Source organism: Trichoderma camerunense (genome assembly GCF_050948025.1).
Source record: "Trichoderma camerunense strain CBS 138272 chromosome Unknown V8C40scaffold_6, whole genome shotgun sequence".
Taxonomy (NCBI): Eukaryota; Fungi; Ascomycota; class Sordariomycetes; order Hypocreales; family Hypocreaceae; genus Trichoderma; species Trichoderma camerunense.
In genome coordinates, this window is record NW_028145364.1 from 1 (window position 1) to 998,863 (window position 998,863).

Consider the following 998,863-nt stretch of genomic DNA (forward strand, 5'->3'; position numbering starts at 1 on the left):
TTTTATAAAAACTTTTTATATATAATAATATTTTATTAAAGAATTATTAATATTTTATAATTTAATTATTATTAAAAATAAAAAAATTTAAATAAGTTTTTATTATTAAATAAATTATTTATTAATAATATTAACTTTATTATAATTATTTAAATTTACTTAAAAGTTAATAAATATTTAATTATAAATTTAAATAAAGATTTATATTTTATAAATAATTTATAAAAAAAGTATTAATTTAATTATAGTAAAAATACTTACTTTAATTAATAATTTTTTTTTAAATTATATTTTAGGTATTTATTAACTTAATAATTTAAACTATTATAAATATAATAGTAAAACTTTTTTTTATTATTTTTTATTTTAAAATTAAAAATAATAAAAATATTATTAAAGTTTATAAATTTATTAAAAAAACCTTACTTAGAAAATTAATTCCCTAGCTTATATTATATATAAAGCTTATTTAACTTTTTTTTTTATATAAGTTTATAAAGGCTTTTTTAATAATAAGTTATAAAAGTAATTATTTTCTTTTAGGTCTTTAAGATTTTATTACTTTATTACTTTATTTTATTTTAAAAAGTTAAAAAGAGTTTTCTATAGAAAAATAAAGCCTTTTTGTTATAAGTTAACTCTTATGGCTGCAACTACGGGCTACCCTAGGCAGGAGGCTATAAATAAACAATAGGCTAACTAACTAATAAAGAATAACTTAATAAAATTAATTATTAAATTAATTAAGTTTAACTTAATAAACTTTATTATTAAAAATATTAAGGATACTTAGTTAACTAAGTATATAACTTTAACTTTTTTATATTTATTTAAAATAGTTAAATAGTTAATTATAAATATAAAATAATACTTAATTATATTATAAATATATTATTTATTAATTATATAAATAAACTTTTTTATTTTTATTAATTACTTACTAGTTTAGCTTAGCCTATCCGCTAATATAAACTTAGCATAAGGTTTATCCCTTAGGAATCCCTCTTATATTAACCCTATAGGAGCTTAGCTTATTATATTTTATTATTTTATTTAAATAATTAATACTTATAGTAGTATAAAACTTTTTAATAAAAATTATTTAATATAAATATAATATATAATATACAGTGGAGCCTAAGATCCTATATATTTTACTTCTAGCTAGTATACAACGCCCCTAATCCTTTAGCAACTAGACCCCCTTTTATTACCTATTCAGTCCGCCTAAGTCTACGATACGTAGAGAACTATCTTTCACTTAATTCTTTTATAGCAAGGAGAAAGGTCATAAGAAAGTGGATAGGCGCAGACAAGTAAGTCAAGGTCCTTGTGGAATATAGCTTGTTGTATCCTCTATCTTGCTTAACCAAACCGGCTTCGTTAACGCTGGTCATGGCTGCAGCTATGTATCTCCTCATTGTGACTAAACATATGATAGTTTTAATGGGCTTGAGAGAGGTCCCCAAGGAATATTGAGCGAATGACCCGGGCCAGGGACTTCGAGAGAACGAGGTTATGATAGAGGGGAGAGTGGTGGCGGTGGCAGGGCTGAGGTCTAGGCTCGGGCTCAGATTGCGGTCTAGGCAGAGATGAAGACCACCCTCAACCTCTAGATCCATTACTTACGTTGATTATCATCTTGGGAAAGTCGCCGGGATCGTTAGCGTTCAGGCCGATAACGACACTTTTGGCCTGTTTCAGCGCACCTCTGTATGTACACACTGGCCTTGGTTTAATCTGTTAGAGATTGGAAGTTTATTAGCCAATGTCGGTTGTGCGTCGACTCTCAGGGACTTGGTAATCAGGATAAATGACTGCAAGTTACTATGTATTAAGAACGGTATGGCCCCCTTTAAGAGCCCTAAAATAAATCGAAGATATGCAGAAAAGAGTCGAACATCATCAAGAGATAACGGCTATTACCTACTCCCCCAATCATTGACATAATAGGATGAGATAGTGAGAACAAATATCTACTATGAAAGTGCACACAGGAGTTATCATGACCATCATTTTTATTTTGTGTCGTTGCTATTTCCACCTGCTTCTACTCTCTACTACTGTCGATATCATCCTCTACTGTCTAGCTCTTGTAAAACACCGATTCATGAACATGCATTAAGTTAAACCGTAATTGCACAGTTCATCCATATAACTATATTGTTCCTCAAATGTATCGTCATAAATGAATAGTTGTTCACAGACAACAAGCCAATTAAAGAAGTATGTTTATTATACACAGTCACAGCCAAACTTTCTCGCACCAACATCTTTCAATCAGTGTCTTTCCAGTCTCCTTTCCAGTTCTTTCTTCCCGTTTTAGGCCTTTACATCTCTCATCTCCTCCCAATCTCCCTTATAATTTCTTGTTCTACGCTCTTCAAATGTAGACTTCAAACAGTAATATGGCGTTTTTGGCAAAGCGATGAGTTGAGAGAATTGTAGGGTGAGAGTGCGAACTTCGGAGAGTAGGATAATTGTCTTGGGCTGGTAACGAGAGTAAAGAATAGGGGAGCTAGATGAGAAATAGAGAATGGTATAGATTTGAGAGGTAGGACTGCGTTTTTGGGGTGGGTGGCAAGGGGACGGGAAATGTAGATTTGTTGAGCAGGGTTGCGTTTTTGGGGCGGGCGGCGAAGGGGAGAAATGGAAGAATAAGAACAGGAGGGTGAGAGTGATGGTGTAGATTTGGGGAGTAGGATTGCGTTTTTGGGGCGGGCGGCAAGAGGATGGAAAATGTAGATTTGGGGAATGGGATTGCGTTTTTGGGGTGGGCGGTAATGGAAAGAAATGAGAGGTTGAGAGTCATGGTGTAAAAATTCTCGGCGCAAACAGCGACATAAATAGCATGGAGAAGAATGAAAAAGAGAAGAGTAAGAGTGATAGAGAGAACTCGGAGAGCGGGATTGAGTTTTTGGGGCAGGCAGCGAGGATTATAAAACACAGAGTCCAAAAGGAGGGGAAGATTATTGGCGAAGAAGAAGAACAAGAAGAGGTACACACCTCTGGACGTGAAGTGCCTCAGATAATGAGGCGGTGGGTGATCTCTTTGTACGAACGCTTTTGGCAGAATTAATGCATTTTACTTGGTCTCTCTCTCTCTTTGACTTGACATATCACATGGCGCGGTATCCGACATCTATGCAGTGAAAAACATTAAAAAATCGCAATTGTAAGCAGTGAGATTGAGGATAATGGAATCGTAAGAGATAGAACATATTGGCAAGGCAAACACACAATCATTCTGTATCTTGACGGTCATTGAAGAAAGCGTAATAATTACCTATCTTTTATGCCTCGATTCACGTACTAAATACCGACATATCTAGTACACATAGATACTTGTACCTAGTGACAAGGCAAATAATGCCTGAGGTATCTGAAAGTCCGGGCGGTGTATCTCGCTTGTCGCTCCTGCCATTTGGAAGAGCACCAAGAATTTTGAAAAGAGGAAATATTTGTTGCAAACATTTTCAAATCCTCAATTTTACGCAAGTTTGCGCCTATTCAGTCAATACAATCTCAAATACATCTATTCATACACTTCGCAATGGCCACCAAACGTCTCGCATCCACCTCCCTCACACCCCTGCGTCGAAGCAAGAGGGTTGTGCAGCAGCCGGCTGAAGAGCCCAGCGGTTCTTCAGCCAATGAGGATGCTGAGGCCGTTTTTGAATGCCCTGAGCCCCTACAGAAAGATGGGGACTATGAAGAAGAAGAAGAGTCTGAAGATATGTCCGAAGAAATGGACATCGAAGGCACGGACATAATCATGCAGAATGGCCTTGGTGACGAGCTACTACTTGCAGCCGTCGAAGATGAGATGGAGGTAGAAATCGCCAACCAAAAAGGTGACTCCCGGGAAGTGGTGAAGGCAAGACAACGACAGGTTCTCCCAGAAATGAACCTTCCGTCCGACATCTTTGAATGCCCTGATGTCAACTGGCTTGACACACTATTGGAAGTGTCAAGTGCCTCCACCTTCTTGAAATTGGCGATCAAGAAGTTTGCTATTCGGTATGTCTTTTTTTTTATCCATTCATCCATTCACCTTATCCATGACGTGCATTGACTGATAGACATAGACTTGGGAAGAGGGTTTACCCACAATCTCTTGTTGATGTGACGGACTACCGTAGCGACACCGGCAGAATTTGGTGGCATTCTCATTGCCAAAAGATGGATGCGGCATGGGAGGGATACTTAGAGGGACTGAGCGACATCCTGGGCGAGGACTCTGGGTTCGACATTTCGACCTTATCCAAGCCATCTGGGCTAATCGGTGCCGCTCTCTACATGCAATGGTTCGTCAAATCGTCAAACTTCCAAACTTAGTTGGACAATGGCTGATACACTCACAGGCACTTCCCAACATGGACGACAGCCGGCTCAGAGTTCAACTTCTGTCATGTCATGGTATGTCTCACTGCTGACACACTCTCACTTATTCAAATTTTCTAACACATTCTTTCTAGGACCCTGGAAGCCCAAGTCTCCGACAACAGGAAAAGAAGATTAAGCATACGCCAGATGTATGCACTTCCGACATAATCCCGATCCGTGAAGACTCCAGGGATCCCAAATGGAGAACATCTTCGGCGCCACAAAATAGGCTGCCATACGGAGCCTCAGCATTAACTTCAGCTACTCCATAATAAAGTCTTCTCCTGTTGTCGTCCTTGTCGGAAAATCGTGTTTCAAGACGTTTAAGAGACTCCTCCGCCAAGACAACTCAATACAGCTCGTCAAGGTCTTACTTAGGGTATCGACTCGGATCTTTAGCCAGGATGCTTGCTTTTATGTCGCCAAGGATCAAGTAAGTGACTAAACTCGGCAGTTGATCTTCCTTTCTCTCCAAAGCAGCCGATTCGTGTTTGGGAGCACGCCCAAGGAGGCTGCGTATACGGACCTCATCTGGAACGCCGCCGCCGCCACTGCAAGCATCGACATTGTGAGTCCAGATCTTTTCGGATGGTTTACGGCAAAAACAAATAAAGACGCGTCCAAAATGACCGATGCGCGGCGGGCAGGAGGTTGGCAACAACTCGTCAGAGGGGTAGAGACTCGCCGGGCGAAGGGCTTTCTTGAGCTGAAAAGGGGCCATGTTACTATGAAGGCCCAAGGCTATCCTGGCCTTGCCCAAGCTCGCGAAGCCCAACGTCTCGCAGGATATCCTGAGTTGGCAAAGGGACGTGCGTCTCTAGCAGCGCGAGGCAATCCGCACATGAAAGCGGCCCACGACGCCAATCGAGCGAAGGGCGCAGAGCACACCAAGCCAGCGATGGAGGCCTCAAAAGTCAAATGCAAGGCCCTGCGGCTCGACAGAACTCAGGTGCTTCTCAATAGCTTCGATGTGAAGTATCTGCTGCACCACACGCCATCCTACTACGACGACAATGACAATGCAAAGAACACGTACGCCCTCTTTGCAGAACTTCGTGGATGGCCGAATCTCTGGGAGACCTTCAATCCCCGACGAAAAGCGGGCTACAAGCAGCAGCTCAAGAAAGCTCACGAATACTTCACCACGCTGCGCAACTCTCTAGACGGTCTTCTCCAGACGCGGACCGAAGATGGAAAAAAGATCCCCCTTACGGCCTTCCAACGGAAATACGCGCTCTGGTACGACAAGGACAAGCATCCGTACGGCCTTCGATGGGAAGGAGATGGTGGTCTGGCCGATGACAATACGAATGCGGATCCAAATATCGCCATTTCAATCTTCTGGCACTATGAGACCAAGTCTCTGAAGGAGCAAAATGAGTTTGCCCAGCTCATACGTGACGTAAGTCCTCTCACAAGGAGAGGGAGCCTCAAACAGGTTGAGAGACTAACCAGCTACAGGCCCTCCAACGCGGCCATACTGCCAACCCTCGTCTGGTTGATCTGGTTGAAAGCTTCAACCAAGATGACGGCAACGGCAGCAACGACATCGACGACATGAACATTGACGTCGACGATGCCGACAATAACGGCAGCGGCAGCGAGGCTTCCTCACATACTGCTCAGGAGACCTCCGGTCCAGGGGACGGAAACCAACCGTGAGTCTGTCGCCATTGTGTCCCTGGACATGACGGTTACGCTAACCGACCATTCAGCCTCGAAATCCCTGATTCCGACTCCGACCAGGAAGACTAGAATTCGGCGAAGGCGAAGCGTTCTCCCAGCGGACCGTAAGTTTATTGGCATTCCGTGTTGAATGACCACGCTAACCTATTACCCAGCCTCGAAATTCCCAATTCCGGCTCGGACCTGGACTCCCGGTTGTAGCCCCCCTCTCCCCCTCTGCCCTACCTTCCTCTTCCCTTACCCCCCTCCCCTCCCCTCCCCTCCTCCCTCCTTATTCGCCTGGCTCATGCTGTCTCGATCTTTGGTCGAGGCAGGTTGAGTTGATCTCTCCTTCTCCTTGGCTCACGCCGTCTCGACTCTTGGTGGTGGCAGGTTGAGTTGATCTCTCCTTCCTTCTTCCCTCTTGGCTCACGCCGTCTCGACTCTTGGTGGTGGCAGGTTGAGTTGATCTCTCCTTCCCCCTTCCCCTCGCCTGGCTAGCGCTGTCTCGATCTTTAGTCGTTGGCAGGCAGAGTCAGTGTCGAGCTCTCTTTCCACCTGGCTGGCGCTGCCTCGATCTTCGGTCGTCGGCACGTAGAGTCTTGTATCCCTTTGGCTGACGCTGTTTCGATGTTTATTCGTAGGCGCGTAGAGTCAGTCTCCCACGTATCCCTTGCCTGACACCGTAGGACGTAGAACACAACACTCACTTTGTAGATTGACCAGCTCGTGACTTTGATCAGTAGAAGTGACCGGTTCTGTAATGGATGGATGGATGAGTGAGTGAATGAATGGAGTAATGGATGGATGAATGGAGTTACGGATGGAATTGGCGTTTGCGTGGAAAGGTACATCAGGAGTTTTTCGGGCACATCGGCTGGCACAGTTTTTTACATGGAGTTCAATTTTTCTCAGTTGACAGCGGAGTCACTGATGGATGTGCAGGGCATCTGGAACGTTTATTTGCCAATAAATCATGGTTCTTATTTGATGAATGCAATTGTTTCCATGAGAGAGGAAAGCTCCTTGCATTGAAGACTACCTTATTGCTTGATCTTGGATGCCGCATATTACGGACTTCGACCCAGCTGGCATAACTCCCTATAATGTATTGACACCAATGACGTTTTCGTTTATGGATATCTACCTAGTAGGTACCTAGTAGGTAGAGACATGAGCGCACGGCACAAGTCCTCGACTGGCGCCCTACAGCACTTTCAGATACATGTAACCCGCCTGAAATACGGCCTAGAGTGCTTATATAGTGCCTAGGGACCTGAAGTTATCGCTTCTGGGCACCTGGAACTGATCGGTTATAGCCCTCTAGCGAACAGTGCCAGCTGATGGCTGAATTTCGGCTGGAGGAACACAAGCCGACACCTAAGAAAAACAACACTTTTGTTTTTGCGTTTGCATTGAGCTTCCTCGTGCGTGTTTAATATTTTGTTAGCAATCCGATTTTTTCTTCTTATGTACGATATTCGCAGACCACTTCGAGCCCTCTACCTAGCGTCCACGCCGCCACCGATAGTTCATGCCGATGCCGCGGGCTTTTCCGACAACCTCTTCTTCTTCAATTCCCCGCCCTTACGCCAGTCATTGTGAGAACTGTCTCAGGTGAGAGGTTAGTCCAGAAGCTGACCCACCCCCGACGAGGAATTCCGACCGATCATACTAGACTGGTAGACGACCGGCGACCAAGCCTCCATCTCCGCCTCGACCTCCACCGATCGCCGACCGATCCTCCACCGGCCGAAACCTTGTTCCCCTAAGCCGCGATCCAACGCTCCGACCCTTTGCCCCACACGACGGAGGCGTGAGTCTTACGCTATAGAGCGGACCGCCGAGACTAGGCGCAGCACTCTCCTGGTAGTGGAGATGGACACAAGGTTCACAGGGCGGGCAGTGACAGCCATCATTGCTTGTGCTGAATTACTGCTCCTCTACTGTTCCTCCCAAGTACTAGACTACATGTAGGATGGAACACATTGTCTCAGAATACTCGGACATGTTCCCGCCGGTGCTATCCTGACTGCTGACCCTTAATGCCTTCCAGAGTTTGTTTCCTCCCGCTCCTCAAATCTTGTCTCTTCACATCCTGTCTCTTCTCGTGTACCCACTAACCACTTCTCTTCCATCATCTAGTGCTCCGTACGGAGCCACGCCGCCTGTTACTGGTTCACCAACTCACGAATCCCAATCCCGTTCCCGACAAGGAAAATGCCACTTTGACGATGGGCACATCAACGTACGGCAGGTGGATCAACGAAGCCCCGACGAGGAGGGCTGTGACCTAGAAGGCCCAACATCCCATCCCCGTATGGGATACCTCTCTTCCCTTCCCCGTGTGGGATACCTCTCTTCCCGCCGGTTGTTTCGATTTCCCGCCATGTAGCCAGCGGCTACTACCCCAGCAAGCCCGCTTCAAAATCCAGGTCTCCATCCTTGCTGAGTCTCATCAGGCTTTGTGCCTGGATAAGGTGGTGGCGAATCGTTACCTGGACCCCAGCCTGGACCCCAACAGCCGCCTCCTCCTCCTCCTCCTCCTCCTCCGCCTTCCTCCCCCTCCTCCGTCATAACCTCGTCCTCCCGAATTCTCTGTCCTGGGTTGGTCCCATTACGCCAGGTATGCTGAATAAAGAATCCACTTGAGGACCGCGAAGAAGATGACTGCAAATGCCCAGGCGCCTAGATCCGTTCCTCCTTCGCCGTCACTGGACCAGTGGCCATTTGGATTAGCCACGTCCGGGTATCGCTTTTCGCCCTTGTCTGTGAGTATCAACCTGTACTCGACGCTACAGCTCCCCTTCAATGCATAAGGATCGTCGGAAGAAGCGTAGCCCTCGCAGATGACAGAAGTACCGCCTACATATGCAGCTTGAACTCCTCGGGTAAGGAAGCGCTGCAACTCCATTCGCTGTCTTCGGTGCCGTATGACGTCGACTTGGAGCTCCGGCCTCGGTCGGTCCTGCCAGAGGAAGTTTTCGGGAAAAGTGGCAGAGCAATCTGGATCAGCATCGGTACTTTTGTGACACTTTGGCATGCGTTACGGCGCTCTTGAATAGGATCCGCGGATGCGTCGAGCCGGCATTTCTTAGATGGCGCACCCAAAATGCCAAGGTGTACTGCAACCATTAGCTTTCCAGCGTCTCCATACGGTCAGGATCCGATGGTGGCCAAAGACGTACCAGATTCAAGGCAATAACGCATTGTCCCCTGTGTAGTTTGTGGCGTGCTGATACCGCCGCCGGAGAGAGCAGATACATTTGATGCCACACAGGGCCGGAGCCAGGAAGATTTGGTAGCACGGGAGGGTGATCAGAGTTCGTTGAATGCCATCTTCAAAGAGCGTCACACCCTACCTATGCAGAGTTCAGGACCGTTGAGGGAAACTTCTGGAGAAAGCCATGGAGCGATCGGAATTTGCATCGGGGCAGAATTGAGACCCAAGACGCGTCGCACTCTGTATCACGTGTGTGCTCAGAGAGAAGGAGGTACTGGGTATGAAGATGCTGGACATCGGAAGCGAATATGCAGAACGGAAGGTTCCTTCTCACATTAGACCAGTATGTCATTGAGAAAGCCATGGTAATTTACTGGGCACTGACAGATAACTGCGTGGTGTTTGAGAAGGAACCGCCTCGGCGATTGCACTAAAATCAGGTACCCAGCAAACGGCAGATCTGCGTAAGCTCGTGGATCAAATCCGTTTGGCGGTTTAGCGGCATTCTGACCAAAGTGTGAATTTCCCCCGTGAAATTTACCAAGGCATCATCGAGGCTTGGTTTCGCGATTTCTCACGAAGCGAGGACACAGTCCAGAGCTGTTGGATGCCAGCTGACCGAGATCATGTCATTAGCATCCATGGCGTTTACGGTTATCAGCAAACCATCACCAAGAGCAGGTCCCTGGCATCACATTGCGCCGACATAGTTTCTTTGCGTACTAGCGAGCATGGAGTGCTCTTGACAACTACTTGATTCCACGTAAGTCATGGTGATGGGTCCTCGACCTATAAAACATTGATCTAACTTGGATACATTCCCGACAGGACCATGCCTAATGCCTACGAGTCGCAGTCAACCAACTCCAAATCCCACGAAGCCGCCGACCGACGGACCGATCGAAAGCCACAATCGAACACACTCCGATCTCATTGACCCACAAGGCGGATTCTGCTATGCATGCTTCCCGGAGCCTTTACCGTTGCCATAGCTGGCAAGTCTTTTGACCCTGCCAACCCGCGACAGACGAGGGCAACTGTCCTTGCCGATGACAAGCTCGACAGAATCGTGAGTCCTCACTTGTTTTCGTTTCATCTCGCCCCATCACAAATCCGACTCGAAAGAATGCGATGTTGACTCTTCGTCTTTTACACAGCAACAACAGCGCTTTATACGAGCCCAGGGCGCTCAGGAGAACGGTTTTGAGGCGGTGGGCTTGTACGCCTCCGGCATGCTGGCGGCCAACTATGCGGGCGTCAGCGTGCGGATGCTCAACTTGTTGACTATTGGTACGGGTCCAAGTCATTTTGACACGGCACGCACCCACTGAGAATACGGAGTAGCTAGTACTAGAGTGATGATATTCGCAAAGGATCTAGTAGGGACGTGAACGAGCAGTTCCAGTGTGTCATGATGGCGGTGTTCATTCAAGCGAGGTGGCACCTTATTCTCGAAGTTCTGTCACTACCTGCCGTCCATATTCCCCCGTCTTTTAACGTTATGATAATCACGACGTCTTCTGCATCTTGGACGAAAGATAACGATATGTCTCTTCTGCCAGTTATATATCCACTAACAAGCCTTACCCTTGCAAGGTCCTAGATGGCGCGTTTCAGTCTCTTCTCTTTTTTTTTTTCTTGCCATTTGCTTATGCACTCTCGTTACCATTTGTATTTCTCCCGCCAAGCTATGACTGGCAAAGAAGATGGCTACAGGCTCACCGATTCCGAAAGCCATGCAAATTGGCAGATCAGGTCCATTCAGGTGCATCCATCTATGCATACAGATTCGCTCACCAACCGCAACCTTCGCCTGCCTTGATCGCTGCTCTAGCTATCTGTGCCACGAGTAATATCACAGTGCAGCTATCCAAGCTGAATCGACCCAATATCGTGCTTTCATACGTACCGGCGTGGAGGTGTCGTAGAATGGAGCGATAAGTCAAGACACTTATTTCCGATTCACCAATATTAACTCAACATTCTTAGAGATGCCACCGAACCACGCAATTGTTATGCTACACAATCCGATACACCGAGACCGACTTTGCCCACCTCAAAACTGCTCTCCGACGGCTCCACCGAATGATCCAACGACACTTGCACAAATCTTGATCATATAACGACCACTCGAGGCTTAGCTTATGAACTCCGCAGGTATCCACACGCGGAAGGGAAGAGAGGTATCCCATACGAGGAAGGGAAGAGAGATATCCCACACGGGGAAGGGAAGAGAAACACCCTATACGGGGATAGGATGAGAGGTATCCCATACGGGGAAGGAAAGAGAGGCGTCTGAGCGCTTCATCAGCGGCGCGTTTGTCTGTGATACCGCTCTCGCCGCTCTCATGTGCAGAATGTCTCTCTTTTAGACCCATGCGAGGTACTTCTCTTACTATCAACTGTTTAATTTGCCCTATATCGTAATTAGTATATTTCACTCTATGCATCCAGCTCGACTGAATCCACCCATCAACTGATATCATCAAATGCTTGATGTCTTTGTTGTGAGTCTGCCAATAACTTCGTAGTAATGCCTAGCCAAGCCGCCGAATGGAACGGAATCTCACTTACGAATATAATATATTACACATTACAGAGTAGTTCCGTTTCCCAATCGTGATTTCGGCAGGGTGACATGATTTGTCCAAATCTCCCGGTAGCTTTATTTGTGATATACGTCAACTAGACATGGTACCTACTATAGTAAGTACTATTGAACCTAAACACCTGGCATTCATTTTAGATGTTTTGTGGTATGTGAACTACCCAAACTCTCCAAATACTAACCAACCCAGCCTTCAGATAAGTTATACTGTTGTCTATGGACCATTCTAGTAGCTCGATGGTCGAGGACTGTATTAAATTGTCTTTAGTAGCATAGAATTGGCGTACTGGACACGCATTGGCGTTGAGATTATTGAATCACCTATTCAGCGGCCATGTCCTAAGTGGTGTGGTGGGATCTGGCGGACCCAGAAGAGCCGGTGGTATCTATCCTCGGATACATTGAGAACCACGTGGAGAGCCAGAGACGCACTATGTAAATAATAGACAGCGGATCTACGGTGGACTTAATTGACGCCCGCTTTGTTATGAAGGGACAGATTCCGTAGTTGAGGAGAGAGACCAAATTATGGTGGCCACGCTTGAGAAATCTATCGAAATGGGTGGAGTAAATAGATTGAACAGTTATCACTGTCACTGGGCATTCGAAGTAATAACCGTTGGTTGAGTTAATAGACTACTGCCATGGTGATTTTAAGGCCATCTTTCTGGATCGAGGCAAGAGATCCAACGGTCGGGATTGCGTTCTGGGAGACGGTCTTAATAGAAATAGTAAACAGATCATATGGTCGGACCTTCCTCCAGAACTTTGTGATCATCAGAAAAGGGAGTGGTATCTGTGTAGAGTAAAAAGATCTATTATTTGGTAAATTTTACAGATAGGTGCTAGAGGGCTGTAAAGCTTGCAACTTAATCATGAGAGGAATTAGTTTGAAGTACAAAGAAGCTTGGCAAAGCTGTCAACAAGTCAGATGCATAGAGCTTTGCATGCCTCATTTCTACGAAAGGTGACCACTTACGCTGTCGTACTAGGTGACTGTCTAAATGTGCTGGGCTTAAATTTGTAAGCTGCTCAAGAGCTAACATTCCTTGGAGTTCATGTTACGTTCAAGAGAACAAGCTAAAAGTGATAATGGACAGACCTGCATAAACACATTGGCCAAGATGGAGCGGACCGAAATGCCAATGTCGTCCTTCTTCTTGCGGTAGTGGGCAATGTCAGAGCCAAAAGCAAGCGCCTCCAAAATCGTGTGGGTGACGCTGACAACAGCGGTGATGCCGAGCAGGATGGGGTTGCTGTCGATAAAGATTTCCTTGATCATTAGTCTACCAGTTGATCTCCCTTGACGCACTCAATGCCGGCGCAATCAGTGGCTATTGTCTTGAGCTGAGCAAGTTCAGTACATGAACGAGTAAGAACAAATAAATTCACGCATCTGCTTTCAATTCCGCCTTTCTTTAAAGAAGGTAGTGATAGTAGAAGACAGTAGCGATGGTAGAAGACAGTAATAGTAAAAGACTGTAGCGATAGAAGAAGACAATAGCGATGGTAGAAGACAGCAATAGTAGAAGAAAGTAGCGATGGTAGAAGACAGCAATAGTAGAAGAAAGTAGCGATGATAGAAAATAGTAGAAGACGAAACTATCAATAAACCAGATAAATAGCGGTCGGAATTTGTGCCGGCGTTATATCTATAATATATATAAAGGTGCCTGGATGTATCTAATCTGCCAATTCGCGGACTTCCACAATGGCCTTGGAGCTGAATGTGTCACCGATGCTGTGCCAAGTAACCATCACTAGCAGAGTGTCATCATTTGTGAATCTATTATATGGTGGGAAAACTCCCAGCAAGAGGTCGCGAGAATTGAAGAGTCGAAGTTAAAAGGACATCTGGGGTTGGAAATATCTTGAGACGTGGCAGATGGGGAGTAAAAGAGGAGTTACCTGGCAGTGACGTCGTTGCATTCTGCCAGTCTGTTGCAGGATTTGTTTCAAGCAATGACCCGACAGAGAAGTCAATATCTGGTGCCTTCATTAGTACCCATGTCTTGGGCGTCCAGCGAGAGACACAGGGTTGGAACGTATACTCATGGATTTGTCGGTCTTCAATTTGATCAGTGGAGGCTTCGTCGGACAAGGGTTTGGTTGGTAGAAGTCCGTGGAGTCTCGGTCAGTGATTGGTTGGGCTGGATATTCCGGGAACTAGATCATAGGTGGAGGCATTTCAGTAAATGAGATCTTCCGTATCCATGTTGAATCAACTCCCCACGCGAGATAAGAACCATCTTCAGCTTCGTGGAAACAGTTTTTGTGAGAGAAATACTCTATTATCACTACCTTCTTCTATTCCTCTTCTCTTCTACCATGTTAACTTTTTCCTTCTATCACGACCGTCTTTTGCTCTACTTACTCTTTCCATATACTTCTATTTGCAGAATTTGTGACACGAGACGTGGTATAGACTTGTGGTGGGCGCCAGCAAATCATCTTGTATAGGGTTTGCTGTCATTTTTCTCCGTTTCCGATATGTGAATGCCAACAACCTTTGGCCGCACATATACGCCATAGCTTCTAGGAAGCATCATTCCCATTAATTTGCTATACTACAACTCTATTCCGGCATCGATACAAATCAAGAAATGTCAATTTTTACTCCCTTCCATGGTTACGAAGGACACTCAGCAAGCATTTGCGCTCCGGGGGTACTGTCCTTGCCTGCCTCTAGCGACACCACTTCTTAAGTTAATCGACCTTAGAACCGAACGCGATATTATTGGTTATCAGAATTTTGTGGCAGAACCGTCTTAACTTAACGGTAAATGTGTATTTGCCGTTATTTTAATGATTAGAAACTGCGTTTCAATAGACACCACTGCGAGAAACATTCTGGACGCTCTCTAAATTGATCACCAGCTGCAGGATGAAGTCGGTGTGCATGAGCTATTGCAGCCTTTTGCGTATTGTTCATATCCAAGGTCCAATGGTGAAGACATGATAAATGCGAGGCTTGGCTTGAAGGATGAGGTGTGCCCATTTGCAAGCCGAGCGTATATCGATGGCATTAAAAGTAATGCATCTGTGCCACGACTCAAAGGCATTGAAGAATGTAAGCCTGCCAGCACCACTGTTAGAGGGTTGGCTGCGTGCAAACAATTACAATTGGGAATCGTAATCTAGAGATGCACAATCCGGTTGCGATGGTCCAGCTTCATTTGCACGGCTCGGCCTCGGCACCACTGGCTCAAAAGTTTTCTTGGTTTAGCAAAACTTCAATCCCTAGTCAAATGACATGGCATATTCAGGGCCCCCAGCAGAATTGTTGTTACGAGATACATACGGCATGGTACGTCAACCTTCCGAGATTTCTTAATACCATGATAATAATAAGCTCTCTACAGCAATGCTAATCACACAACTATCGCAGCAATACATCGTAATGCAGCTAGGTAGTGCAGTGTCCCGGAGACAGAGCTAGTATCAAATCAGCTGCAAACACTGGATCGGTATGGGCTCACCATATCGATGACCTTTGGCTGCAAAAGGATATTACTAAATTCTTTTCAAGATACATAATTGCTTTGAAACGTAGTTGAGAGAATAGACCATCTTCTGTCAAGAAACTTGATTTGTTTATATACAACTAACTTGAAGCTATGTACAAATCCCAAATATTTACATATATGCGGGATAAGAAAGTACTTCGAAGCAAACATTACTTTACGCTAGATAAACATTCATAGAGACCATTTTAGTTAGTGGTAATTCCGCAGCTGCCGGGGTTGCCGTCGCAGTTGCATCCGTTGCGAGCGTTAACCCAACCAGTCAAGCGGTTGGCGATATCACTGGCATAGCAGTGTGTTGCGATGCCGTTCTGAAGCTGGCCGGTACTGGAAATAGATCCAGAGTTGTAGATGCGAGCAGCGCGGTAGAAAGCTGAGACGTCACTGCGTCCAGACTGGTTGATGCAGTTGGCGAGGCCATCACCGCTCGTTGTACCGGCGGTACCTTCGAGGATCATCTGGTAGATCGTTGCCGATGGGCACGGATTCTGAACCCTGCCGTTTTCATTGCAGGTGGCCACGCCATTATGGTCTTGCATGAGGCCGGGGTTGCGGACACCGTTCGCGGTGGTGTGGACTCGGACGCAACCATGAGACTCCTGCATAATGATGGCAAGGATAAACCTATGGTCTACTCCGGTAGCAGCTGCGGCGGCTTGAATTCCATCCCAGATAGCTCCAACCTCGGGGCCGCTGTCGTTGGCCTGGGGGGTTGGCAGGTTTTGGCATGAGGCGAACATCTGGTTCTTGTAGTTGTCAAACATGGTCTGGAACGACACCCAGCGGCTCTGAGCGGGCCAGCCAGCACCAGTGCTTCCATCTCCCCAGTACATAGTGTAGGTGTCGCTGCCGGCGCCAACTCCGTCCTGGATGTTGGAGTTGTCGAAGCGGGCGACGGCGTTGTTGACTCTCTCGCCAGTCACTCGCGCCTCAAGCTTGGCATTGGCCACAACAGGTGCATCAGCAGTCCTGGAAACAGGAGAGCTGCTAGACTTTGAAGGCTTAAAGTGGCTAGCATCAGCCTTCTTGGGAATTGAAAAGTCCACAGTGTTGGGGACCGGGGCAGTAGGGCCGTCAATGGCGGACGGAGGATATGGGGAAGCCAGAGAGGCCCCGACCAGGAGAGAAGCGACAAGAAGCTTAAAAAAAGTGTTAGATACGTTAAACATTGCCAAAAACTTGTAACTAACCTTGTTGACCATCTTGAAATTGTTTTGGTTGGAAGAAAGAGATTCACTAGCTTGTCGTATTTGATGGTGATGGCTATGACCTTGTTGAGAGTGATATCTATGAGATAGGAAGCGGGATTCTTGTTCGTTATATATTATTCATGAACGTCCTTTCAACCTTCTAGACCACTCGTTGATTCCATTCCAGCTTCCTCTTACAGCAAGACTCGACTCCAGGGCATGGTGAGCTTATTGCAGGGCTTATCTTACGTTCCATCTTCTCAAACTATCATATATTGCTACTGCTAAGCTGGATGTGCTGCAAGGTTAATGGGATATCGGTACCGCCGCTAGTATCATCAGACCTATCCGTTTGGGTATTCGCATATAACCCCATACGTTAAGCTTGCATGAACTCGGCGATGCCTGCGAACGCCAAGGACTCTTATGCTACTACGATTTTGTAATGGCTGAAGCATTCATATATTTCAACGGGCTAAACTGTTGCAAATATCGTTAGAATCAGTTGATATCCCCCACTTACAACTCCGAAGGGCGGCAGATATTATCGCTAGTGTGCACTCTGGCTCTATTCAGCGTTACTCGCATTGAATATGTTCCTGATTTAGTCCCACTACGTTACTGTGACAGGGTATCGTGGGTAGTAGCCTACATATGGTGCATCCTCCTTTTCCTGGGGTGCATTGGGTGCAGACTGCAGCTGGGTGCAGATTGCAACCTGAGTGAAGCATTGTAGCTTTCATGCTTAAGCCGATGCATAGTCCAGAGAAATCTAGCCCTCCGGAGGGACCCGGATTTGCGAACTACATACCACATACAGATTAAGCAGTAAGCTACTCAGCTACCAGGGACTCCTTGTTATCCGACGAGCCGCACGATCAACTGACTGCAAGCAAGCAGTCGCCACAGTCTATCCTGCGCAACTTTAGCTAGTGGAGTACTGTCAAGTTAGGCATAACAATAGACTATATTAACTTCAAGGCACAGGATCACACGTGGAGCCTTAGCGCAATAGCTCGGTATATTCTGCGGCCAAATCGCACTTGGCAGGGTGAGATGTTTAGCCCCAATGAGGCAGGTAGCGATATCTAAACTGGCACGTTTCGAGAAGGTAGACTTCAATTATTGAATGAGAATTCTGATTCGTTCTACAAATTACACTCGGAGGTAAGGAAATAGAAGAATAAAGGGCCAATTGAGGTAGGTCTAGCAGGAAAGCCAAGCTGTCAGCAGCGCGTCGATGTGGCTGAGTAGACGGAATTGAATTGACCGACGAGCAAGTTATTTGAGATTACGGAATAAATATCTTGGTAAATGCCCGGCATAGACTACAATATCGAGGGTGGCCTGTTCATGCTTTCTTACGGAACGGTCTCGAGCTCTTCGGAGCTTTCTTTCCTACCCGCGGGATTTAATTTGTCGAAGCTGCTAACTCGCCAATGTGAGATGCTCCGAGTAGTTGAGATCAGCCATGCTGAACTTCACGCGTATTCACGTAAAAGAACGTGAGTCGTGAGTCGTAGATGTACATGATTCGATAGGACCGGTCTCGTCGCTTCTCGTCCGGAAGCGATTGCTCAATTCATCCAGATGCATAGATTGTTTAGCATTCTTGGACACAGTGACTTGTATACTGCTTCTCGGCGATGTTTCCAGCACTTCTTAACCCTGCTCCTGCCCAATTGGGATATATCGATTCTCCTATATGCTGCTAGTGTCGGTGAGGAATCATGCTTTCTGTGTTCGTTACCCAAATACGGCACCGCGTCAATAGTCCTCGAGGAACTCTACCTAGGTAGATAGCAACGGTGTTTTGTATCATCCCGATACAGTACACAACAGGACCATTAACAGTGGAACTTATAGAATCTAGGCCATATCAAGAACACCCACCGGCTCTCGACGGCCGCAAAGGAATACAGGTCAGCCCATCAGGTGCAAGATTTTTGTAGCAGTGCGGCCGCTACGGATAGAATGGGGGCAACAGGGATCTTTCTCCATCCATAACTCATCTAGATATTTAAGCTTCATGACTGCGTTTATTGCTCCTTCGGTTCAATTGATTGCCCGCACCTCTTGAAAGCACCTTGACGGCAAACTGGAAGAGACAAATCTTGTTGTTTCAACAATCCGAATCGCTCAATTGTAGATAGCATAGCGCAAATATCATTCCTTTCCAGAAATCCGGCGGATGCTTCCCGGGTAGGATGAGATACCCGGCAAAAGTGAAGCTCCAACGTTACATGCGATAGTGTGCATTCAATTTATCTGGTACTGCCGAGCCGACACCTCCACATAGCTTAAATCAAGGCCATCGTGATCAATACTCTATAAACGCCGAATAAAGCCCCTGAGAATACAAATACGGCATTGGATTTTTCCGTGGTCAAATCACAAGGCTGTGCTCGACAGATTAACATCTTCTCGTTGCCGTTATAGGCAGCTCCAAGAAGGCGCGCCATTATTAGTAAAAGATCCATTGATGTCTAGGGTCGGATGAAGTATCCGCAACAAGAGCTGACGAGAAGGACCGTACCTAAAAAAAGACTCTAATAGCCCTGTAATTTCTACTTTAGATCATCTACGCATTGCTTTTAGCGGGACCGTCGGTCGTCTCGGCTGCCAATCCCGGCGTTGGCCATTCATCGTATAGAGCTCTATCGCCACCAGTCCGTAAAAATGTGTTCTAACAAAGGTTTTCTATAGAAATACGCCAGGTGACATTTGGGTTGAAGAATGATGGTTATTAGACTATTTAATGTTCTTGTAGCTGCTCTGCTTAGACTCACTTTGTCTTTATATCTACAGTATCGTGTGGCTGAGGACGCGCAATCGTGGCCCAAGTCTACATGACTATGAGAATTGCTTGCTGGTCATTCATTCTGACATAATCGTCGCCAGTGTTTGTGCCACTTTACAAGCTATTGGGCACATGATTATGGGCATATTTTTTGCTGTTGAACTTCAACTCATGTCGCAAGCTACTTTCATGTTAACATAGAATAGACATCGGGATATCCAGGGAAGAGGAAACTCACACATTGGATCTCGTCGTGATAATGCGCAAGTCAATGTATCCACTATAGCCTTGAGGAAGCCATTCATACCAAGCGTTGCGCTGCCTCCTTTCATAAGGACCATCCTATTGGCAGCGTCCATGTGCTGCTTCGAGGTATCTTTATCGCCGATATTGAGCTGCTCAGATATTTAACATCAGCTTTTTCGAGGATCTAGGCTCGTATCTTACCTCATCTGCCGCTAACAAAGACACTTGGGCTATTGCCGGGTCACCCACCGGCGGGTCTTGAGCTGCGAGCAGTTCACTCATCGATCTTAGACAAGCCAGCTTGTAGTATGTAGCTAGTTGCACGTAACGATTGTTCTTAGCCTCTTCGAAAAGGCTTCGGCAAGCAGAAAGTAAGATTGCGCTCAGTAATCCAGGGTTCGCCAGCGCAGCTGGAAGCAGCTCGGTGAGCATGAAACGTTTCCACACATTAGAGTCTGTGTATTTCTTGCAATGCCGTTTCCCAAACGGGATAACAAAGCTGACATCTATCATTATATAAGCCAAGCTGCTTAATGATCGTCAAAATAGCACAATAGCGGATCAGCAACTCACAGTGATAGAGGAGAAATTGTTGCGTAGGGTCAATGTCGGCGCCATAGACGGCGTGAATGTTCTTGGGTAGTGAAGATAGTGGAGATGTTTCCAAACTTGGAGATTGAGAAGAGCTAGGAAGTTGAAGAATCATTTCACGACTGGCTTCATTCTGATTCTGATTAGAGCTGGAACGTGGATTTGCCGCCAAGGCTGAGCGGCTGCCGCCAGCCGAGGACTCTGCCGCGCCTTTCCGGGGCGCTTGACTGCTTCCTTCGTGCTTCTTCTTCTCCTCATGGTATTCATTCATTCGCTGCCTCCGTATCCTTGCATGTCCGTGCCGCGCGGCATGCGATTTAGCCGCCTTATGTGACGAGATGGCTGCCTTTGAGGGATCTGTGAGATAGACAAAATGCACCTTTCCTCGTGTTGGTTGGCTCATGGTGGAGTGTGCCGAGATGCTGCTTGATGATACCGATAACAATGGGAGATTCAGGCACGTTGAAACTATATCACTAATTGATTGACTACAAAGAAATGAGAGCAAAGCACCGCCCGAAATACTTGATGTTTTGTGAGAATTTTAATTCCGTATGGAATGACATGATGATAAATCCAAATCTCAATTGCCCGCAAAGCCACTGACTTAGAGCCTCACTATGAAGTTCGACGCTAGGCTATAACGAGCGTGCCAAGACTTGCAGTTTCCCAAAATGGACTTCCGACATCTGCCGATATTTGGCCGGCTTTCTACCGGGCTCATACTCACGTAATAATCAAGCCGAGATACAAGGCATCGTGAAGACAAAAAGTCCGGATTACCAATGAGTCAATTCGCCCAGCCACAGTGTGTTCTTCTCATCTAAAAGTGATAAGGGACCTCGTCGGTGCCAAGGGCGGTATGAATAGCATTGACAGCTTCGACAACGTCATCAGGCAGAGGTCCTTGCTCAATGACGTCGAGGTTGGAGTTGAGCTGGTCGAGGTTGGATGCGCCAATGATGATGGCATCGCCATGCTTCCTATCAAGAACACTATGATTCACAGTCCATCTCAAGGCAACAGCATGACCGCTAATTCCGTGCTTGGCGGCAATCGCCAAAGCATTATCCGTTGCAACCTCGATTGAAGGCTTGAGATACAGCGCCGTGTAGACGCCTCCGAGAAAAGTCTGCATGTCAATGTTAGATATCGCCTATCAACTCATAACTGGCGAGAGGAATTGATGTAGGGAGCTTACGGATGTGTCGAAACGGCCACCAGATTTGCCATTCTTGTGGTTTCCGGCGAAGAAGCCTCCCCCGGCCGGGCTATCAAATGGTTAGCTTATCACAACCTCATTCGTCTCCCCCATTCTTTCACGATGACTGCTTAACTAGGATGGAATGATTGAATGGAATCATTTAATGGAATCACTTACCTCCAGGCATAGAATGCAATGTTGTTCTTGCGCAGAAGAGGGAACAATATCTTCTCTCCTCCTCGGACAATAGGATTGTACTGTCCCTCATAGACACTCGGCTTCACGAATCCGCGACGTTCGCAGATCTCGAGAATTTGTTCAACCTCGCTGGCTGTAAAGTTAGAAAGCCCAAACTTTCTAAACTTTCCTTCCCTGTATGCCTTGTCCATGGCTTCGCACGTCTCCTCAAAAGGAGTCTGACGGTCAGGTTGGTGCAGGTAATAGATGTTGATTTGGTCAACCTTCAGAGCTTTGAGAGACGCCTCAACCTCGCTGGCGATTTTTTCCTTTGTGTGGCTCCCTGGCTCTCGAGATAGTGCTTTGGAATCGATAGTGAACCTCTTGCCGGCCTCCACAGCACCAAGTCTGGGCTCGGATGTTCCTGATGCACCAGTAGAGTACGCGCGAGCGGTATCGATATGTTTATAGCCGCGATCGTAAAAAGCGTTCAAGTATGCATTTACTTCTTCAGGCGTGTCGTATCGCACGGTTTTGTCGATACTTCTGTCTCCAATCTAGAGGCCAATTGTCAGAGTAACGATCCTTTGCATATACTTGCGGCGAGAAGGAAATACGTTGCCAGCTCCAATGATGACATCGAGGGGTGCTTTGGCGGCCATGTTGAATCAATTGGTTGAAGAATGGTTATCAGCGAAACTTATGCGTAGTTGTATCAAGTAGAGAGTTTGACTGCTTGAAACTCGTTACGATCGTAGCTGAGATCCGCGGTTTTATACGTTTCCTTGAAGGTGGCCATGATGGGAAGGAGGGTTTATTGCAAAGTAATCATTCCGTGCAGTAGAAACATTTGGACGACTGATTTGAAATCCCCTCAACGAATCTCTCATTACTTATTGAGTAATTAACTACATGATATTGCCAACAATATTTCTTGGGTTATGAAGAAGCGTCTTGAAGGTGGTGGAAATCGCCCCTCGGCACTCCGGATTTCGTAGACTATTCTAAAAAGAGCAACTGCAAGGGTTTGGCAACTAGGAACTAAACATGGTTTATACCTCACTTATGAGAACATATCAACTACCGATTTGCTTTCTTGTATTTGATTGGTGTAAAGTAAGTGGGAAGGATGCTCTATTTTCATTTCATGAGGAGATTGTCCAAGAATGGCAACTGCCAAAACTATCCAGCTCGAGCAAAAGACTCAGCATCTTAGTTGGGTCTACGTAGTACAGAGGAGATATTACCCGCCCCGTAGTTGCCTTGGGCTTCACACAATTGGTCATCTATCTGATGCAATCGAGAGGCTCCTCCTTGGTCCAGGAATAGGTCATCGTGGCTGTTCAGGAGTTGTGTACGAGTACAAAATTTATAAGCAGGCTTAGATGAGCACACATCCCACATGCGCCTACACTATTCGTACCTGCGCCCTCAGTGATACGTTCGGAATTAGAACATGGACGTCTATTTGTCACGAGCTTTGTGCTTCCCATCAGTTGTCTGTTTTGTACGACACAATAATCGATAATGCGTAAAAATACGTGTGTGTGTTGAGTTATCACGTGGATTTGTGTGACCATTCCTTGGTCAAGGCCACTTCTCTGCCTGCTGTTATTTACAGCCAGCTTTTCCCTTCTTTAAACAGAGAGTTCACTTTCTCAGCATCGACAGCCTTGCAAAGAAACTTGAAAATCCATCAGTCAAACTCGGCACCATCAGACAATCTTCCTCAAATGTATCTACCATTTATTATCCCTTTCCTCATAGGCCTTCAATGGACGGGCTGTGCAAGTGCGCTCACAAACTTCGATGACTGGGCTCACCAGCGCATTGCTCTCGAAGATGTGAGTATTCACTTTCGTTACGCTGGAAGTGGGCCACCTATACTGCTGGTGCATGGTAACCCTCAATTCAGCCTCACATGGCGCACTATTGGGCCTCTCCTTGCGGAGAATTACACCGTCATCGCCGTGGATAACCGTGGGGCCGGCGACTCTTCGTTGCCACCAGATGGGAACTATACCGTCATGGCATCCGCAGAAGATCTCAAAGGCGTCCTGGATTTCCTGAACATAACCTCAACATACGTGCTATCGCATGATATGGGGGCCGGCATAGCGACTGCCTTGGCTGTGAAATATCCTGATCTTGTTCGGAGGTTCGTTGTGACGGAATACCTTCTCCCTGGTTTTGGGTTTGAAACTGCGCGAAACCCTGGATCGTACTGGGATTTATACGCCAATTGGCAGCTCGCCTTCTTTTCGATTACAGATGCCGCCGAATTCTTCATCTCCGGCAAAGAGAGGCAAATGCTTGAATGGTACTTCTATCACGGGAGCTACTCTGGTGCTACGAGCTTCCCTGAAGACATTGTCAATCGCTATACGAGCTCGATTTCGAAGCCAGGATTCCTAAGAGCCATGCTGGGCCCATTTGGCATTGGAGCCGTTACTGAAACGGCCAGCTTTTTCCAAGGCACTCTTGGAAAGAAACCACTCCAAATGGCAACTTTGTCAATGGGAGGAGAAGCTAGCCTTGGACCCTTTGCCAAGCAGCTCTGGGGTAATGTGACTAGCCATCTCGAGACAGATGCTGTTCCGAAGGCTGGACACTGGATTGGTAAGTCATAGATTCCGTCTCATCAATAATGCTTGCTGTTCTTTGGCTGACCTTGGAAAATTATTAGCGGATGAGAATCCTGCGTGGGTTGCCAAACGAGTGCATAAATTTTTCTCAGAGGATTCTACCCACCCACGCTCAGTTGATCTGTCGGTACTTGACGATAGAGTAACTCTTCTTAATGTGGGTTATCTTGGAACCCTTCGAAACGTAGCTTTGGCTGGCTCTGCCTAGGGTTATCGCTTGAAGTTCGTTTCCATATGTAACCTTTCGATAATGAAAGTTAAGATATTTATTATACATTACAATTGAGTCTTATTATTTATTTATCTATTTATTTGTCCCGCGCCTATGCCAAAGCTGGAGCGGACGCATTGTGTGCGACATTTCGCAGACGTAAAAGCACCATCCAAGACCAATTGTGTCGCCTGATACATTATTTTGTATATATTTATTCCGTAAAATGTAGTCCATGTACAATTTTTTTCTCATAATGATCACATTGCTTTCATAGACAATAACTTATATTATAATTCTCAAACGAATCTCTGTTCGAAAACTTGAGCCTAATTTTCGTCAAAGTTAATTACAAGTATAGACCAGATTTCACTAGATTAGCCGTGCGACTTCCCCAATGCCTTTTCGGCGGCTACAACTTGCTTCTTTGCAGCTAAAAAGCTGTCAGGGCTGACGGAGATGGAATCAATGCCTGCGTCAACAAGGAATCTGGCAAATTCCGGATGGTCGCTTGGAGCCTGTCCACAGATGCCAATCTTACAGCCTCTCTCGCGCGCTATGGAAATGACTCGAGAAATCATCCACTTGACTGCCTCATCCTGTTCGTCAAACAAGTCACCCAACTCGCCGGAGTCGCGGTCCACCCCAAGCGTCAATTGGGTCAGGTCGTTGGAGCCGATGGAAAACCCGTCAAAGTAGTCGGTGAACTCTGCCGCCAAAATCACATTCGACGGGATTTCACACATGACATATACCTGCAGACCATCCTCACCACGTCTTAGCCCGTGGCGAGCCATGACATCCAGAACCTTTCGTGCCTCTTTAACTGTACGACAGAAAGGAATCATGACTATCGCGTTAGAGAGGCCAATCTCCTCGCGCAAACGCTTGATGGCCCGACACTCAAGTGCGAAACCCTCTTGGTAACGCGGCGAATAGTACCGTGACGCACCGCGAAAGCCAAGCATGGGGTTTTCCTCATCTGGCTCAAACTCAGCACCGCCAATAAGACCAGCATACTCATTCGTCTTAAAGTCACTCAATCGAATAATGGCGGGCTTTGGATAGACGGCAGCACATAAGGCCGCAAAGCCACGCGATAGCTTGTCCACGAAATAATCAGGCTTGTGATCGTATCCCGCCGTGAGTTCGGCGATGCGTTTCTTGGCGTCTGCGTCTTTGAGTTGATCGTAATGGACGAGGGCCATAGGATGCACCTGGATGGCGTTGCTAACGACAAACTCCATGCGAGCAAGGCCAATGCCATCGGCTGGGAGCCGCCACCAGCGATAGGCAGCTGCTGGATTGGCAAGGTTGAGCATGATTTTTGTGTTTACCTCGGGGAGTCCAGAGACACTGACAGTCTCACTCACTACGTCCGAGATGCCCTCATAGACGAAACCACAGTCACCTTCTGCACAAGATACGGTGACGTCTTGGCCGCTATGCAGGAGATAGGTGGAATTGCCTGTGCCAACAACAGCTGGAAGTCCGAGTTCACGGCTGACAATGGCAGCATGGGAGGTCCTTCCCCCGTGATCTGTGATGATGGCTGCGGCCCGTTTCATTACAGGTACCCAGTCGGGGTCTGTTGCTCCTGTGACAAGGATAGAGTTGTCAACAAATTGGTCAATATCCGCCGGCGATGAAATAAGGCAGACTCTTCCCGACAGAGCTGCTTCGCCGACTGAAAGCCCAGTGACCAGGACACGTCCTTTGTTGTTAACTTTATATGTTTTAAAGACGCCAGCGTCGTGGTGCGAATGTACGGTTTCCGGTCGAGCTTGCACAATAAAGAGTTTACCCGCAATGCCATCCTTGGCCCATTCCATATCCATAGGGCATCCATAATGTTGTTCAATGGTACACGCCCACCGCCCTAGCTGTAAAATCTCGTCATCACTGAGTACGAAAGCGTGTCGCTCTGCTTTCGACGTAGGGACATTGCGTGTTGGCGTATGTTGATCACCGTAGACCAACTTGATCCCTTTATCACCTCGCTTCTTCTCTAAGATGGGACTCAGATTGGGACTGGATAGCAGTGGCTTGAAAACCTGGTATTCGTCAGGGTTGACAGTTCCCTGTACGATATTCTCCCCCAAGCCCCATGCCGCGTTGATGAGCACGATTTTGTCGAAGCCACTTTCGGTGTCAATTGAGAACATGACACCAGAGCCGCCGATATCAGAGCGAACCATGCACTGCACACCAATGGACAGCGCAACACCCATTTGCTCAAAGCCCTTGATCCGGCGGTAGCTCATGGCCCTGTCTGTGAATAGCGAAGCATAGCAACGGCGACAAGCATCCAAGAGAGCCTCATCTCCAGAGATGTTCAAATAAGTCTCTTGCTGGCCAGCAAAGCTCGCGTCAGGCAGATCCTCAGCAGTAGCACTGGATCTTACAGCCACACTGAGGCTCTTTTCGCCTTTCTTATCCGCAAGATCTTTATATGCAGCCAAAATCGCCGTTGCCGCATCGGCCGGCCACGTGCCATGAAGGAACAAGTTGCGGGTCATTTGGCCTGCTTCTGCAAGGCTCAGCCTCCCTGCTTCCCATTCCTTCACCAGCGAGGCCAGTTTGCTTCGAATTCCATTGGCATCAACGTAGTGCCAATACATGTTAGAGGTTGTGGCAAAGCCTGGGGGGACAGGAATTCCTTTGGCACTCAGCGCACCAATCATTTCTCCAAGAGAAGAATTCTTGCCGCCAACTAGATTGACATCTTTGCGCTTTAAGTGCTCGAAATTGAGGACCATAGGTCCCGAAACTGGGTGGCCGTTCATTTTTTTTTTCTCGTTGCTTAAGTCAATGTCAAGAAAGCTTCTCTGATGACGCAAGTTAATCTCTGCTATGTGATATCAATGTCCTTGCATTGGGCGATCACTGATAGCCGGATTAAAGTGAGGCAAACGAATACCGACAGTGTAGTTAATCCACCTATATATAGACAAGATTGAGAATTAAGTTAGGGACAGTTAATAAAAGAACGCCAAAAAGACCGAATGCTGCGTCCTTTAATGCCGTTTCACTCTCCCGTTCCAGAGCATACCTAAACTTACAGAGACGTTTTTATGACACCACAACCGGTGATGGCCTTGTATGTAACAATTGAGTGCCATCATACCACTTTAGAGTTTAGGGACAAACTCAAGCAGTGTTCACACACCATGTCGAGCAGCTAATTTGGCTTGACGACACAACGTTTCAGCGGCGACATCCACGAATAGCCGAGATCAAATCTCGCTTGTTTGGACCGTATACTGTGCATTACGGTCAAACCTTGCGTCATTTTCATGAGTATTGAAATATCATGATTCCGAATATTAGGGATAGCAAGCTAGTTGTAGCATTATCACACAGTTTAGAGTCAGCACCACCGAGGCACACAAGCAGTGGATGTAGAACAGGCAAGATAAAGCATTACTATTATTTGTTTTCAGATCCCAATTTTGCATTACATACACATTCATAGTGTATTAGCTGGACGAATTTTAATGTACAATATCGTGATGCCTCCTAAAAGTTTTCTCCCCCTCCTTCCCTTATTTCTTTCCAAATTCGCTGCACTCACCAGTTTTTACTCACTTGGTCGATCATCATCTTGAGTGCAATTGCTGAGTCGGCTATCTGAACATCCTCGTCTCTATCCAGTGGCACTTTTACTGTTCGTTCAATTCCTTTCATGCCGAGCACCACGGGTAAGCTGAAACAACATCCAAATGACGGCTGGAAGTTGCTAAGGGGATGAACGGTCCGCTTGTCAAACACAATGGCAGAACAAATGCTGGACACGATGGAACCAATGCCGAAAGGGGTTGCTCCTTTGGCTCGCACTATACTTTGCGATCGATTCTTACACTCGCTGGAAAGTTCGGCGCGATTGATGGGAATGCCCGCTGAGAGACATTGGTCGATGGGTACGCCGCCAACTGTTGCGGCGGACCACGCCGTCACCTGGGATTCTCCCTGCACCCCCAATACGAATAGATCAATTGACTTCGCAGCAACCTAATGATATCATTAACATGTCTCGGCTCTGAACATAGCTTACAAACACTTACTTCAATCTTGTCCGCCAACATTCCTCGAAGACGCACAGAATCCAGATAGGTGCCAGAGCCCAAGACTTGGGACGGCGGAAGCTGGGAGAGCTTCAAGGCGAGGGAGGTAAGTAGATCAACGGGGCTAGACACCACTAATAGGATGGTATCTGATTTGAAAGGCGTCATTGCGTCAACAGCCGTCTTGACAATCGAGATATTTCGATATACTTGGTCGAGACTAGTTTCGCCTGGGAATATGTGTAAGTATGAGAAGCAAAACCCTCAAGTAAATGCTTTCCGTCAACCGAGCTTACCTAGATTGTGCCTTGACCCTGCAGTAATGACTACAATATCACACTGACCCGCCTCATGGTAGTTTGCCGCTCGTACTCTTGTCCGACTGTTGCAGCTATACGCTACATCTGAGAGATCGCGAACCTGGCCATCTCTCAGATTCACATTGATATCAACGAAGAGCAACTCAGCAGCTATCGAGCTGCGGATAAGTGCATAAGCGGCCGCGGCACCAACTTGACCAACTCCAACAATTGCAATACGTGACCCGGGCATTTTAACTGTTGACAACAATGGTCGTTCTTGTCTACAGGCTAGGATCTAATGATAAGTCGTTCCTTTTTACGCTGCAATCAATTGCAAGATGACGTATGATTTGTTTAATGCTTAGTTCACATTCCATGTATGCCAAGTGTCAGATATATTTAGTCATGTAAATGGCAGAACATGTACTCTCTCTCGTATGTTATATCTCACGCGATGGCTGAAGTTTATATCAGCTGCTGCCAAGTTAAGCCACAAACCGAGGTCAACCAACCTCCGTATTATCTAGTAAGTTGATTAAAGTTAGTTTCACAACCGACGTCTTTGTTAGCGGTTGAGCCGGCTCAGAGGCTATAGAGATAAATCAGTCGATCATGACACTTTGGGTGCAGAGATTAGCATCATATTCTATGTGGCTGTTTGTGTTCCACAAAACCTTAACATGGATCAAGTACAGGTAGCGACCCCAAATTGCATGGAATACTGTGATATCGATATGTTTAAATGGCCGAATTCGACATGGAGATGTTTTTATGGCCACAACAGGGGTGCAATACAGGTGGCAAATTCCTCCCATTGAATCATATTGTAATACGGATTTTCACAACCGTTCTTATCAAGAAAAAGCAGGAACTAAGCGGTTATGAACTCACGTCGGCAAAGTAAAATGGTATATTACAAAATCTTAAGCAGCGCTTTAACCATGTCCAGCGGGTTAATTCGGGTATTGAGTTTGTTGCCAATTAAACAATGTTGATTCTATATCGGTTTGTCAAAGCTATGGTCATGATTTAGTGTGGCTCTTCCGGTGTGCTGCATGTTGAGAAGCAGTTGGTGCGGAAATTCCGCCCACAGCATTTCGACACTCATATTTTGCCAGCCGTATTCAATATCGGTAAGGCTAGAGGATACGCGGCTATTTAAGACGTCGTATGCTGTTAAATCGGCCATGCTATTCGTATGTTGTTGAGAAAGAAAGGGTGGAGGTCCAGAGTCTTCCAGATTGGCTTCTATATTAGCAGAAGTTACCATGGATGGGCTGCTGTTACACAAGGATTCAACCTGTGAGCCTCCTTCAATGCTTTGAACGTCTGAAGTCATGGATGAGTCGATTATATGTTGTATCCCTTTCACAAGGATCGGAACTTGTGGGAGGGCTTTGTCTTGTTTAGGAATCATAGTTGAAAGGCAATCAACGGCGTTTTGCATATACGGAAGATGGATTGTGCGCCGCGAATTATTGCTGAGCATGTCGAAGCCGAGGACAAAGCATGCCCCTTCAAGAAAAAATGCCATGTATACCGTTCTCTATTTTGAACGTTAGTTGTACTTTCATTTTCGCGGATGTGGGATTTGAACATACTCTGCAGATCTCGTCCAACTCGCAAGACTTGGTAACCAACCGTACGCATTTCTGAGCGGTGTCTAAGCAATTCTCACATGCCCCATTCAGCCAAGCGAGTCTATCAAGCTTATTCAACGTTGGGGTTCTTATTGTGGGTGGTATTAGATCCAGTTTTGCTTTAAGTATAAGGAAAGGTCGAAATAGTAGTAGGTGAGTATGATGATACACTACGATCAAACGTATGTTGTTAGCAGTAGTTCTCTGCGATAGCACTTTCTCCCTACTTACTTGCAGATATTATAGTCAAGCAGAATCCCAACTCTCCAGTGCAAGACACTCGGTCAGGCTCAAGCCCAATTTCCTTCCGCTGTTCATTGGCAAACTCGCGAAGCTCACCACGAATCTCATTCACGACATCCCACATATGCACTAGAGACTCGTAAGTCCGATTGTAGATGCGATCAGCGCAATGCGATACAATCTTCATTAGCTTGACCAAAGTGGCCATTATCTTGTCATCTGTGGGAACAGGTATATCCAAGCCGAGCTCGGACATAGACGTCTGGCGCCCAAGAATAAAGCAAACCCACCTTGGCACACAAGTCAAGTCAGTTATTTTATTAAGATAATAAGACATTGAGGGGCACTCACACTTCCCAAACATACGTACACCAGAACGCAAGTCGGCGCTGTGAAGCATCTTCAGGCTTGCCTCGGATATTAACTCCTCTGTGAAGACCAGCCGCAATGGCTTTTCTAGCCGCATTTCCAACATGCATAAACCCAGAATGAGGCTTTGATCTTTCCATTCGGAACTGTGCAAGCATGAGCTCCAAATGAATGGATTGAATATTCACATATTCGTTGGCGCGTTTCGCGCTGGTCTTAACCCCTTGGAATAGCATCTGTGCGACTTTCTCTTCTCCCATCATGGATGCACCAACAGCCATCGCAGCAAGAACTACCATGCCATCTAATGAGTCAAATGCGCATACTCCGGGCGTGGCGTATATCTGTGCGAGACGCTGCCGAAAAATGTCTTTGGTAACGATAGGCAACAGATGCCAATATGTTGAAAGATACCGCTCAAGAAGCCGATTGGATAGTTCTTGCGATGGGAGAGTGGTGAAATGAACCCCTGTAATGGGCACAGCCTTGTTGGAGTCGGCCAAATCACCAAAAAATAGGAATTGGTACTCGAATAGATCCAATCCAGGGCCAACCTGCGCCACTTCTTCACTTCGCCCAAGCGGTTGCGGAACGCCGGATATTTGGCTAGACACCAGATGCATGATTGAGAAATTGGAGGACGGTCCATAGTGCAATTGAAAGTTGTATGAGGGCATCGGGAGCGCTGCTATGCTATGGACGTGAAACCCCTGGTTGCTCTCGGTCTCAGACTCATGGCTGAGGTTGACTTGTCTCCTTTTACTTAAAGATGTCTCATGGTTGTTTTCTTTTGACAATGATGCGGGTCTAGCCCGGGGCTTCTTCAGGCGATTTCGGACTTTGAAGCGATATACACATTGCATGTTACGCTTCGAACACCGACAACAAGGGTTTCCGCCCTCGCAGCGGATTTTTCGAATGCGACATTCCTCGCAAGCCTTGTCAATGTTCGTCATTGTGCCAGTATAACGAGGGGGAAATGAACGAAGAATAGAATTGATATGAGAAATGAAGTTTGGTGGCGATAAAACGCATCCATTCAATCCGCTTTCATGATGCCTATTTCCTGCCCTCGGCTTGCTTAGGGGATTCTTAGTCAAGGGGCCATCCGCATTAATCACAAAAGAGCCGGTGCATACCCGACATTACGATCCGCTTAGATAAGGAAGAAAAACACTCGGAGGAATCCTTCGGAGCAATAGGAGCGATTCTTGTGCAGGAGGCAAAATTATTTCGAGGAAAAGAGTACTTCGTATCCATGCGTATTCCGTTTAAAATACGAGGTATTGGCCTAACCTCCCAATGGGCGGGGCCTGGAGGCAAGGCAAGATGAAATGCTTCGATATTTCCGTATTTCCGCCTGGGTTTCAGTTAATTTGGCTCTGCAATACGGATTGTCAGATTCCGGCATCAAAGACGGCGAAACTACTGGGATCTATGAGTCTTCCATGGTATATGGCGAATTGAGAACATGTATATTGGAGAAGACGGGTGAAAAAAGAGTAGATGGAGTCTAGCCCTTCAGTTAAACATATGGGCTCTTTTACATGAGGAAACATAACAACTACACAGCCTCCTCGGGTCTGTTGTGTCAGCATCGTGATACTTATGCGCTAACAAGGACCATATCTAATTGGCGCTTTCTAGAGTGAAGCTGCGTTAGGCTAGTCGTACCTCTTAGAGCAACGAAAGTACCAGCTGAACCGTCTTGCACTCTTATTGGTTCGACTCCGCTCAGCCGTTCGTCCTGTTGTGCCTTGGGTTTAAACTTATCTGCAACTTTATCTCTCAAAAATACGAAATAGCATCTCCGATGGACTTACTGTGCGAACCAAACTCCCCGGCTGCTCCACCCCGAAAAACACCGTTTGTGTGTACGGAAGATTGGGATGGCGGCCCGTTCCTAACTTATGCGGTGCGGAAGGGCATGGTCCGGGTAGTACCACCTCGTCTTAGACACCATTTGGGTGGAGATACTTCAAATGAGCCATATCTGGAGGTCATTCACCCCACGCCAAAGGAAGAGATCCAGCCATTTCTACAGACATGGCTTTGGTTTGGGTTGTTTGCCGAGATGCTTGGCTTGAACGAGACCAGCCCCGGCCATCGCATGGTTGAAGATACGCTCGCTACCCAGGAGATTCGGAAATTGTACGAGGTCTGCGTATCTGCCGCTGAAGAAGACGGTAATAGGTATATCAGTGCCAAGTCAGTGCTGGAATCCTCTCAAATCATTGCTGAGAGAACTCGACTTGTGCCCGACAAGCGCGAGAGATTCACATACATGCGTGACTGCCTTCAATTTGCCAGTTTGATGACTCTCTCTATCTCAGATTTGGATGAAACAGTGCGATACTCGATATGCGCTCTGGGAGAGTACTTCTCCACGGGATTATTTCAAGCTATTACGCTGTCAAACCCCAAGGTAGACGTTCCTATTGTAGGATTTAGCTGGCATCAAAATTACATGCAGTCTGGAGGCACCATGGACAAACAAATGCTCCAACAAGGATGGTGCCCAAGCGAAATCGAAAAGCTACGATCTCAGTTTAATGGACTGAATACGATGCACCATATAGCACAGCTGCAGAGGCCGAATGCTAACCAAGATCATTCGAACTGTACTCGTCATCTATGCACGGCTTTCCAGATGGATATAGAAACCTATAAGCCCTCACATCTGTCTGATGGCTGTAGCTGTGACCTCATTGGCATTGACGGGAGAGCGACGTCGTTAATTCTCCGTAGTACGGATACTTATCCCATCATACGCTTTGACCAGATCGGAGATGGGGTAGATGATTTCGAGCTGGTGGTGGAACCATACGAGCCGGGCGTCCCATATGTCGCCCTTTCTCATGTGAGTGCTCTCCGAAATCCACGTACGTACGACGACTCACTAAGAACAATAGGTTTGGGCCAATGGCTTGGGAAACCCAAAGGCCAACTCTCTGCCGAGGTGCCAGATAAAGCATGTAGCTCAATTAATAGCTTCGATGCAGACCGAAGCAGAGACTGGAGATGCAGAATACAGGACCCAATACCGGATGTGGATTGACACACTTTGCTGTCCTGTTGAACTTGGAGGTAAAATGATTGCACTGGAGAGAATTGCCAGTGTGTACCTAAATGCAGCTCACATTCTTGTTCTTGACGCTTCTTTGACCGGTTTCGATCCTCAGGACACTCATCCGGCCGAGTTGATGTTGCGCATATACGGAGCTTCTCCCTGGATGAGACGGCTATGGACTCTTCAAGGTATATCCCAATGAGTTACCCGAACGGACTTCGCTCCTTGTCAGTAACTAATACGTGTGAATAGAGGGGGCACTGACAAAAAGCCTATATATACAATTTGCGGATAAAGCTGTGAATGCCTATGCGTTACTCGTCAAACTCTGGACCGCGGCCAATAGCGATCCACGTTACATGAGAATCTGGCAAGATATCGTAGGTGCAGTAAGTCTACTACTCTATCATGACTTGTTAACCATGAGAAGAGTCAATCTAACAGTGATGTGATGCGATGTAGTACAATGAACTTCAAGGCTTTTTCACTGGAAGAGAGGGCCCAACCACCAACCAGTCGCCACTCATTACCCTCCAACGAGCACTACAGTTCCGGACGGTCTCTGTGGCATCTGATGAACCGCTCTGTATCTCTACTTTGATGAATCTCGACACAAAGTACATTGCTGCAGCTCCGGATGCCGAAACCCGAATGGCTCGCGTCTGGGAATTAATATACAAGTCGCAGGGCGGCCTTCCCAGTCGAGTCATATTCTATGCTGATGAACTGTTAAGCATACCCGGGTGGCGCTGGGCTCCCCGGAGTCTATTGGGCTCGGCCGTTAAGGACCCTGTCTTGGGAGTGGACGAGCGCGTTCTACGTTTGGTTGGAGATGATGGCATCCCGACCCCCTTAGGCCTAAAAGTCGCTCTACCAGGATGTCGTCTTCTTCCACGCCCTCTGGTGGCCGGACTCCCTTTGCATCCCTGGCCTGGGGCTATCAATGCCACGGAAGACCAAATCATTCTTCAGGATACAAGAAGCGGGAAATGGTATCGAATAATGGATTGGTACCGCAGCAAGAAGATTGCGTCCTGGACAGCCGAGGAGTTGTCAGCTTTTGACAGAGAGCAAAACTATCCTCTCTGTAGAGAGGTAGATACCGGGAAATGCGTGTTGATTTATGACGAAAAATCGATGGTTGATGGGACAGTAATGACATGCATGGGTCAGATCGAAGTGGTTGGGGAAGATTTTGAACACGCCTCGATTACATCTGCAGAACTTCAGGCTGGTCTAAGAATTCATCGAACAAGAGCCGTGATCATGTCGGCTCTCGGCGATGACGAAATACGAATGATGATGGCTTTCAGGGAAATGGCCGGTGTTGTAGCAATGGATCAAGAAACGTCTAATCTACAAGCGATCGAGAATCGTGAAAGCGAAGAGTGGAAGAGCTGCATGGCCAAGGTCAAGGACAAGATGAAAGAGGTCGTGGCGGAGGCATGGAAATCCAGGCCAGAGGTAAGAAAAACGGTTGAAGACACCATCGGCTTTGATATGGAGGAGTATATGTGGGCTTTTATTCCCAAGGTATTCTCTCACGATGTCATGGTGGAGGAGACGCCAAGCGATCAGCTTTGGTTCGTCGACTAGGTAGCCAAAGCATGGCTGTCTCATCGATTCTAGTCGGTATAACGAGAAATGACGAGTCATGGCAGCGAGAACATGTATCTACATTGCAGTTGATAAGAAATTCTAGATTCTCTGCCAAGCAAAGCTCAGACTCGTATGATTCTAACGTGATTACGCGGCAACGGGGAAATGGTAATCATTACGACGCACTTGGGCATCCATACCCTGGCATAGGAAGAAGTGCATCTCAATGCATTATCCCGATTTGATAGAACTTAATACGATATGGTGTAGCTAGACATACTCCATTTGGTTATTATGCAGAAGGATACGAGATTACGAGAATACCGGGCGCGAAGAGGGTTCTAGACGTCATCCAGTGGGTGTAAACGCGGAGATTGTCGGACTACTGATAACTCCTCGTCTAGTTGCGGTCATCTCTCATCCAACCATCTTTCTTCCCACTAATTAACAATTTAGTGCTCACAACTCGCCTCTATTCTTCTACAAGACAAGAACACAAGACAAAAAAGGTTTTGCGATACTTTCTATTATGTGATATCGTGTCGCAGCTCTAAGAATACCTACGCTGCAGAAAGAAAGAGCTGGAGCATTAAAAGTCGCACAAAACGGCAAACCCATTTTGGACAAGTTTTGAACATGGAAAATGCACCAGAGAACAATTCAACTCGGCCAACTACCAGGCATTCATGGAGCTCTACACAATTACTAAGGCAATGGTACACTTCCAATTCTACTTGGCCGTACCCAAGCGCAGCGGAGAAAGAGGAGCTCAGTCGTCAAACAGGCTTGAGTATTCGCCAAGTATCGCAATGGTTCGTTAACACGAGGCGAAGAGATGCTGAAAGGCAGTCAAGCGAAGCATCTGACATCAGCATCAATCCTGGATCTTTATCGCTGCCTGGGTCTTTCGATGCGACACCAGAACAAGCAGATAACATCGAGGCAATCGATCGTCTACAGCGCTCCTCTTCAACAGGCGCCATACCCCAGCTTATTGCTCAAGATGCCTTGAACGGGATTGACTCTCAAGACGAAGCGCCTTCTTCTAACACTCGTCACTCCGATCACGGAAGTGGTCATCGTCGCAATTCACGTAAGAATTGGCGCCATAAAGCGACAGACGGATCAACAGAAGATGGGAATCCGCGGATATATCAGTGTACATTCTGCACAGACACTTTCAAATCAAGATATGACTGGACGAGGCACGAAGCGACACTTCATCTAGCTCTTGAACGGTGGAGTTGCCTACCCTCTGGACCCAAGAGATGGGATCTTGGAGCTGCGGCTCCAAAATGTTCCCTGTGTGACTCATCTGACACCACCGACGCTCATCTCGAGTCTCATCACATATCCGACTGCATCATGAAGCCTCAGGCCCTCAGAACTTTCCATAGAAAAGACCACTTGCTCCAACACTTGCGTCTTGCACACGGCATTGACAAAATGACACCGTCGATGCATTCCTGGAGGTCAAAAATCTCCGAAGTGAAGTCCCGATGCGGTTTTTGCGGAGAGACATTTTCCCTCTGGTCCGACCGCAACGATCATCTAGTGGATCATTTCAGAAGAGGGAAATCCATGAAAGATTGGAAAGGAGATCGAGGGCTCGAGCCTTCGGTCGCGATGCTTGTCCAGAGCGCAATGCCTCCTTACCTTATAGGTGCCGAGTCCTTGGACTTGGAGCCCTTTAGTGCCTCAAAGGGTGTTTTGAAGAAAACTCTCTCATCACCAGAGAAACAGAATCCTCCGAATGTGTTTGAAATGCTTACAGCCCGTCTTGGTGATTTTGTTGTTTCGGCGCGAGCAAATGGCGATACCATCAATTGCGATATTCTTCGCCGCCAGGCTCGGCTTATTTTATACGGCGATGATGATCCGCTGAACCAAACTCCCGCAGACAACTACCAGTGGCTGACATTGTTTAAAATTGGTCATGGATTGGCATCGGCGCCTGACCAGCAGGAATTGGACGCTTCTTCACCAGATGAAGCTTCGCAGTCAACCTCAAATCCCATGACAATAGCACCAGTGATCTCGGACACAACCAATTCCGCACTTCCACGGGAGGCTATAGAAAGAAATTCGGGGCCAAAGTTAGTGATAAGTCAAACACTTGATAATAGCGAGCCTACGCTCCCATGGTGGTGCCAAAGTCCTGAATGCTTGGCGGAACTTATGGAAATGAGTCGGGAGTTTTCCTTGACAACCCTTGGAAACATCGAGATTGATGATGAATCGACCAGAGACTCCTAGTACTGGTATTTTCTCGAGTCACTGGAAGAGGGTTCAGAAAAGCTCATACAGACTGAATTCTGAAGTGAGTAGTGTGGTGATCATATTAAGATTATCTTTTCCCCAGTGCTCTTTCCTATTAGATCTTGACGCACAACTCCAAACCTTTGGAGTAGGGGAGCGTCAGATTTGTATATCCATTTGTCGGAGACCTCAGGTGGCCTAATAGTTCCTTATATCTAGCGGCAGAACTAATTGAATTGTCGATGATGACAACAGCTCCAGACCTGAGCTTCGGCTCCAGCAGCTTCAGCGCAGGGAGAGCGACAGGAGCCCAGACTAGACAGCGGTTATATACAATGCCTATGGCCAATTTAGATTTGAACTCACTATCAATAAGGACTAGATCAAGCTGCGGAACGTTATTCTTTAACGTCTCGAGAAGATCTCCTTCTCTCAAATCGATATGACGCGTCACCAGATCGTCACCGGCTTCCTTCCAGTGTTGACGAGCCTTCTCGGCTTTTGTGTTCTCCTTTTCTGTGGCAATAACCTTGCCCTCGCCACCGAAACGGTCCAAATTGCTTCCCACTGCTAGTGCAAGATAGATGGTACTCACACCGAAGCTGGTACCGATCTCGGCAATGTTGCGAGCTCCAATTGCTCTGGCAAGCTGATAGACAAATTGACACTTATCCTGATCTAAAGCAATGAACTTGTCTCTCATCAAGTCATCAAATCCTTCGGGTTTGCTCAAATACGTAGACGGGAGAGCTGCTTCTTGCGTGAGGGACTCCTCGTGAAGACGATTGAGCAGCGCGTGAACATGATCAGGCGCCACGACGGGATTTGGAGCTGGAGCTGACATGTCTAAAAAGCTAGAATAACTCGAGATACCTTATTCAAGCAATATTCTCATTAAATTATGACAAGTATGGCCGATACTGTCGCATTCCATGTGCAGGTTTATATAGTAAGACTGGCCGGCCTAGATCGGCGCTTCTCATCGGGATCTTCCAAGCAGTGGCCCACTATAAGTGCCATTCAACGCCCTAGGAGTTATGCCTGGTATGCAACAATTCAGCTCCATGGAGATGTTGTGCGTGATGGGTATTTTCCGCACTGGGTATTTCCCGTCCGCCGAGCCGGAAACCGAGACGCCTCTATTATCTGATCCGACTATTGCCAGAGCGGCGGTGCGGGGTAGCATTGAAGGGTGCGGGGTACAAAATATTGAAGCAAAACGCACAAGACAAGGAAGAATTAAGCTTGATTACTTAGGCATGGGGGCCTGTTCATTAGGGATCTCCGGGCGTATCTTAAGCTGCAGCTTGTTGATATGGGAGAACTTGTTGTCCAGTGGTATATGATGAACGTTGTATGTTGATATGCTGTCAACAATGGCATCGGATTAGCATGCAAACCATTCTCTAACTGCCGAAGAGAAACTCTAACTACCGAAGAGAAAGCTGCACCTTATACACAGCCACTCCGGTCCCCTTGTATCAACATCAAATGTGTCCATCAGCCACCAGTCTTGTAGAAGAAATTTATTTCATATTTGGTATCGCCAATCATCGCAAAGCATACAATACATTTTATCCTCTTACTCCAAGATGGGCAGCAGTCCCTTGTCCTGGGCAGTCTTCACAGCGTTGTTGTAAATCTCCAGCTTCTCTTCATACACATTAACCAAGTCCTCATGTGATTGTTCACGCTTTCCAGGGGAAGCATCGCCACCTCCGAACGCTCTCACAGCAGCGTAGTAAACATCAGCAAGAGCATTGCAAACGCTTTGGACACTCGATGTCTGGCACTGGAAGTATAGACTATAGTTTGTCATAATCAGCAACCTATCTTTACCCTTAATGGCATAGACATCGGGTTGACTTACTCGGCCTTGAAGTTGTTATCGATGCTGAGCTTGCCGCTCTCTGTGAATCGGTTTTGGATGCGGTAGTTCTGGTAGCCAAAGTCGTGGCGGTAGCAAGCAGGAACAAAGGGGAATCCAAAGGGGTTATCGGGTGAGCTGGTGCAGCCGTCAGAGGTCCAGTCAAGGGTGGCTGGGTTCTTGGCATTGCGGCGGGAAATGAAATCAGGGAGGGTGAGGCTGAAGAGATATTGGTCTGTGATGGTTGAGAGGCTGGTCTGACGCCTGGTCAATGCGGCATCAGAGGCCGGCAATGCCAGAACGGCCGGGGCAAGAGCAGCCAGAATAACTGAGAACTTCATGATGAGAGGATAGTGCCTTTTACTTTGATGGCAACGTTGGTGAAGTATATTCAGAAGTCTAATTTTCTCAAGCTCAAGAGCGAACGACTGCTCCTTTTATACATAATGCCAATATCCAGTCTTATACTTATTTGTAATGCCAATGCTACCGACTCCGTAGATACCTCTCGTATAACGTCAGTGAACCCATCAACTACTCAGGTTAGACTTGGCGTATTAGAAGATGAGTCGACAGACAAAAGTCTCAACAAGCTTCCGCCCATATCATGGACCTGCCCGAAGGAGTATATTCTCATACTATGCCAAGAGCCGTCTCCAGAAGCCTTCTTTATCCCGAATAGTCGCCGATCACCCACGGACGGCTCTGCCCTTCCTGGTTGGGCCGTGCCGGTAGGGCCCGGTAACAGGAAAGGCAAGGCGCCGGCTTGTCTACATTTTAGGGTGACGCTGCGGGCGATTAAAAGAAAGCATATTCCAGTTGCGCGAATAATTTTGCGCCTTGGGTAGGAACTTAAGATTGAAATGCTCGGTGGAAATCCCAAAAGGGCACAAGCCTCGTGGCAGTGGCTTAAAACTGAGGCAATGAGAAGTCCAAGTTGTCTCCTCACCAATTAACTAACAAGCCGGGCTTGCAGACATTAGTACCTGGATTAGTACGACACAAAAAGGGCTTCTTCTCTAAGCCATATGCCGGCGCTTGTAAGGCGGAGAACCCTGTCCAAAACCACCCTCTGTTACCCTTAAGTGCTGAGCCAAGCAATCAATTCGTCGTAATATATTAAACCAAGTCAAATGACTATTTTAACTCATAGCCTAATGTCATTAATGCGCAGGTACTGCCGAGTTTGCATGTGAAATTCGCTTATCATCGCAAGATTTCTAATGCTTAGTCTTCGAACCACGATGTCTGTATTGCAGCATCAGGTCATCTCTTTCAATTTAATGCTCTGTCCTGCTTCTTCATACATTGAGCACAGTATCTAGATGATGATATACCAATGAACGGAAAGGTAGACTTCGCACGCCTCCACTGTATCTAGGTTTCGTCAAAGTCTGTAGCTTCCATCATCTCCAGTCCGTTTTCTAAGTCACCCAAGCCGCTTTTGCTGCCCCGACGAATAGGAGACGATAGAAGTTTACCTGCATTTCCAAATTTGGCCATGGTATTCTTCTTCGCTAAATAGCATCAATTGCTCTAATTCACACGTATTGGAAAGGATGACGATGATGCCGATGCGGATTCAAAATATCCTATGCCTCTGCTATTATATAATTGATCTCTGTGGTGTATCTAAATACTCAGGCTTCCTTAACAGTATATATTACTCAAGCCTTTCTATCAGGCGTTTATTTACCACTAAACCTTGTCACTCGGGTCGTCTTTGGCTTGACTTGATTTTTGCTGTGCGCCATTTCTCATTCACCGAGAACTTTGTTTATGAGTTAAACTTTAATATATTCTGTTTTCTGTTTTCGTACCTGGTGTGCTGGGAGCCGTTATTCTATCCCGAAGGATAGAGCCAAGCCACTTAATCTGAGAAATTGATGCAGCCTTTACAGAATCAGTGCTGCGTCGTCCACTGCACCTCCAAATAAATATAGCATCTTGATTGGAGATCGCCAACAGATAGTGCAGCTCCTGCAACCTCCTCTTTTAGGCTTTCTCAGAATTAGAGAATTATTGGCAGGATCGCAATGATCGCCAACTCATGGAGGTAGCGATCATTGCGATCTTGCATTTGATTGGCATCGAGAGTGCTAAGACTTGATATTGCTGTCATAGAAATCGAGCCGCCGGTGCAACATAGGTATACGCATCTCGGCTGCTATTGCTTTCCACTCCGAAAGCGCATACACCACCCAGATGGAGATGGATGGCTTAGATATACTCGATGCACACCTTCATGGCGGTTGAGCACACATTTAGATCTAAGCCACAGTTTCGATCTAGCAGTCATATATCGCAAAGACGATCAATCGTGTTGTCTATCATTTTCGCTATTCAATTCTTACCGAACGCACAATGGGCGGTCGATGATACTGTTATCAGTTCAAGCCTACAGATACAGAGGCAGATAGTTCTACTATTTGGTCTCGTCATGTGCCCGGTACATCAGAACATGTTATGGCCATGATTACGTGTAAGCTGGTGGCGAAGATATTCCTTTTTAGCGGTGCCTTAGCAGCTCAGACAGTTTCAGAGCACAAATCACATTTACATTTCTTGCAACAGCATTCGATGTTCTGCGTGATATTCATCACGCAAAGCGTCCAAATCTCTTTAATGCTTGAAGCCGAGCACGCCTTCGTGCTAAATGACCAAAATCGCCGTTGGTACTAATCGCCCGCTCGAGATTCCTTAGTCCCTCTTACGCGCCTGTAACGTGAGGCCTTGGAGGCCCCTCATTCGTCCGCTCTCCGAAAGTCACGATGCCTCTTTTCCCACTGCGCCTCGTGATTTGAGGGAATTTTGCCCCCACGACCGCCATTTCCCCCAGCTCCTACCGCTCTAGAGTCGTACGAAAGCGTAGCAACCAAGCTAATAATACTCGGAACGAAACCAATTATCAAGGCGCGGGGTTGGTAGAGAGGGGCAAGCTGAATCCCTGGAAGCGCTTTGGGGCCTGTATAAGGAAGTTAAGCTGGCCATTAGACACGGATCATGATGTCCTTTTCGGGGTAAAAAAATCACATCTTGCAGATGGATCAATCTATCTCCTCCGTGGCTTATGCGTATAAAGCATGTCACGCCAAAGGCATGGAAGCAGGGTACGTAGACATCCTTGTGGCGGAAGCGAGGTGCATGGCATCCATTCTGAATGCAATGTGAAATCTCAAACGTGGATGTTGTCTTTGCTTTTACAGGAGAGGCAAACATCTTCTGAAACTATCATGTTGCCATCTTGCAGTATGTAAGATGACCAAAAGTCTCTCGAGTTGCATTTCAATGCTAGGAAGATGATCTCCGTGATAGCGGCAAAGGTGATAGTGGAGGTTTGCTGAGACATGCAGACAGCTAGCGCCGCTCTCCGCTCTACGAGTACTGACATGTACGCTATCACTCAGTCAGTGAATCATGCACTCATTGTGTGGAATTGTTTCTGAATAGCAGACGGGCTCGGAGCTGCAGGTCGGTGAGTCGCCGACTTTGCATACCACCTGTCCAGTCAAATCTGCATCAATAGACTGCATTTAGACGCCATCTCTCTTTGTCAAGGATCATATGCAGGCAGCCTCCGGTGGATCTTTGATCATGAGCGCGCGTGCATCTTTCTTGTTCCAGAGAGGCTAATACATCTCACATCCCTCGATTCGGGAGTGGAGAAACATGCAGAAGGAAAGCCTCCTTGCTTGCAGTCGGAATATCAGTACCGGATTTCTCACGATAAGGACCTCACCTATCATCTTTCATCTTCTCCTACTCAGCTCCGGAATCCATTGATGCAATTGGCCATCCCTGCGTCAGCTATCAATGCTTGTAAATGGCTTCGCATCAGGGCTGTGTTCGCGTAGTACTGGATTCGGAGCAAAATCAAGACTTGTACATGCAAAGCCCGTTTCTCTCCGTATGGAGGTGGCAGTGGAACCTGGCTGGGGCGTGTGGAAGAAGCGGGATGTTATCGCCTCCTTGTAATGGTGGCTGATTACCAGATAGACGCCCATCATCGTGAGTTGGTGTTTGCTCTTTTTATTACTGTGAGACATGCCCATGGGGGTACGGCAGGCTCTCCAATTTGCTAGTATCATCTCGCCTCGCTGCTCATTCCGCCACCTTTCGCATGACCTGTCGCGCGCTGGTCTACTTCTACACAAGTCTACAGAGTACTCCATGCATTACGGGGTATACGGGCGCCGTTGGTATTCACAATCAAGTCTTTCTTATACAGAGTGAATAACGATGGCCCGCCATTTTGTGGACAGGGACTTGGGCATCTTGTACCCTCCCTTTCGAGCATCTGCCGTCCCGCCCACCCAACCTTCTTCCAGATCTTGATCCTACGTCTCCTCTTGCGGTGAAGCTCTGAAGTATTAAAATATCAGGCAGGGTCCCTTCAGCCTCCATGACATATTTCTTCTAAGAGAACTTTTTTCCTGGACTTCTACCTGTTTACTCTGCTCTTCCCACATCTATCGTCGCCGTCCAGAGAGCCATCCCGAAGTGCCTACGATGGGCCGCCTATCAGAAAGAGGATCATGGCCATGGCGTTCGTCGGAGGGGTTGGCGACCTTTGCGGTCGCATTTGCAGTGTTTACAGTAAGTAACAGAGCTGTTGAATGGGCCTCCAAAATTTGAACCGAGGGCTAATTGATATCAATTCGTAGGACGGGTTGGTGTATGATTTAGTTATACCGTTTTTACCAGAGCTCTTCACGGGTCGGCTGGGGACGCCTCCAGAAGATGGTTAGAATCAAACCGCGTTTCATCAGCAGCTAAAGTCGAATCTTGCTGACGTTAGTGGCCGATCAAAGTTGACAATTGGGCTGCGTTATCTCTCGAGTCCTTCGGAATGGCACTGCTTATCACCAACTGTATGTCAACCAAATTCTCACTCAGCAACCTTGTTAAGACAAATTTACTGATCCGCGCCTAGGGATTGCTGGATATATCGCCGATGGGAGCGTCTCCAAAAGCCGTCCGTTTCTTGCTGGCATCGGTATTATGCTTATCGCCACTCTACTCTTCTTTCTCAGTGTAGATCCATACCTTATCATCTTCGCTCGTGCTCTACAAGGAGCTTCCGAGGCCCTCGTGTGGGTGTCTGGCATCGCTTTTCTAGTCTCGCAGGTGGACGAGGCTAATTTAGGAGTGTGTATGGGTTACACGACGCTGGGTGCTACAATCGGCGAGCTCATTGGGCCTCTACTTGGGGGCTACTTATATGAAAAGCTGGGACACTGGGCCGTCTTTGGTGTAGTAGAGGTTGTGATTGCGTTCGACATTGTTCTTCGACTCCTAGTCAAAGAAAAAGAGCCGGCATCACAGCAGCAAACCTTGGTGGATGCGGTAAAGGGACTTTCTGATACAGATGCTTTGCTGGGTAACTCGGTGGCGGTATCTCACGGAACGTTAGATAACATTGCATCGACAGATTTGGAACATGGAGGGGATGACGATAGATCGGCACTTTCTGGTACGACCGACTGCGATGACGATGTATCAGCATTGAGGACTCTTGGATGGAACTGGCTCTCCAGCGTCATCGGCGCCGCCATAGCATGTGTCGTCAGGTCAGCTTTGGAAGCTGTAAGCTCACCGCACATGTCAAATTGTTTTTTTGTTATCTTACTGACAAGCTTATCAGACAATTCCAATCTACGTTCTTCGACATTTTGGCTGGACTTCGTCGACCAGTGGCAGTGTCATGTTTGCATTGCTTTTGCCCATGGTGGGCGGCCCATTGGTTGGCAAATACACCACCTTGTACGGCCCTCGATGGTTTAGCACCATAGCATCGCTCGCATGCGGTGTCTTCATGGTCACCCTAGGCTTTCTTACCGGAGATGATCCCATTACCCAGACCCTCTTTGTGGTGAATATTGGGTTCATTGGCCTCTGCATCTCTCTCGGTACAACGACGCAAACAACCGCCATTTCTGCAGCTGCACAGAGAATCGAGGCTCTAAGAAGCCGAATTCAAGCCAGCGGCGTAGAACTAAGCTGGGAGTTAAGATTTTTGACTCCCGGCATGATGCTGAGCGGCCTAAGTACGGCGTGGGCCTTGGGCCTTTTCGTTGGCCCTGCTTGTGGAAGCATTTTCCACTTTAGCACGAACCAGGAGTGGCTGCATTTGTGCTGTTTCCTAGGAGTCTTGTGCGTCATCACGGGCATCTATTGCTCCTCTACGTGGAAGAAGTGGCGGTAAACTGCAGCGGCCGACTTGATGATATATGATTTACGACTTAATGATAAAAAGAAAACCTGTATCCAAGCTCACTCTGATGATACAGTAAAACGAGAGAGGCAAAGAAAAGAGCAAAAGAAAAAAAACAAGGCGAAATAGCAATTGCACGTTTCGATCGTGCGACCTCCGGGTTATGAGCCCGGCGCGCTTCCACTGCGCCAAATTGCTTTTGATTCGCTTGTTGGATGGCGACGCTCGTAAATCGCTAGGTATGGATGGATAGATTTGTGGATGTGAAAATTTCCACTCGCAGGTGAAGTGGGGAATAAGCGTCCAGGATGGAGTTGTGAGTCAGAATCAGAGCAGAAATGGATCACCAGGAACGCTACCTAGTGTTATTAGTGTTAGTGTGAAGCGTGATGATGTTGATGATAGAAAAGAGAACGTATGAGATGCAAGAAGACAAAAAGTGGAATTCTACTTGATAGTGCACTTGACAAGAATCCATCTTGAAATCTACATACGTTGCTATACGTGCTAAATTATATAAGTCATCTACTACAAACATGACGAGATGGGCGACTTCAAAATAAAGCAAAAGGAGCACATATTGAGTTAATATGCCTCCAAATCTAAAAGCCGAGTGTTGCTCCACTGTTCCCGTAAATCTCCCCGCTTACATACGAGGACGATGCATCAACGACACTCACATACAGCGGTGCAAGTTCCGCAGGCTGAGCAGGCCGTCTAAAGAAAGTGCCCTCAGATATTTCTTTCACAGACTCAGTAGTGAACCCCCCCGCAGCTAAGAAAGGGGTATAGGTGAAACCGGGAGCAACACCATTGACCCGAATTCCATCCTCAGCAAGTTGCTGGGCCAAGTTACGGACCATCATGACAATAGCCGCTTTACTCGCTCCATAGGCAAGCGCTCCAGCATTTGGCTCTATGGCAACAGTAGAGGCGGTGAAAACCACGTTACCACCACGAGGAAGCAGAGGCACGGCGGCTCTCGTCAGGAAAAGGCTAGCATAAACGTTAGTGCGAAATACCTGGTCAAACTGCTCTGTTGATTCATTGGCAATAGGACGCCAATTGGGACCTTGAGTATAACCAGAGACTCTGTGAAGTCATGTCAGTTTTTAACATCGTCTACCGAGGCTCTCAGGCTTTCTTACCCAGCATGATTGACCAGAATATCGAGACCACCAAGGCGGCGATGGGCCTCTTGGACAAGCCAAGTGCAAAAGGTCTCATTCAGCAAGTTTCCAGGAATGCGTTCAAAAGACAGTCCCTCTTTGGAAAGAAAATCAGCGAGGTCTTGTGCATCAGACTCCTCTTCCTCCATGTAGTTGATAGCAACGTTGGCTCCTTCACGAAGGTATGCAATCACAATGGCTCTTCCGATACCAGAGTCTCCTCCCGTGATCAAAGCATTGAGGCCACGAAGTCGCCCAGCTCCTTTGTAAGACGTCTCGCCGCAGTCTGGGCGTTGATCAAGGCTAGATTGAAGAACAGGGAATTCAGCAGCAGCACCAGTTGGCAAACCGAGGCGCATGTCCGAATAACGAGCAATTGGATCAATCAAGGTACTGGAGTTGTCTATATTGGACCTAGATTCAGTATTGTTCAAGTTTGAGAACTGGGTATTGCTTGACTTACCTGTAGCCAAGCAGAGACTTGGCAGACTCAGCATAGTAAAGACCAGAGCTCGAAGCATTTTATTGGTAATGAGATATCAGATGTTATTTCTTAGGCGATGTTTTGCATCATGTCCTCTATAATCACCGCCATATTCAGAGCATCTTATATACCGGTGAAGCAGCATGGCTTCTCCGCATCGTCCATGGCTTCTCCTATCATTTAAAATGATGCTATTCCGAAGTTCATGCTGGTCTGTCCATACAGACATCGAATCTCTGAGTGTTTACAAATTAAGTCTCTTAAAATCCGGTAAGGAGTTAAGCATGCGGAACACAACCAAACTTGACCTTCCACGTCATCACTCCTTACTCCGGTGTGCCAAGCAATTCGGCATAATAGCGTGGGGCGATGTTGAAAGTGTTACATCGCGGATACAGTTACGCATCAGAACCAAGCAGCATCCCACGCCGTTACCGAATCCCACTGACCAAACACGGACATAGCCTAATTCAGGGCAAGAATTGACAGGAAATATACGACAGAGAGAGATTATCGCCACAGTCAACGGAGATATTGGAGCATGTTGGGCTTCTGTCCAGCCTCCACCCCATTCTACGTTGTATCAACTGGTGGTGATTGGATCTCTTCAAATCATTCTTCTGGGGCTAGATTTTGTCTAGGCTCTAAATATAACTTAATACCGTGGATCATGCATATACACAACTCGAGCTATAGCAGTAAAAGCTTCATGCGCCAAGACATAGATTGTTTGCTGACACGGAACCAAGTTGCGGAATATGCGGAGTGATAGGCGGACCCTAAGGCGAATGTTACTTCGTGAATAGGAGATGATATTAACTACACAAGAGCCATTGTTAATCATGAGGTATGTGAATGCCATGTATTGAATATATAAGAAGCTGCTTGAAGACTTCACTCTCATACCTATTCAACATGCTATGAGAACATATTATCTTCATCCAAGTCCATAGCCCTTATCATATCTTCACAATCATCAGCCTGTTCCAAATAAGCCGCTAAATTGACTTCGAAAGTCAGAATACGAATATGTTGCGGCCCATCGTTACGATACTCAGCGCAGCTGTGGCAGCTGGGGCAGCTATAGCAGTATCAACCGACCAATCGGTGTCAGGTGCCCCTATTAAGACTGTCGTCCAACTGCAGCAAAATGGAACGCAGTTCGAGAATCTCGTCACTCGTACAGACGGCACAATCCTCGCCACCAGAATCGACGTTCCAGAGATATGGTGGATTGACCCTGCAGATCCCACTCATACTCAAGTCATCACCATTGAGGGCGACGTGGTCAGCGTACTCGGTATCACAGAGACATCTCCCAATGTCTACGCCTTCAACGCCGGAAATGTCACCAGCCAAGGAGCAGTTGACGGCTCTTTTCAGATCTGGGGCCTAGACCTCACTCACGGGGAACCTCAGACTTACCCTATCTCCAAGATTGATCGTGCGAGCTTCTTGAACGGCATTGCAACTCTTGACCCCAAAACAGTAATTGTAACCGATACCAACTTGAGTCTCCTGTGGAAGGTCGATATATCCACAGGCCATTACGAGATTTTCCTTCAAGATCCATCAATGGCAATTCCCGAGGGCAGCAGCATCCCTGCAGGAATAAATGGAGTGCACATTCATAATGGTTATCTTTATTTCACCAATACAGCTCAAATGAGTCTGAGCAGATTTCCTATAACTAAAAATGGCACAATCGCCGGCAGCATCCAGCAGATCGCTGAGGGTTTCATGTGCGATGACTTTGACGTGCAACCGGATGGGACTGTGTATTTGCCAACCGCAGCTCAGAACACTGTCATTCGAGTTTTACTCGACGGGCGCGTGCAACAAGTAGCTGGAACAGCTGATTCACTTGCCGTTGGTGGTGGAACAGCTGCACAATTTGGAAGAGGACTGCATCAGAAGAAAACGCTCTTTGTTACAACATCAGGCGACCGTTTTTCACCTATCAATGGCACCCTAATGGAGCCAGGGAAGCTGGTCGCGGTAGACTTGAGTGCTGTCATACCATGAGTTATGTAGGAGGGCAAATGTATTGGCATCTGTGTCTATGTAGGTGGGGACGGTTGTGATACATTTTTGGGTGGACTTCAAAGAGTCTTTCATGTCATAAGAAGAACAATGTTCATCTCATCTTATTAAAAGAGCCACTTTGTTCATCGAAATGGGTTCTATTTATGGGTAGCCCAATGTCCACAAAATGAACTTAGAGGTCATCTTGAAGAAAAACAGTGACCAGATTAACTCATTAAATGTGGTTCAACATAGATTCTGAGCGTCGAGGTCGTGTTTGTTTGTTTGTTTCGAAGTTGAGCTAAGGAATAACTAGTCATCTCAATGTGAGCAACCTTGATGGCTTCCCCCACAAGTCCATCAAGGTCCACGCAACCTCCAATTGTACATCTAATCAAGTCTAGCCTTACTGAACAAATGAGATGAATGCGTAGATTGTTGCTATAAAGACAAAGAAACTTGCCATCAAGGTTCTCAACGATGAACAGGATAATAGCAACGGACGAACAAGACCTCGTCCGTCGTATGGCAACACTGCATCTCTTGTTTAAATCTCAACAGCTACCAACTCTTTTACACCGAAAGAAACTTCGCCGATTTATTCCAATTCTACTCAAGAACCATGGCTGAAGTGGAAGACGAAGTATACGATGTCATCATTATTGGTGCCGGTCCCTGTGGCCTATCCACGGCCTCTCGCCTCCGCGAACACACCCCGGCCGCCCTCTTCACAGACGAAGAACACCGCCGTTTCCATTGGATCGGCAAATACGGGAAGAACGTCAACCTTAAACATGTAAAAAGCGGCCGAATATCACAAAGCTGCCACTGTCGACCCGAGTACAAGATGCTCGTCTTGGACGCCACGGATAACAAGTGGTTGGGCCGATGGAATCATCTTTTCAAGATGTACGACATTTCGCATCTGCGCAGCCCGATGCTCTGGCACGTGGATCCCCTTGATAGAGATGCACTTCTTGCGCATGCATATCATCATCAGCGAGAGGATGAGCTGGTCGAGATCCGCAACTGTGTCGGCAAGGAGATAAGCAAACACGCAAGTAAAAAGATGGCCAAGGGCCGAGTTTGCGGTGGCAAGTATGTTGCTTTTCTGTTTCTCAACCCCTACTATATACAATATGCTAACAAAAGAGTACCAGACAAGAAGCAAGGATTTCCATCAACCTTAGAGAGCGAAACGACTACTACACACCATCTCAAGCCCTCTTTCGTGATCATTGCATGGATGTGGCCGGACGATACAATCTTGGAGAGCAGCTCATCCGCAAGGAGACACTGCAGGACATCGACTACGGCGAAGTCCGAGGCGTTTCAGTAGACGGTGCAAAACTGTTTACTGTCACTACAGACGCAACTCGACACTATTACGCCAAAACCGTTGTCCTCGCCGTCGGCCCTGCAAATACCCCCAAAATCCCTCCTCTCCCATCAGCTCCTCTCACAGCTAGCGGTGTGCCTCCTCAAGCATGCCACAGTATGCAAATCAAAGAATTCCCCGATCCCATTGTCAAATCTCGCATCGCCGCCGGCCGCTCTACGAATGTACTCATCATTGGCGGCGGCCTCACTTCCGCACAGCTCGCCGTTCTCGCCTTGAAAAGGGGTGTCACCAAAATATGGCATCTCATGCGAGGTCCCATGCGCGTCAAGCATTTTGACGTCGATCTTTCATGGATGGGCAAATACAAAAACGCCGAGCAAGCGCGTTTCTGGACTGCAGACTCGGATATCGAACGTCTCGAGATTATAAAGGAGGCACGCGGCGGCGGCAGTCTCACACCCACTTACTACAAGAAAGTGAAGAAGTATATTGCGTCCGGTCATATCGAGCTTCACACCAATACAAGCCTGGTAGACGCCGAGATGAAAGAAATAGACGGATCTCGTTTCTGGGCCATCAAGACAGAGCCGCCTATGGCGGAGGTGCCACTTTTTGACTACATTTACTTTGCTACAGGAATCCAGACGGATTTTGCGTGCCTACCATACCTGCAAACCATGCTTCAAAAGTATCCCATTCATGGGCATGGCGGATTCCCTTGCATCAACGAGGATCTTATGTGGAAAGACGGCGTGCCCCTATTCTGCGCCGGACGGCTGGGAGCTCTTCAGCTTGGGCCGGCAGCACCAAACATTGGAGGGGCCAAAGTTGCTGCAGAGAGAGTAGCATGGGCGATTGAAGATATAATCAAGCTGAATGGATCGCAAGAAGGGCATAATCAAGATACTAGCGAGCTGGCGAGCTATCTCTCAGGCCATGGAAATATGTACGGCATTCTAGAAGATGAGTCGAACTAGCACTCAGGAAGCATTACAATAGACTCAACATAGTCATTGACATTCGTAAATACTTGTAGCCAAGCAAATGCTTTCTACTTCTTATCATTAATCGTGCATATAATATCTTAATAAATAAGGCCTCCGCTTCATGGCAATTAACTCTCTGGCTTCACCTCCAGGTATTACAAAGCCCAACACCGCCTGCGGCAAAATCCATTTAAACTCGGTCAGCAACCTCGCTGCCGTCACTCAGGCCAGCAAGGTGGCCATCTCTCTTGACCATGATGTGCTTTTGCAGAGCAGCACGCGGTGGGAACTTGGCGTTGAAGACTTCGTCCAACTCCTCAAGAGTGCGGCCACGGGTCTCGACACCGAGGAACCACCAGATGAAGGCGTAGATGAGGTTGAGGCCGACAAAGATGAGGTAGTAGCGCCAGTTGATGGCTTCGAGAGCAACGGCAGTCACATAGGTGTTGTACAGGTTGGCGCAGTTTGACATGATGACGTGCTGTGAGAAAGATGGAGTCAGCAACTGAAGCAGATGTAGAGAAATGTTGTGTAATATTTGGCTAAACTTACAACTCCCATACCCTTGGCACGGGTAGGGTTGGCCAAAACTTCAGCGCAGTAAGTGGCAGTCAGGGGAGTGTACACGAAGGAGTAGGCACAGCCGAAGAGGAAGATCTAGGAGCACAAAATGTTAGTACAGGTCGCAATAATAATGGGGATCATCACTTACCATGGCGACACCAGCGTTGCTAAAGGCGGTGCTAATGCCTGCCGAGCCGTGCTCAAACTTGGCGGAAAATCCAGTGACGGCACCGAACAGGCCTGCAAGAACGATGCTTCCGACCCAGAGCTTGGTACGACGACCAATCTTGTCGTTGGTAGCAGATCCAGCAACAGCACCGGTAGCAGAAACAATAGAGTTGGCAAAGGAGAGGAGCAGTCGACGCTCAACAGAGATAATGCCGAGGATCTTGTACATGGAAGGGAGGTAGTAAGTCAAGACAGAGTTTCCAGACAGCTGAGCAAAGAAGGACATGAAGGACATCATGGTGAATCGCCAGCGGGCGTTGTGGTCCTTGACCAGCGCCCAGTAGTCCCACAGGTTGGACGATTTCTGCAGCTCGATTGATTCTTCGAATTCGCGTAGCTCGAGCTGGACCACGGGGTGGTTGGTGTCGCCGCCTCCGTGATACTTGGCCAGGATTGCAGCAGCCTGTTCCTTCTTACCCGTCGCAGTGAGCCATCGAGGAGATTCGGGGATCATAAGTGCGCCGGCGAAGATGAAGAACGGGGGAATGAGCTGAAGACCCATGGGGAGACGGAAGGCCAGTTCGCTGTTGTTCTTGGCAGAGGCATATGTGACTCCGGTGGCGAGAATAGAACCGGTGTAGAAGACTAAGTATCATCTCCATATTAGTTATCTGTGTAAGAAATTCTCTTTTTTCAACAAGAATCTCTACTTACAGGTGTTGTAATAACCGACTACTCGGGCTCGCCATTGAGGCGGAGCCAGCTCGAGAGCGTATGTAGGCGCAGACGAGGTTCCGATGGCAACACCAAATCCGAGGGTAAAACGACCTCCGAGGAGGTAGGCATCGGACTTGGCGGCCGTCTGGACGATGGCACCCACCATGATGAACAGAGAACCGGTCATCATACCCGCGCGACGACCAAACTGATCGCAAATGAGACCGGTGAAGAGAGAGCCGATCATGTTACCGATGGTGTAGATCATGAAGATGCTGTAAAGAGGACCGTGTGAGATACAGCAGACGGGCGGTAGATATCGGCATCAAGACGAAACTTACATTCCAGTGGAAGAGCCGAGCTCAGTGTGATGAAAGTAGTTCTGGTATTGAGTCATGGCGTTGATGGAACTGAAGATGGACTGTGTTTTGAACGGTCAGTTATTGTGTCTTGCTCAGAGATTCGACGGCAATGCAAGAGTCTCTTTACTTACACCATCGAAACCAGATGAGGTCGCGTTCAACGCAGCCACGAGGAGGATACAGTAGAGCTGAATGCTCGTCCATGACCAGGGATTCAGAGGCGCCGCAGAGACCGTCTCGTGGAAGTGTGTGTTGCCCTGGACCTCGGTGACGTTTCCAATGGCCGACTTGTCAATGTTGTCGCCATTGATCGAGCCATGGTCGATGACCGGCTCTGGCCGCGACTCGTCCTTCTCCGCCATTGCTCTGATATCGCGTCTGTCGCTTCTCCTTGGATCAGTTGCTGTTTTCCCTGTGCGCTACTGCGAGTCAAGAGCAGCGTTCGGATGTCGGCAAGGGAAAGGGAGAGGTGGAAAGGCTGATGAAGGGAATGGATGTACGCAAGATTGACAGCGGGCCGAGATCTCTTTATGGGTTTCGCGCAGTCCAGCGATAGGTAACCAAGGCTACTACTGTACGAGTACGGCTATATCTTCCCCATGCTCCACGAAGAGCCACGAGGCAAAGGCCCAATTCCGGACAAGGGTATGTAACCAAGGCACGAGATGGAGGTTGCAATCCCTCGCCCACTTGGTTCGAAAGCGGCAGCAAAAGCCCTATCACCTCCGTCCGCAATGTCTCAGTCCCTTCGGAAGAGAGAAAACCCAAGGCCAAAAGCGCCACAACTTGGTGGCCCTCCGCAAGTTTCTTTTCCCCCATCTTTTGTTCCCCCACCGAGCGCCAGGGATCAATAAGCACTCGAACCATTGAGCTGGGTCTAAGGCTAGCGGCGGCAAGACTTTTTGGAGACGCGGAGAGACGGGGTAAAAGGCATTGTAAATGCATACGCAAAAAGTGCCGTATATGGTCTAGCTGTGGTGAATGGGCAGCTCACCGGTGGATTGTGAGACTTTGGTTCGCTATTCCCACGAGGTTTCGTCCGCCACGCAAGGGGGGAAAGGGCCTTCACAGAGGGATGATGCAGCAGACGTATGCGTGGGTGTATCGCATCTTGAATGAGGCTCAACTGGTGTTTCATTATTGAACGGGAATCGAGCTGAAGTTACTCAGCCACGATCACCATCAGGCACGGAAGCCATACCGAGTACTCGTACATGTGCAAAGCATGTACAGGCTTGGGGCTTATCTTGATGCAGACTGGTGGCTGACCCCCAACAAGATGGCAATTCACCGAACCTGGCCCATACTCGTAGAGAGAGAGATGGGAGTATTGTCATTCTCTCTCTCTGTGTCTCTTTGTGCAAACGCCTACACTGTATTACTAGCAAGAAGCCACCGTCCTATTCCGTACAATACATGGCTTTGGTCTTTATAGCTATTCACAGACAGACACTGTGAACCATCACATAATATTCCGGGGCTCGTGCATAAGCAATGAGTTTTGTCTGAATCCAAGTCGAGGGAAAACAAGAAATCACAAAAGAGGTGTGGCTCACTGCATGAACAAGGGACAAGGACAAGGCCATTCTTGCTCAATCCACGCACTGCCGTTGGTCAGTTTTCCCTCTCAAGTAGCTCCGACCTCCTCCTTCTAGATGCCTTTATCCGAATCGCTCGCTACACCCTGATCGGCACTGCTCACGCGCCCACACCATCCCGTTATCTGCGTGCATTTCTTTCTTTCAAGATATCTAGCGAGGCCTCTGTTCAAACACCTAACGCCGCCGGACAGACTCGCTCGCCGAATCATCATTTCCTTCCAGCAGCCGTATCGTATCTCGTCGTCAGCCCAGCGTCGAACGCTCGATGATAAAAGACCCCACCAACCCAACCCCCCGTGTACCACCCCAACGTTGCGAGGCGTCTCTTGGCGCAATTCTTGCCTATCTATATTCATCGTCGGCGGTGACAGAGCAGGTGCTGATCAGAACGTTTCATCACGGCGAGGCCTGGCGTAGGCTCGTCCCCCCACGGAAGCCCGTATGGGTCCCCAAAAGAGCTTGGGAGAGAGGTAGGGGGGTCCCGCCTCGGGCCAGCAAAGCGAGATCCTCAATACATATCTCTAGAGCTGTCAAGTCTTGGAAACAAGTCATGGAGAAATTCATTGATATGGTGCTAGCTGCTGCAGATGTTACCTTAGAGCTCCACATAGAGCTATGGAGGATCCGGGACGAGAAACTAGAAGCTCATGACGCCCTTCACAGAGCTTCATCTCTGCTATGAAAGACGGGTATTACTCCGGCTGCTATTTTGAGTCCTCCCTGCGGGTTCCCCGCACGCTGAATTTAACCTGGCCGCGCCCTGCGGTTGGTCCCCCACAGAATGGGGTGGCATCTCTTGCACGAGACGAGCCTTCTCCAAGAAGACTGAGAAGAGAGTTGCGAGCATTCACAACGTTGACAAATACGAGTGAATGACACGGGCTTAACTTTACTCGTCTCCCATTCCTCCTTTCTCTTGTTTCCATTTTCCCATTTTTTGCATCGTGGGTCTAACAAAGGACGCTATTGAAAGCTTCAATATTTTGTATTGTTCTCGTGCGCCCCCTTTCTACATATCCATTTCGCTTTGGGACCCCCAATATCAGCCATGGAGCTTTCAGCCAGATGACCGCCGTTGGACAACAGCGGAAACATGGAAGTGGCTTGACGTTTCCCGGCGGCGGCGCCTGACAGAAGCGTCATCCAGAATGAATAGCTTAAGGGTTGATGGACTTGTTGCAACGTGAGCTTGGTTCAGCTGGAGTTGCGAGGGGGTCAAGTGGTGAGATGTTGGTTCGGCGCATACTGATAAGGCATAGCAGCAATCTATGCAGTATTATCATAGAATCAACTCGGCATCGGTCTGTTATCTCTCTATCATTGAAGACTTATCGTTTATGATATGTGTGCGACTATCAATCTGCGTCAACCGATACCATTCGAGATGATATGAAAACGACTCTCCGGAGTACCGAGTGCTTGCTCCAGACACTCGGCTGAAAGTACATGTATAACGAGCATCTTCTCTAGTGGAACGTCATCATCTTAAGCAGTCGGCGGTGAATCCACATGTACTACGGAGTACGTGTATTCAGAAAATTATCACATTGCCCTACCAATTACTCGGTACAGTCGCAAGCGATGCTCCAACACGCCAGCCGAACATAACCACGTAAGAATATGGTTCATCGCCGGCGCGTTAGTCACGAGAACCGGCTAAACCCTCGATATCCCGCCATATGCCGCCGGACTTGGCTTTAGGCTCTCGCTCCGAGAGCCACCGATGACTCTGCGAGCTGAAGGAGAAGTCTTGAACTTGAACAAGACGATTTGTTAGCTTCCTGCGTTTCCAACATTCGAGACTGTGTGTCAAGGTACCAGTTCTGGCATGATGCATTTTCCTGATAGCAACTAGCAGAATCCTCCTTGCCAAATCCCCATCTATCTATAACCATTAAGCATGAAGAAGCTAGCACTCAACCCAATGCAGAGTACATATTCTTGTGTTTGTATTCCTGTATCCTTGTGTCGCGTCTTCTTCACGTACAAGATTTTCAGCCACTCTCGCTATACTACGCGTACAAGTTCCATAACGAGACATGCCTCGGCATCTCTGCCTCAGTACCGACTGCGTTCATTTTTTAATATGGAAAACTAGCCGATCTGACACGGGAAGTGCGACGAGACCCGCCATCTTGTTTGAAAGGGCGTAGTACAGGGTTTTCAAGCTGCCGCATAGAGTAAGATGTCGCTGTGTCCGATGCAATGTTAAATTTTCTCCGTGAAAAAGAGTAAGACAAAAATAGTTGTGTTACTATTTCAAACGAGCCTTCATTGTCATATACATAGCGTCTATTCCAGCTGTTTACAAAATTGAGTCTCAAGTTGATTTGCATTCGCACCAATTCCGCGCTCTCTCGACTCACTTTTCTGCCGGTTTCTGTCCCGCAGCCAATACGAAGTACGACGCCACGAAACTAGAGCTCATCCAATCGCCTACGAGACTTGGTTCCCCGAAAGCCACAGTTGTCCCAGCTGAACCCATCTTCTCTTCGGCCAATCGAGTCATTGGGGGTCTAATAGCACCAACTTGCTAGCTTGAGTCGCTTCTATCAAGTTGGTTTCCAGCAGACAAGACTCCAGGAACAAGAAAAGAACAACAAGAAGTAATCAGAAGATACTCCCACAAAAGCAATTGAACAACAACAATGCCTCTCATCTCCAACATCGCCACCGGCGCCGTGGGTGCCATCCACGTCTACATCCTCACTCTCGAAATGTTCCTCTGGGACACCCCGCGCGGCCACAAGGCCTTCAAGCTGGCGCCGGACTTTGCCACCAAGACGAAGGTGCTGGCGGCCAACCAGGGCCTGTACAACGGCTTCCTCGCCGCCGGGCTGTTCTGGGGGCTGGCCCATCCGGTGGAGGAGTTTGCGGCGCAGATCAGGCTCTTTTTCCTGGGGTGCGTGGGAGTGGCGGGCGTGTATGGCGCGGCAACGGCGAGCAAGAGGATTTTGTACGTGCAGGCCGTGCCAGCGGCGGTGTCTATTGCGGCCATGTTGCTTGGGTTCTGATGGGTTGGAGAGGAATTGGTTGAAATTGGGGTTTTAAGCGTGAAAATACAATACAAAATATAACCTCTACAAATGTGTTGGTCTCGAAGCTGTAAGCAACTTGAGTAGAGGTGGCCTCACCAAATATCTGCACATGCACAAAGGACAGAAATAATCGACGTCAATAGAAGCCACATGTAATTGGTTTGAGTGAATGCCACTTTATGTTCTTTATTAAAAGAATAACTACAAGTCCAGTCTTTGCCACTCACAATGAATAATGAAGCATCAAAACTACACACACAACTCACATGATGCTAAGTTTCTGGTGTTTTCGCAAAGCAAGTAAATGGGTGGTCCGTGCGCGTCGCGACTCAGATAAGGATAAGCCAAGACGCGGTTCACCAGCTTCCTCTCATGGACGAGCAGAAACGAAATCAGGCTTCAAAGCTGCCAATCGATAGCAAAAAAATAATTAAATCATGCCTGCAACAAAACGCTCAAGACCGCCCGCGAGAGCATCTTCAGCAGCAAACAAAAGAAGTTCATCTCGCTCCGTCTCTCGAGTAGCAAAGACGCAAGATGCCACGCCCTCACACAGCGATTCTGACTTTGAGGCCGAAGTTGAAGATGAAGTTGACATGGAAGAAAGCCCACCAGAGAAAGACGCCAAAAGACGAAAAGTAGCAGCTCCTGCGTTGCGTTCAGTCAAATTCGATACTGTTCTCAGCAAGAGACTCTTTGCACAAGAGGCCAGAGAAGCAGCAAAGGAAGAAACATGCTTCCCACCTTTACGCCGGCATTCCGTCTTATATCACAGGCCCCTCCTCTTGGATGAACAAGTTGGATCTCAAGGTCGCAAAGCTTTGCTCTCGTGGTTTGACTCAGTCAGTCAATCACGGTCCATGCCGTGGCGCAAAGCCTGGGTCGACCCAAAGACGATATCGGATCCAGCAGAGCTTCGAAAGACGCTCGAGAAGCGCGCGTACGAGGTATGGATCAGCGAAATCATGCTGCAGCAGACTCGAGTGGCCGTCGTGATTGACTACTGGAGCCGGTGGATGGACAAATGGCCAACGATCCACGACCTGGCGGCAGCAAAGTCGGAAGATGTGCTTGCTGCATGGAGCGGACTCGGATATTACAGCCGTGCAACGAGAATCCATGAAGCAGCCAAGCTGGCAGTTGGCGACTCAGACATGAAGGGCCTATTACCATCTTCGGCAAAGGAGCTTGAGGCAAAGATGCCCGGCGTTGGACGATATACCGCTGGCGCCATTTCATGCATCGTTTTCGGTCGCGCAGAGCCAATGGTTGACGGCAACGTGCTGCGAGTACTGAGCAGGCAGCTGGGGATACACGGCAACATCAAGACGGGCAAGGCTGTCATCGACTCCATCTGGGCCGCGGCAGATGCAATTGTCAAAGCCACGGCCGAGCAGGACAGCGAAGATGGCAAGACAAGCTCAGAACCCAACGACAGACCGGGAAGATGGGGCCAGGCACTGATGGAGTTGGGCAGTACAATCTGCACACCAAACCCGAATTGTTCCCAGTGTCCCATTACATCGACATGTCGCGTTTATAGAGAAGGCGAGCTCAAGGCCAATAAGTCAAAGGAGAAGTCTCCGAGAGTGGTCGACATTGAAGATTTGTGCATCTTATGCGAAGAGTTTGACGAAGCCGCCGGCGACAGCGACGAAGATTCGACCCAGGATAAGAAAGGTAGCAATGCAAAGAAGACGGAAGCAAAGAAAAGCAAGCAGCCCACACTGGCAGCATTTGCGTTTACGAGGAAAACTGTTGGCAACTCATCATCTCCTTCGCCCTCTCCGTCATCGACATCCTCGGCCACTTCCAAGGCAACAATGGACACAATCACCAGCTACGCTCGCAAATTCCCCGTCAAGGCCATCAAAAAGGCCGTCCGCGAGGAAGAAACGCTCGTGTGCGCCATCCGCCGAGCCGATGGTAACTATCTCATCCACCGCCGCCCTCTCAAGGGTCTTCTCGCCGGACTATGGGAATTTCCCAGCAAATTGCTTGAGCCGTCGACGAAGACGGATAAGAAGAAGCGCGAGCGGCTGGCCCTCGATTACGTGTCGGACTTGCTGAATGGCAACAAGGCAGGTGGAAGGACAAAGATATCGTGCGAGGGCGAGTTGGGGAATGTGCCGTGGCTTTTCTCGCATATCAAATTGACGATGCATGTCTACTTGTTTGAGGTGGGAGATGACGCCGCGGTGGCAGAGGGTGAGGACCAGCCGAGACGGTGGGTAGCTGAAGGTGATGTTGACGGTGAGAATATGGGGACGGGGATGAAGAAGTGCTGGGAGATGGTGAAGGGGGCAGTGGAGGAGCCGTGAAAGTGGTGAAGGAAGGGGCACGGATAATGTTTCTTTGTTGTTGTGTTTTTTTCTCAAGACTGTGTTTAATTCACGGGCATTACGGGTTGGAAACTCGTTACAGGATATAGGCGTTTGGAATTTGAGGTTGGGGATATACTATATTGTCAGATGGGACATTGACTGAGCCGGGCCACTAGATTAAACAAAGATACACCTTACTTAATAAACGAAGAAGTTGATAATCTCGACGAGCTTAGTACTATTGCAGCGTCCAAACTACTTTTCCAATTACTGCATTGTCAATCTGCAGGGACTGGCGATCATGCTGCATGGATGTTGAATGTTTTAGTGTGGAGGGGCATTGGGTTGCAGTAGAAGAAGATACGACTGGGACACCGACACAAAGCAATCACAGGCATTCCATTGAATAGGCTAGTAAAAAAGGGAATTGAATAAATTGTATTCAACTTGATTCTCGGACAGCATTTTTTATTATCACCTGGCAAATGGGATTACGGTCTACAAATTCCAACATCTTGGCCAAGTCTAGGGTAGGCGGATGTATGTAATCGATAGCTGGGCGAAAGGGGGCTGTCGGTGGAGGCCGTGACCGACGATTCGTACATACTAAGCCAGATTTCTTCCCCGCCCTTTTGCTCTCCCAACCCTTTGGAATACGCCCATCTGGCCAGTCTGCAAGGTAAGACGAGACATTGAAACATTGAGCAGGGAGAAGCAAGGCGGCAGATCGACAGAAAACAATGCAATGGCAAATGGCAATGCTAACTGGCCGTCTTCTGTCGCAGGTCCCGCACGTGCCCTTCGATCCAGATCCAACCCGAAGCTCCGAAGCCGATCTATCTTGAAGTTCCGGATCGGCGAATCCATTCATTCTGCTGTGTCACTTCACTTCACCGGCCCCGGCATTACAAACGAAGATTAAGACAACATGTCTGGCCTCGACGCCCCCGATATCGTGGCTGCGTACGACGACGTGCGCAACGACAAAAAGGACACCAACTGGATGCTCCTTTCGTACGCGGCGGCCGTGGGCAACAAGCTGACGCTGACCGCCTCGGGCACGGGCGGGCTTGAGGAGCTCGTGGCGGCGCTGGACGACGAGCAGGTGCAGTACGGCTACGTGCGGATCGAGTACGCCAACGACAAGGAGAGCACGCGCGTCAAGTTTGTGCTGGCCGTGTGGATCGGCAAGAACACGCGGGTGATGCGAAAAGCGCGGGTCAGCGTGGAGAGCGGCGACGTCAAGAAGGCGCTGGCGCACCACCACCTGGCCATTACGGCGGAGGAGCGGTCGGAGCTCAAGGAGGACGACCTTGTGAAGCTGTTGCGGAAGTCTGGAGGTGCTGATTACAACGGTGGACGGGGTTGATTTGGGCGTTGTTAAAAGGGGGGGATATTGGTGGAGGGGAGAGAGACGGATTGGAGTCAAGGACGGAACAGAGTGGATAGATGGATAGAATGAGGGGAGCCCAAAAACAAAAATCTGGATATATCGATATAGAGCTACATATACGTGACTAGTACTTTTAGTTGATGGCATGACGATGACATGATATGCGAATGATACAGCGAGCACATATAAACAAAGAGCAGAGGGATTAGAGTGAGAAGAGACGAGATGAGAGCTGACTGAAAAAAAAGAGAATATGACAAGATGAAAAAAGTAGGAAGAAACAAAATAGGAAGAGACTGAGATAGACAAGCGAGCAAAAGCTGCAGCTGTGCTCTGATGTGAGCAGACAGACGGGCCGAGGTGATGGCAAGATGTCTAGACCCTGATGCACGTCCAGACCCTGATGGGCTACGGGTTGTGACGGGCAGAGAGAGGACGATGGGCCAAGCTATAAGGAGGATAGCTAGGTGTGATGGCTACCGCGAGATGCGACCCAAGACATGCGGTGTGTATTGTAGCGTAGCAGCATGTGCTCGTAAATACCGAGGAGAGATGCTAAGATCATAGGAGATGGACGACTCCATCGCATGTACCTGAGGTTCAATATGCATTTCTGTAGCCGATGATATCCTCTCAGTCCACAAAAGAGACAACCTAGATAGATTAAGCTGAGTATATCTTGGTACCATGAAACATCAATTAGTATTAGTTGGCCGTATTACTGTACCTAGTCGGCCATAAACAGAACAGATAACAGCAAAGCAGGCATCATATCGTATCACATCAACCAGGGCCACACTTGAATTGTTGAATTTGCCAGCGGCCGGGCCATTTCCCTCTCGGCTTAGCGCGCTCGTGCAGTCTTTGTCTTTCCTGAATGGCCCACCGAGCGACACTTTTTAACGGTTTAGCGTCGAACATGGTCATGGTACAAGTCCATCATTTTGAGTACGGATTTGCATGTGCTTGCGGGTCTTTTGTTCTTGTCTGCTGGTGGATTGTGTCAGTTGCTTTTTCCTCATTCGATACTTGGTCGTTTATGAGATTAATGGGATAGATGCATATGGATATTCCTTGTACGTGAATTTACTAGTTTTGTTTGTTTGTTTGTTTGTTTGTCCTTTACAGGTGACATCCATCTGTTGGCTGGTTCATTTGAACCACTGAAATCAGGCCCCGTCCATCTCGCAGCAAGCAAGATGAAAGTCAATCTGGGAAAAATCTACAGCAAAAAAAAAAAAAAGTCGCCGCCGCCGGTCAGCATTCTAAAGCATCCCGCCATCACATTACCACCTCCTTACGTATTATAGCGCCCCCAGGCCTTCTAGAAAACAAATCAAATCAACCAAAAGAAAAGCCAAAACCACCGTCATCCCTCCAATTCCTCCCCCCCTTCGGCCAAGGCCGCCAGTGTTCAAACATCTTCTGACGTAGGTGTTCAAGGTTCCAACGTCCGCTAGCCTCTCGGGCCCAGCGCTGGACCAACCACCAACGACGCCGCCTGGAGCCACTGGAAGCCACTCAAGGGCCCCCTCTAGGAACATGGATGAACCAAGATTGCCTTTGGTCGCCTCCCCCTGATGAATCCAGCCTAGGCCGGTCGTTAGCCTGGGGAAAAGGCTCCAGCGGGCTCCAATGGGCGGCGCCATGATATCAAGAATCCATAATCCCATGATGGGGGTTTTTTTGATGGGAAATTTGGGCTCTTGTCTCCACGGGCGGAGAGTGGGAACTGTGTGGTCTGTTCTCTGGGGGAGAGAGAGAGAGCATGTGTCAGGCAGTTGATGCGTATCTACCTGTAGTCTACTGGCTGTTATCAGTGAACTCCAGCCCTATAACCACTGTAACTGTAACTCTGTACATCCTCCATCCCCATGCCGATGATCCAAATCAGTCCCTGCATCTCGGCTGTACGACGATCTCAGAACGCATAAACAACAAACACATCAGCAATTGAAACATCAGCATCTTCTTCTTTTTCTTCTCCTTCTAGCGCCAAACAGCCCACACCGTCGATCAACGCCAAGTTTTTCTACTGCTGCTGAAACTGGCCGAGGCCCCGCCGCCCAGAAAACCGAGCAAAAAATACATTCAGCTTTTCAGGTACTTGCCGACTTGCTCGACTCGTAAATTCTCCATGCTCTCTTTTTAGTTTTTAACCTCTTCAACCTTCTTTTCTCACCTTTCACCTCTTCTTCTTCTTCCCACTCTACCCCTACGAGATTCTGCTTCACATACTCACAACATCAATATATACTAGAGAATAGCCTCTTTGATTAGTGCAAGCAAATCTCTTCAACGTCTCCGCTTCCGCCTTCAGCCTCTTTTTGGCCCAAACCCCCGAAACGAAGCACGCGACAATCTTCGGATGCGGCCTAGTCTCGCCATCTGGACCAAACCAAACCAGACCGAACCGAAATCTCAGCTCCAACGAACCCTCGTTTAATGGCCATGACAGCATCCTGGTTGCACTGCTTACTTGCATGAGCTTCGGCGCCACAATCTCTCAACAATCGATTATCGCTATTCCCACGCGCAAAAGTCTAGACCACTCCGGCCTCTTTTCTTCTTTATCTCCTCTTTAACCTCCTCATCTCCTCATCTCCTCATCTCTTCTTTTCTCTTTTCTCACCTCTTCTCCTCTTTCCCCTCACTCCCCCTCCTCTCTCTCTCCCCTCTCTGTTACTCTCTCTTGGTGATCCTCTTGGGCGGCCTCTCTCTTCACCCGCGACAATGTCTTCCTCCTCCTCGGCCAACAAGCCGGCAGGGAAGCCGGGCCTCGTCGACTCCAAGCTCGAAACCGCCCAGAATCTCTCCACCGTCGAGGACTCGGCCGATCACCTCCTCGAGACTCTCGGATACACCCCCGAGCTGTCGCGAAACCGATCCACCGCCCAAGTCGCCTTCATGTCCTTTGTCCTCGCCTCCATCCCGTACGGTCTCGCCACGACGCTATACTACCCGCTGGTGGGAGGCGGTCCGGTCGACATCATCTGGGGCTGGGTTCTCGTGTCGCTCATTATCGTCTGCGTTGCCGTGTCTCTCGGTGAAATCACCAGTGTCTACCCTACTGCCGGAGGTAATAAACATCTAGCCCATCCCGTTCCCGGACAAGAAACAAGAACATCCCGTATAATTGTTCGTAATCGTAATGCGCAACGTGCTAATTCATATCTTTGCTGTCTTCCTCAGGTGTCTACTACCAAGCCTTTATGCTGGCCTCTCCCAAGTGGCGGCGCATCGCATCCTGGATCACCGGCTGGCTCTTTGTCGTTGGCAACATCACAATCACCCTGGCCGTAAACTTTGGCACCACGCTCTTCTTCGTCTCTTGCATCAATGTGTTTGAAAAGGAGCCCGGCGTTGGCATCTTTGCCGGCGAAACCTGGCAGGTGTTTCTCATCTTCTTGGCCCTGACGCTCTTTTGCAATGCTGTGTCTGCTCTTGGCAACAAATGGCTTCCTTGGTTGGATGTGAGTATTGTTACATTCTTTTCTTTCTCTTCCCTCAATTCCTTGCAGAATTAAGGGAAATGAGGCTTTCCTTTTGCTCTGGCACCTATCCTGACAACGTGCTAATTTTGCTGTTCAGACTGCTGCCGTTTTCTGGACATTTGCCGGTGTCATTGCCATCCTCATCACCATTCTGGTCCTCGCTAAGCACGGCCGTCACGAGGCCAAGTGGGTGTTTGGCCATTTCGAGTCCTTCTCCGGCTGGCCCAGTGGCTGGTCTTTCTGCGTTGGTCTGCTTCACGCCGCCTATGCCACTTCGTCGACGGGAATGATTATCTCGTAAGTGATGCTGTTTGCAATTGATAGTCCCCCTTCGAGTTGTCATCTTGGAAACTAACACACAACGTCTAGTATGTGCGAGGAAGTCAAGGACCCGGCCACTCAGGTCCCCAAGGCCATGGTTGCCACCATCTTCATCAACACCTTTGCTGGTCTACTCTTCCTCATCCCCCTCGTCTTCGTCATTCCCGACCTGCAGGAGCTCGCCGAACTCGTGTCCGCTCAGCCCGTGCCCCCTATCATCAAGTCGGCCGTTGGATCTTCCGGTGGTGCTATCGGCCTGCTCATTCCCATCATGGTCTTGGCCATCATCTGCGGTATTGGCTGCACAACTGCTGCGTCTCGTTGCACCTGGGCCTTTGCTCGTGACGGTGCCATTCCCGGCTCAAAGTGGTGGGTCAAGGTCAACAAGAAGCTCGACGTGCCGCTCAACGCCATGATGCTCAGCATGGCTGTTCAGATTATCCTCGGAGTCATCTACTTTGGTTCCCCTGCCGCATTTAACGCATTCTCCGGTGTGGGTGTCATTTGTTTGACTGCTTCCTATGCAACTCCCGTTGCCATCAGCCTGTTGAGTGGAAGGAAGCAAGTCCGCAAGGGCAAGTTCTACCTCGGCCCTCTTGGCACCGTCTGCAACGTCGTCACTGTCGGTATGTAATCTTCTCTTTCTCTCGAATCGTATAACCCTCTTTGTTCTGCTCTCATGCTTACTCCCCCGTTTTCAAACAGCCTGGTCCCTGCTCGCTTTGCCGCTGTTCTGTATGCCGACTGTCATCCCCGTCACCGCCGAGACCGTCAACTACGCCCCCGTTGTCTTCGTTGCCGCGACGGCGATTTCCGGCATTTGGTACTGGGCCTGGGGCAACAAGAACTATGCCGGCCCCCCTGTGCATGAAGATTAAGCGAGCTTTTCACACCTTTTTTCAACAGTTGTTTTTCTTGGACAAAAGGGCAAATAAAAAGGATTTTTGGATACCCCCAAAGAGTGGCGTTTGTTTTTGTGGTGGATGTTTGATACGTGTGAATGAATGACAACAGGAATTTTACATAGTTGTGCGAAATAAAATATTTTATTTCTTTCAAAACTCCCGGGTTTCCCACACCGTTTATCGACCCTCGTTCGTCCTCCATCGCGTATCTTCTCGCTTCTCTTATCAAACACCACGCTCTGGTGACGTGGCAGAGCTATCGTTATAAGGTTCACGAAAGGGGGAATTTCTCGCGAGAGACGGCACAAGGGTATGGCATTCGGTGTCTATTTTTTTTCTCTTCTCTTATCAATTCACAACGACATGCTGAGTTATGAAACTAGATTTTGTGAAACTGGCCTTTGTGCTAGGCAAACAGAGCGTCAGGAGCTTCACCGTCACTTCGTTTGCGCAACCAAACAAATCGTGTACTCACAACACATGAGAAACAAGCCGAAAGGATCACGAAACAGAAAAAAGACAGAGGGAAAGAAAGAGAGAGAAGAAAAGAGGCAACAAACTTTTTTTTTTTCAAGTCACCCGATGAAAAAATTAGTCACGGCCAACCGAAAGTTATACACATACACTCATACATCTCGATATATACGCTCACATGCACACTCACGTATACAGAACAGTCATTATTCAATGCCAATGCCATCATAGATCTCATGATGCATCTCTGCATTACCATTGCCGTTGACACAAACAGACAGAGAGATACGAAAACAATATGAGTTCTGAGTTATCACAAAAAAAGGACCCCATGGATGGCAGATATGCAAGCTGGAAACTTTACCGTACACCTCACAACCCCAGACTCCGATCACTCAAAACGTCTTCCTAACTCGAAGCAGCTATTCAAGACCATCCAATTCGACCAAAAGAGAATCGAAGCATCATTCTAGAAGAAAAAGAAAAAAATTGATCGGATCAGCAGAGACAAAGTAAAGTTTTTCGGTTACCGAAAAAACATCCCTCGTGACGACGAAGACTGAACTATTCGCCCAGCCCGGCGTTGAGCAGTCTACCTTCACCGAGCTAATGCTTCTCCAGAAAGGACTACTGTATAGATTCAGGTCACTTGACTGCCTGCTGACTTGGACATGCATATTCGTACAGCAAGCAGCTTGGACTCTTTGCGTCTTTCTACATACTCACTCCTGCACAGCCAAGTAAGTCTCTTACAAGCGAAGCGCCATGCAGCAGCAAGCTGTCATGTCCATGTCGGTGAAGAGATCATCATCCCTGGGGAAAAAAGAGAGACATGCGGATGACTACGCCCCCAAACCTAGCTGTTTACTGCATATGAGTACATACAACATGCACGCACGAGCATAGGTAGGGATAACATGTGCTTATTCTGACATGGATATCCCCAGGAAGAAACAAACATGAATCATCATCGTCCGTCCAGCAGCCAATCCGGCTGCTCCCATCTTGTCTTCTGTCAAGACCAAAGAATGCACACTCCGAAACATTGGAAACGCAAGTCACTCCCGCAGCTCGTAAAAAAAGGACACCAAGAAAGCCGCCAATGCCGCACCCCAGAATATCATATGCAATCATCCTTCCTCCCTCCCCCCGGGTTGCATTTCGAAGGAGCATGATCCAAGCAGAAAACATCCTGGGGAAAGGAAAGGACAAAAAGAAACGACAACGCAGATGCAGGGTAAACTGCAGCAGCAACCACCACCACCAGCCCAGCTCAGCCAACCGGCCGGCAAACTCCCAAGCAGTAAGTACAACCACTAGTCGTCCAAGTAATACACCGGCCGGAGCGAACCAAAGATGCGTCTTACAGGAGGAGGGTTACTTTCCCGTGCCAGCCAAAAAAGAAGCCGTTCCATCTTTTAGCCCCAAAACAAAAAGGTTGCAAGCCACCACCAAAACCTCCAGGGTAAAAAGAGAAGAGAGATGCAAGATAGCCCTTTGGACTAGCGGTCAAGCGGACTAAGCAAATCTGAAAGGCGGCCGGCCGGGCTTGAATGAAATAGCCCCCCGGAAGAAGCTTCACCGGTTCCGCCTTCGAACTAAACTTGTGAAACCATCTCGCCGTCGCAATAGGATTTCCTCTCTTTTCCCATCAAAAAAGCAAAGGTGTCTCAATTGCTCGTCTCTCCCCCCATCAGATGATACAAAAACGCTGCCGTATCATGACCTGCCGCTCTCAGCTAGGGGACACCCCCGGCATGTCCATGACGTCGTTTATCTGTCATCAAAAAGAAGAAGCCCAGCTATTGTCAGCAACGAGCCCCAGTCCCATAAGCAACAGTAATAAGACCTCATCTTAATTCCGTCGAAAGGGAAAAAAAAGAACCTCGAGTTCGGCCGCGCCCAAAAATGAAGCTATTCGAAAAAGGAACCAAGCAGCAAAAAGAAACGATGCCTGACGAGAGAAGACGGCTTGCTGCAAATCGCATGTAACTGTACCCTGACCCCTCCCTCTTCTCATTGCCCTTTTCGTCTCGCGGATGGTTCCCCATGCCCTAGCACTCTCGTAGACGCCCGTTTGTACGTCTTGCTGCCAATATAGTAATATCAAATAAATGATCATTCATCCGTCACCGGCATCCAGTGGGGCCGGATGCGAGGCCATATGCACACTCCGTTTGCTCACCCATGCCTTGGGTTTAGTCCCAAAGTACGGTACACGTACCAAGCTTGTACTGCAACGTTTGTCTGTACGAGTACCGGTAAGGGTACCAAAGGCGTGCTAAGGTAAGGTAGGCAGGCATAAGAATAGACACACAATGCATGATCCAAGCTTCGTCAAGCAGCCAGATACGGCGTTAGCTGCTGCAACTGCAGCGCTCAGGCGGCCGGCCACATCGGCGTGGCGTTTCGTTCGCCAAACCGTCTCGAGGCGCGTATGCAAGGCCGTTTTGGCTGCTTCCCCCCTCGAGCCCAAATGCTGCAGACGACCGGGCAATAGCCTTGGGGTTTTAATTTACGGGCTGCGGTTTTGGCTTTCTTGGACTGCGGGGAAGAAGGAAGCCAGCTTGATGGCTGAATATGCACAATTGGGCTGGGGTCGTAACGCAATATACAGCGCCATAACGAGACACTGACGAACTTCTGAAGGGGGTGCAGAATTGAGAATGGCTGCGATAGCTGGACGGGACGAAAGCTTACAACGGGCCTTAGCTCCGTTATCCGCCCTCCTCTCCTTGCTTCCCTCGTAGCTTTCCAGGAAAAGCATGTACAAGTATTGGCAGCAGAGCGAATGTACCTGGAGTAGCCAGCGCTTGGGGATAGTATCATCAGCCCCCAACCGACGGCGCCAATTCCAGTCGGTGTGACGGCCGGGGTGAGGAGGAGAAAAAAGCTTCGAAGGGGGGTGTGTGTGGGAGAGGCCGTACGTGGGAGGGAAAGCTTCCGTAAGAAAAAGAGAGCCCAAAGTCAGAGCTTGCCTGTATATCCGGCTGCATGGGAAATGAAAATTGGAGTTTGAAAATCATCGCCGTAAACGAGAAGCTTCGTCAAAGAGCTAATTGCCCTATTTGGCCAGCTGCCATTGACTCCTCGTCCTTACTCGTATGCAGCCTGGAGGAGACTGGCACCGTTAGTTTGGGCTTTGACACACGGGAGCCACTTGAGCACTCGTAAATAACGCTGCGATCGTCGCGCATCCACCTCGGTGACAGGGTACGTATTTTCGATCCTCATACTGATCCATGATCAGGGCTGGATGTGCCATGCACCTCATCACGATCTAGAGGGGCTAAGAAAAAAAAAAGAGGCTCCGTGTTTCGCAAGACTCGGACCCAGTGTAATTTCAAATCCCATCTCACCGCGAGAAGAAAAAAGAAAGAGACTTATTCAGCTTTGTTGAGGGAGTCAGAAAAAATTCACTCCGAAAGGCCCCCTGTGGAGAGGCAAACGATGTCACAATGCATGAGTAAACCGGCACGAGTAACAAAAACCGCCGGCTGCTGCGGGATTCGACGTGGCCGCTTCCTCTTGGGGGGCGTACGCCATATGATTTCATTGTGTACTGTCCTTTTGGTTTTTTCTTGCTCAAATATACGAAGCAGTAATTTATTTTTCATGCAGCACGAGCTCACACGACTGCTTAAGACTGACAAAGCAAGGCGGCGCGCGCATCATGGCCTTTTGCGGCGCGGGATGGTGGGCAGACCCGACTTTGATAACAAGCAATTGCGCGGCGACGCGGCCGATGGCTTTTTGTCCCTTTTGCCATGGCATTGTGATAGGATTCCCGGATTTTCCTTAGATTGCGCCGTGGCACATCTAGATGCTGCCAATAGGACCCTGATGTTCACTGCGCGGTCTAAACTCGTCGCCTCGATGGTGACATTGTTGCTGCTCCCTCTGTCGATCCGAGCTTCTAGATTGCTAGATTGTTGGGCTAGCGATTCTTGATCTAGATGTACCTGTACCGGTGGCGAACATCGAGATGTATGCCCAGCCGTTCGGGCCATTTCTTCATCTATCATTCCTGCAGCGACTTTTCGCCGCCCAACATCTGATCTGACTTGACAACGTATCATCAATCTCAGCTGGCCTTTTCGCTCATCTCCGTGAGCTCGACACAAGGGAGAGAGGAGCTCGCAGAATGGAGCACAAACATCAGCATGTCGTCATCGAGCCGCCGGCGACCAAGGCAGAGGGCAGAAAAAAACGGCCCCGCCATCATACCCATGTCGTCTTTTTGCAGCACGCAACTTGAAACGCAGCAGCGCAACACAAGGCCACTGACTGAGGCGTTCGTGTGGTTCAGAGCTGGCGAGCTGCTTTGCTGGGATTCAATCTCGGTGGGCCTCTCGTGCAGCAGACCGGGTCTCGTCCGCAGATTTGTGTGCGCCGTTAAATTGCTCCGTCCAACGTTAGCCGGGACGGGTTGCTCAGCGTGGGTTGCATCTCGACATGCCTTAGCTGGTGTAGCTATGGTCCCCCCTAGCATGAACCCGCGGGCTGAAATGATCAAGTGCCATTGCTAGCTAGCCAGCTTTTGTTTTTGCGCCGCCGGCATAAACGTTTGATTGTTGATGGCTTCCGGGGAAGTCGGCTGCCAATATCAGAGGGAGAGGGAGAGAAGAATGCCACCCTCCTTTTTACCCCGCCCTTTGCGAATATGCAAGTCAATTAAAGGTAAAATTCTCGAGGTTCGAGAACTGATACATTGGCGGGACGGATGAGACGGACTCGAAGCATGTGATTCACGTTATCAGCCATCCTGGAGGTTGGGCAATTTGCAGTAAACGAGCTTCCCTCTGGCGCCACACTGCGGAGCAAGATGCAGGGCGGCCACGACTAAAACAAAAAATCACAACATCCCCACGGAGAAAGGTGTGGGAAGTTTCGACCCCTGGCGCCAATGAGCCATGCTTTGGAGTTTGGAGTAAGTTGTGCGCCATGTACGAGGTACGGGGGAACGCCTCAAAAGCTGCTGGGAGCGAGATGAAATGCACGACAAGCACCTGGCGGCTGCAGGTGGCTTGACGGGGGTTGCAGCTTGTCGAACCACGAGACCGCCTGGGCTGATATTGCCGACTTGGTCGAATTCATGTCAAGCCACCCATCGTTTTGAAGGCGTGATGAGATGGATGATCCGGGGTTGACAGCCGTGGGCAATGCAAGGCGGTGACTCTGCAAGTTCATCTCGTCCTTTGTCCGGAACCGTCCATCACATCACCAATAAGGCTCAACCTCCATTCACAGATACTGCCTGTGCTGTAATTACGGGTCTCGCATTAGCAACTCCTCTTAGACCTTTGGCCAGTGGAGCTGCAAAACGAAGAGGAAATCCTCTCCACGGGGGAGGAGACCGTTCTCTCTTTTCTCTCTCCATCTCCATATCTGGTCTCCGTTCTCTCTGGCCATCCAGGTCCCAGTCCACAAGCTGGTAAACGGAGTAGGCCCCGGAGGGGGTGTAAGAGAGAGAGGGGAAACTCCCACAACACAATCTCACCAATCGTTGGGCCAGAGGCTGTTGGATGGCTGGCATTTAGTTTGATTGGGGAGATCCTTTGGACGGTACTGTATCCACCAGAAACCATGCCACAGCCCCTTCAACACGGCACGAATGGCGAAGAGATGTGGGCTTGCTGCTGCTGGTCCTCTCAGCCTTTCACACACTCCCCCCTCCGACTACGACTCGGTGTGGATATGGTAATACTAATGCTACTAGCTTCCTGCATCGTTGCCTTGGAATCTGCGGCTTGTAGAACCCAAGAAAGTAAGTGCCACACCACCAAGGTACTCGTGTGCCGCTACCATCTCCCTTACATTTGATTTGTGGCATGCGGCATGCGGCAATAGGCCCAGAAGACCGGTGTACTCGTAATACGGAAAAAGGAATCGTCCAGACGGGAGGCGTTTTCTCTAACTGTATTTTCCCTCTCGCCACAGGGTCCATTGGATGCATATCGGAGGCAAAAAGAAGAAGACGAAGTGATAACTCACTGCTACTGTGGCTGGTTCTCCTCCTCCCTAGTTGAGAATCCTGTACGGAAGAGGTGGGCTCTCTCTTTGCCGATGTGAGTTCCCTGTGCTGTGCCATCCATCACGGGCATGCAGAACATGACTTCCCGCTTGCTTCGCTTCTGCCAAAGTCAGCTGCCTCCATCCCCCCGCAGTCTAGAGAAGAGAGAGTTAAAGTGCGAGCAGAAATGCTGCCTGAAGGTGTACGTTCGAGATAGAAAAATTTCCGTGCCTACCGTTTGCATGCATGGGCCGGCAACTATTGATGTTCTGCTAATGCTCGCCATACATGCTACTACATGATACATGATACATGATAGCACAGGCTCCATGCTCCATGCTCCTTGCTGCACCGTACATGCTACATGACATGGCATGGCATGGCGGAGCGGATGCCGTCCGAGCTCGGATCCTTGCGTCTCCCTGTATGTATGTACGAGTAAGCCCTCGCCAAGGCGCTCCTCGGACTCCAAACTTGCTCGCCCTTATCAGTTTGTGGACACATGAGTAGCCATGATGTGCATGCTCGAAGCGCCGACACGCGTTTGCAACGCTCCGACTGTGCGTCTCGGGTTGACGAGCATGATACACATCGCAAACTGCTGCTTGTAAGTGCTCGCGTCTACAGTAGCGTCGTCGTGGTACATGTGCGTAGTACTCCGAACCGTACTCCCTACAGCACTCGTACCATTGCAAAAGCGTCCATCTTTTGTGCCCCATATACAAGACGTGGGCCCCGTCTTTGGTGCCAGCCTTGTACTCGTACTACGACCACGACTACCACAAGGCCGGCGGCAGAGAACATCGTGAGGTGGGGCAGCCGGACACGGGAGTTTGTGGGTACGGATCGCTCCGACTTGCATGCTCACGGCTCTGGGCCTCTGTCGGATGTCTTCAGCATCGGCTAGGAGCATGACTGTACGGCCCGTACGAATGCAAGTGATCTTTTTGCCTTTGGGCATTCATGCCAGATGGGCCCCGTTTTCATCTCGCGCCTGGTGGAAGGATAATGTCTCAATAGTATGAACACTGCATGTATACGGAGCGACAGCCGGGCTATAGATAAGCTGTCCGTGTGTCGGAGATTTTGTGCGGCGTCGCTCTTCTTATCGGAAGTGGGTTTGCCGCGCGGAGATGAGCGAACCGATGATTCAGTTTTTACGGGAGCAGAATGCGAAGGCTGACAACCAGCCCTTGCGAGTACGTTTTGTTTTGCCATGAGTCACTTGTAAATGACAATTTGAAAAAAATTCATCACTTCCTTGGCGGTTCCGTTCAACAATTCAACATGTTCAGCCCAGGCAGCCTCTCCTTTTTAGGCCTTGTCCGCCGAAGGCTGGTTGCGCATTAGTATTCCATCTCTGGAATCGACAAAAGAGCTACCACCCCTGCTTAGCGTCAATGGCAGCCTCACAAGGGGCAAGATTTCGATCGAACGATGAGCGTGAAACTCGCTAAGCCAGCGCCCCCCGGCTTGCTTGTCGAGATGGGAGGGGGTCGTTGCTTTTTTTTTTTTTCTCGAGACGACGAAATTGCGAATCTCAGCTGCAGATATATCCAGCTTCGAGCTCCTCGCAACCTTGCACATCCAAGCAACTGCCGGGGACCGGGAACTGTAATGCGACGTAAGGTATTACAAAACAGGGAACTGCAAAAAAATATGGGAAAAAAAGAGAAGAAATAATCAGCGGCCTTTGCGTTTGGTTTCAGGTGGCGTGCATCGACACACCGGAGTACTCGTACAGCAGTTATTCCTAGGCGTGGATAGGGAGGCAAGTAGTACACACTTAAGCTTTCTTACGCTTATCATCTCAGGAGGGAAATTTTTCTCTCTCAACGGTTTTGGTGTCGGTGAGCAAGACGGCCTTGACAGCCCTCGCCCTCCTCCATGGCCAGTGCTGAAGGGATGTGGCTGCAAGGTTTGCGGTGCGGCCAGCGCTAATAAGAAGGCCGATGATAGCGTCGCCGCGGAGCTTTGCCACCGGCTCGGTGGCCCAGTCCATCCGGCGGCGTTGAGGATTTCCCTTCGAGACTCCATCTGGAAGTAGTTTCGCAGTGTTGTGCCTGAACTGGGTTTCTTCTCGTCCTTCTAAAAAGGCAAAAAGAAGCTCGTTAAGATGCTTTGGAACTAGCCATTTCCGAGCTCTGGGCCTTGTCTCGGCTACTCTCGAGTGCTCTGTGCCCTTTTCCCACCGCGGTGAGTCAGATTGCTTGCGTATTGCAAAGAGCTATCACGACATTTTCCCTGTCGTCTTCCAGATTGCAGCTTCACAGGCAGGTGGCAGTTGCATGCCTGTGCCCTGTTTGCTTACCATGTGAAAGCGGTTCCCTTGGTGGAGCGTGTGTTAGGGAGATACGAGGGCGCCAGTGGTGTCGCCAACTTCTGCAGTGTCCCTACGTATCAGAGCTCGTTGTGTTCCCCCCCCCCCCATGCGCGCATAAAGTGGACCTGTTCTAATTTTTCTTCGCTTACTGTTGGCCGGTGGAGATGCGGCTGCAAGGCGTGAAACTAGTCGTCGTCTTGTCCGTTCCTAGCAACATGGACGAAGCGTGCGTCCGCTTTGTAAGAGACTACACATACACATACAAAATGTGTAGCACTGGGAGTTGGCGCCGTGGTGCCATGGGATGACTTGCAGAGTGGCCAGTTGATCTGAGCTGTGCGATTTCCCAGATGGAACCATGGCTGGTCTTGACTCGCTGGCGAGCGGGAGCTGCAACGCATTGCGACGCTATGCCGTGATAGTGGTACGTTTGGCGACGAGCGATTCCATGGCTGGCGAACGAGGAGTCAGGATTCGTAGCTTGTTGGGGATATTGCCATGGCATCCTTGCACCTGGGACGCCATGCAGATTGCTGAGACCTGTTGGTAAGAGTAGCAGTAGAGATACATCTTGGAATGTGCGAGCAGGCCCCTTGGGCGCCTAGAGACGAATGGCCATGAGAGAATCCCGTCTCCGCGATCTGAGGAGGCTGTGGCGGGCGGCAAACTTGAGCGCTTTGTGCTTGGGCCGCTAGCCCATCAGATTGGCCAAGACAAGCTCCCGTAATCTATCTCGACACCATCAGCATCTGCCCATGTACGAGGACTGTACTGTACGGGGGTACGGAGTACAGTGTGTACGAGGTATCAACCCAAGTAGTATCGTAAGCTCGGCACATCACATACCTACTACATGTACTTGGATGCCGGGATGCCAGTCATGATGACCCTTCAGGCTCGAACGCCATCCTATGCGGCATGTAGGTGCGGTTTTTTAAGCATGCAGAACTGTGCGTTTGCTGATGGTCAGGCGCATCGACATGGAATTAGCATCATGTACGGAGCACCGGCGTCATGTAAGTGCTCGTAGACGAGTTTCGAGATGCGAGATGATGTGCTGGGCAGGCAGGCAGACGCAGACGCAGACGCACTTGGACGGCTTGGGAGCTCAGCTCAGCTCCAGGCCGACATACAGCATCTCATTTTTCTCATTGCCATTGACATTGACAATGACCATCCAATCATCCGATGGGCTTGCAAATGGCGTGCATGCCAAGCGTCTTTTCCGCGAGTCGTTTTGTGCCCATGCTCGTACGAGAGGCGAGCAAATACCACGGGAGAGGGAACCTTGTAGCCGAGCAGGCAATTTCCAGTAGGTAATCACTTCAAGACACGGAAGTACCGCTCCCTATCCGGATGGCAGCACAGGTACAAGACAAGCTCGAGGCGGGTACTGTAGCGAAGGCACGGCACGGCAGCGTGTGCAAATGGAGATGGTCGATGGCAAGGATGAAGAAGGTTTTCCTGTCGTTGTGATAGTATTGCCTTTGGCGTTGTTTCTAGCTTGCTAGCGCTGCAAAATGAGGAGCAAGCCACCCCTGATATCAGTTGGCCCGTGCGTGTGGCTTGCCCTGTCCCCATCGCGTGGAACTGGAAGCTCGACATTGGCCCGTGCTGGATCCATTCCTTATCTCTTGGCGCGATGACTAAGACGCTGTGGCTTGACGATGGCGATGTTTGTGCCTTGGAAGTTGGAAGCACAGCCTTTTGTGACCCGCAGATGCATGGGATGGAGATGGAGATGGAGGGGTTCAATTAATTCGACTCAATTCAAGATACACGCCCTTCAGCTGCTGTTACTATTGCACGGCCTTTTACGTACAGCTACTGACTGTCGTCGTGATGGAGGCATTTTTTCATTATCATTTTTATCATTTATTATTATTTCACGGTATCCATCCGATACACGGCTCCCAATGCCTTGCGAATTGCGATCCGGAAAACGGTCGGTGGCTCGCTGCCTGACTCGGTCATCACACAGCGTGCCGTCCGTTACTCCTCCTGCAGATACGGACGGCTACCTCTAATCGGGTAGGGTAGACCAGAGACAGAGACAGCTCATATGCAGCTCCAGCCGTCCAGGCGCCTAAACCGGTGATGCTCTGGCAGAAGCAATTGGAGCCAATTGAGCCCGAACCAGCTCCATGTTGGGCTCGCAGGCATTGCAGGAGAACGCAGTGCAGCGCAGACATGCACTCGCTAGTAAGAGCTGCATTCATTCTCTGCATTAGGAGGCATGACGAGGCCGAGTTTGACAACCTGGGGAAGCTTTTCGGTCCGTCGTGGGGAAGGGAGAAGAGGTGCCAGATGTCGTTGGGCTCGGGGGAGGGGGAGGAGGGAAAAGGGGGGGCCCTTGGATTCTCTGCATCTTTCTGGGAATCTTCTCGTTTGGTGTCATTCATGGAGAGACGGCGATGCAGGCTGGCGTCTCGAGATGATCCCGGATCCGGGGCGGACACCCGAAGGGACGGGCTGAGTATCGTTCGGAGTAGAAAGTACTGGCTACTCCGCACAGCGCGTCCGTTCCGTTTTCCCACTTTTTTTTCTTCCTCAAATCGTTTGAGAGACACCAGACGAACAGGCGTTGCAGGGAGAAAGCAAACAAAGAGGCCAATGTGAAACAGGAAGGCCACGCTGCGGAATGCATTGCGCGTGTTCTGCCATACCCTGATTGGAGGGCGCCTTCTGAGCGAGCCTCACCCAAACCGCGAGCAACGTCATTATCTCGACATCAAACAGCTAACCCAGGCCGGGGCACTGCCAATGAGCGGCTGAGAACGGTCGGCATGGACTTGCACTGGCGAGAACAGGGGTGAGATATATTCAACGGACCACAGCGTCGGGCGCCACACCAGGACCGGGTCTCATGCCGGAGAGCCCACCCCAGTTGCTATTCCCAGGCCATGTCCATCCAACCAAACCCCCCCTGGCGCCAGAAACGAAAATTCTCCTTTGGAAAAAGCCTACCGGCGTGTGTATACTGTACGAGCATGGACATGTATCTCTGGAGATGGGGTTTTGGGAGCTGGATGGGCAGACTCGCAGCGAAGCATTGCAGGACTGTCTGCCGTACTTGAAGAAAGCCGCCAGCCCTCTGCCATCCTCCCTTTCTTTCCCTTCCCACCCTTCCCCATCTTGATGCAGGAGGAATTGGAAAAGAGGGCCCAGGACAGGACGGACGGAGTGCGAGAAGACCGGTACATTCTTGTTCGTACCGTACATGCACGGAGCCTGCAGTGCAAGGCTGCAAGCAAGAAAAATACCTGGAAACGCCTCAGTCCCCCAGTCGCCCCCTTCAATGCGATTCGGCAGGCCGTTGAGCCAACAAGGGCTCGCGTTTGGCACAAAATTTGCAAATTTTATCTGTCGGGCAAGCTCCATTGCCAGTCAAGTCCCGTTGCGAGTACGAAGGCACCCGGACGGAATCCGCACTGGCGCATTACATTACCCGTACCGTGCTCGTTACGCACAACATAAACGTTGAAGCTGGGCTGCCTGGCAAACCATGAATAATACATGACGACAAAGTACCCGCTACGAGCTCAGCAAACAGAAGAACAAATTACAGTTGCTGTTAGCGATACAGGTACCCGGATGCCCTCATTACCAGGGCAATGGCCAGCTGGTACTAACGTGAATTGGCAGTGTTAGTCGTCGTAGCTATCTCCATATCCGGCTTCACCGGTGTTCCGACTTGGCCAAGAGCGCCGACACAGAAAAAAGCAAAAAAGAAAAAAAAAAAGGCAAAGCTAACAAGAGAGAGGGCGCCGGTGGATGGGACCGACCCAAATATTATTCTACCAGCTCACTATACTGCTCAAATAAATGAAAAGGTTTGGAACCGGCTCGAGATAGTTGCGCTATTGCCTGGGGAATCGTTCACATCTGGGCAATTCATCAAGCCATGTGACATCGATATCAGCCCATGGCATTCCACGCGATCTTGTGCAATCGGCATCGAAGCTGATAAAAGGCCATATTATATTCGTAAGTGCATTGTTATCAGGCGACGCCACAAGCGCACGTCCATTTCGGGACTGACGCAAATTTTTCGCTCGCCGGTGCACGCTTATCTGGGCGGAGGGAGAGATCAAAAACCGTTCTAAAAAAGGCGACGGCGTCTTTTTAAGACAGGATGATGACAGACGAGCCCCGTTCTTTGCTGAGATGCTTAGAAGAAACGCTGCCCACTGCGGTAACTCGCAACGCCCGTAGGGGCCGGCGGCTGGGTCTGTCCCGGGGCTGGACGAATGAGTGTCGAGGACGAGAGGCCATGTTTCCGTCTGGCGTTGAAATTGGTATCACGGCAATTGTTATCGTTTGCCATAATTTGGCTCACCGGGTATCTACGAGTAGTCGTATGTTGTGTTGTCTTTGTGGTGTAATGTAATCAAAAGGCTTGGAGAAGCTTCCCAACACATACCGGTACTCCGTTCGTTTCGATTACTAGCTTCTTACCGTCTTGAGGATGGCAATGGCAACGGGGGGTTGCACAGGATATACAGGATGTGTGCATTGCTGCTCTGGATTATGGATTATGTACTCGTACAGTACATGTTTCCAGATACATGCTCGTACATGGCCTTGTATGGAGTACATGCTCGTACATACATATGCATTCGACAGGCGAGACGAGACGACACACAAGCACTAGGTCTAGGTAGGAGGAGAAAAACGAACGGCAGGGCAGGATGCGCATTGAGGTGGCTAGTGGTGCTGTAGGCGGCTTTGCAACGCAGCTGCCGGTGTACTCCGCAAAAATGGGCATCCAGATGCGACCTCGACACTGCAGCTCTATTCCATTAGGTTGCATTACTGGCGAGGTATTCGTTGGCTGACGACCACTGGACTGGCAAATCCCTCCGGCTCCCGGCTGTGGGAGGGGGGGAGAAGCAAGAACTGGGCCACACAACTTTGCCGCCCTCTCGCCGCTCTCCTCCTCTGCTTCGTTTGGTTTGTGGTTTGTGCTGTGTATAACGGAGCATGAAATTGTGTGTGTATGTGTATGTGTGTGAGTGCGTGCATCTTGGGGCCGTTTTCGCCTCTCCGAGTGGTTTTTGTCTCTGATTCCTTTGCCGCTGCGCTACTGTGCTTGTTACATACGAGCATATCTGGTACATGTTGATATCGGAGAGACGCTGTGGATGGGGCAAGGAGGGGGGGGGCGTCTTCATATCACGACGACAAGCACAAGTGCGAGTGCTCCGTCGTCGAGATGGAGCTAGGCCCCGGCCCCCGTAAATTGAAGATCAAAGGTCCAAGCATCTCCAATCCAACTGCAAGTACGAGTATGGAATGGAGGTCTGAGCTCTGAGCAAGAGGGATTCGCAACCTCGAGAGGCGACGAGACGCATGGCAAGCTTGACGGAGGACCAGTGCTTGGGCCGCCGATACAACACTGCACTAAACACCACTAACACTAGGCACGGCGATGGGGCTGCTGAGCGTTTGTTGGTGGTTGCTGGGTTCAGGTAGCCGGTTGAGCTGTTGCTTCGGCTCGCCAATTTGTTGTCTCGCCCCCCTGTTGGCCGCCTATCTCCAAGGCCCCTCTCTCAGGGATGAGGTTGCTGGGCCCATGGCCACAGGCCACCCTCCAAGCCGATCGACGGCGGCCCACCATCTCAAGCCATCGAACCAGTTGGGGAGGGGAGTGGTGCTTGCTAGTAAGGCGGTGCTGGCTTGGCCCAGGGTTGGCCCATCACCCATGGCATGGCATGGATGGATGGATCATGGCCATCGACCAGGCAAGGCCGGCTTAGATGACAAGATTTCGAGATGGACTCAACCTCAACCTTCACCCTCCTCTCTCACCCCTGTCTCTGCCGCTAGTCGCCAGCCAGCCAAGTTTTCAATCCCCCATGCAGACTAGAGCAGGGCAAGTTCAAGGTCTCAGTGCAGTCTCCAGTCTCTTCTGCTGCGGCGCATAGCAACCTGGATCCGGGCCCGAGCCTTCCACTAGCAGGTACCTGTACGATGGCGCTGCTCTAATTTTTTGATTTTTTCTTTTTTTTTCGCCTCTGCTCCATTTGGGCGCCGGTACTTACAGGCTTGCCTCGAGTTGGCACAACCGCTGGGTACGTATCGGCCGTCTCACGCAGCCAAAAACAGCCTCTCCCCACCTCCTCCGTCTTCAATCTTCCCTATCTTTCCCATTTCCTCATCCTCATCTTCAACCTCATCGGCATCACTACCGCCGTTCTCTTCTCTTCCTCCTCCTCTTCTCTTCTTCAAGGGTTAATTCATCCCCCTACAGCCCATTCCACGACGTCCTGCCCGCCTCCAGGACCAAGAACCAGTCTGCAGTCTCCTCCCCGTCGTTCCCGTTGCATCTTTCGAGAGTCATCCGCCATCCTCGCCGTGCTTTCCGTCCATCATCAATTCTCAACTCCCTTCATCCCGAGCATCTCCACAACCCGCTTCAAGCTTCAGCTGGGTCTCTACTTCGTCATTGTGCAAGGATTTTTCTATTCTACTCTCTCCACTGTCCCGACTCGACAACGCTCTCCTCCCGAGCCGGCCACATCATCCGCCAGACGACTTAGTTTGGCGATCTTAAGCATCAGCCTCCGCACCCAGTTTTGTGCTTCCACGGCTGCACCTCACAGTCTTTTGCTCGGTTGCTGGAATATTGCCCGAGCTTGAGACCGTGTCGTTGCTTCCTGTGCACTTCGGAGAAAATTGGCCTTGAATTCCTCTTCTACCTTCCACTGTAAGTCGCCATTGAGTTTTAGCCTTTGTCAAAGAGAGTTTCATTACCAAGCACGGCAACTTCCGACAACCCTTGTCTTATTCCTTTCCGTCTTCGAAATCTTCCGTTTGAGCAATCTGCATCCTGTTCCATCGCCCTCAAGGTCCAAAATTTTTTTTCTACTCATGGACGTCACCGTGCCATGCCCGTGGACCAGACTTTGGTCATTTAAACCATGTGTTGTTCCCTCTCCACCACGCACCCTATTCCGAACCTCGAACGGTATCCTTTATTGTTTAATGTCGATCACCTCGTGCTGACAACGTACTTTCCCATGCGTCCAGATCATCCTACCTAGATACTAGCTTCCCAGTCACTACTCTTCCTCTGTTGCCCGCCCACGAGTCCGACAACAAGCCCTATTCTTTTATCCTATGATATAATTGGAACGAGCGTGCAAATTAGCAGCATTTAACAACGGTCATTTCGTCGCCGTTGAATAATTTGCAGCATCTTTTATAAGCCGGATTACATCATCAATACCAGACAAGGCTTTTTTACTCTTCAAGCAATACCCCGGCAAACGTTCTGGGAATGCCTTACACGCCGCCCTCTCACCGATCTCCCGCCTCCTCAGCGACTGCTTCTCCGGATGTCAGCCGACGCTCATCAATTACCTCCGGCCAGAAGCCTTCGCTCCCTCGCTCAGCCTCGTACCTCAGCAAGAACCGTCGAACACCGTCTGCACCCCCGGCTGTAGAGTCTCACTCTACACCATCTCCTCCCTATGGCTCCTCCGATGAAGTCAAGAACGCCGGTACCCCTCCTGTGAGCGCAAGCCTCCGAAAGTCACCCCCGCCGGTGACTGACGACCGGGGTATTCCTAATGCTGCCATCATCTCCCCGCCCGACTCTGCCTCGTCAGATAGCGAGGATGACAGCCGCCCGGAGATTCGAGGGAGGAAGCTGGGAAAGCTCAGGGATGCCGTCAGCCAGATTCCCCAACCCCGGACACCATCACCCCCAAGCAAGGACTCGAGGCTAAGTCCTGGCGACGTTACTCCTCGAAGCATCGTGCACACTAGCTTCAGTGCCATGAGCCTGAGCGATCTTCCCAAGTCGGGACGCCGGGGCCATGTTCGATCTGCAACCGATCCAAACGTGTCAGCTATCATGACATCTGCTGAGAACTCCCAGACTGTCTCGGAGGACTCGGAAGATGACTTGAGGCCTAAGCCGCCGATGGTACGCAAGAAGTCCGGCGAGCTGGTCCGACCAGCCCTCCGTGGACACAAGCGACCCTCTAGCATGCCTGGCACTCCTGTTTTCGCCAAGGCCGTTCACTTCGATTCTCATTTGGAGCACATCCGTCACTTCCTCCAGGTCGACCGACCTTTGGCAGTTAGTGCGGGCTCGTCTCCGGTTGAGAACTATGACAGTGATGCGGAGTATCCCTTCCCGGGAGGCGAGAAGAGGACCGTTGCACGAACACCGCCGTTTGACTGGCAACTCATCACCAACAACTTCCCCCACGACTCTCCATCACGACGGGACCAACCTGTTCGCCTAGAAAAGGTTTGGCTGTCGCCTGATCAGAAGTCGATGCTGGGTTCCGTCGTTGTCGCCAACATGTCCTACCAGAAGCTGGTTGTCTGCCGCTTCACCTTGGACTACTGGAAGACAACTTCAGAGGTCGTTGCCGAGTTCAGCCACGAGATCCGCCCCAAGGTCACCCGTGATGGTCAAGACCGCTTCCAATTCTCCATCAAGTTGTCAGATACTGCCAACCTGGAGATGAAGACTCTGTATTTCTGCATCCGCTACAATGTCAATGGCCAGGAGTATTGGGACAGCAACAGCTCTGCCAACTTCCAGGTCGACTTCCGGAAGCAATTCAAGCCGCAGAACGGTAAGAACGGCTTCCAAGGCGCTCAGTCGCGGTCGAGCAACAACAGTCTGCCGCGGAGCAACCGCAAGCAGACTCCTACTGCTCCCGGACGGCCTGGGCCGATGCCTCTTTCGTTTGAAGATTTTGATAAAAAACAAAAGTTTAAGTTTGATGACCATATCAACGACTTGTTGGGCGAGCACAACACTCCTGGCCTCCGCCTCAAGACCAAGTCAACCAGCAACTTGGCTAGTGATAACATTTCCAAGGGTCTGGGCCTGACCGCTCCCAGTGGACTGGCCTTTGCCAACCGTTATGATTTTGGAGCCTCCCTGAGCGCTGCCGTCCAGGCGGCCAAGGACTCTGCATCCAAGGACAAGGATGCCCTCTACATGAAGAGGAATGTCCGCGACAGCCCCACGCCCATGAGCATGAGCTTCGGCCCTCCTCTGAGCGCACAGTCTGCTTCGCAGTCCAGCCAGCCCGCCGCTGCACCTGCTGCCGCTGCCGCTGCCGCGGCTGCTGCTTCTGCTCCTTCTTCGCCCCCTGTTGGCCTTGGCCTCGGCCTCGCCAGCTCTTCCTACGAAGAGCTCGTCAGTAAATACTGCTTTGTACGTACCCCTGGAGACCACTTCAGCGTCCCCCAGCCGCCCCAGCCGCCTGCCGCCGTCTAGTTGTTGGAACAAGGAGAAATTCCCGCCGTCATGCAACAAAAATGGAGGGAGGCTTGAGGAGCGATGGGCAAGACTATCTGAAAAAAAATTGATGAAAAAAATGGGATGGAATTGTGTAGCTGACATTTGGCTTTTTCTGTACTTACAGTTTGGTTCGAAGACATCGACCACGACGGCGGCGACTAATGGAACGACCAAGAGCGAAGAGATCGAGGGCATCAGCCCGACTACGGTGTCAGTGGCGACGATGGCTCACCCTCTTCACCACACCGGTCCTGCGGCTCACCACAGCCTTCACCACCCCATTGAGATGAAGCTCACCCGTCCCCTGACCGCCGATTACCTCGCGGCATCGCACTCGTCTCCTCTCGACTCTATATCCTCTGTCCTCATCAGCAGGGACCAGTCGTCGACTCCCAAGTCGATGCCTCACATGAGGTCGCCTTCGCCGTCTTTTTCCACATCCCCAACTGATGCTCCCTTCTTCGCGCAGCAGATGATTCAGCAGCGATTCCGTTGGGGCGCAGAGCCTCATACCGCTACCGCTATCCGAGGCTAGATTGCCTAGGGAGGCGGTTATCGGATGAGGACAGCTGCTATTTGCCGCATCTTTCTCGGCTGACGGTTTTATTTTTTTATTTTTACAAACTGTGAAGAACAATTTTTTCTACACAAAACAACTTGGTTTGGGTTTGGACAGCTGACAGAGCAACGGATGTCCCATTGTTTTTTTTTATAAAACATTGCGAGGCTTTTATATGACCTCGTCCATTTTCTACTGGCCCCCCAAAAATCGGAAGGGGCCTTTGCTTTTCTTTTTGTTCACAGCAACAATTAAAGAGCGATAATTGTTGTACTTTTTTCCTATTACTCTTTTTCTCTTTACTTGTACTTTGGCTTTTTGTTTTAGCTTCTGGGAGTTTCGGCCGCATACGATACGGATTTGTCTTTTTTTACTGCTTGGCGCTCACAAGGGCATTGGGATTGCTGGTGCTGTTTTTTCCTTTCCGCTTTCTTTTTTTTTTTATTGCGCTCTGGGTTCGGTTCATGACAGGTCTTGCGTTGGAGTAACTTCGCCACTACGGTTTTCTCCTCTACTTTGTGTTTCATTTTTCCTACGGGAGGTTTTTTTCTTCTCCCGCTTTGTTATACGTCTTTCACGGCTCCAGACCGTTATGAACAAGCGGACCAGGCGGATTGATAATGACTTGTCAACGCTCTCATTTGTGTTTTTAAGGGAATGGACTGAAAGGCGGCCGACGGGTTGGTTCTTTGGTCCAGGGTGCATTGGGCTACTACGAGCAGGCGGGGAACGGGAAAGGAAAAAGTCGGTTGCTAATGGTATTGATTCGATTGGTTCTGCGGGCATTCTGGTACTACTACTACTACACAAAGAGAGAGATCAGACATAAATGAAATTGCCTAGATTACAAACAAGATGTTGTGCTCAACAAATCCCAATCCCCCTTTGTGCTGTGCTGTGTTGTGTTGTGATTGCATGTGACTGCATGTGATTGCCTGTCTATGCTACATGGCAGGCTTGGCTTTTGCTTTGGCATCGTCGATGGCCCACTTGGCGGCGGCATTCGCTTGGAAGGGACATGGCGTGAGGGCAAGGTAAGCAAGCAGAAGGATACAAAGAGAGCCAATTGGAGTGTTAGATTGGTCTATCCGGTTCACGATGTCTATTATACCAGGCTTACTACCAAGCGAGCACTTGGTCTGGTAATACGGAGTACGAGTACAGATACGGAGTCCGAATACAGAAGACGGATATTCTTACGGGTATGGGACTAGACATACGATACAAAGCACTACTCGTCATTGTTCACAGCAAGTGAGCATTCGCTATTCGGCATCGCTCTCTCACCTTTTCGTCATCCATCCAGATAAGAGTCGGAGTCAGCAAAAGCCATTCGGCGGCGATGAGCTCGGCAACTTTGCGGGGGCGAAGTGCGTGCATAGAATGGTGGAAGTAACAAGCCATTGCATTGGGCTGTGTGTTGTTCTTCCTGTGGTTCTGTTCCGTGCGGCCGCGAGATTGCATCTTTGCAGTGCGTATCAGGGCGTATAAGCTCTTTTTTTTTTTTTTTTTTTTTTCAAACCAACCGGAGAACTAGCCTAGAAGGAAGAAGAGGGGAATATTACTTATTCTCTTACTTTTCTGGGCACGAGCGAGTTTCTAGACTAGGAGAGGTTTTTTTTTTTCCTTCCTCGTATAAGAGGAGAAGAGTGGCGAGGCGAGGCGGCGACGACGTGCATTCGGCGTGCATTTTTTTGGGCGGATGTGCATGAGAAGGGGGAAAAGAGGGAACATGTGTTGAGAGAGGAGTGGCTCGTTTTTATAAGGTTGCTTATGTCTTGGTGCCTGACGATGGGGAGGGGGAGAGGGGCTCTTTTTTATAGGTAGTACGAGTAGTATTATGTTATTTATTTATTTTTTAATTTATATATACGGAGTATCTCTTTTTGATAGGGGTACGTGTAAGATGCATGATGGGGGATGCAGAATGGATGGAGCAACGGAGTGACTCCGTGCGAGTTACTCGTACATACATACATAGTACTCATACATACGAGTTACGTCCCCAAGCGGGCGACCAGTTAGAAATGGGGGGAGTGAGAAAGGAGCAAGGGCGTGCGTGGATTGAAGGACCTGATAACGGAACGAGGAGGATCGCGAATGAGGATTTTATGGACCAAACTATCCGTAAGCGATGAGGGTTTTTGGGGATGGCGATGCGGCTGGGGGGTTTCTTGGTCTTGTTCTTGATTTTTGGCGGAGCGAGAGCCCGTTGCTGGTGCTCATTATCTGTATGGAGATGGAGCAAAGGAAAACGCATCGATTGTGGAGAGCGAGAAGAAGAGACCCATGGCTTTGTGGAGTCCCAACGTTCTTGATTGAGAGTCGTGCATCACGAACATGGATTTCGAAGGCGTTTCTGTACGAGCATGTAGCTGTCTACATATGCACTAATACACGTTGGTTAATGTTGTATCCTGGCCTTGCCTTAGTCACATCGCATGGCTCCAGCTGCGGGCTGGTGGAAACGGCCAGCGGACTCTTTGTTTGTCATTCTGTTTTTCGTTGCTTGTTTCTTGTTTGTTGTGCTTCGAGATGCATATCTGGGTGCTAATGCATATGCCAAAAGACGCCCGTCCCCCAACGTCCAGTGAGCAAGAACAATGACAATGCATCACATAAGTAGGATGCAAGAGAGGAGAAATACATCCGCTAGTTACTCCGCGGCAAGGGCAACATGTAAGCGTCATTGTGATGCTGGGGATTGACATACTCGTACAGCGCTGGAGATGAGTTGAAGATGCTGCTGGAGTGCCAGGTGTGTTTTTGGTCTACTGCAGGGCTTTCACTTCTCTTTCTCTTTTTTTCCCTCGTCTCCTCTTTTCGGTGTGGGACGATTGATTAAGCACCGATTGGCTTGCAAGTGCCGCCGTTGGGCTCTGAGCCGTGGTTACATTACTAACTGGTAGCTCGTACATACATGTGAAAGGCTTCAAAGGCAGACCAGGGTTTTGGGAGCTGTTTTCCGTTAAGAGAAGCAACTCACTCGGATTAGAAGGGGAATCGCCGAGTTGACGTGGTCAAGTTACTCTTTACAACTCTACCTTTGCAGGTCATGCCACATCGGCTTGTTGAAGCGCCAAAAACGCTACCGGATATGCAGGGTATGTAGTAGTTGAATGAAGAGCTACGAGATGGAGCTGGATCCAGCCTGCGTATACGAGTGACAGAAACACAAGGAAGCTAGCTGTCTGAACTACTTTCGTAACTATGTCTGAATTGGGTATTGTACCAATTGATCAAGTTTGCTATGTACGGAAAGCGTGCCGGTGATGAACAGTGCAACGAGCGCCGCATACGCAACGGTGGTGGTGGCGGCGTTTCCGAATGGCTCAACTGGCTATATTGGTTGCTGGCCCGTGCGAATAGCTGTCCCGTCCGGCGAGATAACAGCTCAATTAGCAAACCGCTGCAAGTCAAGTTATCTATAGCTGTGACTAATTGGAGATTGAGGAATTATCAGCCATTTGCCACCATGCTTGTGACTGAGACAGCCGAGACAGCTCATCTTGGAGATGCCAACATTGCATTGTGGCGAGAAGACGTCAACGTTCTTGTTCCACAAACAGCTCTGACAGCTATTTAGTATCAAGAACATTGAAAACGAAAACTCGAACAAGGAATGAGCCGATCAGCCGCATCTGCCCCTTTCGGCGACTTGGAAGGGCTAGCCTTACGGCTATCGCGATTCGGCTCGAGCCCTATCCAGTATGGCCCCAAACCAGCACTGCCACGATTTTTTCTTTTCTATGAGTAAGAGGTAGCCAAAACCGGAGATGAGAAGATGAAAAACATGTCTCGGTTTGGGAATTGCGGCTCTAGCAAGGGCGGGTTTTTTGGTCTGGAACAGCGGTCTTTTTTCCTTCTAGACTTCCTTCTTCCTTGGTGATTGAGACAGGCTGCCGCCGAGTAACTAGTATGAGTTTGTAAAAGTGCCACCTGAACTTTAATGCTTCAGCTCTTCCTGGGACCACTTCTCGAGTCTGCTTGGTGGTTTCGATTTTGTTTTTCATTTCTTTCTCTTGACTCCACGGGAGACTCCTGTTTCATAATTTGACATTCACCGTGGAGGTGAATGGTTTTAAAAAAGTAAACCTATAAGTTGGCTGCCGTCAAGCATTCTCGAGCCAAGCCGAAACGAACATGTAATCAATTCTCACCAACGAGTGCGGGCGCTCCGGTCGAGGGAAACAACAACAGAGTCAAGATGCGTACCGCCATGACGGCTATAAAGCACTCGCCGACGCTGCAGAGCCTGCGGAGCGACAGCTGGCGCAGCGAGAAACGCGGCGACGTCTTCTCCGCCGAGCACTTTAAGCGCAAGAACCAGTTCAAGCGGCTGATTCTCGCGTGCCTCGTGCGATGGGTGATGACGGTGCTGCTGGTTGTCGGAGCGTATCTCGTGCTGTGGAGGTATTCGGCGAAGGAGGCCATGTTGAGCAATAAGAAGAAGGAGTTTAACACGTTGATTATTGCCATTTCGATTGCGCTGGGTCTGAACATTGCGAGTTCGATGAAGCACATGGTGAGGGAGTTGAGATGGTGGGTTTTGAGCTGGTACGAGTGGACGCCGAGAGAGGTAAACAAAAGCTCCGATTCACGCGAGGCATTTCATAATGGCTGATGTGTTGATAATGGTACAGGCCGATTGTATTCTACAGAGCGAAAACTTCAGCAGTCTGTTCACGCTGGGCTACGTGACACATCGCCATTGGGTGAGGGTCTATGTTTTGTTTTGGGTGTTGATCAACGTGGTGAGTAACGTCAATCCTCTCCCTTTCTCTTTGATGAGGTTCTTCGGGAGCGGTTTAACTAAATGTAAATCCGGTATTAGGCTTCGCAAATAGCCGTTGCGACTCTCGGCTTGACTTACAACATCAATCCGGCAGACACGGTAGCCGTGACGAAACCCGGAACCGTCTCGGTGCCGGATATGAGCAACATCCAGACAAATAAAGTGCTTTCGACTAATTCACAGGCAATCAGCGCCCTGCGATACACAGCAAACAAGTGCGTCTCGAGAGAAACAGAAATAAAGGGATGCATTAACTAACTCGTAGCACAGTTATGGCCTCATTGCCCTTGCCTACGGATACGGTGGAGTCGACGAGATTCCCAAGCCCGGCACGCTCTTTGACACCGACGCCAATCTGATGTATTGCAATCAGAACTCGTGCCAGTACATCTTCTACGAGGCGACCCCAGATGACCTGTCATACTACCAGATGGTGGCGACGAATCGATCGATTTCGACCCAGGCAACGTGCCAGGGGTGGAAGGTCCTCAAGGGAGGAGACGGGACCCAGCACACGATTGTCATTGGAGACGCCAACCGGACCGAGTTTACGATTCCCGCCCTGAATGGGGCGTCTCAGACGACCTTTATGGTTGATCCCGATCGGGGCTCCGGGCCAGCGTGGGGGCACGTCTTGGCGTTTGAGGCATCGCCGACGGATCCGTGGTTCTACAACTGTAATGTTACTGTTGGAGCAGTCACCAATGTCGAGAATTCGGTGCAAGAGGTTGGTGTCAACGTCACGACGCTCGCTGCCTCGGCCATTGCTCTCCAGGGCTACGGCGCCTCGACTTTTGGAGTCAGCACAAACAGTACCAGACACTTTCAGTTCCAGAGTTATCCGGCGGAGTCCTTTTACGGAGCGATTCAGGGAGGCAATGTGACCGGTATGGGCCAGGTGATGGCTTCTTTTGCCGTTGGTGTTGTTGCCATCACGGCTCAGGTAAACACCAACGTCAATGCTCCTGGATTGCTGCCGTTGAAGGGCATCAGGCTGGACATTACCCAGTGGCTATATGTGCATTTGATCTTGGGCCTCACGGTGGGACTGCAACTGCTGCTGGCGGTGATTGCAGCCGCAGTGGCGAGCAGGGTGACGGTGAGGGATCACAGCTGCGTTGGTTTGGCGGCGGCATTGCAGCCGTTGTTGTGGAGGTTGGATTATAACGGAGGGGCGAGGATGGCGAGCGAGAAGAGGATATTTGAGAAGCTCGGGAATAGCGTCAGGATCAGTTATGAGAAGGGGAGAGGCGGGATATACTGTATCAAGGTAAAGGATTAGGAGTAACGCTTCGTCCTATAGATTTAATAATTAATTTTGACAATGTGACGCAATTGTTGTTGTTCAAGGCACTATCGGAGTGAATGCTGTATGAGGAAAATAATTTCACGCATCACTGGATGCGATGCAAGAGGCTGAGGACGGTTGAGCTATGCTTGTCTATCAAGCGGCTTAACTCCGAGATGAGTGCGAAGTAGTAGATCGACTATTACTCTCACGTCATACCATTCTGAGAAATAGCCGTGTATGCACAACAATATCATGAATAAGGCCACATTGATATCATTTCATTGCTAGGATGACGTTATGAGAAAGAACTTCTCCTCGGCAGTTTTTTTTCGCGGATTCGGTGTTGGTGGCTATTCGATGGTGTTGAAGATCTAGTTATTGGAGATCTAGTTGCTTGTTTTGGTCCAAGTCACTCATACGAGGATCTTTCGTGGAATAAACCATTGAAAACTATGTGAGAAGGCAAGATATGCCAATGATTCCAAAGGTACTGAGGGAAAATATTTGCAAAGAATCAGACTCCGTTATACCGCTCCTCGTGGCATTATCTCGGGATTCTATCAACGAGAGTCGAAGCTCCTGATGCTCTTTAAGTACGACGTCGCTTCCACTAAGTCAAACGCCATGCAACTCGCCATTCCTCTTATGGACAACAGTACCCTTGTCAAATCCTCATGGCCGTCACCCCACAACCAGCGCCACCAAGCCCGCTTCTTTCTCCAAGCTACGAGTTGCATGACTTGCTTATCCGCGCTAAGCTACTGACGACAGCCACCTCGGATTGGATTATTGCCCGGGCTGAATTGACCTTTCGAATGAAGTCTCGTCAACCGCTCCTTAATCTCTCCCAAGATGTGATGGGTGCTCTCCATACTTTTGCACCTTGATGTCCAGGAACCTGTGTACGCCTGTAAGGATTGGTTGTTTTGTCATTATTAACACCTGATACAGACACCATGTTGACTACTGTTACTCACGTTTTCATAACGGCTACCAATAAGCTGGAGCCCGACGACAAACATGCTAGAAAACGGATACGGAAACAGGCCATGAGCAAATCTGCCCAGGCCAGGAAGAAACGAGGCGGCTATGGACAACATAATCTAATCCAATACCCGGCTGAGTATCTATCTTGCGGTGGCAGCAAATCTGATCCCAAAGTTTCGGTGAAAGCTCTCATCCCGGCTAGTCTCGCATCCAGCTCATACGAAAAGATGAGGATACGGTACAACTTCGATCTCCTAGATCTATCTCAGTTGACATCATTCCACATCAGCTATGCAACGGCAAATATCCTGGCTAATAAGCCCACCATGTTGACTGAGGTGCTGGGACATCGAGATTGGTCTTACCTGAACTACTTGCCCGGCCGGATCGGGCATAACAGCGCTTTGGACAAAGCTGCCGCATGTGTAGCCGCTCGAGCTCAGCAGTGGCTCTCTTCGCCTTCTGAGCCCGTGTCCAGTAGCATCTTGAAGCTGTACTCGAGCGCGTTGGCGGCTCTGCAGGCCGAGTTGCAGTGTCCTAATGCGTGTCTTCGACCAGACGTGCTCTGTGCCACGCAGTTACTTGGAATATACGAAGTGAGTTTTTGCTACGTGTAGGGAAATGATTTACACTATTACCGTATACTTACGAAACCGCCAGCTGTTGAAAATGTCAACTGAAGACGCTTGGAGGTATCATTCCACAGGGGCAACTGCCTTGATCAAGCTTCGTGGCCCCGGACGCTGCGAGACTGATTTTGAGAAAGCATTGGTGCTATCTCACGTCGGACAAATCGTAAGTCTTTCTCTCTAATTTGTGATCTTCTGGAAGACGGGAAGAAATATGTGATTACTAAAAACCCACACGTCCAGTTCCACGAGGCGCTTAATATCAACCAGACATGCTTCTTGAGCGACGACCCGTGGCAGGCCGCATTGCGCTCCATCCCCACAACCGACAATCTATTCTCCGATAGGAGCGAGCCTATTATATCACTTTTGACTACGGTGTGCCGCGTACCGGAATATTTCTATAAGACGACGCAGATCATCTGCGTCACTCGCCACGACACCCCAGCTGGCCTGGTTGATGATGTCAAGAACAACCTACAACTGCTTCGTCTCCAACTCCTGCATTGGTACGAAACATTCTTTGGGCCAGCCTCATCGGACTATCCCAAGGTGGCGATAGATAAAGACAGAAAGCATGAAGCCCTCGGGTTCAGCTTTGCTGTGTCCATTATACTTAACCGTCTGCTCTTCTGCCTGGATCCGGTGGAGAATGCCCCCTGTGAGGAGACTGCGCAGGATAGTGCTTTGAAAATTCTAATGATTGCTAATCAAGAGCTGTCTGCCGTATCTCAAGCTGAGCTTTTCATGGCAATCAAGTTTAAGGTTGCCAAAGTTACCCTTGCTACAGCTGAAAGGTGGAGGGATTGGCGAATGAGTGTGTGTCCTCTGACAGAATCACTGATTATGCCAAAGGACGTCTTTGTTGACTGGTGTCAAAGGATGGGATGGGAGACTCCACGTCAACCTTAGTTAAATAAAGAAAAAAAATGATAAGAGAGAAAAGATAATAGATAAAAAAAGAGGAAAAGAAAACAAAGGCCGTAGAAAATGTTTAGTCAGGAGACAAAGCGCCTCATTTATACAGAGTAATACTCGGGTATTTCTTGATCAGGTCAATATAGATGACATCTTCCTTGCTATATGAATCACTTCTTTATAATCGCCATGGATAGGCTATCCCCACGACTTTTCTGTTTAGTATTAGTTCTGGCATGATTGATACCCGAGACAGCTTTTCTCTTTGATTCCAAACTAGCAAAATAACTCTATTGCAACCTGATGTCACACCCCTGCCAGGGTACTGGTCCCTCGAAAAAGCTTAGCGCCCGCCTCTTCGCCGCTTCGTGATGCCGAAAAGAAGCCGCTCGAAATTCCCCAGAAAACGACAAGGGTACAGATTTCCGGGAATGGTTTAGCGGCAGCTCTCGAGCTACGTCGGATGGCTTGATCCTTCGCCCAGCGGAAGAGAAGCAGCCGGTGATGCCCGTTTTGTACAGAGGACGCGAGAAGCGAAGCTGAAAGAATGTGTAATCTTTGGTGATATTCACGGATGATTGCTTCGTCGGATTTGTAATTGACCCGATGTTGACGTCGGTTGCGTTGATGTGATTCGGTTGAGTTGAGTTTCAGGGCAACAAACCATCTTGCAAATCGCCTATATAAGACTGCGATGGGATCCCCTCTGGAGTCGAAAAAGAAATCATTCACACAACAAACATTCAAGCCCAATCAACACAAACAACACACTTTCAACCACTTTTACCTTAAACATCTTTTACTTTCACAACCTTCAACATGCCTATCGGACACGTTCTCCTCCACGTCGCAAAGGCCAACTTTGCTCCCACTGTTGAGTTCTACACCACCGTCCTCAAGTCTCTGGGACTCCAGAAGCTTCCTGGCTTCCCTGAGGGCATGGTTGGCTTTGGAACTGCTGGACCCGAGTTTGTCCTTCTCTCTGGAGACAAGACCTCCAACGCCCACGTCGCTTTCGCTGCTGCCGGTATGTAATAACAATTCTCTTCTCTACGCATATCACTCTCTTTTATAGAGTGATTCATTTATATACAGCTGCTAACTCTAACCCACAGATTCCAATGCCGTTGACGCTTTCCACACCGCCGCTCTCGCTGCCGGCGCCAAGGACAATGGAGCTCCTGGCATCCGAGCTGGAATTCACCCCAAGTACTATGCTACTTTCATCCACGACCCTATTGGCAACAACATTGAGGCCGGTACCCTGACTGCTTGAGGGCGACTTTGAGGCGGCGCATTGAGCGAAAGGGCTACTGGATGAATTGAGAAATCTACTTGGCTCAAATACGCCAGCCTCAAGCATTGAATTAGCTCATACATGAACATAGCGATGGGTATTTAGAGAAACTGAATAAGAAAAAACTTTTGGCCAAAGTATCTATACTTTTATATTATTATATCTGTGATGTTTTATGTCTTTAATTGCCGGTAAAGATACCTGAGCGAATGGTTGTATACGCTCAAGCTCCACTGTGTAACTATCTAGAGAGCAGCTGACCTAGCTCTAATAGGAAAGTTTCTTCGAAACTACTTTGTACAATCAGCTCCGTAAGATGACAAGCTCAATTCTTTATCTCCATAGCGCATTTCGTAAGCATTTGTCAAGGAGTTACAACGTTTCGCAGAGTTGTGACAACGAACAACGAGTTGCTCAACTCTTTCAGCCCAGCGAAAATGACGCATTCTAGGCCGCATTTGAATCACCTTGTTTAAACTTTGGACTTTCTTCAGCTTGCATGCTTACGCCATTTGCTGAGGTTTTTGTGCGGATCCCGCGGAGATGGCGCAGTTTCTCCAAGTGCCGACAGCCAAGCCGCCCGACGTGCCGCTGCTGTGCCGCTCGCTAGGGTAAAGCGGTTATGATGTAAGTCATGATGTATGATGGAGCGAAAAGTAAAAATGGAAAAGGAGGATTCCAAATCCAGGCAGATGGAAGAATTCTAAATCTAGACAAATAGAAGACTTAGACTATATAAGAGAGACAATTAACTTTCCCATTAACTATCATCTCTACAACTCCAAGTACTCTCATATATCCTCTCTCTTAGCATATTCAACCTCACAACAACCACAATGGCTGCACAAGAAGGACGAGCTCCATACCCGCCATTCACGCTGGAGACAGCTCAAGTCAAAGTCAAAGCCGCCCAAGATGCCTGGAACACTAGGTTCGTACATCCCATCCCTTTCAGTTCTTTCAATCACAACTACTCACCAAAAGCCTGCAGAAACCCAGATGGTGTAAAAATGGCATACACTCCAGACTCAATCTGGCGCAATCGCGGCACATTTCTACAGGGACGCGATGAGATCAAGGCATTCTTAACCGACAAATGGAGCAAGGAAAACGGCTACCGACTTCGCAAGGAGCTTTTTGCTTTTACAGACAACAAGATTGCCGTACAGTTCTGGTACGAGTGGCATGATGAGGCAGGCCAGTGGTGGCGCACGTATGGGCTTGAGGACTGGACTTTTGCCGAGAATGGGCTGATGAGGAAACGTCAGATGAGTGGAAATGACGTGAAGATTAGCGATGCGGAGAGATGGTTCAAGGATGGCGTTGATGTGAATACCGTCGACATTTCCGAGAAGCACTGGTGATGGAGGCTTTTTACCTAAACGTTAATTGATGAATTTCTAAATACATATAAGCGAGAGTCGTTTTACGGTTTCCTATTGACATGAGATGTGTGAAAAAGGCGCTGAAACGTGAGCTACCGCCTATCGTCCGAGATTGAGTTTCGAGGCTCCTAGGGAAAGAAATAGTGCACTTCCCACTTCATATTGACAACTTTTCAAGATTGATACTACAACTACAATGATTAAAATGGCCAACGTAATCGGAATCGCCTTGCTAGCTGATCCCTGACATTTGTGAAGAGTGTATGGAAGTCGGGATACGGTGAAAACATCCTCGCACGCAAAATCCCCCGACAAGTGAGGTGGATGGATAAGCTGTCAAATAATGATTCACGAGATCTTGAGAATAGCATTGTTAAAATTGATAGTGAAATATAGCGGGTACGCTCTTCAGTTTGTGTGCCAATGATGCGCGCGCATCGTGGCCTCGTCCTTAGGATGCCCAAAGACTGGAGCTATGGCACTGCTAAGTGAATCAACTATGTCTTCGGCCATAAGAAACGGATCTCTTCTTACCTGGTCTGATGTCTCTAAGGATAATTGCTATGTTGTGATTACATTCGTCCTTTAGTTCAGGTACACTCCTATAATTTCTAGAAACAGCAGTCTGCATCGCTTAGAGTATGGGCCCTAAGATCGAACCGAATGTCGCCTCTCTCGTTTCAATTAAATAGGATCAAAAATAGGCTCCAAACAGGATTCTAAAAGAGCACATTGTTCATCCTGATGTCCTTGGGAGGTTCTCCCTTTACGCACCCCTACAATCATACTCTGGAAGCTCCAGCGCAATCAAATATGTCTCACAAACATTCGGCCTTCGACTAGACATGTTGACTTTGCGAGAAAATCGAAGCCGGATAAATGGAGAAGCAGAGCCGATAGAGTAACCAGAAGACATTGCAACGAAAAGCCTTTTCCACCTAAAAACCTAGTCTGGAGATATATATAATCAAGGCGCAAAATAAATCACAACGAGGAAACGATTAAAAAATTCGCGTTCAAGGTTCGGTTGTTGTTGGCGACTCCGCGTCTCGCTCGGTATAAGCCTTGGGCGTTTACCCTGGAGTCGAGAGTTCGGCAATTCGGGGTTTTGGCATCTAAATGTTAATACTGACTGGATCGAATCAGCGCGGCAACGCCAATTGAATAGCAATGGAGGGGACTTCAAGTTATGAACTCGTGAGTATTTTCATGACGAAGTGAGAGACTTCCACGATCATCTCCCGTATTCGAAAATTGGCCTTTTCAGGGAGTCAACCTGGAGAACTCAAACACGACGACAACGCGCCACGAGAATGGAAAGCTCGCCAGGAGCACAATTTGATTCAATTGATTCATGGGAAAGCAATTTCTTACTCACGTAAAATGGCGTTTGATTAGCCAAGAAAAGCATCCGACCATCGCCATCATCGTGGAGGCCAAAGCATGGAATCTTTGTCGCTCCTCTTGGCACGCCAAAACGGCCCACCGCGTCGAAAGTGCCTGGTGGATGTGATTTGATCCAAGCCTAGCAGGGGCACTTTTTTGCCAATGCCGAATCTGGGGTAGCGTGTCGTGGCGATGGGCATGTTCCAGAGAGATTGGCCATCCATTGCATTGTGCTGAGGTTGGCTCCGGCTTCAGGATATTGGGCTATTTATTATGTCTTCAGGTGCATCTTGGGCGCCATCCATGGGCTCCAAATAAGTGCCATCTTGGGCCAGACGGCCGCGGCGAGAGCGTGTAACTGGTGTTTGACGGTCTTGGCCAGCGGCTTCCAGCAAGGATGATTCAAGATGTCCTCTGGGAACCCTGGCCTGAGTTTGCTTGTGGAATTGCTATTGGTGGGTGTCTATGGGATCGCTGTAAACCCGCCGATCGTCATGTCGTCTCGTCTGTCTCTCTGCTCGACGCTGTGATAGTCTGTAAAGCCATTCATACTCGTATTCACTCTTGTGCTGATGATTCGTCTAGCACAAACAAGTACCAATCTCGGGGCATAGTCGGAATTATACTTGATTCATCCCGGCACATGCAATTTCGCTGTCAAGCAAGCGATTAGCCTCGATGCCCTCCGATTCCAGGACCAAGCCCCATAATATTAAGACAGCGCTATCTTGGCGTTGCGGCAAGGTTAAAAAAGGTCCTTGCTGATGGGGGCCAGCCACAAGTTAGCACCGACTGGGAAGTTTGTTTTCCTACCTTACCGAACGAGCCAAGAGCAGATACAAAAGTCCGCAATAGTCCTTCGAACTAGCACCACGACAGAAGAGGTGCTTGATAAGGGAACATGGAACTTTGTCCTGGCAGGGGTTTGAGGGTTGTTGTGTTAAGCCCAACTGATATCTTTGCCAAGCCAGCGGGGGGAAGGATTTTCTGGTTAGACCCTGCACTTTCGCAAGAGCTGTTTGCGTGCTTTCATTAAAGTCTGCTTCGCAGCTGTCATCCAGATAGCCATCAGGCTATCTTTACGTGGCTCGCGATTACGGGCGTGTTTCTGTCAGAGTCCAGATGGCTCTTCATCGACACTCTTCCTACATGACACGAGAACTGGTTCTACAGATTCGAGCCTCGATGCTAGATGCGAAAAGCAGGCAGGACACGATCCGAATTCTTCGTCTGTCCTTGCGTTGCGTCCGCTGGCAAGGAGGCTTTGCGTAGCTTACAGGGGCGGTGGTGCAACGAAGACGATAGATGCTCCGTACCGAGTGCGGAGCCAGTTCTCGTCGGCAATCATAGCTAATAATCAAGCTTACCTCGAGCTTTGACCTGCATACCGGCCGACAGCCGCTCTCCCAAGCGGGTTCTTGCATCAATCGCTCGCTCGCCCTCTTGTGTTGGCATCCGCAGAAATCATACCTAGGTCAACAATGCCGTACTACTCGACCGAGGCTTTGCTGAAATAATGTCCATGGAGCACGTCCATCTCCATCCCCCACTTGTCAATATGCCTCACCGGAGCATGCCGACCGCGAGATGCTACCTAGGCGGGCCAGGCCATTTTGACATTTCCTCCACCGTGTAGAGGAAGGGCGCGGTGGAGAGCCGTGTTGTGGTTATTTCTTGTGCATCACCAACACAATGCAAGTCGAGGAATATTGTCCCGGGTGATCACGTATAGGGAAAGCCACCTATCCGCAGCCGCCCAAATATATTGCAACCTTGTGGCCCGTCGCACAATTTCTCAGCGTCACGGGTATCTGTCTTCGACTCTTTCCCATAGGCCGCTTTGATAAAGAGGTATAACTAGTACCATTACAAGCACTGAACGCTCCAACGAGCGATAGTCGGGCCTCTCATTGCAAACGTTCCGCATCGGCCGGTGCCGTTTTTGCTCCGCCTCAGTCGCTGTGGCTCGAGCCTTGACATGAGGCTGGTTCGCCAACGGCCGACTGTCCCAAAGAGGTAGGTGAATATGGTAGTGGCGATTGGAGATCTAAACGTCTGCCGCTCCTCTCTTGGAAGCTGACCCCGCATATAACCTCATCGCGTGCTTCAATTTCTGACCTCGGAAGCTGCCCAGACCAAGAGAGAGATCTTGGCGGATGCAAAGTCGCACAAAAATACTACCGCTATCGTGAGGCTAGACATGGGGGAAGCCGGCCGTGAACCCCTGGCGCCACAGCGGCAAGGGGACTAGTGAACGTTCAGGTCCCAGCCCGTCGTTGTCTTGCCTGCCGCATGAGAAGCGCGTCCTGGATGGGCGTTCCAAGTCGTCGTGGCGACGAAAACCCCGTTTCTCCAGGGTCCCGAGAGGTGCTTCTGAATCAAGCCGTGCTTGGCAGCTCGAGCTGCAGGGCCGCGGGATGGCCTCGAGGGAGTGAGTACTTATACCAGGAGACATCCCCTTCACCCTAGATGTTGTTGGCTTGAAGAGGGCAGAGAGCAGCTTTCATTGTCTCTCCTCATCGTTCTGCAAGCATTGCGCCGTTGCAAACCCTTTCCATAGCCAGACAAGTGGAAAGTTCAAGATGGTGCGCTCAGCTGTGTTTCTGTCGCTGCTGGCGACCATCTCCGGGGTCATTGCCCGCGGCTCCGGCCAGACGTCGAAAGTCGTCCCCGGCGCCTACATCTTCGAGTTTGAGAATGACCAGGTGAGTCTCGCTCAGCCGTTGGCACTGGGCACGTTGCCTACCGCGGTGGCAAATGCTGACGGGACTCCAATAGGACACGGCCGCTTTTTACAAGCAGCTCAACGGCGAGGGCTCAACTCGCATGAAGTTCAACTACAAGCTGTTCAAGGGTGTCTCAGTCCAACTCAAGGACCTCTCTAACCATGAGAGCAAGGCACAGAAGATGGCCCAGCTGCCCGCGGTCAAGAACATGTGGCCCGTCACCCTCATCCAGGCCCCCAATCCAAAGGTCGAGTGGGTTGCTAGCAGCAGCTCTCCTGCTATCCAGGCCAGAGATGTCAGCCCGACTGATCCAAGCAACTTCCCTCCTCATCAGATGGTCCAGATTGACAAGCTGCGGGCCAAGGGATTTACAGGCAAGGGCGTTAAGGTTGCCGTCATTGACACAGGCGTGAGTACAGACCCATCGCCCTTAGAAGCCTCCTCCCTTTGTTAGACATTGACTTACAAAAATGATAGATTGACTACACTCACCCTGCTCTTGGTGGCTGCTTTGGCGCAGGCTGTCTGGTATCATTTGGTACCGATTTGGTCGGTGACAACTACAGCGGTTTCAACACCCCTGTGCCTGACAACGATCCCAAGGACTGTGCCGGTCACGGCTCTCACGTCGCTGGTATCATTGCCGCCCAGGAGAACCCATACGGCTTCACTGGTGGCGCTCCCGATGTCACTCTTGGTGCCTACCGAGTCTTTGGCTGCGAGGGCCAGGCCGGTAACGATGTTTTGATTGCCGCATACAACAAGGCATTTGAAGATGGCGCTCAGATCATCACTGCCTCCATTGGCGGTCCCTCTGGCTGGGCTGAGGAGCCTTGGGCTGTTGCCGTCAGCCGCATCGTCGATGCTGGTGTTCCCTGCACTGTCTCTGCCGGTAACGACGGTGACCACGGCCTTTTCTTCGCCAGCACGGCGGCCAACGGAAAGAAGGTTCTCGCTGTTGCGTCTGTTGACAACAAGAACATCCCAACTGTCTTCTCCCTCTCCAGCTACAAGGTTGACAGTGGCGATTCTCAGCAGTTTGGTTATGTCTCTTCCTCCAAGGCCTGGAAGGGAGTGACCAAGCCTGTCTACGCTGTGACTCTCGATACCACAATCCCTGATGATGCCTGCTCACCTCTCCCCGATAGCACTCCTGACCTCTCCAACTACATTGTTCTTGTTCGTCGCGGTACCTGCACCTTTGTCCAGAAGGCTCAGAATGTCGCTGCCAAGGGCGCCAAGTACCTCCTCTACTACAACAACATTGCTGGTGCACTGTCAGTTGATGTCAGCACTGTAACCCAGATTACCGCCGCCGGCATGGTTCAGGACTCGACTGGTGCGGCTTTCATTGCTGCCATCAAGGACGGAAAGACTGTTACCTTGTCGATGGTTGACCCGGATTCAGCTACCAAGCAGATTCAGTTTGCCGACAACAAGGCGACTGGCGGTGCTCTCAGCACGTACACATCCTGGGGTCCTACCTGGGAGGTGGACGTCAAGCCTCAAATCAGCTCTCCTGGTGGCAACATTCTGTCCACCTACCCCGTCGCTCTCGGAGGATATGCTACCCTCTCCGGTACCTCGATGGCCTGCCCCTTGACTGCTGCTGCTGTTGCCCTGGTTGCTCAGGCTCGCGGAACCTTTGACCCTGTCCTGATTGAGAACCTGCTGGCCACAACTGCCAACCCCCAGGTCTTCAATGATGGTGCTCAATTCTACGACTTCCTCGCTCCCGTCGCTCAGCAGGGTGGTGGTCTCATCCAGGCCTATGACGCCGCTTTCGCAACCACTCTTCTGTCTCCGTCCAGCTTGACCTTCAACGACACTGACCACTTTGTCCGCAAGAGGCAAATCACCCTCAAGAACACCAGCAAGCAGAGGGTCACCTACAAGCTCAACCACGTCCCCACCAACACATTCTACACTCTGTCGGGCGACAGCCCCTACCCGGCTGCTTTCCCCAACGAGGCTATCGCGGCTCACGCCTCCGTCAAGCTTGCTCTGCAGACAGTGACACTTCCTGCTGGAAAGTCCATCACCATTGATGTCCTCCCAACTCCTCCCAAGGGCGTTGACGCAAAGCGCCTTGGTCTGTGGTCCGGCTACATCACCGTCAACGGCACAGACGGCTCTGCCCTCTCTGTCCCGTACCAGGGCCTGACTGGTTCCCTCCACAAGCAGCAAGTCCTGTTGCCTGAGGATTCTTGGATCGCCAAGTCCACCGATGAGAACTTGAACCCCGTTGAGAATGGCACCGTCTTCACCATCCCCGCTCCAGGCAAAGCTCAGTCCACCGACGTGCTTCCCTCCCTTGTCGTCAGCCCGGCTTTTGGTTCCCGACAGATCCGCGTTGACCTTGTGCTCTTGTCGGCTCCTCCTAAGAACACCAAGATCAAGACAACCAAGTTCCTCGATACCACGTCCATTGGCCAGCCTGCCGGAGCACCTGTTCTCTGGGCGAGCCGTGGCCCGACTCCTCTTTCGTGGAGCGGTGAGCTGACTGACAACAAGTTTGCTCCTCCCGGAACATACAAGGCCGTCTTCCACGCTCTGCGTATTTTCGGTAACGAGAAGAAGAAGGAGGATTGGGATGTCAGCGAGTCCCCTGCGTTTACGATCAAGTATGCGTAGATGGATGAGGGAAGAAGCGAGGAGGGAGATAGATGGTTTGCATGATTATGTAACTATGTGATGGGGATAACAAAACAATAATAGTATTATATGACTCTTTTTTTTCGCCTCTGAATGCCTTTGTAGATGCTGTGAATAATGACTTCGTGACTATCGTAACATAAGGTATCACAGAATAGCAGGATGAGAGTCAGGTGAAACATCATGTGAGCAATCACGTGCCATCCCCAAGCACCCATTCCAGCATCTCCAAAATTCTCCAGACCAACTAAACTCCAAGATCGGCCCCAGTCTCACCCAGCCCTCCAATCAGCATCACGCCGTCGCCCACCAACGGCACCAGGCAGCAGGATTCTGCGATGATGGGATTCGCCGGTTGTCGTTCTGGGTTACCAAGAAACCCCCACCGGTCCAGCGCTGCGGGGACAGTGAGAGCCAGTCCATGGAGAAAAGCCGACGGGATGGGCGAAGTTGATAGGACAGGACAAACGCTGTCTGGACACACACTGTCTGTGCCACCGCAAGGCAGCGAGTTTCGAGTCGATAACGAACGTTGCTTCGGGGATCGCGCATTAGCCCGTTGAATCCGTTGCGAGTCTTGTCTTGTCTGCTGGATCTGTGTCGAGGCCTGTTCACAATTCGTTTGCCTGATCCGACTCCTGGAGGCCGCTGTTGCATTCCATTCTGAGGAGTTGCAAAGTTGCTCTCACTTTTCTTTGTGCTCACTACCGTTGCACCGGGTTTGCCCCCCTTGTTGAGGGACTACTCTATTGAACAGGTGCCTGCATAAGGTTCATCTGACCCCCAGTTGCGCGATTGACGAATTGCTCGCCAACAGCCTGCTCCTGGAAATCTTTGCGACGCTGCTTACTGTAGCGCTGCGATGCGTCGCGCTTGAATCAAACGTCACGGACTCTTATCCGCCCTGCAGCTGCAGCGTCAAGGTCAGGCGAGATTCCAGCTTAGATCCGCTTTGAGTATCCCCGATCCAACCGGGTGCCGTCCCAGCGCCTGATAGCAAGCAGCAAGCGCTCACCTTTATCAAACCGGGTCCCCCTTCAGGCAACAGCAAATCTCCAATATATAGGCAGCGATAGGGGGAAAGCAGCATTCAGCCTTTCCCCATTTCTCACGCAGCAAAAGGAAGGATGGATCGAATTCTGCCAATGGGCGGCTTCCAGCTGCCCTTTCAGCGTCGCTTGAGCCGTCTTTACAATGACACCAAGAAATCCAGCGACTTTGTCAAGGAGCCTGCCCAGCATGAGGATGATCCCGAGATCAAGGCCCTCTATCGCAAATTGCGCATCCAAAAGGACCGCTTTGTCAGCTGGGGACTGGAGTGGTCAGATCCCAACCAGTCTGCCGAAATCGACGAGTCTCTCTCCAAGGCCGGTCTGAGTGAGGTCGTTGGCAGTATCATGTCCACTATCAAGGACATTCTTGCTGAGGCTGAACCCCTATGGCTAAGCTATAAGCGTGTTGTTGAGGGCGTTCGACCATCACCAGATCGAAAAGCACCGTTAGTCCAATGGGACAAGGGCCGGTTCGAAGATCTCATCCGGGACCTCACTGCTTCTATCGATACTCTCTACGACTTGTCACGAATGCGTTCATCTGAGGCCTTGAACCCGCAAGTGACCAAGTCGACTTATAAGTCGGCCGCCGCCGAGGGTGACTTTAGACCATTCGAGTCAACACGGATGCAGACTCCTCAGCAAATCGACCCTAGGAGCTTGACGCACCTGCAACCTATGCAAGATGGGCTTAGCACAATATCCGAGTCTTGTCGAAACGTTGTCTACATGAGCAAGACGGCCTATTCCGAGCTTACGACCCAGGGTGCTACTCGACAACCTTGGGCTCCTCTTCTACTTGAGTATGCCAACTTTGATCCCATCTATTCGACCACGGGTATCATGCCCCCGATGGCCCGCTTCGAGAAACTCTCGGCCGGTCTTCAACAAGATCCTCAGAGAGCGCCTGGCTCTTGGACTGGTTTGCCTCGTCTGCTTGGCTACTTTGAAGACCTGGAAAATTCTCGACTGGGCTTGGTATACCTCTTTCCTCCTTCGTTCAACACTCTTGCCTCCAATAAAGTGAGCCAAAACCCACAGTATAGCCTGCCCACTCTGAGCGATCTTCTTGCCCGTGGCGGCTCGGAGCCCCCCTTGGAGGCGAAATTTCGATTTGCATACAACCTCACAAATACCGTGTTTGACCTGCACGCTAGAGGAATCACTCATGGCAACCTCTCTGATGTCAACATTTCATTCAGCAGAGCTACTGCGGCAGGCCCTAGCGATGAGAAGGGCCTTGTTGATATACGCCGTCCTGTGCTATCGTCGTTTGACGTCTTCACTGAAGAGCTTTCGCCCGAAACCAAGATATGGCGGCATCCTCTTGACCCTCGGGCTGCACAGGTATCGCCACTTCCACAATCCACTGACGAGAGAGTCTTGGAAGTCTACTCCCTGGCGATGATCTTGCTGTCCATTGGATTGTGGACGAAGCTAGAAGATCTTGCGCCCCGGGCAGCGCCTACGACCGTTCCTGAATCTGCTCTCGAGACGCTGGCCATTAGATGTGGTACGTTGTACATGAAGGCCGTCCAAGCTTGTTGGAAGGTTGTCAACGAAGAGCTCTCCGGCGTGGCCAAAGGCGAGTCACTGCTTTCGGCCGTTCAAATGCGTGTCACTCGATTCTTGGAAGCCTGCTGCATTCTAGATGGCGTCAGCGGATTTGAGGAAAGGTTGGGACAGGAATCGTCTCCTGTCGAAGCTCCCACTTTGGCCACGGCTGGGCCTTCGAAAGACGCCAAAGATCAAAAGCCAAAGGCCGTACCTGCGCCCCTTAACAAGAAGGCACCTCTACCGCCAACGCCAACACCAACCTACCTCAGAGAGCAAAAAGTTGAGACAAATGGTACGTTGCTAGCAATATTTTCCGTTTAATGCCAGGGAGGCAGAAGCGTCTAACAGAAAACAGAACCCGAGATCAAAGAAAGCAAGCCCGAAACCAAAGTCCGATTATACCCTCATGTACCCCTGCCTCCCGATGTGGTGGAGAAATGGAACTCCATTCTCATGCCTCAGATCAACACTGCTCTCAAGACCTTCTATCGCAAACACCCAGAGTCGGTCGAGATATCTCTTGAGTCTGTGGGCCCAAGCCCTCACCAGACCAGACCTACGGTTTTGGTCGTTTGCACATCAGTTGGCAAAGTCCGTGCCATTCTGAACAAGAAGCTGAGTGAGCTCTTTGACGACTCTACAGGGTTTGGCCTCAAAGTTTGCCGCGGCAGCGTCATTCGATCACGGCGACAAGCGGGCGCAGTCATGAGATCCATGGCACGGGGAAGCAGGTCTGGTGGAAATCACGATAGCGACGATGACCACATCGAGGCTGTGAACCCCGAGTACCAAGAGAGGCCAAACAACGGCGCAAGCATCGGAGCTTGGATTGGGGATCGTCACCTGCCTCCAGTGAGCTTTGGCGGCCTCGTCATTGTCGATGACAAGACCTATGGAATGACTGTTCATCACATGCTTGATGATCCGGATCGAGACTTTGGTCCTCCTGACACATTGCGCAGCAGCGCCATTCCCGGCCGGGAGTGGTCCCCTGAGTCGACGTTTGGAAGCTTTGATAGTGAGGACTTTTCCTACGAATTGTCCGACACAGAGTCAGAGCCCTATTCCGAGACGGACCTCACCAGCGACTATGATGATGAGGAAGACGAGGAAGACGAAGAGTACAATGAGCCTGGTGACATACCCGGCATAGAGCCTGGATGTGGTGATGGTTATATCGTCACTCAGCCTGCTCTGGATGACGTCGAGGAAGGATTTTATCCTTACGCTGAGACTGAGGATGAAGACCATCTTGATACATATAGCTTGGGCGAAGTGTACGCCTCGAGTGGTATTCGCCGCAAGCAAGCCAATGGCTTGGTCCACGAGGTTGACTGGGCGCTCTTTGAGTTTTCCGACGGGCGCCTGCCAGACGACAATTATATTCCCAAGGTTTCGGATGACACAACCCAAAGATCTCGCAGTCTGGGTAAGAGAAATACAAAGAATCAGCCAATGATCCGACCGACGACGGTGGCACCATGGTCGTCTCTTCCAGGGCTCGAGGTTCAGTGTGTCGCGCGAACGAGTGGCACGCAAACCGGACAGATTTTACCGGCCCTGACGAGTGTCAAGATTTACGGACGCCAGTCACCAAGCCATACGTACCAAATCGCTAGCACTCCATCGCCAGCGTCAGGCCCTTCTGCAAAGCCGTCCATTCCTCTGGGTATTCCTGGAGACAGTGGCGCCTGGATTGTCGATCGACATCAAGGGCAGCTCTGTGGACACGTTCTTGCCTGGAGCCCGCGCAAACATGTTGCGTACATCTGCCCAATGGATGTTTTGCTCCTGGACATTGCGCAAACTCTGGAAGCGACGGAGGTGCGACTGCCAGGTGGTGAACCTGTGGTGATGCTCCATGATCCCGAGGAGCTTGACAACACGCGACGATTGGCAGAGGATGATGATGACGCTTTGGAGGAAGAAAATGAAGAAGAGGAAGAGGAGGAGGAATATGACATGCCTCCAGCCCTTGTAGGCCAGCCATCGAGCCCAAAGAGAATCGCGACGCCGGTTACTTCGTCGAGTCCGATTATTTTAGAGGTTGCTGAGCTGCCGGGGATTACGAGGCAGATGGACGGTATGAAGATTGGTAACCGAAGGGTTGATTGCAACGTATAGGCGGACAGGTGTTGGATATTACACTGGGTTTGGATTTTAAGGTAGTTTTGGTAATGCTAGTATTTTGTATACCCTACTTTTACAGGAGCAGTCAGTTATGGAAATGGTATTCTTTTTTTTTCATTCTATTGTTATTTTTACTAGTCGCTTCAAGGAATGATGGTCAGACGTAGCAATGCAATGCAATCCATCTACATAAAGTCGTCTTCCCAGTCCGCTGATCGATCCTGGTTACTCGACGCGGCCATGTTTTCATCGGTAAACAGGTCGTCGTAGGCGTGGTCCTTTTGCCACTTCTTTTCCTTCCACTCCTGTGCCTGTCGCTGCTCTTCTTTTTTCTGTTCCAATACAAGTCAGTAAAAAAGACTAGTCAAAGAAAAGAAGAACATCATCCAATGATTATGCTGTAAAAAGCTGTTGCCTGGTGGCTCAAAGCACAATGCAGCAGCCTGAGAATGACGCGCGTACCTTGATTAACTGGGCGGCCTGGTCCCTCTTGCGCAGCTCCTTGAGCATGTCGTCCCTCTCGGCCTTGAGGTCGGGCTTCTTTTCGACTTTTGTCTTGTTGAGGCGGTTGACGATGGGGTTTTCGCGGTGGGGGACGAGGACGCGCTTGACCTGTTTGCTCTTGGTTAGATGAGTGTCTTTTTACGAATGTGTGTGTCAGGGGATGGAGGAGATGGGAGGAGGAGGAGGAAAGTGTGACTTGCTTTTCGCTGGTCGTGAAAGGAGACTTGGCCGACGTCCATGCTGCCGTCCTTTTTGAGGTTTGACCAGGGCGTGTAGATGACGGTGATGTTGTCCTTTTTATTCCCTGCGAGAAAGAGAGAGAAGATAGTTAGCCTCATCATGTTGTTGGAGAGGTCGATGAGATGAATGTCTTGAGAAATGAACGAACCTTCTATTGAGTTTGCCTTTGTGAGCTGTGCCAGGTCCATGACCAGCTCCTCGGGCAGATTGTCCCATGTCTGGCCCGGTTGCATGCGTAGGTAGATGTGGGCGCTGGAAAGCTTGTCGACGTGAAACTGGCGAAAAGATAAGTGATGTGAGCATTTTTTCTCTCTTCTCTTACATGGAAAAGATGATGGATGTTGAAAAGGGTTAAACAGATGCTCTCTCAGTGTTGTGTGAGAGCATCTGTTCACATTCATAGTGGCAGAGATCCAATCATACATACCCTGGATAGAGAGAGTACAGAGTGTCAGTCATTCAGTGAAAAACGAACAGAACAGTAAAAGAGGACATGAGAGGGGAGGGAAAGGGAAAGGAAGGGACACAAGTTCTCATACCAGACATCTTCTTCCCAGCCATACTTGATAAGATCCTCATCTAAACAAAAAGCAAAAAAGGAAAAAAAATCGTCAGGGATGTTCATTCATTCACAGTGAACAAGGAACAAGGAACTCACTCTCAAACTTGTCCTTGCCCACGTAAATGAAGCCCGCCGGCTCCACGACACTGGAGGAAAAGTAATACACCATCTTTTTTTCCACTTCCCTCCCTTTATTCCTGCGTCTCTATCTTTCTCTCTCTGCCTGGTGTCTTTAGTCTCTTCTGTCTCTCTGTGATATCATACGATCTTGCTGATCCTTTCTCTTGTTTTTCTTCTTCCGTCTTGCTTCATGCGACTCCAAAGACAAAAAGAGGCTGCCGAGTGGAGAACCGGCCACTTCTTGTGAGACACGTGACTCCACTTTGATCTTACTAGGTGTGCATTCATTCATACAGTGCGAAATACGGTGCATATAACCTACAACACTGTATGTCGGCTCACGATGGCCTCTCTTACACACACTCCCTCAATCCTGCCCATCTCGCTGTGCAACCCCCAAACTTTTTCAATCCCGGCGATCCAGGCTAGCATTCCATCTTGTCAAGATCGAAACATCCCGTACATTATCTGGCACCGCCTCACTCTCATCTCACAACTCATAAAACCCCCAAAAAGCACCCCCAGAAATTAACACCCCCCATCTCCACCATACGTTACACAACATATATTGCACAAAATCCCATCCCTTTCATCGCACAAAATCTTGTACTCCTACGCCAGAACCGTATTTCTAGCCAACCACCATCGAGTCCGAAAACTTTCGGACGCTTCCCCCCCTGTTTTCCATCGAACCCTCCCGGCTCTTGTGGCTGATGATCCTATCCCCAAATCTAGAGACATCTCTTTTTCAGCTTCCCATCTATGGGGTAAGACAAACCACCCTTCTTGGGGGTCTTCTTCGTTTCTTGCTCTTCTGTCCACACCCTCTCTCTATCTCCATCCCAGTGACTGTCTGCTTTGTATCGTATCTCTGTGTATGCCTCCCCTCCCTTACGTCTTCCCAATGACCACCCAAGCGAATCCAATAAACACCCCGACACTGTATCTCTCCAGTCTTCCCACGAGACATTCCTCTCTCTTGTACAGAAGTCCTATCCTTCCATACTGCCAGTAGTAGTAAAAGTGTCCGTGTTTGCTTGCTTCACCGTGACCGCCAATCATGACCAAAACTGCCTAGCTCTCGACGAGGCGCGTACAAGTGACTACTTTTTTTCCTTTTTCCTTCTCTCACGACACGGCTTGGCTTTCGGTTAATTTAAGCGTGGTGCCTTATTTTCCCGGTCTCAATTTACATGGTATAGTGTAGAGTGTACAAGCACCGTCTGTCTGGAATAGAGTGCAGTGCGCCTCTACCCCGGTGGCTGGGTTTTTGGCTGCACGGATCCTCGTCGATCCGCGCCTCGTTCCTTGGTGTAGACAAGGTTCATGTTTACGGCCCTGATTTGGACCGTCTGATAGATCAGATCTCAAAGCTGAGGCGTCCCTGGTTGCCTGTTATAGTAGTCCCGAGTAAATGGAGAGAGCTCATGTTTGGTCACAGTTACAAGGCCTGCCTGGCCTGTCAGTCTCGTTTGGGGACGGAAAAATAATAGAGTGCTGTGTAGCAGTGTGAACCATGTTATCTATCTAAACCACCTGAGACATGCCAGTCTCCCCGTCATAACCCTTGTGCTATAGTGGTATAACCCATCAGTCTTCTATGCATTGCCATGCTTTTTATTCCCCTAGAGCCCACACTCTGCTGTTAAGAGGCAAAGGGCTCTCTCGGGTACTGTCCCCAGGCCGCCATGCTATGGCTACCTAATAGTATGAAACAAACAAAATTCCCTTGGTACTAAGTAGTACTTCCTAAATAATTTCTAGAGTTCGACTCCCAATTGAGTGACCCCGAACCCCGATAGATACAGTGCTAAAACGTAGCAAAAGAAGGAATTAGCACATCTCACCAGAGTCTCTCTTCCAATGAAAAGCTAGGTAAATAAAGAAGCCTACCTGATACTTGATCTAGTTGGACACCGTAACCAGGGACGGATTGGTCTGTGCCACAAGATTTGCGCCTCCAGCAGACATCCCGTACAGATCTATGCGAAAGTAGTATGTGCCGGGGGCTAAGATGGCCAGATCGGCTAAAGTGCACTGGATGGCGGCACCCCCGTTGATTGGCATGCCTGTCACAGCTCTGTTCCCATGGAGGAGACCCTCAACCACGGTGTTGGTAGCGCTTAGAAGCACAGGGGTTGCCATGTAATAGATGGCAGTTGGATCCGTGGCCGGATGCTCGATTGTAGCTGGAGGCAGCACTTGGCCAACTCGGACCTGAACAGTGGGGTGGTACATGAGCTGAGTAACGGCCATTGCTGCTAAGACGATTTATAAGGCGAAAGCTTGGTAAATGGTATGTGGGAATAGTGACAGTGTAGGCAGAATAGAGGCAGAATAGAGCAGTGGATGTGTATTGCTTTGAGAGGTTGGATTCTCGACGAAATGGGCGAGAAAGGGTCTCATTATATATCTATTTTCCCCCTCAAAGAGAGAGACAGTTTGTGTGCTCAACCTGTGGAGCTGTCTGTTCATCTCGTCACCGTAGTGGCTTGTTCAAGACTGTTAAAGACTGGTTCAACTGGTTCAGAGACAAGGCCGTGTTCAATCTTTGTTGCCATGAGAAAAAGCAAGCCGCGAACACATGTAATACACGGGCTACTCCTCCGAGTACAAAGTGACATCAGGTGGTGCTCCTGGTGGTCTTTGTCCGTCTACTGGAGCCTTTGTAAGAGACGGCGACCGGGGAGCATGGATATCGGCTTGCAAGCGCGGTGAACGCTAACCTCCCATGTGAACGAATCGGATGTAGTCTCAGAGACTGGGTTGCTCTTGACAAGCAGGTCAAGACAGACGTCAGCAGGTATACCAAGTACACTGGACGGAAACATGACAGGCATCAAGAGTGGTGGTGGTGGTGTCGGTGCTCCTCCACACTATCTTTCCCCAAGCGCCCATCAGACCCCCTTACACCAGAGCATGCTCTCGGTTTGCTCCTTTGTTCCCATCATGCTTGGCCTCGCTTATGCTCTCCAGTTTCGCCGTATCTTTCCAAAGCGCAAAGCGGTACTCGTAATTTCTTTGTCAAGCCCACCGATAACTCTCAACAGGCCATGTTAGTCAAGATATCTGCCTGATTAGAGAGCTGACCGGTCCCTGGGTATGAGGCTGAAAGCACTAACATGGTTCCCGGTTCTCGGTGCAGGGGAGGGGGCGTGCAAAACAATCTGGCGGAGACTTTGCCCAAGATTATGCTAGCCCCATCTCTTGGTCTGATGGCGGCAGAGCTCGGGGAGATGGTCGGCTTCAGCCCTCAGGCTGGAGGTGTTGACAGGGGCCCGGGATGGATGATCTCGGGACTAAGACGCGGCCGGTCTGCCACACTCCCTTTCCCCGGCCAGGTCATTCCCCGGCGTTAAGACTGGGTAAATTGGCAACTGTGTGGCCAGAAAGACTAGGCGAGAAAAGTAATGAGGAAAGAAGACATATGCTTCACGCCGGTGGTGAGCGATCTTTGGACTCTCTCTCTCTCTCTCTCAACTTTTTTCCTCTGCTAAGAATTGGAGCATTATTGTAGGCGAGGTAACACATCTAGAGAGAAAAGCGGCAGAAATGCTCCGGGGTGTACCAATCAGAGATGTGGTGTATTAGTGAGAGAGTGAGAGAGGGCCGAATACTCTGGTGGGGGGTCCCGGCGTGGTGGGATTAAGGCTCTGTATGCCATCGCTTCATTGTCGGACAAGCGCTCGGTATACAAAGTATGTTGTATACTCTTCAACTAGAGGTAACTTGGTAATAGAGATTCTCTTCTGTATTTGAGCCGTCGTCTTCGTCTGCTTGTTCAGCAGGTCGTGTGTGGAAGCCGGGTGCTTCGCTGAGCGGGAATGGGGGACTTTCGGCTGCCTCTGACTGCGTATTGTTCAATCTTTACGCGCATTGCAAGGCCTGGACCAATAATTCCAAGACAGCTCGCCTCGTTTCTTGAGAAGAACTTGAAAACCTCTTGAGGGGAACGGGGGCTTTGAGCAATTAGTACTCTGTAAGAGTTGTGCTAGGCGCGGCGTTAAGCCATGTCTTTGTTTTGGGGACAAGAGACGTCTTCCAGCCGTGTATATACTCGAGATGATTGGTTCTCGACGAGATCGACGACCAAAATTTCCAGCATAGGTATATGCATAACCCCCCGTCACAACGTGGCAATTTGCTGTAAGACAGTGTCTTGTGTGCCAGCCATGGTGATTTTGGCCTCTCCATTGGCGGATGCCTGGGCAACCCAGAGCCGCTCATCTCCTGATGACCTTGTATGATCACAAACGGATCCACACAGGTGATGGTAGGGCGAATATAAAGTCCAGCCGGATGAGCCCTCCAAGGCATCATCTGATGGTTTCTCCAAGAGGCACCAGGCATCTCACGTATCCAGCACATACATATATGACCACTCTTCCCGAAGCCTCAAGTCCACACACTTTCTCTTTCCTCCATTCTCTTTCTCACTCTATTACTCTCATTCTCTCACTCTCTCACTCTTGCTCTCTTTTGCTCTCGCTTAAAGTTGTCTCTGACGGATAGGGGGGAGAGCTCCTCCGGAGCAAGGGGGTCTGTGTGACGTGTGGCGCAATTTAACAGATCAGGTGTCCGTCCGTCGCAAGGGTACGGCGTACCAGATCGATTGGTAGCCTTTTCCCCGGTACTCGTCTTCTCGGCATTCATTTTCTCGGCACCCAACGAGCCCAAGGGTTACCGGATTGTCAACTATCCGTCCGTAAGGCAAAGACAGCGAACAAAGACGGCACGCTCCCGCCATGGTCCCTTAAACACAACCACGTTTCGGAAGCTAAACGTGTCTGCTGAACGGCAGGACCAGATTTCCGTTCTTCGATCTCAGCCAAGCCTACACGATCTGTTTGAGGAGCCCAGGTTGGCGTGGCCCTACACCAACTCCCACGTACCGGGGATAGGAGCACCATCGGCCGAAGATCTGGGCGCACGGACGGTATCGCGAGGTGTGGCAGATGTCATCCTAATACTAATTCTGTCCTGTCACATGAACGCCATCTGCTTTTCTGAATGTTTAATTAGACGCAGTGTCGTGTGATCGGCCAAGGCGTCCGCTCGCTCATCCGAGCCGTCTTCCGCTCACAGAGAAGAGCCCCCATGCACGCCCAGCGAGCGTATTCGTATGCTCGCGGATGTGTACTTGTGCGCTCACCAAGTGTCCTAAGACATGAGATGGACTATTGAAGTCTTATGACGCGCGTGGCTCTCATTGTCTTGAGCAATTTTCAGGCAGCATGGCGGTGCGGACATTGCTTGGCCATCAGGTGGCCGGCGTTAAGAGAGATGACGGCGAGCACGGCAAGAGTCAGTGTTTCGGACCAGCAGATTGGACACTATGGAAGTTTGTCTCATCATGTTGAGCCGCGATGCTTCAGCATCCAGCACTGAGCTGGTTCCGCGGAGATGGTAATTTCTGTCTCATACATGTACGTGGAGAAGGGTCGAAGAGATCTGGATCCCTCGTCCACCGCCTGAAACAGTGAAAAAAAAAAAAAAAAAAAAGTGAAAGGCTTGGCGAGATGAAGCTGGACTCGGACACTTTGGATTTGCGGTGAGTCTGAGACTGCCATGGGTATGGATAGAAGCCGGAGAGACTCATCAAGGGCGGCACAGCACTGTAGCACGTAGGCGACGACACGACGCTATTCGTATACGAAAGACACGACCGAAGAGGCTTCTTTCTGCGAGATGGCGCTGATGGCCTGTCGTTATGCAGGGAGAGAGACGGGAGGCGGGAGACGTGATGCTGGTGATGCGGCTGAGTAATATTTTCCCAGTATTTGACGGCCCGGCTTCCCGGGACAGATCAGATGTCTGTAAGGTTTCACAGGGGGTACAGCATCTACCGGCAATGATCTGCACAAGTAGGACAGCGGTCTATGAAGGTATTTTGCAGGAATAATTTTGCGTCAAGATGGTTACCTGTAAGATGAAAAAGTTTCGTTACGTGCTCTGTTCTGGTATGTCTAGCAGATAATGACAGGCAGTCGAGTCGTCGCTCCTTCCTCCTCCTTCCTTCTAGTGCTATAGAAAGAGGTACGTACGAGTAGGTACTAGCACAAGGTACCCTCGGGTTCATCCGCTGCTACTCCGTACCAGGTAGCAGGTAAGTTGGTGAGGTACAGGGATCAGATCACTGGGGATCATTTGAAGCTTAATGCAAGGGAGACGGACTCTTGTAAGTGACATGAGTTATACGCGATGTATACAGGTACAAATCTTTTGCACCCACGCCCCCTCAGACTCTACTATCTCAACAGCTAAACAGCTTGGCCCAAGGACGGCACACGTCAATAAAGCCCTGTCTCAGCAGCATGTCATAAGTATTCGATACCTTGAAGCTATGGATGTTCATGCTCCCGTGTCTGTGCGCTGAGGTAAATGATAAATCCCAGCACTGCACTGACATCCATACTGTCGATCTCTCTGAACCTTAGCCGTCGGGTATCTTTGTTTCTTTGATGCACTAATGTGAGGTTCCGTGTGCAGGGGGTAGACTGATATGGACTAGTTATTTTTTGATAGCTGGCAGAGATCTGCTTCCTGTACAACTTGCCCGGCTTTGCATCCATTCAACTTTTTATGTGGCTGAGACCTGCAGCAAAAGTTGGAGTTGAAGCTCAAGTCTCAGTTGGCTTTGATAAGATACGAGCCGTCCAGATACTGACATTCAAAGTTGACGATAGCGTAATGCCAGATGAGCCGCTGGCAGCCGAGCCGCTGTGGAGACGAGACGAGCAGTTCCAGCGGGGTGGAGCCCCCTAACTCGGGGGTTTCCAGTGGTTCGCCGTGCAGTCGTTCGCCGTCTGTGCATTCGTTTGCCGTGAACCTGAACTTAACAGCACTGGAGAGCTAAGGGACCCGACACTTACAGGGCTCTTTCAGTGAGTGGTCTTGTTTGATGTCTGCCCGGTGTTCCATAGGTTCATTTTGCCAGCTGGAGGTGAATTTTTTAGTTGAGCTGCTACTCATCTACTGCATCAAGTGCATCTGATTGCTATAATACAATAATTTATATTTTATCTGGACTTGATTCTGTAATAGATGACCTTGATATGAAAAGCTGCAGCTGTCCATCCATTCTTTGTCAGCGCCACAGCGGCTGCAGCTCCGGGAGCTATGGCTCGGACTTGTACCTAACCTGCACTCGGCAAAAACGGAGTCCAAGGCCGAGATCCAGAAAAAAGTACCCCGACATCGAAGGCCTCATGATGGAACTTTTTAGAAGCGCCCCCCTTCCGGACAAAGATCAATGTAAGTTCATGGATTTTTAATGTAAACATCCATTACTAGTATCGCCATTATCCGCCTTGCTCCATGTCCGGTTTCGCAGCGTTGCGACCTGTCCATCGGCCAACCTTGCTATCAGCGCTTGTACATGTACCCAGACTGCCCCGCGTAATCCCCCACCATAAACATCCAAACCATCGCCAATCCCGATCTTTGCCATCAACTTTTGCTCCTCCACCTCTACACACTCGTCGTTGCTTCTCCCACTCGTCGCATCGATTACACGCAAAGATGGTTGCCGAAGATTTCGAAGCCGTGCTCAAGGGCAAATACCCGGGCAAGTCACACGCCACTCGCGTCGTCGAGCAGATCCGCAAGAAGGATCCCAAGGCCAACGGCGTTCTCTATCTCGAGGGCCGCATGACCAAGCTTCTCGAAGACAATGACTCTCCCGAGCCCTTCCGGTATGAATGAAACAGCTCTGTACATGCTTAATAGTGGAATGTATGTGATGTGCTAACTTCGCCTGATTCGATAGCCAGCGCCGCTACTTCTACTACCTCACCGGCTGCAACCTGCCCGACTGCTTCTTCACCTACGACATCCAATCTTCCAAGTCGACCCTCTTCATCCCCCCGATCGATCCTCACGATGTCATCTGGTCTGGCCTCCCAACCACCATCGACGAGGCCCTCAAGTTGTACGACGTCGACGAGGTCAAGTACACCACCGAGGTCAACGCGACACTGGCTCACATTTCGAGCGGAAACGGCACCTCTACAATCTACGCCATCAACGGCCAGGTCTCAGATCACATTACCTTTATTGGTTTCGAGAACAAGGACTTTGCTCTCCTCAAGGAGGCCATCGAGGTCTCTCGTGTCGTCAAGGATGAGTTCGAGGTGGCCATGATCCGCAAGGCCAACTACGTCTCCAGCTTGGCCCACAAGGCCGTCGTGGAAAAGGCCAAGAAGGCATCCAACGAGAGAGAGCTCGAGGCTGTCTTCCTGGAGCGATGCGTTGCCCACGGCGCCAAGAACATGGCATACACCCCCATTGTTGCCAGCGGCACGGCTGCGGCGACTCTTCACTACATCACCAACGTTGCTCCATTGGCTGGAAAGCAGAACCTGCTGATTGATGCTGGTGCCGAATGGGACAACTACGCTGCTGATATCGTAAGTGACCTACCCTTTCCTTTCTCCTTTTCCTCTCTGCGGACTAGAGAGTCATGAGGTAGCTCAGCCTCGATGTAACTGCGAGACTGACCCTGTGCCAAAAGACCAGAACCTTTCCTCTCAGTGGCAAGTTCACCAAAGAAGGTCGCGAGATTTACGACATCGTCCTCAAGATGCAAAAGGAGACCATGGCGATCCTCAAGGCCGGCGTGGCCTGGGAAGATGCCCACATCTTGGCCCACAAGATTGCCATTGACGGCTTGCTGGCCATTGGCATCCTCAAGGGCGACAAGGACGAGATCTTCAAGGCCAGAACCAGCCAGGCCTTCTTCCCCCACGGCCTGGGGCACTACCTGGGCATGGACACCCACGACACTGGCGGTAACCACAACCGCCAGGATCCCGACGTCATCTTCCAGAACCTGCGCCTGCGAGGCCAAGTTCCCGCTGGTGGTGTTGTGACTGTTGAGCCTGGTGTAAGTACTTCATGGGGTTTTATTCAATGCATCTAAATCTCACATGACTGCAGGTCTACTTTTGTAAATTCATTATCGATCCTTACTTGGAGAACCCCGAGCACAGCAAGTACATTGACGCCGATGTGCTCGCCAAGTACTGGGACGTGGGTGGTGTCCGGTAAGCCAACAATCTCCATTTCCATCTACTGTGATCCATTGTAAGAACAACATACTGACGTGGCTACAGTATCGAGGACAACATTCTTGTCACCGAGACGGGCTATGAAAACCTCACCACCGCAATCAAGGAGCCCGCTGAGTTGGAGGCCCTCATGGCGGCTAGCTAGAAGACGCAAGCAAGCCATTTTCCATAGCGTCAAAATATGAACAAAGACAAAAGACAAAAAAAAAAAATGAAAGAAACAAAAAGAAATGACCAAATGATGATATCAATTTCGCTCTGTGCACACTAACTCTTGTATACGAGATTACGCAAAGCTGAGAGGTGCGAATCTGCTTACGCGTACCAATACGAATCCACCATTGATGGCTTTGTTCACGACACACTGTGTAAACTTTTCGCGCCCCGGTCAAAGGCCTTAGACTCAGCCGGACAAATTCCCAGCGTGTCCGGACAAAGAGAGCCCCTTTGACGACCCATTTCCCGGAAGAGCCATTATAATATCCCCATCTGGCCGGGTGCCCGGAAACCGATGCCCAACGCCGAAATAAGACGTGATGCATCGCCAGCGGCCAGGGATAATTGATCGGCTCCCCTAGTTGTTTCTTTTTCTTTTTCTTAAAATTGCCCCTATCTAAGGTTATCAATGGCATCTCCTGGCATGGGATACGTGCGTAAGCCCCTGCCGGTGAGGCGGCGGCCCGTCCCAGTGCCTGGATATGACCACCAAGCAGACATCTACGACATGTACATGGACGAATCGCCATCATCATCAGTTGCATCGCCTGTTGAAGCAGTTTCAAGTGGTCAGCAGTTGAGACCAAGCAAATCAGCCGCCAATCTCAAGCACGAGCCCACCTCTTCTACTCCTCCTCTTCCCCCCGTGACGCGATCCGCCACCACGGCTCGTCTCCCGGAGATCAGCACCGAAGCGCTCCCTGTAGCTCCCGTGAGCATGATGCCATACGAGGATCTGCCTCCTCCGCCGCCTTATCCGGGCCTCTCGCCGTCTCCGGGCAGTCTCTCCCCATCTGCACCGCCGGAACTGCCTCTGCGGCGCGCTCAGAGCTCCTCTGGGCTTTCTTCTGGGGCTCCGCCTTCACCTGGCTTCTCGCCGCATCCGCAGCAGGCGGTTACTTTGCCAGTGGAAACGAAGCAGCAGGATTCAATCTGGAAGTCGGCATTTGGCGAAGCTCAGTATTTTGCCTCGGGTCTCATTTCTCATCCTTCAGAGTCCACACGACATTACTCCATTATTCGGCACACTCGTGCATTGATATGGTATTCCGGTCCTTCTACTTCAGTCTCCATCACAATCCTCTCGGATGAGCCACTACCTCCTACACGGACCCTTTGGATGCAGCAAAAGGGATACTCTGGCAACATGGGCATGGCTATCAAGGCGTTGGCCGGAACAACCTCATCCTGGATCGACGTCACGCCTGCTCGTCGCGCCAACGTAAGCGATACGGCCGAGGCAGACGAGCGCAGCCTGCAGCGAGATCTTAAGCGTTTTGCTAAAAAGGCGTCGGGGCGCCAGAAGAAGCACGTCCCGCGAGAAACTCACATCGTGCGCATCCCTGCCACGGCGTCGGATGGCTACTTTCGCCTTGTTCTCTGCGGGGGTGCAGAAGCCGGCAAGAAGGTCCTTTGTGGGAGTCCAGTGTTCCGCGTGGCGAGTACGTCTGCTGATGTGAGCGTCGTGAGAGGTGCGAGTCTGAGTACGATGCCACTGGAGATGGGCGTCAAGGTTGCCAGTACAGTAGGACAAGTTATGGCGAGCAAGTATATCGGAGCGGCGAGCGCAGTGGTGAACAGCTCAGTAGGCAGTATCGTGACGAATTCCACGGTGAAAAAGGCTGGCACGATGGCATATCAGAGCTATCAGATAACTGGCATGGGAGACGCAGTCCAGGATTCTTGGCGACGGCAGAGGGACCAGCAGGAAAGATATGATTCCCTGGTGGTGAATGTGCCGGTGATTCACATGGTTGGTTCAGAGAGCGGCCCCGAGGCGCCGTTTCCCGTGAAATTCGACGGAAAAGTTGTTCGAGGGACGGGGAGGTCGATTGCAGAACTGGGTATCCCAACGGCCAATCTGAGTGGCGTGTCAGATCAAGTCAAGGTTCGTATGGGAGGTGTATTCGCTGCATGGGCTTGCATACAACCCCCCAAAAACAGCAACGACGATGCAAGCGGAGGACTGAACGACATGTTGCCCACCGATTGGCTCGAAGCTGTCGTTACGATAGCGCCGTCTCGACACGCACCTCCTTCTGTCGCCATGAAGAACAACGTCATGGTACACATCATCCACGACTTTGAAGATATGCACTTTGTCGACGCCAAAGTCAAAGTCTTGCTCATGGGCTTCCTCCATCCAGCAGCCAACCCGCATACCCCGCCAGAGCATCTCGCAGGGGAACATTCTCAAGACATTATGAATACTCTTGCTAGCTTAGGTCGCGCGGCTTGGGGCCCACACGATACGGTGGCGATGATGAAGAGCGTGAAGAGTAGTCGAAGTCTTGGGGATAGACTGGATGATACGACGGGCAAGGTGGTGTCGCAGGTGGATAAGATACCGCTGCATTGGGCGGGAGTGAGATCTGAAGTTGGTGTGATGCAGGATAAGGCGTATGGGAATGGGGGGATGTGGATTGTGAGGTGATTTCGATGGTGTAAGTGGTTTACTTGTGGCGTTCTGCATTGTAATGTGTGCGTTCCTAGGGCCTTGTTTTGTTTGGGACATTAGCGGAATGGGATAGCTGGAGTTGGTACAGCACAGCGTTAAACAACACGCTCTACTAAATAATATTCAGGATTGATTGATATTCTAAAAAGATAAAAAGACAACGTAATAAATCGTATATCGAGCAAGTGATTAAGCTTATAAGTGACCTTATTCCATGCTCCTCATCCGGTCACTTGCTCAATTCGGCAATTTGGATGCGGGCAATAGCCGGCCATCGGCAAAGCCCCGGCTCTCGGCCCATCGCACGCTACAGCTTCCGGCAAGCTCCATTCAATTCCCGCTGAATAATTCTCCCAACAGCATTGGTTTGAACTTTCGTCTCTCTACTCAACATCATCTTCAGACAGACAAACTCGAATTGCCAAATAGCAATCATGATCTGCTCCTCTTGCCGCTCCGCGCTGCGTCTGCGCCTCCTCGCAACAGCCTCTCGCCCTTCACGCACGGCAATTGCGCCTATCGCAAACACATTCAAACCCACCACCAACAAAGTCTCTCCCCAGCGCACTCGCTCCCTCTCCTCAACGACATCCCGCCAATTCTCCTCGACTCCTCTCCGAAAATACTCTTCGCCCTCTTCCAATGAGCAACTGGAAGAGCAAGAGGCGGACATGTCACCCGCGGAATCCTCGATTGCGGCGATCCTAGCGGAGAAGCTGAACCCCACGTCGCTTCTTGTGCAGGATATTTCGGGTGGTTGTGGAAGCATGTATGCTATTGACATCACTTCGCCGGTGTTTAAGGGGTTGAATATGTTGAAGCAGCAGAGGATGGTGAATGCTGCTTTGGGGGATCTTGTGAAGGAGTGGCATGGGGTGCAGATACGGACGAGGGTGCCGCCGGAGGAGGAATGAACCAAAAAAATGAACTCAAATAGAAACGATGATACGCCAACTGGCGATGTAAAAAGAGATTATGGTTTACAAACCTGCAATCAGGCAGTTTCATGTTTAGCGACCTATCCAAAAGACCTGTCTCCATTCTCATCTTCAACTACTGCATTCAATCTAGTATGCATGTACGTTGCCACAGCGAATCATTCGATCATATTCCCAAAATGAATGTTTTCCCCTCTAATACCATTTCATTTTGTCATGTAAAGCAATGTACCTCGCTTCTGAACTTAGACCGGCCACTAATTTTATCTCCTACTCCGAGTCGAACCACGATTACTTCTCCTCTCTTCAGTACCGTCTTTCGCACCTCGTCTTCGCAGTAAATCAACCAGTTCTTGATTCCCAGCCTGAGAAGCATGCCATAGAGGTGTCTTGCCCTGCTTATCTTTCGAGTTCACATCAACTTTATGGGTTCTAGTGAGAATCCTGGCCACATCACATGAGGCTGCATAGGAGAGAGGCGTCCTTCCTTTGCCATCTTTCACGTCAACCTCCACTGTGTCGAGTTTGAGCAGTGCCTTCACGATAGACTTGTCTCCAACCTCCATTGCATAAGAGAGTGTTGTGCGACCTTCGTTGTCCTTTATATTAGCATCGGCTTTTCCAGAATCGAGCAATGCTTGAATGGTGGAGATATCCCCCTTCTTTACCGCAGAGGTAAGTGGTGTACAACCGGTTTTGTCAACTGCATTTGCATCTTCTCCAGAGTCAAGCAAGACTTTAATGATCGAGATATTCCCCTCCTTTACCGCATAGGTAAGTGATGTACAACCGTTTTGATCTGCTGTATTTGCCTTGATTTTTCCATAGTTAAGCAAAACTTGAATAGTCGAGATATCTCCCTCCTTTACCGCATAGATAAGTGGTGTACAACCATTTTTATCTGCTGTATTTGCATTGATCTTTCCAGACTCAAGCAAGACTCGAATAGTCGATTCATTTCCATCTTTTATTGCATAAGTTAGCGGCGTATAGCCGTTTTTGTCTGCTGTATTTGCATCAATCTTTCCACAGTCAAGCAAGACTTGAATAGTCGATTGATTTCCCTTTTTTATTGCATACGTTAACGGCGTATAGCCGTTATTGTCTGCTGCATTTGGGTCGACCTTCTCATATTTTAGCAATTCTGTAATAATTGACTTCTCTCCCCCTTTCACCGCATGAAAGAGCGGCGTACATCCCTCTTTGTCTATTATATTTGCATTCACTCTCCCAGACTCAAGCAATATGTGGATACTACATTTATATCCCTTCTTTATGACGTGATGCAGTGCTGTATATCCGTCTTTATCTGCCGCGTTTGCATCGACTTTTTCGGAATTAAGCAGTGGTTGTAAAATAGATGAACCCGTGGTTTTTAAAACGGGAGGCAGATTTTCGTATTCATATGTAGGGGGTCTAGCCGCAAAGATACTTCGAACATAATATAATATTTTTGACATAACCATTTCTCTCCTCTCTATTGCGTATAACATCGGCGTGCGTCCCTTTTTATCTGTGGCGTTTGGATTAACTTGTCCAGAATCGAGTAGTATTTGTAAAAGGGATCCATTGCTTGTTTCGATCGCATATAATAGCGGCGTGAGTCCATCTTCATCTTCTGCATTTGCATCTATCTTTCCAGAACGAAGTAGTAATTCTGCAATGACTGTGTTTTTGCATCTCATTGCATAGTGAAACGGCGTGCGTCTATTATGATCTTTTGCATCTGCATCTATGTTTTGACAATTGAGCAACGCTTTAATAATAGATGTCGCGTTAAGTTCTGCTGCATATAGAAGTGGCGTACGTCCTTGGTGATCTCTGGCGTTGACGTTAACTCTGCCGCAGTCTAGTAGCATCTCCACAATGGATAATTCTCCGAGCTCAATTGCATATAGCAGTGGTGGATGTCCCTTAGAATCATCCACATTCACATCCACTTCTTCAGAGTTGAGTAAAGCTCTAATGGTGGGTTCGTCTTTGTGCTCTAGGGCAAATCGTAGCGGCGTACGCCCTTGATCGTCTTTGGCATTAACATCCACTTTTCCAGAGTCGAGCAGAGTTCTCACAATAGAAAGTTCCTTCTGCTCTATTGCGTGTAGTAGGGGCGTGCGTCCTTGGTTATCTTTTGCATTGGCATCCACTCTTCCAGAGTTAAGCAATGCTTCCACTATCAATCCCCTTCGGGCTCCCACCGCCTCTAATAATGGCGTGTGCCCGTTGTTATTCCTGTCGTCGACTCTGACTGTATCGAACTCAAGCAAAATAAGCACAGAATTAAGACATCCAGCCGCAACTGCCAAGTGCATCAACGTCTCTCCGGCAGGGCCTCTTTTGTCTGTTTTGGCTTTGCTTTGAAGCAGCAATTTCGTCGCCCAAACTTGACTAAAGAATACGGCCAAGTGAATTGCAGGTACCATACCTAACTCAAGGCAGTCGCATTCGACCTCTAAGTTGGGATTACCGTTGAGGAGCGTTTGAAGAGCCTCTGCTTTTGTAGACCAGCCAGTAAGATCAACTTTCATAATGTCGTGTCTAGCGGTAAACGTAGTGCCACCGAGGAATACTGAGAAAACGGTGGCTTGGTGTAATGGTGTAAAGCCGACAAAATTTGTAGTCTCGATATTGGCATTGTTAGCAAGAAGTGATTGAATGACTTCTGCCCATCCAAACATAACCGCCACGTTTAGCGCTGTATCCCCGTCCCCATTCTTAGTCTCCAAGTGGGCGCCTGCTTTCACAAGTAATTGAACGATGTGCAGATATCCCCTAGCACTCGCGTGAATCAAAGCACTGTTGCCGTCTTTGTCCACACCCTCCAAGTTGGCTCCTTTTTCGATGAGAAGTTCGACGACATCCTGGTGCTGTTTAAGTGCGGCATATATCAATGGCGTCAAACTGTGCTCGCATCCTTTAACCTCCAAGCCAGCTCCTTTTTCAATGAGAAATTTAAGGACATTTTTATTTCCTTTTTCAACAGCTGCAATCAAAGGAGTCATACCATGTCCATCTTTTATGTCCAAGTCGGCACCTTTCTCAACAAGCCACGCAATGATATCGCCATCCTCTTTGTTAACAGCAAAAGTCAAAGGAGTATAATTGTTTTTCATGGCCGTATTTATGCTGATGCCATTCTGAATGAGAAGCTCGATAATTATCTTGTCCTTTTTTTGAATAGCTATGCTCAATAGTGTCTGGTTGTTGTTATCAAAAGCTTCCGTATTGGCACCCTTTTTGATAAAATACTGAACGAGACTCTCGTGCCCTCTTTTAGTAGCCAGTATTAATGGCGTCTTCTTGTTGTAGCTCTGGGTTTCTATGTTTGCTCCTTTCTCAACGAGGATTTTGACAATATTGTCTTGTCTCATCCTAGTTGCCAAGGCTAACGGTGTTTCATTGTTGGTATCCTTTGCTTCGATGTTTGCTCCCTTTTCAAGAAGCCACTTGACGGCACTTTCGTTGCCCCATTTGGCGGCTAATGCCAGCGGTGTCCTACACGAAGAATCTTTCGCCTCTATATCGGCGCCCTTCTTGGACAGTAGTTCAATAATATCTTGATGCCCGTGATGGATTGCCATGCATAGTGGTGTCCAGTCATGGATTGGCATGCGTAGTGATGTGAGGTCATAGACGCCTTTGAACTCTATGTCGCTCCCCATGAGAAGTAATTCAACAACTGCTTTGTGACCTCGTGTCACAGCTATCAGCAACGGCTCTGAGCCGTATTCCACATCGCTTTTGCCATCGGGATATTTATTCAGCAGAAGCTGCACGACTCGAGCATGCCCACCCCATGCAGCCCACCATAACGCTGTCTGTAGTAGCGAGTCTGGGGCGTCGGGGATATGTCCGTGCGTAAGGAGCTTTTCTACTACACGATGTATGCCGAATATAGATACAATGTGTAGCATTGTCAATTGAGCCGGAATGAATTCGGGGTCAAAATGTGTGTAAGAATGGCCATATAGTAGGTCTTGGTACCAGGATCCTTGGGTCTGGCCGTATTCGAGAAATTCAACCACCTCGGAAATGTTAAAATTCTGATTCAAGGCTTCATTTGCATGGTACCCCCAATGCTCTGTTGAGTAGCTATAAAGAGGATTCTTTTCAATTCTCCTATCAAGGCGCTCCCGCGAGAGACAAGGTTCGTTTCGGAAAGCTGGAAAGGAGAGATACGCCATGCAAATGCTCGTAATATTTGCGTGAGCATTCTGCATCCATTCGTTACCTGGCCGTTCAAAGTATTCTTGCGCTGTGTAATGAACTAGTTGAACCGTATCTCCTTCGACTATTACCAAAGAAGCGCAGGCTTGGGTAATATGTTCAATAGTCGGGATGTTGTCGGTATTTAGTTCTGATGATCCCACTTCAACGGCAAGGGCTTCTTGTAGCTCTACTAATCTCATTTGCCTTTTCGCTTTGACAATCCAAGAAAGAATTAGTGGTCCGTCACGGGACAAATCTCCTTTCAGCTGCTGTATTCGTTCCATGGACTTATCATACGCCTCATCTAATACTCTTGATTTATCTGATGATGATGAAGCCTGGCGTATATTTTCGAGCGCTACTTTGAGTGACGCGGGCGATCTTCTGCCCACTAAAGAATTTATGTAAAGTTGGGCAAGGAGAAACCTAGGTGCGAATATTAGCATGCAAAGTTATTCATTGTCTCACGAGTGTACAGTACTTACATCCCCCCGATAGCTGACTCAACAGACGCCTTGATCTCATTTTGAAGAGTTATATCGTCAGCTACAAATAATGGTAGCTCTGACATGTGTGCATTGAGGAACTGGAAAATATCATGACGAGTTGGCGAAATATCCCTAGATAGGGATCCTTCAAACGATACCGTAATAGTGTTGATGGATCTTGATGTTGCGAATAAGCTGAGCCCAGTCCTCTCTTGCACGGCAAACATCTGATTCAAAAGGTTCGTACGCTCAATATCATCCCCTTCGTCGAGCGCATCAACAAGAATAAATACCCGTGAAAAAGATTGGATAATCACTGTAAGGGTGTCGGAAAGTTCTCCGAGAAATGGGCGAGTTTTCGTAGGGCCATGTCTTTCGCACAGCTGGTGCACTGCTTCGGGAAAGGGTTTTGAAATCCGGGCAAGTTGCTTGACAAGATTTGCGAGCATATGCTCCGCTTTCTGGTCTTGCTGCTTCTTAAAATTGTAGTATAAGTAAGCAACACCAACTGTATCATTGCTTCGGAACTCTTGAGTCAGGTGGTTGACGAGAATTGCCATCTGGAATGTCTTTCCTGCCCCAGGCACACCTTGACAAAATAAGGTCTGATTTCTTGTTGCCATCCAATTTTGAACTTCGTCTGATCTTACGAACTCCTGACCAGTATCAGGTGCGCATTTCCTGATATATTCATGCTGTAGTGGAGGGAATTCCAGAGGACTCAGCCAGGTGAGAGTTTCTGTCTGCTTCTTGAGCGCATTATCTTCGCACCTGTCAGCATGAACATTGGCCGGAAAGTTATAAGAATGGTTCAATCATACCATCAAGAAGAGCATCCAAATGAGTTTTCGTTTTTATGGCTATTTCGTGTACAAGCCGAATATCTTGCTTCACTGTTTTGAGGTATTGTTTAGAAACTCAGATATATAGGTTTGAGCAAGCAGTGGTAAAATAACACTAACCCTCATTCATCACGTCGCTCATGAGTCGTTCGTTCTTAACGTCGGTATGTTGAATACAACCCAACACCTCTTTAGCAAATGCCGCTGCCACTGCCGCAGCATGCTCTTGCCAGGCTTTGTTCTTGTGTGAATCGCAGTAATCGCAGATGCCCCGAATCACTAAGCAAGGAAAATTATTCATCAAGCCGGCTGCCTCCATCTCAAAACAGAGCACGTCCCCTCCAAGCGATCCATTCACCTGGTCCCGAAGTAAGCCATCCTTGATTACTTTATTTCCAGATGCGATAAGCCCATGATGAACTCTCATCGATCGACGCTTCCTCTCCCAAATCCTACTCTTATCACAAAACGGGCATGACTCTTCGCATTCGTCATCTGATCCTTCATCTTCATCCAGTGACGGTTCGACAATTCCACCAGTGGCACCCTGCGTATTCATAAATGGCTCGTGGACATGGGCATAATCTGCTCTGAAGAGTAGATCTTGAAGTGAATCGGACTTCAAGTACTTCTTCGCCAACCTTGGATACTTTGCCTTGAGCTCTTCCAGAAAGCTAGGGATCTTAGATCCCTCCAGTTCATATTCCGTCTCCAATTTTGATAGGGCTGTCAACAGAGAAGCAGGCGGATTGCTCAACGCCCCGGTCCTCTCAAATTTACCGCCCTCCGTTGCTTTACCAAGGTCCCACTGGACGACGCCAGGATATTGGCCGCTTGGAGTACTGACAACAACATCGCCAAGCCTCACTTTCATCGGCACACCCCCGCCGATGCCGACCAGAAGACCGATCTTTACGGAAGGAAATGCTCTGATCATGAGTGTCGCAACATTAGTCGCAGAGTTATTACCATATTGCCCTTTAGGCAAACAAGCTATAACGACATTATGAGAGCAGATTGAGCCGAGTGTGTAGGTATTTGTGTCGTTCATAGGCTTTGGAAGGTCTGGATGCCTCTCGTCTAACATGGCCGTTGCAGCCGTCTGCTCCTTTGGCAGCGCGCAAATCCACCCGACACTGTAGTCGTCATACGACCTCTTCTCAGGTGCCATTTTTTATCGTTAGGGGCTGCTACCAGATCATCAATATTTGCGTAATGGCAGGAAGACAACCCCTCTCAGTGAGGATAAGAGACGAAAATTCTCCTTTGGATTTTCTGGGGCAGATCAGATGTACATTTATATATCTTTGTGTTTTGTACGCATATTTGGGCGCAAGAGGCGGCCGATTTCAGCCTCATTGATGCCCTACACGCATGCTCCCCCACCACTTGGCATCAACGAAAGAGCCGCAACTCATATTATGATAAGGCGTCACTTTATGCTGCATTTACGATTGGTTGACTGCGAGCCAATTGGATATGGAACATTTGTGGTGCTCCCAGTGTCGCATTGGACATTGCCATGGACCAATCATCAGAAATCACTCTATGGATTATCTCTACTACGATCAGCAGATTTAGTTCAATGATTCAATCTTTGAACACATTCTATTGCACCATAACATATATTAGCTCTGGGTATGCCGTTGCCTTCAGAAACAGCAACATGACGTTTGAAGATGTACTGACTAAACTCTGCGTGAGGTGTTAAGTAGGTCTAACATCAAACCTTGTCATTTATAAGATTGAAACGGCCTACCAAAACCTCTATCCCCACACCGAGGCTTACTCCTTCTCCCATCTGAGATAGTGATCTGAAGACCTCGTTTGTTAAGCGTGGAGATATTGTGCGAAATACCGTTGAAAACATTATGAACGTGGTATAATATAGATTCATTCTCTTAGATGGATAAAATTTGCATGTCCACATCGTACCCGTAGTTGCAGAGATAAAATGTTGTGTTGAGAAGTACCCTAATACACCTGAACTATCATGACTACGAAGAAGGTTGCCCATTTTTCCCTGTTATGTATAGTGATGCAGTCAATGAATGTGTATCAGCCGAATAAGCACATGAATAAACGTTTGCGAGAATATAACGATCTGTAGTCCTTACGCAGCAGATTGTTTTATGTAGAAGATGAGGTTAAGCATCTACGCCTGCTTTTGCATTGATTCGTTGGATAAAAAGTGAATGAATGAGCTAATTACACCGGCCTAATTTACTCATGCAATGTATAGACGTTGCAGACGTGAATAGAAATTTCAGGAGCCTATTTATACGATCCTTATTCCGTTTTTTTCCATCTAGACGAATCTCCCATCTGCATTTAAAGAAAGAAATGATACACGTTTGAGACCAGAACTTCACATTAGAACGAACGGTGGTTGAACTTGAAAACTCATAAATTGTATCTATCGTAAAACATCAACCGTAACCCATACACCCGCTCTTAAAACACTATGCCCGACTCTACCCATCCCAATTAATTTTTTTTATATCATTAAACATTTTACTCCTTCAAGTACTTGAGGATAGCCTCCCGCTCCTCCACGGGCATAACCCGCAGAACCTCGCGAACACCCTTCCAGCCAGCCTTCTCATTGCTGCGAACAACCTCGGACAGCTCAGCAGCAAGCTTGTCGGCCTTGAGGGCCTCGACCTTCTGGCCAATGGACTGAGTCTCCTTCTCGTACCACTCGGCAACCTCCTGGTCCTTGCGGTCCCAGCCGACAATGCCAGACCAGCTCTCGAGCAGGCCCAGGCCCTTTGAGCGAGCCTCGTTGGCCTTGGCAGTGTTGAGCTGAGGAGTGGGCAGGAAGCTGGTGTTCATGCGCTTGAGGATGTACTCCTCGTTGAGACGTCTGCGCAGACGCCAGTAGAAGTATCGGCGGGCATTGCTCCAGTCCAGAGAGTCACGGACGACACCCTTGGCCTTCATGCGACCAGCACGGTCGTGCAGATCAGCGAACTGCACGGCAATCTGTGAGTAGATGGGCAGCAGCTGCTTCTCACGAATGGTAAGCTGCTGCTTAATCTTCTCGGCCTCATCGGCGGGGAGAGCCTTGTCCTCCAGCTTCTTCCTGAGCTCGGCGTAGGTGGGATCCAGACGAGCCATGGTCTCCAGCTGCTTGTCCTTGCGGTACTTGATACCAATCATACCATCGGGCTCAAGGACACCACCGCGAGCCTCATTATCAGCGTACATCTCCATAGCAGTAGGGTTGATAGTAGGGTCAACAACGACCCACGAACCACCGCGGAGCTCACCAAAGGGAGGAATGTACACAAAGATGGGCTGCTCGTACTTGACCAGGGCATCAACAATGAATGAACCATACTTGAGCACCTCGTTGTACATGTCTCGCTGACCACCGGAGAAACCACGCCAGTTGGCCAGGATCATGAGAGGAAGCTGTTCACCGTTGTTGAAGTCGTTGATAGCCTGGGCAGTCTTGAAAGCAGAGTTGGGGTACCAGACACCACCAGCCTCGTTGGTGATCTGCTCGATAGAGTCGGGGTTGGCAGGATCAGCAGGCGTAATGTTCTCAACGCTGCGAGTCTCGACAGCGATAACACCCATGGGGATACCGCCAAGACGAGCGCGACCAACCACGACGGTTCGGGCCCAGCCGCCAAGGGCCTCAACAAAGGAGTCCTTGTCGAACAGACCGCTCTGGAAAGAACCGTCATCTTCCTGCTTACCGCCGATCATCCACCGAACATCATAAGGCTGCTTCTGGGGAGGGTGGTAAGAAATGTCACGATCCCAGCCGTCAATGCTTGGGATGACGGGAACAGGGCCGCCACGCTTCTCAGGCACAAACGCCATCCACTCAACAATCTTGGAGACACCCTCAAAATCGTCGTTGGCAGTCATGTGGGAGACACCGTTGCGGTACATGATCTGAGTGCCACCAAGCTGGAGGTTGGATGAGTAGACCTCACGACCAAGCAGGTTGTTCAAGGCAGGAGCACCAGTAAGGATGATAGGCTGGCCCTCAATCTGGACAGCACGCTGGCCAAGACGGACAAGGTAAGCACCGATACCTGGAACAAAAGATATTAGTTAAATATATCCAAAGATAGAAACGAACTATAAACTACTTACCGACTGAACGGCAGGTGACCAGAGTAATGGTGAAGATGTCGTTGTAAGCTTGGCTGGTGGCACCGGCAATAAGACCGGATCCCCTCAAGCACTCAACACCAAGACCATCCTCCCGTCCAATGATGGTGACAATCTTGTGTCGCTTCTCACCATTTTCGACCACTTCTTCAGTAATGACCTCGTCCTTGTAGAGCTGCTTAATCTTCTCATCCAAGTACAGGTAGCGGAATCCTCCCTCGTGTTTGGTGGCATCGTTCCATGCGACCTTGAAGTGAGGCATCAGCTCGTCGGCGAGACCCAGGCGGGCACCAGAGTTGGCAGACAGGTAGATGCGAGGAATTCCGAGCTTGCGAGCCAGCTGCGTGCACTTGTGGAAGAAGTCGTCTTCCTTGGGGCCGAACGAACCAATCTTGTAGGTGATGTCGTTGGCGACAACAATGAAGCGACGGCCGGTGGGGTACTCGGGAGTTCTAGCCTTGATGATCCATCCAACCATACCGCAAGTGTTGGTGCCAGGTTCGCGGTTGACCTCGTCGAGGTTGTCCTTGTCATCAACCACGAGCTCGGTGAAGGTGATACAGTCACCGACCTTGGGCTGCTGAGCGGCCAGGGCAGGCTGCTTCTTAACAGCCTTGACCCAGCTGTTCTGGATGGCCTGGCGGAACAACTCGGGGAAGTCGTACACGTACTGGGTACCCATCAAGTGAGCCTTGTATCGCTTGGGCTGGAGCCAGTTCTTGGTAGCGTAAGGCGTAGAGACGGAGAGCAAGTGCATAGGGCCCTTGTCCTTGGTTCCGCCAATGCTGTGGAAGACCCAGTCGCCCTTGTCAGACTTGCGCTCAGCGTACAGGTCGACGTCAACGACATAACCAGATGTGTTGGTGATGGTGACGCGGAGAGGGTAAGGGATACCAGACTTGGGGTCGGTGCAAACAATGCGAATCTCGACCTGGGCGACACGCAGTCTCCAGGCACGAGCACCGAAACGATCCAAGAAGCCCTGGAGGGACTGTTCGACGGTAGCGGGGTCGAGCGGGAAGACGGGAGTGAAGTTCATGAAGATGTGGTTGAGATCGGAGTTGTTGTTGCCAATAATCTCAAGGGCATCGAAAATGTCGTTGATGACACGGTCGGCCTCTGAAATGAGGTACTCGGCAGTGGGGATCTCGTCACGGAGACGGCCAGGTCGAATCACAGCACGGGTGAAGTAGCGCTTATCAGAGTCGACAGTCTTTCCAACAGCCTCGTACACGTGAATGTTCTTGTTCTCGGTGAACATGGGCTTGATGCGGAAGTTGGCGAGACGGGCAAGCTCAAGCTGGAAGGACAGAGCGGGCTCGCTGTGACGGATGCTGTCGTCTTCCTCGTAGTCGGGGCCTCGGAAGGTGTAGTAGCCAGGGTAAGAGCAGTCGCTGCGACCGCAGATGAAGGTGAGACGGCGGACACCGCGGACCAAGAGCTCACTCTTGAGGCCTTGGACGATGGGCAAAATGCGAGCGAGGGTCTCGGCGTCGTCCTTGCTCTCGGCGTCACGAACGGCCACGTTGATGACAGCAGACAGCTCATCACCGTTGTTGCGGCTCTGGAACTCCTTCTTGAGAGCAGCAAAAGGCTTTCGCTTTCCGCTCAGATCAGCCAAAAGACTGGATGTGCTGCTCTGTCGCTTCTGCTGGTTGTAGAAGGTCAAGGTCTCCAAAGCCTTCTGGAGCAGCTCCTCGGCGTCGTCAATGTACTTGACAGGAACAATGACACCCTTGCGAGACGGGCCACTGTCCCACTTGCTGGTGAGATAGGACATGTCGCTGATGGAGTTGATGCGGTTGAACTTGGGCTCAACTTCGCTAGGAGTGCCAGGCATGGAGGGAGCGGCAGATTGAACAGGGACGCCAAACTCAGTCTGTCCAAGCTTTCGCAGTTGGAAGTCCCAAGAGACGAAGAGAGGGTTCTCGGCCTCGTCGTTGTGGTACTCAATCTGCTGAAGGATATACGCACGGTAAGCGCGGCGGACATAGACTTCGAGGGATGCCAATGAGACCCAAGGATCGTCGTGAGCGAAGAAGGAAGTCAAGACGTCAAAGACGGTGTACTTGGAATCGACGACCTCCTTGATCACATCGAAGCTGGGCTCACGGTGGTCCCAACCGCTCTCACCGTAGCGAGACTCGACAACGGATGATCGCAAGATGTGCTCCATCTGAGAGGTACGCTCCTCGAGAGAGGGCAGGGAGCACTGGATCATAATCTCACGGGCCTTGAGCGAGACCTTGGAGGTAGCTCGAGAGGACAGCTCGGTCAGCTTGCGAAGCGACTCGCGCAGATACTTGCTGATGTTTCCGACGTTGGGCTTGTTGGGGCGGTACTCGTCAAGAATGGCAATGACTAGAGAGTTCTTGGAGCTCATGCGGCTGTGCGAGAGAACGATCTGCACAACCTTGGCCAAGGTGTCCTTGTTCTGGTCTCGGAGCTTCAGGATGACGGCATCTTCCTGAGCACGGCTCTGGAACAGCTTCTCAACCTCCCAGTAGGTCTCAAGAAGGCCGTTGATGACGCTGAGTTCCCGAACCTTTTGGCCCTCGGCGTAATCATCAAGCACCTGGGTAAGAGGTGCAAGAGTTGCCCTGAGCAAGCCAGCATCGCCTTCCTCAACGTTATCCTCGAGGAACTTGCTGAAAGCCTTGCTAAGGGCCTTGGCGGGGAACTCCCCAGAGCGGCCTCTGGCACGATCGACAATCTGGGTGAACTGGCTGTCGAGCTTCTGGGGCATGCGGGCATGCAAGGCAGCAAACTGGGCATTCCATTCGCTGAAAGGCAGTTCAGGATCGCGCAGCACCTCGATGAGCTTCTTGAGGGTATCGGCCATGATGACGGAGTTGTCGAAACCGTTCAGGATGTTGAGCAGCACGTTGTGGTAGAGAACGAAGCGCTGAGCGGGCTTGGTACCGACGACAACTGGGTCGCCGTAGGCAGGAAGCTGGCCAACAAAGGCCTGGGCCTGCTTAACTCGGCTGGGGTCGTCCAGAGCGAGGATACCGAGAATGTCTCCAGCCTCGAGGGTGGCTCCGGGCTGCTTGATGAGCTGCACAATACCATCCTCCTGGGCAACAAGAGGCATGTACATCTTCATGACCTCGACTTCGGCAAAGGTCTGGCCGGCCTTGATGTGGGAACCGTTCTCGACGGAATACTTGACGAGCTTACCGGGACTGGGGGTTCGCAGCTGGGTAGGATCGTTCTCCTGCTCAAGCAGACAGGTCTTGCTGTCGACGGAGAGACGGGTAGCGCCAACCTCCTCCTTCCAGTAGACGTTGTGGCTGTGGCCGTCGAGGAGGATGAGGAGACCGCCGTCGCTGAGGGCACGGACGCCGACGGAGCACTTGGAGCCGTTGATGAAGAGGTGGTAGGTGTCGAGACTGGCACGGGTGGCGGTGAACTTGTATCGGAAACCCTCGTAGATGAAGTCGATGGTGAAGACGGTCTTGAGAATCTCCTTGGAGGGCACCTGACCCTTCTCCAAGCCGGCGCGGTACTCGGCCAGCAGAGCCTCGCTCGTAATGTGGGCTTTGGTGATGGCACCGCACACGACGGCCAGCATAGTGTCGGGTCGCTCAGCGGTAAGACGCTTTGAGATGAGCTCGTCCAGCCAGCCTGTGGAGATGGTGTTCTCCTCAAAGGCCTCGGTCTCGAGCAGCTTGATGAGATACTCGACGGTGGTTCTGAAATCACCACGAATGCTCAGCTCCTTGAGAGCAATGACCATGTGCTTCCGCGAGGCCTGTCGGTTCTCGCCATAGGCGAAAATGTGACCAAACTGACTGTCGGAGAAACTGTGAATTCCACCCTGGGTACCGACGGAGAAGTAACCCCAGGCGTTTGAGCTACTTCGGAAGTTGAGCTCGTGCATGACACCGTTGGAAGGCTTGAAGCCCTCACCGGGGTCCTCAGAGGTGATACGGCAGGCCGTGCAGTGGCCCTTGGGCTGGGGTCGTCGCTGAGATCCAGAAGCACCCTCGAGCTTGAAGTCGAAGTCGATGGCGCTGGAGGTTCGGGGATCGACGCCGTACAGCAGTCTGATGTCGCGGATTCTGTGCAGAGGGATACCCATGGCAATCTGGAGCTGTGCGGCGGGCAGGTTGACACCGCTGACCATTTCGGTGGTGGGATGTTCGACCTGGAGACGGGGGTTCAGCTCGAGGAAATAGAACTTGTCGTCGGCGTGTGAGTACAGGTACTCGACGGTACCGGCAGAGACGTAGCCGACAAGCTGACCCAGTCGGACAGCGGCCTCCTCCATGGCCTTGAAGGTGTCGGCCTTGGCAATGGTGACGGGAGCCTCCTCGATAATCTTCTGGTGACGACGCTGGACGGAACAATCACGGCCAAACAGGGAAATGTTGTTGCCGTACTGATCCGCAAGCAGCTGGACCTCGAGATGTCTGGCGTTTCCAGCCAGCTTCATGATGAAGATGGGTGAACCGGGAATCTCGCTGGCAGCAGCCTTGTAGAGAGCCTCAAACTCCTCCTCGTTGGTGACCTTTCGGATACCCTTGCCACCACCACCCTCGGAGGCCTTGACCATGACGGGGAAGCCGATCTCCTTGGCCTTGACCAGACCCTCCTGCCATGAGGTAACGCAGCCCTTGGAGTAGATGTCGTCGGCGACTGTGACAATGCCCTTGTCGTCGATCTCGACCTTGTCGACGCCAGTTCCAGACCAGGGAATGCAGGGCACCTTGGCGTGCTGGGCGACGATTGTGGAGGAAATCTTGTCACCAAGTGATCGCATGGCCGATCCGGGAGGACCAATGAAGACGATCTTCTTGGGTGAAGCGGCGAGGGACTCTGGGAGTTTTGGGTTTTCGGAGGCGTGACCCCTAGAAAGAAACGAATCATGTCAGTCAATTGGATTCTCGCCAATGGCAAAAAGAAGAAGAAAAAAATCAGCAACTCACCAGCCAGCCCAGACGGCATGGACGTCCATGCGCTCGGCAATGTCGACAATCAGCTCGACGTTGGCATAGTTGTGGTTATTTGTGCCGCCGGGAACCTCGACGTAGTGGTCCGCCATTCGAATGTAGTCGGCGTTTGCCTGTAAATCTTCGGGCGTGGCCATGACGGTGAAGTGGATGGCCCTCTCGTCGCCAAACGTCTCGTAGGCCCATTTCCGGACTGATCGAATCTCCTTGACGGCGGCGATACCGTTGTTGGCAATCAGAACCTGTTGGGAATTGACAAGTCAGCGCGCTGCCAGTCAGTTAAATCGAGGGCGAGAACTACAAGGTACTCACGTTTGTAATGACAGTGTGGCCGTCATGCTCGGCCACAAAGTCCTTGACCTTGCTGGCGGGGGCATTCGCCAGCCGGTTGCCTCCAATAAAGTGGTCCGCGATCTTGTGCTTCTCGGCGTAGGTGACGCTGCCATTGGTATGGGTGACAGGCACCGTCCTGCCGTTGCCGTTCGGGGCGCCATTTGATTCCGCCATGGCTGCTGTACGGCGCGATGTGATTGTGGTGGAGAGAAGAGGAAGAAGGTTGTGGCTTTTTGGAGTAGAGAATTTAGAGTGAGGGGGAGGGGAAAGTCAGATCAGATCCAGAGGCGGTCGGTAGTCTGACGTGGATTCTGCCCACAGAAAAACGAATCAAGTCGACATGAACCGAGTATGTATTAACAAGGCGAAATTAAGAAAAACAACCAGACCGCGGGTATATGGACGGGCTGGTTGGATTATAGGTGGGCAGAGACTTGGAATGTAGGAATGTGAATGCGTTTCCCAGCTTGTTGGCCCGCCAGGGAATGAGGCTGAATCAGGGCAGAGAGGAAGAGGAAGAGCAAAAGATGGCCGCAAGAGACGATTTGCAACCCGCTTTCGAGAAGGAGGAAACAGGAAGAAAGGATTACAAGAGATCCAGCGGCATTGGGTCGTGCGGGAGGCCCGAGAATAAAAAGAAAAGCCGCCCAGCCAGAGCTCAAAGAGACAAGACACTCTCGTAATGTAATGCAATGGAACCAGACAGTGCTAGACTAGACGATCGACGAGGGGCAAGGGAGGGTTCAACTTGGCTTGGAGGGGACTTGGAGCCGGACCCCCTGCGGCCGGGGGTGTGCGAGAAGCTTTCGGGGCGACTTTAGTTGCAATTACGGAGCAGCTTCTGGGCGGCTGGCGACTGGCTCCAGGTGGCTTGCACTTGGCCCAGGGGGGGAGAAGCGGCCCTAGATCTGTTGGGGTCAGTGGGTGAATGTCTTTTGCCATTGAGTTTAGTGAGGGTGGGTACAAAAGATTGGGCTTGGGCACCATTCGTTTCCGTCTCTTTGGGCCCGATTTGTGTTGTAGTATGTAGAGGGGATTCACAGATGAAAGATGAGAAAAGGGGATGAAGATGGAATAAAGATGATTCACAAACAGGATCAACCCAGAGAAAAAGACTCGGGGCCTTGATGTTGTACAGTTGCTGAGGGTGGGGGAGACAGAGAGCAAGGGAACGGATGGCTCATTTGATGCCACCATCAACTCAAACTCACACAGTACAGAAAAGGGTTGGGGGTGATATCAAACACCTTGCCTACCAATGCAACCACTGGCGATCTAAGACCCCGTATCTATCTGCCGGCAATCGATCGATCAAGTCTAACCAGCACAGTGCTCGTTTCCGTATATGCAATGTGCAATGTGTGCGTTATCAGCAAGCAAGCAACACCACGCATGTACGGTGTAAGTATCATCAATAGATCAAGTAGAGGTAGCCACCAATCTAGGTACGATTATTACTTGCACAGTAAGGCACCGACCGATCTAGGTTGTATCTCGCACATTGGAACCCACCGAATCGAATCGACGTCCTTTTTCGTTTCCCTTCAATTTCTCAGCTGCAGCAGCTAGTCAGTCTACGGACGGACGACGGAGTCCCCAGGGCCGGACGTGGACACGAGCTATTAAAGAGAAGCCCATTTGGCATTGCCCGAACCGGATAGACGTTGACGGGGGCAGCAGGCTGACGGACGGAAGCGCAGACTGCACATCTTACAACTTCTTTGTTCCCATGATGACCGGCGTTGCAACCCTGGCTTACAGTGCATTGGGAGGATGACGGCGCTGCGTAACGCGCCGAGGGTGGGAAGGATGATGGAGGGATCTAGGTTGCTAGAGTCGGATCTAGGATCTGGGAGGAGTGCGAAGGAACGGGATGGAACTTGATGATAGTCGAAGCTTGCCGGCTGTGATTATTACTCCGTCTGTCAATTCTGCACCAGCCAGTCATCATCATTACCATCATCATTGTACATATTGTATATCCGTGTAATCAGATGCAGCTGTATCCGACTGTCACTTTACAGCTTACATGCCGCCCACCTACATCAAATGTCACCTAAGCAAGGTTTGTATCGGATGCATCTGAATGCAGCCCGTGTTACCACAACCGAACTAGAAACAAAACCTACTGTACCTACCCAAGCATCGCATCCTTACTAGCATCACTCTCTACAATCAAAAAGCATCGCTCATCGCAAGCAACGGACCCCGTGCCGGCCGAGCTCATTTCACCTTGCTTACTCCATAGAAAACATGCAAGTTAAGCTCTCTCATCTCTCATCTCTCCCTCGGCCCCCGCGGACCGCAAGATTATCAACGGCACGGAACAAGCAAGCAAGGGCAAGGAACTCACTCCATGACGACGATAAGCCCAGCCCAGCCCAGCCCCCCCAACCCAAGACATGGCTAAACAAACAAGCATCATCAGAAAGACAGAAGAAGAAGAAGAAAGAAGGCCCCATCCGCGCTGCAACAAGATTAAGCATTCGAATCTGCAGCCCCACCGCCCAAAACCCGAGATTCGGTCTTAGCCTCCCGCTGCTAAACCAAGGACGCACTCGTGCCCAAAAACGGCCATCGGCGAATAAGCAGCGTGGATAAACCATTACCAAGGACCTTGATGCTTGCGGCAATCATCGAGATAGGTACACTTTGTAATACAGTACAGCAAATCACGAAATATTATGCCGGATAGAGTCAGTTCCGATTCGATTTTTACGCGTACAGCAAGCAGGGCAGCCCATCCCATCTTCCATCCCGCATCCCCATCAATCCATCTAGTGTAACTAATCCCATACTCCATAACATCGCAACAAACAAGATAAACGTACAGCCCAATCTTCCGCTCACCCATCACCAAAACAAAAAATCTCAAAAGAAGCCAACAAAAAAACAACTTACTTAGCAGCAGTACTTAATTAAACCACCCATCCACCATAGTACGTCCATGTACCGCACCCCAAGCTTCTCCCCATCATTCTTTTTTTTTCTGGGTCCCCTTCAATTGTTGAGTGTCCACCCAACCACTTTACCTACCTTAGCCCAGATGGATGGATCTCCATCTCTTCTTCCATTTTTTTTCTCTCGTCCGAAAATGCTCCGTACCGCTCGGGGGAACGGCTGCGCCAAACCGTCTCACCTCAACCCTCAACCGACGACCTTTGTACCTTTTTTCATTCCCTGTGTATTATTCGTTGCATTTTAACAAATGCTCCTTGAAAGCAATAAATATCCAGACAATATTCCATATTCCCACCAAAACAAGTAGAACGTATATATCAACCCATCGCACCCTCAGCACTCCCACCTCATCCATATAAAATCCCCGTAAAACAAAGCATTCAACCGCCGACAAACAAAAAACACCCGAACCCGAAAACAAAAATGTCAAGAAAAATCCCAAGAAAAAAATCCAAAAAAGCTCACCACACGCCCCCCAACAATTCACACAAACTCCAAAAACGGGGACACACACACACACACACTACACGCCCCCTCCATTCCAGCCAATCACGTCCCACACAATTCACCGGAATGGCCCATCATCCTCCCTCCGGACTCGCGGCCTCCGTTGCTCCCGCTTCTTTTTCCCAGCATTCCCTCTAATCGTCGTCGTTATTTTCTTTTGGCCGTCACCTCTACTGTACTGCACTCCGTATACTGTAACACTCCATAACTGTACTATACCTAATAAACACACTAGCCCGTAATGCCAACTTCATTGTTTGTTTCTGCCTATCTCAGGTCCGGAGAAAAGTAACCTTGAGGCTTTACCGAAACGAGACTGAGGGGGGTGAACATTTCGTGTCTACTATACTCCGTCTTATTCTTTTCTCCAAGATTCTTTCGGCTATGAGCGGTGGATTAATAGTACCTAAGGTTACGTACAGACATGCACCTAGCCCAGGAACTTCATGTACGTGTATGAGCCATTACTACTACTGCAGTGTGCTCAATTTCATGTACTGTACGAGTAATACTGTGCTCCCCCTTTGGCTCCCAACATGATACATGACAACCAGATCGAGATCTCATATTCCCTCTCCAGTACAGCATCCCTTTCAATGTCTTCTACTTCTACTTCTACCATCTCCAGCTACATACTCGTACATACATAAGCACTGCTGCCGTCCCTTTCTAGCTCTTACCTACCTATTCCGTCCTCGTAAATTCCGCATTTCTTCCTCAGACTCAAGACGGAATCCGAACTCTCGGGCTCACTGATATGCCCCATCCCGGGCCGAGCCTCTTTCGGCAATCCGATCCCATCGTATTCTGCTTATCCAAACTCCGAACCAGTGACATAACCATCTCTCCATCTCTTTCTCTGCTCTCACTTTTTACTCTTGGCTCTTTGCACATTCAACCAGGCAAAAACAAGGAGGTAAAACAATGTATCAATTTTTTTTTCTGGGCTACGTATCTCTGATATCTAGTTCCTAATTCTAGCTATCCTCCCTCCCTCCCTCCACACTCACCTCACTTTACCCTCCTCTCATCATCCATCCCTCATATTCAACCCTCCCTTCCAATAACATCTCTCCTCGCAAATAAAAAAAAAAAAGGTAAAAAAAAAAAAGACAAATGAAAAGCAATCTATAGAAATTTATGTTTAGTCTTTGTCGAGCTCAGCCCGTACCATCTCTTCATAACTTCCATGTGTGCGTGTAGTGTAGTACCAAGAACAAGAACCTCCCCCTGCATCAAGATCCGGGGTAAAGGGTCGAGGTATAATGAGTAAAAAAATAAAAGATAAAAAAGAAAATCGAATAAAGCGGGAGGCAAAGGCAATAAAACCAACCGTGCATTGTAGCATGAAGAAAAACATGCCCGTAATCAAATCATCATCAACACCTCGTTCGCCTCTGTGGTGCCAAAAATGTCACAGCGACCAAAATGCACCCGTTCCCAAAATACAGACAAAAACAATTGAACGCAAGGCGAGAACTGGAGTTTGGGGAAAGAAGAAAAAACCAAAAAACTAAAAGGAAAGAATAATTATACTAAAGAGAGTAAGGTCTCGGAAATAGGTTGCTGTGCAAATCTCGACACGAGAGCTCATCTCATCAATAAGTCTCTCCCAAGTCGCCCAGTTTCCTAAATCCAGTTGTGCTAACGCGGCCCGATCGAAGAGGGACGCCACCGGTGTTTGTACTGCCACTGCTAAGGCTGATTCTCCTGGCACCGCTCTGCCGTCTCAAGCCTGGCCCTGGGATCCCGCTGCCCGGCGCGGGAATGGCACTACCGGGTGTCGGTATGCCGCTGAGGCCACCGATGCCGCTGATGCTTGTCCCCAAATCATATCGGGTGGAAAAGGTACCGCGCCTACTAGGCGTGCGGTACGGCGGCTCATGCTCAGGTTCCTCTCCGAGTAGATTTACGCCACTGACACTACCAGAGTGCCCGCGGCCAAAGGAGGATGCCGGCCGGCCAATTGGGGTTCGAGTCCCCGCCGAAAAGGAGCTCCGCGACATCGGCCGCGTTGGTAACGGTATTTCGTTGCGAGACGGCGGCCTGGCGTATGATGATGCTCCACTTGACCGTGATACTGGCCGGCTGATCTCCGAGTCTGTTGTCCGTCCATTGGACTGAGTGCCAAAGTTGATTCTACTAACACCAGACGCGCTAAGCCTGGGAGTGTGGCTAGTCTTGGACGACGAAGTATAGCTACTGGTGGGCGTCAGGTTTAGATCGTCCCCAGTGAAAGATGAGGATGCCGTTGACTGAGTGGTGGCGCGCTTGCGTGAGCGAACCGCCGTAGATGTCGGCGCGGTGGGAGTCAAACTAGGCATCGCAGGTCGAGAAGCCGGGCGAGGCGGAGTCCTGCTACCGGTGCTGCTACCGCCAGGAGCGGGGAGCTTGGACCGTACCGAGTGCACTCTGGCCTCGAGTCTCTGCATCTGAGCCGTAAGCAGGCGGATGTGCGACAATGAGTTTGACGCGGGTATCTTGTAGTTGCTGTTGCGCGATACGGTTGATCTATGGGTGGGCGTCCGAAGAGGCGCACCGCCGCTGTTGCTGTTGCTGTTGTTGCCGCTGATGCCGCTGATGCCGCTGATGGACGGGCGGCCACCAGTGACAACCCGGTTGCCTGTCGAAGAGGAGGCGCCTCCACGGGCTCGAGAGCTGGCATCCACCGACGGCAATCTAGTCCGACGAAGGGTGGCAGGGGCCGGAGTCCGGATCCGTGAGGGCGCTCTCGACATGTGCGCCGAGGCATCCGACATTGGCGGTGATGGTGGATCCAACAGCTCGGTAGTTGGCTCTCCCAGAGACTTGGTGATCTCTGGGGGCGTCGTGATGAGAGGCGAGCTCGCGGCCGAGTCGACAGACGCATCCACGGCCTTGTCAAAGGTGGGGGACTCGAGGATCGAAATGTCGGAGGAGATGGTCGAGTGGCGGGATTCGTATTTCTTGACCTTGTCTTGCATGAGCTCAGCTTCAATCTTGAGCTCCGAGAGCTCCTCTCGCAAGCGCTGTGATTCAATGCGAAGCGCCTCACGCTCCTGCTCGCCCATCTTGATCTCTTCCTCCATCAGGACACCCCGCTCAACGGCCTGGTTGAACTTGGACTCCATGTCCTCGAGAGACGAGGTGGTGTTTCGCGCTTGGCGTTCGAAATCATCATTGGCAACCTCAGAGTCTCTCAGTCTCAGGGTCAATGTGCGGTTTGCCTCTCGAAGGTTTGTAATTTCCTTTTCTAGCGAAGCTTGCGCAGTGGTGGTTTCTGCTTTGGATTCTTTGTATTTTCTCTGCACAAGTAAAAAAGAAAAAAGAAAATTAGCCACCGTAACCGAAATATTAAAAGTGTCGCAAGCGTAATTGAAAGGGGGGTTGGTTCATCCAAATCGCTTCCAAGCCGATTGAGGGTTTTAAAAAATGAGCGCATCCGACTTACCTTCCACTCTTCTACTTCAAACCGCAGTGCGTCGGCCTTCTCTTTCAGGATTCTCTCCTGCTTCTCTGCTCGTTCAATATCCTTCTCCAGTTCCTGCTCCAATTCCCGACTGGACTCTCGGAACTCGGCCAGCTCAGACTCCAAAAGCTCGTACTGCGCCTTGTACCAAGACAAGGCATCCTCGGCACCGGCAGCCTCGCTAGGAGGCGATGAAGGTGGTTCGGCCATGGTGGATCAAATTGAGCTCAAAGCTATGTGTGGGCTGGGTGTCGTCGTCCCTTCTCTTGTTCTTTTTCCTCTCTCGGTGAGTCGGGCGGTGTGGGCATGGAATGTTGTGCGACGTAAGATGGTAACAAAAAAAAAGGAAAAAATGACAATGAATGAATCGTTATGATGCGGCTTGATTTCGCTAAAATGTCAAAGCACCGGATAATCGAGCGCAAGTCGTGAGTAATAATTGTTGAGACAAAAAAAAACACTGGCAAGTGGTGGTTTATCGTGGATCGTTAAGGAGTGTAACCGTCGGAGGGCCGGCGAGCTAAACAGAGCTCGAGGCTAGAGCAAAACAGCAAAAAGAGAGACTGAGAGAGAGTCGCTTGGAGATGATGAACGAGTTGGAGTCGCAAAATTGCAGAGATTCGGATCGGTTCGACGATGGCAAGGCCTGTAAACGCAGCCCGTTTGTCGCTCGACTTGCCTTCACCGGGGGTTTTCGTCAGCTTTGGGCCGTTTCAGCCGCCGCCAGAGGCCGCTAGAGGGTTGCGCTCACCGAAACTGATGAAGCCGACGCCGGACTTCAATCTACACACACAAATGGAGGCGCTTCTGATGCGCTTCCGGGAGAGTCAAGGCGCAAAAACACCCACAAGAGCGAGAACCAGAACCAGGAGCCGCGGCAACGAGTCAAATTTCGCGAGGCGCGGCGTCGCTGTTTCTGGCCGCCAGGGGATCCCGGGCCGAGTAACGTCCGTCGTGGTCGCTGAGCCGTGAACAGCGCAAAGCAGGTAGAGTATAAGAAGCAGAGATGCTGGCTGTATTCGTGAGAACGCTCAGAGTCAAGTCGAAGCCCGCGATAGCCTGCAGTTTGCATGCAGTTGGCGGTTGCAAGTTGCATGTTTTGGCCCGTGACGCTGGATGCGACACTCTCCTTGGGGCTGCATCAGATTTGGGCGACCGGCAGGCGGCGCTATGCTGCTTGCGGCCTAGGCCAGGTGGCCGCCATGGGCAACAGCGGGCTCCAGGTCTTCCAGCTTGTAAATTGCAGCGGCTCGGGCGCTGCAGTTGCTGCCAGTTACAGCGGGCTCGATCCCCTGTGGGTCACGTGGTGCACCGCCGTCGACCACTAAGAACCGCTGCAAGACACCAACCAGCTCGACAATGAACGAGCACTCAACTCGTACTTGGTACCGGTACCTGTATGTACGAAGTACTCCGTTATTTCGGGGTGCATTTTGCATACATGTATTAACAGCCTTTGAGCCACTCAGCAACAGCCTCACCTCCAAAAGGTGGACTCTGCCAACGCATCCATGCATGCGCACGAGACTTGACAGCCGACACTCGCGCCTCTGATTGGAGAGTCACGCCTCTGACTGGAGAACTCGTGCCTTTGATTGGAGAAGGAACTCGCGCCCCAAAAGGCTCACAGCAGCCCGGCGAATGCAGGTAATTATTTCGCATGTAAGGAATGATGCTCGACTGCATGAGCCGAACATGTAACGAGTACTTTGTAACTGTCAGATCCGTGTCGCGGGGAAACTTGATTCGTCGGAATGTAAATAAGATGAGATTGGATGGTGCTTTTCAGGTGACAACAAACCCCATGACGAGCATTGCTATCCAAGGTGCTGCCACTGCCACACTGTTCGTATGATTCTTTTCTTTTGTTTTTGGTGAACAGGTGTTTGCAGGAGCAGTTTCATTTATGATCCAGACTTTTTGGTTCTGGAATATACAGCTTTGTTTGTTTCCTTGCTTCTTCCATCTACACTCCCGGGTAGTTTTGCGCTGCGAGTCTTATAATGAAGGTGGTGTTAGTAAATACAGCAATATTAGGGGATATGCTCCATGAAACAAGATACATAAATGTTGATTTCTCTTCATCTTGTTATAGCGCTTTGAACTAGAGCTTGCTAGGGTTCTTGGTGGCCAAGTCAGGATGCTGCATGTTGGCCCCTCCCTCCCAAAATGAAGCTCCCCATATTGCATGATATTACCCAGCTGAGCCTTTTTAACAGCAAACCACAGACATGCACAATAGCAAAGACACAACATTTCTTAATGCTTCTCGAAAATGAAAAGAGAAAAATAATGAGTTGATTCCTTACATCTCTTGGTTGACAGTTACTTACCTACGTACATATAATGCTGTTGAAACCTAACCTAGCCTCGGGCTAGTATAGCAATAATACCTGAGCCATGCCCAATCCTCTAAACTACCATTCATGCCGTGTACCCTCCATGTCATAAATCTTTATATATGCAGTCATTACAGCCCGATTCTCCTAGTCATTCAATGCTACCTCCCCCCACCTTCAGTTACCGCTGGGCCCTGCTAGATCTCTTTGTCCCAGATGCCCTGGACCCAAAGTTGTGCAGGCGTTCACCAATCAAATACGCCTCATCCCTAACGCCCGCCGTCCACCGGTTCGTCACCTTGACAAGACCGACCGCGTGCTTGGCGAGTATGGCGGCAAACGCTGCCGCAGGATAAGACTGTCTGTAAAGCACCGTTAGCCTTACTGCTTCGGCGGCATCCTCGACCACGGCGCCTCCGCCGAGGCCACCATGCTTGATAACGAATCCCGCCATCATGGGCGGCCCGAAAATAGCCACGGTAGATGCCATCAAGCCTGGGATAACAAAAGCTCGTGTCAGAAGGCGCACATCGGGACGCAGCCAACCGCGGCGCATGATGGAACGAACTGCGGTAGCAGCGCGGCTATCCGGGAACAGTGAAGTAATTAATCGACTTCCCAACTTGAGATAGAGCAGTCCCAAAACCCACGACTGAATGACACGCACCGTGTGGCGATCCACTGCCTGGTCCTTTAGAGTCGAGATCGCCGCAGGAGGATACATGTACGTGTGTAGTGGGATGGTGACATAGAGCTCCATTAGTAGCGATGTAAGCAGTGGGAACACGATCAAAAGCGCAAAGTAAACGTAAAAGAGCTTAGCCAGGCGGAGGCCAATCATGGCTCCTCGTCCCACAGCCTTGCCCTCAAATAAGTCGCGGCGTGCCTGCTCAGTCCACTTCTGAACCGTCTCCTTAATGACGTGGTAGTGGAATATCGAATAGGCAACTGAGCCGAGCAAGAACACGCCAATGCTGAAGGCATAGATGTCGTTCGTTCGGATGTAGTGTGGTATCAGCTCCTTGAAAATTCGTCTGCCAAAAACCAGGGGGATAATGGTGAAGCCCACGCCGGTGACCGAGGCGAAAAGCCAGATGAAGAGAATGAATAAAAAGACTCTTGCGCGGAAGTTGGGAGGCACGTAGACCATAAGGTACTGGTCTGAAGCATAGAGATCGTCGTCCGACCGGCCATCTCGGCGGTGGTTGCGCTCGCTCACCGTCAGGAAAATCTTCTGCCCCTTGGGGATCTTGATACGATCCGACGCGGGGGCCCGAACAAATCGACCGTCCTTGACAAGCTGCTGAGAATCGACGAGCTGAGCCTTTCTGCGGCGGAGGTCTCTCCTTTGCTCAGAATTCATGGTCGTGTTTGGTTTCAAATCGCCACCCTCAAAGGTATCTCGCCAAGTCTTGGGTACAATTTCGTTCCCCTCACCGAGCTCGAGCAGGAAACCCGTCTGAGGGAGCCTGCCAGCCGTAGTCCCAGGACGAAGTTGTAAAACTCCTTCCTCGTCAATTCTTCTCTCCCCGAAAAGGAAATATGTCAGTCTGAGAGCTCGGGCACATCGGCGGAACCACCAAGTGTACATGGTGTGGAGCGCATCGCTGGGTTTGAAGAATTTAACGGCAAGGGGCATGAGGAAATTGTAAAAGAGCAAGTCCACTGGGAATTCCAAGACAGGCTCGTTGGAGGAGTAGTGAATGGGGAGCACGCCTGGCATGGCAAATGACAATCCCCATACAACACCACCGAGGCACACAATCACGAGAGCTCCGTACACGAAAGCAGAGAAGAGAATCTTCCTCAGTTGAGTTGTGAGGTTTCTCTCCAGTACATCTCGGACGGGGTGGAACTCGGGGTCGTCAGGATCTCGGATGAAGTCTGTAAAGGAACCAAATGTTAGTCAATGACTTATTGTGAGAACAAAAAAGACCATCTTGAGCGATGACAACTTACACAAAACACCTGGTCGCATTATCTTCCGGCACATGGAAACGAAGAGGGCAAAATGGAACATGTAGCCGGTGCCTACGAACCAGTGCACAAATACAGACGTCATCGGATACTTGCAAGTGAAGACGATCCGGCTCGTCAGCGTGGTGCCCTCGAAAAGTGGCAGCAGGGCAGCGTCGAGAAGCAGACCGCAGTAAAGAGGAAAGACGAGCATTTCAATGCTAATGATGAGTATCACCTTGATGATGCCGCTGGCCTGCTGGAGAAAGTCGATGACACCGGCCTCCCATGCATGCATCGTCGTGCCCCTCGAGAACGGGCTTCCCTTTTTCAGATACAACGCGCCAATCAGGAACACGGTGGTGTAGCCGGCGAGAATTGCCCAAAATCTGTCCAAGCTTGACCAATGTGCCAGCTGCGGATCGACTGCAGGCCACTCTTCCGCCAAACTCAGATCAATCACCCACGAACTGGGCTTCATAAGCTGGGATGAAAGCTTGACAAGCGTCTCTGAGGTGGAACCAAGCACCGTCGTTGTCGTTGACAGGACCTTGTCAAAACCCATATCACGGGCTATACTTAGGCTATCCTTGAGGTTATAGAACACAGCCAAGATGTTGGACTTGACGGTGTTGAGTGCATCGTGGCTCACTGCCGAAAAGTTGTGAATTTCCGTTGTCGTCATGGGGAAAAAGTCTATGAAGAGGCACGTCGATAATCTGGTAGCAGCGCCTGTCCATAAGCCCCAAGACATTTTCCTAGCCGAAACGACATGGGCTTTAGCGGAGGCGCCCACGACGGTTACGAGCATCTCGACAATGTTCAGTGCGCCCCAAGAGCCAAGTCCAGCGACCAGGAAAGTGGCGTCCTGTAGCAACTTGGAGAGCTCGAAGAGCAAGCGAACAACTCGCATGGGGCTTGCAAGGAGCCAGACCGAGACACGTCCAATGTTGTAGGGGAGGAAAATGCAAGCAAAGATGGTGACAGACACAAGCACAGCGCAGAATATGGCGTTTTGGAAAAGCCCTGCAATAGGGCCACGCATGCCAATGAGCTCCATGACTCCCTCGAAATCTTCCAAGTCGTCGATTGCCTCGGGATCGAATCCAGCAGCGTTGCCGTCGGCGGGAACCCCATCACCATCCTCAGCGTTAGCCCCCGCCCAGAGGTCGTCATTTTCAGCCGCTTGCTCAGCAACAGCTCGTATAGCAGCAGCTCTCTCGGCGGCGATGGCTGCTTGTTCAACGGCAGCGTCAGCAACAGGGCCGGCTTCTGCAGCATCCTGCTCATTCAAATTGCCCCACATGAAGTCGGCAACTCTATCGACGAGGCCACCGGCTGGAGCATCACCACCGTTGGCAGCGGCTTCCCCGGCCGCACCGTTTATGTGAGGCGGTTGAGCTTCGAATTCAGTATCCAAGTGGTGGCCGTCTCTATCGTCTGGATCCGGATGGCGCTGATACACTTCTCTATGTACAGGGTAGCGTTGGTAGACTTCTCTGACGGGTTGGTGTTGGTGGATGTCTCTCTCCGGAAGGCGCCGATAGTTTTCTCTGTTGAGATGGCTGTCGTCATCATGGGTTGGCTGCATATCGCCAAGATCCTGTCCGGGCTGCTCTTGGATGACGGGAAGGGTTTGAGATACTTCATCGTGGTTGTCATCTGTAGGAAGTGCATCAAAGGACCATGAGTTGTTGCCCAGCGGATTAACGAACCGTTGCTCTTGGAAGCCGTCAGACATTGAACGAGGTCTGGTGGTAATATCATATAGATCATCCTCCAAGTCAGCGGCCGGACCCGACATATCAAAGTCTTCAGGTTCCGGAGACCAAGCCGGTTCTTTTCCTTTCCATGTGGATGGAGATGGGAGGGTGTCATGATCCGAACCAACATCTTGCTCGTGCTGTTCCTCTTCCTCCGCGACAGGCTCACTTGTAGCCTCGCTTGCGGCGTGACGGTTAGCATTGTCCATAGTTGATCGCCTAGTAACCTCGACCCAGTATTTGAGCTTCTCTTGGAGCCCTTCCTCCTCGATGATTCGTAATATGTCTTGGAGATCACCATTTGCGCGGCGGTAAATTCGCAGATAGTCTTCGACAGTGGCTCGCTCTTCCGCAGCATCCCCATCATCAGCACCTTCACGTGCCTGGGAATTCAGTTGGTCGTTCTGTAAAGACGTGTTGGTGCTGGAAGTGGGGTACGGTTCATGGTCTAGCAGGGAATGGTTCGAGGAATCCGGAGTCAATGGCTGCTCGTCAGCAGCCGCGAGCGGGTCCGCTGGGATCAATCGCCAGTCTTGGGCACCCGCCTGATCGCTGTCCTCCAGGGTTTCCTCGTCCGAATCGGTGGGTTCTGGGTTTGCCGGCAAGTGTTCTGGCTGAACAATCTCTGGTACAGCAATCGGGAAGTCATTTTCCGGTGCGGCAAAGGCGGCTCTCATATTGATTTCTGGCTGTTGTTGAACCACATAGTCTCTAACAAGTATGATGAGAATGAAGGAGATGATGACCAGAACGGTAATCACCTGTCCTTCCAGCACAGATACAATGGCACGGTTTAAGCTGGCGCTTCTCGTTAGGTTGCCAATGAATGCGACATTACCGAGAAGGGTCGTGGTAACGAATGATTGGCTAGCATTGCCTGGTGCTGCAGATGCATTGGACATTTGTCCAAGCTCAGCATCTGACGCCAGCAAGGGAGAGGTGAAGGAACCGAGCAAGAATCGCACCAAGTAATCGGAGACTTCCTTGCCCTGGAGCTGCCCGACCACGGCTTCGACCTCAGCCGCTGACGTGGTGGTGGCAGCAAGTAGAGGGCTGGCAGGACAAGTGCCAATAGCCAGAATAGACGAGGGAATGTTAGACATGGTGTTGTTGGTCTCGTTGATGCGCGACATGATGGAACCAGCACCCGGGCCCTCGTCACTGACCCAGAACATGAAGGACCAGACAGCCCTCATGAAGTAAGGAAGCCAAAAGACCCAGACGCTTATGGCCACGGCTGCCCGCAGCCAGACCAAAAAGTTGCGGAACAGGTACTTGGCCATGTGCTCGACGAAGATGTGCACGGGCAGCGACTGCGGCATGTCTGGTGCGTAGAGCTTTGTGAACCGGAACGGCGTCTTGCACAGCTCGCAGTACTTTTTCTGGGAGTGCGAGAGCCACTCCATCAAGCAGTCCTGGTGGACATACTTGATGCTGCCGCTGCACTTGCACGGGTAGAAGAGCGGCTCGGCCTGCGTGCCCTCTCCACGACATATTCGGCATATCGAAGGGGCCGTGTCGGTGGCGCCGAGGCCATCGTCGTGCCGGGTCGTATCTCGAAGTTGGGCGGCGGGCCCGACGTCTGAGGCGTCCCAGGCGTCGTCCATGGTTGGGAGGCGAGACAAGAAACGAGGCGAGACAAGAGAAGAAGAAGAAATACCCGCGGCGGGGGAGCTATCGAAGAAGAGAAGTCGGAGGAATCATGAGTCGAGACAAGGCCGCTGTCGTTGTTGGGACAAGAGAGGTGTAGAAAGGCTGAGGAAGGTCGTGAAAAGTCTCCGCCCCTCTATCTTGTACAAGAACACTGAGATAAGGATAAGCCTGGGGCGGGATCCAGGCTCAATGTAGTATTGAAAAGCTCAGTGTTGGCCAGCAATGTCTAAGCGGAGGGGAAATGCCTGGATGGCGGAGTTGATGTATCGAAGAAAATGGATGGAGATGAAGTGGTTGAGCGGACTCCGGAGAAATGCGTCTGTGCGCAGGCGAGATGAAGGGAACCCGTGGATTGTTGAGACTCTGCGACCGGCGGGTACTAATCGATAACATGGTGGTGGCGGGATGCCGCACGGTCACACTAGTACCTCTGAAGTAGAGTGCTCGGAGCTGGAGTCCGACATTTGTTAGAGATGGAGGTATCCGCCATATTAGTCAACATTGAAGACAATGAAATGCGTGTACTCGTACGCTGTTGGGATGAGGTAAGACGGGTGATTCAGCAACAGAAGAGAAGATGGATGATTGGTTTACATGGCAAAGACACGAGTACATAGATCTAGTAGATATTGATCTATAGAGGAAATGGGTGAATAGAGTAAATACAGGAAATTAGAGATGCATTTCTTAGACAGCAGAGTGGATGAGTTTGCTACGAGTATATGGAGTGAATACAGAGACATTAAGTCGATATGTCGTACAATAGGTAGCACCTAACTGAAATGATACTGATCAGCCCATCTGCAAGGCCAAACACTAACCATCGAGTTAGTATGTGGCTCTTATCACGACACTCATTAACGAGTGTCTAGTATTGCAAAGTGACATGTGAAAGCACTTGATCCGTCTAGAGGAAAAAATGTTGGGTTAATGGTTATTACAAAGTGCCCACTGGTAACGAATGCCAGCAGCCAGTATTACTAACTTACATGCAATGTTATCGCACCAATAGCTTGCAGCCGCTACGGAGCTGAAGAAACAAGGTTTCACATGGTGGTGCCATATTGCCACCTTGAGGCCCAATATCGTCATATCGTCATCTACGAGTTCTGCAGCTCCACAGGCATGAAGCTGAATTACACAAGATGGGAAACTGCTCGACAAAAAAAAAAAAAAAAATTAGGCTTGGTATATCGGTGCTGTGTAATATTTCTGTTTCCATAATGCCCGTTTATAACTGTGATTTGAATTCAGCTGGGCAGTCTTAGGAGTCAAAGTGAGTCTGGTTTGAGCTACCCGGAAACATCCTTTTGAAAGATGCTAGCTCTGTATATAGCACACGTCCAGCGGGATGAAACTCTCGTGATTTGCCTTATCTTCTACTTCCCCTCTCCCATTTTCTTTTACTTGAAGTCAGAGAACAGTAGCACGCAGCTGAGTTACCTGAGGCTGGCCTAGACCTGTTCCCCACCCTGTATCTCATGGATGGATGATATCGCAAATGAGTTGGGAGTTGCTCTTTTGTTCGCCATCACCCTTACCTAGTTCATTATATTGCTTGATATTAAACGTGTGAATCTAGACAATAGCGTTTCCTAATCATCTGTCCTTTTGCAGTCTAAATATTTTGTCAATCTGTATCTATTTATATCTTCTACATCTACTATATCCACCACCATCCACTCCGTCTAGCTACATCTACTACCATCTACTATGTCTAGCTGCATCTACTCATCTATACTATACGTAATGCCCCCCGTAATCATCTCTTTAGCAGTCTTCGTCCATCTTGCCCAATCTACGGACCGCGTATCACGGCCTTGGTTGGCCACACCCATCCGTGATTGATGATGGCGGATCTACACCCTAGTGGCCACTGGGCGGTCCAATCGCCGTCTTGTTTCATGTCTCCAGGCCATGCGAGGCTGCTGGATCGCTGATGTCGACGGCAACCAAAAACAAGCTTCTTGCCAGCGCCATGACGTGTCCCATTGAATGAAGACGATAGACGATCGGTGTGTTGTTTGCGTATCTTGTTTGCCCAGATCGTTTGATGTTGGTGTAATTCACGTCAATTCCATAAAAGGCCGCCCGTAGCATGTAAAATTCAACCGCCCTCCCGTGCACCGCATTTGCACGGCACAGCAATTCCGTGAGAGTCCACCTCATGCTTATGGATTATGTTCTCAATAACATCAAATTGAATTACCAAAACTCCCTGACACACGGACTAGAATCCCCTGAAGCAAAGGCCCCGAACGTGTTTCGAGTGCTGAAACTTGCCGTGATCCGCCCCCATCCTACACTCTCCCTGCTACAAGAAAGAGATTCCCCTTCAGCTCTAGGGGTGGGCCAGCGAAACGAAACCCGTGCCCCGCGGTATCGATGAGGTACCTCCACAAGGACATCTGGGGCCACGATACCCTGCCGCTACTTTACGGGGCGCCCCCATCCACAGAAATGCTACCTGCCAGGCTACATCACCAGTCCACTAGAAATATGGTAGGTACCTCCGCTAGCTCGTCACGCTGTCTTTTATTCTAAGCTGGCTTCTTTTTTCTCTTTCTTGGTTCCCAATTTTCGTTTCTACTTCTCTCTACTTCAACTTTCACCATCTTCTTCGCTCTTGTTCTTCTCGACTAAACCATTCGCCATAGTACGACTTTGACAGAGCCTATTCTTTTCTCATGGCCGAGTCCAGCGGCTTGAAGCCGGGCAACGGCTCGCATGTGAATGGCAAAATGAACGGCCAAACATCAGGCAAGAAACTTGATGCTCCACGACCACGACGCGGCTTCGTGGGCTGGGTAGGAGGAACTGTCGCTAGGTAAGTTGTAACTTCTCGAGATTTCCATCTTCGACGACCCCAATTGCTGCTTTTTTCGACGTTGCGATGCGGCGCCTCGTCGCCTGTGGCTTGCCGCAGCTCGGCTTGTCATGCGCGGGGGAACCAACATGTGCTGATCGATGATTGCATACACAGACTTGCGACCTGGGCCTTTATCCTCACGCTCCTCTTCCGCTGTCCTTCCACCCTCGAGGAATGCGATCAAGACTCTCCCTTCATCTGCAAACCGTACTTCCAAGCCAAAGCCGCCGTCGCCCCATACACGCTGCCATACTACGATCAATATATTGCGCCATATGCGGACTTTGCGTGGCCTTACTACCAAGCCGTCGACTCCAGCGTCCTCACTCCAGCGCGCACCTATGCCGTCCAATACGGTGGACCATGGGTCGAAAAGGGCCAGGAACAAGTTTGGGCTCAGTGGGAGAAGCATGGCCAGCCTCAGGTAGCTCAGCTGCGTGCTCTGTCCCAGAAGCAGTATGAGGAAACAATTGCTCCATACATGGAGCGCGCAGGAGAGGTTTTCGGACCCTACTACGAAATCGGCCATATCAATTCTCTCCGGTTGTACTACCAGGTCTTGCTGCCAAGCTACGAACTGGTGCAACCCTATGCGCACCAAGGCTACAACGCTGCCTCGAGTTTCACCACCGGCACGGCCCTGCCTGCTGCTCAGTGGGTTTGGGGAAAGACGAATGCCTTCCTCAACAAGGCCGTGTGGCCACAGGTTCGAATGGTCTACGTTGAGAATGTAGAGCCTCAGCTCGTTCGCATTGGTGAGCGCTTGGAAAGGTACAAGAACCGAGCAAAGACTAGAGTGCTCCCTGAAGTGACGTCGTCTTCTACGTAAGTCAATCTCTATTTCCCTAATCAACACCCTTCCAACTTCCCTTCGTGTCGTCTAACAAGAGCTTAGGAGAAGAAAAACTACCACTGAGCCACCACGATACTCGTCCTTTAGCAAGCCCGCCCCACAGGGCACACAATCTGCAAGCACAACAGCTTCCGAATCTGTTGCCCCCCCTCCGAGCTCAAGCGTAGAGGAGCAGCCGGTAACGGAATCATACTGGAACCCTGTGCAGGCCCCTCCTGCTGCGGAAAATGAGACGGAGAAGAGAAGGATTGCCCGCGAGATGGTGGCGCAGGACCTTGAGATGTGGCAGAATAAATTTGCTGCCCAGGCCGAAGAGGGCGCTGCCGATATGGAGGACCGGATCGACGAGATTGCGAACCGCATGGTTGTCGATGAGATTGTCTCCAAGGGCAAGCCCCTTGTCAAGAAGCTCGAGGCACTGGTCGAGTCGGAGACTGATGGTCTCAAGGCAAAGATTTCTAGCATTGTTGCAGAAAATGCCGTCAACCCGCTCGACGATGCTCAAGAACAAATCGTTGCCGCTATCCGAGCTGCTGGCATAGCCATCAAGACAGCCGCGCAAGGAATCAGGTCCTGGCGGGAAGAGTATGACGATAATCTGCAATACATGGTCCTCAAAGCCGCCGACGTACACTTCCAGATACTTGATGAGACTACGAATCTCGCACTTCAGCAACTCGGAATGAAATGGGCATGGACCGATGGAGTTACATATAGAGATTGGGCAAAGTATCACGAGCTCAAGCAGACACTGGGGGATTGGACCGAAGAGCTGAAACATCTCATTGTCACTCACCCCACGCTGCTTCAAGCACAGGATGCTGCAGCTCTGGTTGAGGATGACGGAATGACCATTGCCTCTAGCGCCGCCAAGGAGCTTGCTCGTCTTAAGCAAGTTGCCCAGTGGAAGATTCTTGCGAATGATGCTACCGACAACTTTGATTCTGAGGCGATGGAGAAAGCAGCAGAAGCTGCACAGAACCCAGTCGTGCCTGAAGATGATACCACTCTGGAGAGTAACGAGCAGGGAGATGATGAGACAGCTGGAGAGTCTTCAGCAGAACCCGCTGATGAAACCCATGGTGAAGAGACGCCTTTGCCGGCTGCTGATAATACCGTCTTAGAAGCTGTTTTGGAAGCTGTCGCAGAAGAGGCAACACCAGGAACAACTGACGAGGCCACATCGCCATTGGAGTCTGGTTCCGCTGATGAGGTCATTGATGACGCCGTTGTGGATGAGAAATCGTCGGATGAGGAGCTTCCCATTGTGGACGACGCCAGCTCGAATGTTTTCGAACATGTTGTGGAGGAGCATGCTGACCTCAACGAAAAAGCCCAGGAGCCCCTTACTAGCCAAACCGACGAGGTTCCGGAATCTCTAAAAGACGAAATTGTAGAGCCCGAGGTCGAGGTTAAAGAGGCCGAAATCCCTGTCTACCATGACAATGAAGAATCTAGCTCGGCTGTGTTGGAGGAGCCTTCCACAACCCCTAGCGCTGCGACTACCGAAACTCTACTGGAATCCGAGCCTGAAGAAACTGCCGAGGCCGTGTTGGAATCCGGGGACGATATCCTGGATGAGGACGAGATCTCATGGCAACAAGATCAAAAGATTCTGGACAACGATTCCGCTTCCGTCAAGGCAACTTTCCTCGGCGCGGCCGCTCAGGTAGTCTCTGGCTGGCAACCCATCTTGGACGACGAGGACGATGAAACTGACGATAATTTCCTATCTAGCGCGACTAAAGCTGCCGAGGCAGCTTATGCCAGCGCAATTTCTCTAGCATCTGACCAGTATTCGAGTGCATCGTCCATTATTTCCGCCCAGGTCCATGGCACCCCGACCCCGGCCGTCCAGAACCAACTTCTTTCTTCCGTATCGGCCGCTTACGACCAGGCAGTTGCCGCAGCGAGCTCAAGATTCAAGGATGTCGTAGATGCCGCATCGGCTGGCGTTTATGGCACACCAACAACTACTCAGGCAACCCCGACGCAGGCACACTGGAGCAAGGTGGAATCGATTGCGGCGGAACGCCTGAACGAGGGCAAGCTGTGGGCGGAGCTTCAGTACCAGAGTGCCTTGATTGCTCTGGGATTAGCAACCGCAACGCCTACTTCAACCTCTGCAGCTGAGAAATATTACGAGCAGGCCAAGTACAACTATTACGCTGGACTTGGGATGGCGCATGATCGCTACAACAATTTCATTTCTGCTGCCTCTTCAGCATGGTCCTCCCTAACAGCCACGCCAACCCCCACTCCCATGGCTTTCACCGACTCTGCAATGTCCATGGCTTCTGCTGCGGGAAAGGCCGCTGAATCTGCCTACTCCAAGGCGACTGAGAATGTTGCTTCTGCGGTCGAAGCTGTTGACGAGTCTATATCTTCTTTACACGATGCTGCGACTGAGCAGATTTATAACGCTGGACTAGCCATTGGCGAGACTTTTGGAACTGTGATTAGCCAACTGAGCATTGACATATATGGTCAGCCAACCCCGGCAGCCATTGGATGGTACGAGGGATGGGTATCGGATGCGCAGGCCGTCGTGGCGAGTGCCACCTCCGCCGTTGGCAAAGCTACTCAAACTGCATCTGCTGGTGCCGCAAAGGAGTACGAGTCTGTGAGCGAGCTGGTGTCGGAGCTGATTGTTGGTCGGGAGGCGCCTTTCACGGAGAGTGTTTTATCAAGACTTCAAGCGGCGTACGCATCGGCGACGCAGAATGTGGCCAGCCTGGCGAGCGAAGCCAGTGCGGCGGCTGGATCAGTTGGCGAAAAGGTGGGAAGCATTGCGAGCAAGGCAACCGACGCTGCAAAGCATGGAAAAGATGAGTTGTAAGATGTCATTGCGAAGTGGGCGGAGCAGTGCTTAGACGATACCCTCTATTGTTTCCTTTTTTTTCCTTTTCTTTTTTTGTCAAGATGAATTTGGATTGGTTTCTTTCTTCTTTTTTTATTCTATATGTATTTTTTCCTTAGCATCACCGGCCGACAAGATGCCGACATTTCCTTTGTTTTGGGTGGCAGCAAACAAACAAAAATTGCGGTTCGTGTTTCCTGATTGTGATTTTTGGGAGCGAGAGAGGAGGAGAGGAGCTGGGTGGACTGTATACCTACCAGTTTCGTGCATTGTACGCTATATCTAGATGTATTCCATAGCACAATTGAATTAGGATAGTGATTATTGACATTCATTGGTTTGTGATGCGCTTATTGTTATTTATTGTGTTCATGTGATGTGACCTTGGCCGTTTATCAAGGTAAATGCTAGCCAGCGCCCCGCGATTATATGAAGTTTAAGTGTCGGAAAAGAATGCGGAGGGAAACATTTTATTTTCTCACTTATATTAATAAGTAATACATACGCAGTACCTAAGATACTTGGGTAACTCTTTGTGTATCTGATACTGTCTTTACTTTCTGCTACTATCGATATTTTCATCTAACATCTGCTATTATAGACGGATAGAATCCCCTCAGTGGCTGATACATCTAGAGCCCGGCCGCAATCTCACATAAAGAAACGTTATGCAAGAGTCCTCCTCTCAGTTGTAGACATTGCAGTATAGACGTATGGCTGTCAAACACATTTGCGTCAAGGTAACGCGAACTTGCCTCCAGTACACACCAAGCATCACGCTCTGCTACCTTTCGCCAGCATGTAATTGCTTCTTTACTAAGTTGTCCATTCCAGGTGCTGAGTAGTTTTATGTGTCGTTGTCTATAGTGCATCGCACAGTAGCTAAATATGCACGACGTAACATGTGTCCCGCCGTTCCATAACTCCATGCATCTAAGTTTCGGCATCTCCAGTGCCGCTGCCGCTGCAACTTGGATCAGCACATTGTAGTGGCCCGGGATAAGTAGTTGGGAGGAAAGGCTAATGTATTTCAGGCTGCTCCACGACATGCTGGGAAGTGGCTCCGGATTCTGGCTTGGAAAAAACGCGTAGAAGAAATCCTTGGCGTCGACGTTGAATGCGGCCAATACGCTCTCCAAGTTCTGGCTTGTTATCGCAAGGCCTTGGCCCAAGGCGGGATATGCATCTCTTCTCCCTCCTGTATGCATAGCACGGTTAAAACTCTCAAACATTGATACTCTTCGTAAGCTTTTATGGTGTTGTATAACGTCAAGAAACAAACGGGTATGCTCTTCATCTCGTATCTGCCGACCAGAGAACTTGTTGGTATCGATTCCTCGCCATGGCTCGTACGAAAAGCTCTCTAGGCGAGATAAGCTTTTAATCATCGGTTCTAAAGCTTTTGGCACAGAGAAATGGCGGTAAAACTGTCGACGAATGAGCAGCCATGTGACTACCTTGACCTCGGGCAGGGTTTCCAGCTTCCAGGCCAATGATGTACGCAAGTCGAAGCCTAGCCCTTTGGGATGTCCAAAGACTCTGAGTTTAGCGCCATCCGGAGGGTTGTCGATTTGTCTGCCTCGCCTCCAGCCGTGAGTTGCCTTCCCTTTTGTAAAGAATCTCAACTGTATCCGAGATGCCGTTGCTTTGTGATGGATCCGGCTCTTGAGCTCCTGACAATAGTGAAGGGCGTCGCTTGGAGAATGGACACTAATCTCCAATGTAACGTCGCAGTGCTCTTCCCATTGAGATAGGAGAAAAAATAGGTCATAAACTGCTGTTGTGAACAGACGTTGGTTCGCTCTGACTTCCCTGGGTGATTCTCCTTTTTTGCATTTCTTGCAGTCGTATTCTGGGAGTTCTATGCGCAGACAGACGAATTGCACAGACATCTGGCGAATGCTGTCATCTTGCATTATCTTGCCGAATTCCGCAATGTCTGACTGATGTAAAGTGATGTGCCTAAAAGTCCAACGTTCAAAGAATGCCTGCCATTCTCGAGAAACGGCGGCGTAGGCGCATTTTTCACGTTTCCGCTCTTGGGCGTCCCCTTCTTTTGACCAGTAGATTAAGTAGGTAAGCCGTTTTAGAATCATTAATCGCAGTTCTGGTGGAAGATACATCCATGATGCAGGTGTATTTGTAGTTGGATCCGTCATGTTGGGGGGTTTCATGGCAGTATCGAGGTACGATAAGTCGGGAGGTGTAGCGAATGGAAAAAAAAAAAAAAAAAAAAAATCAGGTTGGCATAGGCTTGCCGAGTGGCAGAGTAAATTAGAGATGCCTATATATATGTATAAATTTTCAACCAAAAGATAAATGAGTCCATAAAGCAGGGAAAGTAAGAGAAATGTCTATTTCGTATAAAAGTTTGGTGGCTGCCGGTGATCTCGCGCCTCACCGGCGGCTTTCGCCATTATGCATTGGTGAGTCATAATTATTGTGGTGTTAGCTGTGTCTTTTTTTCTTTTCTTTCCTTTTTTCACGAATATCTCGCCTGCTTTCTGAAAATGCCACCTTTGATGAGATTCCTTCGGCTTGATGGGGATGCTACGGTGTAGTCTGAAAAACTCTGAGCTAGGTAACGAGCACTCTAGCTGCACGACGGCTGTATGCATAAAGAGCCGCACAAGGAACAAGTCACTTTCTGATTAGAGTCTGGGGCTAATTCGTTACTTTTTATGAGTAGCAGCCTCAATGGCTGTCTCTAAAGCAGGACAGCTTTGCTTTTCGCCTGCCTTGATAAATGGCACAGCGCTGGCCCTTTGACCAGCTTCAAGCATTAAGCCGACGGAGTATCTATCCCGCGCATCATGTTGAAAGTATAACCCAGCCCGATGACCACAGCGCAGAAAAAAGGGACTTCAGCCATTGACCCGAGAAATTGGTTCAAACTTTGATGCTTACTGTAAGCTTGAATATACTGTAGTGGATTGTGTTGAGCAATTCCGTGGTGTTGATTGGGGGAAAACATAAATATCTTGAACGTGTGGAAGGTGGTCTTCTTGTACCTGGAGCCCGTCACCTATCACTCACCGACTTGCTGCCCGTTCAAGAGATGGTATATTGATGCTTTCTTCCTCTTGTTGGACATGTCGGCTTGTCACGGCCTATGGCTTTTTGACCGCACGCAAAATAATTCTGCGGCTTACACATAATGGCTAACAGAGATGAATTGGACTGGAGGTCTTTGTCTGGCTGGCTGGCTAATAACCCGCTAGGAATAGGAAATCCGGGGCTTTTGCTTTCCCCGCCAGTCCGTCGAGATTTATTACCATGACACATGGACTTGACAGTGCCAAGTTGCGGAGTCACGACTGACTGCTTCGTATCTCTTAGTCCGAGTATCTCTTACCTACTGTTTTTGCACTGGACAGGCTCGGGAAAGCTAGCCGGCAAACCGACTGGAGTGGAAATCGGAAATCTCGTTCGTCCTGACCCGAGGCGGCTCGAAATGCGCCGGCGTGTGTGACAAACCAACCAAAAGTGCCTTTTTTTGCTTTCCTTTCACAACTCGGATCAGATCTCAAATCACAGCCTTGCCTTGCCTGCAATGCCACCGCCCGCGACAACCCGTCACTGCGTGAACTGAAGCCTGAAGCCGAGCCCAGCCCGCATCTCCGTCTGCCCTGTGCGTGCGCGGCCAAGCAGGGAGCCTGATTTGATTTTGATTTGATTTTTGTTCATTGTTCCATTTTTCTTTATTCATTCTATTCTATTTCTTCGCTGTCGCATATATTATCCGCTGCTTCTCCGCACCGCCCCAAACCCGAGGCTTCCGCTTCCGCTTCGCTGCCACCCCCCCGAGCCCGAGATCATCGCCCGACATACTCGCGAAAGAAGCTTCAGTTCAGTTCAGCCATGCCCGATAAGACGGCGTCGGTTGTCTCGTACGCCGCCGGGGCGTCTCTCGCTGCTGCCGCCCTCATCTACGTCTTCGGCCCGACCTTTACCATCGACCACGACACCACCAGCTCGCGCAAGAAGACCATCGTCGGCCTGCGCAACCAGGCCAACGACTGCTTCATCAACTCGGTCCTGCAGGCCCTGGCTGGCTTGCCCGAGCTGCGCGTCTACTTGATCCGCGAGACGCACCGCCGCCGCATCGAGGACCCGGCCGTATACGCAAACCTGGTGCAGCCCCTGGACGGCAACGGGAAGCAGCTTGCGCAGTGGAAGCTGCAGGGCCTTCAGGATGGGCTGGTGACACATGGGCTGAAGGAGATGCTGGACGCGCTTAACGAGCGGCCCATTTCGAAAAAGGCCATTTCTCCCTTTCCCTTTGTCAAGGTGCTCGAGGTTGCGTTCAAGCAGCGCATCAGCCGGCAGCAGCAGGATGCGCAAGAGTTTCTGCAGATTGTGGCAGAGAGGCTAAAGGACGAGTATCACGCCGGCCAACGCGCTCGCCTGCATGCTCGGAAGCTGGGCATTGCGGCGGCAGTGACCGAATCGAGTTCAAACAGTAACAAGGATGGCAACGACACTGACAAGTCGGATGACGCTGTCGAAATCAACATCACCGACGGATTGGGATTGGAAGCATCTACTGTCGCGGGATCCGAGAGCGAGATTGCAGTCAACATCGACCTGGCCGATGTGCAGAGAGCCGTTCGCGAGATCCAGAACAAGCCTCCGCTAGAACTCGAGGAGGGTTTTCCGCTGGAGGGCAAATACGAGTCGCATATCCAGTGCCAAACCTGCGGCTACACCACCAAGCCGAGGGAGGAGACTTTTTGCAGCCTGACGCTCGCAGTCCCGCAGGTCTCATCGACGACGCTCAACGCATGCTTTGACGGTATTTTTAAGACGGAATATATCGACGACTTCAAGTGCGAAATGTGTCGCCTGGTGCAGACCCGGACCAACCTCGAGCATGAGATGGCCAAGTCGACGTCCGAGAGCTTCAAGGCTGACGCCCAAGACAAGATTGAAAAGTTGAAGATGGCTATTGCGCTTGACCCGGAACAGCCGCCCGAGGACGTCGAACTTGGCGACATTCGATATGCGCCCAAGAGGAGAATCGCCAAGACGACGCGCATGTCTACGTTTCCCAAAATCCTGGCCATTCATCTGTCCCGATCCATCTACGGCATCGGCCAGGTCACGCAAAAGAACTCGGCCAAGGTCGCCTTTCCCGAGCAGTTGCCGCTGGGAAGCGTCATTGAACAGCGCAAATACAAGCTCCTGGGCGTGGTGACACATCGAGGAGGCCATAACAGTGGTCACTACGAAGCATTTAGGCGCCAGAATGCGCCATCTCCCTACGCAAACATCAATACCTTTCAGCCTTCTGAAATCTATAGCAAGACGCCGACGCCCATTTCAACACCGCAGATCTCGGCGCTCCGATCCGACAGCCCCTCAATATCGACTCCGGATCTGCTCTCGCCGTCCTCGGACACGACTCCGTCTACGCCGTCGCTAGAATCTGCTGCAGGACCCCCTCGGAGCGTCCCTGTCGACCTGACGAATGGCAGAGACGGCGAGACCAGCAGCCTTCGATCTGTCGCTGCATCTACCAAGTCAGCGCTGTCCAAGCTCGCGCCTCCCAGAGCAAGCCTCAACGGATCCTCATCGCCTAGCCCCCTGGGCGTCGGCAAGCCTCATCCGCGACCCAAGAAGAAACGGCCCGCAGACAAGTGGTGGCGAGTGAGCGACGAAAAGGTACGCGAGGCCAAGACAAGCGAGGTCTTGGGCATGCAGAAAGAGGTATACCTGCTGTTTTACGAGCTGGAGGCGGAAGAATGAAAGTACATACACACATTATTGCCCCTTGAAAGCAGCCAGCTCACCATTGTACCTTGGTACACAAGTTTTTTTTCACTCTTACTCGTCGTTTTTTCTTTTTCTTTTTTGAATGCCTATTACGAAGTATTCACGATTTGGAAACTTTCCCCCCTTTTTTCTTCTTCTTTTGTTTTCTTTGCTCTTTTTTGCATTTGTCTGGCGTTTTTTTCCTCTTGTTCAATTTCAGGGGGTTTTGCGTACTACTGTAGAAAGTTTGTTCGCCCGGGGGGAAACCAAAAAAAGAAGAACATATCTGAACTTAGAACCTTGTCGGCTTTTGCTTGGGCCGCGGAAAAAAACTACATTGAACATACAAGTATGGGCTGCGCGGTGGAGAGAGAAGTATTATTGGAAATAGGAGAGAGTATTATTGGAAATACCTAGGAGAGAGAGAAAGGGGGCGGTGCGGGAAGATGACTTGTACGAGAAGAGGAGATTTTTTCATTTATTGTAAGAGAGTACAGGTACTTGTAGCAGTAGTAGCAGCAGTAGTAGCATTTGATCTAAAAAAAGAGCAGCCGTCGCAGCGATTGTAATATTATGAGTGGATTTGGGGCATATCCGCGGTTTAATATTGGAATTCGCTTTAATTAGACACAAATGAACCTTTGTGGTTGATGACGATTCAGCATGGGAATAGCAAAAAGAAGCTATAATTTCCCTTCGCAAATTTGTTCTAGAAGAGAATTTACTATGGGCCTTCCGTTTTGCCCCGTAATTGGGTAATCTTTTTTTTTTTCTTTCTTTTCTTTTTTTAGCACCTTTGACGAAGAATCTTTATATAGAAGTTTTCATCTCGCTGACGCGGGCATAATGACTTATTATTTCCATAATTAAGCTTAAATTACAACAGATGCCCTTGCTAATTCGCCTTCCCAATTTTATGAGCGGCAGGCGACTTGTTGCTCGAATTGGTAGCTGAAGTTATTGTTAGCCTTGGGATTATTCTAGTGGTTTTCATCTTGCCTGGACGTATGCAGTGCTGATCGCTTGTGGTCGAAAGATTGCAGTGTCAGTGTTACTAAAGCAGATCCAATGGGTAGCTGCTTATGGGGAAGATGAAGCCTGAGTAGAAGTTGTATAGCATCCACAACTCCAAGTTCCATCTACGCATGCCGAAAAGTTCACGATAGTAGCCATGTTCAATATGATAAGCAGGGTTTCTTTTTATAAAGAGAATACGTGTAATCCACAATCTCTGGTGCCCATAAACGCGCGTAAGCTTCGTCGATCATCCCGCTAACAACCCGACAACGCAACCCCAACGAAGGAGTTTCGCGTTTGACGATCAAAAGGTGGAACACAAAAAACTGTATCAGCCAAGCCTATACGAGTGGGAAAACTGTCGGAATGACTAGGATACTTTATGTAGAGATACAACGCTATACAGAAGGAGGTGTCACTTCACTTTTGCCATAGCGGTCTATTTCAACAGAAAACATAGGAGAGCAAAAGACATAGAGAAAAGGACTGTGGCTGGACATTTCTACTAATGACGCCCTAAGTGGATTGATCGTCGCACAGACTACAGACTGTGGGAACTCTCGTGTCATACACGGGAGAAACTCGATGTCATACGAGTACACGTATTAAGAGGAGGCTGAGGCTTGGCTGCCAAAACTCCATACTGTTTATGCAGCCGTCGGCCGTCGTCGGAGGATAGAGAGAGGGGGGGGGGGGGGGGGGGATGTATGTCCTAGGATGTTGTTGAATAGAAAGACTTGGCTACGTAGCCGTTTTACATAGAGGAGCTGTCATAGTGGCTCATTTACTTACTTGTGTCATCAGTGATAATCTGGAGAGGCTGTCTATCCCTTTTTATTCGTCGTCGAGTTACTATGCGCTGCTGGCGTTGCGCTGGGTTTGAAGGCTGAGGAGTGTCTTTGTGTGTGGATTAGCAGCATCTCGTTTGACTTACCAGTCATTATGGCATTCATACCACGGCCAACTCGCCGGCGCTTCATCCTCTTCTTCACCAGCCTCTTCATCACCCTCAGCACCACCTTTCTATTACTCCCTCCCACCTCGCCAATCCGCCTCTCCATCAACTTCAACGCTTCTCGCTTAATCAACTCCCTCCGAGCGTCAGCCACAGATCGAGACGCTTGGCTGCACAAACAACCTCCGCCATACCCTCTAAATTTGCGAGACGAGGTCGGCTATCTCGTAAAAACGGGCTATGGCACTCGCCATCGGGTGCCGGCCCTGTTAAAGGCTTTCTCTCACAGTGGAAATATTCTAAGTGATGAGAAAAAGAATTTCATCGTCGTTGGAGACTGGACGCCAACAAATCAAACAGAGCATGGGCTGCCCTTTGTGTATAATGTTGTTAACACGATGATGAAGCCCAAAGTTGATCCGGAGCTCCAAAGCCACCCCCGCCTCGCCAAGTATCGCTCCCTTCAAGAAGCAGTCGACTTGGCCGATGAAGACAAGGCGAGGGAGATTGGCCAAGAGTTTGGGTGGGAGTTGGACGCGCTCAAGGTAATTCTGACCTTGGTTCCCCTGTCCCGCAGTCTGCTAACATCTGAGCGGTCAAGTTCATAGCCGGCATGGAGTTGGCTTACAAACTGATGCCTGAAAAACAATGGTACATCATTTTGGATGACGATACCTTCTTGATTGAGTCCTCATTGCATCTACTCTTGAGCCACTTGGATCCCTCAAGGCCACACTACTTGGGCAACGCTGTGGGTGACTACAAAAGTCGATTCGCACATGGAGGCTCTGGTATTGTGCTCTCGCGGGAGGCCATGCGGCGACTGTTCGATCGCCCCGACATCGTCGCTCAGTCATATATCGACTCTCTCGATGAGACATGGGGTGACCGCCTTGTAGGCCTGACGCTGATCAAGCTGGGCATCTATCTCGACGAGCGGTATAGCCACCATTTCAACGGTGAGCCGCCTGACATAGCCCGAGTCCGTAGAGACCGCTTCTGCTCGCCCATTGTGTCCTTCCACGGCGCCCGCAGACCAGGGGCCATGGAGGCCATCGGTCATGCCCTCTCTAACAACATACAGCAGCCAGTGGTTTGGGCCGACCTGTGGCGGCTCTTTGCTGACACTTCACTTGACAACGCTGGCCGCGAGCCGGTACGTCAGATGCGGGACTACGTGGGGCCGACGGGCGAAGGCACAACGACATGGGAGAGGATCGCATCGGCAGAGGTGTGCCGCAGTAAGTGCCGGAACAGGAAGAGCTGCTTGGCGTGGACTTATGACAGAGAGACGCGGACATGCCGTGTTAGTCCTTGGATTGTCATTGGAAACAACAACGCAGAGATGAACGAGTCTGGGCTTGATTGGCAAGCGGTGGAGCCTCTGTTGCAACAGTGCGGCCGAGGATCCTTGTAAATGTGTGCCTTGCAACCTGTGGGATTGCCTTTCTGCAGATGGATGAACGCCTTGCAATGGAATCGGTTCCTATAGGACGGCCGTGAGACGCTATCTATGTTAATGCATAGCTGTACATATGAGGCACGGAGCAGCATTACCACTTCGTACATATCCCGAGGAGAGTTTGGGGTAGCATTAGCTGTTGGTAGGACCACGCAATATAACAGCAGCAACAGCAGCATTAGCTGTATGTAGTGACACTGCTTCGTATATATCAGAGCAGCCTGCATGTGATATGATACTACTGCGTGGCCATGTTAAACACGCGCACACAAACTGCATGCCTGCAGGTAACCTGTAGCATTCTCCGCACATTGCGGCCAGGGGCTGCCTGCCACATCCAATCTAGACTGGTAGCGAGACGACTACGCGAATAGGGAGCGCCGAAGGAATGAAAAGGAAAAGCTTGGGAGAAAAAGGATCGTACAGTACTCCGTAGAGCAGCCAAGAGGACCCTGTTGACTGACCGGCCTGCTGCTATTTGCCGAGGAAAGGAGACAAGCCGGGCAGGGCATGGAATGACTCGGTGTTTCGGTGGGCTTGGGAAGCCCTACAGTAAGTACATACCCAGGCCTTGAGAAGATCAGAACAACATTGCAGGAGGTTGACCATACCTGTATGCATAATGCGGAGTTAGCGCCCGTTGCTGTTAGCTATCAAGAGCTTCGAGGCAATACGATTTACCGACAAGGAGGCTGTCTTGAAGCAAACCCGAGCCCGAACAACGGTGAAGACGCAGCCTTGTCTCATGATGGCATCTGTTGCGACTCTGTCCTGCCACCTTTGCTGCACTAGGCCCTCTCCCTACTTGCACACCCCAGCCGTGCGAAGCCATTCAGGTCACTCGCAAGTCCGTATTTGTTGTTCTGCAATGGAGTGATAATAGGGGGCAGGCCAGCAGGCTTCAAAGTGGGCCAGAGCCAGGCCCGTCTCTTCAGCTTCTGTTGGCAATGCGACGCTCGAACGGTCAGCGCTGCCACCACTTTGGACTGTACATACAGTACTGCCTGTATCCGCCGCCCCGTACTCCGTACAGTACGAGTAAATGGCAGCATCAGCAGAGCTAGGAGCGTTAAAGGACTAAGAACCTTGTCCAGGACGTTGGTGTTCGCTTATCTGAATGTACAGCTAATTATTCCGATGGATTTGTACGGTAAGGAGCGCTGGGACGTCGACTTGATGCCTCTAGCCACCGATGCCACCAGGCACGATGGACCGGCTCCTCTATTAGCAGATACGTACGTTTCGCTTTGTGGAGCTGCAGAGCAATCGTGAGCCGGCAGGCCTAAGTCATGCGGCTAGATCCTCCATGCATCGAGCTGGCTGATAGTCGATGCAACTCGTGTGTGCAAGTCTCAGGTCTCTTCCACTTATTAGCCTGCTCTGGAGGGACCGTAGGCTAAAACGACGGAAACCACTAGGAGGCGACGACGTAGCATTACCACGTCTATCTGGACCGCGGATGCTGGCGGTTGCAGCACCCCTCTCAGCCGCCTGGATCCCTGCAGCAGTGACGGGATGATATTCCGCTGTACAAAGCAAAACGCCTGAAGCCAGATGATACGGTCAGAGGGATGGTTTTTGGGCGTAGTGGCTCCTGAGCTCGAATGCAGGCGTCGCAGCGCCTTTAGGAGCCCCCCCGGGTGAGCATCACCAGGTTCATCGGCCGCTACCAGGAGCTGCTTGCACGGCTGTCGTCCCCTTTGATGGCTTGCCAAGGCTCTCGCTGGGAGCCAGGCGGAGGCGAATCCTCTTGGCGACGCATAGACGGAGCGACTGTGGTGCTCAGGTGGTGCTGAGGCGGTGGTCAAGCTCCTCCATTTCCATGTACATGTCCACGAATGAAGCTGCCAGCATGACACTGGCGCCAATGGTAAGCAGAGCTCCGGGAGACTATCGACTTGCACATATACGAGTACATCACGGACATATGAGTATGTATATGAATATGACCTGTGATGAGGGCTGAGAGTGCGGAGCAACTTGCAGCAGCAGCGCGGCTTGCGGCTGTCTGTCTGTCCATGTGGCTGATGCTCCCCTTTCGCCTTCGCTTCGCCAAGGAAGCAGCCGTTGCTTAGCGCCCTGGTCGATTTGCTTCTGTTTTGGGAGGTTAGTGTGTATTACTGCCATCATTGTCAGCTCATTTTCTTTGCTTTTTTCTTATTCCAACTTGCCTTGACCCCCTTCCCTCCAGGCATTCAGATCCCCATCATGTGAAAGGAACTTAATCCAAGCCGGTGGCTGGCCGCTGGGCCGCTAATGAAATTGCACCGCCCAGGGCCAGGTTTGCTCAGCTAAGGGCTCATCTCTCCCTTGGGCTACCTGTACTGTATATTTCAGCATTTGGCGCCAGCCTATCATGTGTACTTGTATGCGCTCCGCAATGAGTTGGGGTTGCTAACAAGACATTAGTCGGCGGTGTCAAGCTACGGCTCCCCATCGGTGGGTTCCCCAAAATGAGCCCCGGGACTTACAGTCGAAGTCGTACTGCATACTGCAGAGAGCAGATAGTCGCTCCATGTACTCCGTACGGAGGGCCACGGGAGATGGCTGCATGAGGCAGGGAGATCCACCGGTGCCAACTCCGTGAATGAGCTCCGGATGTATAACTACAAAGAACAAAGAAAGTAGTCTATCGGCGGGCACATGTCGGGTCGGGGGATGTGGGCGCAGGCCAATGAGCAAAGGCGGCAACAAGGTTTCTTAGAAGGTTCCGCGAGCTCCTTTTTTCTCTCTCTCGCTCTCTCTCGCTCTCTCAAAAGGCAAGCGGCTCGATTGTCTCGCCTGTCCCATCGAGACTCGGATGAGATGCGGGCATGGGCTAGGCAGTTGAAGCTAGGTAGCGAGGAGAGTGCGATTGGTTCCCCAGCGCCGTTGCAGGCATTGCCTCGGGGATATTCAAGGCCAGACGCTGCAGCATCGATCTGATGCCAGCTCGCTGCCCCTCGAATGGCTACGAATCGGTGAGCCCCCGAGGGGGGGCATACATGTAGGAGCAGGACTCGTATGTGCAGTGCATGCACAAAGCCAGTGCTCACATGCAGCACAATGCAGCTCTCACCGTTTATGACCTGGCTCCCCTGGTTCCACGCTACTTTCCATCCGGGCCAAGGTATCCGAACACTATTGCGGAGTAGCGGTGTTTTAGCACTTGGTGGTGTGAAGCTGTAGTGGTACGAAGCCGTAGTACAGGTACCGTCCTCGTTGTTGCAGCTTCAGATGCCACGATGGTGGTGCTGGCATAGGTAGATTGTACTTGTATTGCTGCTCATGACGGCCAACCTCTAGCACCGTACGCACGATGTCCTGTCTGCTGCATCGCCTGTGCAGGCATCTATTTCCGGCAGACAAGCAATTGGATCCATCAAAGAGAGAAGAGCTGGGATTGGGAGTCTGGAGTGTATCGTACGCAGGCATCCTTGTTCACCAAGCCATGCTTTGTCGATTTGCTGATGCTGCCCAGCACACGTAGGCAGGTAGTAAATGACCAGTTACTCGTATCTTGGCCGGCCAGTCCCTTCTGCCACTCGTATTATATCGCTCGCCAATCTGCACCTCCATCGATCTTATCCACAGGTAGGCGTTATCGGCCGTCTCTGGCTGCTGGCCGTGAAAGAGGCGGTTGTTGGTACAAGAGGTTCCACGTCTGAGACAACGTACCGTAGCGTTGGAGGAGAGTGGACCGTTCTGCTAGCAGCAGTAGTACTAGCATAGCCGAATGCTGGTTCGCGAGAGTAAACAAGATGGAGATGGACGGGAAGAAGCCCACCTGTCTCAGCGGTGTCCAGCGTGCCTGGTGCTAGCGATGCAGGCTCCCTACAAGCGCCTGCTTGTGAGCTCTCCATGTCCAGCTCAGCTCTAGACTCCAAGGAGCTGAGAGGAGAGAGCGGAATCGGTAGAGTTTGTATGTACGAGCATGGGAGCAGCCAAGATATCCAGCCCGTGACCAGGCAGTTTGGCCGAGAAGAAACCATGCCGCATCGCTATCAGGATATAGACCTACCTGAAGTCTTACCTAATGCCCACCTTACCTTAGGTGGCACGTGTCGTGTCTTCTCCTCAACGACTCCTCAACATCCCCTCAACGACGACCCCTGAAGCAAGCAGACGGGAAGCTTCCCATGGGATTGCTGCTGCTGCTGCTGCTGCCACGGCTGCCCAATGACTGGTGGACGAAAAAATGACGAGTAACTTGACGCTATTTCATCCCATTCCACCTAGCACCAGTTCAGGGAGTTTCAGTACCAAGGCGTCGTGTCGTGGATGCCAACATGTACGAGTACCCTACCTTGGGATGGGCGTCGAGCTGTGGCATCGTATCGGCTTGAAAGCCTCCAGACTGCCGTACAGGCACTCGTGTGTGGTGTGGTGGTAGTGAGGACGAATCCAATAGATCTCCAGGGTTGCCGAGAATCGATTGGACCGGGTCCGTCGTCCGAGCCGCCCTACCGGGCACTCCATCACAGACAACCTAGCATCCCATCCCTCCACGGAGCACCAACAAGGTTCCAGGAAAGTAGAAACTAACATTCAAAGACAGCGAACCGGCATCCGCGCGTGCATGCATATCGAGGCACTAAGATACGAGTCCTCGCAGTAGTACCTGCTTGTTAGTACCTACTTGTCACAGCCAGCAGGACGCAGGACTCGCGTATTCAGCAGTGTGACCCCGTTATGTAGCGTTATGTAGGGGTATCGTCGTTCCGCACCTTAGCACGAAGCAGCCACGGCACTAAAGCAGCTGTACACGCATGCATGCTGAGACTGATGAATCAATATTCGTCGGTGCAAGTGGTGCCCTGTTATGCCCTGCTGCTGCTGGTCTCGATAGTTGATTGATTGAATGGACATGTGCTGCCTGTGTCTGCGTCTGCGGCTGCATCCCGCAGGTTTTGCTTTTGCCAATGATGTTTGGGCGAAGATGCATTGCGGTAGGTTTGCTCCAAGCAGCTCGAGGTAGGTACTCAACTCCCTACCAGATCCAGTTAGCAGCTCTTGAGAGTCTATATTGTCCAGATGCTGCAGATACCAAAGAGGTACTTGCGAGCTTTGTATATACTTGAAAAGGGACCTTCGTGTCCAGGCACACGCTTCTCGTGCAGCACCAACCCAATCTAATCAACTGTGCTTCGTTCATCGCCGTCTGCTGAAGAATTGAGATTACCGCCTTTCAGCGTTCCATTCTATTCATCTTGTCTTGCACGGAGCAGCTTCCGGGAGTTGCCCAAGGAGCTAGCCGACTAATAAGCCTAGCTGGGGGGCCCTGCTGCTGAAAGAGTCAAGGTCGAGTGCTTGTGATCTGGCGTACCTGTACTTGGAGCTCAGGTGCCCAGGTGCCAAAGGACAGGTACCGACCGCTAGTGGGCCAGGTGCATGCGCGCCGCTGCAGTACCTGTACCCGTACCTGTACTTGCTGCGATTGAAGAGTGCAGTTGGCACTCCTGCCGGCACAAGCGCCTGGACGAGTACCTATACCACTTTGGCAAGTACCTTGCCTGTAACGGGCCGCCCTGCCTGTTGTTGATGCTCCAGACCTTCATTTTTGCATCCGCCTCTTTTTGCCTGCACATCACAACAATCTCTTCCTCCGCGACTAGAGCATCCAGCCCAGCCCTCCCTCTCCTGTCGCTTCGCCGGGCCGGGGTGCATCCCCTGTCGCAGAGCTACCTTCCATGTCGCTCCATAAAATTGGAATTACAACAGACTAGAAAATGGTTCCAGACGATTCGGGAGACGACAAGACTTCTGTCGTTGTTGTCTCCGACTCTGCTCTTCGAACTGAACCTGCTTCTCCCACGAAAGAGGCTTCTCCCAAGCTTCAAGCCGCACAATCCACCTCCTCAGACTCGAATCCCACTGTCGCCGCCCCTGCGCCGCCTCCACAGGAGCCCACGGAAGAGCAGCAATCGCAGCTCAAGGACGAGCAGCCGCAGCAGCAGCAGCAGCCACCGCAGGAGCAGGAGGAGCAACATCACGAGCCGCAACCACAACCGCAACCAGAGGAGCAATCGCAGCCGCAGACGCAGCCGCCCCCTCAGCCTCAGCAGAACGGCGACGACAGTCGGGCGTCCGAGACCAATACCACAACCCCCGTGTCCGAGGCCGACATGGCGAGCCACCGGCCGGCCCTTCACGGCATGCACGCAGGCTATCCCACAAGCTCCTCGTCGCCCATCTATCCCCAGACCAGCCTCCCGACCACTCAGTACGCCTCATATTCCACAGTCACAGCTGCAGCTCAGCAGGGCGATGCATACCGCGTCAGTCCCGTGGGCACTCCGCAAATGTCACTGCCCAGCATGCGCACCATCGACGCCATGTCACAGCAATCTGTCCCTCCAATGCCGCACCATTCCATGTCCATGGGCATGAGCATGCCCCTTACTGCCGTCTCGACCCCTCCTTACTTCACAAGCCATTCAGCGCCTCTCCCTTCCAACTACGGCTTCCCCCAGGACGCCTTGGCTCGGTATCCTCTCCCGCACGATCCTCGGCTCATCAACCACCGAGGACCCAAGAAGGTATGATTTTGAGCAGATTGCGGCTCTCTTTGTCTTCTCTAGGGGAGCCAATTGATTGTTTTCCATGCCAGGGCTGACAGTTGTGGCATATAGGAGATCAAGCGACGAACCAAGACGGGCTGCTTAACGTGCCGCAAACGACGAATCAAGGTGCGCATATGGACATCCAATTACCCTTTCAAAAAGCTCTTCACCACTACAATTGCTTGCCCATTCTACCCATTTTTATTCCTCCTCCAAATTATGTCTTCATTTTTATTCTCTTCTCCTTTCCCTCGCCTCTACTTTCGCAATGGCTGAAGCGAGTTGTTCGTATTACGCGTGGGATGGAGCAAAGCAAGAAAAAAAAAGCGGCCCCTCGGCAGCTGAAGCTACTGTGAGCTGAGCTGCCTTGAAACCCGTGGCGCGCGCCGCTACAGTATAAACCAACGCGAGCGTGAGACTTGGCACATTCGCGCCAATTGCAAAACTTCTTCCCTCCATTGTCTTGCACTCAAGACATTGACTTCTCCGCTCTTTAGCCACACCGCCCCTAGCTTCGCATTTGCCCTTTCGCTCACGCTCTCATCCCTCCCTTTTTGCATCATCGTCACTTTTTTTTTGCTAGCTAGCCGCTTTCTGCATCTCTGCATCTATGCGCCCCACCTAGAATCTTGCCATTGACATCCATCTGTCCTTGCAGTGCGACGAGACGCATCCCACCTGCAACAACTGCAGGAAATCGAAGCGCGAGTGTCTGGGCTACGATCCCATCTTCCGACAGCAGCCCGGAACCCCCACCAGCAGCAGCGTCCAGCCCGTGTCCAACAGCCTCTCACAGCCCGAGCCGTCGGGCATCGCCTCTGTGCAGTCCGGGTCGGCAGTTGGTCCTCCTACACCGCGTCTGGTCAACTCGTACGGTAGCCAATCGCCGATGCTGCCGAGCGGCTATGCGACAAGCTCGAACCCTGGCACCCCGTCGATCCCACCAAGCACCTACAATCCTTCTCTCTCTGTCTCTGTGAAGCCTGAACTTGGCTACGGCTACTCTGCTTCAGGCATCGATCCCGCTGTCCGCACCATGTCTGCCATGCCTGCCAACCAAATGCCGCTATCGGGTCCTGATAACAGCTATTTACGAGGTAAGTCCAAGCTCTATCCCCAATCTTTGCTTTTCTGGTTTCTTTCTTCTCATTCCTCTCGGTGATCATAAAAGGCAATCTAAAATGCTAACCCGGATGGCATTTTTCCAGCCAAGAAGATGAAAATCGACGAGATTATCGATCTGCTTGGCCCACCCGCACCGGTTCAGCAGATTAGTCACACGGAAGAAACTTTTAATGAAATCACAAAGGTCTACCATGAAATGTATGCCAGCGGGCTCAGTGCCTTCTTCGAGACGAGCTGGTACTACTTTACCGACAACGGCACAATGACATTTCCTAAAGATGCCAACCTCATCGAGCACATGGCAACTTTTCTCAAAATCCTCGAGGCCGTCAAGGCCAATGATCACACCCAGATGGCTTATTCAGGGGTCCTGGAAACCAGAATTGTGTGGGAGTTGGCTTGTACGGCATACCAAATCCCCGACAGGGCAAACAATTCCATGCGCCTCAGCCTGCCGCCAGACAACGACCCCATTGAAGCTAAGAATCGCCTCCTGGTAGTCGAGGCCCTACTCTGTGGTGATGAGTTGCAAAGCAATCCTCTCGCGCCTCCAGTGGCAGACCCAGACCACCACCGTGTCCGCCAGTTCGACTTTTGGTATAGCCTGGCCGAATTCGTTCGCAGGAGGGACAATCCCAACGCGCCTTCGACTGTCAAAATCAGGGAGGACGTTCTGAGCCGCATGCGCCACCTTCTTGACGGACGAGAGAATCGCGATGTCCTCTACTCCATAGCGGTTGTCCGCGAGCTGGCGCCAAACTTTGACTCTGGATATGCAGCTACGATTCCGCAGCATTTGGACGAATCAGACCCAAAGAACAGACTGGCCGTTGCGTCCAAATTCATTCTGGACGAATCCCAAGTTACCGGTGGAACGACAAACGTGGTGCGTCGGTTCAGTGACATTGCGTCTCGAGCCTTTGTCAACCCTGGAGTAAACATTGCTCGAAGAGTATAACCGACATGCACGAGATCATACCCCAACTAAACAGGACCGACCACCATGATATCTTGTATTATCTCTATGGAAAAATGAATACCTCGATATGTTCTTTCTATCTCGGCGCCATACTGCTTGAAAGGAACATTTCATGGAATATCTCATATCTCATCCCCAGCTAACATGGCAAGTCTTTGCACTCGACCGGAAAAGTTCCCCTTATCTCTCTCATCTTTTTCTTTTTTTTTCCCTTTTTGTTTTCATGGCGTTGCGACATTGTGGGACCACGGCCAAGGCAAAGGGGTTAGGCATTCTCTCTGCTCGCTATCGATTTCTTTTTGTTGCATTAATTTCCTTTGTTGGCGGCTCATTATTTCTCTCTTCAGCCACATCAGGGCACAGGCGTTTACATGCAATTTATTGTATTAGTCTGATTTATTCTGGCTGCAATGCATTGTTCTATATGGTATCCCCCTTGGGGATACAAAGTGTGAGGGCCATCTCTCGATAAGTGAGGAGAGAGATTGGCATGAGTGTAGCACACTGAACTGTTTCTTCCTAGTGGAACTCAAGTTCAGCTGTGCTATAGGGTGGAAGTGGGGGAAACTGAAGAATGAACGAAGATAGACTTTTTTTTGTTTGTTTCCACCACAAATTAGACAGGAAGGGCTGAGCTTTTTTTGTTGCTCAGCGTTCCTCGGGATTGGGGCGCGGGAATGGGATGGGATGGGTTAATAGATGGGCGGCTCTATATAGCCTTGCATCAGACTCTCTGATTCATACTCCAAAAAAGAAAAAAACCAAAACAAAACAACAAAGAATACTGCTCCGAATACTTGTGTGGGCAAAATATTTTCCTTTAAAATTCTCCTTTATTTTTTTGTCATATGTTTTTTTCTCTCTCTTTTTTCTTAGTGTTTAATACCCTTGTTGGGACATTCTAGGTATACATAAATAGATCTGGTACATTATATATATATGTGATTAGTGTATTTCATCGCTTCCCGTTGCGATATCATCTATTATGAAGCTCATATCCTCGTGAATCCTTCTCTTAAACACCTTGTAACAAGTCTATCATGTCTTGCCAAAGTTGCCAAACCAGATGCTGTCATCTGGCCTCATCCCCGTCGTAACGCCTTCAAGGCCACACATTTTCTTCTCCTGATCGCTAACAGTCCAGCCTCGAACTACATCGCTCCTTACGAGCAGCTGCATCAGCATGCCCGACTCGGCGTGCCACATGTTGTGGCAGTGAAACGCCCACATGCCAGGATTATCCAGCACGAGGCGGATGACGGCCCAGCTGTATCCTTCCACGGTGACGGTGTCTCTTCGGACGGGATTGTCGTCCAGATTGTGCTCCCTGACGAAATCCGGGAAATCCGCCTCGTAGGGGGGGTACCCGCCGCGGCCCTGGTAGAGGACGAAGAACTTGTGGCCGTGGAGGTGGAACGGGTGGTTGCCGTCGTCGAAGTTGTTGATGGCGAGGTCGATGGTGCGGATGCCTTCAGTTTGAATGACGAGTTCTTTTTTGTAGTCAAAGGCCATGTTGTTGACGGCGATGGGGGACGATTTGAGAGTGGTGGCGTTGGAAGATGCGGAGAGGAAGCGGTGGAGGGATGGGGAGGTGACGTTGTGGTGCCAGGTGGATTGGTTGAAGAAGCCGCGTGCGAGACGCCAGTCGCCAATCATGAAGCTTGCGTCGAAGCGCATGTACTTGTCTGCGGGAGGGGGTGTCATGGGGATGACTGGATGGAGGGCGGAGACGTTGAGATCACGACATATGACTTCGATGGCTTCGGGCCAGTCTTTGCTTGTAGGTTCCTTGTCCAAGGCTTTACTTTCTGATGAGCTGTAGTGTAATATAGCTCGCATCTCGGGTTGTAAACGAGGATTCTTGGTAGTGAAGCAGTGTGTTACCATTCGGGCTCTCATCCAGAAGGTATCGGCAGTGGTGACGTTGGTTTCAAGGATGACGCTGTATCGCTGGGCTGGAAGGATGTTGAGACGATGAAACGGTTCGGGGAACACGTCGGTACCATCGACTTCGGTGACGTAGAAGGGATGTTCATCGAACTGGATCTGGAACTCGGCAAAGGCACCAACATTAATGATGCGTAGCCGATGACGTTGACCAGCAGCAAGATCAAGAGTCGAGGTCGAAACGTTGGTAGTATCGCAATCCCAGCCCTGGAAATCTTTGCAGTCACGCACGCCACGGCCGTTGATGAGACCATTGTCTGGGACAGGTTCATTGTTCTCCATGTCGTTTTTGAGATAGTCCATCAAGAGCTCCGAGGTGAGATTGTGGTAATGGTCTTGAACCATGATGATTCTGTCCGAAGCGTATTCCAGCTTCTGCAGAGTCGTTCGCTCATCTTTGGAGTGAATGACGACGGGGCCAAGGAGACCATCAGATGCTTGTGCACTATGGTGGGCGTGATACCAGTAGGTGCCGGACTGCTCTTTGATTTGGAACTCGTAGGTAAAGGTTGAATTGGGGGCAATTGGGCATTGTGTGATTCCAACGGCGCCATCCATGGAGTTTGTGCCGTTTTGGAAGAGGCCGTGAAAGTGCATTGAAGTAGCATTGACGGCTTTGTTTTCCACAATGACGCGGATGGTGTCGCCTTCGTTGCATTCAACCAAAGGGCCAGGGAACTGGTTGTTGATGAGTATCATTGGGCGATAGATGCCATCAGGGTTGAGGCGCCCATCTACAATTGTCCAGTGGTATTCTCTAGTGGTGGGAGCGGCATCAAAGTCCCAGGAAGGCGATAAGACGTACTCTGACACGTCTCTTAGCTTTGGCACACTGGGCATCTCTTCTTCATAGTGGACAATCAGTGGTTCGGAACTACTCTTGTCCCCATCTCCAGCGGCAGGCTCAGACTCTTCCTCATGATGGTCAGTTTCATCTTCTCCAGGATGTTCTCCTGGAGAGTGGTCATCGCCGTCAACTTCAGGCGCTGAATCTGACGAAGATTCTCTAGAAAGCGATTGACTGAAGGGGACGGCGGCTAGCGCCAGTATAGAGACTGTGACGATGAAGAAAAAGAGGCATAGTTTCCAAGCAGGCAGAGAGCGGCGTTGACGTCGAGAAGGGCGAAACCCCGACGACGAGCGGTGTGATGTGCGAATGAAGGGCTGCTCTTCGCCGAGCTCTTGACGAGCCTCGTCATGAAAAGGACCAGTCGAGTCTCCTCGTTGATGCGCTCCAACGGCATCCATTGCACTCACTCACCGGCGAAGCTCTAGAGGGTTGAGAACCGTCACGACCGGTATTGTCATGGTACGGTACGGCAAGCTCCGAGACCGGGTCCTATCAGACGAGCTCTGTCGTCTCGACTTGGACAATCAGAGCTTGTTCATTCATTCAGGTACGAAGACGAGTGAAAAGTCGTTAGCTCCCAGTTGACATATCGGCCTTGTGCTTGTGGAGCAGCAATTCGAAAGAAAATGCGACTATTCACAGCCCTGCAGGAGAAGACGGGATCCAGGACAGCCCAATCAGAGGGAAGGCAATCCAAATCAACCCAATCCAAGCGGAGATGAAGAGGCACGAGCTGAAGGACACGAGGAAGAATCGACGCCGAGAAGGGCACCAAAGTGCGCCCGCGTATAATCAAGCGACAGCCAGCCGGTGTCGAAAAGGGAGTAGCTGGGAGGAGTCTGTAAGAGAGACCAGATGGGCGTTTGTCTGTGTGTTGGACGGGACAATTGAAGCCGGATTTGACTGCTGAGTGGCGGATGGAACAACATTTAGGCGTTTCGGGAGAGGCATGCTTGCGGGCGCAACGGCGATTGGACAGCGGGATGATCCGCTAGAGGAAGTTGTTTGACATGGGAACCTAAGCGCTAGAAAGGCGAAAAGTTCTCAATGGAAAAGACGGGATTGAAATCCATAGAACATTGGTAGCCTCGTTCGGGGAATTACAGGAGCTGTGTTTATCGGAGTCCTTTTGTGTTATACTGTGTCGTAGTACCAATAATTGAATCGAAATTAAATCATATCTATGCGTATTGTTTTCTGTTATATCGCTTGTATCCTGCTGTAAACTCGGAACTCACTCAACCGAGTTCCCGCTGTTGTACAAGCGTTGATTCATACCCAACTCTCAACTCTCAACTTGACAACATTCTATAACCTAATGATGGATCAAATTTGATAGTATTGAATGTCATCGTCTCTCGGTCCTCTTCCGATATCCGCCCTCTCCCTCCCTCAGACGCAAACTTGTTGCTTCGGTTCTTCCCTGAACCCAGTCAAAACATGTGCTCGATGGGTTCGATTATTCCGTGCTTCTGCAAGCCCCATTACCCACACAGACAATAGTTGTCAGCTCCGTGTCCAGCTCCAGCCTAGGCCGCGCTTTGTAACCAGGACTCACTCATTCGTTGACCGAGGCGGCATGTCGCTGGCCACGCAGATTCGGCAATCAGTCGACAACATACGCACGCTCAAGCTGGGGCCCCCCAAAAGAACCCTGCAAGCAATGGATTTGAGGCTTAATTGTTAGTGCCAGTACGGCAAGATGGTGGCTTGATGACACTTCAAACCCACCCAACTAAAGGTCGCTAGCTACCAGACTTGAGCTGCAGGTCCGCCCTTGTTCGTTCTCTTCTTCAACAGCCATCTCGCACGTGGGGAGGCAGCGCTGCCAAGAGGCGCATCGTATCGTGGATTTTTGCAGCCTCGATGTCGATTGAGATCCAGGGCATCTATGTGCCGTTCTATCCGCTAGGGCCTTGGTATTCCCCAGTTGGGCTATTGCCGTTCACTGACAGTTCTTCTCGTGTCGGAAGCTTTAATCGGGTTAAGCTCATAGAGGTGGGAGTGGGAGTGTGAGTGGCTAGAGACTGGATACCTTACCTGTCCCCAGGTTGCCCAGGTCTCTGCCTACATGCAGTACTCCATCCACTACTACTATGTATGGAGTAGGTCGTGCTCCTACATCGGGTAACATCGCAGCAAACCAAGCCGCAGGCCGGACAGGACCCCGGCAGGCTGATCACTGGCCTTGCTGTCTCGGCTCGGAACAAGGCGTACTGTGCTGTGGTCGATTGTATTAAACCCGGCCATCTCCCTTCGCTTCCCCCGTCCGTCTGTTCCTCTCCAGCAAGGCTCATTCACTCTTCCACCAGGATCCAGAGGAAAAAGGAAAAGCCCGTTCAAGATGCTGTCCAAGGTTGTCTCTCTGCTGGCTGCTGCCGGTCTGGCCTCTGCCGCTGCTGTCGACAAGAGCCACTGCAAGCCTCCTAAGACCACGACTGCATGGGAGTCTCAGTACACTGCCACCGGCACTGCTGCTGTCGCCGCCGCCGCTGCCACGGCCAAGACCAGCAGCCCGACCAGCCATGTCAAGGGCAAGGCCTTTGACCGCTTCGTCGTTATTTACTTTGAGAACCAGGATTACAGCAAGGCTGATGGTGACCGTAAGTTGAGAATCTTCTCTGAAAAAAAGAAGATAGGAACATCAAATGCTAACAGCGTCTTACAGCCAACTTCACCTGGTTCGCCAAGAAGGGTGTCAAGTTGACCAACTACTATGGTGTCACTCACCCTTCCGAGCCCAACTACATGTCCCACATTGCTGGTGACTACTTTGGCATGCAGAACGATGACCTGCACTCGACCGACTTCAACGTGTCGACCGTCATCGACCTGCTCGAGGATCGTGGCATCTCTTGGGGCCACTACCAGGAGGACATGCCCTACTCCGGCTACGAGGGCTTCCAGTACGTCAACACCAAGACTGGTGCCAACGACTACGTCCGCAAGCACAACCCCGCCATCCTGGCCAGCAGTGTCACCCACTACGAGCAGCGTCTGTCTCAGATCAAGAACCTGTCCATGATCGACACCAGCCGCTCCCAGTTCCACAAGGACCTCAAGGAGAACAAGCTGCCCCAGTGGATGTTCATCACCCCCAACATGACCTCTGACGGCCACGACACCAACGTCGGCGTTGCTGGCCAGTGGTGCCGCACTTTCCTCGAGCCCCTCCTCAACAACAAGAACTTCATGGACAACACCCTCGTCCTGCTCACCTGGGATGAGAACGAGACCTACGCCCAGCGCAACCAGATTCTCGCCATCCTGCTTGGTGACGCCCTCCCCAAGCACCTTGCCGGCACCACCGACAACAACTTCTACAACCACTACAGCGAGATTGCCACCGTCGAGGCCAACTGGAACCTGCACACCCTGGGCCGCTGGGACGTCGGTGCCAACGTCTTCGACCTGGTTGCCAAGCAGACCGGCGACCGCCTCCGCAAGTGGTCTTCCACCAAGCTGGCCAACAGCTACTTCTGGAACGCCTCTTACGCTGGTATCTTCAACGAGGAGGGCGGCAGCAACAACGCCCAGTACCCTGCTCCCAACCTGGCTCTGGACCGCAGCTTCTCTGGCCGCACCATCCTGCCCGCCATCAAGGACACCTGGAAGCACAGCAAGCTTCCCACCTACTACGAGGACACCATTGAGCTCCCCGATGGCCTGAACCCTCCCAAGGGATACAAGCCCGTCTCCACTAACTAAGTGTTGATCTTGAGGTTTCACCTCGTTTGATAATATAATATAATTTTTAACTACTTGAATTATTGGAATTGGTGAATTTGGGAGAGGATGCTTGTCCTGCTAGGATAGGTTACAGAAAACTTAGATGAAATGAACAAACGAATTGTACATACGCGCCAACTGCAAAGTTCCAGACTCACTCGTGCCCATACAGTAGAAGCAAACGAACAGAAACAAAACAAAACAAATAGCGGTGATGACGATCTCTCTTGTCCCGCCTTGGCTTACTGCCTAATTCTGCTTAAAGCACGTCGACTTACATCGGCTCGTGCAGCGGCGCCACCTCCGGCATCCAAAAGTCCCAGCTTCCTAGTTTGGTAGCCGCTATCTCCATTTTTGTTTTTCTTCCGCTCACCAACCGCCGGAGGGAAGAAAAGTTCCTCTGTTCTTCCGTGTATCATGCAATAGTTTCTTCTGTTCTTGATAGGCAGAATCTCTGGCTTTTTCTTCCTCTTCTCGGCCATTGCCCAATTGACCGTCACACCACCAATTTCATACAAAACATGGTATTCCAAATCGCAGAAACAGGCAACGAGGCAGAGACGAAAATCCTTCGATCCTGTCAAACCTCCCCGCCTATCTCTCGTCTGCGGCGCCACCCCACGGACCCTAACTAACTCATGCCAGGGACCCCCTGCTTGTGAAAAAAAGAGGCTTATGCACCTTGTCGGTTTTCTCCGCCCCCGAATCAGCGTCTGCGCATTCTTAAGCAGCCGGCGCTGTTAGGGCGCACGTGGGCCGAAGTCGAGCATCTGCTTGGAGCGGAACATGCGAGGACCAGTTCGGAGTGCCTGGCCCGGGATACGGAAGGACGGCAGAAAATGCAGAGGACTATTGTCTGGCATGAGGCAAATCAGGGCCTCTTTGAGAGGCAGCTCGGTATCCCCTCTGGGATTGGTGTTGGGACAAAGCTGCAGACCGAAGGGGAGAGTGGGCTGGATGGGGTGGGTTTGGGACGCCTTCGGGGAAGCAAACATCTAGGCAGATAGGCGATGTAACGTGCGTGCAGAAGGCAAGGGAGCGGATTGAGCCTTGGGGCCAGAGACCGCGTGCTCACAGCTGATCCAGCGTCTGGAGATGAAGGGAACTATTGGTGTGAGGGACTAACATGAGCTACTGGGTACTGCTAGCAACTGATCAAGAGCTTTACCGATAAGCCGAATGTCACTCTGTCACGTCGTCATGGGCTATCGACAGGCCGATCCTCCCTCGACGCGTTGGGCTGGTTGATTCACTTTTCTCAATCTTCACTATCGCTCTCCTCCTCCCTCGATTTTGACCCATTGAATCTCCTCCCAAAAGCGCATCTCTCCCAATTGTCATCGCAGCTGCGCCGAAACACCACATCCTTCATCATGACGAAATCAAGAAGTCCCCTCCTCATCCGATTCCTCTCAGACTTCACTCTCGGCTTCTCAGATGGCTTAACGGTGCCTTTCGCCCTCACCGCGGGCCTCAGTTCTCTTGGACGAACAGACACTGTCATTTACGCAGGTCTGGCGGAACTCTGTGCGGGAAGCATTAGCATGGGCATTGGCGGCTATCTCTCCGCCAAAGACGAATTGCCTTCTACCACGGCAGAGAACCAGGATGGCGATGAGGAGGAACTCAAGGGCATGCTTCGCTATGAAGGCGAGAGGGAGAGCATTGACGAGAAGAACAAGGAGGCACAGGAGATGCTTGTAAGACGGCATCTGGAACCCCTCGCTCTACCCGGTTGGATGGTCACGGACATTGTGTCGACTCTCAAGGAACGTCCCGAGGGCTTGTACGACGTCGTCCGCCAACTGCATTCCTCGCGAGCCGCGTTCTCGGTCGAAGAGACGTCGGGTGGCGCCGATCAGCTGCCCGTCTGGCCGCTCGCCTCGGGCCTATCCATCTCTCTGGGCTACGTTATCGGCGGCACAATTCCTCTGCTGCCGTACTTTTTCGCTTCGACTGTCGGTCTTGGCCTCCGGTGGAGCATTGCCTTGTGTCTGGTGGCGTTAATGTCTTTTGGTGCGGGCAAGAGCTGGCTGCTGAGGGGAGGAGATGCCTCGAGTAGTTGGATGCGCTGCATTTGGGAGGGTGTACAGATGTTGATCTTGGGGACCTTGGCTGCCCTGGCATCAGTGGTGTGCGTCACGCTGCTGGGAGCGAGCGAGGAGATGGAGAGATGAAGAAAAGAGCAAGACAATGTTCCTTTCTTTTTGTTTCTGGGGCCCAGTGGGTGGCGTACACATGGATTATATGTAATGATGGGAAAACCTGGCGTTACGAAATTTGGACGAATCAGTCAGCGGGCAAGGAAGCAAGCCTATATCTATTATCTATTCACGGCTTCTTGGTCTAGCCGACCTATTAATGAAATAGAACTACATTTACGAACGGACAAATGATACAAAAAAGAAGCACAGCAGAATTTTATGGATATGGAAAACCTCACGGGGATCGCACACGCAACCTCGAGATCGCATCAGAAGGTGTGCCTCTCTATTCAGAGTCTTACGCCCTGCTGATCGAGCTGGGAAGGCAATCAGACCCGTTTTTGGCTTTTGGGGCGTTGGAAGGGCACGATTCTCTTTGCCAACATGAACAGTTTCTCTTCGCCAGCTTAGGCCCTCCAAGGACAATGCAAGCATGCATAGCTATAACCTTTCGACAATCATAATGCAAGCAGGAATGGTTAATTTCACGGCTATCAAAGTGACTCCAGCTGAGAAATGGAAACTGTGTATATAAGAAGCCAAATTCTTCTCATAAGTAGTCCGTATTATATCCTTGCCAGCAACTAGTTGGTAGCTGTACATCATATCGGAACATCAAAACTATAGGGTATCAATGACCTCTTTCACTCGTTACTGCGCTTGCCTGGGGCATTTAGCTTCTGCACTCCGTCGTGCCCACGCTTTGATGGCGAATGTTGAATGCTCAATACGATAGACATGCTCATAGATCGTTCATTTCTTGCGGTCAGAATTTGAGAATAGCAAAGCTGCTTCATTTGAGTACATACATGCCTATATATGGCCTCACTCAATCGTGGCAACAAGCATACGAGTCAAAGAATCCATAGCAGCCTTTGTAAAACTCTCCATTGATCCTTCCTTGGGCTTCGAATCAAACACTTCAACAGAAAGCCAGCCCCGAAAACCGGTTCGCAAAACAGATTTCAGAAAGTCTTGAATCGGCAAATACCCTCCATTAAATGGTAGTGGGCGATAATCACGACTCCATACTGACCTCGGCCTCTCCTTTGTGTCGCGCAGAGGCGCCTTCATTTTGTATGCATCTGAAATCTGAAGCAGGAATATCTTGTCTCCAGGAACCGTGTGCTCAAGTTCGGTCAGACTATGTTTCCACCGGCTGTCAAGCTCAGTTGAGCTGAAGTCTTTGATATAGCCTGATTCTGTAGATGGATCACCGTATTCTCCGCCAGCTGATTGGAAGGTGTCCAAGCAGAGACCGATATTTTTGCGATCAGCCTTGCGTGATATCTCCCAAACGTCTTTCCACGTGGGAGCGTAGGTTGCCCAGCACCAGTTTTCATATGCGAGCCGGAAGCCTTTCTCCCCGAGCAGGTCTGCCAACTCTTGCAGGTCCTGAGCATGTTCGTCCAAGGAAGGTGATATATCTTGTGCATCGGATGAGCCAACCTAGATATAATTAGCTACTACTGGATTTTGAACACACAACTATGAGGCGGACATACCTGCAGCATATCGGTGCCCAACGACTCCATAATTCTTATCCATCCCTTGGCGCGTGCAAACGCTTCACTTCTTTCCTGCGAGTGCGTATCTTTTTGCCATCCCTCAAATCTCGAAAACGGCTGCAGCATGAGAATCTCGAGGCCAAGTTGATCAGTTAAGATACGAATCTTCCCAGCCACGTCCGACAGGGTATCATAGTCATCCTCGCGAATTTTCTTCCCTTCGATATGACTGCCATACTCCAGAATGTCTGGCATTGACATTTCTATTCCGTCAAATCCAGCATTGCGAATGGCCTCTAGTTTTTCAGAAAGACTAGCTTTGAAGTGGGGGGGGATACTGCAGGACGCGAAAGACGTGGGAATGTTGTTACCCTGATAATCGATGCCCATGATGATACTGCGAAACTCCTTTTAGAATAAAATACTGGTCTAGTTTGTTAGATTTGTGTTTCTAGCAGAAGTATATGTTAATAAAATGGTAAGTTTTGTTTGCTGTGGGATGTAATTTGCAAGCGTCATGCTGATGCTTGCAGCGTTGTCGCAGCAATTGCGTCATTCAATTCGGCGCAGCGCAACTATGATTGAAAGAGATATAGGTGGCAATTGTACTCTGTAGTTCGTTTCAATTCAGTTGAATTGCCATTTAGGAATCTTCTTAGATTGCTCTTCATTATATGACACTCCTATCTTTGTGCATATTTTCTCACCTTAACCACCCCGGTATATGTTTCATTGAATAGCAGCCCGGTGCGCTCAACCAGACGCAATTATGGAAATCAAGCAAATTGGCATTGTCGGTGCAGGTAATATGGGCTCCATGATGGGATTCGCCTTTTCTGAGCTTGGCCTTGATGTGTCTATTTGGGACGCTGAGAGTGCGAATGTCGACGATTTCATGAAGCAGGTGGACCAGGCCGATGGTCTAATTGGGAAAGTTTGTGGATTTCACGATATATCAAAGTTTACCGCCAGTTTGGGTCAGGATGGTGCCCGAAAAGTGTTCCTGTTTTCTATTACACATGGCCCGCCAGCCGATGAAGTTTTGAAGAAGATCAAGCCTGAACTACGCAAAGGCGATATAATCTTGGACGGTGGCAATGAACACTATCGAAACACCGAGAGACGACAAAGGGAGTGCCAAGATGCCGGCGTGGATTGGATTGGGATGGGGGTATCTGGCGGTTATCAGTCCGCTCGACATGGACCAAGCATGTCTCCTGGGGGGAATAATGCGGCGTTGGACGCAGTCATGCCACTTCTGGAGCGATATGCAGCGAAAGACCCTAAATCTGGTACGCCTTGTGTGTCGAAAATCGGACCAGGAGGTTCGGGACACTTCGTGAAGATGGTCCACAATGGTATCGAGGTTGGCATGCTCTCTGCTCTCTGCGAGGCCTGGGGTTTCCTAAATCGCGGACTGGGGCTCGACTACAGCCAAATTGGTGAATTATTTACAACGTGGAACAATGAAGGCGAATTGCGTACAAACTTTCTGGTTAAAATTGCTGCGGATATCTGCAAGACAAGAAAGTCGACGAATGGCAAGCTGACTGACGATTACGTCCTTGATGATGTCCTCGACAAGGTTGTACAAGATGATGATTGCACAGAAGGGACACCCACATGGTCAATTATGGAATCTGCAACGAGGCATGTATCTTGTCCAACACTTGCAGCTGGGTTTTACTTGCGCGTGGCCTCAGGGAACCGTGAAGAACGTCTAAGGGTCGCCGAACAGCTTTCCATTTCCGAACCACAGTCCATTCAAGATGTCAAACATCGCGATCAAATGATTGAGAGTCTTCGCCGCGCTGTTTACTGCGTCTTCTTGGCTTCTTATTGTCAAGGGCTGGAGCTGATTGCGCGGGCATCCATTGACGAAGATTGGAATATCAGCTTGTCTGAATGTATTCGGATATGGCGAGCAGGATGCATCATTCAGTCCGAATTTATTGCTGATCTACTTGAACCGGTTTTGAAAGAGGACAAGACAATCATCAACGTTAAGCTGATTGACTGCGTTGGATCGGAGTTGCAGCGCAACTACTCGGCACTCAAGGACATTGTTTCTCGGGGGATTGCGGCCGACCACTATATGCCTGCCCTCTCTGCTACTCTTGAGTACGTCAAGTATACTACAGGTAAGATACTTCCAACGAAGTTTATGGAGGCGCAAATGGATTACTTTGGGGCGCATTCATACAATAAACCGGGCGCGCCAGGCGAAGACCCGGGCCCAGTAGCGAAAGGTCCGCATCATTTCGAGTGGAAGCCAGCTTAGAATATTTACAAGGAATGATTGTATCCAGTGGTAGTTCTCGGGATTTCAATCTCAATTCCTTGAACCGACTAGATTCATTTACACTTGGAGAGTAAGGATGAAGTGTTCGAGGTTACAGCAATACACATACTTTCTGCGGCGAGAGGTCTTTACTGCACTGCAGCCCCCAACAGCGCATAATGGCTTCTCTTTGACATATGAACAAAGTTCACATGCGCCAATCAATAAATAAAAAGTTCATATCAAATTAATCCATAGAAAACCCAATGACAGACGTCATTCGATCGCTTAAAATTGTAACATTGGCCTCATCCCGTAATCGGAATCCACTCCATGACGAAACCTTCGCATCATTCAAACTGAAGTCTGCGAGTCATCGCCAAGGCTGACGGAAAGTTTATGAACCCATTTTTATAAATCTTTCGCAGCATAGATGAATGATATATCGCAACTTCTTTATATCGTCTATTCAGTTTTTGGGCCGCATTGCTGGTATCAATTAGTCCAAATCTTCACTGACTCATTCAACCATGACATCGCAATTCAAAGATGGTACAGCATATCTTTCCGGCATACCCTGAATCATCAGTTCTAACACCAAAATGTCAAAGAAAAAAATATCCCTGTTTCAAAACAGGAGTTTCCGGGCAAGGATCGGGACATGCCCGATCCTAAACCCACTCGTGAGGAGCTACCGGATGCAGGCGGAACAAGCACAACGTACAAAGCAGCGGATAAGCTTCATGGCAAAAGAGCGCTCATAACTGGCGGCGATAGTGGCATAGGAGCAGCTACCGCAGTGTTATTTGCAAAGGAAGGCGCTGTATCGACAATAGTTTACCTACCCGAAGAAGAAAAGGATGCTCAAGATACTAAGAAACAGGTTGAGTCTCTTGGGGGAACCTGCCATCTATTCGCCACAGATCTTGCCAAGAGAGAGAATTGCCAAAAAGCAATTGACTTTTCCTTGGAAAAGATGGGCGGGATAGACATTCTCTTTAATAATGCGGCTTGTAGGTTATCATGTTCTTGGAGAGAGGGAAGCGCTAACCATTGTGTAGATCAAATGATGGTTGAGGATATTCTTGACTTGCCAGAAGACCAGTGGGTTCATACATTCAACATTAACATGCACTCTTATTTTTACATGGCCAAATACGCTCTTAAGCACATGAAGCGCGGCGCCGTCATCATCAACAACGCATCTATAAATGCGTACATTGGCCGGCCGGACTTGCTGGATTATACCTCTACCAAAGGAGCTATAATTTCATTCACAAGGGGATTGAGCAACCAGTATATCGGAAAGGGAATTAGAGTCAACGCTGTCGCCCCAGGGCCAGGTAAGTATCTATGCAGAGAAATGTTTTAAGACTTGCTGACGAGAACCGTAGTATGGACTCCGTTGATCCCCGCAACCATGAATGAAAAGGCGCAGAAAGAATTCACCAGTCCGATGGGTCGACCAGCCCAGCCCTCGGAAATCGCAAGCTGTGTCGTGTTTCTTGCTTCAATGGATAGCTCTTGTGTCAGTGGGCAGACCATTCACTGCAATGGCGGGACTGTGGTGAATGGCTGAATGAGGATTGACGAAGAAGGTAACTGCTAGAGGTTCATCTATCTCTAGCATTAAAAAGACTTAAGCAAGGTCAGATTGACGAATCCATGACTTAATTTCCAGGGCTGGGCTTGGCTGGACAAGCCCAGAAATATTTTTTTTTCTCTACATCCCGGAGAGCATGTTCTCGTCTACAATATGTAATATTATGTGTTAAATAGCCATCTGCGAATACATGATGGTTGGGTAACGTCAAATCTGGGTGTTGTTCTTCGGGAGCTCTCAAGACAGTTTACATTGATATGATCCGCCGTTATTTCGGCGGCCCAGACATTTAGATAATACCGACGTCACTCACAGATCATCAAAACCTACTTCCGCAGTATATGTATCCATGAATGATAAACATGAGCAGTTGCTACATGACCTAATCAACAAAAGATCTACCAGTAATTTAGCCATCATCTCGTATCATGCCTCGACCTACCAAGCGAGCCAAACGGTCTAATACCGTAGAAGGCGCATCGTCGTCTTCAATCAGACGGACTCACTCAAGTCTCTCACATGAGCACGAGAGCCCGGCAAATAAAATGATACCGATTGATGAAGTTGACGTAGCCATGGATCCGAGGGATCCCATTATGCTTGACGAAGAGGAAATGCCAGAGGCTGAACAAGCTCCGGCCAACAAAGACGGAGCCAGTAGAGCTTATGCGTTTGGCGGCGGCGGCTACAATTCTCTCAAGTCATTCAACGGCCAGTACTACTCTGGCATGGCGGTCGGCGGATCTCACACCTGGAACTACGATGGCGGCATGTGGCATGAAGTTAAGGAGGAACCAGACCTGTGGAAGATAGACTACAAGACGAACAAAAGGAGAGCGAAGAAGGCTCCTGATAAAAGCGGTGCGCCTGTAGGGACAGAGTACCATTGGTTAATTGTTGCACATCAGGTGAGTTTCAAGGTCATCTCAAGATGCAATATTTGCATAGTAGCTAAACAATATTCTCTATTTAGCACGTCCGAAAAATAGACGCAAATACATATGAGACAAATCTTGAGGGATCAAAATACAAACTAGCGCATAAAGGCGCAGCGTCAAATACGTGGTCAATTCCTACAGTCAAGGGGCAGCGTGAACGTGAGGTGAAGCTGTTGGAAGATGCCAAGAGGCGTGTTCAAGGATTGCCACCTGTATTGGGTAGCGAGAAGGTCAAAGTGAAGTCTGTTGAGAAGGGACAGCAGAAGCTTGAGGATCTCTTGTCGAAAGGCAGTGTAAGTGAGGGTAGCAAGCGGAAGAGGGGCCGGTCGTAAAGATCTGGGTGTTATTATGTCGCAATGGTGCAATTTTATAGTCTTTGTACGATTTTCTGTGACCATCTTAACAAGACATTATTATGGCATGCAATTCTATGCCCAGGTTAACAGTTGGTTGATCAAGCAATTATTTAGTGAGTGGGAAAGATGCGAATGTCCATGAGCAAGGGCGCTGCAAAGGTCTACTGTGTTTCTCACGCTTTAAAAGCAAACCATGTGAAATTGGACAGCGACGTAATAAGAGTAATCCTTGCCAAGCTGCCGTAAGGCTTCCATCTCGCCATAGGCCTCGGTTGTCACAAGCAAAATTTGTTTCTATCCGAATCACTTAGCTTGCTTTAATACACCTGCAGCAAGATGATCGATCTCCCACGGCCCATTTTTCCTTTCGTCACTCTGCAATGGAGCTACGCAATCAGATGGAATTAGCAGGGCAATCTGCACTATTTCATTAAATTTACATATTCGCCAAGTCCATGATCTGTAATCAAGGTGCAACTTATCAGAGTCAGATAGATAGTGGTCCCGCATCCACCTATAATTGTGGCGTGCATCCAGTCGTGAGGTAATCATGATGTTGCAATCTCACGGTGACCCATCAAAGTGACGCATCTTAGCATTTATAAAAGAACAACCTATTGCTATTTCGATCAGAAACTCTGAAACTGCCACAATTGTTCCGTACCGGTATTTTGTCTTTATACAACATTTCTGTTTGAACTGCATTTATCGATCATTATCCTGAGCACGACCATATACGCCTGGATTAAGTAGAGTAATCAACATGACGAGTCAATCCCGACTATTCCAATTAAGCGGAACTTGCAATAATTATCCATGGGGAAAGAAAGGACACGAGTCACTCGCGGCGAGGCTCTGCGAAAAGACACCCGGAACTGACTTCGCTATAAATGACGATGAATATTATTCCGAGATGTGGTTTGGCGACTATCCGGACTTTCCTGGCAGAGACTTGGAAACCGGCCAAACGCTTGCCGAAATCTTAAAAGAACACAAAGAAAAACTACTTGGCTCATACTCGATTGAGAAATTCGGGAACCATCTTCCGTTTCTTCCAAAGGCATGCCGGATTTTGTCCCTGGGCAGCAGTCATGTTCTAACCTAAGCATCACAGATCCTCTCGATAGGCAAAGCTCTGCCACTGCAAATCCATCCAAATAAATCACTTGCGGCCAAACTTCATGAGAAAGACCCCGAAAAGTTCTCTGACACCAATCATAAGCCGGAAATTGCGGTGGCACTATCGCAATTCGAACTATTTGCTGGCTGGAGGGATCTGGGCCAGATTTCTGCCATATTCAATATCCCAAGTCTGCGGCGTTTCATACCCGAAGGATCACAATCTTGGAACGAGGAAACTCTCCGAAGTGTCGTACGCGGGATATTGAAAGCAGATGAACAAACTGTTCAAAACATTGAAGAGGACCTGAAACGACAATCTCAGGAGGACATTGAGAAACTTGGCTACCCGAGCTCCATGTTTGAGTTGATTCGGCGCTTGCAATCTCAATACTCTGCCACAGACCCAGGCGTACTGATTGCAATTCTGTGCATGAATTATCTTATCTTGGAGCCTGGAGAAGCAATCTTCATCCCGGCTGACGGCGTTCATTGTTACCTATCCGGGGACATCGTGGAATGCATGGCTCGTTCTAACAATATGCTGAGCGGTGGACTCTGCCCCGTTGCAGATCGAGACAATATTGATCTCTTTTCTGAGACTCTGAAAATCGATTCAAGCACTCGCGTGGATAATCTCAGATTGCCAGCAAATCCAAGCAAAGACGGGGCCAGTGGGCATACTCTGGTGTATCAGCCTCCCATTGGCGAATTTGACATGATTCGAATTGAGATGACGACTGGCACGGAGGAACTCATTTGGAATCACAAAGGCCCGACTGTAGCCATTGCGATCTCTGGGGAGGGCACCATTCGAGGAGACGGGAAAGAACTCGCTATCAAAACGGGGTTTATCTTTTTCATTGCGGCAGAAACAGAGACGATGCTACGGGCTGATACAGGAATGCGGATCTATGCTGCTGTCATACGTTAATTAGATGCTATCCGTCAGTGAAAGAAGACAGTATCTTGGGAATATGGCGTTCAGAATTCGTCCAAACGTGGCTACACTGCGAGAACACTCAGACCTCTGAAATCCGCAATTCATCAGTAGAGTTACAGTCTCATGTTGTTCAAAGTTAGTATCTATTGATGATATGACAATCTTTAGGGTAGGTACGTGTACTGAGATGCAGATGCAGGACAAAGCGAGTTGGTAGCATTGAACACTGCAACCAATTAGTTGGTACCAAAGAAACAGGCAAGTGGTCCTGCAATATTTCAGAAATAGTAGAATAGGGAGACTCTAAAGCAAAATATTCTTTGCAATAGTGGGATTTGTCTCGTGCTGGCGGTGTTGGTTGAATGACGCTAGTAAAGTTTTGAGAAGGCTGGATGCATGGTAAACCCACTAGTCGCCTGGCGTGAAGAATGAGCCCTCTTCTTAAGATTTCCAGTTGTCTCATAGACAGATCAAATCCATGAGAGACAATACCAGGTAGTGAATCAACAATATCGATAGCCAAACGGCAACTTTTTGTTTGCTTATCGCGATTACATAACCCTGCATTAGTCCGTTTGTCATGGAGCAACTCGAGCTAAATCGCGTCGCTCACCGATTCTATCCGTAAACCTGAGCGGAAGGATTCAGGTAACGAGGGAGCATTACCGACATGAATGAGTTTACATTGATAGATTTGACGGGTGAACCACCCGAATCAACTTCCGGTTCGAGACCGGACTTTGAAGAGCCTCCCTCAAGCATCGCCAACGCAGTCCCTTCATCCGACAGACCCGTTTTGTGCAAGGAGCAGCAGGACCTGATTGAGCTCATTCTAACGGGAAGAAATGTCTTCTTCACGGGATCAGCAGGGTGCGGCAAGTCTACCGTTCTCAAGGCCGCTGTCAACCTGCTGTACATGATGGGAAAGCGTGTTCACGTCGTTGCACCGACGGGCAGGGCAGCGCTCCAGGTCGGCGGCATGTCGACATGGTCCTATATGGGTTGGACGCCAGACTATCACAAACTCGACATCGAAACACTTCTGCACAAGGGGTTCCGAAAGCACATTAAGAAACGCTTGAAGGATACGCAAGTGCTCATCATTGATGAGATTAGCATGGTGGAGAATCATCATCTGGAACGCATGAATATCTGCATGAAGGCCGTGATTGCCTGGAATGACTGGCTGAAAGAGAGAGACTCGGAACCGCCCGGGACCAGAAGGGATGCTTTCGCCATTGCGAAAACCATTCCCGCCTTTGGAGGAATCCAGGTCATCGTCACAGGAGATTTCTGCCAGCTACCCCCAGTGAAGCCATTCGAGTTCTGCATGCACTGTGGACAAGAGATGATTGCCGACGACGACGGAGCCGAGTTCAACTGCCCCGACAGCCATGGGCCCTTTCTAGAGACACATAAATGGGCTTTTAGGAGCACAGCTTGGGAGGAAGCCGATTTCGTTCATGTCAACTTGCAAGAGATTCATCGCCAGAAAGATGAATACTTCATCAGGATGCTTCAGAAATGCCGCCTTGGGATTCCCTTTCTACCACAAGAAACCGAAACACTGATGAATCATCCTTGCGATGTCCAAAAAGCCACAAAGCTGCTGTGCACGAGAAACGAGGTTGCCATGGTGAACCGAGAAAACTTCAATCGACTGAAGACGCCAAAGCTCGAATACCACGCTCTGGATGGCTTTATTGCGATGCAAGAGGTGCATATGCAGCTACCTCAGTATCATGATCGTCTATCTGATGGAACATTAGTGGCGTGTAGAGATCAACGCCTGGAGCCTCATGTCACGCTGCGCGGGGGCATGCTCGTGATATTGCAGATAAACCTCGATATAAAGGGAGGGCTGGTCAACGGAAGCCAGGGTATCATATGCGGTTTTGAAAGGTTCAGCTCTGACAATCTTCCGAAACTATACAGGGGCAAGGATACCGAATACATTCCTTCTGATCAGCGCATCATCGGCGACCACGCAAAGCTTAGGGAGAAGCAGATACAGGAATTTATGGAACGACACAAGGGTGATCCACGGCTGGCAAAGGCCTGGCCTCGGGTTCTCTTCCACAACGGCGTGAAACGTGTCATTTACCCCTCGTGTGTTGTCAACTCTGTTGGCGACAAAGAGCCGTATTCATTGCTGCATCGAACACAAATTCCTCTTCTACCAGGTTGGGCTATGAGCGTTCACAGAAGCCAAGGCATGACGCTGGATCGCGTTATTGTTGACTTGTCGCATGCTTTTGAAGAGGGTCAGGTATATGTCGCATTATCTCGGGCGACGAGCCTTCATGGACTGAAGGTCATGGGAAGCTCAAGCGGGTTATTCGTAACTGGCGGAAATCCAGAGGTGCAATCATTCCTGATGGCAAAGTTCGGAGACGGACTTTTTCAATCAGTCAGGGAATTTTCGGGACATCTTACGAATGGTGGTGATGGCGAGAAATACTGGGCGCCGGGTTGAGAAGAATGTTCCAGCTTTCATGATTGACGAATTTATACGAAAACAGAAGATAGGATTTCAGTTATTCACAAGCTACACTGCATGTGTCTGCAACCGTTTTGTTTAAAAACTAAGCACAAAAGGGATCGTTTGGGATATATGAACAAGGACGCCCCAAACGGTGTAATCTGCCAAACAATGGAACCTACCCATTGCGAGATTTCGACTATCACGTCACACCACGCCGTCATCGTCGCTCCAATGTAGGAGAAGCTGATAATTCGCTACGCAGGCCGTTCAACTCATCTAAAGACGAGTTCAACCTCATGACCATGTACTACCTTGGGTAACTTTCGTTGCACCTTTGGACATAGAGGCTAGGATGTTTTGGCAGTGCGGTATGATGGCACATCGGTGTAAGGCAGCACTTTCTGGCAGTACACAGTGCTGAATGGTATGGCCAGTGAGAGTCATGAAAATATGCTTGTATATAATTATAGGTAAATATAGGAGAGAACGATACTTTCCTTGGGATATGTACATTAACGCTACAAAGCTAGGTTTGCCGCCGACATATTATTCACCGCTCAAATGATGCTTTGACAAGACTGCTTTAGATGCTCTGGATCTATATGCTCTCTGCTGGACTAAGATATGGATATGAAAGTCGTACTGGCTACATTCTGGCCAAGATATGAAATATACGCCTAAAATAGGTTGACCGGCCCTTTTCATCCTCTGTTGCCGAAAACTTATACTTCGCTCCTTTAATTGCATGCCTTCAAATATGAACCTCATATATCTCTACCTCAAACATCCCCCAGCTTGCCTCGCCGGCCACACAATCCTGCTTTCGTCGTCTTTGCTCCAATAACCTGAGCCACCCCTCTGCGCTATCTTTGAACGCTCCTCAAACGACTTGAACATGTCACCCCAGCCATTCACAGCTCTCAAAAGCTCAGAGTCGTCTGGAGCATTTTTAAAGAGCTCTAACAAGTCATATCTCTCGAGACGATCTAAACTCCAGAACACGTAGGCCCGCTCCCTCAGTCCAGAGTTTTTGGTAAGCATAACCCACATGCTACGGGGCAAGTCCTTGAAGGCTACTCGCCACGCTTCAAATGGACCTTTGTCGATGTCTTGGTCATCAGAAGTTGGAAACATTGTCTTTAGATCTTCATCGGTAATTTGGACGAGTGGGGTATCGTCATCCAAGTCAACTTCAGGTATGGATGTGAGCGCATCATAGAGATACGCGCTACTGGCACCATATGAAGACTTTAATAGTGCCCTTTTTGCATCGTATGAAGACTCATTCATCATTTGGTAGATGAAATCAATACCTTGGGATAGCTGCAATGTTTTTATACGTAAGAAACTGTGATGACGGGGAAAACTGGCGTAGAGTGCGGCTTACCCAGACCTGCCTCCAGCCATTATCGCCACCAGCCGTGAGATAGTCAATTCCCAACGTGCCAAACTCGACGTCGTGAGCAAGAACGTCATATGAGCCTTATAATAAGAATCAGGAATAGAAAGATATATTTTTTTCGGATGCTGGCAGCAACTTACCTTCGGATAACTTGAGCTCAAGAAAGTCATGAACGCTGGCTAGCTGTTCATTTTCCCACGGCCCGTATTGTGCAAAGAACCACCTTCTCTCTTCATCACTGACCGATACGAAACCAGTCGGCATGGTGCTGCGGAAGAGGTTGCAGAACAGCTCGAATTTGTAGAAAGCTCGGCAAAAGCGATAATTTTCGGTTGTTGACAGGCAGAGGCTATGAGAGGTCTTTGATCCTTGGTCATTGGTGATATGAGCCCATGCGTGGTTCGCAAATTGAGTCGCCAAGCTCTGGATTGGGTCATGCAATTTGCCCATTTTCACAAGAAGAGGGACTGGTAGCGTTCTGAACTGGCTTCTCAGCTTGGACGGTTCCTTTATGAACGTTTCGAGCAGCTCCCGGACTGCAATTCCAGTTCGTGGATTGAGTTGCGATGCTTCCAACACGGCGATTGCATAAGGCACGAGAGCTGGGGTGAGTTGCTGCTCTAAGAGGTCGGCCGCAAGGTTCAGATCCGCTTTGAAGCACGCGTAGAAATAGCGGCAGGTAAGAAGACAGGGCAGAAGGAAACGTATATTGCCTAGCTCTCGCATGATTGAGGTCATGACCTCACAGGGGAGCTTTGTGATGGAAGTCATTGTTGCAGCAGATATGTGATGAAGTCGCTTATGATCATGTTTTGTATTCCGAGGTGCCTCAAGAATGCCAACAGCTCTTCGGGCTGCTTTTATCTGAGATTGATACCCCGCAGTGATCACTGGCAGGTGTTGACCAATGGAGCAAAGGGCGGGCAGGCAGCCTCTTGTGGCATGATCTCGAAACTGTGTGTAACCTTGAAACTTTGTGTAACACCAAAACCCATCCAATCATCTCTCCTAGCAAAGGATTCATGCATAGTCAGCAGCACCGTCGCTTCACTTTTGGATGTCCATGGACAAGGGGGCATGGATCCGGATTTCAAGGGACATCAAGCTTTATGCTGGAGTCATATGTAAAATGTATAATCTGTATTGGGCATGAATTCTCGAGAAGGTGGTTGGACAATGCCGATGAGTTTTCAATTGATTGCGCTTTCCAACACCTCAGAACAAAAAGAATGAATAGCGGGCGATACGCGGGACAGGGAACATATGTGCAAATCGTCATTTCCAGCACGGATCGCCACAGCCTCGTCGAGATTTCAAGACACCGCCGACCTTCTCCTTCAGCTAATGATCCACCGCGTGCCCAAATGTCTCAGATGACATTTCAATTGTATAACCTCTTGCAACATCACTCCTCATTAGGCCAGATTTGTCTCGAAATGAAATCACCAGAGTAAATGTCTTAATCCTGAATTGCTCAGGGTAGTAGTAGGAGTAATCACTTGAGATCTCAGGTAATCGCCATTCTGAATATAAAATGCTGTAATTCCTCAGGTGAGTATGCCATAATTCTGGTTACTCGTGAGAAAGCTAGGTCATAAGGAAACAATCACGATTCTGAATATCTATTCGCATTATATAGAAGTCAAAATGAAGCCGTTTTATTTGATTTCTATTCTATTTATGAGTTTGGGCACTGCCCTCCCGGTCGTGAGTACAAAGCTTACCACACGAGTGAAGAATACAATCGAACCAGTCCTTACAGTTCTATCAGGTCTCTAGGGATAATAACGGGATCGTCGATAATCTCCTAATGATCGTGAAAGACGTGACTGGAGTTTTGTTTGTTGGTGGGGTTGGTAGGGTCGTCCACGATCTCGTGAATGGTGACCCGGCCATTCAAGAGGCACTTTTTGATGCTGTGAAATCAGAATTAGGAATTGAGGGCCTGCGATCGCCTGAAGAAATTATTGCGGCTTTGAAAGAAGCAGGGAACGAAACTCTTGACAAAATCTACCAACTACTGGACACGATCGTCGGAGACGTCCTGGTTGCCGCAGGAATTATCCACCCGACAAACTTGGGTAATGCAACCTCATCTCACTCGATATCTTTGAAGCCACCAAGCCAACTTCATTAAGTTCGGACTACGATGCTATTCCATGGCCTAAGCTTCCAAGTGGTGCGGCGGCGTAATGTACTGAGTCTGAAACCCGCCGACCGCAACAAGTAATACGCCAGGAAGAGAGATGGCTATTTAAGTTAAATATACTTCAACACTCTGGGATTCCGATGAGACATGTCGCATTTCATTATGCAAGCAGATGTATGTTATGGTTGGGTTTGAATGTATCAATGTCTCTATGGAGGATACTCTGGGCGTAATACTAGGTGCCCTACTGCTCTAATTGAAGCTTCATATAATACACGATTACCCCCTATCTCTAGATGCGCCTGTCCCAGTTGTGTGCTGCTAGAGCCTGCCAGTTTTGTCTCCCTCATAAACCTGCTTCCGAGCAATGTTCCTCCTATATCGATTCGGTAACATATTGCTCATGCAAGGCCCGTCGGCTTGGGCGATTGTTCAACCGCAAGAGCTGCGCTTGCTGCAGCGAGCCCTGTGAAATGACCCGTGACGTGAGGATCGGGACCGATGAAGTTATTGGGGAATCCAATTTCGAAGGGCTTCACGCTTTCCAGGTAATCTACCTGCTCTTGCGACAGCTTGATGCTTAAAGCCTGAATGTTATCTTTGAGATGCTCAATCTTGCGGCCGCCAACCATAGGAAACACGCGGGTCGCCTTGGCTCGTACATAAGCGAGAGCAATTGCCGTGATGGATTCGATGCCATGTTCTCCGGCAACCTTCTCCAGCGCCTCGCTGAATTTCCTCTCGTCTTCACTTTGCTCATTGCCGCGTGTAGCGCGTAGTCCTTCGCCCCTTTTCGCACGCTCTTCCAAAGCCTTCTTCGTTTGGAACTTGCCTCCGCCAAGAACATCCCATGGCGCAAGAGCCATTCCGTATTGACGGGCCATTGGAATAATTTCCCTTTCAAAGTCACGCAACATAATATTCCAACGACCCTGATAAATGCTGAACGGTGTCTTACCAAACGCAGCCGCATACTCGTTGGCCGCACTGACGATCCAGGCAGGGGTGTCCGACACTCCTAAATAGAGGACTTTGCCTTGCTGAACGAGAATGTGCAGGCTATCCATGATTTCTTTGATGGAGGAGGTAAAGTCCCACCAATGGACATAGAGGATGTCGATCCAATCGGTTTGAAGCTTGTGGAGTGAATCGCGGACACTCGTATGCATACTTCGTCGCGAATTGCCAGAGGAGTTCGGTGTCCGGCCTTTGCCAAGAACATACGACTTATAATCAGTAGTATATTTCGTAGCAATAACCATCTGGTCACGATTTTGTCTTGCCGACATCCACTCGCCGATCCATGACTCGGATTCATCATCTTGGTAGCAATTTGCAGTGTCAATGAAGTTGCCGCCAGCTTCAAAGAAATAATCAAGAAGCTTAAAAGACTGCTCTTTATCTGTCGAGCCCATAAAGCTAGACCACGCATTACCAATCGACATCGCTCCTAGTTGGAGAGGAGACACACGGATGCCAGCCGTAGAAGAGAGGATTCGATACCTCCCAAGCTCGGTTTTTGGCTCTGGAGCCGGGGCGTAAATTGATGCCATGTTGATAACTAAGGGTTGTCTTTTGTGATGATTAATGAATATAGTTGAAACTGTGCAGGAGACTCTGCAAACCAATGGAGAGAGAGGGGGCACAGAGGCAATTTATATTCATGGGGTGCAGCAGAGCAGTTTCAATAACCTGGCCTCCTGTTCCAGTGGATCTGGGATTGTCAGAGTGTATTATACCATGTTCGGGCTTTGCTATACTCCGTCTAATCCATTGCTGCTGCTAATCGGCTTTGGTGGTCTGGCCTTGGCTAGAAAGGGGAAACCGTAACCATGGATGGTCCCGCTCCGACAACTCTCGAGTATCATAATACTGCAATGACTCAAAAACATCAAACTCCGCGACAACAACGTGCCACATTAACCATTAAACCCGGAAACTCCGAGGTCACGGAAACTTGATACGTGGTTAATTTCCGCATTGAATCATCTCATTGCCTCTGAGTTCCTCTAATTTTGGATATTTATTTAGTAGGCTTTCCTCGGTCACGCCGCCTCCCCATTATAATCTTCATGCAAGTCAATCTCAGTAGAACATTGAGCACGCTAGAAGCTAGAGTTGTATATAGGTGTCCAACAATGGCAAAGAAGCTGAAAGACGACTGTAACAGTTTCATGATGTACTAATAACTACTTGATGGTAGAAAAGTTGATTTGAAAGCATCCCAATGCAATTCTGTTGAAGCCAAACCCATTCAGTTTAGTCATCCAACTGCAGATCACCACGTTCCTTTTCCGCTAGACTACAACTTCGGTACAAAAGAGAGGAGATCTTCTTGAAAGTTGATACGTAGTATCACCTCCGGGGTCTTCATGCGGAGTTAAACGAGATTCATGACGTGTTGATTACCGAAACCCCCAGAATTCTCGACCGAAATGTGAAGCTATAGATGCCGAAAAGCTGTCGGCCGAGATTTTTACTAGAAAATCCCAAGGTTCTCGGCCGAAAACTACAGCTTATAAGTGCCGAAAAGTTGTCGGCCGAAGACTAAACCTTCTAGAGAACCCTTAGCACAAGATCTTCGGCCGAAAGTTATCTGCGCGCTCTAGCGAACTCTAACTCCAACTCCAAGACCACTTGCCACCCCCAGCCCGATACCCCCGTATAGGCGAACTATTTAAGATGGACGAAATAGTAAGTTACATCCACTATTCAACGTCATTAGTAAATACGACACTTTCACAACCAATACCCTATCAATTGACCAACAACCTTCCACCATGTCTTCTCCAACTAAGATCACGTTTCCATCATTCATGCTTACCATCAGCGGAGAGCTCTATAAGCCAGCTGATGGGTCCCCCGACCGCAAAGGCGCTGCCATTGTGGTGAGCCACCCCATGACGGGAGTCAAAGAACAAACGTCAGCGGACTATGCCCGAGCTCTATCCTCAGCGGGATTCTACGCCTTGACATTTGACGCTGGCTATCAGGGTGAAAGCAGCGGCGAACCCCGTGGACTAGAGGATCCTCACCAACGTGTTGAGGATAATAAGGCTGCTGTTACGTACTTGACTACTTTGAAGGGCAAAGTCGACCCCGAGAGAATCGGTGTCCTAGGAATCTGCGCATCGGGTGGATATACCTCGTATGCTGCACAATCTGACACCCGCATCAAGGCCCTTGGAACAGTCAGCGCTGCCTGTGTAGGTCGGATGACACGCAATGGTGGTCTCTACGAAAGCAACAACAAAGAGTCACCTGAAGCCATCGCTGGCGCTCTCAAGGCCGCAGGGGACTGGCGCACTGCCCATGCCAATGATACCAAAACTCAAGCACCTCGTATGTTTGAAACCGAAGCGTCTGCAGTGCCAGAGGATGCGCCTTCGTTCTTCAAGTCGGCTGCCTCATACTATGGCACAAAGCGCGGCAACCACGCTCGATCTGATCAGCGGGTTCCTCCATCAAGCTACGATTTGATGATTGGTTACGACTCGTTTAATTATCAGCATCTTATCTCGCCACGACCTTTGTTAATGATTGCTGGTAGTGAGGCTGAAACCCTACACTACAGCAAGACGGCAGTGAAGGGGGCAAAGGAGCCTAAGGAATTCTTCGTCGTCAAAGGCAAGAACCATTTTGATTTGTACGATGATTTATCAGAGTCAGCGCCCAAGCTAGTTGAGTTTTACGCAAATGCGCTCGCTCAGTAAAGAAAGGAAATAGAAATATAATTACTTATCTTACCTTGTATTGTTCTACCCAGGCTAGTATGAAGCAGTGACAACTAAATCCTGCGTGAAAGAGCATGATTTACTGTATTATTTAATGACATCAGACCCAAGTATCGTCTTGCCATTTTATTTCCTCCTCCGCTCTCTTCTATGAGGCCTATTCACGTAATGACAACTTTTACCCCATTACCCTTTACCACTGGAACCAACAAATCATGGTCATACGTGACATCTTCGACCGTGGTTTCATAGAGTTGCATGTGTGGGTATACTCGGAATATAAGTGCCGTAAGAGCGAGGTATAACTCGCAATATGCCAGACTGCGTGAATAAAGTCAACGACTGTGTGCGGCAACGTTCAGATATCAGAGTACTCACTTCATTCCTAAGCACTGCCGGCTTCCTTTGCCGAATACGAAGAGTGAACGCTCCATATCTCTTCTTTGTTTACCTTTTACGAGCCATCTTTCTGGTATAAAGCTATGTGAATCCGGAAAGATGTCTTCGTCATGATGCATAATGACAGATGTCATGCCAATTGCCATTCCCCGAGGTACCACGTAGTCCAAGGTTATAGAAGCTTTGGAACCCTTTGGAGTCCACGTGCCGTGGTACACAAGATCCTCTTCGGTCGCGACTCGTGCAGTACGACCAGACACACCATAAGAGAGTCGCAGTCCTTCAGTCATCACAGCGTTTAGGTGGGGCAACTGTTCGAGTGTTGACCAAGGTGGAAGTGATTTGGGATCATCGACGACAGTTCGAAGCTCTTCGGTAAGTTTTTTGAGAATCTCAGGCTGTGTCAGAAGATAGTAAGTTATAACCGCCAACGTCCAGCTTGTTGTCTCAGTGCCTGCGCCGAAAAGCGCCGCAGTCTCTTCAGCGAAGCGTGCAACTGTTTTTTCTTCATCAGGAAGATTTGACCGAAACAAAGAAGCAAATATTGTCTCTCGTTCTCTGACAATTCCAGCGTCCATCTCGACTTTGGTCTCTTTGATCCATTTTGGTATGGTGGCCTGAAGTTGCTGTGTTAATATGCATTCATGATCTAATCATTCTTGTAAATAAAATTCACATACATTCAATGTCTCCGCAAGCATTCTTACATCTTTAGAGAGGTATTTGGCTATACTGTACCGAGAATATCAGCAAAAGGCCATAGTCATTGAGCTCAAGCCTTCCTTACTATGGAACCGTCAGCGCCAGTGGCTTGAGCCAAGGTATAAATCTCAAAACGTAGGTTGCGTTGAGAACCGAGAAAATAGCCCGCCTGAAATTGGGCTCAATGCCATCTTGTCGAAGAAACCCTAAGTTTTCACCGAAACAGTATTCAGCTATAACGTCAGAAGTGAAGCAGCTATATGCCGAGGTCAGGTCAAATGGCTCTTTCTTATCCGCAAATCGAAGCAGCTTGTCACAAAGAAGATGAACAGCTTTGTGGATTTCTGGCTCCAATTTGGTTATTTGAAGTTTTGAGAAGAACTTGGTCAAGGGAGCTCGTCGTAGTTTATGAAGATTATGATCCGCAGTGCCAAAGCCTGAGAATGTGGCGCTAGAGTGTATCTCAGCAATTGACGAACTAAGACATTTTCATGGGAAGTTGGTGAAAACATACTCTCTTAACGGACTCAATTGATGTGCTGGTTTGTTCCTTTTCCTAGTTCCGATAGCAAATATCTCATCTATAAAATGAGGGTCGCTGCAATGAAGCTCGTCAGGATTAATTCGCACAATAAGACCTGGCTGGTTTAGCTTGGATCCATCAAGCATCATCATACTTCGAGGTTACCGTATTTCTCATGCATGCGTGCTATTTCGCTGGTATATCTACCCCATAGGATCAAGTCGAAGTAGCCTTCATACCAATATGAAGCACCTGCCAATACTGGTCCAGGAAAACCTGCAAGAGGGTGTAGGGTTATGTTGTAGATTGCTTGCAGAAGCTTATATACGGCCCAGAGGCCAAAGGCAAGGACGGCACTCTGTAATATCGTCAACCTATCGATGATTTCAAGTAAAAGATACATCCTCTGTCATTTGAGAGTTGAAAGTGGTTGTGACAGGGTTGTGGGCGGCAAGGTAATATGGATAATAGTGGCGGTGGTAAGCCCGGGAAACCCATTTAAATATTGACAAGCTGAAAGGTGCAAAACTCTCCGTGTCTTGCTATACTGATCTATGTAGGAGGGAAAAGCTAGATGCAAACAGCAGCAAACGGCGGCAAACAGAATGTGGGCTTGACGAAGGAGAGTGGTCACACAAATCCACGTGACAAGTCAGCAAATATAAAGTTAGATGGAAAAGATCCTATATACTCCAGATATATACAGTAGCTCACCGAATATATCTGCTGGAGTCTTCTCCCATGAGTAGCCAGACGGGTGCGGACTGCCCGGAAATGCACTTGGCATCGATGAAATTGTCTGAGATGATGGGTGGTCCAAAGTTCTTAACGATGGAGTAAATAACTTTCTCCATCCACCTAGCAACTCCATAGAGCGATAGCTCATATAATCGTTTAAATTCAGTCGTGGAATGTGTTGCGAGCCTTGAGATTCAGTGTAACTCAAGGGAATCTGCGACAACACTGTCCAAACATCTATACCTGAGTGCGCACTGCTTTGGCTATATGGTGGACGAGATTACTCTGTATCGAGAAGACACACTAGCACGCTTCAGCAATCTACTTGGCGATACAGAAATAAAGTAAGTAGCATGTATAAATGATCTTACTTATATAGCTTTGATGCAATTGTGGTGAAATATCAGGTGTTAATGCTATAGAACCCGTCCGTATAAATCACATGACAACACATGACCCTTTCTTCTCGAGCTTGTGGATTCTCTCCGTCAATTCCTTGATCTTCTCGTCACTTGATCTGGCCGCCTCTTCATTCATCCGCCGCTCGTCCGATATAGTCTTTTCCATGCCGTACATCATCTTCTTATAGTGTTCCTCGAGTGCAGCCAAAGCAGCCTTGTTCTCCTCAGCGGCAGTCCGTAAAAGCATCTCCTTCATCTCAGTAAGCTCTCTTTGTTGTTGTTCCTTGAGTAGTGAGAGCTGGCTCATTATCTCCCTCCCTGCTGCTGTGTCTTTGAGCGCCTTGTTGTCTTTCCCCATCTCCTCCTGCAGCTCTAGGTAAAAAGGCTCGTTGTCCATGAGCATGGATGCGATTTGCTTGGCGGATTTAGCCGACGTATCTTGCCGGCAGTATTGTGCGCCGAATGCTATGAATACGCTCCAAAATTTGTTCTTGAGTTCCAACTCGCGATTTAAGCCTTCCTCTGGGGTAACCTTATCCCACATGCTGGTTGCCAGTATTACATTCTTGAGGTTCTTCTCTCCCGTTAGTTTTCGGAACATGTCGAGATTTTTGGTCGCATGGTGAGTAACACGGTTATCTGAGATCGGATGAAGATAAATTATGCCCGAGAGGCGCATTTCTTTGGAGTATCCTGCCGACAGGTAGTCCGCGATCATTTCTAGGACTTCAGTATCTGATAGATATGTGTCGGAGAAGCCCGGAGTGTCAACAAAGCGGACGGTACGGCCGTCAATTATAGTCTCGATGATTTGGATCTCTTGTGTGCCTTTGGGTGAGAATTGATTAGCCAAGTGTGAGACCATGTTGAGCTATCTGATGATCGTACATGAAGTAAGATTATGACCAATCTTTAGGTCTGTCCGCCCGGTCGCATTTGCGATGAATGTCGTCTTTCCGGATCCCGTCATCCTGAATTGAAACCATAAGCCAAGTACTCGATAGTTGGAAGAAATGCATAGTTATACCCCATAACAGCAATCAATATATCTTTGCTGGTGAACTTCCTATACAGCGATTTTACGCTGTTCTTCAAACCTGTCACATTATCTTGGAAATACCCTGTGTGGCTGCCGTCCTTTGTCTGTAACTCGAAAATGGAACCATCAATGCGAGAGGCAGAAGACTTTTCGGTAACAGCATCGCCGGCACTATCTGAATTCGTTTTCGAGGGATGTTGGTTGGACTGGAGACGGCTGATGAGCTTGGGAGTCTGGTAAGAGACTGGAGCAGGGCTGTCTAAGGTGGTCGAATTGACCATTGCAAACTCGTCATCGGAGACGTCGGGAGTGCTTATTATCGCCATTGTTTTAATTAGACAAAGATTCGAGATGTTTGAAAGAGTAAAATCTCTTGTCTCTAATTTTTTTTAAAGAATGCTGGATGAAATATTGGAAACTCATGTTTGGGCTTCAATGTGGCCTGGCTTGAAACGGTGTTACGTCACCCGCTAGTAAGGCGCTTGGATTTGATAGGCGCCTTGAACTCTCGCCACCCAAGACAGCTATTCTGAAGACGCGAACTGCCAACTGATCATTCTGTGATGAAGAGAAGAGATGAAACAACTACCTTTAATCAATTAGATGTTGTCAACTATGTCAACGTTAGTTATTGATAGAGGCCATTACACGACATGGGCTTCCTTTCAGGGTAACGAATAGGGTGTAAATCCCCACCATCCCTTTGCGTAAATGAAGAGAAAGCGTGTATACGAATGATCTCTTGAGATGGCTGTTATTTCTAATATTCTACATCATGGCGCTTTTGACTGTGCTTTAGGTAGATATGTTAACCATCTGAGACTGATTGTTCTAGCCTTGATAAAATAGATCTGATTTAGGCATCCGTTTTCCCTTGGTCATTGGACGTGCTATTCATACATCTCTTTGGCGCACACATAGCGGCTAATTGCTCGGTCTTTCAAGTCCTTGACACAAACTCCAAAACGCCCACCAGAAGAACACACCAACCTCTGTGCAAAGAGATTTTCTTTTCGGCTATCTAGGAATACCGTTATATCATCCGACATGCGAGCTGTTGAATGATCAAGCTGTGATGCCTAGGGACAGGTGCATATGCCCAACCAATCATCAAGAGATTCGGTTTGGTTGGGCTTTTGGGCAGCTGAGGTGGGCGCAGTGCATACTTGCATTGGAATAATCAGCCTCGCTCCTCCCTTACACCAACAATTGCTTCATCCACTCTCTTTCATCGCAGCTCGGTGGCGCGAATGCCTTAAGTCCAGAAGTTTGAAGCTCCTTTGAAGCTCAGTTTTTCTTGATGATAGTCAGTTTCCGACTTCAGACTTACGTCTACCCAGTGCGACAAGCGAAGAGAAAACCTCAAACGGCGAAGATCGCGAACCGAAAGACCATTTACGTTTCTACTCGATCGCCGAAATATTATATGAATATTTCCGCCAATCCATAGTCATTCAGTCTAATGGCGGAGTTGGATCCCAGAGCATATACTGTCGCATGGATTGCGCCGCTGGAGATTGAGGCACAGGCTGCATTGCATATGTTGGATAATCGACACTCAGGCAAATTTCCACTGACACCGGGGGATGACTATGTCTTCCAAGCTGGAGATGCTTGCGGGCATAATATCATTATCGCGACGCTACCGGCCGGAGAAGTATATGGAACACGATCTGCTGCCGCTCTCGCGACCCAGATCAAGAAGTTCTTTCCAAAACTTTGGTTCGGCTTATTGGTTGGCATCGCCGCGGGTCTCCCAAACCTCTCACGAAACCCACCGGTGGATATTCGTCTCGGTGATATTCTCGTGGGATTATCAGTGGGCGACAATGCTGGTCTAATAGACTATGACCTGGGTAAAGAGACTGGTGCAGATGGATTTCAGCTTCTGCGTGCCGGCCATGCGCTGGCGAAAACAGCAACGGTGGTCAGGTCAGCCATTAGCAGTATCAAACTAGTTCCGCTGAACGATTCAAGTAAGGTCATGCAGCACTACAAGAGAATTGAACACAAAGCGCATTTCTTAGGCACTTTTGCCGATCCCGGACAAGGTCGAGACGTCCTATACCAAGTTAGTGAGAGCGGAATCGAAAGTCCTTTGGTACGGGAGCCAAGACCAGCTTCAAAGCGCATTCGTGTGTGGTACGGCTCAATAGGTTCAGGTGACAAATTGATGAAGAACGCTCAAAGGCGGAACGAATTGAGAGACAAATATAACATCATTGGCCTCGAGATGGAGGCGGCTGGGACGATGGACCAAATCCCAGTCGGTGTTATTCGAGGGGTTTGTGACTATGGAGACGAACATAAGAACGATGAGTGGCAGCCTTATGCTGCTGCAATGGCAGCTGCGTACGCAAGAGCAATCTTGGAAGAGATACGACCAGAGAATGGTGCGTACATCAATCGCTGTCTTATGTTCGCTTGATCTAATATCTTGTGGTAGTGGCCCAAATACACTCGGTGGATGTATCACCCAAACGCAAACTCGATGAAGAAGGCTCTGCCTCTGAAAATGAAGATAGGAAGCGCCAATGTCACGCCGAGGGAGAGTATCCGGCTACAGAAATGATGGGCAACGAGGTGAAGAAGTCATTGATAGAGCAGCTCTATTTTGACAAGATTGACGAGCGCTTGATGAATTTAACGGCAGCTCAAGGGAGGACCTGCTGCTGGTTTCTCGACAAGCCCGAATATATATCCTGGAACGACGCATCACAGCAGACAGATCATGGCGGCTTTCTGTGGATCAAAGGTCATCCTGGCACCGGGAAATCAACTCTCATGAAGTTCCTTTTCGAAAAGGTTAAGATCAATGCAAAGGCAGATTCGTTACAAATTATACTGTCATTCTTCTTCCTCGCGCGGGGTACGGTAGAAGAGAAATCAACGATGGGGCTTTATCGTTCACTTCTTCACCAACTTTTTGAGAAGGTGCCAGACGCACAAAACGGTCTAGAGTGGATGACGAGAGATGGTGCCAGAGTTATACAACGAAATGGATGGAACGAGAAAGCATTAAAGCAGACACTTGCACATGCCGTACGAAAACTCGGTAATAAGTCATTGACAATATTTGTCGATGCATTAGACGAATGCAATAAGAATCAGGTCGCAGACATGGTGTGCTATTTCGAAGAGTTATGCGAGGGTGCACAAGAGTCGCCAGTCCGGTTGCGGGTCTGCTTTTCAAGTCGCCATTATCCAACGATCACAATTGCGAAGGGTATTGAAGTTATCCTTGAAGATGAAATCGGCCATACAGAAGATATTGAATACTACATAAAGTCCAAACTCAGGTTAGGGCAATCGGCCCAAGCTCTCTCACTAAGGTCTGAGATTCTCGACAGGTCTTCCAATATTTTTCTCTGGGTCGTGTTGGTTCTTGATATTCTCAATCGGGAATACCCCAACTCGATAAAACAGATGCGAGATCGCCTGAAAGAAATTCCACCAGAGTTAAACGACTTGTTTGAAATGATTCTCACGAGAGACGGCGAGAATCTCGAGAAGTTACACCTTTGTCTCAAATGGATTCTCTTCGCAAACCGTCCACTGAAGCCACAAGAGCTCTATTTCGCGGTACAACTTGGTTATGATCAAGAGTGCTCAGGCTGTTGGGACCGAAATGATATCGAGCTCGACGAGATAAAGACTTTTGTAAGAAGTTATTCCAAAGGCTTAGCAGAAGTCACTCGAAACAAGGCTGCGGAAGTCCAATTCATCCACGAGTCTGTCAGAGACTTCTTGCTGAGTAAATACGAATCTCAATGGTCTGAAGCTTCTGGTAACTTCCTGGGCAATAGCCACAATCTTCTAAGGGATTGTTGCTTGGCTCAGCTGAATAGATTGGCCCTCCAAGATGCTGATATAGTAGACCCTCTACCGCCAGCATCCGAGACAGCAGAGTTACGACAGACAATACGTTCAAATTACCCATTTCTCGAATATTCAGTACGTAACTCTCTTCAACATGCCGACAGTACCCAGCAAAATGGCATAGATCAGGGTAAATTCTTCACTGATTTCCCTCTGCAGAAGTGGATACTGCTACACAACACCCTTGAGCAACACCAAATTCGGCGATATACGAATTCAGTCAGCCTTCTCTACATTTTGGCGGAAAGAAATCTGGTCAATTTAATTGGCATCCACCCTAGAAGATTTTCGTTCTTTGATATAGAAGACGGAATTGAGCGCTATGGTACCCCAATATTTGCAGCACTCGCTATCAATAATCATGAAGCGGTCAATACATTCTTGAAGCTATTAGTAGCAATCTTACCATCAACATCGCCACTTCACGAACTCTGCGAACTGTATCGTCGAAATCCAACCGGCTCAAGCATTTTCAAACGTGATTTCGCTTTCGGACGAAAATTTGGCATCCCTTTTTATCTCGAAGAAGAATGTGATGAAACACTAATATGCGCATTTATTTCATTACGAGATTTAAGTGTCGGGCCTGATGCGCGCGGTCATATTTTGCCGACACATAATAATGGAACCTCTGGCGTAACTGGCACGTATAAAAAGTCTCTGTTCTTATGGGCTGCTACGAATGGCTTGAAAGCTGTTGTTCAACTGCTACTTACGGGAGGTAGCGTCGACCCAAATTGCCATGATTATGATGGGGAGACAGCGCTGTCGAGGGCCGCTCAGAATAATCATGAAGCTGTCATCCAGCTGCTGTTTACAAAATCTGCTGTTGACTTGAACCGCAAGGATCGGCATGGTCAGACACCGCTGTTCTGGGCTGTTAAAAAGGGCCGTGAAGCTGCTATTCAGCTATTCCTTAAGCAAGCCGGCGTTGACTTAAATTGCAAAGATAATTATGGCCAGACACCACTATTATACGCTGCTTCTTATGGCCATGAAACTGTTGTTCAGCTATTTCTTACCCAATCTGGCGTTGACTTAAACTGCAAGGATCGGGATGGTCAGACACCGCTGTTCAGGGCTGTTAAAAAGGGCCGTGAAGCTGTTATTCAGTTATTGCTTACGCAAGCCGGCGTTGACTTGAATTGCAAAGATAATTATGGCCAGACACCACTATTATACGCTGCTTCTAATGGCCATGAAACTGTTGTTCAGCTATTTCTTACCCAATCTGGCGTTGACTTAAACTGCAAGGATCGGGATGGTCAGACACCGCTGTTCAGGGCTGTTAAAAAGGGCCATGAAGCTATAGTTCAGCTACTGCTTACAAGAGCCACTGAACTAGGTTTTGAAGACCATGATAAACTAGTATCACTAATATACGCCGCTTGTAGGGGTCATAAAGCTATTGTTCAGGTGCTACTTACAAAAGGCGCTGATCCAGATTACAAAGATGACTACGGCCGGACACCACTATCATGGGCTGCTGGGAATGGTCATAAAGCTGTTGTTCAGTTGCTGCTGATCAAAGGCGTTGACCTATGTTGTGAGGATAAATACGGCCGGATACCACTATTATACGCTGCTTGTAATGGCCATGAGACTGTTGTTCAGTTGCTGCTTACAAAAGGCGCTGATCTAGATTACAAGGATAACTATAACCGGACATCACTATTATACGCTGCTTCAAACGGCCATGAGGCTATTGTTCAGCTGCTGCTTATAAAAGGCGCTGATCCAGATCACAAAGATAACTACGGCCGGACATCACTATTATACGCTGTTCGCAATGGCCATATAGCTATTGTTAAGCTGTTACTTACAAAAGGCGCTGACCCATATTACAAGGATAACGATGGCCGTACACCGCTATCCTACGTTGCTGGAAATGACCATACAGCTATTGTTGAGCTGCTGTCTGGGCAGGACGGCGTTAATCCAGACTGCGAAGATGGAGAAAGCGAGACACTACTATCACGGACTAATACAAACGGCCATAAAGCTGCCGTCCAACAGCTACTTGCGAAAACTGGTATTAACATGCATGAATCGTCATGATGATTTCAATCGGGCGCCGCTGTCATATGCTGATGTGATTTGTTATAAGAGTGTTGTTCAGTTGGTGGTTCTTCAAGACACTGTTATAGTAAATTTCAGAGATAAGACAGCCAGATCTTTATTGTCGCACGCTGCTAGAAGTATTTCTTGTGGTCTTGTTTCGCTATTACATACTTGCAAAAGCATCCTTTTGGCTGGGTACCATTGGCATTCGCCGACACGGGTCATGATGTTGCTGTCAAGTTGCTAGTTATACGATGAAGATGTCTTGAACGTAAATTGAAAACGATTACGACTAAACGCTGCTATTATATGCTGATCTCTATTGTCATAGTTGTGTTGTGTCGCTACTACTCATGCAAGACAGTCTGGAGTTACATTATAAGAATAAGAGAAACCAGACACCGTTATCGCTTACTGTTAGAAATGGATGTTGTGGAATGCCATGAGCATTTGAAGTAGACATTAGTGGTTATTGTCATGAACATGTCTTCGAATAACTTGTGTGTAGTCGGAATATAACAAATCGTACAGCTAATAGCGGAGCATTTTTCTTTCTTCTTCATATGAAACTGACAAAAATACATGTACATATCTCGGTTCAGCTTATTACATGCTTTTATTTAATTCAGCCATAGTGTAACAATATCCTAAAATGTTTGGACGTATACAGAAATTATACTATATCTCTGCACAGGGGCAGAAGGGCTTAAATACTTATGTTAGCTCACTAAGATATGACGAGATTCTAACCATGTACTTAACTCTAAATAAAATCTTCAAGTATGTCAGAAAGCCAATCGTAAAGTAAACTTCTAAGCTCTTGGTTAAGAGCTGCTATGTAGTAAGAAATGAAGTTTAAAGACCGTTCAACCCACTTTTAAATGAGGCGACCTTGAATGGCTCACAATTGCTTTGCTTATAACTCGCTTCATACCAGGTAATATTAAGACAGTCTGAGATCATATTCCTTTAGTATGGCGAGCTAAGTGCGATCATATTTTAATTTTACAAAATGCTTGCTGTCAATTACGACAGTAGCGTGCCAGATATTGCTAGGATTCAGTCAGTGTCATTGGAATGGAGAATATCATCCTTCTGAAATTCTCTTAAGTAATAATAGGTTAGGGGTTCCGAGGATATAGACTGGTAGTATTGGTTTATGCTAGCGAATGGTTAAGTCGGTCATGGGCGATGTAATAGTCACGTAGCTAGTAGATGTAGTAGCTGAATCTAGACTGATTGCTATGTTAATAGTTGGCTATCTAAATGAACGTAAGAACGTAAATCTATATATCCATTCGGATATCCTAGATCATGGTAGAAACATGGCTTTCCCAGCTTTCTTTGGATCATTTCGAATACTAGGTTTCATAGTTTTGCTGGTCGAGATGGGTGAAAGTTCTGGTTGGCCTGTCGTGACAATTCACCCATAGAAGCATGGCTTGTCACAATCAATGAATAACTATATTCTTAAACTACTTAATCTTAAAGAATACGGTAAAGTCGAATAGCCCTGGAGTAAGGTGATCTTCCTGAAACGCTAAAGGCCCACAGCTTCCACTTCCTAGACCATGCTGAGCAAAGTCTAAGTTCAACACCGTTTCGTCCAACTCAGTCAGCTCATGTGGATGAGTAGACTTATCTAAATCATCCATAGAGTACTTCCTGAGTGAGAAGTTCAGTGGTACATCCATACGAGCCTCTAGTATAGCGTCGTTTCCTTTGACTTGAACCCAACGAACGTCACTCCTATTTCCATTTTCTTGGGGTCACTCATAATTGGTCTGAAGGTCGTCAATCGAGGCCTCCCACCGACCAAATCTAGCGGCTTGTTTCTTATCTCTGTAAGACTCTCCGGGGCCCCGACCATACCATGTTGCCCTATTATAGTCCTTTGGCAACGACATAGTGAGACCAATACGTGGGATGTGACGAGAAACAGTCCCAGAGAAACTCCCCTTTGCGCGAATGGACAAATTGCCTTGACCAAGCGTGTAAATCAGTTGGGCATTGCATGCCCACTCCAAGACGGGAGGGGCGACCCTGACAGTCGCCTTAACAGTCATGGTACCGTCTTTATTCACGGACCAAGTGAACCCGCGAACATGCATTTTGGTCTCAGCGAGCCTAAACTTCAACCATTCTTTGCCGTCACCACCAAAACCAACGTCATTCTGGGTAAGGGCGCGGTATAAGCCCAATTCTGGCCCTTTAGCGAGAAAAATGCCCTTTTGATTGGCCCAAGTAAAGTTTCCATCGACAAGATTGAAAGTGAATATCTCATTGCAGCTTGGCCACGTTATTGTCAGACGCCCTGGTTGTTCATATATTGAAGGCCCATTGATGTCACCGGCAACCACCGAGGGTAGCTGGAATGTATGATTCTCCAATAGGGGAATTTGACTCCAAGCAATTTCGTGACTTTGAGGCGCCCAAGCAGTCTCGTCTTTCAGGTAGAGACGGATCGAGAGCCAAGTGTCTCCATGCAATTCACCACCCCAGCCGGGAAGGACAATAATGCCTTCTGCCCCCGGGGCAATCTGTGGCGGCTCAAACTTCGTCGGATTGGTGTTGCCCATTTCTTGAACCAAATGCCAGGTGGCAAAAAGGTGGCTCAGGTCGATGAAGTCGTAGTGATTATGAATATGCAGTTTACCGCCCTCAAGCCGGATGGATACCGGCTGGATACACTTTTTGTATTCAAGTAAGCCGGGTGTAGGAAAATGGTCAGAGAAGGTAAGCCCATCCATAACAAAGTCGCGGTCGTTAGGAGTATCCCCAAAGTCGCCACCGTACGCAAAGTACGACAATTTGCCTTCTCTCTTGAGGAGCCCATGGTTACACCATTCCCAGATGTAGCCACCTTGAAGGAGCGGCTCAGACCGATACAAATCGATGTAGGTAGCCAGTCCTCCCGGACCATTTCCCATAGCATGGCCATATTCGCACTGGATCAATGGCCGATCTGAATGTTTGGCGATATGTTTCTTCAGTTCATCGGGAGTTGCGTACATGACGCTGTAAAAGTCGGTGGATGTGCCCTTACGATCTCCTTCGTAGTGGACGAGTCGACTAGGGTCTCTCTCTTTGATCCAGCGATACATGGCCACGTGGTTTCTTCCATAAAACGCCTCGTTACCAAGAGACCAAAAGATAATGCAAGTATAATTTTTGAACCGTTCAACAAGCTGAGAAGCTCTGTCCATATAGGCATCGAACCAGTCGGGATTATCTGATGTCCACCTTTTAGCGCGGTCTTAGGAAAGCTCCTGGAGTTCCCGGCCGTCCATGAAGTGCGCGTCTTTTATAGCGGTTCTTTCTACAGAATCGAAACCATGAGTTTCAAGATCCGCCTCCGCCATAACATAGATGCCGAGCTCGTCGCAAACTTCATAGAGTCGGGGGTCATTTGGTTGGTGGGAGCACCTTAGTGCGTTGATGTTATGCTGCTTCATCATAACGATGTCTGCTCTCATATCTTCGTACGGGACAGCTCTACCATAGAGGTAGTGATGTTCATGGCGATTGACGCCATATAAAATGATAGGATTCCCGTTCACCAAAAAATTGGCTCCTTTCATCTCAACCCGACGGAATCCTATTCGCTGAGCAACGTGCAGTCTCCCACTGTCAGGAGTAGGGTATAAAGGATCGGCTTCTCGGCAGACCATAGCTGAAGAGATGCGCCTTCAATTGTCAGGTCAGCCATCTCAGTCGATTTCATCTGTCCCTCATGCAGGACATCGCCAGTAGGACCCCGTAACTCGACGGTGACATCCTCAGAGTCGCTTCCATGGAGGGAGACATCAACGTGGACAACACCTCTTGTCAAAGACTCATCTACCTGGGGTAGAATGGTAAAATCCGTGATGGAGGGAATGGCTAACGCGACTAGGTAAACGTCTCTAAAAATCCCAGAAAGAAGCCACTGATCTTGGCGTTCAAGGTACGATCCGTCGCAGAATTGGTATACCCGGACTGCAACTGTGTTGATTGCCCCTGTGTCCCTCAGGAATGGGGTAATATCGAACTCATTAGCGTTCCTGCTGCCTTGGCTATAGCCGATTTCATTGTCATTGACCCAGACATGAAACGAGCTATCAACGCCTTCAAAACGTAACCGGATCTGCTGTCCTTGCCAGTCTTTCTTTGTAGTAAATTGGCGCCAATATGACCCCGTCTCATTAAGAAATGGAACATTCGGGGGGTCCACAGGGAAAGGGTAATTGACGTTGGTATAAAGAGGCCGGCCATAACCTTGAAGCTGCCACATGCCAGGAACCTTTATATTGGCCCAGGTTATTGGGTCGAGATCTTTCCAATCTGGGAGTTCTAATGGCGAGACGTTGTGGCGGAATTTCCATGTCCCATTGAGTGATTGGAATTGGGCGTTCTCACGATTCAAGGAGAGTGCCGCTTCCTTCGAGGCGAATGGGTAGAAGTGAGCACGCGGCGGGAGAGTATTGCGATGGAGGACGTCAAGGTTGCTCCAATCAGGCTGCGTTTTTGGAAAAGACATGATGACATGTCTATTGCGAGTATTTGACAGGTTTGCTATGTTGATCTTGCCAACGAGAACTTCTTCAGCACGGAGAGGATGGTAGAATTATAATGACTGCCAGAGACTGCGGGGAGCATAAGACGCGATGAATCATTAACGGCAGCCCACTAGGTGCTGTCTAGCGGCTACTGTCATTACGAAACACAAGCCTCGTGTAACTAGATCCATCCGACACCACATGACATAGCTTCAACCCGATAGATAACTTGAGCCTAGCCATATGTCCTTTTCCCGAAGGCTAATTAACACCCTCAAGTGACCACAATACCTAAATAAATACCCTAATACCCGACGCTACTGGCTACTTTATAATTAAGAAAAACAACCCTTGTTTGTGTAAAAGATTATTCTTCATTACTTGGCGCGTAGCTTCAATCTGATAGACAACTAGACGTTGGCTGTATATCTTTGTCCCGGAGGTTAAAAGAAACTCACGAGGAGGAAAATACCTAAATACCCTAATACCCGACCACAAACGCATGCAGTCAAATAATTAGGACAGCCGGAGGAAAGCGCGGCCCTTACACCGAGAATAAGTAAAATGTAGAATTGGGTCAAGGGAGCAATGAGCCCTCGTTATTGCTTCCATCATAGCTGTACTGAAGATTAACGGAGGGGGTAGGGCAACGTCTGGGGAAGGCATCATTGAGTTCTCACTCCATGACTCCAAATTAGAAACTCCTCTATATAAAACTTAAGTTGAGCGAATTGATAGCATCCTACTATAAAGTTCAAAGGCGGCGTCATACTCCTCTCGATTCAAAAGTTCAACCTTGTTCTGGTACAGAACCACTAGTATTATCCAAAGGGCTTTCTGCTACTCTTGCCTTTTTACTCTCATTGAGTCTTTCACCATGGGGCTCATCAACACACTCCTAATACCCTTCTTGCTTATTCTAGCCCATGACAGTATTGTCATGGGCATGACACCTGGGGCTCCAGGATGCAATACTACCGTCCATACCTACCCCATACCGGCGAATGTATCTGTTGCGACTTCTTTCGATGTCGAAGTACGCTCGCCTGGAGGTGAATGGAAGAAGATTGACTCTTACTCCCCCACGCATAACGAGGTCAATTTTACTACTGGTAGCTCAATTCGACACACTTCTTCCGTGGTATATTTCGACTTCAATGGGACCGTCGAGATTCGGGCTAAATACTTGAACGACGGAGTCTTTGACGCCATTATCAGACCGCAATCTCTTGACATTAGCCCAACAAAGTCAGGTTCTACCATTAACTTCATGCTCACTGAACCCCGCGATGTAATCTTGCAAGTGAACGGCAACATTTTTGACTGCCTGCACATCTTTACCAATCCGCCTGATCCAGATGCTCCGTCAGCCGACGACCCCGATGTCATATACTTTGGTCCAGGCTATCACAAACTTGATTCGGTTTTTAATGTCCCATCCATTAAGACTTTGTACCTTGCTGGGGGAGCTGTGGTCACGGCTCCCGACATCACGGTGACCAACTCTAGTAACGTCGGTTTGCGTGGGCGTGGGGTACTGTACAGCGAGAAAGGAAATGCGATATCTCTGGTGCGATTCAACAATGTTGTCATCGAAGGACTCATTGGCATCAATTCATTTCCAAGAGCTTATATGTCCAACGACGTGACATTTCACCACTGGCGCGGCTTCAGCGCCGTGCAATATGGAGATGGGCTCGACTTGTTTTGTAGTCAGGATATCCTCATCGACTCTGTCTTCCTACGAAACTCTGACGATTGCATCGCCATTTACAATCACAGGGATGAATGGTACGGTGATACCAAGAACATTACTGTTCAGAACTCGATCTTCTGGGCTGATGTGGCGCATCCTATCAACGTGGGGACTCATGGGAATACCGAAGATCCTGAGACCATCACCGGCTTGACGATTCGCAATATTGATATTCTCGACCAGAATGAAAAGCAGATGCTATACCAGGGAACAATCGCGTTGAACCCGGGCGATAGTAACCTTGTTGAAAACGTTCTCATTGAGGATGTAAGACTCGAGAATATTCGCGTGGGCCAGCTCCTAAACTTTCGTGTGATGTACAACGACAAGTATAATATTTCACCCGGACGAGGAATCCGCAATGTCCTCATACGAAACCTCCAGTATAATGGCACAAATGCCAATACCTCCATCTTCACGGGATACGATGCGGACCGAACCATCTCTAACGAATTTAGTAGTCAACGGGAAGGCAATTTATGACACAATGAAAAAGCCCGGCTGGTATTTATCTACGGACTCATACCCCTCTATGCCAACGAACATGTCCACAATATGACATTGAAACCTTGAAGGTTCTCAGGGTTGAGGTACTAGATATGGAATTGGTACATGGGTAGATAAGGTAGTTAAAATAAGCACCAACGTTCCTGCAACATAGCTTCATGTAACCACTGTCAATGCTGAGTTTCTAGTGTATCATCTCAAAAAAGGAGCACAGAAAAGCCAGATATTTGAGTAAGTGTAAGCCATCTAACGAACAAACTAAGCCTGAGCTTTCGTGAAACATACGTGTATACGCAGGACCCGTCACTGCACTTCATGGTCCCATGCCCCTACCACTGGCGTCCAGGGATGAAACCAGAAAAGATCTTGAACCTCAGTAAAGTAACATATTGGTGGTTGTCATCTTTCATGTCTAATTCTGCTCTACGCTACTTCAAAAGTGTAGTCTCTGACCATACCGCCAAATACCCGTCTCGATCCATCTGGACACAAAACATGAGCTGCATCAGCTCCCGCCATAGTGCAGCTAAGTTCCACCGAGCCGATGATCTGATTCTCGCTCCATTGGAAAGACACAAGCCATCCTTGCTTTGCTCTCACACTCTGAAGGTGGCCCCTGTCCCATTGACGGGGGCATGCTGGAAGTAGAGATATCTCGACCACATTCTCCCCATCCATCTTACGTTCAGCCGACTGCACCAAACACTCCAAGATTCCAGCGCATGCTCCAAAATTCCCATCAATCTGAAAAGGAGGATGAGTGTCTAGTAGGTTGGGTAGCGTAGAATTATGCAAGAGAAGATCCATGTTCTCTCCACACGCCTCTGCATCAAGCAATCGTGCATAGAAGTTTAAAAGCCATGCCCGACTCCAGCCCGTGTGACCACCGCCATTAGCGAGGCGCCGTTTCAACACTTTTTGGGCCGCGGCAGCGAGTTCTGGACTTTGCGTAGGGTGTATCAAATCTCCGGGGTATAAGCCAAAGAGATGTGATACATGGCGATGCCCGGGTTCAACTTCATCGTAATCATTAAGACCCCACTCCTGAATTAATCCCTCTTGATTGAGTGTAAGAGGTTGAATCTTCGTCAAAGCTGCTTCAACAGGCCCTTTAAGTGAGTGGCTTATGTTTGACAGTCGCTCTGAACTCCAAATATACTGCGTTAAAGCCATCTTGATAAGAGTCATATCTATGGTAGATCCTTCGCAGAATATGCCATTATTTCCAGACTTTGAGACAAACGCATTCTCTGGAGAGAGTGAGGGGTTTGTGACTAAGTATGAACCGCATTTGGAGGGTATCATAAAGTCAAGAACAAACTGCACAGCACCCTCGTGGACGTGGAATAAGCGGTTGTGTAGCGCCTCGTCATATTGATACTTGAGAGTATCCATCAGCGTGGTCGATAACCAGAGACCTCCAAGGGGCCAGATAGTGGCTGTCATACAGCGATCTTGAGGGTTCGTATCGGCCCAAATATCGGTGTTATGATGCGCACACCAACCTCGGCAGCCATACATGACCTTGGCCGTTTGGCGACCTCGGACTGACATTCGTTCCAAAAGATCCAGCAGTGGAATCGAACAATCATCGACCAGACTACACGGGCCAGCAGGCCAGTAGTTCATCTGTATGTTGATGTTAATAGTATATTTGGATCCCCAAGGCGGGGCAAAGCTCGGGTTCCAGATGCCTTGAAGGGTTGCTGGTAATCCTTTGTCTCCATTCCGACTACATGAAATAAGCAGGTATCGGCCATAGTTGTGATATAAGGCGACAAGGCCGGGATCCCTACAGCTTCGAAGGCGCTGGTCCGTTGGCAAGTCACAAGCGTCTGGCCACATTCTCAGGCTCATCCGGCCGAAAAGCTTAGAATAATCTGTTCTATGCCTCTCCAATAGTTCATTCCACGGCCGTGCTAGAGCCTGATCGATCTCAGTCAGAGCGACGACTTCGGGGTTATCATGACGGAATGTAGTCTGTGCGGCAATGCCGACTCTACAGGAGGCAGAGTTGATGACAAGGCAATTTCCGATGGCCTCAATGGTGCCGCCATCGTCGCAGACGACGCCAAGAACAGAACACAATCGATTGCTATTCAATCCTCCCGGGGTTGCGTGGAGCAAAATGTGGGAACCAGAAGCCGTGATAGTGTCGGCATAGATGTTCGTATCGGTGTCGTTATCACTCAGTCGGTCCAGGCGCACGATGAAACGGGTACTTTTTGAAGCAGTGAATCGTAAAAGTATTGCATTGTCAGGGTATGAGGCCATAACGTCACGCTGATAAGAAATGCCATCGACTGTATACTGAACAGAGACCTGCGAAGTAGCCAAATCGAGGCAACGCCGATAATCAGCGATATTCTTATGGTTGAATTCCAGTGTTGCGGTGCCCATCGGCTCGTAGTGACGCATGCTTGCGGGAGTTGCAAAGAAACATTCCTTGACTAAAGCCTCAGCCTCCGAATGCTTCTCTTCTCGAATCAATTGTCGAAGTTTGGGAAGCATACGATGAGCATCCGGTGGTGTCCTCTCTTGAGGGCCTCCATACCATACTGAGTTTTCGTTAAGCTGCATCAGCTCTACTTCGGTCCGCCCATATACAACAGCACCTAGACGGCCGTTGCCTATGGGCAGGGCTTCTGACCATTCTGTGGCAGGAGCTGAATAATGAAGCTGAAGATGCCGCGATTGACTCGCGTCGCTATTCATCTTAGCTAGTACTAGTGCCCTGCAGTAAAGAAGTGTTCAGTGTGCCCAGTGTTTGTTTTTCTTCCGAGCTAAATTGACTGGCGAGATTGGGAGGTAAATCTGCTGTGAGACAGGCTTTTCGAATGAGTCCCTGATATTTGGCGTATCTATTGGTGATTGACGAGATTGCATACGCAGCGCAGGAAATATTATTTGAATTGAGTGTGCTTCCTTTAAGTCTAACGTCTAGCTACCGGCTTCTTATACTAATTATTGTAGCCGAAGGTTCGGATTACACCAACGGTATCCTGAGCCGACATACCATGCGTTGAAGGCAGATTAGGCTTCTGGTATGGCCGGATTATTACCCGAAGATTCAACCTTGACGCCTAGTCATTCGCTAACTGCGGGGATTTGCTATCTTTAGCCAACTCGATAGTTCATTCAAAGAGATGCTGCGCTTCATTTGATGTTGTAAAAGCGTTAGCTAAATCTGTTAAATTAAGCGTTTAAGCCGACGGTAAATAGAGACTGGCACCCCGTTACTTGATTCCTTTTGAAAGTAAGAGCAATTCCTAGTGTGTACAGAGTACTTCCCTCCATGTCAACCCTCATGAGACCTCTTCTAGACTTGGGTTAGGGCTTCTGTATGAGATGTTGTCAGGCAATACGAGGATATGAACTGTGCAGGTTCATTATATGTGTTGCTACGGTGAGCAACCTGTTACCGGAAGGATATACTGTAACTTTGTGTAGTACCTAGGTCTTACTCCTAACTATAGTATCACCTTGAGTCTAACAGATATAACGAAAGATTTGGTGCAGTCGCACACGGCCTGATTTCAAAGATGATTAAAAGTGATACTTATGTTTTAATAATTAACTGACTTAAGCTGTTGGCGTGACTAGAAGCCTAGTTCGACCGACGAGCTAAGATAAGATGAGCCTGAGCCACCGCGATGGGCTTTCAGGGAAAGTCTTGCACGAAGAACATGGAATGCATACTACAAGTCGCCAATTGCATTTCGATTCTGTCTTTTACATTACATGGGTATCTTCTCGTCCAGTTTTGCTTCGGTATATACGCCTTAGCGAGCGAGAGGGGGGTTCCATTGGTGAATTACTATGGGAGTTACGATGGATAAATTAAGTGGCATTGCTACACCCAGATATGTGCTTGTCTAAGAAGGCGCCTTATTCTATAGTTATGCAATAATAATGTTTTTGCCCACCCGGCCTCAGTCCAACGGACGCTATAACGTTTGGACAGATGAAGCAAACAAACTAGAGTTGTGTACCTGAACCTAACTGAATCACTTCAACTCCTATTAGCAGCCTTGGTATCCGAAAAAGGAAATATTTGAGTATAAGTCAGGCATACAATTGCCATTGACTACTAGGTACGCCAGTAGCTACAGATAGCTAGCCTTCCATTGCTATGTCACGGTCAGCGTCGTAGGAACAGGGGGTTGAATCCTTCTAAAGTACCTTAGGTAATGCAGATTGGCTTCTCGCAGTCCGTCGGGTTTACCTTGTGAGATTCTTCACGCCGCCTCATTCTTTCGCGCTCAGGACGAGATCTGCATGCCATTCGCGAGTGTCACAGGGGCACTAAGAGCTTCTGTATTATGGGCAACTGTTTTTCAACCAGTCAGAGGCGCTGTGGTCTTTGCTATTTCGATCTCGATGAAGACTCTGCATCTCTGAAAGAACCCTTTGTGCAAAGAAGTTACACATGGCGTGAATCATCCCACATTCATGATGAGGAGCGATCAGAACCTCTCGACGAGCAATTGCCGTCTCCACTTCCTGAAACTTGGCGCGAGTACCTTAGAATCGAAATCAGCACAAAATTCGAGGTATTCCGTACATCGCGCGAGCGGGGTTGTCGCGGCTGCGATGCTATTATAAAAGCTATAACATCGGCGTGCCAAGATGATGATGTGGTTTTGGACGATAAATCGTGGACGGAAGACGTGCACGTAACTTGGACAATGCCTTCAGGGCGGGATAAGGGCATGAGCAATCTTAAGTTGGAACTTACTGTGAATGTTAGCAGTCGAGAAGTTAAGAGTCATGATACAGAGGATTACCGTCGATGGATCATCCTAATGGATATTGACAGGATGAATGGGTACGAGAGGGAACAAAATGGTAAGTTCCATAATGAAGGTCAAGCCCCATGACTGAAGATTTTAACAACCCATAGACCATGTATTTGCGTATAGATCTCCAGTTTTGTTTAACAACACTGGAGCAGAAACCTCTTTGAACAGAATCAGCAATTGGCTCAATAAGTGCAGCTCATTGCATGACTCTTGCAAATCTGCATCGGTCGCACAACTGCCCAAACGAGTGCTGGAGATGACACCAGATTCACAAAACAACATCAATGTTCGCTTGGTTGAAGATTTGGGTGGATGCGAGAGATATGTATGTCTCAGCCATCGATGGGGAGCATCAACACATTTATGCCAGACGACGATTGAGAGCCTGCCTGCGCACCTTGAGACAATTCCCTGGGATCGCCTACCCAAGACTTTCCAAGATGCTGCTAAAGTCTCCGTATGGCTTGGTATTAAATACCTATGGATTGATTCGCTGTGCATCATTCAAGACAGCAGCGATGATTGGAAGGTTCAGGCAGCCCAGATGTGCGAGATTTACTCTGGCGCGTATGTCACCCTCGCAGCGGCATGGTCTGCTGATAGCGATGTTGGTCTGTTTCGCGAAAGTGCCTCTTTCAAAGTCCAACCTGCAATGCATCCCGGGTCCCAAGCTGCATCTTACCTTGTTCGCAGAGTCCCAGAACACACCACTTGGGACGTTGCTGGTGTGCTACAGATGACACCAGAGCTGCCTCTTCTCAGCAGAGCTTGGGTCTATCAGGAGCGTCTTTTGTCTCCAAGAATCGTCTACTTCACGCGATATGAACTCGCATTTGAATGCGCAGGTGGCAAGAGGGACAAAACCTGCGAGTGCGAACATATTCCAGGAGGAATATGGGGAGGCGGCAGTAATGGTGCAGGTGGTGGAAGCGGCGAGTATACCAATGAGCGCAAGCTGTACCACTTTGACGGCCTCCGCGCATCGAATCTTGACCAAATCAGGAAATATTGGCACCAGATTGTGGAAGAATATTCTGGACTGCGCATCTCGTTTACATCAGATCGTCTCCCTGCTCTGTCTGGTGTCGCGCGACAGTACGGAACAGCCCACTCAGCTGATCTTGGCCGATATGTCGCAGGAATGTGGGAAAACTGTTTCCCTTCTGAGCTGCTATGGTACTGTGCCTCTGCGTCTCGTAAAATTAAAGATCGCCCAGATTCTTATTGCGGCCCAACATGGTCTTGGATTTCTATAGGAAATATTGCCAGCTACGCGACGGCTGCCCCCAGAACGTGCCCGGACGATCTGGAGATTATCAGTATCAATTTCAATCTAGATGGCCCAGATAAATATGCGTCTATTTCCGAGGCTGCTATGGAAGTCAGAGGCTATTTTGCCCCTGGAACGTTAGTTGAGGTGCATAACGCCCATTCAGACACAAGGAGTATACACTTCAAGGGCATGAGTGGGAACTCTCTGACCTTTTATTACGATTATCCTCTGGATCAACCAGGTCCTGGGCATATTCCATTCGGAAGTCAGATATACTGCATGAAAACAGGTTTTGTATGGGGAGGGAATCACATTTGCATGCTGCTACGCCTAGTGAATGCTGGGGAGAATGCTTACGAGAGGATTGGTCTCGCAACGAAAGTCAGTAGATCCGATCTTGATAGCTGGTTCGTTAACTTTGGAAATAAGCAGACAGTCAAGCTTTTGTAAATCGAGACATTATTGGTTACAAAGTCAATTTTAGGTATCTAGTCCTCCAAATTTGGCCTTCAAATGTCTACCTATGCCGCCGTCGAAGCATACTTTATGTTGAAGGATTGGGTCTGTTTCGTGACATAATCGTCAGGATTACTCGCGTTTCCAAAAATCTTCAACGCCCGTAGCAGTACGGCATAATTTCCTTCTGGCAAGATTGTGCCCTCTTGTGTTATGCCATTGAATGCGACTTGGTTGATGTTTGTGTTGAGCCATTGCACAGGATACCCATGAAAGCTACCGGCTACATCGACTCCCAGAACTTTCGTGGTATTGGCTGGTGTGCTGCCAAGAGGAATGATGTCCGCTCTCATCAGTGGAACACCAGAGTCAGCCTCAAGCCCAAGTGCAGGATAGTCGACAGTTGATGATGACGAAGGCTGACTAGCCCCCAGTGTAGGATGAGGTATTGTCCATGTGTCGTTGTCGGGCGCCGACTGCGCGAAGCGACCCGAGGTATGGTAAATGAAGCTATAGTTAGGATCAATGCTTTGAGCATTTGCAAGACTTCCAGCCACACCGAGATATGGAATCACAAGATGTTCGCCAGTAGAACCATCCAAGGTGATGTATCCACCATAGACGGGGAGGTTTGCTGCAGTGAGTCCTTGGGGAAGTGTTATTTTGACCGTCACCTTGGCCGATCCACCTGCTGGAACTGTGATTTTGGCCGCAGAAAAAGCAAGAGTCGCTGCGATATCGCTTGAGTTTGAAGATCGTGACGGGTTGGACTGCCCAGTTTTGTAAGTATCCCGAGATCTAGTGGGCGTGTGGCCGATTGAGTATGTAACAGCTTGCTTAGCCCCATTCTTGATTGTAAAATCCGTACTGTTGACAAAGTGATCTGTATCGTTGAAAGAGAAGCTTGATACGCTTAAAGAGGTGGTTGCATGAACCGCATCATAGGCTTGTGCCAAACCAGCGCCTTGTTGCGCTACGGGCGCAAGGTCATCATAAAATGTTCCCTGATACGAGTCATAGTACTTCGTCTGCTTCGCCGTAGATGAGACCAGGCCCATGAGAGTCTTGGGATCTTTGATCGAGCGAGCTTGCATAATCAAGGCATAAATGGAAGCCATGATAGGTGCTGCCATGGAGGTACCGGAGTCGACGTAGTATCCTCCCTGGTTCAACGGATAAGTGGAAAGAATCGAGCCTCCCGGCGTCGAGATGTGTGGATCCAGATCCGCCTCCCATGTCGGACCCCAGCTTGAGAAATCATCTACATAGCCGCCAGTGGCATCGCTTGGATAATATCCCGCAGCAGGGCTGGCAGACTGAGGCTCAACAAGTGTCGCATACACTTCTGTGCCGTTACCCAAGAGATCTCGCCATTCCGCAGCTTGCTGTAGGGCAACCATCCCGGCACCGAGAGTACTAGGAGAGGTGCTGACACTGTATATGCTGTGAATAGAGGGTTAGCATGCTATCATCAACAGTTTGAGAAAGATATTTTGTACTTGTCTAGGTCATCATCAGAGTTATAGAACATGATATAGGTCGCATTATTCTTCGAAAGGTTCTCCGCGATAGTTGGATCCCCACAGTCATCCAGCTCGACGAGGACGATTTTATTACTAAGGTCTGCCGGTGCGTTATCATTGAGTGGGCTGCAGGCGCTCCAGGTGCCGTCTGTAGTCACATTGGGGGTCACAGCCCAGAACGGCAGAGTGATATTGGGAAAAGCGGGAGTTCCGGGAATCCAAGGAAAGGAAGTCAAGTTATCGGAAGAACTCTCCAAGCTGGTGAAACCTTCGGTTCCTAGCAAGGGCGTCATTGTGTTCTCTATGGATCCCACATTCATGACTCCGTTGCCGGCGGCGGGAGTAGCTGCGGTGAAAACCATTGGGCCATTGTTACCGTTTGCAATGACACAGGGTACACCAGCGTTGATGATCCGAGAAACCGTGATTGCGAGCGGATCTTCTTTCCAGCCAGAGATGGTTCCAACGGAAAGAGAGATAACATCTGACCCGTCCTCATACGCCTGGTTGAAACCGGCAATCAGGACATCGTTAGAGGAACTACCGGCACAGTCCAAGGCCTTATACATGCCGATCGTTGCGCCATACGCAGCACCGATGAAGCCCAGAGGGTTCTTTTGAGCGGCAATAATGCCAGAGACATGCGTTCCATGGCCGAGGCAGTCCATGGGGTAGGGACCGGGCATGGGCGTGTTGGTGCCGTTGAACGCATCGCCAATCAAGTCCATTCCATAGCTGACAATGCACCCTGGACCGAAGCAGCCTCCCAAGACAGGATGATTGTAGTCAACTCCAGAATCAACAATGCCGATACGCATGCCTTTGCCGGTGTACCCTTCTGCGTGTAGCTTGTCCACTTGGGTCATAACATGTGGCGCATATGAATCAGCGTCGTTTGCCGCCGTTGCTCTAGAAAAATGCTCTGATAGGGGGTTCAAGCTGGTAAAATGGCTGTTTCCTACCCTAGGTTTGCTGCTTCCTAGGTTCTGAAAGTGACGGACAGGCCACACATTCTTCACTGAAGTAAGGGATGCGATTTTGGTGGATGCGGAATGAGGGTCTAAATCGACCGCGTCCAGTTGAATAGAAGCTCCTTTGAACAAAGAATACGATAGGCTCATCCTCTTGGAAGCCGGAAGCCCACGACTGTGGAGGTTGCTGAATAGTGATGCCTCATCTTCCTATATTTAGTGGCCAATTGAGTTAGACCGAAAACCTGTCGTGGTAGATCGCCCGTGCCTCCAAGATTGGACTTACATGACCGTCTTCATACTCAATTATATAGGCGCCGGGAACGTACTCCCAACTGCCTCCAGTCTGGCTCTCGTCAACTGCTCCATGGGCTACAGTAACAGATCGAGCCCCGTCTACAAGAAATAGACCCAAAATGGGCAGCAAACGGAGATACGCGACCATTTCGATCTCCAGAAGAGGGTTTAAATGGTTTCGCTTGTAGCAGACAGCAGAAACACAACTACTGTTCTTGTGCAAACCCATTCGTCTATTTTATAGCTACGCTCATTACCTCCTTGGCGATTACTTGCGCCTGCCGAGTTGGGAACGTCTCATCCGATTTTCTCTCCGCATCCTGGCATGGTCAAGCTGACGAGCTTCCATTTTCGACAAAGGGTGGGCACAGATTCTATCCTACTCTAGTTTATTCAGTAAGGAACCGTTGTTGACATTTGCAACCTCTATCGGTTCCGCCTTGATTGAAAGAGTAATACAACAAGCTTGTAATAGCAGCTTTGCCTAACGTCTTATTTCTTTATAATATTCATATAGGTACTAAGAGAGAATACCTGTCCGCAGGTGTATAGTTGTCAGGCTAATAATTTGAACGGAGGTTTCTGTTGAAGATCCATGTGGGATGGCGCTAAAAGCAGTACCTGCGTTGTTGGATTGTTGACATATTATTTCGTATTACTGACTGGGGCAATAATGCAACGAAATTTCTTATAGAAAACAAAGAAAATCCCGAAATACATCATTAATCATAATGGCAAATATTTCACAAAACGTCTAGAGATCAATAAATCTCATAGTATTCTGATTCAAATGGGTTTGCGATGCATCATACTCGCACTGAAATACCATCTTATCTTTGCCATGGTATCTTCTTTGCAGGACTCAGATTTTCAGGCACAATCCAACGAAACAAAGAGCTGCCTTTTTGGGCAACTTGATCAAGAAAATGTCGCATTACTCCCTGTTTTCGCATGCCGTATTACCGTGATGGGATGCGATGTTGTTGATGGAGTGCAAATACCAAGATGATCGGCAAGATGAAGAACAGTTTAATCAGGCGTTTCCAGTTTCTCTGCCAATTATTAGTTGTCAATGGCCGCCTAGATTGTAACGAATAGTTACGGTCTTAACTCCTAGCGTTCCTGCGATTATCTGATCTGCAGCTTGAGATACGAGTGTAGGGCTACTTTGCGCTGTCAGCTTAGGCGCTACTCGGAGTCTGCTTATCTCTCTGCCTGCTGAGCTCCTTAATCGAACAATTTTTTTTTTACTCTTCTTGGCGAACTGATTCTAAGGTATAGGCTGTACAGCTGTCATTTAAAATAAGTATAATATTGAAAGAAAGGTTGTAGAAAGAGACCGGTCATTCTGATAACTAATATGGAGGTTGTCGATTGTTAAGGTCTCGAGATAAGAGCGCGCTAGTCAGATGTCTAGGAATAATGGATTATATCTATCCTCTCCAATGGCAAAACCTTTCATACTAGACTCGAGTATGACATCGCCGTCGCAAAGATATAAATTGTAGTCATCAGTAAAATCTCGAACTTTATCCTAAGCTCAAGGTCCATCGCCGAGTCCGGAGAATCTCCAACCAGTCTGTCCGACCCTTCTTCTGCAATCGCTCTTCCCAAATAACTCGAAGAATTTCTTCTACAGCAGCTATGTTCATCATCTTGTTAGCCTCCCTGATACTCTTGAGCCTTGCTGCACATAATGCCATCTCCACCTCGGAGTTTAGTTCAGCGCCAGCCAAAAACAGAACTGGAGTCAAAGCAGAAACCACCGCGCTGCTTGGAGTTATTCTAGAAAGAACACCTATGATCTGTGACGCCAAATGTGGTAAACAATACGATCGACTGGGATAACGCTGATAGAGGAGAATCAATGCGGTAAGGCGATGACATTCAGAGAGTGCGATCAAATCTAAACGGGTGTTGAAGTCTAAGGCCGATGCTGTTGCATGATCGTACTGCCAGTTAGAGAGATCAGTTTCAAGCTCAAGAAATGCTGGCGCTTCCATATCGATGAGCTCAGAATCTCGACTTGGTAGATGTCTCAGCTGAGTAATGGTGCTGAATAAATCCTTGGACAAGCCAAGAAGACAGTCGACCCCCCGAGGCGCACTTCCGTACTGATGGAACTCTGAAGGGTTTGCAGATTTTGTTACGACTTCCTGCGCCGACAGATCTTGTGTTCGGGGTACTGAAAGAGTTGCAGCACAGTCGCTGAAAGGACCGCTTCTCTTTGACAAATCTGCTTGCGTCTCTGGGTCTAGCACATCCTCCATGATGAGAGACATTACATCATGATATAGGAAGTGTCTATGAACACACTCAGCCTCCCACGCGCTCCACGTTTTTGTTGCGGTTGCTGGGTAGGTCTGAAGCAATTGCCGTACACAATTGACTCGCTGCATCCATCTCATACTTCGGCCTCCTGTCTGAGATTCCAGTCCAATCAATAGCAAGAGGACTACAACGACTTCAAGTTTGCATTCTTCCCATCCAGAGCTCTTGGGGCATGTCGTATGTTCTGTAACAAAATCACGCGCTAGCTGCTGGCGGCGAATGGCCACGGAATTGAGCTCCTGCATCTTTTCTGATCCATGAACCGACTTTGCGAGATGAGCTGCAGAGCAAGCGATGATCGCATCCATGACACCGCTATAATGGAATGTCATAGGAATGTACAGCGATGTAAAGAAATTTGATGGCGACTGGACGAGGGTTACTTGAGGGATGAATGTATGTATATAGTAGCTTAACAAATGCCGCTCACGAGAAGCTTCAGTAGGGCTGAGCTGACGCGCAAACATAGTTTCGGCGGCCAAACTCCTTGGTATGCTTCCATTTCCATTTGTAGTTCTCAATGCTGTAAGATATGCATCTGTTGCCAATCTAACATTAACGTTGTTGTTCTGTGTACTGAGTGCTTCTGAATCTGAGCGGATAGAAGTAGCCTTATTCTGGTTCTTTAGAGATTTGTCTCCGTTGTTGACGCCTGGAATCTGAAGCTTCTCTGGCCATTTGCATTCTGCATTGACGCGGGTACAAGTGCGACAAACAGGATGTTGGATATCGCAACGCTTCCGGCGAGCCCGGCAGGTGAGGCAACCTTGACGGCTTCGCGGAGCGTAACGTCTCTGTCGCTGTCGCGGGATCGCCTCCTGCTCAGAAGTTAAAGTGTCTGACGGAAGGGCTGGAGGTGCCAAACTGTTGGTATCGAGTGCTATAACTTGGTGAGTCGCCGGGGAGGCAGTGTTTTGCGGAAGTTGTAGGAATGCGTCGCATTCAGATGGCAGGTCTAAACTCCCTTCAATATCAACCAGGTCGTAGAGGTCAGGAAGATCCATGTCCATTGATTTCAAGGCGTTGAAAACTGATTCCGTACGAGCTGGGCCCAAGACAGCTTTCCCTGCCTTCGTAGTAAAGTGTAGACGAAGCAAGCATAGGGCGTCTATGGCGTCTACGGCGTGATACGGCCACGGGCTAGACGCCCCATACAGAGTACATGTACTGTATTCAGCCGTGGCTTGCTCGTTCTTAGTTCATGACTCGCCACTGTCAAAGCGGCGATGTTGAACCCCGCGCCCCCACAGCCAGAAGCCTCTTCCTACGTCAACTCCACCAAAGCACTTTCTTGTATTCAAGGATAAGACGTAACATAGTTGTGTATTATGAACACCTCTTGATATTGCCTCCTCATATCTCTTCTTTCGATACGCACAACATTGAAGAGTTGAGTAAACTATTACATACAGATAGAAAAGTGAGGTTCACACAAGATTTGAAAGCGGTCTGCTCAAATGATGTCAAGATGTCTAACTCCTGTGTATCCATGCTCTAGGGGTCCATACCTAGGTACTTTGACATGCGAAAAGTAGTCGATTTTACATATGTTATGATAAATGAAGGGTTTTACCCCGTCCATCCATTATCAAATATTCGTGCCATTTATTTCAGGACACAGACCAGACTGCTTCCCTCTAGCGGCCAACTTTTCCGTGCCGGCTTTGTCGACCTTTAAGACGACCCAATCCTCCATCCGTTTTGCCTCCAGCTTTTGATAGAATTTTAGTGCTCTCTTGTTATCCGAAAGGCAAACCCAGTCCATTTTTATACAACCTGCTGCTTCCGCCGCAGATGCCATGGTCTCAATCAGGATTTGTGCATAGCCCAGACGCCGATATTCTGGCACGACATACAATTCCTCCAAACAGACACCTGGCGCGGCCATCCATGTTGAATAATTATGATAATAAATCAACAGCCCAGCAGGCTGTTCGTCAGGGGAAAAGATGAGTAGTGTCCATGCAAACCTAGTACCTGTCTCTGCCCTTGATTCTGAGGGCGGCCCGAAGTGCAGTGTCTTGGCGAGACTGTCCTCAGTTGCGGCTACATTGGCCCCAGGGGCTTGTTCTTCTGCTGCTTCCCGAATAAATCGCAAAATGAGGGAAACGTCTGAAAACATTAGCCTCAAAGACTTCAACTCGTCAAGGATATACAAGTACCTTCGAGACGAGCATACCTGACTAATGGCAGGGAAGGCATAGTGATGAAATTCCTAGAAGAGTAAAGCTCCTAGAGAACAAACGATGGAGAATGAAACTGAGAATATATACCGGCAAAGTCGTATTAGCGCATGGGTAATTACTGCTCTTCTTGGGTGCGAAGTTGTCGAGTACGCCCTACTTGCTGTTGAGTTGTCAAACAAGGGCTTGGAGTGGAGAATGGGTGTTGATCTAAAGAGGGAAATGGTTAGCTTCTCGTCGCTCTGCAGGCAAATTGTACCCCAATGGCATGACTAGACGCCTTTGTTGATACTGTGCACGACTTACACTTGGCGCCGGCGCTGATATCCAAATGACTGATATTTGGGAAGCAATATCATAAACTCAATTATGCTATTCCAGTTCTAGCAATATTTTCAAGCGGGTGGTACTCTTATTCATTGAACTTGCTGTTAAGCTAGATCTTACATAATTGCTCATATTAGCAGACTCTAGACTAGCTATGAAACGCTCAATTTTTGAAGAGATCTCACTTTCATGGGGAACATTGTAGAGCATGCCAAAATCACAACGTTGCATAGGTACCTCAGTAAGGGACATACTAGGCCGATAGCTGAATATTCCCAAAGATTAATATTTTGCAAATATGGTAAGATACGGGCGCTAGATCAACATAATTCGGGACGGGGCCGCCATACACGCCACACACGGGCTTGAAAGAGGAGCGTGTAGTGTGAAGAGACTCTACTCCTATTTTTCTATTCGCCACAGTCGTAAAAAGACAAGCACAGGGATTTCACAAGATTAGACCAAATGAAACCCCAGACTCGCTTTTATTCCGTGACCTTTTATATCTGCTAGAAAAGTGGTCGTATCATTCACTTCACACATATGAACATCAAAAGTTTGGAACTCAGCCACCGAACAACGCAAACCAACCATCCCGTCCTGATTTAAATCGATCTAATATGAACGAAACACGTCTCGACTGCAAAGAGAGCCCTAACTATGCTGGCTTAAGCGAAAATGAAGTAGCAATGCCACCAAAAGATGGATATGATCATACAAAGGATGATTACGACACCGGCGTCACGGCTTGGCTCCAAGTTCTCGGTTCTTTCTTCCTCTATTTTAATTCATGGTACGTTTAAATACTAGTTATGGCATTGCTATGTAGTTGGCTTGGGGTCAAGAACCTTTACTTACAGTTTCATTTCTAGGGGAATCATCAACGCTTTTGGTGTGTTCGAAACGTACTATGAGCAACAAATTCTATCGCACATGTCACCATCGGCGATTGCTTGGATCGGATCCATTCAGTCAGCTTTGCTCATGGTAGTTGGCGTGATCAGTGGTCCGCTCTTCGATGCAGGATATTTCTACGCGCTGTTACCAACTGGCACCTTCCTGGTTGTGCTAGGGACGATGATGACGAGCCTCTCGACAAAATATTATCAAATCATGCTGGCACAGGGCATCTGTGTTGGAATCGGAGCCGGCTTCTTGTTCGTTCCATCAGTTGCGGTCTTGCCGCAATACTTTAGGAATAAACGAGCTCTGGCAAATGGCATCGCCGCATCTGGAAGCAGTATTGGGGGCGTCCTTTTCCCCATCATTTTTCATCAACTAGAAGTCCAGGTTGGATTCCCCTGGGCAACTCGCACTATTGGCTTTCTGTCCCTCGCAACTTGCGCTATTTCTATTAGTGTAATGCGATTGCGTTTCCGAACTCAAGAGAAAAGAGCACTGCTGCAACTTTCTGCGTTCAAAGAAGCTCAATACTCGCTCTTTTGCCTGGCGTGTTTCCTAGGTTTCCTCGGCTTCTATAACTTCCTTGTTTATGTACAGCCTTATGCAATCGAGGCTGGGATTGTGGATGTCAACCTTGGCTTCTATCTCATTGCAATATTGAACGCTGCGTCCACATTTGGCCGGGTTGGCCCGAATCTTGTCGCAGATCATGCAGGGTCACTCAATGTACTCTTTCCAGCATTGGCAATCACAGCTACCCTAGCTTATTGTTGGGCTGCTGTACACAGCACGTCAGGAATTATTGCGCTTTCTGCGCTATACGGATTCTTCTCAGGAGGGTTCGTATCCTTGATACCGGTAGTCTTGATAACGATCACTCAGGACCTCCGCAAGCTTGGGACTCGGTTAGGTATGTGCTTTGCGCTCGAGTCTATTGGCTTGTTAATAGGAACTCCAATCGGCGGTGCAATTATTAATAGTACTGGGTCGTATCTTGGTGTTCAGATGTTTTGCGGCTCATGCCTTGCTGCCTGTGCTGTTCTGCTACTCAGCGTTCGATTGTTGCGGAGTGGACCGAATCTCATGTATAAGACATGATACTGAATTTTTGAAAATATTGTATATAGCAGCTTCTCTATCTATATAGACTCACTCTGCATTATATTCCTGGAATATTTATCTTGGTGGAAGAAGCTTGGCTGGCGAGGCACACTACCACACGGGATCTCTTATTTGGTCAGGTCGATCTCCGAAACGATGTCCCAATTATAACTCACAAGGCAATCATAGAAAATAGTTATACCGTTTTCTGTTTCAAATCTTAGACTTGATCAGTATATGTATAGCATTGGTCTCCAACCTACTGTAATACTTGTGTCGCTGATTGTTTTATGGGTACAGCCACCATCTCGTTGAGTCTATCAGAAACTATCTATTTACCCGCGACAACATAAGAGTTCGCCCATTGCGTAATACAATCACTCCTGAAATAACAGTTCACTCTGCGGCCCTCTGGCTTGCGCCAGCTATCGGCTGCACCCACTCTACCCTCGAGCGAGTAAAAACCTCTGCATCGAATACTGAAGTAGAAATAATCTTGCCACTGTCATCCAAGGTCCCGGCTTTGACCACTTTATTGGGCCCGCAATTGGCGGACTCCCGCCATATCATACTACCGCAGTCGCCGCAAAAGTAGCTGTTGATGGTATCTCCTGAATCAGCAACTTTACTGAAGATTTTTGGAGTACCGACAGTTACTTGGAATGCCGCCTCAGGGATAAGAAAGTTGACGCTGTAGTTGCTACCACTGATCTTGCGACAATCATCGCAATGGCAAAGGACCTGTGATAGAGATCGAAAAAAAAACTTTATTTTGGCTCTTCTTAGTCTTGAGATGAAATAAAAGGAGATACTGACTTTTGTTATCGGTTCTGCATTGTAAGTGTAGCGAATCTTGCCGCAGATGCAGCCACCGCTCTGGACAAGCATTTCTTCAAATGGTAGTATAGGTGACGCTATTTTATTTAATTAGGACGATCCGTGCAAGAGGTTAAAAGATATTAAAGTAGAGATACATTTGCAATATCAGTGTTTCTGATGAGCACTCAGGAACAATCTACCTGTGACTCGACATATCAGTATTTACGAGATCGTAAGGTATATCATTTTTATATGTTGCTGTTTCCCAGGAGCCTGAGTATGCGAAAACGTTTTATCAGCTACCAATCAATATTTGATTGCCGTAGCTCAGGGGCGACGCGGGATCTAAGGAATATGCAAAGCCTCAGAAGCTTAGAGAACCAATCTCACCAAATATGTTTAGGGCGTGAAGAGCGTGTAGCGTATATAGCGTGTCTAAGAGGCGCATTTTATCCCTTCTCTACTTGCGGGGTCGACCATATCAGCAACTAGGAGGCTCGAAAACGCGTCGGCCTCCAGAACTATTCTCAATTGGACATGCTGATAATGCAGAAGAAATTCCTTAAGTTCGGGAACTTGTGACAGAAACTATTCAGTCTTCCAACTTTATCATCTCAGTGAAGGTACAAGAAGGTATTGCAATATGTAGGCCTTCTCCTCTGGTTCATTTTTGTGAGGCGGATTCGAACGAGAGCGAACGTGTCCAGCATCAGAACTTCAAACCAGATGCAGAGTTATTATCTGCTAACGTATGTAGTTTTCGCGATACCTATGTTATCACTTCTCTCTTTCAATATTTCCATGATGGCATTCCATAACTATAGCGAATTGCTTCTAGTCTATACTAGTGGTGGAAGGATTGCGAACTAGTGTTGACCTACTACTGTACGAGACTCATTCCATGTCAGCTGACGGATAATCTTGAGGAACCTAAGAACTCTTGGTATTAAAGGAAGCCATTCGCCTTGACTGGTTATACGAACTCCTTGTAGGGCGAGCTACAGCACTACATAAGTACACACCTCCGTTCGCCATGGATCCTCCTCGCGGTCCCTTGATCCTGCACCTCGCTCTTATCCGCACTGGCACTGCGTCTATGGCCAAGGCCTACGAGATCCTTGGCTACAAAAATGTTTACCATGGGCTGACAATGCTGGACCGCAACCAAGATTGGGTCCTGCTAGAGAAAGCCGCCGATGCCACTTACCCTGAGGTGTTGAACCCTGGTAAGAAACCTCCGCCGCCTTGGACGCGGTCCGACTGGGACCAATTGTTTGGAGAGTGCGATGCCGTCACGGACTTAGGGTCCTTCTTTTCGCTGCAATTGCTTGAGGCGTACCCGGACGCCAAAGTTGTCCTTGTCGAGCGAGACTATGACAGATGGTGGCGCAGCGTTGAAGATGTTGCTATTTACGCATTATGGAGCCTCCCAGCGCGCATCTTTTCGTACATTGAGCCTATCACAGGTGTTAGGTCTGGTGATACAATTCGCAAGATGATGCTGGGCTTCTTCAACGCCCAGGACGTACATCAAATTCGGAAGAACGCAAAAGAGAGGTATTTTGAACACTATCGTCAGATCCGCGAGCTGGTGCCGCCTGAGCGACTTCTCGAATATCGCCTCGATGAGGGATGGGGACCTCTGTGCCGGTTTCTGGATCGAGAAGAGCCCAACGTCGAATTCCCTAGAACAAACGAGACAAAGGAAATTAGGAAAATCGCATGGGCTCGACTTTGGAAGTAGACAGGAATGGCTGCAATCATTGTAGGAAAATATGCCATTGGCATCGTGGTTCTTGGCGCGGCTCTGTGGTTTGCGCGAGAGCGTAGAGCAGATGGTTTTGCTTTTATTTCCAAATATTTAAATCGAGAGCCTTGAGAGAGCTTTGCTTTATATCCATGGATCATAGGTACAGCAGCTTATATATTACAGCGCTAATAGTGTTTTGCATGGACGGCTTATACGGAGCTTGCCTGTGGGCATCACTAATACACCTATTGGCTTCTCTAATCGATCTACTACCCATGCGCTAGATGCAGATGGATCCTTATATCAATGACACAATGGTCGAGGTTAAGAATGCTAGAAAAGGTAGCAGCAGGCACATAATTCTCTCCATTGACGAGTATTGGGTATTTCTCTCAATGGACGCTGAGCCGATAAGCGGCCAATACTTTAGCGATCCAATGCATCCCTGTTCACTTACTGCACGCTGCCACTGCTAAGCAGAGCCCCAGACTCTACGTGCGGGTCAGGTGCTTATTGAACTGTTATGCAGCCTGGAGCTTTTATTGGGCTGTTTGCCCTTACTGCTTGCAATCTGCATACTGCAACTTTGAGACTTTGCATTTTTTATGCTTCCCATTTCACTCTTTGTCAAACTTTCGCGTCGTGAAAATCAGGATGAGTCTCTCTATCAGGGATCTTGTGAGAATCCTTTGTGCCGGTGGTAGTTTTGTCTCAGGCGTTCACGAAGCTGGTTTCTACATCATCGCCGAAGATAAGAATGAACTGAGCGAATTACGATGGGTTGGGTCCCAACTGGCCAGTGAGACGCTCATCGGATCAGGAGTTCGACACAATTCCCCAGCTGTTTATGTTACTCGCGATAATAATGTGAGCTTAAAGAAACGCCTACTAAATAGCGTATATACTAATTACATACATATGGTCCCTGCTGCAGCGGTCCGTCTATTGTGCGGGAGAAAACAATGCACTGAAATGTTTCACACTGGGGGATGAGTGGCGAGAAATCAGGTTCAGCAATAACGAAGACATTATTCTTCATCCTTTGAGCAAACTAAGTGGAAGTGTTCATGGCAATGACAGCCTGGTGTTCTTTGATGATAAGGCCGGGAATCTCCGAGGGGTCAGGATCCAGGAAAGCGGAAATTGGGAACTTCTGCCCTTTGCTCCTGTGGACTCCCACCCCGGAAGCCCTCATTTTACCCAAGTTCGGGATAATACCGTGTTCTTGAGCTATGTTCACCAGGATGGCTGTATTCGCCAGCGAGCCATAGACGTCATAACAAACAATTACACTGGTGCGGCAAGCCGACCCTCTCCTTTCTTTTTTTTTTTTTTTTTTTTAGCTTACTTCTACGTTATTAACATGCACTAGATGTTGTTGTTAAGGGCACCGAGTTTGCGAATGATCCGGCGACTAGCTTCATTCTTGGAATACTGAATGATTCCGACTTTCAAGTCATTGCTTTGACTAAGAAGGAGCAACTGGTGAGCATCGATGGCGAAGGAAAGGTGAGTCCCATAGGAAGCATAAATGAAAAAGGCGTCTACACTCCCTCAACATCGGAAGAAAGCAACAAGCCAGTCATCAAAACTGCATCTGCTGCGGTAAGCCAAGCCACAAGTGGCAAGAAGAAGAGAAGGTGAAAGCAGACATTTACATGATACTTGAGTTACCTGCCTAAAGAGAGAGAATGGTAAACGTTGGATGGACTCGCACTCTCAAGCGACCTCTACTTTGTCTTGTGGTCAAACGCCATAAATCTTTGTCGTTGATCCCCCGGATGCTGCGGAATTGTGGCCTGGAATTACTGATGGCGATGCTGATTGGGAGTAAATGAGCGTGTGATCAATTGCATGTACTTACATGTACCAAACGATGGTGATACGTGCCAAGTCTTCGAATCGAGCCAAGGAATCAAGGAGAATACGTCACAGAACAAAGAAAACGCGTTCCGGTAATAGATAAAGAAGCCTAAGCGGCTACAGCTAATAGCTGGGCATACATGCAGTAGTTCAGGCCGAGTGCTCCCAGGCTGTTGGTTCCATGTCATAGTTTTGTACAGCACCAAGAGCACATATCCACTTTGGGCAATAGGCCTTGTATTTCGTGGATCTTCAACTGATCTATACGACTTACATATGACGCGTTCATACCATGCGGCTCAAAAGAAAGTGGAGGATTGGTCAAAAATTAATGCGGCTGATATCAAGATGGGGCATTGGCCAATTATGCTCACGCAGCCGAAAATAGGATGACATGATAACCAATCATTCTTATGCCGCTCGTGGCTATTATCTGATCATGGCCGACACGATACCGAATCATGCACGGAAGGTAGTTTCAGTAAATTCTATAGGCGTCAAGTGTAAATGACGCTGTATAAGAACCATACTTTATATGTGTGAACACTTCCACGGACCTGAAGTTCTTGGCAAATGACAAAGCACTTCGTAGTAGATGCGACATGGGAATCACGGATGCCCAATATTGTTTCGGATCAAAGGCATGGGCATTGAGGGTAATATGATCTAGCCAATATCGCGACTGACGGTGGAGAAAGCATCTAGCGATGACTCAATGGACTTGTGAAGCGGCTCTAAGCTAGACAACTGGCAATGGAATCTTTCCCTTACTTGTAGATACCCAAAGATTGCGTAATGAACGGCGGCAAAGATCGGGCATAAATGAGTTTGTATGATAACAAAGAGCCTCAAGACAACCTATGCGGTGGGTTTGGCGATTGTATGTTTGAATCTCGATGGAGATATCGCTCCGTGTTCAAGCTAAAACTGTATAAGTAGAGCAGAAAGCTTCGCATACATAAAATGCATATTCCTTGCAAGAGCACAATCTAAGAATAATTCACACCAGTATCATACCTACATCATTTACCTATCTCACTATTTACTCCTCCCGCCGTTCTACTTTCTCATGCACAATGACCTCCATATTTGACCTCGCACTGAAGGGGGCTCTCAGCAAGAGTGACCTAGAGGGCAAAGAAAAGGAAATTGACAAAGTGGACGAGAAAACTTTGTACACTCCCCTCGGTGCAGCTGTACACGCGAATCGCAAAGATAACATCAAATTACTGCTCGCGCATGGTGCCAACCCAGACGGCGTGCCTGGCTCACGTCCGCCTCTCTGGATCGCAGCAGCAAGAACAAAAGGTCATATCGGCGACATTGTCGAGACGCTTCTTGCTCACAAAGTGGACGTGAATAAAGCAGATCATATCGTCAATGACACTGCACTGCATGCCATTGTACAGAGATACAGGAATGAAGATGATCTGGACGTAATCGAAGCTCTTGTGAATGCAGGTGCAGATCCGAGAGCGACAAACCAAAGGGGAGAATCAGCAGAGTCGCTGGCAACTAAGCGAAACGACAAGAAACTACTGGCTCTCTTGGCTCCTGAAAAACACAAAAAAATTCACATTAAAGATGTCCTGATGATCGCATCTCTTATCATGTTCGCTATCGCGTGGGCCAACCGGAAGAACCCTCTCCTGATGATGACCGCTGCTGTCGGTGCGACAGCTGCGGCGGTCAGCTCTAAGTTCATTGGCCCTATTAAGAAAAGATTCAAGATGCTGGGCCGGCGAAGCAAAAAGGTTCCACATGTATGTTACATTCCCCTCAATCTTTCTAAAAAAATAAGTTCGTTTGCTAACATCTCCTTTAGCACGTTGCCGAGAAACTCGAAAAGGCAGCATGTGCGGAGGCCTTCAAAAAAGAGATGCACAATTATATCAAGGACGCCCATTTGGACCAATTCTTCAAAGATGACAAATTCTTGAATCATGTCATCACAAAAGCCGTAGACATGGAGGAAGACCCAAAAACGACCGTCAATGTACGCGACTTGACCCGTCTCGCACTTTATCAGCCGGTGCTTTACTGCGGTATGTGCTCACAGGTTTTTCCAACTTGCAGCGAATAATATTGACAGTTCTCATATTAGATGATAGTGGTTCAATGAATCAAGATAACCGGATCCAGCTTCAGGCCGACCTTGGCAAGCGGATCACCAGTCTGACCACGAGGCTTGTCCCGGAAGACACTGGCATTGAACTGCGATTCATCAATGCACCAAATGAGTCGCGCATGTCAAAGCCCAGCAGCAAACTAGTCAACGAGATTCTGTTAAATATTCCGTATAGTGGACCGACCGAAATTGGAATAAATTGCAAGGCAAAGATCCTGGAAGAAGTCGTCTATAGGCCAATAAAGGAAGAAAGATTTGACCGCCCGGTATTAGTCTCCATTCTTACGGACGGCTGTCCCGGCGGACCGGATGGAAGTGATGAGAGACAGGATACTTTGAAAGAGGTCATTTTAGAATGCGGGAAATTCTTGGAAGCCAACAAATACAATAAGAAAGGTATGCCATATCCACCCACTCACAAGATCTAACAAAAATTAATGTAATCTGACATGGCATGATTCAGTGGTCCGTTTTCAAATCAGCCAGATTGGACATGATGAATCATCCAAAGAATTCATCAGAAGCCTGGCTTCGGACGCCGCGTTACGCGATGTACTATACTGTACCACTCGTAAGATGCCCTTCTTACCCAGCCTGCGAGTTTTCTCTCCATAAGAGAACGCAGAGTTTCTTGCCTAGAAGAGAGCTTGATGGATGCGATCATCGCGAGTACTAACAAATTTATGTACTTAGAGCATTTAGATGATGCTTTGAAGGACCTTCGAGATAATGAACATCGACTGGAGCAGTGGGTAAGTAGATTTTGTTCTCCGCCTGGGCTTCTAGAATGCTTGTCTCAAGTACTAACATATCATTACAGCTCTTAGCTTTATTGATGGAGCCAATTATCAAGGCCGACTAAGCCTAGGTAGTCGCAATCGTTCTTTTCCTGGTAGGTTATTGTACGCCCTTCTCATGCCGAAGTAGTGCAGAGAGAAGACCTGGGACTCGGAACATCCAGGGTCGGTGGAGTTGATGTTGTAGATGAATACAGTGTGCAGGTAGTTATACTTTGTCTAAATATATGAGAAATAGCATTCAGTTTCATATATATTCCAAATTCTAAAAATGCTTGGTGTCGTCCGGAGATGTGTAAAGTGTTCATCTAGATACAAGAAGGTATATTTAATTGGGTAACCTTCCTGAATTTTGTACAAATGAAGCCATCGGCTATACACAAACTAATGAGATCATTCTGCCTGACTTGCTCCTATATGATGATGAAGCAAGTGAACAATATCCCTATTCCCCCTGTCTTTAGCCCAATCAATTGGCGTCATTCCGTTTTCATCTTTGTTATAAATGTCCACAGCGTTTGTGCTAAGCAGCAGATTCACAACATCTTTGTCACCAGATCCGATGGCAGTGTATATTGCCGTTCGGCCGTCTTCGTCCCTCGCATTGATGTCAGAGCCTCTCTCAAGCAACAACGATATAATGTCTTTCTGATGCAAGGCTGTTGCGAAAAATAACGGCGTTACGCCTTTTATGTCCACCGCGTCGATATCAGCGCCTGCGTCGAGCAGTAACTTTACCAATTCCACACTTCCATACGCGCATGTGCTAAACATTGGAGTCTGTTCATCTTCATTCCTTGCATTCACATCGACGCCCCTCTCAAGTAGCAGTTTCATCATAGTTCCACCATTTTGCCAGGTAGTAGTGAAAAGAGGTGTGTGGCCAGAGAAATCCCTTTGGTGAACGTCTGCACCTTTGTCCAAGAGAGCTTGAACAACTGTCTCATGTTCGTTTTCGATTGCCAATGTCAGTGCTGTTTCCCCCAACTTTTGTTCTTTCGCATTAACATCTGCGCCAGCGTCGAGTAGTAACTTGACAATGTCCTTGTGGCCTTTCCTTGCGGCCCATATCAGTGGCGTTTCTTTATGCTCTCCATCTCTGCCATTGATGTCCACATTGCCGGTTTCCAATAGCGTCTGCACAATTTCTTTGTCTCCGCTCTCTGCGGCCCGTGAGAGTCGTGTTCGACCATGTTCATCCATCTCATCAAGGTTACCATCATTCATGCGAAGCTTCTGTGTAGCAATTTCGGACCAAGTTTCATTGGCGTGAAGTATCATGGCCTCATTGACAGCAGCCTCTTCCGCTGAAGTACTGTTAAAGTAATGTTCATTTAGCATCTTAAGAGCTACTTGGCGCTCCACCTGGGTATTAGCAAGCAGTTTCACGCTGCCCTTTTTGTCATTTGCATCAACGGTACCGCCCTTGTTGAGGAGCAGTTGCATAATGGATCCATGCTTATGAAGAGCAGCAAGTGATAGTGGTGTCCGTCCATGATTGTCTTTCGCGTTGATCTCGCCGCCCCTTTCCAGAAGAAGAGTAACGACATTCTTATAGCCTTTTCGGGCGGCCCAAATCAGTGGTGTAGCGCCCTCTTCTTTATCTCTGACTTCAAGGTCCGCGTTTGCCTCTATCATCAGCATGATAACATCTTCGTGACCGTTTCGTGTAGCCCACAACAAAGGAGACTGACCATTACTGTCACAAGAATTGGGGCTGCATTTGTGCTGTTCAAGAAGAACTCTCGTCAGCTCGGTCAATCCAAATCGTGCCGCCAAATGCAGTGCAGTTACACATCGCGGCACATCTTGGCTATATCCCTCATGAGATGAGTAGTGCTTCACAGCTAATCGTCCTTGGACAGATGCGTCGACCTTGGCTGGATGCATGAGGAATTCCAAGATTTCTTCGCCTGGCTGCTCATTTTTTGAAGCATGGTCCCCCCAATAGCTAGCGGCGTAATTGCAAAGCGGAAACTGAGCCTCTCGTTGTTCGAACTCGTCATCCGTTGTACAGAAGCCGCTGTCGAAGTCTTTAAATGACAGGTAGGTGATGCAGGCTCCTAGCAGAACAGAATCCGCTTCAGGGAACCAATGCGACTGTGTGTTCTCGAAATATTCCTGGGCTGTGTAGTGCACCAGCTGAGTGATGCCACTCTTCTCATCAACTGTCACTAGCCCAACACATACGCGGCCCATATCTCGAAGATCTGAGAGGTCTTCATCATCCAATGTCGTCATTCCTCGTTCCGTTGCCAATGCGTGCCGGAGCTCAGAGGTAGTAAGTGCTCGTTTCGCAAAGATAACCCATAATAAGACTTTCATCGCAAGGGTTCTCATATGGAGACTTTGTTCATTAATCCTTTCAATAGCCTTATCATATGCATGCGTCAGCACCTTTGTCTTTTCGTCATCACTTCGACCTCGGGCATCGGCCCCAAAGGCTTGCAATTCCCGGCGAATTTCTTTAACATTTATCTTATCTTGAAGTAATTGAAGGTAGAGTTGAGCTAGAAGAAACCTATGGCGGATTGAATTGTTAGTATACATACCATTCTGCTCGTGATTGATAGCGTCTCAACAGTGAAGTTGACCTACATCCCATCAGCCGCTTCGCAAATTTCTCGTTTTATATCTTTTTGTAGATCTATATTGCTTCTGATAAGACTTGTCGACGATTGGTTCATTTCTATATCCAGGTACATAGCGATATCGCTTGCGAGTGCACGGATTTCTAGAAATGAGCTTTTGACATTTGTAAACCATTCTGTGATTTCGGGTATAAATCTTGATGTTGCAAAAATATTCACGTTGCAGTGTTTCTGGAGCATAAAAAGCTCAGAGATAAAGCCATGCATGGCATTCAAGTCGCATTCATCAAGAGCGTCGATAATGATGAATGCACTTGAATAGAGCTCTATTACAGCCTTTAGGTCTGTTATAAGCTCCTCTTGCGATGCGTGTGTTTGTTTTGCCTTGTGTTGCTCATATAAGCTTCTGGTGGTAGCTGGGAATGTCTCACGGCCGCCCGCAAGCTGCTTCAGGACACTGGAGAGAAGACTTCTTGTGGTCTGTTCACTTTTCGGTTGTTTGAAGGTGCAATAAATGTAGGCCATACCGATGTCAGAGTCTCCCTTGAATGTTTTCGTCAGATGATCGACTACAACTGATGTCATGATCGTTTTTCCTGCTCCTGGCATTCCTTGGCACAGCAACTTCTGCTTGCTATTGTTCAGCCAGTTTTGGAACTCATCTGTTTCGAGAATCCACAAGCTAGTTCCTTTCTTGTGAGTCTCTGAATATTTATCATGCTGTTGGCCGTAATTGGCTGTGGTGAGCCAATCAACGATCTTCGTCACTTCACTTTTATCCATAAGTTGCTCGATATGAAGTACACCCTCTTCAACTGTGTGAATCTATTATTAGACTAAAAACTCTCTACTCAATTAAAACTGGAAAGTAGCTAACCTTTCTGCAAGATATCCTTTACAGGGCGTTCGCTATCCACATCCGCTGAGCGTACATGTTGTAAAAGCTCCTTTGTAAACCCCGCTGCTAAAGCTGCAGCATATTCTTGCCAGTCTTTGTTCTTTTTTTCATCTGCATAATCGCAAATTCCTCTTATAATAATGCATGGAAAATTATTCATTAACCCTGCTGCTTCCATCTCAATGCATAGAACTTCTCCTCCAAGACTCTGGTTGATTCGATCTCGGATGATTCTGTCTTTGACAACCTGATTTCCAGATGCAATCAAACCATAATGAATATTTATGTCTCTAGGCTCCCCGTAAATACTTTTCTCATCGGACATTGAGGGCATATTTTTTTTGACAGGCTTTTGGAGACCAGATAAGAGCCGGTACAGTGCGAGAAGTATTTGAAAGATCAAGACAAATACGCTTCCCCATAAACTGGCATTGGCCTCGCTGATGTCTGGTTCAAGCATTGGATCTCTGAGTCGAGGAGACCACGTATATTTACCCACTAGCTTGGGATAGTTCTTTGCCATATCCCTTAGATAATTGGGAATCTGAGAGTCGTGCATGTCGTGAGAAGCCTCCAGCTTAGCCAGGGCTGTGAGTAAGATTCTCGGAGGACGGTCCAACGCTCCAGTTCTCTTGAATCCAAGCTTTTCTGACTTTCCGAGATCCCACTGGACAACTCCAGGGAATGATCCACTTGGCTTGCTAACAACGATATCACCAAGCCTGACACGAGCGGGAATCCCACCACCAATCCCGACCATGAGGCCAAACTTGATAGATGGGAACGTGTTGATCATTTGAGTCACAATGTTTGCTGCTGCGTTGTTCCCGATTTCACCACTGGGAAGGCAGGCTATGACAATATTGTGGTTGCCGATAGAGCCGAGGGTATAGGTGTTGTGATCATGGCCAGGTTGCGAAAGAGAGTCATGTTCTCTGTCTAGCATGGCATGGGCCGCTGCTCGCTCTTTTGGTAGTGCACAGATCCATCCCACGCTGTAATCTTTATGACTGAAAGGTTTAGAAGGCATTATAATGCCAAAGGAATCCAATATCAAAGTGGATGATGAGGATAAAGAGTTGTTGAAAGAGTATGCAAAAGCTCAATGAGCGATTGCCCACAGGAATGAAGTATTATGTGGTAAAATACATGAACAAATCTTGAGACATATAAGAATGGAGGTAATTCAAAATACTCAAGAACAGTATTTAGAGATTCTACACGTTCTAAAATTGAATATAGACAGAATAGGTAGACAATACGAGTACACGTAGTTGGGCACTAATATTATTGGGCAGCATAGATTGAGCTTCGATTGCCAACATTTCAACGAATTCGTATAAGACAGGCCAATTAAGGCATCAATTAATATGGATAATTAATTAAATAAGTCTATGAATCACAAATGTGTCGAAATTTTCAGACGTGGCTCTTTAATGACGAGTACTGATCCACGTAGATCCACGTAGATCGGATGCTGTCAACCCGCATATCCTATCTATAAGATATTGGGGTTGATACCCGTAATCATTGCAAATACAAATATCTAGCGTCTTCCATAAGGTATCAATTGATTCCGGGCAGTATGGGGCACATATGCAACCTTGTAGCCTCGTGATGCGTAATGGTTCAATCATCAGGCGCCTCGGTGATAAGATTACTCTCTTATGTATGGATGCCCGATGTCGCCTGAACTACCGCCCGCACCATTCCTGTCCCCTCTTTTGTGCCGCTATTGGCACCCAAAGCCGATGATTGAGGCTCTGTATCAATTTACTTTTTCTCTTCCAGAAGTAGTGACCTTGGTTGAGAGCTTAGGACTGACTGTTGATAATTCGCGTTTCTTCCATACAAAATCTCATTTATTTTCTGCGCCAAGAAACATTATGGATTCAGATTCTGAAGCTTATGAGTCTGGATTTGAACTAGATCCAGGAGACATAGATCCCAGCCGGGACGATGATATAAGCCCCAAAGAAGTAGAAAGGCTAAAGCTTAGCAAAACTCAAGATCGACAGAGGTGGATTGTAAGACTTCAGTTCAAGCAGAATGGTCCGTTTATATATAAAAGTCTTCATTGATCTTGTTCTTTCCACATCTATCAGATCTTGTAGGCCTGACATGCGAGCAAAAAATAGGAGAAGATAGAGAAGGGAATGGCTTTTATGTCAACATACCACACCCTACGCACCATATCATCCTCACTGCTGGTCATAACCTTGTCGGTGTGAAAAAGGAAAACTTAAAGATATATCAATCTTCGAAGAACACGAGTCCTGATCCTGCTGAGTTTTATGTCTCAACTGTATACCAAAAGAAATATACTGATGAGCGGGGAAACCCCAAGAAAGCAACTCAAGAGCAAGAAGAGGCAGATTTTGGTGTCATTTTAGTGAAAAAGAATTTTAAATATCCATATCTAGGTTTTGGTTTTGCCTTGAAACTCGGATTTGATGTACTCGACCAAGCTCGTTTTGATCTCACTGGCTATAAAGACGCCGACGACAATGATGACAATAACGACGAAAACCAGGGCCCAGATCAGAGCAACAAAGAAAAGCCAAAATGGGACGCAGTTACAAGCGAGGGGAATTGCACTGCTTGCCTACCTAATCAGCTCGAGTATGATATGGGAACTGAGAAAGGCTTTAGCGGAGCACCTGTAATCATGCCTCATAAAGATCACGATACTGCTGTTGCTATCCAGTAAGATTTCCCAATCGTCTTTTTGCTACCTTTTCTTATTTCTATGTATCATTAATACTTTCAATGATTGTTCATATATGTTCTGACTAAACTGAATCGTGTATCTGCAGCAACTACGGTCCTTCGAAGCGTAGTCCTTCGAATGGCGGTCCTTCGAATGACAGAGACAGTAGGGGGACTCGCATCAACGAAAAGCTTCTCGAAGAGGTCTATGGTTGGCTTCAAATAGGGTTTTACGACAAAGCTCTTCAAGCTTCTATGACTAGCCTTGGGCCATTACAAGAGCGTCTATATCTTGTCTTTACCCCAGACAGCAATCGTGCTGTGGTAAGGCTCGGCTATGACCAAGAGGTTGTGACCAAGTTCGATATCCTTCCTGCTTATGCGCCACCTTCAAACCATGGCTTTCCAAACGACTTTCGATATGTCTTCCGTCTCAAACCAGCGAAAGGAAAAGTACCAGAGAAACGCTGGGTGCTTTGGAACGCTGCCCGGCAAACTGTCAGCTTGACCAGCTCTCTGAGAGATTTCTGCCTTGTGAGTCTTCTCGAAGAAAAGGTACGGAAGTCAGTGGAGCTGGAGAAGAGCAGAGACGAAAAGGTCTACTACGTCCACGTCGAAATGAAAAATGATCAAGGAGAGTCAACTGAACTCAAAGAGCTTCGGATGAGAGCCGCTGATCTTACAGAATCTGACATTGTGTTGGACTCTCTGGAGACTTCCGAGGTCTTCTTCGAGCGACACAAAAGAGGGAAATTCCTGTTTGGGAAGATTCCGTGTATGCCAACAGTTCTGAATAAACCGGCCGTTCAACGGGAGGAATTTGATTTCAACTTATTTCGTTTTTACTCCGGGTGAGCTTGAGCGAAATATGACGAAACTTGAAGTTCATAATGGATTACCTTGAGTACAGGTAGATATCCTATAAATGAAGGCTATTAAAAACAGCAAATATTTTATCTCTTTACGTAGCACTGTTATTCTTTTCATTATATCTTTATCTCTAACTTTACTTTATCCTTTATATGTGTATTAGTTGGAACACCTGACTCCATCTGAATCTACTGCTTATTGAGACTCCACCTTATTTCATTTTGCAGTTGCTTAATGCTTTGGCTTTTCTCTCTGCTGAGGTTATGTAAAGTCTATTACTGCCTTATGGTCAGCAAGATGACATGTCCACGCTGCTTCGCCTCGATAGACAAATTATATGAATTGACGTGAATGACGTCTTATCCCAAGATTGGTCAAATGTTGATGCGACTGAAATCAAGATGGGGCGTTGACCAATTACGGCCCCAGAATTACGAATCTATCCGAAGTCTGCTCTTTCAAATGGAAGATGTTGGGCTGTTCCGCCGTTCCGCTGCGGGTTGCATCAGCAGGCCGCCCTGGTTGGTTGTGCATTGGTTCCACCCTCGTGTGTCTTCTAAATACAAAACCTAATGAGAATAACATGGGGAATATTAATTTAATAGAACTTTATAACAAGTAGCGATTAGCATCTCCAATTAGCTCCCCCGATCAGCTCGCTCACGTTGCCTCTTAGCAGTCTTGGATAATATTCGCTGATCTATACGAATCCATTACATTGCGACGAATCGTAAAATGGCACTTTGAAGATGCTTAGCGATTGGCAGAGATTGGATCAGAGGCTCATACTTACTGTTGACTGTTTCATCAATAAAAGCAAATGGAGAAAGGTCGACTGTCGACCAATCAAATTGATCATAGTCATATGCTACACTAGACACCTCGTCAATGGTAAGAGCTCACAAAACTTAATAAGGGTACCCACCTTGAGCCAAGTAAAGCAGTGATCTGATCCGGAACCTGAGAGTCAAGCACTGGTAGGCCTGTCTGATGTAGCAAGGTACCTTCGGAGGTTGTCAACAGAGTCTCTACTGACCTTGTAGGAGACACATGATCGGTCAGAGGAGGTGTATTTCGTATTGCACTCTGCAAAGCGATGAGTGTTCGAATACTACGAGGAGACAACCATTGGGTGTAATAGGAGGGATGGCCATCACTGTCTGTATCCGCGCTTGAGCCTTCTTCACTGACGGCCAACAGAAGACCAACCAGGCGCTCCTGCAGATCTCTGGACTGCGGATCATGTCTTGTTTCCTCCCATACGGAGAGCAGCAACATGGATGTAAGTGTTGAGTGGAGCATCGACCAGTTCCGGAGCGGCATAGAACTTAGCGCCTGGAAGGCCAAGAAGGTTCTCAAAGTAGTGAAAAGGCTCTGTTTGGCGCGTGTAGTGAGGAATTGGTGGTAATGACCCTCTCCTGATCCCGGAGGTAGTTTCTTCATTGCCGGTCGACAAACAACGGCAATGGTGAAGGACATGTTGATCTGAAGGGCAAAGAATTCGAGGCGCTGATGCAGATTGCGGCATTCGTCGAGGCTCTGCAGATGAGGTAGCGCGTTTGAGTAGCACCTATCGATTGCCTCGACGAGATCAACTGAGCGTTTCAGAGTCGGCACATCCTCCGTAAGATCGACGCACAAGCATCCCACGCGGCACATGATTTCAAAGTAGGACAGGCTAGGACCGGTCACAGCAGCAAAATTGAGACGCTTCAGTTGTGCTTTGGAAATACCCGATGGCCGGCCGTGACATACACTGAGGAAGCAATCTTGCCATACAATAACCGACCTAAATGAACCTTCATAGTTAGTCTCAAGAGTATGCCATCGGCTCATCCCATTGTGAGGCAAATACCATAGAGCTTCCTTCTTTCTGGAGTTGGCCCCTCGAGTCTTAGTATTTGCTGCATGTAGACCAAGAGCCTGGGCAAGCCTGATAGTCGTTCCCAATAGAATCCACGATCCATCGGATTGCCCGGTATTTTGGAGAGTGTTTCCCAGTAGCAAGAGTGTCTGCACCGCCTCGACAGACGGCCGCAACATGTAGTTGGCCAGTCGCAAAGCCTGGAAAGCTCTAGCCACTATCCAACATCAGCATCATCATGATGTGGGTAGTCGACAGCTACCATGTCCAATCTTACCAAATTTCAGAGCAGTTGTAGAACGCTCTTTAATGGAAATATCGGAGAAATAAGAAGAGCAGGATAGGGTCGCCAGAATTACAGCAATGGTATTGATGCCTTTGCCGGTGAACCACTGATTCGGCGTCTTCGAACCATCCCTCAAGTCTCCGGCAGCTCGGCTTTCGAGGTATTCGCAGACATGAAGCTCAAATTCGTCAATATCGACGAGCAGTGGCATGAATGGATGGATAGTATGTCGATAGAGCGGGATGAATCTGTGCCAGACTGTCAGTAAGGTGTACTTCAGTAGCGGATGACGCAAGAGACCAAGCCTGTCAGTAGCGGTCTGTTTCTAGATTGCGAAGCATATGTCAAGCAGCGACAACCAGGAGGACCGACCTCTGTATCTCATCTGTATGTGGCGCAAGGCTCAGCAAGCTTGCGTGTCGATTCTCTGGGGTAGTCGCCTCGGTAAACGGATCGCCATCAAGGGTATTCTGCAATCCAAAAGAAACACCTGATTCTCGAAGGAGTTCAGGGGCAGCATCATGGGCATATTGTTGCAGGACGCCCATGATGGAACTGCCCCCTTCGTAAGTTTTCTTTGTGACCGCAGCATTAGTTGTAACGAAAGATGCACTGTGTTCATGAGTTCTTGTAGACTCTGACACGCCATCAGCAGCTGACTGATCGAACACACGTGGCGTGCTCTGTGATCGGCCAAGATTCCGGCCACTAGAAGTTGTACGGCTCTCATGAGGAACATCCCGCAAATAGGCGTCAGAAGTATTGGAAACTCCACGTCGAGGCCGGATCGTCTGGCCATCTTTCCGACTCGTTGTAGGGTCTCCTCTCAAATCATACGTGCAAATTTCGGGATGCCCCCGTTTCTGGCAGGTTTGACATGGCTGCTGGTGATCACACTTGACCTTGCGTTGCCGGCAGGGGTAGCATGCCTTTCCCCGAGACATGACCCTTTGTCGTAAGACGCGGTTGATCGCTTCATGATCCATACTCGTAGTTGCTCGGTGTCTCGGTGTCAGATCGCCATGTAATCCATGTGCATTGGTGTTGAAGTGTGTAAATACGAAAGCACCTCCTCTGAGGCTTTCGAACTTGGAGTGGTCCCCACTTCGCGGAGTTCGGCGCACTGGGATCCACTATCACATTCTCGGAGCTCGGGGCCGGCCAGCTCCTTGACTTCATTTCGGCATCCCACGCGGAGGCGGGAACCACGGAAGTCTCTTGCGATGATGCAATTCGGAGACTGTGCACTATATAGGGAACACACTGACCAGACAAATCTTAGAATTTCGAGACATGAATGAGACACACAATCTATAACGCATACAAATTCACACGTGCAAAGACTCAAAGTAATCAAGCTTGTTTACCATGGCAGCAACCAGAGATCGAGACCCGGAGCCAGCGCATTTGAGCTTCCGAACCTTTGTCGACACTCTCCGAGAGGAAGGGGATCTAGTCGAAATCAACGACTCTGTGGATCCAAACCTCGAGGCCGCTGCTATTACTCGTCTTGTTTGCGAGACCAACGACAAAGCACCTTTGTTTAACAATGTCATAGGAGCCAAGGATGGCTTGTTCCGTATCCTTGGTGCACCGGGGGCACTTCGAACTCCGAAGAGTCAAGCCTACGCTCGTATAGCCCACCACGTAGCGCTGCCACCCAGCAGTGGTGCGGGCGCTATCATTGAGAAGCTGCTTGATGCGACCACCTCGGCGCCGGTTGATCCCATTACGGTCCAGTCGGGCCCAGTTAAGGAGAATTGCATCGAAGGCGACGCCATCGACCTCACAAAGATACCGGCACCCATGGTCCACCAGACCGACGGCGGCAAATATATTGGGACGTACGGCATGCACGTCCTCAAATCGCCCGATGGTAAATGGGTGAACTGGTCCGTCAACCGAGCCATGGTGGTTGGCAAACGCACCATGACGGGTGCTTGTTACCCGCCTCAGCATAACTGGCAGATTGTCAACAAGTGGAGGGAATTTGGCCAAGATGCGCCCTGGGCCTTTGTCCTTGGCGCCCCTCCAGCCGCCGTCATGGTTTCTGCTATGCCAATTCCAGATAACGTCACCGAGGCAGAGTTCATCGGCACTCTCAGTGGCGAGCCGATCAGAATGGTCAAGTGCGATACTAACGATCTCCTGGTGCCTGCCAATGCCGAGATCGTCTTCGAAGGCACCATCTCCATCTCCGAACAAGTCCCTGAAGGCCCGTACAGCGAAATGCACGGAGTCAATTTCCCCGGCGAGTCTCACATGATGCCTGTATACACGGTCAACAAGATTACCTATCGGAATAATCCAATTCTCCCAATGTCAGCCACTGGTAGACTAACTGACGAGACGGTGAGTTTCCCCTTGTCCTTGCCGCACTAGAAAAACTCTTCTTCTATTTTGCATTTTTGCCTTTACCTCTATCTAATCAATTACCTACAGCAATCCCTTGGTGGACTGGTCACTGCTGCCTCAGTGATGCAGCTTTGCCGCGATGCAGATCTGCCCATTTTGGATGTTAGCTCTCCACTGGTATCCCAGTGTACCTGGGTTGCTATCAAGGTAGACGGAAAGCGACTACGGTCTATGAAGACTACACCGAGGGAACTCGCGAAGCAATTTGGAGATGTGGTATTTAATACTAAAGCCGGTGTTCCATTCCATCGTCTCCTGCTAGTCGGCGAAGACATCGACGTACATTCCGATGCAGACATTATGTGGGCCTTCTCTACGCGCTGTCGGCCAGGTATAGACGAGCATCCTTTTGAGGACGTGAGAGGATTTGCTCTAATTCCATACATGAGCCACGGCAACGGCAACCCGATCAAGGGTGGAAAGTTGGTTTGTGATTGCTTGTTTCCTGTTGAGTACACCGAAGGGAGAAACTGGGTGAATACCAGCTTCAAGCAGGGTTACCCGCAGGACATACAAGACAAAGTGCTGGCAAAGTGGGAACAGCGAGGATTTTGCAGTCTGGACGGTAATTAGAACGGTGTGAATTATTTGAGAACTAGCAAGACATATTGAGGCCTTCAAATACAGTAAAAATAGTACAATCACGAATACCCCATGCATTTCCTTGACGTCTGATGGCTACACCATATAACTTGCGGCTTGTATAATTCAAGAACAGCCCAGATATAGTTCCTTTTATCTTAGTGGAGATGTCATATACTTAATTGTCTCATTGATCTCTCTACTTACTTATACAGCCTTAGTGCCTGCATTCTACCTACAATATAGCTACAAAATGTCAACAGATTGTTAGATAGTTAGTACAGATGCCTCATCGTAGCCTTCGGCCCGTCAAGGAGATGATGACGTTCGCATTTCAATTCAAGATCTACCTGGAACTTAGTTCACACTCACAAACAACAAATTTTCACAACCAACTCTCGCCTTGTACAGCTTGACGACTCGGACCACTAGCTTCGCAGGTCTTCCGGCTGCAGCGCATTCTCGGGGTCTCGGAAGCGCTAAGCCATTCTCGGAATTACCGACTTCTTAGCACACCGAACCATTCGGAGCCTCGGATACATCAATGGATGTAAATCATTTCGGCAGTTTGCAAAATGCAATCATACTCTGCCGGTTCAGAATTGTGAGTGATTCTCAAAATGGAGTATAAGATTCGGACTATTTTACGCCCAAACATCTCTAGCACATTCGCTACAAAAACAGCTCAATTCTACCATTTATCCTACATCGCTCCTCAGCTCTTATCTCGCTTCCTCCTTGACTCATCATGCTCGGAATGTCTAGTACAGCAAACGCGACGGCGGTGGCCCCCCGCCGTAAGCGTATCATCGTAGCCATGACGGGAGCCACCGGAGCTATACTCGGCATCAAACTTCTTATTGCTCTCCGAAACCTCAATGTCGAGACGCATCTTGTTACCAGTAAATGGGCAGGAGAGACGATCAAATACGAGACAGACTATCACGCTGCCAATGTCATAGCATTGGCAGACTTCTCGTACAACATAAACGACATGGCTGCAGCGATTTCCAGCGGGTCATTCCGCACAGATGGCATGATCATAGTGCCTTGCAGTATGAAGACGCTTGCTTCGGTTTCGACTGGGTTAGGCAGTGATCTGATCGCCCGCGCTGCTGATGTGATGCTGAAAGAACGGAGGCGGCTGGTCCTCGTGACGCGGGAGACTCCGCTCAGCGAGATCCATTTGCGCAACATGCTGCAAGTTACGCGTGCAGGGGCCATCATCTTCCCGCCCGTGCCCGCTTTCTACATCAAATCTGACGACGTCGAAGTTATGATTAACCAGAGCGTGGGAAGAATGCTGGACCTTTTTGACCTTGATATAGGAAATATAGAACGCTGGGAAGGCTGGACAAAGGGGGACAAATAGAAGGATTGGATCATGTCTTCAACTTACACGCAGACTCACTACCGAAATTTTAACTGAGTAAATATTATGATACAACGACTGTTCACTATATATGGTAGCTTTATTACCTAGCTCAGGCTCATACCGTTATGAGACTATATATTTTAGTATTTAAAACGTCTATATATAAGTCCTTAAGAACCCAAGTTTCTGAATCGAACTTCCAACTGAACCGATATACCATAGTAATATTGTCTAATCTTGCTACATCGAAGATAGAGACAATTTGCACTGACGGCCCCACTCCACTCACAGTATGTCACGTACCCTGAGTTGTATTGTAATTATAGCGGATATTGAAGAATCCATCCAACTTATTATTTTATGATCGGAGGCGACAAGGTTGAACGTAGTGACACTGAGATTACGACGATTATGAATGGAGAGTCGATTAATGTCGCGGCAGCTGTTAGACCGGGACCCGGCTGGCGGCCCACGTTGAGATTTGTCGTCCGAATCATGCTCTATAGGTTAGGCACGTTATTTCGCCAAAGTGATGTAGAGGTAAGCCTTTGATTGTTATACCAATAGACGGAAATATGCGCACGCGGACGTTATTCGTATTCTATTTCCAATCTATGGAACTGAAGGAAAGATCTGATTGCTGTGAAAGAGCTACATGTTGATAGAAGTCAAACAACAAAGTATATGTTTAATCCTGCTGGAGCTTTGCAACGAGGTCCTCGCGATTCTCCATTTCTTGCAGGATACCGGCGAATAAATTGTTTCCCTCAGACGCCAACTTCTGGAAGTCGCTCTTGTGGTTCTTAAGCCAAGCAACATCTTTGCCCGCCTATGATTGTATATATAATTAGCTGATGCACTCACGAAGATGGATCCAAACGATATTTAAATCTGGTAGTGGAATATGTAGAGAAAAGTGAGTCCGCTAGCATACCTCAGGAGCAACAAAGTCATGCTCAAGGCCGCCTGCAAGTCCATCAATCACACCGACCAGGCTCAACTGACGCTCTCCCCACACAGCCTTTCCTTCATTCATAATCTCGTCCCAAGCCTTCTTGACTTGTTTGGTCACGTCAACGAACTGCTCTCGGGTCCTTGGGCCGCCCCGGAGAAAAGCAATGACTCGATTTGTTTTTTTCTAATACATTTAGTATGTCAATTATGTTCTCGCGCGGCGTTGCTCCTGTGGGAATTGCGCATACCTCCTCGCCTGCAATAAAGCTGGAGCCTTCCTTTAGCTCGGTGAACTGAACATTGACGAAAAGGCTCGGTGTAATGAACTCTCTCGTATGGATTCTTGTGATTTCCTTTGCGAACTTGTTGCGTTCCTCCAATGACAGGGGGATATAATGTTGGACCTCGTAAAGTGGCATATTTGTTGAAGTAGAGCACGGGGCTTAGATAGTGGAGGAATTGAAACGGCAAGAAATGTAGATGTTGATTTGGTGTCAAGTTATTTATGCTGAGGCGATGGTTTGTTCTCCAAAAGTTTCTCTATTGTTGATTTCCTCATTGCTTAATACTTGTATATAATAATTAATATCACAACTTATTAGCCAGCCAGGCGATGACGCCAGGCGGGAGGCTCGGAGTTCGGAGCTCGGAGTGGAACCGGTTTTGGTGTCTCGCACCAAGATACCCGAAAGGCGACAATAGATCAGGTCTTGGCCGCAGAACGGGTGGACAACGTTAATCGCGAGAGCCGAGCAGCTCATAGGGTTCCCGAAAGACTTCTATGTCATGGGCGGACGGCCGAGTGTGTTGCGCCGCAAAGGAAGTTGATGTCGCCAACCTATAGGAAGTCCATACACCAAAATGACATGTTCACGCTGCTTCGCCCTGATAGACAAATTATATGAATTGACGTGAATGACGTCATATCCCAAGATTCAGGTTAATACTATGTAGTTAGGGCGGGGGCTTACAGCTAAATGCCGCCACTTTCAACCCGTAGAGAATGGATATAAAGCCCTGCTTACTGAACCATTAGTTACATGTACTTATATGACAACGCCGCCTGTTGATAAATTTACGGCTCAGCTCTTAAGAAATAGATTCGCCTCAACGTTCACGATGTCATCTTCAGAAGCCATCCACCAATGTGTATTCATTCACCCAAAACCTGAAAAATTGGATCAGGTGTGTACAATACTGACCCTGGTTACCATTTACATGTAATTAAATGTTCATTTGTAGGTCAGGCAGATTTTCAAGCGGCTTGCGGACACAGCCCAGGCTGATGAACCCGGTTCGCTCGTTTGGGCCGTGCATGAGCGTGATGTCTCAGCGGGGGAACCGATGATTGTCGTGTGGGAAATGTGATATAAGCCCACTGATGAGAACCCTGTTATTACTAGCTGAGATTGAGATGCTGACGACTGGGCAAGATACCAAAACGCTGCGGCACGACTCGCGCATCGACAAAACCCGGTACACATTGAGCTGGTACGGGTTCTAACGGAAGATGGGTTGTTTGCGCGGCCTGCAGAAATTATGCCACTCAATCATTTGGCTGGCAGCCTTGGACCTGGCTTGGGGAAGGTGTAGACCCGGAGAGAGGGACAGGTTACATGTAGTTGGTTCTACATGCGCATTTTTGTTACAGATGAGCATCAAGCATAGTGTGGTCAAGAAATATGGCCGACCGGTTCAAAGCCCTCCTTTGTAGGCGCCTGGGTTGAAGTACTGTACATGTCTTCCCGCAATATGAGGCTGCTAGGAGGTATGCGAGATTCTGTATATTTAGAATTTATAGTATCCATGGATCCTATATTTCTCCTTGGTACATAGGGTAGACTGCGGAAGACCCAAGATTGGAACAGCTGCTACCGAACCTTTGTCTAGTAATTTTTAAGAATATTTCTATTGCATTGCTTAATAGTCTGACGTGGCCTCCGCCAACACAAACCTATGATTATGCTTTGCCCATTCACAATCTCCTCCTACATTGACCTACAGCAGCCCGGCTTGTTACACCAGGCCCAGATTACAAAAATAGAGAGTGTGAGTGTGTGTGTGCGTATGTGCGTTAGCTCCCCTTTCTCACTCTCAACAGCTATATATGTGAAACGCCAGTTGACGCCATAGAGCTCACCGAGGTTACTCAGAAGCGTCTGTTTCTGTCTGCCCTAATATATCCGTTACTCAGGCTTCATTAATAAAGTACCTGGGTAATTAAGGCATTAACGCATGTATCACTACATCTTGTTTCGTACGATAGGTACCCAGTAGTGATAATACAGGTAGTGGCTACTAAGTATAAATTATGCTAACTTTCGCACCAAAAAGATGTAGAAGAATTGAAATATGCCCAAATTCACCAAGCAGACCATCTTCTCAGGCAGGCATTCGAGTTCTTTGCCATTTTGATTGTGTCCTGCTATGACTATTCTCACACCGCCATCCATCTATTACGAAAATGGCAAACGCCAACTCTCTTCCTTTTCTGCATGCTGCCGAAAGCCCATACAGCACAACCGTAGGGCAAACGATATGGCCACCCACAAGGGACATTTATAGGGCCAAACAGTTTGCGGACTTTATTCTCTCCATGTCATTGAGCTCGGAACAGCTGAGAATTGCTATCTCGATCGCTCGAAGTCATGGGCTTTCAAGATTTCGAAATATCCAAGCGGGTGTCACTGACCCTGATGAAATTTATTCATTTGGTTGCGTTATAGCAATCGCACACTTCTACAAGGAGATGCCATCGCTCAATAGAGCAGAGATCGAAGCAGCCTTTGATAAATGTGTCCGTGCCGCCAACTCCTTGGTTTATTTTCTTTATGCTTCGCATGATAGGGCCAGCCGAATCCCAGGTCCGCCGTATCTAGATATGGCTGAGCGCTGGAAGTTAGATCGAGCATGGAATATTTGTATATGCTTATTGGGCGCCATCAAGGCTCGTTGTGGCTTCCAACGAAAATTTCAATTTTCTGGGGTACCAATTGTCCAACCCCCTCATTACCACCGAGCTGTCGCGCGGGCGTTGGAAGAATGCAGTCTGAATGCCGGGAGACTCATTTGTCCCAAAAGCTTGAAGCTTCTTACACGGAAAGAAATCGCACCTTTTATTCAACCTCGCGATCTTCTTGAGGAGCTTGATGTAGCTAAACACAACGAAAATTGGTTCATTCACAAGGAATGCACAGTCGAAAAATGCAAGTTCGATTCCGACCATGACGATTTAGCCAACTTAAGTTACCATGTCCCATCATGCGATAAACTGTGCGGAACATTGAGACCTCCTAGTCATACAATCCCGGAGTTTGACAAAATCGCCCAACGGGGGATGCCAGCAGTGAGTGTTAACGCTGGAATCAACTACAATGAGTGGTGGGTCATGGCCGACAATGAGACATTGGCCGTGTCTCATGTTTGGAGGGATGGTGTGCATGGCACAAGAGATGATGGGCTGAATATATGCGTCCACAAACTCCTTGTTCAAGTTGCCAGGAGCCAAAACTGCAAAAGCTATTGGATCGACTGCGCTGTGACACCGACAGAAGAGGAGACGCGGAGATTGATGATCGGAAGAATCAACAAGACGTTTCACCACGCAAAGGTTGTGTTATGTTGGGACAAGGGGTTTACCACCGTACCTCGTGACATTAAGGCCATGCTGCTGTCGCTAATTGTTTCCCCTTGGAATCGGCGAGCTTGGACACTTCTTGAAGGCAACAGAGCCTGTTTCAGCCGTATGTGCTTTCTACAATGGGTAAAAAACGACTTTGATCTCTTCCCTCTCGAAGAAACAATATTATCTGCTTTCCTTCCTCAGACCAACGTTCCCTTATGGATTCAGTCAGCACTCATCGAACTGTTGCCCTATAGTGACTCCAAAATGTCGATAGAGGCAGCCGGTTTACTATTGACTGGGCGGCACGCGACGAGGCCTGGTGACTCGGAGACAATCTGGGGTTTGCTTCGTCCTGTTGAGGCTATTGCCGATGTAACAGACCTTGCTTTCGATGACCCATACTTTTATTCAGGAGGTAAAGCCGATGTGGCATTTATCAGTTCCAACGCATCTCGCTTCCAAGCCCTTCACCATTCACGCTGTTGGAGGCCTGGGAAGACGGATGCGAATGAATGGGTTCGTACAGCGTATGGCGGCATCGAGGCTGTTATTGAAGCCAACGGCGATACGCGAAAACTATCGTGCCGCTGGTGGATGAAAAAAGGCCATGATTTGAGAAAATACATAAATTGGGATTCGCCGCTGGGGAAAGACGCCCTGCAAATACTTCCCAAGCTGAGGGACAAAACAACAACATCCACTCTCTTTGGCCTTATTTGCCCGATTTTGAAGGGAGACCCGCGGAACCCCAACGAAGCGCCAAGCGGCTTCACAATAGATCCGGTGCAGGGAATGTTTCGCAGCGATATCTTCATGGAGTGTAGTAGAGCGATTGTCGTCACAAAAGGTGAAAACTATGAATATTGGCAATGGCAGACAATCGTGGAGCTGAAAGAAAGCCTAATATTTACCACACAAGAAGAGAGGTATATCACAATTTGCTGCAAAAGTTATGACTAGTGACAGTGTCTGAGGGACATATGTTACGATCAGCCTCTTATGGTTGCCTTACAGGTACGTATCAACGATTAGAAATATTTTACATAGCATTCTTGAGTTAATAGTAATCTAGTTTTGCTTGAGTAGTCACTATTCAGCCACACGCTTCCTGGAATGATTTCTTGTAGCAACTGTCTTCAGGCTGTGAAAAATGTACCGAAGAGAATTGAATAGATAGTATTTACAAATTGATACGCTTTTTACGGAGCCTAACAGCTATTTACCAGGACAAAAAGGGCTCATAATATAAGACAAGTGAATTCACAATATATATATATATATATATACTGAAGGTGCACGAGAAAGATTAGGAAAGCTAATCCAGAAAGCAATTAAGTAGGATTAGTAGAGTTGACACAATATGCATTTTTCACTTATTTCTTGTACATAATTTTCTGAATGATGAAGGTTCTATTGATACTAAACTGTGGTAGATGAATTCATCGCCTGCCATTCCGAGCCAAACAATTTGCAAGACATTAGTTGCATGACACTGTTCTTTACTATCAAACGCGACTATGCTAACTAAGCGATCCTATATACCTGTATATTGAGTCGAGCTCATCAGTCTCATGGTTCCTGGTAGTTACACATGCCCAATATACTACTGGGGGTATGAGAGACGGCTACATGCAACGGTTACGCAGTGCCCTCGCCTGTGGCGACCCTAATAGCTTTCACTGCAGCGTGTGTAAGCAACCAACTGTTCCGCACCCAACTCTGGTCGTTTTCTCCTAATGTATGCCTTGACTCTAAAGTTTCGAAATCAGGGCAATCGGACTGTAACATCTCCAACCAAGCCTCGCGGCGTTTTGCAGGGGCCAGAATCTGGTTCATCCAACTCGAAACTGTGTTGGACTTGAGAACCTGGATAGCACCGAGCATAGGTGTGCGGCCACTAAACTGACACTTCCATGCTTTCATGCTTACACCCTCCCGCCGAAGCCAAGTTGCCGCCAATCTGTCGTCTCTGTAAAGTGCGTAGTCAAGCGTCCACGCTACAGCGATGAGAACCAGCAAGCCTACCCCATCCCAACCTTTCTGTGCCGCGACATATGTCATGGTAAGAAGTTGCAATGTAGCTAGCCCGCGCAGTGCGAGTGCCAGCGCTGTTTTAGGGCGTGCTGTGATGTCCGAGATCATAGGTTTGTTGACAAGCCCATCAACGACTGCACGGGATCCTCTGTAGAGATACCAGGTTGATGCATTCTCATGTATCGCTGTGAGCATGTAGGCGTCCGCATTGCTAGCTTCATTGCTTTCCAGGTATCTCGGGGGTCTAATGACTTTGATGCTATGCCGTGCCACACGGAAGGCGATGCTGATGAGAATGGCTGCAGCAGTTCCGTATAGGCCGAGCAGGATAGTTGAGACACAAGCGCCAAGTAAGGAAAGGATGAATAGAACTTCGACGAGAAAGAAAATCCACATAACGAAGGGGCTGTCAGTCTTTCTTTTGCCAGCATCGATGGTGCAGTCCAGAATGTACAACGTTTGATGGCGGCTGAAATGAGGGCCTCCAACTTTCTTATTTGTCTGGCCCTTGGAATTGTTGCTGGTCTCTGCGGTAACGGCATTGCCTTTTTCTTCATCTGGATTGTGAACAAGTTCATTGGCAGCAATCAGGGCGGCCAAGTCAGTTGGGATCTCAATCTCACGAGCTTTGGGAATGACATATCTCGTAAGTATATCGCTTGCGGCTCCGTTTGCGCAGGGGAAGACACTGCCCCAGTTGGCGTCCCAGACAGTGTGCCGCAGCTCGCTGACGGACGAAGCACGATCGAGAAAGTCGGCACCTTCGCGCAAGAAGGCAGCAAGGCTGTCCAGAATACCCAGACGGGGGAAGAGGCTCACACCAATGCATCCTGCAAGCGACGTCTGGCCTACCAACCAATGAGACAAGCCACTGCCGGAGAGGTAGATTGCCAGTGGAAGGAGGCCAACCCACTCGAAGATAATCTGAAGCTGAGACGCGGCGACAGGCAGGACAGGAGGATCGGCGCCATTTGTACCGTAGCTAGCCGGGGCAACAGCACTTAAGATCTTCATTTTTAGGGCGAGATATGAGGGATGGGAAGAGATAACTTGGTGTGGAGTCTAAACAGATGGGGATGTTGCATGAGATCAGATGCCTGTCGTAGATAATGTACTGTGCCTGCCAGTATTGGGATGCGTAGGTTAGGTGTAATATTGTATGGATAAAAGGTCTTGGCTATCTGTATCCAGTCGGGGGAAGGACCTCTTATATATTCGCAATCTACGAGATGCACAGAGACAGGTCGGTCAAGGATACACTGCAGCAACAGCTAGCATGTTCATAAGAGTGCCCGGATTGTTGTAAAAGAAAGAAAGAAAGAAAGAGCAAATTAGTCGAACAGAGCATAGGAATCAGGATACAAAGAACCTTCAATCGTTCCTGTTTACTACAAAGAGCCTTCGATTGTCCCTGTTTACTACAAAGAGCCATCAATTGTTCATGTTTACTTAAAAAAGATCAAATGCCGTATTGGCTCCTCAGGTAGGAACCTATTTATAGCTACCAATACATGCACTCGTAATACATCAATAGCTGTATCAAAGAAAACGGCGAGCTTTGCGGCTAGGTGCCGAATCGCCAAATTTAGCTGGCGATCCACGACAAGGATCCAAAGGATCAAACCCCTCTCATTCACCCCCTCCTGCAAAACTGGTCTTTGTCATATGTATACCGACTGTATCTTCAATCAATCGATTCGTCCGTCGTAATGGATGGGGTGCCACAGGCGCATTCTGGTGTCACGGCTTGCGTTCGCTGTTGCTGTTGGGCCTAGCATTCGCGTGGTCGGATGGATTTTATCATCCGATGCCGACAGACGGTCGATGATGCTGTACTGGCTTATTCGTCTTGGGTTTTGCTTCTATCCCAGTTGTTTGGAGGCCTTTGTCAAATTTACACGGCTGCAAGGGGCTTGTGTTCACTGGGCTCTTTGTCTTTGTCCTGTTCATTATCCCTGTTGCCGTGGCACACAATGTCGACACCATCCTAACAAATAGACTTTTGAGCGGCGTCTTTAGCTGTTCGCCCATGGCCATTGTTGGCGGCGCTCTGACTGACTTTTGGAATCGGACTGAGCGCGGTGCCGCCGTTTGCTCGTATGCTGGCGCTACGTTTATCGGTCTTCTTGCTGGACCTGTTGCTGGCAGCTTTATCGCTGTATCCTCGTTGGGATAGGGATGGACTGATTGACTGACCCTCAATATGATTGCTGCTGTTGGGGCGTTGACCTATGTCGTTGTTCCCCAGAGGTTCGCACCTGTTCTTCTATCCTAGAAGGCCGAGGGGCCTCGAGATGAGATAGAGAACTAGAATGTCCATATAGCTCACGAATCGAAAAAAGTATAACACCACTATCATGACATGCGCGCTGAGACGCATCAAAATGCTTGCCATTGGACCTATTGTGTTGCTTTTGACAATGTGATTATATAGACTACCTATCTTCAGACTTTGTTCGATTCAATTGCCGATACCTACCATACAGTTACATAGAATTCGTCTGCGAAGTCTTTACTCTCTTTTTTCCTCATGTCCGATTGCACTCTAGAGTCTATGGCCAATGTAGTTAGTCCACTGGTATGGCTTCCCTTCCCTTCCTCATTCTCATGGTAGGTACCGTCTTTGTTCAAGCTATGTATATTGTATAATTTACAAAGACACAATACGTGGCACACGTGGCACAAATTATCAAAATGGACGGACGTTTCTTAAAGACCCCATGATTGTAAGCGGTGTTCTACTTTCAACTGGCCTATTTTAGCTTGCTCGGACGAGTAATACAAACATGACCTGGGCGCTCCAAGTGCTGGCCGATACTCCTACTGGTGCAGGCGTGTTAATCATGTTCGTGCAACTGTTGAACTACATCATCGATGTCTATCTGATGTATGGTAGTAGTAATGCCCTCTTATCAAGCTTCTTCTCGGTGCTGGGTCCGCTTTTTGCAACGGCGATGTATGATCATTTGAGACAGCGTCATCGCATTTTTGACGGTTGCCATGATCTCGGTGCCGCTCTTGTTCCTCTTTTATCGTCAAAAAATGCAAAGGGGGGTGAGAAACAACCATCGCTCTTATAAGATCACTGTATACCTAGCTTATGAAGAGTGCGATATCTCACACTACGAGCTTACAAGATGAAAAACGAATGGATATTTATATCTAGTCTTGCTTTATAAAGCTCGGTGTCTTAGTGTACGGCACCTGGTCATTCAGTCCACTGTCGGTCCATGGTCAGTCCATGGACTTTCACAATCTCTCCTTGCATGAATGAGCTCATTTCCACTACTTGATTCTGTAAGTCGGAGATACATGATTCTGTAAGTCGGAGTAAGTCGGAGAATGTATATGATTTGTTCATCAGCCAAAGGCATTTGCGGGGCGAGGCGAGACGCTTGCGGGACGAGGCGCTTGCGGGGGGAAGCGCTTGCGGGGCGAGGCAGCGCGAATACACATTTGATATATATATTTGTTAAATATTTAATATATTTTAAATATTCATTTAATATAATTATATCGTTTATTATTACCCGTTGTCTCCGGAACCAATGGGTAATATTATCCCCAGCCATAAATTTACTATTCCATAGACTTCACACACCTTCACAAAGACAAACATAGAAGTATTAAGCAACTGCAAAATGAAACGAGAGTAACAAGAGATAATTATCGTCGTTATTGAATCGTTGTGTATGTAGCTCATGGATTTCGAAATCTCATGCGTTAATTAAACTTACAAGTCATGTAGACTATAGGAACACAGTGTCTGTTTGCTGGTGGAAACTAACTGCTTGATATGGATAGCAAAACAAGCACATGTATGATGATGGACTGCAACCTTACCAGGATGGCAGAAATAGATATATCATATTTTTAACAACATTACCTGCTCAACTTTCGTTCCTGTTTTTCTTCTGCCCCGCTGACTCGATGTATAAATATTATTGCTTCTAGAGTTGTTTTCTTAATGCGAGCGCTCAACAATCACCATTGTAGCTACGGTACACATCGACAATTACTCCCATCCTGCGTACCTAGTTGGTTTACTTGCGGTTTACACACATTTCTCCCCAACTAGTAGGACTGTGCAACTCTTGGCCATGCTTGCACTTACACTATCCCTTGCCCTTGGTCCCCTCCTCTTCTTTGGCTCGGCTCTCATTGTCGCATTCGCCGGCTATGTCGTCTATCAGTGCTTCTTCTCGCCCATGGCTGCTTTTCCGGGACCGTTCGCGGCCAAATTCACCAAGATATGGCGAGCGTACGCCGCATACCGAGGCCAATGGCATCGGGAAATAGTAGAGTTGCATCGACAATACGGTAATGTTGTGCGAATCGGACCGAACGAACTGTAAGTCTTTGAACTACCATCCGTCATCTCGTAACGTTTCCTTTTGATCTGTTTCAAAATCTGTTTCATCGTATTTTTTCTTGACTTATCCTAGCTAATCATCGTTCTCGATATTGTTGGTCTTTAGAAGCGTAGCGGATCCGGAAGCGTTTAAGACGATTTACAGTATAGCTATACAACTTCCCCCCCTCTCTCCCTTTTCTCTTTTCCTTCGCCCATTATATCCCGTGCTCCACCGCAGAAATGCGACAGGTGGCATATGATGCGCAGTGTTGGGCTCGGATTCGGGGAAACGAACTCCTTGCTATCGGCGAGTATCAGGTAATCGCTAACCAAAATCTCTCAACCAGGAGTCAACGGTGCCTTTGCCAAATCCGCTTGCTACTCGGTGCTTAAGGGATCGCGGCTTTTTGACTTAATGGGGGAGCGGAATGAGAAGGTTCACTCGGCTCAGAGACGGCTCGTGGCACGCCCTTATTCCATGGAGTCGGTTGTCCACCTCGAACGCCAGGTCACCCATCTCATCGACGACTTACTCATCAAGTTTGATACGTTTGCTGCATCGTCACGCTCCATTGACATTGGTAATTGGTTTCAACTCTTTGCCTTTGACGTCATTGGAGCTATCTCCTTTACGAAGCCCTTTGGGTTTGTTGCCCAGGCCAATGATGATGGCACTTTTACTCGAATCGAGCGATCCTTGGCCAACACTGCTTGGCTGATGCACGTCCCGTGGATCTTCAACTTTCATCAAAAGTATATCCTCCCAGTTTTTGGAAATTTCCTCAGGGCAAATGATAGGAACGACTTTTTTTTCAATTTTGCAAAGTCCGAGGTGCAAGACCGAAGAGACAAGGGAGGCATCGACAACGATCTTGTGGGACAGCTCTTCCAAGCTGCACATTCCAAGACGGAACTGTAAGTCCAGATTAATACCCTACAGCCGTATCCAGCCTTTGACTAAGCCGCTACTAATTTTACTAGGAACGATCTCGTGATCTCTTTCCTGATGGCGTCCAATGTCTTTGCAGGGTCTGACACAACGTCTCTCGCTCTTCGGGGCATTTTCCTCAATCTCCTCCGCCACCCTCGCGTCCTATCGAAGCTCAGGGCCGAGCTGGAGGAGCGGCGAGCCGCGGGCCGTCTTTCAAGTACAGTCACTTTTCAGGAAGCTGAAGCCAGTCCCTACCTGCAAGCTGTCATGCATGAGGCGTTGAGGGTCTTCAGCCCGACAGGATTCAATGCCAGCAGGGATGTTCCCAAAGAGGGAATGATGATCAACGGCGTATTTGTTCCTGGAGGTGTAAGTTGATAGACTACTGTTTAGCCTTGGTTACATTGGCCTGCTGACTTTGAATGTCACTACATACATAGACTGTCGTCGGCAGTAACGCCTGGGTTATCCACCGTCTACCTAAGGTGTGGGGTGTCGATTTCGAAGAGTTCCGGCCTGAGCGCTGGTTGGAGCGCGAGAGTTCGGGTGAACTGAGTGAGAAACACATATCAAGGCGCTGATACTTGGAGAATCGCTAACACCTGGCCAGAGAGATTCTTTTTCGCCTTCGGCGGCGGTACGAGAACGTGCATTGGAAGAAGTAGGTGGATATGCGAGACAATTGAGGCATCAAATTGCTAACCAAGGATACCTTGTCCACGGCAGACATCAGCTGGCTAGAGATAGGGAAGCTTGTTGCTTCTCTCGTGATGCGATACGAGTTTCAGCTTGTCGACGAAGCAAACATAACTGAATCATACAGGTGAGTGATGCTCTGGGAGGCTTTTCTATAGGCGTAACCCCGATTGCGATGATTCACACTGACCATGACATTCTCTACTTTCAGTGGACTTGTATTCATGAAGGGATTGAAGGTTCAACTTAAGTCCAGAGAAGCCTAAGCAATACTCCGTAGCCGTACAGCGACTCCTCAGCGACAAGGTTGCTTTGCTATTGCGGGCCAAAGGAAAAAATGAAACCCGATAGCCGGTATACGACACTTGATGCCATGGCCAAAACAGATAAAGTTTTTTGAAACATCGCCGATTCTTTCTCGTACGAGTGTTCTTAGTGTTACACTGATGCGATGTAGATTAAAGCTACAGGTAGCTTTGCATCCGCTGAGTCTTCTGACATACAGACTTGGGGCCATTGAAAGAGACACGGAAACATTTCGTTCCAAATTTGACAGTTTAAAGCCTAGTTTAAGATAGTAGTGTAATAGTGTAGTAATACTGTGTACCTGCATTTCTAATAAACTCTTATTGGCCGGCAACAAGCACTCTCCAAACTACTGATAGTCCATCCATCAGACATTTCTGATTAACGCTTTCATAACATTCTACCAATATTCTCTCAATCCGCAAACCATCTTTTATTGTCCGCCAACACCTTCACTCGGATACCCGGGCTATCTCGAGAAGCTTCGCCTAGGAAACAGCCCCGCGTGTACGCTACATCACGCTCCCAAGTTGTGTCATACAACTCTAAATCGAAACGTGTAATGAGTGCAGAAAGAGACATGTACACCTCGATATATGCGAAACTATTTCACGGTATTGTCAGTCGGCAATTTTGGGAAAGGGGGAGACGAAGCGCTTACTCGGCACCAATGCACATGCGAGTACCCTTGCCAAACGGAATGAACATTTTGTTTTGCTGCTCAGTAGCATTAACCATCTCTCAGGCTTAAACTTCAAAGCTTCAGGGTATATCTCGTCATTATGAAGAATGTCCGGCTGGCTCATGCTAACAGGCGTCTGCCGTCAAAGAGGTTAATGGAGTATGAGTCTATTGATAACAAGAGCCACTCACACCGGCGGGAATAACCCAATCCTTACATATCAACTCGTTCTTGGAGACAAGAGGAAGCCTTGATTTCACAGTAGCACGTAGACGAAGCGACTCACGCACTGATGCAGCCTATGGAGTATCAGTTAGCCATTGTCTTGTCAGATCTCCTAAACCGGGGTGTCTTGACTTACAAGCCAGGGCAACGCTTCAAGAACTTTGACGTCAGGCAAGTCTTTGGAATCTCCAGCAGCATCCAGGATCTCTTTCCGAACCTTTGCCAAAATCTCAGGATTGTCTAACAAGTGGTAAATGGTGTGAGCCAGAAGTCGTGAGCCAGTCTCGCCACCAGCATACAACACAGTGAGGCCCTCTTGCATAAGTCGAAGACTCGTCTTCTCTTCCTTGGGTAGGGCGCTGCGATCAATGGAATGGAAGATAGTCAAAGGCTTGACCTTCTTCTCATCTTCTTTAAACTCAAGTTTGCCCTTGTCTGTATTCCTGTGCGCAACATACTCGGCAGCAATTCTGCCCATGAGCTAATGAATATGTCAGGTTAGAATTCTTGATGACACAAGAACAACAGAAGGCCATGCATTCAACAAACCTTGTGTGTGGCGAGAAGACCAGCAATATCAGGCTGTAGTTTTGCAACAAGGATATTTAGGATCCACTCCGGCAACATCAGGAGCTTTCCGTTGAGCCAGGGAAATTGTTTACAGAATGGAGTTGCTTGAGCTACTGCTTCCATGGAATGTCGCCAACTTTAGGCTTTGTTCCAATCCTTTTAGAAGCCGACATCCTTGTTAAACATGTAACGATAAATGACATCAGTAGTATAAGCAAGGAAAGTAGTCTGCATCTCAATAGGCTCGGAAGAGCCAACCTTTCTCTCAAAGGCCTCGGTAAGCTCTTTGATGTGACCATGAATAAGCTCCTGGGCGCTTGCAACAGCACGCTTTGAGAACATGCGAGAATTGGCCATTCGTCTGCGACGGTGCATATCATGATCCACAGTACCGTGGGCTATATAAGCGTCCATAGTCAGCGACAAATTGAGGTTGATAACGCTTATTACATGTACTCACTCCCATATGTCAAACCAGCCAACTCCGCAGACGGTGGATATTTGTCTCTTTTTGTGGGATTCGTAGCATATAAGGTATCGAGAAAAGAAGGGTCGCGAATGTGAATCTCATCAGGGTTGATTCTGACAATAGGCCCTACATGGTTTCAAGTCAGCTACCCTCGAGTAATAACATAATAATATTGCTTGGGGATTCTTACCATATTTATCGTGCATCTCACTCACTCGCACAAAGTATTGGCCGCCCTGTCCTTTAATGATATCGTGGTAGAACTCGTACCATTTTGTGGCCGCTGCCAGTTTAGGGCCTGGAAATTTGGCTAACGGGTGGAAGTAGAGGCGGTAGACAGTTAGGCCTACGACGTATAGCACAAGAAGACCGATCAATACCAAGAGCTTTTGCTCTGTCGACAGAGTCGACTCCACCAGCCGATTATTGAGCTGTTCCATTGCACTCAATTGCAGAGTCGAACAGGTTCAATGTTAAACTCAACAGTTGACAACTTCGCAGAGACGGCTACCAAACGCATTTATTCAGAGAGATAGAAACAAACTCATACGAGTAATGGTAAATAATTTGTCGAATTATACAGCAATGATAACAAAGACCCGCTTATTAGCCAGCACATAGACATGGAAGTCTGACGAGGGGTGTGTCAAAAGATCGGGATCGAGAAATAAGCATACTCTGTACAGAAACAGACAATCCGCACATGTGTCGTATTCTCCTCATGTATACAACTTTTTCCTTTTGTCACTTCTTGTTCTTATTCTTTCTTTAGTTGCAAACCGCTTGCTTAACTTACCTTAGTAATTCCAGTCCTTCCATTGCGTACCTAAACATGAGTAGTAGAGTGGTCACCGCCTGCAGACTCAAAGCCCGGGATCTATTTCGTGATCCATGTAACTCTTTCAAGGGTCCCTTACAAGCCGGTTCACAATCTCACAGCATATATGGAGTCGGTCTTAGGACTAAAGAGGGATCGCACGTGGGTTGGTTGAGCGACACCCTATCATTCGTCTCTCCTCCCCTTGATATTACAGCAACACGTTAGATCAAGTCCGCTCGACATCTTAATGCAGCCAAGGTTGAGTCGGTGCCGTTGCGGTTAGTCCGGCGTTTATATAGAATACACCTGATTAAATTATTGCCGTCAGCTACATGGGCTAGTTGAAGTTAGGAATTTTTTGTTTGGTCAAGTCCACATATTATTCCTTGATCGTAGTTCTACAGTATGAGTAACGTAGACACAATTTACAGCGATAAAATACATTAACAGCGAGAGGCTATAGTTCTACTTGACTCCGTCATTTCACTATCGTCATGGTTCGCCTATGGCACCTGAAGATTTACTGCGTACATGTAGGCTCCAAACCTTCTCAGAGCACCTGTGTAGAACTCAAGAAGAACACCAACCGATTTGATGCCGCAGCCGAGGATCTTCTCGCAATTGTCACAGAGAGAGACTCAGTGGGTCGGGGAAGTAGACAGATACATCGTTGGATACAGACACAACATGATGGGCAATCTTTTGTGGAGGTATGTGGCAAAAATAATCCGAAAGTCTGCCGATGGTCATGACGTGCTAACATCACTTACAGCCTTACATCTACATTATATGGCCTTGGGGAGATTGAGCGTAATATCCATTGTGGCATGACAGTTGTAGTGAACCATACAGCGTGATATCTTTGGTATACGATTCATGTATCTCCTTGAGTACAGTATCATCTGTTTGCCAAATCTCGTGATGGGAAGCAGCGAGAGCGATGATATGGACTTCCAGATGCTCACAGAAGGGGACCAAGAAAAAAATGTGAATGAAGGTTACATTTTCTTACTATCCAGCTGAATGCATCAAATGAGCCAAGGTTGGGAACCAGGGCTTGAACTGCCAATCGCCTCTTTCATGAGCGAATAATGTGACTTTACCAGCTACACCTACGAATTCACTACGTAGGTTCAGTCATGCCAATGAATCGTCATAAGCACGGTATCACATTATCCTATTTGCCTCTCGAAGGTTGCTAGATACGAACCAACGGCATCAGAGAGGCAATAGTAATCCTAGGAGGAAGCACGAGTAGTTTCGATTGGACAAAAGCACGTTGCAAATAGCCTATCTACATGAGAAATCGTAGGATACAGATGCGACATAACAGATCCATTCAGATGTGTTAAAAAATGAGGCTGGATACTACTGTAGGAAGGATTTTGAGGGCCCTGACAGGAGACGTTATCGCCACTTTAGTACCACCAAACCCCTGTCTATCAGATCCCGCCCCCCTTGCAACGATCAAATAGCGCTCAACAGGGCAGCACGCACTACTGCACGCCACCACACTCCGGTGATGGTGTTAACGAGCATCGGACGATGCTTGCAGACAGTCGACTGTCTCATGTTGTTTCGGTTCCTCCAGGTGCTACAGATTAGATACAGGTTAGGTACTGGGATAAGCCTTGGTTGAGAGCCTGTATGGTGATGGGATTGTATACATGTGTCTATCTATCACATTGTCGCAACAGCACCCAACAGTTGGAAGCATATGACGCAATTATACATCTGAGATACTACAGAATTCTTCTTTGGAAAGAACGAGCCAATCCATGATGCCTTCTCATCGAGTTTGCCCCTCTTCTCCTGCTCTACAAGTTCTCTCTTTTCCCCCTCTTAGTTCTCATTTTTCCTCATCCTTTCTCCTACAGTCACATCTTTCTCAAGCATTGTGATCTTATTGCTGCTTATAGAACTCACAATTCTTTTGTCTTTTTTATAAAAATGGTTCCCAAGGTTGGCATCAACGGCTTCGGCCGAATCGGTCGAGTTGTCCTTCGCAATGCCCTCGAGACGGGCGATGTTGAGGTTGTGGCACTCAACGATCCTTTCATTGAGCCTCACTACGCTGTAAGAAAGCTGACCTCTTGTTTTTGCACCTCTTGAGGCCATGAGCTAATCCCACTGTTACACCTTTGTAGGAATACATGTTCAAGTACGACTCCACTCACGGCCGCTTCAAAGGAGACATCAAGGTCGATGGCAAGGACTTGGTTATCGACGGTAAGAGGATCAAATATTACCAGGAGAAAGACCCTGCCAATATCCCTTGGAAGGACAGCGGCGCTGAGTACATTGTCGAATCCACTGGTGTTTTCACCACCACAGAGAAAGCCAGTGCCCATTTCAAGGGTGGCGCCAAGAAGGTCATCATTTCTGCTCCCTCTGCTGATGCCCCCATGTATGTGATGGGTGTCAACGAGGACACCTACGCAGGTGCCAATGTCATCTCCAACGCTTCTTGCACAACCAATTGCCTAGCGCCGCTGGCCAAGATACTCAATGACAAATTTACCATTGTCGAGGGTCTTATGACTGCCATCCACTCTTACACTGCGAGTCAAAAGACTGTCGATGGTCCTTCATCCAAGGATTGGCGTGGCGGTCGTGCTGCCGCACAGAATTTGATTCCTAGTTCCACTGGAGCTGCAAAGGCTGTTGGAAAGGTCATTCCTGAGTTGGCAGGCAAGGTCACGGGCATGTCTGTCCGAGTTCCCACCGTCAATGTTTCGCTTGTCGACTTCACGGTCCGATTTGCGAAAGATGTGACTTATGACGAAGTGAAAGCTGCAATTAAAGAGGCTTCCGAGGGGCCTCTCAAGGGTATGAAACTCTTAGTCTATGGAATTGTTCAGACTGAAGCTAATGACATCCTTGTGAGCAGGTATCCTTGGGTATACTGAGGACGATATCGTGTCTACTGACATGCTTACTGACCCTCACTCATCGACTTTTGATGCCAAGGCCGGAATAGCCTTGAACAAGAATTTTGTAAAGGTCATGAGTTGGTACGACAACGAATACGGTTATAGTCGCCGTGTGGTGGACTTGATCGTCTTTGTTTCCAAGAAGGATGCCGGCCAGTAAAGCATACTGACATCCTTGAGTAGCCTATCGGTGTTAGTGCTCACCAGTGGGCCAGGTATTCCGCATGTATTGAGATTTCCAAGGGTGGAATTGTCCGAGATGCAGGTGATAAAAGCGATTAATAAAATAAAGTCCTATTCTCCGTAGTAACAATCTCCTCTTGCGAATCGTGTTGCCTCTGAATTGATGGAAACCCAAAAGTCCTCCCAAAGCACCCCAAATTACGCTTAAAGTGACCCCAAACTACTATCAAGGTGCTTCTGATACAAGCTTAGAACAGGGCGGCATACACCACCCCCGCCTACTACGCGGACATCCTTGTTCACGGCATACTCGTATAGTCGTAAACGGGCAACTCCACATCTGAGTATGGATGAGGCAGCAGTCTATTGCCCTAGCGAAGCGTCCAGTCAATCACATGGGCGTAGCCGTCTTACCGGCATGGATCTAGCAGGCATCGTCCTAAAATAATGACACATGGAGACAGATACACCTGACCCGGGTTGGAGCGGGGATTAACGCCCTGAGGTACATAAAAGGGGGGGGCTCTACAATGTCAAGGCTAAGTTGCCATCAACATCAATTATCAAATTGCTTTCTCCTTCTCATTGTTCCAAGAAGTCATAGCGGACCCGGCCAGTCGTTCAGCATAATGTCTAAGGCCACCAATGCCCAAGAATTCATCACCGAATTCGCCAATGCCTTTAGCGGTAGCGGTGACTCGGTTAAACTCGACGAGTTTTTCGCTGATGATGTTGTGTTCTCTGACTACAGTAAGTATCATAATACATTATCGATGCACCATGTGTTACTTCTTTATCAACCCAGTCATATAAAGAGAGAGGAAAGCTGACAAGTTTCCGTGTCCATAACAACAGTGATGCCCAACACCGTTGGTCTGGATAAAAAAGGCTGGTTGAACCATTGCGCCAACTACTATGCCAATGTGCACAACATGAGGGCTAAAACATTCAACGTCTTTGGAGATATTGACGATTTAGTTGGGTGGGAGTACCGGTTTACCTTTACCTCCAAGAAGGATAACCCCGAGATGGGCGTCAAAGAAGGCGAGGATATCACCCTCCGAGGCATGTCCATCTTCAAGCTCCGAAGATCGGAAAAGGGGTTGCAGATTGTTGAGGAGAGAGACTATTACAGTTTCTTGCATAAAGAAGATTAGAATACTACATGTATGTACGTGTATTGTAGACGAGTGATTACGTATAGGTAGCTAACTTGGGGTGCTGGCTAGTATTTCCCCGTACATGTACGTTGAGGGCATATATCACATGTTTCGCGCATACAATTATAAAATTACAAGATTAAGTTAATCACTCGTTTTAATAGTTCAATGATAGATGCATGCTGTTTTGATGAAAAGATGTACCAAGTTACATAGACTCTCGTGCGCTGAAAAGGCCAGTTCCCTTTATTTCCTGTATTCACTTGTGCATAAAGACTTTATATTTTACCTCCGGAATCTTGTGTCAGCCGAAGTTATCCTTTTCGGTCAATTCACTAACCTCACCTACGATACCTACCTACGAGATTCACATGTTTCACAAGCTTGAAGATGAGACGTCTTCCTTTGTAACCTCGTGCAAATGAGTGATCACTGTTTGCATGGCTCTTTTACTCATCTGCCAGTAACATGCACTGCATTTCGTTCCACGAAGCTGGTAAAAGTCATTGGGTATCCAGAGAAGAGCAAGTCAAAGCGCAGCATGAATCACAGCTGGCAACCATGTGGCAGTGCAGCCTGTGTACAGGCACCAAACTCTTGTGCCGAACTCAAACTGCTTCTCTGAACGACAAACAGCGCTTTTGCTTGTTTGCCTGCAAACACCGCTGCGGCACAGCGTTTGGCATATTCTTTTTTTGGTAATTTTTTTTTTTACGTAGAGCCCTTGTTACCTTGATGTCGATAGCTAATCTTTCCAGAGAATTTGAAGAAGGCTTTCATTTCAGATTTCCTCGGCACCGAGTTTCCACAGGAGAAGCCATCCAACATTTTTCCCACCCACCTCGAACACAAGACCGCGAGACAGCCAGCAGGACGCAAATGTGCGGAGCAAAAGAGGTTTACTGTTGCCAAATTCATTGTATTCGGCCCATCGGGTGGTATATCGTGGAACCATGCGAGGCGTTCGTCATCGCCAATTCTCTCCTTACCCAGCACCCCGCCGGCAGCGGAAGTTGGAGTTGGAACTGGAATACCAGCACATGCGGGTGTTCCGTGCCGAGAGTCGTGCGAAGACAGAGGTGCCGGTATCGGAGTTGTATCACATGCTCTTGGAGTACTCTCCATTCAACGTTCACGGCGATGCAGCAGTGGGCAAACGCTGCGAAGAAATATCCGGAGTGGTGGGCACAGAGTCATGGAGACAATCTGCTGTTCCGAAGAACCAAGAGGAGACTGAGGAGTGAATTCGACCAATCTCGAAAAGATAAGGGCAAGAAACGGGCTATTGATGTTCAACAGGCGCTTCCTGCTGCGAACAGTGACGAGCAGTGGTCAAGCCATCACGAGACGTTAGACACACTTTCGAGCCAGACAGATGTGTTTGACCACTTGCCGAGATCTTCTTTGGAGAACCCCTCGAATAACTACCAAAGCATATCCAACTCAAATCTCTATCCTTTTTCTTCAGCGGCAAGAAGACAAGTCTGGGATGGCGGCTTGGGGGGAAGGTTTCCGACCGCACAAGGGCTTCTGGAAACCACCGGTATGCCAGAGCTGGGTCAAGAAGCGGCGAGCTCAGCGAACGCGTCTGCCATGTACCCTAATTCAGAGTATCAACCGGATATTTGGACAGCAGCATATGAACCATCACAGCCTAATCTGACGTTTGGGCAAGTCTGGGGCGAGGGAAGCCATGCAACTCAATCAGAACGGCCGCAGCATGAAGTCATGCAACAAACTCCAAGTTTAAGCAACGCGGTGCTTAATCTAGACCATCCATTTTGGAATGACATGTTGGCATTCGGCGGTGAATTTGCGTTGGAGAGTAATACGGACACTTGTGAAGGCGGCAGCAATATTCCGGCGCAATATCTACGATAGAGACGTTCTATAGGATAAACATGGTAACATGTTGGAAAGGGGCCGTACTTGAGGTGTTACTGCATGACTCATAGAGAGTCGGGGAAGATTCGAGGTTGGTTCATATAGAATGAGGCTGTCAGCCTTGTGATAGATAGTTGACTCGACCTGCAATAGACGTACCCAATGACTTGTCCGAAATCGGACGTTTATTGTACATCCTTCGTTCTAGTTTATAAAGAATAAAAAATGGAGGTAAATCTCAGAAAGCAGGAATAAGGGAAAGATGCAAGTAGTGTTGAATTCGTCGAGATACTATAGCTTGAGTTTGGGAGAGGTACAGGACACTTACAAATAAGTGATGCAATGGCCACATACCATACCATACAGTTTGTTAAGATCTAAATATCTCTTTGAACGTAAATATAAGCCATACGATGATAACTTACTGCCATCGCTGGTGTAATGAAATATGAAGAGTCACACGCCACTTAACCATACTGGGCTGAACCGCCGATACCATTAACCAGTGAGTCACTCTAGTCAATCCTTCAACGACCCTCCTATTTGAATGCGCAAACTCTACCCTTTCGAAACAGACACTTACACTTCACTTCTACTATTACTCTTTTGCAATCTGGTGGAAGGCAATTTCCAGGTACAGCAGGTATCTACCTTTGAAGTTGTCGCCATGCCAAGCAAAGTGGTAGACAGAATCCTACCATCGCCATGCCCTCCCAGCATCGAGCCCGGCACTATTCTAGTCGAAACTGAGAGGGTCATTATACGGCGATATCTCATGTCAGATGCTCCAGCCTTGGCATTGGCCGCAAATCACGATCAAGTTGCCAGCTTCATGAGCGACCGCTTCTCTAGCCCATACACCACCGCCGACGCCGAAGCATTCATCAAACGGAGCATTCACGACGATGATTCCGCCGTATACCCTCATGCCGCTGCAATACTCATAAAGCCAGGCTGCCCATGCAATCCTTCAGCAACAGAACCACTCCTCGTTGGCGGCATTGGCACTCGCCCTTTGGAAGATATCCTCTACAGGACCTGGGACTTGGGCTACTACCTCTCACCGTTAGTATGGCGCCAGGGCTATGGAACTGAAGCGCTTAGCGCATTCACGAGATGGGCGTTTGAAACATGGCCGAAATTGCATCGCCTACAAGCGCAAGCGTATGCGAGTAATATTGCAAGCCAAAAGCTATTACAGAAGTGCGGCTTCGAGCTGGAGGGGAGGGGAAGAGGGGCGGTTGAGAAGAATGGCGAGATAATGGATGAGGTTCGATTCGGCCTGTTGAGAAGCGATTTGAAGTAAATGTTATGGGGATGGTTTTTATACAATGATACAGTGTTTTGCGAGTAATTGGTTGGAGAGAGCTAGGAAGATTTGAAGTGGTTCCGAGTCATACTTGGGGGGAGGCCAATCAGTATATACTTTGCCGTTAGAGAGGGAGGTCCACTTCAATTTATTAATCACTGTTTCTGTAACAACAAAAATATAATGCTTATATCAATTAATTCTACAGTCATAATAACCCGAAATAATTGGCAAGTAAAGCCACTTTTGTTTGTGGTTTGTTGATCACCAGTATAAGTGGCTCTACAAAAGTCTATGAGGCAAACCAAATTGCCCTTTGCCAATTGCGGCCCGCTGATTGGCTCCCCCAGCTGCGGCGCAAAAATGATATCCCGCCGCCCCACCATCACGGAACTGCAAGCTTCCCCGATTCTCAAATCACCAACTCCAAGGCGAGCATCACCCGTCTAACCAGCCATTGATCTCGGGCTAGCAGAGGCTCTTCTGGGGATTGAATTCCTTCACCTCCCTAGTCCATAGCGCCTAATCTCCAGCTCTTCCCGACAGGGCTTCGATCCTCCGCAATGGCCATCCTCCCCAGACTCATTGGCCAGAGTGCCAGCCGACTATGTCTGCGACCTGCCACATCTCTCGCCGCTCGCCCGTTCTCATCAACTGCGTTGCGGAGATATGCGACACCCGAGCATACCGGCACGCGGCTGATTCCCACCGACGAGCACTTCAAACAGACCGGCGATGTGTACGGCTACCCCTCCAGGTCCGAGCCCTCGACCACCGACAAAAAGCCGCGCGACAACAGCGTCGAGGATCGCAAAGTCAGGCACTACACTGTCAACTTCGGACCCCAGCACCCTGCCGCCCACGGTGTGTTGCGATTAATCCTCGAGCTGTCCGGTGAAGAAATCATCCGAGCCGATCCCCACGTCGGTCTGCTGCATCGAGGCACGGAGAAGTTGATCGAATACAAGACCTATCTTCAGGCTCTGCCCTACTTTGACCGTCTGGACTACGTCTCCATGATGACCAACGAGCAATGCTTTGCTCTTGCCGTTGAGAAGCTTCTCAACATTGAGATTCCCGACCGTGCCAAGTATATTCGAACCCTATTTGCCGAGATCACCCGTATCCTGAACCACCTGATGTCGGTTCTTTCACACGCCATGGACGTTGGTGCGCTGACGCCCTTCCTGTGGGGTTTCGAGGAGCGTGAGAAGCTCATGGTATGCGACTCCAAATCAGATGCAGAATTTATGAGACTATGACGGTTTTGTGTGGCTAATGCTGTATACTCGGATAGGAATTCTATGAGCGTGTCTCTGGTGCTCGTTTCCACGCCGCCTACGTTCGTCCCGGAGGTGTCCACCAGGATATCCCCATTGGACTGCTAGACGACATCTACCAGTGGGCTACCCAGTTCGGAGACCGTATCGACGAGACTGAGGAGATGCTTACTGATAACCGTATCTGGATTGAGCGTCTGAGGGGTGTTGGTGTCGTCTCTGCCGCCGATGCTCTGAACCTGTCCTTCAGTGGTGTCATGCTCCGTGGCTCTGGCATTCCTTACGATATCCGCAAGAACCAGCCCTATGATGCCTATGACAAGGTCGAGTTCGACGTCCCCGTCGGCACCAACGGCGACTGCTACGACCGTTACCTGTGCAGAATGGAGGAGTTCAGACAGTCGCTGCGCATCATCCACCAGTGCCTGAACCAGATGCCCGCCGGCCCCGTCCGCGTCGAGGACTACAAGATCGCTCCTCCTCCCCGAGCTGCCATGAAGGAGAACATGGAGGCTCTGATCCACCACTTCCTGCTCTACACCAAGGGCTACGCCGTTCCCCCCGGAGAGACCTACTCCGTCATGGAGGCGCCCAAGGGCGAGATGGGTGTCTTCCTGGTCAGTGACGGCAGTGAGCGTCCTTACAGGTGCCACATCCGTGCTCCTGGCTTTGCTCACCTGGGTGGCTTTGACCACGTTGCCAAGGGTCACTTGCTGGCAGATGCGGTCGCTTTAATCGGTACTATGGATCTTGTGTTTGGTACGTATCACCCATATGGAACGGATATGATGATTGAGAAATCCACTGCTAACATGCCGGTACAGGTGAGGTTGACAGGTAAAACTAAGGAGGTGGAAGGCAAAAATATTAGAATTTCGTTTTCTTTGTCTGTAGCCATAGCTGACTGGGAGAAGTTTCGTAAATACTCTCAAGAATTTTGTCATGTTCATATATGGCGATGCCCCATGGTCATTTGCATGGAAGTGAATGCGCGATTTATGAGATGATGTGGTATTGATACAATTGGGCTATTTCCTTTCTTCGAAGGGGACATGCTTTTCTGTGCGGATGGATTGGCGATGAGGCCTTATTCTATACAGCAGCTGCAAAGCAGAAATTTGTTTCAAACTCTCAATCCCCGACCAGAGGCTTGCTCCATGAAAAAGCTCTTTAGTGGCCCGAGAGCATTGGCAGCCTTCAAACCCAGCGATCTCAGGGGAATCAGGGGGCCACTCTCTACAGAATACAGCTTGTGGATCTTGTCACACACTCCCATCAAGACGTGGTTTGCCGCATATCTCTCGCTGTTGTACGACTCGAGCGACATTTGCGTTCCCAAGTCTTGGCCATGAGCGACGGCGTACTCGATGGTCTTGACCAGGCTCTGAATATCGCCCTGTCCTTGATTTAGGCCCTGTCCAGCAAGGGGGTGGACAGTATGCGCCGCATCGCCAACCAAGGCGACACGCTCACCGATGTAAGTGTCTGCATGTCGGAATTTGAGTGGAAACGATGCGATGCTTCCTTCTTGAACGCCAACGACAAGTTGAGGGATGGCCTCGGCGTCGAAGTGCGTGTGCTCAGTCCGCCAGGCAAACTCATCTTCCTGACCAGTAGCCTGAGTGTGCATATAAGCCAAGTCGACGGGGCCAAGTCGAAACGCAGAGTTGACCAGCGCAATAAAGTCCTTGGCGGACAGCTTCTTCAGCAGCGAGGCATTCTCAGGCGCCGTTGACCAAACCAGCGTCGCGTGGTTTCCAGGCAGGGGAAGCATGGCAACGGGTCCGGTTGGAAGAAATCGCTGATATGCGGTTTTGCGATACTCGCCTCCCCATCCATCGCCTTCCAGCTCCAGCGTTGCGACAACTCCATGTCGGTTATAGTCCCAACCCCGACTTTCAATACGCGCAAATGATCGAACAGGGCTATTGGCGCCATCAGCGCCAACAAGGAGTCGAGCCGCCAGAGACTTGCCGCCCTGCAAATGCACGACGGGCCATTCTCTCAGATCCAAGTCCTCGGTTTCCTCCCCAAGCGTAATCTTCTCAACTCTTGAGCTGTCGAAAACATCCACCCCTCCGATTTCATTAATTCTCTTCAGAAGACCGGATGTGATATTTATATTCTCCGCCATATAAGCAATGACGTTTCCTTGGCTGGCCGTGGAGCCGAGCTGATAGTCAAACTCGATGCGGGCATCCGTTACGCCGTCCCAGACCTGCATTTCATGAAACTCTTGAATGCGGCTGCGCTTCATGTGTGGCCATGCCCCGATGGTGTTGAGGAACTGGGCTGTTGTGGGCGTGAGGGAGCTGCATCGGTTGGAGAATTGTGTTGGTGGTAGGGAGAGAGAAGCTGTCTTGGAGAGGTCTTGAGCTTCGACCAGGGCGACGCGGAGACGAGATGTGGTAGGATTAGCGCCTAGAGAATAAACAATTATTAGTACTCGTTCTTTAGGAAGCTTGAACATTAATAGTAGTGTGCTCAGTTATTCCTTACGCAGCGCAGTAAGGAGACTCAGCCCAGCCGGACCACCTCCAATGCAAACCACATCGTAAATGTCCTGGGAAGAAGCTGTGGCATAGGATCGTCGATAAGAGCCAGAACCGCGTGCCTGACGAGAGCAGCTACGACAAATAAAGCGAGGGCTCGCCATCAGGACCCTGTTCGACGCCATTGCAACGAGGCGGCAGCAAAATCGAGCCTTCAATGGCAGATGCGACAGTTTGGCATCTCCATCATACGTGAAGCCGCATTTGCATCTGCACATGGCATGACGGCAAGCTGTGGCGGGGTGTAGTGTGGCGCACCCGGTGTGGCTGTGCTCGCGCCACTTGCAGTCTAAAGTTCTAAAGTCCAGGCAGATAACCGACCCAAGCCATGTGGCATCTGCCTGGCCTGGACCCAACAGAATTTCTGCAGTGGATTTTTATTTTATTTTTTTCTTCCCAGGGCTCCAGAGGTTGCCACTGACAACGGCGCTACTACAGCCTCAGTAACTCACATACAAGCAGACTTCGGCCAACAGCGGCCAGCCAGCAGAATTTTATTCTTTACAAAACAATTATCAATCATCCGTCCAGACGAACCGTTGGTCATTGCAGCTGCAGCTCGTCGCAGAAAAATCCCAAAGCTTCGCCTTTCATTTCTCGAAACTGGGGGGTGAGACCGGAAGCTAGTTTCACATTTGGAGAACCCCCGGACCTTTTTATTTGGGGGCCCCTTGTCACTTGTTTTGATCGCTGGTGGCGGTTTCGTTCGGGCTAGCTGTCAAGTTCCGAGACAAACGGGCGAAATTGCGTCGCATTCCTTTTGCGCTTCCAATTCTCTAATTCTCTTTTTTTTCTTCACGCAAGTTAATACTTGGTGATTTTTTCGCTCTGTACCGAACAGAGATACTGTTCGTTCTTTGTCTTTACAAACAAAAGAAAACCCAATTGAGAACCTGTTGGGAGAAACACTGCAACCATGGCGGACGCAGAAGATTACCTCCAAGACGGCTTCGATCCGCGCAGCGTCACCGTGCCGCGATTGCGCTCGATTCTCGTCACGCACAACGTCGAGTATCCGGCCACGGCCAAGAAGCCCCAGCTTGTCGAGCTCGTCGAGCAATATATCCTGCCGCAGGTCCCGAAGCTACGCGCTCAACGCGCTCGCGCGAAGCGATCAAGCCAGGGCATCGTGAATGCGGGCAGCCCCGAAGACAATGGCAGATGGGAAGACTATGGGTTGGAGCCTACGCCAACAGCTAAGCCGCGTCGATCAGCATCGCCTCGAAAGGCCTCGAGCAGGATCAAGCGAGAAGAGGGTGAGCCAGCGCCAGCACCAGCCAAGACGAAGCGCACGTCGTCGCGATCTGCCAGCCGATCCGTGAGCCGCCAGCCATCTCACTACGATGAAGATGAGGCAGATGCGCCGCAGTACGAGGCGCCCAAACCAACGCGCCGCTCTGGTTCTCGGAGAGCTGCGACGCCAAAAATCAAGGATGAGCCCGAGGAGGAGGAAGAGACGCCCATCTCCTCTCACTATGCGCCCACGCCCCAATCGAGCACCCTTTACGCTACCTCTTCTCCGTTCACCCAGAAAAACACTCCGTTCGCTACCGCTAACGCTACTCCATACGCCTCTACTCCCTACTTCAATGCGCCTCAAAGTGCGGTGCCTCCATCTGTTGTTGCTCAATATGAAGAAGAAGAAAGTGTCTTTAGCGACGACAACCCATTCCAGAGGGGCTCTCCCGCATTCAAGACGCCGAGCCGAAGACGATTGGGCGACGAAATCGCTAGAGGCGAAAAGCTCACTCGACGACGCCCTGAAGAGTTCATTGAGCCCCTGGCCATTGAACGACCATCCGCTGTTGCGCGATCACACGAACTGTCTGCTCGTAAGCCGAGACACCAGTCACCAGATTTCGAAGTGGATGCTGGCGAAGAATTCACTCCCGACGCGCAGTTGGAGCTAGAGGAGGCAGCCAGGAGGGGAGAGACCACCATTGTGCCTAGGAGACACTCAAAGCCCGCCCGCAAGACAAACCTCAAGACGCCATTCTTTGTACTGTTCGTCTCTCTGCTCGGCGTCTATCTGGCCTGGTACCGACAAGAAAAGATTGCCGTTGGCTACTGCGGGCTTGGCCGGCCTGCAACGCAAATCATCCCCGACGACGTTCCTGTGCCGGACGCCATCATCCCATTCGTGGAGCCTCAGTGCGAGCCATGCCCTCCGCACGCTTACTGCTACGAGGACTTTTCTGTCCGCTGCCACAGCGACTTTGTCCTCAAGCCACACCCTTTGTCTTTCGGCGGCCTCGTCCCATTGCCCCCGACTTGTGAGCCCGACGGAGAAAAGGCACGCCGAGTCCAAGCAGTTGCCGACAGGGCCATTGAGGAGCTAAGACAACGACGCGCCAAGTTTGAATGCGGCGAATTGGTCGATGAGTCTGGCACAAAAGTGGACTCCCCTGCCATCGCAGAGGAGGAGCTCAAGTCGACTGTGAGCAGGAAGCGCAACAAGCGGCTGAACAGCGATGAGTTTGAAGATCTCTGGGTGGCTGCCATTGGCGAAATCACCACTCGCGAGGAAGTGATTGTAGAGATTGCAACAACCACGTAAGTTTTAGAATCTTCCTTTTCTCAATGGGGGCACCCCCTGATGCTATGGCTTCAACCTCATGCCCCCCTTCCCCAATTTTCAATCTCTCTTCTTTCTGACACAAACAACTAATCAGATCCGCTCCTGATCCCACAGATCGCCCGGTTCCCCCGATATTTCAATCCGCAAGCTATCGTCCAGCTCTCTCTCTCGCCTTCCGATCACCTGCGCGCTCAAGCGCTCCGTCCGCCTCGGACTGGCAAGATATCGACTCCCAATTGGACTTTTAATGTCCGTCGTGCTGGCAGTCTTTTACCTACGGGCTCGATACCGCCAGCATTTGGTGGATTCGGCGCAGGTCCCGGCGCTTGTTGACCTCGTCCTGGAACGGCTGGCCAACCAGAAGGAGCTAGGCGCGGAGGACTTGGACGACGCATGGTTGTTTCTGCCCAACTTGAGAGATGACGTGCTTCGCTCGGTGCATAAAGTGGCTGAGCGCGAGAGGATTTGGCAGAGGGTCAAGAAGGTCGTTGAGCTGAACAGCAACGTCCGCACTGGCCAGCGAGAGGGCCGGAGTGGCGAGGTTGGTCGAGCATGGGAGTGGATCGGCCCTATCAAGGGCGAGGGAGCCCGGAGAAGACGGATGAGCGGTCGGTGGACGCGAGATCCGGTTGCTACTGATTCACCTGAATCGAAGCCAGCTACAGCAGCAGCAGAGGGCAAGAAGTGGACTGAATCAAGGGTGATTTACTAATGAGGGTGATGGGTTTCATTTTATTTCATTTTTATTTTTTATTGATGGGTTTTACCTGTTCGCGAGAACTGGTGCTTTCAGGTAGGATGATGGGAGTTTTTTATCCAACCGCTGTATTTATTATCAATTGTCAACTTATGTTTATAAATGTGCGCATGTGTTTATTCATTGGTGGGATTGGGCAGGGTATTTGGGTTCAGTAGGTAGATATGATCAACTGCTAGGTAGGGTTAGTTGTATTAGTTTGAATAACATCAATGGAATAAACAAGCAACAGCTTGACGGATTATGTCCTTTTTCACCCTGGAGTAGATCAACAAAGGCCTCACCAACCATTATGGAGGGAGGTGTTTCTCTGCATGTATGGAAAGTTTTTTTATTATTCTCTCAAAACTGCCAACCCCCTATCTTCCAAAAATACAGAGTATATAATTTACACCCGCAATCCCCCCTTCTTCCTCTAAACGCCTAGCAACGCAACTAGGACAAGCATGCACTTCATCATCTCAGTCAAAATCATCTTTTGGTGACGAAAATAAATATCGACTAGTGTCTTGATTGATTTGGCTAATGCACAGGTGCGTGTTATATGCACAGGGGGGTTTTTTGCTTCGATGACAAAGGAAAGTTTGCGGGGGACCTTGAAATCTAGACTCTAGTAGTTTTCGTTTCGTCCTCTACTGCTTGGCAGAAACAATCTCTGTTGAAAACGTCAGCATCTTCCGCAAAACAAAGCTTGAAAAGCAAGCGGTTGGTGTGAAAACATACTCTCGACATCAGCTACGCTCTGCTGCAGAATCTGCTGCAGAACCTTGGGGTTCTCGAGCTCCTTCTGGACCTTGGCGATGATGGAGGCGGCCAGCTCCTGCTGCTGGCGCTGCTTGACCTGGCCCTCGTAGCGGACCCAAGAGTCGAGGACGGCCTTGGCCTCGGCGGCCAGGGCGGTCTGCTGCTCGAGCTCGAAAGCCTCAGCCTCAAGCTTAGCAGTCTCCTATATAGCGGATCAACATCTTGGTCGCATAACATGGTTCTTCTCGCAATTTACCTTGGAGACCTCAAAGAGGGCCTTGGTGATGTCGACAACGCCGCTCATCTGCTTGACGTCCTCAATGCGGGTCTTGACGGCCTCGGTGTGGTCGGCGCGGGCGCTGTTGAGGATGTTCTTGATCTTTTCGTTCTGAGCCTCGGCCCACTCCTTGTAGGCAGGGCCGCCGTACTTGAGCAGACCAGTCCAGACGGCCAGCAAGCACACGGCAACGACCGTCTCCTCGTTCATGACGTAGTACTCATTGCTGAGGGCGTAGACGGAGAGACCGGCGGCACCACTGAGGAAGGCGGTCTTGCTGATGAGGCTGCTTCCGGGAAGGGCGTCGATGATGCTCTGGGCCTTCTTCTTGGGCTCCTCGGCGGGCACGTTGCTCGAGTATCGCACGGCGGCGGCAGTAATCGCCGGGGCGGATCGGGAGATGGTGGTTCGGAGGAGGGGAGATGCGCCTGTAGTTTTAAATTGCTCTCATTGTCAGCGTCTCGGCGCACCAATTGCGATTGTGAGCCGCCATATATCAGCGGGTTTCCGTCTTCTGCCAACACATACCGACAGCGCTTCGTACCAAGCGGGACGCCATTGTGAGAACGTTTCGGACGGGGTATCTCGGCCTTGTCGTTGATATCGGGAGCTGGGAATGAGGTTTGAGGTTTTATCGCGCTAGTTCGGTAACACGTTTGCGTCACGTGATGGTCGAGTTTTGGTGGTTGAGCAATCGATTTGTAGCGTAGCCGAGTTTCTCCCGAGTGAGTGCGGGAACCTTGCCTTGGCGCGGAAAAGGCCCGTCCGCTCATTGGCCAGAAACGGCAAGGCTTCAGTGAAATCTTGAAATTATCTTTTCATGAGATAAGAATTTCTTGTGTCTCTCATATCAAAAGCCCAATTGACAGAGAACTCTTGCCAAACAAAATTGCGGCAGTTGTTCAAAAGCTTCATAGACTGATTCACCGTCTTATTTTTTCTCGCATACAGTATTGTTAGACTATTCGGCCTGTACAGAGATTTCTTTTCTTCTTCTTTCACATCTCATCATGCCTGCCGGCTCTAAAGACAGCGCGAAGCGCAAAAGGACTTCCACGGGCGACAAAGTCACCAAAGTCACCAAACGGCGGCGATCTTCAAATGAGGAGGCCGAAGACCCAAATGCAAAGATTCTTCTCATGGAACAGGGCATCCTGGACTCCAAGAAAAACTACAACGACATTGCCACTCTTCTAAGCATCACCAGTCGCTACGAGGATGGAGAGGAAGAGTCAACGCTTGCCGCTGTGACTCTGTGCAGAATCTTTCTGCGGTTGCTAGCCCAAGGCTCCCTCATCGCAAAGAAAGGCCTATCGGAGAAGGATTCGGTGGTCGTTGGCTGGCTAAAGGATCAGTTTTCTCAGTACAAGACGCTGCTGCAGAACATGCTAGGGGATGAAGACCTCGCTGTGACTGCGCTTACTCTCTGCATGAGGACTCTAAAGGCAGAAGGAGAGCATCTCTATGACAAGGACGAATACACATTTCCACAGGCTTTTCTGGAGAATATTGTTGCGGTTTTGATCACATCAGATAACGAGGATGCGAGAAAAGCGTTCCTCGAGTCCTATGTGGAAGAGTATGATGATATTCGGTACTACACCTTCAAATCAGTAAAGTAAGTGCCTTCTGGAGTAACAATTTGGCCTACAGTATGATACTTACCAGCGCTCAGGGCAATCTTGAACCGACTGGACAAAGATGATATTCCAGACAACTTGTTCGACCAAGTGTATGCTTTGCTGTCTGCCTTGGACGGCGTCCCCCAAAGCGCCGAGGAGCTCGAGGACTTTTACATCCCACGTCCTAAGAAGAAGTCTCACGATTTGAGATCAGCCGTTCAGCACAAGCGGCAAGGACAGGACGCTTGGCTAGCCATTCTGAGTATTGTGCAGACCAAAGACGAGCGTAAACGCATCCTCAGCGCCATATCCACAAACATTGCTCCATGGTTCACAAAGCCAGAGGTTCTGTCCGACTTTTTGACGAGCTGCTACAACACGGGCGGTTCCATGTCCCTGCTGGCTTTGTCCGGCGTCTTTTACCTCATCCAGGAGCGAAACCTAGACTACCCATCATTTTACACCAAGCTTTACTCTCTTCTTGACAAAGATATTCTTCATTCCAAGCACCGCTCACGCTTCTTCCGCCTCTTGGATACTTTCCTTGGCTCAACGCATCTTCCTGCTGCTCTAGTCGCCAGCTTTATTAAGAGGCTCTCACGACTCTCATTAAATGCTCCACCAAGTGCCATCGCGACGGTGGTTCCTTGGGCTTATAACCTCCTGAGGCGCCACCCGACGTGCACATTCATGATCCATCGAGATGTTCAGGATCCGGAGCTGAAGAAGCACATTCAGAACAACGGGGCAGAAGACCCATTCAACGCCACCGAGACGGATCCCATGGATACCGGCGCCATCGACAGCTGCTTGTGGGAGATTGTTCAGCTGCAGTCACACTATCACCCCAACGTTGCAACGATTGCCAAGATCCTTTCTGAGCAGTTTACCAAGCAGTCGTACAACATGGAAGACTTTCTCGATCACTCATACGCCAGTGTAAGTACAACCCGACGGTCCTTCTATCAGTGGCCAGTGACACATTCACTAACACATATCACAGTTGCTGGACGCAGAGATGGCAAAGGATATTAAGAAAGCCCCGGTGGTGGAATTCCAGATCCCCAAGAGGGTTTTCTTGCCCCAAGACGAGCCTGCCACCAATCCAGACAGTCTCTTGGTGAAGCTGTGGGACTTTGGAGAGCCAGCAAAGGGTGTGGCGGCTGCATAAGGAGACCAGGGTAATGCAGTAGTGCGTGCGTTTTGACCGGCACCTCTGTCACTTGACATGTGCATATTAGCATCGGAGATTAATCATTGGCTCAGATTTGGGAAAAGGATAAAAGAGCTCTATTATTCAAGACTTATTTACTCATATAAAACATTCTATTCGGTGCTTATATCGGTGTTTATATACAACCCGTTTCCGTAAGTGACTCGTACAGACACCCGGTAGGGAAGGTCCACGGATCGTCGGGGCGGAGAAAGCAACCACAAAGATACTCCATTCCTTGCTGAGCTGTTAGTGGAGACGGCAGATGTGGCACGCAAAACCTTATCTCAGGACAAGTACCTCCGGCCAGCACACACAAACGTGCACAATCAAGTGGTCGGGCATGCGCTAACGGAATTCCCCCCCGCTAAAGCTCTCCCCAGCCGCTAATTAACTTCCAGTGTAAAAAACCGGGCAGGGCTCTTTCAGCTGTGCTGACATCACTATGTGCATGTCTGCTCATCAACGATTCCTCGGCAGGGCACAACAACCCTGGACAGAGCAGTTTGACGGCTTCTGGCCCCCCTATTCATGCCATCAATTTGCGATTACAGGTACCATTATTACGAGTATTACTGCTATCACCGACCCCTAGCGCAGGCTATGCAGAGGATCATGGTGCCTTGCACGTCCTGAAAGAAGCTGCTGAAGATGTCGAGCAGCAACCGCTTCAACCCCCTGGGCCACTCGCCCTCAGCAGCCGCATCGTCAGCCATGGCCGAACCATCGCAGCCGCAGCGGCCGCCCAAGAAGAGAAAGGGCCATCGCGGCGGCAAGAAGAAACGATCCAGGCGAAAGAGCTTCGCCATGCTGCACGACCACGAGCTGGGCGAGTCGTCAGGGAATGGATTCTACCAGGTGGCGCAGGCCAGCCTCAGCGGCACGAGCATCGACAGCGAAGCGCTACTGGATCACAGGTAAGATAAGACCTCGTGATCACGAGCTACATGCTCGTCCCCCTTTGTTGCCTGGGTTGACTTGTAACCTCTTTGTCTTCTTCTCCTCCTGCAGAGAACAGCAACCGATGCGTGTGCGCCGGTCGTCGACGATAGCCGGGCCCGGCTCCTTTCAGAATCCCTTCTCGTCCATCAGCGCCACCCGCCTCCGGTCGATGCAGACGGCCCAGAGCGGCGACGAAAGCCCCTCTGGCCGCTGGGATGAATCTTCGCCGCTACTTACAGAGCCGGCACGGCGCCCGGGATCGCAGTCGAACGTCCCGAGTTATGGCACGAGTGATGCGCGACTGGGCCGAAATCGAAGTCGGAGGGCGTCCAGTGCGTCTTCTAGAGCGAGGTTGAGGACCGCATACAGCACAAAGGACAAGTACGATATCAACCACCCGCCGTCTATCCCCGGCTCCCCTACCTTTGGTCCGACAGATGGCATGGATCTAAACTTTGGCGATGTCATGATCCGAGATGAGCTCACCATGGGAAGCGGTGATGAGGCGCTTTCCGACGCCGAGGCGGATCGTGGCGACAAAGACAGAAGGTTGGCAGCGGAACCTTCCGGCGATGTTTGCTTCCCCGGACCTGGCATGTCTGATATTGGCGACGATGAGACCGCCTCCCGATACGAGAGACGGTATAGAACGCGCCGGCGCCGTGGTCGGTGGCCAGACCTGTCTGTTCTGGAGGACTGGATGCGATATGAGAAGGAGGATCGCAGCGATGAGCGGCGAGTCAAGACGATTACGGAGCCGCAGCTCATCAACGGTCGTCTGCGCCCGGTGCGAAAGGGCTGGTTCCAAACCGACGAAGAGGCGCCCTACAGATTTACCTATTTCAACGAAGAATTCCAGAGCACCATTCACAGTCAGTCTATCTCAGAGCTTGTTCAACAGGGGAGCGATTTCCAAGGACTATTCATTCCCGAGCCACGCATCCTCTCGTCGGATGAAGAGAGTGACTCTGAGGATATCGTATCGCAGCCATCCAAACCACGATACTCGGGGGAGCTAGAGGCCGACACGAAGCCCCCAACGCGGCAACCTTCCCTAGATACTAGAAGGGACGGCTTCATGTCGCCACCGATGAGAGACGAGACGAATACCAGCTCGAGATCCGGTTCGATTCGTGGCGGAAACAAGTCACCCGAGAACCTTGGACCAAAAGATAACCACACAAGCGTACCAAAAGTAGCGGAGAAGCCGGTTCGATATGGAGAGAGGCCAGTCTGGTGGCTCGACATACTCTGCCCAACGGAAGATGAGATGAAGGTCCTGGCAAAGGCATTTGGGATCCATCCTCTAACGGCCGAAGACGTGATGCTGCAAGAAGCCCGTGAAAAGGTCGAGCTGTTTCGCCATTACTACTTTGTCAACTACCGCACCTTTGACCAGGATATCAACAGCGAAAACTTCCTGGAGCCCGTCAACATGTATGTGATTGTCTTCCGAGAGGGAGTCTTGAGCTTTCACTTTTCCGTCACGCCACATCCTGCCAACGTTCGCCGACGAATACGACAGTTGAGGGATTACTTGATTCTCTCCTCTGACTGGATCTCATACGCCATCATTGACGATATTACCGATGTTTTCCAGCCCCTCATCCAGAATATCGAGGACGAAGTTGACGAAATCGACGACTCTATTCTGCAACTCCATACGTCCTCTGGCAAAGGACTACAGGATGAAAAATCCACCAAATTCGATGATAATATAACCATTGAAGATTCCAGTGGTGACATGCTCCGACGTGTTGGAGATTGCCGAAAACGAGTCATGAGTCTGTACCGATTACTAGGCAATAAGGCGGATGTTATCAAGGGGTTCGCAAAGCGCTGCAACGAGAGATGGGAGGTTGCTCCCAGGTCAGAGATTGGCCTGTATCTTGGTGATATTCAAGATCATATTGTGACTATGACTTCCAACCTTAGTCACTATGAAAAGTGCGTCCAAACCCCCAGCTTACCATTATTTGGTGTCTTCACCTTTTGTCCAAGCAGCTAACCTTTATCTCAGGATATTGGCTCGATCTCACGGCAACTATCTAGCGCAGATCAACATCCGGATGAACGAACGACAAGAGCAAACCGCCGACGTGCTCGGCAAGCTCACCGTCCTGGGCACCATTGTGCTGCCCATGAACATCATTACCGGTCTATGGGGCATGAACGTCTGGGTTCCCGGGCAGGACATCGAAGGCGACCTCACCTGGTTCGTGTGCATCACGGCGGGACTGCTCTTCTTCGGCTTGGCGTGTTATTGGATCGCGAAGCGAGTATATAATATTGTTTGAAACGTGTATTCAACGGGGCGAATTGGATTTAAGGCGTTGCAGGCGATTTTTTCATTTTTTTCCCCCTATTTGGGACTCAAATCCTGTTGGATCAGAATGAAATGGCATATCGCATAGAAACAGGATATGGAAGGGAGTCATTTTTGTGCCCGTACCGTACAGCGGACGATTTTGCTTTTTAGCAGTGAAAAGCACGAGCTTTAGCATACTTTATATCAGTATCAGTATCATTTCAGTTACTCTCTATGTTGGCTTTTAAATAGAGGTGAAATTATTCTTCTTGCCAATGATTCCCCTTCTTGCAGTTTCTTCCTTTTGTGTATCAATTCCTGAGGCCGTATTAGGGTGTTGCAGCTACTTGCATGGATACACACTTCAGCGAAGTCCCATCACAACCCTACAAGTTAGACAATGAACACTCTTGTTCATACTTTACACTCATATATTATCAATTTATTTTCCCAATTGTCCTCTCAATGCAAACAACGAACCCTTCACTGCTTTTGAGTCAAAATACATAGCTTAAATTTGATTGAAACTTGGACAGTCCAGGGTAGCAAGAACGGGTGGGATCTCACGCAGGCTTCCTTTCACACGAGCAGAGTATTGTTCCATCATAGCTTCACAGCACAAAGACATCAATGGAAATTATTATAGCCATGATTATTTGTCCCAGTATATTTAGTCGGGATTTGTTTTCTTTGTTCCAATTGATGGCACAAGATTGAGCGCCCTCCACGATTATTCCCCTTAGTCTAAAATACCCATACGTTGGTGCCCCTCAGACCCTATCATGCCAAACATATTTGCCGGCAAGAGTTGCAGCAGAGCATGCTGCGTAGCTTCTCAACTCAAAACTACATGTTTCGCTTCTTCCTATGTGAAGCTCATGTTGTAAACACCCGGCATCGTAATTTGTGTATGTCCCTTCTTCTCTTCTCAGAGTCCCCACGCTCCTTTAATATTTGCCAAATAGTCGACACCCCCAAGAGCGACAAAGTGTACCGCTTATCTCCATCCTGAGTATGCATTGTCGCTCAGGAGTGGGAGAATAATTCATCAGTGGCCATCAAGTGCAATATGTTGCATGCGCCCGAGCTTCCCTCAAGGGTTTTGCTCGAGGTACATGCCATGTGATTCGGCCTGTAGAAACTGCTGTCCGTGACGCCTAAAGTAGACTTTATCAAGGCTGCAACGCTCGACCTCCAACAGAATTATCGCCGTTGACCCGCGAACGTAGCCCTAAGAGCCATAATTTGCTGCCTATCCGCCTCTGGGAGCATGTCAATCTGAGCCTGGGGGAGCTCCATGACTGCTCGCATCAGAGCATCAGGGTCCTGTGCCATACCCGCAGGAGCTGCTGCAGGTGCCGCTGCCGGAGGAGCATAGGCCGAATTATTCGCTGGAGGAGGCGCATAAGGCATCCCAGTAACGGGGGGTGTGTGATTTGCGACAGGAGCACCGGGGAATCCTGCTGGCGGAAAGTTGGCAGTTGGAAGCTGGGGAGGCGGCGCGTTCGGGTCAACGACGGACTGAATGGATTCGGGGGACACGAGTCCCATCAGGAGAAGCGATTGGAAGACAGCATAAGCCAGCTGAGGGGCCTGTTGAAGTAGTTCTGTTGCCCGTTGAGGTTCGGTTGTAGCCAGTGTCTTCATCTGGCTTAAGATGTCCAACAGCTGTGGCGGCGGTAATGTATTGAGAGTTCTTGAAATGGCATCGGTGCAGGTCAATCCTGGAGGTATCTCCTTTCCGGCTGGGAGCGGAGGAAGTGGTGTTGATTGGGTGCTATAGTTTGAAGCAGCGCCTCCGTTTGAGGCGCCGGTGTTCTGTCCAGGCGTCTGCTGGGGTCAGTGAAGGCTAGGTTCTATGGAGAGCGTCGCAACATACCTGGCCATCATCATCGCCGCTCTTCTGCTCGTTGGAAAAATCGACTCGGAGTTTTCGACCCATGATTTCATATTCGTTAAGGTTGCGGACAGCTGAGGAAGCCGAGTCTGCGAGAGAGCATGGTTAGCCAGCATGCTACGGAGAGACAGCGATATCATATCGTACCAGTATCGGGATAGTCTGCGAAGCCGAATCCCTTTGGCCGTCCGGTTTCCGAATCGTAGACGAGGCGGAAGCGCTCTACCTTGCCGGCGCTACTGAAGATGTCTGTGATCTGCTCCTCGGAGAGGCCTGGAATCGAATCTTGCTGTCAGTCACATGCACATGCTTCGTCCGGATGGGCGCATCAGCCAAGCCCATTGACCCATCTGCAACTGACCATATGGAATGTTTCCCACAAACACGACCCTCGAAGGAGGCCTACTCGACATTTTGAGGGGCTTGAAAATTTGGGGAAGGCTTGGACGATGCTTGTCTGTAGTGTCTTCAAGATGATGTGCAGCTCCGAATAGCAGGTGCGCTTTGCTTTCCTCTTCTTCCTTTCGATGATGCGTATTTCACCGCCAGGAAGCTATCAATTGACAAATTCGGATGCGCGACAAGATCGAACGAGGTGCGAATGGGTATCTGTGGCTGGCGGACGAGATAAAATGGATGAGATCAGATTGTGAAAGCTGGGAGAGCTTCGCGTTTTGCTCTGCAGGAAAGCCTAAGCCGTTTGATACGGACCATTCGCTGCACCCGAATAGGCAACGGACCAGCAGCCGAAGATTCGCCGGCCGGCCCCCACTAGCCGCTACAGCCCGCATTAGTTCAGGGCCTTGCGGCGAGTCTAGGCGCCTGTAGCCCGGGGTTTAGCTGGTGCTAGGATTGCCCTGAACAATCAGTAGTCAGCTTCAGGTGTTGCGACAGGTGGCCTCAAGACATTTGACCTAGAACCTCCAGCTCTTGCTCTTGTCAGCCGCTCGTGCGCCATCCTCGCCCATGGTTCTGGTTGCTGGCCATCGATGCAATTGACGAGAGAGATTGATCTGTGCTTGTTTGCATTGTGTTTCTGCGAGCTCTGCTAAAGAGACTGCGCTTTGACGGAATACGAGTAGTGCTGCTGCATCTCGTCGGCCAAACTTGACCATCCATGGCTCCCAAGTCGCGATTCACAAGGCTCGACGCCTTTACCAAGACGGTGGACGAGGCGCGGATCCGGACGACAAGCGGAGGAATCGTCACCATTGTGTCGCTGCTAGTCGTCCTATTTCTCTCGTGGGGAGAATGGAGCGACTATCGGCGCATCGTGGTGCACCCGGAGCTGGTCGTGGATAAAGGCAGAGGTATGTCATGTCGTTGTTTATTGTCGCCTCCGACCTGTGCCCTGCGTATGGCTTAACTAATACGATATCATCAAGGCGAGCGAATGGACATCCATCTCAACATGACTTTCCCCAACATGCCATGCGAATTGCTGACGCTGGACGTCATGGATGTCTCCGGCGAGCAGCAGCACGGCGTCGCCCACGGAATCACAAAGTTCCGCCTGAAACCCTCTGCTGAAGGCGGCGCCGAGATTGAGAGCAACGCTGCTCAGCTGCATGAAAAGGCTGAACACTTGGATCCCAACTACTGTGGTGGCTGCTACGGAGCGAATGCCCCCGCTACCGCCCAGAAGCCTGGCTGCTGCAACACCTGTGACGAGGTTCGAGAAGCCTATGCGCAGGCCTCATGGGCCTTTGGAAGGGGTGAGGGCGTGGAGCAGTGCGAGAGAGAGCACTACGCTGAGCGATTGGACCAACAGAGGGAAGAGGGCTGCCGCATTGAGGGTTTGTTGCAGGTCAACAAGGTTGTTGGAAACTTCCACCTTGCTCCTGGCCGAAGCTTTAGCAATGGCAACATGCACGTCCACGATCTGAAAAACTACTGGGACCTCCCTGAGGGCAAGTCGCACGACTTCACCCACATCATTCACTCTCTCCGATTTGGACCCCAGCTTCCGACTGCTGTCGTTGAGAGAATGTCCGGGAAGAACACTTGGTCCAACCACCACCTCAATCCTCTGGATGCAACCCGCCAGAGCACAAATGATCCCAACTTTAACTACATGTACTTTGTCAAGATTGTTCCTACGTCGTATCTTCCCCTGGGCTGGGAGAAGCGGACTCCTGGTTACGCTGACGGCAGCATCGAAACACACCAGTATTCCGTCACTAGCCACAAGCGAAGTCTCATGGGCGGCGACGACGCGCAAGAAGGCCACCCCGAGAGATTGCACGCAAGGAATGGTATCCCGGGTGTCTTTTTCTCCTACGTAAGTGTTTACCGGGCTTAGACAATTGGTGAGAGATGGCAAGCTAATTGTGTGTCCAGGATATTTCTCCCATGAAGGTCATCAACCGTGAGGAGCGGGCCAAGACGTTCCTTGGCTTCCTGTCTGGACTCTGCGCGATTGTCGGAGGTACCTTGACTGTTGCCGCTGCTGTTGATCGTGGATTGTTCGAGGGTGCGTCTAGGCTGAAGAAGCTCCGAGCCAAGGATCTATAAAAAGTAAGTAGGAGTATGGTCAAATGAAAAAACGTCCCTCTGTAGAATGCTTTGCATGGACTTTTGAGGCGTATGAACCAGGGCGTTTTGGCTGGCATATATACATGTATTTTTTCCTCTCCTTTCTTTTTTGAAAAGAGTCAAGTTCATTGTCAGTATATAGGGAGATGGGTCTTGGACTTGAGGGCATTGATGAGCACTTTCAACTGTAATTGTGTTTACGGCCCCACCATCGACTTTGTTGAATGTTGTGATGCGTTGATATTCCTAGTACATAGTGCTTTGTATAGATTGCTACAGCTTTGAGCACGAATAAGAGACATTTTTAAGTCAGCCAATGATGCGAAATGCGGATCTGGTTTATACGAACCTGAGATAAATACAAAGAGAGTAACATGAAGTTGGCTGCGACGCAGAGCATTATCGATAGAACGGCAAATAGCTCCGACTGTGCTCCGTAAATCCAGGCACTACTAGGTACGGAGTTTTAGCTTATGGAATATTGATATAAATAGATCCAGGGCGGGCTCTTCCGCCAATCTAGCAGAAAGACGACGGGAGTAATAATAATAGCGCTAGCAAAACTCTCGGGACCCGGCTGTGGCCTCGTGACCATCAACATTGACCGAACAGCTTACTACTGCAGTATCGTCAATGCTCATTGATTGACGAAGACAAAGGCTGCGGATGATTTTTACGAGCTGGAGCTGTTATTAGCAGCCTGCTCCATAGCGCTAAGCAAGGCATTGCATTGGCATCACCTTCTGCCCTGCGTCGTCTCAGAATCAAATCATATGCGGCGCCCTGTGTTTTGGCATTTGCACCACCGCTGTTTCACTCGTTGCCGTGGCGGAGTCTGAGCCCAAACTTGCTAATCTGTCTCTTGTCCCTATTGTACATGCTCATGTGCCCAATGCATGCAGGAAAAAACCCACCCGGTTTGTTTTGTTTCCTCGGTCTTTTCTTACTTTGTTCATTTTTAGGCCTGCAGCTTTGGTTGATTGGGCGACCAAACTTGGCATTGCACATGATGCCTTTGTTTGGGGTTTTCGCTGGAATTGAAGGAGATGAAGAGATGGAACCCCCTTGCGTCAGGTAGCAGAATTGACCTCATCGTGCATGCACTGCCGACATCACATCCCCCATCACTGTGCGACCGAGCCTCGACTTACGGAAACGATATTAATATACTCGTAGTATCGCTGCTTGCGGTGCTAGAACAGCAAGTGTGCATGTGCAGCGTTCGAGTAGGTACGAGTAATACACGTACTCGCACATGGGTGGAGGAGAAAACGAAGCTGCATGACATCGTTAGTGGCAGGCTGTCCAATTTCAATTATAGCAACATGGGCCAAGGTTAAGCGGCGTCTGATGCAGTCTGCTCAATAGACTTTTTTTTTCTTTTTCTTTTTCTCTTTGCACCCCTTGCTGGTAAATGGACTGACTCGGTTACCAGGCGTAATTACATATGGACGTGTATAGAAAACCAATAGTGTGGAGCATGGGACCGTAGAATTGTGTATTTATAGCTCGATTACACGCGAGATGCTCATGCAGCATACACACTCTTTTGCCACGAAGACGGCGCAGCTGAGTAACTTGCGTAATCGTGCAGTCTATCAGCTACTATTGCTGCTAGTAATAGAATACTATTGATGTCAAAATGAATCATATGGTATACTATTGACCAGATGGATGTAAAGATAGATACAATGCTCCGCAATAATGCTCGTAAAAAACAAAGTAGTAAAAAAGTGAAAAACAAGTGGTGTATATACGGTAAATCCATTAGCAAATCACCATCTTTGTTCGCACGCAGGAAATAAGGATTGGCCGGTTTAGCCTCTCTAGCCACTGTTTGAAAATAATGAAGGGCTCCGTCCAAAGTACCGGGTACTTGACCTTAACTGGCCCAAGTGCCCCAGAAAAAAAAAGGACCCGTCGCTCTTCTCAATTTGTTGAGCCCAATGCACCCCAGACGATGGCTGTCGCCAGTGCGCCCAATGATATGGCAAGGGTCCCTGAACTCGCTCCAAGTGGCCTTGTTGAACATCAAAGTACCTATACACAGTGCTGCGTGGGCTCAGTAGTGGTACGCGTGGTTGTTGCTGGATCGGAGGGTGTTTTGGAGTATAGATACATGGTTGTGGGCGGGAGGGTAGCATGGGCACGGGCGCATGCATGTGCGCTGCAGCTCGAATGAATTGAGGTTGATGAGATTCCATCAATTGGTTTCAACCAGAGTATGTACTTTGGCTGATGACATTTCCGTTGTACGAGCAGCATTGGTGCTAATGGCAAGATAGGTACCTACGTGTACCTATAGCAGACACTAATATCTTGGGTACTCGGCAGCACCCAAGGGCATTGATGGCGAGCGAGTGCTCGTCCGGGCGAAATCACATTGATGAGCCGTCTGTAGCGAGACAAGACAAGACAAGAAGAGACATGGAGTCTGATGACTTGCAGGCCATGTGAGGACTTTGATGCGCTGAAGGGGCCACGACGTGCTGGGGAGATTGCCCGAGATTACCTTGGTGCTACTAAACCTACCTTTAAGCCACACGAGCCAGGGTTGGTTCCGCAGTGGCATCCATGTCTTGGAGATTCTCGGACGCACCTCTGTGTTTTTTTCCCTTTGGTTTCTTCGTACTCTTTCTAATCTATGATGTCGTGCTTCGTATTGATGACGGGTTGATGCTTCTATATTATGGATCTTCTCGAGATCGTATTGCATGGATACTATCGTCTACCTATATCAGACTATCATTTATATTTGCATGGATCATTCGTACTGTACGGCCTGTAAGCAAGCGTCCTTGCACCTTGACCGGAAAATAAATGCTAGAATAATATACCGTGCATTTAAGTCCATAGCAGAAACAGGCATTTCCGCCGGGGCTTGCATGCAACTCGTACTGCACTGCACTGTACGTGCTCGACTTGATGGATCATTGATGTTATTAGATGAGATTAGCCTTTTGTACCTTGAAGTCTAAAGGACAAGCCACCACCTTGGGTTAGGTCGAGCCCTCTGCTCCCGCCGTGCCCAGTACCTGGCCTGCCCACTGCCATCTGGCCACGCGCCCAAGTACAGAGTACCCGGCCGCCAGCCGCAGCTACGGGGCGCCACTGGCCTCCTAACCTCCTTTTGCTGCGGTGCCTCGTATCCATCCACCATCTTTGTATTGTATTCCTCCTCCTTTCTCCGTCCCATCAGATCAGAAAGGCAAAGCAGAAGAGAAGCGCTGAACTTGCCGCCAACGGGTTTCTGTGCAGGCATTGCCGTGCTTCTTCTCATTCTGCTTCTTTGCTTCTTGCTTTCTGCTTCTGCTTCTGCTTCCACCTTGTTGCGTTTTGAGCCATTCGTTTGTCGCGAGGCCATTGCCGCTCCTCTTCTCTTCTCTCTTCTCTTCACTTCACTTGGCTTCACTTCTATTCTCTCTACCTCCTCTTCTCTTCTCCGTTCTCTTGTTCCTTTTTCTTCTTCTCTTCTCCCCCGCGACTTTTGCAGGCCCCTCGTGTGACGGCAGACGCACGTTGTCCAGTGCAACAACACCCAGGTACTTCCGTGGCTCCGTATTTCTGTGCTCCGTATCTCTACTTTTGCACCTCACTTTTGCCGCTCAAACCTTCAACGCCTCGCTGCCCACTTGCGGCGGCCTTTGATATCGCGCATCTGCTTCTCGCCCCGTCTTCGATTCGCCCTTTCAACTCACCCCAGTCCGTCCTTGGCGCCTTCTCTTCGTGTTCCTCTCTTTTGTCCCTGTTCCTGTTCCTTACTTATCTCGGATCCATCGTGCCACCCGTTGCCCGACGCCGACAGACGCCTCCACCTTGGATACCCTTTGCTCCTCTCTCTGGTCATCCGAACATCATCGCCGCACTGCCACGACAACCTGCACCTCCATCTGCACCTAGACCTGCAACCGCAGCTGCGCCAGCGCATTCATTACGCAGCGATCACAACCGCAATAGCAACGACGACGACGACGACCTCTCGACTATCTCGCGCCCAACCAGCCAGCTAATCGCCTCGGTTGCTGTCTCGCTTGCCTTGCTATTTTGGCATCCTGCGCGTCCCACCCGGCCTTTGATGATACCGTTTTGGAGCCTGCTTGTATTATTTATTTACCCTGTTTAGCACCCAGCGCTTGCGCCTTGGCTGCCATCATTCACCACCACCCGGCTGGATTTGGGCTTCAGACAACATGAAGGACTCCTCCCTCACCAATCGCCCGTCCTTGTTGGACTTGCGATCCCACTCCGCCAACTCTGCTGCCTCTTCTTCTTCCCGGCCTCTTCGATCACCGCGGCTTCATGTTGCTGGAGAAGCACCCCCCGAGCTTTCTCCCCTGGATGCCTTCGCCTTGCAAAGCCGACTGCTAGCTCGACAGCTCCAAGAGACGACCAACAAGGATGGAAATCGCGTCAGCCGACTACCTCCTCTCACGGCGGAGAGCCCTCTCATCATCCAAGGCCGATCAGAGTACTTTCGATCCATGTCCCAGGACTCGGGATCCGAACGCGATGAATCTCCCGCCCCTCCACTTACCCCTGGCTTTGGCGGTTTGGGGCTACGCACCGAGATGGAGGACGCCTTCTCAGACGAGGTCCAGCGGCCGAGGTCCATGCACCCACGGATGAGTCGAATCCCGCCCACCCCCGATGAAGGTGTGCCTCCTCTGCCGGAGGACATGCCAGACGTACCAGATATTCCGGAGTATGCTCGGGGTCGGCAACTGGGACATCAAAACGACAATACCAACTTCTTCGGGGCCCGTCAGGACCGTTCTCCATCACCACTTCAGAGCGACACCCTCTCTCAACTGGACCGCCAATCAACCAAATCCCCCACTCCGTCTCATCCTCAATTAAACTCCTTTCCTTCTCTGTCAAACATGTCCCCTCGAAGGACCAAACAGAGCTCCTTTGACGAGGTTGGATTGGCGCCACCTCGAAGCCTCCTCGCTGGACGGTCGCTCAGCGCCTTGTCCTCCCCTGTACCCCCAGATGAGGAAACATTTGGCAACATGTCTAGCTCCGTTCAGTCTCTTCCTTCTAGAAAACTCTCTTCTGGCAGCGCAGCCCTCCCACCTCACATGGCGTCCTCCGTCCTTCCCCCCTTTCAACGATCCCCATCCGTTGCCTCTGAATCCTCCGCTCTCCCTCGACCTGCCTTTAACTTTTCTCGGCCCATGAGTAGAGCTGGAACGCCAAACTTGGACCATCCTATTCGACAGGCTTCATCAGACAGCCAGCCGTCTTTCATACTAGCCGATGAGTCGGCTCATACTCCCATAAGTATGCACAGCGAAGCTTTCGCAGAGCAGCCATCAGACGACAAGGCCGGCGGGTCATATGTCTATTCCAAATTTGTTCTGCCTCGAGGAAAGTCAATTCAGCGTTCAGAATCGTCCGACCTTCCACCTCAAGCGGGTGCACCACCTTCACCCCCTACTCGACCTTCTAGCTCATCAGCTCGCGCTATCCCTGACGATGCCGCCAGTATTTCCAGCGCAATGTCAAGGCAGCGGAGTGATGCGGGCAAACTCAGCATGGAGAGCTCTCAGTTTGCACCTTATGGACGCGCCTCACCGAACCCCAGCAGACCTTCAACTGAATCCAGGCGGCATGCAGAAGACAGCTCCAGGGGTAGATCACGAACGTTGCATACCGGAGAGGCGCCTCGAGGCAGAACACCAGCCTCAGTCAGTACAAGCGACTCAGCCCAGACAATACGCCCTACTATGTCTGTCCGATCTACCACGAGCACTACTACACCTACAGCTGCCGAAATGACAGCCGAAGAACATCTTGCTAAGGGAATAGAATGCCACGAAAACGGCTCGCTAAACGAGTCGACCTATCACCTCCGGCACGCCGCCCGACTAAACCACCCAACAGCCATGCTTCTGTATGCTCTTGCCTGTCGCCATGGCTGGGGTATGAAGCCAAATCAGAAAGAAGGAGTGCAGTGGCTACGAAAGGCTGCCGATATGGCAAGTGGTGAAGTTGCAGAGGATGAAGGGAATGCCAAGGAAGGGAAGCGCATTAATATCGCCGAAAACAAGACCCACAAGGCCCAGTTTGCTCTGAGCATTTATGAACTGGGCGTAAGCCATATGAATGGATGGGGCATCGAACAGGACAAAGCTCTTGCATTGCGCTGCTTTGAAATCGCCGGCAGTAAGTTTAAACCTGAAGAATCTCGTGTGATTAGGTCTTGCTAACATTCATTTCAATAGCTTGGGGCGATGTTGATGCTCTAGCGGAAGCTGGTTTCTGCTACGCGCAGGGAATTGGCTGCAAGAAGAACCTGAAAAAGAGTGCCAAGTTCTACCGTATGGCTGAAGCCAAAGGCATGAGCATGGTGGGCAACAGCTGGTATGTTTAACTACTTTCCTATGCCTCTTCTGTGTACATTGGCTAATTTTCGAAACCATCTAGGATTCACAAGGCAAAATACATGGATGACGAGGATGCTCCTCCTAAACCCTCGGCGGCAGAGGACAAAAAGTCTCGAGCCCGCAGCAAATCCCGCTCCCGCGCAATGTTTGGCAAGAAGTGAGGGGGGCAACTATAATGATGATGAAATCTCTCTTCGTCTTTACCCATCTATACCGGAGTTTTTTGGGGTTCGGCTGTCTCTCGCATCAGATATTGGGGTTGTCTCGCATGGAATACTGGGAATCTCTTCTTATCGGCCTTTTGTTTCCCTTTTCTCTTCTCTCTCCTCCTTTTTTCTTTTCCCTCCTATTCTCGGCATATCAGTAGAAGCGGGCACTTTTGCTACGTTACATTTCATGTGCTTTGAAAAGCATATTCGAGCTTTACGACAAGCTCGTTGATCCCCCCTTTCTTTGGAGTACACCACTCCAAATCTGCTTCTTATTCTTCTTGTTGCTTCTTTTTTCCATTGATCCTTTGGAGAAATCTTCAGTTCTTGTTAACTTGTAGGGAGGGGCTTGTTTTGGTGGCTGTGGCGTACATATAACTACATTTCCTTTGTTCCTTCTCCAATACCGAGTCCGTATAGAGTGCGGCTGGTTGATTTTTTTTTTCTTCTTTTCTGGCCGGGCGTTGGGCTGTTCAATATATCCAAAAACAAAGACGTTGTGGGAACGTCTCTCGTATCTAGGGGGCAAATAAGGCGATAACAAAGTTATAATCCAATAATTCCAACATCAGCAGCGCCCTAGTTCTATTTAGTCGTCACTGTATCATGCGGTAGTTTGGAATTTTCCCTTTGTCTGATTTCTAGTATGTTTACTATTTTATTGGTTACAAAAGAACCATGACATTGCAATTCGCATCCCTGCACGCTTCTTCTTGTTTCTCCCCGATTAGGTATCAACATCCATGCTCTCTCCCTCAACTGGTAAATCGACCACGGTGGCGTATCGTCCGATCTCGCTCTTAGTAATAATCTTTTCGTTCAAAACGGCCGTGGTGCCCTTGGGGAAGCGGTAGCTCTGCAGCTTGGCGCTCTTCTCGTTGGGCTTGATGTAGTTTCGCAGGAGCGTCGTCTTCTCCTTAGTAATGACAGCAACGTCGACGTTTGAACCAGAGCCCAAATCGTTCCAGACACCGGCGAGAATGGCATCGCTGCACAGCTTGACGGCGTCGTCCCTTGTCAAGTCAGGCTTCCACTGGGTCTCGAAGACGCTCATGGCCGCGAGACTTCCCGACCCCATGGTGACGTAGGGGAGCTTGTCAGTGCTGCCGTGGGCGTGGACGGTGAAGAGGTGGGTGCCCGTGGGGTCGCAGCCGGCGACGACGAGGTAGGCGCCGATGTGGCCCTGGTGGCGGAACAGGTGCTGCTTGAGGAGGGTCATGCAGGTGACGACGCGGGGCTTGCGGCCGGTGGAGAGCGAGTGCAGCTCGAGCTGGGAGGAGATGAGGGCGGTGGTGAACTCGGTGTCGGCGGCGGTGCCGGCGCCGGCACACCAGATCTGGGGGGAGATGTAGTGAAGCTTCTCGCAGTTCTTGTCGGCGACGATGGGGCCCGAGGTGGCTCGCGTATCGGCGGCAATCTGGCGGCAGGCGGGTTAGAAGTTGTCGTGGAGTTTTGTGTGTGTATCACCATTGTGTATAGGCAGGGAGAGGGGGAGGGGTGATTTGATGATGAAGAGGGCAGGGAAACACAGATTCTCAACTCACCACAACGCCGCCGTCAAAGATGCAGCCGACAATGGTTGTTCCTGTGCTGGTCGCCCTGGGCAGAGGCACTCCCCTGGCGTGCAGGGCCGCATTGCGGTTGTAGTTGGAGAAGTCGAAGCCCGGCATCTTCTGCTGCTGCGATGCCCTACCGAACGGGTCGTGCCGTTCTCGTCTATATCTCGCGTGTACCGGAGAAGCCCCTCTGTATGGTGCTTCAAGTCTAGCAGCTATGCGGCGTCTGCATTCGCTGTAGAGGATCGTCAAGGGAGGAGCGTTGCTTGCTATTCAATGGAGGGTGGAGGGTTTGGCTGTGCTGGAGGTTGATGTTTGGTTATACTTAGCAAGCAGTGAGTGGTAGCTGATGGATGACGAGGCTAAAAGCTGCCTTCTGCCTTTAGGCACTGGTGGCACGTCTGCCAGGTATCGCAGTACCCAAATACAGCGGGCTGGGTACTTCGCACAAGCTCCAACCTGCTGTTTCCCCTCTATAAATCGTCCCCCTAGGCAAAACGGCAAGCTCTGATTGGCCCGCTGCCGCCAGGTGGGAAGACGGAGCGCAACTGCATGCGCCATTGGCTGGAGCTGTCATGAACCCACGTGATTGCGCTCGAGAGCTCCCAAAAAAGTGAATTGTGCATGCAAGGGTCGCGACAGACCGCCCGGTAGAATATGGTACAAGCGCAGTTCCCTCTGCACTTCCAATCGCTACTTTTGCATCATCCGCCGCAGCAGAGCAACCGACGCGTTTTGTCGCCTCTTCGGCCCTCGACCCGGCCCTCGCCATTCTCGCAGTCTCTGCCTCCGAATTGGGCCCCGAATCCCGCCGGTGGGAGCTCCAGCGACGGACCTGTGAAGCGCGCCGCAGACCCATGTTCCGGAAGCTGGATAGTTGACGAGATTCGGAGCTCATCCGGGTTGCTCTCTTCAGCCGCCATGTCTTTTGGCTTCAACGCTTCGGCCAACGCCATGGGCGGAGGCTCGGGAGGTGTAAATGCAGGGCCCCATCTGGAGACCATCCAGACAGAGGTAGGAAGCAGCTTTTTCTTCTTGCTTCACTTTTTGTTTTGCGTTTTGTACAACTCAACACAGGCCGCGAGTCCATCACTAACACACTGCCTCACAGGCCCTCGGCTTCCTATCCATCGCTGGTGATTCCAAGGTTCGCCTCACATCCGCTTGGGAGACACTACCGACCGCTACATCCTCGTTGCTCAGCCTTGCCTCGAAGAGAGGTCTCGTTGCTGCCGCTGGTCCTGATCAGCTGATCATCGCCACGACCGAGTCGATTCGAAAAGCTTTCGAGGCTCCTAAAGATGGCGATTCCGACATTCGCGGCTTTGAGCCGCAGCTCAAGATCCCTATGCCCATGCGGGTTTCGCAACTCGTCTTTACCGCCGACGAAAATTACCTGGTGCTCTCTGCAGAATCCGGTGGTGGCCTTGCTGTTTACCAAGTTCAAAGCCTTCTCCAGGGGTCTTCAAATTCCGCGTTTGAGCTCTCTACCAATGGGGAAGCTCTTAGGTCGTTGGTGCCAAACCCAACAATTCCAGAGCTTTGTGCCATTGTCACAAACAACGGCAACCTCCACATGGCAAATCTCCAAGAAAGAAAAATAAGCAATGCACTCAAGAACCAAGTTAGCTGTATTAGTTGGAGTTCAAAGGGCAAGCAGCTCTGTGCTGGATTAGCGGATGGCACCATCCACCAAATGACGCCCGAGGGAGAGGGGAAAGCCGATATCCCCAACCCTCCCAATGTAGCCAACTGCCATGGTAAGAACTACTGTCTTCCAATAAAGAAAAGGCCTATGCTAACCATGTTTCAAATAGTATCATCACTTACATGGCTTGAGAACAACCTCTGGCTCTCTATCCACTCAACTAGTGACTCGCCTCCCTCTTCCATTTATCACATCATTACGCGCCAACCGCCTTCATCATTCACCTACCAAAAACTCACGGACCCTGTTCAACCTTTTGGATCAGACAAGGTCCCCCATCATTCTATACTACGATTACGAGATTTCCCCCCAGATCTGCAGGACCTTCTCATCGTCTCGTCTACTGCATCGACTGATGTTGGCCTGCTGACCCGATCTAAAAATGCGCTGACAACCGATTTACCTGCCGAGTCCATCACAAATGTCTTCACTACTACCGAGTTGCTCGATGACTCTAAACGACCAACACTTCCGATGACTGACTCCGCGGACGATTCTACACCCATTGGAGTTGCTCTTGATCTTTCCAGCAAGGATAAGATTTACAAGCCCATACCATCAGACGAAGAGCTCGAAGAATCGCCTACTCCCTTGCCAGGATTCTGGATTCTCACTCATGAAGGTGTGCTCTGCTCATGGTGGATCATCTATACCGACTCAATCAAGAGAGCCATGCCCTATCCAGGGCTGACGGCAGTCCAGGGAGATGCGGGATCTGTGCCAGCACCTGCCGCATCTACGGCATCCCCCTTTTCTAACGCAGGGCCATCCCCCTTTTCTTCATCAAGCGCAGCTACTCCTGCTTTTGGGTCTTCGGCGCAGCTTGGTCAAAAGGCGTCACCTTGGGGTACGGCAGCAGCATCGGGAACTGCTGCGCCCAGTACAGGAGGGGCCTTTGGATCGAGTGCTTTTGGGTCAGCAGCACCAGCCGCCACGTTTGGAAAGCCGAGCGCCGTAGGATTCGGTCAATCCTCGCAACTTGGTATGCGAGCCTCTCCCTGGGCATCTGCTGGTGCAGGAACAGGAGCAGCGGCAGCGGCCGCTCCAGCATTTGGCCAGTCGGGTTTTGCTAGTTTTGCAAACAAGAGCGCTCAAAGCCCGTTTGGGAGCACACCTGCAAGCACAGCTCAAGCCTCCACACCTAGTTCTTCTGGAGGATTCGCTTCGTTTTCTTCTCAGGGTGGCTTTGCTTCCCTTGCCGGCAACAATAGCAGCAATACTGGGGGTAGTGTCTTTGGTAGTGGCGGCACTCTAGCTGGAGCTGGGAGCGCTTTTGGATCCACCTCAGGAGACACAGCCTTTCCGCCAAAGCCTGCCGGGAGTGTCTTTGGCAGCCAAGAGAAGCCGTCTGGCAGCGTTTTTGGCTCTGCTCCTTTCAAGCTGGAAAGTTCATTCAAGCCCGATCCGTCCCAAGGAGGCAATGACAAAGCACCGGCAGCTTCTGGGTCGTCAATGTTTGGATCTACTTTTGGATCTGCTCTCAACGATGCTGCAACCAAGGCTCCTGACTCCGCAGTATCGGCCAAAGATGAAGATATGGATACCGGTGAGGCATCTCCACAAACTGGAACTGGATCTGCAACTCCGTTAGCATCTCAAGGAACGTCAAGCTTTGGTGCCCCTTCAACGACAATCCCTGCTGCATCAACCACTAGCACGACTTCGCTCTTTGGCGGCAAGACAGCCACTCCTCAAGCTACTGGTACCGGATTATTTGGTACAGGAGGGGCCGCTGCCAAACCTGCAGGTGGCTCTGGCTTGTTTGGCTCTGGGTCGTTTGGAAGCGCTTCAAAACCACCCGCTACATCCTCTGGACTTTTTAGTTCCGCTACAAAACCAGCCGAAGACGAGTCCAAGACGCCCACACCCAAGGTTGCCAATCCCTTTGCCACACCTCTTCCTCCAGATGCGACCAGCAAGTCTTCATATCCTATTGGCGAGTCATCTGACTCGTCTGTAACGTCCACCACATCTAGCTCATTCGGTAGTACCGCTACCTCCAAACCGAGCAATCCTTTTGCCACAGGCCCGAGCGGGACCGATAAGAATGCGGCTGCCAAGGATACAGGCGCATCAAAATCATCTAGCTTTATCAAAGTTTCGAAGCCTTCTGATGAGCCTCCCACCGTCGTTGAGGATGCTCCTCTACCTCCCGATCCAGTCAAGTCAAACTTCTTTTCCAAACCCAGCAATGCCGCTCCACCAGCCGCATTCGGGCTTCCTACTTCTGCGCCCAAGACTCGACCGAGCGTAACCTCTGCTCCGGCGCTCCCCTCTGATGGAGAGGCAGAGAGTGATTTGGACGAGGAAGCTTCTGAGGGCAGCGGCGTGGATGTGGCTAGAGATCTTAGTCCCACGGCCATGGGATTGGGCACGCCAAAAGGCCCATTCAACGGCTTTGCAGACACCTCCAGAGCTGATCGGGGTCGGTCGCAACAACTTTTTGGAGAGGTCGGCCGAAGCACACCCACGATTGCCCAGCCAGACGCGATCCCTCGATCGCCCAGCCCCGTGCGAGGCGGAGCGCCAAACCGTGCTCTCATTCCGGATATCACTAGATCCGCCAGTGCGCCAGGCGTAGCTCCTCAGTTCTCGGCTCCTAAAAAGTCGCAACTCGTTGCATCAGCTAGTGCTGGTAAAGACAAAACAGCTGCTGATGATGCATTCATAGCTCAGTCCAGAAAACTGAGAGAACGACAGCAAGCCGAAGAAAGTCGGGTGTTGATCGATGAAGAGGATGAAGAAGTGCAAAGGGTCCTCGCCTCTGAAATTGAGGGCACTCTGGAGCTGGATGAGTTTATTGCTCACTCCAACGTTGCACCGCCGGCCCAAGAGAGCATTCCTGCTCAAGTTGAAGCTGTTTATAGGGACATCAACTCAATGATTGACACTCTTGGACTCAACGCTCGCTCTGTAAGAGCCTTTATAAAGGGTCATACGGAGGGCGGTGTTCCTGACGGCCGGAGCCCTGACGATCTCGATCATCCAGACGATTGGGTTCTATGCGAGATTGGCGACTTGGGAGAGATTCTTGAGGTTGAACTTTCTGGTGACCTGGAGGATGGTCGAGTGCAGGATCTAACCGAGCAGCTCGAAGCCTGCCAGGAGCTGGCCAAGGACATGCATCGGCTGCGAGCCAAGCAGGAGGATCTGAAAAGGGTCATCATGGCGAGGGTGGATCCCAACCAGGCGGAGGCTGCGCGGTCGCTCCCCCTTAGTGCTGAACAGCAAACGCAGCAGAATGAGCTGAGGAGGGAATATACAAACTTCTCAAAGCTGCTTGCCGAAGCGGAAGAATCACTAACTCTTCTCAAGACTCGCATTGCATCGCTTTCCAGTGCGTCCGGAAGGGGAACCACAAACGTTCCTACCGTGGAGGCCGTGATGAAGACCATCACGAAAATGACCAGCATGGTGGAGAAGCGTAGCGGAGACATTGATGTGTTGGAAACGCAGTTGCGGAGGATGCGGTTGGAGACTCCCAGCAGAGAGGAATCTCCTTCTTTCCGGACACCACAGTCAAGGAGGAGCATCTTGCTCTCTCCGGACGCCACACCGGCCCGTAACATGCGCCAGAGCTTATCCAGCAGCGTCATGTCTCTTGGAACTCCGGTGAAGACGTCGACGCCTCGAAAGAAGGTCAGCGGCTACAGCAGGGATGAAAAGGGAGATTTAATGGACAAGAGGGCCAAGCGACAGGCAATTCTTGGGAGATTGAAGGACAACGTACAGAAGAAGGGCGTTAGTGTGTGGAACATGGAAGATATTGAGTAAATGGAAACAAGCGGAAAACCAAAGATTAAAAAAAAAACACTGGGACGGACGGGCATGGTAGCTTTGCGAGATATAGCAGGGCTGCTTGATTTGTAGGATGAAAATTTAGGTTACTGCAATGGGTCAATAGGGTAGATAGCATATCATGAAAGCTCAGCTTTGGCAGACAATTAAAGCGACTCGATATGGGTTATGAATTCTGCATACTTTTTTTCCCCCTTGAATATTGTATTAGGGTGCTAGGATTGATTGTTGTTAGTCAAGAAGAGACTTAATCAATGAATTCGTTTTTCATTACTGCAAGATTTCTTGGCCTCATTATAGTAGCAGCGATGCGTCTAAGACAGCATCCCAATTGACCCGCCTTGGTAGCATTATTGAATTAATTAATACATAGCATTTCTCACATATCTCACCCGCTCCGACTCATACCCGCCCTCTTCATTTTGGCTCTTCTTTGGTCCCGCGGATATCGCAAATGCTGCAGCAGAGACGAAAGATACCCGCCATCCTTTTTCGCCTCGTCGACGCTGATTCTATGTTCCTTTTGCAGGGTATATTTCCGAAACGCCTGAAAGTCGCGCCACACCCTCACCTTTTTATTCGTGCGCCTCGCATCAATCAAATCCACAATATTAACCAGCTTCTTCTTGAGATTCTCCTTGCACTCCGCAGTAGTGTCACACGGTGGGATGCCGACTTCGACGCATAGATCTTGGTATCCCTGCAGGATTTCTTCTTCCGTGAGCTCTCGCTCTTCTTGTTCCTGGGTGCTGTTGTTGGGGTTTTGGGACTGGGAGGAGAAGTAGTGCGTTTTGAGCTCTTCGCGCATGGCAATGGTGCGCTGCTTTGTGTATTGCTGGGAGCCGGGGATCCATTGTTGGGAGAGGGCGAGGCGGGCGAATTCCTTGTCGAAGGGCGCGTCGTGGGTGGGCGTGAAATTTTGGAACTTATCAAAGTGGGATTGGGAGGATGGAGGGGGGGCAGTTTGAGGCTCGTCTTGTGATTCGTCTTGAGAATCATCCTGATACTGATACTGGGAGGATGGAGGGGGATCCATGGTGTTGTCTTTTATTATACTGGTTTCTTTAAGGGGAAGAGGGATCAAGAGTGATGAGGTGAGGTAAAACGCGAAGATGAAGTAACAACAACAATGGCAGAAGCGACACCACCTGCATATGTATGTGCCTGCATCTGGTAAATCACTGAATCCTGCATGTTGGTTGGCTGCCAGGCGGTACATAATAAGCAGCTGTAGCGAATAAGAGCCATACAGGGGTATTTAATAGATGATGTCCTCAGAAGGCTGTATAAAAAGATATGATAACAATTACACAGTTACACCTCTAATAATCAACATGATTCGTTAGACCTCTTCATGCAATTAGTCTTGCCATCTCTTGTCTGTTGTAGGTACTAGGTAGGTTATGAAATGAGACCTTCACAGAGTACTTACAACCAAGTGTCGCCAAATCCTAAACCGGCTTAGCGCCGGATCCCCAAGACCCGCCCTTTTCGGTGAGCGCCGTCTTTCACCGACTCTCACCTTGGAGGGGCTAAATTCTAGCTATCGTCAAATCGTTATCGCATCCAAAAAATTTCCCCAGATCACCATCCAGTCGAGCCGAGTCAATCCTTTTCTGCTTCTCCAATCTTCATATTCTAGCACAAATACAATGGCTCCCAGTGCGGAGGAGCTGCTGCGCCGAAACGTAAGAGATCAATTCCTTTCCTACCAGCCTCGCGCTGAAGTTTTTTCTCCCGGATTTCTTTTTCCCCATGAGTGCTGACAGAGACATCTTCTTTTTTCTTTATAGACGGTTGGCATCAACAAAGAGACAGTCTCCAACGTTGCCTCGACAGATTTCCCCGGCCACTTCCCTGGCGAAGACCACGCCTTTTCCATTGAGCGCTTCCGATCCGCCTTCTCCGTCCAGTTCCACCGCAACGAGCTCAACGATGCGTCCTTCTCGCTCATCGGCATCGACGCCTCGCTGGCCAACGCCTTCCGCCGCATCCTCATCGCCGAGATCCCGACGCTCGCCATCGAGGACGTCTACATCGAGAACAACACCTCCGTGATCCAGGACGAGGTGCTCGCCCACAGGCTGGGGCTGATTCCCTTTAATGGCGGGCGTGACGGCATCCACAACTTCCTCAAGTGGTACAAGAAGCCCGAGGCAGGCGAGGACCCTTACGCAAACAGCTTCGACTGGAACACGGTGCGCCTCGAGCTCAACGTCACATGCACCGTCAACGAGGACGCCGCACCAAACGAAAACGACCCGTTAAAGGCGTACAACCACGCCCACGTCTACGCAAAGGACATCGTCTTCGTGCCCACGGGAAGGCAGGTCGAGTACTTTAGCGGCGACAACGCCATCGTCCCCGTCAACCCGGACATCCTCATCGCCAAGCTGCGGCCGAAGCAGACCATCAACCTGGCCATGCACATGCACAAGGGCATCGGCGCCGACCACTCCAAATTCTCCCCCGTCGCCACCGCCTCGTACCGCCTGCTGCCCCTCATCCACATCACCAAGCCCATCATCGGCGCCGACGCCGAAAAGTTCCAGCGGTGCTTCCCCCAGGGCGTCATCGGCCTCGAAAAGGTCACGCGGGAAGAGGCCAGCAAGTCCGGCAGCGGCTACGAGGGCCACGCCGGCGAGTTCAAGGCCGTGGTCAAGGATTCGATGAAGGACACCGTCAGCAGAGAGGCCCTGCGGCACCCAGAGTTCGAGGGCAAGGTCAAGCTCGGCCGGAGGAGAGACCACTTCATCTTCTCCATCGAGAGCACGGGGCAGTGGGACAGCGACGAGCTGTTCCTCGAGGCGGTCAAGCATCTAAAGCTAAAGTGCAAAAAGTTGGAGCAGCAGGTCATCAACATGGTTCAATAATTGGTCTTTGTTTTGGTTGAAGGCGTTTTTTGTACATAAACGGGGGGCATGGTTAACTGCGTTGTACATAAGTTTCGACGCATGCATTTTTTCTGCTTCTTCTCTGTGTGTCTCATTTATCTCATGGATATGAATAAATAAAAGAAAAGAAATCAAAATATCTGAGATCCTCTCTTGTTCTTGTTTGCTTCAAGTCTTTGGACATGTACAAAGATGTGCTGATATGACCTCCAGAAAGAAAGAGGACTATATAGAAGTGCGTCCCGCCGATAGTGTCTCCAACGCCAGGAAAATGCCCAAAATGAAAAGAAACCCTTCCGTAAAACACCCAAAGCGTCATCACAGATGAAAAAGAAAAATATAATAGACAAGAACTGATGAAAGCCCCGCTAGGAACTCTCTGCTTTGAACCTAAAGAAAAAGTTGAATTCGAGGGGGAATGCAGGGTCGGTAACCACAACCTCTTGGCCATTCTCCAGCCCCAAGTCTTTGAGCGACTTATTCAGGTTTGGTCTGGTTTGCTCTTCCAAGCTTTGCGGAACCTGCATGTAAAGAGTCTTGCCCTCCGCTCGTATGGATGGCTTCTTTAGCTGAGCTTCGGGACGAACGGCAAACGAATCCAAGAGGTCCTGCAGCGTCATGTTGGGATCAACGTCCAAGGGCCGCGCTTCCCGTCCGCAAACCGGGCAGTCTTCCTTCTTCTCATGCTTGAATGTATACGTGTAGATGCTGTCGTTACCAGAGTACATCATATAGTTGTTCTCAAAACCCAGGCATGTCGCTGTGGTTGTGGCAATCTTGAATGCCTCGTTACAGCACGCGGCCGCGATGATGGCATTTGTTGAGGCAATGGCAGGAATAATGTTTTTGATCGTTCCTTGCGTGAGCGAATATGTGATTCCTGGAATGTTAAACTCTTCTGCGCGCTTGAGAGCCTTTTGGTAGATCCATGTGACATGCTCGGGATCGTCCTTGTCGAGCTTTGGAAATGGCTTCTCTTGTTCCCAGGCAATGACGTGAGCCCACTCCACGCAGTGCTCCGGCTGCCTCGGGATAGAAGCAATCGTGCAGAGCGGGACAGCAGCTCTGGGTGCGTGCATGTCTAGCTGGCATTCTATGCATGAAGTAAAAGAGGGAAAGATGACCCTGGCCTGGCCCTTGAAGCCCTCGGTACCGCCGTCAATCAGCGGTTTGACTCCATCAGGATCTTCAGACTCCTCCGCGATAGAGACCAGCATGGCGTTGATCCACCGTCGAGCTTCGATGCTGTCCAGGCCGCAGATGACGAGCTGGAACTGCTTGTAGAATTCATCGTCGAAATCTTGGATCCGTTTATTGTGAGCTGTGATTTTGACACCCTTGACTCTTTGCTCGACGAACTTGGCTGCGACTTCGGCCTTGAATTTCCCAACGTCTGATTTGCGAAAGAGGAATTGTCGGTTCAAATTGGAGATGTCGATGGTATCTTATCCGTGCACTGCGTTAGTTCAAACGGCTGACCTCTTCATGTATACTTGATGCGCCTCACCCATATCGATTACATGGATATCCTTGAACTTGGACATGGCTAGATTCTTAAGAATTTCGCATCCCAAACCACCTGCGCCACTGCCGCCGCCATTAGTTTCAGCTTCGAGTAGGAAATCTCGGGGCAAGGTATGACAAACATCACCCTGCGTCTGGTTAGCCAAACTCTCGCCTCTACTTCTGCTTCGCCTCTTGTGCTACGTACAGAATCTTGAACCGCTCGAATTGGGCCAGAAACTCGTCTTCCACAGCCTCTGGGTTTGTAAACGGGCCTGGCGTGCGCCTGATTTGCTCGAGGTACTTCCTGCATCTCCGTCAATACATGTTCGGGCAATCGCATCACCATTTCAGGCACTGACCATCGTGCCTTTTCGCTGTCGGCAGCGACATCCGCTGCTCTCTGGGTCTCGACACTCATCTCGCGGTAAATTATGGTCGAACTGGAGTTTATAATACTAATATGAAAAGGTCGAAAGATTGTGGGATTCGCAGGTGCTGTGCTGAGTATGGAGGAGGAAGAGGAAGCTCCGTGCAGCTGTTGGGCAAGGTGGGGAGAGCTTGCCTTGGGCTCGGTGGAGGTCGGTGAGCATCGGTGAGGTCAGGTGAAGGTGGGGTCTGGCCTTCACTTGTTCGCAGCTTAGTAGCTCTGCGTCTTTCTAAGCTTCAACAACCACAAGCAAGCAATAAAAGAGCTGGTCATCTTTCGTCTACCCAGTGCTTGAACCTTGGGAGTTATTTCAGTATTATCAACTATCTTATCAGCTTGATGGCCTTACAACTGCCGCTACCGCTACTCTGAATTATCTTCAGAAGCGCAAGGTAGCGGCTATGGACGAACTACTGACCCCGGTCAGCACCACATATCTCAAGCCCCGGAAAGATGCCCAGCCGCTCCTATCCGAGGTCAGTTCGACTAAGAGGGTGGCTGAGATCCCCAAGATCTCTCAGATAGACTCACCGGATGGTGCTTTGGAGCTTCTTCGAAACCAGCCGGATTACGATTCCCTTGTCCAGGTGTTGAGATACCTCACCAAAGATGATGGACGGACGGATAGTTTCAATATTCACGTCCCAGGTCCAAAAAGCGCAGCGATAGTTCACGTGCTGGTCACAGATATTGCCTCCAACTACTGGGCTTTGTTGAAAGAAGGTGGTGAAAGCGACGGCGTTGAAGGCGATCGCAGTGACTTACGTCTATTTGTGACATGTTTACAAAGCGTCACCGGACTTAACGCCGTTCTTTCTCAACTCAAAGCGCTCATACAAGAGCAAAAGTCTGGATCTAAAGAATTAAAGCGACCTGATCTGGTGCTGCATATTAACATTTTCCTCGACTTGTTGGCGACAGTGCTGGATGGTGAGAACGCCATTCAAACCTTGTGGACAGCTTCAACGGAGAGGCTGGGTGCTCAAACACTGAAAAAGGTGCAATCTCAGGCAATGCTTTCCTTAATCACCGGGGGTCGTATACAATCTATCGCTGCGGAAGCAATTGAAGCTGCTGGGTCAGAAAATGTTCGCTCCAATACAATATGGCCGGCTGATGGAGCCAAGTTTTCACAATGGATTGGTCATAATGTCATAGCCTGGGCTAAGCTCATAAGAGGCGAAAGCGAATTGCACTTTTGCTCAGACGTTTTTCAGCGAGGAATGTCGCTAGGCTATCTTGGTACGTTTTGCAGATATCAGCATCGTTACCCTCCACTTACATATCGTAGAAACCCTTGTCAAGACGGTCATTGATGGCCTTCTTCTTCAAAAGGGAAATAATCCCCAGGACTTTGCCAAAGTTTGCTTTGCTCAGCCACATGGCGCCAGGAAGACCATGAATATCCTACTACAGCACCTTGCTCAGCAACTGAACAGTCTCGATTTAGACCACCCATCTTCTAGAGGGCTCATTTCCGCCGTCGCTGGTATTATTGACGCAGTCATAAAAGGCAATGATACTCTCTATAACCATCTCGTTGCCTGGTGTGCTTCATCCTCTGGTGCTGGCCTGGGAGACGCTGTAGGCATTCGAAGAGCGATTCTCGCGGTTGTAGCCCAAAATAAGGATGGTATTACAACTGTGTTTGAGAAGAGCTTGGCCCAGTTTGGGGATCAATTATACATCAAACATGCAGCAATATTGCAACAAAACGGTACGGCTCCTTTAAACATTTCATAATGCGCAGCGTGCTGACACCTTTCAGTCCATACAGAAGTGTTGCTGCTAAGTGCAGGGTACATCTCCAGATTGTCGCCCATCAAGCTGAGAATAATTGTCAGGTCTGGCTCCTACTTGACAGCAATCTCAAATCGCATCGCAGCAACTCAAGCAAGAGCTCGATTCTTGGGTTTGGTTGTTGGAGAATCTCTCTCAACCTTGATGGACGACAAGAGCCAGAAACTTGACTTTCATATGGAAGAGACAGAGAGCGAAGAGGCTCAGTGGTTAAAATCTCTCACCACCATCTCCGATGAAGTTGGCTCTATTGAACCTATCCTCAAGACAGAATTTACAGGACTACCAGTGAAGAAGGAGACCCGACCACCTCAAAAACGAACGCACAAGCCAAAACCGAAGCCAAAAACAAAACCCGAGCCCAATATCTCAACCATCAAACCCATAGCCATCATCGAAGAAATTGATTCCTCAGACGACGAAGAAGATCTCGTCCCTTATGCCAAAGGTTCTGACCCAGAAGATTCCGACGACGACGCGACATTAGTCCAACGGAATAAACCAAAAGCCCCCGTCTATATCCGTGATCTGATTCTATATCTTCGCGACACAGAATCATATGACAAACAAAAGTTGGCCCTGCAGAGTGCACCGCTCTTGATTCGGAGGAAAGCAAACTTTGGCATGGAAGTGAGCTCACACGCAGATGAGCTCGCCGGCTTGTTCGTCGGACTGCAAGACAAGTTTGATATAGAAGATTTTTCAGATTTAAAACTTCAGGGCATGATGGCTCTGATCGTCGCGCAGCCGAAATCCATGGCCCCCTGGTTCTCCCGGACCTTTTTCGAAGGCGACTATTCCTTGTCGCAGCGGACGCAGGTGCTCGTTGCCATTGGGTTATCAGCTAGAGAACTCGCTGGTTTCGACGTCTCTGAATACCAGGCCAACGCATCGTTCCCTTCCAAGCGACTGCCAGAGAAAATTGAGCAGCTATACCTCGACTCACCCAAGCAGGGCGATGCGAACCCCCCATCTCAACTAAAAGCACTACCTTCAACCGCTCTAGACACAATAACGCAATCCCTCACATCTTCTTTCTTGCAACCCATGGCCGCCAAAGCAGCTGACGCCACGACCGGACCCGATATCCTCAAGCTCCAAACCTTTACAGCCCGATACAAGTCTACGACCAAAGCAAAGCCTCGAGTCCGTGCCATTCCCAATACCACCGCCGCCCTCATCGCAGAGTCCTTCTTCTACCCTCTTACCGCCCACTTCCAGGTCGCCCTTCGCTCATCCCGCCCCGTTATCCTCAACCCCGCGCTGCTGGCATTATATCTTCAGACACTGGGCATAATCATCCACTCAGCGGGCCCTTCGACGCTTTCGCTGCCGCAGCTCACGACGGAGCTGTGGGATTTACTTCTCGCTGTTAGGATTCATACACAAGATGATCTCGGTGCGTTGAAGGGCTGGCTCGTCGCTATGGCTTCGTTGTTGGAGGTGAATGATGGGGATATGCGGAGGTTGTGCGAGACTCAGGGGCGCGAGGTCATGGAGACGCGGGAATGGGCTGCGACGGTGTTTAATAAGATTCGAGGTGAAGATGGAGGAGAAGAAAACGAGGTCAAGATGTTATCCGCGGGCGTACTTATTAAGCTTGGGGAGGCGATTGAGAAGTATCAGGCTCTGTTGATGGGTAACATGGTTGGCTTCTCATGAGGGAGAGGATTCATAGAACGGTGAAAAAGATGCATCACAATGTGGAAATATATCAGTGCTAATGTATTGAAACCTAAAAACAAATTCCCCATTGAATCCAACAATTGACTTATCCATCGCGCCTATTCGTAAATCTGCCATTGCTAGCGTTGCAATGATCTCCCTTCACCAAGCTTTACAAAGCAAGTAAGTTCTGTTTTTAACGTACATCTGTCATGGTACAGACATCTCGTGCCTCTTCTCATCCATCACCATCAAACACCCTTTTCTTTTCTAAATAACATAATCACACTACGCCTCTCTCCCAGCCCTAATCACAAAACGCCCCAAGTTTAGATCGCACCACCCTCTGGGTCCAACGAGTAGTGCGTATGCGTACTTTTCCTCCTCACAGGCAAAGTCGACAAATACGAATTAACATACGTAAGATGGTCCCCAAGACTCATCGCCAACCGCCTTAACTCACTCCTAACTTCTTCAGGTGAAGCTTGTCCCAGCATGGCATTCGGCATAGGCGCCGCCGGGAGAGGAGGAAGCGGCGCCTCAAAGTGCCGCATAGCAGGACGCGGACGCGGAAGGGGCGGAGATTGGCTATGCGGAGACCGGCTACGCGGCGAGTATTCTCTCTGTGACGATGCATACTGCGACGGTGCGTACTGGGGCGTGCTTGGAGCGGGAGCTGGTTCTGGAGGTAGTTCGGGATCCATATCGGCGAAGTCGCTCAGAGAGTAGGGCCGGCCTTCGTTGAATACCGCAGTGTTTGGCTCTCTGGTAATATGAGAGTCATCGTGCTTCGACTCTTCATCCAACGAGAGGTCGGGGATACTCGTGAGCACGTGTGCATACTCAGAGTCATCTGAGATGTAAATCGAGGGCTCTCGATTCGTAGCATTCATGACGTAGAGCGAAGCGTGTTTCTCCAGCTCAAAGGGATTCCCGCCACCAATCTCCGAGCCGCTGATGGAGCCGACATCAGAATGAGACGTCGAAGGGCGGGTAAAGTCAGTCGAAGAGTCAGCAAAGCTCATGTCGAGATCTATCAAGCTCCCCACAGATGCACGATGGTCGGCTGAGGCCGTCTGCGAAAGTTCGCTAAGACTAGCAGTATGTTGGTAGGGCGGTTCGGTGGCGGCGTGGTGAACAAGTGCAGGTCGGCCATCATCTGGCGGGGGAAGGTTGTTGGTGAAAGGAAATTTGAATTCCTGCGGATCGGCAGACACAGGAGCCGTCATGGATGGAAATTTCCAATCCTGAGTACGCCTGTTGTCTTTGAGGTCAATTGGGTCGCTCATCGGTCCCCTGACGAAGCTTGCATCATCAAAGTCATAATCCAAAGGTACATGCGAATCGCTGGGCTTGATCGTGTCCAGGTCGACAAACTGCGACAGCTCTCCGCCGTGAAGCGATACGTCCAGATCAATCAGGGATTCTCTGACGTCTGGCGTAGGTGCGGTCTCGTCCCGGAGAGGTAGATCCGAGATGGGGGCCTGGAAGGGTTGGCTGTAATACGCTCTCGAGTTTTCTTCATAGGTAGATATGGTATTCGGATCAAATATCTTCTCCAAAGGTGCCTTCACCGAAGGAAGATGAGGTGGAGGCCTCCTTCGCGACTTGGGCTTTTGTGGACGAGACGTTTCATCATAGCCTTCCGGATTGAATTCCACCTTTGACCCATACACATCGTAAACATCTTGAGCATCGCCTTGGTCGAGGACTTGTTGGTCAAAGGCGGCAGTCGTACTGAAGTTCCACTCGTCGTTGGAGATTGCGGCTGAGAGATCAGCCAAGCCCTGGGCGCCGCCGGCGGAGAAGAGCGACCTCCGATCTCCTCCCTGAGCCTCCCACAATTTGAAGGCTCGAACCAGATGAACGAGAGAGGAGGTCGGGTGCGACTCTTCCGTGTTGCGGACATATCTGTGGAGCTGTACTTGCTCGATTGTTGGCCGCTTTGCGGCGTCGTGCTGAAGGCAGTAGGACACCAAATCTCTCAGGCCAGCTGAATATTGATCACCCTCGAGTCGGGGCGTATGATGCTTCAGATGCGACCCTAGTCTCGAGAAATCAATTCCAGCAGTGACATTCGGTGGCAAGCCAGATGCAATTTCATACACCATGGCACCAAAAGCCCAAATGTCGACCTCGGTTCCATATGATGCATCCTTGTCGAAAAGCTCAGGCGCCATCCAGTGAGGAGTTCCAATAAAGGTCGTCCGCTTGTCAACCTTTGTTTCGATCACACCGGCAACGCCAAAGTCACACAGCTGAACATCGCCAGTCTCGGTGACCAAGACATTGGCACACTTGAGATCGCGATGGATGATGCCTTGGCCATGGACCCAATGAATGGCCTCGGCAACTTCACGCACAATGGGAATGATCCATTTCTCCAACAATCCGCCGGGGGCCGTTGGCCTCATGAGCGTAGCAACGCTCCCTCCGGCACAATACTCGGTCACCATCCACATGGACTGACCAACCGGCAGCGCCTCGATAACGTGGTTGATGTTCTTGGCCCCGCTGTCGCTCAGCAACTGCAGGGCATTGATCTCCTTGAGCAGGTCGCTGTAAGTGTCGGCCAGCTTGGGATTCAGCGTGTCGCTCTCCTCAATGTCGATGATCTTGACGGCAACCAACTGGCCGGTTTTCATGGCGGTCGCTTTGTAAACCCGACCAAAACTTCCCTTGCCAACGAGCTCTTGAAGCTCATACTGCGGGGCTTGCTTGCCGGCCTTTGTGCAGCTCTCGAAGACGGCATTTTGCATCTTTTTTGCATCCTCAAGAGCCTTTTGCTTTGTGACGGACACGTCGGGCCATCTCACCTGGAGGGACATTTTTGCGTCGGGCCTCTGATGGCTGGATATGGCGTTGTTGTCATGGACTAAACTTGTTGTTTTCGTGATGGAATTGATCTCGTACGAAGAGAACACAAACGCTCAGCTCAGCTCAGCTCACTCGTGAAGAGATTGGCTTGGGTTCTTCACAGCCATCTCTTCATGCAGCTTCACCAGCCCCAGATGAAATGAATGTCGTGGATGCAAATGATTCGTCTCGAGAGAAGTTGTAAAGATCAAATGAGATGCCTGACATTGAAGTCCAAGGGAGAGGCGCAGCGCTTAGGCGGGGTTTAGCCGCGTGAAGCCTCAGCCATTCGTTTCGTTTGGCTGGCGCAACGCGGTGCCAATTTTTAGCCTCCTCGGAATGTCATCGTTATCTGCAGCAAATAAGAATAAGCACAAGACACGCAAAAGAGAAAGAAGCCTATGGGATACTTCTATGGCCAATATTCGAAGCAGATTCCCTACAAAAACAGGATACAGCCATCAAACGAAAAGGAAAGAAAGAAAAGAGAATCCCATTAATACAGCGCTTCGTACCAAGGAGCAAGCATCAATACATGTAATTCCTTTCCCCGCCTTGCTGAGACGCTGACAAGATGACATGCATTTGCATTTGCCCACCTACTTCTATGATGACGCCGGGCTCTCCTTCATCAGATTCACAATCTTGCCGTGAAACGTCGTCCAGTTTTGGCTGCACATATTCTTCACCGTGCCAACCAGCAGTCTGGATGCCTTGATCAGCACATCCTCGACCAGCTCGATCCCGCCACTCTCATTCTCTCTCACTGTCCAGACCGTCTCCATCACCACATTGAGCGGGCTGTACAGCCTCACGAAAACGCCCTTTTCCAGATTCACAAACTCATTTGTGCTCTCAACATTAGAGTCCCATAGGCCAGCAGGGAGCGTGTGCACCTTATCCGTCACAGAGTAGTACTCAGGCTCCCCTATTGCGACAAGCCCTCTGTTGGCTGGGATAGTTGGGGTCTCAACCTTTGATGGCCGAGGAATGGGCTCGAACTTGACCATGTGAGGATCACACTGCATGTGAAGATTGTGATTTTGTATGATTTCTAGGGCCCTAGCACTTGTGATCCCCGCGGGTAGAGTTGTCACATTCTGCAGTGTCGCAGTCGTGTTGAGCCACGCTACAAATTGTCAGTGCATTCCGCACCCATTCGATGGCAGTTGAGGACTCACAACTCATGATTGCCAGATACAAATAAATAATGATAATTAAAATCGGGTTTGTAATGTTAAAGGGCACTGCTTAAGACAAGTAAATAGGTAATTAGGTATTTAATGGTGTTGGCGCCTCTCAGGAGATGCAAAGTAGGTATGGCGAGGAAGATGAGACGGCGAGGCGCGACGGGTACTTGTAGAAACCCGAGAGTTGCGACGTCTCACAAGTACCGGCTGTTATATAAGGGTGACGGTGACGAAGCCCATAGACGTTCCAGATACGCTAGTCAGCTGAAACAAGGAACACGAGGGCGTATCTCGAAATAAGCTCTCGGGCATCATATCATAGCGCTGAATAAGGAGTGCACATGAAAAGTATTAACTAACACGCAGCGTCATCAATCATCTCTTGGGGATTCGGGTTATCAGCAATCCCAGCACGGGACATCTTTTACACCGCGGGCATTCTCAGGCAACGCTCCAACAAAGAAAGGCCTTGATAGCTACAAATTGATATTGTGCATATGTTGAGTTTTCTACTAGACTGAATACTATTTCAATTTATTTTATGTGCATTTACACCTGTATTCTTCCGTCCAAAGACTCAATCGACGTGACTTGATCTACTCAATCTCCAAATTCTGTTTCAATCAACACTCCAAGTCCCAAAATAGAATAATTCAGCGTTATGTAATCTTGACACCCCACCACTTAACATCCACGTGACTACGTGAAGTCATTACTCAAGCCATTACGCGAGTTCGTGTGCAGACGTGTAATAGAACGTTAACGGAGAAACCGTGCATGCAAGCAGAATCCGGTGCTGTTGTGTCGAAGCTTCAGCATCCGCCATCATGGTCACCTCTACAAAGACCAACCGGGTGAATACGCCGAAGAAGGCAGCCGCGGTTTCAAGCTTCAATAAGAAACCTGCCAAGCCCAACGCCAGCATCCTAAGCTTCTTCCAGAAGACGGAGAAACCAGAAGATTCGCTCTTTGTCGGTGCGGTACCTGCGGAAACAGCTGAAAAGGATGACTTATATGGCCGTGACGATGGAAATCGATTCAATGAGGTTGAAGCTCCGAATAAAAAGAGGAGGGTCAGCAAAGATCCTGTCCAACCAGCGGCAGAGAAGAAAGCGGCGAATGCATTAGAAGCATCTCCTCATGATAGCCCAATAAAGCCGATTGAACCTGAAAACGGCGACGAACCAAAGAAACCTAGGCCTCGGATCAAGACGCCCTTTGTCATGGATTCTGACAGCGAAGATGACGATGTTGACGACAACGACAACAATAGCCCCAAGCCTGTTACACCGCCGCATAATAAGAATACCAACGCTGCTGCTCCATCACCTCCATCTGCTCAGCCGGATCCATCCAGTGAGACCGCGGAAGCCCAGGATGTCAATGTCAAGTATGAACCGCCGCCGCTGCTCGAGCAGGAAACCTCGACCGATATTCAATTTAACCAACTGGGGGACTTCGCTGACTTGGACGATTTTGAAATAGACGAGTTTGAAGGTGAAGAGATGCGGGAAATGCGCTTCATGCGAGAGCAGGCCCGACTTGAAGCCCAAGAGACCGGAGTTCCTGGCGACGATCTCGACGACCTGTTGGATAATCATGCCATGGTCGAGAACTGCCCACTTTGTGGCGGCAGCTTGCTCGGTATATCTCCAGACGAAGCCACGCGACATGTCAATTCATGTCTCGATGGCAATCCCATTCCACTACCCACGAAAGAAGACGCCGCGCCAAAGGATGTTGATTCAGTGGAGGCCATGGAAATTAGCAAAAGATTTGCTCGAGCTGCCGTCCCTCGACCTGGCCAAGCAAATCCTTTTGAGATTAATACTGAGAAAACGACCAAGAGTGCTTTTTCTAAGCTCATGTCTGGAAATGCGGAAGATTCGGCCTGGGCTACAGCGGCCGCAGCAGAAACTGCGTCTCGGGGCCGACCTGCATACGAACGGACATGTCCATTTTATAAAATCATGCCGGGATTCTCAATATGCGTCGACGCATTTCGCTATGGCGCTGTTGAAGGATGTCAGGCCTACTTCTTGAGCCACTTCCACAGCGACCATTACATCGGGCTTACCGTAAACTGGCGACACGGTCCAATCTATTGCAGCAAGGTAACCGGCAGCTTGGTCAAACAACAGCTCCGAACTGCGGCCAAATGGGTTGTTGAACTGGAATTTGAGAAACCCTATGACGTTCCCGGGACTGAGGGCGCAACCGTCACAATGATGCCTGCCAATCATTGTCCCGGGAGCTCTCTATTTCTCTTCCAAAAATCGTTTGGCAATGGGCCAAACAAGCGAGCAAAGAGAATATTGCATTGCGGCGATTTTCGGGCTTGTCCAGAGCACGTACAGCATCCCTTACTCAGACCCGATGTAATAGATTCAATATCGGGTAAATCAAGACAGCAGCGGATTGACATTTGCTACCTCGATACAACGTATTTGAATCCACGATACTCCTTCCCTCCTCAGGGAGACGTCATCCAAGCCTGTGCAGACCTGTGCGGATCCATGTCGGCTGATCCCAACTGCGCTGATGATGTCTGGCAGAGATCTGAGAAATCTGCCGAGACAGGGACCATGAGCAAATATTTTCAAAGTGACAAACCATCGGAAGATGACACTAAATCAAAGACGAAATCCAGACCTAAACAGCGCCTTCTGGTGATATGCGGTACTTATTCCATCGGCAAGGAGAGGATTTGCGTAGCCATAGCCAAAGCCCTTGGCTCCAAGATTTTTGCATCCCCGGGGAAAATAAAGATATGCAAGCAGCTCGATGATCCAGAATTGACCTCGCTGTTGACGTCTGATCCTGTCGAAGCCCAAGTCCATATGCAAATGCTCATGGAGATTCGCGCAGAAACGCTGCAAGAGTATCTGGACAGCTACAGGCCGCATTTCAGCCGCATTGTTGGCTTCCGTCCCAGCGGGTGGAACTTTCGGCCTGGAAAGGGCAAGGCTATCGGGGCCAATACACCGCCAAGTAGCATATCGACCCAGCAGCTTCTTCATGGGAAAGGGTGGAGGACAAGATTCGGGGTGAAAGACCTTGTGGCTCAGAGGGGTAGCACAAAGGAGGCCATGTGCTTTGGCGTTCCCTATTCCGAGCATAGCAGTTTTCGGGAGCTGGCCATGTTTGTCATGAGTTTACGCATTGATAAAGTTATACCCACTGTCAACGTTGGCAGCGATCAGTCGAGAAAGAGAATGAAGGGTTGGATAGATCGATGGATGACTGAGAGGAGAAAGGGAGGATTGGTGAGACCGTTGATCGAGGGAGAAGATGACGAGCATAAAAACGATTCCCAGCTGTGGCAAGGCAAAGCTGGCGAAGGAGGTGGAGCTTGGTGGTAAAATCCAAAACGAACCAGCTGGATATTATAAAGCTTTATTAAAACGTCCAAAGTGATGCTGGTGAGAAAACCGGCGGTCCGTTGCCCGTGCCATGAGAAACGCCAAATGACTGCTTTATATCTGCAACAACCCCCAGTGACCATCCATCATATGTAAATTCCATCACACTCCGATGCTCCGATCCAGGAATACAGGTGTTTAATTGTTTTCTTTTTCCCTTTCTATCTCATATCTCTTCCTTGGCTAGTAACCACACGTCATACCAAAGATCCGTTATTTCGCTTTCGCCTGCTGTGCTGCAGCTTCTGTAGCCACAGTTAGTCTCTGATACGTGATATTCCCGCCACATATAGATCTTACCTCTTCGAGTAGCATCCTCCAGCAATTGAGTATCAACCGACGCCGCAGGAAGGTGAACATATCGCACAACGGATCCACGAATAAAGACATTCTTGACGGAGCTCTACAAATATTCGTCAGTCATGCCACACCAACAAAGAGAACCCTAAGTAAGGCTTCATACCAGGTGAGGATACTTGAGCTCCTCTACTACTTGGATGTCATCGAGCTTGATGTTGAGGTACTGGTCCACGCTTTTCAGAATGCCCTTGAGCTGGATGTCGTTTTTGAGCTCCACGGTGACCTCATGGTCGATGAGCGTCTTGAAGAAACTAGGTACCCAAGGAATCAGCATCTATTCTCTCTACCACTTGTCCACTACTAGTGTATCATCTGACAAGAAGTATCGCGGGGGAAAAGATTCACCTGAAGAAGAGCATGATGACAGAATTCAGCTGCTCTTCTCAAAGCTATGTCCAGGCGGCGGGGTGAATTTTCGAGGTCCAAAAAAGAAGTTTCGCAGTGCTCAGAACGACGGTGTGCAGCCTTTCAGGTGATATCGGAGATTCGAATTGCTTTAGATTTTAATAAGGATTTTGTGAGGGGGCGTTAGATATCTTTTCAGGTTGATTATCATGGGTGAAATTGTCACAGCTCATGATGAGCGAGTGTCCCCACGCTGAGTTGGTACTGAATGAGGTGTTGAGCGATTGGGGTCACGTGATGCTGGATTTGGGTACCTTTGGGCGAGACAAGATGGATCTTCAATTCATGGAGATTGAAGAGAGGCAGATTCATTGGCTATTTTGAAAGACCAGAGTAAATCAACGAAGTGATTTAAAAGAGCTATTCAAAAATTTAATTTATCGTTATCATTGAAGCTGGAGCCACGTGTTGTGTGCAAATGAAGAGAAACTTGTGAGTAGGAGAGCTATCATGATCAAGTATCATGACAATATTGGCAAGGAAGGCTACAGTAGAATAAATACATAATCGAATGGCCATTCAAAGTACATAAACACACATATTGCAAAATGATTTCTTTAATTATTCGAATCCTAATCCAGAATGACTCCTAAACCCGCAACATGGCAGGACATCCCCAGTGAATCTATATATGCAATGCTACTCCTTTCACACTCTCAACATCCGTTCTCACTTAGGCAACATGTACAAAGGCTCGCTTCTTGGCGCTGCGCTCCTTGTTCTCCTCCTCCCACGTCTCATCAACGTACTCCTTGACGCTCTTGTCTCGGATCTGCATGCCCACCACCTTGAGCGCAGCAATATTGACTCCCATCTCATCCTTCTGCTTCTTCAGGGCTGCTCGCAGGTTGGTCCGAATTCCATCCATCATGACCTTCATCGTTCGGCTGGCCACAATCTGCTTGTGGTGTGTCTTCAGCATGAAGAACAGAATTCGGCATGTAAGAGGAATATTCATCGACCGCATGGCGAAGATGTTGATGAACGTAAACAGGATGGGAACCGAGGCAAACGGAAGCACCAGCAGAGCGTCGTGTAGAGCAGAAGCCTTGATGCGCTGCAGCACAGACATGACGTAGGCCTCGGCGGTAATGTTGCCCAGGGCAAGGAAAACCGGGTTGCGCTGCGGAGGCATGGCGTGAGGGTTCGTGAGCTTGGCCTCCTCGTATTCCTTTAGCAGGTTCAAATCCGCCATGCCCATCTCCAGAGCCTCTGCTATTCTCTCACCAGCCATCAACGTCTCCGTGGTCTGCTTTCCCGCGGCGGCAACCTCGCCATTCTCGTCGCCCCCTTCAGGGTCCTTCTCCAAAGAAGCCGTCAGGGTACTCTCGTACAGCTCTTCCATTTCCTTTTCCCGTTCTTCTTCCAGGAAAATCTGCTCGTCGGTCTCGTCCCATACGCGAATGCTCTTGTCGTGACTGGCGGTGACGAGGAAGTTTCCGCTGTGGCTCATGGCTATGGACCAAATCTCACCGTGGTGACCATCTAGCCTCTGAATCTGCTCAAACTTGTCTCCATCCCAGTATCGAATGGTTCGATCTTTGCCGCTGCTGAAGAAGTGATGGCCGTTGCCATCGGAGTTGTGGGGAACGAAGGCAACTTGCAGAATACTGTCTTGGTGCCCAAACAAGGCCTTGTGGCAGTCACCAAAGTCGAGACCCCAGATCCTAATGTTTTTGTCTGCTGAACTGGTAACAATGAGCTTGCTATCATACGAGATATCCATGCTCAGCACAGGTAGTTTGTGTCCGTAGAGGTTGAGGTATAGTTTGAGCGAGTCCACGAAGAAAACCTTGACCGTGCTGTCGAGAAGTGATACTGCCAGTAATCTGGCATCGGGTGAAAACCGAAGGCTGAGAATATCATCGGAAACCTTGAGTGTCCTGGACTGCACAAGCTTGAGCTTGGGGGTCGTTCGTTTTGTTCCCAAAACCTGTTCCTGCACAATCTTAAAGTCCCAGAATTTGGCGCTCTTGTCGGCGCTTCCCGACACGACGGATCGGCCATCGGGGTGAACTTGCAACGCCCAGATGGCTCCCTCATGTGCCTCAACGCTGTCTAGGAGAGAGGCCGACGCAACGTCAAACAGTTGCAGTTCGCCGTTCTTTGTACCCACGACGACGACCTTGTCTCCAGGAAGGAATGCACAGCAAAGAGCATATCCACACTCAAAAGTTCGGATGCACGTCTGGGTCTTGATGTTCCAAATCTTCAACAAGCCGTTGGATGCTGATGCCAGCATCTTGTCATCTGAGCTTAGTGACAGGGCTCGTATATCAGCTCTGTGTCCAGGAATCTCGACTGAAAATGCCTTGGTGTAGTCTGGGATATCATCCTTTGATTTCTTTTCGCTCTTCTCCTTGGGCTGTACATTGTAGTACTCCAGCTGATTGTTAGTAGTTCCCACCACTAGATGGATTTGCTTTTGCCCAGCTGGTACAGCCCAGTCCATCGAACGGACCTTGCCGCCTGTTCTTAAGATGACGAATTGAACAAATACATCGCTAATGTCTGCTTTTGATACGTCTTCCTGGGCCTCATCTCCATTCTCCATGTCGGCATCGTCGTTCTTGGCATCCTTTTGCTTTTCTCGTCTTCGTCGTCTCTTTCGGGCGAGACCTTTTTTGACTTCAGATTCTGATCTAATGCGCCATATGTCAACGCTCTTGTCCGAGCCATGGACGGCGAAATAGTCTCGCTGAGGGTGGAAAATAACTTCAGTTGCTCGATCTTTGTTTTGTCGAAACAGAGTTCCCCGGTCTTGCAGAAATTGCGCGGAGGCGTTTACCTCCACCCGTTGGGCAGTCGAGGCCAGTCCCTCAGAATCCAATGACCACACCTTCATCTCTCCATCGTTGCCTGCCGTGATGCAACCGCTCAGGTCTGGAGACACGCCAAGGGCCCAGCACTCACCATTCGTTTGCGAGATGTGTGTTTCTATGCAGTGCCTTGACGACAGATCCCAGAGCTTGAGAAGAGAGTCTTTGCCGGTCGACAGAAGAAATCCGTCAGGCGCATCTTCGCCGTTGAGTATCATGGCTTTGTTTCCATCTTCGTCGCTTACTTGGGATTCGGGTTCCAAGAATCGGAGTCCTGTGATCTGGTCTTTGTGTCCGCGCAGCTTGAACTGTCCCACTTCAGCGACGAGATCCCAGACAATGATGTCGGTGTCTTTGGAGCCACTGGCAAGTCGCACTCCGGATTTGTCGAAGACGAGATGCGTGATGGCAGATTTATGTCCATTGAAATTGACTAGAACCGTGGCGATTTTGCTATCCCAGATACGAATGCTTCCGTCTTCGTATCCCACAGCAAACATGTCCTTGTCCACGCCGCTCTGCGCAATGGCAGTGACGGGGTAAGAGCATCTTTCATCTCTCCATCGGCCGGTCAATTCACCCTTTTTGATGTCCCAGCACAAGACTTCTTCGTTTGCGGCCGTGATGGCCTGGCCTGCGCCAGTGCCCGTTCGGTCTTTGGATGTCCAGACGAGGTTCGAGGAGCCGGACAGGACTGTGCCAAATGATTTGGCGTGCTCGTACTTGCTGTGCCAATTATCAGTATATTGCCTCGGTATTACTCGCCAATAGTTCTCAAGCCACTCACAGGTATGATTTGACCATGATTGTCGATGTCAACCTCGAATACTGGCTTTTGTTCTTGCCAAAGGAACTTGCATTTACACGCCCACTGCTAGCCAATTGCGCGGGTATGGATATTTTTTTTCGAAGCGCTTATCGATAACAGAGATTCAGCTAGCGCTCCTCCGCTGTGTTACAGTGGCCTGCTTACCTACGATAGCGCTAAAGCTCAGTGCTGTCACGTGGCGAGCTGCCCCCCAAGCTTGACGTCTTCAGCAACGTAGCTCAGCCCCACCACGGGGGTCGGAGTCGTCAACCAGCTCCAAGACGATCCGGAGAGACACACCAGCAGTTGCCACGACCGAGCCGCCACGATGCTTCTTCTCGACTACCAAAACGCCCTCATTCAGTCGGTGCTTACCGAACGATTCTCCGGGTACGAAATGGCCCATTGCCCTGAGGATGAGCCGAGCTGACTGCGGCATAGTGCCCCGCCCGTACACATCGACCAGACCGTATCCGACTTCGACGGCGTGACATTCCACATCTCGACTCCTGAGGTCAAGACAAAGATTCTACTCTCCATCCAGATCCGCTGCTTCAAGGACCTAGCCAAATACGGTGCGGAGCAGGTTCTCCAGCGCGAATATGGCCAGTATGTCGTTCCGGTCGAGCCCGGCTACGACTTCTCGGTACTGGTTGATCTAGAGAACCTGCCAGAGTCCAAGGGTAGGCCATTGCGAATCACAGAAGCATTCTTTCTTCTCGGTCATCAAGCTTACTCGGGAACATAGAGGAACGCGACGCGTTGGCGATGCAGTTCGCCCTGTTGAAGCGCCACGCAATGGCTGCGCCGTTCGAGGAGGCATACCAGGAGCACTATACGCTGAAAGAGGAGGCATCCAAGTTTAGCTCGGAAGATGCCCCCAAGGGCGTGATGGAAGGCGGCGAGGTCAAGGCTATCCACTACCGAGAGGAGGAGGCCATTTACATCAAGGCTAGTCACGATCGTGTCACAGTCATCTTCAGCACAATTTTCCGTGAGGAAACCGACAGGGTGTACGGAAAGGTCTTTATCCAGGAGTTTGTCGATGCACGAAGACGAGCCATTCAGAATGCACCCCAGGTGCTGTTCAGAAACGACCCCCCGCTTGAGCTGCAGGGCGTCCCCGGCGTGCGAGATACTGGATCTGGAGAAATTGGATACGTCACATTCGGTAAATACAGGATGGGCTATCAAACTACTATAGACTTGGTTGTGCTAACTCGTCCAAGTCCTCTTCCCAAGGCACCTCACCCCCCAGAAGATGGCGTCTGTCATCTCCCACATTCAGACTTTCCGAGACAACTTCCACTACCACATCAAGGCTTCCAAGGCATACATCCACTCCCGAATGAGGAAGCGAACCGCAGACTTCCTGCAAGGTGAGTCCAATACGACATGCGTCTCTGTGATTAGTGTACTGACAACTGCAAAGTGTTGCGCCGCGCACGCCCAGAGAACGAGGAAAAGGAACGGAAGACGGCCAGTGGCAGGACATTCAAGGTGCAGGGCAGCTAAAGAGAAGAGTAGAGCTTCATACCTCTTTTCCCTCTCCGGCCAATTGTAGATTTAGGTATGGCATGTTGAGTAGATGTAGCCTCTCGTTAGAGCAGGGGGTTAGTTTTGAGGTTTGTGACTTATTGGCAGGTGTAGATGAATTTTATGATGGGAAACATATAGCCATGAATCCTTTTTCCATAAACTCTGGCGATATTCTTGCAGTTTGCTTTGCGTAAAATTCTCAATCTTGATTTCCCAAGGCAGGTTGCAAAAACTAATATGTCGTTGGATGTCATTTGCCAGCTCTGTTCTTTGTTCGCCGCAGTAGACGTCTTTACAGTCTTGCTGATACTCGTTCGATGTCACTGCGGAGAACTCGCTGTGCGGCACTGTTACAGCGAACACGCCACTATAAAACCGATCCATGATTTTACATACTGTGGAACATAGACTAGCGGCCAGCCTCATATCTCGGCCTGCCGTTCAAAACTCAGCATAGTCGACCTACTGGTCGCAAATACGATGGTATGGCCATTTCGAGCCTCAGCACCCGACAAGCGCGCAGGCGATGACGATCAGCCCAAGAAGCGGCCCGTCTCATGGCCGGATTCCTTGGGCACTCACGATTCGAGTCCGCTAGCAGCCGCCAAAGAATGGGCACCCGTGGTCGGGTTCTCCCTGGTAGGCCTTGCGGCGCTGCAGCTTTATGCGAATTACCTGCGCCGAATCCCAGGCGCTGCCTACGTGCGGCCCAATTTCTTTCGGAATAGGAGTCTGTTTGGCAGGGTGACGAGCGTTGGCGACGGCGACAACTTTCACCTGTTCCACACGCCCGGGGGAAGAGCCGTGGGCTGGGGATGGCTGAGAAAGGTCCCTGAGACGAGAAAAGAGCTCAAGGGACGAACTGTGAGGACCATCTCTTTTTTCCTTCTCCCTTGCTTCTATCAAGAAGATGTGGTTGCTAACCTGGAGGGTTACTCATAGATACCCATTCGCATTGCTGCGATTGATGCGCCAGAGGGAGCGCACTTTGGAAACCCAGCTCAGCCCTACTCAGACGAGGCCCTGCAGTGGCTTCGAAAGTACATATTAAACCGAAATGTGCGTGCGTACATTTACAAGACGGACCAGTACCAGCGGATCGTGGCCACCGTCTATGTGCGCCGGTTTCTGCTGCGCAAGAATGTCGGCTTGGAGATGATCAAGAGCGGGCTAGCCACCGTCTACGAGGCAAAGTCTGGCAGCGAATTCGGGGGACTGAAGGAGCGATATGAGAGGGCCGAGGCCAAGGCGAAGAGGAAGCGCAAGGGAATGTGGGCTGGAGATCCCAAGACCTTTGAGAGTCCAAGGGAGTATAAGACAAAGTGGGCGTCGCAGCAAGACAAGGCCCAATGAAGAGTCGAGCAGTTGTTGTTTGTTTTGAGAAAATACAGGTACGAATGAATGATTTCTCAGTGCTCCTGTTCATTCTATTGTGTGAATAAAGCTCTTGCTCATTGGCATGGCTATCTATAGAATGAGGCTACGCAGATGGGAAACATCTGCGGCAGTGAGTGTTTCGTGGTTAGCTCATGGATCTCAAGGGCATGTCACCCAGTTTACCCCTTCTAAAGGTACTCGACCCGACGCTCCCGTGCTTTGCAGCGAGATCCTGTGTGAAACGAACGGCGTTCACCAATGGCAGCTTGTTTCTACTCAATGCCATCGGGGGGACGTTGGGCATTCGCATAAACGGGCCTGGACCATTGTTTTCATGGCATGATCAGCAAGTGGGTGTTATGTCAATGGCATGCACGGCCTCGGTTTGCAACAGCAAACAAACAATGGTGACATGGGTTGCGGGACCCAAGAGCTACGGCTTCTGAGTGTGATGAGCAATAGGCATGTCGAAGCGATGATTCCAGAGTTCACCCATGAGTGATCCGTGGATTGTGTTGTGCTTCTTTCGGATCTCTTCCGGGCCCGTCTCCCAGGACTCCGTAGAACCTTCATAAACTGGATCGACGGAGACTTTGTTTCTGTTTCCATGCAGGTCGTATTATAGCAGTAGCAGCGTTTCGCATCTTTTGGTGGCCAAGCAAGAGTGGACCGATGCTCTGTGCTGTGCCCCTGACATGATGCAACGACGCATTCCGCGAATAGGAATTCCGCGTGGAAAAGAGCCGTGCTCCGATGCATCTCACAGTCGCAAACGCTGCCAGGGGTGTTTCCGGTAAAAGGCTTGCCATCTGCTCATTTTTTACTCTCTTGAAAATAATAATAGAAGAGCCTTGCTTGTAGCGTCTCATGCCGTCGGTGGAGAGGGATTATTAGCCCTGTTCATTTGTTTCGAGGCTCACTAACAGTGCCTCTGTCACTCTTTTTTTACCCCGTGTTGTCTTTCTTTGTGCCCTCGTTTCAAGGCTGACAAACAGCTCACGATCCATTCACTTGATCCCGTCGAGTTTAGTCATACATATTCGTATTGTACTGTACTCTCTCGACTCCTTACTAGTTGCCGCTAAATCATCAGACTGTCGCACGAAGCTCTATCGCACCAACGGTCCAGGTCGTATTACAGCACGGGACCTTGTACAGCAGTGTGATATTTTAGTGAGGCTGAGCACAAAGTACGTGTGCTGGTGAGAGGCTTCAGGCCGATTCGATCTCGTCGTGCACAAATCTCGCTTCGTTCCCGGCCAGCAGCAACCACACCGCTCGACAGCATCAACTTTGGGCTGCTTCTCTACCCAAGCAGTGTAACTCCAGCAAAAACTAACCACTGGAAGCCATTCGCACTGCACTGGAGCGTTCCTGATTTCAGCGCCTCTCCCGCCTAGAGCCACTAACCTTATAAGGCTTAGCCGCCCTGGCCAAGTCAGAGAGAAGAGCAACAAGAGCAATTTCGCGCATTCCTTGCTTTTCCTTCTCGAGCCCAACCAGCAGCCACTTTCGTCCTGCTCCATCAAAAATCCAGTCCAATTGCCCCCATCACCAAACTCATCGCAGGCGACGAGACACTGCCCGAGCATTTCCTAATTCGCGCGCTGCTTCGGCTTCAAGATTCATTGTTACGCTCGTTTCCCTCTCGATCGATACCCAGTCCAGCCGTTATTTACTTTATTTTTAATTCTGCCTCTGCCTCCCTGTCGAGTCGACTTTGCCGCCCAGCCATCGATCGATTGATTACATTACTCGTAATTCACCACGCACGCAAACCTAGACGCCGTGATGCGATAGCCTCAACCCGCGCCCTCAAGTTTGTCTACACCTGAAATGACCATTAGAACATCATCGATTCCGACGTTTCCATCATCCTTCGCGTCGTCTGTCGCTCCGAATCTGCGCCGTTCCGCCTTCTAGAACTTCGTCATCATTTCGAATTATCATCTCTCCTTAGCGCGCGCCCAAAACAACATGCGATTATCCTCACAACGACGCCGGGCGGCGCGACGCCCCCATCCCTTGCGCTCGAGCATTGCGTCGCTAGCAATTATTGCGCCCTCGCTTTCGCATGCCTTCAACATCACAGCAGCTCCCTCTGCGAACCTCGATTTCTCCCAGCTGGGGAGCGTGGGGATAGCCGGAGACTTCAATGGAATTTCGCTCTACCAGTTTCAGGAGCAGATCGCACAGCCCCTGAGCACAAATGGCAGCGAATACCTGCTGACACAGCTACCAAATGGCGCCCTCGCTCCCATTGCCGCAACCGACGCGTCGATTTTGGCCATGTGCTCGGTGACGCTCAAGGATGGTGCCGAGGGCGTCTTGTTGGGTGGTAATTTTACCAGTATGGACGGTATCAAGTCAACGGCCCTCGCCCTCTACAACGCCAACACAACCACGTTTACGCCGCTTGAGGGACTCGAGGGCGAGGTCAATGCACTGCTGTGCGACGATGCCAAGGGAATAGTTTACGTGGGCGGAAACCTTAAGGGGGGTAACTCGACAAATGCTATTGCGTGGAAGGTTGACGGCAACTTCACAAATCTACCTTTTGCTGGCTTCAATGCCCCGGTTAGCTCCATTACAAAGGCATCCAATGGCCACATCATTTTCGGCGGGAGCTTCACTGGACTGGGCAACGTCACTGCGCCAAACAAGGCGGATGGACAGGCTATCAATCTTTCTACCGCAAATGTCTCCGCTGACGGCTCCGCTTCGACCAAGGGCTTCGACGACCCCAAGAATGTCGTCTGCTCTGATGGTCTTGGGGGCTCAGGCAAGACTTGGTTGGCCCAGGACGAGGCTCCTGGCTCTTGGCAGGCCGCCTTTGACTTTGGATTTGAGCCCACCAAACTGCGGTTGTGGAATACGCATCAAGATGGACGGGGCACAAAAACCTTCCGCTTCGTTGCCCTACCACTTAACGGCATCATGAACTTTACCTATATCGATCCTGCTACAGGAAAGAACTCGAGCTGCACAAGCGAGTGCCCGTTGAGCCACGACCCCAAGGTTCAGTTCCAAGACTTTCATTTCGTCAATAGAATTGGCATGAATTCTTTCCAAATCGACATTTCAGATTGGTACGGAAAGGGAGCTGGTCTCAATAGTGTGCAACTGTTTGAAGACAACATGTTCTCCTACGCCATCAACACTTTCAATGAGCCAGCGTGCAACATTACCTTCCCTTCCAGCTCCACCGCAACCGGGCCTTGGAAGCAGTCGCCTTCTTTGCAGAGCGATTCAAAGTATCTGACAGCACAGCTTACCGGCCCCATTTCGTCCAAATCAGCATCCGTCGTTTTCGTGCCCAACATCATCGAATCTGGCAACTATTCTATCAACATGTATACCCCAGGCTGCGTTCCTGATGGCTCATGCCAGACTAGAGGTCGTGTCAATATCACCGGCATCATGTCGAGTGGCACCATTCAATCAAACTTTACAACTTCCATCTACCAGACCAACAACTTTGACAAGTATGATCAGATCTATTTTGGTTATATCGAAAGAACCTCAGACACCTTCAAGCCGAAGGTCACAATGACCCCCCTCGATGGCCAAGACTTGACTGAAATGACCTTTGTCGCTCAAAAAGTCGGCTTCACCCTCCTCAACTCAACTGGAAACCTCAACGGCCTCTTCGACTTTGACCCAAGTCAAGTAAAGATTGACACATCTAGCCTTGACGATTCGGCAGTTAACCAGCTTGGTGCAAGCTTCGATCATAACACGGGCGTCAACTCTCTTGCAACCTCTGGCGATGTCACTTATATCGGCGGCAACTTTACCTCGGATGCGCACCAGAATTTCGTCGCCATCGACACCAGCGGTAAGATCATGCCTCTCAACGGGGGTCTCAACGGTCAAGTGCTGGATATGTATCTCCAAGACACGAAGCTATTCGTAGGCGGAGACTTTACAAACCTGCGATCCAACGGGAAAAGCGGATTGAATCATGTGGCGGTTTATGACACCAAGAGCCAGGACTGGAGCCCATTGGGTGCAGGCGTCAATGGCAGGGTTGAGCAGGTCGTGGCATTCCAGGTCAATATTAGCGCCGTGACTGAGGATGCCATTGCTCTGACAGGTTCCTTCACTGAGTGTGAGGCCTTTAGCGGCTCTCAAGCACTTCCTGTCGGCGGCTTTGCGGTTTGGGTCTTGTCAAGAGAGAACTGGCTGCAGAATCTAGATGGCCCGACTCCTGACTTTGGTGGCATGCTCACAGCCTCTCAGCTGAACCTCACCACTGGCAATTCCCTCTTCGCAGGCTCCATCGAATCTTCGCAATTGGAGGCCAATGGTGCCGTGATGCTGAGCGACCAAGGATTGGGTCAATTCCCGGTCCATATCCAGCCTGGTAGTCAATCGACTGACAACCAGCGACGAGATCTCTCTGAACAGCCCACATCCGGTGTGCTCACGGGAGCCTTTTACACCGGAAACAGCAGTAGCAGCAACATCACAGTTCTCGCAGGTCACTTCTCCGCTCGAGCTTCCGATGGCTCTACCATTAATAACTTGGTGTTCATCGATGGTGCCAACAACAACAGCATCAGCGGACTCAAGTCTGGCATATCCTCATCATCCGTCTTCACCAGTGTCGCTTTTCACGGAAGCGTCCTCTTCGCAGGTGGAAATGTCACCGGCAATGTTGACGGCAGCAGCGTCAGCGGACTTATCGCCTACGACGTTGCTTCCAAATCATTCTCCAGTCAGCAACCTGCGTCGCTCCTCGGCGGGAATCAGACACTATCCGTCGTCACTGTTCGGCCTGACACTTCAGAGATTTACGCAGGCGGCTCGTTCGAGAAGGCCGGCGCTCTGGACTGCCCCGGTGTTTGCACATATGATGCCGACACTGCTCAATGGTCAAGACCTGGCAGCACCCTGGCTGGACGAGTCAGCAGCTTCATGTGGTACAGCAAATCTCAACTCATTGCTGGTGGTGATTTGCGTACCAACGGAACCAGCACAGGATTCCTTGCCCTGTACGATGCCAACAAGCAGGTTTGGACGGACTTTGCCGGCGCCAGTCAGATCCCCGGCCCTGTCAACGCCATCACTGCCGGCTCAAATGACAACAGTCAGATCTGGATCTCTGGTAACTCACCCAACGGATCTACCTTCATTATGAAGTATGACGGCAAACAGTGGCAGACCCCTCAGCTGCTACCGCCCGAGGGCAGCGTTGTCCAAAGCTTGCAGGTTTTTACTGTGACTCAGGCCCACGCCAAGTCAAACCTTTTCGATGACCGGGAGGTATTGATGCTCACGGGCTCCATCCCTTTCCCCAATGTCGGAATGGCCTCGGCTGTTATTTACAACGGCACTGACTACCTGCCCTATGCTCTTACCAGCACGGACACTGGGGCCGGAAGCATTGCCAGAGTATTCTCGCAAAAGGACAACTTCTTTACGTCTAGTGGTATGTTTCACCTTTCCCTCGTACCCGTTATAATTTCCCATTTCTTACTAACGTTCTCTTCAACAGGTCACCACTTGCCTCTTGTCTTCGTTGTCCTTATCGGCCTCGCCATCTCACTAGCACTCATAGTCATCCTCGTCGTTTCAGGAATCGTACTAGATCGGATACGCAAGAAGCGCGAAGGATATACTCCAGCACCAACGTCCATGTATGATCGTGGAAGCGGCATTCAACGGATACCGCCGCGTGAACTACTTGAGCAGCTTGAGAGAACCCGGCCTGGGGAAGCACCGCACGTGTGAGGCTACAGCTCTACAGCGTGATAATAATTTTTCAGCATACATATCCGATTCAGCGTCCGGCGTTTGGATAGGAGTTTGGAACATTCTCAAAAGATTTGCAAAAACATAAAAACAAAAGGAGGGAGAAAGGGTCGAAAAGTCAGAGGAGAGTGGCTCGCAACAATGCCATTACCCCTTTAATATCCTGCTTTTCTTTCAAAGACCTTTTTTTCCCGCCATTACGAGGTTATGACTACTGGTTAATACTTTAACCTATCTCTTTTATTCTTTTTCTTCCCGCATAGACGCCTCTGGGTTTTGACCTTGATACCCAGTTCCAATGGTCTTTTTTTCCCTCTTTTGACCGTCTTTTTTACGGTCTCGTTCAAAATGTATCATATATTTCAAACAGTCTCCGGCACAAAGACTGTTGCGGTTCTATATCGTGTTTTTTTCTCGTTTTCTCTTTTGGAATTGGCCGCAGATAGGAGCAGGTTTTGATTTTGGGGGGATTAGAGGAAGCTGACGTGGAATCAGAAAAGTGGAAGTGTTCCCTCTCGCCGGCAGGTTAGATGCCTGGGACTGGGCATATGGGGATAGAATAGGAGCAGCCTAATCTGAGAGAAGGAGAATCTGGTTGGCAATGATAGAATTTATTAAATAGTAATGCGTCTCGCGAGAGGTGTTGAGGATCAATGCTTGAATGTTTGAATGTTTGAAGACGATTTTGAAATTTGCGGGTAGTTGTGGGCTTGATGAGGTGAATGTCGTCAACGTGATTATATCACTGAGTCTATCGAGTGATGTGTTTTCATTGATTGTTTGGTGAAGACGGCGAGATGTCCTACCAACATTGTCATCTTCACTGGAGATGTCTGTTTGAGATTTCTGTAGAGTTGGTGTTTTGTCTCAAGAAGCCTCATCATGAAAAAAGATTTGAACAACCTCAATTCTTTGATGGACATTTATTTTGCTTACAATGTTTACTTGGCGCCGTATCAGGCGATTGCTACGATGTTTCTGAAAATTGTGTATTTTCAACATACATTTGTCTGTATACATTTCATCGTGTTACATCAATATAGTCGTTTCTGTTCAGTAGATGAGCGGAAGAGCCGTCAGTACCAGTCCCAAGTTTGCTATCCCACATCCCGTGTCTCGAATTAACAATTCACAATAGTAGTAACAAATGCTTGGGGAACATAGTGATAGTATCAGATATTACGAAATCAGTATCGATCACTCAAGTAAGTGCTTGTACTCCCACCACATAGCAAAGCTGAGTATACAAACACGGCTGCTTCAAACTGTGAAATGACACGAAGCGCTAGAACGATTCAAAGTAAAAAAGCCGAGATGAGTGGATGCAATGAACAACTTGTCCTAAGTGCCAGGTCTTCGCTAGAGCTGCTGCTACGTTGCGTGAGGCTCTCCGTCACGCCAAAGTACGATATACGAGAACTTGTGCGCTCCGTATTGCGCAGCTCCTACCATTTCGAGCCCAGTCGCCAAGTCATTTGACATGTTTGATGTGGGTTCCGTAGTCGTAGTTCTATCAGGCAATCTCAACCTGAAACAATTAATATAGACAAACACTCTCCCCAATCTGCCAATCTGCAAGCACCCAAGTATAGAAACAAAATAGACTACTTTAGAGGCCATAGCAATATACAAGTAATATCGAAAAGTTGCTAGCAAGGGAAATTTAGTACCCCAGATGAAGCTATTATAGTGCTCTTCGATGATATTAGTCCCCTCCCATAGCATATTACTCCAATTCCAAAAAGCTTATGCTGGCGGGTCTCTTGTCACCAGGGGTCCAAAAGGGCCAGCGAAAAAGGGTCCCCTGGTAAAAAGATCTAGCGGTTTGGTTCGTAATATGCCAACATCGGCCGTCTGTGCGAATATCTCCGTCATTTTAATTAGACAGCGGCAGCTTAGCTGTACTTGGCGTATAATCCCATTAGGCTCTCTGTTTTTTCCTTTCTTCCCCCGGACCTACCGAGGGGGGCGAAGCAGTTTTGGAAACTCGAAGCGGAGCAGGGATTTACTGGAGACGCGCAGTCCGAGATTGATTAATACGCTATATCCATCATCCACAGGGAGGACAACGGGTTAGATACAGTAAGAAGAGTGCTGGATCTGTTGGATGCTTGGCAAAAGAGACGGAAGTTGGTTTATCCAAGAGATACTGTGTCGATGTGTATGAGTTTGTGGGTGAGGATGTGTATATTATCCATGGATGTTATATTACCCTGTATCTAATGACGGGAGGTAAATGTCCACTTTTCTGATACGTGGGCGATGGAGACGCTGAAATATGGCTGTGATGCAGACATGCGACTTGCATACAGACACCTACTAAAAATAGAAAGAAATCATGAAAAAAGAGATTTTGAGATGGAGCAGACCCTGTTAGCAAGCAATGATGTGGAATGAGCCAAAGATAATGGCGATGTGTAAACACTGGGCGTTGCTGGATGATGTGGCTTACGGAAAGGATTGGTAAGAAAATAAAAGAGAAGACGCGGCCCTGGCTTGGCTTGTTACAGATTATTTTTAGAGTAGCTAGCCCAACTGAGCAAGTGTTTTGTGTGCGTGCTGTATATCCGAGTATGAAAGTTCTCTTGTTGTTTCAAGCCGAGGCTCATGGTTGTCAATCGGTTATTCGATGTTACATGGTTGATACTATGTTGCCATCCTCATGTTCTTAACCTAGAACATCATGTATTTGATGCACATAACAGCAATGTAGACCACTAAGCATACGAATATAGAGGCAATTGAGTGATATCGGCGTCGCCTTTCTTTTTTTGATATGAAATTCATTTGACATGAGCTCCCTGCACTCCCTATTTTTAGCAGCCAGGGGGTCTTGTCATGTCGACCTATCTGCATCAAAGACTGTGTTTCTGCCACAAAGCACACGTTGTTCAAGTCTCAACCAGAACGACTCCAGATTTGCAACAAAGAGAAAGAATAAAAAAAAAGTAAACACGGCCCGATACAGTGTGCATCAATCATCTTACCCTATTCCAAGCCCTCCCCATCTGAAACGGCAAATATGATGACGGTGGCTGCGCTGGCCGCAAAAGATGGGTGGGCATCTCCCACCAAGGAAGTTCCGCCCGTTTTCTTGTAAGCTCACGTCCCTCCGTCGACATAGCAAAAGTCAGAACCTGAATCGTTAAAATGAATTCATGGAAGAAAAAACTGGATTCTTTTGGAAGCCTTCGAAAACGGCGCCACGCAATCATCAGGTACTCATCAGTTGCGCGGGAGAGGAAAAGCCACAGCGTGGGTGGCTCCCGTCCACTTTATTGTTCTTTTCGTTTGCGGCGTTTTTCTTTTCAAGATACGAAACGTCAGTGGCACTCTTTAAATGAAGCCAAGGGGAAACGGTTTGACAGAATGGAGGCTCCGCCAATTGCTGGACTAACATGAACTTGTCTAGTAAGTGCATGAGAACTTGGAAAGTTCCCAACGCCAGTATGACTAGATAGACGCAGATGCACGTATCTCCAAGCGCTGTTGACGGACGGAGGAATACAGTGCAGTCCATTAGCATCGTGGCCTCCAAAACAAGCGCTGTGGCCCGGGGAAATACAGCGCATGCCAGCCTGGAGCTTCAGTGGATCACAGTCTGATACATTTGGTACTTGTCCATGCCTTTTGCCTGCAGCCCAGGGTCGCACTGTGTGCAGCTCCGCAGGTACTTGTGGCTCGGGAATCTGCGTCACAGTGCGTGGCTGTCACATATCAGTGATTTAATATCAAAATCAATCAAAATGCTAGGGGATTTTTTTTGTTTAATATCCAGGAGAGAGGGGAGAGACGGGAGGACGAAGGAGAGATCTACACTACCTCAATGGACCTTGAAAAAGGAGGTGCCGTTAATTTACAAGTAGTACTACTCAGATAAAGCTAAGAGAGTCTTCCAATTCAGCTTGTATCACTACTCGTACAGGAATCTCTACCAAAAGAACCTCCACCTATTTCTCCCTCGCCTCGGCACTCGCATCCTCGTACAGTCACCACTCACACATCGCGCGTGTCGCTCGTACACAGTCGTATTCCCGAGACCCGCACACAAGCAGACGCAAGCACAATCCTGCAATGAAGCCGCTGCCCAATGACGGCGCTACAGAATGACGTTTCGAGATCCATACTATGTGGGGACCTTAGCGCCATGCGAGGGGACCCTTGTGCCGCATCCACTGACGTCACCCGGGTCCATTCGACAAAAGGCGCTAGTTCTAGTTGGGGACTAGCGCTTCGACGGCAGGGAAAGCCTCCTCCACGGCGCGCGCCTTCTGCGTTTGGGGAATTGCTGTCCTTGTTTCTTTTTTGGAGAGGGATGCATATGTAATTGAGTGGCTGAAATCAGGTTTTTGCTCTTGTTTTGAAATTATACCCAGGTACATTTCACTGTTGAAGATATGGCACAGTCGAGGTCTGTGCAGACTGTCTCGGGAATGTACCTGTAGCTATTAGTATCTCTAGTATGGACTTGATACTCCATAGCGGACGGAGAATTACAGCACCAGAGGCAACTTCAATCAAAAACAAATACCCAACTAACACGGCACTAATCCCACCTATCAATCAAAAAAATATCAAGTCCCACCAAAAGCCCTTACATTCGGCATGAATCAGCCAAAAAATCCCAAGCTCTTCCCAGTCTCCAAATACTAACCGCAAACAGGCCGCCAACGACAAACAAAGCAGCAAAAAAAGGGAACCGCATTAAACCCAGATGACAAGGCGGGCGATCCGATACGATCCGATGCATCTTGGCTAAAAAAACGCAATGCTTTTTTATTTCTCGCTCCCCTGAAGTCCGCTTTCCCCTGATTCGCGCCCCCCGGTTCTTTTCTTTGGATTGCCCACTCCTCTTCACCCCCTTTCGCCAGCAGCACACGCAACTGCCCTAAACAGAGAAGCTGAAGAGGAATACAGTAGAAAAGCGTAAAAAAAGAAGAGTAAGAATTTGATCCCTTAATTCTCGTATCAATACGTGCTATTGCGAGTACCTCCCTTGACAGGTATTAATCTACATCAGATCCTTAACAAGTGCGGGCATGTCAACATGTCAACTACTAAGACAGGAAGGTCGCAGGTTTTTTTTTTCCCGCCGCTGGTTTTTTCTCCTCCCGTCTCCTTGTCAGCGGCATAAGAAAGAAAGAAGCTTTTTCGGCCCACAGTACCGTTTAATGCTTGATTGTTTTTTTTCTGGGTCTTTATTCATGGTTCAAGCATGAGATTGTCTGTCCTTGCGAGCTGGTTGTTTCTTGGCTGATACCAGCCCAGTCCGGGAGAGGTAACCCGGTGAGAAACCCCACTGATATAATATTATAGGTACATGTATTCTAGGCAGAAATAATACTACTGCTAGCATACTCCGTATTATTGTGGTGTAAGTGGTAAGTTCTATTAGCAGTATCCAGCAGCATCCTGCGAGGGGGCTCCAGTCAGTGCCAACAGGGAATCTAGCAAGCCAAGGGGCAAGGAACCTTTTCTTTCCTTACGATGATACATATCTTCAACCTCCCACATGGCAACGAAAAATAGCCCCCGACGTCACTGCGGCCGGGGGAGAGCATCCCCCAAAACAGCCCCCTTTTCGAACAAACTCGACGGGAAGGAAAAAGCCCAGCGCGGGCAAAGCTTGTTTTAGATGCACGCCCCCCCAGACCCCTGTCTTGTTCGTTCATCAACGAAAGAGAAGAAGGTGGAAGATGAAAAGGCACTGTGTACTTGGCCTGTGCACCACACAAGTACACCGTACAGTATGGGCAAAAAGTGCTGCTGCTCCCCCAGTCGTTTTCGTTGGCTGGCGAGTGAGTGTGCTCGTACTGTACTGTATTGTGCTTCTTTTTATTCTTTTGGAATGGTGCGAATAACTGCAAAGGGCATTCTTCGGCGGGCTACTCATGTAATTGGACGGCCGATGTGCGTTTCCTTCGTCATACGGTGCCAGCATTCTTCCGACCCATGCAGCCGGCAGTTATAGCACACCTTGACGACAACACCAAATGCAGAGTAAAAATGCAGATGAGTACCTAGTACTATTCATCCATCAATTTGTAGAATACCAAAATAACAAGAAGAAGCGCAGAAAGAAACACAAAAACTCTGGCGCCTGACATGCACTAGAAAAGTTCCCCCCCTTCTCCAATCTCTAGTTCCCAGAAATTATTCCCACCAAATCTTTCCGCGCCCAAAAAACGCAGTGGCTACCACCAAAAAAAAAACGGCCGCTTGCACAAAACGGACCCCAATATCAAAACGCCACTTTCGTCGGAGGTTGCAAGCCGTCCCTTTTCCTTTTCCCTTTCTGCCTTGTGTCTGTGTCTAACTATGTTTTGTGCGTGTGTGTGCACCTGTGAGAAAACGGTGACGGGCGTTTCTTTGCCTCCCATTGTTTGATAACGGCAGCCTGTGATTCGCCGCGAGCCACATACATAGTGTAGGTAGATGCTGCTTGCACCACCACCACCACCTCTATCAAACGGCTCTCCGTCACCACATACGTAGAATGCTGTCATAGCGTTGCAACACTCCCTTTCGAGACCGTCCACGTTATTCTTTTTTTTACCGTAGCCGGCTGAATGAATTTGGTCAAGATACTGCCATCGAGATTCGCGAAGCTTTTAGTGCTCCCACCAGTATCAGTAACGGCATCACATGGCTCACATCATCCCAACACTTGAACTTTCACGTGTATACACGTAGGAAAACAAAACATACGTACGAAGCAATATGACCAACACAACAAACATCAAAAACAGCTCTAGAAAGTTGCCTCGGCAGAAAAAACAAGCTTTTGATACAACTGCACATCACCGCCAAAAGCGTCAACTGAGCCCTCCCAGTTTAGGTAAAGCCAGTTGATGCAGCATTCGTAGCTGGTAGCCAGATTCATCCCATCTGCAAAAGAGCCCCCCCTTGGACGATCCCCCTACGTATGCGGTCCCCTTTCTCCTCAATCAACTTTTCGAATGAAAGCAATCCCGTCATCGTGGCACCAGTTCAGCCTCCCCATATCACCACACCTTCTTCTTCTTCTCTCCTCATGCCGTGCCCACCAACCCGCAGTTTTGCGCGTGTATATCAAAAAAAGAAAAATAAAGAGGAGCCCGCCAGATAGATGTAAGCAACCCTGTCTGGTACAGGTAGGTAGTACTAGTATAGAAACAACCGCTTATGACTACCTTCTTGAAGCATTCAAAAACATGTCCATCTCCTACATCATAACATAAAGATCTGTACTAGCTGTTTCGTCGATCCCCAAAAACCAAAAACCACACCTCGCTTCGCCCATCCAACCCATCCAAACATCACTTTTACCCTACCCCTACCCATACATACCAATACCCACTCCTCCATAATCTTCATCCAGAAATCCAAAAACCCACAATTCCCTCTCGCCTCCCTTGTACCCTTTCTCCATTTAAGCAAAAGAAAGAAAACAGAGTACGCAACTTGGCATTACAGAGTACTACCCCCCACAAAAGCTTGTCCGGTCTTGACAACATTTCTCGACGGGTCCTCCTATACCACATCAAGCAGTGATGTGTCGACTCTGAAACGCGCCCTCCATTCCTACTCGAGCAAATGATCGTCCCCCGGCCATGTACACACGCAACTTCGTCCTTTCATCCCAATCGTTGTTGTTTCCAATCATCGAAATTCCCATATTTCATATAAACTTTGCATTCAGCCGAGCGTGGTTGATATCCATATATCCTCACCGCAGCGTTACAACGAGATAGCCAGAAAGGTCAATCAAAAGAAAGAGGGGAAGTGAAAATCAATCAATTTCCTTTTATCCCAAATTCAATCCCCTTGCTCCATCTTTTTCTACCTCGCGTATGCATATTATCCCTTTTTTTTTTATACTAGGTAGCGTACAGTAGTTAGAAAACATCCATCAGCCGTAGCCTGCGGTGTATGCAGAGAGAGAGCTTACATGTAAGCCAAGCGTAGAAGCTAAGCAGTCTAAGCAATTTGCCATATTCCCTAGACACGCCTCTCCCGCAAACTTGTGTCGATCACAAGACAGCAACTTTGATAGAATCCGATTCGGCGCCTCCGCTCAATTTCACCCACCTCTTTGGGGCATCAGCGCCGTTGATCGTCGCCGTTGGATAACTCGGCTGGCTGGCCTTTCGGTTTCCATCTCTCCTGAGCTCTCCTTGCCTCCTACTCCATAGAGCCAACTGCTAATGCACCATGAGTCGTGTAAAGGCAGTAGGCAGAGGGATCATCAGGGACCATGCAGAGCTGTGCTGAGAAACAATGAGAAACAACACAAAGACACTTTCGAACAAGTTGTTGTAATGAATTTCGTGTATTCAACCAAAGATCCACAGTGCTATCGAATGGGTATATCATCACCATGAAATAGGGCCTATTTATACAATACTAAACCACCGCGCGAAGCCGCGTGATTGCCATCCTTTCCTTCCCTCCCGCCTGTGCCTATTTTCGTGATAAGACCAAGCTCCAGCTGCTTCCCCTCGCAATCGGCAATGAAAGCCAAGTAAGGAAGGCTAAACGTAACGCAAGCTTGATGAAATCCCTTTGAATAATGGAAGAAATCCCACTCCCTAAACGCCAGACTGGAAAGATCTCGTGTATCCCGTCGTTCCAGCCGAGATTCGTAGCCCTGTAAAGCCTCCAATCCAGCAAGGACAAAAGAAATAAAAAAAAGATGAGAAAAAAGACAAATGAAAAGATAGAAATAAAACAAAGGCATCACACGCCAATTAGATGGTCTCCTGGTGTGATGCCTGATTCGCCAATGCGTCGCATTGGTATCCGTAAACAAGTGGCAGAAATCCGGGTGCAGATATAGCCGCGCCATCTCGTCAAGAAATCCTGGCCTCCTGATTCTTGTGATCCCACATCCTCTAAAATAGTGTCATGAGATGAAGTCGTCGTCTGATTATTGTCCCAATTAAATCTTAGTAATGATAGTCAATCTTTCAGCCGCCGCCATCCCGCAACAACATCTCATGCATCTTCTATGCTGCTACAGATGATTAAAGTGCGGAGATGGGGTGGCTGAAAGATAAAATGTTGAAGGGGTTGGCCATACAAGGCCTTAGTTCGTAACGATGTCTATTGATACAACCGAAAGGAAATTCACAGGGGGGTGCTTTAGTCCGAGTGGTGGTCTTCGGAACCAGCCTCGGATCGAGCGTCGCCCCTGTGAACTTTTCGGTGACGTCGCAGGTTGGAGACAACAGAGAAGTGGCGTCCACAGCCCTCGACTTCGCAGGCGAATGCTAATGAGAATGATGGTGAGCTTGAGGTTCTTGACGACTGCAAATGGGTACCGAGTACTTACGCTTTTCGCCTGTGTGGCTGTACATGTGTGTCTGCAGTGAGCTTGGTCGTGTGAATCGCTTTTCGCAGACCTTGCACTTGTGCTTCTTCTGGGTGCTGGACGAGACCTTGGAGCTGAACTGGCCCATCATGGACTGTGGCGCGGGAGGCAGTGAGGTTGACAACATTCCCTGAGGCCGAGGGAGCGTCCTCGAGCCGACAGACTCAATGTCTGAGCCTGCGGTCGAGTAGTCGGACACAGAGTCGCCATAGTAGGAACTGAAGTTGCCAGACGACGATATGGAGGAGCTGGTCGAATGGGTCGATGGGAAGCCGTATGAATCTACAGAAGATCGGTCGTTGCGGTTGCCATAGATGTTTCTTGGTGTCTCTTGGCTCATGGCGAGCATGCCATGGCTGGCATCAAGAGCTTCGGCAAATCCTCTGCGGTCATCAGGGTGGACGCTGTTTGGGACGCACAAGGTCAGTCATGTAATTTCATGGAGCAGATGGCGAGCCGACTCACTGTTGAGAGAATCTTCGCGATGCATCAGATTCGTGGCCAATGGCACTAAAGGCAGATGACCGCACAGGAGCTGGTGCATAGCCCATGGCATCGTAGGGAGTAGCTGAAGGGGGTGCAAAGTGGCCGTGGACGGGAGAGGCTGTCGTGGCGTAGGTGGCGTCTGCATACGCAGCAGAAGAAGTCTGTAGGCGGTTCAGGTTGAGTAGATCTAAAGGAGTGATTCGGTGAGTAACGGTGAACTATCGTCAAGATATAGAGTGAAAAAGATGAAGAAAAAACATACCAGCTGAGGTTGCGGTGACGGGCATTGAACCGTATGACGGTAAAGGAGGTGCGCTGGAGGTAGGGGCGCGCGCTGTCAGAGGCTTGGAAACGAGACTGTGGGCGAGTGAAGGCTGTGGAGGGCCAACATAGAGGTTGCTTCCGGCTACGGCAGCGGTATGAGGTGCCGACGGTGAGGACGACCACGGATTTGAAAAGGCCGGCGACTGGCCGTGAGGCGGATAGTCAAAGTTCATGACGGGCCCAAATCGCTGCTGCTGTGGCGTATCCAGCGTCATGGTCATGGTTGTAATATGCAGTGCAGTGCAGTGGCGATCGAATATTGAAGTGTAGTGTAATTGTGTTGTAAGGCCCGATAATCCTTTCTTTTTTCTTCTTCTTCGTCTTCTTCTTCTTTTTGTCTAAGTGATCTTTGACAACAGGAGACGTTATTCGGGTGATGTGATGTGCGTTGCGTGTGTGTGTGTGGTGCGTGGGAGAGCAAAAGAAGGTTTGTTGATCAAATGCGGGATCCCGACTAGAAGATTGCCAAGTCGGTAACACAGTCCAAAAGTCAAGAAGATCCCGTCTGGAGTTGGGAGCGATTTGTCGGGAGGACCAAGGTGGGATCAGCGAAGTCTTAAGTGTGTCCTTGGGTCAGTGAGTTGACGTGCGTCAGTTTTAGCGGGATGCCAGAGGAGGTCCCAGGTTGGCCTGGTGTGACGACTCTGGCTGTGTGGTGCAAAGTGATCGGCAGGCCAATGTCCCTTTCGCAAAGCCCGAGGCGACAGGGTTGCGTCGATGAAAGTACAGTAGGCAAGGTATTGGTAGTGGTAGGGTAATGCTTGGTGCTAGGTGCTAGAGGATGGATGTATTGTGGATGGCCCTAGGAACAAGAACCGGCCGGGGAGGGCTGCAGGCTAGTTGAATTAAGTGACGAGCATTTGGGAGAAACCCACAGGGAACCACCAAAACTCCGTTATGGAGCAGCGCAATGGCCAAATCGCGGTGGAGAGTATGGAGAAGGCGAAGAGGAGAGCGAAGATGCTGGGAATGATAGGGATGATGACGACTGCTTGTGCTTGTGCTTGGTTGATATGGATATGGCGTATGGAGAGAGGGATAAAAAAACAAGTTTGAAGACTTACTTCCTGGCAGGGTCTCCAGAAAGTGCGCAAGAAGCGGGCAGGGGAAAAGCAGTTGGGGGCTTGTCTTTGTTGCGAATGCGGCGATTTGCTTGTTGTCTTTGATGACGGTTCCAGGTATGAGGTATGCGCTGAAAAAAGCTGGTTTGGTTTGAGTTTGAGATTTCACAGACACTGACGATGGAGGGGGAGGAGAAGAAAGATGAGGAGGCGAAAAGAGAGAATGCTACCTCTATAGCTGATGCTGCGATTGTACTTGGTAGTGGCAAGTTTTGAGACAAGGCAAAGACAGCGAGGTACCTTGTATCTGGGAGAGATTGCACGATGATGTACTGGGCACAATGGAATGAAGTCAATTCAGCACCAAGAGGGGGGGAGGAGATGCTTTGTGTTGTGTTACGAGTAAGATCCCAATGCAATGCAGACGAAGCAGAGCGTTTGATACTACAGGTGAGAGTGAGGTGAGAGGTACCTTGATTCATTCTACGGACTGTGTGCAGCCAGTCTGGTACATACGAGTAAATACAGAGTACTGGTACCTGCACAACGCAGGTGAATGCGAGCGGACGACAAGTAGGCAGTACGCGGGCCAGCTAACAGGAGCCATGATGTCGACAGCGAGACAAGCAAAAGCCCAGCGAGCGTGGATCTGAAAGGGGGGTGGAGATGCAATCTGTGGGACTGGGAAGGCACGACAGGGGGAGGTGTGGACACACGGGTGGGGTGGGGTGGGGTGGAGGAAGGCAGGAGCAGGACTGTGCTGGAGTGTGCACTGTATACTGTACTGTACGAGTATGTGCTAACCTGGCAGTAGTGGATGTAGAGAGAGAGGATTTGATAAAGGTGGATGTTGGCTGCATTCATTCTATTATGATAGCAAGTACCAGGCGCATCAAATACAGGTATATCCCACTAAACATGTCTACAAGTGGCAAAGGAATTGCGCATACAAAGCTACCCAGTACTGAATGCAGCAGCGCAAAGAACTGGATGAAGGAGCTGGAAGTGCTGTACTCTCCACTGTATGGGCTGGCAGTTGTGGAGTTGCGCGGCACGGAGTACGAGGAGCTGGGTACCTCCCCCCTGCTGGCATGCGCACCTGGCGAATGTACCCAAGGAGCCGTGTCCATCGCGCACTGTCTCGCACGGTACGAGTGCCAACCCCGGGACAAGGACAGGGCAAAGCAGGGATGGTGACCAAAAGGTGCGGGTGGGCCAGACGACAGAATCTGATGCTTGTTGGATAAGGCTACGGCAGTTTGACCAGGGGCCTGCGACAGACAGGTGGATTGTTGGCTCTTTGCCGCCACTGCGGAGAGAAGAGACGGACGGCTCTGCGAAGGAGATTATGCAGGGGGGGGAGACAGCGAGCGAGGCAAGAATGCCGAAATGTGCAGAGCTGTGTGTGTGTACACATGTGTTCGTGTGTGTTTGGTGGATGGCGAAAGAATAGACACTGTACTGTACTGGGCACGCGGGCAGATTAAGGTACTGTATGATGGATATTTGTGAAGAACAAGAGTCATGTTAGTACTCGTACCTGGCTAGCAAGTAACGTAGTAGAAGCAGGATGAACCTTGGTTGGTGGTAATTACAAGTAAAATAAATAGGAGCAGCTTCATCTTCTCTGCTGGCCACACACAGAAAAAAAAAGAAGCACCGACATTTGCTCCTCTCTCAAACCAGACACGACAAGGGAGCAAAAAAGCAATCTGTCTAGCTGAGGGGGGAGCTTGGCCGTATCGGATAGGGTGCATGCCGGGTACGGGGGTCTCTCAACCACACTTCCAAAAAGTCATCAATCCTTACCATCCCCCAGTGCGTCCTGGCCAGCGAAATTCCTCATACGGAGTACGAGCCGAGTACTCCGTACGGCACCCCGTGCGGAACACGGAGCGACAGGGATCCAGCCGGCCCGGTGGGGTCCAGCTTTTTGGCCGACCCGGGTGTTGATGCAGTTGGCAGCCCTGACGTAAAGGGCCCTCACTCTAGCTTCTGGGCTGGCGATTTTCTTTGGCTACGGGCAAACAGGGGAACGAAAAGAAGCACCAAGGCAGAGAAACGCACGGCGTCGACGCCGTCCGGGGTGGGTGGGGTTGGAGGAACAGGACAGGAAGAAGGGCTGGTACGCAATATACTGCCGTGATCACAGAGGAAGAGAGAGATGGGATGCAGGGCGTACAACTGGGCACAAACAGAGGCATGGCAATGACAGAGAGGAGAACGATGAGACATGATGGAGGCCAAGGGAGCATCAGAATGACTGATGATGAAATTTTTAATCTTTTTAGCTCGAAATCTAAAGCGGTAGAGCGAGAGCTGTACGTGTAGGTGCAGTGTCAAGGGTAGGTACATGTCATGTAAGGTATCAACACACTGAGATGAGATACAGTTGACGATATCACTACGCCCAAAGTGAGGCAGGGAGGGTCACGACAGGCAGCCTTGTTCTCAAAACGGACTGCAGATGGATCAAAGCACAATCACACATACGTATGATAAGCCAAAACGGCCAAGTCTGCGCACACCACGCAACGTTCTGAGGTGAGCCTGAGCCAAAGCACGCTCGCCCTGCGGGGAGAGAGAGGAAGGGGAGGGGCGGCTAGCCACCAAGCACCAAGCAGAAAAGCAAGCCAACTCTGCGCCTATGACCGTTTCGGTGGATCTCATCACGATAACCTCCACCATCACCACACCTATCGTATTACCTGTTGTTGGTTTCTTTTTCTTGCTAGCTGGCTGCGTCAGGTTGTTACTTGTAGTACTAGCTGAACGGCTCTGCCTTGTCCTTTCCCCGCGCCAAGGCTCGACGGCCTCTCTTTGGACATCACCCCCCCATGCAGTCCATGTGTTGATGAGACAAACGACCAAGTCAATCAATCCCAAAAGAAAGCTGGGACCCCCCCCTCCCCATCCCCCTCCCTTCTCCAAAACCGGGCTGTCGGATGAAATGCCCGTCATCGTCATCTCATGGGCGGGTTGCAGCATCTCAAGCAAGTTTTTGGCCCTCGACTTTCGTCATTGTGCTCAAACGGATGGGGCTCCGCGAAAGTGTGCTTGACGCATCTTGGCAGCCCAGGCTTATTTTCTCAGATTGGATTCTCTATTCTCAGCCTCCTCTCCTGGGAAGATGCATCACAGCTACGCGACACGTGCGACGACCACCTGTGAGCTACGAGTATATGCCTCCGCCCCTCTTCTTTTCTTGTCGCCTGCGCTATGCTGTATCTTGCTCCGTTTTAGACACATGCAGGGCGGACTAAGTTTTATCGTACAGCATCATTCACTCTTCATTTTGCTTTTTTTTTTCCCCCAGTCTGCTGAGCAAATTGTGTTGCATGCTACGTACCCAGCCCGCCAATGGAATTAGCTCCGTCTATTTCCCCTTTGGTGCTTTGGCTGCCTCACTCTTTTCTTGCCTTCTCCAAATCACAATTACATATTAATACTCGTACCTTACTAGTAGCACCAAAAAGTGTATCCATACCAAAAGACAGCACATATTAGCAGTATCCATCTGTTGCGGAATATCCTTGCCAAGCGGACATACATCTGAATCCTCATTCGCACGGAAGCAGCCCAATAGCATCGCCGTCGCCGCTTACCGCCCTCTTCAGCGCGCAACCAAAGTCCTAGGACAGACAACACAGTGTATCTAGAGTCAACACTGTATTTTCAGCTCCAAAATATACGTCACTGGGGCCCCCCCTAGGCTGCTTGTGTTTAGGGTTGACGGACAGTGCGCTGGGAGTGGCGCTGGGACCCCCCCGGAGCTGCAGGCTTCCGCCGGGAATAAAATCGCCTACGAGGGGGGGCATCACCCACCCCATCACATCAACAGCTGCCTTGACACGATACGATGCATCAAGATTTCAAACTACGACCAAGGGAGAAGGCAGAGACAAAATGCTGCCGGCTGAAACGTCGTACGGAGAATATGAGCAAGAGCTAAATCTGATGGTGCTTATTGCTTGGGCCTTGTGTTGTGCAATGCAAGGCGTGGTCCCTCGTAAAGTAGCCGCATACAGACGGGCAACAGGGAGGGGAGGGGGGAAGTGATGGATGCATGTACATGTAGCAACGGAACTGCCACCAGCACGAAGCCAGATACAGCTTGACAGGCACCGGTATGGAATATCTAGCCCAAGCAGACAAAAAGGAGAAGGGCATCAAAACTGTACTGTGCGGTTTTGCTTGCTGATGAAAATGCCCATGTCTGCCGGCCATCTCCTTACCGGCCCAGCAGGGCTCCCGCGATCGGTGTTAACGATGGCCGCTCAACCGCTCCAGGGATCGAGAAAATGCTCCCGCTAGCCGGCCATCACAAAGGATGCCAAACGGACCCACCACTTGCGGCAGCTCCACCGGTTGATGGGAACTAGCTTGTTGCTTGTTCTTGTTGCCTCTCCTCTTCACCTCTTTCAAAACTCGCTAGCAACAAACCTCCCCTTGTCTTGTCCGTTCCGCAAGTGGCGCTGGTCCGCCAGTCTGGTTGTGGCTGACCTTTTGGCTTGGGCAATCTCGTTGCGGCTCAAGATTGGGTTGAAGTTTGGTGTGTGAGTGTGAGTGTGAGTGCCCAGCAGACGGCTCACGAAAAATAAGCGGCCTGTGTGATACTCCGGTGTACGAGTACATTGGGTACTGTTCCATCTTGTACGAGTAATTCAAGTTGGTGGCCAGTATCAAGGGCGCTTTACCACGAGTACACACGGGCTGAGTGGCAATTTAGAAGAGCAACCGCGTGACTGGTGTTTCTGTACTAATAATAATAAGTGGAAGAAGAAGCATACTAAACAAGCAAAAAAGGAAAAAAGGGAAATTGGAGAAGAATGAGAGGAGAAGAGGAGAGGAGCAATGGCTGCTGCTTCTCAATAGCATCTGATGCCTAGGTAGATGCTGATCAAGCTCGAGGTGCTTGCTTCGCTGCAGTCTACAGCCTCCCGAGGTAATGTATTGCATGTGCAAACATCGCCATGCTCAGATTGCCGTCCATCTCTTCGATCACTGGCTTACCTCCATCCACACCCTACCTATATGCAAAGGTCCTTTTTAGGATCAAATCCTTGTCCCAAAGAATCTCATCTTAAAAGATGCTGTCACTCGTACTACTAGTACTCCCCCAGAAACCACACACAGTGCTGCCTGTATCACAATGGCGCTCTCATGATTTTGATGCCGTGCAAAAAAAGAAACGTAGACGACATGGGGGAAAAAGTTAAAAAAAGGCCCTTTTGGTGGTGGATACTCATTCACTCTTCGTTTCTCTCTTGTCTTGTCTTTTCTTTTTTTAGAAGGCATGTTATTAAACATCAGCGGCTTTTCCGTTTTTATGAAGCCATATTTGATTAAGGCAGCGGTGCGTAATACGGGGTGAAAGGTATCAGGTCAAACAGCCAAGAAAACCGGTAGCAAAAAGCAACAAGATGAAATGACATTTGGCAACGGCAATAGGTTCTCACTGACCTCTCTCTCTCTCTCTCTGGCGAAGAGAAAAAAAAAAGTGCCATTTCAGTGGCCACTGGCCCCCAACAGCTGGGGTGGAGATGAGAGAGGCTCCCTTGAAGTGTGCCGGTACGAGGACGCGAATCACAAGCTCAGGTCTGCGACTGGCACAGCCAGCACCACGGACCTCTTTTTGCGTTTCTCTTGCTTTTTCTTTGCTTTTTCTTTTCTAGGCTCCTTTCTTTTTGGTGTGATTTTGTTCTTTTCTTTTCTTTCTTTTCTTTCTTTCTTTTTCTTTTTCACATTCCTAATAGTGTTGTTCCGGTGTATTTTTCACCCGAGTCGGCACTGTCTCAGGCTCTTTCTAAGCGGAGGACTGCGAGTACCGGACATCCATGTACTCGTATGCATTTTTTTCCCTTTTTACAAATGGAACTCTCTCCCATAAACCGAGGATTTGGGTGCGGAGGCGGTAGGCCAGATTGGGACACATGAAACGCGCCAACTTGGACTAGGGATCCCTTCTTCTCGCTTTTCCGTCCAAGGGGTGTCGAAGCTCCACAAGCTGGGAGAGCACAGTGTCTTTTTCTTTTTGTTTTTTTCTCCGGCTCGGGGAATGCGACAATTCCCCATGGAACAGAACAAGTGGACAAGTGCTGTTCCGGCTTCGGGTTGCCCTAAAAAGATGTTGATTTGGTTCCTCTAAAGTGATACGCAGTTGTGGGTTGAAAGAGGGGAGAGATTCTATCCTGTATACTAGTAAGTGGACAGAGATGGAGCTGAATCGCCTGCTCCGTCCATGTAATCAGCTATACATGGTCTCTGGAGAAGCCGATATGATTACAATACTGGCCAGCAATGCTTCCATCCACCAAGCGAAGGGGGGAGCGCTACGAGTCGATGCTTGGCGGGAGAATATAACGTACATGACTAGAGCATGAGTACGAAGTTCATGTATTTACCCATCTCTAATAGAACCCGAGATATAGGCCCCATGAACCGCAAGAAAAGAGATTGCCATGCACTTTATTTGCTGCCTTGCTAGTACTTGCCTCGAGATTAAATACCAGATACCCGATATATTTTGGCGGCGACGATCGTCCGCGCCAATACCGGCAGATAGGGCGGGTGCCGGCTGATGTGATGCCACTCCGCCAGCCGCATACGATACGATGGTGGCATCGTTTGATCCCTAAAATGACTGATACATTTACCCGGCTAGTTATAAGAAGAGAAAACAAAACAAAAAAAGTCATGCCATTGTTTAATTTTCACTGTCTTGTGTTTGCGAGTGAGTCCTGATGATGTATGATTTTAGCACTGCGACTTCGTATTTTTTCGCCTTGTCTGCCTGACCTTCCTTTCACTCACAACCACGAAGATGCTTGCTCCTCTGTCCCCCGCTGGTGGAGAACAGGGCTTGCTAATTGAGACGAGCCGTTTAGCCATGGCCTTGTTCTGCTGGAAATTACATGCACCCAGCACTAGCCCCAGCATGTCCCCAGATGAAAGAGAGAGGGTTGGAGCAAGCCTAATGTAATGTAATTTGCAGCGTTCGAGTAACACGCCGGCGGGCATCTCAGGTCGGCGACCAGAAACGGGTTGTGGGCGAATACTAAATACGGCCGTGTGCAGGTGGTACCGCTACTAAGGATTAGTTTTGTTGACGGGATGGTTATGTGGTGCTGGTTGCATGGGGAGGAGTCAGTCAGTTGGTCATTCATTCGTCGCAATCTGTGATTTTATTTCCTTCATCCACATGATGATATTTCCTTGCCGTCCCTTTGGGTGTGCGTGTTGTGGCACCCTCATTTGGCATTGGATGCTTCATAGCCATACGAGTGCCGTACGAGTACGTGCTACATACCAATTACATGATAGCGTGTAAAATACAACAGCCGTCCATTTATTCACGGCAGGGATACCTCCATGTTGTCTACGAGTACTCGTACACGATATGCTCCGTACTGTATGTAGTTACAGAGAGTGCAGCACCAGAGAGAGACCAGACAAGGTGCTCCCATGCAAGTACAGTCTCCATCACATCTCCGCCCACTGTGTTCATGTCACAAGAGCCCAACACGCACACACACACACAAGATTGGGCGGATGCGGCGGAGGTAAAAGCCGTTGAGCGAGCGAGCGAGCGAACAAGCATTCATCCAGGGATACCCAAGTGCCGATTCCCTCCTTCAGCTCGCTCACACCGCTCTCTTCACCTTCTTGCTAACCAACCACCCTCTGTCATTTGACACAATTTGCCCATTACCCGTCTCCCCCCATGGCTAATCTGCTGAGTAGTAGGTATTACAGTAATCTCCCCATACCAAAAAGAAGGAAAAGGGAAAAACAAGTGCCCATTCTCTGTTTAGCCCTCCCCCCTTCATCACATGTACTGTACAGTAATCATCGGCTTGTGTGTCAGTACCAAAGTACAGTAGCCCGTATCTCACATGTTCCGTCTCATCCAACGGAAAACCGATGATAATTGAACTCTGCTACTACACACACAACTTCACTGGCCTCTGCTTGGTTGTGCAAATAGAGTTGAGGCCAAGGTGGAGAGATCGGCCTTGCCAGACACGTGCGGGAAAGGCCTCGTCGAGCCGTGATCTTCAGGTTCTCCCTTACCTTGCTCTGGAGCCAAGAAACCAAGAGGCCACGATCAACGTCAGATCTGCCTCTGGGCGCGTGTTCTAGAATCAATGCGCCGCCTACCTTATCCCGGGTACCTTGACGCTGGGTTTCTGGATGCAACATGTGTTTGATAGTTTGTCTGGATGGAGCAGGGATTCGCCTGTTGAAAAAAAAAAGGAGCCGAGGCTTGTTTTCCCCGTAGCCTGGTAATTGGTTGCCGACGGCTCTTGTGTTTTTGTTTTTGTTCGTCTTTTCCTACTTGTCATCTTGTCAATTTCTCTATTTTCTCGCTTCTTACAGAGTTGATGACCAGCCCTTTTCGCCTCCCCCCTACCTGACCTACCAAGGACTCTCGTACCTCGGCCGCGCACAGTGCAAATGTGCCTGTCCATTGCGTGCTTCGGCCAACGACCGACTGCCTCTATTCATGACGTCAACCTCCCTCCCAAGCGCTGCATCTAGCTGTCGCTCTCGCTGTAGACCCGCTGGCCATGGCACACAACAGCAGCCCCCCACCACCCGTGTGTCACAAATATACAGTGTCAATTACCAGCTATCGCACGTTGTCTTATGACTGCATCTTCGAAGCGGTTGTGAGACAGCGAGGGAATCAACAGCGTAAACGCCTCATCACCACCTTTCCCCAATACAAACGGTAGGATTGTTATTGCATGTCACTGGAGAGTAGTAAGCCTCGATCGTCTTTACCGGCACTCTGAAAGCGTGCATCTGCGCTGACCAGAGCTGTTTGTTAGTCGTCGTAACCATTCATGATGAGCCTTCTTCACATTGTCATACGGACAGAAGCACCAAGTCCAAGCAGCGGCGTGGACAAAACGCCTCGCCATTGTGCATGATTGCCTTACTCTACTTCCAATCTACGAACGTTGCGACATGGCTCTCGTCACATTTTTCGAGCATAGAAATGGACGGCTGTCTTACTAGGATTCCGCTCTGCAGACTCGCCGAGACATGGCGGCGCCTCCTTTTTGCTTCCTGGGTGGCCATTGCTTTTCTCCCAATGGCTGTTGTACGACCTGTGTCTCGCTCTTCGCTCTGAAGTTGTTGCTCTGAAGGTGCCTCCAAGCCCGCTTTGACGGTATCTTTCTCCGTCGCCGTGGCGTTGGGTTCATGTGGTCTGCGCCAACAAATTTGTTGTTGTTGGATGACGATGCTGTGCCACTCCAAGCTGAGATTGAGTCCTAACCAGCGCCACGGGTTCGGACAGCATACGAGTACGGTAGAGAGGCCTCAAATGTCATCGGGGAGTGTCATCTTGGGATGTTCTGTGACCAACAGCGAAATCAGATGAAATGCTTCTGCCATTATCCCCAGCCCAGGCCGACATTCCAGGAATCGGAGCCGTGTCGGCAGGAGGCTGTTTGTTGGCCCTTTTTCGAGTCCGTCCTAGGACTGATCGGAAAGGAGAAATAGCATCAACTCCTTTCGGACATTACCTCGAGACATTGCCACAGCCTCTCGTGTCACCTCCTCGTGCATATTACAGAATGTAGTAGCTGCATGGGGGGGCGTGCCGTTGCCCCCATCCCGATGCTACTGCAAAAAGTATTTGATTTCTTCTGCCGCTACCAACTGCCACATACATACAACCACAGCAACAATGTCTGCGTTTTCATACCAGCCATTGCTATTGGTGAATTCGGATGGCTTCTCTTGTCTGGGACACACCCGAATATTCAACATCCCGACCGCCTTTTCCCCTTTATTCCCGGCACTTCTTCTCTCTTTTGTGCCCGTTAAGCTCGCCTTTTATTTTAGCCGGGTCCTGTTTTGTTCCCCCAACATCCATCCCATCCCTCCACAGCCAACCAAAGGAATCGACTTCGGCAAACACGAAATCTATCCTTTGCCCTTTTTCCTCTTTTCTTTTTCCGTCTTGTGCAAACTTATTTACGGCCTGCATTAGTAGCTGCACGCACTGCTTACTCCAAGTATCTGCTTCCTGCGGCGCTACTGCACGACGGGGCTTTGAATCACCATTTTGCTGCATGCATGCGGCATATGCACGCTGGCAAAGAGGGGAGAACGATGAAGATGGAGGCCATTTCATCTACCTTACAGCACAGCACATACGGAGTACTACAGTATGTACGAAGTACGGCAGCATTGAGAGAAGATTTTTTGGCTGCGTCTCTTAGCGTCGTTTCATTGTGCGACATTGTGTGCTCGTATGCATGCATGTCTCGTCTTGACTTGGTTTCTTGTCTCTCATTTTTTCTTTTTCTTTCTACTATCTTTCCTGACTTTGCTGACCGTGATGTGTAATTCGTGCTGGTGGCGCATGCAAGTACTATGCCGTAGTGACCATATATCTCGTAGTACCACCAATCATCTCTTCCATGCTCTTGATTTCTCTCTCGACGGCTGAGACATTGCAGGGGCTGGAGAGAATTGCTCACGCCCAAAGTGAGACATTGAGCGTGAGCAGATGCAAATCAGATTAGGCAGACGAGATTTTCAAAAGGACAAAAAGTCAAAAGTCGCAAAGGGCATTGGCATCCAGTGACGTCAACCCCATTCTCATTTCTCTTGGCCTTTGCTTTTTTGAAGCTTTACAACATTCTGCTGTGAATGAGAATGGGATGAGATGAAGTTTGGCAGTTTTATGATTCGGTTATGCCAACTCGAGCATCAACTCACGAGCTCTCGGCCCGCTTGGCTAAGCGGTATAGCGTGTCACTAGTAATTTCACTTGACATGACAAGGTGATCAGTTCGACTCTGATAGTGGGCAGCTTCATTTTTTGTGTTTCTGTAGCATTTCCCTTTTTGTTGCTATAACTCTTCTTTTTGCCCTCTTTACTTGTAAAAACCGTCCTTGTCGTTGAGCTGTTGCATGATTCAGGCTCTAGGCTGTAGACACAACACAGATGAATCCATCAACACATCTTCGTATACGACTACTTGTGCTTCATCAATTCAAGTCCTTTTCATCCTTTCTTTACCCATTGGAATGTCCAGATAAGAGTAGCGCAAAAAGAAAAAAAAAAAACTACAATAAACGATTCACACGCATACTGCGATGCAAGTCGATGAGACGAAACAAGTTCAAGGCGAGACAATGACGCAGGCTCCGGTATCCTCCATTCCGGTAAAGACAAGAAGCCTTCCCTTTCTCAGAAGCTGAAAGTGTCTCTTTGTGAAACGAGCAACTCAAGGGAGCTTTTCACATGTCTTGAGCCCTTTCTTTCTCACGGCGTCATCGTACATACCAGCGAAAACAAAAAAAACATCCGACGTCATCGGCCGTGGTGAATACCTCTCGTATAGTTCGAAAGAAGGAGGTTTATCCAGGCGGTCATCGACAAAGAAGATACACATAATCACCGTTGCTGTGCTAACAGCTGGCATATCCAGTTACTCCAAAAAGGGGTAGATGGAGGGAAAAAACACATTTTCTTTTCGGTACCTAGAAAAATCTAACAGAATAAACGCCCAACGCATGCCACTGTAATTCCACCCTTACACATTATTAGAATTCAAGCAGAAAAATTCAGAGTTATCCCCTATCCCACCGACAACCCCCCTCCTTCGTTGAGTATACGGGGAAAGGGACCCTCCCCTAATCACACCACACTAGCCACTCAGCGTAGCAGAGCTGTAGCAAAGAGAAATCATAGAATAATGGCCAGTTCTGGTCGGTCTGAAATGTCGTCGTCTAGGTTGGGATAGTATGGCACCATGGCATCGGCCGCAGCCACGTAGGCATCGTTGTACAGCCGCCAGTACGGCGTTCGCACTTTTCTCGCCGGATGGAAGAGTCCGGCCCAGACATAGTTGAGCACCAAGCCAGGCCCTGCAGCCACGCGAATGGCCTCAATGGCTTCGATGATTCGGTCAATGACGTGGGGACTGGTCTCGAAGAGGTTGGGATACAGCAGGTTGAGCAGGTGAATCATGGCGTCTTCGCAACCAAGACCAACCACACCGAGCGCAATATGCTTGACTACCGACGCGGCCGTCTGTCGATGCACTTGATCTCGATCTGTGAGGGCGTCTTCAAGCAGAGGCGTGACGGCGTAGACATAATCCTTTGCCATTTCGCCAATGTATTCAAACAGGAAGGACAAGGACTTGAGCACACCGTTCTGGACGTTGAGCTCAGGCACGCGGTATTCGTTCATCAGGGCCGGCAGGACAGTGAACGGGGCACAAGTTTCGGCGACGATACCAATGGCAACGGCAGTGTTGACACGAGACTGTCGCTCCTGTACTCTCAGGTTGTTCAGCAGCGTGGCCAAGACATCCTGGGGACCGATGGCTTTGGCAATGAAACCAAACGTGTTGTTTGCTGCTCGACGGATTCCCTTCTTGTGAGCTTTGAGCATATCAAGAAGCTCAAAGCAAATTCTCATCCACTCTCGAGCGTTGACACTCTCAGGGCCTCGGTCGGCAATACGTCCCACCAGATCAATCGTGTTCTCCTGCACCTTTTCGTGTCGGTTACGTAGAATAGGGGTCAATCGAGGGAGCAAATCTTTGATGGGAGGCTGCATCTGAGAAATACCCACGACCGTGACAATGGATCTCAGGGCTCCCAAAATCGATCCGAGAACTTCAGGATACTCTTCTCCGAGGTACTCGTACAGGACAATGCCCAGCTTGCCCATGAGAGCATCCTCTCCGCATTGCTTCATCACCATGGCGATTCGAGAGATGAGATCCGCGGCTTGCTGTCGAACAGTGGCAGACTTGTTATTCAGTCTCCACAGGATTGTGCTGACAATTTGTGGTAGGTAGGGCTTGCAGCGTGTTCCCAGGGCGTTCACCACCGAACCAAAGCCGTTGAGCATAACGATGTCCTCGACACTCTGTTCTTGGAACGCGTGAAGGATACCGTCAATCAGGCGTTCCTCCAGACGCTCGCCGATATCTGCGGCACCAAGACTGGCCACCACCTTTTCAACCGTCTCTACCGTCATCTTTCGGTAGGCCTCGCTCTCATCCTTGAGATTGTTGACAATTCTCTCCAGAATCTCACTCACGCCAACCTTTTGGCCAATGTCCACTGTGGTCTCAACGACTTGCTTGTAGTTTCGCTTGTCCAGAGCCATTCGCCGCACCCAGAAGCTCTTGAAGAACTCGTCCAAGACGTGCTCCTTTAGGTAGCCGGCTGTCACTCCCTCTGTGCCTGCGCATTGAGACACCACCTTCAACACCACCTTCTTCATCTCCTCATCTGGGGAGGAAAACTCTCGCAGCAGAATCTCCATGATTTGACTGGTGTAGTAGTTGGCGTACTCTTCGTCCATGAGAGGGATGATGTATCCCACAGCCTTGAGAAACCCAGCCAGGCCCTTTCCTCGTTGTTTGCGGGCTCCAGTCCACAGTGGGTTGAGGATATCGTCGAAACTCTCGATACCATACGGATTGGATGCCTCAGCAAGGGCGGCAATAGCCAGACTCGTAACGGTTCTAACTTTGGTCTGGTCATCGCTCAGGTTGGGGGCAATGCAGTCTACCAAACCCTTAAGGTGAGGCAGCACCGCGCATCCCATGAGGATGGGAATCTGCTGGACGATCTTGACTCCAGTGTGCCTGGCTTGCCAAGACTTCTTGCTTCGGCACACAGCTCTGAGGAAAGGCAGCAGAGCGGGAATTCCGAGGGCAGATGCAACAACAGCAAACGCTCGGGCGGTCGTGTTACGGACATACTCATCAACGTGGTCGATATCCGGCCGCATTGTACTGATCATGGTGGCGAGACCTGCTGCTTTGCTGAGGTTGGAAATAATCTCACGACCTTCGACTCTGGCGTAGTAGTCTTGATCAATCAAAAGTGGCTCAATAACGACAAGGATCTTGTGCACGTATGGGCGGACCAAGTCGTCTAGCTTGTAGAGAATTCGGTCAATGACCTTGACGAGCAGATGTCGCTCCTGATCTTCCAGTGACTTTTCCATCAACAGGGGGAGAATCTGGTCAAAGAGGGCACCGGCGCCGAACTGCCTGGCGTTGTCAGTAATTTGTCGAAGAGCCGTCTTTCGCATGGGCGGGGTTCCGTTCTTGATTTTGAGAAGCAGTCTCATAATCTTTCGCTCTTTGAGCTCGTCCACGCTGAGGGCATTTTCATCAGAGCCGTCTGTAAGCTTGCCAAAGTACGCCATGTCCTCGGGCTTGAAAAACTGCAAGTCTCCCACTCCGGGAATTTCAGCTGGCATCGGCTTTCCACCAAGTCTGACTTGATCAGGGTCCTGCATCATGAAGCCAGTCGAAGGTGCCGGAGTGGCCATGATCTTGTGAGTTGGAGCCCGAACAGGTTCATATCCAGGAGGGGGGTCAAGAACTTTGTAACCCTCGGCTTCGCCTGGCAAGAGCAGGTCAAGCTCTTCGTCGCTCAGTGGCATGTTCCGTCCAGAGATGTCAGTTCCAAAGGTCGTGGGCATCGAGGTTGCCTGGGACTGATGCATGGGAGTCGCTAGCCCCTGGTTGCCCATGGGTGTTGCAGATGGCGCTTGGTCCCATCGCGAGCGTTTCTTGGGGCCGTCCATGGCATCCGGTCCCGGAACAGAGGGTGTCTGATCCCACCGGGAGCGCTTGGGCTTGACTGCATCCCCATTCTCCTCCTTTACTTCGTCTTCTCCAGCAGGCGCCGATGAGACATCCCATCGCTTCTTACGCTTGCGTACCGATGTGACGGCCTCCGTGGAGCCCGCCTCTGCGTTTTCCTTGTCATGATCGGCGAGTGTCGGCTTTGCGTCTTCGCCATTGTCATCATCCAACTTGGATTTGATAGCTTGCTTCACACGCTCCTCCTCGCGTTCAAGCTCGCGCAGCTCCATGATTTCTCGATAGCTAGTCCCATTTTCTGCAGCACCAGCTGCTCGGTTCTCAGCAAAGGGATCAGCTCGAGTCGGCGTGAGCACGCGATTGAATCGTCGCTTCTGATAATCCGTCTCACGGTCGGTGATGCGTCCGCTCTTCTCGCCCTTGCCAGCCAGAATATCATCTTCTTCAACGCCATCGCCGCGGGCAAACTCGTCAATCATCTCACGAGATGCCGTGTACTGACCAACGAGTCTACGCGTGTTGTCTCCATCTCCCATCTCATCGTCATCATCCCCCATTGGCAGAGACGTGTGGTATCCCGCAAACTTGTCGGCTTCCTGTCGGTCGTACAGGTCGTTGTCTGCGCTGTCGGTGAGCCGCTGCTTCGTCGAGTCATTGCGTTGATTCGAGGCTGCCAACGCGCGGGAGCCTTTAGTAGCGGCTGCCGCAGCGTTGCGCTCCTGCTGGAGCCTCTTGATCGTCTCGAAATCTGCATCAGACATCTTGGCTCATCGAACTTCCTGCTTCATCCCGGTTCTAACGTGTTTGCCGTGGTTCCAACGAGAGCGTTGCGCATGGAGGTGTGCTGCTGAGAAGCTTGTTGATTTTAGATAGGGATTGCAGGCCAAGCTTTGCATAGAGGCGGCAAAAAGTCTACCGCCAACGCAATTCCGACGTTCAGCCGACGCGCCACTACGTGCAGCCAATGCAACGACGGTTGCGTATCACGTTAGCCTTGGACCAAGAAAATATTAGAAATACAGCGAGAAGAAGGATGGAGGAAAGAATTAATATTTTTATTATCATCATTGATTTCATGGCCGGGCTCTTGTTCGCCGCCTTTTGGTTGTCGTGTCTACTTTCAGAATGACTCCCTCTTTTGTATCTTCCTCCTTCACAAGTACCTCTACACTTTCCACCTCAACCTCAACAGCAGCTTTCCTCTTTCTTGGAGACCCCTTCTTTGAGACTGAAGCATCTTCTTTCTGTGATAATTCCTCGATTTTTTCCTCCTTGATACGGCTTGAAAACTCTCGCAAGTCGGCTGTAAACAAGACTGAATGAGCCCAGCCCGCATATTTACCCCATATGCCTCTGAAATGGTCTCCAATCGCATCGTACATGACCTTGTTGATCGTTTTGGGGCCCTTTTTTCCAAAGCGATAATCTCTCTGCGCAATCTGAAGAACATGTGTATCTACCGGGACTGATTCTCCCCATCCTAGACCCATTAAGCATACACAGTCGGCCACCTTTGGGCCTACGCCAGTGAGGGAGAGGAGTGCAGCCTGGGCAACTTTGTAGGTGGATTGCGGCGCATCCACTACGGCCACGGCGTTGAATGCAGGGAAAGCTGGGTTGCGTAGTGAGTCTAGCCATGCCGAGGGTTTTTCTTTCGCAATGATGCGAGCCGTCTCTGCGATGTACTTGGCGCGATACCCAAAGCCAAGTTCTCTTAAATGGGCCTCAACTGTCTTTTTTGTTAGAGACTCTGGGGTTGGGAAATCGTGCATGGCCTCGCCCTCTATATGGCCAATCAACGGGCCATAATGCTTGCAAAGTTTATGGACCTAGAGTTCAAGTTATGTTAATCGAAAGTCGTCCTTGGTAAGCCGTTCCCACGAGGACTAACCATTTGAGAGATTCGGGATATGTTATTGTTGCTGCTGCATATAAAGCATATCAACGCCTCCCATGCATCTTGGTTCAGGATCCGGACTCCCGTAAACTGCGGTGCCTTTTTCCGAAAGTTTGGATCATCCTTCGACCACTGTTGATATAGGGAAGCCAAATCAATGTTTAAGCTGAAATAGTGGCGAAGAAGATCTTCTGTATCGTCCTTCTCTGATGGTACGTCTTTGCCGGATGATTTGCTCTCAGCACGGTGTTCTGGCCAAGTCACTTTATAATGTAGATGAGTTTCATCTTGCTTCAAAGACAGTATCCTCCCATGCAAGGTACATGTCCTGCTTCTGTTTAGTTCACCATAAATAAGAGCGACAAAGAGGTGAAACTAACCATTCATCATTGAGTTTCCGCCACCTAAATGATTGGCCACACCGCAAAGTCGTGTCAATGGAGAGTTCCGTGAGGTTCACTGGCAGTCTGCGCCATTCGACAATGCGCTTCATTGCCATGATTGGTGAACCTATTGGTTTGGAAAAAGAAAACAATTACAGGTACAGGTTAATACCGTATCTGCAGGTAGTGTGTAAGTCGTCGATATGATAGGGGCCACCACTATGGACTTTTCGGGTCTTCAGGCGCGTCACTAAAGCACTAGCCGCAGATAATCCGGCAGGCTCGCCAGCACTAACGCTGAAGCGGATTAGCGCCCATATTGCAAAAAAGCTCCAGCCTCGCCTTCCATGCAAAGCATTGGCAAAGGAGCTTTTGGCCAAGAATCTTGCCGGCGACTCCATCGACTGTCCTTTTCATCACAGAATCCGGCATCACCAATTTCAAGGAGTTGCCCGGTCGCTCGAATTGGCGACGAGAAACCACAACAATGAACGGCGACAGTTATTCATCTCGAGGTACGACACGCGTTCCAGCGGCTGCTCAATTGGCGCCTGTGCTAACCAAAGTTTCGCGTCAATCAGATGGGGGGCGAAGAAACCGAGATTATCCTGTTCGTATACCAATTGCTGTTTCCACCCGCCGTATCTAATCGCTTTGCTCTAGAGCTCGAGGGGCGAAAGAGATGACCGTCGCGACCGACACAGAGATCGTGGAGATAGGGATCGCCGCCGCTCTCGATCACCAGACCACCGTGGAGGCCATCGCCGGCCTGAGGGAGACGTCGATGCATACTCTTCAAGTCGCAGCCACCGCGATAGGGAACGCGAGGACAGATACTCATCGGCGCGCGACCGTCGGGGCGACCGTGAGTGGGACCGTGACCGAGGCTCTTACCGCCGAGATGCTCGACGTGACGATGACGAGAGGCCCAACCGACGAGACCGAGATGGATACGACGATCGCCGAAGAGGAGGACGAGGAGAGCGAGAGAGGCGTGGTGATGATGGGTTTGCAAGGCAAGAGCAGCCACGCCGCAGCCCGTCGCCTCCGAAGAAACGAGAGCCCACTCCCGATTTGACGGACGTTATCCCCATTCTCGAGCGTAAGCGACGTTTGACGCAGTGGGATATCAAGCCTCCTGGTTACGACCTTGTGACAGCCGAGCAAGCCAAGCTTTCTGGCATGTTTCCTCTTCCAGGTGCCCCTCGTCAACAACCGATGGATCCAACAAAGCTGCAAGCCTTCATGACTCAACCTGGTGGCCAGGTCACCAGCGCGGGGCTCAAGGCGAGCAACTCTCGCCAGGCAAAACGCCTGCTCGTTTCCAATGTTGCAAGCGGTGTTACCGAAGACGCACTGATTTCGTTCTTCAACCTACAACTTAATGGGCTGAATGTCATTGAGAGCTCTGATCCTTGCGTTCTCTGCCAGTTTTCTCAGGACAAGGCATTTGCCGTCCTAGAGTTCAGAAATGCGTCTGACGCAACTGTTGCGCTCGCATTGGATGGCATCACCATGGAGGCCGATGATGCACAGAATGGTACCGCCAATGGTGGCAACCACGGGCTGACTATTCGCCGACCCAAGGACTATGTCATGCCTGCGCTACCAGATGAGATGCCTTACGACCCAGAAGTCATTTCCAACGTGGTGCCTGATACCGTACACAAGCTGTGCATCACCAACATTCCGCCTTTCCTCTCCGAGGATCAAGTCATTGAGCTACTCGCCGCATTCGGCAAGCCCAAAGCGTTTGTTCTGGTGAAAGATCGCAGTACCGAAGAATCTAGGGTGAGTCGAGTTTGGTTTGCGGATGTGATCTGTCAGCGTAAATCTGTGCTAACCATGTTATCAAAGGGAATCGCATTTACTGAATATCTTGAGCCTTCCACAGCGAATGAGCCTGCCTTGAACAGCCTGAACGGAATGGATGTAGGCGGCAAGAAGCTCAAGGTGACAAAAGCCAGCATTGGACCTACACAGGTCGCCAACTTCGACGTGGGCATCACTGCCATCAGTGGTCTCGCTTCTCAAACCTCCAATGACATTGAGAGAAGCTCTGTCATCCAGCTTCTCAACATGGTCACTCCTGAAGAGCTTCTGGACAATGACGATTACGAAGGTATGTGAGAGTGTTGTTCTTATTATGTCAGTATTCTAATCCTAGATGCAGAAATTTGCGAGGACGTTCAGGACGAGTGTTCCAAGTTTGGCAAGGTCGTAGAGCTCAAAGTCCCCAGACCATCTGGCGGCAGCAGACAATCCACCGGTGTGGGCAAGATATACGTCAAGTTCGATTCTGAAGAATCCGCCACCAAGGCTCTTACAGCTCTTGCTGGAAGAAAGTTCGCCGACCGAACTGTAGTGTCAACGTATTTCCCAGAGGTTTGTACTCCCTGTTCCCTATTGCTCAACCTGACCAAGCAGAAAGAAGGCTAACCCATTGGCAGGAAAACTTCGAAGTAGGCGCTTGGTAAATTGTTGTAATTAATACTTGGGCGAGGCGGTTTAATAGGTAGCTCATGACAAATCACATTTGCAGCCACGGGAAATCATGATAGCTTTGGTAAAGGGCGGAGCGGTGCAGATACAATGACAAACGTACTTTGTTCCAACGCGGGATCACAGGTACGAGAAAAGAAAAAAAGGGACGGCGTTTGTGTGCTTTGCTTGGTTGTGGCTGCGAAGAACAACGGATCAAGGCTCAATAGTAAGCGAATATGGAATGTCAAATCTCATTAAGATTACTACGGTGCTATCGCTAAAGGAAAAACAAGCTGGGTCTATAACATGTCTATTTGCTTCATGTTAGCAATACGTCTCATCCATGAGTGTCTTGCAGCAAATAATGAAGAGAAGCGCCAAAAGATCAGAAGTCCAGTTAATTCATTGGCTTTCCCGAAGGAAAGCCTAACATAAGAGGTGCCAAAATATAACAAAATGTGTCGTGTCATCATGTAGGTACATGCCATGAAGGCATCGCCAGTGTTGAGAGATTGAGTAAAGAAGAGATGGCTTACCAGTTCAGAACGGCCTAATATCAGCACTATAAGCTGGCCATATCAATTTCTTCTTCAAATTCTTGCTGCAGCTAGCAACATTTCGAATCAGCTGAGAAGAAAAGGACGGACCAAAAAGAAAGACGCGGCGCGTCAAAAGTCTTTCTGAGGGAAAATTTTGGAGAAAAGAAGATATAGCGGGTCGAGATATATCGAAGCCAAAGAGAGACTGGTCAGGTCACGTGCCAGCGCGGAAATCTGGTTAGCAGGGCCACTAGTCACAGCAACGGCGCTTTCCGCCTTTTGCCCTAACTAAGCGAAAATTTCATACCTCCCCCCCCACACGACCTAATTGTTACTTGCTCTGGCAACTTCGCGACCAGCTTCTCGACAACTTTTTTGCATCCTCCGCAGAAACCTCCAAACCAGACAAGATGGGTAGACTTCACAGCAAGGGCAAGGGCATTTCGTCCTCCGCCGTCCCCTACTCTCGCGCCGCTCCCTCGTGGCTGAAGACCACCCCCGAGCAGGTCGTCGACCAGATCTGCAAGCTCGCCAAGAAGGGTGCCACTCCCTCTCAGATTGGTGTTGTCCTGCGTGACTCCCACGGAATCTCCCAGGTCAAGGTCGTCACTGGTATGTTGAAATCAAGGGCATTGGCAAGACTACAATGGGAGGAGCGCTTTTGACTGACTGGTGAAATTTTGCAGGTAACCGAATTCTGCGAATCCTCAAGTCCAACGGTACGGAACCCTGAAGCGAATGAAGAATGTCATGTTCCAACGGCGCATGCATGGATGGATATACATACATTTTTCATGAGATACCTCTCTCATGTGCCTCTGTGCGGTCTTGACTGACAGAGTGATCTATATAGGCCTCGCCCCCGATATCCCTGAGGACCTGTACATGCTGATCAAGAAGGTGAGATTTCTGCAGCCCTCTGAAAAAAAGGACTCTTGAGCAAAGTGAAACTAACAGTGAATAAACTCAGGCTGTCGCTGTCCGCAAGCACCTTGAGCGCAACCGCAAGGACAAGGACTCCAAGTTCCGCCTCATTCTCATCGAGTCCCGAATCCACCGTCTGGCTCGTTACTACAAGACCGTCGGTGTCCTGCCCCCCACCTGGAAGTACGAGTCCGCTACTGCCAGCACCATTGTCGCTTAAACGGGGAAAAAAAGACCACGGGTTATTTACGGTCATGGTCGTGGAGGTTTTCAGGTCTTGGAGTTTGGGACGTTTATGAAAAAGCTGCATTTAGAGCTATGATTCTTCTGCGTTGGTCTGGAAAGACCGAGCCGGCAGTCAAATGCTCAAATCGAAAGCAATTGGACTGCTCATTGATATAGATGTGCTCTGGGTATCCTAAAATCCCTGATCCTGTAATCTGAAATCCTCAACGCCTTCAACGTGCCTTTGTCCCATGATCTAATGATGATGCTTTAAATCAAATTACCCTGTACCCTCCAGCTCCCTTGACTTTTGTATCAAGTACTCGCCCAAAACTCGTAAGGGGTCTTCTGGTCTGTAGCAAAGTAGTTGTCAGTGACAGCTTTCAAATGATGATGCCAACCAAGGCAATCAACCTACTTTTCTTTGGCCAGCAATTTCATTCCCTCCAGCAGAGCACCCGTGACCTTTGAATTCAAGTATCGCCGCGTCGAATCGCCATGTAACGGCGGCTCTGAAGGCATCGTGAATCCTGAATCTGGGTGTGCTGACGCCGCTCTGGAGCCATGCGCTGGAGTTCCTGTTCGACCAGGAGCAGGGCTAGGCGCAAAGGCAGCGGGTGCCGGTGACTGGTGGCGGTCAGTCGATCAACAGAGTAACAAGAGCGGCAGAAAAGCCATTGTTTGGAGCAGAATCAGAATCATAGAAGCGGCCTTACTGCTTGGTCTGTTGGCACATCCGCCATGACGACGTCGTTCCCTTGGCTCTGCTGCGAGGGCGGGTTTGAAGCTTCATTGTTGGAGATGGACACCTGCGGAACATCCACCGCGGGCTTGTGATCGTCCTCTGCCATGATTACGGAATGCCGGCGCCAATTGGTCGATTTGCAAGCTGGGCGATGGCAAAAAGAAGCTGCCATTCCAGCTCAAAGAAAGCAGCAACATGAACTGTGGTGGGGACGGGCACTTAGAGGGGTCAGCTGACTTCGCGTTTAGCTGTTCACGGGCCTCCGCGTCAACTTCCACTCTTCTTGTGCAGTACATCATCCATTCTTTCAGCGTCCATTTTTGCATTTTTGCTGTCAAGAGGCCAGAATCTTGCTTTTGAAATGGGCTGCTATGGATGCTTTCGTGAAGCGGCTATCAGATGCAGACGCTGAAGCTCGAGATGCTGGGCGCTCACTTGGTGATGCATCGTCAGCTGCCTCAAGGCCGTCTAAGCGGTTAAAGAGGGATAATGGCACCGATTCAGAGTCGGAAGAGCCAAGCGAGCTTCCGGTGGAATATAGACCGCAAGAATTTGCTGCTGCAGAGGCATTTTCGGATGAAACAGACCAGCGCCGCAGCAAGGAGCGAGTCACCGAGTTTGAGAATGCTCTGCCGCCTACCGAGACCAATGAAGAAGCAATTACGGAGTACGAGACTCTCAGGTCTTCCCAAAACAACGCCGGCGAAGAAAGATCGGGTGTGAAGACGGCTCCTTTATGGATCAAGGGAAGAAGCTCGATATATGTCGATGCATTCAACCTCGCGCTAGATACAGTCTTGGAAGAAGAATCGTCCCTATTCAGTAGCAGAGAGAGCGAGATTTTCAAGCAATGGAGAAGCTTGAACTATGAGGCGCAGTATTTGTAAGTCACCTTAGCGGCTATATCTTCTTCTACTTATTGGAGAGGATAGATATGTCCGACTGTTTCTCCGGAAAACTGCGGCATGGCATCGATCCTCTCGTCTGGGGTATTTCAACGACATCTCGGATCATGACAGCGCCATTGCCACGCTCCAGGAGTCCCGAACTCTGCCTCTGGAACATGAAGAAGAGTCACCCGTAGAAAACAAGCTGGAAACGCCTGGGGATGTCAATACGTTTTCATTTGCTGATGCCTCTGAAGACTATCTCGATACAATCGAGGAGGCTGCATCGCTACTATACCTTGATGAGCTCAAAGCCTTAGCTAAAGAAGCCAAGATCCAAGGGAAGACCAAGATGGATATGATCAAAGCCTTGTGCCGGATGAGCCAGCAGCAGGCTGGGCTCCTGTCTTTGGGCATTAGCAGACAAAACAGCAGAGATTCCAACACCTCTGAGGGAATAGACCACCCTACTTCCACAGTGCGCAAAGTGAAAAGGGAGAATTCCAATCGAGAACAACATTTTCTGGCCAAAATCCTTGCCATTGTCGGTCCATGTATTCGAATATCACCTGCTACTTTCACACTATTCGAGAGAGTTCACCTAGTCTTTTACAGATCTACGGAATGGACGGAGAAATCACTGACGACTATTATTCTGGCAAAGATTGCTAGGCGGAATTTCCCAGAGTATCTTGTGTGTCGCTCTTCCACAATCTTTGCATCTCGATCCCACTTACTGGAATACGAGGCCGCCATACATATGGAAGCAGAAGTTGATAGTGTGCTTGAATTCAATGGACCACTAGATGAAAAAGGTTCACAGAAAATACTCGACATTTTCGAAAGGGTATACCCCCGCTGGAAGGTGTTGGTTGAAGAAGAAACTGTGAAAGAGCGCCAAGTCTACGAAATGGGAGAGGGTGCCTATCTCAGGAGATTCAATCCTGCCCACTCATATACACGAATAATCGTGAAAGCTGCCTTTGTCCTTGGCAAACTCAAGAGATACGCCAGAGAGCATGAGCTGTTGACTGAACTTCTAGAACAGCGACTCTTTCATCTTTCTCGAAGGGGCTCCTGGTATCAACGCAAGGCTCTCCTAGAGGAACATTACATGCCCAGCCTTGATCCGGAGCTCACCACCCATGAATTGGAGCAGCAAAAGAAGCGGTGGAGGGCCATAGCAGTCTCGACTTGTGAGACAGGCCTTCAAGACCCCGATTGCCATCTCATACACCACTACGACTTGCAAAAACGATTGGTCAAATTAGAGAGGAGGCTTCGTATCCCCAAGCGTCTTCAGCATGATTTCGGACATGTACGGCTTGCTGATCCCTTGGAGCTATCAGTTGAAGGAATCCAATTGAAGAAACCCCCGCCAGTGAAGCCGGCAAGCCAAGCTGCAAGCACGAGAACCATGTGGTTGGACGATTCAAACTCTGGCGGTGTGTGCACCGTGGAAGAGATGTGCTTGAATCACTTTCGGTCACAGGGGTGGAAGGGTTACCATGCTGAGGGAGGCATTATTCGCACCCTGTTTGCTTACTTGTTCTACGACATCCTGTTCCTCTACATCCCCAACGTATTCCAGACGGCCTTTCAAACTTGCCCGCTGGACTTGCATACAGACGCCTTCTTCCCTGCTCGGACCTCGGAGATCAACCATCGACTGGTCGAAATCGCCAACGGAGAGGGTGAAAGGCTGCTTCGTGGGGTCTGGGAACGGGAGCATGAGCGACGAACCAGTGTGATAGGTCTCAATTGGGATTTTCCGGTGGAGGACTTGACAGAACTAGTACGCTGCTTCCAAGGTAGCGCTTTAGCCGCTTTATGCAAGGTGATGGCTCAGGAGTATAAACAGAGAGGTGGAGGCATCCCGGACCTTGTTCTCTGGCGGATGGCGCAAAACGAGGAAGCAGACGGCACAGACAAGGAGCCAGGAAAGGCAAGAGGAGAAGCCATGTTTGTTGAGGTCAAGAGTGCAAACGACAGGCTGAGCGACACGCAGCGGCTATGGATCCACGTCCTCACTGGCGCTGGAGTCAAAGTCGCTCTCTGCAATGCCGTCGCAAAGGAAATCAGAGAAATTGACTAGTTGTCTGCCCACTCAGTCGCCTGCAGGCATGTCTGCCTTGAGATGGAGAAGAGGGGGGGATATTCCAGTCGTGATGGAGGGTGCTCTACTCAAGGGTGGAGTTGGAGGCGTGGACAATTGACCGCCCCTCCTCCTTCTTAGAAGCCTGGTCGTCGATGCCCCTGCGGGACGATCTTGATTTGCCATGTTTGCCATGTGCAGGCGTTAGTCGCGAGAATAAAGACTGCGTGGGACAGGTTCCCCGAAAGCTATGGAGAGGCTCCACAGAGCTCCGTGTGATATTGAAACGAGTGTTTTCATCACCGCTCCGTGCGTGTGAGTATACGTGCGTGCGTGCGTTTCCAATTATAGCAACAAATGGAACTCGTCTCAGAATGTTCCATCAAGGCGAAACGGATGGCATCTTCATCCTCCTCTTCCAATGGCGGCTTAACCCGGTTTCAGCAGAGGTGATACGGGCCAGGACCCCCGCCGCTCTCGTTTCAGAACTACACATCAAGTATGATTTTCTCGAAAATCTTGCTAGTCTGACGGAAAACTGGGACCAATAAGAACACATGGCGGCATCCAGATAGCGTGACTCGCATGACTGAATGTCACAATACTACTCTACAGCACATACATACCTTGGCAGCAGCACGACGAGCTTCAAGTCGAGTGCTGGGAGACGGTGATTGAGAGAAGGCTAGCATCAGCAGAGCAGGGGTGGGAGAAGCTTAGAGTTCCCAGCCCAGCGGTGAGCCGATGCTAGTCCCGCGGATAAGAGGCCTCGCGTGTAGGAGAATTACCTCTGCGTGGTAGCTCGGCAGTTGATGGTCAAAGAAAGATTGAATCTAAGCACTAACGTCTCCCACAGCGGTTCCAACTTGAGCTCACGAGGCAGCCTTCGCTTATTGAGTTTTTCAAATCTTGGAAACCCAGGATTTTGGCGTCTTTCAAGGGGCACGGACAGCTTCCTGCTCGCCATCCCCGATTTGCTATTCGTTGCAAGTCGCAGCTTTGCTGGCCGCACAGATTAGCGCAGCTCGACGCAGCTGTACGAGCAGCAAATTCCTCGCCACATACGATGTCACGGCATGAAGGGTCCTACTCGTGCCGTACATGTACATGATGACCGACTCATTTCTTCGTACATGCTGCCGACATACGCCCTCGTACATTCAGCAGGGCCTCATTTCATAGGCACAGCAGCATAGGCAATGGACCCCCGAAAGCCACAGTAGCGACGGCTTAGTCTTCTGCATCTCGAACAATGTGTTGCCCACATATCAGGGCGCTTAGATCCCGGCCAATCATGTACACCGGACCCGACGGGTGGGTGACAGACATATCCACGCTAACCAATGACACGGCTCGCGGGAGCTCGACGGCGCTTAGAGGTCCACCTAGCACGAACTGGGGTGGCATTGGGTCGTTTGTCCTGGGAGGACGCCGCTTTTAGCTGCTCCCAAATTATGCCCTTTTTTTAGGACCATGATGTCCTACGAGACCGGGGTTGGGGACCGAAGAGGGTGTGCGGCCAGTGACGTCGGCGAACGTCACGAACGCACGACGGATATGCCCGGACGACGAAGGATGGGGGTGTTCTAATCAAAGAAGGATGGAAGGAAAGGCAGCACAGAGCAAACGGGATGGTGTCGTAAGGACGTGGAGAGCAGCAGAGGAACCTGAGGCGACTCCTACTACAGTAAGACGGTGCTTGCTATGACGAGCATGTCTTGATGAAGGAGGGGGCGTGTGCAAGATGACTTAAGCCCAGGCACGACAGGAGAGGGCTTGAGCTTGACGACAAGATTCGAGATCGAGAATGGCCTCGGCAATGACGACGATGGGCAAGACAAGCTCTGCGTTTTCATTTGCTCCAGCTCGCTGCCTCTCAGCAGGGAGCAATACGCTCTCTGCCTACCCTGCGTTCTTGAGTGGACAATCCATCATACGTGTATATGCAGCCATCCATATTGATGACACAAGGACGGGACATAGCCGCTCAACGAGATGTCGAAAGAGGTCTCGCCAGGCGGCAATTAGGCTCGTTCCGATGGCCTTGCCTTTGGTCAACCCACGGCGCTACGATCCAGCAGATTAGATTACAGCAAAGCAATAGAAAACAAAACAAAACGATGGGGATTAAACGTAGCACTTCTTGGCCTCTTGCATCGCGACCTAGCGGGAAGCATCTTCCCGTCCGGCCCATTATCCGGCCCAGACACACACCCACCGCACACGGCACGCACGCACGCACAACCGCTCATCTAGCATAAAATTTACCACGCGGCCAAAAAAGAGAGAGAAATAGGAAAGTGTTGATACCACATAAAACTGTCACGATGGTCCTCTTTCTTCTCGCAAGGGAGGGGGGTTGATTGTCTTTGACACAGTGACTTCTTTAGGGTGGCAGGATTCGAAAGGGATCTTGTGTCCCTTTTATAATGAGAGACAAGACACATCTATAGAAGGGGGGAGATGAAGAAGAGAGAAGAAATTGATTCAAACAAAGGGCAAAACTCTCTCTCTCTCTCTTTCTTTCTCTTTGTCTCTTGCTCTTCAACTGTGAAAAAGCCCTTACATGCACAAATAACTCAACTCAGAGATACGCCCACCTATGTCCTGCATACTCGCGCCCAGTCAACCACAACACCATCCACATTCACTCACACTATAAACCACATTCCATGTCATAAAAGAAGTGTACTCGTATGAAGACAAAAAAGCCCATGCACATGCGCCAAGGACTCTATATAAGGCCCCATAACTAGTACTATAAGCAACGCACATAACTGGTACTGGTATAAGCAAAGGGTACTAGTATAAGCAAAAAGACTCCAGGCGCCCACTCCCATGCGACCGCCTCTGCGACCCATCCTCCCCCGGCCTGGCCTCTTTTTTCCCTTTTTGCTTCCTTTTCGCGCAAAGTGTCTATCTGCAGCTTTGCGTGAAATAAAGGGAGAGGCGGGGGGACAGAAAGAGAGAGAGAGGGGAGAAATGACTGAGAGTGACAAAGAGGAAAAAAGAAACAAGGCATGCATGAGCAAGGCGACGAATGAAAACCGTCTCTTATACCGAGTTTTGCTCTTCACGCAGTACAGAGAGAGCGCTGCCTCCATATTGCTTCGCTGCTGGTACACACACACATACATACACACCAGCAATTGGAAATCCTACATGTCGTAAAACGGGCCAGAGTGATCGCTGTCGCCCGTAGACGCTGCATCTGTCATGATCGGGCTTGTGTTGCAATCGGAAGTTATCCCACTAATCAGAGCAGTCCCTGGCCATCATGATTGGTCACAAAGCAAATTCTCGCCCAATGGTTTTCATCAATAGTCTTTTTATGTGTCTCTAAATAGTGTATAAGTGCGTGCTACGAGCATCCCATCTGCGCTGTGCAGCTGTGCCCGTCTTGTTATTCAAGAGTGAAACTGCCTCCGTCAACCCTGTCCTGTCTTATGCGACCTCGCAAACAGCCGGCCCCTCTTGGTTCCCGCTCCCGGTGACACACGCCGCATCGCCTGACCCTCTGCCGCCCCCGCCCAGACTCGAGCAGGCAGACCATTATCCACAGTCCGACTCAAGCTGGTCGATGCGCTGTTGAACGCCCGTCGGACGTCCAAGGCCGTGTCCCAAGGAAAACGCCAACAAACTCCACAAGGAAATCCCTTGATTCTTTCAGACAAAGCCTCCATCCTCGCACATCCTAATGGATATGGAGGAATGCGGTAACAAAAAAAAATGAGATAGCCGACATGGTGATGGGAACGGGACAAAAAAAAAAGTAAAAAATAGAAAACTCCCCACACCACTCTTCCATGATACGCCAGTAGTAGTGTCATGCCGGGACTCGCCCGGGTTCAAATGGTTAACCATTACATCGTCGACTTCAGCTTCGACCAGCGTATTAGTGCTGAAGGTTTCGTTAAAAAAGCAAAAACTGGAAGCACGTCCCCCTTCCAATTCTCTGATCATCCGTTTTTTTGGTCTCCCACAGGGAGACATGTAGTCGTCTAGACAAGAAGTGAAAACACCCAGTGATGTCGGATCATGGTTGGTATACAGTTGGTGCGTTGATAGTTAAAGGATGTGCAGGCTGATGGCATCGCCATCAGCATATGAAGAGGTGATTTGAAACAGAGCATCGTAATCCCGTTATCGTCTCCTTACTCCACCTTCCGTCGCTTGCCTCGGGGGGCGGGGTCCATTTTGGGAGTGTAAGTGACGGTTCTCGTCACCACCTCACGGATGTGCCGTACACTTACCCGTGAGGACTTTTGCTTCTTCACTTCTCCTAGGCGAGCCTTGAGAGCGGCATCCCAATCAAACACAGAGTGGATGGATCGGGCGCTGAATGGGGAGCCAATGAGCCTTGAGCTCAAGGGCGAGTCCAGGTTGGAAATGGCAGGACTAGGCGGCACCTTCAAGCTAGGAAAGCAATTTGCCCCAGTAGGAGGCGCGGACATGGGCAGCGGCGCCGTGAATGGAGTTGGAGGAGCCGCCGTTGCCGATGCTGGTGATGAGGGCTTGCTGCTGGCGGCGCTGGAAGCCGGAGATGGACGCCCATCTGTTGAGCATGTCTCCGACTTATCGCTAGCGGCAGATGTTGGCGCAGATTCGGGGGAGATCTCGCCCGGTGCAAGAGCCGGTGAGTTGAGTGATAGAGCCTTTGAGAGGAAATCGGTATATGCCAATGGCGGGCTAATGGGCGTCTTGATGTAGCTGGGATCAGGTTTATAGGCGAACAGAGCGGACCTAGGAGTGGCCGTGTTTGCTGAGTGTATATCGGAGGGAAACGTGCTCGTCACTGGGGTAGAGAGCTTGCCCAGCTTAGGCCTGGCTGTGGCTGCGGGCATGATGGCGGTAGTTATTGAAAATGGCTGATTGTTGTTGTTGAAATAAGATGATGGGTGATACGCAAGTTAAACTGTGCGTGTGAACGTATACGTGCGTGCGTGCTGCGTGTGAGTGTAATTTGAGTTATTCTTGTATTCCCTAGTAGCAGTGGTACATAGGTGGCAGTCGGTGATGGCCAGAGGCGGGCAATGTTGAAAGAGATGTGAGATGAGTAGCAGTCGTGGCAGCTTGTAAGCCTCGAGGCTTCAGAGCGTTAACCAGTGATGCCCTTCAAGCGAAGATACGCAATGAGATGAAGCCAGAGAAAAGTTTGGCGGGGACGAAAGAAGGCAGGCCACGGCGGATTATATTGTGTTGGACCGTTGGTTGGCAGTAGTGGTAAGAAGAGAAGAAGCGGATGGGGCGTGTTCCTAGGGAGGTGTGTTGGAGAGCGTCAGAGACAGCAGCACCCCGGCCGACGAGGGGTTTGGCGGCAAAGGCGAGACGGGGTTTGGCTGTTTGAGAAGAGCCAGTCAAACCAGAGCAGGCAGTGTAAGGCTCGGGCAGGGGCTGTGTTTTGGATATGCGCCGGTGGCCTGGATGGGGGGCGTTGGAAATCCCTGCCGCTGGACGCCTATTGCAGGCTGCCGATGGCCAAGCGGATTGGGCGACGACACAGGAAGGATTTCTCAGGGGGGGTGGGAGCAGGGGATGGAGTGGAAGACGGAGCGCGCGAGAAGGAAATTGGCCTGTTATGTTGCTTGTGCCTATGCCTGCCTATGCCTGTCCGTGCCTGTGCGTGGGCGGGTTGCTTTGCTTTTGGGCGGGTTGACGTCGGCGGATGCGCCGTGCTGTGAATGGGCTCTTTGGCGCCGAAACAAAACGAAACAACGAATGGCAATGAATAGTCGAGGTTGAAGGTGAAGGAGATCGCGAAGAGGAAAAGGAGAAGTTTTGGAGGAGACGGGAAGCGGGAGAAAAGAAAATCCAGGCGTCTACAGAGTACATAGGAGGGAGACGAATGGATCTCCCTAGAAAGAGCGAGTGCTTCAGCACCTGCTTGTTGGTGATGGCAATGGTGATGACGGAGGCTCAAAGTGCAGGCACCACCAGGCTCCAAACCCTCTGAGGGAAGGGGGAACCAGAGGGGCGTTGGCCCTTAAAGCAGCGCGAGGCCGAGGGGTGTGCGCACGGGTACCTCGATGCTACCTTACCGGTGCGGTGACGATGGCCACGAGTAGCGGCAGCTGGCCATTGGTCTTGAGGTACTGGGCAAGTACAGACCGTTCAACCGCTGGAGGCGCTAGAGATCCAGGCACTGGAGGTGCTAATGGCAAAGTTCAACGGCGGTTGGACTCAATTCAATTCCAGGTCTCCAACTACAACTACATGTACGAGTACGAGTACAGTCTACTATCACCACTAATGTCACAGCAGTGCTCGTTGCCCGAAAGCTAAGATAAGAGATGACGCCGCTGTCGCTGGCTCTGGACGGTGCTGAACGGTACTGAACGCTTCATCCAGCTTCGTCAGTCACATTGCAAGGGAGGGAAAAAGCAAAGACAACCCAAGCTGAAGAAAAAGCAAAGAGAAACCGACAGGCCAGCTGGTACAGTCAGTCCTAGAATGCTGCTACTCCAGTACTAGTACTCGTAGTAAGTGCTTAAGCTGAGGGGTGAGCCGTAGAGACACAAACTAACTGACAACCTCGCAGGTCTTGTGGTTCAAGGGGAAGATCTCCGGGCGCTTCTGCTAGGCCGCTTTGGTCGTCGGGAGCGACTGTGATTCGACGGCCAAGTACGAAGCAAAATGGGCGCGGGCTACCGCCGTGTCCAGCTGATTGGCCGGCCTCCCAAGTTCGGTGCTAAGGGCGGCTTGGGAGAAGAAGGGCGAGCGAAATCCATCACGGCATCGCGCGAACTGGTCCCAGAGACTTGGGATGGCCGAACGTTCCTAGCTCGCTGACAAGTCACTGGTGCTATTGTGCTAGCGAGATGGAGGTGATGGGACTGGATGGATCGGGCCCTGTTAAGCTTTCTCCCGGTCTGTGATTCAGGCCACTAGCTTCGGCCTCGAGCTCCCAGAAAACAAGTCACGATGGATGGTCCAGTTGTCGCTCTGTTCCCACTCGGCTGGCCGTACCGTTCGCGTGGTTCGCAACTTGGGGAGGTGAGGGTCCGAAAACTGGGGGATGACGCGATTCCCTTGCCCGGTCCCAGAAGGTGATGCTTGCTCGGTCACGGAGATCAGAAGCGGATCCAAACAGCACCCAGAACCGCGGTGATGTGGCGGTCGAGATATCAGCGGCGCTATTCTCGAGTCCCTGCCCGGCGCTGAATTCAGGGGACGATGAATACGGTCAGGCAGGCCAAAGCGAATTGCCTGTGCACCCAGCAGGTCCTTTGAAATTAGGAGCCAGAATAAGCAGCTGCCAAAGCAATGGGCAACAGAGGCCGTTCAATATTTGTCAATGCGCATCGCTGCCGTTTTCGTCTGGCGATATCTGGGGGTGGCTTGAGCATTCAGCTGGGGTTTTGAGCGAGGATCACGATCCAGCATGTCGTACAAGTCACAAGTGCTGTACCCGGGCAACGACATGGACGCCCCAACACCAGACTCCAACTCGCTTTCCAATTAACCTTCTCTCAGCTTCCCCTCCTGAGGCACCAAACCAACCACCGCAAGCCGATCCTCCCTGCTGTTTGGTTAATACTCGTAGATGTACGACGCAGCATCTGGGGGCGCTTCTCGCCGTCCATCCCGTCTATCGCATGCCAATCATGTTGCGATCAAGTTTCCACGATCTGGCACAACCTCTTAATGCATCGATGCGCGCGCATCAGCTGCTCTGCGGAGCACCATCTCGGGCCTTGGTTTCGAAGATCAGATATCAGACCCCAGACAGCTTCAGTTTCGTTCGTTCCAACACCATTCACTTGCCCAGTCTTCAGATCGAGCTCTGGCAACAGCCGGCGCTTAGTAACACTTCAAACCTACACCCGCGATGGAACCGTAGCAACAGCCGCTGGCTGCATGTCGGGAGCAGACGCCGTACGAATGCGACCGGGCCATGGCCATGAGCTATTCTCCCGGACGCTTTCTGATTGACTGATCTCTCCAAGATGACCGCCAAAGCGACCCGGCTTGGTTTTGATAGGCCGCACATGAGCGCGCTTGTTTGAAGGCGCCAGCAAAGCACTGCTGCCATGCTTTTGATCCGGCCTCTGTTTCGTACTATTCGATGCGGCCACTCAATATGCGGCCAGTAGACGCTACCTTGGATGGCAGCCAGGGCATTTCGGTCCAGACACAATCTCAACAAGTTGAAGGCGGCCACCGCTACTACACCCCAGTCTAAGCGCCGCCGCTCTGCATACTGCATGCATGCATGAAAAGAAATGAGAGAAAAAAAAATTAAGCCGCCAGGATCCTTCTCGCGCTTCATTGGCGTTGTCCGCTAACGAAAGTAGGCGCATCAAAGGCCCAGCGACCGGATGGCGTTGAAATCGTCCAATCCGCCTCGCGCCTCCTGCCTGAGATGTAGGAAACCTGGCGGAGGTCGCATTTCGCTGCTCCTCTTCGATTGTATTACCTTGATACAAAGCCAGAGTTGTGCTGGCCATCATTTCATTCAGATAGATACGAGTACGAAGTCCAGCGTGGCCCCCTTGCTCTTGGATTTTCAAATTGTTGTTGGTCGTTGGCATGTTCGACCAACATGCATTATAAGCGGCTCCGCCAAAACAGCATCCTCATACCGCATCTAGGAAAGCTGTGTTCATGTGGATCTGCAAAGACCTATAACATGCAGCATCCCAAATTCTTGCGGCTCTTCTTGGTCCATGCGTTTCCAATCCGTTCGGCCTCGCCCTCGGGCATCGCTGCGTTGTTCGTCTTTGTCGAGACGGTGCATGCACTTCGCTCCGCAGTCTAAAATGAAGATGCAAGCCTCCATCCTTCTCGTCCATCCTCAGAGGAGCGGGCATCAACGCTATTCGCTCCACGGGGACCCCCTCTTCATCGTCTCCCATTCCTTCCCGCCAGACTCTATCCTCTAGTTGATGGCCACGACATCATGGCAATATCCATCCTGGCCTAGGCTCGCGGCGCGCCTATGGCTGCGTAACACCACTACAGATATGAGTGGACGCCTTCTCCGCCAGCCCAGCCGGCGTCATTCAGCTTCATGCTTCTCCCATGTCCGTCGGACATTGGCATGAAAAATTACGTACAGAGGGTGTTGGCTCAGAGCGTTCGAGCTAGGGGCCAAAGATCAACTCCCGGATTATGAGATATCATATGTCGCCATGTCGGTACTCCTTACACGGTGAGAAGGCAGCGTTCACAGACGTATTCTTGACTGGTCCCGATGTCCCAAGGTGTGATTCTCACGAATGCTCTTTGAAGCTTTAATATACACACATGTGGGTCTGGACAGCTCCCAGAAAAAGAACATATGGACAGCTCTTTGCCACCATCGTGGATCTCCCTATCGGTGATGGATGCGCCAGAAGTAGATGGGTTGCGTTGGATACACCAGACGACCTTTAGCGAAGCGTTCGACCCTTGCAGTAAGTAGGGACCAATTCTTTCGACCTAACGATGTCGGTGAATCGTGTGCACCAACGGGACTAGGCCATAAGCCTCCCAGCCATCCATGATGGTTTCCTACTCTGTTCACCCTCCCATGTACTTGGTCTTATTGCTTCATCACAGTCTTACCTGGCCGCGGTCATTGGGGTTCTTGAGGAGTCGCTGTCACATATCAGAGCGTGAAAGCATGTAAACTGGGCCTTCTATGGGGCATCACCATGCATGTTGCCTATAGAAAAGGATTTCAAAGGCCGTTGGTTCTCGTAGGTAGGTGGGAGGCTCAAGCATGGATGTTCTTCTTTTTCTCGTGAATTCGTTCACCCAACAACAAAAATACGCCCCGTATGCATTCCTTCAGCGGTTATGAACCTGATTGACCAACTTCGGCGTCAACGCTGCACTAAATTCTCTTTATTTCCTCTAGGCCGAGCATCTGAAGTGTTGGTAAACGCTACACGGCCTAGATAGGCTCACCCCTCCATCACAGAAAGGTGAGGCATTGCCTGAGACATTCTAGACAGCGCATAAGTGCCTGCATTGGTCGTGTGGCAAATCCTTTAAGTGATTGCTGAAGAGGAGGGGATGGAATCCGGTAGTTTACACCGCTGTTTGAGCTCAGACTTGCATCTTCAGCACCACGTGTTGGCGTGTATGTGATGTGATGAGATTTGTTGATGTCCAGAGTTGGATACGGTATATACTTAGAGGGCTATTCGTCTATCGCTCTCAATAAATTCCAATTGAGGCTACCCCGAGGAGGCATGCACTGGCATCCAATAAAGCAGAAAGACAAAGAGGAGAGGGTGAGAGGCAGCGTGCATGATGAGAGAGGAAAGAATATCGTATTGCCAAGTACAGATGAACAAAGCCGAAACGCAGCGGATGCCTCTAAGGTGACATTTTCTTCGGATCTAGTTATTATCGTCACCGTAAGCCACAGCTGAGGAATGATATCGACGGCGTGTTGCTCTATCAAGATTACTCTGTCTCAATGTTGAGTTCGGTGGTCCAGGCTGTCACAGGGAGTGCCGCCAGATAACTCCTACAGGCCTCGTAATACATGTATGTATGCTTAAAGAATTCTTTTGGCCCCTAAGTAGTTGCCAAGTACCTACTATTAACTGTCGGGTGTTTTTCGAGTGTATTGTATAGTAGGTACTTGAATTACCTGTGTAGACCCGCCCCCCCTATTTACTCATCTCATCCGCTGACTGCCGCTGGAGAAATGGCCATACGATTCAAGAGCTTCTAAGAAGAAGTCACTTTCAGGTATATGTCTCGTACAGTGCGACTACCTAAAGAGAAATGATTCATTTTGTCGGATTGCCCGAGTTGGTGGTATCACACCAGCGAAATCTGGGCAGTTGTGTAAGCCGACAGTGGCTCGTAACTGCATACACCATGACGCTGTGTATTCTACAATTCCACTCTGCCAGCAGTAGATTAAATTAGAAGGATCTACTGATTTCATCTGCTTTGGTGTCATAATTGAAACTTGCATTCCAGTGGGGAGGAAATAATTAGTTTCCGTCATCATCGTTACCCATTCAGACGGCGCGCCATGTTGCATACGGGAACTTGAACTTGGCTATAATCAGCACTATGTATCTCGCCATCGTTCGAGCCATAGAAGAAACAAGCATCTAGTTTTAAATTCTAAAGAGATGCTGTATTCCCATATGACATAGCTCTGGTAGTACCCGGATCTGAAAGAAAAGACGCGGATGTTCCCGATGGAGTAGCCATAAGTGAGACATTTCGAGTGTGTCTGAGGAGATATTTTTTGGGGTATACGTGATCTGTAGTTTCACTTGAAGAGGATCAGGCTCTCTTTAGAATCACGCGTGCTAAGTTATTATAATTTCCGCGCCTATGGATATTTGAGTTTCTCTACTTCATAGCAGCTAGCACGATGTATTTCTCAAAGCTGCTTGCTTGCTTCGTAGCAATGGCTAGGCCAATCATGTCCGAAACAAACGCAAGTTTTCGCTCTGCATATTTTACGCTGTAACCTTTGCAGCTAATAAGTTTCTAGGTATGGCTATACAATTTGCCCAACTACCAAGGGGCCGTCTACGAATACGATGGGAATCAATATGGATGCCAGACGATCGGCGAAGGAGTGTATGTGTCGTGTTTATTTACCAACATTTACAAGACGAAAGATTGACAAAGCTCAAGGTATGGAAATGTACAGTCGGCCAAGATTGTGCATTTTGAACCATATCCATGTTTTGTCTGTACCCTATTTTAGTAAGTTTCTTTTCTGCTGTCCGTACATCTCATAATTTCTCTCCAGGTTTTATTAATTATTTATAATTTACAAGCACCGGTGATTGCCAGCTGGGTTCTAGACTCTTCAACATCTCGGCGGACGGTCGAGATATACCTCTTGCCCCCAACTTTCGCGCCCGTTCGATCGAATGTGAAACCTGGGAGCCGTAGATAGAGAGATCGTGGGAGAGATTTCGAAGGTAGTTCATTCAAACTTCGTTACTTTCTTTCAATTTTCTTCTCTGGTTTCTTCACGGCAACACGCATTCCAAATATCCATACAGTTCTGCCTCCTTTGAAGGCTGGGGATATCATTGGGATCATAAGTGACTTGCCGCCTCTGATTCCCTGTCAGAGCAAATTGAGGCTGAATAAGTCAAATGCTGATTACATGATCAATCAATTAAGCTCGAAAGTAAATGTGAAAAGGGCTGATTTAGAGCGCACCCAACGCGCATAAGTCACACATGGCAGTCGGGGACCCTTGAACGCGGGAAGAAGAATGGTGGTAGTATTACGGAGCACTCCGTGTTGCTACAGCCATTGAGACGATTGCAAGGCGCGCGGGATCAGTGTGACGAGCGCCCAATCGGAATACGTGAGCGATCAGCGTACGGGGATGGTGGAGATGAGGCTCTGTGTTGGTGTGAAGGGTTTGTGGTGATGAGTGAGGTGTAGATAACAAGCGCAAGAGGCATTAAATAGATTATTTCAATTACATTCTCTGAACAAATACAAACTCCCATACGTATACGATGGTGTTGCCACTCAGAATAGAATATACATGAGATTACGTATTACAATTTATTACTCCTCGTGCCTGAAGCCTCTTAGTCTTTCTTACCTTTCTTCTGTATCCTGTTGGTGAGGCAGTGATCAGCATTGATGTGCGGTTTCGTCACCGAGCCTACCCTGGAATAAGAACACGGGCATCGCAACTCTGTGCCGATATTGCCTGTACCCTGTGCTCTGTTACCTCGTGCAGCATCCGTTGCCCTTCGAATCTGCATGTTTACGTAGCCTGGATGCGCCACCATGCGAGGGTCATACCAGCTGGCCAGGCAGACAGACGAAAAAGCTGAAGATGAATGTTCGACTGATGCACCACCCCATGTCAGGTGATGCAATGCGTCCAGGTCCAGCCCTTCGGGGGATGCGAAATGACCACAGGTGTTGGTAATCGACTAATCTCTCCCTACAGCACGCATGTACAGTACTATACATGGTTCGCAATAGATTTCTATGTTGGGCGTGATAGAGGTGGTTCTCTGATGCTGGCCAGGGCTGTCGCTCAAGTTTACAGTACGAGATGCTTCACATGAAGTACTAGGTAAGTCGGGTATTATTCCGGGCTCAGTTCGTGGTTCTTCGGCAGCAGATGCTCCGCTCCAAAAAGAGATCAATTGCCCCGTATAAACAAACAAGAACAAGGCAAAGGCAGAAAAACAACAACAGCCCAGGGCAAACAAGAAAACAATTGGCCCTGGCTATCTCCGGGACCGAGGGCCCAAACAGGGCCATAGGCCGAAATCCTACAGCCCCCAGTGTCCACTCACGCAAGCGGACCAAAAATGCCGCCCTCGAATTTTAGCCACTCAGCTGGGCTGTACCGTACGATGGGCCTCATGATTTGCTGCCTGCCTCGTCACAGTCACACGGGCCGCCCCCACTGATTCGATAAAAAGAAAGAGAGAGGAAAATAGGTACGTAAGACTGCGGTCGGGCAACGATTGGCTCTGCGCCCTCTGCCGTTTAAAGCAGAAGAGAGAAAAAAATAGAAATGGGACGAAAAGATAAAATTGGGCTTCTTCGACCCAACGGCTTTTTGTGACAAGGAGCCTAGGTTTTAGTTTAGACCCTGCCCGAGATGTGACTCCGAGATTGGTTGGTCGAACCCTTGTGGGCTCTGCTCTGTCACATCGAACTGGAAATTGGCTGCAATGGACAAGAAGCCGCCTAGAATGCGACATCATCACCAAGGAGCTGCGAAAATAACGAGGCTGCACATGTCGCCGAATTGGCCCTCCAACAGCTCGTCAAGGAAGAGCCTGGCAGCGTTTTGAGTGCAGTGCAGTGCAGTGCTTCATTGGGCACACCGACTTTTGGGCGAGAATTTGCTGGGAAGGGCAAAACTTGTTTTTTTTTTCTTTTTTTCAGGCGCGTTTTCGTCACACCCAAGTGTCCAAGGTCGGGTCAATCTCGTCGCATCACGTGCTGCGCGGCGCTGACATGCGTTGAGTTGCTTGTGCGTTGCCCTGCTCTGCTCTGTGTACCTGTACAACTGGAAGCTCGTGGACGAATTGACTTTTGCTATTAGCCTCAAAAAGAGTCATGGAAAAACACAATGCACGCCACATTCTTGTCAATGCTTGGACATGCATTGTAGCTGTAGCTGGTTGAAGCTATAACAGCTGTAAACAAAAGGCCCTTTCTTCGCATCCCAGTGATCTGCATGGATATAATCACAGGCAAAGGTACCCTAGGACTATTGCTCAACAGTATTCCGTACCTGGAGCCTCATCGCACTCGCGGTTCGCGGCTGTCTGGCTTATATTGGCTTTCCAGGTTGTCTTTTTTCTCCTTCTTCAGCCGCACTTACGAGATGCGTCTTGCGCCCGCTTGCGTTGCCCCCTTGTTTGTCACCGCTTATTTTCCCCAAGAGTATCCAATACGTAGTGGTTTGTCACAATGCACGGCACGCAGTAGGGAGCTGCAAGTATAGAGTACTTGCATTGGCCTCCTCTGATAAGACAGACGCTCACCGGTTTCAATCACCTTCATCTCCACGGAGCGCCTTTGCAAACAAAGACATGCCACAAAGACGTAGGTAATGTCCGAGCCATCCTTTACTGAATGGGCCACCTGGCATGGGGGCCTGATTCATGTCCCTAGCAGGGCTGGAAGTCCGGGGTGGGAGGATTGACAGCTCACACGGAGCACCCAAACCAGCCGCATAAGAGAAGGGAAGACGATCTTTCCGAAGGCGGGGGAGATGAGAGAGGGTGCTGCTACGAGCGATGGTGAGCATGGGCAGCTTGTAGGGGTAGCTGTTCGTATATCCGTAGGATGCTAGCAACTCGCGTGGAGATGGGGACCTTTTGGTGTTGTTCCCAGACGCCGCGTCTCATCTTGACGTGTGTTATCAGACGTGTCGTGAGGCGCGAGTACGTCTTGTAAGATGGGTGGCAATACAGCGGCAGAGCGGAACGACGGAAAGATTACGAGAATAGGCTACCGCTCTGATGAAGACGAGGTACATACGAATACTCGAAACACAGGAGTCGAGACAGGCTGTGGGAGGCTTGTCCGTGCATGTGCGAGTCCTGTCATTGCTCCGTACGAGTATGTATATCTCCTGGTGTAGACTTGGGAAATGCTGCCAAACACACTCTGCTATTGGGTACCAACAGCAGACAACTTTGGACCACTAAGGCTCCCGAGACAGGGTACCTTGGGCAAGACGCACACAAGGATTCCATTTCCTTTAATAGACTTTATCAATGCTTTCGACTTGCATGGGCAGGGGAGGCAACATGACGCCTGGCTGCAGATGACCGCTGCAACAGCATGAGACCTGCTAAAGATTCGCAGTGCTACCAGTGCCCTGTACTGTACTGTAGGGAGCATCCGGTAAAAACACGTGCATCTTCTCAACCAGGCATGGAGCATGGACCGCAAGTACTGGTACAGCTTCGTATCTGCTAACAGACGGCACAGAGCACGCTTTGACGGTGCAATGTGCAATGTCCTCGGGTACAAGGTTTCGGCACGTATCGCAGTTCGAGTACTCGTACACTCTACCAACGGCACGATCAATGATACAATCAAGCCCCCAGCATGGTTCGGCAGTGGCAAGGTCATGACGGTCGGGCTCAGGTTCCCAGTACGAGCGGCTCCGTGCCGAAGCGGACAGCAACCAGGAAAAAAAAGCATCTCGCGGCGCTAGCAGGCATCAAACAACAGGCCAGAGGGAAAAAATGATGAAAAAAAAAGAGCGCCACAGTGGCCCGTGCGTCGTCTCATGGCGCGCGGGCCAATCACAGCGCAGGCGCCAAAAGCCAGCCACCGGCGTGGCCCCACCCTAGGGCTGAATCAGCCAGTCACAAGTGTTAAAAGACTACCTGGCCCCCCGCCCCTCAAATCATATCTTCGCATTTTCCCTCGTCCTCTTTCGCGAGCCTTGCCATCTTCCCTCAACCAATCAATCCGCCTTCGCGCGCCCTGCCGCCCTGCCCTGTCCAACGAACGAGCAGCGCAAAAGCAAGCCCGACCAAAGGGCAAAAAAAGGGCCCTTCCCGCGCTCACGCGTGCAATCAGATTCGTCCGCAAGGGAACAAACGAAACACTTGCCTCTGCCTCGCTGGCCATTCACAGCGACTCGACTATCTCGTCCCGATCCGCTTGTCCAAGCCGCGCGCCAGTGAGCGCAAACCTTGAGCCACGCCGTTTCCGGGCTTTCGTTCTGCTCTGACGAGAAGCGCACACAGCTTTCAGCCTGTGCTGTGCCCTGCCCTTGCGCGCTTGTTGCTGCAACTGACTGCGACGTCAGCGCCCTGAAAGCGCCGTAGCTGTCTGAAGCTGTACGAGTAACTGTTCTGTCAGTTCAGCTATTTTTGCCCGGCCAGAGCACATTGCCTTACACGGCCTATTTTGTTTTTTCACCAACCCAAGCCCTGCATTTCTTCTCGTATTTGCATTGCATTGCGCTGAATAGTTCTATTTTTTGCTCTTGTTCTTTTTTTACTCTCGACTCCGCTGCCCTCGGATTTTCGGAGCCCCTCAATCTCGGCGCAGTGCCACAACGCCCGAAGCAGAAGAGCATCGCATCAAAGGCCATCAATAGCTTCCGCCTCTCCCCCACTCTCTTTGCAGGTTCGCTGCGACGTCAGCCATTCCATTGACTCGACAAGCTGCTGCTTTGCCAGAATCAGCCCGAAACAAGGCGTGCACAGGCACCCAGTGCTCACCTAAAAATTCAGCCTGCCCGCCAGCAAATCAGCTTCCTGCACTGGCGTAGCTCTTCATCATCGATATCGCAAGCTCCAAACCCCAAAGGCCTATCATCGTCGCCAGCCTCAACCTCGCTCTCTCCATTGGCGCAACACGCCATCAGGTGACAGCGCGCATCTGCAGTGCCCATTTCTCAATTATCCGAGCCTTCAATCAGAGCTCTGCACGCCTCTGTCCATTCCCAAAAGCTGGGAATAGGCCCAACGCAAATCACCGCCAGGTACCTCATACCTTGTCTGTACGTGCTCTATTTGTGGTTGTGTATAAGAGGTACGTAGTATTTCTTTCGTTTCTTTCGTTTCTTTTTTATTCCCTTGATGCCGTTATTACCAATTCCCAGCACCCCGGCTCTTCTTTTACCTACTTGATTCATCTCTCCAAAGCCCTTGTCTTCTCTTTTCGGCCATACGACTCGCCCTGTTGGGGTTGACGTCGCTTTGCTTCTTACTTTACTTTTGCTTTTACCTTGCCTTGCCCTGTCTTTTGTATAGCCCCCCCGTCTTTGTTGCATTGCTTTCATGAGCATCTACCCTCTTTTATTCCCAGTATTGTTCGTATTTTTGTTTGTTCGTGTATTTGCACGTCATCCAGTCAAGGCACATACAAGGCATTGCCGCTCGCTCACCTATTTACACCGACTCTTCCTACTTGCTCAGCCCAGCTCAGCCCAGCCCAGTCTACTGAGTCTCACAGCCCAGATTCTCACAGCCTCTTTTTTGTTTTCACCCTGACAGCTGTTACATCACTTTCACCCTTGCTGGGCTGAGTATGTTCGGCCAACCCTTTCCTTGCCTCTCTTCTTCTCTCTGCCCCCAAAATCTGCCCTGTCGTCACCTGTTTGAATCGAGCTCCGCAACATGTCCATTTTGGTGCGCCAGAAGCTCGAATTTTACCTGCCCGATTGCCTCACTCGCCTCTATCATCCCGTCCCTCCCTCCCACACATGATTGCCAACCTCGGCCAAAAGGTCGTTTCCTCTGACCGGACACGGCCAACACCCACCACCAGCCTGATCCCCCACCTCATGGCGTGTCTTAGTTTCCATGCCCAACTCTCCGCTTTGCCAGCCGGATGAGACAATGAGACAATCTAAATCCCTTGGCTCTTGAGGCCGTGAAAGCCCTTCTCATGCCGTCCTCGAGCTTGCACACTGCATCGCATTAGGAGATGCGAATCTCATGGCGCTTATCTGGATCGGCGCGGCCTCGTTGGCTTCCCCTCGACGGCGCCGGCTTGGGCTCTCATTTGTCTCTGCCAAACTTGTGTGCCGACGTGTCGGCAACAACTTGGGGGCTTTGTTGTGGGCTCCGTTGGCCTGGGTGGATCTGGCTGCATATTCCGTCATGCATGAGCTACAACTATGCCAACGCATCACAAGTGTGGCTCCCTGGTGCTGGTGGCTCGCACCCCTGTCCCATCCTTGCCTGGATACCTCTGGCCGTCTCACCATTCGCAGCGTCTCGCCTATATACAACTGAGCTAACGCCTGTGGTTGGATAGATCTTTGTTAATCCTCGATTGAGAAGTTCTGGGGAAGTGGAAAAGGCGACTCGCTCTCCATCCCGTACCGTACAGTACCTTGTCGCAACGACTTGGGAGGCAACAACGACAAGACCTCTCTCTTCTTCACGTGGCTCTGTTCTCGCCCGGCAACTCAGCCACCCTCCACTTGTGCCCCGCGGCTACATCTTTGCCTGCAGACGCCTTGCGGCTTTATGAGCCACGTACTTGGCACCATCCCACCAACCTGCCAGCTCACCAACGCATGTCTGGTAGACTTGGGTGCCTGAACATTGCACGCTTCTCTTGCGATTACCCAAGCATCGAATCGCCAGCTTCCCAGCCGGACGTGCCCAACCTATACCCAAGCGACCGGCGCGCATTTTAAACCTGTTTCCAAAACAGAATTAAGAGGAAAAAAACCGAAAGGAAAAAAACACAACGAACTACTGTCCTAGCACGATTTTTGTCTTATTTTTTAGTTTCTTCATCTTCGGTTGTTCGTCATTGGGCTTTTCGCGGTCCTCGTTGTAAGCAGTCGTCTAGCGTTGCGCTGTTGATATTATTCGTCCCGGATCTCCTAGCTTCAAGTTTCGGACTTGTGATAGGGCGAACCGCGATAGCGCCACCCCACAATTTGGCTCGCGACATCTTCGCGACACCAGCTTTGGTCCTTGTCCTTCTTGGAGGATGATGGAATACGCGCAATATCCACAACAGCAACACAATTCTCACGCAGGTTACGCGAACTCTGCCGTCGGCGCAAGTATCACCTCGCCCACCAGCCACGGCATCACCCAGCACGCAGTGCAATCATCCCCCATCGCATCGCAACAGCAGCAGCAACAACAACACCAGCCCGGTCAGGCCCCAGCTCACGGCATGTATCAACCACAGTATGGCGTGCCTCAACCCAGCATGCAGCCGGTTCCCTACGGCATGCCTGGAATTCAGGCCGCCGCAATGGCCGCCACGGCCGCCGCTTCAGGGTCCAGCTACCCTTACATGCACCCAGATCCGAGCATGCCTCATACGTCCCCGCGAATGCCCAATGCTAAGAAAGATGGCCGGCCGTCTCCTCGTATGAACAGCATTTCTCAAATCCCCGGCCGCCGCATGAGCCAAGTCACCAGCCCCGGCGTACCGAGCGCACCGGGCATGATGAACCACGGCGGACCCCGGCCCCCGCCCATGCCTCCGGCCCCTGCCATGCAGCACCCACAATCTCCTGAGATGCCTGCGGGGGCTGTCGAAGAATCGCCCCTTTACGTCAATGCGAAGCAATTCCACCGAATCCTCAAGCGACGCGTCGCTCGCCAGCGCCTCGAAGAGCAATTGAGGCTGACGTCCAAAGGACGAAAGCCATATCTCCACGAGTCTAGACACAACCATGCGATGCGCCGACCTCGTGGACCCGGCGGTCGCTTCTTGACGGCCGAGGAGGTGGCGGCTATGGAATCCAAGGGAGAGCTAGATCCCAGCGGCAAGGGCCCTGAAGATGTCTCACCCTCAAAGTCCTCTGAAACCTCAAGCGGCAAGCGCAAGTCAGAATCTGGACCCTCAACTTCGAGCAAGAAGCCCAAAACGCAAGCCGAGAGCGCCGAAGGGAACCCGGAAGACGACAGCTAATAACTGATTTCGTCTTTTCTGCTTCTCTTCCACTCTTTTTTTCTCTCGAGTATGCTCAAGTACCTCGGAAGGTGCAAATGGGCATTCTCGTTTTCTTATTCTCTTTACTATAATGAGGACACGATGACAGGGATTTTGAGGACAGATGCGTCTTTGCTATCATTCTCAGTTGAGGCATCGAATGGGACGGGGAGTTTTCTTTGATGTTTTCTTTTATTATAACGGCCGACAAATGGTGTGTGATCTCAGAACATTCTCCGATTCGAGAGACTCAGCATATCCCGCTGTCTAAGTGGACTATTCCGCTCCATTATTCGTCAACTTGAAGACTGATAATGTTGAAGATGGATCTGTCTTGGTCTGGCGATGGGCTGAGGCTCGTCATGGTCGGATATGAGACTTCGGACGGCTGGAAGGGGGGGGAACTGGTTGGGCGGGCAGAATGCATGGATGACTCGACACGATGGATACCCCTTATTGTTTTCTTCTTGCCACACACTTTTTTTTTCTTATGTTTATTGACTTTCTCTACTCACGGAATGTTCGAAAGAGTTGAACCTTTGGAGGAATTTGGTCTGGCTACCATGGAGATGCATCAAGGCAATATGGCATTTATCTTCTTCTTTGACTTTTTGCTTTTCTTCTTCTTCTTCTTTTTTCTCTCGATTCACCCTTTATTCTTTCCCTTTTTTTTTTCTATTTTTCTTTTTCTTTTTTTGCATCAGCTGGTATAAAACACCCGACAAAGCATAAAAAAAGAGAATGGGACTGGGAAACAAAGAACCAATTAAAAAACAGGACTAGGCTGTGTGCAGGACACAGATAGACATTAGCATTGTTTGAACAACAACGGAGAAAGTAAGTGTCTGGACACTTGGAGAAGGGGGGAAAGAAAGATTATGTAGTTTGTGTGGATATAGAGGTGAAGGTGTCGTCCGTCACCGGATATGCTCTGGGCTTTCCTAGCTTTCAAATTGAAGATATCATTTGATATGCAACGATATTATCAAATACAAGGATCGTGATGAATACGTGTTATGCGAGTATTAAAGCGTAGACTATATTATGTACAAGTTGAGTTGGTATAAATAGCTCAAGTCGGCTTGATCAGAGTTGAGGAATTGGCGTGCTTTAATTGCTCAACTTGTCGAGATGCATTGGTATCTGCTTGTACTCGGTGTCTTTGTATGACATACAGGTACAAGAGGGAGCAACAGTTTGGAGTTGTCATCGTGGGACCTAATAGGTAATTGCCTTTAATTATTGGTTTTTTTACCTGATTGGGCGAGCATCACTCATCAAAGTTAGTAGGCATCAACAACTTACATGCTGTCCAATGGGGAGGAATAAAAGCCAATGCCCTGGCAGAGATCCGGGCAAGGGAAAAAAAGAAGAGGGGGGGAGGAGACTTATCGGGGGTGGCTGAAAATCCGGGGTCGGTACTGGGTAGCTGCCAACCGCCGAGCCTCGGTATGTCTGACGCTGGCCCGTCTTTACCTCATCTGCTGCGATCCGAGGACAAGATGAAAAGCTGCCCTCTTCTCCCCTCCTCGTCCTGGTATGTCTTTTGATCCGGAGCTGGGAATACCAATCCATTTAGACCGACTGCCGCAATATCCCGCGTCTTTGGAGCTGCATCTTCTGTTTTTACGACAATCTGGTCACTGGACGTGACCCGGAGAGCACACGCGATTACCTTAGACATTAGACGATAGACCATCGACGATGGCGGGCGCAGTGCGGCAACCCATTGACGAAAAGGCGTTTGCAAAGTACCTTGAAGAGAATGTACCGGTCATCAAGACGCCGATTGATCTGAAGCAGGTTCGTTGGCATCATTCCCATTCGCGAGCCCAGCAGAAATCGGGAAGCAATATGTAGCTAACCAGTCGCCTCTCTCGCCATAGTTCGGCTTCGGACAATCCAACCCAACATACCAGATCACCGACGCAACGGGCAAGAAATATGTGCTGCGCAAGAAGCCGCCGGGGAAGCTGCTGTCCAAGACGGCGCACAAGGTGGAGCGCGAATACCGGGCGCTGCACGCGCTCGAGACGACCGACGTGGCGGTCCCCAAGACGTTTTGCCTATGCGAGGACGACTCGGTGATTGGCACGCCCTTTTACATCATGGAGTTCCTCGACGGGCGCATCTTTGAGGACTTTTTGATGCCCGGCGTCACCCCCGCGGACCGGACGGCGCTGTGGAAGGAGGCGATCCAGACGCTGGCGCGGCTGCACGCCGTGGACGTTGCCAAGGTCGGGCTGGACAAGTTTGGTAAAGCGAGCGGGTTTTATAGTCGGCAGACGCAGACGTGGGCGACGATTTGCATCAGCCAGAGTAAAGCGGTGGATGTCGAGACCAAGGAGCCCGTGGGACAGCTGCCGCATTTTGATGAGCTGGTGGGCTTCTTCAAGGACGAGAGGTTGCAGCCCAAGGACAGGGCGACGCTGGTGCATGGGGATTTTAAGATTGACAACTTGGTCTTTCACAAGACGGAGAATCGGGTGATTGGCATCCTAGAGTGAGTTTTTCTCTAATTTCTTTGTTTCTACTGGGTGTGTATGTATATACAGAGGGGGCTAACAGAATACAGCTGGGAAATGTCTACGATAGGCCACCCCCTCTCCGACGTCTGCAACTTCATCACGCAGTTCTACCTCGCCCGCTCGCCCGGCGCCTCCGCCTACAGCGACAGCGAAAAGTTTCTCCCCGGAGCCACGCCCGGCCTGCCGCAGCCGGACGAGATCCTGCAGTGGTACACCGAGGTGTCGGGCTATGACCCGCGGCCGGAGCTCAGCTGGGGCGCGGCGTTTAATATTTTCAAGCTGGCGGGCGTGTGCCAGGGCATCGCGGCGCGGTACGCGGCGAGGCAGGCGAGCAGTGCGAAGGCGAAGATGTATATTGGGACGAGGGGACCGTTGGCGGAGTTTGCGTGGGAGTTGGCGCAGCAGGCGAGGGATGCGAAGGCGAGGGATTCGAAGTTGTGAGGAATCATCGCTGAAGATGGGGGCCTAGTTGTGGTTTAGTTTATTCAACTAGAGTAATTTCCTCTTGATGCATGATTTGAAGAGATGGACGAGTTTGGGAGAGGTTCTGTGACGACTTGGATGGGCATCAAGATGAAGCATGTGTTATGTCTCTGGTGCAGCACTAGCAGTTGTACCATGGATGGATTGGATATAAATATAGCAGCGAATGACTTATTGTGAAGCCCGGGAATAAAACAAATAAAAAGAAAATCCATATCAAACCCATTCAACAGGGGGGTTTCTGGCGGCAAATGTGCTACAAGCAATATAAGCAGGGCCCCAGCGTTGCAGTAAGATTGAATCCCATCGGCACCTGATCGATCCAAGACAATCGGTTCGTCGAATCGAGACGGCGTTTGGACAGTCGTGGGGGCGCGTCCAATCAGGCGCGTGTCCAAGCCCACCAAACTCGGTGCCCAGCGGGAAATGCCATGACGCCAAGGGGCGGATTTTGGGGAATTGGGTATTTTTTTTTGTTTCTTTTCCATGTTAGCTCTCTTGACTTTCTACTTCATTGGAACTGTTAACAGCTATTTGCAGATTAGAGTAGACGTATTTATTTATTTTATTTTATTTTGTTCTTTTTATCTTGCTCTGTTGTTTCATTCAAGCCTGAGTGAGAGCTACAGACACACTTGTCGCTCCCTTATAAATACAGGGCTGGTATCAGTGATCAGCCACCATCGTCATCATCACCACAGCACATTTACTACTCCTAGCTATCTAGCACCAAGCCCTTCAAAACCTCCAACCTCCAACTCCTAAACTTCCGCCATTCTCTCATGGCAGAACGACGCAGGAGGCTCCAACTCTCCGTTCCGCCCGACGAGCGCCGCCCGCTGCTCAGCAGGCTGTCCACGGAGCACGAAAATGGCGAGCACGTCTTCAGCTGCCGCACGAACCCGCACAGCGACCTGCCCGTGTACACAAACATTCACCGCATCAGGCGCGACATTGTCAGTGTTGTTGAGGATTACTTGACGCTGGAGCAGCTGCGGGATGTTAAGATCAATGTTACCGTTATAAGGCCGCTGGTCGACAAGTTTTATGAGCTGGGGGATGTTTCCATTGGTACGCTGCCTTTCCATTTCTTGCTTTCTTCTGATCAAGATCAGGGTTTGGCGGTTTCGAGTGTTTGAGTATTAATTGGTTTCTTGATGGGAGGATTTGATGAAGAAAAAGAAGAAGAATGAAATAAAAGAGGAAATCGGAATGCTAACTCACCTGCAGTATACTGCTTGCTGGTCAACAGAGCCCAGTTTCTAGACGAAGAATCGCGGTCCACCAACCGCCAAAACGTCAACTGGACTCGCGCCACCCTGTGCGAGCTCATCGCCACACGCATCCTGCGCCGCTTCGGCGAGGACCACGACGACGACCATGAAGGCCTGCTGCTACTAGCGCACATCCTCGTCGCCGGCTTCGAGCCCTTCCAGCATGCGCCGGCGCACGTTCGCGAAGAGGCCGAGGACAAGGCCTGGTGGACGACGCACCGCACGCTGCCCGCGCTCGAGGTCGCCATCTTGACCGAGAGCAGACACTTTCTCAGCTCAACGACGGCCCAGAGGGTCGTGTCGGCCATCTATGAGGGCCGCGTCATCTACACGCCGTCGACGTCGTGGGACATTATTCCGGACCACTACAAGCTGAAGCCCATTTCCATCTACGAACCGCGCGAGTCGCCGCTGCTGAACCAGTATCGGCTGATTGTGCCGCGGACGCGCAATTATCTGGAGGCGATCCAGTTTACCATCTTGCTCGGGCTGTATGTGGCTGTCATGACTTTGCGGAGGAATGGTGAGATTCCGTATCTGGAGGCGGCGTTTGCGATATTTGCGTTTGGATGGTGTTTGGATCAGTTTGCGACGATTCTAGCACACGGATGGTGAGATCCCTCTTTACTTGCTTATTACTTTCTAGGGGTGTTTTGGGTGTTATTGAGAAGAGAGCTGACATATTGGATTACAGGAACGTGTACACGCAGAATCTATGGTCCTTCCTCGACGTCACCTTCATCTTCCTTTTCGTCATCTACAGTGGCCTTCGCCTCTGGGGAGTATGGACTGGATTGCTAGGGCCCTCGGAGCAGGCATTTGATGTCTTGGCGCTCGCGGCACCTGTGCTGGTACCTCGCCTAGCCTTTAACTGGCTGTCTGACAACTTGGTCTTCTTGTCGCTGAGATCCATGATGGCCGACTTTTTCCTGCTCACTGCGCTTTCGGCGTGGTGCTTTTTTGGGTTCTTGCTATCTCTACTATGGCTGGGAGAGGGAGCCCATCCGTTGCTGTAAGTTTGTTTCTTAGTTGTTTTGCCGATGTTATCATGTGCTAACCGATTGTTTGCTCGCCTAGTACGATTTCCAAATGGATGATATACATCTGGTTTGGACTCGACGGCACTGGAATTCACCGATCGGTAAGCTCTGCGATAAAGGGAGATGAGATGGGAGGAAGTCTTGCGCTGACATGTTCTGGCTCTATAGGTCGAATTCCACTGGCTACTGGGACCCGTTGTCATGATCACATTTGCTTTCCTTGGCAACACTCTCTTCCTTACTATCCTCGTCTCCATGCTGTCGAATACATTTAGCAACATTTCCACCAACGCTACAGCCGAGATACACTATCGAAAGGCTGTCCTCACGCTTGAAGGTGTCAAGGCGGATGCCGTTTTCGCTTACCAGCCCCCTTTCAATCTCCTAGCCGTCTTCCTTCTTTTGCCGCTCAAATTCGTCGTCAGCCCGCGATGGTTTCATAAAATCCACGTCGCCACTGTTCGCTTGGTCAACCTTCCACTGTTACTCTTCATCGCCGTCGCCGAACGCCGCCTACTGTGGCCGGACAAGAGTCCCGCAGCAGGAACTGTCAGCTCGCTGGCCCAGAAATGGTTCTGGCAAAGGTGGCAGCTCTCAGCATACCAGTATATCCGCGCCGTGTTTGATGTGCCGCCTCCGGAAGATGTATATGATGATATTGCCGTGGATGACGACCTGACGCACCACCTTATTCGGAGGCAATACACGCGGCAGGAGACTCATGACTCGGTGAGGAAGCCCTCGCGTCGAGATTCCATGTTTGAAATCCCGCCTAAGCTGCGGGGGTCGCTCACGGAAACGGGTGAAGATTATGCAGATATGGCTGGTAGGCTGGCTGCCATGGAGAAGTCCATGCAACGGATGGAGGATATGCTCTCGAGGCTTCTCCCGCAGGATGATAGCGAAATTGGGGAGAGTGACACACTGCCTATAGGTGATGGGACTACTCTGGATTCGTCTTTTAAAGGGCGCGAGACGAACTTTTGAAGATTGAGAGGTTGTGAGAGCGTCTTTTTTTAGAATAGCGGGCTGTGTATGGATTTTTCGACATTTGGCATGAGCATTTGGCGTTGGCTTGACATTTGTTGCATTGAATATGGGAGCGTTGGTAAGGACCATGTAGGTATGCATATACTCAAATTGAATCTTTCAAGTATGCATTGCTTCCAATTGTATGACTACTGTAATGGATGTTTGTCACTGTGACTGACTTGCAGCGTATCACTCACTGTATTTTGACGTTTGTCTGGGACTGGCTGGATTCACTGTCGGCTGCATACGGTCCGTCATTTGTCTTGAGATTTCAGTATCAAAGCTGCCACAGAATAATGTTTGTTCTTTTATAATCACTAATATTCTATTGCGTGGATCTATTGTGTTGCTATCTCGTCAAACCGATCATCACTCAAACGTTGAATCCAAACATCCAATCCCAACTCCCGAAACGCAAAATCTAATAAAAACCAGCTCGAGCGCGCATACATAAATCCTCGCACGACACATCTTCCCATCCATAAGAAGAAAAGAAAACCATCAAAAAGAAAGACCAGAAAGAAACACCATGTGCAACGTCACCTTCTTCCAACACAAATCATGCAAACACATCTGGGCCACCATCTCCCACCCCTGCGGCCCATACATGGATTTCCACACGTGCCCAACCTTCTGCGGCGCCGGCGGCATCAAAAAGGCGCCGGGATTCTACAAGACGAAGAGCAGGCCGTGTCCGCGGTGCGACTTGGGCGGGCTGTATGATCGGCGGTGCGTGCGGATGGTGGAGAGGATGGGGTGGGGGATGCATTGGGGGATGGATCCTGATGGGGGGGATTGGGCGGTTGAGGTGAGGATGGGGGAGACGAGGGGGTGTGTGATTTTGTGATTTTTGTGATTTTGGAAAGGTTTTGGTAGGGATGAAAAAGGGGAGTTTGTGGGGAGTGAAGCTGGAGTTGGGTGGTGAGAGTTGGGGTTATGGTGTTTTTGGGAGGGGCATTTTTGGGGGCTTGGGGAGTTGAGCTATGTCTTGCTTGAGAAGAGCAACTGGCCACATTTGATTTCAAAGAAGTACCACATCTTGTTGCCAATTTGATCTTTCAAATCATATATATAAATAATGAATTTGTTTAAAAAATATTAATGATCATATATATTCACTTCATCTCTCATGACATCACGTGGCCCCACCATCCGCTATTCTATCAGTCAACTTTCTTCAACCTACCTAAAAAAGTCTTCATGAAGCTCTCACCATCCCCAATCTCATATACCAAACAAACTCACCAATTCCTCTCCTCTCCTCAACCCAAAAACCATGCTTCCCACACCAGATACCTCTCACGTCCCCTATGAGCGTGTCTACGAACCCGCCGAAGACTCATTTCTCCTCCTCGACACCCTCTCCTCATCCTCCGAGACGCAGTTCCTCCATGACACATTCTCATCTTCTCCCGCTCTACCATTCGTCATCGAGCTCGGCACCGGATCCGGCGTCGTCCTCGCCTTCATCACCGCCCACGCAAAAACCCTCTTCGGCACCTCCCACATCCTCACTGCCGGCGTCGACATGAACGCCTTCGCCTGCCGCGCAACAATCACCACCGTAGCCAAAGCCCAAGCCGATTCCGTTGCAGAAACCAGCAGCAATGAAATCACTCATGGAATGTATCTGGGCTCCGTCATGGGCGACCTCGCCGCCCCCTTGAGGAACCACTCCGTCGACGTGCTCGTCTTCAACCCGCCATACGTGCCGACGTCAGAAATGCCCGAGCGGCCGCAGACCTTCACGGAGGACTTTTCGCCCAAGACGACGTTTGACGATGATTCGTATTTGCTGGCGTTGTCGTATGCCGGCGGGGCGGACGGCATGGAGACGACGGATAGGCTGATTGACGGGTTACCGGAGATTCTGTCGGCGAGGGGTTGTGCGTATGTGCTTCTTTGTGCGCAGAATAAGCCTGAGGTTGTGAAGGAGAGGATACGGGCTTGGGGGGACGGGTGGAGGGCGGAGACGGTTGGGTCGAGTGGGAAGACGGCTGGGTGGGAGAAGTTGCAGATTGTGCGGATATGGCGAGACTCTGCGCCGTGAGGGTTTACGGATGGATGATTTGAGATTAAGGGCTTATGAGTGAGACGTTTGGACAATGACGTCCAATGCCTAAACTGGACATTGCTGTTTAAGAACTGAGGACTCCCAGCAGGAGTGAGCTACACGACATCCCTTCTACCGCTCCGTCACTATATTCAGCTGGATGTCATCAGGTATCAAGGTCTACAGCCGGGAGAGCGCATTTCGTTTGATGCTGTGAAAGGGCTTGGACATTGTTCTTCCAAGGGAAACAGCCTCCTCACATCAGACGAATTCGCAATGTACATAGAAACGGACTGGCAATTTATATATTCGAATATCTTGTCATCTCGAAATAGATTTTTTTGGCCGAATATCAAAGCGCTGAACCCCACCTCTTCCATCGTCCCCCCGGAACAAGTGTCGTCTGTTTCTTTAGTTTTTTATGTGGGCAAAACGCATCCCAAACGCCGTTTCCATCGCAGCTTGCGACACCTCCACAGTCCCTCGAAGTCGAAAAATGGTTCCCTTTGTTCTGTATCATTTTACAAAGACCCTTCTCCCAGTGATATCGGCCCTCGGCCCGGACCAGCTTTGAAAATAAAAAAGATATAGTGTCTCGGTTTCTCTATCCTTTGTCGTATTATTATCGTCCCAATTGTTGCTTTAGCCACGTCCACGTCCGCGGCCACGACCGCGACCTCGGCCACCACGGCCACCACGGCCTCCGCGACCTCCTCTGTCAGCCTCCTTTCTGGCTTTGTTCTTGGGCTTGGGTGCGTCGTCGATTAGCAGGGTGTCGAGAGGCAGGGAGTCGGGGAGGATAAAGTATCGGATTGTTGAGCCTCGGATGTTCATGGTGTCGAGGGCGATGGAGTCCTGGCCGCGAGCCGTCATCTTGACCGTGCGGAGGGCGACGTTCATCTGGGGAGTGACTGAGGAGATGGTGCCGTGGACGATGGTGCCTGACGCGGGGTTGGTTAGTGAGACTGTCATGTCACGCTCATTTGATCGAAGCTGCGCGACGCTGGGAAGCACTGGGAGCTCGCATTGTGGGTTTGTAGCGTACCATTTTTCAATTCAATGGTCACCGTTTCGTTGGCGCACTTCATCAAAAACCTGCCATGGCGCAATTGTTAGTATCGTGAAGCTCAAAAGCTCAGAACAAGCATGGGGAAGGACAGAGACGCTGCTCGCTCGACGGGACAATTCAAGCGGAATTCTGCAGCTTGGGGGATCTCGCTCACCTGACGAGCTTCATGGCGACGGCAGAGGCCTTTGTGGCCTGTTGTGGGATGAGTTCAGGGATTCCGATGTGCCTCGTCACGCGCGTTGCCTCGTCTCACGGTTTATATTGCAAGGCTGGCGGATGCCTTCAATTGTCGGTCGGAAAAATAGTTGCCCATTCATTAGCTGGGCAGTCGTTACTAATGGGAGTTAGCTGGGTTTGGGGAGCCAAGGCGGGCACGTGACTCTGTAGCTGGCGAGAGGTACCATCGTACAGGTACCGGGTTTCCAGGTTCATTGATGGAAATCGACCTAACTCACGTGAAGGCGTTACCTTAACAATGTACTCCGTACTTTTTTCCCCGCCACATGAAATGACAACTGCCATGTACTCCGTACCTTCAACTTTAAAGCTTCTGCTTACTACGAGCGTCTCCACCCAATTGCTACTTGTGCTAGAAAACTGTTTATCGATAATAGATGATGCTTCGTTCAAGAGGAAACCCCGGCAACTCTCTTCGGACCGGAGTTACTATTCGATTCACCCGTTTGGTGCTTTGTCACAGGCAGCTTCAAGCTCCTTCACCTTGTCCAGCGAGCGTTCGTTTTTTGTCCACCTCGATGGGGAGAATGCAGACGCTGCCACCATCACCGTCTCGTCTATTCTGCCGCCGAATATTGAATATTCACGCCATCTTTGGCCCTCTGCAGAACCCACCAGCTGAAGCCCTGGCCAGCCAGCTGCCTACCTATTAGCTCGGCAAACCCCCACTATCTGTGCGACCAGCGTTTTTGGGGCCTCTTGTGCCGCGACTGGGCTTCCACGATAGTTGTCTTCCTGACACTTCACCTACTCGATTTTGCCTCTTGGGTCCTCACGGAGAGCTGAAGCAGCTATGATTTCAGGGCGAGGGGGAGCGGGGGCTCGAGGGCGCATCCGCCCACCTCGTCGGATTGTGCGTGTAAGTTGCAGGCTGGACCTAGACCCCCAATTCACGGCGCATCCCCTCCTCACTGCTCAGCGCATCTTGGGCGCATCCTGCTATGCGAGGCTGAGGCCTATCAACGCCGCTGCTCTCGATGAGTTGCCGCCTCGATCTACTTCTTCCGCTTCACCAGACATGCCACGATGGGTTCCAGCGAGAGCAAGCAGTTGCCTTCCCATGCGCAGGCGCAAACTCCAGAGCCCCTTCACTCCAAGACCAGGGCTTGCGGATCAGCAGCTAATCATTCTTCACAGCCCAATGGCCCTGGCGGCGAGGGAGCCGACTTCGACGCATGCTGGAACATGATCCAAGAAGCGTTGCGCGATATCCACAACAAGAGCTGCGGCCGTCTTTCCTTCGAAGAGTTATACCGAGCGGCTTATAAGATCGTGCTTAAGAAGAAGGGTGAGGTTCTGTACGACAAGGTCAAGGAGTTTGAGGAGCAATGGTTTGCCATGCACGTCATTCCAAAGATTGAAGTCTTGGTCACCAAGAGTCTTATCAACATTGGCATCGACAATTCGTCAGCGGCTTCTGTCAACGAGCGGCGACAAACGGGCGAAAAGTTCCTCAAGGGCCTCCGAGATACTTGGGAAGATCACAACATGTCCATGAATATGACGGCAGATATCCTCATGTACCTAGATCGGGGCTACACGCAACAGGAGCCACGTCGAGTCCCCATCTTTGCCACCACCATTGCCCTATTCCGAGACCATATATTACGCTCATGCCTTAACGCGAATTCCGACAGCCTGATTGTGGACATTCTGATTTCCGTCATGCTGGATCAGATTGACATGGAGAGGCGCGGAGATGTCATTGACCGAAATCTTATCCGTAGCTGCAGCCGGATGCTGAGCTGCCTGTACGAAACCGAGGACGAAACCGAGAGCAGCAAGCTCTATCTTACCATCTTTGAGCCTCGATTCCTCAGCAACAGCGAAACTTTCTACTCGAGAGAGTGCGACCGGCTGCTACGGGAGTCTGATGCCAGCACCTGGCTTCGGCACACTGAGACCAGGCTTTCGGAAGAAGAAGACCGCTGCGGCACCACTATAGAACGCGAAACCCTTCCCAAGGTGTCAGATGTGGTGGACAAGAAGCTCATTCTTGGTCACCTGGATGACTTTCTTGCCATGGAGGGTAGTGGTCTTAGGTGGATGATTGACAACGACAAAATAGACGACCTCAGCATCTTGTACAGACTCATCTCGAGGGTGGATGATAAGAAGACCGCTCTTCGTGAAATACTACAAAAGAGAGTTGTTGAACTGGGACTGGAGATTGAGAATGTGTTGAAAAACACTGATTTTTCAACAGGACAGGGTGAAGGGGAGGACGGCGGAGATGGCGACAAGGCCAAAACGCTCAATCCGGCCGCGCAACAGACGGCAGCAGCCATCAGATGGGTCGACGACGTGCTTCGGCTGAAAGATAAGTTTGACTACATGCTGGAAGCATGCTTTCAAGATGACCTAGTTCTCCAAACCGCTCTGACCAAGAGCTTTGCCGATTTCATCAACTTGTTTAATCGAAGCTCGGAATACGTCTCTCTCTTCATCGACGACAGCCTGAAGAGAGGCATCAGAGGCAAGACGGAAGCCGAGGTAGATGCCATCCTGGAGAAGGCAATCGTGCTCATTCGTTATCTGTTGGACAAGGATCTCTTCCAGACATACTACCAACGCCACCTGGCTCGTCGACTACTCCATGGTAAATCAGAAAGTCATGATGTGGAAAAGCAGATCATATCACGGATGAAGCAGGAAATGGGACAGCAGTTTACAAGCAAATTTGAAGGCATGTTTAGAGATCTCGTCACCTCGTCAGAGTTGACATCGACGTACCGCGACCATATCCGCAAGCTGGACCCCGAAGGACACACCATCGATCTCAATGTCAACGTCCTCACCACCAACTACTGGCCCCAAGAGGTCATGGGCCGCTCTGCTCAGCTTGGAGAGACCCCAAGGATGGGCTGCACCTACCCACCTGAAGTTAAACGACTGCAGGCTAGCTTTGAGCAGTTCTACCTGACAAATCGCAACGGTCGAAAGCTCACATGGATTGGTACAACCGGCAGCGCGGATATCAAGTGCGTATTTCCGGCTATCGAGGGGAAATCTGGCCCATTGGCGCGGGAACGTCGTTATGAAATGAACGTTCCCACCTATGGCATGGTTGTCCTCTTGTTGTTCAACGATCTCAAGGACGGAGAGAGCCTTAGCTTTGAAGAGATTCAGGCCAAGACAAACATGTCAACGTCAGATCTGACGCGGGCGCTCATGGCGATTGCCGTGGCGCCAAAGTCTCGAGTTTTAGCCAAAGACCCGCCGACAAAGAACATAAAGCCTACCGACAGGTTTTCTTTCAATGCTTCTTTCCAGAGCAAGACGATCAGAATCAAGGCACCCATCATCAACGCCGTCTCCAAAGTCGAAGATAAAGACGAGAGGAGGACGACGGAAGAGAAAAACAATCAAACCCGAGCTCACATTGTCGACGCCGCAATTGTGAGAATCATGAAGTAAGTTTGAAAACCAGTTGTTTCTAAGATTTTCCAGGGCATTTACTAATCAGCCATTATCAGGGCGCGCAGGGAACTCAACCACTCTCAGTTGGTGAGCGAGGTTCTGTCGCAGCTGGTAGGCCGCTTCAAGCCCGAAGTCTCTCTGATTAAGAGGCGAATCGAGGATCTCATTGTCAGAGAATACCTGGAGCGGCCAGACGAAGACGGCGCACCGTCGATGTATCGCTACGTGGCGTGATCGAGCATTGCAGTTTTCAGTACATCTGGATTTGGGTAAAGGTTGCTTTTGATGAGTTACGAGCATGGGGCTGTGTCTTGTTGTATTTATTCTTCCAAACGTGGCAAGGCGTCCAGAGAACGACGGATTATTCTTTTTACTTTTTTTTCTCAGCATTTGTAGTACCTGGAGAGGGAAAGCATGCATCTACAGAATAGCATAGGTTGCGGTTGGATGAAGCTGGGGGTTTAAGGGGGGAGACAGCTAGATGGATTGCTTTTATGGTCCATACATTTTGATGCAGGAGAAGCGTCAAGCTCAAGCATCAAGGAGAGTCTGGTGCATTAGTAGAGTATAAATGAAAAAAGGTACATTCGGTTTTTGTCTTGTTTTGACTCTGTGGAAGTCAATTTGCTCATAAAATGTAGATGTCATCACACGGTGAAGCTAAAATTGAGTGGTGACATATAACGAGGAAATAACGAAATGGAAGACTGCGAGGTCGGACACGATGCCAGTTAGGCTATGAGTTTTACCGATCGCTAATAGCACTGGAGATGCCCTGTAGGATACCGGATTTCTAAGGGGATCTCGTGCTGTAAGTCGGAGCAGCTCGTGTGCCGAGGCTAATCCGAGCATTAACGTCTCACCCGCATTGAGCCTTCATATCACCAACTTGAACTTGATTTGCTGGCTTAAAGCAGAGAGCTGTAGCTATTCAACACACAGCTCAGGCACTGTACTGGGATCAACGTTTGAACCTTTTGGATATTCATACAAAAGAGAAAAAACGTTGTTTATCACAATGTTTGGACTAAGGAGATCAATGGCCACTGCGGCCTCACAAGCCTCTCTATCTCTGAAGCAGGCGGGCAAAGTCGTCTGCATTGGCCGCAACTATGCGTAAGAATATTTGTCTTTTATTCTTCTACTTTAATACTCATGACAGAGAGAGAAGAATATGTTTGCTAACGTTGTGTGCTTGATTTTCACAGGGATCACATTGCAGAACTGGCAAACGCAAAGCCTAAGAAGCCCTTTTTCTTCCTCAAGCCGCCTTCGTCCATTGTCTTGCCCGGCGAGGGCCCGTGTCTGCAGCCCAAGGGCGTGGACATGCACTTTGAGGTTGAGTTGGCGCTCATCATTGGGTCGGTGGTGAAGAATCTGCATCCGGAGGATGAGAAGGGAGCGCTGGATGCCATCAAGGGTGAGTTTGAGCTTGCTTCCTTTTTTCTACAGCGGCGTGCTATATCATAAATGGGGAAACATGATATATATACAGATGCTAACAAAGTCGATATAAGCATACGCCATTGCCATCGACATGACAGCCCGCAACGTCCAAAACGAGGCCAAGAAGAAGGGCCTCCCCTGGGACATTGCCAAGGGCTTCGACACCTTCCTGCCCATGAGCAACGTGATCCCCAAGTCCGCCATTTCCGACCCGCACGACGCCGAGCTGTTCCTCGAGGTCAACGGCCAGCCGCGGCAGCGCGGGTCCACGGGCCTGATGATTTATCGCATCCCGCGCATCGTGAGCGACATCTCGCGCGTCATGACGTTGTTGCCGGGGGATGTTGTGCTGACGGGCACGCCGGCGGGCGTTGGGCCTGTTGTTCCGGGGGATGTGATGAGGGCTGGTGTGAGGGTTGATGGGAGGGAGGTTGAGGAGGGGAGGATTGAGGTGCCTGTGGAGCTGTCGGGGAGTGCGTATGAGTTTTCGGAGACGTGAGAGGGTTTGTGTATTGTGTATATAGATGTTGGATGGGAGCGTGAGTTGTGTGGATGGATGGATAGACATATATATGAGAGGGAAAAGATGAGACAAAACAGGGGTTCTTATTTTCATTCATCATGTTGTGCCTGTCCCCTAGGAGAATCTACTTATACAGCACATTGTCTTCATACATCTTCATCCTCCATCCTCACTGCAAATTTGGATCTTGAATCGACCCCGGCTTCGGCGCCCAGTCCGCCACCGTCCCGCACCTCCTACAAGTCCTCTTCTCCTCATCCCCCCTAAAGTCCTCCACAGCCTGCTTAATCTGCGTCCCCAAATCCGTGCAATGAAACGCAGCCTCATGCACAACCACAGCCTCACCACCAGGCTCGCCGCAGCACTTTGCGCAGTACCAGCGCATGCGATCAATAGAGTCTGCGGGGCGGCGCTGCTCGAGGACGACGCCGACGGTGTTTGCGAAGCGCACGGGGTTGTGCGGCGTGTTGGCGGGGAGGAGGAACATGTCGCCCTCGCGGATGATGATGTCGCGGAAGGTTGTGCCGTCGACGACTTTGAGGGTCATGGCGCCGCGGTATTGGTAGAACCATTCGGGGGTTTGGTTGATGTGGTAGTCGGTGCGGGCGTTGGGGCCGCCGACGATCTAGTGAGAGGGTCAGTGAGATGAGAGATGAAAAGTGAGAGCTTGATATGAAGCTATATATTCAAAAAGGAGTATGGGAATAGGACATACCATGACGGTGAAATCATCGTTGTAGACGCAGTAGTTGTTGATGGGAGGTTGAAGCAAGTGAGAGTTTTCCTCGAGCCTGGTGACCAAGACGAAAGAACCAGTATGTTAGCACACACTCACTTTGATTCCTTATACAAGATGAGACAAACTGGAGATGCTTCGACTTACCACTTGGGCAGGTTGACCGGCGGTCCAAGCATTTGTAATGTCGAGTGGTATGACTCTTACAACACGAAAGTTGGGGTAAGTGGCTTAGTATCGACCAAACTGAAGTTGAAAGAAGCAACAGAACACTAGACAAACAGAGTTAACAACAGGACAAGTCTTGATGTAAGGGAGAAGAAAAGAGAGAAGAGAGAAAAACAACTCACCAGAAAGATTATTTTATAGCCGCACAGAAACACAAGTTGTCAGATCACAAGGCAAGAGGCGAAATCCGAAAGTCGTCCAAAAAAATGCTTGTTTATCAATCAAAGCCTCCAAATTCCTCACAAGGGACTAGCTAAAGCATTCTACTTCTATCCCGGCTCTCCGAGCTGTATATACTATACAGTGTGAAGAGCATCCATATCCCGCATAAATATCAGCTCTCGCACCGTGTGGGCGTCAGCTCGACATCATCCCACTTGGCCAAAAAAACCACAATAAGTTGTTGATATTTGCCCAGATTGAGATAAAAGCAATACAAATTCCACACCTATTCTACAGTCCAGAGCTCCTGGTCAACTCCCGCCCACTTGAGGACATTCTCCTGAGACGCCTTGAACCTGCGCCTAAAAGCCCTCGTTCCTGGCACGGGCCCGTTGTAGTTGCCCTTTTCCTGCTGTAAAAAGGTGTGGACGATGCCCGTGGTTCGCCCTTGGGGCCCGTAAAGGTTGAGCAGTATCCCGTGCAGTATGTGGAGGTGACCGATGAAAATGTCTTGAAACTCCTTGTGCTTCGGCAAAGAAGGGTCCCGCAGCGACGGATGACTTGGGAACATGGTGAGAGTCGACAGACTGAGCACAAAGTCGATGAGATCCTCAGACCAGGGGAGACCCTTTCGCCACTTGGTAAAGGCCAAGGCCTTGATCCGGATCTTGATGCTGTTGATGAGGTCGCCTTGCCTCTCGCATAGCGCTGCCAGGGCTTTGAGCACCGTCGGCAGCGGCTCGAGGTTGTTGGGCCAGGGACCCCCAGCATAGCCAGTCTTTAGGATATGGTTTACTTTGCCCAGCTGCAACTCGACGTTGAATGTGGTGGGAGTTACAAAAGCTTGTTTCTTGGAAATGTCTATGACATCGAACAAGGCTGCCTGTGTGCTCAAGATGAGCGGAAGCACGTCGGACTCGTTCTTGGCCTCTTTATAGTGACGATCGGACTCTTCTCTACATCTGTCGCCTAAATTAAATCATCTATTATTAGCATCTCAGGTTTTCCAGTTGGCTTCTTTTTGTTTTAAACGAAGCAGAGGGGAGTTGGACATACACTGGCATCTGAACTGATATCTCGCCGCAATTCGCGGATTGCGAAAGGTGAAATCATATGCAATGTCTCGGTAGCAATGAAGGAGCTCTTCGCCGGCCTTGAGCTTTCTCAAAGCCCGAACCTGCACCTGAGTGCTTTTGAACACAATGACAACATTGGGGTCGCAACAGTGGTTGATCAGAGCTCCGCCAAAGTCAAGGGCGTTGCCAAGCGGTGCGTTTCGATAGGTTTGATCGACCGGCAACGAGTTGCAACGAATCTAGAAAAAGGGGTAATAAGTTAGCCACCATCTTATGCATACATGTACATGCTGCTAATCCGACTACCTCTTCTACACCGTTGGGGAACACTCACAATACCATACAGCATCAATATCTCACCAATGCTAAGCTCGCTCTTGGTCCGTTCCTTGGCTTCGCGGGCAATGCTAATGATCCTCGGCCAGCTTTTCTTGGTGCGCCTCTCAAAGTTGGCCACTTCGTGCTCGAGCCTGGCCAGGGCTTTTACCTGCTGTACCAACAAGACTTTCTTTCGCATCAGAATCAAGAGACGGTATAACGTTCTCGTCTCGACGTCGGTTGACGCGCCTGCAAGCAAGCCGCATTCGTATAAATGGCCCGTGTCCCAGGCTCGCTGCCAACAAGACTACACACAGACATGTTAGTGAGGATGATGACGACAAAAGAATAAGCTTTGATAAATGGCATTGTATTTACCTTTGAGCAGTACTGGTACATGCGGCAGCCATTGCAGATATGAAGAGGGGGTAGAACCTCTCCAGGCTGAAGAAAGCGGTCCTCCACAGGATGAAAGACTCTTCGTCTCTGTTGGAAGCAGAAATCGCACGCTTCCATGCCCTGGCCAACCTCTGCACACAGAACAAGCGGCACAGACGTAAAGATGAGCTCGCCCTCTGCAACATCCCGCTTGATGAATAGGCCCGAGCCAGCACCCGGAATGGCGGATTCTTGGATGCTGAGCGAACCCTCGGGGGCCTGGATAGTGCTCATGATGTAGCTGCAGAGCGCCGTGTCCTTGTGTATGGGCCAACGCTTCTGGCTGTCGAGACTCGCATTGATCTGGTCCGGGTCCATGGTGTTGATGCTGGCCGAAAAGGCCTGCTCGATGGCATTCATTGTGCTGGTAGTCTCTCTGTCTTCCTTTGATTGATGGTAGCAAGCTTGAATGACTGTCTTTTGGAGACGAATTTGAATGACTGTCTTTTGGAGACGAATTTGAATGACTGTCTTTTGGAGACGAATTGACAGGGGAATGGGAATCAATTTGTATGAAAAACGCCTGGAATCCTATGGAAGAAAGGAACAAGGCAGGACAGAAAAAGAAACGTTATGCAAGGGGCTGGCTCGCAGTTACACCGAGGCTGGGCTCAGATGCTTCTGTCGTCACACAGCTTCGGCCTGGACTGATGTATACGAAGCAATGCAGCATGCAGGCGGCTTGAATGGGAGGATTGGGAGAGACAGAGAGTGGTGGAAAAGAACACGAAGATAAGGTATCGAGATGAGCTTGTATTGGATGGAAGTTTTGGTGGTGATTGCCATGGATAGATTGTTTGCTATTGAATCCCTCTTGGCCATTCACTGTTTCAGCGCGGCCAGCCTGCACTGCACGCGTGTTGTCGAGATGCGATTGGCTGCCATTATTGGATGCAATGCAGTTGCTACTGCTGCAGCTGTTGCTTTTATTGAAAATGTACTTCTTTCGATTCCATCTTCTTCTTCCATTCAATTCCCTATATCCATCTATAACAGTATAACAGCCCAGGCAAGCCAGGATCCATTGAAGTCGTTGGATCGTCATCTCCATACTGCTAGCCAGCCCCAAAAGCAGTGGAGTCCCCTATAAAACTCCACTGTAGCATGGCAAGCTCCCTGTAGCGCCAGCCAGCGCGTCGAATCTCCGAGACAGGCACAGGCACAAGTGCCGCAACCAAGTACATAACCTGCTCACATGTACCTCTCCGTACCCCACCTTAGTCCCCGTTGAGATTCATCCGCCTGTTACAGCCCGTAATGGCCCATTGCACTACTGCGGATACAACTGAGTACCGGCACATCCCCCGCGGTACGCCCTTTGTTGATGGCGTGAGCTGCCCTGTGTGATGAATGGATGTTTCAGCTCCACCAAAAGCCACCGCTCTGGCCGTTGCCCCGATAACAGCATCAGCTTTCAACCACCAACGTCCAGCACTTTTCCCCCTTCTCATCTTCTTTCTCTTCTCTCTATACTTTTCTCTATCATTGTCTTCTACTTATACATCCTCCTCTCAGCTTCATCACCATCACCATCTCGTCGTCAAATAACAGCTATCCCTTACAATGGATCACAGCCATCACATGCATTCCATGGAGGGCCACGAAGGCCACGGCGGTCACGGTGGCATGGACGACATGTGCAGCATGAGCGTGAGTATCGACAAGCCCTCTCTCTTGTTACAGTCCAGCTCATCAGACTCACCTTGACTCCAGATGCTCTTCACCTGGGACACGACCAATCTCTGCATCGTCTTCCGCCAGTGGCACATCCGCTCCAACACCTCCCTCGTCCTCTCCCTCATCGCCGTGGTTCTCATCGGCATTGGCTACGAATTTCTGCGCTCAGTCTCTCGCCGCTATGAGGCGTCTTTGGCGGCGCGGCTGGAAACTGTACCTAGTGAGTAAATCCATGTCTCTGTCTATTTGTTTCGATCCCGCCTCCTATCCCTTACAGGGACAAAAGCTGCATACAGAGCTGTGGCATCTGCGCACTCTTATACAAGCTTGATGCAGTGCCAAACATATCACATCCCCATCACAATGGTCCATCCCCTTTCAGAAACGAACATGCGCATGCTAAGATGCCGTTGAGACGCCACTGCGCATGCTTATCGCGATGATGATGATGAAAACGTTACTGAGACACCCGCCTTCCTCCGCTCAGGACAGAACCGCGAAAACGTCAGCAAGCGAGGCCACGTCATCAAAGCTATACTCTATGCCATTCAGAACTTTTACGCCTTTATGCTCATGTAAGTTCATTGATCCTCCTCCTCGCAGACGTCTTCAACTCTGACTCTTCTTCCAACTATTTAAGGCTCGTCTTCATGACATACAATGGCTGGGTCATGGTGGCTGTCTCGCTGGGTGCCTTCCTCGGCTACCTCTTGTTCGGCCACTCTACATCGGCCACAAAGGACAACGCCTGTCATTAGACCGTGAAACGTGATACATACCGGCCAGCCTCGATTTAAAGCAGCTTGAATTTTGCATTGGAAAGCGACAATGGCGTGTTTTGCATGCAGCAATGGCAGCCTTTTGGCTGAGCAGAAACAGTTATACTGAGCAGTACTGTGAACCGTTCAAGGTCAATTAAGCATTCAGCGTCTAAACCTACTCCATATACAGGGGTAAACAACATTAAAGCCGACTCTAGGTTCATACAGAGACCGTGCCTTGTCCCGTGCCGCGTGCATTTCATTACATCTTAGCTGGCTTGTCTTCTTCTCTCTTCGCAGGAGCGCCGTGATCATCCAGCGCGCCCTCTTCCTGGGCAATCTTGATGACTTCGTAATCGCCAAAGTCAAGATTGTGCAACATTTCGGGGTCCTCGTTATACGCAATCCTTGCTGCGTCGACAAGCACTCTGCCAGTCAGGCCCCAGACCTTGAACCGTCCTTGATGGTCCTGGCTAACCTCCAGCTGGTCCGCCAGCTCTATCTGCGCCGCGCTTCCCCTTCTAGGCCTTGAGACTTTCTGGTTGTTAACTGGCACGTAAAAGTTGTGTACTCTCCACTGCACCCCCTTGTAGTTTGTCCATGCGCCTTCATACCAGTTTCCCGGCGGCAGCGTCTCGCCGTGTCGAGGTGGTAAATCCTTTTCCTTGAGGAAGTTGTAAAACGGCGCGCTGAACACAGCGGCGACCTCGCGAGCATCCAGCCGGGGGATCATGGAGTCTTCAACGAGAGCTGGTGGCGAGTCGGGAGAAGTGCGGTCGGCGTGGAGGAACGCAACGCAAGGAGTCACCACGAGGTGCGTCCGGGCCAAGGACGGCGGGAGATTGCAGAGCTGCTCGATGCGAAATGGTTTGGGAATCCGTGAGTCGTCCATGGGAAGGCCGATCTCTTCATATGCCTCTCGCCGCGCAATCTGGTCTGTTTCCTCAAGTCAGCCGCTGCCCACTCTTGTCTCTACGCATGAGTATCGCATGAGCATATATCATACATGGTGTTTCTTCTTTGCTATCTGCTTTCCCTCCCGGCAACGCGGCGTGGCCCGAGAAGCTCCTCAGACTGGCCGCGCGCATGGTGATGACAACCCTCAGGTCGCCCCATCTGTCCGCAAACAAGAGGACCAAGATGGCCGCTCTCTTGCGCGCAGGGAGCGCATCCCATAATGGGAACGGAGGAGGCTTGTACGCTCTAAATCGGTTGAGGGCGGCCTATTGAATTCGAATTGAGCATGTCAGCAAGGATTCACACGATGGATGCGGACCGGATAGGACAGGCGCAAAGACGAAGGCAATATAACCAAAGCACAAACCGACCAGAGAAAAGGGATTCAGTGACGCCATTGTCGATGCATCATAGTATAGCGACGCGCCGCTGTAATCATGCGCAACAGCAACGCCCAGCGCCTCGGCGATCTGGCTCTTGACCTGCGCAACCTCGGCCTCGGACAGAGCAGCGTCAGCGTCGGAGGCGTCGACTTCCGGCTCTGCGGCGGATCCGGCGATGCTGCTTTCTGAGTTGCGCTGCTGTTGTTCCTGAGCGGTCATTTTCCAGCGTCAGCAGCAACGCAATTCCTGAGTCGCAGTGCCAGCTTTTCTTTCTTTGTCGTGGTTTACAAAGAAAAGCCGACGGGGGTTATCGCTTTGCGTCGGAGGTAATGAATGGATGATGAGGGAATCAAAGCAAAGGGCGGCCTATCGCATTCGCCATCTGGAACGCTTTGAGCGGGGGATCCGATGACACAAGCCGAGGAACGGGCCGACGGCCGGACGGGGCCAAGTTTTGACAAGCCGGTGATTAGTTGCGTCTTACTCCGATCCGATTTTGATTTACGGACGGACTTGAGATTCAATGAGATGGGAGAAATTAAAGTGTATTTTGTGCCTTATTATGATTAATATGCCTTATGCGGGATGAAACGACAAACACCGACGGCACCGACATTAAGCTACAGTTTATGGACTTGAGAACCGAATCAACAATTACCAACCACCGTCTCACACAATCCGACTCGATCTCCCTTACAAGAAAGCAGCAACACCGGCAGCCAGCAAGCTAAACAGCTCGAGCGGCCTCACACCAGAGCCGCCAGAAATGACGGGGGTTAGCGTACTAGTAGGGTGAACAGGAGGCGCAGTTCCGTTGTGAGGAGGCTTGTGATCGTGATCCTCGTCGCACTTCTTGATGCTCTGCTCTCCCTCAGTGGTAAACGGGTTGAAGCCGAGGCACCCTGCGTACTCGGACGCACACTCTGCCTGGTTGGCATCGGGCTTGCCTTGGCACTTGCCGCGCTCTTCGCCACACTCCTTGATTTTACGGCAGTCTGGCTTAGGAGTGGGAGTGGGAGTAGGAGTAGGAGTGGTGATGGGCTTGCTGCACTTCTTCTCAATCTTCTCCTCCTCCTGGTCGTGCTGCCCGTCAAACGGATTGTAGCCCAAACAACCGGCATACTGAGAAGCACAGTACGACATGTTTGCTCCAGGAGCACTACGGCACATGTTGTACTCGTCGTAGCACTTGCACTCATCCTCCGGCGTCTTTGTCTGCGTGGGAGCAGCCGTAGTCGCCGTCGCCGTCTTGGAGCACGCCGTGGGATTGACAAAGGTGCCTTCATACGGGTTGTAGCCCAGGCAGGCGGCGTACTCGGAGGCGCATTCGGCCCTGTTGGCGTCGGGCTTGACGAGGCATGCGTCGTGGGCGGTGGTGCACTTGACGGCGCATTCCTCGGGGGTGCCGTCGCTGCCGGTGTAGTCGGCGAGGGCCGAGGCGATGAAGGCGGTGATGATGATGGCGGAGCGCATTTTGGATGAGAGTTGTGGTTTTGTTTTCTCCGGTGGCGATGTATTCAAGTATGGAGGATATTCAGAGCGAGCGGATGATTGGGTTCAACGAGTGAAGGACGCTGAAGAGCATGATTTCCCAAGAAGAAAGCACCGAAGAACAATCACAATTCTTATATACCGCTGAAGGCTTAAGGGAGAATGAGATGAGCCCATTGAAAGAAAAACAGAGAGCTGGTTGGTAGGGCCAGCATTCCAGCTGATGAGGCGAGTATGATCGGCCTTTCTTCTGAGACAAAACACACGAAACTTGGTTACCCCGTTACCCGGGAGAATGGGAATGGAGGGATACGGAGTACTCTTGCAAACTTGTCGGTCGATCGGCCGATGATGAGAAGAAAAGAAGTCGCATGTTGTGTTCATGATTGGGATTCTCAAGGTCAAGACTTGTGATATGATGATCAACAAGCTTACAGTCTATCATACTACAAATCTATCAATTTCAACTACCAACATTGCAAAACTAGAAGAGAAGCCATTCGGTAACAGTAGCAACAAGGAAAATAGTCCATCGGGCGATCGACCGCAAAACATACCAACCCCTTCCCTTTCCCACATTCCTCCTCCCTTTCCTTCACAGCCTCATCAACCAACATACCTATCCCAAGTCCCCGTCTCCTCCTCACCCCTTCCGAAAGTAAACACCAATGACGATGCTATAATAAGAAAAAGTATTTGACCAAAAAAGGCAGTCCCCGGCAAGGCCTAGCTCTCACATCAATCTCAACTTTATATCGTCCTGCAAAAAAAACCAACGTTACTTCGTCATCACCAATCATTCCAATCGCATCAGGGCACGGGCCAAATTCCCACGCATTGCATCTACTACTTTGCGCCCGCCGTCCTGCAAGCCGGTGGAGTTTTCTTATATACCTTATCACAATATATATAGTATATCCTTTTCGGCCCGTCGCGGGATCTAACACACTTCCCAAGCTTCTTTTTCAAGATCTTAGGCCTCGTTAGCGTCGGCAGATGAGGAAACTGGCTGATGAAATCTGACACAATTCACAGAAAACACTCATAGTCACAGATGCAGAATGTCACTTAGACTTAATTGGATATGTGCTTTCAATTTCCGTCAATTTTTTATGTTCCGATATTATAGTCGTTGTTTAATCCAATACCCTTTCTATCAACGACCTTTTTTATATGTAAACAAATTCAAGGAAATGTGGTATATAGTCGTATACAGACAAAGGCAATTTGCCAACCAAACAGGGGATATCCATGTGCAAGCCCATTACTCCTTATAAATGCACGAAAAAGAAAGAAAACACAAAACAAAGAAACCGGGGAGGGGGAAAAAACGACAGTCCAGATAACGTCCACCATGCTTGTACATAGATTCGTGCCCATTGTTGATCATGTCTTCGTTTCGTGAATAAGACTGGGGAAAAGATAAAGAAAAGGGTTCAAGTTGGTTTTTTTTCTCTCTTGTTTTACGCAAAAACATTCTCGCTCACGACGCCAGCTTGCTGCTGGTCTCTCCGTCTTCTACCGACGGTCAGCAGCCGGTTCATTGAGTCTCCTGTCTTCGCCCATCCTCGCGACAAGCTCGACTCGTCGTCTCGGCGCACCATGGCCGGGGAGTCTCTGCCTCGTTCTTCCTTGTGTGAAGAACGGTTGCGCCATCGGCTTCTGCTGTTTGGTCGCGAGTCGCTATCTGAGTCGCTCTCATCAAAGGCACTCTTGGGAACTGAGGGTTCCTCGGGCTCAGCGGGCTCAGCAGGTGGAAGAGCAGGAACAGGAGGTATCTCGACTGAGCCGCTGCTGCCGACTCTTCTGGAGTGCGAGTGCGGATCAGCAGTATTTGGTCGAATGGAAGTGGTTGCTTTCCTTCGGAGACGAGAGAAATGAGAGCCTGATTTGAAGCTCAAGATGGAGGACCGCCTCCCCATGGACTCTGCAGCATTGACTTCGTCGAGGCTAGTCTTTGGCACCGCGGAGGAGGCCAGCTCGACAGCAAACTTGTGATACTCGCCAGCTGTCAAGTCTTCGTCACTCTCATCACCTAGCTCTTCCTCCTCGTTCGACGGCACGAAGCTATCTTCCTGCGCCGCAAGATGGCCTAAGCCATCCTGGTCAAAGATCCGGGCACTTCGGCGGCGGCGAACAGAATTCTTGGAGCCCAGTGGGAATGCAGACGTCGAGTGCGGCGATCCTGGCCCCCAAGAGCTTTTCTTGCTCGACAAGCTAGCCATACCATCGTCGTCTTCCAAGACAGGGATTAGACCTTCCTCTGGAAGCTGCAAAAGAGCAGCCGGGTTCGGGGCAGATGGGTCCTCAAAGCTTCGGCTGCTTCGAGTCACAGCCTCCTTCTCGGCCTCATGGGAAGTGATGCCGGCGAGATTCGTAACGTCGACGTCGAGCCCCATGAGCTGCAGCACCTTCTTTGACTTTCGGTGCCTAAGGCTGGCCACAGGGCTAGGGAGGCTCGACTGGCGAGGCGGAAGGGCGTTCTTGACGGGGGTACTCGGGGCCTGGCGGGGCGAGGGCGCGGGCGAGGGCGAGGCGATTCGACTTTCAGCTCCAGCTTCAATTTGCGGCGCATTCTTCGGTCCCGGCCCCACTGGCAGGGCGGCTGGTTTGCTCCTCTTCTTGTTGATCTTGAGAGGCGGCGGAACAACGGCCGAGCTGTTCTTCATGGGAGGCAGAGGCGGGAGAGGCCTCTTCACATAGGCGTCGGCATCGTGTGGTTGCAGTGCCAGAGGCGTCACAGGCCGACTCATCAAGACAGGCAAATCCCAGGAACCCAGCGTCGAGGGACTCAGTGGTGGATCGGAGTTGGACCTTAGGTGGAGCATCTTCCGGCAGTGAATTATACCCAAGGACCAACAAACTACTAGTAGTAAGAGCTAGATGAGGAAGTGGGAAGAAGTGGTATGTAATTCAGCTCGAGCCCAAGACTGGCCTGCTTGAGATTTGTTAATGAGGGAGAAAAGGGCAGGAAAGCAGAACGGCGGGCACACACCTGGTATAAAAAAGATAGACAGGCAGAACCCAAGGCAAGCAATGTCAAGGCAGGGTCAGGCAATCCCAATGGTACCCACGTGGAAATGGGTGCACCGGCCTCTGGGGTATAAAATTGACAGTGACAGCGATGGAGCAGGAAAACCACACCACGGAGTCTGTGCTTGGAACCACCCCCACAAGGCCACCCCCTTCGATTGCTAAGCTGTGAGAGACAAGGACGCACAGATAGTATAAGTGATTTGATGCGTATTGGTCCTATGGACATGCATACAGAGCGTGAATGTGAGAGAGGGGAGAGAGGAGAAACAGAGGGAGAGAGACGCGGAAACAGATGGGCATATGCATGTAAGTGCGTATGTAAGTGTGTATGGGCGTCGGGTGCAACAACGCGGACGTGTGCTTGTGATGCACAAAGTCGTACAAAGATGCGAGAACGAACTCGATATACATATACTTTCGCGCCTTTGTATTCCGGAAGGTCATACGCAAAGGACGAGTACAAAAGTATATGCAACGTATACTCGTACAAACCCCAAGGGGGCGTGGGTGCAGGGCGTGGATAAACGAACAAACAGTAAGATCATCAGCAACCTCATCCGGCATGGCCGATCATCAGTGCCGAGTGGAGGAACGATTGCCCGCACCTATGCAACAGATTGGCAGGACAAACGAACCGTCGACATAAAGGGAATGTACTGAACGAGTAAGCCTGCTGCCAATCGTCCGGAGGAATATGAACAAGGCCGAAGAAGAAGAAGAAAACTGTTTGCATCAGGGCTGTTCAATGACAAAGGCCAGAAGAACGACGACGGCGCAGGAATGAACGCAAAGAGGAACAGAAATCGTCATGACAACGACATATACGCGGCCCGTGACCCGCCCGAGAGGAGCCTTCATCCTTTGCCAAGCTTGCACAACCTTCTGGGGGAATGCAGCTCAAGATGCTTGTAAGGCTGCCTGGGCCATGGGCTTCATCGTCGGGTTCTCAGTGTGTCATCCTATATGGCCCGTGTAACATCTTCAAGCCGCTTTGTCTCTTCCTTCTCCAGCCTTTTGTCCTATCAGCAAAGACGAAACATGCAGGTCAGGCAGAGAAACGGGCGTGTGATGGGTTCCCATCATTCCAGTCTGACATGCCCATCGATGCTTTCTTCCCTTCATCCTTCATCCTCCCTGCTTCTGAAGCTTTCGCCTCGGTCGACGGCCCAGCGTCCCGTGCCTCGTACTAGCAGTACCCGTATCCATATCCAGGGCTCCCATACGAGTAAACCTGGACGAGTATTTTCCCCCCGTTTATGCAGCATGGTGGTAATCCTTGAGTCTTCCCAGCATACGAGTGCTGCAGCTCGTCGGCCTGGAACGCAATTTCGCTTTTGCATCTCCAAGGCCCCTTGTCCGGGACATGCAATCCATTCACCCTCACCCTCGCCGTCGCACCGCCCCGACGGACCTACATTGTTCTCCGTACGGAGCAGCACGGAGTGCATGCATGCATGCAAGCTGGTCATCACAGTACCGGTCTTTCGCGATTCCATGCAAACTCTTCGTCTGCCCATGTCTTGCTGCAACGTTCTGTCGCACTGCCAACTTCTGTCAGTTGACTAGCTCAACCCAATGCACCGGAATGGAGCACAGCAGACGTGCCAATGCTGACGCTCTCGTCTAAACTGGCCATTGCCTGCAGGGCACTGACCTGGGAGCCCCTCTAACGGGGACTCGGTAACATGGCATGGGCTCCTGGTCCTGTCCGGTTCGGGGAGGTCTCTTTTCCAACCCCCAACGCCTGACTCTTTGTGTCTTTCATTTTGCATGGCGAGGCCCCCATGTCGCTTCTAAAACAGCCCTCCTCTCCCCCGAGTGACGTCTCATCATGCGAAGCAGACTTGAGACGCAATGCACGTGGCGCAGGTGCAGAACGCAGAAACTTGTTGCATGGGCATGTTGATTTCGAAGTCGCGTGGTCCCCTGAGCAATTGAACTCATCCCTGCGAGCGGAGTCCGTGGAGAGCAAAAGGCGTGCTCCGTACCTGTATCGTAGCCTGTAGGCCAAGCAATTTTTCTTGGTCCGTAATATCTGCTGGATCATCACTTTTTCATGCTCACAACTGATTGACGGAGTTTAGGACCCAATGCAACCAGCGGCGGACTTCCTTGGCTCATTTCGTTTGCCTGTGTAATCAGGATGATTATCCTCCGCGTGGGGGCTGCCCACTGCCTGTCAAAATTCTCACGTACTTTCTCGGAGTAGAGCCTCGCCTTGCTGATGTCTTTTAATTTGCGTTGTCAAATAGCCGTCGATGCCGGTAATAATCGCCCGCGCGCCAACTGACTGGTCGGAGAAAAAGACCCATGATCGTCTAGCCGACCTCTCTGGTTCCTCCAATCAGCCATAAGCATATCGTTCGCTTTCATCCCTATGGTGGTACGACGGCCGGCATTTGTCTAGCCCTGCATCTGTATTCATACGCCTGCCAAGCTCCTAACCTGCCGCCCCCAATTTCTTCTGACCCCTTGTCCCAAGTATGAAATAGTACAGGCAATGTGTATGCAAAGTGCTAGGCAATACCAAATGGTCCGTAAATGTCTATATAAATAGAAAAGACAAAAAAAAGATTACCAAAAATGTATCGAGTCCAAGTACGCCAACTGCCATATACAGAATATGATGTCTCCTAAAAATAGTCCCTTCTTTTTTTTCTCTCCTCTTTCGCCAAAAGTGAACATGACAAACCTCAAAACCTTATACTGCAGTCGTTGCTTAGTCGTCATCGTCTTTCCCCTGATAGTCGCCCAACAGAATATCGTCAATGCCGAGCCCCGTAGAGGAATTCCTAATCCACTCCGTCTCAACGCGGAAGAAGATCCACATCCACCGCCGGAACACCTCGAGTAGTTCAATCAAAAAGATTCCGCTCTCATAGTCACTGAATTTGTCTAGATGAGGGCTCAGCTTCATCGACCACGAGCAACGCAGCATTAAATCGAGGCCAATCACAAAGTAGTACAGGCCAGCTGAGCGGAAGACGAGCCGATCACGCAACCCCCACGGGTGGTGCACTGATGCTCGCTCTCGCGACGAGAAGAGTGTCAGATCCCAATCTTTGGCAACGTCCCAGTAGAAGGAGTAGAGCGAGTTGACCAAAACAGCGACCAGCCAAGCTCGGTGAAGCGCGACCATGTCGCTCTCTGGCCCGGCCCCCCTTTGCAAGGCGCTTGTGATGATGACGGGGAATGCGGTAGAGTACTTGAGAGCGTTGGCCAGGTGTTGGCCACCCCAGCCCGAGGACTCCTTGTACGGGGCCCGTCGAACTCTCAGGTACTCGATGAGGCACTGCCGGAAACGGATGATGCTTGGCACAGCCATGAGCAGCGGAACAAAGACCGTCCCCCCGCAGCTCCTGTTGGGGTGGTCTGTCGAGGAGCCTCCGGCGCTGAAGAACATGCACAGCGTGACGAAAACGTCTCCAAACACCTTGGCATATGATGTCAAGACATCAGCCAGCAGGATGTCTCCAAACTTGCCATCCTGCGCCTCTGCAATGCCGCCTATGCTCACCCGCCGCAGCGTCGCAAGGAAGCGTCTTCGGCCACCGGTAGGCAGATTTCGCAAAGGAACGAAGAAGATGGCCACCAGCGCGACCAGGTATGTCATTGGCATCCAGTCGTAGTCAATGACCCGGGTTGGCACGTGCCAAGTGCACAGCCAGAACAGCGTAATGGACAGCGAGAACAGCGCCGTCAAGACTATTGCGAGTCGGTATGTAGACAGATGATGTGATATGTGCTGCGGCGAGCTTCGTCCAGGGTATCGGATCAAGGCGGGAACGTCGATTCGGAAGCCATGCAGCCAATGGAGGTTGAGGCCCCATCCCCAAACAGCTGTTCAGCATGCTGTCAGCATTATCAATGCCCTCGTAGAAACATGTTTCCCAAGTGAAAACCCAAGGGGGTGCAAACGGGACTAACCTAGAGTAACGATAAAGCCGACTCGGTACGGCAGAGGAAACACCAGGCTGAAGCCATCGAGCTGAGGCTCTACGGCCGGATCGCCATCCATGATGGAAACGTGTTGTCAACCCAATTGCACCCGCTAATAAGCATGAAGGGGATAGACATGGAGCGGGTGCTTCTGCGATTGATCCCGATAGGAGGGCGAACGAATAGCTGCGCTCTTGTTGCGCACGCTTTGTGCGTTGGTCAGGGTCAATGTCTGGGCAGTTCGATGAAGACGGGAGAAGTGATTTGATGTCTGAGGCGACAAAGGACCAAGCTGTCCCTTGCATTTTTTGGCGCCAAAATTAAAGGTAGGTGCGGAAAAAGGTCCCTGCCGCAGCGCAATCTAGCAGCAATACGTCACTGCTAGTTTCTTAGCGGTAACTGTAACCGTAACTGAACAATGCCGAGATTCAACTAGCCCAAACAAAATAACAAGCATAATCAAACTGATCTTCTGACGTATCTGATCAAAGGATTGAGGTTATCTAGATTTCGATACTGATGCCTCATGACCTTACTTAGCAGCTAAAGATTGATCAACGACTAATATGAGCCTTTGAGCATCGTCTTTCAACAAATCTCGAGAAGTGGCCATCTCCAAACAGGCTATTTTCCCCATAGAAGAACCATCTGCTTTCAATATCGAATTCTTGGAAAATAACGGTTTCCATGTACAAAAATACGTCTCTCCATAGCCACAGGGAAGTGATTGCCCTTAATCAATCTACTTTAGCACCAAACACAATCTTGTTGTATCTGTATGTCACCACATGGCTTCGGGCAATCATCTTAGCCTAGCCGATTTCAACGGTAGCGGCACATGGGGCTCCCGTCAACTGTCCCGAGGTCCAGCGTGTAGCGCTACAGTACAGCCGAAAGCTGCAATGGACCCAAAACTTTCAGCTTCCAAATCAACACCAACTTCCTCCCAAACCGTCTCGCCATCCAAAGTACCACTCCTCTAACACAATCCATTTCAACACACACACATTGCGACTTTCTTTAAATTCCACATAGCGAGCGTATCGCGTCGAAGAGAGAGCGAGAGAGAGAGGATAAAAAGGAGAGCCCACAGATACCAACCATGGCCGCCACAACAACAACACCATCACCATCATCACCATCACAACCCTCATCCTCCACAACGCCCTACCCCTTCGCCGCAGCCCCCGACATCGTCCGCTCCCACCAAAAGGACGCCTACTTCACCGGCCAGCTCTCAAACTCCTTCGCCGACCTCTACCGCCGCCTCTTCGGCGCCCGCTCCGCCCACTCCCTCGCCCCCGAACTTCGCACCGCCGCCTCCCTCCTCTACTTCGGCCTCACCACCCTCCCCGGCAACCGCACCCTCGGCGAAGAATACTGCGACCTCGTCCAAGTCGACGCCAGCACCGGCCTCTCTTTACCGGCTCTCCCCTCGCGCGCAGCCTACATCGTCGGCACGATCCTGCTCCCCTACCTCGCCAGCCGCATCCTGCCCGGCCTCCGCGCCCGTTTACGAGCCCTTCTCGATCGCCGCCTCGCTACCTTAAAGCAGCAGGGCAAGACGAAGACGCGCCAGGCTCGCTTCCTCGACTATCTCTCCACGCACCTCTCCTCCGTCACGTCCGCGGCGCCGCTGCAGGCCGTCGTCCTCGCCCTCTTTTACTTCAACGGCACCTACTACGAGCTCTCCAAGCGCCTCCTCTCCCTGCGCTACGTATTCACCCGCACCGTCCCCGACACCCCCGACCGCGGCGGCTACGAGCTCCTCGGCGTCCTGCTCGCCATCCAGATGGGCGTCCAGGCCTTCCTCCACGTCCGCGAAACCTTCTCCTCCGTTGCTTCATCCCAGCGCGAGAGGGCCGCCTTCCACTCGGGCGAGCTCGATGTCTCGCTCAGCCACAACAACACTTATACCGCATCCAACAACGAGCTTCTGCTCAGCGGAACCAACGGGGCCACAGCCAGCAAGGTAGACATCGCCACGACAACACACACACCCATGAGCGGCATTCCGAGATTCCACCTCGAAAACGAGTCCACCATGGGATATATCAAGGGAAGCCAACAGCGTAAATGCACGCTGTGTCTCGAGGAGATGAAGGATCCCGCCGCCACTCAATGCGGTCACGTCTTCTGCTGGGAATGCATAGGCGACTGGGTCAGAGAAAAGCCCGAGTGTCCTTTGTGCAGAAGAGAGGCCATGGTACAGCACATCCTCCCCTTACGCGTCATGTAACGAAACTCTTTTTTTGAAATAAAATTCAGATGTTCTTGGATAGCTAGGTTGTAACACTCATACATGTAGTAGTAGTAATACGTTGTTTGCAGGAAATGGTGAAAACAAGATGTAGAAGAATAGATATGAAATAGAGCAGATGCCTCGTAAGGCTTGTCAGCCAATGATCCACCTCTTATGCCATCATACACAAATGAAAATGAAAAAAAAGGACAAGATAAATAAAACAAAGAGAATTGAAGCTTTCCCATCACACATTCCTCCCTTCATGGTATCATTCATCTCCGTCATTACTGCCCTCAATGCCCATCTTTCCGTCTCATACCGCAGTATTAATGCCACAAGATTAGTTGACGACTTCCATTCCATGGTCAGAGCGCAGCCATCTCTCGCAAACCCCAGATGTTTGCTCCATGATGGCGCACCTTTTGCCACAGAATTCCCTGGAAATGTTGTCGTCGATGTTGATGTTGTTACAGGGGGGGAAGACCAGGTGTGCCCGTCTATCCATGACCCTTTAGAATAGTATGACAGATAGAAGACATAGTAGTACAGTTCCGTTCCGGCCAAACATATAAAAACGCTGTCAAAAGAAAGCAAGATGATCCAGCAAAACTCCTTGTATCCAAGTAACACTGAGCAGGACCCGTCCTTTGGACGAGGCCGTCGAATTTTGTTTTCCATTTTTTTAATGTTATGTTTTTTTTTTTTTTTTCGTTTGATTTCTTCTTTTTCTTTATTCTTCACAAAAAAGAACAATTTCGCCTCGGTCGTTGCGTCGAAGTCGCAGAGATCGCCACAGTTCCTTCTCTTCCTTGCCCTTGGGAGAGCTAGAGCCGGCGGCTTGGCGCTCCCGGTGGAATCGCTTCAAGGCCTTGTTCATGCTGCAGCCGCGCTCACTCTCAGGTCCCTTGTTAACGAAGCTGAGGAAGACATCGGCGCGAGGCTTGAAGACAATCATCTGCCCGTCGAGGTTCTCGTGTTTGCCGTCCTTGGAACCAGGTCGGAACTCGATGAGCTTGGGCTCCTTCTTCTCATGCCTGTGGGAGGAGTGCTTCTTGGAAGACGACTTGTGCTTGCTCGACTTGGTTTTGGGTGGAGGGCCAGAAATCATGCCAAAGAGGCTGTTGCTCATCGTGTGGGAATGGTGGCTCTTGTGGTGTCGAGAGTGCTTCGTCTTCTTGAGCGGGCTTGTTGGGGAGAGATCGGCAATGTTGTCTCCAGAGTAATCGGGTGAGGGTGGAAAGGCAGGTCGCATCATGTTCTTCAGGCCGCCAGTGAGACCAGAGTGAAGAACGGGAGGTGCATCAGCCATGATTTGGTCACCAGTAACATCGACGTGCAAGCGCTTCCGCTTCTTGTCCTTCTTGGCATCGCGTTCCTTTGACCTCCGTCGCTCGGTCTTGGGTTGAGGGGTGGCGAGAGAACCCGTGGGCACAGGGCCGGTTCCATATTGCACAAGCGGCTCTCCGTCTCGGTCCATGAGAACCGGCTCCAGGAGCTCTCCGCTCTTCGTCTCGTAGCGCACAAGAGAGGTGCTGTCGCTGGGGCCAGGAGCTTTTCGGTCTCGCGCATGGCTCACGTTTGAGGCAGTCGGGGTTTGAGAGTTGTCCAGAAAGTCAAAGACGTTGACGTGGTCATCGTCGGCGGCAGATGGAGGGGTTGGCGCCTCGGGGGGAGGTCGAGACTTGTCTTCGTACTCGTGCCACGACTCGTATTCCTTGTCTTCGTTGACATCTTCGACAAATGGCTGCAGGGCCAGCGTGTTGGCCATGCCTAACCGATGCGAGTTCATAGTGGGCTGTTGTTGTTGATGTTGCTGCTGTTGCTGCTGCTTCTTGTTGTTTTGCTTTGGTTTATACAATGCGCCTTGGTATTTCTGCTCTTCTGTCATGCAAGACTTGAGGGGTGCCGTGTTAGCCTTACCAAATAACAACCCCAGATTCGAGCCAGGACTTACTGTATGAGAACGATATTCGACGCCGGGAAAGTATACCATGCAATCAATACAGGTAAAGGTTGCGCCTCGACAGCGGCTGCGATGAGGGTCAAGTTTCTTTTTGGTTAGGATGTCACCGCACTCCTATATGTAAACAAAGTCAGAGGACAAGTCGGGGTCGAGGTAGAGGTAGAGGTAGAGGTAGAGGTCGGGAGTTGATAAAGAGACTAGTGCAATGCAGAAGAGGTGATGCGAGATGTGGATGGATATATGAAAGCGCGGTTGCGGGTAGGGGGAGGGGGAGGGGAGTTTGCGAGACGAGACAGGGGAGTGGACCCGAGGGATCAGCGGGACGCAGCAGAAGGGATGCTTGAAATAGTGTTACTCGTCCGGCGCTGGACAGTAATACTAGCAGCCCTCATGGAGGGTGGTGTGTGCAAAGCAAGTGATGTCAGGCTATGAATAGGGCCAAGGCATATCGCATGTTGGAGAAAACGACCAGGGGGGGTGAAAGCGCAGCGCCACGGAAGGGAATGGCAGACCAGGCCAGGGGACTAGCCAAAGCATGGGATGGACAAGACAAAAAGCATGTAAGTTGGTTAGTGCGTACCTCACACGAGAAAGAAACCATGTTTGCGTCGCGATTGATTGGGCGCCCGAAAAAAAAGTTTGCCGGTTCCTGGATTCTGAGTGGCCGCAGGCCTTTTTTTCTCTCCTCGACGGGGGTTGCGATTCGACGACGAGCGGATGGAGAACTCGAGGTGCAGCGGCTGCGGCAGCGTCAAAGCAGGCAGTCGGGATTCCAGCTGGCGGAAGAAGACGCCGGGATTCAGCAGAATTTTCCTGCTTTGTTGTTTTGTGTCGCAGAGGCAGCTGGGCAAATCGAATGCGCGCAGTGCTTCGTGGCTCGCGGAGACGCAAGGGGTTGCTTTGTGCTTTGTTGGAGGAATGCGTCTCAGGATTGAGGGCGTGCGAAAGAGCAAAGAGAAGAAAGAGAAAAAATTGCAAGAAGAAAAAATAGAATCCGATAGGCCCTTTGATCAACGGGAAGAGGGAATGGAAGTAGGCAATGGGGAATGGAGGGGCGATTTAGAGGGGGGGAGGGGAGAAGAAAAGCCGCCAAGCAAGGCCTGGGTCGTAGTGCCGGGGAAGTGAGAAAAGTGGCAGTGAGATTTGATGGAAGTGAGACGAAGGGGAAGAGGCTTGAACTGATTGTCGGCAGCTGGGGGGGGTTATTTAGGATTTTAGTCTCCAGGGCTCGAAGCAATATTAATATTGGGCTTTTGGAGGTGAGCGAGGGATTGATCAAAATGGAATCACAACCTGGAAAGGCGGTAGAGATTTATCGCCGTCCCAGTTCCCGTTGTTGTTGCTGGTATTGAGTGCCCAGGTGGTAATTCCCAGCTCAGGTGGTGCCTGTAAAATAGTGGCGGTAGGTGCTAAAAGTTACCGGCTAACTGCACTAGAGGCGCGTAATGGATGGTGGATGCCACCCTCCAAAGCTGCAACATGAATCTCCATACTCAGAGTTTGTTGTTCGCTTTTATCCTCTCGCCAGGCAAGGCGGCTACAGCTCCGTCGTACAGCTGGCCGTTGCCTCTGCCTGCGCCGCTGCACAACGACGTCGTTTGGCGGCACAGACCCATGAATTTTTCTTCTTTCTTCTCTTTCGTGTTCCAGTCCTGAGCCCTATCTGGCACCTCTGATCCCTGTTGGGCACCAGGCGGCGCGGTAGGGCTTCGACTTGGGAGCAAGCGAAAAGTCCAAAAATGCACCGAAAATCCTGCCTTGCTGCGGTGAACGGCAGAGAACCCAGATCTTTGTTGCCACTACTACTATACTCACCCCATGCCAGCTCCCAAACACACGCCCGGCAACCAGCGCCACAACTCGAAACTCGAGTGAGGCAGCGCAGCGATTGGCTGTAGAGCTTCATTTCCTGCAACGGTCACATGAGCTAATCAGTGCAGATGCACGCCCCGGCGTCACCTTAGGCCGTCTTAGTGTACGGCGATGGCGACTTTGGGGCTCTGCTGGCGATGCCGCCCAAGCAGTTGTTTGGCAGGGAAGAGCCAAGGCAACAATCGCTTAAAACCCTACCGTCGACGTGGATATCAAATTGTACCACAAAACCGATTTTTTCTTTGTTCATGGCGGCCCAAGACGTTGGTGATGACGGCGATGACGACGACCTTGTCCGAGCCTTGCCATGGTCGAGACGGCAAGAAGAGAATGGAACAAAAAAAAGAGGCGGTCTCTTTGTTGTGCAGCCACGGCAGTAGCACAAGCACCTAAAAGTCATGGGGGCCAAAGAAGTGTGTCAACAAAGACTCCATCCAGTGCCGGTACGAGCGAGTGCATATGAGCACTGACTGACGCAGGTTGTGAGCTGCTGTTTAGAGAAGCTCGCGGCTGCAAAGGCGAGAAGCCGTCATCACCGCTCTCTTCTTTGATACCCCATAATTTGTGCCTGTGCCTCGCCTCACCTCACTCAGACTCAACAAGACAAGACAAACGAGATCTTGGCAGGATGGTATGGCAGCATATGTCGCAGGTAGAATCCATCCTGCGAGCGCCAACATCAGCGCCAACGCAGACGCAATGTGAGGCATGGAGAGCCAACCGTCCCCGTCAGCAATCCAACTGGACGCTGGGGAGACGGTGCCGGCGCCTCGTCAGCGCCATGCGGCCAGGGATGGGAATGGGAATAGTAACAGACGGACAGACAGACAGACAGACCATAAACAAGCAGCCCATGTCGACGCAGGGACGGACCCAATCCACGACGTGACTGTGCTGCGCGTCTGCCATCTTGCATTGCACCTTGGAAGGGGGAAGGCTTTTGGGGCTGCGTCAAGCCCCCATTTGCCCAGCTTGCCTGTGCTTGTCCACAACGAGTCTCATGGATCACCCAGATGCAGCCAGGTCCTGGCTGGGTTGGTGCTAAGGTAGTGTATGCATATTCCGTTCCATGGAATGGAGCAGGCTAACGAGAGACGGGGGCAACGGATGGGTATTCCGGGTGTGTATTACGGAGTGCTGCTGGTACGAATGATATGGACTGTAATCTTGCGTCTGTTACTGTACTGCTGCTAAAACAGGTACGAGATCATATGGAACAGAGCGTTTATTGCCTCTTAGCCTGTTGGCTCTGGGGCTTATCAATGTCTCATGCTTCGGTCTCGATATTCTGCATGCCCACGCAGCAAACACGCGATAACGATCGTCGGCCGCCTCTCGCCATCCACCTCACGCGCTCCTCGTGCCACCGGCCGCTTGCCCACCTTCAAGATTCTGCCAGAGGTCATCTGTAACATTTAAAATGAGATGCGCGGCACGTGTGGCGACTAGATGCGCAGATGGATGGATGGAGAAGGGCTCCGTCCATGATGCTAGCAGAAGTTGCAGGCCAGCACTGGCTTGACTGGACTACCGCATACCTGCTTCTGGTCGGTGGAGGGAGGCATGCATGCTGCATCATGCATGTCTCAGAACCCAGGGCGGGATGGTGTCAAGTGAATACGGGCATGATTGTCTATCCGGCTCAAACGACTCATCATTCAGGTCCGGTACGGGAGTGCGGGCTAGCATTTTCATGATTGCTGCCGCTCGAGGCGAGAGACATAGTCGCGCCCAGCAAGGAATGGCGTCGCATTAAAATGCTGCCACAATGTTTCAGACTTGCTCAGACACCAGGCGAATGAGAGCAGCGGAGCGGCCAATCTTGAATCCCTCAGCCAGGCCCGGCGATGCATGGTGATGAATGAGGTCAATATTGGTACTAGACTAGCCCCGTGTGGTGGTTCTGCGACACAACCACCACGGCAGAGAATTGTGACGAGCTACTGGCACATCCGTTTCGCCCTGCTTATTGTGATGTCTCTATCCTGGCCGGGGGGCCACCTACTCGAAGCGGGATCTTCTGTCCGTTGCCTCCGGTTATGCAGGTCCAGAGACGCACTGCTTGCAAGCGAGTCAAGAGGAAGAGGCACGGCGCCTGGCCTGGGCGGTGCAGATGCAGCTACAGCAGCTCGTACCTGTACAGTTAAGCCACGGCTAATGCTGCTTTGCTCATCGGACCATGCTTTGTACGGATGCTGTCGAATGTTTGTTCTTGGTGAATCTTCTAGAATGGGAGTTGACGATGGTGGCATCATGAATGTTGGAAGTAGCATCAAATGAACCGTACGTCTCTAAACGACTTACCTTGGCCGCAAGTACAAGATCAAAGCCAAGTTCAAGTCGGCATCCCCTCATCCGGGCTGCGCATATCGTATTACTACTCGTTGTCAAACATTGCTTCACATGATATGTGATTCATCCGAGTCATTGATGTCGAAGACGACACCGCTTTGTGGTCTGTCGTCCTTGTACGCATCGGATCAGCCATCGGCCTCGTCAGCAATCAGCTGTTTGTCTGAGGTGAGGCTGGGCTGAAGCTGCAGCCGGTCGGCGAGTGCATGATGCAGAGCGTTTGCATTGCAGCAGCAGCAGCATCCAAATCCCTTCTTTTAGAAGCCAGCTGTCAGCCCTTATCTTGTGTCGCCAATGACAATTTGCTGTGGTGGGCTGCTGCCGAGGCAGATGGAGACTGGTAGTGGGCGGTCCGGAGGTAGGGAGTACCTTGTGGAGAGACCGCAAATGGCGCTGCGGCTAAGGTATCGGGTACTGATATTCGCAATCAAAGCTCACTTCCAGAACAGACAGAACCCCAGATTTTCCCAGATCTTTGGGCCTTCAGCTCCTCGTACTACGACTAGTGGTAAGTTTAGTGTTAGGCTGTCAATAGTGCCTGGTTGGCAGCTCCCTCGGCCCGCGAGAACCTCAATTATCCCCAGCTCAGCGCTTCCCTTGAGATCAGTTAGCAAGGCAGCGCTTAACGAGGCCAATTGGCCCTGGAGAACATCATCTCCATCCAACGCTGGCGGCTAGCATCTGGCCTTTTGCCCGAATCAAATCACGGCAAATGGCTCGAAACGCGCCCGCGATGCCCTGCAGGGCAGCCTGGCCACCGCTCGCGCCTGGCGGAGATTGAACGTTTCCACTCCAATTTTCGTTGCAATCACAGCGCTGGAGCTAATCAAAATACTAATACTACTCACTACTCGTACCTGCTCGTTACCGTAACCAGATGCGCCGATGCCGATTCAACTATTACGGAGCATCTAACCGGGAAAGCAACGGTCCGTCTGGCTCCCTGGATTCATTTGGTTGGGTTGGGGAACTTTTTCGGTCGATTAATTTTTTTCTCTCTTTCCCTTCTCCCCTCCTACTCTCTCTCCCTCTCTCTCTCTTTTCTCCAATTCCTGGATTCTCACCATCACGCTCCTTTTTTTCTTTTCCTTTTACTTCGACTCTCCCTTCTCTTCTTCTGGCGAAACCTGGTCACCGACTCGACGCTGATGAACGCAATGCAGCCTTGACAAAGGAAACACAACGATTCGACACTCGCCTCCAGGCAGCGGCATAGCCAATCTGCACGGTGGCGTCCAGTTCAACTGCATCCAGCGGCCGCGAGTAGATCCACGTCGACTAAGCTGACCTGTCGTTATAACCTATAATCTATCATCCTTATCATTTTTTACTTCATCTGCCTTCATTGGCTTCTCTGGACGACGTCTCCTGCCTCTCTTCCGACACCCCTGACCGACAGCAAACTTTTGGCGCTTCCGAACACAAGAGGGTGGGCATTCGGCTGAACCGTGCCACAGCAGTCCGGTGGATTAACCGCGAATATCAATCTCAACAAGCGCTGGCCTCCTATCCCAAACAGCTCGCCTCACTTTTTTGTTCAGACCGGGCCCTCTTTTTTCCTCTTTTATTCCCGAGTACTACATGTTGTCGTGTCATCGGGCTGAATTGCTGTGGCTTGGGTATGGGACCACATGCGATATTCAATCCGACGCTCGGCTGCATCACCTTCTCCCAAGAATGGAAAGATGACCCCAAACTCCAACACACCCCCTCCCGGCGCAACAAGCAATAATCACCACCACAACAACAACAACAACATGGCGAACGGCTACTTTGGCCAGACCGCCTCTTTCCTGACCTCTGCGGCGGGCTACATGCGCCTGCCAGCTCTGGCATCAACGGTAAGCCAGCGACATTTTGCATCCTGCATTGTGCATTTGCGTCTGCATCTGCCTCTGCCTCTGCGTCTGCATCGTGCCATTGCGATTGGAGAGAATCACGACTAACCGCGAACCGTGACTCAACAGGGCATTGTCGCCATCCTCACATCCCTCCTCTACTTTAAACAAAAGTGCGTCGAGCTTACTCTTACTCCCCCCCCCCACCGTCCATCGTCGGCGCTGGCGTTGGCATTCCTCCTCCATCGCGGGAATCGAGCTGACAATTCACCGTGCAGGGCGCTCATTTATCCCTCTCATATGCCGCCAAACTCTCGAACCGACATCCCACGACCTACGCAGTTCGGAATCAAGGATTTCGAAGAGCTGGTAATCCCCACAGACGATGGCGAGAAGCTCTCGGCTTACTACATTCGCGGTCCCCGTGGCGGCAAGAACTCGGACATCACAATCCTCATGTTCCACGGCAATGCAGGCAATATCGGTCACCGCCTCCCCATCGCGCGCGTCTTCATCAACATGATTGGGTGCAACGTCTTCATGCTCGAGTATCGAGGATATGGCGCCTCCACGGGCGAGCCAGACGAGGCGGGCTTGGGAATCGACGCCCAGACCGGGCTCAACTACCTGCGCGAGCGAGCAGAGACGAGGAACCACCGGTTTGTTGTTTACGGCCAGAGCCTCGGTGGAGCCGTCAGCATCAAGTTAGTGGCCAAGAACCAGGACCGGGGCGACATTGCGGGCCTGGTGCTGGAAAATACTTTTCTCTCCATGCGCAAACTTATTCCCTCGGTTCTTCCACCTGCCAAATACTTTACTCTGCTGTGCCACCAGGTATGGCGCAGCGAATCCCTCTTGCCGTCCATTGACAAGATTCCCATCTTGTTCCTCAGCGGACTGCAAGATGAGATTGTCCCGTAAGTTTGAACTCTACTCTTTCTTGTCTTCTTGCATTCTTCCTCCCCGGATCATATGATGAACATATCATCCACAAAATCTGAAACCATTCACCTGGCTCTGATTAAAAACCTTTTCATCAAACCCTGAACGATCCCACCCAAAACAACCTTTTTTTCTTCCAAATACGAGTGCCGGATATCAAAAACTGACAAGATATATCTGTCCAGTCCCAGTCATATGACCCAACTTTACAATGTCTCCACCTCCCCCAGCAAGACGTGGAAGACATTCCCTGGTGGCGATCACAACTCGAGTGTGCTAGAGGAGGGTTACTTCGAGGCCATCTCGGAGTTTATAGCTGACGCCCTGGGCAGCAGCGCACCCATCACGGACGGCAAAAGCCAGTGATGGAGCTGCACCTCGCCTTTTCGTGATATAACCACCGTTCAGGCATATATATATCCCGTCCCAGCGGAGCATGGCGATAGCTGCATCAACGGGCCTCTGCAGAAACGCTCTGACGCGTCTTCTTTTTTGCATGCTGACTCCGTACACGCACAGCAGACGCAGCAAATGGGAGATGTCAGATAGATAGAAAAGAGGGCGGCCCGAGGCGAGACAGGCCAAGCGTGTGGGATGTATGTGGTTCCCGTGCCCATGTGACGATAATATTGGAGTGTGTGTGGAGGGAAGAAGCGTCGCGTGATTATACCCAGCCCGAACATCTACATGAGTCTTGTTGTTTTTTTGTTATCTGCATCTTCTTATTACTTGAAGAGGGAGATGGTTTTATTCCCATGTGCAACGAATTTTAAATTTTCGGCTGCTCTACGCAATTTTTTTTTTTTTTTTTGTGCGCATCATATTTTTTCATACACGCACACCTGTGTTTTCTCCACTGGTGAACAAAAAACGACGCGTGTTGCAAGCGATACCTATTATTGGTCGGCTTATTCCTTTTTTTTCTCTTGTTCTCTCTCTGGGATTACTTTTTTTTTCTTTTTATACATCTGCATGATGAGGTAGGTAGCAGCAGCAGCATATATCAGTACATTACGGGTACGACAACGGCCAACAACCAAAAAAAGTAGCGTGGGGAATTTTTTAGAGGTTGGGTTATGGAGATGGGTTATATTTTTGCTTAGGTCCTAGAATTGGGGGGCGGTTTATATTCATAGATGGGATACGGCGTATGAGAAAGAGGATAATTAAATAATTATAATGTTTTTTTGACTTGATATTTTTTGACTTTTTTTTTTTTTTGAGTTTGTTTTCTGAATTCTTTTGGTGGGCTTTATATATATGCATATGCATGTTGTCCACTGCATATCTACAGTACTTATATCCAGCAAGAAGCTGTTTCCAGTTACTTGAGCTCATCAAGTCGGATAAACAGCTTCTAATCAACATACATCACCTTCTTGCCAGTATTTCGATGGGAAATGCTGTTTGATATCCATGGCCAATGCAATACCGCCATGGTGAAATCTCGCAACCCCCTTTTCTATAGAAAACTCCCATCCCCACGCCTAAAATCAACACTCAACATCCCCATCAAGCTGCGCCGTCCAAGACGCGCTCGGCGTCACAGCCTTCTTCTTCTTCAACCCCAGCAGCAGTCGTTTTCCAGATCCGCCGCCCGAGGCCGCCGGCGTTTCCACCTTGACCTCGTCCTTCTTCGCTGCGGCCCGTCCCGCGACGGCGCTCCAGCCCGAGGCATCGCTCTTGCTTATGTCTTCTCTGCGCGAGATGTTCTCGTTATCGTCGACGTGGCAGAGCAGGATGTTACCCGCAACGTCAAGGCGCTTGATTGTGCTTTCAAGACGAGGTTTCATGTTTTGCAGAGCCTGCTCGACGGCGGCAGGCGTGAGGAATGACGAGTAGTGCGCCGTGGCGCGGATGAGAATCTCATCGGAAGGCAAGAATGCCGTCTTGAAGTGAAAGGCCGTCTGGCTTGCGAGGTCGGCGCGAATAGCGGCGTCGACATCTTCCATGGTAAGCCCAAACCGAGGAGAAGTAAGGAGAAATGCATTGAACGGATCAACTATAACAAGCGGGGGAGGAGTCGGGGCTCTCGAGCTGGCAGCGGCAGCGGCAGCTGCTTCTGCTGCCTGTGAGTCTCTAATCTTGACGCACTGCGCCAGAGTCTTGCTTGGTGCAGAGACAAACTTGGCACCTTTCCATACGACAACGTAGCGGTACGGCTCGAGATCCTCGCTTTTGCTCTCCAGCCCGTAATCTTGGGCTAGTACATGCAAAAACTGTCGCTGATGGTTGGGCATCGGCTTATATCTCAGTCGTTGCTCGTTGGGGCTCTTGGAAAAGACCCGGAACTCGCGCTCCTGTGTCTCTGCCCAAGCAAGATTCTCCTTGAAAAGACGAAGGGTTGTGTCCGAGTAGGGAACGTGATCGTTGGCGTGAGAGGCGGGATCAATGTTGAGAGCCGCGGCAAGACGCCTGTTTCTCTCTAAGCGGAGACACTCGTCGTCACATTTAAGCTCGGGACGAGATGGCGTAGGATTGGAGCTGCTGGCGAGACACTTGACGTCCTGTTTACGCAGGCCGCAGGGACAAGCGATGGTCGTCTTAGCTGTACAAGGGGCTGATTCGTTGCAAGCTGTGTAGAATTGGGTTAGAAACTCTTCTGCTCTGCTTTCAGTTGGCTTGGGCTTCATATTGGACTTACGAGTCTGACCATGGCATGGACTCTGGCAAGCATGGTCACAGAATAGTTTTGTCTTGCCGCAGACTTGGCCGCAGGTCTGACTAGAACTGGCACTATCCTCGCACTCTCCTGGTCTATGACATAATTTCCGGCACTTGTGTAATCTAGAAATACCATATCAGTAAATGCCGAGAACCTTGATGGGTAGTTCAACAGAAGCATAAAAGAAACACGTGTCACGTACCCGCACTTCAAGCTCTTCCCGCAAGGTCGACCGCAGTGCGCTGCTTGAAGGTGACAGGGCTGGCTGTGCAGCTTCTCCTTGCCGCAAGCACACCACTTGTCTACCAAGAACGGGCACTTGGGACAAGTTATGTCGTCCATATGGCAGTTATGCTCAACGGGCGGGTGTCCGCAAGCTGGTCGCCTCGGGCAGTTAAATCGACACTCGGGAGCGTGAGTCCCGCAGGGCTGTGGCGGTTGAAGCACCGTTCGACCACAATTGCAACTGATCTCATGGAAAATGGCTTCGGGGCAGCTTGCGCATGCTCCGCGATGGCATATCTGCTGGCAGTCATGGCTGCCGCATTTCAGCGGCCGTCCACACGTCCGGATGCAGATGTGCTCGGCCTCGACGGCAGATTCTGCTGCCGGTCGATTTTTCCTCTTGCTCGCTGCCTGCCTCTCCGCAGCCTTCTTCTCTCCTGGGCAGCAGCGCTCGCCACACTTGTGACGGCCGCAGCTCAGATTCGCCTGGCATGTTCTCATGCACCACGGCTGTTGGACATCTCCCTGATGACAGACGGATGCAGATGTGGTTCGCCCACATCGACATGAAATGTCAATCACCTCCATACAAAATCCACAATCACCGGTGTGGCATTTGGCCTTGCATAGGTGGCCACAAGGGAGGAGCTTTTCACAAACTCTATCACAATGAGGCACCGGATCCTCGCAAGATTGCCTTGGAGCCTGCAGGAAATTCTCAAGAGGCGTCTTGCCACAAGGGCAGTGGGTAACCACGTCGGGGGAATAGGGGCAATGGGCCGGATGCTCATCCTGGGCGTGGCAGGTCGCAGAGCAACTGTGAGTCCCGCAATCGAATTTCCTCTCACAAGGCGTGAAGCAGCTGAAGGAGCCCTCAAACCATGCGGCGTCCTCTACGCTATATGAAGATTGCACATCCTGCCGCTCGAAGCAGGGGATTTTCTTCTCGACACGCCCGCAGTAACACTTTGCTTCAACCTTGAGATCGCAATCTCCACAGAGTCCGGGATGACATGGGTTTGGGCAAAAGTGCTCTCCGCAGGGCAAAAGGTCACCGCAAATCTCCTGGCAGCTCCAACCATTTTCGTAGTCGGTCTCTCTGCACAGCTTCTGCGAGGTGTTCTTCCCGCAAAAGCAAGACTGCGTAGGGCCCACAAGACCACACGGGGGACATGGTCCGGCGTGACATTGAAGGCCGCAAGGATGTGGGCACGTTCCTCGAGGCTTTGAGCACGTCTGTCCACAGGAATGCGGCGGGAGCGATGTGCTTGAGGGCCTCGGGTTGATATCTTTCCCACACCAGCAGTGATACGAGCCCGGTTCATCGGACAGCTTGGAATTACATCCCGGGCATCTCCATAAATTCTCCGGCTGAGACTCTGTTGGCGGCCGGGCAGCATTCTGCTTCATTTGGTTGTGGTACCACTTCTTGGCACACTTGAGATGAACAACTGTCCAACAGACATTGCAGGACCACACGTGAGACTTGCGAAGGACCTCGTCCGTGCACACTGCGCACTCATAGTTTCCATGGCTGATGTCCTCATGAATCCTGGTTCCAAGGTCTGCGGCAGTTGACTTTGGAAGCTTAACCTCCGGCTGTTTAGAGGCCTCAGTCTGCCTTGGCTTGCTAAATGGTTACGGCAATCAGTAACTACTACAAAGTTTACAGATACAAGGTGGTGAGCTGCGTGATTAGGATACTTACGCCCTCGGCAATACTGGCTGACCAGGAACAAACTCAGGAGCTTCCGCACTTAATGAGAGAGCATCTGATGACGCTTCGTCCGCTTCAACGGTGAGGTGGCCGCCAAATCGCCGTGTCGGGCCCGGCTGAGGAGCTCGAGGGGCGCTTTGCCTGGCGCCACCTCGCTCACCCTGCCGCGGCCCTCTTCTGCCGCCTCTTCCTCCGCGAGATGGTCTTGAAGGGTTTGACGATGATGCTGCTTCCTGTTGTGATGGAGCTGCAGTTGGTGTGGAGGGGTTCTCTGAACTCTCGGTCTGTGAGGCTGGCTGCCCTTGAGTTCCTTGAGTGGAACCTGTGTGATGCCCTCGTCCTCTGCCGCCACGACCCCTGCCTCTACGAGCTCGTGAAGCCCCTCTGGAGCCACCTTGCGCCTGATTCTGAGCCTGTGAAGTCTCGCCTTCGGGCATGGTTACAGCTTGAGCTCTGGAGAGAGCTTCCTTGTTGTTGATTTGCGATTTGATCGTCGTGGTGCATGAAAAGTTGGTAGGGCTGAGTGAGAAGACGTATCTGAGTCTGAGTCTCCAAGCTGGGCAATATCGCGCTATCGCACAAAACGACGAGTACTAACAATCCGAACAAATGAAATGCAAAGTGATGAGACAAAGTTGAAAGTTGCGGCGATGCGCCAAACGAGCGCTCGTGGCCTTGATATTGGAAAGATGGAATCTTTGAAATTCATCGAAACTTTGGTGGGTCTCAGTGCCTTGTGTGGCAAAGCGGCAAAGCCTCACGCAACAGCTGCTGACAAAGGCATCGTTTTTGGCTGCTAAGACAAGACGTGTGAGTCACTGAGATTGCGGAGAAGGTAAAATTGGCCAATCCAACCGTCTGTGGTAAATGAAGTTTTCTAAGAGTCATAGACGTAATAGCAGCATGATGGAGTCAGCCTTCCTAATACTGCAACAAGTATCGAGGGGTTTTGTCGTTTGTTGACTCAAATCCAGGGGTGTAATAGTCCTGTGGGCTTATTGCGAGCAACGATTAGGTTGGAGGGTTTGTACTCAATAATCTGCCCTGCATTTCATCTCTCTACACGGAGAATGGGTAAGAATGGGGGCGCTGCGCCAACTGCGGAGTCGATGACTGACCAACAAAGGATTTTTTCTTTCTTTCTTTTTCTTCTCATGGTCCATAGCAGTGAGGTGAAATTGGTAAATTGAGACTTACATGGTAGTTGGCAGTAAGAGGTAAATACTACACCGAGGTGGAGTGGGCGGCTTTATGGTGATGCTACCCTGTAGCTTCATGAAATTTATAAAATGAATCGCACAATCGATCAGTTTTTTGGTACTATGCTGTAAACTAAGGAAACAACTATTCTACACTTCAATTCTGCTATTCAGCATCCCGTGTCGCAAATCATACTGAGTGCTGGACGAAAACAGTTATAGTAGCAGGTGCCGGAGAAATATAGATCCTAATAGTAAATGCTCAAGAAAATATAGGTAGCTATAGTAGCAGATACTTGAAGAAATAGGTGTTTATTTGTATTAAATGAATGACTTTCCCTTGATTTAATGCTCAAATTTCACGCAGTAGCTGTAGTGCTAGACAGTCAACTTGATGTACCAAATAGCTATTCCCTTGAATACCTAAGCATGAGAACATGTCCATACTCCTTGAGAAGAAGAGTATAGAAATTGTTCTCTTCTTCAACCAACATGTATAAGTACTCGTAAGAATAAACGATACAGCTACCCCACGGCAGACGTCAAAACGTCACAAAATTGGGCGCTGCGGGGGAGGCTTCAGTCTAATGCGATATACAGAGTACTATCAAACATGTAGAAGCACTTCAGCTCCGATGTCTTGAAGCCGACTATACCAACACCACTCTAAGTGCAATTTATATCCAATCCTTGAACTAGTTTGCTCTATTAACTACTCACTGCCGTAGAGGTCCTCCACGCATAGGTGTGTACGTCGATGGCTCTCTGGACGACTCTCCAAGAACAATCGTACTCTAGAGAGACCAAGATGAGTCCTGGGCTTTCATACAACGAACCTGAGTGCAATATTGTCTCTCTTCTCTGGCGGTGAGTCCGGTACTATCAATAGCTTCATTTAGTCATGATCAGCAGACGGAATATATTAATGTGGCTTGAGCGGCTGAGACCAATACACCAATAAATGTAGGCTGCATGCCAGCCGCCTTGGCGCACCCCAGGAGAGAACACAAGTATCAAGTAAACTCATGCATGCAACTTGGATTCTCCGAATCCCTTGGCATCCACCGCATCTGGAGGGTGTTGTATTTGTATTACCCGTTTCGACCATGAGTGGCTGTCTGCAGTGTGATAAACATACGGCCAAGTTACGTGAACATGGCCGCGTGCTCTTGGTCATGCAGGGCTGGGCTTGATGTCAAGTGAGTCTATTCGCATTCAATATACTCCTTACAATCTCGGCAGATACGCCACAAAAACCCCCTTTATGACCATGTAATAGACAATTCTAGCCGCTTCTCACTGAAATGACTAGTAGTGTACGAGTATGTATTGCTTTTCCCTGATACTGCTATTACTAGTTGGTCTCGATGCGGTGCTGTAGGAGTAAAAGTAGGGGCAGGGGATTAAAGGGCGGCTGTACAGACTCGCTACACATACTCTGCATTAGCCAGCGCAGAGTAACCCCAGTTGAAGCAGCTTCTCTGGAGTTGACGACTGTTTGGATTCGCTGTTTCCCCCTGTTCGTCACATACTGGGCGTAAATAGTTCTATGCACTGCACTTCGTATCGAGCAATGTTTACAGTAGGTTGCTTTCTCATCGCAGCACGCATCCTCCCCAAAGCGGACAATGTTAAGCCCAATGTGGTGCCGCTGGGTTCAAGACGAGACTCGGGGCGCTCCCCAAGGCAACCATTCACGACGGCGAGGCGCAATTTTTCTGTGTGCTCAGCTGCATGTGCGTACATATCGTACGTGGAGTTTTCGAGTGCATGTAAACGATAACGCAGAGTCGCTGACAGGGGGGGCCAAAGGGCTAGTGTCCTTGTCGCTGGCAAGGATGGGGGGACTGGGACTGCTGATAAGTTCGCAACTCGGTGCGGCTGATGCTCCCCTTGGCTCGATTCGATTCCGCGTGGATAAGAGATCGGCTGGGATGCCCCGAGAGTGGGAATTGGACGGGATGTCGTTGGCGGCATGGCGCAGGCTATTGGTCTGCGGCGAAAAGGCGCCTGGGCTTAGCATCCAATCCCAATACAATAGTATCCACGTCCGAGGCCTTGTATGTACGGATCATGGATGTACGAGTGCTCGTACTTGTACAACCACCGCTTGATCGCTTTTGCCGATACGAGATGCGGCCTGAGCGCCATGCATGAGCATTAGCATGAGCGAGGGCTGGCTCGGAAGAAAATCTCTAGCCCAGGACAGCTCCATTGCCCTTGGCATCACCAGATGGATGGACAAGATGAGAGGCAAGGGCCCGCACTGTCGACACCCGAGGCCTATATTCCACGTGCCTGTGGTTGGTTCTTTCACTTGTAAGGAATCACTGGATACCTGTGAGTGATACGATACGAGCATTGATTATCCAGCATTGCCGAGCATGAAGCCCAGCGGGTGTCGGCCAATAGACGCCCGGAGCATCGAAGGATGTGTATCTGGACCCAAGTCTCGCATCCAACAGTGGGAGCAATAGTAGCATTGAGCTGGCCATGCATGAATTAGCCCTGTGGAATAGCAAATGCTGGGCACTCGTAATGGCAAAGGGAAAAACGGTGGGTGCGAGTGCTCGTATGTGCGTGTCTGCACAAGCAAAAAAAGCAGAAACGAATCAACTGCACCGCCGACTTTTGTGCCTCCGGTGGCGGGGCATTTTTCATGCACGAAGGCATCCAAAGTGGTGGCAAGGAACAATTGAATGTGACGTCTCTGTTTTTGCCCTTCTCCCTTCTTTTGTTTTTCTTTTGTTTCCTTTCTTTTTTCTTGCCCCTGGCAGAATTAGTTTGAACCGGTGCTGACCACTCCGCCAATAGAGTTTTATTGTTGTTTTCTCCAACTAAAACCAAAGACTCGGTGCATTACCAGTTGCCAAGACGGACCGCGGAATCCATTGCCCACAAATAAGCACTTGGCAAGTGTCTGTCATTAAAGTACCTTTGGTCTGCAGAATGAGAGGGGAGCGTCTCCATGTGGTTTGGTTTGGGACAAAGCCAGCGAGCTGGACACTCTCGCTTCCTTGCATTGAACTATTATTACTCCATACTACTAGCAGTACCCGGTAGCAGCCCAGGGAGATGCACAAGTAATACAAAGTATGGAAGATGCACGACAAGACAAGGCCGTGAAAAGTCTATCTGGGCCGGCAACGGGGGGGATCCCTTGCTCAACATGGCAGCCCTTTATGTAGCAGTACGGAATATTACAAGGTACGGTAGCTGTGCGTGTGCGTGTGCGTGTGTATGGCTAGGCTGGTTTGGTTGTTGGATGGTCAGTCGGCTTCCAAGAGCCGGCAAGACACGACAAAATTAGAAATGCTCACAAGTGGCATGACGATTTGCCCTTGAATGCTACTGTACCGCATGTGTACATGTGCTGTACAGTGCTGTAAGTACTTCAATTGCTTGCTTGCTTACATCTCTCAGAGTTGCAACGGCAACGCAAGGGGGAAATACAATGGAAGCCAAGCCAAAACGTGGTGGTGACAAAAACTCAACACCACATCATGTTTCAGGTCTCCCGCAATACATACTTTGTACGCTCTCGCCCTCTCCGCTGATTGTTGCCCGTTTCTGCCCTCAACACTAAGAAATTGGCGTCGACTTGGCTGCCGACGCCGGTCAATCGCACTCGATTTTCCCATCCACACACCAAGCGGCCCTTTTTTAATTTTTTTCGCTGGCTTCTTCCTCGTGCCTTAGTTCAGCCTGAAGAGGGAACTGTGCCTGAGCCACCTCAGCTTCGGCCAATCCCCCACTGGCTAGTCTTATCATGCATGTTTGCAGCCCTCCAGGGGAATCGTTGCTAGACCAAGAGACAAAGTCCGTCAAAAGTCCCGATAGCCAGCCGACGAGCCTCGGTGCGTGCCTCGTAAAAAGTCTATATACGCCGGATTTTCTTGTAAGTCGTTCTTAGCGCTGAGAGAGATCAGGCTCTGAATCCGATCCGTCATATCACTAATAGTAAGAGTAATACGGAGGATTGTTGCTTAGACTTGGAGATGCCCACCAGCGATCCTGGCCACGGGCAGGCTAGGATCTAAGCCTAAGCCTAAACTTTGATTCGCTCCATGTGCCGTGTCAATATTCAAGGGCCGTTGTGGCGCCCAGCACCTGAGGTCATTCCTGGCATCGTGGACCTCAGCCCCACGAGAATATTGAATCGACTGACCCCAATATGAATCCCGGGGGAGACAAGAAGAGACTCAGTCTGATTGCATGCCGCATCTTATCACACACATGCAGACCCAAGCATCTCCGGTGGCTGCACAGTCCCCAGGCAGGCACCCGGATGACCAAATAGTCGTACCACCGGGTTGTTCAGCTGCTGCGTGTGGATGGTAGCATTCGAATCCAGTAATCCTCCTACAGACCTGTGTCCGTACTCGTACATGCACACTTACTCTCCATACATTAGTAGATAGGTGGTGTTTAGGCACCATCCAGCACCGTCCAACAACATACACATTCAATGCCCGATGCACAATGGAGGCCCTGTCCTGTCCCTGGCCGAGCTTGTTGAAGTTGACGCCGTGAGAAACTTCTAGCCAATGCTGCTAAGCACTGCTAAGCTCTGCTAAGCTCTGCTAGTGCTGTGCCTGTATTTGCTAGCACCGCTAGAGCATCGAATGGATGGATGGCCTGGAGTACCGAGCCGTGCCTGGCCTCGTATTTCTGGCGCCAGTTGATGCGCTGTACCTGTGGCCGTACCTGTACTTGTGCCTGGAATATTTTTTCATCTTTCATCCCACCAGCACCATACGAGTAGCGCCGTGATCCAATCCAGCTCCCCCACTAACTACCCGCAGCCTTCTATCGGGACGCTTTGGCTCTTTGCTGGCCTTGCGGGGGTCTGTCTTGGCTCCGGCATTGGAGGCGTTGGTTTTGCTGAAGAGGCGTTCAAGATAAGGTACGATTCGATTCAGTACGATGCCGAAGATGGCGTCTCGTGACCTGGCCTCTCTGTCTGTCTGGCTTCTCCCTGCTTCTTCGGCTGGCTGCAGACTGCTGAAGACGACGAGAACCCGTCTCTGATATCGGCCACTTCCATCTAGCTCAGGCTGCTCGACTCCGGCTGACCGACCCTGGATCGGGACGGGGGGTGTGGCTCTCGCCTGCATACGCGCCCTACTGGATTCTGATTCTGCGTGGATGGACAAACAATTGCTCATGCGTACGGTACGGCGGATCCAGCAACCCTCTGTCTGTGTGAGTGGCTCCTTGTCCCCTGCGCGCGCTTTGCTGGGTAGCCTGGGATGGCATGATGGCCCAGCTCTTGGCTCAGGTTCAACCTACAGTAGGTCGAGACTCGATCCTGGCCGTGTCAACTTGGGAAAACGTATTGCAACGACGCCAAGTCTCCGGCCTGCCGCCTCAGCCCCATTAGTCTCTTTCCCGAGTCCCAGGTAGGCCTCTTCTGTCCCTGGGTCGCCATCGTAGCAACATGTCCTCGCCGAGTACAAGAAGCTGGGGGTTATCCGCAATTGGACGCTGCTGTCCCTCTCTTCTCTCTCTCGTTCAACCCTAAGCCGACTCTCTTTTGGTTTGGGCCTACTACATCACTCGTTCCCCTTGCAGCCTCTTGCCATTGGCGAGAGCCACAACCCGCAACCATGAAGCCTTCTCCGGCGGCTTCGTTCTTGTCGATCTCTCTGCTCTCCCTGACGTCGTGCCGCGCGCAGGAGCTCCAGAAGCGCGCTCTCGTTGCGCCGCCCTCGTTGGACAATGGCTGGACATATCAGGGATGCTACATGTATGGCGTCTTCCTTTAACCTCTTGGCAAACTTTAGCTTGCATTGCCTACTCGTATGCTGACTGGAGCAAAACAGCGATGTTGGACGTACAATCAGCGACGCGTCCTTTACGGATGATGAAATGACCAACCAGGAGTGCGCTACTTATTGCTTTGAGCATGACTTCCCTTACGCCGGAACAGAGTACTTCACCCAATGCTACTGCGGTTCCACTCTTGCAACGGGAGGTGTAAATACTACTGCTACGGACTGCAATGCTCCATGCGGCGGTAACTCGACCGAGGCGTGTGGTGGTCCCGGCCGTCTTACTTTGTATAAGACAGCTGAAATCACAGGTCCTGAGGTCAACCCGGGCCCCGACGGATGGGTGTCCAAGGGATGCTATTCGTAAGTTTTGCGAGCCCTAAGCATGCAGCTAGCCTCAGCACCGAATCTAACCATGCTAACGCATGCTGGCAGTGAGGGCACCACTGGGCGAGCTTTGACGTTTGGTTATGGCGGAGTTGCCAATGCCCAGATGACCGTGGCCGCCTGTACATCAGGATGTAAGGCTGCCGGATATACCTTTGCTGGTGTCGAGTACGGTGGAGAGTGCTGTAAGTGAACCCGACGCCCGCCAAGCGGACCACGCCTCGTGTAACGGGGTGCGGTTATTCGTCTTTTATCGTTCCCCTCCAGATAGCTGACCATTGGTGATCCATTCCGACATGCAGATTGCGGCAAGTCAATCTCCAATGGCGCGCTGCCCGCGACAAGCGGCTGCACAATGACCTGCAACGGCAACCAGACCGAGTACTGTGGAGGACCCGGCCACCTGAACATTTATGGCCTCAATGCCGTCCGGTAAGCAAGCAGAAGCCAGATGATGAAAGAAGCTAGCATGGCGGCGATCCTCTCGTATTGTAGATATGCTAACATGCCTTGTGCAGCGATGGAACTGGCACCACTTCTGCAGCTCAGCCCACCCAGACTGGTGCCTGTCCTGGCCAACCAGCTGTGGTGAGCAAATACAACTGGTACGGTTGCTATACCGAAGGAACAAACTCGCGGGCCCTCGCTGCCAAGACGTATGCAGATGACGCCATGACCTTGGAGAGCTGTGCAACCTTTTGCGTGGGCTACACATACTTTGGAGTCGAGTACAGCCGAGAATGCTACTGCGGCAACTCCTTTGGCGCCGGCTCCAAGCTCACCACTGCATCCGACTGCAGCATGACTTGCAGTGGTGAGGACTGTGAATTCTGTGGCGCCGGTAACCGATTGTCCGTCTACTCTCTCAATGCTCCTGGCACGGGTACCTCATCGGGGCCCGCCGTACCCCCCTCCACCACTTCCGCTACGACGCAGCCGACTGGATTCCCTCAGGGATGGCAGTCTTATGGATGTTACGTGGACGGAGTCAATGGCCGCATTCTTAATACCCAGCTCCCCGACGATGATGACCTGACCCTCGAGTCTTGTGTCCAGTCCTGCGCCTCTCAAGGATATACCATTGCCGGTGCTGAGTACTCCAAGCAGTGCTTCTGCGGTAACAACATCGTCAACGGCGGTGCCAAAGCTGCCAACCAAGGCGACTGCAACACTCCTTGCTCCGGTGACGCTACCGAAAACTGCGGCGGCGGCGGCAGAATGAGCATCATTTCCAAGGGAGCCCCGACGGTCCAGCAGCCTCCTGGACCTATCCAGCAAGTCGGCAACTGGACCTACCAAGGCTGCTACGAAGACAATGTCAACCAACAGCGCACCTTCTTCTGGCAGAACATCTTCGCCAACACCATGACCCCTTCGCAGTGCCTTGACCAGTGTGCCGAATTTGGTTACATGGCTGCCGGCTTGGAGTATGGTCAGGAGTGCTACTGCGGCGACCCTGAGAACATCAAGACCTCTGGTGCTACGAAGAGGCCCGAGTCTGAGTGCGGCGTCCCCTGCCCGGGTAATGCCAGCGCCATCTGCGGTGGTGGTTCTCGCCTCACCACTTACTTCTGGACCGGAACACCCTTTTACTCTTGGAGCTTCCCTGCTGCTGGCACTGCCGCTGCCGGTTCCTATGAGCAGCTCATTGGAGGTGTCTGCATCCCTCTGATGACCACACAGTCCATCACTGGCAAGGTTACCTTCCTTGAGAAATGGGGCACTGGTGAGCCCAACTCTACCGGTGCTTATGAGCTCGACCTATCTCTCGTCAACCAGTACCAGCTTGCATGGCGAGAGATGCACGTCAAGACCGACATTTTCTGTGCTGGAGGTGTCACTCTTCCCGACAAGGCTGGTCGACAGCTTACTGTCGGAGGATGGTCTGGTGATTCCACCTATGGTGTCCGTCTGTATACCCCTGACGGCTCCCCTGGTGTCAACGGCACCAACGACTGGCAAGAGAACGTCGACATTCTGAAGCTCCAAAACGGCCGCTGGTATCCCACCGCCATGAACATGGCCAATGGTTCCGTGCTCGTCATCGGTGGTGAGACCGGATCCAACAGTGCTCCTGTCCCGACTCTCGAGATTCTCCCCTTTACCGGCACGGCACCGCTCTACATGGATTGGCTGGAGCGTACCGACCCCAACAACTTGTACCCCTTCTGCACTGTCCTTCCCTCTGGTGGTATCTTTGTTGCCTACTGGAACGAGGCTCGTATCCTGGATGAGAACACTTTTGCCACCATCAAGACTCTGCCCAACATTCCTGGTTCAGTGAATGACCCTCTTGGTGGACGAACCTACCCCCTTGAGGGAACCGCAGTCTTGTTGCCCATGCACGCCCCCTTTACTGATCCTCTCAACGTTCTCATCTGCGGTGGTTCTACCGATGGTGCCTCATATGCTATCGATAACTGCGTGAGCACCTACCCCGATGCTGCAAACCCTACCTGGGCTCTTGAGCGCATGCCTTCTCAGCGAGTCATGCCCTGCATTGCTCCTCTTCCCGATGGCACGTACATTATCATGAACGGTGCCCACCACGGTGTTGCTGGATTCGGTCTTGCTACTGACCCCAACCTGAACGCTCTCCTCTACGACCCTCAGAAGCCCCTCGGCTTCCGTATCACTGTCATGGCGAACACTACCGTCGCTCGTCTGTACCACTCTGAGGCCATTACCCTCCTGGACGGTCGCGTGCTTGTCACCGGCTCTGACCCGCAGGATGATGTCAACCCTGAGGAGTACCGTGTCGAGACTTTCACCCCTCCTTACCTGAAGAGCGGCAAGCCTCGTCCATCGTTCACCATCACCAACAAGGACTGGGGCTACGATAAGCCCATTACCGTCACCCTTGGTGCCGCTGCTCAAAATGGCGCTATCCAGGCCTCTCTGCTTGGTGCCGTCACCAGTACTCACGGCAACTCCATGGGAGCTCGTACTCTCTTCCCTGCCATCTCCTGCGCTGGCACCACTTGCACTATTACTTCTCCCCCATCCAAGTACATTGCTCCTCCGGGATGGTACCAGCTCTACATTCTGGACGGCGGAATCCCCGCCGTTGGTGTATACGTCCGCATTGGCGGTGACCCGGCCCAGGTCGGTAACTGGCCCAAGGGTACTGGTTTCACCACTCCAGGTGTTTAATTGACTTGTTGGATTGTTTTATTTTTTCTTGTTTTGGATATGACGGGTATTTTTAAAGCTACTACTTTAATGTAGAAACTTAGGTGAAGGGAATGTGGGAATTAGGCTTGTCTGTATTGCAAAGGCAACCCCATGGTAATAGAATTGGGAACGGGGAAAAGGGCCACAGAGAGACAAAACAAGAATAATATACCCAAAGAACATTACTTTGTCGCTTGTCATGAAGAGTGTCATTCGACGTAAAGCTTTTGTTTTCTTCTATTCTTTTCTTCCCGGTTTCGTCAAGACGGTAGCTATGAGGTTGATGGGGAGCTTTGTTAGGATAGGTCGTTTTATGAATGAATGAATGCAAATTATCATAATTCTTCTTCGATACCTGTTTTGTGATGTTGTTTAGCTCCGATGTAAATGAGACGTTGTATACCTTGGTAATTGTAGTTTATAGTCGTGTTCACATTTCCCCCTGGGTTGTCGTATATCGGATTTTGTATTGAGTAAACGCTGTGCCAGCTCCCCGGTGATTGCCTGAGCTTGCAATGCCATGACAGGATGCAAGGAAAGCCTCTTCTCGATGCCTATAATGAGGTAGTAAATACCCAGCCCTTCAAATGTCTGCCATTATTTCTACTTTCTGCTACTATCGCTATTTTTTTTTTTTCAATAACATCTACTACTGTGGCTATGCTGCTCTAGCTTCTGGTATTGTTACTTATTAGGTACTTAGTTATGTAGTCTCAAATATGAGATATGAGATGCTGTATAGCAGAGTTGGGGTGCTGGCTAGTATTTTCCTTCTATTGGAGTAATCCTGCATTCCGTACCTGAATTGGGGGCTGCATAAGAATCGGTACCGTTGTGCTTATTCTACTTTCTTGTTGCATACCACATGTTTCGTCAATTCATCAAATGAATCAGTTCATAAATAGTGGACTATTTTATCATCCAATTACACAAAATTATAATCAAATTAAGCATACACTGCACCTACAAGTGAGGTAACAATTGATAGCAGATACCTGATGTCGTATCTCGCAGGCCGCGAAGCACGTGACCCGCATGCGATCTTTCTTCGGCCTCCAAATTTCGGCCGACATGGGTAAAATCAACGCCGCTGACAACGAAACTGAGATCGGACTTTTCTCGCCCTCCAACAAACCCCTTCAAAGAAAAATAGCCTCAGCGGCCAGTCCCAGCGTCCCTTTTCGCGTTCCCGAAACCCATCTCTTCGTCCATCGTCTTCCAAAATGGCTGCCCTCGCAAAGGCCATCAACGCCAAGATCCGGTCCAACCCGATGCTGAGCTATGTCTGCACGACTCGTACGTGTCAACGCTTCGCGAGTTTCTTTGTCTTTCTTTTATCGGAGCCTAAAAAAAGACGCCTGGGTGCGCGGCAGTGAGGGGGAAGCTGTTTTTTGGCGATAAATCGCGCCTAAAATGCTTCTTGCTTGACTTCTTGCCTCTGTCATCCTCAAGGAGCAAGCCCTATCGCCGAGTACCCAGGCGATCTCGAACATGTTGGTTCCCGAGGAAGCCATAAGCTAACACTACTCGGCCAATAGACTTCTGGGGACCTGTATCGAACTTTGGCATTCCCATTGCCGCCGTCTTGGACACTCAGAAGAGCCCTGATCTGTAAGAAAGCTCACCCTGCAGCTTCCGCCGATACCGGCCCGTTTTGCTAATCAACTCTCGTTTTCGTCCGTATTAGGATCTCCGGACAGATGACCGCCGCGCTTTGCGTTTACTCTGCGACTTTCATGCGATACGCCCTAGCCGTTTCCCCCAAAAACTACCTTTTGTTCGGATGCCACGTCGTCAACTCGGCGGCGCAGCTGACCCAGGGCTACCGATACCTGTCATGGCACAAATGGGGCGGAAAGGAGAATGCTGCGCTGCAAGCTGGTGTTGAGGCTGGCAAAGAGACGGCTCCTCTCAAATAAGCAATATCGAAAAAGGGGAAGCTCTGTTTTGAGCAAATGGGACTGAGATAATTTAACAGATGGATGGCGTCACGTGGGAGAAGGACGTTGTTCGCGGTATGATACCGCAGTGGGGGACCGGGGTCGATGAGAGGCTAATTCGAGGAGTTTGCATCTTGAGACTTTGGGGTTTTCAGTGACTTATAGACTCTCTCTTATGTGCTGAAGATTTTTGTACTCGTAGCCGTTGGGGCCATATGCTTGTTTCTCTGGATGCTTTTGTTGAAGATATTTTGAGGGCTGAGGGAGGTCGGACAAAACAGCAAGGCTGGATAATAGAAATGGATCAATACTTGCAAAGAGCGTGGACGCAGCATGAAGTGAGATGAACGTTGATTCTTTTTAACAACATTGTATTGAGTAGTTCTAGAGTCAGCATGTGATAAACACGTGGTTTTGTGCCTTGCATTACCTGTACTAAGCCATAAGTGGTGGTCAGACATCGATCCGTGGACAGTTTCAAGCTCAAAGTCGGAGACAATCACGGCATCGCTTTGGGGGAGGGCCTCTTAGCTGTGTCGTCTGATATCTCCAGGATAGGCAAAAGGTGTGTTGCCCTGGTAGGCATAGTTAGAGTAGCTGCTTTTGGGGCATTTGCGTCATGTGGGCCGAATCTACAGTGACAGCAGTGGCTGACATGTTTCGTTTCTGTCTTCTGGAAAAAGAATTATGATTTTGAGGTGGAACATCCCGAGTCCCTATGACGGAAGCAGAGGGTACATTTGGAAAAGTACATCATTGGATGCTCGGGACTTTCCAGCAAGCTGCACCGAGGCTATCCTCTTTTAACCGGGGTTAAGAAACCGTGACAAAGGATATTCGCTATGAGGTATTACAATGGGATTGACGTATGATGGAAGTAGGCTATTTGAGCATCTAACCAATCAAGGTTGGTGGGAATGACGGATGTTTGGTGGAATGATTCATGTGTTGCTGTTGAGACGAGCACGAGCAGGGCTGGAGATGTGTGTGTGTACACATGGATACAGGAGTAATACAGGAGAAATACGAAATGGGTCACGTCTCACGAGATGAGAAAAAAAAAAATTCATCAACTTGGAATTGCCAGATTGTCCAATGCCATGACCGAGCCAAGAAAACCGATTTCGGTGACTGTGAGTTATGAATAATTCATGACTTCAGTTATACGTTACATAGCTACGTTGAAGCTCAATGGAGTATCCGACGTCGGAGAAATTTCGCTCTCTCTTTTTTTCCAAGAGGCTATTTTACAATCTTGACTCCATCCGAAGAGGAATAGTTTAGTACAACAATGGAAATTGCTAAGATGCAAGGGCGGATATGATTGCCATTCGCTCGATGTGTTTCGATTTAGGCGACGGGATTTGTCTTGGGGGGTTGAGATAACCAGGCGCGCTAATCGGCCCTGCTGGCTATCGGCTATGGCTATGATGATGTGCGAGCGGGAGAGGGAGAGGAAAAAAAATCTTCAACTACAGTGACCTACTAGATCCCCAAGTTCTGTCACGGCCCAATAAGCCGACTCAGGGCGCCCATTTTACTCACCTCCACCGGCGCTAGATGGCGATATCCAGATGGCTGAAGGGTAGTGCAAAGTCGGCTTCATGCGCCGAACTCGAACTAGGCGGGGGTGCCTCATTCGTCAGCCCGAGTTGGGGGGAGACCGTGAGATGCAACCCGAGATCTATCTAAAAGGGCCCCCTTTATTTGCACACGGAGTACATGCTGCAAGATGTGCCGCCCATGAAAACTAGATCGGCCCTTGGAAGTTGGAACTACCTGGGAATACGGGGGTCCTGAGATGCGACGGATCCGAAGACGGATCCCCCAGCAAAAACACCCTCGGGCCGGCGTTACGATACCAATTACGTTTTACGGGCACTTCCTCCGAGCCGAGCAAGAGATGGTGACCAACAGGATGACACGGCGCGGCTACAAGCGAAATGCTGGCACAAACGGATGATCATCACGCGGTACTGGCGATAAATGATCGGGCTGGGACGAAGTGAAGTCGTGTCGACATTTCCCGAATATCCCATGCTGAAAGGCATCAGCCGCGTCTAGGCGAGCTTTGCTCGAAAACCAATGGTGCTCTGATCCTCGGTAAAAGGGCATCAGATGAGAAAGCAAGACGCACGACGCACGACGCACGACGCACGACGCACGACGGAGAGAGGGGTTTGTCCCAATGGGCGAAAGGCAGAGCCGGGATTGGTGAGACGTACGTAGAGCGTAGGTGGTCATCTCTAGTTAACAGAGTTCATGCACGAAGATCCAGATCCAAAGTGCTTGCGGTGCGGTAAGCACTTCTAGCTCCGGGCGTGCTACGGTAGATACGGTACAGTACAGCTCGAGAAAGAGAAAAAAATCCCCCAAAGACACCTACTAGAGACTGCGACAACGGCGGCTGATGCCATGTTGCCTCAAAGCTCCATCCATCTTAGCAAGGCCAGGCCTCTTCTTTCTTGGCTCTCTCGGTGGATACGAATCTGGTTAATGTAGCATCTCGCACCGTCCGCTAGGCCGGGTACTGCGCAGATTTAGTTAATCCAGGACAGCCGCAGAAAAAAAGCAGCACAGGCAATCCCGCTCTGGGGACTGAAGCTTAATATAACAGCGCCAAACTTGTAAGAGGCTGCGTTATCCCGGCGGGCTGATTGGCCAGAGGGAGAGGCTCCGCCCGTTTGAGCTGGAATTTGGTCGAGCTAACGGTGATACAAGTTGGTTTTAGTTGGTAACGATCCAAGCTTAGGGCCCCCATCTGGCGGGAGGAAAATCTGGTATGTAATGGGAATGACTGCACCATGGCTTTGGTAGGGCATGATAAGATGAGGTGAGTGTAAGAAGAGGAAGAAGAAAAGACCAAGTTACGAAGAGAGAAAAAATTGTCAAGAGCCATTTTCGAGACACACCCTCAATTGCCACATCCAATACTCCCTCTGTATGTAGTTTTTTTTCCTCTTGGCTTCGGGTAGGCGCAGTTTGGTTTGACAGACAGCTCCCCCTCATCTCCAGTACTGTACGTCTGCTTTCAGCCAAGCCTCTTGGTAAAACAGCATGTTAAACACCAAATGTCTGTCCTGCTCCTTGTCTCACCGACAGGTCCATCAGCTGACGAGGCGCCATGGAAAAAGCTGAGACAAGACACTTGCTTGCTTGATCCTTTTGTCCATCCAACGCCGTGCCGTTGCCGTCCATTTTGCTCCAACGCCGTAGCCGCCATATTCCCAGATTTCCTGCCCCCCCTCCTTACACCTTATACCGCCAATCTTGGCCCAGGTTGAACGAGGCACTACAGCGAATAACGTAAGGATGCATCTGCCCCAGGCCATGTGTTTGCATGGGCGAGCCAGAGTGGACTAGGTGAGAGTGTCTGTGTCACATCACGTCAGGATGGTTGGCGTCTCAGTTGCTTGCGCTCGGTCCACTCTCGCTCCTGCTCGCGCTGGCTCGGAGATTTTGGCTCTGGCTTGCCGCGGGAGATCAAGATCAATGCTATCCATCCATTATTGATTGCAGCGGCGGTGCTCCTCTGTTGTTCTCCTCATTCCTTGCCCTGTTGGATATATGTACACATCTCTAGGCTTAGTTAGCAGAGTCATTTGATGCTTGGATTACCCAAGCTTAGCAGCACCCTGATAGCCTCGGCCATCAATTTAGACTTAGTAATGGAACATTCAAGGGAAGCACAGTGCCGAGTGACCAGTAAAACTTGTTGAGCTCTCCCAACTCCCGCCTGCACCGATACAATCAACGTCACAAGCCGCTGAAGCTTTGACTTTCCGGCGCTCGTCGCTCAACTGTGACTCGAGACCCCGCCCCCACTTCAACAGCACCAGCACCAGCACCAGACCTGCAGACCCCGCCAGCCCTTCCAAGTTAAGTTCCTACCCCCAAACCGAGACCAAACCGGCCGAGCTTGTGGCTTCTCAGTCTTAAAAAGCAGCCGATCCGGCCATTTCCCTCGAGCTATCTTTTTGCTGAGCTGCTCTGTTTTCCCTCCTTTTCCTCTCCCCATATCCTCTTTCTGGGCCAGTATCTTTTTGATTTGTTTTTGCTTGCAGACGACCTGACCTGCCCACCATGGCTGGCACTCCGTCTCCTCACCCTCAGCAGGCGCTGACCTTCAACGATGTCTTCGAGGACGACGACATCGATGAGCCCAAGGAGGCGCAGACCATCCACCACATCCGCGCAAACTCCAGCATCATGCAACTGAAGAAGATTCTCGGTGAGTCGCAGCTTTCAGAGGCGCTCCGCCAGTGCCAATTGGCGCAAGACCGAGCCGACAAGAGACTGTTACTGACCTGTGACTGCTGCTGCGCTGAATAGTTGCCAACCGTGGTGAAATCCGTAAGTCGATAACCCCACCATGGCCTGTCGTGTAACTCCTTGCTAACCCCTCGCGCGCAGCCATCAGAGTACGTTTGAACCAGAAAAAACAGCTTCGAATCATGATATTTCCTGTTCCCCTCTGTAGCGACGCATTCTAGTGGTACTAACGCGCATTTGCGCATCGCGAATAGATTTTCAGAACAGTCAGTCGTCCCCTCTGTCCGCCGCTGCCGCAAGAAATGCAAATGCTTACCCCTCCTCGCAGGCCCACGAGCTGTCATTACACACAATCGCTGTCTTCAGGTGAATAATGCGAAACTCGATGAAACAATCCTTGATGCCGTCTTGAGAAAGACTAGCTGACCTTTTCTTTTTTTTCCCTCCAAAGTTATGAGGACCGACTCTCCATGCACCGTCAGAGTATGAAGACCTCACCTTAGATGTGCCCCGCGCATGTTCCGTGCTCTGTACTGACTTATTTTCTCAGAGGCCGATGAAGCCTACGTCATTGGCAAGCGAGGCCAGTACACCCCTGTCGGAGCTTATCTCGCCGGCGACGAAATTATCAAGATTGCCGTTGAGCACGGCGCTCAGCTGGTTCATCCTGGTTAGTTTTCCTTCATTCTTTCTTTTGAATTTTTTAAAGAATATTTTGGTGCTAACATCATTCAGGATACGGTTTCTTGTCCGAGAACGCTACATTTGCCCGCAACGTCGAGAAGGCTGGTCTTATTGTAAGTCTTTGGCCTGCATTCTATACCTACTTTAGCCGCTTCTAGCCATTCTATTATCCTCAAACTCAAACTGACTCTGATGCCCATTATAGTTTGTTGGCCCTACTCCCGATGTCATTGATGCTCTTGGCGACAAGGTCTCTGCCCGCAAGCTTGCCATTGCAGCTGGTGTCCCCGTCGTCCCCGGCACTGAGGGCGCCGTTGAAAAGTACGAGGAGGTCAAGACCTTCACTGACAAGTATGGCTTCCCCATCATCATCAAGGCTGCCTACGGTGGTGGTGGCCGTGGTATGCGAGTTGTTCGCGATGCCGAGAGCCTGAAGGAGAGCTTCGAGCGAGCCACTTCCGAGGCCAAGACCGCCTTTGGCAATGGCACCGTCTTCGTCGAGCGATTCCTCGACAAGCCCAAGCACATTGAGGTCCAGCTGCTCGGTGACAACCACGGCAACATTGTCCACCTGTACGAGCGTGACTGCTCCGTTCAGCGTCGACACCAAAAGGTCGTCGAAATTGCCCCTGCCAAGGATCTTCCCTCCGAGGTCCGAGATGCTATCCTCAACGACGCCGTCAGACTGGCCAAGTCTGTCAACTACCGCAATGCAGGCACTGCAGAGTTTTTGGTCGACCAGCTGAACCGCTATTACTTCATCGAGATCAACCCCCGTATTCAGGTCGAGCACACCATTACTGAGGAAATCACCGGCATTGATATTGTCGCCGCCCAGATCCAGATCGCTGCTGGTGCTACTCTTTCTCAGCTCGGCCTTACCCAGGACCGAATCTCCACTCGTGGTTTTGCCATTCAGTGCCGTATCACCACCGAAGATCCCGCAGAGAACTTCCGACCAGACACCGGAAAGATTGAGGTCTACCGATCTGCTGGTGGTAACGGTGTTCGTCTTGACGGTGGCAATGGCTTTGCTGGTGCCGTCATCACTCCTCACTACGACTCCATGTTGGTCAAGTGCACAGCCCACGGAAGCACTTACGAAATCGCTCGCAGAAAAGTCCTCCGTGCCCTCATTGAGTTCCGTATCCGAGGTGTCAAGACCAACATCCCCTTCCTGGCCTCTCTTCTGACCCACCCTACCTTTATTGATGGAAATTGCTGGACGACTTTCATCGACGATACCCCGCAGCTGTTCGACCTCGTGGGCGGCCAGAACCGTGCACAGAAGCTGTTGGCTTATCTCGGAGATGTTGCCGTCAACGGCAGCTCTATCATGGGCCAGATTGGTGAGCCCAAGTTCAAGGGCGAGATCATCACCCCCGAGCTCTTCACTGCCTCTGGCGAGAAGATTGACGTCAGCCAGCCTTCCCAGAAGGGTTGGAGGAAAATCATCCTTGAGCAAGGCCCCAAGGCCTTTGCCAAGGCCGTTCGCGAGTACAAGGGCTGCCTTCTCATGGACACTACATGGCGAGATGCCCACCAGTCTCTGCTGGCTACCCGTGTCCGAACCATTGATCTCCTCGGCATTGCCAAGGAAACTAGCCACGCACTTGCCAATCTCTACAGTTTAGAGTGCTGGGGTGGTGCCACCTTTGACGTTGCTCTGAGATTCCTCCACGAGGATTCATTCGACCGTCTGCGCAAGATGCGAGAGCTGGTCCCCAATATCCCCTTCCAGATGCTTCTTCGTGGAGCCAATGGTGTGGCCTACTCTTCCTTGCCCGACAACGCCATTGAGCACTTCGTCGAGCAGGCCAAGAAGAATGGTGTCGACATTTTCAGAGTCTTTGATGCCTTGAACGACATCACTCAACTCGAAGTCGGCATCAAGGCCGTTCACAAGGCTGGCGGTGTTGTTGAAGGTACTGTTTGTATCTCTGGTGATATGCTCAACCCCACCAAGAAGTACAACTTGGCCTACTACATGGACCTTGTCGAGAAGCTTGTTGCCCTCGATATCCACGTTCTTGGTATCAAGGATATGGCCGGTGTGCTGAAGCCCCACGCTGCCGAACTCCTGATTGGAGGCATCCGCAAGAAGTACCCTGACTTGCCAATTCACGTCCACACCCACGACTCTGCTGGAACGGGTGTTGCCTCCATGGTTGCTTGCGCCAAGGCTGGTGCCGATGCTGTCGATGCCGCCACCGACAGCTTGTCTGGAATGACCTCCCAGCCTAGCATCAACGCCATCATCGCCTCTCTGGAGGGTAGCGACCTTGACCCCGGTCTGGACCCCAAGCAAGTCCGCGCTCTTGACACCTACTGGTCTCAGCTGCGTCTGCTATACTCTCCCTTCGAGGCCCATCTCGCTGGACCCGATCCCGAGGTTTACGAGCACGAGATTCCTGGTGGTCAGCTGACCAACATGATGTTCCAGGCTTCGCAGCTTGGTCTCGGATCCCAGTGGCTTGAGACCAAGAAGGCCTATGAGCATGCCAACGACTTGCTTGGCGACATTGTCAAGGTTACCCCTACCTCCAAGGTTGTTGGTGATCTTGCCCAGTTCATGGTGTCCAACAAGCTGTCTCCCGAGGACGTCAAGGCTCGTGCCTCTGAGCTTGACTTCCCTGGATCGGTGCTTGAATTCTTCGAAGGTCTGATGGGCCAACCTTACGGTGGCTTCCCCGAGCCTCTCCGCACAGACGCCCTTCGCGGACGCCGGAAGCTGGAGAAGCGTCCTGGTCTCTACCTCGAGCCCATTGACTTTGTCAAGGTCAAGCGCGAGATGGGCAAGAAGTTCGGTGCGCCCGTCACCGAGTGCGACATTGCCTCGTACGTCATGTACCCCAAGGTCTTTGAGGACTACAAGAAGATCACAGCCGAGTTTGGCGACCTGTCAGTTGTGCCAACCCGATACTTCCTTTCTCGACCTGAGATTGGAGAAGAGTTCAACGTGGAACTCGAGAAGGGCAAGGTCCTCATTCTTAAGCTTCTTGCCATCGGTCCTCTGAGCGAGCAGACTGGTCTCCGCGAGGTCTTCTTCGAGATGAACGGCGAGGTCCGACAGGTTACTGTCGCCGACAAGCAGGCTGCTGTTGAGAACATTAGCCGCCCCAAGGCTGATCCTGGTGACTCCAGCCAGGTCGGTGCCCCGATGTCCGGTGTCTTGGTTGAGCTCCGTGTCCACGAAGGCTCCGAAGTCAAGAAGGGTGACCCTCTTGCTGTTCTGTCAGCCATGAAGATGGTACGATTCCTCCCTTCCTCTTTTTTAATTACGTGAAAGAATGTTGCTAACAGTGATGCTAGGAAATGGTTATCTCAGCACCCCATAGCGGAAAGGTTGCCAGTCTGCAGGTCAAGGAGGGCGACTCCGTCGACGGCTCAGACTTGGTGTGCAGAATCACAAAGTCCTAAGTTTGTTACAAAAATGCAGGTAGAAGGGTTGTCTGAAATTCTATGATGCTTCTTAACGGGATGTTTGGACCGGGCAAACAGGTAAAAAGCAAAATACTTCCCTAGGAATTAGCACAACTGGCGTGTGGTGGAGAAGAAATTGGTTATCAGCATCGTTATTCAGTATGACTATACAAGATATGAAATAAAGTTCAGTTAAATTATTTGGCTCCCCGATAATTCCCCTGGCAAAAGAAGATGTGTTGAGCTTGGCTAGACGTCAGATAACAGAGGTGATAAAATAACAGTGATAACAAAAGATATCGAAAAAGAAAAAGGAAACAAGTAAATTGAAGAGAGAGCCTAAATTGTTTGTTTCTTTAATAAACTCCGTCTACAGTTCTCCTCTTGCTGTACCCCCTGGAGGTGTATAACTCGGAACCGTTGTGCGATATGGACGGTAAGGACAACACAAGATGATGCGGTGACTCGATGGCGATGGGCGGCGATGTGTCGAATCTTGGACAATGTTTGTGATAGGGAGACAAACTAGCAAGTAATACGGGGACTGTATGGCTGGACCATGTCCTGGTTGATATGGCATTACGCGAGCGGCATGTGATAGAGTAGGAGTGCTCATGAGATAAGGAAAAGGAAAAGGTCTCTCGTGGCCGAAGGCTTGACGTATTGTGGGTGAAGAATATGGGGTCTCTGGGTATGGAGTGGGCTGTCGAGGGGGCACCGGTGATGATGAGAAAGTTGAGTTACGCTTCTTCTTGGTGGGGAGGAGAGTGTCGAGGTGGTAGCGTTGGTCGTTTGCGAGGGAGCGCTCTTGGAAGGATTTCCATGCGTGAGAGATCTTTTTTAGGATTTGGGAGGAGAGGGAGTTTAGTTTTGAGAGGAGATTTGTTGGTTGTTGGAGGGGTGGGTTGGGGACGTTGTTTGGGAGTTGTCTATGATGAGTCCTTGGTTGGGAGATGTTTGGTGTTGTGACTGGATGGGTGGGCATGTTTGCGGATTTGGGGGATGTGGAATCTAGAGGTGAGGTTTATGGCTATGGTAGGTTTTTGGTGTGTTAGGATGGATTTGTTAATGGGCTTTGGGTATGTGTATGAGATTTAGATTGTGGAAATGGAGATTATGGTGGTTACTTCAAGGGCTCTTGTGCTTGGCTGTGTTAGGTGGATGTTTAGAGGAGAGGAGAGGTTAGAGAGGAAAGGCTGTCTATTTGTAGTTGATTCAAAATGTTGAATTCACTCTACGTAGAGGTAAGGTAATTGAATGGGGGGCTTAGGTAGTAGATTGCAGAGGTAATCATGGGAGGTTAAAGCAAGGACGTACAGTGTAGTGAAGTTTGTCTTTGATTCCCATGTGTTGTTGTATTATATACCGCGCGAACTCCCCTTTACTCGCCGCCTTCATTTGCTCGACTTTTCTCGATGGATTCTATGTGAACATCTCCACAATTTTTCGTTAACTTGGGTTTTACGAACTTGGATACGCATTCGCGTTGGCCAATTTACTTGAAGCAAAAGAGTTGTTGAAGGAATTTGCGAGCCAGCTCCCCGAGTTAGTTATACAGCATCCTAGTGACTGCTACTTTATCTGGTTTGTCAAAAAGTCCCGTCTTTTATCATCACTACTGGTACTTTCTTCTACTATTCCTACTTTCTTCTACTGTCTCTACTCTCTTTTACTACACTTTGCCGTTCTTGTATCCGCTAGACTTGTGACACGGGATAATGTATAGCCAGTTGTTCAAACACATATATATCTCCGAACCCATCAGAGAATTAGAGATGCGGAAATAGAGATTGTATTCCGAAAAGAAAGAGGAATAAGAAAAAAAGCAAACAAACCCTATGTAGAAAAGCGTCTAAACGGCCAAAAAATATCTGGCGGGCTCACCCTCCTTGCCATGGTTTCCATTCCCATTCCCATTGTAGTTGTAGGTGATAGTGCACTTGGAGTGGATTTGTTTCACGACTCGGTAGCTTGGCTAGACTTAAGAATGTGGGAAGTAAGAGAATGAGAGAGAGAAAAAAACATACTGCAGCGTCGAACCCGTTTGTTTGGACAAAACTTTGCAATGTGATCATATTTGAGACACTTACGACATTGTTTGCCCTTATACGGATCTTCGATGAGAGCGAGACCTTCCATTTTTCCCCCCGTAGTACACTTTGAGTATCTGTAGCTGTCCTAGAGTTTTAGACGCCATAGCAACTAGAGACAAGGCTGGGCATGACATTTTTCTTACCCATTGTGACGATTTTTTCGACAAGGCTTTGGCAGCCAACACCCTGGTACGTTAATACATGTACTCGGTCCTTGAGGTTTCTGCTACTATTCATAGATCGGTATTTTTCTTTAATATCCACCTTCAGTATTATTACATTTTCTTCAGTATCTGCTACTATATTTCTCTCGTTCCTAGTACTGCTCCTTACTATTAGATAAGGTAACTTCAATCGCAGGCATGGGATGCTGGATAGAGACTTGGGCTGCTGGGTAGCATTTTCTTAGTAAACGGCGCATTGAGACCTGAATTGATTACTCCCACAGATGTACGTACTTTCCGTCGTAGGTAGTTATGAACTATTGGGCCAATCGTGAAGGGTTAACCCTGGTCGCATATTAGGCTATTAGGCCACTGATAGAGTACTGGATAGAGTATTGCTGCCCAGGGTACATGTATTGCTGCCCGTCCTAATAGCAAAAATGTACTGCTACGGCAGCAATATTCATTATATAACTTCTCATTATACGGCATTTTTAATCCACGATTATTTTCTTTCTTAATTAACAGACTCTTAACTTTTAGCATCTGTTATATAATTCAGTCCCCTTAAGTGCTCAGGACTAGTATGGGTCATACCAGGAAATCGGCGATTTCAGAGAACATCTTTGGGGATAATACAAACGTCCACCAAGGCGACACCATCATCAATGCCCCTCAGGGCAATGTGCAGATCTCCTGTTCGTATTCCGGTACACTTTAAGACCCCAATGTTTGTCTTGTTAACTTTCAAATAGCCTATTTGGGGAACCCTCAACAGCTGAACCTTGAATACGTGCCTGCTAGCTTTAACGATGCGAACAAACAGCAGGCTTCTTTGTGCCTTCCGCATACGCGAGAGCAGATGCTCCATGACATTCGAACATGGATTGATGGTAATAGCGAAAAGGGCATTTATTGGCTCAGCGGCATGGCTGGTACAGGAAAAACCACCATCTCCCTAACGATCGCTCGCGAATATCATCAAAAGAAGCAATTGGGAGCAAGCTTCTTTTTCTCCAGAGGTGGCGGTGACCTCGCATCAGCGAAGAAGTTTGCTGCTACCATAGCCGTTCAGCTTGCAGAGCAGTCTCCGGAGTTACGACGGCTTATTTTGAATGCCACAAGGTTGAACCCTCGAATCGGTCATCTCAATCTATACAACCAGTGGGAGAAGCTTGTCCTGGAGCCTCTAGGCTTATTGGAGTCGAGCTCCATCCAGCAGCCGCTTCTTATTGTGGTCGATGCCCTTGACGAATGTGACGATGAAAAAGATATCGGAATGTTAATTGAGTGCTTTGCTAGCACTATTACGAATGTCAAAGAGATACCAATCCGAATATTTATTACAAGCAGACCGGAACTTCCAATCCATCTTACATTAAATCGCGTATCTATTAATTTACGTCAACACTTTACCCTTCACAACATTGAGCAAGCTATTGTGGATGGTGACTTAAGGATCTACTATCAGCATCACCTGTCGCAGTTATCACAGCGGTATATGTGGGACAAACGCATTATACTTGATGATGTGATTCGGTCTCTTGTCGAAAAAACTCATGGATTGTTTATCTATGCCGCCACAGCCTGTCGGTTCATCAAGGAAGGAGGTATAAACTCAGAAAAACGGATGTTGAGTCTTTCTGCTCCTGAACCTTCTGCCTCTGAAGCAGAAAAAGAGCTTGACGACATTTACACCACAGTGTTGGAAACTTCGTTCAGCACGGAACTTTCTTCTAAGGAAGCTATAGAATTACAGCCTGAGTTTCAGAAAATCGTTGGATCTGTCATGGTGCTATTTGACACACCAGCCTTAACTGATCTCGTTGATATTATCGACGGGCAAAAAGAAAGAATTGAGTCAATGCTCAATAATCTTAGGGCTGTTGTGGATATCTCAGAAGACGATAGACGCTTAATCACCATCCTCCACCCCTCATTCAGAGATTTCCTCCTTAACCCTGGAAGATGTTCTCACAAGTCATTTAGAATTTCCGCCAAGCAATTGCATTATGATCTGTTCGAACGCTGTTTGGCAATCATGCATGGTTCTTTACCAAAAGATATTTGCAAACTCAGAAATCCAGCTGCCAAGGCACAAGACATTACCACAGATCAAGTGGACACATGCATTTCCTTCCCGATTCAGTATGCCTGCAGATACTGGATACAACATCTTCAGAGAAGTGGGCGAGACTGGATGGATCATGGTGGTATGAAGGATTTCTTTTGGGCAGACTTTCTCGGCTGGCTAGAGGTTCTTTCTCTACTAGGTCGGCTATCTGAAGGAATAAACCTGTTGGCAGGCCTTCAGTCTTGGCTACATGACAGATCAAAGAAGGAGAACTTGCAACCAAGCGCCCAGAGCCAATGGAATATGATAAGCTGGTTTACGAAGAGTAAATTCTCCAACATGGTTATTACCAACCATGCAAGCGATACTTCGCTAAGCCTTGGTATGCTTATACACGATGCCAAAAGATTTGCCTTTCAACACAGTGGCATTATTGAAGAGACGCCACTACAAATATATTGCTCAGCATTAATATTCAGCCCTGAGCAAAGCCTCATCCGTCAACGCTATCATACTGAAATTCCAAGTTGGATTATCCCCTCTTTTAGAAGGCTCTACACATGGCCTAGATATACGCAGGCCTTGTGGCACACACATCGAGCCTATTCACTTGCATTCTCGCCTGATGGCAGTTACTTGGCATCCGGATGCGAAGACGGAACTATCTGCCTCTGGGACGCCGTAACAGGCGCAAAGCAGCGCATCCTTAGGGGCCATGGGGAACCAATTACTTCGATTGATATTTCTCTAAAAGAGGAGCTCATAGCCTCCGGGTCAAGTGCTACGGTTCGATTATGGAACTCTACGACTGGCGCAACTCGGGGCATCTTGAAGCATGACAAAGATATTTTCCAGGTTGCGTTTTCACCAGATGGCGCCTCGCTCGCATCGCTCTCTTCCATCCCCGGTTCGATGTACAACGCAGTATGCATGTGGGATATCGCGAGCCATAAAAAGCAGTGGACGTTTGAGTACGACGATGGTAGTGCGCACATCTCATTCTCATCTGATGGTGCACACGTCGTCTACAGCAGCGACTCCGTGACTGGCCTCTTAGACTCCAAAACGGGAAAATCCGTGTGCATTCTGGCTAAATATGGAGGGGAGGTTTGTTCATCTAGACTTTCATCTGACAGACAGATGGTGTGCCTAAGAGCACACACTTTTGTTAAGCTCTTTGATGTTCAACCGACAATAAGGCTGCGGTGGTCTAAGGTCGAGAGAAGCTATCACATAGCTCTTTCGCCTGACGGCCGGATCCTCGCTATAGACATTGGCCGCAGCATCAAACTACGAGATACTACATCTGGCCATAAAACGCATATCATACATTGCGACGAACGCCCGGGGAAACTTGCATTCTCAGCAGATGGAACATTCATCGCATCAGCTTCGTACGACAACATCATCCGGTTCTGGGACTTGTCCATGATCAAGCAGCGGTCCATTACGGATTTCGACTTTTTTAATTGGTATATCACTATAACATCTAGTTGCGCCAGATTTGTTGTGCTGTTGACAAAGCCCTACAAACGAATTACAGGCCTCTATGAAAGTGAATTGTTCATCTGGGATGCTCAAGAGATGATAATGAAAAAGAATTTTCGCGTCACAGGAAAGACAAAATTTTGTCGCATGACATTCTCGCCCAATTCTCAGTTTATAGCAATCTACTGGAATAATAATGTCGTTGACCTGTTCGAATGGGAGTCGGGAGAAAACGTCCTCAGAAACATCGAGGCGAAGTATGATGAATATATTGCTCTTAGGGTCAGCAGATTTTCCCCTGACGGCAATTTCTTTGCCATACACACTCCCCACAATGATATACACATTTGGGATATACGACGAAGAACCGTCGTCCACAAGTTCCCGGGAAACCGTGACTGTGTGGCATTTTCGCAGGATTCTAAGCGCATTGTATATGTATCTACAAGCGAGAAACTATCCATGTTCGATCTCGGGACATGCGATCACTTGGCTCAAATCGAGGTAGATATGGGAAGATTGTGGCATTGGAGCTTTGACTCTAATGATCGACTTGTTTTGTTCTACTATGAGCAATCATGCGGTCCCGATCAGATGCGGCTTAGGGATGCCCATCCGAAATTCATCTCCCGTGTCATCCAAATAAATCACGCCCCCTCGCCTTTCGGTCATTTCAGAGCAGTCCCAGCTGCAAACGTCGTCGTTGTGAAGTTGTTTGATAGGTGTGAGATTTGGGATATGACAACTGGCACTGTGATGGGAAGTTTTGAGAATACTGGGGAACTAGAATACTGTCAATTGCTTCCTTGCAAAGCTCATCTGCGAATAGATGAGGCTATAGTGCCACTTAAGAGACAAGGATCATTGGGCTGCTGTTCTCACAGACTATCGCTTGAGGGTTTTTGGATCAAGCGTGGCAACGAAAGGCTGGTCTATATACCTCCCGATTACGCATCGGCTCTTATAGCTGTGAGGTGCAAGGGTGTTTCCTTTCAACCGTTTGGGAGAGGCTTTGGCCACTCCAATATCATCAATACTTTAGAATTTGAGTTTTCAGGGATTGAAAACTATATCTAGTGCGGCAGGCAAAGAAGGCCTGGATGGAAGAAAATTGCTGCTTGATGCTTTCTCTAATGCTACTGGTGTCTTGAATTCTTACCGTGTGGCTTCTTATGCTGATGTCAGCCAGCGCAAGACATCCGATCGGACGCCGCGCAGGAAAGTCAAGATGCAGTGAATGAAAATGAAGAACCGGTTTATGCAAAGAAAATGAGACCATGTACCAACAAGTAGGTACTAATGCAGCATGCAGGCAGATTCTTGGTTCGTGAGGGGGAAGCTCAAATGTTGTTTGACCGGACCGGATAAATGGACGGCGCAACTTGTACCAGCTTGGTAGCAGCAATACCTACTACCTTAGTAGTAAGAAGATACCTCTTTCTCCGCGTCGGCCGTCAGTTGTAGCGCCCGGGTGGATGGGATGGATTTGATGGGAAAACGGAAGAAATGGAAAATGCGCGCGCAAAACAAGTCGAGCCATCAAATGTTAATGCAGACACGGTGGCTTATCGGCTGAGGTTTGCATAACGGTTCAAATCATCTCGTCTGTTATCTTGTCTTTATGTACATGCGCAGGGCAGCGGTTCGTATTTCTGTACAGGTACAGCACAGGGACCGGCAGGTGGTCTCGTGCTCCCAAGTACATACTGTACCGTTTGTACTTCCGCCATCAGCACCAGCATCAGCATCAGCATCATATCAAAGCGGAACGGAGGGATTATCCCGCCATGCCCGTATATGCAAGGGCCCCTGAAACTTTGCCCGTTATCGGTCAGACTTTTCTCGCTGCCGTTGACAAGTACGAGTTGACGAGGTATGGACGGTACGAAGCAGGAGTATTACGAAGTACATCTAACAGGCAGAAAGATTCCCGCGTTTGGTGTCTAAGCTCCCTGCCGATTGATCCATCCTTGCGCTTCCCCGTAAGCTGGGGCTAGTAGTAACCCTGCCAATTCATAGGACGGTAGCTGAAGAGATCGGCTATGGGAGGAAAGGGAAGCAAGGGGGAAAAGGCTTGCAGAAACTGGGCGCAGTACAATGATTGGAGGTGCCTGATGGATATCTACAGTAGCTGATAAGAAATCGAAACTAAAACTAACAGAAACATGTACGAGGTTCGCATCCCGATCTCAGTTTGAACTTGAAACCTTGAATACGGAAGATGCCATGCCCACGCGGGATTTGTGGAGCCCTGGAGACGAGCTCTTAGCGGGCTGCAACAGCGCTGGGGAGCCCCCGCAAAAACACTCAGCGAGCCCTCCAGTTTTCCAGTTTTTGTGTCGTAGCGCCGCAGAGTTTGATGAATTCGGTGGCAATCTGCCGGATCCCCGCTTCCAGGCTTCTGCTTTCAGCACCTCTTGGCTCCTCTGTGTCTTGACTTTTTTCGGCCATTTTGGCTTCTTCTTCTCCTCCTCTTCCTTGATTTCTTCTTTCTCCCTCATTCATCCTCGCTTCTTCCACCTTCCTCAACAACACCGCTCCTATCGGCTTTCCCTCCAGTCCAGTCGCAGATTTTGCACCTCGCCCACGATCAGTTTTTGAACCTTCTCAGCTGCTCCCGGCCGCACACGCGATCTTACTCGTTTATGCGCCTGCTAGGAGGAACTCGAATCTGCAAACTCGCCGACCGCTGCGCTCCATACTAGATCCCTCCCGCCGAGACAGAATCAGAATTATAGAAGATAAGAGAGGGAACTACTATCAAGATGGAGAGCCTGCAGCTGTCCCAGGTCCTCGCCGACTTGAGCAATCTCGGCGCAGCTGTATGTCTTACTTGCCATTGGCTTACCTCTTCCCAACACCACCCGCATAAGAACCTTTCTTTCTTTAACCCTTTTTTTTTACCGTTTCTGACTGTTGTTGTTTCAATGATAGGAACCTGCGGCCGCAGCCGCCATTGTCAACGCCAACCTCCCCGTCATCCAAACCGAACTCATTAAAAACGACAGTCATGCGTCTTCTCAGCAGCAGTCGAGGCCATCGTCCGGCCTGAGGCGCGCATGGTCATCCGAGGCTGCTATGCAACCCAAATTCGACAAGATGGGGCGCCGCATTCTCATCAGCTCCCCCAAATCGGGATCTGCCGCCAATTCCACTCCCGGCACTCCTCAACCCTCTACTGTAAGATGCGCCACGTTTTGCTTGAGAGTCGGGGAGAGAAAATTCACAACTAGAGTCCCCCCCAATTTACTTGCAATGTATAACTAACCGAAGCTTGCTCTTCCTTTAGTACGATGACGATCTCGAGCGAGCTAATACCCTCATGGCTCTATACGACATCCGCGCCAAGCTCAAGCAGCAGGACAACAGCAGCCTCATGCGAGCGCGCGAAAAGATTAATGCTTTGGCTCAGAGGCAACAGGCCCAACAATTCGCCGAGCTTAATATGAAAAAGGCCGACGAGATGCGACGAAACCGATATTCCTTCCCAAAAGTATAAAGTACTACGCTTTCGGCGCTTTCCTTTCCTCGTCTTGTTTTGGTTTGCACACATAGCATAACGCAAACCGTAAAATCCGGCGTGGCCAAACGAAGGGTCCTTGAGTTTCCATATGGGACTCGCTTTTTTACCCTTCTCTTATCGAGAAAACAAGGCGACGAAAGCAAATAATGATACACGTTTCTTAACCAACATGACCTACGACCTACGACCTAAAATTATACGTTATTCTCAACGATGAACGAGCCAGTCAATTTTGTACCGGTGGCGAACTGGGATATGGTTGACTTTGGAAGACGGGTTTTACTTCTTATACCCTCCTTTTTTGGTATTTTTGGATGATATTCTTGGGTTTTTGAGTACACGGCACAAGGACGGTTTACCTGGCAGCCACTCTCCTTACACAAGCGGAATCAAGCACGGAGTCTTGGGAGAAAAGGCGTCTTTGTCTGTCATGATCGCGCGCAAAGCCGACTATTGGTTTCTTTATGCTTATTTTGTTTCTTTCTGTTTTTGTTTTCTTTCATTCATTCATTTCTTTCTTTTCTTGAGAGAATGACGGAATGACCCTCTATTTGGTGGCATTTCTCACCTGGCGTGCGAAACGAGCACATTTGGAGCTCTTGTACGATATAAAACAACTAATACAACGGCATACTATCTCTAGCGCATTGAATCAACAAGAAAGGTCGTGAATGCTACTTGAATGGCAGAATTGAGCATTATTAACCCATCAGAGCCTCGGGCTACCCCGCGGCGATTGATTCATCGGACAGTCTTGAGCCCGAAAAATCCGGACGGATGTAGCGGCATCAGACGAGGTGGGTTTGGAACATGTGCAGCGATGGCAGCGTGTACCTCAAAAGACGCCCTTTGCTTTCTAATAAGTTTGAGGGGTAACGCTTGACCTAGGAATCTGATCAGAAAGGATGAAAAGAAAGGATGGGAACGTAGACAAGGTAAAACTCTCAAAGAATGGACGACTACTCTTCCCTAGTTCGATTCTTTGACAAAGGAAAGGTTTCCCTCTTTGGGGCTTTTACAGAAACAGGAGTCGGCACATTCCTATTTCAACAATTGCTATACGAATAGGGAATGATCCTGGCTAGGCAGAGCACAGCAGTCAGATGATGAAGGCTGAGTGCTGAACGATTCGATAGCTAGGTACATATATGCATTTACATCAACACGAAAACAGCTTGGTGTTGATGGCTTGATAGAAATGCGCCCTTTCCTGTGCCTGGCGTGCCTTGTGCTAGTACCTTGGTAAATTGGAAAGAGGCGTATTTGAAGGACGAGCCTCTACAGTATACACAACAGACCAAAAGATGGCAATGACCTGAGCAGAGCAGAGCAAAGCTGAGGCGTGTTGGCGTATACGGGCATGGCCGGGAAGGGCTCCTTGGGCTTCTTGGCGGCATGGCTTAGGACGTACGCCAGGAATCGCAGTGCGTCATAAGCCGGGGTCGATGATATAATCACACAATAACTATTGATCGGTCGCAGGCTTTTAAGGTTCCGGCTGGCGATGGTTTTTTATGGAGCAGCCTCGTTTGCGAAACGAAAAAGCTGCCAGAAGCGATGGAGTGGAATTACGGAGTATATTTGCAACCGATGCTGGTCGATGATGGGGACTTTGGAGCTCTGGATATAACGGACCAAGATGGAGAACAGGACAGAGCAGATGCAGCGAATATTTGTCATTGCATGCAGGGCTTAGCTTCCGACGTCAGATTCAATAGAGTAGAGTAGAGTAGGTAGAATGCACATGCTCTCTGCTCTTTTCTTTCTAGAACCCTTGCAGTAAGGTAGAACTAGCATTCTGGTCGTATTCCCTATGCGGGTATTCCATGCGATTGCGTTTGAACAGCGCCACCCGAAATGCTGGAGCCTTGGCCCGCACTGGGGAGAGCTGTTTTCGCAGATGGTGATTGGATGGGATGGAGAAGAAGTGGGTTCTGCACAGCCACCCCACGCGGAGTCGGACAAGAAAATAGTTGGAGAGAATATCAAGAACAGGCAGCTTTCAACCTTATCAAACGGGTTTTACTGTACCATACTAATGGGGCCGAGGTGAAAGTAGTGCGCTGTCAAAAATCTGGCAGCGTCGGAGCGTTTGTTGCCGGATGCCGTTGGTGGATATGTGTTTTGAAGTTGGTTGCACGATCGGATGCTTTTCCTTTGAGCCAAGCTCGTGTTTGCAGGCCGCTTGTGCGCTGTGGCTGGTGTGCTGGTGGTGTGAGATGCTTTCCATTTCTCGAGGGCAGTACCGGTACATACTCTGCGATGGATGCTTGCAGCTTTTTGCTGGACAGGAGGGATGGATGATCAAACAAAGGAGCAGCAATACAATAGGTAACTCACTTGATGTGTAATACTGTCATACTCTAGACATGGGCCCTTGGCAGCTCCTCCGTCCATCACCCGTCACGCTGCGACAGAAGCACCCTCAGAATAAGCACGCTAAGAGGGTCTGGCATCAATGCGGCGGGCAGTGCTGTAACTTGCTGCTTGTCCCAGTGATGTGATCACTCCCAGTGGCGGGCTGGTGCGGTGGCACTGCTGCTGGTACTTGGAGCAATCCAAAAGTCCGAACGCAAGCGCAAGGATTTTAATTCCATATTCCAATGCCTTCCATTGCGATAAAATACGCTCGGTCCCTTTGTATATAATGCGACGGCTTTTCTTTCCTTTTTTCTTTCCTTCTAGTGATTCCTTCTCGCCCATTTAGACTGCTGACTGATACAACAACGACAAGCCTTGTACCTGTACTCGCTCGCTCAACCTAAAATAAAATAAAAGAGGGGAACTGGCGCCGGGCTTCTGATTCACAGGGATTCCGCAACGTCATACAAGCCAAGTCACAGCTTTGTTGCTGCTGCACCACGCACCAAAAGCTTGGCCCCGAAAGTAAGACAAAAAGGACAGGACACGCGCAACGCAAGCCAACGAAAATTCTAAACTCTCTTGCCATCCCTCGAAAACCTAACCGCTCATACACGTAACCTTGTTTTTATCTCTCTTTCTCCTCCTTTCGCATCATCCATCGTCGTCTTCTTTCTATCAACTCATCGGAAAAGAAAAGCGATCGCCTCTCTCTCTCTCCTACTTTAGTACCTACGAGTACTACATTCTGCAAATATGGCCCCGACAATGGTGGACCTTTTCGCGCGAGATGACGGCTGTGGATATGGCTACTTCTTTGATGGAATCGGCTGTCGGCGCAAGAGTGGGTGGTACTTTTGGGGCAGATGGGTGCTTGCTGGCATCGCCATCGTTTTCGCATTGATTCTCTTGTTCTGTTGCTTGTAAGTTGATTCCCCTTTACTTCCTTTCATCATTCTATCTTTTTCTTTTTTTTTCTCTCTCGTTCCTATCCATTCGCGCATACATTATGCTAATCACCATCATCGCAGGTGCATCTCAAGACGCAATCGCAGACGTGGTGTGACGCCCATGTACGGCACCGGCTGGTTGGGTGGCGCCCCAGCCCAAGGAAGTCGGCCCCATGGCAACAACAAGCACAACAACAACGGTTACGAGATGAACAACTACCAGTCTGGATACACCCAGGGCGGCTACACCCAGCAGCAGCCTCCCTACGGCGAAGGATACGGATATACTAGCCCTCCTCCGTATGGTCAGGCACCTGTGGGCAATCAGCAGACGGGCACAACGTTCCATACCAATGATGGATACATGACCGGCCAGCCTCAGTACGGTGTTCAGCAGCCTCAGACCTCATACCAGCCCGACGGTCATTATCAACCTCCTGCGGGACCACCTCCAGGAAAGTAAAGTGACGCGAAGCAAGAGCTGGCGCCAGGGAGGCCAAGTGAAGAGGGCCCGAAGGTGACTCTTTCACACATACACAAAGAACCAAAAAAATTCACAAAGAAACACAAGAGAAAAAAGGCTATACAATGGAATGGGATTAGTCCGGCGTTTCGGTAGGGACTAGGGGCCGGTGGGAGACTGATATCCAACTTTGCTTTTTTGCTTTAATGGGATGAGAGAGGCTATGATCCTTGACGAAACGGCATATGCCTTGACGAATGCCTTATGCGACGGCGTTGAATTACTATTTCTTGGAGCGGCTGAACAGCCTGAGCTAAGACTAGTATATGTCTTTTTTGTTTCCTTTTATCTTCTTATTTTTTTTTCGGCCTGGTATATTTCATTCGCATCTGATAGTCAAGTTTTAATACGCATGCTCCGAACAACGCTTCCAAATGCTGTGATGAACAAACGAAATTGTGATGCTCTCCAAGTTACTCCTCACAGTGTAATAATGATGCGGCCAAGACTGGCAGTGCTCGGAGGCCTCTCTCTCTCCTGCACGGCAGCGGGGATTGCGTGCCAGTCAGAGGCCTATCAGATTAGTTGGACTTGAGGCTCTGCAGATGCCACATACTGCAAATATTCATTAACTTTTCGCGGGTAACTAACTATGTGAGTTTGTGTTTGACATTTACAGTACTAGAGGCCGGAACAAATGCCCGGTTTATGAGTATTGAACCTCTTTTCGCATGGACAGCATCATGGGTCTTGTGCTTGTACAGTGTGAATAGAGATAAGGCATTAAGTACTGCAACTGTTCATCTAGCCAGTCTGATAGTTCTAAATCCATCAATGGATCAATGGATGCTTTTTGAAGTTTCCGAAAGGCCAAGGATTACAACGTAAGACGCTATGCTTGGAGCATGGCAAAACTTAATTCCGCCGACCCCAGTTGCCCAGGAACCCTGAGCTACGTGTATTGAATCTCAGAGCCCAATGCTGTTACAAGATGGTTCAATTTGTTGTTTTTGCTGCTCGTCGTCTCTGCAATCTGCCATCATTGATTCCAGTTCCTTCGTTGTTGATTAAATCAGTTTCGCCTGAGAACAACGACGGTACCATTGAACAATTCCGATTAATTCATCCGCTGAGGGACAGCATATGATCGTGATTAGGCTCATCCACCACTCGCTGCACGATGCAGTTCGGCACAACAATTGGAGAGGCGTGCGCCACATTTGCCATCACCAACATTGACGACTTGTTTGTTTTGGTTACTTTCAACGCCGAGGCAGCAACGAGCAAGGTGATTACACCCTTTCGAATAGCCCTCGGACAATTTATCGGATTTACCGTCATCATTGCTATTAGTATGATTGGGTTTGGCATCTCCCTCGTACTGCCCCCTGAACCTATCGGATTTCTTGGTCTGCTACCTATCCTACTTGGAATATGGAAGTTTTGTCACCTTTTCGTCGCAGAGCCCGAGGAGCACACTGAAGTTAGCACCGCAGCTTTGATGAAGGGTATATTGAAAGTCGCGCTTATTACGATAATGAACGGCGGTGACAATATTGGTACGTACATTCCGTTGTTTGCGCAAGTCGAAAGGGCAGCCATCGCAGTATACGTTGTCGTGTATTACATCTTGCTTGCTGTATGGTGTTTGGCTGCCTCACTTGTCATGAGACAAAAGCATGTTCTAGCGCTCGTGCAGAAATACATTGATTACGTTATACCACTGCTCTACACTGGTTTGGGCATTTTCATCATTGTCAAGTCTGATTGTTATCCGTGGACTATTCGACAGATTAACGATTCGACTGCTTCGGATCCGGGACGGGGGACCATGGCTGGTGTGATTACGTTTATTCTTCTGGCGGCGGGGTGTGCGATGGCGTGGGCTACAGTGGCGAAAAGGAAGACTCAAAGTACAGTGGACGTTGATCTGACCAGAACAGATGGCACGCCATTGGAAACTGTTACTAGAGATGCGGATGCAGACGCTCATTGATAGACGAAAACTTGGTACGATATCATGGTTAGGTAGCTTCAAGGAAGACGGGAGGCTAAATGATTGACAGCCGCAGTGTACTAGCCACATTACGCCACAGAACTACCTATCCGTGTGAAAGACTTCGAAGGTTCTCTTCACAATGAAGCCCGGACACGGATTTCAATTATGGTCTGATGTCTCTGCCGCACTCAATACCCATCTTTTACGCTTATTACAAATTTTAATACTAGAGTTAGGCACCTGCATGTCCCAACCCACATTGCAGTGTATTTGGTGGCACTGGGAGCCTATTCTTATGATAGTGGAACTGCTGCAGGGGAAGACTGTGGCTTTTTTTTTTCAGGTTGTCTTTCTTTTCTTTTTTACAGCCCGTTCGAGACCTTTTTGACACATTCTAATAGGCTGGCCATGGGACGTGCGTGCCCAAGAATAGTCCGGGTCAGCGGGCCGTGAACAGCTAACGGCTGGAGGCTGAGAGCTGAGAATCCAGAGAGCAAAGAGGCTGAGAAATGGTGAGCTGCAGTGGAACAAAGGAAGATGAAACGAAGAAAAGCAAATCACAATTTGGATAGAACAAAAGAAGGGAGAACGCAAATGGTACTGTACTCGTATGTTCAAGAGAAGAATTGGTACAGTACCCAGAAAAGGAAAGGAAAGAAAGAAAAAAAGAAAGGGAAAAAGAGGGTCTGACTGTCAATCCCCACGACAGTTGATGCTAGCGGCCCCCATTGCGAATTGGGATCCTCTTGTCCCAATTACCGTTCTTGGCGCAAGGCCAGATTTTGACGAGGCAAGGGGAGGCGATCCGTGACCCGTTTCATTGTCCTTTTCTTTTATTCATGCTGGTGCGATGACGTTGATTGATGTGCGTCCCTTTTTTTGCCTTTGTCGATGCTTATTTTACGTGATGACTAGTGGACCTCATGCTTTTTTTCTCTCTGCGAAGACGGGCTGAAAGCTCGGGCACAGGCACGGGTCGAGATTACGAGAGCTTCCGGGTCGGGTACCTGACTTCAGTGGACGCCAGCGATACAGTAGCGTGCTGGGGCTGCTTAGTGCGAGTACCTGTACCTGTCCCGCCTGTACAGCCTCCAGTTAGTGCTTTGACCCTCCACTGTAAGAAGCCCCAAAGTATCCAGTACGGGGCATCACCGACGTCCCCAGCCCGCCTGACAGGTACCGGTACCCCGGCGGCTCCTTCCCCTGCAAGGCACGTTCCCAGCTCCCTGCATTGCATATGCGTGATAAACGGCTGGAGCGACAGGTGCCCCTTCCCATGCCGGACATGCGGCACGATGCCCGTGGCCTCACTCCAGATTAATTTTCTTTTTTCTCTTTCCCCTGCTCTTTTGTCTTTTGGAAACCTTCTTGTTGGATCTTTTTCTTCCTCTTCACACTCTCTCTCCCCCAACATCTTCGCCGCCTCCTCCCAGGCTTCATTCATTCTTTCTGCTTTCTCGGGCCCCTGCACCAACGGCCACGTTCATTCTTTTTTTAGGAACTGGATTTTTTGTCCTCGTTTCCGCCCCTCATTTCATCGTTACTGGGAAGGGAGGATTTTGAAAGAAGAAACGACGACACCTTGACGGTATTACTAGCACAACGACGCACAACATCCTGAACGCGCGCGCGCTAAATCGACCCGAGCTTTTCGTCAGCGTTTTTGTTGGATACGACTGCTTCTCCGTCTCGACGAGCGACGATTTTTTGTTGCACAGCCTTCACTGCACACTCACCTCAAAGTTTCGCAATTTACGCGCGGGCCTCTGTAGCCAATCCTTCATTTTTCGGCGGTTTCGGACCACCTTCACACGATCCTTGCTTTTGCGGAGAGGAACTGTGTCACGTCTGTGCTACGACGCCTCTAGCGAAGTTTCGCCAGGGGTAACATTCACGTTCATATCGCTGTTGTAACAGATTACACAGCGTGCGACATCATTCTTTGTTTGGTTTTTGACCAGAAACATCTTTTGACTCTACAGTTCTGCGACACCAGTGGTGGTTTGTGGAATTTACAAGTCGCCTATCTGTTTGGATTTACGACTCTTTTCTATACTTCAGAGCATATTGCTTTTTTATATTTCAACTCGCGAGAACATAACACATCATTTGCATTATCACATCGATTGACGCATCGAATCCGATATCGAAAAGACCGAGCCGCTTTTGTGCTGCTAATTTCGCTTCCGAGCCTCGCCAATTGGAGCATGACTTAGACACCCGTTCGCCAAAGACGACATCAATTACGAGCTACAGGTACTACCAATTTTATTTATACTCGACTACATCCAGAATCAGTCACACTATATAAATCAAAGACGCAAGTCGAAACATACACGATGCCTTCGGTCGATGTTGCCATGGTCCGAAGCCTTCGTGGCGGGCTGTGGGAGACCGTGGTGGACACTGTTGCAAGGAGCCTTGCTGCCCAAGTTATAAAACGAGATCTTATCTCTGATAGCGAGAACAAAGCCTCGGAAATCAAGCAAGCCTTTTCCAGCTGGGATGGCTGCATGGCTCATGTCTATTGCAAGTAAGTTGAACAGCTTCAGCATCCCATGACGGATCATCCATGAAAGCCATTGCTAATCGCTCAATAGGTGGCCTGCTATTGCCCTTATGATTATCGGTGGTCTCATCCTTCTCAGCATCGTCATCTGCATTGTCCGATGCACCTGCTTGGGCATGTCCTGCTGCTGCAGCTGCTGCTACTGTCTCAAGTGTTGCGGCAACTGCTGTGGCTGCTGCGATACCCCCGGTGGAAAGCCCCACAAGCATCTCGATGAACCATACAATCCCCAGCAATCTGGATACGGAGGATATCGCCAGGAGGCTCCCATGGCAGCTCATGTGCCGGCCCCCGCGCCCGCGCCAGCCTTTGTCCCGCAAGCTTCTCACGGACCTCCGCAGTACGCCGAGTTTGACGTCTCTAAGCATGATGCTGATGCCCTTCCCGCCATGCCAAGCTGGGAAACCGCCAACTCCAAGAAGATGGTACTCGAAGAGGAGGTCGAGATGGATGATTTGCCGCCGCCCAAGAAAGAGGCTCTCCCTCAACAGAATCAGGGCATGAACAGCCCCAGGTTCGGAGGACCTCAGCAGCAACAGCAGCAGCGACGACCCCCGCAACAACAGAGGGCTATGGGTAGAAATGACCCGTACAATCGGCAACAGACCACTTCCCCTGGCCAAATGAACAACTATGGCCAGCCTGCTAGCCCATACGGCGGACACGACCAAGGCTTTGGTGCCCATGACCAAGGCTATGGTGCTCAAAATCAAGGATATGCCGCCCACGATCAAGGCTACGGTGCTCATGATCAGGGTTATGCCGCTCACGACCAAGGTTATGGTGCTCACGATCAAACCTATGGTGCTCACGATCAAGGCTACAACGCACACAATCAAACCTACGGAGGACATGATCAGGCCTATGGCGCACACGACCAAGCTTACGGTGGACATGACCAAGGGTTCAACGAACATGGACAGAACTATGGCGCACACGAACAAAACTACAATGGCCACGACCAAGGCTACGACAACCACGTGGCGGATGGATACGGTGCCCATCAACCTTATGATCATGCAGCTCCTGCCGCAGGCATGAGAATGAGCCCAGTTCACCAATCGCCTACTTCCAGCCAGAATGGATTTGGTATCCCACGACAGATGACGCCAGGCCCGGCGCACATGCCGATTGCCCCTCAGGAGCTTGATGGACACACCTCACCAGACCACTATGGCGCGGATCCCAATATGCGAAAGTCTCCTGGTCCCGGCCTAAACCAAAGACAGTCCCCAGGCCCTCAGAGTGACTTTGGCATCGCCCCGCAGAACAAGCCGGTCCCTTACAGGACGTATACTCCGGCGCCGCAGAAGGCCGTGACCGAAGCTCCTATCGCTCCTCCTCCCATCGCCAACAATGGGGGATTCGACTTTAGCTCGGGCTATTCCCGTCCTCAGACCCGAGAGGGACCCAACTACGATCGCCGCCCCAGCGAATCTCACGAGCGTGAGGACCACGAGGGTTACCCAGGCTACAAGCCCTACAGCCCGTCCCCACAGAACTGGACCGGTGTTTAGAGAGCTTCTGCCGAATGATCGAATATTCATGTTTAATCTCGTTCTATCTGCATGACATGTATGTTGGTGTATCATATATTCTGAGGACATTTTTGCGTGGCGTTTTTGAAAAAGGCGAATCAGCAGCCAGATAGAGAGGTTAAGTGGTGTTTTTCTTTTTCTTTTTTATACAAGGCAAACCCTCGTGTTTCGGTGCTTGGATCATTGCTCACATGATGACGATATTGTTTTGGATATGCTCGCTTGGTTGATTTCTTTTTTACGATTCTTTGACGGGCATTGTTCGCCTTGATCCTTTTGAAGACATGGATGATGAGCATGGCTTGGGGCTTTTGTATGTATGACGCAAAGTGACGGGAGTTTTTTAACGTAACTATGATGAAGAAGCTATTTACATGGATTTTGATAGAATTTCGTTAATCTTTGTGAGATGAATTGCATTCACTAACATGGATCTAATATTGGTTTGTAGTATCTCGGTGCACTGCACTCCAGATGGAACAGGCTGCTACACTAGAAGCCTTGGGACAAGCCCAGCGTCACATGTCTGCCACGCACACATAAGAGGGAAAAAGAAAACTACAAAAAAACACGTACAAAAAAAAGTCAAAAAATGATTGTCAGAAGGAATTCTTCATCGCTTGTTATGGACGAACGGGGAATCGAACCCCGGACCTTTCCCAGGCGTGGATACCGGCTTTCTTCAAGGAGGAAGCCAGATGCTAAGGGAAAATTATACCACTAAACCATCCGCCCAGCTTAAGCTGTTTGTTGACGCCTCGGCTGGCAAATCCTGTAGATGAACAGAGGAACGGGGGGTCTGTGCTTTGTAGCAGCTACGTTTTGAACACCAACAACATCTATCTCTTGTCTTGTTTTGATGAATGCACGGACGGACAGCGTGAGGGATGCATGAAGAAGCTCCACTGGGTAGTGTGGTGCCGTGTATTTCTCCAGAGGGGATTCTATCCTGTATAAAGCGCTACTTTGACATGAAACAAGTCAGGACTGTCACAAACATACGGGCCAAGAGAAATAACAAAACAAGAAAAAAAATCAATTGCGGCCCAAAAAAAAGAAGTGCGCCCCCAGAAGTCTCTTGCGCCAGAATATGAAAATGAGCCAGTAGAGCGAAAGGCCCTTTCAGCAGGAAAAAAAAAAGAGTCCCAAGCAATAATGACGTTGTGTTTATATACAAAGTGTAGCTCTGTGTGTGAAAGAGGGGAGCAGTCGTGTGTTACTCTTTGGGGAACAGCTCGACTGAGACTCCGCTGGGTGGTTTAGAGGAAGACTGATTCGAGCTGCTGCCGATAATCGTCGGGGCATCTCCGTCTACTTCGGGATCGTATTCTTCGCCGAGGTTGTTGCGCGACCGTCCGTTAATCTTGACGCGGCTCTCGCTCCGGTCGTCTGAGTTAGAACCATCGGCGCTCGATCGCCTTCTTTCATAGTCGTCGTCGTCGTCATGGTCCTCGGAGGGAAGCATCTCGTGGTCCGTTACCTTTTGCTTGATGAAGGAGTCGATGATGTAATACTGGAGAGCGTTCATGATGAGGGGGAAGATCATCATGACGAATGCGACCTGGAGCTTTTCGTTGCCCTCTGTCCATCCAAGCGCCCAGTCGCCGACCTGCGAGATCCAGGGCATCATGATGAAGATGATGAGAACGCAGACCTTCATGCCAAACAGCCCAGCGAAGTATATAAAGGACTGCTTGAGCCACCACCAGGCGTTGGGAGGGTTGCCGTAGTAGCCGGACTTGATGGACTCGACGGGCTTGCCGAGCGGTGTGAAGCTCGCCAGGGCGCTGAAGACGCGCAAGAGAACAATGAGGATGGGAATGCCGACAGTAGTCTATTTGCACAAGTTAGCGCTCGAATTCAAGCAAGATCAAGATTGCGACATTGCTTACATCTATGGCCAGATTCAAAAGATAAAAGGAGCACGGGTTGGGCACGTAGTCGTCGTCGCCTCTGGCCACCAGCACCAGCCTCTCGACCACAGTGGGCTCTACCTTGATGGAGAAGCGGCCGCTAGTGAGCATCGACATGAAGATGTTGGACATGTGCACCAGCACCGACCCAAAGACCTGCTTCGAGACGTCAAAGAACCAGACCTTGACGGGCCGTCGCGGGTGCTCCCTCCAGCGCTTGTAGACCAGCGACAGCATGGCCAGGCCGCCGAGCGCCGCCTGGACCAGCAGGGCAAAGGGCCCCAGGAGCTGACACTCGCCCTGCGAGGAGTCGATGTGGAAGGGCCCCGAGGGGGACGATGTCGCCGTGGCGGTGGCCGAGGCGAGCGTCGTTGTGAGAGTGGCCATGGCTGTGAAGATTGCGGGAGTAGGAATGTCGACTCCTATCGCCGCATCACGAGCGGGATACATGCCGTTGGGGAAGAGTGTCGTCGAAATATGAGAAAGGAGAGGAAGAAAAGACAGAGATATATCGCGGGCCGCGAAGGAAGGAAAAAGGGTAGGACAAGGTTGGCGGATATCGCCCGAGGCTGAGTGGCGGAGCAAACGTTCAGTCGAAACTGCTAATTAGGCACGGGACAGCGATTTGGGATTGTCACGAGAGCCCTCCCAGAAGACCTTTAGTTGTCTTTTTCTTTTCTTTTTCGGGTGGGTGCGTGCCCAGCACAACAAAAACCGCAGCCAGTGAAGGGAAAAAAAAAAGCAAGGAAGCTCGAAAAGGGAAAACGACGAGATTGGCCGATACGAGATGCTCAGCCGTGCTTTTGCCTCGTTGGTTACATCACTGAGTGTCGTTGATTACCTTATTTTCGGCGCGGGTTGGGTTTATTAAGCTGCCGAGAGTACCTGGGACCGGGGCGGCTCGTATTGGGCAAGGCGCGAAACGGGGTAGGGGCTACAAGGCGGGACGGGCCAATCATGGGCCGGCGTTTGGGATGACGGTCTCGATCTGACGGCGGCATTCCGTCCCAGGCCATCCCTGAACTGCCGGCCCAACACTTTTTCCGTATATTACAGTGACGAAGTGACCTGACAGCTTGTGGCTTGTGGCTGTGCTTATCCTGTGGCTTGGCAGTGGTCTGGTACGAAGCGCAAAGTACCTCTCTCTCTCTCTTTTTGGTGGGGCAATCCGATCACCAGCGGGAAAAAGTTGGAGGCTTTCTGAATATCAGCCTCACGACCACGATCCCCTCCATCTCTCCCTCTCTCGAGAACTCTTTACCCAGCTCTCCGCCCTTCTACAACCCAGCCCGCCATGTTCCGCACGCGGCTGCTACGGATGCCCCGGCAGGCATTGGGCCTGAACCTGCGCGCATCCGCCGCCAATGGCTCCAGCTTCAGCGCCAACTCCAGCTTCAACAAGATCAACGCCGCACGAAGCCTGCACTCGGTGCCCGCGCTGCCTCACGATTACTCCGAGGGCGTGCCCAATCTGATGAGCCCCGGAGGTTTCTCGCTTGCCTGGACAGACTACATGACCGTCACGGTGGACAAGCTCAACGCCATGATTGCCGGTAAGCAAAAGCGCCTGTTATAGAACTCTTTTGCTTCATATAAACTCTCTGCCCTCTCTCTCTTGAAACTCTGAACTGATACTGATATCCTCTCTCCAGGCACCGAGCTCGAAACCCACGACGTCAAGACCATCCTCCTCATGACGGCCCGCGAACCCAGCCAAGCCCCCATCTTCAACCACGCCTCCATGGCCCACAACAACCACTTCTTCTTCCAGGGCATCGCCCCCCAAGGCACCCCCATGCCCGACGAGCTGCGCCGCGAGCTCGAGGCCTCCTTCTCCTCCATCGAGTCCCTCCGCCTCGAGTTCATCGTCACCGCCTCCGCCATGTTCGGCCCCGGATTCGTCTGGCTCGTCAAGGCCGGGCCCGGCGACTACCGCCTGCTGCCGACTTACCTCGCTGGCTCGCCTTACCCGGGCGCCCACTGGCGCATGCAGTCCACCGATATGAACACCGTTGGCAATGATGGCTCTGCGCGCTCGTATCTTAGGAACCAGAGCCTCGGCGCTAGAAGGAGGGTTGGGGACTTGCCTCCTGGAGGTATTGAGCTGGAGCCGCTGCTGTGTCTTAATACTTGGGAGCACGCTTGGTTGCTGGACTGGGGTATGGGTGTGGATGGAAAGGGCGGGAAGGCTGCCTACGTTGATGCTTGGTGGAAGTTGATTGACTGGGAAAAGGTGCACCAGAGGTCTGGCGTGCTGCGCCCCGAGTACATGTCAGAGACATCCCCATGAAAAGGAGACGATGGGCAAGAGAAAGATGAAAGGAAAAAATAAAAAGACAAGCGGAATAAGAAGCCGGGGGAATTGGGCAACGAAAGAATAAGAGAGGGCCAAGATTAACGTATATATGTCATGCTTAAAAAGAAAAAAGGGAAACCGGTCCGCTGGCGTACTTGAGCCGAGGGGTTGGAAATTGGTCGGATCAAGACGCCTGGTCGGAAGAGATGTAAGATAGTGTAAAGGTACTATATATACTTATTATGCTCTATCTGAAAAACATGAGTAGAAATGTATCTTTTGGAGAGGCAGATTGAGTTGTCATGAGGGTGGAGTGTTGTCGTAATGGCTTCACATAGGGGTCTTACCCTAGAATCAATATTGATTTTCAATAATTTGACAAACCGTGGCATCTTGATTTAATTCGGCTTGTTATTTATAATGCGTCTATTCTAAGCCCATGAATTTAATTTTATCTGATTGGTACAAGGAATAAAGTTCAAGAATTGGTTGTAAAATTCAACATGGCTCATATATAACAGCTTACGCATAGCTAAAGTCCAACATGATCTATCGTCAAACAATCCCGTCAAATAATACGATTCTACAATCACAATCAAATAAAATGCGCACCAAAGTATAAGTAGATTTTCATATATATATTTGATTGCATCAATTTTCTGTAAACCAATACACTTCCCCACGTCGAAAAAATCCCCAAGCCAACAACATTTTTCCAAAAAATCGTTCTCATAATCCTTTGAAGGACGCTTTCTAACTTATAAATAATAGGTATCATCAATCTTAGCTCTCAAAAAAATACAACAAAACAAATTCGCGCGTCTTTCGCTATGAAATCTTTGTTCTTTCGCTCGCCGATTTTTTGTCCTTTGGAGGGGTTTGTTTTCTGCATGAAGAGAAGAAAAGGGGGTTTCGGGAGAAGTATAAATAACAGCGGAGGTAAGGTGCATGCAGTCTTGCTGCTTTGGCCTCGGCGAGAGAAGGGGATATAATGGAATTGAAGGAGATTGAGAAGAGAGAGAGAGAGGACAAAAAAGGAAATGGTCATAATTCATTCTTCGTTATAAACAAAAGGAAAGTCATCAAAACTAAAAAGAAACAAGAGAAACAAAGAACAAATCGAAAGTAAAAAGATTGAATATGATATCTTTTTTTGAAAATATGATTTAAATCATGTTACCGTTGACACTGATCTCGAAGCCATCGCCCTTCTGCTTCAGTGCCTTGGCCAGCATAAGCTCTCGCATCCAGTCAATGCGCTCGTCACGGTTCTTGACAGCGAAATGGTGCGTCTTGCCAGTGCCATTGACACCCTCGGTTGAGGCGTTGGGCTGCAGAGAGCTGTCACGCTTGCGCAGTCGAGCTCCGTTCTTATCCTGAGGGATGAGCTGGAAGCTGAAAGCACCAACGGGATCGCTCTTATCACGGTTGTGAGAAATAGAGACTGCCTTGAAAGCTGCGCTGAGCTTGGAAGTAGATGCTAGGCTGGAGCAGGCAATCGCGTAGTCGTCAATATCGACATACTCGAGCGTGCGATCAACCTGCTGAGCATCTTTGTGCATGTTCAGGCGAGTGCCCTTCAAGGTAAAGTAGCCGTCCTGCCATTCGTGACGAAGCAAACGCACCTTGCGCTTCTTCATGGGGCCCTGGAAGCTGACGCCGTTGGCAGGCGCTGCCTCTGGTGCCTCCTTGGAGACACCCGGGCCCATTGAGGGCATGGGAGGGATGGCCTGCTCATACGTGGTGCGGTCCGACCAAGGATAGTTGAAGCGAGGCGGGGCTTGGGTAGGTTGAGACTGCTGCTGGGGCTGCTGCTGCTGGTGTGGACGGACTGGAGTTCTAGGAGATGCCGACCTGGGCTCAGGGGCCCTTTGATAGGTGCGAGTGGCCCGGTTCTCGTCCAAGGCGGGAAGAACAGGGAAAGACGGGCGGCGGCCAGAAGCTCGCGACTGGGACCGGTTGTGGCCCACAGTAGGAGCAGCCCGGTAGTTCATATCGGGAGGCACTGACTGAGAGGCATCACGAGCAACGGGTCCAAGAGGCACGGCCGTGATCGGGACATCCATCTCGGAGAATGGAGTCCCGAATCGGTAGGGGTTCTTTGCAGTTTCCAAGTCGGGAGACAACGGATCTCCCTTGTCCATCTGATATGGCACAAACTCCTGCTGCAGGGGAGAGGAGCGGCGCGATGCCTGCTGCTGCTGTTGAACGGGCTGAGATACAGGTGGTCGGGGAGGTGCCTGTCGCGCCGCGGGTTGAGAGTTTCCTGGGATGGACAGCTTTGGCAGACGTCTCAAGCCCTGGTGAGGTTGGGCAGACGGTGTAACTTCAAAGGGGGGAGTGGGTGGCACTTCATTGCTGCCTGGGTTGGACCTTTGAAAGTTAAGGAATTGGCGGACGTTATCCTGGGGATCGCGCATCTGCATGTTCCGAAGGGTCGTTTCCTGAAGATACTGCAGAGGTGGCAGGCCACCAGGGCCAAGGATATCAGACGATGCCACAACAGACGGAACCGAATCGGAAAACGGCCGGAATGTCTCGTTAGGATCCAGAGCCCTGGCCGTGTCGGGGTTGCCTGCATCGCCATAGACGAGAACAGCTCCACTAGCCTTGTTGATGTCGATATGGGGATTCATGGCCTTGAACTCCTCAATGATCTTCTGCTGCTTCTTCCACTTTGAGCACTTCTCGCCCTTTGAACAGTTGTGCGGCTTTGGAATGACCTGTTCAATGCCAATGATAGATACAGATTCCATTGGTGTAATGGGATCGGTAGCCCGGCGAACCCTGCGGTTGCTCTCATGGCGGCGTGTCGAGCCACTGCTGTCCTTTTTCATCACCTTCCTGGCTTCACGGCTTGGTCTATCCTCAATCGGCGTCGTAGCCTGGGGAGAGGCAGGCCTGCTATCCATCAATGCCTGGATTTGATGCCATACCCTTGTTCGGATTCCGAAAGAAGAGATGCTTAGCTCCTTCAGGTCTTCAAACTTCAATGTGATCAGGATAGCACCGTTGATATCATTCTCGATGAACCTCTCCGTAATCGCCAGCTCAATACCGGCATCGAGCATTGACTGTGCAACCATCTCGGGCGTCCAAGATGCTAGCGTCGATGGGTCGAGCTCTGCATTGGTATACTGGAAAGGGCCGTTCCAACGAGATGCTCGGGCATGGGAAACAACTTCTCGAGGCACAGCCGGAGTCATAGGCGACAGTGTCAAAACTGCGTCATCCTCACCTGCTTGGTACCTCGAGTACTGGTCGGCAGGGAATTGGAAGAGGTGTGGGCCGCGAGGGCCTTCAACCTGCTTCGGAGAGTATTCGAGATAGAACTGCGGCACTCTACTTGAACGAGGGGTGGGGACCTCGTCGTACGAAGAGAGCGTTGTGATACTTGGCTGCCCAGACTGCGAGGACCCGATGTTAGCGCCTTGTTTCCGCTTCCGAGAAACACGGGCAGAAAGGAAAGGAATCCACCTACTGATTGCAGACTCACTCGGGGTGAGTTATCTTCCGCCTCGCTCACTTCATCTTCGTCGTCTTCTTCATCCCAATCCGTGTCCACAAACTCAGTGGCTACTGACGTCGGTCTAAACTGCTGGGGCTCTTGCTTGAGGTTAAAAAAGGTGTTCTGGGGAGCGGGCTTCTGGCGCATCTCCTGGTATGTGCGGCTCTCGCCGACATGGAAGGAGTTGTAGTCCTGGATAAGCTTCCAATTAGTGGCCGGCCGGGTTGGAATCTGTGCAAGCAATCCTGCTACATACCATCCTTCTAGATGTATATACTCTTTTTGCTTAATCTTTTTGCTTTCGTCCTTTTCTTCTCTTTTCTTGGTAAGGTGGCCTGTCTAATACATGGAAGTGGTGAGGGTAGCTTCGAGGTGCTTCGGGATAGCTCGGGAAGAGGTAGAACAAAGATCAGCAGCCGTTGCCGGCAACTTCTCTAAAGACACAGGAACAGCTGAACAATGTAACAATGTAGGTCTTCAGAGTTACGGTAGTAAAAAAGAAATGCAAAACCAAGGAGGAAATTAACAGCTCGATACGGAGTAGACGTCACCAAAACGAGACAGAGGTCGCAAAGGGGGAGGAGAGTTCTGCGTCTCAGTGGGCGGCTAGCGGTTGATAAGTATTCTTCGTGAGGGCCGAAGGTCGCATCTCAGGGACCACCCGTCGAGTTCGTGCGGGCAAAAATACGCATACGCCTACAGCTGCGCGTTTGAGCAAGGGGACTCAGTCCCGGTAGTCAGCACCAGAGCTAGTCTGTAATGCGATGTGATGAGCACACCGATCCGGCTTGCGAGAGTCGTTGCGGGGGACAAGAATAGCAGTCCCACAGGCCGAAAGAACGACAAGCACAGCACAGGCCCGTACGAGAACAAGGTGACACAACTGGGCGCGGTGCTAGAGTCAAAGAGCTGGTTCCTATTGGCGCCTGAGGCTGGTCCCTTCTGCCGTGAGGGCGGCGCGAAGACGACGGGATCAATTGGACCGTCAGTCAAACACTGGCAGATGGTGTCGTTTCTTCCAGCCAGTCAATCGCCTTGGCCGCCCATGGAGGCTGCCGCACTGGTCCCATCTGTGGAGCATGTGCAGGGTTGTCGAGCTTTGTGATTTGCTGTAATGATCAAGACCGTTGTCGCCGGTGCTCGTCCAAATATAGCCGGCGCTTAGGCGCCGTGATCTCTAGACTCTAGCAGCCGACTAGGATGCAGACAAGCTCGAGTTCGGTCCTTGTCAACAATGACGGATCATTCATGCACAAGCAAGGATCTCAGTGCAGTCTCTCTGTGCCTGTATGCACGGAGCATGGGAAGCGGGCTTCCAGTTGCTGCGAGAAACAGAAGCATTCAAGACAGGCGAGAGAAGGGAGGCAAGGGGGCCAGAAAGGCTTCGTCCGTCTTGCTTCCGTCCTGGCCCTGCACTCATGCATCCCCGCCCCGTCTCGCAGGTGGTTGAATGTCTGCTACGACATCACTTGCTTAAAAGTGTAAGTGCTCCGTAACCTTGCAAATCCAATTCTCGGTGACCCAACACATCAAAGGTGACACTCTGTCACTCAACACATGTACTCGTAAACACCGACCCGAGCGTCTCCTCCGTCAGCATCACAAAGCCCCATCAACTGCAAATCAAGCAAGGGCAAGGCAAGGACCTCACAAAAGCCACTCCGTAAACTGGCGGTGGAATATCAGATGCCGTCATTGTGGCCTCGTGACTCAACGAAATCTTTCCCTCGCAGGCCAAGCGAGAATAGAAGGGTGAAAAAAAAAACCAAACGGCTCCATCTTGGGACCCGTCTTGGAGCCCAAGATTTTTTTTTTTCCTTCTCCAGCCTCCGATCAACAAAGTACTCTTTCGTGCAGTAGTCGGTGAGGCCGACTAGCCTTCTGGGCGTAAATCGGCCGGCCGGTGGCTTGAGACTGTCTCAGCTGCTATGTTTGTAAACGGTCACGCTCGAGGCCGAGAATCCTTTGACCGTTGACCGTTCCCACTTCTGCATGTCTTTGGCGTCTTGATCTCCCGTGTAAGTGCGAATGGCAAGAGTGCATATGTGTTGGTTCTGTCATTGTGATAGACCCCACAGTCAGCCACCAACCGGCCACGGCTTCTCTGGGCGCTACTTTGATAGACATTAACGCTTGCATGCTTGCCTCTTTGGGCAATTGAAGAATGAGTGTTAGGTGATGAACGGGCGAGAGATTGGAAATCCCCAGCCCGCGATCATCACATCACATTGTTGGCTCTGTGATGACCTCGGGCGAGCTAGTGGGACGGTCCGGCTCATAATGACTTTGGCTCATCTCATCACACGGGACTGATGTGGCGGCAACGGGAGGCGCAGGCTTGAGACATGGCAGCATTGGAGCATACCAGACCAGCACGGGCATCAGTATCAGAGTACGAACACAAGCCGTTGAGCGAGTCGAGGCCTTGTTCGGTCTGCTTCGGTCTGCTTCGATCTGTAGGGAAGGGTCCGTCTATGCTCGCCTCTGCTTGCTCACCCTTGTTGCGGTGACGTGAATTCGCGATGCTGAGCAGGCAAGTCTCGGCTGTCGGCTTCCCAATGCTAGCACAATGACGACTGAAGGAAGCACAGATGATAGTTCTGCTTGCAAGATGCTGCTCGGCCGCACGGCGGTCAATCTCGATAGGCCGAATCTTACACAATAGCTTCCATGTGCGGCGCCGCTCGCGCATAATGAGGATCTGGAGCTTGCGCAACCTTGATCACGGCCGGCCGACGACCTAGCCCTCTAACAGCTGGGCTCTATCAGAAGCAAGCTATCCCCCAAACCCTGCAAGCCACCGCCGGCCGTGATAGGGCAGACGGGTATCACGACAACGTCGCTGGGATGCTAGATAGACTAGCGACCTCGGTCAAGCAGCGAGATGCGACGTGACACCAGGACAAGGGAGCCGATCTTTTCTCTCGGAATCGAGCCAGCCTCCCAGCCGCTACCCCACACCGTATACGGCGGGAAAACAGAAGCAGAGGCTCCAATTGGCGATAAGCAGCAAGATTGATGAGGGAAAAAAAAGAACCTTGAAAGAGACAAAGAGAGAGGCCAGACAGAGCCTGTGGGAGACACAGAAATGGGGGGGTGTGGTCTCATGCGCTGTGGTCCGTGCTAGCCCTCCATTAGCAGCAGCTGCAAGACCCCTGGCCCCTGCGCATACTGTATCTTTTACTGTGCATGAGACTATCAAGCCGGCAGAGGCATTTCGTGCTACTAGCCAGAGAGCTAGAGGACAGGCGCAGGGAGGGGATGGGACGATAATGATCCCCCTCTGTTGCTCTCCATCTGCGGTACATGTATGTCTTACCTTATTGCCCGGTTGATACAGGTACCACCAGGTTGTGGATGACGAGCGGGGGTTCGCTTTGATATCAGGCAACGAGAAAAAAGAAGATTGAACAGCCAAGTTGCCAAGATGGTTCGAATGGCCGAAATCTCATGTCCCTTGTGCAGCCAATCCAGGCGGCGATATTCCAGACTCCACGTGCCGGCGAGGTCACGCAGGCCAATTGGGCACGGCACAATTTCACTCCCAAGGCCCAATCACAGCGCGGCACCGGCTTCCGCGCTGCCCATTGGCCAGATTTCCATCAATCGCATCATTCGCCATTTCAGCGTCGTCGAACGGGAGCGGACAAGACGGAAGAGAAGAAAGAGAGCGAGGGAACAAAAAGATTGGCTACCCTACAACGTGAACGTGCTGCAACGGCCCACCTGATTTGCACGATTGTACTCGTAGAGTCATATACGTTGACTGTACGAGCACAGTAAACCCGCACTTGGCCGTGAATCTTTGTCTCGACTCCTCCAAGCCAAAGTCCGTCTCTCACTAGCCAGCTGATTAAAAAAGAAAGCAAACTAGTGCTTCGCTCCCGTCTCCAAGGACCCCCAGTCTCCGCCAATGCCTTGCATTTACCTCACGCAACGGAAACGGCGCCGGCAAGACAAATGACTAGCATGGACACAAGCTACCATGGCATGGCTTCTCAGGCCTGGCCTGGCCGTTGCTCACCGACATGTTTATCGTGTAACGGAGCTTCTATGACGCTATCTAAGAGGTGGAAACCCAGAGACAGTATTACGCAAAAGAAAATCCCAAGAGAAAAAAGAATCCACCGCGGGCGGCGCAACGTGCGGCAGACCAGGGCGGTGTTTTTTTTTTTTTCTCCTTGAGGGGGATTTTTTGTTGTTGCTCTTTTCGTGGTGTCTCACACAACTACGACGTTGAGCAAGGTAGTTAACGGACTACGGACTACGGGCACGGAGAATGTTGAGCCGATTTCTTCACAAACGGCTTTGCTAACGAACGCTAGACTCCCGCTAGACGACGAATGGGGGCGCCCGTCAACTTCATAACGGAGGACGACTACTCGTCAGAGGTACGGAGCAGAAAGTCGTGAGGAGGACTCTTGGCCCGCCGGGACCGAGCTGCACGAAGCCCGCAGGGTTCACGTTCACGCAGGTGAGCAAGCACAAGCAGGAATCCTTGAGCTTACCCCATACTTGTACGAAGAGGCAAGGCAATGAGCCTATCCGATCCGGCCGAATAGTGTGATAGGCCGAGCTAAAAAGTCCACCGCTAGGGTCTTTTAGACCAATTCTGATGCCCTGATGATCACCAGCTAGGAAATAGCACCCGTCTCGCCACAGTGCGCAAGACATACAGGCCCCCCCTAACGAGCATACGGCAAGGGAAAGCAATCTTGCCTTGGTCCCCTTGTCTCTCTCTCTGCTGCTGCTTCTTGGCCAGGAGGGGAAGCTAAATCCCACCCACAAAAGCCACCAGCCACCAAGAGGATTCGATCCGAGAGAGAGACAGAAAAGTCGAAAAGTGATGGGCCAGTCGTTGACACTGCTCATTTCCGTCGACCACCGGCCTCAAACACCCAGAGCACCAGACGTCCACCAATGGCTTTGCGTGAAACCCCCATCTCGAGGGCTCACATGGCCGTGAATAAATGCGCCCCAATCTTTGCTGCGTGGTGGATGGTTCGCAGCTCTGGCCCCGAGTTCCACAGCGTAGACGAGCATAACTGGCTTGGTGTGCGAGGTTGGCCTCGGACGAAGTGCGATCGACATGTGCAAGTATGTACACCACCGACTCTCTCGATCACGCCGAATCGCACACTGTACTACCACCTAGCACGAGCATGCACTCGGACAGGTAATCTACGGCGAGAGAACAAGATCCATGGCAAATCACACGCTAACCTCCAATGCTGTTATAAACTCCGTAAGAGCATCAAGTCAAGAGAGACAAAAATTTCATGGGCTTCGGAAGCACACCACCCGGAAGATCCACTAGTAAAAGTACTGCATCTGCTCCACAGCAAGTTGATTCTGTACTGTGCATCTGGGGATAAGGGCCCTGGACGGCCTCGGAAGAGGATGCCTTTGGGTTTATTCCCACTCGTGGATGTAGCTCGGCTTTGTTCCTGGAGAGCTGTCATTTCTGCCCCCTGCCTTGGTGTAAAATATTACCAGTCACTCAGCAATCTTAAAAGCAAGGATAGAGTCGTAATCGAATTATTAATTTGATCAGTCAAGTTGCTCAGATGGACTCTTTTCTCTCCGACAGTGCGAGGCCCGACCTGACTGGCTGACTGACTGACTGACTCGAAGCTGTCATGCACGTCTTCGTACTAGGGACCTGTTTGGAGCCGGCCTTGGACGAGCTGGACTGGAGAGCTGCGCGTATCCGCATCAGGATGGGTGGACGCTAGTTGCCCTTTCAAAGAGGTCAAGTACAGTAGCATTAGTCGTACGCGGAAAATAGCCTACTTTTTACCTTACTGGGAGAGATCGGGGCGGACAAACTGTCTAGTAGCGAGGGATGAGTACGAGTATTCGCGCAAATACCTGCTCCGCAATGTTCTGGTATAAACTAGATTGGCAGCCCAGAGGCTAGTCGTCCTAACACTGTGTGCGGGCATCTGCGAAGTTCATGGCACGAAATGTGAGAGCTCAATGCCGTGTGCCCTGATGGAGCGTGATAAACGGTGATTAGCTTGACAAGAGTGCATGTGGCGTCCTTGAGGCTGAAGATGAGAGATTAAAGAATGAGTAATGAGCACCTATCGGCGTTGATGATCGTATGTCGTCGGAGAGCTGGCGAGCCCCCCCTGTTACGCACGGCCGCACTACTCGTGGATAATGGATATGAGTGTTTGTATCCATATGCTTCGTATGTGCCAGAGAACTGAGCCGAGCCATGTTCAAGGCCGGAGATATCAGGGCGAGGGACGGGGGAAAAGGCAATGGAGCCGTCGATTTTTTGGTCTCGATTTCGAGAGACACTGGGGTCACCCACTTTCGAGGCCAAGTCTTGACACTACCTTCTAGCCCAAGAACTACCGGGTACCACGAGTTTTCATAGTATACTCCGTGGGTAACCAAAATTCCTGCCCATGTACGAGTGCTAATCCGGGTGCGATCGGGCATTGAGGGGTCGAGGTCGGTAGCCGAGACTGCGCGGCGGTGATGGAATGGTCCCAGCTCCAGCTGCGGGACAGGGAGGCGAGGCCATGTTGCAAAGGCACGGCGGTAGACGACAAGTATCCCGTAGTATCCTTGCAATATCTGCCCAAGGCGGCCCTGACAAAGATTGTCTAAGTCCAACCCGTGAAAGCCAAAAGTACTCCTGGTATAAACAGTAAGGTAGTCGTATAGATAGAGCTTTAGTAAGTAGGTGGCTAGTAATAGCAGAAGTAGAGACGGTGTTACGACATGTAGAGTAGTGCAGTGCCGCACTAGACACCTCCAAAAGCCGATGCTAAGAGACGCGGGGTTCCTGCGAGATCCAACAGCAGCGGCTCGAAAGATGCTGGAAAAACGTGGGCAGCCCAACGACACAACATGTGTCATACACAGCTTCGTCACGAGCAGCAACAATCTTAGCGAGCGCGAGGCCGCCAGGTTTTATACTCCCACGATTAACGCCCTCGAAGAAGCGAGTGGAAACGATGTGACGCCTATCCGACGACAACACACGAATCTGTAGCATTTGAGATCGATACCACCAGCGGCAAGGTGACTGACCTTGACTGCTTTGCATATCGCGCTTTGGCCTGGGCGCTTAGCGGTTCACGACAGCCGAGATCAGACGAGATCAGACGCAGACGCAGGAAGGGCCATCACGGAAAAGATTAGGCCACAATTACTAAGAGGCAGAAGGGTAATTCCGGGATAAATTAAAAATAGCATCAAAGCTGTGGTCTCACGCGGCGGCCATGGCAGACACGTGCGTGCTGAGTGATGGCCATCCATGGCACTGCGATAGCGCCAGTAGTGTGATTTGCCGCGTCATGACAAACAGAGGGGACGGTAGCTTGTATCTAAGCGCCCGGCTGCGAGCATGAACAGATGGCCGCAGGATCCGTCGCCAAATTTAGCCCGGGATTGGGCCAGCGTGAGGGGTTAACGGACATCTGATAGAAGCAGGGATATGTGTGCTGCTTGTCACTTTGAAGCAGAAGAAGAGCCGTTTTTGTCTCATTCGGGACCGTTGGAGTCTTGCCGTTGTATTGTGGAAAATTGGATGTTCCCTCGTGGAAAGACACGGAATATGGTGACTTTGAAAACGGTGTACCTAGGAAATCGCAATAGAGCACAGGAGAATGAATGAATACCTGATACCTGACCCAATCCACGTTACTACCATCTGTTGTTCTTGTCAACGGCACGGCACTGAATTCAGCCGTTTTAGGCAAATGGACTTTTTCATTGGCGTTATCGCATCTCCATCTCCATCGACAAGAGAAGCAAGAGCAGCAGCAATCCAACTTCCCAAATGCTACCCCGGCCCACTCTCTCCTTCTTTATTCACTCATTCAGTCAGCCACACCAGCCGCGAAGCCAGATACAACTGAGAAGGAGCGAGCGGTGCTGTCCTTCCCTTTCTCCTCACTGAGATCGGTCGAAAGTGCGGACTTGCCTTTGTAGCGGACCCCCGGCGCGTGTGATTGGCCATTTCTTGCAGCCCGGTCCCCTGCTAGCGCGCCATGCTACCTGCGCGAGTGAGCCAATCTCGATCGCTAGGTGGTCTGTTGGCAGGGACTGGTCCTTGCGCAGGGAAGGCGCTACAGTTCGGTTGGTCCCGCGGCCCCTGCCGCTTGCTGCACGAGCCAGCTTTTCGTCACATCCCGTCGTCGAATCAACGTGGCCGGAAGCATTTTTGGGCAGCGGGGACAGGCCGCTAGCGCGTAAACTCTGCCGCCACTGAAGGAACCCTCACCTTGTCTCTTTCCTCGCTCGGACCTATCCCAACGACAGAGTACAGAGGTACTCGTACTAGGTGCAATACAGCTGCTCGTACAGGCAATCCGAGCACAGGGCCTCGTACAAGTGCAGTACTCGTACTTCGTTCTCGGCATCGTCTCTCGACTCCCTTGCGTCCCCTGTGGATTTACCGTCGTACGTAGTACCTATGCCTTGCGCTACAATGCCGCAGTCACCCGTGTACTCGTACTTGTGCTCGGCATCTGCGGGGAGACGATGCCGCTTCTCAGAGCAGCGCTGGAAATCCCTACAGAAAAGCCGGCCAGGGTCTGGCTCCTCTCGATGCGAGGATAGTGTCTCTTGCAGCCCGCTCTCTGGCCATATTATTGACCTTCTATGGATACCAGCTCCCAAGGCAGCAATTATTGGTACCGACATCTACCAGGTACTCAATGCTGGGGCATCATTGGTACCTCTTGAAGCACAGTGAGGTCACCTTACTCGCGTGTACCCGAACTCCTCTTCCACGACTCTCGGCTGTTGACAGTTGAGTGCTCTGTACCTGCTTGGTGCGAGCATTACGCTGCCTTAGCACTGCTGCAACAATCCCGCCAACCGCAGAAAGCCACAAACGCTTCTGTGGATGGTGGGCAGCGTTTTGCACAATTCCGTTGTGATTCCTCTTGGCGACCGTCTTCGAGTACTGCTCAGGTGCCCTATCTACTGAGAAGCTACTGCGAGTATTCACATGTACTGCGGAGACCTAAGCTTTGCTGCTAATGAAGACGACACCATCAGCTTTGCTGCCGGGGTCTCGATCTGCAACCTCCTTCGTCCAAATACGCTGCAAGTCGCCGATGCGGTTTAGGCCGTTGGGCTCTTGATGGGAGATGGAGAGAAGACCCTGGCAGCTCTCGCTCTAGTTGCTCCGTTCGTTCATGTCAAGCAAAACAGAGTTCAAGTACAGTAAGCACTGTACATTACGCTGCAGCGGCATGTCTGACAGCATTCCCAAATGAAAAGCAAGGTACCGACTTGCACAGAGTATGCTGAACGACACACCATCGTTTGCACGGGTGCTGCTCATTACACGGGATGTGATGCGTGTGAACACATGGCCATCCGCTGGGATGGACGGCACCGCCAACAGGGCCTCGGGGCATGGCTCTCTCATGGCCGAGCTGCTGCCCACGTTCTCATGGGGATGCCAATACTGGCAGTAGTACTGGTAGCATGGCACCTTTTTCGGCGTCATCATGCCCAAAAGGCCCAGGCCAAGCGGCCAGAGGCTTTTAGCCCTTGACCAGCGGGTCTCTCGGACAGACATACGAGCAACTCGTGCGGGTAGCTCGTCCAGCCGTCGCCCATTTCTTTCCGCTGTGGCGTTCGGTGTGGGTGACATGTCCGCGGGTCCAGACAGGCATCCAAGAGGAATTTTCTCGCCTCGGTGGTTGGCCCAACCCCGGCCAGCATCTCTCCCGCTAGAGCTGCTCTTCCGCAAATCCACCGCCCTCCACGGTCCAGGGAGCTGCGTCTGATTGAAGCTCATTGGCTGCTCTAAGCGCAGCTCTGGACACAAGCGTCTTTGGTTCCAGATGGGCATAATTAGTGCCATTTGAATGTCAAAAATAGCAACACAAGCTGCGAAAACCTCCCTTGGGCAATCGGTCGAGATGGTCCTTCACGCTTGGCCGCGAGAGAGGCGGCCATGATATAAGTCATGGCCCATCCTGCTCCTCGAATTTAACCCTCTTTCTTTCTTGTGCTGGTCAGAGTATTCAAGTGTCGCCAAAAGGCTTTCCCCTTCTCTTTTAACCCTATTTCCCCCTCCGCCCTCTTCCTCCTCCATCTTTGATCAGGCATCATCATCATTTCCAGTGAAAAGCAAGCCGGACTTGCTTGGAACCAGTCATTCACTATACACACGTTCAACTTTATCTTTTGTGCAATTTCACCATAATCCGTTGACGGACGAACAAAGCGACACCGTCGTTTGATACGACATCTCGCTTCGACTTACACCGACCACTCAGATCTGAAAAGACCGACTCGTAATTTAATATTTTCAACTTCGGACCCGAACAGCCAGCTTTGGCAGGACAGCCAGCAACAGAACAGTCCAGCTAATCCTTATCGCCTTTCATCGTCCGAGACCTGGACCCCCGGCAATACAAACGGCGGCATTGACTGGATTTGCTCATCGTCCCGCTCCTTGCCCAGCCCCACAACAAAGGACATACAGTGCGATTCCCAGCCGGCCAAGCACAGTATTCTTCACACCCCTGCCGGACTGTGCAAGTACACCCCTCCCCTGGTCCCTCAGCGCACAAAGAGAAGGTACCTTGGGTGTTGAGCATCGCAAGCTACAAATGTCTACCTTGCCCCCCAATCACCACAATATCTTGTCAAGAGCATCAATGAATTCCGTACACATGGCCGTTTCGCAGTCTGGGAAGGCCAAGGCGGCCCCCAAAGCCAGCAATGGCTCTACACGACGCGGCACGCAGATGCACCGCCGTTCAAGAACAGGTATGTCACTGACACATGGACGAGTTGCCTCGTTTATACTCTCTACTTGGGAGAAAACACTCTGCACTGAAACTTGGACTAACTCGGAGATCTTCTGTTGTTTAGGTTGCTATACCTGCAGATTAAGACGAAAGAAGTGCGACGAGGGCACGCCTCTTTGCACAGCTTGCAAGCACCTTGGCCTACAATGTGAATATAAGCGACCCATGTGGTGGAGCAACAACGATGCGCGCAAGAAGCACAAGGAGGACATCAAGGGCATCATCAAGCGCAAGAAGCTGTCGGAAAAGTCATCGCATGCCTCCATCTCAACCTCTGTCACTTCTTCACCTCCTGGCCTGTCACACTCCGTGCCCTCATCCGCCACATACACCGATCCCCTGGACCGCAACAGGTCGGCGTCTATCGATTCTCACTTCTCAAACGGCTTCAACTTCAACGGCCCCATCCACCAGGCCGACTACTCCTCTTACAACTCTCAAATGCCTCCAGACTTCATGATTGGCTCCTACTCACCCTACGAGATTGATGTCAAGACGGAGCGACAAATGTTCATCAACGACATCCCAACGTTGAAAGAGTCTCAGGTTTCTACCTTTAGCACTTACTGCCCACCTCCGCCGCCGGGAACCGTCCTGCAGTCGGGCAGCCTTCCTGGAAGTTGGGTCGAGCAGGTTCACGAGGAGCGCCGCGAATCGCTGGCCGAGGAGGCGCTCAACGTCAACTTCTTTGACTTTTCTCACGGACCTTCCTACGACTCCAGGCAGGTCAAGATTGAGTTGGATGAGAATGATCAGCGCCTGTTTGACCACTTCATCCAGTTCGTCCTGCCCACCATCTTCCCCATCCTGGAGACGAACCAGCATGGATCAGTCGCCTCAGACCTGATTCTCCCTGCCCTGCAGTCCAACAACACATATCTGCACTGCTGTCTGAGCATCGCCGCCCAGCATCTCAAGTCTCTGTCCGCTGGCCCCAGCGAGGACATTGACCATGACATCATGCGACACCGCTACGCGACTATCTGGTCGCTCTGCGAGTCGCTGAAGCGCGATGAAAACTACCAGCAGATCCTTGAGGCCACTCTTGGACTCATCTTCTTCCAGTGTGTCGTTGGCCGCTCATCAAACGAGGAGCTGCTTGACATTGCGTGGCACCAGCACTTCCAAGCTGCCATCAACCTGGTGACCAAGCTGGACCTCCCCCGTCAAGTCTTGGACCCTGCCACGCCGATGACGCAGACTCCATTCAACATGACCCTGACCGCCTGGATTGACATCCTTGGCGCCACCATGCAGGGAACATCCCCTACCTTTGCGCACACGTACCGCGAGAAGCACCTGTCTCAAGCCAATCCATACATGGGTCTGCGCGAGCTCATGGGCTGTGAGGACCGAGTCATGTATCTCATTTCTGAGATTGCCTGCCTCGAGTCTCTCAAGAGAGACGGCATGGATGATTTCACTCTCTGCCAGCACGTTTCCGCCCTCGGCGAGCAGATCAGCCTCACCGAGGTCGGTGAGTTTACGCCCAGGATGCCCTACAATGCCAACGGCACACTGTCGCCTAAGCAGCTTTCCAAGAACATCACGGCCGCCTTCCGCCTTGCGGCGCGCATTTACCTGTGCAGCTTGGTGCCTGGCTTTAGCCCTGAGCAGCACTCACCGATGGGTTTGGTCGATAAGCTTACCAATGTCTTGCGATTTATCCCGTCGGGTCCAGAAGGGTTTGACCGCAGCTTGGTCTGGGTCTACCTCCTGTGCGGCTCCATCAGCCTGCCCGGCTCCGAATTCCGCGCCCTCTTTGAGGAGCGCGTTGCGCAGCTCGGCGAACAGGCTAACTGTGGCTCTTTTGGCCGAATGGTCATGGTGCTGCGTGGCCTTTGGCTTCACAACGACAACCTGTCGAGGCTCGGCACTCCCGAGAGCGCCGGCTCCGATGTGCCTCAGCAATATGTCCATTGGCGAGATCTCATGCGGATGCAGAACATGGACTACCTGCTCATGTAAGGTGAACTTGGCATATCTTTATAAGCTGGTCTTTGAGGTGCGACAAGCACAAGAGCCTGTTTGAGCAGCCAATGTTCCATGTTCTTCCTTTTCCACCACAAAGGCAAAGCAGGCATTTGCCACCTTTCTTTTCTCTTTTATTACTTTTCTTTTTATACTTCATTCTTTATTTATGATTCGATCTTAAGAGATGCCATCTCCACCTTTTTCACATATACCCCTTCTGAGATGGGCTTATTAGAGGATGCCGCAAGGCAAGCAGGGCTCACAGCGGTTTTTACACAAACAGAGATTAGTGCGATATGGGAAAGCCTTTGACACTTTTGACACACTTTGGATAACTTGGAATACTTGGAGGAACTGACGAACACTTTGGGTGGATAGTCTGCCTGGATGGCAGACTGGTGATGAATGATGCATTTTGGATTTCTTTCAAACGTCCCCATTTGTGGGACTTGAGTTTGCGGTATCACGCTCGGCATGCTTTATGCTTATACAATATACCAGGCTGGCATTGGGCTCGGCGCAATACGTGTGTATTTGGGGTTTTCATTTTCTTTTCCAGGCCTTTGAGAGGACGGAACGCCTCCATGGCTGGTTTTCATGAAGCATCTAGCATGGATATGGGATACAGAAAGAATGAGAGCAAGCTGGCGGCGATCATCATGGATGGGACTTAGGAAACTGGAGTTTCTGTTGAATGATGCATGTCTTCTCATACAGACATGATTTAGTTAGTCTAAAATATCAATTTGATGACTATTCATCCCTTAATGTATACTTGTTTTGACCATGAGCTCTGCGAGAGATGATGAGAATGTGACTGGGATCGATGTCGGCACTCTTGCATGTTGCATTGCTTTTTGCACAAATTGGGATAGATAGCGTAATGAATTGAGTTTATCAACATATTGGCCAGGTAATATATTTTATACGGTTTTACGACATGATGCATCCTTTCATTGGCCCATTTACGGGCTACTGCATATTGTATATGCATATGGATATTAACTAATATTGGGTAAGAATATGCAAGATGCAACCAGTGGAGGGTGACATTAGCGGGGAGAAGAGAAATGAAGAGAGGGGGGACCTTTGGATGCAGATAGATAGGCCAAAGGAAAGAGAAGAGAGAGAGAATCTCCAGAGAGCGAGGTCCGGGCAGATGGAACCGATGATGGCATGTTTTTTTTTCTTCATTATCGGGAGGGGACTGCATCCACTTACACACAGAGAATTACGGCATTTTGGGGTAGGGATAGTATTTATCAGGCAGCCTGTCAAATTCAGAATCTCACCGAATCGGGGTGATGCGGTGCGTAGTGCAGCCCCTGCCCGGAGCGAGTGAGGGCCGATGCACAAGGTATGTATTTACATGGCAGGAATCAGCTGACCGGATAAAAAGAAGAAGATGTAAAGGTTTTGTTTGCATCCGGGGATAAACTCGAGCAAGGCAAATAGAGAGCAAGGACGAAGATGCTCGTACAGTAGAGCACTCTGCTCGGCATGTCTGCGGACGAGACCCGACTTTTGGCAGGGGAGGGAGCATTCGGGTGGAAGGGTGTGGGTGTACAAGGGCTGCAATTGCAACGATACTGTGCCGCGGAGAGAGGCCATGCGAGAAGAAGCCATAGATCCATGTAAAAATGATAGTAAAAAATTGAAAGTCAATGTGGCCACTTTAGAGCGAGCCTTTCAGAGCGTGTCGTTGCATGCGTACTGTGAGGAGAAACAACGGGGGGTGTGGCATTGCATTGCAGTTTTTAGTTGAATTTTTTCTTCTCAACTGTGGCGAGGGCAATTGGCCGGGGAGAAGCAAGAAAAACGATGCATCTTCTAGACCGGGGGTTGGGGAGGAGGGAACAAAAAAACGACAGGGCATGGGATGATTGGTTTTCAGACGTTGATTTGCTTGTGGTGTTTTTTTCAAACCACGGGGACATTCGTTGTTGGGGCGGGCTTGGCGTGGCGTGGTGGCGGTGCGGCCCAAAATTGGGTGGCGTTTTTGGATTGATAGGTACCTGATTTGATGTTTAGATGGTTTTTCGGACTATTGATATGCAGAGATGGGGTGGTGAGTCTCAGCTGAGCGTTGGCGTGGACGAGTGGGTGAGCTGGACAAGAAACACGTATAACGGACGCGTGTGTGTTGGCTGTTGAGGTGAGGGAGCCCAGATGGGACGGGTGGATGGATGACGGGCGGGAGGTTTGGACGGATGGGGTAGGTAGATGGAGCGATGTTTGTGTAAGTCATGGATTGATTGATTGATTGATTGATTACGATGTGGAAGGGGAGTTGCGTTGCGGAGAGGCAGTGTATCGTATTTGATGTTTTTGTGTGTGTATTAATCAATGGTATGATAGATTTACTGTGTACGTGTATCTTCAAGTATGCTATCAAGCTGCGGCGTTGGGGGAGAGGGACGGGTTACAACAACCGGGGGGGACACGGACGACAACGGCACGAGAAGCAGAAGATGTCGGACTTGATGGAATTATTTTTTCTTCCTTCCCAAGGAACAGGGGTAGCTTCGACAGAGTGAGGCGATGGCCCAGGGCAAAAAAAAGAAAAAAAACTCTCGGCATTGGACTTTTTGCTGGGGGGAGAAGAGGATGAGGAGTTTTGAGCGGGTGACCTCGTGCATGTACAGGTACAGGCATTCCAAGTGGGAGCATGTACATGCAATCCTTCATGCTGGGGCACGCTGTACTGCTACCTGTACGAGTACGATAACTCTGTTGGTGACGGGCGAGAGAGAGTGAGTGCAGCATGCAGGAACATGGAGCGCCAAGGGGATTACAGGTACCTGGTAGCACATGGGACGAGTATACAGCTCCATCTGATACGGGGTGGTGCAAGTACAGGTACCAGGGGGCGGCCGGAGAGGACAGGACAAGGACCGGTACAGTATTACAGCCCTGCTTCGCGGGAACGGAGGGAATGCTGCTGGGTACAAGGGGATAGCAGTAAGAACACAAAACGAAAAGGAAGACAGATGGTGGAAGCTGCATGACAATGATGACGACTGTTTGTTTGGAAACAAAAGTAAGACGGAAGACTAGCCGGGACCGGGGCCAGTTACTGCAAGCCTCTCTGTCTCTGGTTCTGCCTTTTCCCGTGTTTTCGTACACTCACTCTTCTTATTACCTATCCTCGCTTGAATTTGATGGTGTGGAGTTTTTTTGATATGGCCGAAGAAGCAGAAGGAAAAATAGGACGGCCCTTTTGCACACGGGGATACTCGGGGGGGAGTGGTTGTACCGCAGAGTGGCATCTGGAGTGGCATCTCTGGCCAAAGATGCCGAGGGAGAGCGAGCGAGTTGTTTGGTTTCATGGGGGGGCATCGTTTTCTGGGTTGGTTCGACATGTGCTCAATGTGTATGTAAGCCAACGATTGTGTGGAGTAATTATAGAAAGATTTGGATATGGATGCCAACTAATACTGAGTGCTGAGTATTAACCAGAATGTTCCCGGTGAATTAATGTTTGGTTTCGCCGTCAAGGATTAATCAATCAATTGTTTCATCTGCCGTTCAATTCCATTCACTCTGTACAAGCAACATGTACATCTACACTGCCGTCCACCCGTAACCGCCCAGATTCCCAGGTACTGCAACCAGCTGCTGCACCTTGCCGCTCGCTGCTGTTCTAGGCGCCCAACCAAGGCTTCTCCCCAGCGGCTACAGCACAGCAAAGGCGCCTACCGCTCAGCCAGTTGTTTCTCTTCAGGACCAATGAGCGCCAACCACCTCCTCCAGCGCGCCTAAACTGAAACTCGAAACCTCCAACCTGCATCGCCAGCCCACCAAAGCTTGCCAAACGCTGAGCATCAACTCCATCCATAAGCTACGGTATGACGCATCGTTCATCGCCCGCCGTGAGCTGCCCGCCAGTCGTTTGCTCAGGTACCATGTCGAAGAGCTCCGTCCTACTATACTTACTACAGCTGCCACCATGACAGCAACTTGCAAGGAAAGCTGGCGTGCTGACATGCTCTTACTTGAGGCATCTCCAGTCGTTCCTCCGGGAGTCCCCCTGGTCTGCGAAGGCGTGTGTCGAGTGGCACTGGCGCCGAGTAACCGCTTCTCGAGTGGTTCTGAAGCGTCGACTGGCTACTTGGCGATTGTTTCGACAGCCTGCTGGACCTGCATTCACTCGCTGGCAGTGCAGAATGCAATCGAATGGCCCTTGAAACGTGCTCGTGCTCGACATGGTGAAGAAGCCGCCCAGGCATCGAGATCTGGAATAATGCGGCTTCTGAGACGCGCCAGAGCGGATTCAACACGCCAGAGTCGTCTGATGCGCGCCTATCTATTATCTACTATATGCATTTACATCGTAGTCTTCGTATCCTATCCAGAGGCCTCGCTCGTCTCTCTTAATCCGCCGTGACTTGAGTCCCTCCTAGTTTCTTCACCTATTCTTTTTTCACTCTCTATCCTTTACCCTCTACCCTCTACCCTCTATTCTTCATTCTCTTTTCCTTATTTACTTGCTTGTTCATGTTACATTCATTCACGCATTGACAACCGTTCAGTGCTTGCTTTCCCCTCCGTTGTTTGGTGTATGCCTTCCCTCCACTTTGTCTTTGGAACACACACACAACCCGTTCTTTGATCTAACACACGAGTGCCAAGTTCATCTCGTGACGACTTTCTTTCACATTTACATTTCGCCACGAAATTTCCGCTTTTGTCCTGCTTTATTCTTTTCTCTTCCAGGAGTCATCCGTTCAGTGGCTTACACGGCTGCTGGTTCAGCCAACCCTACCGATACCGACGCCGACTCTCCCGCCAGGTATCTTATACTGGGGACGATAATTTTATAATCATCAACTTGGACGTGTTTAACCGGGAGTTTTGTGGCCAAAATACAATGACTATTGCATCACGGTCTGCTCGTCTCTTGCTGCTGGTTTCGGCATTGGCATCATTTGTCTCAGCTTCGCCCTTGGGCTCAGTCTATATCCAAGACGCCCAGTGCCCTGCTAATTTCGACTCCTGTCCTTCGGGTCTGCCCAATAACTTTTGCTGTGCCACGGGAACATCGTGCCTCCCATTAGCTGGCAACACGACGGCGCTGTGCTGTCCGAATGGCTCGACTTGCGAAAAGATCCAGCCCATCACCTGCGATGTTAGCCAGCAGGACCCGACCAAGAACCAAAACTCGCCGATCAAAACTAGCATCTTTGACGTTGCGTTGGAGAAATGTGGCACCAACACCTGCTGTCCGTTTGGATATTCGTGTTCTTCAGATAACACCCAGTGTGTGAAGAATTCTGATCAGAGCACATCTCCGGAGAAGGCCAGTTCTTCATCCAGTCCTTCGCAAACAACTGCTTCACAAACAAGTACTTCACCCGCAAGCGCTACATCAGCAACTACTGCGCCAACTTCTACACAAGCCTCTTCTACACCTGCCTCTTCTCTGGTTGTTGCGCCAATTGCTACCACGCCAACGTCGTTCCCAACGGAAGAATCGACTGTTCCATCAACCACATCGGCCCCTGATTCCACCTCGGCCTCTGATCCCTCTCCCACGGCCGATGCAAGCTCCGGCGCGCCAGAATCAACATCTTCCAAGGCAACAAACCCAAAGACAGTGTCCATAATTGGCGGTGTCATTGGAGGCTGCGCTGTCCTGGCTGTCCTGGGAGGCATCTTGTTCCTTTTCATCCGTCGCCGCAACCGCGGCGGCAAGAATGGCTACTCCGAGAAGACTGGCTTTGGACGGATTAAGCATCTCGGCCCCGGTCCTCAGGGTACCAGCATCATGGTCTCTGATCCCATCCTTCAGCCAAACTCTTACCGCGCCGATTTTATCCGCAAAAGTCCCTCCATCAGCTCCTCCATCAGTCAGAGGCCTCCGCAGATTGTTCTCAACCACAATGATACATCTCAGCGTCTTTCAATCCCGAATCCATTTGACTCTCCCAGCCCTTCGAACCATTCACCTACGAGCTCTCGAGACTCTACTACCTCGGAGGACGAACGAAATGCTCGCACAGGGCAGGTTGAGTCTCGGAACCGGTTGGCTCCTATAAGAGCCATGAAAGCTTCCAGCACCCGAGTCTATCCGCAGAACGTACCCAGGGAGCCAAGCGGAGAAAACATCAACATCTTTGCCGACCCCATCATGATGCACAGCGATTATGATAGGCGTCAGACGCATGCCACGACGTTTACGGATCTCATGGTCGAGGCGCAACTTGACGACGTACACAGAGGGGAGCCGTACCTCGGTCCTCATTCGATGAACAGAATATGACGCCAATAATATCTCCCACCCACTCCTCTCTCTCATCATTTAGTCAAAATCTACGTCAGGATGCTTCTTTTTTTCCCAGTTTGTCATTGATGAAGCAATCTGCTTTGTTCTGGTTAGGATTTCTTTTTCTGTTTCTCTCGATTTTCCCTTTGTTTTAATCTCCTCCTCCCTATTAAAATTGTGCATACGGCAACGAGAGGCAAAATGGTCTTTGTTATTTCCTTTTTTGTCATTTTTCTTTTGTTAATAAGAATGAGTGATACCATGGATTCCAAGCGATTCCATTTATTTTAACGATATACATTTTCCTTTGTGTATATATACCAAGGGCTATGGGGGCGGTCAGAAGACAGTATGGCGAGGCGCTTAATTTGTTTGGGTGGATGGGATTGGAAAAATCGTCATGTCGATGGGAGGAAAGCATAAGCAAGGAATACATAACAATTTCGTTGAGATGGTGGGCGGTAGTCTGCGATAGTAAATAGCTGGCTTTAATACTCCGTATACTCCTGCAGAATATATAAAAAAACAAAGTATTTAGAACCACAAGCGCATGCATAGAATGAGTTTGAGTAAGGTGTGCCTAAGATGACAAGTATATCGAGGTTGGTATTAACACGCTATCAACATGATGCTCTTCCAAATTCATGTTTCTCGCTAATACATTAACGAATACAGCTGTACTTGTATATATATAAGGTAATAAAATGCACGCAACATCCCTCTCATATACACCACGCACATGTCGCTCAAATATCCAAATCCCGTATAAAAACAAAAAACGACTCCCAAAAGCATCACTTTTTCTCTCTTTCCCTCTCTTCTTTCTTCCGCTTCCTACACGCTATGCCGATGATAGATAGATGCCCATCATAAAAAAACAGAACAAAAAACAAAAGCAGCGAAAATCCAAGAGAACAAAAACTGTAGAGTAGAAACGACCCGGTATCTTGTTTTGACGATATCCAACGTAAAAAATCAGAGAGTATAAACACTGATAGATAACCACAAGCTCGCTTCTTCGCTTCCTTGATGTAATTATATATATAGATGCCGGCCAATCAATCCACACAACCTAGCGGCTGCGGATGAAAAAGCAATAAAAAAAAGCATTATAAAACCAATTCATTACATGACGCTGCACTTCTTGTCTTTATCATGATGGTCCTTGGGCGGCACAGGCGGCGGATCCATGTCCATCCAGATGCTGCCATTGTGGTCTTCCTCCGCAATGACCGGCTTGGGGACTTCTTTCTTCTTCTTCTTGGCCGTCCACCCTCGCTTCTTTGCGTCGCGCATGTTCTTCGCCGCACTCCTCTCGGCTCGACTAGGCCGTCTGTTTACCGTTGATGGCTGCCGTCCAGGCGAGGCTGGCGGTCCCTTCATCCATGTTGGCAAGACAAGGTTGTTGGCCTGTATGGGTTGGGGACGGCCGGTGGAGATGGTTTCCAGTCTCTCTACCGTGGGAGGCGCAGCAGAGCCACCAGTTGGGCGAGGCCTTCGGGGCACAGGTGCCACAATCGGCAGATCGCCACGGCGGGATGTCCTGCGCCCTGGGGGATCAAAAGCACCGCCCACACCACGGGGAGTGCTGATGATCAGGGGTTGGTCAACGTCAAGATGAGCCATATTTGCTGTAGGGAGAGCTAGTGAGCCTGCAACCGGCTGTGGTCTCTGAATTTGCTGGTCATATGTCGAGATCAGGCTGCCCGCTAGGTTGAGAGGATTTCCCTGACTGGCTCTCCGAATTAGCCTGGCCATTTGGTCCGAGCTAGGAGCCGGGGGTAAGGCTGACTGCAATTGCACCGGTTCAGCGTAAGTGGAAGAAGGCGTTGGGTAACTTTCAGACGATGGAGATACTAATGGCCAAGTTTGTGCATTCGATAGCCTTCGTATTGGTACAATATTACTTGAGGCGCTGGTGGTCCCTACTGTTGACATCGGAGAAGTATCGAATCCAAGTCCCGGCCCGCCAAAGTCGAATTCTGGATGCACCAGAGGACCTACAGTTGCTGGACTGCTTTCATAGAGTCCCACTGAGGTGTTCGATGTTGCAGTTGTCGGCCGTGGCGTGGCAGAATTCTGAGAAGTAACCATGGACTGGCTGTCTCGACTTCGAGTCCTCGCTGGTGAAGCTGGAGGGGATACGTCGTATATGTCTTCATGATCTAGCGGACCGGAGGTGCTTGATAGTGGTAAATGCAGTTCTTCATCAGCTCGTAACCTACTTATCACGGTTGAGTCGCTGGAAGATCTGGCATGGTTTAATCCGTGGTCGCCGAGATGGCTCGCCGCGTGAGCTGCCAACGATAGATTCGGTGGAATCACTAGGGTCGGTGGCTGAGGCGGAACACTGTGACTTGCTGGCATTGGCAGATACTGCTGCGATTGCGTCGGGAGTGAGGCTGGCGCCAAAATTGCGCGGCCACGCAGAAAGGCGGGCGTGTCTCCGGGATCCTCAGCTTGGTATGGAGGTGGCGGCGGTTCCCAGTTATCCGCATCACTCTCATGAGGATGCTCTCTCCTACCATCGGCTCGACGGTACTCTATGGGGCGCCCATCAGCTGTCCGAGGATTCAACAAGCGGTTGGCAGCAGCGACTGTAGCCGCTCGGCGAAGAGTTGTCCCTGAGCGCGGGCTGGAGTGCGCATAGGGGGCGTCCATGGCTTCCTGTTCCTCAATCGACAAGAACTCCTCGTCGTCGACGACTGGCTCGCGTATGATTGGCCGGTTTGCGACAGGATTGCGGTTCATCGTCCTTGGTACTAGGGGGTCGTCGTCCTCGTTGCTCCTCGTTGATTCAGGCGAAATCGGCGACACTATATGGTGGCCGGGTCCGGTAGCAGAGGTGGGAGTAACGGCGATTGTAGCAGTTCGCATCAGGCTGCCTCTCCTACCCCCTGCTCTCCCTCCGCGTTGGGCTACCGTCCTCCGCCGCACAATGGCAACTTCGGTTTCGATATCACGCTGCTCCTCTTCAAGTACCTCCGCATCATCGGTTCCCACCTCAATGGCGATCTCAGTCTTGGTTCCGTCGGTGAAAGCATATCCAAAGTCCACCAGAGCGATTCTGCCGCCGTCGACAAAATCCATGTCCTCGTCTTCGGTGACAAGCCTAGGCCCAGCAACTCCAGAGGCAGTAACAATGAGCCTCTCCTTGAGTGACGTATCGCCAAATCCTGAAACCCATTTCACATTGCTCACACCGGTAAGCTCCGATGTTTGATGTCCCGCCACAAAGTTGTTCCTCAGCTTATCGCACAAAATCTGCCACTGAGGAACTCTACCGGTGGGAGCTGTGGGAGGAACGACCTCCTGTGTCCTGGTCGATGGCGATCGCGAGGAATGGCTTTGAGCGCTGTTCCTCCGAGCCAGGCCAGAAGCATTGTCGGTGGCTGATGGAACTTCGGGCACCGCAGTCAAGTCCTCAGGCACGCCATAAATCCAAACCTCGCTACCGTGGAAACACGCCGATACCAACTCACCATGATACGTAGCTGAAGGCAGTGTACAAGGAAGCAGCTTGGCCTGTGACGATGTTTTAGGCACTGGCCCAGTGAAATGCGTGGTGCCATTTCTAAGGTCATCAATCCGGACGGCTCGAAAGGTCTCGAAACTACGGTCATACGCAAATGCCCAAGCGGCCTCCTCCTGGCTTCCGTCCTGTAGAAGCACGGCATGGCTGCAGTCTCGACTCGAGTTGGGGAACAGGATGGATGTGGTCCACATTGCGCTGAGGTTCTCTTCGGCTTGTTCCATGGCAAGGGCGCCGGGATCATAGTACGGCGCAGTGATGACGACCGTGCTCGGTGGAGACGAATGCAATGTTGTGCCAAGAATCTGCGTGCCGTCAAAGGAAAAGGCCAAAGCATCCACTGCATCACACTTGACCGCGCGCCTTTCGGTGGAAGACGCTCCACGGCTCAGGGACTGAACCTCAATGCCTCCATCATATGCTGCGGTGAGAACAGTACCGCAGGGCGACAGCGCAATGGTTCGTGGGTTGTTGTCGAGTATCATGGACTGCTTCCGTTTGGGCGGGGATTGTTTCAGATCGTAAATGTCGACTTGCATCTCGGTGGAAAGAACGGCCAAGAGAGTTGCATCGTTGGAAACGCATGCCGATACCGGGCGGCGCAGCATCTTGAATTCGCGCTTCATCTCGATACCCGAGCCTTGGGCATTTATCAGGTACATCCGTGATGAGTTATAGGCCAATATGTGGTGCCCGTTTGAGGACGTGGTGAAGCCCATGCCCTCTCCTCCCGGACATGATGAGGAGCTGATGGCCTTGGAAATGAGTTTAATGATGGTGACGCTCGGCCGCACATAGGAATCGAAGAGGTTTCGTTTGATTTCACTGGCGAACATGCGCCGCAGACGAGGCAAGTTGGCGTCATCGGCGGACGGCAAGCTGGCATGGGACGTGGCATATGTCGGACATCGTGCGAGGTGGTATCGGTAGAGGTGCGGGCGCTGTGACACTTCTCTCCATTTGCGGTTGAGCGTCATGAGCGAGGCGAAGCCATTGGGATCCGTGGCTAGAAGTATCCTGTGATGCCATCGTCAGATTTTTTTTTCTCTTACCCGCCGTTTATGCTCTCCTGCGATTCCCTTGTTCCCATTTTGAAGCCTCGTCTACCAGCACAGGGGAGAGATTGCTCACTGCTCGATGATTTCGTCTGGTAGCCCGTCAAAGGGTGGCGGCGCCTCGAGGACGATGGGCACCTTTTCGATGCTCAGCCGTCGCGCCTCCGGCGGCGCCTCGGCGTCGTCCATGACGCTACTCCGCTGGCAATCGGCAGCTTATACACGATACGGCATGTCCAGCAGAGTCGGCGAGGGGGGAGAGACGCTGTCTGTGCAGCTGGTAGAGTTCGCGATGTTGGCGGAAAGGCTTGCAGAGGAAGAAACGGCGGATTGGAGGAGCAGAGGAAAGGATACGAATAGGTAAAGGGAGCGATGAGGCGGAGGAACGTGGCTGAGAGGCTCTAGTCAGTGTCGAGGCAAGGCACCTTGAAAAGTAGAGGTGCGGACGCTACCTTGTACGGAGTAGCAGCAAGGACGCCAAACATGACATGTGCAAGTACCTGGGACGGGGTGCCCGCACGCACCTATGCCGGAGTAGCGGGTACTTGCTGGGTGGGATTAGGCCCTGTCAAGCCTGTCTCTAGAAGCTGAGCTTCCCGATGTTAGTGGCCACCCGCGCCCCATGCGGGCCAGCTAGTGCGGCAGAGAAGCCCTGGAACAACCTAACAGAAGGTGTCCAAGCACCTGTAGAGGATTGGGGCTGACTGCAGTGAGTTACCTGAAGATAAGTTGATGCCAAAACTGCCAAGTGCGCGTATAATGAGTTGGTTAGTAATATCCATATTAAGAAATATTGGATGATGAGTAAAACTGAGAGGGAAAAAGAAGGCAACAAAGATGACATCTGATATCTCGCCAAGAATGTTGAGTCTGTTTTCATCATCGTCCATCCGTCCACGTACCCACTCGTCTACGGAGCAGGGTCTGTATGCAGTATCGTAGCTTTGATCCATCCTGCTGCTACTCTGGCAATACGGGACCCTCAAGCAGGGGGGGAATACGGAGAGAGAGACTACAGCTTTGAAGGCATGAGATCTGTACAGAGCCTTTCTTAGACAGCGTCTTCACTTCTTCCTCTTCTCCTTTCATTCTTCTCTTTCTTTGTAATTCCAATTATGCCGAGTGCCTTCTTATATCCATCTAAACATTAGTATTTACGGAGTATATACTTCATGCAGCTCTACGAACATCCTCTCACTCATCCTCATCTTCCACCTCCCTCCCTGAGCATCGCTCTCGTTTATTTTGTCTCTATAACACGGACCAAACGGCATCGGCATATTCACCTGTGCGCACGAGCACCCGCGGCAGATCCTTAGCTGTCAAACTACGGATTTGGCCGACATGCGCCTCTACACTGAATTTGTCTCTCTCTCTAACCAGGCCAGGCAGGGGGGTTGAATGGCATGGAATCCCCCCAAAGGTGTCTTACTGTCTGACGCCTCAGCTGCTGATTTCCAATGCGCCCGCCCACTTTGCAGCTTGGAATCTTTGCCCAAACAAGCAGCCGTTTTCTTCTTCTCCCTTTTTGTTTTCTTATTTTTGTTTCTAGTCTCTTTCCCATCTTGGCCTCTTTCTATTCTTTCTTTTTTCTTCTTCTTCTCGTTTATGCATGTCCCCCCGAACTAAGTAGACGCATCGTCGCATAAAAAACACTCTCTATCAATAGCATCATCCCATCATCCCAATTTCCCGAGAAATAGGCTATCCAGCTAATCAGGCCTTGGCGCCTTTTCCCTTCCCGTCACAATTGTTTCTTTTTTTAGCCCCAAGGAACAGTCCAAAGCAATCGGCTCCTTTTTCTAGCTGCCTGCATCACGTGAGCCTGCTTTTCACACCACCTCGGTTCAGAGCAACGAAGAGCGAGATGAGAGAGCTTGGATTACAAGTAACAGCTGCAGGCATGGAGTACATACGGGGGGTAAACAGGGAAGATGCACTCCGCATCTCATATCGAATCAGCTGTTTATCCTTATTTCTATCAAAATCATTTACTGAATTCCATGGCCGCTTGAGTCAAACCCCTGCACATCTAAAGACGCCTGAAGCAAGCCACCCAACGCCTCTCCAATCCGCACGGCCCAAGAAGGATCGAGATGCGCAAACGCCTGGGAACTGTGCTTTGGATGAGCTAATATTTATTGCCCCCAAAGGATTTGACGGCCCAGTTCCGCAGCCGCTCTGATTCTGATCCGACAGATGAACTTGGTCGCACGAGACGTGGCGGTGAATCCATCCCTCAGATCTACAGTATGGAGTCCCAAAGGCTCCGCATCGCAGCATCCTGGGTGTCCATCCGGCAGCCAAACGCTCTGGCCATCATCCTTGATCTGATCCCCCCAATCTTTTTTCACCGTCATATTAAGTCGGCATTACCTAAAAAGTGTCCGATGGAGGTAGAGCAAAAGATAAGCTCCCTGCTTCGGGGCAGCTCTTCCCACAAATCATATGGAGTACTGTGTTTTAGACGGTTGGCATGCCAAGAAGATGACCATCACACCCTCCGCACCTCACTAGAAGAGGCGCACCGCGATGGTGACTGGAAGTTGGAAATAAGTGTGGCGCAGCCTCCTTCAAGATGGCCCTGGCCCTGGCATCTGGTTGAAATCAAACGGCTCAAGTCCAGGCCCCACGATGGGAAGCTGGGCACTCAAGAACTCGTCTGTAATAAGAGTGCCAAGGTCGTCTCCCAAATTCTCCAGGAAATTATCGTTGTTGACTTGTAGTCCGTTCATAAGATCCGGCACATTGAGAGGATCCTCGGGTGGCATCGCCGTCTGCGTCTGCTGCGCCTGGAGGAGCACGTCCCGAATCTCCCGCACGCAAGGCCAGGTATTCTGTATCTCGTCCATGGCCTGCATGATGAGTGACAACGCACGTTCAATGTCCGGATCGCTCCACGATGCCTTTTGGAGGAAGCGTTTCATCATGACCGTGCTTGCGGCCGTAGAGAGCGTGTGCACAAAGTCGAGCGGTAGTGATCGGTAGCGGTAGTAACGAGAGTAGCTTCGCATTAGACGTAGAATCGCCTGCAGAGATTCGTAACAAATTTCCACGTCTTCACCTTCGGCAATCCCTGGGTTCTCAAACATGTGCGATGGCGGGCGATGGAGGATGATCATGATGGTGTGAAACATCATGCTAACGACGTTTGAGATTAGCTGTTATGAACGTGATGATGATGGGGTGAGAGATTTGTAGCCAATGGGTTCAACTTACTGAAGATGTAAAACATACGGAGGCACCTGGCCAACCGTCCACTGATTCCAGTGAAGGAAACTGGGGATACCCGCGAGCCACTTGGTCAACAACACATGGATCCTTCGCGTCTTAGTTGCAATTATAGTAGCATCTCCGCCTCCTCCTTTCCGGTTCTCGAACAAATCCGTGATGATGAGATGGATAATCTTGGCCAGCTCAGCTCGGTAGATGAACGAGCCCACGAGCGCCACGCCGTTGTCCCATTCGTTTGCCGATGCTCCCTTGCAAATGTACGTCTCAAGAAGGCCTTGCCAACCCGGGGGATATTGGAGCCGGATGGTATTCCGCACGTCCGACTCGCCCGGGTACAGCGCCGGAGGTCTCCCGAAATAGAGGCTGAGCTGCTTATCAGCTGTAAAGACTGCCCAGTAGACTCTACGCTGAATTTCCCTATCCCACCCACCGCTCGTTTCGGAAGTAGACCCATCCCAGTTGGTAGGATCAAGATGAAGCCCCATTTCGTGCGCGAGGCGAAAGGCCATACCGCAGAACAGCCAGCCTTTAGATGCCCGTCCCACAGCAATCTCATGGTATCCAAGTAGAACGAGAGCTTGAAGGGTTGTAAGGTCAGGGCTATCAAGGGTGGGATAAAGAAGGGCCTGGGCTTGGCCTGAAAAGATCTCGGAAACGTTGAGCATGTCGTCGTATTGAAGCGCCCCCAGAGCACAGACGGCATAGAGCAAGACGTCTGAATAGTATTTCCCTGACCCGACATCATAGTCTCTCAGGAAATACTCGCGATAGAGAACCATGTTGTACGGGTAGACCTCTTGGAAAAATCTCGACATCATCTTCTGTGAAATCTCATGGTGAGGCTCGTACTGGAAAGACGCACTCATGGGGCTGAAGTCGTCCAAGTCTCCATACAGATCGCCCAGGTCCAGGTTGTTGTTATTGTTGTTGGCATTAATATTAAGGCTGTTATCATAAGGTTGACCGTCTGTTGAAATGGCCAGGGACTCCATGCCTATGGAATTTGTCGGAACTGGGGACGGAGACGTCTGAGAAAAGTGTATCTGGAGTAAGCTTGTCCCTCCAAAGAACTGTGCTGCGTTGCCTCCTCTCAGTCGCCTAAGCTGGCCGGACTTGACTCGAGCAGCAGCAACGCTCGGGTCCGTCTTGATGTCAACTTGCCCGCCTTCCGCCAGAGCCGCATCAGGAGCCGATGAGGTCAGCGACATCTCCGAGATGATCTGAGTGCGCTCCGCGTCGTCTGCCAGAGCAAGCTTGTGAATGACTCGCTCCAGCGCGGCAATCTGGCCCTCAAGAGCCTGGACATAGCTCTTTGAAACCGGCCTGCTCGGTGTTGTCATTAGCAAACAGAGACAGCTCACAGCGAATCCCCCGCCTTACCGCTGCTTTTCTCCGATGCCTTGGAGGACACATTCAGTTCCCGCCTTGGCGCACTTGGAGCACGGGCGCTTCCGATCGCATTTGATCTATAGATGCAGGAGAAATAGCGTCAGCCTCCACACGAGCCATAGCAGTTTCAGAGAATAAGCCCAAAGCGAACCTTGCGACGACGGCATCGCTCACAGCTACAAACGTGGTTTCGTTAGTAAAATGTCAGTGTCATCAGGTGAGAGAACTTACGACGTCCTGACGGAGTCTCCTAAGAGAGGCTCCTCCATTGCTGCATGTACACTGAGCCGCCTTACAAGGGTAGAGGAATGCGAAGAGTTGGATGCTGTTCCGATCAATTGAATCAGCTGCGGTGGCGTGAGTTGGAAGCAGAAAATCCTGGCATGATGACTGCGGAGTTGAGGCTTCGCAGCTAATGTTGCAGCATAGAAGCAGATCGGAGGCTGACCGGCATCGCTTCCCGTTGGTCTGCGGCCGCCCCGGCGCTACGTCGCTTGGTCGCCTAAAAACCGGGGATATTGCCCAACTAGGACTATTCACAGCTACGGGACTCCAACTAAGACGAGAAGAAAGATTCATCATCGATCTTATATATAAAGATATAGATATGTTCTTCCCAAGTTGCTGTGATTTAAAATTTTGACAATAAATTTGTTCTACAGTAAATTCACCCTGCTCAAAATCGTTACCCTGTGTCTGAAGATATACACATCTTCCTCTAGTGACGAACAATATTAGCATTTTCCTTTCAACATAAAGACAACAAAAAGGCTGACTCAATCCAAAGACGGGCATTAGTCATGAACATCTCCCCAAAGCACATCACCTTGCGAGATCTTCGTCTCGCGCATCTAACACCAGCATATGTCCCGGCGCATGTGCCATCACCACTCCCTCCAACCCAGCCCTCATCACCGCCTCCTGAGGCGTCACTCCGCATCCCCAAAACACTGGAATCTCCTCCTCATCATCTTCATTCTCACATCTTCTCTGCCTCTTCAGCTCCCCAAATGCCCTCTTCCCATCAACATCCATCGGCGCATCCCCCCATTCCGGCTCATCAATATTCTCAATCCCAAGCCTCTCCACAGCCTCCCACCCCCAATCCAACGGCTCCCCATGCGTAGCCCCAAACCTCCTCGTGATTTCCCTCACCTTCTCAATATCCCGCCTCTTATACGGCCTCATCGACACCACATACGTCCCGCCCTGAAACACCCCCGAAGGACACAGCCTTAACGTCGTCCTGTACATTGGCACATTTCTCCCCAATAAAAGCTGTCTCGGCGGAAGTCCTACCGCCGCCAATGCCGTCTCAAAAGAATATGAACACCCGATTAGAAAGGCAACGTGGTCGTCCGTCCATTCTGCCACAACATCGTTGCAATGGCTCTTTTCCAGCTTCGAGTCCTTGTATACCATGTAATGAGGAGCGTCTCGCTTTATATCACATCCTTCGCCGAGAATCTCGTCGCCACGGACTTTATTAATATGGGAAATAACCGCATTGTCACACCCCTTGGTTGCAGACTCGGCAATCAGTGGACATGGGACCGGATTTCGAGCGCAAAGGTTGCGGAAATCGTTCGCATATCGCGACGGTAGAATGATGAGATTGGCCTGTAAATATCCAGGTGCGAGGCCTGAAGTCCCTGCCTTGTGCGACTTGTTGTTCCGTGAAGCTAATCGGGCTTGTTGCCCAGTTACGATGGAAGTGTTCATGATTGTAAATTTTGTGTTGATATGATATCATCAAAGGCCTGCAACATCAGAAGTAAAGCAGATGCACAAGGTCTATATATCATTTACAATAACTTTAATACTCGTCGTATATACTATTCAAATATTCGTAGTTGTTTAACCCCAATATACTGGCTATCTGCCTTAGTAGGCAGATCTCATACTTAGCTTATACCCACCCGCGATGGGGACGGAGTTGCGCCTCCGTCTCAACTACGATATGGAAAACCGCCAATTCTTAACTAAAAAGAGGCCAATACCAAACACCACATGAATAGGCATGTAATTAAATAGTGGGAGCAACAGGCCTCGGGAATGGACAGCGATCAAGCTAGATGAACGGATGTGTCATTGGCTTAGACATCTCAGGCATACTTGGTTTAGTTATTCTGCAAACTAGCGTATATTCCCACAAACCCTCTCATCAACGCCACATGACTTCTCTTCTCGTGGATGCATCAATAGTCCCCGTTAAACCGTTCATAATATGCTAGTATTAGGTAGTTGTGATGTTCAAAACGCCGCAATCGTCGTTGTGAGACACCTCATCCAGAACTCAAGCCAAACCACACACCAATCAACATTCTGTGAATCAGGTGTCCACCTTCACCTTGGGAGACCGTTCCCAAGTCCTCTTCACATACAAACGGACAGCTTTTTTGACTTCTCGCGCCCACCGCTTGACACCCCGCCTCACTTTCTCTTCTTTAACAGGAAGCGGTTGATCTGTTGTGCCTATTTCCGTCTCGTAAGAGCCATCTGGACCTTTGCTGGCAGGTGCGAGTGGAATAGAAGACGCCTTTTCATCCGTGCAAGGCACATCCAATGCCTCCTCTGGTGCAGTAGCGTAACTTTGCTGGCTGGCGAATCGCAACCGAAGTACCGAAAACTTGCCTCGCAGCCCACGAGGCCTGCCTGCATTAGTATAAACACGACTGCTGTATATTTCAACCTCTTCTTCCCCATTTGCTGATGTAGCAGGATGCCTTGAATATGCTACTCTCCTGGCCGGTGATGGAGGATCAGGGATATTGAACTGATCAGACGGCTGTGGCGATGGCTCCAAACGGATAGATTGTTCCTCCGTTGCTGCCATGTTCGCTTCTGTTGAACCAAAGCTCGATGCTTGTGTTTTACTGCCCATGTCAATCCCGATATGTTCATCTGCTGCATCCTTTTTGAGACAGTGTGCCAGGTCTGCGAGCGAGTTACATTGTTTCAACCGATTATTGTATGGAGAAAGCCCGCTGTTGCCTGGTTGAACTTGATTACGCGGTATTTTGAGCTTCAGCTTTGGTCGCACTGCTGGCCCATACTCGTGATCGTGGCTGCCGGCAAAAGTTCGCTTTTCACTTGTAACTGAGCATAATAGATTGGCACGCTTTCCGGGTGATGATGACGGTGCCTGAGCTCTGAGTTTTAACTTGGGGTGAAAGTCCTGTGAAAGCTGTGAAATTGTGGGCGAAGATGAAGTTTGCTTTGTTTCTAATGGCCACTTCATTGCTGCAGTACATTCTTTGCCCAACATCAAGCCGTTATGCCCCAAGTAGCCATTTAACAGTGGGGTGCCCGCAGTACCGTAGCCTGAAAGCTTCTCAGCTTCTCTTGGGAGCGGCGGTAGGGCTTTCATCAACTGAGGTATACTCTCCTTGACTCTTAGTTCACGTACGGGAGAAATGGGTTCTGGGCAGAGGATTGCCAAGCTGTTGTGACGCTCCGGTGAATGCTGTACAATTTCGTCTGGGACAATGCCAGTTATGCTTATCCGCATAGCCGCAACATTCCTGCGGTGGCATTTTAGATATACACCATCTTCTTCGTCAACCGGGCCGGGTGATGTTGATGACGACTGCCGACTCGAGCGTTTCAGGGTAGCCGCGTGCAAATCATCTTGCTGGTACACAGAGGTGTCATGGCGTTCTCCATTCATAGACTGCATCTCGTTGTCTTTTGAGATCTGAATCCTTCCCAAGCGGTCAAAAGATGACAAAACTGAAGCAAATTCCGACAACGCAGGATCCAACGAATATCTCAGCTTCGAAAGACCAATCTGAGATGACCTTTGACTCCAAGACTCGCTCGCCACATTAAAGTTGGTTTCTACTATTTTTGAAGGTGTCTGCAAAGGAGCCGGTGATCCCAAAGAGGTCGAACCGCTCGTCATTGAAAGTATATCAGTTGCATCTGCGTCTGCATCTGGTGACACTTGACCTGAGAGAATCAGTGGCTGGCTCTGATCTTCATCGGAAAGAGTTATCAAAGGGGTTGCCTTTGAACCTGGCTCAGGGGTAGATTGCCTTTCCATGGCACCATCTTCCTCGTTAGAAGTTGGCTGCAGAGCTTCATTATCTTCTGAATTGCCATCTGCGGCATCCGACAGCTGGGAAGGCTCTATTGAAGTCTTTCCGACCTCTTGCGCATTGGATTTAATCGAGTCTGGGTAGTTACCGCTTACTTCAAAGCTTCCCTGGATATCATCCAGTAGCAACAGAGAGTGGCGAATGTTTTCAACCCTTTGCGGTATGGGATGTAGCGGTACGTCCAAATCCATGTCCCAAGGCGGCTGGTCCTCGAATTGCTCACTGTAGTCGTAGTAGAAAGAGCCGGGCGATTGGACTGGCGGCGGCGCACAATTCGAGTTTGAAGTCACTGGCCTATCATACATTTCAACGATGGAAGTCAGACTTGCCGAGCGAGTACTTTGGTCTATGGAGCCTCGCTGGTGCCGATTCGGCTGCCTAGCGAACCCCCACGGCAAAGATGGATTAGGACCTCTGGCATAGCAAGGCACTGGTGCGTAGAGATAAGGCGAGTGTAGCGTTCTCGATGGCAATGAAGACGTTGACCTATTTACATCGGGACGAAAGGCCATTGGAAGGGGCCGTCTAGGGCCATGGTTATAAGTAGGCTTATATGACCCATGAATAGTTCTCTATGATAAAGTCAGTAATGAGATGGCCTCGGCAGAGATTTGAATTCGAGCACATACTTGGGAAAACCGATCAAGCTCAACCATTCTACTGTAGTCGATATCCCCATTCTCCCTGAGAGCTGGAGAGGCTGGTCGAACCCCTGGGCGCTTCAGTCGGGTTGGGTATGGGAAAGGGGACCTCGGGCGTTGGAAACCACCTCCGCTTGACTGACTTTGTAATGTGCCAGTGGATTTTTGAGATGGAATCCGTTTTGAGCTGGTTGTAGTCATGGAGTATGATCTGGGGTCGTCGTCGATGCTCGTTGGCGAGACCGAAGACAATAGTGTTTTCTGACTTTCGGAACCATAGAGAGAAATGATTTCAGACGTGGTGTCGCGATATGAACGCAGCCTCTTAGGGCTATCTGGGCGGCAGTAATAGCCATCATCATACCCCGAAAAGCGTGCAGGTAGCGGTAAATTTGACTCCCTGGGATGGGATCTGGCCCTTTTGGGACGAGCGAAAGATGCCGATGAAGAATTTGGCCCGATGGAAAAGATGCCGATGTCACCAGTTTCGGTTGTGGTCTTGAGCATGCTCTCCAGGGGATCCGGGGAGCGTAGAAGAGCGACATGTTCGTTGACACTGCGCAGCGGGTGTCTCTGAGCTGGGGGACGCGGATTAGTGTAGTTGATCATTCTGGTTTGATATCGATACTGGCTGCGCAGCGAGCTATGACTGGCAGATCTTTGGCGTAGTCGAGACGCATCCATGGAAACGCATCAAGTCGCGGACAAGTGGAATATCAATATCATATAGATTAAAATACCGTGGGAGGGCTCAGGAACCAGAACAAGAAAAGGGGAAACCAAAGACGGCGGATCGACACCCGGGAATCAAAAACGTCCAGAACTCGAGGACCATAAACCAACTCCAAGAAAACGCGGACGGCCGGCAGCTTGGCACAGACATCTTTGTGAAAGATGAAGCAAGAAGAGGGAGGAGGACAGGAGTGCATAGGCCTCGAAATTTTAGCGAGCAAGTCATGATGGAGAATGGAAGGCGCATCTGTAGATGAAGCATTAAGCGATTCTCGGTGAGAATAGAAGGAGGAGAAGAGGAAGCTGCGATGAGTATGGACATCAGCGACTGAAGTGCCTGTTGGGATATCGATAAAATCACATGCAGGTACTTGATTACAAGGTGGACAACTGCCTGAAGACTTTGTATTCAGGTTCATACCGTATCGAGATTGCATGCAGTTATGAGCGATAGGGTAGATGTTATTGAAGATATATGAAGGGCATCAAGGACAAAGATGGAAGATTTTCCGATGATGATGGCTCTTGTGATTATGTTTTGTCGAGGCTGGAAAGGGCGTTTGTTTGCCTCGAGCGATTGACAAAGAAAAAGGCCCTAGTAGGAGGCGCATTGGAAGTGCATTGGATCTGAGTTGAGACGCATCCGTCCGATTGACCTGTGCGAGCAGATTGAATTGGATCCAACATACCTACCTAGTACGAGCATTGATACCTTTGAAAAGGACTTTATTCCCAACCCGCAGGTGTGACACCCATGAGCTTGCGCAATTTCCACAAAGGCCACCACACAGTAAAAGGTGCTGGCGTTGCCCCAGGAGAATGCCTCCATGATCAGCGCTCGAGGTGTTGTAGAACAGGGCTTCCAAACCTTGCTCTTATCGTGCAACCTACAGCCACTTATATGCCACATTGCAGGCCGGGTATGCAGGTCAGTAAGCTGATAAGACATCAATCCATCCATGGAGTTGGTCACCCATACGGAACACGGTAGACATCCCACAGTTTGGCCCGTGTAAACTCTAATCGTGCTAGCCCAACGGTGACGATAACTGGACCAACCGCCGTCCAAGCACGTGTAGCCATCCATCTCGACCAGCTGAATGGATGGATTAAAATCATATCGCTTTCACGACACCACCTGCACTAGCCTGCCCGCAACCGCGGATCCAGGAACCCGGGCAACGATAACCATTCATCCAGAGAGTGACGTCGGGGGAGGCCATCTCGGCCAATTGCCAGGCTCGTCCTGCATTAATTTGAGACGTAGCTGAACTCTGTCTGCTGGAAATGACGGCGCCTCTTCGGCTGGCTTCCTACCGCTTCCATGCAAAAAAACGAAAGAAGAAGACCCCCCGGGGTTTCACATGGGCGTGCATTTTAATCATACGTATGACAGGTGATTCTGTTTTGTCGTTTATGCGGGCACTTTGGCGAAATGATTTCCCATCGCGGACGGCTCACGTGTCCTCGCTGGCAAGGCTCCCCTCCCCGATCTTTTCACTAGGAGCAATTCTTTCAGGCTAAAGGACGGAATAGATAGTGCTTGTCTTGCGGCACTGACCCGAGACAGTTGTTCTAGAATGTGATCGGAGATTACTTGGGAACGGTAGCACAAGTACCGATGGGGGGGAGAAACAAGATGATGCTTGTTTGCCATGCTTGTTTGGTCTACTCCGTACCATGGCTTTGATTTGGCTAAGATGGTCAATATCAACAGCAAAACGCGTCAATGATATCACGAGATGATACATCAACTCGGATCAGCACTCAACTGCTGTACACGCTGTATTTAAACTTTCCCTCGGCATCACAAGTTTGTAACATGCAGCGGCCACACAGCATCCTCGAATGGTAGCCCATCAAATGCCCTGCGCCAGACAGCTTTGCCGGCCGCTGCCGGGTCTGAACCCTAGCGCCCCAAAAGCCCCTGATGAGGGGCCACAGCGCCCATCTCCGGATCTTGACTGGCTGGATCCCCGCAACTCTGCCAGGGCGACGTGCTCTAGTCAGGGGCATTGTGGACAGCCTTTGTGGGTAAAGTTGGAAGTGACATGCGGCAATCCTTTGTTTCTGCGTATTCCCACCCGGCTGCTGCTTGTAATTCTCGGCTGCAGCGTTGGGGGGGACCGTGGATGAGGGAGTCATGCATGTATGTACATGTACGAGTACTGTTTCCGAAGTACCTGCAGCGTCTGGTGCAATTTTTTCTTTCTTTGTTCCATGTTAGTATTTATTTTTAAATCCATTTCATTCGCCCTGCTGCTGTTCCATTTCTTCCGCTCTTCCGAACACAAAAGAGAGTTTTATTTTCATTTCGTCAACCGTTGGTTTTTACTTTTATTAAAATCACCGGCACGTTTCCAGGGAGATTAGGTTCTGAGAGAGCTCGTCGTCAATATTACAACCGATCAATGAGTCCTCTCTTCTTCCAGTGGCCAGAATCACACCTGCTGCAGCTCTCATATATATTACCGTCTGCATCAATGACCTGATTTTTCTTCTTCTTATTTCCCGCATTGTCCAAACGTCTCATCACACTCACACTCTTTCAACACACACTCGTTTCACACACACACTCCTTTGATACAAACAGTCAATCTTATACTCCGTATACACCACCAACTATACTATCATCCAATGGCTCTCCGCAAACCAGACTTCCACCTCCAGATGCCCACCATGAGCCAATCCGATCTCCAGTACCAGCCGCGCAGCCCCATGCGAAGCCCTCGTTTCCGCGAGGACTTTGACGCCCCGTTCTCCGAATCCTTCCTGGATCCTCCGCAGCCCCCAAAGACGTCCTACTTTGACGAGAGCAAGAACAAGATTGCCCCGCCGCCTCAACGGAGCTACGACGACAGCTGGGTACCTCCTAAGCGGCGACCAAGCGTCAACGACAAAGTCCTGCAGTGGGCAAAGAGATCCTTGACCATCAAACGACAGCGTCCGCCTCGACTTGGGGAGGGCTTCAACGATGTACGAGCACCTTCGTCCAGGAGCTCTAGGAGAATCAGCAGCTTGCCGGTCGAGTCAGTCTTTGGCAAGCGCAACACTCACATTCAACCCCCAACCATCATTACCGTGTCCGAAATCCCCAAACCCGTGTAAACGGGAAGAAGAATGAAACACGAAAAATTCGAAATTCAAATAGGGAAAAACATCAACAACAAAGTGTATACAGCTGCGGGGAATGGATGGGAAAAAACATTGGAAACAAAAAGGATAGCATTCAAGTTGCAATCTTCACTGATATTCACCACAGACAGACAGGGATCTAGGGCAGTGGCAGCTGCATTGGGCTTGCTGAAAAGCAATCTGTATGATAATGATTTATGAATTTAACAAAAAGACGAATCAAAATACACCGCCACCAATGATGAACAACCGGTTCTCCTCTCTCTTTATCCATTGCATAATCTTATTGGCACCCTGCGCCATTGCTGCTCGTGATAGATTCGGTCCGCCAATGCAGTAGAGTTCAAAAGTTGGAGTGAGCCAAGCCAGCGATGTTGCGTCGTCGCTCACGCATTGCAAAATCTTAAGGTGCGCATTCTTTGCGTGGGTTGAGGCATGCAGCTCGTGATACGCCGTCATAAGTCGTCTTCTCTTTACCAAATGTCCAAAGGTAGGCTCTAGCGCCGACATGCAAAACTGCACATTCGCTCGCGACTTAAACAAGAAATGGCATATTGGGCTTCCCGGCGCGATTTGTCCCATGGTAGGGCGGCCAGCACGAGCGGCATCTCTGATGATGGCGAGACTGCCATTCTTCGCCAGCTGTTGCGCAACGTCGTCTCGCATTTGTTTGAGACTGAAAAAGGCTTCTCTGTCCGCACTGATGAGGATCATGGCAATCTCTTCATCAACCGGCTGCCCCACGGCCGCGGCCGGTGCCGTCGCTTGCTCGCCCGACACCCCTTCGAAGAAGCTGACATACATGTATAGATAGCCTTTATTGTTGAAGGCCGGGAGACACAACGGGATCCAATTTTCACCGCCTCCCGCCTTGATGCCCTCCGACTCAAAGAGCATGTTGAAGATGAGCTGGAGGTCACTGGGATGGAGGGAATGGCGCCGTGGCCGAATAACGCTGACAAGCTTGCCTCCTGCCACGATAAGCCCGTAGAGCAGTTTGTCGGCCCTTGACTTTAGAAACGTATTGTTGATCGTATGCCGCTGAGACTTTCGCAGTTTCAGGCATTCCAGCGAGCTTAGCAATGCTGAAGGAGACCCTTTCGTGAAGCTGTCCGCTAGCGATGAAAGCAAAGCCTCGGTCCCTTGTAAAGGCTTGCGCAAATCGGTGGACGGTCGATTCGCGAATATGTTGGTTAGGGAAGGTAGAGTCAACGTTGACAAAATCTGCATGTATAAAGCCTCCAGCTGCACTCGTAGCTGTGAATCGCTCTCTCCAAGCTTGCTGATGGCCACAAAGTAGAGTGGTCCCTGGGTCAAGACCACGAATCGGGTGTTGCCGGCCGTGAAGCCCTGAAGGGGGTTCTTGGATCCCTCATAGAAGGAGATGATGGTTTGTACGACTCCAATCGAGGAGTTGATGAGATTAAGGTCTCCATGTCGGCTCCAAATGGGTTTGCCAGCGGACGATAGGATCATGTACTGTTTCAGCTTCGACCGCCAAATGGCCAGCCTCTCGTCGTCTTTGAAGAACTCGTTTGACTCGTCGGGAAGCGCGGCAAACTCCTTTTCAAAATCGGCAAGTCGATCTTGTGCGCCTCGCTGATGCCTCTCAAACGGCTGGACATTTGCGGCCTGCGACTTGAGCAGGTTCCAGGCGGCGCTCTTCTTGCTGAGGGAAGAAGTCAGCAAGCTCGCAATGTCTCCAGCTGGGCGCATCGTTGGCGCAAAGCTCATGATGCTGGCGGCGTCATCTCCCTCGACGCCCGAGCTGCTCGGCCGGCGGTTGGGAGACGTGTAACCGCTACCTGTCGGAGTGGACGCGGACCGAGTGGTTGGCGTCGAGAATGTCCCCCGGCTTCCGTCGGGAAAGGACAATGTCTGGATGTCTAGGGGAGTTATGGCAGTTGTTGCCTGGGCCTGCAGTGCCTTTGGGTCGACTGAACTGTTCGAGCTGCTCGCGGCCGGCCGAGGCGGGAGCGGAGGGGGTTGCTCCTCGTGGGAGGAATCGCTCTCCTGTCCCATCTTGACTCGCAGCCCTGTCGCATCTCAAGAAGGGCTCAAGCGGGCGATCATCCAAAGGCTGGAGTGTTGCGCGATCCTGATTCTAGCGGCACGGCGATTCTATCCATCATGCCATTGCGTGCTGGGAGCGGCGACAATGGCGGAGGAGCATCGATAAGGGAATGTAGGAGACAGAAGCGAACCTTAAGCTTCCAGGGCCGTATCGGAGCCCTTTTAATGATGCCGCAGCCTGCCGTAGGTAGCGAGTACTTGGCGGCCAGGGCCTGTGCGACGCCTCTACAGGTACCTCCCAACCTCTAAGCTGTTCCCACGTTGGCAGCCTCGTCAGCCAGCGCTCCAATCAAACACCTATAGTGGGGTTGGTTGCGTATGTCGGCACATGTCCCTTGTACCTTGGACCTTAGCTTTGGGCGCAAGCCACTGAAACGTAGCCTTCTGGACGGCTTCATCTGGCGAATAGACTGAAGCCATCTTGCAAACTGCATTGTATCCACAGCTGTTCCTTGCAGCTATGCGCCTCGCTTCCTGGCTTCCAAACGCCGCTGTCAGTCATCTCACCCATGAACCAATTAGCCCGTCATAATGGCGCTTGAACTGGGTCCTGGAGTGCGATCCGGGTCGCCAGAGAGCTCTGGGCGAGACTCGCCCATTCCACGGCAATGGAGGAATCAGCTTGGTGGAGGTGGGTAGGAGGCCTTGTGGGAAGCTTTTGCCGGCCGTGTAACTGATCTGATACTCCAGAGGACACTCCTATCAAGGACAAGGCATACCGTAGATATGCCGCCGGAGTCGACAAGGCGCTGGGGTTGTTCGAGACGGCGCTGGAGGAATGGGCCGACTATATATCCTTTCTTAACAGACTGCTCAAGGTCAGACACCATATGTTAGTCTTGGTTCACGACACAATACACTAACATGTTGGATATAGAGCCTGCAAGCCCGACCATCTTCCGTCTCCGTCATCCCCTCCAAGATTACCGTCGCGAAACGTCTGTCGCAATGCTTAAACCCGTCCCTACCGTCAGGCGTACACCAGAAAGCACTCGAAGTGTATAATTACGTATTCGAAACAATTGGAAAAGATGGGCTATCGCGAGATCTCCCTTTATATCTCCCAGGCTTGGCACCTACCCTCTCTTTTGCGTCCCTCTCCGTTCGCTCGCCGTATCTCGACCTACTTGAGCGTCACTTCACAGGCGTTGATTCTAGGTCCTTGCGGCCAGCTATGAAATCCATTATACTGGCATTGCTACCAGGGCTGGAAGATGAGACGAGTGAAGACTTCGATCGAACCATGCGCCTGGTGGGGAGCTTCAAACAAGCCATTCGACCAGCAGATAGCATCGCCCTTACCGAGCAACATGCATCAGGTGACGACTTCTTTTGGCAATGTTTCTTCCTGGCCTCTGTTACAAGCCATAGCCGGCGTGCTGGTGCCCTTGCCTACTTGGTACGCAATCTGCCCGTGCTGGGTTCTGATGCCTCCCCTGGAACGTCTAGTGAGAAAAACGGTCAAAGCAATACGGAAAGCAACTTCAACAGTGACATTGCCGCCATCGTTACCACACCAGAGCCTGGTTTGCTCGTGAGATGTTTTGCTAGTGGCCTCTCTGATGATCAGCTGTTAATCCAGCGTGGCTTTCTCGATTTGCTCGTGTCTCATCTGCCCCTTAATTCTAAAGTGCTGCAGTCTCTTGTGAAGCCTGGTGATCTGGAACTTCTCCTGAGAGCAGCAGTCGGGGTAGTCACCCGACGAGATATGAGCTTGAATCGTCGATTATGGGCATGGCTTCTTGGCCCTGAGCCGACAGGCAACGAAGGGGAACAAAACCCTGAGTTGCACGGCAACGCGCCAGACGGCCAACAAGCTCTGCTATCCTCCCGGACGAGCTACTTTGAACACTTTGGACTGCAGTCACTTACAAAATCCCTTCTTGAAATGATCAAGGACACGACTCATAGAGGAGTCGCCGAACGAACTCGACCATATCGAATATGTCTCTCTTTAATGGACAGATGGGAGGTTGGTGGGCTTGTGATTCCAGACATCTTTCTTCCTGTAGTAGAAAGTGTACGGCAGTTTCAAAAACAGAGTCCAGCCAAGGCAGAGTTCACCGAGGTGTTGCGCAGTGCAAGCGTGTTTTTCGATGGCATTGAAAGTGGTCTAATCTATGGTGAGCTTGTTGGACTCTTGTCTCAAGCTATTAGCCCGGGAAACCTGACCAGCGAGGAGCGAAGTGATAAGCTGTCCTTGGTCACTTTCATCGTCACTAATTTCAATGTGCGCGAAGAGGAGATGGTTACCATCCACGCTCCCTTGACCTGCCTCGCCGCTTTGGTCATGTTAGAAGATGCGCGCAATTCGCAACATGGCGGCAGCTCGAAGTTGAATGAACAAATCCTCAGCATTGTTGTGTCTCTCCTCGAGCTGATTCCAGAACGAGCGTTTGTTGACTCTGCTACGGGCGACGCCAACCAAAAAAGAAAATCTAATGATGTTTCTTCCTTGTCGACGGCAGACTTGATCAAAGAAATCCAAGATTTTTACATCCACGGACAGGGAAATCTGGACGCCTCGCCGACACCTTTCTCTCAAGTCGAAACCGGTGAGCTGATTTTGGACAAGGCAATCAAGTATATTGTTGATGACTCAGTTGAGCAAGAGTCATCGTGCTCCTTGAGCCTACATATCAGAGTCCTGCTTCTCATCTTATTAAAAGTGCCCAAAACCTACAAGTTCGATGAGATAACTCTGGTGTCTTCTCTAAAGGCAAAATTGGTGCAAAGGCGGCCCTTGAGATTTTCAGACTTTTCTTCCATCTTGCACCTAATTGCGCAGCTGCATTATGTCGAGCGAGTCTCAACATCAGAACTCTCGGAGCTAGTGCACCCTCTAGTTCGGCATGCATGGTCATATCTCTCTGCTTCCGAGCCCAAGTATCACGTGGAAACAGTTCGATGCCTGTGGCAGCTCCAGTCTGCCCTTTCGTCATCTCGCCGCGATGTTGAAGCTTCCCTTGCGAGTATCCTGGTCGAACAAAGTGCTGGCGATGGTGCAGATATTGGGCGCGCTTTCGGCGTTCTTTGGTCACACACTCTTCAGGATACACCATCCGATCGTCGAGGACCCAAGATCCCTACCATTGAAGCAAAGCTGGGCCAAAAACTGAGTGCGACTGATCACTACGAGATTATGCTAACGCGGCCTCTCTTCCTTGTACTGGACGGATTACTAGACGATAGAACCCAGATGTACATGACTGTCAAGTCGTGGCTGAACAGCATGGTTGGCATTGATAGGTATTTCCTGGTCCTTCTCCGCGTCTATGGCAGATTTTCTAAGAGCTATATATAGGCTTTTCCTACTCTTTGTTGTTAAATTCGCAGAGATACCCTGTCTTCGAGATGTCGGAAAGAGTGTTGAAGCTGAAAAGGCTCAACCCCAAGGCCCCATTTTCAACGAGGATGACGACATTGACCTCTGCTTGTATTATCTTAGGACTCTCCATCATGTCCTGGACAGTTCGGGAGAAAACTCAAGAGCAGTGCTTGTGTCCAAACACCTCTCGTTTAACAGTGTCGGTCAGGTGCAAATCTCTAGTATGTACTTGACGCTCGACAGAATAGGTAATTGGTGTCTCTTGCTAATATGTGATTTTATAGCCGGCGGAGATGAGACCGATATCACGCTGCAAGATTATTTCGTCAGGGTGTGCTTGGCTTGCATCACTGGTGATGCTTCTGCATCTGCCAGCGACGACCTTAACAACAGAGTCTCCCAGTTACATCGTTATGCACTCACCGTCCTCCATAGCTTCCTCATAAGTCACCATGCCGCGCCTCTCTCCAATCTTCATCTCGACCACCTCCTGATTGATAGATTGATGAAATCTATTGGAAGCCCGGACCCGTATGTGCAGGTTCTCTTGCTTGAGGTCGTCTTCGACGCGCTTAAACTGCAGGATATTGTTGCGGCAGAGCTTTCTATACCATCGGCTGCTGAAAAGCGACGCTCAAGCGCGGATCCTCTACACGCGGTGCGATTGTCCATCTCTGCAGGCGACACGAGACCACCTCTCATGATAATGCCACCCCAGCTGCTCAAATGCCTGCAGGCAGGCCTAAGCTCGACAAGCAGCCAGTTTGTTCTAGATAACTGGGTTACATTTCTCGGCAGATGCTTGCCCTTTTATTCTCAGTCCATCTTCCAGATTTTGATACCCCTCGTTGAGACTCTATGCAAGCAGATTGGCGTTACGTTCTCGCACTTGAAAGACATGTTTGAAGACGAAACTTACGAAGTCAAGAGTGAGAGCGGAACTCCGGAATCGACCTTGATCTATCTTCTGAACGCTTTGGAGCAAGTCTTGGCAAAGGCCCATGATCAATTGCTAGCTGAAGAAGCTCAGGCGCTGGCCCTCAAGGGTCCCGATCAGCCTCAGTCAATCTTTGGGAGCATGGTATCGGGCGTCTTCCAATCTGATACCCCTCAATCTCGAAGCGCTACAGCCAACGACCGCCTGACTGTTCACCTAGCTTTCCAAGATGCCGTGCGAATGTGCTTCTCCATCTGGACTTGGGGACAGGGAGATGATGCCACGACACAGGACATCAACTCGTCCGCCTCCTTCAACTACACGTCTCTAAGGATGAGAAATCGGGCGAGGAGGCTCCTTGAGCACCTTTTTACGGCAGAGACACTTGAAAGTCTCGAAACCGTGATTGACGTTTGGAGGAATTCATCAACAAGCGCCGCCGACCATGCCACCGTATTCAACTTTTTGGCAGCCTTGGATGCTGCAAGGCCAAGGCATTCGATGCCAGCTCTGTTCAATTCAATATATAGTCGCACAAACCCGGCTGCGCTGGAGCCTTCCCGGAAATCAACCATGACAATCTCACTTCAAGACGCCGACTTGGTCGTCTTTTTGGTCGAGTACGCCAGGTCACTTGACGACGATGCCATGGATGAGATATGGCAAGACTGCATAACGTTCCTCAAGGATCTTCTGAACAACCCTTTCCCTCACAGACAGACGCTTCCCAGTCTTTTGGAATTTGCTGCTATCTTGGGCGAGAAAGTTGACAATACCAATTTTGGGGAGCAGCGAAAGATGCGCAGGGAACTAGGAGTAAGTTTATTGATTGTGACTATGAAACTTTAATCCCTTGACTAACTGCTCATGCCTATAGGACCTCTTTCTAAGGCTTCTTACCGCTCTATTCACTACAAGACCAACCTTTGCTGAGCCAACGAGTTCCAACGGCACGTCGGGGCCGAGGCTCGTCAAGGGTGAGCTGGAACGTCGTGGCACATTCTCTGGCGCCCTCGAAAGATCTGACGATGTCGTGGCCATTCTCGCATCCGTTGTTCCAAACCTGCCCAAAATCCTGCTTGAACCCGACCGCGTGCTGTCTGCAGCAGGAACAATATCAACCAACGTTATTGGCCCAACGTTCCGCTCCAAAACATTTCCGGATTCCGTGTCATCGAGTACCTTGAAGCTCTTACATGAGCTGTCTAGACTACCGAACAACCAGAAGACGTGGAAGAAGGATGTCGGCGACGCCTTCAATGATAGTAAATTCTTCGCAATGAACCTTGCCCTGGTTCAGAATGACTGGCTGCCATTGCTCCGGCAATGGACCTTGACGGATAAAGAGAGGATTCCGGAGATAGTTGGCCGCATCAGCGCGCCCTCCAGCGCAGGAATAGTGTTCGGCGTGGGCGCCACCTCTGCCCGTCTCGAGGCCGATCGAAAGACGCAGCTGAACTTGCGGAGGATCGCTACGCTGGTTCTTGCCTCGGCGGACGATGCCTTTGTCACAGACATCCCTACCATTTTCGACAAGGTAGTTGAGCTGTTTGGAGCTACTTCGACGTCATCACCATCGTCTACGACACGAGCCGAGGTATACATGCTCATCAGGGCGCTGGTACTCAAGATTAGCCCCATCCACCTCGCCAGGCTATGGCCCGTCGTCAACGCCGAGATTCACTCCGCCATTTCTTCCATCGTGGCTCCGGACCATAGCACGGCATCCGAAATCTACGTCTGCTCAGCGATATTGCAGGCGTGTAAGCTTCTCGACCTGCTCATCTGCGTTGCACCAGATGACTTCCAGCTCCACGAATGGCTCTTCGTGACGGACACCATCGAGGCAGTGTACAGATCCGCGACGTACCAGCCCGTGGCCCTCGTAGACGAGATTTCGGAAGAACTCGGCGCAACTTCTTCTACTCAGTTGGCCGCCGTGACTAGTCATGACGATGCGATGACGGCGGCGCAGATGGCGACGAGCAACAACGGCTCGCGCCGTCTCCCGCTTCTGGGGCTTGGGGGGATTGGTGACGATACGAGCTTTGAGAGGAAGGACGAGCTGGTGGCGAAAGTTCTTAGGCCGTTCTTTGGCCAGCTTAGCATCTTTGCTTTCGAGTCAACGTATGCCATGGGGGCGCTTGACAGGGAGGCCTGTGTGGAGTCTTTGTTGAAGGATATTTTTGATGATCGCAGTATGGTGAAGGCTCTGTAAATCGAATGAAGGAAGAAATTTTATCGTCGGAGAGATAGAAATTAGTATGAGATAGATGGGAGCGAGATATAGACTTGGAGTTGAAGTATTTTTTTTTCTTTATAAATATATAATAAATACAAACATTTGGTATATTTCATGTGTGTATGTCCCTCTCTCAATTTACACTTCCTGCTAATTATCCCAGAATCACTCATTTCGTAATTCCCAATGTTTATTATTCATAGCACATTTGAACAAGTTTTGCTCTGTTAAGCAAACCCAACAACCTGCCGCCCCATCCTCCAAAACTCCCTGATAAATAGCAAGAATAAGATATCATCAAGCCAGAAACAAGAAGATGTTTTTCCAATACGCCACCATATATATATTTGTTTTTGCACTGAAAGTCATCCGAGGGAATCAAATCATACGACAGGCGGCAGTCCAATCATCCTCTCAATAATGTCCTCGTAAAGTTGCCTGTTAATAGCCGCGCCAAACTCTATACACCTGATGAACGGCCTCAGCTCAACCAACAGGGTTGTCAACAAGCCATCGGCAAAGAGCAGTTCGTAGGAATACTTGGACGCCAAGTCGAACCAGATCTGCGCGGGAGAGATCTCAGTCGGGTCAACCTCGAACTGGGCCAGGTGCCAGAGGGAGCTGATGGAGATGCCGGTAGCCTGCCACTGGAATGTGGGCGCCTGTGTGGTGGTAGGGTCTATGCCTGCGAAGACCTGGCGGTCGGTGAAGATGGATGAGGGTGCGGCGTTCATCATGAGGGAGGTTGCTGTGAGGATATGGTTGTTGCCTCCCTCAGTCTCGCCCGGGATGTGCGAGTGGAAATCGTTGGATTGGAAGTGATCCCAGCAAATGTTTTCGAGACTGTTGAACAAAAGAAGGGGGCCATGTCAGTCAGGCTCTAAAGCATGTATATAGTCTATCGGCATGGGTGAATGAAACTTACGCTAATATCCAATTCATCACAATCTGTTCTTGTTGAGGAGTAAGAGGTGGCGTCAAGGGAGGGTTTTCAAAGCTGGGCGGGCTGGCATAGCCCTGCACGCTGCTGCCAGTTGAAGGGTTGCTGACGGTGAAGCATGGCGTTCCTAGGAGATCGTGGATGCCCAGTGACACAGTGATGTCGTCGACATTGATGTGGCCAAACATTTCAGCGTCGTTGGAGGTTGAAGGCATCAGGAGGTTTTGGTTCAGGTCTAAGTCTGATAAGTGTCCGCCGGTGAGCCATTCTTGGGTATCCAGCTCGGACATACCACCCAGGCGGGTACCGGGGGAATCTGTGTTTGAGAAATAGGTAGAGTCGGCTTGTGGATATGTGTGCTGTGTTGGCTCGGTTCTTCTTATTAGGTCTCGGATGCCGTCATTTTCCTTGCGCATCTGTGATGTCTCTTGCTGGGCCTGGGTGATTAGGTCACGCAGTTGAGACACATCGAGCTCCAGCTGCTTGACATAGTTTGCCTTTCTCTGTCGGTGTTGAATCTGGGCCTTCCTGACCTGAGCTCGCCGGAGCTGGGCCTTGTCCTTGGCGTCGGCATCCTTGGCGGTTTCGCCCGCATCCTCCTCTGTAGCACGCAATCTTAGTTCAGCCTCCATCTTCTTCTTCTTGTAATGCACCTTGGACCGGGTTCGTCCAAGCTCTCGAGACGATGGAACACGGCTAAGGTAAGGCATAGCGTGGGCAAATAGTGTGATATACAGTGTAGAAGCGTGTGCAAGATTCCAAACTTTTAAGTGGGACTCGCCGCCATGAATGGAATCAAGACAGATGCAGTTAACGCCCACAGCCTCAAACGAGATGATCAAGCAGTGGGTGAAAAAAGCATCTTCAGCCTTTTGCTGGAGCGACTGGCTCGTCTTATGAAGATGGAAATGCATCACACCCATCGAGGGTGGTAGTGCGGAGAAAAGGGTTGGACGCTAGCCCGTGAGGATACCCGTATCAAACTATTCCAAATCACGAAGCACTTGCTCCGGGGATCTGACAGCCGGTGACAACGGGGGAGATTAAGATCAAACTGGTAGGTAACACCTTCTTAGATGATCGACCTCCCTTTGGAATACCCGTAGCACTGGCTACTCTGGCGCCTGTAATCATTGAATAGCGCCCCGGATTGATGTGTTGCTGTGGACGTGGCCAATCCACGTCCTTTCGGCAGTCCAGCTCCCCTCTCGCACTCTAGCGCGCGTCTTCCCCGTCTTGGGACAAGCAAAGATGGAATCATTGAGAGATTCAATGGACCAACTCAAGCATAAATCATAGCCTGCATGTACAGGGACGACAAAAGGGGCAACGCGCCATCTGGGAAACTCACCAGGATCTTGATCTTCCTCGCCAGCTTCGTCCTGCTGCAGCTCCGCAGTTGACGATGGGCTGGCCGACTTTTTCCCCTTCTTCTTGTGCTGGTCGCCGGCCTCGCTCTTCTCCTTTTGCTTGACTCGCTTCCAAAAGGTGGTGAACGAGGGCCGCTCACCGTCGGCACTTTCCGCATCCGCCATTGTGCTGAATGTGATGTGAATGAATCAATCACGACGCAGCTCGTCTGGTGTGCTTTGGTCAATCCTACGTCACCGACCAACAGAAGCCAATTGACCTCGACGACGAAATCTCCCCTCCCAAAAATAGCAAGACGCCAGGAAGCTTGTTTCCAAAAGAGAACAAGATGAACGGCTTCCAAATCTCGCCCTTTTGCTCTTCACGGATAGGCCTCGGAAGTGGTGTGGTGTGGTTGCGCTTGTTCGCTGTAAGCAAATTGTCCAGCGATTCACGATGAGCCGGGCGCAACAATGTCAGCTGCTTAGCCTCGAGTCAAGCCTCAAATCAGCAACCCCGAATATCCCGTTCTGAGTCCTGGTGATGTAGACAAGATCGAGTTGAGCTTTTCGCCTTTGACAAGCTAGTCGTTACGTGTCAAGGTTCAAAAAGCTCGTCGTAAGAAGGCGCCAGGCGGTCGGTTCGCCTCTAGCATACGGAGTTACCAAAGTTACTGCCTTGTGCTGGGCCTATTTTTTTGCTTCCGGACGGAAGTTGTTCAGCCAATTACCGGACTCGGCTGGGCAAGTACCTGTTACATGAGACCACCGCCGAAACATGCCGCGCCGTTGGCTTTAGTGGCGCTGTAGGCGACTTTGGCGAGCGTAGAGAAGTGCGGCTACACACGCTGTGGGCGCTGAAGAATTCCGGTGTCCGTGCTACCTGCAAAGTACCCAGTACATTGGTATTCACATGCAACTGACATTCATTGATTTCCTCGTAGTGTGCATTTGATGGAATCCCATTACCAGGTCCTAGATCCAGTAAAATCATCTAATGCTGTTGATCTCTAAGGTTGGCGCTGAAAATAAGATAAACATCAGGAATCCCTCAACCTCCATGGGCATTTCGTCCTATTTCCCGTATCTACCCATCCAGAGGTACCCGGTACCGCCCTCCCAAGCGGAGATCCCACACGCTAAATGCCGACAATCCCCAAAAATCCCGTCAATGAGCTTCCAAGCATCGATACAACAAGCAACAACCTCGTCGGCACAAAAAACGACGAGCAGCTGGAATCCTGCCATCCATAACAAATTTGCCGATCGCAAGAGACCTTTGTTTCCGCAACAGACGCGCGGCATTAGCTGCAGATGTCACCTGCATGCAGGTGCAAATAGTGCACAAATAGATTTAGAATAGGAAAAGCACCACTTCTCATTATTTGAAATAAGCAAAGGAGGTAGTATCTGCGACCCTCTCCGGCAGATGTGCCCAGGTCGCTATTATCAAAGTATTTCAAATACTTACACATAGAAGACTATTTCAAATTCACTTGCATGCCCGCATCCCCCATGGTGCCGCAAAGCATCCAAAGATCTTTCTAATAGAGTACCTATCAATCTTACTGCATGAGGGACATATTGTAGCATCATGAAATCACATCATGGCAGTCGGCAAGGTTTTAACGGGACAAGGAACTTTAAATTCAGCGACCCGCTCCAAATACTACATACATACAGCCGCTGCAGACATCGTGGCTCTCAAATCTCTCAAATCAAAGCCGATAACAAGCACTGGTTCCTTTTTGCCAAACTCCTCGCTAATAAACGAATGAAACAATCAAACCCAACGCCAAGGTCCAAATGCACTTTTGCACATAAGCATGATCCCCGCCCCCCTTCCCCCTGGTCGTTCCAAAACCAGTAGATCAAACGAAAGATGCGAAAACAATTCCAAATAAGAAATCTTAGCCATACACACACATTGCTTTTGTATATCCGGCTTTCTTATCTAATGGTTGCCGTCTTACTCAGACTCCCCGCCGTCGCTATCGGTTGCGGTGCCTTCGTTTAGCTCTTCGTCATCCTCGTCGTCGTCAAATTCGTCACTGTCTTCTTCATCGTCTTCTGCATTCAAGCCCGGGATTGCTTTCCAATGCACATAGTCGTTCGCTAGCCACCGTTTGCTCACTGGCAGCTGGTACGGGTCAAACGGGAAATATGGGTCCAGCTGGTGAAAGCTCTCCTCTTGGGTATCGAACCCAGAATCTCTGAGGGCGCCTCCGGTAGAGTAGGTCGATGACAAGAACTGTGTCAACCGAATACGCTTGTTGCTTTCAATCAACGGATACGCGTACATAAAGTTGAGTCGGTGTGCCAGCTTAGCAAATTCGTCGACAATGACGGGCGCGCACACCTTGAGTGGGTTGAGTTTGCCGAAGATGTGTGTTGAAAGATCTTTTCTCGTGGTACCAATCCACTCAAGATCCTGGCCAATATAAGATGCTGGATCTTCGGGATCGACAAACTCGGGAGCAGACACAATCAAGTCTTGCCAGCGGAAGCAAAATATGTAGAGGGTGGCTTGTAGAAGGCTGTAGTAAGGGTGAAAACGCTTGAGATCCGGGCCGCGGCAAAGAGGCTCATATTTCCTGCGGTACTGGTCCAGATGATGGATCAAGAGCATAAAGATGGTGCGCACCAGGCTGCGCGGCACGAGTGCCCCTCGGGCGACAAAGCTTGCCAGGTAGGCGGCAGCAGCTTGCTTCAAAATATTCGGCGTGTTGCTCTGGAAGGCGCTAGCAATAAGCTGACCGCAAAACGCGTCCGTAAGCCGCTCGTGCTGCTGTGCAAAATGAAAGATGAGGAATTGCGTGTGCCGTGATTTGTATGTCGGCAAGACCATTTGGTCAAACTCGCGCAGGATGGTGACGAACATGTCAAACGCCTTGTCCGACCCAGGATTTGTAAAGTGTGGTGTGTAGACGCTGAACAAGGTATCAAGCATCGAGTCCATCTTCTCCACGCTGTCCTTGAGAGTCTTGATTCGGACGGCCTCTTGGTCATAATCGACGTCGTCGCTATCGACGGATTCGGTATCGCTGTCATCATCTGCTTCGTCTTCCCAGCTGCCTGTCTCTTCTTGAGGGTTCTCGCGCAGCGCGTACATGACGGCGGCAGTGATGTCATCGTCCGTGTCTTCCAAATCCAACTGCATCTGTGAGTCAATTTTAACAACGCGATCTAGTATCATGTCGAAAATGTCGTCCTGCAAGTCAGGCACGTATTCTTTGACCTGGAGAAGGTTGTGGATATAGGCCATGTGGACTCTCATCGAATCGTCGAGGAACGGAAACTTGCTTCTCAGCAGGTTTTCTAACACTCCAATGGCGGATGGGAACATCTTGAGAAGGTATTGTAGGGTCGAATGCAGCCTCTCTCGCATCGTATCGCGGCTGATCTCGGGGAAATCGGGGACTCGCCATGAGGATGGGCGAGTGTCGTGGAACTTGTCCACGACCATGGTCAAGACTTGGTTGAGGTAGGATCCCTGAGCGCTGACCAGTGCAGCTAGGAAGTGCGTAAACACTTTGACAAAGGCGGCATCTCGCCCCAGCCAAGAGCAGTTGAGAATGACCTTGACCAGGCCATTGCAATCCTTGCTCTTCAGAATGGGGATGCAGCCAGTCAGAGCCATCAGGTAAACTTGCAGCTCGTGAGGCTTCAGCGTATCGTCCTCTTCTCCTACCACCGGCGGTAGGTATCTCTTCTTATCGTTGGCGAACATCTCTTTCAGGCCGTCGTACTGGCCGTCGTCTCCCCGGAGGTGTGCCTCCAGCGCCATGCGCACTTCTAACTTGACTTCGTCCATTGTTCGCCGGCCGACCTCGTACGTCACATTCTTTATATCGTCGAAGAACACCTTGCGGCGCTTGCTGGAAGCCTCCTGGGCCTCTGAGCCCTCGCTGGGCGTATCGTGCTGGTCCTTCCTGCGGCCAAGAGCTGAGGCAGGCTTGAGTATGGATTTGACCGGAGGAGTGCTCCTTGGCAAAGTACCGGGGAGGCTTCTTGGGGCTGAAATGAAGGGTCGCATGGATGGCAATGTCGCTAGCCGATGGCAACGAAGAGCGCAAAGACAAGATGCTAGCAAGATTGATGGCGATTGTCGCGGCGTCCGTTACGGGAATGCAGCGATGAAAGAAAAAGGCTGTTCACTGCGGTTGCCAAGTCCCTTCATACTCAAGCTACGGAGCACTTAAAAAATACAATCAGTCTCTCTCTCGGATAAGCGCAAGCACATGGCTTGGGCTCCAGCTGTAGAAATGCGAAAATAGCCGTCGACTCGAATGTGGTTGAAATGATGCTGGGGAGAGTGACGGCGTCAATGCTGGACATGGATTATTTTTTTCCTGCACAGTAATATGCGTCAGGGAAGATTTTCAATCAAGTGGGGACCCCGCACGTGCCTTGCAACCAAGTCGGCTTAGGCAGCAGAGATGGTCCGTGCGCGCTTCGGAATATTTTTTTACCTTTGCGAAGCGCCTTTGTTAGACAATGACGAAGTATGCTTTGACAGGTAACGAAGTGGATATGAGGTGAGAGGCCGTAACACATCAAAATCTGTAGCATTTCCAGCCATGCATGCATTTCATGGAATCCTACTGACGCCACCGCAATGCCGTATCACTTGACTATGTAAGAGTCATTCATGACTCAAATGGAGGCGTTGCTAATAGCTACGTACGATGCGTCATCATGGTGGCAATCGCAATTTACATCGCAACATGGAAAACAAAAGATAGTTGATATAAAATGGATATACCTAGTAGCACTAAACTCTTGATAGTACTAGCCCGTAGTAGTAAACTCGTATCGAATATTCCAACTCCGTAACCCACAGTCTGGACCCCATGCATAATCCGTTATCCTGCTTGGAAAAGTCCCGAATTCCCTGCTGTCGAGAAAGATGTATGTCGTATCCCAGGACCGCTCCTGAGTCGACAGGTCAAGCTTCGAGGGAGAATCTACCTGTCTGAACAATCATCTGTAGCTGAAGCCCAAGAACTAAAGAAACAAAAAAAGAAAACAAAGTTGAACCCATGCATTCGCCTAAGAAAGAGTTGGAATTCTTTCATGCCCCTTCTCTCCTCACTCTTGCCCCATCTTATCCAACTTTAAGTATAAAAGTCAAATGATCAAGCACTGATGTTTTTACATGTCAAAATGAGAGTTGAGAGCCATGATCCGAGAATCAGGAGAGGTTTCGGAAGAGTCCAGCGAACCCCCTTCTGCCAGGCTCACCGGGAGGGGTGGAGGTACCGGACCTTGCCATCTAGGCTATCGGCCGGCAAAACCCCCTTAATAACCCTCTCCAGCACCCGTACCGTTGTGACCGGCATGAGAAGTATACATGTAGTTGGGATCGGTGCCGCCTTCAGCAGGGTTCGTTCCTTCAGGGGGTGCGTAATCGGCGCTCGTTGTGCCTGGCTCAGTCTTTTCAGCACCCGGGATCATTTGGCCGCCCCAGCTGTTGTTCTCTAGGACGCGATCACGGTTCGACTGATTTTGTTGCTATTTTCCCATCACTTTGTTAGAAAAAAAGAACTGTGAGAAGGGTTGACAGTGTAGACTCTTTCTCACCTCACGGTACTTTGAGAGATAGACCTTGAGAGCCTCTGCATAGTTCTCGAAGCCCAGCGAAGTCATGGCAAACAAAATGTCTTCTCCGTTGACTGTCTTGCGTTTTTCTTGCTGGCATTTCTCCGAGGCTGAGGCGAGGCAAGGCAAGTCAGTATACGCAAAGGCGTTCTCTATGAGACAAAGCCCAGAACACAGACATACCTTCGCTAGTTATGAAGGAGATGAACTCGCTCACACACTCCTGCATGCACTCTTTAGCCTCCTTTGCTATCTTGGCGTTGTCAGGTAGTGCATTCTTCATGATTCGGGCGACTGGAGCAAAGTTGCGAATGTTAGCATCAAGCTCATCGGCTTTGTCGGCCTTGGAGGCGCGCGGCGTCTCCTGCACATTAGGAAACAAATGGTGAGGCATAGGAAATATGCGAGGCTGAGAAAAGCGAGCAGCTCACACACATGCGGCAAGCAATCATGATTCGAGAATGGCGCCGAGGGGGATGATGAAGACATACCATTGGCTATAGGCAACCACCGGTCTTGCTCCTTGACACCTTCAAACTCATAGCCAGTCCCTCCGGCCGAGTGGGGTTCCTGGTTATCATTCATTTGTCCTTCCTCGTCGGGTGACTGTGCACCTTGGTCGACATCCTTTGGAGGAGATTGAGGGGAGTCGGACATATTTGGCTACCTGCAGCGGCTGCTAGCGTCTTTTGTAGAATCTTCGGGTTGGTACAGCTTCGGTAGGTTTCGCGGTGATGTGTCCCCCTGGCCACGTCGCAGAGATAGTAGAGCTTGCCCGATACGTCGAGAGGGGTGTGTGCAGTGCGAAAAGATGCGTCAATCGTGACAAAACGCGAGGGATCTAGGTCGCGGCAGGTTGGGTCTGCCCTGGCTGGGACGACGCAGGACCTATGACGCCCGCTTGGCGTATGTATGTATGGGCTGGCAAGCCGGTTGGGAGAGAATATCCCTGGGTGGAGGGGAAAGGCCGGAGGGGGAGGGGTGGCCTTGGTAAAAAAAAAAAATAGGGTCCGCAGTCGTAAAAGAGCTTCCAGTCGATACGATTGGGGAGCAAAACAACAAAGCTCTGTCCAGGCAGAGCAGCGCTGCTACGAGGGCGTGAGCGAATCAAGCACAAGCACAAGCACTGCTTTCTCAGCTGCTGACGGTCTTTCTCTGGCTCTGGCTACGGCAATGCCAGGCGGATTCGAGGAATCACAGCTCGAACAACAGACAGTGACAAGGTCGACGGGGGTGCGCCTTGGACAACAGACGAGGTCTTCGCGTTGCAAACGGCTTCTGGGACGGATTGGTGGCGCGGCCCAAGTTACACGGTCGCGCAGGGTTCCGGGTCGTAAGGCGACTGGTTCGAGGTCAGAACAGGAGGCTCGCGGGGGGGAGTCTGGGAAGCGTCTCACGAGGGTGTATTGCGCTGTTTGCTTCTGCGGCTGGCGTGGGTGCATAAGTGTGAATGTGGATGTGGAGTGCAAAGAGGAAAAAGAAGGACGAGGCTAGTGGTGGACAGCAGCGCGGTGTTGTCGGCCGAAATAACAGCGGGAACCTGGTGGGCAGGTAGCGCGGTACTTTGCGCAGCTAGCCCGGTACTAAGGCAGTTGTCTTTGAATGGGCAGCGCTGCAGTGACAGCCTTTTGCAGCTTTATCGATAGAGGGGGGAAACAAAAGGCTCGAGGTACCGCCTCATACTGCGCTGCGTGCTGCGGTACCGCCAGCGAGTGGGTGGTTGTTGCCCAGCAGCAAAGCTACCTTGGGCAGCTCGATCTGCACTAGCAGGGCGGGTATCTGGAGCTGAAGCTGACAGTACCGGGTTACTTGCCTGCTTGGTATCGTTCAATATGTCTGGAGTCATTCAAACATTTCGACGTTGACCACTTACCGAGCAGAGGTACCTGGTGGCTCTTGGGACATGCGACACGATCTACCTATGCCGGCTTAGTATGATGCTACCCATTACCTGAAAAGTGGTGATAGCATCAGCTGCCAGACTACATCGGTCCTCGATTAGTACTAATGCTGCCATCAACGAGAGCTACTACTACTGATATTATCCAGGGAACAGATACTATAGTTAGCAGCTCGTGTAAGCGTGGCATCCATCTGTATGATAAAACCAACTGGGTTGGCAGTTGCAGCAGCCTTCTCCATTACGAGAAAATCCTATTAAAAAGAACCAAAAAAGGCCCACCGCATATGTATGCGCTCAAATCACCAGACCACTCAATCCGCACACCCCGGCTCGACATGATGCTGCTTTAGAATGCCTCATGTGAGCCTTTAACCACGACCAACATCACCCTACAATTGATAATCCTCGTCCCAAGTGCGTCTTTTGCCTGGGCTAAAACTCCCAAGGGGGGGCCGAATGGTTGTACCAAGGCATCAGAGGCGGTGTGTTACAGCAGCTATCCGCGGTGTCCTCTTGGTGGCATCAGCTAAAAGGCCTTCGGATGATATTCCTGCATCGGGAGAAAACAAAAAGGCATCAATGGCATCTTGACAGAGTCTAGCAGCCAGCGAGAGCCCTCCCCCCTGTCCTGGCGCAGCGAAAAGCAGGCCAGTGCACTTGTACCAGCTCCCCTGTCCTGCGATATGCCGTGATACAGGCATGGTCAGCCTCGTGGCTGTGACGTCGTCGTCGCAAACGAAACTGCATGCCAGCCCACGAAGACGGTACCGGGATGGTGGGTGACTGCAGTTGCTCATTTGACAATGGATCGCAGGCCATGTCCAGAGGCCGCTAAGGCAAGCCTCTCCTCAGGAACCCGGTGGCTGAAAAGTCGGGCCCCCAAAAAACGAGTTGTCAAGTCATTGGGCCGCATTTCAAGTCTGCCCAGTGGTTGGCTGGTGACCGATGCCGGGCGGGAACGAACCACGGCCTGGCTCTCGACAACCACTCGGGCATTGGGCAGTTGTTTGGGCCAATGGTGACGTTGGCGCTGCGAAAAGGCCCATCTGTTGGTTCTTTTCTTCTTTCTTCGCTCCAGGCACAGCTCCGCCAGAGACGGCTACATGCATTCTGTGGTAACCTCTGAAAAGACGGCATTTCGCTCTGTCTAAGCACTTCGAAACGGTGCCCCTAAGCTCCCGGCGGTCCGCAGATTGATTGGGTAGCGAGCCCAAACGTCCCTCGCCCTCCCATTCTGCCCATGTCCCTGTGCATGGCTAGACGGAAGGATGGCGGGCTTGCTTGATGGATGGATGGGTGCTGAGCTGGCTTGAAGCCCAGCTGCACCCGGCTTGGGCATGAAGCACGAACATGCGCATAAACATCCGTTTCCTCGATGCGTCCAAGTTCAATCCTCTCCCGCCCGCGTGCTTTCACTTGTTGGGGTTGGATCCTGCAGGCAAGCTAAGCCCATTTGATGAGTAGTAGCTCTCATTGCGCATGTACGAGAATTTGTGGCATTTGCCGTCGTCGATCGACTTGCTCTCTGTCTAATCTGTGCGTGTGAGGAACCAGAAGGATACAAACACCATTCCGTATCATGTTTTCCCCAGGCGCTGGCGCGCTGCATGACAGATGCGAGCAATGCATAATGGCGGTAAGTGTCATCGTGACATGGAGACGGGTTACAACACTCGCACAACGTAAGCAACCCGGGCATCCACAGTTTGCAGTTCGCAGAAATCGTTTCATGTCCGTAGCCGCTAATGGCTAATATAATAGCCTTTCGTGCGGCGTTCAAGGCACACAAGATGCAAGTAGTTGTCAATGAATGCATATCTAGCGGCTTCGTTTCTTCCCTCTTATTTGCTTCTGGGCCTCTTCGTCCCACTCTAGCCTGGCGACGTAACATTCCAGAAACGATTCCACGCTTCTTTCATGAACAAGACTGCCCTAGTGGTGGTGTCACGAGCGAACATACGAGCCACGAGGAGGGGGGATGAAAAGTAGTGAGCACCCCACTCCTGCATTAAGCCGGCTTGATAACCCGCAGATGGGCCCCCATGTATGTTCTTAAGAGATTCTCATGTGTAAGTTGTGTGATTCCCAAATATCGATGAGGTTGATGGAGGGTGGCTACTACCCTGAAATCCGTTAGATGAAGTGTTGTCACCATGGCTTGCCACTTGGCAGTGTGAAGTCGCATTTCAAGAGCTACGCAGCATACTCGTATGCATTGGTGATGAAATCTCCGAGAGGGATGCCACATGCGTAGGCGAATGCTCGCTTCGAATTCGGTGATGAACGCACTCTTCGATGTGATATAGTATATAGTGCGGCTGACGCTGGCAAAACGTTCCGATTGGGCTGCGGCAATGTAAAGTGATTTGTACGCATCTAGACCTCCCCTGAGACTCCGATTGTTGGGAATCCCTATATTGAAAGACACACCAAATCGCACAGATGGACCCCTGTTTGCATCACTGCAATTAATTCTCACACGCTGCGCGTAGCCCAAGGTGCGGATACGGCAAGGTGGAGGCTGCATGCAGTTGGGCTCTGAGGCACCATCAGCAGAAGGATGAATTCCGAGCGGCTGAACAACCAGGCCTCAAGGACCATTTGAATGCCAAGGCTCTGCTTCTGCGTCGTTCAGGGGCATGGCCACGTAGAGCTGAATGGTGTGGCATAGGCAGCTGTATGCTGACGAGGAAAGGAAAATGAAATAGATGGAGGTGCATTCGCGATTGAGGATGGATGGTAGAATCCACGTATTCAGCCGCCTCATCAAATGGGTGGGCTCTTGCTTGGCCACGAAAAGTTTTTCCAATTTTTTTCTCCTATTAGATGACATAGTTTGTTGTGTACCTCACTGCTGTACTACCTGAACATTGTTCTTCTTCTGTTGTTTTGGCAAAGAGAGGTTAGCTTTCAGTTGGACCTTGACAAGGCACTGGACGCATTGGATACGAACCTTCCACTTATCTAGTTCGTCTTGCTTGTTTTTGTACTGTTTCACCAAATCATCGAGGACTTTCTTCAGCCCCTCCTGGTTTGTCTTCAGTGCTGGCACGACATCCTTGACCGTTCTCTCCACGAGCACTCCGTTGATCAAGCGGAAACACTTTCGATCCCCCGAAAGCGGCTCCAAAGTCTCAAGCACAAGCCTAGAATAGTCGCCGAATTAGCGGTGTGATACATCGAGTCACGTTGAGGCTGAAAAGTGAGCGGCGTGGACAAGGAAGAGATGAAACATGGCTTGGAAGCGTGGGGGTTGACATCTCAGAGCAAAATAGACCAAAAAATAGCAATAGAGGGATTGATGAAAAGGTGGAAGGAAGAACGAACTTGTGCTCTTCTGCCTCCTGTTCAATGTCACCGATTTTTGAGGCAATCTGCTGCAGTGTGTTCTTGTAGTTGGAGTAAGTTGTCTGAAGATCTATGAATATGATTTAGCAACGTGAGATTGGGATGACAAAGGAGGGGATGACAGCAAGGAAAAGAAAGAAATGCCCCTGGAATGGACACCTACCTTGCTGCTTCCTCACAGGAAGCTGTTGTGATGACGCCATGGCTGCCACTGTGAAGGGAAGATAGAGAGAGGCCGTAAGAGAAGGGCCAGCTATCCCTGTGATTCACTATGCGAGATGTTGAGGCAGAGTTTCTGTGGCTGTAGGTCACAGCTATCAACTTGGGCATCGGTTGATTTCCGGCACTGTGGGCGGCAGCTATTAGCGGAAACTCCCCGCTAGAAGCAACGCCTAATTATTGCCTGTATGGTCCAAGCTTTTTTCTAGATGCAACATCTGCTGATGAAATAATTGCCCGATCTTTTTGTTGAAACGAAATCTGCAATTCCACCGTCTTGCTCTCCGCATAAACGAAAATGCATCCTCATCTGCACACACAAAATGCTATGGGTATGCCAAATGTTCCTTGAAGCATCGTTTCTTCATCCATTGGTCTAACTGAGGTGTCCAGCATGCCAAGAGGTCATTGCCGCTCTCGAAGAATGCCATGCGAAGGGCTTCATGCACAAAGCTGCAGGCGCCTGCAACGATGCCAAAGACTTGGTAGACAAGTGTCTGCGACAGCAGCGCTCCAAAGTACAAGACGATAACAGAGCCGCTGCGAGGGCGAAACGGGATAGGATCAAGGAAGAGCAGCGGGCGCTTGGTCTATAAGAGATACCGATGGACGTACCCGAGTTCTCTCTATTTCGCCGCATTCTCAACTCATTTCTACATTCAAATACCTTTTATCTTGTACAATATCACCATCTAGTATCATTTATGACCGGCGTTAGGGGAATAAGACGGGCAGTCGGGAGATAGGCTCTCCGTCTTGCCAATGTACATATATATTCTCATGGAGCGCAAAACTGGGCAGCCGATGGATCAGGACACCGCTTGAAAGAAAGAAAGCCTTGATTTGGGACTGTCGAATGGCTGAGGCTTTTACCAGCTACATATCCACCAATACATATACATACAGACATTCCTCCATCCAATTAAGCTCTGCGCAGGGCTGTGCCAAAGGTGAAGAGACCGTAGGCGGACAGGATGCTGAGGAAAATAGGCACAGGTTTCCTCAGACGGATCGCTCGAGGGAAAGCTGAAGCTCCGAGAACAACCGAGGCGAGCAGACTCAACTCCACACCGTAAGGCTGACCATTGGCAATGCGATATCCGCCGAGGCCGTCTAGAAGGACACATGGATGGGTTAACACGCCAGTGCTAGGGTCGGCGATGGAATTGACGGACTACATACACAAGAGACCAACGAGACCGCCGGCGGCGATTGAGGGAACAGAGCCCGTCTTAGCATAGCCAATTGCGCCGCCGCCGGCTGTGAGAGCCGCAAGGACATAGGACGCATTTGACAGCGCGGAAGACGTAGTCTTGGACTGGCGCAAAAGAGAGAAGGTCAGCTTGCCGGATTCGCGAAGGCGCATTGCGCACGATTGACGTACCACCATGATGAATTGTGCTGTATATGAGAAGCTACGGACTGTATGTATCCTGCTGAGATTCAAAGCTTCGCAGATCAGCTTTATATGCCGGAATGGAGAAGCTGGCGGCCTTTTAAGTCCCGAATCCAATCGGGGCTCGGAGTCGAATGAGGCCGCAAACCAACTGACGTGATTGACGAGTGATGGAAGTGGGTCGCCAGGTCCCCCCAGATTTGCGAGCCAATCACAGCTCGCCGACCTGCTTGGAGCTTTCGTGGCCGCAATTGTACCAAAGTACCTAACAGGTAGCGCTACGACTACAGTAAGTGCTTCCCAGCCAGCAATTTGAAGATCGATATCATCAAGAACCTCGTTTTCCCTCTCCAGACGAACGTCCAACATCGCCCGCCATGGCCCCCAAGAAGAACGCAGCCCAGCCGGCCCCCTCAGCCGCTGCGACCTCCCAATCCAGCACCACGGCGGCGGGCTCTGTCCCAGCGCCTGCGGGAGCAGCGCCAGTCTCGACGCCCGTTTCCGCGCCAGCAGCCAAGAGCGCCCCGGCCAACTGGGACAAGGTGCTGCAGAACATCTACAGTTACTACATGAACGAGACGCCGCAGCGAACCAAGCTCATCGACGTCTTCCTCGTCTTCATCGCCGTTGTGGGCGCATTGCAATTCCTCTACTGCATCCTAGCTGGCAACTACGTGCGTCTCCCAGCAAACCGCGGAAGCTTGCAATCATTGGGCACATTCACATTGCTAATCATCATCGCAGCCGTTCAATGCTTTCCTTTCAGGCTTCGGAGCAACCGTTGGCCAATTTGTTTTGACGAGTGCGTAACTTTGCTGCTTCTTCGTGTCGATTACAAGGTTCTAACTGGAGCTGTAGTTTCGCTGCGTATACAGACAGCTGCCGCGAACAAGAGCGATTTCCCAGAGGTATCACCTGAACGGTACGATTCCCACCACCAATCGAGCTAGATATATACGTCGACATGTGTATATGAGTGTACCGATCTCTGTTATGCTAACTTGCGGCCGCAGAGCATTTGCCGACTACGTTGTTTGCAGTCTGATTCTACATTTCTTCTGCGTCAACTTCATCAACTAAACAGCGATAATGCGGGAATGCGCGGTGGAATGGCGGCTTTGATTAACTACGTGTCATGAGCCGTATAATACATGGTGGTTTCCTCAATCATACCTATTCATGTAGGAGAGGGGGCTTATACGGGAAAAGTAACTTGGTCCTAGCCAAACAAATAGGGAATCGTTTTATTACCAGAGCTATATCAAGACAAAATATGATTTTCATCATGCTCCGCCACCATCTACTGCATCCTCTTTGGGCTCGGCTTTTGGTGGACCGCTGGCGCCCTTAGGAGGTGGTGGCAGACCTGTACCCTTGCTTTTAGGTGCATTATCCAGCGCCAAGCTCTTCTGCTCTTCTTCCTTAAGATAGTCATCCATGAAATTGTTGTTGGGCACGTGGCGTTCTTTCTTCTTTCCACCTCGCGGCGTCCCACCTCGTGGAGGCGCACTCCCTGGCGCTGCACCGACTATTTGCGCTGGCACCAAAAAGTCGCCGCCCGTCGGTGGTGGTGGAGGGCTAGCCTGTGTCGCGATCAATTCTCCTCCACTCTTCTCGTTAAACTCGCCGTCGAACATTGTCTCGCCAGGAGCATTAACAGGTTCGCTCAAGGGAGCTGGCAGCCGGTGCAGCGCTCCGTAGCCCAAAGTACATCCCAGAGCCCCATCCCCGCCCCAATTTCGACTAGGCTGTATTGTGACTTCGCGCGATACATCGTACTCGTTGTTGTAGACGTATAGTCGCAGAGGTCGTCCAATAAAGTCTTCCACGAGCTCACCGAGAGCACTTTCGCCATGTAGGGCGCCTTCTGGGCTGCCGAGAATGTAATCGCTATACGGTAGTAATCCGGCAAGATCGGCGGGTGAATTAGCCGGGACATCAAGGACATGCCAGATATTAGCTGCAAGTGAGATGGGCGCGAACTGGAGGGAGAGCCCAAGAGCTGCAGTATCCACGGGCACGGGAATGTGCATTTCTCTTATCCGTTGACCCTATGCGATGTCAGATTTGGTCGTCTTCTTCTCCTCTGGCCAGTAGTAAGGGTAGTAGTTGATTCTCACCTTTGCGCTCCATAATCCAAACGTCACTGTTCCGCCGGCGCAGTTCTGAACCTCCTGCGCAAACAAGCTCGGATCGGGGTTATCCTGCACTAGTCTTAGCACCTGATCGCCTGCTAATCGCGCAGGGCATTGGCATATACGATTGGCCTTCCATTGATTCCAACAATGTAATCAAACCAGGGCTCGATTGGTAGCTCGAGGTTCGTGTTTCGCAGCACCTGGAAGCCAAACGAGTCGCGATCGTGTTGACGTTGCGGGGCATCGCCATCCAGGCGGGACATGAACCGGTTGAGGGCGTTGAACATGGTCACTGAGACTGTTGCCCCACTTCTGTGCGAGGCTTAAATATGGGTGTGTAGCGTTATGAAACTGAATTTTCGCTCTATTGGAGGAATGGCGTCGCTTTGAGAGTTTGATGCCGCGAAGATGCTTCTTGATAAGAGAAGAGTGACGTCTGGCCTCACTCAAAAGAGAGCTTGTCGCAAGCTGTCCCTAGAGGTATCAGCCTTGCATAAGTGCCAAGGCGCTAGAGCATCAAACGCGAAATAAAAGTGGATCTGATCGCAGCTAACTTTCAGCCTTGTCTTGAAATTCATCTGCCGTCGTACATGGGCAATTCTTCTCCGATCAACAACACCCAGAAATCGACATATGATCCGCTGACATCTGTAATTCACAGCCAAAAGTTATTTCATATCGCATCCAAAGCTAGGAAGGCTCATGAATTTTGTTCCTTTTTAAAGTAACCTGCTTTGTCCACTCACATCACCAAACACTTCATCGACGACTTCTTATCGGCGTGAACGAGGCTGCATCTCCCGCTTCGGCACCCTATTCACCGCACTACGGCTTATCAAAAGCCGTCATTCTAAGATGTCTGCGGATGAAATGGTACCCGCGGATGCAATAGAGCAACAACTTGCTCGGGATATGCTCGGTCCTTACGTGGATGCGCCAACCGCCCAACTCCTCTTGCCGCAGGCCCGTCAGATGCCCCAGGTTGCGTGGCAGATTATCAGAAATGCTCTAGAGCAGAATCCACAGGCAAGAGACGATATTAATTGCCTAACGGAACTATTAGCGACCGGGGGCCAGGTAGCCAATGGTATCAATACGGATCGCCCCGATACTAGTACAGTCGCGGAGCCCTCTGACTTTTCAATAAAGCCTGCCGACAGGCTTCCATTGACGGAAGAATGCCACCACTATACAGGCAAACACGAGGTCCCCTGGGATATTCAGAAGTTGGTCTCCTGTTGTGCGGAGTCGTGTTTCCTCAGAGTGCTAATCGAGTTTGCAGATACTTTAGCCAACGGTACTCAATCTTCTCGTATTATGATAGTGGAGTTCATATGACCGATGATGCTTGGTTTGGTGTTACACCCGAGCCTGTAGCAAAGTAAGTTCTGAAATTGGATACTTTTCCGTACTTCTCTATTCTTCTTTGTCACCACCACTGACACCCATTCCAGCCAAATTGCGTACGAGCTCTCTGAGGATCATTACGACCCAGAAAAGACCATTCTCATCGATGCGTTTGGCGGTGCCGGAGGCAATACCATTGCATTTGCTCTGTCAGAGCGATGGAGTCGCATAATTGCCATTGAGCGTGATCCTGCAACTCTTGCGTGTGCCCAGCACAATGCCGAAATCTACGGTGTTGAACCAGGTTTAGTAACTTGGATCCTTGGTGACAGCTTTGAGTATCTTGATAAACTGGTTAATAGCCCGGAAAAGCTACATCCAGATCTCAGAGTTAATTTGGAGACCACGATGGTGTTTGCTAGCCCTCCTTGGGGAGGGCCTGGGTACAGAACCGATGAGATATTCGACCTGAGCACTATGCAACCATACAGCCTGAATCAGCTGCACGAAGCGTATAAGAAAATGGACCATGTGCTATTTCTTCCAAGGACAAGCGACATTCGTCAAATTGCGAAACTCGCGCCCGAAGGGGAAAAGCTCGAGGTTATCCAGTACTGCGCAGAGGGGGCCAGCAAGGCCATGGGTGTCTATATCCCAGCAGAGAAACCGCCAGCATCTAGCGACTGATCTCTCGTCCTTTTTCTTTGTTTTACGATTAATGAGCGTTTGTCAGTACATGAGGCGAGGGACTTGCAATCTATACCCAGTGTATGAGTTGACGTGCAGCATCGTGTTGTAGCGAGCTCATTCGCAACTTGTATTTTCCAGATCACAGAAGATTCATGTTATTTTTCAGCTTTATTATGCTTTATATAATGATTTAGATTGACTAAATGTTTTCCCGATGAGAGAGCTATGCATTCCCATTTAGGTAGTGGTGTTTGCACATCACTATACAGACAGGCAATAGGTCTTCTCCAGAGCACATGGAGGTGCTGCTACAATCAGTGTCCGAATTAAGGTTCGAAAACATGACTTTAAATACTGTTTAAAAACATTTACACTGAGTTTTCTGGATGAATTAAACGTGAGCTTATTTCGAGATTAAACGCAGCCAGTAATATTAGGATTGCAACTAGGTCATACATGATGTACAGTCTGTTTAGAAATCCTTTCGCACTGTATGTGATAGGATTTTCCACTTCTCTTCCAACCAAAGTGACCCGCTCAATTCAAGACTGTATTCATTTTATTTCCCAGAGCGTGTATTTATACCGCTTGTTTTCTTTTATTTGTTATTATAACAAGATATTTCAATCATGGCCAAGGATAAGAAGAAAAACAACGACGCCAAGAAGGCGAAAAAGGTGAGAAACGTCGAGTGGGAAAATCTCATCCCAAAATTACCCCTCCAAATTCACCAAAGAAGATCTACAAGTATTGACTGGACCGTTTATGTAGGCCGAGAAAGCAGCCAAGCAGGCCAGCAAGGGTGAGAAAAAAGTCAAAAACAAGACTGCCAAGCTGGAAGGCAGTGATGCCGAGGATGTCGACTTGGATGAAGTGCTAGAAGAGTATCGCCGCCAGCAGGAGCAGTTTCTGAAGATCACAGAGACGGTTGTCGATGGACCTCCGAAGCCTCGAGCGGCATCAACCATTATGGCCTCCCCTCATGAGAGCAACAGTCTGCTTTTGTTTGGTGGAGAGTATTTCAACGGGTCGATTGCGCAGTTCTACAATGACCTGCACATATACAACATCAACCGTGATGAGTGGCGCTGTGTGACTTCCCCCAACGCACCGCTGCCACGATCTGGCCATGCCTGGACAAGAGCCTCGAATCCAAACTATGTGTATCTTTTTGGAGGAGAGTTCTCATCACCAAAACAGGGTACTTTCCACCATTATTCCGACTTCTGGAGGCTGGAGCCTGCGACAAGGGAATGGACCAAGATCGAGGTCAAGGGCAAGGACAAGAGTCCGCCAGCGCGAAGTGGCCACCGGATGACTTATTGGAAACAGTACATTATCTTGTTTGGAGGTTTTCAGGACACATCAAACCAGACCAAGTATCTGGCCGACTTGTGGATATTTGACACTGTCAACTATGTCTGGCACTGCCCCGTTCTTCCGCCCGCCCAGCTCAAACCTGATGCCCGCTCCTCCTTTACCTTCCTGCCCTCTGAGCAGGGCGCTTCCCTTTTCGGAGGCTACTCGAGGGTCAAGGCCACGGTACAGCTAAAGAAGCAGAAAAAGGGTAATCAGCCCCAAGGCCAGAAGAACGTCCTCATACCCAAGGTTCACGAAGATTGCTTCTTCCTTAGGATGTCTCTCCCCGCAACCGACGCGAATGCGAATACACCACCCGCCGTTAGATGGGAAAAGCGAAAGAAGCCAGCAAATGCACCTACCCCTGTTCGCGCTGGCGCTACAATGGCATACCACAAGGGCCGTGGCATCCTTTTTGGCGGTGTTCACGACGTTGAGCAAAGCGAAGAGGGCATGGACAGCGAGTTTTTCAACCAACTCTTCGCGTGGAATATTGAGAGAAACAGATTCATGCCCCTCGTTTCACGCAAGCCACGCCAACAGAAGAAGAATGCACCCGAGCAGCGAGTTGGCAGACGTGGCCGTGCCCAAGCAAACGAGGAGGAGCTCCTAAAACAACTGGCAGCACTGCAAGCAGGAACCTCGTTGGAGGATATTGACGATATTGAGCTTGAGAAGATGCTCGCCGAACCAGAGGAGGAGGAAAAGCCTGCTAGGGAGATGCCTGTGTCTATGGAGCCGCCACACATGCGCTTCAACGCCCAACTGACGGTTCAAAACGACGTGCTCTTCATTTATGGCGGTACTTATGAAAAGGGGGACCGGGAGTTTACATTCGATGATCTTTATGCCATCGATCTGGTGAAATTGGACGGATACAAGGAGATCTTTAACAAGCCCGTCGAGGACTGGATTGTAAGTTTTGGATCCTTTACTGTCGTTGCGTGTGGAAACTATGAGCTAACCAAGATATTTCAGGAGTCTGAGGATGAGGAGGACGAGGACGAGGATGAGGAAGACGAAGATGAAGAGGACGATGAAGAGGATGAAGATGATCAGGAGGAGCCGGAGCAGCAGATCCGCTCAGAAAGCAAGCGTAAGAAGAAGCAAGACGAAGTATCAGAGGTGTCTTCCGAGGCCCCTACACCGTCAATTACGTCGGAAGAAGAAGAAACCGAAACAACTGCCACATCAGTCGACGATGGCCTGCCACACCCAAGAGTAAGTCTTTTATCATTTTAACCCTTGTTCAAGTCCATGTTTCTGGAATATCTAATCTCTAATAATTTTTATCTACTCTAGCCTTTCGAATCTCGCCGCGAATTCTTCGTCCGCACTTCCGCAGAGTGGCAGGAGATCCTCATGACCAACCTCCGGTGGAAGAACATCCAGCCGGAGACGCTCGCCATCAAGGAGATCAAGGCCAAGGCGTTTGAGCTCAGCGAGGAGAAGTGGTGGGACTGCCGCGAGGAAATCACGGCGTTGGAGGAGGAGCAGGAGGCGGCGGGCATTCAAGAGGTGGTCAGTCTTGCGGAGAGGGGAGACGCCGGCGCTGTTGGAGGTGCAAGGAGGAGGTGAGGGGGGAAAGAAAGCGGTTGGGGTACAGCATTTGGCGGTTGATTTGGTTTTGGATCAAAGCTAGTGTGTGTATGTAGCGTGTTGAGCTATTTCAGCTTGGATATTCCCTTTCCCATCATCTATCGCTCATCATCTCAATAACTCCCGTGGGATCCCATTCATCCCATATGTACGCCAACCAACAACAATCCACTAAAGAAAAAGGAATGGGCTATACATCATCTCCATCAACGCCCTCACTCTCTTCCTCCTCCTTTTCCTTCTCCTTCTCCTTTTCCATGTAGATCCGCCTCAACAACCCCCTCTGCAGACCACACCGGCGTCTTCCCCCTCACCCACAAGACCATGCCCGCAATCCACTCAACTAGTCAGTTGGCCGACGCGGCCATGGGAGGATACTGCTTCCCATTCTTCTCGACTTTGGGCTCACAAGTGCACCACTCCTTCTCATCGACCGAGTCGAGCACACCAGGGATGTGGTTTCCACAGCCCCACCAGGTTGCCTTGTCTAAAGAGGACATATGTAAGTATAAAGTCCTGTTCAATGTCTCTCTCTGAGAATGATGCAAGTCATGATGCAGCGTCTCGGTTGTGAGAATCCAAATAGGTGTAAGAGAGGGGTGAGTGAGTGAGTGATGCTTACGGCAGTTGTTGCAAGTGGCACTTCGACACATTTTTATCTTGATTTGAGGCAGAAAAAGAGGAGTGGAAGTTGCGTATGTAGTTCACAAATGTTATAACTTTATCAGTTGAATTGAATGCAAGTTGAGACTTGTCCAGGTCTGAAAACAGGAAGAAGAGGCCTAAATAAAGACCAGAACAACAAAATAGAGGCGGCAAAAAAGCCCGCGGTGGCCGAGCGGATCGCCGGCCGGAAAGCTGACCAAATCGGCGAGCCCCGCCCGGGCAAGATACATAGGTACAAACGATTTGGTAAGCCAGAACGGCGACCATTTCTGCACACATGCTCTGTCATCGCCGTCTTCCTTTTCATGCCCGAATTCTTGATTACTCTACATCACGCCCGGCTTCTTGTTAACTTTGTGTGAATCTTCTCGAAGGATTTGTGAGGTGGCAAGTTCGGGTTCATAATTAACAGCAATTACTCAATTTCCTCCGAATTACCATACTTAGTCATAATCTCTCCTTGTTGCTTCAACCAAACCTCCCCGAACTTCCCCCTTCCGACTCTGTTAGTCTCTGATATCATATCACTACCGTCATAAACATTAAACTCTTCCTTCTCCTTCAGTTGCCCCCAGAACACCAAAAAGTCCAGCCTAAGAGCGTTCGTTTTCTCCGTTCCAGCAAGTCCTCGACGCCATTTCACTAATACCAATACCAATACCAACACCACTAAATGCTGATCCAAAGCTTGCATAGCTACTCAAAAAGGGAAAAAAAAATTAGGACTCCACCTCCGTCGCCTTTTGCTTCTTGGCAACTTCGCTCTCCACAATGGACCGGATGAGATTAACTGCCAGTTCTTGGCCTTGCTTGATCACGGCTTCAGAGCTATCCGCCGGCACGTGGAAGAAGATTACCTTCCTCTCCTTGTCCTGCTTATAACAGGTTGCCAAGCTTGAGTAGTAGATGAAGTCACAGAGATAACGGCCAGCATCGTCAGAGATTCGAAGATCCATGTCATTCTGCGCCATATCGTGTCAGTGATGGCAACGTTCAAAGGCCAGGGCATCAATATCAGTATCCTTACCGAGCTGTGCTGCTGCCATCTCTGCCAGATGTCCTGTATATTCAAGTCGGTCTTGAGCACATCCGGTAGGTCGTGCCAGATCCACTCTTCGTCCCGTTTCCCATCAAGCTCGTCAAGGTGCTTCCCGTCCACGTCGAGAGACTTGTACCCCGTACGATGTCCTCGACTCTCGATCTGGTACATGAGCCGCGGCCCTGCCATGCCAATGTGAATGACAACGTCAATCTTGCGGCCCAAGTACGTCTCCTCCCACAGCGTTGGAACAAGCTCCCTCACCACCTTGTAGTTGACTCGAATGGGGTCGGGGTGCACCAGAATGCGCACTGGCGGGATGTCGACGGCATTTCGAGAGTTTGGGTCCTTGGCCCTTAGTGGTGGGAGGTATTCTGGGAGGGCTCTCGCGATTTCCCATGACGGGTTGATCGGATATTCTGACCGGAAAGGCTGGAAACATGATTAGTATATGTTGCGCCGGGCGTTGATGGGGGAGATGCTGGGCACGAGACGCACCTGAAATCCAGTGACGAGCACTGTCAGCTCTTCTTGGACCTGAGACCCCATGGAGAAAAAGAAATTGTATCCAAAATTGTATACTCTGTTTACGAGATGATGTAGAGATCGGCAGTATAAGAAGAGCTCTGGTGCCCAAGCTCTGTGTAGATCAGGCAATGGTCAAGGTAAGCAGGTGAGAGATGTCACTCTGGAGGGTGTACTTGCACATACCTGGATATAACCTGATCGTTAGCAGACAAGCCACGAACGCCAGCACTAAGAGGCGCCCCGAGGTAACTTTATACCCGATCTCGAGGTACACAAAATGTTCCGTATCCAGCAGCGGCTACCAATCCGGGCACTTTAAGACAAACAAACGGCAAATGTCACGCATCATTTCTTGTCATGCCGCTGCTAACGCGGGACGATTGGTGGATAGCCAGCAGCAAACAAAAAGCAGCCGTTCCCGTTGTAATACCTTGTTAAGCCGAATCCTTCCAGCGGTGCGGGGGAATTTGGGACGTGGATTCATTCAGCTTCTCCATGGGACCAGAGCTTTAGCCCAGTTTGAGCTAGCAGGGCCAATTGAGCAGCCATGGGGCCTCGTGCATTGACATTTTACTGAATGTAGGTTCTTTAGTAAGTTCTTTAGCATGCCCAATGCAATTCAATTTAATTCTCTTGATCGATTGACACCTAGGAATAACCATGCACTGAAGGAGTTGTAATCTGTATATCCATACCCATTGGATATTACTCAGATGCCCAGTAATACCAAGTGAGGTACCCAAGCTTCAATCTTTGGTACATGTAGGTATTTTCCATGTACTTTGAAAGACAGCAGGCGGGGTTCGCGGGGTAACATCCGCATTCAGATCAATATCTTCTGGCAATGGATGCGCAGTACTTGTTCCGCCACGTCAACTGGCTGAGGCTCCATGTACTTGTCAAATACTTGCAAAACACGCAAGTCGTGTGGTTTGTCACGTTGATGACGTGTGATTGTTGCCATAAGCACGAGGTCGGTAAGCTCTCGGAAGGTGCATTCTCGCAAGTTGATTGCCAACCGGATTGATGCGCATATCCTGGCCTCACGTGAGCGAGACAACGCCCAATTGATGCTACCTCGGTTCCTCTCACTCGCATCACTTTAATATTCTTTTCTTATTCCCGTACTGTATATTCGCACTGCCCAATCACCAAAAGAACCCGGAGCTTACACTACCAGCTACATCACCAACCAACAAACTAACCCGATAATGGGCTGATCAAAAGGATTGCGCATTCGTTCCCTCGGGTGTTCATATTTTACCTCGTCTGTCTTCTGAAGGAAAAGCCAGAGAGAGAGCCGAAAAGGCAAAGCACGCCGAATCTCGGGATGCGATGCCTTGCTGCTCAATGAATGCTTCCCGCATAGCACCTATTTCGAACTCAAGCGACCCTCCACAATCTTCATTCTCGCATTAGTGTGTGTGATTAGCTGTGTTTGTTTGTTGGCTACCGCTCTGCTCTACCAAGCTGGCAGGGCGTCCTGCATGTGGTGACGAAAAGAGGCACATCACATCTCCTAATGCAGAGGCGTGTAAGGGAACGTTGATATGCTCATCCACCTCAGTCATACAACTTACAAAGCTGCCGTCTTTGGATAAACAGACCGTTGAACATGCATGTTATCATTGTGGGAGCTGGCATTGCGGGTCTCTCGCTTGCCATTGCCCTTGGCCAGGCTCATCACCAAATCACAATTCTTGATGCTGCTCCTGAGCTTACCGAGCTGGGTGCGGGCGTTCAGATGACACCGCAAGCAATCAGATATCTTTTCAAGTGGGGTCTCAAAGATGACCTACTCGCCCAGTCGATTATCCCCGAAAACTTGCATGTGTGGGATGGACAAGCCGGCAATCTGCTGGGGAGTGTCCGAATCAAGGAAATGGAGGCTCAATATGGCGCCCCATACATTGTCGTTCATCGGGCCGTTTTGCATGCGATATTACATCGTCACGCTGTCCAAGCTGGGGCGCAATTGCTACTAAGTAGTGATGTTATTGAGTACGATTTTGCCAACGGTGCTGTAGAGCTGCGAAATGGCAAAAGGCTTACGGCCGATCTGGTTGTCGCTGCTGATGGTGCGTATTGCAACAGAATCAACTTCCAAGTCCAATGAGCTGTGCGCTATACTAACCGCTCCATCGTTTCAGGGATCAATTCTCTTGCTCGATCCCAGCTGCTGGGCTCCCGAGATCCAGGAAGCCAGCCGACTGGATGGGCCGCTTTTCGCATGACGGCAGAAGTCTCTAAGCTCAAGGCAGATCCTGTGACTTCGAATCTAATAGATCTTCAATGTCGCAGCTCCAATTGGTGGATTGCTCCACACATATCGTGCATGACATACTTGATAAAAGATGCCACAATGCTTAATATAGTATTAGCACACAGAGACAACATCAACACCAAAGAATTCACCACAGAGGAATACAACAAGACAGTTCGGAGTCTATTCAAGGACTTTGAGCCTCGGTGAGTACATATATTCAGCTTCAATTCGATATATCCAAATTGTTTCTAATACGATCTGTAGTGTTCAGCGCATACTTGACCTTTCTACGTCGAAAATCGTCAATTATCCCGTGTATGCTGTGCCGCCACTACCCTCCTGGAGTCACGAATCTGGTCGATTTATTCTCATAGGCGACGCTGCCCATGCAATGGCCTTTTACATGTCCATGGGTGTGAGTATAGCCGTCGAAGATGCCGCTGCACTTGCAGCGGTGCTAGATTTATCTTGTCCTTCTGATATCAGCTCAAATCTCTCCCACAAGCCAAGCGTGGTGATTGACTCAAAATTAAAGCATGCACTGGATGTATATGAAATTGTCCGCAAGCCAAGGGTTGAAGCTGTGCAAGAGGCCAGCCTACATGGGGGTGATTCATCACATACCTCGCATGAAGCAGAGCGCAGTGTTCTCTACGAAGCCCTCGCTCATTCTCATGAAGGCGGGGTCTGGCCTTTGGAAAGCGACGCCATTAGAGGCGAATATGTTCGAAAATGTAGACGAACGGGCCAAAGGCTTGGACCGGGTGGCATCACTGATAAAGGAACAAGAGACTGGTGCTATGACTATGATGCCATTGGGGTTATCGAGGAGTATTACAAGTCCTCAATCGAAGAGCACATGTTCGAGGCAGCAAACCATATTGACGCCATTCGCGAGTGAGTCAGCTGCGTGTCTGGAGGAGTTGAAACTCTCACTGATATATTATAATTTCACTGCGCCTGATACTTCAAGACGAAGAAGGCAACTCCGACGAGCTCACGAGTACGATCAAGTCTTTGAAACTATCTGAAGAAACTGTCCGCCACAGCCTCATCAATTAAACTCGCTGCGGACATTATTTGGCGATGGATCTAACCGGCTGAGGAAGCCCCGCAAGTGCGGAATTGCCACGTGGGGGTTTTAATCTTTGGATCTAACTTCGACCTTGAAGATCCCGCTTTTGCAAACGATATATATATATAAGAACTCATCATCAGCGTTCAGAGTTGATCAAAACCGCATCACCTATCGACGCTTCATCATTTCGGTTTACGAGTCTCTTGTGCAAGGACATTCTCTTCTTCAATCACTCGACACTATTATTTCCGAGAATAGCGGCAGGATGGGTTCTCAGCCAGATTACAGCCTCCCCACGCAGGAGATCTCATTCTCGGGATTCCTGTTTGACATGGATGGAACCATTATCGACTCTACCCCGGCTGTTGTCAAACACTGGCATAAGTAATGATCCCCTTCCATCTCCCCTAGCAAGCCATCCTGCGCGGAAGATAGACTTTTGCTAACAAGGGGGGAAAGTGTCGGTGAAGAAATCGGCGTTGCTCCTGAGGTCATCTTGGAGACGTCTCATGGCCGCCGCAGTATAGATATCCTGAAGATCCTTGCCCCTGAGAAGGCCAACTGGGAATGTAAGTTGCATTTGTTTGGCTTGTCCGGTTATCTAGTTGCATCTTCTCCTCCTTGATATTACCGCAGATGGCGCAGCGTGGCGTAGTTTCCCCGTTCTGTGTCGACGCCTCCAATCCTGCGAGTTGGAACTCGTCCTGAGGCTGGGACTTGGCTTACAAAGAGTTTTTTTTATGTATTCCCTTGAATGGGTGTCACAATCAAGTAGCACAGAACTAATGTGTGTGCTTAATAGATGTAACAAAGATGGAAGGCGAGCTGCCCAAGCTGTACGCCGATGACGTCGTGGAGATCCCCGGCGCCCGGCCTCTTCTCGACTCCATCATTTCTTATTCCTTTCCCTGGGCCATCGTGACGTCCGGCACCCAGCCCCTAGTCAGAGGCTGGCTCAAGCGACTGTCCCTCGGCACACCTGAGCATCTCGTCTCCGCCGAGTCCGTCGAGAACGGCAAACCCGACCCGACGTGCTATCTCATCGGCCTCGAGAAGCTCGGGCTGCAAGATAAGGCGGGGGAGGTCCTTGTCCTCGAAGATAGTCCCGCAGGCATCAAGGCCGGCAAGGCGGCGGGGTGCAAAGTCCTTGGCCTGGTAACGAGCCACACTGTGGAACAGGTTGTGGCGGCTGAGCCCGACTGGGTGGTGAAGGATCTCGACAGCGTGAGGGTGGTGAGACAGGAGGACGGCAAGATGACGCTTGAGTTCTCCAACGCGCTGCGCTTTTGATTAGAAAACTGGGGGCGATAGAATCACATCACACACTTTGGGGCTTGAAAAAGGAAGATATTCTAGAGGGCAACTTCAAGTCAGATATTCCATAGTTTTTAATTAATATTATAGACACTCTAGCATTCCGGGGAAACAAGAGCCCTTTGTGAGGGGAAAAAGACAAAAGGAATGGGTCTCGGGGTTCACGTTGCGCGCGTGTTCAGATCAGCCCTTTTAGCAGCTGAAGAATGAACGATTGTCGATCCCACGGGCGTGGAGATGAACTGGTCTCACATTCTGTGCCTGGCCAGGCTTACCAACTTGCCTCTCCCTAACCCTCCAGGTTCCACAATTCGATCGGCAATGTCTTACCTTTTGCATCCCTCTTTCTTTTCAGTTTCCCTCCTTCTCGGGTTCACGGCTTTCTACATTGTCGAAAACCCTCAGCGGGTTGTCAAGTAGTGCAAGTGCTCCCGTAACGTGAGACAACCCATCAAGTTGGGGGGGGGGGGTTGTCTTGTCTTTCACAGGATTCCTTTTTAAACACGAGCCCTTCTTTCTCCTTTAAACCAAGGAGCCTGGTGCCTGTATAAGGCGCGCGCGGTGCTACTACTATACTCTAACTTGTGATCCTTCTCAACACGCTGCGTAACGGACACGATGAGCTCGTACAGTACGACCGCGCCCGTGTTCGCCTCCCCGCGAATCAGTGAAACAGAGTGAAAGTGATTTACCTTTTGGTGTACGCGCTTGGGGTATGATAAAGTCTAGGCAGAAAGAGAGAGAGGGTGTATACACTTGGCCAATCGAAGCGGAAGATTGCGAGTTGAGGGACAAACAGGATAAGCCGGCAAATTCACAAGTCTCCATCCATAGGATAGGAAAGAGTCTGCGCAACTCGAGGCGATAGAGTTAGACGCCCGCAGCATGTGTTCGTACATACGAGTAGTACCCCGGGGAACTCTTCAGACGGGTCTCGGGCGCCCGGTTTGTCATGCGTGTCATGTCATGCGTGCCCCTCTCTTCACGTAGGTATATCTCAGGAGTCACTTTTCTCTTGCGTCTTTTCGGGTATGGGAATCCTCTGCTGAAGATCCCCCCGGCTCGGCATCATCTCGCATGTTTTTTTTTTTTTTCTTTCAACAGAAGATACAGGGTAATACAATTGGCAGTCTTGGGATAAAGGCAGAAATCGTGGCAACATTAGAGGAGCCCTCCCCCACCAGCCCCCTTGTATGTTCTTTTTCTTGCGGACCGATCATTCTGTGGACCACGAGTAGCCACGATGGCGTGAGAAAGGGGGAACTACCACACAGCACGACTTTTGGATGCAAAGCTGACTGCACAAGTGTGACGGGGCATACCAGGCTCAAGGCTCGAATGTAAGGCGAGGCTGGTTTGTGCTACTACTCGTATTACAGCACTGCTGTACAAGTGATTGTGAGGGTGCGGGTTTTCGATGATTGGCGATTGGACAGGTTAGTATGCTCACCATGTTGTTGCGAGCAAAAGCCCCCATTGTTCGGGAGGGGAGGACAGCCAAACAAGTGCAACCACTGATCCCGTAAGACTCGCCGATCTACAGTAATACGTATGCAGATCTTGATTTCTGCTCTGTGTGACATACGGAGCATCTGGGACCGTCTTGATATTCCATGCAAGGTCCCGTGCGAGGCGAGACGAACGCAGGTTCTCGTATCATGCCATCACCTACCCTGCACTTTCGGAAGAGAACTTAGTCTTCGGATATTCTGAAAAACAAGTTGTGCCGAAAATGCCGTGCTTGACGCACTTCACTTGATATCCCACATGGGCGCAGTAGGTTGCAGCAACTCGACCTCGCTTCTGGGTCACGTCTCATTCACAGGCTTACGCTCAAGGTTCATGCAGTTGCCGCCCGTGCGGTGGTTGGCTCTCGTAGCCCGCGCTTGCATCGCAACACTTTTGCCGGAGCCCACTTGTAGACGGCGAAGGGCCACTGTGATATGCTTTTTGACGCCCTCCCCTCCAGCACCGCTACGCATCTGCACGAAGACCTCGAGGCCGAGACGAAATACTTCTCGTAGCTGAAGTGGGATTCCGAAAGCGTGACACGGTTTGTCCTGGCCGCAGGTGGCCGTCCAACAGGCCTCGGAGGCTTTCCCCCGCCCCTCCCGGGTATAGAAGGGTATCCTGACTTCTTCAGAGAGCTTCGCCTTGGAGTGCCAAAAGCAAGAGAAGGCGCGAAAAGGGGGGAAGGGGGTCTTGTCGTGAGGCTGGATATCTATCCTATCGTATAAATGCACGCCCTTGCTTGTTGAGGAGAAGACTGCTCCGGTAGGACGGTCAATCGGTCAATTCGTGTGTACCCGGCGTCCAACTAGAGTCGCCGAGTCAAACTGGTTCTGGTGCCACTGTACTCGTACGTGGTTATATCCCCACACTCAGGAGATCCCGGGCCTACTTTGGCGGGCAAGGGGGCTTGCTGGTGGTTGTCCAGTGCTGTAGTATCGGGGAACCAACCAAGCCAGAAGAGGCTCAGGGCAATATAAAGTACACGTGGGATGTGCGCTCTTAGGCGTGAACCAATGGAACCGTGTGCGTCGACCCCAAGCTAAAGCGGTTGGGCGGGCACAGCCGCTTCAGCATATTTCGCCAAACTCGCAGACTTTTGCTCCCCTATACGAAATAAGTGCCGTTTGATTGCCATTATGCGCAACCCAATGCCATTGCCGCCAGCGGGGAGCATGTAAGAACCCAGCCAAATGCCCAAATAGAGCGCGTCCATGCCCGCTGCAGCGGCGGGTGCAATTTCGAGCTCCCTAAAAGAGACGCAGCTGAGATCGAAACAAGACATGGCTCCGAGATTCGGCGTGGGCTAGAACGACAGTATGCAGAGCATTTCTCGTCTCCTTGCGCCATCAATCGCGCTATGGTCTCTTGCCATGTGGGAGCCTAAAAAAATTCTCGGGAAGCGATCTGACTGGCCAAGATGCGAGACTGTAGCTCCTCGGCTAGCCGATTCTGAGGGCGTCCCCCATGCTCCTTGCTTGGAGAGATGTATCGTTGTCCAGAAACATACATATTTTGAAAGTTTTCGAATAAGAGGCTTGAAGCAAAGCGACCGAAATGTTTGCGCCACCGCCCACTTGAGAGTTGAACCCCTGAGCGGCCTGGGAGGAGCTAGGCAATTGCAGCATATTATTGGTGTCTGCACACGCGTAAATCTCCGGGAGGCTTGCAAAGTCGCAGCTGAGGGCAGATTCGAGAACCAAGATGCAGATACGCTGTACGGCATGCATTCCTGTTGCGGTCATGGTGATGATGATGATTTCGCTTTTGATTCTGATAGTAAAATTTTCTTTTGCGACGGTAGTCTGTGCTAGGGAGAATAGCTGTACGGCGTACTCCGTAAGACTCGTGCAATGTGCAGTGCTAATGCGTTATCCGCTACCCATGAACGCTTGTCATCTCCGAGCGGCATTCGTCGGAACACCGCGCATACTGTAGGTGAGCAAGCACGGGATTTGTTGCTTTGCTTGGCCTCCAAGGCTAGAGAGAGAAAGACAAAAACGAACAAGCACGAGGGTCGTGCCGCCGCGAGGCTTGTCAATCCGGACGACGCTGGCTCCTAGTGCTCCAGCTCCAGCTATGTGGTTGAAAGTGGCAGCGTCTGCTACACGGTGGCCGCTCAACAGGGCAATGAGCGACGCTCGCAAGTCTCGATCGAGTCCTCAGCAGACAGGGATCGCGGTTCCATCGCACGTGGCCGCCCGGACCACCAAGGCTACACTAATCTCCCCGTCCCTGGCCGCGGGGACTTGAGTTGGCTTTTGTCTGTTCACGCCCTTTGGAGAATCCAAACGACACGCCCCCTTGCCTTTGGCTCCCCGCCCGTTTGCTGTGCTCTAGAACCTGCCTGAGCTGCCTCCGCACGGCTCCATCCTCGTAGTCGTAGATGTGAAAAAAATCAGATACGATAACCTAGCGACAAGCGTAGCCTTTGCTACCCTTTAGCAAAGGCTAGAACCTGCATTTTGCATTTTGCTGAGTTGGTAGCGGGGAGAAAGCCCAAGTAACCTGCATGGCATTCGTGTCAGATTTGGCCAAAGCAAGGACGCAATGTGCAAAGTACGAGTACCTGTGCAACTTCTCCTTATGGCCCTACCGCTCTAATGCCCCGCATCGCCCTCCCACTTACGCGCCGTGAGAGTGGGCGAGTGCGTGCCGAGATGCTTCGTTTGCGATATCTTGGTGATATGATGTTATGATGTCCAATTACTTGGCAGCGCTTCGTGCCGTGATGTGAAATGCAAAAGAGCGCCGTGGTATTTGCGCGAGGTTGGATTGCGTCGTCCCTTTCGGGCCATCTGCGTCCTCACGCCACTTAGGCTGGCGGCGGGGATGCTACTTGCACGGCTGTTCATCACCCTCCCCGCCCATCTTCACCACAAAAGCCCAGCCCTTTCTGCGGTTGCACTTACTCGTACGCTGCCCCATTCCATCTAGATGTGTCTAGTTCCTCCGAGAGCATCATGCAGATGGTGGAACGGAGACGAGCACATGTGAGCACCGTGATCAACTCGCAGCTCTACACCTGCTCACATGACAACATCGACTCACCAAATCGAATGGCGTCTCAATACCCCTGCTTACTTTGATCTTGCTACGAGGGGTAGACGTCGCCTCTCTCCGGCTTGATTCCTTTTTTTGCTGTGAGTCAACAGATCCGTGCGATGAGAAGCTCAGCCGCTTTTCGGCTTCTATTTCAAGCCATCTCGCCACCCAGCGGAAATCTAGATAGCTAGGCAAGCCTCCCGTGAGCAGCGACCACGTCAGATCCACATTGCTGGTAGGAGAGCTCTTCTCGAAAGCTTTAGCTACATCCTCTCAAACACGCCGTTGTCTCGCGTTGGGGACAATTCTCGTTCGCTTTTCTCCTCTCCTTGCTTTCTTGTGACTAAAATTTTGTTTTCTCTATTGATATACCCAATCGGTCGAGTCATTGATAACCTGAGAAAAGAAATTTAGCAAAAATACTATCCTCGGTAAAAGGAGGTGGCCGTGTAAGACGGCCATGGCTAGATATCAGGCCAGCATCAATCTGTCACATAAATCCGAAGAGAGAGAGAGAGAGAGAAAAAGGGTCTCCCTCGTTTGTACTACCAGCAATCCAGATCTTTGCGGCAGGGGATGGACCAGGCCGAGGAGACTAGGATGTTCAGCTTGAGAAGTGCTAGTCTTTAAGCCTAGCGAGCAGATCTGTGAAGCTTGTTTCCCCCCTCTCCAATATTCTGTCAGTCCTGTTGCTCCTACCGATGGCCAGTAATCGAGACCGATAAATGTTTGCGGGGCTGAGCTTCCGAACCCTTGGATAAGACCCGAGCGGCCTGCCGTAGTATCATGCGCCGGCCAGGCCCCGCGGATTTTGGCTTCCCTCTTCCTTGCAATGCATCTCTTCCCCGTACAGCTGTCCAATGGATCGACGCCCGGTAGTCGGGTTGGCTGAGCGTGCATGTGGCTCTTGCGCTGGGAAATTCGACAGCATTTTAGGCACTAGAGGGGCTTCGGGGTGTGCCGCGTCACACCCAGCAACGCAAATAGACACCATTTCAGGCTTGGCGAGCTTTTCTTCCCTCCCACATCCAAGACCTCAGGCGCCGCCAGTGGAATGGATGCACACCATCTGGGCAGAGCAGAAAATGAACAACCCATCGGCCGGCCTTCTTTCAAATCAGTCTTGGCATGCTCGATCTGATAGCAAGACGGAAAGCGACTGTGATCTACATCCAATTGGACGTTGGCTAAGTTTGTGCCAGGACAAGTAAAGTAAACGCGTGCTTCGCTAGAACATGTTGACCGTGGAGTTTTCACATCGTTCTCATCCCACCTGTATTCCCCTCTCTTCCTCTCTCCTTCTCTTCTTCCCTCTCCTTTCTTTTTTTTTCTTTCTTTTTTTCTTTTTTTTTCTTTTTTAGTGAAAACAATTACTCTGCAAGGGGGTGTTAAAAAAAAGCCCTTAGTACGGAGATCTCCGGTGCTCTGTAGCCGCGCGGGCGTACAAACAACCACGGTCGAGGCCTGTCTCTGAACTTAGCATGCCAGGTACCAAGCACTTAGCTTGTACCACTCCATGCTTGTACATAGACATATTAAAGCTGCAGCTAGCTTCTTAGATAGGCCAGCGTTCCAGAGCGCTGGGCCTGGCCTCATCAAAAGCAACGAGTTGGAAGGCGAAATGGGGCACAATTGTAGCTAAGAGTTAGGCTGCGACACAGGAACATGCCCTGCCTCAGTTGCTGTCAGTTGTGAGTTTTTTTCTGATGGGACGAGGCGCCCCGACAACCCGAGCTCCTCAGAACGACTCCCCCACATTCCGACTTAGAGTCGACGGCTTGGTTCTTCCTCAACACAATTATTTTGTAACCGTAGCGTTTTGTCAATGAGATGAGTGAAACTCGTACTCCACGGTGATCCAATGCCAGCTAGCTCCCCGTTCGCATTTCCTTTGGCACTCATAATGTCGATAATTGTACGAGTAGATATCTCGTCTGTCGCCTGCAATCGGTTCTTCTCCTGGGGTGCCATTAGACGCCAACCCTCACCGGAGACCCGCCACTATGAACTCGGGCTGCTGTCTAAGGCGGCGGCTGAAATTGGTGGCCTGATCTTTTGCGGTAGACACTATAATAGCACACGCAGTGCTGTGCTGCTTCGGCATCCTTTGCGCAGACTGTAGCCGCTGCAGCAAATTAGCCGTACGAAAAAGGACGAACGAGACGACCTGAAAAAAAAGGGACAGTCTTCTTGCAGGATGTCTCATTCAACACACTGACTGTTGCCGCAACCTAGGGGAGTGTAGATAGAGATGTTCGGCTGCCAACTGCATCATCCAGCCTTGGCTGATCGGCACTCCAGTTACCCTTCTTGACCAGAGCAAAGAACACATCCAGATCTCTGGGTCGAGACCGCTCTGTTCGGCACCGCCGCCGCTGCCGCGCCATATTTTCTTTTTTAAGCCCTTTCTCCCTGCCTATGTTCGGCTCGCAGTGTAACAGCGGCTGGGGAGACGCAGCGATTAGCGCCCCATCACTTCCAAGCACTCGGGACCAGTGAGCTTGTAAGGCTGATGGCTCTCATTCTGTCTCACTCTGATGATGGACCACACTTGGGATCAAGAATATTTTCTTCCATTTTCGACCAGACAAGTATAGTAATAACACTTTGTCCAAAAGGAAGTCGTTTGGAGGCCGCTTGGAGGGAACACCCTCGACCAAATTAGTCTGCTCTGCCGATCCAGAGTAACCTGCGAACTTGGCAATGTTGGAGAGCTTTCAAGATAAGGAGCAGGAAATAGAGCAACCGTGTGCTGCACGTTCATTCAGCGGGTCCACACTTGTGAGACTTTTGCGCAGCTTGGATGTGATCCCTCCCGGAACGATACAATGTTATCTGTGAAGATTGTTCATGAAAGGCAGTACCTTCTACTTGAGTGTGGCATGGACTTCAGCCCCGAGCACTAGGATGCTGATCGTGCATGGCCCTGCCGTCTACTGAACAGAAAACAGAGACATGCATATGATGTCGGGATGCACTTCGTCCAAAAGATTTGGAGGTGGACCCGGATGTAAGCCAGCGCCGAAACAAAACCCGGAAAGGATTACACGTGAGTGAGACACGTCGTCCGGAGCTCTGCTCCGTGGAACTCTTTCCTACCGGGACACGGATGCTAGAGATCCAGAGCTGAATTGGGGTGGTAGGGGTTGCAGGACCAGACTCTTCTTGCACCTGGTCTGAGCGCCGCGTCACGTTGTGCAAGCGATTTGATGCGCATCATCTAAGCTCTAATGGAGCCTGGGCGTACCGAGAGGAAAAGCACAGTCGGCCACTAGATTGGATATAGTTAGAGGTGGCGCTTCATCGTAGGTGACGGGCTGTTTTTCCTCAGCTGAAAACGCCAAAGTTGAGAGAAACGAAAAAGGAGCTTACTATTCTGAGTTAGCTGATTTTGGCGTTGGACACACCGCCAATGAGGATGCCGTAGGACAATGCGGAGAATTAGTGTGGTACAAGCGCCTGTTACTCGTCCAGCAATTTGTCAATGGTAGATGACGGTGAAGTTATCGCTTAACCATATCCCGTGAGATCGTTCTGCTTTGTCACAATCCTTGCCAATGTCTGCATGGACAATTGAGCGAAGCGATGTTTGCCAAAGAGATACCTAGGCTTGAAGATGTCCCATAAGAGAGACAATGCCACAGCAATGAGACGAATTCGCCAGCCGAGACATTAATTGAATCAGGTACCAGAGCTTTCAACTATCCGTGACTGGTTCTCTGGTGAGATTTGACACCGACGGGACCGAAATGGAAATTTGAATGCCGCGGCGCTAGGCTTCGTGGCGTCTTCCATCTTCTGGCGGTTTCCCGTGCTTGTATATATGGTGGGTAGTTGAGGCCAAGTTGACAGCTAAAAGGGAACCATCTCATCTCTGATGAGATGAAAGAAAAAAAAATGATGGAGCTAAGCGCTTTGCCAAAGATGCTGCTTACCTGTACTCGTACTTCGCTGTTCTGAGACAAATGTGGTTGTGAAGCTGGACCAGACAACGAATCAACATGGCAAATCAACGCGCCGAAATAAGCGAAATGGGTTGATGAAAGCCACAGCGCCCAGCCTGGGTTTAGGCTGGTTCGCCTGAGTCTGCGACTGGGGTAGACCTGCAAGGATGGAGGACTGACAGGCTGCTGCTGAGGTGTGTGATGGTCCTGAAACAGGCAAAGCTCCGCGACGGACGGAGGCTCGGAACGGTGGGGTTGGTGGCTCCGAGAGCCCGATCCAACCTCTTTGGGGAAGGGTAATGGCTGCCAGAGAGGAGTGGTGGGTGGCCGAGATAGGGAGCGTGGATGTGCCACGAGGTGAAAATTCCGCATCATGGTGTGTGTCCACTCTAATCGTGAGAGCTCCTAGCCATGATTGTACTCGGACATGGGAGGCGAGGCTGATTTCTGTGCAACTGTAGGAACATCAAATGTCGTCACCTAGCCCGAAAATCTCATTAGCAGGGAAAAGGCGGCTCGATGGTTGAACACGATAGTTCAGCTCGGGATGGTTGGGGCGATTTGATACCTACGAGTACTCCAGCCGCTCCTTGGGCTCTTCTCTTCTGTATCCCGAAGCATCAGAGCACTGGCTGTGTTTGCAGCCGCCATCCCAGCTCCTTTAGGCTCTGCATCTTGGTGGCTAAAGTCAAAGTGGCAGGGGGTGTAGCGCTGTCGTAGTAGCAAAGTCCAGTCACCGGCGCTTCTCTGGCGCGTGGCAAGCCTTGGCCCGGGAGAGGTATGTCCAGGATACTTGACAGTACTGTCTCGTTTTGCCGAGCTTCGTAAGAACACACAACCTGGGGAGGGGAGTGGGCAAAAATGGTGGGCAAAATAGCGGGCAAAAAGGGAAGATGAGGATAAGGACATAGAGGTAGTCCGGATGGGCCAACCGGGTGCATCCGGGTGCCACGGGCCAAAACCAGCCGGTCTCTTGGTGGGCAAAATTAGCTTGAAATGATCAACGCAAATTCACGGCGAGCTGTTGTGTGAGGTGAACGGGATCAACACGAGGATGAACATGGAAGATGATGTTAGGATCAAAACGCAGATACTGCAAGCGACTGATGGCCGGATAATGATATACCGAAGAGGGATTTATTCTTCGTTCATAGTACTCGTACCTTCCGTATCTTAGGGACTGGGTAAGGTAGTTGTTGCCTTCATGGCAGATCAATTTATGTTGGAAAGAACCAGGGTAGGCAGGAGCTGCACCAGGAAGGAGCAGTCTGCTTGGCTGCAGAGTACCGAGCCTGTGTATCGGCTGCTGTGACAAGACTTCATCTTCATCTTTGCACCAGAAACACAAATCAAATACTCGCAACAGCACCAACAGCATAGGATTCGTACCAGTTGCAACGCCATCTCCAGCCTAGTTGGCCGACCTGATGGATGGTTCATCCCATCCGTCCTGTCTCTTTGCGTCTTAGGGGCAGACGCTGGGCAGCCAGCCGCCTGCGGTGTCCAATTACAGCGAGCGATGCCCTGGAACCTACCGACAGCCAGGATGAACAAGGACATGGCATGCTGCACCACAGCACGCGAGCTGCTGTGCTTGGGAGCCTTTAAGGGGATGTAGTGGGAAACTGGCTGTGCTGGGTGGATCTGACACCAGTTTGGCACCAGAGTTTGGACTTGAAAGGCCCAGAATCTCAGTGTGGGCACACCGTCGCATGTTCCAATTGGCAAAACCTACGCACCTCCGCCCGTCCGCTGTGAGATGCTTGATGGGGAAGTTTCCGCTGGAGCTTTCATGATGGCGGCATGTTGTACATGCGTTGGATATTTGGTACCTGAACGGACCTGCAAAGAACAGACACAGGCCAAGTACTGTTTGCACACGCGGCTCAAAGACGTATTTCAGTCCCTGTATGAGTACCAGTAATTGCTTACACATTCCAGCGACAGCATTAAGGTGATTACCTGTGGCATCTCCTATCTCCAAGTACGAGTGCTAACTAACTAGGTAATTAGAGGCCCGTTTTGTCGTCCTCCCTAGCCTCGAAGGGTTTTGCACCGGTGAGATTATCATGTCATCACGGACCGCGTTCGCACCCTCGTCGTCTTCCTTGGCTACCGCGAAAGGCACGCGGCATCCCGCCGCGATCCCACCAGACCAGAACTCGCTATGCAAGCGCACGTCCGCTTTGCTTGAACTCGAGCTCAAGCTCATCAAATCTCATGGCCAGATGCTCGCGCACGCCCCTCGGAGCCCTGCCAGTACTGTACCTCCGTCGGTTTCTTCCCCAGTCCCACCGCACAGACCGAGAGCGACTCGCAGACTTGCATCGGACACGACGACACACGTTGGCGTGGTGGCGGCTGCGAGCCTCTGCATCCACGGGCAACTTGTGCAGCCATTTTGGCGGTCGTCGGAACGTACAGCGACACCCTACGCTAGCCATGCCCAGCTGGGCTCTGTCCTGGGTTCTGGACCCGGACCTCTGGATGGCTCTGGGCTGTGGCTCTAGCCTCGAAGCCTCTAGCCTTGGAGGCTGCGAGCGCTCTGGGCGCCAAAGTCTGCACAGCGCGAGTCCCGGCCCACCCAACGCGCAGCTGATGCTCTGATGCACCCCCCGTCGCTGCTTGCTGCTGCCCTGGAGTGGCAGGGCTCAGTGCCAGGGGTATCGGTGCTGTGCCCTGATCCTTGCCCCCTGGTCTCTGACCGGGGTGATGCCCTCACTCGCAGTACAGTACCGTACCGAGTACGGAGCAGCCCATGGAGACACCAAAATCCGCCACAGATGCGCGGGCGGGTCGACAACACCACTACCGAGTTAAGAGATGCGTATCAAGGGCCTCTGCCTCTAGCGAGTACTTGTATCTACCTCCGCCCCTCCGAATCTGTTCCCGGATCTTGTCCCTCAATGTTTCTGCCCGCTTGCTCCAACGACGACAAATCCCCTTAACAAGGCCGAACAGAGTAACCTGGAAACAAAGTTCAGGAAAAGCCCTTGTCTCAATAACCCCTTCTCCTTCTTCCTCTTAATTTTTCTCTTCGTCGTCATCATCGCAATTGATACCATTTCACTCCCGAGGATCGTCCTCATCTACCCCTCGCCGCCGGCAGCATTCACATTTATATAAACCAAACGACCATTGCTTGCCATTCCTCGATTCCAATCTGAGTCTACACCTCGGCGTCCTGCCACATTTACAGTGCATAACCGACTTCGGCGTTAACTAGATTACGCAAGTCTCAAGCTGGGGCATAACCGTCATCAAACTTACCACGCCTCGTGTGGCCCCTCAACAGAAACCATGGTTCACCATTCTCAATCGGAGTGGCCGGCTTGGACCTATTCCGTCGCTGCCGCCGACGACTATACACAATATGCCCAGATCCCAGAGTACCCATTTCTGGCGGAATCTATGAAAGCCTACCAGGCACAGCATAACCATCTTGTTCACCACCAGCAAATGTCGCGAACAACGGAATCAAAGCCGCGACTTTCAAAGGAAGAGGTGGAAGTTCTTGAGGCCGAGTTCCAGAAGAACCACAAGCCCAACAGCAGCACAAAGAAGGCCTTGGCCGAGAGCATGAGGGTTGACCATGCACGAATCAATGTAATTGAACCCGCTCCCCATTGACAATTATATGATCATGAATATGTATACATATATACCTACATTGCAGTTTGCTAACGATTAGCTAGAACTGGTTTCAAAACAGGAGGGCACGAGAAAAGAAGGAGAACAACATTCGAGAGTACGAGGCCAGACAACGAGCCGAAAAAGAAAGGACAGGCGGAGAGATGGGCCTGCAGGGCTCTGATCGCAAGCGTGACCTAGTTGCTTCTTCTGCCCCCTTCCCCGAGCCGCGACAGGCCTCGCAAGCCAAGGATCAGTCCCCAGATGCCCCTTCTCAGCTCTCGACAGCATCTGAGAGCTCCACCGATGCTTATGGGACAACACCGCCTGTTACCCCCCACCTCGGCTCTGCGTCTTCTCTCGTCTTCCACCATGCGGACACCGAAGATGATGCTGTCAAGGTAGAGCCTCCCTCTCCCGCAACCGACATGTCTTTCGCCAATGTGTCCGCCTTGGACACGATGCTCTCTATCGAAAACACTTCCGACGAGTATGCCAACGAGTACCAGGAGATGGATCTTGAGCGGATAACAGCCTTCTTGGATCAGACTGGCATCCCGAGCAGCCCCAGTCGGCAGCTCAAATCCCCTTGCCCTGCAGACATTGCCTCTCGCCGTAACCGTCAAACTCCTCAGCTATTGTTCAACGGCCCTCGAAGCTTTTCGGGCGGCCCCAGAACTGGTATTGATACCAGACGCTCTGAGCAGGTTGCTTCCATGCGTCGAGTTGTTTCTACAGGAGCAGGACGGGTTCGCAAGTCGTCTGCCTCTGCTGCCACACCACGCAGCCCTTTTTTCCAGAGAAATCGCTCACCAATGGCCCCTGGCTCAGCGGCGCCGCCCACGCCAAACACCCCCGTCGTCACAGAGGCACAAAACACCAACGGAGGCCTGTTCCCCCTGATTACCAAATACTCGTCGTCGGCTCTGATTCAAGATCCTACATTGCGCACACCGCCGACCACACCCGCCTTTCTGGAGAACTTTGTGTTCAATAACAATGGTGCCTCCTACACCATGGGTAACTTTGGCGCAAGATCCTTTTCCGACGATCTTGATGGATCAATTCACGGAACGGCAGCGGACTACGATGCTAGTATCAAGGCCTGCTCCAGCCAGCCCACAACCCCCATGTTTCCTTACCAAATGGGCGCTGGTTACTTCTCCGGCTATGCGGACAACTCAGACTATAACTGGTCCTTTTCACCACACAGTGGCGAGTCGGCACCAGAGTTTGCCATTCCCTATACCTCATCTATGAACATGCTTTGATTTTGGATAAGCAAGCAAAACATTACACACAGCTGGATGCGCAAAATTCGTCTCAATTTCCTTCACATCTGGCTACACACCCATATTGCATGCTCTCATTTGAAAATTGTGCTTGCAATTCTGTATACTATAAACAGCAGTGGCTGTTATTTTCCTTTGTTTACTCTTTCCTTTGTAAAGCTTGGTCTAGCGGTTTGCATATACATTAGCATTGGACTGTACTGTATGGGGAGCGGCATTTTGGATTCTAAATTTGAATTATGGAAGCAGTTTTATGGTGGGAGACTTGTATTTTCCTTTGTTATGACTCCGGTACTACTGGATCCTGAATGATTGGTGCCTCCATTGGGGACATCGCTGTCCATTTTTGGCGCTCTGGCGTGGGATTGGGACTGAAATACCCCAGGGTTAGAAGTGATTAGGAGCAGGACGAGATAACTACGCATACTATGTGACCTTTTTTGCAGTTGAATAATGGCAAAATACCTATGATATCTATACCAATTGCAGTATAAGCTTCCTCTTCTGTGTGTATGTGGTATCATATCCGACTTCGGTGCTTACTGACCAGCGTAAACTCGGCGTTATAACATGGAACAGGCAGGTACTAAAAGGCCTACTACTTGTAGATATATTCGCCAGTTACACAAAAGATGTCTTATATCCCCTAAACTGCATGACTAGGTACATTAGTAGGTAAAGTAGGTGACATTACTCGACCTTGGGGAAATAAGTCGGCTGATACCGCAGTCTCAAAGTCAATCGAAAAAAATAGCCAATCAATGACTTCCCAGTTGATAGCCACCACGAGCTGAGTCTGGTTCAACGGCTTGTCAAAAGGTTTGCGCCACTAGGAACGGCTGAACAACCTCACCAAATCAAGTTTTTAAGACTACTACTAAACGGAATTGGTATGCATCCAACTTTGTACACCAGTAAATGCGAGTGAAAAAACAACGAAGGTCGGGTGTGAATTTACATGTACGAGTACAGCTTCCAGGGTCAGGGCTACAGGTTACATGGGTGCAGAAAATAGATGAAGAAAAAAGGAATCTAATGGAACGACGTCACAGCCTTAATCCTTAGCCTCTGTTTAGCGAAGAGCACGTAACGCGCTTTGCAGCAGCCCCACCTCTTCTTAATGAAGAAAGGGCAGAACAACATCCCTTCGATAAGGCGTCTAAGAAAGCGATCGAGGCTCCCTTTTTGCGTGTTTCTGGCGGCATCTTTTATTGCATTTCCTTTCTCTGCTCCCTTATAAGCTTGCTTCCTCCTTCGATAATGCCATATCGTGAATGATCGCCAGCTCTCCATGTCCTCGTCCGCGTTCCTCGACGCCTTTGAAGACGCGTCGCGTGCGCGGTCCGGCATCTTGACGCCCACTTCCGAAGGCAGCTTGAATCGCCAAGATGAAGCTTCTTCGCCGCGCCGCGCCGCGAGGAAGTCGGGAGTGGCCGTTACCATGGAGCAGCTGCTCAAGCCATCAATTGCTGTAAAGGTGAATCAAGGCCCTCCGAATCTTGTATCACTGCGTTTGCTCGCTGCTCACTGCTCTTGACTTTCTATATAGCCACATCCACCTAATTTGCATATCCCGCCCCGCGTCCTGCACCCGTTGATGCTTCTGCCTCGTGAACACCTGCCGCTGGCGTATATAGACTTTGCAGCTTCCAACGGCGATTTCCCCCAGTCTCGGTTTTACGAATCCTACATCCATATTCTCGATCTCGAAAGCCGGCTTGGCCCCGCGCCCATTGTGCTCATCGCGCGCAATGAATTGAGGGGTACCACCTACGCCCTGGAGCGACAGTCCAATGGGCTGTATGTACTTTGCAAGCTGGGGTCATGGGCGGACTTAGAAAGCCTGGCGCAAAATGCCACGGCCGTCAGATATGAGCGCCTTTCTCCCGTGAAGACAGAGCGAGTCGAGCGCCCCGATATCGAAGCACTTACAACCCCTCAGCTGCATGTCGAACAGAAGAAGAAAAGGGCTGCCATCGAAGCCATCCAATCTCAGATGAGGAAGCGTGTGAGATCACAGTCTGTTTCGACTGTCGGAATCTTGGCCAAAGAAGAAGAATCACTGGAACCCGAATCAATGCTGTCGCAGCTACCGTCACCCGACATGAGCTTGGAACAGCTTCCGCTGCCGGGATCTGAGGACCAAGCCAACCCCGCTCCCATAGTCCAGGGTGCAGAGGATATTTTTGACAGCATCAGAACTCATTATTTCGATGCGCTTTACAAATCCATGGTAGGTCGCATAAATGTATCGAGCTCTAGTACTGTTGATGGTTACTCACACGGACGCAGGGATCCCTCGCGTACTTCGCCAAAGGCCCACTATCACGAGCTCGATCGACCTTCCACTTGGATCTGGAATCGAACCTGGACATGGCCGATCTGATCGAATTTCTGAAGAGTCTCATCCTCACAACCGTCCAGATCGACAAAAAGTATCGCGAGACAATTCCTGAGATTATCACCAAGCTGAAGGACCGGATTGAGAGTTCTGATGAAGGTCGCAAGCGCAAGCGCAAGCCCAAGAAGATGAAGCTTGGCAAGAGTGGACTGTATCCGCTGGAGGATGAAAACGTTATGCGGTGGTGGGCTGCGAACAAGCCGGAGCCAAATGATGAGGCTGCCACCACCTCCTCACAAGTCAAGTCTCATGTTTCCATCCTGCGGACGAGGGAGACTAAGCTGCAAATGATCCTCATCATGGAGATCCTTGCCCTAGAACCTCTCAAGACTGCTGGTGAAAGCGGCGAGGCGATTCTGCCCACTCTGCCTGGAGCTGCCGATTCTGGAGACTTGTTGGAGAATGCTCTGCACCCTCAACCGAAGAAGAGAAACAAGCACAATCTTCCAGTGCTGCTGGATGTTCACGCCGATCGGCTAACTATCTGGCAATCAACGGCCAGTGATGAGCAGCTGTTGCTTGAAGATGCACCATCTTCGCAAACGCCATTGGATGGCAGCCTGGAAAAGAAGGCATCGTCCGAACCTCTGAGAGACTTTTGCGTCGATGTTATTGTACCTTTGTAAGACTTGGTATTAACCCCTTGATGTAGTTGGACACTAACACTCAATTAGCTTTTCTGCTCGCTTGCCTGATCTTTGCGACTCAATCAACCGGAAACTTGGAGGTCCTGTGATTATAGCCCCGGCAAAGTCCAGGGCTATGAAGAAGCCTTCAAGCCTTCGAGATCAGAGGCCTGGTGCTGCAGCTAAGCGACCTCAACCTCCGAACGCTCGCAAGACGTTGCAGCGAGCCCTCTCTACGGAACAACAGAACCGAAGGAGTATCTCGAGGGGCCCCAGTAATGCCATTGCTCTTTTGCGATCAGCCACATCTACCACCCTTCCGACCGTCAAGCGGGAGAGCTTGGATTTATCAGGACCCATGTCATTGCTTCCCGACTCTCAGAGAAGGGCCCATTCACTGTCCCGAAGCAGCAGCATGAACAACCTGTTTGATGCTAGAGCTAGTAAAAAGGCCGAGGTGGATGCTGAGCTTAAGGAGGCCATTTCTGCCTTGAGGAAGCCTAACCGACAAGTTGTAAGCAAGGCAATGGCGGAGGCAGATGAGCGTAGAACGTCGGCCAATTTGGCCACCAAGAGTAATTCAACTCCCCCAACATGTAACATGAAGAATGTGCTAACAAATTGTTTCAGAACCGAAAAGAGCACCCCCGAGGAGCATCCCGGCTGTGGTTAAGGCCACACCAGCAAACAACCGGTTCAAGAACATGATGCCAGCCAAGAAGGCAGAGGGCCAAATATTCTCTGAAGGTTTTGATGAATTAATCCCCCCATCTAGCGTGACGGCCTTTGTTCCATCTACAGGCAAGAAGCCTGCTCTTAGGGAGCTGTATAAGCGTAGCCCATCTCCAGTGATGGATGCAGTAGGCGACACGCCGACAAAGACTTCGGCGAAGCCCAGCTTCCTACGCCGACCGTTAAATGAACAGCCAGCATACCCCCCTTCCTCTCCCGCCATACAGAGAACGCGGGCACCTGAAGATTTCGTCGTAACGGATAGCGTGGTTAAACCTACGAGAACCAGATATGAAGCTCCTGATTTGATTGAGACGCCGATCAAGAAAAGCACACAGCAGCGGCTTGATTTATATGCAACTCCTCAGACAAAGGCGCAGGAGCCGAAGGGGAAAAGCGTGTCTATTTTTGAGAGACTTGGATGGGATGACGACTTTGATGATTTATGAAATGGGAAATTTCTTATGCGTTCTGGCGAGCATAGTGATTATGTGCATTATATTATTATATCCCTGGGGTGTTACTGTACTGAGTATCAATGACTTCTTTTCTTTTTGGGGGGGTTTCAGTGGAAAAGACAGCGCAGGGCGTGTGGCAATGGCGTTACGAAGCACAATGGAACAGTTGGCATGAAACAAGTATTCGTTACACATGGGTGCCATGCTCATGGAAGCATTATTTTGTATACATCATTAGCATGGTCGTAGCAAGATAGAGCATGAGATGAAAAGATTTTGTTGCTAAATTCAGGCGGCGGCCGCCAAGGGCTCTACTATCATGGTTGGTAAGTCTCCAATATCGACGTGCTCTTGTGATCCCAAGTCGACGACCCGGATGGCTTCGAGGCCGACAACACCCTCTTGCAATGCCAGAAACTGCAGCTCTACGACGTGGCATGCGCCTGGCGCCACGGGGCCAACGCGCGTATCGGCACTGAGGCAGATGAGCTCCGATGTCTCGAGCGTGGCGCTCTTCTGCAATGCGTGGATCACGTTCTCGTCCAGCACGGCGTCTGCGATTTCCTTGTCCCCGCGGCGCCGGCCGCTGCTGGACGGGGGCCGGATTGGACGAACCTCTGCGCGTCGGCGCTTGGGCACGGCGACGAGGGCGAGCTTGCGCGGCGGGCGGGTGCTGTTGGCCTTGTCGGAGGAGCGGTTGACGACGTAGACGGTCCAGGAGAAGATGTCGCCCGGGTGGACGGGCGTCGAGGGCGCGGTGAAGGACATTGTGATGCCGAGGTCGGGGATGGAGGCCTCGGTGCGGTTCGTGGAGGCTTCCAGCGTGGGGAGGGCGTCTGGGCGGATGGCCGAGGGGGATTTCAGGTGGGTGATGACCTGGGCGACGCTGCCGATGGAGAGCTGCGTCGGGCGGTGGGCGCGCTGGATGCCGGATTCCGAGGCGGTGCCGAAGCTGGGGTTGACGGGCAGGGAGAAGTCGAGGGCGGTGGTCCAGCTCATGGTGAGGCTGGGGGTGCAGACGCCCGGGATGACGAGGACGGAGGCGGCGATGGAGATTTCGAGGCTCCCCGAGGTGTCTCTGGGGAGGGTGGTCTCGGTTTGCTGGGGCTGGATGTGGTAGAGGAGCGTGATGTGGTCGTGTGAAACGCAGCTGAGGGGAAGGCCGAGGCCGGCTTCGTCATTGAGGTTCTCGACGGTGCCGTTGGGAGATGTAAGTCGGATGCTGTTCAGGAGAGCCTCGCATTCAAAGTGGGATGTGAAGTCGATTTCCAGGAGGGCGACGATGCTCCGGCTCAGGGGTATCGTGTTAGGACGAGAGAAGCGTATTCTCGTATGCAGGACTGGGAAGACCTTGATGCTCAGCTGGGGCAGTGTCCGGAGGCGTGTCATGAAGTCTTGCTGCCGCGTTACGGGAGCCACTCTTGATACTCGCAGCGCCGACAGTCGCGGCTTGACGCCATTCAGGGCAAAGTCGTTACTGAAAGACTCGAGCAGGTTGAAGCCAGACGGCAGTCCGCTTGGAAGATAGCCGACGTCTGGGGCAACGGGTTCGGTCCAGAGATCCGGGTCGAGGCTCGCGGACGCGGAGAAGACGACGGCCGGACTGTGTAGGCGCATTCGGGGCCTTATGAGGAGCACGGGTAGCTTCCACATGGCGTACACAAACCGCGGCTCTTCCTCTTCCTCCTCATCCTCGACGTCGCTCCCGTATTCCCTCTTGTCCTCGATGACGAAGGGCTTCTTTGTCTCCTTCAGCCTCCCGCTGAAGATGCTCTCAGAAGAGTTGGGAGAGTCGCGGCCAGGGACACTGCCATTGGCTACCTGAGCTTCTAACGATATACTTATCCTGCTAAGATGGTAGTCCAACTCTTTCCGCGGGAGCCATGGCGTCTTGAGAACAAGCAGGACATCAACAGTTTCATCTTTATATGAGTCCATGTTAGTGACTTGGTTTCATGAGCGGTGAGGTTGAGCTGGTTGTCGGTTCCATACCGAAAAATAACGTGTCTCTTTGCTCTATTAGTTCAGATACGGTCTTTGAGCCATCAAATCCCTCAAGTGCTTTTTCCAAATCAATGTTGGTCTCAGCCGGTACGAGATATGTCAAGTAAGAGTTGTTGATAAGGTCGGTTGCCGCATTGGTGGTGGATATGGTTAGTTGAACAGGAGTCAGCTGTCCGGGCGTGGAAGGATTGCGAGCCGACATGACGAAACAAAAAGAAAAATAGGAGATTCGTTATGGTCGCATGTATATAATTATAATAGGCGTTCACCCTCTCCTCATGAATTATAAGATATAATAATACAATAGTAATTAATGGTAGGCGGGCAGTAATAATGAAATGACCAGCTCACCTAAATTCCCACTAAGCTCCAGCGTTGATAGACTCTCTTCCAACCCCCCTGATAAGCCACTACAAGGCCCAGCTGCAGCCCCGGTTATGCGGAACCCGGTTAGTTGCATAAGAACTCCCCGAGGTGGTCCGTGCACGCTGGAAAGATGCGTGTCTCGCGCCATTGCTGTACCCAAGCTTGATTCAAAATTTTGGTACGACAACAGCTTCAGGCCAGCATCGACTCCGCCATCGCCGTCGCCCGCGCTCATTGAGGCGTGCCCGAGACTTTTATCGCGAGAATCTCCTCTTGAACTACGCTTCAGGGCACAATCTCCAGCCCCTGCAGGATGAACGGCTTCGCGCCTCCTTTCCCTCAGCCGGCTTCGGCCTGGCAAGAGCACAAGACGCCAGAAGGCCGGGCCTATTATTACAACAATGTGACCAAGGTGACGCAATGGACCAAGCCGGAGGAGATGATGAGCTCGGCAGAGGTGAGTTGTATCTTTCTGTCTCCAGCGTGCCTTATTCAAGCCCATGCGGTACCAGCTCAGACCCAGTGATGCTAACGCTCTCTCTTTTTTCCCACAGCGCGCTCTGCAGTCCCAGCCATGGAAAGAGTATACCGCAGAAGGGGGTCGCAAATATTGGTACAATACCGAGACGCAGCAGAGCTCTTGGGAAATGCCTGAAGCATTCAAGAAGGCTCTAGGTTCGACTGGTGGGCCGAGCAACCCCGTTCCCCAGACTACTCCATACACACAGGGTGGCGGTTATCCATCTACAGGACATGACTATCAACGCGATTCCCGCGATGCTCGCGACTCCCGTGACAATCGAGAACCCTATCCCGAATCTCGCCAGTTGACATATGGAAATGAATCCAAGTCACAGCAAGCCTTCGTCCCCGCCACGAATGATCCGGAATACGCTACTCTCGAAGAGGCCGAAGCAGCTTTTGTTAAACTGCTGAAACGAAGCGGCGTCCAGCCAGACTGGACTTGGGAGCAGACCGTTCGTGCCATTGCTCGGGATCCCCAGTTTCGTGCTATCAGGGACCCAAAAGACAGAAAAGATGCCTTCGAGAAGTACTGCCAGGACGTCATCCTCCAAGACAAAGAGCGTGCCAAAGAGAGGCTGACCAAATTGCGTGGTGACTTCGAGACGATGCTGAAACGGCACCCCGAAATCACCCACTACACTCGATGGAAGACGGCTAGACCCATGATCGAAGGAGAGACCATTTTCCGTTCCACTAATGATGAGGACGAGCGCCGCCAGCTCTTTGAGGAGTATATCATCGGTCTTAAGAAGGCTCACAAAGAACAGCAGGCTAGCCAGAAGAAGAGTGCCATGGATGGCCTGATCGACTTGCTCCCCAAGCTCAATCTCGAGCCATACACTCGCTGGGCGGATGCTAGAGACATCATCTCTGGCACCCCGACCCTCCAAGAAAATGAAAAGTATAGAACCCTCAGTCAATTTGACATATTGACTGCTTTCCAAAATCACATGAAAGGTTTGGAGCGAGCCTTCATTGAGTCTAAACAAGAGGAGAAGAGCCGAAGATTCCGCAAGGAACGCAAGGCCAGAGATGCTTTTAAATCCCTGCTAGACTCTCTCCGCAAGGACGGCAAGATCAATGCCGGCACCAAATGGAGCCAGGTTATTCCTCTTATCGAAAACGACGAACGCTACCTCAACATGGTTGGTCAAGTCGGATCTACCCCTCAAGAGCTATTTTGGGATGTGGTGGAAGAGGAAGAGCGATCGCTTCGCGGTCCTCGAAATGAAGTGCTCGATGTCCTCGAAGTAGGTTTTTGTGGTTTATCCTCTTTAACTTGATGCATACTAACTTGCTCGGTAGGATAAGCGGTTTGAACTCACCCCAACTAGTGATCTTGAGGAATATCTGTCCATCATGAAAGATGATCACCGTACGGCTAACATTGATCGTAACACGCTCGAACTTATTTTCAATCGCGTAAGATATAGTCCCCTCTTGTTCTCTGGATCTCCAGTCCAAGCTAACATGTTTCCCTCTATCAGCTGCGTGAGAAGCGCGCCTCGAAGCGCGAAGATGAGAGACAACCGGATCGACAGCAACGTCGGGCCATTGATGATCTTCGTGCTTATATTAAGCGTCTCGAGCCGCCAGTCGCGCTGAGCGATACTTATGAAAAGGTACGACCTAGACTACTGAAATCAGACGAATTCCAGGCCGTCACTTCGGAAGAGTTCCGACGAAGTGCGTTTGAAAAACATCTCCGCAGGTTACGCGAGAAGGATGAAGCCGATCGTGCCTACCGACGCCATGAACGACCCTCTATCGAAAGAGAGGTCTCGAGGCGTGAAAGGGATCGATCTCGTGGCGAACGTTCACATCGCGGTGGCGGTCGTGGTGGTCGGCGCAGCCGTAGTCCGGAGCCCGACGCGTACGAGGCAGACCGGCGAAAGGCGATTGCTGAGCGTGAGCGAAACCATCGCAAGTCGACCATGGCAGAGAACCTCTTATCGACTGACCGTGGTCGTCTTTCGCCCCCGCCATCACGCCGTGAACGAGATCGTGAACGCGATCGTGAACGTGACCGAGATCGTGACCTGGATCGTCCCCCCCGTCCCAGGCGCGATGACGACGCCTTCTACGATCGCGAGCGCAGAGACCGGGAGGATGAGAGAGAACGTATCTACCGCCGTCGCGCCGACCGAGGTTCGTATGATGAGCTCCCCTATGGAGATGAACGCCCAGCAGCTCCTCGACGTCGTCGACAGGAAGAGGAAGACGATTATGCCCGCAGGGATTCCCGGGATTCAAAGGTACGTCTAACATCACTACATTCCATATTCACATTGAAGCCGTTTCTTCTCACACATTCATACAGAGACTCAGGAGAGATCGATCACGTGAGCGTTCCCCCCCTCGTGATGGACGTCAACGCAACAGGACCCCAGAACCAGCCAAGGATGTTCGGAGCGGCAGCGAAGAGGGCGAGATTGAAGAATAATCGAGCCCTCGAGCCCGATTGCTCTCACTCAGCCCTCTGCTCTTGTCTGGCTAGTAAGCTTTTCTTTACTTGTATTGCTGGACTTCTTTCGCCGCTTTTTTATTCCCCCCATCTCCGGAATGTAAGAAAATTTATGTAGCTTTCAAACAAATGACTAGATCTGAACGTCGTAGTCAGGACAGGCTTGTTTACGAGAATAGCTTCGTGTAATATGTTGAATCAGGGTACATTAACCACTTTTAAGTTAGCTCAAGGAAAAGTCTTTTATCTCTCTTCTGTGTCTTCTCACGTCCCCGTGATGTAAATATAAACTCAAAGTTGTAACGATCCAAATCAATTTCTTTTATTCTGTAACTTGACAGGTAGCTATGAAAGAGTTTCCCGCGAGGTAGGAAACCTGACGACAGTCATCCTGCTTGATCCATTGCCCCTCCATCTGCAGAAGTGTTGTAGGTCGGTGGTATATACACACGTAATGGACCGCCTTCAAGCAATTTCCCGCAGGACCAGACAACAGGGGATAGGCTGCCGTCGCCATTGTCACTCATCTGGGTCGTCATCCTCGCTGACGCCGTCCATCTGTAGTCCAACCTCATGGTCGCCTCCATCTATGCGAATTACAAGCGGAGTGCAAGAATGGATACCACAAACGTCTGGAAATGCATCACGTTGGTTCTGATCGTGGTTGCCCTTTTCAAGCACTTTCTTCGGGCTTCTCCTCCAAGAAGAACTGTGGAATAAAAATGTCAGTATGATAAATGTATAGATTGTTAGGTCCGTGTCACTTACGAAGTTGCCGCTCATCTTCTGCTCCTGGTCGAGCTGAGAGCCGAGCTTGTTGATACGAGGACGGAAGTTGCTTGGGTCACGACGGAAAGTGACATCCAGGTTCTTCAAGAAGGTGTTGCAACCGGTGAGGAGGGACTCGGGCCTGTTGGCGTGGGAGTTAATACCGGGCTGGCCGTCAAAGACAATGACACGATCAGCAAGATAGGTGGCCATGATGAAATCGTGCTCGACGATAAAGGCAGTCTTCTTGGAGTGCATGATGAAACGCTTGATGACTCGAGAGGCGATGATACGCTGCTCAGAGTCAAGGTAGGCAGAGGGCTCGTCAATGAGGTAGATATCGGCAGGCATGCCCAGAGAAAGAACAATAGCAACACGCTGCAATTCACCACCGGACAGGTTCTTGACTTCCTGATCAATGAAGTCGTCGAGCTTGAGAGGCTTGACGACGTCGGTCTGGAACTGAGGAGACAGGAAAGCCTGCTTGATTTTCTTGAAGAAGAGCTGGCGAACAGTACCCTCGAATTTGGGGGTAATGGTCTGAGGCTTCATGCTGATCTTCATGTCAGGAACAGAGCTCCTGCCATCAGGCTTGAGGGCACCGGCAAGAAGACGGCAGAAAGTGGTCTTGCCAGTTCCGTTCTCTCCCATCATGACGATGATCTCGGAATCGGTAAACTCTCCGGCATCAATGCGGAGCTTGAAGTTGCCGAGTGTCTTCTCCATCGCGGGGTAGTTGAAAGCACGGGACTTGTCAATGGCGAAGTCATCGGTAGCCTCGGCGAGACGGAACTGAAGAGACTCGTCACGGAATCGCAAGTTCTCCGTGGGGATGTGACCATCAAGGAAGATGTTGATACCTTCACGAACGGAGTGAGGCATGGTGACGACACCATAGATGGCAGGCTTTCCGTAGAGAACGCAGACGTAATCGGAGAGGTAGTCAAGAACAGACAGATCGTGCTCGACGACAATGACGTAGTCATCGTCACGGAGCAGCGAACGGATCATCTTGGCGGCACTCAGACGCTGCTTGACATCCAGATATGAAGAGGGCTCGTCAAACATGTAGACATCGGCCTTCTGGACGCAAACAGTACCAATGGCGAAACGCTGAAGCTCACCACCAGAGAGGAGAGTGATGTCACGGTCCATGATGTGCTCGAGCTCCAAGACGCTGGTCACTTCGGACATGTTTCCAAGAGTGTGGCGGCTCTCCAGAAGAGCCTTGACGCTCTTCTCCGGGCCACGGACAGCCTTGGGGATCTGGTCAACATACTGGGGCTTGACAACAGCCTTGAGATCGTCCTCCAGAAGCTTGGTGAAGTAGTCTAAAGTCGATGTTAAAAATACCGCTTGGAGATGGAATCTGTCACGGGTAAAATTTCGTTCACTTACTCTGGAGTTCGGAACCACGGAAGTACTTGATGACGTCCTCCCAGTCAGGGGGGTTGTCGTGGCGGCCCAAGTTGGGCTTGAGCTTTCCGCTGAGAATCTTCAGCGCGGTACTCTTACCGATACCGTTGGTTCCGACAAGACCAAGAACCTGGCCGGGTCGAGGCATCGGCAAACGGTGGAGCTTGAAGCTGTTGGGGCCATATCGGTGGGTGACCTGGCTCTCGAGGTTGGTGGGCAGGTTGATAATGGTAATGGCGTCGAAGGGGCACTTCTTGGGACAGATACCACAACCAATACACAGCGACTCGGAGATGAAGGCGAGACGGGACTCAGGAGTGACTTCGATACAGAGCTTTCCACTGCGAACCACAGGGCAAGACTTCTTGCACTCCTGACGACACTTGCGAGGACGACACTATTCGAAGAGGCCAGGGGTCAGCATATCTGATATCTGGCTGATAGCGGGGTGATCGGCGGGGCATGCAGATTTTCATCGTGAACTCACTTTGTCGGTGTTGACAATGGCGATACTAGAAGCCGCAGGTTAGCAACAAGTCGAAGATATCTTTAAACCGCGACATGACACGGTAGCTGGCATAGCAAGAGACAGCTAATGTATCTCGTCGGTGATACCTACCGGGTGAGCTTGTCCGCCATGATGGAAACTTGACAGTCGGAGATCTGTCTAGGGTAGCAATGATTCGACTCGATGGTCCCCCGTGAGAGCTGCAAAATCTCAGCTGCGACTGTTGAACAGGATCTGCAACGAGGTGGCGCGCGAGAAGCTGAGCTGGGGAGTGCAAAACAAAAGGAAAAATCAGATTGACGGGGAGAGTGGGCAACTTTTAGCTCTGGAACAGCAAGGTGTGTGGTCATCAATTTTTCTCGCCCTGTGAATGGCGGGGCTTAGGCCCTTTTTCTGGGGAGGGCAACTGGGCGAGACGGGCGATGTTAGCTGCGGCACTGGAGAAATGTACCTGCGCTGCGACTTTAGCGGGCTGAGGGACCTTGTGGAATATGTGGTGCTATCTTGGCTTGTCTTCCAAATGCATGCGATGGACATCTGACAGGATCAGGAGCATACCTTATACGTGTAGTATCAAGAGACACATGAACAATAGAAGCTGAGCAAAAAATTGGCGAAATTATTGTGTCAGAGCACAAGATACTGATTGCGCATCAAGCACATTACCATGCAAATGCTCGTTGCCTACAATTCGAAGACCTCCATCCCTGGCGCCTTGTTCTTATACTTGAATCTATCACGCATTAACAAGACTGAATTCCAGTTTGATAGCTTGTCTTTTCCTTATTCTCGCCTCACTTTTCCACCTCTCCGGAAATTTTCAGGATTTGGCGCCACATTTCGACGAGGTATCTTCTGCAGGAATAATTTTCGATGTAGATAGAACTCTCACTCTGTTTCCCAGTTGATGGCGGTTTATAGTTCCCACACAGCCCATCGGTATCTTCCTGGCTTGTAACATCTACGTACCTCACAAGGCCCAACTCGTAGAACCTTATTCTGCCTCTTTTCTGTTTCCCTATCAACGGAAAATATGGGAAAATCCGGTAGTCTTAATCTGGGGAGTATAGAACTCGAGGTGTCCCTCTGCCTTGTCTTCCTCCCAAACACACCTCACATTCTCCACACCAACAGCTGACTCTTCTCTCACTTTGTGATCACCGATCACCACTCCCGTCTTGCACTGAGCAAGACAACAAAACCTCCCGATTTCTACAGAATCAAAAAAATTTCTGTTGAAATTCTATAACTTTTATCTTGACATCTTTAAAACTCCGGCTCTGCATCTGCATCTGCATCTGAGTCTGAGTCTACGATCACCACTTCAGTTCTGCATTGAGCGGAACAACAAAACCGCCCAATTTCAACACAATCAAGAAAACATCTGTTGAAATTCTACACCTTTTATCCCGAAATCTTTCAAACTCCGACTCTACGCCTGCGTCTGAGTCTGCTTTCGTTGATTACTATCAGCATCAACATCAAACATCGCCATAGCCAAAGCGCTGGAACGCTTTGGAATATTTAAAGAATTTCTCCAGGAAAGTTTCTCAAACACAATCCCAATCACAACGATTGCAGCAAACCCATTACTTGACAAATCAAATCCGATTCAATCATTCTTTGCAGGCTTCGCATCTTCTGGCAATATCGTCACAGTTGCACCCAAACACCAACACCCCCAGCGCAGAAATTCCGGGGTTCTGAGGTCCAAAGCGCCAGCCACGTGACTGCAGCGGTCTTTAGCGGCTTCAGCAGTCAGCAGAGCGCCAAACCACCCCAACAGGGCTTGGCTTGGGTACAAACACGCCGGCCGAGCCTTCGGCCCTCCGCCCCGTTGCCTCCAATTCTTTCCTGCCTCTCTCCACCAGCGCATTTTTGTCACCTCCGGCCGTCTCTCGACACCTCAACCCTCGTGGCCCTTCCGCCCACCGGAACATCGCCAGACTCGCCCGAACGAGCCTGTGGGCTCCTGTCATTCTTTGTGGTGTCACGGGTCATTGATTGATCACTGGTAAGTCGCTGCTGTCTCCTTGCACTTGCTGTTGCCGCCCGCAGCCCTGTGGCCTTGCGTCTTGCCCGCTGATCCAGCCACGACTTGACCCGGACGCGTCCATGGGCCGGCTCTCCGGGGCCCGGATCAAGGCAAGATGAGGTTTGTTTCGATGGAATTGGCCGCTGCCGGTGATGCCGATGCTTCCAGGGCCCTCAGATGGGCTCCCAGGCGGTGGCCAAGTCTCCAATTGCTGGTGATGGCGTCTCTCAGCCTTGCCAGCACTTACACACGTGGGATGCCTTGGATTGGCATTGCTTCACGATTCCAAAGCAGTATTGCTTTCCAGGCTGATGATCGCGGGTCGCCGACTTGTTCTTTCACCACCTCTTCACTGGGGCGGACGCGTAACTTGGATTTCATGATGCTAACTGCCGTCGGTTCTGTAGGAGTTCCATCTTCGCGGATACCTCCATCATGTCCTCTCCCAGCGAGGGGGACCCCTCCAACGGAAATCTGTCGCCGGACGACTCCATGACTTTTTCGGCTGTCGCAGACCAGCAGGGAAACGATAGCGACGTCTCCCAAGGCCTGAATGCCACCAATAGCCCTCCGGACCACCCATCTCCCCCCGATCCCGAAGCTTCAAACGATGAGGCTACGAACCATGCAGACGCCGACCATGCCATGTCAGAAAGCGAAGAATCCAGTGTAGCCGACGCGTCAGACGATGGCGACTTCGATATGCAAGCTACCTCGCCATCCCAGCATGGCAATGACGAGGAAGACGATAATGAAGATGAGGACGACGTCACAGCTGGCCGAGCCAGTTCATCAGAATCAGCTCGAGCGGCTAAGCGAAAAGCTCCCGTGGAAGATGAATATATGAAGGCCAATCCAGAGCTTTATGGTCTTCGGAGAAGCGTATGCCTTTCCACCCGAAACTGTGTCCTCTCTATTCTCTTTGATGTCGAATGCTGACCTCCTTATTCTAGACTCGACCACGAGAGCAACGCAAAATAGTATGTCACATGTCCAGCTGCAATGTCTTGTCGCATTATGTACTAACTATATCAGATCGAATCGGAATCAGAATCAGATGTTGCGCCAGCCAGTCGTCGCCAGAATAAACGCCGGCGCGTTGGAAGTTCCCACGCCTGTGAGTCTTGACGCTTCCCCATGTCCTCTCGCTCCCATCAACCTTGAAGCTGACTGAACCGATTGTAGCCTCAAAAAGGGGAACGCCCGTATTGCAACCTTCAACCAACGATTCCGACTCGGATTCTTCTACATATGGTGGAGCTCGCGCAAAGAGCCAGCAGAAAAAGGCCAGGCAACAGCGTGAGATGCAGCCCGCCTTGGCCCTTGCCGAGAAGCGGTGGTCAAACCGCCGTGCGGCGCAACAGGTGCAGGAAGGCGCATACGAAGAGAGCGATGTCGACGAAGAAGATGAAGAAGATGCGGAACTTGCTGCGTCTTACTACGTCGATGACTATGTCGACAACTCCCCCTACATCGAAAAGGTTGTCAAGCACAGGCTCAGAGATGGCCACGAGCTTACCTACGATTCCACCCGCAGCGACTTTGAGTACTTCATCAAGTGGCAAGGAAAATCCCACTTGCATGATACCTGGGAGCTGCTTGATTCTCTACGCAGTGTCCGCGGCTTTCGCAAGGTCGAAAACTACTTTAGAAAGTTTGTCGACCAGGAGCTTGACATTCGATTTGGAGATGATATTCCCCCGGAGACAAAGGAGCAGTTTTTCCTTGATCGCGATCGAGACGAGGAAGCTCTTGAAGACTACACCAAGGTTGAACGCGTCGTCGCCGTCCGGGATGGCGATGAGGGCGATGAGTACTACGTCAAGTGGAAAGGACTTACCTACGAAGAATGCACGTGGGAGGCGGCATCAGATATCAGCACCCTCTTTCAAGACAAAATCGACCAGTACATAGACCGAACTTCGAGGTCATGGCTGTCCGACCGAAAGGAGACGAGCCTAGACACGCGATCCAAGATGACCAAGCTGGAGAAGCAGCCTGACTTTATTGTCGGCGGCGAGCTTCGTGAATTTCAGTTGAAGGGACTCAACTTTCTGTGCCTCAACTGGACCCGCGGGAACAACGTCATCCTTGCTGACGAAATGGGCCTGGGCAAGACGGTCCAGACAGTGTCGTTCCTCAGCTGGTTGCGCAATGCTAGGCGGCAGGAAGGGCCCTCTCTGGTCGTCGCTCCGCTCAGCGTCATCCCTGCTTGGTGCGACACATTTAACAATTGGTCACCAGATATCAACTACGTGGTGTATCTTGGACCAGAGGATGCTCGAAACATCATCCGTGAGAACGAGCTAATCATCAATGGCAATCCCAAGAAGCCAAAGTTCAACGTCTTGGTCACTTCTTACGAGTTCATTCTGCAGGACTGGCAATTCCTGCAGTCTATCAAGTGGCAAGTTTTGGCCGTCGATGAGGCGCACCGCCTCAAGAATGCCGAATCCCAGCTATACCAGCGCCTGGTGGGCTTTGGTATCCCCTGCAAGATTCTCATCACCGGAACTCCTATCCAGAATAACTTGGCCGAGCTGTCTGCCCTTCTCGACTTTTTGAACCCCGGAAAAGTGACCATTGACGAGGACTTGGACTCGCTCTCCGCTGCCGACGCCCAAGAGAAACTGCAAGACCTTCACCGGTCCATTGCTCCTTATATCCTAAGACGCACAAAGGAAACGGTCGAGTCCGACCTGCCGCCCAAGACGGAAAAGATTATCCGCGTTGAGCTTTCAGATGTGCAGCTGGACTACTACAAGAACATTCTCACCAGAAATTACGCGGCCCTGTGTGATGCTACAAACGGACACAAGAACTCCCTTCTCAACATCATGATGGAGTTGAAGAAAGTCAGCAACCACCCTTACATGTTTCCCGGAGCAGAGGAGAGGGTTTTGGCTGGCAGCACACGTCGCGAGGATCAAATCAAGGGCTTGATTGCAAGCAGTGGCAAAATGATGTTGATCGACCAGCTGCTGTCCAAGCTGAAGAAGGACGGACACAGGGTTTTGATCTTCAGCCAGATGGTTAGGATGCTGGACATTCTCGGTGATTACCTCTCCCTCAGAGGCTACAAGTTCCAGCGACTTGATGGCACCATAGCAGCGGGCCCGCGACGCATGGCTATCAATCACTTCAACGCCGAGGACAGCGAAGATTTTTGCTTCCTGCTTTCCACTCGTGCGGGTGGTCTCGGCATTAACCTGATGACCGCAGACACTGTCATCATCTTTGATTCTGACTGGAATCCACAGGCAGATTTGCAGGCCATGGCTCGTGCTCACCGTATCGGACAGAAGCGGCCGGTGAACATTTACCGACTTGTATCGAAAGAAACGGTAGAGGAAGAGGTTTTGGAACGCGCCCGCAACAAGCTTCTTCTAGAATATCTGACCATTCAGGCTGGCGTCACTGATGATGGAAAAGCCAAGTTTAAGGAGGAGCTCAGCAAGAAGGGCGTCAAGATCGACGGCCCATCCACTTCAGAGGACATCCAAATGGTGCTGAAAATGCGATCGTCCAAGATGTTTGAGCAGAGCGGCAACCAACAGCGACTGGAGCAGCTCGACATTGATTCTATCCTGGAAAATGCTGAAATTACAAAGACCAAGGTTGACGACAAGATCAACCTGAGCAGTGGCGGTATCGACTGGGATAATTTTATGCAAATTACCGATGTCAAAGTAGATGATATCAACCTCGACTGGGACCAGATTATCCCAGCCGAAAAACTCGCCGAGATCAAGGCGGAAGAAGAGAAGAAGCAACATGAAGACTACCTCGCAAAGGTTGCAGCTGAGAGTGCGCCGCGAAGGGCGGCAGTCAAGAGCCGCAACAAGGATGTGGAGCGCGCAGACCGCTTGAAGAAGCGCCAGAGAGAGCAGCAGCAAGAAGAAGAAGAGCAGCGCGCCTACTTGGCGGATCCCAAACGCCCCTTGAACGATAAGGAGCAGCGAAATCTGATCAAGGCCTACTTCCGATTTGGATCCATGGAGGATCGCAGCGCCGATATCATCCAGGAGGCCAAGCTCGGAGAGAGAGACCCCGACTTTGTCAAATCAGTCTTGGACGATTTTATCAAAGCTGCCCAGCAAGCCGTGGACGACAACAGCGCCAAGCTTGCCGAGGAAGAAAAGAAGATGGGCAAGACATTGACAAAGAAGGACAAGAAGGCTGTGCTGATCGATTTCGGCGAGCTGAAAAAGGTCAATGCTGAGACTGCCATCGAACGGCCTAAGCAGCTGCAACTTCTTCGCCAGGTGATTCGCGGCCATTCAGACTGGAAAAATTTCCGGGTGCCGGACGCCACCAAGGCGGCCAACTACAGCTGCCCCTGGGGAGCGAAAGAGGATGCCATGCTCCTTGTCGGCATTGACAAGCACGGGTTTGGCGCGTGGGCTCAGATACGCGACGATTCGGACTTGGAGATGCAAGAGAAGCTCTTCCTGGAAGAGCATCGGGTGGGCAAAAAGGAGGAGAGATCCAAAGGCAACGACAAGCTCAAAGCCCCTGGCGCTGTTCATCTCGTGCGCAGGTCAGAGTATCTCCTTTCCGTGCTGCAGTCAAAGCACTCGAATGATCGGTCGGTTCAGAAGGCGGTGGAGAACCATCATCGCAACAACAAGAAGCTCCACGCAGTCAATGGCAATCGTGGCAGCAGCTCAACGACGGCTTCAACAGGTCTTAAAAGGCAACGAGAGCGAGAGAGGGACCACGGATCATCCGAACATCGATCCCGTGCCGGAGAGGATAGTGCACCGGCTAGACCCGATTTCAAGCGCAAGCATCCCTCTCACGACGATGCCCGTAGTCCCAAACATCGGCGCTCTGAGGACCCTCGCCGGTCTAGCAAAGCTGGTGATGAATATCGCGACGGCCGCATGGAGAAACGACGCCATCGCGAAGATGACGACCGCCGCCATGACAGATTCCGGCGTGAGGAGTATCGCCGCGATGATTATCGCCGTGATGACCGCCGAGACGACCGCCGAGATGATTACCGCAGGGATGATCGTCGAGACGACCGTCGGGACCGGGACCGAGACCGGGATCGAGAACGGGAACGGGAACGGGAACGGGATCGTGATCGCGATCATCATCGTGACCGCGACCGTGACCATAACCGCGACCATAACCGCGATCGAGACCGGGACCATCACCGAGATCACCGAGACCGTGATCCTGCAACCCGACATCTGGATGAACGCAGAGTCAAGGCACTTCGAAGGTTGGATGAGCTACGGCGCATTGGGGATGACAAAGACCAAAGGGCCAAGGACAATGACGCCATGATTTGGTTCCTCTTGAAGCCGGTGAGAGATAACTTTGAGAAAATTCTTTCCACCACCAAGGACAGCGTCAAGTCTAGTAAGGAGCGCGCAGCCATTTTTGGAGCCGAGCTGGTGGCCATTGGGTCGTTTCTCGACGAGAAGCTGCCGGCAACGGTAGCAGACGATGGTCTCAAAAACAACTTCTGGTAAGCGATTGCGAACTTTCGACTCTCTTGTTTTCCCACCGCTAACTTGGCTCATAGGGAATTTCTGGCGGCTCTTTGGCCCGTCGACGATACCAGCAAGAGCGTTACAGGTGACCGACTGAGCTCAATGTATCGTACGCTCCACGCTCGCAACAAGTCGAAGAGTTCTGAGCCTAGTGCCGCAAAACTCAACGGCACACACGCTGTTCGGTGATTAAAAAAGCGACCACTGGAACAAGCTAAAGGAGGATGTTGATGTTTAGATTTGCTCTGTGACGAGTTTATAAAAGAAGAGCTTGGCATTTATTTGCATTGTCTGGCGTTTGGTATTAGGTGGCATTATGGTTCAGTCACAAAAGACTCGGCTGCAACAACATACCCGGATTTGCATGGAAAAAGAAACAAGACGACACGCGTTGAGGAGTTTGTTTATACCGGCTGGCCGGCTCGACGAAGACTTTGACGTCTACTCTCTGGCCCGCCTACCGAGTTGATTTTGAGAAGGTTGTATTGTTTGGCTTGACTGTGATGAAGGGAGGAGAGGAGGGATACTCCTTTTTGCTACCTTGTCTCTTTTTTTCTCTCCTTTTTTGTCTTTCTATTTTTTTCTTTTTCTGACAAGTGTTTTATTTTACTGTTGACGACAAGAGCTTACTCATGCCGTCGGATTGAGGGTACATGTTATACCAAACATTTTCCGGACATTGGAAGGGTTGTGGGAGGCGACGGATTTTTCTTTTATGAATGTAATATGAGCGGTTATACGGCTTTTCCCCCTCCTCACTATGTTTTCCCGTTTACCATGGGGATTCTTGTTTTTCTAAATCCTCCCGCCTTGTTCTACGGATAGTAATTAGAGGAGCGAGTTGGCAGATGAGGACACAAGTTTGATAGTCACTTACGCCTAGGCACAAGAAAAAGCCTGAGGCAGAGGAGGAGTCGATAGATGAATAAAATAGTTTTAAGTATCTGTGATTTGCTACTATGGTGATGATTTGCTGCATGTGATTTAATACACGAGGTTGATATGTGTAAAGAGATGAATGATAAGCTGGGAGAATTGATGTATCTCAGTGTGGCACCATGTGAGTGGCCACTTCTATATGCAGCACATGAAACCACTTGCATGCACTCCATAGTAGATGAGGCGATACTAATCTTCAATCTTCCGATGTTATTTTTCTTCTTGTTCTGCTTTAAAATGGTCATGTTCACGTCAGACTTTTCAATACATACATAACCTCAAAATCACTACCTATCTACTTATATCCCCGCCTACCTATCTTGTACATATCCATCCTTCGACAAAGCGACAATGTCTCTTCCTCTCCCCTTCACCAAACACTTCGCCGAGCTCACCGTCCTCCGCGCCGCCCTGCTGACCAGAAGAGTCATCTCGGCCGTCACGGAAATTTCCAAACATGATGCGACACCCGTGACCATGGCCGACTTTGGCGCCCAGGCGCTCATCATGGCGGCTCTGCACGAGCTGTTTCCCTTGGACGGCTACGTGGGCGAGGAAGACGCAGAGACGCTGCGCAAGGACGAGGCACTGGCGAAGACGGTGTTTGAGCTTGTGCGGGAGATTGGCGACGAGTTTGCTAAGCATGAGGCGATTAATGCTGATGAGGATCTGGGTATGAGGAGCTTGCCGGGCGTTGTGTCGCAGGCTGAGATGCTGGATTTGTTGGATTTGGCTGGACGTGGGACGCCGGGGCCGAAGGGGAGGTACTGGGTCATGGATCCTGTGGATGGCACGGCTACGTTTCTCAAGGGCCAGCAGTACGCCATCTCGTTGGCGCTGGTTGAAGATGGCAAGGAGGTGCTGAGCGTCGTGTGCTATCCGAACCTCAGCCTTGACGACGGCGTGGTGGCCGAGACGGGCGTGGACACTTCCGGCTGCGGCGTCATGCTGTCGACCATCCGTGGCGAGGGCACCGACTACCGTAAGCTGTCGACGGAGTACTCCCTTGGGCCATCCAGAAAGCTCTCCCGCTTCTCTGCGCCGACGAGCCTCGCCGACCTGCGCCTCGTGGACTGTCTGGCTAGCAAGTCGTCTCGTCTGGATATTGCAGAGAACCTAGCGAAACAACTCGGTGCGATGCCCTTCCCCGGCATCGATCTGTGGTCTTCGCATGTACGTTACGGAGCGCTGATGCTCGGCGAGGGAGAGCAGGGGAAGCACATCATGATTCGCGTGCCTGTTGGTGCTCGCGGCGATCCTTCTCGTGCGTATATCTGGGATCATGCCGGCTCGCAGCTGCTTTACACGGAGATGGGCGGCAAAGTGACGGATCTGGAGGGCAAGGACATTGATTTCGGGGCGGGCAGGACGTTGGCGGCGAACTGGGGGCTTGTGGCTGCTCCGGAGAGTGTTCACGGTGAGATTTTGAGCTTGGTTAGGGAATTGATTGCCAAGGATTCAAACTAAGAGAACGGTGATCCTGATGCAGGAAGACAGCTGCTACTCCAGAAAGAAAGAAAAGGAAAGATAGCAGAAAGCAGGGTCACTATTTCGCCGTCATTGAAAACGCTGACCATCTCCATCATGCTCATTAAATCAACTATTATATATCTATCCATCGCCATTATATCCTCGAATGTTAGCTTGAGATGTCACTCTCACCACCTTCATGCCATATGTTCTATTTTATATACACAGTCCCCCCTCTTCTTCTTTACATCAAGCTACTCCTGCCCCCAATCTCCATGCTCCCCTGCCCGTCCTTCATCTGCCCACTCCGGCCCACCACAAACTCGTGATAAATCTTTTGAAGCCTCGCCTTCTCATCCTTGCCGATACTCGCTCTGGTGCTCTCCAGAGCCTTTGTGAGGTGAGACCAGCCGACCACCACCTCTCGCTGGTCGGCCGACTCCTTGCCCTCGGCCTCGTCGACACCGGGACCTCTGCGGGCTTCCTTGGCCTTTCGTCGCGCCACTTTGATCTGCTCCAGCTTGGACATGATGGCGGCGTTTTCAACCAGCGCGGCGGATCTGCTCTTAGCCGCCACCGGAGCCGCCGTCTCGTCGTCGGCACCGTAGCGGAACTGCACGAAACTGGTGGCCGACGATGCGCCCTTACTGTCCTTGCCACGTTTGGTCGTAGACGTCGGGTTGTTGATATCTCCCAGCACGTCGTGGATGGCCTCGAGCTGGGCGTTTGACACCAGTGCCTGCAAGTCGGCACCCGAATATCCCTCTGTCTTCTGGGCAATCGATCGCAGTGCTTCTTCCGACTCGGTCAGCTCGCTCGACAGCCGAACCTTTTGCAGCATCGCCTTGATAATGTCCACTCGGTCGTCGAGCGATGGCATATCACACAGCAGCGACTTGTCGAGACGACCGGGACGCAGCAGCGCCGGATCGATCAGGTCGGGTCGTGAAGTGGCTGCCAGGACATAAACGCCAGACAAACCTTCAGCACCGTCCATCTGCGTCAGCAGCTGGTTGACCACGCGATCCGTCACACCAGTCGAATCATGGCCACGCTTCGGCGCAATGGAGTCGAATTCATCGAAGAACAAGACGCAGGGCTTGGCCGCCGACGCTCGGTCAAAGAGATCTCGCACGCTCTTTTCTGATGCACCGATATACTTGTTGAGAATCTCAGGACCCTTGACGCTGATAAAGTTGAGGCCGCATTCTCCCGCGACGGCACTTGCCAGAAGCGTCTTGCCGCAGCCGGGGAACCCGTACAGGAGCAGGCCGGATCGGAGTCGTAGAGGGCACTGGGAGAAGATTGGAGCATATTTTGTCGGGTACTGCAGCGTCTCGAGGAGGACTTGGCGTGTCTCTTGCAGGCCGCCAATGGACTTGAATGTGGTTGTCGAGCTTTGCAGGGATACATTGCGCAACGACGCCGGCGTAAACCCCTTGATGGCCTTGTCGAAATCCGCACGGCTAAGATGCACTGCTCCAATAGTGTCTTCGGGAGTCAAGCTGATAGATCGAATGATTGCCTCGTTTCTGGCTCTGGCGATGAGAACCGTCAAATCACCGGGCAAGTATCCGTCAGTTAAGCCGGCAATGTCGAGAAAGTCCAGGTCTGAATCTAGTATGAAGCCGCCGGGTTTGCTCGACGAACCATCTTCGTGGCCATTGGCAGCCGAACCATGCCCGTGAAGCCAGTCGCTCGCTTCTTCGGAATTCTCCGTGCCGTTGGCAGTCGTCGGCCGACTGCCGTCGCTCACCTGTCCCGAAGCCTCATCCTGAGCCACGGCATTCTGCCGAACAATGGCCTCCATAATCTTCCGCCGTCCATCCTTGTCAGGGGCCTTTAGTTCGATGATCTCGCGGACGACGTGGCCACTGACGACAACGCTGTTGAGGGTGTCCTTGCCCTCTGCCGTTGCTAGCAACGCGACGCCGCTGTCTTTGGTGCAATATTGCCGCACGACAGATCGGATCGTTTCACTGACTTGACGGCTTCGTCCGTTGTCGTTTCCGACCTGAAGCTCTGTTTCCACAGGACTTAGTTTGTCCAGGTCATCGAGAACAACAATTGCTTTGCCGCCCAACCTTGCGCCCCAGCTAGCCAGCATGAATATGCGGTTAAGAGTTTCTTTGATTGTGGATATCCTCGCCTCGTCGGTTACTAGCTTACGACAAGAAAAGTAGATGGTATAAAATAGTGCCTCTTCACGAAGTCGGCTGGCGAGATACCTAGCGACAGATGTCTTGCCGGAGCCCTTTGTTCCAGTGAGCAAGACAGAAGACATGTGAGCAAGGTGTGACTGCAGATTTGCGAGCAGCGAGTCGATGCCGACCAGTAATGAGTCGTGAGACGGCTGCAATTCAAATAGGTCCGTCTCGGAAATCCAAGGAGGTCGTGGTACTGGTTGTTGAAAGTCGATGGGTATTTTTGGATCCAAGCCGGCCAGCCAGAGAGCCGCGTCCTTGTTCTGCTCTTGTGATGCAACATCTGAGCTGTACTCAAACTTGATGATGCCTCCTTCCCATCCCTGCGGAGCCTCCAGGCCGTCATACAGATCAACCACGATGCCGTCAGTTATGGGCCCTTGCAAAAGCCCCTCGGATCCCTTGGGCCCAGAGTAGATGTGCTTGAATCTCTTGGTGGATTCTTCCTTCTCTGCCTTCGTCTCAATTCCAAATCTCAGGCCCTCGGGTGCCTTTGAGCCTGCTGCGAAGGGGAAGACTTTGATTTGCTGGACGGCTCCGCGAGGGAGAGGCTGAGGGGCGGCTTGGATCTTGACAATACCACCAACGATACCTGTGCAGCCGAGGGCAGCGCACAAAGCTGCCGACAATGCCGCCGCCTGGCCATTGGGCGGATCGTCCCATGGCTTCAGCTTGGCAACAATCTTGGACGATGCATTGCTCGCAACTGCTGCGGATCCGTCTTCGGGCTGTGGTTTCTGTAGTCCTGCAGGCTTGAGAACATCCACCACAACGTAGTTGATGCCCCTGAAGTCGTTGGACAGGATATAGTCACGATCAATCCAGACACAGAGACCGGGCTCTGCGATGCCCTCATCGAACCATTCGTTGCAGGCAGCCCTGTCGATTGCACGAAGCAGCAAAGACGGTCTCTTCTCCTCCCTAGCGCTTCGTCTTCGAATGGTGCTGGCCCCGCTTCGTTTGGACTTTGATGTGCTCGCGACGCTCCGGTGGTCACCACTGTTCTGCTGGGCCTTGGCTCTCGTTTTCGGCGCGACGATGACTTCGGCATTGGGGGAGAGCTTCACAAAAGCCACGTCGGCCGCTGGTGCGGGTTCGAGAGACATAATCTTTATGACCGCTGTCGAAGTTGGTGATAGATGCAAAGTCAATGGGTGCGCAGGGACTGCAGCACCGCCGGTAGGGACATATGCCGGGTTGGGAAGCGCTCGTATCTGGGACTGCAGATTGAGTTCGAGGAATGTTGCATGCAGTTCTATGATTTCCCAGTCTTCAGGCGTCAGTGGCTCGATGTTGATGGTGTGTGCCAGCGGAGGGTCGACGTGGACGGTGGCCATGACTTTTTCACCATCTGTCAGGCCGAGGGTGTTTGCAAAGGTCGCGTCTATTTCGACTAATTGAATCTCTTGATCTCGCGATGAGCCGCGCGAGCTGGTCAGTCCGTCACGTCCTACTAACTGGGCAGCCCTCCTCTTGCTCGGCATTCCCGTCCACCCAACGAAGACGGATTGCTCCTTGGGGGCTCCGGTCTGCCCACTGGATGGGGCCGGTCGGTATGTGAGTTCGACAACGACATTCTGGGCGGGCTATGAAGAAATAGGAGGATTAGTTTAGTCGCACAATGCCCTCGAGATCAGCAGCATTGAGCAGGTGGAAAGGAGTAGCGCTCTCGGTGACGTACAGTGTTTACGTTGACCAGCAGGGTAACCAACGATGTAGGCAGATTGACGAGACAGTTCTTCAGATGCACGAGCGACAGCTCAGCAGCGGTAGACTGCGCATTCCTTCTGGGAGCCATGTCTAGGAAATTGATTGGAAGTCTGTCTTGTCTCGTCAGAACAGAATCCGGGCGCAAGTTCGGCTGCAAGATGGCGATGCTATTCCGCGTTCCTGGAACTTATGGAGCCGGCCGGTTGCTATGCCGAGGCAAGGCTCACGTGCCGAGAGGCCGGCGCTACCAAGGGGGTACCTCCCGAGGCTACTGAATCGCATCTGGGGCTGGGGTACATGCATGTATCGTGGCTTGCCCTTCTCTGGAGCAAGCTGAAAGCTGAAAGCTGCAACTCTAGCAGTGACTGAGCTCCGCATACCTTAGCCACGTGTGGCTTGCGTGCAGTACGTACCTCTTAATTGGCTTTTGACGCCGTTAGACGCGTCGCGCGTCTGTCTCGTGTCAACCGCCAGCTTTTTCGAGAGCTCTCAAGGCTAGCAGCATTTCCCAACTCCTTACTAACCCACACACGCATCCCTGCAAGTTGGTTTCCCAGCCCACCAATTTGTGCATCGCATCGCATTTGTTGTCTCTTGCTGCGATTTCCGTCCCTCGCCGTCTTTTTCTCTTTCCCCCCCATCGCAACAGCCTGAATCCCCTCGTTTTGGCGATCGGGCATCATCACGCAAAATGGCGCTCCGCGAGTTCAAAGCGCCCGTCAACTACGAAACTCAGCAGTGTAAGACTTCAATTCTGGTTCATCTGGTGGAGAGCAAACAAACGCTAAGCTAAATCTTTGTGCAGCGGCGTTCGAATCTTTTCTCAAGGACTTCAAGACATCGCCCGAGCATACCCTCACTACTGCCCTCGGTAACATTACAATTGGCGAAGATGATCTCAGCGACGAGGATGATCTCATGGACGAGGACGACCAGACTCGCCAGCGTCGCCAGGAGGAGCGGGCCAAGAGGAAAACACCCCAGCACAAGTACAACGACATGCTGCAATTGCTCGCAGACCGCAAGATTGACGAATTCGCCATCGATCTGGATGATCTAGCTACTGTGAGTTGGAGCGGGAAGCGGCCGCTTTGCAAAAGACTCAGGTGCTGACTGCAGTTAGTGGGAGGGGCAAACGGACGAGTCGATGAAGCTCGTGGACTCGATTGAGATGAACACGAAGCACTACGTCGAGATCATGGCCAGGGCAGTAGACAATGTCCTGCCCCAGCCTAGCGAAGAAGTCAAGTACGAAACTCTCTTGCTGGCGAGCAAACAAGTTGTAGAGAGGGGAAAGGAGGAGAAGTCAATGGCTAACTGGACTAATAGCTTCAAAGACGATGTTTTAGACGTGTTGATGGCTCGGCGACAGGCTAGAAATCGCGAGCTCGACGACCTGGCAGAGAGAGATCCCACGACCGCCGAAGACAAGTTCCCAGCTGAGCTAACCCGTCGGTACACCCTCGTCTTCAAGCCCCGATTAGGAACAGAGGAGGGTGCCTCGAAGGCGCTGGCTGTGCGACATGTTCGAGGCGAGCACCTTGGCCACCTCATCACCATCCGAGCCATTGCCACGCGTGTTTCCGACGTCAAACCTATTGTTCAAGTCAGCGCGTATACGTGCGACCGCTGCGGCTGTGAAATCTTCCAGCCCATTTCTGACAAGCAGTATGGACCTCTGACCATGTGCCCTTCGTCCGATTGCAAAAAAAACCAGGCAAAGGGTCAGCTGCACCCCTCATCCAGAGCATCCAAGTTCTTGCCCTTCCAGGAGGTCAAGGTTCAGGAGCTGGCTGAGCAGGTTCCCATCGGCCAGATTCCCCGCTCTCTCACCGTTCACTGCTTTGGTAGTCTTGTCCGAAAAGTCAACCCTGGTGATGTGGTTGACATCTCTGGCATCTTCTTGCCCACGCCTTATACCGGCTTCAAGGCGATGAGGGCCGGTCTCTTGACTGACACATACCTCGAGGCCCATCACATTCACCAGCACAAAAAGGCCTACAGTGAGATGATTGTTGATGCACAGCTTGTCCGAAGAATCGATCGATACCGACAGTCCGGCCAAGTCTACGAACTGCTCGCCAAATCCATTGCCCCTGAAATTTTTGGCCACCTGGATGTCAAGAAGGCTCTTCTGCTTTTGCTCATTGGTGGTGTCAACAAGGAAATGGGTGACGGTATGAAGATTCGTGGTGACATCAATATCTGCCTGATGGGTGATCCCGGTGTTGCCAAATCGCAGATGCTCAAGTACATCTCAAAGGTTGCCCCCCGTGGTGTCTATACTTCGGGTCGTGGAAGCAGTGGTGTCGGTCTTACCGCCGCCGTCATGCGAGACCCGGTCACAGACGAGATGGTTCTGGAGGGTGGTGCGCTTGTGCTGGCTGATAACGGCATCTGCTGTATCGATGAATTCGACAAGATGGATGAGAATGATCGAACTGCAATCCACGAAGTTATGGAACAGCAAACCATCTCCATTTCCAAGGCCGGCATCTCCACCAGTCTCAACGCCCGTACCTCCATCCTTGCAGCCGCTAACCCGGTCTACGGCCGATACAACCCCCGCATCTCACCTGTTGAGAACATCAACCTCCCCGCCGCTCTCCTGTCCCGTTTCGACATCCTCTTCCTGCTCCTCGATACCCCCACACGAGACACAGACGAACAGCTTGCCAAGCACGTCACGTACGTGCACATGAACAGCCGACACCCCGACCTTGGCACCGACAATGTCGTCTTCTCCCCGCACGAAGTGCGATCCTACGTCGCCCAGGCCCGAACATATCGACCAGTAGTGCCCGAATCGGTCTCTGAGTACATGATCAAGACGTACGTCCGTCTGCGAGATCAGCAGCAGCGAGCAGAGAAGAAGGGCAAGCAGTTTACACATACCACGCCACGTACCCTGCTTGGTGTAGTCCGTCTGGCACAGGCCCTTGCTCGTCTCCGTTTCAGCAACCAAGTCACCCAAGACGATGTTGATGAGGCTTTGCGACTAGTCGAAGCCAGTAAAGAGAGTCTGAACACTGACGCTGGTGGTCCTCGACGCGGCCTCAACGCCAGCAGCAGGATCTACAACCTCGTCAAGGCTTTGGCCGATTCGGGTGCTTGCCGTCCGGATGATGCAGATGAAGACGACGAACTGGGCGTGGAGCTCAGCATGAGGAAGGTCAAGGAGCGTGTGATTGCTAAGGGCTTCACAGAGGACCAGTGGCTGAATGCCTTGGAAGAGTACACCACTTTGGACGTAAGTGCTTTAACCAATGTCATATTTCCTTCTCTTTTGCTTGTTCATGTGCTAACATTCTTTTTTCAGGTTTGGCAAACTGCTGGCGGCGGCTCAAGACTAGTCTTTGTCACTGCAGACGATGACAGAGAAGACAGCATGGAAGAGTAGGGGCGGAGCACAGCGTAATCGAATGGGGGATGGATGGCTTGTTCTGTGGGGAAAAGCGAGGAAATTGTTGGACTCTTGTAACCGGTTTGGCGTTTTATTGTTTTGGACACCCTGATAATTTGGAAGGGTGCAAGAGAAAGAAAGATGAAGAGCATTTGGTAGACTTGCGACTAGATCTTGCCAGAAACTAAATGAGAAGAAGAAATCATACAATACTACTGTGTTCGATGAGCTGCATATTCAATGAAATATCAGCATCAGTATGTCTTTTTTCTTTGTGGGATCGTCGACGTTGATCAGCATTTTGGTGAGATTCTAAGGGCGGCATAATATATAATACATATTCATACAACGCATGTTTTCCACCCCTTTTCTTGTCTCATTCATTCATCAGCCCTCCCCTCCCATGCTTAACTTCTTACTATTCCCCCTTTTTTACATCCTCATCGTCATCAGTGAAGCCCTCTCCATCTCGCCCACAATGCCATGTCCTCCCAAAGCCCACTTCTCCGCGACGGCCCTCGAATCAAGCACGCTGCGCAACATCCCACTGGCGCCCCAGTACTCCATCAGCACTCTCGCCTCGTCCTTGGAAACGCCCTCGAGGCGGATAACCTCACTGTTCTTGAGAGCGTCGTAGACCCGGTCGTCGTACTTCTTCTCGTAGGCGTTGGGCTTGGGCACCTCGCGCCCAGCCTGACCGGCTTCCAGCTGCGACAGGACGAGCTCCTGCGACGGGTGGTAGTGGGTGTTGTTCTCCGACGTGGCGGCGATGACGGCGCCGCCGTTGGGGAGCTTCGTCTTGCCGGACAGGGCGTCGACAAAGGTGCGCACGAGGAGCAGCTCATGCGCATGCACGGTGTTGAACGACGGGTCGCGGTAGGCGCTGACCTTGTTGATGTGGGCGAGGCCGTCGAGGGCGAAGAGCACGGGGGGCTGGCCCGGCTGGGTGAGCTCCGTCCACAGGGCCGACAGCGTGGGCCAGGCGAACTCGCTCTCCTTTGCGCTGAGGGCCAGGTCAGCGAGCGTGGCGCCCTGCTTGAGGCTTGTGAGGCGGGACCAGTCCATCTTGACGGGGGTTTTCTCGAGGACGGCCTTGTTGGCCTTGTAGATGTTTTGGAGCAGCTTCAGGCAGTACACGGGCTGGGTGAACTGCATGGGCTCTGTGTCAGGGACAGGAGAAAACTCTGTGTTTCCGTTTGTAAGATCTTGACCTACAATTGCATGAAATTAGTTAGTGACATGATTTTAACATCAACAGCGCCAGTATCAGTTTGTTTCGAGATATACATACCCTCGGGAATGTGAATCACCACCCACTCGTTCAGGAGCGCATACGACATGGCCTGAAGCAGCGTCAAGCTCTTCCCCGAGAGCGCACTGCCCGTCAGCACACACTTAAACGCCTCCTTCTTTTCCACCGACGCCTCCAGCTTGCTCATCAGCTCCACCGTCTCTTTCCGCACCAGCACGTGAGGTTTCCGGAACAAATTCCACGTCTGTGTCGTCTTGAACGCCTCCAACGCCCTCAATTGGTCCACCACCTGGTCCGGCACGGCAAACATCTTGCCGCCGCTCTCCGCCCTGGCCATGGTCGCCGCCTCGAGGCTCTCGATGCCCGTCACGGGCAGGGCGCTGTTGTTGCTGAGCTGGATGCGCTTGCGGAAGGCCTTGCGCTCGCCCGGCTGGGGCTTCTTGACGGGGACAATGTTCTGCTTCTTCTTGTACGTCTTCTTCGTCTTCTTCGGGAGGTCCTTGCGGCTCTTTACCGCGGGGGGGCCGGCGGCGAGGAAGCTGGTGGTGGAAAACGCAGCGATTATGGGCTGGATCCGAGGCGCCACTGGGATCGCGGGCCTGACGAGGGTCCGCAGCGATAGGGAAGCCATGATGATGAGATTTTTGCGGATATCAAGAGAAAGCGAGGAAATTGAAGAATCGCTTATGTATATATACTCGTACAATTGTTGACTGTCGGCCGCATTGAGGCCGAATGGGCGGGCGGCGTTGCGTTTCTTGTGATATTCCCCCACGTTATTTTTTTTGGAGGTTCGTTTTCTAACTTGAGCCCAAAAATCTCAAAGTCGCATGTACCTGTGGAGGGGACACCACCAACGTACCACTCGCTGCAAAAACTGCGCTAGAAGATACAAGCCTGACAAGGTACCCTGTGGTTCTGAAGATCTAGCGGCTCTCTGAAGGTTATTGGCAAGCCCCGGAAAATTTGTTGGCCGTTGATCCGATGCATGCAAGCTTTATCGAACAATCAACGGTTCTTATCAGGACAAAAAAAAAAAAAGTTGGTTCAAGTGAGATTCAACCACCAGTCTTTCGTGCATTGCGACGACATCATCACCAAATAAGCGACAAATTTCATTTCTTGTCGCCTCAATCTCACTCAATAACCGATCAGGAACCTCGGCAAAGACACATCACACAGCAAATACAAACACACCTACAAACTCCCAACAATGGCGCTCCCCATCTCAAAACCGAAGCTGCCCGTCGTCGTCGAAAAGCCCACCCCCTACACCTTCGACCTGGGCCACCTCCTCGCCGAGGACCCCAACCCCGTCACCCTCAACCACTCCAGCCTCGACCAATCCCTCGCCGAGCTCGCCCGCGACGGCGCCCAGTCGCTCATCAACCAGCTGCTCACCACCTGCCCCCTCAAGTCCACCTCCGACGGCGTGCTCCTGACGCTGCCCCAGCCCGCCACCCGCCTCCCCCGCGAGAAGCCCGTGCCCCAGCCAAAACCCCCGACCAAGTGGGAGCGCTTCGCCGCCAAGAAGGGCATCAAGGCCAAGACCAGGGAGGCGCGCCGCAACCTGGCCTACGACGAGGAGTCGGGCGAGTGGAAGCGCAAGTGGGGGTACAAGGGCCTGAACAAGAAGGGCGAGGACGACTGGCTCGTCGAGGTCGATGCGAAGAAGGAGGCCGAGCGCAAGGAGGGCACCAGCATCCGTGGAGACGGCAGAAGGGAGCGCAAGGAAAAGATCCAGCGCAACGAGAGGAAGATGAGGAAGAACCAGCGGGACGCCGCGGGCAAGATGGGCAAGAAGATCTAATGGGGAGACAAGCCTCGGCGCAATGCAACAAATCAGTACCATCTTTACTTGTTTCTCTCGTTCAAAGGGTCTTTTCCATGCACCATGGCATCAAAGCATGGCTACGGCGTTCTAGGCGTGGGGGGTTTTTAGGAGAGGGGGCTTGCTTCAAAGAAAATCAAGATAATGTCGGCTCGGTCAATATCTGTATCTTTTTTTGGTGGGAGGAAAGGATGATCACTCAATTTTCACATTTTTTTGTATAGATGTTAGATGTTCTTGAGAACCTCAAAAGCTAGCATGGTCACAACAATTTTTCTTCTTCTTTCTTCATCTGTCTCTCTCCTTTCCATATTTCACCGTTCCTCGAAAGGCTTATATGCTGCCAAAAAAAAAGAATTTTTTATATTCCCACCCCTCACTCAAATAATCCTCCCTACTGCATCGGGCTATCACCCTTCTGTATTCGTACACCTGACGCCTTCTATGGCCAGATTTTCACCTGAAATCAAGCTTCACGGGGAAGCGGAACGAAAAGCAAAAATGAAATAGAGGCATCTGGGCAGCCTCCACACGTAATCTCTAGCCACACCATACTGCTTAGCTTCTAACAAAGGAGACAGGGCCGAGCGTCGTCTCGGCCAGTTTCGATGTTCCATGGCTTTTTAGTCCTTGAATAGCTGAAAAGAAACTCCCAATTGCGTCGATTTTGCAACAATTTGCAATTAGGAATAGAGAAAAAACAAGTCTGGGAAACGGTCGTCGCGACATTGATGTAGGAGTAAAGAAAAATGAAAGGAAACCAGACCGAAAATGCAACGAGGCAGATAGCACGTAAGAAACAACAAGAGACTGTGGTTCGGGAAGCCGGTCAATCTCTCAAAGCTTCTCTATGGCGTTTTCTGCTTCGTGTTCTCCTTTTCCTTCTTTCCTCTCCTTTTCAAGCGAAGGGGGAAGATGGGAAGGGGGGTGGAATTTGGTCCTTGTCAGACCAACGATTCTAGTGAATAAGAGATGCGCTAAATTCCGAAACGACGAAACAAAAACAAGTCATAAACGGCGTCATGTCATAAGTCGGCGCCGATGATAACTGCTGGGTATCTTTGCCGAAAAGAGTAAATGTTTGTTTGAAATTTAACCTTGTACGTCTTGGGCTCGACTCGTTGCTCAGAAGCCGAGAGGTGACAGAGGCTGGATAGGAGACAAGGGGCGTAGTTCACCAGTTCGAGTAACCTGAGAAGCATGCGTGAAGCCAAACATGTCATCAGCATTCTCGTCTTCCTCGCTATCAGCACTCAAGGCCGTTGAAATGGACGACCTATGAGATGAAACGCTGTTGCTGGATTTTGATAGCTGGATCTGGGGCTCGTCCGCGTCAATTTCTGGTTGACTGGGCTCTTGGATAATTGGCACGTTGGCGTGCAACGAAACCGGATTTACATCCTCTGTGGCCTCGTTCTGGAGGGGTGCCTGCATATCGGCAAGGCCGCGTGGTGGCGGCTGATCGAACAATCGATACTCCTCCTCAATGAACTTGGGTTCGTTTTTGCAGCCCCTCCAACAATCTCTCCAATCACAGACCAGAAATTTGAAACAAAAGGCATCAATCTTCATGCAGGGCTGGAAGCAGATGCAGAGGTTCCGGAAATCCATCTTGTTCTTGTCGGAGTGAGCAAGGAGCAAGCTGAGGTGACATGTGATGGCGAAGAGGAGGTAGTAGTTGAAGGGAGACAGGTTCGAGAGTTCGTCAATAAGTAGTTGCGGGACCTTCTCGGCGCCTTGACATTCACGGGCAATCCGTTCTTGAGCCTCTTTGGGAAAGAGTTCGTCGGGCAGTTCTCGAAGCCAAGCCTTGAGCATTGAACCAACAATGTTGATATCATAGAGGTCGTTTTGCTCAAACAGGTTGACATCATATTCTATACACCCATGTTAGCCACCTCGAGACTCTTGACGGACGGGACAAGGTTAAAAACGTACGCTCGTCAAACTTTCTTTGCCACTTCTTCACTTGAGGCCCGCTTCCAGGCACCCGGTAGAGACCTTCGACCTCGGTTCCCTTATAGTTCAAGTAATCGATGGCCCTCCATGGGAATGCAGGCATCCAGAATTCTGTCTTGTCCCTTGAGTCTTCCAGTCGTTTCGAGATTCGAGTCAATCGCGCTTGCTCGACCAGCGGCAGATTGATGACTTTGAGTACGTAATGCTCGTCATCTACTACCGGCTCTTTTTCTGTCGTGCTTCCACTTCGAGTGCTCTTTCCAAATAGCCCCTTGCTAATCAGGTCGGCAGCTCTAGTGGATGTAAATCTCAGCCCGCTGAGAAATGTTGATGCGCCAGTCTCTCGTATTGACGATGAATGTCCCTTGTGTTCTTTGTGTTCTTTATGCTCCTTATGTTCCTTCTCTCGCGCGGCATCTTTAGCGGCAGCGGCAGCACCGCCCGCTCGATCCTCTGGTCGATTCCGAGGATTTGAATTCATGACGTCGTCTCTCAGTGCCCGATCGTGGGGCACAGTCGGCGTCTGAGCGGTCGCAGGTACAGCTGTAATGGGAGTACTGGTGGAGGCAGTGGTCGAGTTGGTGGTAGTATTCTCGGGGATCGAGGGGTTGTTTGGTGTTGGTAGTGGCATTTGCTGCGCGACAGCTAGCTTGAGGCGGTTGCTCTCCTTGTCGCGAACAGATTTGCTGCGGCCGAGGAGCGCAAACGACTTTGTTTTGTTCTTTTTGATAGAGGGTAGGGGTGGCGTCGCCTCAGCCTCCCCAGAAGACGAAACCGAAAGGTCAGAGCGTGATGGTTGAGAGGGCATGGACCTTTGCTGGCCGTCCTCGGTGGTGATTGGGTCTAAGAAAGCCAAATGGCAGAAGGTTAGCCGCAAAGTTTCTAGCATAGTTTTTTGCTATGTTGGTTTATGATTTGGCTCTTGGCCGGCGAAAGGATAACGTGCGCCCCAAAAAACAATGTGGCGTGCTAGCGCGCACCATAAATGTTGGCAGTGCACTTCCATCTCGTCGTTATACAAGTACCAAGGGATGCCTCCTCCGTGCTATACTGTATTCCTTCGGCATTCCTGCTTTGTAGCCTTACCTTTGTAACCTGACTTGTCGCCCCCATCACTCCCTCTTGACATTGGCGGGCCTCGCGACTCGGGGTGCTGCTGGGCCTGTGCGGCCTGTGGATGGATGGGTGTCTTGGGCACCTTGTTGAACTGGAAAAAGCTGGGCTTGGCTGATTTGTTGCCGTCCATCATGGCCTGGCGCATGTTCTGGGGAGGCAGTCCGGCTGAGTGAGGTTCCAAGGTCGACATCGAGGAAGGCTGCAGCAGGTCCGAATCATCGCGGGCCTGGGCGCGATACTGCTGTAGCTGCCGCTGTTGCAGCTGGCGGGTGGCCTCGTCTGGCGGACCGGTGCTAGTCGCTGGCCGTGGCGGCTGTGGTTGCAAGGTTGGCGACCTCCCTGTTGTCCGAGACGGCCTGTTTCTGTGGACGGCGAACTTGCTGATGGGAAAGGGTGATGTTCGCTGTGACTTGGGCGACTTGGCTTCGATGGGCGACGCGGCGGCTTGCGACGCTCCTTCGGCGGACAGCTGCGGCGGGTCGTGGTCGTCGAGAGGGCTGCCGTCCGCCAGAATCAGCGGCTGCGGCGTGGGCTTGCGTCCCATCTTTGCAACCCCGGCTGCAGAGTGTCGAGAGGCTGCGGCGCAACGGCGGCTTTGGTCTGGCGTCTGGCGCAGGAGGATTGCTCTGCAGCCCTCTGTCAGGGGTTTGTCGGGGTGTTGGACACACAGACACGGACGCAGAAACAGACACAGACACAGACACTGAGGCTTAGGCTGGCGGATAGGAGACAACGGTCAGACTCCAGAGCGCGCAGGGCGCTGCAGCAAGGCACTGGGAGTCAGGAGAGGTGCAAAGGAGGGGATGTTCCGAGGGGACTCTTGTGCCTCAGCTCTGCTTCAAGATGGAGATGGCAAAGGGGCAGGCTGGTGGGGGGGCGAGACGAGACGAACGATGGATTGCTTGTGGCATCGGCTTGGCTAGCCGGAGTCGTGGAGAAGGGAGGGGCGTGCAAGTAACAGAGCAAGTGCGTGCGTGCGTGCAGATGCGGGTGATTTATTTGTAGTTGATATGTTGCAGTTGCATGTGTGAGGATGAGGGCGAAGTGAGGGCGACGATGAGGCTGGAGCCGTATCCGTACAGTACAGGTACAGAGAGGTTCAGGCTGTACAGTAGGCCTATATCAGAGGAAAGACGATGGATGCGTCCAATGTGTGTGGGTGCGTGCGTGTGTCCGGATCAAGCCATGGATGGATGTCGGTAAAAGCAAGCAACAAACTACTCGCGGATGATGCTCTTGGGCCCTGGCCTAGACTCTGCAGACTCTCGTCGTTGCTGCTGGCGACATGCAAGTACCTTACAAGCAGGTAGCGCTACCGCTTAATGCAACACTCGATGGGTACTGTACATGAAGGGATCGGGCCTGATATTGATCGATATCAAACACTGATACTGATATTGATATGATATTGATGGCCAGCCCGCTGAGCCCATCCGATCTGTGGAAAACGGGGTACAATACAATACAATAGAAGGTGTCTCAATGTGGGCATCGCGCCAAAGGCCCTCCTGTTTTATTCTTTTCTTCACCTTGTCCACCCTGCAAGGTGGTGCCTCATCCAAATTACTGCGACCGCTAAAAAGCAGATCTAACCCATGCTCTCAACATCCATCCCGTTTGGGGTACCTGGTTATACGTGCTAAAGTACCTTGCCCAGGGTGGACGCCAGAAGTGGAGGGACGAGGGGGAAAGGCACAGGTACAAGTACAAGACGAGCATGTTCCCAGTGCCCCTGGCGTCAGGTACGCATTGAGCACATGTGTACATGTGGTCTTGATGGATCCTCAGATTCTACTTGTATAGGGCATGAAGCAAGCCACAGAAAAGCACCATTGAATGGATAGTTACGTCTATTTAGTAGGGGCCAACTTTTTTTTTTTTTTTCTTTCCCTCTTTCTGTGTCTTCCATGTGAGCACACGCGCCATCGTATCTGAAACGCCTCGGTGGCCCCGGCTAGAGAACCGCTCTTTCAGGGGTTCCCAGCCATATGATTGGGCCTATTGGCGGCAAATCCCTACCTTGGGGTGGCAGGGCAAAGCAGTCAGCATACTTGCAAGTACTGTGTACAAGCGCTCCAGGGCATTTTGATGCGCTTGGCATCTCCCTTGCAGGGCCACCAGACATCAACTCAGGAACATCAAATGTCAGCTCGGTGCCTCCTTGCAGCTCACTACTGAGGTGGGCAGGCAGACTGCTCGTACAAATACCTACTGCCCAGATAGGAAGCAAGTATGGATCTCAATGAGTGATTTGTTGTGTACCAGGTACTATATAGTAGCGTCTGGCAATCTATATCAATGGATCTAATTGATTCAACTAGATTGTCAATGCCAGTATCAAGTCTGAATCAAGCTTGTACTCAGGTACAGTACTGTGCCATACCCCTGGATGCAAATCTTCCGCGCTTGCTGTAAGAGATGTGTCTCCTCAGTACTAACCCATCAGACCAAAAGCAAGAAGGTCAGAGGTACTTGCAGGTGTTCGTCATCACTCCCGCGCTAAGCATTGTCCGACACACATTCTCCCCAATCCGGCCGGTAGCACGAGCCCAAAAAGAACCATGAGCGACTAGAGATTGCATATTGGATCGACGCATATTCAACTTTACCCTTTTCCCTACTAACATCCAAACTAAGTCGCCTAGTGCCTACTACTAAAGTATTAAGAAGGTCCCTGAGACTGTAGTAAGGGCCATGATCTTGTACATTGACATTGTACGTGCTAACGTCTGCAATGCTGCATCACTTTTGCATTCTGCCTGCAGACAATTGTCCATGTGACTGTTTAGCACCTGGGAGAGGCATTGTTATTGGGCCACCATTGACAGCCTCCGCATTAGCAGCGTCAATAACGCACTCCATCGAGCCCATCTCGATGCGATTCAATTATCCGGTGCTGCTTGACATATGGCGCACAGCGGACACGTCGCTTTCACAACCAAGACGGTGTCGGGCCGTGAACCTCAAAGTCATGATGCGGCAATACGAACTTGCATCTGCAACGTCATGCGCAATACGAACCAAGACAGGCACCCTGTGATGCGCCATTGTCTTCCATCCCATTACGAGCAACTCCTGACAGAGCTGTCAGATTCTCATCAAAAGCACAGCCACTCCTTCAGCTATTGATAGCTATCGAGCAATCTCGGTAATGTTCGTTACGCGCGACTCCGTTCAGACTCCTCTCTCGCAACACTTTTTACTGAGCGCTGGTTCAGAGAAGCTCCAGAGGGGGCCTGTTAGCAGTACGAGCATCTACAAGGTAAGAAGCCAGTTGCGGGCGCCTCCGGAGTTAGTAGATCTATATCCATGAGGCGAAGACAAAAAGAAATCTGAGGAGAAAAGAGACGCATAAACAGCCAAATGAACCCCTATAGTTGTAAAGCATCCCCTTTTTTGTAGGGGGTTGCAAGTCAGTTCATGCTGAAATGCTGATGTGATGCCGTGTTCTGGCTCGTGAGACGGATTACATAATCATTTTCAACGTCATCAGCCAGCGCCTCATTGTTGAAGCCACACTTTGATGCTAGAGCTTTGGTACTTGGCAAACCACTTCCCCAACGATCATCATGGCCGAGGCAACTGGAAATTCCGAGGGCCCAAAGCTTGCCACAGATGCTCATGTAAAATATGTCCTGAGCTTGGACACCAAGGCCGATGAGCTGGACTACTGGATGACTGAGCACCTACGGCTAAACGGTGCATATTGGGGCCTGTCTGCGCTCCATTTCCTAAGTCGCCCTGAGGCTCTGCCGCGCAAGGACACCATCGACTTTGTTCTCTCCTGCCAGCACGAAAATGGTGGCTTTGGAGCTGCTCCTGGACATGATGCCCACTTGCTCTCCACGGTAAGTGCCGTGCAGATTCTCGCCATGGTTGATGGCTTCGATGAGCTAGAAGCACGAGGGAAGGGAAAGGCTGTTGTTGGCAAGTGTAGGTGCTGATGAATATCTCTGCATAAATGGAACATCGCTGGTATCCTAACATACATCACAGTCTTGGCGGACCTTCAAAATCCTGAGAGTGGAAGCTTCTTTGGCGATGAGTGGGGTGAAGAGGATACAAGATTCCTATACGCCGCCCTCAACGCTTTATCTCTAATGGGCCTTTTGTCTCTTGTAGACGTTGATAAAGCCGTCGCTCACGTCGTCTCTTGCACGAACTTTGACGGCGGCTATGGGGCCAAGCCGGGAGCAGAGTCTCATGCTGCCCAAGTCTTTACCTGCGTCGCTGCCCTCGCCATCGCTGGACGCCTTGATCTTGTAGAGCACGAGAAGCTCGGCCGCTGGCTGAGCGAGAGACAGCTTCCGGGAGGCGGGCTCAACGGCCGGCCTGAGAAGCAGGAAGACGTTTGCTACAGTTGGTGGGTGTTGAGCAGCCTTGCCATCATCGACCGTGTCCACTGGATCGAAAAACAAGCACTGATCAACTTCATCTTGAACTGTCAAGATCCCGATAACGGCGGCTTTTCCGACAGACCCGGTAACCAGGTGGACGTTTGGCACACGTGCTTCGGTGCCGCAGGGCTGAGCTTACTTGGGTACCCTGGCATGGAACCTGTGGATCCAAGATATTGCATGCCCAAGAAGATTGTGGCGAGAATCCTAGGGGAATGAAGACGACAACGGATATTGCATTTAGTATGCATACAATGTTTGTCTCATACCTTGTCGTCACCAGTGGCCCTCTCGGATCACCCTCCCGTTACCAGTCGCTTGTTAATGGCATTGCACAATGGTCAGTGAGATGCTGTGTTGGAAAGAGAAGAGTGTTGAGGCTTTAGGGGCATCGGACATCGCCTTTACCTAGATTAGATTATCGAAACATAAGGTAGCTTTACCTTCAAGTGATGCTAGACTTGGGCCGTAGGACGAGACTCGGGGCTCTAGGACTACCCTAGAAGGGAGGGGTGCAGACCAGGCCTTCAATGGCGAAACACAAAAAACCACAACCAATTTTAGATAAACAAATAGCTCGAGAGATCGAATGTGTTATGACTATTCTTGGAAGTCTGCTATATTTGTGCATCTATTCCTTGGATGTTGCTGTAGTTCACTATCGCCTATTAATTGTAAAACTTACTCGGTAGGTTGACGGAAAGACAATGGTTCGCATATTTTGCCAACCGAACTTCTCCAATGCAAACCCATGAACGAAAAGTCAATGACATTTTGCTCAGCATTATTATCAGTCTTGCGAGTCGAATTAAAGCAAGTGCGGAAGAAATTCCGAGCCGGCTGTTGTGCCCCTCTGAACTCGCCATTGAAGATGCTAAAGAAACATGCAAGAAATAAAGACCCAGCACCTACCTTTTAGAAACAGCCAAGCAATGAAGATATATGCATAACATACCTAATACCTTACTCAGGCAATTCTTGCATCTTATCACTTACGAGTTGTGTCTCTTCTACCTATCTGTTATGACTTAGTACAATGTACCTCAGTACAGGTACTTGATACTTTGTACCTTACCTTTCCTTCTGATATCGACGCTGCTATCAGTGGTTTTTGAAGAAGGAAGGCACGATGCCGTCATATCTCCTCGCCCAAGGAGGACTAGCCCCCCTGGTTCCCTCAGGCAGAAAGGAAACTCAGGTTGAAGGGCGAGGTTGCTCTTCTTCTCTGCAGTTCCAAGCAGTGAGAAGCAGCGTCTCGATACCCTCATTGCCAAAGATTCGCGGGTTGATCGAGGTTCCTGCCAAAATATCGCCAGGATTCGTCCCGTGATGCTTCGTGACCGCGCCTCCAACAGCAACACCATGGATTCTTCCTTCTCTGCAAAGAATTTGCGGCGAATTCCAGAGCTGCCTCTTCGCTTAGGCCAGTCTGTCCTGTCTTGGGACGGAAGTGAGTCCGCTCTAGAGTTTCACAAGGGCCCCGAGATGCCTCCATGGGCAGCATCTTCTGGAGTGCTGCTGCCTCCACCGCTGGCCGTGATCAAGCCTTGCCCAGATATGGACGGCTACTATCCCATGGTAAGACACATGACTTCTACTTCTGCTTCTACTTCTATTTTCATCTCCAAGCCAACCTTCTCTTCTGTCCGCGCTTGAACGAGCCTTTCTATTCTCTGCCGTCCCAACCGCTTCTTCCCTCCAATACCCACTGTACCCAGTTGCTCTTTTCTGAATCACGTCACTCTTTACCCTTGCTTCTTTGTTTTTGGTGTCATCCCAAGGACCACGGCTTTCGTCTCTCTTTTCTCTCTTGTGCTTGCTGCTATTGTTGCTATCGCTGTTTTCCTGCCCCGGCGTCATCTCTTGCAATCAGCCTGGCCTTCCGGGTCATGAACAGGTCAGACTTCTCGAAATATTCTCGTGATTGTAGACATCCGATGAATTGTTTCAAAATAATGCCCTATTTTAGTCTTCAATTTTCAGTTCAAGAACCGCGACTAATGATTTGGAGCAGGACATGGCATCAGTGGTTACCGCTGGGAGCTCGTCTGGTTCCGGAAGCAAGCAAATTCCTTTGCACTGCACCGTTTGCCCTGAGACGCCACGCTTCTCTGATGTGTCACACTTGCTCACGCACATTGCCTCCAAAGGTCATCTTCATCATGAAACCCAAACAAAGCTGAAGGCTCATCAAGACGTTGCGGCCTCTGTATCTCTGCAGCGGTATGAGCAGTGGTACAAAGACAATGGCATCGAGGGGCTGCTTGTCGAGAGGATGAAGGCAAAGCAGCTGAAAGAGGCCGCGCGAAGCAAACGAGCCAGAGGAGCGGCGTCGCTTGCGGCTTCAAAAGTATGTACTCGCTGTGACTTGATCAAGTCTGTACCAGCGCGCTGACTACATAGGAGCAACCCAAGAGGAAAATCAAGCGGACTGAATCCGACACACTCGTGAAGAACGAACGTGAAGACTTTCCCCCAGACTTCCCCATGTTTCCGGGATTCTATCCATCGGATAATGAGAACGAGGTCCAAGATGACTATTTCGGAGCGGGAGATATGATGGCGCTGAAAGGTCAGGTATGGCCAGGGATGGGCAAAATGGATTTGGCAAATGAGGATATGAAACGCACTCGCAATCAAAGAAAGCCCAAGTCAGTCATTGAAAAAATGAGAAGAACATCAGAAGGCATTGAGCCAACACAAGTCGTTATGACGGCCGAGTTCGAAGTGGAAAGAATCAAGGATGTTTATGATAGCTCTTCGCCAGTGCCGGATCAAGAAGACACGGTTTGTTCTCAACGCCCACATTATTCAAGTGTACAGAACTGACACTATCCAGACTCCTGTCAAAAAGACTGCGAAACCTCGCCGAAAGCGCGGAGAGCCACTTGCTGAAATCTCTGCCAACATTCCCCGAGGCGGAAATCGCCGTCTTACACGCGACAATGCTGGCCAAGGAAAGAGTTCCAAACCGCTTCTAGCATTCAGCCGAACTCCAAGCTCTGATATCACGCCTACTCTTGGACAGTTCAAGCGTTCTCATGATATTTTTCGGGACGATGACAAGATTCCTAGTAGGCATTCCTGTTTCCCTTTCCCTCATAATCACAATGCTGACTCGGTGTAGGTGTCTATGATGGTCGTACCTTGTCCAATGCATCCCACAGAGAACCAAGGTAATGTTTGTGTAGTCAATTGCCTGCATAACCGAGAGGCCGAACTGATTTCTCTATAGCTTCGATCTCCGCAGCCGAATGGGACTCCACCAGTTGAACCCGATCGCGCACTCGAATATTGTGTCTCCAACACCTGGATCCAGAGATATCCCTGACCGAGGGTTTTCGACACGAGACCTCCATAGAGGTAGGGGCCAAGAGCAAGCCTATCTCAACATGAACGGACATGTGGGACTAGGTTTGTAACACCCATATTTCAAATCGCTCTTGGCAATGCTAATCAAGACGTATGCCAGGCTCACTCAACCATTCGGATCTATCTTTTGCCTTGAATGGATCGTCAATCTATAATAATACGCCGCGGTTTCCTTTCGCAGCAAGCAACCATTTCAACACTCTTACTCATGACCACTTTCGCCTTTCTTCAGGCCACACTACCCAGCATAAATTTGACGATTATGCAAGCACCAGTGCCAACGAAGGAAGCACGGTAGCAAACCACTACCTTGACATACCAAATACCAATCCTTTGTTTTCACAGGATCGCGTCTTCCTTGGTTCATGTGGCCAATCGGGTCCAGCATCAAGCCTGTCTCCGTTGAGATTTACGTCGATTAATCATAATCAAGAAGCCTCTCATTCAATGCGCCAAAACCAGCCTCCCGCCAACATCAAACTCGAACCACCCCAGCTTTGCGACGTCCTAGATGATGCGAGCATTGATGATGAAAAAGAGTCACGATTTCCTGGACAAGGTATTTGGGAGTCGCAAGGATCTGACAACGGCATCGACATCCACGAGGATCTCCGACACGACGAATTGGAGCTCTGATATTTCCTTTACTTGTTTCAACGGATGTATCGTTGACATAATATCCATTTCACTTATCCTCAGCATGCGCCAATATCGGATGCTTTGTGAGAACGGTGCCGGCGCATGTTTATTTTCTTCATTATTTTCGGTCGAACAATCCTCTAGAGGCGCTTTACGGGAGGTTTCATGGTAGATCCAAACGAGGTGAGTTCAGAATAACTAATCAGCTGTTTCCAATCGCTAAAAATTGCCAGACAGAGCAAACGATATCTCTGCTGTTGCATGAGTTACGAAAGGCAATGATCAAGACGGTGGTTCAGCAACTTAATCGACACAGAGAGCCGAGGCCTAATAAGCTGTAGAGTCTTCTTCATGCAAAATGCCCGGTTCAGTCGACTGTCATGGGATACAACAATGCATTTACAATAGAAGCATAATAGAGGCGACTTCTTACTCTCGGCGCATTGTATTTTGAGGATGGTGGGTATATGGCGAGGTATTTTGCGATTTTCTTTATGGGACGATTCTACAATCATTCTACCGCTTGGGTTTATACAGGACGAGCCGTTTACAATAGTGATAGATAATTTGAACAAAATAGCCCAGTTGGCAAGCTTATTTTGTCTGTCTGGAGGCTGAACATAGGCAAGGTCATGGGAGAAACAATCTTGGCGTTCGTATGGTTCCATATTGATATTCAGATATGATAAATACAGCAGCTTTTCGCTTCTCATAAACCCAGGTACCCCAGTAAATGCTACGGCAGACGTTGCCAAAAAGAAAACATGTGAAAATCCCTAGTGCTCGTCGACATTCTAGTAATTATAGCTGCTCAATAGAGGAAATCAAGTGGTCTAATTGGTCTGGACCCGATTCTATGACATGGGCAAGGGTCCGGTATGCTCCTTGCAGCCGTCGCCGCTTCATCTCGTTTTCTAGTTGTTTCGACTTGTCCGCAGCAACGTCGATGACTTTCTTGGGGATGCGAGCCAAGCGGGCGACGTTTAGCCCGTACGATCGATGAGCTATGCCCTCTCCTACTTCATACAGGAAGGTGATCTCTTCTTCGCCGTCCTCTCCGGTCTGCGCGTTGAACTTCATGTGGACGTTTGTGACGCCTGGCAAGCCATCGGCAACACGCGCAAGATTCTGGTAGTGGGTGATAAAGAGGGTCAGGCACCTGGTCTCCGTGACGACGTGCTGCAGGACGGACTGGGCAATGGCGGCGCCGTCGTGGGTGCTGGTGCCGCGGCCGAGCTCGTCGAGGATGACAAGGCTGCGGGGGGTGGCGGAGCGCAGGATGCGGGCCGTCTCGGAGACTTCGACCATGAATGTGGATTCACCGGCGAAGAGGTTGTCTCTTGCGCCCGCGCGGGTGTGGATGGCGTCGCAGAGGGTGAGGGTGAGGGAGTCTGCGGGGACGAAGGAGCCGATCTGGGAGAGGAGGACGATGAGGGCGACGGCGCGGACAAAGGACGATTTGCCGCCCATGTTGGGGCCGGTGATGAGGTGTGCTAGGGCGGAGGGGTGGGAAAGCGTGGTGGTGAAGGGGATGTAGCTCCCTTCGAGCGTCTGCTCGGCGATGGGGTGGCGGCCTTGGGAGATGGAGATGGAAGGTTCAGCGGTGGAGGGCAAGAATGTTGGTCTGCTGTAGCCGGGCTGAGCAGCAACCTTTGCGAGAGAGAGGAGGCAGTCGAGCGTGGCGAGGGCGGAGATGGCATCTCGGAGAGGCTGATACTCTGATGCGATGGTGGCGAGGAAGTCTTTGAAGGCCTTGTCGCAGGCCGCGGCGAGAGCCTCTCGATGCTGGTCGCGCTCGGAAATGAGGCGGATGACTTCAGGGGTGTGGAATCGCGAGAGAGCCTTGGTGCCGGATATCTTGCTCCACGATGCAGGGACGTTCTTGATGTCTTTGTTGGGGACAGCGATGAGGTATTCGATGCCTGCGACGGTGACGTATTCAACGCTCTTCTGCTTGATTTTCCCAGCGGCGACGGCGCGGTGTTGGTCGAGTTCGTGTTCGACGTGGGCGATTCCAAGCTGGTGGTCCTGGATGTCTTCGGTATGGAACTCTTCCCGGAAGAATTCATACTTGTCGTCCTTCTTAGCAGCGTAGAGATTGATGCGCTCGAGATACGAGACGACAGAGTCCAAGATCTGGGGCAGGGTAGTGATGGCATTCACAATTAGTGGTGAGTCGAAGCCGACATCAGAGGCTGATTTGACAGAAGAGTAGTGGCTAGCAATCTTTTGTAGAGTCTGAAGCACGGATAGGAGCTCTGGCCTGGTGCATTTACCGTAGTAGATACGGATGAGACTGCGCTCAAGATCGGCCTTGGTTGTTGTGAGGAGCCTTTCCAGGTCATCGACAGGCGACGTGGATTGCTTGTCGAGAAGTTCCTGCACAGCGGCAAGGCGCTCATCCAAACGCTCCCTATCAAGCAGTGGACGGCCGACCCATTTTCGCAGGAGACGCTGTCCGAATCGGGTGAGGGTCTTGTCGACAGCCCAGAAGAGGCTCCCCTTCTGGGAGTGGTCGGTGGCGTTGCGGTAGACTTCGAGGCTTTCGAGCGTTGTGCCGTTGATGAGCATGTGGGATCGAGTGCTGAAGCTCTGAAAGTATTTTGTAAGGCCAAAGATGTGCTCCAGGCCGTATTCCTGCAAGTGGGTAATCATGGCGGACAGACAGATGGTGATGGCCTCAGGGAGCTTCAGGACCTTGTCGAGTAGAGCGCTCGCAGTCTCATTATCTGAGGCTTCCTTCACTTGGTCGGCATAGAATTGTGTTACATGAGAATAAGCCTCGGCTGCCATGGTTTTGCTCTTGGGCACACGTTCAACACGAGAACGATCTCCAAACACGTTGGTGCTACTGCCTGATAGATGCTGTATAAGCTTATCAGTCCCCTTGGTGAGGTCGCCTACTATGAGGAACTCGCAAGGCGATATATGCAACAGCCGTGTCTCGATCTCGCTCCGCATGAAGCCATCTTCAAAGGTATCATAGATGATGTCACCGGTGGCGGGCTGGACAGCCAGAACTCCGACATTGACGTTTTCATCAGTGCCAGAACCTTTGGTAGCCGTTTCTGTGATACAAAGCAGGTAGCCGCCAGAGGGGGTGGAAGTGTCCTGGCTATCTAGCTCTCCATTCTCATCGATGTATGTGCCTTTCGTATAGAGATTGGTGAGTTTGCGGACAAAGGGAGCATTTCTGTTGTCGCCAGCTTTCTTCAGCGCCGCGGTTTCAATTTGGCGGACGACTCCAACTTTGTGCCCAGCAGCAACGAGCCGCTTCGCGTGAACCGGCAATCTGTGAACCGGAATACTAGCCGACGCAAATCGATCTAGGTGAGCTTCTGAGGGATCTGGTGCCAGTTAGTGAGGAGTATTTAATGGAACGAACAAGGATGGAGGGCACATACGCTCGTCATATCGCATTTTACCAGGTATACATACGATACCCAGCTCTTTGGCAGCCACGCGGGCATCGTCACCGAAGAATCGAAACTTGTATCCGACCTCAACGATGAGGATTGTGTCCATGTGCTTCCGCTTGATATCCAAGAATTGCACTTCCATCGGGGTTAGCTTCCCCGTTTTTGAACCCTTCTTCTTTGCCTTTGTGGCAACTGGAGCTTCCTCCTCTTCGGGGTCTGCGTCGGCATCCTCGTCATCGCCAGCGCCGGTGTCTTGCGCCTTCAGAGATCTCCAAGCCAGGGCATCGGGATGGCCCAGTTTCTTGACGAATTTCCTGTGCAGCTCTTCATTCCGCCTCTTAACTTGAGCATCATCGCTCTCGTTACCGGCATCTTCTTGTGAATTCGATTCGTCATAGCGATAGCGCTGCGCTCGTGACGAGGTCGGGCTTCGGTTGCTGGCCGTTGTAGGAGCGGCAGAGTCATTGTGGAAAAAGGAGCTTTGTACATCATTGTCTTCATCGCCTTTGGTTCTCTTTGCTGCCTTCTCAGCAATGCCATTGGACTTGTCGTTATCCTTTTCGAGCGGCCGTTTCCTTGACGGCAACTCCGCCTCCTTCACGGGGGTGGGCGAAGACGGCACTGCGGGCCGAGAAGACGATACAGCGCCATTGACGGCCTTGGGCGTGAAGAATGCAGTCAAAGACTTTTGCTTCTTCTCTGGTGCTTTTGAAACGGGTGTCATGGCGTGATTGATGGCGGTGACCAAGAACCGCCGTCTTTTGCCATGTAATGCTTCGTACTTTTTTGTAAGAGACGACAAGCTACAATTTGGCTGGCAAGAGCGAACCTCTCAACGCGTCCAGCTTTGGGGTGCGCGTTGGGAAGACCCACACTTTGCCTATTTAGGAAATATCGACGTCAGGGGACTTCTTATCTTATCAAGTAGCACCTCCAAGTACATGCATGTCTGTACAAAGCCATCTTGTTCATGTTCTGCCAACGGAAAGCTATGATAATACTGAATCTCTAATCCATCCAAGCTCTAGTCCATATACTTTCGTCCAGTCGAACTCTTTAGGGTACCCATAGAACGGGTCTAGGCAGTAGGACATGTCGCAGCTAGCAGCAAATCTAGGGTTGCACACCACAGCTATCACGACATTGCGTTGGCTCGGCACATGTTCCGGCTCTCAACACGGCATCCAACATAGCAGTCCCTGATGATTGATACCCAATACAGTATACAGTATACCGGTCATTGCAAGCGGAAGCGAGATGCCGACGATGACGACGCTTGGTGTTGCCGCCAGCTTTTATATCTCCTGCATGATCGATCCACTGAACCCTGGTTCATAGCCTTGCATCCTCGGCCCAATGAGGGATAGAAGCACAGCGGCCAAAGCAGAACAAAAGAACAGCACAGCCCGGCCCCTCTTCATGTCCACGCGCGTTGATTTGGCCGTCGCAGCTGATGAGGCCTGCCGGTATGCGAGTCTTGGCCTCGCAATGCCAGCGCTTCCAATCTCATGCCATAGGCCATTCAGGTGGTTTTTCCAAGGTCGGCGCTTACAGGGCTGCCGAGATGGAGATACGCAGCCAATCAGACAACTCTGCAAGGGGCCTCCACGTTGCAGGCAGCCCGCCACTAGCTCTAGCTCCAGAGCAAGACTCCAGCCATGGCTCCAAAGAAGGCGTTCGTCTCTGTTGACATTTCCTGTGTTGCCGCCGGCCCCTGTTTTGGTTTGGTTTGGCCTGGTCGGGGTGGTGCAGCGCCAAAGTTCTTGTGTCGTTCTCGTTCTCCCAGTAGTTTAGTAGTACGGCTCGGTACCGTTCTTTGACAGTAATTCAGCTGCGCCGAGAGGTATTGCGCGGGTACCTGGCTTGATCTTGGCCCATGTGAACGAGTCCAGTGGCATTTGACTTGGGCAGCAAACCAAATCTCACAATAAGCTCTGTAAGCCACTCATCCTGTAGCCGCTCGTTTCCTTCTCGCCTTGTTCCTTTTCTTCTCCGTTGTGATTTTTTATTCCATCGTCGCAAATCAACCCTTTTCTTACCTCCTTCGCCGACCATATTTTCGGCATCTCACTTACAGCCCATTCCAGCTTCGTTGCAGCGGGCCGTGCGGCCAGTTCTGCGACCCATCCCGTCATTTTGGAGAAGCTAGAGGGGTTAGTACCAGGTACGTATAACGTCAACCCCGCCACCAGCGTCTGTGCCGCCACGACTAAGGAGATCCCGAGGAGTCAAAAGTAGCAGTACGGAGTGCCCAAACAAGCATCTCGGGCTTCTTATCCTCGCCGTTTTTGCTTCTCTCTCGAGTTCTACAGCGGTCGCATTACTCTCAAGCATTTGCCGCCTTCGTATAAAGAACGAGTACGTACGACCTGCGTGTATACCCGCCTAGCTTTCCACGGGCTCTCACTGACAGCTTTGGTGGTTGTAGATAGGAAGAATCTCTCTCAAGTCAAGCAAGATGGAGCGCAGCCGTGGCGTCCCGGATAATGAGCTCTTCATGAGCAAGCCGGCGCCAGAAGACTGCGACAGTCCAACGGTAGAGCCGTTGCGCATCTTCAAGCCTCAAAGCCCCGATCCTTATTCTCGCGTCTCCTCGACCTCCTCCAGCAGACCAACCTTCCCGCTGCCTCCTGGTGCGTCGAGCTCTGCTGCGCCTTTGCCGTTCCCAGATGACGACGATATCCGAAAGCCAACTGCTCCAAAGCCCTATGGCTCTGCCTACAACGACACGAGCCCTCGGTTGGATACAAACATCGCTGCCGAGAAGAAGCCAGGTCTTGCCGAGAGGCGAGGTGCGGCACCGAAGCCCATACACTCTCCGTCGAGCCCTGATGCCGACTATGGCCTCTTTGCGAGACCGCTACAAGATAAGCCTGCAGCTTCGACAACAAACTATCCGACTTACCAGAAGACCTATTACCCGCCTCCCGGAGGAGCTGCATCCGGACCCTCGGGCAGCTCATCAGCGCAGCCACAGCAATATTCACAGCCCAAGCCGTATCAACAACCTCAGGCGTATGAACAGCCCCAACCACAGGCGCCTCAGCAGCCCCCGAAGGTTCCCCAGGTTGAGAACTTGAGCGCCAGCGATTCAGGCGTCAATCGATTTGCCTCTACGGCTTCAAACTCAACTACCAGAGCCAGCCGGGGCTCGCCCCCGCCTCCAGAGACTCCTATCGTAGAGCCTGGAAGCATGCCCGGAGGGGGAATCGAGGCTCGGTACGCTGCTTCAGGCATTTCTGGCACAGCAACCCTCACCAGCCTTCAAGCCTCGCAGGTACAGAGTGCTGCGGCCGCGCAGAGACTGGCGCAGTACAACAATCAACAGCCACAACCTCAGCGCCCCTGGACGCCCACAGAGTCTCCCGATCAAGCTCCGTCGGGTCCGCCGACTGTATACCAAGGCATGAACCCAGTCTCATCTCAGCCTCAACAGCCAATCACCAGCCCTATTCCTCAACAGCAGCCAGCGCAGAATCAGGCCAACGCTCCAGCTCAAGTCAGCGTTTTGGAGCAGGATTTCCAGCGCATGTCCACCAACTCTCCTCCACCGGCTTACTCGAGTGTCAATCCTGGCGGACGTAGCTCATATCCGAATGAGAAGCAACGACCACAACAAGCCAACCAAGCACCTGCATCTGTTCCCGCAGCTACTCCAACCCCAGTTCAAGCTTCTGCGTCTACCAGCTCGGCACCACAGCCTGCCAAAGAGTCTGTGGTAGCCGCGGCTACGGCTGCAGCCACCGCTGCCGCTGCCGCAGGTCTTAGTTCTACGGCTCCTCATAATCAAGGCCATCCTGCATTTGCAAACGATCCTAAACCGGAGCCAGCAATTCAGCATACTCAGGTGGTCACCATGCCCCCAAATCTCGCAGCGGCTGGCCCTATTTCTCCGCCTCCTCTGCCTGAAGGATGGATTGCCCATCTTGACCAGAATTCGGGTCAATACTATTACATTCACCTAGCCTCGCAGGCAACTCAGTGGGAGTTTCCAAAGGGTCCAAATCCTATTTCACACGATCAAGCTCCCCTCTCGCCCACCGCCTCGACGTACGGAAATCCTTTGGCTTCCCCCATGTTTGGCAAAACGCCCATGGCTTCTCCCATGTTTCCTCCTCACACACCTGGATATGCTGAAAGCATCATGAGCGTTGCGGCCTCACAGGCCCCGACTGTCGGCTTCACAGGACCACCGCCGAGCGCCGGTGTGGATATGTACAGGATCCAACCGACCAACGGGGTCTACTTTGGCCCTTACCTGAAATACGTCAACATGAACATCGAGACGGGCAAATGGTTTGGTAGCATTCTCATCGTCACAGATGCGCCCCAGCCGCCTACTATTCACTTGCACATGAGCATGGATCTTTCTCCAAACCCCAAGCAGCTAATCCCCCACCCTATCTTCGTCCACCAACGCTGGACCTTTTACAAATATGAGATTGATATCGACATGGGAGAGGCCACTGACCGATGGACTTATGCGGTTACGTCGCACCTTGGATGTACTCGTTACGAGTTTGTCGTCGCAGGAAGGCATGAGACTGGATGGCGATTCATAGCCCACTCGGGTAACGATTTCGCTGTCGGCACTTCTCAAAACGAGCGCTCCAAGCTGGGTGGCGTGGGTTTCATGTGGAAGGACGTTCTCCAGAAGAATGTAGAATGCGGCGGTTTCCACGTGCAACTCGGTTTGGGTGACCAGATCTATGGTGACCGGCTGTGGAGGGAGGTGCCTCTGATGAAGCAGTGGCTAGCCATGAGTGGAAGAGACAACAAGAGAAACACGCAATGGACGGCCCGCCACGAGGAGGATGTGAGCCATGCTTACTTCCACTACTATACCAGCCACTTTGACCAGCCTTATCTGAGAGAGGCCTTTGCTCAGATCCCTCACGTCTTGCAGATTGATGACCACGACATGTAAGTGTATAATAGGGGGAAGGGGAGATAAAAATTTTCTTCCCATATCCATGTTTTAAGGACCTTTCTCTAACCTTTGATAGCTTTGATGGATTTGGCTCATATCCTGACTATATGCAATCATCTGCCATCTTCAAAAACACCGGGCGAGTCGCAGCGGACATGTACCTGCTATTCCAGCATCATACAACGGTGGAGATGATGCGTAATGTTAGCACTGACCACGATATCTTCACCATTACAGGTACTGGGTGGCATTTCGTCAAGTATCTCGGTCCGGCAGTGGCTGTTGTCGGGACAGACTGTCGGTCGGAGCGAACCCAGGCTCGTGTCATGGCCGGGCCTACTTACCAGGGTATTTTCCCCAAGGTTGCGACTCTACCACCCAGCGTACAGCATGTTCTCTGGATGGTGTCTGTTCCCCTGGTTTATCCCAGGCTAGATACCGTGGAGAGCTTGGCCAATACCGTTGCCGCGGGAAAGAAGGCCGTCAACACGACGTACAATATTCTTGGCAAAGTCACAAGCTCCGTAGCGGGTGTTGTGGGTGGCAAGGAGATGGTGGCACAGGGTTTCAGCCAGGTCAAGAAGGCTGTTGGTAAATCCGGACTCATGGGCAACGTCCTCAACCAATTTGGTGAGCTGGATATCCAGGAAGTCCTCAAAGACATGTGGACGCACGACTCCAAGGACCTAGAGAGGACATATTTCATTAGAACCCTCCAAGGTATCGCCCAGCAAAAAGGTGTCCGCATGACATTCTTATCTGGAGGTAGGTTCTAAACTGCCGTTATTCATTTACCCGTTCCATATCTAGCGTATGCTAACTCGTGTCTTTACAGATGTCAACTGTGCAGGAGCTGGTCTCGTTCACGATCCGACTCACCCTGGGGACCACAAGACGATGTACCAGATTATCACTTCGCCGATCGTGTCTGCGCCTCAGAGCACATACGTGTTGAAGCTGCTCCATAACCAGAAGACGCTCTACGTACCGCTTAATGGCCAAAAGTCCACGCATGAAGTATCTGATACCAAAGAAGACATGATGGAAATTTTCCATACTGATGCCAGTGGAGCGACGAGAGAGCTGAAGAAGCTCATGGGTCGCCGCAACTACGTGGCCGTTGTTGCATATGACCACGATGCCGTCATGGCCCAGAGTCAGGGGCCGTTTAGCCCCAACCCTAGCATCCATGGCCAGCAGCCGGGCTTGTCTAGGCTCAGCCTCGCAGTTGACTTTGTGGTACAAGGTGATGGAGCTTTTACGGCCACTACCAAGTACGGGCCTGTGATTATCCCCCACTTGGAATATGGAAGATGAGGAGGCTAGAAGAACGTGACAACGAGAGAGGTGCGGACGACGAGGATTTTGGGCGGCGACGCATTTTACGTCAAGAGGTGGATAAAATGTTGGGGGATATTCGGTTACCAGCTTTCTCCCTGATTTTTTGTATATAAGAGATTAACGAATTCTGCCTGTCTTCTTGTATTTGTTATGAGCATGTGCGCAGCACGCTGCTGGTAGTTTTTGTCACCTTTAGAGAGCGAAGCAAGAGGAATAATGACATGAGCGTTTGTATAAATGAGAAATTTTGAATATGGGTTATCTTGGTATTCTTGGTATTATCTAGATTTGATTCAACGGGACCATCATTCGTGGACCTGTCCTTTTTGCGAAAGCATTTGGCTCTACTATCTCTCCCACATCTCTTCAAGCGCGCAACACACCCATGGGCGGGACCTCCATTTATAAAAACGAATTTAAATGTCGAACATGGGCGGACCTCCATTTATAAAAACAAATTTAGAGGTCGAAGAGCTCCTTCAGGATGCGCATGGTGTCCTCGGGGCCCTTGACAGAGTGGCCGATGGTCCTGGAGTCGCTGTAGATCTCGAAGTCGTTGCCGCCCTCGAAGGTCTTGTCGCCGAAGAAGTGGATGTTCTTGTAGGTGATTCCGTTGGGCTTCTTGGCCTCGTTCTCGAGGTGCTGCAGGCAGTAGGTCTTGTCCCAGCCGGTGGGGAAGACGTCGAAGGAGATCTGGCCACCAATGGAGAAGCTAATTGGACTTGTTAGTTGAGGATTCTCGACTGACGAAAGCGCGATTGGAGAAAAAAGAAAAGGGGGAGCAGCAAGAACGTACGTAAGGCCCAAGTGTCCGAATCGCTCCTTGAGGGCGGCGACAAACTTCTCTCGGACCTTGGCCTCCTTGTCAAAGGCCTCGAAGTCGTTCCTCTCCTGGGTGCTGGCGTTCCTGCCGACGGGGCTAATGTTGATCATGCCGTTGCGGAACTCGATGAACGTTCCCCTCTTGACGGGGATGTCGAGGTCGGCGATGTAGTGCAGGCAGAAGTTTGCGAGCTCCTTGTACTGGGCCTCGCCGATCCAGCGGATGAAGCTGTTGGAGGGGAGGGGCTGGCCCAGCTTGAAGGCCGTGAGGCCGTTCTCGGAGAAGCAGTAGTCGAAGAGGGTGGTGACGGGGACGCCGGCGGGCCTGCCGAGCTGCTCTTCTTGCTTGATGAGGTCGGAGCCGCCGACGAAGCCGATGGAGCACTTCTTGCGGAGGGCTTGGAGGAGGGCGAGGATCTCGGGGGAGGCATCCTGTGATGCATGTTAGCGAAGGCCGTTGGTGGTGGTGGAGGGCATTGGGGCAGTAGATTTGCGGATTGAAGGAGGAAATTGGTGGCAGATTGGGTATTGGAAGGCAAAGAAGATGTTGCGGGCGATATCATTGCTTCTCAAGGGGTGCAATGCCGACTTACAAGACGAGCGGGAGTCAATGTGCCGTCGACGTCAAAGAGGCAGATGGTGTCCTTGAGGGGACGCTCCTCAAGAGGGGTATAGGTGGGCGCAGACATAGCGGGCGATTAAGAAGAAGATATAGAAAATGGAGATAAAAGATATGAAAAAGAGACAAGCAGCAAGACTTTGAAGAGATGCGGGGATCTATGCGAATTCGGATGGAAGCTTTGTAGAACGACGAGATGTTCAATTGTGGGATGGGATGCTCAACAACGAGGGGCAGGGCGGTGAAAATAAATATTGACGAGAGCCCATCCAGTGACGAAACTCCAATTGGCTTGAGCTTCTACCTGTTAGCGCACCGATCCCCTGTACAAGCTCAACTAGCGTCTGTATTTACAGGTGATCCTTCGTACTACAGGGTGGAGGGGCAGTGCAAAGTGCCTGGAGAAATGAGAGACCCTTGAGCCACTAATTTCAGTTCATACGAGCCACGTTTATTAGAGCCACGTTTCTCAAAACTTGAAGCTTTTGGGATACTGGGCGATTGTTTATTGGCAAGACATGGATTAGTTTTGAACAGAATGTTAGTTGTCGTCACAGATGAAGGGTGTGATGAGCATACACAGCCTCTGATTCTGTCTCAATTAGATGAAGAGTAGATTTGGGGACACGCGTACAATGGCAATGTGACTGATTGATGGTGTAAATGAATACGAAGAAGCCATGTAAGAATCTTCAAGGCCAAAGGCGTATCTCGAAAATTACATTTTGCAGGGTGGATACGAGGGCGCAATGTGGAGGTTGAGATTCAGCTGGAATTCGGTGAATCTTGTGAGTTTAACAGAGCTTGAATGTTATTTGGAGTACTTCTAAGTTGGTATGATGATGTTCTCAATTTGGGTGTCCATCGATTTCGTATATTCACAGGCCTGAACCTACAACGCTGCTATCCCGCATGCCATCTACCTCTCAACAAAAACAAAACAGTAAACATAAAATGAATGTTGTACAAGAAAAAAATGCTTCAACAAGCTCAAGCTCATGCTCATGCTCGCAATGATGCACCAAATTCATATCCTCGGCCCGTAACGTCATACCCCCATCAAAAATCATATCCCATACAGGCCCAGCAAAAAGGCGAACGTATACTATACAACCCCCCCTCCATCACAGTAGTTATGAAATATCCCCAATTGCGCCTGTAAGTTCGACAATTACGTTGGCCACCGTGCTGGCCACCCAGATCGCAATCAATGCCCAGCCAATTCTGCGGCTCAGAATCCACTTGTTCAGAGGCACAGCGATGAGCAGGCCGACCAGAATCACGAGAAGTGTAATGGACGATATCATCAAAGTCCCACCTATCTGGATACGATACGGTTTGTATGCGTAATCGTCTCCTGGGTGCTTATGCTGGTGGCGATTTGCGTCTTGAACCATCATTAGGACACCTCCCACGCCTATTCCAAGTAGAATATTGAGCATTGGCCCACCAAAGCAAGCAGACCTACAACGGAGAGTCACACAGTTAGCATTCATTCACAAGTAAGTATAGGGGGTCCACTTGTACTCACAATGCCATGACCGGATATCCAAGTCGGGCCACTGTAATATCAGCCACCAAATCGCCCACACTGTTGCCAGCTGCGAAAATGGTGAGTCCAAGTAAAGCCTCAGAAATACCGAGGACCACGCCAAAAGTCTTCAAAACACCGACAACTTCGCCCGCCACCGTTGAAATCCAAGCTATGCTGATGATGAATCCCAAGAAGCAAAACAAAAAGTGGTACTCGGGTCGCTTCTGCTCCGAGGTAAGTAGAAGCAACGCCCCCAGTAGTATGAGCGATCCCAAAAGCGTCCATAAAATCATGCGCACCAACATAGCCCCTGGCTTCTCCCAGTCTTCGGAGATGTTTGCCCAGAGGATAACTACGGCAAACAGCGGCCCCATGAAGAGTTGGAGGCAGACGAGCCATCGGTTCCATCCCAACTTTTCCTCGCTTCCTTGACTGATGGATCGAACTTCGGACAAGGGTTTGGGCGCGCCAGGCCCTCGAGTGTGGGGAGATATAACCAACGTGTCTTCGTTGGGCAGCGCCAGGAGAGGTGTCTGAACGCTCGAAGTCATAGTATCGCTATTCCTACGATGTAGCGAATATCTCCGAAACCGATCCCACTCATTCTCAGGTTCGACTTCTCCCGGCTGGATCGAAATGGGTGGAGCCACATGACTTGAACGATAGGTATGAGCATCATCCAAAGAATCGACTTCTCCTGTCGTCGTCTCTGACTCAACAACCGGTAGCGTTATTACCAATAAAAAGATGCTCGGTACAGATATGATGCTGATGGCCTTGTCCCACAGTGCCTTTTCTCTCCACCCTTGTAACGTTGGAAACAGGGTAGCGAGGAGAACATGTGGCGCTGGAAGAACCGAGTATGGCCACCATATTACCGGTCGTGATTCAGTCTCGGCGCTGCCAAACGCAGCAAATGGGCTTTCACGAACAGTGGCCGAGGGTGGTGGAAGCATGCTAAAGCCAGCCGGTTCGACTTGCGTATTAGGCGAGATCGGCATAGGGGAATCTGTGTATTGAGGGAAAGGCATCACGGGCGACGTTGGACTGCTCAAGTTACCACCTTGGCTGGGTATCTGCAGTTGAAGCCGGGGCACAAGCGGTGACTGCCGGTGATGACCACCAGCCCCTGGTAAATCGACTGGAGGAGGTGCCAGTTTTCCACCAATTTGATACGACGGTGCAGGGCTTGCCGTCCTTTGGCTGGCAGCTCCATCTGAGGGGGACAGCAAACTGGAATCTGACCTTTCTCGCACGACCCCCAACAAATCTTGAGGCACAGATGCCGAGGCTGGAGCAGTTCCGTGCGACCTAGCCCTCTCCCTCCCATTGGCGACGGCAGCATCACGGGCTGAGACATCGGCTTGGTCGGAAGGTAGCAGGTCAGAGATGGCGCTCGTGCTACCCCTCCGCCCTCTATAAACGTGGTTCTCAGAATAGCTCCTAGCTGGAATTGGAGAGAGCTGAAGGTTACTCTCCCGCTGCAAGTGCGCCAAGGCAGATCTAAACTCCAGTGCTCCAATCAAACTCGGTCGAATGGGTGTAAGTGTGTTCCTTCGCCCGCCTTGGGGGCGCAAGACTCGCATGCTTCGCGTTACCTCTGCCACAACCATTCTTTCATGGTCCTCGTCCGTTTCTTCGCTGCCAACGCTCCCTGGCGTCTCAACACTCCGGCCGTCAACCTCTATAATGGGGCCGCGCTCTAAAGCGGAGAGGATACTCTCTGCAACAGTGCTTGGTGCATGTCGACTTGCTTCTTGGCTCGTATCGTCGGGATCGTCTCGATAGGGCTCGCCAGCCAGCTCATCTCCGCTGTGGCCAGTCAGCCCATAGAAGTGACTACGGGCCTCCCCTTCTCTGCGCAACCTCCGCTTTCGCCTCGTGATATACCAATGACATCCCACAACTGTCACGACATAGAGTACGTAATATCCAATCATGGCGCAGCACTCCCAGAAACGCAGTTCTCCATCAGCCAAGAAGCCCATGGTAAAGGCAACTGCAACAATAAAGAAGCAGATGTCCCTGGCGTATGTCCGACGATCCACTCTGAACTCTCTAACCAGTGCCATGGATCCGGCCACCACGCCCGTGATGAAGCTGGCAGCGCCGATGAGTTCGCCGACGGCCATGCTCGCGCTGTTGGAGCTCATGGCTGCAAAGGTACTGAAAACATCGGGAGAGCCATTTCCAAAGGCGAGGAACGTGACACCTGCAAGGCTCTCGCTGAGGCCCAGGATAGTCGCAATGGTGCTAAGATTGACGCTGAAGAAGTCGCTCGCCGCGATACCGATAGTAGTAAACAAAAGCCCCAGCCATGTCACCAGAAGGACAAAGGCAAAGGGCTGCGCTTTGCCCAACCTGCAGTAATAGAGTTCGAGATAGGGAAGAAGCCCGGCATCTTCGTCGATGCAATATGCTTTTACAAAAGCGCACTGATCCTTGGCCGTGTGTACTTGACGGCACTCGGGCTCTTCGTCGGATCGTCTGAACAGCTCCGGACTGCCGTCGCTATCGCCATGATGACGCTGAGTGTATGTGTGTGCCAAGAAAGAGTACGCGGCCAGCAGAGACAACAGCAGAACCGTAGTGTAAAAGGGCCGGAAGCTCAAACGGCCCCGTCTGGCGTTTGTTGTCCGCATGCTGGTCGCATCGACATATCTCAAGAGTGCGTCGGACGAGTTGCGGGAAGCAATCTTGGGGTTTGGCCGTGGCAATGCGATGGTTATGAGCGTCTCATCAGTTGTGGGTTGCGAGTTGCGGGTGCTGTGACATGATCTTCAATGACGTCCGTTACGCTAGCCCATGTTTCTTTGTGACGCCTCTGTGGCGGTGCAATTCCAGGGCCTTTTTCTGCACTCCGACAGTGCTGAAGGCCCTGCTAAACAATGCGGGAGTCTTGCAGACAGTTAAGGTTTCTGGGGCCGGCTCGGTACCTTGGTACCGGCATCAATGTGGCTGCAGTTCATTGGAGGCACGGAGTACATGTGCCAGCTCAGACCAAGCACTTGGGCTTTGTGCCTTTGAGCATCGTGTTTCACCTAGATTGGCACATTTGCAAGAGTCGGTCAAGGACAAAGCCAGACTGGCCAAAGAAAGCCACAGGGACATCACGCGCGAAATCTTTATGGTGATACAATGGCTGTGCAGGGGCAACTTTGCCCATTGAGTTCTGACCGTTTGCCCAGGAACAAGAGCAAAAGAGGTACCAGACATCTGCAGATGAGTACCTGTACCTGCTTACCGTTGTCGCGTAACGACAAACTTCAGCCAAGTGTGGCGCGTGGCGCAGGTGGCTTTCCATTCGCAGCAATTGGTTGGCCAGCCACGGTGGGGTTCCGCAGACACCCGGTAGTTCGTGTTGCTTCACGAAAGTCAACAGTAAACAAAAAATACTTGGGCCGAGACGACACGCGGCAGAGGCTTTGCCTCAGATACCTTTGAACAAACTCAACGCAAATCCGGCGAGGACCCCGATTCCGAAAATGCCTCGGATTGCTCAGATGCCACGCGCTGGTGGCGCAAAGTCGTCATCGACCAACATATCGGGGTCGCCATTCAAATCCCCCATCAAGTAAGCAGCATCTCGTGAATCCCAAACACCAAACCCCGCGTCGCTGGGCATTTATACCAATGATGAATGATAGAATCCCCCTCAACGACGATGCCCAAGAAAAGGGCCAGCGGATGAACAATCGAAAAGCACTCCAGGAAAAGCAGATAAAGGAGATCAAGAGGGCGGCCACCCCGCGCAACAGCCTGGGGATTGGGGGATTTGACAATGGTTCGCAAGATCCCAACACGCCCCGGGGGACAAGAGGGGGACTGGATGACGATGATCCCATCATGGTTGGAGGCGTGTCCGTGACGCCGATGAAGCGCGTTCCCATCTTGGCCAACTTCGAAGAGTGGATGAAGATGGCCACTGACAACAAGATCAATGCCACCAACTCATGGAACTTTGCCCTCATCGACTACTTTCACGACATGTCCTTGCTAAAAGAGGGCGACGGCGTCAATTTCCAGAAAGCGAGTTGTACGCTTGATGGATGTGTCAAGATTTACACCAATCGAATCGACAGCGTCGCAACCGAGACCGGCAAGCTACTGAGTGGTCTGGCAGATAGCAACAACAAAAAGAAGGACCGCGATGCTGAAGACGGCGCCGGCGAAGGCGAAGAGAGCGAAGAAGAGGTTGATGAAGATGGCAATGTCAAAAAGAAGACGAAGAAGAAGGTAAGAAGCAGAAGCAGAAGCAATGGAAGAGTTAAGAATATCCCCCTTCGTAGGCTAACCGGCTTGCCCTATCTTACAGGTACAGAGGTCATCCGAAGCAACACTAGCGCCGTCATTCGCCTCCCTGCAGCTCAAGAAATTCGAGCTCGAATTCGCTGTCGATCCCCTTTTCAAGAAGGCCTCTGCCGATTTCGACGAGGGGGGCGCCAAAGGTCTACTGCTTAACCACCTGATGATTGACTCGCAGGGCCGAATTGTCTTTGACAGTAGCGATGACACTGGTGATGCAGATGAAAAGGACAAAGAGGATAAAGGGGACGAGGACGAAGATGATGTCGAGGCCGAAGTCGAGGTTGAGGAGAGGGAAAGGGAAAGGGATGGGGATGGGGATATAGATATGGAACACGACGAACACAGCCAGCCGGAGAAAGACCAGCGCAAGAGTCAGACCCAAGAGGACGCGGATGATGCCGACATAGAAATTGACGTTTCGGCCCTCGGACAGCGGTTCTTCCCCGACCTCGGCCTCCTGGATGAGCTTGATATTTGCCCGTCTCTGAAGAGTTTTGAGCTGGGAGACCCCTCCGGCTCTATGGACATTCCCTTCCTTAAGGCTCCGGAAGACTGGAGACAAGACCAGGAAAACAAGAGCTCCGACAACCATGCCAATAAATCCGGCATATTCATCGATGAAGATGCGCCAGCCGGCTTTGACGACGACGACCTGGGCCTTGGCAACTTCGATACGCTTGGAGATGTTGCTTTCGGTGAGGGTGGTGAAGCTTGGGCCAAGGAGGCTGCTCTGGAACCTCAAATGCGTGTATACGACGCCGGTATGAATAGCGAAGAAGGTGGAGAGGGAGAAGGCTTTGATGAAAACGGCGAGTATATCGTGTCCATGGCCAAGCCGGAGAATGCAGACAAAATGCATCAAGATATATTGAGCTTCTTCGACCAAGCACTACAAAAGAACTGGACTAGTGCTGAGCATTGGAGGATTCGCAAGATCAAAGATGTCAACAAGCCAGCAGGAGAGACAAAGAAGCGCAAGGAAAAGGAGCCATTCGAAATCGATTTCCTTTCGTCTCTCAGCCCCGCCCAGTCAGACGTCATCTACACACAAGCATCCAGCAACTCGGCTGTCTGCCTACCCAAGAAGGACTGGAAATCAAAATCTCGAAACCTACTTCCAGATGACAAGCATTTCAGCTCAAAGGTCTTACTGAATCTCTTCCTCAAACCCAAGGCTCGCCTAGCTTCAAAACGGAGAGGATTTGGCTCACGCAAAAGTGGCCATGGCTATGGCTCTCAAGACGACGATCACCAGCCAGCAGGAGAGCTTGACGAGGCCTTTTGGGCACAGCAAAAGGCACCGGAGGATGCTGCTCTACCAGAAGGCGATTATGATGCCAACTTCTTCCAAGACGATGATGGCCTGCCATTCCCTGGTGGCGATGACGGAGACGATGATGACCTTGAGTTTTCAGATGCCCGAGAACATCTTTCACCAGGGGCTGAAGGGGATGCGGGTCTAACGGAAGGGGCCGGAGTGACGGCTATGCTCAACGGAGAGACTATGAACACTATGGGCGCCTTTGGCACGCAACTTATCACTCAAACACGCCGTCTACGTCCTGAATATGTCCAGTATGCCAGAGTTGCGAAGAAGGTAGACGTGCGACGACTCAAGGAGGAACTCTGGAAGGGCATGGGCCTGGAAGAACTGGAGGTACGTACAATTTCATTGATAATCACCACTTTGAAGCCCTCTTTTTATCCTTTTATTTATTTGCGGTACTAACAACCATGGCCTATAGAAGTCTGTTGAGCCACCAGAACCATCAAACGGACCTAGGCAATCACCACCCAATCCGGAGGATAATACGACTCTCAAGTTTACTGAGGTGATGAACTCACTACAATCGGTATACCCAAAGCCTGCCATGGCCGACATCTCCACATCGTATTGTTTCATTTGCCTGCTTCACTTGGCAAACGAAAAGGGTCTTGTGATTGAAAATACAGAGGGGCTGAGTGAGCTGGACATTCGCAAGGACTGGACGGCGGATCTCACAGAAGGCGCCGTGTAAATTTCGTTGTAATGCATAACAAGGACAAACTTAGACATGGATGGGGGCGGCCAATTTGAACTATAAGACGTTTGGGGAAATTGCATGATGACCATAGTTTGTGGCTTTTAATGATTTACATGATGATTTCCCACATCTTTTATTACTCTCAGTATTCTTGCTATCAGCAACGGCGCATGTTAGAGTTGTCTACCAAAGCTTTAGGTTATATAAATTAAAATGCTCGCGAGTAGCTCCTGCCTCGCAACTCTAAACCTCCACAATGGCAACTGCCTGCCAGTATAAAGAGGCGGGCACATGACTTCCATCTTCATCTCGGCTTAAAAATGTAAACAATCTTTTCCTCTTTGCACATCCATCTCAACTTACGACCTTGCGATTTTTTAATCCTCGTTCCAATTATCAATTTAATATTCAACGCCAGATAATATCCTGAATTCCCTGCCATTGGCTCTCTTTCCGCACAAATAATAAACCAGAGCGCAGCAAATACTCTTCGCAGAACCCATTTCCGTTCTCCCAACAAGTCTTTAATGCCAAAAGCTCAAAGGAAATGAGAAAAAGAAAAGAAAAGAACAAAATCCGTCACTGTCCCCGAGAGCTTTTCCCTAAAAGCTTGGGTCCTATGGTAAACGACCAGAATCGACCTTTCCATCAACGCCAGCTTCCCGTCATCTCCCAAGTTTCCCAACCACGTTCATGTACAGTTCTCGACCAAAAATATGAGGAGCCACTTCATACAATCGAGAGGCAAAACGTCAGAAGCGAAAAAATAAAAATAAAAAGAAACCATATCTCCAACACGACGAATAGAATGAGAATAAAACGGTCATGGGTATATGAACAGAATTTCGAAGATGCGCAAGACATCTATGAATCAGGCAGGAAACAGAACCAGGCAGGAAATGAATAGAATCAAACGACTTTCCACAGGTGGCCTGCTAGTGGCAGCTCCGTGCGATCACCATGATCAGCTACCCAGTGCATGGTGGCTCGACCAAATTGTTCCCAGGGGGGGAGAGGGTTTTGGTCAAAAACCTGCCGATTCAAGTACGACCGTGATGGCCGAATATTTCACCGGCTTTTAATAAAGCATTCACCCCATCAAGCCCACCTACCTCAATGGTGTTGGAGCTCGAAAGCGGCACATCTGCTGAGGTCATCAGCACATCGCCATCGCTTGTCTCCTCGACTTTCATGTTCTGAAAGGCAGAGGAAGCTGTCTGAAATCCTTTTAACAACTCAAATTAGTTGCGGGTCTACAAAGACTTGTCAGTTCGAAAGGACTCGGTACCGTATCCCTTAGGACCCTGGAATTGTCCAAAGGTTGGCCTCCCTCGCTCAACTGGACTAGCGACGTAGCTAGTCGTATACGACGGGCTCTCATCTCTGTGGTGGGGAGTTTGATCATGGTCTGACAATAATGCATGGATTGACAGATGACCATCGCTCAATTTACGACTAACTCTGCTTGACGTTGTCGGTACGCTGCTGCCACTGGAGGACGTCTCATGATAGAGTGGCGGTACTGGAGCGAGTGGCAACGAGTGTGTTCCGTGAGATACAGGCATTCTGGGGTTAGCTGTTGCAAAGCCATGCATAAATCCGGCACTCTCAGTCACCGGGCCGCTTGTTTTCCTTTGTCCGGGGGCCAACATATCCGAAAGTGATGGTAAGTATGGTGGTTGTGGTACATCGGCTTGGTGCGTTATTCCTCTCAATGACGAGGAGCCTCGTCGCAAGTGGCGCGACTTGTTTTTCGCGGACATATCAACGTCAAAGTGTGTCGCCGCTGGGGATGGCATCGAGGCTACCGAGGAATGTTGTGAGTCCGAAGCAGACAAGATCGAGTTCCCACTGTTATGCCGAAGATTCGGAGGCTCTCGAGATTCACTTTCACGCATCCTCTCACTGCTACTACCACTGGCAGTCGAGGTTGAGCCACCCATCGCTATGCTGCTGCCCACGGTGCTACTTCCTGCACTACTACTCCCGTGCAAAAGTTCATTCTTCTCGAATCTTGCTCGTTTCGCGTCCTCGTGGCCTAATTTGGAATGAATCAGCTCCGGTTGGCCAAGATTGAAAGGAAAATCAAAGAGCACACTGCTCGTTTTCAACAGCATGTACATACCTTGATTGGGTTTGGCCTGCTTCTCATTGAACTCTTCGAGATATTCCATATACTTGCGGTATTCCGGTGTCTCCTTGTAGACTGCCATCTCCCGATAGTACCGCTCTTTGCTGGCTCTTGCTTGGGCTTCATATATCTCCCTCTCTGCCAAGGGGAGGCTCTGCCAATTTTCTCCGACCAGCTTTGCTATTTCAGTGAACGAAAGACTGCGGTCCCCTTTCAAATTTTCCCTCAACTCTGCGATAATCGATTAGCATTTGCGTCCTGGTTTGCCGAACAGAAAGCAGTGGGGCGCAATATCTAAGACTCACTATTAGAGAAAAGCACATATGCGGACATGGGTCGTTCAGGTGCATTCTCATCGGGCTAATCACCGAGGTTAGCATATTCATTCTTTCCAAAAGAGGCTTCTTCACACAATTTACCTTGGGGTGTCGCCGATATTTGCGCTTCGGAACTATGATAAGCTCTCCACCGTGGCTAGGAGGCTCTCTCTTTTTATGAGCTCCATCATGTTTTGATTCTTCCGGGGTGGATTTTATTGATGAGAGTGAAATACTAGGATCGATTCCCCTTGCATTGGCAATTCGCCGCTGAAGCCTCTGGGAGTGCATACGATTAGCAATATCCTATTGCTTTCGGATAATGGTTGTTATACATACTCTGCGATGGCCCAGCTTGACGCCCAAAGCATCACTAAGACTACGGTTAGCCCTGCGAAGACACACAATCAACCTGGTTTACCCACAGATCAGATTCTTGTATATCGAGAATCGTTTCCCAAGTATCAAAGCCTTGCTCCACAAACGTGTCGAGATACTGGGCGATACCAAGCTCCCTGAAGATGGCCTCCAGCTCTTGGCTCATGCGGCCGGGCTGCATTCTCGGACTGAGAGCTATGCGTTTTCTTGAGAAAGTTATGATCCCGATGTTCTAACATTTAATTCTAGTTGCGGAGACTCAGATTTCGATTTCGATTTCCGCGATCGATAAGACGTGGGGGTAGCTGGCGAATGGTAATAGAAATCGAGGGGTACGGCGACAAACCGATAGCTTAGGATCCAGTACGGGTACGAGCTTGTTCGCGCAACAAATGTGCCTTTCGACGGAAGGTTGCGCTCGTCCTTGAGGGTTATTGTCGCAGTGAGCGTGGTCGACTAGCTGGGTTTCCAGGAAATGAGCTTGGCGTGGTGGCGTGTTAATGAATCGACAAACAGTGGCAAACAACTCTCCGTCAGGATTTACCATGGATTGCGGGATCGAGAATAGATGAAAGGGCCAAAGCATCAAGTGGTTTCTTCATTTATCAGGCTAAGATGTCAAGCTCTAGCCAGTGAGCGGTTAAGATATTACCCTTGTCAATGTTTGTCAAGTTGAGAGACTGTGGCCAATCTTGGCCGATGACACAAGCCTGCCGGAGGGAACAACTCGAAGCCAGCACGCCCGCGAGAAAGTACGAACGTACGACTTGGAAGACTCGAGATCAGGAGCAAAGGCGAGAATTAAGCGAGCTATATCCAGCAAGCTTCGCCACCCTAAGTGGCAGAATCGATCATCTCGATCTGCAACAGCAGGGCAATCAACGGGATGGGACACTTGAGACGTCGGTCCAAATGATACTCGGGCGAGTGAGAAAATAAAGACCAAGGGCACCTCGGCTACTCTCAGACGTCAAGACTGGGAATAATCACAGTCTTCCTGCCCTAAATGATACAATAAAGGCGACGGCAAGTGGCCAATGGCCTTCCAGAAGCGCGTAAGCGGAGATCGCAATGATCAGAGAAATCGAGATTGGTCGTTAAAGATGAAAAGATACAACCATGTCCGGACACTCTCACGGCATTACAGACATGGGACTGGTTAAGCTTCGGTATGTACGGCGGTGCTATGATGGCTACTCTGCTTGTCAGCACCTCTCCTGGAACGCAATGGCAAGGTTTTTCAACAGGCTCCACGGCACTGTATGTATGGATGTACCCTTTTTTCTCTCTCTTTCTTCTTCTTCCGCCGTGGGCCCCAGAAGCAACAAAAAGGTTATCCAACTTGGCTAGGGTTGAGCAAATGGGGGGGTAGGCAGAGAGAGTTGGGGGAAGAAATTGTTATGGGGAAAGGAAACCGAAAAGAAAAGGTACGGGACCCCCCATGCAAAAGATAGCAATGGCACGGGATTTGGGATGGAAAAGAAAGGGAGGGACGACGTACTGGGGCTCTCACTGCGCCTTTGTACAGGATGCATTAAGTGCAGGGCATGCCGAGGGTAGGCGTGCCGCTATCAGGGAACCTGGTCTGTACCTCTCCAGGGCCGTCTCGACACCGACGACACGGTGATGAAGGCAAGCGTTGTTCGATCCAGGACCACTAAATGACGGCTAGGGGAAATCGGCAGCGAAGTGAGGGATCGGAACTGGGAGCTGTTCTCCACGAGCGACTACTGCAGGCAGACCAACAAGACGGGACCACAGCGTTTTGGCTAGCAGCCCTAGCTGGGCGGACACCTAAAGCTGGCGTAACAAGACGAGATTTTGGCAGAGGAGCCATAGTATTTTGGTCTCACGCAGCTACAAGCACAGTACAAGGTGAGGAGCCGTGACGAGGGTTGATGTAACCCATAATGGAGGCGTCAGAGGGTGCTACAGCTAACGACTAATTAACCCGAGCATGAACTCCATGGCCAACAACTAATAGGGCCGAGTGCCTCATCTCTATCAAGATCGAAGAAAGCTTGACACAGCACCATTTGCATATGCTGCCTGTCTAGCTGTGCAAGTGGAACATCCAAAAACAGGGTATGAGCTTCTTTGAGGCCTGCCTGGTCTTACACTACTGAGCAGTGTTGCAGAGAGCCGTCATCAATTATGAGATGGGCATCTGATACTTTGGCCAAGTACAGTTATTTACGGTCTCAGAAGGATTTTACTCACAGCTGCTCCCTGTTTTGTTGCAAAACAAAGGCAATGCCGTACTACGAATAAGTACTCGTCTGTACAGGTAGGTACGAGTATGCTTTCAAGGCCATAGCAGGGCAAAAGCGAAGCTGTCATCCAGGTGGTTCTTGGTACCGCAAGGTCGGCCCACAACCAGATGCTCCCCAGCCGTACATACGAGCACAAGTATGCCATCTACGGTACATTGAAAGTAAAGTGCGATGAGACGAGCTGAAAAGAGAGCTAACGAAGGGGCTACATAGCAGGGGATTCAAGGATTACAGGTATCAATGGAGGTCTCTTTGTCTCCTTTGGGACTCGGTTTCATGCCTATTGGCGCCGCGAGCCACTGAACGTTCCAACTCTACTCCTTCCGGCAGACGGAATACCACCTCCATTTACGAGATATTGCACCTCCTCCTCCTTCCTCCAACAGTGCCGCTTAGCTGAGACCGAAATGGTACTTGTGCTTACGCTGGAGGAAAAAGGGGGCAAGAAGGAAAACGACGAACGACATGGTTCATCAGTTGAGAAGCTAAACTAGCTTCGCTACATGGTTAGGCCCCTCCGGTGTTTGCAAGCCAATCCGCAGCAGACTCAAATGTAGGGTTGGGGCGGCGGGCTGCAATTCGGGCGACTGGCTGTCGTCGGATCATGGCATTGGCCCTGAAAGGTCAGCGATCTCGATCCCTGGAGTTGTTTGAGCTCGTGGCTCAAGGCCAGTGGATAGCTAGGCAAGGAAAAGAGTGGAGGGCGACCGCGGATTGGGCCAGGCACCGGGTGAGTCGATGGAGGCGACAAGTTGTCCTATCACAGCCGCAGCTCAGTGCTACGTCACAAACACCGGGGCGTCGCGTTTGGAACTTGGCCCCATGCCGGCACTACGAGGGGACTAATCAGGACGGCGAGCCCTTGCGCGGAGCGCTGTGAATCTGGCTGGAACCTGGGAATCGGATTGGGGTCACGCCACTATGGGCGTGTGAAGTCAGACGCTTCTCCTTACTTTTCCCCCCTCTACGACAAGGATTACCACTTGAAGGCCTGCGCGGACATCCAAGACCCTGCACTGCAGAGCGGATCAAAGGAGCAAGGGGGAGGAAGAGGTGAGAGCAAAGGAGGCAAATTCGAGCTTCCGGAGAGACAAAGGAAAAAGAAAGAAAAAAGACTGGCGGTGCTCGCAAGCAGTGTCTCAAACGAGTACATAAGACAAAACAGTTTTGCCGGAAAGATGAACCTTGCCAAATGGGGCAACGGTACTTACGTTCCCGCCACGTATAGCGACTACGGCCACGTTGCTGAGAAGGTGAAAACACGACCCGAGCCCTTTCTGATAGCTTTCTTTGGGGAAAAGGGAACGAACTGGGCTGAAGGGAGAGTGTTGGGGTCAAACATTGGCGATTACAGGTCAGAAATCAGCTTCTTTGTGCCGCTCCGAATCGGTGAGGAGTCGCCTTACCGCAGCAAAAATATCCATCCACAAGCCAAACCAGGACCATGCAAGCCCACACCTCCAGAAGGCACACATTGTCCCAAGGCCGGCACCCATAGGTATGGGAAATTTCGTAAAATGGGACAGAAAAGATGGAGATCTCGATCCCGTTGTGCTGGTTCCCCTTCCGTGAATCAGTCCGTCCATCTATGCTTCGATTTTACATGCCTAGCACCGCCGGGGGCAACACACCAATGGGTAATGGGGGAGGCTCGGGCCAGTGCGTGGATGCGCGGATTCAACTGATCACCATCTGTCGTCAACTTGTGTTCAACGGTTGTCACCACACTGCGAGCACCGGAGCCATTGATAAACGGGCAAATCTCACGGCTCCGCCTAAAACAGTTGATCAGCAGCCATGCTACTTCCCAAGCTATGTGATACCCACAGTATGAAGTACCAAAAATGGACGTTGGCATATCTTTAAAAGCTCTTCCCGTCTCTTTTGTTATACTTCTGGCGGTAGATCGGTCGATTGAACAAGCCTGATGGTCCACTCTGGAGAGAATTCCGCGCCAAACCAAATACATGATGTCAGAATACTACAAGTCCAAGACGGTTCACATCTCGATTCACATGTAATTAACTGGACGACCGACGATCAGCGCCGGTTTGTACGTGAGGGGGTTTCCCCCTCGTGTTGCAAAGTTTTGTCCAGCAAGGTCAACTTCTGGTGATGGCGCAAAATGGATACCTCAACGGCATCATCTCCGTGCCTTGATACGAATGCTGTTGGGTTTGCAACGCCTCCATCCGAGATTTTCGGTACCTTTTTTATGCCCATCTTCTGCCTTTTGGAACGAGCACCGTAAATAGGTGCTGAATGCCAGAGCAACAGCCAATGGCGGCCGACTGCGGGTTTTTAGAATCTAGACTCGCCGAACCTGCATGGGAGGGGGCGTGTGTGAAGCTTAACAGGGTGCTAACACTTTTAGCCCTCTGGCTAGTAATCTCTAGGCACGGCGCACCCAAAGCTGGCACCTCCTCACTCAAGCCACCCGCACGAGAGGACGGCAGCTTCAACGCGCTTCGTCGTACGAGTGGTATCTCGATGTCTCGAGAGCTGGCCTGTGTGTACAAGTAAGTGGTCGTCCGTTAGGTGATGGCTCTACTCTGTAATCCGTGCTCTAGGGCTGTTCGAAAAGGTACAGAAGAATTGAGGACGCTTGAGCTAGGCCCATCAAAGACTCTATGTAGCAAAGGAGATGTTGAAAAGCTCGCCAAGCTCGCTTCTGATCCAAGCCCCGAGAAAGGGATTGCGACTCTTGTCTCTTGTCTCTTGTCTCTTTACGCCCGAGGCAGTGACAGGAATAACACTCAAGCGATCAACGGGTCACGATAGTGGAGAGATGAGATGAGCCCCAGGCTCTTTTGGACATCCGCCGCAACGGATAGCCCGACAAGACAGCCCGACGGATGGCTAAATATAAGAGAGCGGGCCATCCCAATGGGGCATCCCAATGGAGGAATTTGATATATAACTTTTGGTGGATAGCGACGCCCTCTTGATATATCCCATCGTGATGGCACATTGGCGGCAGCAGCACATTGGATTATGGAGTCCCGTCTGCCGCGTCAAATGCCCCGTTAGCCGGACGCCTTGCAAAAGGGCAGAAGCGCCCGTAGGAGGCTGCAAGTACTGACAATTTCACTATGCCCACACGGGGCAGCACTTGGCCATCCATGCTGACGGAACGGCATCCGTCTGCAACCCCTTGGAGCGTCAATTGGTCGTGGCGCAAAGCTGAAAAAGCCGATGTGTGTGCTCGGCACCAAGGATCCTTGTTGTTATTGGCAGCAGCAATGTCACCTCTTGTTCGAGACGCGAGGGACGAGGTGCTGTCGTGTCTTGATATGTGAGGCACGGAGTGTTGGCGATGCGTCTGGTATGAAGCACATACAGCTGCAGCATGCATCTTATACTGTAGCGAACACGAACCGTAAGCTCACCAATTACTGGTCATTAATGATGGCTGCTGCTGTAGCATCGTACACTAAACTATACGGAGAATGGAGAGAAGACGAATAAGAAAAGGGAGAAGGGAAATCAAAGCGGTAAGTTTCTCTGGGCATATTCTCGTCTCTTCTTTGTTGATGGAGTTTGTCTGGTGTTATAAGACATGGCCTGTAGTAAGAGGCCTACTTACAGAGGGGTACATACAGGTCAGATGCTGCACCAGGCTGTACCTGTATCCCACTGGGAAGAGGTACTAACTCGTACCTTACTCGAGGCCCGCATCACGTGAGCTCTCCGGTACAGCGGCAGCCCAGCAGCATGTACCCGTTACGGAGCATTGAATTGTATTCCGTGATAACTGCTCAGCCTTGCAGCTTTCCGTGACGCAGACGCAAACAAGGCATATCAAGTACCTTTATTTCCACACCCAGAGATCATCTCATCTCTCTTATCTTGCTTTTCAAGAAACAAGGACATCTCAAGCCCCCAAACCCAAAAGACCATGGCTGCGTCATCAGAAACAAACTCAAGTAAACCGGATCAGCCCGAGGCTGCTCCCGAGGTTGATCTCGCTCAGGCATGTTTCATCACGATATATCACTCGTATTCTTCTTTCATGAGTTTAATCTGACCAGTAGTCTTCATGTCTTCAGGCCCTTAGAGAGCTCGCTAGGTAAAGACACTCTCGAAGCTCTCCCATCACCATCATATGTCTCTTTCAACAAGGCTCATCTCATTTCACTTTTCACTTTTATCCCTGCCACCACTACACTAAGTGATACTACGTTTTTCTTCCATTTTGTATCTTGCCACGCTCCTATAATATGCGCAAATCAGTTTTCCTGATAGAAAAAAAAGACATGATCCTAATATCTCTACAGAGGCGAACAAACCGCCACGGCAATGGAAGCCAACCTCACCAACCTCGAAAGCAAGCTCGACGCCATCCTCGCTGCTTTCGACGACATGGAGCGAGAAAAAGGGGCAAAGGGCACGGAAAAGGTCGATGGAGAAGGTAAAGAGGCTGAAAAGTAAAAAGTTTATATACGGAGTACCCTTGTGTTTTTCTTTGTTTCTTTGTTAGCGGGGTTTGAGACGTTGGTTGAATTCATAATGGCACTCTACATCCTCATGTATACGGAACAACCTGTATGGGGCACTCTACATTCTCATGTATACGAAACAACCTGTATAATTAGTAGTCATAACTAGACGTCCTAAAGAGTTACATGTCCAACGCATTACAATACATTCACATCGAGGAGAAACCGGGCATGCACAAGAGCCATCGTCTCCCAGGACAAGAGAAACGATGGCAAGTCTTTTAACGTCGCTAACAAGGGCAGGAAACTAGACAAACTCCACTCAACACACATAAAGAAATAACTCGAAAAGGACAACAAAAGGTAAACATCTCTTCTCTTTCTCTTATCCACGTTTGCATCCTATTTCTTCCAATTTCAAGGGCCTCCCCCACCAGCCAACCCTCCTCATCCTTGAAGGGGGAACCGTCTTCAGTTTCATTTCACATCGTGCTATCAACGATTGTTGTTGGAAAAAGAGTCCAGACCCGCAGCTTGCATTTTTAAAAGTAAAATGGAAGAAGGGAGATAAAAGAAAACCAAGAAAATCCACACCCATCCATCCCTCCACACCAAACGATGAGAAAGACCGATTCTTTCGCTATGCCATTTCATCCATAAACCCTACGTACTATTGCCACTGCAATATGCCAGCAAACCCCCTTATCCGGTACTGGAAAAAGAGAAAGAAAGAAAACGTCCATGCGAGTATAGAGCAAAGGAAAACAAATATAAGAGACGGGGACGAGATAAAAGATACCAAGAGGGTAAAATACACCAAAGACAGAGAGCCAAAAGGAAAATTAGGGAAGTTAAAATACTGAACCAAAATAAACAGGACAAGACCGTTGCGTCTTTTTTTCTCGTCCAACATGATATCAACACCGTATTCGCCAGGTAGGTTGAAGAGGGGGGGGGAGCATATTGATAAAATCTCAAAAACAGCAGTCATGCTCTAAAAGAAAGAACATTATGGCCAAACAAGAGAAAAGAGTACTGGGAATCCGACATGGTCCTCATAAATTCATGTCAAGAGACTTGATAAGACGCGCTCTCAGACTAATCCGAGCGCAGCGTCCCATCTTGGGCTGTGCCGTCTCAAGCAAGTTTGTACTCTCTTTAACTCGAGAGGCTTCGTCTATCAGCAAGTTCTTCGCGTGCTTTTGAAAATGTATCCTCTTCCTCTGGGTCATCCAGCTCCTCTATCAAATCGGCGCCAAACTCAGATAGATCGGTGAGTCTTAGGCCAGCATTTGCTGCTGCTGCGTTTCGCGCCTCTTCCAGTGCTTTGCTGGACGCTTTGGTGAGCGATGGCCTGTTCTTGGTCATGGGCTCCCTGGTGGTAAACGATCTGCCCTCAAGGCTTGGGCGCAGCATGCCCCTTTCACCTTCCAGGCGTCCAGACGCCTTGGCTTCCGCTTGCAGCGCCAGTTCTCGCTCGCGGTTCTTCTCTAGCAGCGCACCTCCGAGAGTGGCGCACTTGAGAATAGTCTGAATGAGCTGGTTCTGCTGCAAGGGCTTGGACAGGTACTCGTCCATCTGGGCTTGAATACACTTTTCGCGATCACCCATCATAGCGTGGGCTGTAAGAGCAATGATGGGAGTTCTGTGTGTTCCCATGCCACGCTCGTATTCACGAATCTTGCCGGTGGCCTCAAAACCTCCCTATTCGCAAAGAGTTAGCTCATGGTAGCAATTGGAAGGGGTTTTGCGCAAGGTATACTACTTACCATGATGGGCATCTGAACATCCATCAGAATCACATCAAACTTCTTCTGCTTCACGGCCTCGACAGCCTCCCAGCCGTTGCCCACAACAGTGACAACGTGGTGGTATTTCTCAAGAATCTTCACGGCCAGTTTCTGGTTGACCGTGTTGTCCTCAGCAAGGAGGATCTCAAACGACTTGGTAACATCCGCGAGAGATGGCGTGGCTCTGTTCTCCAGGGCGGGGATCATGCCGTTGCTCAGGTCAATCAGCTTGCATGGCATTGTCATGTAAGACGTGATGCCCAGGTCCAGACAGGATTTCAAGCTAACGTGAACCACGGGAGCTAGCAGGACAATAGGGAGGTACTTAAAGTCATCTACCGCTCTCAATCTCCTAGCAGTATCAATTGAGTCAACGATGATGGCGTCGTAGGGCAAGGCGCCGCCCTCCTTAAGGCGAGTAAGAGCCGAGCTCTTTTCGGAATTAACGACAACGGGGTGCAGCCCGATCTCTTCCAGCATTTCTCCAATGTGTGTGGCCGCGTTTGACTGCGACTTGTCGACGAAGAGGACCTGGTGTCCGCGGTAAGGCTTCAGTTGCTGCTGAACACTTTCTGCGTGCACATCGGCGAGCTTCACGCGGCAAGTAAAGTGGAATTCGCTTCCCTTGCCGACCTCGCTGTTAACCCAAAGGTCTCCGCCCATGAGGTTGACGAATCGCTTCGAAATGGACAGGCCGAGACCCGTTCCACCAAACTTGCGTGTCATTGAACCATCGGCCTGCTGGAAAGTGTCGAAGATGAGGTTGAGCTTGTCCTTAGCAATGCCAATTCCTGTGTCCTCCACAATGAATTCAATGGCGTATTCGCCAGGACCAACATGCCTCTTATCTTCCTGCTCTTGAATGGTTAAGCTGACCTCACCGTGCTCAGTGAACTTGATGGCATTGCCCACAAGGTTCAGGATAATCTGCCTCAGACGGAACGAATCTCCGATGACGTAGTCAGGTACGGAGCTGTCCACCTTATAGGTAAGATCAAGGAACTTCTCGTTCGCCTTGACTGCGAGAGTCTTGAGCGCATTAAAGACTGTGCCTCGCAGCGTATACGGGATTTCTTCAATAACCATTCTCCTAGCTTCAATCTTGGACAGATCCAGAATGTCGTCAATGATGGTCAACAGGCTGTTGGCAAGATCATTGACAATGTTTAGCATTTCTCGCTGGTACTGGGTCAAGTCGGTATCCAGAGTGAGCTGCGTCATTCCAATAATACCGTTCATCGGAGTTCGAATCTCGTGGGACATGTTTGCGAGGAATTCGGACTTGGTCTTGTTGGCCAATTCGGCAGCCTCTCGAGCCTGCGTGTTCCTCTGGATACTGTCTCTCAGATTTGATATCATCTGGTTAATCTTCTTCTTGAGCTCGTCCATTTCGCCGGAGGCCTCCACGTCGACAAGCTTGGTGAAGTCGCCGTCCGTAGCCAAGTTTGTGATATCGGAGAAGGCACGCACTTGAGTGGTCTAAAGCATGCGTCAGTACTTGGAACCTTTTCGAGACAAAGGGAAATCTGCACTGCGAGTGCACAGGTGGTGGCTTACCAAGTTGCTGGCCATAGTGTTGACATCAGTAGTAATTTCTTTCCATCGTCCGTTCAGCCCAGCTACATCTGCTTGAGCTCCCATCTTGCCATCGACACCGACATCCTTGGCAACTCGTTGCACTTCGTAACAGAAGCTTGACAAACGGGAAACCATGTTGTTGATGGTCTCTTTCAGCACTTGTATCTCACCATTTGCCTCCACATCAATTGTTTGACTCATGTCTCCGTTGGCAATGGCCTGTGTGACGGCAGAGATACTTCGCACCTAGAACATGGTTAGCTTATGAACACAGCCTGCAGTCGTACAGGAGAACGATCGGAGTATGACGACTTCCAAGGGGGGGGTAGTGGTACGACATACCTGGACAGTGAGATTCGACGCCATTGTGTTGACATTTTCAGTTAGATCCTTCCACTTGCCCTCAACATTGGCTACCTGGGCCTGGCCACCAAGCGTACCATCTGTACCGACTTCTCGGGCCACTTTGCTCACTTCAACGGCGAATGTGCCCAGGCGATCCACCATCTGGTTGATAGTGTTCTTGAGTTCCCAAATCTCTCCCTTGGCTTCGACCCCAATCTTCTTGGTAAGATCACCCCTGGCGACAGCCGTGGTAACCTTGGCAATCTCTCGCACTTGTGTCGTCAGATTCATGGCCATGCCGTTGACGTTTTCAGTAAGATCTCTCCATGTGCCCTCAACGTCATGAACAGTGGCTTGACCACCAAGACGACCTTCAGTTCCGACTTCTCTGGCAATTTTTGTAACTTCGCGAGCGAATTGCTGCAGCTGATCAACCATGGAGTTGATGGTAGACTTGAGCTTGAACATTTCTCCTCTGCATTCGGCTTGGACTTTCTGTGTGAGGTCTCCCTTGGCGACAGCTGTTGTGACCTTAATAATATCTCGCACCTGAGTCGTCAAGTTGTTTGCCATGGCATTGACGTTTACAGTCAGATCATTCCACATGCCCTTGACCCCGCCGACATCAGCCTGGCCACCTAAGATACCCTCGGTTCCGACATCTCTTGCTACGCGCGTGACTTCAGATGCAAATGTTCGAAGTTGATCCACCATGGTGTTGATTGTCTGCTGCAACTGCAAGATTTCTCCTCTTGCGGGTCGTTCAATCTTCTTTGTCAAGTCGCCGTGGGCGACGGCTGTTGTGACGGAGGCGATTTCTCGCACTAGATGGCATTGTGTTAGATAAATCACATGCATGCGTGGTACTCAAACTTCCTATTTTGCTCGACCCAAAAGTCGTTTGTGGAGCAAATAAGATGGGAGAAAGAAAGAGGGGAGCAGGAAGAGGACAGAAAAAAACAGGAGTCTCGCTATACATACCTTGATCCGTGAGATTTTGTGCCATTACGTTGACTATCAAAACATTGTCAGCTGCTGTTGACTACGATCATTACCGACTACAAGAGCCGGAATCTGGCTGAAGCAGGGGACAAGAGTAATAACAGGAAAAGCAAATTAGGGCCATACCATTGTCTGTCAACTCTTTCCATACACCGTCAACACCACCAATACGGGCTTGACCGCCCAGTAGACCCTCAGTTCCGACCTCGCGAGCGACACGAGACACTTCGCTGGCAAAGGTCTGCAGCTGGTCCATCATGGCGTTGATGGTGCGCTTGAAGGTTGTGATTTCGGGGTCCATTTCGACGGAGTTCATGCGGACCTTCATGGTCAGGTCACCGCGGGCTACGGCAGTGACAATCTCACCAATCTCTCGGAGGGCCTTTTGGAAGGCCTCGTTGGCTTTCTGATGCTTCCACAGCTCTCGTTCGAGCGTGGCTACCCGCTCCAGCTCGATCATCTGGAGGGCACGCTCCTGGAGCTGTTTCTGTTCTAATAACTGCGCGTTGACGCCAGCAAGTTCCTGGCGTTGACTGTCTAGGAGCTTGGACTGGTCGTCAACATGATCGCGCAGTCCTTGCAGCGCTTCCTTGGTCAGCTGGCGGGATACAAAAATCGGACTGTCCAAGCTACCTTGTTGAGCCTGGGACTGTTGAGCCTGGGACAACCTCGGCTGGGAGGCCACAGGGGAGGCGCCGTTTTCAACCTCATCGTTGAATAGTGTGTCGTTGACTTCGTTGGGCGTCTCTGGGAAGACGGCCGTGGCCGAGACAGACGCTCTGCTCTCTAACTGAGAAATGCGAAGGGCGAGCTTCTCCAGCTCAAGCTCCAGGGTCCGTTTTGCAGGGTTCTCACGGCCTGGTAGCTTGATGCTAGAGCCGGGCCCTACTGATATCGGCGTGGAAGTAGAGGTAGGGTCGCAGGCGAGCGAGGCGATGAGCTCTGCGGCCGCAGCGAGTGCCGCCGTATCTTCGATCATGCCGGGCGCTGGGGGGTTCCCCAGAGAGGGGAGAAGAGAGGAAATATCGCGGAGGCTGCGAAGCGACGGGCGGGGAGGGACAAGGATAATAAAGATGGGGAGTAAGAGAGAAATTCGTCGAGATAAAATAAAGAGTAGAAAATAAAAATCGAGGAAGAAGAGGCCCTGCTTTTTTTGATTCTTCGGCGGCGGGGAACTGCGGCAGCTCGGCGGGTGAGGTCGAGGTCAAAGGCGCCGGGACCTGGGATCTCGGTCGAGTAAGCAATGAATCAAGGGCGTGCCAGAGTCATTCGAAACAAAGAGGGCGAGGAAGAGGATTGTAGAAGCTGGGATGACTCGGGATCCGACAAGAATAGCGAGAAGAAAAGAACAGGAATAAGAGCAAGAAGAGCAGGGGACAGAGAGCAGGGACAGGGACAAGAACAAGCGCAAGAGGGACACTCTGCCCGTCCGTCTGATTGATCGTGTCGCGGGCACCACACAGAGGCGACAGAAGCAACAACACAGACAGTCGTCAAAGGGGTGCGGGAGTTTGAATTTTGGGAGAAAAATACTAACGTAGTAATTCCAGAGGTGTTTGGACTGCACCACCGCCCGGTGCAAAATGGTCTCGAGGTGAAGAGATGGGGAGGAGAAGACTAGATCTGGGCGGACAGGGGGACAGTTGGAAAAGAGGAGGAGTATATTTCCATCAGCAGGTACCGTCGAAGTAGCAGGTACAATTAGCTCCGGTGCTGGTTGGGGGTCTGCGGTGCTAAGGTCAGGTAGCCGCTGAACTGAGTCGTTCTAGGACTTGGGCCGTTGCGGTCGTCTGCTCCGGGAGGGCAAAAGCTGGAGAGAGAATGAAAATGGCGGGGGAGCATACAGGTACAGGTACTCCTACAACATCAAATCAAATGCACATCTGAACCCTTCACAAGTCCCTGCGCCGGCCCAAGGCACACTGACCAACCGCCGTCTCAGAAAGTACAGACCAGAAGTTAGAAATATTACGATGATCGTCCGGTCTGTGCAACTCCCTTGGCTGCTTGGCCCTCTAAAAATTGCGACTTACGGCCTCAGTGTGCGTGTTAGTGCCCTTTAAGTCTGGGAACATGAGCAGCACTAAAAGCCTCTGAGCCTCGTACCGGTCAAATAGTACCTGGTACCTCAGCTGGTACTCTTTTAGCGGCATCTTGCGCGGAGAGATTGTGTGGCGCTGTGGGCGGCTGCTTTTGGGCGCTTTTCCTTTTGTTCCCTTGCATGCTCGTACAGACAGGATCAGACAGTCCGCTACAATGTATGTACTCGTGTGTGCCTTTACTTGACAAATGTCCCATCGCTTGCACGGATTTGAAATCGCCCAGGCACCGCTACTATGCACTCGTACGAATGACTTGTAAGTCCGGCTTTTTGGAGGCTCTGTGTCAAGGATATGCCTGCAAGGATATACAGCAGATACAAGTTCTGGACCATGTCGGTACTGGTAGGCGTTTGAGCAGACGGCAAGCAAACCATGCTCCTCCAAGGCTGGGGGGTTTCTATCCTAGTCTTTGGCCTCAGCGGCACGTGGATCGTCTTTTTTTTTTTTTTTTTTTTTTTTTTTTTCCCTACCGCTTTCACGCCTTCGCCTTCTCTCGAGCCACGGAAAAAAGAGGAAGAAGGCAAGGGAAATAGCAGATGCAGGTCAGGAGGATGCGATGGGGTGCAGGCGTTGCAGCCAGTGGCCGGTCTGGATTTACACAGATGAGACAAAAAAGCATGGTCTGATCTGGGCAGAAATGCAAGGCCATGATCGGCCAAAAGAGGAGAAACCAACTCCCCAATGGCTCCCAATGGCTCCTTGAGGCGGTCATGTCAAGACGGCACACTACGAGATGGACTAGCCAGACAGGGAGAAAAGGCCTTTGCTAGTGGTCCAAGAAGCTAGGAAGGATTCAAACCCTCTCACCGAACCGTGAGAATACCGAGCTGGCTGGTCTCCCCATTAAAAAGCCGCTCTGGCGTCAATCTTGAACGTGGCGGCAGCGAGCCCATGCACAGCTTTGCTAATAATGGGCCGGCATCCGTGCATTGGTAACTATTCCTGTGAATAGATTATTATTAGTTAGACATCTGTTCTCGTCTTTCTCTTTATCCGTTTTCCTTCTCCTTTCTTTCTCATTTCTATTCCATTTCTTTTCCTGGTCTTATCAAATTTGCCACCCGGACCATTCTGCCGCTTGCATCAGCATGGGTGACCACTCACAAAGCGGGTGGGAAAGAAAAAAAGAAAAAAAAAATTGGGAGAAAAAAAAGAAAAAGAAAACGCCGGGAACCGCAGCAACCCAAGCAAAGAGCTGTCGGATAAGATCCTATTAGCTGCGACCAGTGCCAAAATGGACGGTGTGTGTCATTGGCGCCGTGGTCTGAGATTTGCATTTGAGCTTCCCATCTCCATCTCTCCCTTGCTTCAGCCCAACCACCCCGTCTGCTAATCAGGTGCCAGCATAGACGCCATGGCACGGCTCTAATGCCCGCGAGCTTTCCTTTCTGCCGCTCCTTCGACGTCGGAGGCACGAGGCTCGTATTTTGGGCCTTGTCAGCCGTTGGAAGCGTTTGCCCTCAAGCAGCAGCAGCGTCTCGACCCTTTTCTGACGTGAGGAGGTGGCCGGACTAACAGCAGCTGGGCCTCATAGGGGGACCATCGAGATCCGATATCTTTCAATCAGGCCGAGGGTGTTGCAGCTGCCTAAACATGCCGCGGGCCGCCAGAAACACTTCCGTTGCCCATCCCATCCGCTCTCCGTACTGTGCAGTCTGTACCTTTATCTGGACATGTTTGTGCAAGCCACTTAGTCTGTGGTTGCCATCCATCCAACACGAGTCCTAGCTGGAGATGGGCCGACCTACCTGTTAGCTAGTTAGTGCCCAACTGTTCTGATCTTCAGGGAAGATTGAAGCTGTGCTGGCTTGAATCAGGCATGTGGAACAGCTATCACAGCTACCCGGAGGCCTGTTTAAGTGTCTATTTCGACCTGAAGTTCCCCAAGGGTACTCAATGTTGCATGTACCTCCTTGAGAGATGGCCATTGTCGTTTCTCTAACAGTGCCTACACGTAACGAACTAGTACCTGCGTCTTTCTTTTTATTTGTCTTCATGCCTTCATTTATTTCGTTTCTTTTTTCCTTCTTCATATTCTTCTACTATAACCTGTCAAGCACACTCTCCGTATTCACGCATCTGAATACGTCGCCGATGCTGTGAGATTCAGAGACGAAGATCCCGCCAAACATGAAACACTACAATTAACGGCCAAAGAAGAACACAAAACAACAATACAGATACAGCGCTCATTGATTCATTCTTTAACCAGGTACCAGTACCAGTACCAGTACCAGTACAATGTACGGAATACGGATTACGGAGCACCAGAGTCGCGCTGTCTCCGTTTTTTGTGGAGAGGTCCGCCACAGACGTCATCTAAGCCAGGTAGTTACTAGGTACAAAGTGAAAGGTGCCGCAACAATAGCGGCGGAGAGGAAAAGACGCCAATGGACCCTTTTTACCGTAACGTCAACCGCCAGGATGCCACAAGGGGACTCGCTGACAGGTCTGGAATAGCGCGCGTTTTGTATGGCGGGCTTGCTTTTTGCTGTGTGTCGCTTTCGTTTCTTTTTTGTTTTTTTGCGCCTTTTTCTTGTGGTCCTACTCCGTACAGGGTAGGGGTTCCAGACCAAGAAAATCGCCTACAGCCGTGTCTTGTCTTTCACCAGACAAGACAAGAAAACATCATGTAAACCAGAATGACGGCACGACATGTCAAAATTGCAGGGCAACCAGCACGTGCCATGGACCCTTTTTGTGCTAACGTTAGAGCGGTGATGAAATCTGGGGCGCGTTGATGGAGATGCTCGACGGATTTCTCCATTGGCTCACCCCCAAAAAGTCCTCACGCTGGAGGGCGAAAGTGTCGATCACCACCAAATAAACGCAGAGCCCGTGTTTCATAAACCCGCGACCCAGCAACCTCTCAGCACCCCCAGACGGCCAGGCGCTGATCATGCGGGTTCCCGAAGGATGACGGGCTGCTTTCTGTTTGCTCGACAACCCTTGAATTACCTTACTCGGGGTAGTGAGAGGCCCGGAGAGCCTGTCCCGCCGTTTTAGATGTGGCCTTTTTTTCCCACATGGATGATTATCAGACGGACGACTAACAAGGTACAGTATGTAGTATGGAGGGCACTACGAGTCTGCCGTTGCAAATTATCACCTACAGCCTCCCAGGCGCTGAATCCGCCCCCCGCTTGACAAGGGTCTTTGTCTTTCTTTTCCCGCTGGTCCTCTTCCCTCTTCCCTGCCTCTCATTCCATGCACATATCGTACATGTACATACAGGCAAAGAAGCTGAACATGCAGCTCATTGGCCCTCGCTCTAGTCCTTGGCCCTTGGCATCAGGCAGGCCGCATCTTCGGGCCCGATGCCGAAATCGCCGGTACTTACTCGTAACGTACATACATTGCAAAAATGCCTGCGTTGATGTCGGGCTTTTGGGCACGGGAAAAAAAAAGGAAAAAGGGCTGACGAGGACGGGACTAGGACACTAACACTAACCCTCGCAACGGGTTGCGCATGACCACAGCATAAATGCCTGTACACTTTACAAAAAAGGAAAAGGAAAAATGAGGGGGGAAGGAATTGGGAAAAGGCAAGTTTGGGAGAAGAAAAAGAAAAGAAAATAATACGGAGTGCCCATCGTGAAACCGCCACTCGCCAAGCATTTTGCCTCTCCTCACATGGCCCCCTTGTCTGAGACCTCGTTGTCGTTGACAATTCATTCACACAACCTACCTGGGAAGTACGAGTACTGTTACTACCACCATCTTTAGCAGCAGTACGACTCACCTGCTTGTACTCTTACACTACAGCAGCACGCACAAAAGAAAAACGGGCGTGGCCCAGACTCATCTCCGTGCAACCCCAAGGCTGGCAACAAGTCACAAACTGACAAGTCTCTTGAGGCGACAAAGAGGCCAGAACAAAAAGCCCAAGGCAAAGCCCGGGCCAGTAGGGCGTCGGCAATCCACCGACTCGGTGAGAATACCCTGGTCGAAATGGGACGCCACTCCATGTGTGTGTGTGCAAGTGTGTGTTGTTTGCCGAGCCAAAGAGCCAAAGGCAGTAGCAGCCCAATGGGCATCCATGGAGGTTTGTCGAAAAATCATCCAGTCACTTTTTTTTAGCCATTCTGCAGTTTCGGATAAGGCAGCAGTCAAGTGCGTGTTTATCAGTTATGCGTTGTGAGTGTATGTATGTAATATGTATCCTTGATCCCTGCGCTGATTTGCTTCGACTTTGCCTTATTTTGTTTTTGTTTTTTGTTGCTCAGGCACGGAATCTGCTTCACCATCAGGTATCTAGATCTGCGTTTCGTATACTTCCGTAGACGGGAAGAGAGTGGCAATTCGCATTTGTATACTACTTCCGTAGACGGAACAGAGTGGCAATGAGCATTGTATGTATGCCGAATCCAGCATTGTACTGGCCAAGATATGCACCCCCGTCCCATCTTCTCCCGAAGGGGAGACGCCCCGGCGGTGGCTTTCCAAACCCCGTACACCACAATAGAAAGACTCCTTTGGGCTTAACGGCTTCGATAGTTTCATGTACAGGTATAGCCTTAGGCGAGTAGGATTGCTTCCTACCCCTTGCGGCCGACAGTATAAGCTTTACCAGGATCGTGAGGCTGCAACGCGCGGCAGTTGGAAATGGAGTTAAGGAGTATTGCTTGTTAGAAGGGTATTGGGGGAAGATAACGACTCAAATCACCATGGCTCATCCAACTGACTGATTTGAACTTATACAATTTTACTCCTTAATGCCGACGGCTCTTCCTACATGCTCTGGGCAGGCTTGCGCTCTATATGGGAGATAGCGCCATGCAGGAACAAGCTCCTGTAGTCTTGAAATCGCCGTCGTAGAAACCACATGCTGTTGTAAGGGAACGAAAGTCAGGGCAAACAACAGACTGGGGCACTCTTGACCTCAAAGCGCAAAATAGAAAGGAGACATTGCTTCCCATTCAAAAAGTATAAAAAAGGAATTTGCTCATTTTCAACGCTAGATATCGTGAAAAGACCTGACATGACATGGTATTGTGATAATTTGACACAAAGCCCAAATACACACCCGAAACTCCGAAATGCCCAAAGGAAAGAAGAGGATCAATGTCAGTTGTCCTCGTACATCTTCATTAAGCTGGCCTTGATATTCGTAATCTGGCCGTTCAAAGACTGCTTTTCATTCTCGAGCACCGCAATGCGCTCCTGCAACCTCACAATCTTAATCTTCTTTTCGTCGAGGGCTGCCCGAGCAGAGTCTCTACCCATGGCGATGCCTCTAGTCCGTCGAGTGGACGTGGCGAGAATGTTGCGAACAGACTCGAGGACGGACGGCTTGACGGATTCTGTTTGGAGAAGATTCATGACTTGCTCCGTAGTATCGTCGCTGCCCTCCCTCTCGTCATCGTCATTCAGCTGAGTAGCCGTCATTGCCGACGAAGGGACAGTCGGAGGAGGAGCATCCATGCTGCTGGGAGGAGTCGTCTGTTGCGTGCTAGTTGGCGAGGATTGAGCGTCTTTGCTCTTGGTCGGCGCAGGAGGAAACGCCTCTGGTTCTTCAAAGGACACAGATTTGGAGCGCTTGGAGCTCTGTGCCTGGGGAAAGAGAGTGCGGGCGACGGGCCGTGACGAAGAGGCGACAACGTCATCTTGGCCATCAGCTGCCTTGAGGTCGTCGTAGGCCTGCGAGCGGATAAACTTCTCGACGCTCTTATCCGTCATGTCGGCAAGCTGCCGCTCTTCATCCGAGCCCAGATCGTCAAAGTCGTCTTCTGCAAAAACATCATATTTGCGCTTGGCACCAGTGCTAGGGCCAGGAGTAAGAGGCTCATAGCCAGCAGAGCCAGTGTCAACTGCTTTGCCCTTGCCCTTGCCCTTGTCTGATGCCGTCTCCGCCTCTGGCTGTGACGAGCTCACTCGCTGAGGAGGCTTCGCATCCTCTCCTTCGTCATCCATCTCTCCGGTCAACAAGTTCCCGGGATCGCTCCGCCGTCTGTCTCTTCCCAGAATCTCGAACCCAATGTCCGTGAGGCGGGTCTGCGTGAAGGACGGCTGCTTCGACGGGGTAGCACCCGAGCGGTCACCAAAAAGACTAATTTCTCGCAGCTTCGCCTCTTCAAACCAAAGAAAAAAACCGCACCCGTGCGGACCACGAAGAGGGCAAGCCCAGAACCATCTACCCACGTTGGGAGTGTCTGCTGTGACGGCGCGCGGGACGGCCTTTGCGCGCGGGTCACAATTGCCTAGATGTAGAGAGTCATGTGTGAGCTTGCTTGAGCGCTTTCAATGTTTCGTTGTTAAGTCTCAAGTGAGACGCAATATATAAGATAGAGGTGATCATGGGATTTGGATGAAGCGGTGTGGTCATGGACAGAGAGGAGAAGGAAGAAGTAGAGGAGAGACAACATACACCACCACTCGTTCTGTTGCCAAAGTCCCTTAAGCCTCCGCTTTTCGGAAGACGGTGTCGAAGGATAGACGTTATGATAGCGATTGCTTGAAGGTGTCGTCGCCATGGGAGCGCGAGAGGCTCTGAGGATTGGTTAGGATTGACGCCAACCCAAGACTCTTTCGACCGAACACAGCTCGTCCAAAACCAGATCCAAAGTGAGCTTGCAGCGCACTCGAGATGCCGCCAATAAATCGACCACCAAAAAACAAAAAATGAGCAAAAAAGGCTAAAAAGACGGTCGCTAGATCAAAAATACGAGGCCGTGCCGCAATCTGCACGGACGCTTCTCTCATAAACCCATAAGAACGTTGCTTTTCCACGTGGGAAATGTCATGGAAGATGATGTACGAAGTATGGAGTAAGTGTTAACCTAAAGTTCGAGCATGGAGAACTAGGCGGTTTTTGACAGCGGGAAGGACGTTGGATCCCCAGACCACTTAAACCTTCCCATGCCCTACTAGGTAGCTCTGGGGGGATCTGGCGGCACTATCCTGCGCTGGCTAAACTTAACAGCATCTACAGCGCTGCCTCTTCATTCTGCCTACATATCCATAACATCAGTAGGTAGTAGTACACATGTATGCTTCAAGATGCCCAACATACATTTTTATCCAGCTATCTCGACAAGATCTTGATTTTGTTGGCTGATCCATCATGTGTTTCGTGTGTGCGCCTCTCTCTCAAAAGAGCGAGGCTGGGGGGAAGCGCTTCGAACCCCGTTTTGATTCGACCGCCTGCCGAAAGCTGAACATCCTTTATGGCTCGCGCGTGCATTTATCGCAAGGGAGCCTGGTTTTTAATGCGGGATTCTGCCTTGCCGGGGCTTTGCCTTGCCGTCTGCTGTGTTCTGTGCTCGTAGATCATGAACACATGACGATACAACTTTCATCTTCTGTAGGATTCCCAAAACACAAGAGGCGGAAGGAAGAAATACTCTCCCTAATGCTGGCACATACACGATGATAACAAGTGCTATTTTATACTCTACATGATAATATTTGACGAGGTGGATATCAGCTCCAGGTCTATAGCCAGCCATAATGGCAGTAATAATAATAATGATAATAAAATGCCGTCGATCGGCTGTAGTACAAGAATCCCAATCATTTTCTACCTTGCTCCCCTCCCATCCCGCAGTCTATCATAAGATGTGCGCTGTCTTTAACCCCTCTCCCAACCCAAACAAAAAACACCAATTCTATAAATCCCATCGTCGCATCATCCCTGCAACCGCCCCTCCCCCTCCCCCTCATCCCACATCTTGTACCCTGGTCAAGAATTCTTGGCCCCTCTAAGAAGAAGCCAGCTTCTCTGTAAGAAGCTTGTTCGTAGTCTTAAACACGTTTTCGGGAGTAGGCGTGGCATCAACCTTGATGACCTTGCCCTCGCCCTCGTAAAAGTTTACAACGGGCATGCTCGTCTCGATAAATGTGCGGAAGCGCTTGCGGATGCTCTCAGCATTGTCGTCAGTCCGGCCGCTCGTCTTGCCACGCTCCAGCAGGCGCTCCTCCATCACCTTCTCGGGGCAGTCGAAGAACAGGACGAGCTTGGCGGGGCAGACGGCCTCCTCAAACTTGTGCGCCTGGTCCATCTTGCGAGGGAAGCCGTCGATGAGGAAGCGGCCCTTGGTGGTGCCCTTCTGGCGGAGGGCGTCGGTCATGGCGTTCTCGAGCAGCTTGATGGTCACTTCCATGGGGACGATGAGGCCGTCCTTGATGTAGTCCTTGATCAATTGGCCAAACTGGGAGCCGGGTCGGTTCTGCTCCTCGCGCAAGAGGTCGCCGGCGGAGAGATGGGTGAAGCCCTGCTCGGCAACAAGCCTGGCGCATTGCGTGCCCTTTCCGGCACCCGGACCGCCGAGCACAAAGACGACAGTCACATCAGCGGGATCAAAGACCGGCGTGGTCTGGGAAAGCTGCGCAGCAGGTGCGGCAACTTCGGTCGCGGGAGGAGGCATGTCTTCACGTAGCAATAAAAAAAAGCAATTGTCAGCAACCAAGAAACAAAGGTCCGGATCCGTGGCTCATGGAACTACCATCACTCACTTTTGACACGAGTGTTTGCCAGTTGAATATATCCCGCCGTACCCAATCCAATAAGCGCAAGAAAAGGCCAGAACTTGATTTGCGATCCGCCGGTGCGAGGTTCTTGCGAGGAGTAAAAGCGTTGTTGGCGGAAGACGCGAGACTTGTAAAGCGGTGACGTGCAAGATGTTGCGCGTGTGGAGACGGATTTGCCTAGGGTGCGGTTGGCGAGGCGCAACGAGGTCGACATGCGGGAGGCCATTGGTTCGTTTTTGGGATCTTTTGATCGTTTGTGTCAGGTGTCCGATCCGTAGGTACAGTAGTCCGGAGGTTTCGTCTTGGTGGGCTGATGCCAGCAGCTGTTGTGTTGTCCCAAAGGTTGAAGCGTGCAAAGTCCAGGTGATCAACTAAAAGTAAAAGTGCGTCTTAGTGAGAAACAATGGTGAGCTGTAAAGAGAGAAAGAATGGAATGAAGAAAGGAGAAGTAGAAAAGCCAATTGACTTTGAAAAGTAAAGACACCCTGTATATGTACCTTATTATAATATCGAACAGGAAACAATTACAGAAGTCTATGCAATGAGCAGATTGGAGGCATGGCAAATTACCCCCCCAAATGGCAGGACGCGACGTCACGTGATGCGTTCAGGGGGAAATGGGCATTTCATCAACTCCTGATTATCGATACAGTTGAGCCTTGTTTGTTTATTGAGTTGAGCATTACTCTCGACGTACTATATTTCGTAAAGTAACTATCAACAACATGCTGAGTATTGCTAAACAATAACTGCGAGAGTTCTTTAGCTCTTTGTCAAATCTGTTCTCGCAAAACCTATATTCTCTCTGGGTCTTGTTATAGTAAACTCAAAACTCCATATATAAATACAATATTACTTCATATAATAATATTAATCCACTTTGACAAGGGGCAGATATTGCTAGGTATCTATCCGGCAGTAGAACAGTCTAGCCTACGTCAAACTCCAAAATCAATCCGATTCTTTTCATGTTTTAAGTATTTTTTTCTCTTTCGGAATTCTATTGTACCGATAGCTTTTTTCCCCCTCCTAGGCTCGTAATACTAGGAAAGTCTAACAAAAACATCATATGCTAAACCGGCTACGCCATTCGCAATATCCTCCGGCTCGTGATATCGGATTCCCAGCGATGTACTATTAACACAAACGATCAAATATCTCCCTCCCATGCCAGAAAACCCCCAGTCCTTTGATTTTTCTCTGTTGTAGCCCTCTCCTTTCAGTTTCTGGCTGTCCTATGTTCGATTCAGTTCTGTACCACCAACGCTTTAGTCGTCGTTATCTGTCCTCTCGCGCTGTGGCTGTCTTCGTCGTCCGCCCTCCTGGCCTCCGGTGCTGGCGTTAGCCAACTTTCGCTCCAGCTCCTGGATCTCGCGCGCCTTGGCGGCCTTTGCGTTGGCCTGCTCCTGCTGCAAAACGCCGAGGACGTTCTGCAGGGTTGATCGCCAGTGGTCGACACGGGTGGCCAGCTCCTGGTACTGCTTCTGACCGAACACACGGTAGGTGACCTTGTGGACAAGGAACATCTGGCGCTGCTGTGACAGCTTGCCCTCGACGAGACCAGCTCGGATAACATCAATGGCCCATGTCTCAATCTCCTCCGAGGGAATCTGGAGTGCCTTGGTGATCTTGGCATACTCAACCTCGCGGCTGGGGGTAGCGGCAGCCAGGCTGGCAAAGGTAAGGAGCCTCATCTTGCGGTACAGCTTCTCGCCGTCCAGCTTCTGCTCCTCAACCCAGCCCTTATGCTCGTCGTTGAAGTCGTTGTAGTCCTCAAGGTCCTGCTCGGCAAAGATATCGAGAAGCTGGGAGTAGACGGGGTGAGAGTCGCTGAGTGCCTGCACGCTGGGGATAGCGCGAAGGTCCTGGAAAAGGTAGTGGGTGTTGGAGGCAATGGCCATCTTGAGGGCGCGGAGAGACAGCTTCTGGGCATCTTCGGAGCCAACACCCTCGCCATCAAAGGTCCGGAGAGCCTTAAGGATGAACTCGTAGGCAGTGCTAAATAGGGACACCATAGTCAGCATACCGTGTTCCGCAATAGTGATTTGGGGCAACAATGTGGTTTTCTTCTTTTCTTACTTTTCTTCTCCAGACTCGAGGGCAACATCAGCCACGTCCTCGTAAATCTTCCTCTCCATGGCGGCATCAGTTCCCCATGACGCAATCCATTCCGGTAGCTTCTCCAGGTAAGTCCGCAGGCCATCAAACAAGCTGTGTGCCTTGAGGAACTTGAGGATCTCCATGAAGACTCGCGCGCGGACGGGGTCATTGGGCTCAAGGAGGTTGAAAATGGTGACGAGCGCATTCAGCGCTAGGCCGGCGCCGTGGACGGGCGAGCTGATGACAGGCTTGGAGAGGTTGGCGCAGAGGGTGGGCAGCAGCTTCTTGGGGTCGGAAGACTGCATGGCGAGGTGGATCATCAGGTTCGAGGCGGCAGTGAACTCCTTCTCGGGAACGGTGCTGAGGGCGCTCGAGGCCGCGACCAGCTTTGACAGAACCTCCTCCTTAGGAACCTCCTTGTCGCCGCTCAGGAGCTGCTTGGCATCCTCAGACTTGAGGTACTCAGCCATCTCCCGGGCAAGATCCTCGAAGGATCCATCGACAAATAGCAGCTGGGGCTGCGGCCCGTTGGTTGTGGCGCCCGGCATTTTGCCTCTTGTTTTTTTCTCGTCCTTCTTTCTCTGTCCAAACACCGGATACAACTGTCGGTTCGCTCGCGTGAGGTTCTCGTTCTCGATCTCGTCGTCCCGTCTCGGCTTGGTGATGAGCCTTGGATCCTGCGATCGAATGAGGGCGAGAGGGCGAGCGGGGGCGTGGACGTAGGCGTGGGCGTGGCACTGGACAACCGCAAAATGTGAAGTTGAGCGTCTTTGACAGGGTCGGCGCCTGAATAGCCCTGTGGTGGGGTCAGCCGTTTTTCTCCCTCCTTTCTCTGTGGTCAATCTCAATCCGACAATGCCCACCCCGCCGATTTTTCTGCCGCTCTCAAAGTGTGGGAGCTAAGCGAGGGCGGTGACGCTACAGTGGTGGTGACCATGTGATGTATCACGTGCAATTTGATCTTAACAATGTGAAGGCAAGATATGTATGAAGCAGTGGACAAAATAAGCGGGACTGCAAACTGACAAGGAAGATGAATACATATCCTAGATGGGAAAGTAATTTTTGCTTGATCTCCATCCGTATCTCCTAAATCTATTTATATCTCCGTAATCTATTAATATGGATAGCATTTAAAAGTTACTTTATTCGCTACATTGACGTACATTTACGTTTGAAATGTACTATCCATCAGTAGTCGTATATGCAACGTCCCAGCCTAAAGGCCATATGATGCAAGATGCTGTTATTTGTTATCGCTATTATAGATACTCGTTGCCCTAACGCAAATCTTTTTTTCCTGGCTCACGAGGCCAGAAGAGGACCCTTCCCAAGGCCCAAAGGAGACAGCTGGTCTCCGTTACAGCCCCCCAAACGTATCATGCAGTCCGCATATCCCAACGAAAGAAAGACAAGCGCAACATTAAGATGGAAAAACAGCAATCGCAATAAAGGGAAAAATAAAAAAAGAAAGGAAAAAAAAGATCCGGACCAAATCTCCCATACCAAAGACCACACCGACTTGCCAGTTCTATATGTACATGTAAAGACTCCGATGATTGACTGAAACAATCAGCCAGAGCAGAGAATGCTCGTTGTTGCCAACTAAAAGATCATCACTTCGTTTATTTGCCGTTTGGTTTACCTGCTGCCTTCTTATTCGTAGCAATGTCACCAGCGGGGTAGATGCTCCCGGTGTCGTCGCCGAATAGCTGCTGGTCTCCCTTGCCGCCCATTTCCATGAACTCGTCAGGTGCTCGCTGGTGTGCCGGCCCGGCTTCATGAGGCGCATTTGCCGTACGGTGTTTGTTCTTAGAAAACACCTTGATAGGGGTTCCCTTGCTTCCGCCGTCTATCTCAGCAGCAATCGACACAGAGTTAAGTGTCGCCAGTAGGGTTCTCTCTCTAACAGGGGCTCGGCGGTTAACTTCCAATCCCTCGATACCACCCACGAGCCCTCCGGTGCTGTCATTTACGGCCGGTGCACCAGCTGTGAGCCATGGGTGTTTCAGACACTGGTCGATAGTGTAACGACGTTCCGGATCCACGATCAGCATGCAATCGATCAAGTCAACTATGAGCATTCAGTTAGCACATGACGGGGACTCTTAAAATAGATGTTATAGTTGGAACAGTTGAGTACTCACGGGCTGGATCACCAACAGAGTCCCAGTAAGGCGATGGATAGTCAAACCGGCCGCTCTTGATTTGCTGAGAGAGTGTGAAAGGGAAGTCTCGTGAAAAAAGCTCATCCGAGAAAGGCGGGAAACCACATAGGCAAATGTACAGCACAACGCCGAGAGACCAAATGTCAACGGCTTTGGTGTACTTTCGATTCTTAGTATCGGCCAAGATTTCCGGGGCGACATAGCTGGGAGTTCCGCAAAGCGTTGTTGTAAATGATTCTTCTCCGATAATCTTTGCCAATCCGAAATCGGCCAGCTTCACATGCAGATTTTGGTCCACAAGCAGGATATTCTCTGGCTTAATATCTCGGTGTACAATGTTACGATCATGCTAGTAGAGGAAGGGCGTTAGAAGCATGCTTTGATGACAAGGAAAGCATATTATAAAAGCACAGGAACCTTACCAAATATTTGATGCCCTGGAAGAGTTGAAGGAACAGTTTCCTCGACTCGTCTTCGCTGAGCTTCTGCTTCCTGACAATGTAGTTAAACAGCTCGCCTTCGGGAGCAAGCTCCAGGACCAAGTAAACGTGGTCGCGCTCAGTGAAGGTATCTTTGAGGCAAAGAACATTGGGGTGGCTGACGCCCATCAAAACGCCAATCTCCTGCTGCAGGCCTTCGGTCTTAGACTTGTCCTCCTTGGCGCCGGGATGCTTGGTGAAGATCTTGACGGCATATCGCTTGCCAGTTGATTTCTCTACGCACAGATAAACCTCTGCGAAGTGGCCCTTTCCGAGCTTTTCCATGAGCGTGTACTGTTGTGAAAACGCGCTCGTTTGCCGGCTCTGAGGATATCTGAAGACAAATCTTGCTTTGCCGTGAACGGCAATTTCATCCTGGTCCTCCAGTTCGCGACGCTGGTTGCGCCCGACGAGAGCCTCGTTGACATACGTTCCATTGCTCGACACGTCTTCTACAACTGCTACGGTATCTGTCCCGACGTTTTCCGCGAAAATAAGGCAGTGTCGGTTGGAAACGACTCCTTCGCTGACAACCACGTCTACCAACTATTCGTTAGCATTGGCTGGTCTCCACATCAAAGCTAGGCACCAGTCTCATCAGGTATATCTTACCACACTCGGGGTGACGTCCAATCAGATACCCTCCAGCTGCAACACCCTTTACTTTGGTCTTCTCATATGCCTCTTCTTCCTTCACGGCCGATGACTCCTTGTTGTCTTGCCCTGCGCCGTCTGCGGCAGCTTCCACGGTATCAGGAAGGGGACATGAGACGCGTTTTTTGAGCACCAAAGGCTTGTCGCCATATTTAGGGTCCAGAGGGACTAGATAACCCCAGACACCTTCCTTGATCTCGTCCACAACGTCGTCAGAGAAAGCCGGGTGCCGGTCGATGAACTGGCTGAGCGGCTGCGTGTCCTGCGGCGGAGACGACAGCGCCTGGCTCTGGCCCAAGCTATCGGGAGCCTTCCTGGGAGTGAGCTCATCGGCCACGGCTACGGGAGGAGTCGCCGTGTGCTCCTTGGGAAGCTCGGTCGAGCCGTCGGTGGCATTGTTTGTGACGGGCGACGGCAGCTGATGCTCGCGCGACACGGGAGTCTTGTCCGGGTCGGCGTGGGCCAAGCGGTCGGACCTACGGGGCTTCTTGGAGTCTGTACCATCTTCCGGCAGCGAGCCCTGCGAGAGCGAGGTTAGCAACGATGCCAATGGATCACGAAGAGTTGCCGGTGCAGTGACGGGGCGTCGGCGGCCAGAGGACATACGCGAGGCCGTTTCAATTGGCTCTTTTCGCTTCGGTGCGCCATGGTCCTCCGAAGCGCTGATCGGAGGCGCCGAATATTGGCTGTTGATAATCCTCAGGCGAGGGGGATTCACTGATGTTTGAATACTGCTGGTGGTTGGGCGATGCTTGTTCCTCGTATACCTAATATTACCGTGAATAATATGTCCAGGATGTGAGAAACTGGGCTGGGAGCCTAGAAGGGAAGCACTTTGTCACTGCACTTGGGACCCGCTACAGCACCTGGTGAGACACTGAGACACCTTCTGGTAGCGGTACCTGTCCGATGGGAAGTGGCACGGGAGATGAGAAGTAAGAGGTACTTTTGAGTCACAGCTCGATTACCGGGCGGTGCTAGGGCGTGCTAAGCAATTAAGGTATGGTGCTACCATTAAGGCAGCTTGGGGAGTTCCATGCAAGTAAGAGGTACCTACCGTCCCTTGCGTCTGGTGCTCTCTCGGTGCGCGGACCAGCTGACTTATTACACTGTCATGGGGGGATTAAAAATGAATGGTGCTAATGGAAAATGGAAAGGCCTTTGGTAGGTCAGTATGGCCTATGATTTTCGTAGCTGTAATGACCAGAATATCCCAGCTGTGGTTGAGCACCATCTCGTTCTTGTAGGCAGATTCTGTACCTCTCTAAGCTTGGGATGATATTGACTTTCGTATTTCCACATGGCTAAGCCATCTGCATGGCGTTTGACAGACAAACTAAAGTCTCGATCATATTTGTACATAGCTCCATGTGTCTCGCACTCACATGCCGGCAAATGACTTGCTCGCCATTTAATTCCCTGCAACTTGCAAGGCTGCCTTCGAGGCATCAGTCCCCGCTCCCTTGCCAGATAGTCACCTGCCACAGCCACTTTCTTCACTTGAGAGATACACGAGGCCCCATTTCCATGACCATGTAAGTCCTTCTCAGCCTCAGTCATGATAACGATACCGGAGGGCGCATGGCTCATCATGCCCAAACTGCTTGGATCACGCCTTTTTTTCAGCGTGGACATCAGAGCGTCGGTGTCACGCTCCGGGTTTGTGGCAAAATGAAGTCAGTAGACGCTTCAGCAGGACGCACCTACTTTTGTCGAGTTGCACAATAATATGCTACCAAAAAGCCTCTGTTTACTCGTACTAGAATAATCTGTCTCTGCCTATGACTTATTGCCCCTGGTAGGTAAGTACACATGGGAGGACGGCCAAGTCAAACACATTCACATGTGATGAGAGCAGCCCATGCGGTTTGTAGTACGAACCAACTCGTTCATCTCCATTATCAGATAGCCAAGATGCCGATGCAGCGTAAAGTGTAGCTAACTTGTTTGCTATCTATCTCTGATACCCTCTTTTCCAGCCGTAACATTGGAGCCTTCTCCCCCATCTCATGTTTCCATTAATCATTAATCACTAGTTTTCCTACTACCCAGCACAATTATACCTTTCCAATATTACACTCCCGTGGCCCTCTAACCGTATTTCTCCAGAAAAAAAGCTTGGGCACCCATTATCGAGCCTGGTTCCATCGTAATCATATCGGCTCGTGCAAATCTTCATATAGCTTCTCTTTCCAGTCGTCAAGACACTGCTCCAAGAACGCCAGGCCAACCCCAAGTCACCGCATCACGTCGCATCACACCAGGCCGCCTCCCCTTGAAAAGAAAAGCCAGATAACAATAATAATGATGTCCCTCATCAAAGCAAATGTACATGCGTAGAACCGTAACCACTAGCTCATCTGAAGCTGCGGAGCCAATGTGCCTCGTACATTTGATAGCATAGCGTGAATCCCGCCAATCGATCCCAGAATTTGGGCTCCTATTTTTCCGGGATGGGCGACCTTGCCAGCCTCCCCCCTGCACTCACTCGCTTCTGAAGACGAACTTCTTTGTCTTTTAGAAGCCTATCAGCGGAGCTGCTGCCGCTGGTGGGTAACGAGGGCACCGTATCGTTGCCGCCAATGGTGAACCCTTTGCCCTTCTTCTGCTCGTAATATTGCTGCGCGTACCTTCCGAGCGGGAATGCCGGAAGAGATGCTGGGATTTCCGCGCCATTCTGAATCAGCAGTTCGGCTACGGGGAAAGGCACCGGCTTGTTCTCAGAATCTGTTGAGCTTTGCCCAGGAATGGGAGACGGTGAGGCTGGGTCAGCGGCCGCAAGCGCTAGCCACACAGCGTGCGTCCCTCGCATCCTATCTACAACATTTGGGTTTGCCCCCAGCGCCAAAGCGTAGAGTACTTGCTGGATCTCGTTCTTCTTAATAGCAGCCAACAAAGTCTCGTCCGCTGAAGCATATCGCGAAAGAGTTGGCGAAATAGGATCGACAAATGCGCGCTCCACATATTTCGCAGTGATGTATCTTAAGCGTCGCTCGCGGTTTGCTTGCGCTCCTAGCTTTTGAGTCTGATCAAGTTTAGCTTCCCAGACCATGTTGGACACTCGGTTACCGACGAGGAGGAGCATTTCGACAATATCGAGAGTAAAGGATTTGATGTCCAGAGTGAGAGAGCGTATCTTGCTGACGTGCGTTCCCAACGAACGATGGATGCCGCCGCATTCGATGCAAAGAATAATGCCCAAATTGATCGACACCCACTCAACCTTGATATCCGAGCCGCAGTCAGCACAATAGCAGTTTCCTTGGTCATTGTCCCGCAGCATCTGCAATAGCCTGTCTGGATGTTCATCGTAGCTTGAGCTGGGCATCCGCACTGGACTGGGCCGTGCGCCAACCGTTGTTCTTCGGAACGGGACCCCGCTATTTGTGTTGGAGTGATGAGAGTGGTGGGAGCCATGGACGGATTGGATCTTGCCAGTGAGAACGGAGCCGATATCCCTCTTAAGAGAAGAATCAGACCCCCTTGATGTTGCCTGCCGGTCCCGGTAAGATCGACCCTCCACAGCGCTTTGCAGAGCATTGTTGATGGACAAAATCCAGCTGTTCATATCCTCCTCGGACGTTGCTTGATACACACGCTTAAAATTGGGCGTGATAACCTCGAAACAAAATCGCCGCTCGGCATTTCTGGCTTCGCGGACCGAAGCCATGCGGAGGTCAATTGGGTCCATGTGGAGATCCAACTTCTGCTTCCAATTACTGTATTCGGACAGTTTACCCTGATCTAGAACGATCCAAAATCTGTATGTTGTGTTAGTGTGCGTGCCCAGAAATCAGTCGACCTAGAGAGGTGGGTTACATACTTGTGCCATCCCTGCTTGTTCAAGTTGCGAGGGTCAACGTGTCCGCCTGGCCTGTTCAATGCCCAGAGAAGACCTTCCTTTCTCTGTGATAAGTTCGATTGTAAGCTACTCTGGTCCTCGAGATCACGGATGCCTTTGAACTTTGAACTCTGGCTGGGGCTGCCGATAGCCGAGGCGCCGATATCCACAGGTGCGGGAATAGTCGCTGTTGTTTGCACAGCGCCGCTCGAGGTCGAAGGTTTGAGCTGAGAGCCTGTGCTTTCAGCTCTTCCAAGCTCCGTATCTGAGGTATGGGCTGTGCTGCTGTTAGAGTTTGCCACTATAGTCGCGGCGCTGCCGAGGCTGGCTTGTTCCGGTTCTGTGTACGTCTTGTTGCTCTTTTCTAGTTGACGCCGCTTCTCCTCACGCTCCCTTCGCTGGTATTGATATTCCTTGTCGGCCTCCTGGACCTCGTTTGCCAGAGCAACAAGCTGTGGGCGAAGATTTTCAATCTTTTGCGCTGTAGATAAGAATGAACCCGTCTGTGCATCAGCAAACTTTGTCAGATGTGACAACACCTCCTGGTCTTTGCGACCACCATGGAGATCCTGGACGAAACTTGAGTAGTCAAAGCGCTTTAGCTCGAAATTTCGCCGCTTGTTTTGATATTTAGAATCGCTTTCAGCAAGCTTCTTAGCCTTGACTGAGTCTTGACGCTGTCCAAGATATCGTGAAACATAGGCATAATAGTCTTTGCTCTCTTCCTCGAAATCTCGCTTCTTATTTTCTGCTTGCTTAATATCGAACTGATATAATTTGGTGATGGGATCGATAATGATTTTCTGAAGATTCGCGGTATTTTGGCGTTCATAGGCCAGGATTTCTCGAGCAATCTTGTCAAAGTAGTGCTCCAACGCAGGCTGAACGGCGTTTGCATTCGTAGACGAGGCTTCGCGCAACGCATCCACAAAAGCGACAAATGCTTCGTTGGCTTCGGTCTGAGATGTATGAACTTGTTCTGCTTTCTTTAACACCTTTTTCATCTGCGCGCGCATGTTTCCGGTCTTTTGTTCAAGTGCTTTCAGTGTGGCGCGGAAAACAGGACCATCGTCGGCCACAGTAACATCTTCGGCTGGCCTGGGAACGCATTGTACGTCTACTTTTGCAGATTCTTTAGTTTGCGGAATAGAGGGTAGGTTCATTTCTCCAGGGGTGAGCAAGGGGGAGAGCGGCTGCTCGTCAATATCCGCGGCGGCGAGGCGAGAGTCTACCGATTGAGCTGAAGCAATTCGGATCTTGGGTGGTGAGGCCAAAAGGAACGGTGCCGAGGGGGAGCTGGGCTGAGTTGGTGTTGTGTATGAACCTGAAAAGAGGTTTGTCAGCAACAAGAAGACTTTGCAACTTTAACCGGCCGAGCATACTTGAAACCCAATATGAAAAAGCAGCGAGAGTGTGCAATCGGTGAGCGCGTGAATCGTACTCGACAAACTTGAGACAGTTAGCTTCACAGTCCATGGGAAATAGGAGGTATGCGACGAACGCTGCAGGAGTTCCTCCAGCCACCGCCTTTGTCTTCCTGACGACTAGGAGCCTTCCATTTCCACGTCCATTCGAAGGACACCGCGGCGCTCCCGCTTGTTGAATAATCTCCAACAAGAGCCACATTGTCATTTTTATGCAAATTGGGATTGGCGTGGAACTCTCGGGTGACTAGATTCTCGACTTCCTTTGAGGTGGAAGCGTAGACAAAGGTGAGGCCAGATATGTTGGTATCGGTCGACGCTGTTTGGCCGTCGGGATTTGGCGAGTTCGATAGCGCGGGCTGCGTCGTCTGGCGGATAACAAATGCGAAGGTAAATATAAGCTCATCATCGCCGCTTAGCTTGAGTAGGAAGTTGGGCGGTCCATTGCCGTTGGAAGACTCGGGGTCCTGATCCCGGGAATGTTAGCTTCAGGAGCGGGATAAACAAAGACATTGCGCAGGGCTAACCTGGACAAATTCTATGGGGTTGCTGTCGCCCGGAGGTCGCGCGGCGCTCACTCTGCTGGCCGGGAATGCGTTGGGAGTGATGTGAATGGAAGTGCGCTTCCGCGGGTTCGTAACAACAATCGAGGTGATGCTCACTGCAGGCTTAAGTCAGTATGCCAAACTGTCGCAGATCTGGTCAGGGATGGCACGCACGGCGATTCTGGTCTCTGAGATACAGAGTCGACCCATCGTCGGGTCTGCTACTGACATTGCCCATGGCGACGGGAGCTCAGCGGAGGCCAGCAGCGGGAGCTGGGGAATGGCGATACTGAGAGGCGAGCGAGCTGGCAAAGGGAAGATGGCGCGGGGCTCGAGGCGGGAAGCGGATCGTCATCTGGAGGCCAGAAGCGATCAGACAGGCCGCAAGAAATGCTTGGATAAGTGATGACAGCAAATGTATGCGGTGGTTGAAGGCTGCAAGACTGCGATCGATGCGATGCGGGAGAGGAGAAGAGAAGAGAGAAGAGTTCGGAGGGCGACAAGACGAGCCGCACGCAGAAGTCGGGGAGGTGAATAATAAAGAGTTTGGACGTTGCAGAAGTATACCGCGGCCACAGACGCGCCTATAATGGCTGAATGGGTATCAGGTGGAACTCTGCTGGGTTTGGCCACTGAAGGTGACCTGGAGCGCAGGGCTGTGGAGATGTGGCTTCAGCTACCAGGCACCGCTAAACGCCTTCAAGGAGGCGCCTGTTACAGATAAACATCCATCTGAGCTCCTCTTTGTTAGCGCTGGCTGGGTCAAGGTTCTTTGTTAAAACCGACTGAGCCACGAAAGGCTTGCGTTGGGCCTGGCTGGGATTTACGAGAACTGGATGCAATGGTTGAATGGCTATCGATAATGCGATCAAGCAGTTGAGCCGTTGCCGCCAAGAAAGTATCTAGGTGGTAGATCGTCTTACTCATTGCATTTCTTTTCCGCGTAAAAGGAACTCCAGGTGATCTTGGCCGCTGGCGGGTAAGTACATGCGGTACTCTGTAGATGGCAGAGGTACCCGTAGGCTAAAGAACTTCAATGCACAGTTTTTGATTACATGTAGTTTACTACATATTGAGTAATCCCTTTGTTCCTCTATTCAAGCTGAATCTTGCTTTGCTTCTAGTTACCTAAGGAATGATTGATGTCATTAAGCTTCTCCGCACTACTTCAAGGTACTAACTGACAGCATCATGGGTGCTAGACGGGACAAAGCAAGATGGTGGCGAGATCTATCTAGCCTCACACGTGCCATGGGAGCATGTGAATCCGACGCGCGTGCGTGATGTAAAAATATCTACAACACCGGCAACGACGGGGCTGACGGCATGGACTGTACTTGTTCAACTTACTCAAGGCAGAACCTATTCTTAGGTTAGGTAGAATCAATACAACTCCAGTATCATGACTGTCATCTTCGTGGAGTTACAAATTAAAACACCCCCTCCAAAGCACAGCAAAGCGGGGTTTCCAAGGGCAACTTGTGCCAGTTGGTTCGTATCGTCCCCTGGAACCAATTGAACGAGAACAATGTGACAACCCCAGGATTTCCATGTTAAAGCCTCTCGATAACTCTGCATGTACTCGTATCACAATCACAATGCATGTACACTTTCATTGAGACTCCAAGCCCCGACCAGACCAGCAAAGGCTCAGTAAATATCGCATAAGCCCGTGTCATTACCCGTGCTCAATGTCTCGTTATAGATCAGTGGCTGTGGGGTCGCACTCTGCTTCGTATCCCTTCGCACATCCAATGGACATCAATTGCGTCCGTCAAACGATTTAGCGCCCCTCTGCAACAAAAGCCCGGTTCCTGATTGCGCATCCCGTGGCGCATGCTTGGATGTCTTCCAGGGGGGTTCGCGCTTAAAAGAGCACCATCAGGAGATGACGTTCAGGCGCTGCTGTCTCCACAGGTCAGTTACACCACCAAACCTCCATCCATCCTAATTAGCAGTGGCCTCTCTTCCCAACACCACGTAGTCGATACGAATCTCTGCAACACCGTCCAGCCCTTTGTTGTCTTTTTCTTCCTTCAAGCGTCGCCCACTAGCCGCCTTCGAGCCTCGGCTGCCTGCTCGACCCCCCCTTTTAGATTCAGTCCGGCTATGAGGCTTAGCATCCGCCGTGGGCTTGGGCATCATTCTGCCTGCTGAGCGTCGCCATGTCGTCAGCGTCGCACCGCCAGTCGTACCAGCCTCAACATGGGCACAGCAATAGCAGCAAAGACATGGGAAGATCGCGGCCTCAGTCTCAAGCGCAGCATCCTGTCGACCCCGACGAAGCTCGAAGCTTTGCGCTGCGCACCGCCTATCTGCACTACCTGTTGCAACCCAAAGCCAAACGAAAGCAATATGTCCCGGCTCCGAAGGTGCCCACTCGAACACACACCAGCGTGGGACAGCTCGTGCAAGATTTCGTCTCAGGAACCTCCACGAGCATCAAGCTACCTCATAACTTTGCTGCCGCTCTGCTCGACCGTGTGGGTGGTGTGTTGAGGGGCAGCGAGGCCCTGCCTGGTTACAGCGATGCTGCGGTCAAGAGAAGCTTTGCCGAGGCGTATACGGCCTTCTCCGAGAAGACATTTCGAAAGACAATCGAGAAGGAAAGGAAATTTGAGCCCTTGGTCTTGATCTTCTACTCTGCAGCGACGAAAGCCGCCCAGAAAGGAAAGGCAGCTGACGATGAATCCGACTCCTGGAAGCTACTCCCAGACCGCCACCTGGCCATGTTTGTGAGGCTTGCCGCAAATGTCATGAAAGACCTTGGCCATGACCGAGATCGCCCCGAACTAATGACTAGGCTCAAAGATCTAGAGACCAAGCTTCTTCGAAACGACCAGGACCTGGTCAGCAACAGCACTGCTGGCACGGGTACCACAATCGAAGTGATTGTGCCCCTGAGCTACGAGGTCAAGGACATGCCCATGGTGCAGGTGGTTGCAAGCATTTTTGGGATGGGCCTCTCAGAGGTTCAGAAGGAACTCAACGCAAACCGTCAGGTATGGACAGAGGAGGCCGCTCTCAAAGATCTCAAATCATACCAGACTAGGCTTAATGCCAATCTACCTGGCACGTTGAGCAGTCATGATTTTGATGTTGAAGATGGCTTTACCGAGTGGAAAAAATCCGAGGCTACACATCTCTCACAGATGATGATGGATATCTTGACTGCCAAGCCAGAGTTGGCAAAAACCAAAACCGGTCCCATCGATAAATCGTTGCCGAGTCGACCGGGATCACTTTACGCAGATGACCAGGCATATGCTGATCTGAGCCGTGTGATATCTGACCCAGATTCCTCTTCCTTCGCCTTTGATCCATCCATCAGCCTAAGTTCCTTGGCGATTGGCGAATCAAGCAGTATCAGAACCGTAGATGAAACGATATATACGTTTACACCCCCTAACCCCAGGGCATTTTACAAATTCATTCTTCAGCAAGCAATGCTGTTTGATCAGATCCATGCCGATCCCAACATGGACTACCAGCCGCTGTCACACAAGTCCATGGACCTGATGAATGAACTTTGTGTACGGTGGCGCATCCCGCAGTTCTCGCGACTCGTCGTTCTCCTGGAAGCAGCCGCCAATCAATTCATTGAGAAAGAGATAGCCCCCGAAGACCTTGATGCTGTCTTTGACATGATCAAGTCTCCATCACAGGAGCTCAAGAAGCCACCCCATATACATCAATACAACGCACCCCTGACCGATTTTGACCCTAGCCGTTGGACGATGCATGATTTTGCCGCTTACCAGCACACTCTTCATATTCTTCACGATGCGCTGTTGCAAGAACTTTACGACCTCCTGGAAGGATGCTACGAGGTTAAGCCACCAAACATTGGGCCTGTCATGTACCTTTTAGAGAATCATATTGGCCAAGACGCAACCTTTTCTCCCCGAGCCGAGGTGATGGAAGACTTCAGGAAGCTCCTGGCCGAGCGTCTGGCCCACAAAGCTACGGAAATATACCACGAAAATATGCAGAAACAGATACCAGAGCGAAAGGAAGAATGGGACTTTGCTCACGTTGTCAAACTTGGCAAGGCAGTGAGCAAAGTGTGCGACCGAATTCGAAAGCGATACAAAAAGACTGCAAGCATCATGGGGGTCGATCCGTTGAGTATTCTGGTCTATGAAGTGTTTCCAAAATTTGAACAAGATGCAAGCGCCATCATCCAAATCATTATGCAAGGGGCCAGCGAGGGAGGTGAGGAAATCGACATCCAGGACGGCTTTGAGCTCTACAAGGAGCTGAAGGATATCCGCGGAATTCACGAAGAGTTCCTCCCCAAAGAGCCTTTTGCCTTCAACATTGAAGACTTACTTGTCGACTTTGTGTGGCGCTGGCTACACTCGGCCGAGACTCGGATGACGGATTTTGTAGATGAAGCAATCAAGCAAGATCAGTTCCAAGTTAGGACAGAGAGTCCGGATCAGATCCCTGGAGACGCGCAACGGCATAGTGTGTCCATTATAGACATGTTCATGCTGTTCAACCAGACAGTAGATCAAGTTTTCAAGCTGGAATGGGCTAATGCAGAGCACCATGCCAGGTTCATGACCTCATTAGCAAAGAACTTTTCCACAGGTATTGGTCGATACTGCGAAACTGTTGACCAACAGTTTGCAAAGGAAATGGATCGGCCCTCTGCCCAGGAGCTCGCAGCACAAACCCAAACTACCCAGGAGAAGTGGATGCAGTATGCCAAAGACGCATGGAACAACAAGGAAAAGGCTGAACCATTTCAGTTCTTCCCAGAGGTAAGCCTCTAATTATTTTATGCAATTACTCGTCCATTGATAGTTCAGGCTAATTTAAATTCCCCCATAGTCTTTTGTTAAGCTCAACAACATCGAGTATGCCATGCAAGAGCTTGACAAGTTAGAAAAGACAATGAATGTCGAGGCTTGTGCGGCTTTGCTAGAAAAGAAAGATGGACCTAAGAAGAAGACACGAAAGCCAAACAAGTATACGTTCACCATCAAGGTTGTAGAGGCTGAGGATCTCAAAGCTTGCGATCCGTCAGGCTATAGCGACCCGTACGCAGTCTTTGGTGACGAGTATCAGAAGCGACTTCACAAGACGCGTATCATTCACCGGAACCTAAACCCTCGCTGGGATGAATCGTTTGACATTACAGTCCAGGGACCCGTTAACGTCATTGCGACGATATGGGACTATGATACTTTTGGAGATCACGACTACGTCGGACGAACCTCTCTCAAGCTGGACCCCAACCACTTTGGAGACTATCTCCCCCGAGAGTTCTGGCTGGACCTGGACTCACAAGGCCGCCTGCTAATTAGAGTCAGTATGGAAGGAGAGCGTGATGACATTGTGTTCCACTTTGGAAAAGCTTTCCGCCACCTAAAGCGCACAGAAAGAGACATGGTTCGAAAAATTACAGATAAGGTATGTTGTGTTCCTATGTGTTATGTATACTAGGATTCTGGCCGGCTAATCCAAATTCAGCTCACCGTTCAAATTAACGAAACCCTGTCGCTGGAGACTCTTAGGAGCCTTATAGGGTCTGGAGGCGTAGGCGCATCGATTACGAGTCTGTGGAAGAAGCGAACGTCCACCAATACCCCTTCGACAGGGCCCACCCAGGCGCAGATTGAGAGCGCTCTCACCAATCTGTTTTCTTATTTTGATGACAACTTTGCCATTATGAAGATGACCCTAACAGACGCTACAATGATAGCTGTTATGACTCGTCTGTGGAAAGATGTCCTCATGACGATTGAGAATCTTCTCGTCCCACCATTGTCAGAAAAGCCATCGACCCAAAAGCCTCTCTCGCGAAGAGAGCTCGACATTGTGTATCACTGGCTGGAAATGTTGTTCGTCTTCTTCAATGCCAAGGATGAGCACTCGGGCGAGCAACTCGGAGTTCCCGCCGAAGTACTTAAGTCGCCTAAGTGGCACGAACTGGCCTCGCTGAACTTTTTCTACTTTGAAGATACCAGCAACCTCATTCGGGAATCCGAGCGTATGGCTGCGGCCTCTGCACAGCGAGCTCAGCAAGCTTTGCAGCAACAGAATCAGCCGCAAAGTCAGTCGAGTAATAGGCTGGCAGTGCCATCAAGCTTGGGAGCATCTCTGGGCGGGGCCGGCTCGTTTGCAAGTATGGGCACCATCAGGCGTGGTAAGAGTATCATGATGAGCCGCAATCTAGGCACGATGCGTAAGGCCAAGGAGGCGAAGCGACGCGAGATGCAGGCGGATGCCAGTGACGATATGATCTTACGAATCCTGCGTATGCGTCCCGAAGCGGCAAACTATCTCAAGGAGAGACAGCGTCAAAAGGAACGACAGGCTGCGACGGCAGCTGCAGCGCTCATTGTTAGGAACAGTGTGAACCAAGGCTGGAACTCTGGACCGGCCTTTTCTGGCGCGCCGTTTGGGCGAAACAGCCTTTTGCCTAACAGGAGATGAGGTCGTGGTGGATGAAAATAACGAAAAGAAAAAAGGAGGGTGAGGGCGATGGAATATGTGCAGCATATGTGAATGAATTGGCTGGGGAAGAGAAAGTGTGGTTTGCCCAAGGGGGTTTTGTGATGAACGCAGCTCCATCTTTGCTTCTGTACCTTGTCTTTAGTGATTTATTGACTGGCCCTGGCGGGAAGAGGCCTCATCAGATACCCTTATGAGTGTAGGTATATACCGAGGTCATAGATTGAGACGGTTTGATTTTACGACCATGTCGAGCATTTTGAGACGGGAGGTGGCATTGCGAGCCTAGCAAGATAGTTAATTTTCAGCGTGCTATGAGAGTGATCGTTCTCCGGTGTGATGTCGATGGCAATGTCAAGTGTTTTAGGCGTGATACCAAACAGCGTGCTATTTAGATAGTCATCCTCCAGTGTGATGTAGAGGGTAATGTCAAGTGTTTTAGACGTAATACTAAGCAACTTCATATTTTGTCTTGAGCTATCTTGTTTGTCTGCGATATTCCCCCTAAAATCTCACTGAATTGTCAAATATTGCCAACTTTTGTCTAACCACGCAAAAAGCAAACTCGCCAGGCAACCTTTCTCTTTTGCCAATATCAAAACGCCTCCGTCCGTAACCAGCTCAACAAGCTCAAAAAGAATATCAGTAGTAGACACTCCGTTAGGGAAAAGATTCTCTTCCCCAGAGTGCCAATCGTCCCCAGAGTTTTCATCCGAATCATAGTCTCCCGGCCATTAATTCACGGTGGAACCACAGCGGGTATAGTCCATACCGATTTTTTTGGACGCCATGACTTGATTCTTGTAAACAATCTCAAAGTCCAGAGTTACTCCATTCGATGTCATTTTAACATCAAAGTTAATCCGTCTAATGACTTGCCCTATAGCATTTGTCCAAGTAGGCAGACTGTCGAAATCAGGGACAGTTGACCAGCGTACGTCGCAGAGTCGCTTGACTGTCTCATCGCATCTCGCTGGTGGTGTACTCGCTGTTGAGTAGATGATATTAGTCTGAACTGTTTTGGTCGGTTTCGCGAGGTCTTGACAAAAGCTTTTAATGACAGGTTTGTCAACAGGAATAGCAGTGTCCTTGATGGTGTGTTAATTCTGATCGAACTTGCTTATGTTGGCGCGGTGACTTACAATGCATAAAAACCAAGATGTTTGGTTCAGAGCTCTATATGCCTGATCGATGTCGCTCCAACGTCTATCCCGTATATCATGTAGTTTCGCTTCCCAAGGTGTTTGATAACAAGATATGCCGTAGCTCATCCGTGCAATCCTGGAACGTACTGTAGACTCGGTCGTATCTTCAGATAACTCAAGACCCCGTATTACGGCCCCTCTACAGACTGCTGTCCAACTGTATAGCCAGGGGAAAGTGAGTTAGCATCATTCCTTCGCCGACGTTCTTAAAGACACTTACGGTTCTGCACCTGAGCCTTGTAGTACTTCAGTTTTTTCCTTTTGGCTCTCCTTGAGGTTCAGTTTATCTTGAAGTCGAGTATAAAGGAATGGCTGCCTGCCAAATCCACCGACTAGGACGAGGAACTGAGATTTTTATTAGTGTTGTCACCGGCGATAAGGAATATATATACCATACCTTTGGTTCTTCTTTGTACTTTCTCTTGACACTTTCTGCTTGGTCAGTCACCAATTTTTCTATTTCAGCCACAATTGGCTTGAAGATATTCTGGACATCTTTGCTGTTCAATAAACCGGTTAGCTGGCATCCACAAAATCTAATAATGGCAGTTTGAAATCGCCCGCCTTAAAGTACTCACGCATCAAACTTAATATCTGAGAAGCGAAACTGATCATGAGTCCTTTTTCTGTTCAGCCCGCTGGTTGGCATCTGAAGTAGCCAGTGCTGGTCAGTGTTGCGAAACTGAGGTTTGATGCCATTCTCCCAGTCATTATGTATAATACGGCTCAGCGCTCCTGATTCCTCAAGTATTTGCCATGCATCTGGAGAGATTTTGTCAAGCTTGCTTCGAAGGGTTGTTTGGAACACTTCGTCCAAGAAGGTAGCGCCGCAAAGTTTTCCTATACGTCTATTAGCTGTTGTACGTCGACCGACGTGGAATGGATAACACCATACCGTCTCCCTTGACGCTTTCTTGCACTCGAAGCGGATCAGTTTTAGTGACGGTGTAGGTAATAACATCCTAAAATCAATGTAAGCTATAATAAGAGCCAAGGATATTCCTCTAGAACTTACAACAGTGCCTCCACCAGCATCACAAACAATAAACTGGTCTCCAACCTTGGTAAAGGTGTTAATTTTTGAAAACAAATTTGCTGCACCTAGAATGCTCTCACCTTCATATTTGTCTGGTTATATGTGCACATATCGTTTATGGTAGCCAAGGCAGCCGCTTCTGGCTCTGTAAGGAATTCCAGGATGGTGTCGCCAGCAGTTCGACTTTCTAAAATGCCGGCCTTTTCTATGGCCTCAAGCATGCGCATCTGAGCGTAGGGGGGCCATATAGCAGGAATGGTTGCAACAACCTTAAACCTGGAAATGTCCACCAACTGCCCACCAATAGCTCTCCTAATGTTCCTAATGCTATGCTTCCATAGCCCCCGTAGATAGTCGCTGATAACATCCACGACAGGCTTGTTGGACTCTCTCAAAGAAGTTTGAGAAGCTTTAATCTGTGCCGCGTTGCGAATATCGTCGGGAATGTCGCTTTCGTCTAAGAGACAAAGCTTGAACCACTCGAACTTGAGTGAGGATGCTTTCTCCGGAACAGAGTAACCCCAAGATACTACACCTTTATCGTCGTAATGAATGGCGCTTGGGACCTTTTCTTTGTCGCTGCAGTGACTTTTGCTGGCATCCCAGTTCGTTATTATGTTGATATGGCCAGGTCGACTTGAAGTAGTCCAGGCCACGCCGGAATAACTGCCTAAAGTCAGTGGTCCTCCTGTTCTCTTTGTCCAGGCACTATAGACTTACGTTGTACCAAAGTCTATGCCTATGATTATCGTGGGCTCTTGGTCCTTTCCCCCGTCGGTGGCTGCTTGCGTTTGATAGGGCTGAGGCATGATTGTTGGCTATGAGCTGATGCTCTTGCGTGGTAGAAGTGCTCTCAGTGGATGAGGATGGGTGTGTGCGTGCTAGTTGTGAGTAGAGTTGGGAGAGAAAGTTTACACCTGGCAGATTTTATATCTTTCGATAGATACGTAGCAGAACCTTAGGCATCAGTGAATCAAACGGAGGGGATGATGTTAATCCGCAACAGAAACCTTATAAGGCGTACCCTTCAGCATACTTCACTGAGCGAGAAGTCTCCGATGTAAAGTTACATGGCAGGGTACATAAGAAGTCAATTTCAGCCGTGCTTCTTTGACCAAAACTCTTACCCGACCACATCACGCTTGGGAGAACCTCGAGTCATCTTCTAGCCTCTCCAGCACGCAGCGATCAGCAATGCCACCGAATATACCCACAGCCGCCGGCATAGATGGTGAGAACTTCCACTTTGCGGACAATTTTTTTAGTTTAACCTGCTTCGCTCCACTCGTTGAATGGGAATGACAAGCTGACAGTTGGAAAGCCAATGAAATGGCCGGCCATAATGATTCACAGACTGAGATACATGAGCAAAATGTACCTTCAGACTCCCACCTTGGCAGCAATGACCAGGAGCTGGAGAACTCAGAACTAGTGGTAATCGGCCAGCGTCCGGCTCCATGTACCAGAAAGCGAAATCGTGTGAAAGATGAAGAAGAAGACGAACTTGCGATGCCTGCGAGGTACAGCAGAATACGCACGTCTACTATGCCCGGAGCGGAGAATTGGGAGGCATTCGCTCTGTCTCAGCTGGCTCAGCGTGATCCTCAGGTCGTATGTGATCTACTTGATTCTAACAGGGCCGAAATCAAGAGACAACGGGTGAAAATCAAGTCACTGGAAGCAGAGATCAGCCAAGAAAAGAAATCTCACGAAGAACAGCGCTCCAAACTTACCAAGAAGATGAAGGCACTTAGGATTCAGAACCAAAACTTTCTCCTCCAAAATAGGGAAGATTTCGGCACAAAGAAGGCATCAGATGACACCATCAAGGGCATGTGGTGGCAGTTATCTTACAAGATAAAGAACACCGTCAGTAACTATTTTACTGAGCGGCCTCAGGACGAGACGATCTTCGTCAATGGTATTGAGTATCATATACCGCCGCAGTCCAAATCTCGTGACCAAATTCTTGCTATACGAGACAGCATCAAACGTCGTCAGCTATGGAATGCTATATTCTACCACATTTTCTCGGGCAACAGTCGTTACTCTCTTGGAAATATTGGAGGCCCAATAGCTCGCCTTCTTGCGGATCTAGGTACACCTGAAGAGCTTCCTTTCATTTATTGCCTCCTATTGTTCAGATGAAACGGCTGACATCCCTTATTTAACAGACCCCGCCAATCTCCCTATGTCTCAGTATCTCCAAATGATTAGCAAAGTAAAATCAGCTCTTGATCTAGACCTTGAACGAGAGGCAGATTCCGGAAGCAAGTCCAAAATAGAGGAGATGATTCAAGACACAGTTATTCACTTCAAAGATATCGTAGCAGACAAGAAACTGCACGGATTTGAGAAGGACCTGAAATTAATATTTTCGGATGCGTGGGATATCTATACCTCCATGATGACGTCCAAAGCCATCTTTATCATACAGTGGCGAACAAGTGATGGAGTCAACGACTATCATTATGATCCAGAGACTATGGAACTTTCAGGCATCATTGATCCCAACGATGCACCCGAACACGTTGTCGGGGTGATCGAGTCGCCGGTATTGTGGAAGGTTGGGAATGGGGACGGCGAAAACTTCGACTCTACCACGGTCCTATACAAGCATGGCATATTTGTATGGGAGGACGAGAATGAGCCCAGTACGTCTATTTGGGACATTCCATCATCGTAAGGACATGGGCTTGAGGTGACATTGGTACACATGATTAACGAGCTTGGGACCAGGATGACTCTTTCTCTTACCGCTGCCTGCCAGAGGGCATTTGGTTTGTGGAATGGCCAATAGCGGCCCAAAGATAGCTATCTAAAACTAAAGGACGTCGGGAAGAATATCTAGCAAACGTCAATTGGCTTTTATTTGGCATTCAGATTTCCCTGGTAATTATGTGCAAATTGTAGGAACTCCATTTTATGACTGGGGTTGGTTTACAGTTTCAGATGTGAGCTATGAATTGTCTAATAGCGACGATACTAAGAATTTCGCTTTCACAATCACCTAACTCACACCCCGAGCCTTCATTTAAGTGTGAGATCTATTCATCTCGTGCCTATCCTAGTTCTTATATATCCGAGAAGATCATGTGAAATGTTAACTCTTATGTGAGAGCACATACGCATATTACTCCAGCCAAACCGATATTTTGGTCGCATATAATGTCCCCTCCAAATTGTGTTTAGAAAAGATGTTCTTCTCTTACCAATTCAAAACCAAGAACTCAACTCTCTTCATCGTTGTGGGATCCTAGTAGAGATATAATTATCCCAGCTCGAATACTCCTGATTTGTTGCTTCAGACCTTTCAGATCGAGACGGCGCATAGGTGCTACTGTCATCGCCATCACCGTCGCCATCGCCGTCAAGGTGGCTAACAGCACGACGGGCCGTGGTACCGCTCTCGCTGTAGTCAACTGTGACGTTCTTTGATGCCATGACTTTCCCTTTATGTGAAATTTCGAAATCTAGAGAAACGCCATTCGAAGTCATCTTGATCGTATAAGTGAGCCGTTTGAGAAGCCGACCCTTGGAGTTCTTCCACGAGGGCAGCTCCTCGTACTTGGGAACACTCGACCAACGGACTTGGCAAAGTTCTTTTACCGTCTCATCGCATCTGCTGGAGGGAGTAGTAGCGTTGGAGTAGATCAGATCTGTAGAGACGCTTTCCATCGGCTCTTCGAAATCCTGATGAAATGGCAATTCAATCGATTTTCCCACTTTCATAGTGTCACCCTTGATGACCATTAGCATCTCTTACGATCAGAGATATCATGGGTGACTTACAATGCGCAGAAACCAGGAAGTCTGGTCAGCGGCAATAAATTCCTCTGTAATAGGGCACCATTCTTTGTCTCGCCCATCATGCTTCCCTTCACACCAAGGGAAGTTGCACATTGTGCCGTAACTCGCTCTTGCAATCCTCGAATAAATCACTGATTCTGCAGCATTGTCAGACTTCTCGAGCCCTCGAATGGCTGCACCGCGGCAGACTGCCGTCCAGCTATGTCATTAACAACAGCAAAAGTCAGCTCTTATTAGCAGTAGATATAACGGGATTACTTACGGTCGTGCTCCTGAGCTCTGCAGAATCTCTACATTGTCTTTCAGACCTTGCCTTAGGCAACGATACAAATGTTGGCATCGCCCGAACCCACCAACCAAGATCACAAACTAACACTTTACGTTAATGCTTAATCATGGTAACTCAATGAAATTTCATACCTTGGGAAGCTTCCTGTAACGACTCTTGACCTCTTGGATTTGCGCCGTCACAAGTTCCACGATTTGGTTCATTATTGGGCTGAACACATCAACAATCTCTTGGCTATTCGAGTTTAATAGTTAGCACGTACTTTTATCAGACTAGGAAGCCTATTGTAAAGAACTCACTTGCTGAATATAATCTCTGGACAGCTAAACTGGTCGTGGTCCCTCTTCCGCGATGCGATGGGTAACTGAATGGTCCATTTCCGACCATCATTGCAAAATTGTGATTTTATCCCATTTTCCCACTCATTATTTATGAGACGAGTTACTCCATCTTCCCCTAGCTTTTGCCAAGAAGCCGGGGAGATTTTGTTTTTGAGAAGATGTCGAAAGCGCTCGTCCACAAAGGTAGCGCCGCATAACCTTCCTGGATATGGGTTTAGCGGTATTGGCCATGATGAAGAATATTGGGGGAAATAGATTCATACCGTCTCCCTTGACACTTTCTCTAACTTTCATTGGAGTCTGACTAATGACGGTATAGGTGATCACATCCTGTGAATCGTATGAGCTCTCAAGGTCTTAGAGGGTGGCTATAGAATGACTGACCACCGTGCCTCCGCCAGCATCACAAACAACAAAGTGGTCGCCGGTCTAAGTTTAGTTTAAGTCAGTAATACAAAACTAAACCAATGAGATCGGATACCATTACCCTCATGTCAGCTCTGTCAGACATATCTCGCAACGTAGCCAGAGCTGCAGCCTCAGGCTCCGAGATGAACTCCACAGTGGTGTCAGCAGCATTCCGCAAACTGAGAATTCCAGCCTTTTGGATTGCCTCTTTCATTCTGAACTGGGCATACGCGGGCCATATTGCCGGCAGAGTCACGATGACCTTAAACGCAGAAAGCTCCACGATAGAAGCCCCTTCGGCTCGCTCGATGCAGCCAAGAGTATAGTTCCATAGCTCTCGCAGATAATCGCTGATAACCTCCACTGCATGAGTTCCTAGTCTTTCTAAAGCAGTTTGTACCGTTTGGAGATGAGTTGAGGCTCGTAAGTACAGCGGAATATCCTCCTCGTCGATGATACAGAGCTTGAACCAGTTCAGGGTGGACGATCCAACCGGCGCAGTGTAGCCCCAGAGTGGTGCTTCGCTTTCTTTCGAATATGCAATGGATGTCGATACCTTTTCTCTGTCGCTGTTGAAAATGAGACTCGATCTCCAGCTGGTGACAATGTTGACAAGGTCTGGCCGAGTTGATCTAGCCCATGCCACGCCTGAAAAGCTAAACGCAACCAGGGATCAGTGCCTTGTTGTCGGTCATAGCAGAGCAAACTTACGTGGTCCCAAAGTCTATGCCTATGACAATGGTAGGATCGCCGTCATAAACTTGTCGCGTTTCTCTTCCGGTGGATCTCTGCGTACGGGCAGGTCGAGGCATGGCTAATACTTGTCAACCTGGATATGGCAGTTGAGAGAGTAGATATCAGTGACTCTTTAAAGATGATAGATGTGCAAAATATATGATGGTCAAGAGATAGATGTCTGATTAAAATTCGCAGATTGAACCTAATAGGAAAAGTTGAACCAAATGTAGAGTGATATTGAAGTGAAGTGAATTGAGGTGAAGTGAATGTGCATGTTACACTCGTTATGCCAACCAACAGATGGGCGGCAGAGCAAAGGCGGTGCCCAAGTGATTTTTCACATCTCTCTTTCTGCTATCAATTTTTTAATTTGTTCCTCTCGCCATTTTCTTCTTTCATTTCATTTTTATTTCTCTATTCTCCCGAGTCACGATGTCTGCACAGGCTCAAGCCAGCTCTTCTCCTCTTGATGAGCCTCCCAGCGCGATGTCAACAGACTCCGTCGGCATTTCTGATGAAGAAACTGGTAATAGGCAACAGTTCCATCAATACCCTCTATTCTCGAGCCATTTGAGAAGAAGAACAAATCGGATCAAGCTAATTATTACATAGTGATTCCTAACAGCTCGCAAATGGAGTTGGTTGATCTGCCAGCTAAAACTCATAATCTTCGACAAAACAAAGACAACCGATTGGACTATAAGGAATGCAGCAATTCCGACTCCGAAACTTCAGATACTACTGATGAAGCAAGCGCTGAATCCGAGTATAACCCTCCGCCCTCAACGGTCTCTGGCGTAACGACGCGCTCACGAGCCAAGAAGGAGACAAAAAGCTTCGAGAAGACTACACGAAGCTCTTCCGATCGTCCAAATGTTACGAAGAGAAGCAATGAGACCTCTCAAAGTGAGACTACGAGGCCATCAAAGCGTGGAAGACCCACTGCAACCGATATTACGATTAAAAAATTTACTACGCAAACTTGTGCGTGGATGGAGACATTTGCCTCCAACGCCCGTGAGCTCGAGAATACCAGATCCGAAAATGAAGAGTTAAAGCGCCAGATCAAACGCTTAGATTCAGCACTTAAACAAGAGCAGGAATATCGTTTGCAAGAAGAAACAGCGCAGAGCGAAGACATTAATCGGCTGGAACTCAAATGCAAAGATTTGACAAGAAAGCTGCTATCTGCTCTTGAGGAGGCCAAGAAGGACTCTGGCAAATACGTCAAAGTATCGGATTCAGATATTCAAGAGAGATGGCGGAGGATAATTTACAATATCGGCGACATGGTCACTCAATTCTTAAACGAGTATCCCATTGAACAGGACGGCATTCTGTGGGATCTGTTAGCCGAGCTAGAAACTCCCTTGCCACAATCCGACGACCAAATTATGATGCTGCGAAATCATATTCTGCGACGAACAATCTGGCATTTCTTGATGGTCGGGATTTTTGAAGGCGAATACCCAATATGGCATGGAGATTCCGGCAGGACGTTGACACAGTTTCTGGCGGTGCAGAGTAAGTGTCGCAGCTAGAATATTCTTCTAAAATGGCAATAACAAGCTGATATATCTTCTCGCGCAGATGAGGGTCATCTAGAGGACACTCGGCATCTCAAAATGATCAGCCAGATAAAGTCCACAGCTGTTGCAGAACTCGGCGATGAAATTCAGCTCAATGAAGAAGCTATTGACGAGTTGACTAGCACAGTCACGATGGCGGTTCAAAAGTTTATCGGAAACCTCACAAAAGGTTCTACTCCAGAGGCGGCGGAGGAGGAAGCCGTTCGAGATCCGACAGGACAGTTTCAAGCCATGTTTAAAGGCTTGGTCAAGGAAGCAGCATGCCTCCATACCATCATGATGAAGTCAAAGGCCATTTTCTTGCTACAGTGGATCGGAGAAACTCATAGCAGTACCGGCGATGATTATGACCCAAACAATATGGATGCGCGCCAAATTGGGTTATCTGCGGATTCATCTCTCTTTGTGGTGAGATTTGTCGAGGCGCCAGCCCTGGTGAAGATTGGAAATGCGGACGGAGAACATTTTCACTTAAGCATGACTCTTTGTAAATCCAGCGTGGTGCTGGAGGAGCGGGACACCCATTGGCCTTTGAGGATGACGCATTATATCTCAGACTCAGAGGATGGTGGCGAGAATCGCAAAGAAAGTGGTTCCCTCCCTCCTATAAAGGAAGAGAGCGAAGATGATCGATCTTTCGAGTGCGGTTTGATAGCACGATGAGATGATAGCTCTGAGTTGCTTAGCAAGTCCACAATTTCACCATCGGGATCAAGAAGCAAATGAACAAGAATAAAACTAACAGCGGATTGCTCTGGAGATGCAGGTAGTCGGTATATAAAATTATGGGAAATGAACTCGAGAAATGGTAGTGAGAAATACCAAAGCAAGAAATTGTCTCTCTCTATACTATTAAGTCAGAAGTGAGCAACTCTCCAGCATTCCGTATGCTGAGATATATATAATCTCTTACCTAACTTGGAATGAGATAGTACAGGAAGGGGGAGTTATCAGCAAATACTAATACGCTAATATAGCACAGCAAAGAAATAGCTATGAGATCTAGATAAACTCCTATCCTCCCAATATCTCAATCGTGGTCCTCCTCTGTTATACCGGGACAACCGTCCATTTCCGCATCTGGATATGCCATTTTACACCAGAAACAATAGTTATGTGTCTCCCGTAAGTACATGACTAGGCGACTCAGTCTAGTGCCAGGTTCAAGCGCATTAAATTCGTCCAGTTCCTCGTCTTCCTCGTCCAGGTCATCTGCAGTTGAGTATGTAACTTGTTTCTTACCCAGAGCTTTCTTGTCGTCCTCATCCTCTTCGTCATTCTCATATGTCGGTAACCGCGAAAGAGACTGCTCTAGATCGTACCTCATTCGTCGGTCACGCTCCTTTTCTTCACGATGCCGAATCAAGCCGCGATAAAGCACCGGGATAGATTTGAGCGGCCGCGATGATAGTGGCTTCGGCTTTGGAGTTGAAGCCTCTTCTTCTGATGAACCCCCCTCCGCACCCGAGCCGGCCTTCTCGTCATCCAGTCTCTCCGCCGTCCGTTGTGCAGCGTGCAGCTGTGATTCCAGTCTAGCATCTTCTCTTTCAATTCGCATCCTCTCACGGTACTCCAAGGGGTCAATTTTAACAGCCTTGATTTCCCGCTCTTCAAAGGCTTCTTGAAGCTTCCGCTTCTTCTCACTATCCATGCCAATGCCCCCGCGATCCTCTTTCATGCTGATCTTGATAGGTTCTGATTTGCCAGAAGATTCGCCATCTTCTGCCTTTTTACCCAGACTACCACCCGTGAAGCCCATTTTAGCCATCATGGCAAGACCTTTGCTCTTCTTTGAACGTGGATCCTCGAGCATGGAGGTTGAGAGTGCCTTTTCTCTTGCGACAACTTCTTCCTGGGCGAGCTGTGCTTTGGATTTTATGATGCCACGAGCGCGTGATTCTTTTTTCAGCCTTTGGGCCCGCTGAACGGAGGATTCTGTGGCAGGAGTAGGGTCTTGGAACGTCATGTTCATGTAATCGTCTTCATCGTCTTCACCGGACATTTTGGCGGTAAATTATGGGTGCTGTTCTGTTTGTTTCAATGTTTCTTTCTGCTCCTTCGATGACTTGATGAATATGTCTAGATTGTAAGTTTGAGAAGCGACTGAGAGAGCAATTATGTAACAGAGGGTGGTAGATCGGATATTCTACGAAATAACAGAGCGTCACTCATCAAGCAAGAACAAAGGATGATTACTTTGGAGGTTGAAATCTGGGGTGTGGCGTAGCAAGTGTGGCGCGACAACAGCCGGTTTACAGGAATGGCAGTGTACATCTAGGTAAACTCAAGTTTGTCTTCTCAGAAAGGTAAGCGGTCTGTAGTGCTGGAAACATGCTCAAAGCATCTCACAAGTAGCAGTACTCAGCGCTCTGTACGAGAATACGATTCTGTACCTACAATAATTATGTGCCGTAATCCGTTACTTCGTATTGGGATCTGCAAAACATAAGGCGCTGTATAATGAAAGTACGTGCTTTTATTTCTCGCTACCAGTTCTCGGCCAAACTACCTCGATTAGCACCTTTTGACAGAACTGCTAAAAAGGCCCTCAAGGATTGCTGCGCCACCTTTTCTTCGTATGGATGTTTCAGGGACCGCACCGTTTCAGGGCCAAAGTCCAGCTCGTGTTAATCCAAGTCCCCAAGTCTCCAAGTCACTCAGTACTCCGTACGAAGTCGGCGACAGGTCTCACTGTGGGCGGCTAATAAGAGACATTTGATTGACTTTTCCTTGATTGCGGCACCCCCCAGCCACCCGAATTATGGCGGTCAGGGCGCCTTTTCTCTCGCTCTCCACCTTTGCTTCTTGCTGACTAGAGTCTAGAGGCATCTCATCTCCAGTCCTTGAAAGCTTCGCTCAGCTGCACCTCATTGCTGCATCCTGCATCCCGCCTCGCTGCGCGCATATCGCAAAGGAGAAGCTCCAGGGACGAAACAAGGTACCAAGTAGGAGTAGCCTGGACAAGGGAGGGGAATAGTACCGGCATTGTTGCATCAGGTACCAGCTCGTAGTCAGCAGCTGAGTTTCTTACTGCTTCTAGTAAAGGCCCTCCTCTTTCTTCGCTCCAGCCTGCTTTTTTATTACTTTTCATCTACTTTGCTTTTTTGTACTGCTGCTTTCTGTTCAGCGTGCATAAGGAGCTTTAATTGCATCCATTCTTTAAGCCGCGCTCTTCTCTACTGCGCTGTACTACCTGAGTAGCTAGAGGTACCCAGCCAGTACCGCGTCTTTGAGGGAACACAGCGTCTCTCATCTAAAACAACAAACCATCTCGTTTCTCAAAACACCAAATGCGCCTGAATCTCAGCTGAGCCTCACCCACCCGCCTGAAAATAGCATCAAACTCAGTTTATGCTTCGCGTCATTTAGAACAAAACAAGGGACCCGAAACCAAAACCTTCCTGAATCGCCAATCATGGGCTCTTCAAGCCTGCTCGACCAGTATGGCGACGCCGTCAGCCAGAGTGGCCGCTCGTCTCGTCACCACGCGAGGAGCAGCCGCCACGGCCACAAGAAGCGCCGCTCGCACTCGCACTCGCCGTCGCGATCCCGGTCCAGGGACCGATCTCGAGATCGTGATCGTGAACGTGATCGGGACAGAGACAGGTCGCGCTCCCGGAACCGCGGCGGAATCTTTGGCGGCGAGAGCGGCCACCGCAGGCACAGCGGCTCCAAGGGCTCGTTCTTTGGCCTGGGCGGCGGTAACAACAGCCGCTCCAGCCTGTTTGGAAGCAGTACGTGCTACTTACCATGATTTCTACGTGATAACACACAGAACAGATGCTAACTCGATAACCTTTTATAAGGCCGTCCCTCGTACTACAAACGCTCTCCTCGCGAGGGCTTCGTCCAGCGCTGCATCAAGCAACTCAAGCGACTCCTCCGCGATCTGCAGCACTACGCCAAGCGCCACCCGTGGAAGGTCTTCTTCCTCGTCATCCTGCCCCTCGTCACCGGAGGCGCCCTGACGGCCCTGCTGGCGCGCTTTGGCCTCCGCATCCCGCCCTCGCTCGAGCGCATGCTGGGCGTGGCCAAGCGCGCCGCCACGGGCGACCCCTTCAGTGCCGTCGGCGACGCTGTGCGCATGGCCGGCGAGTATGGCAACCCCAACGCCAGCGGCAACGCCATTGCCAGTGCCGCCGGCCACTCGTATGCCAATGCGGCAGGACAGTCGTACGCCAATGCTGCAGGACAGTCGTACGCCCGCGGCTCTCGTGTCGAGCGCGGCCGCAGCGGCGACTTACAGTGGGAGCGCAAGGCCAGCTACTACGATGATCGCGGCCAAGAGGGCGGCATGGTGGACGGTTTTCGCAAGAGCGTGTCCAAGTTCTTTTCATAGCACTAGAGAAGAGCCTTGATTGTGTGACGATGTGACGAGAATGGGGACGGCGTTGGGAGGGTTGATGTTTGTCTTTGGCATACGACTGGATACGACTTTTTTTTCTTCTTCTTTTTCTTTTATTACCATTCTATCTCTCACCATTTTATGACGTGTTACGGCTTATGACTCTTTTTGTATCAAAGACAGAGCAAACTGTTTGCAACATTATATCCTACTTGGTCGATACTTGGGCATTTACATTTACCTCGGTATCTACAATTAAATACAATTTTTACCAATACTGTACATGCAATTCATCGTAAAGTAAGAGAGACTCAATTATCAATCACAAAGAACCCGTCACAAGAAATATTTAAATGTTGTAAATTGTTTTTCTTTTTAAAACTTCGCTCAGTTCAGCACTCAATTCCACTAGCTAAATCCGCTACGAATATGTCTTTCAAAAAAATGAAGCAACTCTATCAGCAGCCAAATCGGCAAACTCATTCGTCAAAAAAAGCAAATGGCCCTCCCATTTGACCCTTGAACGTTTGCATACCACCCAGTGATCTCCAGATTTGAAATTGCCCGAGGTCCCAGAGTACCACGAATAATAGTAAAAGAAAATTCCAAATTCGACATGATTGCTTTCGTCGAAATTCCTTCTCCATAAACCCTTCCAACTTCCCCTCCTGATCCGCCAACCATCCAAAACAAAGGCCAAAAAGAAAAAAAAATAGATTGGTTTTAAAAAATCAAAAGAGCACAAAAAATGTACTCATCGTGCAAAAAATAGCAAGGTTCATGCTTATCGTCAAACGCCAATTCCCTGTTCGCACCCGCTATGTGCGGTGACGACTCTCTTTGTAGAGCTCATTGTGAGAAATCGCAAACATGAGACAACATCTTCTCAAGTCTCTGCTTTAATAAGAAAAAAAATCTCGACTCCTTTCACAAACTGGCTTCGGCATATCTTCAATCAATAAATGACTCGCGTGCACACGGCGATGAAAAAGGCTTCAGGTAGATCCAGTGTCCATAAGGCGTAGGCGAAAAAGGGATTTTTTTGGTTTGAAAGCATGCGCTACATAGAATACATATAAGTTCGTCAAAGCAGAGTTTCAGTCGGCGAAACTCTGCTTCGTAAATTCTTCGTGCCTCTCTCCTCTTCGCTGTAAAATTCAAGCGGATTTATCATCTTTGATCGATTTATCATCTTTGCTCGGTTTCCAAAACTGCATCATCCGTCCCAGCCGCTTGGTCTTGCTCTTTGATTTCTTCGATTCCGGCTCATTATCTAGGGTGACTTCCATGGAGAGCTTGCTTCTCTCGCCATGAGAGCTGCTAATGAGCCGGCTGAGGCTTGCCAAGCTGGATCGTCTGCGTCCAAAGGGGGCGGACATGGACACGGGACGTTGATCACGGGAGAGAGGTTGACGGGGTCGTGGGACAGGAATGAAAGTGCTGTCACGGGTCATGGCGGAGTTGCTGGATGCAAGGGACGGGATGTCGTAATCCATTGAGATTCTGACTTCGGGCCCTGGCTCCCCCATGAGGAGAGAGTGGAAGCTATCGTCAGTGACGGATGAGGGCGCGGTGGAAATGCGTTGGGCGTCAATTGACATTGGCGACCGTGGAGAGGGATGAGAGGAAGAAGCATAGCTAGCCGAGTAGGGGCTGAGAGGCGTGGTACTGGCACTGGGAAGAGCGAGAGGCTCGTCTACTAATAACTCAGCAGTGGCAGGGCGCTGTCTCGGAGATGGGGCTGAGGGTGCTCCTGAGTCGACGGATTCCCTGCGGCCTTGGAATGTCGGGGCCCGGAAAATGGGAAGCGTAAACTCCTCCATGATCGTATCATCTTGGAATGGGACATTGGAGACCTCAGCCCGTGTGGCGTGCGAGCTGAAAGATTCTCTCTCAACCATCCCTGCGCTTCCGCGGCGCATCTTGCCCAAGGCCTTATCGCTTGGACCGACAAAGGGCTCTTTCAGGATGGGCATGACTGCGGGGGGCGTGGTCTCGCCATCAGACTCCTCGCTGGTTTCTTCACTGGTTTCCAGCCTGGATCTGGCGTTGCCTTTTCCGTCGTCATCCTCCTCATCCTCTTCAAACACGTCAGCCATGGTGGAGCTGCTGCCGAATCGGTGAATCGAGGAGCGGAAATCAAAGGGAGGAAGATCAGGAGCCGACTCGGCGCGTCGGTGATAATGCATGCCAGGACCACTGAAGCCCTTCAAGCCTTGAGCACTGTGAAGGCGTCTTCTGCTACCCGGAGTGCCTGCGGCACGTTGAGCAGCCTCCCACTCAGGATTGTAAGACAGGGGAGTGTTGAAAGGGCCAAGGGCAGCATCAAGATCAATCATGGGATAGGACACATCCTCTGACAGACTTTTTGTCGGTTCAGGTAAAGGTGGCGATTCGGTGATGCTTATTGTGGGTGGTTCGATTGACGGTTCTTGAGTGACGCTTTCGGCTTCATCTTCTTCCTCGTCTTCGGGATGGAAGACGGAAGCTGGCGGTGTTGGTGGTCGAACTGCGCTTGATTTGCCACGCTTCTTGTGGCTCTTCAAGGGCAAAATCGTGCCCGCCCAGCCTTTGGCCTTCTTATCATCCTTCTTCTCCTCTTTGCTCTCCTCTTTCTTCTTCTCCTTTTCCTCCTTCTTCTCCCTCTTCTCCTCTTCCTTCTTCTCTTTTTTCTCCTTCTTCTCCTTCTTGCTCTTCTTCTTCTTCTTCTTGTCGCCCTTTTTGCCTGCCTTCTTTGGCTTCGAAGGAGGAGCTTCTGAGGTTTCTAGTGAAGACTCCGACCCACGATCAGAGCAGGAAATTGCATCAACAGGGCGGGGCGTAGAATCTGAAGAACTGGAGGTGCTTGACCGCCTCTTCATGGGGGATCCGGAGGCGAAGGCGTCCAAGCCAAAGAAGGACCAACGTTTGGCAGGCTTGGTAGGAGTTGACATGTTTGAGTCTGTAGGATCAGCATCGGCGATGTTGACGAGGGCTGGAATCGAGTTTCGACGGCGGGGAGAAGTAGGCGGCTCAAGCTCTGCGGTGCGTTCCAAAACAGCGCCAGCGGTGCTTGGTCTTGACTCTTGAGGTTCACCAGTTGGTGTCCGCGCTAGCGGTGAGGAGCCGTCTCGATTGTTAAGTTCAGAGATCGAGACGATTGAAGAGAGACTGCCAGAGACTGAATGACCGGGTCGTGCAGTTACAGTGCTGGACGTATCATTTGAAACCAGTGAGAGCGGTCGAGGAATGAATTCCAGCGTATCCGAAAATCCGACTCTCGCACGCATCATCGGCTTGCCCATCTTCCAAGGTTCTTCAGGGGCGAGATGAGAAGGTTTGGGATTCTCTGCGCTCTTTTCTTTTCCCAACTGCATCGGCTCCGGCAAGGGGAAGTCAGGGCCAATGAGAGGCAAATCATCTTTGCGTCCGAATATTGTAGGGCTGTTGGGAGCGCTGTTTCCTTGAGGCAGAGAGCCGATGGCGGGTGGAGCGAAAAGAATCGGAAGGTCAGTTGCGGGAATAGTGGCAGACATGCCTCGGCGATGTCCTCTGCGCGGTGGTGGCTGCAGAGAGGCAGTGCTCATGTCGAATTCATTCTTTGGCGGGCTGGTGCTCATGACGGCAATTGTGCTTCCTTCGCGGAGACGACCGCCAACAAACTCGCTGCCGCCCCTTCTATGCCCATGGCCCATGGGGCGATTGGCAGCAGATCCAGGGATGGGCTTAGCAGAACTTGGAGAATGGGGTGGGCTGAGGAAAGCGCGAGAATCTGGAGGAAGAGAGGCGCCCGGGTTGAAGCTGAATGCTGGTAACGCAGCGTGTCGAGAACTGTCCACAGCTATACTGAGGGATCTTGTGTGCATTTCCACTGCGGACAGAGGGCGCCTCCGCTTGGCAATCGAGTCGTGTGCCGGAGAGGGTGGTGCTGCGGGGAACGAGAAATGAGGATTAGGAGGAGGCAGGGAGCCATGAGACGCGGATCCTTGAGCAAGAGAGGTTGTAGTCGCGTCGTCCAAGGAAGCAAGAAAGTCCACAGCCCCCTCCATGTTGTGGACAGGCGAAGCAACGGCTGCTCGCTCGGGGCTGTAGAGTGCGGTTGCCATCATTGCTTCCGGCCGTAGGGTGGCAATAACATCGATGAGCGACTAGATTGAATAATGGTGTACCATAGGGAGGACGCGAATTTGCTATGGTGACGGTGCTTTGTTGGGGGGTTCGGTTGCGGCGTTGTTTTATCCGATTTCTTCCCGTTTCTTCGTCTGAAAAAGTACAATGGCGATATAGAACAGGCCGAAGCAGATGAGATTTGATTAAAATCCGAGTCTATAGAGAGTCATGAGCGGTCGATTCACAGACGGCGGCTGCGTCGCTAGAAGGAGGATGAGATTGGATTGGCGATGCGTACCAGCGTATCAACGGCGGCTCGAATGATGCGGCAAAGATGTGAAGAGAATAGAAAAGAAGAAGAGAAAAAAAAGGTAAAATGCAATGCTGAAGAGAATCAAGTTCAAAAATCGGGGCAAATGAGTGGACGGCCAAAACCAGCAACAACTTCGAAAAGCGTAGCTGGAATTGCACCAAATGGTTAAAGTTTTGGATGGCGTGGATAGGATTAGAAAGGAAGATTTTTGGGAAGAAGAGAAAGATGGAAAATATGGGGGGGGGCCGGAAACTGGAGGAAGACAAGCAGGAGCAATGGATCCCTGCCTGTGTGCCTGGTACCTACTGCTCGGGGTACGAGCGCGCTAAAGGGCCCGGTCCCCACAGCGAAATGCGGATTATTGTCTGTCCCCAGACATCTCAGCAAGCCCTTGCGACAAGTACTGGGTACACATGCACGCTGGCCGGCGCTAACCCTGTGCGGCCTTGTGCACAAAATGGGTTCGACGGTACCGAGTAGGAGTACAAGAGGGCAGTCCGAGTGCCTGTAGGTACCTGAGCAGGTACCTTGCTGGGGGACGCGATCCAGTTGGAATGTCTCAACACACTCAAGTACCTGCGTTAGTACCCAAGGTACCTCCTTGCCTCGGGACAGCCACAAAGGTACTAAAGGTACCAACCGCCCGTCAAAACCGCCATTTGCCACCGTTAAATGCCTCCTCCTCCATCGCAGCGCAGCAATTCGTACTTTTAGCGAACGAACTCAGCGCGCGCCCACACAGTGCCGTGGTGCGGGCCAGCACTAAGGCACGTCTACAACAGGGACATTAGCACGAGCATAGGAACAAGACAAGTCAGAATGACCCATGGATCTATTCTAGGCCATCTGCATCCCCAGCCGCCGCCTGCCGCTGCCATTGGCAGAATCTCGAAATGTCCCTGTCAGCCCTTTTGCGTGTGCTTCGTGGTGGTGGTGTCCCCTTACATGTACTAAGGTACAGGGCCGATAAGTGCATGTACCTGGTACGTATTTCTTCTAGCCCAGAAGGTCCCTCTGTTTTGCTCACGGGACTCAGTAAAAGGCACAACCGTTCAGTTGCGGGCAACCAAAAGCAGCCTTGCATGCGAAGTGCGCTGTTTACATGCAAAGTATGAGTAGCCCTCTTTCACGCCCTCCCTTTCATCAATTGTTATATACATCAATGTACAAGACAAGTCAGAGATACTACTACTGAGTACGAAGCGCTAATAAGTTAGCACTCACACGCATTGTCGTAGTGCTCCCGCATCACCCCGGAACTGGAACTACTGGTATTAGCCAGTCTGCCTAGTCTTGCAACCGGGCAACAGCCTCAAGAGAGATCAAGATATGTAGCAGCTGGGGGAGGCAAAAATCACCCCATCCAGCCTGGCTCTCGAGGTAGTATTATTGGACAACTCAGGCAGGTCCCTTGCGTATCGAGATCACAAGGAAGCGCCCAACAGATTCAACGTGGCAGCGATGGAAGAAAGAGAAGAAAAAAAACCACAAGCGAGCCCAATGCTAAATCGCCTTCCTATTGTTGTCAGCTTGCATAACAGGTGTCTACAAGCACACTATTGATCCATGGATAAATGGCCATCTCCTGCCTTGGTGGTAATACTACGTCCATCTTGGCACCTAGCCGGCCCGTTGTGGTTGTCCATGGCCACCTCGTGACCCGAAAAGAGGTGGTGGTATATGCAAATACAGTGCATCGCTTGCAGTCAGTTATCATCCAGATTGAGTGCGCAGTGTCGCCCACGGCCCTCGACGGCTTTCCCTTCTTCCTCTCCCTTGCCTTGGAGGCCCATCAGCTGGGGCTGACGGGAAGGGCAGGGCCATCGTCGATTCTATGGATGCTTCCTTTTGGTCACGAGCCCCATCGGCAATCGAACTTTTGACGCAAGACAGGAACACAGAGTCTCTGTCACGGTGCCTTGCCTTGCTTGCCTTGCCTTGCCTTGCCCTGCCTTGCCTTGCCCTGCCCTATACAGGACCTGTACCCGTAGATTCATGCGGCACATTGACACCAGGCTCCACAGACAGGGGCATCGAGGCGGTACGAGGCCCCAATCAGACGTCCGCAGATACGGATCAACTCTTCCTAGCCGCAGTTGGGTGCAAGATGCAATCAACAATTTGGTCTGCACCTATCCGCGGTCGTAATCGACACCTACCTGGTGTTCGGACAATCTTAGCCTCACGGGCTCAGCTGGCCTCGGTCAACCCTTCCAGCCAACCCGCGTGTTTTGATTCCTTCTCTCTCTTATTCTGCAGGTATTCCTTTTCTTTTCTTTTTGTTCTTTCGCCGACAGCCTGGCAGCAAAACGGCCCGCCGGCCCTTCTTCGTGTTTCATCATTTAGCTCATTTAGTGCTAACATGTACCCGTGGACGATGTGACTGCGTGCTCCGTGCTAATTACCTAGCAGTACGAGTACTTCGTACCTGAGTGACCACTAACACTTACTTGAATTCTTCCAACAACCTTGAAGCTACGGAACTTTTTTCTTGGGTTGAATGATGGTGTCTTATTTGATACATGATATGCAGGCTGACGGAAAATTTTAGCCCTGCTGCTTGCCCTCAGCTGAAGTACGCATAAGAAACTTGTTGTTACGGCAATTTGCCAGTAAATGGCCCAAACCACTGCCCTTTGGATGATGGGAGGCCTTATTAGTACGAGTAGCCCGCAAGGGAATCCCTTCCCGTCAAGTCTCCACCATCCAGGGGTCCATAATCCGAATGGATTTTGTCACTAGGGAGGAAAAAGTAATTTTCCCAGTGACAAAGTCGTCGATACATGGAAACCGGAAGCTCTCCATGGCAACGGAATCGAGGTTGCAATAGATCATGTTGTTGTCATACATACGAGAAGGGCTTGTCCTTGTGCTTGATGACATGGCTGCACTCGTAGCACTTCGACGAATTGCTACCTACTCGCAGCTATACAGTACAGTGTTGAATGTATTAGTGGTACCTGCATTAATGGATAGAGCACAGGGCACGTCCCCATGCAATCACCTGTCTCAGCCTCTGTTAATATCGTGAGCGACAAGGGAGTACGTGGCACAAAACCCTTTTCTGTTTTGTGTTGGGAAGTATTAATGAGTCCACCGATCGCCCAGCGGATGTTTGAAGATTAACTTGGAGCCTGAAACAAGGCAAATTAAAAATAGACATGTTCAGGACATGTTAGCGAGGCGTCAGCCTGAAGCTGTCTGGGAATCTCCTGCGATGATGCTGAAGCTACGGAGTACATACGTGTAGCAACGTTGAACAGCTTGCCCCTTTATCGCCTATGACGCCAGTTTACTTGCTGTAAATAGAAATGTTATTGGGCATGATTGCCAATTACATCATGTATATTGTAACTTATTCGTATACTCGTAGTAATATAGGCAAAATTCATGTGCTGGCATGTTACATCTCCAGGCAGGTTTGTGCAGGAGCAAATAAGATCAATCCATCAGCTTATTTACAGGAGGAACCTGCCGAAGAATCGTCTTCACTAGCAGGGGAGGTCATGCTACTGCACGATACCTCGTCTTCGTCTTCGTAAAGATCGGAGCGGTACGGACGCCCCTGCATCTGCAGCGCAACACAATGCGATGCCGGGTAGTCTGCGTTGTCAGTGTGTGAATGGACGGCGAGGCCTTGGGAGGTGGACCGCGGCTTCAGCTTGAAAGTTGTGTCCATCCTGGTAGAGAATTGATCATTAACAGTGCAAGTCACCTACAAGGTACCAAGTACCAAGATATAGTATAGTAGATGGTGCCGGCCAAATGAACGAGGCTGCCACGTACTGTCTGGTACTCGAGCGCCAGACATGTGTCATTGATGTTGTGCAACCATCGGATGAGGCGAATGCAACCCGCATCCGTTCCAGAAGACAGATGGAACTGTACCTGAAAGTACGGAGAATCCTCCGCTAAAACTGCACTGAAAGGCACTAAACTGGCGTACCTTACTGTAGTTCCTAGACTCACAATGTCAAGATCCCCTGGGTGGAGAAACGCTTCAACCCTCACCGCCTTAGCCCCACATCAATAGCTGTCTGGCAAAAAAAAAAAGTTGGTGAACTGGCGCAAAGAGGAGAACTGCTCAAACTGTCGCTTGATCTCCAGTTCATCAGGGATCGGACAAGGCAAAATGTCCACAATGGAGACTCCAGTCGAAAAGAAGGTTGAAAAGGCAACAAAGCCTTATGGCATGCGCAAGAATGGTACGCGCATCCCGGCCTGGCGCATCACCACCACCACTGGTTCCTACTAACATCGAGGCCACAGGAATGCAATGGCATGCTCCAAAGAAGGCGTTTCGCCCGACCAAAGGCCTCTCATCGTATGAGAAGAGGACTAAAGAGCGAGCTGCAATGGCTCAGATGAAGGCAAAGGAAAAGGAGATGAAGGAGGAGAAGGAAGAAGAGCGCCAGGTACGTGGTGCTTCGCATTTGGCGAGTTGATTGATCTATAGTGCGTTTACTTACAAACAAACCCGCAGCGACGGATCCAAGCCATTAGGGATAAGCGAGCAAAGAAGGAAGAGAGAGAAAGATACGAGAAGATGGCCGAAAAGATGCACCGCAAGCGAGTGGAGAGATTGAAGCGCAAGGAGAAGCGAAACAAGCTCTTGAACTCATGAGCCGAGAATCCACGCCGAAGAAAGACACTGGGATCAGGCTGCATCGGCAAACCCCGTGGTGCTGCATTCTACATGTTCGTACTGGCGGTATGCAGAATTATCATGCTTGCAACGGATGCGCACTGTGGCATCCGGACTTGGACTACCAGGAAGCAGCAAGCACAGCGAGCAGTTGGACGGGGGGCTGTAAGGACAAGTTCTTCACCGCCATGGACTCCAGTCACTGCTCGCAGTAGTCTGAACATGGTCTTATTTTCGTTCTGCAGCAAAACGGGACTACTAGCTGTTTGGACCTGTTTGCGGATTTGCCTGCATCATATGCCCAGTACTTCATGCTTAGATGATCGATATTACTTGGTTTCGCCAGACTGTGGGACTTTGCTGGGATTTCTTTGGAGCTGCGTTGGGACCTGGACATCTATGGACCTGCATCTTACATCTTACAACTTCAAGTTATAGCATGGGGCAGTCCTTGCATGCTTAGGTATGGGCGGATGGTTTTTTGGAGGTCTTGCATTTGCATGGCGTTGGGGAGCACATTGATTCAACGAACAAATATTTGAGACGGACTCGCCGAAACAATAAAAGATTAAAGCAAAGAAAGAACTTGGGGAAAAGAAAAAATGAAGGTGATATAAATGAAGTATGTAAAGAAAACCCGAAAATGAATAATGATCAAAGTTCTACGCAGAGTGACTGCTCACATGTCTTGGTGATCAGCAAACTACAGGCCATGACATGTGAACTGGATTGTCGTCATTTTGCTTGCTGCCGGGCGAGACCCCACTTAATTTTGCTGGCGGTATGTTCAAGCTGCCCGGCCTCAAGTTTTGTGGATAACTAATTGGATGCAATGCATGCACGATGCTCGGATGGAAAAGGGGGCCCCTCTGACGGTCCAACCAGCGGCAATGTCGACCCAAAACCTGCCCGAGTCTCCATCTGCAGCTGCAGCCCCAGCCAGGCCTGTGCGGCACGTTCTCCAGCGGTCGGCGACGGAGGTTATGGGCGACAAACTCCAGGCCCGGAAAAGGCTGGACGACGATGAGACGCCAACACTCCCCCAGATACAGACACAGGCACACAGGATGCGCCGCTCAGTTGACGTGCCGCGGTCGGGGCCGGTGACGCCCATCATCAGCCCGATCCACAGCCGGCGCGCCAGTCTCTTGATTTCAAAGGACGGCGACGACAAGCTCGACTTTGGGCGGCTGGGCAGGGAGGAAAGGGACAAGGATAACAAGGACAAAGAAAAGGAAAAGGAAAAAGTCAAGGAGAAGCTCCAAAAGAACAAGGAAAATGGCAAGGAGAAGGCATCTTCCAGCACAGAGTAAGACGTCACCACGGGGCGATGCTGCGAGACGTAAGGTTACATACATGCTAATACTGGTTCCTCTACTACAGTGACCTGCGGCAGTCTCTCACGGAGCTCAGCAACTTCTCGACCGAAACCACCCGGCAGCTAGACCAGACACACTATGCCTTACTGGAGAAGACGAGCAGCTTGCAGGTCATGGTCAAGGCCCTCAAGGACCTCGCGCAGGCGTCGTGTGACCTCCAGGAGGGATTCGACATGGCCGCGCGCGAGCTCGAGACGGACGTTACAGAGCAGCTACGCGGCATTGGACACTTTGAATCACAGCAGTCCACGATCGAGACTCTCCAGAGTCGCATACACTTGGGAAGGCAGACCGCCGACAAGCTCGCACAGCGAGTGGATGTGGTGCGCAAACAAATCGAGGGCTGGGAGCGCGCCGACAGGGCGTGGCAAGAGAAGACGCGCAAGCGGCTGAGGCTCATATGGGCGGCTCTGTCAGTCCTTGTTTGCATTGTTGGCCTCCTCTTCATGGCCTTCAGCTACAATTCCCGCGGCGCCGTCGCACAGGCCGACTCTGGAGCTCGGGGCGCATGGAGAAATACCACGCCCGAGTTCAAAGGACAGCATCAAAGCGTTGAGCAGGTGCTTGCAGCAAACAACCACGACGACAAACCAGAGACGACGAGTACGTGGGAAACACCACTAGCAGACGAGCCGTTACGGATCTTCGACGAGCTATGACCTGGGTCCAACCGCGACGGCGAATGCCAAACAAACCAAACACCAACTTGTCGACACTGTACGGAGCGAAAGCAACTCGAGAGCCATCGCACTGCCAAGACGCAGAGCGGCCAAAGCCATACACATTAGGTGCACAGCACCGGCATCGACAGCGCCAACAGGATTTTGCATCAATAGCTCGGGGGACAGGAGCCGCTTTGGCACGAGACCAGCTGTCGGCGTCACCGAGCAACAACTTAGCCCACTGCTAGTGATATGCGGAGAACGGACGTGTAGCACTGCTTTGGTTTTGGCTACTCGTACGGTACCCGGAACTGGCAAACCCTGCGCCGGCTTCACTGCCACAGTGGAGCTGAGGAAGAGCCAAGCATCCCGAGGTTTGTGCGTTGTTGCTCAGCCGGTGTTTCGGGCTTGCTATTGGACTTGCGAGTTGGATTGGAACAAAGAGCCAAGGTCGGCTGGTTGGCTGGGCAAACGAGAGACGTGCAGAATTGTAAGATTACCTGCCTGCTTTGGATGCAGCTGCGACTGTACATGCCATAATGCTGCCACTAATAAGCAGCCTCAACAACTAGGTAGTAGTGCAACTATTCTTTGCCAGGGGGGCTGTAAGATGGACCGTCTTCCGAAGATGGATATGAAGACAAAGGACAGACTATGGGTAATACATAAGAATATCCTAATATCCTAATTGCAACGAATTGCCGATCGGCCAAGCATGGAGAAAGACAATGGGCCGTTGGTGTTGGTGCAAGAGTCGGCGGTTTGAGAAGTCAGTGTCGTGTGGGGAAGTTGTAATTGCGATGATGCGTCTTGAGAGTTTGATGGTTATTTTGGACTGGACATTTTGTGTGTGTAAAACAAACTGTGTTCGTGTACTCTGTAGATCGTGTTTGTGTTGTGTACTAAGATCAACGCCGTGCTCTTTGACCACAGTATTGCACTGTAGTATTTCACCAATGTACATGTACCTTTGGATCTTCCCACTTGTGTTGAAAGACGAAAAGACGTCCGTGAGTGAAGCATAGAAAAACTGATTAGTCTCTTCTTTTCTTGGAGCTGGCTCATGCTTGTCCGCACTGCCAGCTTGGCGCCAAGGACCGCGATTTAACACCGAATGCCTTGGACAAGTTGAGTTATACGCAATTGTGTGCATAGGTATGATACAATCACCACAGCAGAAATGAGCTTGATTAAGAATTCTTTGTGTCTCTGCTCCTGCTTAGACGAGATTACCTTTTGTTCTCTCTCTTACCCCTTTGCCTCCCCTCTCAATTTCGCTGAGAGAAGTGGCTGTCTTTGAGATACATGTTTAGAAAAAAAAAAAGTATGCTTGGTGTTTCTCGGCATGCTTCTAGTTGATGTGGCTGGGGGGATCTTGGCGGCTATTTTGCTGGACCATGGCGCAATGGTTGAGTCTGGGCGGCTTGTGACTTTGTGCCGCTGGCTCCGTTCCTTTGTTTCCTCTTTCATGAGACTGTCGAATGGACTACCCTGTAAGGAAGAAGAGTTGTATAAAATGGGGTTCATAACGTAGTGGTGATAGTATCAGTTAGTAGAATATGGTGGTGACAGTAGCAGATGTTGTAAAGACATTCTGTCAGATTAAAGGGGAAAATCTTATTAGATCATCTTGATACTTTTGTATCGTTCTATGACATTTCAACAACGCCGTTGCCGCTGAGGGTGCTGGATTAGTAGCCACATCGCTCCTTGGGGAGCCTATAAAATTATAAAATCTACCATCACGCTACGCCTGCGCCTTAAGCTAGTGATGTCATACTGAAGCCATGCCGCTGCCATGGATCTGTTCCTTGCTTTCTGCTGCTTGCGTGCGAGGAAACGAAATTTGCATTGCATGGATTCTCTCTCAAGTCGCGGCGCGAATGGATGGAATTAGTTGGAATTAATGTCTCTCGGCACTCGGCCAGGCGGCTGAGGAGGGGCCGAAAATGTGCAGCGGTGCGGCGGTTACAGAAACCAAGAGTGGCTTGGGATGCTGCAGTCCAACGTCATGTTTCTGGGCCAGAAACTGCGCCCATGCAGGCATTTTGCTTACCAGTAGGATAACGGTAAAACATCCACCTGCATCGCCGTGATACTTGCCAGGACGACTGCAGTGTGTAGCATGTAGCATGTAGTAATAATTATGGGGCGCAACAGGGCTGTGGATTTGATGTGATGTCTCGGTAATACTATTTGGATTCTCTTTGTGATTTTTCCTCTCCATCATCACCTCTTAATAGTCGGGCCGTTGCCACGATTCTAGACTCTTCGTCTTTGTCTCTCTCTCTCTCTTCCCTTCGTTGTGTGCGCGAGATTTGCAAGAGTATAGCAGCTACTAGGAGGTTAATAGTTCCTGGCCAAGACTGTCCCCCCCTCACCACCCCTCCTCACCTCTTGTCGAAAATCACAATTGTGACCGCGATTCGATTCTGCAGCTTTGCGCCCTGCTATTTAGGCGAACCCGCCCAGTCTCGAGCTTACATATTCCTCGGATTCGGACACAGACGTTTTCCTTAACACGATTTCTTAGCTAGCTACCCCGCCAAGAATTCAGCCGGCTCCTCATCTTCTAGCTGACGGCGGCTGTGACATCTGCTGTCATCCGAAGACTCGCAAACGCCCGGATTTTCTCGTCCTCGGGTTGCGCCTATTCGTCTTCTGCGATCGCCCTCATTTGGTGCCATATTGGATCTCGGCCATGACGGTTGCCGAACAGGAAGTGCCCGATAGCGGCGCTGCTGTTTCTCTGCCCATTCGCGCCAATGGCTCAGACGTCGCACCCGCATCAAGCAGCAATGCGCTGACGGGAAAACAGGAGCACTGTACGCTTATCTATGTTTCTTGCCCTTTTCTGATACTCTCCTTGTTGCTATGGAGCTAGAGCTAACCAAGGATCGCACGGGACAGACTTGAAGAGAGAACTCATCGCAGACCAAGTCAAGTGGGAGATCAGCGAGCTCAATTCCCCTACGGCCCTGCAGCGCTTTGGTGCGCCTTTCAAGTCAGAACAGGGCGAAGTGTCTCCTCAGGAATCCGAGCTGCCGATTCTGCGATACATCTTTGTCCACCATGTTCGCGATTTCCCGTTTCTCGACAAGGCCAAGGAGAAGGAGTTTTGGCAAGACAGGCTCCAAGTCGTGCGTTGCGCCGCCATACTTTGAGGATGATTTAATGCTGACACGCCTTGGGCAGTTCCTCGAGTCGTTTGCCACGAAGCAAATTTCCTCGTCCGAAGACCGTCTGGAGGAAACGAAGCGGCGGAAGCTAGCCATCAAGGCGCAGAAGCTGGTCGAGCTTATGATGGTTTCCGGCATTCCCACCTCGTCCGGGTTCGAAGAGCGCATCAAGTTTTCGGAAATCGAAATTGTAGATAGCAACGCCATCGACAGGGGCGTCATGAACACCCTCCCCGAAGGAAACTACATCAACGGCTGGGACGTAAATGTAGCCGGCGTTCGCGTCACTTCGGTCAAGCGCAACATTAGATATCACAAGCACGCTGAGTTCATTCTCCGAATTAAGAGGAAGGGCGAGCTGGAACATTTTGTTGGGCGCCGATATGGAGACTTTAGCAAATTGCACCGAAGACTGCGCACCGAGCTGCCTGGGAGAGTCATACCTTCTCTGCCGAAGAAGAACAAGTCGGATACGCGAACAAGCGGGCTGCTGCCCAGCTTTACCACAGGAAACGACTCTGACGCCTCCTCTGTGTCTTCAGAATCAACTCGGAGGACGAGCAGACTGTCCCAGCAGTTGGGCGGAGTGTCGCTACTAACTCCTGGGGGAGGAGGTAAGTACTTGGCCGAGCACAATTGTTCTCTCCACGATCGAAAAGGATGAAAAGTCACCGACTAACTAACCAATGCTATAGCTTCACGTGGCCCAGGATCAATAAGATCATCTAAATCAAATCGCTCGAGGAAGGTAGCTTCACCTCGGCCATCTGTCGATGGTCAAGTAAGCTCTGGAGCAGGTACTCCAGATGGGAGACACGAGGTTAGCATCTACCACCTACGCAGCTTGTATAAAGTGAAGAAGACTAACATGACATGTATAGTATGTCCTTTGGCGTGAGAACCAGAGAGTCTCCCTCCGCGCTTTCCTACGATCTCTCTTGCACAACCCCCAAATCGCCAATACCAAAGCAATGGTGGACTTTTTCAGTGGTGACCCCATCACACCGTCAGATGAGGACGTTGAAGATATTTTGAGGCGCAAGGCACTCGACGAGAAGCGTATGGAAGAGCAAAAGGAATTTTATGAGATTGCTAGGAGGCGTGCTGCTGAGCTTGATGAGTATATGGAACAGTTAGTAGCTCCCCCGGAGTCCCTTTTCGAACTTTTTCTGACACCAAATTATAGGTTCCGGCGGGATATCGTCGAACGCAACGGCCTTACGCTCTTGTTTAAAGAGATCAAAGAGAAACAGACGATTGGCGATCTCAGCATTCAATATCGTAAATTTGCCGAATGGTTGAGGATCGAAATCGCTGCCGTTGTCTACCACCTCTTCTTGGCCGAGGACAACTCGGCCGATATGTTTGCTCAAGCTAAACGCATTCACTCGCTCGTTCCATATACCGTCATTAAGAATGTCATCCGAATCGCAAATCCCGCAGCAGTCATGTCCGGTATTCTGGACATTTTCATTGCCCAACCCTTCGGAGCCCGATCACTCATGCAGCGAATGTTTTCCCTCGCACTGCACGATGGCATCCGAAGCTTCCAGAGATCTATTGACGCACTGGATGTCAAGATTGGCGACCCCGTATTCACCGAAAAGATCAAACTGTACACAAACGCCGAGGAAGACATCAAAAAGGAAATCCGGCGCCAAGCCGAGGAAGAGGACCTTGATATTATCGTGGTGATACTGCGATCAGATCTTCTCGAACCCGAATTAACGGGCGAGCAGATCCAGCGATTATTCAACGCATATGTCGCCTTTAACAATGCCGTCGAGAACATTGATGAGGAACTGAAGCAGGGAGCCCAGCTCTTCTCGTATCTCAAACAGCTTCTCAAACTTTGCACGCGCTACAGAGATAAGAGCATGCTGCTACAACTGATTGAGGAGCCTGTTACGCTGAAGCTCTTCCGAGACCTATTCACCATATTCTACGAGCCCCTCGTGCGGGTATACAAGTCGGCCAATGTATATAACAGCGTCACTGACTTTGCCGTTTTCATCGATGACATGATCAAGGTGGTTGAAAAGTGCAGGGAAGACGATGCGTCTGCAGATCCTAACCAGACTGTCCAAGCATTTATCGATCTGTGTGCTAGGCACGAGCACAATTTCTACAAATTCGTACACGAGATCCACACGCACGACAACGGTCTGTTTACTCAGCTTATGGAGTGGATCGAGGGCATCTTGGAGTTCCTCCGGAAGGGACCCAAGAACGGCACGCTGAATGTCAACGCCTTGTTCGAAGGCGGCGTCAGCAGCGGCGTCATCAACAAGGAAAAGGCCATAGAAGAGATTAACGCCCTGATCGCCTGGCAAGAGGCCCGGAAGAAGTGGCATAGCGATAAGACGCAGCAGAAGATGGCGGCGGAAGGAGCGCCGGGCAGCGATATGATGCCGACCGGCTTCAGCTCGTCCGACTTTGGCCTTAACGGTGAAGACTTGGAGGACTTGGCGTACGACGACGGTTCGGAGACTGAGGCGGAGGAGGAGGACGACATGGATCCGATAGATGCTGAGAGGCAGAGAAGGGCCAAGAAGCGCGACCGCCTGCGCCGTTCAGCGGGAGAGCCTGTGAAGCCGGATATTTCCGAGGTTCATAAGCTGAAGGAGAACTTCCTGGTTATGCTGAGGAATGTCTTGGCCGACTAGACGATAGGGATTGGGAATTGTGAACAAAGTTTACTGCGAGCGGGCAGATGAGCAACGTTGGGCAAATGCATTAGAGAGATCATTATGTTAGTTGCGCAAGCGAGGACCATGTTTTTTTTTTTTGTCTTGGAAATCAATGATGAAGATTATAGAAGTGAGATCTGAGAGACAAAGATTTGGAGGTCTTTTCGTTCATTGACTACCCTTGGAAGCAGATATCCTTATGGTATGAATTTTAGTAGCTTGCTTGTACAGGCGCTAGAAACTGAATAAATCCCTTTTTATAAAGACGCCGATGTAAGATATATAGTTCTCTTAACATGAACATGCCGACAAAAAAGCACCTGACAATTGGAAGTACTCAATATTTGGGCCGACTTACTCATTCTTCGGCCATTTCAGCCTGCAATTGAACTTCTATACACACAGTTAGCCCAGAAGAAGACAGAAGCGTAACCAGATGTCGTGGGATGTAAACCACTTACGCCATAGCCGATTCGCCGAAGCTGATATTACATTTGCTTTGGCGAGCAACTTTTCTTCATACTTCTCGTCGATCTTCCCCTTGATTCGCAGTTTATTCGGCTGGGACTGGATTGAAAGGTCATTAAACAAGTTACCAACACGGCTAACTCTATCTCTGCTCATTGAGAGCTTTAACATACCTGCATTAGAATCAGAACCAATTCCTTTGGATCGGCGTTTGCTATAGCACCGACAGTTCGATATCCGTTCTCCCAAAAGACCCGGCTGAAGTAATAGCATGAGCATACTCTGCCTGTTGTATTGCTTTGTAAGAATTCAACGAGTGTACTTACGCCGTGCGGCTCTTGATGAATGGAATCTTGGCGAGCTCCAGCAGATCTGTCCTTGCACCGGCCATCAGCCTGTCTGAAAAGTGTTCCAGCGCAGCAGCCATGATGCTTCCCAGTTTGTCAGTCTATGAATGATAAGGGGCAAAGATAAAGCCTTTGGATTGTGTCTTACCCCCATCCCATTTGCTCGCAAAACTTAATCATGCCTGCCGCGAAGCCCTGGCATGTCTGCGCAAGTGTCTGCACAGAACCCCGAGGCGAGTCGTACTTTCGCGCAACCACATGTATCGGCATCTCATTGCATAAATCTCGCAATTGCAGTGCCAGATAGAAACGACGGTATACACGGGCCAACTCCCTTTCTTCGGGTGTATTCTCCTTAAGTGGAACTCCCTGAGCACTAGAGATGTTGTTAATGAAGCAACATTGACAAGAAGGGGACTCATAATGGATATTCCTTACAGCTTGAGAACGGCCGTCGGCTTGATACCCAGAAAGCCAAGGACTCGAAGCCCACTCTCGTCTAAAGCGTCCATCTCGTTGCGAAACACTTGCCAGTTGACTATGATGCCAAAATCTTGAACAGGAGTAAAGACGTAGAGAATGTGCATCTCGCCATCCATGACAAAGGCCTTGAGCGTCTTGGTAAGTTCGGCATGTATAAAGACCCCATCGTAGGGATCAACAGAAGACGCAACTATGGCTTTGCCCAGTTGCGTCGCCGCAAAACTCGAGTAAGAATCATTGACGATTAAGCCTAAATCGTGAATCTCTTCCAGTCCTGACGTTAGGCATTTTTCTACAAACTCTCGATCGTGAGTATAGCTTATTAGAGAATTGGAAAAATATTCGAGGAGAGACTCGTGGCTGTTCGCCAGGCGCACAGAAATGACTTCCAAAATGGCTCTTGCTTAAACGTCAACGAGTGCTACCCTTGTCGGCAAACTGAAACAGTGTCTTACCGTTGAACACGCTTATTTTCTGTGTTGAGACAACTAGCAATTTCTGGGATATCCGCATACATGAGATCTAAGACCTGCTCTAGGTCGTCTTGGCGACAGCAAAGATATGTCTCTCCAACAGGGGATTTGCCCTGCCTTCCGGCACGACCTCTCATCTGCCGTAACATGGAGGGGCCGACGAATTCACGCCCCATCCTTGCATTATGAAGGATCACCCTTCGAGCAGGACTGGCGTATTGTAATTAGTGAGCTAGACGGGTCGCGATAACGGTAATTGAGGGGACGCACAGATTGATACCAGCTGCCAAGCTGCAGGTGGCAACACATATGAGTAGTGTGCCAGCATCATACGCTTCAGCAATGAGATCTCTCTCCTCGCTCGTTAAGCCCGCCTGCTCAGGTCAGCTACTATGAACTCTTTCTTGGAAGAAGAAATAACAGTGCACACACATCTGGGGAATCGTAGTTAGTATATGAAGCTGAACGTCAGAGAAGGCGACTTACGATGAAATGCAACGCCGGACAAGACGGTTTCCTCCAATACGGGATCAGCACCTGTACTGAGACTTCGTAGCTCGCTCAACAGATCCATCCTTTTGTCCATGGTTTTGCTATCCACTTCGTGCGGCTGCGGCATTACTCTGCTGATGAGGCGAGCATCCGACTCGCAAATGCCTCGGCTACCAGCGAATACTAATGCGCCATAACCCATCAAGGCCGTCTCATAGGCCAAGGATACCACGGCGTTGAGGACCGGATCACGAAATTCCTTATGGCTGGATTCTTCGATTTGTCGTGTAGGATCTATCTGAGCTTTTGATATCTCCTCCACTTTCAGCTGTCTTTGGGCCGTAGCACCATTGGTACCGATGTGGTAGACTTTTCCTTCGCAGACTAGGTGCTCTTCGATTGGTATCGGCCTATACCTAGTTTCGTAAGAATGTGCATTAAGCCATTTGGCAACTAGGTTTGCATTCTAGTAAAAAGTCAGACACAGGAAAGGTGTGAGGTTTATCTAATACGTATGGCTTACAGGAAGAGTCGCGCTCATGCCGATGATTTGAATCGGCTGCTCCAAACTCAGGAGTTTAGTTGCTATCAGCTCGAGAAGATACCCACGATGGTCATCATCAATCATATGAAGCTCGTCGAGAACTACAGCTCGCAATTGGGATATGGAAGAGTCTTCAATGGCGGTATTGATGAGCATGTTGGCCTGGAATTAAAAAAGGCTGTTAGATATCATGCAGAAGCATTCGATCGAGTCAAATGAGACGAATCAAACCTTTTCCAGGGTGCATATGCCGATATCAAAATCCTGCCAAGTAGATCTAATCTTGCCGCCGCCAAAGAAGCCGATGACTTTAATAGAGTCATGGTCTGGACGAAGTCGCCATATACTATTGGCTTTTTGCTTCTCCAGCGCCTCAGGATCCAGGTTTGCGGTAAGTCCCTGAACGACGGTCCGTAGCCAGCGAACCTTTTCTTGCACAAGAGCAACATATGGGAGAATAAGGAGGGCTTTGGTCTCGGGCTCTTCCATTATTCTCTTGAGCATGAGTACTGGGCAAAACATCAGCTGCTTAGCCCATGGCAATTTTATGGATACAACGAGATGGGCTCACAATCAGCAACAAGAGACTTGCCACCGCCGGTGGGAGCACAATAAACCAAATTTTTAGCACCTGTAAGCAAGCCTGGCCCTTTGAGGCAGTTTTTCTGCCATGGGTAGATTTGCTTAATTCCAAGGGAAGCAAAATTATTAACAAGCTGAGGCGGCAGATTATATACAGGATGGGAAAGGTCGAGCTCGGGGTCTATGGTAGAGGATGGCGTAGCAGCAAAAACACGCCTCTGGGTATACTCCGAAGGGCCCTCTGATGCATTAAACGTGGTGATTTTGCTTGCAGAAAGTTTGGTGGTGGGTGGAAGGAAATGAAGAGCGTTTTGAAACCGGACCGAGCCCTGGGAAGAAGCTGACGCAGGAGCAGCTGTAGTCGCGGTAAAAGCAGATCCGGACCTAGAAGGCAAGTCTTTGCTGTCCTCATCACCATTGCTTGTGGACCAGGTTCTCTTCTGCCCAGCCAGCTGCCGCTCTTGAGCTTCCTGAAGGCTCGTCTTGTGCAAGATGCCCCTCATGCTCTCCATGATGGAGGGGAAGCGCGCGACAAGCACCTATGAAGAAGAGCGAGTCATCGAGATGTACAAAAAGAGAGAACAAAGAAAAAGTAAGGGAGAAAAAAAAGGGAAAAAAAAGAGAGTTCGATGAATGTTTCAGTCAGTTAGCAAATCATGGTGTATGTTCAGCTTCTTTAGGCAGAATGTGACAAGGATCCGGATGGAGTAGAGCGTGATGCTCCAAGTACAAGGTACCCGAGATGATCTACGAACGAACATAACGCGAAATCACGTGCGATGCTTACCTAACACAAGGTGGCTGATTCAGACGCGTTTGAAGACATAAGAAATGTACTTGATATCTACCAGCCCTTGACGACGCCGACGGTAGGTATGCTTCTCCGTACATTAATGGCTCTTTTCATTTTATTTCTCTTCCTCTGCTTCGACGAATAATGAAGCGCAGTTGAATATAACAACGTGATGGAGGCCCACTACCGCCATCCTATGTGCCTACTAGGCGCTCTGATGGTCGCTAGAGCTTACTAGCGAGGGGCGCGACATATGCTTGTCATGGAACTAACATGGACTTCCACCCATGACCTTTTGAGTAAAAGAGTGAATATGCTGTAAAGCAAACACTTGTGAATAATACAGATAGAATGTTATAAGTATAACAGAACTGCTAGATGCCTATGGTAGATCTAACTACAATACGGGACAAGAGGGACAAGATACTGTATAAGGGAGATTTCCGATGTCTTTTCCCATTTGCCGTGTCATCCCCCACTTGTCGATTTGAGCGCCCCGCAGCTTTTCATTGGTCCTCAGCCGAAGCGACGCAATTACTCCGGGCATAATGAATTTTATATCGGAAACTCGTTGCAGAACTGCCCAATTGATCTTCTCTCTTGCTAATGCCCAGTATTAATTTATTGGTGTTAATGCGACGCCCGTCGTTATAATCGCCACGCGACATGCCAATACTATTGCAAACAAGGCATATCCCATCCGTACTTTATACATACCTTATTCAAAAATAGGGATGCGTCGGCTGATAACCTGACGATGGCTCCCGCCCGCCACGCTCTGCCACCCCATTGGTGAAAGCATCCTCAACAAGTTTGGCTTGCTGTGGCGACGAGGTGCAAATTGGGAGACGGGCTATGAAATCGCGGTTGCTTGTACCATACATGTACCGATTGCCAGCGGGAATTATGGTTTACTATTGACGCCATTCCGGATTATCCCCTCGAGTCTTTAATTTTTCTTGTCGCCTGTGGCGTTGGAGGCGGAGTCCTAGCCCCCACACACCGATCTGGCGGTTCCGCGTCGTGTTAGAGGCTCGACCCAACGTATCCGTAGCATTTGCCTATATCCTCGGGCTGCTGCCTTAGCTTGCCTTTTTTTTCCAACTTCCGGCCTTTTTGGGGGTTCTCTTGTGCGCGCCGTCGTATTCGTCAGATGTCACTGCAGCTGCGGGTTTCTCGGGGGTTTCGCACGGTTGTTCTATCAACTCGTGGTCACAAGGACGATGTCAATTCTTCAGCCTCTTGGTTGAAGGGGCACAGACCCACGAATGACTCCCCCATCAAAAGAAAGAAGGAAGCGCGCACCAAACTTATAATATCTGGCGTTGGTCCCTTTTTTTATTTATTTCAAAAGACATCACCTGTTTGTGTGGCATTGCATTGCTTTTGCTGAAGTGAAGGAGACACCTACATGAATCTTCAGGGTATCGGGTAGATTCTTCGCAATGTCCGACCGGCATGCAGAAACACGCCGCCAATTTCCCAGCGCCGTCTCAAGGCATCCTATCCTGATTTTGTCATGGCCATGAGCGAGCGCTCTCAGCTTCAAGTGCCCCTCCTCTCGATTCATATAGTAACCAGGCAAAGAGTGGTGTAATGCGTAGCACATATTACCCAGTCTATCATACCTATTAGGTAGTAATACGTCATCCAAAAAGTCCCTGGAACTGAAAACTCAGAGGAGGCCTAAAGAGACGCTTGGATGCCACATAACACGTGCCGGGGTGGATTTGCTCATGACCTCACGCTCTGCGAAATTCGGAAAGTTCCCACTCTATGTTACTCCAACCACTGTCCATTTGATGAATATCGGCAAGGTAAATAATTCTTTAACTGACTGTAGCTTTAGGATGCAATTGAAAGAGAGAGAAAGACGTCGCCAGTATAAGGTACGCCATCGATAGCACTTGGACTGGAATTCTAGGCATGGATGGGGGATGTCAAATTTCCCTTTCCGCCCGCCAATGCAAAAAGCCCAAAAAGGAGGGACTGGCCAGCAGGTTGACTGATGATATCGGTGCCTCCACGTCCCAGCTTGTGGTGCTGCCCACCCAAAGGAAGACGCGCAGCACACGACCGAAACTTGCACCTCCCCCTCTCTTACAGTACGAGCGCCTCTTCTATATATATGTACGAGTACAGTATCTGGGTTCTCCGTAGATGGCACAGCGCGGTCTAATCGATCTCCCAGCCAAAGGCACTTGGAAGGTTTTGGACCAACCAACTTAATGAGGTATAAGCCTCTGCCAGACGCCACTGAGACTCCTCACAGTCAAATGCCCTGAACGTCTGCAATTCCATTCGTGTGGGCGCTCAAGGGACATTGCAAGGGTTTGTATTCGGTACATGCTGCTCGAGTCACCGCCATCGCGTATCAGCTGCAGCGGGGCTAACACACGGTGCATACTTTGCAGCAAATTGTTAAAAGTTACAACCTAAAAGGTATCGAGCTACGTGAGTATCGCATGGCTAGCGTCACTTTAGTAGACAGACCCACTTAAGTACGTACCCTCTTTCTTCCAAGTCGTTCCTTCCTTGGGCGTCCTTCCTTCTTGCCTCTCAGCAGGTATACTTCTTTCCTTTTTCATTATCAACTCTTTCCTCAGGTTGCAAGACGACCTCATTCTCCTTCCTCGTCGCGTATTTTATTATCCCAACTCATCGGCCCGCAGATTCTCCTGAAGAACAAACCTTCCAGAATTTCATATCAGCCCAGATTCCCGTCTTTCACAGCACCAACCTTCATCGCTCCCCGTCTTGTTCTAATTGCCTTCACACACTCATCAATCAGACGGGCATGCCTCTGATTTACCTCGTTTCACGGCCGCGCTGCTAATCTGCCGCCAATATGGTGCAACCAACTGTGAGTTTTTCTGCTACAATATGCTTTATACTCTTACACGCTACATTTGGCTTTTTCAATTTTTTGTTTCATTTTCCCCGTGTCCATCTTGAATATCTTTCACCCCGTCGCCTAGGCTGCTCTGACATCCACAACAGGACTCCAAGTCTGCTGAGCCTGAAGCAAATCCAACGTCAGAGCCAATGGCCAAGACGTCGCCCGGCTCGGGCGCAGCAGAAAAAGACACCGTCATTGACGTGGCCATGCCTTATGGGACTCGCTCTCGTAACAGGACGGCCAGTTCTCGTCCCAACTATGCTGAGGACAAGGACATTGAGATGGACATGTATGATTACTACCCCGATAAGAAAGACAGCGACTCCGGCAAGAAGTCGTTGCGACAGATGAACGGCGCCAGCAATGGCGATGCGCCTCGCAGTAATGGCACCTCACGCAAAAATGCTGCTGCCGCTGCTGCTGCTGCTGCCGCCGCCGATGACACCAAGGCCGGCCCAGGCCAGAACGGCACCCAGGACTCAAAATCCGGCGGCACCATTCACGCATCTCAGGCGGCGTCAGGGTCTGGCACGTCGCAGCCTTCACGGAAACGCAAGGCGGCAGCGAGCCAGAACGGCACGGCGGCCGCATCAACTGCAACATCGGCAGCAGCAACGCCGCCAGCAACGTCGGCGGCGGCTAAGAAGAACGCCCTGGCAGCGCAATCCCAGCTCCAGGGCATGACGTGGCCCGAGTCCAACATGCTCACGTTCGAGACGTGCAAAGGCATGCCAGACAATGGGCGAATGGTGGCCGACGATGGCACGGTGCTGGAGGCGAATGGTAGGTAGCACGGCCGGGATCCACCTCCACCCTATGCGAAGGCAATTTCCACCTGCGGCGAGACCGGGCTAACAGACAATCTGGCAGATCACGTCTATCTTGTGTGCGAGCCTCCAGGAGAGCCCTACTATCTGGGGCGCATCATGGAGTTTATGCACGCCAGCAACGACACCGCCAGGCCTGTGGACGCGGTGCGCATCAATTGGTTCTATCGCCCCAAGGATATCGGGCGCAAGGCCAGTGACACGCGAATGGTCTTTGCCAGTATGCACTCCGACATCAGCCCCCTGACAGCCCTGCGCGGTAAGTGCGAGATCAGGCATCGACTGGAGATCGAGGGCCTGGACGACTACCGTCGACGACCCGACAGCTTCTGGTTCGAGAAACTGTACGACAGGTACATCCAGAAGAACTACGATCTGATTCCCACCCGGCTCATTGTCAACGTGCCCGAAAAGGTCAAGAAGGTGCTGGACGAGCGCTGGAAATACGTGCTAGTCGAGCAGGGGCGTGGCAAAGAGCTGACTAGCGCCGTTAAGCTATGCAAACGATGTTCGTCGTACTGCGCCAGGTACGTATTGTCGACACGACCCTACAGCCCGCTTCATCGGGCCTAGGGCGGGTTTTTTCCTTTCTTTTTTCCTCCTCGGTCCCTGTCCTTGTCTTCCCTTTCGGTCTGCGTGTCTCTGCCTGAGTCCTGTCCGTTGGTGTTTCCAGCTGCGGGACTCGCCAGTACCGGCCACCACCCGGTCTGCCGACCGGTACCTTTCTGCCCGGCCCCTTTTGGCCCGAGGACAAGTATCGACCAGGGTCAGACGCTCTGGCTGCTACGTACTTGATCCATCCCCAACACCCACCCCCCCCTTCCCTTAGCCCTGTCTAGGGAGAGCCCTTTTTTTTTTTCTTCAGTGCCTCATAGGGCATCCCAATAACCGCAGCCGTTCGACACCCCCCTCCCATTCATTCCATGTCTCCGCCTTTGCCTTGCGTTTTCCCCCCTCCCTGTCTTTGCCGTGCGTGCATGTGCATGCAATTTGCTGGCCTTGGGTCGGACCACTGCCCGTCTCCTCACTCGCGCTGCCATGCCTGTGCCTGAGTTGTCAAGCAGCAGCAAGCAGAGCCGTGTTCCGGCTGCCGTTTAGGCACTGTCGGATGTCACCGCCCCAGCCATCGTGCATCACTGCATCGGCTCCAAGGCTACGAGGTACATGGGCAGCCGCCGACTACACTTCAAGAAGACAAAAAAAGAAAGATGAAGATTTATGGGCTGATTCTTTGACGTCCGATTTATTTACTTTCTGCTGTTTTTGCCTTTGATTCCTCCTTATTTTGAGAAGCTTTCTTTTTTTCTCTCGCTCACACACATAATTTTTTTTTGTTTTCTTTTTAATCGGGCTTGACTTGGATGCACCCCCCCATGCTGACACAACCTTTCACATAGCAATGATTCGGTTGACTGTGCTGTGTGCCTGCACACATACCATATGAACTGCGTCAAGCCACCGTTGCTCAAAAAACCCTCACGTGGCTTTGCTTGGTCCTGCGCTGCGTGCAGTCGTGCTCAGGAGCGCAAGTTGGAAGCCCGCCACACGCCAAATACTATAGACGCTGGAGATGCCGAAGATGATGAGCCTCTAGATGAGGATGAAGAAGATGTCCATGGCGTTGAAACCGAGAGGACCAGCCCCGGCGACGATGAAGCGCCTCACCAGGGAACCGCGGAGCAGATTTACCAGGCTAGCCTCTGGCCGTGGCGTTATCTCGGCATGCATTGCAAGCCGGAGGACGCGCTGGACTATGACGACCGTATCTACCCGCGTGCGGGCACCCGCATTGGCCCAAGGAACCAAGCCTCTGTTGGACCCTGGCCAGGCCAGCCTGTGCAGTATGTCAAGCCGTTGGAATTTAAGAAGGGCGGCAAGAAAGATCAGAAACTGCTCAAGGAACAGCAGGAGGCCGAAAGGGCTCGCCGGGGCCAGCGGCCGAAGTGGGTCCAGGATCAGCCACCTGGATACGTCGCTCGCGGCGAGGACCTGGACGAAGATGACCCCAATTGCACGGCGGTGCTACTGTGGAAGCCACCAGCTGGAGATGACCCGTCTACCGCCAAAATCAACAGCTTTGTTGATGATGCCATGTCCAAGGCCAAGCAACTGGATCTTCCCGAGCGCTCCACAAACCTTCGTGATGCGGCGGTGGAAACCTTGTATCGCGAAGACTTTGATGAGTCCAAGGCCCTCACCGTGCTCTCTAAGAAGCCTAGGATCGATTTCAAAGAGCCCAACTTGAGTCCTGTCGAGGTAAAGAGGTTCGAGGAAGGCGTCTCAAAATTTGGCTCCGAATTGCATCTTGTCATGAAGCATGTCAAGACCAAGTCGCCGGGAGAGATTGTTCGGCATTACTATGCGTGGAAGAAATCAGAGCGGGGGCAGCAAGTCTGGGGCAGCTTCCCGGGTCGAAAGGGGAAGAAGCAAGCGAAGCGTGAAGATGCCGCCGCTTCCAAACTCGCCGATGATGTGGCCAATGACGACGACGACTCTGCATTCGACGCGGACAAAGCGGTACAAAAGAAGCGGAGCTTTATCTGTCAATTTTGCAACAGAACGAATGACCGACAGTGGAGAAGAGCGCCGAATCCGCTGCCTGGACTGGTCAACGACCAGGGCCTTAAGGGCTCTGGCAAGGACAAGGCTGGGAATCAATATGTTGTTGCCTTGTGCCGACGCTGCGCCGAGCTGTGGAGGCGTTATGCTATTCGTTATGAGGTTATCGAAGAGGTGGCGAAGAAGGTTGCACAGGCTGGTGGTCGTGCATGGAAACGCAAGCAGGACGAAGAGCTTCTTAAGGAGCTGCAGCTAGCACAAGAATTGGGCTACATGACTCCTGAACGAGCTCCGACTCCTTCCAAGGCGGCGTCTCAGCCTCTCGAGACACAGGAGCCTCCTAGGAAGAAGCTCAAGGCTGCCGCCGATAAAGAGGCTGATGCAACCCCATCCGACAGTGGTAGCACTACTAGCGCTGTTCCTGCTAAGAAGAAGGAAAAGGCAGTAGTGGAGCCGCCTGCTGCCCCTGAGATGCCGAAACCGCGGATTCTTCCCTGTGCTATCTGTGATCAGATGGAACCAATGGGAGATCAACACCTTTCATGTCGAGAGTGCCGCCTGACGGTTCATCGCAACTGCTACGGTGTTATCGATCACAAGGTGCAAGGTAAATGGGTTTGTGATATGTGTGCCAACGATAAGAGCCCGCAAGTATCTATCGTAAGTCAAGTCAATTCCCCTCACATCAATTTATACACTGACAACCATGATAGCAATACAAATGTGTTTTGTGCCCTGTTGAGCACACCGAACATGACTTTGTAGAGCTACCCAAACTCACGCATCACAAGAAGAAGATGTCTGAGAAGGATCGGGAGCGAGAGAAAATGGAAGTCCAACAAGCCCGCAAAGCTGCCGAATTTTACCGCAAGAAGCAAGAAGACATGAACCGCCCTGTCAACCCTCGGGAGCCCCTCAAACGTACCGCGGATAACAACTGGGTTCATGTCACTTGTGCCGTATGGACCCCTGAAGTCAAATTTGGTAACGCCAAGGCAATGGAACCATCCGAGGGCATCCCCTCCATCCCGAGGTCAAAGTATGACGAGATCTGCCAGGCCTGTAACCAACAGGGTGGAGCTTGTGTGCCCTGCCACCAGTGCCGTGCACCTTGTAAGTTTCCTTTTCCACGTCCCAGCTCCCGCTTGAAGCGGGCTTGGCTATTATTGCATGGATCGCAGGCTAATGAAATAACAGATCACGTTGAGTGCGCACGACAGAAAGGCCATGTCCTTGGGTTCGATATAGCTCCCGTCAAAAGCTCCCGACGAGACCAGTTCAATATTGTTACGATCAACGGCGAGAGCGGAACCATGTCAGCCGTTTTATGGTGCAAAGACCACATTCCCACCAAGACGATTGTCCATCGGATCCACGACGTGGCTAGCGAGTCTGGACTGAATGCCCTTCAGCTTTACGTCCAGAACTTTAAGCAGGCCGATCTTACCTTGACAGGAACCGTCCGCAAGGCCACTCTGATGGCAGCGGCAGCGAAGCTGTCTGGAGCTCCAATTCAGCCAGGGAACCGCAGAGCATCCACAACGACGACCCCTAACGGCAACACTTGGGCTCAACCGCGCAACGGTGAAGTTGTTGATCCTGGGTCTAATGCTCAGCATCCAGGAGAAAAAGTCTGCATTACTTGCGGCATAGATGTCACGCTGAGATGGTGGCCTATTGACAACTCTCAAGAGCGGAAGCTCACCAACGGACATCACGGGGTCATTGGCTCAGAAGCGCAAAAGTTTGTTGAGCAGCGGAAATTCCAATGCCACAAGTGCCATAAGTTGCGCAAGACTCCTCGCAGCCCACGCCTGACTTTGCTACCCGGACCGTCGCCTCCACCGCCCGAACTTGCGCGCCCCCAGCCAATGGAGACTTCCTTGATGACTCCGGTGCCTCCCATGACAGGCTCAACGCCGCCGCCCCTGGTGGACTATCGTGACGGGCGCCATTCAAGCCACCCCCTTTCGTGGCCTCAACCGCCGCCTTCACATGCTATGCCGGCCGGATCGACTCCGCCGTCTATACCAGCACCAGTTCACGCACCGGCCCAAGTGGCAGGACACCGCCCAGCTCCGGTATATCCACCTGCACCGCTGCCGCCGACCAGACCACCTGCTTATGGCGAGTGGGCACCGCATCGTCCTGGCAGTCAGCATGGCTCCCCTCCTCGTCATCTAAACGGGGGTCCTCCGCCTCCTCTCTTGCACAGCGCTCCCCCGCCGCCCCCGATATCGAATCTTTCCGCTCTCAGACCACCTGCCATGGCTCCAACCGGAATGCCTGGCAGCCACCCACATGGACACGCATATGGAAATGGGCTTCCGCCGTCGCCTCGACGCTTGAGTGGGCCCACTCCTCCCGCGCCGTATGTTCCTCCCCCTTACCACGGGCATACCGGCCACGGAGGACCCGTCCATCCCCCGGCTCACCTTATGGGCAACGGGGCACCCCCACCGCCTCCTCCTCCGCGAGCGGACGCCTTCTCACATGGGCTACACCCTCAACGATCGTCATATCCGCCAACCCCCCATGCGAGCGCTCCCATCTTGAGAAATGGGCCGCCGCCTCCACCACCGCAGTCTCATGAGCCGCCTCCACCACCCATGGGACCGCGACCTCCAGAGAGCAGGCCTGCTACAGGCGCGAGTACGAATCCATCTCTTCGCAATTTACTTTCATGAGACATTGGTTAGGGATTCAAAATTAGCCCGCGGCGCATAAGACTGAGATATAGGAGTTGAGAATTGTTCTTTTGATTTGACACAATTCTGTATTTTCTCCTTTTGTTTAACCTTGAATTTCTTTTTAAAAAGAGCGTCACTGGATGAGGACCTTGAAGTAGTGGCATTGTTATGATGTGTTGTTATTATATGTTTAAAAGCCAGCTCTGCTTAGATGGCGTACTACGGAGTGGATTCTTTGTTAATGCCTTATAGTGGATGATGACTGGATTCGTACAATAGACGAAAACGCTTGATGTACGTCATGATTTAGGAAAAGTGAATAATAGCATATTATTGGAAATGTTTGACTTGATTGTCCGCATATGGAGCTGTGACGATATCATTGCTCGACTCAACCCTTTTCATGTGATCTCCGGTGACTGCACGCCCTTTTCCATGATTTCTTTTCGTAGTCTTTCTCTTCTCTCTTGTCCTTTTCCCCTTCTTCAGCTATTATTTTCCCTAGCCTTTCTTCTCCTTCTCAGAACATCTTCATTTCGTGAGTAGCCCCCTTTCTCCCGCTAGTGACTATAGATACTTGAGTTTAAACTCTTCTTCGTTTCCTTCTCAGGCAAAAGTTGAGGCAATGCTGCGAGTAGTAAGCCGAATAGACACTGGCGAGGGAAGTTGGAGATTTAACATGGTCAACATTGATCACATCAGGCTCCAGATATTCCAAATAAAGTTTAGAATGCTACTTGTTATTTCTGCTAGAGATGCTCGAGATACCCTCCATTGCGAAGTCGTGGTAGAAGTCGACTATATTGCTATCGTGAGTATCCCTCGAAAGAGCACATGTGTCGCATGGCAAGAGTTTGTCTCGGAAAACGGGCTCGTCGATGTGCATTTTCACTTTCACTTCTCTCCCCCTTTACTCCCCAGATTCTTGATTCCCACCAAAATGTGTAGACGACTAGCATTTGAGTGAATTCATTGAGAGACCATGATATTGGAAATGGATAAAGGATTCTTTGGAACTCTCAAGAAGTGAATGGCGATGGGATTTCTCAAATGGCAATTTGGGATGGTCTTCTGCGGATTCGGACTAAGCCACTCTTTTAAAGAGCTTCTGGGTGTTGCTAAATTTAGAAGCTTTCGGATGCTGACGCTCTGCCTCGTTACGTATTTTTAGTAAGATTGTATCTTGTGTGAAATATACCCCAATTGAATCAATTTTTTAAATTAAAGAAAAAGAAAGAAAAGGGTAAAGATATAGGTATCTAGATGGGCGCATAGAAGGAATGCCTATTCAGCATCCTGTAGCCTCAATGACATGATACGTGACGTTTTGGAGAGCCACAAGTGGGATGTTATTGTATCTGGCTGGATCTTGGGCAGGTAGCGATAGCAGCAGATACTTTAGCCACCATGCAGGTGAAAGCAGTTGACTTATATCTCGAAATGCAAGGTAGTCTATGAGATGATGATGAATAGATATAATCGAAGTGTATCAGCCAGTGGGTGAGTACATGGGCAGCAGTTCGTCATCAATCGTCTCTTCTGAAACGCACAAGGCTGGGCAGTGCTGGGGTTGGTGGGGCTGAGTCTTGGGGGAGGGAGCTTCTTACTTGTAGCTGACACGATTTACATGCTGTGTGTGCGGACTAACACTAACAATTGTGACAGCTGCCAAGTTACATCCATTGTTTTTCTTCTCTTCTTCCACTTCTTCCTCTTCTCATGTCCATTCAGTCCAAGCATCGCCCACCGTCACCATGGCGCAGATATTAGCTGATTTGTTTTACTCATTTGGCAATTGCCTCAACTGCTTCCCGGGCTCCCCGACGCTCAAGATTAACAGCCGGAGCTTCAAGATTCAGCGTCTACTAGGCGAGGTGCGCAAAACAAACAGATCCTCTTCTCTGCCTCTCCCCCTCCTCACTTGGTTTCCTCGCAGTAGTAAACAGACAAACAAATGTAGCTAACAAAGCATTCAAAACGCAGGGCGGCTTCTCCTACGTCTACCTCGTCGAAGACACCTCCACCCACGAGCTGTTTGCCCTCAAAAAGATCCGATGCCCCTTCGGCGCCGAGTCCGTCCAGCAGGCCATGCGCGAGGTCGACGCCTACCGCCTCTTCGACCACGTTCCCACAATCATCTCGGCCTACGACCACTGCGTGGCGACGGACCGCGGCGGCGGCTCCGGCGACGACGCCAGCAAGACCGTCTATGTCCTGCTGCCCTACTACCGCCGGGGCAACCTGCAGGACATGATCAACGCCAACCTCGTCAACCACAACCACTTCCCCGAGAGACAGCTCATGATGCTGTTCCTTGGTGTTTGTAAGGCCCTGCGCGCAATGCACGAGTACCAGCCCGCCCCCGCCGAGCGCATGCAGATGGGCCGCGAGGAGGACCATGACGAAGCTGCCGAGGGGTCTGGGTCGAGAGGTGGCCGTAAGTTGGGGACGAGGGGGAAGCGCACTGAGGAGGAGGAACAGGATGAGCATGAGCGGCCGCTGATGGACTCGGAGAACCGCATTGAGGGCGAGTCCGGCGGCAAGATCAAGTCGTATGCGCACCGAGACATTAAGCCAGGTAAGTTTCAAGCAAGAAAGAGAAAAACAAACAACAAACAACCACTCTGTTTTTCAATAATTGACATGGAAATTTCTCTTCTAGGCAACATCATGATTGACGACTCGGGCTCCATCCCCATCCTCATGGACCTCGGCTCCGTCGCAGCCTCGCCCACCCCCGTCACCTCCCAGTCCCTCGCCCTGCAAATCCAGGACACCGCCGCCGAGCACTCCACCATGCCCTACCGCGCCCCGGAGCTCTTCGACGTCCGCACGGGCACCGTCGTCGACACCAAGACGGACATCTGGTCCCTCGGCTGCACCCTGTACGCCTGCCTCGTCGGCAAGTCCCCCTTTGAGATGCGCTCCGACGAGACCGGCGGCACCCTCAGCCTCTGCGTCCTCGGCGGCGACTGGCGCTTCCCCGACGAGAACCCCGGCGGCGGGCCGAAGCGCACAAACACTATCCAGGCCGCAAAGGCAAAGGCCAGCGGCGAGGCCGGTGCCGGCGCCGGTGGCTCTTCTGGAGATGTCGTCATTAGTGAGCCTATTCGAAATCTTGTTCGGGCTTGTCTCAAGGTCGAGCCTGCGGAGCGGCCTAACATAGATGAGCTCATCACCATGGTTGAGCAAGTCATTGACGAGCTGCCCGATGGTGACTTTACATCATGACGCTGATCAATGGATTCTATTCTGTTTTTTTTTGCTTGTTTATTGGTTTGGGAATATTTGGATGCAAAATGCGAGCCTGCACATACCATTCGAGTTTGATGGAACTGTCTGTCTACTATTCATGACATATCACTAGGGAGGCTTTGGCGTTATGACGGAACTGAATGATTCATTTAGAGAAACGGAGACGAATGCTCGTAAAAAGAATTACTATTTCCTAACAGAGACTCGTGATACCACTGTTCCTCGCTGTAACACATCACAATTGAAACGTAGCACCTGGTCAAATCCCCTCGTATCCCAGCATTATGCGAATCGTAGACCCAGGGCATATACAAGTGTCCTCGCTTCCCTACAGCTGCAGCTTGTACGTTGCCACCTCAAACGGCCGAAGAACAATGTTAAACTTGCCATCCGCCAAGGAAACCTCTTCAATCTCATCCTCCAGAATGTTGACCTTGGTCACCCGCTTCACGTTGAACTCAGTCTGGATGGTACCTCGGCTGCGTCCGCCCAAGGATTCGTATAGGCGGACAACAATGCTCTGTCCGCTGTTGATGCGATGGCCCTCGCGGCGGCTGACGTCCTCGTCGTCGTGGCCTCGCTTGATGGTGTCCAGAATGATGGAGGCAGACTCATCCGAGTTGATGAGCTGGATGGGAACGCTGGTCAAGCTCTCAACCGTAGCCTTTGGTGCGGACAAGACCTTGAGAGGGTTGTTAAAGGCATAGCCCGCTCGGACCGTTGTCGCCGAGAGAGCTCCCTTGTGAGGAAGGATGGCCCATCGGATCGAGTGGCGGCCCATATCCGCGTGCTCATCAGGGGCCTTGGGGGATCGAAGCAGGGATAGGCGCATGAGCTTGCCGGCCGTAGCAAAACCGTACTTGCTGTCGTTTAGGATGGAAACTCCATAGTTGTTCTCTGACAAATCGGCGAACCTGTGGCAGCAAACCTCAAACTTGGCCATGTCCCAGCTCGTGTTGTAGTGCGTTGGCCTCTTGGTGATGCTGTATGCGGTCTCATACGAGGCCTCCGTGTTGACAATGTCTACGGGGAACTCTACCTTGAGGAACTTGGAGTTTTCGTGCCAGTCCACCTCAGCCTTGCATTCAACCCAGGACTGCTGACCCTTGAGGGCCGCCGACAGAGTAATGTAAGACTTTATGGAGCTGTGCTTGCTGATCTGAATCTCAGTGGCAAGAGTGACGCGGTGGGGCTTCACCTCGTGGAGGTTTGTGCTGCCGTAGCTGAGCTCTCGGCGGGTCTCGAGATGGTAAACCTCGACATCCCAGGCTTCCCAGAATAGAGGAATGTCATCAAAAATGACAAACTTGTTCGCCTTGCCACCCTTTTCGATGGTTTCGCGGTCATTGACACGGTCGTACAGTGAAGTGATGCAGCCGTCCTCAACAACAACCCGGAGGTCGTCGTTTTCCAAGATGAACTGGCTGCCCACCTGCTGTACTGAAACAGCCGGCTTGTCCTCCTGGATCTTGAAGTTGCGGAGAGCAAGGAGCGGGCCTTGTCCACAGGCAACGCTAACCTGTGTATCGGACACCTCGACAAGCTCCTTGCGATGCCAAGGCAGCGTGTTGAGGACTACCGACTCGTAACCATCAGCTTTTGAATCGCTAGCACCCAGGGCCTTGTAAATTTCCGCAAGCAGCTTGTGGCCAGTCTCAAAAGTTTCTTTGTAAATCTAATAATTGGTCAGCATAAACTATTCATGGGGGAAAAGACAAGCTTCTCACCTTGTCAGAGTCGTCATAGCACATTTCGATAGAGCTACCGGGAAGACAGTCGTGGAATTGACATAGGAGGACGCCCTCCCACATGTTATCAATCTTCTCAGTAGGGTACTTGTATGACTTGTTTTTGATCGAGGCCAGTGTGGCGAGCTGCTCAAGATCTCGCATCAGGACTTCAGCCTTGCGGTTGTAGTACTTGTTGTTGGCCTGTGTGGTATAGGTGCCTCGATGGAGCTCAAAGTATAGCTCACCATACCATGTAGGAAGGTCGTTGGCCTTTGGAGCAAGGCGATCAAAAAAGTCATCGACACTGAGGCCGAGCTTCAGCTTTGGAATGCCTCCAACGGTGTTGCTGATTCCCGCAATTCGTCGAAGTTTCTCAAAGTGCTGCCAAGTCGGGCCACCGCCACCATCGCCCTTGCCGAACACCAACAGCGAGGAATTATCGACACGAAGAGTCTTGTGTTGGGTGACGCTGCGTCTCAAATCACCAAAATCGGCTTCAGCAGTATATGTCTCGGACGGAGGCATGTGACAAATGACTTGGCTTCCGTCGGGGCTCACCCACATAAAAGTAGTGTGGGGGAAGTTGTTGATATTGTTCCAGCTTAGCTTCTGAGTCATGAAGCGGTCCATGCCTGCCAAGCGACAGAGTTGGGGCAGCTGACTGGAGTAGCCAAACGTGTCGGGAAGCCAGAAAGTACGGCAGCGTGACCCAAATTCTGCCTCGAAAAACCGTTGGCCGTAGAAGAATTGACGCACCAGAGACTCGCCACCGGGCATATTGGTATCGTGTTCGACCCAGCTGCCGCCGATGGGATGGAACTGGCCCTCGCTCACCTTGCGTCTCACACGATCAAAGGCCTTGGGATAGAGTTGTTTCAGCCATTTGAACTGCTGGGCCTGCGAGCAAGCAAAATGAGCCTCCGGGTACCGGTCCATCAAGTCACACTGACTTGACCACGACCGAGCGACTTTGCGCCTTGTCTCTGCAAAGGGCCATAGCCAGCACGAATCGATGTGGCAGTGACCAATGCCAAAAACGACGGGCTCTGGGCCAACTTCGTACACTCGATGAGAGTCAGCATCGGGCCCAATGATTTCCTGTGCGAGTTTTCGACACTCGAGAATGGACTGTTGGTTATTCACTTCGAAGGTGTCGATAATCTTCATGGCAACAGATAGCGCTCGCCCTTGTTCCGCCGAGTTCTCGGGCAGCTCTCGAGCAGCATCACCAAGCTCCCACATGTCAAACAAAAGACCGCGCGCAGGAACGTTGACCGCAACGATGTCGGCCTTTGAAAGACCAAAATATCGGTTGGGGTCTGGCGGCATAATGCTGGATTTACCGTTTGGCGCATTTCCAAACATTCCGTTACAAGCCATCTCGATATAAATGGTATGCGGTTTGCCGTCGCGGAACGAGCGAGGAATCACCCATTCGATCCTTTCGCCTCCACCAGTTAAGCCTTGGAGAGGCATACCATCCTCGGTCCACACAAGGCCTTCATTGTTTGCGTCCCACTGGAGCTCGAGCAGCTCTTCGTCAGCGATTGCCGCAGGGACAGTCAAGGTCACCCTGAACCAATGAGTGGACCATGAAGGTCCAAAGGAGGCGCCAATGTGTGTCTCCTTAAATTGCTGAGAAACTGCATGCTCAAAGGTTGGTCGATCTTGTCCAGGAGCGCTCCAAACAGAGAGCTGGACGTGTGGCGCGCCCGAGTATCTGGCATTGTAGAGACTCCTACACGCAAGACGTCAATAGGCCGACATTGAGCACAAAGGAGCTTCAGGAAGACGTACGCTAGCAAGTTCACCTTGTCATACTGTCCTGATTTATAGAATGGCTCGATACGGCCCTTGAGAATGCTAGTCTTGGGGACACCGACAGGTCGTTGCGCAAAGACGGGGTAGGAGACGTTGCTCCTAACTTCGCCGCCGCCACCCATGGTAAGAACGTCGTGCCCTGGAGCTGGTGGTGCTGATCGATTGGACAGTCGCCGAAGCTTGCCCGGCAGAGGCTGGAGGTTGTCCGGAGAGGGTGAATGCTGGGGGCAGTCGGAGGAGACGGGGAGGAGCTGGTCAATCAAGCCGTCGTTGTAACTGCACAGTCCAATCAGCGAGTTGAAACAAGCAGCAGCCCGGACGCCCAAGAGTGAAGTCCTGGCGGTCGATTCTTAAGGGGGTGCGATTGAATGAAGGAAGAAAAGGTGTGCCAGCAAGTGTGAATTCGGGATTGGAGCCAACGGGTAATAAAATAGTGCAGAGCTCTAGCACCCTGCGATGCGCGGAACCTGCGTCGGGGAAGCTCTTGGTTGTCACCGCTGTGGGGAGGTGGGGTGACCGCTTCAAAGATTCCCGTTTCCCAGGCGATGTAACAATTCATGGGGCGCTAATGACGGAGACCTGGCGCTGCGTGCGGGGGAGTTTGGCCCGATCCGCCTCCTCTCAGGGGTCATGCCATGGGCTGGAATGATGCTTTGGTTTAGGTGCCAAAGTACGGAGTACGAGTACGCACCTCATGATTGCGATGTTGCTTCAGCAAGAAAAAAATAAGTAACCAACGATACCAAGATGGGGTTCAAAGTATCAAGAATGGCAGAAAGTATTCAGGATAGAACAGAGTAGGGACAATTCTCAAGTAGACAGGGATGATGGCGATTAGGTGAGAAGCGGCGCCGCAGACGTAACCCAGAGCTGAATCGATTGAGCGTCAATGTTCTCAACGTACTCTGTATAGACCAAGCATGACAAGACTCTGTGCAACACGATGATTAACCAAGGAGGAAAATGCAACAGAGTCAAGCCCGATCGAAATTCAGCAACAGGGTAGAGCTGCTCCGAGACGTATTGAGTAAGAGGCTGGCGGCTATAACGGATACGAGGCGAGGGTCCGAAGCTGTAGATACAATCAAATATGATGGAGAGAAGGAGGATGAAAGAGATGAAAAAAGTCTCCCACTTCTGCTGTACAGGTATTGGGTACAATCGGCAAGTCGGTAAAAAGCCGAGCTCGGGAAAGAGAGTGTCCTGCAGCTGCCCAACCAGCTCCTTCCACTCACGCAGTATCAGGTAGGTACATGTACCAATGCACTCAAGCGGAGGACAGAAACCTCGAGACTGAGAAGATTTCGAACACCCACGCGTTGAATTATACGCCTATTCTTTAAGTATCTGTTACTATAGCTATATTTTCTCTAATATTTACTACGATATTTATAATTCTTTAATATCTGCTACTATATCTGCATTCCTCTAATAACTGGTATTATATCTTCTCCATTGAACAACCTCCCTTACGCTATACTGATCACCATCATCCTCCACGCAATTACTTCACTGAATTCAGAGCTCTACGAACACGCAGCTGCTGGCAATTGGCGCCGCCGTTCTCCAAATTCCGCAGTGGCGCTTCGACGGCGCTTCAGGCACCGGCATCCGCCTGTTGGTGGGGCCGGGCCTCTATCACGGCCTCGACACCCAAAAATAAAAAAACAACCTGAACCAACCCACTCGGTGGAAAATTCATGCTCACGAGCTCAATGTCGAGGGTTTCACAACTTCCAAAGGGTTCGACAAAGGAGCAGGTGATCTTGTCAAGTGAGCTGGAATGCTTCGTCAACGCACCGTTCATGGCTTCTGGTCTCGGCCCCTCTATGCTCGCCGCTCATCGGCACCGGCTCTAAGAGCTGCGTTTGCCTTGCCTTTCACCACGGCTGCTCATCTCCAGGCTGCCGCAAAGGCAAAGAGAACGAGGACGACTGTCAAGCTTTCTGACTTGCCTCAGGGGAAAATTGCGGCGAGTCCCCTCGCACCTGAGGAGCAAAATGAGCCGGCCTATCCAACCGTCATACTTCAAGCGCGCCGTCATATGGACAAGTTTGAGAAGTGTGTTCTCCTCACAAGAGTGGGCGGTTTCTATGAGCTCTATTTTGAGCATGCCGAGGAATACGCAACGCATTTCGGCATAAAGCTGGCGTTTAAGAAGACAACTGCTGGACCTGTGCCTATGGTAAAGTCCTACCCCCCTCTTTTGCTGTGCATAGGCCCTATTATTTTGCATACAGAAAGCCTGACAAAATTTGAGCCATGCTAATCAGCGTATACAGGCTGGATTTCGTTATATGCAACTAGACAAATATCTGAAAATCCTGGTTCAAGACTTGAATCGCCACGTCGCTATAGCCGAAGAATTTCCCAACGATGCCTCTGAGAAGATCAAGTCGGGCGGCCTCATGCATAATCGTCGAGTTACCCGAATCATCACTCCAGGAACTCTCATCGACGAGAATTTTATTGACCCTTACGCCAATAATTACATCATGGCAATTCACGTTCCTCAAAATGATCTTGATAAAAGTATGCAGCCAGACACTTCCTTGTCTCACCAAGCTTCAGATGTTACGGGCGTAGATTCTACACCTATAGGTCTAGCATGGCTTGACCTTTCCACCGGCCAGTTTTTCACCCAGTCCGCAACACTGTCGTCTCTTCCGTCCATCTTGTCCCGAATAGCCCCAAGAGAAGTTGTTCTTGAGCAATCATTCGAATCCAGAAAAGATCACGATGTTTTTTCAATATTGACAGATGATCGGCATCTCGTCACATTTTCGTCTGATGGGGGTCTAGTGAAGCTTGATGACTGGGCACCATATCTGGAATCAGAAATGTCTCAAAATTTACAAACGTCTTTTACAGATGATGAAATCATCGCCGGTGGTTTAGCGCTGAACTATGTTAGGAATCGGCTGCAGGAGACGAGTATGAAGCTTCAGCCACCTCTGCGCTATGGGAACATGCAGACGATGACAATCGACAAGAACAGCTTGAGGGCACTGGAAATCAAACAAACTATCCGCGATGGTTTCTTCCGTGGCAGTCTCCTTCATGCGATACGCCGCACGGTTACAAAGAGCGGCGCTAGGTTGCTCAATGAATGGCTTGGCTCCCCGTCCACATCTCTAGAGGTTATCAAAGCTCGACAAGACCTTGTCGCTCGTTTCATGGAGTTAGGCGATCTTAGGGATTCTTTGGTCGTTATGTTACGGCTAAGCGATGATTGCCAAAGACTTGTTCAAAGATTTGCCTTGGGAAGAGGTGAGGCCGATGACTTACTTGGAATAGCCAACACGATTCGCGCAGCTGAAGAAATCACTACTTTGTTGAAGGAAGCATCGGGAAAAGATGATACCTCTTCTTCAACAGACTGTATTGATACGCTAGCGTCTCGAATTGAGCTTGAAGAGCCGCTTAAACTGGCCCATAGGATTCAAGAGTCAATAGACGAGGAGGGCATTGCCCAGCAACAGGCAGCAGAAGATTCCATGGCACAAGAAGCCATGTCTCAAGCCCAAGATATTGCTTCTTCCGAAGGCTTCTCGGAGGATATTGCTGCTTTGACCAAAGGAAAGAGGAAAAAGCGAAGCCCCGTCAAAGAGGAGCAATACGGCGAAGATAATCGGCCGTGGATTATGAAGCCAACTGCGAGCAAAGAGCTTCAGAGTCTTCATGACGATCTCACATCGCTTTTAAAGGACAAGACTACTCTCAGAGAAGAATTTTGCGAACGGTTTAAAGCACCAAGCTTGACCCTTAAATGGGCACCAACCGTCGGCCATATCGCCCATATTAAGGGGAAAGACGCCAAAAACCTTGCCCAGATAAAGATGGTTTCTTCAAACCGTAGCACGAGATCATTCCAGCTTGATGAATGGACAGCTCTTGGTCAGCGTTTGGAGCAAGTAACGACTCAAATTCGTCGCGAGGAGCAGCGTGTGTTTCAAACTCTACGCGAACAAGTTGTTAAGAACTTTATTAAGCTGCGGCACATTGCTGCCGTGCTGGACGAAATCGACATTGCAACGTCGTTTGCGAAAATAGCCCTTGATCAGAATCTTGTCCGTCCCATCTTGAATGACTCAAGGACTCACACAATCATGGGTGGTCGGCATCCCACGGTGGAAGGGGGTCTGTTGGAGCAGGGCCGCCGATTTACTCGCAACGACTGTATAGTCGGACCATCCCCAAACGGCCTCATTTGGTTCATCACTGGACCGAACATGGCGGGCAAGAGCACGTTTCTTCGCCAAAACGCCTTGATTACAATCATGGCTCAGATTGGATGCTATGTCCCTGCCTCGCATGCCGAAATTGGCATTGTTGATGCAATCTTCAGTCGCGTGGGTTCCGCTGATAGCCTATACCACGACCAGAGCACCTTCATGGTTGAGATGCTCGAGACGGCCCAGATTCTAAGACAAGCCACGCCACGGTCTTTTGTCATAATGGATGAAATAGGTCGAGGAACCACACCAGAGGACGGTACAGCAATCGCATTTGCCTGCCTGCACCACCTCGTGACTGTCAACCAATGCAGGACTCTCTTTGCGACGCATTTCCATGATGTAGCCGACATGGCAGCTGCTGAGGGATTCTGTGACCTAAAATTTGGCCCCGTCCGGACCTACTGCACTGATGTCAAAGAAAATGAAGATGGAAGCTTTGTCTACGTGCATAAACTACGGCCAGGGGTCAATCGTCAGAGCCATGCTCTCAAAGTGGCACATCTGGCGGGAATACCGCAGCGCGCAATTGACATTGCCCGGAATGTATTGGATGCTAGAGAGGCAAAGGAGAACAAGTCTCGTGGCATTGCATAAATCATGGGCAAATCGCATCTACGATTACAAGTTCGTGTGAAAGCCCTATAAAATCTTTTGCTAATTAGCCTTGGTTCGCCTTGAAAGCATTGCGATAGAATAGTGGTAAACGTAAGGATAAGAGTCATAAGGTGTTGTTGAATATTTGTTTTCATCAGGAGATTTCAGGGTTAAAAAGCTCATGAATAAATTTATAATCATCCAAAGCCAGATGGAGTGTGTAAAAAGAGAAAAGAGACTAACCTTTTGTTAATGAGTGGTTTCCAGCCATCATCATCACGATTCGACATATGCACAAGTTGGCCCATTTCATTCATTTGTTCAATAGTTGACTTGCAACTTTCATTGATTTTTCGTGTCTCATGTAATCATTGCGTTGGCCCTAATTTGACCAACCAATGACCTATGCACCATATTCAGATCCATATACCGTGAAACAAGCCGAACAAGCCCTGAAAGCCGACCCAGTACCGTTATTGATTGTTTAGTCGCTATTAAGCATGTTAGTTCTGAATTCAAAAGGGATTTCAAGGGAGTCACATACAAGAGACCGCCGAAGCCCTCCTCATCCTCCTCCTCGGACTCGTCCTTCTTCTCCTCAGCAGCGGGAGCGGCCTCAGCAGCGGCACCACCAGCGGCGGCGGCGGGAGCAGCGGCAGCGTAGGCATCGGGGTTGGCGATGCGGTCCTTGAGCTGCTCAATCTCGGGCCAGGTGATCTCGGTCTCAACGGCAACAGCCAGGACCTTCTTGTAGGAGTTGACAAGAGAGTGCATGACGGAAGGCAGGGTGGGGAAGTTGATGGCCAGGGAGATGGTGGCAACGGTGGTAATGGCAGTGCTCAGGGCCTTGAGGAGCTGCTCCTCGCCGATGTCGAGGATGGAAGGAGGGAAGGTCTGGCCCTGGTCGTAGACCTGAGCGATACCCATACCGTAGGTGAAGGGAGAGATGTTCAACAAGTTGAGCAGCGAGGCCTCGGAGGGGCCGACCTTGTTGCCAGCATCAATGAGCTTAAGATCGGTGGTAATTTCAATGGTACCACGAGCGATCTTGGTGGGGACACCGAGAGCCTGGAAGAAAGAGGTCTTGCCAGGCTCCATACCGGTGTTTCCAGCAGGAACCCACACATCGACGGGAGCGACGGCACCAGCACGAGCGGGAGCAGCGACACGGTTCTCGAGAAGCTGGTCACGGACCTCCTTGAGGTCGCCGTTGGTGAAGACGAAACCGACGTTGCCCTTGACGAAAGGCAGGATGCGCTCGTACTCGGGAGTATCAAGGACAAAGGTCCTGAGAGCTCGGCGAACCTGTAAAGCAAAATCCATCCGTTAGTCTTATTTCCTTGCGGTTGTTCTAGAAATTGCGCAATTGCCATACCATGGTGTTCTTGCCCATCAGGACAACTCCCTTACCACGAAGGGAGTGTCGGATCTCGTGCATCTGCTGCGAGGAGACATTGTCAATCTCGACGATGAAGATGGACTTGTACTCCTGGAGCAAGCCCTTGAGCTTGTCGAAGTAGCCGGCCTTGTTTGCTGTTTTGCCCCCCATATCTTCTTTTTTATGAAGGCAGGTTATTTAAGGGCAAAAGGGTATCTTGGTATATGGGAATTTGGTTGACGTGATGTCTATCGGGAGAAAAGAAGAGACGAGCCAAATTTCCGGATTTTGCAGCCAGTGAGAAAATGTGTGTCGAATGGCTAGGGCATGGCTTTGCTAGCCTGATTTGGGTAAGCGGTGAGAGCTGGACTTCTTTGTCATCACTTGGGTGGGGCTGGTACGTACCGTTTTGCATGTGGGAGGCACTGCAGTGAAGCTAAGGTACAAGTGGGAGGTATCTTTTTTTCAGAGCTTGTCGAAAAAAAGTTGATGATACGCCAAAGGATCTTAATACGTGATCTCTTCAAGCTTCAATTGGATGTCACTTATTCAACTGTCACATTCAAAGCACTCATAGAAAATGAAGATTCCTTATAACAAAGTCCATGTCCACGGGCAAATCCTCTTTGCTGCTCGTGGAGGCGCAATCCATACCTTCAATCTCACAGACAGCAGCCACATCTCATCATGGAAGCATCCTGACGCCGACAAAGTCGCACAATCTATCAAAGCTATAAATGAGGCCAAGGCTGAAGCTGCGCTTACGATAGAGGCGGAAACTCCAGCAACTGAAAGCGATGGTCCGCCAGCAAAACGGCAAAAGCTGGAGGGTGATAATGAGAGCACTTCAGTAAACGTAGAAGAAGCTTCTGCTCCTACGACAGCTCAGGATGAAAAGCCCCAGGCCGGCCATTTCGACGGCAGAGGGAAGAAAGGAAAAGGAAAGGCTGCAAAAGATTTTGATAATGGCAAAACTCGTTTCGCTCGTGTGCCTGACCGGCCCGTGATCACTCATCTGACAAGTACTCCCGATGGAAACCATGTGGTGGCCATAACAGGACATGACAAGATCATTTGGGTGTTTGAACATGATGGAAATGGCCAGCTGAAGCAGCTTAGCCAAAGGTATGGATATCTCTCATCACGATTGCCCTTCAAAAAGTGACCCATATTAAGACATGTAATATAGGACTATGCCCAAGCGACCAAGCGCAGTTGCCATTGGACCAGACTCTCAAATCATCAGCGCCGATAAATTTGGAGACGTCTACGCTATACCTCTCATTATCCCAGCTGATGGATCAAAATCTCTGGCATCAGAATCATCTTTACCCCTGCCCTCCAAAAAGTCCTTCAAGCCCACTGCGACCACCCTCACCGTCCACTCCAAAGGCAATCGTCTCGCTCTTCTCAACCAAATCAAACAAGCCGAACTCGCCAATGAAGCCAAGGACGGCAACGCCGGCGGCCCCGGTTTCGAACTCAACTTGCTGCTGGGACATGTCTCCATGCTGACTGCCCTTGTCCTCAGTGAGCAACAGGGACGCAAGTACATCATCACAGCGGACAGAGATGAGCATATCCGGTTGTCACGCTACATCCCCCAAGCACACATCATTGAAAACTTTTGCTTTGGGCACAAGGAGTTTATCAGCGACATGGTTATCCCTGCGGACAAACCAGAGATCCTCGTCTCCGGAGGTGGTGATGAAGATATTTTCGTTTGGGACTGGCTCGCTGGCAAGCAGCTCTTCAAGACCAGCATCCTGTCTCTCGCCCAGGAGATTGCTCCTGAAACAACAACGGTTGCCGTCTCGGGCCTCTACACTCTGCTTTATCCCTCTGAAGACGGCCCTATGACATATATATTGGCCATCTGCGAAGAGTAAGTTTTTCACTTCATCAGCAGCCGAGTCACAATAATTCATGTACTAACAAACACCCACAGCATCAAAGCAATTTTCTCATGGAAGCTCAACGAAAACAACGAGCTCCACTGCCCCGGCATCATCCAACTCCCCGGCAAACCCCTCTCCCTCACAATCTCCCCAAGCGACGATGCCCCTCCCACCGTCATTGCCGCCATTGAACCCGATGCGGAAACCAAGGCCCAAAGCCTCCACGCATTCCGCCTGACCATGACCAACGGCAGACTGGCCGTGGATGTCGAATCCTGCTTCAAGGACAAGGAGGTAGAGGCAAACGAGCCCGAGATTAGTGAAGAGGACGTCCGAGGGCTTTTGTACACCGTCGAGAGCCTGCGGAAGGTGGTCACTGGCGGGCCGGACGAAGAAGGGGGCTCGGAAACACCACAGGGCAATGTTGATAGTGACGTGGCTGTAGATACAGGTGATGGCGAGGAGTAAACTCTTATTAATAGTATTCGATTCCGCTGCAGTCACAATATTCCCCGAAAGATGTAGATAAAGATATCTGGGTTATTTCTTCATACGAGCGCTCACTATGTACCTGTCACTAGGATACTGCATGGGGGAAAAAAGAAAAGCATGCTTGATATCGTCGTATTCATAGTCTAAGTCTGCAACAACTTAAAAAGCTCGTCAAATCGTCTATGCCCCCTAAACGCCCTCCAACCTAGTCATGCAGTCCAAAAAGCACCCAGTCCATAATAATGGTCGGCAAAATGGACATGCCCGTGATCGTCCCTCTGCGCATCCCTCGCCTTCCCAAGTGCAGATGGTATCAATGAGAATGCGAGAAAAAAACCCATGTGCTGCGGGAGAGAATGAAATGACGTCAAGTAGTCAATTTCCCAATGAAACCAAAACAGTATCCTCCGCCTGCTTCACACGCCTGCTGCCTCTGGAAAGAGGGGCGTCCAATGCCTCATGGCGTCAGCGTGCATCCATGGTCCGCTCTCCTTTTTCTATTTTTAGCCCCAAGTTATATATAGGTATATATTGGCTCTGCTTTACTGCGACGCGCACTGGACGCGCTCGCCGCCAGGGTGGCCATCCTCGTCCTCGTCATCTCCCATGGAGTTGGGGTCTCCGAAGACATTGGACTGAGCCTTGGTATCCAAGTCTTCCAAATCAGCAGGCTCCGTCATGGCCTCAGCGGGGGCAGCGGGCTGTGATGTAGGGGGCGGCAGAATCTTGCGGAGAGTCTCGAAAGCCTCGGCATCGTCGGTCCAGTTCTTTTCGGGGAACTTGACATCGAAGCGGATGTAGAGGTTACCATAGTCGTGGTGTCTGTATGAGGGCATACCCTGACCGCGGACCATCTTGACAGAATCTAGAGAAAGTGTGTTAGTTTTGCCGTAAGATTGAAGAAAATATAGAGTAAGAGAGATACATACCAGGCGCAATAGCCTCTCCGGGCAGGATGTCAATGCTGAGCCATCGGTCATCCAGGTGCTCGACGTAGATGGTACCACCAGCAAGGGCAGTGACCAGCTCAATTTCGCATCGGTAGAGGAGATCGTCCTCCTTGCGAGTGAAGCGTGCGTGGGGCTTCTGCTCAATCTCAAAAACAACGTCACCGGCCTGGACGCCGGGAGCCTGGTCACCTTCGCCGCGGAACTCAACCTTGGTGCCGCTTCGAACACCCCTGTCGACGTGGACGTGGAGGACCTTTCGGTCAACTGTGGTCTTCTTGCCGTTGCACTGCTTGCAGCGGTCCTTATCCTTGATGATTTCTCCTTCACCATTGCAGTCGGGGCAAACGGTCTGGAAGCGTTGGATCATGGGACCCATCTGGCGCATCATGGTCTTCATACCGGCTCCGTTACAGCCTGTACACTTGCGGACGGCACCATCCTTTCCTCCGAGACCGTCGCACTTGGGGCAGATGATGGATCGCTGCAGGGCCAGCTTGGAAATCTTGCCTCGGTAGATGTCCTCGAGGGAGACCTTGTGGGTGTGGTGAATGGTGCGAGCCTTGGGAGGGCCACGGTTCTGCATGCCACCAAACATGCCTCCCATGCCGCCGAAGCCGCCACCGCCAAAGAACTGAGCAAACAGATCCTCAGCAGCCATGCCGCCCGCACCACCTGCACCGCCTTCTAGACCAGCCTCACCATATTGATCGTAGATCTGTCGCTTCTGAGGATCGGAAAGGATCTCATAGGCGTGCGAGATCTCCTTGAACTTTTCTTCGGCAGCGGGGTTGTGTGCGTTCTTGTCTGAAGAAAGTGCATGTTAGAACTAATGTTGTTTGTAATTAACAATTATCAAGGTAATAGCATACCAGGGTGGTGCTTCAAGGCACCAATCTTGTAAGCCTTCTTCAACTCCTGCTCCGTAGCTGTGGGAGCGACCTAGTATAAACCGTGTTAGTCTCTCCGTCCAGATCCAAGCCGGGGCGTATTAGGTCCAATACATACACCAAGGGTGTCATAAAGTCCTGTCTCCTTCACCATGATGTCGGATTATAGAATAACAAAAAAACTGATCTTTGTTTGCGCCAAAAAGAAAAGAAACCGACAAGAGCGACGGCAAGCGTTCGACGATAAAAAAGAGGCTCTGTGGAAGAGTGATTAGTCAGAGCTAATAGAAGAGTCCGCAGTAACCGAGCGCCCGTGGAAACTTCTAGGCAGCGAAGAGAAAAGAAGAAGAAAAACAGCAAACTTGTGCTATCGTGCCCAGTTTGGAAAAAACGAGGTTGAAGGGATTACGTTGCGAAACGCTGGTGGTGACGGTGGAAGAAGGTGGAAGCGTGGCCAGCGATTGCGCCGAGGGGCAAATGCTGATAAAAAAAAAGGCCCTGTGGTTTTTATCGTACCTGAGAAAATAGCCCAGCAGAAAAAAAAGATAGCGTGCCTAGAAAGCCGCTGAGGGAACGGTGGGGCGTTGGAGAAATTTGCGGGATGAAGAGGTTGAAGTTTGATTCTTTTTCTTGCTCGAGGAGGAGGATTCGAGAGAAGCCGAGTTAAGCGGCGATAGCGCAGCAAAGGTGAAGTTGTGCCGGTCTGGTGGTTTATTTGAAAGAAACGAAGAGAAGAATGTTCCGGTCAAGGGAAGCGGCCTTTGGTCAGTAGCCAAAGGGCAGATCAAGCGCCGCCTTGGAGGATTAAAAGGGCGGCTGCAGGGGTCCCAAGGCTGGTGCGCCTCATGGAATTGTATCGAAGAAAGTCGATGGTGTGGCGGTGCCCGATAACGCAAAAAGCTGGCAACCTTTGTGCTGCCATGCGGGCTAGCAGCGGGTACCGCCGAGTATTTGTTTGTCACTGTACAGAAGGCGAGACAAGAGGCCGAGCTTCGCATTGGTTCGGAGTCCGGAGTAGGGAGGACAATATGGTAGCACGATTGTGATTGTGATTGCTTTGTTTATTAGTACTTTGTCCTTTGTTACTCGTCACTCAAATTCCTGCTCCTTGGATCTCACATCTTTCCCATTCGATGCCCTTTCAGAACTGTGGCCGCGTACCGCTCTAGTACCAGGTAGGTAAGTCAGGCACTTGTCGCAGCCAAAAGCGGTGCTAGCAGAAGGCACATGGCAGCGAACTTGGAACCCAATCGAAAACGAGGCTGTATCGCTACATAGCCGGTACTTGAGCCCAGCTGCCTCGTACTGGTTCTTGCATTAAACTTTCCGATGCTGCTCTTTCTCCATCTTCACGCACTCCGCACTTGTACCTGTACCACCTCCGCTCCTCACCAAACAACCTTGGTAAAGTCAATCTCGGCCATCAGCCGTCGGGCTTCTTCAAGATTTTTCTTTCTTGTCTGCTGGTATCCGTATCCGTCCCGTCTTTCCACCAACAGAATCCCTGTCCTGTCAAACAAACGGTAGGGTAGCAGTACACGTACTTGTACATGCTTCGTACAGCAAAAAGGTGAAGAACAGCTGGCCGACCAGGTGCCAGGATGGATCCCGCTGCACCTCCACGAAAACGCCGGCCGTCGATTTTGCCTGATCAAATCATCGATCTCGCTCAGCGGACCCCCGTTGTTGGCCGCGTGGAAACGGACTAGCCTCAATGCACGCCCGCGAGCTTCTTCCGACAAAAGGGATGGATGGAAGGTAACGGGCTGGCTGACACCGCCACACGTCCAGCCGGGATGTGGTCGAGCTGTCAAGGCAGCTGGTAGACGAGATGCACAGACAGACAGAGCTGTACAAGTACTGATGGGCTCCCCTGGCTTTGAAAAGGCATCCATCCATATCAATCCTTTGTGTGACCCGGCTCGGCCATTATACAGTAATTTGCCCAGGCATTCTGTGGAACCCGGGTACTAACAATATAGGATACAATAAAGTCCATAGCCTCGTATTACTCTGTACACGGTACTCTGCTAATTGTAATCATTGTCTAAGCCAAAGTCCGTCCGCCTGAAGCCGAAGCAAAAGGTACATGTAGGGATTTGCTTTTGCCCATCACACCAGTTGGATATCTAGTATCTCGTGTCTCAAAGGTAATAAGCAGCCAGGCGCTAGAATAAGGTTGAGGCACCTAGTAGAGATTTGGCATCAGATAACAAGTCCGCGGTATGTGTAATATGAGGCTGCATAAAATTCAATGGTATTATTGCAAAGAAAGAAAGACGCATACCTGGGTAGTATCTAAGGCTCTCTAATAAATAAAGTCATACTGTACAACTCTGCACCGGTAAACAAAAAGGTGGCAAAGAGGATGTGGAGGTATCATGCGAAAGGGCGCCCAAGCCAAGAAAGAATGAATGCCATGTCCCGAATACAAAATGCAGCCATACCACACAAAAACGTCAAACTCGTTAATGCCGTTTGCGTGCCATATGCCCGCCGTCTATCGTCTGCTCTAATTTTCTGTCCGCTCACTCAACCATCTTAGAACGCATCTTCAAAGGGGCAATCCACGCTGTCATGGCCATCTCGTTCGCATATAGCGCACCACTTCTCGAGATCCAGGACACCGCTCTCTTTGCCAGCCACGGGCCCCGATTCCATAGGGTTGGGGGTGATCCTGACTGCCGGAACTGATGCGGGCTCCTCCTTGGGAATACCGGGGGTTAAAACAGCTGGGTGGTGAATTTCGTCACCCGTGGGTGTAAGAGGCTTAAGGTCCTCTTGGGCATTTTCTCTTCGCGCCTTCTCTTCAGCTTCCTCATCATCTTCGTCCTCCTCTTTAATGGGGTTGGCATTAGGCTTGGAATTCTTGGCGCTATCGGTGCCAAACATGTTTGTACATGTTAGGATGTCATGACCACCAGTCTCGCAAATCTCGCACCATAGAGTGCTACTCTCGGTGGCGGTCGAATAGGTGTCACTCTCGTGCATCGTATCGAGGGTGCTTACCCGCTTGTGAGACAGCTCCGGCGATCGTGCCTCGTGGGATCGAGTGGACAGGATGGTGTCCCGTGAGTCCCTTACAGATGATCGCCGAATGGGAACAGAATCACGGTTCGACTCGCGGTTCGACTCACGGTTCGGTTTGACGCTGCTTGAGCGGAGGAACTCAATCTCGTGCTGCAGCTCCTCCTCTCGGTGACTCTTCTCCTTCAATACCTGCTGAAGCTCAGCAACTTGTCTCTCCAGGTTGTCTCGAGCAATCTTATTTTCGATGGCATCCTTTTCGCCGATTAATGAACCGGGGCGCGGCCTGGGAGTATGGCCCTCGGCGCCAGGGATTGAGTCCCGGCTAAGGGAATGGATAATGGCCTTGAGTCCTCGAATTTCGTCTTCCTTCTGCTCCAAGCTCTTAGCTAGTGCAGCACTATCACCGCTCAAGGCCGCTGCGTTATGAGGGATAACGCGTTCCTTTTCCCGTCGAAGCTCCGAACGGGTCCTCTCAACCTCTCCTCGCAAGAACTCGGCCTCTCCACGGGCCTCAGCCTCGCCACGACGAGCATCCTCTAGACCCTCTTCGAGTTCCTGGACCAGCTCCTCAAGTTGCTTTAGTTGCGTCGCTACGGAGTCCACATCCAAGTTTCTCGATTCGAGCTCGCGAATATCCGCTATGAGTTCCTCTATCCGCTTCTCATACACCCGCTCGGTCTCTGTGCTGGCCATTTCGAGTGTGTCAATAGTACTCCGGAAATCCGCTCGATGGGCATCGAATTCTATGGTGAGCATGGCAATTTTGTCATTCTTTTCTCGCAGCATGTGTCGAAGCTGAGATGCATCCTTATCGTCTATGCTGCTCCGTCTCAAGCCCATTCCATCTGGGTTCTCTATCAGAGTTTGAAGCTCTGTGAGACTGCTCTCCATTTCGGCCAATGTTGCGGCTTGCTCCTTCAGCTGTCGGTCTCGGTCTTCTAATTGGGTGCGTAGCCGCTCAATTTCCTCATCGTTGATAGAGGTCGCCCGGGACGGTGGACGCAATGAGAGCGACCCCAGGCTGGTGTTGATCTTGGCTGGTGGTGTAGGCATTGCTATAGGTGCCGGTTCTTCGTCAAAGAGAGGCTCAGGGCCTAGAGACGAAGCGCTACGGGGCCCCCCAAAGCTGGGCCGCCGCTCCATGCCTGGACCTTTCTTGTTGGGATCACTCAAGTGCCCAGCAGTCCCGCGCACACTCTGCGAAAATTTACCGGTCGGACTGCCAAGTCTTGAGGGAGCTCTGACTGCTGGTGCCCCAATGGACGGGCGTGGACCCGGCGACATGGCCATTTTCCGTTGCGGTGACTCAGTCTGCAGTGAAGGCCGTGGCTTCTTGCCCTGCGGGCTCTGAACTCGAGACGGGCCTGTCGAGGCGCCCAACTTTGAAAGGCCTGATGTCGGAGGCGTCAAGCTGACCGAATTGTTCATGCTCAGCTTCAGACCGCTCGAACCGGGCGTAGGCGTCATAGGGGATGGACCGGAAGACCTTCGGAGGGCCTTGGCAACCGGGACGAAGATGCCAGCACCAGCGGCGTTGGTGGTGAAATAGGAGACGCTGCAAATCCAGACAGACAGAATATGTTAGCGATCGGCTCTTTATGCAATGCGGCGGCGATGCGCCAGACAGCGCTGTGGTGCGGCTGGTTCTCTCCTTACCCATCAACGTCGCCGTTATTCTTGCCCCTTGCGGCGAATTCTGAATCCAGCTCGACGCCGACAAATGTGCCCTTCTTGCCCTGGACGGTGCCGACAAAACGGACAGTGCCGACCATGCCTCCAGGCACATTGACAGAGTCGCCGACTGACAGCTCCATGGCGGGCGGCGTCTCGGGTTCCTCGTGAATGGTGTTTTCGGGCGCTTGGTTTAGAACTGAGTCGATGGCGTAGCTCTCGCTGACATCGGGGATGCTGGCGAGGGAGCTCGGAGTCAGGGCCGCGAGCGACGTCTTGCGCAGCAGCTTGGACTGCGAATAGGCGGAGGCCAAGTCCGGTGTCGAGGCTGTCTTGGAGTTGGAGAGAGAAGGTCGTCTCAGGCGCGAGAACGATTTAACGGGGGAGGAGATTGAAATCGACATTATTCGATATTCGGTGCGGTTAAGACCAGACAGAACCCCACTGGCTTTGCGGTAGTGGCGCCCCGTTCCGGTCGGGAGCTGCTGGGCCAGGAACAAAAGTCAAAAAAAGGGGACACTGACACCCCGGTCGCCAATACAGCTCCCTTGTTATTGAAAGAAAAATCCGATCGTATTCGATCAACTGCTTGTCACTGGTATTCTGGGCGGCTTTCGCTGAGCTGGGCGACAAGGGGACGGAAACGAGATGAGCAAGGTAGGATGCTTAGGTTAGGAGGTACCCGACCTCTTTAATTAAACAGAACCTGGGATGCGCCAATCAATACCTAGATGGATGACAATAACATGGAAACCTGTAGCGGGAAAAAGAAGGCACGGCAGAAGCAGATTTTGAAAGCGCCAGACTTTGTGAAGAATATCGCAAGAGAAAAGAATAAAACAATGCGAAAATAGACGAGCAGAGAAGAAAAGAAAAGTAGTGACAGGAGGTGGTCGCAACAGGGCAGCGGCCATTGTTTGTTTATTCTCGCAATGAGCTGGAGGCCACCACGTTATTGGCTGTCAACACCCAAGACGTTTTGACGTCCAATCTCCTGCCGCCATCTCGTAGCCAATGACACTAAGCACCAACAACATCATCAAGGTAATAGGGCACGAGACTAACAGTCATAAAACCCGGGCTACCTAGGCTCGCCCCTTGTCCAGCAACAGTAGATCACATCAACCACCGCATCAGCAGGTCAAGCGGTGCCAAAATATGCGAGACCTCGAGAAAAATGCGCACTGTAGAATTCCATCCAAGCAGGTGATATGTTCTATTATGTATTATTCTACTTCAATGAGAAGAAATTTAAAAAGAGAAGTAGGAAATAAATAGCGTAAACTACATGTACCTTATTCTGTAAGAGAAGGAAAAGTAGATCGGTCCAGCAAATGTAGACAGAGAGATCTACAGGTACCTAGATAGGGGTAGTTCTAGAAGATATGGATAATTCTAGTGGATGTAGACAGATCTATCAGAAACGTGTATGGATATCAGGTAGTCAATGTGAACCTTGTTGCATATCTCCAGCATCATGTGAACATGGAGCACGCTGTCAGCTGAATTCTTATTCAACCTACCCACCCCTCTATTCATACAGGACATGCTACTGGTAAAGACCATAGATTAGGGCATGTGATAGCATTATGAATCATCCGGCCACCGAACAAAGAATGCCCTTCCAGAAGTCTCCTGGTTCTTCTTGCGTAAAGAAGAATGCGCAATGCATGAGCGCAAGCTGGTGTCGCCAGATTCGCCCAGTCCCTTTGCTACTGCATTCGCGTCAGATAAGTTGATATCTCTCCGAGACGGGGGGCGACAGACCTCATAGCTATTATGTATACATCTCTCGCCACCATTATCATCCCGCTGTGCATGGCTCCTCTCGGTAGACTACCTGTAGGTATCATCTCGCGTGTTTGAATATGTGCTTCCTGCCTACACGCATCACAACGTCATGCTGGAGGGGATGCGTCTCGTTCAATAATGTCTTCCCGGCCCAAGGGTCGTGTTCCGTCATTGAGAACCATTGCCTCGCGATGTTGGCGCCTCAGCCTCTGTTCTTCTGCCGAATGCTCCCGAGTCCGCCGGCTTTGTTGCTCTCCCGAATGCTCTCCCGCTGCAATCTCCTCTTCCACTTCCATGAGCAGATCGGGAAGCTCTCTCATCCTACGTCGAGAGCTTTCTTTGTCGATCAGCCCTGCTTTTTCCAAAGTCCGTAAACCACGCCGTGAATGCTTGATGCGATTCACAATGTCGGTTATCCGGTTGTTTCGAAACTCCATGTAGTCTTTAAAGTTGTGGCGTCTTTCCTCAGCAGTATTCCCCCAAGCTTGCTTCGCAAGCCACTTCTCAACAAATTTGGCCTTGACCAGCATAGTGGCCCCGTATTTGTTAATCAGCTCTGTGATGAACATGAGACAGAATCTTTCGCCCATATCGCGAAGAAAATATTCGTCCCAGTGAATATCAGTGACCTCTGGGAGATCGGCGCTCTCCATGCACAACTCCATGCATCGCACCAAGGCGGAATAGGCTCTCTCATCATGCAGCCTCGCCAGCCCTTCGTTACCTGTCTGACTTGTGAGCACAGCAAGCGTCCTCAGGGAGTCCATCCGCTCCTCGTAATCTGGTCGAGTGATCCCGAACCATATATATGTTATCACTTCAGGGTCATTAGCAGCTCTATCGCACAGAATCTTAACCGCAATTTCTTTGATCGAGAAGTTTGGATGGTCCAGAAGCTTTTCCAATGTATCTGACTGAAGCGAGTCCTCGGTATCCTGCGTGATATACTGCGTCTTGGGCTCCGACGGAGGAATCTCATTGTCGTCTCGGATAAACGTGAGAGCTGTGATGATCGTACTCACCACACCAAACGTAGCCAGCCCGATACTAACTAAAATTACTCGCTCATCGCGTGCAAATAATAAGAACCGGCTTGTCCAGCCCATGTCGTCTCACGAGTGCCGTTTTCCCGGCGGGATCACATGGAGAAGATCGATAAATGTAGTAAATATGGTTGTTGGTGATGTTGTTATAGGTAGGTGGAAGCTCTTGACGCAGCTCAGTTTAAGTCACGTCCCACTAAGAAAGGCACGTACCCACCTTCCTGTTCGTCCCCACCAACAGCATTTACGCTAGGCACCGCTATCGATAAGCCGCCGTCAAAAAATTTAGCAAGTTCAATTCGCTATAGCAAGCCATGTTTCTGTGAGCAGGCAACTTTTCGTGATCAAAGATTTGGTCGTGGAAACAAGCAATCATCCACCATGGCCGGCTCCCAGCTCAAGCGCCTAAAGGCGTCGCTGAGAGAACAAGGAATCACAGGTCCTCAAAAGTCCAAGAAACAGCGGCGGAAGCAGGCTCAGGATGATCCGTCTCGGAACGACAAGCGTCTACAGAGAGGCGTTGTTCTCGAGGGCATTCGAGAGCAATTCAACCCGTTTGACCTCAAGCATGCTGCGCGCGGGCCCAAGTTCGAAGTAACCACGAATCGGCCAAAGCCTGGAAATGCTGCCATCAAGGGACGACCTGGTCTGGCCAAAGCTGCCGCCGAGGAAAAGGTATGAAAACTCCTCTCCCTCTTGCCCGCCGACTATTTCTCTGACACTCGATGTAATAGCGCAAGCAAACCCTCCTCGTGGATATGCAGCGTCGTAACAAGGTCGGTGGTATTCTGGATCGACGATTCGGCGAGAACGACCCAACGATGGCTCCTGAAGAAAAAATGCTGGAACGATTTGCCAGAGAAAAACTGAAATCGCACAAAAAGAATTCTCTTTTCGATCTGGAGGATGACGAGCCAATGGATGGTTTGACACATATGGGGCGAACCTTGGCTTTTGACGACCAGGAGGATCCGGTGGACGACTTTAACGAAGATGACCTCGAGGAGGATGGCGAAGATAGCGATGGATCAAGCCGCGAGAAGCGACTTAAGCGCCTGCGCGCCATCATCGCAGCAGGTGAAGAGGAGGCCGAAGAGGGCGAACCCGAGCGCAAAAAGACAAAGAAAGAGGTCATGGAAGAAGTCATTGCAAAGTCAAAGCTTCACAGATACGAGCGACAAGCGGCCAAAGATGACGACGAAGACCTTCGGACGCAGCTCGACAAGGAGCTTCCCAACATTAAACAACTTCTCTCATTTGGTATCAATAAGCGTCAGGACAATGCTGCGCCGTTGTCTGCCATTGCGGGCGTCGAACGAGACGCCTTTGACAAAAATTTCGATATTGAAGTCAAACGACTGGCTCAAGATAAGAGGGCGGCACCGTCCAATCGCACCAAAACAGACGAGGAGAAGGCAGAAGAAGAGTCTGCCAAACTCAAGAAGCTTGAAGAAAAACGCCAGAAGCGAATGATGGGCGAAGAGGTATCAGACAGCGACGAAGACGAAGCGGATAAGAAACGCGACCAAGTTTCTGGTGATATGGAAGATGAGGAAGATGATGACGATGAGTTCAGCCTTGGACAGGGTATCAAGGCTAGACCGACAGCGACGGAGCTGGGCTTCGATGATGAGGATGATTTCATCATTGAAGACGACTTGGTGGCTAGTGGATCTGACCTGGACCTTGCAGACAGTGACAACGAGTTTGACAATGAAGGCGAAGAAGATGACGACAGCTCCGCAAGCCAAGCTGAGGATAATGAAGATGACGATGACGAATTCACAAAGGGTCTATTGAACGAATCAGAAACTAAAAACCCCATATTCCAAGCAAACTTCTCTTCCAACGACAAGAACGATGAGAACGGATTACCATTCACCTTCCCTTGCCCTCAGTCATGTTCCGAGTTTGTGTCCATCACCAAAGACTACGACCATGCAAATTTGCCAAAAATCGTCCAGCGCATTCGAGCGCTGCACCATCCCAAACTTGACAGCAAGAACAAGGAAAGACTAGCGAATTTCGCAGTGGCCTTGGTGGACTTTGTGGCTCTTCCTTGGAATGCAGAGACATCACCATCCTTCTCCGTCTTGGAAAGCCTTGTGCGTCACATTCACTCTCTTTCCAAGATGTTTCCTGTCGAAATTGCCAGACAGTTCCGGCATCATCTTGGAGAGATTAGCCAGACTCGGCCCATTGCGCTGCAGCCGTCAGACCTGACGCTTCTTACAGCGATTGGGACCATCTTCCCAACGTCTGATCACTTCCATCAGGTTGTGACCCCTGCAATGCTCACAATTGGCAGGTACATTGGCCAAAAGGTGCCTCGAGAGATGTCAGATTATGCCATTGGTACATACTTGTCCATTTTGTCCCTGCAGTATCAACAATTGGCCAAGCGCTATGTTCCCGAGGTGATGAACTTCTCCCTCAACACAATCTGCTCCCTTTCACCAACAGCCCCGTCACATCTCTTGGGTAACTTCCCGATCCATGAGCCACCGGCTGGAAGCCGCATTCAAAAAGCCAAGGCTGTTGAGACAAGGCGTCTAAACTTCTCCGACTGCTTGCCTAAATCTTCACAGGGAGGCAGCAACGCTCTCAAGATTGCTCTGCTCACTACAACTATTCAATTGCTCGACGCTGCTGCAGACTTGTGGACTGGGAAGTCTGGGTTCTTGGAGACTTTCAGCCAAGCCATTGAAGTTTTGAGTCACATCAACAGCAAGTCATCACGAGAGCACCTACCGGCGGCCGTAAGTGATAAAGCAGAGAGGCTAGAAGAGAAGTTGAAGCGGATGTCGCGAGTCTCACAGCTATCACGTCGGCCTCTGGAGCTTCACCACCACAAACCCCTCGCGATCAAGACTTATATACCCAAGTTTGAGGAGACGTTTGATCCTGATAAGCATTATGATCCTGATCGTGAGAGGGCCGAGATGGCCAAACTCCAGAAGGAGCACAAGAAGGAGCGCAAGGGCGCCATGCGGGAGCTGCGGAAGGATGCCAACTTTATGGCAAGAGAGAACCTCCGGGTCAAGAAGGCAAAGGACGAGGCCTACGAGAAGAAGTACAAGAGACTCATTGCCGAGATTCAGAACGAGGAGGGACGAGAAGCAAATGCTTACGAGAGGGAGGCCAAGGCACGCAAGCGAGCGAACAGCCGCAAGTAGATGTAGATGCAGATGTATATACCTTGTGCAAAACCTATTTAATGGAAGTATATTCATACCATGTTATCACAGCATTATGAGTCAATTATATGCACAATCATGATAAATGCTAGGGACTCCCCGGCGAAGAGTCATAGGAGAGAAGTATAAGTGATTTTAGGTGGTGGCAAAGCTAGCATGTGGCTGCCCCGCCAGGCAGCTAAAGTGCTGCTTATCGGCTCTATCGCATAAAAAAAGTTCATCGTGGGGTTGCACCTGGAGCTGTAAATGCAGACTGCAAAGCCTCTCCTCCTCGTCCTTTCCTTTCCTTTCTCCCTCTCCCGCTGATGGAACCATGTGTATCCAAGCGCCTCGTCTACTCCGTATCATTTCCACTTCGACATCTCTCCTCTCCCGCCTGTAGACGGACGCGACAGCTTAACATTCCCAGCGTTTCCATCGCCAGATACTCAACCTCTCTATCCAGCAATCCCACGAGAGCGCGGCAATCGCGATTAGACAGCTCGATTCACACTTCGTATCTGCCGTTGCAGCATCATCATCTACGATACTATTCCAGAATCTTCAAAAAAGCTCACGCCGATTCCACCACCATGACGACCACAGTCGAACTTGCTGCCGTCCCCTCGGTCGACACTCCGGGCACCTGTATATATATGCATCACGACAAGCGCTCCTATGTGTTTGGTCGCGTCACAGAGGGAACGCAGCGCGCATTTGGCAGCCGCAAAATACACATGGGAGGGACAGAACACGTCTTCCTTAGCGGCAGCGTCAACTGGGAGCAGTTGGGCGGCCTCTGTGGCTATCTGCTGAGTGTTGGCGGAGCTATTGAGTCAGCCAAAGAGTTTACAACGCAGGAGAATGCCAAGAGGCAGCAAAAAGGCCAGAAGCTTCTTAACAAGACTCTTCATGCCGGAATTGCTGTGCACGGCGCGGACAACCTGTGCCACACGCTGGCAGCATGCCGGCCCGTCATCTTTCGACAACCCATTTGCGTGCGGACCTACGAGCACAGAACAGACCCGCGAGCTACAGACGCGGCAAACCTCGAGCCAGATTGGTCAGATGATGCCATCAAGGTCTGGAAGATCCCCGTTCGGCGAGCACGATCGAGTAGTCCCCGTAAGAGGCGGCACAGCGATCCTACCATGGCCGTGGATGAGGATGCGTCTCCAGAGGATGCCATATTTCAACCGCGACCATCTGTTTCGGATCCGGAAGTTGCGAGTGCGATAGTGGAGAGGATCATGTTCAATGGCAGTTTGAAGAACAGATCCGTGTTGATACCCAAGAAGATCCGAGATCTCAAACCCACAGACAAGGCTGCCATTGTAGAAAATGGCACAATCAGGCTGTACAAGGGGCCTTACATGGCTGACGGCGCGGAAATTCCAAACCCGGATGATACCGTTTGGCATTTCCCAGATATTGGAGAGGTTGGGGTAGATGATAGGAGCAATAACGTTCTCGCAATCAACCACTTCCCACTTCCCAGGACCACATACGGCGAGACATCTATGAGTTACATCATCAAGACTCATGACCGCAGAGGGAAATTCAATGCTCCTGTGGCGAAATCTCTAGGAGTCGAGCCTCGGGACTTTAAACTCCTTACTGCGGGCCAGAGTGTCCAGGGAAAGGATGGCCTGGTGACACCCGAAATGGTTCTGGGAGAGACCCAACGGGGTAGAGGTATCATTGTAGCGGATATTAGCAGCCAGGATTTCGTCGAGTCCTTCATGGAGCGACCCGAGTGGAAGAGCAAAGATTTAATGGAAAACGTCGCCGTCATGTACTGGATTCTGGGGCCAGACATGACCAGCGACGCACGAATCCAGCAATTCATCCAGCAGCATGCCAGCATTAAGCACATTTTCTGCGCAGATGAGGCATGCCCAAACATGATTACACACCCCGGTGCCGCTACTATTCAGACCAAGTTGCGCCGAATCGATCCCGAAAGATTTCCTCTCCTCAAATTCGAAAACACTGTCCGATACCCGGCCCCTTCAGAAGGCTCTCCGATTGAGTTGGGCCGTGCCGGAGCAAAATTCCAGCTCATGCCGCGTCTTGTATTCGACGACCAAGCCATTGCTCCGTTCCCCGATTTGGTCGAGGCCTACGATTCTGTAGACGACGAGGTCCTCAAGATGGCCGAAGAGGCTCGCGCTGAAGCCACAAACCCCGAATTCCTGGAGCGGGTTGAGAAGCAAGAGCTTGATATCCCGAACCGTGACGCAGAAATTATCCCTCTCGGCACGGGTTCATCCGTTCCCAGCAAATACAGGAATGTTTCTGCCACGCTGATTCGAGTTCCGGGAATTGGAAACTATCTACTGGACTGTGGTGAGGGAACACTGGGCCAGATTCGACGCCTTTTTGGCGCTGAAGAAGCGGCAGATGTTCTACGTAACCTGCGGTGCATCGTTATCAGTCACGTCCATGCCGACCATCACATGGGCACCCCTTCGCTCATCAAGGCATGGTATGAACAGACCTTGAGAGACAACAGCAACGCTACACTCGCAATATCCTGCATTGGACGCTACCGAATCTTGCTGGAGGAGCTGTCCCAAATCGAGGACATCGGTTACCACCGACTACGCTTCCCCAGCTGCCCCTGGCCAAAGGAGAAAGACCGAGACCTGACGACCCGTGAAGATCTCGGCGAAGAGAACTTTGGCCTTGCTTCCATCAAGCGAGTTCCCGTTCCTCACTGCTGGCGCTCGTTTGGCACGCAGCTGGAGCTTACATCCGGTCTCAAAATCGCCTACTCTGGCGACTGTCGGCCGTCGAAGCTGTTTGCGCAGGAATGCCATGGCGCGCACCTCCTGGTCCACGAATGCACCTTTGGTGATGACAAGCAGGACCACGCAAAGGCCAAGAAGCACAGCACCATGGGCGAGGCGCTCGGGGTGGCACGGGAGATGGGAGCGCGGCGGACTCTGCTGACGCACTTTTCGCAGCGATATTCCAAGTCGGACTCGCTGAGGAGGGAGCGCGTCGAGGGCGTTGAACATGATGTGCTGCTGGCGTTTGATTTTATGGCGGTGAAGCTGGGAGATTTTCAGAAGGCAGCATGCTATTTGCCGTCGGTGGAGAGGTTTATGGAGAAGCTGGCGGATTGAGTTGCGTAAGTATGTATATATAGCGATCATGAGGATGATGATCAAAACCAAAGCCTTGTTTAGATAGATGGAGAAAATACTCGATATAGAATCTCCTGTCACTCCTGCAGGTTTGCTGCTTGCTCTGTTGAGCTAAGCTCATCTCCCCTGAAAAAAATAAAAGACTATAGATATCCTTACTCGGCTTTTTCTTCTCTCCCTGTATATATCAGCCCTATATCTTCATGCCATATGTAACATAACCCGTATCCTAGAACAAATGCTTCATCCTTCAACGATACAAGCAAGCATAACAGCCATCACCTACTAGGTCCTCCCCACCCCATCGTCTCATAACACGACGCAGCATCTTCATCTTCATCCTGCTCTCTCCCTTCCAACATCGCCAATGCCGCCTTGTGATTTTCACTCCTCTCCCACTCCCTCTCCATCTTGGAATAATCCACATTCCCATTTGTCAGCCGCAACGACGCTGGAGTCGCTGATTCGCGTGTAAAGTATCCAGAAATCACCGAAAGCGCCTCATCAAACATCGTCTTCGTCTTCGTCATGGGTTTGACTTGCTCGTCGCAAGAGTACACGCTTGATGCTGTGTCTTCACGAGTCAAGAGCTCTTCGCTGCGCGGAACTTGAACGATGTGTGGTGAGTCTTCGTCGATTTTGCTCGTCCAGCTCGACGTTGTGTTTGTGTCGAAGCTGAGCTTGGTTTGTATGTCAATGCTCTTATAAGATGCGTCGCCATCAGGGGCCAGCTGGCGGTGGCCTTGCACCAATAATTCTTCTTCGGCGGCTTCCTTTTCGCATGTATCTTTGTGTAGTGACCTGTCTTCTCGAAAGTTGCGCTGCTTTCCCTCATCAGATTTGGAGTCCGTTGTCGTTTCAGTAATGTCGTTGTTCTTCTGAGCCGAGTAGTTTGAAGATGCAATTCTCGTGCAATCACACTCCTTATCCACAACAAGACGAGAAAAGGATTCCGACTCCTTTTCCTGTTGCTCAACCACCGTCTCCTGAAGTGAAAATAGCGTCTCCATCCTCTTCTCAGCCTCCCTAACAAGTCTCTCCTTATAACGCCTTCGAAGTCTCGGCTGTCGTGGAATCGGTAGTCCTTCCTTCGTCAACCTCACTCTCACGTTCTTACGCCCTCTGGGTGGCTTCCCCTTCTTCTTCCGTCTCTCATTTCGTTTATCTCTCTTCCTCCTTGCCAAAGTGCGCATTTCGACAATCTCACTCGTCATAGCTTCGCTACATTCGCAAATATCCTTCCGGCCGTCCTCCTGAAAGAAAGATATCCACGAATCTATCACCCTTAGCAATCGCGGCCTCCTGCACTCCCGCCCCGTAAGCTCCGTATTATACGCCTGTCTCGCTAACACACTGGCCCGAAGATCCGTAAGATATATCGAAGAGCCACCGATGACAGCAAGCATACATGCCTCGCACTTGGCCTTGACGCAATCTGGCATCTCACCCCTGAGATGACATCCAAAGACACGCCGAAACTTGTCTTCACCCAGCCAAAGCGCAGTTATAGAATCTATTCTCTTCATCCAATCCTCCAGTGGAGGTTTCAGCGTCTTCTTGAGTCGTAGGCTGCGATACCGGTTCGTCTGGATCGTACACTCGTCCGCAACTAACTGTAGTATACATCGGATGATTTTCGAGTCTAGAGCTTTATGTGCCGTGCATAGTCTCGGTTCCTCTGAGTAAAGGAGTAATCTGTGCCCACACAAGCCGAAGGTGAAGCGTGCTAATAGATTTCTCGGGCGCAGCAACATAACATCGAGCTCCTTGACTTGTTGCTCTTGTCTGGCAAGCCAGTCTGTACCTCGGTGACCAAAGTAGTCGGCGGTATCCATGTAAAGCAGCTTGGTGAGCTGCTGAAGGGCTTCATCGGAGATGTCTGCAAGAGATGGGTCTCGCCGCTTAATGAACCACAGCATGGTTCCGCATCTGTCTCTTTTTCCAGTAGTGGTTAATAGTAACGGTGAGTATAATCAAAACATAGTCAAGGCAGCAATGATAGCAGAAAAGAATGAAAGAGGGTTGATCAACGACGCATTAATCTCAGTGAGATGATGCAGATACTACAAAGATAAAAAAAAAACTTGGCCCTCCTTTCTCCTTCATGGCTTCATTCCTCTCTTTGCCAGTCATCCGGCCGAGTAACTCCTTCACATGCATAGCAGTAATAGAAGATCATAAGTAGTCGAGCAACCTCGTATAACTTGGATAAGCGTGAAGGAGTGAACATACCATCTCTTTATAAAATATCCAACCCCTTAAAGACAGTTCTCTCGGCAGCATGCATGGTATGACCATACCTGATCAAGCAACCTCTTCTCGGCTTGTTTCGAATAGGCCTTTCAACCTTGGTTGCCATGAACATCATCTGAAACGAGCATATTCAAGTTGTAGCAGGTCAAGACTTTTAAAACATTTTGATATCGCAATTGTGGAGGGTATATTAGATTTTTCGAGAAAGACCTTTGCACACTTCGTCCGCCAACAACGAGGCGCGCCCTGCCCTGCTCCGTCGTGTTATAAACCATCCCCAGTATCTCTCACCCCTAATCCGTGAATGTGGACGCCTAACCCTCCCAAGACGATGAAACCTCTGAGATCAAACCCTACGCTAGAAAAAAGAAATGAAGAACAAATGAAACTAAAAAAAAAAAAGAAAAAGGAAGAAGAAAGGAGAGAAAAGAAGGTTGGAACTGCAAACAGCTCAAAGCGCTAAAGTACAATGGCAAATCTACTGGAGGGTCATGTTGGCACCCCTCCAGCGGGAAATGGACTTTCCCTCCCTATACACATCCAGTGTGTGTGCGCTACCACGGAATCTGATCATGCTTATGTAGTCATTATAAAACGAAATATGTCGGCTCGTCCTTTGGTTATACTTCATCCAACATAGTGGGCGTGCTGTCTCGCCTTGTCCACCTCTAGTCGTCTCCGTTCGAAGCGAATCTTGGCGGCCTCGGTTCCGTCGTCAGGCTGGGCCATTTCTTTGAACCACGGGTGGTTAAGGGCCTGCTTAGCCGTGATGCGGTGCGCAGGATCGTAAACGAATATCTTCCTCAGCAAATCAAGGAAGTTCTTGAAAAAGGTTGAGTTTGAAGGTATTATGTCCTAAGTCGCCCTGTTATTTCGCTGCCACGTTTTGATAGCTGGAGGGGTACAAAAACTTACGCTCAGGTGCTTCATGGCCTTAACAAAGCGTCTGGAACCCCTGGTTGTGTCGGGGGTTGGATAATCGAGCCGAAGTCTCTTGAAGTACCTGCGAGATATCCGGTCAGTATGGTCATTGTCGTTGATTAAGGGTGGCCAGTGCTCACTTGGAAGCAGGATTTCCTCCACTCCTAGTAGACATCTTGTTGACCGCTTGGACAAGATGGGTATCTATCCTAGAGCCAACGACGGCCTCCATCATGGCCAGGTGTTCAAGATTATCGTGTGTCTGGAATAGGGCATCGCCCGTGAAAAACTCGACCAGGATGCATCCTATGCTCCAAATGTCGCAGGGGAAAGACCAGCCCAAGCCAAGGATGATCTCGGGAGCACGATAATGGCGGGTACTGACAACCGATGAGTGATATTCGTCTTGAAACGTAGCTGATCCAAAATCGATCAACCGAATTTCGGTGTCAAGAAGCACCCTTCGCTGAGATGCCTGCCTATTAATCGTGGTAGAGGACGAAGGAATCTTCCTGTTATACGTAAATGTTTGATAAGAGTTATCACACAAGAGAATATTCTCCGGCTTGAGGTCGGTATGAATCAAGTTCAAGTCGTGAAGAACTAGAAGATGCCTAGTCAGTTTTTGCCCCAAATTTGTTTTGCTTGGGATTTTGGTTCTGCGTGTACTTACATGCTACGCTGGTGAAGAGCTGTCTGGCAAAGTTCTGGATTTGGCTGTTGGGAAAAGGCACAAAGCCGTTGCCTTTGAGAAAGTCGAAAACGCTTTGGCCCAGGAGATCCATGACGATGCAAATGTGGCCGCGGTAGTCGAAACAGTCTCGCAGGTGAATGCACCGATTCCTATTCTCTTCGTCGTTGGCCTTGAGCGTAGCCAACACGCGAAGCTCGATCCTGGAAGCGTCGCGATATTTCTGGACGGATCGGATGATCTTGACAGCCACAGGCTTGTTTCTCTTGACGTCCCTGGCTTCGACGACTTTACCAAAGGTACCCTGACCAAGGAGACGGACAATCTGGTCTAGAGACAATGGTGTTAGCTGTCAATGGCCGGATGGGAGAAGGGCTTGTCCTGTTTATACGTACACTTTTCAGTGAGTTCAGCATCCGGGACGACGATGTAGTGGCCATCATCATCATCGACCTTGGCATTTTTGCTATAGTGACGCTGTGATGTGGGAAGAAGAAGGAGTTAGCAGGTGGCGATTCCTCATCGAACCATTTTTTCGCTCTTTTAAAGCGTAAACAAAAGAAAGAGGCAGTACAGGTTCAGACTTACATCATGAATGACTCTAACGGGAACCTCAGCAGACTTCTTGGGCGGGTAAGGGGGAGGTTTGTAGGCCATGTAGGCGCCTCCCAGGCCGTCAACATCCCTTCGCTTGGCCTCGTTGGCAGCCTGCTGGCGGGTGGTGCGCTTGCGCTTTAATGGCGCGGCCAGCTCATCATACTGGCTATTTGACGACAGAGACGTGGGCGCGGTGGTGTTCAATGCCGAGTTTGTTCGGTCGCTGGAGAGGGTAGAGCCAGCAGGCGTGGCGGCGTTGGGCAAGGGCGTGTTTGTGTGCGAGCCTGTGTGCGAACCGCCCAAATACTGGACGTGGTAGCCCAGCGGCGGGTCGTCTCGTCTTCGCTTTTTCGCGGCCTGCTGAGCGGCGGCGGCGGCGGCCGAGTCGGGCACGATGGTATTACCATTTGTGATCTTGCGGCCCGTGTTGGCCTCAGGCTCAGGCGTGTCGTCAATGACAATGATTTCCTTGGGGAGGCCGTTCCGGTAGAAATTGTTCCAATCGGGCTCCCGAGAGCGCCGACGCTTCCTGGACGGCTGGTCCTCAGCGACAGAGCGACCAGCGGCAGGGACGACGCCAGAACTTGTCGTCGTCGTCGTCGTGTTTGGCATGGTGGAAGTGTAGCTGTCGTCAAAGCGAGCAGTCGCGGACGGGTTGGAGTCTTGATGGCTGTAGTGGCCGTGAGGGGGTCGAGGCACGGGTTGTGAACTCTGGGCTACGCCATCCGTCAGACTGTAGCCCGCGTTGGCGGCAGGCTGGTGATGGTAGTAGTAAGACTGAGGGCGAGCCGGACTCTGCAACGCCGGCTGGTGGTCCACGACTGCCGTTGTGGGCAGCAGTGAATTCGCGGTTGTTGTTGTGCGATAGTTGGAAGAGTATGGAGGGTGGAGGCGGTAGTGTGTCGGCGGGAGAAGGGCCGTTGCGGTTGTAGGTGTCGACATTTCAAATCCTCAGCAACAGTCCCCCAGGACCAAAACACGCGCTGGCTTGCGGTCTGGCAGTGGTGAGAGGGAGCAATAGTTCGTGCGAGAGGACCGAGTGTCTCTGCCTGCTTGCTTCTCAATGTCCAAGTTGAAGTTGAAAAGAACGAAGAGGCGATTCTCCGAGTTCGACCAGATGACCGTGCAGGGAAGAGCGCTGTCTTTAGGCGTTTTAGCAGCCCACAGCGTCCATAAAAAACACACAGCGGTTGCGTGTAGCGGGAGACAGAGAGAGAAAAGGCAAAAAAAGTATCCGGTGCCAGATTAGATTTCAGACGGAGGCCGTTGCTCGTTTCGTTTCCAGGCCAGAAGCTAAAGGACAGCAGCGCTCGTCTGGGGTAATCATGAGCGTTTGGAAGAAGCCGCAGGAAGATGAATTGGGCTGGAATTGAGTCTGGACGACGGCCGTGAGTAAATGGCGTGAGGACATGCACATGGCTGCTGAGAGGAAATCAAGTGAGGCTCACTGTGCGTGCTGTGGTTCCCGCCAGGCGCTCAGCACTGCCCTGCCAACCTTAGAACCCCAACCTTTGGACTCCAGGCGCTAGACAGCGCTAAGTCGGGACTCATGGCGCCCTGCAGGGGCCCTGGAGGCGAGCTGCAAACCACCTGGGCAATTGAATTTTAGTTTGTGCCAGTCCCTGGACTTTTTCGCGATGGATTCGTCTTTGATGTCGTTGAAATTACAGAGATTAAAAAAAGTAGTATAATGAGGCTCTATCGATCACGGATCACTGTGATTTCTCCCCGTTGAAGAGCTCGCAGTGAATTTGCTGTTTTTGATCTGCCACCTGCCACCTGCCACAGTCACGATTGATGGAATCCAACCTGCGCCCGTATACTCCGTACTGTACATCCCATAGTTTACCGAGAGCCTCCTCAAATCCACTAAGCTGAAAGTTGGGCGGGTTTTGGCGGGTTCCCCGTAATACTAGCCACCACGACACTCTTTGCCACAAAGCAACCTGATTAATTGATGATACGCAAACGACGCAAGTCCAAAGTTTGATGCTACATGAAGGGGGAGGGGAGATAAAGGGGTAATAATAAAAAGGAAAAAAAAAAAAAAGAAGAAGCTCAGCAAACAAATCCCAAGTCCTGGTTCGAGTGCAAATGCACAGAAGAATTCAAAACTGAACTGAATCAAACATCCATATCCAATGGATCAAATGTCATCAATTATGATCCATTAGGTACCTCTTACAGGTCATCCATACGTTCCATGGCGCAGGGACCACCCTTAGTCCACTACTACCTCCTACTAATAAAGTAGTTCCGGTTACGGTCACAAAGAAAAGGCAAAATGAAACACAAGACGCTTCCACTCCGTTATGTGCTTCTCAGATCTCTCTATAATGCCAGACAACCAACAGGCCCGCTGTCGATAATCAAGTTTTAGCTGTTGGGGCAAAAAAAGGAACAAAAAACCAGAGGGATGGGTGGAGCGAGAGAAAACAGAGTCCAAGGCCGTGGGTGCGGCCCGTAGCCAGAGACAAGATGGATGGGCGGCGTGTGATACGGCACGGCATGATACTGGTAGTTACTCTCGCATACGAGACCAGCAGAAACAGGAGCAGCTTCAGCCCAACCGCGTCTCTCGGATTTATCAGGGCGGCCAGCCGAAGGATGAGGGTCCGTCTCTGCCTGGAGCCCGTCTATCTATCACAGACGGTCATGCGTCAATATTTTTGCTCTGGAATCAAAATCAACCCCCGGCAGATAACAACATAAAAGTAGGTATTTGTAAGAAAGGGAAGAGGACGAGAGAAGGAGAAGAGAAAAGAAGAGAAAAACAAGATCCCGGTCTGCCGCTCTCCGGACTGCCCTTTTCGACCGTCGTACAAAAATGACCGAGTCCTGAAAAAAAAGGTTCCAGTTACAGGCATCGTCGCCAACCCTTGCACAGGAAGAAACGACCAAAAAAAGAAAAAAGCAAAGCCCTCCAGCCCGCAAGAGATATAATAAGCGCGGCCCATCCTGTCATCTCCGCTGCCGCGGGACCCTCGTGCACTGTCCAGAGGCCCAGACGGTTTCACTGCTCGCTGCTCGCATTCATTGCTCAAACTTCGGGCTGCCTTTCAGGAAAAGGGAAAACAACGAATGGGTCCCCCTTCTCAGCGAATCAAACTCCTCAGCTTTGCTCCCTTTAATTCCCAAAATTCCCCCATACATAGCGCAGGCATCTCGCTTTCGCACGTCACACGCAAAAAAAAAACCTCCCTCCCAGCCAGCGACTTGCATTAACTCGCAAGTCACGCATACCGCGGTCCGCGCCTTTCCTAATCCAACTTCAGCTTTTCCAACGAGAGGCCGGAGCGTGGCTCTTGATATTAAGCCCAGAGAAATCCAATTTATCCTCCATGCAGCGTCCGTGCCGATGGACCTCCACTAGACCCGGTCCGACCAGATTCTAGTTCGCAAAGAGGCCATTCACGCAAGCAAGTTTCGAAGGGGGCCCGTTTGTGTTCGGTTTCGCCACCCAAACTCTGCTGTTGACGCTTCGCTTTTCCCAAGCCAAGGTTACAGTATGGAGTTCTTGGAGTACACGTTATCTCAGCCGGGCTGCCTTTAGTTTCGCGTCGGGTCTGTTGTCCCTTTCTCTCCCTGTCCACAAGGCATTATGTCACCCTCACTCGCCTTCTGGACGGCACATGTCTGTAACTGGATTCTTCTTCGTCTTGGGCTTCCCACCCGCCCAGCTGTTGAACATGCAATCCCATAGCCGCGTTGCTCTAATTCGCCCGTCCGCACGAACAGAGGCTAAATGGCAAATCTATGCCCTCTCGATGCAACAAACCATCATCTTCCCCCCTCTTCTCTTCCTGCACGAAGGCAAACGCGAGAAACTTGGTGCCAAGTCGCGGTGCCCGTTAATTAACACCCGTCGAACCGCGCCGCTGCACTCGGCCTTGCGCCTTGTCGACAAGCCACCGATACGCCATCTCTTCCCATCCCATCCACCCCCTCCTTTGCATTACTCGACTCGGGAATCGCCATACAAGTCGTTCGATTCGAACGCTGGGTTAACAATGTTCCTGTTCCTGCTCTCGCCGTTTTCACAGGCAACAGGCACCTATGCTGTGAAGTTGCGTCACTCACGCACATTTAAGCCCTGCATGTACTTGCGTGTCTCCAGTTTACAAAGTCCGCTCACCTGGCCCTCTTTCTCTCCACCTGCTTGCCCAGCCTCTGATAGGCAAATCACGTCGACAGTCTTACGCGAGAGAGGGCCAGCCCAATCTTTCTAGATCCATTTCCAGCCAGCTAGCAGCGATGCGGCAGGGCTGCTCCGGCACAACGACAGTTATCACCATGTGCTTCGGGCACAGTCCACAGTACGCTGATCATGTGGCAATGAGCTGACGGAGCTCTATGCCTTTTATAGGTGTTTTTTATGATATCGAATCTTGTGAAATGCCTCAAAATGCTGAACCGAAGACAGCTGGGCTTGTCCAGCGATTGCATACTGATGATGTACCTGCATCTACAAAGTAATCCTGCTGATGCCCAGGTCCCCATTGCCCGCATGCCGTTACCTCCGATCCATCCATCGACATTCCTCTTCTGACCGCTCGGCAATTGTGCGCAGAGTACTAGGGGGGTCTTAAAAACGACCGCGTTTCCCATCCCAGCTCCACTAGGACGGGGGGTACGTTAATTAGCAAAAGGTCCGTTAATTTATAAAAAAAAAATACCTTAATTATAGTACTGACTCTATATAGATAGAGGTATTTATGTTTTTTTATATACTTCTTTTATTATTATAATTCAGCCCGCCAAACTTATAATAAAAATGAAAAATGCCCTGCGTATTATAATACTATCGCCAACGCATTATACCGCAAGATCGCAATAATAACCATATATAAGCTATATCTTCTTTTTATAATAACTTTATTAAATCTTTATTATTTTTAATTGTTGCTACTGCAATAGATTCTCCTAAGGCTAGGTATCCTGCCCGTAATTATTAGATTAATTTAGACATAAATTTACTTTATTTTACATATTATAATATTAAGACTCTTAAAGAACACACTATCGCTGCAGCTAAGTTATACTAAAAAGGTCACTACTTAACTATTTCTTTTGCAGTAAAAAGCCTTTAAGTACTATATTTAAGACTGTATAATTAAATTTGAGGAGCCTATCTACGGTTATTTAATAAAGGTAACTGTATGCTGCTACGACTGGAAAAAGAACGTAAGATCCTCGTCTAGGCCTATTGCTATATAACCTAAGGCTATTACATAAGACTTCGTACCCTATAATATTACGCTAATACCGTTCTTACGGCTAGGGGTAAGATAACGACGGTTTCGCAGTCCTAGGCAAAGAGATTTATACAGTAGTTAAAGGAGAATTTCTATATCCGTAAGTTTACTTCTTGTGATATAAAATAAAAGACTATATAAGACCGCGGTGCCGTTAAGTTGTTTTTCCGTATATGGAAATAATTTCTAATAAAATATAAGGTAAGGAAGAGAAATATATAGAATTTCGATAAGACTGGCTTTATAGTAGGCTATTTTTTTACTAAAATACTCCTTTAGACTTTTATTTTAATTAATAACCTAGTCTTAATTAATTCCTACGATACTATATCTATTACTGCTGTCGAGGTGATCTTAGCTAAGGGCTAGGCGATTCCCTTCTTTATTATCCTCCCCGGGGTCTAGCTACTGGTAAAATAGTTTAGAAATAACCTCGCCAGCGGTATAATGCTTACTATAAGTCTAAAGGGTTATATTACTAATATAATAGCCCTAAAATAGCTTTAATACTTTAAGAAATATATATAACCGTTAGATCTAAGAGAAACGTAAGTCTTTATTATAAATAGCTGTAAGAATTATTTTATAAGCGAATTTATTTATTTTATAAAGTAATATAACATTAAGCTTTTCCCCTTACCTTTATATTTTATATATTATTTTTAACCCCTTAATATTAGTGTTTTTTAGTTTTATAAGTATTAGTATTAAGAGATCCTATACTGCGAAGTTGCTAATGGTGCAGTTGACTTTAGTAAAACTGACTTTTTATTCTATCTGTAGGAAATACGTAATTGAACGTTTAAAAAGTATATAATTCTCGCTGCTTAGGAGCAGACCGGGCTCTTCCTATATAACCCTGCCGTCGTCTTTAATTAACTTTAAGATGCCCTATCTTCGTTAACTAAGAATGTAAACGAAAGTGAGATTACTGGCTATATTAATCCTAATAGCGCCTCAGGATTATTACAGCCGTTATTATTAGGAAGCTCTTCCTCTTTTACTTAAAGGCCAGAAAAAATAATATTAAAGACGCTGACGTAGCAGTAATTTAACTAGGTATTAGCCCTAACGCTGCAGTTTTATATTTAAATAATAAATAATTATTAGGACTACGTTTAGTACTACCTTAAGGCCTCTATTATCTCAAGGGTGCCGCTGATACCGTTAGTGTTACGTATTTTTAAAAAAGGAAGAAAAGCCTTATATACACTTACCTTAAATGGTATTACGGTGATGTCTAAGATAAGGATTTTAAAGGCTAAAAGTATTAGAAGATCGAGTCTTTTTTAAAGGACATCGGTTATAGTAAAATATAGTTTAATAAGCGTCGACGAGGTAAGAATCCGACTTACTAAAGATAATTATAATAAAAGAGCGGTATAAGAAGAAGAGGTAGTGTAAATATATAATAAGGAAGTTTATAATGAGGTACTCTTCCTTTGCCATTAGTTAAAAAAGGTTAGGGCTATTATCTAGGTAGATATTACAGCCTTACGCCTTAATAATAATATCTTCTTCTATCTACGTAACTTACTGGTCTATAAGAAGTAGTCTAGGGAAAACTATTATACCTTACTTAATAATAACAAATAGATCTGTGACTGTTATTATCTTTATCGCAAGCTTTGTTTTTAAAGCTATTTTTATAGCGGCTAGGTACCGCCGGTACTGTAGCTGTAGCTATTAGACTATAATATAAAGACTATTAAGGAAGCCGTTAATTATATAGTATTAGAAGTTAAATAATAGGCAGTCGGTTGTAAGGAGTTATCCTTTAAAGCTGACGGTATTAAGATTATAGATAAATATAGCTTTAAGGAGCCGGCTTTTAAGTTTAGGGCTATTAAGTTTAAAAGTAACGAGGAAGAGGGCGCCGGCGAAGGAGAGGGTGCTGGTAAAGAGGATAGCGCTGGTAAGGACAGCGCCGACGAGCTTGCCTAGGCTTAGAGCGCAATATTGTGTTTTTTTTATTATATTAGCTATACACTATCTACAGTTGCATTAGATTGTTATAAAATTATTAAATTTATTAATCTAAAACGAGGTACTTCTATTTATATAGCAGTTGTATTATAATCTATATACCTTTTTTCCTTTTGTAAATTAACGGACCTTTTGCTAATTAACGTGCCCCCCGTCCTAGTGGAGCTGGGACGGGAAACGCGGTCGTTTTTAAGACCCCCCTAGTATACGAAGTGGGAAGCATATGCGTTGTCAGCAAGCGAATTTCTAATAATGTTTCGCATGGGCAGAATACAAGCCTTTTGCTAGCAAGATTAATCCTGGAGCGGAAGGCATTGTAACTTAGTCGTGCTCATAAGCCCTGACATAAGCCTCCAACCGAGATCCTACAACTCAGAACGCAGGCTCCATCTGCGTTGACACGTGGATGCAAGGAATTGAGCAGCATACACGTATCCCATAATGGGGTTTCTAATTCACCACACATGTTTCAGTGTCGTAAGTATACGAATAGGTAGGGAGTGGCTATGCAGCACCTGAATGACTCGTTCAAGCACGGAGTATTGCACCGAAATACAGAGGATGCATCTTTTACCAATAGAGAGGGACATACGGCATTCCACTCCCTAGCTACCTAGTAGTAAATTATACAGTATAATAGTATATACTAGGCAGCAGATAGGTGCCTGGTTCCTCGAGCATCTGCTACTATCACTACATTCTTCTAGTATATTCCTCTGGTATATGTTACTACAGCTATTTTCTTCTGGTATACTATGGTATATCAATCGCAGGTAACTTCAAATTTAACATATGGGATGCTGAATAGCAAACTTAAGAGTGCCGAATAGCCATTCCCTCTATATAAGAGGAGGCATTCGTTTTGCAGTATCCCACTGCACTTCTCCTTTCAATGACCCATGCAACGTTAATTTGGCTTGCTCCAGGATATTGACTCGCTGTGATCTCTTATCTACCGTCTAAACAGGAACAAACGCATTAAAAAAAAAAAAAAAAAGCTCGCATAAAGTCTATGCAATAATTCCAGGCGCCCAACCCTGCGCCATCTACCAACAACCAACACTACTTCTTCAAGTTGGCCATTATAATGCGATGGCCGGGTACCTATCGTTCTGCGAAGCCCAAGGAATACCCAGCCCACGTCCCCACTAGATGCTCTCGGGCAAAGCATCCATCTATGTATGTATGTATGTCTTAATGTGTAATTCTCGGTGGCCATGTGTGGTTTATGAGGGCATGGGTGACAAGGCCCGTCAAGGAGTTGACGAGCCTAATCTAAACGCTCCAAAAGCTCCATCGAAACTCAACAATGTCGTCTCGTTAATATGTCTCGCCCATCACAGACCGCGGTTGAACCAGACCTTGCCATCGTTGCCGCCCTTACCATGGAACTCCGGCTCCAGGCTGCTGGCACTAATCGCCTGCTTCTGAGGGAAAACCGCCAGTGCCAGGGGAAGTGCCACGAACCCAACAGCAGCAATCAGACCCAAGTTGATACCAATGGGAATAGTCGAGGCGATCCGAGGCCGGGCCTTGAGCCATTCCTTCTCCATCAAGTTCTTGTACCATGCCTGCTTGAACTGAATGTGGTAGAGGGTCATGGCGGGGATAATCATGATAGGGGTGTTGTTGATGACACGGCTGGCCGCAGTTTCGTAGACGGCAATTTTGGCTGCCTTCTGACTCTTGCCCAGAGACGGGACGTCCGCTTCTGATTTCCCCTCCTCCGTCAGCTTCTTCTTCTCGGCGTCGGAGAGAACAGGGCGGACGTCGATGCCGGTAACAATCTCTCCTCGTCGCATCAGATATGCGTTAAGAGCTCCAGCAGTTGCCACGGCTGCAAAGGGTACCAGTCGACTCAGGACGTTCCTTGTGCTGGGAGACACTTTCAATCTCGGCACCAATGCGTTGAGTCCGAGGGCCACCGAGCACGAAGCCGTGACAGCGATACCGTACGACTTGGCGAGATCCGCAGTGGTCAATGGGGATGACTTGTTCGCATTCGAGCTGTTGATGGCAACGTTGAGCGACTGGTTGGCAACTTGCCATGCCACGGTGCCTGCTGTTCCAAGACCAGGCTGCAGCATACCGGCCGTGACGATCAGGTTCGAAAGGACGAAGCATGACATTCGGAAGGGCAAAAACACCGGTTCTCCGGTGTCTATCCACAAGTGTCAGTTTTTGTTCTTTTGTATTTTATTCTTGAACCGCGCATATGCTTGAGTTTCCATCGTTTCAATGCCATACCTGGATGAAGAGTAGAGTCGACAATCTTCTTGGCGTGCCATAGCTCGGGTGTCATGTGCGGCAACTTGCCCGTCTTATACTCTGTGACAAGTCTTTTAGCATTTTCGAGTCCATGCGAACCAGCGAGCAGGGTGCTAGAAACAAGATACACGTCAACAATTCTGCATTGATACCAGACTCGCGAATTGATCGTTGTCGAGACTCACCTTGGATCCGTGATGCTTATCGTGTGCCTCACCCGTCCATAGTATGTGGACAAATCATACTGCGACGAGGGCAAGTCTCGCGAACCCGGCAGAGAGGCAGACATGGTGGAAGAAAGCCCGATTGGCGTCGAAACAATACAATGCAACAACCCGACTCAGTCGCCTCTGTTTATAACGTCCAGACGAGGCTGGTTGGTTGAACGGCCCGAGTTGCAATTTCCAAGGGTTCGCTGGCCTGGGCCTGCGGGGTGCGGAAACTTTTGGCCCAAAGGGTCGAGCCAGACAAACCTGTGCCGAATCTCCAAGACGACGATAAGCGCAACCGCTGGGTTTTGTTTGCGATCCGATCTCGGCTGGTCCGCTCGTCTTTTTTTCCTAGTGGTCAGAAAGCGCCCAGCCACCCCACAGTCATGACACATCAAGACAAAGACAGGCCGGCACAGACATTATCGTAGTAGTAATAGCAATAGACTCATTTGGGGATGGTTGGGCAAGTTGGGGTATCCGAGTCGGTTTGGAGGGTCGCGGATGCCGTCAGAAAGCGTGGCTGACTTACGGCATCCATCAAAATAGAACAAGTAGACGTAGAGTACCAAAAACAAGCTGTCACATCATTCTAGGCCGTGCTCGTCTTACTGTTTGTAGTAAATCCAATCAGTGATCTTCCCCACAGCCAATTGCGAACAAGGGTTCGATCTCTTTGCACGTGGTTGTAGTGAGTCTAGTTGCATTAACCACCATCCCAACATCCCACCAGTCACCAGTCAAAAGTCAATTCCTTGGAGGGAGAAAAAAGAGAGAGTTTATGAGCATATCAACGGCCCCGTGCAAAAAAGAAACGATGGAAATTGAACATTTCCAACCGACCACGCCAGGAGTCGAACCTGGAATCTCTAGAGGAGGTGATCTCAACCGAAATCTAGCGCCTTAGCCATTAGGCCACGCGGCCCATTTGATGTTCCCAAGCGTTGTAATTCCGGTATACTGAGCTTCTGAAGACAAAAGTGTCCTTCACGCACTGTTCAGCTCCATCAAGATTAGCTAGTGAGCTACCGTATCGATAATTGTAGACGCACATTGCAGAACAACATACAGCATTCGTGATATCGTCAAATACATTCAGGTAGAATTGAGGATCATCTATTGTATGGGAGATTCATCCCGTCGTCGTACTTGAAATCATATGGCTTTCTTCTCTATACAAACCGGTTTTCAACGATAGAATATGTCATCTGTCTACTGGTCATCGATGGTGTGAGTAGTCTCCATATCCATTAAAGAGTCTCGACATCTCTGATACGATAGTTCCCTAGTTGCAATGGAAGAAAAAAGAGTGGCTATCCAACACCCGAGAGATTATGCCTAGTTCAACTGTTGGGGCAGAAGGAACAATTTTTACTAGCTGGCAGATGCCTAGTTTCTCGAGTATCTAATAGCATCAATGATTAGACACCGAATGATAGATGTAATATCTGCTGGTGTGAATCAGTAGACACCGGATGGTGGATATCTCTTCCTAATGAAAGCTTGGTCCATCTAGGAGTTGGATGAACTTCTGGAACGAGAGCATGACAACAACGTAATGCCCCGACTAGCGGGAGCATGGAGTTCACTTGGGGGAAACACTCTCTAATATATGTAGAAATCCCCGAGTAGGCAAACCAGACTCAAGCATGGTTATAAACTTAAGGCCTTCGGTCCACCGTTACCGCCATAAAAGTTATAGGTACAGCGCAAGTGAATTTATTTAATGACACAGTTGTTGTGCTCCTTTGCCTTTTTAACCAATGTCATCATCCTATTTATGGCCTCTCATTAGCAAGCATAAAGAGCTAATCTCCCTGATCAACATAAATATTAACTCTATCGAATATCTTCAAACGGCTTATCTCAGTGAAGTGATATTGCGGTCACAGCTTCAGATTGCTTGTAACATTACGGCACGTGAGAGGCATCTCTGCTCCTACTCTCGGGTTGCCAGCTGGCAGGCACTCCCGGCAGTTGCTGCACGCAGCTGTTTGCACATTTCTCTGCGCCTATTTAATTCCCTTCTCTCTCACTCTCTCTTCTCTCGAAACAACCTTCCTCTCTCAAAGACCTGCTCCCTCTAACTTCGCTCTCAGCACGGCCAAGGGTAAATTGCCTCCACTCCTTTCTTTATCTCATGAATAACTTACTGATCGCATAGATAACTAGCGAGATGGACCTGACACCTACATCTGAAAAGTCCAACCTCACCCCGGCTGGGGATGGAAAGGCCAAGAGATTCCTTGGTCTCAGAGTTAGAGAGTGGTTGAATAACGGCCCTGCCACGCCGAAAACCCCCTCTCCCTCTTTTGCGAAACCTGAGGCAGCTCATGAGGCCGCCATCACAATCAACGAGCAACCGAGCTCATCTCAGACGAAAACGTCCAGCAATGCGTCGGCTCGGATGACCGAGGATCCTACTCATCCAAGCGCCACCGGTATATCGGAACTCAGCCAGCGTGATCACAAAGAAGTCGCCAGTCCTAAGCCGCGAAATTTAATCCTTGAGAGCCTCAACAGAGTCCTCGAACCAGAATCCAAGACCAGAGGGTTGATGATCAAGCCTGAGGCTATTCCTACTGACTCTCCACAAATTACGGAGGGATTGACTGGCTTTGAAATCCAGTCTCAGGGAAGCAGGGCCTCGTGGAACATAAGTGAAGGTCTCTCGGATGGTGACGGCCAGGATGAGGCAAAACAGGAGGAGATGCCCGAGGGCGCCCAAACATCGCGAACAATGGCGTGGCTGCTCCAAACCTCCGAACCACCTGCAGCCATACATTCATTGGAATCTCAGAGTGCGATTGATCATTACAAGAAGGACATTGACACCGAGACGGGAGACTTCTTGCCCGAAATCCGCTACCCCGATACTTTCAAAAGCCTTCACGAAGGTCCCTCGCGTGATCATAGAGATATCGCTTGGCGACAGGCCAACTTGACGGTCGAGCTGCAAATAGCCAGAGAGATAAGAAGTCGAGAGTTGCTCGCAACCAAGATCCGGTCCAAGATCAAACCTCAAGTACAGGCTGTACCTATTGAGCAGGAGACTGGACCAAATGCCGAATGCATTGTACGACCCGCTACGCCTGAAGATTTTGAAGCCATCGCGGCCATCATCAACATGGAAAGTCGGGCGACGGGCAGCCCTCAAATCATAGAATGGAGGGATGTCACCGCTGCTAATGTCCAAAAGATCTACGAGAGTTGCCGAGATAATCTGCAGCCCTTCATTGTCGCCACGACGACCGAGGACCCTTTGCTTGACCGTTCCAACTGGCCTAAGAATGCCACAAAAGCGTATCAAGGCTACCTCGCATTCCGCTCAACTCAGGCAAAGGTTTCCCAGGAGGTTTTGGGCTTCGCCTTTGTGGTTGAAGCCAGACTTGGCCTGCTCGGGGGTCCATGCCCTGGATCTAGACATACCGGTCAAGTGAAAGTCGTCGTTCATCCTTCTCACCGAGGCAAGCTGTATGGATCCGCTTTGCTCGACCGGATTTTACTTTGCACAGCACCTTTCCACCGAAGAGCGGTAGATTACGAGTGGCAATGCCAAGATTCTTCCAAGGTGTACGAGTCGATTGCGTGTCAAAACCGTCGAAAATACGCCTGGATATACGTCGAAACCCTCTGCTCTGGCAGAGATGACCCGGCTCTGAAACTGGCGACCAATTTCTTACAAAAATTTGAGTTCCAAGAAGTGTGCCATTTGCGCAGTGCCGTCAAGACCGACCGTTACTATGAGAGCCGATGGCTTGACATCGTGCTGTGGGCGCGCGAGACGCAACCTCTATCCAATATCGAAGATCTTTTCCCAGGCGCCTACAACTTGTGAATCAGGGGGGCAGGCATTGCTGCCGGGACGCGGCAGAGATTTGGGTGATGAACGAGATGATTTACCTCTCAGGTTTGTCCATGCGAACCAAGTCTTGAGGAGCCATTCCAGCTGACATATCTACAGCAAACATTTGCGAATCAGTTGTTCTATTAAAACGAGCTATAGTTCGATCATGGATTTGGGAGCTCATTTATCAGTGTCAGGAGTTGAACAGGAACCAGGAAAAACTATGGGGAATGCTCTGCATCACGTGTGCAACGCCGTGCTTCTGACCGCGCATTACAAGATTAGAGTACTTTAGTAGCTACCTAGCAGGCAGACAATAATTGAAACATTGGGTCTATCAACACCGTGCCTAAGGGTGATATTTCTTCTATAAATACACAGCTACTCATCTCATCTACAAGGCATAGAAAGGGTTCTTATTAACCCAAGCTCTTTTGCCAAAAGGAAGAACAACGAGGTCTCGGCACATAATCTTTGGGCAGCCAGCAACATGTTATCCATATTACGCAAAGCCCGCCTAAAGGATAAAGAGATGCGAATACTGATGTTGTACGTGCCAAATAATTAATCAACCCTGATAGTTTGAGAGACTGATATATCAAAAGAGGTCTTGACAATGCCGGAAAGACGACAATTGTCAAAAAGATTATGGGTGAAGATGTGAACACTGTTAGCCCAACGCTTGGGTTTATCATCAAGACGATTGACTACGAAGGGTAATTGCTTCTGCCCAAACCCAACATTTGGCCCAAAACTAACAATACGGCGACAGATATAAGCTCAACATCTGTAAGGCAGCCATTGCAGATCTTTGCAAGACAAGATTGGCATCAACTAACCTCTGTAGGGGACGTGGGTGGCCAGAAGACGCTGCGATCATACTGGCGGAATTATTTCGAAAAGACAGACGCCTTGATCTGGGTCGTGGACACAACAGATCGCTTACGAATAGACGACTGCAGAGAGGAACTCCATGGCCTGCTGGAAGAAGAGGTTTGTGATGGGGTAGCCTGCAGTTTCCGTGGATGAGAGCTAACGTCTAGGGTAGCGCTTGGCGGGAGCCTGCTTGTTGATATTTGCAAACAAGACGGATGTGGATGGGTGCATGACCGAGGAGGAGATTGTTACGGTGAGTTATCCTTTGAGGTCTAATTGAAGGATTGAATGGGTGTCTAATAAGGTTTTTGACTAGTTGTTGCGATTGAACGATATACGGACGCATCAATGGCATGTTTTGCCGTCGTCGGCCATGACGGGCAAGAATCTCAACCAGGGCATGTCGTGGGTGGTGGAGGACGCGAAGAAGCGACTTTTCTTGTATTAGATGACTTTGATACAAGGAATTGAGAGGAGTTCGCTGACGGAGCATGAGGCCCTGCTCCATGTACTCGTATTTACTTGATTGAAGCATCGCATTTTACGTACGGATATAGAACTGGGCCGCGGGACAGGTCCAAGGGAGTCAGGCAGTAATATTAGCCAGCATCCTAGTGACGGATAGTAAACTTCTTCATCAGTGTTGTACTGCAACGATCACTTCTTGTCCCTGATGTTATGTACGAGCACTAGCACCGCCTCTAATTCCATGGTCGGCGATCGGTGTTACGGAGCACGGAGTAGCACAAAGTATAGTAGTACAAGACTCAGGTGGACCAGTTGTCAAGGGAGATGGCAAGATGGTGTGGAAATTGTGTGGATAGGCTCATCGGACCAACTCGCCTGACGGCCGTCTCGCCGACTTGATTGGTTCGCAGCAGAGAGGCCTCGATCAGATTTGGTTCTCAGGCACGCAGGCGAGACAGATGGAATCAGAGCAGAAAGAGCGAGGTCACTTTGCAACCTCTACAGCCGCTGGATGGGGCTTGGACGAGATTTTGGGTTTGTTGACGACAGGCACTAACCAGCACAGCTCGTGTTTGTGTGTTTACTGTTATTGGCGATCAATAGTAAACAATCGAAGAGCCCCCTCGGTGTAGACGGTGCTCGAGCCTTGCCCACCGTTCAGGAGAGGCCGGGATGGCACGCGCAAATAGTACGAGTAGTATGGCGGTGATTTCTAAAAAGGAGATGCATGCTCTGTGCTCTGTGAGATGCAATTTCATGACGTTGGGATTTAATACCGGAAACCCCTTGAGCGTCCAGTACCCTGCATGGGCGCTGCGGTTTCTCCTGGGGGGCTAGGTTACAGGGGCGTCAATGCTATGGGGCTGTCGTGGATCGCCTAGACACGCCCCAAGACAGCCCCGCGGGCCGCAACCCACGGCAACGGCAACACGCTATTGACCCCCAATAAAAAGGGCGTCGAGTGAACTGGAACTGTAGCGGGTGTCAGGTTCTCTTAAAGATTGATACCGCCAATCTGCTGCCGAATGTATCAACGTCCCATCAATATCCGTTTGAGGACAATCAACCCCCACCACCAGACCTCAAACTCGACCTTAGACTCGACCTCGACTTCGACCTCGAGAGCGGAACAAGCACAGGCAGCTTCTTTCCCCCGTGCCATGTCATTGTCAGCTGCTTTTACGCACCGCTAGAGTCGTCAATCCCACCATGTCGGACGAAGTATCCCAGTTTCTCGAGCAGGTCGAGCGCCTGCGGGGGCAGCAGATTGAGGACGACGAGATGCGAGCCCGAGAGCGCGAGGAGTTTCTTGCTGCCAAACGGGAGCGCCAGGCCAGAAGAGAGGGTGAGTGCCTTGTTCTTTTTGCCTCGATTCTCGCCATTTCTTCAGAGAATCGGGGGGACGGTAGTACCTGTTGCTAGGTAGCTACCCGATGGTGTGAGGCTTTGGCTTTTTTGGCGTTGCCTTGTTGCCATGGTGTTCGTTTGTCAGAGCTATCTGAGGGTTGCCACCAGGCACAAGGTTTATTTACTTTTTGTCTAAATGTTTTCTTACGGCTGTCCTCACGCCCCTTAGATCTGCTATGGGGGGACCCTAAACAGCGAGCATATATGAATTTCGGGACCTGACCTACTGATGAAACAACGCTGACCCGCCTTATTCAAAAGAACGCGCCCGATCCATCTCACCGCAGAAATCATCGCCAGCCAACACGCCGTCACCACGCACGCTCCGGCGAACTGTCAACCTCTCCGAATCGCTGAGACTCGACTCTCCAGCCGGCGAGTCCTTGGATAAGCTGCGCGAGCGATCGTCGACTGAGACAGAGCAACCCCTAGAGGCGGATCAATCCGATGCCATGCTGCACTCCACCTCACAGGCGAGAGAGAACGATGCCCCTGAGGATCTCGACGCAAAGCGGGGCGATGATGCCACAGCTGCTCGAAGAGATTCACAACTCTCGTGGCAGCGGCGTACGACACGATCCAACAGCCGCCCGCTGAGCGTCGTCGCTGCTCGAAATGCAGCCGCCACGCACGAGACCGCTGCAGAGGAGCCTCCATCTCCTACCCAGCCTCTGTCCAAGGACCAGATCGCCAAGAGCCTTGGATCCAAAGATGCGTCGTGGTTTCGTCAAACTGCCGACAGAGGCGCTGACTCTGCGGCGTACCGACGGAATCAGGTGGAAGACGATGATCGACTCGACATGTCGTCTCTCAGCGCCCAGCTACCTGGCATGAGCAGCGAAAACTCCGGAGAACGCCCTGGCTCCCGAGGCGATAGTGCTCTCGGCAAGCTTGCTTCTCCGTTCTCTCTGAATCCTCCCAGCTTCGACAATCCAGCCGCTGAGAGGCCCCAGGCAGAACCGATTGCCCCAACAGCGACTGGCCGGACGTCTCCTGTGCGCACATCGTCTCCGACCAAGGGCATGGGCGGTTTTGTGCAGAGCGCAATGATGAAGAGGAGTGACAGCGTGAAGCGATGGTCTGTTGCCAGCCCGCCTGCGTTGACCCGTCCCGAGAACGTGACGGCGAGCCATCGTGGCTCAATCGACAGGGGGGCTGCTCCGCCAAGGCCACAGAGCATGTTTGTTCGTGACCCAACAGCGGCTACGGCGACTACAACGTCAGGGACAAGTAGATCTCGTCCATCCTCTCGGCCAACGTCTCGACATGGAGAAGCGTCCGAAAGGCGTCCCAAAACACCAACTTCCACGAGCCCACCTCAGACCCAAAGGCATGAGCTTCTCGATGATGCATCCCTTCCACTTTCCCCAACCAAGACAATGGAGCCTCGACGCTGGAGCCCCACGAAATCAAGCTGGCTCGAGAGCGCCCTTAACAAACCAGACTCGCCAAAGCTACCCCCGAAGCCAGCATCCTCACAGCAACCAGCATGGATGGTCGAGCTTAACAAGAACAAGGCTGGGCGTGGTGGTAATGCTACTCCCGAGCCAAGCAAACCCGCTGCTCCCTCTCACAAGCACCAAGTTAGTATCGATGGACTTATGAGATCCACGCCAATGGGTTCAAAGCTGAATCTCAATACTACTGGTCTGGGTGGAATCTATTCACCCCCTGGAACACAATCGGTAACGAATCGTGCGTCGTTTCAAAACTTTCCAACATCGAGCACGCCCATGACTGCCGGACCGGATAGACCCAGATCAAAGTCGAGGGGCGCTCTCGATCAAGTGAGGGAGAGGCGGTCCGAATCTCTCAGCGCCTCTATCAACCCTAGCCCTCTGCCTGCCAAGGTTAAACCTGAGGCTCCGCCAAAGAAGGACCTGAAGGACCTGGATTTCCGCGGAAACTTGAAGCCACGAGCTGCCGAAGCCCCGACTCCCAAGACCCAGGAGCCCGAGTTCAAGGCTGTATTTGGCACTCTTCGCAGAACCAAGACTCAAAACTTTAAAGCCCCAGACGAACTTAAGGACAACATTCTCCGTGGCAAGGCGGCTCTCAACCAGACTGACGGGCCACAGAAGTCAGTAATTAGGGACGAATTCAAAGACTCCATACAGAAGAAGAGAGAAGATTTCAAAAGGGCCCAAGCCGAGGGAACAGGAATCGCCAATACGGTAACGCGCGACAAGCCTAAGCCTCATCTCCCCGAAGCACTCGCCATGAGGAGTGAGCTGGGTAGGTCAACGGCAGCGCTCCAGCAAGACGCACCTTCAGAGAGTCGAACCCCATCCGGTCAGTCGAAGAATTCCGATTACTCAAAACCAGATCCTCCACAGAGAAAGTCAAGTCAAGTGAACTTGGCCAAACAGTCCAGCCCATCCTTGACTCCCACGAAGACCACCTTGACTGAGAATACCAGACTAGAGAATAAGGAACCCGATACGCCAGCCCGGACCGAAGAGTCTCTGCCCAGCCTTTTGAAGAAGAAGAGTGCCCCATCAAAGCTTGGTGGCCTGGCCGGACGATTTAACCCTGCCCTTGCCGGGATGCTGGCGCGAGGACCACCACCGGCAGCTTCCAGTGGTGGGAGCCGAGGTGAAGAATCAGGACGAAGCGATGGAGATGCTCAACCATCACAAACAGGCCCTCAGCTGACGCACATGACTAAGGGTCGAGCGCGTGGCCCGAGGAGAAAGGCGCCGACCAACGTAGGCAACGCTTCCGCCAATTCCACAAATGGCTCTACAGAGTCGTCCTCAGCAAGCCGGCAACCGGCCGCCTTTGGAAAGCAGCGTCTCCCCGCGCCCGTTGAAGACAGGAAGCCAATTACGCACCCAATCCAAGATCGAGCGGCCACAAAGCCCGATGTGCCATTTAAACCAAAGCCTATCGAGGCGAGAAAGGTAGAGGCTGACAGCCGACCTCTGGAGCAGCCTGTTGCCCCCCTGAATCTTCGTAGTAGACGACAAACAGAGTCTGCTATCCAGGTCGGCCAATTATTATCATCACGATCCGAATCACCTCAGAAGCCGGAGGTAGAAGCACCGAAGAAACTCAACTTGAAGCGCATGTCAAAATTCTTCGAGCAACCCAAGGATAACACCACTACAGCGGCACCTGAGACTCCCAGGACACCCGGCAAGCTCTCACCTCAAAAGACTGGCACATGGGAACCGGTCAAGACTGGAGAGCCTGCCAAAGAGGCTAAGAAGCTGATACAACAAAAGACTGGTCCATGGTCCCCGGTGAAGAAAACCGAGCGCTCGCTACCTGACAGCCGGTCATCCGCCATCAACATGCTAGGTGAATCGAAGCCATCGACAGTAAACGCTGCACCAGAGCGTGGCCCGGCTGCCATGAAAGCCCCAATGCCAGGACCCAAGCCGTCTTCCTTCAACGGGCTACCAAAGGGAGTTGATACTCGGCCAGCGTCACCACCGCCTGCAGCAGCAGCGTTTTCCCAGCGGCTACCACAACCACGGGTTGAGGCACCCCTCGCATCGCCTTCGCGGCCGCAAACAAGCCATGGTAGTGATGTATCAGCCATACTTCACGACTTCTTTGGACCTCCGTATGAGAGCGTTCCCTGCGACATGGACTACGCTGATATCTTGACAAACTATCCAAAGACTGGCGCAAAGGGCAAGACATTGTCGTTCCACATGTTCCAGATTGATGGAGAGGGCAAGCAGATGATAGTTCCTGCTTACCGCGAGCGCATCCTCTTTGAACAAGAAATGTACGTTGCTGGGCACAATTTTACCAACGAGGCCGGATGGAAAGTGCGCGAGGTCTACTTCTGGATTGGCGATGAAGTTGCAGACGCAGATGAGGATGCAGCAGAGGCTGTGGCACAGCAAGAGGCCAGGCAGCTGGGCGGCAAACTCATCAAAATCAGACAGGGCAAGGAAACACCAGAGTTCCTACAGGCCCTTGGCGGCATTGTCATTGTTCGAAGAGGTGCAAGCACGAGGTACGACTCGCTTGCGCCGTCCATGCTGTGTGGTAGACGGTATCAGGGCCAGGTAGCATTTGACGAGGTTGACTTTACGACGGGCAGCCTCTGTGCTGGATTTGCCTATCTGATCACCCACTCTGGCAACTGCTACTTGTGGAAGGGCAAGGGCAGCGATGTGGAGGAGCTCAGCTGTGCACGCCTCATTGGTATGGACTTGACGGTGACTGGACAGTTGATCGAGTATGACGAGGGCAATGAGCCTGCCTCCTTCTGGGACATGATGGGCGGCGAGTCGAAGCCTCACTCGGCGGATCACTGGAGACTGAAGCCTAGTTATGGGAAGTACAACGGCAGACTCTTTTGTGCCGATGTAGAGTCTAGGCAAAAGGTGAGCAAAACACATGCATGACGGTGGACATTTGGGTATTTGTTTTATTGCATTTTACTGACCATGCATTTTCTAGATCTTTGAGATTTGCCCGTTCAACCAGGCCGACATGTCAACATTCAACATTTACATTCTCGATGCCTTCTTTGAGATGTACATCATTGTTGGCTCCCAGGCCCAGTCCCAGTACGCATCCTTCCGCACCGCCCTCGACTTTGCCCAGGAATACGCCGTCCTGGCTGCCAGTATGGAGGACCGGCCCTTTATCCCCATCTCTACCGTTGTTCTCGAGGGTGCGCCTCGGGACCTGAAGCGAGTGTTTCGCAAGTGGACCGATGAGCGGTGCCCGACGCTCTTGCACAATCCTTCGAGCGAAGCCGGATTGAAGCGAGGCCGCAGTCTTAGAGTTGTGCCTCTTACACAGGCTATCTTGGCGCTGAGGGAGTAAAAATAGTTGTCTGCCCCTTTTGGTTTTTAGCGCAGTGGTTACGTCGTGTACATTTGGTCGTGGTTATGAGAAAAAAGAGGAACTGAGGAATGATGGAATCTCCTAGCAATGTGTGGTATCGGAAGAAAAAAAGGAGAAGAAAAAGGGGCAAAAGAGGCGGCGGTATCTGGAGTTTGGCAGCTTCGTGTTTTAAAGAGGCGTATGGGGGGAGCGCATGTAGAGCGTTTAGACACATACCTGTATTTCTTTGGCCAGCTGGAGGTTGAAAATGTAGATGAGAGAGAGCTAGCTGTACAGACGAATTGCTATCTGTTTTAACAAGGATAGTGAAAAACAATATAAAAAGTTCATCATACAATAATACAAGGAAAAGTTCACCATGTAATAAAAAGAAATGCCATAAGAGGGTTTTGTTTTTTCTTGTTTTTTAATTCTAATGGGTATCAATTTGAAATTGACCTCGCGCACATGTCAAAACCCGCTCTTTAAACCCTTCCACCCACCATGCCGTCCTATTTCGCCATTCCATTTGAATCCGCCAGCCTGCCGTGTCTAATCTAACTTGAGGGCATACCATTCTCTTTGTTTCTTTTTTTAGAGGGGGTTTTCAAATATGGTTGATTTCTCTATCGCTAAAAGGGGGCGTTCTCTCGTTGACTTCATAATCTATGAGCGCATACGCTGTGGTGTAGTAGCCGCGGCCAACTTCTAGTTGATGGCGGTGCTCTTTGCTGTGGAGTTGCCGTTGAGGGAGGTGGGGACGGCGATTGGGCGGCCGCGAGCCTTTTCGGTGAGGCTGATGAGCTCCTTGAGCATGAGTTCGCGGGTGGACTGGGTGAGCTCGTCGACGTCGGCGGAGGTGAGGTTTGTGGTGGGGATGGGGCGCAAGACTAAGTAAGGGTTAGGCATATTAGCATTACGGTGATAAATTCCGGGTTTGAACAGGTTTGAGCACGTACCCTTGATGGGAATCTTGCCAGAGTTAAAGACCAGGCCCTTGATGTAGAGGATGTGGCTGTAGTTGGCCACGACGACGGGGACAATGGGAACGCCGGACTGCACGGCCAGGTGGAAGGCGCCCTTCTTGTAGGGCAGCAGCGCGGGCTCCTTGGTGTAGCTGCGGGTGCCCTCGGGGAACATGTAGACGCTCTGGCGCTTGGTCTTGATCTCGGAGGCGGCGCCGTCCATGGCGGAGCGGGCGTCCTTGCTGTTCTTGCGGTCGATGAAGATTGTGCCGCTGAGGCTCATGAACCAGCCGAGGAAGGGCACCTTCTTGAGCTGGGCCTTTGCCGTGACGCTGCAGTACTTGGGGAAGATGGCGCCCAGCATGAGCACGTCGAGCTCGGTCTGGTGGTTGCCGATGAAGACGGCGGGCCGGGTGGTGTTGAGGACGTTGTCCGGGTCGTCAATGACGAACTCGATGCCCGTGGTCAGCTGCATGGAGTAGTGGAAGGCCCGCGCGACGGTCCACTGCGCAATCTGCTGCTTGCCCAGGATGGTCAGGACGATGGAGGCGATGACGCCGTAGAGCGCGCAGGCGATGAGCGTCATGTAGGCGGCCAGGACGCGGGCCACGAAGGCCGCCTTGGGGACGACAAAGGACAGCATATAGAAGGAGATTGTCAGGGCTGTGTAGCCGACGAGGAACTTGGCGATAGCGCCAAGGAAGAGGACCATGGTTTGAGCTGCCGTTGTTTGTAGGAGTTTTTGTTTTTGTCTTGTGTTGTCGTATGAAGAGAGAAGCCGAGGCGAGAGAGAGAGAGAGTGGGATAACGAGGATACCGAGGAGGGCTGGGAGAAGGTTTCGAGGCTGGTGCTGTTACAGTTCCATGCTCTTGCGCTGAGCCGAGAATGACTGCGGGATGGAGGATAGAGAATGTGACCAGATCGATCGAAAGCGAAGAAGAGAGGAAAAAACAAGAAGAAGAAAAATGGATGGCCCAGGGGACGCAATCACAAGCGCACACAAGGCACGGGAACTAAACTTGGTGGCCAGGAGATTTTGTTGGAGAAGAATGGGTGTACTTGCAAATCTGCATGGTGTACCTGTAGCGGCTGAAGTATTGGCTACCTGCAGCTCGCGGCGCCTGTGGGCGTGTTCAGCAGGTACACGGGTACAGCCTCGGGTTTTGGTAGGTTAATGACGTTGGGGACAGGCTTTTAGAGGGGTCGAGAGCAGTGCTGGCGCCGTGATTGGCTGGAATGTTGTGTGGTTTTTGACATGTGGGGGAGGGCGAGATACCTGGTGGTAATTTTCAACACGTTTTCTCGACTTCTTATCAATCGTGGCCGATGGGAAATTTTATGGGCTATACTATTTCAGTTATCAGTACTTGATACAGGTACTAAGGTATGCGGTGTGCCCGGGGACTAAACGGGCCAATCAATATAATTTATTCTGTTTCAAGCTGAAGTATAATCTCTCCAATTGAATCTTGTACTTCGGCACATGCTTCTCCGGTAACCGGGCAATCAAGCCGAGGACGTTCTATGTAAGATAGCACACAGAGTGATTGAACTGCGAGTATGCTAGTTACGCAGGGAGTATGTTCCTCTATTATCTGCTACTACAACTAAGTAGTAGTTGTATAATTTCAGCATTTACTACTATTACTTGCGACACGGGATGCTGAATAGGCGTTCCCTTTATATACTGCTCGCCCAACAGACGACAGAGCTTCATGTCAAATTAACAGATATTGATATAGCAATGTTGTCAGTATATCAATATCTATTATTTACCCAGACTTGCTTGACTGCCGCTTCCTTGCCCTCCCACACCGGGATATGATTTCGCAGCCCACGCTTTTGCCATCATCTCCTTTGTAATTGCGTCTTGTTTGTAGCCGCTGGGGATACTTGTCCTGCGCTCGGCAGCTTTCCGAAGATAGTCGTCGGGCCCTGCCCCAAACGAGCTTGCACTGAGAGTCTTGTTGCCGGCGGTTGTAAAGGCTTCGAGGGCCGATTTCATGTCCTCCGAGCTTATGGAAGACGTCCGTCGCCATGCTTGAGGGCCCTCTGAGGGCTGCTGATACGTATTTTGCATTTGAAGTTTTATTTCACGACGATAGGCTTCTCTTTCTGTTGGACACAGAGTACCGCGAGATGGGTCAGTCTCGAGGAAGAGGAAGAGGGAGAAGAGGAAATAAAATCACAAGCACGGCAAGTTTGTCAGTCACGGGAACGTCTGCATATAGTAGTCGATTTGGGCCTACTAAACCATAGTATCGACAGACATATAAAACACTGGGCAGCTCAAGACCGAAGCTTGTTGAATATAGTAACGTCTAAGTAAGTGGTGTGTACCTACAGAAGCCGTTGCTGTTGGCGTCTGCACCAGGTACCGATGGAGTAGCGGAAAGCCTCAACCAGCGAGCGACATTGGTCTAAAAGAAGAGGGGCACAGGGGCATTCCCGTTCTGTGATTGGTTGGAAATAGCCGACCATGATGTGGGGACTGATGGTCTAATGTTTCCACCACGTTTCTTTTCGGCGTCAAAAAGTATCAACGCTTTAATCGGTGGCATTTCAGCTGCTCCGAGTATCAAGATAACTACTTGAAGCAATCAGCCGGAGAAAATGCATATTCTTTCTTAATCATTATATCAGCCATATACAACCAGTTCTTTCTTTCTTGTCATCTTCCGAGTGTAAAACTTGTTCCTCAAACAAAGAAATAAGGAACCATCACGTGATCTGCATCTTCCCATTCTGGAGCCTTGCTGATCCACCCTCGGCTCAAGCAAAGTTGCAAAAGACACGCCATGCAAGCTGCATCCCTGTCAGGACCGCAATGGCGACGCTTTGCTTTTAACTCCAATTGCCAGCCTGTTCGCGGAGCTTCGACGGCTGCGTCTTGAGCGAATCGCTGCCGCGGAACTGCTCTGCATTTTGCGCTTGCTGCATAAGATACCGCGGCTGCTGCTGTTCTTATAACCCCCAAACCAAACAAAGCCTTGGGCATCAAGAGAAGAGCATCGTCTCCATCTAGCAAATCCACTTTGCTTTGCTTTGCTTCGATACTCCGTTCTGCCGCATTGCATGAGCTATCGATTGTGTGCCGACGCATCTCTGCTCCATCCGCCCATCCCTACTTGGTCTCTCGTCGGCCATTACCAGCCTCTCGCATGAGCTCCGTACGAGGACCTCGAATCAGTCCAATCCATATCATGCTCTGATCCATTCAGAAGCCATATCCAAGTCGCCATGGCCCCAGCTCGCCGAGCCCAGCCCTCGTCCATCTCCGTTCCTCCTCCCGCCCCTGCTGCCACCCTCGTCGATCTCCCGCCCATTGCCGCCCTGTTTCTCATCGACTTCGACGTCAAGGCCGGCTACACAATTGTCTGGAAACAGTCCACGCCGGGACTTGAACTCGAGGGTCTCGTCGAGTACAAATCGCTGCCGTCTGGCCTTCATACCGTGTCCGACGATCTCATCTACTTTGTCCACGATGGCGCACATGCTGGCTTGAGCGCATTTGTCAATGAACCGTGTGAAGAGGAAGAGGCCCGTCATGCTCGCATGATTGCCGTGGGCATTCTGGTCCCCCTCAGCTATGGAAGGTTGGGGCGCGCATGGAGACATGCCGAAAACCTGAAGAAAATGGCGGCGTAAGTTATCTTTGTTCCGTTCTACACTTCCAAGAGCTTCAGCTAAGAAACATGTCGACAAAAAGGAACCTCGCCAAGAATCGCAACGAGACCGAAATATTAGAAAAGTACTGGGACTCCAACAAGGCCAAAGAAGGAGAGACCTTTTCCACTGTCAACACGCCCATTTCTCCAGTGCCAGACCAGTTGCGTAAGACCCATGGCAGACACTCGTCCCTCACCGATGGCGTCTCTCTGTTCCAGCCTGAGCACAAACTATCTCCTTACCATCCTGCCTGGAGCCTGGCCGAGCTGCTGGACAGTTTCGGCCCCTTGATATTCCCCATCCACCGCGCCGCCCTTCTTCGACAGCGCATATTGATTTCTTGTCACGCTCCGGTACATGTGATTTGCAACTTTGGTAAGTCAAGTCTTGTCTTGAAGCAATGATGGTATAGAGACTAATATGTGTCCCAAGTATATAACATCTCCATCTTATCCAATATCCCCCTCTCCATCACAGACTCCCTGCCTACGCCTGCTCCGCCCCAGCGTCTTCGACCTCTGTTCAGCATTGGCGTGCATGATATTTCGTTTCTCATGGATGACCTCAAGGCATCCAAGCGTGACCGCAGCGATGAAAGTGCCGTTGACGATGCCGATGAATCAGGGTCTGGCTGGATTGCCTGCACCACGGACAGCATCCTCGCCACTAAAGACACCCTTTGGGACATGCTCATCACCATGCCGCCAGACTACTCGGCAAATGCCAAAGACAAAGCTTGGCCGGTGGTCGAGTATGCTGGAGGGAAAATTGTCAAGGCTACCCAGCGTGACCTTCGTCGCTTCAACGCACTGCGAACTGGCCTCGCACGCCTGGCTGCACTCGCGCCAACCGCCCCCGCAGGTCAAGATCCTCGATCCCCCGAATCCGAGACCTCAGCAGTGAGACTGTCGACTAGCCACTCTGCTCGGGTGGTCAAAGACGAGCCCTATGGCGCCGCCGACAAGCTCATCGAGCCTGTCACCTGGGCAGCCTTTGCCTATAACGGCTTCATGTGGTGGGCCAGTGCGGGCGAGCAGATCCGCTCAGAAGAGCAAGAAGAGTCAACGCGCGATGCCGCCCTTCTCGCCGACTTGCTATTTCCAGCCAGCCCCCGCACTTCCATGTCACTTCCGCCGTCTGCTGCGCCTCTACAATCGGAGCCCCTGAGCAACTCCATCGCCTCCCTTGCTGGCCGTCGCGGCAGCATCGATGGCGAAGCCAATATTGAGCTGGCCATCATCACCTACTTCCACCGCCTCACCACGCAGATGCTTTCCGTCATGGTGGACATTGTCGATTCTGCGGATGAGACATACCGCGATAATGACGAGGGCGACGACGAAAACGACGAGAATGAGGACTTGATTCCCAACGGCGGCGATGATTCTGATCTCTCCGCCATCACCATAGACAGCCGGTCCATAGAGACCATGGGCCTGGATGTATGGAGCGCCAGCGATGCCCTCTTTGTGCAGGAGCTTGCTGCCGTGTACTTTGGCAGACAGGCCGTTATTGAAGGCAAGGGCGTCGAAGTCTGCGGCGTGCGAGTCTGTTGACTGCGCTGCTCTCGCTTCTTTACCATCCTCTTTTGTTTGTTACTTCTTTCCATACTCTTTATTTTTTATTTGGCGAGATGGTTGAGCTCATCATGATTATCACATGGCAATGAACGGGAATGCTGGAGAGAATAATAATTCATAACGTAGTACATAGATGTAGTACAAACGAGTGTTCACACACAACCTCACACACGCACACACGCAATCAAAAAGCACCAATATATTATCAACCTTTTTCTCTTCTACGTCTTTCACATGCTTCAGCATCACACTGTCCTGTATTTTGTTTCAATAACATGACATGATTCTAGGTAAAACTAGGTAATACAAGTTCAACTAACAAACCCAACATAATTAAATTCCTTATGCCGCTTGAAAAAAAAAAAAAAAGATGAAAAAAACTCCACGCCGTCAGATACGGCTACCCAACCCAGTCTGTTAAACCCTTGCCTCAAGTATAGCTCAGATGCAAAATCAACTCGCGCTTCACTGCGGAAGTACATGTGCTTGAGCCAGTTTTTTTTCTCTCGTTCTCTCTTTTTTTTTTAGTCACCAGTTAGCTGGGTTTCTTTTTTGCTTGTGTTTTTCTTCTTTTATTTTTCCAGTCTAATGAAACATGCTCCGTGACAACCCATCATTGTCAGGGAGGACCTCAGCTCTCATCTTCCGTGTCAGTGTTCGTGTCACTTGTGTCATCCTCTTCCTCATCGGTGCCTGACTCTTCATCAGAACTGTCCTTGTTCCGCCTAGGCTTGGGTTCTCCGCCAACAGGCTGGCCAGTCTTGAGAGCTCGCATTTGTCCAGCAATGGAATCTATATCACACACGTTAGCAAACTGATCTTTTGGTATTCTTTGGGGCGAGTAGGCAGGCGGCTTACCTTCTTCCGGCTCGCTGATCTCGTCCTCAGCCTCCATCTGGGCGGCCTTGCTGGCATCCTCTACAACGAGAGTAACCTCCATCTTGGTATCAAAGCCAACATAGGAATCGCAAACGACGTGCATGCAGAAAGTGTAGTGGCCGGGTTGAGGGGGAGCAGCAAATTGAGCCTTGAGAGTCTGCATGTTGAAGGTGGGCTTGCCCTCCTCATCAAAGAGGGGCTGATCAAACTTGTCAAAAGTGAAAGGGGGAACCGCCATCTTGTCCTGCTTGGAATCGCTGAGGAAAGCGTACCATTTGGGAGAGTGGTCTCGAGCATAGTGAGGGGCAAAAGTCAGAGGCGGCAGGACAGAGTTATCTTCGACGGTGATGGGCTTTCCATCGGGACCCTTGATCGTCTTCTTCTTGCGTCCCATGAGAGCATCCAAATCATCTTCAGCGGGGTCAATGTCCTCAAGCGACAGCTCATCAATGGCGGGAACAGACTCGGTGCCAGGGGGGATGAATCGGCCCTTGATGACTAGGGTGACTAGAGATGAAGGAATGATGACCTTCTCGCCGGTAACCTTGAAAAATGCCTTGGCAACACGGAAGTAGGGAAGCTGCTTGCCAACACTGATGGCCTCCTTGTACTGGTCTTCGCTGAGGAGATCCTTGCCAATGGCGAGTCGTCTTCGTTCGGCGTCGGGGAGATCCATGAATTGCTGCACACTCAGGTGGGATTTTGAGTCGCCTTCGATGGCGGCAGCAACCTTGTCGTTAATGTGTGGGAGTTGGAGGAGAGGGGAAGACTTGGGGGATAAAGCTTGGATGAGATGCTGGTTGGCTTTGAAGGATCCTGCGATGGGGCCAATGCTGCCAAATGCCATCGCAATCGCGGCAAAAGACTGGTTCAATGTTCGGGCAATCGCACCGACTTCAAACTTGGCCTTGGTCAGCGCAGGATCGTCAAGCTCGACACGGCCAAGGTAAGCCCACAACAAGGCAAGCACCTTGCGTCGCACGCCGCTGTCCAGGTCTTCAAGCTTCTCCTTGTCCTTAACAGAGAATCCACAGGCAAATGGTGCGGATTCGCCTTCGGCTGTGATCCGGGATTCGACCTTGGACAGGCCAGATTCAGCCTGGTCTCCCTTGAGGACGGCTTCGAATTCCTTGCCAGTGCTAAGGGCGGTAATGATGCCGCCCTCATCAATCTCTTCGTTGTAGTGTCTGAACAGGCGGTTGGCGCTTTCCATCAAGACGCCTTCCTTTGACGTTCGCTTGGTTCCATACCACCATGAGCCGACCATATAAGGCAGCAAAATACCCATGAGACCAGTGTACAGCAGAATCAGGTATTTGCCGTTGCCCTCTGCGATGATGAACTGAGGCAGCGCAATACCGATGCTAAAGCTCTGCTTGCCATCGGGATGGCCGTATTGAATGTAGTTGTTTCGGACATCCTCGTCCGTCAGTGCTTGGTAAGCTTTTGTGAGTTCCACGTATCGGTCGTTGAGCATCTCCAGCGTCTCGTTCTTGGAGGGATCCGGTCGAACCTTGTCCGGGTGGAATTTGACGGATAGCCTCTTGTAGTGAGACTTGATTTGCTTTTCGGTAAATGACTGTAATTCAAACTAGGTGTTAGCTCTGCTGCGCCGGTTCCATGACATCTTGTCAGATGTGTGTTCTCGTCTGCCTTACCTCTGAGATGCCCAAAATATCATAAGGGTTCCAAATCTTGGGAACGATCGTCTGGGTCACAATGATGAGATACACCATGCCCGCCATGAGGGCCCAGCCCAAAACGACAAAGATGGCCCGCTTGATCTTCCTCTGCTTCCTCTTCTGCGCCGCACGCAGCGACGTTACAACATCGCCATGCTTGGATGTGTAATCTGACTTGATGCGCGGCGCAAGCGCATCGTTGTCGGTGCTTTTACGGAAAAGACTGTACGTCAAGGGAAAGGTGACCAGGCCGGTGACGGTCAGGATAAAGAAAGGGAAGAACTGGCCCTGTAGACACGACGCCCGGTTAGCAAACAGCAGTCCAACCCATAGAGCTCAAGCCCACCTCGACAAGGCGAATCCTGGGGCGAGCGGAAAGCTGCAGAGGCTGGGAGAAACTGCACATACCTGTTCGTCGTACGAGTAGTCTGAGCTCATCTTGACGGCCTTGGGGAGCTCAGCCGGCTCGAGAAAAGTGCAAAGACTGAGAAAAAGATGCTCGAACTATGTCGAGTTTGCCCTTCAAAAGTGTCCTCTGTAATGATGGTAGGCGCAAGAATGGCAAGGCTCGGGCGCTGGATAATCCGGTCCCCCACAGTCGGTTCCGCCACCGTGTTCAAAAGAAACGCCACCAAAAGTGTCAATAGCACCAGCACAGCACAGTACAGGGGACAGGGATAAGTAAGACAGGCACCTCGCAGCGCTAACAGCTGGCCCTGTGCCTTGTTTAGGTAGCTGCAAACCTTCTTCTCTGCTTACGTTAAATTTCTCCGGGAATGTCTGTGATCCAAATAGGCATCTCACATGAAAAGATGCCGGAAATAGCATCTGATGGAATCTCATAGATGTAGCATACGTTTCATGATTTTTTTTTCATTTTTTTTTTTCATTCTGCTCTGTGCACAGCATGCGATTATGAATCACTGCTTGTGTTAAATCTCAATTTTTCAATTCTGACAATGTTACTAGTCTTATACTACGCTGTACAGCTGAAAAGGAATGCCCGACCTAATTCTAAACAATGATGCTCCAAGCCGCTTATTCTATATCTCTTCAAGTCTCAATCTCGTCCTTGTACTCACCATCTTGAGACGGCGTAATTTCGCTATTCATCTCACCATCCTGCTCCGAATCGTCTTCCGTTGTCGAAGACGTCACTGCCATCTCTTCCAGCAAAATGCTTCTCAAATCATCGTCGCTGTAAATTCTCTGCATGCTTCCTCTTCTCGCCCACGGTCTGGTTTCTCTCCTCCCCTGCTCTATCATTCTCTCTATCTTGAGGCGGTTTGACATGAACTTGAGCTTCGGAAATGTACTCTGCTGTCCTTCATGTATCATCCGGGCCAGTCGCTCGGCATCGGGATCCGTCAAAATGTGCCAGTAGTCTGAAGGGATCGACTTGGGCCAGATGGTAATGGTACCGCCAAACTCCTGCAGCCAGAGCTGACTCCAATCCTGCCCAAGAGGGCGAGGCAGCAGCTCTGCATGGCGAATGAACTTGAGCCACTTGTTCATGTCGAGTTTGAGATAGTGTTCTATTGCCGACATGAGATAACCACCACGCCAGCCACGCCCTTTGCGATGAGTGACGGGATGGCCAACTGTGCCTCTTGAAGAGAAGAAGAAGAGATTTATGTGTGGGTTGACTTGGCTCACAACGGTGAAATTGACGTTGAAATGAGTGTTCAACGCCTTGATGGGGATATCAGTTCTCAAGCTGCCGTCTTTCCACTTGTGGCCGAATGAGTATGGTGCTAGGGTTCCATCCCGCATTTTCATCATGAGGACAACCGGGTTGAGGATTCCTGGAACAGCCGCTGATGCAAGCACAGCAGACCAAATAACGCAGTCGGGGCTGGTTAGATAGTTGCAAAGAATGGCTGGAGAATGAGGGTCAGCCGGGACACAGCTGACGTTGAGGATGCGGCCGGTTCGCTCGTAGGCTTCCCTAAAAGTCATTGAGCCTCTTGTGAACCAAGAGCACCGCTCGGCCCAGTCCACTGAATCAAAGCGCGCGCCAGTCTTCCACCACCTGGGAAACCAAGTCTTCATGGATTCACCGCAGGCAGTAATTCGATGCGCCAGTGCCGGTATCAGAAGCTCTTTCAGTTCATCGTTGGTATGGGTAGCAACGAGGCCGGCTATCAGTGCGCCTCCGCTGGTTCCAGTGATAACGTCAGGCAGCAGGTCGGCATCAAGCATCGCCTTCACAACTCCAATATGGTAATAGGCAAATGTAGCCCCGCCAGATAGACAAAGGGCCGTTCGTCCGTAGTTGGCGTGTACGTGCTTGAACAGTGATCGTTTTTCATCGGCGTCGAGGTGTTCCGTGTTGAGGAGATATCGGAGACTCTTTTCGACTAAGCACAAGTTAGCATCCTAGTAGAATTGAGTTGCATCAAGGCGCAGTTAGGCCGCTTACCATCATCGACAAAATTCTGGACCAGGTTCTTGGTTCCATAGTATGTTTGGCTGTACAGTCTTGGATTTTCCACACCAACAAAGTTATTCTTGACGCAGGCCTCCAGTAGTGCTCTCAGATCATCAACAGCCTTCTTCAATTCCTGTTGGTCGCCGTCAATCTCAAGCGCCTCTGCTTTGGCTCGCGTCTTGCGAATTTGACTCCAGACTCGTTTTACAGTTTTGGAGTCGTAGTAGGCAAAGTCGTCAACTTCTCTCCAGTTCTTTCGGCCCAAGAAATCATCCAACTCTTTCGCGGCCGTGACCCAGCCTTTGTAGCTGGAAGTCCTGCGCATGTTCTTACGTAAGATTTCACGTCGACCACGCCACGTCCAGAATTGTTCGTAAAACCAAATGTACCATCTCGTTGATAGGTATGCGATGCTCAGCCCGATGAGCCATGAGAAGACGAAGAAAAGCAGAGGCCATTTGGAGAGCAGATATAGATATCCTTCTCTCGTCTCATCTTTTGTTCGGGTGCCCAGGAGACCTTCTACTGGCCCTTTGCCTTTTCTCTTCTTCTTGCTACCTCGTCTGTTTCGGTGTTTGCTGGGGGTCACAGGCGCCCAGTCGTTCTGCGCCGTGACAAAGGTCCCTAGGGTCGGGGTCGGTGGCACAAGCAGATCGCCTCCAGCAGCACCAGCGGATGCTGCGACGGCGGCGGCGTCATCTTCCAGGACGCTGCCAGTCGTCGAATCTCTCTTGGTCAAGTTGACAGAACTGACGCTTCTCGGCGACCTTAGGCTGGCTGTGTCATCGATGGGACTTTGTAGAGGATCAGGTGCTTGCAACGCCGTCTCGAATGCGATCAAATCTTCAGCATCGAGGTAATCATAGTCGTAGTTTGGTAGTGCTGACGGGTCAAAGGACTCGCGGGAGAAGCCATACGCATCGTCGTATGGAGCAAGCTCGGGATAGGGTTTCGTCGTTGTTTCGGCCGACATGGTGATGCAGATTCACGCCGTGTTGGAACTCATTCATCTCCAAGAAACAGAAGGGATCATAGACAGCGCAGCCCATATATGGCGGGACTTGCGCTCCATGTGATTCAGGCGAGGAGTCGTAAGATTACAGGTGAATGTAAAGCGCAGATTTGCCAAACCTCGGAACCCGTTTGCGCCTCATGAGCCCGCTGGCTGCATGACGTCTGCAGTGCAGGTGGCTAATTACGGCACGCCTCCAGTATTTTTTTGTTGGGGGGACTCCCTAAATTTTAGCGGGGGCAATTAAGCCTGATGCATGGCAGCCCCCACTAGAAGAACCTGGAACTACCAGAACCAGCAGGTAGAGTCTGGGGCTAAATATCGATCCGGATCCTAGTACAGGCACACATCATGCAGGTATGCCGCTCAAGAAACAGAAGCTCAATGCCGATATCGTCGATATGAGTATTTATATGGGGGTTTGCCTGTACATTGCCTGAATACATCTCTCCAGTGTCGACCACTTGTATCTACTATCGATGTTTGCTATGAGAGTCTATAAATAGCTACTGCGGCTCTAGCGCGTCAGGGGCTCATGGAATCCAGCTCGTCTCTCCTTGACGCTGGGACCAAACCCTGTATGGCTCCTGCGAGCCGGGAATTCAGGTGACTCGAGCACTGCCGAGAAATGAAGACGGTCAGGGTCCTTGGAGTTTTGCACTTCTAGAAACTCTAGACTCGTTTACGATATGCTAAGCACCTATGTTGGAGAGCGACTGAGTAGGATTATACACTGCAACTTGGACATTTACAGGGTTCAGGTGCACATATTTCTGAGCTTAACCCTATCTATTATGTTTGTCCAGACTTGATCCAAACTTCCAGCTTTGTAAGGTAAATGTAGATGGCATGGCAACAAGGACTCCGTGTTATGCCTCTTATGTAGATACCGGCACAGCAAACAGTTTGGTGCTTTGTAAAACAAGATTATATATACCAGAGCTTAAATCATTGAAATTCATGCCATACTTGAGGTTTGTTGCATCTTCTTTGAACCGTACTTATTACTCGCATATGTGATTGGGCTTTGAAGCTTCTTTTTGGAATAATCTAAATCTTGACTTTGAACAACCTGAAGATGATAAATCTCAAAATCCTGGGCTTATCTATGTTGTTTTATACTCTAGCCAAATACTTGATAGATTCGTGACACCCTTTCTCTGTTGTCCGTTGTCCGTCTCGTATATAAGGCCAACCGCCGTATTAAACTCTCGTCAACATCCGATTGGGTCGGCAACTTGCATGCTTGGTAGCTGCATGCATTTACAAAGCACGATGCCGTGATTCGTCGCACAGGAATTAAGCGGTCCGCAGTGGGGTGGCTGCATTTACTACCGTTGACTGTGATCGCCTGAGAGGCGCCACAGTGGCGGAACAAGTCATGACACAGAAAAGGGCGATTACATGTACGAGGACTAGGCTCTGTACTTTGTGAGACATCAATTCCATTGACCATCATCCAAGACACTCTTATGCGTGGTTGACGACCAGGACATGCTCTAGCGCTGATACCAGGTGGCGGTGGTGCCATTGAGGCAGTTCATTGCAGTTGGTTGTAGGAAGAGATTTTGCATGCGCTGCGCACGGTTGGCTTGTGCTTTTTCATGCTGCGAGGTACAGACTAGACATGAGCCCAAAGAGCATCCATCCATTCAGTATTCTCTTCCCATGCATTTCCCGTTCATGGACCGCTGCAGATATTTGTAGATCCCCTTTCTTTGACTTCTCACAATCCTGCGCACGCACCTCGTTCACAAGACCCCCTTGATTCGATAAATCATGTGTCAGAATTTATGTAGGAGGGGGAATCCTTAGCTGCGAGAACCTTGATAGCGCTGCCACAATCCGCCAGTGTGCTACCGGAGCTTCGCGGAGAGAACCTGGATGGCCTAGCGAATACATCCATGCGGTTTGTCATCAGCTCACAGCCAGGCTTCTACCTGCGCAGAAATCGCTCGTTGAACAATGGCTGGAGTTCATTATAGAGTAGTTGAGACGAATTGACGAGTATTTTTGCACAACCAACAGCTGTTCATGATGCATGCATTCCCTGTAACCTCCTAAACTGTTGATGTAGGGTTCTGTTGGCGTTCGCCAGGCACCTGTTCACAGCTTTGTTCTAGTTGCTGCCTCACTCGCTCACTCACTATAAAATCCCCCTCCTACGTCAGCGGACTGCTCACTAAACCAGACCCTTGCATGTAGACTTCCAAATCTTTGCAGCTAACCAAGACTCGCTGACACTACAATACAACTCCTACATAATCCCTCCGAGCACTTAAAAACCATCGCTTCCGATTCAGATTCTGGAAATCGAACACTGAATTCTCACTCCCAACATCCTCGACGCTCGACAAACCCATTCATTACAGAGAAACATAGCACGCAGAGCGCTTGATGCCTGTGCCGCCGTAGCCGCATCCATCTTGTTCGAGGAGAGAAGAGAAGAGAAGAGTCGCCATGAAGCTGATGGCGAGGAGTATCGACAATGACACTAGGGGGTGGATCTTGTCCGCAGTGAGCGGTTTAGGTATGTTATATTCCGTTGACGTTATCGGCTGACAGCTAACCATCTTGTCTCGATGTAGCTTGCGTCTTTGGCGCGTCCATAATATGCGTCGATATCTTCGTGCGCCTCCTTCCGGGCAAGGCCAACTTTCGCATCCAAGACAGCAACGTCTTCCTCGCGTGCTCGCTGAGCTTGAGCTTTGGCGTCATGGTAAGCATTCATGTCTCAGATCCTTGTACAATGCAGATTGCTGACACCCCTTTTAGTTATTCTCTTCGCTCTACAGCATGCTCCCCGAGTCGAAAGAATACTTCCAGCAAGAAGGCTGGTCCGACCAAGCTGCTGGCCTCGTCATGATGGCCTTCTTTGCCGGAGGTTTCATTGGTATCCAGGCCGTCTCGAGACTCGTCCACCAGTTCATGCCCTCCCACGTTGTCGACTGCGATCATAGCCATGGCAGTGTTGCCTCTCATGACGGCCATACCCATGGCTCAATCGGCCGAGCGCATTCACGACCGAGTCGAGCAAGACGGCGCTTCTCCCAACCGCCCGACAACAAAATTTCCGACATTGCTGAGAATGGTGATGGCCAGCCTCCCACAAGCGAGGTGACTCCTCTGCTCAGCTCGGAGCATGTTCATACCAACCCGATGTTGACTCGCCATACTTCCGAAATGGTGCAGCGTTCCGGCAGCCCTCCGCCGTCTGCCCGCAGCCGTGCCATTACCGACGATACCGTGCTCTACACTAGACGCCAATCCACACCTGGGCTTCGGAAGCGGATGATGTCCTTTTTCTGGGATACAGATTGTCGCTGTGATGAGTCCAAACGGTGCTATGGATATACTGATCCTTGTGGACAGGAGTGTTTCAAGCACTTGAGCAGCCGCGCCGCAAGCAACACCCCCTCCCTGCGCGCAAGCACTGGGCATTTCCACGCACACCACTCATTCCACGCCACTCATGATCACGCCGACGGAGATATTCATGACGTAGGCGTTAGCCCAAGTCGAGTAGCGTCTCGCGACTCCACGACACTGACAGACGAAGGGGTTAGCCAAAACGGCTATCCATGCTCACAGATGGACGAGGGCGATGCCGAAGCCCAGCATCATCACCACGTCCCAGCCAATGCCTTTCTTTCTATTGGATTGCAAACGTCCATAGCCATAGCCCTCCACAAGTTTCCAGAGGGCTTCATCACCTATGCTACGAACCACGTCAACCCGGCCCTAGGCTTCAACGTCTTCATGGCCTTGTTTGTTCACAACATCTCTGAGGGCTTTGCCATGGCTTTGCCTCTTTATATGGCTCTTGGTTCCCGCTGGCGGGCCATGGCCTGGTCGGCTCTCCTTGGTGGCCTGTCTCAGCCCCTTGGCGCGGCTATTGCCGCTCTGTGGTTCAAGCTCGCTAACAGTACCAACATATCGCCGAGCGGCGTTGTGTATGGGTGTCTTTTCGCACTTACTTCGGGCATCATGGTCAGTGTTGGGCTGCAGCTCTTTGTCGAAAGCCTGAGTTTTAATCACAACCATAACCTGTGTATGCTCTTTGCTTTCTTGGGCATGTCTATGCTGGGTCTCAGCAACGCCTTGTTCGCGGAGCACTGATCCCCGACATTTGTTTATGATCAATTCGCCGTAGGGAGGAGGCTCGACCAATTTGAAATAGCCACCATTTCTTCCCTATGATGTGGAATTTTCTTTATTTGTCTCTCACACTTTCTTTTTTTTTTTTTTTAACACACACTCTCTATAGCGCATTGGATTTTGGCTGCACTAGACTATACATCAAGGAGCAATCGGGCGGCTTGTGGATATATACTTGTGTTTCTTATCACATCTCACACAATGGAGGATTGGGCGTCAGGAATGAGTTCTATTGGTAACGGACGCGGAATCTGGGAGCAGTATGGATAGATGCGGTATGGGAAGCATAATCATTTGTTGGTTTGTTAGCGATTAGGATCACCGACTCTGGAGTCGAGGCATTGGCATAATTTATTCATTTTTGTTCGCTGGCATGATTTGTTTGTTTATTCTTGTTCGTTGTCATTGTTTCATTAGCATCGTGACGTCTTTACTGACGCTGTCTGTCTATGTCAGGGCTCTCTAGTATCAACTCTGTCTAAGCCACATAGAAATCTACCCGAATTATCTGCACCGTTCATCAACATTTACACGCCCAAAAAATCAACATCCCAGTTCGCATCAGATCTACAAGCCTCCCAGTGTAGGGTCAATAGTACCATCCAGACCTGCCTCCCCACGAGCCAGCATCAATAGAGTCTCATCACCCTCTACCCATCCATCCTGTCCCACGTCAAACGTCATTTGCGAAGGGAAAACGCTGTCTGGAGGATAGTCTTCCTCCCAAGCAGGCTGCACCTCAACAATATGCCCGTTGGGAAGAACATTCCCGTTGGCTACACTAAAGACGGGCGGGTTTGGAAACGGAGCTGCATCGTCAACGGCGGGCTTTGCGTCGTGCACAAATGCAACGTGAGCATTCCGATCAAAGTAGCGAATGAAGCCCTCGCCGCATTGGGGACAACGGATTGTCTGTTTCTTGGCGTTTGTAACCCCGGATATCTCGTCGATGATGTCTGTTGGAGTGGATTTATCCGTCTTGGTAAGCTTGGGCCGTTCTTGACCCAAATGGATGAAGCGAATGTGGTCTTCCAATCGGACCTTGGTGCTGAATTTATCGCCGCAGCCTTGATCGTTGGTCCAGGCTTCGAGGCCGGGGCCGGTCAGATCGACCTCGCCACAGACGAAGCGGAATCCTTCATGTGCTGTGCGAATATGGACGTTCAGGTTCGACTTCTTTGTGAATTTCTTGTCGCAGCCAGCGTGGGGGCAGGCCACTGTCTTGCGGTCCTGGACCGTCTTTCCGGAATGATGAATTTCAATGTGTGTTTCCAGCTCCCATAGTGAGCTTGACTTGTATTCGCAGAACATGCAGTTTTGATGCTCTTGCCGCATATGCGACTGTAGCTGTGGATCTGTCGTAAATCCAACTCGGTGCATGGTGCCGTCTTCTCGCATTACAGGTGCGCATTCCATGCACCAATACTTGAGCGGACCGTGTTCCCTCTCCCGATGCCGGTTGAGTGATCCTTTGGAGTCGAATGCCGCTGAGCATGTCGGCTCTGGGCATTGATGTGGTGGTAAGCCTTGGTGCTCTTTCCGTACATGCTTGTGTAGTGTCTCTCTCTTCCTAAAGCTTTGGCCGCAGTCTTGACAACGGAATCTATCTGCTCCCTCGTGGACTAGTTGATGACGTTTGAGCCTCGTGCCTGTTACAAAGGTCTTTCCGCAGCCCTCTCTCTGGCAGACGTATTTGCGGTCATTTGTATGAACGGCCTTGATGTGCTGCTTCAGATGCTTATCTTCAATGTAGTCTTTGTCGCAGTCGTCGTAGGGGCATTTATGAGGTCGTGAGTTGGTATGAGAGTTCATATGATCTCTCAATCGAGCCGGACGGTTGAAACTTTTTGGGCATCCTGGCCAGGAGCACGCCAATGTTTTATAATCTGATGGAAATTTCGTGCGAGGAGTTGTCGCAGCAGTGACGGTTGACTCGGCCTCTGCACTTGAAACTGGGCTTTCTGGGCTTTCTGAGCTTTCACTTGGGGCATAATTCTCACTTGGGGCATAATCCTCCTCGTCATCGTCCAAGGCGTCTAAAGCATCTACTCGCAAATTCAATATTAGCCCGATTCAGTAGTAAATTCTTTGGGAATTTGATGACGTACATGAGACTTGAATGCCGCGGAGATTCATTCTCTTTGCTGGAGACGCTCTAGGCGCCTCCTCTGTAGCAACCCGTTTGACCATGATGAGGATGACCGGTCAATTGCTGCAAATCTGTGACATGTCGTCGAGCATCGACGATGGCAGAAATTGGGAACTTTTTATGTGGGTCACGGGACGATAAGATAAAGAAAACACTGCAGTAGCATTCAATTGAAGCGGACCTGCCCCAGCAAGAAGAGCGCTAAGTGGAGGCCCGCGGATGCACCGTCAAGCTCCAGCCGGGGAAGCTACGGAAAAACTTTGAGACTCTGCGGTTGGAATAATATTTTTCGCGAGGCTGAAGATTGAACAGCCAGCAACGAATCCTCCTACCTCGCGCCTAGACTTTGCACCTATCCAGCTTCCTCAAAATGTCTGATTTCGGCGATGATGACGTTTCCGTTGGCGGGTAAGTGCAGGCTCGTGACTGAACAGGACGGCAAAAGTTGGAAACAAGTAGGCTGTTGAACAGAACGCTGACCCCCTGGTGCACAGCGATGAGCCCGTGTTGGAAGAGGATGAGGTTGGCGAATTCTACGAACCCGAAGTTCACGATGACGAAGATGGCGAGCACGCGAACGGTGACGACCAGGACAACGTGGTCATTTCGGGAGACCCCTCTGCGGCTGCGAATGCCTCGAAAGACAAGTCCGTCAAGGACAAGAAGATTCCCGACGACCAGCGCACGACAACGCCATACATGACAAAATACGAGAGAGCGCGTATCCTGGGCACGCGCGCCCTGCAGATTAGGTTGGCATTGCAAGACTGAGAGGGTAGCATACAGATATGCTAACTGGTTGGTACAGCATGAACGCGCCGGTGTTGGTAGATCTCGAGGGTGAGACGGATCCTTTACAGATTGCGATCAAGGAGCTCCGCGAGAAGAAGATTCCTCTCATCGTACGAAGATATATGCCCGATGGATAGTAAGTTGGAACCTGATCTGGCCGAAGAGATGAGTGTGTGATGGGCTGACTCCCTCTCAGCTACGAGGACTGGACCTGCGAAGAGCTTCTTCAGTAGACGAAGCCTAGCTGGCAAAGACGAAGACGGGAAAAGATGATGACACTCGATTCACGCCAACTCTTTTCGTTTTCATAGAGGAGAGTTTGAAGAATACGACGCTGTATTTCATCGGCCTTTCTTCATCTTGTCGAGAGGAGAAACTTGTTCATCAGCGTGGCGTTTCGAGATTCGATTAATTTCAGCTCTCGGCTAGGATATAAAGACAGCATGTTTGACTCGACACCGTGCCACTCCGCCTTTGGTGTGGCATCCGAACTGGTCTATGCCAAGGATCAGATGCGTCTCTAGCCACCAATCTGTCTCTCTGGCGTATGCAACCACATTAGGGGCCTCTATCCAAGGCAGCCGAAAAACTGCACCGAGAGATGTACGAATTATATGGGAGCAACTTGGGAGGTCCAGAGCGCTTAGACTTGGGTTGCAAGTCCTAGCCTGTACAAACAAATTTGGCAATACATGGTAAAAGGCTATTTTATACGGATGACTGCAAAGTATGTCAATACAGTAATAGATTATCAAGAGGTTTAAAAAAAAAAAAAAATATCAATGGAATTGGAATTGCTTTCTTGCTACAGAATGGTTTGCATGCCACGGTGATGATGAGAGAATCTGCTCAAAATTGAAGCTGTCAACCCAGATCCCAATTGCTCTACAATAAGCGAAGGGTGAAACGACAAATTCAGGATATGCTTGATTTAGACAGCTATGCTCCCAAAGAAAAGTTACGTTCAAAAGATAATGGGGCATGATTGTTCCTATTATCACGGCTGTTACGTTGCATGTGACAACTGTTACAGCAAAAAAAAGACCTGAACAAACACTGCTACACAGCCGGACCATCGGTAGCCGCACTGGAAGCTAACCCCGGGCCAAAGTTTAGCGCTCCATCTCTCCATATTGCTCACTAAAAATAGCTGAGCTGTGACATCATAAGGGCAGCTCGATTAGGACCCAGAGAAGTGTGGTCGATGCAAATTTCTTTACCCATCTGATAGAAAAATCATATAGAAACAATATTTTCTCCTAATATCATCGATTGGTTTTTATACAATATGTACTACAAGCTCTCTACGTTTTATGCATGAGCTGCAGCTTGCTGAACTGATGTTACTACGTCGCGTTACTCAACAGCCGGCAGCGGAGAATAAGGGCCGTTGGCAAAGTGCCGTTCCTGCATGCATATACGAGTTAATGCGCTGTTCATCTGTTGTTTGCCGACTGGCTGTGTAAGAGAAGGCTATTTTTGATTAGTTATGTGCGGCATTGGAGAGAGAAGAGAGAAATGATGTTACATGAGCATTTGCTCCAATAGGCGAGTTTGCTGCCATGTGCCATGTGCCATGTAAATCCATAGTTACCATATCAAGGGCCAATGCATAAGGCAAATTCCGACCGCCCAACTAACGCCGTCCCTCGTATTCCCTCGACGGAATCCTCACAGTGATCGGCTCTTCTGTCGTCGGCCAAGCCACTCGTATGACGTCGAGTCACGACAAACACAAAAAGATCGACACATGGCTCTCGTATGTCTCACGACCTTTCCTATTCGAGCCGCCATTTTAGGGGACCGTAAGAAGTGCATGTGCACTGCGTATTACCCAACACACAAAGAGACTGGATGGATCAATCCTTTATTCTCACCTAAAATTTGGAGCATTTGCTCTCGGGTGGCTGCTTAGGGGCCCGTGCTGCTGGGCGGAGGCAATACGGGGACAGACGTCAGTCAGAATCTTGTTGCAAGGTTACGGGGGCAACAAAGAGAGTGAGAAGGGAAGAAAGGGAAGGAAATGGCGGCTGCATTACGTCGGTCAGCAAATGCGAGGAGGCGAGGGAAACACGACGGATCGAGTCCTGCTGCTTGTATATAAAATGGGCGGGTTGGTTCCACGAGAATCGAGACAAACATGCACATCACACCGCAACCTATTGACCTATAAGACAAGTTGTGGCTTTTTTAATCCTTACTTTCAATTCCATTCCAGTGTTGCTACCTTTTCTTGGGAATAACTCAGCTACAAAGTCAACTTTGAATCTACAACATTATCATCTTCATATTATTCAAAATGAAGTTCACAACCATCGTCACCGCTGCTGTCTCTTCAGCCATTGCCGTCTCTAGCACTCCCATCCACAAGCGCGAGATCGGCGGCGTACGTCTTCCCTCTTTCCTCTCCCTTGCATCTTCTCCATTCCTATCACTTGTCTGAATCAAACAATCATCTCTAACTATGGGTCAATTGCATACAGGTCCTCTTGTGCACCGGCGTCAACGCAACCGGCACCTGCGACTACAGCGTCTACGCCCTCGAGACGTGCCACCAGCTTCCCGCGCCTTTCCACCAAAACACCAGCACGTTTGCCCCCGACGGCGAGGACTTTGAGTGCTTCCCTCGCATTGGCGACTGCGGCTCTATTTGCACCAGTCCGACGGGATGTACCTTTGGCAGCGTCGACTTTAACTATAAGAACAAGTTCAATCTGGGGGCCATTAAGTGGAACACCTTGATTTCCAGCTTTGACTGTTCGCTGAAGACGACGACTTCAACTGAGTAAAAAGAAAAGAGAAAACACATTTTTTAATTCAGTGATGGAGGATCGCATCTTGTTTGTTTAATGCACGGCTTATACCAGCTAATGATGTTCCATCTCATCCATCAAAAACTCGAAAACTGACAGCTGCCCCTCCATCAGCTTAAAACTCACCAGAGGGGCAAGCATATGACCAGGAGTGGTTTATTTAGACGGGAGACGGCTGTTCTTTTTTTCTTTTTTCTGTGTTGGCTTCTGTTTTGTTCTTGGAAAATGGGCGTTTATACTATTACCCGATGCCTTAATGAATTGCTGCTTTCGGACATAGTTCGGGCGTCATGATGATGGAAATTGGGAGCTTTCGGAGGGGTGTTTTGGCAGGTCTGGTGGTGGGGTAAATACGGATCAATGTGTCGATGAATGTTAAATAGCTTCTACCTTTTACCTATTAATGAATAGCTTGTGCTTCTTCTTTTTAAGTTCTCACATTCTTCATTTCTTCTTCTCATATAATCATAACCTTCCTGTCCAACCTTGTAGCTGTTGATCTCAATTGTACCTTGCATCAACCCTCCCAAAACACCATGGCGAGCATCACCACCAACACCTCCATCGCCTCCTTTGGCGGCCGCTTCCTCAAGCTCACCCACCAATCCTCCGTCACCGGCGGCCCCATGAACTTCACCCTCTTCCTGCCCGCCGGCATCTCCGAGTCCGAACCCGCGCCGCTGCTCATCTACCTCTCCGGCCTGACCTGCACCCCCGACAACGTCACCGAGAAGGGCTTCCTCCACGCCCACGCCGCGCCCCTCAAGCTCGCGCTTCTGTATCCCGACACGTCGCCCCGCGGCACGAATCACCCTGGCGAGCACGATTCCTGGGACTTTGGCAGCGCTGCGTCCTTTTACATTGATGCTACCCAGGAGCCGTGGGCGCAAAACTACAAGATGGAGACGTACATCACCAAGGAGCTGCCCGAGCTCGTGTTTTCGCAGTTTAAGCAGCTGGATCCGCAGCGTGTGTCTATTGCGGGCCACTCTATGGGCGGTCACGGAGCTTTGACGCTGTTTTTAAAGAATCCTGGCAAGTACAAGAGTGTCAGCGCGTTCTCGCCCGTGTCGAACCCGAGTGCGTGTCCGTGGGGAGAGAAGGCGTTTACGGGATATTTGGGGGCCGACAAGGAGGAGTGGAAGAAGCACGATGCGACGGAGCTGGTGAAGCACTGGAAGGGATATCTGAATGCTCTGCTTGACGTGGTATGTTGAAAGACAAAACAGTCCAGCGAAGAGAGGGAGAAGAAGAAGTTGCTAAGAAATTTGTTACTAGGGCACCGCCGACAACTTTTACAAGCAGAGACAGCTTCTGCCCGAGAACTTTGCAGAGGCCACCAAGGCTGCGGGCATCGAGGGCCTGCAGCTACGATACCAAGACGTATGTTTTTCCCAGCTTCATCATGGTAAACCCCATCTTGGGTGTATGCTGACTTACATGCTATTTCTCTCACAGGGCTATGACCACTCATACTTCTTCATCTCAACCTTTGGCGAGGATCATATTAAGCACCATGCCAAGCATCTGGGTTTGTTGTAATTGATTGGTCCTTTGTACATATATGAATGGCACACATGAAAGGGGGAATGTCTGAAGAAACTACCTACACAGCATGATGTCAGAGAAAAGGGGGTAATGATATGATGAAGACGACGAGCTGCAAAAAGCAGCCAAATTCCGCTGCTATAACTCAAATGCATGCTGTATATCAACATACGTTGCATAATATCCGAAAAGATTGAATCGGATCATAAGAAAAGAAAGAGGGAAAGAACAAGGTATTTCTAGCCCTCAACAAGAGGAAGTGTACAACCACCCCCAAACATCTGTAATTATCTCATATATATCTCTTCTATATCCTCTGACACTCGAGCAAAATATTAAGTAGGAAGAAAGAAAAGAAAAGCCCAGCAAGAAATACTCCCAAGCAAGGGAGGCCTTCCAAGATCCGACTGGAGAAAAAAGAACGAAAAAACAAGATCCCATCATATCATAACCATGTCGATTTGCTTTTCGCTTCGCCTCGACAACGCCCGCCCAAACACATGACGATAATAACATCGTAGACATCCATACATATAAGTACTACTCATCGTAGTATGTACGCCGCGCAGCTCTCCCGTCATTGCTCGCCGGCATAATATATACTCACTAGGCAGGCCACAAATAGGCGCGCCGTCATGTGTATCCCATATAAATTCGCCACAATCTCCCTCTCTCTTTTTGTTTCTTTTTGTTTCTTTTTTGTTATTATGCTTCATTGAGCTTCTCAGCTCATCAACTTCTCCATAACAGGACTGAGAACCAGCCCGTCCTTCTCCCCCTTCGTTCTCATCTCTGCTTCAGTCTCGCGCCGAATTCGCTTGTACGCCAGCTTCTCAAACTGACTGAGGCTCTTCCACCAGTGCTGTCCGGCCTCGTGCTCGGAAATTCGCTCTAGAAGATCGGCCGTCCTTAGACGCACCTCGCGGTCCTTGTGGAAGAGGCCAAGCGCAATGTAAAAGAGCCCAGCGTGCGACTCGGGTGCCACGTCCAGCAGCAAGCAGATCTCTTCATATGAGTGGATATGCTTGGATAGCGTCAAATAAATATCCTTGCTCTGCGCTGGCGTCAGGCGCTGCATGCGAAGACGGTCATGCATGTGAGCCAGGTCTAACCCCTTAAGCGGGCGGAAGGTGTATATTCTTGCGAGGTCCTGTATGAAGTTGTTCTTGTTAGCCAATCCCCATTCCACGATAAGACAGAACGAATAACCCTTACCTGGATGTAGCTGTAGTAACTACGCGTGTTGCGCCACCCTTCAATCCTCGTCACATTGCCGGCCAGCTCCTTGAACTTTGCAGTGTCGTCTGCCCAAACATATCCATGACCGCTGGCCCCCGGCAGTGCCAGGTCTTGGTCTTGACCTCCAATGTACAGAGCAGATGCGTTGTATACGCTCTCCTCAAACTGGGCAGCAATTCTCGTAAACTTGTTGACCCAGCCGCGCCACTTCGCTCTTATGACCCGCTCGCCGTGCCTGGCAGCAATGCTCCTAAGAATATCTGACATAAAGGCTGCGTCCCCCGTCAAGTCCTGCGCGTTGTTAGAGACGCCGCTGGCAGTGTTGGAGAGGGTGGGATGCTGCTGCTGAAAGTAAATCAGCCCCTCAGTAACCGGTGCCATCTCAATCTTGCTACTGATCTTGACGCGGCCGCTGGGTAGGTCGCATAGGACGTCCCACCATTCCGGATGGAGCTCAAATGTAGGATTGGTAACGCCGGCTATAAACCCTGGCACGTTGAGCAGATCATCGACCTTGGTCAAGTCGGTGTAGGGAAACGCATGCCTAGTAAACCCCCGGAGGATGCCACCGGACACGAGAGCACATGCTGCAAGCACTGCCTCAGCTACGTCACCGGAGGGCATGTTGTGGCCCAAGAATATGACTCTCTTCTGTGTGAGGAGCCCATTCATCAGCACAATGATTGGGTGCGTATTGACCCCGTTGGTCGTCAGATGCGGGTGCAGTGGGAACGGCTGCGGCGACTTGGCATGGGCCTCGGAAAAGTTTTGTATCAACTTTATGAGAGAAAAGTCTCCCACAGTCTCGGGCATGACCGCAGTGGGCACCTTGATAGGAATGGGGATGCCCTTGTACATGACTTTGCTCTCAAACTCGTGAGTATCTCGGGCCACAGAGTATGTCGACTGCCCGCCACCCTCGACGTGCGCCTTGGTGCCAGCCCTCGAGATGCCGCCAGTGAATTGCGGGCTCTGACTCCTCTCTCCGGACCCCTCAGTAGCGGTCTCTGCCCTGTCTTCTGCCATGCGCATCTGGATAATGCGCTCGAATTTTTCCACAAACAGATCCTTGTTGTCGCTCGAAAGTAGCAGGTTCCTCTCAAGCAAGCTCAATCTGGGCATAAGAGACAAGTCCATTGCATTGACCGATTCGTACAACATGGAAAGAGTCTCGGGCACTGGCGACTTGAAGTACTCTTCCAGTGCGAGGAGTAAAAGTGGCTGGATAAGAATCACGAATCGTTAGTCTATGCAATCCAATGCAAAAAGGATACATCAGCAAGCTCAGCTGTCAGGCTGCGTACCTTGTATATATGCAAGAAAGGGTGTCTTGTGCAAATTGCCATGGCCTTGACGATGGCTCCTCGCTTCACAGATTTGTCGTGCTTAGTATTGACCAGGTTGAGGACGTAGATGAGCGGCGGGCCCTCTAACTCGTCATCGGGCTCATCATCTGAAGATTCGTCGTCATCCCAGTCTTCATCCAATTCGTCGTCGTCTTCCTCATCGTCGTCTTCGCCCTCGGCTCCATCCTCAGGGACCAGCCCCGCTGCTTTATCCCGTCGTCTCTGCCTCCGAGCTTTCCTCCTGGCCTTTTCTTTGCGTTCTTCGTCTTCATCTTCCGGCGAAGAGTCCTTGTGCAGGAAGAACATGGTCCAATCCTGGTTACGTGCGTGGGCCTGATCTGGAAGCATCAGCTCGGCCAACATGTTCTCGTCTCCGGTGATGGCGACAGGGTACTGATGCTCCATAACCGGGCCACGGTCGATATCAAACGACGCCACTAGAATATACTCGACATGGTTGGCGTCGGATCCGCGAGGATATTGTGCTCGGAGCTTCCTCTGCGGCTGTGAATCCTCATTGGTTCGACGCACTGCGGACAGAGACGAATGTTGCGACGATGGTCCGATGGAAGAGGCCTTGGACTTGGAGCTCGGGTCCGAAGTCCGGTCTGTTTCGGCCATGGGCGGGTGCGGCGACCTTGATGGGCGTGAATGGAAAGACATTTGCGACGGCGAGCGTGACGGGGGAAACGAAGAAAGAGACGTTCGGCGATGGTGTGGCAGCGAAACTTGGGAGCTGCTGGCGCCATTCGAGCGCGACGCATAGGGGAGAGCGGCGGCCATTGTTCAAGAGCCTCCCCGCAGGCCAATGCAATTTAATGTAGGATATGGAGTACTAGAAGTCGATCGATATACTGGCCCGCCTGGGTATATATATGTATGCTTGAGGTGTCGTTGCACCAAGTATGTCCCTGGCTTCCTCAGGATCTTGCAGACTAAGTATGGTCTCGATCGGAGCGAATTCGACGCAGACACAGCTTTGCGGCCTGGTTGTTGCACAGGAACAGCTCAGGGACTGCTCTCTGGCTCGAGCGGTCGGTTCTGCTAGGACGCTCAAGCCCTGCGCCTGTTGGTGATGATCGACACTTATCCGCCTGGCAGAGATACAGAGGAATCACGGCTACGCTGCGATGACGCGCGAGCAGAGAGGCCGGCAGCAAGCAGCAGATGGAGAAGCCAATGGACTGGTGCTTGGATTTGAACCAGGCATCGTCTGCTGCAACTTGCGACGAGTTCTCTTGGGAGAAAGTCGAGACAGGGGCGTTGAGCCATTGTGGAACTCTCCGTATTGACTGTGGTACTAGTGTCAGGGTCCCGTTACAGCGCGAGCTGCTTCACAGCGCTAATTTGGGGGGGCTACAGTTGGCTCCTCATTTGGTGGCGGGCTACGGAGCACCTTATCCATTCAATGGAACACTTATCAGCGCTTAAAGAGGAACAGTTGGTTGGTGGCTGAAGTTGGCGTTTCACAGGCAGCGCCACACCCGACACGCTTGCACCAGCCACACACCATTGGGGTTGTCGGGTCAGACAACTTTTGATTGTTTACTTTGGGGGCCATGATCTGAATCCAGATGCAATTGTGCATCAACCCCCCGCAGACAAGACAGAGCCAGACCACTCACTGACTGCATATCTCTGGCCAAGCATCCCAGATTATCTGCATTCTGCACCACCTCAGGCGATCAGCAAATCGTGCGTCATACCTACTGTACTGTACTGACCTGTACCGTACATCAGTCTCCGCTTGCTGCTCGCTGGCCAACCGTTATTGCGGACACCGTTCCAGCACAGATCCCCTACCATCTGCATCATGGTGCGTATTATTTACGGTGCAGCCCCGTACATGGCCGTTTCGCTTATCTGCTGTCCCAGTCTTTGTCAACAACGTTCAAGCCCTCTCCCCTGGGTTACGGATCGCCTCCCAGCGTTCGAAACTCTCCATTCCGCCGGGCCGACCCGCCTGCATCGCCTTCACCACTCCGACAAATAACACCAACGAGCTCGCCTACTAAAGCTGCCCCGACCACGCCCAGCAGAACGTCGAGACTCGCGAGACCAACGACACCGACCGCCACCGACGACGTCCCCGAGACCCCAGAGCGAGAGAAGACACCAGGCATGACTACTCCCACAAAGGTTTCACCACCCTCGTGGAAGCATGGGTCAAAGCTAGCAGTGGGCGGCTCCCTTGGCGGTAGCAGTGCTCTCTCACAGCTTCAGCCTACTCAGGTCAGGACTCTGAGAGATGGATTTCAGATTTTGGACCGAGATTGCGACGGCATCGTCAATAGAGAGGATGTGGCCGACATGCTCGGTCAGCTTGGTGCGTTTCCTGCTGTGATTGCTCGCAGGTGAAGCATGATCAAACCTCCCCCATTACGATGCTAACTTCTAGCAAGGCCTCCCTTCAGGCTCCTCCGACATAGGACGCTTCTTCCCGCCATCAAAACCACAAACCATGACGCTAGCCGCTTTCCTCAACTCTCTGGCAGAATCCCTGGCGGTGCTGTCACCAAGCACCGAGCTCTTATCTGCGTTCTCGGCCTTTGACGAGGACGACAGCGGTCAGATCGACTGGGCGGAGCTGAGGGATGCTCTGCTCAACACACCGCCGGAAGCCGGGCAGTCGGCCCTCAGCGCTGCAGAAGTCGACAAGGTCGTCGAGGGGTTCACTGGTCGTCGAGCCTTCAACCGGAATATGAACGCACACTTATCGGCAAGAAGGGGCGAGGTGTTTAAATACCAGGAGTTTGTCCACTCAATCATGGGCTCCAACGGCGGGTCCGAAGGAGGGTCTCACGAGAGGTCCGAGGATTAGTGACGAGGTGATTGGCTTGGCTGTCATTCCGCATTCCGCTCACTGGTGGCTTTCCCGGGGTTTTCGTTTCCAGTTGACACGAGTGACACGATGCAGTTACCAGGAGTGTTACTGGACAGGCACGGGTACATGTACCAGGGCCGGGCCGGGCCTGGCTCCGTGTGATATGTATGGGCCTGTTAAGGAGGACGAATGAGCTGTTTGAATCCTGCTGCGTATTCTAATTTTCTGTTTGTCTTTGGTTCTTTGGTTTCTTTCCTTTGGGTATCCTGCACATGTGTACTGTACGAAATATATGGGATAAGGTACGATTAATGGCTGCATAATTAATACATACATACATACCATGGCACAAATAAGCATTGGGAGGAGATTATGCTCCGCGCCAGGAGCGCAGACGTGGGAAACGATCTGCAAATCGCTCCATACCGTGCTCAGTCTTTATTTTGATTCGTATTTCCAAAGGCAAAGGTTCTCCATATCAATGCTACGGAGTCGTGAACAGTACTTTTCAATACATACATATATGTACTCGTATTTACCACGAAAGCGCTGCAAGATAAGCCGGCTGTTGATATTCGCTAGGAGGAGGGCAGAGGAGTGACGAAATGAATGGACCAGCGGCTGATTGCAAGTTCCAGGATGGCATGGCGAGCCAATGGCGCATGTGAAGCCACCAGGATCCTGGGTTGCAGCGGCTAGGAGGTGCGGAGAAGGAAGCAGAAAAAGGTGAGACTGGTCTGGCGGCAGACGGGATGTGACTGATTGTGATATGAGACCAGCCAGACATGACTTGAATCCTTACTCGTACGCGACATGTGCCGCACAAAATATGTTGCATGTGCCGCCAGTTCAAATATAAACTATTGCGGGTAAGTAATTTTAGTTTAGCACGCACAGCAAAATCACCAGACGGTACCGGATATCGCAGCCGGCTCGGTACCTGGTGCTAGTGGTTGCAGTCGGGTGCCAAATGTAACTGTCCACTGTACGATATGTTACCTGTACTCCGTACTCTGGCAACTTTACCTGTAGTGTCAACGTGCCGTACCGCATGTACTCGCACCTGCAGACATTTGATCCCATCCATGGGTCAATTCGCTTCCAAATGCTTCGCTTCAACCAGCCCATGACAGCTGAGCACTCGAGTGAATCAGTCAATCCAATTACTAACGACTTAACCCCAGCTGCATCCTGCATTCTGCATTCTAGCAGCAGGAGCTGACTGCGTGCGTAAGTTCAGCCGGGCTGGACGCAAGGTGGCGCAAGTGTCAGTCACTGTCACTGATACATGAATGTCTGGAGCAGTAATTTTGATCCATCCGGCTTTCAATTGACTCCAGCCCGTCTTGTTGGCAATTCTCTTCTGGAACCTTCCAGCCTTCCCAGAGGTGGGGCAGCATCCCGCCTACAACGATATGCAGTTATGGGAGTGTGAGCTGTTCGTGTACTCCGTACAAAGTACGGATACCTAGACTCCGTGTTTTTGAGTGATTGGACACTGTATAGCCGCGTTGCCCGAAGGTGCTCAAAGGCTGAATTGCCAGGCTGGAAACCGGGGGTTGCAGCGCTGGGTTCCGCGGGCACATGTAAATAAACACGACATGGACATTCACCATTCAAAGATGAGTGACGGATGATGATGCCTGCAACACGCACTTGCGCAGCCAATGGTTGCGGTCTCTGCCAGCCCACGGCAATGCCCATTGGCGTCTCCTTTACGCGCCCTGGACTGGACTGTACTGTACAGTACCGACTAACTGTCTGATACCAAACGTCTTCTGCTGCGTGGCTGGAACAAAGTGCCTTGTTGTGGGGATTGGAGCTGCGGCCCGTGAGGTAGTTACCCGCAGCTACCTACAAATTGAATTGGCAGGCTGCGAGCGTGTGCCTGTCCTCCACTGTCGATACTGTACTGTACTGTACAGCTGGCCGCCCGGAGTGTGCCTGTCAACTGGGCTGTATAGCGCCGCCGGTCTCTTTTGTCTCTTCCACTTGAAATTTCTGACGTGCCCCCCAGCTCAAACCGCTTCATGAGCCTGGCAAGTCTGGATTCAAACTAGCCTTCACAGTGCCGCTGATAAATCTGAGGGCTGGCCTTTTTTTGGGCTTCTCCTGATCCGACTTCGTCGTGTCGCATCGCATCGAACATCCTTTCACTCTCTCTCCCTCAGCTCAGCCATCAAACTCCCAGGCCACAGTGCACTGAAGCCGCCCAGCCTGTGGCGCCTTAGTACCTCCCGCGCCCCTACGCCCCTACTCCGTGGACCGGCCGGCACTGTCCAGTACTTTCTTTTTATTGCCTAGGCCTCTACCACTTCTCTGCAAGTCCCAAATATCCGGCATAACCTTGTGTCGGGACATTTTTTTGCTCGCCCAAGATTCGACAGCCTTCCCCAATGAAGTTTTTCGGCAATAAGAAACCGGCCTCGAAGAAGAACGCTTCTGCTTCCAGTGCCAGTGTCGAGGACGACGTTCCGCAGAGTCAGAGCCCCAGCGTCCACGCCGACCCCCCGCCGGCTTATTCCTCCACCAACTCGTCGCCATCGCCAACAAAGCGGTCCTCACGGCCCGTCTCCCACCACAAGGACGCAAAGCCGCCGTCCTCGAGGTCTTCTCGCCTGTCGCGACACTCGACCGACGCAGGCTACTCGTCGCGCCGCAGCAGCAAATACGACCCGGACACCCATCCATTGAACTTGCCCCCTGAGGAGCGAGAGCGGAAGCGCCTGTCCGCCATGTCAGCCAAGATGGACGTCGATCCGCAGCCCGTCAACGGCGCGGCATCACCGCAGCCTTCCAAGCCCTCTTCGAACCCTTCTGCCCAAAAGAACTTTGCAGTGCCCATTCCCAACGGCAACATGAGCAACGATGAGGCTCCAGCGCCGCCGCCGCACAAGTCCAACCCGTCCAGCCCCGTCCCCACGCCTCTCGAGGATGCAGAGACATACAAGACCAACGGAAACCGCTTCTTCAAGGAGAAGAATTACCCCAAGGCCATCGAGCAGTATAGCAAAGGTATGCAAAAAATCCAATGGGCATGGATCATGCTGTTTTCTTGATTTTATTTTGTCCTTTTCTTTTTTGTTTCTTTTTTTTTTTTTAACCATCGCCTTTAAAAAAAATTACTGGGCTAACTATTTCTCTTTTTTCTTTCTGTCGTGCAGCTGTGGATCTGTTCCCCAACTCGGCAACTTATCTGGGCAACCGAGCGGCTGCCTACATGTCAAATGGCCAGTATGAGGCTGCCTTGGATGATTGCAGCCGTGCCACAGACCTCGACCCCAACAATGCAAAAGTCCTGTTGCGCCTAGCAAGGATCTACACCGGTCTGGGTAGGCCAGAGGAGGCCCTGGCCACTTTCTCCCGCATCATCCCACAGCCATCTGCTAAGGACATGGCTCCCGCTCGGGAGATGCTGCACCACATCAAGTCGGCCAAGGACACTCTCCAGCGTGGCTCGGCCATGTCCATGGTGCTACACGCCCTGGACCAGGCTGAGCGCGGTCTTGGCCACGGCGTTAGCAAGCCGCGTAAGTGGCAGCTGATGCGAGGCGAGGCCTACTTGAAGATGGGCCGCGAGAACTCCCTGGGCGAGGCTCAAGGCGTTGCCATGTCGCTGCTGCGCAACAACAACCAGGACCCTGAGGCTCTAGTTCTCCGTGGCCGTGTTCTCTACGGTCAGGGCGAGAATGAAAAGGCTATTCAGTACTTCCGAATGGCTTGCAACTGCGACCCCGACTTCCGGGACGCTGTCAAGTGGCTTAGGATTGTTCAGAAGCTTGACCGCATGAAGGAGGAGGGCAACGCCGAATTCAAGGCCGGCCGATGGCAGGCAGCCATCCAGAAATACAGCGACGCCTTGGACATTGACCCTTCAAACAAGAGCATGAATGCCAAGCTTCTGCAGAACCGTGCCCAGTGCAAGATTAAGCTGCAGCTATACGAAGACGCCATTGCCGACTCAGACCGGGCTGTCAGCCTCGACCCCAGCTACACCAAGGCACGTAAGACAAAGGCCAATGCCCTTGGAAAGACTGGCAATTGGGAAGAGTCTGTGCGCGAATGGAAGGCCATTCAAGAACTTGACCCAACCGACAACTCAGTCCGCCACGAGATCCGCAAAGCGGAGTTGGAGATGAAGAAGGCCCTGAGGAAAGATTACTACAAGATCATGGGCATTGAAAAGGATGCCGATGCCAATGAGATCAAGCGAGCGTATCGCAAGATGGCTGTCAAGCTGCACCCTGACAAGAACCCTGGTGATGCTGAAGCTGAAGCCAAGTTTAAAGACATGCAGGAAGCCTATGAGACGCTGAGCGATCCTCAGTACGTTCCCCCCCTTTATTAAACATTTGAGAATATTTCCTTTTATGAGACTGAGTGTGCTAACACACGATGTAGGAAGAGAGCTCGCTATGACAACGGTGATGACCTCGTTGACCCGGCTGATATGTTCAGTGCCGGTGGCATGGGAGGCGGCATGGGTGGCATCGATCCCGAGATTCTCTTCAGTATGATGGGCAACCAGGGCGGCTTCGGAGGAGGCGGATTCCGCGCCGGTGGCTTCCCTGGTGGTGCCGGCGGCTTCCCTGGCGGTGCTGGAGGCTTTCCCGGAGGTGCAAGCTTCAACTTTGGCGGTGCTGGCGCCGGTGGTCGTCAGCGAGGCGGCTTCCCTGGTGCTGGCGCTGGATTCCCCTTTTCGTGACAAGCCGATCGGGAAGAAACAGAAACGGAGGACGACGACGACGACGATGACAGCGAGGAAGATGGCGAGCAAGATACTGAACCTCGCTTCTCTTTCGTTGACGGTTGGCCAGACGGCGCGTCAGGCAGCAAGTTGCAGGACGACTTCCAACGTCGCCGGGAGAATCGCAACGAGCTGGTCGAAGCATTACGACGTTATGGGATGTGGCTTTTGGCGGCGATTGTCTTGCTGCCTCCGCAACTAGTTGCATTGGGCTTGGTCATGACGGCATTTGTATACTTGTGCATGAGACGAGACGGCCGGCAGCGTCGTCACGGCAGACGCAACACCGCAGGATAGACATTTGGGTTTTTTTATCATCTTTTCTTTGAAAGTCTTTTGTTTTTTTCCCTAAACCAGAAAAAAGACGCGCATCCTCATTGCTATGGCGTTTTTGGGACATTTTAGAAAGAAAGAGAACCGGGAAAGACAACAACAGTCGATCTTTTGATTCATTTGCACGAAACTAAGTACTGTCTCACGGAGGAGGGGGCAATGGGAAAATATTCTTTTGTCGGAGCCGGGTCGAACAGAAGAGGAGAGAGGGGGGGGGGGGGATGGCCAGCTCGCCTTTTCTTTTTTTAAAGACCGAATGGACGGCACGCTTGATGTTGGAAATGACGAGTGTCTTGTTTAAAAAGAGGCCGGATGGGATCGGGGGTGGGATCAACGTAGTTGCAAAGGCTTTATATAGATGAATGCGGGTGACCCGTCTTTTCCACAATCCACTGTCAGATACCCTTGTGTCTTTTTTTATTCTCAGCCAAGCTTCTTCGTTTCTTGCTCTTTTATGTGATGGATTTACGAACTGATCGCCTCCGCGGCAGCAGGAGCACTGCAGAAACAAAACTATAATGATTGAACAATAAAATGTCAAGTGACTACTTAGTAGATGGCTATAGCACAATTGCTGGTTGCTTTAGTTGACATCTTGGGTATCATGTTACGCCCCTCTCAACGCCGAATTTCAAAAGCCCCCATCCGCATCTAGAAATCCCTTCCTCTCTCTCGTAACCACTCCCATAAACCGGGCTGTCTACCCAATCCCATCCCTCCCCTCTTTCTCTACTGACTACCCGTCTGCCCCGTCGGCGCAGGTCTCGCCGGAAGGCTACTATTCGAATTATTCGCGCCCAGCCCAGCCGCCGCCGTGCCACCGGTCGCAGCAGCAATGGCCGGGTTCCCGCCCGTGGCCTCGAGCACGCGGGCCACGTCGTCGCGCAGCTCAGGCATGGCCGAGGCCATCTGCTCGGCGAGGACGTCGCGGAACGAGGCGAAGGCGTTGACCTTGCCGCGCATGAGCTGGTTGCCGCGGCGGACGAGCTCGACGAACTCGCGCGTGTAAATATCCGGGTTGCGGCCGTTTTCGACGTACTCGAGGAGTTCGGGGGGTACGGAGGGGAGGTGGTTTGGCGGGGAGGCGGCGGTGTGGACGGATTGGAGAGAGTCGGAGAGATTTTTGCTGTTGTTGGTTAGTTGAGCTGATGACCTATGGTAGTAGGAGGAGGGGAGGTTTAGGTACATTTCGTTGGAGAGGACTTCTTTGCTTGAGCGGCCCATGGAGTCGTATGTTGAGACTTGGACCATGATACGGTAGAAGTCTTGGATGACGTCCTTGAGCTGTTCTGCTTGGGAGTTAGCCGATGTTCTTTGCTTTCGTTGTGGTATGGTGGTAGTGGAGGATCGTACGCTCAATGGCATCGTGGTCTATCCTGTCGACGGGCGCCATGGCTGTGACGAAAGCTGAAAGCGCGAGATGCGGGTTGTTGGTGTGAAGTTGGGAATTCAGAGGCTGATGCTCTGTAGAGAAGACTACGGACGGCACTAAGGTGGGAGTTTAAAGTGGTGGGGCAATGGCAGGCAGTTGGATTGAGCTTGTCTGCAGCACCTGTGCATCGTTACTACGCAAATGGATGTTATACAACAACAAGTACAGTGATAACTTTGTATTGTATTATATCTCATTTGATGAGTTTTCATTATTGTTCTATTCTTCACGCCTTATGTTGTTTGTATAAGTTATATAATATCAGTGTCGTCGTCGTCACGCAACACGTGAAAGCAAGACAAAAGGTACTCCGTCCCGTGGTATAATCTGTGTTGGGAAAGAGCAGCAATTGCCTTACACCGCCTACTCTTCTCTAATTCTTGATGTCTTGCTAAAGGTGAGACTTAACTCCGTCATCGCTTTTGGACATCTTTTGACCATCAACTTTGTGGAACTTCAAGTCCACGACATCAATATATCGGTCTATTCAATCTTAATCTACCCCGACAGCCAAGCGGTGCGCACAACCCTGACCTAGAAAAAAGACCATAGTATGTAATTCATTGATGTTCCAAAGCTTTGAATGTTGTCAAGAAACCCCATATTCTGAATAGGCACTCACAGGGCGGCTTCAGAAGTGTGTGTAAATGCTCCAGAACAAGACTAACGATGCATTAGCAGATCTCTCTCGGTAGCCAGATGACCCATGTCAAAAAGAGATTGCACACGCCTAAGCCATGGGCTACCAGCACGACAGCAAATGTACGGAGTAGCCATCGGGCCTTTCTCAAATAAAGCTATGGCCAGCTGCTCAAGCGAGGAGCTACGGGCAGGCATCCCGCACTTTGAATGAGTAAAGGCGGCAATGATCAACTGACCCTCGTCAAATACGCCTCAATAATGCCGTGTCTCAGGATTAATATCCATCAGAATATGAGGCTGGGAATGAGACAACACCCATGCTGGTCAAACGTTACACAAGCAGCATACCCCCCGGACACATGTTCAATCTCAGAAATTCGGTGTACTCCGATACTCTTTTAAATTTACCTGGTAATGGGTATGACAACACCAATGGTTCTAAATTGCCTTCAATTTCCCATACACGCTCCCTTTGCTCCGAGGTATCCCCCGCAAGACTCGGCGTCCATAAAGCTGTCATGGCTCTCGTCCACCTCGGTGGCTTGGCTCTGTGCCTTGTCTAAGTAATAGCGCGGTGCTAAATTAGCGCAGGGGAACCGGCTTCTGAGACTCCTGGTCCTGTCAGTGATGAAAGTGACATTCAGTGAAGGCGGCGTCTGTTTTTGTACGGAGAACAGCGTCGGAGAACAGCTCGACTGACATGTGATTTGAAAGTAGCTAGGAGCAGAGCTGCCTGTCTAGGATGACCCTTCTCAATACGCAACCTCTGGCGTTTATCCACGAATCCACGACACTAAAAAGACTCTAGAATCTGGGGATCCTTGCTCATCCTTCCTCCCCCTGCAAGGTTCATAGGAGGCCTGCTGTTTTACCATACGGCCGAGTCCATTACTCGTATGCCATTCGTGGCCCAAAGAGCTGCCACATCACTGGACTTGAAGCTCAAAGTCCAGAACCAACACTTTAATCCAAGATGGACAGGATGGTTGGCCATCACGTCCCGTCACAAAACAAAAACGACCGCCAAAGGCATGAGCCGAACTAGCAGGGACCAATGCATGCACACCGGGATTGCTAGGCACGATCCGCGCACACCGCGTCGCTGGGCCATTTACTCTCACTTAGATGGCTAGCCTGACGGGTTTAATATCAAGATGCATCAGTGGCGTAGAGACTGAGCCAATGGCCTTTCCTGTCAAGGGCAGAGCGTGTGTGAGAAAGGAGATGAGGTGGAAGCTGAGCTGAAAGATGCATGCAACCCACCCACCATCAGAGCCTGGGGTCCGGACGGTACTTCGTACGAGTAGTACACGTTAATGACCTGTCTCGGAAAAAAGCAATGAGCTTGTCGACATGGTTATGACATGCCATGACCTTCCTTTGCCAGCCTGGCCTGCCCAAACTTCTTCCTCTTTCTCCTCCTCGTTGCACCTGACCACGCTCTGGCACCATCTTCAGCCTATTCTGCTTATAACTCCGCGAACACCAAGTATACCTGCATGTCCGTGGAGGGTGAGCTATCGGCCGAGATCAGCTTATTGCGATATTATACGAACTACTACTCGTACTGCTCCCATTACCAGGTACACGCTACAACCCCTTATTTCCGACCGTTGGGACTGACACGGGCTAAGTAGCACGCAGCTAACAGCTCTATAAGCCGTTTCCATGTCTGCAGACGCAGTAGCTGTTGCTCCCATCGCCCCAGCGCCCCCAACACATTTTGAATTTATCGTTGGAGATAGACCAGATCAACTCAAAGCCGGGGCCAACCCAAGGCTCCGGTCGCATCTATCCAAACGGGGCTGGCAGGTCTACTTGCTGCAGAACAACGGAGGCTCATCCTCTGCCTCTGGTTCCGCTCCAGTTGATGAAGCAGCTCAGCAACGCGAGGACAGGGCTAAGCGAAAGAAGCGCAAGCGACAACTGCACACTGTCACTTGGAACCTTCCGACTGCCGAAGCCTCAAACAATGCGCTGGCCCAATCCTTGATGCGAACCAATGCCGCAAGAGCCGCTCCGCAGTTGACAATTGAGTACCAACTTGGAGGCGGACGAGTTGATCCTTTCAGAACATATCCTGCACCATGGAAGCCGTATATCCCCCAGTTGGTCGATCACTGTGAGTTCAGCCCTATTGAATCCGCCTATGGATAAGCACATTCAGCCAAACCAAGCATAAAATTGAAAGGTGACGCTAACACATTGACGTAGACATCGTCCACATGGCCGTCGACATCCCTGAGCTTGATGAGCCTAATGAAAGGGGTCTTCTTCGTACCCGCTGGTTCCGTCTCGCTACAACGGAAATATCCACTTTCCAAGTCGTTCTACTCTTATCCGCGGGTAACTTTATCACGGTCAAGGACGGCAAAGCCTCTGAATCGGGATTTGAAATGGAGCAGCTTAGGATCGATGCTATCCAGTCCATCAACATTGCCATGGGTTCGCCACATGCTTGCAGTGACTCCATCATCGGCGCAGTGGCCAAGATGGCGAGCTTCGAATCCATGCACGGCAACGAGTCGCATTTTAGACTCCACATGGATGCTACCAAGAGGTTGGTCAACATGAGAGGTGGCTTGCACAACCTAGGTCTGGGAGGACTTTTGCGACGAATGCTCATTTGGATCGACTTGAACGGCGGGCATTTGTTGAATACGCCTCGATGGTTCCCAGGACAAACTTTCCAAGGAGGCGTAGAGGAGATTGTGGAACCTAACCCAGAGCGTTTCATTGCTGTTTAAGAGACGTGAAGGGCAACCTTTGGGCTTTTCAATCTTTCCTTTGGTTATTTGCTTTTTTTTATATGTTCCATTCTGTTTCTTTCTAATGGGTGTAAGCGTTTTGGGAAGCGATTCTGGGAAATTCCAGACTAATGGTTATTACAAGTGTGTTTTATAGAATGGAACTGTACCTCAGGCAGCAAATAATAGTGCCTTCTTTTTCATACTGATACTCTGAAGCTCTGACTAAAACAATGGACAAGACCTCCCTGCATCAAGACGAGTCAATTGTAAAACAATCTTGGTATATACACAATGCAAGAGCGGATTCAAACAAAGACAAAGGAGATGTTGGTGTAAACGGCACGCAAACACGCCAAGACAAAATGGTATCCATCAAGAATCAAACGCTCCATCATTCTCTTTTTAAAACGCAGCTCTCACTTCCTTTCGATTTGTCACCATATCCTGCACTCTCCTCACATCTCCTAGTCACCGCTTAATTAACGTCCCCGATTGTATGCCATACTTTCAACAGCAGCTCGATCAGACCGATTCGCAATCCAATCAACGCCTCGAAAACGTCTGCGACGCATCAACCAGTAGCGTTGCGGTTAGCAGCACCGCATTAAAGCCCGCCATCATGTAAAACGGCGTGCCATTCGACACCTTGTCAAACAAAAGCCCACCCAGCTTCGTCAGGATCAAGATCGCCGCGCCGCCGCACAGCGAGTACACTCCCGCAATGGATCCCTTGAGCCGCAGCCGCGACACAAACTCCTCCTCGGTGGCGATGCGGATCAGGGGCTCCGACTCGGTGGACTCGTCCTCGTCGGGGGCGATGGAGTGCTGGCGGCGGGCGTTGCGGGGGATCTCGACGGCGAGGATGCCCTTGCCGAGGGAGCCCAGGCTGCACACGATGGAGCCGATTTGGCTGATGCCGATGAGGGTCACGATGAGGAAGATGTAGGGGGTGCCGCCTCTGCCGTCGACGTCGCTGATTTCGGGGCTCGAGAGCCGAGGGAAGATGATGTAGCCGACGATGCCGAAGAGGGTGGCCACGACGACAGGGTAGTTGACCCTGCCGGGTTGGCGAGATAGATAGCCGAACACGGGGGCGCAGATCAAGCCCATGAGCTGCGCGACGCCGGTCAGAATGGAGGATAGGACGTATGCTTGGCGGCACTCCTTCTTCAGCTCTGGTGAAGGATCGTTTGGTGAGCCCTGGCAGAATCCGTTGCCGATGAAGAAGGTGTTGATGTAAAGCGGGACGAAGAGTGAGATGGCAACGGTAGATGCTCGAGCAACGAAGCCACCAAGGTAACCCAGTGCAATCCGTGAGTCGGTAAATCCAAGAAGCACCGAGTCTTTCATCAGGTGAAGATACGGAATCACCTAGGAGTCAGTGTTAGCGAGGGGGTGCGATTAGATGGATGGCTGCTTGATTCTTGCGATTCGTACCTTATCTTGTGTCCTTCCTGGGTAATCGTATGCGATAGGATCGTTATCTCGTCCCTTTAACCCGAGAAGCAGCCTCCATCCTTTGCCTTGTTCTCCTTGGATGTTGCGGAGGCCAAAGAAAACGAAGACGGCAACAAGCAGCGCAACAGCGCCGACAACATAGAAGCTGTACGACACCGCCTCTCCGGGAGTCACGCCGTCAACCTCGCCGAACTTGGCGGGCAAGGGCAAGAAGCACGACAGCGCCAGCAACGCGCCGCAGCCAGTGAAGAGGCCGACATAGCCCGCCAGCACAGACGACTTTCCCGACCGTCCCTGCGGATCTACGCCGGCCGAAATGGGTCTCCCCTCGCTAGACAATGATCGCGAATACACCTCGGGCGTGATGGTAGCCTCAGATTCGACAGAAAACGCAGCGCTGAGGCGCGCCACAGACTGGTGATGCCGCGCGGCAGCTTTGGCCCTCTCGAGGGCATTGTTGCGCAGCTCCTCGTCTTCGTCTGTTAGTGAAGGGAGTATGGCAGTTACCATTGTGGCTCTGTGGTTCAACATTGCGCGTTAGCTATCAAGCTCTGAGAGACACGACCAATATTCCTCCACCTAGTCCGTGAAATCGGAAGAAGTAGCACATACGTAGCCGACGCTCCCAGCGCAAAGAGAATCCTCGCCAGCAGCAGCTGAGGATAGACATTCCGAGCCTGGACAAACACCACCAGCGATAGTCCTACAATGGTATATCCAATGACGGCAACCCATCGCACGCCGAGGCGATCCGATACGAGGCCCCAAGCAGGACAGGCCACGAGGGCGACAATCTCGTCTGCGAAGCCCAGCGTGCCGACGACGTCGCCCACGCCATTCTTCTGCCCAATGAGGTCGGTTATGACAAAGGAAACGGAGCTGTTGAGAAAGACGAGGAACGAGATGGAGAAGAGCGAGATGCCCAGCAGGTATGTCACAGCCTGGGTTGGAGTCGTCGAGGCCGCAAAGGGCAAGAAGCGCTGGATGGAGGACGGCATTGTTCTAGCCTTGTGGTTTTGCCTCTTTGCGCGCGCGCGCAGGGCTTTCTATGGAGTTGTATGAGTAGAGGATACGTGAGTTTCTTGTGTCTCGTCTGTGGGTGTTATTATTATCGCGAACGGGTGAAGTGCAATCGGATGCGATTTGGAATTAAAGGCCTCTGTAAGCGGAGAGCGGCCCGAGAAGTCACATGGCGATACGAAATGCGCAATACAGGGAATAAGATGCAACGGAAGAAGCTAAAGATAAAGACGGTGAATGCAAAGGATTAAAAAAAAAGGCCTGCTTTTTTTTTTTTAATGTTTTGGTGGTGTTGTTTTCGGGGACGATTTTTTGGAGTCTGATGATGACGGATGGACATGAGCTTCTTACTAGTGCCCGGAGCTCGGTCTTTATTTTGGTTCGGCCAATCGGAGGGCGTGTGTGCTCGGCAGAGGTGTTTGGTAGGTATTTGATATCCCTTGAGAATTTGATCACATGGAGACGCGCTTCAGCACATGAAATATGAAGAACATAGAAATCGGGCAAACAAGTAGGTAAGATCTTTCTAGGGTTATATCAGTATATGTGTTAGTAGTAATAAAATGCAATGCTCTTTGATCAAGAATACTTGATGTATCACATCTCCAGTGACCAATCTCACACATCTGCCGTCATATACACCCATGCCGAGGAGACTTGTTGGTGATAAGGTACCTGCTAACGAAAGTTAATATTGTCGCGAAAATCCATACCAGCTTACAAAATAGCGCTTATCATACCAATTTTTGATATTGGCCCCAGCCTATGATGATTCTGTGTCTCAGGTTCAGGTGAGGGAGAAATCGAACCCTACAGTATGGCTCTAGGGTAATTGCAAGTGAATTGTCCAGTCATATAACATAACTCGGCTTGGTTCAAGAAGCATCTTGAAATTCATATTTGGATCCAAGCAACGGTTTGTTTGGCAGAGACGAGGGCTGAATGATTATTTTTGAATTGGTATAGATACTCGCCGTATGTGAGCTCGCGCATGTTTGTTTGATGTACGTGTGTTGAATATCTGCTTACACTACGTAGATGCCTTGGTGATATAATGGTCAACCCAGCGGAGAAGTAAACCGATACAGAGGTAAAAGCATTAAAATAACGAAGCAATAATTGAACAGCCCATCAATAGAGTATACAAGCTTACTTTACCACATGAAGAAATATATTATCTTGCAATCATTCCGCTTTCTACGACACAAGATGAACGCTCAATTACCTCTATAAACATCCCATTTGCGCAGGGATAGCTCGGATCAACTAAAATCCGGCATTTCCAGGAACCAGCTATCTTATCGCTCTGAGATCGCGGGAAGGTTAATCGCAATTGGCGTGTCTGCGCGTTCGGGAACAAGACGAGATGACGAGTGCACTATAGCTTTTCTCCTTGTCAACAAACTGCATAACGCCATCTGCCATTTGTTTTTGACGCCAAAGGAGCTACACCATCAAGATGGTCGGCAAGGTCTCCGAGAGGGTGCTCCTCCGAGAGGGTACGTGAACATGGCCAGTTTCGCATCACTGGCATCTTCGGTTCTGGGTCAACGAATGAGCCGATGGATGCTGACGCTGAAAAAACTGCACAGGGCTGGAGAGAACCGACAATGGCATGAAATTGACGTCGTGGCCTGATGTTACCCCCATCAACCAGAAGAATTACTACACGTGAGACTCACCTGCGACTCGAGTTGCTGGTGCTGGGCGACTGACTCTCGGAGCAGAGATTATATGAAAAGGGATGACCAGGTCCTTGCGCTCCGACTCCAAAGCGATGCGACTCGCGACAGACTAGTACAGAGCGCCCGAGATCGCGACCGCGCTCTTTCAAAGCCTGCTAATGGCGAGCTGCCCCTACCACTGCCAGACCTCGGCGAAGAGGATGGAGCGGCCACTCCCTCAGGTGGAATGGACCCATCGAGGGTCATTGTTATTCACCCCGGAAGCCAAAACCTACGCATTGGATTTGCGAGCGACGCCCTTCCCAAGACGATCCCGACTACGTTGGCAACCAAATTCCCCCAGACCGAGTCCGAGATGTATGAGGCCTTGCCCCGACGTCAGTTCGAGGCCAAGACCACGGATCAACAATATGGAGAAGAGTGGTCCAAGAAATATCAGAAAATGTGCAACGATCTCAAGGTTGAGATGCGTGCCAACAAGCGAAAAGTGCTTCCCAATTCCAAGGAGCTGGTCCAGACCTTTAACCGCCGTACCGAACCCGAGATCATCCAGAGACACAACGACGTGCTGGAAGTCGAATGGACAGACATAGAAAAGTTGGAAGACCCAGAGTCACTGGCATCTTGCTTCATTGGGAGCGAAGCGCTGCGAGTCCCCGACGATTCAAACCCAAAGTTCAAGCTGTGGTGGCCCATACAACAAGGATACTGGAATGAGGATGGATATACGAGCCAAGAGCACCTCTATGATGATTTCGAAACTCTTCTTGACAAGGCCCTACGTCAAGAGTTGGGCCTAAAGACAAATAGCGAGTGGCAACAGTACAGCTGTGTCTTTGTTATCCCCGATCTCTACGACAAAAAGTATGTGGAGCAGGTCTTGCGGTCTTGCATGACCTGGTTCGAGTTTAGCAGAGTATGCTTTATCCAGGAAAGCATGGCGGCCACCTTTGGAGCTGGATACACCCAGGCCTGCGTCGTCGATGTTGGCGCCCAGAAGACTGCGGTGACGTGTGTCGAAGACGGGCTGTGTATAGACGACTCGAGGATTAACCTCAAGTACGGAGGATATGACATCACGGAAACATTCATCAAGATGATGCTCTATGACAACTTTCCGTACCAGGAAATCAACTTGCGGAGAAGATACGACTTCCTGCTGGCCGAAGAACTCAAGGCGAAGCACTGTACTATGTCACAGGCAAACATTTCGGTGCAACTTTTCAACTTCCACGTCCGCGCACCTAACCAGCCTACGCGGAAATATGCGTTCAAGACGTACGATGAAGTGATTCTAGCGGCCATGGGGGTTTTTGAACCCTCAATCTTTGACAACAGCACAAAGCTCAGGGGCCGAAGAAAACTGGTCGAGCGTTCCTACAACGCCTATGATGTGGATATTCCCGACGACCCGTCCTCTGCCGCACAGCTTGCAATTCTGGCATTGGTAAAACCATCACTCATGTCCAATGCAAATGGCTTCTCCCAGTCACAACCCGAGGTATCTACTCCAAGCAAAGAGAAGCCGTCGTTCAACTTCCTTTCCGCCAAAGCCGAGACAGCGACGGGAACTCCCATGGCATCACATGCTGGATCACCAGCGCCGGAGGGTGCCAATACTCCGGTCCCACCTCCCTATGTCTTTGGAGCCAACAAAGATGGTGTCAATGGCGATAGCCCTGCCCCAGGAAGCATTCGGGCGGCCGGCACACCAGTTCCGGGACAGTCACAATCCACTCAACCGCCTCCAGGAATGTTTGTCGACGCAGCTGCGCGGGGTTCTAAAGACCTGGCAACGGAGAGAGACGAGGTGCTGCCTTTGGCGCCGCTGGATATTGCTATCCTCACAAGTATTCACAACGCCGCTAAGGGCGACGAGAAGAAAGTTCGCGACTTGCTGGGCAGTATCATGGTCATCGGCGGCGGCGCCAAGGTTCCACAATTCACCGTGGTTCTGGAAGAGAGGCTGAAGGCGCTGAAGCCCGACCTCAGCGATAGGATCCTTGTCAGCAGAAGCGCGAGGGATATGGACGAACAAGTTGTGACTTGGAAGGGAGCAAGCGTCTTTGCCAAGCTGTCGACTAACGATTCTTGGATCACGCCGTTTGAGTTTGAAAGACTGGGCGCCCGCACGCTCCACCACAAGGTGCTCTGGGCTTGGTAGATGAAGTTGGCTATGTTATAATATACCTCGGTGCGCGGCATGCCTGGACACGAAAGGAGAGGGCACAAGGATTAAGAGGGTGCATTGGAGTTTTTCATTTTCCCGGTTTTGCTAAGGACATAGGAGGAATCGGTTGTTTTGTAATTAGGTTGTACTGCGATTATTAACAGATTTCTCTGTAGTAGAGCAAAAAAGCACAGAAACTATTTAATAGAGCCTGAGACGCAGTATATGTGGTGTAGTTGTGGGCTATTTACTTTGTATACTGTCCCCATTTGCGTTATTCAAATGATAGTGAAGCTTTTGGCAATAGGAATTGAGCATTTCGCCCCTCTGGTTAAACAGTTGGCCTTCATGTACAAGTTTACGACAATCATCTTCAAATTCTAGTAGAACAATGAACAATGATACAATAGCTACTGGTGTTGATGCCGCATATGGACATGTGCATTAACGAGGACCAGAGCTACGTAGGAGATATCGTCAACCACATGAGGGGCTTGAATTCTCTCAGTCAACACGGCAGCCTTCAATGCTCCGAACCTCCGTGTGAACTTTGTTGGCATCATGCCGAGGAGGAGGTGATGAACTATCTACGCAAGAAGGTTGCAATCATCAAGTCCACGCGACATGTAGAATAAGGAAATCGCAACGATATAGTTCATAAATACCCAGGTACTTTGTAAAATCACCTCCCGATCAACACCGTATAGCATTGAGCCTAAAGTTAATACGGCATAATTAGGTCGTTAGAATGAGGAGTTGAAGTTGGAACCTCGGGAATAACTGCACTGCAGCTGATAATCCATGCGAAATAGGGCGAGGAGTTGGAGGTAGTGAGGGGCTTGTGACATTGAATCTCTTGTTGTGCCGCAAAGGCTCGGTGAGGCGGCTATGAAGGAGAGTGCGAGCCAATGGCAATGGGCCATAGGATGCAACTGAGACTGGGAGGTCTGTTCTGGTCTTGGGATTTATGCACTAAGATGAGGAGTACAACCAACTGCGGTAATGACAAACGAATGACTGATGATGTTTTTTTTTTTTTGCTTTTTGTGAATCCCTCGCCAAGATGAAGTTTACATGAGCTCACAAATATTGGTAGATGCTCTCCAACTCCAATGCCAATATGCGTATCAAATTACATGTAGTTATTGCCCACCTTGGTAGCAGATGCGCACTACTACACTACACTACCTAGGTAGGTATACAGCACAATCAATTCCCAACCCGCTTGATGCTCAAATCAGCTTCTGCCAGCGAAATGCACTCCATCCCTTGCATCGACCCCGTCCGCCTGCATATTTTAGGCCTATCGGACTAGCCCCAATTGCCGGAGCGGATTGTTTGTCTTGGGGATGCTGTATGTCCACAAACCCCGCAAATTGCCTGATGTTTTTTACTGTCTGGGGATACCAGTGGATCCAAGATTGGCAGTAACACCGCAGTTGGGCCAATGCAATTGTTCGCATTTTTGCTCCCATTTCACCCTCCATCTCATTAACCGAATTTCCATCCCCGCTATCATCTTCGAAGCGGGCAGACGACAATCCTGTGGCTGCTGACGCCCCAGAAGCTTCCCCTTGCTTAACCAACTCAACTAGCTTCACCAAAAAGTGACGTGTGATTTTTCCCTTTCTTTCTCATCCAGTGATAAAAATCTGCTATATATATCGAGAAACCTCCCTTGAGGGGTCACCTTGATTTCAAAGCTTCATTGTCCGTCTCTTTACTCCCCTCACACTTGTATGTGACGCTCAACCAGCTGCTCGCATCATGGCGTCTCTTTTCTCCAGCAGCGGCGATGGCCTCGCCAGTCGGCTGGGATTGAGCCCGTGGGTGCTGTACTCCGCCGCCGGCTTCACTTTCTACGCCATCGTCTGCTCTTCGCTTCGGTTCCAGAGGCTCAAGACGATGCGCAAGCGCCTCAACTTTCCGGATCGAGAGTCCTTGTCTCGCATGACCAACGAGGATGCGCAGAAGATTGTTAGCTACCTTAGCACTTACGAGTTTCCGCTTCTTTACGACTTTTCACTTAGATATGCGATTTTTAAGGTGGGTTCTCGCGTCTCTTGGTTTAAGATGTTTTAAATTACACTTCGCTAACATTGATGCAAATCTACTAGACCTACGCTGCAGACAACATTGGCAATCTTTTATACAAAGTCAGCGATCTTGCCAGGCCTACCAAGGCTTCCAAACGGTAATACTATACCTCGATATATTAGATGGACTATACTAACGCTCGATGATAGATATGACGACACGCAAGTCCTGTTTGCTGGGTAAGTTTGCTCTACTTCTCACAATACTGCTATCCAAAGATCAAACTCTTATGCTGCTCTTAGCTATGCTGAATTCCCCCCCGGATCTGAGTACTTGGCCAAGAGCATCGCCCGCACAAACTTCTTGCACGCTCCATACAGACAATCCGGCAAGATTAGCAATGCGGACATGTTGTATGTCCTCTTTGAATCCATGTATCAGCCAGTCCGCTTCATGCGTCTCTACGAGTGGAGAGAGATGGCCGACATGGAGGTGGCAGCCGTTGCCCAGTTCTGGAAGTACATTGGCGAGATGATGGAGATTGACTACGAAGCCGAGCTGGGCAAGAAGGAGTGGAAAGACGGCATTGAGTTTATGGAAGACGTGGAACGGTGGGCTATCGAGTATGAGAACGAGCATCTCGGTCCCTCGCCGGAAATCGGCAAACTCGGCACGGTCTTGGTCGACTTACTCTTGTCGGCGTATCCCAAGTTTTCGCGGGAGCCTGGATACAAGATTCTCATGGTCCTCATGGGCGAGCGCATGCGAGACGCTTTCAGGTAAGTTTTTTTCTCTCCTTTTCTCTTGTCTTGGGGCAGCCTTGTTGACATGCACTCAGCTTTCCCGAACCTGGAGTACCAGAATCTGCCCTCACATATCCTCTTCTCCTTGCACGAAAGCTCTTCATCCGCTACTTATGTCTGCCTCGTATCTATCCAACCAAATTCATTAGCCAGCCAGATCCAGTGACGGGCCGCATCAAGAACTATCATTATCTAAAGGACCCCTGGTACTCTCCGCCTACCTTCTGGTCCCGCTGGGGCCCTGAAGGCTTGATGCGACGGGCATTTGGCCTAAAGGTAGCTGGAGATGGCGGCGCAGCAATGTTGCCGGATGGATTCTTGTTTGAGGACGTTGGACCGCTAGACAAGATGGGTAAGGGAGTCGATGAAACTGCGCGCCTGACAAGATTGGCACAGACAAAGGTGTCTGCTTCAGCGTGTCCTTTTGCACTGCCCAGGAAGGGTTGAGGCTTGAGAGCGTGTAAGCTACATAGCGAAGCTGTACTCTGTAGAATCGAGGGAGAAGAAACACGGGGGCTGAATCTTGGATAGCTTTTCCATTCCACAATGAATCACTGCCGCCGCCACATCTTGTGACGCGCATTTGAATCTTTGTCATCCTGCCATCTTTTAATTGTCCAACCATATGTTTTTACAGCTTCTTCCGCATCTCAAGCTCAAAAGGGAAATGGAATAGGAATGGGAACAATTGAAATCACAAGCCATCGCTACTTCCCCACAGGAGCTTGAACTGTGGCGCATGGGATAAAAGTCACCTGATGAATGTCACTCGAATGACGTAGTCAGCCTCCCTTTGCATCTCCAGCCGCTCCAAGGCAACTGTCGCCTCTTTAAAACAGCACCTATCATTTACCCTTTTGAACTTGAACTGAGCATCTTATTGCCACTATAAAATTCACAAGTCCCTTGCGCATCACTCGTTACTCAAAGCGACTTACGAACAATTACAATTACAGTTACACAGCACCACGAATAACTTTATAACATCTCTCATTTAGGTTGGTCGATTTCTTGCTTCATTGGCTCAGCATGCCTCCCGTACCAGTGTACACTGCCAGCCCCATCAATGCCGCCTCCAAGGCATCGGGGATCACTCCAAAAACAGAAGCTGTAGAGGGAAACGAACCTCCTATGCAGCCATCGCCATCGAAAACATCGTCAGGGAGCCCAACATCATATCCCCCCGCACAGCCAGGTGCCAGGCCTTCATTACCCGTTCAGACTGGAGCCCCGGAGCCATCCGATAGGTATAGACCAACACCAACTTCAACTCAGGCCGATACAACTCCTCCGCCTCCTCAGCCCGGTGCTGTGCCTTCGCCTCCAGGAAAAAGCAACCTGCCACCTCCACCCAAGGCCGGAGAGTCCATCCAGCAGCAACGACCCCGATCGCAAACCTTGCCTATGCCGCCTCAGATGCTTTACCCATCGCCGACAACGAGCTATCAAACCCACCAGAGAGGCACATCGACCTCCGTTTCCACAGCGTATTCGCCTAATGTGCCGCAGCAGCCAACATTCTTACAGAGCAGTGAAAGCACCGAGCCGGACTTTTCGCATCCTCCGGGCTACCAGCAGAACATTCATGCCGCGGATTTCTCGCGCGACCAGCGGGAGGCTCACAACGCCTCGTTTGCTCGAGATTCTTACCAAAACTACGAGGAAGAGGAGAGTATCTGGAACACGGCAAAGAAGTGGGCGGCGGCGGCGGGAGACAGCCTTGCGGCAGCGGAACAGGAAGTCTGGAAGAGAATCAACAAGGACTAGGGTTTCAACCACAGACGACCAAACGATCCGCAGGATATCATAGATGATGGCACCATGATTGTCTGAGCAACGTGGCCGGAGAGATGCAGCGAGCTTAAGCGATGGAATTGCGGTTGCGCGCAAAGGTGAAATATTGACGTTTGTTGCTATACCGACCGATTGCCGGGTAGGTAATGAAATTAAATCAGACGTATTAGCGAAATTTACTACTAGATACAAATGCGACCTGTGTCTTTTTTTCCCAATTCCTGTAAGCGAGAAGCCTTTATCTATGGAGCCAAAGATTTCCCCATGTCTAGCTTGTGCATCATCATCCGTGCCAACGATGCCGGTGGCAAAAAACATGTTGGAGTAAAAAAGAAGAAGAAAAAAGAGGCAAACATGTCGCGCGTCATGCAAGACAGTTCTGGTCAAGACCAAAGCGGCCACAAGAGGAGAGAGAAGATCTCGAATCAAGATTCTGACGCAATATACCCGTACAGATCCGTGACAGGGTTGTTTTACGAGATCGACACTAGGCAGTTTAGCACTTGCTGGTGGCCTCAAAAGTTATATATAGCTCCTAGCTGGGATCTGAATCTGGCGCGGAATACGCCTGGGCTTGGGCTTCTTCATTTCGTCGGTTCCAAAACAGTAACAATTGGGAGTTGATGTCGGCGACGCCATGGGATGTTTCACGGTGAGCTGACTCGCCCGCTTCGTATTCTTGTTTGGAAATAGCAGGCAGGCCATGATGGTAATTCGCGGAGCTTCTCTTCCCCCCAGAGGCATCCAGAGAGGGGAAACGACGACGTAACAACGGGCAGTCAAAACTCGTTTCTGCGGTTTGGATGACCCTTTCACATCTTGAGCCAGCAAGTGGCATGATAATTGATGCTTCAGGCTTAGGGTGCTGGCGTGTAAAACGGATCTGAAACGCGTATAGAGAGTTAGTTCGGGGCCTCATCCCTGTCGGTACGAAGCCGCCCGCTTGTGTCGGCTGCGTAAGGCCTTGTACCTCCTAGTGTAGGGCTGCGGATTAAATAAGCCAATGAGGAGTGTCAAGTAATTAAACTGCGACAATCCCCTGGCGCTGCCACGAACGGCTGGGCAAATCACAGCGCGAGCAGCGTCGCATCAGGGCAGCTTCAAACGCATCTCCACTGTGTTTCTTGTTCTTTCCCTCTGGTTTTCCCCGTTTTCCCAGGTCCCCCCATCTCGGGTCCGTCTCGAGGCGAAGACGGTCCGTCCGGCCACTCTTTTTTTGCTCTTGGCTCAACTCGCTGACCTGAGGAATTGGGAGGGGGTGTCGTGTCGTGTCGTGTTGTCCGGGATTTCGGATCAAAAAGAGGGAACAGGACATCGAGGGAAATAAGGAACGAACAAAAAGAACCATAGAGCGGATTCCGCAATTACAATCGTCGAGGCTAATGCGGCCCAGTGGGCGCTCAACAGAGCTCCGGTGCCACACCCGTGGATCGCCCTGGGGCTGCATGTCAATGTCAATGGACCACTTCCACTGCCGAAGAGCGTGAGCGTCTCCGGTTCTTGTGAGAAGGTTAGAGGGTTACCGACCGTTTGTCTCCTCCTTAATCTATTGCGGGGGTCTCGACCTCCGTTGGTTTGCAGCCAAGCGTTTTACCTGCTTCCGTATATGGCTCTTGACACACGCTTGTCCAGGGCGGCGGGCTCGTGATCGGCTTCAAGGCCGACTCGGTCATCTCCTCTTGCAGCGGCGACACCGTTTCCCTGCAGGCGTGATCTCGCAGCTGGGCATCTCGCATACAGCTGTGTGCCGGTTTTTGTCTCACGGGCTGGTCGGAGAATAGCCGCCTGGTTGGGCCGCAACGACACGACACCACTTGCAGAGGAGGGGGAGGGACGGAGGGACTGACACCACCACCATAGAAACGTCATCATCACACTTTTGGTGGGATCCAGTCAGCGGGGGTGCTTGGGGGGATTTGTGAAGCACTGGGCTCGTGACCGTTGCTGCAATGGGTTTGGTTCAACTTTGTTGTTGTTTGGGCCTTGGGCTTGTGAGCTGACGATTTGTCTTGCCATGATCTGATAGAAGCAGACGAGCAACGTTTCCATTTCCTTGCTTTCGGATTCCGGGCCTGCCTTGTGAGTCCTGGCATCCCCGCACTAGGATGGATAGATAGATAGATGAGATAGGATTTCGTTTGCTACCCCTCCTCTCTCCGTTCCCGTACCCAAGGATTGGGCGGCCTTCCCGACTTCCTGTGTGGATCGTGGCTGTCTTGCTGGAGATTACCGTGTTATAGCATCTGGCAGCTGGTCGTCTCTATTTCTTCTTTGGTGCGGGTCTCCGTGGCCTGAAGCTTCTCCCGTTCTTCTAGCTTCGTTTTAGCCGGTTTGGCAGTCCCCCCAAGTACTTGTAGATTGCCCAAGAAGCAACTATCTTTAGAACCCCGGGCTGTAGATGTAGCCGTTGGCGTCAAGCCCCGTGGACTGGCGTACGAGTACTTGGCCGTATTTGATGTTTACTGTCATGCCTTGCGGCGGCTAGATTCTAGGCTGATGCGAGTGAGCTATCGGATCGGATATGCATCGCAGATTTGGGAAAAAGAGGAAAATCTGGAGACGGCACAATGCAATGCGGGTTTCGATGCACTTGAGTTTGACTTGACTCGAGGCAACGAAACCAAGACCACGATGAGTACAATACCGTCCTCTGTATACCAGACAGACAGCACCAAACGGGAATACCGTACGAGTACTGTAGCAGTGTTGGATATATGACCATGGATATGGAGATGTATATGGAAATGGGTATGGGTATGATGGGTATGGACCGGATATGGAGACGGATCAATATGGATAAGGATGAATGTGGACATGGGGTTGTTGGGACTGGGACAGGGCTCGAGCTGATGTTGCCTGGATGTCACGTTATGTGACGCATGCGACATGCGTATACGTACTGCTACGTGTTGCTGTGGGAAGGAACAAGGAAGGATGTCTTTCCATGTCTCTACTTGGCTCAGCTGCTGGTGCTCGTGACGCTGGACTGCAACTTATTTTCCGAACAGTCAAGGTTCCCAATTTCTTTTTTTAGTCGACGAACCCACCCAAGCCGTGACACAGCTCTAGCCCTGAATTGTTCCATGGTTCCATGGTATGGCGGCTGTTTTTCCCAGACAAGATCAGGTTATGCCTGGGAGATTTGAATCGCCCTTTCGGTCTCAACTCGGCTGCCCTGACTAGCCGGTATTGCGACCACTAATATTTTACCGGCCCTGTGGACCGTGCCCGAACAGGGATTTGGGGCTCCATGTCCCCAATATCGAACCAAGAAAAAAGAAAGAAAACGAAGATAAATTGCATCGCTTAGATGTCTGCTTAGTTAAAGTGGCGTCATTTTCACACCGGCCCTGGTCACAGCCTGTGGAAGAGGCCGTTTCTGATCTGAGCATGGATATGGCGAGAAGCTGCAGCTGGCGGTGATTGCGGAGGGGGGGAAGAGGCACCTCGTCTCGCCTCACCTCGCGGACTTACCTGACAGGACAGGCCAGGCTAACTTAGTGACGGCGGCTGTCGTCAATGAGATGGACTGAAGCCGGTGATGGGCTGCCATCTCTCTTCTCGGACTAGACTACGGAGCAGACTAACTAGTCGCTGGGGGTCCATTGGATTGACGGCTTTATACTCACTGTCCCGGACTACTGTTCCCAATGCTCAACTTTCAGCCTTCTTCGCTCTCTGCCGGCGTATGTAGACGCGCTCTTAGTCGTCTGACGTGTTCAGCAGCTGATTTATTCGATTGTACCGATTGTACCTAACGAGAAGGGGCCGTTTATTACCTTGATTGGTTTCACTCGCTCTCTCGAATCGTTTCAGCGGCTTTCTTTTGGCTTAACTTGAGGCCAAAGGCGCGTTGCGGCCGATCTCAGCAGTGGCTTGCTGATTGGTCCAGCAGCTCCTTGAAACCCCCAGCCTGGCTACCCCTGTCTCCCAATCCTCTTTCTGCCCACTTTCCTGTCTGTGCCTGTGCGGGTACGCCAATGCAGAGAGCCGACGGCCGTTCGCGCATGTAATGTATGTCCATGTAGGTACAGGCAGGCCCAAGGTACGGACAGGCTGGGCTGGGCTGGGCTGGGATCAATGGCTGTAAGCCCGGCTCCTCTGCACCCCATACTGGGCTCCTGGGATCGCGAGAGGCGCTGCCGGGGGGCGTCTGCAACGGGACCGGCATTCAGCGTTCTAAAGCCTGGGCCCCGTCAGTTTGGCTCAAACTACATACGGAGCACGGAGTAGGGCCACAAGAGCATGGTGGTATTTTTGTTTTCGCTGGGGGTGGATGCCAGTCCGGCTCTGCTCAGGGTGCCTGCGGACGACTTATGACTTATACATCGTCCCCTGCCCGAGGGACCTTCGCTCTCTCCGGAATCAATCATCCAATTCGATCTGCTGTAATCGCATCGAATTGCCCCGTCACTCTTAATCTCCCCCCTCCTCCTGTGCTGAATTGAGAGGCCGGTTCTCTTCCCGTTCATTTATCACTTTCCTGCGGGCCGCTTTCACGATCTTTTTACGATTCCCTCATCTCATCTGCATTAATCTTACATGCCAACTTTCCCATATACTACCCTCACTAGCACTTGGCCAGCCTCTTGCTGTCCGTCCCTCCTTGTCCCTCCCCCCCTTTCTCTCTTTTCTTCTTCGATAAACCACCCCTCTTCTCTCCTTGGACGTGGACCTTCGAGTATACCCCCCTCCCCTCTCTCTCAAAAGCTAGACGATCCTTTTTTCTTTCCTTCCGGCCGCTCTGGACACTCCTTTCTCTCTTCTGGCCGCTGGAAAGACACCTTCCGATATCAACTATACTTTGACGCCATCACGGATTAGTGTAAGTGGCAAAGACTCTATAAGAAAGGGAACCCTGGTTGTGCCATTGACAACACAGTCTCCTTAACCCCGGTTCCCCTTTGCCTAAACGGTGTTGCATGACCGTCTCCAACGGCGCCCGCTGATCAGCGAATAGGACCTGGCCATCAGTCTCGACCGTTTAAGATTATTAAGAGCAAAAAAAATCCCTTCGAGTGCCGAGAGTCCATCGACTTTTATCTATAATTAGCTATGGAGCCTAGTCACAATGGATTGTATGTTGCCTCTCCTTCACATATTATCCTCGTCTATCGATACTTACTTGTGTCCCCCCCTGTTCAAGTCGACAACACTTTCAAAAGTACTTCTCTCATTCAAGAGGTGCAAACAGTAAGGGCGCTTCCGATGCTGCTCTCCAAGAGCCGCAAATCAATACACTAAGCATCAGCGACATTCCCCAAGGCGAGCAGATGCAGCCGGCAGGGATGTCTTGGATGCCGCCGGCGACCCAGCCGCAACAAGTGCCGACAACTGTTCAAGAGAGCCTCAGCTACTACATCAAGGATGGAAGCCAGCCCGTAAACGCCTGGGAACAACATCACCCAACCTCGTCGTCGATTCAGCAACGATCTACCGATGCCGTGGCCGCGCCGGTCACAATGGCCCAGGGCATCTACCCCCTCAACGCCATGATGAGTGCCGAAGTCTCTCGAGATGCTAACGGCTTTGCCCTGTCCGATGCATCGAATCGGTGGGCTCAGAAACCACTCGCAGACAACTACGAACATCATCCCGTCCTGGACTCGGAAACGCCCATCGGCCAGGCTTACACCACTGACGACGCCGTGCCCATTCTTGATCTCAGGTACACGACCCCGTCGCATGACAACTCGAACTTGGACGGCAGCGTGGCCAGCCACCGCATGTCCGGCTCGTCCTTTGCCATGTCGACAACTGGGGCCCTGTCCGACATGCCTTCGTACGAAGACTTCTCTGCCGCTCTCTCCGAGGTTCGATCAATCAACTCTGACTATCCCCCTCCTTCAAACAGAACGTCCCTCATGTCGTCCACGCAACTGTCTCCCGTGGCCTCTCCTCGCCTGACCCCCCAGACTCGCCCTGAGCAGGTCCGGACCCAGAGCCGCGGCCGCGCCTCGCCGTCTCCCCGGCCCAGCATGCGGACTGCCCCCTACGACATCACTCGAGGAGGCAACAAGCAGCGCTGGTCCACCGGCTCCTACAGTGTTGGCCAGCGAAGACCCTCCCCTGCGCTCTATCACTCTCCTCCTAGCGTTCCTCAGAGATACTCGTACCAGTCCCTGCCTACGCCCGCCGCCTCGGGCATGTTCCCGAACGCGCAGCCAATCAATGGCAGACCGCCTTTTATGATGACTGGCCCCTCGACTTTCAACCGGAACAGCATGGTCCTCGCCTCTCAGTTGCCGACCCAGGTGCCTTCGTACTTTTACAACCACAACGAGACGCACGGCGTTGTGGCTACACCACCGACTCTGCCTTCGCACGGCCTCTTGCGAGTTCTCCAAAGCAACGGCGAGCCGCACCCCTTGACCGGCCTCTACGCAGATCTCTCGGACCCCCCGGACTTGTTTGGCTGCCTTCAGGAAGAGCAGGCCCCCCCGCCACCGGAGGACATGAACCCTTCGGATCCCGAGATGGTACCCTATGAGCAGGAGCTGCGATTTGAAAACGACTTGTACACCCCGCGCTGGGTTAGGGGACACGGAAACAAGAGGGAAGGATGGTGTGGCATTTGCAAGCCTGGGCGATGGTTGGTGTTGAAGAACTCTGCTTTCTGGTACGACAAGTCTTTCTCGCACGGCATCAGCGCGGCAACCGGCACACCTTTCCAGGAGCCTCTGGACTCGAGACGCATGAATGGCAACCCGGATATTTGGGAGGGGCTTTGTGGAAGCTGTAACGACTGGATCCCACTTGTCAGCAGCAAAAAGAAGGGGACGACCTGGTTTAGACATGCCTACAAGGTAAATACGGTGTTCTTGAGTCTTAAAGAACTTCTTGAGTATCAGGTACTAACGAAAAATAATCTTGTAGTGTCACACGCACCCCAAAGCCAAAGACGCCCACAAGCGCCGTCGAGACAACAGCCAAAGCCAAGTTGGTGGCCATATGCCTCCCATGCCCGATGGACAAAGACCAGAATCGCACCGATCAATGGCGTCTCAGATGTCTTCTCCTCCGGTTTCGGGAATCGACGCACCAAGCCTGGCCATGACGGCCTCGATGCCCATGCCCGGCCAGCCCATGGACTCTCGCTCGTACATGCCGATTCAGCAGACTCAAGCGCCCGCTGGTGCTATGCCGCAGAGATCTAGCTCCGTTCGATCGCAGACGAATCCCATGGAGTCGTATCAAGGCATGATCTAACCATTCATGCCTTGAATTTTCCTTAATATCTACACACATACACACTCACTCACTCTTATTCTTTATTCTCCTTACACGTCGTCTTTACATTCTCCCTCGTCACTTTTGTCTTTTATCTTTTTTTCCATTTTGACTCAGTCAGACTGCTACTCAACGATTTCCTTAATTTTGTTTCGATAACTCATGCGTCACGTTCTGGAAAGTCTTAATGCCCATAGAGACGCATGAAACCTAGATTACGCGGCAACGGAAAGCTCGTCGCGATACCCTTATTTGTTTCCTTGCTTTTTTCTTTTTTCTTTTACTTTTTGATTATGCCACTCTTTACACTCGTCTCCTAACCAAATTGTTCACTTTTCTCTCTTCTTTTACTACTTCTTGATCAGCCTTGTTTGTCTACCTTTCTTGGCTTCTTTTATTATTCCTACTAGAAAAACTTTCCCTTCCCAGTCTCTCCCTCGGAACAACAAACCGTTTTTATTCTCAGGCAAACAAACGACTTTTTTTTATCAAACCTTGCACAAAACAAAGACGACGATCACGGGATACCAATCATTGATACCTTTTTTTACGCTTTCTCACGCTTTATATAAATAGACATAGAATGGACACATCGAGTATAGGGTTATATTGGGGATTAATCATTGGATATGATCTCACGAGAAGGGAAACGGGAGGAACCAGACTGGGATATTTCAGCGCTGCGGGTCAGCAGAGAAGCAAAGGGGGGGGATATACCACGGGATATATATAGAGGCTCTTTTTTGTTTTTCTCTTCTGATTCTTCTTCTTATAAATAATGGAGGAAACCAATTTTGTTATATAGTTTGGGGTCTTTTTTTCTTGTTTCTTCTTTAGCTCCTATATCAGTTTTTATCTTTTTTTTTTCCCCTTGTCAAATAACCGCCTGTAAAAAAAAAAAAGAACCGATACGAGGGCGTGTATTGACTCCATAAAGTTCCACACACACCTCAATGCGGGTAACTGGAACCGGGCCACCCCCCCTGGTCTGAATCCCAATCCTCCCCCTCCAAAAAGGCAAATCTAATATTATGCTGTATTATGCGCGCTGGGGAGGGGCGGCTGAAGAAACAGATTAGCAGTTTTGGAAACGATGGAAAGGGCAGCAATGTTTGCTGTTGGTGGGCTCATCTCGGAGCTTGGATGGGGTTCTTTTGAAGGGGGTCCTGCATGTATAAGTGTGTTTTGTATTTGATCCTGTCTATTACAACAACGTCTCATGTGATCGAAAATACAGTACAGGTGCCCAGCATAGAACAGGCGTTGTATGTATGGTCGAATATGACGCATGAACGGACGGAGAAGCGAAGCAGTTTATTGATTCGCTTTTACAGTTTTTGACATGGGAAACCTGGTTAGAAAAATGAGGTGCACAGCCCACCTCGGCAAGATGCCGCGCAGCTGAGAGCCATGGGGGGGCTTTATACTGTAACGTGCCTACGGGATTTTAAATGTCCAGTATTTTGGGTTGTTTATGCGGTGCATGGGGATAAAGGACGTACGTCGGCAAAATACACTCATGGGATTCGAACACCCTTTCTTTGTCTTTGTTGGTATTAAGTGTGTAAGCAGATGTTGAGTATTTGATTGAGAGGGATGTTCAGCTGTCGGTCGACAGGGAAGCCATGCTTTTTTCGGGACTGGAGGTGGAGGTTCGGTGGGAGTTGAGGTATAATGTGCATATGCGTGTACTTTGTATGGAGGGCATGCGGCTCACACCAAAGCCATGAACTCGATGCTTAGAAGCAAGAAAGAAAGCAGGGAAATACCCTGAACCATGAAGGACAAGAGAATAAAATGCTTACAACTGTCTCACGGCGAGACCAATTACACCCGCTAGCGCTGAATGGCAAATGCAGGTACGAGTACGCCGAACAAAACCTGATGAGACAATTATTCCCCCTTCTCACCGCGCGGGTCTCAGCTAATCAACGGGTAAGCAAGCCGTTCGAACGATGCTTCCCCTTTGAATCGATAAGCCAGCGACGATTTGATCAGCTTTTTATTTAGCTTCGATGTTTTTGCTGCACGGCATCCAATAGTTATTTTGCTGCTCCTCTTTGCGCGGATATGGCCGGAGATGGTAGTGGGCTTAGATGGATCCGCACATTCGCATGATATCGATTAATGCCTGGCGTTAGTTTGGCTACGGACAAGTTGCATCGTATCAAAAGAGAGAGAGAGAAAAGTTGATAGATCAGCCACTAGTTGCGTTTGGGTACCGGAGCAGCAGAGAGATGGATCCATTGGGTTGGGTCTCGTGAGTTTTGTCACTTGGTGGTGGGTTTGCACATTTTTCTGTCGTTGAGTTTGGTGAGATTCATAGGCTGAGAAGATGACTACCTTTATGTGATTGCTGCTGTTAAGGTTTTCTTTATTTCTCCGAATGAAAGAGTCACATGTGCTAAATAAACATGATTTGTGCCGCCCGTTGTCATCTGTTCATGGCAAAAAGCCACGAGGGCTTTCGCTTAAAAATAAAATAAAAAGGTGTTCGTTTTTGTGCATGACCAAGTGCACAGGCTCATACCTTTTCCAGGCATAGCGTGTCTGCCTAGCTGATGAGTTTTGGGTCTGGGGAAGATCGAGATCGGGTTTGACCGGCGCATGTGCTGGGAGTGAAGTCGAAAATGGAAAAATCAAGAGGATTGTGCATATCATCACTTCTGTGGATATAAAATCCCGTTGGTTCTGAGCATATAATACATATTCGACGCATTAGGTAGTGTATTTTGGAGTTGAAGCCGGAAAAAAGGCAACAAACGGAAATGCATTAATGTCTCGTGAGTTATCGTGTGCTTCTGACGTGGCAAGGCGCAGGGAAGGCTCAGGACAGCGCCCAAGGTGGTACAAGGTTGCTGCAACAGGAGCTCTGATGAGCTTGTTGCGAAATCCCTTTGCTTTCTTTTGTTGCGATTTATCAATCTGCTCTGGACTATTGAGAACCGGCAGAGCTCCAACAAGCAGCAGGCCAAGTGTCTGATCGGTAATACCAAGATGCTTGGCCGCATGCTAGAGTAATATATTGGCCCGTAGCGGAACGGATATGCGGCGTTATCGGATCTTGAGTTATGAAAGATAAGCAGCGACCGGGATCAGATGCCAGAGCTTTGTGCGTGCAAAAGGCCGAATGAAGCAACTGACAAACAAGAGCAAGCTCTGATCTGTCTGGTCTCGTTGCTGTGGAAGTGAAAACACTCCATTTCTATTTTTTTTTTCTTCAATATCCATCTGATATCCATCTATTTTAATCAATTCTCGGCATCAAGTCAGTCACTGTGGGTTTGACATCTCCATTAGTTAGCAGAAGCCACCATTGTGCAGCTACGCAGCCATTTTTATCGTGTCATTCTACTGCCCACTAATCCACCTGGTGGGATCCATGGTGGAGAGCACTTGGCCCAGATTAGGCAAAAGACGCTGCCAAACTGCCATGATGGCGTTGGAGCTCCGGCCCGGGCTGTAAATTGCAGCACGGCGGTGGCTTTGAAGGAGTCAGTAGTCCAGCTGGTCGAAGCACGCAAAGGTTTTGTGATATGAGTAACGGGCCAAAGATGAGAAAGAGAGCCGGAATGGGGGATTTTGGTTGAGATGAATCAGATATAAGACGAACGATGCCGGCCGAGGTCCAAAGTGAGGTGATGCGGAGAAAAGTGTCCGAATACTGAGTACGAGTATTAAACGGGGTGCTGCCTTATCTAATCCGTATCCGTAGACACCAGACAACCAGCATGCGGCTGCAAGTAAACAAAAGCCCAACTCACAGCAAAAAGGGCACCGATGGATGCTGCATGTCTTGGTTGGGGAGAAACATTCATGCCGCTGAAATCACGCCAGATCGATCCATTGATCTCTCTCTGCAATGCTCTGCATCTTGTTAATAAGGAATTGATTCAATAGGACAAGAAAAAGCACCAGGCCAAAAGGAAGAAAAAGCCGCCTGCTGACGTCTTTTCCCACTAAAAAGGCCATCGTCTGCTGTATCGCTTCCACTGGCGCCGCCCCCATCAGCTGCACTGCGGCTCCATTTTCAGCAGCCCTCTGAAAATTTACCGAGCTGGACGGGGCTCGTCTGCCTAGAAAGCGCCTGGACGGATTGGATTCTACCGGGTCAGAACATCACCAGCTGCTGCACTACACTGCATTACACTGTACTGCAGCGCACTGCACTTGTACTCTCGGTTCCTCAACTCAACCAGTGCTTCTCTCTCCGCCTTCTGTTCTCTTATCCTCGCAACTCTTTTTTTCTTTTCCCTCCCTCCCTCCAATCTGTCCTGCTTTCGTCCATTGCCTGCCACTGCATCTGCTGTTCCGCCCTTGAATAGCAGGTTGATGCTCTGTGGAGCTCCAGGACAAGACTTGCCTCCCTTGATTTTCCCCCGTTCGAATCTGTTGCTCTCCTTTGCGTTGCGTCTTGCTTTGCTTTGCTGTTCCGGTAAGACAAGACCCTCTTCTCTCCCTCTCCCCTCCATGCACTCCCTTTTTCACGGCCTCATATGGGATTCTCTTGGGACGCCGTAGCAAGCAAGCTAATCAGACCAGTTTTTTCTTCTCTTTTCCTTCTTGTTTCTTTTGACCCCTTTGCATTTTGCAGAGCCAGTGCCGGATTTCCACGACCTTTTGCATCTTTGTCATGACCGTTAACGAGCATTTTGGATAATGAGAAACGAGCCACTGCGATTGTACGCCAATATTGCCCAAGCAACCACCACCACACCTTCGACCGTCGCCTGCACACCTTTTCCGCACCCTCAGACCTGAATCTTATACCGCCCTCCCTCTACGACGCCGAATCGCATACAACCACTTTTTATTATTTGCATCAAAGGGGAATTGAAGCCTCCCTTGCAACGATTATACAATCTCTGCTGTCTCCCACTTCTTTTTTTCCTGGCCTTTTCCCCACGGCCCGAATTGGCGGTGCACGCACTGGGATGCTTGTGTCTGGGTTCTCATAGCCAACAGGAATTCAAGCTGATATGAGCGAGGATCAACAGCTAGTATCAAGGCATGTCCGCCTTGCGAACACTCTAAAGCATGCCTGCCCTCCGCTCCCTCCAGCACTTGGCTAACCAATCTTGTTGACTCCGCACAGCAGTAGCTTTGGAGATCCAAACGCTCACCCACCGCCCACGCCAAAGCAGACTCCAACATCGGGTGCATTTCCGAGCCCTATTTTCGAGACGCCGAAACCCCCCCAGGGATCCTTCGCTGACACCAGCGGCCTGACACCTCGCTTTGCCGAGGAATATTCAGTCTTCAACGCAACGCCGGGCAATCTGAGAGGGGCTCAGTTTCCCTTTGCTGACTTTGTGCCCACCACTCCCTTCGCATCGTCGTATCTAGGGCACAAGCGCCTGCTTTCCGTCGAAGAGCTAGCTGTCGAGATTGCAACCCGAGCCAACATCCCGCCGTCGAACCCAAACCTTCCACCGCCGCCCGTCGACCCTTCACGACGTCTGCCCTCCTCCCCGGCCGCTTTGATATTATCTACAAAGGCAGCCGCCGCTGCCAATTCCGACGCACACCTCGGCCCTGCCTTTTCCTCCTCGCACACCAAGTCTCCCAAGAAGCTCCGCCGGGGTACAATTGAAGGTTCCGACGCAGCACAGCCTTTGTCGCCGCCGCCGTCGGCTCACAAGGGCGGCCAGAAGCTCGCACCAAAGGTCAACATGCAAGATGACCGGGCCTACGGTCACCCGGACTTTAGCGACAGCTTTCAGGGCCACCACGACATGGCTGCCATGATGGGCGGCGCCGATGACATGTTTGTCTATCCCATGTCTGCTCCCCCGAGCCAGGCCAATTTTTGGGACCCGGCCATGGGCATGGACCTGGACTTTAGCACTGCCGGCGCCACCTTCTTCCAGCCTTCGCATCGCCATACCGGATCCTTTGACTGGAACAGCGACATTCAACTCTTTCAAGATCCCGTACCGCCCCCTCCTCCACCCTCATCGAACCAAGAAAATGTCCAGCCAAACGCCCAGGGCATGCACCAGCCTGCTCGAAGGGAGAGGATGCTGGCGCCCAAGCCACCGGTGACTGGTCAGTCTGCTGGCCCCGTAGCAGCAACTGCCATGTTTCAAGCATCGATGGAAGACTCGTTCGGCGTAGGTACTCCCATGGAAGGCGTGGACCCTGGGCTACTATATAGCCGGCCCCCAACGGCCTCGATGAATGCCGACTTCAATCCGGCCATGAATGCGGCATCTACAGATATGGCTGCCGCTGCAGAAGCAAACAACTCTCGCATCATGCCTCAATCCCGCCGGACCAACAGCCTGAAGGAGGTGAAGAGGGGCAAGATGCCAGACCGTACAAACTCTCCCGTCAAGGCCATGGGCCGTCCAGAACTGAATCGTAGCCTGAGCGAGGGTCGAACAAAGAAGGCGGGGGGCCGAGGGGCTTTGCCGACCTTGGCACCCGCTGCACGGCCATCGTCACAGGCTGGAAGTTCGAATGCCGGTTCCGAAGCGGGAAAGTCGTCGAGATCGTCGGCGTCTGGGAGGATGTCGCCACTAAAGAGCCAACGGCGACTGTCAAGCCTAGCATCTATCCCCGAGTCTGCCTCTCAGCCACACCTAAGTCGACCTCGAACGTCGGTGAGGTTCACCATAGACGCACATGGACGGGCTCGAGCGGAAACTACGGTCATGGTCGAAGAAGCTGGTGGCATAACTCGCAGCCGAAGCTCCCGGGAACTGTCTTCCACACGAAGAAGCTGGGAGTCTTCTGACGACGAGTCTTCCACAGATGAGGAGCCAATTATTATACCCAGCCGAGCCAGTTCATTCAACGCATCCTTTGCCCTACCGGACCCCCGCAAGCCTGTAGGCTCGATATTCCATTCGGGCCGCCGGAGTGTTAGTGATAGAAGCAGGAGTGCGTCAACCCCTTCTCTCGTGACGCAGAATGACGGGGAAAGTGAGGCCGAGACGATTTTGACAGATCATCAAGAAAGAGGAGGAGATGCAGCAAGTGAGCTGCGCAAAGTGGTAGAAGACCGTCAGAAGCGGTCTATGCAGATTGAGAACTCTCGGCCACAGCAACGCATTCTCACCTCAAGCAGCTCGGGGAACTTCAAAGCAAGCTCCATATCTCCTGTCAGCATGGTAGACTCGAGCTATAGACGCGGAGTTCGATGTGTATGTGGTAGAAATGAGCCCGATGAAGGAAATGGCTACATGGTTCAATGGTATGTTATCGTCTGGAATCCCTTGCTCCCTGCTGGTGTTTGAATGCGCCAGCTAGTTTCCCCGTATTTGGTGTTTCCCGAGAGATGTTGAGCCCTGCTGACATGAAGCCGTTTCTAGCGAGTCATGCGAGATGTTGTTGCACGGAAAATGCGTCAACATAAGCAGGCGTACCATGCCGAGCGTGTACATCTGTGGCTTCTGTGCCAACACGCCTAATGTTGCCGCTCGACGAGCGCAGCAAAGCATTGGGCGGGGAAACAATGGGGGACAGTCGGCGTTGTCGTCGTTGGCGAACAAGACGCTTCGGTCCCTTCGATAATGGTGTGAGATAGGGATAAAGATGAAGAGTGTGAAGAGAATGATGAAAAAGAAGGCATGTTATATGATTTTTTTTTTTTTTTAAGAAAACAAGCAAGCGGAGGCAAAAAATGCTGGGCAAGGCTGGGCAAGGGATTTTATGCGTTATGTTGAATAAGATTAAACAGGGCTCTCTGCCGAATTACTACTTACTGCTCCTAGGGAATCGGTATATATTTGGGGGGTGGATATAGTACTAACTAATACTATCAATACTTTTTTTTTTGTGGAATCGAGATTGAATGCGAAGAAGCTGGAGAGAAGAAGCCCGAACCATAAAGTTATTTGCCATGGTGTTGAAGCTAAGCTGGAGCTATGTAAGGGATACGTCGATGATGCTCCACCGAGGGATGTATAAGATGACGGGAGCAAATTGGCGATTTCTTGATGATTGAAGTAGCTTCCAATGAGGCAATCCATGAGAATCATCCAATTGTTGTTCCTACCTATACAGCTTGTTCTCGGCACATTCGGCATTCTGTGTTGCCTTAGTAGACAACATACGATACCTCCATCTGTCTGATATATCGGTAGTGGTTGGAGCTAACTTTAGTTCTTGAACTTTAATCACAACCACAGAAAGGACTGTGGCGGGTGTGGCTTTGTATTTATACCAATAACAAGCTGAGAATAGAGCTAGAAGCCGTCCGTAATACCCCGCCATCTTTATTACAGCTTTGGAGGCATCGTTGATCTTGAAGCATTTCAATATCGAAGCTTAGTAATCCCGAAGAGGGAACATTCTCATGAAGCTTGAAGCGGCAACGGCCTTCAACATCTCTCGCTCATCCTAACTACATACATGTATCGTAATGTCTATGTATGGTTATATTCATACAGGCGAAGCTATTTATAATGTTGAAGATTTGATAAAGCATTCCCATACAATTTGTTGGTAACAAAGTCGTAATTCATCCTCATCAGGTCCGTCATATCATCATTTCAGTTCAATTAGTCATTCCAGTCATCATTTCATCAAATAAACCCAAATTTCACTCTCTTTCTCGGCTTGTCAGTATTCCAGCACCACTCCAAAACAACGACAGGGCACCTATAACGACGGTTATAGGGACAGAAGCATTCTGTAGGTCATCAGGATGAAACTTGAGCCACAAACCCCAAAATATGAATGGTCCCGCGACCATAACAACATGGTAGACAAGCACGTAGCTAAATGAAACTGCAAAGACGGTTTCAAAGCCCCATATAGGCGAACTCTGATCTTTCTCGAATTCTCTTGTTCGCTTCGGAATCCGGGCTAGATTCACCGTGTTTGCAACCAGAGGTATGCAATCATGAGGAAAAGGCCAACTACATGGTGAGGGACAGGCGTAGAAGAGAGTTTGGAAGTGGTGAGGCGAAATAGGTGGGTTTCTGACATCTCGTTCACCGGCTCGGGGGTCATAGTGGTAGTCTTTGTCAGATGGAAGCTCTCTGTACTCTCGAACCATTCGGTCAGGGGTAAGTCTACTAAACTAAGCATGATATCAACATGATAGCTCGCAGATTAGCTTCAGTTTTGCATACGTACCTTTACCACTTCACAATAATCCAAGCGCCAGACTGAGAGCCATAGTCGTAGTCTACCTCTATAGATCATATAGCATCGTTTTAGCTCTTGAAATATATGGCCGTCTGTCGTCTGGCTGGTAACGTGGATTTGGGTCGGCACCAGCGTTCGCCGCGCTCCTCTAACGCCAAACAATATCCACCATTGAAGACTGTTATTAGAATCTGGAATAGTCGCCTGGGCCTGCTGGCCAATTGTCGGGCCTTGTTGCTGTTGAAGGGGAACCGCCGCCGGTGCAAGTGGTTGTAGCTGCACGCTCTCAGGCGGCGAAGAAGAGCTGCTTTCTTGTGGAGTATATCTGGTAGCCGCTCGTGATGGCCGGGTGATTTGTCCACCATTTGTATAGTTAAGAATACCTTTTATAGAAGATAATAGAGTTGTTCGTGACTTTCTCACACCGCATCGAGATGCCATTGGAGGGTGGTTATTTGACCACTCGAGTATATTTTCAACAATTTCGCGTTGTTCGCGAGATATTTCCTCCCATCGCTCTACACCACATGTCTATTACACTTTAGTCTTCGTCTATTACCTGACGATATATGCTGTAAAAATACTCACACATCGCCAGAATAATCTCGACTCTCCAGAGTTGAGTATTCGCTTTCGTTGGCTCAAAGGCCACCAGTTCCATTTCACCTTGGTGATATTCTCCACCAAGGTCTTGAATTGGTTCGAGATTGAGACCTCTTGTTCTTGAGATAGCCAAATATTCTCTTTTGGTATTGATTGGAGAACGTCTCCCAATTCAGCGGTCAGAAACATCAACGCGAATCGCATTTGAAGACTTTGAAATGCCTTGGATGCTAATAGAAACTTCTTCAGCTCTGATATATGGGGAAAGCTGTACGACTCATTGGTATCGTCAAAACCTATCGTCATAGTATCGTTGTCTTGGATTTCTCCTTGGGCTTCCCCTAGGGCTTCCCCTTGGGCCTCCTCTGAGTCTTCCTCTGAATCCTGCTGTTGGCCTTCCTCTTGGTCTTGGTCTCGGTTTTTGCTTTTGTCCCCGTCCCCGTCTTTGTCTTGAGTTTGGTCTTGGATTTGGCCGACCGCAAGCTCCGAGACCACAGCCACGGAGTACCTCATTGCCCGAGAGATCCAATTCTCGACATCTGCCATTTTCTCATGTGGAATTTCCAAGTAACCTTTGTCAAACTCTTGAGCTTCTTCATGCTCCATATCGATATGTGCTGCAAGCTGCTCGCCAATCCGTCGTCTGCCTCTCTTACTTCGTAGCAACCCGGCGACCGCCTTTTCAGCTGCAGATTCGGCTTCCTCTGTCAACAATATGTGAAAGGATTTAAGTAGCCGACTCATATTCTTGACAAAGCGTTGCCTATCCATTTTGTCCAAAGCCTTCTCACATAATGCTTTAAACTGCGGCTGCTCGGCTAGAAATGACCTGATGAGTGCCTTGCCGGTCATTCCTTCATTTGTAGTGGCATCGGACATTTGCGATCTAATATCATCGACGTCGGACACAACGGACCTGATATCATCGTCCGACTGTACTGGCATATCAGCTTCTATCTCGGCTTTTTCTGGTGATACGATTGTATCAGTAGCATCGACATCATTTTGAGGGTCTGGAATTGAGGGTATTGTCGGCGCCTGGAGCGATCCATATCCGGAATCTTCTTCTACGTCTTTTGGTTTGCCCGTTTGCGTCAAGCTGAGGGTTTCTGCAATCTCCAAATCTTCTATCAGGAAAATGTTCTCCCTTGTGGCACCTAGCATCATCCCCAGCGACTTTGCTGCGACGAAATACCGCAATGTAAATAAAATGGAGCCATTTCGAGATGGTAGATGGCCTGAGAGATACCACAGCCCTGAAAAATCTACATCGTCGATGACCAAGAGCCAGCCATCCCTGCTCTCTTGGCTTAGAGCAGTCGTAACAAGCTGCTTGACATCAGCTTTATCTTCGTCAATTCCTTCAATCTTCATTTTTCTGCCGATTTGGCGGTAATCGTTATGGAAAGTTGTTGCATCTGTTGCTGACGCCCAAAAGATGGAGTAGTTTGCATGTTTGTCATGGAGACGGTAGGCAGCTTCCAGCGCAATTTGTGTCTTGCCGACGCCCTCGTAGCCGGTAATAGCAGCTCTATAGCATCTATCCCTCTTTGCACCGGGTCGTATGTTTGCAAGAAGTCTCGTTAAAATATCTTCTCTGCCAGTAAAGTGTGCGTTCCGCTGGATTGGCAATAGGAAAAGACCCCTTGGTATCTCTTTGACATGCCGGTCACGGTTTCCATCCGTCCGAGGATACAAATCTAGAAGAGCCCCTATTGCAGATGCCGCCGTCTCTGCCGTAAACTTCATCCACGACGTGTTCTTATGGCCATCGGCATAATCACTCACGCTTTTGACCATCAGGCATGGCAAGCCCTCCCATCTCCAAATCCCCTCGGTGTCAAATGCAATGACTCCCTCTGCTTCGGCGAATCTGTTTCGGTCTTCTCCTGACTTGATTGCTGTATCAATCGACGCAATTCTACCAAAATGAATAGCCAGCTTATATCCCCATTCTTCCATAACTTTCTGTCGTTTTCTTCCTACTATGTATTCTTCATCATAACATCCCAAGTCAATACATGACGATTTGAGGGCTTTTTCACACACGGGGTCGTTTGGTCCATGACAATTGCTGCAGATGCATGTCGCTGAGCTGCGGTGCTTATGACGATAGCTCAACTTGAACAGCTTATCATCAGCTGCGCCGGGATATCTGCGTCTTGTGAAATATTCGTAGAGAAAAGAGGTAGCTTTTTTTCGAACATCATCTCGACCGCTGTCTGTATGAAATATCTCGAAGAACTTGCGAAAATCTTTGACTAGTTACTCTAGACCACTTCATTTCTGCTTGCTTTTAATTACACCCTTGTTTTCGGTAAATTTGTAATGAACAGGCCAGTCGTCAATTATCACGTCTCCTAGCATTACCTCATCTTGGCCATTATTGATGAACGGCACGCCGCCACATCTTCCTGTTAGAATAACTAGCTTAAGATTTGTAAATTTGGACCATATGCTGGCCTTGGGAACTCTGCCGGCGTTGGGAACCGTGTCGAGCCTACCAGCGTAGTCCAAAAAAGCTACTACAACGCCATGCTTGCCGATGCGACCAATCTTGATGAGAGTGCCCGTTATTTCTACTATATGTAGATATATTTTGTCAAACAATCTTTGAACTGCGTTGTATTGTAACCTTTCCGTGCAGATAAGGGCCACTTCGCAGTCGTCGTAGTAGGGCCGCCGCGACATAGTAATGAACCAAGCTTATGCTCTTATTTAAGTAATCCGGAATGTATTCAATACTGCATGGTGATTAACTTGTATCTCATCTGGAGACCCAGCAGGAGAAATCTAATGACCAAAGCTAGTATTGTTGTTCTGTGATCAATTCCCGATATATATGAGGGGAAATGCAACAGGACAAGGCAACCAATCACCTCTTACACACCTCTCTTGCCTCATAATTGGCAGTGCCCTTCCTGGGGAGCAGAGCTGAGTCAGCTGGATGTGAGGTCTTCTCAGGTAATATGCTGCCGGACAATGTTGCTACATTGAAGAGTGCTCGATGTTAGTATGCCGTGAGAATAACCATTGGTTTGCAGTCTACTCGTTTGCGTAGGTTTGGCGCTGCTATATTATAGCCGTCTACTATACAAAGTACAACGTCAAGAGGTATACCTGAAGAGTTGAGAGCTCACTGAGCTGCATATCCAGCATCAGAAGATACACTCATCTATCTATAATGGCTTGGATGTAGTATTTTGAACTCGATATCTTCTGATAGTAATAGAACAACTAGTGCTCAAGAGCCTCAATATTCTTATGCTAACAAGCCTAGAATGGCACCCGTCTCATTCTAGCCCACTCCGCAACACCATAGAGAAATGACCAGCAGTAACAAAAAAGCTCCAAGTCCAAGTCGATCCGTCTCGGCATTTCAAGGCAAATCCTGGCTATTCCCGGCCCAATTCTCTAAAAAAGCCTGTGACAATCTACATGTTATTCCAGCCAATTCCATCAAGCACAGCACTGCACTGCAACTTTGTAATTTCTATCTCTTTGGAGCCGAGCAAATCAAAACCACTCGAAAGCGGGGCAGAAGAGCTCTCCGTGCGTCGGCCTTCCGACTTCGGCACAGAGGAGCTATACTTTTTGGTATTTGATTGCTTATTAGGCCACTCTGCTTTCTCGATTTCTCCAATTCCCAACGACAGAAAAGCTCAAAAACAATTCATCCTATCTTCTTTTAACCCTCTTACTTCGTTTTTGATTGAATTCTTCCTTCTGTGAAATCACAAACGACTGTTTCATTCTAGATACGATGGCGGAGCACAACATTGTCGTGTTTGCGGGAGACCATGCTGGTCCTGAGGTATGGCCTGTATCCCTCGAGCTTTGGAGATTTTGTGCTGACCAAATGTCTTGTTTGTTCTGGAAATATAGGTCGTAGCTGAGGGAATCAAGGTTCGTGCAAACTGAAGCTATTCCACGGGTGTATCGCATCGCACTGCATCCTCTTCCCGCGCTTTGCTAGCTCTGCTCATGACGTCGACGCTGACTTTTGGTTACACTGGCTTAGGTCCTCAAGGCCATTGAGCAACACAGTCCCAGCGCCGGCAAATTCAACCTGCAGGATCATCTCCTAGGAGGCGTAAGCTCACTCTCTCTACTTCGTCCTCTTTCAATCTCAAAGCTAACAATCAATCCTCCCCAGTGCTCCATCGATGCGACCGGCTCTCCCCTAACAGACGAAGCTCTCGCCGCCGCCAATGCCGCCGACGCCGTTCTCCTCGGCGCCATCGGAGGTCCCAAATGGGGTACCGGTGCTGTTCGTCCAGAGCAGGGCCTGCTGAGGCTGCGCAAGGAGATGGGCACGTACGGAAACCTCCGCCCGTGCTTCTTCGCTTCCGAAGCCCTCGTCGAGTACTCTCCTCTCAAGGCCGAGGTGTGCCGCGGCACAGACTTTGTCATTGTCAGAGAATTAACTGGTGGTATCTACTTCGGTGACCGAAAAGAAGATGATGGCTCTGGCAGTGCCTGGGACACCGAGCCTTACTCCCGAGTTGAGATTGAGCGTGTGGCTCGCCTGGCCGGCTTCCTGGCTCGCGGCCGTGGCGAGACCAAGGTCTGGTCGCTGGACAAGGCCAATGTTCTTGCTACCAGCCGATTGTGGCGCAAGACCATGACGGAGACGTTTGCCAAAGAATTCCCTGATCTGACGATTGAGCATCAGCTCATCGACAGTGCTGCCATGATCATGGTCAAGAACCCTCGAGGCCTCAACGGCGTGGTGGTAACCAGCAATCTGTTTGGTGACATCATCAGCGATGAGGCCAGTGTGATTCCCGGCAGCATTGGCTTGTTGCCTAGTGCCAGCTTGACTGGCATTCCTGATGGAAAGTCCAAGTGCAATGGCGTGTACGAGCCGATCCATGGTATGTGAACTATCTCTACTCATCTTTCCCTTATCCTCAGAGGGAAAGGCTAACCGAATGGAACAGGCTCTGCCCCTGACATCGCCGGCAAGGGCATCGTCAACCCCATCGGCACAATCCTGTCCGTGGCGATGATGCTGAGATACTCTCTCAACCTGCCCAATGAGGCCAAGGCCGTCGAGGAAGCCGTCAGAAACGCCATTGACGGCGGTCTGAGGACAAAGGACATGGGCGGCAGCTCCGGCACCAAGGAGGCCGGCGACAAAATCGTCGAGGAGCTTGTCAAGGTCCTCAAGGCGTAAAGTCTTCTTTGACTAGCTTATGAAAAGAAAACCGTAAAAGGAGATTTGAAAAGGACCAAAAAAAGATGAAACTGAATGTTGTTTGGTTGGGAAGCTATGGGAATATATATGCAACGGCTGATATTTGCATTTACGATGATGAGGATACTCTTGCAGAGAGAACGAGGGTCACAATAAGGCCATAGGTCAAATAGCCAGTTATACACAATGGCTGTGCATGAAATACAAACTGTAAAGTAATCCGTTAATAAGCTTCTTTTTTCCTGTGTAGTAAGCTGTCCACACGATATGTACGATCTGTTACGTTAGGGAGGTCACAAGATTCTCGATTGCATCGTTCGATGCCTAGCCAGAAACCTAGCTCCGTCCTCATCCAGCCTCCCAAGACCCAGATTATTGCAAAAGATCACTCTAAGATAACAACAGAGAAATCATAGAGTGTGACGTAGTCTCAGCCCATAGAGTCCATTTCACCAGCGAAGCAGAAACAGAGAAAAGGGGGGGTATCAAAGACGATTTTCACTCTCCGCAGCATCAATTTCAAAAGAGGGAAAGGATAAAAAAAAACGTTCACTTCTTTTCTGTTTTTTCTCTCTCCCCATTCCTTTCCTGAGTACGGGGAAAGAAAGGGGGAGAACCACTTGGTGTGCAAATATACCTAAGTTTAAAGAAAAAGGAGACTTAGGAAAAGGGGGAATACAGCACAATTCAGCCATTTGTAAAATTGAGTCCCATCGACACCCAGCGGAACGACCAAACCGTCGAGAATACATGGTCAAACTTTTTCTTCTTTTTTTTGATCAACTATCAAAACATAAAAGGCTTAAGCGTCCTCCACACATTGGGGATTTTTTTTCTTTTCTCTCTAGATGTGGGAAGCGAGATAAAGTGCCCAGTCCATCAGCCAAGGAAAGGGTCTTTGAGGACTTCATGAGTCGCAGGCAATTTAGTTGCCGCCGAGGCTGGGGAAGGCAGACTGGTCGCTGGTGTTGATAGAAGCGCCCTGGCCACCACGTCCACCGCGGAAGTTTCCGCCACGGCCACGCTCGCCGCCACGGCCTCCACGAGGGCCACCACGGCCACCACGGCCACCGCCACGGGTTCGCTCGGGCTCGACGAAGCGGGGGTCGAAGTCGACAGTCTGCTTCACCTTGCGCTCGCGCTCGCGCTGCTTCTTGCCACCGGAGGCGGCAATAAAGTCATCCTCCTCCTTCTCGAGGGGCTTCGCGTTGGCCCACTTCTTGTCGAGCTTGCTACCCTCGTTGGCGGAGCGGATGTTAAGCTCAGACTCAATGGCGGCCTTCTTCTCGGCCTGCTGGGCGAGGTAGTCGGTGTAGGAGATGCTCTTGTCCTCAGGCTCCTCGGGCTCAGCGGCCTCCTCGGGCTGCTCATCCTTCTTCTCAGACTCGGCGATGGCCTCACCGGCCTGCTCGTCCTTAAGCTCGGCATTGCCTTCGGTGGCACCCCAAGACTGAGCTGCTTGCTTATCGGAGCCACTTGAAAGCGAAAATGGTCAATATGACATGGCTAGTAAGGAGATAGCCAGAAATAAATAAAACTTACGTGGTGGCACCGGACTTGTGAGGATGTCTGTCGTCACGGTCACGGGGGAATCGTCCGCCACGTCCTTGTCCGTATTAGTATAAATGCTTGGATAGTGCTGCAAAATCCCTCGAAAAGGATTCTTGGTAGAATTCAAATTCACTCACCTCCACGGACGCGAGCACCCTGACCACCACGAGGACCATCTCTAGGGGTCTCCTCGGTGGAACGGCCCTGGTTGCGTTCCCGACCGGCGGCGCGGTCACGGAAAGCTGCATGTCGGCAATTAGCATTAGTACCTCACATCTGCCGGACGGCGCCACGACCTCGGCAGCGCCACCGAAACCAAGGGACTGAGACAGGGCAACTTACCGCCCTCGCTTCCGCCGGGGCCACCACGGCGGTTGCCGCCAGTCCTCACAGGGGCCTGGGGGGCCTGAGGCTCGACATTGCGCTTAGTAGTGCGGGTTGTGGCCTTGTCGACGGTCTTGACAGGGACGACGGGCTTCTCCTCGCCATCGGAGTCGTTGCCTGCAGGGGGGAAAACTTCGGTCAGTGACCTGCGCTTAACGATTCTATCGCGGCGGGGTTCGTTGGAGGGGTGAGGGTCAAAGTAAAATTTGCGGGAGGAGGGGCGTCAGTACCAAGGTAGGCGAACCGGTTCTATAGCAAAACGGCAGTCAGCACCAGCAACACAAAAATTGAAAAAATACAAGCAGGAGTGACTCCGAGCGAAATATTGCGACGACGGCATCAGCTCAGTGTCTCTATTTCGAGACAGCGAGGCAGCCCAACCGTCGGCGCGATATGTGTAGCTCAAGCTCAGCAACGCCTGGCGGCAGCTCGACATCGGCGAAGCCACGAATTGCAAAGGGGACGGGATGCAAGACAATATGCATACCTGGGAGGCGACCTGTGACATGTTGGTCGGCTTGGGTGCTGGACAGTACTGGCGGCGCTGAGGGTAGTCTTTGCTACTTTGTGGGGGGTGAAACGACGTCTTAAGATCGCATGGCCCTCCTGGCGCGCGAGTCGGTCTTTCTATTTCTTCTTGCGAAGGAGGAGAAGCACCAGAGCGAGGTCCGGAAAACTGGTGTGCTGCTGATGCAGTTGAAGAAAATGCACGATCCGGCCCTGTTTGGGGGGGGTTCCGCTGCCTGCTCAATGCGGGCAAACTCTCTCTACTGTATGCTTTTTCTGTGCTGCGCCAGCCCACTCCGAAGAAAAAAAAGCGACCAGCAGGCGCTAGCACGCTTGTTTTGGGGGCTCGCTTAATTCCCGTGAAATATTTTGTGGTTGCGCTGTTAGGGCTCCGGGGCGCTGGGCCGTTAGTGCAGCAGGTACCGAGTCGTACAATCTAGCTAACAACCGCCGAGTAACCCAGCACTCGCAGCCGGCTTCAGCTCGCATTGTCCAGCATTGAGCGCATTTCAGCTGAAGGCGGCCATGAATATTCTATTCTTTCACAGGTCCTTTACATGGCCGGCTTTGGAGGCGAATCAAAAGTCTCTTTGCTTGCGCCATTGGATCTGATTCCGCATCCGGAGACTGGGTTACCCGTGGCAAGCTGGAGCTACAGGGAGATACAAGCTGAGCTACGACGCAGCCGAGGGACGAACTAGGGCTTCCGCCCACTGAAACTGCGCTAGGCCCAGAGGTACTTGTGCCGGTACTGCTGTTGGCCTGGTGTCGGTCCGCAGGCAGGAGCTACCTCGTAGCAGAGGTAGGTACTTCCGCCCACAGCTAAAGTGGCAGCAGCAAGCAAGCTGAGCTGGTAATTGCTTGAGAACCTCAGTGGCCCACCCAGGTATAATGATAACGTCATCAATACGTGCCTTCATGCTGCCTTCTCTCAGGCCGTCGATGCAGTGACACTCTGGATGTGAATTGGCACTGTACAGGTAGACCTGCTGATCAAGTTAGTGGTACCAAAGAGAGTAAACCGCAAACCGTAAATCCTTTCCTGGGGAAGCTGTAATAATTGCTCTGCTTATTAAGTATGAAAGCGAACTACAGATGTATTGTTACAGGTTAACAACACCACAAAGAGCTGGCACGAAGCTTGTCATTCATGCCTTTTGCAGCGGTAGATAGAAGAGGACCGCATATAGAGCAGATGGCAAGTTTCATATATTCCATTGGTGCTCACGGGAAAAAAAAACATTCGAAATTTGCTAGCCGAGAGCTTGCCTAGGGTAGCATACTGTATATATCCAACTTTAGGCGTATTGATTGACTTCGGAACTTTCTAGGTGAAAGTAATACAGACAACGGCTAGAGGAGGGAGGCTGTGTAAGTCGGCGAAACCAGTCTCACGAGGTGGAATAATAATGATAGAAACACGCAGTTAGAACCATCGGCGGTGCTGCCCATTGAGTTTCTACAAGACCACATGCCAATCATTATACAAGGTGGCATCGTGACGGATGATTTCTGCAAATACGAAGCAAACACAATTTGGGCATTAAAAGCAACAATGTATGCGTTACTACTTGTACACAAGTCGACTTCCTGTCTCCCTGATCTCAAACAAACAAACAAACGATCAAACAAAAGATGGTTTCCCCTATTCGTCCCATTTCCCTTTCCTGCGCCAAGCCAAGTAACAAAGAAGAAAGAGCAAAGTGTCGCTCTCAACAGAGGCCATGTCCAGCCACATTCAGATCCGTCAAGGTATAAACAATCGTATCAAAACGCCAGTGGATCCGTAGCGCCGGATACCATTATACATTGCGACGTTTCCTTCATCATAGCAAAAGCATCAACTAAAAGATGCAGTCTCCAACGCCAAACCGGCAATATATCAAGATAACCACCATGTCAAACCATGTCCCAATCGACCTGGAAGGCTGCACTCAATCCCGGCAAGAAGAGCAGGAGGGAGAATTCTCCAGCCGACCAGGAGCTTGTCTGAGCGGAAGCTCGCCCATTTTCCTTCGAAGCGCCCATCTGGCTACCTAACCGCGGTTCTTTGGGCGGGCGAGCATGTTAAGGCGGCTCATGCTCAACGTTGGTCTCTTCTTCGAAGTCGATGCCGAGCTAACAGCTCGAACAATGGGACGAACTGGGGTTTTGCCGGCTTTCTTTGCGCTGGCGGAGATAGAGGGTGATTTACCGAGAAGACGAGGAGCCATCAAAGCCTGTCCTTCAGGAACGTGGCTACTCTTGGCCTTCTTCCCGGCGCGATCAGCTGCCTCCTTGTCAGCGTCTCCTTCAATGGAGTTGGCACGATGACGCTTCTTGTTGGCCATTCCGTGTGGAACTCCTGGAAGCACCTTGGCCGGAGAAGGCGCCGTGTTCTCTTTATCCGGGTGAGAGCTCGGCGAAACTGGATCAGGAAAGCTGCCGGGCATATCCGATGTGGCTTTGATAGAATTGCGCACATGTCGCACGCTCGATTGGCCGGGAGAGGCACCAAAGCCGGATGGCGATGGGTTTCCAAACTTGATTGTATGATCACTTCGGAAGGTAAATCTGCCCGGAACTGAAGGAGAAGGAGATTTGATGACCTCCTCAGTGCTGGAGTCAAGCAGATGCTTGTAGCTGGACAAATCGGGATAAGCAATATCGCCCGATGATCTCGCTTCTTCCAGGGCTTTCTCGACTTCAGTGCGCTCCAAAGCCTTCTTAGTAGTGTTCGACTTGTGAGGCGATGGAGAGTCTGGATCAAAAATGGTTCTCGTAACTTCTGGTGTGAAAGTGACATGCTTAACAGACTTCTTCGTGGGCTGAGTGGCCGCAAGTCGGGTAATGTTCAGATTGGAGAAGCGAGAAGAAGCTGGCGGTGTCTGTGCAGTGGTGTTGACTGGCTGCGGGATAGCACTCCGTCTCCTAGGCGAGAATATGCTGCTTCCGAACACGGACTTCATCACCGATCGCCTCATAGGCGTGTCGGTAACATCCTCGGCTTCTTCGGGCTCTTTGGACTCTTCAGATGCCTTCGTATCTTTGGGCTCACCAGGCTCCTTAGGCTCCTTGAGTTCCTTGAGGGCCATGAGCTCCTTGGGTCTCATGAGTTCCTTGGGTCCCTTCGACTCCTTCAGCTCTTTGGCCTCGCTTTGCAGCTTGAAGCTTGGCTGCGGCAATGATGTAACAGCAGCAGGAGCCGCTTCAGACCTTCCAGGACTAGTGAAGCGACCGATGGATGACTTTGTCGGGCTCATCAAGCGAGAAAGGCTAGGTCGAGCAATTCTAGAAGCGGCAGGCTTCTTGACGCTGGAGAACGGGCGAGGAACCGACGTCGTGTCCCGCGACACCGGGCGGGTTGTCGAAGCGTCGTCTTCTGCGTTCTTCTTTACTCTCTTGGCCGAGAGCGAAGGTTGCTCGTCCTTTGCAGAGACTTGGTCTTCGCTAACAGGGGCCTTGGTGCCCAGTCTCTTGGCAGAAAATCGTCCGAGGCTCTCCATCACCGATGTGCGCTTCCTCGGTTCAGTAGCTGGTAGCACCCTTTCAGTTTGCTTTGTGTTTTTCTGAGGGGTGTCCAGGTTGGCCTTGGATAGAGACCGTTTAATGCCAGGGTTGACAACGGGAACGAATCTTCCTTCTTGTGCTCTCCAAGCAGAGGCATGTCCTTCAATGGAATCCATCTTCTTGAATTCAGCCATATGAGCCGCACTAAACCTTCCCGATTTTCCCTTTGGCTTAGCAATTGTGCGGCCATTGGCATCGGTGGACGCGGCCGACGAGTCGTTTCCTCTGTTGGCGATGAGATCGGCTTTGTATTCGGCAGCCTTTTCCTTGAGGCCCTCCAAAACACGTAGGGCTTCAGCCCCTAAGCCCAGTTGGTTGGCGGTGGTGCCAGCAGGCACACGAAGAGTGAAAGCAGAAGATGGCACACCGCCAACTTTGGACGGGGTAGATTGAAGACCCGCTCCATGAGAGCTATCGCGCCGTCGTGTGTCTTCAATATCTGCGAAGCCCAATCTAAGGGCGGAAGATGGTTCGGCGGTAGTTGGATGGTATTTGCTGGGGTGCATCTCTGTGCTAGGGGGCTTTAAAGCATGGCTCGCAGGCGTTGCTGGCGTCTCAAATGCCTCCATTTTCTTGGGAGTGATTCTCTTGGGAGTTTGGCGCTTGACGGGCTCGACACGTTCGACTACAGTTGGGAGCTCCAGCTCGACAGGCGTCTCCAGCATGGGATTGCTCTGCACCAATGTTGTTAGGTGACAATCGATTTTTCAGAACGTGTCTGACCATGGAAAATCTCACCTTAGCAAGCCGAGCTGAGCGGCGGGGAGTAGACATGGTCTATATTGCGCTCAAATCTGGCTAAAACTGTAGGGTAAGGCGGTATTGATAGCAGTACTTTGAGCAACGCAGCTGGCTGGTGAAATGTCTCGAAGACCTGGCGAGGAATGTCGTGATGGATTCCTGGTGGGAGGTGATGACATGAAAACAAATGGCACGAGTTTGTAGTCAGCGGGGGTTTGTTTACTTTCTTGTTGTCCAAGCTCCAAAAAAGGGCATAAAGTGGGTCCACAGTATCAGTTGGAGAAATTACGGCACACGAGTTTCCCAATTCACACTGTATGATGATTCTATGGGGAAATAACGTGAGCTCTCATACGTAGTTTGTGCACGCATCGGCGAATTAATCACATGGTCAATCACAGGATCTATTACAAAATCGCATTGTCGTCTATCTGAGATCGATTTTATCACAGATCTCATGATGTGCTAAGCCTTGCGCTGATGCTGGCCGCTTTTTGTGTGAGGAAAATGTCCGGTACTACTGAGCAGCTGCCTAGGCAACGGCTGACTGAGCAGCGACTTAAAGCTTACATCTGTATGCCTACCAATGTGAATGAGCTGAAGAAGAGAGAAAAGAAGCAAAAGCAACTACCTGAAAAAAGGTAATTAAAAAATTTTCCTTTTCTTTTTCCTTTTTTGAAAGGGTTGCTTGTGTGCTTGTCCCTCGATTAATGCCATCTTCATCGCCAACATGTTCGCGGGCAATGTCTAACTTCCTGGCATGGGCAGCTACTATGGGTGCAACGAAACAGAGATTCTACTCCGTACTTCATAGTGGTATGGACTTGCAGGAGCTCAAATTGAGTGACCTCTTTGCTGTGCCCCTGCTCTCTATAAAAGATCATGGATGCTTTATGTCTCCTGCGAATCAAAGGCAGGCTCCCTTGATCTAGCGAAATACGAGGCGCGGAGTTCCCTTTTCGAGGGTGTCGGACAGCGAAGAACAGCGACAGACAGTGACAGGCGTTGTTGAGATGCATTGCATGTCAAATCCTAAGCGCTCACTCTAGGACTTTAGGCAATTCGTCAGCCACCCAATCATGCTCTCCTCGAGACCGAAAAGAGCCCCCCAGAAAAGCACGACACTGCGGAGTCCTCCGCACTCCGACCCGAAAATCGGAGCGCTACTTTGTCGATGTGCTGCGCTAGAATCCTTCCAGAAATCGCCTTGCGGACCATGTGTAGCTGCCAGGTGATGACGGTGATGACACTAGAGAAAGGCTCTTTCTAGCTCGAATGCCGTGACATCCGCCGGACCCGATGATTATTTTCTCACCGGATGACCAGATCCGTCCTCGGTAAGCGACTGTATAAAATGGGATATTTCCAAATCTGTCCCAAGTGTCGGCGAAGGGCGGTTGGGGTGGACGAAAACGTTGTGCAGGGCTATGAGAAGGTGGCGTCTAATAGCCCGCCAACAGCCAGGAAAAGATGATCTTCGTTCCCATGCGCGCATCGATGACGGTCGTAGGATTTTTGGATGGCAGCAACGGGTGTGGTCTTTTATTATTTCGGGAGAGCGGCGTGGTTGAATTAGGTAATTTTGTTTACTTTTCTGATGTTGTATGTATGTGCGTCCCTTCACATTGTATTTGATGCCAATTCGGCCAAGCAACGAATAGAGAGAGGCCTTGATGTGTACCGTTTTTCAGCTCGGCATGTCACCAATTGGAGATTGAATCATGTCGGATACTGGCTGCCGTAGACCAAGATGGAGGGAGCACACAGTTGCTTCACAACTGTTATAGGCCGCTTATTCATCACCTGACCACCATCACACTATGCACATTCAAAGTTTGGTGGACAGTGGCTCACCTCCCTCGAAACTGGATGAATTCTACTCGGCAATTCTGCAACTTGGACAAACTTGCAATGATTTTGCGATTTCTTGCGTTAGCGGCGAACTCCTCTTGGAGCTAGCTCCGACAGCCGAGAGACAATCTTGCTTGATGGGGAAGCTGATTGGCACATCTCCGAGGAAGCTGGGGAAAAGTTGGTGGCGCTCAAGTTGGGATGACCTAGCCCTTGGGACCTGGGGGCTGGCATTTTGGAAGCTGATATCCCATGGCTTTGTGGCGCTGACGGGATGTTTGACATGAAGCGCTCCGTATTTTGCAAGGGAGAGAGAGAGGACATCCGGCTTTGGCAGGCATTATGCAGACTCAGCGGCGGAAATACTACTCGAAACATGATCCTTGCGTGGTGGTAAGAGAGACGGCGCTTACATATTTGCAACGCAACGCCAATGACATGTCTGGCCGTGAGCCGGTTGGATCTGAAATCAGCATTTGGGCTAGGACACCAATGCTGCTTGCTCGGAATGATCCAGAGGCAAAGACATTTTATGTCTGCCTCTCCGCCCTCGCCCGTTACACCGATCACGCGGTCATTGTAAACTTTTGGGGGCTTCTTAGATGAGGTCGGCAAGCCACAGCCTCACCACATGACTTGCGGTTGTCGACGGTTGTCTCAAGAGTTGGTGAAGAGTTCCGGGATATCCTTGGTGGTACTGAGCGCCCGTCCTAGCTGAACCATCGTTGGAGTAAGAAGGCAGCCCCAATTGCGGAGTTTGCTTGGTTGTTGCGAGATGGTTGGCTGAACGTTGTGCGTGTCAGGGGAACACTACTTTTCTGCCCCCATACAGTAGTTAAACGTCGTGGAGTCTCCCCAGAATGGGGTCGAGGAAAAGGAGATGATGTTCGGTGAGACTAAGAGCCACAACGCCACGAATTGACCAATATGAAGACAACAGGACGCCTCGACCGGACCTCCGGCACAACGACGCATGCAGTCTCGTGCATATACATAACCGCTGGCAATGCGGTCCCGAGACAACGCACAACGCCTTCCGACACCACGCGTCACAATCCCCAAGCCGTGCATTCATTATTGGAGAAGACTCTGAGGCTAATCACAGCTACATGAGTTGGCAATTGATGGAGTTCTCGTACTCGCAGCCTGGTGACGGCTCGCGAACGAGGAGGCGTCGGATCTGCAGCAGGGCAATCCTCGCCAGAAACCAATAGGCTGCATGTCTCGGGTGGAATGGTGGACGTCTCTGGCTGATCAGTGCTGGGCTGCCTGCTAACAACTACTAGCAGCAGTGCTAGTTTTCCGCGGGTGCATCAGGCAAGGCAAGACACGCACAATGTCATCGAGATGCTCGTCGAGGGGCGTGGTGAGACCAGGTTAAGCTTAAACCGAGGAGAGACCAGCTCTGCTGTACGAGCATGTAAGCCCGTTTCAGAGCAACCAAGCAACGGGGCAAAATGCAGGTTACCCATACAGAGTGCTGAACCTGCTTTGCGCGACAACCAGAAAGACCAGATATTACTCCGTATGTACTCCGTATAGTCGTAGGAGTATTGCCCTCGATGGTCGTGAAATAGACAGGACCTGAACAGGCAAGGAGCGTTTCGAGATTTGCAACTAGGCAGGCCAGCTGGGGGCCGCTTGGGTTAGTTGCGAATAGCTTCGCCGTAACCGCTGCAAGCCTGCCAAGGACGAACACCGGAGTACAAGCATTCTACCTGAAGCAAATCTTGTCGCCTTCTCCTTTCCGCGGCAGCATCGTGGGCCCGCCAGGTCTCGTTGGGGTATACTGCAGCCAGTCGGCACTAGAGCCGCTGGTTTTGTTGCGTGGTGGTGTGGTTCAAGACGCAGCTGCTGATCAATGTCACTTCTCTTCGCTGTCATCTCCTGTACTGTACTGTACTCAACGTATTCGTGCCTAGTTAGTACAGTACGGTATTAGTGGTGGTCGATATTTTCGTTTCCCTTCTCATCCATGCAAGCCATGCTAATATTCGCTCATCGGCGCTGTGCTAGTGAGCAACGAGGCTTGCGGCTGGCGGCGAATGTGTCCGAGCTGCAGCGAAGGAGTTGCCCGTTACCCCTGGCAGGATTTGCACAGCAATGGGACTCTTGACGCATGGACTAGCTAGCATGGCGAACAATTGAAGGCGGCGCGGCGGACATTTGGAAGGGGTGGAGGATACGGAGAATGGCCGACAAAGAAAGCTGTACTCGTGGCAGCTCAGGCCAGCGGCACGGCCATTACTTGTAATGGATTCATGTTGTATCAATACTGTACGAATTGCGAGTGCGAGTGCAGCAGAAGCAGAACCTGGAAGAGGGCAGCACAAGCCAAGCGGGGTCCCACCCAGGAGCCAAGCAACCAAGGAGACTCGCTCGACTCCAACTTGGTCCAGCCGATGAAAATTTCAACTGCAAGCCGTGGTGGAGAGAGAGGGTGGAGTGCGCAAGAAAAGCAGATGATGGCCATTCCACTCCCCGGGGCCCCTAGCATTGCCTAGCCCAGACAGTTCCCAAGGAGTTCTAGCCCGAGCGACCACCTGACGCGTCGGCTGGGGAAAAGCCTCCAGACTGGATCGAGGCGAAAGCCAACCGGCCACAGCCCACAGCACACCCACTCGCAGAAGGATGGTTGGCCGAATAATTTTTTTTCCTTGCCTTTGCCTTGCAAGCAGGCGGTACGAGTACATGCGAGGGCGCAGCCTCTTTGGTTTTCGTGTCGTGTCGTGAGAGTTGCAAGTACCTGGCACTGGTTGGTGTTATAACGTAAATTCTTTGTCTCTGGGGTCCAATCCAGATGCCATCGGAGTGTCGGGTCGCATCTGCCCTGTCCCGGCCTCAGGCCTTGCATCGTTTCCGCTCCCTGAGATGCCGGTGCGCGGAACCGGGGCCTCAAGCTCGCTCTGGTGCCACGGGCTAAGCAGCCAGAACGCACGCCGAGCGCTGTGACAAGAACTTGCACGGCTCACGTCTCACAGGTACCCGCGCAGACCTGCAAGCCCCGGCCCCATCTCTCGTACCGGCCGCTGGCTCGTTTTTTTTTTCTTGCATCCTTTGCCTTGTCTGGCCACGCCAGCGCCGAGCTCGCTCATCGCTCCACCTTGCGCTGGGTCGTCGGCCGACCCTGCAGTCACCAGTCAGTCGCCAGCAAGCCTCCAAGTGTCGCTGCGAAGCCTAAAACGCTGTACCCCGTCCGCTGTGGCTAGTTCTGGTTCTGGGCTGGTAGGAAAATTGCCCATAAAGGACGGGGGGCCAGCTCCAGCGCAAATGTCGCCGCCGGAGACGCTGCTGGCTCCCCTCTTCGCAATTCCCATTACATAAAACAAGTCGCGGCGCCTTTTCCCACCAGCTTTTCGAGGTTCTGTATCTTCGACTGACCCTCTTGGAGCCTGCAAATTATCTTTCTGGAAGCTCGGGGCGACGCTTCCTTATCTCTCGCTCCTGTTTTTCTTACGTTTCTGCCCGCCAGGCGCATCCTCGGCCGCTCATAGGCGCCACAGACGCGCTGCCGAACGCCTATCTCTCTGGTCGACTTTTTGCGCCCAGAGGACCCTGCAATTGCATTCGCCCGCTGCCTAAACTCGTTGATAACAGTTTTCCTTGGGCGAACCACAGACGCCCTTTTGAGTCGGCTGGCCATCCCTCTGATAGCCCGCCGCCGCTGTCCCTGATACCTGATACCGGGCGTCCCACCCCCGAGCGACGTCACCGGGACGGCTGTTTTGTCTTCTTGAAATCACTGGGGCGCTTGCCGCAGCGCGGCTGTCGTCTCGAAGGGCCGCCGCGCCGTTACCCAAGGCATGGCCGACAAGATGTCCATCGACAACAAGCCGCCGAACCCTCACCGGGATGAGAGCGAGGAGTCGACTGGTTCCACTCCGGAGAGGGAGCAGATCCCTTCCATGACTGCCGGCAGCGGTAGCACAATCATCAACGTCTCTCAAGATGGCCAGCAACCCAAGCGAAAGGGTGGCCGCAAGCCAGTCAGTGCCTCTACTTTCCTTATCTCACTCTGCCTCTTCCCAGCATCATGACTTTTCTTTTTTATAAATACCAGACGACGATGCAGTAGTGCTGCTAGTCTATCTCGGATCTCACCCAATACTACCCCTCACTCATCCTACTCTACCCAACACTACACACTCTGCCCTCCCCCTTCTAAGGGCCAACACACAATCCCTTATCTGCGCTATAATGCTATCTGGTAGGATGCCAACTACCATCGTGTACATGTTTATATGTATACATATACACTGGCACTACCAACGATAGCTTCGATGCTGGCTTGTCTTATATGACGGCCGCATGGGTGGTCATGGCGTTCTGCTGCCCTTTCGGGTAACTCGCTTCAAACCCCCATGTTCCCTAAAGACGACAACATGATCATGACATGGCTACCACTGCGTTCAAGCTAACACGTACTTCTCTCGTCAGATCTATGCGACATCTGAAGAGCGGAAGCAGCGCAATAGACAAGCCCAGGCTGCCTTTCGCGAACGTCGCACCGAGTACATCAAGCAACTAGAGGAAACTATTCGTGTCCATGAGTCCAACCTGCACAATCTACAGGCTGCTCATCGCACTGCCGCCGAAGAATGTCTGATGCTCCGCTACAAGAACTCGCTACTCGAGCGCATCCTTCTTGAGAAGGGTAGGTTGCTATGCCACTTATCACATACGATCTCTTAACTAACGCTGTCCACTTTTCAAGGCATCGATGTCCAAGCCGAGCTTCAAGCCAAAACCGGCAGTCCCAACTTGGCACCTACTCACATGCCACAGAACTTGGTGCAGCCGCCTCCCCTTCAACGCACCATGATGCACCGGCACCATGCGCGCAAGTCTAGCATTGCTCCCAAGACTGAGCCCGGCACCGCTCTTCCGCCACCCCTACAACCTCACAAGACTGCGCCATCTCCAAAGAATCGACCTGGGCCCCCATCTCACGCCAACTCCCCCAATACCGCCAGCTCGGCCTTTTCTCCTGCAGCCTCGGATACCATGTCCATGAGAGGATCCATCTCTGGGCTATCCCGGCAGCAGATGACTCCCATTTCCATCACGACGCCCTCAGCGAGGCAGCCAATGATGCAAACTGGGAATCGCGGGGCGATGGGCTCCGGTGCATCGTTCTATCCCACACCCTCATTCCAGAATCATATTGAGCAACTAGGTAAGACGGACACATTGAGTTGAGATGAATTCTGTTTATTCATTTACTAATGCTGTGCTGTATAGAGCAAGAATATGAAGCCGATATGGTCGATGATTCGGAGATTGAGACACCTAGTGGCCCCGGCCCATACCCTGGCGGCTTCAACGGCGAACAACAACCGATGCTTCTTTCACCCGCTTCCACCGGGCCAGGACACCAAGTGACGACCGGCTCCCAGTATCCCTCAATGACACAGCTGTTGGACCAGCAACCCGACTGGGATCCCTTCGGCCTCAGTGCTAGCATGGCTTTCCCGAATCAGCCGTTTCAATTCGATCAGACACACCTGAGGTGATTGACTACTACACGGCCTCCGCGGATAGCCTAACGATGTTGGCATTCTCTATAAAGCGGCGATACGACGGAGGTCGCCTTGTCCCTCCTGGGACAAATTTTACACTCCCTAAGAGTTGAAATGCATATTTCCTCTTCCCCTTCAGCATTAGCTCTTGGGAGTGTATTAGCATGGCATGGCTCGTCCAAGGCTAAACTCGGTGCGTGGGCTCGCGGTGACCTGAAGTGGATGGCCAACCATCGAGCCTCTTGGGCAAGGGTGGTATGACACGCTCGTCCAAACGCTCGGTATCCAAGAACGAGATGCAGCTTTGCGGTCCCCCTTTACCTGGCAGGTTGGGTCCTAGTACCTTGCTCCGCGTAAGACGGGGTTGTGGAGCACGAGAATCGAGATGTTTCGTAGAGTTGTTTAAACTCCGCTCGTTCCAACGACCCCGGCTACGCCAAGGCTTGCGACCAAGGGTAATAACAGAACACAACAACTACTAGCACTACTCTAAAAGGCCATCCAAACAAGGAATACATCACGATTACCGAAAGGTTATGCCTCGCATATTACATGATTTGACTCATGGCCCCCAAAATATTATTTTTTATTATACGTTTTAACTTTAGCCCCTCGATGTACGAAGTAAAGAAGCATCACTTTGGTGGCATGGGCCATGTCTCTGGGCAATTCTTTTTTAAGCCCGGTCAGAGGAGGACGACGTGGTGGATATACCCATTGTACCACTGGATTGGTGTTACTCAGCATTTTTAACATAAGGATGAAAAAAAAGGGGGTGGTTATGGATTATGGTAATGAAAAGTTGTCTTATTTTTTTATTTATTATGTATCATGGAATGTTATTGGCGGTCATGGAAAAGAGATACAAAAAAATCGAAAAAAGGAGACTCAAAGTTTCCGTGGGGACCACAGCAAGGGCCCATGAGGTTGGATAAGATGATTTTAAACGAATACAGCGGATGTAAGCTTACTTTGGGCTTTTGGTCTATGTAGTTATGTGTCATGAAGTTTAGTTCCAGCTGTTATGTCCACGTTGTTCTTACTTGGTCTGTGGGTCTGGCCTGGCTTAGTGCTCTAACATACAGAGACCGCAACTACTATTAGACGCCGGCGTGACATATTAAATAGTATATATAAGTATATATATGTATGTATCGAGTTATGTACAGTATCTCCGCCGGATCACGAGTGAAGAGAGCGAAGACGTCCGCGTATGGGGATAGTCAGATCTGAGTCACCAGGGGTCAGGTGTAGAGAGTAGTGTCGGGTCAGATCCGTAATATTACCCCGTGCTTCCACGGTATTCCCTGTACTCGCACGCACATTGAGCGGTCTCAGGACATAGATGGCAGGCTTTGGATCCTTGTTGTAAGAGATCAACAGGACATTTGCCCGTCAAGGGAGTGGGTGCTGTTTCCTCCGCTTAGGAGTGAGGAGGATTCAGGGGGCCTGTCAAGCATGAGGTAATACAGGGACAAGATTGTTGGAGGCGACACAAAAGTGCATTAAAGTCGTATGTCTTACAGCGGGTATTGATGAGTTGCTTTATGTTTCTGTATTAGTGATCTCGCCTGAGAGTTTGTGCCATTGACTGGCTATGAGTAGTGGCAGCTTTGAAGAGAGACAATGGCAGGAGAACAATGGCTTGTATGGGCGAACCTGGAATCACATCTACAAGAGGCTGTTGTAAATAGAGTGTATACATGTGAAGATGACGTGAAATCGTCGACGTAAGTCGTGAGTAATATATCGTATATCGTAAATGTTACGCTCCCATCCCACAAGCATGCCGTACAAGGGCTGCTTCAACAAATCGGTATTACACTCGGTATTAAGAACCGAGGCAGTGTCGCTTGCATCCATGTTCTGACACCCCGTGTTTTTCAAGTCTTTCATCCACAGTCCAGGCACAGCCTGGCTCTTGATCCATACCGACGGGCGCCTAAGCAAGGTTCAAAAGGTCCTTTTGGTCCCGTTCAAACCGCCACGAGCCAGACGAGACTCCCAACAAGCAGGGCCCACGCCCATGCCATGCCATTTGGCGCGTCAGCACCGGCCATCCGCGTGGCTGTGCTACTACTATTCCACAGCATAGTGGCGACTCCCGCTTCCGCGACGTCGTCGATGCTGCACACGACCTTGCAGGTGCGGGACGAGGAGTCTCGCCGCCGGAGCAGTTCTCCCCTGGGGCCGGCGTCGCGGCTCCAGAGGCGACTGGGATCCCTCCTTGTCTTCGACGTCGACGTCGTCGAGGCGGAGGTGTTGTATATCATCTCGATCCACTGGATCTGCAGGTTCGCCTGGTCGTACACAGTCATGTTTCCGCTCCAGCTTCCGCCGTCGCTCCAGGCGTTGAAGTTGATGCCCGAGGCTTCCTGCGGCACTTGAAAGGTGATGTTGGCGAGCTGCTGGCCGTCTACATACCAGACGCTGCTCTGCGAGGTCCAGTCGAGCCGGTACACGGCCCATTGGCTCCAGATCATGTCATCCGGCAGCGTGACGTTGCGTGTGGCATTCGGATTCACCTGACCATTGCTGTCAAAGGACGGCTGGTTTGTAAGCTGGACTCTTTCCCGCGGACCGCGAGTCAGGACTTCAAAGTCTGCTTCTTGCACGTTGGATGTCGCGGTGGCATCTCGGTACGTGAACATGGCGGTTACGGCTCCGGGGCCGCCGGTTGTTCGGGCCAGCATACGCAGGGACAGGAACTGGTAGTCCGACGTCTTTGTCTGGAAAGCCGCCGCAGTTTGAAACTTGGGAAGACGCTGAGTTCGCAGCGTCATGTACGTGTCCGATGCGGCATCGCTGTCGTTGTTCTTTTGGATGTACACGTTGCTTGGAGAGTTGACCATCAGGACCGCCGCCGCCCCGGACAGGCCCTTGCCTTTGCCTTCGCTATTGTCCCATCCTTGAAGCTGCCAGACACTCGTCCATTCGTCATCGGAAAAGTACTCGCTCGTAGGATGAGCTATCGTTGCCAGAGTCTCGTTGGTGATGAGCGCTGGGACGCCGGCGTCCTTGGTCAGATTCCGAAAGTCGAAGAACATGTGATTGGAAAAGTAGCTGGGCTGCGTGCCATTGGACAGGAAGCAGTCACAGACGGAATCACCATTTGGCAGAGGCTGGGGGCTACTGTTCTCGCCCTGGCTGGCGGCGACGCATGATGGTACGAGGATGGAGATTACAAGTGGTGAGATGGGAGAAAGTGGCGGCCAGTGCATATTGATGAGCCGTTGAAGTACGGCTTACTGATGCAAGGAAAAAAAAAGAAACAGATATTGAAAATAAAAGGGTGAGAGCATGCGAAAATTGAAGGATGCAGCTTCAATGTGTATAGCTTCCAAAGCTCTACCTTGTTGGCATGTAGTCAAACAGCGAGCATCAAGACATGTTGCTTCATAGTCAAAAAGAAAGAAAAAGAGCGTGAGAAAGGCGGGAAAAGGGAGATGAGAAGCCATGGCAAGGATCTACAGTCCATGCCTATTTGCGTATGAATGTATGCAGTAATGTGGGCTCTTCAACTTACGAGATGCAGGTGAACTGATCACCGTTGGGTCGTCGCATGGGCTCGTATTCTGCAGACTCGGAGCGGCTTTGGATGAGGTCGAGCGTTGCATCTTGTGAGGCTTGAGGACTAGCCCGAGCTGGAGAGCTGTCAAGAGCAGCGCTAAAAAATAGCAGCATCTTGGTCAAATTGGATTCATTTTTTCGGCCCTTGGCATCAGCAGCTATTGCTACTAACTAATCAACTTTTACCTCTTGTTACGATGCTCCAGAGAACACGGCACTAACCGGGCTTGAATTAACCTTCCGTCTTGCCGTCTTCCCGAGCGAAATCAGATCAAATTCCGGATAATTAATGTTCCCTCCCAAGGCTGAAATGCCCCATCCATCTGCCCACCCGTCACCCTGCTCCTTGCATATTACACACATACAGGCTACTTCATCCCTACAACACTGGAACATTTTACTGCCAATATTTTTTAAGGTAGCCGTAGTGCCAAGGCTGCATCACAACAGTTGCGAGAAAAAGGCGCGCGACGAAATACTATTCAGGTACTTACTTGTTGCTCGTACGACGCGAAAAGGCGGAACAATACAAAGCGAGCCTATAGCAATTGTGCCTTTATTCCAAACCTACCTCTTTGTCCCCGCCTGCTAAGCTCTAGGTGCATAAGTATCATGTTGATCATGGCGTATTCAGGATACTCACGGTTGCAGATGATTACAGGTACAACAAGAACAAGAGCAAGAGGAAGATAACGCAAAGACGACTGCCTGGGTGCGCTGTTTTTTGATCCAACATGTCGTCACCAAAAACCGCCGCCACAACTACACATGAACCAGAGGCTGGGTCTGAGTCGCCAGCTGCTGTCGTGGACTCTGTTCAGGAAGCCACGAGGGATGACCGTGACGACGACTCCGATGTCGAGGCTGGAGAGGTGACCGAGGAAGATGAATCTGATGTAAAAAAGAGGGCCAACGATGCCGACGAGTCTCCTGAAGAATCATCATCCCCTGATGCCGATGCCGATGCCGATGCCGCTGGAAAGGCGCCGCCGCTGCCGAATGAAGCTGTTCCCGGTGGTCCACCTTTGCCAGCTGAGCCGGTGCCGCAGCAGCCAGAGGATGACGGATGGGATTGCCAGTGGGATGCGAATAGCCAGGCCTGGTTTTTCTACAACCGTTTCACGGGCAAGACCCAATGGGAAAATCCTCGAGTCCCTGACGCTGCTGGCGCGGCTCCCGACGGCACAACCTCACAAGGGGCAGAGCCTCAGCCGCCTTCCCACGAGAAGCCCATTGCTGGAGGATACAACCCCGCCATTCACGGTGACTATGATCCCAATGCATGGTACGCCAAGAATGAGGAGGATGAGAGTGCATCTGCCGCCTTGGCTGGCGATCCTGCTGCCATATATGCCGCGACGGTTTCCTTTAATCGAATCACAGGCAACTTTCAGTCTGGCGAGGCAGGCCCCGAGCGGCACTCCGACGAAGCAAAGTCTAGGCGTCAGATGAACGCATACTTTGACGTGGATGCCGCGGCAAATGCTCACGGCGGCCGCAGCTTAAAAGCTGAGCGATCAAACAAGAAGCCAACCAAGAACGAGCTCAAGGCGTTTAAAGAGAAACGTCGCGCGAGGAAGGAAGAGAAACGCCGAGCTTGGTTACGCGACTGAGACACTCCCTGGGTGGTATCTGAGAGATGGAGCGTTAGTTCGTTCTCATCTAGCTTGGTATGATTCTCTTGCATCGCATTCATCTTCCCATCCCCGAGTTTCTATATTCTTGAGGTGTTTTTCTTTTCCCTAACCAACATATCTCGGCTTGAATTTCTCGAACAAACAATGGCGTTGGAAAAGAATAGGGTGTCAAGGTTTATCATCTCTCTCTGTTTTCTCTGTCTTGGCCGTTTCTTGTCATGGCCCGGCAATCTTTTGATTGCCTTGTAACTTCTGCTTTATGTCTTACTATACTGTGCTGGATCCTTCTACTTCGTTTTCCTTCCTTTCCTTCCTTTGCATTTTTCGAGGGTGTTTATCATATTGTTCATTTTTAATTAGCAGGGTGGTCATGAGGTAGACTACGTCTTATTCTATACAGATATACCCAATACAGGCTCATGCCACATTTCTCTATCTTTATTTTCTTTCCCTCTTTTTCTTTTATGGTCCACGCACAACAGCCATCGTATTATGCGAATTACTCGTCGTCATCCTCATCCTCATCATCCTCTTCCAGCTCCATATTAAGGTGCACGCTTCCATCACTATCACTATCTGACTCTTCCTCACCCCCTTCCGTCTGCACCACAGCAGCCGAGGCAGCGGCAGGCTCCTTCTTTTCGAGCTCTTGTCGCTTGGGATTAAGGGGGGCTTCAGACTCCTCGTGTTTTCTCTTAGGCGGAGAAACTGCCCTTTCTGTGTTTGATGCCCGAGGTTCGAAGGGATTGGGTGCGGTGAGCGAGGCGGTGCTCTGGATCGGTAGATCGACTTTGGCGTCTGACGAGGCTGCTGCTTTCTCCGGAGATTTGTTCTTTTCATCTTCATCTTGCATTTCTTCATCGTGTTGCTCTTCGTCTACCTCCTCATTCTCCTCTTCAATCTGCTGCAGCTCGACAACTTCGCTTAGCGAGGCAAACATTTCGCTTCCGCTGCCTGCAACGGCACTAGTGCGAAGGTTGCTGCGTAGAATCTCCAGGCCTTGATCGTGAGGGAAGAGCTGCGACAGATGAGGCAGAATGCTGGGATACATCCTGCCATGCTGGTCTCTATAGGGGTTGAGGACGCTGGCGAGCATGGCATCGCGGTTGCGTGTCAGGATGGCCGTCTTGTCGAGGTGGCCGCGGAGGGCGGGCTTGAGATGAGACTGCGGAAGTTGGGCTAGGATGGTTGTAAGGAGCTCGTTGGCTCTGTCTCTGTGGTCGGCTTCCAGGGTGGGTGCTTCGGTGGCGGCTGCTGCTGCTTGGGGTTGAAGGAAGAGGTCCGTATTGACTGCTACGGCCCCGTTCTTTGTGCCTTTGTTGGTGGTGTTGGTGGCGGGTTTCTCTGCAGGCTTCAAAAACCCGGCGTCCTGCTGTAGGTCTCGACAGCATGCTCCGACAAGAGGGTCCAACATTTCGACAGCAGTTTTTGATAGTGTCGGTCCGGCAAGCTGCAGTATGGTGTTCAAAGTGGTGTATCCCGCTATGCGGACTGATGGGATGCTAATACCAGACTTGAAGATGCGGATTAGGTGGTCCAGGATTTCGGGGACCAAGGGCAGCATATGCCTTTGAAGTCTTTGGAACAGAGAAATAACGAGCTTCATTGCCGCCACATGGATATCAGGTATCAAGCTCCACAGCTCTTCCTTTTCTTCTCTGCCAATGGCTGGGTTAGTTTCGACAGCTTGTTCCCAGGTCTGGGACTTTGAGAGCCGAGCGACCAGGCAAACTCTTGATATAGTGTCGACCAAGCCGCTGAGTGGGATGGCAACCGCAGCCTTGGTTGGATAGCTCAATAAATCAGCCAAGAACTGGAAGAGCCCAATTAACCGGTCAGTACCAGCCTCGAGGCCAGACCAGGCAGGCAGATGCTCAGCAGAGCTGCCTTGGCCATTTGGTTCTCCGTCAACATCGACTTTGGTTCGTGAGCGGCCGCTGGTCGCCTCCCAAGACTCATCGACAGCTCGAAGGACTTGGTCAGCGGTGACGTGAAATTCTTGAAGGATACCATCGACAAGCTTTGCCCACTCATCACTGCCGCCTGACTTGGCCGCAACGAAGTGAAGAGAGGCCACTAGACGCCTGGCAGCTCGCTGTAGAGACTCCGGGACGGAGACTTCATCTGAACAAGTTGGCGCAAGGTAGACTCCGACGGCGGCCCGGACTTGAGCGCTGAAAGGGCGAAAAGTAGGGGGATATAGGGGGATCAGGGTTGAAAATGAGCTGCAGATGGTTTCGATCAAATTCAAAGGCGTAGATTCAGACTTTGTCTTGATAAGCTGCAGGCACGCCGTGCCAAAAGTAGGGAGAAAGGGCGTGGCGACCTCCCGCACGAGGGTTTGGTAAGGATGGACCAGCATGAAAATCTTGGTGAGAGTCACGACTGCTAGTTCTTTAGACGCCGCAGGGTCGGCTTTCTGAAGCATGTATTAGTTTTTTTTTAAGTCTATCATAGCAAATCAGAGTATGAAAAATATGAATTCGTACCTGTACAATTGAGAGCAGTCCGCGCACCCAAGCCTCTGAGCCGCGGAGAGTTTCCCAGCCACCAACGTCGATAGCAGCCTTGATGAGGCCAATGGCAGCGAATCTGCCCTCGCGACTTCGGCCATTCAGATGGGTAGTAATGCTAGTCTTGAGCTTGTGCACAAGCATGGAAGTCTGAGACGCATCGCCTTTGGCCTTTGGGTCCTGAGGGGCGGATAGCGCATCGCGGCATCGAAGGACATGGCGGATGAGAGAAGGGAGAGAGTGAGGGAGCTGCGCCGGCGGGATGGATGTGAGCTTCCGGGTGAGGACCCGAAGGTCTGTGGAAGCTGAAGAGGACATTTCGGAGTGGGAAGACGCCGGATATAATGAGGTGATATGAGGCGAGGATATGAGGTGAGATGGCAGAGTTCTCAAAAGATGTTGAACTGAGTGACACCAGCAGGGAGAGAGAAGATTTCGATATCAACAAGCTTGCAGCCCACCAGAGGTGAGTGACACTTGTAGTGTCGACGTAAAAGCAAACTCGGTGCCTCTGAGATAAAAATAATCCAAGAATTATCACCAATTGGCTTCTTCGTGCACTGCTTTGAGCTTCCGGCTGTTGCAGTACTTGCTTTGATGCAATCGCAAACTCGATTTTTTTTCTTTTTTCCCTTGCCTGTCTGGGCAAGGTTCAGGTACCTTGTCGGCCTACCGTGGGGTTCCGCGTGGCGCCGCTGATTGGCCACCCAACGTTCCGCCGCAACTGACACCTGAGATTGCTGCCCACCAGTGCATGTCCAGTGCAGCGATAGTGCTTCGTATTAGTGACAGGCGCCCCAACCCGCTGCCAATTAGGCGCTGTAATTACCTGTCGCCGCCTGAGCGTGCATTAATCCCAGCTGGTCATTCAAACGTCGGGTCCGCGTACAGCCACGAGCTGCCACTACGTCAAGGGTCCCTATGGAGGATTTGCCTCTGCCACATGCTCCAGCCTCCCTTTGGACATTGTTCATCTCTCAAGAGCCTCACCCCCCCTTTTCGCGTCATCGCGACTCCGTCGTTTTTTTGCGTCCAGGAGGCTGGCTGTTGAAGCTTGACATCAACTCGTCAGCGGCACCTGTTTTTGCCTTGTGTGCTGAGCTGCGTGTGTGCATCTGGGAGCTGGACAGCTGCTGGCTACCTGTACCTATCCCGGAATACGGCTCTCCCCCCTGAGCCGAGCTGGTCGCAAAATGACTGTAAGACAGCTGCAGCTGGAGCTGACGATTGACGACCAGACACTAACGTACCGCCATCATCTTTAGACAAAGGCAGCTCGCTATGCCGACCTGCTGGACGACGCCCGCTGCGAGGGCAACTGGGCAGACGTTCCAGAGCTGGTTCGCAAGGTCCGCAAACACGATCCAGCGCGAGAATGTACGTCGACTACATGGACCCGAAATCCCCAATTGTCGCCTACACATGGAAACTAACCGCGAAGTAATTGGCTCGCCACAGGTCTGACATTGACCGCCGAGACAGAATGCGCCATCTCGAAAGTCACTGCTGCCGGCACGCAGCCAACCGACCTCGACGTGCCCAACAGACTTCCGAAGCTTATGGCTGTGATTGAGGCCGAAACCCGCCCCGAGGAACGATTTCAGGCCCAGGTCTGCGTTGGGTGGCTGCACTGGGTGGTTGGCGAGTATACCTTGGCGCTGGAACGACTGCCCAAGAGCCTCAACGAGCAATACCCAGATATCGACCCGGCAAACACAGCATCGGAATGGACAAGCGTGTGTGCTTTGAAAGCTGCCTACCTCAGGGCCAACTGTTTGATGAGAGATGGACACAGAATACCGGCGCTTGCTGCGTTACAGAAAGGCCTCCCATCCCTGGATCGAGTCTGGGGCGGTCATGGCATCCGTAAGCAGTTGCGGTACTGGTCAGAGCTGTTCCTAACCGAGCACTGCATGCTCACCAGCGAGGCACTCCATAACAGCGAAATCTCCCTGGACGACCCCAATTCCATCTCCAGCTTTCGATCTTGGGCAAAATACTGGAAAATCATGTCCGCCCCCGTTACAGGCGGGTTCGGGTTCAAGGGCTCCGTACCCCGGAGAAGGATCTGGAATGAGTACTATCTGGCACTCTCTCGAATCTTAGAGAACGACCTGCCCTATCCAACCGGACAAGCTGAGAAGATGGTTGAGGATATGTCGGCTCGAAGCCAGTTGAGGGTGGAACTCCAGCGTGCGGAGGCAGCTTATCAGGCCCTCTTGCTTGGAGAGACTGCCTTTCCGCGAGCAGACGAGGAGCGCGCAGAAATCGAAACATTCATTAAGCAAGTCATGATGAACTGGTCCATCCTGTGTGGCCGTGGCTGGAGTGAGCAGGACTTGGGCCAAGGAGGCCGAGATCTCCTTAGCCGGAGCGTGCTTGATACTTTGTACAGTGCTGCGACAAGGACGTATCATTCGACAGCCATTCTCAGATCATTGTTCAACGTTCACCTGTCAGTGGCTGAATTCGATCTGGCATTCAAGGCACTCGATTCCTACCTAGATATTGTTAAAAAAGGCAAGGCTCGAGTGGCGAAAACGGGACACCCAGAACCAAGCCTGGATGACGATAAAACTGCTCTAGAAACCATGTCACAAGGAATCATGATGTTGTGCAGCTATGGGCACCAGCAAGCTGCAGAAAAGGCGCGGCATTTAGGCGCCAAGCTGGAGGATTGGCTCTCCAAACTCCCACACAGCGTACAGGAGAACGGCACACCTGCGATTGCAGAAGATAAAGAAGAGAGCGAGGTGCATTCAGATGCCCCGCCTCCTCAAACTGTGGCCCTCGCCTGGCAGGCCATTGGTCTCTCACATGCTCACTGGTCGCGGATGACGACTGAAGCTGGGTCGAGGGCTGAGATACAGTCCAAGGCCATCAGATGCCTTCGCAGGTCTTTGGCCCCTGAATTCGGCCGTTCAAAGGACGTCCGAAGCTTCTTCAGTCTCGGGCTCTTGTTAGCTGAGCGGCGCGAGCTGGCTACGGCTATAGAGCTCGTTAGATCAGCGTTAATAGCCGTACACGGATTCGAAGAAGATTATAACCTCTTTTATGGACCTTATTGGCAGGAGAGGTCTCTTATCCCTCTGTGGCATCTCCTGGCGCTTCTTTTGAGCGCCCGACAAGACTACGTCATGGCAGCAAGGGCGTGTGAAGGTGCCTTGGAGCAGTTCAAAGACCCAACCGTCCTCTTTGGCAAGTCGGACAGCGGTTTTCGCAGCGAGCACCTCAATGACGCCGAAGCTAAGGCCGCGCCGTCAAGGGGACTCATTGATGATATGAGTGATGAGGAGAAGGTGGGCATCTTGGATGTCAAGATGACACAAATTGCCTTGATTGAGCTCATGGAAGGGCCAGACGTTGCTGTAAATGCTAGCTATGAACTGCTGACTCTGTTTTCACGATTATTCGGTAGCATCGACGTGCAGCAGCAGGCACTCAAGCCTCCAGCTGTTGCAGAGCCACCAAAGACTGCACGCACATTCAAGGGCAGCATCTTTGGGTCACGAGCAGATAGATCGAGGCCCCCCACCAGACAGATAAGCAACGCTACTCTGGGTGAGAAAACAGTGGCAGTTAGACCTGCTACATCTCACACCACTGCCCCAAGTATCGCCCCAACCGTTCAGGTAACATCAGAGAACGGAGATGGACGGGAACGGAGTGGCAGTGTAGGGACCCAGCGGAGGAGCGAATCTGGAAGGAGAAACAGCTTGAAGAAGAAAACTAGGAGCGGGAGCCAGCGGCGCAGGTCATCGAGTGCGGGCGGTCTATCACATCAAGCTACAGTGGTTGGGGACTCCGATTCGACTGATCACGACTTCTTCTCAGCTTCTGGTAGACGCCTACAGTCTCGGGTGGCAAATTCCTCTCGAGGCAGGACGCTATCGTCATTAAACTCATATCTTTCCACAAACTCCAAGTACACCGACGATTCAGATCTGTCTTCTGACATTAGCTTTACACTACCTCACCTTCTACCCCTGATCAAGTTCCCGAAAGACAAGGAGAAGACCCAACGAACAGCAATCCTAATCAAAGTTTGGCTCATGATTGCAGGATTCTATCGACGAGCGGGCATGTTGGAGGATTGCAAGGGCGCAGTTGCTGAGGCACAGAAGCTAGTCCACACACTTGAGAGCGAAATGGCGAAAGATCCGTCCAGCGGACCGGGTTCCACTAGGGGTCCGGCTTGGGGTGAAAAGAAGAGCATAGATGAACTCTGGGGTGACGTTTACTCTGAGGTAAGTTTCGCTGCTCTATCGATTGAAACATTGCAAATGGCTAACATGATATCTGCAGCTGGGTCTACTGGCGTTGGCAAAAGACACACCCTATGTGGCTCGAACTGACTTTGAATCAGCCTTGATGTATTATCCCGACCATCCTGCAGCTATCGTTGGGTTGTCAAATATTCTGCTTGACATCTACAGCGAGAAGTTGCTTCCTACGCCAGCAATTCCTTCCTTGGATGGACACGAGATATTTGATGATATCCGTCCTACCAAGGCTGGTTCTTCGTCGACTACCCTCAAAACCCTACCATACACGCCTCTGGGACTCGTTTCCGACATAAGCGCTGCGGAAACCCTCTCTTCCGAAGCCGACGAAAAAGAGACAGCTAAAGCTGCAGGCTCCGGTAGCGATCCTGAAGATGAGGACGAGCTCCCCGAGCCATACAAGGCTTTCCATCTCCCGCTCGTTGACCGACTGGCTGCGCGTGATCGTGCCTTTACGCTGCTCTCGGGCCTCACTCGTCTCGGCACGGGCTGGGACTACTCTGATGCGTGGTTTGCGCTCGCTCGCGCCCACGAGGAGAACGGGCAGGTCGAAAAGGCTAGAGAGGTCCTTTGGTGGTGCGTCGAGCTCGAGGAGGCCATGGGGGTGCGTGACTGGCGCAGTCTCGCTGCTGGGGGTTATATCATTTAAGTAATGGTTGGGGTGGATGAGCCAAGTTCATTCCAATTTTGTGTTTATTTTCTTTTCTTTTCTTTCTCCTGATTATTTTACTCAAAGGGGAGAGGGGGGGTTATATATAATAATGGGCATTGTATAGAGAAAGAGGAGGAGATTGTGATAGAGGATGGGGGGCAAGCAATAAAAGGTTTAAAAAAGACTTCTCCTATTTAAATGGATGGAATTCCTAAATAAATAAATATAATTTATACTAGACGTTATTTTCATCCCTAAACTACCAATCATGTTTTATCAAATTCTACTCAACTTTGGCTTCCTCATCACCCAGCGAATCACTCTGTTCACGTAATTGTAAAGGTAGCAGCAGACAAAATAACTTCAAATGGAATGTCCATCTTTGGGAAGAGAGAGAGAACAAAAGGCTTTTCTGTCAGTCGCCTAGACGAAATTTATTTTATTATATACGCTACCTATCCTACCTATTCCTTCAAAATTCCTACCAGACAACCGGAAAAGCCCTCCCGTCCCAGCCGCCACGCACGCGCGTGAACCGAACAAATGAGAAATCTGTTTCTTCTTTGGTCTTCTTCGCCTTGATATCTTTTTGTTTTTCGTTTTTCTTTTTGAGGAGGGGGGACAAAGGAAAAAATAAGGTCGTTTTATGCGGGGGGTTGATTCTATGATATGCCCAAATCCACCTCCTCTTCTCCGAGATAATAACTTTGTATCCTGTAACCGCCCTGTCCTTGTGCCTTCCCAACCCCCCTTAGTTCACGTTCACAACTGCCAAACCACTGTTCCGTGCCTTTGTATATAAAGTCATCAATCTCACGTGTATCATAAATCCTCCCGTCACCGGCTGTTTAGTAGCTGCTGGAGGTATGTTGAGAATTGCCTCTTATCCGTTGAGGTCGTCAAGGATCGCAAAAAGTCATCGCCGTTGATCCCCAGGCTGGGAAACAATTCGTTCTGCATCTGTTGGATGAACATGTCTCCTGTCTTGGTGTATATCGTTTGCTCCAATGCCGCAATTTCCGTCAGAACTTGTTTTGTCTGAGCGTCGGTGGACGGCTTAAAGCTGGGATTCCGCATCACCTCCCAGCATGTGGAATGGAACCTGTCCATCATGAAGTGATCGAATCCAGGAATTGCTGGGTTGGGACTGCCAGTTGGCGCCGTCGGCTCTCGTGAAATGGTGGCAACATCAGGACCACCCCAGAGAGAAGAAATCCGAGCCATAATGGTAAAGGCCAGCCGGCTCGGACCGAGGTTTCCATCCAGCGTCTTTGCCAGCTCAAGGATAGAAGCAATCATTGGCTCAAAGAAACCTTGGTTTGTTTCACTGATAAGAACTCCCTCCAACCCGTTGTTTAGGATGATCTGGATGAAAGAGAGGTATTCTCGCCTTAACTCGGCCAGCTGTATCTCATCATCCGTGCCAGAGATGGGCTCTCCAAGCCCTCCAAAGATGCGCTGAAGAAGTGGTGTCAACAGCATGTTAAGAACATCATATATTTCGGACTTGAATCCGAACACCACTTGGTCCAAAAGCCGCAAAAACATGGCCATCTCATCTTTGGATGAGCTTTGTGAGAGTAATCCTTCAATCCATTTTGGAAGCTGCGGGAGAACGGCAGCACCCAAGACACCCAGCAGTTTAGAGAAAGCAGACCTACAAGCCGTCCTGATTTCTGCTGACGAGTTCAGCTCACGAAGAGCAATGAGGATTGCCTCGGCTGCGCGAGAAAACTCGTCAGAGACAAGCTTGTCTGGTGGTCCACCATGCTGGTTTGATGAGGTGGATCCTGGAGTCCAGTCGGAGAAGCCGTGAGCAAGCGTTCCCAGTGCCATGACAATATGATGGATTTGCAAGGTCGCCTGCGCGTCGCCCCCCTTCGCTCGAGGAAGGTGGACCTCCATATCCTGAAATAGAGGATCCATTACTGATCGGGCATACAGTGCCTGGTTTTCTGCGGGTGTGCTATGCGTAGAAGAGATGCATCCGATAGCCTCGAAGAGGTAGAGTTGACTAGTGAAAAGAGCATCCGCCGAGTGATCGGACTCGTCCGACGACATGTCATCATCTGCATCCTCTCCAGGCACTTCGGCCTTGATGGGCAGTAAATCTCCAATCGACTGTATGACAGTTTCGGCGACGTTTCCTACGCGAGATCGAAGCTGCTTGATGAATCTGTGGAAGAGGTACCACGACCGAGTCTTGATGCGCACATGGTTATGATGGACTAGGCGCACGAAATTCTCCAGGACTTGGGGGATGTACTGGGAATGGGTCTCAAAAACGGCACAGTATCGGACGCAGATTTCCATGTATTGGAGAAGAATTGCAGGATGTGAGAAATTTGCGATTCCTGTAGTCAACTTGTTAGCTATATGCCCAGAGAGGTACAAGGAATAGAGCGCTTTTGATACTGCTTCTCCGATAGCAAACTTACCAGATTCGACCATTTTCTGCATCATGACCACCAGGCGCTCTGAGGCTGCAGAAGACGGTTGGTTCTTGGTGCCGAGTCCCTGATTTGGCAACGCAAGCTCTCCAAAGAGATACATTTCGTGCAGGGCAAGATCGAGGTCCCGCCAATCCATATGCGATCCCGCTTGGTCCAACGTCTGGAAAGTAGTCGCCACAAGGTTGCTCAGTACGTCCATATACAGATTCTGGTCAATGGCGGCGATGGTCTTCTGGAGATACTGCAGACGCCTTCTGAGTTCTTGAAACTCTGCCTCATCTGTTTGCTCGTCCTCATTTCCCCACGATGTTGTCTCATCATATCTCATTTTTCGAATGATAGCATTGAGTATCGGCGAGAGCATGGTGGAATATTCTTGGTTGAGTTGGCCCAATTTTCGGAGGAAAGTAAGAAGATCGGTCAATGACGGAATGACAGTCGAACACACTTCGTCGTATTCGTCGGAGAAGAATCGCAAAAGGAGTGGGAGGAAGCCGTCCAGGTGTTGCTTGGCGAGCGTCCGTGTTTCGTCACTAGCATTATTATCGTCAAGGGCTCTGATGATATCCGCCACCGTGGTGTTTACGAGCTTGGCAATGGCCTCGGCAAGATCCGTATCGTATTGCGGGGTGCCTTTTAAGTCGTTGAGCATAGGGCTGGCAACCAGCTGGCTCACAATGTCCTGCAGGTTAAGGAACGAGATCATTTCCATCTTGTCCGCCGACCGCATTTTCTTTCCGCAAATCTCGGTGAGGGTATCGATGGCTGTATCTCGCACCTTGTCTTCACTGCCAGTCCGCCCAACGACGGGCAGCAGCAGGTTAAGCATATCCTGACTGACGACAAGCGAAATGTCCATCCAGCTAACCCACTTGCCGAGAACCTTCAAGACCAGATCAATAACGACGTCGTTCCCACTGTATCTGGAAAGCAACTGCTTCCATGACTCGGCGACTTTCTGCATGTCCTGGGCTCGCAGCTGGTCCTTGAGTTCCGTATTTCGCTTCGAATCGCCGCTCTCTCGTGATAAAAGCATATCTGCAATCTCATCGTGCACTGATGATAGGACCCTCAGGTAGAAAAGAACACCAGCCACGTTGTCGACGTTCTGATGGAGTCCAGTCAAGTCGAGGAAATCGTCAACGAAGCTCTGCCAGCCGTCGCGGTAAAGGAAGACGAAGAGGTATGTCAAAGTCTGCGTAAGCTTGTTCTGAAGGGACACAGGATCGGGATCCTGCTGAGCACCAGCGCCATACCCCTGGCGTACATACTGTAACAAGGTATGTTTGAGAAAGGCTAGGCTCTCTCCATCAAGACCCTGTGTATGGACCGCAATATTGACCACCTCAAGACACACCATGCGCACGACCTCAGACGTCCGGGGGATTCGAGAAAACAGATTCGTGCATGCCTGCCATCCTTGCGGGTCGCTCCTCAGCTGGTTCAAATATTCAAATGCTTGCTCTTTCACCGACGGATCGGAAGCGGGATTCGACAGAATCTCGACGGCATTCTCGACCTGGAGATCACAACCGTTAGCTCTATGACAAAATTCAGGCAGTAAGGAAGAAACATGTCAGGTGCCAGGAAACAGATGTTCGCTAGAGAAACATAATCATGTGGTCTTTCTGTCTTCTACTTGTTTTTTCTTCCATGATGGCCTCAACGAAGAAAAAATGGCCGATGGCGGGGCACCGCAGCAAAAAGAGCAATAAGGCAGCAGCTGGGGGGTCTCGTGGCTACGAGACATGCAAACTGACGTACCTGACTCTCCATACTCGAAAAAGATTTTATATCACAAAGAAAAACACCAGTGTATGCTAAAATGGGATGCTGCTATAACTCTGGCAGCCTTGTGAATGCAGCATCCGCATGCTTATAATTATTAGGCGGCGACGAGGCTACCGCAAAGGCATGCCTAGGTCGGAAGGTTGTCGTTTTTTTCCTCCTGCTGCTGTCGTGGAAAAACTCGACCGAGGGAGGCAAGTCACGAGGTTCGGTTGGGACTCAAGGAGTTGGAAGTAGAGGAGAACCACAGCAGCCAAGGTCAGCTTCCACTCGTCGCTCAGACACAAAATGTGCGTCTTTATTCGCTATTTCAAAAGTCGGTGCAAGCTGTGGGGTGGTACATTTGGAAGAAGTTTGAAGCGGATGATTTTCGGGCAAAAATCCAGCGCTGTGGGCACGGACACCGCACTGTACTGATCCGTACTGATCTCGGAGTTTTTCGGTGGAAAGTGCACAGTGCGGGCGATACGAGCTCATTCGGTTATCATAGGTGCCGTGTGAGGCTGCGATAGTACAAGCTTGATCCAACCTCTAAAATGTGCAGGGTTGATATACCCAGATGAAGCTCTTGTAGCCTCAACATTTCAGATTGCGCTACGTTCGCTGGCAAAGGCTTATTACCAGCTCGGCTTACGAATTTCAAAAATAGATTCAGGTCGTACCATAGCCAATGGTATAGTAAATTCCCCTTTCTTCTGCTCACGTGAAGCTTGCGAAGTTAGCATCCATGCCATTCTATACGGTAAAGCCCAATAAGCACAGGCAGCGCAGCCCAAAGGGCGGGTGATGTTATCAGCGAATCCAGGAAGAGTTTATATCAGTCTGAAAGGGGGTGGCGATCGAAAGCACTTTTGCCACGGGCGTATACAGCGAGGTGCATGGTGCCGTAGATGGGTTATTGATGAGCAGACTAAGCAAATCAGAAACCAGATACCCAACTTAGGAGGCACCAGGTGGGCATTATATACATCTTATAAGCAACGGGGGCTCCGCTGTGCCATTTCTGCATGGATAATCGATCAACAAAGTCTTGGCCTCTTGTCTCCGGTACGCGTAAAACAGCACGGATCAAACCGTGTGACGTAGTTCCATAGCTGACGCAAGCTGATATTCGATGTCGTCAAATTCCGTATAATCGTACCCTATACCGTGATTGCAATTTACATACTTGTCGGTCCCGTAAACCCTAGATGCGAAGGAGATACTCAGACAATAGTCTAAGACTTTCTACAGAACACTGTTTAGGGCATGATTAGCCATGGGCTTCTGTGAGCACAATGGGTGAGACGTTGGTGGCAGATCAATGTTTGACGTTGATCTACCAGCATTTGATAATGAGGGCGCGCACGCCGCCCTCGCGGTACACATTTCCAGATTGGAGCAGATTGTTTCTCCGAGAGTCTAGCATCACACCCTAGAGATACTGAATCTGGCGATTTCCTCTCACTGATGATAGGACTTGGTATCAAACGGACCCAATGCTATACAGATCAAACCCGGAGATTCCAGAGCTGAGTTGAAAGGGCTGAGCATAACCATCGCTGGTGGTAACTCAAAAGCATTGTTACATCAAGGTAGGCAACCTTGAATTAACGATCAAGCGAAAGTTAGGAGCAGTATTCGTAACATTAGCCACAAAACATGGCCGTGCGCATGTAACCAACCGACATTCTGTCATTTCGTCTCTCATCTCGTGTCGGCGTTCAAAACCAACCTTATTTCTTGCTCGCGAGAGCACAATAGGCAATCCCAGGGCCTATGGAGATGACGATACCGGGGTGTTATCATCTGATGAGACTACCGGCAGCTACTGGCAATACGAGGACAAACAAGAGCGCCAGCGTAGCATGATGAGACAGTCGACGTCACTGCATAAAATGAAGACCCAAGAAGAGGCGAAAAAGGGATAGAGAAAGACGGAGAGAGCGCAGAAACAGCTTTGCGATCGACAGGAGCCATTACCGCCAAGCAGTGAAATGAAATCACCAGCTTGGACGGACAAGACGGAGTATCACAGCGCCAATGCAGCCACTGGGTCTATCGGCGGATAAAGGCAGGTCAGCCAACGCGCCGACGCGATGATCTATGGAGAAAGAGTTTAATTGAAGGAAACGCAGGGGAGAGCACGCGGACAAATTTACAAATTTACAGCAGCAAGGTACATTGCGCTTGTACTGCTGGTGGTGCAACGTTCAATGTTCTGCCTCTCCTCTCCGCTCACCGCCACCAGCTGCCGTGCAACTTTCTCCATCGCCACGATAGTCATGTTCCCTGTCCGCACTCCAGAAAATGGAGCTGTGCCGGTTCCCAATCCAGCTAAACAACGCTGGAGCTTCTAACCACCATCTTAGAACAGGGAGGAGCCAAGTCTTATTAGCACCCAGTAGCCTCGGGCTAATCATGGGCAATGGTCGCATCCCCCTCACTCGGCCGCAGCGAAATGCCGCCGATTCACCTTCTCATAGCAGCTTGGGCGCCCGAATAGCTTTGGCTGTGCCTGTCCGCGGCTAATTTGCGTTGCTCCCCCATCTTTTGGACTGGCTGACGAGACGCCTTTTCCCTCTGGCGACTCCACAGAATGCGGGCGGGTGCAAAGCAAGATTGGTTCGTGGCAAGCCACAAAAGACACAAATCTCCAAGAGATGGGCGGATGAAGAACGGTTCCTGCATTAGCGCACACACGGCGGGTTTTCTACTGTATCTTCAAGTGTACTTGTCATCGTGTTTGCTTACGATGCCAAATCTAGCACACGCAGGAGCGAGACTACCGCCGTATTTGCGGAGTAACAGACAGACTACAATATCGCTGTGACATCCATACTATGGATACGGATCCTCACCTCTGCTTCCAATGCCAGCTGCGATATTTACTAGACCCGTCGGGGGAATAGGATGAGGCAAGCAAGCAAGCAGCATTGCCAGCATCGGCTCGGCAAACTCCGCGGTGCGAGGACGAATGTCACCGCTTCTTTATTTTGTCCCATGCGACACTGCTTTTCGAGAAGCAGATTCCCAAAGTGCTAGCATAAGGACTGATAGGGAGCAGGGCTATTACTCGGTTGATGCTAGTCGCGCTGTCTGACGACTCCACCCAGTCAGCAAAGAGACCTGGCATGCCTTGCTAGTAGCACAAGCAATATGGAGCATCGCTGTGGTTGCTAGTATGAGGCAAATGCAGAGCTCTCTGCCCGGGCTCGTCTAGCAGTCCTGTAACGTGCCAAATGGCTTGGGTTTATACGGTGCACGTGGGGAGCTACTCCCTCCTTGTTGCTGTTCTGGATTCTGCTACGACAAGGGCAATATCCCCCTGGCATACGATGGTACCTGAATTTTCGTTTGTTTGGAAAGATCTGGAACTGTGCCAAGACATCTCTACAAGAAAATAAATACGACTGGCGGGTAGGTATGCTAATACCGTTCTGAGGAGAATCAAGATTTACCGATTCCCAACCGCTGGATCGTGCAAACGCACACGTCCATGGAGCAGTTGGTCAACGAACCCGAATCAGACGACACTACAGAGTATTGTTGCTCGAATGAAATAAGTCGCCACTAGTATTAGTGAGGGAGCCCGGGCTGTAGACGGCGTCTGGAGAATCCCCTGCTGCGAAGACATATCCATTATGGGAAGGTTGGATGGACTCGGCAGCTAGATACAGTACATGGAATATCATCCCCGGCGGCGCTGAATTACAGCAAATGCTAATTGCTATTTCGCAGGAGGTCGGCATCTGAGCACAGATGCAACATCAACTACAAGATGCTACTCGGCACTACTCCGTACTCACTTTATTGTGATAGGATGAGCTGCTACGACTGGCTTCAGGATGCTTCACTTGCTCAATAACAGAGGGACGGGCCAACTTCGCCAATCTCGCCAACCTCATGCAAGCGGCAGCCTTCTGTCGCCCCCCCTTCCTCCCTCCTTGCGTATTCCGCTGGGTTTGCCGTAGCCTGGACAGCACTGTCATCAAACGCTGTCCTTTCGGAGCCCACAAAATAGATCAACTTGAGACTGGATTCTGAAAACAATGGTGCAGAGGCCCGCCTCCCGAGTCCGATCGGTCAAGATCCTCAGCCGTGTCACTTTGGAACAGCGTTAGAACGTGATGCCTGTGCGAGGCAGCACAATACGAGCTTGGACTATTGGGTTCCAGAGATTAAAGTGCAAGCATAATTACACTTGTAACCAGCGGAACGATGAAGCCGGCGACTAGCACAACGTCGACGAGGTACTTGTTCGCGTACTCCGTCCTCTCTTCTCCGTAGAGGGTATTGCTGCCGAAGAAGCTCCAGTCATTAACGAAGGCCAATTTAGAAGGTTGAAATGAGAGCATGTATGTCTTGGTTGAATGTTACTATCAAGGACGGTGAGCATTTCACAGGTCTAGAAGGACGGCGGTAATTAACGACCCATCCCTAGGTGCTGTACTGTACAGTACTCGTATGCCGCTACCATGACGAGTATTTCCTTGCTCATAGACAGATGTTATGAGTGAGAGTGAGCGCCGAGCGAGAGACCGACCTCTGTCTCATGGACGGGCGCCATTGCTTTGGTCGTTAATGCCCAATTGCTCACAGCGATTTGCGCATCAATTACCTCGTACGGAGAGCTCGCACAAAGTGGCCAAGACAGACGCAGGGGTCCTGGCCAATGGGGAGGTGATCTGTTGCCGCTGCAGGAGCACAAACACACAACCCGCATGCTGATGTGGTTGCTCATTCGCGCGATGGCCCTGGCCGTTTGCCACACAGTATGGAGCGATGTTGTACCTGCAGAAATCAGAGACAGGGGTTGGCTGGTCTCAAGCCCGGGATGGTTCGTGGGTCTTCCATCTTGGCTCTTCTGAGAGGCGGATGAAACTGGCGCGACAAGCATCTCCACCACGACATCCACTTGTGAACCCCCTAGATTGGCATCCGTTCTGGACGCAATTTCCCGGGGTATCCAATGGGTGGCAGTCGAGGTGAGGTTGTTCTTTTGTCGATATGGCTATTAATATGAGGCCACGTTCGGTCGAGGAGCTTCTTCTTTTTTCCTCTCTTTCCTCCTCAGCCCACCAAGCACAATCGCCAGCTCGCTCTGACTTCGGTCGTCCATTCTTTCAAACAAACCAACCAGCAAACAAAGCTTTACGCTTTCACACACTCTTTCTTCAACCAACAAAACTTCTTCGTTCTTCTAGAACCACCAAAAAAACAAGACATTCAAGATGCGTTTCACCGTCGCCGCTGCTGTCCTGGCCACCTCGGTCCTCGCCCAGGAGCCCGTCTCCACCGACTACACCACCGAGTTGGTCACCATCACTGCCTGCCCTGAGACCGTCACCAACTGCCCGGCTCGCCAGCAGACTACCTCCGTGGCCACCAACTACATCCCCCTGACCACCTCTACCGTCTACGCCACCTCCATCCACACCATCACCTCGTGTGGCCCTGAGGTTACCAACTGCCCGGCTCACAGCACTGTCCTGTCCACCGAGACCGTTGCTGTTTCCACCACCATCTGCCCGGTCACCGCCACTGCCACTCCCACTGTTGTCCCTACCTCCCAGGTCTGGTCCAACAGCACCGGTGTTGTCTACCCTACCGGCCCCGCTGGTGAGAGCTCTGCTCCCGTCTCCGTCCCCGTCTACAGCATTCCTGCCGTCTCTTCTCCCGTCTACAGCGCCCCCGCTGGATCTTCCCCCGCTGTCACCAGCGGCTATGCTGCTCCTACCGGCGGTGCTCCCGGCGCCCCCATCAGCTCTGCTGCTCCTGTCTGCCCCAGCAGCTCCGTCATCGCTGTGACCAAGAGCTACACCACCGTCCTCACCTCTGTTGAGTACCAGACCGTCGCCGTCCCCTGCCCTACCGCCCCTGCTGGCGGTAACGGCGCTCCTTCCGGCACCGGTGCTGTTCCTCCTCAGCCCACCGGCCCTGCTGGCAACGGAACGTAAGTTTTTATATACATCCTTTTCGATATTGATATTTGAACTTGATAAGCTAACACTTAAACCAGCACTGGTGTTCCCCCTCCCGTCAACGGCGCTGCCTCTTTCGCTGGCTCTGCCGTCTTCGCCGCCGTTGCCGGTGTCGCTGCCCTGATCCTCGCTTAAACGTTTCCTTTAAGTCATTTTTGAATTAAAGGCCTGCGGGACATGGCAAACACACACGACAGGCGCCCCTGAGATCTGGTTGGACATGTACAGAAGTTGAACTAGAACTTTTCTTCAATAATACTAGAGTTTTACGGCAAATCGGGATTATACCCCTTGGAGTGTGTATACTTAATATTCTAATTGTACGGGCGTTCGCGGGGACGATTCCCGTCAGACAACCGACTGCGGGCCCTGTCCTGGATGTCTTTTTTTTGAACGAAGCATTTTTTGGTCACGAACTGAGATATCAAACTTTTTAACGACTTGTGCTTTTCTTAGCCTTTTCTCAAAGATTACATTTTTTACCTTTTTACAATCCCGTGTCTGCGTCTGCTTCCCATTTCGTGATAATGTTTTTGATTCGTATAGATCTCGAAAGAGAGGGACCTGCTCTTGACTCTGAAAAAGCGTCCTTTTTCCCCCTGCTCATTGGAGCGTATTCAAATCGGCTCTATGGATCCACCCATGTCGATGCTCATTTCGCAAAGCGCCCAACTTGCCTCTGTGGGCATAGCTCGGTGCGAGTGACGGAAATTAGGCCGAAAGAAGGTGACGGCCTCTGCTGATTGGTGGGGGGATCGAGATGAAGTACCACGCGACAATGCTGTGCGGGTTTGACACTTGAGGCTTGAGGGGGGAAAGAATAGCTGGCTGTGATCTGTGCGTAACACGTCAATGGAAGAGGAGGGGGCGTATGGAGTATTATTGTGGTAGTTTGGTATTTGGCCTTGAATTGTATGGGATTCTGTTGGATTACATCAGACGGAGGATCCGAGATGGATGGGAGGACTGTGCTTTGTGTGAATAGATGTGAGGCTTTTTGGTCGAGGTTTGGGACTGGGATTGCATTGGTTTGATGTGTATTTTTAGATGTTGGGTTGCTGGTGGTGCTTGTGCGTTTTGCGTTGAATAACATTGTAGCTTATTATGGCTTCCACAGATGTGGGTATCTGGTAGTCAGTGAAATAGGAGAGCCATCATGCATTACAGTGGAAGAGAGCATGTGTGACCATGAGAGCGGTTGGGCAAGGATGTCATGTACTGTGCAACTGTGAAACATGGAAACACAATGCAGTAGCACAGAAGTTAAGCATCAATCGATGCGAAACAACGGCCTCATACTACCACGTGGGATACCACAATGGTACAAAGACCGATAAATGGTTGGTGTTGTTGGTTCGAGATTGGCAACGAGATTCTGTGTCGGGTAGGGTGAGATGGAATGTGGCCCACTGAGTCGTATCGGCTGTATAAGACATGTGCATCTCTCTTTTCAACTGTGAGAGCGGTCTGCTCCGAGTAGGGGGGATCGATGATAGCGGAGCGTTAGTTGTCTTGTGTACGCTTTGATATCCCCCAATGTGGCCTCTCTTTTCTTTCTTTTGATCTGGTGACTCTCAGGTTATACTCCAGATCGTGAAGGTATCTGCGAGAGCCGATGTCGTAAATCTAGCATCGAGGGACTTTACCAGCGGCAGATGGGATGCGGGATGTTTCCACCATGAGAGCAATTTGGAGACCAATTGATATATTGGGAAGATGTGTATGAAGTACTTCTGCTGTTAATTTGTGCTCGTAATTGATCGGTGTCGTGATATCGTCGAGTATTGGTATGGTCCTTGCGATGCGGTCAGTGCTTGGCACATTCCAAAACTTACATCCACCTGTCTCGCAAAATGAGGTATTGGCGCTATTGGTGCTATGATAGTAGAACCAAAGGACAAATTACTGTATCTGGTAAAAGAAGAGATTGGAGCAGTAGACCTCGTATAGAGCCCATTATTCATCAAGACTTGCGAATCGCGGTGTATGAAACGGAGAAGGAATGAGAACCAGACACGAATGCCGTTTGATAGACGAACGAGCGGGACCTTGACTCGTATTGATAAGGGCCAGTAAGTAGGGAGTAATTTGGCTTGCCGTGCTAGCCATGAGGTTACGTGTATTTGCCGAATGTACGGAGTACGGAGTAAAGCCATGTGTTGAAAACCACGTGCTGAGATGGTGAGCGTTCTTGCTTGAGTGCGTGGTGAGGAGCCAAGACTTTACTCTCCCCTCTGGATCGAGCTATTTTTCCCTTGTGGCTGTGCTGTACTGTAGGGCAGGGCGTGGGATGCGTGATGTGACGAAAGTGCATACGTAACGGTGTCGAGACTTGGTGTTTGTTTTCCGACTAAGGATCGCGATGCTAGTATAAGCCGTCTCGATGCGAAAACTAGCGTGATTCTTCCTTTTGGCGTGGTTCCGTGATGGAAACATCAACATAATTTGTCTCGTCTTGTTTCCTTAGTGATTTTGTGATAATAGTAGATAGTAGTCGATGTTGGGAGATGGAGAGAGAGATGGAGAAGCGCTGACAGCACTTGGCCGGATTCCACTGGTGGATGACTCGAATCGAATTCCGTACTCCGTATTCTTCGCTTGAAAACAACAAGAAAAAAAAACTAAATAGATTGAAAACAAGAATAAGAAAAAACTGATGAAATGAACGAGTCGGTGGCTTTGAACACGTCAACCTGCTCCCCCGCTGCGGTGCTTGTTGGGGCCTATCAGCATCGCGAAACGCAGCTTGGCTACGGAAGAAGGATCTGAAGCCATCTCGCACTCGCTTAATATGCTCTTCTAGGGTGAGGCTTGACGGTTTTAATCGTTTAATCGCCCGCCAGTTGGTAGAAGGCGCCACAAATGACCCGCTTCGTGCTGACGGCAGTGCAAGTGACCGCGTCAGTTCCGATCCTCCGCCCGAATCCCTATTTTCCCTATTTTCCCTATTTTTCGATGGAATCTTCTCTCTCTTCTGCTTGTTCGCACTCGTTTAGCCCAAGATGACAGGGGGAAGCATTTCCTTATAAGGGAAAAAAAGGCAAAAAGTGGCTGATGATTAAAGTTGGCGATGCAAACATCAGCCCACCATGCCATTCTCGGTGCCGAGCGAGAGCGAGCAGCACGTTTCAATCCCGTTACGAGGCTTATCGCTGCCATGCCATTGCACCATTAGACCAGTAATAATACCAAATTGGGAGTTTTTGCGATGCGGCTAGCTGAGCTGAGCCACGATGGCAGCTCCTCCTTCGCATGCCGTAACGCTGGCCGCGGCCCTGCGCATCATCGGTGTCGAGTCCCTCTTCTCAGCATCTGCGTCGAACGATGGCAGTGGCGCCACCTTTAGCATTGATCCTTGTGATTTCACTCGTCTCCTTGGTTTTGTCTGGGCGTTTTGATAAGGTTATGCCGGGATGACGCTGCGTCGTGGCCACGAATGCTTGGAGGCTTAAGGCTGGGTTTCGTTTTGGGCTTTGTTGGCCATGTGGAGATTGCCGAAGGAGTGCCTGGAACGAGAGCGAGGAGAGACGGGGCAATGTATTGTCCAACGGAGCCGCGCATGGATCTGGGCCGGAAAACTTGGCATTTTCTGTTGACGACGATAAAGGGACCCCGTTTCCCCTTTGTGCTGCAAGAATATTGAGAACACATCAACGGCTCTTCTGCATTTACAAAAGAGACACATCCTCCTATTTATATATTTATATATTGATACCCCAAGTCAACAAGCCCCAACAAGAGCAAAGCAACCAATTCGACCAACGGACCTATCAGAGACACGGAGCTCTATCAAATCAGACAATCATTAACCCAACATCACACCACCACCGCCATGTCTGGACGCCCGCCCCCTGGAACCATCACCTTCGGAAGCGACACAACTTGTAACTTGGACACATGTCCCGCGGCATGGAGCATTCTCAGCTATCGTCCCTCGCTCGCCGCAAACACTGTCTTTGCCGTTCTCTTTGGCATAGCCGGAATCGCTCACCTCTATCTCGGTATCCGATGGAGATCGTGGGGTTTCACCATTCCCGTCATCATCGGCTGCGTCACCGAGATTATTGGATATGTCGGCAGGATAATGCTGTGGAACAATCCCTTTTCCTTTAATGGCTTCATGATCCAGATTGGTAAGACAAGATGCCCATTCGAGAGTTTGCCCTATTCCCGCTTTACCTAGGCTAATTGATGGATTTCAGTCTGCCTCACTATTGCCCCCGTCTTCTACACGGCTTCCATCTACGTGACCTTGTCCAAGTCAATCATGTTTCTCGGCCCGGATCTCTCTCGCTTCAAGCCGCAGCTGTTTTACTACATCTTCATCCCTTTTGATATTGTCTGCCTCGCCCTCCAGGCTGCAGGCGGTGCCATGTCGGCAAACACCACTGGCTCCAACAAAGTCGGCATCGATGTGTCCCAGGCAGGTCTCAGCCTTCAGGTCATCGTCCTGACCGCCTTCATCGTCACCTTTGCAGACTACATGATCCGCTACTTTCGGTCTGGCCGCGCCTCTGCATGGGGCTGGCGCCTCACTACCTTCTTCGCCGGCTTGACAACCGCGACGTTGCTCATCCTGGCCCGTTGCTGCTACCGTGTTGCGGAACTGAAGGACGGATACAGCAAGGGACTCATTAAGGATCAGACAACGTTCATCATCCTGGAAGGTTCCATTGTCTTCTTGGCGGCCATTGCACTTTGCTTCGGACAGCCGGGACTGGGACTGAAGCGAGAAAGCATTGACGAACAGAAGTGGGAGATGGATACCTCATTCACTTCACTACGCACATCCGATCAGCGCAAGGAGAGACTGGGGAGTCAGGCGGGGAGTCAGGCGCCGATCGTTTAGACTTTTGTATGGTTGTGGTGATGGAGTTGGAGTTGTGGTTGGATCTGCAGCTGGAGTTAAATATGGAATGTGGACTGGGATCGTGACATATAATTGCTTTTCATTTGTTTATTTGTTTTTTAGACTGCTTTTTTGGTGGAGGGATTTTGATAGATGGATGGTCTTCTTGCACAAAAGGGATAGGAAGCGTGGGTTTGTCTTTTTGGTAGCTGCTTTGATTATTTTTGATTTTTATCGAGAGGAGAATGTAGACAACTACTGTTTAATGCTTATCAATCTTTCATTAACCATCTATATCCATTACAGCTTCTTATTTTGTTCCTTTTCCCCGTGAGTTGTTGAGTATATTCACAAAGAACCAACATTTATCCAGTGTCTTATCCGCTCCCCTTATCGCGGGTCTCAACGGCCCTCCTCGGCCCCGCTCTGCCGCCTCCAGTGTGCCGCTTCCGGGAACTTTTGGACCTCGAGCTTCCAATTTTGCCCAACGCCCGCCTGAACCCCTCTGGAACCCCTCCATCCCTCCATACCATCCCGGTAGAACGAAACTTCTCCGCACTCTTGAGAATTCCCTCCCAATTTTCCCTTGTCACAAATCTGCATGATCTGCTCTTCGACAGCGAGACGGTCGAGGACAGCAATCCAGTCTTTGGCATTTACCAGTCCAACAACCAGAACATCACCGTTTTCGACCACCGCCTTCATCATGGCTCCTCCTCAGGCCGCGCTCGACTTTGTCGACTTTGTCAACTCTTCTCCCACTCGTATGCATATTTTCCAGTTCCTTCATCCCCTACTGGGTTCTAGTATCTAACAATTTGTTCAAGCCTACCACGCCGTCAAATCTGCCTCTGCCCTCTTCGAAAAGGCCGGCTTCACCCTCATCCGCGAGCGCGACTCTTGGGCATCGGCCCTCCGCCCCGGCGGCAAATACTACCTCACCCGCAACGGCTCGTCCATCGTGGCCTTTGCCATTGGCCGCAAATGGCGCCCCGGCAACCCCGTCGCCATCGTCGGCGCCCACACCGACTCGCCCTGCCTGCGCGTCAAGCCCGTCTCCAAGAAGAGCAACGTTGGCTACTTGCAGGTCGGCGTCGAGACGTACGGCGGCGGCATCTGGCACTCGTGGTTCGACCGTGATCTGAGTCTTGCTGGCCGCGTCATGGTGCGCGAGGGCGAGAATGTCGTCCAGAAGCTGGTCAAGGTGGACAAGCCGTTGTTGCGTATTCCTACGCTTGCCATCCACCTGCACCGACAGGCAAACTTTGAGCCCAACAACGAGATTGAGCTGTTCCCCATTGCGGGCCTTGCCGCTGCCGAGCTGAACAAGAGCAAGCCCGAGGAGCAGCCCAAGGGCGAGGACGCCATGGAGGAGGACGAGGACTTTAAGCCGCTGGAGAAGATGACGGTGCGCCACCACCCGGCCGTTCTCGACGTCGTTGCCAACGAGGCCGGCGTCGACGTGGCCTCCATTGTCGACTTTGAGCTGGTGCTCTACGACACGCAAAAGTCCGTCATCGGCGGCATCAACGACGAGTTCGTCTTCTCGCCCCGCCTCGACAACCTGGGCATGACCTACTGCTCCGTCGAGGGCCTCATTTCCTCCGTCAGCGCCCCCGACGCCCTCGATGCCGACTCGACCATACGCCTGACCGTCTGCTTCGACCACGAGGAGATTGGCTCCCAGTCTGCCCAGGGAGCCCACTCCAACCTGCTGCCGTCGGTGCTGCGACGCCTATCCGTCCTGCCCGGCAACCGTGACGCCGCCAGCGACGGCAGCTACGAGCACGTCCACCACGAGGGCGAAGAGGCCACGGCCTACGAGCAGACGCTCTCCCGCTCGTTCCTCGTGTCCGCCGACATGGCGCACGCCGTCCACCCCAACTACGCCGGCAAGTACGAGTCGTCGCACCAGCCCGCCATCAACGGCGGCACCGTCATCAAGATCAACGCCAACCAGCGATACGCCACAAACTCGCCCGGCATCGTCATGCTCCAGGAGTGCGCCCGCAAGGCCGGCGTCCCGCTGCAGCTCTTCGTCGTCCGCAACGACTCACCCTGCGGCAGCACCATTGGACCTGGTCTGGCTGCCAAGCTGGGCATGCGCACGCTCGACTTGGGTAACCCTCAGCTCAGCATGCACAGCATCCGTGAGACGGGCGGCACGGCGGACGTCGGAAACGCCATCAAGCTGTTTGCCAAGTTCTTTGGTAGCTATGGCGAGATTGAGCCCAAGATCCTGGTTGATTAAATGGGGTTGAATCAGGTTGGTGTAAATTTTTAAGTTGGCAGAAAGCATACTTACTTTATATAAGCTGCGTATAACGCAACGCAAAGCAAAGCATTCATGTAGTGGGCAGTTGATAGTTTCAGGCGTTGACGGGAAGGAATTGGACGGGGAACACGAAACAAGGACTGAAAATTATCTCCAAGAGAATCATATTCTAAAATGGTGAACTATGAATGTGCGCCCTTGTATGGACATGCGCCCTTGTGCAGACATTGACTGAACAAAATGGTACGCAAAAAAAGACTAAAATAAAGTAGAAAAGCCGCTTTATTGAAACAGATATAGTCATTGTACTACTTCAATTTGTTGTTCGCTGCGTGTAAACTCCCATCTTTGCCGCCATGACATCGTCATCATCATCATTCAAAGAGTTGTGTGTCTAGCTATTATAACAATACAGTATTCATGACATCAAAATTGGATCCCGAAATACTTCATTTCCTGTTCCCGAGATTGAAAAAAATAAAAACAAAGACAAAGATAGATATAGTCAACAACAACACCCCGCTGTTTCATAGTCTATCCACGTCCTCCGTACAAGTGCTCCTTAATGACGATACCGGCGCCGGTGCTGGACTTGACATGAACACCCTCGAAGGAGAATCTACATCACTTATGGCGAGTAGAACAACTTTGTCTCGTTCATTCCCAGCTTCCTGCGCATCGACATGATCAGGCGTGTTGCCTCTTGTTTCCACCACGACGCTCTCCTGAGAAGCAGACATAGTCACTGCATCTGATCTAACCGATAGCACCGATGATTCCTGCGATAACGCCGGCACATGAGGGATCGAGTCCGCGCTCCGAACCCTAGTGTGTGTATTCGTCCGTGCCGCGTGGGCAAATGTATTCGCTCGTCTGCGCGTCGCGGTCGATGGCGGGAGAGGCTTGCGCTGGAGTTCGGAGAGGGGGACGGAGGTTTGGCCGGTGCGTAGCTTGTAACCCGCGAGGCCGAGGCGTAGACGGAGGATTTCTGCCTTCTGCATGGCGAGGGTGACGCTTTGTTAATTGATATTCTTACTTTACAAAGAGCTATGGGAGAGGACGTGGAGAGGACGATATTTACCTCTCTGGCTTGTTCCCTGGTCAAAGCTCGAGGCCTCGTGGCAGCTAGCAAGGTTGTGGCCGCTGTTGCATCTGGCTCTGTTGCCGTCGTCCAGGAAGCATCTCCGGCGGAGCTATCAAACAGGGAACTTGTCTCAAGACTGGGTGACCTCGATCGCGTAGCCTATACATATTTCTCCGTTAGCAACAGTGTCAAGCCAACCGCGCGGATTAGCTGTCTTGTTGTTGTTGTTTCTGCTATTACGTGGAATAGCATGGCCAAAGGATGGCGAGTATGCAAGAAACATCAAGACAAAGTAAACAAAAGGAAAGCCTGCTCACCCCATCAACACACGTCTTCTTCGGCACCGGACTCTCATCTACCATTTCACCGTCGTCTTCCCCCGCAGGCCGTTTCTTTGCCTTTGACGACTCGCTCCCAATCAATGGGCTGCTCACTAGCAGAGCCGACGGCGTCAGCAGCATTGACGATCCCATCATGATCATTTTGCTTGCGATTGGTGTTGTTGACAACGCCGCGTTCGCGTCTAGAGAGCCGAGCACGGCGCGTCGTTTCATGGGCGACGAGACAGCTTCCATTGTGTTTCCAAGTAGGCCCAAAGTCTAGAGAAGAGGGAATATGTCTGAATAAACAAAACCAGAGCGCGGCAAGAGGGAAAGATACGTCGCGCCCACTGGTGGGGTGTTGTGTTAGCGGCAGCGCAAGATCGCGTGTGCGGGTAGGAATCGACACAGAAGGGCACCAGTATCGATGTAGATTGATACGCTTAGTATACGATTGTCCTACTGGAAAAAGTAGAAGGCAATGCAATTGGCGTGTCCAAGGCACCAAAGACTTCGCGAAAGGCCGTTGAATGCCGAGCACTCAAGTATGTAGGTCTTGTGCTGTTTTGGAGACGGCACGACACAAGAGACCAAAGCGCCAACACAAGCTCAATGGAGATGATAGCTCTCAAATCACCACACAATCGACGAGGGAAAAAGAAAAACGCGACAGAAACGACGAGGATGCTGCCAAAGTACTTCAAAAGAAGAAGAATATTGGTGATAAAAACAAAGAGTAAATAAACCCCAGACGCTAAACCATGTCCCCTCCGGCTCGGCTTAGAGCGAAACCAACCTCGTTCTTCACGCGGCTTGTCCAGGCGCGACCGCACCCCCGAAACGCCCCACCTGCCCTGCCCGCCGCGAAAGCACAGGAACGGAGGAGAAACCGGTTTGTACTTTTGTAACTTTTTATCTTCTTCTTCTTCTTCTTTGCTTGCTCTCCCCCTTCCCCCACACTTATTACTGTATAGGTACGGAATAGCTACTCCAAAAGACACTCGGGAAAAAATAGAACTCTCCATAGCAACTACAGTGACTACTTAGTACTATTTTCCCCCTGTCCATACCACATCAAGTCTAGCCCACCCTCCCACCTCGCCGCGTCCTTCCTTCCCGTCAAAACGGAACCGTGTCGTCGGGATTGCTCCCCTCCATCCCCCATCAGGCTTAGTGCTCAATCTCAAAAGCCACGAGAAAAAACGGGCAAGTTAAGGCAGTGGGGAAAAGCAGAAGCTTCTTTGACGTCTCGCGCTAAGGGGGAAAGAAACCACACACACCAACAACCTAAGCATGCAGAAAGGGCTGGACTGGCTCCATTGATCTGATCTGATCCCCCTCATCGGACATCGGATCCGGTCACATCACATGCAAAAACACCAAAGACTTGCTATCCTTACGTAACCATAGCAAGACATGCACAATAGATGAGCAAAAGACACAAATCTCGTAAAATTCTCACTTGTTCCGAATAATTAGACTCATATTCGTCATGTAAATCGCTATATTATCCACCGGTCCTCGCAAATTCCTCCCCCATCTCGTCACGTTAATAAAAAAAAAGCAACAACTTGAAATGAAAACGGCCGTGGCAAAAGAAAGAGAAAACGACCTCTAAAGTCACGCGTGTGTCCGTTCAATAGCATCCGTTGCCTCCTTGTCCCAACGCCAGTCGCACCCTCCCTGCTCCAGATGTTTTTTTCTTGAATTTTTCTTCATTTTTTCCTTTTCAGAATTGTGAACCCCCCTTTCTTCGCCTGTTGTCCAATAAACAAACCACTGCGATATCAGTCATATCATAACGCTGGGTATATATCCTGGGTCCTGGGCTCCAAAGAAACAAAAACCGAGATAGAGAGACGTAAAATGGAACAAGTGGATAAAACGAGAAGAAGAAAAAACTGGTATATATAAAAGATCCTTTGCCTCTTTGCTTTTTCCGAAACGGTATACGTATGGTTGTTCTCCAAGTTCAAATCGCTTTCGCTAAGGGGAGGGACAAAAATAGATAAAAACAAAAGACAAAAAACTGTTTGCTTTCAACAATCCATCGAGTAGTGGCTCAGATCAAACTCAAACGGCTTCGTAAAGTCCGTTTGCATAGAACCCCAATCTGGAACCCCCGGCCGTCTATTCAATAGAACTGGTTCGAGTAAGGCCAGGGCTTCGTCAGGTAGACTTCCGTCATAATTAGCAGCGTGAAACTCGCTCATGGGATCCTGATCTAGGCTGCGCCAAAACATTGTAATGTCAAGGGCAGCACCTTCAGAAATATCACTGTTGGGCTCGCTCGCAACGTCCTTGCCTGAGTCCGGCGTACCCTTTGGTGTGAGCATCTTGAGTATCTTGGCATCATGACTGGCGGCCGGTAGTCCATGTTCGAAACCCAAATTCTGGAGCAACGTCTGAGGATCAATGGTCGAGCTGGCCCATGGATCCACTTTCATAATGTCACTGGCCTGCTTGCCCTCACCGGATTTCGCGCCTGTATCTGACTTGACACCAGTCTTGGCATCTTTGCTCATGGAGCTGACCGACCTCTTCATGCCTGTGCCATCCTGGGACACAGGTGTGCCGGCCATGTTTCCGGAACCTTGGCCCTGCTTTGATGTGGAAGTGCTCATGGCTTGGGCACCATCCACAGCCTTCTGCTCCTTTTTGACGCTGCCGTCAATTTCCAAGCCCAACGCCAGCGCGAGGTTCTCTTGCAAGAATTTGACCGGATCTTCCTTGGGCTTGGTATGCTCTTCCTCAATGTGATTCTGGAGTGCTTGCTCGCTGTGGAAGCCAACATACGACATATCGCAGTCGGGCTCAGTGCAGAGGATTACGGGCTTTGGAGTACCTTGAGGGCGGCGCATATCGGGAGAGACATTCTTTGCAATCTGTGGCGAGGGGGTGGCTCCCTGAGACGACTGACCAGACTGTTGTCCACTGGCAATCTTTTGCTTCTTGCGAGCGGGCGGTAGCTGCAGGTTGAGGTCCTTCGGCTTGCTCATATAGTTTGGATTACCATGAGGCGAAGTTGCTCCGAATGGGAAAGGCGGTTGGGTTGTCGTCGGTGCAGGAGGGGGCTGGCCTGCTTTGTTGGCTTGTTTCTGCTGATTCAACTTGTTCAATGCCTGCGCATTCTTCTCTAGGTTGGCAGCGTTCAACGGAGCGGGGTGTGCTTGCTGGTTCTTTTGCTGTGTCTGCTGTTGAGCTTGTTGAGCTTGTTGAGCTTGTTGCTGAGCCTGCTGTTGGGCCTGCTGCTGAGCCTGCTGTTGCTGCTGCTGTTGTAGAGATAATTGCTTCATTTGTTGCCCCTGCTGCTGACCTGGCGCCTGCGCACCAGGCTTCATCATATGCCGGCCTATTACACTGGCTGCCAAGTCCTTGGCCATACTCTCCAGCATAGCGCGAGCTTGGTCCAGATCGGAGGAGCGGATACTGAAAACATCCTTCATTGCCTCCATCTGTTCGCCATCGACGTGTTGCTTAATGATACGCAGTCGCTATGATCCAAAGTTAGCATTGATCCTAGTGAACAACATTCCTAGCCATCAACTTACAGTTCTAAAGAACATCTTGGCACGTGCATCATCTTGTGTGATGGCGTACCATTTGCTCAGTCCACGTCCGACCTTGCTCATGTCCGAGACGATTCGCTTCAGCTTCTGCGCAGTTTCCGCATACTCTTCGGGGCCCATTGGAATGTCCACCATCTGTTCTTGGCTAAATTGTCTCTGCTCTTCTTGCCCAATAAGCTTGAGGCGGTTGAGGGAATCGCCAGCGGCTCCTGTGTTCGCGGCTGGCACCTTGCCGTGATTCTTCAGGATCTGTTCATATCTAGCTCTCTGTTCGGGAGTCAAGGATGCTTCCTGCTGAGGTGTAAGCGGCGTAAAGTTGTTGAACTTGGGTCCCATCCTCTGGATTGGCTGCTGGGCTGGCTGTGGCGGTACCGCCGCCGATCGTGCGGCGGGCGTGGGAGCTTTCGCGCTGGCAGTATCAGCACTGTCGTCTGGGTTAGGACGCTTGAGGTTTTTCGGGGGCTGGGATTGGTTGTTGCGCGTCTGGTTCTGGTTTGCGTTTGGCTGCTGCTTCTGATTGTTCGCTTGCATCGAGGCAGTCTGGCTCATGGCATTTGGCATCGTCTGCGCCTGAGTTTGGGGAGTGAGATTGGGTTGGGGCTGCTGCTGAAGCATCATGGGACCTTGAACCCCAGGCATGTGGTTGGGTGTAGGTTGTTGCTGGTTAGCCTGAAGTTGCGCTGCCTGAACCTGCTGGACTCTCAACGACTGCTGTTGCTGCTGCCAGCTAGTCCTCTTCATCTGGAGAATCATATTCCGGAGTTGATCGTCGGGGACGTTGACCAACCCAGGCTTCTGACTCCGAATATGCATCATCTCCTGAGCTGATACCTGAAGCAGCTGTGGGGGTATATTGCCTGGCATCGGTCGCTGCATGTTTGCTTGCTGGTTAGCGGCCATTTGCATGGGCATATTTGGATTCATGTTGAGAGCCTGTCCCGGTTGCTGAGGTAGATTGCCAGCCCGCCTCTGCATAAGGACCTGAAATTGCTTCTGCTGAAGAGCCAGCAGCTGATTGCGGACATGTGGTTGAACGTTGTTGTTGTTTTGGTTGATCCATGCCTTCAAATCTCTCCACTTCTTAACCTCTACGGGCAAGCCAGTGATTTGGTTAATGATATTGGGAGGCAAATCCATCGAATCCATCAGGAGCGCAAGCTGAGGGCCTTGAGGCGGTCCCATACGTCCCATCTGCATTGCCTGTTGCTGGTTGCCTACACCAGTGCCATTCCCTTGAGGCATGGCCTGAGGACCAGGGCCCACGTTGGCCCCCATTGGACCAAACTGGTTCGGAGGACGATTGGCCATCTGTTGCTGCATCATCGGGTTGCCACCATTCATCGCCTGCATCTGCTCCTGGCGCTGACTCTGCCACCGCCGCAGAACCTCGGTGAGCTTCTCCTGGGGGAGGCCATTGATGGCTTGCCTTTGTTCTGGGGTCATGTTGGCAAGCATGGCATTGAATGCGGCATTGTTGGGCCTTTGGATCCCTTGGTGAAACCGCTGGTCACCAAATTGGACGCCAGCTTGCGCCATGCCCTGCGGTCCCATGGGGTTGATGCCGCCAGGCCTTGTTACGGGAGTATTCAGCGTGTTCATGCCTGGGCTCTGCGATGTGGCCATGCCTGGTCCTATTTGCTGATTCTGCATCTTCATTTGTGCCTGAGCCTGCAAAGCTTGGGACTGCTGAGCGGCTTGGTTTAGCTTGGCCTGCTGTGGCTGCTGTTGTTGCTGGCCGGCTCGAGGCGTCTGGTTCTGTACCTGCTGATTGGGAATATTTTGGCTTCCAGGCTGAGGAGTGGCGGTGTTTCTTCCAGCGCTATTGCTTGCTGGTACAACGACTTGACCCGCCTGTTGAGCCATTAGGCCGGTCATTTGCTGATCCTTGATGCTCTCCATGTTGGGAGTAAACTGTGAAAAATCGTGAGCGGAGATGGACTGTGGGTCAGCGTTCATCATATTCTGCCTCTGCTGTTGGAGTGCTTGCTGGCTATGCTGCTGCTGCATCATGGCGGCCTGAGGGTTGGCTTGATTCGCAGGACCATTTTGCTGCTGCTGAAATCGGCTATTCAGGGACGACTGCTTGAGAGCCTGGAAGGCTTGATGTTGGTACCACCAAAGAAGAGGGTCCTTCGCCTGCGCGTGGAATTCAGCAAGCTGCTGAGCGCTAAGCCTCGATTGCAAGTGCATTCGTGTGCTGGCTCTCTGCTGTTCCGTGGCTTGATTCATCAGCTTGGTTGCAAGTTCGTTGACCTTGGTCCTATCAGCAGGTCCCAGCCTCGCCATCTCAACAGAGAGTGTTGGCCTATTAGGGGCGCCTGGCATGCCCATGGCCTGTTGATTAGGGCCCATGCCGCGGCCGGCTTGACCTGCCATGCCCATAGCGATTTGTTGTTGCTGAAACAGCGGCTGTTGAGATTGTTGAGGCTGCTGCTGGGGCATCTGGTTTGCCTGCATGTTTTGCATATGCTGGAATCCCTGTTGGGGAGTCTGTCCGGCACCACGTCCCATCTGAGCTTGCAACATCAGCGCCTGAGCTTGGGCTTGGGCTTGGGCCTGAGCCTGTGCCTGAGCCTGAGCCTGGGCTTGAGCATGGGCATGGGCTTGTGCTTGGGCGTTGGCGTTGATGCTGTTCTGAAGGTTGGGCTCATTTGCTTGTCGCTTCTTGAAGAAGTCCATGATCTTGTTAGCCATGGCTTGGTCGTATGCTTCCTAAATTCGTTATGTTAGCCGAAAGGGGTTCTCCTTTCACTTCTCCTTTCTTTTCTTTGAGAGCCATTGATACGCACTTTTGTGGGTGATTTGTGAAACACTTCTCGTTCGAATTGGCAACCAAAATCAGTTGCCCGGTTGTAGTCGAGGCCACCCATTGCCAGGGATATATTAGATATTCTGGAGGTAAAAGTTAGTTCACTTATACTTTTATCGGCAATTTCCGCGGACCAAGACTTGGGGTACGTACAAGTCTAATGTTTTGCCCATCCGTTCGTTGGCAGAGAAGCTTGACTGCCACGTCATGCCATTCATTGGTGGTGTGTTTTGCTGGATATTCTGAAAAACAATCTGCTGTAGCTGATTAGGCGTTGGCTTTCGCATTTGTTGAGGAATCATCGGGCCTCCCCCAGCCATGTGCTGCATATTGGCAGCCATGGCCGCTTGAGTTTGCGCCAGACACGCTCCAAGCCGGCTCGAGAGCTAATCGCTATCCCAACTAAGTCGGACAGAGGTCGAATATCGCGATGGAGGTTGATTCGGAGAGAATCGACCAATCGATGTTTTGGGAAGGTAGTTCTTTTGGGGCAGATACGGTGTCGGTGGGATAAGGTGGGCGGGTGGACGAGCAGATGGACGGTCTCCTAGGCCGATAAGCAAGTAGCCGTCAAAAGGTCGCTGCAAGGTGCCTCGATAGCCTCCAAAGCTGCCTATATTATCCCCGTAGGGAATGCACCCTCGCAAATTCTTGGGCCGCGATCGGGACAGACAGTCGGGTCGCACATGCGCTCAATATCAGAGGTGGGCTTGAGCTGAGGGCGCGGCGTGTGTGGTGAAGTCCTGGGATCCAGGCGCTAAACGTATCGATGTTGTGGTGGTAAACAACAAGGCTTGCCTCAGATGCGATGCAAAAGAGCTGACGGGAGATGGTTGGCGATGGAGATTCCGAGCCAAGGTCGATGGTGATCGCCGAATGGAGGATATCGATGTGTCGTCGACGTTGTGAAAGGGTAAGAGTCGGCGGGTAAGCAGCGAGAGGGATATGACGGGCTGCCAGCAGAAATTGTTGTGAGCGGCCCGGTCAAGACACGAGAGTGGCGGATAGCGTGAATCCAAGGCGGAATCTCGAAACTGAAGTTGAGAATCGAAATGGAAGAGTGGAGAGAGAATCGAAGAGCAACTCTGCGAGAAGACAAAAACAAAATGGCTTCCGCGACAGGGTTGAGAAGGTGAGAGGAGGGAAGGATGAGGTGAATGTGACAAGGCGGGAGAAGAGGGATTGTAGGGCGAAGAGAGAGCAGTGGGAAAATCGATGGAAATCCAGGCTTGGGGTAGAGGAGAGAGCCTAATTCCACTAGTTGGGGGGGTACGTAGGTACCTGCAACTCGGCATCTTGCTGCAAAAGGTACATGTACCAGGTACCGCATCGCACCGCACGGGACACAGGGCAGCAGAACATTCAACTTTGGAACTAAACCTTACGGGCGACAAGGCGGCTCACCTCCCGCCTGACCATTTGCATTTGATCAGGTCTCTCTGACTCGGCACTCACATCCTCACTTGGCACAATCACAAGCCCGCTATTTCAACTCCCGCGATGACAAAAGAGACGATGCCGATCTGGAGCAGGCAGTCCAAGCAACGGAGATTTCAGAGGGGAAAAAAAGCGACCTGGATGGACATGGAGCCTCGCCGCCAAGAGCGAGCGAGGGAGAATGGGCGGTGCCGCTTATGAGCAGCGACGTGTACATGCCCAGCTAGCGTTGTATTAGAGTTGCAACAGGCAAAGCCATGCTACGGTCCTGTCGACGCCTCGATTCGCGGCCCTATCATCAACGATTGCATTGCTCTGCTCCTCTTGCTCCCTATGTACGAGTACCTACCAGTCCAGATTGCCTGCCGCGCATGTGTCAGTGCCAGTGCCAGTGCAGCCAGCGGAGGGTACCCAAGCAAAGACGCCCGGTATGGATACGTGGATCATTCGGGGGAAAAGCTTTTGAGCCTGGCCTGGCCTGGCCTGGCAGTTGTCTGGCGCCTGGGTCGTGCAGTCCTGATCAAATTGTAGTAGGGCTTGGACAGATTGAGGCCAAACAGAGGCGTGGAAGCCTTCTCGCGGCGAGTGGACCAGTCCAGGATCCCATGTCCCTGTCGACATCCCTGTCCGGCTATCCACTCAAATTAATCCTTGGACCTGGCACTTGCTACTAGGGTCGCTAGTAGGGATCCAACACCAGCTAGTCCTCCGTGGCAGTGGCTCTCTTGGTATTACAGTTACTCGTCTTATTTAAGCACGTTGGCGTTTGTCCTCTTGCTGAGCAAAGAGTGAGCGAGCGATAAGCAGTAGCTGTACAGTAGGCGAGAATTGAGACGAAAAGACTGCGAGAACCATTCCAACTCTAGTACGAGTATACAAGCACTCCCGACTTGAGTAGAGCAGGGTTGCCCAAGTGTGAGATTGAGCCCAAGAGGTAGGTATGAAGCAAGATGGGGTCTCTCTCTACCAAGTCAGACTCGCCATTGTCACGGATCATGCAGGCGGGCTGCAGAGCACCAGGCACATCCCTTGGTAGTGCTCTACCTGCAGAATTCAATCATCAAGTGGCCATCTTACATGAGGTAGACTGTGCAGGAAACAATCCATCGCATCGTTGTTAGAGAAAAAGGGAACAGGACCAGGTTGGGTGGTTTTGTCCGGAGGTACCTTGTGCTGGGAATGCTGGCAGTGTGCTAGCAGGTACATGTAGACCCAGGTCTAGCGCAATGCATGGGCACCACCACGCAGCGCCTGTGGTTGCTCGACCCCTCTTCTCTTTTTCTGCTTCTCACTTCTTAACCTAGAGGCTTGTGAGTGGAAGTCATGCTTGTACGAGTACAAGTACAGGTCTCCCCTGGCAGAGAAATGTACCGGGGAGATAAACGGTGATGACCACCTTGTAGGTCGAGTACCGCTGCTGCGAGATGGGTTTTGGGATAACGACACATGTACCGTAAAGTACCTACTCGTAGGAGAGACTCGTAATTGGCAGAAGCCGTGCAGGTGATCTGCCTCATCGTTGAAGGCGACTTCGTACTAGGCAAGACGTTGGCACCAGACGCGTCATGGAGAGCTACTCCCAGGTACCGTAGGATTGATTCAAAGTGAGCAATAGGAAGAGCATGTCTCTTTTTTTCGTGCCCTACGAGTCATAAGGCGAAGAAACCCAAGACTCAGCCACACGACGTTACCGAAAGGCTCTGGAAATGGCGGGCGAGGTGTTGCGACAGGGCAACAGACGAGAGTTTGATGGCACAAGCACAGATGCCCAACAGGCATAGTACCCTCTTGTACGTCTTGGTACATACTTGGCAAGTAGCGGTACTACTACTACAAGCTTCTGGCAAGGTGCTAGATGCAGTAGAGACTAAAGTATAACTGATAGTAGATACAAACAGACAGATGCAGTTTTTTTTTTTTTTTGAATTGTCCGACTCCAGGTCCATCAGATGAAAGATCAAGCCAAATACCCCGTCCTTGCCGCTTCCCCTTCGTCCTTTTCTTCTTCTCTTCCCCCGTATCTGCCGAGGCGAGTGTCTTAAGGTCAGATGATAGTGCAGGTAGGGCTCTTCGGATGTCCCCCCCCACTGAATCTCATTAGTCCGTGGCCGTGCTTGACAAGGGGAGGTTCTAATACTTGCACGTTAGCAGCCTCTGTTGGACTTTCACGAGCCTTTCTGGGGAGGCGTTCAAGATAGAGTTAGTAGAAGAATAATTAAAGCCTATAAACCCGATTTGTCTTCGGATGCTCTCCAAATCGCTCAAATTTAATCTGCGCCGTGGATGATGGATACAGGGCCATCAGGACATTGAGAACCTTGAAGTCAGCCTCCGCAAGTTACGAGTACTGAGTCGTTGGTGCGACTTTCATGCTTTGCCGCCCGATAAGGTGCATGTAGCTGGTACCCGGGGATAGGATGAGCTCTCCGCAGCAGGACCACGACTTACTCGTGCCTGTGGCCACAGTACCAGGTACAGTAAGAACAAGAGATTGACGTCTGATTCAATTGCTTCATGTTGCTTGTTTTTGACATCTCATCCTACCTAGGTAGTGGTGAGGTAGAAGGAAGCAATCAGGGAACATTCCGGGCCCCACGCGCATTGGCTTCTGCATGACTTTTTGACTTCTACTGTTTCAGCTTTCCACCTCCCAATCTCAGAAACATGGAAGCCGACGTTTCTGTCTGTCTGCGCTGCGCACCTATGCCGTTTGAGGCAAGGGTGCGAAAAGGCTCATGGCCGCCACACGCTCGGAAGCTGATCAAAAACAGCACGCACATCCTTTACGATTCCATACCGTGCAGCTACCCCGAGCTGGGAATAGCCAAAGGCAGCCGCCGCCCGCGGCTTCTCCCAAGGCTGCCTGGGCCCTTGCGATCGGATTGGATTGATTGATGCCACGGGCACGGAGTCGCTGTGCTAGTCCCTACAGTACGAGCAATGGAAGTGTTTCTGCAGCTGAAGCCATGGCCTCGCCCCTTGTCTGCCTAGGTACAGTAGGGCCTTGATGCCATCTCGCACCCAGTGCCGTGGTACAGCAAAGGACAGGGTTAAGGGATGACTGAGAGAAAGGAGACGTTGGATCCCGGCGCCTTCAATCGAGCTCGATCATTGATTAGCGGTCGAGCCCTGGCCCATTTTCCGTTACCTGGGCTGGGCTTGAACCTTGGGGCTCCACTCTCGATGGTGGCGGATCTAGACAATTCACGGCGGACCCTTTACGGAGAACTCCATAATATTACCTCTCGTCCATGGTTCTATCACAGCGAGTACCGAGACGAGAGAGCGCACAACTCATATGTACACCAAGTGCTGCTGTGCTGGTACAATACTCGATGCGACTTGGTGGTGTGCAAAGCCAAAGGCCTCAACCTCACCCCATCTGACTGGATGCCAGGACAAGCAAGTGCTCGTACCGCCAAGTCGGCGCTCGTCAGCTTGAGCAGAGCTCCTTTGCAGCATGGTGGCAAGTCGTGCCGTCTGTGCGTCGCTAGCTCCCGTTGGAGCAGCCAGAGGGGATCGACAACTTTGCCTGCTCTGCTCTGAAATCCGGAGCACGGCGATGCGAGAAGGGAAGCAATCCAGTTTATATAGTGGAATAGACGTCCAAGCTGCAATCTCACCTTGGCCATCATCGTCACGAGCATCTTCATATGCACCGCACCGGGTCAGCACCGCATTCGACGAATATCCCCTGTGGTGGTGCAAGTAGCTTCGAAATAAGCGACAAAAACCCCCAAGGGTTTGTGAGAGCAGCTCCGAGACATCTACAGCAAGTCTCAGTCCCGCGCAGGTACGAGAATCATGGCTTCTCGAGGGCCACGCAAGCATGGACATGACATGAAGGGACTTTGAGGCCAGCAGCCTTTAGCTGCTTCTCTTGGCCTTTCTGCACAGCATTCATCGGGCGCCAGACCTCATAGTGGCGTGGCGGACAACGCCCAATCTGACGCTCTCAATTGGCTGGCTGCTACTAAGTCAGCGAAGCTATTAATTGACCTGAGACCCCTCCCAACTTGTTTGTTTACTTGTTGATTTTTCTTCTTACTTGCTGCTGATAACAGCGCACGGGGAGAAAACAAAAAAAAGAAAAGGGAGAAAGGGTAAATTCGCAATGCCTTTCAACATGGTTACAGATTGATGCCCGTCCTTCCGCCAGCCCGACATGCAAGGACGAGGATTGTGTACAGGCACCTTGTATCATCCCGCACTCTGCACGGTCGGTTGCCCGGCCCAGCGTGCCGTGCAAATAAGGTGCTAAGCAAATCGTCACGCATTGCTTGAACCGGGGCCATTGTCGCCAGTACGAAGTACTCGTAACTTGGGAGACGACTGATTCCACGGACATCTGTCCGACTTGGGAACTGCGAGTCCATGTGCAGCATTCACCGCCGCCCCAGCCCAGCCCAACGCTTAGAACAAGATCCATACGATGTACGAGTCGGGAGCTTGAATACTGTCTTGACTGTATGCTCGCAAGGGGCCCTCTCGGCAACGCAAGCCGCCCACGGCAATTTGTCTCTCCAATGCAGGCTGCCTAACCGCCACGCTTCTCCCGCGCTGTTGATCTTCTCGAAAAGAGCTCAGCTGGGAAAATCAGTGGGCTGGAGCGGTGCGGCGCATCCCTCGTGTCACAAGGGGGCCAGTTCCGCCGACTTTAGTGCTGGCTTTGTCTGCTGAATATTTGCCATCCATCCTCGCCCGTGCCTTGTTCCGACGGGGTGTGGCCCGAAACCCCCCTCCCCCCCCCAAAGAGCTAAGCTGCGCTTACTCTTGTTTCCATACCGAGATGCAATCGTGTACCGTACGGCCGATGCATCGGTGATGTGAGGGCAGGGTTTCTTTTGTTCTGCGGGTTTGCGGGCGATTATTGTCCTCGTTCCCCCTTGGGTAAACTCGCTCGCTTTCGAGAACACCTTTCAAAGCCCATTCCCGTTTAAGATACAGACAGGCACCAAGTACATATGTACGAGGGCCAAGTTCAAGTTCATGCAGCACTTCTTCTCTCCATGGCTTGGCCCGGACTTGTGCCCCAGTTCGTGTCAGCTGGCTTGGCCTCGTTGATTGGACGCCTCCTCGGCAGCGCTGCGTCAGTGGCAGAAGATCAAGCGCCGATTTTCCCTTCTTGATTCCTTCCGCTAGGCTGGCCGTTTTGGCAGTGCCGAGGAACAGGGTCCTGTCCTGCTCCAACTGTCAAAAATAAAAAGTTGGTGTCGTGTGTGCCATCCCTCCAAAAAAGCGATGGGGGGAGAGCAACTCTTTTTTGTGCCAGATGGTGCGCTTGTTGCCTATTTTTTCCAAGACAACGAAATGATAAAGAGAGCCTTGCGGCGCGAATAGTCGCCAAAAGTAGGAAGATGAGGGATTGAGGAATGCTGATTCCTCTTGGTCACCTTTTATTTTCCAGTATGGGGTTAGCAGTTTGTCGGTGCGCGCATGGTTACATCCCGTGTCAGTACCTGTTATGCCTGATGTTTTGTCTCCGAAAGCTTGCTTTTAACCATACACTTCTTTTCTCTTTTCTCAAGAAAACTTGTGCAAAACATTGAACAAAAAGCAAAAAAAACACATCCAAGTAAAGAAAAGGGGAGAGAAAAGCCGCCCACCTTCAGATCACTTGGCATCTGAGCTTGTGGCGTCTAGGATGTTTCTGTCACAAGTACTCCGTCCCTGCGGCACAGCTGAAGAGTTACAGTAATACACCCTCATCCTTAACAGCCGTGCTTCGCATCCGCAATACGGGCCTTTGCGCCATCAGCGTCTTTTTCGTCTTTTCCATTTCCACAAGCCGCAGGGCCTAACAGGAACAGTGGCGTCGTAAGCGTGCCCTTTCGTCTTACCCGAGGGACCTTTTCAAGAAACCTAGGTAGGTTCTAAAAGAGAGTGTGACTGCTACGGTAGATTCTAAAAAAGAGTAGTCTGCTTCGGTAGGTTGCAAAAAAGAGTGTTAGGTTCCAAAAAAGAGTGTCTGCTTCGTTTCGCCCTCCAACCAGATTCGTTTGGGCGCGAGCGCCTTGTCCAAGCCACCGGACGCCTTGTTTTATTATCTTGGGAGGAGAGACCTCGGGCGATGGAAAAAGCTTATGCTGGCCCTTTTGTTCAGCAGAGGGCGTACCAAGCCTGGCTGTGTGGATGCCACGAGGCCTGCGCTAGGGAAATCTTAAAACGGACAACAAAGGGTTGTGGTGAGGGGGGGATGTCTACATGTGTATGTAGGTATATGGGTGCTCATCATGAGGACTCTTCCTCTCTCTCTATTGAACTTGTCCAAGTGGTGAGAACCTGATGGGTGCATATTTGTCTAAGGATTATTCGTCGATGATCCGGTCTCTCGATATAAATCCTTTGTTCTAACTGTAGCTGTGTTGCATAGGATTTGTGAGCTTGTGTAATTGTTATTGACATGACAAGATTAAGTGATTCCTAGACACGTGTAGCCATGATGGCTATCACTATTTGATAAGGACCTCCATGTCCTGTAACTCTAATTTATGCCGGTACGAAGTGGGCTTCTAAATGTTGTAACAGAAGCAGAATAAGCCTTCCATGGCTGCGGCAAAGGAGGAGGTTGCGGCGGCAGTATTGCAGATTCAGCATCGTTTGGCGACATCTTGGTATCTTCGCCTTCTCCCAAAACCGCAGTCGTCACCTCGACATCGCCTTCTCCCGGAACCGCAGTCATCACCTCGATATCGGCTTCCTCTCTACCCCCATTTCCATCATCATCTGGGCATCTCTGTCGTTCCAATTTCATGTCCATAATCATGCTAAGCTCCGGACAGTATTCGAATATCTCCTTCCGGCGAGCTGCATCCCCCCACATGTGCTCATTCAAGTTACTACTGCCCTCACGAACGTGATAGCCCATGGGCTTCTCCTTGTACACGTCTTCAACAGCAATGGCGTCGTCTAGTGCGGAAGCAACTTTGGCATCAGGGAGCACCCATAAGCGTTTCCCGAACCAGTCGTCTTCGGGCTCCGAGTCGTTGAAGCGTGCCTGAAAGTTGAGAATTCGCTTGATTACTGACACTCGACGTAGAGAGAGGCCACCATATCCAGAGAAGCGTTCATCACCCATGCTGAATTATGCATATAATGTTAAGACAAGGGACTGAGTAAATGAATGTGTCAATCATGAGTACGTACCGCGCAGCCCCAGTCCAGCCCCAGTCCAGCCAGTCATCTACACTTATCTCCGAGTTCGCGCATAAGATACTGTCATGCTCATATTTCAAGATCCATTCTACACCTGGTAGAAACTCATCGTAGAACCTCGAGTCAGTGAGCAACCGGAAAACGTTTTCTTTGCTTGAAATGTTCCATGGAAGGGGAAGCTCCACCAAATCCAGCTTGCCAATGACCTGCTGATGTTTGATCGAATAGGCCTGGCTGACACCAATTATGCTCTCATTTGAGCCGATGAAGAGGAATCGCCAGTCGGGCGGTATCACTGCCATCATATGCAGTATAAGAGGAGGCAGGTGAGGCAGAGGCCTGGCCTCGATCAGAATAGCGATCTTTGACGAGTTGAAAGCGGTGCGGGGGTCTTTGGCTGGCGGAATTGGCCAGTCTAGCTTGATATTGGGGATCATCTTTCGTGCTTCTTCAAGCCTGGATGAGACTTTGGAGACGACGATGGGCTCGTACTGGGAGTGTAGGCGACCCAGATACCACCTACGTAACCAACTTCTTCAGCACTTTATTTCTTATTTGGAGAGTAGATCAGGCTTCTGTAAACATACGTAAGAACCAAGAGTATAGGGATGATCATTCGAGCCGGCGCGAAACTAAGGACCCCTGAAGTGTTGAATCCGGACATGACGGCGTGATGACACTTTTTACTGATCATGTACATCCGTAGGAACAAGCGATCAATCATAGAGATCAAATAACAAACAGATGAACGGAATTGGAACAATCCAGGATTTTCAAATTACCAGAGTAATGCGGGCGGTGAAGGTTGAGCAGGTAGGCAGGCCACAACCTACAAAAGGAAGGATCGTTGGTGAAGTACACATGTACTTGCACATCTCTACATCATGCCTCAACTTATCACAGAAAATGTCGAGTATCAAACACTCCAATGATCACGAGAATAATTGCAGATGAAGATTACATTCTCACCATATCCCTAACTCGTTGCCCCTGACTGATTCTGTATCCCAAGTTATCCGCTCTTATTTAGGAGCACTCTCAACCCGGCCCGTCGGAATGCCCAACAACAACAGCAACAACAACAACGAATATGGCCAATTCCTCGGAAACAGACTGCTGGCTTTTCTTTGGAGTTTTAAGAATTTCAAGCGAAGACGATTTGCGATACTACTTGTTGCCATCATGTCAGTTGCTATCCCCAACACTCTTTGCCAACCTCAGTCTCTAACCGTGCGTCCATCAGACTCTCCCTCATAACGCTCTCACGCCTCTCTTCCAACTTCGACATCTCCCTCTACATCCCACACATCACCATCGACTTCCAGGAAAGAAAGCGTATATCGCCCTACAACACGTCCAAAGTCGCGCTCCTCATCGAAAACCGTCCCAGTGCCATCCTAGCCCCTCTCATGCTGCACTTTATATCTGTCGTGCCCCCCGACTGGCACTTCCGCTTCATGGGCTCCCCCCTTTCCGTGGCCTCCATCAACCGCTCCGTCGCAATCCGTCACCAGGTCGCCTCTGGGAAGCTCGATCTAACGTACATTCCCGAAAACATGAGCACCAACGGGCAGGAGGAGATTAGCCAGTTTCTCACCACGCTGTGGTTATACGAGGCTGTGCTCCAGCCGGCAGAATGGCTGCTCGTTTTCCAGACGGACTCCATGCTCTGCGGAAACAGCAGGCTGAATCTCAACGACTATCTGGAATACGATTGGGTTGGCGCGCCGTGGAACCCTGGCGGGCAGTGGGGTGGCAATGGAGGATTGTCGCTGAGGCGCGTGAGCCGCATCATCGACATTCTGCGCAATCAACGGCGAGCCAACGATTCTGAACCTGAAGACGTGTGGCTCTCTGAACGCCTTGCTCACCATCCCGGCGGAAAGGTTGCCAACGGATCCGTCTCGATGACCTTTTCGGGCGAGATGCACGATGGACGGTCTGAGCAGACTATAAATAGTTCTAGCACCTCTAGCACCCCTTCAAGCACGAATCACGCTGACAATGACGACTATGTCGCAGGGGTTGATGACTGGAGAGCAGGATTCTACGAGCCAATGGGCTACCACATTGGTGGGAGTGGTTCCTTTCTACATAGCCCAATCTGGGGAATGCCTGAACTGCGGGAACATGTGTGGAAATACTGTCCGGAGATCAAGATGACGCTGGCCATGGACGTAGCCAAGTATATCCCGGGGAACTGCGGCGCAAGCTGGGCATAGGTATGATAGTCAACTATGACGAAGGACAAGATAATCAAGAGTCGTAACAATTATACATCCATTAGCTCCATTATATACTGCTACTTCTGAGACGAATTATCATCAAGAGTCCGGAGCGTCCTTTGCTCATATTCTCGAAATTAGCCATGGGACAACTAACATCCCAGCAAAAGTTGAAGCCCCGTTAAGGTCCCAAATCCATCATACATAATCAACTGCCAACCACCATATTGAGCATATCGTTACATGGAAAGAAGAAAAAGGGAAGGTTGCTGTCAAAACGGGGGGCCTTTTAAGCCAGCCCTTCCGCCACGGCATGGCCAACAGCCCCTGCCAGCTCACCAAAGAGAATGCCCCTAAACACGCTCTCTCCCATATTCTGCGTCCATGCACCAGCCTGCTGCATCCTCTGCTTCCAAGCATCCTTTTGTGCCGCAGGAAGCTCATCCCACGTCTTGGCGGGGCCGTGGACCTCTTCATCATGGACATCCAGATTGATCTTCTTGCCATCATGGTCCACAGCGGGATGGTCGGCCTCCCACATGACGAGCGTCTCAGCGGTATCAATGCCGCTACCAACCAGTCGAGAGACGAGATAGTCCTTGGAAAATGCAGCCGGTGGGTGAGTAGGATCGCGCAAAGTGCCATGCCAAGGGTTAAAGAACCTTTGCGGATTGAGGATGGGCTTGCTCACGCCGTAGATCTCCATGACACCCTGCCCGATGATGGCCATGATGAGAACCATGATGGTGAGGGTGATGACGAGAGATCGCCTGGAGGGCGCCTTGGCACGCATGGCTGTGACATATCGGACTGGTGCATCACCGGGCGTCTTTGCGGAAGATGCATCAACATGCCTCTTTAGAGCGATGCTGTGCACGGCGACACCGCGCTGGAGAGATATGCTGGCCAATTTGATGAATTGCTGAGTGAGATGCTGCTTCGGAGGGATAAAGTTGGAAAACGCCAGGCCGGTGATATTATCACCTTTGTGAACGTCCTTCAATGTGTACAGCGGGTGCAGGTTGGCAAGAAGCTCAATCGAGGCAAGAGCTTTGTGATCCATGGTATAGAAGGTTATGGAGGCGTCGTTGCCGGCTACCGCAATGATGAACTGCGTAGTGCCAGCAGGTGTCGACGAAGATGTGGTCGGCGATACATTTGCGACTGCAAGGGCAGTGGCAGAGATTTTCTTCGGGATACGTACATTCACAGATATCCGTGCCATCTCATGACCTGGGCTTGGCAGTCGGAATCCCTGGAGAAGAACGCCGCTCGATTTTGGTAGGTTGGAGGCAGCGAGGACAAAGTTGGGGGTCACGAATCGAACGGAGCGGAATGCAGGCAGCTCGCCATGGTCGTCTGTCATGGTGAAGATGAGTTGCGGCTCCGAATTTTTCTTGCCAACCTTGACCAAGTACAGTTCTTGCTTGTGGCAGTAGACAACCAGGTGTTCTCCATTCTTTTCGTCCTGAATGACATCCAGGTCTTCCGCATCCTTGGTCAAGTCCAGCACGCCCTTGACTTTGGGCTTGGGTCCGGTGGCATCGAATATGGCCAGCTGAGGCTCCTTTCCCATGCCTGTAGCGGCGGCGCCAACGGATCCAGACACGCGCAACACGCGCTGGTAGGTTTCGGCATCCCGGTCGGTGAAGTAGGAGCTTCGAGACACCTCTGCGACCTGTACATCGGGGTTCTTAGCACCGGCAGCTCGCGACTTGGTCTGCTCGATGGAAAAGGTTCGAAGGTGAAAGTTCTTTCCCTTGGTGATTTCTTTGGGGGCCGAGTTGATGCCCGCGAAAATGTACGAGGGCTTGTCATCGGTGGCGCCAACGACGCCGAGCGACATGACGCTGTCCTCATCGCGAGAGAGGTCGATATCTCCAGCCACTCGAAGCTCGCCCTGATCGACGGTTTCAACAACGGACTGGTGACAAGAGAACAAGAGTCAGCATTCAAAGACAGAAGCAGAAGCTAGTAGCTAGGAACCAGATCCAGGAGCTCACGTACAATCTTGTTGCCCACGCCAGAACGGCCAACACCGCCACCGCCGCCAACAACTATGCGATTGGCATCCTGAGGATCAAAGCTGACTGCATAGAGCGGGTAGTCGAGCTTGATGTTCGCCTGCGGGAATGGGAGCGCCATGGTCGATGATGTCAGGGCTGGGTGTCGCGGGTTGGTTGCTCAACCCCGGCCTGCTGGTTTAGAAACTCGGGAAGAATCGCGGCGGTCAAAATCACGAGAGGAAGAACAGTTGACAGCTATCGATTGGGAGTGCACGTGCGCGATCGAGTTCAGGGAGCCATCGGGCTGGGATGGAAGACTCTGGAGTAGTTTGTGGCCAGATGTTCAGATTCCGCGAGCTTGGGAGAGATTTGGCGGGGGATCGCTGCGGGTTAGTGAGCTGACAGGGGTGGCGGGAATGCTCGAGGTACCTTGTACCTTGTACCTCCTCGGACGCGAAGAGTGCGAGATGCCGCCGCATTCAGCTTCAGCCCTTTTCTATACCAAGGTAGGTATTCTATGAAAAAAAAATCTCATTATGATCAACAAACAGTGAATCTTGTTCAATTTGACTTAGCTCCCTGGCGCAATCGAGCACAAAAGATTTCGCTGCAGTGACTTGATAGCAAGAAACTTAGACATACTCTTGCCTGCTTATAGGAACAATACATACTCTAACACAGTCATAACCTCAACTCACTCATCTGTCAAGTTCACATGCACTGCCTTGACGGTGTAATATCCTCTCAGGCCATCCTCGCCAAGCTCTCTCCCCAGGCCACTCTCCTTAACGCCTCCAAACGGAACTCTCACGTCTGAGTCGTTGCTGCTGTTCACCCACACCATCCCAGCCTCCAGATCCCGAGCTACGCGATATGCTCTGCCCAGGTCTTTTGTGAAGACGGCGCCTGCGAGTCCATATCTCGTTGCATTGGCAATCTCTAGTGCCTCCTCCTCGCTGCTGAATCGGGCAACGGCTGCGACCGGACCGAAGATCTCCTCTCGAAAGGCAGCTGTCTTGGTGCCCACATTTGTGAGAATTGTCGGCGGAGTGAAGTAGCCCTTGGATGGCACGGGCTGTTTGTGCGGGTGAAAGACTTCGGCACCAGAGTCTCGTGCAGATGAGATGTAGGACATGATGCGTTCGGCTTGCGCCTTGCCGACCTGCGGCCCCTGGTACGTTTGAGGCTCAAATGGATCGCCCAGGACTGATGTTTCCTCGGTAAAGGCCTTGAATCTCTCCACGAAACGGTCGTAGATGACATCTTGCACTAACAGCCTCGACGTAGCTGTACACACTTGCCCCTGATTTGCCATAATCCCTTCATGCGCCCATCTTACAGCCTGTTCCAAGTTTGCGTCGTCAAAAACAATCAACGGCGACTTACCACCGGTCTCTAGAGTGACAGCCTTGAGAGTTCCAGCCGCCATCCGCATCACCTCCTTGCCCGTTGCCGTACTGCCAGTGAAAGCGATTTTATCCACGTCTGGATGCCGCGCCAGAGCAGCGCCGGCCTCCACGCCTCGTCCGTTGATGATGTTGATAACTCCTGGAGGAAACCCCGCCTCACGGATGAGCGACGCCACGTAGAGCATGGACAAGGGCGTCTGCTCCGCCAGCTTGAGCACAACCGTGTTTCCGCACGATAACGCTGGTCCGAGTTTCCATGCCGCCATGTCAAGTGGATAATTCCAGGGGGTGATCTGGCCGCATACTCCAACAGGCTGCTTCACAGTATAGGCCATCTTCTTTGGGCCAACATCGATTACCGAGCCTGGGTTCTTGTCTGCCCATCCCGCGTAGTAACGAAGGACCTCGGAGAAATGCGGCACGTCGTAGCTGCGGGATACCGACAGCGGTTTGCCATTGTCGAGCGTCTCAATGGCAGCAAGCACTTCGCCGTGTTTATCTACCAGATCTGCTAATCGATTCATCAAGTGACCGCGTTCGGTGCCGGACAGCAGCCTCCATTCTGGATGTTTAATTGCCTTGCGAGCTGATTGAACTGCTCTATCTACATCAGGTTCCCCAGCTGCGAAGACTGAACAAATGGCTTGCTCCGTGCTGCGCAAAGTTAGACACCGGCAAGTAGACAAACAAGATGGGCAAAAGAAAAAAACAGAACCCGCAACGGCAGTCTTTTAAGGGTAGGGATAGAATGGCTGGGATTACATACTAAGGGTTGATTGTCGTTATCATATCTCCCCCAGCACTTTCGCTGAATTGGTTGTCAATGAATAGACCCAAAGGTTGTGTCCATCTTATCCCGTTTGGCGCCGACAGTTCAGCTTCCAAGCGAGACGATCCGAGCCATGGCGAGTGACTAAATCGCCGAATGCAATTGTGACGAGAGACGATACTTTGGATAGGTTTTGTCAGCCTTGTCACTGTCGTACACCTCCCTATTAACATTTCGAGAGGCGATCAAGCCGTATCCTCGACGGCCTAGTAGTAGTTTGTATCAGCTTCAATATGACGAGTCTCTGTATATGGCGCTGTAAATGGCCGAGTAGACAGGAATTCGCTCAAGAATCTGTACACATATTTGATCTGTGTCCATTTATAATACGGCCGTTGCAAGCTCAAACAGTCCATTGAATGCATAATCCCATCCTCGAGAGAGACTCACAGTAAAACTGGAAGAGAGCAAATATTCTCCAGAAGAAATAGTAATATAAAAGCGAAATACGCCAGAGCTGTAAATATCTCTATATTCACTAACTTTGAGCAAGGAAAATGGCAAGAATTCTCTTCCACTTAGTCAGTGGGAAAATAAAGTCGATGTATCTGGTAACTTGCAGTCCCGCTTATTCTGTCTGTTGGAGATGTCATCTGAAGTTGGCGATGGGCGTATCGCCCCACCCTTCGGAGATCGGATCTATCTTCTCCGATACAAGATGGTACGTGCCATGCTTGAATTCGGCACTCGACATAATATCACGGAGCCAGTTCCGAGCCCTGGAGATCAAATACAAATAAATACAAATACGTCACTTGTCATTCGGAGGGGCCTCGCACTTTCAGTTGACCACAATTAATATGTATTTGTTTTTGGCCACCTGTGCCCGTAGTCTGGGGCACGAAGATGTGTGTCCTATATCTAACAAATTCCCAAGCAAACCAAACCCCTTCTCTGTTCATCAGTTCTTTTACCGTGCTGAACGTAAATAGAAACAAGCGGTTTTCCAGGCGTTTCGAGAAGTGAAGCTTCATCCAATCTGATTACATAGTTGTTGTATTCCCAAATCCATAATAGCACCAATTTGACAGCCGTAAAAGAGCAGACGGGGACGTGTAAGGACCGAATAAACCATCATTAAACAACTTCCATTCGCATTCTCCTTTTCCTCCTTCCTTCAAATAGTCCTCTTCTTCCACAAGTGGCAATCAATCCACAGGGGTATATCTTCGCCGTTCGTAGGTGGACGCCCATTTTGGGCAAACATTTCATAAAGTGAATAGATAAACAAACGAATGTAATGTTGAATCAAAACAGCTGATTTGCTTCAACCCGGTTTATTTTGATTTTTTCTTCATGTTTCTTTTTTTTCCAGTAATTAATAAATCATTCCCGAGGGGAACAAGGCGAGAGAGGGTATTCATTGCCTCACACCCCCTATAATGCTTGGGCGAGCATTGGTCGCGACCAGTCGCTTGATTAAGCGGACAGCTATAATGTATAAATGATAGTAACAAATAAATAATTAAAGAATGAAAACAAGTAGAGCAAAGACGAATTACTATATGTAAAGTCAGAAGTGTCGGTTGCCCGACGGAGATTGTATTCGCGCTGGTACAAGCCAGGAACCCAAAAATTAAAAGCTTTGTCCAAAATCAAAGAAAAATTGATACCATGGAAGCGATGATAGATTATGAGTATTATGGTGAGATCGGTTTTGTCAAGTGCTGCGTCAATGCCGATGCTAGCACAGACATATGTTATCAAGAGGAGTCGTGAAGTCGCACTCAGTGTCGCACAGCAGAGGGGAGGGATCAGCGGTTTACTACCAATGGTCTTGGTGCTTTCGTGGTGCGGTTGCCCAGCCCGTTTCGAAATGGGTTGACTGAGCTGCCCTCCACTGACCAGTCCTCAGATCCTGTTCTTGAGGTTGCCCGTGGCCCAACCCATGCATGGGAGGGGGAGGTCCTTCCATTACCCGTAGAGGAGGCAATCTTTCTCCGCTCGCTGACGAAGTCGCGGACGAGGGTCGCGGCGGTGGCACTCCATAAGCCGGACTGTGCATCGACGGGAGGCCATGCGTCGGACCACCAGACAAAGCACCATATACCGGAGGTGAGAAATCGGGACGATCGTCTGTGCGTCGAACCGGTCCGGGCCGCTCCGCCGATGACACCTCGCTCACGTAACCTTGAGTGGGAGTTGGAATGTGGTGGGATTGCATCAAAGGGCTTCGATCCGCAAAGCTGATGCTCTTCGACAGAATTGGGCTTTGTGGTCCGGCAGCATGGTTACTTATGGTGGGTGTTCGGGCTACGATTTCTCTGAGCCGATTGCGTTCGTCCCTGTAAAAGTCTCTATGGGCTTCGAGCTCCTCAAGTCGTTGTAGCATCTGTTGTCGCTCTTCTTTGAGCTCCTGCAGCTGCTTCATGTTTTCCTCCTGTAGTGTTTTCTTCTTCCTGCGGTGGCGGGTCGACGCCTTTGCATTTCGCTGCCTCTTTTCGTCTGCCTTCTTTGATGCTTGAGAGTAGTCTACTTGAACGGGGATAGGTGTGTCGCTTCCCGGAAGAGTCATGTAGGCTTGCTGAGATTCCATTCCAACAAACGAACTTCCCTGTCGACGCAACATCTCTGGCCATGGTGGTGTTCCCTCGGTCGGACCTTCCATTCTCGAAATCGGCCGGCTTGCGGACAACCCGGTGATTCCGTGTTGGAACTGCGACGGTGTATGTAATCCATGTGGTCGACTCTGGAGATCTCCCGGCGGGGGGATCGTCGGCGGCACTTGAGGAGCATCCAAGGGGCGGGCTAAAGGCTGAGAAAAATCTCTTGGCGGAGTGACCATTGGAGTATTCTGGCCAGAGGCAATTCCTGAAGATTGATGGAGTCCGGGAGCGTGCCTAAGCTCATCGGGAGTGTCTGGTTCGTAAGGTCGTTTTGTGGGAGCCATGCTAGGAGCCAAGGAATGTCGCGGATCGAGGTCCCGAGGAGGAAGAGCCTGGCCAAGACTCAAGGCCCGGGGTGGTTTGGGACTGAGTATCTTCCTCTGGGGGTTCATTACGGGGAAAGGGTATGCTGATGAAGGAGAGTTTCGTTCGGATATCGGAGGCCTGCCTGTGGGCGTAACACCTGCAGCAACTGGAGTCGTTGGGAGAGAATTGGTAGCAGCATGGCCATGGAGGTAGGGACGCGGAATGCCATAAGGAGTTGAAGATGCAGGTTGGAAAGCCTCGGCTTCCCTTGCTCGCGAAGGTGGTCGTCCGCTATTGTCGGGGCCCATGGAGTGTGAGTCGGATGGATTCAGGATATTGTGGACTCCGAATGACTTGGCTGAATGCTGAGCAGCACGGCCAACCTCGGGGGAGAGTCCAGATGGTTCATACCGCTGCGAAGTAAAATGGGGGAACTGTTCATTGCCGACAGGAGATCTCGAGGAGAAACGAGAGGGTGGGAGAGGGCCAAGTCCCCTTTGAGACATTGAGACCTGATCACCTACACACTCCTGATCCCGAGGATCAGTACATTGATTTCTCCCTCTGCCAATCAGGGATTGCAGTTTCAACTTGGGAGACGTAATTCGGGACAGAGACTTGGGAGACGTAATCCGGGACAGAGTTTTCGACAACCACGACGGAGTAGTTGGCGTGTTGGGAGAATTTGGCGTACTGGCTCCGGAGGAATCGGAGGAGTGAAGATCAGGGCTGTCCTTGACTGGAGCAGGCAGCGCCCGTTGCCGCACGTCTACAGAAGAGTTCGCCAGGTTGACCGTGGTGTAGTCGGGGACCGGCTGGGAATATACCCAAACAGCCCCAGAGACTAGTGGTGGTGAATAGTTCGAATGGAGACTCGGTTGCGGTACTGGAAGGGACAGCAGGCGATCAAGCCGACAGTCCACAATGCAATCCGTTCTTCTAACTCAACAAACTCCTTGCCCAACGACTCGAGTTATCTCCAAACGAGTATATCGATGGGTTGCAGCCCGCGGAATTGAATATTAGTTGTTGCGTCACGGTTATTGGGATGATTTCCACGGTAAAACCAGGAGGCCCAAGAGGATCTGTCTTGGGATGTTGATCGAGAAAGTAAGCTCGCCCACGAGAGATGGATAAAGTTAATTAACAGGTATTATGGTATTAAGCAGCCCGGTGTCTGCTGGGTCAAGGGACTCGTTCAGGCTCCTAACTCGAGTTAAAAGCTTTGATGGCAAAGTCAGCTAAACTGCAGCAAAATATCACTTTTGGTGCAGTCTGGATTCTAGGATTCTGCCAGCCGAAGGGTATGACAAATATGAGATATCAGACAAGATAGTCCAGCCAACCAATCGTCTGCCACACAGTTTTGTTTCTTCTGCGGAACAAGAAGAGAGGGGATGTGAACGTAGGACTGTGTTCTATCGTGTATGAGGGCAAAGACAAAGTCGAGATACGCAGCCGTCAATGAGTCTGCAGTCCGCTCTCATAGTATTCCAAAACTCAAAGGAATACCAGAGTGTTATAACGGACCGCAAGACTGAGATTGCGTGCAGTCTCCTCTCGAGAGCGTCCTCGGGTTTTGGGAAGTCCGAATGGGCAGAACAAGGAGAGAACGGTGATAGTGAGGGGGGCGTAGGTGAGGTTCGAGGGTAGGAAGAGGCCAAAGAAGATTTCACGAAGTCGCAAAAAAAACAATCGAGATGAGGTAGAGGCAAACTGGGGACACGAGAGGGTGAGGCGGAGGAGGGAAGGAGCTGCTTACCTGAATAAAGAAGAAGGAACAAGGAACAAAGAACAACGGACAACTTGGAAAGTGAGGCCTTGGTGAGGAAGGTACCGATTAGAGCAGATTACAGTACTCTGTACTTGGTACTTGGTACAGATCACGCCGAGCTCGAGTGCTTTTGGCAAATTAGATGCACTTGAAGTCCTACAACTCCCAGTCGAGGCCGCCAACAAACGACGCCGGAGCTTTCTATCTCGAAGAGGTCCAACGAGCCCGAGGAGGTAGACAAGTCAACAGTATCAGGATTCACTCGCGGCACTGGCAAAGGCAGACAAAGGAAGAGAAGGGGGGAGCTGTGTGACGAGGAAAAGGCGATGGAAGAGTTCTCATGAGAGAGCTTTTGGCTGGCGAAGGATGGCAAGCCACAGTGGGAGCATTGACTTGTTGACAGGTTCGGCTTGAAATATGCCACGCTGGTGGCCCCTTGTCGTCTCGATGAAGGAAAGTACTGCTACGAAGCATTCGCATGGTCACGCCAGCCCAATGGTCTGTCCCACAGCCAGGGTTTCTGTGAGCGAGCATGGGGGTGGAGGCGCCACATACCTGTACATGGAGGTTTTTCGTGGACGGAGCCATCAGTGATTTGACCCATGCCGGAGCCAGGCCAGACCAGACCAGGGAGAGCAAACGTCAGTCGAGCTACAAGCAGGTAGAGGTGCAGCAAAACCGCAGCACGACCCCATCGCCATCAACCGCGGTCTCTCTCCACTACGAAGAACCCGCTAGTAGCATTACAGCGCAGCTCTTGTCTTTCTTCTGGATCCACGACGGTGTTGGAGTCGGCAGCGGCGGGCAGGGATGTTTGAGTTGCGTCTTAGCCTAGGTGACGGTGTGCACTCACTATCACCTTTTACCCCCCCCCCCCTTTTTTTTTTTCCCTTCCATCCAACAACCCTTTTTACCCCGGCAGGGCTCAGAGGCACCAGAAGGTTGGTTTGGTCTAGCACCAGCCAGCAGGCCTGCTGGCTAGCACCGAACATGGAGTCCTCTGACTAGGTACGAGTACCTCTACAAGTTCTGGCTTCAATTCCATAACGATCAACTGGTTCGGCGTCACCAAGCAATGTGACGGGGTCCGGGGGCCGCTTCTGCCTGTGTCGGTTCTTGTCTGCATTAACGGCAGGCCGACGGCACGAATACGTTGCTGCGATTCGTTTGCGCGCCGCGGATGGCGACTGAAGAAAGTTTGCTGCAATTGCGAATGGAAGCCTACTGGACCGGGGGAGGCACATTGTACAGCTGGCATCCGGGGAATAAAAAGGTGGATGGGCCAGGAGGATGGCGCGCGCCACGGTTCATGTGCAAAATCACCAAGCCGCCAAGCTGTGTCTTGACTGCCCGTGTTCAGCCTCTACGCCAGCCGTCCATTCATTTCCTCAGCAACATCACCGGGTAGCCTTCCGGCAGAGACTAGCTCTTTCACCCAACGATCATAGGTCGCGATGAGCCACACGTCACATTGATGCGTGGCTACTCGTACTCAGGTACTTTTTTAAGATGCAAGCAACAACAGACGAAGCAATGCTCCTCTTGGTCGAGTCTAGCCTGGCTCTATAGGCATTCTTCCTTCTTTCGGTCCCCACTGACGTGCGGTGACAACGATCACTTCCGAGCATGGGCGTCTATATGACGCTGTGCCGAGAGACACCAACTGCAGCGCATGCCAGGCCTCACAATGCCATTGTACGTATGTACGAGGCATGTACGTACGGACTACTCCGGTACTCCGTATTATTGTCGCTGGCTAGGGCGGCTGCTCTGTGGCCTGAGAATTATATCATCTCTCTGCACTGAACCAAAATGCGCATCGCATATACGACACATAGAGCCGTGCTAGCCATGATTGTGTTGTTGTTAGCTTGCCAATTGCCTGTCATTTTACCCGGCATCTGCGCAGGTCTTTGCCCGGAAGCTATTTGTCGGTCTGGGACGGAGCAGAGTCGGCCTGCCCACGGCTACCAGAGTACCACCGAGCAGCACTGTATCTACCAGGACCGGCCCTTCCAGCATTATCACACCCTCCCGATCGGCCTGAGAGTTAGACTCCCGAATTGTCAAAGGAAACGATGACGGTCAGCTCTCCTAAGCGCGTCTTCAGGGCTATGACGCGCTGCCACATGACGTTTTCCACGTTAGCAGACAAGGAACAAGGGGTGCCAAGTGGCCTACCTGCATATCTGTAGCCTGCACCCAGAGCATCCATCGGTGGCCCGTAGGTACGGGTGCCTGGTCTCTGGCGGAATCGAGCCGACGCGGCGACAAGGCAACGCCAACTGGGCCAGATTAGCAGTTTTTGGCGCAGACTTTGCCCGGTTTGGGATGGGGGAGCTTGTGGCGGTTGCCAACTCGCTCACGATGCTGCGAAGGGCGGTCAGCACCAGCGGGCTGGCAGGCTAGCTGGCCATCAAATGGAGTCGTAGGAGGACCTACTCGCGCTTCATACGAGGCATGGATGCAATGTACGGCCGCTGGTTCTTCTTCGATAGGCTAGCCGTGCACAGGGAGACGCAGAGAGAGAAGTCTTCAAGACCCACGACAAGACGCGGACTCTAAGCTCTTCAGGCTCATTAAGTAAGCCGGCCACCGTTCGACTACATATGCAGCTCCCGAACCATTGGTTCCGTTACAACGCCACACATCACATCCCACGGAGCTTGCCTTGCTACGACGAGTCGCTCGCTCGCTACTACTCGTTCCTCTAGCCAACCCCATCCAGAGGCCTCGTGTAGAGACAGGCGGTGCGCAGGTATGCAGATACTACGGGTACTCAGGTCCGGAGCCCACAGACACGTCGACCATACATGCAAAAGTCGCATCGGCCGCGCTAGCTAGAGCGGCAATGGGTTTCCAATTGAGCGGTCGCCAAACAAGCCTTGCAGAGGCAACGCTAGTTTAGCACGGCACGGCGTTGCATGCAAGACTACCGTGGGCCATCTATTGTGGATGCCTGAGTGGATCGTTGTCTACCTTGAATAGGCACTCAATGATGGAGCCCAAATTGTCCACATGCTCGGAAAGAAAGAATCGCCAGGGGGCTCCCTGGTTCACAATTCCGACAGTTCCCAAGCTCTCCCTCGTCGAAGCCTTGCTATGCCTATCCAATGCCTACTCGTATGTACCGCCGGTACGGAGAACTCCTTGATGCTTCTCACAAGCAGGGAGTGATGTGCTTACCCACAAACATGCAGCAGCTACGGTACGGGCTGTCAACGGCAACACCAGTCACAGAACCTGGTATATACGGGCAACGCTCTCTGCTTCTGCTGGCGCTCCAAGCTTCAAAAGAACTAGTGCCAGCAACGGGAGTGTGAATGGGAGCACACCTGGGCCAGAAACAGAAGACAAGGCTACCTGTGTTTAGCCACCACTACTTTGTACCGGGAAACGCACACCAAAGGGCACCATCCTAGTTGCCGAGACCAAGCTCTGCACACTTTACTGTACAAGTAATGGGCAGCGTTGCCACTACAAACACGCCTGGTAAGCCAGGGCAGTGCAGCACGCAGCACCTAGCAAGTGCTCATACTTGCGTACTTTGGGGCATATCAGCTCATTATTCCCTGCCTTTACTGCACCGTAGCTACATACTGGCAGTGAGAGTGTTCAAAGGTCTTACTTCTAGCCGCTTTCAATCGCTGGCTTGTCCATCTAGGGAGATTCCTACGGCGATCTCTTGGTCCTCCCAGCTACTGAGAAGAAGCGAGAGCAACATGGCCGGGGATGCCGTCATGGCCGCCTTGAGAGAGAATGGGAGCAAACATGGCGTCTCGGCAGGAAATGAGGTATTCCTGCAGTGCCCATGGGTTGTGAACAACACTATCCGTACGGACAATGAAACCTTGCACGTCAACTCTACATACTATAACGTGGGTACTTACCTGCGGTAGGCATACGGCAAGCTCTGTACACACTACCTACCTACTAGGTAACACCTACCACACAATGAGGCACCAGTCTCTTGCTGCCCAACCTGAGTACTAGCGGTAGGCCGGCCCGTTGACACGCGAGAGACGGCCAATTTTGACATACCGGCACGAGTACTTGGTACTTACAGTACAATGGCCATCTCCAATAGTGCTCGAATCGTCTCAACCAGGAACGGTAGACCCGACCTGACTCGGTTAATGTTGGTTCCCTTTGCGACTAACCATGGCCAGTGCCTATTACTACTGCTTATACGGAACCCTGCCCACATGGCTTGGAGTATGTCTTGCTTCTATTCCGCTCCCTCGGGTTGGGCGTCATGTGTGGCTTTTCCCGCAGTCCAATCTTCTTCCTTCATCCGGCGACTACGGCGCCTATGCCAGTATGGGGAGGGAGGGTCCCAGATGCCGGTTGCCTCATGGAGACGTGATTTGGGGGCAAAAAGTGATGCTGATGCAAAAGAGATGAAGCTGGAGAATTTGAAGCACGTGGTACTTGTTCCTCTGGAGATTAATCTCTATGCGAACCAGGTACGCAGTGCAACACACCACCTTTTAGGTCTGCGATGAGTGCCTTTGTACTGGCTGACTACTTTGCTGTAGCAAGACTTCAGTGCAGTACCTGTAAGTAGGCTTGGGACTCAGCACTCTGGCACACTACATCTTGCTACCAATGCTCGTCCTTGGTACTACCACCTACCTCAGCAGGTATCGAAAGCCCACGTAGGGTAGCTGGGAGAGCCTTGGCGAGTTCCGTCTACCTCGATTCGTTTTGGGTCAGTCAACCAGAGGCAGCCCAACATACCATACACACCTCGTTCAGAACACGCCGACGGTGATAACCCAAGAGCTTCCAGCGCATACAAGTACGAATACAAGCACTTGCTTGCCCTGGTACGAGTATGATGCCTGTACAAGCAAGACCCTGCTGAGGAGCCCTATCGGGTAGCTGGGGGTTGCATTGGACCAAGGTGGTGTTATCGACGTGTCAAGGTACCTATCTCTCCGCTCAACTTACGGTGAGGCTCTGGTACCCTACCCGTCTTAGCTGCAACTCCTCGCACTTGCCGTGGTCTGTGCCTCATGACAACAACAGCATGTGTTGTCAACCAGAAGAAGAAGAAACATCAAAGCGTTCGACGGCTTTCCCTTTTCATCTCTGCCTGCATTAGCCACATCTCAGGCAGGCCAACTCATGCATCTCACTCTCACGAAGCCAGGCAAGAGGAAACAACCGACGGTCTCAGAGGCTCCCTTTTCTCATGCAGCAAGTCTTTTCGCAGCGACCGCCGGTGCATGTCTCTCCCTCGAATCGACGACGGCTGACCTGGAACATGGCTCTCCCCCAGTCGGGCCTCGAAGGATTTGCCTACACCGGCTCTGCCTATCATCGCCATTACCGCAAGGGCTCATCACCTAGACCTAGTCTACTGTATGTAGGTATAGCGGACCAACCACCCCAACCACCAGTCTCATCGGCAATAAAGCTCTACGATTCGATGGGATGATCTCACCTGCACAGACCAGACCGCCCCCGCCCAGATGCCAGGCATGTATGTGCCCTGCCGGCTTGTCAATTGGCGCCCACACGGATCCGACATGTCATTGAGCTTGCGTCTGTCATTTCCTTCTCATCTTGTCTACTAGGACGAGTGCTCCGTAGTGCGAGTGCCAATGCCACTGCTAATCCAGTAGTAGTACTTCGTGTGTACGGGTACAGGTACATGTAGGGCTCCAGCATGGTAGGCGTAAGGTTGGGGGCCCATGCCCATGCCCATACCATGTACGAGTACTGATACAGAGTACAGTACAATGAAGCCACTACTATCCAACAACATCTCGTCATTGATGCCACAAGCAGCGATATGCCTGCTTTTGCTAGAAACTCATCTCAAACGACGCTGCTCCGTGTGATGCATCCATTATCATGAGCCTCGGAGCTTATCAACCTCCTCTATGGCCCCAACCCTGACTTGCAGGGAAATACTGCCAAATGAATCTGAGCACAACCCGGTTCCCTCCTGTGTCTATCTATGGAGCACCTTGGGGGCACTCAAATTACACAAGGACATACGAGTATCTATAAAAAAACGAGGCGCACAGGTTTTCATCAGCATCTTTAATTGGACACCTGATATCATGACTTAATTTCAAGACAACACGCCACTCCATCTCAGGCCGCTCTTTTCAGACTGGCTGGTATGATACGGAGTACTCGCTAGCGATATGTGCGTATGCGTTGGCCGCAGATTGCATGCTAAGGTATTCGCAGTTGCTATTATGAAGATGGATCACTAGGCCTCGCTGTGCCCAATGGATAGGACGCTTCCCGTCTCTGCGGATGCTTTACACATGATTGGCCCCATGAGGAAGCCCAGGGCGGCTAGCAGTGCCCATTTACATATCACACACATGCACGACCTACAATTGGTTTCCACACCCGTCCCTGACTCCCGGGCCCTACCACGGCCTGGACGCGGGGGGGCCCAAGGGCTCAAGTCCCAAACCTGGGTGCCGAGACATGTTCCCCCGAGGCCCATTATGCGGCCTCCTCTCGTTAAGCAGGATACATACATGCAACTTGGACACAGGTGTGGTGACACTCTACAGCAACCGACCCAGCTCTGTGGTTTTTGCAGTGGGATGCGATTATCTAATGTGTTTTTCGCCCGCTTGGGGGAAAATGTTGGAGAAAACTTCCGGGGACAGGATGCACCTGGACGCATTGGGGGATGATTGCATTCTGCCTGTGCCCGTCCTGTGACTGCGTGACGACTAAACATTCGGCGACACTGTGGATGCCTTTGGATCTCATGGCACAAGAATAACATCGGCGAACAACTCACGAGGGGACCCACCAAGTCAAGTAGAGATTGGAGGAGGAGTGTGCAAGTACGAATGAAGACAAAGTTCTGTCATCTTGCTGCATCTCAAGACCACTTTTACAAGGCGAGAGCCGTCGACATTCCTTCAGACAGGCGTGAGCGACAGGACCCTTGAACGCCAGCGGAATGCTAGCGCCTAAAAGGGTCTTTTTCTCATTCAATCTAGGACGGGACAGCAATCTTGCTCTAATTCGAGACTACTTACTGCCAAGTACGAGTAGGCAGATCCCACTTGATGTCTCGACACGGCCGTGATGGGACCTTGGTAGCAGCGCATCTGCTCGTATTCCCTGTCAGCTATGTACGAGTACTGTACCAATCTGAAGCAGTCATGCGCAAAAGTTTCAAGCAATAATCTTCCGGAATACCAGGGCCAATATCTCATCTAGCGGCACAGTGAAGCTTTATACGGCGCTAGTTGTATTTAATCTGCCTCGTCAATTTAAGAAGAAATGAGACGAGAAATGAGGTCGACCGGGATAGTAGACAAGCGGAGCTTCCGTCACAGCTCTACTTCTACTAGCAGTAGCATGAATCGATGGCTTGCATCATCACCCGCCACCAAAGGCCACCATCATGACCAAGCGCCCACACGAGCGGCTCATTTCTGGACCCCTCCTGGTGTAGGGATCGGGCATCGTTCGAGCAGCCTATGGCAACCCAACGCCATCGTCACAACCACAAGTTACAATTACGCTGTACTAATTATCATACCTACCCTAGCATGAGTAAAGCGAGTGCGGAGTACTTTCAAACAGAAAGACAAAAAAAGAAAAGAAAAATTCAAGAAAAATTCGCAGGCATCCCCAGCTACACTCTGCTCAAAGTAAATAGCTAGTGGGCACTCTATTATGCCTGAAGCTGGGCAATCAGCGTGCCGTCGCGGACCGTCCGTATCCCAGCTCGGCTGCACAGACGCCTTGCTTCTTGTCAAACTAGCAGATCTCCAAAGGTGCATGGTGCATGTGTGAGATGTGAGATTTGTCGAGATCAAACACAGGCATCAGGCACAAGCAATGCGGTGCAGTGCAGTGCAGTGCAAATGCAGTTTGCCTCGTCTCCTCTCTAATATATTGGTATCCACATGAGCACTGCTTCGACCATCGCGGAACCTCACATTCAGTTGCAGTTGCAGCTACAGCCACGAGAGACAGCTGCACGACACCAGCTCAAGCATTTGGCAAGAGGCTTTGCCTTCGGCCCGTCCCTGGCTCTATCAAACTGTGAACTCTTGACATTTTATTACTGAACTTGAACGGGCACATCTTCCTGTCTTTATCCGCCGGTGCTGCGTGAGCTCCGTCCCAAGAGGCGGGGAGGCTAGCAGGCTCATCAAGTCGGCGCCACATCGTGCCTGAGAGTCATCACTCTGTCGTCTTTGATTATGCTTTTTTTTTTCTTTGCTTTTTCTTCCTCTTCGCGGATGCGCTATTCTGCGGGCTGCTTTTTGCGCCTAGTTGGGGCTGAGAAATTACCTGGCAGTTGTATGAGAGCGGCGGCTGCTCGCAGCCCCCGGTGCTTGAGACAAGAAAAAGAAGATCTATCTCAACCCTGGCCCAAGCAACAAAACATGTACAAGTACCGACCAGGGAACCAGACGGGTACAGAGTACTAGTACGAGTACATACATGCGACCAACTGCCCTGTACCCAGTCCTTTGTGGACACATCAGATGGGGAAGGGCCCAGATGACGCGACAAGTTCTCCGTACTGTATGTATCTATGGCATGCATTGCATGAAGGACTAAGCTCGACAACCGGTCCCTGCAAACCACCGTGGTCTACAGGTCCTGACCCCATCCGCCTACCCGGTTCATGCAGCGCTTTACGGTGGGCCTATCAGTTCTTCCTGTCGCGCCCCATAGCCGTACGGGACATCGAATGTGGAAGGGTTGCTGGAGGCTGGGGCCAGCCAGCTACACCGGTTGTTCTCCGATGGCATCGGCCGACTGAGCGCAGGGATGGGAAAGGGCATCGTCGTGACCCTAACGGTGTCGTATGCAATGGAACATGTAATGGAACGGCCAAAGCGAATCACGGGATCCCTACGTGGAGCGAGTGTGATCGCTTAAGATTGGCAACAATACGAAGTGATCCAGACGTGTGCAAGTACTATATGTTGGAAAGGGAGGGAGTGATGCTACCACTACCGCTAGTACGAGTACTGTTGGTGGTTTGTGCTGGAGGATGTGCATCTCGGCCCCCGCAAGCCTTGCTGCATGGATGCAACTACAGGTACGAGTTAGACGTGGCGACCGCCTAGCGGTTGGATTTATGCGGCGCCCGCCTCACTCTGTTGTCAACGATGCATTGGATGGATGCTGCCCGACTGTCAAGATCAGAAGTGCTGATGGGGGTTCACATTGTCTTGGGCTGCAATGTCTATGCTGTGCTGTACTCTGAATGCACTTCATCGGGAGGATCATACTGCTAGCACCAGTAGCTGGCAATAAGGGGGCGTATGTACACAGGTATCAGTTGCTTTCGAGCAACACAGCCAACCTCACCGTTTTCCTTGGTTGCCGCCTCAATACAACACTGCTCCTTGCCATTGCATCTATTTCCCGGGGCGGGATGATTACCTATTCGGAGCAGGCAACGATCCTCAAGGCCTGGTTGGCTCTGGGTATCAAAATGGCAGTGAAATGTGAGAGACCACCGCTTATCCGCATCAGTTCGAAACCACGTGAAATGCAACTGACAGCGACTGATGCTGATGTGATTCGCCCTGTCGGACAAATTCCCGATGGGAGGTTTGCTATGCACAGCAACGGAGTTGCCATGACCCTACGCTGCATGGTGTGATCACAAAAGGGTAGGTACTCCTGACGATTAATAGGCAACAAGTCTGCCCACTCCGACATTGATAAAGTACTGCGTTTTGGGCATGCTATGCTCATACTACTTCTATCAACTATTTGATCGATTTGTGTCTACTTTTAAATATGCCGTGAGTGGTATAATGGATAATTTGGCCAATCCCATTTTGCCACAAGCTGCGGGATGTTGCAGCAGTTAGCGCTCGTGTTAGTCCTCGCCAAAGAGAGTCGACACGTATAAATCGAATAAGAGCAAAACTAACCAGGCCTAAGCAGACGTAGACACCGGAGATACCATCATACAGCGCTAACTAAACATGAACAGCGAGGGTTTAGATTTATTTGGCCCTGTACTCGTAGGATTTGATCCCGGGTAAGTTCAAGCAAGACGGCTCGCGATATCAACCCAACCTTCCGGGTATTACTCCGTAAAAACTCCACATTATCTCCTACCCCGCCATTGCTCCTCAGAGAAACTCCGTGATCGCTGGGGCCCCGAATATAAGGTTACTATATAGACACGTTTCTCGAATGATTCAAGATATTCAAACAACATCTACAGAGTCATCGCTTTTCTTTCATATTTCCAGCGTGGCGTGGAAGACAACTGAATAATGGCATCTCAAGAGTGGAAAGTGGTCGAGCCCTGGCTTGACTTAAAATGCGCACTCGGCGAAGGACCATTTTATGAAAAGGAGACCAACTCGCTGCGTCTTGTTGACATCAAGAAGAAACATGTACACACAGTCTCTTTAAGCGACATTTCTCTAAAGACTATCCAGCTGGACGTTTGCCCAACAGTCACGGCTGACATCGAGGGGGTGGACCCTCAGGATCGCATTCTGCTGGGTGTTAAACATGGACTTGCGGTGTTGGATCGTCAAACCGGAATATACAAGATGCTCGCGCCGTTCAACGAAAAGGAAAACAACGAACGTATACGCGCCAACGACGGTGCGGCAGATCCCCATGGCAAGTTTTGGCTGGGGACCATGACGGACTTTGGGCTTGGGGAATTTCAACTAGAAGGTATGTATGGCTGACCTACGACTGTATGATGCTTTGCCGCCCCCTGGGTGGCTGGCTCACCCCTCACGCCGGCGCTGACGGCCTTTCTGATAGGGTTTCTGGCACGCTTTGATTCGTCCAAGGCAAAAGAGGAGGTCCTAACGGACCTGGTCATCCCTAATGGCATTGGGTGGTCACCAGATAACAAAATCATGTACTTTACTCACTCCAAGACGCGAGAGGTATTCGCCTTTGACTACTCGCGGGAAACTGGGGCAGTAAGCAACAAACGCCTTTGGTATCGGCACGAGGGACCAGGCGAGCCTGACGGCTTCCGCGTCGACGTGGACGGAAACGTGTGGCACGCGATTTATGGGGAGAGCTCGGTTCTCAAGATCAGTCCCGATGGCAAGGTTATCGGAAGCATAACTCTGCCGACTAGGAACATTACCTGTGTCCAGTTTGTGGGGACGGAGCTCTTCATCACGTCAGCAGCGGACGAGGAGGGCGATGAGACGAGTAAGAGGTATGGCGGTGGTGTCTTTAAGGTTGATGTGGGGATTGCGGGCTTGGAGCTATTCAAGTTCAAGTTATAATTCAAGGGACGTGTCGAAAGGCATACCATACCCCTTGCAACGTTAAACGCCGACGCCGCATGGACTTATGAGCGAGAGGGCTATGGCTTGCTGTGTTGAGAATAGAAGAAAAAAAAGAGGGAACATAGAAGGATTGCTATCTAGACCGTTTATGCACGCGAGGAGCTGCTTAACTGGTTGTGCCTGACATTGTCCTTTGCAAAGTAGTCCATAATACTGATGCGGTTGAACCAACTACAGAGTACTATACGCCCAACGCTCTCTCACTCTCACATGAAAAACATGAAAACTCTTGTGATTGGGGCCACATGGCTGATAAGCAGGGGAGAAGAAGCAAAGGAAAAAAAAACAAGGAAGAAGGAGGCTAGATGAGGTGTCCAACCCGCCCTACTGTACGCCAAGTATGCAATTCTGAAGCAGGGCCGTCTGCAAAGGTGCACCGAGAAGCATGCAGAAGTGCATAGGGGAAAAGCGACTAGATGTGCTGGAACGTTTGTAAGGCTAATAACTAGCCATGCCCGAGATATGAGATGGAAGAAGTTGGGAGCTTGCAAAAGTTATTGCCCGTGTTAGAATGCAGTGGTCTTTTTACCGATTAAAAGGGGTAATTAAATGGTTACAAGATTATGAAAGGTTACTACTAGACTTCTTTCTCTTCTTCTTTCTCTGTTTCTTTCTTGCCAAAGAGAATGATAACGATCTTTGCAGCCTCGGGCCAGCAAGGACAAGGCTGGATAGAACTCTAACAGATTTCCGGTTGTTATTGCATGGACTTCTAAAGCAATTGCCCGTCTGGTCTATCAACACCCCATCTGTTCATGCGGATCGATCTGGTGGCTTCAGCTGAACATGGATCGTCTTGTTCCCTTCTAGCTCTTGTCCTCAAACTCGATGTTTCATCAGTACTACATTCTACAACTAGCAAGCCTAACCTAGCCACAGCCGTCGTATGATGGCCCTTCAGGTATCCATCCTGTACAAAGCGCAGTCTGTGCTCGCAGTACATGTAGTCATACCATTGACAACAGCAGACAGCCTTTGCTCACCGCTGCTACCCATTGCTCAATGCCTTGGCTTCATCTACAGCCCAACTTGGAGACCCGACTCGAACCCCCCCTGGTCCCGCCTCACCGCCTGCGTTGTCGCAACCCCGGCCCCGGTCTCCGGATTTCCGGCCCCGCATGCTCGGGGCGGTTCGGTCACGTCCTCTTTTTTTTGCCCAATTGATACGAGCGTGAGAGCAAGAGTTACAAAGTGCGTGTACCTTGGTCTGTAGCACTATCGAGTTGGTAGCACAAGTAGCAGTACAAAGAAGTATGAAGAGCAAGCAGTGATTTGCTCAAAGTTCTGGTGGGTGGGCACGGCATGAAAAAAAGAAGACGACAGAACAAAGTGGAAACCATTAGGCCCGCTATCCAACGACAAGGGGGAGTGAAAAAGAAGCCCATCCATCCTCCAAAAGCTGTCTAAAGTGAACAGGGTCTAACCGATAAACGGCCCCCAAAAACGCTCCTCATGCCAGGGTATCACACTTCTCTCTCTGTCTTTCTCTCTGCTTGCCAAGTCAGACAAACCTAAGTACTTAGCTTCGCCAGCGTAGCATGCGGCTGCAGTTCTCTCCCAGGCGCAGGAACTGCTAGGACAGGGACCATTCCCGGGCAAAGGACAGGACAGGGGCGCAAGGGAAAACGTGCACGCTATCGTTATGCATACGATACATGGACTAAAGCAAGTGCGTGCTGCAGGCATCTCGATCTGGTTATCAAGGGAAGCCGGCGGGCGTTTGGGGCGAGATACGGCGAAGCTCGGCTAGCATTGATGCGGTCAAGAGTGTGAGTTGCTTGGGCTGATGGGTGTATGAATTCTTTCTTGCTTTTTCATCTGGCCGGTTCCTGGGGAAGAGAGAGAGAAACGGAGAGAAGAGAGAAGAGAGAAGAGCTTTATCAGCCCTGTTGTGCTTAGTAGACTACCGTATCAGGTGTTTCTCATAAATCACATTGTCCTGAACCAACGGTTTCTGACAAACCTTGTCGACCGTTTTCCCCCTTCACGCTCTAGTTCCAATTGATACGAATTCAATTGATTCTTTCTCTTTTCTTTTCTTTTTCCAGTTCTTGAAGCAAGTCCATGCACTCATCGACAAACACAGGCAAGAGCCGCGGATGAGTTATTGCCGCTTCCTTCACCGCCTTCTCCCGGACATTTTTTCCCAACTCCCACCCCTGTCCACAAAAAAAGAAAGGAAAAAAAGAAAAGAAAAACTTCACACCACAACCAGGGTAAAAGGGGCCCCAACCTCTCTAAACCCCCTTTGCACTCGGCACGGAGTCAAAGCGCAGCGCAAAGCATCGGCTAGCTGGACCGCTGGCATGACATGTTGGCCTTGTTCTCTCTTTTCGCGTTCGCTACGTCTATTGTACGAAAAGGGACGAGGACGGGGGCATGGAAGAAGAGGCAACGAGATGCTGACCCGAGCCAGACGCAGGGCGTCCTGTACGTACTTTGTCGCGCAGCAAACCCCGTTCTAGATGCTGTGGCAGAGCATATGGAATACTACAGCTCCCAGTAGGTAGTCGGACATGATGCCTCGTCCGCTATGTACCGGTACATGCCTCGAGTTGGAGTTACGATCCACCGCCAAAAAGCAGCGTCAAAAGGACCCTCTTCGCGTTCACTTCTCTCACACCCAGCAGGGCCATGATTTCTGCTTCTCCAGCTACGGCTACCCCCCTCACAGGCGCAAACATGATGATGATGGTGATGATGATGCCGGTGACTAATCGACGGGCTTCCGTGCTGTCTTCAGCAGACGAACGACAGGCTCGAGCCGCGAGCCGCGAGACAAGGGGGCCTTTCTCCTCTATCCCCTCCAAAAGACGGACCAGAGATGCTCGACACTTGGATCCATCCATGCCACGCTGAGCGGCATGCCCGTCTCCCTGGTGGGCTTTGGCCGCATTGCGGATGGCAGCTCCGTCCTGTCAAGCTCTGCCACCTCAGACCTGGTGAAGCCTCGTGTGTGTGCTGTCAACTCGACTAACTGGCTACCTGTACTAGCACTATCAGCTCCCCACACGACCGAACCCTGCTGATCCTGCGAGGCAGACGAATGGACCCGGCGTGCTGGCAACCTGAAAAGGGCTGTCCCGCTGTTGGGCTGACATGGGTGTGTTGGCATAGCTGACCAGGCCTTCTCTCCCCCCCTAACCGATGCTGTCCATCACCCTCGTCTCTCTCCAAGTCGGTGAGGCTTGTGAGGGGGAGCCTCAGGTCTCACGATGGCCTCATCACGACGGTTGCTTGATACTCGTACTCCATGTACGAGGTTGGCTTGCCCTGTCCGGCTGTCGACTTCTCCCACCGCTTCGTTGCGTTCACCCCTAGCAACCGTCGTAGGTGAGAGTGCAAACATCCAAGAATAGTAGCCTCTTTTGCTTGTTGTCTTTTCAACTTTTCCTTTTTCTTCTTCTTCTGCAGCTGCGAGAATGCCTTTTCCCCTCAAGGCCAGCCGTGTCTCTTCTCGCAGACCGCCCCTTTTGGTTTTCCTTTTTGGTTCCAGCTGGCGGTCCACACGGATTTGGTGGTGGTTTTGCATGTCTACTGTATCCTTCACTCGCTGCAAACAGCATTGGAAAAACGCGGAGTAGCGAGAGACGACACTAACTTGTATCGTATAGCCTTCTGGTCTCTCTACGTGCATACAGCCTGGACATACACTTGGTGCTAGTACTCCGTACTTACACCGGATACTACCACACAGAAGCATATCTCGTTCCCCGGGTTCGTGCCATGGCCCTGCCTAACCTCCCACGTCGCAGCAAGAAAGCCCCAGAAAACTCAATGGCAGAAACCTGTCCCTCGTCTTCTTCCCACGTGCAACAACTAGAGTAGCATTGCTGGCGGGCGCAACGGCCACCGTTGTCGTCAGGTTTTTTTTTGTCTCTTGTCTTCTGCCAGCGAATGACCTTTCTCCATCCCCCGGACAAGGTACATTTCATGCGTGTGGATATTCCGACGTGTGATCCAACCTCCCGTCAAAAAAACCTGCTGGCATATGATACAAAGCACACAAAAAGCAGCAATGTGCCGTGGCCCGTTGGTTCTTTGCTAGGTACGGAGTATTACTACCAACTGACAGATCCACGCCAAAAAAGCTGTAAAAAGAAAGGCAGCATGCTGCAGCAATACCCTGCCTGCTTCTGGACGCAAAGCCACGCTGGGAATAGCAATCTTCTGCTCTGCCCCCCCTCCCCCAGCACTAAAGCATCAAGGGCGCTTACTAGTCGGTGATGCTCCTGTCAAATAACCGTCTTGACATCAAGCGTCACGGCCCTCATTGGGCGCCGCGATCGCCCGTGTTTGGGACTTAGTGCATCCCAGACAGCGGCAGATCCATGAGGATCATCCTTTTCTGCCGCATCTGCCTGTAACGTGTATGCCCACCCAACCGTAGACAGATAGACGCCAAGGGCAAGACAGAGAGAGAGAAAGAGAAGAAGAAGAGAAATCAAGGGGGCTGGGGAAGAGGAGGAGGAGGAGGGCTTGCTTGATTCTTTGTCCACGGGGCGTCCCATCCCCCGTCCACATCTCTCTCTCTCTCTCTCTCTCTCCTCTCTGTCTTATCAAGGCCTTGTGACACTCAGCAATGGGTAATACAAAGGTACATGATTTGACATCATTTTTCTTATTTTCTTATTCTTTCTTTTTTTTTAACCTTTTTGACACATGCACGTGCAGACGCCATGACGAGCCTTGTCCGTCTTGCGGTGAATCAACTCGAGATCCCTTCCCCTCCCCTCCTCAAAATTTAGGTCAGGATATCATATATCGTGCGTAGAAAGTAGAATTGCCCTACCGTAGTTACCTCAGGGACTCGAATGACTCAGATATGTCAAATCCATCCCATCCGGCATCTCTCTTGTTGTTTTCACAAGTCCATCACGACAACTCGCCTTGGATCAAATATTATGTAGTAGATACACGCCCCCCTTTTACTCCGTAGTTGCCTAACGGATCGACCATTCATTCATCACGAGATTCGCCCCCTAAAAGGGCTACTCCAGTGCAAAGAAATACTACTCGTACATAGACAAGAGCACTCCTCATGTCAGGCAGCGTTGAAGCAACTACGTAGTGATGCTGATAATCATGTATGGCAAAGAGTAGGACTTGGCGTGGGAATAGTAGGACAAAGTCACCAGATGTGTCAACGTCAGTACACTTTACCTCCGATATACACCAAATGTATGGAGTAGGTCCTCCTTAAACATGCCATCATAAGGCTCGGATTCCCTTCCGGCGTTCCGATACTTCTTCTTGGTGCCAAGTATATGATGATTCAAGTGCATTGCTACCTAGCTAACCTATTGACTGTCTCATATTTAGACACTAGACTCTCAAACTAACGCAGATAGCGTCTCATGACCATAATGAATACTTCTCTATGGTTTGATCTTAGACATAGCATACGCTCTCCACTCCTTGCCCTTGGCCACCAAAGATGCCTTCGCTTACTGTTCTTCCCCATGAGCGGGTTCTTCTTCTCTCAAATCTGTGTTGAGGACCAGATCCTCCTTGCTTCTTCTGTGCACAATGATGGTCAACCCCTCGATTCCATAATCATCGTATTGATGCTGATGAGAAGCACCCCCCAATTCCCCACCAGCAATGCCTTGGCTCGCTTGGTGTTCCAGTGCAATATCCAATTCGATTTTGAGCTTATCGAATGCATCACTAAGCCCTAAATACCGTGAGCGCCACTCGCAGACGTGGCGGCTCAGGGAAATCTCGGACTCGCTGTTAGGGGTAACGGGAGGAATCGTCGGCTCTTTCATAACGTCTCCTGCCTGGTTTCTTTCCGCTGTAGACTGGTTGAGATCCCTTTGAGAGCCAGAGGCCAACAATGTATACTCCTTGCTCGGGGAATTACCCATCAATGCCGGTGTGTCGTTGATCTTCCTTAGTTGTTGTTTCCATGTTGAAGGATCAGAAGACTCGATACTTCGCTGGGGACTCTTGCTTGCGCTGGTGGCTTTTCTCAACGAATCTTGCGATCCGAGCCCCTTTTCTGATATTTTTGGAGTCCAATCATTTGCCTTTCTCAAAGGCGATCCCATGCCCCCATATGATAACCCTTGGCGTTGTTGCTCCCCAGTGTTTCCCATCTGATCATCATATCTGACGTCTTGCTGAAGCTCCGGCTCCTCATTGTATTCTCCAGCTGGCGAGATACGAATTGTCGGAGTTTTCCAAATAGCATTGTCCGGTTGTGATGTCTGATATGTTTCCAGATCTACCGAGTCTATGCTTTCATGGGAAGCTCCTTCTAGGATAGGTTTCGGTGTGTTCCGGTTGCCATGGGTCGTGTGAGGCAGAGTGGCACTCTGGGACGTTGCTGGATCCTCTGAACAAGTCCAAAAAGTATCTTGATCCAAAGTGTGCAGGCTGAGAAGCCCTTTCAGAGTCTGTACAGCGGTTTTAGGGGAATCTTTGGAGATCTTATTATATGTATCTTCTTCGGTGCTTTTATTCGTCTGGTCAATGACATCCCTCTTTGAGGGAGAGTGTCGAGCAACGCAGCAGATGCTGTGTCTCGTAGGGTCGCTGTTTACATGGCAAGTCGGGCAATCAGAGCACTGCTCAGAGATAGCCATTTCGCTATAGGATTTCTCCAGGCGATGTCGGCGCTCATGTCGAAATTTTTGGCGTGCTTGTCTTTCCGCCTCAGCATGTCCCAGTTGGCTTTCTCTAGGATATCCCGTGATAGAGTCACGGCTCTTCGAATAAGATAGACGATAACCTATGCCAGGATATTAGCTTATGTATGCCAAATTATACGTTCACGTAACCTACCTTTCTCTGCGCCGAATACAGGCTCAGATAAATTGGCAAGACTTCGGCTGTGAGCTATCCCTTGGTTCCACGTCCCTTGATTCAGCTTCTGTTGGCCTTGCCCGTGCTCTCGGCTCCCTAGGAGATGTGTAGACAGACTACCCACCAACTCTGTCTTGCACTTGGAACAGAATTCATGTCCACATCTTGCGCATCGCGCTCGTGTATGCAGATACCCACCACAGGAATGGCATACCTGTATGGTTTTCATCCCCAATGCCTGCTGTCGATCTTTCTCATCTGACAGCCAACCCTCTGGTCGTGAGACTCCATACATGTCAAACATCTCCAATACATCTTGCTGCTCCTTTCTAGAGCTTTCAGGGGCATTCTGTCTTGACCGAATACTCGAATATGATGCTTGGAGATTCGGGTGAGAACGTCTGGAAAGTTTGAAGCCTGGTCTCGTGTCATTGACTTCGTTGACAGTCCGGTTTGACCTGTACAGACTTCGGAACCGGCTGGGATCTCGAGTTGGACTTTGAAATCCCAATGAATTGCTCGATCTCGAGGCTCTCAAGCTCGGCCTGACGTTAAACATGTGAGCACTTGTCGATGCAACCTCCCAAGCAACTCCGTTGTCATCGTTATGGTTGTCATTGATCCTCAAGCCTGGGTACGAATGTCCCACTGGAGGTGAAGCAGACACTTCGACCCGCGTCCGCGGACAGGCTGGGCTGCAAAGATATGCACTATCGCGCGTATTCGTAGTATATGGTAAATTCTGGACATCCAAGTTATCATTGCTCGATATGGTGTTGAGCTGCCGTATGCGAGACTCGACGAAGCCAGACGGCACCAGGTCGTCCGGAACGCCATCAAACGATATGGCATCTCTAAGAAGAGTGGCGGGGTCGCTGAACTCGGGATATGTCATGTTAGTTGATGGATAAGAAGTAAATTATAGTCTAAAATAGACGATGCATCGGTATGATTATGATCACGAAGAAGCGTTGGGAGGAGGAGAAAGACAAGCAGTCAGATGGAAACACGACCCCCAAAACAAAGAAGAAAGATGCACAGGAGCAAAGCAGAGGGAGTTGCCTTGTGCGTCCAAGGCAAATATTCTGAAGAGGCAAGTGGGCTCCTACGGTGAGGAAGGAATGGGGCAAGTAGTGATTTCGTTTCATTATTTTAGGAGCCGCTGCTACATAGGTACAAAATGCATTTCCCGGGAGTTGTAGGATGCAGCAGATGTCTACTTTTTCTTTCATGTGACAGTACCACAACTGATATCAATTGTTTGGACTCTGCGCTAAAGACAGGTAGAAAAGTTGTACAAGGGTTATATTTCTATAATCGTTTATTTGACAAGGGTGGCAAGGGTCTCGAGGATCTGGTAGCGGGATGTTAGTGTTTCTTCGTTGACTCGCAGCATGAACTGCTTCACGCACCTCCAGTTCGATCTTAGCCTCAGCGATGTCCTGCTCGCTGCCATTGCCGCTGGCAACCTTTTGAGCCTCGGCAATACCAGCGCGGACAGCCTCAGCGCTGAAGTCCTCCAGGGGGTAAGCCTCGGGGGCGTTGATGCTCAGGACAGAGTTGGGCTGGACAGTAGCAAAGCCACCAGACACTATACAGGCGTTCATCAGTCTTTATGTCGTCCATGGAGTCGCACACTCGGAGGGGTCATGACATACGGAAGAACTGCTTGGCGGGGCCGGACTCCTCAACAACCTCGACCAGGCCGGGCTTGAGCTGCTCAATGGAGGGAACGTGGTTGGCGAGGACACCCATCTCGCCAGACTCTGCGGGGATGTTGACCTGGACGACGTCCTGGGACTTGTAGATGGACTGCAAAGCATTGCGGCAATTAGCACCGAGAACATTCGTCGACTGTCGCATTTTCCTCCACACCAGCCCAATCGGATCGCATATTCGTAAAAGTCGATTCTTCGAGGTGCAGAATTCATACCTGGTGAGGCAGAGCCAAGCTCAGCTTGATCTACAGAAATTTCAGTTAGCGATATATAAATTGCAAGCCTTTGAGGCTCATTATCCGGAGCATCCTCACCTTGTCGGGGACGGCCTCGGCATATCCTCTCCGCTGAATGGCCACTCGCATGGCTGTAGGGCGAGCTCGGAGAGCCGCACGGGCAACACGGAGGGAGTTCATGGTGACTGTGAGGACGATTGAGTCGTTGCTTGTGGTGAGCTCAATTGAAGTCGCTGGCACGAATCTTTGCCGGACTGCAGTCATTAATTCGGCTAGCGGGAAAATCGCCCGCTGCAGAGCACGTGCGTGATCACGTGTCTGTCCACTGACAACTTTGATGAGTCAGACTCTTGGGTTTGATCGTCATTGGACTTGATGAATTGTCCAAATGTTATTTTATGTTATCCTTATTAAAATAAGGAAGTACTAATAATATTGCATGTTTATCTCAGACTCGATTGGATCTCAGAGTTCAATCCTTGGGGAAGTCGATAGATCGCTACTCGTACTGCTTACAGCTTACAATCGAGGTTTGCAAGGGTCTTGCGTTTAAGACTGCATATACTTTGGTGACCATGCATCATCACTTGCAGCACACGAACGAGGTTTTGAAGATACGAAAATCACCTATAGGCTTATAGAAACTAATCCAATGCCCGTATTATCAGGTGAAGTTAATAGGCATACTCCTCGAAGATTGACAAAATTTTGCCTTCGCACGCAAAGAAACTCGCCCCATAACCTACAACAGCAGCTTTGATAGACTCGAACTCATTTCAACAAACAACTTCAGGGAATTGGACTAGAGGCGACGTATCCTGTGGTTCTACTTGCCGCCTGTTTCTTCGCTGTCTAGCACATAATTTTCTAGGGGGTAACTGTCGTCAAGCTGTTACGGTAGCATCCGATGGCGAAGACTTACACCCAGCTGAATCAACAACTCCGAGGAAATTATACGCAGCCATGGCACTGAAAGCACACCATCTTCATGAAAGGGATGTGGAATGACGATAGTAACTCTGCCCATGGCTTAGCTTCATGCCATTTCTTTCAGTTATCAGCTCACTTCGTTCGACAACCGCCTCTCACAATCCACAGGTCCAGCCAAATCTATACCATGCCACTCAACACACGGGAATGGCATTCTGTCGGGTGCCACAAGCAGCTGAAAAAGGCCTGGAATCTTGTGTGGCTTTAGCTGTGCGCAAGAGACAGAAGTAACGTGGTTCGCCATCAGGAATGGGGTGTAATGGCTTCTCGGGTGGCTTTACAGTTTTGACTTTGCCCGCCAAAACTCTCTCCCTCTCCCTCAACTCCGTTATCGCTATGCGGCATCTCTTGCTGTGCCACCTGTGATGTTCCACTGCTTCTGCGACAGCGCGGTATGTCAATTTGCGTGATTCACAAGTGCCAAGAGAAAGGGGTGTCCTCGCGTCAAGTTGCCATTGCTCAAGACTCGAGGACAAGAGATCTAGACTATGGATATGTCTCAGAGAGACGGATGGAGAGTAGAGTTTGATAAGGTTATAAAGTAGCCAACTTGTGCGGCCGCTCGTCTGTTGTTCAATACGGGCCGCCAGCCGCCCCCTTTATTGATACGAGAGTTTTTACTGATCTTGGCAACGAGAACAAATATGATTTCGTGTGTTATCTTCCAACCCAATACACATGGGCTTACAGGTACGAGGTATGAGCCAAGCGGTACGGGTATGTAAATGGGGACGAGCTGAGTACGAGCATGGGGTACAACAGCCTCACCTCCAGGGTGGACCAAAAGGGAAAGAAAAAAAACTTCAAGAATCTCGCCGAAGAGGAGATGTCTCCAACCCCAACACTTAGTGCGCCTTTTTTCTTCTTCTTTTCTTACGAACTTTTTTTTTCTTTTACCCCATCTTCTTAGAGCCCGCTCAACCGCTGCAGACCGGTTGACCTTCGGTGGGTGGCCCCATCGGCGCGACGGGCTGTTTTACTAGCGAAAGCGCGAGGGATAAAAAAAAGTTGGAACAAAATTTTCCAACAAAAAGAAGCACAGTCTTACACGGTTGGACCAAACTAGCGGGTGGCTTGGGACTAAGGAAAAAAGAACGATGGCCAGCTACACTGTGTACTTTAATTTTACTATGTCTGCCCCCTTGGGTAAAAGAAACAATAAAACACCCGACGACAGGCGAGGCCGCTAATTCTGCTTCGGCCGCCGTCAAATCTCCAAGCTTGAGTGAGCTCTTGGACGTGCAATTGTGCCGTATTTGGGGAGCTTTGGTCAATCTAGCTTCATCGAGAGTGGGCGTCTGGCTCAAACTGATTAATTTGCTCTTGGCTTGTCTCAGTCAAATTTGCTGTCCTGGCCAATCGCCAAAGAGCAATTGACAACATGGATTTTGCGTGTTTACACGTCTTGAGACGATGACTCTGGGAATCTGGTTCATGGCTCAGTCCAGGCCGTCCTATTTTAAGCTTATAGAACAAGTCAATTGACTGAGAATGCCATGTGTCTCTCTCTGCAAACATCAGGCTGCTAGTATCCTACCTTATTTTCTCTTGGAGGGCGTGCGAGACAAGCTCTGTCTCATGAATAACTGAATTCAGCATTAGACATGTCCGTATACTCGTCTTACTGCAATTGAAGTGTGCATCCAAGTTACATAATCAGTGTAAACGAAAAAGCCCAGGCCAGGTTGTAGGAGCCAGAACGGAGGTAATTAACCGTATCAAACTCGCATCGTTGCAGTGCATTAAGGGGACTTCCGTAAAGGGGACCAATTGCTCTTACGGAGCAACCGTTGTTCCCAAGAGTACGAACAAGCTGCGCGGGCGAGTAATTCTGGTACCACGGAATATGACGGAGCTCATATTCCGCAGCGGTATCATTATGTACGGAGTCTCGTGGCCGAAAAGGGCTGTTGACGGTCAGTCCAGACATGCGCGATGCCATTGGCTCAGCGGCCTTGACTCTCACCGCCAAACGGCAGGCCAAGACTACGAGTACAGGCAGCAGGAAATGAGGCTCTGATGCCTGAGGCTAAAAGGCATCTCTCTTGAGGCCGACGTTAACCCGCCATTTCCATCCCCCGTACGTCCGTGGCTTGTTGAACGAATGAGGCGAGAAGCCCTTGCTCCAGCCGCCCCCATAGCTGAAGGGCTGTCGATTGGCCGTCTCTTTTACGAAGGGTCCTTACCTGCGTCCAGATGCCAGTAGCATGTGCATGGCAATATATCGCGACGTCGTTGGATCAAGGTACGGCGACGCTTTGGGAAGGCCTCGCATGTAAAGGTGTGCTAACTTGTGCAGCATGCACGGGCAATGCGGCCGAACTGCCAACAAGGTGGCATCATTTCCCACAGCCTCTTAGACGACGGGCTGTGTTTGGCTCTCGATGGGCTGCGTGCAGCATTGCGCATTCTCGCTCAGGATGCGCATCCCTTGGTCCAGCCCAGCCAGACAGCCAGACCCTTTAATTCGTGGCCGCATCGAGCAAGCAGAAAAGCATGACAAGACGATGCGGGGTTTGTGTGTTGCAGCCCATCCTATCCATTGAACTGTCCGTGGGGGTTTCGAACCACAACCACATTAGCGCACTGGGTCGACTCGTCGTTTTGAGAGAAATTGAAGACTATGAGGGGCGAACCGCGCAAAGCGACGTGGTATCATGGAGCTCTTGGTCGTGTCGGGCTCGACACCTATTCTGGCGTAGAGCTGGCTCCCAATGGCTGCTGACCCGATGACCGCTGACGAAGAATGCGAGCCCTCTCTCCCACCCCCGCGCTGTCTCTCTGCGGTTCGCATTGGATATCTTGTGGCAACAGTTGGGCTCGCATGCTTTTGGGGTTTGTCACTCTGATGTCTGCTGCTTTCTTTGTAAGTTGTTGTGTGTATGACGAACTTGTCCACTTTTGGAACCACACAACGGCTTCTATTCAAGCCCTCCTGCCGATCTGAATGTGTTAAGGGCGGATGTGGCGGCGGATTGCAGGTCTCGGAAGGGATCAGCTGCATGCGCCGGCTCCGACGGTAGTTTGTGTTCTGTCCTGTTTATTTCCCTTTTTCGTCATGTCGACATGTTCTGGAGGCGCCGAGCGGAATCGAATCTACTGCACGGAGTGCTCGTACTGACTGCGCCCTGGATGGCATCCATGTCTCTCCCTGTGTCCGGCATACATACTTTGTGCATGCAATGCCCAACTTGCAGCTCTGGCTGAGAGATTACTGCATGCAGCCGAGTGATGAGGTTTGGCTGCGCTGCTCGGCATGGGGCCCGGAGCATGATACGCGAAGGCAACGTGGTTCCATTTGCTGTGTCACTTGCGATTTGCATGCGGCCAACTGGCTGCAACATGGATGGCCATTGATAAGGGGGGGTCGCATTCCAGTAACCTGATCGACCGCTTCTAGAGTCATGGCGGCCGTTGCCTCTTTTCCAAATACTACATACGGAGTACTCGAATTCTCTTCTTTGCCATTGTTTGACAGACGCTAGGCGTCATGGCGCAGCTTGCTGTGATCGCCGTGTGCGAGGTCCAGCTTGCGTTACATGTCAATCAACGACCGCGCCACGCGATGACAAGCTGTTGGCGAATCCCAAGCGTCCCCTTTACTTGTATGTTTGGGGTAAGGAGCAGCTCGTGCATGCAATATCGACATAGGGCCTCATGCACGTCGGCTTATTACAGCACTAACCCAGCCGAGCCAACCTGTCTCCCTACCTTTGTTTGTATAAGCGGGATTTCCGGGGGGAACGAAGCAGAGAGTTTCGGGTGGAGCGAGGAAATGCGTGTAAAGGGGTGACTCGCTCAACAGCCTCGGCTCCGTGGAGAACGGAATCAACGGAGTACGGAGCTTGATTTTTGATCAATCCGGCTGGAGGACGGAGCGTCGGTCTTCCCACACTCAAGCGACTGGATCTGTTAAGATGCCGGGCAAACACCGGCAAGGCCGAGCCATTGCGAGATGGCGATGAAATCTGCGGCTCCAACGGCTAGGAGGGAACTAACAAAGAGAAAAAACGAAAGAAGAAAAACAGACCCATCAATTTCTTCTCTGTTACAGTACAGCTCTTACAGGATGGTGCGGAATTGGAGCTAGTGAATCGCGTCTACAGAGGTCTGGACTCGACTGTGTGCCACTCTGTGTGGGAGACCAAGAAGACCTCACAGCAGCTTTTGCGCGCTGGAGCTTGCCACATCCCTCCGAATGCGGCCGTTGGATAGTGGCGTTTTCGCGCTTTCGCTTCAACGGCACGATGCGATCAAGACGGACTGTGGAGGGACCTCGGAAATGGCGCTATGTGAGATACGGGCCGCCCAGGCACCGAGTACTGAGACAGTGCGATTTGAAGACGAGAAGGACGATTGGAGGCAAAATATTACTGGTGTTGCGGAGAACGCGCCTGTGCCGAGCAAATCGAAGCTACCGTGGGAGCTGCAGGTTGGCACGGCTTTCACTCGGTTGTGGTCCGAGGCGAGGGTCCCTCACAGTACTCGTACACACGCCTTACAGTGAAGCGAGATGCATTCATGCTCACACATGCATCTCCTGATTAATGTGCTGCCGTTGGTAGCAGCCGAAACGCAATGCTGGGCTTGATTGGATCTTTCTGCCAGCACCTATCAAGATACCAAAGCCTGCCACTCATTGGTCAATTCAGCAAGCAATGCGACTTGAACGTCTGATCACGCAGTTGCATTACCTACAAAGTATGCATCATGACCTAGACCATTGCAACCAAGGCTCCCGGATCTGGTTATATGATGGCGCAGAGTTGTTATTCTAGGCGCGGAAGTGAGCCTCGCCTGCTGACGGCTCCCCTGAGGGCAATGAGCATCATCCTTGTTGGCCTCAATCATTCTCACGCTTCTGTTGTTCTATCAGCGTTCGAAATGCTAAAAAAGGGCTGATCTTACAGTACCAGCACGGCCAATTTTGCACCGGGCGGTGAGTTGGACCCAAGGCCGTCCTCTGCCTTGTGAGCGGAGCCAGCTCTCTCGCTTGGAGTTGATCCTCTGTGATGGGATGGCGCACAGCAGCACAGCTTTACTCCGGGCATGAGAGCAAGCACCCCCAGCTCACGCGCCAAATGACCCTGGGAGCGGCGCGCTAAGGGTTCATGTTTGGCGCTCCAGTGCTTTTTTACTATGAGGCAATATCTGGCCAGAAAACAAGGCCCTTGCCTGCCCTCGGCCTAAGAATAGGACGGGATTGGGATAGGATGGAATTGGGGAGCCTAGTGGGTTCGTCTCCCGTCATCATGATGCACTAAACAGCTGCATAAAAACAATCTTACAGCTTGCTACGAGTGCAAGTAATGCATCCAATGCCATTCGTTGCTTGGCGCCGGGTGACTCGACTTCTGGGTGCTTGCTGAGCCTCACATGATGGCAAGTTTGAGGCTGTTTCCAAATTCCGGCGCCTGAGGATCCCTTTTTTTCTTGCCCGTTTCTATTCCTGTGCTACCCATGTAATCAGACATTTAGATTTGCCAAGGAGGATCTGTTTAGCGGTAAGATTTGACGGCTGGGTCAATCCTCGCTTGCCGCTCTTGGTACGGATATACCAGCAAGATGGCGAACATCCCTTACTCGTGCTTTGATGTACGCACATGAGGGAGTGCTCACGAGAGTCAGGTACTACCTGTACTACTCCGTTCGAGTACATGGCCTCAGGTACCCGAATTGGAATTGGGGATGGGGGAGCATCTACTGCAAGTTTGCATTTTGCGGTACAGCACAGTACGCACGCACGGCAGGGTCTCGTATCCTCGTATCCATTTTGTCTAGGACATTTCTGCTGGGACGAGAGAGAAACATGTCTTGTACGATATATGCTTAACACGAATAGCGCAGAGCCAGGGCGGCTGGACAGTTAAGCGACAATCCTGTGAGACATTTGGGCGTCCAGCCCCAAGGACGAGGCAAGCGGAAATTTGCAAGGTACGGAGCAAATATCACAGGCTGCATGTACGGGGACATGTACCGCCGGTGGTCGGGAGCCGCTACGGAGCAAATATGGACAAGAAAGACGGAGTAGCGTGATTGCAACATCGATACACATGGTGCTAGTCATGCGAAGCTGAGATCTCCATGGGAAAGCTGCCTGCTCCTTTTGCTCTCGCGCAGCTCTGTGCGCGCACCCCTGACAAGGGCATCGACGCTTTCACACTGGCAGCTGTGTGCTGAAATGCAGATGCGAGCGGGGAAGCGAGCGGCACATGGAGAGGAAACGCTCGCCTCCCCTTGCTGTTTGTTTCGCCTGTCTGAACAACCAAAGGTGATTTGATGCTGTAAGTGGTAGCATTGATTGAGGATGGATGATACCGTGCAGGTACAGTGTTAATATTAGCAATCGCCTGTCTTTCCCCTTTGGCCCCCCTCCCTCCATCTTCGTCTATTTGTCTGATTGACTGAGGAATTGATTGATCAACTGGCGGGTTTGCCTCTTTCTCCATGGAAGATGGATGGGATGCGAGCTTCTGGTGGATGGCAAGCAGTCATCAGCTCACCCTCCCTTCGGCTGCCCTATTGCAGCTCTCGATGCGCCATGCGTTCGCCCAGGCAAAATCGAGCCCGTTTGGCCGCACCATGACGACAGCGGGCTTCTTTGTGGCTAGCGCCTGGGGCTAAGTTGGCTGGCTTCGGCCGGCCGATCGCTGCTTCGCCAATTTTCTGCGTCCAGCGCGGGCTTGAGAAATTTCAATTCATGACCTGGACTGCTGTGTGACCCGCACGGCGTTGGCAGCACAGCTGTATGGCTGGCGCGCAGGCCCTGTAACGGTGCTGCCAGTCCGCTACAGTACAATCCAGTACAGGCACTAACAGCGCTGGCCATTCGCCGGCTGGAGCCCTGCAGCCAGCGAATCGAGGCGGCGCTCAGCCACGCCATACCGAAAGAGAGCGAGTGGAAGGGCCAGGAAAAAAAAAAGAGCGCCTGGAACAGAGCGAGAGAAGACACCAGACACTGGCCGCTACGAAAATCAAACTGGCCCAGCGCCAAGGAAAACCACTCACTCAGTGGCTCCTCTTCCTGGGCAATTTGCGAACCCCCCCTAAAGTCTTGCGTGCACCCCCTTCTGCCCCCACACGGTTCTGTAACTTGTCAACTGTGTTGCTGCTCAGGTGCTTTTTGTGCTTGTGCTTGTGCTTGTGACGGTGCATCCCACCGTGCTCGTGCCCGTCCCAGCTTGCGGCGCCCGCACACTGTGCACACTGTGCCCCCAAGGCGCCATTGCTCATCTGCAGTCCAGAATGATGCGCTCCTGAGCGGCACGAGGCGCTAAAACCGGATGGTCAGGCACGTGCAGCGATCAGCCTCGCACTGTACGGGCTTCCATTATTCTGGGGCTTTCTCTCCATCCCCCAAGACCCCGTTTTTTGCATTTTGTACTCCGTACGAGAATGAAGGGTGGATGGATGCTTTTGTGCTAGTCTGCAGTGGCGGCAGATCAGCTATTATCCCTCACCAGTTTTCAGGTTCTCCAGTCGTTCTGCCGTCGGCCTGTTTTTTTTCTTCTCTCTTCTGCTCTTCCACTGTGTTGCGTGGCGGCCTCTGGTCTTTTCTCGCCGTTCTCCTCAACTCTCTCTCGGCATCATTGAGACACAAAGGATTGCGCCAAGCACGCGGATTTGAGCACGGGCAGCTGTCTCAGACGTCTGTCTCGCCTCGTCTTGTCCAAATCCAAAATCCCAAATCAAATCCAAATCCAAATCCATCTCCCAGACATCGCAGATCCCTGCATCGGCGTCTACGTCCACGCCTCGTCACACCCCTACCGACCTCCCGGCTTCTGTCGTGTCAGGTCCGCCACGCCACATCTGGACGGACGTCATCCGGAATCTGCCAAGAAGGGCTCCTCTATTGCTATAACCGCACACCCGCAACTGCAAGACCCTTTTTTGTCGTTGCTTTGCGTTGATTCGACCTGCGAGTCTGCCCCCCCCCGGATCACCACACTGCGCTGCTTAAAGTGGACTGGGCCTTCCGCCCGCCTCAAACACACTTATACCACACACGCGGGCCCCAAAAAGGCTTCTTAGTCCTTTTCACATACACTACCTTTGCTCCGACTCTTTGGTATTGATCATGTTGGTTTTGATGTTATAGCATCGTCGTCCTCAGGGACATATTTTTGTTACGAGACCTTGTTCTCGCCCCAGCTGCAAGCCTCGTGTCGGCTTACACGCTTCGCCCTGCTACGACACAATCCTCCAACCCCTCTCGAGTTGAATCACCTTCAAACTCTTTGGTCGATTACTTCCTTGTCTTGCTTTAAAGCAGTTTCGGAACGTTGAAACGACCTCTTTTGTTGCTATTCTTGGACCTCACTTTTTTCTCGACCCGGACACCAAATCAACCGCCTGCTTGAAATTCACTCACCACAACCGCCACCTCAGAAGTCCTAATGCCTACCATATCGATCATGGCAACTCTTCCTTCAACGTCACAAGCCCCCGAGTGGGCGATACAAGGTTCAGATCTTGTCGAGGACCTTGACGAACCCCCAGAACTCAGGCTCTACATGCCCACGCCTAAGCCTCTGCCTTTCCAGAGAGCGCCGGTCCGCCCACAACAGGTCGCATCCTCGCTACTGACCCAGGCCATCTTGGGCCAGTCTGATGAGGAGGACGGCCACATCTTTCACCCTTCCAAGACCTACAGCCAGCGCCGCCGTTCCATGGTCAGCAATGCTAGTATTGCCTCTACCGCTGATTTGACCAGCGATACTGGTCTCACCAGCCCTTCTCGAACCAATACTCCCAGCCCACCTCTCCCGGACCTCTCATCGCTTCGTCTTCGCCATGGCGCTACTGACCAGAGACCTGGCTTCCTAGCCAGCTTTTTCGGTGTCAGGAAAGTAGAGGAGCCTGTTCAAGAAGCACCTCGTGCCCAAGAGGCTCCTCGAAAGCGATGCATTCAGTTTGCCTGTGCTGCCAAGCCCCAAGCTCAGCCACAGGCCGTTCCTGTTGCTGCTCCGTCAGCTGCCTCTCCCCCTACGCTCAAGACCCCACTGGCACAGGAACCACCAAAGCGCTGCATCAAGTTTGCCTGCACAGCTCGCCCGTCTTCTGCGCAGAAGACTTCCCCCAAGCCCTACGAGCCCTCCACCCCTAAGCGGAGTATGACTCTTCCTGTCCCCATCTCTCCTCGAATCGTCCCTGCTCAGCAGGAGTCTGTCAAGGCCTCACTTGTTCGACCTCGATTCCTTCGTGCGTCATCAACGGAGCTCATCCGGGACGCATCTCAGTTCCACGAGTTCGCCAGTGGCATGGCTCGCGAGGATGACTGGATCCGACAAGAGGACTCCACTCAGACCAAGCTTACTATTTCGGATACTCTGGTCAAGGAGAACCTGTTTCGCCGTCTAGGAGCTGAAGCTGAAGAGGAGGCTGAGCAGGAGGAACGAGAGGAAGATGAGGCCGAGACTGCTATGGATGATGAAGATGAAGATGATGACGAAGACGAGGATGAAGATGATGAGGTTGATGTCTTGGATATGGAGGATGAGGATGAGGATGAAGAAGATGACGAGGATGATGATGATGAGGCGGACGACGACTCCGACGGCTACCACACTGACGAGGAAACCGGCTTCGCTGATTCCGATGAGGAAGATGATGAAGACGAAAACATGGTCTTGTGGACGCCGGGCCGTGCCCCATCTGTCCCACGCCAAGTCACTCCCCGCTTGGCTCGTCGATTCTCATTGACTGAGCAATCGGATTCTTCCATTGGCACCAGACGCAGCCCTCGTCGATCCGTCAAGGCTCGCCCCATCGGACCTCAAGTCGAGGCTCCGGACTTGCCAGACAGCACCGACTTCGTGTGCGGCACTCTGGACGAGGATCGACCCGTCGAAGACGCCTACCTCTCATGCCTCGCTGCTCGTAGAAACGAGAAGCTGCGCATCATCCCTCAAGATATTGACCCTAGCTTCCCGGCTTCGGACCTTGACGAAGAGGACGATGAGGATGTCTATGTGGCTGCTGCTGACAGCGACGAGCATCCTTGGATCCACGGCGCCATGGAGGATCTCGATATGGAGACAGATCGTGCTCGCAGGAGGCGGAAGAACGCCAACCCGTCTCCCCGACGATTCCGTTCTCCCCCTCCCAAGCGACGCGGCTCTCCCGCCCCTAAGCCTCGCGCTCGATCCCCCAAGCCTCTTTTTGACCGCCAGTCGCCTCGCCGAACCCGCTCCCCGGCTCCCAAGGCTGTGGCCATTGCCACTCCCATCCAGACTCCCCGACAGGGTGCGCACACCAAGTTTCAACTGGCTGGCCGCCCCGGTCTTACCCAGACCAAGTCCCTGCCTAGACCTGCAGCCATCTTCCGTCATCAGAAGCAGCCCAAGGGCTCAAAGACCTCCTCTGACACTGATGGACACATCCGCAGTGCCATTGACATCGTCAAGGGCCTTGAGAAGAAGCGCCTGCGCCGCAAGGAAAAGTTCTTCCAGAAGTACTGTGATCGCGCCCGACGTGGGCAGATCCCTGAGCGCAAGCCGCTTCCTGGCCTCGGCGCCGAACGCATGCGAGAACTTGGGTTGCTCATGGCGGGTAAGAAGGACCCGGGCAACTACGTTCTCTCGTGCTAGAGGAGAAAAAGTTTTTACTTTCTGATGAGACGCATCGGAGAGGAGTTGAGCATTCAATAGGCAATGGGTTCCACAGTCCCGTCCTATTAGACCAGTGTCCAATCTTCTTTCTTTTGTCCCTTTTTCTTTTTCACGATTTTTACGACTTTTCTATTTTATATAATTACATGACTTTTCTTGGAGACTTGCCTCTTTTGACGGGCGGCTCCTGTACATAACGATATTTATACTTGATCATCTTGTCATTTCCCTAAATCAGCGGAATGCAAGCAAACTGAAGACAGTACAACAATGGACACAGGGCGGGAAAGCTTTTTTGTCTGCTTTTTGGATACAACCATGAGACGCATAGGGATGCGGGTTCTCAGCGGGCGTTGGAGGCAGACACTTGAATGCTGTCGGCATTATTACTAGATACCTTAGTAATACTGAATCTGAAAAGATTATAACAATTAAACTACTTTCGTTCCGGTGACAATGTTGTGACTCTTTTGTTCGGTGAGTGATAAAAAGGGATGTCCTCGAGCCACGTAATCCGTAGAGGTGAACCCAGTTTGGATCGATCTACGCCACGTATAGTGAATGTATTGAAAGGCCAGAATATATTGAGCAGGGATACCCTAAAAGAACACATCATACATGAGGAAAACAGCTTTCAAATAAGAATGCCAGAAATTATATATTTTGTAAGATATCCAGTACCTATGATGGAGATATTCCCAGCGGGTTTGCCAACAAAATATACTTCTCGCCCGCGCAGAATTGCCACCATCTCAAAAGTCACAGAGTTTGGTGCCTGAGCAACAAGGCACGTCACGTGTTCCTGTCCCTTGCCTTCCATACAGGCGGTAAAACACATGATTGTCCTTTCCGATCCCATTCTAGCCTGCATCGACATCATCACACTTCAACTTCTTTTGCTTGTTCCTTTTTTGTCTTCTTCTTCCCCCTTCCACCCATCGAGGCTCTGAGATACCAAACAAGTACAAACACCCTTTTGGCTTCGCAATCAATCGCCCACCATGTGGATCGTTAACTGGTGTATGTATTCCGTCCTTGGCCCTTGATCCCGCCGCTTTCTGCTATGCACTCTCTTGCATATGGCGACGACGACACTGCAGAGGCTGACGTTTTTTTCTTGCTCTCTCGGTTTAGTCTACGACGTTTTGTCCTCTCTGGGCTTGCTCAACAAACATGCCAAGCTGCTGTTCCTGGGTCTCGATAATGCCGGAAAGACCACGTTGCTTCACATGCTTAAGGTATGTCGCCGATAAGAGAGACCGGGGGCGGAAGAAACCATGGCGCAACACGCACACGTGCTCCTACGGCGGATGGGCTGTTGCGCACATGGTCGATTTCGACGATATACAATGCGGACCGAGCTGCGAGGGATACGATATTCTAACGTGATGTCGGGGTTTCTTATAGAACGACCGAGTTGCTATCCTGCAACCTACTCTCCACCCTAGTAAGTTTTCCGCTCCCGCCGCGGGGTTTGCATGCATGATGGCCTGGATCGTCCTGACACACTTGTAGCTTCTGAGGAGCTCGCCATTGGCAACGTTCGATTCAACACCTTCGATTTGGGCGGTCACCAGCAAGGTATGTCTATTATTTTCCTTTGATTGTTTAGTTTTGTCTCCCTTGAAAATCCCAACCCCACTAATTGGGAGCTTCCCCCCGATCTCACATGTATACTTACCATACTGCTTACCTACCAGCCCGTCGTATCTGGAGAGATTACTTCCCCGATGTCAACGGTGTCGTCTTCCTTGTCGACGCCAAGGACCACGAACGATTCCCCGAGGCCAAGGCCGAGCTCGACGCCCTTTTGGCCATGGAGGAGCTTTCCAAGGTTCCCTTTGTGATCCTGGGCAACAAGATCGACCACCCCGATGCCGTTTCCGAGGACGAGCTGAGACACCAACTGGGCCTGTACCAGACGACTGGAAAGGGCCGGATGCAGCTGGAGGGTATCCGACCTATCGAGCTCTTCATGTGCTCCGTGGTTATGCGACAGGGTTACGGCGATGGTATCAGGTGGCTGTCCCAATACGTTTAAAAAGAGATGGAGGGTATTTGTGATGGGAACGAGAGGAAGTGGGCCACCGGACTCATGAGTCGTGGCTCAGTGACGATTCGATTTGAGAAACCGAGGAGGTCAAGAGGCGTTGGGTCATGAGTTATTTTATGAGACTCAGCATTCTCTTTTTAGGCGAAACCATTTTTTTATTAATTGTGAAATTTATACAGTACCCCGTTGCTTGATTTTACGTGGAGACTTTTTCCCTTTCTGGTGCAGTTAATGGTTTGTGAGGGCAAAGGATAATGGAGATGGAGACGCTGCACCATAGAGGGGTTTAATGATCTTTTCTTCTGGGTAGAATTAAGCCATGATACGATGGTTGTTGAGAGTTCAGCTTCCAATCGCCAATGACGCGGGTGAATACAGATGACATGCTCAAGTATAGACAACAACTACCGCGGTTTATACTCTTCTATGTAGTTTCTAGTGCTATCACTTAGCACCTATGTGACTTTAAATGTGAGATACGGGACGCTGAACAGCTGACTTGAGGTGCTGGCTGGCATTTCCATTCCAGCCGATATATAATAATAATAATAAAAAAGGACATTCAACTTCTCGTCAAGGCCAAACGACAAAAAAAAAAACAAAACAAAAAAAGAGCATGATGCCCCCAATATAGCACAACAAATATCAATGTCCAACAAGACTCAAAGGAAAACCAATAAAATAAAATAAAATAAAATAAAATAAATAAATAAAGCGTTGTATACCTTCAAAGAAAAAGAAACAAAACTAAAATAGATAATATCATTCATGTGTATCATACAACGTTTCGTTGTGGTCATCGACGAAAAAAATCAAGACAAAAACCAGCTGGGCAATATTACAAATCCGACTTTAACCTTCCTTGTTTCCTTCCTTTCCCCTTCTCTTTCTCTCTCTTTTCTTCGACTAGCGCGCAGGGGGGGTATATCGTATGTAAATGATGAGGTTGTTGTTGTGTATATATATAAGTGTATGGCGATTTGGATGTGCTGTGTGATGGGCGGACAGCTGTAAATAAAAGATGTAGTAGTCGATGATTATGCAAAAAATAAAAGAAACATCTCAAAAAAGTGCAGATGCTATGCTATGCTTGCTTGCTATGCGTCTTCTTCCTCTTCCTCCTCCTCTTCGTCGTGGTGCTCTTCCTCGTCGTCTTCATGTGTAGGGGTATCAAATGTTTTCAGCCAGTCATTCGCGTACTGAAGGTGTTCTCTCATGCTTGATATCATGTGATATAGTTCGTTCTTCAAGTCTTCTTGTGAACCCAAGCCTTGAAGAACATTTGGCGAGGGCGCATTGGGAAGGGGCGGGAGGGAAAGCATCATGGAGTTCCGAGCACTCGTCATGATCCCCAGACCAGATGATTCCCATGCCAGATTTGGCCTTTCGTCGGGAGTCGTAGGCGTGCTCTGCAGGTCGCTCAATTGCCGTGTGAGGGAAGGGACAGACTCCATGTCATCGTCTATGTATAAAGAGGGCTCTCTTGTATTCGTTTCTGCCTCGGCTTCAAGTTCCAAGTCAAATGATAGTGATCCGTGAACCGAGTCGGACGATCGTATATGCGAGCTAGGCACAAACGAACCAGGGGCACTGTACCCTCCATCATCTGCCAAGGAGGCATCGAGATCAATAAGACTCATGGCCGAGTCCCGATTCGTCGCGGCACCCATGTCGTCAAATGAAGGCGGCTGAGATACGTGTGCGTCACCAACGTAATCCTCATTATCGCTATAGTTGTCTGGGTTGGGCGTAAAGGTGGCCGATGTGGGCGTCATGGCGGGAAAAGTCCACTCCTGGGTATCGCGTTTGGCCGTGGGAAACGTCCACTCCTGCGTACTTCGCTTGTCCTCTGAAGGAAAGCTCCATTCCTGTGTCTTTCGTTTCTCTGAGGTTGGAAATTTCCATTCTTGGGTCTCGCGCTTGTTGGAAGGAAACGACCACTCCTGCGTGTCCCGCTTGTCTGAAGTAGGAAATGACCATTCCTGAGTGGCGCGTTTGGTTGGAAAGTCCCAATCTTGAGTCTTGCGCCGCTCGTCAACAGATCCGCTCAAGTCAATCGAGATGGGCCGTGTGGCTGGCTTGATTGTCTCCTCATCGAGGTTAATTGTCCCCGGGGTGTCATCAAACGCCATGTCAAGATCGATCAATGACTCACGAGCTGGCGCTGCTGGTTCTGTTTTGGGCTCTGGCTTTGACGTCTTTTGGGAAGATGGCGGTGGAGCTGAAGTCGGAGGTGGCATCGGTATCCTGCCGTACCAGGCTCGTGAGTTGTCGCCATAGTTGGTGATTGTATACGGATCAAAGACCTTTTCCAGAGGCGCCTTGAGTTCCTTCATGGTTGGAGGTGGACGCCGGCGGCGGCGTTGCATTGGCCGTGCCGTGTTCTCAGGGCTCGAAGCAACGCTGGGGTAGTACTCGGGAGCGGCACGCGGCTTGGCCGTGTTTTGGAACATGAGCTCATCCACCTCGTCGAAATTCCCAAAGTCCCAGCCGCTCTGGCGGACTGGAGATCGGTCCCTGCGCGGTCCCTGAGCGCCACCAGCCGAGAAGAGAGACTGCCTACTGCCACCCTGAGATTCCCAGTGCTTATAATCGGCCACCAGCTTGGAAAGAGAGACGGTTGGATATCTGTCCTGCGTGTTGAAGATGTAGGGGTGCCGTTGGATTTCCTCTATGGGCGGCCGTCGCTTGGGGTCCTCAACCAGACAGAAGGCGATGAGGTTCTTGAGGTTATCGGAGAACTTGTTGCCCTGCAGACGCGGCTGGTGCTGTTTAAGGTAGGCACCAAACTGCTGGATGTTGATTCTGGCGGTTGCGTTTGGCGGCAGGCCGTTGGCGATCTCGTAGGCCATGGACCCAAAGGCCCAGATGTCGACCTCGATGCCGTAGGCGACATGGGGGTCGAAGAGCTCCGGGGCCATCCAGTGCAGGGTGCCGGTGATGGTGCTGCGTTTGTCGAACTTGGTCTCCATGATGCCGGCGACACCAAAGTCGCACAGCTGCACGTTGCCCGCATCGGTGACGAGCACGTTGGCGCACTTGATGTCGCGATGGATGATGCCCTGCTTGTGCACCCAGAACAGCGCCTCGGCCACCTCGCGCAGAATCGGGATGATCCAGCGCTCAGCCAGGCCACTCGTGGGTCGCATCAGGGACGCGACGCTGCCACCAGCGCAGTACTCGGTCACCATCCACACTGCCTGGCCTACCAGCTGGGTGTCGACGACGGCGTTGACATTGCGGGCGCCGCTGTTGCTCAGCAGCTTGAGCGTGTTGACCTCCTTGATGATGTCCCCAAACGTATCGGCCGCGCCCGGCTGGATGCCGTCGCCCTCCTCGATACTGATGACCTTGACGGCCACCAGCTGGCTCGTCTTGGTGCCCACGGCCTTGTACACGCGCCCGAAGCTGCCCTTGCCGATGAGCTCCAGCAACTTGTAGGGCGGCACCTCCCGGCCGGCCTCGGCGCACTCGCGCACCACGATGGCTTGGGCGGCACGAGCATCTTCAATGGCCTTGTGCTTGGTGGCCGAGTAGTTTGGCGCTGACGAGAAGCCGTTGCCGTTGGGGAGGCTGCCGGCATGGGGGTACTGCATGATACCGGCGCTGAGGTGATCAATATCGTCGCTTCGTCCGTGTCGTTATAGGGGTTCTAGTGTCTCGGTCCCCTAGAGCCTAGCCGGGCTCAGCGTGCCACCGGCGCTGTAGCGTAGCAGCTGTAGCGGCCACAGTGGTCGAGTGGCAGCTCGCGAGTTGAGCTAGGCTGCTGCGCCGAGCGGTTGGATCAGCGAGTCTAAAAGGGCCAGTCCAAGTCCAGTCCAGTCCAGTCACGCGGGGACCAGCACCTGTAAGCTGCTTCCACTGGCCTCCCTCTCTCTCAGTGGGAGACTGGCGGTGGACTGGCAGAGGCTGAGAGGGTACGAGGGTGACGGATCTCGGAGGCGGGCAGAGGCGAGTCCAGAGACGGTTCCCAGACCATGAAGAAAAAACCAAAAAACACGCTTGAAGGAGATGAAATGGAGAAACCAGCAAGGAAAAAAAAGTAAAGTAAAGTACGTCGGTGCTACTGCTCGGTAGAGAGAAGCAGAAACGCACTTTCCCCCCTGGCTTATGCTACTTGACATAATGCCATCAAATCAATCAGCATGTTGCAGCCCCTGGAAGGCAAAAAAGCGACCGCCTGAGGGAGCCTAAAGCGACATAGCGCTACTTTGAACCTGGACCCTGAAGGCTTTCACAAGGCGCTAAGTCTCAGGCGTGGAGCCCCGTCTGGACGGAAGCCCGCTAATCTATTTTTCTTTTCAGGCTTCTTTTTTCCTTCAGCCTTGTCCAGGGGTCTCGTGCGCCTTCAGCCGGGTGCGACGTCAGCGTTTCTTTCGAGACATCCATGATCCCAAGCTTGCATGTGCACATGCGGTGATCAACCCGCCGTCGAGCAAATCCCGTGAGCAGCTTGGCCTCGCCCCGTGCTGGCCTTTGACCCTTTCGCCTGACGTGTCGCTGCGCTGCGCTTCGAAACGTTTCTGCTTCTCTTGTACGTTTCACCCGCTATTACCAGCTTTCTGCTGCCTCTAGCACCTATGTGCTTTTTACTCACACGCACATATATATAGGTATATATATATATAAGCCGGTCTGCCTACATATATAATCGCCATGATCAAGACTTCAGTCGCCATCGCTGCCCTCAGCGCTGGAGGAGGCGCCGCTCTTACTGCCGCTCTCTATTCACTCCGCCCCAGCAAAGACAAGGTCGCAGAGATGCCGCCCACGCTCGCTCCCTCTCCTTCTTCTTCACTCTCCTCTACTGCCATCGCTTCTTCCTCGACGGCCGTCGCTACAATCCCAGCCAACCAAATTTTTGGATCTGCAGCAGCTCCCTCGCCGCCCCTGGGCTCTGCGCCCGTCAACCCAGGCGGCCTGTTCGAATATGGCTTCCCCGGCCCCGTCTCCGACATCGCCAGCCGCGCCGCCCTCATCTCGAGCTACGACCGGCGCATGCGCAACCCTCACTGGGTCGTCGAGCACATCACCCCCGAGTCCCTGGCCAAGCGGGACGGCGACCGCAAGAACAGCCAGTTCCTCGAGGACACGGGCGTGCCCGCAAAGTTCCGCGCCCTGCTCAAGGACTACTACCGCAGCGGCTACGACAGAGGCCACCAGGTCCCCGCCGCGGACGCAAAGTGGTCGCAGGCTGCCATGGACGAGACGTTTTACCTGACCAACATGAGCCCCCAGGTCGGCGAGGGCTTCAACCGCGACTACTGGGCGCACTTTGAGGACTTTTGCCGCCGCCTGACGCAGAGATACCCCTCCGTGCGCATCGTCACGGGGCCCCTGTATCTGCCCAAGAAGGACCCCATCGACAACAAGTGGTACGTCAAGTACGAGATGATTGGCACTCCGCCCTCCGTCGCCGTGCCCACGCACTTCTACAAGGTCATCTTCGCCGAGGACGGCCGCGCCGGTGGCAACGTCGCCATTGGCGCCTTTGTCTTGCCCAACGCCCCCATCGACAACGCCAAGCCCATCACCGACTTCGAGGTCCCCGTCGAGGCCGTGGAGCGGGCTAGTGGCCTCGAGTTCGCCAACCAGCTGCCAATGCAACGGAGGAGGAGGCTCTGCGCCGATACGACCTGCTCCCTGATCATCAAGGACTATAGCGAGAGGCAAAAGTCCTTTGGCAAGAACCGATCGTCTTCTGCGTGAGGCTGTTGACGTTTGCGAGGGGAGACGAGAGAGCCTGGCTACATCTTGATGGAATTGGTCGTTCTGTGTATCCGAAAGCTGAGATTGATTGCGCACTTTTATCATCACCAACCACACACCACTTCTCCTTTGTTACCGACACGCCACGACATGGACGGATATAGATCTGACGTTTTGCTTTTTTCCACGGGCATCTACAACGCCATAAGAGAGCGACATGTTTGAATATTTATGCCATCACATGCATTTTATCATTACGGCCTTTGCCTTTCGAATAGACACAGGCAACCTAGCAGCATCACACAGCACAGCATCACGTGTACTTTTATATACTATTAGCCCCCATCAGATAGAAATCAGATTTGAAATGTCCCCTTGATTAGCCGCTATAATCCTGTAAACCTTGCTCTGTGATATGACAACTGTAAAAGAAAAAAAAGCAACTGTGTTTTTGAAGCATACATTGATTGGCAATCTCTTCCAACCAAAAAAGGCCGTGACAAGAGGCTGCTTTCACACTTCCGTCCCTATGCCGCCAAACGCCGAAAAAGGGGTATCGACAGATCAACGTTTCAATACTCTTCGCCTTCTCTACCGGGCGCGGGTGTATTTCCCGTGACGCTGCTCCTGGCGAAGACTCTCTTCTTGACTAGGAAGAGGCGCACGTCGACGGTTCGGATCCAAGTCGGCAGGGTTCATCGGTGGAGGAGGAATGGGTAGCTGGAAGTTACCCGGCGGAGGAGGAATTCCTCCCGGTGGCGGGATCAGACCTGGAGGGAGGGATCCTGGAGGTGGTATGGGGACGCCGGCCTGCTGCATCAGCTCGAGAAGCTTTGCCGGGTCTGGAGGGTTGTGGAGATCCAGGCCGGGCAGCGGAGGCGGCGGTGCCCCGTTGAAGCCGGGGATGCCAAAAGGCGGAGGTGGAGGAGGAGGACCTACTGCGCCAACGCCGACTCCAGGAGCAATCGGTGGCGGTGGTATATTCGAGCCGAGGCCAGGAACGGCGCCTCCACCCAAAGGCAGACCAGGAATACCGCCAGTCAAGCCGGGAACGGTAGGTTTGGGGGCATCCTGATCAACAAGAGCGTCCATCTCATCCTCCAGCTCGCGCTGCTCTTCCTCTTGACGCTGACGGCGATTGCCGCGCCGATCCCATGTGCCTTGTGCTTCGGCAGCTGCCTCACCAATATGGTACCGGTCCTGGAAGATTTCGGTCTCGCCAGGTCGGGCGCGGCCCCAGAATCGGGTGATGCGGTCGTTGGAGCCAGATGCCAGGATGTGACCCTGGGGGTGCCAATCCAGAGACCAGATGGCGTAGTCGTGTGCAAATGGAACCTTGTGCGTGGGCCAAACTGATTGGGCTGGAGTTGATTCTGGGTCGAGACTGTCGTAAGGGGCGACTGTAAGAGGCTGGCCAGCTGGGGGGTTCGGGGTGTCGAGCATATAGTGATGGAGTGATCCGTCCATGCCACCAGTGGAAAGGAGGTTGGCATGGATTGGGTGGAAGGTCAAAGTTGAAATATCCTTTTCGTGGCCTTTTAAGAGAACAATGTCTCGCATCATTCGCAGATCAAAGACGCGGGCCGTTTGGTCTCGAGCCGACGTGGCAAAGCACCGGCCGAGCTTCTTCTCAAACAGAACCTTGGTGATTGTGCTCTTATGGCCATGAAGCGTGGTGAGGCTTCGCACTGTCCGAGGGTCCCAAAGCTTGACCAAGTGGTCCTTGGAACCGGAAATGATCAGGCCTTTGGTTGGGTGCCAGTCGACGGACTTGGCATCCCAGCCGTGGCCTTCAAGCTTTAGCTCCTCCTGACCAAGAGCAAAGTCGAAGATTTTGAGGGTAGAGTCGTCCGAGGCAGTGACGAATTTGGAGTCATTGGGACTAAACGCAAGGTCTCGGATGGGATCTGTATGAGCATTGATGCTCTTAACGTTGTTGAAATTCGGCTGCCAGTACTTGATAACTCCGTCGTGGTCGCCTGAAATCAGCCAGTCATCGCTGTGCGAGTACTCCAAGGCACGAATGGCGGAGTCATGAGCCTGCATTATCGTCTCGAAGTTGAAGCCAGTGCCATTCCAAAGGGTAAATTCACCGCTTGTTGACGCTGTGAGTAACCTGCGCCCTTCTGGAGTCCAACGAACCACGTTGATAGGGTGTTTGATTTTGTTCAGTGATGAGTGAAGGTGCTTGGCCGGGATGGAATCAGCGGGAAATACTGGCCGCCCTGCTGGTGGAATCATCTACAAGAGTGTTAGTCTACTTCATTGACCGACGTCTTTGCTCAAAATCCGGGTTGTTTCTCACATCCACGATGTAGCTCGCGCTTGGGCGTTCCCTCTCGCCGGTGTAGCCACCTCGATAGTTGGGAGCGCGGTCTCGCATCCAGTGGAGGACACTGGCGCTGTAGTCCGTTACCGGCCCTGTTGAGATACCGATTAGCTATCCTTGCTCTGGTAGACGCTGATGTATTTCATCCTGATCCATGGTTGACGATATAAATGGAATAGGCCAAAGCAGATCAGGATGCAGTCGGCAAAACAAGATATATGCTTAGGCAAGCGGCACCAGAGGCATCCTAGTAGGACACTTGTCCACACACGTTTGAAAGCTAGATAATAGACCTTGATATATGGTCAAGGCAAATGAGAGAGCTATCAAGAATAATACTCTTATATGGGCGGCTTGTTGTTAAGACATAGCCGCCCTTGAAAGCTATAGATAAGAACGAGTAGGTTCTACTAGGCAGTAGGTAAAGACGAATAGCACGGCAGAGGTATATGTGATGATGAGATGTGGAGAATAAAGGATAGACTTACTACGACCGCGGACTTTCATATAAGAGCCATCTTGGCCCTGACCACCACCACCTCGATCGCCATGCTCACCACGAGGCTCATAAGCCATCGTCGCGTGTTCCCGTTAAAGTGCTAATCATGCACCGGAGTGGTAAATTCGATGGATGCTACGGATAAGCGGATGGAATATATATTGAATATATATCTGCACGCCTCCCAATGAGAAAATTAATAATTCTTTGCCGAAACAAGCCTCAATGGAGAGTTTGTAGAACTGCTTGCGAAGATGAAAGTCTCATTTCTGTGAAGCCCGCGCCTTGAGAGCGTCAGGCGAAGAACAAGCGTTGATTGGCTGCAGGTCATGTGATGCAGCGAGGTCGTCTTGCCTTAGTCAGCAAATTTGGAATAAGTGCCATATCCTTGTGGTAGAGCAACTCGTGCTCCATTGGAGAATATTAGTGGTGGAAACTAGGAAGACGTCGGGTTTGAATGTCTGTCTTGGAATGTTGCTTTATCAGAGCATGAGTGTGACTGTGACTGCCGCATGATCAAAGGCGAAATCTCACGTGGCTTGCTGTTCACTTTAGGAGATATGAGAGAGAGAATAACTGGTGCAAGCACATCAGATGGTCTTAGATTCGATAGCTTATCAGTCCTCAACTGCAAAGGTAGTAAAGGTATGTAGTAGTCATCATGCATATCACATATTAAAACTCATGTAGGGATGCTTGCCACTGCATGGAGCATAAACTTTGCAAAGCCGTTGTTAGTGCCTGGGACTAAGTAAGAGATGTCCGCGAGGGACTTGTTGTCCATGGTAATGGATGTGTATGTGGCTCAATATCATGTTCCATATCCTATCATAAAGCATTTTCTTAACTGAACTGCTCCTGACAAGGCTTCCAGATGATCACCATGCAAAATGTTTGGTGCTTGGCAATCCGCAGCTTTCACATGCTTTTTTTCTTCTTCTTTTTCTCTCGCTGCTAATAACAGGCAGATGCCCTTGTTCATTGAAGCTCCTGCGCCCCACCCTCCGGAACCCAGCAGTCGATTACCCGCTATTTTCCGCTAATGCCGCCACTGGTCAATTTGACGATACAGCGACTAACGCAGGCTGTGTACCTTTTAATACCGTCAACCGCACCTAAAATACGAAGTCACCTTTTTTCATGCGGTTTTGGAGCCAGGGAAATGTCCTCTCAGCCTGGCTCCATCTTAACCGTCACCCTTACATTAGATAGGAGTCTGACTCTCTCACGTTCATTTCGGTCGACGCCGATACGTTGGATTTACACCGAGGCACATGAGGCAATTTGCCGACCGGGAGAGTTGCTGTAATGTACACGTAGAGCGCAATACAAGGCATTTAGTACGAGGTACGCGGGCTGCGGGAAGATAAACTCAATGCTATGCCGGCCAAGAGAGCCCCTCCCTACTTACCTAGCTGAAGCTTGATCAGGACCTAGGCCTAGTAGCTTGTTCCCTGTTCGTTGTACTGTCCCTCGATCTCCTTCTATCATCTCCCATCTCAAGTAAAGGCAAAGTTTGCCCCCCTTCTCTCTCTTTGCAAGTTACACCTACAAGCTCTCTGCCAAACAGCAAAGGGCGTCCAGATCGTAGGACCCGAGCATGGCGCCTCCCACAGAGTCCTCCACGGCGACCAGCGTCGAGGCCTCTACCGGCTCCGTGTCTCGCCGCAACGCCTCACAAAGCGAAGCAGATCTAACCTCAGTGGAGCCCGTCAACGGCACGACCAAGGACCGGCTGTCCAAGACACCGCAGAAGAAGTATCGCCATGTCGCCGCGGTGCATTCTCAGACGAGGCCGTCGTGCTTGAGCCACGACTCCCCTGCGGCTCCTAGCTTTCTCGGATTCCGCAATCTCATGGTCATTGTGCTGGGTACGGATACGGATCCCTTCTGAATGGCGACTTGTCCTTCTTCTTTTACTGAGAGCATCCCTCTAACGTACAATCAGTTGTTGGCAATCTGCGATTGATGATTGAAAATATTCAAAAGGTGCGTAGAGCATTTGCTTCACCATGTCGTGAGACGTGGAGTGGGTGACGTAGCACTGACATGCATCTGGCTTTGGTGTAGTACGGCGTCTTGATCTGTATCAGATGTCACGACTACAGACGACAAGATCTGCTCCTGGGTCTCTTGCTTTATTTTCTTATTCCCTGCCATCTGTTTGCGGCATACCTGATAGAGTTTGTAGCTGCCAAGCAGGCCGAGGGGTCCAGGAAACGAATCAAGGACAACAGCGCTGGCCCTTCGGAAGCAGAGCGCAAGAAGTTCCACTCCATTTGGGTTCTCGCAGCTTTAGCCCATGGAATCAACATCACTCTTGCCCTCGCAATCACCACTGTTGTGGTCTATTTTTATGTCTATCATCCGTTGATTGGCACATTGACCGAGATGCACGCCATCATCGTGTGGCTCAAGACGGCCTCATATGCATTCACCAACCGAGATCTTCGTCACGCCTATCTACATCCAGTTGCAGGAGAAGAAGTACCCGATTTGTACAAATCTTGCCCATACCCACAAAACGTGACGATGAAGAACCTGGTTTACTTCTGGTGGGCTCCCACCCTGGTGTATCAACCTGTTTATCCGCGGACCGACAAGATTCGATGGGTTTTTGTGTTTAAGCGACTCGGAGAGATCTTTTGCCTGGCTGTTTTCATCTGGGTTGCCACCGCCCAATATGCAACGCCCGTTTTGCGCAATTCGCTTGACAAGATTGCCTCTCTTGATCTACCCAACATCTTGGAGCGACTTATGAAGCTTTCGACAATCTCTTTGGTCATCTGGCTGGCTGGCTTCTTTGCGCTCTTCCAGTCCTTCTTGAACGCCCTTGCCGAGATAATGAGGTTTGGCGATAGGTCGTTTTACGACGACTGGTGGAATAGTGAAAGCTTGGGCGCCTACTGGAGGACTTGGAACAAACCTGTTTATACTTACTTCAAGCGCCATGTCTATATGCCCATGATCGGACGAGGCTGGAGCCCTGCTGCTGCCAGTTTCACCGTCTTTTTTGTTTCTGCGGTTCTTCACGAGGTCCTTGTTGGTGTTCCCACGCATAATATTATCGGTATGTCTTGGATGCCAGAGGCTCACTTCGAGAGCTGTTTTCTAACAGGTTTCACTAGGCGTCGCTTTCTTTGGCATGTTTCTCCAGCTTCCCCTCATCGCCATTACTACTCCTCTTGAGAAGATGAAACTCGGCCATGGCGGCCGCATCCTCGGAAATGTCATATTTTGGGTTTCGTTCACAATCTTTGGACAGCCATTTGCGGCACTGATGTATTTCTACGCTTGGCAGGCCAAGTATGGTAGCGTGAGCAGGATACCACAGCCGGTGCACCACTGATGCGGGCCTGGGTTTTCGCTTTGGACATTTATACAGCGGTTTTGGATTGAATAATGAAAAAGACGTTCATAGATATACAGACGTAAAAGATACACGGTATTGGTGGGCTTTTGATTATATTCTCGACTCGTTCAAGTGCGAGGAATACACAAAACATGGAAATTGATGGCTACAATAAGTTATGACGATTCATATTTTCGATTCGCAACCTCTGTAAATGCTGAGCAATGCTAGTTGGTTTATCACCATGATTCCTCCCCACAATCAAGCCCATGTAGTCTTTCTAGCTTTATGGTATAAAGGGCATCAGTGTACCGACCCTCTTCCTATAGCTTACATAGTCGTCACCAAAGAACTCGACCAGTTTTCCTTCCTCATGGATGATTCTCCCCCGGAAAAACCAGTACAGCACAGCCGAATAAGCAAAAAAGCAGAGCACATTGCTCAGCACAAGCTGCGTGCCCAAGCCCCAATAAAAGAATCCAAAGTAACTGGGATGTCTTATCCACCCATAGATGCCCGTCGTTACGAGAAGATGCGATTGAGCCCTCTTGTTCTGAATTTGGTGATTGAAACTAGCTCCAGCGTGCAGCATCGCCAAAGAGCGAACAGCCTGGCCGACGAGGACCATGAAGAGGCCGACGAGGAGAAGCACTTGACCGGAGCCAAAGGGGGCCCAATGTCGGCCAGGGAAGAAGGCAGAGACAATCGTACACTCTACAAAGGCGGCGGAGTGGGCGATGGCGTAGGACGGCCAGTTTGCCGTGAGTAAGAAGCTGTCGATGCTGGCGACGGCGGTGTTGCGCTCGGCCGTGGTCCAAAACTCCAGGAAGTGAAAGGCGGAGAGGGCGAGAAGGAAGAAGGGGACGCGCCAGATGGGGCTATCCGTGAAGAGCAGGACGCTCACGACGGCGACGGCGCTGACGGCGAAGGCGATGCCCAGGCAAAATGCGCGGAGGGCGATTCCGGAGAGAGACTTGGGCTGGCCCGGTAAGAAGGGCTTGAGGGGGTTTTCGGGCTGGCGAGCGTTGCGGCTGGGATCTGAGAGGAAGGGGGGGAGGTCGTCGTGATGGTTGGATTGGGGGGCGAATGAGTTTGCCATGGTGGATTGCATGTGTTTTGTTCTTTCTATGGTGGTGGGATTTCCGGTGAAACTAGAAAGAAAATAATTTTGCTGAAGTCGGCGAGACTGAGTCGTCGAGGGTGAGTGTCTATATCATGGTCCCTCGTGATGGTTTTAGATATGGCAATAACGTCTTGATATGTGGTTTTTTTTATGCGAACCCGCACGTGAGGATACGTAGACGGAATTCGGCTTCACAGCTCGGACAAGCCGCGCACGGAGAATTTCGGGTCCTAAAATTAACGCTGAAGATGGGCACGGTAACGGAGAGAAAGTGAAGTTGTGATGCCTCGCGAAAGATTGTTCAGTAGAGAACAATGCGTATATTGCGGCAACGCAGGTGTCAAGGCGTGGCCATGGCGAGAGTTGCTTACGGGCGGTTTGTGGTGGGGCTCAGGGCCTTGCAGCGGGAGATTCTCAGGGGCGCAGCTCTGGGGCTAGCCAGTGGCCACACCTTGGCAGCTACATACACCATTGATTGATCACATTGATGATGGATATACAGTGAGGGATTCATCCTCTAAAATTCAAAAACTTGAACTGCACTTGAATGCGCCAAGTCCTCTCAAAACCTTATTTACTTAATGTACTACCTAGGCTTCAATGCCTTCTAGACGGCAAGCATCAAGTGGCTGTGTCTCAGATGAATGCCACAGGGCTGAATCTGTTTGACAACGTCTAAACCGCCAAGAGGAAGCGTAACCAACAGACTCTGGAGTCTCCACAATCCATCGCTCTCTCCGCGATCTAGTCTCATCGGCGAGTTTCGGCTCTGGTTGTTGCTAGTTGATTTCGACATGGTCTCTATCCATGTCAATACATCTGACATACGGCAGTATTCCGGCGAGTTTCACCTCATTGTCTCCTTGTTGAGCTCGTGCTAGCTCTAAACTAGGTAACTTCTTGGATGAAACCAAGGCGGTAGAAGCGAATTGTTAACCGGAACAGACACGTGGGGTTCCGATATGTCAATGCAATGGATACACTCTCTCTGTCCGCCGCGTAGAGAGTAACAAACGTGGCGTCAAACATGAGCTTACTCCATGATATTGCGAATTTGGTATGCTTCTCATTGGTTGAATCATAACTCGAGTTTTCGGGTTGCCGCTCTTCACAGGCCTCCCTGAATCGAAAAGGAGGAGATGATGAGCGTAAGAACATTGATGAAGCCCCAAGTGCAGGGAATCCAAGTATTCATCTCGTAGTATCCCGCCTGGTAAACAGCGCCCAACCTACATAGCAGTCAGCATTTCCTCCTTTTACTTGTTCGGCGGTCCATCTAGCACTAACATAACTCCGGTAATGGTGCCAGAGAGTAGAGCTTCAAGCCCGGCGACCACCAGATAGACAATCGGCGTCATCCAGAGATACTTCCATGACGACTTCTTCCTGGACCCGTGCGTGAACATGGCGATGAAGACGGCGCCGAGGTGGAACAGCGCGAACGTGATTAGAGTCCATATTACTGTGAAGCGCCAGACGTCGCCGATGAAGAAGAGCGTGTATCTCTTGTCGGGCGTGGCATCGAACAGAGTGTGGACGTTGAGGGACGGGAACGGAGGAGTGGTGTAGTTTGCGGGAGGATTCAGCCGGCGCGTCATCTGCGCGATCGAGAGTGTTGACTGCAGGCTCCTTGTTAATATCCAATCTTGCTGTTAGCATAGTATAGACGCAGCTTGCCTGTTGAAATGTCTCCCTTTCCGCTGCTCTCTCCCGCACTGGGATTGCCGGTGACGGTACATGTATGTCGTTCGTTGTATGATGCACAATGGCGAGCTTCTCCTAGCTGCAGAGTTGCTGTAGCATGTCGCTAGGTAGTGAGACCAGACGGTAATTTCGGGTGGGTCCCCCGGAGACGTCACTTCTAGAGCCTCGGCAAAGACATGCGCTAAACCACAGCATCAACCGCGTCTGCAACCAGCCTTTTGATTTCAATCTATTCAATCAAAACAACAACTTCTTCATCGCCTGCCAAAGGAGCGCATTCGCATTCGCATTCGAGCCGTGCCGCAGCAGATGCATCACGATGCCTGCTGACCAACTCCTCAACACCGTCCTGCAGTACTATCAGGAGCTTCACGATGCGGCCAAGACGGAACAAATCATCGGCACGACCGCACACCTGCTCTCGCAGCTCTCCAACCCGCTCAACCTCGGCGTTCTAACGTCCCAGCTGCTGACAGCTCCTGCAATATGGGAGAGGCACGATGGATTGCGCACCTCGGTTCGCATCATCAGCATCTACAACAGCGCCGCGATTCGCGTTTGCGAGCAGGAGGCTCTCAACGACAAGAACAAGCTGGAAGGCCGGCCTCTCGAGGGAGGTGCTATCAAGTGCGATGCCTGGACGCGGGCGGTTGTCAAGGGCGCGGATGAATATTCAAAACGGTGGCAACATCTGCTGGTTCTGACGGGTGTCCTCATGGGTATGGAGGGCAACGATAGACGTGCACTGTCCAGCAGCCTCAGAGGGATCCTTGGGCAAGCGGTTGTGCTGGCGGCAAATATGGCGCTGGAGAGCCACCGACAGGATGGACCACTCGCTGGCGCTTCGATTGCGTTGGCACTCAACTTCTCGTTTCCTCTGCTCTCCGATTTCCACAAGGCCCAGATCAACTGCAATGAGCTATTGCCCGTCACTATCTGGGCTCTCACCGGACCGGAAGGCTTTTGCGAAGGCCAATTTCTTCAGGTTATTGGAGAGAGCATCACTGAGGCTCCCGGTCAGGTGCTCTCCTGGACCTCACAAACGCCCTCGTTCCAGCTTCTGCAGGCTATGGATCAGCGACCTCTGATGGGAAATATTGGTCCATTGTCGAAGCTTGCAGCCTACGCGGCCCTGCACGCCACTGACACGAACATTGTCTTGGCTGCACAGGATGCGCTGCTGGTTTTCTCGCGCCAAGTGCTGGACGCCTGGCGGTCGAACCGGTTCAACGACATTGATCCCGCGTTTGAGGCCAACAAGCTGAGCCTTGAAACGCTCCAGAAGACGTGGCCTGTGCTGTGGGGAGTCTTTCGAAAGCTGCTGTTTGGCGCTGTGGCTGTTCTACAGGCCATCGTTTCCCGAAGTCTACTTGATCATCGCATGTTGAATCCCGTAGCTGCCTCAGAAATTGCTGCCAAATCACTGAACATTCTGCGGAATCTTTATTTCATCTCCAACCGGAACAACAACAGCGCTTTCCAGGTGTATACTTTCAGCTACCTAACCTCCATCGACAGCCTCTCCCGGCATCCTGCCGCATGTGAGCTGCTCCTCAGGGAGATTCGCCCCCTCGAGGCTCCTACTGCTCCTATCACACACCTCGCAAGGACGCTGGATCTCTTTTACTTGAACGTTGCCGAGCACTTGCCCCTGGTGCTCTCTACGGCAGCCTGTGAGGCTCTCATCATCAAGCCAGCGACTGCATACCTTTCTCATGACGGCCCGATGACCCCATCCACGGTCGAACTCTTCGAATCTTCCCACAGCGCCATCCTCTCTGTTCTCTCATGCCCGCAGCATAGTTCACTCACCATTGACATCACTCCCTTCTATATTGTCAAGCTATTCGAATCCTTCCCTCAACAGATTTCCCCACGGCAATTCCGAGTCGCCTACAAGACCGTCATGCAAATCGTCTCTCCGCCTAACCCCATCGCCGCAATGGAGCCTCATCTTGCGGAAACTCTCCTTGAGATGCTTCGGGCTTCCATCGCCACCGCAGGCACCGCTCTTCTGCCTCAAACCCCGGACGCTGCAGCGCCAGATGGTACTTTGCCAGAGGATGCTGCCAAGGAAGCCCCAGAGCCTTGCTCAGAACAGAGTTCGCTGACCATGGCCCTGGTTGATACGCTGCCATCCGTGCCTCTGCATTTGGTGGAAGAATGGCTTACCATTACGGCGCAGACGTTGAATATGATTGCAGATCCCAAGCTTCGAGCACCAGTAAAGAAGCGGTTCTGGGACATTCTCATCAATGGAGAGATGGATGTAGAAAGAGCAGCCATCGGAGTCGCCTGGTGGGCGGACCAAGGTGGAAGGGAGATATTCGTCTCCAAGCCCGCGCAAGAAGCGGCTATGATGAGCGGCGCAATTGTGTCTAATGACCAGGTGGCCAGCAAGTTGTGAGGATATCATGGGAGGCATCATGCACCACTGGCGTGTGATGGTATGGCGACAACTGCAAAAGGGAGCTTCTTGGACTTATTCACTGATGTTGGAGCATGTTCGTCTGACATGGATAAGCGAGTGTTTTATGCAAGCAATATTAGTTTTTTAGGAGACGGTTACATGGCGCATTTTTTGTTTGGCGATGATATATACTGCTGTGGGAAAACGCAGCGTGATCCCAGGCTGGTGAGGATATATACGAGGGCCTTTAAAATACATAGGATTAATACACTTGAACATAGACGAAGAAAAAAGAAATTGTTCTTCAACGAGGCTTGTTTCGTCCTGGGAGCTTTGGGCTTCGCGTTGCTGGTTTCATCCATAATGACTGCACCATCGCACAACTACGTCAACATTTTCTGTCTACCGCGGAGGCCTTTGATAACCCCAGCCAACACCCACATCTACATCAGTTGAAATGCAACGGATTATGAGGTGTGCAAGGACTTGGTCGATTGTGAGTCGAACCCGTTGGGACCTCTGCCATACCTAGTACTGTCATAGGTACCTGGCAATCTCAAATATGATGATAAGACAAAGGCAAGGAGGATGAATAATGCACATGTGGATTTTGAGCTATATACTGCCTACGTGTATTCGGACCAGCTAGACTACCATATCAATCTCTGGATAGATCAGATGGTTCAATACTAAGTCCTTTCGGCTGAGACTTGTAATATACATGATACATGTTGTTTGATAGCATTACCAGAGAGGTACATTCGGCTCTCTTCGATTACCTGGTAGAGGTACGTACGCATGTAGACTGATCTTGCCAATTGAACGAAACGTCTCACACTTTCCCAGATTCTCCCAAGCACAAACAGGCAACCAGACGTACCTAAGCCGAGGAAGGTGCACTTGAGCTTTGGCTTCCAACCCTTTTCTTTTTCTTTTTTCTGATTTTCTCTTGTTTACACGTCGTGATGACTTCAAATTCATCACCACCAACTGCGATTCAGCCAATTGGACACGTTCTGACGCTCAACAGACAATCCTTGATCCTACATCCTCTGTTACCATCACATCCTGATTAACTCTTTCAGGCCGCATGCGGTAACTTTTCGCAATTCCAATCCAATTGCACGCATACGTCCAGCAATACCAGTCAAGATGTCACGATGAGATACCGGTCCAACCCGAATGATGCAATACTGCATTATCTTTGAACACGGGTGTCCTCACCATGGCCCTCAACATCAACCATGATCGCTCTTGATCAGAATACTCTAGCTTTGCCAATGATGCCATGTCGCGTCATATCTCACTCTGGTTTCTATTCAAAGAAAAACCCAGACCCCTCCTTTTACTATCAACACCCACCTCCTTCGCCTCATCATGCTGCAGCGAGCAAGCATCGGGATCGGCAACAGATTGGCCGGGCATCACATCATCAAAACCGGAGACCCCTCCTTGCGTGCGCAGTTGACATTCCACTTCAATGGTCTTTGGCTCGCAGGGACCACTGCTTGATGAACGTGGGTAAAGTGCTTTTGCCTACGGCCCCTTCGGGCAGGCGTATCGCCGGCATGGCTTCTTTGTTTAGTACGTAGATGGCTCAATCCGTCCATTTAGCTAGCGTCTCCAGATCTGCAGCTAAATCATCGCAAGATGCGCTCATCCGAGTTCCAGCGAGGCACTGCTCTTTATCCAACCCGTTATTACCCCGCCGCCAACTCTTGCGAAGCTTTTGTCTTAGATGACGACGGCAACCTCTCATCGCAAAGATCAGGAACTAACAACGCCACTTGCCCATCAGCACCCGAATCTTGCTGGAATTCTTGCGGACATGCCGGGACAAGATGGGGGGAAAGCGCAAGCCATCCAGTACTACAGGGCTCATCCTGAGAGAAAGCTGGCTATGAGCTCCTCAGATAGGGGAGATGAGCAAGACATAACCCGTCCAGGAAATAGAGCATCTCCATCAAGGAACAAGCAAAAAATGTTGACAATTGAGCTCTAGCTCACCAAACGTTACCGCGAAGAGTATAACGCAGGGCTACTAACAGGGGGGTTACAGCTGGGCATGCCCAGTTGGCGGGGTATCTGGGGAATATTGGATACGTCAATGACGATTTCAGCTGTGCCGGGGTGTCCTGATACTGCTTCGCCTATGTCGTGCTCTCTTCCACTGAGTCGAGGCCAATACTATTCAGCTGCATCAGCATTCCGGGTGGGGACCCTCTCCAGACACCCGGTGGCGTGTGTGCCGTAGCAGCTCTCCAGGACATACCGACCTCGTCTAAGTTGGATAGCTTTGAGTATGGATGCGACAGGTGCTTATGGCGCATCTCCCTCCATTCCTCTGGTATATATAGGGGTGTGACATGTCCCATTACGTGTAGAACATTTCAAAAACCAAGTCTTCAATCGAATCTCGGCCATTACAATCATACAACCAACCTCTACATAAGCACAAATACCATTCAAAATGTCTTACGGCGGTGACAACAACGACAACGTGAGTTTGATACAATTCATCCCCCGGTCTCTTATCAATTGAACACGAACTAACCAGAATGTTATAGTACGGCGTGAGTTAACACGATACCTTGAGATGAAGTGACAAGCATAGCTCGCAGTTCAATCACTAACACCGATCAGTCTCGCCGTAATGACGACAACTTCGGCTCCGGAGGAGATTCCTTTGGCTCTGGTGGAAACCAGCAATATGGCTCCGGAGGTGGTGACTCATTCGGCTCTGGGGGAGATTCATACGGCTCTGGTGGAAATCAATTCGGCTCTGGCAACCGCCGTAACGATGACAGCTCATTTGGTTCCAGTGGCCAGGGCGGCGACTTCGGCTCTGGAGGTAACTACGGCAGCTCTGGCAATGACTCGTTTGGGTCTGGAGGAAACACCTATGGCTCCGGCGGCAATGACAACTTTGGCTCTGGAGGCAATGACACCTACGGCTCGTCCCGTAACCAAGACTCTTCTTTTGGATCCAGCGGCCGCCAGGGTGATTCGTCATACGGCTCATCAGACACCTATGGCCAAAGCCAAGGCCAAGGCACCGAGTCGTATGGTTCTAGCAACCGCAATGATTACGACGAGTCTTCGGGCCAACGCTCCAAGGGTGAGGGCCTTTTCGAGAAGGTGAAGGACAAGGTGTCGAACATTGGCCACCGTGGCGGCAACTCGGGCGGCGATAACTACTAAAATAATTCATGGGAGGATGGAATGAGTTGAGCTGAGAAGTGTGGAAGTAATAGTTTGATCTAATGACAATCTCGGCATGGGTGCGGAACCTGTCTATTGAGATTTTTTCCAAGGTTTTCAAAAAGTAAAACCTAATGAACAAAATAACAAAAACAAAGTTCATCTACTGCTTGCTTGAAGGCTTCTCCACTACAAGTTTTTCCACCTTGACTAGTATTGCTCCATCCGTTGCCTCTCCCCTTGTATTCCTCAAGTGTACGAACCTATATCCTTGGCCCAGCCTGTCAAGCCTTATGCATGCCCAGGCGGCCAAATCATCCCTACCAATCTCATCATCCCTGATCGTAAATCTCACAAAGGTGAGTTCTTCGACTAGCCCCGGGATCGCCTTGAACTCGAGCTTCTCTGCTCCGAGATCAAGGTCGCGGCCCTTGTGTGTTTTGGTGCGGACCTTGTACTCGCCCTCGTGGACGTGGCCGTCGCTCTGGGCGTGGCTATTTTTGGAGCCCTCGGCGTGGAGCTCGACTTTGATGTAGGGCTTGAAGCCCTTTGCGGACTTCTCGCCGGCGGGGAGGGGGATGTTTTGGGCGGAGAGGAAGGTGAATACCAGGGTGGCGGTTTTGCGGGTGATGGCGATGGGGCTGGCGGCGTCTTCTGCTGCAGTTGGTTTGGGGCGGTATCCTGTTGAAGAAGCCATTAGTTGATGAATTATACTTGTTTTATATCATGAAATATCACATGATTGGTGTGGTTTTTTAATAGCAAGATGTAGACTTACCTTCTGGCTTAAGAACATAGCCCCCTGTCCCGGTAAACATGCCCTCGTTGAGCATCATGCCTTCATCCGTCTCTTGCCAGTTCAGGGCGATAATCTGAGCGCCTCCGCCCCAGAAGATGGCCGGGTTGAGGTTGGAGGATCCGATGCGGAAGCCGGCAGGGTAGGCTCTCAGGAGATAGCGCTTGTTGTGGTTGAAGAGGACGGACCACTGCTTCTCATGGTAGTCGATGAACTTCTTCTCGGAGATGGAGAAGATGTGCGTCGGCATCGTGGCCTCTGGCTGCGTCCAGCCCTTGAAGGTGACGCCCTGGGTGTAGATGGCGAGCCGGGCGAGCTCCTGGATGGTCTTTGCGGGCTTCGGCGGCGGGCCGGCGGAGGGCATGGGAACCTGCTCGCTGCGGATGGTGTCGACCTTGTCCAGGGGCGTTCCGGGAGGGACGTATTTCACCTTGATGAGAATCTTTCGCCGCAGGGCTTCGGGGCTGGGCAGGGCTTCGATCTCGGCGTCGGGCTCCGGCGCCAGCAGGCCGTCCCAGACCTCCTTCATGATGTCCACCATGACAATCTGCTGCTTGGCGCTGCAGTGAACTTCCAGGCTGACGATGAGCGGCATTTCGGAGGCGACGAATGCGCTGTCGCGGATGGCCTCGCAGACCTTTCTGAAGGGAACGTCCTTGGTGAGTGTATATCCGTGCAGCACTCTTGGCTCTATAACGGCGTTGGGGTCTGGCTTTCGTGTGACAGCCTCTTCCAATTCGGCCACCTTCTCGGTCGCCTTCTCCTCCATCTTTTCAATCTTCTTGCCAATGTTCATCTTGTCCATCTTGCTCCTCAGTTGGTCGCTCCACCCGCCCTTCTTTTCGCCGTCCTTGGCTTCCTTCTTTTCCTTCTTCTCTTTCTTTTTTTTCTCCTTGAGGGCAGCCTTTTTAGCAGCAGACTCATCGTCGCTTGTATCACTCTCTGAAGAAGTCTCCGCATCACTCTCATCGCCATCCCACACGTCAATCTCGACACACCGACATCCTCTCAGCAGGACGTTTGTGTAAGCCCCAGTGGTGCTATCACTCGACAGCTGGTTGCCCGTCAGATACGTGTTGTGGCTCGAGCTGATAAAGTAGCTGGACAGCGGCCACGAAAAGTCCTCCTTCTTCACCGGCAGCACGGCATTGCTGTGAGTAGAAGTCATAAACGCCAGGAAGCTGCTGAGGTCGAGGTCCGGCGTGCTGAGCAGCTGTGCCGCAGCGTCGGCGGTGGCATCGTGGCCCTGGACCTTCTGCACAAATACCCTGGCCTGCTCGGCTGTCCATTTCCCGTCTGGAGTTGCGTGGGATTCGAAGAGGCGCTTGAGGTAGGCGAGCGTGTTGGTGCTGAGGGCTTCGATGGTTCGTTGGCCTGGGCTTGAACCCCCGCCAGATTGGAGCGAGGGGCTGGCGGATTGATCTGGACCAGCCATGGCGGAGAGAAAAGAAGGAGATGGGAGTTGAAATAATACAAGGGAAAAAGAAACTGAAATGAGATGATAATTTTCTTTTTCTTTTTCTCTTCTCGTAATTCTAGGATGGTGCAGATGTATCAAAATGCTGGGAGAGTATGTATGAGTATGAGGGGGAACATGAGAGAGAAGGAGTGGAATACTGAGGCGATATACCGTAATATGCCAGCGAATAAGGGTCTTGTGAGATTGTTCTAGACCACGCCCAGCTTCGCTTACCCTGAAGCTGAAGCGAGCCAAGCAAATAGACCAAGACCAATGAATGGACAAAACTCGTCACGAATAAAAGTCAGTACAAAAAGCGCAGCTTACGGGTTGCCTCTGTGAATTGCTGCAAGAAAACGAATCGGGGGGCTCAGCCTCTTTGGTGCCCCTCCATTGTAAAACCGACGGTGGAGCCGTGAATCGCTGACTGACATGACATGACAGCTGGGCTTTTGGGAGAGGGGCAAAGGAGGAGCCCCCTAAACTTGGCGATCCCCTTATTTTGACCACATCACCTTTGGCATAAGAAAGTTGAAGCTGTTTCTATTTCTGTGTTTTATTCATGACGTGGAGAATGGTGCGGTGCATAAATTATCATTATTATTGAGTATATATGGAAGTCTACATGTTTAGCGGGGTATTCAGGGTCTTATTATCTTGTTATATATATCATGACCACAAGGTCATCGTTTCCATACAGCCAGATCAACAGGATATAGTAACATCATGTAGATGCAGGTAGATTGAACAATAGGCTTAGGATCAAACTAAGTAAATGCGGTTATATATGTGGTATATCCTATTGTAGGACCTATAGAGGCGTCCAGACCAATACACAGAAAGCAGCGTGAATAATGTCCAAGCATTCATACACTCATACACGCTCATCTCTTCTTCTCCCTTAATGATTCCGCCCTGCGCCTCTCAAGAAACTCCTCCATGTCGACGTGTACCCTCATCCCCTTTGACGTCATGGTGTTATACACCGCCCTAAGCTCCTCCGATTCCATATCACGAATCAAAGTCAGAAAAGCCTCCATCATCACCTCCTTGGATCCAGGGCAGTACCTCAAAGCCCGGTAAAACACATCCTTTGCCTTTGTGCGGAACTGCATCTGGCAGAATCGAATGTAAAATATCCACAATGCGAAGCTGTTCTGACAAGTGTCACTCGCCAGAGCTTGCTCAAATGCAGTCTTTGCCGTGTTAGCGTTGCCATGTGTAAGCTCGTGTTGAATGGCAAACACGCGGCTGCTAATGCAGTCATGCTGCTTCACTAGAACTTGGTCATACAAAAGGTCACGCGTCTCGTCAATGACCCGAAGGCTCGCATCGGACCATTCAAACATGAATAAAAAGACTGAATTCTGCGGAAACTGCCGAATGAAACCTGATAGCTTCTCGCGGAGGTACACTCTCCGGAATGGTCTATATGTTGTTTATTAGCTCGACAATTCACATATCATAAAGATAGATCTAATAGTAATGATGCTACAGAATAGTAGGACAATAGCAGGACAATGGAGGCACATGGTCACTTACCCTTTTGATGCATGTAGATACAGTAGTCGAGAAGCATACTGAAGGACACGCTCGTGCGCCGCGGAGCCGGCTTGGTCTTGGGACCGAAATTCTTTAGATATCATATCGACAGTGTCCATCGCAGCAGCGATATTGCCCTGTGAAACTGACGCGGGCTCCAAATTTCCCGACGCCGTGAGATATGATAGCAAAATCATGCATTCGGCGAGTACGCTGGCTCCAACCAAGTCTCGACTGAGCAGGTATTCGTGGAAATCCGAAACAAGTGTTTGATGGGCTTTGAGAAGCGTAGTACTGCCAATCTCGAGGATATCCGACCCCGTGCCGTTAAGACTCTCATCCACGGACGCACAGAGACGCACTTTTGCCAAGTCAATGTTTCCTGCCTCAAAATCCATCCAGCTCCAGCTTCCATGAAACAAGAATTTATGCCACTTCAAAGACAGCTAAAAGATACATTAGTGTTATTTCTCGCAAAATTCAACATCAAATCACATACCGACGAAGACTCAATTGCAGCCCCCAGCACTCTACTCGCCACACTGAGATCGTTGGCAGATTCAGCAACTGCATATGCATTATAAAGCTCGGAATTCGCAGGATATTGTTTGAGCAAGGCTTTCGCAGGCTTCTTGACGCTCGTCTGCTCATTCGAAAAGACGGTAGCAAGGTAGTAGTGAGCCAGCTCTTCCATCCCCCCAATGTGAACAAGCTGCCTCAGTGCCTCTGATGCCCAGAGCGAGCTCACTATAGGATTCTGAGAGTTGGCAGGAACGTACTGAAACCATCTTGAGCCGCCAAACAGTAAATGAGGAGAAGCGGCCGCCTTTACGCCCATTCCAAATCGCGGTTCGCTCTTATGCCAGTTCTCTGTCTCGTCGTCATTATGCTTAACTGGCTGTAAGTCAATCCTGATGAGTGACGATGAGATGAACTGATCGCCATAGGCCATTTCCGTCCAACTGCTTGCTCGAAATGCTGGAGGAAAGCCACAGAAGAGTAGAAATGCATCAATCAGCTGCGTCGAAACCTCTGGTAGAATAGAATTTGGTATGAGAAAGAGGAGTGGCTGAATGTCAGAGTACATTACGACTCTGAAAGGATCATCATCTGTGCCATCATCCATAGTCCTCGCTGGCATCTTTGCGGCTTGAGAGCGAGAGTGCTCAAGATGGGCCCAGGCTTTGTAAACATCTCGTGAGGAAGAGGGTGCAATTTGAGCAGCCTGTACTGGCTCTGCGGCATCATCATCGCTCCCAGTTTCGACGTAATGTCTCCAACCTTTCGCGCCGGCGTCGCCTATCCGAGGAACCTCGCTTTCCCAGAAGTCGTGGAACGACTCTAGCGCGGACTGCTCGCTTTCCATGCTCAGGGGCCTAAAGAAGTTGAGCTCCAAGAGACCCTGCCACGTCGCGATAGCCAGTTCTTTGTAGCCAGCATCATGGACGAAACGAGTGGTCCTCAGCAACACAAAGATGGCTTCTTCAATGGCTTCTTTGGCCTGATCTGATGCCAGGCGGGAGAGGGTAAAGCGTAGCCTGTCTAAAAGCAATTTTTTGATGTCATCATATTGAAATGTTGTAATGTTGGACGTCAAAAAGTTAAGGTGAGTTTTCCACAGGAGGAAGTCATCGTCGTCACTCTCCAGGATTTCTGACCACTTCTTCATGGTCACTTTGCTAGTCCACACTTTGGCACCCTCTCGCATCAAGTAGACGAGAACTCGCCTGCGGTCTTCTACACTTTGTGTGTTCTTAAGAGCCGACTCGAGCATGGATACTTTAATCTCTGCAAAGCTATGAGCCTCGTTGTCTAAAACCGCGTGATCCAGATCTTCTCCAGCTTTCAATAGAGCATCTTGGTGATCTACAAGCTCTAGCCAGGCATCGATGTTTTCCGGGGTATCCTTTACTTGCTTGCTGAGCCTTATGGACTTTTGCTTCAGTGGATTGCTCCGATCCGCCGCCAGCATGTCGATTGACATGTCCGAGTCCTCATCCGAGTCACTGTATGAGGGCTGTCGTGGCTTTACCTTGCCCTCGATGGACCGATATGAAGGACGTTCATCATCCGAGGACTCTTCATCTCGCTGATCACGCTTTCGTTTTTTAGATGAGGTCAAGGATAGGTATCCTTCAGCCTCATCCGCGACATCAGCATCACTCCTCCTTGTTAGTGCTCTGATTGGCCTAGATTCCACTCTTGGCATCTTGGATCGAAGACCATCTCTACCGGAAAATGTGTGAAAACCTTCGCCCGGCATGCGGAGACTGAACTGATCCCTTGGGCCATCACGGTGTATGACTAGGCGACCTTCAGTCCCAAGGACTCTACCACCCCCATAGCGACGGTATGCAGGAACCTGTGATCTGTCAATGCCGCCGTATTTTATAATCAGGGGGTCGCCTTTTGTATCAATCACAAAGAGACCTGGAACACCCTCTGGCTTGGTGACAAGCCTTGGCTTTTCTGCTGCATCTGCCGTTTTCTCACGATTGGAGGGCTCTCGACGAGCTCGGTCTCTGTCTCTGTCTCGATCCCGATCGCGGTCGCGGTCTCTGTGGCGACGAGACTCCCGACCACTGCGCCTTGAGCTACGATCCTCATCAGACCGGCGGCTGCTTGGTCTGTCTTCATCACGAGCATGCCTCTTGCGGCGAATCTCATGCTGTTTCTCAAGCTTCTGAGGGTTCTCTTTGCTTGCATCTTTTGATTTGAAAGAGGAGAATTTCGGCACACTGAGCTTTACGTCTTGCTCGTCTGGTGAGGCCATCGTGAATGAAGCTCAGCAAGATCCTTTGAGCAGTACCATGTTGCTGATCCAATGCGAGATTGACTTGTAAAATGTCCAGCAAAGATGAAACAAATGAATGTAAGTATCGACGCTTGATTTTGAACAGATACTGAATGGTACAATGAAATTGAAATTGTTCGAAATGATGAGAGAGCACAGAGCATGTACTTCGCAACGTTGAGATGTTGCGTATCTGGTACCACAGCATTAGAACTCGCACGTGATACAGCACAGCACATTCAATGCCGCCTGTCCCCCTAGCCTACAGTGCATCGTGCCCCTGTAGAATTCTCACGTTTCCACTATTCCGGCAAGCTCCCGACTAGCGAAGCTCCCAGATAACGCAACTAGCAACAACTTCTCCACGTCAGCAGCAGAAATAGCCAGTATGGAGGATTCATGTCCCTGAACCTTACCTGGTGCTAACGGATAAAGAACCTTGAAACATAAGAAATTGGGTTCAATTGCTAAATAAAGCCATCATCTCCAACAATTCTTATCTCTCTTCATCTCCAGCTCCCGTTCTTTCTCCATCTTCCACTCCCTTCGCAGCGCTGGGCCATGCCCTCAGTCGCACTTTCGGATCATCTCGTTTGGATCCTGCCCGCTGTCGTTACGCTTGCCATTGGAATCATCTCCGCCATGGGGCTGTTCGGTGGTAACCAGATGCCCGTCGAGGGCAAGGTTAGTTAACTCTTCTCCCTTTCCTCTCCCTAATCGAATGGCACCCGGAAAGAAAGAAAGAAAGAACGCATTGGGCTGTCAATGGATGGCCAATGGCTTACAATTTGATGCAGACAATCCTAATCACGGGCGCCTCAGAGGGAATGGGCCTATCCGTTGCCAAGATTCTGTCTTTCAAGGGCGCCAACGTCGTCCTCGTCTCTCGCGGCGTCGATAAGCTGAAAGACGCTCTTGAAATCGTCAAAGTGCGTATTTGCTTTGCTTCATGCTTCAAACAGTTTCGGCTAACGCAGCGTCTTTTTCTTCTTCGTCTAAAAAGGCTGCCGCCAAAGACAAGAACAAGCAGCGCTTCCACTACATCGCCGCTGATGTTTCCGCGCCGTCCTACGCTGTTCCTCTCCTTGAAGAGGTCAAGCAGTGGAATGACGGCAAGTCTCCTGACATCGTCTGGTGCATTGCCGGAACGTCCACCCCGGATCTGTTCATCGACATGGACATGTCGTCGATGCGTCACCAGATGGACGTCAACTTTTATGGAACGGCTGAAATGTCCCATGCCATCCTCAGAGAATGGCTAGCACCCGAGGCACCTGTTGAGAAGGAGCCCAAGCATCTCATCATGACTGCTAGCGTCCTTGCGCTGTACACTATCCCCGGCTACGCACCTTATTCCCCCTCTAAATGGGCCATGCGAGGCCTGGCCGATACCATCTCCCAAGAAGTCATGATGTACCCTCAGAACGTCAAAGTCCACGTCGTCTTCCCCGGAACGATCCTCTCGCCCGGATACTCACGCGAAATCCTTACCACGCCAGAGATTACCAAGATCCTCGAGTCCAGTGATCCCCAGCAGACCCCCGACGAGGTTGCCGAAGTTGCTATCAAAGGACTGGAGAATGGCAATTACTTTGTAACCGTGGCCTGGCTCGGTGCGCTTATGAAGTGGGGAATGATGGGCGGTTCGTTCCGTAACAACTGGGTGGTTGATACTGTCATGTCATGGCTTGTCTCCCTTATCTGGATATTCGTACAGCCTGATCTTCATGGAAAGATCAGAAAGTATGGTAAGACACACGGTCACCCTAGCAAGGCCAAGCAAGATCGCCAAGCATAAGTCAGGCGTTACGCAAGTCTGAATAGTGTAGACACATACGATTGCGTATGAGCGTTTGATCTATATTATTTATTCTCAACCCTAGTTCTATATCCTAATTTTTAATCATATACCCTCCATGTGCCTAAACCACTTAAACGCCGCTCCATTTGCCAAACTTGACATATCTCTTAAACATTTCCCTCAGGATAGCTCTTCCGCTAGCATCCATTGCGTCGTTTAGAATCTTCCTCACCTCTGGCGGTGTCACGTCGAAAATGGAGTTCATCGCCGGCTCAAGAGCCTCGCCCACCTCTCTCGGCACGTCGGCTTCAAGCTGTAGCTTCACATACTGCATCAGCACCAGGTAGACGTGCCGGCCGGCGGACCGTTTGGCAGCGTCTGTTGCAGAATCCAAGGCGTTTTGGTGCTGCGAACGGGATACAGCGCCCGCGGTAGGTTCACAGATGAGGGTGATGAGGCGACCATATAGACGTGCCATCACCTCCTGCGTGGTGCCATCTGTAGTGCTCTTCGGTTGGTTGAGAATCAAGCTGTTGAGCAAGGCTTGCACGGTGGTCAGAAGTAAATGGTGGTGGCCCTCCAGTCGTAGGCGGTGTTTCTTGATAATTGTCCCGACCAACTTGCACAACCACGCAAATGGCACCGTTGAACCGTTTGTGCCCTTTGACAAAGCCAAGTCACTGACGGTGCTCAGGGTCACCTCGATATTCCACTGGCCCATGGCTTGCGGCTTCTTTTCCAGAAGAGTCTGAACAGTTTGGCATGTGTAGGCCACATTAGGCGACTTCTTCAATAGAGAGAGTGTTAGCTCGCTGTGAGCTGTTGATAGATCAACACCTTCACCCTTGCCATGTAGATCAGTCCGTTCTGTAGGGTATTTATTAGCGGTGTCCCTCAGCAAATCCTGATCCTGTGAATACATACCGATGAGATGGCCAACGACGTGTTGGATGGCAAGAGCCTGGCCATCCGTATCGCAGCCCCCTGTGAATTCCCTGATCAACTCTTTGAGATAGTGTGAAGCGTCAGCCACATCAGTATTGGCAATGATGGACGTGATATATTCCCTCAAGAGGGACTCGCGAGCCTTTGACGGCAAGTTCGCCAGGCTAGTAAACTGGGTTGGGCGAGGGTCCTCCATCCCACTCGCTAGATATTTGTGAAGGAAAATCTGAATCTTCCAGGCCCTCAAGTCTCCGGCATCCATAGCCTCCTTACTCCGCTTCTCCAGCTTGCGGATCGCGCTTGACTTGTGCTGTGATAGTTCAGAAGCGTCGTCCATGACCTCGGCAGCGTGTGTCGTTGCAAAGAGCCCCAAATCTTTCAAATTGTCGTGTTTTGATAAGAACTTTTTGTCTGCTATGAGCTCTCCCAGCACCGCCGCTATGTGTCGAGTCAATGCACTCTTAGCATTCTGCTGTAGTTGACTGAGGCTGGATTGGCTTTGAAGAGTTGATGACCGACTAAGCTCAACAATGATGGCCTTTAACAGGGTGATCCGGAGCGCCGGGAGGCTCAAGGGGTCACTCTTGGTCTCTTCCGTTTCGCATGTTTCAATAAATGCCAAGCTTTCTGAAAAGTATTTCGCACTCCGTTCATCGAAATTATCCGACATTTGCCTTACTATCGTTGAAGCCATGGCAAAGTACCTCTCAACAAGTTCAAGCAGCGTTTCATCATTTATCGTCTCTTCGAAAGAGAGACTAGAAATGGCGTCAGCATAATCGACAAGATTGGAAAACCGCATTCCTTCGTAAAAAGTCGGCCGCGCCATCATTTTGCTTGCCAAATCAAGCACCAGCTTCCAGCCTTCGAGAGACACCCGCTTCGGAGACTTGACCATCTTCTCTCTCCTCTTGTCCAATATGCTCATAATCTGCTCACGCTGAGTACGGCTGAAGGCTTCCGAGGGTACGCTGCATAGCGTTCGAATCCATAGCTGCCCTCGTTCTCCTGGCCATCCTTTCTCCTTCTCTGACTCGGCCAAGGCTGTGATCAAACGGTCCAGAAGTTTTCTTGAAAGCTTCGCATCGTTAAGATTCGCGTCATTGCTCAGGAGAGCACTCCAAATAGCATACAGCCCAGGAGGGCTTGCATCCTTCGCAGATGATACAGTCTCGAGTAGCGGAATCGCGTCTGTTTTTCTTGAATAGAGCCGAGAGAAACGGCTGCCACCCAGAATATACCAAGCCAAGTACTGTTGGAAGGCAAGTTCCTCATCGAATTCCGACCTCGTCCCGGAGCCGAGAGAAGCTGACAGTTTTGTGATTTCCAAGACATCGTACGACGCAAGATCTTCTACCAACCGCTGGGTGAATTTCTCCACCAACTTGGATGACTCGTCAGCCGCGTCTTCATCTTGGCTCATGGAATCCCAAGCCTCATAGCAGCATTTGAGAGCTTCAAATGTTTCAGCCGACTTGATGGCCCCTTTCCGTAGAAGCTTGGAGAGCTGGTCTTTTACTTGGTCCCAGACATTTTTCCGTTCTTCGGGGGAGGTCCATGAAATCGCCTTGGAAATGACCCTCCATTTCAAAGCAGTCTTTGAAGAGTTTTTCAGTTGGGATACCAGGTCGAATAGCTTCATGCCTATGGAGTCGATGAACTGCTCGCTATGCAGTCCTTGCGCAATGACGCTCGTGAAAATACAGAGGGATTGGGGATATGAGCCGGGCTCCTGTCCACCGAGCCATTCGATAACCCCAAGAAGCTGGTGTGGTGACAATTCGGACTCAATCAAAGAAGAAATTGAATTCTCCCGGCTCCCTTCTCGCCCTATATCGAACCAAGGACTACTCGAGGCCAGCTTGCGCTTCTCAGTCAGACACAGCTGTGAGAACCATAATCGCAGAAACCCAGAGAGATCGCGGCGCGTTTGAAAGCTCTTCTTGATAGCTGCAATGAGATCCAACTGATCTTTGAAAACATCGGGATCTGGTTGTTGGCCGATGCTCTGCGTGCAAATATCATTCAACAGAGCTGTGCCTTCCTCAGACATTTGGAAGATATTCGGGTTACACGTAGCAGCATTTGCGAGCAGGCTCCAATCGATTTCTGATCCCAAGCCATAGTTCCGGCATACCTGGCGAAGCTCCCCAGCATCGATTGCTACCGAGTTTCCTACCGCCTGTGCTAGAATCCGCTTCATCAGGGCATTTCTGTCCGGCTTTGTGCGGATTTGCTCCTCCACAGCCTTGAATATCCTGTCCATCCAAATCGTATTGATCCTGCGCAAGTCGCTTTCAGTCGAAACATCTGGCATTCCAGCAGCCAGGAAATATAGCGCTGGAGCGGATGTCCTCGTTTTGTCGTTTGTCACATCAAGCGCCCTGGAAATGACCTCAAAGTCTTGGCGATTCCAGAAGTAAGCACGAGCAGGGAGAATAAAATTTCGGTGCATAAACCTCTGCAGGTCCGCACTCCATCGAGTCGCCAAAGCTTCATTGACATTCGGTTTTTGGCCTTGGATAGAAGGTTCCAACTGCCTCAGAATCGCGGCAGCTGGTCGGAACAGGTGTGTCGCAATCTCAAGAGCGTCAGTATCGCCCTGTAGATGGAGATCCCATATCTTGGAGACAGTGGAAACCCAGTCTTCTTTGCCCTCGACGTCGTCGCAAATATCGCTGGCCAGTAACAAAACACAGACTATGAAGAAGGATGATGATAGTGTCGCGGCTTCGGTGGCAGAAGTAGAGAAGAGAGATTTGATGTGTTCAGCTCCAATCCTGTCGCGGGAACCCACAGCGTTGTTCTCCAATCGGCCAAGCAGAGACTTAAGGGCATTGAAAACAGCCTGACACGTTGCCAAACAACCTTCCAGGCCCTTCAGTTCGTCCAAGGCGTAGAGTGGAGCTAGTGATCTCTTCCTTTTCCCACCCGAACCGCCAGCCTCTTCACCGGGATTCGATGCATCCTTGAGAGTCTGCTGCAAAACAGCAGCAAATTTCCTATCCGCCAAAGACTTGGCCAGCGAGAAAAGTGGTATCTTTTGAAACACGAAGTCCAGGATTGTCCAGGTCAATGGGTACCGCCGTATGGTCTCTGCTTCTGGTGATGACCCGTTCATGGACTTTAGCAGCCATCTCAACGCGCTCTCCTCCGCTGCGTGGAATTGGTGGTCTGATGCCTCTGTGAGGTTACTCCACAACTTTTCAAGGTTCTCTCCGTTCCCTCCAGGCCCATTCTGATCGAGACCTCTTACGGTCTTGATGAGATCTAGCTTTCCCTGTATTCAGAATTGGTGAGCTTCACCTCAACGCAACCAATCACAAGTGTGAAAAAAAAAATCATACCATTATAATAGACCAAAAAAACAAAAATCAAGGAGACATGAAGAGATGAAAATGAAATAACGATTGGCGGATATTGGATTAAAACCAATCCAACTTATCCCGATGCTTTTTTGAAAATGAAAATTTATCTATAGCAGAAGAAACCAAGCTTATAAGCTCGAAGCCTCAATGTAGCAGCTACCAAAATTTCGTAAAAATTCTGCCGCAATCTCCACCCCGATCAGGCAATCGCCCCTCACCGCCCTCGAGGCGAAGAGCCATGATGAGGCCGGCTGGTTTTCGTGAAGTTTGACATCACTGCATCCACGCTTTTTCCCTTTCCTTTGCTCACGCCCAAGCCCGGCTCTCCGACGTCAATTGCGCTCCGTACGTAAGTGCAACATCTACCGCTCCTCGAATTATTTTACCACCATCTCACACGAAAGATACTCCCAGAGCAACGTCTGCCACCATGTCCGAGACCGCCGCCCCTCGCTCCCCAAGCGCCATTTCCCGGCCCGTCAGCGAAGCGCTTCTCAACGAGAAGGTACCGAGCCGAGCTTAACCCAGACGAAGAAATCTTCTTGTCCAGGATGTCGTTTTACTAATTTAATGTTGAAAAACGCAACAGTGGGATCGCTGCCTTTCCAACCTCCTCGTCAAGTCCACCCTCGGTCTCGGATTCGGCGTCGTCTTTTCCGTCCTTCTGTTTAAGCGAAGAGCTTGGCCCGCATACCTCGGCGCTGGCTTCGGTGCCGGACGAGCCTACGAGGAGTGCAACTTCAACCTGAAGCAGGCCGCTCGAGACCTGAAGAAGCCCTCGGCATAAACAAACAGAAGAAGGGATGTAGAGCTACGGTTAGGAGAAGGAAGAACAAACAAAAAAGGAGATGTGGTGGAACGGAAGCAAAATCTCAGTGGTGTATAAATTGCACGGATGATGAGGATATAGAAGATGACACCGGCTAGGGAGGCATAGAGGCTGCGTTGCGAGCTTTTTCTTTGGTCGGACAGCATCAAACTCTGGTGGGCAAATCAAAGTTTACTGGTTTTTATTTTGTTTTGTTCTACTCTGTACAACAATTTTTATCCAAACGATCTCGATCCTCAAAACGCCGGCTACCATGACACGTGAACACCGACACCGAAGCTCCCGTACAACGACGAATCCGTCTGTGTGTTTGTTTATTTGTTTGGTTTGGTTTGGTTTTTCCAAGCTGCATCCAGGCAAATCATCAGCCATGCGAGCTGATCTCTTTTGTTATGTCAATTCCATTCATGTCGTCGTCCCTTCATATGACAGGGTTGTTTTTTTCGTAAGCTGGAACCGCACCAATTCAACGCCAATTCCCATTGTGCAGCCGTTTGCATAACGCCGTGAAAATGCATAGAGCTCTACGGAGTAGCAGCTCCGAAAATGGTTCGATTTGAAGCTCTCTACCACCAGAAAAACAGGTAGAGAAGCTTGATAGTCTTTTTGTGAGGGTAGACAACACCATGAGCTCCTCAATTGAAGCAATGCATTGTGGTTTTTTTCTTTTCTGATACTGATAAAAAGGAAAACAAATGACCCAGAGCCAAGGATTGGGAGTTCAATGGATGGTGCCTTTGTATCCTCGCGGCAGACCTCTGTTTAGGCAGCGCGACCGAGACCGAGTCTTATACGATTCGGCACTTAGGCTTAGCTTGCGGGATTGGCTGTAGACATCGAGATTGAAGAGAATAATGGCACCAAGCACCGACACCAGGAAGAGCACCTCGGCAGCGAGAAGCATAATCTCGAGCCGGATGTCTTCCAAAGAACGCTGGAAGTGCACTTCAGACATTTTTTTGGCGATGATGTTGTGTTGTGTTTGTGTTTGTGAGTGACGCTGACGCTGGTGCCCAAACTGTCGGTGTGTACATGGACAGCCTCAAAGAACAGGGAATGGGAAACGATATAGCAGCCTTATCACTTCTGTAGACGGGTGGAAAGTGCCGGGAGGGGTATAAGGCGGTAAGAAAATAAAGAGGATGAGGTCGTAAGACAAATCGGTCGAGGTGCAGAAGAATATGCAAGAACAGCGGATGGTTTTAGGGATTTATATAATAGGTCAAAAGGCATGCAGTCGAGTCTGTATGTAGGCGTAGGCGTACGAGAGGGAGGCGGTTTTGGTCCCGTACCGCTTCGAGCAATGATATATCCCCACGATTGCTCCCGCAGGCCCAGCAGCGGTGGCACGTCCCGTCGAGCCCGTGATACAACGCCAGCAAATGAGTGAATATTGGCAATCTGCAGCAGGCGGGGACTCATGCATGGGCTTGCATATTCGTGCCCTCTTTGCGCCTGCTAGAGTTCGCATCGCGGCCCAAAGGACAGGAGCGACAAATGTCCACGCGACCATGCAGCCTTAACTGCCTCGGCCATCGTCGTCAGAGCCAAGTCGAAAAAGCACGGCTAATTACAGTTACAGTACGGCACCACCTTTGGGCAGTGACGGGATGCGATGCAGCGTTAGAGTATTACGAAAACAGCCGTTTTTTATCATGTGTCAACTGCAGAGCCCGCAGGGATCCTGGGCGTCCTTGGGACTTTCTCCTCAAAAAGGACCCCAGAGAAGGGCTGCAATGCAGCAGAGGGGAGGAGTACAGCAGAGGAGAAGAGAAAAAAATCTCATGAGTCAGTCAGGGATTGCAATGCATGGGTTTTTCTTTTTTTAACTTGGGCGATATGTCGGAAGAACCACCAAAACGGTAAGACGAAAAAAATTCACATCTCGCCGTCATGTTTTTCAAAGGCAGAAGAAGAGTCCAGTATCATCTAGCACGCAAATATGACCCAGAGCAAGTGGATGAATCGCCGTAGGTTGATTAATCGTGCGAGAAAAGTGTATCAAAGAAAGGAAAAAAGAAAAAGAAAAACGCTGAGCACGCGACGGACCGCAAATAGGTGGCAGCCCTCAGTATGGCAATCACGTGATTGGGCAGGGTCCAGAAGCCTTTTTCTTGAACTGCTCCGCTTTTGCGGCCGTCACAATTTTTTCTCAACCTTCATCAGCACTTGCGCATGCGAGATGCAGACAAGGAAAGCTTCAAAGCGGCTTCACTGCAACCATTTCC

General features: G+C 50.6%; 331 protein-coding genes and 4 non-coding genes across 335 annotated transcripts; 174 read left to right on the forward strand and 161 right to left on the reverse strand.

The window, feature by feature from the left end:
* Nucleotides 1-3,553: 3,553 nt before the first annotated feature.
* V8C40DRAFT_286235 (uncharacterized protein) lies at nucleotides 3,554-6,048 on the forward strand (the record flags this gene model as incomplete). Its single annotated transcript, XM_083222500.1, has 8 exons — nucleotides 3,554-4,020; nucleotides 4,089-4,307; nucleotides 4,365-4,419; nucleotides 4,479-4,535; nucleotides 4,616-4,819; nucleotides 4,895-5,059; nucleotides 5,192-5,788; nucleotides 5,848-6,048. 8 exons carry the CDS (start codon nucleotides 3,554-3,556, stop codon nucleotides 6,046-6,048), a joined length of 1,965 nt encoding a protein of 654 aa, XP_083074590.1.
* A 2,064-nt stretch (nucleotides 6,049-8,112) lies between these two features.
* On the reverse strand, nucleotides 8,113-9,254 carry V8C40DRAFT_184665 (uncharacterized protein). Its single transcript, XM_083211770.1, has one exon. It carries the CDS (start codon nucleotides 9,092-9,094, stop codon nucleotides 8,669-8,671), a length of 426 nt encoding a protein of 141 aa, XP_083074591.1. The 5' UTR covers nucleotides 9,095-9,254; the 3' UTR covers nucleotides 8,113-8,668.
* Nucleotides 9,255-9,925: 671 nt separating this feature from the next.
* Nucleotides 9,926-10,654, forward strand: V8C40DRAFT_184644 (uncharacterized protein). Its single transcript, XM_083211769.1, has 3 exons — nucleotides 9,926-10,037; nucleotides 10,103-10,343; nucleotides 10,432-10,654. Exons 2-3 carry the CDS (start codon nucleotides 10,236-10,238, stop codon nucleotides 10,603-10,605), a joined length of 282 nt encoding a protein of 93 aa, XP_083074592.1. The 5' UTR covers nucleotides 9,926-10,037; nucleotides 10,103-10,235; the 3' UTR covers nucleotides 10,606-10,654.
* A 1,856-nt stretch (nucleotides 10,655-12,510) lies between these two features.
* On the reverse strand, nucleotides 12,511-13,165 carry V8C40DRAFT_286237 (cleft lip and palate transmembrane protein 1 domain-containing protein; the record flags this gene model as incomplete). Its single annotated transcript, XM_083222501.1, has 2 exons — nucleotides 12,511-12,648; nucleotides 12,985-13,165. Coding segments are annotated over 2 exons (319 nt in total), but the record flags the coding sequence as incomplete, so codon positions are not given.
* Nucleotides 13,166-15,453: 2,288 nt separating this feature from the next.
* V8C40DRAFT_240218 (glycoside hydrolase) lies at nucleotides 15,454-16,681 on the reverse strand (the record flags this gene model as incomplete). The annotated part of the gene is made up of 2 exons (XM_083214748.1): nucleotides 16,597-16,681; nucleotides 15,454-16,545 (listed from the first exon to the last, which is right to left on the reverse strand). Coding segments are annotated over exons 1-2 (959 nt in total), but the record flags the coding sequence as incomplete, so codon positions are not given.
* Nucleotides 16,682-19,341: 2,660 nt separating this feature from the next.
* On the reverse strand, nucleotides 19,342-20,794 carry V8C40DRAFT_240220 (uncharacterized protein; the record flags this gene model as incomplete). Its single annotated transcript, XM_083214749.1, has 4 exons — nucleotides 20,216-20,794; nucleotides 19,844-20,148; nucleotides 19,635-19,791; nucleotides 19,342-19,577 (listed from the first exon to the last, which is right to left on the reverse strand). Coding segments are annotated over exons 1-4 (895 nt in total), but the record flags the coding sequence as incomplete, so codon positions are not given.
* A 262-nt stretch (nucleotides 20,795-21,056) lies between these two features.
* On the reverse strand, nucleotides 21,057-22,276 carry V8C40DRAFT_286239 (aldo/keto reductase family protein; the record flags this gene model as incomplete). The annotated part of the gene is made up of 4 exons (XM_083222502.1): nucleotides 21,057-21,365; nucleotides 21,435-21,504; nucleotides 21,615-22,171; nucleotides 22,232-22,276. The coding sequence occupies 4 exons, from the start codon at nucleotides 22,274-22,276 to the stop codon at nucleotides 21,057-21,059; spliced, it is 981 nt and encodes a 326-aa protein (XP_083074596.1).
* An 865-nt stretch (nucleotides 22,277-23,141) lies between these two features.
* Nucleotides 23,142-24,467, forward strand: V8C40DRAFT_286240 (alpha/beta hydrolase; the record flags this gene model as incomplete). The annotated part of the gene is made up of 3 exons (XM_083222503.1): nucleotides 23,142-23,157; nucleotides 23,382-24,233; nucleotides 24,301-24,467. 3 exons carry the CDS (start codon nucleotides 23,142-23,144, stop codon nucleotides 24,465-24,467), a joined length of 1,035 nt encoding a protein of 344 aa, XP_083074597.1.
* A 319-nt stretch (nucleotides 24,468-24,786) lies between these two features.
* On the reverse strand, nucleotides 24,787-27,256 carry V8C40DRAFT_286242 (phosphoenolpyruvate synthase; the record flags this gene model as incomplete). The annotated part of the gene is made up of 1 exon (XM_083222504.1): nucleotides 24,787-27,256. The coding sequence occupies one exon, from the start codon at nucleotides 27,254-27,256 to the stop codon at nucleotides 24,848-24,850; it is 2,409 nt and encodes an 802-aa protein (XP_083074598.1). The 3' UTR covers nucleotides 24,787-24,847.
* A 2,294-nt stretch (nucleotides 27,257-29,550) lies between these two features.
* V8C40DRAFT_240224 (Zn(II)2Cys6 transcription factor) lies at nucleotides 29,551-32,580 on the reverse strand. The gene is made up of 4 exons (XM_083214750.1): nucleotides 31,071-32,580; nucleotides 30,708-31,009; nucleotides 30,438-30,646; nucleotides 29,551-30,382 (listed from the first exon to the last, which is right to left on the reverse strand). Exons 1-4 carry the CDS (start codon nucleotides 32,042-32,044, stop codon nucleotides 29,834-29,836), a joined length of 2,034 nt encoding a protein of 677 aa, XP_083074599.1. The 5' UTR covers nucleotides 32,045-32,580; the 3' UTR covers nucleotides 29,551-29,833.
* A 187-nt stretch (nucleotides 32,581-32,767) lies between these two features.
* On the forward strand, nucleotides 32,768-35,850 carry V8C40DRAFT_184730 (uncharacterized protein). Its single transcript, XM_083211773.1, has 4 exons — nucleotides 32,768-33,948; nucleotides 34,001-34,346; nucleotides 34,411-34,547; nucleotides 34,621-35,850. Exons 1-4 carry the CDS (start codon nucleotides 32,902-32,904, stop codon nucleotides 35,752-35,754), a joined length of 2,664 nt encoding a protein of 887 aa, XP_083074600.1. The 5' UTR covers nucleotides 32,768-32,901; the 3' UTR covers nucleotides 35,755-35,850.
* A 1-nt stretch (nucleotide 35,851) lies between these two features.
* On the forward strand, nucleotides 35,852-38,547 carry V8C40DRAFT_184723 (uncharacterized protein). The gene is made up of 2 exons (XM_083211771.1): nucleotides 35,852-38,077; nucleotides 38,242-38,547. Exon 1 carries the CDS (start codon nucleotides 36,394-36,396, stop codon nucleotides 38,011-38,013), a length of 1,620 nt encoding a protein of 539 aa, XP_083074601.1. The 5' UTR covers nucleotides 35,852-36,393; the 3' UTR covers nucleotides 38,014-38,077; nucleotides 38,242-38,547.
* On the reverse strand, nucleotides 38,073-39,083 carry V8C40DRAFT_184726 (O-methyltransferase). The gene has a single exon (XM_083211772.1). It carries the CDS (start codon nucleotides 38,858-38,860, stop codon nucleotides 38,132-38,134), a length of 729 nt encoding a protein of 242 aa, XP_083074602.1. The 5' UTR covers nucleotides 38,861-39,083; the 3' UTR covers nucleotides 38,073-38,131.
* Nucleotides 39,084-39,397: 314 nt separating this feature from the next.
* On the reverse strand, nucleotides 39,398-40,274 carry V8C40DRAFT_240228 (prokaryotic phospholipase A2-domain-containing protein). The gene is made up of 2 exons (XM_083214751.1): nucleotides 39,887-40,274; nucleotides 39,398-39,821 (listed from the first exon to the last, which is right to left on the reverse strand). The coding sequence occupies exons 1-2, from the start codon at nucleotides 40,222-40,224 to the stop codon at nucleotides 39,599-39,601; spliced, it is 561 nt and encodes a 186-aa protein (XP_083074603.1). The 5' UTR covers nucleotides 40,225-40,274; the 3' UTR covers nucleotides 39,398-39,598.
* A 3,950-nt stretch (nucleotides 40,275-44,224) lies between these two features.
* Nucleotides 44,225-46,394, forward strand: V8C40DRAFT_184788 (major facilitator superfamily domain-containing protein). The gene is made up of 5 exons (XM_083211775.1): nucleotides 44,225-44,479; nucleotides 44,548-44,626; nucleotides 44,695-44,754; nucleotides 44,817-45,469; nucleotides 45,528-46,394. Exons 1-5 carry the CDS (start codon nucleotides 44,393-44,395, stop codon nucleotides 46,086-46,088), a joined length of 1,440 nt encoding a protein of 479 aa, XP_083074604.1. The 5' UTR covers nucleotides 44,225-44,392; the 3' UTR covers nucleotides 46,089-46,394.
* V8C40DRAFT_t92 lies at nucleotides 46,224-46,295 on the reverse strand. The gene has a single exon. It is a non-coding gene; the product is annotated as a tRNA-Met (tRNA).
* Nucleotides 46,371-47,787, reverse strand: V8C40DRAFT_286247 (oxidoreductase; the record flags this gene model as incomplete). The annotated part of the gene is made up of 3 exons (XM_083222505.1): nucleotides 46,371-47,189; nucleotides 47,246-47,669; nucleotides 47,730-47,787. The coding sequence occupies 3 exons, from the start codon at nucleotides 47,785-47,787 to the stop codon at nucleotides 46,700-46,702; spliced, it is 972 nt and encodes a 323-aa protein (XP_083074605.1). The 3' UTR covers nucleotides 46,371-46,699.
* A 992-nt stretch (nucleotides 47,788-48,779) lies between these two features.
* On the forward strand, nucleotides 48,780-49,823 carry V8C40DRAFT_286250 (uncharacterized protein; the record flags this gene model as incomplete). Its single annotated transcript, XM_083222506.1, has 1 exon — nucleotides 48,780-49,823. The coding sequence occupies one exon, from the start codon at nucleotides 48,780-48,782 to the stop codon at nucleotides 49,773-49,775; it is 996 nt and encodes a 331-aa protein (XP_083074606.1). The 3' UTR covers nucleotides 49,776-49,823.
* Nucleotides 49,824-50,397: 574 nt separating this feature from the next.
* V8C40DRAFT_286253 (uncharacterized protein) lies at nucleotides 50,398-52,674 on the forward strand (the record flags this gene model as incomplete). The annotated part of the gene is made up of 2 exons (XM_083222507.1): nucleotides 50,398-50,873; nucleotides 50,936-52,674. The coding sequence occupies 2 exons, from the start codon at nucleotides 50,398-50,400 to the stop codon at nucleotides 52,092-52,094; spliced, it is 1,635 nt and encodes a 544-aa protein (XP_083074607.1). The 3' UTR covers nucleotides 52,095-52,674.
* V8C40DRAFT_240243 (general substrate transporter) lies at nucleotides 52,067-54,678 on the reverse strand. Its single transcript, XM_083214752.1, has 6 exons — nucleotides 54,046-54,678; nucleotides 53,894-53,973; nucleotides 53,550-53,827; nucleotides 52,816-53,480; nucleotides 52,656-52,760; nucleotides 52,067-52,584 (listed from the first exon to the last, which is right to left on the reverse strand). Exons 1-6 carry the CDS (start codon nucleotides 54,274-54,276, stop codon nucleotides 52,294-52,296), a joined length of 1,650 nt encoding a protein of 549 aa, XP_083074608.1. The 5' UTR covers nucleotides 54,277-54,678; the 3' UTR covers nucleotides 52,067-52,293.
* A 3,329-nt stretch (nucleotides 54,679-58,007) lies between these two features.
* V8C40DRAFT_184871 (DUF1304 domain-containing protein) lies at nucleotides 58,008-58,806 on the forward strand. Its single transcript, XM_083211776.1, has one exon. It carries the CDS (start codon nucleotides 58,164-58,166, stop codon nucleotides 58,527-58,529), a length of 366 nt encoding a protein of 121 aa, XP_083074609.1. The 5' UTR covers nucleotides 58,008-58,163; the 3' UTR covers nucleotides 58,530-58,806.
* A 127-nt stretch (nucleotides 58,807-58,933) lies between these two features.
* On the forward strand, nucleotides 58,934-61,104 carry V8C40DRAFT_240252 (A/G-specific adenine glycosylase). Its single transcript, XM_083214753.1, has one exon. It carries the CDS (start codon nucleotides 58,991-58,993, stop codon nucleotides 60,872-60,874), a length of 1,884 nt encoding a protein of 627 aa, XP_083074610.1. The 5' UTR covers nucleotides 58,934-58,990; the 3' UTR covers nucleotides 60,875-61,104.
* Nucleotides 61,105-61,417: 313 nt separating this feature from the next.
* On the forward strand, nucleotides 61,418-62,846 carry V8C40DRAFT_240256 (coactosin family protein). The gene has a single exon (XM_083214754.1). It carries the CDS (start codon nucleotides 61,806-61,808, stop codon nucleotides 62,244-62,246), a length of 441 nt encoding a protein of 146 aa, XP_083074611.1. The 5' UTR covers nucleotides 61,418-61,805; the 3' UTR covers nucleotides 62,247-62,846.
* Nucleotides 62,847-64,376: 1,530 nt separating this feature from the next.
* V8C40DRAFT_240258 (amino acid/polyamine transporter I) lies at nucleotides 64,377-67,187 on the forward strand. Its single transcript, XM_083214755.1, has 5 exons — nucleotides 64,377-65,349; nucleotides 65,463-65,743; nucleotides 65,862-66,061; nucleotides 66,134-66,711; nucleotides 66,791-67,187. The coding sequence occupies exons 1-5, from the start codon at nucleotides 65,004-65,006 to the stop codon at nucleotides 66,961-66,963; spliced, it is 1,578 nt and encodes a 525-aa protein (XP_083074612.1). The 5' UTR covers nucleotides 64,377-65,003; the 3' UTR covers nucleotides 66,964-67,187.
* An 859-nt stretch (nucleotides 67,188-68,046) lies between these two features.
* V8C40DRAFT_185017 (uncharacterized protein) lies at nucleotides 68,047-69,153 on the forward strand. The gene is made up of 2 exons (XM_083211778.1): nucleotides 68,047-68,296; nucleotides 68,398-69,153. The coding sequence occupies exons 1-2, from the start codon at nucleotides 68,136-68,138 to the stop codon at nucleotides 68,984-68,986; spliced, it is 750 nt and encodes a 249-aa protein (XP_083074613.1). The 5' UTR covers nucleotides 68,047-68,135; the 3' UTR covers nucleotides 68,987-69,153.
* A 1,089-nt stretch (nucleotides 69,154-70,242) lies between these two features.
* On the reverse strand, nucleotides 70,243-70,490 carry V8C40DRAFT_240265 (uncharacterized protein; the record flags this gene model as incomplete). Its single annotated transcript, XM_083214756.1, has 1 exon — nucleotides 70,243-70,490. One exon carries the CDS (start codon nucleotides 70,488-70,490, stop codon nucleotides 70,293-70,295), a length of 198 nt encoding a protein of 65 aa, XP_083074614.1. The 3' UTR covers nucleotides 70,243-70,292.
* Nucleotides 70,491-70,714: 224 nt separating this feature from the next.
* On the reverse strand, nucleotides 70,715-72,207 carry V8C40DRAFT_184945 (uncharacterized protein). The gene is made up of 2 exons (XM_083211777.1): nucleotides 71,622-72,207; nucleotides 70,715-71,523 (listed from the first exon to the last, which is right to left on the reverse strand). Exons 1-2 carry the CDS (start codon nucleotides 71,954-71,956, stop codon nucleotides 71,136-71,138), a joined length of 723 nt encoding a protein of 240 aa, XP_083074615.1. The 5' UTR covers nucleotides 71,957-72,207; the 3' UTR covers nucleotides 70,715-71,135.
* A 1,148-nt stretch (nucleotides 72,208-73,355) lies between these two features.
* Nucleotides 73,356-74,993, reverse strand: V8C40DRAFT_240267 (uncharacterized protein). The gene is made up of 2 exons (XM_083214757.1): nucleotides 74,863-74,993; nucleotides 73,356-74,812 (listed from the first exon to the last, which is right to left on the reverse strand). The coding sequence occupies exon 2, from the start codon at nucleotides 74,436-74,438 to the stop codon at nucleotides 73,965-73,967; it is 474 nt and encodes a 157-aa protein (XP_083074616.1). The 5' UTR covers nucleotides 74,439-74,812; nucleotides 74,863-74,993; the 3' UTR covers nucleotides 73,356-73,964.
* Nucleotides 74,994-75,625: 632 nt separating this feature from the next.
* Nucleotides 75,626-76,562, reverse strand: V8C40DRAFT_240271 (uncharacterized protein). Its single transcript, XM_083214758.1, has 2 exons — nucleotides 75,965-76,562; nucleotides 75,626-75,673 (listed from the first exon to the last, which is right to left on the reverse strand). The coding sequence occupies exon 1, from the start codon at nucleotides 76,303-76,305 to the stop codon at nucleotides 76,048-76,050; it is 258 nt and encodes an 85-aa protein (XP_083074617.1). The 5' UTR covers nucleotides 76,306-76,562; the 3' UTR covers nucleotides 75,626-75,673; nucleotides 75,965-76,047.
* Nucleotides 76,563-78,521: 1,959 nt separating this feature from the next.
* Nucleotides 78,522-79,607, reverse strand: V8C40DRAFT_185060 (uncharacterized protein). The gene is made up of 2 exons (XM_083211780.1): nucleotides 79,434-79,607; nucleotides 78,522-79,334 (listed from the first exon to the last, which is right to left on the reverse strand). The coding sequence occupies exon 2, from the start codon at nucleotides 79,179-79,181 to the stop codon at nucleotides 78,624-78,626; it is 558 nt and encodes a 185-aa protein (XP_083074618.1). The 5' UTR covers nucleotides 79,182-79,334; nucleotides 79,434-79,607; the 3' UTR covers nucleotides 78,522-78,623.
* A 3,263-nt stretch (nucleotides 79,608-82,870) lies between these two features.
* On the forward strand, nucleotides 82,871-85,852 carry V8C40DRAFT_185130 (putative phosphatase regulatory subunit-domain-containing protein). Its single transcript, XM_083211781.1, has 2 exons — nucleotides 82,871-84,987; nucleotides 85,199-85,852. Exons 1-2 carry the CDS (start codon nucleotides 83,083-83,085, stop codon nucleotides 85,607-85,609), a joined length of 2,316 nt encoding a protein of 771 aa, XP_083074619.1. The 5' UTR covers nucleotides 82,871-83,082; the 3' UTR covers nucleotides 85,610-85,852.
* A 662-nt stretch (nucleotides 85,853-86,514) lies between these two features.
* V8C40DRAFT_240284 (uncharacterized protein) lies at nucleotides 86,515-87,182 on the forward strand. The gene has a single exon (XM_083214759.1). The coding sequence runs from the start codon at nucleotides 86,575-86,577 to the stop codon at nucleotides 86,845-86,847; it is 273 nt and encodes a 90-aa protein (XP_083074620.1). The 5' UTR covers nucleotides 86,515-86,574; the 3' UTR covers nucleotides 86,848-87,182.
* Nucleotides 87,183-89,743: 2,561 nt separating this feature from the next.
* V8C40DRAFT_185163 (uncharacterized protein) lies at nucleotides 89,744-91,940 on the forward strand. The gene is made up of 4 exons (XM_083211782.1): nucleotides 89,744-90,212; nucleotides 90,277-90,387; nucleotides 90,468-90,643; nucleotides 90,699-91,940. The coding sequence occupies exons 1-4, from the start codon at nucleotides 89,841-89,843 to the stop codon at nucleotides 91,708-91,710; spliced, it is 1,671 nt and encodes a 556-aa protein (XP_083074621.1). The 5' UTR covers nucleotides 89,744-89,840; the 3' UTR covers nucleotides 91,711-91,940.
* A 534-nt stretch (nucleotides 91,941-92,474) lies between these two features.
* On the forward strand, nucleotides 92,475-94,442 carry V8C40DRAFT_240293 (uncharacterized protein). The gene is made up of 3 exons (XM_083214760.1): nucleotides 92,475-93,302; nucleotides 93,367-93,501; nucleotides 93,579-94,442. Exons 1-3 carry the CDS (start codon nucleotides 92,676-92,678, stop codon nucleotides 94,245-94,247), a joined length of 1,431 nt encoding a protein of 476 aa, XP_083074622.1. The 5' UTR covers nucleotides 92,475-92,675; the 3' UTR covers nucleotides 94,248-94,442.
* A 326-nt stretch (nucleotides 94,443-94,768) lies between these two features.
* On the forward strand, nucleotides 94,769-95,688 carry V8C40DRAFT_240294 (VOC family protein). Its single transcript, XM_083214761.1, has 2 exons — nucleotides 94,769-95,280; nucleotides 95,369-95,688. Exons 1-2 carry the CDS (start codon nucleotides 95,073-95,075, stop codon nucleotides 95,527-95,529), a joined length of 369 nt encoding a protein of 122 aa, XP_083074623.1. The 5' UTR covers nucleotides 94,769-95,072; the 3' UTR covers nucleotides 95,530-95,688.
* Nucleotides 95,689-96,214: 526 nt separating this feature from the next.
* Nucleotides 96,215-96,929, forward strand: V8C40DRAFT_240295 (nuclear transport factor 2 family protein). The gene is made up of 2 exons (XM_083214762.1): nucleotides 96,215-96,481; nucleotides 96,542-96,929. Exons 1-2 carry the CDS (start codon nucleotides 96,387-96,389, stop codon nucleotides 96,912-96,914), a joined length of 468 nt encoding a protein of 155 aa, XP_083074624.1. The 5' UTR covers nucleotides 96,215-96,386; the 3' UTR covers nucleotides 96,915-96,929.
* A 3,884-nt stretch (nucleotides 96,930-100,813) lies between these two features.
* V8C40DRAFT_240307 (peptidase S8/S53 domain-containing protein) lies at nucleotides 100,814-103,793 on the forward strand. The gene is made up of 3 exons (XM_083214763.1): nucleotides 100,814-101,026; nucleotides 101,100-101,456; nucleotides 101,525-103,793. Exons 1-3 carry the CDS (start codon nucleotides 100,904-100,906, stop codon nucleotides 103,679-103,681), a joined length of 2,637 nt encoding a protein of 878 aa, XP_083074625.1. The 5' UTR covers nucleotides 100,814-100,903; the 3' UTR covers nucleotides 103,682-103,793.
* Nucleotides 103,794-104,594: 801 nt separating this feature from the next.
* On the forward strand, nucleotides 104,595-108,751 carry V8C40DRAFT_185289 (uncharacterized protein). Its single transcript, XM_083211783.1, has 2 exons — nucleotides 104,595-106,603; nucleotides 106,667-108,751. The coding sequence occupies exons 1-2, from the start codon at nucleotides 104,830-104,832 to the stop codon at nucleotides 108,433-108,435; spliced, it is 3,543 nt and encodes a 1,180-aa protein (XP_083074626.1). The 5' UTR covers nucleotides 104,595-104,829; the 3' UTR covers nucleotides 108,436-108,751.
* Nucleotides 108,538-110,058, reverse strand: V8C40DRAFT_240313 (uncharacterized protein). Its single transcript, XM_083214764.1, has 6 exons — nucleotides 109,844-110,058; nucleotides 109,725-109,764; nucleotides 109,334-109,461; nucleotides 109,146-109,249; nucleotides 108,904-109,053; nucleotides 108,538-108,773 (listed from the first exon to the last, which is right to left on the reverse strand). The coding sequence occupies exons 1-6, from the start codon at nucleotides 109,914-109,916 to the stop codon at nucleotides 108,627-108,629; spliced, it is 642 nt and encodes a 213-aa protein (XP_083074627.1). The 5' UTR covers nucleotides 109,917-110,058; the 3' UTR covers nucleotides 108,538-108,626.
* Nucleotides 110,059-111,374: 1,316 nt separating this feature from the next.
* Nucleotides 111,375-112,867, reverse strand: V8C40DRAFT_185654 (uncharacterized protein). The gene is made up of 2 exons (XM_083211785.1): nucleotides 111,761-112,867; nucleotides 111,375-111,677 (listed from the first exon to the last, which is right to left on the reverse strand). Exon 1 carries the CDS (start codon nucleotides 112,121-112,123, stop codon nucleotides 111,773-111,775), a length of 351 nt encoding a protein of 116 aa, XP_083074628.1. The 5' UTR covers nucleotides 112,124-112,867; the 3' UTR covers nucleotides 111,375-111,677; nucleotides 111,761-111,772.
* A 4,247-nt stretch (nucleotides 112,868-117,114) lies between these two features.
* On the forward strand, nucleotides 117,115-119,170 carry V8C40DRAFT_240320 (aminopeptidase P family protein). Its single transcript, XM_083214765.1, has 5 exons — nucleotides 117,115-117,561; nucleotides 117,636-118,275; nucleotides 118,380-118,751; nucleotides 118,805-118,911; nucleotides 118,981-119,170. The coding sequence occupies exons 1-5, from the start codon at nucleotides 117,185-117,187 to the stop codon at nucleotides 119,078-119,080; spliced, it is 1,596 nt and encodes a 531-aa protein (XP_083074629.1). The 5' UTR covers nucleotides 117,115-117,184; the 3' UTR covers nucleotides 119,081-119,170.
* Nucleotides 119,171-119,229: 59 nt separating this feature from the next.
* On the forward strand, nucleotides 119,230-121,767 carry V8C40DRAFT_240323 (riboflavin kinase). The gene has a single exon (XM_083214766.1). The coding sequence runs from the start codon at nucleotides 119,561-119,563 to the stop codon at nucleotides 121,583-121,585; it is 2,025 nt and encodes a 674-aa protein (XP_083074630.1). The 5' UTR covers nucleotides 119,230-119,560; the 3' UTR covers nucleotides 121,586-121,767.
* Nucleotides 121,768-121,963: 196 nt separating this feature from the next.
* V8C40DRAFT_240326 (bola protein) lies at nucleotides 121,964-122,832 on the forward strand. Its single transcript, XM_083214767.1, has one exon. The coding sequence runs from the start codon at nucleotides 122,044-122,046 to the stop codon at nucleotides 122,521-122,523; it is 480 nt and encodes a 159-aa protein (XP_083074631.1). The 5' UTR covers nucleotides 121,964-122,043; the 3' UTR covers nucleotides 122,524-122,832.
* On the reverse strand, nucleotides 122,811-129,254 carry V8C40DRAFT_286262 (ankyrin repeat-containing domain protein; the record flags this gene model as incomplete). Its single annotated transcript, XM_083222508.1, has 5 exons — nucleotides 122,811-123,511; nucleotides 124,355-127,179; nucleotides 127,239-128,004; nucleotides 128,063-128,134; nucleotides 128,204-129,254. 5 exons carry the CDS (start codon nucleotides 129,252-129,254, stop codon nucleotides 122,811-122,813), a joined length of 5,415 nt encoding a protein of 1,804 aa, XP_083074632.1.
* A 1,081-nt stretch (nucleotides 129,255-130,335) lies between these two features.
* Nucleotides 130,336-138,359, reverse strand: V8C40DRAFT_240328 (acetyl-CoA carboxylase ACC1). Its single transcript, XM_083214768.1, has 4 exons — nucleotides 137,482-138,359; nucleotides 137,146-137,411; nucleotides 132,197-137,067; nucleotides 130,336-132,135 (listed from the first exon to the last, which is right to left on the reverse strand). The coding sequence occupies exons 1-4, from the start codon at nucleotides 137,674-137,676 to the stop codon at nucleotides 130,598-130,600; spliced, it is 6,870 nt and encodes a 2,289-aa protein (XP_083074633.1). The 5' UTR covers nucleotides 137,677-138,359; the 3' UTR covers nucleotides 130,336-130,597.
* A 3,993-nt stretch (nucleotides 138,360-142,352) lies between these two features.
* V8C40DRAFT_185735 (NUDE protein) lies at nucleotides 142,353-144,876 on the reverse strand. The gene is made up of 2 exons (XM_083211786.1): nucleotides 144,401-144,876; nucleotides 142,353-144,254 (listed from the first exon to the last, which is right to left on the reverse strand). Exons 1-2 carry the CDS (start codon nucleotides 144,626-144,628, stop codon nucleotides 142,569-142,571), a joined length of 1,914 nt encoding a protein of 637 aa, XP_083074634.1. The 5' UTR covers nucleotides 144,629-144,876; the 3' UTR covers nucleotides 142,353-142,568.
* A 1,721-nt stretch (nucleotides 144,877-146,597) lies between these two features.
* On the reverse strand, nucleotides 146,598-152,469 carry V8C40DRAFT_240336 (E3 ubiquitin-protein ligase SSM4). The gene is made up of 2 exons (XM_083214769.1): nucleotides 148,717-152,469; nucleotides 146,598-148,641 (listed from the first exon to the last, which is right to left on the reverse strand). Exons 1-2 carry the CDS (start codon nucleotides 152,081-152,083, stop codon nucleotides 146,939-146,941), a joined length of 5,070 nt encoding a protein of 1,689 aa, XP_083074635.1. The 5' UTR covers nucleotides 152,084-152,469; the 3' UTR covers nucleotides 146,598-146,938.
* Nucleotides 152,470-154,682: 2,213 nt separating this feature from the next.
* V8C40DRAFT_240337 (uncharacterized protein) lies at nucleotides 154,683-159,056 on the forward strand. Its single transcript, XM_083214770.1, has 3 exons — nucleotides 154,683-154,956; nucleotides 155,113-155,823; nucleotides 155,894-159,056. The coding sequence occupies exons 1-3, from the start codon at nucleotides 154,817-154,819 to the stop codon at nucleotides 158,688-158,690; spliced, it is 3,648 nt and encodes a 1,215-aa protein (XP_083074636.1). The 5' UTR covers nucleotides 154,683-154,816; the 3' UTR covers nucleotides 158,691-159,056.
* Nucleotides 159,057-159,326: 270 nt separating this feature from the next.
* Nucleotides 159,327-160,705, reverse strand: V8C40DRAFT_240338 (uncharacterized protein). The gene has a single exon (XM_083214771.1). It carries the CDS (start codon nucleotides 160,625-160,627, stop codon nucleotides 159,344-159,346), a length of 1,284 nt encoding a protein of 427 aa, XP_083074637.1. The 5' UTR covers nucleotides 160,628-160,705; the 3' UTR covers nucleotides 159,327-159,343.
* A 1,121-nt stretch (nucleotides 160,706-161,826) lies between these two features.
* V8C40DRAFT_240339 (putative ubiquitin-specific protease UBP16) lies at nucleotides 161,827-165,198 on the forward strand. Its single transcript, XM_083214772.1, has one exon. It carries the CDS (start codon nucleotides 162,573-162,575, stop codon nucleotides 164,457-164,459), a length of 1,887 nt encoding a protein of 628 aa, XP_083074638.1. The 5' UTR covers nucleotides 161,827-162,572; the 3' UTR covers nucleotides 164,460-165,198.
* A 1,226-nt stretch (nucleotides 165,199-166,424) lies between these two features.
* V8C40DRAFT_264169 (uncharacterized protein) lies at nucleotides 166,425-167,854 on the forward strand (the record flags this gene model as incomplete). Its single annotated transcript, XM_083219517.1, has 2 exons — nucleotides 166,425-166,982; nucleotides 167,039-167,854. The coding sequence occupies 2 exons, from the start codon at nucleotides 166,425-166,427 to the stop codon at nucleotides 167,852-167,854; spliced, it is 1,374 nt and encodes a 457-aa protein (XP_083074639.1).
* Nucleotides 167,855-173,444: 5,590 nt separating this feature from the next.
* On the forward strand, nucleotides 173,445-176,607 carry V8C40DRAFT_185809 (Zn(II)2Cys6 transcription factor domain-containing protein). The gene is made up of 4 exons (XM_083211787.1): nucleotides 173,445-174,417; nucleotides 174,511-174,567; nucleotides 175,100-175,538; nucleotides 175,650-176,607. The coding sequence occupies exons 1-4, from the start codon at nucleotides 173,608-173,610 to the stop codon at nucleotides 176,522-176,524; spliced, it is 2,181 nt and encodes a 726-aa protein (XP_083074640.1). The 5' UTR covers nucleotides 173,445-173,607; the 3' UTR covers nucleotides 176,525-176,607.
* Nucleotides 176,607-177,081, forward strand: V8C40DRAFT_185848 (uncharacterized protein). Its single transcript, XM_083211788.1, has one exon. The coding sequence runs from the start codon at nucleotides 176,690-176,692 to the stop codon at nucleotides 176,933-176,935; it is 246 nt and encodes an 81-aa protein (XP_083074641.1). The 5' UTR covers nucleotides 176,607-176,689; the 3' UTR covers nucleotides 176,936-177,081.
* A 307-nt stretch (nucleotides 177,082-177,388) lies between these two features.
* On the reverse strand, nucleotides 177,389-180,214 carry V8C40DRAFT_240354 (multicopper oxidase-domain-containing protein). Its single transcript, XM_083214773.1, has one exon. The coding sequence runs from the start codon at nucleotides 179,738-179,740 to the stop codon at nucleotides 177,584-177,586; it is 2,157 nt and encodes a 718-aa protein (XP_083074642.1). The 5' UTR covers nucleotides 179,741-180,214; the 3' UTR covers nucleotides 177,389-177,583.
* A 1,308-nt stretch (nucleotides 180,215-181,522) lies between these two features.
* Nucleotides 181,523-183,182, forward strand: V8C40DRAFT_185862 (phosphoesterase family-domain-containing protein). The gene is made up of 2 exons (XM_083211790.1): nucleotides 181,523-181,945; nucleotides 182,011-183,182. Exons 1-2 carry the CDS (start codon nucleotides 181,687-181,689, stop codon nucleotides 183,048-183,050), a joined length of 1,299 nt encoding a protein of 432 aa, XP_083074643.1. The 5' UTR covers nucleotides 181,523-181,686; the 3' UTR covers nucleotides 183,051-183,182.
* Nucleotides 183,183-184,031: 849 nt separating this feature from the next.
* Nucleotides 184,032-185,986, forward strand: V8C40DRAFT_240359 (Ccc1 family). Its single transcript, XM_083214774.1, has one exon. The coding sequence runs from the start codon at nucleotides 184,445-184,447 to the stop codon at nucleotides 185,246-185,248; it is 804 nt and encodes a 267-aa protein (XP_083074644.1). The 5' UTR covers nucleotides 184,032-184,444; the 3' UTR covers nucleotides 185,249-185,986.
* A 58-nt stretch (nucleotides 185,987-186,044) lies between these two features.
* On the reverse strand, nucleotides 186,045-187,254 carry V8C40DRAFT_185854 (xylose isomerase-like protein). Its single transcript, XM_083211789.1, has 2 exons — nucleotides 186,781-187,254; nucleotides 186,045-186,724 (listed from the first exon to the last, which is right to left on the reverse strand). Exons 1-2 carry the CDS (start codon nucleotides 187,171-187,173, stop codon nucleotides 186,101-186,103), a joined length of 1,017 nt encoding a protein of 338 aa, XP_083074645.1. The 5' UTR covers nucleotides 187,174-187,254; the 3' UTR covers nucleotides 186,045-186,100.
* Nucleotides 187,255-187,552: 298 nt separating this feature from the next.
* On the forward strand, nucleotides 187,553-189,064 carry V8C40DRAFT_286265 (6-phosphogluconate dehydrogenase C-terminal domain-like protein; the record flags this gene model as incomplete). Its single annotated transcript, XM_083222509.1, has 1 exon — nucleotides 187,553-189,064. The coding sequence occupies one exon, from the start codon at nucleotides 187,553-187,555 to the stop codon at nucleotides 189,062-189,064; it is 1,512 nt and encodes a 503-aa protein (XP_083074646.1).
* Nucleotides 189,065-189,423: 359 nt separating this feature from the next.
* Nucleotides 189,424-190,898, forward strand: V8C40DRAFT_240363 (uncharacterized protein). Its single transcript, XM_083214775.1, has 4 exons — nucleotides 189,424-189,616; nucleotides 189,676-190,077; nucleotides 190,126-190,407; nucleotides 190,459-190,898. The coding sequence occupies exons 1-4, from the start codon at nucleotides 189,595-189,597 to the stop codon at nucleotides 190,641-190,643; spliced, it is 891 nt and encodes a 296-aa protein (XP_083074647.1). The 5' UTR covers nucleotides 189,424-189,594; the 3' UTR covers nucleotides 190,644-190,898.
* A 1,826-nt stretch (nucleotides 190,899-192,724) lies between these two features.
* Nucleotides 192,725-194,014, forward strand: V8C40DRAFT_273997 (RmlC-like cupin domain-containing protein; the record flags this gene model as incomplete). The annotated part of the gene is made up of 2 exons (XM_083220557.1): nucleotides 192,725-193,021; nucleotides 193,076-194,014. The coding sequence occupies 2 exons, from the start codon at nucleotides 192,725-192,727 to the stop codon at nucleotides 194,012-194,014; spliced, it is 1,236 nt and encodes a 411-aa protein (XP_083074648.1).
* Nucleotides 194,015-197,151: 3,137 nt separating this feature from the next.
* V8C40DRAFT_185926 (uncharacterized protein) lies at nucleotides 197,152-198,806 on the reverse strand. Its single transcript, XM_083211791.1, has 3 exons — nucleotides 198,051-198,806; nucleotides 197,896-197,990; nucleotides 197,152-197,831 (listed from the first exon to the last, which is right to left on the reverse strand). Exons 1-3 carry the CDS (start codon nucleotides 198,679-198,681, stop codon nucleotides 197,283-197,285), a joined length of 1,275 nt encoding a protein of 424 aa, XP_083074649.1. The 5' UTR covers nucleotides 198,682-198,806; the 3' UTR covers nucleotides 197,152-197,282.
* A 1,654-nt stretch (nucleotides 198,807-200,460) lies between these two features.
* On the reverse strand, nucleotides 200,461-201,637 carry V8C40DRAFT_286274 (NADP-dependent oxidoreductase domain-containing protein; the record flags this gene model as incomplete). The annotated part of the gene is made up of 1 exon (XM_083222510.1): nucleotides 200,461-201,637. Exon 1 carries the CDS (start codon nucleotides 201,610-201,612, stop codon nucleotides 200,461-200,463), a length of 1,152 nt encoding a protein of 383 aa, XP_083074650.1. The 5' UTR covers nucleotides 201,613-201,637.
* Nucleotides 201,638-202,686: 1,049 nt separating this feature from the next.
* Nucleotides 202,687-203,772, forward strand: V8C40DRAFT_286276 (alpha/beta hydrolase; the record flags this gene model as incomplete). Its single annotated transcript, XM_083222511.1, has 1 exon — nucleotides 202,687-203,772. Exon 1 carries the CDS (start codon nucleotides 202,840-202,842, stop codon nucleotides 203,770-203,772), a length of 933 nt encoding a protein of 310 aa, XP_083074651.1. The 5' UTR covers nucleotides 202,687-202,839.
* A 182-nt stretch (nucleotides 203,773-203,954) lies between these two features.
* V8C40DRAFT_286279 (cytochrome P450) lies at nucleotides 203,955-205,948 on the reverse strand (the record flags this gene model as incomplete). Its single annotated transcript, XM_083222512.1, has 6 exons — nucleotides 205,583-205,948; nucleotides 205,409-205,532; nucleotides 204,980-205,345; nucleotides 204,873-204,924; nucleotides 204,172-204,809; nucleotides 203,955-204,114 (listed from the first exon to the last, which is right to left on the reverse strand). The coding sequence occupies exons 1-6, from the start codon at nucleotides 205,818-205,820 to the stop codon at nucleotides 203,955-203,957; spliced, it is 1,578 nt and encodes a 525-aa protein (XP_083074652.1). The 5' UTR covers nucleotides 205,821-205,948.
* A 534-nt stretch (nucleotides 205,949-206,482) lies between these two features.
* Nucleotides 206,483-208,010, reverse strand: V8C40DRAFT_240372 (P-loop containing nucleoside triphosphate hydrolase protein). The gene is made up of 3 exons (XM_083214776.1): nucleotides 207,584-208,010; nucleotides 207,445-207,527; nucleotides 206,483-207,384 (listed from the first exon to the last, which is right to left on the reverse strand). The coding sequence occupies exons 1-3, from the start codon at nucleotides 207,919-207,921 to the stop codon at nucleotides 206,594-206,596; spliced, it is 1,212 nt and encodes a 403-aa protein (XP_083074653.1). The 5' UTR covers nucleotides 207,922-208,010; the 3' UTR covers nucleotides 206,483-206,593.
* A 958-nt stretch (nucleotides 208,011-208,968) lies between these two features.
* On the forward strand, nucleotides 208,969-213,891 carry V8C40DRAFT_286286 (ankyrin repeat-containing domain protein). The gene is made up of 2 exons (XM_083222513.1): nucleotides 208,969-209,988; nucleotides 210,042-213,891. Exons 1-2 carry the CDS (start codon nucleotides 209,058-209,060, stop codon nucleotides 213,530-213,532), a joined length of 4,422 nt encoding a protein of 1,473 aa, XP_083074654.1. The 5' UTR covers nucleotides 208,969-209,057; the 3' UTR covers nucleotides 213,533-213,891.
* Nucleotides 213,892-215,010: 1,119 nt separating this feature from the next.
* Nucleotides 215,011-218,054, reverse strand: V8C40DRAFT_274002 (putative beta-galactosidase; the record flags this gene model as incomplete). Its single annotated transcript, XM_083220558.1, has 5 exons — nucleotides 215,011-215,235; nucleotides 215,269-215,297; nucleotides 215,352-216,791; nucleotides 216,870-217,030; nucleotides 217,150-218,054. 5 exons carry the CDS (start codon nucleotides 218,052-218,054, stop codon nucleotides 215,011-215,013), a joined length of 2,760 nt encoding a protein of 919 aa, XP_083074655.1.
* A 965-nt stretch (nucleotides 218,055-219,019) lies between these two features.
* On the forward strand, nucleotides 219,020-220,402 carry V8C40DRAFT_274003 (pectin lyase fold/virulence factor; the record flags this gene model as incomplete). Its single annotated transcript, XM_083220559.1, has 2 exons — nucleotides 219,020-220,286; nucleotides 220,326-220,402. 2 exons carry the CDS (start codon nucleotides 219,020-219,022, stop codon nucleotides 220,400-220,402), a joined length of 1,344 nt encoding a protein of 447 aa, XP_083074656.1.
* A 315-nt stretch (nucleotides 220,403-220,717) lies between these two features.
* On the reverse strand, nucleotides 220,718-223,245 carry V8C40DRAFT_185960 (Six-hairpin glycosidase-like protein). The gene has a single exon (XM_083211792.1). It carries the CDS (start codon nucleotides 223,049-223,051, stop codon nucleotides 220,760-220,762), a length of 2,292 nt encoding a protein of 763 aa, XP_083074657.1. The 5' UTR covers nucleotides 223,052-223,245; the 3' UTR covers nucleotides 220,718-220,759.
* A 1,327-nt stretch (nucleotides 223,246-224,572) lies between these two features.
* V8C40DRAFT_240381 (HET domain-containing protein) lies at nucleotides 224,573-227,121 on the forward strand. The gene is made up of 2 exons (XM_083214777.1): nucleotides 224,573-225,184; nucleotides 225,240-227,121. Exons 1-2 carry the CDS (start codon nucleotides 224,659-224,661, stop codon nucleotides 226,859-226,861), a joined length of 2,148 nt encoding a protein of 715 aa, XP_083074658.1. The 5' UTR covers nucleotides 224,573-224,658; the 3' UTR covers nucleotides 226,862-227,121.
* Nucleotides 226,933-229,832, reverse strand: V8C40DRAFT_286291 (peptidase S8/S53 domain-containing protein; the record flags this gene model as incomplete). Its single annotated transcript, XM_083222514.1, has 3 exons — nucleotides 229,648-229,832; nucleotides 228,367-229,571; nucleotides 226,933-228,301 (listed from the first exon to the last, which is right to left on the reverse strand). The coding sequence occupies exons 1-3, from the start codon at nucleotides 229,804-229,806 to the stop codon at nucleotides 226,933-226,935; spliced, it is 2,733 nt and encodes a 910-aa protein (XP_083074659.1). The 5' UTR covers nucleotides 229,807-229,832.
* Nucleotides 229,833-231,187: 1,355 nt separating this feature from the next.
* Nucleotides 231,188-232,999, reverse strand: V8C40DRAFT_264191 (Zn(II)2Cys6 transcription factor; the record flags this gene model as incomplete). Its single annotated transcript, XM_083219518.1, has 1 exon — nucleotides 231,188-232,999. One exon carries the CDS (start codon nucleotides 232,997-232,999, stop codon nucleotides 231,188-231,190), a length of 1,812 nt encoding a protein of 603 aa, XP_083074660.1.
* Nucleotides 233,000-233,414: 415 nt separating this feature from the next.
* V8C40DRAFT_185977 (acyl-CoA N-acyltransferase) lies at nucleotides 233,415-234,372 on the reverse strand. The gene is made up of 2 exons (XM_083211793.1): nucleotides 234,152-234,372; nucleotides 233,415-234,101 (listed from the first exon to the last, which is right to left on the reverse strand). The coding sequence occupies exons 1-2, from the start codon at nucleotides 234,189-234,191 to the stop codon at nucleotides 233,578-233,580; spliced, it is 564 nt and encodes a 187-aa protein (XP_083074661.1). The 5' UTR covers nucleotides 234,192-234,372; the 3' UTR covers nucleotides 233,415-233,577.
* A 747-nt stretch (nucleotides 234,373-235,119) lies between these two features.
* Nucleotides 235,120-236,500, forward strand: V8C40DRAFT_274007 (MCT family MFS transporter; the record flags this gene model as incomplete). Its single annotated transcript, XM_083220560.1, has 2 exons — nucleotides 235,120-235,292; nucleotides 235,372-236,500. The coding sequence occupies 2 exons, from the start codon at nucleotides 235,120-235,122 to the stop codon at nucleotides 236,498-236,500; spliced, it is 1,302 nt and encodes a 433-aa protein (XP_083074662.1).
* Nucleotides 236,501-238,237: 1,737 nt separating this feature from the next.
* Nucleotides 238,238-239,392, forward strand: V8C40DRAFT_240387 (sulfotransferase family protein). The gene has a single exon (XM_083214778.1). It carries the CDS (start codon nucleotides 238,356-238,358, stop codon nucleotides 239,064-239,066), a length of 711 nt encoding a protein of 236 aa, XP_083074663.1. The 5' UTR covers nucleotides 238,238-238,355; the 3' UTR covers nucleotides 239,067-239,392.
* A 251-nt stretch (nucleotides 239,393-239,643) lies between these two features.
* Nucleotides 239,644-241,026, forward strand: V8C40DRAFT_240389 (uncharacterized protein). The gene is made up of 3 exons (XM_083214779.1): nucleotides 239,644-239,939; nucleotides 240,007-240,367; nucleotides 240,445-241,026. Exons 1-3 carry the CDS (start codon nucleotides 239,727-239,729, stop codon nucleotides 240,714-240,716), a joined length of 846 nt encoding a protein of 281 aa, XP_083074664.1. The 5' UTR covers nucleotides 239,644-239,726; the 3' UTR covers nucleotides 240,717-241,026.
* A 985-nt stretch (nucleotides 241,027-242,011) lies between these two features.
* V8C40DRAFT_264195 (ankyrin repeat domain-containing protein) lies at nucleotides 242,012-243,925 on the forward strand (the record flags this gene model as incomplete). Its single annotated transcript, XM_083219519.1, has 6 exons — nucleotides 242,012-242,698; nucleotides 242,761-242,980; nucleotides 243,040-243,459; nucleotides 243,527-243,634; nucleotides 243,757-243,815; nucleotides 243,884-243,925. The coding sequence occupies 6 exons, from the start codon at nucleotides 242,012-242,014 to the stop codon at nucleotides 243,923-243,925; spliced, it is 1,536 nt and encodes a 511-aa protein (XP_083074665.1).
* A 328-nt stretch (nucleotides 243,926-244,253) lies between these two features.
* Nucleotides 244,254-248,505, reverse strand: V8C40DRAFT_286299 (ankyrin repeat-containing domain protein; the record flags this gene model as incomplete). Its single annotated transcript, XM_083222515.1, has 3 exons — nucleotides 247,329-248,505; nucleotides 246,459-247,266; nucleotides 244,254-246,381 (listed from the first exon to the last, which is right to left on the reverse strand). Exons 1-3 carry the CDS (start codon nucleotides 248,377-248,379, stop codon nucleotides 244,254-244,256), a joined length of 3,987 nt encoding a protein of 1,328 aa, XP_083074666.1. The 5' UTR covers nucleotides 248,380-248,505.
* Nucleotides 248,506-249,235: 730 nt separating this feature from the next.
* V8C40DRAFT_264197 (trypsin-like serine peptidase) lies at nucleotides 249,236-250,913 on the forward strand (the record flags this gene model as incomplete). The annotated part of the gene is made up of 3 exons (XM_083219520.1): nucleotides 249,236-249,401; nucleotides 249,464-250,055; nucleotides 250,166-250,913. 3 exons carry the CDS (start codon nucleotides 249,236-249,238, stop codon nucleotides 250,911-250,913), a joined length of 1,506 nt encoding a protein of 501 aa, XP_083074667.1.
* Nucleotides 250,914-251,292: 379 nt separating this feature from the next.
* Nucleotides 251,293-254,125, reverse strand: V8C40DRAFT_240394 (Zn(II)2Cys6 transcription factor). Its single transcript, XM_083214780.1, has 6 exons — nucleotides 253,451-254,125; nucleotides 253,070-253,326; nucleotides 252,784-253,009; nucleotides 251,854-252,717; nucleotides 251,722-251,801; nucleotides 251,293-251,669 (listed from the first exon to the last, which is right to left on the reverse strand). Exons 1-6 carry the CDS (start codon nucleotides 254,062-254,064, stop codon nucleotides 251,629-251,631), a joined length of 2,082 nt encoding a protein of 693 aa, XP_083074668.1. The 5' UTR covers nucleotides 254,065-254,125; the 3' UTR covers nucleotides 251,293-251,628.
* Nucleotides 254,126-254,370: 245 nt separating this feature from the next.
* V8C40DRAFT_240396 (UbiD family decarboxylase) lies at nucleotides 254,371-256,127 on the forward strand. The gene is made up of 2 exons (XM_083214781.1): nucleotides 254,371-255,430; nucleotides 255,521-256,127. The coding sequence occupies exons 1-2, from the start codon at nucleotides 254,447-254,449 to the stop codon at nucleotides 256,064-256,066; spliced, it is 1,530 nt and encodes a 509-aa protein (XP_083074669.1). The 5' UTR covers nucleotides 254,371-254,446; the 3' UTR covers nucleotides 256,067-256,127.
* A 500-nt stretch (nucleotides 256,128-256,627) lies between these two features.
* On the forward strand, nucleotides 256,628-257,607 carry V8C40DRAFT_240397 (UbiX family flavin prenyltransferase). The gene has a single exon (XM_083214782.1). It carries the CDS (start codon nucleotides 256,824-256,826, stop codon nucleotides 257,445-257,447), a length of 624 nt encoding a protein of 207 aa, XP_083074670.1. The 5' UTR covers nucleotides 256,628-256,823; the 3' UTR covers nucleotides 257,448-257,607.
* A 405-nt stretch (nucleotides 257,608-258,012) lies between these two features.
* V8C40DRAFT_240399 (uncharacterized protein) lies at nucleotides 258,013-259,258 on the reverse strand. Its single transcript, XM_083214783.1, has 3 exons — nucleotides 258,653-259,258; nucleotides 258,385-258,588; nucleotides 258,013-258,279 (listed from the first exon to the last, which is right to left on the reverse strand). Exons 1-3 carry the CDS (start codon nucleotides 258,821-258,823, stop codon nucleotides 258,139-258,141), a joined length of 516 nt encoding a protein of 171 aa, XP_083074671.1. The 5' UTR covers nucleotides 258,824-259,258; the 3' UTR covers nucleotides 258,013-258,138.
* Nucleotides 259,259-259,400: 142 nt separating this feature from the next.
* V8C40DRAFT_240401 (putative quinol monooxygenase) lies at nucleotides 259,401-260,323 on the forward strand. The gene is made up of 3 exons (XM_083214784.1): nucleotides 259,401-259,589; nucleotides 259,647-259,768; nucleotides 259,838-260,323. The coding sequence occupies exons 1-3, from the start codon at nucleotides 259,455-259,457 to the stop codon at nucleotides 259,995-259,997; spliced, it is 417 nt and encodes a 138-aa protein (XP_083074672.1). The 5' UTR covers nucleotides 259,401-259,454; the 3' UTR covers nucleotides 259,998-260,323.
* A 545-nt stretch (nucleotides 260,324-260,868) lies between these two features.
* On the forward strand, nucleotides 260,869-262,989 carry V8C40DRAFT_274012 (uncharacterized protein; the record flags this gene model as incomplete). The annotated part of the gene is made up of 1 exon (XM_083220561.1): nucleotides 260,869-262,989. The coding sequence occupies one exon, from the start codon at nucleotides 260,869-260,871 to the stop codon at nucleotides 262,987-262,989; it is 2,121 nt and encodes a 706-aa protein (XP_083074673.1).
* A 678-nt stretch (nucleotides 262,990-263,667) lies between these two features.
* V8C40DRAFT_286306 (uncharacterized protein) lies at nucleotides 263,668-265,077 on the reverse strand (the record flags this gene model as incomplete). Its single annotated transcript, XM_083222516.1, has 1 exon — nucleotides 263,668-265,077. One exon carries the CDS (start codon nucleotides 265,075-265,077, stop codon nucleotides 263,668-263,670), a length of 1,410 nt encoding a protein of 469 aa, XP_083074674.1.
* Nucleotides 265,078-268,163: 3,086 nt separating this feature from the next.
* On the forward strand, nucleotides 268,164-270,175 carry V8C40DRAFT_286307 (cytochrome P450; the record flags this gene model as incomplete). The annotated part of the gene is made up of 7 exons (XM_083222517.1): nucleotides 268,164-268,414; nucleotides 268,542-268,579; nucleotides 268,765-269,332; nucleotides 269,399-269,717; nucleotides 269,789-269,903; nucleotides 269,959-270,009; nucleotides 270,075-270,175. The coding sequence occupies 7 exons, from the start codon at nucleotides 268,164-268,166 to the stop codon at nucleotides 270,173-270,175; spliced, it is 1,443 nt and encodes a 480-aa protein (XP_083074675.1).
* A 589-nt stretch (nucleotides 270,176-270,764) lies between these two features.
* V8C40DRAFT_286310 (cytochrome P450) lies at nucleotides 270,765-272,222 on the reverse strand (the record flags this gene model as incomplete). The annotated part of the gene is made up of 5 exons (XM_083222518.1): nucleotides 271,807-272,222; nucleotides 271,394-271,738; nucleotides 271,224-271,331; nucleotides 271,086-271,168; nucleotides 270,765-270,954 (listed from the first exon to the last, which is right to left on the reverse strand). Exons 1-5 carry the CDS (start codon nucleotides 271,948-271,950, stop codon nucleotides 270,765-270,767), a joined length of 870 nt encoding a protein of 289 aa, XP_083074676.1. The 5' UTR covers nucleotides 271,951-272,222.
* Nucleotides 271,932-272,736, reverse strand: V8C40DRAFT_286312 (cytochrome P450; the record flags this gene model as incomplete). Its single annotated transcript, XM_083222519.1, has 3 exons — nucleotides 271,932-272,225; nucleotides 272,288-272,422; nucleotides 272,487-272,736. 3 exons carry the CDS (start codon nucleotides 272,734-272,736, stop codon nucleotides 271,987-271,989), a joined length of 624 nt encoding a protein of 207 aa, XP_083074677.1. The 3' UTR covers nucleotides 271,932-271,986.
* A 1,938-nt stretch (nucleotides 272,737-274,674) lies between these two features.
* V8C40DRAFT_240403 (type I glyceraldehyde-3-phosphate dehydrogenase) lies at nucleotides 274,675-276,355 on the forward strand. Its single transcript, XM_083214785.1, has 3 exons — nucleotides 274,675-275,192; nucleotides 275,264-275,945; nucleotides 276,007-276,355. The coding sequence occupies exons 1-3, from the start codon at nucleotides 275,067-275,069 to the stop codon at nucleotides 276,207-276,209; spliced, it is 1,011 nt and encodes a 336-aa protein (XP_083074678.1). The 5' UTR covers nucleotides 274,675-275,066; the 3' UTR covers nucleotides 276,210-276,355.
* A 506-nt stretch (nucleotides 276,356-276,861) lies between these two features.
* On the forward strand, nucleotides 276,862-277,389 carry V8C40DRAFT_264209 (nuclear transport factor 2 family protein; the record flags this gene model as incomplete). The annotated part of the gene is made up of 2 exons (XM_083219521.1): nucleotides 276,862-276,982; nucleotides 277,088-277,389. The coding sequence occupies 2 exons, from the start codon at nucleotides 276,862-276,864 to the stop codon at nucleotides 277,387-277,389; spliced, it is 423 nt and encodes a 140-aa protein (XP_083074679.1).
* Nucleotides 277,390-278,525: 1,136 nt separating this feature from the next.
* On the forward strand, nucleotides 278,526-279,367 carry V8C40DRAFT_240408 (uncharacterized protein). Its single transcript, XM_083214786.1, has one exon. The coding sequence runs from the start codon at nucleotides 278,533-278,535 to the stop codon at nucleotides 279,271-279,273; it is 741 nt and encodes a 246-aa protein (XP_083074680.1). The 5' UTR covers nucleotides 278,526-278,532; the 3' UTR covers nucleotides 279,274-279,367.
* A 422-nt stretch (nucleotides 279,368-279,789) lies between these two features.
* On the forward strand, nucleotides 279,790-280,772 carry V8C40DRAFT_240411 (acyl-CoA N-acyltransferase). Its single transcript, XM_083214787.1, has one exon. The coding sequence runs from the start codon at nucleotides 279,824-279,826 to the stop codon at nucleotides 280,580-280,582; it is 759 nt and encodes a 252-aa protein (XP_083074681.1). The 5' UTR covers nucleotides 279,790-279,823; the 3' UTR covers nucleotides 280,583-280,772.
* Nucleotides 280,773-281,020: 248 nt separating this feature from the next.
* Nucleotides 281,021-283,186, forward strand: V8C40DRAFT_240414 (nife hydrogenase-like protein). Its single transcript, XM_083214788.1, has 3 exons — nucleotides 281,021-281,805; nucleotides 281,883-282,624; nucleotides 282,690-283,186. Exons 1-3 carry the CDS (start codon nucleotides 281,149-281,151, stop codon nucleotides 282,704-282,706), a joined length of 1,416 nt encoding a protein of 471 aa, XP_083074682.1. The 5' UTR covers nucleotides 281,021-281,148; the 3' UTR covers nucleotides 282,707-283,186.
* Nucleotides 282,538-284,732, reverse strand: V8C40DRAFT_240416 (uncharacterized protein). The gene is made up of 2 exons (XM_083214789.1): nucleotides 284,365-284,732; nucleotides 282,538-284,286 (listed from the first exon to the last, which is right to left on the reverse strand). Exons 1-2 carry the CDS (start codon nucleotides 284,633-284,635, stop codon nucleotides 282,989-282,991), a joined length of 1,569 nt encoding a protein of 522 aa, XP_083074683.1. The 5' UTR covers nucleotides 284,636-284,732; the 3' UTR covers nucleotides 282,538-282,988.
* Nucleotides 284,733-284,826: 94 nt separating this feature from the next.
* On the forward strand, nucleotides 284,827-288,008 carry V8C40DRAFT_240418 (Man1-Src1p-C-terminal domain-containing protein). Its single transcript, XM_083214790.1, has 2 exons — nucleotides 284,827-286,970; nucleotides 287,110-288,008. Exons 1-2 carry the CDS (start codon nucleotides 285,334-285,336, stop codon nucleotides 287,705-287,707), a joined length of 2,235 nt encoding a protein of 744 aa, XP_083074684.1. The 5' UTR covers nucleotides 284,827-285,333; the 3' UTR covers nucleotides 287,708-288,008.
* V8C40DRAFT_240419 (uncharacterized protein) lies at nucleotides 287,711-287,966 on the forward strand. Its single transcript, XM_083214791.1, has one exon. The coding sequence runs from the start codon at nucleotides 287,716-287,718 to the stop codon at nucleotides 287,908-287,910; it is 195 nt and encodes a 64-aa protein (XP_083074685.1). The 5' UTR covers nucleotides 287,711-287,715; the 3' UTR covers nucleotides 287,911-287,966.
* A 61-nt stretch (nucleotides 288,009-288,069) lies between the features above and the next one.
* V8C40DRAFT_240421 (F1F0 ATP synthase subunit 4) lies at nucleotides 288,070-289,384 on the reverse strand. The gene is made up of 4 exons (XM_083214792.1): nucleotides 289,302-289,384; nucleotides 288,753-289,201; nucleotides 288,476-288,698; nucleotides 288,070-288,407 (listed from the first exon to the last, which is right to left on the reverse strand). Exons 1-4 carry the CDS (start codon nucleotides 289,330-289,332, stop codon nucleotides 288,385-288,387), a joined length of 726 nt encoding a protein of 241 aa, XP_083074686.1. The 5' UTR covers nucleotides 289,333-289,384; the 3' UTR covers nucleotides 288,070-288,384.
* Nucleotides 289,385-289,602: 218 nt separating this feature from the next.
* V8C40DRAFT_240423 (ribosome biosynthesis protein NOC4) lies at nucleotides 289,603-291,730 on the forward strand. The gene is made up of 3 exons (XM_083214793.1): nucleotides 289,603-290,391; nucleotides 290,449-291,334; nucleotides 291,399-291,730. Exons 1-3 carry the CDS (start codon nucleotides 289,784-289,786, stop codon nucleotides 291,564-291,566), a joined length of 1,662 nt encoding a protein of 553 aa, XP_083074687.1. The 5' UTR covers nucleotides 289,603-289,783; the 3' UTR covers nucleotides 291,567-291,730.
* Nucleotides 291,731-292,037: 307 nt separating this feature from the next.
* Nucleotides 292,038-295,132, forward strand: V8C40DRAFT_240424 (magnesium transporter CorA family protein). Its single transcript, XM_083214794.1, has 3 exons — nucleotides 292,038-292,525; nucleotides 292,620-294,497; nucleotides 294,571-295,132. Exons 1-3 carry the CDS (start codon nucleotides 292,260-292,262, stop codon nucleotides 294,845-294,847), a joined length of 2,421 nt encoding a protein of 806 aa, XP_083074688.1. The 5' UTR covers nucleotides 292,038-292,259; the 3' UTR covers nucleotides 294,848-295,132.
* A 369-nt stretch (nucleotides 295,133-295,501) lies between these two features.
* V8C40DRAFT_240428 (hinge domain of cleavage stimulation factor subunit 2-domain-containing protein) lies at nucleotides 295,502-297,416 on the reverse strand. Its single transcript, XM_083214795.1, has 4 exons — nucleotides 297,117-297,416; nucleotides 296,903-297,028; nucleotides 296,738-296,844; nucleotides 295,502-296,688 (listed from the first exon to the last, which is right to left on the reverse strand). Exons 1-4 carry the CDS (start codon nucleotides 297,166-297,168, stop codon nucleotides 296,062-296,064), a joined length of 912 nt encoding a protein of 303 aa, XP_083074689.1. The 5' UTR covers nucleotides 297,169-297,416; the 3' UTR covers nucleotides 295,502-296,061.
* Nucleotides 297,417-297,630: 214 nt separating this feature from the next.
* V8C40DRAFT_240429 (retrograde cargo receptor ERV46) lies at nucleotides 297,631-299,635 on the forward strand. The gene is made up of 3 exons (XM_083214796.1): nucleotides 297,631-298,065; nucleotides 298,141-299,036; nucleotides 299,096-299,635. Exons 1-3 carry the CDS (start codon nucleotides 297,873-297,875, stop codon nucleotides 299,267-299,269), a joined length of 1,263 nt encoding a protein of 420 aa, XP_083074690.1. The 5' UTR covers nucleotides 297,631-297,872; the 3' UTR covers nucleotides 299,270-299,635.
* Nucleotides 299,636-303,349: 3,714 nt separating this feature from the next.
* On the forward strand, nucleotides 303,350-306,228 carry V8C40DRAFT_186241 (tetratricopeptide repeat protein). Its single transcript, XM_083211794.1, has 3 exons — nucleotides 303,350-305,458; nucleotides 305,518-305,656; nucleotides 305,720-306,228. The coding sequence occupies exons 1-3, from the start codon at nucleotides 303,481-303,483 to the stop codon at nucleotides 305,838-305,840; spliced, it is 2,238 nt and encodes a 745-aa protein (XP_083074691.1). The 5' UTR covers nucleotides 303,350-303,480; the 3' UTR covers nucleotides 305,841-306,228.
* A 206-nt stretch (nucleotides 306,229-306,434) lies between these two features.
* Nucleotides 306,435-307,791, reverse strand: V8C40DRAFT_240434 (proteasome core particle subunit beta 2). Its single transcript, XM_083214797.1, has 2 exons — nucleotides 307,433-307,791; nucleotides 306,435-307,305 (listed from the first exon to the last, which is right to left on the reverse strand). The coding sequence occupies exons 1-2, from the start codon at nucleotides 307,556-307,558 to the stop codon at nucleotides 306,616-306,618; spliced, it is 816 nt and encodes a 271-aa protein (XP_083074692.1). The 5' UTR covers nucleotides 307,559-307,791; the 3' UTR covers nucleotides 306,435-306,615.
* Nucleotides 307,792-308,120: 329 nt separating this feature from the next.
* V8C40DRAFT_240435 (uncharacterized protein) lies at nucleotides 308,121-313,129 on the forward strand. The gene is made up of 3 exons (XM_083214798.1): nucleotides 308,121-308,458; nucleotides 308,556-309,204; nucleotides 309,262-313,129. Exons 1-3 carry the CDS (start codon nucleotides 308,366-308,368, stop codon nucleotides 312,924-312,926), a joined length of 4,407 nt encoding a protein of 1,468 aa, XP_083074693.1. The 5' UTR covers nucleotides 308,121-308,365; the 3' UTR covers nucleotides 312,927-313,129.
* Nucleotides 313,130-313,212: 83 nt separating this feature from the next.
* Nucleotides 313,213-314,051, reverse strand: V8C40DRAFT_240436 (uncharacterized protein). Its single transcript, XM_083214799.1, has one exon. It carries the CDS (start codon nucleotides 313,984-313,986, stop codon nucleotides 313,339-313,341), a length of 648 nt encoding a protein of 215 aa, XP_083074694.1. The 5' UTR covers nucleotides 313,987-314,051; the 3' UTR covers nucleotides 313,213-313,338.
* Nucleotides 314,052-314,544: 493 nt separating this feature from the next.
* Nucleotides 314,545-315,990, forward strand: V8C40DRAFT_240440 (DNA-directed RNA polymerase core subunit RPC40). Its single transcript, XM_083214800.1, has 2 exons — nucleotides 314,545-314,638; nucleotides 314,744-315,990. Exons 1-2 carry the CDS (start codon nucleotides 314,603-314,605, stop codon nucleotides 315,821-315,823), a joined length of 1,116 nt encoding a protein of 371 aa, XP_083074695.1. The 5' UTR covers nucleotides 314,545-314,602; the 3' UTR covers nucleotides 315,824-315,990.
* On the reverse strand, nucleotides 315,649-317,855 carry V8C40DRAFT_240441 (NEDD8-activating protein UBA3). The gene is made up of 5 exons (XM_083214801.1): nucleotides 317,710-317,855; nucleotides 317,556-317,654; nucleotides 317,491-317,496; nucleotides 317,352-317,431; nucleotides 315,649-317,288 (listed from the first exon to the last, which is right to left on the reverse strand). The coding sequence occupies exons 1-5, from the start codon at nucleotides 317,766-317,768 to the stop codon at nucleotides 316,213-316,215; spliced, it is 1,320 nt and encodes a 439-aa protein (XP_083074696.1). The 5' UTR covers nucleotides 317,769-317,855; the 3' UTR covers nucleotides 315,649-316,212.
* Nucleotides 317,856-318,015: 160 nt separating this feature from the next.
* On the forward strand, nucleotides 318,016-321,405 carry V8C40DRAFT_186307 (telomere length regulation protein-domain-containing protein). The gene is made up of 3 exons (XM_083211795.1): nucleotides 318,016-319,019; nucleotides 319,069-319,494; nucleotides 319,546-321,405. The coding sequence occupies exons 1-3, from the start codon at nucleotides 318,179-318,181 to the stop codon at nucleotides 321,237-321,239; spliced, it is 2,961 nt and encodes a 986-aa protein (XP_083074697.1). The 5' UTR covers nucleotides 318,016-318,178; the 3' UTR covers nucleotides 321,240-321,405.
* On the reverse strand, nucleotides 321,272-324,292 carry V8C40DRAFT_240444 (kinase-like domain-containing protein). Its single transcript, XM_083214802.1, has one exon. It carries the CDS (start codon nucleotides 324,068-324,070, stop codon nucleotides 321,572-321,574), a length of 2,499 nt encoding a protein of 832 aa, XP_083074698.1. The 5' UTR covers nucleotides 324,071-324,292; the 3' UTR covers nucleotides 321,272-321,571.
* A 51-nt stretch (nucleotides 324,293-324,343) lies between these two features.
* Nucleotides 324,344-325,627, reverse strand: V8C40DRAFT_240445 (uncharacterized protein). The gene is made up of 2 exons (XM_083214803.1): nucleotides 325,280-325,627; nucleotides 324,344-325,227 (listed from the first exon to the last, which is right to left on the reverse strand). The coding sequence occupies exons 1-2, from the start codon at nucleotides 325,284-325,286 to the stop codon at nucleotides 324,704-324,706; spliced, it is 531 nt and encodes a 176-aa protein (XP_083074699.1). The 5' UTR covers nucleotides 325,287-325,627; the 3' UTR covers nucleotides 324,344-324,703.
* A 418-nt stretch (nucleotides 325,628-326,045) lies between these two features.
* On the forward strand, nucleotides 326,046-328,711 carry V8C40DRAFT_240450 (DNA repair metallo-beta-lactamase-domain-containing protein). Its single transcript, XM_083214804.1, has one exon. It carries the CDS (start codon nucleotides 326,116-326,118, stop codon nucleotides 328,648-328,650), a length of 2,535 nt encoding a protein of 844 aa, XP_083074700.1. The 5' UTR covers nucleotides 326,046-326,115; the 3' UTR covers nucleotides 328,651-328,711.
* Nucleotides 328,681-329,641, reverse strand: V8C40DRAFT_240452 (Sm-like protein LSM2). Its single transcript, XM_083214805.1, has 4 exons — nucleotides 329,416-329,641; nucleotides 329,174-329,321; nucleotides 329,011-329,113; nucleotides 328,681-328,955 (listed from the first exon to the last, which is right to left on the reverse strand). The coding sequence occupies exons 1-4, from the start codon at nucleotides 329,427-329,429 to the stop codon at nucleotides 328,924-328,926; spliced, it is 297 nt and encodes a 98-aa protein (XP_083074701.1). The 5' UTR covers nucleotides 329,430-329,641; the 3' UTR covers nucleotides 328,681-328,923.
* A 308-nt stretch (nucleotides 329,642-329,949) lies between these two features.
* On the reverse strand, nucleotides 329,950-333,154 carry V8C40DRAFT_240454 (snoRNA-binding rRNA-processing protein DIP2). Its single transcript, XM_083214806.1, has 2 exons — nucleotides 333,082-333,154; nucleotides 329,950-333,020 (listed from the first exon to the last, which is right to left on the reverse strand). The coding sequence occupies exons 1-2, from the start codon at nucleotides 333,096-333,098 to the stop codon at nucleotides 330,149-330,151; spliced, it is 2,889 nt and encodes a 962-aa protein (XP_083074702.1). The 5' UTR covers nucleotides 333,099-333,154; the 3' UTR covers nucleotides 329,950-330,148.
* A 186-nt stretch (nucleotides 333,155-333,340) lies between these two features.
* On the forward strand, nucleotides 333,341-334,857 carry V8C40DRAFT_240455 (Arp2/3 complex, 34 kd subunit p34-Arc-domain-containing protein). Its single transcript, XM_083214807.1, has 5 exons — nucleotides 333,341-333,492; nucleotides 333,544-333,785; nucleotides 333,851-334,273; nucleotides 334,332-334,481; nucleotides 334,535-334,857. The coding sequence occupies exons 1-5, from the start codon at nucleotides 333,431-333,433 to the stop codon at nucleotides 334,615-334,617; spliced, it is 960 nt and encodes a 319-aa protein (XP_083074703.1). The 5' UTR covers nucleotides 333,341-333,430; the 3' UTR covers nucleotides 334,618-334,857.
* Nucleotides 334,858-335,121: 264 nt separating this feature from the next.
* V8C40DRAFT_274028 (thermonuclease family protein) lies at nucleotides 335,122-335,994 on the forward strand (the record flags this gene model as incomplete). Its single annotated transcript, XM_083220562.1, has 2 exons — nucleotides 335,122-335,505; nucleotides 335,584-335,994. The coding sequence occupies 2 exons, from the start codon at nucleotides 335,122-335,124 to the stop codon at nucleotides 335,992-335,994; spliced, it is 795 nt and encodes a 264-aa protein (XP_083074704.1).
* A 1,809-nt stretch (nucleotides 335,995-337,803) lies between these two features.
* V8C40DRAFT_186371 (cortical protein marker for cell polarity-domain-containing protein) lies at nucleotides 337,804-342,473 on the forward strand. Its single transcript, XM_083211796.1, has 2 exons — nucleotides 337,804-341,452; nucleotides 341,519-342,473. The coding sequence occupies exons 1-2, from the start codon at nucleotides 337,996-337,998 to the stop codon at nucleotides 341,752-341,754; spliced, it is 3,693 nt and encodes a 1,230-aa protein (XP_083074705.1). The 5' UTR covers nucleotides 337,804-337,995; the 3' UTR covers nucleotides 341,755-342,473.
* Nucleotides 342,474-350,750: 8,277 nt separating this feature from the next.
* V8C40DRAFT_186430 (C2H2-type zinc finger protein) lies at nucleotides 350,751-352,577 on the reverse strand. The gene is made up of 4 exons (XM_083211797.1): nucleotides 351,876-352,577; nucleotides 351,593-351,800; nucleotides 351,089-351,531; nucleotides 350,751-351,026 (listed from the first exon to the last, which is right to left on the reverse strand). The coding sequence occupies exons 1-4, from the start codon at nucleotides 352,156-352,158 to the stop codon at nucleotides 350,899-350,901; spliced, it is 1,062 nt and encodes a 353-aa protein (XP_083074706.1). The 5' UTR covers nucleotides 352,159-352,577; the 3' UTR covers nucleotides 350,751-350,898.
* A 6,683-nt stretch (nucleotides 352,578-359,260) lies between these two features.
* Nucleotides 359,261-360,122, reverse strand: V8C40DRAFT_240479 (uncharacterized protein). Its single transcript, XM_083214808.1, has one exon. It carries the CDS (start codon nucleotides 359,694-359,696, stop codon nucleotides 359,409-359,411), a length of 288 nt encoding a protein of 95 aa, XP_083074707.1. The 5' UTR covers nucleotides 359,697-360,122; the 3' UTR covers nucleotides 359,261-359,408.
* Nucleotides 360,123-360,659: 537 nt separating this feature from the next.
* Nucleotides 360,660-361,427, reverse strand: V8C40DRAFT_240483 (uncharacterized protein). The gene has a single exon (XM_083214809.1). It carries the CDS (start codon nucleotides 361,198-361,200, stop codon nucleotides 360,904-360,906), a length of 297 nt encoding a protein of 98 aa, XP_083074708.1. The 5' UTR covers nucleotides 361,201-361,427; the 3' UTR covers nucleotides 360,660-360,903.
* Nucleotides 361,428-362,398: 971 nt separating this feature from the next.
* On the forward strand, nucleotides 362,399-363,831 carry V8C40DRAFT_240488 (uncharacterized protein). The gene has a single exon (XM_083214810.1). It carries the CDS (start codon nucleotides 362,742-362,744, stop codon nucleotides 363,234-363,236), a length of 495 nt encoding a protein of 164 aa, XP_083074709.1. The 5' UTR covers nucleotides 362,399-362,741; the 3' UTR covers nucleotides 363,237-363,831.
* On the forward strand, nucleotides 363,748-363,831 carry V8C40DRAFT_t85. Its single transcript has one exon. It is a non-coding gene; the product is annotated as a tRNA-Thr (tRNA).
* A 610-nt stretch (nucleotides 363,832-364,441) lies between these two features.
* Nucleotides 364,442-368,474, reverse strand: V8C40DRAFT_240492 (U2 snRNP complex subunit HSH155). Its single transcript, XM_083214811.1, has one exon. It carries the CDS (start codon nucleotides 368,366-368,368, stop codon nucleotides 364,712-364,714), a length of 3,657 nt encoding a protein of 1,218 aa, XP_083074710.1. The 5' UTR covers nucleotides 368,369-368,474; the 3' UTR covers nucleotides 364,442-364,711.
* A 167-nt stretch (nucleotides 368,475-368,641) lies between these two features.
* Nucleotides 368,642-370,082, reverse strand: V8C40DRAFT_240494 (8-oxoguanine glycosylase OGG1). The gene is made up of 3 exons (XM_083214812.1): nucleotides 369,885-370,082; nucleotides 369,499-369,832; nucleotides 368,642-369,436 (listed from the first exon to the last, which is right to left on the reverse strand). The coding sequence occupies exons 1-3, from the start codon at nucleotides 370,001-370,003 to the stop codon at nucleotides 368,681-368,683; spliced, it is 1,209 nt and encodes a 402-aa protein (XP_083074711.1). The 5' UTR covers nucleotides 370,004-370,082; the 3' UTR covers nucleotides 368,642-368,680.
* A 171-nt stretch (nucleotides 370,083-370,253) lies between these two features.
* V8C40DRAFT_240496 (uncharacterized protein) lies at nucleotides 370,254-372,814 on the forward strand. Its single transcript, XM_083214813.1, has 6 exons — nucleotides 370,254-370,402; nucleotides 370,469-370,497; nucleotides 370,551-371,678; nucleotides 371,745-372,009; nucleotides 372,061-372,272; nucleotides 372,338-372,814. The coding sequence occupies exons 1-6, from the start codon at nucleotides 370,375-370,377 to the stop codon at nucleotides 372,362-372,364; spliced, it is 1,689 nt and encodes a 562-aa protein (XP_083074712.1). The 5' UTR covers nucleotides 370,254-370,374; the 3' UTR covers nucleotides 372,365-372,814.
* A 296-nt stretch (nucleotides 372,815-373,110) lies between these two features.
* V8C40DRAFT_240499 (40S ribosomal protein uS15) lies at nucleotides 373,111-374,340 on the forward strand. Its single transcript, XM_083214814.1, has 4 exons — nucleotides 373,111-373,522; nucleotides 373,597-373,629; nucleotides 373,764-373,810; nucleotides 373,881-374,340. The coding sequence occupies exons 1-4, from the start codon at nucleotides 373,321-373,323 to the stop codon at nucleotides 374,052-374,054; spliced, it is 456 nt and encodes a 151-aa protein (XP_083074713.1). The 5' UTR covers nucleotides 373,111-373,320; the 3' UTR covers nucleotides 374,055-374,340.
* On the reverse strand, nucleotides 374,121-374,973 carry V8C40DRAFT_240500 (DPY30/SDC1 family protein). The gene is made up of 3 exons (XM_083214815.1): nucleotides 374,776-374,973; nucleotides 374,478-374,686; nucleotides 374,121-374,412 (listed from the first exon to the last, which is right to left on the reverse strand). Exons 1-3 carry the CDS (start codon nucleotides 374,908-374,910, stop codon nucleotides 374,340-374,342), a joined length of 417 nt encoding a protein of 138 aa, XP_083074714.1. The 5' UTR covers nucleotides 374,911-374,973; the 3' UTR covers nucleotides 374,121-374,339.
* Nucleotides 374,974-375,100: 127 nt separating this feature from the next.
* Nucleotides 375,101-378,318, forward strand: V8C40DRAFT_240501 (VRR-NUC domain-containing protein). Its single transcript, XM_083214816.1, has 2 exons — nucleotides 375,101-375,687; nucleotides 375,737-378,318. Exons 1-2 carry the CDS (start codon nucleotides 375,176-375,178, stop codon nucleotides 377,784-377,786), a joined length of 2,562 nt encoding a protein of 853 aa, XP_083074715.1. The 5' UTR covers nucleotides 375,101-375,175; the 3' UTR covers nucleotides 377,787-378,318.
* Nucleotides 378,319-380,166: 1,848 nt separating this feature from the next.
* V8C40DRAFT_186598 (uncharacterized protein) lies at nucleotides 380,167-381,068 on the reverse strand. The gene has a single exon (XM_083211800.1). The coding sequence runs from the start codon at nucleotides 380,921-380,923 to the stop codon at nucleotides 380,462-380,464; it is 462 nt and encodes a 153-aa protein (XP_083074716.1). The 5' UTR covers nucleotides 380,924-381,068; the 3' UTR covers nucleotides 380,167-380,461.
* V8C40DRAFT_186597 (uncharacterized protein) lies at nucleotides 381,069-381,778 on the reverse strand. Its single transcript, XM_083211799.1, has one exon. It carries the CDS (start codon nucleotides 381,614-381,616, stop codon nucleotides 381,215-381,217), a length of 402 nt encoding a protein of 133 aa, XP_083074717.1. The 5' UTR covers nucleotides 381,617-381,778; the 3' UTR covers nucleotides 381,069-381,214.
* V8C40DRAFT_186596 (uncharacterized protein) lies at nucleotides 381,779-382,937 on the reverse strand. Its single transcript, XM_083211798.1, has one exon. The coding sequence runs from the start codon at nucleotides 382,628-382,630 to the stop codon at nucleotides 381,941-381,943; it is 690 nt and encodes a 229-aa protein (XP_083074718.1). The 5' UTR covers nucleotides 382,631-382,937; the 3' UTR covers nucleotides 381,779-381,940.
* A 1,768-nt stretch (nucleotides 382,938-384,705) lies between these two features.
* Nucleotides 384,706-386,039, forward strand: V8C40DRAFT_186603 (uncharacterized protein). Its single transcript, XM_083211801.1, has one exon. It carries the CDS (start codon nucleotides 384,836-384,838, stop codon nucleotides 385,688-385,690), a length of 855 nt encoding a protein of 284 aa, XP_083074719.1. The 5' UTR covers nucleotides 384,706-384,835; the 3' UTR covers nucleotides 385,691-386,039.
* A 5,563-nt stretch (nucleotides 386,040-391,602) lies between these two features.
* V8C40DRAFT_240520 (uncharacterized protein) lies at nucleotides 391,603-391,986 on the reverse strand. The gene has a single exon (XM_083214817.1). The coding sequence runs from the start codon at nucleotides 391,856-391,858 to the stop codon at nucleotides 391,685-391,687; it is 174 nt and encodes a 57-aa protein (XP_083074720.1). The 5' UTR covers nucleotides 391,859-391,986; the 3' UTR covers nucleotides 391,603-391,684.
* A 92-nt stretch (nucleotides 391,987-392,078) lies between these two features.
* V8C40DRAFT_240521 (uncharacterized protein) lies at nucleotides 392,079-392,940 on the reverse strand (the record flags this gene model as incomplete). The annotated part of the gene is made up of 1 exon (XM_083214818.1): nucleotides 392,079-392,940. A coding segment is annotated over exon 1 (257 nt), but the record flags the coding sequence as incomplete, so codon positions are not given.
* Nucleotides 392,941-396,442: 3,502 nt separating this feature from the next.
* Nucleotides 396,443-397,784, forward strand: V8C40DRAFT_186690 (transcription activator HAP2). The gene has a single exon (XM_083211803.1). It carries the CDS (start codon nucleotides 396,678-396,680, stop codon nucleotides 397,614-397,616), a length of 939 nt encoding a protein of 312 aa, XP_083074722.1. The 5' UTR covers nucleotides 396,443-396,677; the 3' UTR covers nucleotides 397,617-397,784.
* A 246-nt stretch (nucleotides 397,785-398,030) lies between these two features.
* On the forward strand, nucleotides 398,031-398,642 carry V8C40DRAFT_240529 (uncharacterized protein). Its single transcript, XM_083214819.1, has one exon. The coding sequence runs from the start codon at nucleotides 398,063-398,065 to the stop codon at nucleotides 398,348-398,350; it is 288 nt and encodes a 95-aa protein (XP_083074723.1). The 5' UTR covers nucleotides 398,031-398,062; the 3' UTR covers nucleotides 398,351-398,642.
* Nucleotides 398,643-399,037: 395 nt separating this feature from the next.
* Nucleotides 399,038-400,870, forward strand: V8C40DRAFT_240531 (kinase-like domain-containing protein). The gene is made up of 3 exons (XM_083214820.1): nucleotides 399,038-399,440; nucleotides 399,524-400,140; nucleotides 400,213-400,870. The coding sequence occupies exons 1-3, from the start codon at nucleotides 399,342-399,344 to the stop codon at nucleotides 400,604-400,606; spliced, it is 1,110 nt and encodes a 369-aa protein (XP_083074724.1). The 5' UTR covers nucleotides 399,038-399,341; the 3' UTR covers nucleotides 400,607-400,870.
* Nucleotides 400,871-401,125: 255 nt separating this feature from the next.
* V8C40DRAFT_186726 (uncharacterized protein) lies at nucleotides 401,126-404,118 on the forward strand. The gene is made up of 5 exons (XM_083211804.1): nucleotides 401,126-401,719; nucleotides 401,879-402,533; nucleotides 402,617-402,934; nucleotides 403,000-403,063; nucleotides 403,131-404,118. The coding sequence occupies exons 1-5, from the start codon at nucleotides 401,431-401,433 to the stop codon at nucleotides 403,947-403,949; spliced, it is 2,145 nt and encodes a 714-aa protein (XP_083074725.1). The 5' UTR covers nucleotides 401,126-401,430; the 3' UTR covers nucleotides 403,950-404,118.
* A 350-nt stretch (nucleotides 404,119-404,468) lies between these two features.
* V8C40DRAFT_240537 (uncharacterized protein) lies at nucleotides 404,469-404,913 on the forward strand. Its single transcript, XM_083214821.1, has one exon. It carries the CDS (start codon nucleotides 404,524-404,526, stop codon nucleotides 404,839-404,841), a length of 318 nt encoding a protein of 105 aa, XP_083074726.1. The 5' UTR covers nucleotides 404,469-404,523; the 3' UTR covers nucleotides 404,842-404,913.
* A 194-nt stretch (nucleotides 404,914-405,107) lies between these two features.
* Nucleotides 405,108-406,184, forward strand: V8C40DRAFT_186747 (S-adenosylmethionine-dependent methyltransferase). The gene has a single exon (XM_083211805.1). The coding sequence runs from the start codon at nucleotides 405,271-405,273 to the stop codon at nucleotides 406,042-406,044; it is 774 nt and encodes a 257-aa protein (XP_083074727.1). The 5' UTR covers nucleotides 405,108-405,270; the 3' UTR covers nucleotides 406,045-406,184.
* A 135-nt stretch (nucleotides 406,185-406,319) lies between these two features.
* On the reverse strand, nucleotides 406,320-407,450 carry V8C40DRAFT_240541 (mRNA splicing protein SMD1). Its single transcript, XM_083214822.1, has 3 exons — nucleotides 407,271-407,450; nucleotides 407,093-407,142; nucleotides 406,320-406,988 (listed from the first exon to the last, which is right to left on the reverse strand). The coding sequence occupies exons 1-3, from the start codon at nucleotides 407,282-407,284 to the stop codon at nucleotides 406,690-406,692; spliced, it is 363 nt and encodes a 120-aa protein (XP_083074728.1). The 5' UTR covers nucleotides 407,285-407,450; the 3' UTR covers nucleotides 406,320-406,689.
* A 929-nt stretch (nucleotides 407,451-408,379) lies between these two features.
* Nucleotides 408,380-411,007, forward strand: V8C40DRAFT_264249 (Cullin; the record flags this gene model as incomplete). The annotated part of the gene is made up of 2 exons (XM_083219522.1): nucleotides 408,380-410,766; nucleotides 410,830-411,007. The coding sequence occupies 2 exons, from the start codon at nucleotides 408,380-408,382 to the stop codon at nucleotides 411,005-411,007; spliced, it is 2,565 nt and encodes an 854-aa protein (XP_083074729.1).
* Nucleotides 411,008-411,614: 607 nt separating this feature from the next.
* Nucleotides 411,615-412,915, forward strand: V8C40DRAFT_240544 (fumarylacetoacetate hydrolase family protein). The gene is made up of 3 exons (XM_083214823.1): nucleotides 411,615-411,889; nucleotides 411,982-412,193; nucleotides 412,291-412,915. The coding sequence occupies exons 1-3, from the start codon at nucleotides 411,792-411,794 to the stop codon at nucleotides 412,716-412,718; spliced, it is 738 nt and encodes a 245-aa protein (XP_083074730.1). The 5' UTR covers nucleotides 411,615-411,791; the 3' UTR covers nucleotides 412,719-412,915.
* Nucleotides 412,818-413,782, reverse strand: V8C40DRAFT_240546 (3-hydroxyanthranilate 3,4-dioxygenase). Its single transcript, XM_083214824.1, has 3 exons — nucleotides 413,626-413,782; nucleotides 413,458-413,533; nucleotides 412,818-413,367 (listed from the first exon to the last, which is right to left on the reverse strand). Exons 1-3 carry the CDS (start codon nucleotides 413,655-413,657, stop codon nucleotides 412,912-412,914), a joined length of 564 nt encoding a protein of 187 aa, XP_083074731.1. The 5' UTR covers nucleotides 413,658-413,782; the 3' UTR covers nucleotides 412,818-412,911.
* Nucleotides 413,783-414,056: 274 nt separating this feature from the next.
* V8C40DRAFT_286326 (SET domain-containing protein) lies at nucleotides 414,057-416,060 on the reverse strand (the record flags this gene model as incomplete). Its single annotated transcript, XM_083222520.1, has 4 exons — nucleotides 414,057-414,837; nucleotides 414,925-415,183; nucleotides 415,279-415,569; nucleotides 415,641-416,060. The coding sequence occupies 4 exons, from the start codon at nucleotides 416,058-416,060 to the stop codon at nucleotides 414,155-414,157; spliced, it is 1,653 nt and encodes a 550-aa protein (XP_083074732.1). The 3' UTR covers nucleotides 414,057-414,154.
* Nucleotides 416,061-417,119: 1,059 nt separating this feature from the next.
* On the forward strand, nucleotides 417,120-418,356 carry V8C40DRAFT_240553 (low-affinity Cu transporter). The gene is made up of 4 exons (XM_083214825.1): nucleotides 417,120-417,350; nucleotides 417,414-417,597; nucleotides 417,793-417,952; nucleotides 418,018-418,356. Exons 1-4 carry the CDS (start codon nucleotides 417,264-417,266, stop codon nucleotides 418,133-418,135), a joined length of 549 nt encoding a protein of 182 aa, XP_083074733.1. The 5' UTR covers nucleotides 417,120-417,263; the 3' UTR covers nucleotides 418,136-418,356.
* Nucleotides 418,263-419,998, reverse strand: V8C40DRAFT_240558 (8-oxo-dGTP diphosphatase). The gene is made up of 3 exons (XM_083214826.1): nucleotides 419,467-419,998; nucleotides 419,145-419,361; nucleotides 418,263-419,074 (listed from the first exon to the last, which is right to left on the reverse strand). Exons 1-3 carry the CDS (start codon nucleotides 419,695-419,697, stop codon nucleotides 418,401-418,403), a joined length of 1,122 nt encoding a protein of 373 aa, XP_083074734.1. The 5' UTR covers nucleotides 419,698-419,998; the 3' UTR covers nucleotides 418,263-418,400.
* On the reverse strand, nucleotides 419,821-421,454 carry V8C40DRAFT_240559 (uncharacterized protein). The gene has a single exon (XM_083214827.1). The coding sequence runs from the start codon at nucleotides 420,949-420,951 to the stop codon at nucleotides 420,172-420,174; it is 780 nt and encodes a 259-aa protein (XP_083074735.1). The 5' UTR covers nucleotides 420,952-421,454; the 3' UTR covers nucleotides 419,821-420,171.
* Nucleotides 421,455-422,339: 885 nt separating this feature from the next.
* V8C40DRAFT_186897 (uncharacterized protein) lies at nucleotides 422,340-424,079 on the reverse strand. The gene is made up of 2 exons (XM_083211806.1): nucleotides 423,965-424,079; nucleotides 422,340-423,907 (listed from the first exon to the last, which is right to left on the reverse strand). The coding sequence occupies exon 2, from the start codon at nucleotides 423,795-423,797 to the stop codon at nucleotides 422,433-422,435; it is 1,365 nt and encodes a 454-aa protein (XP_083074736.1). The 5' UTR covers nucleotides 423,798-423,907; nucleotides 423,965-424,079; the 3' UTR covers nucleotides 422,340-422,432.
* A 737-nt stretch (nucleotides 424,080-424,816) lies between these two features.
* Nucleotides 424,817-425,619, forward strand: V8C40DRAFT_186916 (uncharacterized protein). The gene has a single exon (XM_083211807.1). It carries the CDS (start codon nucleotides 424,969-424,971, stop codon nucleotides 425,569-425,571), a length of 603 nt encoding a protein of 200 aa, XP_083074737.1. The 5' UTR covers nucleotides 424,817-424,968; the 3' UTR covers nucleotides 425,572-425,619.
* Nucleotides 425,620-426,724: 1,105 nt separating this feature from the next.
* V8C40DRAFT_264257 (EXS family-domain-containing protein) lies at nucleotides 426,725-428,023 on the reverse strand (the record flags this gene model as incomplete). The annotated part of the gene is made up of 2 exons (XM_083219523.1): nucleotides 426,725-427,845; nucleotides 427,933-428,023. 2 exons carry the CDS (start codon nucleotides 428,021-428,023, stop codon nucleotides 426,725-426,727), a joined length of 1,212 nt encoding a protein of 403 aa, XP_083074738.1.
* An 851-nt stretch (nucleotides 428,024-428,874) lies between these two features.
* On the forward strand, nucleotides 428,875-430,327 carry V8C40DRAFT_240564 (ubiquitin-protein ligase peroxin 10). Its single transcript, XM_083214828.1, has one exon. It carries the CDS (start codon nucleotides 429,047-429,049, stop codon nucleotides 430,181-430,183), a length of 1,137 nt encoding a protein of 378 aa, XP_083074739.1. The 5' UTR covers nucleotides 428,875-429,046; the 3' UTR covers nucleotides 430,184-430,327.
* Nucleotides 430,328-430,806: 479 nt separating this feature from the next.
* Nucleotides 430,807-432,531, reverse strand: V8C40DRAFT_186927 (LYAR-type C2HC zinc finger protein). Its single transcript, XM_083211808.1, has 2 exons — nucleotides 432,144-432,531; nucleotides 430,807-432,083 (listed from the first exon to the last, which is right to left on the reverse strand). The coding sequence occupies exons 1-2, from the start codon at nucleotides 432,180-432,182 to the stop codon at nucleotides 430,920-430,922; spliced, it is 1,203 nt and encodes a 400-aa protein (XP_083074740.1). The 5' UTR covers nucleotides 432,183-432,531; the 3' UTR covers nucleotides 430,807-430,919.
* A 1,655-nt stretch (nucleotides 432,532-434,186) lies between these two features.
* Nucleotides 434,187-434,967, forward strand: V8C40DRAFT_240570 (uncharacterized protein). Its single transcript, XM_083214829.1, has one exon. The coding sequence runs from the start codon at nucleotides 434,653-434,655 to the stop codon at nucleotides 434,911-434,913; it is 261 nt and encodes an 86-aa protein (XP_083074741.1). The 5' UTR covers nucleotides 434,187-434,652; the 3' UTR covers nucleotides 434,914-434,967.
* Nucleotides 434,968-436,433: 1,466 nt separating this feature from the next.
* On the forward strand, nucleotides 436,434-437,154 carry V8C40DRAFT_186959 (uncharacterized protein). Its single transcript, XM_083211809.1, has one exon. The coding sequence runs from the start codon at nucleotides 436,671-436,673 to the stop codon at nucleotides 437,052-437,054; it is 384 nt and encodes a 127-aa protein (XP_083074742.1). The 5' UTR covers nucleotides 436,434-436,670; the 3' UTR covers nucleotides 437,055-437,154.
* Nucleotides 437,155-437,800: 646 nt separating this feature from the next.
* On the forward strand, nucleotides 437,801-439,683 carry V8C40DRAFT_187016 (Alpha/Beta hydrolase protein). Its single transcript, XM_083211810.1, has 4 exons — nucleotides 437,801-438,217; nucleotides 438,344-438,387; nucleotides 438,493-439,131; nucleotides 439,342-439,683. The coding sequence occupies exons 1-4, from the start codon at nucleotides 438,008-438,010 to the stop codon at nucleotides 439,520-439,522; spliced, it is 1,074 nt and encodes a 357-aa protein (XP_083074743.1). The 5' UTR covers nucleotides 437,801-438,007; the 3' UTR covers nucleotides 439,523-439,683.
* A 590-nt stretch (nucleotides 439,684-440,273) lies between these two features.
* V8C40DRAFT_240580 (uncharacterized protein) lies at nucleotides 440,274-444,916 on the reverse strand. The gene is made up of 5 exons (XM_083214830.1): nucleotides 444,619-444,916; nucleotides 443,755-444,556; nucleotides 442,024-443,676; nucleotides 441,801-441,943; nucleotides 440,274-441,731 (listed from the first exon to the last, which is right to left on the reverse strand). Exons 2-5 carry the CDS (start codon nucleotides 444,198-444,200, stop codon nucleotides 440,650-440,652), a joined length of 3,324 nt encoding a protein of 1,107 aa, XP_083074744.1. The 5' UTR covers nucleotides 444,201-444,556; nucleotides 444,619-444,916; the 3' UTR covers nucleotides 440,274-440,649.
* Nucleotides 444,917-450,351: 5,435 nt separating this feature from the next.
* Nucleotides 450,352-454,316, forward strand: V8C40DRAFT_187078 (glyoxal oxidase N-terminus-domain-containing protein). The gene is made up of 5 exons (XM_083211811.1): nucleotides 450,352-450,711; nucleotides 450,788-451,099; nucleotides 451,172-451,308; nucleotides 451,426-451,555; nucleotides 451,642-454,316. Exons 1-5 carry the CDS (start codon nucleotides 450,572-450,574, stop codon nucleotides 454,274-454,276), a joined length of 3,354 nt encoding a protein of 1,117 aa, XP_083074745.1. The 5' UTR covers nucleotides 450,352-450,571; the 3' UTR covers nucleotides 454,277-454,316.
* A 1,072-nt stretch (nucleotides 454,317-455,388) lies between these two features.
* On the forward strand, nucleotides 455,389-456,658 carry V8C40DRAFT_240593 (pyruvate transporter MPC1). The gene is made up of 3 exons (XM_083214831.1): nucleotides 455,389-455,593; nucleotides 455,836-455,908; nucleotides 455,985-456,658. Exons 1-3 carry the CDS (start codon nucleotides 455,521-455,523, stop codon nucleotides 456,214-456,216), a joined length of 378 nt encoding a protein of 125 aa, XP_083074746.1. The 5' UTR covers nucleotides 455,389-455,520; the 3' UTR covers nucleotides 456,217-456,658.
* A 2,636-nt stretch (nucleotides 456,659-459,294) lies between these two features.
* V8C40DRAFT_240598 (uncharacterized protein) lies at nucleotides 459,295-459,828 on the reverse strand. The gene has a single exon (XM_083214832.1). It carries the CDS (start codon nucleotides 459,567-459,569, stop codon nucleotides 459,345-459,347), a length of 225 nt encoding a protein of 74 aa, XP_083074747.1. The 5' UTR covers nucleotides 459,570-459,828; the 3' UTR covers nucleotides 459,295-459,344.
* A 148-nt stretch (nucleotides 459,829-459,976) lies between these two features.
* On the forward strand, nucleotides 459,977-464,816 carry V8C40DRAFT_240600 (carbamoyl-phosphate synthase L chain, ATP binding domain-containing protein). The gene is made up of 10 exons (XM_083214833.1): nucleotides 459,977-460,468; nucleotides 460,570-460,590; nucleotides 460,651-460,658; nucleotides 460,764-460,775; nucleotides 460,838-460,875; nucleotides 460,961-460,992; nucleotides 461,060-461,179; nucleotides 461,245-461,306; nucleotides 461,399-464,443; nucleotides 464,506-464,816. The coding sequence occupies exons 1-10, from the start codon at nucleotides 460,321-460,323 to the stop codon at nucleotides 464,611-464,613; spliced, it is 3,594 nt and encodes a 1,197-aa protein (XP_083074748.1). The 5' UTR covers nucleotides 459,977-460,320; the 3' UTR covers nucleotides 464,614-464,816.
* Nucleotides 464,817-467,302: 2,486 nt separating this feature from the next.
* V8C40DRAFT_240604 (WD40 repeat domain-containing protein) lies at nucleotides 467,303-471,560 on the forward strand. Its single transcript, XM_083214834.1, has 2 exons — nucleotides 467,303-467,571; nucleotides 467,629-471,560. The coding sequence occupies exons 1-2, from the start codon at nucleotides 467,460-467,462 to the stop codon at nucleotides 471,510-471,512; spliced, it is 3,996 nt and encodes a 1,331-aa protein (XP_083074749.1). The 5' UTR covers nucleotides 467,303-467,459; the 3' UTR covers nucleotides 471,513-471,560.
* Nucleotides 471,561-472,793: 1,233 nt separating this feature from the next.
* V8C40DRAFT_240611 (uncharacterized protein) lies at nucleotides 472,794-474,522 on the forward strand. The gene is made up of 3 exons (XM_083214835.1): nucleotides 472,794-473,257; nucleotides 473,370-473,615; nucleotides 473,725-474,522. The coding sequence occupies exons 1-3, from the start codon at nucleotides 473,201-473,203 to the stop codon at nucleotides 473,932-473,934; spliced, it is 513 nt and encodes a 170-aa protein (XP_083074750.1). The 5' UTR covers nucleotides 472,794-473,200; the 3' UTR covers nucleotides 473,935-474,522.
* A 1,885-nt stretch (nucleotides 474,523-476,407) lies between these two features.
* V8C40DRAFT_240618 (chitin synthesis regulation, resistance to congo red-domain-containing protein) lies at nucleotides 476,408-478,145 on the forward strand. The gene is made up of 2 exons (XM_083214836.1): nucleotides 476,408-477,242; nucleotides 477,351-478,145. The coding sequence occupies exons 1-2, from the start codon at nucleotides 477,076-477,078 to the stop codon at nucleotides 477,730-477,732; spliced, it is 549 nt and encodes a 182-aa protein (XP_083074751.1). The 5' UTR covers nucleotides 476,408-477,075; the 3' UTR covers nucleotides 477,733-478,145.
* A 456-nt stretch (nucleotides 478,146-478,601) lies between these two features.
* Nucleotides 478,602-479,841, forward strand: V8C40DRAFT_240622 (cadmium resistance transporter-domain-containing protein). Its single transcript, XM_083214837.1, has one exon. It carries the CDS (start codon nucleotides 478,913-478,915, stop codon nucleotides 479,726-479,728), a length of 816 nt encoding a protein of 271 aa, XP_083074752.1. The 5' UTR covers nucleotides 478,602-478,912; the 3' UTR covers nucleotides 479,729-479,841.
* Nucleotides 479,842-481,682: 1,841 nt separating this feature from the next.
* On the forward strand, nucleotides 481,683-483,877 carry V8C40DRAFT_187286 (uncharacterized protein). The gene is made up of 2 exons (XM_083211814.1): nucleotides 481,683-482,264; nucleotides 482,332-483,877. Exons 1-2 carry the CDS (start codon nucleotides 482,071-482,073, stop codon nucleotides 483,815-483,817), a joined length of 1,680 nt encoding a protein of 559 aa, XP_083074753.1. The 5' UTR covers nucleotides 481,683-482,070; the 3' UTR covers nucleotides 483,818-483,877.
* A 587-nt stretch (nucleotides 483,878-484,464) lies between these two features.
* Nucleotides 484,465-484,573, reverse strand: V8C40DRAFT_t91. The gene has a single exon. It is a non-coding gene; the product is annotated as a tRNA-Ala (tRNA).
* Nucleotides 484,551-486,577, reverse strand: V8C40DRAFT_240626 (vacuolar membrane protein-domain-containing protein). The gene is made up of 2 exons (XM_083214838.1): nucleotides 485,731-486,577; nucleotides 484,551-485,672 (listed from the first exon to the last, which is right to left on the reverse strand). The coding sequence occupies exons 1-2, from the start codon at nucleotides 486,199-486,201 to the stop codon at nucleotides 485,055-485,057; spliced, it is 1,089 nt and encodes a 362-aa protein (XP_083074754.1). The 5' UTR covers nucleotides 486,202-486,577; the 3' UTR covers nucleotides 484,551-485,054.
* A 356-nt stretch (nucleotides 486,578-486,933) lies between these two features.
* V8C40DRAFT_240627 (mitochondrial 37S ribosomal protein mS42) lies at nucleotides 486,934-488,421 on the forward strand. The gene is made up of 2 exons (XM_083214839.1): nucleotides 486,934-487,304; nucleotides 487,404-488,421. Exons 1-2 carry the CDS (start codon nucleotides 487,046-487,048, stop codon nucleotides 488,039-488,041), a joined length of 897 nt encoding a protein of 298 aa, XP_083074755.1. The 5' UTR covers nucleotides 486,934-487,045; the 3' UTR covers nucleotides 488,042-488,421.
* A 598-nt stretch (nucleotides 488,422-489,019) lies between these two features.
* V8C40DRAFT_187325 (SAM and PH domain-containing protein) lies at nucleotides 489,020-491,801 on the reverse strand. The gene is made up of 2 exons (XM_083211815.1): nucleotides 491,529-491,801; nucleotides 489,020-491,454 (listed from the first exon to the last, which is right to left on the reverse strand). The coding sequence occupies exons 1-2, from the start codon at nucleotides 491,700-491,702 to the stop codon at nucleotides 489,214-489,216; spliced, it is 2,415 nt and encodes an 804-aa protein (XP_083074756.1). The 5' UTR covers nucleotides 491,703-491,801; the 3' UTR covers nucleotides 489,020-489,213.
* A 1,973-nt stretch (nucleotides 491,802-493,774) lies between these two features.
* V8C40DRAFT_187353 (uncharacterized protein) lies at nucleotides 493,775-494,330 on the reverse strand. The gene has a single exon (XM_083211816.1). The coding sequence runs from the start codon at nucleotides 494,245-494,247 to the stop codon at nucleotides 493,855-493,857; it is 393 nt and encodes a 130-aa protein (XP_083074757.1). The 5' UTR covers nucleotides 494,248-494,330; the 3' UTR covers nucleotides 493,775-493,854.
* Nucleotides 494,331-497,558: 3,228 nt separating this feature from the next.
* On the reverse strand, nucleotides 497,559-498,109 carry V8C40DRAFT_240637 (uncharacterized protein). Its single transcript, XM_083214840.1, has one exon. The coding sequence runs from the start codon at nucleotides 498,006-498,008 to the stop codon at nucleotides 497,571-497,573; it is 438 nt and encodes a 145-aa protein (XP_083074758.1). The 5' UTR covers nucleotides 498,009-498,109; the 3' UTR covers nucleotides 497,559-497,570.
* A 2,325-nt stretch (nucleotides 498,110-500,434) lies between these two features.
* Nucleotides 500,435-501,203, reverse strand: V8C40DRAFT_240640 (uncharacterized protein). Its single transcript, XM_083214841.1, has one exon. It carries the CDS (start codon nucleotides 501,184-501,186, stop codon nucleotides 500,704-500,706), a length of 483 nt encoding a protein of 160 aa, XP_083074759.1. The 5' UTR covers nucleotides 501,187-501,203; the 3' UTR covers nucleotides 500,435-500,703.
* A 1,013-nt stretch (nucleotides 501,204-502,216) lies between these two features.
* Nucleotides 502,217-504,322, forward strand: V8C40DRAFT_274041 (transcription factor domain-containing protein; the record flags this gene model as incomplete). The annotated part of the gene is made up of 2 exons (XM_083220563.1): nucleotides 502,217-502,313; nucleotides 502,419-504,322. The coding sequence occupies 2 exons, from the start codon at nucleotides 502,217-502,219 to the stop codon at nucleotides 504,320-504,322; spliced, it is 2,001 nt and encodes a 666-aa protein (XP_083074760.1).
* Nucleotides 504,323-505,656: 1,334 nt separating this feature from the next.
* Nucleotides 505,657-506,101, reverse strand: V8C40DRAFT_240644 (uncharacterized protein). Its single transcript, XM_083214842.1, has one exon. The coding sequence runs from the start codon at nucleotides 505,952-505,954 to the stop codon at nucleotides 505,694-505,696; it is 261 nt and encodes an 86-aa protein (XP_083074761.1). The 5' UTR covers nucleotides 505,955-506,101; the 3' UTR covers nucleotides 505,657-505,693.
* A 432-nt stretch (nucleotides 506,102-506,533) lies between these two features.
* V8C40DRAFT_187428 (uncharacterized protein) lies at nucleotides 506,534-507,674 on the reverse strand. Its single transcript, XM_083211819.1, has one exon. It carries the CDS (start codon nucleotides 507,332-507,334, stop codon nucleotides 506,720-506,722), a length of 615 nt encoding a protein of 204 aa, XP_083074762.1. The 5' UTR covers nucleotides 507,335-507,674; the 3' UTR covers nucleotides 506,534-506,719.
* Nucleotides 507,675-508,867: 1,193 nt separating this feature from the next.
* Nucleotides 508,868-510,705, forward strand: V8C40DRAFT_187419 (uncharacterized protein). The gene has a single exon (XM_083211818.1). The coding sequence runs from the start codon at nucleotides 509,199-509,201 to the stop codon at nucleotides 510,588-510,590; it is 1,392 nt and encodes a 463-aa protein (XP_083074763.1). The 5' UTR covers nucleotides 508,868-509,198; the 3' UTR covers nucleotides 510,591-510,705.
* Nucleotides 510,706-511,179: 474 nt separating this feature from the next.
* Nucleotides 511,180-515,551, reverse strand: V8C40DRAFT_240650 (F-box protein). The gene is made up of 2 exons (XM_083214843.1): nucleotides 515,257-515,551; nucleotides 511,180-515,142 (listed from the first exon to the last, which is right to left on the reverse strand). The coding sequence occupies exons 1-2, from the start codon at nucleotides 515,367-515,369 to the stop codon at nucleotides 511,719-511,721; spliced, it is 3,537 nt and encodes a 1,178-aa protein (XP_083074764.1). The 5' UTR covers nucleotides 515,370-515,551; the 3' UTR covers nucleotides 511,180-511,718.
* Nucleotides 515,552-517,043: 1,492 nt separating this feature from the next.
* On the reverse strand, nucleotides 517,044-520,213 carry V8C40DRAFT_240656 (transcription factor domain-containing protein). Its single transcript, XM_083214844.1, has 5 exons — nucleotides 520,035-520,213; nucleotides 519,955-519,979; nucleotides 519,795-519,880; nucleotides 518,400-519,737; nucleotides 517,044-518,321 (listed from the first exon to the last, which is right to left on the reverse strand). The coding sequence occupies exons 1-5, from the start codon at nucleotides 520,070-520,072 to the stop codon at nucleotides 517,754-517,756; spliced, it is 2,055 nt and encodes a 684-aa protein (XP_083074765.1). The 5' UTR covers nucleotides 520,073-520,213; the 3' UTR covers nucleotides 517,044-517,753.
* A 164-nt stretch (nucleotides 520,214-520,377) lies between these two features.
* On the reverse strand, nucleotides 520,378-521,680 carry V8C40DRAFT_187483 (uncharacterized protein). Its single transcript, XM_083211820.1, has one exon. The coding sequence runs from the start codon at nucleotides 521,523-521,525 to the stop codon at nucleotides 520,626-520,628; it is 900 nt and encodes a 299-aa protein (XP_083074766.1). The 5' UTR covers nucleotides 521,526-521,680; the 3' UTR covers nucleotides 520,378-520,625.
* A 455-nt stretch (nucleotides 521,681-522,135) lies between these two features.
* Nucleotides 522,136-525,228, reverse strand: V8C40DRAFT_274044 (uncharacterized protein; the record flags this gene model as incomplete). Its single annotated transcript, XM_083220564.1, has 2 exons — nucleotides 522,136-524,475; nucleotides 524,533-525,228. The coding sequence occupies 2 exons, from the start codon at nucleotides 525,226-525,228 to the stop codon at nucleotides 522,136-522,138; spliced, it is 3,036 nt and encodes a 1,011-aa protein (XP_083074767.1).
* A 2,288-nt stretch (nucleotides 525,229-527,516) lies between these two features.
* On the forward strand, nucleotides 527,517-528,660 carry V8C40DRAFT_240666 (uncharacterized protein). The gene has a single exon (XM_083214845.1). It carries the CDS (start codon nucleotides 527,914-527,916, stop codon nucleotides 528,382-528,384), a length of 471 nt encoding a protein of 156 aa, XP_083074768.1. The 5' UTR covers nucleotides 527,517-527,913; the 3' UTR covers nucleotides 528,385-528,660.
* Nucleotides 528,554-530,601, reverse strand: V8C40DRAFT_240667 (guanine nucleotide exchange factor MON1). The gene has a single exon (XM_083214846.1). It carries the CDS (start codon nucleotides 530,431-530,433, stop codon nucleotides 528,631-528,633), a length of 1,803 nt encoding a protein of 600 aa, XP_083074769.1. The 5' UTR covers nucleotides 530,434-530,601; the 3' UTR covers nucleotides 528,554-528,630.
* A 258-nt stretch (nucleotides 530,602-530,859) lies between these two features.
* Nucleotides 530,860-537,091, forward strand: V8C40DRAFT_240668 (Dopey, N-terminal-domain-containing protein). The gene is made up of 6 exons (XM_083214847.1): nucleotides 530,860-531,115; nucleotides 531,175-531,302; nucleotides 531,362-533,733; nucleotides 533,789-534,033; nucleotides 534,097-535,565; nucleotides 535,627-537,091. Exons 1-6 carry the CDS (start codon nucleotides 531,016-531,018, stop codon nucleotides 536,965-536,967), a joined length of 5,655 nt encoding a protein of 1,884 aa, XP_083074770.1. The 5' UTR covers nucleotides 530,860-531,015; the 3' UTR covers nucleotides 536,968-537,091.
* Nucleotides 537,042-539,933, reverse strand: V8C40DRAFT_240671 (bZIP transcription factor). The gene is made up of 3 exons (XM_083214848.1): nucleotides 539,283-539,933; nucleotides 537,917-538,532; nucleotides 537,042-537,834 (listed from the first exon to the last, which is right to left on the reverse strand). The coding sequence occupies exons 1-3, from the start codon at nucleotides 539,464-539,466 to the stop codon at nucleotides 537,375-537,377; spliced, it is 1,260 nt and encodes a 419-aa protein (XP_083074771.1). The 5' UTR covers nucleotides 539,467-539,933; the 3' UTR covers nucleotides 537,042-537,374.
* A 1,316-nt stretch (nucleotides 539,934-541,249) lies between these two features.
* Nucleotides 541,250-543,980, reverse strand: V8C40DRAFT_274047 (rDNA-binding RNA polymerase I transcriptional factor; the record flags this gene model as incomplete). The annotated part of the gene is made up of 2 exons (XM_083220565.1): nucleotides 541,250-543,297; nucleotides 543,968-543,980. 2 exons carry the CDS (start codon nucleotides 543,978-543,980, stop codon nucleotides 541,250-541,252), a joined length of 2,061 nt encoding a protein of 686 aa, XP_083074772.1.
* Nucleotides 543,981-544,225: 245 nt separating this feature from the next.
* On the reverse strand, nucleotides 544,226-545,665 carry V8C40DRAFT_187570 (histone-fold-containing protein). Its single transcript, XM_083211821.1, has 4 exons — nucleotides 545,373-545,665; nucleotides 545,065-545,175; nucleotides 544,864-544,991; nucleotides 544,226-544,794 (listed from the first exon to the last, which is right to left on the reverse strand). Exons 1-4 carry the CDS (start codon nucleotides 545,536-545,538, stop codon nucleotides 544,582-544,584), a joined length of 618 nt encoding a protein of 205 aa, XP_083074773.1. The 5' UTR covers nucleotides 545,539-545,665; the 3' UTR covers nucleotides 544,226-544,581.
* Nucleotides 545,666-549,180: 3,515 nt separating this feature from the next.
* On the reverse strand, nucleotides 549,181-549,758 carry V8C40DRAFT_240687 (uncharacterized protein). The gene has a single exon (XM_083214849.1). The coding sequence runs from the start codon at nucleotides 549,615-549,617 to the stop codon at nucleotides 549,375-549,377; it is 243 nt and encodes an 80-aa protein (XP_083074774.1). The 5' UTR covers nucleotides 549,618-549,758; the 3' UTR covers nucleotides 549,181-549,374.
* On the reverse strand, nucleotides 549,472-550,489 carry V8C40DRAFT_187600 (tubulin-binding prefolding complex subunit GIM4). Its single transcript, XM_083211822.1, has 4 exons — nucleotides 550,296-550,489; nucleotides 550,112-550,202; nucleotides 549,738-549,930; nucleotides 549,472-549,665 (listed from the first exon to the last, which is right to left on the reverse strand). Exons 1-4 carry the CDS (start codon nucleotides 550,333-550,335, stop codon nucleotides 549,633-549,635), a joined length of 357 nt encoding a protein of 118 aa, XP_083074775.1. The 5' UTR covers nucleotides 550,336-550,489; the 3' UTR covers nucleotides 549,472-549,632.
* An 88-nt stretch (nucleotides 550,490-550,577) lies between these two features.
* V8C40DRAFT_240690 (COX assembly mitochondrial protein) lies at nucleotides 550,578-551,255 on the forward strand. Its single transcript, XM_083214850.1, has 2 exons — nucleotides 550,578-550,683; nucleotides 550,745-551,255. Exons 1-2 carry the CDS (start codon nucleotides 550,650-550,652, stop codon nucleotides 550,945-550,947), a joined length of 237 nt encoding a protein of 78 aa, XP_083074776.1. The 5' UTR covers nucleotides 550,578-550,649; the 3' UTR covers nucleotides 550,948-551,255.
* Nucleotides 550,788-551,865, reverse strand: V8C40DRAFT_240692 (transmembrane proteins 14C-domain-containing protein). The gene is made up of 3 exons (XM_083214851.1): nucleotides 551,736-551,865; nucleotides 551,534-551,669; nucleotides 550,788-551,464 (listed from the first exon to the last, which is right to left on the reverse strand). Exons 1-3 carry the CDS (start codon nucleotides 551,739-551,741, stop codon nucleotides 551,274-551,276), a joined length of 333 nt encoding a protein of 110 aa, XP_083074777.1. The 5' UTR covers nucleotides 551,742-551,865; the 3' UTR covers nucleotides 550,788-551,273.
* A 175-nt stretch (nucleotides 551,866-552,040) lies between these two features.
* On the forward strand, nucleotides 552,041-553,201 carry V8C40DRAFT_240697 (dolichyl-diphosphooligosaccharide-protein glycotransferase). The gene is made up of 4 exons (XM_083214852.1): nucleotides 552,041-552,421; nucleotides 552,492-552,549; nucleotides 552,606-552,669; nucleotides 552,761-553,201. The coding sequence occupies exons 1-4, from the start codon at nucleotides 552,125-552,127 to the stop codon at nucleotides 552,825-552,827; spliced, it is 486 nt and encodes a 161-aa protein (XP_083074778.1). The 5' UTR covers nucleotides 552,041-552,124; the 3' UTR covers nucleotides 552,828-553,201.
* V8C40DRAFT_240699 (GRASP55/65 PDZ-like domain-containing protein) lies at nucleotides 552,887-554,320 on the reverse strand. Its single transcript, XM_083214853.1, has 3 exons — nucleotides 554,008-554,320; nucleotides 553,868-553,951; nucleotides 552,887-553,798 (listed from the first exon to the last, which is right to left on the reverse strand). Exons 1-3 carry the CDS (start codon nucleotides 554,170-554,172, stop codon nucleotides 553,031-553,033), a joined length of 1,017 nt encoding a protein of 338 aa, XP_083074779.1. The 5' UTR covers nucleotides 554,173-554,320; the 3' UTR covers nucleotides 552,887-553,030.
* Nucleotides 554,321-554,477: 157 nt separating this feature from the next.
* V8C40DRAFT_240701 (RNA methyltransferase) lies at nucleotides 554,478-556,268 on the forward strand. The gene is made up of 3 exons (XM_083214854.1): nucleotides 554,478-555,111; nucleotides 555,168-555,266; nucleotides 555,340-556,268. The coding sequence occupies exons 1-3, from the start codon at nucleotides 554,741-554,743 to the stop codon at nucleotides 555,917-555,919; spliced, it is 1,050 nt and encodes a 349-aa protein (XP_083074780.1). The 5' UTR covers nucleotides 554,478-554,740; the 3' UTR covers nucleotides 555,920-556,268.
* Nucleotides 556,269-556,474: 206 nt separating this feature from the next.
* On the forward strand, nucleotides 556,475-558,977 carry V8C40DRAFT_240702 (uncharacterized protein). Its single transcript, XM_083214855.1, has 4 exons — nucleotides 556,475-556,599; nucleotides 556,694-558,196; nucleotides 558,260-558,502; nucleotides 558,584-558,977. Exons 1-4 carry the CDS (start codon nucleotides 556,552-556,554, stop codon nucleotides 558,857-558,859), a joined length of 2,070 nt encoding a protein of 689 aa, XP_083074781.1. The 5' UTR covers nucleotides 556,475-556,551; the 3' UTR covers nucleotides 558,860-558,977.
* Nucleotides 558,888-559,757, reverse strand: V8C40DRAFT_240704 (uncharacterized protein). The gene has a single exon (XM_083214856.1). The coding sequence runs from the start codon at nucleotides 559,531-559,533 to the stop codon at nucleotides 559,228-559,230; it is 306 nt and encodes a 101-aa protein (XP_083074782.1). The 5' UTR covers nucleotides 559,534-559,757; the 3' UTR covers nucleotides 558,888-559,227.
* An 89-nt stretch (nucleotides 559,758-559,846) lies between these two features.
* Nucleotides 559,847-561,617, reverse strand: V8C40DRAFT_240706 (pyroglutamyl-peptidase I). The gene is made up of 4 exons (XM_083214857.1): nucleotides 561,297-561,617; nucleotides 561,084-561,225; nucleotides 560,574-561,017; nucleotides 559,847-560,508 (listed from the first exon to the last, which is right to left on the reverse strand). The coding sequence occupies exons 2-4, from the start codon at nucleotides 561,132-561,134 to the stop codon at nucleotides 560,266-560,268; spliced, it is 738 nt and encodes a 245-aa protein (XP_083074783.1). The 5' UTR covers nucleotides 561,135-561,225; nucleotides 561,297-561,617; the 3' UTR covers nucleotides 559,847-560,265.
* Nucleotides 561,618-562,470: 853 nt separating this feature from the next.
* V8C40DRAFT_187829 (FAD-dependent oxidoreductase) lies at nucleotides 562,471-564,474 on the forward strand. Its single transcript, XM_083211823.1, has 3 exons — nucleotides 562,471-563,191; nucleotides 563,264-563,582; nucleotides 563,644-564,474. Exons 1-3 carry the CDS (start codon nucleotides 562,729-562,731, stop codon nucleotides 564,278-564,280), a joined length of 1,419 nt encoding a protein of 472 aa, XP_083074784.1. The 5' UTR covers nucleotides 562,471-562,728; the 3' UTR covers nucleotides 564,281-564,474.
* Nucleotides 564,475-565,878, forward strand: V8C40DRAFT_187830 (HAD-like domain-containing protein). Its single transcript, XM_083211824.1, has 4 exons — nucleotides 564,475-564,496; nucleotides 564,552-564,841; nucleotides 564,917-565,026; nucleotides 565,260-565,878. The coding sequence occupies exons 2-4, from the start codon at nucleotides 564,723-564,725 to the stop codon at nucleotides 565,745-565,747; spliced, it is 717 nt and encodes a 238-aa protein (XP_083074785.1). The 5' UTR covers nucleotides 564,475-564,496; nucleotides 564,552-564,722; the 3' UTR covers nucleotides 565,748-565,878.
* A 1,646-nt stretch (nucleotides 565,879-567,524) lies between these two features.
* Nucleotides 567,525-568,204, forward strand: V8C40DRAFT_240718 (uncharacterized protein). Its single transcript, XM_083214858.1, has one exon. The coding sequence runs from the start codon at nucleotides 567,539-567,541 to the stop codon at nucleotides 567,797-567,799; it is 261 nt and encodes an 86-aa protein (XP_083074786.1). The 5' UTR covers nucleotides 567,525-567,538; the 3' UTR covers nucleotides 567,800-568,204.
* A 4,070-nt stretch (nucleotides 568,205-572,274) lies between these two features.
* Nucleotides 572,275-572,690, reverse strand: V8C40DRAFT_240723 (uncharacterized protein). Its single transcript, XM_083214859.1, has one exon. The coding sequence runs from the start codon at nucleotides 572,529-572,531 to the stop codon at nucleotides 572,310-572,312; it is 222 nt and encodes a 73-aa protein (XP_083074787.1). The 5' UTR covers nucleotides 572,532-572,690; the 3' UTR covers nucleotides 572,275-572,309.
* Nucleotides 572,691-577,144: 4,454 nt separating this feature from the next.
* V8C40DRAFT_240725 (homeobox domain-containing protein) lies at nucleotides 577,145-579,670 on the forward strand. Its single transcript, XM_083214860.1, has 2 exons — nucleotides 577,145-577,875; nucleotides 577,965-579,670. Exons 1-2 carry the CDS (start codon nucleotides 577,570-577,572, stop codon nucleotides 579,168-579,170), a joined length of 1,512 nt encoding a protein of 503 aa, XP_083074788.1. The 5' UTR covers nucleotides 577,145-577,569; the 3' UTR covers nucleotides 579,171-579,670.
* Nucleotides 579,671-580,304: 634 nt separating this feature from the next.
* On the forward strand, nucleotides 580,305-583,716 carry V8C40DRAFT_240726 (DNA replication regulator SLD3-domain-containing protein). Its single transcript, XM_083214861.1, has 5 exons — nucleotides 580,305-580,668; nucleotides 580,741-581,424; nucleotides 581,484-582,214; nucleotides 582,267-582,793; nucleotides 582,849-583,716. Exons 1-5 carry the CDS (start codon nucleotides 580,483-580,485, stop codon nucleotides 583,397-583,399), a joined length of 2,679 nt encoding a protein of 892 aa, XP_083074789.1. The 5' UTR covers nucleotides 580,305-580,482; the 3' UTR covers nucleotides 583,400-583,716.
* Nucleotides 583,697-585,614, reverse strand: V8C40DRAFT_264298 (TRAPP trafficking subunit Trs65-domain-containing protein; the record flags this gene model as incomplete). Its single annotated transcript, XM_083219524.1, has 2 exons — nucleotides 583,697-585,330; nucleotides 585,401-585,614. 2 exons carry the CDS (start codon nucleotides 585,612-585,614, stop codon nucleotides 583,697-583,699), a joined length of 1,848 nt encoding a protein of 615 aa, XP_083074790.1.
* Nucleotides 585,615-585,949: 335 nt separating this feature from the next.
* Nucleotides 585,950-589,022, forward strand: V8C40DRAFT_240731 (uncharacterized protein). Its single transcript, XM_083214862.1, has 5 exons — nucleotides 585,950-586,235; nucleotides 586,333-587,553; nucleotides 587,609-587,725; nucleotides 587,791-588,558; nucleotides 588,624-589,022. The coding sequence occupies exons 1-5, from the start codon at nucleotides 586,092-586,094 to the stop codon at nucleotides 588,744-588,746; spliced, it is 2,373 nt and encodes a 790-aa protein (XP_083074791.1). The 5' UTR covers nucleotides 585,950-586,091; the 3' UTR covers nucleotides 588,747-589,022.
* Nucleotides 588,999-591,791, reverse strand: V8C40DRAFT_240733 (Fe-S cluster-binding ribosome biosynthesis protein). Its single transcript, XM_083214863.1, has 5 exons — nucleotides 591,571-591,791; nucleotides 591,439-591,463; nucleotides 590,934-591,348; nucleotides 589,536-590,866; nucleotides 588,999-589,476 (listed from the first exon to the last, which is right to left on the reverse strand). The coding sequence occupies exons 1-5, from the start codon at nucleotides 591,588-591,590 to the stop codon at nucleotides 589,441-589,443; spliced, it is 1,827 nt and encodes a 608-aa protein (XP_083074792.1). The 5' UTR covers nucleotides 591,591-591,791; the 3' UTR covers nucleotides 588,999-589,440.
* A 1,445-nt stretch (nucleotides 591,792-593,236) lies between these two features.
* On the forward strand, nucleotides 593,237-599,925 carry V8C40DRAFT_240734 (chromatin-remodeling ATPase CHD1). The gene is made up of 6 exons (XM_083214864.1): nucleotides 593,237-593,473; nucleotides 593,902-594,376; nucleotides 594,448-594,474; nucleotides 594,530-594,611; nucleotides 594,680-598,976; nucleotides 599,034-599,925. The coding sequence occupies exons 2-6, from the start codon at nucleotides 593,930-593,932 to the stop codon at nucleotides 599,188-599,190; spliced, it is 5,010 nt and encodes a 1,669-aa protein (XP_083074793.1). The 5' UTR covers nucleotides 593,237-593,473; nucleotides 593,902-593,929; the 3' UTR covers nucleotides 599,191-599,925.
* A 192-nt stretch (nucleotides 599,926-600,117) lies between these two features.
* Nucleotides 600,118-601,634, forward strand: V8C40DRAFT_240735 (inositol monophosphatase family protein). The gene has a single exon (XM_083214865.1). It carries the CDS (start codon nucleotides 600,292-600,294, stop codon nucleotides 601,405-601,407), a length of 1,116 nt encoding a protein of 371 aa, XP_083074794.1. The 5' UTR covers nucleotides 600,118-600,291; the 3' UTR covers nucleotides 601,408-601,634.
* On the reverse strand, nucleotides 601,394-605,531 carry V8C40DRAFT_188034 (AAA family ATPase peroxin 1). The gene is made up of 2 exons (XM_083211825.1): nucleotides 605,296-605,531; nucleotides 601,394-605,200 (listed from the first exon to the last, which is right to left on the reverse strand). The coding sequence occupies exons 1-2, from the start codon at nucleotides 605,410-605,412 to the stop codon at nucleotides 601,655-601,657; spliced, it is 3,663 nt and encodes a 1,220-aa protein (XP_083074795.1). The 5' UTR covers nucleotides 605,413-605,531; the 3' UTR covers nucleotides 601,394-601,654.
* A 275-nt stretch (nucleotides 605,532-605,806) lies between these two features.
* Nucleotides 605,807-609,050, forward strand: V8C40DRAFT_240738 (DNA replication licensing factor MCM7). Its single transcript, XM_083214866.1, has 5 exons — nucleotides 605,807-606,064; nucleotides 606,130-606,389; nucleotides 606,448-606,572; nucleotides 606,654-608,574; nucleotides 608,644-609,050. The coding sequence occupies exons 1-5, from the start codon at nucleotides 606,016-606,018 to the stop codon at nucleotides 608,722-608,724; spliced, it is 2,436 nt and encodes an 811-aa protein (XP_083074796.1). The 5' UTR covers nucleotides 605,807-606,015; the 3' UTR covers nucleotides 608,725-609,050.
* V8C40DRAFT_240739 (mitochondrial 37S ribosomal protein mS29) lies at nucleotides 608,939-610,766 on the reverse strand. Its single transcript, XM_083214867.1, has 2 exons — nucleotides 610,019-610,766; nucleotides 608,939-609,938 (listed from the first exon to the last, which is right to left on the reverse strand). Exons 1-2 carry the CDS (start codon nucleotides 610,608-610,610, stop codon nucleotides 609,160-609,162), a joined length of 1,371 nt encoding a protein of 456 aa, XP_083074797.1. The 5' UTR covers nucleotides 610,611-610,766; the 3' UTR covers nucleotides 608,939-609,159.
* Nucleotides 610,767-611,030: 264 nt separating this feature from the next.
* On the forward strand, nucleotides 611,031-612,101 carry V8C40DRAFT_240740 (ribosome biogenesis protein RRS1). The gene has a single exon (XM_083214868.1). It carries the CDS (start codon nucleotides 611,193-611,195, stop codon nucleotides 611,787-611,789), a length of 597 nt encoding a protein of 198 aa, XP_083074798.1. The 5' UTR covers nucleotides 611,031-611,192; the 3' UTR covers nucleotides 611,790-612,101.
* Nucleotides 612,102-612,853: 752 nt separating this feature from the next.
* Nucleotides 612,854-614,836, reverse strand: V8C40DRAFT_188070 (Rho GTPase-activating protein). Its single transcript, XM_083211826.1, has 2 exons — nucleotides 613,749-614,836; nucleotides 612,854-613,687 (listed from the first exon to the last, which is right to left on the reverse strand). Exons 1-2 carry the CDS (start codon nucleotides 614,656-614,658, stop codon nucleotides 612,936-612,938), a joined length of 1,662 nt encoding a protein of 553 aa, XP_083074799.1. The 5' UTR covers nucleotides 614,659-614,836; the 3' UTR covers nucleotides 612,854-612,935.
* V8C40DRAFT_240743 (uncharacterized protein) lies at nucleotides 614,778-615,328 on the reverse strand. Its single transcript, XM_083214869.1, has one exon. It carries the CDS (start codon nucleotides 615,073-615,075, stop codon nucleotides 614,815-614,817), a length of 261 nt encoding a protein of 86 aa, XP_083074800.1. The 5' UTR covers nucleotides 615,076-615,328; the 3' UTR covers nucleotides 614,778-614,814.
* Nucleotides 615,329-616,227: 899 nt separating this feature from the next.
* Nucleotides 616,228-616,744, forward strand: V8C40DRAFT_188086 (uncharacterized protein). The gene has a single exon (XM_083211827.1). It carries the CDS (start codon nucleotides 616,368-616,370, stop codon nucleotides 616,686-616,688), a length of 321 nt encoding a protein of 106 aa, XP_083074801.1. The 5' UTR covers nucleotides 616,228-616,367; the 3' UTR covers nucleotides 616,689-616,744.
* Nucleotides 616,745-618,403: 1,659 nt separating this feature from the next.
* V8C40DRAFT_240750 (Rab geranylgeranyltransferase BET2) lies at nucleotides 618,404-619,897 on the forward strand. Its single transcript, XM_083214870.1, has 2 exons — nucleotides 618,404-618,818; nucleotides 618,882-619,897. Exons 1-2 carry the CDS (start codon nucleotides 618,455-618,457, stop codon nucleotides 619,499-619,501), a joined length of 984 nt encoding a protein of 327 aa, XP_083074802.1. The 5' UTR covers nucleotides 618,404-618,454; the 3' UTR covers nucleotides 619,502-619,897.
* Nucleotides 619,898-620,644: 747 nt separating this feature from the next.
* V8C40DRAFT_264309 (uncharacterized protein) lies at nucleotides 620,645-623,290 on the forward strand (the record flags this gene model as incomplete). The annotated part of the gene is made up of 7 exons (XM_083219525.1): nucleotides 620,645-620,860; nucleotides 621,297-621,632; nucleotides 621,686-622,069; nucleotides 622,122-622,356; nucleotides 622,410-622,458; nucleotides 622,518-622,696; nucleotides 622,755-623,290. The coding sequence occupies 7 exons, from the start codon at nucleotides 620,645-620,647 to the stop codon at nucleotides 623,288-623,290; spliced, it is 1,935 nt and encodes a 644-aa protein (XP_083074803.1).
* A 616-nt stretch (nucleotides 623,291-623,906) lies between these two features.
* On the reverse strand, nucleotides 623,907-627,603 carry V8C40DRAFT_188131 (mismatch repair protein MSH3). The gene is made up of 2 exons (XM_083211828.1): nucleotides 626,698-627,603; nucleotides 623,907-626,640 (listed from the first exon to the last, which is right to left on the reverse strand). Exons 1-2 carry the CDS (start codon nucleotides 627,434-627,436, stop codon nucleotides 624,095-624,097), a joined length of 3,285 nt encoding a protein of 1,094 aa, XP_083074804.1. The 5' UTR covers nucleotides 627,437-627,603; the 3' UTR covers nucleotides 623,907-624,094.
* A 1,356-nt stretch (nucleotides 627,604-628,959) lies between these two features.
* V8C40DRAFT_188180 (uncharacterized protein) lies at nucleotides 628,960-633,090 on the forward strand. The gene is made up of 4 exons (XM_083211829.1): nucleotides 628,960-629,070; nucleotides 629,141-631,635; nucleotides 631,719-632,407; nucleotides 632,478-633,090. Exons 2-4 carry the CDS (start codon nucleotides 629,171-629,173, stop codon nucleotides 632,957-632,959), a joined length of 3,636 nt encoding a protein of 1,211 aa, XP_083074805.1. The 5' UTR covers nucleotides 628,960-629,070; nucleotides 629,141-629,170; the 3' UTR covers nucleotides 632,960-633,090.
* Nucleotides 633,091-633,208: 118 nt separating this feature from the next.
* V8C40DRAFT_240756 (phosphomannomutase SEC53) lies at nucleotides 633,209-634,676 on the reverse strand. Its single transcript, XM_083214871.1, has 3 exons — nucleotides 634,399-634,676; nucleotides 633,780-634,237; nucleotides 633,209-633,695 (listed from the first exon to the last, which is right to left on the reverse strand). The coding sequence occupies exons 1-3, from the start codon at nucleotides 634,492-634,494 to the stop codon at nucleotides 633,443-633,445; spliced, it is 807 nt and encodes a 268-aa protein (XP_083074806.1). The 5' UTR covers nucleotides 634,495-634,676; the 3' UTR covers nucleotides 633,209-633,442.
* Nucleotides 634,677-635,227: 551 nt separating this feature from the next.
* On the reverse strand, nucleotides 635,228-638,850 carry V8C40DRAFT_240757 (Sodium/calcium exchanger protein-domain-containing protein). Its single transcript, XM_083214872.1, has 2 exons — nucleotides 635,956-638,850; nucleotides 635,228-635,888 (listed from the first exon to the last, which is right to left on the reverse strand). Exons 1-2 carry the CDS (start codon nucleotides 638,598-638,600, stop codon nucleotides 635,558-635,560), a joined length of 2,976 nt encoding a protein of 991 aa, XP_083074807.1. The 5' UTR covers nucleotides 638,601-638,850; the 3' UTR covers nucleotides 635,228-635,557.
* Nucleotides 638,851-639,318: 468 nt separating this feature from the next.
* On the forward strand, nucleotides 639,319-642,477 carry V8C40DRAFT_240758 (condensin subunit BRN1). Its single transcript, XM_083214873.1, has 4 exons — nucleotides 639,319-639,532; nucleotides 639,606-640,194; nucleotides 640,274-641,923; nucleotides 642,012-642,477. Exons 1-4 carry the CDS (start codon nucleotides 639,444-639,446, stop codon nucleotides 642,282-642,284), a joined length of 2,601 nt encoding a protein of 866 aa, XP_083074808.1. The 5' UTR covers nucleotides 639,319-639,443; the 3' UTR covers nucleotides 642,285-642,477.
* Nucleotides 642,478-643,263: 786 nt separating this feature from the next.
* On the reverse strand, nucleotides 643,264-645,536 carry V8C40DRAFT_188312 (uncharacterized protein). The gene is made up of 8 exons (XM_083211831.1): nucleotides 645,164-645,536; nucleotides 645,078-645,111; nucleotides 644,975-645,017; nucleotides 644,841-644,905; nucleotides 644,727-644,781; nucleotides 644,416-644,652; nucleotides 643,579-644,328; nucleotides 643,264-643,515 (listed from the first exon to the last, which is right to left on the reverse strand). The coding sequence occupies exons 1-8, from the start codon at nucleotides 645,295-645,297 to the stop codon at nucleotides 643,331-643,333; spliced, it is 1,503 nt and encodes a 500-aa protein (XP_083074809.1). The 5' UTR covers nucleotides 645,298-645,536; the 3' UTR covers nucleotides 643,264-643,330.
* A 5,586-nt stretch (nucleotides 645,537-651,122) lies between these two features.
* Nucleotides 651,123-652,053, forward strand: V8C40DRAFT_240771 (uncharacterized protein). Its single transcript, XM_083214874.1, has 3 exons — nucleotides 651,123-651,362; nucleotides 651,439-651,458; nucleotides 651,667-652,053. The coding sequence occupies exons 1-3, from the start codon at nucleotides 651,288-651,290 to the stop codon at nucleotides 651,818-651,820; spliced, it is 249 nt and encodes an 82-aa protein (XP_083074810.1). The 5' UTR covers nucleotides 651,123-651,287; the 3' UTR covers nucleotides 651,821-652,053.
* Nucleotides 652,054-652,334: 281 nt separating this feature from the next.
* V8C40DRAFT_188413 (uncharacterized protein) lies at nucleotides 652,335-652,902 on the reverse strand. Its single transcript, XM_083211832.1, has one exon. It carries the CDS (start codon nucleotides 652,817-652,819, stop codon nucleotides 652,499-652,501), a length of 321 nt encoding a protein of 106 aa, XP_083074811.1. The 5' UTR covers nucleotides 652,820-652,902; the 3' UTR covers nucleotides 652,335-652,498.
* Nucleotides 652,903-652,986: 84 nt separating this feature from the next.
* Nucleotides 652,987-657,522, reverse strand: V8C40DRAFT_264317 (uncharacterized protein; the record flags this gene model as incomplete). Its single annotated transcript, XM_083219526.1, has 6 exons — nucleotides 652,987-653,532; nucleotides 653,598-655,097; nucleotides 655,176-655,442; nucleotides 655,539-656,365; nucleotides 656,523-656,555; nucleotides 656,670-657,522. The coding sequence occupies 6 exons, from the start codon at nucleotides 657,520-657,522 to the stop codon at nucleotides 652,987-652,989; spliced, it is 4,026 nt and encodes a 1,341-aa protein (XP_083074812.1).
* Nucleotides 657,523-659,063: 1,541 nt separating this feature from the next.
* Nucleotides 659,064-659,487, reverse strand: V8C40DRAFT_240778 (uncharacterized protein). The gene has a single exon (XM_083214875.1). The coding sequence runs from the start codon at nucleotides 659,355-659,357 to the stop codon at nucleotides 659,121-659,123; it is 237 nt and encodes a 78-aa protein (XP_083074813.1). The 5' UTR covers nucleotides 659,358-659,487; the 3' UTR covers nucleotides 659,064-659,120.
* Nucleotides 659,484-660,446, reverse strand: V8C40DRAFT_240780 (uncharacterized protein). Its single transcript, XM_083214876.1, has one exon. It carries the CDS (start codon nucleotides 659,920-659,922, stop codon nucleotides 659,746-659,748), a length of 177 nt encoding a protein of 58 aa, XP_083074814.1. The 5' UTR covers nucleotides 659,923-660,446; the 3' UTR covers nucleotides 659,484-659,745.
* Nucleotides 660,447-663,430: 2,984 nt separating this feature from the next.
* On the reverse strand, nucleotides 663,431-665,376 carry V8C40DRAFT_188471 (uncharacterized protein). The gene is made up of 2 exons (XM_083211833.1): nucleotides 665,013-665,376; nucleotides 663,431-664,845 (listed from the first exon to the last, which is right to left on the reverse strand). The coding sequence occupies exons 1-2, from the start codon at nucleotides 665,116-665,118 to the stop codon at nucleotides 663,713-663,715; spliced, it is 1,239 nt and encodes a 412-aa protein (XP_083074815.1). The 5' UTR covers nucleotides 665,119-665,376; the 3' UTR covers nucleotides 663,431-663,712.
* A 639-nt stretch (nucleotides 665,377-666,015) lies between these two features.
* Nucleotides 666,016-667,640, reverse strand: V8C40DRAFT_240791 (UMP-CMP kinase). The gene is made up of 2 exons (XM_083214877.1): nucleotides 667,100-667,640; nucleotides 666,016-667,013 (listed from the first exon to the last, which is right to left on the reverse strand). The coding sequence occupies exons 1-2, from the start codon at nucleotides 667,338-667,340 to the stop codon at nucleotides 666,346-666,348; spliced, it is 909 nt and encodes a 302-aa protein (XP_083074816.1). The 5' UTR covers nucleotides 667,341-667,640; the 3' UTR covers nucleotides 666,016-666,345.
* A 242-nt stretch (nucleotides 667,641-667,882) lies between these two features.
* On the reverse strand, nucleotides 667,883-670,020 carry V8C40DRAFT_240793 (uncharacterized protein). The gene is made up of 2 exons (XM_083214878.1): nucleotides 669,194-670,020; nucleotides 667,883-669,112 (listed from the first exon to the last, which is right to left on the reverse strand). Exons 1-2 carry the CDS (start codon nucleotides 669,760-669,762, stop codon nucleotides 668,383-668,385), a joined length of 1,299 nt encoding a protein of 432 aa, XP_083074817.1. The 5' UTR covers nucleotides 669,763-670,020; the 3' UTR covers nucleotides 667,883-668,382.
* Nucleotides 670,021-670,259: 239 nt separating this feature from the next.
* V8C40DRAFT_240794 (kinase-like domain-containing protein) lies at nucleotides 670,260-673,303 on the reverse strand. The gene is made up of 5 exons (XM_083214879.1): nucleotides 673,122-673,303; nucleotides 672,474-673,035; nucleotides 671,805-672,400; nucleotides 671,362-671,731; nucleotides 670,260-671,288 (listed from the first exon to the last, which is right to left on the reverse strand). Exons 1-5 carry the CDS (start codon nucleotides 673,161-673,163, stop codon nucleotides 670,840-670,842), a joined length of 2,019 nt encoding a protein of 672 aa, XP_083074818.1. The 5' UTR covers nucleotides 673,164-673,303; the 3' UTR covers nucleotides 670,260-670,839.
* Nucleotides 673,304-673,774: 471 nt separating this feature from the next.
* Nucleotides 673,775-674,241, forward strand: V8C40DRAFT_240797 (uncharacterized protein). The gene has a single exon (XM_083214880.1). The coding sequence runs from the start codon at nucleotides 673,833-673,835 to the stop codon at nucleotides 674,052-674,054; it is 222 nt and encodes a 73-aa protein (XP_083074819.1). The 5' UTR covers nucleotides 673,775-673,832; the 3' UTR covers nucleotides 674,055-674,241.
* Nucleotides 674,242-674,257: 16 nt separating this feature from the next.
* Nucleotides 674,258-678,893, reverse strand: V8C40DRAFT_240798 (ADP-ribosylation factor GTPase-activating family protein). The gene is made up of 6 exons (XM_083214881.1): nucleotides 678,500-678,893; nucleotides 678,308-678,441; nucleotides 677,858-678,247; nucleotides 677,739-677,805; nucleotides 676,339-677,680; nucleotides 674,258-676,276 (listed from the first exon to the last, which is right to left on the reverse strand). The coding sequence occupies exons 1-6, from the start codon at nucleotides 678,561-678,563 to the stop codon at nucleotides 674,956-674,958; spliced, it is 3,318 nt and encodes a 1,105-aa protein (XP_083074820.1). The 5' UTR covers nucleotides 678,564-678,893; the 3' UTR covers nucleotides 674,258-674,955.
* Nucleotides 678,894-680,197: 1,304 nt separating this feature from the next.
* On the forward strand, nucleotides 680,198-684,901 carry V8C40DRAFT_188564 (C2 domain-containing protein). The gene is made up of 3 exons (XM_083211834.1): nucleotides 680,198-683,094; nucleotides 683,165-683,746; nucleotides 683,807-684,901. Exons 1-3 carry the CDS (start codon nucleotides 680,491-680,493, stop codon nucleotides 684,770-684,772), a joined length of 4,152 nt encoding a protein of 1,383 aa, XP_083074821.1. The 5' UTR covers nucleotides 680,198-680,490; the 3' UTR covers nucleotides 684,773-684,901.
* Nucleotides 684,902-685,524: 623 nt separating this feature from the next.
* V8C40DRAFT_286365 (Hsp70 family protein) lies at nucleotides 685,525-687,840 on the reverse strand (the record flags this gene model as incomplete). The annotated part of the gene is made up of 9 exons (XM_083222522.1): nucleotides 685,525-685,878; nucleotides 686,083-686,152; nucleotides 686,216-686,340; nucleotides 686,393-686,495; nucleotides 686,574-686,835; nucleotides 686,891-686,957; nucleotides 687,011-687,055; nucleotides 687,112-687,697; nucleotides 687,752-687,840. The coding sequence occupies 9 exons, from the start codon at nucleotides 687,838-687,840 to the stop codon at nucleotides 685,525-685,527; spliced, it is 1,701 nt and encodes a 566-aa protein (XP_083074822.1).
* A 385-nt stretch (nucleotides 687,841-688,225) lies between these two features.
* On the forward strand, nucleotides 688,226-689,717 carry V8C40DRAFT_264323 (uncharacterized protein; the record flags this gene model as incomplete). The annotated part of the gene is made up of 3 exons (XM_083219527.1): nucleotides 688,226-688,262; nucleotides 688,353-689,129; nucleotides 689,206-689,717. The coding sequence occupies 3 exons, from the start codon at nucleotides 688,226-688,228 to the stop codon at nucleotides 689,715-689,717; spliced, it is 1,326 nt and encodes a 441-aa protein (XP_083074823.1).
* Nucleotides 689,718-690,271: 554 nt separating this feature from the next.
* On the reverse strand, nucleotides 690,272-692,691 carry V8C40DRAFT_286366 (Hsp70 family protein; the record flags this gene model as incomplete). Its single annotated transcript, XM_083222523.1, has 9 exons — nucleotides 690,272-690,772; nucleotides 690,824-691,040; nucleotides 691,104-691,210; nucleotides 691,262-691,364; nucleotides 691,430-691,673; nucleotides 691,735-691,801; nucleotides 691,856-691,900; nucleotides 691,959-692,535; nucleotides 692,591-692,691. The coding sequence occupies 9 exons, from the start codon at nucleotides 692,689-692,691 to the stop codon at nucleotides 690,272-690,274; spliced, it is 1,962 nt and encodes a 653-aa protein (XP_083074824.1).
* Nucleotides 692,692-693,249: 558 nt separating this feature from the next.
* V8C40DRAFT_274063 (uncharacterized protein) lies at nucleotides 693,250-694,869 on the forward strand (the record flags this gene model as incomplete). Its single annotated transcript, XM_083220566.1, has 2 exons — nucleotides 693,250-694,141; nucleotides 694,208-694,869. 2 exons carry the CDS (start codon nucleotides 693,250-693,252, stop codon nucleotides 694,867-694,869), a joined length of 1,554 nt encoding a protein of 517 aa, XP_083074825.1.
* An 80-nt stretch (nucleotides 694,870-694,949) lies between these two features.
* V8C40DRAFT_240803 (uncharacterized protein) lies at nucleotides 694,950-696,369 on the reverse strand. Its single transcript, XM_083214882.1, has one exon. The coding sequence runs from the start codon at nucleotides 696,206-696,208 to the stop codon at nucleotides 695,237-695,239; it is 972 nt and encodes a 323-aa protein (XP_083074826.1). The 5' UTR covers nucleotides 696,209-696,369; the 3' UTR covers nucleotides 694,950-695,236.
* Nucleotides 696,370-696,959: 590 nt separating this feature from the next.
* Nucleotides 696,960-698,828, forward strand: V8C40DRAFT_240804 (uncharacterized protein). The gene is made up of 2 exons (XM_083214883.1): nucleotides 696,960-697,940; nucleotides 698,013-698,828. The coding sequence occupies exons 1-2, from the start codon at nucleotides 697,622-697,624 to the stop codon at nucleotides 698,543-698,545; spliced, it is 852 nt and encodes a 283-aa protein (XP_083074827.1). The 5' UTR covers nucleotides 696,960-697,621; the 3' UTR covers nucleotides 698,546-698,828.
* Nucleotides 698,829-699,472: 644 nt separating this feature from the next.
* V8C40DRAFT_188592 (uncharacterized protein) lies at nucleotides 699,473-702,748 on the reverse strand. The gene has a single exon (XM_083211835.1). The coding sequence runs from the start codon at nucleotides 702,637-702,639 to the stop codon at nucleotides 699,709-699,711; it is 2,931 nt and encodes a 976-aa protein (XP_083074828.1). The 5' UTR covers nucleotides 702,640-702,748; the 3' UTR covers nucleotides 699,473-699,708.
* A 4,277-nt stretch (nucleotides 702,749-707,025) lies between these two features.
* On the forward strand, nucleotides 707,026-708,257 carry V8C40DRAFT_240809 (CGR1 family protein). Its single transcript, XM_083214884.1, has 3 exons — nucleotides 707,026-707,158; nucleotides 707,223-707,368; nucleotides 707,437-708,257. Exons 1-3 carry the CDS (start codon nucleotides 707,086-707,088, stop codon nucleotides 707,575-707,577), a joined length of 360 nt encoding a protein of 119 aa, XP_083074829.1. The 5' UTR covers nucleotides 707,026-707,085; the 3' UTR covers nucleotides 707,578-708,257.
* On the forward strand, nucleotides 707,498-708,257 carry V8C40DRAFT_188626 (uncharacterized protein). Its single transcript, XM_083211836.1, has one exon. The coding sequence runs from the start codon at nucleotides 707,650-707,652 to the stop codon at nucleotides 708,034-708,036; it is 387 nt and encodes a 128-aa protein (XP_083074830.1). The 5' UTR covers nucleotides 707,498-707,649; the 3' UTR covers nucleotides 708,037-708,257.
* Nucleotides 708,258-708,433: 176 nt separating this feature from the next.
* Nucleotides 708,434-710,328, forward strand: V8C40DRAFT_240812 (uncharacterized protein; the record flags this gene model as incomplete). The annotated part of the gene is made up of 2 exons (XM_083214885.1): nucleotides 708,434-708,907; nucleotides 708,982-710,328. Coding segments are annotated over 2 exons (1,129 nt in total), but the record flags the coding sequence as incomplete, so codon positions are not given.
* Nucleotides 710,329-711,847: 1,519 nt separating this feature from the next.
* On the forward strand, nucleotides 711,848-715,772 carry V8C40DRAFT_240816 (PX domain-containing protein). Its single transcript, XM_083214886.1, has 6 exons — nucleotides 711,848-712,464; nucleotides 712,550-712,779; nucleotides 712,835-713,432; nucleotides 713,514-713,638; nucleotides 713,700-713,950; nucleotides 714,005-715,772. Exons 1-6 carry the CDS (start codon nucleotides 712,341-712,343, stop codon nucleotides 715,482-715,484), a joined length of 2,808 nt encoding a protein of 935 aa, XP_083074832.1. The 5' UTR covers nucleotides 711,848-712,340; the 3' UTR covers nucleotides 715,485-715,772.
* On the reverse strand, nucleotides 715,595-719,605 carry V8C40DRAFT_240820 (P-loop containing nucleoside triphosphate hydrolase protein). Its single transcript, XM_083214887.1, has 13 exons — nucleotides 718,887-719,605; nucleotides 718,547-718,824; nucleotides 718,295-718,477; nucleotides 717,768-718,237; nucleotides 717,735-717,738; nucleotides 717,550-717,653; nucleotides 717,262-717,489; nucleotides 716,762-717,205; nucleotides 716,472-716,699; nucleotides 716,303-716,407; nucleotides 716,150-716,234; nucleotides 715,970-716,075; nucleotides 715,595-715,901 (listed from the first exon to the last, which is right to left on the reverse strand). The coding sequence occupies exons 1-13, from the start codon at nucleotides 719,407-719,409 to the stop codon at nucleotides 715,867-715,869; spliced, it is 2,793 nt and encodes a 930-aa protein (XP_083074833.1). The 5' UTR covers nucleotides 719,410-719,605; the 3' UTR covers nucleotides 715,595-715,866.
* Nucleotides 719,606-723,168: 3,563 nt separating this feature from the next.
* V8C40DRAFT_240825 (DNA-binding E3 ubiquitin-protein ligase SNT2 domain-containing protein) lies at nucleotides 723,169-729,013 on the forward strand. Its single transcript, XM_083214888.1, has 5 exons — nucleotides 723,169-723,372; nucleotides 723,460-723,943; nucleotides 724,814-726,635; nucleotides 726,689-727,088; nucleotides 727,173-729,013. Exons 1-5 carry the CDS (start codon nucleotides 723,270-723,272, stop codon nucleotides 728,660-728,662), a joined length of 4,299 nt encoding a protein of 1,432 aa, XP_083074834.1. The 5' UTR covers nucleotides 723,169-723,269; the 3' UTR covers nucleotides 728,663-729,013.
* Nucleotides 729,014-730,111: 1,098 nt separating this feature from the next.
* Nucleotides 730,112-732,117, forward strand: V8C40DRAFT_240830 (kinase-like domain-containing protein). The gene is made up of 3 exons (XM_083214889.1): nucleotides 730,112-730,539; nucleotides 730,649-731,243; nucleotides 731,328-732,117. Exons 1-3 carry the CDS (start codon nucleotides 730,420-730,422, stop codon nucleotides 731,894-731,896), a joined length of 1,284 nt encoding a protein of 427 aa, XP_083074835.1. The 5' UTR covers nucleotides 730,112-730,419; the 3' UTR covers nucleotides 731,897-732,117.
* On the reverse strand, nucleotides 732,049-736,577 carry V8C40DRAFT_240832 (alpha-mannosidase). The gene is made up of 5 exons (XM_083214890.1): nucleotides 736,376-736,577; nucleotides 736,163-736,180; nucleotides 735,448-735,747; nucleotides 733,648-735,388; nucleotides 732,049-733,595 (listed from the first exon to the last, which is right to left on the reverse strand). The coding sequence occupies exons 2-5, from the start codon at nucleotides 736,165-736,167 to the stop codon at nucleotides 732,249-732,251; spliced, it is 3,393 nt and encodes a 1,130-aa protein (XP_083074836.1). The 5' UTR covers nucleotides 736,168-736,180; nucleotides 736,376-736,577; the 3' UTR covers nucleotides 732,049-732,248.
* Nucleotides 736,578-737,151: 574 nt separating this feature from the next.
* On the forward strand, nucleotides 737,152-740,609 carry V8C40DRAFT_240835 (mismatch repair ATPase MSH1). Its single transcript, XM_083214891.1, has 2 exons — nucleotides 737,152-737,656; nucleotides 737,754-740,609. The coding sequence occupies exons 1-2, from the start codon at nucleotides 737,255-737,257 to the stop codon at nucleotides 740,301-740,303; spliced, it is 2,952 nt and encodes a 983-aa protein (XP_083074837.1). The 5' UTR covers nucleotides 737,152-737,254; the 3' UTR covers nucleotides 740,304-740,609.
* Nucleotides 740,610-740,639: 30 nt separating this feature from the next.
* Nucleotides 740,640-742,003, reverse strand: V8C40DRAFT_188754 (60S ribosomal protein uL10). The gene is made up of 3 exons (XM_083211837.1): nucleotides 741,679-742,003; nucleotides 740,848-741,608; nucleotides 740,640-740,794 (listed from the first exon to the last, which is right to left on the reverse strand). Exons 1-3 carry the CDS (start codon nucleotides 741,850-741,852, stop codon nucleotides 740,788-740,790), a joined length of 942 nt encoding a protein of 313 aa, XP_083074838.1. The 5' UTR covers nucleotides 741,853-742,003; the 3' UTR covers nucleotides 740,640-740,787.
* Nucleotides 742,004-742,137: 134 nt separating this feature from the next.
* Nucleotides 742,138-744,165, forward strand: V8C40DRAFT_188825 (uncharacterized protein). The gene is made up of 3 exons (XM_083211838.1): nucleotides 742,138-742,806; nucleotides 742,871-743,566; nucleotides 743,630-744,165. The coding sequence occupies exons 1-3, from the start codon at nucleotides 742,262-742,264 to the stop codon at nucleotides 744,045-744,047; spliced, it is 1,659 nt and encodes a 552-aa protein (XP_083074839.1). The 5' UTR covers nucleotides 742,138-742,261; the 3' UTR covers nucleotides 744,048-744,165.
* A 50-nt stretch (nucleotides 744,166-744,215) lies between these two features.
* On the reverse strand, nucleotides 744,216-746,407 carry V8C40DRAFT_188832 (type I HSP40 co-chaperone YDJ1). The gene is made up of 4 exons (XM_083211839.1): nucleotides 746,027-746,407; nucleotides 745,891-745,960; nucleotides 745,001-745,825; nucleotides 744,216-744,936 (listed from the first exon to the last, which is right to left on the reverse strand). The coding sequence occupies exons 1-4, from the start codon at nucleotides 746,060-746,062 to the stop codon at nucleotides 744,614-744,616; spliced, it is 1,254 nt and encodes a 417-aa protein (XP_083074840.1). The 5' UTR covers nucleotides 746,063-746,407; the 3' UTR covers nucleotides 744,216-744,613.
* A 1,669-nt stretch (nucleotides 746,408-748,076) lies between these two features.
* On the reverse strand, nucleotides 748,077-751,158 carry V8C40DRAFT_188837 (uncharacterized protein). Its single transcript, XM_083211840.1, has 3 exons — nucleotides 750,595-751,158; nucleotides 748,196-750,493; nucleotides 748,077-748,096 (listed from the first exon to the last, which is right to left on the reverse strand). Exons 1-2 carry the CDS (start codon nucleotides 751,011-751,013, stop codon nucleotides 748,450-748,452), a joined length of 2,463 nt encoding a protein of 820 aa, XP_083074841.1. The 5' UTR covers nucleotides 751,014-751,158; the 3' UTR covers nucleotides 748,077-748,096; nucleotides 748,196-748,449.
* A 660-nt stretch (nucleotides 751,159-751,818) lies between these two features.
* Nucleotides 751,819-753,600, reverse strand: V8C40DRAFT_240846 (uncharacterized protein). Its single transcript, XM_083214892.1, has one exon. The coding sequence runs from the start codon at nucleotides 753,504-753,506 to the stop codon at nucleotides 752,508-752,510; it is 999 nt and encodes a 332-aa protein (XP_083074842.1). The 5' UTR covers nucleotides 753,507-753,600; the 3' UTR covers nucleotides 751,819-752,507.
* Nucleotides 753,601-753,754: 154 nt separating this feature from the next.
* On the forward strand, nucleotides 753,755-756,712 carry V8C40DRAFT_240847 (snoRNA-binding rRNA-processing protein NOP14). Its single transcript, XM_083214893.1, has 2 exons — nucleotides 753,755-754,118; nucleotides 754,178-756,712. The coding sequence occupies exons 1-2, from the start codon at nucleotides 753,825-753,827 to the stop codon at nucleotides 756,617-756,619; spliced, it is 2,736 nt and encodes a 911-aa protein (XP_083074843.1). The 5' UTR covers nucleotides 753,755-753,824; the 3' UTR covers nucleotides 756,620-756,712.
* Nucleotides 756,713-756,848: 136 nt separating this feature from the next.
* On the forward strand, nucleotides 756,849-759,929 carry V8C40DRAFT_240849 (tRNase Z). The gene has a single exon (XM_083214894.1). The coding sequence runs from the start codon at nucleotides 756,946-756,948 to the stop codon at nucleotides 759,748-759,750; it is 2,805 nt and encodes a 934-aa protein (XP_083074844.1). The 5' UTR covers nucleotides 756,849-756,945; the 3' UTR covers nucleotides 759,751-759,929.
* Nucleotides 759,803-761,295, reverse strand: V8C40DRAFT_240850 (uncharacterized protein; the record flags this gene model as incomplete). Its single annotated transcript, XM_083214895.1, has 1 exon — nucleotides 759,803-761,295. A coding segment is annotated over exon 1 (1,160 nt), but the record flags the coding sequence as incomplete, so codon positions are not given.
* An 891-nt stretch (nucleotides 761,296-762,186) lies between these two features.
* V8C40DRAFT_240852 (kinase-like domain-containing protein) lies at nucleotides 762,187-765,683 on the reverse strand. The gene is made up of 6 exons (XM_083214896.1): nucleotides 764,225-765,683; nucleotides 764,032-764,113; nucleotides 763,619-763,966; nucleotides 763,086-763,548; nucleotides 762,940-763,027; nucleotides 762,187-762,879 (listed from the first exon to the last, which is right to left on the reverse strand). The coding sequence occupies exons 1-6, from the start codon at nucleotides 765,173-765,175 to the stop codon at nucleotides 762,652-762,654; spliced, it is 2,160 nt and encodes a 719-aa protein (XP_083074846.1). The 5' UTR covers nucleotides 765,176-765,683; the 3' UTR covers nucleotides 762,187-762,651.
* A 6,400-nt stretch (nucleotides 765,684-772,083) lies between these two features.
* V8C40DRAFT_240859 (Tricarboxylate/iron carrier) lies at nucleotides 772,084-774,663 on the reverse strand. Its single transcript, XM_083214897.1, has 3 exons — nucleotides 773,928-774,663; nucleotides 773,722-773,855; nucleotides 772,084-773,635 (listed from the first exon to the last, which is right to left on the reverse strand). The coding sequence occupies exons 1-3, from the start codon at nucleotides 774,029-774,031 to the stop codon at nucleotides 772,812-772,814; spliced, it is 1,062 nt and encodes a 353-aa protein (XP_083074847.1). The 5' UTR covers nucleotides 774,032-774,663; the 3' UTR covers nucleotides 772,084-772,811.
* A 127-nt stretch (nucleotides 774,664-774,790) lies between these two features.
* Nucleotides 774,791-774,876, reverse strand: V8C40DRAFT_t90. Its single transcript has one exon. It is a non-coding gene; the product is annotated as a tRNA-Arg (tRNA).
* Nucleotides 774,877-775,731: 855 nt separating this feature from the next.
* Nucleotides 775,732-777,978, forward strand: V8C40DRAFT_240864 (uncharacterized protein). The gene has a single exon (XM_083214898.1). The coding sequence runs from the start codon at nucleotides 776,128-776,130 to the stop codon at nucleotides 777,787-777,789; it is 1,662 nt and encodes a 553-aa protein (XP_083074848.1). The 5' UTR covers nucleotides 775,732-776,127; the 3' UTR covers nucleotides 777,790-777,978.
* Nucleotides 777,979-778,106: 128 nt separating this feature from the next.
* On the forward strand, nucleotides 778,107-779,361 carry V8C40DRAFT_240868 (ADP-ribosylation factor family-domain-containing protein). The gene is made up of 6 exons (XM_083214899.1): nucleotides 778,107-778,347; nucleotides 778,404-778,514; nucleotides 778,571-778,587; nucleotides 778,646-778,791; nucleotides 778,847-778,927; nucleotides 778,991-779,361. The coding sequence occupies exons 1-6, from the start codon at nucleotides 778,289-778,291 to the stop codon at nucleotides 779,120-779,122; spliced, it is 546 nt and encodes a 181-aa protein (XP_083074849.1). The 5' UTR covers nucleotides 778,107-778,288; the 3' UTR covers nucleotides 779,123-779,361.
* Nucleotides 779,362-780,127: 766 nt separating this feature from the next.
* On the forward strand, nucleotides 780,128-785,697 carry V8C40DRAFT_240872 (uncharacterized protein). The gene is made up of 3 exons (XM_083214900.1): nucleotides 780,128-780,487; nucleotides 780,811-784,895; nucleotides 784,972-785,697. The coding sequence occupies exons 1-3, from the start codon at nucleotides 780,352-780,354 to the stop codon at nucleotides 785,341-785,343; spliced, it is 4,593 nt and encodes a 1,530-aa protein (XP_083074850.1). The 5' UTR covers nucleotides 780,128-780,351; the 3' UTR covers nucleotides 785,344-785,697.
* Nucleotides 785,698-785,731: 34 nt separating this feature from the next.
* Nucleotides 785,732-787,353, reverse strand: V8C40DRAFT_240875 (1-acylglycerol-3-phosphate O-acyltransferase SLC1). Its single transcript, XM_083214901.1, has 2 exons — nucleotides 786,303-787,353; nucleotides 785,732-786,233 (listed from the first exon to the last, which is right to left on the reverse strand). The coding sequence occupies exons 1-2, from the start codon at nucleotides 787,018-787,020 to the stop codon at nucleotides 786,052-786,054; spliced, it is 900 nt and encodes a 299-aa protein (XP_083074851.1). The 5' UTR covers nucleotides 787,021-787,353; the 3' UTR covers nucleotides 785,732-786,051.
* A 541-nt stretch (nucleotides 787,354-787,894) lies between these two features.
* Nucleotides 787,895-788,675, reverse strand: V8C40DRAFT_240876 (uncharacterized protein; the record flags this gene model as incomplete). The annotated part of the gene is made up of 1 exon (XM_083214902.1): nucleotides 787,895-788,675. A coding segment is annotated over exon 1 (308 nt), but the record flags the coding sequence as incomplete, so codon positions are not given.
* A 739-nt stretch (nucleotides 788,676-789,414) lies between these two features.
* V8C40DRAFT_189027 (uncharacterized protein) lies at nucleotides 789,415-791,862 on the forward strand. Its single transcript, XM_083211841.1, has 3 exons — nucleotides 789,415-789,953; nucleotides 790,019-790,353; nucleotides 790,411-791,862. Exons 1-3 carry the CDS (start codon nucleotides 789,550-789,552, stop codon nucleotides 791,532-791,534), a joined length of 1,863 nt encoding a protein of 620 aa, XP_083074853.1. The 5' UTR covers nucleotides 789,415-789,549; the 3' UTR covers nucleotides 791,535-791,862.
* Nucleotides 791,751-794,656, reverse strand: V8C40DRAFT_240878 (protein-transporting protein SEC63). The gene is made up of 4 exons (XM_083214903.1): nucleotides 794,528-794,656; nucleotides 794,096-794,407; nucleotides 792,417-794,016; nucleotides 791,751-792,350 (listed from the first exon to the last, which is right to left on the reverse strand). The coding sequence occupies exons 1-4, from the start codon at nucleotides 794,555-794,557 to the stop codon at nucleotides 792,190-792,192; spliced, it is 2,103 nt and encodes a 700-aa protein (XP_083074854.1). The 5' UTR covers nucleotides 794,558-794,656; the 3' UTR covers nucleotides 791,751-792,189.
* Nucleotides 794,657-795,051: 395 nt separating this feature from the next.
* V8C40DRAFT_240880 (patatin-like phospholipase domain-containing protein) lies at nucleotides 795,052-797,719 on the reverse strand. The gene is made up of 2 exons (XM_083214904.1): nucleotides 796,542-797,719; nucleotides 795,052-796,479 (listed from the first exon to the last, which is right to left on the reverse strand). The coding sequence occupies exons 1-2, from the start codon at nucleotides 797,521-797,523 to the stop codon at nucleotides 795,173-795,175; spliced, it is 2,289 nt and encodes a 762-aa protein (XP_083074855.1). The 5' UTR covers nucleotides 797,524-797,719; the 3' UTR covers nucleotides 795,052-795,172.
* Nucleotides 797,720-799,559: 1,840 nt separating this feature from the next.
* Nucleotides 799,560-801,984, forward strand: V8C40DRAFT_189047 (Zn(2+) transporter ZRT3). The gene is made up of 3 exons (XM_083211842.1): nucleotides 799,560-800,092; nucleotides 800,151-800,281; nucleotides 800,338-801,984. The coding sequence occupies exons 1-3, from the start codon at nucleotides 800,023-800,025 to the stop codon at nucleotides 801,679-801,681; spliced, it is 1,545 nt and encodes a 514-aa protein (XP_083074856.1). The 5' UTR covers nucleotides 799,560-800,022; the 3' UTR covers nucleotides 801,682-801,984.
* Nucleotides 801,985-802,104: 120 nt separating this feature from the next.
* V8C40DRAFT_240884 (C2H2-type zinc finger protein) lies at nucleotides 802,105-803,947 on the reverse strand. Its single transcript, XM_083214905.1, has 2 exons — nucleotides 803,829-803,947; nucleotides 802,105-803,765 (listed from the first exon to the last, which is right to left on the reverse strand). The coding sequence occupies exons 1-2, from the start codon at nucleotides 803,908-803,910 to the stop codon at nucleotides 802,288-802,290; spliced, it is 1,560 nt and encodes a 519-aa protein (XP_083074857.1). The 5' UTR covers nucleotides 803,911-803,947; the 3' UTR covers nucleotides 802,105-802,287.
* Nucleotides 803,948-804,098: 151 nt separating this feature from the next.
* V8C40DRAFT_240886 (DNA-directed RNA polymerase core subunit RPO26) lies at nucleotides 804,099-805,460 on the forward strand. Its single transcript, XM_083214906.1, has 4 exons — nucleotides 804,099-804,277; nucleotides 804,364-804,621; nucleotides 804,678-804,797; nucleotides 804,858-805,460. The coding sequence occupies exons 1-4, from the start codon at nucleotides 804,240-804,242 to the stop codon at nucleotides 804,892-804,894; spliced, it is 453 nt and encodes a 150-aa protein (XP_083074858.1). The 5' UTR covers nucleotides 804,099-804,239; the 3' UTR covers nucleotides 804,895-805,460.
* A 1,353-nt stretch (nucleotides 805,461-806,813) lies between these two features.
* On the forward strand, nucleotides 806,814-807,874 carry V8C40DRAFT_240889 (uncharacterized protein). The gene is made up of 2 exons (XM_083214907.1): nucleotides 806,814-807,047; nucleotides 807,145-807,874. Exons 1-2 carry the CDS (start codon nucleotides 806,961-806,963, stop codon nucleotides 807,448-807,450), a joined length of 393 nt encoding a protein of 130 aa, XP_083074859.1. The 5' UTR covers nucleotides 806,814-806,960; the 3' UTR covers nucleotides 807,451-807,874.
* Nucleotides 807,875-809,423, forward strand: V8C40DRAFT_240890 (S-formylglutathione hydrolase). The gene is made up of 3 exons (XM_083214908.1): nucleotides 807,875-808,682; nucleotides 808,753-808,857; nucleotides 808,933-809,423. Exons 1-3 carry the CDS (start codon nucleotides 808,011-808,013, stop codon nucleotides 809,014-809,016), a joined length of 861 nt encoding a protein of 286 aa, XP_083074860.1. The 5' UTR covers nucleotides 807,875-808,010; the 3' UTR covers nucleotides 809,017-809,423.
* Nucleotides 809,424-809,646: 223 nt separating this feature from the next.
* Nucleotides 809,647-812,582, reverse strand: V8C40DRAFT_189092 (docking domain of Afi1 for Arf3 in vesicle trafficking-domain-containing protein). Its single transcript, XM_083211843.1, has 3 exons — nucleotides 811,566-812,582; nucleotides 810,238-811,482; nucleotides 809,647-810,172 (listed from the first exon to the last, which is right to left on the reverse strand). Exons 1-3 carry the CDS (start codon nucleotides 812,388-812,390, stop codon nucleotides 809,747-809,749), a joined length of 2,496 nt encoding a protein of 831 aa, XP_083074861.1. The 5' UTR covers nucleotides 812,391-812,582; the 3' UTR covers nucleotides 809,647-809,746.
* Nucleotides 812,583-813,170: 588 nt separating this feature from the next.
* Nucleotides 813,171-814,781, forward strand: V8C40DRAFT_240893 (uncharacterized protein). Its single transcript, XM_083214909.1, has 3 exons — nucleotides 813,171-813,423; nucleotides 813,483-813,933; nucleotides 814,010-814,781. Exons 1-3 carry the CDS (start codon nucleotides 813,421-813,423, stop codon nucleotides 814,426-814,428), a joined length of 873 nt encoding a protein of 290 aa, XP_083074862.1. The 5' UTR covers nucleotides 813,171-813,420; the 3' UTR covers nucleotides 814,429-814,781.
* A 1,864-nt stretch (nucleotides 814,782-816,645) lies between these two features.
* On the forward strand, nucleotides 816,646-819,266 carry V8C40DRAFT_189166 (tetratricopeptide repeat protein). Its single transcript, XM_083211844.1, has 3 exons — nucleotides 816,646-817,446; nucleotides 817,596-818,757; nucleotides 818,833-819,266. Exons 1-3 carry the CDS (start codon nucleotides 816,828-816,830, stop codon nucleotides 819,134-819,136), a joined length of 2,085 nt encoding a protein of 694 aa, XP_083074863.1. The 5' UTR covers nucleotides 816,646-816,827; the 3' UTR covers nucleotides 819,137-819,266.
* Nucleotides 819,267-819,915: 649 nt separating this feature from the next.
* V8C40DRAFT_240901 (mediator complex subunit NUT2) lies at nucleotides 819,916-820,962 on the reverse strand. The gene is made up of 3 exons (XM_083214910.1): nucleotides 820,865-820,962; nucleotides 820,698-820,800; nucleotides 819,916-820,637 (listed from the first exon to the last, which is right to left on the reverse strand). The coding sequence occupies exons 1-3, from the start codon at nucleotides 820,902-820,904 to the stop codon at nucleotides 820,241-820,243; spliced, it is 540 nt and encodes a 179-aa protein (XP_083074864.1). The 5' UTR covers nucleotides 820,905-820,962; the 3' UTR covers nucleotides 819,916-820,240.
* A 1,996-nt stretch (nucleotides 820,963-822,958) lies between these two features.
* Nucleotides 822,959-824,590, forward strand: V8C40DRAFT_240904 (uncharacterized protein). The gene is made up of 3 exons (XM_083214911.1): nucleotides 822,959-823,168; nucleotides 823,246-823,707; nucleotides 823,800-824,590. The coding sequence occupies exons 2-3, from the start codon at nucleotides 823,254-823,256 to the stop codon at nucleotides 824,330-824,332; spliced, it is 987 nt and encodes a 328-aa protein (XP_083074865.1). The 5' UTR covers nucleotides 822,959-823,168; nucleotides 823,246-823,253; the 3' UTR covers nucleotides 824,333-824,590.
* V8C40DRAFT_240908 (uncharacterized protein) lies at nucleotides 824,431-827,264 on the reverse strand. Its single transcript, XM_083214912.1, has 3 exons — nucleotides 826,406-827,264; nucleotides 825,773-826,310; nucleotides 824,431-825,706 (listed from the first exon to the last, which is right to left on the reverse strand). The coding sequence occupies exons 1-3, from the start codon at nucleotides 826,789-826,791 to the stop codon at nucleotides 824,879-824,881; spliced, it is 1,752 nt and encodes a 583-aa protein (XP_083074866.1). The 5' UTR covers nucleotides 826,792-827,264; the 3' UTR covers nucleotides 824,431-824,878.
* An 894-nt stretch (nucleotides 827,265-828,158) lies between these two features.
* On the forward strand, nucleotides 828,159-830,926 carry V8C40DRAFT_240911 (uncharacterized protein). Its single transcript, XM_083214913.1, has 3 exons — nucleotides 828,159-828,312; nucleotides 828,406-828,484; nucleotides 828,541-830,926. Exons 1-3 carry the CDS (start codon nucleotides 828,273-828,275, stop codon nucleotides 830,660-830,662), a joined length of 2,241 nt encoding a protein of 746 aa, XP_083074867.1. The 5' UTR covers nucleotides 828,159-828,272; the 3' UTR covers nucleotides 830,663-830,926.
* A 1,191-nt stretch (nucleotides 830,927-832,117) lies between these two features.
* On the forward strand, nucleotides 832,118-834,204 carry V8C40DRAFT_189261 (oxygenase MpaB family protein). Its single transcript, XM_083211845.1, has 5 exons — nucleotides 832,118-832,714; nucleotides 832,786-832,862; nucleotides 832,915-832,944; nucleotides 833,008-833,484; nucleotides 833,544-834,204. The coding sequence occupies exons 1-5, from the start codon at nucleotides 832,436-832,438 to the stop codon at nucleotides 833,953-833,955; spliced, it is 1,275 nt and encodes a 424-aa protein (XP_083074868.1). The 5' UTR covers nucleotides 832,118-832,435; the 3' UTR covers nucleotides 833,956-834,204.
* Nucleotides 834,205-834,322: 118 nt separating this feature from the next.
* On the forward strand, nucleotides 834,323-835,520 carry V8C40DRAFT_240914 (uncharacterized protein). Its single transcript, XM_083214914.1, has one exon. The coding sequence runs from the start codon at nucleotides 834,538-834,540 to the stop codon at nucleotides 835,273-835,275; it is 738 nt and encodes a 245-aa protein (XP_083074869.1). The 5' UTR covers nucleotides 834,323-834,537; the 3' UTR covers nucleotides 835,276-835,520.
* Nucleotides 835,521-840,590: 5,070 nt separating this feature from the next.
* V8C40DRAFT_286384 (DUF4451 domain-containing protein) lies at nucleotides 840,591-843,036 on the forward strand (the record flags this gene model as incomplete). The annotated part of the gene is made up of 2 exons (XM_083222524.1): nucleotides 840,591-842,108; nucleotides 842,179-843,036. 2 exons carry the CDS (start codon nucleotides 840,591-840,593, stop codon nucleotides 842,509-842,511), a joined length of 1,851 nt encoding a protein of 616 aa, XP_083074870.1. The 3' UTR covers nucleotides 842,512-843,036.
* Nucleotides 843,037-847,347: 4,311 nt separating this feature from the next.
* V8C40DRAFT_189387 (uncharacterized protein) lies at nucleotides 847,348-850,129 on the forward strand. The gene is made up of 3 exons (XM_083211846.1): nucleotides 847,348-847,567; nucleotides 847,628-849,730; nucleotides 849,849-850,129. The coding sequence occupies exons 1-3, from the start codon at nucleotides 847,512-847,514 to the stop codon at nucleotides 850,048-850,050; spliced, it is 2,361 nt and encodes a 786-aa protein (XP_083074871.1). The 5' UTR covers nucleotides 847,348-847,511; the 3' UTR covers nucleotides 850,051-850,129.
* Nucleotides 850,130-850,966: 837 nt separating this feature from the next.
* V8C40DRAFT_286390 (uncharacterized protein) lies at nucleotides 850,967-854,278 on the reverse strand. The gene is made up of 3 exons (XM_083222525.1): nucleotides 852,220-854,278; nucleotides 851,620-852,162; nucleotides 850,967-851,563 (listed from the first exon to the last, which is right to left on the reverse strand). The coding sequence occupies exons 1-3, from the start codon at nucleotides 854,194-854,196 to the stop codon at nucleotides 851,081-851,083; spliced, it is 3,003 nt and encodes a 1,000-aa protein (XP_083074872.1). The 5' UTR covers nucleotides 854,197-854,278; the 3' UTR covers nucleotides 850,967-851,080.
* Nucleotides 854,279-854,506: 228 nt separating this feature from the next.
* V8C40DRAFT_189418 (uncharacterized protein) lies at nucleotides 854,507-855,138 on the reverse strand. Its single transcript, XM_083211847.1, has one exon. It carries the CDS (start codon nucleotides 854,923-854,925, stop codon nucleotides 854,515-854,517), a length of 411 nt encoding a protein of 136 aa, XP_083074873.1. The 5' UTR covers nucleotides 854,926-855,138; the 3' UTR covers nucleotides 854,507-854,514.
* A 736-nt stretch (nucleotides 855,139-855,874) lies between these two features.
* Nucleotides 855,875-857,661, forward strand: V8C40DRAFT_240936 (3-isopropylmalate dehydrogenase). The gene is made up of 5 exons (XM_083214915.1): nucleotides 855,875-856,048; nucleotides 856,120-856,140; nucleotides 856,256-856,327; nucleotides 856,391-857,111; nucleotides 857,178-857,661. Exons 1-5 carry the CDS (start codon nucleotides 855,998-856,000, stop codon nucleotides 857,411-857,413), a joined length of 1,101 nt encoding a protein of 366 aa, XP_083074874.1. The 5' UTR covers nucleotides 855,875-855,997; the 3' UTR covers nucleotides 857,414-857,661.
* On the reverse strand, nucleotides 857,655-860,286 carry V8C40DRAFT_240942 (uncharacterized protein). The gene is made up of 6 exons (XM_083214916.1): nucleotides 859,857-860,286; nucleotides 859,600-859,618; nucleotides 859,328-859,486; nucleotides 859,123-859,227; nucleotides 858,977-859,040; nucleotides 857,655-858,909 (listed from the first exon to the last, which is right to left on the reverse strand). The coding sequence occupies exons 1-6, from the start codon at nucleotides 859,875-859,877 to the stop codon at nucleotides 858,360-858,362; spliced, it is 918 nt and encodes a 305-aa protein (XP_083074875.1). The 5' UTR covers nucleotides 859,878-860,286; the 3' UTR covers nucleotides 857,655-858,359.
* A 1,063-nt stretch (nucleotides 860,287-861,349) lies between these two features.
* On the reverse strand, nucleotides 861,350-864,349 carry V8C40DRAFT_240944 (uncharacterized protein). Its single transcript, XM_083214917.1, has 2 exons — nucleotides 864,164-864,349; nucleotides 861,350-864,099 (listed from the first exon to the last, which is right to left on the reverse strand). Exons 1-2 carry the CDS (start codon nucleotides 864,197-864,199, stop codon nucleotides 861,913-861,915), a joined length of 2,223 nt encoding a protein of 740 aa, XP_083074876.1. The 5' UTR covers nucleotides 864,200-864,349; the 3' UTR covers nucleotides 861,350-861,912.
* A 5,483-nt stretch (nucleotides 864,350-869,832) lies between these two features.
* Nucleotides 869,833-871,530, forward strand: V8C40DRAFT_264376 (MeaB bZIP transcription factor; the record flags this gene model as incomplete). The annotated part of the gene is made up of 4 exons (XM_083219528.1): nucleotides 869,833-870,003; nucleotides 870,455-870,671; nucleotides 870,732-871,193; nucleotides 871,259-871,530. 4 exons carry the CDS (start codon nucleotides 869,833-869,835, stop codon nucleotides 871,528-871,530), a joined length of 1,122 nt encoding a protein of 373 aa, XP_083074877.1.
* A 1,708-nt stretch (nucleotides 871,531-873,238) lies between these two features.
* V8C40DRAFT_240955 (concanavalin A-like lectin/glucanase domain-containing protein) lies at nucleotides 873,239-875,310 on the reverse strand. The gene has a single exon (XM_083214918.1). The coding sequence runs from the start codon at nucleotides 874,755-874,757 to the stop codon at nucleotides 873,513-873,515; it is 1,245 nt and encodes a 414-aa protein (XP_083074878.1). The 5' UTR covers nucleotides 874,758-875,310; the 3' UTR covers nucleotides 873,239-873,512.
* Nucleotides 875,311-875,464: 154 nt separating this feature from the next.
* Nucleotides 875,465-877,178, forward strand: V8C40DRAFT_240958 (WW domain-containing protein). Its single transcript, XM_083214919.1, has 2 exons — nucleotides 875,465-875,592; nucleotides 875,758-877,178. Exon 2 carries the CDS (start codon nucleotides 875,841-875,843, stop codon nucleotides 876,717-876,719), a length of 879 nt encoding a protein of 292 aa, XP_083074879.1. The 5' UTR covers nucleotides 875,465-875,592; nucleotides 875,758-875,840; the 3' UTR covers nucleotides 876,720-877,178.
* Nucleotides 877,052-879,851, reverse strand: V8C40DRAFT_240960 (rRNA processing/ribosome biogenesis-domain-containing protein). Its single transcript, XM_083214920.1, has 2 exons — nucleotides 879,233-879,851; nucleotides 877,052-879,162 (listed from the first exon to the last, which is right to left on the reverse strand). The coding sequence occupies exons 1-2, from the start codon at nucleotides 879,572-879,574 to the stop codon at nucleotides 877,243-877,245; spliced, it is 2,262 nt and encodes a 753-aa protein (XP_083074880.1). The 5' UTR covers nucleotides 879,575-879,851; the 3' UTR covers nucleotides 877,052-877,242.
* A 289-nt stretch (nucleotides 879,852-880,140) lies between these two features.
* On the forward strand, nucleotides 880,141-884,431 carry V8C40DRAFT_240964 (uncharacterized protein). The gene is made up of 4 exons (XM_083214921.1): nucleotides 880,141-880,455; nucleotides 880,522-880,633; nucleotides 880,715-883,503; nucleotides 883,562-884,431. Exons 1-4 carry the CDS (start codon nucleotides 880,450-880,452, stop codon nucleotides 884,186-884,188), a joined length of 3,534 nt encoding a protein of 1,177 aa, XP_083074881.1. The 5' UTR covers nucleotides 880,141-880,449; the 3' UTR covers nucleotides 884,189-884,431.
* Nucleotides 884,432-884,492: 61 nt separating this feature from the next.
* On the reverse strand, nucleotides 884,493-888,765 carry V8C40DRAFT_240966 (Ran GTPase-binding protein LOS1). The gene is made up of 3 exons (XM_083214922.1): nucleotides 888,409-888,765; nucleotides 886,630-888,163; nucleotides 884,493-886,545 (listed from the first exon to the last, which is right to left on the reverse strand). Exons 1-3 carry the CDS (start codon nucleotides 888,418-888,420, stop codon nucleotides 885,029-885,031), a joined length of 3,063 nt encoding a protein of 1,020 aa, XP_083074882.1. The 5' UTR covers nucleotides 888,421-888,765; the 3' UTR covers nucleotides 884,493-885,028.
* Nucleotides 888,766-889,850: 1,085 nt separating this feature from the next.
* On the reverse strand, nucleotides 889,851-890,502 carry V8C40DRAFT_240968 (uncharacterized protein). Its single transcript, XM_083214923.1, has 2 exons — nucleotides 890,101-890,502; nucleotides 889,851-890,015 (listed from the first exon to the last, which is right to left on the reverse strand). The coding sequence occupies exon 1, from the start codon at nucleotides 890,389-890,391 to the stop codon at nucleotides 890,230-890,232; it is 162 nt and encodes a 53-aa protein (XP_083074883.1). The 5' UTR covers nucleotides 890,392-890,502; the 3' UTR covers nucleotides 889,851-890,015; nucleotides 890,101-890,229.
* A 2,520-nt stretch (nucleotides 890,503-893,022) lies between these two features.
* Nucleotides 893,023-894,885, forward strand: V8C40DRAFT_240972 (uncharacterized protein). The gene is made up of 2 exons (XM_083214924.1): nucleotides 893,023-894,367; nucleotides 894,434-894,885. Exons 1-2 carry the CDS (start codon nucleotides 893,646-893,648, stop codon nucleotides 894,528-894,530), a joined length of 819 nt encoding a protein of 272 aa, XP_083074884.1. The 5' UTR covers nucleotides 893,023-893,645; the 3' UTR covers nucleotides 894,531-894,885.
* A 3,252-nt stretch (nucleotides 894,886-898,137) lies between these two features.
* Nucleotides 898,138-899,716, forward strand: V8C40DRAFT_189884 (RTA1 like protein-domain-containing protein). The gene is made up of 2 exons (XM_083211848.1): nucleotides 898,138-898,528; nucleotides 898,598-899,716. Exons 1-2 carry the CDS (start codon nucleotides 898,228-898,230, stop codon nucleotides 899,242-899,244), a joined length of 948 nt encoding a protein of 315 aa, XP_083074885.1. The 5' UTR covers nucleotides 898,138-898,227; the 3' UTR covers nucleotides 899,245-899,716.
* Nucleotides 899,717-899,950: 234 nt separating this feature from the next.
* On the forward strand, nucleotides 899,951-901,495 carry V8C40DRAFT_274088 (aspartyl aminopeptidase; the record flags this gene model as incomplete). The annotated part of the gene is made up of 2 exons (XM_083220567.1): nucleotides 899,951-900,008; nucleotides 900,072-901,495. 2 exons carry the CDS (start codon nucleotides 899,951-899,953, stop codon nucleotides 901,493-901,495), a joined length of 1,482 nt encoding a protein of 493 aa, XP_083074886.1.
* Nucleotides 901,496-901,820: 325 nt separating this feature from the next.
* On the reverse strand, nucleotides 901,821-903,662 carry V8C40DRAFT_240978 (Whi5 domain-containing protein). Its single transcript, XM_083214925.1, has 3 exons — nucleotides 902,921-903,662; nucleotides 902,601-902,762; nucleotides 901,821-902,514 (listed from the first exon to the last, which is right to left on the reverse strand). Exons 1-3 carry the CDS (start codon nucleotides 903,176-903,178, stop codon nucleotides 902,047-902,049), a joined length of 888 nt encoding a protein of 295 aa, XP_083074887.1. The 5' UTR covers nucleotides 903,179-903,662; the 3' UTR covers nucleotides 901,821-902,046.
* A 710-nt stretch (nucleotides 903,663-904,372) lies between these two features.
* Nucleotides 904,373-909,820, reverse strand: V8C40DRAFT_190021 (uncharacterized protein). The gene is made up of 4 exons (XM_083211850.1): nucleotides 909,455-909,820; nucleotides 909,282-909,384; nucleotides 906,475-909,204; nucleotides 904,373-906,417 (listed from the first exon to the last, which is right to left on the reverse strand). The coding sequence occupies exons 1-4, from the start codon at nucleotides 909,640-909,642 to the stop codon at nucleotides 904,963-904,965; spliced, it is 4,476 nt and encodes a 1,491-aa protein (XP_083074888.1). The 5' UTR covers nucleotides 909,643-909,820; the 3' UTR covers nucleotides 904,373-904,962.
* An 899-nt stretch (nucleotides 909,821-910,719) lies between these two features.
* On the reverse strand, nucleotides 910,720-911,389 carry V8C40DRAFT_240981 (uncharacterized protein). Its single transcript, XM_083214926.1, has one exon. The coding sequence runs from the start codon at nucleotides 911,357-911,359 to the stop codon at nucleotides 911,084-911,086; it is 276 nt and encodes a 91-aa protein (XP_083074889.1). The 5' UTR covers nucleotides 911,360-911,389; the 3' UTR covers nucleotides 910,720-911,083.
* A 4,289-nt stretch (nucleotides 911,390-915,678) lies between these two features.
* Nucleotides 915,679-916,247, forward strand: V8C40DRAFT_240986 (uncharacterized protein). The gene has a single exon (XM_083214927.1). It carries the CDS (start codon nucleotides 915,703-915,705, stop codon nucleotides 915,865-915,867), a length of 165 nt encoding a protein of 54 aa, XP_083074890.1. The 5' UTR covers nucleotides 915,679-915,702; the 3' UTR covers nucleotides 915,868-916,247.
* Nucleotides 916,248-917,143: 896 nt separating this feature from the next.
* Nucleotides 917,144-918,557, reverse strand: V8C40DRAFT_286400 (uncharacterized protein; the record flags this gene model as incomplete). Its single annotated transcript, XM_083222526.1, has 3 exons — nucleotides 917,144-917,817; nucleotides 917,885-918,412; nucleotides 918,481-918,557. The coding sequence occupies 3 exons, from the start codon at nucleotides 918,555-918,557 to the stop codon at nucleotides 917,223-917,225; spliced, it is 1,200 nt and encodes a 399-aa protein (XP_083074891.1). The 3' UTR covers nucleotides 917,144-917,222.
* Nucleotides 918,558-918,949: 392 nt separating this feature from the next.
* Nucleotides 918,950-920,115, forward strand: V8C40DRAFT_286402 (uncharacterized protein; the record flags this gene model as incomplete). The annotated part of the gene is made up of 2 exons (XM_083222527.1): nucleotides 918,950-919,077; nucleotides 919,137-920,115. The coding sequence occupies 2 exons, from the start codon at nucleotides 918,950-918,952 to the stop codon at nucleotides 920,113-920,115; spliced, it is 1,107 nt and encodes a 368-aa protein (XP_083074892.1).
* A 292-nt stretch (nucleotides 920,116-920,407) lies between these two features.
* Nucleotides 920,408-924,535, reverse strand: V8C40DRAFT_274090 (Sar family guanine nucleotide exchange factor SEC12; the record flags this gene model as incomplete). Its single annotated transcript, XM_083220568.1, has 5 exons — nucleotides 920,408-922,042; nucleotides 922,126-922,280; nucleotides 922,378-922,441; nucleotides 922,840-924,187; nucleotides 924,300-924,535. 5 exons carry the CDS (start codon nucleotides 924,533-924,535, stop codon nucleotides 920,408-920,410), a joined length of 3,438 nt encoding a protein of 1,145 aa, XP_083074893.1.
* A 1,196-nt stretch (nucleotides 924,536-925,731) lies between these two features.
* Nucleotides 925,732-928,273, reverse strand: V8C40DRAFT_190084 (uncharacterized protein). Its single transcript, XM_083211851.1, has one exon. The coding sequence runs from the start codon at nucleotides 927,778-927,780 to the stop codon at nucleotides 926,128-926,130; it is 1,653 nt and encodes a 550-aa protein (XP_083074894.1). The 5' UTR covers nucleotides 927,781-928,273; the 3' UTR covers nucleotides 925,732-926,127.
* Nucleotides 928,274-930,170: 1,897 nt separating this feature from the next.
* V8C40DRAFT_240999 (uncharacterized protein) lies at nucleotides 930,171-930,509 on the forward strand. The gene has a single exon (XM_083214928.1). The coding sequence runs from the start codon at nucleotides 930,229-930,231 to the stop codon at nucleotides 930,454-930,456; it is 228 nt and encodes a 75-aa protein (XP_083074895.1). The 5' UTR covers nucleotides 930,171-930,228; the 3' UTR covers nucleotides 930,457-930,509.
* A 473-nt stretch (nucleotides 930,510-930,982) lies between these two features.
* V8C40DRAFT_241002 (uncharacterized protein) lies at nucleotides 930,983-931,267 on the reverse strand. The gene has a single exon (XM_083214929.1). The coding sequence runs from the start codon at nucleotides 931,261-931,263 to the stop codon at nucleotides 931,099-931,101; it is 165 nt and encodes a 54-aa protein (XP_083074896.1). The 5' UTR covers nucleotides 931,264-931,267; the 3' UTR covers nucleotides 930,983-931,098.
* Nucleotides 931,268-933,381: 2,114 nt separating this feature from the next.
* V8C40DRAFT_241004 (uncharacterized protein) lies at nucleotides 933,382-933,955 on the forward strand. The gene has a single exon (XM_083214930.1). It carries the CDS (start codon nucleotides 933,389-933,391, stop codon nucleotides 933,551-933,553), a length of 165 nt encoding a protein of 54 aa, XP_083074897.1. The 5' UTR covers nucleotides 933,382-933,388; the 3' UTR covers nucleotides 933,554-933,955.
* Nucleotides 933,956-934,154: 199 nt separating this feature from the next.
* On the forward strand, nucleotides 934,155-934,698 carry V8C40DRAFT_241005 (uncharacterized protein). The gene is made up of 2 exons (XM_083214931.1): nucleotides 934,155-934,419; nucleotides 934,682-934,698. The coding sequence occupies exon 1, from the start codon at nucleotides 934,179-934,181 to the stop codon at nucleotides 934,401-934,403; it is 225 nt and encodes a 74-aa protein (XP_083074898.1). The 5' UTR covers nucleotides 934,155-934,178; the 3' UTR covers nucleotides 934,404-934,419; nucleotides 934,682-934,698.
* A 710-nt stretch (nucleotides 934,699-935,408) lies between these two features.
* Nucleotides 935,409-935,873, forward strand: V8C40DRAFT_241006 (uncharacterized protein). The gene has a single exon (XM_083214932.1). The coding sequence runs from the start codon at nucleotides 935,505-935,507 to the stop codon at nucleotides 935,745-935,747; it is 243 nt and encodes an 80-aa protein (XP_083074899.1). The 5' UTR covers nucleotides 935,409-935,504; the 3' UTR covers nucleotides 935,748-935,873.
* Nucleotides 935,874-938,797: 2,924 nt separating this feature from the next.
* V8C40DRAFT_241009 (regucalcin) lies at nucleotides 938,798-940,758 on the forward strand. Its single transcript, XM_083214933.1, has 2 exons — nucleotides 938,798-939,716; nucleotides 939,810-940,758. Exons 1-2 carry the CDS (start codon nucleotides 939,302-939,304, stop codon nucleotides 940,289-940,291), a joined length of 897 nt encoding a protein of 298 aa, XP_083074900.1. The 5' UTR covers nucleotides 938,798-939,301; the 3' UTR covers nucleotides 940,292-940,758.
* A 319-nt stretch (nucleotides 940,759-941,077) lies between these two features.
* V8C40DRAFT_190135 (uncharacterized protein) lies at nucleotides 941,078-941,687 on the forward strand. The gene has a single exon (XM_083211852.1). It carries the CDS (start codon nucleotides 941,241-941,243, stop codon nucleotides 941,565-941,567), a length of 327 nt encoding a protein of 108 aa, XP_083074901.1. The 5' UTR covers nucleotides 941,078-941,240; the 3' UTR covers nucleotides 941,568-941,687.
* On the reverse strand, nucleotides 941,391-942,183 carry V8C40DRAFT_241010 (uncharacterized protein). Its single transcript, XM_083214935.1, has one exon. The coding sequence runs from the start codon at nucleotides 942,038-942,040 to the stop codon at nucleotides 941,774-941,776; it is 267 nt and encodes an 88-aa protein (XP_083074902.1). The 5' UTR covers nucleotides 942,041-942,183; the 3' UTR covers nucleotides 941,391-941,773.
* A 3,618-nt stretch (nucleotides 942,184-945,801) lies between these two features.
* Nucleotides 945,802-948,121, reverse strand: V8C40DRAFT_286404 (uncharacterized protein; the record flags this gene model as incomplete). Its single annotated transcript, XM_083222528.1, has 3 exons — nucleotides 947,379-948,121; nucleotides 946,903-947,090; nucleotides 945,802-946,813 (listed from the first exon to the last, which is right to left on the reverse strand). Exons 1-3 carry the CDS (start codon nucleotides 948,057-948,059, stop codon nucleotides 945,802-945,804), a joined length of 1,881 nt encoding a protein of 626 aa, XP_083074903.1. The 5' UTR covers nucleotides 948,060-948,121.
* A 135-nt stretch (nucleotides 948,122-948,256) lies between these two features.
* Nucleotides 948,257-949,343, reverse strand: V8C40DRAFT_241019 (uncharacterized protein). The gene is made up of 5 exons (XM_083214936.1): nucleotides 949,197-949,343; nucleotides 949,098-949,127; nucleotides 948,823-948,976; nucleotides 948,577-948,755; nucleotides 948,257-948,518 (listed from the first exon to the last, which is right to left on the reverse strand). Exons 1-5 carry the CDS (start codon nucleotides 949,296-949,298, stop codon nucleotides 948,486-948,488), a joined length of 498 nt encoding a protein of 165 aa, XP_083074904.1. The 5' UTR covers nucleotides 949,299-949,343; the 3' UTR covers nucleotides 948,257-948,485.
* An 8,831-nt stretch (nucleotides 949,344-958,174) lies between these two features.
* Nucleotides 958,175-961,161, forward strand: V8C40DRAFT_241029 (DUF2457 domain-containing protein). Its single transcript, XM_083214937.1, has one exon. It carries the CDS (start codon nucleotides 958,508-958,510, stop codon nucleotides 960,698-960,700), a length of 2,193 nt encoding a protein of 730 aa, XP_083074905.1. The 5' UTR covers nucleotides 958,175-958,507; the 3' UTR covers nucleotides 960,701-961,161.
* A 427-nt stretch (nucleotides 961,162-961,588) lies between these two features.
* Nucleotides 961,589-963,286, forward strand: V8C40DRAFT_241032 (Arf family GTPase SAR1). The gene is made up of 5 exons (XM_083214938.1): nucleotides 961,589-961,741; nucleotides 961,856-961,959; nucleotides 962,129-962,168; nucleotides 962,237-962,302; nucleotides 962,422-963,286. The coding sequence occupies exons 1-5, from the start codon at nucleotides 961,723-961,725 to the stop codon at nucleotides 962,760-962,762; spliced, it is 570 nt and encodes a 189-aa protein (XP_083074906.1). The 5' UTR covers nucleotides 961,589-961,722; the 3' UTR covers nucleotides 962,763-963,286.
* A 544-nt stretch (nucleotides 963,287-963,830) lies between these two features.
* Nucleotides 963,831-966,861, reverse strand: V8C40DRAFT_190340 (serine/threonine protein kinase, STE family, PAK/STE20-related). The gene has a single exon (XM_083211853.1). The coding sequence runs from the start codon at nucleotides 966,368-966,370 to the stop codon at nucleotides 963,872-963,874; it is 2,499 nt and encodes an 832-aa protein (XP_083074907.1). The 5' UTR covers nucleotides 966,371-966,861; the 3' UTR covers nucleotides 963,831-963,871.
* Nucleotides 966,862-966,994: 133 nt separating this feature from the next.
* On the forward strand, nucleotides 966,995-968,861 carry V8C40DRAFT_241037 (ribonuclease). The gene has a single exon (XM_083214939.1). It carries the CDS (start codon nucleotides 967,431-967,433, stop codon nucleotides 968,481-968,483), a length of 1,053 nt encoding a protein of 350 aa, XP_083074908.1. The 5' UTR covers nucleotides 966,995-967,430; the 3' UTR covers nucleotides 968,484-968,861.
* A 128-nt stretch (nucleotides 968,862-968,989) lies between these two features.
* On the reverse strand, nucleotides 968,990-971,662 carry V8C40DRAFT_241042 (WD40-repeat-containing domain protein). The gene is made up of 3 exons (XM_083214940.1): nucleotides 971,301-971,662; nucleotides 970,789-970,904; nucleotides 968,990-970,724 (listed from the first exon to the last, which is right to left on the reverse strand). The coding sequence occupies exons 1-3, from the start codon at nucleotides 971,386-971,388 to the stop codon at nucleotides 969,075-969,077; spliced, it is 1,854 nt and encodes a 617-aa protein (XP_083074909.1). The 5' UTR covers nucleotides 971,389-971,662; the 3' UTR covers nucleotides 968,990-969,074.
* A 782-nt stretch (nucleotides 971,663-972,444) lies between these two features.
* V8C40DRAFT_241046 (MBOAT, membrane-bound O-acyltransferase family-domain-containing protein) lies at nucleotides 972,445-974,846 on the forward strand. Its single transcript, XM_083214941.1, has 4 exons — nucleotides 972,445-973,182; nucleotides 973,260-973,300; nucleotides 973,382-974,381; nucleotides 974,440-974,846. The coding sequence occupies exons 1-4, from the start codon at nucleotides 972,912-972,914 to the stop codon at nucleotides 974,658-974,660; spliced, it is 1,533 nt and encodes a 510-aa protein (XP_083074910.1). The 5' UTR covers nucleotides 972,445-972,911; the 3' UTR covers nucleotides 974,661-974,846.
* V8C40DRAFT_241047 (protein-S-isoprenylcysteine carboxyl O-methyltransferase) lies at nucleotides 974,768-976,145 on the reverse strand. Its single transcript, XM_083214942.1, has one exon. The coding sequence runs from the start codon at nucleotides 975,772-975,774 to the stop codon at nucleotides 974,950-974,952; it is 825 nt and encodes a 274-aa protein (XP_083074911.1). The 5' UTR covers nucleotides 975,775-976,145; the 3' UTR covers nucleotides 974,768-974,949.
* Nucleotides 976,146-976,264: 119 nt separating this feature from the next.
* On the reverse strand, nucleotides 976,265-977,548 carry V8C40DRAFT_241048 (uncharacterized protein). Its single transcript, XM_083214943.1, has 2 exons — nucleotides 977,074-977,548; nucleotides 976,265-977,015 (listed from the first exon to the last, which is right to left on the reverse strand). The coding sequence occupies exons 1-2, from the start codon at nucleotides 977,382-977,384 to the stop codon at nucleotides 976,895-976,897; spliced, it is 432 nt and encodes a 143-aa protein (XP_083074912.1). The 5' UTR covers nucleotides 977,385-977,548; the 3' UTR covers nucleotides 976,265-976,894.
* Nucleotides 977,549-977,694: 146 nt separating this feature from the next.
* Nucleotides 977,695-980,209, forward strand: V8C40DRAFT_241052 (uncharacterized protein). The gene has a single exon (XM_083214944.1). It carries the CDS (start codon nucleotides 977,810-977,812, stop codon nucleotides 979,895-979,897), a length of 2,088 nt encoding a protein of 695 aa, XP_083074913.1. The 5' UTR covers nucleotides 977,695-977,809; the 3' UTR covers nucleotides 979,898-980,209.
* Nucleotides 980,210-980,496: 287 nt separating this feature from the next.
* Nucleotides 980,497-981,554, forward strand: V8C40DRAFT_241055 (uncharacterized protein). The gene has a single exon (XM_083214945.1). The coding sequence runs from the start codon at nucleotides 981,145-981,147 to the stop codon at nucleotides 981,490-981,492; it is 348 nt and encodes a 115-aa protein (XP_083074914.1). The 5' UTR covers nucleotides 980,497-981,144; the 3' UTR covers nucleotides 981,493-981,554.
* Nucleotides 981,555-982,370: 816 nt separating this feature from the next.
* V8C40DRAFT_264404 (DNA damage-responsive protein 48) lies at nucleotides 982,371-983,101 on the forward strand (the record flags this gene model as incomplete). The annotated part of the gene is made up of 3 exons (XM_083219529.1): nucleotides 982,371-982,400; nucleotides 982,468-982,473; nucleotides 982,544-983,101. 3 exons carry the CDS (start codon nucleotides 982,371-982,373, stop codon nucleotides 983,099-983,101), a joined length of 594 nt encoding a protein of 197 aa, XP_083074915.1.
* Nucleotides 983,102-983,178: 77 nt separating this feature from the next.
* On the reverse strand, nucleotides 983,179-985,697 carry V8C40DRAFT_241058 (PLC-like phosphodiesterase). Its single transcript, XM_083214946.1, has 2 exons — nucleotides 983,880-985,697; nucleotides 983,179-983,782 (listed from the first exon to the last, which is right to left on the reverse strand). Exons 1-2 carry the CDS (start codon nucleotides 985,330-985,332, stop codon nucleotides 983,265-983,267), a joined length of 1,971 nt encoding a protein of 656 aa, XP_083074916.1. The 5' UTR covers nucleotides 985,333-985,697; the 3' UTR covers nucleotides 983,179-983,264.
* A 23-nt stretch (nucleotides 985,698-985,720) lies between these two features.
* Nucleotides 985,721-989,847, reverse strand: V8C40DRAFT_190619 (NRDE-2, necessary for RNA interference-domain-containing protein). Its single transcript, XM_083211856.1, has 3 exons — nucleotides 987,398-989,847; nucleotides 986,899-987,344; nucleotides 985,721-986,784 (listed from the first exon to the last, which is right to left on the reverse strand). The coding sequence occupies exons 1-3, from the start codon at nucleotides 989,669-989,671 to the stop codon at nucleotides 986,241-986,243; spliced, it is 3,264 nt and encodes a 1,087-aa protein (XP_083074917.1). The 5' UTR covers nucleotides 989,672-989,847; the 3' UTR covers nucleotides 985,721-986,240.
* A 166-nt stretch (nucleotides 989,848-990,013) lies between these two features.
* V8C40DRAFT_241063 (SDR family oxidoreductase) lies at nucleotides 990,014-991,608 on the forward strand. The gene is made up of 3 exons (XM_083214947.1): nucleotides 990,014-990,376; nucleotides 990,490-990,621; nucleotides 990,696-991,608. The coding sequence occupies exons 1-3, from the start codon at nucleotides 990,254-990,256 to the stop codon at nucleotides 991,488-991,490; spliced, it is 1,050 nt and encodes a 349-aa protein (XP_083074918.1). The 5' UTR covers nucleotides 990,014-990,253; the 3' UTR covers nucleotides 991,491-991,608.
* Nucleotides 991,534-995,914, reverse strand: V8C40DRAFT_241065 (Urb2/Npa2 family-domain-containing protein). The gene is made up of 3 exons (XM_083214948.1): nucleotides 995,786-995,914; nucleotides 992,418-995,718; nucleotides 991,534-992,360 (listed from the first exon to the last, which is right to left on the reverse strand). Exons 1-3 carry the CDS (start codon nucleotides 995,786-995,788, stop codon nucleotides 991,624-991,626), a joined length of 4,041 nt encoding a protein of 1,346 aa, XP_083074919.1. The 5' UTR covers nucleotides 995,789-995,914; the 3' UTR covers nucleotides 991,534-991,623.
* Nucleotides 995,915-996,082: 168 nt separating this feature from the next.
* V8C40DRAFT_241066 (MICOS complex subunit MIC10) lies at nucleotides 996,083-996,877 on the forward strand. The gene is made up of 3 exons (XM_083214949.1): nucleotides 996,083-996,155; nucleotides 996,221-996,311; nucleotides 996,396-996,877. Exons 2-3 carry the CDS (start codon nucleotides 996,237-996,239, stop codon nucleotides 996,591-996,593), a joined length of 273 nt encoding a protein of 90 aa, XP_083074920.1. The 5' UTR covers nucleotides 996,083-996,155; nucleotides 996,221-996,236; the 3' UTR covers nucleotides 996,594-996,877.
* The last annotated feature ends 1,986 nt before the right edge of the window (nucleotides 996,878-998,863 follow it).

What these genes read in the sequence shown, in the direction of transcription:
- V8C40DRAFT_188471 (XM_083211833.1), bottom strand. Translation starts at nt 665,118, where the DNA reads ATGGCGACGACACCTTCAAGCAATCGCTATCATAACGTCTATCCTTCG. An exon ending in GCAACAGAACGAGTGGTGGT is followed by an intron (nt 664,846 to 665,012) that starts GTATGTTGTCTC and finishes CTCTACATCTAG; the next exon opens with GCAATTGTGACCCGCGCGCA.
- V8C40DRAFT_240966 (XM_083214922.1), bottom strand. An exon ending in GCAGAAAATGGTCGAATCTG is followed by an intron (nt 886,546 to 886,629) that starts GTAAGTTTGCTA and finishes AGTTGACTACAG; the next exon opens with GAATCGCAAATTTCTCACAT.
- V8C40DRAFT_240820 (XM_083214887.1), bottom strand. Translation starts at nt 719,409, where the DNA reads ATGGAGAGCATGAGGGGCATCTTGCACAAGACGAGCCTTCAGGAAGCT. An exon ending in GCATGAGCGCGACTCTTCCT is followed by an intron (nt 718,238 to 718,294) that starts GTAAGCCATACG and finishes ACTTTTTACTAG; the next exon opens with AATGCAAACCTAGTTGCCAA. An exon ending in TTCGGCGAATCGGCTATGGC is followed by an intron (nt 715,902 to 715,969) that starts GTAAGTGGTTTA and finishes CTGTGTGTATAG; the next exon opens with AAGTTCAATTGCAGGCTGAA.
- V8C40DRAFT_240434 (XM_083214797.1), bottom strand. Translation starts at nt 307,558, where the DNA reads ATGCCGGGCTTCGACTTCTCCAACTACAACCGCAATGCGGCCCTGCAC. An exon ending in TCTTTGACGGCGGCGTTGTG is followed by an intron (nt 307,306 to 307,432) that starts GTGAGTTGAGAA and finishes GCCTGCCGCCAG; the next exon opens with ATTGCCGCCGATACGCGAGC.
- V8C40DRAFT_187286 (XM_083211814.1), top strand. Translation starts at nt 482,071, where the DNA reads ATGCCTTCGGTCGATGTTGCCATGGTCCGAAGCCTTCGTGGCGGGCTG. An exon ending in ATGGCTCATGTCTATTGCAA is followed by an intron (nt 482,265 to 482,331) that starts GTAAGTTGAACA and finishes ATCGCTCAATAG; the next exon opens with GTGGCCTGCTATTGCCCTTA.
- V8C40DRAFT_240960 (XM_083214920.1), bottom strand. Translation starts at nt 879,574, where the DNA reads ATGTCCTCTTCAGCTTCCACAGACCTTCGGGTCCTCACCCGGAAGCTC. An exon ending in GACTGCTCTCAATTGTACAG is followed by an intron (nt 879,163 to 879,232) that starts GTACGAATTCAT and finishes TACATGCTTCAG; the next exon opens with AAAGCCGACCCTGCGGCGTC.
- V8C40DRAFT_240483 (XM_083214809.1), bottom strand. Translation starts at nt 361,200, where the DNA reads ATGTTGCATCCAGAAACCCAGCGTCAAGGTACCCGGGATAAGGTAGGC.
- V8C40DRAFT_240496 (XM_083214813.1), top strand. Translation starts at nt 370,375, where the DNA reads ATGAACGGCGACAGTTATTCATCTCGAG. An exon ending in GAAGAAACCGAGATTATCCT is followed by an intron (nt 370,498 to 370,550) that starts GTTCGTATACCA and finishes GCTTTGCTCTAG; the next exon opens with AGCTCGAGGGGCGAAAGAGA. An exon ending in GCAGTACCGAAGAATCTAGG is followed by an intron (nt 371,679 to 371,744) that starts GTGAGTCGAGTT and finishes ATGTTATCAAAG; the next exon opens with GGAATCGCATTTACTGAATA.
- V8C40DRAFT_241048 (XM_083214943.1), bottom strand. Translation starts at nt 977,384, where the DNA reads ATGACGCGCCGGCTGAATCCTCCCGCAAACTACACCACTCCTCCGTTC. An exon ending in GGCACCATTACCGGAGTTAT is followed by an intron (nt 977,016 to 977,073) that starts GTTAGTGCTAGA and finishes ACTGCTATGTAG; the next exon opens with GTTGGGCGCTGTTTACCAGG.
- V8C40DRAFT_240666 (XM_083214845.1), top strand. Translation starts at nt 527,914, where the DNA reads ATGGCTCTCCGCAAACCAGACTTCCACCTCCAGATGCCCACCATGAGC.
- V8C40DRAFT_240529 (XM_083214819.1), top strand. Translation starts at nt 398,063, where the DNA reads ATGGATGACTCGACACGATGGATACCCCTTATTGTTTTCTTCTTGCCA.
- V8C40DRAFT_240978 (XM_083214925.1), bottom strand. Translation starts at nt 903,178, where the DNA reads ATGGAAGCTGTCTCGTCGCCCATGAAACGACGCGCCGTGCTCGGCTCT. An exon ending in AGAAGACGTGTGTTGATGGG is followed by an intron (nt 902,763 to 902,920) that starts GTGAGCAGGCTT and finishes AAATATGTATAG; the next exon opens with GCTACGCGATCGAGGTCACC. An exon ending in CCAGGGAACAAGCCAGAGAG is followed by an intron (nt 902,515 to 902,600) that starts GTAAATATCGTC and finishes CTCGCCATGCAG; the next exon opens with AAGGCAGAAATCCTCCGTCT.
- V8C40DRAFT_240832 (XM_083214890.1), bottom strand. An exon ending in GACAAGGTGAACTTGCTAGC is followed by an intron (nt 735,389 to 735,447) that starts GTACGTCTTCCT and finishes TCTTGCGTGTAG; the next exon opens with GAGTCTCTACAATGCCAGAT. An exon ending in GCTATGACGACTCTGACAAG is followed by an intron (nt 733,596 to 733,647) that starts GTGAGAAGCTTG and finishes ACCAATTATTAG; the next exon opens with ATTTACAAAGAAACTTTTGA.
- V8C40DRAFT_240725 (XM_083214860.1), top strand. Translation starts at nt 577,570, where the DNA reads ATGGTTCACCATTCTCAATCGGAGTGGCCGGCTTGGACCTATTCCGTC. An exon ending in TTGACCATGCACGAATCAAT is followed by an intron (nt 577,876 to 577,964) that starts GTAATTGAACCC and finishes ACGATTAGCTAG; the next exon opens with AACTGGTTTCAAAACAGGAG.
- V8C40DRAFT_240739 (XM_083214867.1), bottom strand. Translation starts at nt 610,610, where the DNA reads ATGGCTTCCCTATCGCTGCGGACCCTCGTCAGGCCCGCGATCCCAGTG. An exon ending in GGTGATTCACATTCCCGAGG is followed by an intron (nt 609,939 to 610,018) that starts GTATGTATATCT and finishes ATGCAATTGTAG; the next exon opens with GTCAAGATCTTACAAACGGA.
- V8C40DRAFT_187353 (XM_083211816.1), bottom strand. Translation starts at nt 494,247, where the DNA reads ATGCGCGAGCGGCGCCGCACATGGAAGCTATTGTGTAAGATTCGGCCT.
- V8C40DRAFT_240944 (XM_083214917.1), bottom strand. Translation starts at nt 864,199, where the DNA reads ATGTCTACTCCCCGCCGCTCAGCTCGGCTTGCTAAG. An exon ending in GCTCAGCTCGGCTTGCTAAG is followed by an intron (nt 864,100 to 864,163) that starts GTGAGATTTTCC and finishes ACATTGGTGCAG; the next exon opens with AGCAATCCCATGCTGGAGAC.
- V8C40DRAFT_241066 (XM_083214949.1), top strand. Translation starts at nt 996,237, where the DNA reads ATGTCCGAGACCGCCGCCCCTCGCTCCCCAAGCGCCATTTCCCGGCCC. An exon ending in AAGCGCTTCTCAACGAGAAG is followed by an intron (nt 996,312 to 996,395) that starts GTACCGAGCCGA and finishes AAAACGCAACAG; the next exon opens with TGGGATCGCTGCCTTTCCAA.
- V8C40DRAFT_240846 (XM_083214892.1), bottom strand. Translation starts at nt 753,506, where the DNA reads ATGGGCTGGACAAGCCGGTTCTTATTATTTGCACGCGATGAGCGAGTA.
- V8C40DRAFT_240500 (XM_083214815.1), bottom strand. Translation starts at nt 374,910, where the DNA reads ATGGCAGAGGACGATCACAAGCCCGCGGTGGATGTTCCGCAGGTGTCC. An exon ending in ATGTGCCAACAGACCAAGCA is followed by an intron (nt 374,687 to 374,775) that starts GTAAGGCCGCTT and finishes GACCGCCACCAG; the next exon opens with TCACCGGCACCCGCTGCCTT. An exon ending in AAATTGCTGGCCAAAGAAAA is followed by an intron (nt 374,413 to 374,477) that starts GTAGGTTGATTG and finishes ACTTTGCTACAG; the next exon opens with ACCAGAAGACCCCTTACGAG.
- V8C40DRAFT_240690 (XM_083214850.1), top strand. Translation starts at nt 550,650, where the DNA reads ATGCATCCTCATCTGCACACACAAAATGCTATGG. An exon ending in GCACACACAAAATGCTATGG is followed by an intron (nt 550,684 to 550,744) that starts GTATGCCAAATG and finishes TGAGGTGTCCAG; the next exon opens with CATGCCAAGAGGTCATTGCC.
- V8C40DRAFT_240847 (XM_083214893.1), top strand. Translation starts at nt 753,825, where the DNA reads ATGGCCGGCTCCCAGCTCAAGCGCCTAAAGGCGTCGCTGAGAGAACAA. An exon ending in AAGCTGCCGCCGAGGAAAAG is followed by an intron (nt 754,119 to 754,177) that starts GTATGAAAACTC and finishes TCGATGTAATAG; the next exon opens with CGCAAGCAAACCCTCCTCGT.
- V8C40DRAFT_241009 (XM_083214933.1), top strand. Translation starts at nt 939,302, where the DNA reads ATGGCATCTCAAGAGTGGAAAGTGGTCGAGCCCTGGCTTGACTTAAAA. An exon ending in TGGGGAATTTCAACTAGAAG is followed by an intron (nt 939,717 to 939,809) that starts GTATGTATGGCT and finishes CCTTTCTGATAG; the next exon opens with GGTTTCTGGCACGCTTTGAT.
- V8C40DRAFT_240702 (XM_083214855.1), top strand. Translation starts at nt 556,552, where the DNA reads ATGGCCAAGGATAAGAAGAAAAACAACGACGCCAAGAAGGCGAAAAAG. An exon ending in ACGCCAAGAAGGCGAAAAAG is followed by an intron (nt 556,600 to 556,693) that starts GTGAGAAACGTC and finishes CCGTTTATGTAG; the next exon opens with GCCGAGAAAGCAGCCAAGCA. An exon ending in ATGGCCTGCCACACCCAAGA is followed by an intron (nt 558,503 to 558,583) that starts GTAAGTCTTTTA and finishes TATCTACTCTAG; the next exon opens with CCTTTCGAATCTCGCCGCGA.
- V8C40DRAFT_240604 (XM_083214834.1), top strand. Translation starts at nt 467,460, where the DNA reads ATGGGTCATACCAGGAAATCGGCGATTTCAGAGAACATCTTTGGGGAT. An exon ending in GGGCAATGTGCAGATCTCCT is followed by an intron (nt 467,572 to 467,628) that starts GTTCGTATTCCG and finishes ACTTTCAAATAG; the next exon opens with CCTATTTGGGGAACCCTCAA.
- V8C40DRAFT_240354 (XM_083214773.1), bottom strand. Translation starts at nt 179,740, where the DNA reads ATGGATGCCGTTGGAGCGCATCAACGAGGAGACTCGACTGGTCCTTTT.
- V8C40DRAFT_188564 (XM_083211834.1), top strand. Translation starts at nt 680,491, where the DNA reads ATGTCGTCAGCGTCGCACCGCCAGTCGTACCAGCCTCAACATGGGCAC. An exon ending in CATTTCAGTTCTTCCCAGAG is followed by an intron (nt 683,095 to 683,164) that starts GTAAGCCTCTAA and finishes ATTCCCCCATAG; the next exon opens with TCTTTTGTTAAGCTCAACAA. An exon ending in TTCGAAAAATTACAGATAAG is followed by an intron (nt 683,747 to 683,806) that starts GTATGTTGTGTT and finishes ATCCAAATTCAG; the next exon opens with CTCACCGTTCAAATTAACGA.
- V8C40DRAFT_187419 (XM_083211818.1), top strand. Translation starts at nt 509,199, where the DNA reads ATGACTATTGCATCACGGTCTGCTCGTCTCTTGCTGCTGGTTTCGGCA.
- V8C40DRAFT_240734 (XM_083214864.1), top strand. Translation starts at nt 593,930, where the DNA reads ATGTCCTCTCCCAGCGAGGGGGACCCCTCCAACGGAAATCTGTCGCCG. An exon ending in CACGAGAGCAACGCAAAATA is followed by an intron (nt 594,475 to 594,529) that starts GTATGTCACATG and finishes TAACTATATCAG; the next exon opens with ATCGAATCGGAATCAGAATC. An exon ending in CGTTGGAAGTTCCCACGCCT is followed by an intron (nt 594,612 to 594,679) that starts GTGAGTCTTGAC and finishes AACCGATTGTAG; the next exon opens with CCTCAAAAAGGGGAACGCCC.
- V8C40DRAFT_240958 (XM_083214919.1), top strand. Translation starts at nt 875,841, where the DNA reads ATGTCGTCACCAAAAACCGCCGCCACAACTACACATGAACCAGAGGCT.
- V8C40DRAFT_240397 (XM_083214782.1), top strand. Translation starts at nt 256,824, where the DNA reads ATGCTCGGAATGTCTAGTACAGCAAACGCGACGGCGGTGGCCCCCCGC.
- V8C40DRAFT_186430 (XM_083211797.1), bottom strand. Translation starts at nt 352,158, where the DNA reads ATGACCATGACGCTGGATACGCCACAGCAGCAGCGATTTGGGCCCGTC. An exon ending in CGTCACCGCAACCTCAGCTG is followed by an intron (nt 351,801 to 351,875) that starts GTATGTTTTTTC and finishes TCACTCCTTTAG; the next exon opens with ATCTACTCAACCTGAACCGC. An exon ending in TCGCGAAGATTCTCTCAACA is followed by an intron (nt 351,532 to 351,592) that starts GTGAGTCGGCTC and finishes CGTCCCAAACAG; the next exon opens with CGTCCACCCTGATGACCGCA.
- V8C40DRAFT_240735 (XM_083214865.1), top strand. Translation starts at nt 600,292, where the DNA reads ATGTCTCTTCCTCTCCCCTTCACCAAACACTTCGCCGAGCTCACCGTC.
- V8C40DRAFT_189047 (XM_083211842.1), top strand. Translation starts at nt 800,023, where the DNA reads ATGAAGCTGATGGCGAGGAGTATCGACAATGACACTAGGGGGTGGATC. An exon ending in GTCCGCAGTGAGCGGTTTAG is followed by an intron (nt 800,093 to 800,150) that starts GTATGTTATATT and finishes GTCTCGATGTAG; the next exon opens with CTTGCGTCTTTGGCGCGTCC. An exon ending in GCTTGAGCTTTGGCGTCATG is followed by an intron (nt 800,282 to 800,337) that starts GTAAGCATTCAT and finishes CACCCCTTTTAG; the next exon opens with TTATTCTCTTCGCTCTACAG.
- V8C40DRAFT_240323 (XM_083214766.1), top strand. Translation starts at nt 119,561, where the DNA reads ATGGCATCTCCTGGCATGGGATACGTGCGTAAGCCCCTGCCGGTGAGG.
- V8C40DRAFT_185926 (XM_083211791.1), bottom strand. Translation starts at nt 198,681, where the DNA reads ATGACTTCCATCACAAAGCTCCCCTGTGAGGTCATGACCTCAATCATG. An exon ending in TGAGCTCAAGTTATCCGAAG is followed by an intron (nt 197,991 to 198,050) that starts GTAAGTTGCTGC and finishes TCTTATTATAAG; the next exon opens with GCTCATATGACGTTCTTGCT. An exon ending in ATGGCTGGAGGCAGGTCTGG is followed by an intron (nt 197,832 to 197,895) that starts GTAAGCCGCACT and finishes AAAACATTGCAG; the next exon opens with CTATCCCAAGGTATTGATTT.
- V8C40DRAFT_240488 (XM_083214810.1), top strand. Translation starts at nt 362,742, where the DNA reads ATGGCTTCTCTTGTCTGGGACACACCCGAATATTCAACATCCCGACCG.
- V8C40DRAFT_186371 (XM_083211796.1), top strand. Translation starts at nt 337,996, where the DNA reads ATGCGATTATCCTCACAACGACGCCGGGCGGCGCGACGCCCCCATCCC. An exon ending in CAACTTCTTTACGTCTAGTG is followed by an intron (nt 341,453 to 341,518) that starts GTATGTTTCACC and finishes TCTCTTCAACAG; the next exon opens with GTCACCACTTGCCTCTTGTC.
- V8C40DRAFT_240809 (XM_083214884.1), top strand. Translation starts at nt 707,086, where the DNA reads ATGTCCACAATGGAGACTCCAGTCGAAAAGAAGGTTGAAAAGGCAACA. An exon ending in TTATGGCATGCGCAAGAATG is followed by an intron (nt 707,159 to 707,222) that starts GTACGCGCATCC and finishes TCGAGGCCACAG; the next exon opens with GAATGCAATGGCATGCTCCA. An exon ending in AGAAGGAAGAAGAGCGCCAG is followed by an intron (nt 707,369 to 707,436) that starts GTACGTGGTGCT and finishes ACAAACCCGCAG; the next exon opens with CGACGGATCCAAGCCATTAG.
- V8C40DRAFT_240336 (XM_083214769.1), bottom strand. Translation starts at nt 152,083, where the DNA reads ATGGACGACGCCTGGGACGCCTCAGACGTCGGGCCCGCCGCCCAACTT. An exon ending in AATGCGACCAGGTGTTTTGT is followed by an intron (nt 148,642 to 148,716) that starts GTAAGTTGTCAT and finishes GTTCCTTTACAG; the next exon opens with ACTTCATCCGAGATCCTGAC.
- V8C40DRAFT_240553 (XM_083214825.1), top strand. Translation starts at nt 417,264, where the DNA reads ATGGATCACAGCCATCACATGCATTCCATGGAGGGCCACGAAGGCCAC. An exon ending in ACGACATGTGCAGCATGAGC is followed by an intron (nt 417,351 to 417,413) that starts GTGAGTATCGAC and finishes CCTTGACTCCAG; the next exon opens with ATGCTCTTCACCTGGGACAC. An exon ending in GCGGCTGGAAACTGTACCTA is followed by an intron (nt 417,598 to 417,792) that starts GTGAGTAAATCC and finishes GATGCCGTTGAG; the next exon opens with ACGCCACTGCGCATGCTTAT.
- V8C40DRAFT_240886 (XM_083214906.1), top strand. Translation starts at nt 804,240, where the DNA reads ATGTCTGATTTCGGCGATGATGACGTTTCCGTTGGCGG. An exon ending in GATGACGTTTCCGTTGGCGG is followed by an intron (nt 804,278 to 804,363) that starts GTAAGTGCAGGC and finishes CCTGGTGCACAG; the next exon opens with CGATGAGCCCGTGTTGGAAG. An exon ending in ACGCGCGCCCTGCAGATTAG is followed by an intron (nt 804,622 to 804,677) that starts GTTGGCATTGCA and finishes TGGTTGGTACAG; the next exon opens with CATGAACGCGCCGGTGTTGG.
- V8C40DRAFT_240890 (XM_083214908.1), top strand. Translation starts at nt 808,011, where the DNA reads ATGGCGAGCATCACCACCAACACCTCCATCGCCTCCTTTGGCGGCCGC. An exon ending in TGAATGCTCTGCTTGACGTG is followed by an intron (nt 808,683 to 808,752) that starts GTATGTTGAAAG and finishes ATTTGTTACTAG; the next exon opens with GGCACCGCCGACAACTTTTA. An exon ending in TGCAGCTACGATACCAAGAC is followed by an intron (nt 808,858 to 808,932) that starts GTATGTTTTTCC and finishes TTTCTCTCACAG; the next exon opens with GGCTATGACCACTCATACTT.
- V8C40DRAFT_240656 (XM_083214844.1), bottom strand. Translation starts at nt 520,072, where the DNA reads ATGGAGGAGCCTCTCTTAGGAGACTCCGTCAGGACGTC. An exon ending in GGCATCGGAGAAAAGCAGCG is followed by an intron (nt 519,738 to 519,794) that starts GTAAGGCGGGGG and finishes AACACCGAGCAG; the next exon opens with GCCGGTTTCAAAGAGCTATG. An exon ending in CCGTATGTTTTACATCTTCA is followed by an intron (nt 518,322 to 518,399) that starts GTAAGTTGAACC and finishes AAACGTCGTTAG; the next exon opens with CATGATGTTTCACACCATCA.
- V8C40DRAFT_184871 (XM_083211776.1), top strand. Translation starts at nt 58,164, where the DNA reads ATGCCTCTCATCTCCAACATCGCCACCGGCGCCGTGGGTGCCATCCAC.
- V8C40DRAFT_241063 (XM_083214947.1), top strand. Translation starts at nt 990,254, where the DNA reads ATGCCCTCAGTCGCACTTTCGGATCATCTCGTTTGGATCCTGCCCGCT. An exon ending in AGATGCCCGTCGAGGGCAAG is followed by an intron (nt 990,377 to 990,489) that starts GTTAGTTAACTC and finishes AATTTGATGCAG; the next exon opens with ACAATCCTAATCACGGGCGC. An exon ending in ACGCTCTTGAAATCGTCAAA is followed by an intron (nt 990,622 to 990,695) that starts GTGCGTATTTGC and finishes TCGTCTAAAAAG; the next exon opens with GCTGCCGCCAAAGACAAGAA.
- V8C40DRAFT_240593 (XM_083214831.1), top strand. Translation starts at nt 455,521, where the DNA reads ATGGCTGCCCTCGCAAAGGCCATCAACGCCAAGATCCGGTCCAACCCG. An exon ending in GAGCTATGTCTGCACGACTC is followed by an intron (nt 455,594 to 455,835) that starts GTACGTGTCAAC and finishes CTCGGCCAATAG; the next exon opens with ACTTCTGGGGACCTGTATCG. An exon ending in ACTCAGAAGAGCCCTGATCT is followed by an intron (nt 455,909 to 455,984) that starts GTAAGAAAGCTC and finishes CGTCCGTATTAG; the next exon opens with GATCTCCGGACAGATGACCG.
- V8C40DRAFT_240387 (XM_083214778.1), top strand. Translation starts at nt 238,356, where the DNA reads ATGGATCCTCCTCGCGGTCCCTTGATCCTGCACCTCGCTCTTATCCGC.
- V8C40DRAFT_240428 (XM_083214795.1), bottom strand. Translation starts at nt 297,168, where the DNA reads ATGTCGAGTAGGCCTCCTTCGAGGGTCGTGTTTGTGGGAAACATTCCA. An exon ending in TGTGGGAAACATTCCATATG is followed by an intron (nt 297,029 to 297,116) that starts GTCAGTTGCAGA and finishes ATTCGATTCCAG; the next exon opens with GCCTCTCCGAGGAGCAGATC. An exon ending in CGCAGACTATCCCGATACTG is followed by an intron (nt 296,845 to 296,902) that starts GTACGATATGAT and finishes GCTCTCTCGCAG; the next exon opens with ACTCGGCTTCCTCAGCTGTC.
- V8C40DRAFT_240267 (XM_083214757.1), bottom strand. Translation starts at nt 74,438, where the DNA reads ATGCCCAAAGGCAAAAAGATCACTTGCATTCGTACGGGCCGTACAGTC.
- V8C40DRAFT_240501 (XM_083214816.1), top strand. Translation starts at nt 375,176, where the DNA reads ATGGATGCTTTCGTGAAGCGGCTATCAGATGCAGACGCTGAAGCTCGA. An exon ending in AACTATGAGGCGCAGTATTT is followed by an intron (nt 375,688 to 375,736) that starts GTAAGTCACCTT and finishes TGGAGAGGATAG; the next exon opens with ATATGTCCGACTGTTTCTCC.
- V8C40DRAFT_240546 (XM_083214824.1), bottom strand. Translation starts at nt 413,657, where the DNA reads ATGCTTGGACCGCCGGTCAACCTGCCCAAGTG. An exon ending in CCGGTCAACCTGCCCAAGTG is followed by an intron (nt 413,534 to 413,625) that starts GTAAGTCGAAGC and finishes CTTGGTCACCAG; the next exon opens with GCTCGAGGAAAACTCTCACT. An exon ending in ACGATGATTTCACCGTCATG is followed by an intron (nt 413,368 to 413,457) that starts GTATGTCCTATT and finishes CCCTCTCACTAG; the next exon opens with ATCGTCGGCGGCCCCAACGC.
- V8C40DRAFT_240644 (XM_083214842.1), bottom strand. Translation starts at nt 505,954, where the DNA reads ATGGCTTCTTCTCGCATGGCCTCTCTCCGCGGCACAGTATCGTTGCAA.
- V8C40DRAFT_184788 (XM_083211775.1), top strand. Translation starts at nt 44,393, where the DNA reads ATGGGCCGCCTATCAGAAAGAGGATCATGGCCATGGCGTTCGTCGGAG. An exon ending in TCGCATTTGCAGTGTTTACA is followed by an intron (nt 44,480 to 44,547) that starts GTAAGTAACAGA and finishes ATCAATTCGTAG; the next exon opens with GACGGGTTGGTGTATGATTT. An exon ending in GGCACTGCTTATCACCAACT is followed by an intron (nt 44,755 to 44,816) that starts GTATGTCAACCA and finishes ATCCGCGCCTAG; the next exon opens with GGATTGCTGGATATATCGCC.
- V8C40DRAFT_240363 (XM_083214775.1), top strand. Translation starts at nt 189,595, where the DNA reads ATGACATCGCAATTCAAAGATG. An exon ending in TCTCTTTAATAATGCGGCTT is followed by an intron (nt 190,078 to 190,125) that starts GTAGGTTATCAT and finishes ACCATTGTGTAG; the next exon opens with ATCAAATGATGGTTGAGGAT. An exon ending in CGCTGTCGCCCCAGGGCCAG is followed by an intron (nt 190,408 to 190,458) that starts GTAAGTATCTAT and finishes CGAGAACCGTAG; the next exon opens with TATGGACTCCGTTGATCCCC.
- V8C40DRAFT_190619 (XM_083211856.1), bottom strand. Translation starts at nt 989,671, where the DNA reads ATGGCCTCACCAGACGAGCAAGACGTAAAGCTCAGTGTGCCGAAATTC. An exon ending in CTGCAATTGAGTCTTCGTCG is followed by an intron (nt 987,345 to 987,397) that starts GTATGTGATTTG and finishes TGTATCTTTTAG; the next exon opens with CTGTCTTTGAAGTGGCATAA. An exon ending in TATCTACATGCATCAAAAGG is followed by an intron (nt 986,785 to 986,898) that starts GTAAGTGACCAT and finishes AACAACATATAG; the next exon opens with ACCATTCCGGAGAGTGTACC.
- V8C40DRAFT_185163 (XM_083211782.1), top strand. Translation starts at nt 89,841, where the DNA reads ATGCGTACCGCCATGACGGCTATAAAGCACTCGCCGACGCTGCAGAGC. An exon ending in TTTGGGTGTTGATCAACGTG is followed by an intron (nt 90,388 to 90,467) that starts GTGAGTAACGTC and finishes ATCCGGTATTAG; the next exon opens with GCTTCGCAAATAGCCGTTGC. An exon ending in CTGCGATACACAGCAAACAA is followed by an intron (nt 90,644 to 90,698) that starts GTGCGTCTCGAG and finishes CTCGTAGCACAG; the next exon opens with TTATGGCCTCATTGCCCTTG.
- V8C40DRAFT_184644 (XM_083211769.1), top strand. Translation starts at nt 10,236, where the DNA reads ATGCTTCCCGGAGCCTTTACCGTTGCCATAGCTGGCAAGTCTTTTGAC. An exon ending in ATGACAAGCTCGACAGAATC is followed by an intron (nt 10,344 to 10,431) that starts GTGAGTCCTCAC and finishes TCTTTTACACAG; the next exon opens with CAACAACAGCGCTTTATACG.
- V8C40DRAFT_240416 (XM_083214789.1), bottom strand. Translation starts at nt 284,635, where the DNA reads ATGTGCAGATGCAAATGCGGCTTCACGTATGATGGAGATGCCAAACTG. An exon ending in GAGTCTCCTTACTGCGCTGC is followed by an intron (nt 284,287 to 284,364) that starts GTAAGGAATAAC and finishes TTTATTCTCTAG; the next exon opens with GCGCTAATCCTACCACATCT.
- V8C40DRAFT_190340 (XM_083211853.1), bottom strand. Translation starts at nt 966,370, where the DNA reads ATGCAGTACCCCCATGCCGGCAGCCTCCCCAACGGCAACGGCTTCTCG.
- V8C40DRAFT_240778 (XM_083214875.1), bottom strand. Translation starts at nt 659,357, where the DNA reads ATGACCGCCTCAAGGAGCCATTGGGAGCCATTGGGGAGTTGGTTTCTC.
- V8C40DRAFT_240396 (XM_083214781.1), top strand. Translation starts at nt 254,447, where the DNA reads ATGGCAGCAACCAGAGATCGAGACCCGGAGCCAGCGCATTTGAGCTTC. An exon ending in GTAGACTAACTGACGAGACG is followed by an intron (nt 255,431 to 255,520) that starts GTGAGTTTCCCC and finishes AATTACCTACAG; the next exon opens with CAATCCCTTGGTGGACTGGT.
- V8C40DRAFT_240791 (XM_083214877.1), bottom strand. Translation starts at nt 667,340, where the DNA reads ATGGCCTCCCGCATGTCGACCTCGTTGCGCCTCGCCAACCGCACCCTA. An exon ending in GGCAAACACTCGTGTCAAAA is followed by an intron (nt 667,014 to 667,099) that starts GTGAGTGATGGT and finishes TGCTACGTGAAG; the next exon opens with ACATGCCTCCTCCCGCGACC.
- V8C40DRAFT_240414 (XM_083214788.1), top strand. Translation starts at nt 281,149, where the DNA reads ATGGCCATCCTCCCCAGACTCATTGGCCAGAGTGCCAGCCGACTATGT. An exon ending in AGGAGCGTGAGAAGCTCATG is followed by an intron (nt 281,806 to 281,882) that starts GTATGCGACTCC and finishes ATACTCGGATAG; the next exon opens with GAATTCTATGAGCGTGTCTC.
- V8C40DRAFT_240520 (XM_083214817.1), bottom strand. Translation starts at nt 391,858, where the DNA reads ATGCATGTCCAAGCATTGACAAGAATGTGGCGTGCATTGTGTTTTTCC.
- V8C40DRAFT_241006 (XM_083214932.1), top strand. Translation starts at nt 935,505, where the DNA reads ATGTTCCCCCGAGGCCCATTATGCGGCCTCCTCTCGTTAAGCAGGATA.
- V8C40DRAFT_240864 (XM_083214898.1), top strand. Translation starts at nt 776,128, where the DNA reads ATGGACCTGACACCTACATCTGAAAAGTCCAACCTCACCCCGGCTGGG.
- V8C40DRAFT_240878 (XM_083214903.1), bottom strand. Translation starts at nt 794,557, where the DNA reads ATGAGCTCAGACTACTCGTACGACGAACAG. An exon ending in ATATTTTGGGCATCTCAGAG is followed by an intron (nt 794,017 to 794,095) that starts GTAAGGCAGACG and finishes TTTGAATTACAG; the next exon opens with TCATTTACCGAAAAGCAAAT. An exon ending in GATCAGCGAGCCGGAAGAAG is followed by an intron (nt 792,351 to 792,416) that starts GTAAGCCGCCTG and finishes TGTGTGATATAG; the next exon opens with ATTCCATTGCTGGACAAATG.
- V8C40DRAFT_240904 (XM_083214911.1), top strand. Translation starts at nt 823,254, where the DNA reads ATGTCTGCAGACGCAGTAGCTGTTGCTCCCATCGCCCCAGCGCCCCCA. An exon ending in CCCCCAGTTGGTCGATCACT is followed by an intron (nt 823,708 to 823,799) that starts GTGAGTTCAGCC and finishes ACATTGACGTAG; the next exon opens with ACATCGTCCACATGGCCGTC.
- V8C40DRAFT_187483 (XM_083211820.1), bottom strand. Translation starts at nt 521,525, where the DNA reads ATGAACACTTCCATCGTAACTGGGCAACAAGCCCGATTAGCTTCACGG.
- V8C40DRAFT_240893 (XM_083214909.1), top strand. An exon ending in CGACATGCTCGGTCAGCTTG is followed by an intron (nt 813,934 to 814,009) that starts GTGCGTTTCCTG and finishes ACTTCTAGCAAG; the next exon opens with GCCTCCCTTCAGGCTCCTCC.
- V8C40DRAFT_185735 (XM_083211786.1), bottom strand. Translation starts at nt 144,628, where the DNA reads ATGGCCGAACCACCTTCATCGCCTCCTAGCGAGGCTGCCGGTGCCGAG. An exon ending in TTGAAGTAGAAGAGTGGAAG is followed by an intron (nt 144,255 to 144,400) that starts GTAAGTCGGATG and finishes TTACTTGTGCAG; the next exon opens with AGAAAATACAAAGAATCCAA.
- V8C40DRAFT_241032 (XM_083214938.1), top strand. An exon ending in CGTTGCTTCACATGCTTAAG is followed by an intron (nt 961,960 to 962,128) that starts GTATGTCGCCGA and finishes GGTTTCTTATAG; the next exon opens with AACGACCGAGTTGCTATCCT. An exon ending in GCAACCTACTCTCCACCCTA is followed by an intron (nt 962,169 to 962,236) that starts GTAAGTTTTCCG and finishes ACACACTTGTAG; the next exon opens with CTTCTGAGGAGCTCGCCATT.
- V8C40DRAFT_240228 (XM_083214751.1), bottom strand. Translation starts at nt 40,224, where the DNA reads ATGAAGTTCTCAGTTATTCTGGCTGCTCTTGCCCCGGCCGTTCTGGCA. An exon ending in GATAACAACTTCAAGGCCGA is followed by an intron (nt 39,822 to 39,886) that starts GTAAGTCAACCC and finishes GACAAACTATAG; the next exon opens with TCTATACTTCCAGTGCCAGA.
- V8C40DRAFT_240981 (XM_083214926.1), bottom strand. Translation starts at nt 911,359, where the DNA reads ATGTCGACAGGGACATGGGATCCTGGACTGGTCCACTCGCCGCGAGAA.
- V8C40DRAFT_240849 (XM_083214894.1), top strand. Translation starts at nt 756,946, where the DNA reads ATGGAACCATGTGTATCCAAGCGCCTCGTCTACTCCGTATCATTTCCA.
- V8C40DRAFT_240692 (XM_083214851.1), bottom strand. An exon ending in CGGTCTCGTTGGTCTCTTGT is followed by an intron (nt 551,465 to 551,533) that starts GTATGTAGTCCG and finishes GTGTCCTTCTAG; the next exon opens with ACGGCCTCGGCGGATATCGC.
- V8C40DRAFT_185060 (XM_083211780.1), bottom strand. Translation starts at nt 79,181, where the DNA reads ATGGAGCTTGCCCGACAGATAAAATTTGCAAATTTTGTGCCAAACGCG.
- V8C40DRAFT_187078 (XM_083211811.1), top strand. Translation starts at nt 450,572, where the DNA reads ATGAAGCCTTCTCCGGCGGCTTCGTTCTTGTCGATCTCTCTGCTCTCC. An exon ending in ACATATCAGGGATGCTACAT is followed by an intron (nt 450,712 to 450,787) that starts GTATGGCGTCTT and finishes GGAGCAAAACAG; the next exon opens with CGATGTTGGACGTACAATCA. An exon ending in TATGGCCTCAATGCCGTCCG is followed by an intron (nt 451,556 to 451,641) that starts GTAAGCAAGCAG and finishes TGCCTTGTGCAG; the next exon opens with CGATGGAACTGGCACCACTT.
- V8C40DRAFT_187829 (XM_083211823.1), top strand. Translation starts at nt 562,729, where the DNA reads ATGCATGTTATCATTGTGGGAGCTGGCATTGCGGGTCTCTCGCTTGCC. An exon ending in TCTGGTTGTCGCTGCTGATG is followed by an intron (nt 563,192 to 563,263) that starts GTGCGTATTGCA and finishes CCATCGTTTCAG; the next exon opens with GGATCAATTCTCTTGCTCGA. An exon ending in TTCAAGGACTTTGAGCCTCG is followed by an intron (nt 563,583 to 563,643) that starts GTGAGTACATAT and finishes TACGATCTGTAG; the next exon opens with TGTTCAGCGCATACTTGACC.
- V8C40DRAFT_240671 (XM_083214848.1), bottom strand. Translation starts at nt 539,466, where the DNA reads ATGGCGGATGCGGAAAGTGCCGACGGTGAGCGGCCCTCGTTCACCACC. An exon ending in CGAGGAAGATCAAGATCCTG is followed by an intron (nt 538,533 to 539,282) that starts GTGAGTTTCCCA and finishes TGCGTGCTACAG; the next exon opens with AGGAGGATGCGGGCGAAACC. An exon ending in GTGATGAATTGGATATTAGC is followed by an intron (nt 537,835 to 537,916) that starts GTAAGTTTCATT and finishes TTTGTTCAACAG; the next exon opens with TCTCGAAAACATTTGCTGGG.
- V8C40DRAFT_241019 (XM_083214936.1), bottom strand. Translation starts at nt 949,298, where the DNA reads ATGAACTCCCTCCGTGTTGCCCGTGCGGCTCTCCGAGCTCGCCCTACA. An exon ending in GCTTGGCTCTGCCTCACCAG is followed by an intron (nt 948,977 to 949,097) that starts GTATGAATTCTG and finishes AATGCTTTGCAG; the next exon opens with TCCATCTACAAGTCCCAGGA. An exon ending in CCCCGCCAAGCAGTTCTTCC is followed by an intron (nt 948,756 to 948,822) that starts GTATGTCATGAC and finishes ACGCCTGTATAG; the next exon opens with TGTCTGGTGGCTTTGCTACT.
- V8C40DRAFT_185854 (XM_083211789.1), bottom strand. Translation starts at nt 187,173, where the DNA reads ATGGGCATCGATTATCAGGGTAACAACATTCCCACGTCTTTCGCGTCC. An exon ending in TGGGCACCGATATGCTGCAG is followed by an intron (nt 186,725 to 186,780) that starts GTATGTCCGCCT and finishes AATTATATCTAG; the next exon opens with GTTGGCTCATCCGATGCACA.
- V8C40DRAFT_190135 (XM_083211852.1), top strand. Translation starts at nt 941,241, where the DNA reads ATGATGGCCCTTCAGGTATCCATCCTGTACAAAGCGCAGTCTGTGCTC.
- V8C40DRAFT_240328 (XM_083214768.1), bottom strand. Translation starts at nt 137,676, where the DNA reads ATGGCGGAATCAAATGGCGCCCCGAACGGCAACGGCAGGACGGTGCCT. An exon ending in CATGCCGTCTGGGCTGGCTG is followed by an intron (nt 137,068 to 137,145) that starts GTGAGTTGCTGA and finishes GTTTCTTTCTAG; the next exon opens with GGGTCACGCCTCCGAAAACC. An exon ending in GGTCACCTGCCGTTCAGTCG is followed by an intron (nt 132,136 to 132,196) that starts GTAAGTAGTTTA and finishes CTTTTGTTCCAG; the next exon opens with GTATCGGTGCTTACCTTGTC.
- V8C40DRAFT_240758 (XM_083214873.1), top strand. Translation starts at nt 639,444, where the DNA reads ATGCCTCGGATTGCTCAGATGCCACGCGCTGGTGGCGCAAAGTCGTCA. An exon ending in CCATTCAAATCCCCCATCAA is followed by an intron (nt 639,533 to 639,605) that starts GTAAGCAGCATC and finishes GATGAATGATAG; the next exon opens with AATCCCCCTCAACGACGATG. An exon ending in AAAAGAAGACGAAGAAGAAG is followed by an intron (nt 640,195 to 640,273) that starts GTAAGAAGCAGA and finishes CCTATCTTACAG; the next exon opens with GTACAGAGGTCATCCGAAGC.
- V8C40DRAFT_240408 (XM_083214786.1), top strand. Translation starts at nt 278,533, where the DNA reads ATGCAGCAGTGGGCAAACGCTGCGAAGAAATATCCGGAGTGGTGGGCA.
- V8C40DRAFT_240243 (XM_083214752.1), bottom strand. Translation starts at nt 54,276, where the DNA reads ATGGCGGAGAAGGACGAGTCGCGGCCAGAGCCGGTCATCGACCATGGC. An exon ending in CTCGGCTCTTCCACTGGAAT is followed by an intron (nt 53,828 to 53,893) that starts GTAAGTTTCGTC and finishes TCCTCTTTACAG; the next exon opens with CATCTTCATGATCTACACCA. An exon ending in GTGCCAAGGGTATGGGAGTT is followed by an intron (nt 52,585 to 52,655) that starts GTAAGTTTAGCC and finishes TCTTTCTCACAG; the next exon opens with CACGTCATCATGTCAAACTG.
- V8C40DRAFT_240580 (XM_083214830.1), bottom strand. Translation starts at nt 444,200, where the DNA reads ATGCCCGAAGGCGAGACTTCACAGGCTCAGAATCAGGCGCAAGGTGGC. An exon ending in CAGCCAGTATTGCCGAGGGC is followed by an intron (nt 443,677 to 443,754) that starts GTAAGTATCCTA and finishes GTAACCATTTAG; the next exon opens with CAAGCCAAGGCAGACTGAGG. An exon ending in TCCATGCCATGGTCAGACTC is followed by an intron (nt 441,732 to 441,800) that starts GTAAGTCCAATA and finishes AATTCTACACAG; the next exon opens with CTTGCAACGAATCAGCCCCT.
- V8C40DRAFT_240337 (XM_083214770.1), top strand. Translation starts at nt 154,817, where the DNA reads ATGGCCGAGTCCAGCGGCTTGAAGCCGGGCAACGGCTCGCATGTGAAT. An exon ending in GTAGGAGGAACTGTCGCTAG is followed by an intron (nt 154,957 to 155,112) that starts GTAAGTTGTAAC and finishes TTGCATACACAG; the next exon opens with ACTTGCGACCTGGGCCTTTA. An exon ending in GAAGTGACGTCGTCTTCTAC is followed by an intron (nt 155,824 to 155,893) that starts GTAAGTCAATCT and finishes ACAAGAGCTTAG; the next exon opens with GAGAAGAAAAACTACCACTG.
- V8C40DRAFT_188086 (XM_083211827.1), top strand. Translation starts at nt 616,368, where the DNA reads ATGTGGGCATCGCGCCAAAGGCCCTCCTGTTTTATTCTTTTCTTCACC.
- V8C40DRAFT_185017 (XM_083211778.1), top strand. Translation starts at nt 68,136, where the DNA reads ATGCATATTCGTACAGCAAGCAGCTTGGACTCTTTGCGTCTTTCTACA. An exon ending in CCTGGGGAAAAAAGAGAGAC is followed by an intron (nt 68,297 to 68,397) that starts ATGCGGATGACT and finishes GCTTATTCTGAC; the next exon opens with ATGGATATCCCCAGGAAGAA.
- V8C40DRAFT_240687 (XM_083214849.1), bottom strand. Translation starts at nt 549,617, where the DNA reads ATGTCATCTAATAGGAGAAAAAAATTGGAAAAACTTTTCGTGGCCAAG.
- V8C40DRAFT_189387 (XM_083211846.1), top strand. Translation starts at nt 847,512, where the DNA reads ATGAGCGAGGATCAACAGCTAGTATCAAGGCATGTCCGCCTTGCGAAC. An exon ending in CGCCTTGCGAACACTCTAAA is followed by an intron (nt 847,568 to 847,627) that starts GCATGCCTGCCC and finishes GACTCCGCACAG; the next exon opens with CAGTAGCTTTGGAGATCCAA. An exon ending in AATGGCTACATGGTTCAATG is followed by an intron (nt 849,731 to 849,848) that starts GTATGTTATCGT and finishes AGCCGTTTCTAG; the next exon opens with CGAGTCATGCGAGATGTTGT.
- V8C40DRAFT_240706 (XM_083214857.1), bottom strand. Translation starts at nt 561,134, where the DNA reads ATGGGGTCTCAGGTCCAAGAAGAGCTGACAGTGCTCGTCACTGGATTT. An exon ending in TGCTCGTCACTGGATTTCAG is followed by an intron (nt 561,018 to 561,083) that starts GTGCGTCTCGTG and finishes TCATGTTTCCAG; the next exon opens with CCTTTCCGGTCAGAATATCC. An exon ending in GATGGCAGCAGCACAGCTCG is followed by an intron (nt 560,509 to 560,573) that starts GTAAGGATACTG and finishes GATATGGCGCAG; the next exon opens with AATGACATGGATCTTCGAAT.
- V8C40DRAFT_240541 (XM_083214822.1), bottom strand. An exon ending in GACCATTGAATTGAAAAATG is followed by an intron (nt 406,989 to 407,092) that starts GTACGCTACAAA and finishes ACCCCGCGTCAG; the next exon opens with GCACCATCGTCCACGGCACC.
- V8C40DRAFT_185862 (XM_083211790.1), top strand. Translation starts at nt 181,687, where the DNA reads ATGCTGTCCAAGGTTGTCTCTCTGCTGGCTGCTGCCGGTCTGGCCTCT. An exon ending in CAGCAAGGCTGATGGTGACC is followed by an intron (nt 181,946 to 182,010) that starts GTAAGTTGAGAA and finishes AGCGTCTTACAG; the next exon opens with CCAACTTCACCTGGTTCGCC.
- V8C40DRAFT_241052 (XM_083214944.1), top strand. Translation starts at nt 977,810, where the DNA reads ATGCCTGCTGACCAACTCCTCAACACCGTCCTGCAGTACTATCAGGAG.
- V8C40DRAFT_240435 (XM_083214798.1), top strand. Translation starts at nt 308,366, where the DNA reads ATGTCTTTTGGCTTCAACGCTTCGGCCAACGCCATGGGCGGAGGCTCG. An exon ending in TGGAGACCATCCAGACAGAG is followed by an intron (nt 308,459 to 308,555) that starts GTAGGAAGCAGC and finishes ACTGCCTCACAG; the next exon opens with GCCCTCGGCTTCCTATCCAT. An exon ending in CAATGTAGCCAACTGCCATG is followed by an intron (nt 309,205 to 309,261) that starts GTAAGAACTACT and finishes TGTTTCAAATAG; the next exon opens with TATCATCACTTACATGGCTT.
- V8C40DRAFT_189418 (XM_083211847.1), bottom strand. Translation starts at nt 854,925, where the DNA reads ATGTCGCGGCGGCCCTACTACGACGACTGCGAAGTGGCCCTTATCTGC.
- V8C40DRAFT_240564 (XM_083214828.1), top strand. Translation starts at nt 429,047, where the DNA reads ATGGCCGCCACAACAACAACACCATCACCATCATCACCATCACAACCC.
- V8C40DRAFT_240450 (XM_083214804.1), top strand. Translation starts at nt 326,116, where the DNA reads ATGGTCACCTCTACAAAGACCAACCGGGTGAATACGCCGAAGAAGGCA.
- V8C40DRAFT_240650 (XM_083214843.1), bottom strand. Translation starts at nt 515,369, where the DNA reads ATGGACGACGCCGAGGCGCCGCCGGAGGCGCGACGGCTGAGCATCGAA. An exon ending in CCAGACGAAATCATCGAGCA is followed by an intron (nt 515,143 to 515,256) that starts GTGAGCAATCTC and finishes ATGGCATCACAG; the next exon opens with GATACTTCTAGCCACGGATC.
- V8C40DRAFT_240797 (XM_083214880.1), top strand. Translation starts at nt 673,833, where the DNA reads ATGGCGTTTGACAGACAAACTAAAGTCTCGATCATATTTGTACATAGC.
- V8C40DRAFT_188413 (XM_083211832.1), bottom strand. Translation starts at nt 652,819, where the DNA reads ATGACTGCTGTTTTTGAGATTTTATCAATATGCTCCCCCCCCCTCTTC.
- V8C40DRAFT_241004 (XM_083214930.1), top strand. Translation starts at nt 933,389, where the DNA reads ATGCCGGTTGCCTCATGGAGACGTGATTTGGGGGCAAAAAGTGATGCT.
- V8C40DRAFT_240440 (XM_083214800.1), top strand. Translation starts at nt 314,603, where the DNA reads ATGGCTCCCAGTGCGGAGGAGCTGCTGCGCCGAAAC. An exon ending in AGGAGCTGCTGCGCCGAAAC is followed by an intron (nt 314,639 to 314,743) that starts GTAAGAGATCAA and finishes TTTTCTTTATAG; the next exon opens with ACGGTTGGCATCAACAAAGA.
- V8C40DRAFT_186307 (XM_083211795.1), top strand. Translation starts at nt 318,179, where the DNA reads ATGGACGAACTACTGACCCCGGTCAGCACCACATATCTCAAGCCCCGG. An exon ending in AATGTCGCTAGGCTATCTTG is followed by an intron (nt 319,020 to 319,068) that starts GTACGTTTTGCA and finishes TACATATCGTAG; the next exon opens with AAACCCTTGTCAAGACGGTC. An exon ending in AGCAATATTGCAACAAAACG is followed by an intron (nt 319,495 to 319,545) that starts GTACGGCTCCTT and finishes GACACCTTTCAG; the next exon opens with TCCATACAGAAGTGTTGCTG.
- V8C40DRAFT_188131 (XM_083211828.1), bottom strand. Translation starts at nt 627,436, where the DNA reads ATGACACCCGTTTCAAAAGCACCAGAGAAGAAGCAAAAGTCTTTGACT. An exon ending in TAAAATGCGATATGACGAGC is followed by an intron (nt 626,641 to 626,697) that starts GTATGTGCCCTC and finishes AACTGGCACCAG; the next exon opens with ATCCCTCAGAAGCTCACCTA.
- V8C40DRAFT_240804 (XM_083214883.1), top strand. Translation starts at nt 697,622, where the DNA reads ATGGGCTCTTCAAGCCTGCTCGACCAGTATGGCGACGCCGTCAGCCAG. An exon ending in CTCCAGCCTGTTTGGAAGCA is followed by an intron (nt 697,941 to 698,012) that starts GTACGTGCTACT and finishes ACCTTTTATAAG; the next exon opens with GCCGTCCCTCGTACTACAAA.
- V8C40DRAFT_240423 (XM_083214793.1), top strand. Translation starts at nt 289,784, where the DNA reads ATGCCTGCCGGCTCTAAAGACAGCGCGAAGCGCAAAAGGACTTCCACG. An exon ending in TACACCTTCAAATCAGTAAA is followed by an intron (nt 290,392 to 290,448) that starts GTAAGTGCCTTC and finishes ACCAGCGCTCAG; the next exon opens with GGCAATCTTGAACCGACTGG. An exon ending in TCGATCACTCATACGCCAGT is followed by an intron (nt 291,335 to 291,398) that starts GTAAGTACAACC and finishes CACATATCACAG; the next exon opens with TTGCTGGACGCAGAGATGGC.
- V8C40DRAFT_240611 (XM_083214835.1), top strand. Translation starts at nt 473,201, where the DNA reads ATGGAGAGCCTGCAGCTGTCCCAGGTCCTCGCCGACTTGAGCAATCTC. An exon ending in TGAGCAATCTCGGCGCAGCT is followed by an intron (nt 473,258 to 473,369) that starts GTATGTCTTACT and finishes TTTCAATGATAG; the next exon opens with GAACCTGCGGCCGCAGCCGC. An exon ending in GCACTCCTCAACCCTCTACT is followed by an intron (nt 473,616 to 473,724) that starts GTAAGATGCGCC and finishes CTCTTCCTTTAG; the next exon opens with TACGATGACGATCTCGAGCG.
- V8C40DRAFT_184730 (XM_083211773.1), top strand. Translation starts at nt 32,902, where the DNA reads ATGGACTTACTGTGCGAACCAAACTCCCCGGCTGCTCCACCCCGAAAA. An exon ending in CATATGTCGCCCTTTCTCAT is followed by an intron (nt 33,949 to 34,000) that starts GTGAGTGCTCTC and finishes TAAGAACAATAG; the next exon opens with GTTTGGGCCAATGGCTTGGG. An exon ending in GGCAAGATATCGTAGGTGCA is followed by an intron (nt 34,548 to 34,620) that starts GTAAGTCTACTA and finishes GATGCGATGTAG; the next exon opens with TACAATGAACTTCAAGGCTT.
- V8C40DRAFT_240626 (XM_083214838.1), bottom strand. Translation starts at nt 486,201, where the DNA reads ATGTATCCCGCTCGTGATGCGGCGATAGGAGTCGACATTCCTACTCCC. An exon ending in TTTTGAATCTGGCCATAGAT is followed by an intron (nt 485,673 to 485,730) that starts GTAAGCAATGTC and finishes TTGTGCAAATAG; the next exon opens with ACTACTGTCGGCATTCCCAT.
- V8C40DRAFT_240740 (XM_083214868.1), top strand. Translation starts at nt 611,193, where the DNA reads ATGGCGCTCCCCATCTCAAAACCGAAGCTGCCCGTCGTCGTCGAAAAG.
- V8C40DRAFT_240381 (XM_083214777.1), top strand. Translation starts at nt 224,659, where the DNA reads ATGGGCAACTGTTTTTCAACCAGTCAGAGGCGCTGTGGTCTTTGCTAT. An exon ending in GTACGAGAGGGAACAAAATG is followed by an intron (nt 225,185 to 225,239) that starts GTAAGTTCCATA and finishes AACAACCCATAG; the next exon opens with ACCATGTATTTGCGTATAGA.
- V8C40DRAFT_240914 (XM_083214914.1), top strand. Translation starts at nt 834,538, where the DNA reads ATGCCTCCCGTACCAGTGTACACTGCCAGCCCCATCAATGCCGCCTCC.
- V8C40DRAFT_184726 (XM_083211772.1), bottom strand. Translation starts at nt 38,860, where the DNA reads ATGTCAGCTCCAGCTCCAAATCCCGTCGTGGCGCCTGATCATGTTCAC.
- V8C40DRAFT_189027 (XM_083211841.1), top strand. Translation starts at nt 789,550, where the DNA reads ATGGCCCCAGCTCGCCGAGCCCAGCCCTCGTCCATCTCCGTTCCTCCT. An exon ending in AACCTGAAGAAAATGGCGGC is followed by an intron (nt 789,954 to 790,018) that starts GTAAGTTATCTT and finishes GTCGACAAAAAG; the next exon opens with GAACCTCGCCAAGAATCGCA. An exon ending in ACATGTGATTTGCAACTTTG is followed by an intron (nt 790,354 to 790,410) that starts GTAAGTCAAGTC and finishes ATGTGTCCCAAG; the next exon opens with TATATAACATCTCCATCTTA.
- V8C40DRAFT_240911 (XM_083214913.1), top strand. Translation starts at nt 828,273, where the DNA reads ATGGTCGGCAAGGTCTCCGAGAGGGTGCTCCTCCGAGAGG. An exon ending in GAGGGTGCTCCTCCGAGAGG is followed by an intron (nt 828,313 to 828,405) that starts GTACGTGAACAT and finishes AAAACTGCACAG; the next exon opens with GGCTGGAGAGAACCGACAAT. An exon ending in AACCAGAAGAATTACTACAC is followed by an intron (nt 828,485 to 828,540) that starts GTGAGACTCACC and finishes CTCTCGGAGCAG; the next exon opens with AGATTATATGAAAAGGGATG.
- V8C40DRAFT_240252 (XM_083214753.1), top strand. Translation starts at nt 58,991, where the DNA reads ATGCCTGCAACAAAACGCTCAAGACCGCCCGCGAGAGCATCTTCAGCA.
- V8C40DRAFT_241029 (XM_083214937.1), top strand. Translation starts at nt 958,508, where the DNA reads ATGCCTACCATATCGATCATGGCAACTCTTCCTTCAACGTCACAAGCC.
- V8C40DRAFT_240803 (XM_083214882.1), bottom strand. Translation starts at nt 696,208, where the DNA reads ATGTCCGGTGAAGACGATGAAGACGATTACATGAACATGACGTTCCAA.
- V8C40DRAFT_240835 (XM_083214891.1), top strand. Translation starts at nt 737,255, where the DNA reads ATGCTTCGTCAACGCACCGTTCATGGCTTCTGGTCTCGGCCCCTCTAT. An exon ending in CTGCTGGACCTGTGCCTATG is followed by an intron (nt 737,657 to 737,753) that starts GTAAAGTCCTAC and finishes CAGCGTATACAG; the next exon opens with GCTGGATTTCGTTATATGCA.
- V8C40DRAFT_240743 (XM_083214869.1), bottom strand. Translation starts at nt 615,075, where the DNA reads ATGTCGACCTTGGAACCTCACTCAGCCGGACTGCCTCCCCAGAACATG.
- V8C40DRAFT_240258 (XM_083214755.1), top strand. Translation starts at nt 65,004, where the DNA reads ATGTCTTCCTCCTCCTCGGCCAACAAGCCGGCAGGGAAGCCGGGCCTC. An exon ending in TGTCTACCCTACTGCCGGAG is followed by an intron (nt 65,350 to 65,462) that starts GTAATAAACATC and finishes TGTCTTCCTCAG; the next exon opens with GTGTCTACTACCAAGCCTTT. An exon ending in TCGACGGGAATGATTATCTC is followed by an intron (nt 66,062 to 66,133) that starts GTAAGTGATGCT and finishes CACAACGTCTAG; the next exon opens with TATGTGCGAGGAAGTCAAGG.
- V8C40DRAFT_185654 (XM_083211785.1), bottom strand. Translation starts at nt 112,123, where the DNA reads ATGGCCGTTACTCAGCTCATGTACCACCCCACTGTTCAGGTCCGAGTT.
- V8C40DRAFT_187570 (XM_083211821.1), bottom strand. Translation starts at nt 545,538, where the DNA reads ATGTCCGACTCCCCTCAATCTCCTCCAAAGGATGTCGACCAAGGTGCA. An exon ending in GTGGTTGCCTATAGCCAATG is followed by an intron (nt 545,176 to 545,372) that starts GTATGTCTTCAT and finishes ACTTTGCTCCAG; the next exon opens with TCGCCCGAATCATGAAGAAT. An exon ending in CTCCTTCATAACTAGCGAAG is followed by an intron (nt 544,992 to 545,064) that starts GTATGTCTGTGT and finishes GCCTCGCCTCAG; the next exon opens with CCTCGGAGAAATGCCAGCAA.
- V8C40DRAFT_188180 (XM_083211829.1), top strand. Translation starts at nt 629,171, where the DNA reads ATGGAGCGCAGCCGTGGCGTCCCGGATAATGAGCTCTTCATGAGCAAG. An exon ending in CAGATTGATGACCACGACAT is followed by an intron (nt 631,636 to 631,718) that starts GTAAGTGTATAA and finishes AACCTTTGATAG; the next exon opens with CTTTGATGGATTTGGCTCAT. An exon ending in CATGACATTCTTATCTGGAG is followed by an intron (nt 632,408 to 632,477) that starts GTAGGTTCTAAA and finishes GTGTCTTTACAG; the next exon opens with ATGTCAACTGTGCAGGAGCT.
- V8C40DRAFT_184945 (XM_083211777.1), bottom strand. Translation starts at nt 71,956, where the DNA reads ATGCTAGGGGGGACCATAGCTACACCAGCTAAGGCATGTCGAGATGCA. An exon ending in CTCGATGACGACATGCTGAT is followed by an intron (nt 71,524 to 71,621) that starts GTTTGTGCTCCA and finishes TTGTCAAGTCAG; the next exon opens with ATCAGATGTTGGGCGGCGAA.
- V8C40DRAFT_240313 (XM_083214764.1), bottom strand. Translation starts at nt 109,916, where the DNA reads ATGGTGTATTACTTTTCCTCCAGTGTCGTGGAGCCGGCGGGCTTCATT. An exon ending in GGGCAAGGACAAGTTTGAGA is followed by an intron (nt 109,765 to 109,843) that starts GTGAGTTCCTTG and finishes CTTTTTGTTTAG; the next exon opens with ATGAGGATCTTATCAAGTAT. An exon ending in CCTTTCACGACCAGCGAAAA is followed by an intron (nt 109,054 to 109,145) that starts GCAAGTCACACT and finishes AAGAGCAAACAG; the next exon opens with GTCAAGCGCGTCCTCGTCCC.
- V8C40DRAFT_190084 (XM_083211851.1), bottom strand. Translation starts at nt 927,780, where the DNA reads ATGTCTCAAAGGGGACTTGGCCCTCTCCCACCCTCTCGTTTCTCCTCG.
- V8C40DRAFT_187428 (XM_083211819.1), bottom strand. Translation starts at nt 507,334, where the DNA reads ATGCAGCTTCCACCATCTGTCTTCCTTTTCGTTTTGTGTTCTTACTGC.
- V8C40DRAFT_186603 (XM_083211801.1), top strand. Translation starts at nt 384,836, where the DNA reads ATGCTTGCTCGGTCACGGAGATCAGAAGCGGATCCAAACAGCACCCAG.
- V8C40DRAFT_240999 (XM_083214928.1), top strand. Translation starts at nt 930,229, where the DNA reads ATGGCGACTGAAGAAAGTTTGCTGCAATTGCGAATGGAAGCCTACTGG.
- V8C40DRAFT_241010 (XM_083214935.1), bottom strand. Translation starts at nt 942,040, where the DNA reads ATGCCTGCAGCACGCACTTGCTTTAGTCCATGTATCGTATGCATAACG.
- V8C40DRAFT_188837 (XM_083211840.1), bottom strand. Translation starts at nt 751,013, where the DNA reads ATGTCGATTTCAATCTCCTCCCCCGTTAAATCGTTCTCGCGCCTGAGA. An exon ending in AATAACGGCGACGTTGATGG is followed by an intron (nt 750,494 to 750,594) that starts GTAAGGAGAGAA and finishes CTGGATTTGCAG; the next exon opens with CGTCTCCTATTTCACCACCA.
- V8C40DRAFT_240723 (XM_083214859.1), bottom strand. Translation starts at nt 572,531, where the DNA reads ATGAGACATCCTGCAAGAAGACTGTCCCTTTTTTTTCAGGTCGTCTCG.
- V8C40DRAFT_240825 (XM_083214888.1), top strand. Translation starts at nt 723,270, where the DNA reads ATGACGTGGCCCGAGTCCAACATGCTCACGTTCGAGACGTGCAAAGGC. An exon ending in CACGGTGCTGGAGGCGAATG is followed by an intron (nt 723,373 to 723,459) that starts GTAGGTAGCACG and finishes ACAATCTGGCAG; the next exon opens with ATCACGTCTATCTTGTGTGC. An exon ending in TGTTCGTCGTACTGCGCCAG is followed by an intron (nt 723,944 to 724,813) that starts GTACGTATTGTC and finishes CCTTTCACATAG; the next exon opens with CAATGATTCGGTTGACTGTG.
- V8C40DRAFT_240570 (XM_083214829.1), top strand. Translation starts at nt 434,653, where the DNA reads ATGGTATGGCAGCATATGTCGCAGGTAGAATCCATCCTGCGAGCGCCA.
- V8C40DRAFT_241042 (XM_083214940.1), bottom strand. Translation starts at nt 971,388, where the DNA reads ATGGCTTATGAGCCTCGTGGTGAGCATGGCGATCGAGGTGGTGGTGGT. An exon ending in TATGAAAGTCCGCGGTCGTA is followed by an intron (nt 970,905 to 971,300) that starts GTAAGTCTATCC and finishes GTATCTCAACAG; the next exon opens with GGCCGGTAACGGACTACAGC. An exon ending in GCGCGAGCTACATCGTGGAT is followed by an intron (nt 970,725 to 970,788) that starts GTGAGAAACAAC and finishes ACACTCTTGTAG; the next exon opens with ATGATTCCACCAGCAGGGCG.
- V8C40DRAFT_240830 (XM_083214889.1), top strand. Translation starts at nt 730,420, where the DNA reads ATGGCGCAGATATTAGCTGATTTGTTTTACTCATTTGGCAATTGCCTC. An exon ending in TTCAGCGTCTACTAGGCGAG is followed by an intron (nt 730,540 to 730,648) that starts GTGCGCAAAACA and finishes TTCAAAACGCAG; the next exon opens with GGCGGCTTCTCCTACGTCTA. An exon ending in GCACCGAGACATTAAGCCAG is followed by an intron (nt 731,244 to 731,327) that starts GTAAGTTTCAAG and finishes TTTCTCTTCTAG; the next exon opens with GCAACATCATGATTGACGAC.
- V8C40DRAFT_188592 (XM_083211835.1), bottom strand. Translation starts at nt 702,639, where the DNA reads ATGATGGCAACCGCACTCTACAGCCCCGAGCGAGCAGCCGTTGCTTCG.
- V8C40DRAFT_186747 (XM_083211805.1), top strand. Translation starts at nt 405,271, where the DNA reads ATGCTTCCCACACCAGATACCTCTCACGTCCCCTATGAGCGTGTCTAC.
- V8C40DRAFT_240479 (XM_083214808.1), bottom strand. Translation starts at nt 359,696, where the DNA reads ATGACTTTTTTTGTTTTGTTTTCTCTTCTTATAACTAGCCGGGTAAAT.
- V8C40DRAFT_240756 (XM_083214871.1), bottom strand. Translation starts at nt 634,494, where the DNA reads ATGTCTGCGCCCACCTATACCCCTCTTGAGGAGCGTCCCCTCAAGGAC. An exon ending in CATTGACTCCCGCTCGTCTT is followed by an intron (nt 634,238 to 634,398) that starts GTAAGTCGGCAT and finishes CATGCATCACAG; the next exon opens with GATGCCTCCCCCGAGATCCT. An exon ending in TTCGGACACTTGGGCCTTAC is followed by an intron (nt 633,696 to 633,779) that starts GTACGTTCTTGC and finishes AAGTCCAATTAG; the next exon opens with CTTCTCCATTGGTGGCCAGA.
- V8C40DRAFT_188312 (XM_083211831.1), bottom strand. Translation starts at nt 645,297, where the DNA reads ATGCAGCCCGGCCGCATGAGCCAAGAGCTGGAGGCCATCTTCAGGGAG. An exon ending in GATATACAAGAATCTGATCT is followed by an intron (nt 645,112 to 645,163) that starts GTGGGTAAACCA and finishes CCGTAGTCTTAG; the next exon opens with TGATGCTTTGGGCGTCAAGC. An exon ending in AATATCGGCGACACCCCAAG is followed by an intron (nt 644,782 to 644,840) that starts GTAAATTGTGTG and finishes CTCGGTGATTAG; the next exon opens with CCCGATGAGAATGCACCTGA.
- V8C40DRAFT_240293 (XM_083214760.1), top strand. Translation starts at nt 92,676, where the DNA reads ATGTTGACTACTGTTACTCACGTTTTCATAACGGCTACCAATAAGCTG. An exon ending in AGTTACTTGGAATATACGAA is followed by an intron (nt 93,303 to 93,366) that starts GTGAGTTTTTGC and finishes CGAAACCGCCAG; the next exon opens with CTGTTGAAAATGTCAACTGA. An exon ending in TATCTCACGTCGGACAAATC is followed by an intron (nt 93,502 to 93,578) that starts GTAAGTCTTTCT and finishes CCACACGTCCAG; the next exon opens with TTCCACGAGGCGCTTAATAT.
- V8C40DRAFT_240598 (XM_083214832.1), bottom strand. Translation starts at nt 459,569, where the DNA reads ATGGCCTGGGGCAGATGCATCCTTACGTTATTCGCTGTAGTGCCTCGT.
- V8C40DRAFT_240359 (XM_083214774.1), top strand. Translation starts at nt 184,445, where the DNA reads ATGACGAAATCAAGAAGTCCCCTCCTCATCCGATTCCTCTCAGACTTC.
- V8C40DRAFT_240750 (XM_083214870.1), top strand. Translation starts at nt 618,455, where the DNA reads ATGGCCGAGGCAACTGGAAATTCCGAGGGCCCAAAGCTTGCCACAGAT. An exon ending in AAAGGCTGTTGTTGGCAAGT is followed by an intron (nt 618,819 to 618,881) that starts GTAGGTGCTGAT and finishes CATACATCACAG; the next exon opens with TCTTGGCGGACCTTCAAAAT.
- V8C40DRAFT_185848 (XM_083211788.1), top strand. Translation starts at nt 176,690, where the DNA reads ATGGCAAGTCTTTGCACTCGACCGGAAAAGTTCCCCTTATCTCTCTCA.
- V8C40DRAFT_240339 (XM_083214772.1), top strand. Translation starts at nt 162,573, where the DNA reads ATGCCCGATAAGACGGCGTCGGTTGTCTCGTACGCCGCCGGGGCGTCT.
- V8C40DRAFT_240868 (XM_083214899.1), top strand. Translation starts at nt 778,289, where the DNA reads ATGTTATCCATATTACGCAAAGCCCGCCTAAAGGATAAAGAGATGCGA. An exon ending in GAGATGCGAATACTGATGTT is followed by an intron (nt 778,348 to 778,403) that starts GTACGTGCCAAA and finishes ATATATCAAAAG; the next exon opens with AGGTCTTGACAATGCCGGAA. An exon ending in ATGGCCTGCTGGAAGAAGAG is followed by an intron (nt 778,792 to 778,846) that starts GTTTGTGATGGG and finishes CGTCTAGGGTAG; the next exon opens with CGCTTGGCGGGAGCCTGCTT.
- V8C40DRAFT_189166 (XM_083211844.1), top strand. Translation starts at nt 816,828, where the DNA reads ATGAAGTTTTTCGGCAATAAGAAACCGGCCTCGAAGAAGAACGCTTCT. An exon ending in CATCGAGCAGTATAGCAAAG is followed by an intron (nt 817,447 to 817,595) that starts GTATGCAAAAAA and finishes TCTGTCGTGCAG; the next exon opens with CTGTGGATCTGTTCCCCAAC. An exon ending in GAGACGCTGAGCGATCCTCA is followed by an intron (nt 818,758 to 818,832) that starts GTACGTTCCCCC and finishes CACACGATGTAG; the next exon opens with GAAGAGAGCTCGCTATGACA.
- V8C40DRAFT_187600 (XM_083211822.1), bottom strand. Translation starts at nt 550,335, where the DNA reads ATGGCGTCATCACAACAGCTTCCTGTGAGGAAGCAGCAAG. An exon ending in TCCTGTGAGGAAGCAGCAAG is followed by an intron (nt 550,203 to 550,295) that starts GTAGGTGTCCAT and finishes TCATATTCATAG; the next exon opens with ATCTTCAGACAACTTACTCC. An exon ending in CAGGAGGCAGAAGAGCACAA is followed by an intron (nt 549,931 to 550,111) that starts GTTCGTTCTTCC and finishes CGACTATTCTAG; the next exon opens with GCTTGTGCTTGAGACTTTGG.
- V8C40DRAFT_240444 (XM_083214802.1), bottom strand. Translation starts at nt 324,070, where the DNA reads ATGTCCCTCCAGGTGAGATGGCCCGACGTGTCCGTCACAAAGCAAAAG.
- V8C40DRAFT_240637 (XM_083214840.1), bottom strand. Translation starts at nt 498,008, where the DNA reads ATGCCCGATCGCACCCGGATTAGCACTCGTACATGGGCAGGAATTTTG.
- V8C40DRAFT_240429 (XM_083214796.1), top strand. Translation starts at nt 297,873, where the DNA reads ATGGCTCCCAAGTCGCGATTCACAAGGCTCGACGCCTTTACCAAGACG. An exon ending in GGTCGTGGATAAAGGCAGAG is followed by an intron (nt 298,066 to 298,140) that starts GTATGTCATGTC and finishes GATATCATCAAG; the next exon opens with GCGAGCGAATGGACATCCAT. An exon ending in CGGGTGTCTTTTTCTCCTAC is followed by an intron (nt 299,037 to 299,095) that starts GTAAGTGTTTAC and finishes TTGTGTGTCCAG; the next exon opens with GATATTTCTCCCATGAAGGT.
- V8C40DRAFT_240320 (XM_083214765.1), top strand. Translation starts at nt 117,185, where the DNA reads ATGTCCGGTTTCGCAGCGTTGCGACCTGTCCATCGGCCAACCTTGCTA. An exon ending in GACTCTCCCGAGCCCTTCCG is followed by an intron (nt 117,562 to 117,635) that starts GTATGAATGAAA and finishes CTGATTCGATAG; the next exon opens with CCAGCGCCGCTACTTCTACT. An exon ending in TTGTGACTGTTGAGCCTGGT is followed by an intron (nt 118,752 to 118,804) that starts GTAAGTACTTCA and finishes ACATGACTGCAG; the next exon opens with GTCTACTTTTGTAAATTCAT.
- V8C40DRAFT_240757 (XM_083214872.1), bottom strand. Translation starts at nt 638,600, where the DNA reads ATGCGGACAACAAACGCCAGACGGGGCCGTTTGAGCTTCCGGCCCTTT. An exon ending in GGATATCCGGTCATGGCATT is followed by an intron (nt 635,889 to 635,955) that starts GTGAGTACAAGT and finishes TCTCCGTTGTAG; the next exon opens with GTCTGCTTGCTTTGGTGGGC.
- V8C40DRAFT_240872 (XM_083214900.1), top strand. Translation starts at nt 780,352, where the DNA reads ATGTCGGACGAAGTATCCCAGTTTCTCGAGCAGGTCGAGCGCCTGCGG. An exon ending in GCGCCAGGCCAGAAGAGAGG is followed by an intron (nt 780,488 to 780,810) that starts GTGAGTGCCTTG and finishes CTTATTCAAAAG; the next exon opens with AACGCGCCCGATCCATCTCA. An exon ending in ATGTAGAGTCTAGGCAAAAG is followed by an intron (nt 784,896 to 784,971) that starts GTGAGCAAAACA and finishes TGCATTTTCTAG; the next exon opens with ATCTTTGAGATTTGCCCGTT.
- V8C40DRAFT_186916 (XM_083211807.1), top strand. Translation starts at nt 424,969, where the DNA reads ATGGCCCGTGTAACATCTTCAAGCCGCTTTGTCTCTTCCTTCTCCAGC.
- V8C40DRAFT_240793 (XM_083214878.1), bottom strand. Translation starts at nt 669,762, where the DNA reads ATGCCGGGCGCCACAACCAACGGGCCGCAGCCCCAGCTGCTATTTGTC. An exon ending in CTCGAGTCTGGAGAAGAAAA is followed by an intron (nt 669,113 to 669,193) that starts GTAAGAAAAGAA and finishes GTCCCTATTTAG; the next exon opens with CACTGCCTACGAGTTCATCC.
- V8C40DRAFT_240986 (XM_083214927.1), top strand. Translation starts at nt 915,703, where the DNA reads ATGTACGAGGGCCAAGTTCAAGTTCATGCAGCACTTCTTCTCTCCATG.
- V8C40DRAFT_240558 (XM_083214826.1), bottom strand. Translation starts at nt 419,697, where the DNA reads ATGACCGCTCAGGAACAACAGCAGCGCAACTCAGAAAGCAGCATCGCC. An exon ending in CACTGAATCCCTTTTCTCTG is followed by an intron (nt 419,362 to 419,466) that starts GTCGGTTTGTGC and finishes CGAATTCAATAG; the next exon opens with GCCGCCCTCAACCGATTTAG. An exon ending in TAGCAAAGAAGAAACACCAT is followed by an intron (nt 419,075 to 419,144) that starts GTATGATATATG and finishes TTGAGGAAACAG; the next exon opens with ACCAGATTGCGCGGCGAGAG.
- V8C40DRAFT_186726 (XM_083211804.1), top strand. Translation starts at nt 401,431, where the DNA reads ATGGCAGAACGACGCAGGAGGCTCCAACTCTCCGTTCCGCCCGACGAG. An exon ending in GCTGGGGGATGTTTCCATTG is followed by an intron (nt 401,720 to 401,878) that starts GTACGCTGCCTT and finishes ACTCACCTGCAG; the next exon opens with TATACTGCTTGCTGGTCAAC. An exon ending in ACGATTCTAGCACACGGATG is followed by an intron (nt 402,534 to 402,616) that starts GTGAGATCCCTC and finishes ATTGGATTACAG; the next exon opens with GAACGTGTACACGCAGAATC.
- V8C40DRAFT_240441 (XM_083214801.1), bottom strand. Translation starts at nt 317,768, where the DNA reads ATGAGTGTCGAGACCCAGAGAGCAGCGGATGTCGCTGCCGACAGCGAA. An exon ending in GACAGCGAAAAGGCACGATG is followed by an intron (nt 317,655 to 317,709) that starts GTCAGTGCCTGA and finishes ACGGAGATGCAG; the next exon opens with GAAGTACCTCGAGCAAATCA. An exon ending in TATCCATGTAATCGATATGG is followed by an intron (nt 317,289 to 317,351) that starts GTGAGGCGCATC and finishes TGCACGGATAAG; the next exon opens with ATACCATCGACATCTCCAAT.
- V8C40DRAFT_240640 (XM_083214841.1), bottom strand. Translation starts at nt 501,186, where the DNA reads ATGTCACCCACACCGAACGCCACAGCGGAAAGAAATGGGCGACGGCTG.
- V8C40DRAFT_240389 (XM_083214779.1), top strand. Translation starts at nt 239,727, where the DNA reads ATGAGTCTCTCTATCAGGGATCTTGTGAGAATCCTTTGTGCCGGTGGT. An exon ending in ATGTTACTCGCGATAATAAT is followed by an intron (nt 239,940 to 240,006) that starts GTGAGCTTAAAG and finishes TCCCTGCTGCAG; the next exon opens with CGGTCCGTCTATTGTGCGGG. An exon ending in CATAACAAACAATTACACTG is followed by an intron (nt 240,368 to 240,444) that starts GTGCGGCAAGCC and finishes AACATGCACTAG; the next exon opens with ATGTTGTTGTTAAGGGCACC.
- V8C40DRAFT_240875 (XM_083214901.1), bottom strand. Translation starts at nt 787,020, where the DNA reads ATGGTCCTCTTCCTTGGCGCTATCGCCAAGTTCCTCGTCGGCTACACA. An exon ending in TGGCAAGATTCCCATCAAGG is followed by an intron (nt 786,234 to 786,302) that starts GTACGTGCTCAA and finishes ACCCTTACTTAG; the next exon opens with TCTTGCGCCCCATCCCCACC.
- V8C40DRAFT_240294 (XM_083214761.1), top strand. Translation starts at nt 95,073, where the DNA reads ATGCCTATCGGACACGTTCTCCTCCACGTCGCAAAGGCCAACTTTGCT. An exon ending in CGTCGCTTTCGCTGCTGCCG is followed by an intron (nt 95,281 to 95,368) that starts GTATGTAATAAC and finishes TCTAACCCACAG; the next exon opens with ATTCCAATGCCGTTGACGCT.
- V8C40DRAFT_189261 (XM_083211845.1), top strand. Translation starts at nt 832,436, where the DNA reads ATGGCGTCTCTTTTCTCCAGCAGCGGCGATGGCCTCGCCAGTCGGCTG. An exon ending in ACGCAAGTCCTGTTTGCTGG is followed by an intron (nt 832,945 to 833,007) that starts GTAAGTTTGCTC and finishes TGCTGCTCTTAG; the next exon opens with CTATGCTGAATTCCCCCCCG. An exon ending in CGCATGCGAGACGCTTTCAG is followed by an intron (nt 833,485 to 833,543) that starts GTAAGTTTTTTT and finishes ACATGCACTCAG; the next exon opens with CTTTCCCGAACCTGGAGTAC.
- V8C40DRAFT_186959 (XM_083211809.1), top strand. Translation starts at nt 436,671, where the DNA reads ATGACAATTTGCTGTGGTGGGCTGCTGCCGAGGCAGATGGAGACTGGT.
- V8C40DRAFT_241046 (XM_083214941.1), top strand. Translation starts at nt 972,912, where the DNA reads ATGGCGCCTCCCACAGAGTCCTCCACGGCGACCAGCGTCGAGGCCTCT. An exon ending in TGATTGAAAATATTCAAAAG is followed by an intron (nt 973,301 to 973,381) that starts GTGCGTAGAGCA and finishes GCTTTGGTGTAG; the next exon opens with TACGGCGTCTTGATCTGTAT. An exon ending in TCCCACGCATAATATTATCG is followed by an intron (nt 974,382 to 974,439) that starts GTATGTCTTGGA and finishes AGGTTTCACTAG; the next exon opens with GCGTCGCTTTCTTTGGCATG.
- V8C40DRAFT_240326 (XM_083214767.1), top strand. Translation starts at nt 122,044, where the DNA reads ATGATCTGCTCCTCTTGCCGCTCCGCGCTGCGTCTGCGCCTCCTCGCA.
- V8C40DRAFT_240733 (XM_083214863.1), bottom strand. Translation starts at nt 591,590, where the DNA reads ATGGCGGACAAGCTCACCCG. An exon ending in ATGGCGGACAAGCTCACCCG is followed by an intron (nt 591,464 to 591,570) that starts GTAGGTATCACC and finishes TGCGGCTTCTAG; the next exon opens with TATCGCCATTGTCAACACCG. An exon ending in AGAAGATGAGCGGCAACTTC is followed by an intron (nt 589,477 to 589,535) that starts GTAAGTGACACG and finishes TTTATTCCACAG; the next exon opens with TTCTTCTTGGAGGAGAAGCC.
- V8C40DRAFT_240403 (XM_083214785.1), top strand. Translation starts at nt 275,067, where the DNA reads ATGGTTCCCAAGGTTGGCATCAACGGCTTCGGCCGAATCGGTCGAGTT. An exon ending in TCATTGAGCCTCACTACGCT is followed by an intron (nt 275,193 to 275,263) that starts GTAAGAAAGCTG and finishes ACACCTTTGTAG; the next exon opens with GAATACATGTTCAAGTACGA. An exon ending in TTCCGAGGGGCCTCTCAAGG is followed by an intron (nt 275,946 to 276,006) that starts GTATGAAACTCT and finishes CCTTGTGAGCAG; the next exon opens with GTATCCTTGGGTATACTGAG.
- V8C40DRAFT_240401 (XM_083214784.1), top strand. Translation starts at nt 259,455, where the DNA reads ATGACAACGCCGCCTGTTGATAAATTTACGGCTCAGCTCTTAAGAAAT. An exon ending in AACCTGAAAAATTGGATCAG is followed by an intron (nt 259,590 to 259,646) that starts GTGTGTACAATA and finishes GTTCATTTGTAG; the next exon opens with GTCAGGCAGATTTTCAAGCG. An exon ending in ATGATTGTCGTGTGGGAAAT is followed by an intron (nt 259,769 to 259,837) that starts GTGATATAAGCC and finishes CGACTGGGCAAG; the next exon opens with ATACCAAAACGCTGCGGCAC.
- V8C40DRAFT_240559 (XM_083214827.1), bottom strand. Translation starts at nt 420,951, where the DNA reads ATGCGCTCCGCCATCATCATCACCGCCTTCATCGCCTCGGCCCTCGCC.
- V8C40DRAFT_186598 (XM_083211800.1), bottom strand. Translation starts at nt 380,923, where the DNA reads ATGTATGTGTGTGTGTACCAGCAGCGAAGCAATATGGAGGCAGCGCTC.
- V8C40DRAFT_240859 (XM_083214897.1), bottom strand. Translation starts at nt 774,031, where the DNA reads ATGTCTGCCTCTCTGCCGGGTTCGCGAGACTTGCCCTCGTCGCAGTAT. An exon ending in ATAAGCATCACGGATCCAAG is followed by an intron (nt 773,856 to 773,927) that starts GTGAGTCTCGAC and finishes TCTTGTTTCTAG; the next exon opens with CACCCTGCTCGCTGGTTCGC. An exon ending in CGACTCTACTCTTCATCCAG is followed by an intron (nt 773,636 to 773,721) that starts GTATGGCATTGA and finishes ACTTGTGGATAG; the next exon opens with ACACCGGAGAACCGGTGTTT.
- V8C40DRAFT_240372 (XM_083214776.1), bottom strand. Translation starts at nt 207,921, where the DNA reads ATGGCGATAATAAGCACTCCCGACGTCTCCGATGACGAGTTTGCAATG. An exon ending in ATATTGATTGCTGTTATGGG is followed by an intron (nt 207,528 to 207,583) that starts GTATAACTATGC and finishes GTTTCAATTCAG; the next exon opens with GATGACGGGATCCGGAAAGA. An exon ending in TGGTCATAATCTTACTTCAT is followed by an intron (nt 207,385 to 207,444) that starts GTACGATCATCA and finishes TCTCACCCAAAG; the next exon opens with GCACACAAGAGATCCAAATC.
- V8C40DRAFT_286390 (XM_083222525.1), bottom strand. Translation starts at nt 854,196, where the DNA reads ATGGAAGAATGGGGATATAAGCTGGCTATTCATTTTGGTAGAATTGCG. An exon ending in CGAGATTATTCTGGCGATGT is followed by an intron (nt 852,163 to 852,219) that starts GTGAGTATTTTT and finishes AAAGTGTAATAG; the next exon opens with ACATGTGGTGTAGAGCGATG. An exon ending in ATTATTGTGAAGTGGTAAAG is followed by an intron (nt 851,564 to 851,619) that starts GTACGTATGCAA and finishes TATCATGCTTAG; the next exon opens with TTTAGTAGACTTACCCCTGA.
- V8C40DRAFT_240411 (XM_083214787.1), top strand. Translation starts at nt 279,824, where the DNA reads ATGCGCAAACTCTACCCTTTCGAAACAGACACTTACACTTCACTTCTA.
- V8C40DRAFT_185289 (XM_083211783.1), top strand. Translation starts at nt 104,830, where the DNA reads ATGGATCGAATTCTGCCAATGGGCGGCTTCCAGCTGCCCTTTCAGCGT. An exon ending in GCAAAAAGTTGAGACAAATG is followed by an intron (nt 106,604 to 106,666) that starts GTACGTTGCTAG and finishes AACAGAAAACAG; the next exon opens with AACCCGAGATCAAAGAAAGC.
- V8C40DRAFT_186690 (XM_083211803.1), top strand. Translation starts at nt 396,678, where the DNA reads ATGATGGAATACGCGCAATATCCACAACAGCAACACAATTCTCACGCA.
- V8C40DRAFT_240537 (XM_083214821.1), top strand. Translation starts at nt 404,524, where the DNA reads ATGTGCAACGTCACCTTCTTCCAACACAAATCATGCAAACACATCTGG.
- V8C40DRAFT_240955 (XM_083214918.1), bottom strand. Translation starts at nt 874,757, where the DNA reads ATGCACTGGCCGCCACTTTCTCCCATCTCACCACTTGTAATCTCCATC.
- V8C40DRAFT_240452 (XM_083214805.1), bottom strand. An exon ending in AGCTCAAGTATCCTCACCTG is followed by an intron (nt 329,114 to 329,173) that starts GTATGAAGCCTT and finishes GAATATTTGTAG; the next exon opens with AGCTCCGTCAAGAATGTCTT. An exon ending in GGAGGATGCTACTCGAAGAG is followed by an intron (nt 328,956 to 329,010) that starts GTAAGATCTATA and finishes CTGTGGCTACAG; the next exon opens with AAGCTGCAGCACAGCAGGCG.
- V8C40DRAFT_240697 (XM_083214852.1), top strand. Translation starts at nt 552,125, where the DNA reads ATGGCCCCCAAGAAGAACGCAGCCCAGCCGGCCCCCTCAGCCGCTGCG. An exon ending in GCATCCTAGCTGGCAACTAC is followed by an intron (nt 552,422 to 552,491) that starts GTGCGTCTCCCA and finishes TCATCATCGCAG; the next exon opens with CCGTTCAATGCTTTCCTTTC. An exon ending in TGGCCAATTTGTTTTGACGA is followed by an intron (nt 552,550 to 552,605) that starts GTGCGTAACTTT and finishes CTGGAGCTGTAG; the next exon opens with TTTCGCTGCGTATACAGACA.
- V8C40DRAFT_240794 (XM_083214879.1), bottom strand. Translation starts at nt 673,163, where the DNA reads ATGGCGCACCGAAGCGAAAAGAGCCAATTGAAACGGCCTCGC. An exon ending in GCCAATTGAAACGGCCTCGC is followed by an intron (nt 673,036 to 673,121) that starts GTATGTCCTCTG and finishes TCGCTCTCGCAG; the next exon opens with GGCTCGCTGCCGGAAGATGG. An exon ending in TCCAGGGCATCAAATATTTG is followed by an intron (nt 671,732 to 671,804) that starts GTAAGGTTCCTG and finishes TTCCTCTACTAG; the next exon opens with CATGATCGTAACATTGTACA.
- V8C40DRAFT_240531 (XM_083214820.1), top strand. Translation starts at nt 399,342, where the DNA reads ATGGCGGGCGCAGTGCGGCAACCCATTGACGAAAAGGCGTTTGCAAAG. An exon ending in CGCCGATTGATCTGAAGCAG is followed by an intron (nt 399,441 to 399,523) that starts GTTCGTTGGCAT and finishes CTCTCGCCATAG; the next exon opens with TTCGGCTTCGGACAATCCAA. An exon ending in CGGGTGATTGGCATCCTAGA is followed by an intron (nt 400,141 to 400,212) that starts GTGAGTTTTTCT and finishes AACAGAATACAG; the next exon opens with CTGGGAAATGTCTACGATAG.
- V8C40DRAFT_184723 (XM_083211771.1), top strand. Translation starts at nt 36,394, where the DNA reads ATGGAAAATGCACCAGAGAACAATTCAACTCGGCCAACTACCAGGCAT.
- V8C40DRAFT_188070 (XM_083211826.1), bottom strand. Translation starts at nt 614,658, where the DNA reads ATGCTAGAAACTTTGCGGCTAACCTTCTGCCATTTGGCTTTCTTAGAC. An exon ending in GCAAAGAAAGTTTGACGAGC is followed by an intron (nt 613,688 to 613,748) that starts GTACGTTTTTAA and finishes ATGGGTGTATAG; the next exon opens with AATATGATGTCAACCTGTTT.
- V8C40DRAFT_240627 (XM_083214839.1), top strand. Translation starts at nt 487,046, where the DNA reads ATGTTCCGCACGCGGCTGCTACGGATGCCCCGGCAGGCATTGGGCCTG. An exon ending in GCTCAACGCCATGATTGCCG is followed by an intron (nt 487,305 to 487,403) that starts GTAAGCAAAAGC and finishes TCCTCTCTCCAG; the next exon opens with GCACCGAGCTCGAAACCCAC.
- V8C40DRAFT_240718 (XM_083214858.1), top strand. Translation starts at nt 567,539, where the DNA reads ATGGGCGCAGTAGGTTGCAGCAACTCGACCTCGCTTCTGGGTCACGTC.
- V8C40DRAFT_240908 (XM_083214912.1), bottom strand. Translation starts at nt 826,791, where the DNA reads ATGCCGTCCTCCATCCAGCGCTTCTTGCCCTTTGCGGCCTCGACGACT. An exon ending in GCGCTGGGAGCGTCGGCTAC is followed by an intron (nt 826,311 to 826,405) that starts GTATGTGCTACT and finishes GTTGAACCACAG; the next exon opens with AGCCACAATGGTAACTGCCA. An exon ending in CAGGAAGGACACAAGATAAG is followed by an intron (nt 825,707 to 825,772) that starts GTACGAATCGCA and finishes ACTGACTCCTAG; the next exon opens with GTGATTCCGTATCTTCACCT.
- V8C40DRAFT_241005 (XM_083214931.1), top strand. Translation starts at nt 934,179, where the DNA reads ATGCATCTCACTCTCACGAAGCCAGGCAAGAGGAAACAACCGACGGTC.
- V8C40DRAFT_185809 (XM_083211787.1), top strand. Translation starts at nt 173,608, where the DNA reads ATGGTTCCAGACGATTCGGGAGACGACAAGACTTCTGTCGTTGTTGTC. An exon ending in GCCGCAAACGACGAATCAAG is followed by an intron (nt 174,568 to 175,099) that starts GTGCGCATATGG and finishes CTGTCCTTGCAG; the next exon opens with TGCGACGAGACGCATCCCAC. An exon ending in TGATAACAGCTATTTACGAG is followed by an intron (nt 175,539 to 175,649) that starts GTAAGTCCAAGC and finishes GCATTTTTCCAG; the next exon opens with CCAAGAAGATGAAAATCGAC.
- V8C40DRAFT_241058 (XM_083214946.1), bottom strand. Translation starts at nt 985,332, where the DNA reads ATGGCTGGTCCAGATCAATCCGCCAGCCCCTCGCTCCAATCTGGCGGG. An exon ending in CTATGTTCTTAAGCCAGAAG is followed by an intron (nt 983,783 to 983,879) that starts GTAAGTCTACAT and finishes CTTCTTCAACAG; the next exon opens with GATACCGCCCCAAACCAACT.
- V8C40DRAFT_240852 (XM_083214896.1), bottom strand. Translation starts at nt 765,175, where the DNA reads ATGTCGACACCTACAACCGCAACGGCCCTTCTCCCGCCGACACACTAC. An exon ending in GGAGGAAATCCTGCTTCCAA is followed by an intron (nt 763,028 to 763,085) that starts GTGAGCACTGGC and finishes GATATCTCGCAG; the next exon opens with GTACTTCAAGAGACTTCGGC. An exon ending in AGGCCATGAAGCACCTGAGC is followed by an intron (nt 762,880 to 762,939) that starts GTAAGTTTTTGT and finishes AGGGCGACTTAG; the next exon opens with GACATAATACCTTCAAACTC.
- V8C40DRAFT_240295 (XM_083214762.1), top strand. Translation starts at nt 96,387, where the DNA reads ATGGCTGCACAAGAAGGACGAGCTCCATACCCGCCATTCACGCTGGAG. An exon ending in CAAGATGCCTGGAACACTAG is followed by an intron (nt 96,482 to 96,541) that starts GTTCGTACATCC and finishes AAAAGCCTGCAG; the next exon opens with AAACCCAGATGGTGTAAAAA.
- V8C40DRAFT_186597 (XM_083211799.1), bottom strand. Translation starts at nt 381,616, where the DNA reads ATGACACTACTACTGGCGTATCATGGAAGAGTGGTGTGGGGAGTTTTC.
- V8C40DRAFT_187830 (XM_083211824.1), top strand. Translation starts at nt 564,723, where the DNA reads ATGGGTTCTCAGCCAGATTACAGCCTCCCCACGCAGGAGATCTCATTC. An exon ending in GTTGTCAAACACTGGCATAA is followed by an intron (nt 564,842 to 564,916) that starts GTAATGATCCCC and finishes AAGGGGGGAAAG; the next exon opens with TGTCGGTGAAGAAATCGGCG. An exon ending in TGAGAAGGCCAACTGGGAAT is followed by an intron (nt 565,027 to 565,259) that starts GTAAGTTGCATT and finishes TGTGCTTAATAG; the next exon opens with ATGTAACAAAGATGGAAGGC.
- V8C40DRAFT_240600 (XM_083214833.1), top strand. Translation starts at nt 460,321, where the DNA reads ATGGCTGGCACTCCGTCTCCTCACCCTCAGCAGGCGCTGACCTTCAAC. An exon ending in ACTCTCCATGCACCGTCAGA is followed by an intron (nt 460,993 to 461,059) that starts GTATGAAGACCT and finishes TTATTTTCTCAG; the next exon opens with AGGCCGATGAAGCCTACGTC. An exon ending in CGCTCAGCTGGTTCATCCTG is followed by an intron (nt 461,180 to 461,244) that starts GTTAGTTTTCCT and finishes AACATCATTCAG; the next exon opens with GATACGGTTTCTTGTCCGAG.
- V8C40DRAFT_240780 (XM_083214876.1), bottom strand. Translation starts at nt 659,922, where the DNA reads ATGCAAATCTCAGACCACGGCGCCAATGACACACACCGTCCATTTTGG.
- V8C40DRAFT_240436 (XM_083214799.1), bottom strand. Translation starts at nt 313,986, where the DNA reads ATGGATCCCCCTCCATCCTCCCAGTATCAGTATCAGGATGATTCTCAA.
- V8C40DRAFT_240492 (XM_083214811.1), bottom strand. Translation starts at nt 368,368, where the DNA reads ATGTCTGATGCAGATTTCGAGACGATCAAGAGGCTCCAGCAGGAGCGC.
- V8C40DRAFT_240622 (XM_083214837.1), top strand. Translation starts at nt 478,913, where the DNA reads ATGCAGTTCGGCACAACAATTGGAGAGGCGTGCGCCACATTTGCCATC.
- V8C40DRAFT_240731 (XM_083214862.1), top strand. Translation starts at nt 586,092, where the DNA reads ATGAACGGCTTCGCGCCTCCTTTCCCTCAGCCGGCTTCGGCCTGGCAA. An exon ending in AGATGATGAGCTCGGCAGAG is followed by an intron (nt 586,236 to 586,332) that starts GTGAGTTGTATC and finishes TTTTTCCCACAG; the next exon opens with CGCGCTCTGCAGTCCCAGCC. An exon ending in AAGTGCTCGATGTCCTCGAA is followed by an intron (nt 587,554 to 587,608) that starts GTAGGTTTTTGT and finishes CTTGCTCGGTAG; the next exon opens with GATAAGCGGTTTGAACTCAC.
- V8C40DRAFT_240701 (XM_083214854.1), top strand. Translation starts at nt 554,741, where the DNA reads ATGTCTGCGGATGAAATGGTACCCGCGGATGCAATAGAGCAACAACTT. An exon ending in GTCCCCTGGGATATTCAGAA is followed by an intron (nt 555,112 to 555,167) that starts GTTGGTCTCCTG and finishes TCGAGTTTGCAG; the next exon opens with ATACTTTAGCCAACGGTACT. An exon ending in ACACCCGAGCCTGTAGCAAA is followed by an intron (nt 555,267 to 555,339) that starts GTAAGTTCTGAA and finishes CACCCATTCCAG; the next exon opens with CCAAATTGCGTACGAGCTCT.
- V8C40DRAFT_240816 (XM_083214886.1), top strand. Translation starts at nt 712,341, where the DNA reads ATGACGGTTGCCGAACAGGAAGTGCCCGATAGCGGCGCTGCTGTTTCT. An exon ending in GACGGGAAAACAGGAGCACT is followed by an intron (nt 712,465 to 712,549) that starts GTACGCTTATCT and finishes CGCACGGGACAG; the next exon opens with ACTTGAAGAGAGAACTCATC. An exon ending in ACTAACTCCTGGGGGAGGAG is followed by an intron (nt 713,433 to 713,513) that starts GTAAGTACTTGG and finishes CCAATGCTATAG; the next exon opens with CTTCACGTGGCCCAGGATCA.
- V8C40DRAFT_240499 (XM_083214814.1), top strand. Translation starts at nt 373,321, where the DNA reads ATGGGTAGACTTCACAGCAAGGGCAAGGGCATTTCGTCCTCCGCCGTC. An exon ending in GCGAATCCTCAAGTCCAACG is followed by an intron (nt 373,630 to 373,763) that starts GTACGGAACCCT and finishes TGATCTATATAG; the next exon opens with GCCTCGCCCCCGATATCCCT. An exon ending in TGTACATGCTGATCAAGAAG is followed by an intron (nt 373,811 to 373,880) that starts GTGAGATTTCTG and finishes GAATAAACTCAG; the next exon opens with GCTGTCGCTGTCCGCAAGCA.
- V8C40DRAFT_185977 (XM_083211793.1), bottom strand. Translation starts at nt 234,191, where the DNA reads ATGCCTTCCCTGCCATTAGTCAGGTATGCTCGTCTCGAAG. An exon ending in CAGGTATGCTCGTCTCGAAG is followed by an intron (nt 234,102 to 234,151) that starts GTACTTGTATAT and finishes TAATGTTTTCAG; the next exon opens with ACGTTTCCCTCATTTTGCGA.
- V8C40DRAFT_189884 (XM_083211848.1), top strand. Translation starts at nt 898,228, where the DNA reads ATGTCTGGACGCCCGCCCCCTGGAACCATCACCTTCGGAAGCGACACA. An exon ending in TGGCTTCATGATCCAGATTG is followed by an intron (nt 898,529 to 898,597) that starts GTAAGACAAGAT and finishes GATGGATTTCAG; the next exon opens with TCTGCCTCACTATTGCCCCC.
- V8C40DRAFT_240704 (XM_083214856.1), bottom strand. Translation starts at nt 559,533, where the DNA reads ATGTGTCGAAGTGCCACTTGCAACAACTGCCGTAAGCATCACTCACTC.
- V8C40DRAFT_240256 (XM_083214754.1), top strand. Translation starts at nt 61,806, where the DNA reads ATGTCTGGCCTCGACGCCCCCGATATCGTGGCTGCGTACGACGACGTG.
- V8C40DRAFT_240419 (XM_083214791.1), top strand. Translation starts at nt 287,716, where the DNA reads ATGGGTTTCATTTTATTTCATTTTTATTTTTTATTGATGGGTTTTACC.
- V8C40DRAFT_185130 (XM_083211781.1), top strand. Translation starts at nt 83,083, where the DNA reads ATGCCTTACACGCCGCCCTCTCACCGATCTCCCGCCTCCTCAGCGACT. An exon ending in TCGTCAGTAAATACTGCTTT is followed by an intron (nt 84,988 to 85,198) that starts GTACGTACCCCT and finishes CTGTACTTACAG; the next exon opens with TTTGGTTCGAAGACATCGAC.
- V8C40DRAFT_240394 (XM_083214780.1), bottom strand. Translation starts at nt 254,064, where the DNA reads ATGGATCATGAAGCGATCAACCGCGTCTTACGACAAAGGGTCATGTCT. An exon ending in AGAAAGAAGGAAGCTCTATG is followed by an intron (nt 252,718 to 252,783) that starts GTATTTGCCTCA and finishes AGGTTCATTTAG; the next exon opens with GTCGGTTATTGTATGGCAAG. An exon ending in ACTGCTTTACTTGGCTCAAG is followed by an intron (nt 251,802 to 251,853) that starts GTGGGTACCCTT and finishes CGAGGTGTCTAG; the next exon opens with TGTAGCATATGACTATGATC.
- V8C40DRAFT_240901 (XM_083214910.1), bottom strand. Translation starts at nt 820,904, where the DNA reads ATGGCGCCCGTCGACAGGATAGACCACGATGCCATTGAGC. An exon ending in AGACCACGATGCCATTGAGC is followed by an intron (nt 820,801 to 820,864) that starts GTACGATCCTCC and finishes ACTCCCAAGCAG; the next exon opens with AACAGCTCAAGGACGTCATC. An exon ending in GAAGTCCTCTCCAACGAAAT is followed by an intron (nt 820,638 to 820,697) that starts GTACCTAAACCT and finishes AACCAACAACAG; the next exon opens with CAAAAATCTCTCCGACTCTC.
- V8C40DRAFT_240798 (XM_083214881.1), bottom strand. Translation starts at nt 678,563, where the DNA reads ATGGGCAATGTCAGTAGCAGACCCGACGATGGGTCGACTCTGTATCTC. An exon ending in TCTCAGAGACCAGAATCGCC is followed by an intron (nt 678,442 to 678,499) that starts GTGCGTGCCATC and finishes TTAAGCCTGCAG; the next exon opens with TGAGCATCACCTCGATTGTT. An exon ending in TTTTTCATATTGGGTTTCAA is followed by an intron (nt 677,681 to 677,738) that starts GTATGCTCGGCC and finishes ACCTCTTTTCAG; the next exon opens with GTTCATACACAACACCAACT.
- V8C40DRAFT_286286 (XM_083222513.1), top strand. Translation starts at nt 209,058, where the DNA reads ATGGCGGAGTTGGATCCCAGAGCATATACTGTCGCATGGATTGCGCCG. An exon ending in AGAGATACGACCAGAGAATG is followed by an intron (nt 209,989 to 210,041) that starts GTGCGTACATCA and finishes ATCTTGTGGTAG; the next exon opens with TGGCCCAAATACACTCGGTG.
- V8C40DRAFT_240738 (XM_083214866.1), top strand. Translation starts at nt 606,016, where the DNA reads ATGGCGCTCCGCGAGTTCAAAGCGCCCGTCAACTACGAAACTCAGCAG. An exon ending in ATCTGGATGATCTAGCTACT is followed by an intron (nt 606,390 to 606,447) that starts GTGAGTTGGAGC and finishes GACTGCAGTTAG; the next exon opens with TGGGAGGGGCAAACGGACGA. An exon ending in CAGCCTAGCGAAGAAGTCAA is followed by an intron (nt 606,573 to 606,653) that starts GTACGAAACTCT and finishes CTGGACTAATAG; the next exon opens with CTTCAAAGACGATGTTTTAG.
- V8C40DRAFT_240455 (XM_083214807.1), top strand. Translation starts at nt 333,431, where the DNA reads ATGCTTCTTCTCGACTACCAAAACGCCCTCATTCAGTCGGTGCTTACC. An exon ending in CTTACCGAACGATTCTCCGG is followed by an intron (nt 333,493 to 333,543) that starts GTACGAAATGGC and finishes ACTGCGGCATAG; the next exon opens with TGCCCCGCCCGTACACATCG. An exon ending in AACCGCAGACTTCCTGCAAG is followed by an intron (nt 334,482 to 334,534) that starts GTGAGTCCAATA and finishes ACAACTGCAAAG; the next exon opens with TGTTGCGCCGCGCACGCCCA.
- V8C40DRAFT_186927 (XM_083211808.1), bottom strand. Translation starts at nt 432,182, where the DNA reads ATGGTATACTTTCCCGGCGTCGAATATCGTTCTCATACA. An exon ending in TCGAATATCGTTCTCATACA is followed by an intron (nt 432,084 to 432,143) that starts GTAAGTCCTGGC and finishes GCACCCCTCAAG; the next exon opens with TCTTGCATGACAGAAGAGCA.
- V8C40DRAFT_240421 (XM_083214792.1), bottom strand. Translation starts at nt 289,332, where the DNA reads ATGGCGTCCCGCTTGGTACGAAGCGCTGTCG. An exon ending in CTTGGTACGAAGCGCTGTCG is followed by an intron (nt 289,202 to 289,301) that starts GTATGTGTTGGC and finishes TTAAAACTACAG; the next exon opens with GCGCATCTCCCCTCCTCCGA. An exon ending in CCCTCTTTGAGGTCTCCAAG is followed by an intron (nt 288,699 to 288,752) that starts GTAAATTGCGAG and finishes TCCGCTATATAG; the next exon opens with GAGACTGCTAAGCTTGAGGC.
- V8C40DRAFT_188034 (XM_083211825.1), bottom strand. Translation starts at nt 605,412, where the DNA reads ATGGCTCCCAGAAGGAATGCGCAGTCTACCGCTGCTGAGCTGTCGCTC. An exon ending in TGCTGGTCAACGTAAACACT is followed by an intron (nt 605,201 to 605,295) that starts GTACGTCACCGA and finishes ATTTCTTCATAG; the next exon opens with CCCGCCCAGAATGTCGTTGT.
- V8C40DRAFT_188832 (XM_083211839.1), bottom strand. Translation starts at nt 746,062, where the DNA reads ATGGTGAAGGAGACAGGACTTTATGACACCCTTGGT. An exon ending in TGCCTTGAAGCACCACCCTG is followed by an intron (nt 745,826 to 745,890) that starts GTATGCTATTAC and finishes CACTTTCTTCAG; the next exon opens with ACAAGAACGCACACAACCCC. An exon ending in CGGAGAGGCTATTGCGCCTG is followed by an intron (nt 744,937 to 745,000) that starts GTATGTATCTCT and finishes CACTTTCTCTAG; the next exon opens with ATTCTGTCAAGATGGTCCGC.
- V8C40DRAFT_240884 (XM_083214905.1), bottom strand. Translation starts at nt 803,910, where the DNA reads ATGGTCAAACGGGTTGCTACAGAGGAGGCGCCTAGAGCGTCTCCAGCA. An exon ending in CCGCGGCATTCAAGTCTCAT is followed by an intron (nt 803,766 to 803,828) that starts GTACGTCATCAA and finishes ATTTGCGAGTAG; the next exon opens with ATGCTTTAGACGCCTTGGAC.
- V8C40DRAFT_240418 (XM_083214790.1), top strand. Translation starts at nt 285,334, where the DNA reads ATGGCGGACGCAGAAGATTACCTCCAAGACGGCTTCGATCCGCGCAGC. An exon ending in GTAGAGATTGCAACAACCAC is followed by an intron (nt 286,971 to 287,109) that starts GTAAGTTTTAGA and finishes CTGATCCCACAG; the next exon opens with ATCGCCCGGTTCCCCCGATA.
- V8C40DRAFT_241002 (XM_083214929.1), bottom strand. Translation starts at nt 931,263, where the DNA reads ATGGATGCTCTGGGTGCAGGCTACAGATATGCAGGTAGGCCACTTGGC.
- V8C40DRAFT_187325 (XM_083211815.1), bottom strand. Translation starts at nt 491,702, where the DNA reads ATGCGCCAGAAGCCCGCTCCCCAGAACACCTTTTTTAACCTCAAGCAA. An exon ending in CCCGAGTGAGTCTGCAATCA is followed by an intron (nt 491,455 to 491,528) that starts GTAGGTGGATTC and finishes GGGTCCTCGCAG; the next exon opens with TCTGGGCAGCCAAGTATCAC.
- V8C40DRAFT_188825 (XM_083211838.1), top strand. Translation starts at nt 742,262, where the DNA reads ATGAAGATTCCTTATAACAAAGTCCATGTCCACGGGCAAATCCTCTTT. An exon ending in CTGAAGCAGCTTAGCCAAAG is followed by an intron (nt 742,807 to 742,870) that starts GTATGGATATCT and finishes CATGTAATATAG; the next exon opens with GACTATGCCCAAGCGACCAA. An exon ending in ATATTGGCCATCTGCGAAGA is followed by an intron (nt 743,567 to 743,629) that starts GTAAGTTTTTCA and finishes AAACACCCACAG; the next exon opens with CATCAAAGCAATTTTCTCAT.
- V8C40DRAFT_189092 (XM_083211843.1), bottom strand. Translation starts at nt 812,390, where the DNA reads ATGGCCGCCGCTCTCCCCTATGCGTCGCGCTCGAATGGCGCCAGCAGC. An exon ending in CTTTCTTGCATATATACAAG is followed by an intron (nt 811,483 to 811,565) that starts GTACGCAGCCTG and finishes ATTCTTATCCAG; the next exon opens with CCACTTTTACTCCTCGCACT. An exon ending in GTTACTACAGCTACATCCAG is followed by an intron (nt 810,173 to 810,237) that starts GTAAGGGTTATT and finishes AACTTCATACAG; the next exon opens with GACCTCGCAAGAATATACAC.
- V8C40DRAFT_241047 (XM_083214942.1), bottom strand. Translation starts at nt 975,774, where the DNA reads ATGCAATCCACCATGGCAAACTCATTCGCCCCCCAATCCAACCATCAC.
- V8C40DRAFT_240699 (XM_083214853.1), bottom strand. Translation starts at nt 554,172, where the DNA reads ATGTTCAACGCCCTCAACCGGTTCATGTCCCGCCTGGATGGCGATGCC. An exon ending in GAATCAATGGAAGGCCAATC is followed by an intron (nt 553,952 to 554,007) that starts GTATATGCCAAT and finishes AGACTAGTGCAG; the next exon opens with GATAACCCCGATCCGAGCTT. An exon ending in TTGGATTATGGAGCGCAAAG is followed by an intron (nt 553,799 to 553,867) that starts GTGAGAATCAAC and finishes GACATCGCATAG; the next exon opens with GGTCAACGGATAAGAGAAAT.
- V8C40DRAFT_188626 (XM_083211836.1), top strand. Translation starts at nt 707,650, where the DNA reads ATGTTCGTACTGGCGGTATGCAGAATTATCATGCTTGCAACGGATGCG.
- V8C40DRAFT_240224 (XM_083214750.1), bottom strand. Translation starts at nt 32,044, where the DNA reads ATGACGAACATTGACAAGGCTTGCGAGGAATGTCGCATTCGAAAAATC. An exon ending in TGTACGTATGTTTGGGAAGT is followed by an intron (nt 31,010 to 31,070) that starts GTGAGTGCCCCT and finishes TTGTGTGCCAAG; the next exon opens with GTGGGTTTGCTTTATTCTTG. An exon ending in AGTTGGACGAGATCTGCAGA is followed by an intron (nt 30,383 to 30,437) that starts GTATGTTCAAAT and finishes CGTTCAAAATAG; the next exon opens with AGAACGGTATACATGGCATT.
- V8C40DRAFT_240889 (XM_083214907.1), top strand. Translation starts at nt 806,961, where the DNA reads ATGAAGTTCACAACCATCGTCACCGCTGCTGTCTCTTCAGCCATTGCC. An exon ending in ACAAGCGCGAGATCGGCGGC is followed by an intron (nt 807,048 to 807,144) that starts GTACGTCTTCCC and finishes AATTGCATACAG; the next exon opens with GTCCTCTTGTGCACCGGCGT.
- V8C40DRAFT_188754 (XM_083211837.1), bottom strand. Translation starts at nt 741,852, where the DNA reads ATGGGGGGCAAAACAGCAAACAAGGCCGGCTACTTCGACAAGCTCAAG. An exon ending in TGATGGGCAAGAACACCATG is followed by an intron (nt 741,609 to 741,678) that starts GTATGGCAATTG and finishes TTTGCTTTACAG; the next exon opens with GTTCGCCGAGCTCTCAGGAC.
- V8C40DRAFT_240667 (XM_083214846.1), bottom strand. Translation starts at nt 530,433, where the DNA reads ATGGGACAGGAGAGCGATTCCTCCCACGAGGAGCAACCCCCTCCGCTC.
- V8C40DRAFT_240668 (XM_083214847.1), top strand. Translation starts at nt 531,016, where the DNA reads ATGGCGCTTGAACTGGGTCCTGGAGTGCGATCCGGGTCGCCAGAGAGC. An exon ending in GAGGAATCAGCTTGGTGGAG is followed by an intron (nt 531,116 to 531,174) that starts GTGGGTAGGAGG and finishes CTGATACTCCAG; the next exon opens with AGGACACTCCTATCAAGGAC. An exon ending in TTCTTAACAGACTGCTCAAG is followed by an intron (nt 531,303 to 531,361) that starts GTCAGACACCAT and finishes TGTTGGATATAG; the next exon opens with AGCCTGCAAGCCCGACCATC.
- V8C40DRAFT_240284 (XM_083214759.1), top strand. Translation starts at nt 86,575, where the DNA reads ATGCTACATGGCAGGCTTGGCTTTTGCTTTGGCATCGTCGATGGCCCA.
- V8C40DRAFT_241037 (XM_083214939.1), top strand. Translation starts at nt 967,431, where the DNA reads ATGATCAAGACTTCAGTCGCCATCGCTGCCCTCAGCGCTGGAGGAGGC.
- V8C40DRAFT_241065 (XM_083214948.1), bottom strand. An exon ending in CGTCGTTGGCCATCTCATCG is followed by an intron (nt 992,361 to 992,417) that starts GTATGTATTCAC and finishes AATACCCTACAG; the next exon opens with AACGGACTGATCTACATGGC.
- V8C40DRAFT_240399 (XM_083214783.1), bottom strand. Translation starts at nt 258,823, where the DNA reads ATGCCACTTTACGAGGTCCAACATTATATCCCCCTGTCATTGGAGGAA. An exon ending in GCTTTATTGCAGGCGAGGAG is followed by an intron (nt 258,589 to 258,652) that starts GTATGCGCAATT and finishes TAAATGTATTAG; the next exon opens with AAAAAAACAAATCGAGTCAT. An exon ending in ATGACTTTGTTGCTCCTGAG is followed by an intron (nt 258,280 to 258,384) that starts GTATGCTAGCGG and finishes ATACAATCATAG; the next exon opens with GCGGGCAAAGATGTTGCTTG.
- V8C40DRAFT_187016 (XM_083211810.1), top strand. Translation starts at nt 438,008, where the DNA reads ATGCGATATTCAATCCGACGCTCGGCTGCATCACCTTCTCCCAAGAAT. An exon ending in CTCCTCTACTTTAAACAAAA is followed by an intron (nt 438,388 to 438,492) that starts GTGCGTCGAGCT and finishes TTCACCGTGCAG; the next exon opens with GGCGCTCATTTATCCCTCTC. An exon ending in CTGCAAGATGAGATTGTCCC is followed by an intron (nt 439,132 to 439,341) that starts GTAAGTTTGAAC and finishes ATATCTGTCCAG; the next exon opens with TCCCAGTCATATGACCCAAC.
- V8C40DRAFT_185960 (XM_083211792.1), bottom strand. Translation starts at nt 223,051, where the DNA reads ATGAATAGCGACGCGAGTCAATCGCGGCATCTTCAGCTTCATTATTCA.
- V8C40DRAFT_240307 (XM_083214763.1), top strand. Translation starts at nt 100,904, where the DNA reads ATGGTGCGCTCAGCTGTGTTTCTGTCGCTGCTGGCGACCATCTCCGGG. An exon ending in TCGAGTTTGAGAATGACCAG is followed by an intron (nt 101,027 to 101,099) that starts GTGAGTCTCGCT and finishes GGACTCCAATAG; the next exon opens with GACACGGCCGCTTTTTACAA. An exon ending in TTGCCGTCATTGACACAGGC is followed by an intron (nt 101,457 to 101,524) that starts GTGAGTACAGAC and finishes CAAAAATGATAG; the next exon opens with ATTGACTACACTCACCCTGC.
- V8C40DRAFT_240424 (XM_083214794.1), top strand. Translation starts at nt 292,260, where the DNA reads ATGTCGAGCAGCAACCGCTTCAACCCCCTGGGCCACTCGCCCTCAGCA. An exon ending in GAAGCGCTACTGGATCACAG is followed by an intron (nt 292,526 to 292,619) that starts GTAAGATAAGAC and finishes CTCCTCCTGCAG; the next exon opens with AGAACAGCAACCGATGCGTG. An exon ending in AACCTTAGTCACTATGAAAA is followed by an intron (nt 294,498 to 294,570) that starts GTGCGTCCAAAC and finishes CCTTTATCTCAG; the next exon opens with GATATTGGCTCGATCTCACG.
- V8C40DRAFT_240964 (XM_083214921.1), top strand. An exon ending in ACACGATCCAGCGCGAGAAT is followed by an intron (nt 880,634 to 880,714) that starts GTACGTCGACTA and finishes GGCTCGCCACAG; the next exon opens with GTCTGACATTGACCGCCGAG. An exon ending in GGGGTGACGTTTACTCTGAG is followed by an intron (nt 883,504 to 883,561) that starts GTAAGTTTCGCT and finishes TGATATCTGCAG; the next exon opens with CTGGGTCTACTGGCGTTGGC.
- V8C40DRAFT_240544 (XM_083214823.1), top strand. Translation starts at nt 411,792, where the DNA reads ATGTTTGGACTAAGGAGATCAATGGCCACTGCGGCCTCACAAGCCTCT. An exon ending in TGCATTGGCCGCAACTATGC is followed by an intron (nt 411,890 to 411,981) that starts GTAAGAATATTT and finishes TGATTTTCACAG; the next exon opens with GGATCACATTGCAGAACTGG. An exon ending in AGCGCTGGATGCCATCAAGG is followed by an intron (nt 412,194 to 412,290) that starts GTGAGTTTGAGC and finishes AGTCGATATAAG; the next exon opens with CATACGCCATTGCCATCGAC.
- V8C40DRAFT_240972 (XM_083214924.1), top strand. Translation starts at nt 893,646, where the DNA reads ATGCGTTTCACCGTCGCCGCTGCTGTCCTGGCCACCTCGGTCCTCGCC. An exon ending in GGCCCTGCTGGCAACGGAAC is followed by an intron (nt 894,368 to 894,433) that starts GTAAGTTTTTAT and finishes CACTTAAACCAG; the next exon opens with CACTGGTGTTCCCCCTCCCG.
- V8C40DRAFT_240618 (XM_083214836.1), top strand. Translation starts at nt 477,076, where the DNA reads ATGGCCCCGACAATGGTGGACCTTTTCGCGCGAGATGACGGCTGTGGA. An exon ending in ATTCTCTTGTTCTGTTGCTT is followed by an intron (nt 477,243 to 477,350) that starts GTAAGTTGATTC and finishes CCATCATCGCAG; the next exon opens with GTGCATCTCAAGACGCAATC.
- V8C40DRAFT_240726 (XM_083214861.1), top strand. Translation starts at nt 580,483, where the DNA reads ATGTCCTCGTCCGCGTTCCTCGACGCCTTTGAAGACGCGTCGCGTGCG. An exon ending in GTCGATGTTATTGTACCTTT is followed by an intron (nt 582,215 to 582,266) that starts GTAAGACTTGGT and finishes ACACTCAATTAG; the next exon opens with CTTTTCTGCTCGCTTGCCTG. An exon ending in GGCCAATTTGGCCACCAAGA is followed by an intron (nt 582,794 to 582,848) that starts GTAATTCAACTC and finishes AAATTGTTTCAG; the next exon opens with AACCGAAAAGAGCACCCCCG.
- V8C40DRAFT_186241 (XM_083211794.1), top strand. Translation starts at nt 303,481, where the DNA reads ATGAAGGACTCCTCCCTCACCAATCGCCCGTCCTTGTTGGACTTGCGA. An exon ending in CTGCTTTGAAATCGCCGGCA is followed by an intron (nt 305,459 to 305,517) that starts GTAAGTTTAAAC and finishes TCATTTCAATAG; the next exon opens with CTTGGGGCGATGTTGATGCT. An exon ending in AGCATGGTGGGCAACAGCTG is followed by an intron (nt 305,657 to 305,719) that starts GTATGTTTAACT and finishes GAAACCATCTAG; the next exon opens with GATTCACAAGGCAAAATACA.
- V8C40DRAFT_240494 (XM_083214812.1), bottom strand. Translation starts at nt 370,003, where the DNA reads ATGGCAATGAAGCGCATTGTCGAATGGCGCAGACTGCCAGTGAACCTC. An exon ending in CGGAAACTCAATGATGAATG is followed by an intron (nt 369,833 to 369,884) that starts GTTAGTTTCACC and finishes AAACAGAAGCAG; the next exon opens with GACATGTACCTTGCATGGGA. An exon ending in TATCCCGAATCTCTCAAATG is followed by an intron (nt 369,437 to 369,498) that starts GTTAGTCCTCGT and finishes CTTGAACTCTAG; the next exon opens with GTCCATAAACTTTGCAAGCA.
- V8C40DRAFT_241055 (XM_083214945.1), top strand. Translation starts at nt 981,145, where the DNA reads ATGATCGCTCTTGATCAGAATACTCTAGCTTTGCCAATGATGCCATGT.
- V8C40DRAFT_184665 (XM_083211770.1), bottom strand. Translation starts at nt 9,094, where the DNA reads ATGCCAAAGTGTCACAAAAGTACCGATGCTGATCCAGATTGCTCTGCC.
- V8C40DRAFT_240936 (XM_083214915.1), top strand. Translation starts at nt 855,998, where the DNA reads ATGGCGGAGCACAACATTGTCGTGTTTGCGGGAGACCATGCTGGTCCT. An exon ending in TCGTAGCTGAGGGAATCAAG is followed by an intron (nt 856,141 to 856,255) that starts GTTCGTGCAAAC and finishes ACACTGGCTTAG; the next exon opens with GTCCTCAAGGCCATTGAGCA. An exon ending in CGTGTACGAGCCGATCCATG is followed by an intron (nt 857,112 to 857,177) that starts GTATGTGAACTA and finishes CGAATGGAACAG; the next exon opens with GCTCTGCCCCTGACATCGCC.
- V8C40DRAFT_186897 (XM_083211806.1), bottom strand. Translation starts at nt 423,797, where the DNA reads ATGCTCCACCTAAGGTCCAACTCCGATCCACCACTGAGTCCCTCGACG.
- V8C40DRAFT_240942 (XM_083214916.1), bottom strand. Translation starts at nt 859,877, where the DNA reads ATGTCACAGGTCGCCTCCCAG. An exon ending in CCCCGGCGGAAGCGAGGGCG is followed by an intron (nt 859,228 to 859,327) that starts GTAAGTTGCCCT and finishes GCCGACATGCAG; the next exon opens with CTTTCCGTGACCGCGCCGCC. An exon ending in GGGTGCTCGCGTCCGTGGAG is followed by an intron (nt 859,041 to 859,122) that starts GTGAGTGAATTT and finishes AATACGGACAAG; the next exon opens with GACGTGGCGGACGATTCCCC.
- V8C40DRAFT_186596 (XM_083211798.1), bottom strand. Translation starts at nt 382,630, where the DNA reads ATGCCCGCAGCCACAGCCAGGCCTAAGCTGGGCAAGCTCTCTACCCCA.
- V8C40DRAFT_190021 (XM_083211850.1), bottom strand. Translation starts at nt 909,642, where the DNA reads ATGGCTGCCAATATGCAGCACATGGCTGGGGGAGGCCCGATGATTCCT. An exon ending in TTCACAAATCACCCACAAAA is followed by an intron (nt 909,205 to 909,281) that starts GTGCGTATCAAT and finishes TAACGAATTTAG; the next exon opens with GAAGCATACGACCAAGCCAT. An exon ending in CCAAGATGTTCTTTAGAACT is followed by an intron (nt 906,418 to 906,474) that starts GTAAGTTGATGG and finishes TTTGGATCATAG; the next exon opens with CGACTGCGTATCATTAAGCA.
- V8C40DRAFT_240771 (XM_083214874.1), top strand. Translation starts at nt 651,288, where the DNA reads ATGGCTGCGTCATCAGAAACAAACTCAAGTAAACCGGATCAGCCCGAG. An exon ending in CCGAGGTTGATCTCGCTCAG is followed by an intron (nt 651,363 to 651,438) that starts GCATGTTTCATC and finishes TCATGTCTTCAG; the next exon opens with GCCCTTAGAGAGCTCGCTAG. An exon ending in GCCCTTAGAGAGCTCGCTAG is followed by an intron (nt 651,459 to 651,666) that starts GTAAAGACACTC and finishes ATATCTCTACAG; the next exon opens with AGGCGAACAAACCGCCACGG.
- V8C40DRAFT_240968 (XM_083214923.1), bottom strand. Translation starts at nt 890,391, where the DNA reads ATGGCTCCTGTCGATCGCAAAGCTGTTTCTGCGCTCTCTCCGTCTTTC.
- V8C40DRAFT_240880 (XM_083214904.1), bottom strand. Translation starts at nt 797,523, where the DNA reads ATGTCGGCCGAAACAACGACGAAACCCTATCCCGAGCTTGCTCCATAC. An exon ending in CCAGAATTTTGTCGATGATG is followed by an intron (nt 796,480 to 796,541) that starts GTAAGCGGCCTA and finishes ACTTGTGCTTAG; the next exon opens with TCGAAAAGAGTCTCCGATAT.
- V8C40DRAFT_240338 (XM_083214771.1), bottom strand. Translation starts at nt 160,627, where the DNA reads ATGCAAGATGACAGCATTCGCCAGATGTCTGTGCAATTCGTCTGTCTG.
- V8C40DRAFT_240271 (XM_083214758.1), bottom strand. Translation starts at nt 76,305, where the DNA reads ATGCCATGGCAATATCCCCAACAAGCTACGAATCCTGACTCCTCGTTC.